The sequence below is a fragment of the Delphinapterus leucas genome, chromosome 1 (assembly GCF_059928025.1).
Source record: "Delphinapterus leucas isolate spDelLeu-1000000601 "Yukka" chromosome 1, BTC_Dleu_Yukka2, whole genome shotgun sequence".
In the NCBI taxonomy this organism is placed as follows: domain Eukaryota; kingdom Metazoa; phylum Chordata; class Mammalia; order Artiodactyla; family Monodontidae; genus Delphinapterus; species Delphinapterus leucas.
In genome coordinates this window covers 57,013,888-58,167,320 of record NC_143129.1, presented here as the reverse complement: position 1 = coordinate 58,167,320, position 1,153,433 = coordinate 57,013,888, and the positions used below count along the sequence as shown (strand labels likewise).

The following is a 1,153,433-nucleotide window of genomic DNA, read 5'->3' as shown; positions in this document are numbered from 1 at the left end:
CAGGCGGACTCTCAACCACTGCGCCACCACGGAAGCCCTGGTATTTGTTTTTAATACCACTATTATTGCTGAAAACAGATACACCTAAAGCAAAACATCCAAAAAATTAAAAATAAAGGTATACCACTTAGGAAAGTACTTTCTCAATATCTAATAAAATCCAAGATGTCCAAAATTCTTACTTCCTGGTAATATATCACAGAAGAGTGTTTTTCAAACTTAGTCTGTGACCCATTCCTGGGTCATGGACTCAATTTAGTGAATCACAACCAACACTTTTTTTTTTAATTTTAAAAAAGGGGTGGGAAAAGGAATAAATAGAATAGGATAGGAAAGAATGGAGACAGGACAGAATAGAAATCAAAGTAAATATCACAGAGCTTAATGGGAAAAAGATATATCGTCTCACAAAGCTTTCCTTTGTGGTGTGTGTGCACATGAGTAGGCAAATGTGCGTGTACTACGTTGTGATGGAAAATGCATCTCTTCCTTTTTTAATTTTAAGTTGGAAAAACCCTAGCCTAGAGAAATTCTTGCAAGTGTGAGCAAAAAGACATACTCTGAAGTTCACTGCAATGTTATTTGTAATCAGGAAAAATGGGACATATGTTAAAAGTTCATCAACAGGAGAATGGATAAATTGAGGTAAATACACATACAACAAAGAAAATAAACTAAACCTATGTATGTCAACATGAGCAAATCTCAAAAACAAAATATTGCATGAGTAAAAGCAAACTACAGAAAGATATACACAAGATACATGCTATATGCTAAAAAATTATACAAAGTTTGAAAGCAGCAAAACAATAATATGTTTTGTAGTATAGTCTGAAGTCAGGGAGCCTGATTCCTCCAGCTCCATTTTTCTTTCTCAAGATTGCTTTGGCTATTGGGATCTTTTGTGTTTCCATACAAATTGTGAAATTTTTTGTTCTAGTTCTGTGAAAAATGCCATTGGTAGTTTACACAACAATGTAAAGCAATTATACTCCAATAAAGATGTTAAAAAAAACACAATAGTATGTATTGTTATAAATACACACATACATTATGTAGAGTAATGGTATAAAAACTTGTAAGGGGTGACAAATACCAAAGTCAGAGTATAGTTAAATCTTGGGAACAGAGTAGAGGCAGGTAATCCGGTCAGAGAGGACTTCACAAGAGGCTTCAACTAAATCCGTAATGCTTTAACAAAAAAATGTGGAAGTAAATATAAGGGAAATGTTAAGATTTGATAAGGCTGGAGGGATTTATGGGTGTTAACAATTTGCTCCTTAGGCTTTTCTATATACTTGAAAATATTTATGGCCCAAAATTATAAAGCTTCCAAAATCTGTGACTTTTAGTCCCTGGGCTAATCACAAATTCTGGCATGAGTTTCTATCCTCCCCAAACTTTATATTTGGCTCATCAATATAGCAAATATTGACCCATTATCTTACTTCTAAACAAGAAAACATAGTCAACTTTTCCATGGTCACACAAGGCAAAAGAAAATTCCCTACTGTGAGTTGTGGACCTGAAGAATTTATTTTTACCTGCAGCAGAAGCAGAGTTTGAACTCAGCTCCACGTATAAAAAAAGGCCACCGCATTAACCCTAAGTGTGATACAGGTTCCATTGTGTTTCTGATGAGCAGAAGATGGATGTGTGGCTTTACTCCTGCTAATGAACGTTTCAATCTTCTAATAAACACCCTAATAAAGAAAAATTGAGATTTAACTCAATTTTATTATCGCAACTGACATGTGGCAAGGTTTTAACTGGGCTGAAAACAGCTTCCAATAATAATGCCCTCCTTAATTGATTCATTAAAGGGGCCCCTACTGAGACAGACGTGCTAGTTCCAAGAAAAGGAATGAAACAAGCCCCAATTTCCCACTGAGTGGCTATGATCCCTCTGCCATCAACTCCCCAGGCCATTGAAGAGGATGTTAAGAGTGGCCAATGCCTGAAATTGTTCTGTTAGTCCCAAAGTGGCCACAGACCAAAACATGATCCTCACACACTCACCACCCCCTTAGTGGGGTAACAAAAGAGAAAGATGGGACCTCAAAATATTCCCTCTTAGTATGAATGAATCTGCAAATAATCAAACACGCAAGGGGGTGCATTGAGAGCATGAAATTAAAGCTTTTTACAAGATTGAACAAAAATTACCACATCCCAGCATGGTTGCACAGGGAGCGGAGGGGCAGGTGCAGCAGAGGGAAGACTTAAGAGGAGCAAATGAAAGTCATTTGTTTGCGGGAAATGGTAGTGCTGAGTATATTATATAATAATAGAGTGTGGTGATTAAAGGTATGGGGTCTTGGGGCTTCCCTGGTGGCGCAGTGGTTGAGAGTCCGCCTGCTGATGCAGGGGACACGGGTTCGTGCCCCGGTCCGGGATGATCCCACATGCTGCGGAGCGGCTGGGCCCGTGAGCCATGGCCGCTGAGCCTGTGTGTCTGGAGCCTGTGCTCCGCAATGGGAGAGGCCACAACAGTGAGAGGCCCGTGTACTGCAAAAAAAAAAAAAAAAATGTATGGTGTCTGCAATCAGGTAGACCTGGAAGTCTGTCCCGCTCTTGCACTTACCGGCTCTGTCGCCTTGTGCAGGTGAACCCACCTAAATCCCAGTTTCCTCAGCTATAACATAGGAATGATAAATTAGTCATCTACCACAGCAGCCAGGATATGTCAGATCATATTCTTTTGTTCAAAACCCTCTGATGGCTCCTCATTACATTCCTACACTACCTGCGCCCTCCGTCGCCTCTCTGGTGACATCTCCTGCTCTCCTCCCCCAATTCACTCCACACTGCGTCACCCCCACCCCCCTGCCGCTCCTCAGAAGTACCCAGCGTGCTCTCAGCCCTGGCTTTTGCTGGCTCCCTTTCCTCCAGTTCTCTGAACCACTCACTCCTTCACCTCTGTCACGTCTTTGATCCATCATCACCTCCTCCATGACACCCTATTTAAAATTGCAAACTGTCCCTCTGCACACTCTAAATAATTTCTTCCCCACTCTTTTTCTTTTTGCATAGAGCTCATCACCTTCTAGCATACCATATAACTCAGTTATTTCATCTATTGTTTATTCTTCCCTACTGTTTTCTTACTGATCTATCCCAAATGCCTAGAACAATGAAGAGCAGATAGCAGGTGCTTAATTGTTGTTACAAGAAACCCTCATAAGATCGTCCTAATGACTAAATTAGATAGTGCCTGCCAAGCCCTTAGCTCAATGTGGGCATACAGAAGCATTCAGTAAATATTATCTATTGTTATCAGCATGGTTACTATTATTGTGATTATTATTATTTTCCATCCAACATGAGGATATTATTAAATCATCAAGTTATGGTTCTTCCGGCCATTTGTTCCTGGAGATGAAAGACCTAGATTTAATTAACTAGAGTTATCTGACACTACATGACACCTTGTTATGTATAGACATCACTGCCAATGATTCAACGTGCCGGGTCACCTGCAGATCCCACCCCCACCCCATCTACTCACACAGGGCTGCGGTCAGCTGCTAAGTCAAGAATGTATATCAAGGTACATCTAGGAACTGCTGCTCTCTCTTGTCCCTTTAGGACTGCACTGCCTATAAATACCAACTTGACAGCAAGTGGCTAGAAAGAGTTTTATTTTACATTTAACAGAAGATAAGGAAAGGGGCAGAGGGAGGGATTGTCTGACTTGCCTGCTGAAGTCTGCAGAATTTAAGCTCCCACTACATTCTCTGAGACATTTGTGTTTCTGTCCATGAAAAGAAGAAAACAGCCACCATCTGCCCAGCCCATAACCTCTCAGGCACTAATGAGATGCCCTCTTCTTTGTCAAACACTCAGGAGCTCCTGTGATAAAGCACTGTCCTGGGTAAATAATGAATGGAACAAACCCATTAGCTCCAAGTTCAACTGCATCTTCTGTTTCCTGAACATGAAGGAAGACAGGAGCAGCCGAAGCAATGAGCCGTTCAGCACTCTGGAGCCAAAGCTCGCTCTCCAGTTCTCAGCTGGTAAACCATGTGAAGAGCACATGGCAGCCAAGACACCAGGTTTCTGTGTTTTCTTTCCCAACGTGCCCAACTCCCTTTGCATGCTGCAGATGGCACCTGCACAAGGAAACACAGGTTGGTGCATGTGAGAGCACTGATGGCGCCATCAACTTGCCCATCTACAGGACATCAGGAGGCAGGCGAGAGCAGGGGTTCAAAAGCACAAGCACCTGAGTAGGAAAGTGCTGTGTTCAAATCCTGAATCTGTCAATTAGCATTCATTCGTGTGACCTCAGGCCAGTTACTTTGATCTCTCTGAGCCTCAGTTTCCATATCTATAAATAGTGTTGATGATAACTAACTCATCAAACTTGTGGATAATTAAATGAAATCAATTAACATGGAGTCTGGAACATAGTAAGTGCTCAGTAAAACCCATTTTTGGAGGGTGGTGGGTCTGCAAGGAACAAAAACCTTGAATGCCATTATATTCAATCATCTATCCATTCAACAAACATAAATTGAATACCTATGAGTTTAGTCAACAAATAGTTATTGAATGCCTACTGGTTCCAGGCCCTAGACTAGCTGCTAAAGATACAGCAGTGAGCAAAGCAGACAAGATACCCTGTCCTCACAGAGCTTACGGTCTAGTGAATAATAGTGGACAACATAGAATATGTACTTAGTATGTGCCAGCCAGTGCTCTAAGTGTTCTACCTGTATTAACTTACTGAATGCTTAAACTACCCTAAGAAGTACATTACCATTATTATCTCCATATGACAGAGGAAGCAAGTGAGGCACAAATCACTTAATTGCCCAAGGTCATAAGGCTACTAAGCATCAAAGCCAGGGACTGAACCCAACTAGAGCAACTCCAGAGTCCATTCTCTTAAGCATGACATATGTTGCCTTCTTGCAACTAAGAGATAGTGAGCACTTTATAGGTAGAAAACACATCTCGTTCATTTTTGTATCCCCAACGAAGCATGTGGCTTGTGAAAATGCTCAATAAATGCTTATTGCAGGAACAAAGGACAGATTTTCTTTGAGGCACAGTCGCTACTCTTTTTGCCAGTCTCATGACATCTCTCCATAAACCCTGAATATATAATGAAGATATACTATTCTTCTTATGCATAGAGAATATTCTTGATCTTCTGTCCATAGGCTATTAAACGTAAGGCTGTTTTTCCAGAAATGGTGATGAATTTTCCTTGAACCACCTATATGCATTTGAGAGGGGTCTGGCAGGGACTGAGCTATAAGTTAAAAATCTAGACTATGTGGTTCCAAGGGGACAAAATACACAACACTTCTGCTATTTTATTTTGGAAACCACTGAAACATCCCAACCACACTCACTATATCTCACTCAAGGCCTGAGTTCTCCCACATAAACCTCTCTAACTCTTCCTATTCTCAGGACCACTGATAGACAACCTAGTTGCAGCCTAAGTGGGCCACAGTTGACGATGGCAGAGGCAACTACTACACTGAACTACTACACTGAAGAGGCAACTACTACCATATGGAGGCAGAAGAAAGAGGCGCTCCCCTGTGCACTAAGACAGTTTGGAAGAGCTTGATAATCTGCCCTGGCTATGGCTCGCACTTGATTGGTAGTAATTATAATAGTTATTATTATATTAATTGTATGCTATACATTAGATTAGATATGTTTACATTTATATCAATTATGTTATTACAGAATCACAGAGAACGAACTTATGGTTACAGTGTGGGGGGAAGGGGAGGGGGAGGGATAGATTGGGAGTTTGGGATTGACAGGTACACACTGCTATATTTAAAATGGATAACCAACAAGGACCTACTGTATAGCACAGGGAACTCTGATGAATATTCTGTAACAACCTAATTGGGAAAAGAATTTGAAAAAGAATAGGTACATGTGTATGTAAAACTGAATCACTTTGCTGTACACCTGAAACTAATACAACATTGTTTATCAGCTATACTCCAACATAAAATATAAAGTTAAAAAAAAAAAAATAAAATTTGTAATGCTCTTAATAAGATTTAAAAAAGATAATAAATAAATAAAAAGTCCAAAAAAATGGGGAACAAACTAAGTTCCTTTAACAAAGACACCCAAAAATACAGTGGTTTAAACCAGGTAGTTTTTCCCCTACTGTGTAACAATCTAGAAGTATCATGTACAGTCAAAGCTGCTGTAACAAAGTTTTTTTTTTTTTAATGTGACTTAAACAAGAGCAAAGTTTCTTATTCACATAATGAATTGGGAAAGCAGCCTGCCATCACCAACATGTGGCTTGCACTGGGGGATCAAAGAGGCTCCTCAATTCCCACCATCACGTCCCAGCCAGCAGGAGATGGAAAGGAGCAACAGGAGAGCATGCCCATTTCTTCCAAGGATACAGTCTGGAAGTGCACACATCACTTGCATCCCACTAGTCGGAACCTGGTCACAGAGTTGTTACGAGGAATAAATTGAAAAACCAGATGCCTTGAGTAAGGCATTTGATAAATGTCCATTTTTCTTTTCCTTCTCCTTTTGACACCAGTATCTTGAAAGTGAATCCTAGTGTGATCATTTGAATTATTATTCAGCAAAAAATTCATTCCTTCCCCTTCCCACTGTGGACAGAGTATGCTTCCCTGTTTCACTGATGTTAGGTTTGGCCATGTCATGTGCTTTGTCCATTGGAATGTTAGCGGATATGATGCAAGAAGAAGCTTTAAATGTGTAGTTCAACTGGGCTAGTGCTCCAGTGATAACATCATAAGAAGAGCTTATCCCCATGTTGCTGCTACCCCTTTTTAGGCTGGGCTGAAACGATGGGAGAGACCTGAGCCCAAAACACAGCCTGGAGCCAACCCCAGTCAATATGCAACCTAAAACAGGATCACTTGCTGAACTCAGCCTAGAACAGTTGAATGAAAATCATCCAGCAGACCTGTGGATGCGAGCATAAGTGCTTGTTATTATAAGTAACGCATTTGGGGGGTAGTTTATTTTGCAGCATTATTGTAGCAATAGCCGGGCAACACAGAAATTGTCAGCAGAAGTGGAGTACCGCCATCATGTAAATCTAAAATATGTGACTGTGGTTGGATGAGTAGGCCACAGATGATAAGGAAACTTGTCATGGAGAGCTGGAAACATGCCATCCCATGTTACGTAGTGATGAAGCCCTTGGCAAAACTCATCTGTGATAACTTGGAAGATAGAAAATTTGCCTAATGAACTTGAGTAAGAAAGTGTCAGGGCAGAACGCTGATAGTATAATTTGGTCGTTACCAGCTGGGTAAGGTATTGCAAGACAAAGTTGAGTTTATGAAGTAACTGAGCAGCTGACCAACAAGACTGTGAGAGAATATAGAAAAGCCCAGAAATTCCAGGACTTGCAGGTTTGAAAAGTAAAACTGTTTTTCGCTTTACCATCTTATCAGCCTCAGGACAAAAACTATATTAAGGGTGCAGTTGTCACATCCTTTGTCACTTTTGAAAGGACTGAACTGGTGCCTATCGGTTCTTTTCAGCTGAACAAAGTGCTCCTAGAAAGATAGAAAGCGTGATCCCATGGAGGCTTAACAAACCCAAGGTAGCCAAAATCAGTCTCAAGAGAGAGGCATCTCCCAAAATTTATTATAGATGTAACTAACATGGAGTTGACTGAAATCAAACATAAGAGACTCACAAACCTTTTGAGACATCTATATTGGTAAAATGTCATCAACCTGAGACTGTAACTGTTTGAGATGTCAAAAGTTCTCTGGTCCTCAAATTTCTATAAGCAGAAAGCAGGCTGAAAAAGTTGCTGATCCAGAAAGAAAGGAGTATTCTCTAAAGTTCTCTTCAGAAGTGGACATGCATGGTAGATGATGGACAAAGAAAGACCTCTTGGAAGTTGGAGCCAAAAGACATGGAGAACAATGGACCAGTGAGTCACTTCCAGGGAACAGAACTAGGGCCTAATCCAGGGGCCAGTGAACCATGGCCTACAGGCCAAATCCTGCCTGTTACCTGATTTAGTAAATAAAGTTTTATTGAAACACAACCACACCCACAGATTTAAATATTTTCTATGCTGCTTTTTACTACAACACCAAGTTGAGAAGTTGCAACAGATACCATCTGGCCTGCAAAGCCTAAAATATTTATTAGCTGGTGCTTTAAGTTGTCAACCCCTGGCCTAGTAGAAGAACACTCTACACCTACACAATAAGAAAACCTGGCTACACTTGTACAGCAGGATTTCAGAACTGCTGCGGATCAGTGACTGTGGTGTGCCTGCTGCCATTCTTCCCTTTTTCAAATGGGAGTACTTACTGAATTTATTCTGTTTCTGTTAACATTGTATGCTGGGTGGTTGGAAAGCAAATAACTTGTCTCTTTATTTCCTAAGTGTCTCAGTCAATAGGAGCCATATCAGGATTTGGTAAAATTGCAAGATCTTAGATATCAAGCCTGATATAGATAGGATGAGTAATTTAAGAGTGTTGGGATGGGGGTAAGTATATTTTGCATACAGGTGAACAATGAATATCAGGCCAGATTGTGATGAATTATATTATTCACTCCCCTTCCTCTCCCATTGTGGGTATCATAACCTTCTTCATTGCATGGGCTTGGCCGTGTGACTTGCTTTGGCCAATGGAACATGGCCAGGCATGGTAGGGATAAGGACGTTCAGTGTGCTTATGCGGTTCATCGTAGATCTTGCATTCCACTGATTTGCCATAAGAAGAGCATCTTCTTCCATCTGGTCCTCAGAATAAACATGACTTGGAACAGATGTGAACCCAAGACACAGGTTTAAGCCAAATAAGGCCAATCTGAAGCCTGAAGCAGAGCCTCCCAGGCAAGGCCCGGCTAAATCAGCTAACTGCAGTCAATTTGCAGACCCATAAGTGATAGCATACATACTCGTTGTGAACCACTGAACTTTGAGGTGGTTTGTTATACAGCATTATTGTAGCAACCACTGATTGATACACAGGGCTCCATAAAATGATGAGGCCACTGGAATCTAGTAAGTTGCACTTGAATCTGAAATCAAAAAACTTCAGTTCAAATTCCAGCTCTTCCATTTACTGCTATTTAATTGGAGGAAGTTACCATACCTTTCTGAGTCTCAGGGGTTTTTTAATTATAAAATGAGGGTGATAATAACCTAAATCAAAGGGTCATTATAAGATTAAATAAGATGGTATACTCAAGTGTGTTTTGTAACTTCAGTAAAGTATACAAATACAAGATATTTTTATTATTAACTTCAGTTCACATAAAGCAGCCCTGGTTTTTATTTCAGTGGTGGAGAAGGAGTTATGCCATTTCTGTCCTCTGACCCCGAAAAGTGGCCAGGCTAAGCCAAAAAAGATAAATATCTGTAAGCTGTTAGCACTGTGATGTTTTAATAATTCTTTCTTGATTATCTTCATTTGATTTTCTGATTTTTCTCTAATGAACATGTATAATTTTATAATAAAAAACAAATAAATATAAAGATTATTCTTTTAAAAATTGACTATGCTACACAAGCTTGACACTTCTGAGCACATTTCCCTTCCCCACCCCCTACGTGAGGAACATACAGTGCCACTGACAGCGGCAATTTAACTACTAGACTAAAAAGAAAGTTCTCTGAGCCCACATTCTTCCCCTGCTGCAGAATGAGGGAAAAAGCAGAACATTCCCCTTTGTGTACCACCCACAAATCACTGAAAAGCCCAACCCAGCAGAGAAGGAACCTCCATCAGAAATAAAAGCCTGCATTAGAACTATGTCCACCAAAGTATTTTCCATGGGGGCCGGTGTGACACACAATCAGAGTTGCATCTGGGGCACTGCAACCCCATTATTTTGTGCTCGTGTCAAAAATGTTTTTCTTTCTCCAAAATGCCAAAGGGAAGAGCATGGGTTTCCTAGAAGTGGCTCTAACTTGTGTCGCTGCACCTGAGAGAATGGAGTGGCGAGGACACAGACACTGCCCACCAAGAGAGGGGGAAAAGGTCAAATCAATAACACTGACGATATCCATTTGTTCCACAAAGACAGCCAGCACAGGTGTCTGGGGAGGATTATTTGAGGAATAAATCTACCCACACTGATCCTCTTGATCCTCCAGCCAAAGTTAGCAGAACCCACTGGAAATCAGATCATACCTCTCAGCTTGCTTGCTGACAAAGCAGCCAAGCTGGAATAACACCACAGAATGGAACTATTGATCAGATTAGCAATAGCGCAGAGCGCTGTGGGCATGGGGTGCAGGACACCCCATGGAAAGGGCTTTGATGGAAGGGAGAGAATGGCCCCCCGGGAGAAGTCAGACACCTTCGAGCAGAGTCTTCTGTAAGGCAGAGCAATCATGGTGACCACCACGGGGCTAAATTCTGAGGGCCGCTGTCCTGCCGTGGGCACCTACGGGCACAGAACTGAGGACAGCAGCAAGCAGAGGAGGAAGAAGCAACACAGACAGTGGTCCTGCCAGCCAGTCCTCATGATGACCTTTAGGCTAATAATAGAAGACAGAGCCCTCAGGATAGTCATTCCCCCTACAAACATTTCTTGTCTACCTACCACGTGCTCGCACCACGTTAGATGCTGCTGAGTATGCAAAGACAAATCAGAGACACTTCCTGTTCTTAAAGTTGTGTGCCCCATCGTGCCTAGCACGTCACAGGGACCCAATAAGTGTTGACTGAGTGTTACCCTATCCTTCAGCTTTGTGTGGTCTCTTTTCTCTGCCTTCCAAGGTACCCTTTTGTATTATAATGCTCTGAAGTTTCGTTACTGGTGCATATTTTATTCTCCCAATGACACAATAGGATTGCTGAATATAGGATCTGTATATACCTGTCATAGCATCTTCTCAATAAATATCTATTGAATGAATGACTGTGTAATCCTAACTAGTGTGTCACCACCCGCTACCATCAGCAGAAGAGGGTGGAAGGCCTATGGCTTGCAACTGTAGGAGGAAGCATGCTGGGTTAGGAGTAAGGAGACCTGCCTTCTAGCAGAAGCTGCTGTCATCAGCTTGCTGAGTGACTGTGGACAGCTGCCTGAGAGACTTGGCTCAGCTGGAAGAGATGGTAGATAATGATGGTAGATGATCTCTCAGGTACCTTCCAGCCTTAAGAGTCACCTTAATTGTAGATCACAGATGACATTCACTGACCACGTGGCATGTTCCAGGCACTGTATTAAGAACTTTGCCTGCATTATGTCATACGATCCTCAGGATAACATTTTGAGGTGCTATGATTCTCCATATTTTATATAAAGAATGGAAGCCTAGGGAGGCTAAGTAAGTGGCAGACTGGGGATTGGAACCCAAATTTGACCGACTTGGAAACCCCCTCACAACCACTAAGCCAATCCGATCCTTCTTCCACAGCCACGTCTCAGGCTGTTGGGTGCCCTTTAGGCCATCATTTCTTTTCCTGAATAGCTTCATTTTCCATCACAGCCAATTTTTTAGAAAATTGCTAGAAATGCCTTTTCAGAGAGAGGCACAGTGGGCAGGCTTTACACATCTCACATGGGTGGGCAGTGAGTTTCCTTATGTTCACTGGCTAAATTGTAAGGAATCCTACAACAGGAAGAGAAACTCAGCAAGGAGTTACAGCGGGTGCCAGCCTTGGCCCAGGCACAAGGCAGTTTGAGCCACATTTGAGAAACCATCGGAGAAGACAAGAAAAAGAAAAAAGATATTATTTTGTTTAAGGAGGTTTGGAGAACTCTTAAGACTTTGACCAATTCATCTGCAGAAACAGAGACACAGATGTAGAGAACAAATGTATGGACACCAAGGGGGGGAAGCGGCGGGGGTGGGTGGAGGTGGTGGGATGAATTGGGAGATTGGGATTGACATATATACACCAATATGTATAAAATGGATAACTAATAAGAACATGCTGTATAAAAAAATTAATTAAATAAAATTCAAAAAAAAAAATAATCAAGGGCTTGTAGCTCCCTGGCATCCTGGGATCTCCTGGGTCCAGTCGAAGCCCTACTGGGCCCTGTCTTCAGGTTCTGGAAGCTACTACAAGAAAGTCCCTGCATCAGATTTACCAGCTTCTGCTTCTCCAAGGCAGCCCCTGTTCTACTGCGTGGAGACGCAGGGGTGAACGCAGGGAAATGCTGGATCGGGAGAGGACTCCTCCCCCTCCTCCCATGTCAGGCCCCTTTGGTTCAGCCCCAGTGCCCTCTGCCCCTGTCTCCTCCTGGTTCTGCTTCAGAGGATTTATTGGTCCCTTCCAGGAAGCCCTCTCTTCACCTCTGAACTAGAACCGTATCCCTGTGGCTGAGAGAATTCCAGCCCTCTTGGGTGGTGAACTTAACCTCTTGGGGTTTTAAGACTGGGACCAAGACTCACAGCAGAAAGTCAACTAGCTCAAAAAAATGTTTGGAGACAGAGGGCTCTGCCCAACCTGTGAACAATGAAGTGGCCCCCTGAGCCCACCTCTGCTTTGAATTGTATGGCATATAAAATTATTTTGTTATTTTGAAATTCTTTCCAAACATGGAGAGAATATTGAACAATATATCTGCTGATCATAGGTAATAAATGTATTATTTTGCCAAAAAAACCAAAAAGACTTTGACTGAATTCCAGATCCATCTGTGGGATGCTTCTCTTCATTCTTCCCCATATTTAAAGTGTGGAGAAGGAAGAGGTTGACTCTCCAACAGACAACAGGGCTACAGGCTCCAACCAGTTTCAGGAGAACATGTTTCCTAACACATGGGCCTCCAAATACCCAAAGTGTAGCAGTGATCAATGGCACCAATCAGAGAATAGGAGACAGAATAAAACAAAGATTTCTTAAAAGGAACATACTTTTATAAGGAGACAGAAAAATCAAGTAAATTTCTAAACCTCCTTTAAAGCTGAACCCCAATTTTTTAATGATAAATAATAACAGTGGAATCAAGTACTGAACGATAAATGCATGGCTCCCCAAAGTTACATATAACTAAACACATGTCACTCGAAGGAGAAAGGAGCAGAAAACACAGCTCATATTCAGAAAGCAAAAGATATTGAGGAATTTGGCAGGAGGAAGGAGTCGGATTCATTAACTGCATGCACACAAAAGGGCCTCTCTGCTAAACCAAATGACCTTAAACCTTTGGCAGGAAAAGAATCGGATTTGGAGGATAAGCGAATGGACTTTTAATTGTTTCAAAGAGAAAGTTATAAGTGGAAATCCAGGGGGCTTGGTGTGTGTGTGTGTGTGTGTGTGTGTGTGTGTGTGTATTAGAGAGAAAGACAGAGAGGTTTTCTTGGCCACAGAAAATAGAAACCAGTGGCACTAGGCAGCTGCTATTCTCACAGTGAGGGGAAGTCCCATTACATCTCATAACAAGTGAGCACAGTGAGCCTTCCTATTAGTATTGGGCAAATGATCTTCCAGATATGCCTAAATCCAAGCCACACAAAAGGAACCAGGGCATAGAAAGGCAGTCTGCTCTGAGGCAAAATGACATTTTTCATGCTTAAATTACCAGTTCCCTCCTCTACTGTCCCCGCTTTGAAATGCCGAATTGTTCAAGCAGTGGGCACTATGGAAAAACAGGCAGGTAGAGATTTAGATTTGTTCCCAGAGAGCACAGCCCGCCTGCACGGCCCTGCCTTCTCGGGAGCTCTGCTGCCCACGTCCCCCCCGCCCGCCCTCTGTTCCTCCTCCTCTGAGGTGGGTTCCCAGCAAACTCTGCCAGCCCGCCTGGGTCCCGTGTTGAAGTGAAACACCCTCGGCTGACACAGCCTCACGCCCTCCCTACAACTGGTCGACAAGCCTGTTTCGGATCTGCCCGGCACAACCGAGGGCTCCCTCAGCCTCCAGCACCCGTGGCACATCCAGCCGTGGACGAAGACCACCAGACGTGTGCGAGGACATTTTGAATGGTTTCCTTAACTGCCTCTAAAACACCTGCTTTCTATCTTCCCATCTCTGAAGAGCATACCCACCCACACCTCCAAAATTTCAATGCAATATATTCGAAATAAATTTAAAATTCTACACTGAGTGTGTGAGGGAGAAGGCAGGGTCTCCAGGAGGCCTTGTTCGTTTGCCTTGGTCCTTACAACCTCATATTGGTGTTTTTAAGAATCTGTGAAGAGACTTAATGGATGAGCAGCAGTGGACATGGGAGGAGAGGAAGAGAGAAAGAGAGGAAGGAAGGAATGGAGGGAAAGAGAGAGGGAGGAAGAGGAGAAGGAAGCCGGTACCCTAAGGGCCTGATATAATTTCCGGACGAGGCACACCACCTTACTTTGAGCACAGTAACGTTGCCACCTACAGGCTGACAGGTGCCTTCCCGCACTTCTACACCGCTGTGCAAGACTTAATTTATTTGTGTGAGTAAGCTTGCTAAGGAGCTTTTAAGGGGGTGGTAGATGATGGCAAGGTGGGGAATCCTATCAAGAACTTCTACATCTAACCATTTCAAAGTGGCTGATACTTATTACGAACCTACTGAGTGCCAGGGACTGAGTAAAGTCCTGAGAATACAAGCACAGATGAGACATTCCTCTGCCTAGGGATCTCTAAGGAGAAGACAGACACGTATAGAAATAATGCAGACGGTGATCAAGCCCATAACGTACAAAAGCACTGTGTTCACTGTACAGGTGAGACTGGACTTCCCTGGCGGTCCAGCAGTTAAGACTCCACGCTTCTACTGCAGGTGGCATGGGTTCGATTCCTGGTTGGGGAACTAAGATCCTGCGTGCCTCGAGGTGGGGCCAAAAGAAAAAAAAATCCATACACTGTATAGGTGAGATAAATTCTGACCAGAGTTGTTAAGTGAGGATCAGCTTCTGGAGAGAATTCAAGGAAGAGATGCAGTTGAGTTAGGTCACAGGAAATCGGAACAGGTGAGCAGGAACTCCAGTTTCAGTTGGGTAACCACCCAACTAGGCACAAAGAAAGGACACCAAGAATGCTCAGTTTGACTGGATGACAAGGGATGTACATATTACTTGCAGATGTGTGGAGAGACGATAAAGGCCAGAAAGTTGAGCTGAGCCAAACTTCAGACAGCTTTGAATGCTAGGCTGAAGAGCGCGCTTTTCAAGCTGCACAAGGATGGGTCTCTGTAACTCCTTTGCTCTCTCCGGTATACCCAGCACCTAAGAGAGCGTTTGGCACTTAGCAGTTGCTCAATTAGCATCTTAGGAATGAATAACTATAACAGGAAGCCAAAGAAGATTTTGGAAAAAAAGAACAATTGGGAGGGAATGGAGGAAGAGGAAAGAGGCCCCATTAGACATCGACGGCTAAAGTCCAGGTAATGTGGGTCTGACCCAAGACACAGCAGTGGGACTGGGAAGGCTGGAAAGGCCATGAGCAATATTTTTGAAGTAGAGTCCAGAGGTCTTCAACACCAATACCCAGTGCACATGTTGAGCCTGAGTGATGCACCTGGCCAAAATGGAGAAGGCAAAAGGAGGAACAGTGTTAGGGAGAAGATAATGAGTTTAGTCTGAGAAATGGAATATTTCCATTTCTGGGAGTATAACCAAGTGGAGGTGGCCAGGAGGCAGTTATAGATAAAGCATGGAGCTCTTCATACACATACCCCATACACACACAGACACGCACATACTCACCTGAGCTGAATACTACTGACATTTTTTTCATCCTAGTGTTAGAGATAAGGTTAGCCTGTAACAACCTTGAGAATAAACTGCAGTCTATGCTTTGGTAGAGCCAGAGGCTGGGGAGAGCATCCTCCATTTCCACCTCTGGAAAACGAGGATTGGGATTGTTGTAAGGACTGAATGAGCTAACCCAGGTAAAATGCTTAGCCCAGTGTCTGGCATAAAATAAATACACAATAAGTGTTAGTTTATAATCTAATATCCCATTATGATGGGGTAGGAAGAATACAGGGTTAAAGTTCAAAGCCCAGCTCATCTACTTATCATCTTCATGACCTTGAACAGGAAACCTGGCCTCTCTGAATCTCAATTTGCTCATCTGCTCATCTGACGGAAAGAGTATCACTTGCCATACCTGCCTCATGAGATAAAATGAAATGATGCACATAGAAAAATTTGTAAACTTGAACTCAGTTTATAAATAATATGTATGATTTATCAAATGGAAGATGGAGGTACAAACATCTCTGAATTCCTTCAAGATGTGGTTCTAGGTAAGCACGTATCTTTTTTTAACAACCTTTGCCCCAAGGAGATTCTTCTTTGCCCCCTTTTAACAAGAAATTCTTCACCTGCCACCTTTCCTACATGGCAGACATGCTTTCATCACAGCACATTTCTTTTATCCCATTTCGATTGAGATTTAAAAAGAAATCTTTGAAATTCCTCAGCTGGTGGAACCACTAGGGAATCAAAGCACATTTGTTCTCTCTTCTGCATATCCCCCTCCCTATGTGGGTGGCCAATCAAATTCACGCTGTTCATCTGAATTGATAGGAAACAGGATATTACCAACTTCAGACCCACAGAGGGTTTTCAGCATCTCTGTGTAATATTTTCTGAACTACAACAGGCTTGGAGGTGATGATGAACTAGTTCATCTTACCACAGTCCCTCCGAGGCGGACCACCATGACCGCAATTTATAGAGGAGGGTTTGAGGCATTCTCAACTTCAACCAAATGTAGCAGTGACTCTCCCTCCATTTCCCAGCTCTGCTGTGGCACCACTGTCCTCCCCATCATCCTGGTCCTGGAGACATGGACCCAACCTCGAAGGCTCCTTCTCCATGTCTCACACATCCAGTGAGTGCCCCCCCCCCCGCTTCATCACTTTTCCACCTTTGCACCTTTTCCTGCACTTACTGCTCTTCATTTTGACTGTTGCCAGATACCTCTGGTCAAATCCTTCTTGTGTTCAGAAACATTGAATGATTTCCAAGTTGCCTGATTAAAAATATGTAAAATCCTGAGCATAGACCTCACTGTTCTCCAAAATTTATCTAAGTGCCATCTTTCTAGCCTAGTCTCCCAGGACTTTCTGTATTGGTCACAGTTCCACCAGGAAATAGATGGCACACACACTAAAGTGTTCAACTACAGAGAATTCACTCAGGGGACTGTTTATAAGGGTGTGAGTAGGGATTAGGGAACCAGCAGGGAAGGTGAGTCCCATAGGGACCAGTAACCAATGAGAAGCCATTACTGCTGCTAGGAAGTTATAGAGCAAGGAGTAGGAACAGTATTACCAGATCCCTGTGAGAGCTGCAGCTGAAGGAAGGTGAGCCTGTGACAGAAGTGGCGCTAGAGGACTGTGAGACTGCAGCTCTGCCAGAACCTCAGCAAGCTTGGTTGACAACAACCCAAATTCCCCTCCTTCCCATCCTCTGATGGCTTGCCATGCCTCCTATTGGTCAATTCCAGCAGCAAACCACAGGGCAAGGAACCCCATGTGATCAAACCATAGAAGTCAGCCTCCTGGAGCTCAGAGCAGGGACAAGAAAGGCAAAGAATAGATAAAAAATAGAGAACGGGGGCATCAAAAGAATAACCCATACACTCCTCACTTGTATCCTACCTTCAGCCAAATTCACAAGCTCATGATTTCCTGATCACATACACAATTCCCTGATCTTGCGTCTCTGTTCACAACACCTCCTCTCTTTCCGACGCCCTTCCCTGTAGAGGAGGCTTGCTCAGGGTCATTTGAGAGGCACTGAGGGTTATATATTCATTTAAGAGATTTTCGCTGCATGCCTGGTTCACAGGGACATATTTGGTAGAATGAAGAGCAGAGAAGGAGCACAGCTACTGCAGGCTAAGCCCCAAAGGTGGGGCTCATCAACTAGGAGGGATGCTCAAAGGAATCCCAACAGACCTTCAACATACTCTGTTCATAAAATAAGGAGAAGCAGCCTCTGGAAATGGAACTGTGGACCATTGTGTGATGGTATCTGTCATCCGCAGCCAGGAGGCAAAGCCTGTCTCTCTGCAGCACCTCTCATACCGTGGGTCACGGGCTCTCGGCAGGACCACTAGGGAAAGAGGGGCTTCAGCCCCTGGGCCCTCTTGGGCTGAGCTCCCTGCCCCTGCCGTCAGGCTCCTGGGTCCTCAGAACTTATCAGTGGAACAGTAAGGCCGGCTCTGCACTTAACAATTCTTTTCAGAGTAAAGGTTTTCCTCCCCTCACCGCTCTTGCCTTTTGTCAAGGAAGAGAAAGGAAGAATTAACCTGGAGTGAATTCCTTGTAGCTGGATATTTGTAGGCAGCAGATGCAGTCAGGAGCACACACGGCATATTTGTCTGAAAGCTGCTACCAATGCACAAAGGCAGGGGCCTCTGCTTCTACCTCATCAGGGCCACCCTGGGGGCTGGGGCTTCGTTTCCAGCCTTCAGGGGGCAGAAAAGCCACTTTTTCTTCCAAAGAGGGTAAGTGGGGCAAGGTGGGGGGCATTCAGGCACTCTAGATGGATCTAGAAAGCTGGTAAATGCTCCTGGTATGATGCAAAACGTTTTCAGAGAAAAAGCAGGAGGGCTCAGGAGGAAGTGTCTCATCGATGCGGTCCATGAACGTTTGCACTTCGCCTGGCAAAGCAGTAAAGAGTGTGGACTCTGAAACCAGAGTAAATGGGTTCAAATCCTGCCACCATTAACTAGCTGTGTGACCTTGGGCAATTGGGTGCTCTCTCTGTGCCCCTGGGAGACCTAAATAAATCCATGTTAGGTGGTTAGCACAGTACCTGGCACAGAGTAGCAGCTCTCAGGAAAAATAGCTCCATTTGCAGATAAGATGTTGGGGTGAAAGCTCGGTCCGTAATTTGCCCAAGGTCATTCAGCCGGTAAGTGCTAGAGCTTAGATTTGAAGTGTAGCCATAAACAAGTGAACCAAAAGATAAAATCATAGCTATAGCTAGTGAGAAATGCTATGAAGAAGTGAGAAAATGGGAAGCATACAATGACAGAGCACAGTGGAGGGCTCCCCTAGAAAGCATGGTCAGGGTTACCAAACTGAGACTTGAAGGAAGAGGGGCAATCAGTCGTGCAAAGAGCAAAGGGAGAGAATTCCAGGCAGAGGGAATGGCACATGAAGAGATGCCAAAGGGGAAAAGAGAAGGCTACAGTGGCTGGAATGGGGTGATTAAGGAAGAAAGGAGAGTGGGAATGGCAGGCAGGATTCAGATCATGGTAAGACCTTATAGGTCATTTAAAAGACCTCAGATCCAAATGCAACAGGAAGATGCTAGAGGGTCTTAAAAGGAAGGGCAAAGCAATCTGTATGTTTCTGTGGTGTGAGCCTTGAATAAAAGCATAGAGAGCCTTAAAATGCAACTGTAATAGTGTTTAGTGACTTGGACCAGGGACATGTCAAGCTTACTGTAGACAAGGTTTGCGCCTTGTGACCAGTATAGAAAAAAGGCATCACTCACATCCCCAGCCTGAACTGGATACAGATACAACTTTCTGTGTGTTTCCCATCATCACCATCATCATCACTGCTCTTGCCATCACTACCAAATCGTAGGCAAAGGTCAAAGTGGCCCTGGGTTAGTCATGACTCCATTCAGGTTCCCAGGCAGGGGTTCCGCCTCTGGGATCACAGCCGACAATACAGTGTTCCAGCCACAATGCACATGCAAACACTTAAAGAAACCCTGAACGTAGAAAGCCAGAAGCAGTGTAGGTATCAACAGTCCCAAGCACAGACGGAAGGATGAAGACTTAGAGCAATCATGGGAACTGTGTGTTAGGTACAACCAATTATTTATCAAACTCCTTTTGCTGGCATTGTCCATGAGGGGCCGTCAGCATCCACTGCCCCATTCTCTCCGTGTCTGAAGGCTTGATGCATTAGTACATAACATTTGGATATTTATCCACTCATTCATACCCCAAAAATGATTGAATGAACCTGTTGTATCCCCTGTGCCAGCTGTTGGGGAAATATTAAGACAAATGAAAAAATAGCTTTGCCCTCAAGGAGCACAAGTCTCTTTACAGACAAGTAAAAGGGCAATTATAATGCAATATGATTGGAGCCAGAGAACAAGGAGCTGAGGAAGAACTTAGGATGGACACTTACCCCAAGGGCAGGGAGAGGGAAGGTGGGGAGACAAGAGGGCAGGGCAGTACTTCTGGGGTAAGCAGGAAACCGAAGGCACCTAGAGCGACTCAAGATCAACATCAAAACAGTGATACGGGGACATGGGATAGGGCACACATCGGGAAGAGCCTTTAGGTTACGCTAAGAAACTGGGAACTTCTTGCAAATGCTATGCGAAGCCATTAAAGATTTTAAGGGAGTGTATGATGGTCGTATTTCACTTTAGAATATTCTGCGTGCAGCATGATAAGCAATGTAGAGGGGGAAGGACTGGAGGCAGGAAAGCCAGGGACAAGTCTACTGTGGTTCAGAGGATTAGGAGGGCGTGAGTTAAGGCGGGAGCAAAGCAGGTAGAGAGGAGGGCCAATCACTGAGATAAGAGCAGGGTAGAATCAACAGGAGATCGTGACTAATCGAATTTGCTGGGAAGACAGAGAGAAGGGTTAAAGTTTCCTCCCTCGTATGTGACATGAGGCCATATACAAAAGACCCTGGTTGCCAGTCTAGGGAGTCTGAACCTGACGTGGTTGGAAGTGGGGAGACACTAAATGAATTTGAGCGGAGGGTAGATCACGGCTGTAATTTAATATGATTAACATGCCAACAATGTGTAAAACAGGTTGGAGCAGAGACACTGGAGGGGAGAAGATAAATAAGAACTCTCTTATGATGGCCTACTAAGTGGGAAGAATTAAGGGTTGCACTGGGGACGTAACCATGGTGGTGAAAAACCAGGGATGGGGTTGGGGAAGAGCAAGCATGTGTCTTGAAGGGAATGTGATCAAGAGAGGGGTTGAAGCCTTCTTAGCCTTGACAGGGAGATAGGGCTTTCTAATCTCTGAGACAGAGCAAATCAGAGGGAGGCAGAAACCAGAGACAACTTCCACGTGGAACAGCACAAAGCTGCCGAGTCCATATCCGCCCCAAGCTTCCCAGCAGCATCAGTAACCAGGAAGAACCAGCTAAGACTCAGCGCCATACATTAAAAGTTATGTTGGGGGCAAATACGTACAGACATATAAAAATGTTCAGAATCTACTGAGAAGTGAAAAAGCAAGTTACGAAATGATATAGGTATGATAATCCTGCTTGTTAGAAATGTGTGTGTGGACCGTACAGCCTACCACCAACCTATTCCCGGCAGCCTTCACTCAGAAGAGGACTTCTAGGTGCTATTTACTTTCTTCCAGATGCTTTCTTGTATTTTCTACAAGGAACAAGCATGACTTTTGTAATCAGAAACCCAGCAGAGTTTAAAATATATTTGTTAAGCTCATACAGCATGGCTGTCTCCCAGAATTGAAGAGAGGGACCTGTTTGTTAACTTGTTTTTTCCAGTACATTTACGGTTCTTGAGAAGCAGAGTAAAGTAAATGCCCCTGATGGGAAAAGCTGAGGATTCCATTGCAAACCTACATGGTCCGCCATCAACTAGGCGGACCCTCACAGCCTACCAGAGGGTCTTCTCCAACCCTTTCCCTAATATGTAGGTTACTGGCTTCAGGTCCCCCTCCCTGGAACTCCATGCTGGGGCAGCAAGACCCAGCAGGCTCTGTGCCCCTCATTCTCCCACCACTGAGCCTTTCTCCCTTCCTTCCTTCTCAAACACAGCATCGTCCCTCTTTTTCTCTCCCCAAGGTTCAACCCTAAAAGCTCCAGTTCTGACAACCCACTCACCTCTCTCATTTCCCTGCCCCCAAATTCTATCTTTCTCAAATTATTAAAAATGTTATTTAGTCCCACATCTTAATGGGAACCAGGGACAGACTGAAGTAAAAGCATCAAATTTCTTTAAAGGGGAAGGGAGGGCCAGGAGAACATGAGCACACCAATCCCCACCTGTCAGGTTACATATCCCCACGAAGGCCAGACATGTTCAATGAGGCTACTTAAATATTCCATATAATACAACGCCTTGGACCCCAGTCTCAAGTAGTTGTTTGCAGAGGACTTCCAAGGAAATGAAGGTTCAGGCCTTTGCAGCAGGATGGATTCTACCTGTTAGCAATGGAGGACAGTGATGTTGAAATAAACTGGGATGAAAGGAGGGAATCCCTGCTGGAAGTTCCACCGCTCTGTGAAGGGTTTTCCCAGGAACCCGTAGGAGTCGGGGTGCCTGGAGCTTCTCAGATCCCTGTGAATGGCCAACAGTGACAGTAACGCCCTTTCCCTTTCCTCCTCCAGACAGCCTCAGCGGTTGCTTAAAAGAGGTTGTTATCTCTTCTTACCTGCTCCTCAAAAGCAGGGCCACTTTATCTTGCATCTCACCCAGAGCCTAGCCTTGGCTCCAGAATTTTGGAGTTAATGAAATAAGACGTGGAAAAGTTAAAGGCAGTGCCCAAGGTCACCCAGTTTTTGTTTGTTTGTTTTGAATTTAACTTTACTTTTTATACAGCAGGTTCTTATTAGTTATCTATTTTATACATATTAGTGCATATACGTCAATCCAATTAAACTTTATTTCTATGCCAAACTGATTTTGTCTGCTCTGAATTTTCAAGGCTTCTCTCCCTTTGTTTCTTTGTTTTTCTTTTTTTTGGCCATACCATGCATCCTGTGGGATCTTAGTTCCTCCACCAGGGATTGAACCCATGCCCCCTGCAGTGGAAGCATGGAGTCTTAACCATTGGACCACCAGAGAAGTCCCACCCAGTTATTTTTAATTTTTTATTATTTTATTTATTATTCTTTATTCTACTTATTATTAAATATGTATTATATTTATGAAGCACCTCAAGCCCCAGGGATTCAGTCCTGGTGCTATTATGGGTGCTGGAGAGACAGAGTCCTGCCCTCAAAGGGCTTATAGTCCAGTTTTGACAGAGTTGGGACTTGAACTCAGGATCTCTGACACTTTCTCCTCTAGCACATCACATTTCCTGAACTTGATCTCCTTACTTATGAAAAAAAAAATTTTTAATTTTACCGAAATTTCCAAATATGTTATCAAAAAATCTTTAATTACAAAACAACTATTTCTAACTCCAAGCATACAGCATGAAAAGAGTGTCCCTAAATTCTGGAGGAGCATTACCTGGAGTCTTTAAAACCAAATAAGCTACTTTTTTTGTTACATCAGAGAAATCTTAAAATGCTAGTAATCCCTCAGGTTTATAATAATAGCTTTTTTAGAGTTTCAACCCACGGTATCCCATTTCTTCTCACAATATTGCTAAGACTTTGAACAAAGGTTCTATGAGGAAAAAAAGGAGATATAGAATTTGAAATCATGTAATTAATAAAAATATTAGACTATATATATAAGTTGCCTGATTTCCTGCCTATACATATACATTTTCTGTTTGGTTCTATGAATCTCAAGAGGAACTTCCTAAAACAAGTATCGACAGAATCATAGAAAGTTAGTGCCAAATGGGACCACATGTGTCATTTAGAATGGCCCCATGATTTTACAGATGAGAAAACTGAGGCTATACAGCAAAGCTACCATCCCCAGTTCCCAAGTGGCTGCATAATATCCACCATTAAAATTCAACCCATGCTTGGTTGCTGTAAGTCAGGTGACAGGAGAAATACTTTAGGTAATAAAAGACAAAAGGATGTGTCGAAGGTCTGTGATAAATGGGGCAGAAGGAATTAAGAACTGGCGTAGGCCAAAAGAGCACGATGATTAGGGAACTGGATTCTGCTGACGTTCCCAAGATTAAAAACCAACAGAAGGGGGTCCACTTGACAGGGTTAATGGAGGCTTGGCTGCCAGGTCACCCTCGAGGCCCTGGCTGAATGCAGTCCACATAACAAGCAGCACGGAGGCCCCAAGAAAAGTTTTACTCTCCGAAGAATGTGGTATAGCTAGAAAGGGAACTACGTTTTAAAACATAAAAAGAAGGAAAAGAAATGTCTGACATGTTTTGATTTCTAGCTTTGTGTTTTTCCAATTCAAGTCAGGCCAGGGCCGCCACCTTACATAAATCCAGGCCTCCTTTCACCTGTGCAATGTGGTGGCCCTAACAATCATGTGACCTTGAAGAGACTCCTCTCTGTCTCCAATGCAAAATGAGAAGCCCCCAGTGGAGGATCTGCAAAGGGGGCACAAGCAGAGAGTGCGGAGAGCCAGAAGGGCCAGAGCTGCTGGCTGGGTGGACAGGGGTCTCTGTGACCACAGGCCCACTGGGGCTCAGACAACTGACGCTCATTTATCCATGGTAACAGCAAGAAAGATAGCCCAGCTAATTTAAATCTGTGACTATAATCAAAAAAAACCCCACTGCAGCTAAAAGTCAGCCTCCCCATCCACCAGATCTTTTAAAAAGAGCTGCTAATAAGGAGCAAAACTGAGCGGCTTACGTTTTATTTCCCTTTACGTTTCCTTTCAGGTGGAGGTGTTAATGAGGACAGAAAGACCCAAAGTGCACAGAAAGAGGAGACGAAAATGGTCTGGAAAACATGAACTATGCAGTCAATCTTCAAATAGGGGAGGGCTGATTCTAACATTAGTAGGTGGTAGACATTTGCAGACAAAGAGTTTCCTTCTAGATGGCCGTGAAGATTATAATGCAAGTGAGGGGGGATGGTAAGTCACAAAGGAGACCTGGCCTGGGAGTCGGGGCACCCGAGGTGGGGTCCTCTCTGCCCCTCAGTTGTTTCAACTATGAAACAGTGTTAACATAGTGACTTAAAGTTCTAAACTCTAGGACATAAATTCTCCAAAACCTGCAATATTGGGTTCTCTAAATAGAATAGCAACATAATCATACCTATTTTTCAGGGTCTTGTGACGATTAAATCAGAAAATGAGAACAGATAATATAAATATATGGTGTGCCAGGTAATAGAAGAACGTAATATGCATTAAGTCATTTCTTTCTGTCAACAACCCTGCCAGATAGGAAGTAATATGATCCCCATTTCACAGATAAGCATGTTGAGGCTTGGAGAAGTTAGTGGACATGACTAAATTCATAGATGTACCTATTGATGGCACTGGGACTTCAAGCAGATCTGTCTGAGTTCAAAGTCTATATTAGTAACCTCTGTGCAACACAGCCACTCCAATAATAGATGTGCAAGCTCCTGAAGCATAATTGATTATCAATAAATATCAATAATGCTTTATCACCCAGTATGATGAAGTGTTTCAATATATGCTTATTGAATGGAAAAATAAATGAACAGATGAACTATATGTCACATGAGGCTGTTACACTGAGATCCTGGACTTCCAGTGGCCACCCAATCCCATGCTATAGTAAATCCAATTACTGCGGGAACTTTAGGGCAGTTGCCTTTTCCAAGAGTTAGGACCCAGAATCAAAGAAGCTGTGTCTATCCAAGGACAGAAGAATGGAGGTGTCTCTATAAGGCACGGCAACCACATTGTAACACAAAAGCACCTATAATATACAGTGGACCTTTGAACAACATGAGTTTGAACTCACAGCTACTCGAATTTTTTTCAGTAGTAAATAGTACAGCATTACACAATCCAGGGTTGATTAAATCCACATATACGGGGAACCACAGATACAAAGAGCCAACTATAAGTTACATGCGGGTTTTCCACTGTGCAGAACATCAGCGCCCCTAACCCCATATTGTTCAAGTGCCACCTGTACTTGGGGACTGAGTTTCTGGCTTTAGTAAAGCTTAAGAATAAACAGACCAGGAACGAAAAATATCTTAATTTAATTTTAATTCTTCTGCTCTGCTAATCCAAGAGAGAAAGAAAGAGAGAGGGGGAGTAAGGGAAGGAGGAAAGAAGCAAAGAAGAATTAGAATTGTGATGAGGAATTTCCCTATGTTCATACCACTTTCCTGAATTTCTTTTGACCCTATGCAACCACACACGAGAGCCTCTTCAGAACAGGGGTGATATTTAATTGGGAGGGATACGTGCCTCCACGCATCATCCAAAGCAGAGAGAACGGGCCCCTTCCAGAGCTGTAGTTATAAACTTCATCCCCCATCTCCCGCCGCATAGTAATCCCAGCTAAGGAACAAGGGAAGGGTTGTCTAAAAGGAAAGAAGGAGGCTTCTCGGCAGTAGGCATCTGTGCAAGCAGCAACCCTTACCTTTCCCACCTTCCTGTTCAAACCAGCCTCACCTCTCCCTGTCCTCTCCTACTGCTGTTGCTGGAGACCTGGGTTACTGGGGGCTAAAGGGCCCTGTCTCAGCTCCCAGAACTCCCAAAACCACACCCAGCACCCAGTTCCAAGAGGTGAAGTCTCTCTACTTCACCAACAGCCCCAGCAAATGGTCTGAAAAACAAGAGAGGAGAAAATAACGTTAGAAGTAAATAAATCACTGGAGCATGAAAGGAAACTTCTCAAAACACACAGACAGACACAAGGGCAAAAAGAGGCAAAGGAATGGAGAACAATGTGCGCTGTCCTCCAAGGCACAGAAGAAGAAACAAAACATGGGTCGGAACCCAAGGAATGCATTGTTCCAAACTGCTAATCATTGTTAGATACCAACACCCGCCAACTGCTAATAACGAAGGAAGAATCACCTCTCTTCAGCTGTAATTATTTCTGACACGGGTCTGCAGGAGGAGTGTCAAGACTCAGGTTAGCAGCTCAGTGTGATAATACCCCAAGATTACCAGAGATTCGCAATGTCTGAAGGAAAGGAGGGCTTGGAGGAAGGGAAGTGGCAATTAGAAATACTTGTCATGGTAATTGCATTGCGAAAAGCAGGCATTCGCTTTTCAGCAGCCGGTGGTGTAGGTTTTCTTCTGCCTGACTTTAGAAAAACATCTTCCAGGCAGGTAGAGCCATGGAGGAATACATCAAATTTTCAGAAATAACACAGTATGAAAAAAAGTATTATTTCTGTCCAAATAATGGGGTGCTGGATAATAAAATCTCTTGAAATCCATAAGGCTGAGAATGGTGTTAACTGGGCAGCCAGTGAAGCTGCCTTAAGCCAACTAGCAGCCCCCTTATCTCACTCACAGGGGTGACGTCAGTCCATGTCAACATAATGTCCTCCGCAAAGACCAAGATAGTACTCCAAGGACAAAGAATCAAGGCTCCTTGACGTTATTCCTCAATCACTCACTTTGACAATGGGGCACATCCAAAGGTCTCCAGGCTGGAGCTGGTCTAAACATGTAAACTGAGAACAGTCCACTGAAGCCTCTCAGATACCAATCCTGGAGGCTTCGCAGCGGTCCACTCATGGCTCCAACCAAGACGCTCTTCTGTGTTCTTTGGAAAACCATGAGGAAGCCAAGAATCGCAGATACTCTCTTGAGTCTCCATCACTGCCTTCAAGACTGAGTTCTGTCTCAGCTCTAATAAGGAATGATGCAGCTGTTGATACACTTGGAGCTCAAGTGGGACGTGAACACTCTAAAAGGCAACTCTAACCATGTCAATCCCATGCTTAAATCAATCCATGGTTTCCCATTGCTTTTTGGACAAACTACGGTCTCCTTAGCACGACGTCCTTCACTTACAAGGCCCTACGTGAACTGGTTTCTCTCCAAATCTCGTAACAGCCCCTATATACTCACATCGAATTTTGGAACTGTAGTGAATTAATGACAGTTCTTCAGACACATCATGCTCTCCAAGGCTTTGTGTTTTTGCACCGGTTGTTCACTCTGAGAATCCCTTTCACCTGATGAACACTTATTGAACATTTAAGACTCAGCTCTGGAGTTACCTCCACTCTGAAGCCTTCCCTAATCCCACCTTGAGTCATCCCTGCCAAATCTGATGTCAGCATCTCCTCTGTGTGTTCTGACAGCCTCTATGCATCCCTGTATATCAGGACTCACACCTTATGCCATTGCTTTGTCCACTTCTCCTTCTACACTATGAGCAGCAAGAGGACCAGGGCTTGCCTTTCATTCTGTTTCCCCCCAGGGCAGGCACCATGATGAGCTCTTATGCCAGGCTCAAACGGAATGGAATCCATAGATCACGGAAGAAAGTTACATCAGATGATGAAGAGTGACTACTTGGTAGGTTCAGAAAGAACTCAACCTCTCTAATAAATCACGGTTTTGCAAAGTCTAGGCACCAGAGACTCAACTCTATCAGTCAAGTGTATCCTCTCCAGGCAGGCGTCTCTATTTTAACAACATCTAAAGAGTTTTTAAACTTGGGAATTTATTAAGGATTTTTTTAAGGATTTATTGAGACAGTGGATCTTAATGGCCCTCTCCTGTGCATCCTCCCTGAAGAATCAGTGATGAACTCTAGGCAGGAAGCAGCCCTGGGCCTGCCTGGGCCTTCTCCTGCAGGCCCCACATGGTTTTGCCTTTATGGCTTGCTTGGGGCTGAAGTGTAGTTTGAGTCTTGTCTTAAGCACTTGGCCAGAGAAAATCTTTTAAGAACTGACTTCAGTTCATTTCTAAGAAGGTGCTGCCCTTCTCAGCTCTGCAAAATGCTGGCTATGCCTCTTTAACCTTCCAGCATCAAATCCCCATCCTGAGCTCTGTGTCTGTGGTCTCTCTGACCATCAAAGTCTCTGGGAAGTCTCTATATTCTTCTGAGCAAGGGTGGTTTTCAAGTTTGTTTGGTAGAAAGTCTTTTCCTGCTTGGATTCAAAATTATTTGGACCATATTTGCATAATGCCATGTCATTTCCTGCGTAATACCAGTAAACTTCCCCTGGGCAGGCAATTTGAGACTTCACATTAGTTGAATTACTTGATGCTGGACTAAGGCCAAAAAGGGCCTGTATGGGGCCGGTTGACACAGGCTACCACACAAGCCAGATACTTGCAAGGGGAGGAAGTAGCCTACTAGGGGAGAAGGTTGGGGCTTCATGCATGGAGAGATAAGGGAAGTAAGGAAATAGAGGGATACTATGTGAAGATTTCCAGCTGGGCTTTGCCTAATACAGGCCGAGTTCACAAGCAGAAACAAAGGAGCTGTTTTCACAGGAATATTTGTGATACTCCAGACACAGCAGTGCCACACTAGAGCACAGAAGACAAGGTATGACACTGATGTACTTTGTTAGCATGGTAATGTCAGAAGAGTTTGCAGACAAGAGCATCAAAAGACAGCACCCAAGTCAGGAAGGTACCAGCCCCAGGATACCCTCCCTCAAGTGTCCTGGAAGTAAAAGACACCACCAGGAGCCCGGACAAAGAGAACATGCGATGCCCATCCTTGATCATTGATAAGACACCCCCTGGGAATGCCCAGGAATACCTAGATGGGGGATGAGGGTGGGTGAGACTACAAAGAAGCTGAGATCTTGCAAATGTAGGTGGGGCTCAAGTCGTACGCATGCAAATTAGCATTCATAAACCAGGGAGAAAAACTGACATTATTGTTAAGGCATTATTCATCATTTGCAAAATTATCAAAACCTCCTAGAACCATTTCTGGCATAAAATCAGTGCTCAGTAAGTGTTATTACGTTTGAGGTTGAAGAGGGATCATGGAACATGAGACCACGTCTGATATGCAGGAAGTACACACCAGAACGGCTCTGCACCAAGTGCTTATGACCCGTGTCCGCTCTGCATGTTGCCTGTGCTGTTTGAATCATTGTTTTGAATGCTGCCCCTGGATGAGACCACTGAGAAGTCTCAGATGACCCGGCCCTCTCCTCTGGTGATTGACAAAGCAGTTCTGGACTGGCTCGAAAGCCTGCAGGTTCAGCGACCTTCCCTGAAAGAAGGGACTGGAAGCCCTTCCCTCACTGGTCCTCTTGTCCCCACCTCCACCTGCCCTCCCCATCCACACCAGAACCAGGTACATCCCAAAGTTCTCATCACTCCTCTCTCATGGAGAGACTCAACATCTTTGTCTTGGGAAGAGCACAGCTCCCCTTTTGTAGCGTTTTGTAAGCTTTGCCCTTACTGTGGGTGCCGGCCCATCTGACAGTTGTTTCCTGAAGAGCAGGGAAGGGTGTTTTACAGCTCGGCTGCTGGGAAGCACAGATGTTGCAGGCTGTGCTGTGGCAAGGTGGTAAAGGCTCCAAGGAAGGTCGGGGAGCATTAATTATCTTCCCTCAGCCGTTCATTAGCCTGCAGACGCCTCATCTTGCCATCTTCAGGACTGACAGCCACATGATTCCAAAGCAAAGCAAAGCAAACCAGAAGATTAGAGGGAGGAAGGGAAGAACCACCTGAAGTTGACACTGGAAAGCAACACACAGAACAGCTTGAGATGTCCCATCTCGGCTTTCTGGAGGACCAGGTGATCACCTGGGGTGATCACCAGGGATGCGGCCTGGGGCTCAGTCTCCATGAGTGAAGCCATGAATCCCAACACAGGCTGCAAGTGAAACTCTTCATCCAGGTGCTGGAAGACCAGCCAGGCAGGATGGAAACAAAGCCTTCTCCTTTTCAAATTTTAGTTTTCAAGTGTCGATGAAAGATGTTGATTGGACAAGCCTTGTAAACTCAAATGCTGAGCCAATTCAGAATAGAGGCCCAATTCTCATCCACAATCTGAAGAGAAGCATTTCAGACCTCAGGATATTTAACCTGGTGAGATGTCACCCAAGCTCCATTTCAATTTACGCCATGCAAGGAAAGTACAAATGATAGCCTCAAACACTGATAGAGCAAGATCAAACCAACACCCATGAGCTTTAGCCTGCCCATTCCATCACCAACACCTGGTTCTAAGATGGCACAATTACAGCAGTACCTTCATTCTCCACATATGGTGGTGGTCTCTTTGATCCTAGGCCCTCTTCCCAGAGCAAGTGCCTTTTTTGCTTCAAAGTTGACTTCAAACTGCTGTCCCTTCATGAAACCTTGAAGTCGTAGTAGAAAGATGAATACCTCTTCTAACACAGTGCCATATGCCCTTGTTCCTCATGTAAGCCACTCAAAAAGGAACCCAAAAGAGACTCTGGTCTGGGATGCAGATTGAGTATCCATCTGCCCAAACCAGGTAACCATAAAGTGGAACATGTACTAACCTCCCTGTCCTAGGCTTGCAGGCAACTACAGCAAGAGGGGGTCTCAGCCCAAGGATGTGGGTGAATGAAGTCGTTCGCTAGCGTTTATGGAAGGCAGGATATGGCCCCAACCTCTCAGGTCTCCTGCTGGCTCCCCTGGTCACATGTGTTGGAGATTGTCACCCTGGAGATTGCCTACCCAGGTCACACGTGTTGGTGGCCCCTGTGGGCAATAAGCAGGGTCTGTCCTACCCTGCCTTCTCTCCCTCCTGCAGGCCCATCGTGCTGACCCTCCTCACACTGAGACTACCCCATCACAGACTACCACCTGGGTTTCCACTTGCCACATCCTGCCCACAGAACACCGCTCAAGGACAGGATTTCACAGCTGTTTCTTTGGTTGTGACCTTGGTTGTGTTCTTGGGTTAAGTGCCACCACATCCCTGGGATGACACAAGACATAACAGAACCCAGGATGAGGGGAAGTTCCAGATGCCATCTTGTCCATCTGACCACCCCAGACCCAGCGTGTCACCTGAGAGAACTGACCTTTATGTTACCAGTTTCTAGGCCAAGAGCCTCATTCTTTCTTCAGTCATCGAGTCAGCATTGGCCTTCTCTAAAAAAGTCCTCCCTCATCTCTAACCCGAACTCTGTTGAAGCTTTGAGTCGTTTCTCCCAGCTGTGCACACCTGTCTCTGCTAAGATTCAATGACCTCATTCACATTTAGCCAATATGCGTTAAAGGCTGCTCTCCGACAAATAAGTAATCATCAAGGACAGGGATCTAAAGGCTACCTCCACCCCAGGGCCAGTCACTCGACCACTTTCCTGGTCCCACATCCCTCATCAAACGGAGCAGAGCTGGGTTCTTTTGAAAGCAAGCGTTAATTTCTCTCTGATGCCTCTCCTTCATCCCCCAAGTGGTAAGTCAGAGCTATCCATGTTTAAGTGATTTTCTTCTTTTGTCAGTGATTCCACTTTGGGCATTTTGCTATTTTTATATTATTTATATGGGTGTGATCCTTTGATTATCTGTGATTAATCCTCTCAGCTATGGGAAAATCAGTGTAACGGCTTGTACCACATCTAACAAGAGTTTCTGGCTGCATAGCCTTTTTGTGTTAAGCAGCTTTGCAAGTTTGCTTTAATTGACAAGAGAAAAAAAAAGAGGATATGTAATTTAAAAGGTGTTTATTATTTATTTTTTAATTTATAGAAATTATGTATATAGGAGACAGATAATAAGGCATGCTTTCAGCGGGATTTAATGAAAGCAGGTGGCACGTCAACAGGGTCCTGGTGCCCTCCAGCAAAGGGCTTTGGAAGCTCATCTCCCGGGTTCTAAGCTGCCAACAGGCTGAGGTCACCCTCCGCCCAGTCAGAGGCAAGAGGAATGCAGTGCTTGTGATAGTACCAGGAATTTGATTACAGCATGGATCTCAAACTCCTGTTAAAGACAAGAGCCACATCTAAATCACCACACCCCATTTCTGACAATATGGGACAGGCAGAAGCCAATCCCCACCCCTCCCCCAAAGAGTGGTTTTCTCCCCAGACCCTGACAGGCAAGCACGACTCAGTCCTCAAGTTTAAAGGGTTAAAGGGGAGATTTACAAGACTATCTTTCTTTCTCTGAAACATCAGGCAGTTCATATGTACACATTTCTCTCCACTAAGACCTAATTTTCCACCATTTCCCTTGATTTGCAGCTCCCTTTTCCCCATTTCCTTGATTTAATGCCCAATTATTTTTTTGTCCCATTGCCAGTAAAACAAAATATTTCATAACTGCTTCTGTGAGGTTTTTGGATACTCTTTTAAACACATGACTTACATACCTTCTATTGCAAAATTTAGAGGAATCAAGTGAACACCTAGATATGGGTTCTGCATTTTTCTCAACCAGCTGACCTAAGCTTGACATTTAAAATCACCATGCCATACTTTAACTAATTCCTTGTGTGCTCTCTCTCTTGTCTTCCACTCAGCATCCTTGTGTCAGCTGAGAGCAAGGATGTTGGGACCCCGTTTCTCCCACTTCTATGACCTCCCTTCCCTCCTCTGGACACGAAGGGACATAAGTGGACAGAGAACTAGCTGGGCGGTCAGGAGATTAGCGTTGAGTTCCACACCTGCCGCCAACGGACTGTGCAGCCTCGTCTGGCTCAGCTCACTGATTTGGTCTTCAGTTACCTCCCGTATACAACAAGAGGTTTGACTCAAATTACTTCTCATTTTCTTATAGCTCTAAAAAACCCTAGACTCCCTTCTGTGTCCTAGAAACAGAAATTAAACATCCTGACTTATGGGTCTGGTTTTGGTATTTGAGGAGGGAGAAAATAAAACATCAAGAGGCAAGTCTTCTCTACTGTTAAAATCCTTTTTCCCTACATAAGCCTCTTTGGGCCTAATTTTCACATAAACAGATATAAGGACAGTAGGACAGAAAGGAATCTTACAGAAGTTGTCTCTGATTTGTTTAACACTCCCACTTCTTTTCCTGTTCACCCTGTTTTCCGGCTTATTGTTCTCTTCTCAATAAAATAAAAGTTAAAGCAACTTTGTTTTGAGAAGTATATGTGAACTTCGTGAAAGCTGTAAAAACACTGGAGATGCTTTGGGGTATCCAAAAACCATTATTGCCAAACCCATTCTGGAAATGTCATACGATGTGACCATGCAACTCCAGGCCTGCTGATAAGAAGGGGCCACTTATTATTCAGAGCAAAACTCCGCCAAGTCAGCCCCCGAGTTCTGTCACAGTTGACATCAGGCACCTATTTGATTTCCACCACACAGAGAGGCCACAGCTATAGCCCCAGCCAGGTCCCCCGCCAAGGGTCCCGGGCTGGTGTCGGGCTCTAGAGAGGGCACATCCTACTAAAGACAAGATCTAGAGGGGCAACCAGAACAAAGCCCCAGAAAAGATGGGATTCAAACCCAAGTTCAGAGGCCACAGGGACAAGAGGCAAGGAAACCAGAAGTTCAGAACTGGGTAGAGAATGCCCAGAGAGAAATTAGATTGGACTAGGTATGAAGGGATTCCCACGACCACCAGAACAAGAGGGAAACCTGGCCAAGTTACCAGGCCCAGGCTAGGAAGGGGTCAGATTGTATCGCACGTCAGTCAGGTTAACCCTTACTGCAGAGCCTGATTTTTTTTTTTTTCTAATGGGGACAAACAAGCTGTCAATTGCCTGGGGATTCCAAGGTGATTGCTGTAAACCGTGATGGTATTTGCTCCTTGGGGACAGACACGGATGGACTCAAGAAGATTCTGGAAAGACGGTGGTTTGATTACACTATGTCCCCGCACACACACACACACACACACACACTTCCATCTCCATCTTATGTCTATTTCCTGAGCAAATGAGCTACTGGAGACTGGAGACACCAGGATGAATACGGGGGAAGCCTCAGGGACTCTGTAGGAGAAATGGTGAGACTTTCTCCACCGTGGGGCCTGCTGAAAGCCTGGAGGCCCAGCTTCAGAGCGTCCAGGTCAGAACTGCAGATGCTAGTAGAGCTTGATGTGCATGGATGCCACACACACACACACACACACACACACACACACACACAACCCAGCTGGGGAAGGTCTACATCTGTCCCGGGTGAGGCTTCTGTTCTCCTTGCCCCCAAGGACAGGTGAGCTAAGTAAGTCCTCCCTGCTCTTGGGTCTGAAGGGCCCAAGGAGACCAGGAAGAAAAGAGTATCCTCCTAGAGTTCAGCTGTGACACTGGTCCACAGGGGTGAAGACCCTTTGGCCTCTCTCCAGAATACTTCCACCTAATGTTCTCCAACAACCACGCCTGAGCCTCAGGAAGAGGCAAAGAGAACTAGTAATACATCCAGCAGCCAAAGAAGGTGTGATCACGTTGAGCAGCACAGTCCTGCCCTGTAGGAGCTTATACTCTTGGAGGAAATAAGAATCACAGCAAAAGTTGTTCTTTTCCATCAATTCCAAAAATAACCTATCGTGAAAAATCGCCCTGTTTCATAAAGAGCAAGTAGAGTAGCTTACAACCCCTTCTACAATCAGGAAATGGGCATTTCCCTCTTCTTCCATATTTCCTGAAGAAATTTTTTAAGTTAATAAAATAAAGGGATAGGGCCAAGGAAGACTTCCTCTCTTGCGGTTCTTAATTTTTTACTACGTCAGACATAATGATGCAAAGGAGCTGCTCTCATAAAGACAACAGAAATTTATAGAGCCAAATGAACATAGCTGATGGTGTTTTAAAGGGCTAATAAATAACACCTCTTTCTTCATCACCTGGAGATTAAAACCAAATGAGAGTCCTATAGATACAATTCAAAATATTGCCAATGTTATTAACCATGAGGTTTTAGATCTGTGGCCAAGAGGGCTTGCTAATACTTTATCTCCAAGTTAATCAGATCTACCCCATGCGGACCCCTCCAGGGCATCCCTCTTACTTCAGGGCCAAGAGATCTGCAGGCTGGCAGGTCTTGAAAGTAGAGCCCAGAAGGGGCTGAGCCCCCCATGCCCAGTACTGCCCCCTAACTCACTGGTCCTTCTTCCTAAGTCACCATCAGACTCAGTTATCCTTTGCTCCCTGGGAGGAGTAGGGGAGGCAGGGATCAGCCAGTAGTGCTACTCTAGAGGACAGAGTAGCGCAGGTACATGAGGCAGAGACACCTCCTATGCCTCAACCCAACAGCCATCTCCTTCAAAGTGGACCCCTGGGACAGAGTCTTTTTATTGATGCTACAATTGTGAGAACATTTTTAAGTTCCTCTCTAAGAATCTTATTCAGAGGCTGTAGCTATTCTTTCAATACCTTCAGTTATAGGCAAGTTTCATATCCGAAGGTTAGACAGTCAAAAGTCATTGGAGTAAAGCAGGTAGAAACCTTCTGGGTCAATATGAGGGTGACACAGTGGAGAGATGAATGTGGTTTTCTTGTGTGACATATAAACTGATCCTGAAGTTTGATCAATGTTTTTACACAACGGCAGCACCCTGGGTATGAGGTTATGGTTCCTGTGGTGATACTTTCTGAAACTAAAAATTGGATCCCATGATCGGACAAAGACTTTTTAAGCCACTTCCATGTATAAGAAGCTATCTTGCAAATATAACTTAGTTGCCAAAATATTGTACTTTCTGACATATGTCAATTTTTTATGAACAGACCCAGATGAAATTTTGATGAAAACCTTTGCATCACCAATTCTAAGCACACGAATGGTATGTGTAAAGTACTTACAAGTTGATAACTTTGAAGAGGATAGTCTTCATTTCACAAAATTCTGCTACATTTATGTAAAAAATCACACTCACTGCTTTACAGTAAAACCTCAAATGTGAACAATGGTGGAAGGGTTCATACTGACCCTTACCAGGAAGCCCAAGCAGCTGAACCAGCTCAGCTATTAATCAGAGAGAGGATTGAGCTGGAAAATGAATAAACCATTTTTAACTGTACTTTAGTCTTAGAATAGGGATTAATCATGTTTTCTATCACATTTACATTTTCCATTGCTTTGCAATTAATTTTGTGAGATAGCCTCTTCTACAAGCCTGGAAACAAGTAATGGGTTTCAAAAGGTGGATAGAAGAAGGTGAGGCATTAAAAGGCAATTAGAAGTTAAAAACCCAAGAGACCCATCTGAAAAACCCTGGCAGTGAGAGAGCTTGCCCCTTCCAGGGGATCAGAGGAAGACAGGGAAAGGAATGAGTGTTGGGGAAAGAGGGCAGAGCACAGTCTGAGAAGATCAGAAAGAAATAAGGGGGCTTCCTTCCACCTCCTCATAGGGAGGGTAAGACAGGGGGAAGGGGGAAGGGAAGAAAGGCAGTGGGAAGCCCAAAGAAATGACACCTCTGTAATACAGGCCTCAAGAAGTGGTAAGAAATATGGGACTTACTCATATCAGAGAATAGTGACATTTAGGAAATAGCTCCCAGCGCAGCCAGGCCTAGTAGTCCCATCTGCATCGCACGGGACAGGAGCACAGAGGCCCCCAGGGCCACGTTAAGGTACAAAATTGCTCTTCTGTGGCATCTGGGAGGACTCCCATCAGAACTTCAGACTGTTCGCCCCTCTGCTCGGAAGATATTTTCACTGCCTACCGGGAGGTGGGAACAGCTGGGCTGTTAAAGTCAACAGGCTCCCACTTCCACACTGAGCAGATTGTGTCATAATTGGAAATGTGAAATTCGCCTTCCTCTGTGTAGACGTCTAAGGCAGGGAGAGGCCTGTCTGCGTTTCCTCCAGACCCCAGGAAGGGCCAGTCTCAGACCCGAGTAAATGCTTCAGCCTTGTTGGCGAGGAGAGGGGGCCACGACACCTGCCAAGTCCCTATAACAAGCATGGGCTCAGCAGTCCTATTTTGTTTTGTTTTTTGGTGGCGGGAGTGTATAGGAGACAGGAGGATGCAGGGGAGGCTAGGACCAAAACAGGCCTTATTAGCCATACAGTCTTGCACCTGAAGTGTCCTCACGGATCCCCCAACTTGTCTATGAAAATCTGGTCCTTCAGCTCAAATCCTGCCTGTTCCCTGAGGCATCCTGGCCACCTTGAGATACCCTCCCTTCTCTGAGGTTGAACTTCCATAAACCTGCACGTGGACACTCCCTGGAACCCAGAGGGGTCTTCCATGGCACCAAGCCCTCTTTCCCTAAGCTGCTTTTCCTTCCTTTTCCCTCAGTCCTTGTCTCTTTTAACTCCTTCCTGAAGTCCCACTCTTTCCTTACTCTCCCCCCACCCAATCAGAACCCACCCCCCTCCCCATGCTCATGTAGCCCCAAGTCCTCCTGGGCAGCTCATCAATTGCTCTGGCTCTGTTCTCTGTCATGAGTCAAAGATGGGTCTACTCTGCCCCCAGTTTCTGCCGCTGAGCATGTGTTTGGGGGCTCTGGGTCCATGTGGGGGAGGAAAGTCTTCAGGGTCCACCATTCCAGTTCGCAGTTTGCTCTTTCCCCAAATATGTATCTAAACATACCAGACACATCCCAAACTGCAAGGTTTCGTTTCCTGCCAAAACCCATCATCAGGGCTATTGAAGAGACACATATTTTTCCTGTTAATGTAATTTTGAACTAATTACTCTTCCAAATGCCTTAGTCCCCTCCCAAACTTCCTGCACAGTGAAAGATACTGTGCCCAGTTTCTCCTCTTCAATTTCTGGGCTTCTCTCTGGCTTGTTTTGGGGGTGGAGTGTGGGTCAAGGTGAAGAGACTAAGAAAACTCTCCTACCACCCAAAGAAATTGGATTTTTTTCTCCCCAGTTAGAAGGCAAATTCCTTTTTGCCCCACAGGATCCAGCATAGCACCAGGCACATTGAGTTGCTTCAGAGTGAGCTAAACAGCAGAGCTGGGACTCCAACCCAGCGCCTTCCTCTGTTCCACAGTGTTCCATGGCTGGGCTGACCAGAGGGTCCTCTAGGAAAAAATTAAAATACTATTGGGTCTGGGGGTCAGAGGGCAGGCGTGTTCAGAGCCAGCGGAGCTCCCCTGCCCCCAGTCCTGCTGTGCATGGTCTCTAGCAAGGGTCCAGACGCTCAGGTGCAGAGGTGGGTTCCACAGTTATTTAACATCTGTGGCAATGTTATCAACCACCCTTTCCTAGCCTTTGCCAAGGAGTCTGACCCCCAGACGAAACCCAGCCTGTGGGCAGGGAAGGTGAGGAGGCCAGTCCGGGAACCCTACTCCCCCATTATAATTCGGCTGACAGTACGAACAGGAAGCATTAACAATTTATATTCTTTTTACACAGAATCAGTCCAACTGGCCAGACTGAGATCTGATCCCAGGTCCGTAGACAGAGGCTTTCATGCATTTTTTTTTAGCACTGCAACCCCTTTTTCCAGTGAAATCTTACACAGAACCACCAAATAGAAAAGCAGTAAAGGTGGTAGAAGTGAGAGAGGGGTCCCAGAGCCCCAACTACCTGGTTCTCTGCCTTTGTCCTTTTCCCAACTCAATGTCCCCCCACCTACCCCACCCCCGGGGCACCCTAGGGAGGAACAGTCTGAGAACCATGGCAGCAAAGCGGTCAGGCAGCTGTGGAGGCAGGGGGTGAGGGACAGGCAGAAAAGTTGAACAGCGAATCTGTTCTGCACAAGGACCCTTGAAGTGAGCTACTTTTGTTTATAGAGAGTACATAATGGGCCTAGGGATCAGAATGAAGGCTGACACAGGACCTGTCAACATTTCTAGCATTCACAGTCTTTAAACATTCAAACAGCAAGATTTTGAAGGGTCTTTGACTTTTCTCTTCATTTTTTTTTTCTCCATATGTCAACAAATACTGCTTTTGCTGAGTGAAGAGCCTGGCCTTGCCTTTCCTGATGAAAAACAAAAGACGTGAAGTGAGAGAGAAGATGAGTTTAAAAAACAAAAAGAGAGAGTGTAAAGGATGAGAATTCTTAAGTGTCCTGAAGAAGAGACCCAGGACAGAGAGAGGGAGATGGAGGTGGAGGGACTTGGAGAGTTGCAGCCCTAAAGCCCCTCGTGTGTTGAAGTTTGGTCGTGCTATTCATTACGTAGATAAGTCAGTTGAGGCCCCGAGAGTAAATGGAGTTTTAGGCTAGATAGTAAAGCCAAGTTAAAAAGTGATAATATTAATGAAAACTGGAGCTCACCGTTTCTGATGCCTGCTTTTCACATGGGGAATTTTTTTAAAAGGGAAAGGCAGTTCTCCCAGACTAAGGAAAAGAGACTCACAGCCCTGAATCAGTTCTGTCAGCAAGCATTTACTGAGCCCCTACTGTGTGTCATTCTTTGCCCTGGGTGCTGGGGAATAGAGATGAATGGGACACAGCCCCTGCCCTCAAGGACCCCACACACAGGCCAGTGGGTGAGGCAGGCAGATCATAACAACTGCAACACAACCTAATAAGTGTCATGACTGTGCTGTGTGGATGTTGCTGTGGAGGTGGCATCAGGACCAGATCCACAATTTATGGACCTCAATGCGAAATAAAAATGCAGGGTCCCTTATTTTAAAACTCTTTAGAATTCTAAGACGGTGACAGCAGAGCATTAAACCAAATGCAGGGGCCTTCTGAGCATGGGGCCCTGTGTGACTGCACAGGTGACACGTTCATGAAGCCAGCCCTGGGTGTCAGGTACCACTTCACAGAGGAAGCCAAGTCTGAAAAGACAAAGAAGTCATCAGCAGATAGACTGGAACATTTTCTAGAACATTCCAGAAAATGATAACAGCAGGTCTAAAGGCACAGAGACGTAGAAGCACACACTGTATTTGAGAGATAGCCACAAGTTCCAGTAGGCCAGAGTATGAGAACTGGGGGAGTAATAAGCAAGGAGGCTGGCAAGGGAGCAGACCCCAAACGTCACAGTTCTTTTAAACCTACTTGGCAGTTTTCTTGTGGGTATTGGTGAGTCATTGAAGATGCCCAGGAATATGCTCTAACGGGTAATTTAGGAAAAAAAAAAAACACTTGGGCAGCAGGAGGAGTGTGGATTGGAGGAGAGTAAGCCTGGAGCTGCCCCCAAGTTGGGAGGCAGAAAGAGCCTGAAAGAGGCAGAAAGAAAGAATTCCTAGCTGGGGATAGAGATTTCGAACTCATGCACAGGGGCTATGGAATTCTTAAGTGCAGATGCAGTTACCTGGAGAGAGAATAAAAGTGGGCCCCCAAAACAAAGATGCAGGTGGAGGAAAGAGACTTCAAAGGAGAGGTGTTGGAGGTACAAGGATAATCAACAGAGCAAATCACATTATTCAAGAGACAAAAGAGTTTCAGGGAGGAGGGAGTGGCCAACTTGAAAAATAATCCAAGAGTAAGGTAAGGACTATAGTGGCCAAGAGAACTGAGGGAAGAGACACAGGGTGTAATGTCCAAAGATGGGGACGTAGTCAGTGGTTGTTTCCAGGGCAACGGCAGTCTAGAAGAGCATGAGGATGATGGAAGGCTCTGGATCTGCATCTCCAGCTGCCCCGTGGCCAGTCCACTGCCCCATCCCAGGTCCTTCAGGGGCTGCAGCAGCCTGGTTTTCCCTAGAGCTGGAGCAGAGAAGGGTCTCCTCCCACTTGCTCCCTCGTGGCTGACATGTGCCCCTGCAGAAGCTGTCAAGGGCCACATCTGACCTTGAGGATGACATTGGGGTGTGCATCTACCCCATGGTCACCTTCCCTCATCCTCACAGACATTGAACCAGTCATACACCCCATTGCCAGACAAGTCCTGGCCTCTGCAGCTGGCCAAACTCTTTGCACTGGGGTTATAGTACTGCTACCAACCTGAAACTCTCATGAGGCCCCAAACAGGAAGTCCTCCTCCACCCTGCTTGTTAGAACTTAACAGTACTTTCCTTTTACTTACTTGCCCTGCGTAATAAATAGCTCATCTGTCTTAGTACTTGGTACAAGTTTCCCATAAGGACCCACTCAGATATCAATGAGCACAGTCCATACAGCATCACAGTAAAGCCCCCTGGATCCACTGGCTCTCAGGCAGTGGACTGTGCCCTCCTGAGCCTCAGAGCTCCTGCTGCATTAGGCGTACAGCCTGGGAGAGCAATGGTCCAACACAGAGCTTCCTTTTATTGAGCTCTTCCTGTGTGCCCAGTGTTTAATACCTGTTATCTCGCTTCCTTCTCAGTTCAAGCCAATGAGGTACGTTGTCCTATTTCCCAGAAAAGGTAAACCAGAGCAGCCAATGGGTGTATGGCAGGGCAGAGGCTGTTCCGGTCCTCTCCACTGTGTCTGAGGGGAGAGGCCTTTATGCAGTCTTTTGTACTTTTCCACATCTCAGGCAATAATAGGCTTCTGGTCTTGCCTCTCCCCGAAGATAGCAGAATAAGAAGAATCAACCAATGGGACCCTCTCTCACTCTTGGATTCACATCACAGGCTACCAACCAGATTGTGGGAAGCGGGTAGGACAGGCCAAATTGACTATGGTCCAAGGCCTCCAAAAGAGGTATCCCTCCTGACCCTGAAACAGCCAGAGAGTATAGGTAGCCCCACTCTCAGGAAAGCCTCCTGCTGTTCTCTGAGTGTGTACACGTACACACACACACACACACACACACACACACACACACACACACACCCTCCTTACTGCACAGAGATAAACCACACATGGAACCCACATCATATGTGAAGATGCAAGCCCGTCATCCACCCTGGTTCTGGCTTGTTTACAGATGGCGTTGCTTCTGATTTGGCCTCCATCCATTCTGACCAGCTGATGCCCGTGCATATCTGTTGGCTAAATATTTTTTATATCAGCCTTGATTCTGGAGACAATGAGACTCAGACAGGTTAAGTAATATGCTCATGGACCCTCAGCTGTTAAACGCAGAGCCAGCATTCACAACCAGCTCTATCTAACTCCACCGCCTCACGCTCTCAGCCCCGAGGCTCTGTACACCATGCCTCTCACTGCCAGAATGCCTATAGGGTTTCCACGTAGATAGACCCCTAGTGTCCTCCCAAACATGCTTGATGTCCCGTGATGGAAATCCAAAGCTGACCCTGTTTGGAAGCTTGGCTATGCACAATAAGGAAAGAACACTAGGGAGAGGCAAAGGATGAACTCCATCTTTGCAAATCTCACAAACTTTAGAGGAGCCATCTAGTTGGGTGGATGAGCCAGGGCTTCTTTATTCTCTGAACTGGATTACCTGTTCCTGGGAAATGCCCATGCTTTCAGTTTCCAGGCCTTTAATTATGTTACTGTATGCTTTTTAAATCCTCATCTTGTTAGCAGGTGACCCTCATGAGTTTAGGGCAGTGCGCCAGCCCACACACTACCCGGATAAGAGGAGACACTGAACTGAAACAGATGCAAATAACCAGGCTCCTGCTCTCCTGTGAAATAATGTTCAGGAAGCAATTAGCAAGCCACAGACCTTACAGCAGCATTGCCCAGCCGGCAGCCACAGGGCAGAGAAGATGGGAACAATGGGTCCTTCGTTTCCCACACTTCTCTGCTTCCCCAGTCCACTAGGGCAGTAGTTCTCAAAGTGTCGCCTGGAAACTTTGAGAACCACTCAAAGCAGCAGCAGCAGCATCTGGAAACTTGTAAGAAGCGCAAATGCTCTAGCCCCACCCCATAACGGCTGAATCAGTGTTTTAACCAGCCCACCTGCTGATTCTGATGTGCACTAAAAATTAAGAGCCACTGCACCAGAGGTCTGCAAAGATTCAAAATGACGTGCATCTGTCCCTTTGACCAAGAGAAATTGGGAACCATCAGCCTCTCAAGAGAAGCATGTCTAAAAAGGAGATGATGTGGAAAAAGCATGAACTTCAGAGTCAGATGAACATGGGATTGTATCCCATCTCAGCCACTTAGTAACCATGTGACTTTCAGCACGTCACTTAATGTTTCTAAGAATTCATTTCACCATCTGTAAAATGGAAATCATAAAACCTAGCATAATGCCTGGCATATAGAAGGTGCCAAATTGAAAGTAACTGTTATAATGTTGCTTCATGTCAATCAGCAACTGAGCACAGCAGCCAACAGCTACTGAGTTCCTTTCTCCTCTGTAAGCAGACGATGGGAAACATCCACACAACGGGAGGGATGACCTCCCTGGAGGGATGGGCAGACTGAAGAGCCAGGTGGGGAGAGGTTCAAACTTCAACGGCTCTGTGCGTGCTCAGAGAGAATAACAGGATCACAGTGATCTGATCAGCACAGTTGGGGAGCAATACATTCGAGGCCCAGAGCCAGATCTTCAGGGACAGAACGTCATCAAGGAAAAGCTGCCTCTCCTTCACGCGTACACTCCCTTAAGAAACCATCCCATTGAGAAACGTGCAGTGACGCACTGAAGTGCAATGCAAAACTCTTGCCATCACAGAGCAAAGCAGGTCCACCAGGTAAACCAAACAACACCAAGCTCACATCTTCCTGGGACAGAAGGGATGGAGAAGAGGACAAGAGGCAAAGAATCAAGGGCAGAGTGGACCCCTGACACAAGGTCAGAAGCTAGGGGATGAGTGAACATAATTTATAGCAGAGCTTCTCAACTTTAATGCGTGGATAATTCACTCATTAAAATGCAGACTCGGGGGCTTCCCTGGTGGCGCAGTGGTTGAGAGTCCGCCTGCCGATGCAGGGCACACGGGTTCGTGCCCCGGTCTGGGAAGATCCCACATGTCGCGGAGCGGCTGGGCCCGTGAGCCATGGCCGCTGAGCTTGCGCGTCCGGAGTCTGCGCTCCGCAACGGAAGAGGTCACAACAGTGAGAGGCCCGCATACCGCAAAAAAAAAAAAAAAAAAAAATGCAGACTCGGATTCAGCAAATCTGGGATGGTGCCTGAGACTCTGCATTTCTACAAGCTCCCAGGAAATGCTGGTGTTGCACTTCTAATAGCCCTTTTGGATGATAATAACAGTGTTTACCATAGAGTTTAAAAGTCTAGATTCCAATTCTGGTTCTGACCCAGCTTGTGGGACACAGGGGCCTTGAGAAAGTCACTTAACCTCTCTGACCCTGTTTCCTCATCTATAAAATGGGAAAACTCATGCCTACCACACAGAATTCTAGGAAATTCAGAAGATAATACACATTAGAGTGTAGCATAGTGCCTGTTACTTGGTAATCTCTTGAAAGATGAAGCTGTGATGAACACCACCTATAATGCCAGCGACACAAAGGCGTGAGGACTGCGTAATATTTTGCTGGACCCCAAGAGGACCCAGGGCTTGGTGATGCTTTGATCTTGTTCCTAGGATTTACCTGCTGGCTATCTTCTTCTCTAACTCCTCTGTCTTTTCAGCCCTGAAACTGGGGTATTCCCAGGCTTGGTATTTGGCCCTCTGCCCCCATCTCTCCTCCCCAACCCTGGCCTCACTCCCATTCCCAGCTCCAGTTCTCACCCCCGAGGAGAGAGGAGATGCCCACAATTCCACCTATCCCTGATTCTCCTTCCTGATCGTGGGCCCTAGTTATCCTCTGTCTCTACCTGGAATCCCACTGTCCAGTCTGGTCACCTTGCCTAGATCCAACATCCTCATGAGATTACTCCACAAACCAGCACAGCTGCTCACCCCCCTGCCTCTGTCAGCGTTCTCACTTTCTTAGCTTAGGTGTCCCTCTCCAGGCAGCCTTCCCCAGCCAGGCAGGATGAGATGACCTCCATGTGCTCCAACAGCACCTGGCACACATGTCTAGTGTAGCACTCACCCTACCATGCTCTCCTTTCCTGTGCATTTGTCCCTCTCCACCATTGCACAGGGACCTCCTTGAGGGTGGGATCCCTGGTCTTGATCACCTGTGATCCCCAGTGCTTGACAAATAAAGGCCTAAATTCCAACCTGACAATAATCCCTCTTTATCCAGGACATTCTGAGGAAGCTGGGCATGCGAGAAATAATGATGCACTGGGACGTGAGGAACCACTACTGTTAGCTGGGCCAGTGCTCAATCCCACCACAGTAGAGCTGATACTGACCTAGGTTCTTGGCCTTCCCCAGTCAATAGAAGTTGATAAGAGGCCCGACAAGAAATTCAGGCAACGGTTTACTGGGGCCCCTGCTGCAGCAGGAGAACAAGTAACAGGTTCCCTTGCTCACTCCCCAAGCGGGGGATGCGTTGGTTCCTTATATGGGGTGAGGGTAGGGGTGTGCCCAGGGGTCAGGCAGGAGGAGTGGCTTAGGAGGTTTGCCCACCTCTTTGGTGGTGTTGAGTGCAGGGGGCATGCACAGTACCCTGCTTTTGCTCCTGGACCCTGTTTTTGCTCTCAGCTCTTCAGAAGTGGCAGTTGGGCTTTTTTGGTCTTCTTCTACCTTGTTGTCCATAATTTGCCCCAACTGCATATGCATGCAGTTACTTTTAGTCCCCTATAGTTTCTTTGTATTTTGTTGCTCAAGGAGACATTTGTTCAGGTGCAAGCACTGCAGCAAAGGGTCCCAGGTCCTAGCCTGTCTCATAACTCAGATGGAGCTAAGTGAGCATGAAACTCAGACTTGGAATCCAAGTATAGGCTCTTGGCTCTCCCAAGCCTGAATCCAGAGCTTGGGAGTCATCACCTCTGGCTAGTCACAAAGGAAAGAAACCCAGAACCCTAATGAGAGTGCCTGGGAAGGGGAGAGGATGTAAGGACAGGGAAGGGAAGGGAAGGGAAGGGAGGGGAAGAGAAGCAGAGGAGGGAGAAGAGAGAGGAGGGGGAAGGAATGGAAGGAAAGAGGAGGGGAGAGAAGGGGGGAGGAGGGGAGGGGAGAGGAAGGAGAGGAGGAAGGGAGAGAAACTTTTTTCCTCCAAATCTTCACGCCCTCCTTCTCAGCACTTTGTGATACAGATTAACCTAAACTCTTTCTCAACAAATAATGGCTGGAGAAAGAGGGAAATTCATAAACACTGCCAATTTAATAAATTTTGTCTCCTTGCAGAGGAACATGTCCTAGCACTACGCCTCACACAATATATTGCTTAATAAAATAAAGGATGAATTATAAAATAGTCTGTAGGAAAAATACTTGTAAATGAAGTGCTATTGTCATAATCATCACCACATTACTCTGAGCTGTCCCTAGCGTGTGGTATCTTAGAGTCTCCAATCGGCCCTCATTTACGCAACATCCCAAGGCTCTAGGAACCTCAAAATGAGCCTTAATGTTAGTCCAGAATTTACTCTGAGTCAATGCTACCATTGTCTATTCCATAAACACTTGTGTCTACCGTCAAGCAGAACAGAATTTTTAGGACGTCCCTGGTGGCACAGTGGTTAAGAATCTGCCTGCCAATGCAGGGGACATGGGTTTGATCCCTGGCCCAAGAAGATCCCACATGCCGCAGAGCAACTAAGCCCGTGTGCCACAACTACTGAGCCTGCGCTCTAAAGCCTATGCTCTGCAACAAGAGAAGCCACCACAATGAGAAACACGCGCACCATAATGAAGGCCCAACACAGCCAAATACAAATAAATTAAATAAATAAATTTTTAAAAAAGAAAAGAAGTTAAACAGAATAGTATTTTAAAATATTATTCTATGTATTTCTCATTCCTGGTAATTTGGTAGCTTGTGTTGCCCACCAGCCCTCTACCCTCAGAGTCTGAGTTATCCATGGCTTTGGGGTGGGGTGGGGTGGGGTGGGGTGGGGTGGAAGAGAAAACAAGGAATTAAGTTTTTCAAGAAGAAAAAGGCTTTGACATTCTATTTTAACTTTTTAAAATTCACAGAAAAGACAATAATCTTGAAAGCCCTGGTTTTCCAGGGCAAGAACCAGGCACTTGAGAAAATGAAAAAGTCTTTCTGGACTCCTTAGAGTAGGCAGGATAGAAAAGATGAAATGAAACAGTTTTCCTCTACTGGATAGGAGAAGCTCTAGGAATATCACAGAGAAAGAAATCAAGAAAATTAAATTAACATGTAAGTGAGTGTCCTGAGAGGACCCAGCCTGTCCCTTCCAGGGTACCCCTCCAGGGGGTTGTTTCCAGAATCCCAAGTGGGAAGAAGGGGCCCCATCAGAGGGGATGTATCATCCCGCAGCACACACACATACAAACACACATGCACACACACACACGCAGACATTTCAACCCTGGAAATTTCAGAAGATCGTTGTGGTTAGCGAGAACTGAGTCAAGACACGAACTGGTTGGGCAGTGAGCAGGGTCACTTGGACTGAACCAGGAAGACAAACCACACATTACAGCAGCTACAGACACTGAGGCAACCAGTCGAGTGAGAACGATATCCCCAAACCAGGTGGGACCAACCACCACCCCACAGGCCAGCCAGGACCAGATGCCAGAACACAAATCACATGGGAACCTTCCCACCTCGTGCTGTTCTGATTCCATGATTCCTGCACCATCCTAGGTAAGAGATGAGACAAGAACACTTGATAAGGAACAACAGTCCTGGTATAAATTTTGAATTTTAAAATACCTGAGTTTTCACTGTCTGAGTAATTGGTGAAAAGAGGCTACATATTGAGCCAGAATTTGACTAAGCTACATTTAATTGTCAAGAATAAGTCTTTCTGGGACGAGAGGAAGATGGCGGAACAGTAAGACGCAGAGATCACCTTCCTCCCCACAGATACACCAGAAATATATCTACACGTGGAACAACTCCTACAGAACACCTACTGAACGCTGGCAGAAGACCTCAGACCTCCCAAAAGGCAAGAAACTCCCCACGTACCTGGGTAGGGCAAAAGAAAAAACAATAAACAGAGACAAAAGGATAGGGAGGGGACCTGCACCAGTGGGAAGGAGCTGTAAAGGAGGAAAGTTTTCCACACACTAGGAAGCCCCTTTGCGGGAGGAGACTGCGGGTGGCGGAGGGGGAAAGCTTCGGGGCTACGGAGGAGAGCACAGCAACTGGGGTGCGGAGGCCAAAGCGGAGAGATTCCCGCACAGAGGATCGGTGCCGACCCGCACTCACCAGTCCGAGAGGCTTGTCTGCTCACCCGCCGGGGCGGGCGGGGCTGCGAGCTGAGGCTCGGGCTTCGGTCGGAGCGCAGGGAGAGGACTGGGGTTGGCTGCGTGAACACAGCCTGAAGGGGGTTAGTGCACCACGGCTAGCCCGGGAGGGAGTCCGGGGAAAAGTCTGGACCTGCCAAAGAGGCAAGAGACTTTTTCTTCCCTCTTTGTATCCTGGTGCACGAGGAGAGGGGATTAAGAGCGCTGCTTAAAGGAGCTCCAGAGACAGGCGCGAGCCGCGGCTAAAAGCAGGGACCCCAGAGATGGGCATGAGACGCTAAGGCTGCTGCTGCCGCCACCAAGAAGCCTGTGTGCGAGCACAGGTCACTACCCACACCTCCCTTCCGGGGAGCCTGTGCAGCCCGCCACTGCCAGGGTCCCGGGAAACAGGGACAACTTCCCCTAGAGAACGCACGGCACGCTTCAGGCTGGTGCAACGTCACGCCGGCCTCTGCCGCCGCAGGCTCGCCCCGCACTCCGTACTCCTCCCTACCCCCGGCCTGAGTGAGCCAGAGTCCCCGAAGCAGCTGCTCCTTTAACCCCGTCCTATCTGAGCGAAGAACAGATGCCCTCAGGCGACCTACACGCAGAGGTGGGGCCAAATCCAAAGCTGAGCCCCCGGGAGCTGTGAGAACAAAGAAGAGAAAGGGAAATCTCGCCCAGCAGCCTCAGGAGCAGCAGATTAAAGCTCCGCAATCAACTTGATGTACCCTGCATCTGTGGAATACATGAATAGACAACGAATCATCCCAAATTAAGGAGGTGGACTTTGAGAGCAAGATTTATGATTTTTCCCCCTTTTCCTCTTTTTGTCAGTATGTATGTGTATGCTTCTGTGTAAGATTTTGTCTATCTAGCCTTGCTTCCACCAGTTGTCCTAGGGTTCTATCCGTCCTTTTTTCTTTAAAATTTTATTTTCTTAATAATTATTTTTTATTTTAATAACTTTATTTTATTTTACTTTATCTTCTCTCTTTCTTTCCTTCCTTCCCTCTTTTAGACAACGAATCATCCCAAATTGAGGAGGTGGAGTTTGAAAGCAAGATTTATGATTTTTTCCCCTTTTCCTCTTTTTGTGGGTGTGTATGTGTATGCTTCTGTGTGAGATTTTGTCTGTATAGCTTTGCTTCCACCATTTATGCTAGGGTTCTATCCGTCTGTTTTGTTTTGTTTTTTTGTTTGTTTTTTAAATGTTTTTTCTTAATTATTTTTTATTTTAATAACTTTATTATATTTTATCTTACTTTATTTTACTTTACTTTATCTTCTTTCTTTCTTTTTTTCCTTCCTTCACTCCTTCCATCCTTCCTTCCTCCCTCCCTCCCGCCTTTCTTTCTTTCTTTCTCTCTTTCTATCTTTCTACTTCTACTAATTCTTTCTTTCTACTTTTTCTCCCTTTTATTCTGAGCCGTGTGGATGAAAGGCTCTTGGTGCTACAGCCAGGACTCAGTGCTGTGCCTCTGAGGTGGGAGAGCCAACTTCAGGACACTGGTCCACAAGAGACCTCCCAGCTCCACGTAATATCATACAGCGAAAATCTCCCAGAGATCTCCATCTTAACACCAGCAGCCAGCTTCACTCAATGACCAGCAAGCTACAGTGCCGGATACCCTATGCCAAACAACTAGCAAGACAGGAACACAACCCCACCCATTAGCAGAGAGACTGCCTAAAATCATAATAAGTCTACAGACACCCCAAAACACACCACCAGATGTGGACCTGCCCACCAGAAAGACAAGATCCAGCCTCATCCACCAGAACACAGGCACTAGTCACCTCCACCAGGAAGCCTACACAACCCACTGAACCAACCCTAGCTGCTGGGGACACACACCAAAAACAACCGGAACTACGAACCTGCAGCCTGCAAAAAGGAGACCCCAAACACAGTAAGATAAGCAAAATGAGAAGACAGAAAAACACACAGCAGATGAAGGAGCAAGATAAAAACCCACAAGACCTAACACATGAAGAGGAAATAGGCAGTCTACCTGAAAAAGAATTCAGAATAATGATAGTAAAGATGATCCAAAATCTTGGAAATAGAATAGACAAAATGCAAGAAACAGTTAACAAGGACCTAGAAGAACTAAAGAGGAAACAAACAACGATGAATGACACAATAAATGAAATGAAAAATACTCTAGAAGGGATCAATAGCAGAATAACTGAGGCAGAAGAACGGATACGTGACCTGGAAGATAAAATAGTGGAAATAACTACTGCAGAGCAGAATAAAGATAAAAGAATGAAAAGAACTGAGGGCAGTGTCAGAGACCTCTGGAACAACATTAAATGCACCAACATTCGAATTATAGGGGTTCCTGAAGAAGAAGAGAAAAAGAAAGGGACTGAGAAAATATTTGAAGAGATTATAGTTGAAAACTTCCCTAATATGGGAAAGGAAATAGTTAATCAAGTCCAGGAAGCACAGAGAGTCCCATACAGGATAAATCCAAGGAGAAATATGCCAAGACACATATTAATCAAACTGTCAAAAATTAAATACAAAAAAAACATTAAAAGCAGCAAGGGAAAAACAACGAATAACACAGAAGGGAATCCCCATAAGGTTAACAGCTGATCTTTCAGCAGAAACTCTGCAAGCCAGAAGGGACTGGCAGGACATATTTAATGTGATGAAGGATAAAAATCTGCAACCAAGATTACCCAGCAAGGATCTCATTCAGATTTGATGGAGAAATTAAAACCTTTACAGAAAAGCAAAAGCTGAGAGAGTTCAGCACCACCAAACCAGCTTTACAACAAATGCTAAAGGATCTTCTCTAGGCAAGAAACACAAGAGAAGGAAAAGACCTACAATAATGAACCAAAAACAATTAAGAAAATGGGAATAGGAACATACATATCAATAATTACCTTAAATGTAAATGGAGTAAATGCTCCAACCAAAAGACACAGATTGGCTGAATGGATACAACAACAAGACCCATATATATGCTGTCTACAAGAGACCCACTTCAAATATAGAGACACATACAGACTGAAAGTGAGTGGATGGAAAAAGATATTCCATGCAAATGGAAACCAAAAGAAAGCTGGAGTAGCAATTCTCATATCAGACAAAATAGACTTTGAAATAAAGACTATTAGAAGAGACAAAGAAGGACACTACATAATGATCAAGGGATCGATCCAAGAAGAAGATATAACAATTGTAAATATGTATGCACCCAACACAGGAGCACCTCAATACATAAGGCAAATACTAACAGCCATAAAAGAGGAAATCGACAGTAACACACTCATAGTAGGGGACTTTAACACCCCACTTTCACCAATGGACAGATCATCCAAAATGAAAATAAATAAGGAAACACAAGCTTTAAATGATACATTAAACAAGATGGACTTAATTCACATTAATAGGACATTCCATCCAAAAACAACAGAATACACATTTTTCTCAAGTGCTCATGGAACATTCTCCAGGATAGATCATATCTTGGGTCACAAATCAAGCCTTGGTAAATTTAAGAAAACTGAAATTGTATCAAGTATCTTTTCCGACCACAACACTATGAGACTAGATATCGATTACAGGAAAAGATCTGTAGAAAATACAAACACATGGAGGCTAAACAATACACTACTTAATAATGAAGTGATCACTGAAGAAATCAAAGAGGAAATCAAAAAATACCTAGAAACAAATGACAATGGAGACATGACAACCCAAAACCTATGGGATGCAGCAAAAGCAGTTCTAAGAGGGAAGTTTATAGCAATAAAATCCTACCTTAAGAAACAGGAAACATGTCGAATAAACAACCTAACCTTGCACCTAAAGCAATTAGAGAAAGAAGAACAAAAAAAAACCCCAATGTTAGCAGAAGGAAAGAAGTCATAAAAATCAGATCAGAAATAAATGAAAAAGAAATGAAGGATACGATAGCTAAGATCAATAAAACTAAAAGTTGATTCTTTGAGAAGATAAACAAAATTGATAAACCATTAGCCAGACTCATCAAGAAATAAAAGGAGAATACTCAAAGCAATAGAATTAGAAATGAAAAAGGAGAAGTAACAACTGACACTGCAGAAATACAAAAGACCATGAGAGATTAATACAAGGAACTCTATGCCAATAAAATGGACAGTCTGGAAGAAATGGGCAAATTCTTAAAAATGCACAATCTGCCAAGACTGAATCAGGAAGAAATAGAAAATATGAACAGACCAATCACAAGCACAGAAATTGAAACTGCGATTAAAAATCTTCCAACAAACAAAAGCCCAGGACCAGATGGCTTCACAGGCGAATTCTATCAAACATTTAGAGAAGAGCTAACACCTATCCTTCTCAAACTCTTCCAAAATATAGCAGAGGGAGGAACATTCCCAAACTCATTCTACGAGGCCACCATCACCTTGATACCAAAACCAGACAAGGATGTCACAAAGAAAGAAAACTACAGGCCAATATCACTGATGAACATACTTGCAAAAGTCCTCAACAAACTACTAGCAAACAGAATCCAACAGCACATTAAAAGGATCATACACCATGATCAAGTGGGGTTTATTCCAGGAATGCAAAGATTCTTCAATATACACAAATCAATCAATGTGATAAAGCATATTAACAAATTGAAGGAGAAAAACCATATGATCATCTCAAAAGATGCAGAGAAAGTTTCTGACAAAATGCAACACCCATTTATGATAAAAACCCTGCAGAAAGTAGGCATAGAGGGAACTTTCCTCAACATAATAAAGGCCATATATGACAAACCCACAGCCAACATCGTCCTCAATGGTGAAAAACTGAAAGCATTTCCACTAAGATCAGGAACAAGACAAGGTTACCCACTCTCACCATTCTTATTCAACGTAGTTTTGGAAGTTTTAGCCACAGCAATCAGAGAAGAAAAGGAAATAAAAGGAATCCAAATCGGAAAAGAAAAAGTAAAGCTGTCACTGTTTGCAGATGACATGATACTATACATAGAGAATCCTAAAGCTGCTGCTGGAAAACTACTAGAGCTAATCAATGAATTTGGTAAAGTAGCAGGATACAAAATTAATGCACAGAAATCTCTAGCATTCCTATACACTAATGATGAAAAATCTGAAAGTGAAATCAAGAAAACACTCCCATTTACCACTGCAACAAAAAGAATAAAATATCTAGGAATAAACCTACCTAAGGAGACAAAAGACCTGTATGCAGAAAATTATAAGACACTGATGAAAGAAATTAAAGATGATACAAATAGATGGAGAGATATACCATGTTCTTGGATTGGAAGAATCAACAGTGTGAAAATGACTCTACTACCCAAAGCAATCTACAGATTCAATGCAATCCCTATCAAACTACCACTGGCATTTTTCACAGAACTAGAACAAAAAATTTCACAATTTGTATGGAAACACAAAAGACCCCCGAATAGCCAAAGCAATCTTGAGAACGAAAAAAGGAGCTGGAGGAATCAGGCTCCCTGACTTCAGACTATACTACAAAACTACAGTAAACAAGACAGTATGGTACTGGCACAAAAACAGAAAGATAGATCGATGGAACAGGATAGAAAGCCCAGAGATTAACCCACGCACATACGGTCACCTTATCTTTGATAAAGGAGGCAGGAATGTACAGTGGAGAAAGAACAGCCTCTTCAATAAGTGGTGCTGGGAAAACTGGACAGGTACATGTAAAAGTATGAGAATAGATCACTCCCTAACACCACACAAAAAATAAGCTCAAAATGGAATAAAGACCTAAATGTAAGGCCAGATACTGTCAAACTCTTAGAGGAAAACATAGGCAGAACACTCTATGACATAAATCACAGCAAGATCCTTTTTGGCCCACCTCCTAGAGAAATGGAAAGAAAAACAAAAAACAAATGGGACCTAATGAAACTTCAAAGCTTTTGCACAGCAAAGGAAACCATAAACAAGACCAAAAGACAACCCTCAGAATGGGAGAAAATATTTGCAAATGAAGCAACTGACAAAGGATTAATCTCCAAAATTTATAAGCAGCTCATGCAGCTCAAAAACAAAAAAACGAACAACCCAATCCAATAATGGGCAGAAGACCTAAATAGACATTTCTCCAAAGAAGATATACAGAATGCCAACAAACACATGAAAGAATGCTCAACATCATTAATCATTAGAGAAATGCAAATCAAAACTACAATGAGATATCATCTCACACCAGTCAGAATGGCCATCATAAAAATATCTAGAAACAATAAATGCTGGAGTGGGTGTGGAGAAAAGGGAACACTCTTGCACTGCTGGTGGGAATGTGAATTGGTACAACCACTATGGAGAACAGTATAGAGGTTCCTTAAAAAACTACAAATAGAGCTACCATATGACCCAGCAATCCCACTACTGGGCATATACCCTGAGAAAACGAAAATTCAAAAAGAGTCATGTACCAAAATATTCATTGCAGCTCTATTTACAATAGCCCGGAGATGGAAACAACCAAAGTGTCCATCATCGGATAAATAGATAAAGAAGATGTGGCACATATGTACAATGGAATATTACTCAGCCATAAAAAGAAATGAAATTGAGCTAGTTGTAATGAGGTGGATAGACCTAGAGTCTGTCATACAGAGTGAAGTAAGTCAGGAAGAGAAAGACAAATACCGTGTGCTAACACATATATATGGAATTTAAGGGGGAAAAATGTCATGAAGAGCCTAGGGGTAAGACAGGAATAAAGACACAGACCTCCTAGAGAATGGACTTGAGCATATGGGGAGGGGGAAGGGTAAGTAGTGACAAAGCAAGAGACAGGCATGGACATATATACACTACCAAACGTATGGCAGATAGCTAGTGGGAAGAAGCCTCATAGCACAGGTGGATCAGCTCGGTGCTTTGTGACCGCCTGGAGGGGTGGGATAGGGAGGGTGGGAGGGAGGGAGACACAAGAGGGATGAGATATGGGGACATATGTATAACTGATTCACTTTGTTATAAAGCAGAAACTAACACACTATTGTAAAGCAATTATACTCCAATAAAGATGTAAAAAAAACTGTAAATAAAAAAAGAATAAGACTTTCCACAATAGCAAAAAAATGATGGCTAATGACAGGTACAGAAAAACAATATCACAGTTAGCATGTCTGAGGTGTGACTGAACTTCAAATCCACCACAGGTCTTGGTTTTGAGCAACGATGAGAGCAAAGCAGAGGAAATCTCTATTCCTTATGGAGCTTATAGTCCAGTGGGAAAGCAGTCATGAAACAGGCAACCCCACTATAATTATGGGACAGCAGCTGTGCTTGGTGCCATGGAGTCCGCGTACAGGGAGGAAAGAGAGGAAGACCCCTGTCCCAAATCATCAGTCCTGCCTACCCATTGTGATGTTGGAAATGCAACATTTAGAAATGAATTCTATTCGTTAATCACTGCTTTTCTCTCTCAATCCTCTTCAAAATGCAAAGACCTGTGGGAGGGGTTATTCATGAAGTTGCTAACCTTTCCATTTTGAGACTTTAATAGCTCTTATTCTATTTAAAGATCAAAAAGCAGGAAAGCTCCCAAATGCTACTGGGGAGAGCAGGGAGGAGCATCAAGCAGGAACACGCAGGGTTGGAGGTTCCCACAACAGACCTGTTTGGCAATATTGCCCAGGGTTGCTTCGCCCTGGACAATGGCATTTGGATCTTAGCAGAAGTATAAAGTGATCCTGTGGGTAGGATCTGATGCCTTATAAACTAGGGTAGTGTAAAGAGCACCTAGCTGTCATGATAGCTCTGACCCCTGGAAAGGAGTTGGGCTCTTTTCTCAACTCAAGGGACCTCAGCTTTCATCTTAGTGCCCAGTGGGAAGCAGGACCCTTCTCCCAATGAGGACAGAAGACCCAGGTAGCCAGAAACCCCTCCCACTTCCAAGAAGGAGCATGGTGTTGTGGTTAAATCCATTGCTCTGAAGTCCAACAAAACTCAAACTCAGCCACTTACCAAATGAGGGACTTTGGGCAAGTTACTTGACTGCTCTGAACGTTCAGTTTCTCATCTACAAAATGGGACTGATAAACATAGCTATCTCAGGGGTCATTGTGAGATCACATGAGATACCGTATGCAACACACTTTCCACAGTTACCTGTTATTTACCAGAGAGACAGTGGTGTGAAGCCACTCACAGCCACCCGGGGAGGGTGAAGTTATCTGGACCAATGCTGCCCAGCATCAGGAACACCTGGGTGCTTGTTAGACCCAGGCCCCACCCCAGGCCTGTGGGATCAGAATCTCTGGGAATCTGTGTTTTAGCAAACTTTCCAAGTGACTTTTACACACGCTTAGTTTTGAGAAGCACAGCACTGTAATCACAGATAGACCTGAAGTCAGAGGCAGAGTGTCTTAGACAAGTCCTTCCTTCTTCAGAGGCAGTGATACCTGTCTGAGATATCTTGTAAGATTGATGAGAACATTCTATAATATGCCCAAAAGGGCTTTGCAATGTGTCAAACAACATGGAAGTGGACGAGTGCATGATTATTCCCTGCATTTGTAACAGGACCCTTTAAAAGGAAGACAGCCAAGTTCTTGGCTTTCCTTCCTGGCTCTTGACAAAACCTCCTACTGCTCTCGGAGGACTCAAGAATGTTGACCCAGAATTCCCTGCGTGTTCTCTTGGAAAAGCAAGCTACTTCTGACAGCTAAAGCTGTACACAGTGTATCATAAAATCCCTGCAGCTCAGACCTGACAATTATTCCCTCTGTTTCCTGACCTGCACAGACTGCCCAGCGCGGCGGGGCTCTCTGTGTCTCAGGAGCTTTCTGCGGATGGAGCACAGCTTTCAGGGGCCCCAGGATTTGAATCAAGACCAGTGAATGGGTAGAAGCGACAGAGTCAGGTTTCATGCCCAAATAAGGAAGAACTTTGCAACCATCAGAAAGCAGCATGAACTTCCCTGGGAGGTGGAGGGTGAGATCCCCTACCCAGGAGATGGGCATTCACAGACATGAAACTATTTTATGATTTCCCATCCTACTCCACTCTCCTACTTTCAGTGTGCTCTGCCTGACATCTGAGGGGCCTCCTTCTAAGGATTTACCTTTCTTTCATTTAGTTGATATTTACTCATCACCTGCCACGTGTCAGGCACTGTCCTAGACATCAGCATGAAGGATCCTGCTTTCATGGAGCTTCTGGCCCAATGGGCAGTTTCGACTGGGTGAGCAGGGGAAGGCCTCTCTGCACAGGTGGTATTTTCGACTGAAATCTACAACACAGGAAGGAGCCAGCCATGGGACAACCATTTGGACAAGCATTTCAGGCCAAGGGGACAACTGATGGTGAGGCAGGGCCTGTGCAGGAACCTGCAACACAGTGAGTTGGGGTGAGTGACAAGAGGAAGGGAAGGAGAAAAAGTCAGGAAGGGATCAGATCCAGTGGGGAAGGCTTTGTGAGCCAGTGTAACAGGTGAGGATTTTTTTTTCCTTTCTTTCTTCTTTGCAGCACTTAAACAGGCCTGCTCATTGCCAGACTCATCAAAAAGTTCTTTGTCAAGCACCTACTTCCCGCTATAAGCCTCGGGGAGCCAGGTACTGTCCTCCCATCCAGCTGCTGCTTCCTCTAAACATTCTCAAGTCTGGCCCTCACTTTCAGCATCTCTGAAGGTCTCATATTTGAGAGATGATTGCTTACATGATTGCTTACCTTCTGAGCCACTAGCTGGTTACAAAACCAAAGTCCTTTTCTTTTTTCTGTCTTTTCCATGTGATGAAACACAGATGTGTATTGGATATGGGTCTAAACACAACTGGGGAACAGCAAACCCTATCTATGTGGGGCACCAACATAGCACAGTGGCTAAGGCACAGGGCCTAGAGCCCGAATGCCTGGCTTTCAATGCAGGTTCCTTCTTACTTACCAGCCGCGTGACCTTGGGCAAGCCACTTAGCTCTCAGAGCCTCAGCTTTGCTGTATGTAAAATGAGGAGAGTGACAGTCCCTGCTTCATGCGATGGTGAGCACACACTGATACTTTACGAGTATAGAACTTAGAGCAGAGGCTGACACTTAGTAAGTGCTTAATAAGTACAAAACCTTATTTGGCCCAAACTTTGGCTCTTTGTGAGTTTTAACATTGCTTCAACACTGGACAAATATTTGTTGAGTATATGCTATGTAATAGGCACTCTGCTAGGCATGCTTTCAGAAAGAGCTTTGGGCTGGAAGTCAGAAGACCTGAGTTCTGGTCTCAGTTTTCCTAGGAGCTGATCAACCTCACCATCTCTTGTCCTCAGGTTTCTTCCCCTTTAAAGGTGGACCCTGGGGACACCTGACTTGCAAGGCTCCCCTGGCCCTGGCCTGCCTAGATGACCACCCTCGTGAGAACCAAGCCCACAGTCCTCCCCAAGCAGGGCCAACCCCTCCAGCCATTCACCTCCACCAGGTCCCTGTGTGCGAGCACACGCCCTGGAGAGAAGTGGGCCTGATCACTGTCTCGTGCTCGCCATAAAATATTGATTGGGGAATTTAAAATTTCGAAATGATTTAGGAGCCCCAGACGAGGACATAATGTGCTGTGCCCAGCTGGGTTATGAGCCATCTATCTCCTGTCAGCAAGCAGCAAGAAACTGACAGAATCAATACAGACGCGTCTGAAGACAGACTTAACTCATTTCCTTCCTCACCCACCCCTTCCCCGGGCTATGGTTGGAGTGGGTCAGCCCTCGAGGTCGGCCCCAAAGCTGGGGCCTGGACGCCCATCTGCCCAGTTGCTGCCTGTTTTCACTCCCTCCATTGGCTGAGGCTGGCACTTTTGCTAATGCGTCAGAAAAATTAAGGAATCTAACAGTATTGTATCATACCTCCTTGAATGTAAAATATCTTGTACCTGCTTTATGATACATAGTAGTGACCGTGCTTTATCAGATCTGTTTATAATGATGTTATTCTGGAAGGTTTTCTTTCCATACGATGATTGAGAAGCTAATAAAAAAAATGGTACCAGGTACCCTACCAGTAACGGAACTTTGCTGTTTTCTGACGTTTTGTTTTTTACCTTTTTTTCTTTTAATGGAGCGTGCTGGATGTCTCTATAATTTTGTTCAGATGACTGCAGAACCTGGAAAAGCGGTTGCTGCTCTTGAGGCATGACTTACTGCTGTTGGTCTTTTTATATAAATAAATAAATACACATATACACATATATATAATTTGAAATTTTGGAAATTTTAGCTGTGCTGTCAACTTTGGAAAATTATTCCAGTTGTACCGTGTTGCGTTGGCATTGTGCAGAAATTAACAGCCATATTGGTTTAGAAATGTTAAACATTTTTTTCCATTTGTACTGGGGTAAGGCACTGTATTAAATATGAAAGGTCTTATCTACATGGGTTTGATTACGGAAACTAATAAGGTATTCTCTAAATTAAAAACAAAAAGAAATATTAAGGAATCTAGAACTTCTACTCTTCTTTCCCTCTCTATGGTCTAAATAGTGTCTTCTGGCCTGTGTCCTGAAAGGAAAATCATAATAGTAGCTTCCTTATATTTAGCTCCAAGAATCTCATAAGAATCATCATTACTTAACTTCTTAGAGCCTCAGTTTCCTTATCTGTGAAAGGAAGGGGGTAATGATACCTTCCTCATAGAGTTACATCAGATTAAAGCAGATGCATTGTGAATATACTTAACGCCACTGACTTGCACACTTAAAAATGGCTAAAAGGGCAAATTTCATGTTATGTATGTTTTAAAATAACAAGCTTAAAGCAGACAAATGACATTGCCAGCACATAAAAGGCTCCCCATAAATGGCACCTGCTGAGAAGACTGGGATGCAGAGAGTAACAAGTAGCATATCGGAGGTAAGGAGTTTCAAAGCAACAGAGCTGGTATTTGAACCCAGGTCTGCCCAATGCTGAAACGGGAGCCCTGTCCTCCAAGCTATGCTGTGTCACAGAAGAATAGGTGCACTGCAGGGAGGTCTTATTCATCTGTGTTTGCCAGGTCCACCCACTGCCTAACCAGCATCCTAGGTGTCAGGCTTGCATTACTCAATGAGGTTAATAAATGTGTCACTCCCAGGGAATGGCTTTGTTCCTTCCTGCCTCACACACGGGTCTATGCACCGGAAGCATTTATTAAACTCGTTGAGAGGCTTGAATCGGAATTTAATCTTTCTAGCTAAACAATGGTGTGTGCAGCAGCCCAACAGAATTACTTGTTTAATCTTATCCTTGCACACCTACTCAGCCTAAGGCAGCTGGCTAACCCCAGGAGCAGCGTGACATCGCAAGATGTAGGATGCTAAGGAGTGGCTCTGTAAAGGACTTACTTACTATATCAAGAAAAAGCCCATCTGGAGGTCTTTTTTAACTCAGGATTTTTTTTTTTCATGATAAATTTATCTTCCTAAAGGCATACGTACCAAAGCCACTTTTACCCAAGGCTGTGTTGAGCCCCTTCACAGTAGAAGATATAGACCTAGTCTCTGGTTTCCCACTCCAAGCTTAATATTTTAGCATGGTCTTTGCTTGATTATAATCTATCTTTCATTCAAACCCCTCCTGCAGTCTGTCATTTCTTTGAGTACCTGGTACATGCCAGGCAATGGGGCCTATTTGGAGAGAGAACTAAGACAGAGTCTTTGCCCGCAGAGGAATCACAGTCTAGCAGAAGAGACAAACGGGAACACAGAAGAGGACAATACAGCGATTCGGGGCACCAGTGCACGGAACGGTTCATTCTCTCTGCATCCTAAGCAGTGGGACCTGAGTGAACTGAGTGAGGAAAAGCATTCCAGACATGGCACAGCGCAGTGGCATGAAGCTGAAGAACAGGGTGGCCGATTAAGGAACTGAGTGGCGTTCGGCAAAGCGAGAGCATAGGCTGTGGGTAGGGATGGTGGGGTGGGAATGTGAAGCCAAATACAGTTGCTTTGGTTGCTGGCAGCCCAGTCTGGAAGGCTTAGTAGGGCTTGTAAAAGGATTCTGATTTTCATCATAATAGTCGTCATTAGCTGCCATTTATTAAGATAGCATGTCAGGCACTTTGCATGTATTATTTCCTTTTACCCTCACACTCATCCCTACAAAGTAGATATTATTTTCCCATTTTTCGGGTAATGAAATTGTGGCTCAAGGAAGTAGGCACTGGGGAATAATTTTACAGGGCGGTAACATGGTTTAGTGTATACTTTAGAGAGATCACTCAAGTGGAGAAGAGATTACCAGAGTGTAAATGTGAAGGCAGAGAAACCAATTAGGAAACTATTATAATAGTCCAGGTGCAAAGTGTTAATGGCCCAAATTAAAGCAGCAGAGGAGAGATTAGAGAATTGGTGGGGGGAAGGGGGCATAAGGAGTACATTTTGCATTTCCAGGCGTTTTTCTTGAATTTTCATTTGTGGAGTTCAAAGACAGGGCATTGCCTCTGCTTATACTCTCAGGTCAGAGGTTAGACATGTGGGGTTTCTACAAGGTAGGAACAGAGATGAAGGAGAAAATGCATAGTAGCCAGATCTCTTCTTCACTGCTTCTGTCAATCATAGAATGCCAGGGACAAGGGGGGCACTGCTCTCAGTGAGGATGTGTTTATTTTGCTTCTATTTGGTGAAGGGCTGTGTTCTTTCATTTTCCTGTATTTTTCCAAGTCCATGGCAGAAAAACCAAGACTCACCTCTGATGCTAAGAAACTGTGCTCTAATAGGCCCATAAGCATGTCTTGGAAGTTCATGAACTCCAGGAAGATCCTCTTTCCTTCTTAGATATCATAAAATAAAATAAACTGGATAGAGAAAGCAATTCATTTATAAAATATCTTGCAAAGAATGGTGTGCTAGATTGTATTATTGTTCTCAATTGTTCACTCTCCCTTTTGTAAGAGAGATATACATCCCTGCCCACTGCCAAGCGATTTCAGAAACTCCCTGTGAGAGGAGTAACTCCCCTGCCCCCAATGACTGCAAGCTACATGAGAATTGCTTTGGCCAACTGAATGTGAACCGAATGCCACATTCTACATACTATTCTGTGATTCGTCCATATCTCTTTTTCATTTTCCATAGTAACAGTTATCCCAAATGGTGGCTGTTTCTTCAACCTAGATTCTTAAAGGAAGAAGATATTTGGAGCAGGAGCAGTGCTATTCCAACCCACAGCCAATACGAAATGTAATCAAGAAATAAATTTTTGTTGTAAGCCACTGAGATGTAGGGGTTTCTTGTTACTGTAACATAACCTAATGAAAACTGACAAATACAGGTGGGAATCTGTTCATACAAGTCTCCAAGAAACAGGCATGTGGAGCTTGAACACTTAAGACTTTGCCAGCCACAATGGAACTTGTGGACAAGTGATTAAAAGAAAGGGGGCATTCATTCTTTCCAAAATCATGGCCCATGTAGACCAATGACACAGTTTCATGGCTTGCATTCACTGCACAAAATCTCTCACAAAAGACTTCTGATCATCATCTTTCTGCTAAGAGGAGACACTGGTAGGGTTTCCAAATTCCCTGAATTGAAATTATTCAGTTGGAGTTTAATATTGAGTAAATCCAGAAAATAAGATTGAGCTAGCTGATTTCATGCTTTAAATTCTTTTCATTTCCAAACTTGACCATTTCCATCTGTAAAACGCCAAGGCAGTTGTGGACCATCTGCCTCTTAAGTTTCTGCAGTAGCACTCAAAGCAGACAATGCTTTTTGCCTGAGGAAAGTTATCTTCTTTTTTGTGTTAGCTTATCTAAGAGAGACAAAGAGAGAGTTCTTGTATTATCCAGAGGAAGACATTGCTAGAAGGGTTTTCGTAGATTATTTGAGCTTCCTTTTCAGACAAGAGAAAATTGAAGATGTAATATGACTTAGACATAGCAGTTGGCACATAATAGACGCTCAATAAATAACCATTGAATAAATGGATAAATTGAAAATTGAACAAAAGCTCATCTCCATTGCAGATGGCAGGCCTGGCCCTAATTAGACATTGTACACCATGTCAAATGCACTTTTCACGAGGATGAACTGTGTTTTATCATTTATTCATTAGTCTGTTCAATATTCAGATTGTATTGAGCCACTCTTGTGTGCTAGGTATAATGCTGGACACAGGGAAGACAAAGGGGACTTGGGCAGGTCCCAGTCTCCGCCCTCCAAGAGCATTGTCTACTCTGAGCCCGTCCCCACTCTACTGTCCTCACCAATATCACCTGGGTGTTCTATTTCTTTAATTCTTCAGTGTTCCTCCCTTGACAAAGGAAAAGTTACTACTGGTATGCTAGTCATTTTGATGTGTTAATTCCCAAACTTCTGGGCATCTGGATCCATTTACATCTTAAAAATTTATTAAGGATCCCCAAAGGCTTTTGCTTAATGCAAACTCTTTTACATTTTCCATAAGAATTGTTAATGCTCACAATATTTACCATATTCAAAATTTTAAACAAGAAATGTTTACAATATTGATTTATTCATTCATTTAAATATTATTGTAATAAACCCATATGTTAACATAAATAACATTTTTTTAAATTATATTTTTCAAATAAAAAGAATTTTCGTGAAAAGAATGACACTGTTTTGCATTTTTTCAGATATCTTTAATGCCTGGTTTAAAGAAAGTAACTAGAATCTCATATCTGCTCCTGCATTAAGTCTCTTGAGATATCATACCACATAGCCTCTGGAAAACTCTACTGTACATCATGAGAATATGGAAGTGGAAAAAGCAAATAATGTGTTAATATTATTTTGAACATAGTTTTGATTTCTTGGACCCATTGGTAGGTCTTATGGACCTCCCAAGGATCCCTGGACTACACTTAGAGATCTGAATATAATCTAATCATCTGGGACTTCCCTGGTGGCACAGTGGTTAAGAATCTGCCTGCCAATGGCAGGGGACACGGGTTTGAGCCCTGGTCTGGGAAGATCCCACATGCCGTGGAGCAACTAAGCCTGTGCGCCACAAACTACTGAGCCTGCGCTCTAGAGCCCATGAGCCACAACTACTGAGCCCACGTGCCACAACTACTGAAGCCCGCACACCTAGAGCTCGTGCTCCTTAACAAGAGAAGCCACCGCAACGAGAAGCCTGCACACCACAATGAAGAGTAGCCCCCACTTGACACAACTAGAGAAAAGCCTGCACACAGCAGCAAAGACCCAATGCAGCCAAAAATAAATAAATTAATAAATAAATTAATTAATTTAAAAAATCTAATCATCCTTTGAAATGGGGAAGAAAAAAAGAGGGAAATTGGAAATGGAAATGCTAATATCTGGGCATGTCAAACCTCTGAACAGATGCCCATGCGGGATGTAGAAAGTCAAGTTGAGACCTAGCCTCCTCTATAGGCACTTAATTATTTTTTTAAGATTAGACAGCTACTCCCCTGGAACTCTTAGTACTCTTTACATCAGGTCCCATGAAATTTAAGGCAGGGTCATTACTACACCAGTGTTTTCTCTCCATTAATTCTGTTTGGTCCTTTTGAGTACCAAATGACTCACAAGGGTAAAGGAAGTTGGTTTAAAGGAAAAGATACAAACAATTACCCCTACACTAATTCCATGTTAAATAAATACTGTCACCTTTGTGCTAGTGAAGCAAGAATAATTCACCCCAAAAAAACATTTCTAAGCCTATGAAAACTTTCTTTTGTGTATATATTAACCCGCTTATACCAAAAAAGATTTGTGGGAAATTATAAAATATGCAAAATACAGAATAATAAAAATAAAGATAACAACATTAAAATAATCAATATCTAACAGTAAATGAAGCCAGGGAGTGATAATAGAAACGCAAGACAAAAAGCCCTGCACAGTTATTTAAATCATTTAAATTTGATGTCCAGATTCTTTTTAGCCCTAGCAAAGGCAGAAACACAATTAGCTACAAGATCACTTATATGCTAACTTCATCTAACATAGCTTTAGTGGCACTGAAACTGTGGGTCCTCATAGATGGGACAGTGAGTAACATAGAGAAAATACATTCTTATAACTTATACACTTCTTATAACTTACATAACAGTAAGGCATTTAGACCACAAATTTAATGTCTATAACATGTTGAGGGTTTCATGATTCTTGGTAATTCCAAAACTAGTGGTACAAAGATTTTCAGTGGTTTTTCACCTTCAGTGATTCACATCCACACTCCCTAGGCCAGTGTTCAGGACCCCAACCCAACTTCCTGAAGTTATCTTTCACTGCACTCCCACTCAAACCCTCTACCCCAGACAGGCCACTATAGTCACTCTTTCAAACTCTGATTCCTGCTTCCATGTTTTTGTCTATACCATTTCTCCCACTGAGTAAGTACACAGTAGGTCTTTATTACTTTAGTGCTTAGGCTATGATCAGAAATATATATATGAGTAACCAGTCTTATCCTCTTTAAACTCTTTCTCACTCATTTTGGTTGTTTGCTTTGCTTTGTTGTTGTTGTTTCAGGAAAACTAGGATGGAATGGAACAAGTCATGTGGACAAGGACAACACATCTATGACTCATTTGGTGGCTCTATACAGCATACTCTCCCACCCCTTCCCCTTCCCTCTCCCTGGTTCATTGACTAAATTTCATGGAATGTGGTCATTCATTCCCTCATTCATTCGTTCAACAAAGATTTAGGAGTCAGCTGCCATTCTGAGCCATGAGAATATAGCAATGAGTAAGACCTAATCCCAGTCCATACAGACAAAAATTCAAGTAAACAAAAAAATTGCAAGTTATAATTAATGCTATAAAAGTCAAAACTAAAGACTGAGATTGAAATTAGCATTTTAGATAGGGGAGTCCAAGAAAGCATGCTTGAAGAGTGATACTTAAGCTAAGATCTAAAAAACAAGAGAGAGCTGTCACATGAAAATGGGGAAAGAACATTCAGATGAAAAAATGTGAATCAATTTCCTCATCAGTTAAACAGAAGAATAACAGATCCTATCTCATGTGTGTGATATGAGAATTTAATGTGTTAATCCATGAAAAGCACTTAGAACTGGCCTGGTCTACAGTAAATGCCATTAAGTTAGTGATGTAAATTACCATTCCAGGCAAAGGGGACAGCATATGCAAAACCCTGACGTGTAAGGGAGTACGATATGTTCAAGGGACTGAAAGAAGAGTGTCATGACTAAAGTACGATAAATAAGGAGAAAAGTCTAGTAAGAAAAGATTGGAGAGCTAAGGGCCAGAGCAATCATGGCCTGCACATGATAGGAACTTAAGTTTTGTTCTAGAAGCAATGTGAAAATTTGGAGGGTTTTGAGCAGGGAAGCTGCTGCTATGGGCAGAATGAACTGTAATACCAAGTGAGACTGAAAGAAGAAAAATCAATCAGGAGGCAGCTGCAGTAGTCCAGTTGGAAGATGATGTAGGCCATGACTAAGAATAGCAATGGACATAGCAAAGTATATTGTAGAATTTGGGTTGACAGGACTTGATGATGGATATGATGTTCAGGAGTTGGGAAACAGGCACCAAGGGTACCTTTCTGGAATTACTCAGTTGAAAATGTCTGCAAGTAGCAATGTCAAGGAGACAGTTGGATTTATAAGTTTAGAACTCAGAAGAGATGGTGAGAGAGAAAAATACAAATATTGGAGACATCAGTGTAAATGTTGCTCTTAAATACATGCAACCTGAGTAGATTGGCTAGGAGGAGACTTTGGAGACACAAAGCAGAGGAGCCAAGGTCAAGCTTTGAAGAATCTCAACGTTTAGAGGTTAGGTGGAAGAGAAAGAGCCAGCCAAGGAGATCAGGGAGGCATGGTCAAGTGAGGTCGGAGAAGAGTCAGAAAAAAAAGAATTTTCACAGAAACCAAGAAAAGAAAATGTTTCAAGAAGGAGGAGATAGTAATGATTGCCCCAATATATTTTGAGGTCAGACAAGATGAGAGGACTTCCCTGGTGGTACAGTGGTACAGAATCTGCCTTCCAATGCAGGGGATGCGGCTTCAATCCCTGGTCGGGGAACTAAGATCCCACATGCCTAGGGGCAGCTAAGCCCATGCGCCATGACTATTGAGCTCGTGCGCCTCAACTAGAGAGCCTGTGTGCTACAAACTATAGAGCCCACATGCCCTGGAGCCACAAGTAGAGAGAGAAAACCTGCACGCCACAACTAGAGAGAAGCCTGCGTGCCACAACAAAAGATGCCACACACAACAACCAAGATCCTGTGTGTGGCAACTAAGACCCGACGCAGCCAAAAAAAAAAAAAAAAAAAAAACCAGTGACTGGATGTGGGAACATGGAGGTCATTTGTAATCTTGGCAAAATTGTGTTCCATCAATTGGTAGAGTCAGAAGCTTGACTTGAGTAGGTTGATGACAGACTGGGAGGTAAAGACATGGAAACAATGTGTTTAGACAATTCTTTCGAGAAGTCTGTATTAGAGCATATCAGAGAAATGGAAGAATGGCTGGAGTCAAGGAAGCACGTCTGCCATGACTGACCACTGGTATTTACAGGGAATGAACTTTGGTTTCCATGATTTTACCTCAGAAATTCTAAGCTCTGTCACCAAAGCCCAAATGGGTTGTCTTTTGTCCCCTAAGAGGGAGCATGACATTGTAGGAAAAAACTGACTGGTCTTGTCAATAATCTCACCAGGGCGTTCCTCTTGATTTCCACCCCACCCCAACCCCTCTCTGACTATTGTTTTCCTTTTCTAGCCTCAGTAGAACATCCCTAAGGTTCCCCCATCCCAATATCAAAATAACCTATGATATAATCAATATATTAATTCTTGGCTGGAAGATTTGTGTTCCGTATGTCCTCGTCCCCACCTGAATGCTGCAACATTCCCCTGTTTCACCTGGATGCAGAGTAAATCATTAAGTTTCAATGCACCAAAGCAGTGTTCATTTAGATACACGCTACAGTGAGCCAAATATACTCGTTTAAACGTCAATAAACCTGACCTCCAACTGAGCTCATTTGTGCGGAGGGAGGTGGGATGGATGTGAGGGACATCACTGAACCCCGTAAGCTCCCAAGGTGTTATTAAAGAGGAGGAAGCACCAACCTCCCACCAATAGTTCCTAAATGTGATCACTTTCAATTTGTTCAATGCAGTGGATAAGTGATATACAGATTTGAGGCTTGGAATAAATCATAACGAGAATTCTAATGTTCTAGCAGGAACTGAGAGCGCCCATCTCCATCCGACCCCACTGAATTATGTCACTTGAACCCAGCATGGCTGGGTAGTCTGCAAGTATTCAAAACCAGCAAATCTGTGAAAAGCAACGTCTACTTCTATCACCAACTGACCAAAACTCCAACAATCCTCCAACCTCCAACTGCTGCTCGGTTGTTGATTTTTTTTCTGTGTTTTACCTAAGCACTATAGAATGTCCACTGTATACAATGCCATAACAGAAGAGAATGCAAAACCAATTCCCTAATCAAGATTCTGTTTAAACTTTATATATTAAGGTAATCATTGGTTGGTTTGAAGATAGAGGTTTTGCCTTGAATTGGGTCATTAGTGGCCATAAAGCAAAATGCTAAACCCCATTCCCTTCACCCAAAAGCATAGGCTCAGTAAACATTTTCATTAAAGCATTTTACCAAGACAGACATTCTTTCTAAGCTAAAAAATGAGTAAAATCATAATTTATCAATGTGCTGGCTGTTTATCCTTGGTATAAACATTAATCATTTAAAGATAATATGGTAAGGAGAAAGACTAAAAGGAACCTAATGTATTCTTGGGTTCCCTATGTGGGCTAGAAGCTGTGTTAGACGCTTTCCTTTCAGTGACAGGCTTAATTCATATGCCTCTCATATAAGGTTAAGTATTATTACCACTCCTTTACTGATTAGGAAGTGGGGTCTGGCATGTTAAGTGATTTGCCCAAGGTCACATACCTCATAAAAGCTGAATCAAGATTTGGCCATCCCAAAGTCCACACGCTCTTCCCACTCAACTGGGCAGCCTCCCTCACAAAATGACCCAAAACATATTACAAATGAGAAAGGGGAGGGAGTCAAAACAATCATTTGTAAGGTCAACACTCTAGAGTATTCACCTTTACAAGAAATAAATCATGTTACCACACTGATCCAGGCCAGTGAGCCAGTGAGTTAACTTCCCATTTATTCATTCCACAAAATAATCTAATTATTTCAAGCCACTAGAGAACACGAAATTCCTGCTCCAGTGCACTAAATTGCTCACTAGTAACCTTAAAAAGCTAACCGAAAGATTTCAGTTATTCCTGGAAAACCCATCAACTTCTTAATCAGGAAGAACTCGTCCACTGCCCACTGTAAATAGAAGCATCACTTCCTGTTCGGCTCCTAAAATTTCACACACTCTAAATAGCTAGATCTACACAGCCATGAGGCCATGCCGTTTTCTCCTTGAACTTCTCTTAGAAGAGTTATTTGATCAGTCCTACTTACCTAAACCTGAAAATGGGGAAGGAGAGGGGGAGGGAGAGAAAAGGGCACACAAAGAGAAAGAGTGCTAACAGGCTGCATGTGTGTAATCCACTCTTTTTCTCTATGTTTAACCATCTCTAATAGACTCCACAAATGCTTTCCAAATCCAGTTTCAATGGTCTATTTGCTGTCTAGTATAGCATATAATCTTTTCCAAAAGGGATATTGATCGTGTTAAGTTTCCTCATCATCTAGACTTTGAGCATCCCTCAGCAGCATCATTCCTGTGGACAAACCACGTGCTTCTTTTATACAGCTGCCCATTAACAGAGTCTGAGAGCGCTTGCCTGCTAAAATAGATCAGGAGGCAGGGGGACAATCATCATAATAGCCAGCAGGTATTGAGGTATACTGTGCTAGACACTTTACATACATTTCCTCCATGAGCCTCATAACAGCCCTACGGGGGAAGTATTATTATCCCCGTGTTAGGCCAGGTATTATATGTTATCCCTATTTAAGACAGGGAAACTGGGGCTGAAAGAGGTTCAGTAATTGGCACAAGCTCATTCATTCTACACAAAGGCACTCTGTACTGGCCTCTCCCCTGTCCCTTCTTTCCCTACTGCCCATCACCCCCAGTTTTTTGGAGCATCCAAGAGAACTGTGTGATGATTATTTCCTTACACATTACTAAGAGCAGCATCCAATTCCATTGAGAATTTTGCAATGAGAGATGAAATGGAAAGTAAAGAATCATTCTGTCTCCCCTTCCAAAGCTGAATACAGAATGAAATCCAGACTCCTAAGGCTGTGCCCAATCTTTTCTCCCAACCAAACATTCTCTCTCTCTCTCTCTCTCTCTCTCTCTCTCTCACACACACACACACACACACACACACACACTTTTCATGTGCCCCGGTCATGTTTGACCAAGTCCAGACCCCAGAACACTCTGCATCTCCCATCTGTCTGAATTCATATTCCTCCCTCTATCTCCCTCTATTTAGAGTCTTTTTCCCACCATTTCATCCTGTCCAGATCCTCTTCATCCTTCAAAGCCCTAACTAACCCCACCTGTTCCTTGAGGATGTCCTTGTTCCTCTCAAGTCAAGATTAGTCTTCCTCCTCCTGTTCTCATTCTGCCCCTTTAGCTATTTTTCATGGCTGAACTCTTACTAAAGCTACTCATACATGTCTTTCTTCTCAACTAAGTCGTGAGTCCAAAATGAAACAAGCCACAGCTTATTTATCTTTGCAGCCATCCCTCTGCCTCCCCCTACTCATAGCAGTCAGCATATTGCTTTACAGAAAGCATATTGCTTTACAGAAACTGAGGTACAGGGCTTATTTTGCCCAGGTGGACCCAGGCTTTGAACCAAGGCAGTCTCACTACATGTGTAATGAGTTGAACTGACTGTATGGGCCCAGGTGGCCCGTTAGCAGTGGATATTGAAGGCAGAGACCCAGAGAAGACCCTGACTCAGAACAGCACCCATGAGTAAAAGAAAGCTTCTCTTTAGGCAGAATAAAAAATGAGATTGGAAGTGAAAAATTACCACCCAAAATTTCTGTCCCAAAATACTATGAGGCATTTGGATCCCTTTGGAGTGGAGTTTCCAATCCTGTGGGCCATCCTCAATCAGGGACTCCGAAACACCCTGCCCAGGCCAGCCCTTCCCTGGGAATGTGCTGATGTGTACCCTGTTTAGAAAGGAGGGCAGTTTGGGAGCCATCAGTGGGACATCCTACAGAAGCCTAGTGAAACAGGACACAGAGGGTGCAATTTTGATATAAGAGGAAAGAGTGGAGAGATCGATTGCACGGGCTGATTGGCAAGGCCTGGGAGGGGTTCCTGGGTGAGAACCAGAGATGAGTTTAGCCTGCTGGAAGGACTGATGAGAAAGTGTCAACAAGCAGGGCAGGCCTGGATAAAGATGAGGTTCAGGGTTAAAGACAAACTTTGTCCTGGTCTTTGCCCAGGACTGGATTTCTTTGCACATAACTCAGCTGTCACCCCAAGACGGCAGGATGCTCTGCAGACATCCTGCTTCCTTGCCCTGTGCCGCTGACAGGGAAGATGCACAAGGCTGGTGAGGAGTGGTGACCTGCCTGCTATCTCTTTATAATCTCCAGCAACATAGTACGTGCATGGTAGAGGGGGAGGTGAGCCAACGGAGGAGCAGACACCACCCTCACCCCTCAACATTCACGCAACCCAATTGTGTCAGCGCTGCTTGTCCCCCCATCTGTCACAGTGTCGGCTCCTGCTGGGGCCCCGTGATCCACAGAGGTTGCTCCACTTGTCGCCCCATTTATCTTTGCAGGCGGCAGCACTGATGTGTTTGACAGTTCTATTTGTTATCCTACAAAGCAGGGTCCCCACTCTTCAAAGCAAAGAGAAGAAAAGCCAGGCACGGAACAGGACTCGGACAGAAAGAGGCACTGGGAGAAATTTGGAGAAGGAGGTCTGCAGCGTCTGCACGCCTAATGGAGATGAGAAGAGAGATCAGGCGATCTGGGGAAAGCAGGCCCTACATCTTGCCTTCTAGAGGATGCTGAACCAGCAGAAAATGTGTATGTATGTGTGTGTGTGTATGTATGTGTTTGCGTGTGTTTGTGTGTGTGTGTGTGTGTGTGTGTGTGTGTGTAAACAGAGACTGTGTCATCACGGTGTGACCATCAGATGACAAGAAGGGTCTGACCCCAGTGTTTGGTATCTGGCACATCAGAGTTCTCCATTCCCATCTTCTCCTCTCCCACATACCCCTTCTTCAAAGAGGGGGGTAATGGAGACACAGGTCCTCTGCCCACTGACACCTCAAGCTCCCCCTTCCTAGGGTATGACATCTGTCACAGTCTGTGCTCAGAACACAGACTCTGTCTTTAGAAAGATGCGAACCCTGGTGCAGCCCCGGCTCCCCTCGACCCCACAGAGCTCTCAGTCTGGCAAAGAGCCACACAGGACGTTGCTGTGCAGCCACGCAGATGGGACGGCACGCTGACACCAGGGGGTCTCATAGGGTCTTGGGTCGACTAGACTCAGGAAAAAGCACCCATGGGACCAGGCTGTGCTGCTAGGTGAGAGAACAAACAGTACAGTGGCTGTCAGTCACTTCTGTGTGTCAGGGACCTGACATTCGGTGGGTCATTCAATCTTCACAACAACCTGTGAAGTAGGGTTGATTACCATCCCCAGTTTACAGATGAGGAAACTGAGGTACAGGGCTTATTTTGCCCAGGTGGACCCAGGATTTGAACCAAGTCAGTCTAAACCATTAACTACAATAGTGCACTACCCCCCAGAATAATGACTAAATATGACCCCCTCCGACAGCTAAGGTTACCAACCATTCTGGCTGGCCTAGGACCATCTCGGTTTTAGCAGCAACAGTCCTGCGTCTCAGGAAACTCCTCAGTTGCAGGCAAACTGGGATGATTGGTCACCTACTTGCAGCTCAGTTCTCCATCCCTTCCCCCAACACACACACATAAACACATCCTAATTTTTCATCTCTCTCCTGAGTACTACTACATGAGCATAACCAAGTCAGAAGCTGTCTTCCTTCTTGAGCTTTAAAGAAGGAAGCAGCACTCTTGGATCAGGCCCAGGTAAGGCTTGAGATCCTCCCCCAGGAGAGCCTCTCTTTCTCTTTGCACACTCTCCCCGCAAGCACTTGCTGCCTAAAACCTGGCCGAGCTGCTGAAGGTCACAGAGAAACTCAGGGTGCTGAGAACTAGTGCTGAACCTTTGGAAATTCCCCATAATAAGACACATTTTATTATTTATAGAATACTCCCAGTTTGTCCAATCAGCTGTGGGGTGTTGATTGATGGAGAAAAGAAACCAGTTGTGACCATCAGACTAGTTGTCTTGTGTGGTTCCTTAGCTGATTCCAAATGAATAAATGATCTGAAACTCTAGGCCTTGGGAACCCTTAAGAATGAATGGTGTAGGAGGTAGGCAGGATGATTGGGCCCCCAGGTTTGCTCAACATTTAATGGAACAAACATGGTCTTAGAGTCCAAGAGAGTTACAATAAGGATTCAATGAAATGAAAAGGGAAAACACCTAATCACATAGCAGATATTCTGTAATTAGTATCTATTATGACATTTTTATCATTATTATTATTAAAACCATCTGCAGCCTGGCCAAAAAGTCTTCCATCCCACACTCTTTATGGCTTTTGATGGAGCCTGGGGAAAGGGTTAGGGGGAATGAGTGGCAACATCTACGTTTGGGAGTGTCTCAGGCAGGCTGGCAGGGTGTGCCGCCATACATTCAGGGAGCTGATGGACCGTCTTTATTAAGGGGACAGCACCTTCGAGGAACTGTCAAGGGGAGTCCAGCAGTGAGAGTGTGCTGTGGGTTGGGGGCGGGGCAGGGGAGAGCATTAGGGAAAGTCAGGAAGCGAGTTCCACTACGGAGTCTGGGGCAGGGTGAAATGGGGAGTTACCTTCGTCCAGCCCCATTGACAGCAATAGCAATACTAACTATAATAACGGCTACTTTTGAGTTCTGATTGCAGCTGAACATTAAGGTAGGAATTTTCCATATACAATCATTTCATTCCTGTCTTAGCAATGTAGAAACTACTCTGAACAGCTAAACTGGCTAGCTCAGTGTCACTCAGCCAGCAACAGGCTCTGAACCTACGAACTTGTGGTGCCAGTTTGGGCTCTTTTCACAAAGCCACACTGCCTCCCAACAAATGAAGGACTCCCCAACTGATTCTGACAAAGCTAAATCATAGTACACATTGTAGGAACACCAGCCACCCTCTTGGAGAGGGTATGGTTTGGAATTTCAAAAGGCAGCAGGGGCTCCTGAGCATAGACCATGGGCTGCGAAGGACCACAGGCCTGTCTCCTGCTGCTGCCCAGCTCCGTGTCAACCCAAAAGGGCTTCAGGGAGATGTGACAGGGAACCCAGCTGGCTTTGTGCTTCTTCCATCCCTGGGGCTCTTCTTGGACAGCACTGCTAAAGCTTTAAAGCTGCCGTGACTGCAGTTCACTTCCCTTCTCCAGGCTGTTCTCAGGTACCCCGATGACATATCTGCTTGGAAGAGTGGACTGACGAGAAATTGGGATGAGGTCACAAAGCTGGCCCATAGCTAAAGGCAGAGAGACATGTTGGTTCTGTCACTCCTGGCTCAGCATCCCCCCACCTGCCAAGTGATACTCAACCTCCAGGGTTCAGAGGGAACCACTGGACAGGGAAATACAGCTACTCTCACTTGTCAGTTTCCTAAACAGAAGAGGATCTCTCCCCAGAATGAGTAACAAGAATGTCACTTATTCTCATGAGAATATCCCTATTCGTTCATGCTGGAACTTGGTGCTGTATCTTTCAAATGACTTTAATATGACCCATCAGTTATTCAAAGAATGCCTCTTAGGGATGATTTGTAAAGAGTCTTTACTTGCATTTTTTTTCTTTTTTACATTGAGCATCCTTTATCTTACACTAAAGTCCTTTATAATCATATTTTCATTACCTCTCCCTCCTAGCTCCTATAAGAGACTGGTCATTGGGTTATACCATTCCCATCACAACACCGGGGACATGGAGTTTGCCAGCGAATATGTATGGCATATCCTTTTATAATATACCCTCTCTCAAACTCTCTTGGTATGAGTGCCTACTATCTGCCAGGCAGGTGGCACACCAAGGCTCATCAAGCAAGTAACCAAGAAAAGTGAGATACTTTACCCTGTCCTTCCTTCTGCTGATCCCTGGTCCTGTTGACCTAGGCTATAAGTGAAGGGCTGCCAAGCTGCATACTACATTGTCAGTTTCAGACATGAAATTTGGCCCTTGGTTTAGTGGTGGTACTTGAGCTTCACCAGCTACTGAGCTGGAAAAAAATATGATGTGACAAGGAACAACAATACCTATGCATAAAAACAGAAAGTATATATATATATATATATATATATATATATATACACTTTATATACATACATGTGTGCATATATACATATATATATTTATGAATTAACGCTCCCCAAAGAACTGTAGTGATCCCACTCTAACCAGAAAATCTCAGTAAAGGGCCCAGCAAACAAATGCAACAGCCTCTGACCAATGCCATAACCTGGGACACTGTGGAGAAGGCTCACTTCTGTAGGGAAAGCTGACATCCCCTAAGTCAGATCATATCATGTTTGCTTAGAAGATCTAATTCCAGACCCTGTCAAGCTCATTGGTTTCTTGGCTTTTCTTGCCCAAAGAGGGACAAGACACTAGGACAGAAAGAATGTTGAGCTTAGAGGAAGAGACCTGGGTTTGTGTTCCAGATCTACCACGGTGGGCAAGTCACAAGCTTTCTGAGCCTCATTTTCTTTATCAGTAAAATGGAATGCACAGTATCTTTCCCACAGACCTGGGGTGACTGTTGTGAGATACAAATTAGAGTTGTAATTTGTACATTGTAAAATGTTATAAAGTCATGGAAGGTAACTTTACTGCACTGCAACTGAAAAATTATATAATAGTTTTTAGATTTGGGGGCAGACACAGAGTGCCTTACAGACCAACCCACCACTCCACTTCCAGGATGTGCATTAAAGTGAGCTTGGAGTGGGCTCATCCTAATGTCTGACAATGTTTGTATAAACAGTCATTTACGGAGTGTGCAAGCAATGCAACTGTGCACCTGCAGGTCTTTGAAGGGAGAACACAGAGTGGCCTAGGAGGTGGTAGAGACATGTACAATACTTCATATGAACAGAGAGACTCTTTCAAATGCATTTTTCACTATTTTGGAGGTTTGGTTTTTGTAAGGCAAAGGGGAGGCAGGGATGGAGGCAGGCCAGAGAGGGAGAAGGTAGGAACTAGAACAACAGTCATGAAGTCTTCAGGGTACACTTTGTCAGACTAGATGCCTGCTGAACCCTCCAACATGGCATGTTCTAAGACAAACTCAGCATCGTCCCAACCTGGACCTGCTTATCCTCTTACATTCCCTCTGTCAGACAATGGCCATACCAGCGACCCATTGTTCAAACCTGGGCATCACCCTGGATTCCCCTGCTGCTGCATCCCATTAATACAAGTCCAGCAAAACTACTTCCTTAAAATATCCTCTTCGGGAATAAAGACACAGACCTACTAGAGAATGGACTTGAGGATATGGGGAGGGGGAAGGGTAAGCTGGGACAAAGTGAGAGAGTGGCATGGACATATATACACTACCAAACGTAAAATAGATAGCTAGTGGGAAGCAGCCGCATAGCACAGGGAGACCAGCTCGGTGCTTTGTGACCACCTAGAGGGGTGGGATAGGGAGGGTGGGAGGGAGGGAGACGCAAGAGGGAGGAGATATGGGAATGTACGTATATGTGTAGCTGATTCACTTTGTTATAAAGCAGAAACTAACACACCATTGTAAAGCAATTATACTCCAATAAAGATGTTAAAAAACTAACAAATAATACATTGTTCATTTAAAATTTTAAGGGGATAGATCTCATGTTAAGTGCTTTTACCACAATAAAATAAAATTTGAAAAATATTTTTAAAAAATCCTCTTCAGGGATAAATTAGGAGGTTGGGATTAACAGGTACACACTACTACATATAAAACAGATAACCAACAAGGACCTACTGTCTGGCACAGGGAACTGTACTCAATATTTTGTAATAACCTATAAGAGAAAATAATCTGGAAAAGAAATAGATATATAACTGAATCACTTTGCTGTACCCCTGAAGCTAACACAACATTGTAAATCAACTATACTTCAATAAAAAAAATGTCCTCTTCAGCCCTATGACTACTGTCCTGGTTGGGGCCCTCATCCCCACTAGCCTGGTTTATCACAAGTGCCTCTCAAAATTCCCCCGTCTTGTTTTATCCGCTGAATCCATTCTCCATATTCCTGATTCCCAAAACTAAATCCGATCATGTCACTTCCCTCGGCCGCTAGCTTCCTCTATGAGTTCGTTTCTTGCTTTCCTATCACACATATGCAGACTCTTTGCTCTAGTTCTCCTTGCTTCCAAGTCTTTGCATGTGCTATTCCCCTTACCTATTGGTACCCACTAACTCCTCATCCCAGAAGCTTCCAGACCCACGGACTGTATTCACTGTCCCTATCCAGTGCTCCTTTTTCACACCCTGTTTGACACGATCATAGTATTTAGGATACTGAATGGTAAGAATTGGTTCACTGACTTATTTCAAGGCCGTGAATGCCTGTGAAGCAAGGCCCAGATCTTATTTTAGCTCTGTGCGTTCAGCACCCACAGTATGATTGGAGCACAGGATGTGCTCCATAACTATTTGAGTAGCAGTGAATTGAAATGAATCCGGTTCACTTAGGCAGAAGAAGTCAAAAGAGTCCGGTCCTCTGTACACCTGAGGCCAGAGGACACTCCTTACGTTCCCAGCCCAGCAACTTGGCAACTGACTGGAGCTCTCCCACAAGTCAGGCCTCTACCAGAGTCAGTAAACTTACTACAAAGCTGACCCAATATGCTGTTTGCTCCAAAATAAACCTGGCTTCCCGTACTCCACAATATAACCCATCTTCAAAGGTGGATGTTCATGATCTTAGACCCAGAAAAGGGCCTTGACAATAGTCCCAAGACCATCACTTCAACCTCTTGATAGGCATGATGTTTCTCAAATCAATGAATGAATGTAAATCAGGTTTTGACACATGCCCTATGTATTCTGCAGCATAAAGGAATAAAATTGTTCCCTTTCCTCCTCCTACACTGTTGGTGGGAATGTAAGTTGGTGTAGCCACTATGGAAAACGGTATGGAGGTTCCTCAGAAAACTAAAAATAGAACTACTATATGCTCTAGCAATCCCCCTCCTGGGCATATACCTGGACAAAACTACAATTCAAAAAGATACATGCACCCCTATGTTCATAGCAGCACTATTCACAATAGCCAAGACATGGAAACAACCATTATCATACTAAGTGAAGTAAGTCAGACAGAGAAAGACAAATACCATATGATATCACTTGTATGTGGAATCTAACATATGGCACAAATGAACCTATATACAAAACAGAAATAGACTCACAGACATAGAGAATAGACTTGTGGTTGCCAAGGGGGAGAGGGGGAGGGAAAGGGATGGACTGGGATTTGGGATTAGTTCGATGCAAACTATTACATTTAGATTGGATAAACAAAAAGGTCCTACTACTGTATAGCACAGGGAACTATATCCAGTCCCCTGGGATAAACCATACTGGAAAAGAATATTTAAAAAAGAATGTATATATATATATATATATATATATATATATATATGTATGTATAACTGAATCACTTTGCTATACAGCAGAAATTAGCACAACATTGTAAATCAACTATATTTCAATAAAAAAAAATTGTTCCCTTTCCTTCCAAGCTTTATTCCCCACTCCTCCACTGGGGATATGGGGAGATGGCACATCTGTGCTATCAGTAAAGTAGATGGGCTTTGTGATAGATATTTTCTTGACTGTTTTTTCCTGCAAGTGACATTCTATATGGCCAAGCTTGTCAGAAGTCAGGCCTTATTCTCTATATCTTGTTACATGAAACACAATCATTAAGGTTCCTTGGGTTTTTAAGTGTCACTTTACCTTTCTTACAGACCTGAACTGTCCACAAGGCTCAGGAGGTTGTGTAATGTAATAAGTTGCAGAAATGGCCACAAGGCTTCATCTCCCTTTATCCAAGCGCTTTTCAATGTGACTTTTCAGCTCCTCCCATCAAGAGGCAGAGTCTCTTTCCCCTTCCCTTGAACCAGGATGGCCTTACGATCCGCTTTGCACAACAGAATGCACTGGGAGTGAGAGTGTGCCAGTGTCAAGCCTAGGCCTCAAGAGACCTTCTGTGCTTCTACTTTCTCCCTCTCTCGGAACCCCACTACCACTCTGCAAACAAGCCCGGTCTAGCTTGCTGGATGGTATAAGACATATGACCCCATAACTATTGCAGTTATCTATTGCTATATAACAAACCACCGCACACTCAGTGGCTTAAAACAACAAGTATCATTTACTTTCCTTACAAATCAGCACTTTGACTAGGGCCTGGCCCTGACAGCTCATCTCTGCTCCACATGGCATCAGCTGGGCAGCTTGAAGTCTGCGGGTGACCCAACGCCCAGGAGCTGGGGTCATCTAAGCCTCTCTCACTCACACTTCTGCTGGCTGAGGCTGGTTGTCAGCTGGGACCTTGGCTGGGATGGTGGACTGGACATCTACACATGGCCCCTCCAAGTGTCTGCTCCGCTACCTCACACATTGTAGGTGACTTCCAAGAGCAAAGTCATGAAAGGAAGAAAGTGGGATCTGCCATTTTCTCAAGGCCCAAGCCTGGAAGTCAGCCCAGAATTACTTCTGACATAGTCTGTCAGTCAAAGCAGTCTCAAATGCCTGCCCAGATTCAAGGGAAAGGGACATAGATGAGAAAACTGCAAAATCACATTATGGAAAGAATATGTGGGATAAGACATACTGTGTTCGTCTTTGGAAAATACAACCTGCCACACCCTCATCACTCTAGTCAACAGTCAACTGACTGCCAGACACACGAGGAAAACCATCCTAAATCGGTCAGCCAGACACACACACACACACACACACACACAGACCAGCCAACTGGTGAACCGACTGCAAATACATGAACAAGCTCAACTAAGATGAGCTGACCCTCCGAAAGGATACATGCACCCCAATGTTCAATGCAGCACTGTTTGCAATAGCCAAGACGTGGAAGCAATCCAAATGTCTATCGACAGAGGGATGGATAAAGAAGACGGGGTACATATATATACAATGGAATATTACTCAGCCATTAAAAAGAATGAAATAATGCCATTTGCAGCAACATGGATGGACCTAGAGACTGTCATACTGAGTGAAATAAGTCAGACGGAATAGACAAATATCATATGATATCATTTACATGTGGATTCTTAAAAAAATGGTATAAATGAACTTATTTACAAAACAGAAACAGACTCACAGACTTAGAGAACAAACTTATGGTTATCAGTGGGGGAAGAGACAGTTAGGGAGTTTGGGATCAACATGTACATGCTGCTATATTTAAAATGGATAACCAACAAGGACCTACTGTAGAGCATAGGGAACTCTGCTCAATGTTACACAGCAGCCTGGATGGGAGGGGAGTTTGGTTGAGAATGGATACATGTGTATGTATGGCTGAATCCCTTTGCTGTGTACCCGAAAGTATCACAAAATTGTTAATCGGCTATACTCCAATATAAAATAAAAAGTTAAAAAAAATTTTTTTTCAAATAATATGATAATTTCCTCTAAAAAAAAAAAAAAAGATTAGCTGACCCTGACCCAGGTCAGCTCCAGAACCAGGACCTGTCAGCCAATACTGTCTGTATAGGTTTGTGAGAAACAAGAGATGATTACCATTTTAAGTCATTAAGTTTTAGGATGATTTGTTACACAGAAATAACCCTGGCTCCACCACCTATTAGCAAGTTAACCACTTTGAGCCTCAGTTTCCTTGCCTATAAACATAGTAATAAACCTATGTCACAAGATTATAAATTATTAGGATTCGATGAGTCTCCCGTGCCTAGCAAAGTGCTGGCACTGAGTTCCTAAATGATTGCACCCTTCCCTTCCTCATACATCCAAAGGTGTGAGGAAGGTCACGTTCTCCTCATCCCCTGTGCTGCATCCTCCAAGGTTATAGAATCTGGACTGTATGTCAATCTCAGTTCTGCTTTGCAGAAGGTGACTTTCACAATGAACTCTCCCTACTAATCAATTAAACTAGTGAGAATTTTCAAAATCACTCAACTATTCCAGGAGAAAGGAAAAAGGGCAGGACAAGAGGTGAACTGTATGAGCCTCCTAATGAAAATTTCAAGGAGTCTTGGTTTATAAATACTGCAAAAATCCATTCTAAACAAAAACATCAGCTTTTCACTGTGGCTTGGATATTAGCCAGCAGTGAAGGAGAGATTGACCTGATTTAGGGTTGGTTGCACAATATGAAAAGTGATTTCTTTTCCTTTCCCTAGACCTAGAGCTAATGGCTTTGCTTGTCCCTGATCAACAGAAAAGAACATTGCGCTCGTCCCCTTTAAAATCCGTAAGTGCACAAATGGAACATTGCTTTGAGTTAACTCCACATGCACTTTGGAGCTGCTACAGTTGACATAAACCTCTCTAAAGCCAGGGGTCCAGAATTAATGCATCATATGCTGATACTCTGGCCTAAGCTCCTGAGAAGAGGGGCACCTGAGACATTTTCAAGAAGCAAAAGCAAAAGACGGTAGTTTGACTACGCTTTGCCCCAACAATAACAACACAAGCTTATATTTGCAAGGAATTTTCATTCAGTGAAGGTCTTTGGGCCTGTGCTATCCTTTTAACCTATGCAACAGTTCTGTATGACAAAGAGTAAGTGTTAGGGCTTCCTTGGTGGCGCAGTGGTTGAGAGTCCGCCTGCCAATGCAGGAGACGCGGGTTCGTGCCCCGGTCTGGGAGGATCCCACGTGCCGCAGAGCGGCTGGGCCCATGAGCCATGGCCGCTGAGCTGAGCCTGCGCGTCCAGAGTCTGTGCTCCGCAGCGGGTGAGGCCACAACAGTGAGAGGCCTGCGTACCGCAAAAAAAAAAAAAAAAAAGAGTAAGTGTTAATATTCTTCTACAGGCGAAGACAGTTCTGTGATCTGACTACTGTTTTAGTGGTTGACAGACTGTTAATAAGCCCCCCAGCTAAGGAGTTTGTCAGAAATTCAGATTATTGGATTCTACCCCAGATATCTGAAGTTAATAAGTGTGGGATGGGACCCACAATTCTGTGTTTTGAACAATTATCTGGATGGCCCTTTGATAACATTGCCCCAGTCTGATACTTTTCCTAGCATGCAAAATCAAAGGACGATTTTTAGAACTCATGCATACAAATAAATCCTGTGTTTTCATGGCTTGTTACTCTTGAGAATTTGTAAATATCATGGGTCAAATCATGCCATCTTGAAAGGAAACTATTACCTTTAGCGAAAGCCTCACAGAGCACAGCCAATGTGTTAAGTTGACGCTTGATCTGACTGCCAACACTGTAGTATTTAGCTTGGGGAGGCAGACTTTTTTCCCAACAGATTTGTCTTCCTAATAAATCTGACTTCAGATAACATTCAAATTAAATTGCATTTTCTTAGGCTCACACCAGGGCAGGGAAGAAGAAGTAGGGAGAGCATTTCCTTAAGTGTGCTGAATGACAGAAAGGACAAATGATCAACTCTTAAGAGCTGAAATGAACTATAGTGATTATCTGGTCCAGCTTACCATTGATCGAGACGGAGAGACAAAGAAACAGAGACAAGCCAGCCTTGACCAAAATAGTACCAAACCATCATCGTACAGCCCAACTGGCATTTGAAAACTTTGTGAGGGTCGTCTTAAGTTCTTCCTTTCAAAGTTGATCAACAGTGTATAATACTATATTTGCCCATCCTCTCCTGGGGTTAATTATATACAAATGAAAAGCTTGCAGTCATATAGTATTATTATTACTTCAGGACACTGTATTGTACTGCTGTGAACTACTATGATTGAATATATTGTTTGATGAAATGAAAGTTTCTACCCCTTTGAGAAAACCACCTTACTATCTGAAGATACAGCCAAAAACTATTCTTCCTGTCTTTTCACAATAGATGCTTGGTAACTATTTGATGTATGAATCCATGAGTGAAGACAAGGCAAGGGCCATTTTGATGATCCAGACTTAGATGTGAAAATTGAAGCGTATTAAGGGAAATTCTAGAGTGGAAACACAGAAGATATGTAATATCAAGTTAACATCAAGTTAAATTAGATTAGCCAGAGGAAAGAGGTTTCAACATCCTCTAGAATTTATCAGAAAGGGTCTTGATGTTATCAAGCAAGCATATGGTTACTGCCATTTCCTCAGCACCTTGATTTAAGGAAGCCAAAATGAGTTCTGCCTACCCAGTGGATCAAGGGCCATCCTACTCAAAGTAGTCCTTATCACTCAGCAAATTAATGCACATATTCACATTTTGAAGTACAAAAAGCTTTTGCCTTGATCTAGTGGCTAAGATTTCTCAACGTCCCTTTTGCAACCCATCCTATAAAAACTTACCAAGTATGAAAACTCTAACTTCACATCAACAGAAGTCATGCACAGAGATTAACTAAAATGCTCTCCAGTCCCTCTTTCCCAGCATGGGAATACAGAAAACCTACATTTCCTAGCTTCTCTTGCAGTCAGGTTGGGGCCATGTGACCAGGTTCTGGCCAAAGGAATATGGGAATAAATAATGTTTGCCACTTCCAAGCTGGATATAAAACATCTCACTCTATCATTCTCATACTATATCTTTGCTCACCAGTTGGGGAAACTGAAGATCTAGTAGAGGACACCAAAAAGGCCATAGCAAACATGGAAGCCACAGGATAAAATGGTACTAGGTCACTACCTCAATACTGGAGGAAAACCCTCCAGGAGAGCTGCCTGGTCTCCAGCAGGATGTGGCCTGGTGGATAAGTAAACGTCTGTTAATATACACCAGTGAGACTTTGGGTTTCTTGGTTTCATCACGTAGTCTGTTCTAATTAATATGGGTCACATCTTCATGAATAAAGAACTGAGTCTCCAATAGGTATATCTATAAACCAGTATAAAACAATATAATCAGAAGATGAAACAACTTTTGCGGAATTTTTTCTCTCTTCTGGAGAAAACAGGTTCAGTAAACACTGAGAAACCAGAGCACACTGAAAGTCATTCCTCCTATTTGTGGAATTAAACACTTTCTTTGGCATACTTTTGTCTCTTTTATATCTGAAACTGAATGAATTATTTATTTTGGTGACTATATAATCAAATCCAATCAATATGAAATCTGAACTACTCCAGGTTAGGGCTTGGTTTTGTCTTAACTACTTCTCTCTATGGGAAATGTTCATCTTCATATCAGACTTTTGGTGCTTCTAGGAGAAAAAAAATTCTAAATATAATAATAATAAGTTTACTGAGCACTTACTATGTATCAAGCACACCGATAGCATTCTCACAACCACGGTATGAGATAGGTACCAATTTACAGGTGAGAAAATTAAGGCAGAGAAAGTTCTACATGTATTGTCAGGCCACCCAGACTGTAAAGTATTTAGACCAAATCAGGGTCTATTCTCTCTCACTCCAGAATCTGCTCTCTTAACCACCTCAGCTTATTTTCTTCTTTGATGCCGTTTTGTGTGCTCATTTTCTCTGGCTTGTCTGTGACTATCTCATAGTAACCATTTTCCTAGTGACAGAATTCCAAATTGGCTATGAAGCCAGTTACTTTAATTATGCTCTGGTCACCTTCTTAAATGGACCTCTGAATTGGCCCTTATTTTATTACTCAGGACTCTGCATATTTATGAATATAACCCAGCTTCTTTTGACTTATGAATTCTTCAAACTTTTCCAACTATTTTTCAAAGGCTAGGGCTCCTCACACTCTTTAATGACTTAAAGGGATATTTTCTTTCCATTACAAATTTCAAGCCTGCTTACCTTTTAAATATTCAATATTTCAGTATTATAAGAGCAATAGGGTTATTTGATGTCCTAATTGCCTCAGGCCTTGTTTTAAATGCCTTTGTAGCAAAGGGTGATGCCAGCAGGAGTGTTCACCCCGCTGCTTGGTTTACACAGCATCCAGACGGCCTGTCTGATGTGAGACCCAGGGTTGAACCCAGAGGACTATGAGGACCCAGACTAATCACCCACTGGAGAGTCATACGCTGCCCCCCCCCTCCCCGCCAGCTCCAAATACACAGACACACACACACACACACACACACACACACACACACACACACACCTGCTGGCAACATGAGGTCACAATAAACATCCAGGAAAATGTTAAAGAAAAAACAAAGAAGGACAGTGTGAGGCGCAATTCCCCAGCCTACTTTCTTTGTTACTGGGAGTTTGGTGGACTGATAATATTTTTAGGTAAATGTACAGCAGTATGCATATTTGTGTGCATCTGTACAGAATATTAAAATGGGACTTTAGGCTAAAATCTTGAAACGTAGTTATCACTTTGCCATGATGCAGAATTTCAAAGGAGTAAACAAAAACTAATCAGCCCTTCATCCCCTCACTCACATCAAGAGTGTAAGATTGTAAGATGTGTGTGTGTATAATATGTATATTACACATATATATAGGAAAGGGCCTTGGGTAAGTGTTATCTGTACGCTGAACTTCCCCCCAATGAAGACATGTATAAGGGGTGAGTGGGTCCTGCCGTCACCTCACACTTAATGGAATATATTTCAAAAGGACTCCTCAGAAAGCCTAATATGTGTTTCTTGTGCACACACCTGACTCCCACCTCAAAGGTGAGATGTGCGCTTACTAGCTGGTGTGATGGCAGAGTGAAAGAGAATCCATTACATTGGGGCCAAGTCCCAGGCTACCAGAATAGAAGTGACTGTGCCCTCTGGGGAACGAAGAGTAGAGATGACTAGTGTTGAGGGAGAGAAGGCAACATTTCCAAAAAACCCAAAAAATGCCCCTAAGAGCAAGAGTCAGGTTGAAACATCTGCCATCTTGAGGTACCATTAAGAGAGACGTTTCCTGTGTTCTTATCTCCTCTCCTTCCCTGCATGCTCTTGGCAAGGGTCAGAGCTGGGGCGGCCATGTAATTTAGTATACATACAGAGAGACTTCTGAGAAAGAAAAGGTATAAGGGTTCACTCTATATGTCAACTTGACTGGACTCTGGTGCCCAGTTCTTTGGTTAAACACTAGCTTATATGCTGCTGTGAAGGTGTTTTGTGGTTAACATTTACAATCAGTTGACTCTAAGTAAAGAAGAGCACCCTCAATAATGAGGGGGCCTCTCAAGAGGCACATGAAAAGATGCTCAACATCATTAATTATTAGAGAAATGCAAATCAAAACTACAGTGAGGTATCACCTCACACCGGTCAGAATGGCCATCATCAAAAAATCCACAAACAATAAATGTTGGAGAGGGCGTGGAGAAAAGGGAACACTCTTGCACCGTTGGTGGGAATGTAAGTTGACACAGCCGCTATGGAGAACAGTATGGAGGTTCCTTACAAAACTACAAATAGAACTACCATACAACCCAGCAATCCCACTACTGGGCATATACCCTGAGAAAATCATAATTCAAAAGGACACATGTACCCCATTGTTCATTGCAGCACTATTTACAATAGCCAGGACAGAGAAACAACCTAAATGTCCATCAACAGATGAATGGATAAAGAAGATGTGGTAAATATATATACAGTGGAATATTACTCAGCCATAAAAAGGAAGGAAATTGGGTCATTTGTAGAGACATGGATGGACCTAGGGACTGTCATACAGAGTGAAGTAAGTCAGAAAGAGAAAAACAAATATCATATAGTAAACAAATGTCATGTAGTAATGCATATATGTGGAATATAGAAAAATGGTACAGATGAACCGGTTCACAAGGCAGAGAAATAGACATACAGCACAAATGTATGGGCACCAAGGGGAGAAAGGTGGGGTGGGGTGAATTGGGAGATTTAGATTGACATATATACACTACAATGTATAAAATATGATAACGAATAATAACCTGCTGAATAGCACAGGGTACTCTAATTCACTTCACTGTACAGTAGAAACTAACAAAACATTGTAAAACAACTGTATCCCAATAAAAAAAAATGAGGGGGCATCCAGATATTAAAAGCCTAAGAGCAAAAACCAAGGTTTCCCAGAGAAGAAGGAATTCTGCCTCAAGACTGTAGCATAGAAATCCTGCCTTCATTTCCAGCCTGCTGTCCTGCCCTACAAACTTCAGACTCCATAATTGCATGAGCCAATTATAATATTATTATATATATAATATCCTATTGATTCTATTTCTCTGGAAAACCATGATACAAGGGGGAAATGTTAATAACTAGGCCCCAGGCAACAAGTATCTGGGACCAGACTGAGTACACAGGACGTATGATCTCCCTAGTCAGAACCCAAGAGTTAGCAGAATGTGCAAGGAGGATTAGAAATGCTCAGTGAGGAGAGAGGAGACAGAAGTTGAAAACATTCCCATTCCCTGACCATGGCTTCCTGCCTGGAATAAGCCTGAACTGGAAGAAAGAGGAAATGTTATTTTTAAACAAAATTAGTTTTAACTATAACGTGGGACTAGATATATAATTAGCATCCTAAGATGATGTTGTGTGACTTGAAGTGATGGGAGAACTATTTGTGTTGATCTGGTTCGGACAGAAGAGTCATAGGACCTGCCTGTATTTCTTTGGGGAACAGAGGGAAAAAAAATCCTATAGAGTGGACTTAGAAAGGCAGTGGGAATGGAAAATAGTATAGAGGTTCCCTAGAAAACTAAAAATAGAGTTGTCACATGATCCAACAATACCACTCCTGGGCTTATATCCGGAAAAAACTATAATTCGAAAAGATACATGCATCCCAACGTTCACAGCAGAACTATTTGCAATACCCAAGACATGGAAGCAGTATAAACGCCCATCAACAGATGAGTGGATAAAAAAATGTGGTACATATATATACAATGGACTATTACTCAGCCATAAAAAGAATGAAATAATGACATTTACAGCAACATGGATGGACCTAGAGATTATCATGCTAAGTGAAGTAAGCCAGACAGAGAAAGACAAATATCATATGACATCTCTTACATGTGGAATCTAAAAAAATGATACAAATGAACTTATTTACAAAACAGAAATAGACTCACAGACATAGAAAACAAACTTACGGTTACCAGAAAGAAAGGGGAGTGTGGGGTGGGGGGGATAAATTGGGATTAGCAAATACAAACTACTGTATATAAAATAGAGGAACAATAAGGTCCTACTGTACAGCACAGGGAACTATATTGAATATCCTGTAATAAACCATAATGGAAAAGAATATGAAACTGAATACATATCTGTATGTATAACTGAATCATGTTGCTGTACACCAGCAACTAACACAACAGTTTAAATCAACTATACTTCAATTTTTTTAAAAAAGGCAGTGGGAGACAAGAAAGTGATTATTACCTGACTTCCCCTCATGGTTACATGTGTATATATAACCTTCTTGATCAAAGGCCTGCCTGAGTTACACCCAGCTACCTGTCCCTGAAGCACAAAGACCCAGCACTGAGGCCTGAGGCAGGTGCCTCTGCTCTCAGACTTCAGGGGCAGACCTGATAGTTTCCATGAAGTGGGACGCACTCAATCATAGCTCAGTATTTTGGCACACCACACCTACTTCTAATTCTGTCCACATCTCAATGAATATGATTAGCCCATCAGAGCATATGGTAAATGTAAAAGGTGTTTAACACACTCAATAAATACTTTACACATTCAATACATATTTATTAAGCATCTACCCTGGGCCTAGTATTGTTGGATAGAAGTACGAACATCGAGCCTCTGGCTTCGAGAAACTTACAATCACATATAAACTTTGGTATCTCTCTCTCTCTCTCGCGCGCTCTCTCTCTCTCTCTATATATATATATAATGTATATATATATTATATACATTATATATATTATATATAATATATATATCTTCTTGTATTCAACTTTAATCCTCTTATGTATCTATACTTAGTCAATGTATATTGTAACTTCTGAGAGCTCTGAATTTGATTTACCTGTTTTTCCAATCTTACCCCTGTGAGTTTTGTACACAGCTGTAAAAATCAGAGCAAAGATTAGTTTTGTGGCTTGTATAAGAGGCCTAACATAAAAGACCACAACATTTTACTGGAGACCTAGAATGTGGGCAAAACCCTTTTATTATGTACAGAGACACATACAACCATATACAATTATTCTTTTTAGATTTCTGGGGTTACATTTATGTGATCTACTTTTTTTAATGCTGAAAGAGGGCCTAAGGACTAAAATAAATTTCTCTTCATAAGATGTGGAAGTCGCACTAAAATTATCCTTTTGAAAAGCAGAGGGCCAGATGGCCAATCTATATGATTCTTTGACAACACTTAATTCCACAAGAGATAGCTCATGAAAGAGCTTCAGACTCTCTTTCAGAAAGTGAGAGTTAAGATGAAGCCAAGTGGTTAACTTTCTTAAGCACAAGATCCATGCACCAATGAAGGGAATCAGAGCAGATTTGCTTTATTCTGGGGCACAAAGTTCAGATGTCAGTAAATAACGAAAGCACCAGAGTCAGATAGGGAGGTACACAAGGACGGATAAAAGATCAGAATGAGACCTTGTGTGGCTAAGCTGGGCAGAAGGGCCATTGCCACAGTGTGATGAAGGTTCTAAGCACTTGTTGACTACTTTATGAAACGATGAGCTACTGATAACACTCAGCTCCCATGCCACCTACTCCTTGCCATTTCTGTTAAACTGTAGTTTAGTTCTGTTTTAGCCAAAGCCAGCTTCATTGTCACTTAAGCCTCACTCTGCACCAGCACATATTTCCAGAACTAAATCAGAGACCATCCAAAGAAACGTATATCATAAAAGAAATGGGAGTGGAAGTGCTGTTGTTTTATCCAAAACCAAACGTATTTCTTTGCTCCCTGACTGACAGTAGGTTATTGTCCATAAAAACAAGCAATTGCATTGGATGAATCTTGCTTGTTCCCTGGGAAGGCCCACTACACCTTCTGCACAGAAACCAAATGACCCTTAACAAGCTCAATGCCACTAACAGCTTCCCTTCCCCCTCTTCTCCATCACCACATCTCATGAGAGTTGTTCAGCCTTGATAAAGCCTTACTTCCTTGGAATTCAGTTAATTCACCTTTTCCCCCTCAGCGATACACATGGTTTCTTCTTCACAGCATATCCTTGGCACATCACTGGCCCATGCCTATTTTGCACCACCAGAATCTCCTGAAATTTATCAGAGATGATACAGATGTAATTAAACCCGAATTCTAGTCTCTCCTTGTGACAACTCAGCGGACAATTAATGATGATAAAAGAGCCTGCCAGCTGCTGCCTGACATACCAATGTGAGCATCCAACTCCGATGAAGATGGAGGGTGAAGGGCAGGTCCCTCTGACTCCACTTCAATCTGTCTTTTACCTCACACTAGCTAAAAAGTAACACTTACTTTGGGGAACCTTAGATTCTTTCCTCTCTCTTCTTAAAAGCAGCAAATAGACAATCGGGGGTAATGCAATGTCTATGAAATAAATAAGAATGCTTCCAGGGAAGAGTAATTTAAGCTTTACCACCAGGGACAGTGATTCAAGCCTAAAGCCAGAGAAACAGGCTGTGCTCTTAATCATTGATCCTTTAGGAGAGGATGTGCCCACTGCCTCTTTGCCATGGGAACATATCAGTTCATAAGGAGGGACCTTCATAAGGGGGACACTTCACGGATTTTTCCACAATAATGCTGTTCCACTCAAAACTGACTTTGATTACATTTGTCATTTTCTCTCCAAAATTTCAGGTTTAGCCATGACTGCAGCTTGGTGCAATAGATGCTTGGAGGGAGACCAAGGCTTGAGGGTGACATGGGTTGTGGAGAGAGATGACTGGAGAGAAAATAATCAAAACAAGGATGATAAGAGGTAATAAGAGGAGCCTGTTCAACACTCACACTTCAAAACACATGTGCTGAGGCTCAGTGGTAACAGAACTGCACTGCTGGCTTCCTGTGTTGCTATCCGTTTAACAGTTTGTTGTTTGGGGGACTTGAGAATCCATTTAGACAATTCCCATAAGAAAAAATGCAAATGACTCATAAACATATGAAATAAATGTCCTACATCACTTGTAATCAAAGGAATGCAAATATAAAACAACAAGATAGCATTTTCACCTATCAAATTAACAGAGATTAAAAGGAATTCTAATACTCAACAGGGGTGGTGAGATGGCCCATCTCTCACTGCTGGAGTGTTAATTGGTACAACCTTTCTCCTGGGCTATTTTGCAATATGTGGCAAATTCCTAAAAATATGCATAATCCTGGGCCCAATAATTCTGCTTCTAGGATCTACTCTAAGAAAATAAGCAGCAATCCAAGCAAATGGGTACAAATCTTTCACTGGAATGTTATTTACAACAAGGAAAAGTACAAAAATAAAATCTTACATTGTTATAAATTATATGATATAATCATAAAATATATAAATATAAAAAATAGAGTACAACATTCCTCCACCAAATAATATTATTCAGGATATTTATATATTTTAAAGACTATTGGGACTCCAGGAGGGCTCATGCCAAGGAGCACTACCCAGAACCTCTGCTGCCAGTGACCCCGTCCCTGCGGTGAGCCATAGCCACCCCCCGCCTCCTCAGGAGACCCTCCAACACTAGCAGCCATGTAGAAGACAGGTCTTGGTGCTCTGGCCGGGTGTCAGGTCTGTGCCTTTGAGGTGGGAGAGCCGAGTTCAGGACATTGGTCCACCAGAGACCTCCCAGATCCACGTAGTATCAAATAGCGAAAGCTCTCCCAGAGATCTCCATCTCAACATGAAGACCCAGCTCCACTCAACAACCAGCAAGCTACAGTGCTGGACACCCTATGCCAAACAACTAGCAAGACAGGAGCAAACCCCACCCATTAGCAGAGAGGCTGCCTAAAATAATAATAAGGTCACAGACACCCCAAAACACGCCATTGGACATGGTCCTGCCCACCAGAAAGACAAGATCTAGCCTCATCCACCAGAACACAGGCACCAGTCCCCTCCAACAGAAAGCATACACAACCCACTGAACCAAACTCACCCACTGGGGGCAGACACCAAAAACAATGGGAACTATGAACCTGCAGCCTGTGAAAAGGAGATCCCAAACACAGAAAGTTAAGCAAAATGAGAAGACAGAGAAACACACAGCAGAAGAAGGAGCAAGGTAAAAACCGACCAGACCTAACAAATGAAGAGGAAATAGCAGTCTACCTGAAAAGAATTCAGAGTAATGATAGTAAACATGATCCAAAATCTTGAAAATAAAATGGAGAAAATACAAGAAACGTTTAACAAGGACCTAGAAGAACTAAAGAGCACACAAACAATGATGAACAACAAACTAAATGAAATTTAAAATTCTCTAGAAGGAATCAATAGCATACTAACTGAGATAGAAAAACGGATAAGTGGACTGGAAGATAAAATGGTAGAAATAACTACCGCAGGGCAGAATAAAGAAAAAAGAATGAAACAAATTGAGGACAGTCTCAGAGACCTCTGGGACAACATTAAATGCACCAAAATTTGAATTATAGGGGGCTCAGAAGAAGAAGAGAAAAAGAAAGGGACTGAGAAAATATTTGAAAAGATTATAGTTGAAAACTTCCCTAATATGGGAAAAGAAAGAGTCAATCAAGTCCAGGAAGTGCAGAGAGCCACATACAGGATAAATCCAAGGAGAAACACACCAAGACACATATTAAAAAAAACTATCAAAAATTTAATACAAAGAAAAAAATATTAAAAGCAGCAAGGGAAAAACAACAAATAACATACAAGGGAATCCCCATAAGGTTAACAGCTGATCTTTCAGCAAAAACTCTGTAAGCCAGAAGGGAGTGGCAGGACATATTTAAAGTGATGAAAGGGAAAAACCTACAACAAAGATTACTCTACCCAGCAAGGATCTCATTCATATTCAACAGAGAAATTAAAAACTTTACAGACAAGCAAAAGCTAAGATAATTCAGCACCACCAAACCAGCTCTACTACAAACACTAAAGGAACTTCTCTAAGTGGGAAACACAAAAGAGGAAAGGACCTACAAAAACAAACCCAAAACAATTAAGAAAATGGTAACAGGAACACACACATTGATAACTACCTTGAATGTAAATGGATTAAATGCTCCAACCAAAAGACATAGAATGGCTGAATGGATACAAAAACAAGACGTGTATATATGCTGGCTACAAGAGACCCACATCAGACCTAGGGATGCATACAGAGGAAAAATGAGGGAATGTAAAAAGATATTCCATGCAAATGGAAACCAAAAGAAAGCTGGAATAGCAATTCTCATATCAGACAAAATAGACTTTAAAATAGAGACTATTACAAGAGACAAAGAAGGACACTACATACTGATCAAGGGATCAATCCAAGAAAAAGATATAACAATTATAAATATATATGTACCCAACATAGGAGCACATCAATACATAAGGCAAATGCTAACAACTATAAAAGAGGAAATAAGCAGTGACAAAATAATAGTGGGGGACTTTAACACCTCACGTACACCAGTGGACAGATCATCCAAACAGAAAATTAATAAGGAAACACAAGCTTTAAATGACACAATAGACAGATTTAATTGATATTTATAAGACATTCTACCCCAAAACAGCTGATTGCACTTTCTTCTCAAGTGCACCTGGAACATTCTCCAGGACAGATCACATCTTGGGTCACAAATCAAGCCTTGGTAAATTTAAGAAACCTGAAACCATATAAAGCATCTTTTCCGACCACAACACTATGAGATTAGAAAAAAACTATAGGAAAAAATGTAAAAAAACACAAACACATGGAGGCTAAACAATATATTACAAGGATATCACGGAAGAAATCAAAGAGGAAATCAAAAAATACCTAGAGACAAATGACAATGAAAACACGATGATCCAAAAACTATGAGATGCAGCAAAACAGTTCTAAAAGGGAAGTTTATAGCAATACAAGCCTGCCTCTAGAAACAAGAAAAATCTCAAACAATCTAACCTTACACCTAAAGGAACTACAGAAAGAAGAACAAACAAAACCTAAAGTTAGTAGAAGGAAAGAAATCATAAAGATCAGAGCAGAAATAAATGAACTAGAAACAAAGAAAACAATAGCAAAGATCAATAAAACTAAAAGCTGGTTCTTTGAGAAGATAAACAAAATTGATAAACCATTAGCCAGACTCATCAAGAAAAAGAGGGAGAGGACTAAAATCAATAAAATTAGAAATGAAAATGGACAAGTTACAACAGACACTGCAGAAATACAAGCATCATAAGAGACTACAGCAAGCAACTCTATGCCAATAAAATGGACAGACATGAAGAAATGGACAAATTCTTGGAAAGGTACAATTTTCCAAGACTAAACCAGGAAGACTTAGAAAATATAAACAGACCTGTCACAAGTAATGAAATTGAAACCATAACTAAAAATCTTACAACAAACAAAAGCCCAGGACCAGATGGCTTCACAGGTAAAATTTAGCAAACATTTAGAGAAGAGCTAACACTCATTCTCATCAAACTCGTCCAAAAAAATTGCAGAGGAAGGAACACTCCCAAACTCATCTATGAGGCTACCGTCGCCCTAATACCAAAACCAGACAAACATACTAAATAAAGAGAAAATTACAGACCAATATCACTGATGAATATAGATGTAACAATCCTCAACAAAATACTAGCAAGCAGAATCCAACAACACATTAAAAGGATCATACACCATGATCAAGTGGGATTTATCCCAGGGATGCAAGGATTCTTCAATATACTCAAATCAATCAATGTGATACACCATATTAACAAATTGAAGAATAAAAACCATATGATCATCTCAATAGATGCAGAAAAAGCTTTTGACAAATTTCAACACCCATTTTTGATAAAACCTCTCCAGAAAGTGGGCATAGAGGGAACTGCCTCAACATAATAAAGGCCATATACAACAAACCCACAGCAAACATCATTCTCAATGGTGGAAAACTGAAAGCATTTTCTCTAAGATCAGGAACAAGACAAGGATGTCCCCTCTTGCCACTATTATTCAACATAGTTTTGGAAGTCCTAGCCCCAACAATCAGAGAAGAAGAAGAAATAAAAGGAATACAAATTGGAAAAGAAGAAGTAAAACTGTCACTGTTTGCAGATGACATGATACTTACACATAGAGAATCCTCAAGATGCCACCAGAAAACTACTAGAGCTAATCAATGAATCTGGTAAAGTTGCAGAATACAAAATTAATGCAAAGAAATCTCTTGCATTCCTATACACTAATGATGAAAAATCTGAAGGAGAAATTAAGGAAACACTCCCATTTACCATTGCAACAAAAAGAATAAAATATCTAGGTATAAACCTACCTAGGGGGAAAAAAGTCCTGTATGCAGAAAACTATAAGACACTGATGAAAGAAATTAATGATACAAACAGATGGAGAGATATACCATGTTCTTGGATTAGAAGAATCAATACTGTGAAAATGACTATACTACCCAAAGCAATCTACAGACTCAATGCAATCCCTATCAAATTACCAATGGCATTTTTTACAGAACTAGAACAAAAAAATCTTAAAATTTGTATGGAGACACAAAAGACCCTGAATAGCCAAAACAGTCTTGAGGGAAAAAAACGGAGCTGGAGGAAACAAACTTCCTGACTTCAGACTACACTACAAAGTAATCAAGACAATATGGTACTAGCACAAAAACAGAAATATAGATCAATGTAACAGGAACAAAAGCCCAGAGATAAACCCACGCATCTATGGTCAACTAATCTATGACAAAGGAGGCAAGGATATACAATGGAGAAAAGACAGTCTCTTCAGTAAGTGGTGCTGGGAAAACTGGACAGCTACATGTAAAAGAATGAAATTAGAACACTCCTTAACACCATACACAAAAATAAACTCAAAATGGATTAGAGACCTAAATGTAAGACCAGACACCATAAAACTCTTAGAGGATAACATAGGAAGAACACTCTTTGACATAAATCACAGCAAGATCTTTTTTGATCCACCTCCTAGAGTAATGGAAATAAAAAAAAAATAAACAAATGGGACCTAATGAAACTTAAAAGCCTTTGCAAATCAAAGGAATCTACAAACAAGACGAAAAGACCACGCTCAGAATGGCAGAAAATATTTGCAAATGAATCAACGGACAAAGGATTAGTCTCCAAAATATATAAACAACTCATGCAGCTCAATATTAAAAAAACAAACAACCCAATCCAAAAATGGGCAGAAGACCTAAATAGGCATTTCTCCAAAGAAGACATACAGATGGCCAAGAGGCACATGAAAAGCTGCTCAACATCACTAACTGCTAGAGAAATTCAAATCAAAATGGCAACTAGGTATCACCTCACACCAGTTAGAATGGGCATCAACAAAAATCTACAAAAACAAATGTTGGAGAGGGTGTGGAGAAATGGGAACTCTCTTGCACTGTTGGTGGGAATGTAAATTGATACAGCCACGGTGGAGAACAGTATGGAGGTTCCCTAAAAAACTAAAAATAGAATTACCATATGACCCAGCAATCCCACTACTGGGCATATACCCAGAGAAAACCATAATTCAAAAAGACACATGCACCCCAATGTTCATTGCAGCACTATTTACAATAGCCAGGTCATGGAAGCAACCTAAATGCCCATTGACAGATGAATGGATAAAGAAGATGTGGTACATACATAAAATGGAATATTACTCAGCCATAAAAAGGAACAAAATTGGGTCATTTGTAGAGACACGGATGGATCTAGAGACTGTCATACAGAGTGAAGTAAGTCAGAAAGAGAAAAACTAATATATTAATGCATATATGTTGAACCTAGAAAAATGGTACAGATGAACCGGTTTGCAGGGCAGAAATAAAGACACAGATGTAGAGAAAAAGTGTATGGACACCAAGGGGGGAAAGTGGCAGTGGGGGGTGGGGTTGGGGGTGGTATGATGAATTGGGAGATTTTTATTGACATGTATACACTAATATGTATAAAATGGATAACTAATTAGAACCTGCTGTATAAAAAATAAATAAAATTAAAATTAAAAAAAATAATAAAGCTTACAAATCCTCTAGGGACTCATCCCCACATTGCCTCAGTCAGGAACAAAAACTAAGAGCTTCCATCATCTGAAGCATCACTGGGCACCATGACAAGGGAAAGGATATGTAGCAACTTATAAACTAGCTCTTACTGACTCTTATCCAGAGGTAATGCACATCATTTCCACTTACATTTCATTGGCTGAAGTCAGTCACATGGCCAGTCTTCTATAACAGAGATCAGGAGATTCAATCCTACATGTGCCTAGAGGGAAGAAAACCAGAAATACCTGTGAACAGAACCAATATTTACTACCCCCAAAATCTTCATTTTTTTTCTTAAGAATTAATTTTATGTCAAACTGAAAGTCTTTCTTCATTAGTAGTCAAGATACGACATTATGCATCATTTGCATAACCCTAAACAACTTGGTTCTGCTTCTCAATTCAGTTTTTAGAACCTAAGCTATTTGGGACATGCTACCACTGCAGGCAAGAGGTTATTTGAAAAGGTAAAAGGCTATGGACATACCATCACTACACTAAAGAAGCATCCCTTCTTTCCAGTGTCCATGGAGTAGCCAGAGGAATGCCAGCATTTCTCAGCCACCATTCTGAACATAGAACAATCAAAATAAGCAATACTGGAATGTCTCCCACTTTCTAACAGTGTTGGAAAACAGGGCCCAGGCATATATCCAAGGTCCTTAACTTAACCCCCTAGGAACGTTTTTCTAGTCAGTATAATCTGCTCTCTTTTACAATCTGTATTATGCATACAAAAGATTAGAACACACCAATCCCAAAATATAACTATTAATGTTAAAAAGAAAGCACCACCATGCTCCCATGCACATTCAAACAGTTCATCACACTCACTCTATTAAGTACCATTTTAAATGTTTTTGTATTAATGAAAAACTAATATGACTTTATGAATGACAGGCAGCATTGTCTGAACATTAAATCGATTCCCATTTTTCATTGTAAAATAAAATATAACTTGAACCATGTTAAAAGTAAAAGTTAATTACATGAAGTGCTGGTTTGTAGCTTGCATTGATAGACCTCTCCTAAGGGATACAGGTAATTATAGAAAATCCTATCCAAGCCAGAACCCTCAGGGTTATCATAGAATCTTTTTCATCACCTACTATGTCTGATAGGTCTTCAAATCTTATGGATTCTAAACTTCCTAAATACCCATTTCATCTGATTCTCTCTCTCCATTCCCAATTGCTATATTCAGGGCTTTATCATCTTTCACCTAGGCTACTTCAATCACCTATTCACTTGTCTTCTTCCTTCAGACTCCCCCCCCCCACCAAAACCACCTTCCACACTGCCACAAAAATATACCATCCTGTTACTTCTCTTAAAACCCATCAGTGGCCTCCCACCACCGGGAGATAAAGTCCAAATTCCTTAGCAGAACATGGAAAGTTCCTCTCCTTAGGGCCCTAGGCTACCTCCCAAGCCTAACGTGGCCTTCTCAAAAATCTATTCAATAGAACAGAAATTCCACAGGTACACAGGGGGAAAGTGTGCTCCACAGTCAAATAAATTGGGAAAAGAGAGGTTCAACCTCTTTCTTTCCTTCAGGGATTGTCAGAGTTGAGAACTCAAGCGTGACTCTAAATGAATCTCATAGCTCAAGTACTTGGTTCTCTTTTCTTGACCTACTGCTGTATTCTGGGTGACCTCACTTAGTTTCCTAGCTTTAAACACTATGGACATGCTGACAACTCCTCAGTTTGCATCTTCAGTCCACACTTCCCCACTAAGCACCAGACTGCCTGCTCACAATCTCCAGCGAGATATCTAAGAGATATCTGAATTTTAATATTCCCTCAACCTCCTCCCTTGGGCTTCCTCAGCTCAGTTCATGGCAACTTCATTCTTCAGGTTACTCAGGACAAAAATCTTAATGCCATTCACGATTCCTCTATTTCTCCCACATCCCATATTTAGTCCATCAGCAAATTCAAATCAGCTCTACATCCAAAATATATTCAGAATTTGACCACTTCTCATAACCCCAACCCACCACCCTGATCCAGGCCACCATCATCCCTCACCTGAATTATTTAAAGGGCCACCTAACTGGTGTCCCTGCTCCTGTCCTTCCCCGATGCTGTTTATTCTCAACCCAACACCTAGGTTGAGTGCTACATTTACTTTAACAGGTCACAGCACCCCTTTCCTCAAAACCCTGCTGTGGACTCGCTCTTGTGAGAGTACCAGAATCACAATTAACTGCTGAACAATCATCGACAGGAAGACACTGGAAGTCACTAAAAAAGGTACCCCACATCCAAAGACAAAGGAGAAGCCACAAAGAGATGGTAGGAGGGGTGCAATCACAATAAAAGCAAATCCCATAACTGCTGGGTGGGTGACTCACAAGCTGGAGAACACTTATACCACAGAAGTCCATGCACTGGAGTGAAGGTTCTGAACCCCACGTCAGGCTTCCATCCTGGGGGTCCAGCAATGGGAGGAGGAATTCCTAGACAATCAGATTTTGAAGGCTAACGGGATTTGATTGCAGGACTTTGACAGGACTGGGGAAAACAGAGACTCCACTCTTGGAGGGCACATACAAAGTAGTGTGAGCGTTAGGACCCAGGAGAAGGAGCAGTGACCGCATGGGAGACTGAGACAGACTTACCTGCTAGTGTTGGGGGGGGGGCTCCTGCAGAGGCAGGGGGTGGCTGTGGCTCACTGTGGGGACAAGGACACTGGCAGCAGAAGTTCTTGGAAGTACTCCCTGGCATGAGCCCTCCAAGAGTCCACCATTAACCCCACCAAAGAGTTTGTAGCCTCCAGTTCTGGGCCACTTCAGGCCAAACAACCAACAGGGAGGGAACTCAACCCCACCCGTCAGCAGACAAGCAAATTAAAGTTTTACTGAGTTCAGCCCACTAGAGCAACACCCAGTTCTACCCACTGCCAGTCCCTCCCATCAGGAAGCTTGCACAAGCCTCTTAGCCTCACCACCAGAGGGCAGCCAGCAGAAACAAGAAGAACCAGAATCCTGCAGCCTATGGAAGGAAAAGCACATTAACAGAAATATAGACAAAATGAAAAGGCAGGGGACTATGTACCAGGTGAATGAACAAGATAAAACCCCAGAAAAACAACTAAATGAAGTGGAAATAGGCAACCTTCCAGAAAAAGAATTCAGAATAAAAATAGAGAAGATGGTCCAGGACCTTGGAAAAAGAATGGAGGCAAAGATTGAAAAGATGAAAGAAATCTTTAACAAAGACCTGAAAGAATTAAAGAACACCTAGAAGAATTAAAGAACAAACAGAGATGAACAATACAATGACGGAAATGAAAAATACACTAGAAGGAATCAATAGCAGAATAACTGAGGCAGAAGAATGGATAAGTGACCTGGAAGACAGAATGGTGGGACTCACTCCCATGGAACAGAATAAACAAAAGAGAATGAAAAGGAACTAGGACAGCCTAAGAGACCTCTGGGACAACATTAAATGCACCAACATTTGCAGTATACGGGTACCAGAAGGAGAAGAGAGAGAGAAAAGGCCCGAGAAAATATTTGAAGTGATTATAGTCGAAAACTTCCCTAACATGGGAAAGGAAATAGTCACCCAAGTCCAGGAAGCACACAGAGTCACAGGCAGAATAAACACAAGGAGAAACACAGCAAGACACATAGTACTCAAATTGACAAAAATTAAAGACAAAGAAAAATTATTAAAAGCAATAAGGGAAAAATGACAAATAACATACAAAGGAACTCCCATAAGGTTAACAGCTGATTTCTCAGCAGAAACTCTACAAGCCAGAAGGGAGTGGCATGATATATTTAAAGTGATGAAAGGGAAGAACCTACAACCAAGATTACTCTACCTGGAAAGGATCTGATTCAGATTTCACAGAGAAATTAAAAACTTTACAGACAAGCAAAAGCTAAGAGAATTCAGCACCACCAAACGAGCTCTACAACAAATGTTAAAGGAACTTCTCTAAGTGGGAAACACAAAAGAAGAAAAAGACCTACAAAAACAAACCCATAACAATTAAGAAACTGGTAATAGGAACATACACATTGATAATTACCTTAAACGTGAATGGATTAGATACTCCAACCAAAAGACACAGGCCCTCTGAATGGATACAAAAACAAGACCCATATATATGCTGTCTACAAGAGACCCACTTCAGACCTAGGGACACATACAGACTGAAAGTGAGGGGATGGAAAAAGATATTCCATGCAAATGGAAATCAAGAAAGTTGCAGTAGCAATACTCATATCAGATAAGATAGACTTTAAAATAAAGAATGTTACAAGAGACAAGGATGGACACTACATAATGATCAAGGGATCAATCCAAGAAGAAGATATAACAATTATAAATATATATGCACCCAACATAGGAGCACCTCAATACATAAGGCAAATACTAAGATCTATAAAAGAGGAAATTCCACAGGTACACAGGGGGAAAGTGTGCTCCACAGTCAAATAAATTGGGAAAAGAGAGGTTCAACCTCTTTCTTTCCTTCAGGGGTTGTCAGAGTTGAGAACTCAAGCGTGACTCTAAATGAATCTCATAGCTCAAGTACTTGGTTCTCTTTTCTTGACCTACTGCTGTATTCTGGGTGACCTCACTTAGTTTCCTAGCTTTAAACACTATGGACATGCTGACAACTCCTCAGTTTGCATCTCCAGCCCATACCTCCCCACTGAGCACCAGACTACCTGCTCACAATCTCCAGCGAGATATCTAAGAGATATCTGAATTTTAATATTCCCTCAACCTCCTCCCTTGGGCTTCCTCAGCTCAGTTCATGGCAACTTCATTCTTCAGAATGGATCCTGTATGTATTGTAATGTATTGTATTGTAATGTATTGTAATGACAGTAACACAATAATGGGGGGGACTTTTAACACCTCACTTACACCAATGGACAGATCATCCAAACAGAAAATTAATAAGGAAACACAAGCTTTAAATGACACAATAGACAGATTTAATTGAAATTTATAGGATATTCCAACCAAAAACAGATTCTACTTTCTTCTCAAGTGCACACAGAACATTCTCCAGGGTAGATCACATCTTCGGTCAAAAACCAAGCCTTGGTAAATTTAAGAAACCTGAAATCATATAAAGCATCTTTTCCGACCACAATGCTATGAGATTAGAAATCAATTACAGAAAAAAATGTAAAGAAACACAAACACATGGAGGTTAAACAATATATTATTAAATAACAAAGATATCATGGAAGGAATCAAAGAGGAAATCAAAAAATACCTAGAGAAAAATGACAATGAAAACACAACAATCCAATACCTATGGGATGCAGCAAAAGCAACTCTAAGAGGGAAGTTTATAGCAATACAATCCAACCTCAAGAAATAAGAAAAATCTCAAATAAAAAATCAAAGCTTACACCTAAAGGAACTAGAGAAAGAAGAACAAACAAAACCCAAAGTTAGTAGAAGAAAAGAAATCATAAAGATCAGAGCAGAAATAAATGAAACAGAAACAAAGAAAACAAGAGCAAGGGTCAATAAAACAAAAGACTGGTTCTATAAGAAGATAAAGAAAATTGATAAACATTTAGCCAGACTCATCAAGAAAAAGAGGGAAAGGACTCAAATCAATAAAATTAGAAATGCAAAAGGAGAATTTAAAACAGACACCACAGAAATACAGAGCATCATAAGAGACTACTACAAGCAACTCTATGCCAATAAAATGGACAACCTGGAAGAAATGGACAAATTCTTAGAATGGTATAACCTTCCAAGACTGAACCAGGAAGAAATAGAAAATATGAACAGACAAATCACAAGTAATGAAATTGAAACTTGGATTAAAAATCTTCCAACAAACAAAAGCCCAGGACCAGATGGCTTCACAGGTGAATTCTATCAAACATTTAGAGAAGAGCTAACACCCATCCTTCTCAAACTCTTCCAAAAAATTGCAGAGGAAGGAACACTCCCAAGCTCATTCTATGATGCCACCATCACCCTAATACCAAAACCAGACAAAGAAAATACAAAAAAAGAAAATTACAGAACAATATTACTGATGAATATAGATGCAAAAATCCTCAACAAAATACTAGCAAACAGGACTTAGCAACAGCGAGAGAGAGGGGGAAGATGGTGGAAGAGTGAGAAGCGGAGATCACCTTCCTCCCCACAGATACATCAGAAATACATCTACACGTGGAACAACTCCTACAGAACACCTACTGAACGCTGGCAGAAGACCTCAGACCTCCCAAAAGGCAAGAAACTCCCCACATACCTGGGTAGGGCAAAAGAAAAAAGAATAAACAGAGACAAAATAATAGGGACGGGACCTGCACCAGTGGGAGGGAGCCGTGAAGGAGGAAAGGTTTCCACACACTAGAAGCCCCTTCATGGGTGGAGACTGCGGGTGGTGGAGGGGGGGAGCTTTGGGGCCACGTTGGAGAGCACAGCAACAGGGGTGCGGAGGGCAAAGCGGAGAGATTCCCGCATGGAGGACTGGTGCCAAACAGCACTCACCAGCACGAGAGGCTTGTCTGCTCACCCGCCAGGGAGGGGGCGATGGGAGCTGAGGCTTGGGCTTTGGTCAGAGCGCAGGGAGAGGACTGGCAGCATGAACACAGCCTGAAGGGGCTAGTGCACCACGACTAGCCGGGAGGGAGTCCAGGAAAAAGTCTGGACCTGCCGAAGAGGCAAGAGACTTTTTCTTCCCTCTTTGTATCCTGGTGCACGACGAGAGGGGATTAAGAGCGCTGCTTAAAGGAGTCCCAGGGTTGGGCGCGAGCCACGGCTAACAGCGTGGACCCCAGAGACGGGCATGAGACGCTAAGGCTGCTGCTGCCGCCACCAAGAAGCCTGTGTGCAAGCACAGGTCACTATCCCCACCTCCCCTCCTGGGAGCCTGTGCCGCCCACCACTGCCCGGGTCCCGTGATCCAGGGACAACTTCGCAGGGAGAACGCACGGCGAGCCTAAGGCTGGTGCAACGTCACGCTGGCCTCTGCTGCCGCACGCTCGCCCTGCACTCCATACCCCTCCCTCCCCTCGGCCTGAGTGAGCCAGAGGCCCCGAATCAGCGGCTCCTTTAACCCCGCCCTGTCTGAGCGAAGAACAGACGCCCTCAGGCGACCTACACGCAGAGGCGGGGCCAAATCCAAAGCTGAGCTCCTGTGAGCTGTGAGAACAAAGAAGAGAAAGGGAAATCTCTCCCAGCAGCCACAGGAGCAGCGGAATAAATCTCCACAATCAACTTGATGTACCCTGCATATGTGGAATACCTAAATAGACAACGAATCATCCCAAATTGAGGAGGTAGACTTTGAGAGCAAAATTTATTATTTTTTCCCCTTTTCCTCTTTTTGTAAGCGTGTATGTGATGCTTCTGTGTGAGATTTTGTCTGTATAGCTTTACTTTCACCATTTGTCCTAGGGTTCTATCTGTCCGTTTTTATTTTACTTAAAAAAATTTTTTTTTCTTAATAATTATTTTTTTATTTTAATAACTTTATTTTATTTTACCTTACCTTCCTTTCTTCCTTCTTTCCTTCCTTCCTTCCTTCCTTTCTTTCTTTCTTCTTTTTCTCCCTTTTATTCTGAGACATGTGGATGAAAGGCTCTTGGTGCTCCAGCCAGGACTCAGTGCTGTGCCTCTGAGGTGGGAGAGCCAACTTCAGGACACTGGTCCACAAGAGACTTCCCAGCTCCACATAATATTAAATGGCGAAAATCTCCCAGAGATCTCCATCTCAGCACCACCACCCAGCTTCACTCAACGACCAGCAAGCTACAGTGCTGGACACCCTATGCCAAACAACTAGCAAAACAGGAACACAACCCCACCCATTAGCAGAGAGGCTGCCTAAAATCATAAGTCCACAGACACCCCAAAACACACCACCAGACATGGACCTGCCCACCAGAAAGACAAGGTCCAGCCTCATCCACCAGAACACAGGCACTAGTCCCCTCCACCAGGAAGCCTACACAACCCACTGAACCAACCTTAGCCACTGGGGACAGACACCAAAAACAATGGGAACTACGAACCTGCAGCCTGCAAAAAGGAGACCCCAAACACAGTAAGGTAAGCAAAATGAGAAGACAGAAAAACACACAGCAGATGAAGGAGCAAGATGAAAACCCACAAGACCTAACAAATAAAGAGGAAATAGGCAGTCTACCTGAAAAAGAATTCATAGTAATGATAGTAAAGATGATCCAAAATCTTGGAAATAGAAGAGAAAATGCAAGAAACGTTTAACAAGGACCTAGAAGAACTGAAGATGAAACAAGCAACGATGAACAGCACAATAAATGAAATGAAAAATACTCTAGAAGGGATCAATAGCAGAATAACTGAGGCAGAAGAACGGATAAGTGACCTGGAAGATAAAATAGCGGAAATAACTACTGCAGAGCAGAATAAAGAAAAAAGAATGAAAAGAACTGAGGACAGTGTCAGAGACCTCTGGGACAACATTAAAGGCACCAACATTCGAATTATAGGGTTTCCAGAAGAAGAAGAGAAAAAGAAAGGGGCTGAGAAAATATTTGAAGAGATTATAGTTTAAAACTTCCCTAATATGGGAAAGGAAATAGTTAATCAAGTCCAGGAAGCACAGAGAGTCCCATACAGGATAAATCCACGGAGGAACATGCCAAGACACATATTAATCAAACTGTCAAAAATTAAATACCAAGAAAACATATTAAAAGCAGCAGGGAAAAACAACAAATAACAAACAAGGGAATCCCCGTAAGGTTAACAGGTGATCTTTCAGCAGAAACTCTGCAAGCCAGAAGGGACTGGCAGGACATATTTAAAGTGATGAAGGAGAAAAACCTGCAACCAAGATTACTCTACCCAGCAAGGATCTCATTCAGATTTGATGGAGAAATTAAAATCTTTACAAACAATCAAAAGCTGAGAGACTTTAGCACCACCAAACCAGCTTTACAACAAATGCTAAAGGATCTTCTCTAGGCAAGAAACACAAGAGAAGGAAAAGACCCATAATAACAAACCCAAAACAATTAAGAAAATGGGAATAGGAACATACATATCGATAATTACCTTAAATGTAAATGGATTAAATGTTCCCACCAAAAGTCACAGACTGGCTGAATGGATACAAAAACAAGACCCACATATATGCTGTCTACAAGAGAACCACTTCAGACCTAGGGACACATGCAGACTGAAAGTGAGGGGATGGAAAAAGATATTCCATGCAAATGGAAACCAAAAGAAAGCTGGAGTAGCAATTCTCATATCAGACAAAATAGACTTTACAATAAAGACTATTAGAAGAGACAAAGAAGGACACTACATAATGATCAAGGGATCGATCCAGGAAGAAGATATAACAATTGTAAATATTTATGCACCCAACATAAGAGCACCTCAATACATAAGGCAAATACTAACAGCCATAAAAGGGGAAATCGACAGTAACACATTCATAGTAGGGGACTTTAACACCCCACTTTCACCAATGGACAGATCATCCAAAATGAAAATAAATAAGGAAACACAAGCTTTAAATGATACATTAAACAAGATGGACTTAATTGATATTAATAGGACATTCCATCCAAAAACAACAGAATATACATTTTTCTCAAGTGCTCATGGAACATTCTCCAGGATAGATCATATCTTGGGTCACAAATCAAGCCCTGGAAAATTTAAGAAAATTGAAATTGTATCAAGTATCTTTTCCGACCACAACGCTATGAGACTAGATATCAATTACAGGAAAAGATCTTTAAAAAATACAAACACATGGAGGCTAAAGAATACACTACTTAATAACGAAGTGGTCACTGAAGAAATCAAAGAGGAAATAAAAAAATACCTAGAAACAAATGACAATGGAGACACCACGACCCCAAACCTATGGGATGCAGCAAAACCAGTTCTAAGGGGGAAGTTTACAGCAATACAATCCGACCTTAAGAAACAGGAAACATGTCGAATAAACAAACTAACCTTGCACCTAAAGCAATTAGCGAAAGAAGAACAAAAAACCCCAAGTTTAGCAGAAGGAGAGAAATCATAAAGATCAGATTAGAAATAAATGAAAAACAAATGAAGGAAATGATAGCAAAGAACAATAAAACTAAAAGCTTGTTCTTTGAGAAGATAAATAGAATTTGATAAACCGTTAGCCAGACTCATCAAGAAAAAAAGGGAGAAGACTCAAATCAATAGAATTAGAAATGAAAGAGGAGAAGTAACAACTGACACTGCAGAAATACAAAAGATTATGAGAGATTAATACAAGCAACTCTATGCCAATAAAATGGACAACCTGGAAGAAATGGACTAATTCTTAGAAGTGCACAACCTGACAAGACTGAATCAGGGAGAAATAGAAAATATGAACAGACCAATCACAAGCACTGAAATTGAACTGTGATTAAAAATCTTCCAACAAACAAAAGCCAGGACCAGATGGCTTCACAGAGGAATTCTATCAAACATTTAGAGAAGAGCTAACACCTATCCCTCTCAAACTCTTCCAAAATATAGCAGAGGGAGGAACACTCCCAAACTCATTCTCCGAGACCACCATCACCCTGATACCAAAACCAGACAAGGATGTCACAAAGAAAGAAAACTACAGGCCAATATCACTGATGAACATAGATGCAAAAATCCTCAACAAAATACTAGCAAACAGAATCCAACAGCACATTAAAAGGATCATACACCATGATCAAGTGGGGTTTATTCCAGGAATGCAAGGATTCTTCAATATACGCAAATCAATCAATGTGATACACCATATTAACAAATTGAAGGAGAAAAACCATATGGTCATCTCAATAGATGAAGAGAAAGCTTTCAACACAATTCAACACCCATTTATGATAAAAATTCTCCAGAAAGTAGGCATAGAGGGAAGTTGCCTCAACATAATAAAGGCCATATATGACAAACCCACAGGAAACTTCATTCTCAACGGTGAAAAACTGAAAGCATTTCCTCTAATATCAGAAACAAGACAAGGATGTCCACTCTCGCCACTATTATTCAACATAGTTTTGGAAGTGCTAGCCACAGCAGTCAAAGAAGAAAGAGAAATAAAAGGAATACAAATTGGAAAAGAAGAAGTAAAACTGTCACTGTTTGCAGGTGACATGATACTATACATAGAGAATCCTAATGATGCCACCAGAAAACTACTAGAGGTAATCAATGAATTTTGTAAATTTGAAGGATTCAAAATTAATGCACAGAAATCTCTTGCATTCTTATACATTAACAACAAAAGCTCAGAAAGAGAAATTAAGGAAACAATCCCATTCACCATTGCAACAACAAGAATAAAATACCTAGGAATAAACCTACCTAGGAAGGTAAAAACCTGTATTCAGAAAACTATAAGACACTGCTGAGATGACACAAACAGTTGAAGAGATATACCATGTTCTTGGATTGGAAGAATCAATATTGTGAAAATGACCCTACTACCTAAAGCAATCTACAGATTCAATGCAATCCCCATCAAGCTACCAGTGGCATTTTTACAGAACTAGAACAAGAAATCTTAACATTTGTATGGAGACACAAAAGACCCTGAATAGCCAAAGCAATCTTGAGGGAAAAAAACGGAGGTGGAGGATTCAGACTTCCTGACCTCCGAGTACACTACAAAGCTACAGTAATCAAGACAATATGGTACTGGCACAAAAACAGAAATATAGATCAATGGAACAGGATAGAAAGCCCAGAGTAAAACCCATGCACCTATGGTCAACTAATCTATGACAAAGGAGGCAAGGATATACAATGGAGAAAACACAGTCTCTTCAATAAGTGGTGCTGGGAAAAATGGACAGCTACATGTAAAAGAATGAAATTAGAACACTCCCTCACACCATACACAAAAATAAACTCAAAATGGATTAGAGACCTAAATGTAAGACTGGACACCATAAAACTCTTAGAGGAAAACATAGGAAGAGCACTCTTTGACATAAATCACAGCAAGATCTTTTTTGATCCACCTCCTAAAGAAATGGAAATAAAATCAAAAATAAACAAATGGGACCTAATGAAACTTAAAAGCTTTTGCACAGCAAAGGAAACTATAAACAAGACCAAAAGACAACACTCGGAATCGGAGAAAATATTTGCAGACGATCAATGGACAAAGGATTAATCTCCAAAATATATAAACAGCTCATGCAGCTCAATATTAAAAAAACAAACAACCGAATCAGAAAATGGTCACAAGACCTAAATAAACATCTTTCCAAAGAAGACATACAGATGCCCAAGAGGCACATGAAAAGCTGCTCAACACCACTAATTATTAGAGAAATGCAAATCAGAACTACAATGAGGTATCACCTCACACCAGTTAGAATGGGCATCATCAAAAATCTACAAACAACAAATGCTGGAGAGGGTGTGGAGAAAAGGGAACACTCTTGCACTGTTGGTGGGAATGTAAATTGATACAGCCATTATGGAGAGCATATGGAGGTTCCTTAAAAAACTAAAAATAGAACTACCATACGACCCAGCAATCCCACTACTGGCCATATACTCAGAGAAAACCATAATTCAAAAACACACATGCACCCCAATGTTCACTGTAGCACTGTATACAATAGCCAGGTCATGGAAGCAATGTACATGCGCTTTGAGAGACGAATGGATAAAGAATATGTGGTACATATATACAGTGGAATATTACTCAGGCATAAAAAGGAACTAAATTGGGTCATTTGTAGAGATGTGGATGGACCTAGATACTGTCATACAAAGTGAAGTAAATCAGAAAGAGAAAAACAAATATCATATAGTAATGCATATATGTGGAATCTGGAAAAATGGTACAGATGAACCAGTTTACCAGGCAGAAATAGAGACACAGATGTAGACAACAAACTTATGGACATCAAGGGGGGAAAGCAGGGGATTAGGGGGGTAGTGGTGGTGGGATAAATTGGGAGATTGGGATTGACATATATACAGTAATATGTATAAAATAGATAACTAACTAATAAGAACCTGCTGTATAAAAAAATAAAATTAAAAAAAAAAAAAAAGAAAACAAAAACCCTGTCATGGCTTCCCATTTTACTTAGAATGAAGCCAGAATCCTTGCAACATCCCAAGCCCTAATGACTGTTCCTCCATGACTTCTCTACCCACATCTCTCACCTTCTCCCCCACTTCCTGTACTACTGGTACAGATGGGTCCCTAGTGCCCACTCTTCGTACTCAGCCAGCTGGGCCATCACATATGCATATGCAGGCTCACATAGTACTGCTATGTGTGGCACATCAGCCGTCCTGTCTGTTAATGGACATGGTCTTTCTGGACAGTCCATGAGTGTGTTGCTTCTGGTCATGCTGCCACCTTACTATGCTGTAGATGAAGTCACCCACCATGGTTCTAGTAATGCTCAGAGTATATAGGAGAGGAAGATGCCAATGAGGTTCTGGCTACAGCCCTTCCTGTACAGCCCTTCCAGACACCCCCAACCCTGACCATGTTCTAATTACACCACTTTCCACAATCATGCATACCACACATACGAAACACCCACTGTTAAGTCAGGCATTGAGCTTGACTTATATATACTTTTTTTTTTTTTTTGGCTGCGTTGGTTTCGTTGCTGCACGCGGGCTCTCTCTAGTTGTGGCAAGTGGGGGCTACTCTTCGCTGTGGTTCGCAGGCTTCTCATTGCGGTGGCTTCTCTTGTTGCAGAGCACGGGCTCTAGGCACACAGGCCTCAGTAGCTGTGGCACGTGGGCTCAGCAGCTGTGCCTCGCAGGGTCTAGAGCGCGGGCTCAGTAGTTGTGGTGCACAGGCTTAGTTGCTCCGCGGCATGTGGGATCTTCCCAGACCAGGGCTCGAACCCGTGTCCCCTACATTGGTAGGCGGATTCCCAACCGGTCCAGTACTAAGTCCTAATCCTCTTTGGCCACACCACTACCCACATAGCACTTAAAATTCCTTGGATTTGTAGAGCTTCGCAGCGTCAGCTTTCCATTCTACTTACTCGTGTATAAGTCTGTCTTCCTCACAAAGTCAGAAGCTTCCTGAAATCAGGAACCATGTTTGAGGCTTCGGTGCATCTATCAGGTATCTTGCATGATGTCTGGCACACAGTGAATGTTCCATAAACATTTGCTGAATTGAAAGTAATTGGGCAAAGGAGGTCAATCAGAGGTGGTGGCTGTTGACAACTGACTTCTCTAAAACTGTTCAATGCACATATAAGCCTCACAACTGAGCTGGACTGGGTTCCAAATTGGAGCACTGAATCCAAAGGAAATTAGGATTCCCAGACTTCCAATAGAGGGCAGCACATTTATTACATCAAGACATAATCTTGCCTAATCACTGGTCTATGATTACAGAAAATGTGTCCCAGCCCAATAGACAGAAGGAAAACTGCAAAGAAAGCATTTATGGCTCGAAACAATTTTTCTTTGTTCCTCATCTGGGTCCTGAGGCCTGTGATTTGGCTCCAATTTTTTATTTGTGGTTGTTTGTTTCAGATAATAAAACTGTTCCTTTAAAATAATGGAGACTATATTGAACCTAAAAATAAATATCAAAAGACCAAAGTCCCTAGTGGGAGTGATTATTGAAAAAGGACCAGCCAAGCTCAAAAGAGCTGTCAAGGGATCCAGGCCCAGGCAAGAGGAGCCAGCCTCCTGTCTGATCTGGAATCAATGTGACAAACTGAAAGAGACAAAATTTTAAAATACAGAAAACAAACACACATGCAGCAACAGTAAATATACTATGCTATGAACATTACTCTTATTTGATCATTATTGATCACTACCTCTCTGCAGTATTGTTAGGACACTTCACAAAATGGATAGAAAATGAGCATTTGACATGTGGGGGGAAAAGAGCAGAAGGAAGGGCTACCTGTGAATCTCCAAGAGAAATAACACTAGGGTACAATTTTGCTGTTAGTGTATAATAAGTCCCAGTAAGTAAGCAAATAAGAAGTAAGCCAAGGTGATGTGGTTTGATTTCAATACTGTGTTTGTTTGTTCCCTGATGCATTTAGAGAAAAAAGTGGTAAAATCATTCAGTAAATTCCAAACAGTCGTTACCATAAGTCCGTGGCAATTTCAGAACTGCCTTCCTCCACAAGATCTGGGCCTAGACAATTCACAAACACAACCTGGACTTATTTTTCAGAAACCTCTGTGTAAAGACAACTCTCTTAGAAAGTACAACATCCAGATACACACATTTTCCCCCTCTTGAATGGATATTTCAACATTTATGTTGTTCAAGGGATGTGTTCCAACCAGTAATTATTTGATCAATTATTTTTAAGTGTATAATAGAGTCTCATCATTTATGTATTCAATAAACATTTATTGAGCACCTACTACCAAACACTCTACCAAATGATACCAGTAAAAGCATTAGTTTCTGTCCTCAAAAAGCTCAGAGTCTGGTGGAAGAGTTATAAGGAGAGATACATGGAAAATTAAACAAGGTAAGTCCTATGATTCCTTAACACAGAGGACTGGCACTGAACCCAGCCTGGTGGGCAAGGGCTGGGATCAGAAAGGCTTTCTGGAGAAAACTGAAGATGGGGAGTAAAGGAGATATCCCTCAGCGAGGTGGATATGCTAGGACTGATGGAGAAGATAAGAGACTTGTTGTCATCTGCCTATCAATAGCAAAAACTGAAACTAATATTTGTCAAGAGCTTCCTCTACGCCAGGCATTGAACTAGTATTGTGAATATTAGATCTTGTGGAGGAGACATTTTTAATACATATGAAGTGATAGGATATCAACATAGGGTTGTGGTAAGAAGAATAATGGCCCCTGAAGATGTCCATGTTCTTATCCCTGGAACTTGTGAATGTGTTAAACTGGCACAAAATGGTTACATAGCAAAAGGGGCCTACTTAAATTTACTGAACATAAAATAGGGCTGTGGATTATCCTGGATTATCTGGGTGGGCCCAACATAATCACTTGGGCTTTGAAAAGGGAAACAGAGAGGCAGAAGAGGAGGTCAGAATGATCTGATGTAAGAAGGACTCCACTGGCCATTACTGGCTTTGAAGGGGGCCACAAGCCAAGCAATGTGGGCAGCCTCTGGAAGCTGAGAACAACACCCCAGCCACCAACCAGCAAGGATATAGGGACCTCAGTCCTACAACCACATGGAATTCAATTCTGCCAACAGTCTGAATGAGCCTAGAAGCCTGCCAACACACCTTCTTTTCAGTCAGGCAGGCTGAGAAACCAGCCAAGCCCACTGGACTTGTGACCTACAGATCAATAACAAATTTGTATTGTTCTAAGTCCCTAAATCTGCGACAATTTGTTATGACAGCAATGGAAAACTGATAGAATGGCATTATCTAAGTGACAAAGTAAAACCAATGGAAACATTACTGCTACTGCACCCACTAAATGCCAAGAGCTTCTCAAATATCATCCCCTTTAGCCCTCATAAATATGCAAAGTTGATATTATTCTTCCCATTTCACAGATGACAAAACGGAAACACAGAGTTAACTGAAGTCACAGCTAATAAACAGTAGGACTGGGGTTTGAGCCCAGGTCTGTCAGATATCAATGCTCCTGTTCTTTCCACTCTGCCATGCTGCTTCCAGGATATTACTCTTTTTTTTAAGCCCAGGTAATTACTCTTTACATGTGTATATGCTGGGTCAGAAGCACCTCTCTGTGCATTATCTTAATTGAACCCAGCATCAGTCTGTGAAGCAGGCAGGGTACAAATTATTTACCCCTTTTTCCAAATGAGGACACCCAATCTCAAAGTAAATTGTGAGCTACATATGTCCCAGGGTAAGAACAAAGGCCTTTCAACTCCAGCACTCCCCTCCCTCCAACCCCCGCTCCCTGCTCCAGGTGCATTACTCCCCTTCACATGAACTCAGCCCAGTCAAGTTTGCCTCGAATATGCAGCCTGTTCTCACAAAGGAGTGGGAGAGGGCTGCTCTTAGGAGAGAAAATGCTGATGGGCCCTGGGTGGGAAATCAATACTTTAAGTGAAATTGAAACCTGTAGCTACACTGTGAGAGCTTTAGTAGGGTTCTTTGCTCCACTTAGGATGATAATTATCAATAAACACTGTAATAAGATTTCAGTGCAGGGAGTCACATCTTCAGTGTCCTCCACAGCTGTGCTGGGGACCAGCGATGATGCTCTAAGTGTCTCATTTTTACTCAATTATCTAAGATATGAGTTCCTAGAGTCATTTTGTGCCCTGCACTTAAAAAAAAATCTCATTTTTGAGAAGGCCCCAAAGAAATCTGCTTTATCTGTAGCAGATTCCATTCACCCAAAGGTCTTTCTGCAATGCCTCTGTAGTCCAGGCAGGGTGCTAGGCAGCAGCAACACTGGTCCCTGCCCTCATGGGGCTTACATTCTATCAGCAAGACAAACAGTGAGCAAATGAGTAAGAGAACTATATTTGAAAGATACAGCAAAGGTAATCAATAGAACATGAGATGGATGGGAGGTGCCTATTTTAAGGGCACATGGAACAGAGGTTCTGACCATGGAGAAGAAAAGCCTGGAGCAATAGGGCTTCTGCATGCTTGACTCAGAGAGCTTCCTTACATGTTAATCTCTGTGAGCTACGCCCTGTGAGGGGCAGGGTCTAAAACAATAGAGAGATCCCCAATATTAGAGCCCAGTGCTGCATGGAGGTGGGGGATAGAAGGTGTAAGTGATTCAGTTCCTACAAAATACACCTGATCTGCTTCTCACCCCTTACTGTGTGAAGCTGGGCTGTTTACTTAACCTCTCTGGGCCTCAGTTTCTTCATAAGATTGTATCAATGCATATAAATCATTTGAGTCCATAGTAAGTGCTCAAGAAATACAAACAGGGCCTTGTAACATAGCTATCACTTGATAAATATTAGCTGTCTTAAGGGTGTGTCTGTCCTGAAAAGTGAAGTGAAGAAAAGAGAACTATTCCCCCACTAACTGGGTCCACAGTAAACATATATATACACCTCTTAGTATCATTATTGCCCCCATAAAATGGTGCCTACTTTATGGGCGAAATTGTGTCCTCGAAAAACAATATGTTGAAGTCCTAAACTCTGCCCCCTCAATATCTCAGAATTTGACTTTATTTGGAAATAGAGTCATTGCAGATGTAATTAGTTAAGATGAGGTCACACTGGAGCAGGGTGGGTCCCGAATCCAACATGACTGATGTCTTTATAAAAAGAGGAAATTCGGACACAGCCATAGGCATGCGTAAAGGGAAGACAATGTGAAGACACTGGGAGAAGATGATCTTCAGCAAGCCTAGGAAAGGGGTCTGGAACAGGCTCTTCCTCACAACGCTCAGAAGGAATCAATCCTGCCAGTACCTTGATCTGAATCCTGCCAGCAGCTTGATCTCCAAGTTTCAGCTTCCAGAACTGTGAGATGATAAATTTCTATTGTTAAGCCACCCAGTTTGTGGTACTTGGTTACAGCAGCCCTGGCAAACTAATCCATATTCCTTAAGGGTAAGATGTATATAGTGTCTAACTCTGAGCGCCCAGAATCCAGCAGAGGGCCTGGCACATACTAGGTGCTCAATAAACATGTAGTAAGTGAATGAATAAATGAATAAATATCTAGTATGGTGACTCATATTCCCAGCAAGACATGCCAGAAGAGAGATGTTTAAGGCCTATAACCAGATGGCTGCTAGGGTGAAGATGTGGCTGACAGTGGGGGGGTCAGCCAAATATGGGATTGGCTGTCTCTAACCAAGACATTAACAAGAGCTTGACACTATGGTGAAAAGGAAGTCCCTGGAGGTGCAAGTGGGCAGGGGACCCAGCTGTTCTCAGAAAGCCTGCAGGGCCACATGCCCAGATCTGTGAGGTGTGTGCCTGGGAGCAGGCCCCCTCCTCACGCTGGGCTAGGGGCAGGCCTCAGTCCCTCGTGAGGGAAGCTGGCAAGAACAGGCAGCAGCTGCATCAATGAAGGAGTCCAAGGAACCGAGAGGGTGTGCAAAGAGAGTCTCAGACGAGGGAAGTTCTAGAAACCTGTGCCCACAATCTCAGGGGCCAAGGGGGATGGTGGGTACACACCTGGGAAATGTGAGAATTCAGGGGGCGCTCAATTCTGAGTCCACTCAATTCGGGAGGATGAAGGTAAGCCTCTCCCGAGAGGCTTGGAGACGAGGGCTAGGCTGCCGTGGGATCCAAGACCCTAACTGGAGAGGAGGATGAGAAGGAGCTGCGACGCAGCGCAGGTGGGGCAGCGAGCGTCAAGGTGATGCTCTATAGAGCAAAGAAGATGGGAGAGAAAAGGAGTTTCGTAAGTGAACTATTCTAATTGAGTGCTGACTCTACGCTGTTCAGATCCGCCAAGTAATTGCTCAGTCCTCCTCTGTGTTTCATCTGTGGAGCTGCAGCTGGAGCAGTTCCTTGGAGGGTGGCGGGGTTGGGGGGAGGGGGGGAGGTGGGTTTAAGAACTGATTAGGGGAAATCACTCCTTGCAGGCCTTAGGTTATTCTTGCTAAAAATCATGCCAGGAAAAATCATAATTAAAATAGGAACATGGTGAATAACAAGCACCCCTTTCCTTGAATGTGAAATAAATTTTAACAGCTATCTTAGCTAAAGAACCCAACACAGTCGACCTTTCAATAAGGGTAAGCAGAGTTTTCTATCAGAGTGAAACAGAAACTATAAATCAAACGTATCATATCTGAAGTCCAAGCCGGCTCTAGTGAGTAAAATGCCACTCTCCAACAGTCATATATTTTTTTTCTACCGGCTGGCTACCACATTCCTTGACTCCGGAACTATATGGATACTGTTTCTTCATCTTAAATCTGTGAAACCACCTTCAAGAGCTATAGTCTTGACTACTTGTGACATATTATCCAAGATAAAGAAGTTTGTCAGTAATAGATGCGCCTTTGTGCGATAGTCTATCAAGTGGGTACAGCTGAGATGGAATCGTTGGGGGTGGGTTGCAGAGAGATTCTGGAGAAGGCGGCAGGGTGCAGACAGCAATGTGAGCACAAACGCATTTTGGAGAAGGGTTGATGTTGATAATCTAATTCTCCTGATTCAAGTACAGTGAAAATTTTCCTTCTCTGAGCCTACATTTTTCCTGGTCTCCCCAAACTCAGCAGGGGACCCAACAACATCCTTTGCTGAGGGAAAGCTTAGATCTCAAAGGAGGCACACCACCTCTAAAAACCAGGTATCTTTTCTGGGACGCTGTTTGCTAAATAAAGGAGCTCTCAGAGCTATTTGGCTGACTGACAGCCTGCTCCTGTTGAAAATACAAGCGGATGGGTTGTGTTTTCGCCCTCAGCAGTTTCATCCAGGGCAAGACGCATATGCTCCCATGGTCACAGACACACCCCACGAGCTCTCCAGAGGCCCCCAGAACTCTCCAGTGACTCTTCGATCATCTGAAAGTCCTGGGGTGCCATGCAGCCAGCACTGCTGTGGGAGCCGGGTCTCCAGAGAACTCTGCAGCCCTCGCAACAGGCCATGGAGCCTTCCGCTGACCCAGCCCAGCACCTTCAGTAAGACCAGGTCTAAGGCTGCCCTTCCCCTCCCTCACATCCTCCCTTTGGTACCTAGCCTCAGGCTGTGGGAAATCTCAAAATTACAGCAGCTGAAAGTTCAGTGCCTATTCCTATTCCTACAGCTTACCTCCTTTCTGCGGCCATCCTTCCAGTGCCCTTGCTGCCCCTGGGCCTGGATATCTTCATTTCAAGTTCAGAGAGGTCTCCTGGAAAATGACCCTGGAAACGTAAAGGGTGACGGACACTTCCACACTCCTTCAGGCAAGACTTGTGGTTCACCTCTGGCCAACTACATGCCAAGATTTTGGGCAGATACCACCAGCCCTCCTATCTACAGACACCTGTCCGGTGCTTATCACCCCTGAATCCTATAGAGATCAGCGGGGGAGGATTTGAAAAGATAATTGCCAGCGCCCAGGCTCCGCCCCCAGGGATTCTGATTTGATTGGTCTGGGCTGAGGCCCAGCCTGGCAGGCACATGTTTCAAAATCTCCCCAGGTGATTCTAAGGTACAGCCAGGGTGCGCTAGCAGATCACCCTCCAAGTCCTCTGGGGCGATCTTCACAAGGATGGGTGACTGCTCCGAGGGAATGCCTGACAAAGGTGATCTCACTTATCACTTGATTTTCGGAATAACTTCTCAGAGAGTAAACTTAAATTTGGTCATAGAAGTCCTCAATGTATGAACTAGACTATAAACCGTCTATTTATTCAGATTGAACAAATATTTTTTGGATGCCTACTATGCACCGGACTGGTGCACTGCTGGGAACTAAAACAGGAGAACGTGCATCAAACAGTTTCTCCGTTTACCTGGTTCTCCCTTCTACCCCTTCATACTTGGAAACCTAGTTTCCTGTTTTGAATTCATTCTCCGTCTCTCTCATTCTCTCCCTCTCAACTTGTATACATAACATATACATAGACTCATTTACTTATAAATCTTACAGTTCACGCTCATCAATAAATAGCTAACCTCCAACATATTCCTAAGGTTCATGTAATTGGAATATGAGGAAACACCCACATCGAGGATGAACACACCTCACGCACTCTCCTTTTGTGACTCTTCCTCTCCTGATCAAGGTTCTATTATATTAGCCTAAGGATGTACCTAATGGTAAATATTCAGGAAGCCCAAATAAAAGACCTTTTCTACTCTCTCTGCTCTACCCTTTTTTTTAACCAAGCTGTCAGGAAAAACGCAATCATGAAACTCCCCCACCAGATTTCATAATTCTTACATGTGCCTGGAACCTTGAGGGAAAGGGAGGAAAATTGTGCTGCTGTTAACACTCATACCAGAGCCAAGAAGACGAAAGATCTAGGACCACAGGCGAGAGTGGCCCTCGTGCATCATCAGTCACTCTGCCTCTGTGCCTCCTGCCTGCTCTCACCACGCTCCCCGACTTCAGTTATGTCCACATCTGCCTTCCCCACTAGCCTGTAGCTGAGCCACAAGCTGTGACTTGTTCATTCCTGTCCTCCCATCCCCCAATGGAGACTATATATAATAATAGTTCACCCGTATTGAGCACTTACTATGTGCCAGGCCCAGTCCTAGATGCCTCCTACATATTATATCGTTTATCCTCCAACCTTACGTGTTTAGTACTTTTACTATCCCATTATACAGAGGAAAAACTGGAATACAGAGTTTAAGCACCTTGCTCACATGTACACAGGACCCAGGAAGCAGATGCCGAGTCATAGCCAGGCCATCTAGCTGATGATCCTTTTCTCTTGGCCACTGCTATACAATACTGGGACTTAGACAAATCAACACAGTTGTTTCCAAGGTCTTTATTCAGTAGAGGCATCCGTAGTACTTAATAGATATGTGACCTTGAGAAAATTACTAAGCCTCTCTAAGCCTCAATTTCCTCCTACATAATGAGAATAAAAGCAACACAAAGCTCATGGGGTTCGCTTGAGGATGAAATTAGATAACATATGTAAGGTGCTTAGCACAGTGCCAGGCATTTAGTAAATACTTGAAAAGCTACACGCTGCTGCTGCTTGTTATTTGGTACCTGGGTCTCTGTCATTAGAAACATCTCGGGTTACTCCCCGATCTGAGTGGTATTGCGTCTCCCTATAAGCACAGTGGGGAGTAGTCACGCATTTTTTTAACTTTATTTAGATGTTATTCACATCCATTCACCCATTTAAAGTGTACAATTCCATGGTTTTTAGTATAGTCACAGAGTTGTACAACCATCATCACAATCAATTTTAAAGCCAGTTTAGAATTTAGAAGCAAGCAGAATCAATTCCAGGGGATTTTTTTCATCACCCAAAAATGAAACTCTGGGACCATTATCAGTCACTCTCCATTTCCCCCAAGCTCTCTCCCCACAGCCCCTGGCAACCACAAATCTATTTTCTCTACATTCAGGACATTTTGTATAAGCAGAATTACACAATATGTGTTCCTTTGTGACTGACTTATTTTACTTAACATAATGTTTTCAAGGTTCATCCAGGCTCAGCATGTATCAATACTTCATTTCTCTTTACGGCCAAATAGATTCCATTATACAGATGGACCACATTTTATTTATCCATTCATTAGTTGATGGATATTTGGGTTGTTTCTACTTTCTGGCTATTATGAATAATGCTGCTATGAACATTGTTATACAAGTTTTTGTGTGGACATAACATTTTCACTTCTCTTAGGTGCATACTTAAGAATGGAATTGCTGAGTCATATGGTAACTTTATGTTTAACCTTTTGAGGAACTGCCAGACTGTTTTCTAAAGTAAATAGCCACTAATCTTGCACTTGCTTCTAGGTGACCTGAAATAAGTCACTTAACCTCACTAAGCTAGAATTTCCTTATCTGTAAAATGAGGATATTACAGTATCTCCCGGAGGAGATATTGTAAATACGGGGCCATCATTGCTTGATACCCAGTAGGTGCTTAGCAAAGGGCAGGTACTCTGTTGTCCCTGGCAAATGGTTCCCTGCCTGTTCCTCCCTCTCCAGGTTGGATTCAAAATGTAAAGCTTGTGCCACGGAAGGTTTGAAGGCAGCCTAATGAAGGTGTTAGGTAGAGAAAATCAGAATACAAAGTCATACCACCTCTCTGGATCATGTCCCCGGTCTCTAAAACAAAGAACAAATAAACAGACAACTAACTCTCAATCCAAGTGTGTGTATGTTCTCTTTGTTTCTATAAACTGGACTTTTGCCCAGAAACCACAACAAACAAAGAAGAAATCAATAATCCAAGTTTTATATGCTAATGTAATTTGGTGAAAAATGTACTACAGTGAGCTCATTTAGGACAATATTCGCTAGATTGCTAGAGTTTCTTACAGGCCACGTCTCCAGAAGGACCTATAAAAACAAGACTCAGCAAAACCGTTGTCCACGTGGGTCTGAGTGAAGTGGAGAAGTTTGAGTCCTAGGTCCCATCATTGCTGAAGGCTTGATTAGCATTTCTGTTTCCGGCAGAGAAGACTGACAGTCCATCAGTCCCAAATAACAATAATATAGCTCTGCAAAAAGAAGCTTCCGCTCTTAGGGGAGTTATTGTTATTCAGGGTAAAAAATAGCCCTTGGGCAGATTCCTTCCACTGCAGAAGTTGGTTTCAGAGTTACTTTGCAAAACCTGGGGGGGAGGAAAAAGAAAAAGGAAACCAGAAAAAGCTGTGCATGCAATATTTCACATTGTGAGTAGACTTGCTTTGGGGACAACAGGCAGGCTGTTTGGAGAGACCTTTCCCAGCATATGAGAAAGTAGAAGGATTTCTATCTTTAGCTACAAAGATAGTAAGAGGACAAGCAAGGCTGCCGCATTGTTGCCGGGTCCTGGTGGTGGTGAGGGTCACACACAGGATGAAGCCACCATCCCAGGCTTTCTTCCACTGGCTCCGGCTTCTGGCTCCCTCTGCAGTAATACTAATTATGGGGTAAGAAAAACGAATCTTTTCTTTTTCTAAAGACATTAATCAAACCTATCAAAGAAGTACTGAAAAAAAGAAGGAAAGACAAACTTCCAACTAGGGATTGCAATGAAAGATTTAAGAGAAAAAATTATACAGGATTTGCTTACTATTAGCCATGGGAAGACTAAGAGGAAACATGATAACTGAGTAAAAGCCACTTGGGATGTTCCTTATGCATCTTATACACCGAAAAAACCATGTAAACCGAGTATTATAGACTACTTCTAAGCACATACTTGTCACTGAGTAAAAAAATATGCCAGATAAAGACACTGACAGCTCTCAAATGTAATATTACTTGTTTTGAGGCTGACTTTTATATGAAGCAGGTGTGGCACAGAGCCCTTCAGTTACTAAAATGACCTCATAGGAGCCCTGAGAGGCCTGGAGCCCAGCAAACACCACCACAGGGGGGTTGGGGGAGGAGATGGCTTGTCTGATTTTGGAGCCAGGGAGTAAGTACAGTGGGCTTACTGAATCAAACTGGGGTATGGTGGAGGGAGGGGGATGAACTTTTTCCTAAAATATTGCAGCTATGGATCAAAAGAAAATAATGCAAAATTTAGTCTCTAAATGTAAAATGCTCTCCGTAGCCTCCGGGGCTTTATTTAGGTTGTTACCTCTGCCCTACCCCAGGATGGCCTACTACTCATCCTGTGGTCCTTACACAGAGGCCACTTCCTGCAGCCTGCGTTCCCCAGCTCCCAAGGCTAAGTTATGTGACCCCGTGTACTTGTGCAGCTCCCTATAATTACCTCCTCATAGAAACTGCCTGTTTACTTCTCCATCACCCTAGCTATACTGTAAGCTCCTAGAAGAAACAGAAAAGCCACATCTTGTTCACAGGGTATACTCAGGGCCAATACAATGTGTGGCACGTAAAAGGGCTCAATAATTTCACTGAAGTCTCTAGCTGAGTGGAAGAAAGGGAGCATCTGAACCCAGGAGTGAGGCAAACGGCCCACCAGCCAAGGTAAATCAAGTCGAGTACGGGGGGAGAGAGGGGCCCCAGAGGGATAGTTCTGGAGAAAAACATTCAAGGACAAGATTTTTTCCCCTTGCCAATTAGTGCCCATTGGATCTTCCTTTTCAAAATCTGTGGCTTCTTCTTACTGTGTCTTAGAGCAAAGAAGCGTCTTGACTGTTACATTTAAAACCTCAAAAGCCCTTTGCAATTGTATTGTTATTAAATGTGGAGCATAGGTCCTGAATACAGATTAGTAGAACAAAAGTAGATGGACCTGAGTTCAAATCCTGACTTTGCTACCAACTAGCAAAGAGGCTAATCACTTAATCTCTCTATGCTTCAGGTTTCTTATCTGCAAAATATGATAATAGCTATGTTGCAGAATTGTGATGATTAGATTAAGTAATGAAAGGCATGTATTTGGCACTGTATTGAGTGAAATTTGCTAGTGGATGTGTGTGACGATGTGTTTCAGCAACATTTAAAGGTATGATTCCCAAATGTTTACTAAATTTGTCCATGTTATGTCAAGCACTATAAAAATACACAAGCTATATTTCCTACCTTCAGGGAGGTCACAGTGTTCTGAATTCAACAGACCCAGGACTGGCTGCAGCACAGACAGGTTAAGACACATGCCCAAGGCTCCCTTGTGGCAGAAGTGGGGAAAAAAATACAGGCCTGGTAATACCCAGCTCTTTCCAATAGCTCACATTCCATGAAGAGGGGGGAAAAAGCACATTTCTTTACTGCTGTGCCACCCCACATGCAAGATAAGTTAACGAAAAAATAATACTTTAGTCATCAGATGGTGCTTAGGTCCGTTCAGGCTGCCATAACAAAATACCATAGACTGGGCAGCTTGTAAACGACAGAAATTTATTTCTCACAGTTCTGAAAGCTGGGCAGTCCAAGATTAAGTTGCCAACAGATTCAGTATCTGGTGAGGGCCCACTTTCTGGTTCATAGACGGCTGTCTTTTGGCTGTGTCCCCATGTGGCAGAGAGGTGAGGGATCACTCTGGGATCTCTTGTAAAGGAGCATTAATCCCATTGATGAGGGCTCCACCTTCATGACCTAATCACCCCCCTAAGGCCCCACCTCCAAATACCATTACCTTGGGGGTTAGAATTTCAACCTATGGATATTGAGGAGACAAAAATATTCAATTCACAGCAGATGGTAAATAGGGTGCTTCCTAGTAAGCATGCATTGAGCATTTTTACCAAAAAGATAAAAAATAAGTTCAAGAATTGTATTTAAACGTGTTGCTCCATGGGTCACCCAGAGCTGAAAGTCTGGACCAATGAAGGCCAAGGAGCTATTTTTTAGCAGTAGAAGGAAATGCAGATAGGCTTCCATTTTTTAAAAAATTAATTAATTTATTTATTTTTGGCTGTGTTGGGTCTTCGTTTCTGTGCGAGGGCTTTCTCTAGTTGCGGCAAGCGGGGGCCACTCTTCATTGTGGTGCGTGGGCTTCTCACTATCGTGGCCTCTCTTGTTGCGGAGCACAGGCTCCAGACGTGCAGGCTCAGTAGTTGTGGTGCACGGGCTTAGTTGCTCCGCGGCATGTGGGATCTTCCCAGACCAGGGCTCAAACCCGTGTCCCCTGCATTGGCAGGCAGATTCTCAACCACTGCACCACCAGGGAAGCCCCTAGGCTTCCTTTTTTTTTTTCCTTTATCGCAATGACTCTTCTTGAAAAAAAAAATCTACCTGTTGCAAAAACTCTTCCACACTCTGACAGGGAAAACATTATGTGTGAAAGGAACAAAATTACTTATTAACATTCCCTCCCTATTCAACCTGCCACCCACTCAAAAGACTGATCCTGATAACCACAGGGTCCTCTGTTGAATGGTTAGAGCCGGGGTGCTCAGATATGGGTTTGGGGGGAATGAATTACTCTGCATAAGAAAGGAAGAACTATTGAGAGGGGTCTTGAGGAAAGTTCCCAGCCCACGATCCTCTTCATAAATACAGAGTGTCTACTTCTTCTTAGGCATTGGCTCGATAGTGCTCCATCCCTGTAGGTCACAATATTCTAGGCGTCATTGCTGTGTTTTATTTTTTAAATGAGGAAGCATGCTCAGGGGGGTGAAACCACCACCTGTAAAGGCAATGGGGGAAATTAGTTTTTAGGGTGACAGAAGGCTTAGCGCAAAGCTCAGCAGAAATGGGAAAGGAGACTGATATGTTTTGATGAAGAATGGGGAGAATGCAGTGAAGTCAGGAAGGCCAGGCATCTGGGGAGCTGTATAAGGGCAGGAAGATGAGTTGAGAAAGGGCCCAGAAGAGGAAGAAGGGAGTTTTCTGGAGAGATAATAGGGCAGGCAGGTGTGGGCCTCCATCAGAATTTTACCAAAGGCAACATGTGGGTGAGAAAGAGCCTGACCAGAATCAGAGGACATGAGCTTTCATCCTAGCTCGATTCCATGCTTGCTGTTGGACCTCAGTTGGAAAAGTCACCAAACCTCCTAGAGTTCTGTCATTTTCTCACCTGCAAAATGGGTAATATTTGCTTCCTAGCAATGACGAGTTAATATCACTGAAAGTGGCTTGAACACCATGCAGGGACCTTGGGAGCATGGCCTGGCATGAAGCTTCCCAGTTTTCTCTCAACCACCATCTCCACTTTATCTGAGGCCCCACCCTCTTCAGGGGACATGATCTATATCTCAGGCTTTGTTTGCTCACGGTCCCATTATTTCATCTCTGTATTTAGAATCCTTTCAGAATTTGTATTTGAACACATTTATTGCCTTTCCTAGATAAGAGAGATGCTGGGTATAGAGGAGACCTGGCACTCACACTGCAGAACTAATTGTCAAGTAACCCTTGTTCTAGCCCTCGTTTTGTGAAGTCATGGTCTCCTTTTGATTGAGTTTCCTTAACCTTAAATGAGAGGGTTGGAACTGAGAATCTTTAAGGTCGCTTCAGTCTCCAAAGTTCAATGGTCCCTTGGAAGACCCCTCCTGAGGCAGTCCTGCCAGCCCAGTGTTCCAGTACTTTCTATTGCCCAATTAGCAGCATTTATCCAACTTTTTTGTTAGGTATGTGCTTCTATTCCAGGCATTCTGAACCAATTCTGCAAATCAGACTTCTTGGAAGACTCAAATGCTTTAACCATCTTCAAACAAATGACATCAAACATGCCATTTTCCCTTGATCCACCAACTTTGTACTTTTATCCATAAAAAAAAAAAAGGTACTGCGTCCATCTGGCATGATTTGCCTTGAATAAAAGCCCATCTGCTTGTTATTTCTAATTTCATTGTCCTCTAGAATGTTTACAGAAGTTTCTTTCAATATTTATTGTGCTGTGTTTCTAATTACTGATCCAGACCATCCACTCAGACTTGGTACCATGCTAGGATGGTAGGTGTCTTTGTCCTTTTCATCTCCACAATTCTTTACTCTGGAGGCATAATGTGGCCCTCGGCCATCATTACACCACCCTGGTGTAATGCTGCAGAGACGGATTCTGACAATCAGGCCCTGGGGCTTGCAAAGCCGCCTCTGATGAATTTTTGCCTGCCTCAACACCATTACTGTCATAGGAAGGATGGAGATAATTACCTGGTTTATTATCCTGAGGCTGGCTTCATCCAGCCATGATCACTAGAAGCAGAAGTCTTACCTCTGTCTTCAGGAGTCCTGAAGAGATGGGTAAAAGATTCATATTTCCCAAATTACAGTGGCTCTGAAAGGCAAGGATGGTCTCTGCAATGGAAGCATTTCCAACCAGAGCCTTTTCAAAATACTCTTAAAACTCCAAAATGCTAAAACTGTTTAAAATTAATCTTTTTCTCCCAAATGAGCTCCCATTTCTGATTTCCCCAGTTCTGTTAGGATGCTTTACTATTCTCATCTCATGGCACTACCACTCCCCACAATCAAGCAAGTGCTGTTACTCCTTCTTTGCAGCATCGTAATGCCTCCCCCATCTGTCCCTGACTTCCCATTCCCACTCCATTGTCTAATTTCAGCCCCATATCCCACCGTCTCCATTCCTACAGGACCTCCTATCTCTCAGCCTCTCCCCCACCCAACACACCATGCACCTGACTCCAGAATAATCCACATAGAATATTGATTTTATCACTCTCCAACTCAACAATATGCTATGAGTGCCCTTTGCCTTCAGTATTCCATGCAGTCGAGCCTAACAGCCCCCAGCCAGTTGGCTGTGCATCCCACTGCTGCCCCATGAATCTAGCCTCACAGGGAGTGCTGGGCTCTGCACGCTCAGCTTTTGCTCATACACTGACTTCCCAGGCATGTGAAAAAGTCAAAAAAGGACAAAGACAAAAACTGAGGTGAATTCTGACTGTAGACACGTAGGGATTAAAAAAGAATTTGACAGTGCTTTTTATGGGGCATGTCACGAGACTCCCAGTTCTGATACTGCCCCAGATCCAGGGAAAATATTCCAACTGCATAGACAGGCCACAACTCTCCTTCCATGATCCAGGAGGAAGTTCTGGAATGAAAGAGAGTTGGGGGTGGGGGGGAGAGAAAGAAAGAAGGAAGGAAGGAAAGAAAGAGAGAAAAAAAAGAAGGAAGGAAGAAAGAAAGAAAGGAAGAGGAAAAGAAAAGAATAGAAAAAAAGAATGAAAGAAAAGAATGCAGGCATTATATAAGAAAGGCAGTGAATATGGGTCAAAAAGATGGGCTTTGGAATCAAGTAGAACTGGATTGAAATCTCAGCTCAGAGACTAATGCTGCAACTTGGGTACATCATTTAACCTTCCTGAGGCTGTTTTATCCACCTTGCAAGGTCAGTTTGAGAATTAGGGTCAATGTATGTAGATTCCCAGCCCAGATCTTGGCACTTAGCCCCCCAATTATGGATGAATTACTCCACTACCATCTCCAGCCCTAGCAGGTTCCACTGCAAGGGTGCTCACAGGGTGGGTTCACTCTACCAGCCCCCTGCAGACTTCTGACCAGGACTAGAGGGTGCAGTGGGAGGCTATCATCTGGCCAGTGATTACAGCTCTTCCTCCACAGATCACAGCTCTGCATATGCTCCTGTTGAGACTTCCCCGCAGGCTGCAGCTCAGCTGCCCTGGTCCCCAAAAGCCCACCAGGTGGGGCTCCCTGCATCTCCTCAAAGATCAATACCCCCTTGTCATTCCTAGCAACCATCTGCAGACCTGGTCTCCCAGAAGTGAGCAGTACTGGCTCTGGCCCACGACAGCACATGAAGGGCAGGATAAAATAGTTGAGGCAGGTTAGCCTGGACCTGGGCTCCTGAGTCATGCTGCCTGGGATTGCTCCTGCCCTTGACATTTCTTAGCTGATTGATCTCGAACATATCACGTCAATTCTGTGAGCCTTGGTTTCCTCGTCTCTATAATGAAGACAATGAGAGTACCTGCTTCCTGGGCTTGTTGGGAAGATTAAATGAGTTAATGCACATAAAGCACTTCGAATATTGCCTGGCACACAGTGGGTGATCGATAAAATATTAGCTGTTAGAAATAATAAAGTCCTCCATCATCAAGGTCTCAAGTGCCTTACAGTCAGGCTGATTGAGAAGGCTCCCTGTTCGCCCTGGGGCTTCTTCAAAACATCCTGCTTGTTGTAATGACCACCATGTGCCCACGTGTGGTACACACATACACACACACACACACACACACACAGAGCCCTCAGCAGTACCTACCCCCAAGGCAAGAGAATACTGATTCCCTGGAGCCTTCAATAACAAGCACTGCTCTCCACCCTCTTCTGACAAAGCTAAGTCAGCCCTCAGCGGTATCCTAGATCTGTTTCACTCAGCGGCCTGCCTTTAATTCTACCAGGTTAGCAGGGGAGATGTCAGAGGTCAAATGGAATCATCTGGTCTAATCCTTTGTTGAGAGATCATAAAAATTGGTGTCTTTTGGCCTAAAATGTCTGAATAGTCAGTATCACCTCAACTTCCCAGATGTTTCTCAACTTCACACTTTTCTTCGGCCTTACTCAGAAAGTTTACAAATTTGAATTCAACCTTTCAGAAAACATTTACTGAACATCAGTTTTATGCCACAATGTGCTGGGGGCTGCAGATGTAGGGATGAATCAGAGACAGACTTTAGGTTCCAAGCTCCAGTCAAGAGAGGAAGACAGGCATCTGGACAGATCACTTCAATGCAGTGTGATATGTGCTAAGAGAGAGAATTGCACAGGCAGCTTACAGAGAACACAGAAGAGGCATGCAGCACAGACAGGTAGATCAGGAAAGGCTGCCAGGAGAGGGTGACTCCAGAGATGCCTTTTTTTTTTTTGCCACACCATGCAGCATGCGAGATCTTAGTTCCCCAACCAGGGATTGAACCCAAGCCCCCTGAAGTGGAAGCGCAGAGTCTTAACCACTGGACCACCAGGGAAGTCCCCAAAGATGCATCATGAAGGATGAGTAGTCATTAACAAAAGAACAGCATTTTTTTTAAAAAAAAGCATATAGGCATGAAAAAATGCAGTATGATTTTTGTAACTATGGTCATTGGCACCACTAGAGGGCACAGGGTAAGGAGGAGGGGTAGGAAATGAGACAGGGAAGGTGAGCAGGTACTAGACCATGAAAGGACTAAAGTCTTTTAAATACTATCCTGGAACAAAAGAGGAAATATTGAAAGGTTCTAGCAGGGCAGTAACATGGTAAAAGTTGAATTTGGGTAGAAGTGAGAGGGTTTTCCGCAGGGCGGGGTGGGGGAAGGAGGTGTCTAGAAGCAGAGACCATTTAGTGATTATTTATAATAAGCCAAGTGAGAGATGGTAAGAATCTGAACTAAGGACCTGTCAGTAGGATTGAAAGGAGTTTCAATTTCATTTCCAAACTATTTAGGAGGTTAGGTCATCAGGATATGGGACTGGTTAGGAAGAGAAGGGAGAGGAGACAGAGATGAATGAGTCCCAGATTTCTATCATAAATGAAATGTCAAGTTTCAATTTATGAGTTAGAAATCCTAAGAGTATTTGGATTCATACAATACTTTTTCTGTGCAATATTACAGATATCTTAATGCTAAAGAGAAGTTTAATCATACCAGCTAGATTACAAAGAAAACACTTCATTTCTGATCCTGAAGCCTCAAATGGACAATTTTTTCAGGTAGCAATAGATCTTGTATCTAATTGAAGCATCTGCTACTGAGGTTCAGTCCCCTGGAAATGACAGCCCGCACAAAGAAGACCAGATGGAAGAGGTAGGGAAACATACAGAAGTAAAGACACAGGTACAGGACAAATGTCTGTGGTTCTGATAGAAGGACTGTGATCAGAACAACACTGGAGAGGTGATTTTAAGTTAGGAAACTGCAAAGGGAAAGATAACTCCTGAGGATGCTATTGTTAACAAATACCAACATCAGAGCAACAAGAATAAGCCTTGGTGTCAACCCCACTGGAAACCCTTCATTAAAATCTTCAGCCACAAAAGACTTCAACATTAATTCATTTCCCATCTTGATCATTCTGGATCATTCAAGTTTCTTTTGTTAGGCTCTATTAACTAGAACTGGAAAAGTCCACGTAAGAAAATGGAAGATGGGGGTTGGAATTGAGTTTTGAAGGGAAGGCAAATGTCAAGCCTAGGAATGTGGTCTACATTTATAAGCCATAGGGAGTCATTGAAGGCTTCAGAGTAGAGCCATGATGCAAGGAAAGCACATTTTTTTTAACATCTTTATTGGAGTATAACTGCTTTGCAGTGTTGTGTTAGTTTCGGCTGTATAACAAAATGAATCAGCTATATGCATACGTATATCCTCATATCCCCTCCCTCTTGTGTCTCCCTTCCAGCCTCCTTATCCCACACCTCTAGGTGGTCACAAAGCACCGAGCTGATCTCCCTGTGCTATGCAGCTGCTTCCCACTAGCTATCTATTTTACATTTGGTAGTGTATATATGTCAATGCTACTCTCTTACTTCATCCCAGCTTACCCTTCCCCCTCCCTGTGTCCTCAAGTCCATTCTCTACATCTGTGTCTTTATTCCTGTTTTAACCCTAGGTTCATAAGAACCATTTATTTTTTTTTAGATTCCATATATATGTGTTAGCATATGGTATTTGTTTTTCTCTTTCTGACTCACATGAATGGATAAAGAAGATGTGGCACATATATACAATGGAATGTTACTCCGCCATAAAAAGAAATGAAATTGAGTAATTTGTAGTGAGGTGGGTGGACCTAGAGTCTGTCATACAGAGTGAAAGCAAATTTTTAAGAATAGTCTGGGGGAGTTCCCTGGTGGCCTAGTGGTTACGATTTCGGGCTTTCACTGCCATGGCCCTGGGTTCAATCCTGGTCAGGGATTTGAGATTCCCACAAGCTGCATGGCACGGCCCAAAAAAAAGAAGAAGAAAAAGAAAGAATAGTCTGGAAGCCCTGTGCAAAATGGATTAACTTGACTGAAATCCACTCAAATACTAAAATATTGCTGCCATTCTTATTAAATCTTTCCATTTCTTCATTAATTCCATCTTCAAACTCTGCTCCCTCTAAACCCCCTGGCAATATCATTTCCTAAGGGTTCCTAGCTCTCTGTCTCTGTGATGTTCAACCAGAGGAGATGCCAAATATCCTCAACACACCAGAAGTCCTGTACAACAAAGACTTGTCCTGTTCAAAATGCCTGCAGTGCCCCAGATGAGAAGCATGGTCCCTGATCTCTTTTGCTGCTCCTACTTTTGTCTTCTGTAAATTTTCTTCTTCTGTGTATCACCAGGCATCCCTCCAGTCACCTGAATAGCCGGTTAAATGGTCACTCAATTGTCATCAAACTCCTTCTCTCTTTCAGGAGCAACTGGAGGCAAGCCAACGTCCATATTGACCTAGTTCCACAGCACTTAAGATTTCCACAGTGCTTTGCAATGGTTTCTACTAGCTAATTCTCATGTCAACACATGCTTTGAGCTAGTTTTGTTATTAGTGATTTGTAAGTGGAGAGACTCCAATACAGATGTGGAAACCTGTTCATGTCTCTTCCATTTAATTCACAGAGTCAGATTGTGGGAAGCTATTTTCAAAGTCACAATAATTCTTTCAAACCTCTAGAAAATTCATGTAGTAGGGTGTCATTTGTGAAGAAATCTTAATATAAACATCCCTTGCTTTTGGAATTTAAATACTCTGGTGGCCTAGTTATGAAAAGTGAATCTCCCTCTCCACTGGTTTTTATTATATTATTGAAGATATATTCCTGTTTTTTTAATTTCTTTAAAGAGCTGAATGCTTTATTGCCATCTCTTTGGACCTCTCTTTTGATGTCTCTTACATTTTACCTTGTATTATTGGCCCTCTTTGGGGGACTGCTATATCTTCCTAATAAACTGAAAGTGTTTTGAGGGCAAACTGTTTTATTCTTTGTACTCCTCCAGCCACTATGACAGTGCTTGGCCTATGGTAATGACTTAGTAAATATTTGCTGATGAATTGGTGCTCAAGTTGATGGTTGTACCTATTGGGAATTTACTCTTTGAAAAAAATCTTCACAAAGCATTACTGTAGGGCTTCCCTGGTGGCACAGTGGTTGAGAGTCCACCTGCCAATGCACGGACACAGGTTCGTGCCCCAGTCCGGGAAGATCCCACATACCGCGGAGCGGCTGGGCCCGTAAGCCATGGCCGCTGAGCCTGCGCGTCCGGAGCCTCTGCTCCGCAACAGGAGAGGCCACAACAGTGAGAATCTCGCAGACAACAACAACAACAACAACAACAAAAAAAAAGCATTACTGTAGTTTTCAGTAGTCTGCCCCATGTTGCCCCTGTTGCAATTTAAAAAAATTAAAAGTTTCATTTCACCACACCCATCTCTAAGTCATGGATATTTTTCTCATGACTAAGTAGTCCCCGACTCCCCACCTGTCTTCCAACCAGAAATTTACTATGCTAAATACAGCTTATAACTTATCCAGTGGAAGTGTAGTGGATAGATCATCACAATAGTCACACTGGACAAAAATGGTGACAATTTTCCACTCATTACTATGTCCATGGCCTTTGCAATGTAACTTTGCCTCTACTCCTATCAAGATGTGCAGTCTATTTTCCCATCCCCTTGAATCAGGAATAGAAAAAGAAATTTCTTAAGTTGATAAAGGAGGAAGAAGATCTACTAAAAGACCCACGGGAGGGACTTCCCTGGTGGTGCAGTGGTTGGGAGTCCGTCTGCCAATGCAGGGGACGTGGGTTCGAGCCCTGGTCCAGGAAGACTCCACATGCCTTGGAGCAGCTAAGCCCAGGCGCCACACCTACTGAGCCTGCACTCTAGAGCCTGTGAGCCACAACTACTGAGCCCATGCATCACAACTACTGAAGCCCAAGCCCGCAGGCCTAGAGCCCATGCTCTGCAACAAGAGAAGCCACCACAATGAGACGCCCACGTACTGCAACGAAGAGTAACCCCCACTCACTGCAACTAGAGAAAGCACGCACACAGCAACAAAGACCCAACACAGCCAAAAGTAAATAAATAAATAAAAGACCCCCAGGAAACCTCACATGTAGTCAGTGCATTTTAAATGCATCCCCTCTTACACCAGAATAAGACAAAGATGCTCACTATTACTGCAACTGCTTTATATAGCCCTCAATGTCTTGGCCAATGCAATAAGACATGACGATTGCAAGGGAAGAGCAAAACTGTCATGGTTTGAAAATAACAAAGAATACACAAGAATTTTACAGAGAAAATCTTAAAGCCCACTAAATCATATAAGTTCTGATTAATGGAGAAAAACCCAATGCTCATGGATGAGATTATTTAACACTGTAAAGATGTAAATTCTCTCCCCAAATTAATTTATAAATTTAATGATATTACCAAAAAAATTTTCAGTAGGATTTTTTAACATCTCATCAAACTGTCTAAAATGAGGATGGAAGAATAAATGTCCATGAATAAAAGACAATTTTAAAAAATAAGGAACAGAAGCAGTTACTGCATTAGTTTCCTAGGACTGCAGTAACAAAATAGCACAAACTGGATGGCTTAAAACAACAGAAATATATTCTCTGTCAGTTTTGGAAGCTGGAAATCCAAAATCAATGTGTTGTCAGAGCCACATTCTCTCTGGGAACTCTAAGGTAGAATATGTTCCTTGCCTCTTCTAGCTTCTGTTGGTTGCTGGCAGTCCTTGGCTTTCTTGAACTATAGCTGTATCAGTGCAATCTTTCTTTGCCTTCACATCAACATTCTTTTCTGTATGTCTATGTCTTTCCTTCTTCTCTCTCTTGCCATTAGATTTAGGACCTAGCCAGGTAATCAGGCTAATTTCATTTCAAATACCTTAATTTAATGACATATGTAATGACTTTGTTTTTCCAAATAAAGTGACATTCACAGGTTCTAGGGATTTGGATGTGGACAAATCTTTGTGGAGGCCACCATTCAACCCACAACACTTACCCTACCAGAATATGAATGCATACTATAATGCCATAGTATAACTCTATTATGTACTGGCACAATAACAGACTAATAGACCAATGGAACAAAGTAGAGCCCAGAAAGAGTTCCCAGTTGGAGATTGGATATATGGCCAGCTGACATAATAAATCAGTGGGGGAAGGATCAGTTCAAGAAAGGAAGTTTAAAAAAAAAAATAAGGATAAAATTTTAATTTAGACCCTACTTCACACCTTATGTAAAGGTAAAATCTGGATGGATTAAAAACCTAAAGATTAAAGATGAATATTATATTGGTGTATGTGTGTATGTGTGTGCGTGTGTGTGAAGAAAGTATAAAAGAATATCTTTGTGGCCTTTGGGATAGGAGACAAGACCTCAAAAGCACAAGCCATATGGTGAAAATTTGGCAATTTTGATAACATTAAAATTAAGGATTTATTCTTCCTTATAGAATTCTAAATAGTATATGTAGATACTCCCTTGTCCAGAAGGTGAAGTGTGATTCCTCTCCCCTGTGGGCTGAACCTAGTGACTCATTTCCAAGAATAGAGTATGGAGAGGAAAATAATTTAACTTGACAGTGGAGAAAAGTGCCTGATATCACCTTAACCAAGTATTTAAGATTAAGTTAACATCACCAGTGATAAGTCATGTTGATATTATGTATCCCTTGACTTGATATGATAGGAAACATATTTTACCTCTGTGGTCTTCTTACAAAAAATGTATAAAGTGCAGTCTAATCATAAGAATACAGCAGTCAAACCCAAATTGAGAGACATTCTACAAAATACTTCTCAATACTGAGAAGGTCATGAAAAACAAGGAAAGACTAAGAAACTAGCATGGATCAAAAGAGACTAAGGACATGGCAACTAAATGCAATGCAGGATCCTGGAACAGTAAAAGGACATCAGTGGAAAAAAATGGTGAAATCTGAATAAACCTGTGATTTAGTTAATATTATTAAGCCAACGTTAATTTTTTGGTTTTGACACATGTGCCAAATTATGTAAGATGTTAACATTGGGGAGAAGGTGATATGGAAACAGTCTGTAGTATCTTTACAACTTTTCTGTAATCTCAAATTCTTCCAAAATAAAAGATTTGTCATATAAAAAATAATTTCTCTTCAACAAAAGGTATCAGAAGAAAATTGCATCAACTAAAACTGACAAAAATTAATGTCTAAAATATACATGGAATTCCAACAAATTAATGAGAAAGACAAGAAACCCAATAGTAAAATGGACAAGGGCATGACTAGACAGTTCCCAGAAGGGGAAATCCAAATGACTAATAAATATATGAAGAGATGTTCTACACCATTAATACCCAGAAATATGCTAATTTACATGGATGAGAATGTGGGGATATAGGAAGCCTAGTTCACTCCTACAGAAAAGGAAAATGGAACAGTCATCTGGGGAGTAAGTTGGCAGTAATATGTGAGATGAAATGTACAATTACCCTATAACCTATAATCTGACTCTAGGGCTATCACCCCAGGAACACTCACCCAGGACCATACAGGGGCACAGAAAAAGATGGACTTCATAGCATTGTATGTGGCAGCAATGCATTGAGCCAACAGTGGCGTCTGTAACTGGGACTGTAAGCAAACCATGGTGGACATACGCTCTGGAAGACAACGCAGTGGAAGAATTAACCACATGCACATTCACCAACATGGATAAATCCTGAAAAATTATGCTGAGTGGAAACAGTAAAAAAGAAAAAAAAAGACATATACCGAAATACCATCATATAAATTTAAATGTCATACATTTCGGTAACATATCCTAAACACATGAGTATGCATGTTGCATGTTTACTAGATATGAAGGAGATAACAGGCATAGAGATGGGCATGAAAGCAGAAAATACTAAAATAAACTCATTGTGGCTCATTGTGAGCCACAATGAGCAGGTAGATGCCATGAGCATCTTAGGATGACAACTTCAACTCTTTGCACCTGAGGTCGAATCTAAATCAAAAAGGGCAGAGGGTAGTTCTGGATGAGGGCTTGAGGAGATCACCTTTGAGCTAAGAGTATGAGTTTTAGTGTGGATAGATGTGGGAACATCTATATTGTCTTCTCAGCAGCGCTTTTTCTTTACTTATTCATTACAAAATAAATTATTTCTTAATGTCCAGATAAGTCATCCACAGATGAGAAAAGCATTGCCATACTCGGTTTCATTACAATAAGACAATAAGATATACCGACAGTACGGCCTGACACTCATGAGTAATTCTTTACAATACCTTTGTGAATCCCCCCAATTCACAAAGAACCACTATATCACATCATTTTCCTCATAACATGTATATACAATGAGTGAAAAACATTTTTTCTTTGAGTGGCAGAGGGCAGAGTGTTAGACCAGCAATGTAATCCACGGCTATGCCCCAGCATCCCACCCAGCTAGGGCAATTCTAATTCATGTTTCAACAAGAATACAAATTATAATATATTTAGAACCTGGAGGGTCATTTGCAAATAATGGAAGATGCAAATTCTAAATCAATGAAAGTCCAGGGAGTACTATACCGTGATGACTACTCCAGAGCCCTGGAAGTGTTACTGCAGCTTTTTTAAGCGTTTAATATAATCTCTGAAACAACAGAGGCCATGAGCAAACCCTGCTCATTGTGACTGACAATTTGACCTGTGGCTCAGACCACTGCAGCACGGACTCCAAGCAAATCACAGAAGATTGAAATCTAAAAGAAGCTGTAGATTTCAAAGCTATTAATGATTCAAATTTTCAATCAGCAGATTTTTTTTTCCCAGTTCATTACCCACAGATTCTGTGGATCGACAGAATATGTGTGCAGCCCACCTCCTCCTTAATTCCTCCAGTAATACAATCCTGTCCATCACTTTACCTGGTCCTGGAAAATAAAGCCAAAATATACATGTTCATTTTACCTTCATTTACTTTGGCAAGATTCCAAAAGCATGTGAAACAAAGTAAAAAATCCCAGCATCTCAGAAAGCTTCTAAAATGAAGCCGATCAAGCCGATGATTCCTTAACACAACTGATCTGATGGGAAATTGAACATGAGCTGGCAGCTCAGGCTGTGATGAACGAGAGATGCATGTGAATAAAGAATGGGAAGAGGAGAGCATCTTCAGCCTCGGGTCAGGACTGTGTCCATCTCACAGTGTCATTCCACCTCGGGGGTCTGGAGATGAAAATAACTTGGCTTTGAAACACACAGGCTATTCAAGGAAGTAGCCGACAATTACAAGTATGAAGGGGGATCTGGGAATAGGTTCCTACTGTGTAAAATTGCATGTTATTGAATTGATTGAGTTGTCATTCAGCAAAGGTGATTTTAGAAATGAAGTTAGCAGGGAAATAAATAAAGCAGAAATTCAGGTAAAATTCATTCAAGTCTTGCCACTGGTATCTGTGAAACTAAAGGATTGCAGCTTGTGAAGGTAATGTTATTAAACAAAGATGCTGAAGGTCATTCCTTGTCACCCTTTTCTATAAATTACCCCAGTGTGGCTCATTGGCTGTCACTCAGCAGAGCCACTGGCTCCCAGACTCACCTGGAGCCAGGGCCAGCCAGGCCTTATTGATATTAAGAAATTCCCATGCTGTCTTAAAGCTCTCCTAGAACCCATTTCCCATGTTCTGACCCCAACCATGACCCAGCCTCACCTCCAGCCTCCTCAGTGCCCATATTAAGCCATCAGTTCTTGTGGTTGACAGTGGATGTTCAGAGATTTAGAAAAAAAAAACAACCCAGCTTTAAGGCATCTGGTGAGCTAGTTAACAGTAGCACTTACATAGTCTCTAAAGGTACGCGGCAAACTCACGTTTCATTAGGGTTACCTTGAGAGCCGAGGGGAATTGACTCTGGACTGTGTCTTCCTGTCTGTTATAGGTGCTCTATAAAAATGTCTTCAATGAATGAAGGAATAATGAACAACTGGCAGTTCCTGCAATAGAGAAAAAAACCCCAACAATCAGCATGCAATTCTGGCAGGTCTGTGCAGAGGAACGAAACCCCAGCTGAACCATATGATCCAGCAATCCCACTCCTGGGTATATGACTGGAGAAAACCGTAAATCAAAAAGATACATGCACCCCAGTGTTCATTGCAGTACTATTTACAATAGCCAGGACATGGAAGCAACCTAAATGTCCATCGACAGAGGGATGGATAAAGGAGATGTGGTACATATATATATACAGTGGAATATTACTCAGCCATAAAATGAATGAAATAATGCCTTTTGCAGCAACATGGATGGACCTACAGATTGTCATACTGAGTGAAGTAAGTCAGACAGAGAAAGACAAATACCATATGATATCGCTTAAATGTAGAATCTAAAAAAATGGTACAAATGAACTTATTTACAAAACAGAAGTGGAGTTACAGATGTAGAAAACAAACTTATGGTTACCAGTGGGGAAAGAGGGGAGGGATAAATTGGGAGATTGGGGTTGACATATACATGCTACTATATATAAGATAGATAACTAATAATGACCTACCGTTTAGCATAGGGAACTCTACTCAATACTCTGTAATGACCTATATGGGAAAAGAATCTTAAAGAGTGTGGGTATATGTATATGTATAACTCAATCACTTTGCTGTACACCTGAAACTAACACATTATCAATCAACTATACTCCAATACAAATTTTTTAAAAAGGAAAAGAAACCAGCTGAGGGTAGAAGCAAAAGGGACAGAGAATAGCCTCCTGGGACAGAGAACCAGCAAGGAAGTAGCAAGTTTCTAGAACTTTAGCCAAGGAGACTGGGGATCAGAACAGGGCTCCAATCCCAGCAGGGAACACAAGTGTGGAATGGGATCAACTCGGCAAAGCTTAAAGGAAGTGTGTGCACACTCACCAGTCAGCTTGGGCAGGAACATCCCTGGAGAAGGAGATCTCTGGGCCTACCCCAGCTGAGCAGGGCCCAGGAAGACTGCTGACCCAACTCTCTCATCCGCATCTCCACCTTTCAAAACTGGCTCTCAGGATGGTATGAATTTAGGTCAAGAACTTCCTCTATAGGGTGTTTAATGAAAGAGCCTGCTCTCGTTGAAAGTGCACTAAGGAGTCATCCTCAGAAGCACCAGATTCCAGTCCAGCCTCTGCCATGACCCACATGTGCCCTTGGACAAGTCACTGAACTTCTCCAAGTCATAGGTCCTTCCTCATAATCGGAGGAAATGATTCATCTTACTGGAGTGTTGGAGGACAAAGAAGATTCCACGTGTGGAAGTGCTCGGTAAAGAACATAGCACTATAAATGTTGGCTATTTGTGCATTCCATGATACTTTATGTTGAATCCAATGTTGAACTTGTCAAATTGAATTTTCTGTAATTGTAGAAATAGAGCTTTGATTTCAAGAAATTTTAAGCATCAAGCAGGCAAAACGCGTTTTGGAGGGAGCCTGAGAGACCGTCCCCAGGCCCCTGATATCACATTGCAATTGGTGTCTACCCAATGCATCTCCACTTAATGCAGGCTCTGCTTGAAGCTGTGATCGGCAGCCCCATATGAAGTACATTTAAGTGTCTGCCAGAGGGCATGTAAATAAAACCTTCACCGAGGTAAACAGTTGTTCAGTTTTACAGCCTGTTCGCACGTAACTTTTATGGTCCATTATGATATACGGCTTCTGTGCGTTTTGAAGTGCTGGAACGTCATTCCATGTGGCATCCTCTAAGTGACTGGCTAATAAACGATTATTTACTCTCTAGTTTTCACAGCCCATGGAAGCCTTTAAACTGGAACGCTGTCCCTAACTACCCATTAGTGATTGTGGTAATTCTTCCTAACAGGATGTGAGCCAGTCATCCTGACGGCCTTAGTGGTGCAGGGAGGAAGGTTGGGTGAGCTAAGGAGGAGCCCACACTCGACCCAGAGGGCTCCACCTGGTTGTCTAAACGAAAGGTCGTGCCTGCCATTGGTTGTCGCATTGTGACTAAACATGGCATGCGTGCACTCTTAACACATGGTGCATGTCACAAACATGAAAAGATTCCAGGAAAGAACTTGGGTGCTATAAACAGCACCTGTTACTGAGTCAAGTGACTGAACCTGCACCTTCTGTTGGTTTCACACCCAAGTGACTGTTCAGTTGCTTCACATGATCTGAAGGCATAGACAAGAGAGTCAAGTATGTTTGTTCCACTTCCTGGTGACACCTGTGAATGCTTCTGGGATAGAAGGCAGGTCACTTCTCTACCCTGGGAGAAGAAGCAGCCTCCAGCTTGAAAACAAAACGGATCTGAATTTTGCCTGAAAGATTGCTGGCTGGAATTTATGAAGTATTTTTAATAACAGTATAAATAAGAGTTTGAAAATGTTACCATGGTTGTTATAATAACAATAATTACCAAGTAAGGAGTAGTGCTTATTTCTCATCAGAAACTCTCCTGGGCGTTTTACACATAACAGTCATGCAATATTCACAGTAAGCCAGTGAGACAGGGTTTATCACTTCCATTTCACAGATGAGAATACTAAGGCTCAGAGAAGCTAAGTAACTTGCCTGCACTCTTGACCATTCCTCCACAGCTGGTGGAAACCCTTGTGCTCTTCATACTTTCCATATTTCCCCAGTTTAAAAAGAAACTATTTTAACTGTACAATCAGGAAGACATTTTTTCATTAGTTTTCTAGGCTAGACCTCAAAAATCAATGTTAGCTATACACAGCTGTTTTATGAGAACATGAGTCTGAGCAGGGGTCCAAGTGAAAGATGCTAAAGAAGAAGATAGAAAATGAGGAACCAGGGGTAGAGGAAGAATTCAAAGCCAGAGGAGAAAAGGGGCAAGCCAATGGAAACAGAAGAGAAGAGGTCTTCATGGACGAGGATGATGGCATATAAAGATGAAGGGGGAGGACATTCCAGGCAAAGGGGACAGTTTGAGCACAAACATAGAGGAGAAAGCCTAAGGGTGGAGAACGTGGAAAGGAGCAGTGGCAGGAGGTTGGAGCTGGATGGTGAGAGGCTTTGAGTGTCAAATTAAGAACTTTGGACTCTGTTCCATCTCTGGAACCAGTGCCAGTTTTTATCTCATGTGGATTTTGTAACATAAAAATGTAATGAATATTCAAACTGCTATCTGTCAACTGGAAAAAGAAAGAAGCAATTGCTGACACCTACAAGATCAAAATTTTTAATAAAGCATGAAATTACTTAAGTGTCATATTTATAATAAGCATCATCTTCTCCTTTGAAGTAATGAAAAAGACGATTTTCACATTTTCAAAATACTAATGATAATTCAACACATTAAATTACTACAAACACTCAAATGTATGTGATCACGGGCCAGTTCTTCTGGTGTGTTTATTTTTTATCTTTTACACCATCCTCAGCACCCTGACACTGTCTCAGGCACTCAGTAAACATCGGGTACTGGAGTTTCTGGGCAGAACTCCAGCCTCAGCAGGTAACTGGAATATTAAGCAGGGAAACTGAGGCAGAAGTCCAATTATGAACTAACTCAGTGGTATTTAGAGACTGCTGCCTGGAGCCTTCTCAGGCGTTCAGGGCCCAATCCACCAGAAGAAAAAACTGAATACCAGACATCCCTCCCAGCACAGCAGAAACACACACTCATTGAGCAGACTGGGTACCAGGCACTCAAGAACTCAGCCTCACAGCAGGTCCTTCACAGTCAGGAGTAACCCAGGGACCAGTGGAGCAGAGCTTGGAGGTGGAGGGAATACATGAGTCCTCAGTCCAGAGGCTGGTGAGGGTAGAGGGGAGGCGACAGGTGCAGGGGTCTGGGCAGAGACCCTCCTAGACAAGATGCACAGGGTCTTCACCAGCTCTCTGACCAACTGTGCAATGTGGCAGCCTCCTCTCCACACCTGTCCTTGGGAGAAAAGACAGGGTGTTTGTTTTGGCCATTGTGCCAGGGACACATGTGGTCATGTTCCAGCCCAGGAGGGGCCTGACCTAACTCTTGGACTTCATCTCCGTCCTTGCTGCCACCATCTTGGACATTTTTCTGTTCCTCAAAAACACCACATTCTCTCCACTTTGGATATTTTGGAGTCTTCTCCTTCTGACAGGCACATCCTTCTCTCCTTGTTCTCCTCTCCCCCTTCACCTGGTTTACTCAGTTCGGCACTCACCTATTGGCTTTGTTACCGAGTCCAAGCTCATACTGCTCACTGCACGACAGGTCAATATATCAAGAGACGAGCTATTGAGGCAAGGAATAGTGACTTCATTTGGAAAGCCAGCAGACCAAGAAGATGGTGGACTAGTTTCCCAAAGAACCATCTTCCCCAAGTTAGAATTCAGGCTCCTTTTATAGTAAAAGGGGAGGGGGTGAGGTTGGTTGTTGTAAACTTCTTAGTGTCAGAATCCTTTGTTCCTACAGCTGTCCACGTAGGTCAGGTCATGATGCCCCTGTCAACCTCTGAAAAGACAAATGTTATTCTCTGTTCTGCAACTTTTTTTCTCTATATGAATTGGAAAGTGTTATACCTTTAAAGGTCAGAGCCTTGAGAATGGGCTATCCTGTATATTTCAGGCTACAGGCAACAGTTCTTAACATGTAGCAAGCAATAGAGGATGGTGTAAAAGATAAAAAATAAACACACCAGAAGAACTGGCCCGTGATCACATACATTTGAGTGTTTGTAGTAATTTAATGTGTTGAATTATCATTAGTATTTTGAAAATGTGAAAATCGTCTTTTTCATTACTTCAAAGAAGAAGATGATACTTATTATAAATATGACACTTAAGTAATTTCATGCTTTATTAATACAAAGGTTAAAGTAAAAGGAACATCCAATATGGAGTCAGATTTGTTCTTCCCTCTTACAGCTTAAACAGTACTACCCAAGGAAAGCCCTCTCTCCCAGATTAGATGAATATCTTCATACTCCCATAGCACCTGTTGCCCCCTTTTTATAATTCTTATCACACTTGTAATTATTTGTTTGTTGTTTCCCACACCTCTAGACCATGAACTTTATAAAGCAAGGCTTGAATCTGTCTTGTTTCCCACTGTATCATTAGCATCAAGAACAGGACCAGGCACACAACACATGATCAGTAAATATTTGTTAAATGAGTGAGCAAGTGTCACATCTCTATGGAAGATCAAATTTCTGGAAATTTGCATTAGTCCATTGTGAGTTCCTAGAGGCTGGGAGCAGGCCTGATTCGTCTTGCAGCTGTGGTACCTTGCATTGCTGCTGAAACATTGCAGGGAGTGAACTTTAAAAAGAGGACAGGGGACAGGAGAGCATGAGATGGGATTTCCTCACACCAGGCCCTTCACCGCTCTCCAACCCCGGAAGACCAGCTTGAATTTCACCTATTCCAGGAGATCTTTCCTCTCACCCAGCCCCGCGTCAGTTTCCTCTTCTCAACTCCTACAGGCCTTCATGGCTGTGCCATTCCTTTGGCACTTGTTACCCCCTGTCTTTTTATGTCTCTCTCATGAGTTCCTTAAAAAGAGAAGCTGCCTTCTCTTTCCTTTAATCTCTTTGCTTCTAAATAATTCCTTGCACAGGATAAGTGCTCTATATAGGTTCATTGAGGGCTGATGAGAACCTGAATTTGTTTCCAAAAAGATTTTTATAAACTCCTTCCCTGGCAGACTTTGAAAAATAGGGTAGATTTTCAGGTGTGTGGGAAAGCTGAATGAAAGCCTTTCTGGAAACAGAAAAGTAAACTACGTGAGCCTCTCTCCTAACCTTCAATTCTATGAAAATAAGTGTCATGTTGACACTGTAAAAATGCAGAAATGCTCTTTTTGTCTTCCTTCATTTTAGACAAAGCCTGACTGTGTCAGATACGCTCTGGTTTCAGAGGGCTCTGGAAGAATGGGAAGCATTCTTCACTCTGACTTCAAGTAACACTGCAGGCCCTTGTACTACTAAAGACAGAATGAGCAGTTTGCTCAGGAAAGCTGAGGATGGATTCCCAGCATTAGCCCAGAAAGGATCAGCAGCACTACAGAGGTGACCTTGTCACATCATAGATGAGGCCTGGCTTCCAGAATGGACATCCCCACACTTACTGGCACATTGCCCTGACCCACAGATAATGCAAGAAATCTTGCTCTGCCTTTGCACCAGGATCCCTCTTGCAGGAGCTCTGCTAACCCTCTCTACACCTTACCTCATGGCCAGAGACAGGAAAGGCTGCCTCAGAGAGACCCCTGGGTGTGTCACTAATCCATGCACCTGCTTCTGTGTCACATTTAATTACTCACTCAATACAGAGTTACCTGTACTGCAACTCCAGACTAATGAGATGCCGCAAAGCCTTCAAATTGGGGATTACAAAGTACAGCATGTTGGGCTTCCCTGGTGGCGCAGTGGTTGAGAGTCCGCCTGCCGATGCAGGAGACACGGGTTCGTGCCCCGGTCTGGGAAGATCCCACATGCCGCGGAGCGGCTGCGCCCGTGAGCCATGGTCGCTGAGCCTGCATGTCCGGAGCCTGTGCTCCGCAACGGGAGAGGCCACAGCAGTGAGAGGCCTGCGTACCACAAAAAAAAAAAAAAAAAAAAGTACAGCATGTTGCGCCAAGGTCAGTTTGGATTGTTCTAAAGCTCTGATTACTGCACGGTCACCTTCTTTTTAACCTGAAACCCTTTATTTCTCATTTTTCAAAAGGGAAAAACTACAGCGTGTTTTGGAAGAGGCAAAAGTTGTTGCTTGGTTGTTTGTTTTAACTACATGAAAGCCTTAGTGATCAATATCTAAATCCTCAGAGCTGCATTGAAGATACCTCTCTCTCCGTAATCTTCCCAATGGTGTATGGTGACTTTTGCCTTGAGGGAATAAGAAATTACCACCTCTTGATGACATTTTGCAGGGAAATAATGTAAGAGGCTGGATAGATGTTGTTTTGAATGTATCTACATTCTTACCTAATTTAGTGATCAGAGAGACGCTGTGCAACCCTTTTATCCCAATTCCTTATCATGTTGGTCTCACAAAGGTAGCAGGACTTTGCATCTCACCATATTTGCTGTGTCCAGGAAATTGGGGTCACAGAGAGCTTCCTGGACTCTGAATATACACTCCCTATGCCTGCGCTGTAGCTGCTAGCTACACGTGGCAATCGAGCGGTTGAAACATGGCTGGCCTGAATTGAGATGTATTGCAAGTGTAAAATACACACCAGCCTTTAAAATTTAGAAATTTAAAAAATGTAAAATATCAAATTAATGATTTTTTTATATTTGATTACATATTAAAATGAAATGTTCAGGATATACTGAGTTAAATCAGGATTTTTCAACCTCAGTACAATGGACATTTGGGGCTACATAGTTTTTTGTTGTGGGAAGCTGTCCCCTGTGCACTGTAGGATGTTTAGCTGCATCTCTGGCTTCCACCCATTAAATACCACTAGCACACTCCCAGTTATAACAACCAAAAATTGCCTAATGACATTTCCAAGTAACATTGTTAGACATTGTCAAATGCCCCCAGGTGCAAAATCTCCCCTGGTTGAGAACCATTGGGATGAATAAAATATATTATTATAATTAATAACACTGTTTCATTTTACTTTTTTTAATGTGGTTACTAGAGAACTTAAAACTACGTATGTGGCTTGCATTGTATTTCTGCTGGACAGCGCTGCCCTAGACTGAGCATCCTGAGATCAAGGATCTGCCTTTTCATTGCTGCATCACCAATGTTGAGAACAGGGACCCTTGGGCCTGGCAATGAGCAGGAGAGAAGGGGCAGAACCACAGCAGGTAATGTTTGCAGGTAAGGTTGGTAGGTACCAGCCCACTGAAGACATTCGGGAGACTAATAGGAAGGAAATGGGACAAACACCAAAAGGTCACAGATCAGGCCCACAGGTGCTAGAAGAACACAGGTGCAACAGTCCTAGAGTCTGAGGAAAAGAGAGTTCTTAGTAATTATTGTGAAATCACTGGCTGCCCCCGATGGCATACAAACCACCGGATAAAGGCCACTTCAGGAACCCACATTGCCTTTTAACTGAGAATAGCTTTACTGGTGTCAAAACAGTATCAAATAAATATCGTTTCGGGACACAATGTCTCGATCAGCACACAAGCTCCCAAGTCCCTTTGACATTTGTTTATTTTCTACTTCCAGTTCCAATTCCCTTAGCCTGCCTTTCCTCAGCTGTTCTTTCCAATCCTGGGCTCACCTTCCCACACATCAGACCACAAAATCCTCAAAAGTTTGCCGTTCTTAAGGCACCCAGCATACCTTTCCACTCATCACATGCTCCCAACCTATTCTAATATGGTCACATCTCCCAGGTTGGGAACTCTTTACTCACACCCTGATTTGCTCACTACCTCCAGCCCTTCCTAAATTGGTCCTTCCCGAATCTTCTCCTGATAGTTAGACCTTGATGAAGGTTCGCGGTTCATGGCTGAGTGCAATCTCTAATGCCAGCCATCTCCCATTGCCCCCAGTAAGGCTCAGGGATCCTATCCCATAACCTACCCCCATGTCCCCGTGACAGAAAAGAAATTTTAACATTATCACTTTATCCACTAAGTTAACTTTGACTGAAAGTAACAGAGAACTCCAACTCAAAATGGCTTAACAAATAAAAGGTAGGCAACTCCACAGTTAATTTTGTGACCCAAGGACATCATTAGGGACCCAGGTGCCTTACATCATTTTTGCTTAGTCATTCTCAGAGCGTCTACTTTGTCTTCAGCGTTGCTCCCTTCATAGTACCAGAATACCTGCAGCAGTCCCAGGGGCTCTACCCAGAGACACTGTCCAGAGGTAGAAAAGGAGCCACCTCTTCCCTGTGTCTCTATTGAAGAGTGAGAAACCCTTTCCCATAAGCCCCCAGCACTTATCACATCTCATTGGGCAGAGCTGCTTCATGTATCTGTATCTAACCAGTAACTGGCAAGGAGGATGGGACCACCAGGATTGGCTCAGACAGTGGCTGTCAAAGCATATGGTCTTCAGACCAAAGTATCAGCATCACCTGATACACATTCTCTGCCACCACCCAGACCAACTAAATTCGGGCGGGAGCCCAGCAACTGGAGTTTTAACAAGCCGTCCCGGTGATTCTGATGCATATGAAAGTTTAGGAACCATTGGCTTAGACCAATCTAGGCCTGCTTCTGGGTTAAAGCCCTTGAAACATGTGGTCATGATAACGGTAGATACGTAACAAAATCAGGGTTCTTTTATTGGGTTGGCCAGCACAAACTTTTTGGCCAACCCAATACAAAGGAGAAAGGAGTGACGTAAGAACAGATGTTGAATAGATAGCCAACATTATCTGTTATAATCACCATGTCAGCTTTTTTTTCCTTTTTGACTGGAAAAGTAGCCTTCCTATATTATACGCTTTTATTGCACACGCCTGGCAATCACTTTACAATAGTTCAAAGAATGCTTTTGGATATTCTTTAAAAAAGTTTAACTAACTCTATTTCTATGCAATAGCCAACAAAAGCAACAACCCTTTAGCAATGCAGTCTTTAAAACTATTTCCCATAAAAGGTTTCATATTATCCTCAGGATAATTTTATAAAGTAGAAAGAGCAGTTGTTATTTTTATTTTCATTTTATGGAAGGGAAAACTGAAGATCAGAATGGGCAGAATCACACAGCTAGCAAATTTTAGAGCCAGGACTCACTCTGTAGATCTTCCAGCTTCAACTCTTTCACTCCTTCCGTGATGATACCAGGCTGCCTCCTGGGTAAACATTGCTGGGCAGAGGCCGCTGTGATCAACGCATCCTATGTCAGAACTCTGTGGGGGATTGGCCTCCTGCAATGAAGTATATTAGGAAGAAAGCTATGACTATTCCATGACTTTCACCTGCATGGCCTGCTCTGCGATGAAACACTGGCATGCCAACTACAGGAAAATCTGACAGCTAGAAGAACTGGCAGAGATTTCTCCACCACTGTTAATTGTACCGCAGAGAGATTCTGCATGCTGCTGCCCGAGAAAATGAGCATTTTCATTAACACCATAGATTTAATGATTGACCTAAAGTTCAGCAAAATAGATGCTACCTTGATCACATTGAAATTACCTAAGAAGATATTTTTCTCTAGAAAATCCAAAAGATTTTAATTTTATTTTTGTGAGCTAGAAATATGGATGATTTTTAATCCCAAATTTAAAAAATGCACAAACAATACACATTAAAATAAATTTCAACAGTACTTTTCAACTACGGGACCCAGGCTTTAGCGTTCTTGAACAGCCATCAAACCAAGGGCTCAAACCCTAAAGATCACATGGGGTTCCTGGGGCAGCAGAACCCAAGAAACAGGGCCGTTACGTTCCCCAACCCCAGTCTCCTTGTAATCTATCCAATCTCCAGCTCAGCCAGGAATTCCCTTCAGATCCTGGGAGCACTACTTACCAGAACAGCATTGCCTGAGATGGGAAACCTATGAGCTCTACCACAGCCTGACTCAACCCTATGAGATCCTGAACAGGCATCTAGAGACCCAGGGAACATAAAGTGGCATATACTTGAAGATTCCCTGGAGAAAAGGACTTTTTCTGAAAAAGCTGTGTCAGCAGACTTTAGTGGAAACCCTGATTATAGAACAAGGGCAACATTATCCTTGCTTTAGGGTTCTCCAAAGGAACGGTCATCTCCAGATTCTGTACCCTTGGCCCTGCTGCTGACTTTTCTCCTGCCTCTTGTGGCCTCAGTGTACTCCAAATGATGATCGGTGAGCCCTGAAGTTCTACGAATCGGTGCTGGACCAGCTCTGGATTCTAGCATCATTCCAACTTGACTTGGCTTAGATCTAATGCACCTGCTCACCAAGATGCTGTCACCATGGAGAACTTTCTTCTCGATCAAAAGAAATCCCTGATGCAGCTCCACTGGGTCCTGATGCAGCTGCCAAGTCTTGTCCGTGACCAAAGTCAAACACCTTCCTGCCAAAACCCAGGTGAAGGGAGCACAGTCCCCACCTCAGTGCTGCAGGAGCACTGCAGTTCAAAGCCCCAGGAAGTACTCCGCCTAAGCTGGGTTCATGAATCCTTTATTTTTGTTCTACTGAGCAGACCAGAACAAGGTTTCTAAGCCGTGGTGACGGGTGTTTGCAGGAAACCCATGGGAGTTATTAATATTCATGTTCCCATCACACTTTTGCAAGTAATGGAAGCTTGTTTTCTGTAACACATCATTAGGTGAGGAAGACAAGTGACCGCCTAGGGTTTTGATGTACAAAGTGTGGTCACCCAAGACTCAGAAGGGACTATGGGGAGAACAGACAAGGTGAGAGGGGTGACAGTGTTAAACTCTTCTTTTGGAGACTCCCAAAAGACCCTTTTGGTGAGGGCAGACCTTCGTGGACCCCGCCCAGAGTCAGCAGTGGTGGAATCTGGGCCGGTCACAGTCTCTCCCCTCCTGCAGAGGACAGCGGGACCCAATGTGGAGTGTCTGAAGTCACAGCTTTGAGAGCACAGAGTGGGGAATTGGGACGTCCGGGCTGAGCCTCCCTGCTTTAGAGCACGGGAAGGGCCTGCAGACTCAGGAGCATAAGAACAGGGAGTCATGAGGGTCAGAAGGAGAGCATTCGCTGAGAGCTCAGGGGAGACCAGGTCTAGAGCAGCAAGGATTGAAGTGAGGGAGGTAGAAGTGTCCAGCAACTATAAGAACCGGTCAATGGGGATGGGGGCAGGAGAGTGATTATTATCCGTAAGCCTCTCAGAGCTGCCCACGTGGCCCTCTCCACTCTAAGCAAGTGACCAGTTACAATGTAAGCTGTTTTCACACACCCCATTCACACCTCAGAATGCGTGGCCTCTTTGTACCTCTGTTTCCTCAGCTGCAAACTGGGCATAAGAGTCATACCTACCTCATTTTTTGTAAGAATTAGAAGAGTTAATAATGCATAAACATGCTTAGAACAGCACCTGGCCTGTAGTATGTTCCATTAAATGCAAGCCACCATCAGTATCACCATTAATATTAGTTGGGGTCCATTTCCCTCAACAGACAGAGTCCTCTAGAAGCAGAAACCGTGTCTCATTACATTTGTTACCCCAAAGCCTAGCAGCACTGTGCCAGGCACAAGTTACCTAGTGGATGAATGAATCAATCAATGAATGGTACATTCCCTGATCCTGCCATTGTAGGAAAGGTCTCACTCCACCCTTAGGCTACACAGAGTCATTTTTTCCTAATAGCATCATGTCATTGATTCATTCAACAAATATTATTGATCACCTACTCTGGGCCAGGTACTGTCCTGGGTGCTGAGAATACAGCAGGGAAACCTAAATGGCAAGACTCCCAGGCCTCGTAGAGCTCACCTTTTGTGGGGGGAAGGAGGAGACAAAGAAGAAAGAAGTAAAATGCGTTCTGTTTGATGACAATCTTTGCTACAGAGAAAAGTTCAACGACAAGAATGCCAGGGAGCAGGGGTGCTCCATGTAACTACAGTGCTGAGGGAGACTTGCTGGAGAAGGGGGTCCTGCAGGAAGTCGAGGAGGTTGGGGTGCTGGCCAGGAGGATGGAGGGGAAGAACCTTCCAGTTAGAGGAAACCAAAGGTGCAAAGATCGGTTAATGTTTACTGTGCTCTGACCAGCGACACCTCAGTGACAGCTGTTACAGCCTTCCTAAAACGGAGAGAGTTTCCTTTGGCACCTGAGCAGACAAGGTCAGCTTCAAGGCACAATCAGGTAGCAACAGCCCTTTGTTAACTAATGTGTGTTTGTAGAGTGAAACTGGATCTCTCAATCTGATCAGGAAGGGACACTGCTGACAATTCCAGATCTGTTTCTATCTACATGTCAGAAACTGTTTCGTTCTGAATATACCAGTTAAATGAGATATGAGATATAAAATGCCTAGTTCTATACCTGGCACACTGCAATTGCTTTAAATTGTTATTCCAGTTTTAAATGGTTATTCCTGTTATTCCAGTTGTACTCCCCCACCCTCCCCAATTCCACCCTCCCAAAATGCCACAAAGGAGGAAAAATACTGGAGGCGGTTGTTGCTCTATTGTCACTCGGGAAGCATGGATGGGGCAGGGGAGGTGTTCCTCCCTAACTATTCCTCCCTAACTATAACTATTAATGGACTTTTTTCTGCACCAGACTGTGAACTGCTTGAGAGCAGCAATCTCCAGCTTTGTAACTTTGCACAATGCCCAGCAGACAACCTGCCACATAGTAGGTATTCATAACTGCTTGATGAAAAAATAAGTTGAAATACAGTGCAGCCCCAGGAGGTGGGCCCTGGGACTGTGATATGCTCATTTCCATGAGTCCTGCCTGCTTCTCAGCCAGCCTGAGCTGGCAACACCTACAGAGTGAGGCTGGACCAAGACCTAAAACCTCAGGAACTTTACTCTCTTGCTGTCCCACATGTACACTCCCTCAAATGCCACCTGGTATTTGGGGTGGTGAGTGAACAGCAGCCCACAAAGGGAGTTTGGGTGATTTTGCTGCCTTTAGCTTTGTTGGCATTTAGATAAATCATTCCTTTCTGTAGTTTTAAACTTTAGCTCGGTGTTCTCAGAGAAGATATAAATTATTAAACAAAGGAAAGCAACTCTGGCTTCAGATCAGATGGCAATTAGCATCACCTAGCACTAGAAGAAAGTCCGTTCATGTGGTCCATGTGCCAGCCTAAGGAGCTCACATCTTGGCAATGATGCTCAAGTTCTGGCTGATATTAATCTCAGATGTGCCTGGAACCCAGATGGACTAATTGAAGTGATTCGGACATTCGTCCCTACTACAAGAAAAAAGGAAATTAAAAGGAGAAGAAAAAAAAGGAAAAGAAAATGTAAATCTTGGTATAAGAATAGAGGGAATTTACGTAAACTGCTCATTTTCTATGAACCATGTATGGTACATATATGATCTCACTTTAATTTTTACATCATGAGGTAGGTGCTACTATCTCTGTTTTGCAGATGATCAAATTGAGGTTCAGAGAAGTTGAGTAACTCACCCAAAGGCACACAGCAGGTGGAGGAGCAGGGAGTGGAACCTGGATCTGCCTCGCACTAAGCTGCCTCCTCTCAGAAGAGGGCATAGGACCCCACGGGCAGCCACAAAGTACATCCCAAAGGGCTCATGGGCCATAAGCAACAATGCTCTGGGTAGAATTTAAGTGTGGACCACCCCCTTTGAACACATACCCTCGGGGGAGGGATGAATCTTCACACATTTCAGTGACATCAGAATTATTTCCTCCCTGTAAGAAAAAAAAAAGTTTCTTTATAACAAACTGAGCAAAAGTCATGAGGTCCTAAGCACTGTTTCTCAACTCTTTCTTCAGTATGGTCCCCCACTTTTGCATACGCTGTGTCCCCCCCAGTTAGAGTATAATGTACATCATATGTGTAGATAGATAGAAATGTATTATATATTTTATATTCCCCTTTAACGCTAGAACTGGGTCTTGCCCCAGCAGACACTTAGTAAATATTTGTTGAATGAATATTTGTGTGTAAAATCTATCACAGGAAATAAAAGATTATAACTGATCCAACTAAATAGGGTTCAAAAAAGAGAGGCCTTTGAGCATTGATTTTTTTTCTGATTTCAAAAGTAAATTCTCCTCTTGGAATTCAGAAAGTGACAGGAGTTATTGACACTGGAATATAGGGAGAGGGGAGGTTTAGTTAATCAGGCAGCAAAACAGAAGTCTTTATTTACCTAAGAGTCCCTCTGCCCCTGCTGGACACCTCTTACCATCAAGAGTTTTCACTGCTCAAGGATGATCCTCATAGAAATGGGGGGAAATGTAGTTTAAAAAGGTGAATAAAAAAGTTAAAAGGATACCATCAGAAAGGCATGTAGGATTCCCAGGTCACAGTTCTAACTGGTCAGACAAATATTAATAGGAGAGAGAAAAGAGCAGAAGGATGTACTGAAAAGATCCTCAAACTACCAAGACAAAAATGAAATTCTGAACAATGAAAGCCAGGAAAGTTGAGAAGAAAATACTGCTTCAGGGATTCCTAGTATGACCCTTTTTACCCATCTGGAGAGACCACACACACACACACACACACACACACACACACAACCAATGAGAATGTTCCCGGGCCTTGGTAACCTTCCAACAACCATTGTTGCCAATTACTGTCCCTTTGGTCCCAGACCACCTGCTTGGTGTGACACAAGCCAGAGATTCCAGCTGAGCATCCCAGGACCATTGAAGTTCACATTAGCAGGTGACTTCTGAGTCTGAGGGAAGAGCCAGCTCAAACATTTCACTTGGGATCATGCCCAAAAGCAGCTGCCTGAATATCAGCCCCATAACCAGCTCCAATAATGGTCGTCCCTCTGGATAAGAAGAGTCATGTGTGCTGCCAGGATATGGGCTGCATATTCAGGTAAAATATTCAGGTAAAAGAGACTGACAGCGTGATAAAAATCTAAATCTTTCTTCCTCAGAAATTTTAAACCTTTTTAGAACAAAGACCTAGAGACATCCTCTGACATACGACTCTCTGACATTCTATAGCTAACCCACACTTATAAAATAGCTAGAACATATCCAACATTCACTATGTGCCCAGCACTGTTATAAGTATTTACAAGTATTAACTCATTTAGTTAATTCAAAAACATTCTGAGGTGAGAAATATCATTACTCCCATTTTATGGATGAGGAAACTGAGGCCCTGGAAGGTTAACTTGTCCAAGGTCACACAGCTCCAGAGCCCTCACTCTTACCCACTACACTATACTATGTCTTATACTAGGATTGCAAGAAAACCTTAGATTTCTATCACACTTGCTGTCATTGACACAGAGATACCCCTAAGTCTTTCCATTGGGAATACATGTGCATTCCTGAGGATTTATCCAATTTGGCAAATCCAATGAAAACTTATTCAGCACCTGCTAGGTGAAAATCAGGGCCAGATGCAGGGGCAGGCTCCATCTCGTGGTGGAATCAGGCTCTCCTCATTGCAGCTCATTGCCAAGGAGGAGGTGCACTGGTGTGGGACACTGCTTAGAGCACTACTGGACATTGATGCAGCATAGGAGATTCTGTGCAATAAGCAACAGGTCAAATGCTCTTGCATCCCTGCCTGGCTCTCTCCCCTCCTATCTAGTCCCTCAATTTCCAGACTATGTCCCTATATTTGGTTAGTGTGATAAGTTAAGCCTTCAACTTCCTACCACCCCCATCTCCCAATGCCTCAGGGGTTAACTTAGCCCAGCTCTGCTCTAAGCTGTATTTCCCTGGACCATCTCCCTGTTAGATTCAATTGTCCTTGCCCTCTTGCCTTCACACACAGTGGTCAAGGCCTGGGTGTGAGAAAGGGACCAAGGAAGCCAGTTTTTAGTCTAATCCTTGAGCTCTTCAGGAGGCAAAGAAGAAACTGTGACTCTCACCTGGTGAAGCGAGCTCCCTCGGCTATGGGTTCCACATGCGGGTTTTGGCCAACAACGTGTAGTCATCAATAGTGTACTCTTGTCTGGCCATGTCTTCATGCATTTCTACCTCAAAACCAGTAGTGGTAAACTGACAGACTGAGGATTCTGATTTTCAGGATCACACCCCTGTCTGTCTCCATCTTGGAGACATCTTCGAGATATAAGCACCAATGAACCATGGTCCTTCCCTACTCTCAAGCAACTCACAATCTAGAAGGGATATAGACAAACACAAGTAGTCAGATATAAGGTAGATGGAGAACACACCATCTGTCTACCTGGGAGCACAGAGGAGGGGATGATGGATTTCAACTAAAGCAATCAGAAGGGGCTCACAGGCCTTGAAGGATGAACAGGATTTTGGTGGCAAGGGAGGGATGCATATTCCAGGTGGAGGGAACAACACAAGTAGAGACAATGAAGCATGAAAGGGCAAGGGGTTTTGAAAGATATCAGTGATTGAAACCTTGGGTGTAGGAGCTCAATGAGAGATGAGGCTAAAACCAACCCATAGAAAATCCTAGATGTCGTATTAAAGGGCTTCTCCTTCATCCTTTAACAAGTAAGCAGGCTTTATAGGTTTTGAGTATTTTCTGAAGATTTTCCCTACCTCTCCTTTGAACTATAGACTAGCAAATCCAGCTGCATAGCTTGACACATCTCCACTTGTAATTCTCAAATCCTAATATGTCCATACCCCACTCTCCATCTTCTTCCCACATCTCTCTCTTCCTGCAGTTTTTCCCCACTTTCCTGCTGCTAAAACCAAAAACCTAGGAGTCAACTTTTACTCCTGTCTTTCTCTCACACCCCACAGCCAATTCATCAGCAAATTCTAACAGCTCAACCTTGAAAATATATCCAGAAATCCACCACTTCCCACCACCTTGATCCAACCACCATGACCTATTGCCTAGATTATTGCAAGAGCCTCCTGTCTCCACCCAGAAGCCAGAGTGGTCCTGGAAAAATGCAAGTCAGATCATGTCATTCATTCCTCTGCTCAAAATCCAACTGTAGTTTCCCTCTCACTTAGAGTACAGGCCAAAGTCCTGACCTTGGCCCATAATCCTATATGACCTTGCCCACCATTCCCCAACCCACCCCACCCCCCGCCGCACCCTTCAGCGAGCTCTTCTCCTACTGCACCCTCCCCCTGCATCCCCCGCAGCGTGCTGACCTCATGGCTGTTACTGTTCCCTTGGCCTGGATTTTGAGATGGGGAGATTATCCTGGATTATCCAGGTGGGTCCAATGTAATCAAAAGGCTCCTTATAAGAGGGAGGAAGAGGGAGATTTGATAAAGAAGAGAAGGCCATGTGATGATGGGAGCAGAGATTGCAGTGATGTGGCAACAAGCCAAGGAATGTGGGCAGCCACCAGAGCTGAAAGAGGCAAGGAACAGAGTCTCCCCCGGATCCAGAAGGAACCAGCCCTGCTAACACCTTCATTTTAGCCCCTTAAGACTCTTTTCAGACTTGTGGCCTCCAGAACTGAAAGATAATAAATTTGTGTTGCTTTAAGCCACTAAGATTGTGGTAATTTGTTACAGAAGCAATAGGAGACATACCACTGGGGATCCACCGATGCCTGTCACAAGTGGAAAGGACACTGAACAAGGATTTTTGGATCTCCAAGAATCCTTTCACTCTTGAAATTCTAAAAAACTGTAGGGACTTTAAAAAATCATTGCAGTCTCTCCTGCTCTGGGTCCTTCCATGGCAAGATGTTCAAGACTCAGGCCAGCTCTGTCTACTCAGCTTGGCCTCTTTTGTAGCAGGAGCTTTTAGGAAACACGACTTCTCTTCCTAAAGAGAAGCCTTCATGCCCTGAAGTAGAAATAGTTACCTTCAGGACTTCAAGACCGCATTCCCACTGCTTATGACATTCTGATCAAAGTCAGTCATGAATTAAGAACAAACTGTATACCACAAAAAAAAAAACAAAACAAAACTGTAGCCTTCTATTCACTGTTTCTTTAAATAATCTTTCTGCCTCTCCTCTTCAAGGAAAAAAAAAACTTGAAAACCGAAGACTAGTATTAACCATAATGATAATGTTTCACGTTTATATTCTCAAAGAGCTTTAGCATCATTAGGCAGTTGATGCATATGACACTTCGCTCCATGAGGCAGGTCAGTGCTGTTACTCCCTCTTAGTGACAGGGATCCAGGTGCTGTGAGAGTCAGTGCTCACTCGTACACTGCTCATCCACCAGTCACAGAGCCAGGGCTGGAAACCAGGTCGACAGAATCTCTGATCTCCCCGACATATGTAGAACCGTGAGCGGCCAACAGCCTCCAAAAAAGATTGTGTTGACAAAAAGAAAATTTATCAATTAATAACAGGATTCAAATAAAGTGTTCCCATTCTTTAGGGCAGATAAGACTTGTGAATAATAAACAGAGCACAGAAGACAATGTAAAAACCAAGGGCTATGCTGTGTGGCATAGATAGTAGGAGCTGCGGGGATTCAGAGAAAGGAGACGTGATTGTGCAGATGTGTCTATGCAGAGTCTTTTTTTCCCACACCAACTAGAATTCTCATAGCTCAGAGAGGGGCTCTGTATTTACACAGTCGGAGCATATATTTGTTCCACCTAAAGACAAAGCAGCAACTACGTCTGCAGCAGAAGAAAATGTATGAGACATCAATGTATTGGCTTCTGTACTCCTGTTACAGGGACTGACCTGGATTTGGGAAATCTCCTATAGCCTAGTCATGGCATTACTGCAAGACTCATGTGGCCCAGCCTGGATCCCTGCTCTGAAGAGACAAGACAGAGAGGTGCCTGTAGGGCTTGAGGCATCTTATCATTTGCTGAAATGAGCTAATTCTTTTAAGCAGCCCAGTGTCTCACTTAAAACCAATAGGGTGATTTCAGTGAATTTTTTTCAAAAGACATAGATGAGTTAAACCATGGCTCCAGATTTTGGGATTTCACAGACTAATTAAACTTCCCCTCCCCAACCTCCCAAAATGTGGGGGACTTAGGATCTTTTCGTTTTGCCAAGTAAAGGCTAGCATCCACTATTACCATCATTTTATAAAAGAAAGGATGTTTTAATGCCAAATAAAGTAGAAAGACCTAATCTAAGAATTCTAGCAGAGAATTCATGTAGATCCATGAACACTCACTGTATTTTTAATTTTCTCATCTCATTGCAAACTAGTGAAAACTTTGCATTGTTCTGGCCCCAGCTGCAGACCTGTGTTTGGAAATCTCCAGGTTAAATGCTCTGTAAGTTCTCTGATGGCTCTTAATTCAGAGATCTCATTTGCCATTTTACCATTTGTATGCAAATTCAAGGAAAACCATGCCTCATACCTATTTTCTTCCTTGAAGCCACAATGACAGGTAGACTGTGCCTGCAGAGGTTCGTCTCTGAGGAAACAAACACTTTCATCCATCCACCTACCCACTCATTCATTAAATATTTATGGAGTACTTATTAAACGCCAGGGACTATTTTAGAAAATGGAGAAGGAAAGAAGAATTTTCAAGCCCTATTGACACATAAATCATGAAACAATATTCATTGCAGCATTATTTACAATAGCCAAGACATGAAAGCAACCTAAGTATCCATCAATAGATGAATTGATAAAGAAGATGTGATATAGATATAGATATGTAATGGAATATTACTCACCATAAAAAAGAATGAAGTCTTGCCATTTGCAGCAACCTGGACGGACCTAGAGGGCATTTTGCTAAGTGAGATAAGTCACACAGAGAAAGACAAATATTGATACCATCTGATTTCACTTTATGTGGAATCTAAAAAAGAAAACAAAGCAAAACAGAAACGTACTCACAGAGAACAAACCAGTGATTGCCAGGGGGAGGGGGAGGGGGGATGAGTGAAAATAGGTGAAGGAGTTTAAGAGGTACAGACTTCCAGTTATAAAATAAATAACTGGGATGTAATGTACAGCGTAGGGAAGATAGTCAATAATATTGGAATAACTTTGTATGGTGACAGGTGGTAACTAGACTTATCATGGTGATCATTTTATAATGTATAAAAATATTGAATCACTATTTTACACCTGAAACTAATACAATAAGACCATTATACTTTGATTAAAATAAAAGAAAAAATGAAACAAAAAGACAAAGTTGCAAAATGCATCAAGACCTGTAAATAACAGTGCCAGGGCCAATGCAGGTATGATCAGAGATGAGGGGGTTGAGGGCACAGGGAAGGAGAGGTCACGTGCACATGGTTCGTCCACCAAAATTTCCATCTTCCATGGTGCACACCCTGGTAATGATGCTGACAGCAGGCATATCTTGAGATAAGGCAGACAATGATACATCCCACTGTTCTAATTCTGGAATTGCTATGCCACCTCATTAATATGTGAAAATGTGTTAAAAAGCTGCTGATAAACAGCTGCACAGAGGCAGAAATAGTGGCTCCCATCACATTTGCAAGCTTTATCGGCTCTCGAACGTGGCAAGAGAAACGAAGCTTTGCCTGCATGTATAAACTGGGTAATTTGCTGTAATACTCCACTTTATTGGTAGACATTTTGCCATATCATGTCTCCCCAACCACAGCGTAAGGACACTTCTGATTTACACAGCTCTGTAAACCGCCTCTTCCTTAGAAAGAACTGTCATGTCAGCGGGCATCGTTGTTTTAACATGCTGGTTTATCAATAAAACAGAAGATTGAGTCGCTCTCATGCACTGCACAATTTCTAATAACTGCATTCCTATTCAGTCAGAGAGCATTTGATTAAGGAATTAGACACAAGTTATATATAAATCAGTGCAAGCCTTGAGTCAGCTGAAGCACTGGAAAGTGCATTTCTCAGGCAAGGGGAGTAAAATTTTATCCCAATCCAAGACCAGATCAGGAGTAAGAAAAGAGGCTTGTCTGAAATGCGATAGAGCAGATTTTCATCTCTCCCAGGCACCACTCCCCAAGGCCAGGGACAAGAGCCCCCATTTACCTTACCTTGGGGATGGCTCTGCTCCATATTTCTCTAGCGACACTTCCAGCTGGAGGAAAAGTCCCCAGCGATGCCCATTTCCAATTGCCTCCTATCTCCCCGCTCCTCTCCCCTTTCCGGTGACAGATTGATAGCCCCCTCAGGTGCCTCCTGAATGCACCCCGTGACGGGAGACAGCAACACTGAGCTCGCTGAATTGATTCCCATTATGTCCCTATTTAGACCCAAACCCTGGAGGTGACTCCCATCCCTGACCTCCCCTCAGCCGCCCCACCCCACAGAGGAATTACGGCCTGTTGGGGGACCTTCTATTCTGGATAAATATTAAACTGTTTTCTGCTTGGTACCAGGTGGCAGCTGCTCCTTCCCTTCTGGGTTGGGGATTATGTATTTGTGTAATTTTTATATTGTGTTTGTTTTCTTGGCAGATGGCTTCCTTCTCGTTATTGGGGTGGCATGGTGGGGAGAGGAAAGGTGACTCCAGGGGCATGTTCTGCTTGATGAAAGGCAGATAATAAAAAGGTGGCTTTTTTGTAAAACCCACAGAGAGCAAAAGTATATAATTTAACTAAACGCGAACAGCCTCCGATCCTGCAATTATCCAAGCAATCTCCATCCAAGCAGCGCTTGGAGCAGGGTAACTTAGAGATGGGTTTTTCTTTCTAGAAGCATTGAGATTATTCTCCTGACACACGTCTCCTTTTGCCTGGCTCCCCGGATCCTGTCCCCACCCCACCCCTCCTTGTGGAAGAATGCAAAAACAAGCTCTGGGTCAGCGTGTCCCACATCTAGAAAATGTGTTTCCTGGCAGTGCCAAGAGTAGGGGGTCTTAGAATTGCAAATGCAGCGTTAAGTTAAAGCCCTTGGTATAAAATTTGACATAATTAAGACACTACAAGGGCAAAGCATTGCAATAGCAATTACACAGGTTGTAAAGGGGTGAAGTACCTTCTAAAACCAAGAAATGCTTCTGCCAGAAATAAGCACCCCCGAGGGTCAAATGAGGAGCTGTCAGTGCAGAATATCACTGGCCTTGACTTCAAGCGGGTGCCTCCCTTCCATCAGCTGCCACGAAGGCTGCCTGCTGGGGGTCTCTGCAAGGATCCTGGGCTCCCTCTCCCAGAGATTGCTATCACCTCTCCCATGGACAGTTTCCCAAAAGCTGCAATGATTCTCATTTGCACCTCTTGCCTCCCTTACTAAGCCATTCATGCATTCGTGGATTTTTTAAAAAATGTTTTCTGTATACCAAGACCTGTCTCAAATTCTAAAGATGCAGAGATGGATCAAACCATAGGATGACCCCACATGGCAATCTCTAGGCCAAAAATAATTTGTGGATATTTTCTTGCAAACAGTTTTCAAGTTCTCATGATGGGAAATTATTCATTCAGGTCTGTTTTGAGTACTGAGCCCTTATTAGGCATAAGACACTGTACAAGGTGCTGGAAATATAAAGATGAGTAAGTTGTATCACCCCTGTCCCTGAGAAGTCACAAGTCTAATGGAAAAAATAGACATATGCATAAACACTTAAGATAATAAGTAATATTCCTCAGTTACAGAGGAGCAGAGAAGCAGAGGAGCAGAGATTCACCTTAGCTGAAATGGCAGTGTCAAACTGGAAATAAGTTTCAGTGGTCTTGCTTGGGTTTGCAGAACAGATTCAACTGCTTTAAACTAAGGGAACAGAAGGTAACGGTCTAGGTTCTGGGGCCAGACTGCTTAGGTTCAAATCCCAGCTCCCCTAATTACTGTGTGATCTTGGGAAAGTTACTTAAACTCTCTGTGCCTTCATTTTCTCATCTGTGAAGTGAGGCTAATAAAGCTACCTGTTTGAGTTATTTTAAGGATTAAAGAAGACAACATATGTGAAGCACCAAGCACGATGCTTTCCCGGTTCCATCATTAGCTGTGCAATGCTATGCAAGTTATTTGAACTCTGTGCTTAATTTCTTCAAAATACCTACTTCATTGTATGTGAAGAGAGTTTAATGACTAAACACATGTAAACTCTGGGAACAATGCCTAGCACAAAATCTTAGTTATTATTATTGATGTTTTTATTACTACAGACACACTCTCAACATAATAGTAAAAAAGCTTTACATTTTAAATTATGTTCTCATATTCAAAGGAAAAGACCATCAGCCTGGAAGCCAAAACTTTAATTAAGGGGATTTAGGAAAATTGACTAACCTGTCCGGTCCATGGTCTTTTCATCCATAAATTTACCTCCTCCAGAAATTTCCAATCACCTCCTTCCCTGGTAGGCAGCATCAGGGGCCTCTGGAGCACATCACTAGCTCCTTGGACCAACAGCTATCTTGGAATACACTTGGTCACCTGGTCTCCCATCTCATCTGTGAGCTCTTTGAGAGCTAGTCCTTATTTTCACCTGTCTATCATGGGAGGTCCTAATTCATTTGTTGAATAAGCAAATCCAAGTTTTTAGCTGAGAAGTTTGGGGACACAGAGAAATTCAATTAACTTACTTAAAGTCACCAGTTTAGCTCGTGGGAGATGTGAGCCTAGAAGTGGAAGTCTTCTCGCTCTTGCTACAGTGCCTTCCCTGAGACTGCAAAGACAGCCTCTACAAAGTAAGAGATACATTTGGGGTGATTGTTTTCTTTGAAAATCATTTCTTTAATTTTAGGGGCTTAACATAAATTACCTTCAAATTGCAAGCCACTCCAGTTCATTTTAAAACTAATTAGATTTAGCAAATGTCAATGTATCTGCAGCTTGTCGTTCGAATACCTGTCGCACAAAGCAAGTGCAACTGGATCCCGACTTGAGATGTTAACTGAGGTGCATTATCAGGATGACTAACACCATCTGTGAGGCTGGGGGTCAGTTTGTTGTTGTCTTCAAGGAGAAGACACTGAAAAATTACATAAAGAAGTCATGAGTGTAAGGCTCTGATTTGTTCTCAATTCATGGGTAATTCATCCAAATACTCAGAGAAGTAGAAATAAAATCTAATAGCCCAAAACTCAAATTATTTCTCCTCCAGGACAAAGAGGTCTCCTCGTGATGTCAAATCATGATTGTAGAACACAAGGACAGTGAAAAAGAAACAGTCAGTGATCATCCTTTACATTGGCTCTTAGAACTCAGAGACATGTTTTAAAAGTCCAGGCCACTGATTTCTAAGAACCGAGACTGATGGAACATAATACCTGGCTAAAATTTTCTAGCCAAAAGTTCAGATTTATTGACCTACGATATGTCATACCCTATTCTGGTAAATGGGACTCCATGGAGAGCTACACACTATCACCCACAATACCAGCTTAATGGAGAGGCTGTCTTCCAGATAAAAAGTAACTGGGAAAAAGAGGAAATAAAGGTCTAGAAAAGGGAAAGCTGAAAAGAGACCCATTGAGAATGGGTCCTCATGGGATGGCGTACATGTATGTGCAAACCCACATAATTCACACGCACTCCTCACCTTGTAGCCTTCCCTCAGAGAGTTCCACTGCAATATTCAAACTTTTTCTGCCTCAGGATCTTGGACAAGGCAGAAGGAGAAAGCAGGGACTCTGTGATGGCAGGCTGGCATATGTAAATCAGATCATTCTCTTTTCCAAGGCCACGGCTCCATGCAATTTTCACCAAAATGCTCCATGCCCTTGTCATCACAATGCTCCATGTCTTTGTCATCACAATGCTTCACACACTTGTCATCAAAATGCTGCATGACCCTTGTCATCACAATGCTCCATGACCACTGTCATCACAATGCTCCACACCCCTTGTCATCACAATGATCCATGACATTGTCATCACAATGCTTCAGGCCCCTTCTGATCACAATGTTCCATGACACTTGTCATCACAGTGCTACATGCTCTTGTCATCACAAGGCTCCATGCCCTTCTCATCACAATGCTCCATGCCCCATGTCATCACAATGTTCCATGACGCTTGTCATTACAATGCTCCATGCCCTTGTCATCACAATGCTCCATGCCCTTGTCATCACAATGCTCCATGCCCTTGTCATCACAATTCTCCATTCCCCTTGTCATCAAAATGCTCCATGCCCTTGTCATCACAATGCTCCATTCCCCTTGTCATCACAAAGCTCCAGGCCCCTTATCATCACAATTCTCCATGACCGCTGTCATCACAATGTTCCATGCCTTTATCATGACAATGCTCCATGCCCTTGTTACCAAAAAGTTCCATGCCCTTGTCATCACAATGCTCAATGACACTTGTTATCACAACGCTCCATGCATTTGTCATCAAAATGCTCCATGACCCCTGTCATCACAATCCTCCATGACCCTTGGCATCACAATGCTCCATGACCCCTGTCATCACAATCCTCCATGACCCTTGGCATCACAATGCTCCATGTCATTGGCATCTCAATGCTCCATGACCCCGGACATCACATTGCTCAATGCCCTTGTAATCACTATGCTCCCTGATGCCTGGAATCATAATGCTCCATTCCCTGTCATCACAATGCAATATGCCCTTGTCATCACAATGCTCCATGCTCCATGTAACACAATGCTCCATGTCTCTGTCATCACATTTCTCCATGACCCTTGTGACAATTGTCCATGACGTTGTCATCACAATGCTCCATTCCCCTTGTCATCACAATGCTCCGTGCCCCTGGTCATCACAATGCTCCATGCCCTTGCCATCAAAATTCTCCATGCCCCATGTCATCACAATGTTCCATGACCCTTGTCATCACAATGTTCCATCACTTGTCATCACAATGCTCCATGACGCTTGTCATCATAATGCTCCATGACCTCGGTCATCACAATGCTCCATGACCTTTTTCATGACAATGATCCATGCCCTTGTCATCACAATGCTCCATGGCCCTTCTCATCTCAATGCTCCATGACCCCTGTCATAACAATGATCCATGCCCCGTGTCATCACAATGATCCATGCCCTTGTCATCACAATGCTCCATTCCCCTTGTCACCACAATGCTCCATGCCCCTTGTCATCACAATGCTACATGCCCCTTGTCATCACAATGCTACATGACACTTCTCATCTCAATGCTCCATGACCCCTGTCATCACAATGCTCCATGCCTCATATCATCACAATGCTCCATGTCACTTGCCATCACAATGCTCCATGCACTTTTCATCACAATGCTCCAGGACACTTGTCATCACCATGCTCAATGTCCTTGTCATCACAATGCTCCATGACTTTTCTCATGAAAATGCTCCATGCCCTTGTCATCACAATGCTCCATGACGCTTCTCATCACAATGCTCCATAATCCTTGTCATCACAATAAGCCATGACACTTGTCATCACACTTCTCCATGACACTTGTCATCAAAATGCTCCATGCCCTTGTCATCACAATGCTCCATGACCCTTGTCAACACCATGCTCCATGCCCTTGTCATCACAATGCTCCATGACGCTTGTCATCACAATTCTCCATGCACTTTTCATCACAGTGCTCCACGACACTTGTCATCACAATGCTCCATGACACGTGTAATCACAATGCTCCATGACCCTCATCATCACAATGCTCCATGACTTTTTCATCACAATGCTCCATGACCCTTGTCATCACAATGCTCCATGACCCTTGTCAAAACAATGCTCCATGACCCTTGTCAAAACAATGCTCCATGACCCTTGTCATCACAATGCTCCATGACCCTTCTCAAAACAATGCTCCATGACCCTTGTCAAAACAATGCTCCATGACCCTTGTCATCACGATGCTCCACAACCCTTGTCATCATGATGGTCCATGACACTTGTCATCACAATGCTCCATGCACTTTTCATCACATTGCTCCATGACCCTTGTCATCACAATGCTCCATGACGCTTTTCATCACAATGCTCCATGACCCTTGTCATCACAATGCTCCATGACCCTTGTCATCACAATGCTCCATGCACTTTTCATCACAATGCTCCATGACCCTTGTCATCACAATGCTCCATGACCCTTGTCATCACAATGCTCCATGACCCTTGTCATCACAATGCTCCATGCACTTTTCATCACAATGCTCCATGACCCTTGTCATCACAATGCTCCATGACCCTTGTCATCACAATGCTCCATGCCCTTTTCATCACAATGCTCCACCTCTTTTTCATCGCAATGCTCCATGACCCTTTTGATCAGAATGCTCCATAACCCCTGTCATCACAATGCTCCATTATCCTTTTCAAAACAAGGCACCATGCCCTTATCATCACAATGCTCCATGGCGCTTATCATCACAATGCTCCATGCCCTTGTCATCACAATGCTCCACGACCCTTGTCATCACCATGATCCATGCCCTTGTCATCACAATGCTCCATGGCCCTTATCATCACAATACCCCATGCCCTTGTCATCACCATGCTCCATGTCCTTGTCATCACAATGCTCCATGACACTTTTCATCACAAGGCTCCCTACCCTTGGCATCACAATGCTCCATGACTTTTGTCATGCCAATGCTCCATGCCCTTGACATCACAATGCGCCATGACGCTTGTCACACAAAGTTCCATGACGCTTGTCATCACAATGCTACATGCCCCTTGTCATCACAATGCTACATGCCCCTTGTCATCACAATGCCACATGCCCCTTGTCATCACAATGCTCCATGACATATCTCATCTCAATGCTCCATGACCCCCGTCATCACACTGCTCCATGCCCCATGTCATCACAATGCTCCATGCCCCCTGTCAACACAATGCTCCATGAAACTTCTCTTCTCAATGCTCCATGGCCCCTGTCATCACACTGCTCCATGCCCTTGTCATCACAATGCTCCATAACGCTTGTCATCACAAAGCTTCATTACCCTTGTCATCACAATGCTCCATTCCCCTAGTCATCACAAGTCTCCATTCCACTTGTCATCACAATGCTCCATGACCCTTGTCATCACAATGCTCCATGACCCTTCTCATCATAATGCTTCATGAACCTTGTCATCACAATGCTACATGCCCTTGTTATCATAATGCTCCATGACCCCTGGCGTCACAATGCTCCATGAACTTTATCATCACAATAATCCATGCCCTTGTCATCACAATGCTCCATGGCCCTTCTCATCACAATGCTCAATGACCCTTCTCATCTCAATGCTCCATGACCCCTGTCATCACAATGCTCCATGTCACTTTTCATCACAATACTCCATAACCCCTGTCATCACACTGCTCCATGCCCTTTTCATCAAAATGCTCCATGACCCTCGTCATCACAATGTTCCATGCCCTTTTCATCACAATGCTCCATGAACTACTTCATCACAATGATCCATGCCCTTGTCATCACAATGCTCCATGGCCCTTGTCATCACAATGCTCCATGACCCTTCTCATCTCAATGCTCCATGACCCCTGTCATCAAAATGATCCATGCCCCGTGTCATCACAATCTTCCATGATGCTTGTCATCACAAGCTCCATGCCCTTGTCATCACAATGCTCCATGCCCCATGTCATCACAATGCTCCATGTCACTTGTCGTCACAATATGCCATAACCCCTGTCATCACAATGCTCCATGCCCTTGTCATCACAATGCTCCATGACACCTGTCATCACAATGCTCCATGACACCTGTTATCACAATGCTCCATGACCTTTTTCATTACAATGCTCCATGACCTTTTTCATTACAATGCTCCATGTACTTTTCATCACAATGCTCCATGACCCTTGTCATCACAATGCTCCATGACCCTTGTCATCACAATGCTCCATGACCCTTGTCATCACAATGCTCCATAAACCATGTCAACACAATACTCCATGACCCTTGTCATCACAATACTCCATGACCCTTGTCATCACAATGCTCCATGACACTTGACATCACAATGCTCCATGACGCTTGTCATCACAAAGCTCCCTGACACTTGTCATCACAATGCTCCATGAACTTTTCATAACAATGCTCCAGGACACTTGTGATCACAATGCTCCATAACCCTTGTCATCACAATGCACCATGCCCCTTCTCATCACAATGCTACATGCCACTTGTCATCACAATGCTCCATGACACTTCTCATCTCAATGCTCCATGACCCCTGTCATCACACTGCTCCATGCCCCATGTCATCACAATGCTCCATGACACTTGTCATCACAATGCTACATAACCCCTGTTATCACAATGCTCCATGACCTTTTTCATAACAATGCTCCATGCCCTTGTCATCACAATGCTCCATGGCCCTTATCATCACAATGCTCCATGCCCTTATCATCACAATGCTCCATAACCCTTGTCATCACCATGCTCAATGTCCTTGTCATAACAATGCTCCATGACGCTTGTCATAACAATGCTCCCTGTCCTTGGCATCACAATGCACCATGACTTTGGTCATGAGAATGCTCCATGCCCTTGTCATCACAATGCTCCATGCCCCTTGTCATCACAATGCTACATGCCCCTTGTCATCAAAATGCTACATGCCCCTTTTCATCACAATGCTACATGACACTTCTAAATTCAATGCTCCATGCCCCATGTCATCACAATGCTCCATAACCCGTGTCATCACAATGCTCCATGACCTTTTTCATTACAATGCTCCATGCCCTTGTCATCACAATGCTCTATGACCCTTGTCATCACCATGCTCGATGTCCTTGTCATCACAATGCTCCATGATGCTTTTCATCACAATGCTCCCTGACCCTGGCATCACAATGCTCCTTGACTTTTGTCATGCCAATGCTCCATGCCTTTGTCATCACAATGCTCCATGGCCCTTATCATCACAATACCCCATGCCCTTGTCATCACCATGCTCCATGTCCTTGTCATCACAATGCTCCATGACACTTTTCATCACAAGGCTCCCTACCCTTGGCATCACAATGCTCCATGACTTTTGTCATGCCAATGTTCCATGCCCTTGACATCACAATGCGCCATGACGCTTGTCATCACAAAGCTCCATGACCCTTGTCACAACAATGCTACATGACCCTTGTCATCACAATGCTACATTCCCCTTGTCATCACAATGCTCCATGACATATCTCATCTCAATGCTCCATGACCCCCGTCATCACACTGCTCCATGCCCCATGTCATCACAATGCCCCCTGCCCCCTGTCAACACAATGCTCCATGAAACTTCTCTTCTCAATGCTCCATGACCCCTGTCATCACACTGCTCCATGCCCTTGTCATCACAATGCTCCATGCCCCATGTCATCACAATGCTCCATGACACTTGTCGTAACAATGCTCCCTGTCCTTGGCATCACAATGCACCATGACTTTGGTCATGAGAATGCTCCATGCCCTTGTCATCACAATGCTCCATGACCCTTCTCATCTCAATGCTCCATGACCCCTGTCATCACAATGATCCATGCCCCGTATCATCACAATGTTCCATGACCCTTGTCATCACAATGCTCCATGCCCTTGTAATCACAGTGCTCCATACCCTTGTCATCACAATGCTCCATGCCCCTTGTCATCACAATGCTACATGCCCCTTTTCATCACAATGCTACATGACACTTCTAAATTCAATGCTCCATGCCCCATGTCATCACAATGCTCCATGTCACTTGTCATCACAATGCTCCATAACCCGTGTCATCACACTGCTCCATGACGTTTTTCATTACAATGCTCCATGCCATTGTCATCACAGTGCTCCATGGCACTTATCACCACAATGCTCCATGCCCTTGTCATCACAATGCTCTATGACCCTTGTCATCACCATGCTCGATGTCCTTGTCATCACAATGCTCCATGATGCTTTTCATCACAATGCTCCCTGACCTTGGCATCACAATGCTCCTTGACTTTTGTCATGCCAATGTTCCATGCCCTTGTCATCACAATGCTCCATGGCCCTTATCATCACAATACCCCATGTCCTTGTCATCACCATGCTCCATGTCCTTGTCATCACAATGCTCCATGACTTTTGTCATGCCAATGCTCCATGCCCTTGACATCACAATGTGCCATGATGCTTGTCATCACAAAGCTCCATGACCCTTGTCACAACAATGCTACATGACCCTTGTCATCACAATGCTCCATGACGCTTGTCATCACAATGCTCCATGACGCTTGTCATCACAATGCTCCATGCCCATTGTCATCACAATGCTACATGCCCCTTGTCATCACAATGCTCCATGACATATCTCATCTCAATGCTCCATGACTCCCGTCATCACACTCCTCCATGCCCCATGTCATCACAATGCTCCATGCCCCCTGTCAACACAATGCTCCATGAAACTTCTCTTCTCAATGCTCCATGCCCCCTGTCATCACACTGCTCCATGCCCTTGTCATCACAATGCTCCATAACGCTTGTCATCACAAAGCTCCATGACCCTTGTCATCACAATGCTCCATTCCCCTAGTCATCACAATTCTCCATTCCACTTGTCATCACAATGCTCCATGACCCCTGTCATCACACTTCTCCATGCCCTTGTCATCACACTGCTCCATGCCCTTGTCATCACAATGCTCCATAACGCTTGTCATCGCAAAGCTTCATTACCCTTGTCATCAAAATGCTCCATTACCCTTTTCATCACAATGCTCCATGCCCTTGTCATCACAATGCTCCATTCCCCTGGTTATCACAATTCTCCATTCTCCTTGTCATCACAATGCTCCATGACACTTGTCATCACAATGCTCCATGCACTTTTCATCAAAATTCTCCATGACCCTTATCATCACAATGCTCCATGACGCTTGTCATCATAATGCTCCATGACCTCTGGCGTCACAATGCTCCATGACCTTTTTCATCACAATAATCCATGCCCTTGTTATCACAATGCTCCATGGCTCTTCTCATCACAATGCTCCATGACCCTTCTCATCTCAATGCTCCATGACCCCTGTCATCACAATGCTCCATGCCCCATGTCATCACAATGCTCCATGTCACTTTTCATCACAATACTCTATAACCCCTGTCATCACAATGCTCCATGCCCTTTTCATCACAATGCTCCATGACCCTCGTCATCACAATGTTCCATGCCCTTTTCATCACAATGCTCCATGAACTATTTCATCACAATGATCCATGCCCTTGTCATCACAATGCTCCATGGCCGTTCTCATCACAGTGCTCCATGACCCTTCTCATCTCAATGCGCCATGACCCCTGTCATCACAATGATCCACGCCCCGTGTCATCACAATGTTCCATGATGCTTGTCATCACAAGCTCCATGCCCCATGTCATCACAATGCTTCATGTCACTTGTCATCACAATACTCCATAACCCCTGTCATCACAATGCTCCATGCCCTTATCATCATAATGCTCCATGACCCTTGTCATCACCATGCTCCATGTCCTTGTCATCACAATGCTCCATGACTTTTGTCATGAAAATGCTCCATGCCCTTGTCATCACAATGCTCCATGGCCCTTATCATCACAATGCTCCATGCCCTTGTCATCACAATGCTCCATAACCCTTGTCATCACCATGCTCAATGTCCTTGTCATCACAATGCTCCATGACCCTTGTCATAACAATGCTCGTTGCCCTTTGCATCACAATGCTCCTTGACTTTTGTCATGAGAATGCTCCGTGCCCTTGTCATCACAATGCTCCATGACCCTTCTCATCTCAATGCTCCATGACCCCTGTCATCACAATGATCCATGCCCCATGTCATCACAATGTTCCATGACGCTTGTCATTACAATGCTCCATGCCCTTGTAATCACAATGATCCATACCCGTGTCATCACAATGATCCATGACCTTGTCATCACAATGCTCCATTACCCTTGTCATCACAAAGCTGCATGACACTTCTCATCTCAATGCTCCATGACCCCTGTCATCACAATGCTCCATGTCCCATGTCCTCACAATGCTCCATGTCACTTGTCATCACAATGCTCCATAACCCCTGTCATCACAATGCTCCATGACCTTTTTCATTACAATGCCCCATGCCCTTGTCATCACAATGCTCCATGGCGCTTATCATCACAGTGCTCCATGCCCTTGTCATCACAATGCTCTATGACCCTTGTCATCACCATGCTCGATGTCCTTGTCATCACAATGCTCCATGACTCTTTTCATCACAATGCTCCCTGACCTTGGCATCACAATGCTCCTTGACTTTTGTCATGCCAATGTTCCATGCCCTTGTCATCACAATGCTCCATGGCCCTTATCATCACAATACCCCATGCCCTTGTCATCACCATGCTCCATGTCCTTGTCATCACAATGCTCCATGACACTTTTCATCACAAGGCTCCCTACCCTTGGCATCACAATGCTCCATGACTTTTGTCATGCCAATGCTCCATGCCCTTGACATCACAATGCACCATGATGCTTGTCATCACAATGCTCCATGAGGCTTGTCATCACAATGCTCCATGACGCTTGTCATCACAATGCTACATGCCCCTTGTCATCACAATGCTACATGCCCCTTGTCATCACAATGCTCCATGACATATCTCATCTCAATGCTCCATGACCCCCGTCATCACACTGCTCCATGCCCCATGTCATCACAATGCTCCATGCCCCCTGTCAACACAATGCTCCATGAACCTTCTCTTCTCAATGCTCCATGACCCCTGTCATCACACTGCTCCATGCCCTTGTCATCACAATGCTCCATGACACCTGTCATCACAATGGTCCACGACACCTGTTATCACAATGCTCCATGACCTTTTTCATTACAATGCTCCATGTACTTTTCATCACAATGCTCCATGACCCTTGTCATCACAATGCTCCATGACCCTTGTCATCACAATGCTCCATGACCCTTGTCGTCACAATGCTCCATGCACTTTTCATCAAAACGCTCCATGACCCTTGTCATCACAATGCTCCATGACCCTCCTTATCATAATGCTTCATGAACCTTGTCATCACAATGCTACATGCCCTTGCCATCATAATGCTCCATGACCCCTGGTGTCACAATGCTCCATGACTTTTATCATCACAATAATCCATGCCCTTGTCATCACAATGCTCCATGGCCCTTCTCATCACAATGCTCCATGACCCATCTCAACTCAATGCTCCATGACCCCTGTCATCACAATGCTCCATGCCCCATGTCATCACAATGCTCCATGTAACTTTTCATTACAATACTCCATAACCCCTGTCATCACAATGCTCCATGCCCTTTTCATCAAAATGCTCCATGACCCTTGTCATCACAATGTTCCATGCCCTTTTCATCACAATGCTCCATGAACTATTTCATCACAATGATCCATGCCCTTGTCATCACAATGCTCCATGGCCCTTGTCATCACAATGCTCCATGACCCTTCTCATCTCAATGCTCCACGACACCTGTCATCACAATGATCCATGCCCCATGTCATCACAATGCTCCATGTCACTTGTCATCACAATACTCCATAACCCCTGTCATCACAATGCTCCATGCCCTTGTCATCACAATGCTCCATGACACCTGTCATCACAATGCTCCATGACACCTGTTATCACAATGCTCCATGACCTTTTTAATTATAATGCTCCATGTACTTTTCATCACAATGCTCCAATACCCTTGTCATCACAATGCTCCATGACCCTTGTCATCACAATGCTCCATGACCCTTGTCATCACAATGCTTCATAAACCATGTCAACACAATACTCCATGCCTTTTTCATCACAATACTCCATGACCCTTGTCATCACAATGCTCCATGATGCTTGTCATCACAAAGCTCCATGACACTTGTCATCACAATGCTCCATGCCCCATGTCATCACAATGCTCCATGTCACTTGTCATCACAATACTCCATAACCCCTGTCATCACAATGCTCCATGCCCTTGTCATCACAATGCTCCATGACACCTGTCATCACAATGCTCCATGACACCTGTCATCACAATGCTCCATGACACCTGTTATCACAATGCTCCATGACCTTTTTAATTACAATGCTCCATGTACTTTTCATCACAATGCTCCATGACCCTTGTCATCACAATGCTCCATAAACCATGTCAACACAATACTCCATGCCTTTTTCATCACAATACTCCATGACCCTTGTCATCACAATGCTCCATGACCCTTGACATCACAATGCTCCATAACCCTTGTCATCACAATGCTCCATGACACTTGTCATCAAAATGCTACATAACCCCTGCCATCACAATACTCCATGACCTTTTTCATAACAATGTTCCATGACCTCGTCATCACAATGCTCCATGGCCCTTATCATCACAGTGCTCCATGCCCTTATCATCACAATGCTCCATAAGCCTTGTCATCACCATGCTCAATGTCCTTGTCATCACAATGCTCCATGACACTTGTCATAACAATGCTCCCTGTCCTTGGCATCACAATGCACCATGGCTTTGGTCATGAGAATGCTCCATGCCCTTGTCATCACAATGCTCCATGACCCTTCTCATCTCAATGCTCCATGCCCCGTATCATCACAATGTTCCATGACCCTTGTCATCGCAATGCTCCATGCCCTTGTAATCACAGTGCTCCATACCCTTGTCATCACAATGCTACATGCCCCTTTTCATCACAATGCTACATGACACTTCTAAATTCAACGCTCCATGCCCCATGTCATCACAATGCTCCATGTCACTTGTCATCAAAATGCTCCATAACCCATGTCATCACACTGCTCCATGACGTTCTTCATTACAATGCTCCATGCCATTGTCATCACAGTGCTCCATGGCACTTATCACCACAATGCTCCATGCCCTTGTCATCACAATGCTCTATGACCCTTGTCATCACCATGCTCGATGTCCTTGTCATCACAATGCTCCATGACCCTTGTCATAACAATGCTGGCTGCCCTTTGCATCACAATGCTCCTTGACTTTTGTCATGAGAATGCTCCATGCCCTTGTCATCACAATGCTCCATAACCCTTCTCATCTCAATGCTCCATGCTCCGTGACATCACAATGTTCCATGACGCTTGTCATTACAATGCTCCATGCCCTTGTAATCACAATGATCCAACCCTTGTCATCACAATGATCCATGCCCTTGTCATCACAATGCTCCAACCCTTGTCATCACAATGATCCAACCCTTGTCATCACAATGATCCATGCCCTTGTCATCACAATGCTCCATTCCCCTTGTCATCACAAAGATCCATGCCCCTTATCATCACAATGCTACATGCCCCTTGTCATCACAATGCTGCATGACACTTCTCATCTCAATGCTCCATGACCCTTGTCATCACAATGCTCCATGTCCTTGTCATCACAAAGCTCCATTACCCTTTTCATCACAATATTCCATTCCCCTTGTCATCACAATGCTCCATGTCCTTGTCATCACAATGCTCCATGACGCTTTTCATCACAATGCTCCCTGCCCTTGGCATCACAATTCTCCTTGACTTTTGTCATGCCAATGCTCCATGCACTTGTCATCACAATGCTCCTTGATGCTTGTCATCACAAAGCTCCATTACCCTTTTCATCACAATACTCCATTCCCCTTGTCATCACAATGCTCCATGCACTTGTCACCACAATGCTCCATTCCCCTTGTCATCACAATGCTCCATTCCCCTTGTCATCACAATGCTCCATGCCCTTTTCATCACAATGCTCCATGACCCTTGTCATCACAATGCTCCATGATGTTTGTCATCAGAATGCTCCATGACCCTTTTCATCACAATGCTCCATGCCCTTGTCATCACAATGCTCCATGACGTTTGTCATCATAATGCTCCATGACCCCTGTCATCACAATGCTCCATGACCCGTCTCATCACAACGTTCCATGACCTCTCTCATCACAATGACCCATGCCCCATGTTATCACAATGTTCCATGACGCTTGTCATCACAATGCTCCATGCCCTTTTCATCACAATGCTCCATTCCCCTTGTCATCACCATGCTCCTTGCCCCTTTGCATCACAATGCTACATGCCCCTTGGCATCACAATGCTGCATGACACTTCTCATCTCAGTGCTCCCTGACCCCTGTCATCACAATACTCCATGCCCTTGTCATCACAATGCTCCATGGCCCTTCTCATAACAATGCTCCATGACCCTTCTCATCTCAATGCTCCATGACCCCTGTCATCACAATGATCCATGCCCTGTATCATCAAAATGTTCCATAACACTTGTCATCACAATGCTACATGCCCCTTGTCATCACAATGCTGCATGACACTTCTCATCTCAATGCTCCATGACCCCTGTCATAATAATGCTACATGCCCCATGTCATCACAATGCTCCATGTCACTTGTCATCACAATACTCCATAACCTTGACATCACAATGCTCCATGACATTTCTCATCTCAATGCTCCAGGACCCCTGTTGTCACACTGCTCCATGCCCCATGTCATCACAATGTTCCATGCCCCCTGTCATCACAATGCTCCATGAGGCTTGTCTTCCCAAAGCTCCATTACCCTTGTCATCACAGTGCTCCATGTCCTTGTCATTACAATGCTCCATGACACTTTTCATCACAATGCTCCCTAACCTTGGCAACACAATGCTCCATGACTTTTGTCATGCCAATGCTCCATGCCCTTGACATCACAATGCTCCATGACATTTCTCATCTCAATGCTCCAGGACCCCTGTCGTCACACTGCTCCATGCCCCATGTCATCACGCCCCATGTCATCACAATGTTCCATGCCCCCTGTCATCACAATGCTCCATGAGGCTTGTCATCCCAAAGCTCCATTACCCTTGTCATCACAATGCTCCATTCCCCTTATCATCACAGTGCTCCATGCCCTTGTCATCACAATGCTCCATGACACTACTCATCTCAATGCTCCATGAGCCCTGCCATCACACTGCTCCATGCCCCTTGTCATCACAATGCTCCATGACTTTTGTCATGAAAATGCTCCATGCCCTTTTCATCACAATGCTCCATGACCCTTGTCGTCACAATGCTCCATGACCCTTGTCGTCAAAATGCTCCATGCCCCTTGGCATCACAATGCTCTATGACCCTTGTCATCACAATGCTCCATGACCCTTGTCATCACAATGCTCCATGACCCTTGTCGTCACAATGATCCATGCCCCTTGTCATCACAATGCTCTATGACCCTTGTCATCACAATGCTCCATGACCCCTGTCATCACAATGGTCCATTCCCCTTGTCATCACAATGCTCCATGCCCTTGTCATCACAATGCTCCATGACCCTTGTCATCACAATGCTCCATGACCCTTTCTCCTTCAGGCTTCATGCTCACCCTCCACAGCTTAATGCCTCTTTAAACTTTGGTTCGAATGTTTAAATTTGCTTTCCTACCCACTAGCAACAAACTTCACCTTGATTGTAACCAGCAGTATGTGGTATAATTTGAACATATTCTATATTAGCCCGCAAATTATATAAATATATGACATCCCTGCATTATGAAGGATATCATGGTAACTAAGTTCTCTGAATATATTTTTAAGTACAACAGTTCTCACATTAGGCAGTAATTTCTGTGTTCATTTGTCTGTCTCCCTCACTAGACTTTGAGTGTTTTAAGTGTGAAGACCACCTTGTTGAGAAAGTTGTGCAATGCCTGACACATCATTCAATTAATATTTGATGAATTAGTGAATAAATAAATGTACATACGTCCAGGGACAATGTAGCTGAAAGCGGAGATTCTGAGACCAGACTACCTGGATTCTAATCCCAGCTCCATCCTTACGAGCTGTGTGACCTTGCACAAACTGTTTAATCTATCTCTTGAATTTTCAGATTCCTCATCTATAAGCGTTGCAAGACGACTATATACTTCATAGAATGTATATCACAGCACCTGACACAAAGTAAGTGTTATCAAACGCAAGTCCATGTGCCGGACGCACAGTGAGGCCAAACAATACCAAAACGTCAGAGTTTGGAGCAGAGAAAGGTTTATTACAGGGCCATGCAAGGAGACAGGTGACTCATGCATTAAAAACCCTGAACTCCCCAAAAGCTTTCAGCAAGCCCTTTATAGGAAAGGTGAGAGTGGCATGATTAGTTGTTGCAGACTTCTTGGTGTCAGATTCTTTGTTCTTGAGGTCAGGTCATGGTCAGGTCACCATGTTCCTGTAAACCTCCACCAAAATAAACATTATTCTTTTTTCTGACAAGAAAGGACAAGGTCCCAAGGCTCAACTCTCCCCCTCCAAGGTCCAGGCCTGGCTAAGAGGAGGGGTCCCTGCACAGGCCGGTTACCCTCCCGGGGAGCATTCATCCAGCACCCAGTCTGGGTCCTCCCATCAGTGCCCAGCCCCGGCTGAGGAGGCAGATCTCAGCTGGTGGCACCCTCAGGGCCAGACCCTGCCCAGCCATCATCACTGAGGAAGCCAGGCTCCCAGGACCCAGCTGGCCCTCAGGCTTTTCTTCCTTTTTTTTTTTTTTTAATATTTATGTATTTATTTAGGCTGCGCTGGGTCTTAGTTGCGGCATGCAGGATCCTCGTTGTGGCACGCGGACTCAGCTGCGGCATGCATGAGGGATCTAGTTCCCCGATCAGGGATTGAACCCAGGCCCCCTGCACTGGGAGCACAGAGTCTTACCCACTGGACCACCAGGGAAGTCCCTCAGGCTTTTCATTTAAACTGGAAAGAATCATTTGTTTAGGATCAATAGGAATACGTGTAGCAAATACCAGTCAGGTTAACTCCCAGCTCACAATTGCCCCTCTTTGGGAATAGCGCCAACCACAGAGGTGGACCCAAAGTAATAATGTGCAATGTCCTTGCAACTTAGCCCTGACCTCTAGCCACCTCCTAGGGGTAGACAACTGATCTCAGCTGGACCAATTTTTGAAACTTGAACAGAGAGACTGAAGCTGGTTGAAGCTGTTACCTTAGTGGCAGTGTCCATATATTCCAGTTGCTGAAGCCTCCACGGACTGTGACCCATGGAGATGCCACCATTAGGTCACAGAGGTGGGGATGTGGGAGAGGTTCGCTGTTGCTTCCAGGCCAGGGCCTGGCCAGTGGGCGGCCGTGGAGAGGGCTCTAGAGCTCTGCGGGACACAGCCCTCAGCCTGTCCCCGGGCCTCCCATTTCACCCGCCAGGCCCGAAGCCAGAGGTCTTGGAGGGCCCGAGGGAGAATGACGCGATCCGCCTCTCACCGCACCCTCTGCCTGGAGGACCACTGCGAGGCTGACTGCCGGCTGCGCTCAGGGTCTCGCGATAACTGTCTGGCTCTAACATCCGCGCTCGCACGGCCCCTATCACTTAAGTACTCAATAAATATATTTCTATTGTTACTGCAATTCACAATGTCTGGTCACCATAGCTACCAAAAGATTCCAAGCATTTAGCTGGTTTAATCCCCAACTTTAGTCAAGAAAACCCCATTTTGTAAGCCTTCATTTCACAACCTGAGACATGATTTAATGGGCTTACAGAACGTTGGAAGAGTTCCAGGCACAGGTGGTGGGGAGCTGCTGTTTTCCGTCTCTGCTGAGGACCAGCTGAGAGTCGTAAAGAGCCACATGAGTGATTTGGGTGGAAAGTACTAGGAATAGCTTCCTAATAATGTGTGAGAGTGTGAAACCCTAGCCTGAAACCTCAGGGGAATCCATGGAATCCTTCTCTCTTGAGATTCTTTAAAAATGGGATGCTTAATCGGCTCTAAGTTGGATAAACACCAGGAAAGCATCTCACATTAAAATAACAACATTTGCATGGGTCAGTCAAGTCTGAGTTGCACTGCTGTTGACCTTGTTCCTGCAAAGTACCATTACCTGGAGATACATATAAAAAGGAAGAGAGTATGGGAAGCAGATTCCTCTACTTAGTGAGATTGCAATGAAAACAGTTTAATATGCTCTAAATCCTTATTCAAAATAACTTTAAATCTCATTAAGAGACCATTTCTGAAGGATCTGAATGAATGGTGCCTGGTATAAGTACTTCATTGAGAGGCCATGTTTGAGGCAAACCCAGGTAAGTACCTAATACCCTATTACGTGCAGACCATGCCATATGCAATCTCCAGTTTAAGATGACAAAAACAAGAGGGGAAAAGGCACTTCCATGCCACTCTCTTGGTGGGGGAAGTGTCAGAGAAACCTCTGTGAGTGGAGAGACCCAAATTACACACCTATTATTCTTTTCACGTGCGAGAGTGCTTTGCATATTTCCTGTGGGAAGAAAATATTCTGATTTTAGTGAAGAGGTGGATGCAGTCTCCTGCCCTTCTTGGTTGCTCAGAGGAAGAAACCAAAGAGAAAGGAGATTTCTAGGGTAAAGAAAAAAGCTGGCAGAGACTTTGATCCTGAGCAACCTGAAGCTTGAGTTAGGGCTGAAAGAGGAGTATGTATAGGTGACTGAGGAAGCAGGCTTGTTTGCAGTTTTATAGCCATATAAGGGGATTAGACAGAAGGCAGGAATGGTGATATGTGATAAAGACACTTACATGGAATTTAACGGTTTATTCTCTTCCAAATTACTGAACATTAGGTTTAAGTGTTTCCATATAAATATTAAATTATATGTATATAGCAGGAGCGCAAATTTGCACATTACCACTCAGTTTTTTAAGAAAAATGTAGCTTCTTTATTTCCTATAACTATTCTTCCTCCAAGCTCATACCGCATTGAGGAGTAGGGGCAAAAACAAACTTGCCAATTAACTATATATCAGTTTCTTCCCTTTTAAACAGTGTCTTTGGGTAATTCCTTTTTTAAAAGAGAGAGAATTCTGTTTATCTCCTCTCCCTAAAATGGCCTATGGTGATGGGAAAGAAGGCCTATGGCTGACACGGTCAGCCTTACGCCTTGCAGGTAGCTGCTCTGGCCCGGCGCTGACCTGGCATCTGCAGGGGACAACTGGTCCCTTGTGGCCTTTTGGGACACTGTGCAATCATTGCCTGCAAGAGTCCACATACACCAGACTGCAGGGAGCTGGAGGCTCTGCCTCAGACCATGGTCAAACCCAAGGCCAAGATGCTATGGCTCCCAAGCCAAAGCCAGCTTCTCCTTGGCCTGCAGAGGCTTGCAGCCTCTCAGGAGCTATAGATGAGGAAAGGCCCCAGTGCTCTCAGGTTCCCTGTTCCCAGCAGCATATTTCTAGCACAACCTGTTCTACTCCCCAAGCTTCCACCTTGTAAAGGAGGAACAAAGTATTTTCTTCTTACAGCTGCATTTGCTTTGTTTCACCACAACTGGTTTTAACCCCTAAAGCTCTACAACAGTCATGACCTTTAGCAAACTCACCACCATCACGACCACTAAAAAAAGCTGATAAACAACTAAGAACTCTGAGAGACCCCAGTTCATCATACCCTTACTAGGCCCAACTGAGGGCTCTTTCCTGAGCCCTCAGGAAATGAACGACACGACTTGTTTTAACCAACCATGCTCCACGTTAATGGATGCATTCTGACTTTGCCAGAGTACAAGCTTCCAATCATGAATTAGCATAAGTACCATGGCCTCCTCCCTTTCAAGTGCATAAAACCCCCTGATTTTCCCCTCATAAAATGTGTCCACTGCTGCACATATTACTTCCTGTGCCTGGGAAGTAACTAATCTCAGTACCTGCTTTGTTGACACTGTAGTCACTCGTTTTCCATGAATAATCCCAACAGGAGGCAGAAGTGAGGACACAGGCATCCGATGTCTTTACCTTCCTCTTTGGTCCTCACTCTCCTCCTCTAAAGTGCTTCTTTTTATGGGGTAGGACTTCCCCTATGTCATTGTTCCTGGGGGCACTAAGCCACACGACCTAACATTGGTGGCAGGTGGGATTCAGGGAGAGAAACTGGCTTAGTCATAAGAACACCTATTGAGAAGTAATTTTAAATTATTCTTCCCATTACACACCTGTATCAAGAAAGAAAAATCTCATACAAATGGCCAACAGGCACATGAAAAGATGCTCAACATCGCTAATTATTAGAGAAATGCAAATCAAAACTACAATGAGGTACCACCTCACACTGGTCAGAATGCTCAACATTAAAATGTCTACAAATAACAAATGCTGGAGAGGGTGTGGAGAAAAAGGAACCCTGCTACACTGTTGGTGAGAATGTAAATTGGTACAGCCGCTATGGAGAACAGCATGGGGGTTCCTCAAAAAACTAAAAATAGAGTTGTGATTCCTGCAATCCTACTCCTGGGCATATATCCAGAGAAAACCATAATTTGAAAAGATAAATGCACCCCAATATTCAGAGCAGCACTATTTACAATAGTCAAGACATAGAAGCAACCTACATGTCCATCAACAGATGAACGGATAAAGAAGATGTGGTACATATATACAATGGAATACTACTCAGCCATAAAAAAGAATGAAATAATGCCATTTGCAGCAACATGGATGGGCCTAGAGGTTACCATACTATGTGAAATAATTCAGAAAGAGAAAGACAAATACCATATATCACGTATATGTGGAATCTAAAATATGACGCAAATGAACTTATTTACGAAACAGAAACAGACTCGCAGACACAGAAAACAGACTTGTGGTTGCCAAGGCGGAGGGGGAGTGGGGGAGGCATGGGTTGGGAATTTGGGATTAGCAGATGCAAACTATTATATACAGAATGGATAAACAACAAGGTCCTACTGTATAGCACAGGGAACTATATTCAATAGCCTGTGATAAACCATAATGGAAGAGAATATTAAAAAAGAATGCATATATGTATAACTGAATCACTTTGCTGTGCAATAGGAATTAATCAACTATACTTCAAAAATATAATTTAAAAAAAAAGAATGAAAAATCCACAGTTTAATATCACAGGCAACAAGATAAGGCAATTTTACTTATTAGATTATATACTAATAAATTTTTTAAAACACACACATAAAATGCTTAGCATGTACTAAGTACTTTTTTAAGAGCTTGACTCCTTTAATTCTTGCACTGTCCCTATATGGTAGGTACTAGTGTAGTTATCATCCTCATTTTACAGATGAGGGAACTGAAGCACAGGACAGTTAGGTAACCCTGTCCAAGACTACGAGATGAACTGTGGATGAGCCAGGATTCAAGAATAAACAATTTGGTGCCTATGAAACTCACAAACTACTGATATGGTACCGCCACTGGGTGTCAGCATATCAAACTGAAGGGGCTGCAGTCTTTTTTAGGGAAAAAGGGAACAGCACTTACTGAGGGCCTTCTAGATGCAAAACACTGGTGCACACATTTCCCAATTTAATCTGAGAGATGAATAAACTTTTTAGAGAACAGAATATGCAATATTTAGTTAACAGAGTAACCAATTTGCATCAGAGGAGCTTTTGTCCATATTTTTTTAACTGAAAAAAGAGCGGTAGACTTAGAAGTTAAGAGGATCATTCCCTAGATTCTTCATTAACAAAGGGCTTTTACCAGCTGTTCGCACCTATCACACAATGAAACCATTATTAGAAAGACTTCAGGGAAGAGACCACTTAGTGTGCTCTCTCCCTCTGCAAAAACCAGCCGGAGACAAGCATCTGCTATAAAATTATCTGGTTTAATCGCTATCAACATCAGAACCATATTACGTTAAAGTACAAAACCTGTATGTACAATTACGCATACAAAGAATGTTCTTTGTGAGGAACAATTTTCAACAAATCTGACAAACAGCAAGAGTTACTCCTATTGTGGGTTTGAAAGGAGAAATGGAAATTTCCAAGATGTCCCCCTCCTCCCTCCGGCTCCTCTGACCCTCCGAACATCCATTTGCAAAGGCCCAAGGGAGGAAGGGAGGTATTAACAAACTCAGGCACTCATTCCTCCTCTCTTACGGAAGGAGTGAATTTTTAGGGAACATTTTCCATCCTTTATTACACTGATGTTCCATCCATCTGCATCATTAGGTTCAGTAGTTACCATGACAATATGATGCCTACAGCAATCTAACTTGATAGCCAGATGCCAGAATGTGGAAAAATAGGACCAGCTAAGAAAGTGAGAGAAATATAATTAATCTGAACCACATAAAAAATGTGCACAAAACTAAAACCAAGAGGGAAACTGCCAAAATGTCACCCAAGAGGGAATGATGACAGGAAACAATGATAAAGTTTCCGAGATTCAAAACCCTTTTGCTAACTACAGCCATGAATTGGTCTGTAACTAAGGCTGAGGAAGAAGTCAAAGTTAGTCTAGGGCTTCCCTGGTGGCGCAGTGGTTGAGAGTCCGCCTGCCGATGCAGGGGACACGGGTTCGTGCCCCGGTCCGGGAAGATCCCACATGCCGCGGAGCGGCTGGGCCCGTGAGCCGTGGCCGCTGAGCCTGCGCGTCCGGAGCCTGCGCAAGTTAGTCTAGAATACTGCCCTGAGTGCCTCTCCCCCATCATTTCCTACTGCTGAGCCCAGCGGTGTCACCACTGATTCCAGCAGTGGGATTCTTAGGCCCTGAATCTCCCGAGGATCTCAAGCCACATTCTAAGTGCTGCTGCCACAGCATTCTGCTCACCTCCAGTCTGCTGTTATGCCCAGTTTTTCCATCCGATGAAGCCATCTGCACCATCGTTCTGAAGCTAATCTTAAGACACTGAACTGAGCTATGTCCTGGGAGACCCTGTCCCCTTGCGTTCTCTATGCCCCACGGAGGCAACAGGCTAGCACAACCCTCTTGGGGGCCCTGATGTGGCAGAGGGGCTGGGAGATTAAGAAACGAGAACAACATAAAAGTTGTGCTTCAGGGAGACCAGCCTGGGATGGGTGGTCCTTCTCGTCACTGCTGGGTTGGATAGCGGCGCTGAGCTAGGCGATTTGGCCGGTTCAGGCTGGTAGCCACGGAGAGCTGGAAAAGAACAAGCGTGGCACTAGATTATAGCCCCAAGCATGACTCCGACCAGGGCTGACTGGCTGGATTGAGCTTGGGCATCCTGAGGGTCTAGAAACCCTTCTGCTGTGTTTGGCTTCCCATGGTGGTGCTCTCAGTATTTGCTTTCACCCAACACCTGCACCTCTTAAATGAGGAGAAAGAGATTCAACTTTATATAGAAGGGGGGCCGGCGATGCATCAGACCAAGCAGTCTGCCTCAGATCATGCAGAAGCAGGGAGCTTAGCTTCAATCCAACTTTGCAATGATCCCCTCGCCCCCAGGACACAGCCCTGGTGCAACCACACCATTGACACCAACACCAATTGTCTCTCCTGAGTCTCAAGACTTACGAAAGGTCAAGTGCAATATTAATAATAGTGACATTGACTGAGCATTTTCTGAGTGCCAGGCCCTTCACATACATGCTCCGGTTTAATCCTCACAACTACCCGCTGAAGTAGCTACTACTAACCCCATTTTACAGATGCAGAAACTGAGGCTTAGAGAGGTTAGTCATTGCTCAAGAACTCAGGCACAGTAATTTGTTATAAGTAAGATATAAACCTGGGTCTCCTTAATCCAGAACCCATGCTCCTAACCCCTCTCCCTCAGGGCCTCCTTACCTGGGGGACCTGGGATGGGTTGTAGAGAGGGACAGCCCCTTTCAAGGTGGGTGGGGGAGGCAGAACACCAGGGTTGAAGTAGAGCCCAGAGGAAACATCCTGTGATGGAAAATAATGGAAAATCCTCTTAGTCACCACTCCCCAGATTCCAGAACATCAAGGGCTTCCCTGAGCATCAACTTTGGTCAAGAGATGCAGATGTGATAGAGCTCAGGGAATCTTGAACAAACAAACGTGGTTCAAGTGGGCACAGCCAACCCCTGGGTCAAGGGTGGCATTGCAGAGCCTTGGTGCTGTTGCATGAGAAGAAAAGGCCATAATAAATGTATTAATAGCATCATAAAAAGTAACCTCATATTCTTTGAAAGACCTGGAATACTACAAGAGTGCTGTAACCAGGCCACAATAAATAAACATGTTTTCCTAGCAGTTGGCATGAAATCCATACTGGTGTGGACAATTCATCAAGAGTTTATCACAGCCCTTGCCAAGGATACTGGTGAACTCTGGCTCCTACTGGGACAGGGAAAGAGGCTGTTCTCTTTTTTTTTTTTTTTTTGGCCATGCCGCATGGCATGCAGGATCTTAGTTTCCCAACCAGGGATTGAACCCACGACCCCTGCAGTGGAAGCGCATCGTCTTAACCACTGGACCGCCAGGGAAGTCCCAAGGCTGTTCTCTAGACATCACCTAAGGAAGCAGTTATGGGCTAATTCCTGTTCCCCCCAAACTTCATATGTTGAAGTCCTAACCCCAGCACCTCAGAATGTATTTGGAGACAGGGTCTTTACAGAGGTGATTAAGGGCTTCCCTGGTGGCGCAGTGTTTGAGAGTCCACCTGCTGATGCAGGGGACACGGTTCGTGCCTCAGTCCGGGAAGATCCCACATGCCGCGGAGCGGCTGGGCCCGTGAGCCATGGCCGTTGAGCCTGCGCATCTGGAGCCTCTGCTCCGCAGCAGGAGAGGCCACAGCGGTGAGAGGCCCGCGTACCGCAAAAAAATAAATAATAAATAAATAAATAAATAAATATTTTAAATAAATAAATAAAATTTTAAAAAGAGGTGATTAAGGGGGCTTCCCTGGTGGCGCAGTGGTTTAGAGTCCGCCTGCCTATGCAGGGGACACGGTTCGTGCCCCAGTCCGGGAAGATCCCACATGCCGCGGAGCGGCTGGGCCCGTGAGCCATGGCCATTGAGCCTGCGTGTCTGGAGCCTCTGCTCCGCAGCGGGAGAGGCCACGGCGGTGAGAGGCCCGCGTACCGCAAAAAAAAAAAAAAAAAGTTAAAGAGGTGATTAAGGTAACATGAAGCCATTAGAGTGGCCCTAACCCATTATGATTGGTGTTCTTATAAGAAGAGAAAATTTGGACATAGACACACACTGAGGTAAGACCATGTAAAGACTCAGGGAGAAGATGGCCAGCTGCAAGCCAAGGAGAGAAACTGCGGGGGAAACCCAAACGGCCGGCACCTTCATCTCAGATCTCCAGCCTCCAGAACCGGGAGGAAGTAAGTTTCTGGTGTTTAAATGGCACAGTCTCTGATACCTCGTTCTGGCAGCCCTAGCAAACTAATACAGAAGCTTTCTCCATATCCTCCATGAGTCAGGCCCTCACAGGGCGGCACCTGCAGCCCACGTGAAAGTTCAGTCCGCACAGAGGCGGCTGGTGGGCTGCTCACCTGAGGTCCCAACAAGCCTCCATTCCCCGTGCCCTCGGCTCTCTCCGCCCCGGACGCTGATCCTCGGGCTTCACTGCCACCTAGGAAGCAATGAGTCATGGGTGTTCCCGCTGCTTGGGACAGAGGAGTCCCCACTCCCAGAAGGCACCCCCACGCCCCCGGGGAGTGCAGAGAGGACCACAGACAGCCCAGAGGACATGAGGTTGGCGGTACCTGTGTCCCTGGAGAAGGCGCCGGCGTCCGGCAGAGACTGGGGAGCTGGGGGCGGCGTCGGGGAGAGGCCCGGGCTGGGCCCAGGAGGAGCAGATGCTCGGGGGGCTTCCTGCTTAGTGCAGAAAGGAAGGTGTCGCTGACGGTAAATAAACCGGTGCTGCCTGCTTGTACTCCTGCAGGGCCCACACGGCAGCCAGATGCTGGCCTTCTCTCCCCCAAGTTCCATTTTCTTTATGCCGGTCCTCTGCTCAATGATCCAAGTTAACTCCTGGCCCTCGAAAGTTAAAATTCTTCATCCTGACTTCTAAGGCCTTTCATCATCTACCTTTCCCCTCACTGGACCAATTTGTTTCCCACAATCTTCCATCACTAAACCTGTTTCACCTGGCCCAGGGTAGCGATGCCAGCTCCAGACCCTCCTAGGGCCCCTGGAAGGGGGAACTTGCGCGCCCTCCCTGCCCAGGTTACCTCAGAGTCAGGACTGTCAGATGCGTCCTCATCTCCAGAGGGGGGCGCGTCGCCGGCGGGCTTCGGGCGAAACCAGCTGAGCCAGCCAAACCCCGAGCCCTGGAGGGAGGAGGGCGAGTTCTGTGGCCTGCAGGGTTGCTTCTCCCTCTGAATATGAGATTAGCCAGCCTCCCCCACCTGTGATGCTGGTGAGACAGGAGGGGCAGGGGCACCACCAAAGCCCAGATTCCCAGCTCTGCTCCGCCATCTGGGAACAGAAGAATCCCTCCACCTTTGTATTCTCCTTCGCGTCTCCGAGCTTTCCTCTCTGGGCGGTGTTTTCGGAAGACTTTTTCTTCTCTGCCTCATCGGAGGACTCCCCGTCATCCTCCTTGACTGATACAGTGGAACTCTCAGAAATATTTCGTGCTCTGGGAATCAGTGGCACCTGGGATTAAAGAAAACAGAAGTAGCATTTTTTTTTTTTTTTTTTGCGGTACACGGGCTTCTCACTGTTGTGGCCTCTCCCATTGCAGAGCACAGGCTCCGGACACGCAGGCTCAGCGGCCATGGCTCACGGGCACAGCCGCTCCGCGGCATGTGGGATCTTCCCGGACCGGGGCACGAACCCGTGTTCCCTGCATAGGCAGGCGGACTCTAAACCACTGCGCCACCAGGGAAGCCCAGAAGTAGCATTTTTATAGCACTTGGCAGGTTGCAAAGGCACATTTACACGTACCCCCTCACCTGACCTGCTCAGTAAAGCAGTGGGGAGAGCCCGTGCTCCGCAACAAGAGAAGCCACCGCTCGAAGCAGCCAGAGAAAGCCCAAGTGCAGCAACGAAGACCCAACGCAGCCAAAAATAAATAAATTTATAAAAAAAAGAAAGGTTAAGCAACCTAAGGTCACATAACTAGTAAACGGCAGAGCAAGGATTTAAACTTAAGCAGTCTGACTCTCCTTCTAGGAATTTCTCCTATTTGAATAAATTTGAGGAATAGACAAGGGCTTATATACTAGAATGTCCATCATTGTGTTTTACATATGAGGGCAAGAGAAGGGAGGAGTAGCGAGGAAGAGTAGGAAAGAAAAGAGACACACTTGAAGTGTTTTAACGATGGGGGAAAGATGAATTAAAATCCGAGCTCCTTCCAGGGCCTACCAGGCCCTCCATGACCCAGTCTCTCTCTGCCTCTCTGGTCTTGCTTCTTAGCCCTCTCCCCTGTTGCTCCCCACTTTCTAGATACAGTGACTCCATGCTCTTCCTCGATTGCACCAAGTCAGTCCCACTATAGGCCCTTCGCTCTCCCTATTCCCTCTGCCTGGAACACTTGTTCCCTGAATACTCACCTGGCTTCCGTCCACCCTCCATGCTGACCTCAGAGATGCCTTCCCTTCCACTCCGTGTAAAGTAACATCCCTCATGCACACAGTGGTTTATTTGCAGTCACCTCCATGGAACAGAAGCCCCATGAGGGCAGGCTTTGTCTGCTTCCCTGTGTACCCCCAGCCCCTGTAACAGTGCCAGGTATGTTGTAGGAGCTCAGTATTTGTGAATGAATAAATGCATGAGTGATGCTATTTCCATACAATGGATTTTATCACACCAATATTAAAAATCCTATTTAGGAATGACATAGAAAATCTCAATTTTATAGAATTAAATAAATAGAAAATAAAGTTTCACCTACATATGTTCTTAACCATTTAAAAACACATGTGTGTATATATACACATTTATATACACACATATATACACAGACAGGTCTCCCCCACTTTTTGAAAGTTTGCATTATGCCACTTTGCTTTCACCAAAGACCTACGTTAGTACCTGTTTTCCCTAACCAAAAAAAAGTCCAAAGAGGATTTTCGCTTTTACAAAAAAAAGGCAGAAAGTGAAAAAAGCGTTCAGCGTTTGTTTTGCAGGAGTCGTTATAGAGGCAGAGCGTACCCCAAGCAGTGAGAGTGGCCTGCCAAGCTCCTTCCCGGAAACTACGCTCAGCATCTCTGCATCAAGATGCCATAGCTTTGAACTGTATCTGTGAGCACCTGTACTTCCTTTTGATTTATTTTGTGCATTGTTGGCAAGATGTCTACTGAGGTAACTGCTTCTTCCCTTCATGCCATTTAGACTTACGAAAGGTTTAATGGAAAGGCTCTACATTCGGATAGCAGGAGAAACCCGTACATAGAAAAAATTTTAGAAGGAAATAACGAAAATATTTGACTATGGGCTTCTGAGTGATGTCTGTTTGACTCTTTATATGACACTTTTTCTTCATTTTTCAAGTTTTCTATAACAATAACGTACTAATTTTTCAGTTAGAAAAAAAAGTAAAGCATAAAAGTGTTTTAAGCCTTGCAGCCCGGTTACAACTTGAGGAAGTTCGCCTCCAGCCAGGCAGGTTTGGGACCAGCAATGCCTGCTGTTGGAGGGAAGGGATTCATTCATTCAACAGCTAGCTGGATGATTACTTAGACGTGGTTCCCTCCAAGACTTGATGGCACACCTGGGCAGAAGAGATACAACTGCGGTAGGTCCTTCTTGGGAATAAAGCAAGGTAAAAATTAAAAGGAAGAAAGAAATATCAAGAGTCTTCCATGGTGGGGCAGAGCACAGCAAGTGTTCGGTGCAACAGTAAGAAGAGGGCAACAGAGGGAGCAGATGTGTGAGTTCAAAGCTACACCCAGCCCTGCCGGCCCTGCCCCCATGGATACAGGTTGGCAGGACTGAACATGAACCGGAACAAGCCTCCTCTCCACCTCGCAGGATCTGGTGTAGAAAGAAACAAGGTGAACCATGGAAGAGAGGGCTGGTGCAAGGCACAGGAAGGCATCAGTGAGTGGCAGAGAAACCGTGGCAACTGAAGGAAACCCACAGCTCAGAGTGGGCACCGCATCTGCTGGGCTCTGTCCTCTCACCTGCGGTTTGGAAACAACCTTCTGCCCATCAGGTTGCTGGAAGGCTTCTGGAGACACTGTGTTCTCTCCTATGGCACAAAACACAACAGAAATCATGATGTGAAGTGGGGCCTTTCCCATCTGTCCTGAAGAAGGGTAATGGGGACACATTAGGAAAGTTGGCTTTCCTAATTGCAAAGCAGCTGGAGCTCTGAGCCCGTAGCCCCAAGTGCATCACAGTAAATGCAAAGTCCATTTGCACAAGCCTCTGAATTCCAGCCACCCCAGGACATGCTGCTCACCCAACCTTCACCCTGAACCAAGGTCATTCCTCAGGAACCCCGGAAATCAGGGCCACATCAAGCTGGATCGCAGGGATCCTCCCTGACCTTCCCCTCCATGTGAGTCTCCCATCTTGGACAGGACCTTGTCTTAGAAGCTCTAAGATCTGATCCTTCTGCTTGGTTTCCCACACTTCCCTGGCATCACTCAGCAATGCTCACCCATACTCGGCCCCTGTTGTCCAAGGCCTGATGGGAGAAGACAGAAGCACGAGCCTCTGCCCGCGGTCCCTGACACTGACGAGTTCAGAAAGAGGACTTGGCCTAAACTACAGCTCCAGGCACAGGTGGCATTTCCTTGCCTTCTCCAGCCGAGATCCTAGAAACTACAGAATCCAAGGGGATGGCAAGAGTGGCTGCGGTTGGCTGTGCTATGCTTGTCCCAGTAGACACGTGGGCTGGAATGGGAGAGAGCCGTCTCCCTCGGAAGAACGTGAAGTACCAGGCCCTCAGTCATGTGCACACCCACCACTCAGGGCTTTACCAGCTCCCACCCCACACCCTGCACTGGTCCCTGCACCTCCCTCTTCTGCTTGCTCCCCTAGACACCTCGTCACCCAAGGTTCGCTGCCTCGCTGGCAGGTCTTACCGGGGGGCGGGTGCATCTGCTGGGCTTCCTCCCAGGCCCTTCCTCCAGGAGTCCCTGTCACTGCCACGCTGCCACCGGTCCCTGGCAGATGGGCCTCAGGAACTGAGTAAAGAGGCACCGGGACCCCCGTCTGCCTGGAACCTCCTCCTGCTGGGTAGGAGCTGGGCTGGAGGGGAAAGGGCTGCTGTGGGCTGGGCTGGGCCGGGCCCATCGGCTCCAGTGTTGGCCACAGGGCTGAGCAGTCCCCAAGGGCTTCTGAGTTGCCTTGATGTCCAGAAAGATCCTGGTAGAAAGTGTCGTCTAAGGACATAGGGCAAAGAGGAGGAAGTGAGACCTGTCATGTGGCACCTGTGTGGACTCGTCACACCAGGAACAATCCTGCCCTTTGGAAAGCAGTGACAAGGACAGGCCACTTGGTGTGGCTGCCATCGATGTGATGACAAGTACAACACAGCAGTAATTGTAACACCTCTCACCGCTGATGACTCAGAGTTTACAAAACCATTTCCCTCACTACCTTGTATGATCTCTGAGCCTTAAGCCAGCAAGTTGGGAGGGCAGAAATTACCATCTCATTTAACTCCACAATTTTTTGCATTTGGATAAACGTTCTCTTTTAAGGATCTCCTAAGGGACTTGGGTCCTTGAAACTTAGAACGTTGCCAGTTAAAACCCAAATCAGACTACAGAAATGATGGCTTTGCTTTTAAAGAACCAGAACCTTGGCCCAGGAAGGGACCTTGGTGGTATTCATTCTGGCTCCGCCGTGTTGCTGAAGAGACAGACCAAGGTGTGGACGGGGACAATGGCTGCCCCAAGGTTATGGAACTGGTGTGGTCACCTGACCCACCTGCTCCATTGGGTGACAGGAGACACAGCTGCTTCCCAGCGGAAGTGGCCACTCAGAAACACCCAGCCTGCTCTCTTGCAGCCCTTCACCCTCCCAGATTCTGGGATGCAGCAGCAAAGCTGGGAAACAGAAACCAAGGCCTGCCCTTCCTTGCTGCCCCCTCGCTTATCCCTGAAGGAAGCGAAAAAGGCTGGGAAACAGCCAGAAGTAAAAAGATGAGGCCCCGTCCGGACCCCACCAGGGAGTGCTGTTTGGGGAAAGGGCACAGAATTAACTGGGGTAACGACGTCTGCCCAACCCAACACTCAGAGGCATCCTGAAGGGAAAGGAGGGTCTGTTGAAAACGCTTTGAAACCTATTTCACGCGTGCAGCAACTGGCGCTTCCTATGTCCCCACCGCTAACGTGAAATGCAGATAACCCACCACCTCTGGCCTCAAGGAATGTATTCAGCTAGGGAGACAGTACTGACACAAGTGAAGCAATTAGATAACAACACAACATCACAAGACTAAAACCTGAATGTGAAGCAAAAACTCTAATAATGCAGAAACAGAAGTGTCAGGGACGGGGGCTTCCCTGGAGGCACAGTGGTTGAGAATCTGCCTGCCAATGCAGGGGACACGGGTTCGAGCCCTGGTCTGGGAAGATCCCACGTGCCGCGGAGCGGCTAGGCCCGTGCGCCACAACTACGGAGCCCACGTGCCACAACTACTGAAGCCCGCGCGCAACAACAAAGACCCAACGCAGTCAAAAATAAATCAATTAATTAATTTAAAAAAGGAAAAAAAAAAGTGTCAGGGATGCCTGTGGTCAGCAGAGCTGTGTGGAGAGGGGGGGCCCAGACCACTGAGTCAGATTGACACAGGCAAGGAAGGCACTCCAGGAAGGGAAGGGGGAGAGTCTTTTAGGTTGCGTTATCTCGTCTAATCAGATCCTGAGAGTCAGCTATTACACATTCAGTTCATTGGTTTGGGTACCTGTTGTTTTTCTGGCTCCCAAAATATCCGAGTGAGCAGAGCAAGGATCTCCAATGTCTCCTGCTACCTTTTGCTATTAAGATAAAGTAAACACCTCTTAAGCAACACAAAGAAAAACAAAAACACCGCACCACGGTTTAAAATTAAGTCAGAAAAGAAACTTCAGGAGTGATAAGGTAAGGGAGTCGCAGGTGAATGCAGGGGCTGGAGGGGGAGGGGGAGGGGCAGCCTCAGCCCTTCCTACCTCCCAGCTCTGCCCAGAGCAGGCAGGGACCAGGGCAGCATCCTCTCCCAGAGGAAGGGGCAAGAGGAGGGAATGAAACCGTGGGCCCCAGAGCCCACAGCACATGCAGGAAGCAAGGGCCGTGTGTGCCTAAAAAAATCCCCCTGCCCTTTCTCAGTGACAGAGGGAGAAACAACATGGAGGAGGCCCTGTTCCAATTACTGTATAACAGTTACTACCAGCCGCTTTTGCAATGGTCAGAACAAAAAAAGGAAAGGCCCGGAAGTCTTTTAAGCAATCGCCCTGCATTACATGAAAGTGACAAGGGCCACTGTGAGCCATTGTTCCTCACAGAGAGATGGAAGCTTTGATGGTCAGAAAATGTATTTTCTGGGACCACAGAGAAGGGTGGCTGGGTGCTTTGGAAGAGGGCCCCACTGTCTCACACCAAACACAGGAAAATATTTCCACCCGGGCGCAGCGGGGAAGCTGAGTGCCACCCCTTTCCCGATCAGGCTGTGCCTCATGGGTGACAGGAGACCCCCAGAGCCCTCCATGCCTACCTACTCTGGGTCTAGGGCAGACAAGAGGGAAACAGAGGCCCACCCCGCTGACCTGCCCCCCACTTACCTGCAGCTCCTTGTGATGCCCCCGAAGGTGTACCAGCCAGTCCGGCTCCAGGTCCCTGTCTCCTCGGTGACGGCGGTGGCGTTCTAAAACCAGAGGATCTGACAGCTTCAGTCTCTCTGCAAGCTGTGCCAGGTTTCCAGACGGTAAGAGAGGGAAAAGGAGAGAGAGACGTAAGTGAAATGGACAGACCATGGGGAGAGGCAGTAAGAAAAAAGAGCCTTGACTCGTAAACCAGATTACAAAGAATTGCCAAACAGAAAATTCAGCAGATATCTTCCCCGAATTGCAACATAAACAAACAGTTAACCCATCCTGTTGCTAGACACTAAATAAACTAGCAACAGGGGAGGAGGAGAGCAGCAGAGAAGAAACTGTTACTCTGCTTTATGTCTCTGCAAGGCTGCCCTCAGGGGCAGCACTTCTCAAGCTTCAAGCCCGGTAGGAACCACCTGGGACCTTTGCTAAAATGCTGGTTCTGATCCCAGAAATCTGTGGGACCTGAGATTCCGCATTTCTAACAAGCTCCCTACAAGGAGACGCCTGTGCTGCTGGCCGAGGGACTGCCTGTATCGTAAGGCTATTCCATCATTAAGTTCCCAGACTTCCCTACTCCTCCATTCTGGGTCCTGAGCTGCCTACAGCCATCATCCTGTTGGCAGAAATTTGCCATCAAGGGGGCTCAGTCCTGCAGATTTTATTGATTACAGAATCCAACACTGGGCCTCATCTAAAGCGAAGAAAAAATTGACGGTGGGCTGCCTTTTTACTCTCAGCTAATGGATTTTTCTTCAATTAATTGGAACAATTATTTGCCTGATTGTTTTCTTTCTCAGGAACTAAAAGTTGATATGTTTTTGTTTTCTCTTTTTGAATGTATCTCACATGTGATAAAATATTCCATGCATTTAAAAGCATTTTAATAAGGATCATTTCCTGTTTTAACCCCTAAAATATATTTTCTAAGCCCAGCTTTTATCATTAGAACAGTTCACCGTAACAGGCAGTTTTACTGTACCAAAAAAGCAGATGCAAGAATGAATTTCCTGCATAGCACATGCCTGGTTTTCAGTCCCCCAATTTCACTGCGTCCCTCCCCACCGCCATCCCCGCCCATAGCATCCTTCTTTGTGCAGTGTCAGGCCTCTGCTTATCACATCTGGACATGCGTATGTGGTCAAAGACAGCCACGGGCTCCAATTTTACAGCATGTGCAAAGAAGATGAAATGGGGTGTCTGAGCCGCTTTACAATAGCTTCCTCTGAACGCTGAAGATAACACACCTGCAGAGAACCCTCTGAGAAGCTCACCTTGATGAGTTCCACTAGTAGCACAGGGTGACTGTTCTCTCCCTGGCTCAGGAGGGCTGTGCCAATGGCTTCGCAGTAATGTAAGGCCTGGGACGCAAGGCCGTAATCTGCCAGACGGGAAGCATAAAGGAGCTTATACACCTGTGAAGAAGAGCAGGGCCAGCGATGAGCCCATCCAGGCAGGGACAGAAGGAGAGAAGTGGAGATAAGACTTCTTAGAAGTCAGCTGACTGCCAACTTCCTCTAACTCTGGATCCAAATATTAAAGAGGGCCTTGTGCCATTTGGGGCATTCTATCTGTGTATGGGCACAACTCCAAATCCAGCCTGCAGTTCCGTCCTCATAGAGGAAGGGCTGGAAGGCACATCAGCTGAATCTCCCTAGGCTCTGGTCAACATGGAAATGCACTGGACTCTTATCAGGCAGCCCACATCTCTGGGAAGCCTGGTGTATGTGGGGCACAGGACCAGGCACCAGGAGGATGGATAAAAGAAGAAAAAATGACTGAGGTGCAAGGGACTTCAAGCCCAAGGGAGTGTACAGACAGAGACAGGTCAGGGCTCAGAGAAGCATGAGTGACAGAACTAAATGGAGCTTGAGGGCTGGAAATCAGACAGACCCAAGTTCAAATCCCAACTCCATGCTGGGTGTGGCACATTGAGCTAGTTACCCCACCTCCTCTCTGTGCCTTGGTTTCCTCACTATAATATGGGGATGATAATACGATTTAACCCTTGGCTGTTGTAAAGATTCAGTGAGATAATCCATGTAAAGTCCTTAGAACAAATGGTACCCAAGAGATGTGAGCCAATAGCATGTAACTCCTTGGAACCTGTTTTGTAAAAGGGGGGTAATCATGCCCGGATTACCATAGGATTAGAAATCATACAGTCAAAGCACCATAACACAGTTCCAGGCGTGTAGAACTCATTCCCTAAAAACAGCTAATCTCACTGCTATCAGCCCAAAGACAGCTGAGAGGTGGGATGACTACAGAACAGAAAGAAAGAGACTGAAGACATGCATGGACCCAAAGGAGCTGTTCAGGCAGGGCTCTGCTGTAGAAGGTGGCTTTTTGGTAAAACTCTTAAAGAAGATACTAACTGGGTCATTGCCCTATAGGCAGTAATTCATTCATTTCCAAGCCTTTGTTTTGTGTTTGGTGGTGGTGGTGTGCATGTGTGTGTGTGTTGCTGCCACCGAGCGCACTCTCAATACAGGCACAGAAGGAGTCATTATGGATTTAAGGGGACAACAGGGCATCCAGTAGAGAGGTTGAGAAGAGAGGTTAGAACCTGCGTGGACACCACCTGCACAGCTGCAGCCCTAGGGGGATGAAAGGAGGATGGGGGCCAAGGACAGAGCAGGGAGGAATTTCCAGAGTTAAAAACAGAGTCATCCAGGGCTTCCCTGGTGGCGCAGTGGTTGAGAGTCCGCCTGCCAATGCAGGGGACATGGGTTCGTGCCCCGGTCCGGGAAGATCCCACATGCCGCGGAGCGGCTGGGCCCGTGAGCCATGGCCGCTGAGCCTGCGTGTCCGGAGCCTGTGCTCCACAATGGGAGAGGCCACAACAGTGAGAGGCCCGCGTACCGCAAAAACAAAAACAAAAACAGAGTCATCCAAAAGAGATGGGAGCGGCAGGTCAGAGGAGAGGAGGAAGGGTGAAGAGCCCCCAGTCGGGTCTTCTTGCTCCCGCTCCCAGCAGGATGACCTTGGGGCTGAGGAGAAGTGGAGCCATCTGGAGACAGAAGAACAGAAGGAGCTACAGACAGCGGGAGAGCCCCAGGGCTGCTGGCACAATTCTCATTGTCAGCAGTGAGGCAGGAGCCCCCAGCACAGAGGCTGCTGCAGCGTTTTGCTTTCCTATCTTAAAATGCAAACCTTTAGGGGACCTAGAAAGACATCCTGACCCTTCCCACATTCCAGCTAATGAGGAAAAGTCCAGTGGATGACTTAGCCCAGCCACTACGTGCCAGATAGCAAGGCAGAAAACCCGGTGGCCCACAGCCACGTGACGCAGCTAAGGTGGTGGCCTCGTGAGGGTTCAGTTACCTGGAAAGAAGGGATGAAGGATTTGGGGCGGCCCAGCATCTGACAGTACTCGAAGATTTCCGTCCTCTGGATAGCCTCAGTTGTTGCAAATTTCAAAAACTCTTGACTAAAAGCCAGGGAATAAGAATAAAACAGACTGAGGTGGGGACAGATTTAAATCCTAGTAGATGGCCAAACACCAGCTGCATCCATTCATGGTAGAGTCTCTGTCCTGGGCTGATCCTTGGGGCAGCTCCAAGAATGGAAAGAGAATCTGCACCTCCAGAGGCTCTGGGGGAAGGCAAGGGGGAGAGACTGGGGCGAGGGGGAGATCGCTGCCATCTTTACTGGAGGGTCACGTAAGGCAAGCTGCTCGCACACCCAGCTCAGCGGGGCACTGGGTCCTCCCCGTAAGCACGCTGAGAGCCAGCCTTAGTGCCCTGAGAACCCAGAGCGGGCGTCTGTGAGAGGCCACCATAGCCTGAGCAGAAGAGCAGAAAAGAGCGAGTGATGTGATGTTCGGAAGCACTGAAGAAAGAAGGCCCGGCAGAGAGAGGGTAGCACTGTGGAGCCCCAAATCAGAAGACGGTCCCTGTGCTGGAGGTGCATTCCAGTGAGGAAGCAGGCTGGGTGAACGTGATCTGAGGGGCCCTCAGAGTCCTCACGGGTCCCAAAACAGCTGCTGTGAGGTTTGAAATCATAATCACAGGGGCTATGCCTGGGGTCAGGACTGTATCTCCAGAAACATCCTCGTACAATATAAACATAGGAGGGGGACACATTAAACCGTTTCACTTACTGTCCCATTTGGCCCAGACAGGCCTCTTTGACAAGCCAACTAGATGCTATCAGAGACCGTGACCTTGACAGACAGCCTATGAGAGGATGCGTTTCTACAAAGAAAAGCCTGACAGTCTGGATTCCAAGTCCAACCTGACCCCACACTAGCTGTACTATCTTAGACAAGTTACTTAACCTCTCTGTGCCTTGGTTTCCCTCCTCTATAAAGTGAAGATTAAAAGCGTACCTTCTTCACAGGGTAAATGTGTAATGATTAAAGGAAATAGTGCAAATAAAACGGCTGGCACAATGTAAGAGCTTAGGAAATCTTAACTATTACAGGGAAAGAGAAAGAGAGATCTAGAATGTGGAGGGCAGCTAGAGAGCAAGCCGGTCTTTTTGTCCGTTTATTCATTGTCTAGGGGATTATTAAGGTCCTTCTGTGTGAAAAGCCTAATACTACGGCCAGCAGGGAATAAGTGACAGGCGGGACTCTGAGTAGCTTGTGCCCCAAGTCAGTGTAGGGTGTGGTGGCTAGACAAACGTCTTCCACTTTCGGGTTTTGCCCAAGGCGGGCTCTGAGAACTGGTCCAGAGCTGCCTGACGCAGAGGCTCAAGCCGCCGCGCTCCCGCTAAGCATTTTCTAGAGTCACTCTCTGATCACGGAGCCAGGGCGCCACCGAGTGGCCATAGGGGTACAATGCAACCCACAGGCACCAGTTCACAGCTTCCCCGGAGCAGGGCCTGGACCTGAGGCCCCCTGGCGGTGTGATGCGGCACCCACCCGGCATCTCCTCCGCCAGAGCCTACCTGTGCGGAAAACCATCCCAGAGGAGGGGACCAGCAGTGGCCAAAATTCACACAAGACTATGGAAAATGGAGCCATGTAGCCCAGCAAGGGCTAAACCAATCACCTGGAAGATGTCCTTCCCACTCCCTTTCCCCCAGAAGATCGCATACCTGTGGCTACTGCCCAGCAAGGCCAGGTGGTCTGTCTTCACGGTATAGGAGCCGAAGGGCACGTGAGCCATGAGGTAGCAGAAGTGAGCTGCTTCCACCAGCCCCTTCCCAGCTGCAGGAGGAGAACAAGCCCCGGTCACGGAACACGCCCACGTGAGGACCCACCATCTGGGGGGGGATGGGAGAGGGCTGGAGAGGAGCTTGGGGGTCGGAGCGGAGAGCCTCATGGGGATAAAGGAACGAGATTTTCACACTACGAGTCACAGACCCCAAACCCCACTCCCTCTCCTACCGCATTTTTTGCCTCCGACATTATTTCACTTCTCTTGAGCCAGAATAAGGCACTATTTCACGTTCCCCCTAATGGATTTTCAATGAGGACGTTTCTAAGCATTTTAGTCCTTCTGGAGAGGGAGAAATGGGTAGAAATGCCTACACCTGAGCAGAGAAGCTGGCCGTTGGGAGTAGCAGTTTTTAAACTAGGCTTCTTGGGGCACTAATGCCTCCCCTGCTAAAGTCAAACAATAGAAGACCTTTCCCAGTGATCATAAAAATTACATTCATTACCAAATTGTTCCCAGTTTTAAAATGTTCTCCCATACATTTTCCATTACCTCAACATTGAATTAATTCAAATAGGTAAAGTAACTAGCACGGGGCCCGGCACCCAAGAAGGTTCGGCAAAAGTTAGTTCTCTTTCTACCCAGGTTCTGAACAACCTGCCATTTGACTGGGCACAATCTTACGCGTAGCTATTTTAAGTTTAGCAGAGCAGTATTTCACGAAGTGCCACAAAGCGATGATTTCTAGACGTCCTGGCCCTTGACCAAATCTGAGAACCACTGATCTGGAACATTTAACAGCCCCTAAGTGTTTATGAGGCCACATTCACAGAGAGGTGATAGAAATAAAGATTATACGATTACCCAGGGTAGTTCAGGCAAAAATAGAATTTCCTATCTGGCTGAGCTGGGTCACCGCGGGACTAACAACAACAGTAGGCGAGATGCCCCCGTGTGTTAACTCCATCTGCATGGGAATCTGACCCAGGCATAGGAATCACCTACTCAGGGGAGCCTCCTACAGTGGCAGACCCCAGAGTCTCAGGGGCCTGGCCTGCACTGGCTCGCAGCGGAAAACTGGGAAACAGAAAGGCAAGAAGGACACCCCTCTCCCTGGAGTTTCTGTCCCCAAAACACTGAGGCTCCTGGGTCAAAGCAAAGCCTGAGGCATAGACTCGGGCCCAACACAGAACCTAAGAATCTAAGCACAGAGTGGTTAAAACTGGCCTGGAAACAGAGGAGAGGAGGGGATGGAACTGGTGTCCGCTTACCCAGGGTGTCCCCCATGGTGACAATCGTGTGCTGATACAGCTCCGGGTCCCCGCCTCGATTCGACAGAATCACAGCCAAGTGCGGCCTCCAGTCTCCCCACTGCTCGTCCCCACAACACTGAAAAGCAGCAGAAAAATTGAAAATTGACTGAGTAATGTAGCCCCGACCAGAATATAGGTAAGGAAGGAAGGTTGTTGTCTATTTCCTGGTTTTCCGGGAACTCCCATTATGCTGCCGGCAATGTGGCCACTCATTGATTTTGCGTCTGTTTTTAAAAAAGCAAAACTCTTAGAAGGATGAATAGGCAGGCAGACAGACACATATACATACATACATGCATACATACATACACACACACACAGGGATGTTGGGAGATGGATAAATGGAATGACACTCTTGGTCAATAATTTTCAGATTTCCTCCTGGTGCCCCTAACCCCAATAGCTAGGGACAAAATCAAAAAAAAACAACTGATGTTTCAGTGGGAGGCAGAGGATCAAATACCCTTGGTTCATGGGAAGAGTTAGAAGCCAGTTAGAAGACAGGGGAACACTGGGCTCCTTGATAACTATTACCAAATGGCTAATGTTTTCTGGTTTTACAAAGCCAAAGCCCTCTCTCACACATCACCTTCTTTAATCTTCACAACAACCCTGTGAACTCTAATTCCTATCGCCTCTTGAGGAGTGAGAAAACCAGGCCAAGTGGCCCAGCCAGCACTGTGTCCCCTTCCTCTGGTGACCATGCAGAGGCAGCAGAGCTCCACGAGGGGACGGTAGAGTATAATCAGAGAAGTGGGAGCAGGCAGAAGCCCCTCACGAATGATGGGCCGCCCTTCTCCTGAATGAAGGGGAATTTCAGGACAGGGAATATCAATAAGGAAACAACACAATGTCACAGAAACGACACGGGCCCTGGATTCACCTGGGGTCCTGCCTCTTGGGCAAGTTTCTTTATGTCTTTGAACCTTTGTTTCTTTATCTCTTAAATGGAGATCATGATGTCTACCTGCCAGGATTTTTTTTTTTTTTTACATCTTTAATGGAGTGTAATTGCTTTACAGTGTTGTGTTACTTTCTGCTGTACAACAAAGTGAGTCAGCTATATGTATACATATATCCCCATATCCCCTCCCTCTTGCGTCTCCCTCCCACCCTCCCTATCCCACCCCTCTAGGTGGTCACAAAGCACCGAGCTGCTCTCCCTGTGCTATGCAGCTGCTTCCCACTAGCCATCCATTTTACATTTGGTAGAGTATATATGTCAGTGCTACTCTCTCACTTCATCCCAGGATAACTGTTGATAATAATATAGTTAGATGAAGCCCATAGCATAGTGCCTTACACTTGGTTTCCACATTATAAATTACATGTATATAAATACACACACACACACACACACACACACACACACACACACACACACAAGCACAGCAAAGGAAAGAGGTGATTTGCAGACCAGTCTCTCCTCCAATTTGTTATACTGAAAAGATAGAGCAGGAGATTGACAGTAATAGCTAAGATCTGGAGGTCAAAACAATTCACAGTTATTTGGTATTGTATTTGTAATTATCCCATAGAACAAAAGATGCTTTATCCAACTCCATTTTATAGTGACTCTGTTTATCTGGGCAATGCAGTGTGAATGAGGACGATGATGACAATAAATCACAATAATAACAGCAGTTCTCACTTACTGCACCCTGACCCTGGGCCACAGCCTATGCTAATAAGCATTTCTCCTAAGAACAATCACGTGCGTTAGGTACTATTATTATCCCCATTTTAACATGTGAGCCAGGCTCTTTCTTGCTGAAACTTTTCTTTCTAGCAAAAGAAAAGCCCTTGCTAAAAGAACAAAAACTTAGAAGTAATTCTTCTGTCTCCTCCCCCAGGCGATTTGGAAAAAAAAATCACTGTAAAGCAGGTCTATGGAGGGAGAAGAGAGAGAGATAACGCTTATTAACTAACTTCAGTGGGCCAAGCATGGTGGTTGATATATTCAGATATTCTCTCCCCTTTAATTTTTACAGTAGCTCTGTTAGGCATCAAAATGCCCACAAAGAAGAAAAGCTGAGGCTCTGAGATTAAGTAGCAGGGCCCAGTTCCCACAACAGTGAGGAGTAGAGTCTAGGTTAAGCCTGTGACAGAAGCCCACGTCTGTGTTTTCCAGCTGCCATGCTTTTTCCACTACTCCTCTTATTATAAGTACCAAAGTCTAGCCTTTTACAGGATGCTACGATGCTAGGAAACTCTCAAACACTAGGGTCAAATACTGCAAATATCACCTCTGGCTCCTCAGTTTTCTCACCCAGGAGTAGGGAACATTTAGCAAACTCTACCAGTGCAATGAGACCCAATGGACTGTATGCTGATTACATATTTTCCTGCATTTAGTGCTTTGTGACATGGTGCAATTTCATTGCAGAGCACAGGCCCTCAGCAGAATTGTGAGGTGCACCCCATGTTCCAGTATAGCCAGCTGGTTTGACGAGGGGGCATGAAAGTCATCATTTCTCTTTTCTTTTCTTGAAATTGTCCACAGCAATAAGAGAGACAAAAAAGCAAAAGCGTGAAGTACATTTTCATTGAAACTAGGTGTCAGCAAAAATCCAAGCCTCTAAACACAAGAAAAGCCTTCCAAAAGTAATGGAGATTGAACAGAGGTGGGTTTAGGAGGCAGAGAGAGAGAATACCAGAGGGAGGGGATCCCACAGCCATCTCCACTGGCTGGGGAGGAGCAAAGATGCTCACAGAAAACACCGGATCATGCGGAAATGCCAGCTGCCCTGGAATATGGCCCTGGCACCTCCCCAGCTCAAACCTCCCATAAATAACCCATCCAGGGAAGACCTGAAGCCTATGAAGGAACACGTACAGAATCGCTACAAATATACCATCAAGATAAAAGGAGGGGGGAAGGCAGAGAGAACATTCACCAGAAAAATGTTTCCACAAAACAAAGAATTGTCACCAAACATTTCATCATGAATTTAAGTAAAATAATGAAACAATTTGTTCTAGGAAGCAAGGGTCTAAAGCTAAGTTACAGGAGCAGAGGAAAGAGATGGTGGAGAACAGGAGGAGGTAAATGTCACCTGCAGAGCTCAGGAGAGAAGTGGGAGAAAAATCAAAGAAATAAAGACAAAAATGGAAAAAGCACAGAAGCCAAGAGACACTGATGAAAACACAGTAAGGGACACACAGGATGGACACACAGCAACAAAGAAGAAAGAAAGAATTGAAACAAAAAAAAAATTCTTTTAATTAAAGAGAAAATTATATATATAATTCACATGTATATATGTATACAGTTCATATATATATATGTATATATATATATGCACTATATATATTTTGTGTATAGAGGGTGTTCCTGAAAAGAAAACCAAAATAAGAGAACAAAATAAATACTGAAGGATATAATTCAAGAAATTTCTCTGGAACTGTAAGATATGGATGCACATTAAAAAAACGTGCTGTATCCCCGAATAACTGACACAGACAGTCAACAACAAGATATATCTCAGTAAAGTTATTGGACTTCGAGGATAGGGAAGGAATACCTTGGGACAAAAAGATCAACGCTTTTATAATGGGAAAACTATCAAGCTGGCTTCAGGGTTCTGAGCCACATCCCACACTGATGACGTAGAATCTAACATGTCCAGCTTTGAAGGGTCACGTGCAGTGGTGGGGAAGAAAGAAAGCCTGGTTGTGGGAAGCGTGGAGAGCAGCCTCGGGTTCTCTTGCTATTTGCCACACAGCGGGTAGCCGTGGATTGTGGAAAGGGCAGTCTTTGGAATCAGACAGACCTGGGCCCATCCTGACTCTACTACTCCTAGCTCTGTGATCTTGGTCATTTTACACCTTTGCGACTCAGTCCTCACGTCTGCAAAACAGGGATAATCATTCCTACCTCCGTGCGTTAAACGAAATAACATGCATCACAGCGCTTAGCACAGGGCCAGGCACATGGGAGGTGATTAACCAACAGTAATTACTTATTTTTCATCTCTAAAGCCATCACCTCATTCCCGAGCAGTCCCTACCCCCTAAACCCTTAGGGTGCTGGGGTGTTGAGGGGGTCCTGTCACAGAGGGTACCGTGGCTGCCTGTGGGATCCTTCCCGACATGAGCTGGAAGAGGGTCTGCAGTGGGTCGTTGAGCGCCAGCGTGCTGGTGAAGCTGCAGAGAGGGGAGACCGCCCGTCAGTGGGAATCCAGCCAAGAGAGCCTCTAACCCATTGCCTGTGAGGCACAAGGCCTCATCTACTTGTATTTGATTGCAGCAGCTTCTTTTGGAACTTGAGTCTCTCTTTTCAGTTGTACCTCTGCTCCATCCCACTTTCGGATCTCCATCCCACCACACACGCCAAATAGACCTCATTACTGGGGAAGATCTTCGGCATTTTAGCACTGACTCCCTAACTCTTGAGTAACTATTTTGTAGGCCTCCGTCCATCACGGGGGTGAGCCACAAATACTTCAAAGACCCCTGAGAGCCCAACGGTGGGCACCTCCTCCCCAGGCACCCTCCACACCCACTGCCCCACAGCAGCCCTCCTCCGCAAGCCCACAGCTCTCAGTGCTGTTTTCCGGGCTCATCGCTAGCCTGGGTCTCTACTGCTTTTGCTCACAAGCACTACATAGTCATTTTCAGTAACCAAAGAGGTGTAGAGCAGGGACCAGAAATGATCATACTGATGACAAACCATGGGATCTGCTTAACAAGGATATAATAAGCTCTATGGCTGATTTGAGATTTAAGCATACTCAGTAAGAGAGATTTTGCATGATTCACTGGGCCCCATCAGATAGCAATGGCCCAAGGCAAAAATCTGTAGCCGAGATATATGCTACAGTGTTGCGGTACGCGGGCCTCTCACCGCTGTGGCCTCTCCCGCTACGGAGCACAGGCTCCGGACGCACAGGCTCAGTGGCCATGGCTCACAGGCCCAGCCGCTCCGCGGCATGTGGGATCTTCCCGGACCGGGGCACGAACGCGTGTCCCCCACATCGGCAGGCGGACTCCCAACCACTGCGCCACCAGGGAAGTCCAACACCATCTTTTTTTTAACAGCACCTTTCCCCCGGAGCTCAGAGTGCTTCTCCTAATAGAAGTTCAGTGCTTCTCACCATTCCGGTCTCTGAACATAACGAAGTACGTGGTGGTGTCACTAGTCCCCGGGAAAACCGAGGGTCAGAGTAATAAAGAGATTTCATGGAAGCCATGGTGAAGAATGGGCTCCCAGGTAGTGACAGACGTTAGCCCCACAGACTGAACTTAAAGTGTGGGTGTCCATCTTCTCATCCAACTCTCTGCCCAACGGGATGTACGGGGGCTTGAAATATAAGATAAGCAGAGACGGTAGCTTCACGGCTTTAACCAACGTGAGAAGACAAATTTTGAGGTACCATCCTTTTCTCTGTCTAACCCAAGGCTGCTCCTTATAGGAGGGCTCCCACCCTAGCCCACCCCTGCCACACATCTGTCCCCAACAATCCATGGATGCTAACTGCAGCCTGAAGGGCTGACCCCTTACAGCACCCCATATACCTCCACCTCCATTTGGTTCTGAGTCTCTTCAGCTGTTTCATTGCCCTTGTTCTAAATTCCTGGCTAGGTACTCACACCTCCATTCCTATTCCGTCCTGATTTGGGTATTATTTCCGGTACCCCAGGCACCCGGGTCCTGGTGGCCCAGTGTAACCTGAAGGGATGCCTTCAGTCTTGACATCTCCCAGTAGATGAAGACTGCTGGATCTAATCCCCAGTCCTATAAACCCCTTTCTACCACAGCTTGCAGTCCTGCTACCCTGTATCCCTCCCTACTTCCCAGCACCCACACCCGTGCTGCAGGACGAAGCAGTAAGTTACTCTCAGTCTTCAGGCTCTGTCAGTTTCCCTTAAGTGATCTACCCCCTCACTGATGGAAGTCTCCAGAGCAGACCCTCCCAAAGAGAGAAGGCTACTGCAATGTAGAAACCGACTTAATTTTTGGAAACTTTGACCCTGGGAAACATTAGTAAAATGTTTTATTCAATTTACCAGCTAGAAAGAATGTGTCTGTGTCTAGTTTATTAGGATCTGGAGAAGAGAAATGCTACGTCCAACTCAGAACTGGAAAGATGCTTGGAGGGTGGGGCCTTTCAGTGCATCTTGCATTTCTCCCCACCCTCACCTCCACCTTTGGAGGGGATGCCGCTCTGCTCCATTGGTCTTCTTGGCACGTCCCCAACTCACCCACTCATGACCCAGCTGTAGGTCCTTGGGTCCATCTTGCTGGCAAGGAACAAAGCATGACCCCACAAATGGTTCTTCATGGCCCACTCCAAGGCTTCCTGAAAACACACACATCACCTTCAGTACCACCTTGCTCACCTGCCTCTAAGAGTGATAGCAAACGACTGTGCTTGGGGACTGCCCCCCCCACCCCCTCTGCAGCAGAGGCCGGGCTTCCAAGAAGACTCTCAGAGCCTCCCCTGGGAACATGAGAAAGGAACGGTAGAGAAATGACTTTAACTGGCAGGTACTTCTCTCTAAGCTGCCCCTTTCTCCAGGCTTCACCTTATCAAACCCCTTATGTGATTGCATTAGCTCCCCCTCAGACATAGTTTCCAGTTAGCTTTATCTCTTTAGCCAAAGTCACACAATACTTTTATGAACCTAAGCACCAAAAAATGAGAGAAGCATCTCACCCCCAGCACTGGGTCTCAAAAGACGAGTTGCGAGATGGTGTTCATGGGGGCGTGGTAGAGGAACCATTTCTTTCTTTCTTTTAATTAGTTTTTATTGGAGTATGGTTGCTTTACAATGTTGTGTTAGCCTCCACTGCACAACCAAATGAATAAGCCATACACATACAGATACCCCCTCTTGAGGAACCATTTCTTTTTTTTTTTTTTTTTTTGCGGTACGCGGGCCTCTCACTGTTGTGGCCTCTCCCGTTGCGGAGCACAGGCTCCGGATGCGCAGGCTCAGCGGCCATGGCTCACGGGCCCAGCCGCTCCGCGGCATGTAGGATCTTCCCGGACCAGGGCACGAACCCGTGTCCCCTGCATCGGCAGGTGGACTCTTAACCACTGCGCCACCAGGGAAGCCCCAAGGAACCATTTCTTTATTAACAACTGTGGCAGAGACTGCTAGCTCCTCACCCAAATCCAAGTTCCCCTTCCTAGGCCAAGAGCCGGACTGCATTTCCCACCTCCCTGGCACTGAGGTGTGGCACTGAGATGGGAAGGGAAGCGATGTGTGAAGCTTCCAGGTCTGCCCCATAGAACCCCTCCCCGTGCTCAACCCTCCATGGCCTCTTCCCCATCGGGCTGGAACGAAGATGACTCCCAGAAACTTTAGAGACTCTGCGTTGAAGATGGTGGAGCCTCCTACAGCTGAGTCCCTGGGTGAGTACATGGAGGAGGCCTGCCCCATCTTCTGTTCACCTGCCCAGTACTCTCGCACGAAAAGAAAGAGGCTGCTATTATGGTTTGGTGGGGGGGGGAGGGTTGTTGGTTTGTTTGTTTGTTTTTGGCTGCACCATGCGGCATGCAGGATCTTAGTTTCCTGACCAGGGATCAAACCCATGCCCCCTGCTTTGGAAGCGTGGAGTCCTAAGGACCACTGGACCGCCAGGGAAATCCCGAGGCTGCTGTTATGCTTAAGCCAGTATACATAGTAGTTAACCTACCCCCAGCTAACACTATAACTAACTGCTTACTATCAAGTGCTTGTTAACTATCAACTTCATACGTCAAATTAATGACACTGTTAACTTGGTGACATGGGTTTGAAGCTGCAAATTTTAAAACATACACACACACATATTTACCTCTTCGTTTAATTTTCAAAACTATTTAGTAAGATCTTAGTTTATATGTGAGGTTGACCTGGTATTAATAATTTCCTTAGTGCCCCCCAAATAATGTGATTTTTGGACAGGAGGTCACTAATGAGGTATTTCCACCTCCAAATGAAAATTTATTTGATTATCCCAACATCTCCCATGTTATCTTCTTTGAAGAGGGAATAAATTTAAACAATCACAGTTAAGAAATTCAGCCTCATATCCAGTGGAAGTAAAAATGACATTAAGATTGCTCTTTTTGAAACGACAAGGTCCTACTGTATAACACAGAGGACTATATTCAATATTCTGCGATAAACCATAATGGAAAAGAATATTTAGAAAAAGAACGTATATATATGTATAACTGAATCACTTCGCTGTACAGCAGAAATTAATGTAACATTGTAAATCAACTATACTTAAATTTTTAAAAAAAGAAAAACAGGTGAAATCTTTTAAAAAAATGCTCTTTTTGTATGTTAAACTATTTCATAATAGTATTTTTCAAAGGAGTTACTAATGATTGGTTGAGAATTATTAGTTTACTCAAAAATCTACATCTCCAAAAATATAATTTAAGAATAAGTGAAGAAATTGAGAACTTATATCAAGGATGTCAATCTCACACAATGCCAGAAATAAGACCCCAGTCAAGTGTTAAAGGTTTTAGATATTGTGGTGTCCAGCTCCTCATAGATCACCGTGAACTCCCATAGTGCTCTACCTACCCACCGCTTACCTTTGGGTCAGTGTATGACAGGAGATGTGGTGGGTGATTACAAGCCCAAGCTCAGGCACCAGGCTGCCTAAATCTAAACCCTGGCTTTATTATTTACTAACTTTCCTCCTTGGTAAATACATAAAACAAGAATAGGACCTACTACGAAGATAAATGAGATAATGCATGTAAGGTGTTAAGTGAGTATCTGGCACATAGAAAGTATTTTTCAAATATTCGCTTTATTGCTGTTGTTATGGTCATTATTTATCATTCTTAAGGAAAGCGATTATCACTGATTTATTTCTGTATCCCCCGACTGGGTTCAATGTCTTAGAAGTAGTGGCTGCTTAATAAATGTTTATTGAATAAATGAATCACTGGTGAAATAGCAAGTCCCTACTATATAATGAATACACACACACACACACACACACACACACATACATACATATATATATACATACATATAGATCCTATAAGTTGATCCCATTAATTTTCACTGAGTATATCTTGCACTCATTTAAAAGATAACATCACATACAAATACATACAATTAAAGATTTAAATGTAAAGGTGAAGTCACAAAAGTACTTCACCTTTATTTTCATAAATCAATTTTGAAGCAGGAAAAACCTTTCTAAATATGACCCCAAAAAAGTGATTTTGGACAGAAAATCCTAAAAAAGTAAAGCGCTCCTACAAATCAATAAGTGGGGATCAAAAATCCAACAGGAAAATGTGGAAAATCCATGTCAAAAAATAATCACAGATTAAAGATATTCAACTTCATTTATAATGAGAAATGCAAATAACTACTATACTTCTTTTCACCTCTCAGATTGGCACATATCCAAAAGTTTGGAAACACACTGGGCTGGTGACAGTGTGGGGAGACAGACACTCTCATACATTGCTGATAGAGTAATCGGTACCTCTAAAACAGCAATTTGTCAATATCTATCAAAATTACAAACCATATACCCTTTGACCCAAAGCTTCCACTTCCACAAACTTTCGTTACATATATTCTCTCCACATGGCAAAATGACAATGTTATTCATTGCAGCATTATTTGTAACAGCAAAAGACTAGAAATAATCTAAATGTCAATCTATAGAGGTTTAGTTGAATCAATTATAATTTATCTATAGAAACCTATGCAGCCGTAAGAAATAATGAGGAAGGTATTTATATACTATAAGGAACAGGAGACAGCAAAACGAGGCCTGAAGACCAAATTCAGCCCACTGCCTGTTTTGGTACAGCCCACAAGCTAAGAATAGTTTTTACATTTTTAAATTATTGGAAAAAATCAAAAGAAGAATAATATTTCATCACATGAAAGTGATATATATTTCAAATTTCTATGTCGATAAATGAAGTTTTATTGAAACACAGCCACACCCATTTATTTACAGATTGTCTGTGGCTGCTTTCAGGGGACAACAGCACAGTTGAGTAGAGACCCCATGGCCTGCAAAGCCTAAAATATTTACTGTCTGTCCCTTTACAGAAAAAAAATGCCAACCCCAACATAGAGTGTTTCCTAAAGTAGTTTGCTAAATGACAAAAGGAAGGTAAAGAAATGGTACATAGTATGCTATAAGGGAACAAAGGAGAAAATAATTATATATGCAGAAAATATCTTTGGATATTTCAATGAGAGAAATTGCATGGCGAGGGGGTGGGGGACAACATCATTTCTCCCATTATATCCCTTTCATCTTTTGATTTTTTTAATTAGATTGATTCAAATTGATTTCAGTCATATATTCAAATATTTAAGACTTTTGTAAAATGTAAGTTCAACTTCAAAATTAAACAAGGCATAAAATAATAGGGAAACACGTGAGGTGATGGATGTGTTAATTATCTAAGTGGGAGGAATCCTTTCACAATGTATATGTATATCAAACCATCACACTGTACACTTTAAATATCTTACAATTTTGTCAAATATACCTCAATTTAAAATTTTTAATTAATAAATTCTAATTTACATACCAAAAAAAACAAGGCATCACTTCATCAGTGGAATTAAAGTATTCAGTATTGATAGGTATATTTTAGATATAACTGATGGGGATATCATTTGTAAACAAACTTTCTGGAAACTGATTTAGTGTATATGTGAAGAACCTTTTAAAAGTGCATAGCCTTGGGACTTCCCTGGTGGCACAGTGGTTAAGAACCCACCTGCCAATGCAGGGGACATGAGTTCGAGCCCTGGCCTGGGAAGATCCCACATGCCGCGGAGCAACTAAGCCCGTGCGCCACAACTACTGAGCCCACGCTCTAGAGCCTGCGAGCCACAACTACTGAAGCCTGTATGCCTAGAGCCACAACTACTGAAGCCCATGAGCCTAGAGCCCGTGCTCCGCAACAAGAGAAGCCACCGCAATGAGAAGCCCGCGCACCACAACAAAGAGTAGCCCCCGTTCGCCACAACTAGAGAAAGTCCGCACGCAGCAACAAAGACCCAACGCAGCCAGAAGTAAATAAAATTTAAAAAAAAAAAAATGGTGCATAGCCTTTAACTCAGTAGTTCTTCTAGGAATGTATCTTAAAAAATCAGCCAAAGGTTTATACAACAAGATGTTCGAATGGTATAATTTATAATGGGTGACAAATCTGTATATAGCCTATATATTCAACAACAGTGAACTGGTTAAATAAAATGTGATACATTCATATAATAGAATATAGTCCATTTTTAAAATGGTACGTTTTAATGCTATGAGAGTATTTCACCATATACTCTTAAGGGGAAAAGAAAGAAGTAATTGTATATGTAATTTAATTTGATTTTTAATATATACGCATTGAAAATGCTAGAAATAAATATATTAAAATGTTAACAGGCATTATCTTTTAGTGATAGGATTATGGGTGTTCTTCTTTATCTTTGTACCTTTCTGAACTTAAGTGCTATAAAATGAGTATATGTCACTCATACAATTGGGAGGGGTGAGTGGTTTGGGGATGCCGGTTACTTTTTTAAGCAGAAGCGGGCACAGCACTTGCCTTTTTCCTTCCGTAGTAGAGCAACTTAGTGAATTTCTCCACGATCTGCGCAGGCGTCTCCACGCTGGGGGGAACCTCCCCAGTGAGCAGGTTCCGGGTCCCCAAGCTCAGTACTGGCCAGTCCTCATCCGTCAGGTTGATGAGGTTGGCCACAGGCGGCTGCCGCTTGTACTTCTCCAGCTTCTTGCAGTCCTGCACCAGCAGCTCCGCGATGTCAGACCCCACCACGGACTGCAAGGGAAAGAGGGCCATCCTGGGAGAGAATCCTATTCATCCTCATGCCGGCAGCCCAGGCTGAAGAAGGAAGGCACCAGAGCACCTGCCCTCTTCAGGAGGAGGCTGACATGCAAACACAAGACAGCCCCTTCTTAGATTGTTGTAATTCAAACTCCAGCTTCACTCTCATGCTTGCTTTCTGCCTGTCAGGAGCCACAACGATGACCAGAAATATGCACACTCTCCCAGGTGTATCATCTGCTTAGCGCAGTAACCCAAGAGCTGGGCGATAACCCCAGGCTAGTGGAGAAGGGCAGGGGAAAGGTTAGCATTAGGAAACTGGCATTGACATCTGAGCAGTTTTTCCCCTTGAGGGCATTTGTTGCTTCTTTAATGTTACCTTTTATAATCAGTCAGGCCACAAGCCAAATCTTCTCTCTCCCAGGAAGACTTCAATTCCAACCCAGCCTGCACCTGCCCACCTGCCAGCGCGGTGATACTGACCCCGTTCTGCCGACAAAGGAGAACCAACAGTTGCCACAGTAGAGCCGAGTCTCTGCTCCCTGGTGTCTCAGATTTGCGACTCTGCGCTGCTTTCTGCTGGCAAAACGTCACGATGTCCACCTTGTGTACATCTTCCCTATGGAGAGATTTCAGGGAGCAAAGAGTGAGGGACAGATTCCTCCCCCGGGTAGGACCACAGTCCCCTCCTACAGTGTGAGGGTGTTGCTGGGGCTGGAGATGGGATAGAAGCCTGACAATCCAGGACGGGGGTAGTGAGTCTATAGCTACAGAATAGTTGTTTCCTTATAGAACAGGAAGGGACCTCAGAGATTCTCTCGTCCACCCTCTCCATTTTACAGAGGAGGAAACTGAGGCCCAGAGACCTGAAATGACTGTTTGGTACCAAGGAAGAGCACAGACTTTGGGCTCAGACAACCCTGCGTTTAAATCTAGCCAGCCACTTCTCAGCTTACACAAGTTTCTTATCTCCGCTGAGCCTCTGCTCTTTTCGCTAAAATAGGAATAGTTAAAAAGTCTACCTCCAACTCAGTATCTTGTAATAACCTATAACGGAAAAGAATTGGAAAAAGAATAGATATATATACCTATGTATATATATCTATATGAATTACTCTGCTGTACACCTGAAACTAACACAACATTGTAAATCAACTATATTTCAAACTAAAAAATTTTTTAAAGTCTACCTCCGTACAAAAAGGAATTAGCCAATTGTGTAGTGTATGTAAGCGCTCAATAAACAGGAATTATTATTTGCTTGAGATCATTCAATGAAATCAATCAAACTTGGACCAGTACCCTAGTGTCCAAATACCCAGCTCGGTGCTCTACCCCACACCTGTACACCCATGTGTAAGAAATGGAGACAACACTCATTTTTACTCGAAGGAACTGTCAAAATACTATGGGGATTTTCTTGGAGGGGGAAGCTTCAGGATAAGAACACATTTACACAGTAGTGATGATATTTTAAGGGCTTTGGGGTGCATTATCTCACCTCTGACACCAGCCAGGACTCCTCTCTCCACGACAAAGAGCATCCTGAATATTTATTAGTAACATGACTAGCAATGTAAAAGCAGTTCTAGCTCAATCCTGCAGAGGGCAGACTTGCACACTGTCCAGTAACTCAAATGCTGGCCATGTTACTTCTCTCTCCAGAAAAAATTTTTCCATATGATCCACTTGCCTATGATTTCCCAGGCTGTGTTCCACTCTTCTACCAGTTTAAGTACTATTAAGTACACAGAACGCTAAAACCCCTTACCATGTAGGCTTTGTAAAATAGAACTGATTTCAGATTTTTAAACCTTTAAGTTAATTTTTCTTTCAACACTCAAATTGCTTGTCAAAATGGCTCAGGCCACATTTGGCTCCAACTTGTAGCACGGAGATTCCACTCCAACGGGGAGAGACATTTTCTTTCAAGGAAGTCAAGAACAAATCCCCAAAATGCTGATCTGGGCAGGAAGATTTTATAGGTTTCAAAAGCCCTTATTTTGCAGCTCTCATGGTAATTTACCTAATCAGGGGTCCTGAGAAAGTCCTCATCTTTTCTTGTTCCTCAGAATCATTAAGAATAACCTGGAACAAAAAATCAAGTTTGGTCTTTAAGACTATGTCCCCCCAGTGCCCCATTGCTCAGTTAAGTCCAGCATCAGAACCCAGAGCCATGATCCTAGGATGTGGCTCAGTGCCTCATGGAGAAAGCAGAGGACAGAAATGAGCTCTCTAGTTGCTGGATATGACCCAAGAGCATCTCATGAAAAACAGAAGTCTAGCATTACTTCTCTCACAGAAGAGCCCCAGCCATTCCTTCATACACACACACGTGCGTGTGCACGCGCACACACACACACACACACACACACACCAATCCATAGGGTGCCTGGCCCAGTCCCCTCCAAGAGCACCCTATTCCTGGAGATGCCCAGGGCTCAGGCAAAGGGAATCAGGGAGCAGGGTGCTGACATTCCGAGGACACAGAATCTTGTTTACCTCCATGCTGTGCAGTTCAACAAGGGCCGTCTGTCCATCACTGAGAGATCTGGGACACACACACACCAGCTGACCTCCTGGCCCAAAACTCACAGGCACGTGAGGGATGTAGAACTTCATGGGTGTCTTGGGACCAGCTGCCGAGATGTCCTCTGACCAACAGACACAGATGGACACTGTTAGCATTACTGCCACTGCTTTGCTTTACTTTAGAAATACTCCACAGACACACTTCTTTCCAAATTCCACCTGGGACCAAGATAAGGTTCTGGATGGGCTACATAACTAGAAGAAGCCCATACTCCAATAAGAGCTGAACCTCTGAGAATATGTCAGAATATAATGCAAGGAGTTGATGGTTTGGTGCAAATGATAATGTACCAGGGCCAGACTCCCAGCAATGGTGACACGCTGGGAACTCTGGTTCTCATAGCCCCAGTACTCAGGGCAAGTCTCCTACATCCAGACCTTTGTGACCTGCCTTCACTTTCCCAAACTGACTCTGGTCTTTACTTTCTTCACCTATTACCTAACAGTACCTCTGAGTGCCCCCTCTCCCAGCCTGATGATGGCTAGGGGCAGTGTTCCAAGAAGCAGCTATGATGCAATCTCCAGTACCAGAGAAAAGGGGGGAAATGGAACCAAAGTTGGCCACTCTGCTCAGGAGACCTACTTACAAAAATGAGGCAGACAAATGGTCTGCTCTTGGAAATACAGGGCAAAGGTGACTTTCCAAGACATGTGCCACCCAGCCCTCTTCTCAACAGACTCAGCCAACTGCTTTGATCACTTCAGTACCCACCAGCCTGAACTGGACTCCAACCCGCTGCAGCCATGGGGTCGTACAGCTCAGAGGCATCTGTCATGTACTGACTGAGCTCATAGCTGCTGGAGGTGAGACCAGACTCGTGCTGCCGGAGAAGGTTGGACTCCTCGGTCAGTGATGGCTGGAAATTAAAAACAACAAAACACATGGGAAGAATCAGAAGCACTTTCAGAGAGATGGTCCTCCCAAGTGTTTCTTCAAAGCAACAAAATTCAAACTTTCAAATAAATATAATGAATGTGGATGTGCTGAAAGGAAAAGAAGGGATCATTCAATTGACAGGTGTTTACTAAAGGATTCACTGTGGCCTAGTGGGAAGCATGCAGGTCCTGGGGTCAGGGAGGCTGAATTCAATCCCAGCTTTGTCAATACCAAGTGCTGTGAACTTGAACAAGTGACTTAGACTCGCTGAGCTCAGGACCTTTATCTGCAAAGTAGATAATCATACCTACCCTATAGTTCAGGTACTTACTCTTGCATTCATTCACCAACTGTTTAATGAGCACTTACTATGCTCCGGGTGCTATGCTTTCCCTAAGGATACAGGTGTACAAGAAATTCACAGAACTTACATCCTGAGGACTGTAAAACAATGGATGCAAACAGTGGATACAAAAGCTCTTTGTCCACATTGTAAAATGCTGTACGTGTGTATGGCTGCTGTTACTGTGTTGTTGTTACTGTTAGTCATAATAGGTGCCCCGCCCTGTGAAGCATCAGGTGTACAGAAGAAACTGTCCCCACAAATCATACAAATCTCATCAGGGATACAAAATTAATACATGACTCAAAAATGAAGAGCTTGTCTCTGTAGTATGTTTGTAACTTTTCCATAAATCTAAAATTATTCCAAAATTTAAAGTTTATTGTAAAAAAAATTCAAGAGCTCCATTTTGTAACCCAGCTGGTACACACAGTAAGATTTTAGAAAAGAGAGATGGAAGAGTCAAGAAAAGTTCTGCTTTTCAGACCTGAATTAAAAGATTCTAACAACTTCCCACTTCCTGGGTAAACCGAATTGCTAATCCACTGGGATACCGGTGACAGCCTCTTCTCTTTCCTACCTTGGAGTGACTTGGGTGACATTTCCTGATCCAGCCAACTTGGCAAAAAAAATGCAAAAGGGCCAGATCAGGGCCCCAGATCCAGAAGACTGAAACAGGGAGCAGGGAAAGGAAGAAGTGGGTAGAGGCTCTGCCAATTGGGGAGGAATGGGACCCCTCAGACTGCTGGCCACTGGGGACCCCGCCCCACGGGGCCCTGCTCCGCCCCTACTGACGAGGGCAGGTGTGATGCACTGTCACAGACCACCAGCCCCATGTCACTTCAGGTTACCTTGTTTTTCTGGGCCCCAGTTAGCAGACTCTCCACAAATAAGTCCCCAGGCCTCTCCTGTCCAGAGTTAGAAGCAGGACTGTCTTTATAAGGGTTCCAACGCTTAGATCTGCGGCAAAATGACAGGAGCAGGTGAGAGAGGGTCCAGGGCAGGCCAGCAAGGCTGAGCTGCTCTCTGCTGGAGGCTGTTCTGCTGCAAAGCATGGGCAGGTGTCGGGTTGGCCCGTGTGTCGCAGGGAAAAGCCTTGTCCTCCATTTCTCCGCCTCAGTCTATTGGACCAGAAAAACAGGAGCTCCTGGGGTTCATAGTACAGTTACTAGAAGTGGCCCCAAACCCTGCAGAGGAGGCTCAGTCTCTGTAGCCTGACGTCCTGGAGTAAGTTAAATCAGAGCAGCTGGGCTGGTGAGTTCCAGGCAGGGTTAAGGCACCAGGTCTAAGGACACCAGACAGGTGCTTGAACAAAATGCTGTTCCCTGCTCACCTTATCCCACGGGAGAGCCTATTCTCAGGGCACAGGAGGGGGCAGAGGAGAAGCACCCCAGCCCCAGGCAGGACCCAATCAGGAGAACTTCTGCAAGGCCACATCTGTTCCGAGGCCAACATAGAATTAAGGCCCTCCTCTAAGATGGACCTCAAGTAATCTCACAGGTTTTGGGAACCACCTCTCAGAATTAAGAATCCCTCCTCCTAGTGTCCACGGGAACAGCTGGTCCCAGCCAACCCAGGCTACTCTCACAAGGTTTGCCTAACATAGCCTGTGTTTGGCTGAATCATGTTGAACCGGCCTCTCCTTTCACACTTACTGGAACTGGGTCTCACTATTTGTTCCAAACGGACTATTCTGGTTTTCATGTTGGTGTTCATTCAGGTACTTTTGATCTCGATAATCTTCATGCCAGATATAAGGACTCCCTTGCCTTGGCACTGCACCCTCAGAAAAAAACAAAATAAAGACAGGTCACTTCCTATTCCTAAAAGTTCAGAAAGACACTAGCAAGCCATGAAGCTGAGTTACTGGAGCACAGCAGGTATAAAAACATACAATCATCCCTCCGTATCCATGGGGGGCATTGGTTTCAGGACCTGGGGAAGTTCAAGTCCCTTATATAAAATGGTGTAGTGTTTGCATATAGCCTATGCACATCCTCCATATACTTTAAATCATCTCTAGATGAATTATAATGCCTAATACAATGTAAATGCTATGTAAATAGTTGCAAATACAATGTAGGTGCTCATGCAAATAGTTGCCTACAAGCAGCAAATTCAAGTTTTGCTTTTTGGAATTCTCTTTTCTTCTAATATTTTCAATCATCAGTTGGTGGCAGACCCGCAGACTCGGAGGGCTGACCGTATTTGCCAAATTGAGTAAAGTACAGTTGATAAGTAAAAGCCAACAGTGAAAGTCCATAAGACGCGTCTCTCTGAACCAATGAGCACGGCTCTATACAATGGGGATCCAATGTGTGTGCACAGATGTTTGCGTTTTCAACGTTGAAACAGGTTTCTCTTTGCTAGCAGGTCAGAAGATGCCTTTAGTACCTACCTAAAGCCTTACTATTGGTGTAAGGTTTAAATTCTTTTTTGTACATATCTGCCTCCCTCAGGGTAAATGATGGTCAGACTCATTACAGCCCAGCCACATACTTGATGACTTCACTGTTAAGAACTGGCTTCACTGTTACTTGTTACTTAGAAGAAAAATATGGATGAAGTACAAACTATCCACAATACTAGTAATGTAGTAACAGTGTCAGTGCCATCATCTACACGTACAAAGAAAAATGACTCTTTTCTATCTCTTCTTCTCAAGACATTTAGCAGTAGTGTCATTGCTGTGGCCTCATCTGGCCAAGCAAGAAGCAGGGGAGGCTGGGGCTCTACCTCAGCCCAGCAGGAGGCCCAGGGTGAGGCTCCAAGCACGGCCCCTTTGCCCTCTGCCCTATCCGACCAGCTGCACCATCCCAAAGGCTTCTTGGAGATTATTCCGTACCTCCTTCTTCCCGCAGCTGCTGCGGGTGTCCATGGTAGTAATAACTTCCATAAGCATATTCTTCCCTTAGGGCTGGAGAGTGATAGCTTTGATAGAGATCCTCAATGCCCGGCCTAAAGAATCACAAAGAAGACCAGTCATTCAAGGATGAGCATGGTAAAGAGAAAAACCAGCGGAGGACTTGACAAACGAAACAACTTCAGAGGACAGAACTGTGACCCCCGTCTAGAATCTGCTCTAAAGCCACGGTTCATTCTGGATCCCATAACCAAAAAATCCAGAATCAGAGCAGGAGTAGGACCGTTGTGTCAGAACAAGGCTGCAATTTTTATAGCAAAACCATAGCCAAGTGTCTCATTCTCCCTCCCCATGGTCCCTCTTACTCCTCCAATACACACACAACCAACAACACAAAATATTATCTGAGAAAACCCTGCTCTGACATCACCTTAGGAAACCCCTTCCCAAGAAGACTGTGTAAGTGCCTCATATACCACTGCAATTCCCATGCATATTATGGATGGCAATGAGATGAAAAAGTCAAGTTGGACCATCTTAAATCTGATTGCTTTTATTGCCTCTGTCCTTAACATATCTTCCTTCGAGAATTCAACAAAGGAATGTCATGTTGTTAGTATCTTTATCAATTAATAATTCTTTACTATTTCATAGGGGCAGAATTCTTTACATTAATTGTCATAATTTCAACCCTAAATCTGGAGGCAGGAAAACATCACCCCACCTGAGAAAGTTAAAGTAGAAAATAGATGGCTTGCAACATTCCATAAAATATGAAGTCCAGGAGGAGGAACTCCAGATTCTCCTAGAATTACCTCACTGAGACCTCTTCATTCTGAATTTGGAGCCTACAAGCTTGTATCTGCTTTCTCTGATTTTTTTTTAAGTTCCCATTCATTCACTCAATACATAGTTTTTTTCTGTACCCATCACACTCTAGGTGATGTTCTAGGCACTAGGGCTCTTCTTGGTGCTAGTGGGTCAGTGCTAACCCTGGGTCACAGTCTTCCAAAGAGGATAAGGAACTTTTTATAGAGCTCCATAGGAAAAGCTTTTCCAGAGTCTACAAACATTGCCTTTTGTGATCCCAGAGTAAGACGGTCTCATCTGCTGTCTTGAATTTCATCATTCTTTCTACCCTCTCCCCCCATCACCCAATCACATTGTGATGGCTTCTTTAAGAAGCTCCCCTAGGGGATAAAGAAAGGAAAATATCATATTTTCAGTCACCAAAATCCAATTTGGGAGAGGAAATGGTATAGCTAAGTCAGTATAGTAGGGTGGAGAAGGAAAAAAAAGAAAAAGAGGAGAAATAAAAGGAAAAGGAACAAGGAAAAGAGCAATCTGTTTGTAAGCATTTAGGAGAGCTGGGTCAATTCCAGCTCTAAACCCATACCTTGAATACAACTGACTGGGATAACCACCTTTATAATAGTCAACCCTGGACACAGGCGGATGCCATTCCCCAGGCCTGGACGCGTAGTGAGGCTGCTGGTGGTCTTCCCCAGGGTCCTGCTGTGGTTGGGGGCTCCTGCCCATGTCTTGCTCTTGTTGGACCCTCTCTCCATTGTGCCAAGAGTGACGAATAGGCCGATAGTATCTATCTCTCTGAAGCCCTCGGTCTGGATCCCTTGATGGTGCTGGGGGCCTCCCCGCTGGCTGAGGCGGCCACTGGGGAACCCAAGGCTTCATCCCTGACCTTCTGAATTTCTCTCGTGTTTTGAGTCAGTTGTGTAGTTATTTTATCTTCCTACAGACAAAACAGAAAGAAAAAAATTATCATCATTTTAGGCCTATATCCAAACATGAAGGTTAATTAGGTTTTGTGAAAGAAGCACCTATGGTCCTCAAAATCTTCTATCTAAAACAAACCACACAGGCATTGATACAGAGATATCTGAAAAATATCTTAAGGAGATATTTGAAATAAATAACAGGCTAGACAACTATACTGATGTTGCTATAAAAATTAAAAAGTATATTTGGAGCAACAATAGATGTGGGAGGCATGGGAGAGAGAACAGTAATAGATGAAGCTCCAAAACACTATCAAAATATCCCAATTAAATACATGTGTGCTGGACTTCCCTGGTGGCACAGTGGTTAAGAATCTGTCTGCCAAGGCAGGGGACATGTGTTCGATCCCTGGTCCGGGAAGATCCCACATGCCGTGGAGCAACTAAGCTCATGCACCACAGCTACTGAGCCTGCATGCTGCAACTACTGAAGCCTGTGCACCCGTGTACTCTGCAACAAGAGAAGCCACCGTAATGAGAAGCCCACACACCACAACGAAGAGTAGCCCCTGATCGCCACAACTAGACAAAGCCCGCGCGCAGCAACGAAGACCCAACACAGCCAAAAATAAAATAAAAATAAAATAAAAATTTAAAAATACATGTGTGTTCACATATTCCACCAGTAAATGTTTATTCAACATTTACTATGGAGGCCCTATGCTGTCATAGAAATAGAGTGGGCCTTAGACAGAGCTAGACCACAGTTCAAATCCTAACTCTGCCACTTATTAGCTAGTTAAATTTTTCAAGCCTTAATTTCCTTACCCATAAAATGAGGACCATAATGAGCTGACAGGGTCACTGTCAGAGTCAGAGATCCTTACACTCTGGCTGGTATATAGTAATTGTTCAATAAATAACAGTGTTATCAGAGATAAAGATTAGGGTAGTGTGAGCAGCTGAAGACATTTCCTAAATAAAAAGGAGCTTAAAGTGACCTCAAGAGACATCTTTTCTGAATCCTTGAAGTCTTAGAAGAACTAGGCCCTATAATCTGGCCATTCCTGCCCCTGCTCCAGGGGAGGCGATGAGACGCAAGTTTGGGATTGCTTCCCTGACAAACTAGAGAGCCGTGTCTGGAGATTTTAAAACCTGGAAGTCTCCCCAGCATCAAACTGATTTTCCCCATTTATGCTTCAAAATGGAAAATCGCTCCAGAGGACAAGATATCTTCCAAGCTTCTCTGCTTGTATCACAGAGCAGCACCCGCGTCCAGCTGCCCCCAAAGAAAAAGCACACATCACACCTTACTGCTGCTCAGGAGTCTCTCGTGTCAGAATACACAGCTCAGTCACACCCCATGTTTCTTCTCCCTTGGGAACTATTTTACGTTGAAAAGTTCTGATCGGATCCAGTCAACTTGCTCCCACTCCTGAAACTCCCAGCCCAATATAAAAATGAATATCAGAACAAAAGGTCAAAGGGTGTGTGTTGAAATCAAGACGTCACACTGCTCGAATGCGGTGGAGCCAGGGTCCACAGCTATGAGCCGAGAGCTGTAAGCAGAACATACCAGAAAAACAAAGCACAGAAGTGCCTTCCACCTCGAGAGCAATCCAGCTCAGGAAAACCTGCACCCTCCTTCCCGTGTCAGCCCACTTGCTTGAAAAAGTCAGGTGCGATGAGAGCCTTTTCCAGCAAATCCCAGCAGAGGTCAAATGCCCCGGACACAGTGAAAGGCTAAATGGGTTTTTCCTGAAGGCCCACGGAACTTGATAGCATTTGGACACAAGGAATTTCAACAAGAAGAAAGCTTCTTCCACCTTGTTCCCAGATATTTTCACTAGACAGCCCTCCTCCGACTGCAAAGGCGCAATACCCAGTCCCTTTGCCAAAGTCAACTACAATTGATTTTCGTTGCCAAGATATCAACTCCAGCAGGTTAGACCTCAGGTTACAATTAAGGACCCCAAATGAAAAGCACCTAAGATTCTCCAAATGAAGGCATTACATCTACAGTGACAAGTCATACTCACACATCACGTAAATGACCTTCCCTGGTCCCACTAAGGTCAGTATTGCCTTTTCTAATTTGACAGCACAGCAAGTACGGCCAAGACAAAGCAAGCAAGGGCGCTAGCATTCCCACACACCTGCTCTGACGGCTCTCCACCACCTTCCCTCAGCGCAGCTCCAGGAGTGTTTGCTCTCCTCCTGGACACTGTCAAAGTCCAGGTGCCACATCTACCAAGACTTACCTGGCCCTCAGATCTACAGCCTGTCAGCTACCTTTGCCACGGCCTCCATGGAGCCGATTCACGAGGGCAAAGTACAGCGCAGCTCCCCCGGTCGGCCAGACCCAGCTTGGAGTATTTGCTCACAACCCTGTCAGAGGCTGCTGCTTCTGTTTGCCTGGTCGCGGGCTGAGCCAGGTTCACTCACATGTGACATGTGACAAAGCATCCAGACCCCCACAGCAAACAAGGAGCAGAGACCTGAGGGAGAGGAAGTGCAGAAAGCCTTGAGGCAGCCTGACCCGGGGAGAAGAGCGTGGCCTATGGGCTGTGAACTCCTGGCTCAGCCACGAGTGGCTTTATCGCTCAGCCTCTCAGCTTCTTCTCTAAAAGGGGAATAACAGTACTTAGCTTATGAGGGTCATCGTGAGGAGTACAGGCAGACCTCAGAGATATTGCCAGTTCAGTTCCGGACCACTGCAACAAAGCGAGTCACACGAATGTGCTGGTTTCCCAGGGCGTATAAAAGTTACGTCTACACTGTACTGTAGTCTATTAAAGTGTGCAATAGCATTACGTCTAAAAAACAATGTACCTTAATTTTAAAACATTTTGTTGCAAAAAAAATGCCAAAACAATTACAATAATAACATCAAAGATCACAGATCACCAAAACAAATGTAATAATAATGAAAAAGTTTTAAATATTGTAATAAATACCAAAATGTGACGCAGAGACACAAAGCAAGCGTTATTGGAAAAACGGCACCGACAGACTTGTTTGACGCAGGGTTGCCACAAACCTTCAGTTTGTAAAAAACACAGTAAAGTGAAGCGATATAAAACGAGGTATGCCTGTAAATGTTGGCAAGGTGGCACACGATATATAATTATGTATGCTCTTTAAATAAGTATTATCTGTTCCTTTCTAAAGAGATGAGCTAATTCTACTGGTTGAGGCAGGCAGAGTACTCACTGGTGGGTAGTAAATGCCCAGTTTGGGTTTTTCTCATTTGTGTTTCTCTTCATTGGATTCTGGTTGTGCGTCAGTTGTGTTATCTAGATGGAAGGCAAATTTAAATTCCCAATATTGAACTGAAGGCACTGAGAAGTTTTCTATTACAAGAAAGTAATTTCTTTGTTTGAAAAATACATTTCTTTAGGTAAGTACAGAGTAGCTCATGTCCACTTTTGAATTAATATTTTAAAAGTCAGCAAATCATCATGCTGTACACCTTAAACTTATATGTTATATGTCAATTATATCTAAATAAAGCTGGGGGTAAATATAAAAAAAACTCAGAATTTGCTCTAAAAAGGCTCAAATCGTTTATTCTTTCTTTCAACAAACACTAAGTCCTTATTATGTATCAGGATTTGACACACATAGACATGAAGGACACAGCCCTTGGTTCTAAAAAGCTTCGAGCAAATTAACTTCTCATGTTGTTATTAGTCCAGGGAAGACCGCCACGGTTGGTCTCATGGTCAGATAGGGTAAGGTACCGAAGCTATAAGACTTTGTCACGGCCCTACAACTGACTCCTAGGACCTGACAACTGAGTGTAGAATTCTCTGACTCTGGGTCATGGTTTCTTACCCCACTGGTGAGGTTTGACTCACTAATGGCTGCACTGCCATTTTTAATCCTCCTGGGAAGAGGTACTGGAGAAGGACACACACATTGACAGCAGGGGTCAGAACATGGTTGATTATGACACAGACTCAGATATCAAATTATCTGTCCCAATATCTCACAATAACATTCAGAAAAATCTGATGTAACTCTTTTGGCTTATAACATGACGTTAGTCCTGCCCTATAACACCAGCTACATTACTGAAATGTTGACTTTGGAAGATACCTTACAGGTTATTTTAGCAACTTCACTTCGTTGGTAATAAAACTAAGATCCAGAGAGATTAAGTGATTTACCCAAGGTCACAAAGCTAACTAGAAACTCAGTTAAGATTATATTGATGTACTGGACCTGTCTTGCATTGGGCTTACAAGAGCTGATTATTAAATATTCAGGAATTGTGTGAGCCAGTAGTTAGACCATTGATCATTTGAAATCCACCACAGTGAGAGTATTTACACCACAGAAATTGGCAAGTGCTACAAAGCCAGGTTGTTGTTGTTTTTCAATAATCAGCTTATCGGCATAATGATTACAACTCCAAACTCCTAACTCCTATTCCAGTGTTCTTTCAACCACAGAATTGTCATTCTTTTACAAGCCTTCATTGCACGTCTCTGGTTTAAACATCTAGCTCAGTTATTCCAAATGCTCCTTTTGTGACATCCCAAAGCGTCCCTAATTATCTCAAGTGTTATTATGAAACTCTTCAAACACTCACCAACCAAAATTAATTTTAATTAGTTTTAATTATTTTATATAGACATATGGCATACCACAGTTATATGGGTCATGGAATGAAATAGATCGCGTGGGATCTCACCACTCCAAAAGTTTGGGATTTATCAGTCCCTGCCTTCCCCAGCCCCATATATCAACAGTTACTAAGTCTTTCAACCTGGCAACTCAAGTCTTCCTGATTCCTAACAAAATTCACTCAGTTTGAGAATACATTAGCAGCTCATCCCCAACAGGAGTTGGGCTAAAATTGGTCTTGTCACCTCAAGTCCTGGCTGCAGTGCCCTGGCATGATCCCACAGGCTCCCACATGCTAGAACAGTTATAGTCTTCACATTATCTCTTCCCCAAGTGTCCTGTCCTCTTGCCTGATTCCTGCTCTGCATTCCAACTATCCACTGGAATTGGAGCCCTGGCCAGTTGCTAATTGTTGTGAATTTCCTTTCCCAGTCCCTGCCACCCTTTCCAAATGTCAGACCACTAAGAGGATCTTGCTTCAACCAGGAATAACTACCCTAGTTTGACATCTATCTAACGAAAGCATCATCACTGCTAATGATGCTGCTAATCTCTTCCCACCAGAATAGTGCTGATAGATGTGAACACCCACCTAGATCTAGGTCAGGTTTGCCATGAATCCGTGAGCACTATGATTTAATGACTGTTGACTCTTGCAAGGGACAGCTCAGCAGCTGAGACATGCCCCAGGCTTGACCCCATTTCTTTACTAAAAGTAGAAATTTAGGAAACAAACTGAGAGGCCCTATGTCAACAGACGAACAGTAATTATCTGTCTGGGTAATGGGATTGCAGGTGATTTTATTTTTCTCTTCTTGTTTGTCCATATTTTCTAACTTTTCTACAATAAACTTACATTATTTTAAAAGACAAAATCAACTAGCATTATTTTTGATTAATACTATATCCAAGGCAAGATTCCTAGGTCAGAGGTTATATTTTTGTTAATTTTTATAAATTTCTTTCTAAGAATATTATAGCAATTTACACCCACACCAGCAACACATGAGAATACCTTTCTTTTTTTTAAGTTTTTTTTTTAAACATCTTTATTGGAGTATAATTGTTTTACAATGCTGTGTTAGTTTCTGCTGTATAACAAAGTGAATCAGCTATATGTATCCATAAATCCCCATATCCCCTCCCTCTTGAGTCTCCCTCCCGCCCTCCTTTTCCCACCCCTCTAGGTGGTCACAAAGCACCAAGCTGATCTCCCTGTGCTATGTGGCTGCTTCCCACTAGCTATCTATTTTACATTTGGTAGAGTATATATGTCAATGCTACTCTCTCACTTCATCCCAGCTTACCCTTCCCCCTCCCCATGTCGTCAAGTCTATTCTCTACGTGAGAAGAACTTTCTGAACATTCTTATCCACACTGGATATTCTTTTTAATATTTCCCAATTAAAGGATGAAAAATAGCAACAACAAAAAATACTATATCCAGGGCTTCCCTGGTGGCACAGTGGTTGAGAGCCCGCCTGCCGATGCAGGGGACGCGGGTTCGTGCCCCGGTCCGGGAAGATCCCACATGCCGCGGAGCGGCTGGGCGTCCGGAGCCTGTGCTCCGCAACGGGAGAGGCCACAACAGTGAGAGGCCCGCATACTGCAAAAAAAAAAAAAAAAAAAAAATACTATATCCAAATGTGGTGTTGTCATATCAGTAACTAATTATGCACTCATGTTGCTAAAATGGAGCAGTGACTCCCCAAAGCATCCAAGATTGATCGATTGTGCTCAGTCTGCTCTTCTGGAAAGACGACTCTGGAAGTCATTTATTCACTAAGCAAATGTTTTTTGAACACCCATTATATGCCCAGCATTGTCACTTGCACTGGGGATACTGAGATAAATGGCATATAATCCTTGCCCTAGCTTTCAGTCTGGTGGAGCAGTAGAAATTCAAATATGCAATCAATATGCAACGCAATCATTATGCTAATGGGTATAATCACTACTTTTTCAAATAGGAGGAAGCACGGGGGCATGTGCAAAACTAGAAACAGGGAGATGTGCTGTTCAAGGTTACCCCACAAACAGGCAAGACCAATGAATACCTCAACTAGAGCAACTGCAAAGAGGTTGGAAGAGAAGGAACAGATATATGAATATAAAGTAGAATCAACATGAATTGACACTCTGTTGAATGTAGAAAATGAAGGAGAAGGAAAAGTCAAGGACACTCTCAAGTTTTCAGGCTATAAAGACAGGACCACACTGCCCCTTTTTGGGATAATAATCTTGGAAGAGGAGCCAGTTTGGTGGGAGAAGATGACAACTTCAGCTCTGAACATGCTAATTGTGAGGGGCCTGTGGACAGAGGTAAGTGTGGTCAGTGAGAAGTCAGTTGTAAGAGTGTAGAGCTTAAGAAAGGGGTCTAAGGAGAGAGACGTGGTGATTGAAGCCACAGGTATGGGTAGTATTGCCTAGGAAAAGCTTGAAGTTAGAAGAGAAGTCCTAGGGAGAAGTTCTGAGGAAGAGCAACATTGAAGAGCTGGACACAGAAAGAGGAGCCTGTGAAAGACAACAGTGAAGTGCCAGAAGGTGGGCAGAAAGCCAGGAGAGGATGGTGTCCTAGAAGGCAGGGGAGGTGATGGCTTCAGAAATGGGAGCGTGGTCAAGGCACAGGGATATTAGCTCGGTGCTTTGTGGCAGCCTGGAGGGGTGGGATAGGGAGAGTGGGAGGGAGGGAGACGCAAGAGGGAGGACATATGGGAGCATATGTATATGTATAGCTGATTCACTTTGTTATAAAGCAGAAACTAACACACCATTGTAAAGCAATTATACCCCAATAAAGATGTTTAAAAAAAAAAAAATGGGAGCGTGGTCAACAATACTGACAATAGGAGAAATACTGAGAGAGGCAACAGTGAAGGTGTTCACACACCGGGTTAGCCACCGAGGAGGTTTGATGATCATAACATGAACAATCTCAGTGGAACTATGGTCAAGGGAGTGAGGAATTAGACACAGAAATCACTTATACAGAGAATGGAAAGTAAGGAAAAGGAGAAAGCAGGTAGAATTACTTTTTTGAGAAGCCTGGATGTGAAGAAAAGGGGACGATAGCCGGGACGACTATGAGGCACTTGGGATTGAAGAATTGGTTTAGGGTGGACAAGATGAAGGGGAGTTACATGCTGATTCATAAGGCGATTGGAGATACAGAAAGCAAATACAATTACTGGAGGAATAAATCTCAAAAGAGGCTGATCACATTGGATCCAGAGCATAGGAGCAAAAGTTAAGCCTAGCTAAGAGGAAGGGCATCTCTTCCTCTGAGAAAAAGATAAAGGGGGTGAAGACGGGCGTGGATGTACAAAAAGGGACTGGATACTGAGACCTCTCTGTGGAGTAGACTGCTAGAGATCAGGGTGAGCATTTAGAGAGAGACCTGAGAAACGTGATGAATGTTTGGATTGGCCCGTGTGGAAACTGGGAGTGGGCTTTAACCAGGAACATGTCCTCAGAGGGACAAGAAGGCAGGAAGTGCAGCTGTTATTGGACCCTTAGACAGATTTGAAACTCCATGGGGACATTGAGTATCTGTGTTTAGTCCAGGCTATGACCACAGTGCCTAGACGGTGCCCTGTGTGTGATAAGAGCGCAATAAAGATTTTATTTATAAATGAATGGACATCTGAAATTTATAGCAGCAACAGCCTTACTGCAGATCGTATCCAGTAGTTTTTACAGCCTGAGTATAGAATTAAACTCTAACAGGGAGTTCCTAGAGAAAGTAAAAGGGAATGTTGAGGCAGTGAGTTAAGAGGACTGTCCAGAGAGTGGTTAAAGGTATGCCATGTGGGTCATAAATGAGACAGAAACACAAATTCTCTGCATACCTTGTTAAACTGAGGTCCCTAGAAATACTTAAGAGGCCCTCTCCAATAGGACAGTGAAAGAAAAACATTCAATCACAATTCAAACTAAAAAACCTTAGTTGAAGTGGGACTGACAGGATAATGCCTATACCCGCCTTTCCAAAAATATCTGATACACTGAGATGCTTTTTAGTCAGCCAGCATCTCATAGCTGTGACTCCAGGAAGGAGACCTGGGGAAGGTTTAGTGTCGAGCAGCCTCTTGACTCCAGCAAAGCCAGACCCTGAAGCCAGCCTTGGAGATCCAGAGCTCATGGCCTTGGCCAGGGATTGGCCACCAAGGCTTCAACCCCTTCCTTCCGGTAAGCTGGGTGGCAGGCGAGAGGCAGAGCAGCATGTGCCTGTCAGCAGTTCCATTATCAGGAAGGACGAGTGCCAGGAAAACATGGTCTAAGGGCCAGAGACAATTAGCCTGGCACAGGCATCACGAGCTACTCATGCCAATCCTGGGACTGTTGCTCTCACCACAGTCCTAGAAGTGAAGGTTTGGTTACTTTATTGGTTTCCTACAGGACCAAGGAACTCTGTATGTGAGCCCTGACAAAAGGGGTCCTTTAAATGCCTCCCCTGTGGCTGCCTGCACACCTGACCCCCCGATTCCGCCTCTGCTGCCAGGTGCTAGAGAAGGAGGGTACCACTCATGAAGACAAAGGCCTCCATTCTTCCTTATCAGCCCTGGGCTGGCAGAAGGGGCCTCACTTTCTCCACTCTTTGCCCCTCCCATTTAATTGATGCCCCCTGAACCAGGATGAGTGGGGTGGCAGTTGGATGCTGCTGTGACTTTTAACCCCACATCAAGCTCCATCAGGCATAGGTGACTCATGCACCTGCTAAATGAAATAAAAGGCTATAAATGCTGAGAGTGTCCTCCGAGCCCCCAAAGCCAATAGGAAGTAAGCAGAATAAGGCTACCTGAGTGTGAATCTCAGCCCCACTGTCTGCTGGCTGCAAGAAGTTGGGCAAGTTATTCTGTATCTCCTTTTCTTCCTCTATAAAATGGGGATGACAATGATAGAAACTTTCTCACAGAGTTATTGTTTAAGAGTAAAATTAGGTTAAAAAACTACAAACTACCTGACATATAGTAAATGCTCAATAAATGTTAACTGTTACCATTTCCCTGAAAATGCTATAAAGTGCTTAGGAAGCGTTCTGTACAAGTCATCAGTCAGGAATTAATTGATTATCCATTACTGCTCTGAAATCCACAACTCCTCCTTCACATTTAACCCAGTGTCCCCACTGAACCATGAGATCAAGGGAAAATTGAGAAACTATGTCTCATAACTACACACGACGAAAAAGAATGGGTTAACGTAAAAACATCAGAATTACAAACTTCACGAAAATGCAGTCCTATGCTTCTCACTCTGGACTACTTGTAGCCCCAGGGACAGTGCAGGATGCCACAGGATCAGCGCTAATTTTATTTTATAAGCTATTTAAAATATTATTTTAATTTTTAACAAACACAAATATTGTACTATTGAATATTATGGAATAAAATTCAAATTTGTATTAATTTTTACAACGATGAGAAACTTCAAAAAATTTTTGTACTTGCAACGGACAGGTACACGCCATGCACACACACACATACACACACACACACACATTCACATATACATCCCCTGCACCCCCAGGAATCACTCCCTGCCATTTGATGGAAATGTTTGAGAGACACATTCCGAACAAGAGCAGACATTCAGACATGTAACTGATGACCTGGAAAAAATCTCTGGAAGGAATCCATCCCTGCAGGTGAAGCAGTGTCTAAGCCAGGGAAACTCAGGCCAAGGCATACAGCTCTTTGATTTACAGACCTGTAAGTTCCCCACTGCTGGATAAAAATCCTCTATTATATAAGATTCTACAGGGTACCCAGGAGGCCAGTGACTCTCCCAGTTTAGCTGGGACAGGAAGCGTTTGGTCTCCAGTTAAGGTACATTATCAGACTCCTAATAGAAACACACCCCAATATTTTAGAGTCAAGATACTCTTCCTTGATGGTAACACACATGCATGACTCAGACCCATTTAAACTCTTTGAATAGGGGAAAACGTCATGCCACTCAACCTCCTTCTCCTCTCCAGGTTACATAGTCCCAATTCCGTTTATGTTTCCTTGTACAACTTCCTTTCCTCAATCATTTTGAAGAGTAGCAAAGGCCCAGGGGAAAGGAAACAGGAATTGAAACCTGGATTTAGTTTTAACACCGCCACTTCCCAGCCATGTGCCTTTGTAAAACCATCATTCAGTCTCTATGAGCCCCAGTCTCCTCCTCTTTAAAATGCAGTCTAAAAAGTACGCCACAGGGCTGTGATGTGGATGAAATGAAATGTTACATGGAAAAACACCAAAGTGCCTGTTAAATAGAGGTTTGCAATAAATCTCTTTGCCTCTTCCTCTTCTGGGTTCCTTACCTGCTGTTAAAGGGGTAACAATCTAAACTGTATGCAAAGCTCATGAGTGTGGTACAGTATAAGGGTTAGGAGCTCAGGCTTTGCAGTCCAAATTGGATGAGTCCCAGAGCCTCCCCTGACTAGCTGTGAGACTTCAAGCAGGTTACTTAACCTCTCAGGCTAAGTGTTCTTATTTATTAAGTGATTGTATAATAATGGATATCTTCAGAAGGTTGTTGTGGGATAAATGAGACAAAGTACTGTTCACGGCATGTAGGAGGTGTGCAATGAATATTTGATTCTAGATGAATGCACGAGCTAGGAAAAGCACGTGGCACAGCGCCTGCACATAGGAAGTGTTCACCAAGCGCTTGTCGCGCCTGCACATAGGAAGTGTTCACCACGTGCTTGTCGCCAGTGTTGTTGTGTAAAAGAACATAGCAGGAGAGTTCCCTTCTGGGCTGTTCAGGGTTTATGTTCTTATGTTCTTTTATCATAGCTGTTCATATTTAATTTTTATCTTAGCTATTCTTTATTACTGACTTAGAATCTAATCTTAGGTTATTGTTTTCAATTTTTCTCCTGCCTTCTCTCTCATCATAATCAAGACATAGCGTGTCTTCCCCAGTGGTGGGCATCCTTGGCTCTTTATTTACATCACCCAGTGGTATCAACAGAGTTTGTCCATTTAGAGGGCAATGAAAGTGAGACCAGAAAGGGTAAGGGCTTTCACTAAACTCACGCAGTGTCAGTATCAGTCATCAATTGGAGGAAAATCAATTACAGGACTTCTAGTCAAAGCTTTGTTCAGAAAAACATACTGGTTAGTAATAGCCATGTGATATATTTAATACAAAAATGCAATTATTTAAAAATCTATTCCATAATCTTCAAAGCTATCAGTCACTGTAAATAGGTTCATTCAATTTGACATATAAATAGGAATATATATATTCATAAAAACAGAAACTCAAAGCTTAATTTCTGTATTTCCTCCTTGTCCCATTTGTCAGTCAGTAAAGGCGCATATCACTTTGCTGGTTCTACTCCTCAGCCTCATATTCCACGTCCAGAAATAGCCCATGTGTGCACAGCGCGAGTGCATACACGTATTTTAGTGGCACTCACACTCTTGTTCTCTCAGCCTGGAGTAAGTGACTGCAGATATAGCCAAGATCCCCAGGAGTGCTGCTCTATTGCTGAATTTAGCACATCAGGGCAATTTCCATAGGAGCCACTTATGATGCCAAAAAACAAAGCTCAAACTTCAGTTTCTGGAGGACACTGAAGGGCACGACAAGCTGGTGGAGAAGTTTCTTTTCTAAGCATAAATGTCTGCAGTCATCACAAGGGAGATGGCCAAAGTTCATTATTTTCTGGGAGCAGCCCATAAATAAATATTATAGAGTCTCTGCATGCTGAGTAAATACTTACTGCCTTTCCCAACATTGTTTCTGTGACATTTCTGTACAAGCTTCCTAAGAATACTTCCTTTTTCACTAAAGATGCGATACTTTCTATCCTCCACGACCTCGTGACACTATGACACCATGTCTTAGTGCTGGTCCAAACGTCATTCATTGGATGGATGAGGTCACTGAATGAATTTGACTGGGGTATATAGCCTTGCCCCTGGGAGAATTTTTCAAATTATTTCCTTCATTCAATAAATAATATTTTGGACAAATATTAATTTATTATTTACTGTAATAAGAATATTTTCTCCTGTATGAGCTGGCTCTCCACAGTCTCCCTAAAAAAGCTGCTAAGGGAACTTCCCTGGTGGTGCCGTGGTTAAGACTTCATGCTCTCAATGCAGGGGGACCAGGTTTGATCCCTGGTCAGGGAACTAGATCCCACATGCATGCCACAACTAAGGAGCCGGCAAGCCGCAACTAAGGAGCCCTCCTGAAACAACTAAGACCCAGCACAACCAAATAGAGATTAATTAATTAATTTTTTAAAAAAAGAAAGAAATACTACAAGACTCACTCTTCTTTGAAGAAAAAAAAAAAAAAAAAGCTGCTAAGCCCCAGGACTATGTAGAAGGAAACCAAAAGAATCCTGGTTCCTATTTAATAACCAAAACATGGGTGAGAAACTGAGTACTTCACTCATCATGTATTTATTGAGTGCCTACTATGTGCCAAGCATTGTCTTAGGTGTTAAGTGCAGGCCACAGGAAGTGACCAAGGTGAGATTGTTCCTTATCCTCTTGGAGTTAGTTTACTGCAGACAAAGTAACAGGCAACACCAATGATCAGTGCTAAGAGGATGGCAGTAAGAAACAGATGAAACACACAGCAGAGTTGCCAAACCTAGTCAGAGAAGGCTTTCCAGCAAGGAAAGATGTCTCAAAGGAGACCTGAAGGATATGAGTTCATTAGCCTGGAAGGAGGGAAGGGAGAACAAGAGAGAAGGTGATCCCAGCAAGAGGATGGATATGATAAGGGATCAGAGGTGAAGGAGGGCCTGTGCACTCAACACATCATCAGTGGGTTTTATATTCAGTGTAGTTGGAGCCTAGAATGCAAAAAAATTTACTATAGACTGAATATGTGTGTCCTCTCAAAATTTGTATGCTGAAACCTAATCCCCAATCTGATGGTATTTGTGGAGACTTTGGGGGGTGATTAGGTCATGAGGGCAGAATCCTCATGAATGGGATTAGTGCCCTTATAAAAGAGACCCCAGAGAAATCCCGTGCCCCTCCTTCCATGTGAGGACACAGTGAGAAGATGGTCGTCTATGAACCAGGAAGCAGGCCCTCACCAGACACCCAGTCTGCCAGCACCTTGATCTTAGACTTGCCAGTCTCCAAAACTGTGAGAAACAAATTTCTGTTGTTTATAAGCCAGCCAGTCTATGGTACCACGTCACAGCAGCGTGAATGGATAAAGACAGAAGTGATGAGGGCTGAGACTGAAGAGACTGTCCTAGCTGCCTCCGCCAGCAAGTAGAGCAGAGTGTAGCCCCAGCTGTCCCCAGTACCCAGACTGTTTGCACACAGTGTGGCAAACATGCGCTATTTCTGCCTGCCCTGCATCCTATCCTCCAGCTTCTGGTAATAAATCATTAGTTTTCCTTTGATGAGCTTCCCTGCCCCCTCTCAGTTTATACAGCATGTATGCGACTGACCCCATCCCTTGTTCTATGAATGGACGCAAAATTCATACCTGACAGTAAGAGTCCTGCAGCTCCCTGGCCAAAGTGATTAATTTGGCAGTTAGCAGATGTCCAGGGACATGTCCAAGAAGCATGCTCCCAGAACTTATACTTGAACTACTGGAAAAGATGTGTGCTTCCCATTGGGTTGACTGAGGTGATACAATATCAACCTGGAGCTGCAGGCAGCCATCTGTCCCCCATTCATTCACCCAGTAATAGTTTCTTGAATAAATACTATGTGCCTCATGCTGTTGTAGACATTAGGAACACAGAAATAAAGGACATAATTCTGTTGTTTAGGTTTTCACCATCAACTGGAAAGGCAAATAAATTATCACTAAAAGTGATAAATGTTACATAGAGTATTATATGATCACAGAAGGGCAGCCAACTCAAGCAAATCCTCCTAGGGGGGAAAACGCTCATTAAACCTTGTTAGATAATTAGGACTTAGTCAAGTGAACTGAGGCATGGGGGTAGTTCCAGAAGAGCAATCAGTAAGTTCAAAGGCATGGAGGGGAGGCCCAGCTGGACAAGCTCTGATGACCCACCATATTCAATCAGTCTGGAAGATAATGCCCTTTCAGGGGAGCGGGAGAAAGGAGGCCAGATGGCCAAACTGGCACTGAATGGTGAAGGCCTTGGATTTTTGCTGAAGACTTCAAGGGGCTTCTAAAAGACCCAAAGCAGAAGTGACATCATCAAGTTGGTATTTTAGAAAACCAGACAAGTCACAATGTAGAGAACAACTTGGGGAGTGCCAGACTGCAGGCAGGGTGAGCCTTAAGAGGCAGTCACCACCATCCTCCGTTTTAAAGTCAATGCAAAGCAAACTAAAGCACTGGTGGAAGGGGAAAAGTGAGCAGGAGGTAGGTGTCAGATTCAAGAGAAAACAAGGAAGCAGAATAAATGGGATCTAGAGGTTCACTGTATTTACGCAGCTCTGGCCTTGTGATGGTAGATGGCGATGTCCCTGATCAAGATTGAAGTGCATTTTACTGGAAGAAGCAGATATTCTGAGGAAAGGTAAGTTCTGGTTGGACCATAGCAAGTTGAACTGCTGTCCGCAGGACAATATACTTAAGGGTGTCTCAGGCAGTGAATATGAGTCAGGAGCTCCTGACAAAAGTCTGCAGGGACACTCAATGTGGTGGGTGGTGTTCATTTGTTTATACGTTGCTTCTTTCCTGAAGATTTGTATGTGCTTTGATTTACATGTTATCAGCACACAAGTCATAATTAAAATCATGGATATGAATGAGATTGGTAAGGGATAGCACAGGCTTCAAAATTTTAAAAAACGAATAATAATTAAGGCTAAAATGCAGAGAATGAGAAGTTCATGAAGACTAAGAAGGCAGAGTCATAACAGCATCAAGGAAGCCAAGGGGTCAAGACAGAGGAAGAGTAAAGAGAACAAAAACATAAGAGATCAAGTTACATAAGAACTTGACAGTAGGGAGGGACCATGAGTGGTTGTTCACTGGCTGGTTGGTTGGTTGGTTGGTATAAAATGGGAGACACTCGAACATGTTTTTACCTATGGTGGAAAGACAGTGTAGAGGAGAAACTAAAGAGAGACAGTGTAGAGGAGAAACTAAAGAGATGGGAGAATAAGAGAAATGAGTAATGGATGTGGTGGGCGGGGACTTCCCTTGTGGTCCAGTGGTTAAGACTCCACGCTTCCACTGCAAGGGGCACAAGTTTGATCCCTGGTCAGGGGAACTAAGATCCCACATGCCATGCCCTGTGGTGTGGCCAAAAAAATAAACAAATTTAAAAAACAATTTTTTTAATGCACACACACACGAAAAAGAGAGAAGGCCAAGGGGGATGGAGCTCATAGCCCAAGAGAAGAGATTACTCAGGGGTCAAAAAGTACACTTCTGCCATTGAGAAGGGAGGGAGGCAGCAAGGAATGTATGAATGCCCATGTGGATAATTTTGTGAGCTAGGCTAGGCAAGGCTGATAGAAAAAATATACATACTAATTATGCTAAAGAAATTGACTTCTCCTTCATTCTATTAAAACATGTTAATGAGACACCCACAGTTTCCAAAGCTAAAATTGACTGAGCTGATTTTGCTGGGTTTCAGGAAGCTGAGGATGTATCACACAGTCCCCAGTGGTGGGTATTTTCTATTATTTTTCTTTTCTTTTTTTTTTTGTATTTTCTATTCTATTGGAAACCACAGTCTGGCTTATTTTTGACTCAGTTTAATTCCTCTGAAGCTGTAGCCTGTGGGTCACACTTATTTTAAGAAATTTCATTTTCCTTAGTGTCAGGCTCTTGTGTCTTTGCTCCTCAAAAATCAGCAGCAGTTGGAAAAGTACCTGATCCGATCCATAACCATTTGAAAATAGATATTTAAGGTGAGTCTGTGTGAAATCGCTACCTTTAAGACATCTTTCTCAGATACAATCTTTCCTCCTATTAATATCATATCATATGTGGGCCCATCCAGGAAGGATCCTTCAAGTTTCTGTTATAGAAAAATCACCATTTGATAGAGCCTGGTGGGTGACATGTGAGATCTATTTTATAAATAAAACACCCGTTCCCAAATTGGATGTGGAGCAAATTCAGTGCTATGTAAAAAGCTGTTCAGCAAGGGAAAAACTCACTCTAGATGAGGAATCAATTACTGATGGGGTTATCCTTCCCACCCATTCATTTTATAGCACATAAACTGAAGCCCAGAGTGCCATATGGTTAATGGGATCAATGCCAGGACCCAAATCCAGGTCTCCTGACTCCCCATCCACTGTTCATCCCTCCTCTCATAACATCTGTTTTTCTTGCTGGGCAGCAAATTCCACTGGGCCAGGGACCCCTTCCATCTTGTTCACTTAGGTGTCCCCAGCATAGAGGTAACAATCAAAAATATCTGTTAGTAAGTTAACCACACTCAGGGTGGACCACTGTTGGTCTTTGTGAGGTTTTATGAAGAGCTGAGCATCAGAGTAAAAGGTCTCAACAGAAAGAAAAAAAAAAAAATCACCAACCCCTAAACACATGGTTTAGAAACTCTGAAAATACCAGACACTGAAGACATGATTTCCAGGGTGGGAGCCTTGGGAACAGCAGCTCAACCTAAGGATCCGTGCCAGGGCTTCATTTGTCATTGGGTTGGCAGGCACCATGCCCCTAGTCATCTATATACCTCGAGAACAGAAGTTTCCACCATTGCCTCTAAGTCAGCTTTAACCAGCTTGAATCCACCTTAAAATATTTAACAGGCTCTCTCCTCTCCCCCAAACACTGTAACTGCTAAGCCTCCTTTCATCTTCCTATAACCAAACCTGCCTAAAATTTTTATATAAGTTGAAATCACATGTCCTTTTGCACATTAGCAATGCACTCTATCCCACAGGGGACAGCCCCTGCCAGAGTATGCAGGTACTTCAAGGACTTAGGACTTGAAAGTGGCATTAGCCACAGTTGAAGTTTGTTTGTTTGTTTGTTTTTTCAAGCAAGACCCTGTGAGTTTCTTCCTTTTGCCGAAAGCCATGTGCTGGCTTGAAACTTTCTACTCTGGTTAAGACGAAATGTTTCTCAAATGAATCTGGTAGAAGGGTCTCTAGTGGGAATTGTATTCCCTCAGCATTCTTCAGTTTGAGTTTGGTTTAGGTTAATTGGTTAATGGTGAAAATAAGTACTTATATCTTTTGCCCCTAAATCAGGAGTTGCTGCTGCTGCTTCGGCTATATCCCAACATGACAGCCTGCTGTTACTCACAACTGGCAGACACTGTAAAGCATGATGCCACGTCAGCTGCCCAGAACCTTTCTGCTTCAGCAACAGTTTCCCAACGGAATGATTTGTGTGTAGATCCTGAGGCTGGAAACATGATCTGACCACCATATTGAGAAGGTCTCAGTAAAAGAGCTCACTACCTCTTTTATTACAGAATTACAGAAAGAAGGCACATAGCCCTTCATGTATCTAATGAGAATTCCAAAAGGAGCCTAAATATCATGTTGACTTTCTAAACAATCATGACAGCAAGTTGATAACTGACCAAAAAAAAATCAGGATTAGAAAGTGAAAAAGTAAAATTTAGAAACTTGTAGTCAGCATTACAGATTTTAGTTCATTAAAAAATTATGAGCTTGAGCTGAAACAAAATTATGAGCTTGGAGTGGCAGAAAACTGAAAGTGAATTCTCATGAACAGGAATATTTTTTAATAGATTATGAGACATTTATGTTGTGGAATATTCAGATATCTAATGACAAATAATGAATTAGAGCTATATCAGTTAACTTGAAGGGGTTTCTATGGAACATTAATGAGCCAAAAAAGGTATAATATTATTCTGTTTGCGGTTTCTATGACATATTATTGAGTGAAAAAGTATAATATTGTCCCACATGCTATTATATATGCATAGATATATATGATTATATGTGGTTATATATGACTATGTATCTATATAGATAAAAGTATACAAAAGATATGTACCTGGCAGTTAATAATACTTCCTTTATTTGAGGGGGAGGATGTATAAGGGCAATGACTAGGGATGGAAGTAACTTTTTTAAAGCCTTCACAATAAACAGCATTTATTACATCCCATTCCTATAAAATTATCTGCATGTGAATGGCATGTATAAAGAGAAGTATGTGTAAGTTTACAAAAGTGTTAATTAGATATCTTATGGTGGTGGGCTTCCACATGATTTTTATTTTATTCTCTGTAATTTTATGTGTTTCAATCTTTTTCAAAGAAAAAGTTTTATTTATATAATCAGAACAAACAATAAAGCTGTTTCTATTATGTAAAAAGTATTGACAAGTGGTAACTTGCCTGAGCTCTTATGCTTCTGAGGCCCTCTGCTGAATCTTAAACAGATTTGGGTTTTTTCCTTTGTGTTCCAAATACACTCCAGAATTCTGAAGATGTTCTTGTGCTTATCTGGAACAGACAAGCCATGCCAAAGCAAAATGCAAAACACTCTTCTAGCCCAGACCTCACACAGCTCTCCTCTCCTTTGAGATCGATGGCAGAGGTGCGTCACATCTTCACACCTTCCCGTGATGTGTGGTGCAGAGGGAGGGCCCCATGGCACCTGCACACACAGAGAAGTTGTGATGGGGCTGTAATCCATACTGCCTCAGATTATGCCTCCAGAGGTGGCTCAGGAATCATTTGGGAAAATGCCAATTGAGGAAAAGGGAGCTGGAATTGACCAGTCAATCCTGCTTGCGGCAACAGAGCCAGAAATTGGGAAATAAGCTCTTATTGATCAATGACCAAATAACCAACACATTTTACATAATTAAAATATGGGCAAGGTTACTATGTATTCACTGGCCACATTTTCTGAATTAAAATGAAGTGAGGTATATGAAAGTACTTGGATGTAAAATTATTTATATGGAAACACCACAGAGTTTTTTTAAATTGGGGCAATCATAGAAAATTCAAGATGTCCCATCACCATAAAGACTGTGAATTAAGTAGATATTTGTATAAACCAGAAGGCATATATCATATGTATATATTCATTACTCAGGAATGGGTGAAGGTCTCAATTTTAAACTTAAATGAGAAGAAGACCTGATTTAGATAAAATTTCTAAATTATAGAACTGTTTTAGAAATAACCTTTTAAAAATAAATGTTGTTCTTTTACTTTAAACTACAAAAATAATTCAAAGTAAAGGCAAAAATTTTTTATCCTAAAAGGATCTTGAATTCAACCCATCATTTTAGATAGAAATAATTAGAGATTCAGAGAGGTTAAATAACTTGCCCAAGGTCACACAGTAGAACTTAGGGCTCTGGCTCTCAGAGATCATCTCACAACATTGTGCTGTAAGTATTAAGAATAGATCCTACCTAACCTGACTTGTCATAACTAGAGAAGGCACTTATAATTATCATATTCTTGCTTTATATGCAAAAAGCACCTCCTTAGCTTTATGCAAAGAATATTTAAATATGACCTGCATTTACCATCTTGTCTTATGATTAGTCTAGTCTCCATTACCTTGTTAATAATCACTCAACTAGATGAAATGAAGAATACAAATAGAAATCCATAAAAAGCAGAATGTAAATAAATGCCAAGTGTGTGATGTCAGCTATGAGAAATCAGGAGAGGAAGATAAACTTAAGGTAATTTCAAGGGTGGTGAGAAAAGGAATCAATGCAAAAAAAGATAGGAAAGAATATTCAAAATACAACGTTTCTTCTTCGAGAACACTTCTACTGCTCAGGCTATTATTGACCATACTGGGCCTTAGTTTACATGAGACTTAGGACCCTGATCCGAAGACCATCTAGCGGTCTCATTTTCCACACATTTCCCTCACTTAAAAAGAGACACATTAGGAAAATGTGAAAAAAGCATACATCCATATTTTCATACACCTGCAATTTCCTTGGCTCAGACATCTCAGGTAAATTGAGAAAGTTATAGACCTGTCTGTATGTAACTAAACAATTAAATAAAAAGCAGAAAATGCAATGACTGCTATGCTCCCAAGTACATACCTTTTGGGTCACATAGGCACATACTTTGCAGTATCATCAGCAGATTCAAGAAATTAGCTCAGACTTTGCTAAACCAAAACCACAGCAGGAAACAACAAGCACAAATGTTGCTTCTTGAAAGAATTTTAAGCTCCAACCCTTAAACTAAATTACTTATAATAACAAACCAAAAATCTCATGTTTACCCACCACAAGACTAAGTCAAAAGACGGGAAGACATCTTGAACTCTCCAGGAGAGATTACACAAAAGGTTTTTTAGCAGAGGAAGTATACCACAATGGTTATGTGTGTGGGCTCTGAAGCCACACGGTCAGGCTGAGGTCCTGGCTCATCTGCCACTCTCTAGCCCCATTGATGTCAGTTAAGTAATTGAATCTCTCTGGGCCTCAGTTTTCTTATCTGTAAAATGAGGTTAAAGAAGAGAAATTGAATTGTTACAGAAAAAAGCGCTTATATTAATTTTATGTAATCCACACAGCAGCCTTATGGAGTAGCTCCTATTACCACTCTTCTTTTTTTGCCCATGTTAAGCTTTATTTTTCTTTTTTTTTTTTTTTTTGCAGTACGTGGGCCTCTCACTGTTGTGGCCTCTCCCGTTGCAGAGCACAGGCTCCGGACGCGCAGGCTCAGCGGCCATGGCTCACGGGCCTAGCTGCTCCGCAGCATGTGGGATCTTCCCAGACCGGGGCACGAACCCGTGTCCCCTGCATCGGCAGGCGGACTCTTAACCACTGGGCCACCAGGGAAGCCCTATTTTTCTTTTTATTATGATTTGTAGGAGTTCTAATTCTGGATCCGAGTCCTTTGAAAGAGATATCTATTGGGAATATTTTCTCCCAGTCTGTGGCTTCCCTTTTCAATTCTTAACTGTCTTTTTTTTTTTAACGATTTTTTTTATTATTGAAGTATAGTTGATTTCCAATGTTGTGTTAGTTTCTGATGTTCAGCAAAGTGATTCAGATATATATATATATATATATAAAACTACAAACTCCTAATTTATCCCTCCCCACTTTTAACTGCCTTTTAATAAGCAGAAAATTTTAATTTTGATAAAGTCCAATTTATCAATTCTTTTTTCTTTTAAAGTTAATGCTTTGGGGATCTCATGAAAGAAATCTTTGCCTGCCCCAAGGTTATGAATATATGCTCCAATCTTTCTTCTAGAAGCTTTATAGTTTCAGCTTTCACATTTAGGTCTGTGATCTATCTTGAATTATTTTGGGGTGTGAATTCAGGAACAGCCAGATGGGAGAGTCTCACAGAACAAGGTATGTGGGAAGGCGCCAGGAGCTTCCAAATCCTCTCCCAGCATGCTACTCTCCCCATATCTTTGTGTGTTCATCAACCCAGAAGATTCTCCCCTTTCTTTATAAATGAGAAAACTGAAACTTGCAGACAATGAGTAATTTGCTCAAAGTCCCACAGCTAGCAAGGATAACCCAGATTTTGAATCCAGGGCTATGAATCTTTCATCAATGTTTATATTGCCTCTCAAGACAGCAGTTCAAAAACAGACAACACACAGATGTAGAAAAAAAACTTATGGTTGCCAGGAGATAAGGGCGGAGGGAGGGATAAATTGGGAGATTGGGATTAATATATTCACACTGGCTTGGGTTCGGGGGAAGATGGCAGAAGAGTAAGACGCAGAGATCACCTTGCTCCCCACAGATACATCAGAAATACATCTACACGTGGAACAACTCCTACAGAACACCTACTGAATGCTGGCAGAAGACCTCAGACCTCCCAAAAGGCAAGAAACTCCCCACGTACCTGGGTAAGGCAAAAGAAAAAAGAAGAAACAGAAACAAAAGAATAGGGACGGGACCTGCACCAGTGGGAGGGAGCTGTGAAGGAGGAAAGGTTTCCACACACTAGGAAGCCCCTTCGCGGGTGGAGACTGCGGGTGGCGGAGGGGGGAAGCTTCAGAGCTGTGGAGGAAAGCACAGCAACAGGGGTGCAGAGGGCAAAGCGGAGAGATTCCCGCACAGAGCATCGGTGCAGACCAGCACTCACCAGCCCGAGAGGCTTGTCTGCTCACCCGCCGGGGCAGGCGGGGCTGGGAGCTGAGGCTCAGGCTTCGGTCGGAGCTCAGGGAGAGGACTGAGGTTGGCGCCGTGAACACAGCCTGAAGGGGCTAGTGTGCCACAGCTAGCCGGGAGAGAGTCCGGGGAAAAGTCTGGACCTGCCGAAGAGGCAAGAGACTTTTTCTTCCTTCTTTGTTTCCTGGTGCGCGAGGAGAGGGGATTAAGAGCACTGCTTAAACAAGCTCCAGAGACGGGCATGAGCCGCGGCTAAAAGCGCGGACCCCAGAGACAGGCATGAGACGCCAAGGCTGCAGCTGCCACCACCAAGAAGCCTGTGTGCGAGCACAGGACACTATCCACACCTCCCTTCCGGGGAGCCTGTGCAGCCCGCCACTGCCAGGGTCCCGTGACCCAGGGACAACTTCCCCGGGAGAATGCACAGCGCGCCTCAGGCTGGTGCAACGTAACGCTGGGCTCTGCCGCTGCAGGCTCGCCCCGCACTCCGTGCCCCGCCCTCCCCCCCGGCCTGAGTGAGTCAGAGCCCCCGAATCAGCGGCTCCTTTAACCCGGTCCTGTCTAAGCGAAGAACAGACGCCCTTCTGCGACCTACATGCAGAGGCGGGGCCAAATCCAAAGCTGAGCCCCTGGGAGCTGTAAGCACAAAGAAGAGAAAGGGAAATCTCTCCTAGCAGCCTCAGAAGCAGCGAATTAAAGCTCCACAAGAAACGTGATGTACCCTGCATCTGTGGAATACCCGAATAGACAATGAATCATCCCAAATTGAGGAGGTGGACTTTGAGAGCAAGATTTATTATTTATTCCCCTTTTACTCTTTTTGTGAGGGTGTATGTGTATGCTTCTGTGTGAGATTTTGTCTGTATAGCTTTGCTTTCACCATTTGTCCTAGGGTTCTATCCATCTGTTTTTTCTTTTTTACGTTAAAAACTCTTTTTTCTTAATAATTATTTTTTATTTTAATAACTTTATTTTATTTTTTCTTACTTGATTTTATTTTCTTTTATCCTCTTTATTTCTTTCTTCCTACTTTTTCTCCCTTTTATTCTGAGCCATGTGGATGAAAGGCTCTTGGTGCTCCAGCCAGGACGCAGTGCTGTGCCTCTGAGGTGGGAGAGCCAACTTCAGGACACTGGTCCACAAGAGAGCTCCCAGCTCCATGTAATATCAAACAGCGAAAATCTCCCAGAGATATCCATCTCAACACCAACACCCAGCTTCACTCAACGACCAGCAAGCTACAGTGATGGACAACCTATGCCAAACAACTAGCAAAACAGGAACACAACCCCACCCATTAGCAGAGAGGCTGCCTAAAATCATAATAAGTCCACAGACACCCCAAAACACACCACCAGACATGGACCTGCCAACCAGAAAGACAAGATCCAACCTCATCCACCAGAACACAGGCACTAGTCCCCTCCACCAGGAAGCCTACACAACGCACTGAAACAACTTTAGCCACTGGGGACAGAACCAAAAACAACCGGAACTACAAACCTGCAGCCTGCAAAAAGGAGACCCCAAACACAGTAAGATAAGCAAAATGAGAAGACAGAAAAACACAGCAGATGAAGGAGCAAGATAAAAACCCACCAAACCTAACAAATGAAGAGGAAATAGGCAGTCTACCTGAAAAAGAATTCAGAATAATGATAGTAAAGATGATCCAAAATCTTGGAAATAGAATAGAGAAAATGCAACAAACATTTAACAAGGACCTAGAAGAACTAAAGAGGAAACAAGCAATGATGAACAGCACAATAAATGAAATTAAAAATACTCTAGAAGGGATCAATAGCAGAATAACTGAGGCAGAAGAACGGATACGTGACCTGGAAGATAAAATAGAGGAAGTAACTACTGCAGAGCAGAATAAAGAAAAAAGAATCAAAAGAACTGAGGACAGTCTCAGAGACCTCTGGGACAACATTAAACGTACCAACATTCGAATTATAGGGGTTCCAGAAGAAGAAGAGAAAAAGAAAGGGACTGAGAAAATATTTGAAGAGATTATAGTTAAAAATTTCCCTAATATGGGAAAGGAAACAGTTAATCAAGTACAGGAAGCACAGAGAGTCCCATACAGGATAAATCCACAGAGAAACACGCCAAGACACATATTAATCAAACTGTCAAAAATTAAATACAAAGAAAACATATTAAAAGTAGCAAGGGAAAAACAACAAATAACACACAAGGGAATCCCCGTAAGCTTAACAGCTGATGTTTCAGCAGAAACTCTGCAAGCCAGAAGGGACTGGCAGGACATATTTAAAGTGATGAAGGAGAAAAACCTGCAACCAAGATTACTCTACCCAGCAAGGATCTCATTCAGATTTGATGGAGAAATTAAAACCTTTACAGACAAGCAAAAGCTGAGAGTTCAGCACCACCAAACCACATTTACAACAAATGCTAAAGGAACTTCTCTAGGCAAGAAACACAAGAGAAGGAAAAGACCCACAATAACAAACCCAAAACAATTAAGAAAATGGGAATAGGAACATACATATTGATAATTACCTTAAATGTAAATGGATTAAATGCTCCCACCAAAAGACACAGACTGGCTGAATGGATACAAAAGCAAGACCCATATATATGCTGTCTACAAGAGAACCACTTCAGACCTAGAGACATATACAGACTGAAAGTAAGGGCATGGAAAAAGATATTCCATGCAAATGGAAACTAAAAGAAAGCTGCAGTAGCAATTCTCATATCAGACAAAATAGACTTTACAATAAAGACTATTAGAAGAGACAAAGAAGGACACTACATAATGATCAAGGGATTGATCCAAGAAGAAGATATAACAATTGTAAATATTTATGTACCCAACATAGGAGCACCTCAATACATAAGGCAAATACTAACAGCCATAAAAGGGGAAATCGACAGTAACACATTCATAGTAGGGGACTTTAACACCCCACTTTCACCAATGGACAGATCATCCAAAATGAAAGTAAATAAGGAAACACAAGCTTTCAATGATACATTAAACAAGATGGACTTAATTGATATTTATAGGACATTTCATCCAAAAACAACAGAATACACATTTTTCTCAAGTGCTCATGGAACATTCTCCAGGATAGATCATATCTTGGGTCACAAATGAAGCCTTGGTAAATTTAAGAAAATTGAAATTGTATCAAGTGTCTTTTCCGACCACAACTCTATGAGACTAGATATCAATTACAGGAAAAGATCTGTAAAAAAATACAAACACATGGAGGCTAAACAATACACTACTTAATAATGAAGTTATCACTGAAGAAATCAAAGAGGAAGTAAAAAAATACCTAGAAACAAATGACAATGGAGACACGATGACCCAAAACCTATGGGATGCAGCAAAAGCAGTTCTAAGAGTGAAGTTTATAGCAATACAGTCCTACCTTAAGAAACAGGAAACATGTCGAATAAACAACCTAACCTTGCACCTAAAGCAATTAGAGAAAGAAGAACAAAAAAACCCCAAAGTTAGCAGTAGGAAAGAAATCATAAAGATCAGATCAGAAATAAATGAAAAAGAAATGAAGGAAACGATAGCAAAGATCAATAAAACTAAAAGCTGGTTCTTTGAGAAGAAAAACAAAATTGATAAACCATTAGCCAGACTCATCAAGAAAAGAGGGAGAAGACTCAATAGAATTAGAAATGAAAAAGGAGAAGTAACAACTGACACTGCAGAAATACAAAAGATCATGAGAGATTACTACAAGCAACTCTATGTCAATAAAATGGACAACCTGGAAGAAATGGACAAATTCTTAGAAATGCACAACCTGCCAAGACTGAATCAGGAAGAAATAGAAAATATGAACAGACCAATCACAAGCACTGAAATTGAAACTGTGATTAAAAACCTTCCAACAAACAAAAGCCCGGGACCAGATAGCGTCACAGGAGAATTCTATCAAACATTTAGAGAAGAGCCAACACCTATCCTTCTCAAACTCTTCCAAAATATAGCAGAGGGAGGAACACTCCCAAATTCATTCTAACAGGCCACCATCACCCTGATACCAAAACCAGACAAGGGTGTCACAAAGAAAGAAAACTACAGGCCAATATCACTGATGAACATAGATGAAAAAATCCTCAATAAAATACTAGCAAACAGAATCCAACAGCACATTAAAAGGATCATACACCATGATCAAGTGGGGTTTATTCCAGGAATGCAAGGATTCTTCAATATACGCAAATCAATCAATGTGATACACCATATTAACAAATTAAAGGAAAAAACCCATATGATCATCTCAATAGATGCAGGGAAAGCTTTTGACAAAATTCAACATCCATTTATGATAAAAACTCTCCAGAAATTAGGCATAGAGGGAACTTTCCTCAACATAATAAAGGCCATATATGACAAACCCACAGCCAACATCGTCCTCAATGGTGAAAAACTGAAAGCATTTCCACTAAGATCAGGAACAAGACAAGGTTGCCCACTCTCGCCACTCTTATTCAACATAGTTTTGGAAGTTTTAGCCACAGCAATCAGAGAAGAAAAGGAAATAAAAGGAATCCAAATCGGAAAAGAAGAAGTAAAGCTGTCACTGTTTGCAGATGACATGATACTATACATAGAGAATCCTAAAGATGCTGCCAGAAAACTACTAGAGCTAATCAATGAATTTGGTAAAGTAGCAGGATACAAAAGTAATGCACAGAAATCTCTGGATTTCCTAAACACTAATGATGAAAAATCTGAAAGTGAAATCAAGAAAACACTCCCATTTACCATTGCAACAAAAAGAATAAAATATCTAGGAATAAACCTACCTAAGGAGACAAAAGACCTGTATGCACAAAATTATAAGACACTGATGAAAGAAATTAAAGATGATACAAATAGATGGAGAGATATACCATGTTCTTGGATTGGAAGAATCAACATTGTGAAAATGACTCTACTACCCAAAGCAATCTATAGATTCAATGCAATCCCTATCAAACTACCACTGGCATTTTTCACAGAACTAGAACAAAAAATTTCACAATTTGTATGGAAACACAAAAGACCCCGAATAGCCAAAGCAATCTTGAGAATGAAAAAAGGAGCTGGAGGAATCAGGCTCACTGACTTCAGACTATTCTACAAAGCTACAGTAATCAAGACAGTATGGTACTGGCACAAAAACAGAAAGATAGATCAATGGAACAGGATAGAAAGCCCAGAGATAAACCCACGCACATATGGACACCTTATTCCTTTGATAAAGGAATGTACAGTGGAGAAAGGACAGCCTCTTCAGTAAGTGGTGCTGGGAAAACTGGACAGGTACATGTAAAAGTATGAGATTAGATCACTCCCTAACACCATACACAAAAATAAGCTCAAAATGGATTAAAGACCTAAATGTAAGGCCAGAAACTATCAAACTCTCAGAGGAAAACATAGGCAGAACACTCTATGACATAAATCACAGCAAGATCCTTTTTGACCCACCTCCTAGAGAAATGGAAAGAAAAACAAAAATAAACAAATGGGACCTAATGAAACTTCAAAGCTTTTGCACAGCAAAGGAAACCATAAACAAGACCAAAAGACAACCCTCAGAATGGGAGAAAATATTTGCAAATGAAGCAACTGACAAAGGATTAATCTCCAAAATTTACAAGCAGCTCATGCAGCTCAATAACAAAAAAACAAACAACCCAATCCAAAAATGGGCAGAAGACCTAAATAGACATTTCTCCAAAGAAGATATACAGACTGCCAACAAACACATGAAAGAATGCTCAACATCATTAATCCTTAGAGAAATGCAAATCAAAACTAAAATGAGATATCATCTCACACCAGTCAGAATGGCCATCATCAAAAAATCTAGAAACAATAAATGCTGGAGAGGGTATGGAGAAAAGGGAACACTCTTGCACTGCTGGTGGGAATGTGAATTGGTACAGCCACTATGGAGAACAGTATGGAGGTTCCTTAAAAAACTACAAATAGAGCTACCATATGACCCAACAATCCCATTACTGGGCATATACCCTGAGAAAACCATAATTCAAAAAGAGTCATGTACCAAAATGTTAATTGCAGCTCTATTTACAATAGCCCGGAGATGGAAACAACCTAAGTGTCCATCATCGGATGAATGGATAAAGAAGATGTGGCACATATATACAATGGAATATTACTCATCCATAAAAAGAAATGAAATTGAGTTATTTGTAGTGAGGTGGATGGACCTAGAGTCTGTCATACAGAGTGAAGTAAGTCAGAAAGAGAAAGACAAATACCATATGCTAACACATATATATGGAATCTAAGAAAAAAAAATGTCATGAAGAACCTAGGGGTAAGACAGGAAGAAAGACACAGACCTACTAGAGAATGGACTTGAGGATATGGGGAGGGGGAAGGGTAAGCTGTGACAAAGTAAGAGAGTGTCATGGACATATATACACTACCAAACGTAAAATAGATAGCTAGTGGGAAGCAGCCGCATAGCACAGGGAGATCAGCTCGGTGCTTTGTGACCACCTAGAGGGGTGGGATAGGGAGGGTGGGAGGGAGGGAGACGCAAGAGGGAAGAGATATGGGAATATGTGTATATGTATAACTGATTCACTGTGTTATAAAGCAGAAACTAACACACCATTGTAAAGCAATTGTACTCCAATAAAGATGAAAAAAAACCATATACACACTACTATATATGGGAAAGGATCTAAGAAAAGAGTGGATATATGTATATGTATAACTGATTCACTTTGCCATACACCTAAAACTGACATAACATTGTAAATCAACTATACTCAATAAAAATTTTTAAAAATTAAAAAACAACAAAAAGACAGCATAGATCCCTTTTTTTTCATTCATTCATTTGTTCATTTATTCATTCACTGACAGCTTATTGTGTGCCAGGCTCTGTACCTGGTGTTGGGGATCTAGTCGTGAACTAGCAGACCATAAAGGAATGGCCAACATGAAGCCTACATGCTGGGAAGGGAGATAGACAAGCAAGCAAAAATCAATCCATCATGTAATAAACAGATGGCAGTCAGTGCCCTAAAGAAAATAAGAAACAGTCGGAGGATAGAGAGTGTCAGGGCTGAGATGGGAGGCTACTTTAGGTAGAGGAGTCAGGAAATATACTTCCCTGAGAAGGTGAGATGAATTCAGTGAGGCATGCTCTAGGTATCATCTGGAGAAAGAGTGGAATCGAAGTGAACTGTAATTGCACGTCTTGAGGCAGGAACAAGAGTGACCTATTGGAGGTGTGAAAAGGCCAGAGATACTGGAGGGAGCTGGTCTGGAGAGAGAAGGTGTAAAAGAGCCTCTCAAATAATAAGAAAGCGAATTAACTAGGGAAATGAAGCAGCACTGTCGAATCCACTTGAGCCCTGTTTCCATAAAATGAAGACCAGTCAGCCAGCTGTGTGTTTTCATCCAGTCACATTCTGAGATCTGGTGCTTGGATGCAGATGTGAACAGGTGAGTAGAGTGTTATCAGGTCCGGAGGTCCACCAGGTGCAGGCAGTAGAGGGGGAGAGAGCTGGGGAGTTGAGCAGGGTCATGGACTCAGGTTGATGAGGTGGAAGGCAAGGTCCAGGGGCCATGACAGACAGTGGAAAGGTGTAGGGATGATGGCCTGGTGGACCTGGTGAAGTCGAAGGATGGTTGGAGTTGGGGTTCTAGATGGAGTGAGCTGGAAGTGGGGAGGTGGTGGTCACAGTGAGATGTCAGAAACCAAAGTTTTTGAGTTGGGGCAGGTACTAGTAATGACACACCAGAGTGTTACTGTAAGAGTGGGTGGCTGAATGGGGAGAAAAGATGTTAAAAGTAAGGAAGTTAAGGATCCAAGAAGGCAGAATATTACTTGGACCACCTACACCAGTGGTCTCAAACCTGGTCACATACTAGAATGACCTGGGGAGCTCTTAAGTACACAGGCCTCCAACCCTCAAAAATTCCAGCTCAATTGTTTGGGAGGGAAGTGGTACCTGGGCTTTTTTAAAAAAGCTTCTTGAATAATTTTAGAGTGAAGCCAGGGTTGGGACTGACTGATCTAAGTGGGCCAACCACCGAGTGAGGACAGAAGTGGCGTGAAGATGGGGGAAGTGAGCCGGCAGAGCTTCACTGGATGAGGAGTGACTACAGGTTGGTGAAGACTACAGCATGGAGGTTTATGGAGGTTTGAGGGTTTGTCCTTCAAATTGGTGGGAAAAGGTCAGGGAGGAACCATGGTCTTGGAGTGGGCATGAGGAGCAAAGCAGACACCTATCCCATCATTAGGCCCTGGGACACTTGAGGGGTGTCCCCATGTCCCCAGAAGTGAGCCAGATATTCGAGCAAAAAGATGAGGGGGACATTCAGAGAAGAGGTTGAGGACATAGGGGAGATTTGGGAGTCAGGAGGGTGGGAGATAAAGTCAAATAAGGAGATGTATGAAGCTGTGTGGGAAAGGGGACCCGGGAGTCTTGCATTGAAATAATGACAAGGGGAGGCATGACGGATTAGTACCAAGGCCTTTCAGGGGAAGATGGGTATTTGATTCTAATTAGAGCCTCTCTTTTGCATTTTATTTAGACTCTTAGGCAGTGTATTCATTTCCTAGGGCTGCTGTAACAAATTACCACAAACTTGGTGGCTTAATACAACAAGAATTTATTTTCTCATAGATCTGGAAGCTGGAAGTCTGCAATCAAGGTGTCGGCAGGACCATGCTCCCTATGAAACCTGTAGGGGAAAATCCTTTCTGCCTCTTCCTAGCTTCTGACAATGCCCAGCTATCCGTGGCATTCCTTGGCTTATAGCTGCCTCACTCCAATTTCTGACTCCATCTTTTTATTTTTAGTTAATTAATTTGTTTAGTTGTTTGTTTGTTTGTTTATTTGGCTGCATTGGGTCTTTGTTGCTGCGCTCCAGCTTTCTCTAGTTGCGGCAAGCGGAGGCTACTCTTGGTTGCAGTGCACAGGCTTCTCATTATGGTGACTTCTCTTGTTGTGGAGAACAGGCTTTAGGAGCACAGGCTTCAGTAGTTGTGGAACACGGGCTTAGTTGCTCTGTGGCATGTGGGATCTTCCAGGACCAGGCTTGAACCCATGTCCCCTGCATTAACAGGCAGATTCTTTAACCACTGCGCCACCAGAGAAGCCCCTGACTCCATATTTATATGGCTGTCTTCCCTCTGTGTGTGTCCAAGTCTCTCTCTATTTATAAGGCTACCAGTCATTGGATTAGGGCCCACCCTAATCCAGTATGACCAATCTTAACTTGATTACATCTACAAAGACTCTATTTCCAAATAAGGTCACATTCACAGCTACTGAGGTCTAGGATTTCAACACATCGTTTTTGGGGAGGAGAGGGACACAATTCAACCCACAACAGGCAATTTAAGGAGTTGATGTGACAGGCAGGAAGAGTGTTCTTATCCAAAGAACACAGGCTCTTTGGGTCTCTATTAAATCCGCTGCTCACCTATCATTGCATAAGAGGGCCAGTAGTAGGCCTACTTTATAGACCTCAGTGTCCAGGCAGGGGAAAGGGCAACCTCACCAAGCACATATGCTCAGTGGACTGTCCTCAACCCTGCCTGAGTGAGAAAACAAAGCTGATTCAGGGCAAACCCATCCTCATAGCGGATAAACAGTTCAAATAAACTTTGTGTTCATGGCAGGTCAGCAGTATCTTTGAATATACATAGAACATATATTTGATGAGAAGCTACAAAGTGACAAGATAATGAAAAGATTTCCTGCTACCTCACCATTAGCAGCAAGCAGTGAAGGAGACATAAAGCCAAAGAAAATAACCTGTGTTGTGCAAAGAACTCAAATTTAGTTGAAAAAGTAAGGTACTCCATCAATCAATTATCAAGGATTAAGTGCCTATTATTGTAGCATTGACACAAGAAAAATAAAATGAACAGCACTGCCCTGAAACGAACTTATCGGTTGGGGATGTGAAGAAACTAGAGCCACATATTAAAGACAATGTATAGTTAATTGCTAAATTGTATGGTGTAGATACACTCAATGATACAGAAATCCAAAAATAGAAGAGTAATGATTCCAGGATTAATCAAATGGGGCTTTCTGCAGTTCAATAAGTATTTCTTTGGAGTCTGTTCTGTGTACCCCAGTCACCAGGATGGACCCTAAACCCCCAACCCTCACTCCACGAGATTATCAGTATCTCTGTTTCACAGACGAAGAAACCAAGGTTCACTGACATAAAGTGACTCACCTAAGGTCAGACAGCTTGTAAGTTTCCAAGTCAGGAGTTGAACCCAAGTCTTTTATCCTCAACTCCATAGCTTTTTCTACAATGCATTGAAGGATGAATAGGGTTTGGATAGATAAGGCAAAACAAGGAGAGGGTTTTATGTGTGGGAAATTGGATCATTGGATAATCCAATAAAATAAATTTTACTTGAAATAAAAAATAGCGTTTTATGTGTGGGAAATTGGATAAATGGATTAATATTTTATTATTACATTTAGATAGTTGGCTCCTGAGAGCCAGCCTGTATCCCCAGATGAGATGCTGCTGTCGGTCCTCCAGCTCTTAAAATATCTGGGTCAGTGAGAAGAGGATCACAAGGTCTCCCGGTGCTTATTTTTAACTTAAAAATAAACCTTTAAAGAAAAGGAGAGGATAAAAATGAAAAACATTTAAGAAATGTTACAAGCTCAAGTCAAAAGGGAACTATTCAATAGGAACAGCTAGGTTATTGACCCTGACTTGGAAGCTGCAGGGAGGGTCCCTGGTGGGTGAAAGCACTTCCTGGCTCTATCAGAACTGAGAAGGGTGGCCTGGAATCTACATCAGAACATGGACCTAAGACTGGAGCAGAAACTGATGGAAGGAGACATGCAGGTGTGGGTGCATGTGCACTTCCCCACACCTTCCTTCCCTTTAAAAACACACTGCCCTTGATCCATTCTTCAGAGAAGAAAGAGAGAAAGAAATTCAGTGGGTTTGTTCCCAGCATCTACCACTGGCTTTTGCAATTTCAGAACAAGATGAAAAGAAGGGGAGTCTTTTAAGCCATTGCCCTAAGTAATATGAAAGTGGGACCAATTGACATATGAATGCTGTTCTTATAAGAAAGGTATTCTGAGTGCTGCTTTGTGTTTTTTTGAGAAAAAAACAGCAATAATATAACCACCTGTGCACAGCTGTCCCATCAGCTCAAAGATACCAGGAATGAGGAAGCTCTAAGTGCCACAAACTATTTCTCCCAGGACCTCAGAGTGAGATGTTTCTGCAAAGCATCCCACCGTGTCATGTGTCAAAAGCAGCGCCTAAGAACAGACGGTTTCCCTCAGGACTGTGACAAGATGGGCACTTTCCAGCCTTGGGGTCCCGTGCAGGGGAAAAAGTATCAGAGGTAGGTCCTGAGTCTAAGGAATTTACTCCCTGGTTGGGTCACTAACCCAGGACCCCAGTCAGAGCAAACGTTCCCTAAATGTTAGAAGCAGGAAGAACTACAATCCTACAGCCTGTGGAATGAAAACAACATTCACAGAAAGATAGACAAAATGAAAAGGCAGAGGACTATGTACCAGACAAAGGAACAAGATAAAACCCTGGAAAAACAACTAAATGAAGTGGAGATAGGCAACGTTCCAGAAAAAGAATTCAGAATAATGATAGTGAAGATGATCCAGGACTCCAGAAAAGCAATGGAAGCAAAGATCGAGAAGATGCAAAAAATGTTTAACAAAGACCGAGAAGAATTAAAAGAACAAACACCTAGAAGAATTAAAGAACAAACAAACAGAGATGAACAATAAAATAACGGAAATGAAAAATACACTAGAAGGAATCAATAGCAGAATTACTGAGGCAGAAGAACGGATAAGTGACCTTGAAGACAGATTGGTGGAATTCACTGCCACGGAACAGAATAAAGAAAAAATAATGAAAAGAAATGAAGACAGCCTAAGAGACCTCTGGGACAACATTAAATGCAACAACATTCTCATTATAGGGATCCTAGAAGGAGAAGAGAGAGAGAAAGGACCCGAAAAAATATTTGAAGAGATTATAGTCAAAAATTTCCCTAACATGGGAAAGGAAATAGCCACCCAAGTCCAAGGAAGTGCAGAGAGTCCCAGGCAGGATAAACCCAAGGAGAAACATGCTGAGATACATAGTAATCAAATTGACAAAAATTAAAGAAAAAGAAAAATTATTAAAAGCAACAAGGGAAAAATGACAAATAACAGACAAAGGAATGCCCATAAGGTTAACAGCTGATGTCTCAGCAGAAACGCTACAAGCCAGAAGGGAGTGGAATGATATATTAAAGTGATGGAAGGAAAGAACGGACAACCAAGATTACTCTACCCGGCAAGGATCTCATTCAGATTTGACAGAGAACTCAAAAGCTTTACAGACACGCAAAAGCTAAGAGAATTCAGCACCACCAAAACAGTTCTACAACAAATGCTAAAGGAACTTCTCTAAGTGGGAAACACAAGAGAAGAAAATGATTTACAAAAACAAACCCAAAACACTTAAGAAAATGGTAATAGGAACATACATATGGATAATTATCTTAAAGGTAAATGGATTAAATGCTGCAACCAAAAGAAACAGGCTTGCTGAATGGATACAAAAGCAAGACCCATATATATGCTGTCTACAAGAGACCCACTTCAGACCTAGGGACACATACAGACTGAAAGTGAGGGGATTGAAAAAGATATTCCATGCAAATGGAAATCAAAAGAAAGCTGGAGGGCTTCCCTGGTGGCACAGTGGTTGAGAGTCCTCCTGCCGATGCAGGGGACACGGGTTTGTGCCCCGCTCCGGGAAGATCCCACATGTCGCGGAGCAGCTGGGCCCGTGAGCCATGGCCTCTGAGCCTGTGTGTCCAGAGCCTGTGCTCTGCAACGGGAGAGACCACAGCAGTGAAAGGCCCGCATACCGCAAAAAAAAAAAAAAAAAAAGCTGGAGTAGCAATACTCATATCAGACAAAATAGACTTTAAAATAAAGAATGTTACCAGAGACAAGGAAGGACACTGCATAAAGATCAAGGGATCAATCCAAGAAGAAGATATAATAATTATAAGTATATATGCAGCCAACATAGGAGCACCTCAATACATAAGGCAAATGCTAACAGCTATAAAAGAGGGAATCGACAGTAACACAATAATAATGGGGGATTTTAAGGCCTCACTTACACCAATGGACAGATCATCCAGACAGAAATTAATAAGGAAACACAAGCTTTAAATGACACAATAGACCAGATAGATTTAATTGATATTTATAAGATATTCTATCCAAAACCAGCAGATTACACTTTCTTCTCAAGTGCACATGGAACATTCTCCAGGATAGATCACATCTTGGGTCACAAATCAAGCCTCGGTAAATTTAAGAAAATTGAAATTATATCAAGCATCTTTTCCAAACACAACGCTATGAGATTCGAAATCAATTACAGAGAAAAAAACGTAAAAAACACAAACACATGGAGGATAAACAATACGTTACTAAATAACCAAGAGATCACTGAAGAAATCAAAGAGGAAATAAAAAAGTACCTAGAGAAAAATGACAATGAAAAAAAGATGATCCAAAACCTATGGGATGCAGCAAAAGCAGTTCTAAGAGGGAAGTTTATAGCCATACAGCCCTACGTCAAGAAACATCTCAAATAAATAATCTGACCTTACACCTAAAGCAACCAGAGGAAGAAGAAAAAAAAAACCCTAGGTGAGTAGAAGGAAAGAACTCATAAGATCAGAGCAGAAATAAATGAAATAGAAACAAAGAAAACAGTAGCAAATATCAATAAAACTAAAAGCTGGTTCTTTGAGAAGATAAACAAAATTGATAAACCTTTAGCCAGACTCATCAAGAAAAAGAGGGACAGGACTCAAATCAATAAAATTAGAAATGAAAAAGGAGAAGTTACAACAGACACTGCAGAAATACAAAGCATCATAAGAGACTACTACAAGCCACTCTATGCCAATAAAATGGACAACCTGGAAGAAATGGACAAGTTCTTAGAAAGGTATAACCTTCCAAGACTGAACCCGGAAGAAACAGAAAATATGAACAGACCAATCACAAGTAATGAAACTGAAACTGTGATTAAAAATCTTCCAACAGGGGCTTCCCTGGTGGTGCAGTGGTTGAGAGTCCTCCTGCCGATGCAGGGGACACGGGTTCGTGCCCCGGTCCAGGAAGATCCCACATGCCACGGAGCAGCTAGGTCCGTGAGCCATGGCTGCTGAGCCTGTGCATCCGGAGCCTGTGCTCTGCAATGGGAGAGGCCACAACAGTGAGAGGCCCGTGTACTGCAAAAAAAAAAAAAAAAAAAAAAGAAAGAAAGAAAAATCTTCCAACAAACAAAAGTCCAGGACCAGATGGCGTCACAGGTGAATTCTATCAAACATTTAGAGAAAAGCTAACACCCATCTTTCTCAAACTCTTCCAAAAAACTGCAGAGGAAGGAACACTCCCAAATTCGTTTTACGAGGCCACCATCACCCTGATACCAAAACCAGACAAAGATACTACAAAAAAAGAAAATTACAGACCAATATCACTGATGAATATAGATGCAAAAATCCTCAACAAAATACTAGCAAACAGAATCTAAGAACACATTAAAAGGATCATACACCATGATCAAGTGGGATTTATCCCAGGGATGCAAGGATTCTTCAATATGTGCAAATCAATCAATGTGATTCACCATATTAACAAATTGAAGAATAAAAATCATATGATCATCTCAATAGATGCAAAAAAAGCTTTTGACAAAATTCAACACCCATTTATGATAAAAACTCTCTAGAAAGTGGGTATAGAGGGAACCTACCTCAACATAATAAAGGCCATATATGACAAACCCACAGCAAACAAAATTCTCAATGGTGAGAAACTGAAAGCATTTCCTCTAAGATCAGGAACAAGACAAGGATGTCCACTCTTACCACTATTATTCAACATAGTTTTGGAAGTCCTAGCCACAGCAATCAGAGAAGAAAAAGAAATAAAAGGAATACAAATTGGAAAAGAAGAAGTAAAACTGTCACTGTTTGCAGATGACATGATACTATACATAGAGAATCCGAAAGATGCCACCAGAAAACTACTAGAGCTAATCAATGAATTTGGTAAAGTTGCAGGATACAAAATTAATGCACAGAAATCTCTTGCATTCCTATACACGAACAACGAAAGATCAGAAAGAGAAATAAAGGAAACAATCCCATTCACCACTGCAACAAACAGAATAAAATACCTAGGAATAAACCTATCTAAGGAGGTAAAAGACCTATACTCAAAAACTATAAGACACTGATGAAAGAAATCAAAGATGCCAGAAACAGATGGAGAGATATACCATGTTCTTGGATTGGAAGAATCAATATTGTGAAAATGACTATACTACCCAAAGCAATCTACAGATTCAATGCAATCCCTATCAAATTACCAATGGCATTTTTTACAGAACTAGATCAAAAACATCTTAAAATTTGTATGGAGACACAAAAGACCCCGAATAGCCAAAACAGTCTTGAGGGAAAAAAACAGACCTGGAGGAATCAGACTCCCTGACTTCTGACTATACTACAAAGCTACAGTAATCAAGAGAATAATATACTGCAAAAAAACCCCAGAAATATGGATCAATGGAACAGGATAGACAGCCCAGAGATAAACCCATGCACCTATGGTCAACTAATCTATGACAAAGGAGGCAAGGATATACAATGGAGAAAAGACAGTCTCTTCAATAAGTGGTGCTGAGAAAACTGGACAGCTCCATGTAAAAGAATGAAATTAGAACACTCCCTAACACTGTACACAAAAATAAACTCAAAATGGATTAAAGACCTAAATGTAAGACCAGACACTATAAAACTCTTAGAGGAAGACATAGGAAGAACACTCTGACATAAATCACAGCAAGATCTTTTTAAACTCACCTCCTAGAGTAATGGAAATAAAAACAAAAATAAACAAATGGGACTTAATGAAACTTAAAAGCTTTTGCAGCAAAGGAAACTATAAACAAGACAAAAGGACAACCCTCAGAATGGGAGAAAATATTTGCAAATGAATCAATGGACCAAGGGGTAATCTCCAAAATATGTAAACAGCTCATGCAGCTCAATATTAAAAAAAAAAAAAACCCAATCAAAAAATGGGCAGAAGACTAAATAGACATTTCTCCAAAGAAGACATATAGATGGACAAGAGGCACATGAAAAGCTGCTCAACATCACTAATCATTAGAGAAATGCAAATCAGAACTACAGTGAGGTATCACCTCACACCAGTTAGAATGGGCATCATCAAAATATCTACAAACAAAAAATGCTGGAGAGGGTGTGGAGAAAAGGGAACTCTCTTGCAATGTTGGTGGAAATGTAAATTGATACAGCCACTATGGAGAACAGTATGGAGGTTCCTTAAAAAACTAAAAATAGAATTACCATATAACCCAGCAATCCCGCTACTGGCCATATACCCAGAGAAAACCATAATTCAAAAAGACACATGTACCTCAATGTTCATTGCAGCACTATTTACAATAGCCAGGTCATGGAAGCAACCTAAATGCCCATCGACAGATGAATGGATAAAGAAGATGTTGTACATATATACAATGGAATATTTCTCAGCCATGAAAAGGAATGAAACAGGGTCATTTGTAGAGATGTGGATGGACCTAGAGACTGTCATACAGAGTGAAGTAAGTCAGAAAGAGAAAAACGAATATCGTATATTAACGTATGTATGTGGAATCTAGAAAAATGGTACAGATGAACCGGTTTGCAAGGCAGAAATAGAGACACAGATGTAGAGAACAAACGTATGGCCACCAAGGGGGGAAAGGGGAGGGTGGGATAAATTGGGAGATTGGGATTGACATGTATACACTAATATGTATAAAATAGATAACTAATAAGAACATGCTCTATAAAATATAAATAAATAAAATGAATTTCAAAAAAAAGAAAATGTTCCGTGAATGTTGAACATCACTGAAGGATAAGACTACCATACAAAATGCAACAAGACAACTGTGCAAATCCCTGGCAACCTGAGGGCTGAATTGTGTGCCAGGAGAGTTCCAAGAAGGGCAAGATCAATACAAGCTGGTTTCACTGAACAAACGAGACTTCAGCCAAGTTCAGAATGGACACAACTTGCACTGAAAGGGAGTGACAGGTTCTTGGGGTGAAGAGATTTATTTCTTCAGGCACTGTGTGTGCGCCACAAATGCAATGGTGAGCAAAGTGCATCCTGGTCCCTGCTTTCACAGAGCTGTTGTCCAGAGATCAGTTTCCTTAGAGTCCAGGGTACTGGTGGGTTGTGACAAAAGTTGACATTTATTTAGGGCCTATAATGTGCCAGGCACTATGGTAAGTGCTTCACAAATATAATCTCACTTGCTCCTCACTGCAACTCAAAGATAAGGGGGGTTTCTATTATCACCATTTTATGGATTGGAGACTGAACCCACTGAGCTAATTAGTGGTGAAGCCAAAATTCAAATCCAGGGCTGCCTAGCTCATGGGCCATTCCCTTTCCACAATAACCCATGAGAAATGATGTCAGGGGAGGGTGGATGGTGGAGTGCTTGGAAGGCCAGTGAAGCAGTCCATGTTTGCTGTGGAGGAAATAAGGTATTGGTTATCGGTTGTGTCTTCCTGCTGTTGCCTTAGCTGCTTTGCCTAAATCAGATTCCCAAGGTTCACACACAGAATTCAGAGGACCCTTCAGGCAAGACACACTCTCTCCCTCCAGATCTCCATCAGCTTTCCTGCCATAGTGAACTGCAATGGCCATCTTGAAAGGAAATTTCAGTCCTATTTTTTTCTCTCCCTTAAATCCTAAACCTATGAGAAACCGTAGGAAACCATTCCCCATGGTTTTTCTCATCCGGCCCTCTATTGGCCTTTTTTAGTTTTCCCAAGATCCACAAGAACCTTCACAGTTACCCAGAGACTAGCACACTAGTTATTTAGGTGACATCTTACCACCCAAAACATATGAAGGAGAAGAGATATGCTGCAAATTTCTCCTTAGCTTTTATTTCTCCATCTTCCCAGGGAGGAAAAGGGCATGAGAGAAGAGGTATCTACGCTCTCTCCACCTCCCGAGGGGATGAGGGATTGTTCCCTGCCCTCAGTCCTTTCCTTCACTCTGAGTTGGGAAATACTGCTCCCAAGGAGGCCAGCCAGGATCATGAAGGTCAACCCACCTGGAGGACATAGAACTGGAGATGTTACAGTAAATGTGGAAATTCTTAAGTTCATATAGATAATATCTGCTTATCAATTATAAAGCACTTCCAGAACAGGCCTTCATTTGAATCTCTCACAATAGTTAGGTGGGTTTTAATGCTGATATGACTTTTTTTTTTTTTTTTACAGTTGAGGAAACTGAGGTACATAAAAAAGAAGTGGGTCCCTAAGGTCAGACAGGTAGAACTTGCAGCCAGGCCCTCTGAGCTCAATTCTGTCCTCTGTCATCTCTTGCATATCCACTCAGCAACGCTGATTTGGATAAAGATGCCAGATAGGGATAGGAAAGCTTAATGGGCAGTCTCTATGATGTCATCCTCCAAGATTAGGGAGATTTGCCCAAATAGTTTTAATTTCATTTTGTACTTTCCTATGATTCTACCCTCCAACAACATGCCTTTCTCTTATAATAGTTGGCTTGGTGCTAACCAAATTTTAGAGTAGTAAGTTCCATATACTCACTCTTTCTGTGGAAAGAAGTGCTATTTTTACTTTGCCCTAAAACTATTTCTTTAAAATGATAAAGTTGCCCCTAGTTCTTGTGCTCTGGGATTTCATAAATTCATATTTTTATCTTACGATTTTCATTATTTTATAAATTTCAATTATACTCCCCTCTCAGCATGGGTCTTTCCAGAATGAAAAGCCCTAATTCTTTCATCATCCCCCACAAAGGCCTCTCCTGACCCTCTGGCCCAATTTAGGCGTCCTTCTCTAGACCTTGGTTGGCTCTGTATGTCTTTGAGGTGTATCAGATCATCAGGCCCTCATCACTTTGTCCATTATTCTTTATAAAAGAGCACAAATGCCTTCAGCTAAAATCAAATGCAGAAATATTTGAGAGACACTTTTAAAAATCAAGCAATTCTTTTGCTCCAAGTCAGCCCAGCATAGGCTGAATGAAAAAAATATACATTTTTGCTTCAAGTCTGAAATAAATTTGAACACATCGCTACTAGTCAACCTTGTAATCTATTATGAAAATGACAATTTGCAAAGCACTTTCACATAGATTATTATCTCACTTGACCCTCACATGAACCATGCATAGTAGAAAAAATGTATTATTGTCCTCATTTTTCACATGAGAAAAGTAAAAAGATGAGTCTAACCCACAGTCAAACAGCTGGAATTAGAGCCCTAGTCACTGCCTTCCATCGAGAGAATGGTCTTTTATCCACTGTGCAATATAGCCTTCCTTATAAACACTTGTGATTTACATTGAAGCACCAAACTACCTCTCTCTGAGTCTCTTTCAGTGGCCACAGCACAGTCACAAAATATTCTATAGTTCTATTGAAAGGAAAGATGTTTAAGGTTAATCTAAACCCTCTTCCCTTTTCTCTCTACCTGCTCTCCAGCGGCAATCTCAGCCACAACACAGGCATCATTGTCACCTCCACGCAAATGACTCCCAAATCTGTATCTCTAGGCCACACCTCCACTCTGGCACCAGAAAGGTATAAAACTGCATACTTGACATCTCTTGGATGTCTCAGTATGTTCTCTTTTGATGTTCCTCCTCTCAAATACCTATCCAGGAACCTATGAGTCTTGACTTTTCTCTCTCCCTCCCCTTACCCCCACTGCTATATCCAATCTAACACCAAGTCCTTTCACTTTTACCTCCCGCACAGCTCCCGTGCTGTCCATTTCTCTCCTTCCCCATAATCACCACCTTAGTCCAAGACCATCATCTCCCATTTGGACTTTCATGGACTCCTAACTGGTCTCCCTCTCCAGTCCTTCCTCCTCACTATAGACTATGCCATTCTGGTCATGCCATCCCTACCCCACCCCTGCTTAGAACACTTCAATGGCAACCCATTGCTTGTAGAGTAAAGGCAAAACACTTAGAATGGGCCCACCAGTCCTGCCTAACCTGGTCCCACCTCCAGCCTCATCTCACAACACTCGCCTTCATTTCTTAAGCTCCAGCCCCACTAGCCTTCGTTCAGGCCTCTTTACTCACCATGCTTTCATTTGCCACAGGGTCCTAGCATATTCTTCCTTGTCTTCCCTGATTATTTAAATTCCTAGAATTAGATTCCTAGAAGGCTCCAACTTCATATAGAGGTTCAAGGGTCTTCCCTCAGGAAATCCTATCTTGACCTCCCTGAGTTAAATTCTTCCACTATGCTTTTCACAGCACTGCTTGGGCATGGTTTTAATTTATGTCTGTCTCCCCCACCAGATTTGTAAACTTTTGCTCACCATCATATTCCCCGTGCTGTGCTGAGCTTGGAACACAGAAGCACGTCAATAAATGTTTGTTAGATAGATGAATAAACTCACTAATGAGGAAACGGTTGTATGGATTATACATCCTCATTATGGAATACTAGGCAGCTGTTAAAAAGAATAAGTCTATATGTTCTAATACAGAATGATGTCCATGATATATTATTAATTTAAAATAGTACATTACAGAACAGTATGAATACTATGATCAGTTATTTTTTAAACCTATGTATGTCTTTATTTTTAAAAAATCTCTGTGTGTATGTATACATGTGTATGTGTTTATGCATATGTGTGTATATGTTTTAAATGGCCTGCAATACACCTGAAACTAACATATTATTATAAGTCAACTAAATATCAATAAAAAATAAACAAATACAAATAAAAAGGTCTGCAAGACTAACACCAAACTGCTTACAGTGGTTGCCCTGGAGAAAGGGACTGAGACAGGATACAGAAAAATAGAATAGAAACTTCTACTTAAAAACTCCTTGCTGGTTTGACTTTTTTCAATGACCCTGTGGTATTGTAATTATTTTAACAATATCATTTTTAAAGATAATGATAGAACTCAACAAAGTTCAGGAAACTGGCCATTTCTATGTACAGCTAAAATAACCACTTTGTGTATGATTCCTCAACAATGATAAAGTTCCAGAAGTCAGCATATTTCCAGCTCAGATCTCCAATCTAGCTGTGATGAAGAGGCAGCATGGTGTCTGGAGAGTAGCACTGACATATATACACTACCGAATATAAAATAGTTGGCTGGTGGGAAGCAGCAGTGTAGCACAGGGAGATCGGCTCGGTGCTTTGTGACGACCTAGAGGGGTGGGATAGGGAGGGTGGGAGGGAGGCTCAAGAGGGAGGGGATATGGGGACATATGTATGCATATGGCTGATTCACTTTGGTGTACAACAGAAACTAACACAGTACTGTGAAGCAATTATACTCCAATAAAGATCTATTAAAAAAAAAAAAAAGAGGTAGCACGGAAGAGGACAAGGAGACATGCCAACATGTGTTTGTCTCATTCTTTTTAATAACTGCTTAGTATTCCATAATGAGGATGTACATCACATACAACCCTTTCCTTCCCTCACATGACCCATATAAACAATAAACATTTTGAAAAAAATCACTGCTCTTTATTTAGTTATACAATCTTGGAAGGAAAATAAGAGAAACAAATAATACTGTGAATTTTTCTTAGTTTACTTAGCTTTTTTTTTGTTGTTAAATAAAAGTGATTATGTGTAGATACTTTTATTTTCCTTTACTTGCCGAAGAACAAATCTTTCGTTGTCTTTACCATAGTTCCAATAGAAAAGATAGCGTTCTACAGCCACAAAGGCTGCAGAGGAAGGAGCAGGGACAAATACACGGGTGATGTGCAGACAGGATTATTCCACAGCTAATAGCACAAAACCTCACTTCAGTTGTCAAGAGAAGTGTGTGCAGGTGGATAGACCCACAGTTAGAGGAAAAGAAGAGGTAGCTGTGTGGGACTGATTTCTCCAGCAGCCAGCCTACAAGAGAGAGCTGGGAAAAGTCTGTGAATATAGAATAAATGCTGTCACTTGGAGCTGCATTGATTCTTTTTTCAGACTAATGGCTTAGACGGTAGAACAACCAAACGATGACTAAAATGTGAGTCAAATGCTTTCAAATAAAATCAGTCTAATGAAGCAGGAACACAGGCAAGCAGAGAGCAGGTCATTAGGGGTTCTAACCAATACTTGTTAAACCTGAAGAAACTCACTCTCCTTAATGACTGCCTCTTTCAATCTAAGTCATTTTGACATTAGTGAGCTGGGGACAATCGATCTTTATTACTAGTGATATCTACTGATCAGCTCTGAACGGTGGGAAAGGTAGCTCCCAGTGGGGCTTGTGTACTTTTCTCAATCCTGATTTGTCTTCCTTCTCTCCTGGGGTCTCTCCAGCATGTCTTCTACTATCCCAAAAGGTGTCAGGAAATTCTAAAATTAGCTTCAAAGTTGGTATCTTGATATTTTTGAAAACTAACTTTCATTTAAATGGAAAAATAGCTCACATTAAGAAGTAAATTTGGAGACTTCCCTGGTGACGCAGTGGTTGAGTCCGACTGTCATTGCAGGGGACACGGGTTCGATCCCTGGTCCGGGAAAATCCCACATGCCTCAGAGCAACTAAGCCTGTGCGCCACAACTACTGAGCCTGCGCACTTAGAACCTGTGCTCTGCAACAAGAGGTCACCACAATGAGAAGCACATGTGCCACAATGAAGAGTAGTCCCCACTCACCACAACTAGAGAAAGCCTGCATGCAACAACAAAGACCCAACGCAGCCAAAACTAAACAAAATGTTAAAAATAAATAGATAAATGTGTGCCTTTATGTATATATTTTAAAAAAAGAAATGGTGCTGGAACAACTGAATATCCAATGCAAAAAAATGAATGAAGACACTGTCCTTATATCTTTCACCAAATTAACTCAAAATGGATCTTATACATGAGTGTAAAAGGCAAAACTAAAAAACTTCCAGAAGAAGACAAGATAAAAACTAAGGCACCTTAGGTTTAAGAATGAGTTTTTTAGATATAACACCGAAGCACAAGCCATGAAAAAAAATTGGTAAATTGGACATATTAAAATTAAAAACTTCTGCTCTGCAAAAGACCCTTAAAAGAATAAAAATATAAACCACAGCTTGGAACAAAAATATTTGCAAAATGCATATCTGATAAAGAACTTGTACCTAAAATACACAAAGAATTCTTAAAACTCAACAATAAGTAAACAAACAACCCCATTTACGAATGTGCAAAAGCTCTAAGCAGACACTTTACTAAAGAAGATATACAGGGCTTCCCTGGTGGTGCAGTGGTTGAGAGTCTGCCTGCCGATGCAGGGGACACGGGTTCGTGACCCGGTCCGGGAAGATCCCACGTGCCGCGGAGAGGCTGGGCCGTGAGCCATGGCCCCAGAGCCTGCGCGTCCGGAGCCTGTGCTCCACAACGGGAAGGGCCACAACAGTGAGAGGCCCACGTACCGGTAAAAAAAAAAAAAAAAAAGATATATAGATGGTAAATAAGCATATGAAAAGATGCTCATCATATTGCCATTAGAGAATTGTAAATTAAAACAACAGTGAGATACCTCTACTACACACCTATTGGAATGTCTAAAATCCAAAAACTAACACCACCAAATGCTGATGAGGATGTGGAGCAATGGCAACTCTCATTCTTTATTGGTGGGAATGCAAAATGATACAACTACTTTGGAAGACAGTATAGCAGTTTCTTATAAAACTAAACATAATCTTATATGATCCAGCAATCGCATTCCTAAGTATTTACCCAAATGAGTTGAAAATTTACATCTACCCAAAAACCTACACAAGAATGTTTATAGCAGCTTTGTTCATATTTGCCAAAACTTGGGAGCAAACAAGATGTCCTTCTGTAGGTGAATGGGTAAACAAGCTGTAGTATATCCATACAGTGTAATATTATTCAGTGATAAAAAGAAATGAACTATCAAGCCATGAAAAGACATGGAGGAAACTTACAAGATACAAGATCAGCTTACAAAAATTACTGGTATTTCTCTGTATCAGAAATAATCAACTGGGAAATATAACAGAAATAAAATATTGTTCTCAAGGGCAACAAAACCAGTAAGGTACTTGTAATTAACATAACTCAGAACAATCCACACAACTTTAAGGAGAACAACTTTAAATTCTATTTAAAAACATGAAAGATCTGAATAAATAGCAATATATCCCTGTTCATAAATGAGACAACTTAAAATTGTAAAAATATCAATACTCCTCCAAATTAATCTCTAAAGTCAACACAATTCCATTCAAAATTTCAGCCAGATTTTTTGACGAACTAAAGAAATTTATTCCAAAATGTATCTAAAAGGATAAAGATTCACTAAGAGCTAAGTCATATTTGAAAAAGAAGAACACAGGTGGAAGAGTTACTCTTCCAGATATTAAAACATGCTTCAAAGCTAAAAACATAAAACAGTGTGATACTATTATAGGAACAGATATGTGAACCAAGGGAATAGAATAGAAAGCAGAGAGCAGATACATACATGTATACCTGGAAACATGAAAAAAATATTATCCAGGCTTTAAAGTTCAGTGAAATTAATTATAATTTCATTTAATCATCTTAATTTTAAAAGAACAAATATATAAATTCTGGTACTGCTTAGGAAAATTCAAGATTCCTGGTCATTTTAACAGTGAGATAGTTCATTCACATAGATGATTCCATGATAGATGGATAAACTTCATACACTAGAATAAGGTTTCTAAGAAGCAATTTCCTGGCTTGTTTGAAGAGAGAGTTTGACATAGCCATAAGGAGCTCCAATTCTGGAGTCAGAAACACACCTGGACTGGATTCCGGGTCTGTCATTACTACATACAATACGGCAGGTTTCTTAGATCTACAAGTCTTGATTTCTTCATCTGCAACATGTGATAAAAATGGTTCATACCTCAAAGGGTTGTTGCAAAGATTAGGTGAGAAGATGCCTGTAAAGTGCTTAGCACAGTTCTTGACCCATAATAAGCACCTAACGTCTGTGAGCTGCCGTTATTACTATTATTCTAAATGGCTTGCATATTGAAAGAAGCAGAAAGGGAAGAAATAGTAAATGGATGGTGTGTAAATGAGATGCTTGAAATATGTTAGGGAGCATGGCCTCGGGGAACAGTTGATAACGGGAAGGTCAGCAGAGTGGGAAGAACTAGAAAAATCCTATGTGCCCTCCTCAGTGAAAAGGAGGGCAAATGGAAGCTGACAGCAGGTTAGTAATTTGTGTTTAAGAGAAGAGAGGATATCATTGTGCATGAATAAAACCGTAATCTACCTCTGGCTTCTCTTACCAGATGCACCTAGAACACACCAAAGCAGAGAAGAAACAGCACAGACTAGCACGCGGTTCCACGCCGGTACTGCCTAACTGTGCTTATCCTCCATCAACAGGTGTATGTGAGCCACAGGTAAAGCAAACCTCAGTTTACGAGTCACATAATAAAAGCCACAAGATGCAAAGGGATCCAGAAATTCTCTAAACTGGTGGTTTTCAAGTTTTTAAGCCACAAAACCTTTTCTTAAGAAAAGCATGAATAAAAAAATAAAAACGTGCAGCTACTCAGGCCTCAGCAGCAGAAATGGAGTCCCAGAGCCCAAGAGGCTCAAGTCTACACCTGCAACCCCCCATCCCAAATGTGGCTCGGAAGTATAATCTGAAAGCCACTGATACCGTCCTACCCCTCAACTTTTTTTTTTTTTTTTGGCCATGCCACACGTCTTATGGGATATTAATACCCCGACCAGGGATTGAACCCGGCCTTGGCAGTGAAAGTGCCACGTCCTAACGACAGGACCGTCAGGGAATTCCTGCCCCTCAACTTCAGAGATGTGGAAAGTGAAGGTCAGAAAGGTGAGAGGACTTCCACAAAGTTGTAACCAGATAGGGACAGAGCTAAAACAGAATCGAATCCAACAGTTATCTGACGGCCAGTCAGGTTCCCTTTTTACCACTGAACATTACCTTCTTGACTGACATACCAAAAAGATGAGGAGGAGAGTAAAACATGTTTGAGAAAATGTGCCTCATCATAGGAAAAACATAAAAACGGAAGGCTGGAGAGCAATGAAGCCTGGCAGCTTGGGCTCCACTAATCCGCATATGAATGGAGCACCACCTCCATCAGTGGCTGACTAGAGTTACCAAAACAGTTTTTTGAACATTAAAACAAATTAAGCCAAAAAAAAAAAAACGCTTCAGCAATTCCCTGAAGGTCCAGTGGTTAGGACTCAGTACTTTCACTGCCAGGGTCCGGGTTTCGATCCTTGGTTGGGAAACTAAGGTCCCATAAGCCACAAGGTGCAACCAAAAGAAAAAAAACCCTTCACAGTGAATGCATAACAGAATCACATTTACAACTATACTGCATATGAATGCGCACAATTATACTTTGGAGGAAGTTTAGGCCACATTAATGGGACTGTGAGGGAATGAAAAAGGGCTTGAATAATCAATGAAATTAACTACAGTGACTAATGGATGAATTATAGTCATATGATACTGAGCATGATTTTGGTGTTCTGTTCACAGAACTCCAGCTTAAATCATCTGGTTGTACTTTAAAGGAGTCTGTATTCTAAAATCAAAGGTCAAGTTAAGTGCTTCCTTTTTAGACTTGTATGTTGTGAAGTTCAGAGTTCATATCAACACGGGTAAATTATTTTCTAAGTACTATCACATCCCTCTATTTAAGACACCAGTGATGTAGACAGAGCTCTCAAAATCCAGCTCCTTCATGGCCTTCACAGTTTCAGTTTCCCACTGGCTTACTAGGCCTGAGTATACAGCCATACAACCCAACAGGGAGAAATCCTATGACTCTGCAGCCTGTGAGACCTCATTATTCTGCATTGTGTTTACTCTTTAATTCTATAAAAGGAGGATTTATAGTACCTAGAGAGAAACTATCCAGTAGTTTGGCACAGATTATTTCCTGGCCTTATCTACATCACATCCCTTAAGAGCGTCTCACTTCCTCCAGCTATGGCTCCAATGTATGGCTGGATGCACCCTTCCTGGCAGTACTGAATTGCTGAGGACAGGCCTCTGAAGAAGAGGGGAAAGTTCTGGTCCTGGTATCAGCCCCAGTACAGCCCCATGGCAGAGATATTCTTCAGGAGCAGAAGACTGGCCGGCACAGAAGCAATGGTTCCTCCAGCAAAACCCACCACCACAATCCTGCCCTCCCATGCCAGGCTGAGGGGAAAAGGAGAAGAAAAAAAAGATTATAAAAGGCAATGTACATTCACAGCCATTAGGATGGCTACTATTTAAAAAAAGAAAAAAAAAACAGAAAATAAGTGTTGGCAAGGATTTAGAGAAATGGAACCCTCATGGACTGTTGGTGGGATTGTAAAATGGTGCAAATGCTATGGAAAACAGTATGGAGGTTCCTCAAAAAATTAAAACTAGAACTACCATATGATCCAGCAATCTCACTTCTGAATCTATATCCAAGAGAAGTGAAAGCAGGGTCTTGAAGAGATATTTGTACACCCATGTTTACAGCAGTACTATCTATAATAGCCAAGAGGTGGAAACAATCCAAATGTCCATCAACTGATGGATGTTTAAACAAAATGTGTTATATACATACAGTAGAATATTATTCAGCCGCAAAAAGGAAGGAAATCTTGTCACATGTTAAAACATGCATGAACCTTGAGGCCATCATGGTAAGTGAAATAAGCCATTTACAAAAAGACAACTACTGTATTATTCTACTTATATGGGGTATCTAAAGTAGTCGAATTCATAGAAGCAAAGTAGAATGGTGGTTACCAAGGGCTGGGGAGAAGCGGGGAAAGAGGAGTTGTTGTTTAATGGATATAGAATTCAGCTTTGCAAGAAGAAAAACTTATGAAGATCTGTTTCACAACAATGTAAATATACTTAACACTACTGAACTTACACTTTACAATGGTAAATGTAGCAAGTCTTTTGTTATGTATTTTTTACCACAATTAAAAAAACACAGAATGAGGGGAGAGAAAGCAATGTACATTAATTCAGAGAGACAAAGTAGGTTTTGGGGGTGGGGGGCAGGTGTGTAATGGGTACAGAGTTTTTGTTGGGGATGTTGACACAACATTGTCAACATGTTTAATTGTATACTTACAAATGGTTAAAATGCTAAATATTAGGTTACTGTATATTTTACCACAATTAACAAAAAAAGCAACATGCATTAAACACCCAGCTGGGAATTCCTATTGACCTTACAAACTGGCAGGGGTGACCCATTCTACACCAGTTTGTATTCCTCTGTAGGAAAATAGAAAAATAAGCCGTAAGCAAGATAGTAGGGGGTCAGAGAAACTAGCCAGTCTTGTAAGGGAACCCACTTTAGAATCAAAGCTGTCTATTTAACTACTCAACTACTTTGTGGAAGGGAATCAGGTATAAACAGATATCATTCCAATGCTGAACAGCTCAGTTTGAAAATTTTGAACTTAGGAAGCAAGAATAAGAATTCAGACACTCTCATGAAGCATCATTTGCTTTACACTAAGGCTTACTTTAGGACTCATTTAATTTATATACTTTTCTAGGGAATTTTGAATAATTGACAAAATACTATTACCTGGAAGGCAAGAGAAGGGTATGTATTAGCAGTCCTCTGTCCTGGCTCCGCATTTAGTCAACACACTCCTCCCTTTGCCTCCTGTCTAAGCACAGTAGTGGACACAGTGCAGTGATGCACAGGGGCTATAGAACCACATGGATCCCTTCTGTGGGCAAGCTGCTCTCTCTGCTTCTGTCTCTTCTACTTTAAACTAAGATAAACCACAAAACTGTGCTTACCAGGATGACACAAGAAATGAAGCTAACATTATCAGAGCCCTCCAGGGTCCCTGGTTGAAACAGAATGAGAATTGGTGTGGTTACAGCAGTCCCATGAAACCTCCAGTGATTTTTTTTTTTTTTTTAATAAAACAAGTCAAGGAGACACCCATACTGGTTGCTGCTTCAGAAACCAGTAAGATCAAAAGAGTCTGTACCTTGCTGCTCAGTGAACTGGGAGACTGCCACCCCAGTAATTCTAACATCTGAACAATGATCTCAAGAATTACCGACACCATGTATATAAAGTAGTTAGTGGGGGCAGGCATAGCTGAATTTAACACATGTATAATTTCTAAAACATTTGATATTGCCAACTAGAGAGTCCGCAGTCGTTTTTTGGATATTTTCCAGTTGGCTATTTTGTTTTTGCTATATTTAAGCATTTCCTGATTTTCCCTCTGCTTCTATTCCTTTTCACCCAGCCACTCAGCTGTTCTCGTTGATGCCGGTGGCTACGGGAAAAGTGAGCAGCAAAGACAAAAAAGAAGCAAGGCCAGAAGGAAGACAGAGGTCTGGAAAGGTTTCTGCAGAGCCCCAGGTCTAGCCCACTCGGGAGGACCACTGCATGTACCTGCGGAGAGCCTCCAGGAAGATATCTCCTTCCACGGTATCAATGACCACGTTCACCCCGCCACTGCCCACCAGCTTCCCCACTGCTTCCTTCAGGCTGCCCTGACTGTAGCTCACGATGGACTGTGCACCCCTCTGCATCGCCAGCTTGCACGGCTGCAGCTATTACCTACATAAAGAACACAATGCTTCTGATGGTCCAGAATACGTACCAAGAAGGCTCACCCCACCCACCCAGCCTCCAACTAAAGAAGGAAACCAGCGTGACCTCACTGTCCTAGCATCAGCCTCAACCCAACACATAAGGCCCATCACACAGCACCATCACACTGGCCCCTGCATACCCACTGGCAACGTGATCCACATTTCCAGGAATCCTGGAACCCCAGTGTGTCTAGCTAGGCGACAGTTCAGGAGACACTCACAAGTTCTTCTCCAAATGCAAATTAAAACCACCATTTATTGAGTACCCACTATGAGTCAAGTAGTAAGGACACAAGCTAAATAACCAGCTTAGAGTCAAAAAAGCAAGATCCAGCAGTATGATGGCAGAAGTACTGCCATCATACTGGGTCCAGTATATGCAAGCTAGAGGTATCTAACCTCGATCTACAAGATCAGGAAAAACTTCTCAGAGGGTAAAATATGATTCAATGGAAAGATCTTGAAGTCAGACAGACCTGAGTTCAAATCCTGGCTCTGCTACTAACTAGCTGTATTACCTAAGGCAAATTACTTAGTAAGAACTAACACTTACATTGTGCTTACTATGTGCCCAACACTATTCTAAATGCTTTACATATATTAATAACTCATTTAATCTTAATATCCCAATAATATGCATACTATTATTATCCCCATTTTAAAGATGAAAAACTGAGGCAAAAGAGGTTAAGTATCTTGCCCAAGGTCACACAGCTCATGGGAGGCAGAACTGGGATCCAAACCCAGGTAATTCGTCTCTAGAGTTCATGCTTTTAACCTCTATTTTGCCTGCCAACTCCTCTAAGCTTCAGTTACCCCATCCATAAAATAAGATAAATTTTTAAAATTCAATGGAATACTGTATATAAAGCACTTAGAAAACAAAGTGTTGGATAAACTGAATCTATTGTTACACATATGCAATCGTTTATTCTATTTAAACCTCATAAGAACATTATGGGGGAGGTACAGTTACTCCCATTCTGTAGATGGAAACAAAGACCCAGAAAGGTTAAGTATTGGGTCAGCCAAAAAGTTTGTTCTGTTTTAAGTAAAAATAAAAGACACATTTTTCATTTTCATGAAGAACTTTACTGAACAATGTATTCACTAACCAAACAAACTTCTTGTCCAACCCAATAATTAAGCCAGGATCATCCAGGTAGTAGGTGATAGAACAACTATTCAAATCCAATGCTGCTGATTCCAAAGCCCATGCTTTTCCACTCCATCACTCTGGGAGAAAGCCATGCCTAAGACCTGCCAAAGATGGCATAGATGGCTGTGGGCGATATTGTGAGGAGGTCTGGGGTTTGGAAGTTTCCAGAAAATCTTCAGACACTCAAGAATTGCCTAGAGGTGCCTTATCCCTGAGCAGCATCCACCAGCCCAAGCACTTTGGCCCCAAGGTGACATTCAGAATGTGCAAACGCCCAAGAACATCTGTGTCCTTAAAAAATTCCAAACTATAAAAAATTCCATAACTATTTGAAACTGAGAGTTACCCTCATATACTCCCCCGTGGAACCCTCAAACGTCTGCATTTCACTGACTGCTATCAGCACACAGTGCCATAGAGGGAAGACACCAGTCGAGGGTCAGGCACCTGATTCCAACCCCAGGATTCTCTGTAGGTCCCAGTGAGGCCTGCTGTGAATCATTTTCTCTCTTCGTGCCTCACCTTCTTTGTCTGTGAAATAGGGATAATAAACACTTGCATTCCCCATCTCCCAAGGGGTCTGTGAGGACCAAGGGTAAGATAATTGCTGTGGAGGCAAAGTGAAAGCAATATGAAATACTGTGAATGAAAGATGTTATCAAAATGACCTGTTCCAAGTAGGTGGCATGATGACATTATTTTTGTTTGTTTTTGCTTAAAACCATTATTGCTGCTAAAGAAAATACAGCTTAGATTAATTTTAATATCTGAATTAAAACAAATTTTTCTCTCTACTTAACTTCCTATAACTATTTAAAACAAATGGTAGGGACTTCCCTGGTGGTGCAGTGGATAAGATTCCACGCTCCCAATGCAGGGGTCCCGGGTTTGATCCCTGGTCAGGGAACTAGATCCCACATGCATGCCACAACTAAGGAGCCCACCTGCCCCTATTTAAGGAGCCCACCTGCTGCAACTAAGACCCAGTGCAACCAAAAAAAAAAAAAAAAGTAGCAGAATCTCCTTTTAAAATAAATTAAAAATAGGGCTTCCCTGGTGGCGCAGTGGTTGAGAATCTGCCTGCCAATTCAGGGGACACAGGTTCGAGCCCTGGTCTGGGAAAATTCCACATGCTGCGGAGCTACTAGGCCCGTGAGCCACAACTACTGAGCCTGCGCATCTGGAGCCTGTGCTCCGCAACAAGAGAGGCCACGATAGTGAGAGGCCCGCGCCCCGCGATGAAGAGTGGCCCCGCTTGCCGCAACTAGAGAAAGCCCTCTCATAGAAACGAAAACCCAACACAGCCAAAAATAAGTAAATAAATAATTTTTTAAAAAAATTAAAAATAAATAAATAAAACAAATGGTACAGTTTTATCTTCCCAGAAATGTTAAATAGTCAGTGGTTCTAGACAATGAGACTAACTGTGGTCTCCCCGCTAAGAGAGGTGCTAAAAGCCCTCACTTTTGAGTTGAAATGTGTTAATACTCCATGAAGAGCCTCCTGGTATCTAAGACTGCTTTCAGAACTCATATGTCCTTCCCAAAAGAAAGTCAATGTGAGAAAAGAGAGCTGCCACCTGGAGAAATTCCACACCAGTCCAATTATCACCAAACCTGTATAGCATCTTGGCGCCTCTGGATATCCCAACCGCAGGCTACGCAGGAACCTCACACTCAGCACATCCAAAACTGAACTCACCATATCCTCCTGGGTTCTCAGTCCCAGCAAATGGCAAATCCCCAAGTGCACCTAGTTTGCGCCTTCCCACTCAATATCTAATAATAACAGGATCCCTTTTTAAGGGATCCTCCATGACACACCATGCTCTCAAACAGGCACATGGCACGAGTGGCCTCAATATTCCCACAACCACCCAATGAGAAAGCATTATTGTACAAATGAGGAAACTGAAGCTATTAAGCCATAGACAGAGCTACAGTTTGCCCCTAGGTCAGGCTAATGTCAAAGTCTTTGTTCCTTCAACTATATCAGGATGCTCCCCAGTCACCAAATTCTCTATTTTCTTCTACTTTGGTATCTCTCTGATCATCGCCTCCAGTGCCTTGTTTCAAGTATCATCACCTCTGGCTTGGATTGCTCCAGGAATCTGTCCTATTGCCTCTGACCTTGCCCCTATCCCTCATCCCCACTGCTACCAAAGTGAACTTTGCAAAATGCAAAGATGATCATGTCACTTCTCTACAAAATCCTCAATAGCTCCTGCAGCTTCCAAGAAATGTTCAAATTCCTCAGTGCCTCATGATTTTATCTCTGCCCCCCTCCCTAGAGTCATCTCCCACTGTTCCCCACACACATCCTTCGCCCCACAGATGCTATTTGCAATTCCCTGAATGCATCACGTTAGTACCTATGTCTCTGTCTTCTAATATGTCCTCCCACCACTAAAATGGCCTTCCCTTCCCTTCTTCCTCTATTCAACTGCTATCAGTCCTGCAAAAGTCAGCTTAAATGTCCACCTCCTCCAAGAAATCCTTCTTCTCTAATACCCGCAGCCTCCGAGAAAAGCCCCTGTAGAGAGGTGGGTCTTGCTTTCATGTATTTATTCATTCATTCAAGAAATAATTATTGAGTGCCTACTAAGGTCTCGGCACCATGCTAGGTGCTGGGACTGCAATAATGAATCAAACAGACACTACTCCTGCCTTGATGGGGATTACAGTCCAGTGGGAGGGACACATTGATCTAGTAATGACACAAGTAAAGGATTAGCCACATGCTATGAAAGAGAAGTACAGGATGCTATGAGACCACATACAAATAGTCCAGGGGAGGGGAAAAACATCTCCTGAGGGACAAAGAATACTTCTCCAAAAAAGCGGATCTGAGTTTAAATTTGAAGTTCGGGGGGGACAGTTTAGAGCATTATAGGTAGAAGGAATAGAATCTTCAGAGGTTGTGAAGCGAATTGAACCTTGCCAGGTTCTAGTAACTTAGAAGGATGCGTGGTTTACTCCTAAGTCCCCTCACTAGTCTGCAAGCAAACAGATGGCAAGACCCTACTCTAGGTTACTTTACATCCCCAGTAACTTGCACATGATTTTTAATAAATAACTGAATATATTCCATGTTTGAAAACAAGAGGTATGATATTTTTTAATGGAGAATCAAACATGCAAATACCTTGGCCTGAAGAACATTTGCTGCCACATCAATCACGGCACGGCCTGTGGCTCCAGCTGCTGCTGTCACTAAAACAGTTTCTCTGTGCCAGAGAAAGATGAGTGTTACTCAAGAAATCAAAACTCCTCCTCCTACTAAACACTGCCAAATTTTAGAAGGTAACAGCCACTGCTCCACTAAGCCCATCTCCCTGGATCAATTCTGAGGCTCTCTGAAAAGAGCAAGAAGCTGTAGTTATGCTCCAGGTAAAGTGGGAAATTCAGCACCTCTGAGTTTGAAATATCCCAGTTAGGTACACCCAACCAAGCCTCACAGAAACAAATACCACAGGCCTCCATTAAAACCAGAGTGAAGCGAGTTTAAATAAACCAGCTGGCTAAAATGTAAAGTTTTCTAGGAGGTGATATCCAGAGGGGTCAGACTTGAGGGACAGATTTCTCCAAATACATATTGGCCAAGTTCTCAGTCTACCATTCCCTCTCAGACAAAAGGATATCCCCACTGTCACCAGACTCCAATCTTGGGTCACTCGCTACCTTCCTTCGGCCTTTCCTCAGATAGACGTGAGGTAAGGGTCAGGGAAAGGAAAGGAAGGGGCAAGGTCTTGGTGGACACTTCTGGTATCAGAGAGGGTACCATCTAGCCCTCTATTGTCTACACAGTTCTCACCCGGGCTGGGCATGGGCCTGACGCTCCAAGGCCAAAGTAGCAGTGCCATAAGATACCGGCAGGGCAGCAGCTTCTCGGAGGGGGACCCTTTCTGGAATCTGCCACAGTGCCTATAAAAGAGATAACAGTGACTTAGAGATTAAGCACCTGTACCTTTTCATAAAGGCTGCTCAATATATATATTATGATTTGATTTGCAAAGGGCAACACATGTCAGGAACCAAGTCCAGTGGAAGTCAAGACCAAGCAAGCAGTGGCCAAGTTCAAGACTTGGGTGCATCACTCTTCGAAAATCCTAAGGCTGGCATCTGGATCAGGAAGGAACCAGCTTACAGAGGAGGTAACACAGGCCACTGTAGTATAATGAGTGAACTGGATGGTATAAAAATTTTACCTCACATAAAGCTGTTTTTAAAAAAAGTGTACCGTTCACCACTAGGGGGCATCATTCACATCCTGCACAAACATAGCCCACCCCACGCCCACCCCACGCCCACCCTGGCTGGCAACGTTCCCAGGACTCTCTCTTTCACAAGCTTGACGTGGGGAAGAAACCCATTACATCCAGCTCAATGCCCCAAACCAGTTTTTCTACCAAAACCACCCAACTATGGTCCAGTTGGAGATCCAGTCAGTTGCTCCAGGGCTCAGAAAACAAAATGCCCTTCTTCATTAAACCACTCTACACAAACAAACCTCTATGCAAGTGTTGTCACACCGATATAAAAAAGGGGTTTAGGGCTTCCCTGGTGGCGCAGTGGTAGAGAGTCCGCCTGCCGATGCAGGGGACACGGGTTCGTGCCCCGGTCCAGGAAGATCCCACATGCCGCAGAGAGGCTGGGCCTGTGAACCATGACCGCTGAGCCTGTGCTCCGCAACAGGAGAGAGAGGCCACAACAGTGAGAGGCCCGTGTACCGCAAAAAAAAAAAAGGGGGGTTTAGCATTTGAAAGAAAGAAGTGCTTGGTTGAGAAACAAGATATAACCAAAAGAATACAAAGAAAGAGAGGGAAAGGAGAAGAAGGAATGATGGATAGATGAAAAGTAAAGAAAAGAAAGCAGAAAAAATATCTCCAAGGATTAGTATTGAGAGGTAGGGCTACCTTGTGGTCAGTGATGCATTCTTCAGCCATACCATTAAAGCCACTCACGCCAATAACTCCATCTCCCTGAAGGGAAAATACCATTAAGGGTATGTTCATATGCATGCCCTTGCTATTTATCTCTTCCCGAATTAATCCAAAAAAGAAAGAAAATCTTTCTTTCTGACCCACTAAGACACAGGTTCCCTTAATTATCTGTTCAGTGTTACTGTTCAGTAAATAATTCAGCCATTTTCTCACTACCCCCATCAGGTGGCCAAGCCAATCTGAGCACATTTTGGACAATGATAGGACTGAGCAAGAAAAAGACTAATATGGGGCTTCCCTGGTGGCACAGTGGTTGAGAGTCCACCTGCCGATGAAGGGGACACGGGTTCGTGTCCCGGTCTGGGAAGATCCCACATGCCGCGGAGCCGCTAGGCCCATGGCCGCTGAGCCTGTGCATCCGGAGCCTTTGCTCCGCAACGGGGGAGGCCACAACATGAGAGGCCCGCATACTGCAAAAAAAAGAAAAAAAGAAAAAAAAAAGAAAAAGACTAATATGAATTAGAATCCCAGTGTTCATTTCTTTCACATGAGACTGAAACTTGAGAATTCTCTATCCTCTCAGTAACTAAAAATCCAGGTGCTGCCTTTTATTAGTAATAAAATATTTAACGAAGCCAGGAACTTCCACAGACTTCCTTCCCTCAATTCAGAATTAGTTTCTCCCTGCTCCGTCTCGTTTTCCCTTTGGTGTTTGCTGGCAAAGTCCAGGAGAAGAAAGACCCTTTGGCTACAAATGAGGTTAGCACATTTCTCATAGTTACCCACACATCAGTTCCCTAGATTCAACTAATTTACCTCTTTCACCGTGCTGACATCTGTGCCTGTCTCCAATACTGTCCCAGAAAACTCCATTCCTAAAACAAATAGTTTAAAGATTATCTGTAAAGCCCAGCACAAGAGAGATGAGAAAACCCTGATCAACAGGCCGTCCTATGAGTAATCTGGAGCTGAGAGAGTTTGTGTTCCCCTGACCCAGGAAGAAGGGTAAGAGTGTTGTACCCAAAGCACAGGAAAGTGAACTAAGATTTCGTGATAACAACCTAAAAAGCTATAGTAGTCCCATTCTTACCGTGACACAAATGAAAATTTTAAGAATGGGCGAAAGCACAGAGAATCGCGGGTACACAAGTACTTTTGACCTTGATCACTGGGGCCTTGGGTTCCTACAGCACCTCAATGACAAATTCATCATATTGTATTTATCTGTTCCCATGTCTCCTCTTCTGAACTATGAGGCCCTCGAGGACATGAACTATATTTATTCACATAGTACTTGGCTCAGTTGGATGAATTGGTGTTGTCTGCCCTTTCTTCTTCTACCTCCAAATTTCTGAATTTAATTATCATACATTTCCCACTGAGCCGCCAGAAGAATAACTCAATTGAGTATGACATCTTCCCCCATCCAGCATTTCAACAAATACAAACAGAGGGAAATGGTTCCAATTGTTGAGACTTAACCAAGTACCCTAAGGCCAAAACACAGCAACTGTTTTGCAATCACTGTATCCCTAATAGTATATATCTGTATAAAATATACATGTACTGTATATTTACAGTATATAACTGTATATTACTTATATATATATATACAGATACATACTAAACTATACTTATATCTCTTTTAATAAATTTCAGCAACAAAAATCAGTCATTGTTCCACATATTCAGGATCTAAATGTAATCAGATTGGGCATAATGCAAATCAGAGAGCAGGCTGCTAAGAAATGTATAAACTGTTTCTTTCTGATCCTCTGGTATTAGGTTTCTTTGGGAATGTATTCATGAGGACTGAGAGTTTTAGCTTCAACCAGATGTTTATGATCCTTCAGGGTAAAAACAAAATTGAGGCACTGTCAAGGAATGAAAGGGAATGACTACGGCCAATGATGGTTCTGATCAGGATTCTGGTGAGCCTAATGATATGTAAAATTGTATTTGTTTGTTTACGCATTTTTAAAGTATTTATTGAGGGGTGGATGAAATAAGTGAAGGGGATTAAGAGGTACAAATCTTCAGTTGTAAAATAAAAAGCCACAGGGATGTAATATATAGCATAAGGATATGGTCGATAATATTGTAATAACTTTGTACGGGACACATGGTTACTGGACTTACCATAGTGATCATTTCATAATGTATGCAAATGTCACATCACTATGTAGTACACATGAAACTAACATAACATTGTACATCAACTATATTTCAATCAATCAATCCATCAAGTATTTATTGAGCATCTACTATGAGCCAGATACAAGAGTACTAATGGGGCTGGGGGTGGGGGGAGGGAAATAATGTTGAGCAAGACAGTAATAGAACCTTCCCTCACAGCACTTGCAATCCAGTGATTCTAATTAGTAGTGAGGCTGACATATCTAAGACACCACTGACAGCAGGCAGACACCGCCATCGTAGTGCCCAAGATGAAGCACATGGTTCTGAAAACACTCTATATCTTCTTTTTTTGAAGTAGTCACTTGGCCCCTTCCTACTCACCGGGTGTGAAGGGAAGTTGGGGCCTTTCCTGATACTGATCACGACAGGCCAAAATATCAGCAAAGTTAACCCCACAGAAATGGACATCAACTCTGACCTGCAAAGGAAATAGAGCAAAAAGGCAGAGCCGTACACATCTCTGGAGACAAAGTTCACTCAATTATACCATAATATTTACTGAATTTACTGAATGCCTACTATATGCCAGGTACTGAACTAAGTACCAGTGTACATTCATGAGGCAGAATGGACAAGGTCCCTGACCTCATGGAGCTAAGAGTATAGCAGAGAAGACAGACATTAACCAAATAATTATGAGGATTTATGTGTTAAATTACAACTCCTACACAAAATGTTAAAGATAGAAATATACGGTGCCATGAAAGCACATAAAGGGGAGATTTGATCTTTGGGGGAAATCAAGAGAATCCCCTGTGAAAGTAACACTTGACCTAAGAACAGCTAGGAGTTAACTATTCAAAATAGGGGGGTAGGGAGCCTGGCACAGACAAAAGCAATGGCATGTGCAAAGGCCCGGTGGTGGGGACAAAAGAAAAACCAGCTTAGTGCACAAAGAAGAGAAAAAGATGGGGCTAGAGAGCAAGGCCCACAGCATCTGAGGGTTTGTAGGGTTTGCTGAGGATCTTAATCTTTAGCGTAGGAACAGTGGAAGCCATTATAAGATTTTAAGCAAAGGGTAACATGATCAGCTGTTTTGGGAATCAGGAATTCTAGAAGCTAGAACAGGATTCCCCAGCTTATGTGTTTCATGACAGAGCTAGAGCAGAGGCAGGCCTGCAGCAATTTCTCTAGACCTTGTTAAGCAATGGTTCTCAAAGTGTGGTCCCCAGATCACCAGCTTCAGTGTCACCTGGCAACTTGTTAGACAATACAAATTCTCAGCCCCCGACCTACTGAATCAGAAACTCTGGGGACAAAGCCCAGCAATCTGTTTTGACAAGGTAATTCTGATGCAGCCTGGAGTTAAAGAACTACTGTCATAGACCAACCCAACTCAACAGGGCTTGGAATCACAGGAGGAAATGAAGGCTGAGAGACAGAATCGGTGACATTCATTTATATATTTGTTTGTTTACATTTCCCATATCATACAGAGGTGACCTTATTTATGAGAAGATACTTTATGGGCAAAATGGATTCATTCAACAATATTTTAAGCATCTCCCACATGACTATGTGGGGATTTAACGTTAAATTTAACGTTAAATCCTATGGGGATTTAACGATGGATAAATTCTCATAGTCCCAGCTCTCAGGAGCTAATATCTGACACAGCAGTCCAGACAAATAACAGAATAAAGGAGCCCAGCCCTCAAGCCTATGCACATTGTGTGCTTGACACAGTTGCTGACATGTACAGCACCTATAAATCCTCAAGCCACTCCACCTTGATTCAAGGTGAACATCTTTCAGCATGTGAATCCCAGGAAGCAGACTGGCTGCTGTCCTGCGCTCACCCAAATAATCTATTTAGTCACAGGGTCCGTGTTAGTGACACTTCAGGGCTGCAGTCACATTTCTCCCTCTCACCAGCTGTCCCCAACCCTGAGACTCACTGCCTGCTTCACCTTGTCAGAGGTTCTCATTCTCCACGCCAGATGACAGTGTTACCAAGGTGATCAACAGGCAAAGCCAAAGTGGCTACCCCATTTTCCACCACCCTAAATGTGGGTAAATGCCCACAACGCTAATATAACCCCACCCACCCCAAATCACTGCAGTACACCAGGGGAGGGAACAAGGCACATTATCATGTAAATAGCGTTAGCTGGGCTGGCTGTGGGGGAGGAGGAAGGGCAGATAATTAGATGCTGATATTGAAGAAGAGGAAGCAAAGCATGGGGTCCATTTATCTGTGCTAAATCAATAACTTGCAGGTGGTTATGCAAAGTCGTGTGCAAATCAGAATTCTCTGTTTCTAAGGCAACAGCTCTGGGGACTTCTACATTTGTGTTCTGGGGAACAATCTTCCTTTTGCGCTTCGGCCTTTTTGTGACCCCAGAAAGGGCCTTTCTAGAAGCTCAGCACGAAGTTGCGCTCCAGTCTCGCGGGCGCCCCTTAGCTGAGCACTCGGGAACTCAGTTCCGGTCGGGAGCCCGCGGGGCTTGGGTGGTGGCCGCGGAGAAGGGGCGTCTAGGGGGTCCCGGGGCCAGGCCAGTCACCCTACCTCGCGGGGCCGGAGATGACGGGGGACCGCCTCCTCAAAGGCCAGGGGCTGCTTCAACTCGGCGCCCAGCGCGGCGCGGTAGTGCCTGCCGCAGCCCTGCCCGGCCCTCCTGCAACGCAGAACAAAGGGTCGGGTTACTGGGGGCGAGCCGGTTAACGCCTTTGGAGGTTCTGTGGTGAGTCAGGGCCGCACCTGCAGAGCCACGCCCGAGGCAAGCACAGTCCCCACGCCGACGCCGACGCCAGGGCCCCGCGCAAGTGTCGCCAGAGGGGGAGGTCCGAGCGCGGCAGGAAAAGCAGGAAGCCGCCCGCCCCGCCCCGGCCGCCGGGGACTCGCGACCCGACCCAGGCTGGCGGCAGCGGCCGGGACCGCGCCACGGGCCAGTCCCACCCGCGGGGGTGCCGCGCTTCTCCCGGGCGCCCGGGCCCCCTGGTCCCCCGGGGCCCCCTGCAGGTGGAGCCCACTGTGGAGTTGGGGGCGGGGATGGAGGAAGATGAGTAAATAGAAACAGATCCCCGGAGATTAACCTTTGTTGGCATTCGTTGTAGCAAGTTCGGGAGACTTTAGAAACCACACTTGGCGGTTCTTATACAGAGAACAAACTAGGGGTTAATAGTGGAAGGGGGGGTGAGAGGAGGGGCAAGATAGGGGAAGGAGATGAAGAGGTTCAAACTACTAGGTATAAAATAAATAAGATGCAAAGATGTAATGTACAGCACAAGGAATACCGCCAATATAACTTTAAATGGAGTATAATCTAGAAAAATATTGAATCACTGTGTTGTACACCTGAAACTAATATAACATTGTAAATCAACTACTTCAATAAGACAATGTATAAATAAATAATTAGGGGTTGGGGGGGTCCTCTGCATGTGTGAAATCCTAAATGCATAAAGGCTTTAATGTCTACCTTCAACATCCTATTAGGATTCAATTCTTGTTATTAATTTTCTCACACTTACTGGACCACTTACTTATACTAAAACTGTACAGTTACTAGCAATCCAATGTTAAATGATTCTACGCGAATCCAAAGAGTACTTCCAATTAAAGTCAAGCCAAAACACCTATGTTCTGCGTGACACGTAGTAGATGCTCAACAATTGATTCAAGGACAGTGTACCTGGGTAAACAGGTACACTCTGGGAAAACTGAAAACATAACAGTATAATCTGTGAAAAATTGTAAAACTGGGTCGTTCTCTGTTGCAACAGTAGCCAAATATTTATATACTAGCAATATAAAAGAATATTATCCTGGGAAGAATGTTTCACTTGACAGATAGCTTTTAAAGACAGCCTGGTACTTCCCTGGTGGCACAGTGGTTAAGAATCCACCTGCCAGGGCTTCCCTGGTGGCGCAGTGGTTGAGAATCTGCCTGCTAATGCAGGGGACACGGGTTTGGGCCCTGGTCTGGGAGCATCCCACATTCCGTGGAGCAACTAGGCCCTTGAGCCACAACTACTGAGCCTGCGCGTCTGGAGCCTGTGCCCCGCAACAAGAGAGGCCGCGATAATGAGAGGCCCACGCACCGCGATGAAGAGTGGCCCCCGCTTGCCACAACTAGAGAAAGACCTCGCACAGAAACGAAGACCCAACACAGCAAAAATAAATTAATTAATTAATAAACTCCTACCCCCAACATCTAAAAAAAAAAAGAATCCGCCTGCCAATGCAGGGGACACGGGTTCGAGCCCTGGTCTGGGAGGATCCCACATGCCGCAGAGCAACTAAGTCCATGTGCCACAACTACTGAGCCTGCACTCTAGAGCCTGTGAGCCACAACTACTGAGCCCGCGTGCTGCAACTACTGAAAGCCGCGCTTCTAGAGCCCGTGTTGCACAAGAGAAGCCACCTCAATGAAAAGCCTGCGCACTGCAACAGAGTAGCCCCTGCTCACAGCAACTAGAGAAAGCCTGCATGCAGCAACGAAGACCCAACACAGCCAAAAATAAATAAATAAATCTATTAAAAAAAAAAAAAAGTCTGATATCTTTAAAAAGACATCTGGTCAGGGAATTCCCTGGCAGTACAGTGGTTATGACTCCATGCTTCCACTTCAGGTGGCCAGGGTTCAATCCCTGGTGGGGGAACTATTGTAAGATTCCCACAAGCCTCCAGGCATAGCCAAAAAAAAAAAAAAAAAAAAGATATCTGGTCAAAGAGTGTATAGCTTCTGAGGTTCAAGCCCAACTCTACCACCTATTTGTATGGCTTTGACAATCCTCTTGGCTGTGGAACCCAGTTCCTCCCCCATAAAGTGAAAGTATTGGGCAGAATAATCCCTCAGTTGCTAAATTCTGTTTCTATTTTTTTGATGGAAACAATAGTCCAAGATAGCATAGAATTATGGAATGATCCGGAATGGAATAGAGGAAAAATGGAAAGCAAAAATGAAGTAGGAATGAATTTCTGAAATCATGACCTAAAGGCTTTGGTGGGAAAGGAATTCAAAAACCAGTTTCCCACCACAGGTATGTAGCAGAGGTCACCATTATCTTAAGAGCACTCACAGGGAATTTGAAGTCATTTTAGCCCCACCTCCCTCAGGAAGAAACTGGGCAGAAGAGGAACACGGACTAGAAGGTGAGAAGGTGGAAAATATTATCTTCCATGAAACACTTTGCAAACTCTTAAGTCATTAGGTACATAAAATCAAACCAGGAATAGTGGAGAAATATGAACATTATCATCATCAAAGTCAACATTCTGGTTGCCAAATAAGAGTGAGCAACAAGAAATCTCAAGTTTGTGAAGTATGAAACCAATATTGATCTGGGGATGAAATGAGTTGTTACATGTGGAAAACGTTTTGTAAAATATTAAGTTTTTATACAAGATATAAAGCAAGCAAATTTTTTTTATTAAGTATAGTTGGTTTACATAAAGGGAACAATTTTTAATTGAGCTCCTTGAAAGCAACAACCATTTCTTAATCTCCTTTATGTTTGCAGTACTTTGCACAATGCCACACTTTTAGGCACTTGATACATGCTTATCGCTGAATTGTTGAATGAGCAGTCGGTTACCTAGTATCAATTTTCCAGATAATTGGAAGTATCTCTAAGCATCAGGTTTTTGATTAATTATTTTTATGGAAATTTTTTCTATTGTCATTTTCATAATATCTTTGTTATTCTCAGGGCATATGAAAATCATTGAGTTTGGAGAAATCTATCAATACTGCATTCTACATTTATAACAGTATCTGAAGAAAATAGCAAAAGGCCCTTTAAGAAGAATCTTGGAGGGAGATGAAAGTATCTTAGGTAATTGAGGTGATTTTAAGCACTTATATGCAAAATAACTTTCACTTTTCCAAAGAACTTCAAAGGTAAGTGACAAGGCATTTAATAGTAGCTGCTATAGTAGCAAAAGAAGCATTTTAGCTGATCCATCAAATTGCTGCTACCACACCATACTGTCTAGTTTTTGTTATCATTTCTGGTTATTTTGTTTTATGTGGGGTAAGGTAGGAAAGTGAAGAGGAAGAACAAAATTTGAGTCCTGGCGGAGAATAAGACCAAGCAAACTAAATCCGAAATGATCACTCCTCTGCAAAGAAAGAATCTCTAACTGCCCTACAAACCAGTTTGAGGGCTCGTTAGGAAGTAAAAGAGTAACAGATGACTCTTCCTGCTGGTACAGCTCACATGAAGAGATAATATTTAACATCCAGAAGCTGCTGGAGGGCTGAGGGTGGAGAGCTGAATACACAAACAGCTATGTTTTCACAGAATAATAGACAAACAGTATATAAACAATATAAATACCATGCAGGACTGTGCTGAAAATGTAACAGTAGCCCCCCACAGTTAAAATGCTTTATCCAATAGTTTGTCAGTGCCTTGAGAATAGAGACCGTGTGTCTCAGTAGCCCAGTTGACCACTACATCTAGCACACAGCAGATACTCAGTACATTAGGAAGGTAGGAAGCCAGGAGCCCCCCAAGCTGTGTGGGAGAGCTACCAGCACATTACAATTCAAAGCCACAGCCGAAAATGTTAAGGGGTCTTGCACCTACTTTCCTGCCTAAGTATACAGCTGCCGGGCATGATCTGATCCTTTTTTCTGACTAGTTCAGTTTTGCCATTATAGATACATTATTATCTTCTACCAAAAAAGATGTCTCCCAAGAGTCTTGAGGTGCGTTGTAGTTTACCTTTTCATTGAATTCCCCCAGATAGCTCTTTCTGACTGTTGCAGTTGCAGTTAACTTTTATCAACCTCAGAGATGGACTTTGGCCAGTGGTATATGTGGGACATATTAACCTTCTAGTCTATTCCAAGAACCGTGTAAGACTTGCTACATAACTTATTTGCTCCAACACTCATGGAATCATAGAATTTCAGAGCTGGGATTGCTCGTCAAGATAATCTCAGCGAAGTGCTTCATTTACAAGTGAGAAAGCAGAGGCTCAGAGAGAGATTGGCCCAAGGTCACAGTGAGGGTTAGTGGCTGAAGTAGCATTAGGATCTGTTAGGATCTGGCTTTCCTGATTTCTTGTTCGATTCCCTTTCTATCGAGCTCTTTGTATTTCACTCAACACTATACAAAACAATAATATTTCACATTTTCATAGTACATCACTGGTTTCAAATCACTGTCACCCAAATTGCTTTATCCTGCCAGTGATGAGAGTGATAATAATTATTGTTACAACTAGCACTTATTGGTAACTTACAACAAACAAGTTACTAAGTGCTTTTACATTATTTTATTAGTCCTCACAATAGTCCTATTACTAGGATACTATTATTTTCACTCTTATAGATCGGGAATGCAGACTTAAGGAAGTTAAGTAACTTTCCCAAGGCCACACAGCTAGGAAATGGAGCAGTTTAGAAGCCTCCTAATTGCCTGATGCCAGAGCCCGGCCACCCACTGTGCCCTCCCTCACAAACGCCCTCTGCAGCAGACAAAGAAGGTATTGTACCGTACATTTTAAAGCCATGCTTTTTTGCTTGTAGTTTTAAGTTTAATTTTATAGGAATTTTACAGTAGTTCAAGCCTAGAAAATAGATGAATTCCCTGAAGAGAAGAATAGAGAGAAAGCAGCCTCCAGGGATGCCAGCAGTTAAGACCCAAGAGCAGGAAGAAAAGTTAACACATAATTAGGAGTACTACCCTATTCCTTATAGCCACAAACTTGAAAATGTATTGATTTCATTTAAATTTAAAGTATAGTGTGTAAGATTAAAACTATGATTATGTAAAGTCGTTTTCACACACACACATTCACATCTACACACACACACACACACACACACACACACACATGCGCGCGCGAATAAGATTTTAATGAAACAATGTGCTGACTGGGTTGCAGGTACCAGCAGGCATTTGGGCTAAATTCCTGGCACCCAGATGGACTCAGTTGGAAGCAGTGGTGACCTGAACAATGTCTGCCATGGCCTCCAAAACTAATCACCAATATTTGATGCAGGAATCTATTTTCCATCTTAAGCCATCATTATGGAACCAGTTTACAAGTTCCCAAGCAGTCTGGCAACTTTATGAAGCCTTTCCAACCCCACCTCCTCCAGAGAGAACAAACCCTTCCCTTCCACATGTTTCCTCCCAAGAATTTTATAAACCTGGATTAGCTCACTAATCTCACTGTTCAGGTGGTATTTATCTGTTTATCCCAACAGCTAAGCTGTGAGCACTGTGGATGGTTCCGATGATAACATATTGAAGAGAAAATAATTTAGGCCTTGGAATCAGATGTACCTATGCTGGATTCCTGGCTTAGCCACTCAGTCATTGTGACCTTGGGAAAGTTATTTAACCTCTCTGAGCATCCATTTTTTCACCTATAAAACAAGCATAATAATAGCTGTGAGAATTGAACAAGATAAGCCAGTACATTGCAGCCCTCAACAAATGGCAGCTCTTATTATGAAGACAGTCCCTGCCCAGCTAGTGGAGAAAGGCACACAAAAAATACGCTTCTAAGGGAATTCCCTAGCAGTCCAGTGGTTAGGACTCTGCGCTTCCACCCCCGGGGGCACGAGTTCTATCCTTGGTTGGGGAGCTAAAATCCCAGAAGCCACATGACGTGACCAAAAAAATATAGGCTTCTAAAATGCCTGTGAAATGTCCTATGATAGGGGGCTGCAAAGGGGGCTGTGAGAGCACAGAGAAGGTCAACCTACCCCACTTGGAGAGCATCATTTCAAGAAAGTCTCCCAGAAGAGGGGTGAAGAAGAATTAGCCAGACAGAGGGCACAGCTAAACGTGTCCCAGGCAAAGGAGTGAGTGAGAGAGAACATGACATGCTCAAGGAATTATAGGTGGTCAGTTACGACGGAAGTTACGGTTTGAGTTGGAGAATGGTGAGGGATGAGACTGGAGAAGAAGATGGTGGTGTAGAAAGAGCGTAGGTATTGGAATCAGACAGTGAGGAATCCCAGCTTCACCACTTTCCAGCCAAATATCCTCAACCAAGTGACCTCTTTCTGAGTCTCGCTTTTCCCATTTGTAAAATGATTGTGATTCCATGAACTAGTGTATGTAAAGTGCCTGGCACAGAATGTACATTTTTTTTAATGATAGCAGGAATTATTTATCGCTGTTTATCTAGGACGAGCTTAGTGGTTGGCCATTTCGATTGAGTCGATGGAAAGATGAATGAATGGGTAAATTCATTAACTTATTAATATTAGTATTTATTAGACACCATCCTGGTGGCAGACACTGTTCTAGTCACTGGGAATATAGTAGTGAACAAAACAGACAAAAATCCTTGCCCTACTGGGACTTGCAGTTCATGAACTGAGATGGAAAGGGGGCCACTGGTGTCTGTGAGGGGACAGTCTACTTCATAGCCCATGTGGCTCCAAAGTTATCTGATAAAAAGCTAATAAACTGACAAAGCGAGTTTCCAAGTTTCCAAGAGGTCTAGATGTGAGTCCCACCTCCTAACAAGGAGGAGGCTCTTGTCCCCTCCCTTAATTGCTTCTCACTTATCAACTCCCAGCTTCCTGTTGTGATCCAGGGGAACTGGTGAGTTGTGTTGTTTGGCAGGAAGAAATGTCAAGGAGGGCTCAATTCATTCTTGGGCTCTAAGTCTAAAGTGGTGGCAAGAGGAAATAGGAAAGCAGCTCACACAAAAAGGCTATGGAGAGGGAGATTTGCCTATCTCAGCAGCCCCATGATAAGTGAGCTCAAATGCCTGTGATGTGTGGAGGTTTTATTTCCATAGCAGGATAATCATATTCACATGTGTATATCTCATTACAAAAAGGGTTCCCCAGGAGATTTCATTTAATTCTCAGAAGGGCTCTACAAGGTAGGAATTAACCCCATTTAATCCCATCCTTTTCCTTTAAATTAACTCCTCCTGTCCTCCTGTATCTAACTACACCCGAGCTTCAATCATAAACAAAACAACAAAAATCTTTGTTCATCTCTCATCCCTCTCTAACCAAAACCCTATTCATCTCCTCCTGACAGCCAAGTCCACTGAACATTAAGAATATGCTTGTTAGATAGAACTACCATATGATCCAGCAATTCCACTCCTAAATATATACTCAGAAAAAACAAAAACACTAATTGGAAAAGATACATGCACCTCAATGTTCATAGCAGCACTGTTTACAATAGCCAACATATGTAAGCAACCCAAGTGTCCATCAACAGATGAATGAATAAAAAAGATGTATGGTGGAATATTACTCAGCCATAAAAAGCATGAAATCCTGCCATTTGCAGCACCATGGATGGATCTAGAGACTATTATGTTTAGTGAAATAAGTCAGAGAGAGAAAGACAGATACTGTATGATATCACTTATATGTGAAATCTAAAAAGTAAAACAAACCAGTGAATATAGTAAGAAACAGCTTCACAGATAGAGTGAGCAAACTAGCATTGACTGGTGGAGGGAGGGAAGGGAGAAGGGGCACAGTAGGGGGAGGGGATTAAGAGGTACAAACTACCATGTATAATATAAATCAGCTACAAGGATTTTTTAAAATAACTTTATTTATTAATTTTTGACTGCGTTGGGTCTTTGTTGCTGTGTGCAGGCTTTCTCTAGTTGCAGTGAGCAGGGGCTGCTCTTCGTTGCGTTGCATGGGCTTCTCATTGCAGTGGCTTCTCTTGTTGTGGAGCACGGGCTCTAGGCGCGCGGGCTTCAGTAGTTGTGGCTCGTGGGCTTAGTTGCTCCGCGGCATGGGGGATCTTCCCGAACCAGGGCTCAAACCCTTGTCCCCTGCATTGGCAGGTGGATTCTTAACCACTGCGCCACCAGGGAAGCCCTACAAGGATATATTTTACAAAGAATTATAGCCATTATCTTGTAGTAACTTTTAATGGAGTATAATCTGTAAAAATACTGAATTACTATGCTGTCCATCTGAAGCCAATATAATATTGTAAATCAACTATTCCTCAATAATAATGATAATAATATAAGGAATATGCTCAGTGACTCCGCTGCTCTCCTTCCATTCAGTCTCCACTGTGCTATTCCCCTAAATGCCACTGGTCCAATGGATGCTTGCCAGTCAGTCCCCATTGCAGCTGGCCTCTTGCAGCATTTGAAGCCAGTCTCTGCTGGTTCTCCTCCTACTTCTCAGCCCACTCCCCAGGCTTGTTCTTAGATTCCTTTCCTCTGCCACTTCTTTAATGTTGTCAGCCAGGGTTCTTTCTACCATCCTTCTCTCTCTCCCTCTCTCTCTCTCTAAGTGAACTCTCTTTTTTCTTCAAAATCCTGCCCAAGCTCCTGATTTGGGAGCCCTTCCCTAACCATAGTCTCACCACTTCTCACCTTCTCATTCTTCTCTCCCACCTCCAAAATATACACAGTCCCCTCCTCTCGTTTTCCTGGGAACTCTTCTGCAGCTTCAGTAAAGCACATCCCACATTGTGTTGTGCCGGTGCATGGGTCTGTCTCCACAGGAGATTACACAAAACTGCAAGGTGGAGCCAGTGACTTCTCTATTTATGAATTCTCGGTGCCTGGCACAGGGCCTGGCACATGGCAGACAATAAGATTCAGAGGCGTTTTGCAAATTCTCAAGAATCAAACAGCTAGGAAGTGAAAAGACAGGACCTCAACCGTAGTCTTCTGGCTTTAAAGGATATAGTCTCTCTGCCTCAGCACAGAAAAGAACCATGTTCCAAGTATTTTACCATAAGTGCCTCAACCCCAGCAATTTATATACAACAAGGGGCAAGGTGGCAGGAAGGATTTCCTTTTCCCCACAAACACTGCCCCAGCTACCAGGTGTGGAAGGATTGTTTGGTATTTGTAGCCTTCCTTTTGCAAACTCCAGGATGAGAAGAAGGAAGAAAAAATAAAACCCACCTCCTTTCTCTTCCTCCCAGTGGACAATCACCCCCATCACTTCCCTTTCGAGCCAGGAGGCAGGAAGCCTATCCTAGCTCATGAAATTCCCCACTTGAGAGGAGTAGGGGGTGACTTAATAAGACACTTTGTGGCTGGGCCAGCCCTGAGTATGATCGCTGCCATCCTGAAGTAATGCTCCCGAGGAAACCTTCAGAAGGTGGTCACAGATATACCTAGGAGGAAAGAAACTTCCCCTTTCCTGAGGAATAAACAAAGTTTCTAAGGAGATGCTCTGAAATCAGATGATGTGTGCATTTGCCAATTACAAGCTCAAGTTCCACCCAAATACACACTATCAAAGGCTTTCCCAAGGCCGTCACTACACACACAGGGCCCTCCTGCTGTTTGGGCAGCATTTTAGTACTTCAGTGAAGCAAGATAAATGTCATCAAAGCAGCAAGGTAAAGACGGACCCATCCAGCAATGCCTTTTCCAGACCTGATGACTCACTTTGCCTTGTCTTTTATAATGTCGCAGCCTGAGAGGGGAAGAAGGAAATGAAGAGGAAAAGAGTGGGCTGTGTTGTAGATGTAATTTGTTTCCCCTTTTCAGACAGCTTTTTAATGAGCTTTCTCATCAAGGGCTCTGTGAGCCTATGCTTAAAGTTTTCCGGACAAGCAAATGAGCAGGACTGAAATCAGATGGCATCAAGCCAGCACCTCATGTTTTGTTTTAAAGATATAGTAAGGGGGTGGGGTAGTATGAAAGAAAACATTGCTATTTGTGAGAAGAGAGATTTGATAACTCTTTTTTTTTTTTTTTGCGTGCACGGGCCTCTCACTGTTGTGACCTCTCCCGTTGCGGAGCACAGGCTCCAGACGCACAGACTCAGTGGCCATGGCTCACGGGACCAGCCGCTCCGCAGCACGTGGGATCTTCCCGGACCGGGGCGCGAACCCGTGTCCCCTGCATCGGCAGGCGAACTCTCAACCGCTGCGCCACCAGGGAAGCCTTGATAACTCTTTAGTCCAAGATAATTTGGAAATGAATGTTGTGGTTTTCCCCACTCCCCATGAAAATTCTAATGTTCATCAATTATTAGAATATTAGTGTGTATCTGTGATAGCATTTCTCTGTTCAGTCGGTTCCCATGGAGAGAAGTAACTGTCCTGTGCTATCCTAACCCTGGGTTCATATTTCTGATAAGGTACTCATCACATTGTGTCAGAGATAATGTACCCTCTAGGCTCTGATCCCCCATGGCGTAGGCACTCAACCTCACCTAGCCTCCTTTATATTTCCATGGTCCAACACAGTGTCCAGACACATAGACACTCAATTAATGTGATTTTACCATTTAAGTGAATTCATTAGGTGCTGTTAGTATATGAAAAAGTACATAAACTAATTAGACCTAAGTTCTAGACTGAAAATCAGAGTAATTTATCACCTTGCAAGGTTCAACAAACATTTTAATGTGCTAACAGCTCCTAATTAAAGCAGCAGCCTTCAACTGAAATTTTCAAGAGGACAGAAAAAAAATACAGTCAGCCCTCTGTATCCATGGGTTCCGCATCTCCAGATATAGAGGCAGACTGTACCACACCAGTTTATATAAGGGCCATGAGCATCCGTGGATTTTGGTATCCACTGGGGGTGCTGGAACCAATTCTCCCCTCTCCCACTCCCCCAGGATACCAAGGGATGACTGTATTGATAGGGATTCAGAGATACAATTTTTTCTTTTTATCACTGATGGATGTTATTTGGTTTCTGAGTAGGAATTAGCTCCTTCACAATAGAGAAAATGATGTGGGTTTTGCTCTGTTTATCTTTCTAGTGAGTTTGCTTAACAGAGCATAAGTATAGAATGCAGGAAAGCAGTTTCTAGCTGTTGCCTATGCTTGAACTAGTTGTCCTGTAATCCTTCCCTCTGCTTGTATGGCATAAGGCATGCCTCACTTGTGGTGATTCCAGGTACCTCCAGAGATGATATACTGATATACATGAACAGTCTGACACAGTGTTGGCCACAGAGTGTGTGTTCAATAAAAAAACAGTCACCCATTGCTGGGAAGGGCAAAAAAGAGGAGAGGGGCTACCCTCCATTAGATTGGAGAATAGACATCAAGGTAACACAATCCTCCCTAAAACATTTTCTCAGTGGTCTAGCTAAAAATGCTGCTGACTGCTTTTGTGTTTCCTGGACTGCATTTCATACCAGAGGTCTAGGCTATCTCTGTGTCTCCCTCTCTCTCACTCATGTCCATACTTGAATAGTCAGCAAGGAGTCAGTGATCCATCCCTACAAGCAGAAGAATGAGACTGGGTGTTCTCAGACTACATATCTGGAACATTTTCTTTGATGGGCATCACTTAGTCGGTATTTCACAAAGTATGATCCGTGAACTGTGCATCAGATGCCTGAAGGTGCTGATTAGAAGGACTGGTCTCCCAGCTAGCGTGGCATCCTGGCATCTGTCATTTTATTAGGCTCCCCCATGGATTCTGCTTCCTGCAGAAGTTCAAGAGCATCTGGCCTTGGCTTCTGACGTAGCGGCACCTTGGATCACTAGAGGGCACCCTGGAACAACATTTTCCCCAGGCTTCAGGCTTTCTGCCAACCGACAAGGGCTGTGGCGCCCTCATACTTCTGGGCTACAGTTTCCAGGCCCATCCTGGAACCACAGTTTCCTTTAAGAAACAATCCATTGCCACATCACCAAATATATCTACCATGCAGTTCCACCATGGCGCTGTAATAAATTCATTTCTAAAGAAAAAATTAGGCTTTAAGTCATCCTTGTGTATATTCATTAAACACAAATTGTGAACAACGTTAGGTATTAAAAGGATTGATAAAAGAAGTCATATTTCCTACTCTCAAGAAAAATGTGGGAAAGATAAGGCATAAATACGAAATCATTTGAAAATAATTAAATAATGGTAAATTAACTTTCAAATTAATAAAAAAAAGAATAAATGACTAAATGTCACACAAACAGATGCCAGTATATGCACAAACAAGGAACTCCACCGGTGGCCCTGAGTTGACTGGGAAAACTGCGCACTGGGATCCCTGGGAAGGCATCATGGAAGAGGAGAAGGGGGGTCCAGGGTGGCCCAAGTACAACACATGTCGTTTGAATTCAGAGCTCTTCCTCGTGTCTCAGCAGACAAATAAACAGGCAAACACGAATCTGGGAAGGACCACTGGGACTTCTTTTGTCATGTTGGCATAATGCCCATTTATTCAATGAATCCCTGTGGGGCACTACCACGTGCCAGGCATTGGCCGTGCACTGGGGAGAAAGCAGTGGGCAAGACAGACACCTTAGTGCTGCCCTCGGGTGTTTACCATCCAGCAGGGAGACGAATGAACACGTAATTACAAAGTAGTGTGTAAGTGATAGGTTTAGTAGGAGGTTTGTGGGAGCTCATAGGGGAGAAACCTAACTCCAAGCCGTGGTGGTGAAGGAAGGCTTCCTGGGATAGAAATGTTCAATGAAAGAACTTAAAGGATGAGTTAGGAGCAGCAACAAAAGGATGTTTGAAAGTTGGGGAAGAGAAGAAGCAGGTATTTGAGGAACCGAAAGAAATTCAGTAGAGAATTCAACTGGGGGAGTTGGGAAGAGAGGGAGGGCAAGGGAAATGTGCTAAACAGTGTTGGGGGAGCAGTGCAAGCCGAGGCCAGCGAGTGAGGAGCCTTGTAAACCTTAATGGGGATATGTGGACATTACCCTAAGGGTACTGGGGAGCCATTGAACGATTATGAGCAGGGGTAGTGCCACGATCAGATCTGCATTTTAGGAGGCTCTGCCTGTGCGAGGGCCACTGTTAATAAGCCAGTAAAGAATCAGTCTCTCCCTTTAACTGGATCTCTCCAATTTCCTTCCTCCATCCCCAGTCACCAGCTCCCCAGGAAACCCTTTAAAAGCAGAGGTCTCTTTAAGGTCAGCTTCACAGGCCAGATAGCAGAGGAGACAAGAACAGCCCAAGAGGTGTGATAGTCACAAGCTGGACTGCTCTTCTCCGTGTACCCTGTGGTCCTCACAAAAGGTAATCTCCGGCAAAGTAGACAGGCAGGCAGGGCCACGCTGGATTGAAAGGGGGAGTGGTCTGAACCCCATTTCCTTGGCTGGACACCTTAAGCAACACCCTTGAACTGGTTAAAGGCAGTACAGAGGAAAAACAACAAACTTGTGAATGGTGTAGAAAATTTATGCAAAATGTACAAAGGCCTTATCTACCTAGGCAACTGCTGTTTTATTATGCTTATTACTGACTTAGGACTTTGGCTTGACCTGCACATCAAAACTCTTAATCAGGCCTCTCGTCCTTATCTGCAGGGTAGCCAAGAGGCAGGTGGTGGCACTAAACCGTAATGACTAGAAGCAGCGTAACACTGATGCAGCTGATTGAGCTTGCCAGTTAAAGTCCAGCGCCTTGATTGTTTGCCTACAGAATAATGAGTTTTGTTTCTGTTTTTGTTTTTTTAACCAGCCACTCAGGTCCCTCCCAAAGCATCCTGCACTATATCCTTATCTCCTAAAATGGAGGTTGTATGGGGAACAGGCCTTCGAGTAATACAGGTTCCTCAATTCCAGCCTCTGTGACAGGGAGGCCTCATGCTCAGTTTCCTTTCCTTCAGAGTAAGGAAGAGTCTGTGTGCAGGGCCTGGAGCCTCTGGGCACAAAAATAGACCATCTGAGCGTTTGGATTTTCCTTTCCTGACAGTGAACTTACTCAGGAAGAGGCACTTAAACAAGACTTTTTTTTTCCTCTGTGTTTTTTCAAAAAACACATGTAATGGGGGGAGCAAAATTGTTATGGAGAGAAGACTTTTCAGCCCCCTCTTCTTTGTTCCCTAAACAGGCTCAGGTGAAGCAGTCCTTTTGCCCTTAATTGCCTTTTCTGCCTGCACTCCCCACCTCCAGCCCACTCCCATCCCGCATCCCCACCCCCAGCAATCTTCCAGACCCCTTTGCTCAGCACCCACCAAGTCCTAAAAACCCCACCATCTCTTCCGTTGTTAGGCTTGTAACTGAGACTTCCCACACAGTGATATGAAGAGACATATGATTCAAGCATCCCTCTTTCAGAAATATTATTATAGTCGCAGGAAAAAAATAGGGGCCTGCTCCATGTCTGTCACCTGAAATAAACTCCTAGTTCCTTCCCTACTGCTCCCCAGATGCTCAGTTCTGAAGATGATTCCAGCTGATTTTGCCAGCCACCCGCAAGACTCCTAACCCCAGCTAGTGGCTGAGGGAGAGGGAAAAGAAAAAGGGAGCCTCTGAAGTCGGCCACCTCAGGGTATGTGAAACACATGCTTGTCACGTGGAGAAAAATGTGCCAGGTAACCTCTAAGACTCCCTTGGGAATCCAAAGTTTGTGTCTCTTTGCAGAGCCCAGAACAGCCTGTCTGTTCTCCTCTCCCTGTTGTGTGCCTGGCACTTCCCCAATGAGATATCTCCTGGAAAAGCTTTTCCTCTGAGGGGTGGGGAGCTTTTGTTCTCTGGGAAATATGGTACAGCTAATTAAGAGCATTGTCCTGGGAGGGGGAAGGTTTCAGAGACTGTTTCCACCAGGGGTGAGTGCCACTACCTCTGATCGCTGTCATGTTCCTCTTGATCTCTCTGCCCCGCTGGGCTACCATTTTGGGGGGAGATTGTGATAATGCCCAATAAAATAAAAATAGATATGTGAAGTGAAATCTCCCTCTCTCTCTTTTTAAAAAAACATTTTCTCTGCAATGAATTGAGTTTCTATTACTAACTCATTTCAGAGAGGGACTCTCTGACAGTATGGTTTTTGACCCCTACCCATCTGGTAGAAGCTGGAGGTCCCAGGACTAAAGCCACATTCTGTCTCACCCCGTTTCCTACATAATAACACATAACACGCAAACATGCAGCTAAAGTAAAATTTCTAGCAACGATTTTGATTTAGCTGTTGGTTGTCAGTGTAGAAGTAGTTCGAGTAGAACTCTTAGTTCTTGATTTGAAAAACAAGAGTAGCATATTTCATGGCATCTATAGCAACAGCACCACAAAGGTCTCAATATCTCATATAAGCTGTGATTGTCCCCATAGTGGCAAACCCAATTAGAATGGAACTTTGTGGAGGCAGCATTCTGCACTTACCTAGTTTGCTCTCTCTGGATCCTAGAATTTGTATTCCTTAAATGTTACAAATATTTATTGAGCGTTTACTATGTGCTCAGTGTTCTGGGGGCCTGTAATACATTAGGAAACAAAACAAGTACAAATTCTGGCCCTGTAGGGCTTATATTCTAGCCAGGGAAGATCAACAATAAACAAAACATAGTAAATAGATTATATATTGAAAGGTGATAAGTTCTTTGGGGAAGAAAAGGAAAAGTAGATCAGAGTAAGAGCAACCAGGAGAGCTGCGGTAAAGGAAATGAGCTGGTCAGAGTAGCCATGAGGAGGTCATTGAGAAGGTGGCACTTGAACAAGGACTTGGTGGAGTTGTCCATGTGGATGCCTCTGGAGGACAGCTTTTCAGAAAGAGAGAAGAACCGATGCAAGGGACCTGAGATGAGAATGTGCCTAGAGCAGCAAGGAGGCTACTGTGACTGGAGTAGCAGAGTACAGGAGGAGAGGGCAGACAGGTGGCAGGTTCTAGGTCAGCAGAGCCCTGAGTGCCAAGGTCAGAACTTTACCTTTTACTCTGAGTGAAAGAGGGAGCCACAGGAGGTTTGGGAGCAAAGGAATGAAATGATTAGACTTAAAATTTTAACGGAATCACCCTAGCTGCTTGGTAGAAAAAAGACTGTGTTAGGGTATCAGCAAAAGTGATGAATCCTAGATATATGAACACATTTTTTTTTCCTGGATGTATTTTGAAAGCAGACAAAGCCAACAAGATTTGCTGATAGATTGGATGTGAGGTGTGACAATAAAAGTTAAGGATGATGCCAAGGCTCTTGGCCTAAGCAAATGAAAGGAAGAAATAAGCATCACCTGAGAAAGGAAAGGCTACACCAGGGTCACCTGGGGTCCATTTGATCCGAGTAACATTTTCTGCGTTCTTATCCAAGTGTGCAAATCAGAATCACATGGTGGCAAGTTTGCCGATTTCACTTGCCCAAGCACCTCCGAGATTCTGCTTTAGTAGATCTGGAGTGGGGCTCAAAAATATGTTCGATGTACACTTTAGGTTGAGAACCACAGAATTGTAAAATAATATTTGGTGGGTTTTTCTGTTTAAAATTCTGGACTTTATAATGAAACAAGTGAAAGGATTTATAGAAATTCTCCCACTCTCTGGGATGAACTACAGGTCCTCCTTTCCAAATTTATTTCGAATGAACTACGTCTAGCTTACAAAACAGTTAAAGCTTAAGCATACAGAAATGATAAATGATATAGAATGAAGCTGTGAGGTTAAATTTCAATCTTTTTCACTAGAAAATTGGTTATGAGATAGTTCTATCTTGAGTCTGTTTAGGTTCCTTTGATGCTTTTCTAGTGTGGGCTAAACATCAAGCCAATCGCCATCCCTCCAGCAACAAACAAGAAGATGGAACTCCCTGGTAGTCCAGTGGTTAGGACTCCGTGCTTTCACTGCTGTGGGCCCGGGTTTGATTCCTAGTCGGGGAACTAAGATCCCGCAAGCCCCGCAGTGTGGCCAAAAGAAATAAAAAATTAAAAATAAAAAAAACAAGACGACAAGGAGAGTATCTCTGGGGAAGTTTGGAGGATGGTTAAAAAGCGGCACGATGGTATCCTCAACACAGACACTATACGTAAACATTAATCTAAAGGTAAAGGCTACAGATCCAGATTTTAAAAAACTGAGACTCGAGGAGGCCAAGTTCACTTGGTTACACGCAACTAACAATCCAGTGATAGGACTGGGCTTCAAAGCGACGAATCAAAGGCCCGAGTTGCTGGTTCCCAGGGTTGTCAGCACTTCCTTGTCACAATTGGTTCACCAAGAATTGGAATCCTTCAGTGAAAGGAAAAGTTGCATAATGAAGCAGTATTCAATGGGAACCTTCTATTCAGTCTGATTCCCAGCCGGATCATTCTTTTATCCTCGATCATTTTCTCCAACTATTTATTTCTGTGCAGTGATGGTGGGAACATTGACAACAAAATGGCACCTTCTTCCTCAATTTTGCTGCTCCCTGTGTGGATGACTCACACCTGCTGACAGGAATGAGCCTCAGCTTCTTCATTCCCCGAGGAGCTGGAGGTGGATTTTAACTTGCCCTTGCCCTCCCTGTCGTCATGAAGACTGTCAGCTTAGTTCCGATTTAAAAACAAAAACAGAAAGAAACAAAGCAACTCCACAAACCTTTATTACTCAGCAGGTCACTAGAGGCAGAGGGAGAGCAGCTCAATTCTCCAGGCTCACGTGGAGGGCCCAGTGCTGGCAGCTGAAAAGCCAGCTTTTGACTTGTAAAACAGTAGCTAAATTGGCGGCAGAGGCTCTTAAGCAGGGAGGACCGAGGGCCCTTCTTTTTGTGTTCAACCATTACGCTAAAACTATTCTTTTTTACTGGGTGGAATATCCTCTTGATGACTTTTATTTGGGGGACACAAAGTCCTGGTCTTGTTGAAATCAAGCATTTATTTGACCTGAAAAGTAATGCTCACGTCCAATGATAGTATAGAGAAAATGAATGTAATGTGCTGTTCTTATTACCAATAGGCTATGATTGTGAGTTGCTGCTTCCTTTACCCAGTAAGGACCATAGGCTGGCCCTTTCTTAGGCTTTTCCCCACCCCAGCCATTCTGGAGGACAGACATTTGCACGACGGCTGGTCCAAGAATAAGGATTGTTCAGAGAGCAAATGTGAGTAGTTACATGTGATTTAAACCCCTAACCTTATTTTCCTTACCACCTTGCTCTATGACACCAAGACAGATACCCTTTGGCATAGGGAACTATGGAATCTATTTAAATGTAGCCAATAACTTTCTCTGGAAGCAGGGCTCAGGTTACTTTCCCACTGTGTGGGAATATTTGACCTTTACTTGCACACTCATTAAATGGCTAGTGATTGAGCATTTTTGCCTCTCTCCTGGAGTTGCTTTGGGATATTGGGAAAGGGGGCACAATTCAAGAGCAAATTGCTCTGATTAATATTTTATTTATAGTTCAGTCTATCAAGGTCATTTCCCTAGATGCCCGCCTTCCTTTATGAAGACAGAAATACTGTGTCAGTGTCTCTATCCCTAGAAGAGGCAGGCCAGTGAGGAAGGCAAACAGTAATAAGAGTGGGATGCACATGTATTTATATACATATGTATACACACATACACATATTTGGCAATTTGGTGCCATGCATATGTCTGGTCCAGCTTTTTCTCCTACTCTGAAACTTCTCTTAGGCCACCTTAGTTCCCTCTTCGACTGTTTCTTTGGAAACAAACCCACCTCTGTTAAATAATTTTATTCTGCTTCTATCTCTCCCCTGATCAAACTAAGCATCTGGTGGCACTACTTTCGTTATTAAAAACTGACTTTTAAATCACAAAAGTTTGTGAAGTCTGAACTAAGTTCTAGCTTCTATGGCTCTGGGAGGGAAAGCACCCTCAGAACACAGCCCTTTCCTTGAGCTGGATGAGTGAGATTACAGGTCTGTGACACTGGCAGAATGGAAGGCCCAGTAGTCTTAAATTACTGGAAAACAAGTTAAAACAGTTACCTTAATGTTTCCTTGTTTTTAACAGTCACATTTATGTAAAGAAGACATTACCTCAGGGTCAGTCATGACACCTTCAAGAACCTTGAGGTGTCCCGTTTGATTCAGACCTCCCTCCTCTAGAGAGTATAATTCCCTGAGCACTTGGGTAGAAATAGAATGACCTCATTTCCAAAAAGCTCCAGGTGACCAGCGACCATATTGGTGTAATTTGTATGCATGGTGTTTAGCTTATTTATTATTCACTTTTGGGTTAACATTTTAGATACAAACAAGTTTAGATACAAACATTTCCTTCATTTATTCGTTTCATAAATATTTAGTGAGTAGCTCTATGGAAGTAAATGATACAGTACCTGCCTTCAAAAGTAATAACAGCCCTCTTTTGAATGCTTGCTATGTGCCAGGCGCCATTCAAAATGCTTTACTTAGCTTTTTTCATTTAATCTTAACAACAGTTCTATGAGATGAGTACTTTGTCATCTCCATTTTGCAGATGACAAAACTAAGGCACAGATTAGCAAGTCATCTAATGTCACAAAATTAGGACATCACAGAGTTTGATTTTGAATCCAGGCAATCTTGCTCCAGAGCCCGAATTCTTAACCAGTGTACTTGATTGTCATGGTCTCAAGTGCCTTGGGTCTAAAGAGAGAAAACAGACAAATGTTCTATGATTGAAGGAAGTGTAGGAAATCAGACAGTATTTAAAAGATATATTGACTCAAGCTACCCATCACGATGACACACATTTTTAGCCAAATTCCCTGCTTTGCTTGAGACTCAAAAGCATGCCTGGGAGAGTACTTCAGCCTAATCCACAATAGCTAGAAACATGCAGGCATATAAATTAGTGGAGGAGAAATGATGTTGCAGAAGAGGCATTAGTTAGATTGAGATTAAGGACAATCTGCTAGCAGAGAGACCAGTGTCAGTTCATTGAGGCCAGAGAGAAGACTGTATGGGGGTAGAGGGGACAAAGGAGAGCTTGGTGACAGATGGCCAGGTCACAAGAGGCCACACATGCCATGCCAAGAAGTTAGGGTTTTATCTTGAAAATTTTGCACTTAGAAAGATCACCCTGGCTGCAAGATGGAGAATGGATTTGAGAAGGACAAGATTGGATGCAAGCAGACCAGTCAGGAGATGCTGGCAGTAATCCTGGTTAGAGGGGGTGGGGGCTTGGCTTAGTCAGTGGTAGAGGAAATGAAAATAAGTGAGTGGATTCCAGAGATAGTTAAAGGTATGACCATCAAATGTGACTGAAAATGGGGTACAGATTGAGAAATGAAAAGGACCCTACATAGAACTCCAAGAGAAAGGGATGACCAATGGAAGAGGAGCTTAAAAGAAGTACAGCCAGAGGTACAAAGACAATCCAGCCAAGCAAAGAAAGCAGTTCAAGAGATGATGAACAACAGTATCAGACACTGAGAGGGGAGGAAATAAATGGAGTGAGCAGTGTCCCTAGGATTTTGCAATAAGGAGGTCACTGGTGTCCTTGATGATGCAGACAGAGAAAAACGTTGATAGCATGAGCTGAGATGTGGTGAGGGTGAGGAGTGTGTGGGAGGTAAAGAACTCGTGACACCAAGTGTAGACAATTCCTTAAGACATGTGGCTGAGAAGGGGAAGAGAGAAAGAACAGAGGCCATAGGAGAGTGCTTGTTTTTTTTGATTGATTAAGCTGGGACAACCATTTGAAAATATTTTTTTTTGATTGATTAAGCTGGGACAACCATTTGAAAATATTGATGAAAGGATTTTGTTGGGAGGGAAAGGTGGGCAGTGAAGAGAGGAGGAGAAAAAAATACATTCCTGAGAAAGTGGGAGAATTTGGGATCCAAAGGACGGGTAGGGGCTTTAGCCGCAGAGAAGAGGAAGAGGACTTCCATCGTAACCAAGTAGAAGGCGGATGGGGTATGTGTGGTGGGAGCCAGGCTGCAGGATTTGGGTAGGAATCTGAGGTGCCTGTCTAGGGTGGCTTGTACTTTCCCTATCCGTGGGTGTTGAGTCACTTGCTGAGACTGAAGGGGAAGTGACATGTGTGGGTGGGAAGGATGGCTGCAGATTTGAGGAGAGAGAAGAACATGTGACAGTCGCTTTGGAGCATGGAAGGGAACATATTACGAGGGTCCCAGATGGGTCCGGAGTGACGTTGAAGAACCTCCCCCACTGTGATGTCTGCTTTTAGCCAAATTCCCTGCTTTGTATGAGACCCAGGAGCTTGCCTGGGAAAGTGTTTTATCCTACTCCACAAACAAGTTTGAAACATAGATGGATATGTCAGCTACTTGACTGGACTTAGAATAAATAAATATTTCTTGGAATTAATATTCATTAATGATTCATTTTAGGTCTGTATTTTACTGTGTATATGCAGACTCCACAAATCGCATCTTTTCATTAGATTCTAATATCACGACATTGGAATAATTGATATAAGGAGGTGATATTGCCTGATAGTTAAAAGCACAGGCTCTGGAGTCAGTCAAACTTGAGGTTCAATCCTGATTAGGCTACCTACCAGCTACACGACCTAAAGCAAGATAACTTTTTGTCTGTGAAATGGGGATAATAAGAACATTTATGTCATAGGGTTTTTAAAGGAGATAATGCATTTGGTGGAATAATATTTTTAATATATTAACTTTTAAGTTATTAGCAAAATCTCTTCCTGGAACTGTTCTTTGTGGTCTACTCCTTGAAGTACAGTGGGGGAGAGAGGACAAGAGAAAAAAGGAGAAAAAAGTATCTGCCTAATTGGGGAGCCCCAAAACCCATTAAGAAGATTATGCCAGGTAATCAATACATCTGAAGCCAACAGCAAGAGAAAGGTTGTCTCACCCAATCAAAAAATGGGCAGAAGACCTAAACAGACATTTCTACAAAGAAGACATACAGATGGCCAAGAAGCACATGGAAAGCTGCTCAACATCACTAATTATTAGAGAAATGCAAATCAAAACTACAATGAGGTATCACCTCACACCAGTTAGAATGGGCATCATCAGAAAATCTACAATCAACAAATGCTGGAGAGGGTGTGGAGAAAAGGGAACCCTCTTGCACTGTTGGTGGGAATGTAAATTGATACAGCCACTATGGAGAACAGTATGGAGGTTCCTTAAAAAACTACAAATAGAACTACATATGACCCAGCAATCCCACCATTGGGCATATACCCAGAGAAAACCATAATTCAAAAAGAGTCATGCACCACAATGTTCACTGCAGCTCTATTTACAATAGCCAGGTCATGGAAGCAACCTAAATGCCCATCAACAGACGAATGGATAAAGAAGATGTGGTCCATATATACAATGGAATATAACTCAGCCATTAAAAGGGACAAAATTGGGTCATTTGTAGAGGTGTGGATGGACCTAGAGACTGTCATACAGAGTGAAGTAAGTCAGAAAGAGAAAAACAAATATCGTATATTAATGCATATATGTGGCATCTAGAAAAATGGTACAGATGAACCAGTTTGCAGGGCAGAAATAGAGACACAGATGTAGAGAAGAAATGTATGGACACCAAGGGGGGAAAGTGGGGTGGGTGGTGGTGGGGGATGCATTGGGAGATTGGGATTGACATATATACATATATTAAAAAAAACATTATGGCAGGCTGGTAAAGGCTAACCAAATAACCTCATCAAGGGAAAATCTACAGCCTTCATCTGGGTAAAAGCAATCAATTGAAACACTTGCCCTGACAGAGAGATTAATTTTGCTTTTCCAAAAGTATGTTGTGAGCAACCATACTTCCAGGAGATGCTTCCCAAAGGAAGAGCCCTGGGGAAAACTAATTATGGGAAACGCTATATGTTAAATGTATCTTATGATCATTCACAATACATATTAGCATAATAAAATTTGTAGTAAAGAAAAAAAAAGAGAAGGGTTGTCTCTGGGCAATTGATTTTCCCTGAAGAGTAGAAAAGATTCCCTCCGTCCTGGAGAGAAAGAAAAGGAGCTGAGGGAGTTTCCTCGTGGTCCAGTGGTTAGGATTCGGCGCCTTCACTGCCGTGCCCCTAGTGGGGCATCTTAGTTCCCCGCAAGCAAGCCACGTGGAGTGGCCAATAAAGAAAAGGAACTGAAAGAGAAGGGTGTGTGTGTGTGTGTGTGTGTGTACGGGGAGGAGGGTGTCACTGTAGAGAAGTCAAGACTTACCAGAACCAAGCCCATAGGAATGAGGGATAACTCAGCAAGCTCTCTATTGCTGGACGCTCTGCCAGTTATCCATCGTTCTGTAACAATTTACCCCCACACTTAGCAGTCAAAGGAAACAAACAAACATTGATTATTCCGCAGTTTCTGAGTGTTAGGAATCTGGGAGTGGCTTAGCTCAGTGGTTCTCGCTCAGGGTCTCTCACACGATTGCAGTGAAGCCATTGGCTGGGCTGCCATCATCTGAAGACTTAAATGGAGCTGGAGAATCTACTTTCAAGCCCACTTACATGGCTGTTATCATGAAGCCTCAATTTCTCACCATGTGAGCCTTTCCATCAGGATGCTCAAGACACAGCAGCTGGCTTCACCCAGGATAAGTGATCTGAAAGAGAGAAGAGAGAGACCAAGACAGAAGCCACGGGGACTTCCCTGGTGGTCCAGTGGGTAAGACTCTGAGATCCCAATGCAGGGTGCCCAGGCTCGATCCCTGGTGGGAGAACTAGATCCCTCATGTGTGACACAGCTAAGGAGCCCATATGCCACAACTAAGAAGCCTGCATGCTGCAATGAAGGAGAGCCTGTGTGCCACAACTAAGAACCGGCACAGCCAAAAAAAGAAACATACAGAAGCCACAGTGTCTTAATCTTGGATGTGTCATCTAGGATCGCTTCTGGCCTATTACATAGATCAACCCTGTTACAATGTGGGAGAGAACTGTACGAGAACGTGACTACTAAAGGTGAGGGCCATTGGGGGTTATTTCAGAGCCTGGCTATCAGAGACACTGTGAGGCATTTGTTGGAACATCCAGGCATGAGTCGGAGCAGACCATGACTTCCTTGGAATTGTGATCAGCATTTATGGCTCTGCCAGCTCAACTTCCTTTTGGCATCATTTGAGGACTTTACTTCCACAGCAGACTTCCCCTTATTTTACAGGGCCTTCCAGCAGGGGTGATGGCCATCATGTTCGGAGACTGGCTCCTTCCTGCTTACCCTGTGTGTGTGACCCCCACCTTGCCGTGAGCCCCAAAGCAGGAGGCCTGGATTTATTCATGGGTGCGTGTACTCAGGAAACTCCCTCACTCCCCAGGATAGTAGTTAAACATACTGCAACTTCATAATAACAGCTAATCTTACTACATGTTTATCAGACACTATGGAGTCTTTCTGATGAGGAAATTAAGGCCAGAGAGATTAAGTAACTTGGTGAAGGTAATAGCTAACAGGTGGTGAAACCAAGATTTGAACCCTCTAAACCTGGTTCTAAATCCGTGATCTCAATCTCTGGTTCTATATATTCAGCACAGAGCCCAGCGTTAGTAAGTAATCAATAAATATTGGTTATAATTATTAATTTTTCTCATTGGAGTAAAAGGTAAATTTCTACATTCAAGAAGCTAAAATATCACTCAGCCATAAAAAAGAACAAAATAATGCCATTTGCAGCAACATGGATGGACCCAGAGACTGTCATATTGAGTGAAGTAAGTCAGACAGAGAAAGACAAATATCATGATATTGCTTACATGTGGAATCTAAAAAAAGGGTACAAATGAACTTATTTACAAAACAGAAGTAGAGTCACAGATGTAGAAAACGAACTTATGGTTACCACGAGGTAAGGGGGGAAGGGATAAATTGGGAGCTTAGGAGTGACATATACACACTACTATATATAAAATAAATAACTAATAAGGACCTACTGTGTAGCACAGGGAACTCTACTCATGCTGTGCAATAGCCTATATGGGAATAAAGTCTAAAAAAAGAGTGGATTTATGTATGTGTACAACTGATTCACTTTGTTGTACACCTGAAACTAACACGACATTGTAAATCAATTATACTCCAATAAAAATATTTTTTAAAAATCAAAAAAGGGCTTCCCTGGTGGCGCAGTGGTTGAGAGTCCGCCTGCCGATGCAGAGAGCGCGGGTTCGTGCCCTGGTCCGGGAGGATCCCACATGCCGTGGAGCGGCTGGGCCCGTGGGCCATGGCCACTGAGCCTGCGCGTCCAGAGCCTGTGCTCCGCAACGGGAGAGTCCACAACAGTGAGAGGCTGCGTACCGAAAAAAAATAAAAGAAAGAAAGAAAGAAGCTAAAGAATTGGAGTAGTCATTTTAAAAGGTAAACTGTATGTTTTTGTTAATTTGTTACTCTCATTGACAACCCAACAAAGCTTATACAAAGTCATATTTACCAAATAGCCATTTAAAAAAAATAAGTTTATTTATTTATTTTTGGCTGCATTGGGCCTTTGTGGCTGCATGCCGGCTTTCTGTAGTTGCGGTGAGCGGGGGTTGCTCTTTGTTGTGGTGTGCAGGCTTCTCACTGCGGTGGCTTCTCTTGTGGCAGAGCATGGGCTCTAGGCTCACGGGCTTCAGTAGCTGTGGCACACGGGCTCAGTAGTTGTGGTTCGTGGACTCTAGAGCACAGGCTCAGTAGTTGTGGTGCACGGGCTTAGTTGCTCTGCAGCATGTGGGATCTTCCCGGACCAGGGATCGAACCCGTGTCCCCTGCATTGGCAGGTGGATACTTAACCACTGTGCCACTAGGGAAGTCCCCCAAATAGCGGTTTTGATTGAAGTGCACGCTGAATTGCTCAGTGGTGGATCTAGATTGGCTATGACTACCATGTGTTTTACCTTCTGTTTATACAGTTTTAATAACCCAAAGTCATTCTTTCAAACATGAATGTCAAGAGGCGCCAGTTCTTCTCTTGACTCAACTGTAATCCACACTGCTACCTTCCTTGAGGGGACTGGAAGGAATGTGGATTCTTCCAGGTTTGAATTTGGCCTCCAACACCAGAGCTGTGTGACCTTGGGCAAGGTATTTAATTGTTGTTGAGCTGCTGTAAAATGGGACTTTTGGGAGGATTAAATGAGATAAGATATGTAAAACACTTAGCACAGTGCTTATCACAGAACAGGCTATCCACAGTTAAATGCCATATTCCCTTTCCTTCTCCCAGTAGAGTTTAATTACTCTAGTTGTTGTAGTCCCAGGTCATTCTGATTATGCCAGTTTATCAGATGATATTCAACTGCATGAGTGCCTAGTGACATCTCTATTTTCGTATTTTGTTTAGAGACAAGTCTAATCTCTCCCAACATATTCCCTGAGAGCAGAGGCTATTTCTTATTCATATTTATATTTTTGTTCCCTGTAGTGCCTAGCAAAATGACTGGCACATAGTATAGAATTTAATACGCATCTGCTGACCTAAACTGAAATCAGAGTGTTTGGAAAGGACTGAAACTAAAACACCAAGAAATGCTTGCAATCGGGCTTCCCTGGTAGCACAGTGGTTGAGAATCTGCCTGCCAATGCAGAGGACACGGGTTCAAGCCCTGGCCTGGGAAGGTCCCACACGCCGCAGAGCCACTAGGCCCGTGAGCCACACTACTGAGCCTGCGCGTCGGGAGCTTGTGCTCCGTCAACAAGAGAGGCCGCGACAGCGAGAGGCCCGCGCACCGCGATGAAGCGTGGCCCCCGCTCGCCTCAACTAGAGAAAGCCCTCGCACAGAAACGAAGACGCAACACAGCCATAAATAAAATTAACAAAAAAAAAAGAAAGAAAATAAACTTGTTTAAAAAAAAAAACAGAAATGCTTAGCAATAAAAGACAAAGTAGGGCTTCCCTGGCGGCGCAGTGGTTGAGAGTCCGCCTGCCGATGCAGGGGACACGGGTTCCTGCCCCAGTCCGGGAAGGTCCCACGTGCCGCAGAGAGGCTGGGCCCGTGAGCCATGGCCGCTGAGCCTGCGAGTCCGGAGCCTGTGCTCCGCAACGGGAGAGGCCACAACAGTAAGAGGCCCGCATACCAAAAAAAAAAAAAAAAAAAAAAGTAAATGGGTTTGGGGAGAAGGGAAATTTCTATTTCTAAGAAATAAATCACGTGCACTGTATAGATGTTCATATTACATTTCATTCAATACCCTCCACGTACATCTTCAAATTCAATTAAGTAACATTTAATGGTGGTAGAAATAGACAGAGATTCATCTTTTGAAAATATTTAATATTTTATTTCATGAGCATAAATGATATGAACATCTAGTACTGGAGAAATTATACCATTAATCATATTAATGATTTAACTGGTTTCCCAGAGTGTTTCCGTTCTATTATTGCTTAAAGAGAAAAAGAATTTGCTCTAGAGGAAGTCAGTTTATATTCTACATTCATCTAATAGGACACTTGATAATAGATCCCTGATGGATCCCTGATAATATGAGTGAGACAATGGGCCCAAGGCATTTTATTTTCCTTTCCCTATTGTCTAATCACACCTGAATGACAAAATATCAACCCTGGATCAACCCAACCATCAGATTCCTCCATGCCCATATCTGTCACTTGGCAGCCTGGAGCTGCTGCTTCCTGTTTGGGTGGGCAGGGCTGTGGCTATTTTTAACCTCCTTGCTTAAAGGTACTGTGTTTCATTCAATGGTACATGTCCTGTCAAAGAAATGCCTGCTTAGAGTTACTCAGTTTCCTGGGTATCTCCTATTTATATAGGAAGTATACATGTTATTAAACTTCTGTTTGTTTTTTCTTTTGTTTGGAAAAGAAAAGAAAAGAAATGCCTGGTCATGGCACAGCTCTTGCAAGCTGAGGGGATGGGGGTTTCTCTTAGAGCAGAGTTCCTTCAGCCACTTGCAGTGTTGTAGAGATGAAATGACTTTTTTAAGGGGCTGAGACAGATGGGTTCAAGAGCCCAACTACCTTCCTCTTTCTTCAGGTTGTATTGCTGAGTTGGGTCTACTGTTCCAGTCTCCTCTCTCCCTCACGGTGATTTTTCTCCTTTCAAGGGTCCGCCTGTCCACCTCTGCAGTCCAGCTTCTGTTGAAGGGGGTGGGGATGAGATGGAGCCCAGGGAGTGGGTGAGGAGGTCTGTCAATGCACATTCCTCGGTAATAACTTTCTTAAACGAAAAGTTTATGGGTTTGTTTTTAGGCAGAGTCAAAATGTTCCCATATCAAAACAGCCACTTCAAGGCAGCCACATCAAGATGTTCCTGGCATCAAAATGACTGTGTCAAAGCTGTGTGTCAGCAAATTGTCTATAATAAAACAGCTTGTATCAAAATGGCTGTATCCTACATTGGCACAGGACTTGCCATCAAAGGAATGCTTTTTAGAATGTCAGTGCTGTTTATAGCAAGGTAAGGTGAAAAGTTGTGTTTCTTTCCATTGATGCTCCAACTTTCAGCAGGGAGCTGGAGTTAACCACAAGGAACTGGAAGACAAAGAGGCACCACTCTTTGTTTCTAGTTATCAATGGCTCCTGCAAAAAGGAATTAGGCACAAATTAACAAAGATGATCCAGCTTTTACCATGGAAGTCATGAAACTCCCATACTAATTTTATAATCATGCCTTTACACTTTGTTCTCAACACAAAGATCTTTTGGAATTATTGAAGCAGCCAACAAATTTATGTCAATATGAAGGCAGCTTGGAGTCACTTGTTAACTGCCTACTACTACTGTGCTCAATCACAGCCTGGAAGAACCAGAACTCGTGCAAATGCCCTGAGTTGCTGCCTCTTCAGACACCCAATTAGGCTGCAAAACCTTCCCTGGAAGGTTTGATGTTAGAAATCTTTCTTGATGTCTATCTTCAGGCTAAGAAAACTTACAGGTTGGGCAGACTCTCGCACTGGGTATGCAACATAGAGTGAACATGGCTCGTTCCTGACTTAATTGTTGTCCCACTTTTTCTTGACTTAATAATACCATGCTCTCTTGGCTTTAGCTTGCCTCGCTGGCCACTCCTTCTCAGTCCTTTTCGGTCTCTCATTTCTCTATACAACCTCTAAGTGTCAGCATGCTTCACTGCTCAGGCCTGAGCCCTCTTCTCTAAGAATAACTCTCTTTCTAGGAGAGCTCATTCAATTCTGTTGCTTTAAATAGCATCTGTGTGCTGATTACTCCAAATATGTTCTTTCCAGCCCTAACCTTTCCCAGAACTCCAGATTCGTATATCCAATATCCACATCTGAATGTCCAAGAGGTATCTTAAATGTATAGGTCCAAAATGGAACACTAGATTTCCCAACCTAAACCTGTTCTTCTAGTCTTCAGCTTAGTGTCAAAATGAACTACATAGTTGCCCAAGCCACAAACATAGAAATTATCCCTCATTTTTTCTCTCTCTGTCTTTAAATATATACATTATTAGCCAATACTACTATAGATGTACCTCCAAAACATATCTGGACTACATCTCCTTTCTTTTCTCTCCACTGCCACAACCCCAGTCTAAGCCACCATCATCTCTTACTAGGGCTGCTACAATGGCCTCTTAACTGATCTCCCCATTTCTTTGCATGACTAGTTCCTTCTCATGTCTTAGGTCTCAGAAAACAGGTCAAAGCTCAAAGAGGACTTCCCAAACTACCCTTTCCTCCCACTTGTTCTCTATTAACTTGCCATGCTGACTTTCTTCATAGAACTCACCCCAATGTGTGAATATCTACTTCCTTCCTATTGACTATGCTCCCTGTTAGAATATAAGCTCCAATGGAGCAGGGAGTTCAACTCTTTTCCTCACCGCTCAGTCCCTAGGGTTTACCATACTGCCTGACCCATGGTAGGCTCTTGACAAATATTTGCTGAATATGAACTCAAGTCTTTCCAAAAGAGAAAATCTCTTTGGGATTCCAGAAGTTTAGGAGCCATCAATATCGGCTGTTGTTCAGAACTATCCAATTCTGATTGACCACATATACATGTATCAAACACGGGAATGTTTATTTAAAGGTATTAAGTCGAGACTACTTTAAGGCCCAGTTCAGACATAACTCTGTAAAGACTACTCCTTGGTTTGTCCCAACTTATAAACCAGCATGGTGACTCTACATGTTGGTTGGTACCACCTGGCTCAGGCACCAATCATTAGCAAAGGTGTCCTTTTACAAAAGATTTCACAAAAGATTTAATTGGGAAGAAATAATCACATGAATTAAAATGAACAATATTGAATTTTTATCTCTCCGATACATAAACATATATACCATAAATAGAAATTAGTCAAGGAATGAGAAAATGTTATTTTGTGAACTGACATGAGTTCTTTTTAGGTAGAACTTGTCTTTGTTGAGAGACACCTAAGAAGCAAAAGTACAGGCTCTGTATGTGTTGGAAAGAAACAACGAAAAGATCACAAAGTCATTCTGCATAAGAAATTGGGAAATATGAGAAGAAAAAGAAGAAGTAAATGAGGAGGAAGAGTGGGAGAGAAGGTTGAGCAAAATGTCAGGAGGCTTAACTTTGGGTTGGTAGGAATAGAGCAAGAAGATCAAATTTTCAGTTTTAAATTGGCTGCTGAAGAGCGCTGCGTATTTGCCATTTAGCCTCTTATCTGGCAAACATTATCTCTGAATCTGCACGAAGATACTACTGCACACAGCTGCCTCTCATGAATTTGGGGTGGGAAATCTAGGAGGAGGGGCTGTAACCCACCCTTGAGTCAGTGCCAAATGAAGATAAAGGAACAGCTGCAGGATAGAGAGCTGAAGAATGGGAATTCAGCAGAAGCCAGAAATCAAATCCTGAGGTTATCAAGAGCATAGGGAGCCCAGAAAAACTGCAAGGAGTTTGGGGAGAGCATTGGTTTCCCCATAAGACATGGGGTGGGGTTTTCAGATGAGTTTACGTAAACCTCAAGGTGATATCCGACTTTCCAGATAATCCAGGAGACATTAACAGTGTGATTCTACTGATAAATATTCATTACTCCATTACTCCTCACCATAGTATTAGTGAAAACCCTAGTTAGGGATGATAGACAGTATGTGTTCCAATTTGGATCCTCTCCTTTCATCATTGTATCCTACTTTATTTGCTTCTATTCTCCCTGGTGGTTCTCTACTCTAATCTAGACCATATTAGCCACATCATAGGTCACTGTTTTTTTACTATTCTTAGAGTTGGTTATCCAGGGAAAAAAATTACATTTATGAAGTCTATGTGGTGGGAAAAGTCTAGCAAAAACTAAATTTTAAGCAATAATAATTAGAAAGACCAAAAGTTTCTGCAAAGAGAATATTCAGTTCAACAAAATCATTTATTCATTGACTTCAACAAATATTCCTGTGCTAGGTTCTCGAACTTTAAATATGAATAAAACCCAATTGCTTCTCTTGATAAGTTCACTGTCCAGTGGAGATATACAAACAGATAATTACAGTGGTAAGTGCAAAATATAGTAAAAACAATGACTTTCATGAGATGATTAAAGAGAGGCACTTAGTGAAGACTGCAGGAGGGGTCAATGTTAGGATGGTTTTTGTTATTTTTTAAGGGAATTCCTTTATTTTTATTATTTATTTATTTATTTATGGCTGTGTTGGGTCCTCGTTTCTGTGCAAGGGCTTTCTCTAGTTGCGGCAAGCGGGTACCACTCTTCATCGCGATGCGCGGGCCTCTCACTATCACAGCCTCTCTTGTTTCAGAGCACAGGCTCCAGACGCGCAGGCTCAGTAGTTGTGGTTCACGGGTCTAGTTGCTCCGCAGCATGTGGGATCTTCCCAGACCAGGGCTCAAACCCGTGTCCCCTGCATTGGCAGGCAGATTCTCAACCACTGCACCACCAGGGAAGCCCTAGGATGGTTTTTGAATGAGCTGACAGCTGAGTTGGATCTTAAAGGATGTGGACAGTTAGTCATGTAGAAATGGGGGTGGGGAATTAGATTTCGGTTGGGGTACGTGAGGTGAAGGGAAGTGGAGCTGTGCTTTCTAGAGGAACAACATGGCAAAGGCATGGAAGGAAAAATATGCATAGGCTACACATGGTTTTGAGTTGCTGGAGGCAAGATTAAGACATAAATGAAGCTAGAGAAAAAAATAAGGGCTATATAACTCTGGGATTTGAACGCCATGTTAAAAAATGTAGACCGTCCTATCTGCAATTGAGAAACATTAGAGGGTTTTGAGGCAGAAAAGTGCCATGGCAAGATTAGAATTTTAAATAAATTACTTCAGTGACTGTAAAGAGAACAATTAGAAAGTGGTTGTAGTGGTGCCTGTGGTTGTATCTATATTTTTTTAATTAATTAATTTATTAATTTGGTTGCACTCGGTCTTAGTTGTGGCAGGCGAGCTCCTTAGTTGCAGCACATGGGCTCATTAGTTGTGGCAGACAGGCTCCTTAGTTGCGGCTCCAGGTCTCCTTAGTTGCAGCTTGCCAGCTCCTTAGTTGTGGCATGTGAACTCTTAGTTGTGGCATGCATGTGGGATCTAGTTCCCTAACCAGGGATCGAACCCAGGGCCCTTGCATTGGGAGCGCAGTCTTATCCACTGTGCCACCAGGGAAGTCCCATGTGGTTGTATCTATATTTGAGGTAGACAAAACAAAGGAGATTTGTTAGCAAATTTTTGTTCTAGTCCAGGTAAAAGACGAAGAGAACCCTATCTGAGGCATGGATAGTGAAGGTAGAGAGGTGGAGCAGATCAAATAATGTTGAGGAAGTTAAATAGGCGTGGTAATTGATTGGACTTGTGAAATGAAGGAGAAGAATCCAAAGAATTCTCTCTTGGATGACAAATATGGATAAATGGGTCATGAGCTAAGATTCTGTCTACAGGAGGAGAAGCTAGTTTAATGGAACAGATGGAGAGTTCTGTTCTAAATGTGTGAAGTCCCAGGTGACTTTGGGACAGCCAGAATGAGTCAGGATAAGCTAGAACTGAAGGGAGAGATGTAAGATGAAGGTACAGCATTGAAATTCACCTCTGTACAGGGATAGTTGAAACTTTGAGGATGCGTCAGATCACCTAGGAAACCTTGTAGAGTGAGAAGAGTGCTGGTCAAGGGAGATTCCAGGGAGAAGATAAATAGGCCAACAAAGAAGGTAGAGAAGGAATGCTCAAAGATGTATGAGAGAACAAGGAGAGTGTTATTAAAATGAAGAGTAAATTTTAAGAAGGAAGAATTTAATTGTTATATGTAACAGAAGCATTGCAATATAGGGCTTACAATTTATACACTTAGATATCATTTTGAGAGCTGTTGTCATAGAGTAGAAACAGGTTGAGGAGTACGTAAGGAGGCAACCCCCCTTGAGTATCCAGGAAGGTTATTCAAGCCAGATAAGGACAGCACCAGAAGGGAAAGTTATTGGTTCGTCTCACATATAAATATAGATACATAAAAATGAAATAAAATATTTACAGTTCATTAAAAATACAATATAATCAAGAAAGGTTTAATCCCAGAAATGGAATGATACTTTATTTTTTGAAATCTGTTAATGTAACTCACTATCTTATCCAATTAAGGGAAAAAACTAAATGATCACCTCAATAAATACAAAAGGAAACATTTAATAAAATTTAACACTCACTCTTTGATTTTAAAATATCCTTCTTAGAAAACTAGAAATAGATCAGAGAATCATTAATATCAAAAACTTATAGAAAACATCATAGTTAATGGTGAAATAATGGAAACATTCCCTTTAAAGTCAGAAACAAGACAGAATTAGTGTGTCCATTCCACATTGTCCTGGAGGACCTAACCAATGTAGTAAGACAAGGGGGAAAAAAGGGATTGGAAAGAAAGAAAGAAAATAGTATATGAAAATAATATGATTATCTACAGAGAACATTCAAGACAATCTTTTGACATGTAATCAATACATATAAGAGATTTTTTTCAAGGGACTTCCCTGATGGTCCAGCAGTCAATACTCCATGCTCCCAACGCAGGGGGCCTGGGTCCGATCCTTGGTCAGGGAATTCCCAAAATCAATGCTCAAAAACTGATACTGTTTCTATACATAAGCAATAACCAATTAGAAAATATAATAATGATAATCCCTGAATTATAGTGGCAAGAAAGGCCATAATGTATTCAGAAATAAATCTAACAAAAAAATCTAATATCTGTATGAACAAATAAAACTTTATTGATAGATATAAAATAGGAGAGAAATAGCTTATTCTTGAAGGGAAAACTCAATATTATGAAGAGACAATTCTCCTCAATGTATAAATTTTGTTAAATTTACAGTCAGAATCCCAACAGGGTGTTTTGTGGAATTTGACCAGTTGATTTTAAAATGTGCATGGAATACTTCAGGGCCAAGAATAGGAAAGGTAATTTTGAAAAAGAAAAATAAGGGGGAGAAATTAACACAATATGGTACTAGAGCATAAATAAATAAATGGGGACCAATAGAACAGGACAGAAAGCAACACATATGAGAACTTGGTATATAATAGAAGTGAAAGTACAAAGTAATGGGGAAAAGCTGGACTATTCAATAAATGGTGCAGGGTCAATTAGCTATCCATACAAGGAAAAATTAGATACTTCCCACTGTACAGATAAATAAATAACAATTGGATCAAAGACTTCAATGTGAAAGGCAGAATAATAAAGTTTTCAGAAGATAATAGAGCACAATATATTCATTACTTCCAAGTAGGGAAGGTTTTTTAAAATAATTAATTAATTAAATTTTATTTTTGGCTGCATTGGATCTTCGTTGCTGCGCGCAGGCTTTCTCCAGTTGTGGCGAGCAGGGGCTACTCTTTGTTGCGGTGCGCGGGCTTCTCGTTCAGGTAGCTTCTCTTGCTGTGGAGCACAGGATCTAGGTGCGCAGGCTTCAGTAGTTGTGGCTCGTGGGCTTTGTTGCTCCGTGGCATGTGGGATCTTCCTGGACCAGGGATCGAACCCGTTCTCCCCTGCACTGGCAGGGAGATTCTTAACCACTGCTCCACCAGGGAAGTCCCGGGGAGGCTTTTTCAAGGCGTGAAAAACAAACCATAAACAAACAAAAAAGATAAATTAAAATTTCTATTGAGAAAGATATCATAAGCAATGTTAAGAGACAAGACTAAGAGAAAATACTTGCAAATCAAATAACTGACAAAAGATTAGGGCACAGTATATAAAGAGAACCTTATAAGTCAATAAGAAAAAGACCAAAATGCAATAGAAAAATAATTGTCAATAACTGTGAATAGGCAATTCAGAGACATGAAATCCAAATTGCCAATAGCGTATAAAAAGATGCTTAACCTCTCTAGAGGAAAATGTAAATGTAAAATTTGACTGTTTTTCATATATATGAGAATGGCACAAATTTAAAATCTGATAATATTTTGGCAAGAATGTGAAATTAGAAACCTTCATACTCTGCTAATGAGAAAGTAAATTCCACAACTACTGTGGAAAGCAATTTGCCAATATTTTACAGAGTGAAATCAGTGTGTACCCTAATACATAGCAATTCAATTTCTGGACATATATCTAGAGGCACACTTATACATACATATGCACAAGGAGAATTGCCTTAAGGATGGTTACTGCTTTATTGTTTGCAATCACAAAAATTTGGAAACAACCATCAGTAGCAGAATGTATAAATTAATATTGGAATATTTATACAATACAAAGCTACACAGCAGTTAAAATGAATGGACTAGATCCATGAGTATCAATGTAGATAAATCTTAAAAACACAATACTGAATGCAAAAAGTAAATTTCAGTATATATTATGTATATGTAAGTTTCATGGAGTCACAAAAGACAAATTCAATAGGAAAAATCATCAAGAGATTTGCATACACACATACTATATTTGGTTTTTCACATATCTGTCCATCTATCCACCCATCAACACATCTTATTTTAGTGCATACACTTTAAAGAAAGTTGCAGACATCAGTGCATTTCATAGGTCAGGAGCTTTTTGATTAAATGGGAGAGATGAACATATAAACTGAGGGAAGAAGCCCTCAATGCTGAAAGTGTGGTTGAAAGAAAAAAAGAAAGAAGATAATTGTTGAGGCTGAAAGAGGTGGGAGAGTTTGACTTTTGAAAAAGAGGAGGGACCACTCATTCTCTGAGACTGAAGGAAAAGATGGTGGTGGGGTGGAGATGTTGAAGGAGATCTTTCTCGGTGGCCTCAATTTTTCTCCTTGATATGGGAGGCAGAAATATTTTGAGAATGAGAATTAGGAGTTGACTAGGTCCTGAGAAGAGAGACAAAGATTAGGTGTGTGTATGTGTGTGTGTGTGTGTGTGTGTGTGTGTGTGTGTGTGTGTGTGTATAATTAAACCATGCCACGCTTCTTGCAGGATCTCAGTTCCCCCGACCAGGGATTGAACCTGGGCCATGGCAGTGAAAGCACCGAATCCTAGCCACTAGACCACCAGGGAACTCCTAAGATTAGGTATATTTACTGGAGAGAATGGGAGAGGGAATTGATCAAAAATAAGTTAAGGAATTGATGGAGTCTCTGAGTGCCCGGATGAACTTGAATCTGTAGCAAAGCAAGACTCTAGGTTATGTGATTTTCCCCGGCTCTCAGCTGTTTGAGAAGGAGAAGCAGAAAGAAGCAGACTGTAGGAAAGATCTAGAGTTGATGCTGCAGGACAGGGTGCAAGGGAATGGAAAAGACTCGCATGAGAGTATTTCAGAGGAGCAATTCTTAATCCCAAGCAGGGCATGGGACTAAGAGAGTCTAGGAATCAAATAAAGCGATCAACAGATTTGAGTTCTCATGAAGTGGAGAAATGGCCCCTTTGCTGAGCCACAAGTTTAGAGAGCTTTTTTCTAACTAGGCTCACTGCTACAACTCCAAACACAGAGACACAATTTGTTCAAGAACAAAGTCTTCATGGCCTCTTTAGAAACTCTGTGGCAGCCCTCACCACATCTCTGCATTTTGACAGAGGCTTTATCCTATTGGGACAACAAAAACTGTGCACCAAAGTGTAATATTTGAAGCCCGTCTCTTTCTCTTCCCTATAATCTTCAGTCACTGATTAAAAGAGAAATGCTTCTAGTCACCTATTCTCTTTTACCCTTGTCCTTTTAACGGTTTAGTACTTTCTCACTTTTTCAGCTTATCACTATAAACCCCTTGTTTCTTATTTCTTGTACCTATCACTACAAGCCCCTTAATCATCCTTTCCACTGAGTCATATGGATCATTATTCCATTGTAATAAAATACATTCTTATTCTTCTTGGAGGTATGTGCCTCCAAGGTAATTAAGGGAGTTTCCTTCAAGGCTAGGATTTGTCCTGCAAATTCCTCTAGTTGGGGTTGTTCATTTTCTCATACACTTTGTTATGTTGTGCTATAGAGGGAGTTGAGGTGCAGGGGTTGGTATTTGGCTACTTGTAATCCCATTGCTGCTTCCAGACCATCACTCTTCAACTCTCATGTAAAAGTTCACCCTTCTCTTAAGGATGATCACTACCCTCTCCTCCTCCCTGCCTCTAACCACCCTTCAGGTTGCTTCCTTTCATTCCTCGAAGACTTTGAGACTTAACTCACAGTCGTCCTCTTTATCCCACCTCCTACCCCCATCCTAAAAGTTCAATAACTTAGCTTCCTAATTTTTGTACCTCCTTAACACTTGCAACCTTCTTTTCCACTCTACTTCAGTTATCTACTTCCCAGGACCACATTCTATATCTTGTCATCACTCAGACATTACACCCCAGCAACGTTGAACGGCAGTACCCACTTTCTGACTACTAGCTTCTAACTTCTAGCTCCTCCCTAGTTGTCTTGTAAGGATGTCCTGTTACAGACCAAGTGGAAAATGATCCAAAAAAACTTTGCAGGGTTCTTATTCTCAAAAGCAATCCACCCTGATCAATAATGGTGAGACATTTCAGGAGGTATGACCATGTTAATCCATATTTAGATGACAGCCTTCTAGGGATATATTTTAGGTCTTTTTTGGTCTTTACTCACAAGAGTCATTTTAAATAGGCTCCAACTATTATAACCGATGTCTTAACACCTTTATTAAACTAGAGGCAAAATGAAAATGGGCCAGTGTAGCCTCCACATGTTGACAAATGGTGATAGTATTGCTCTCAGGGTAACATAAGGACAGCAAAATCATTTAAAAAATCACCACTCTAGAATCATTTGGCTTTGATTTTTTAAATTGCATTTTTTGGGACTCATTAGAACAAAAATGCTAAGGAAAGGGTCATTTTCTTTAGCTAGGCTGAAGTAATTTAGTGTTTCTATAGCTACTAGAAAAACACAGAAATTAATTTGCTAAAGATTACCCCCTTCATAGATTGTGTTAGTTAATAGATGGTTGGTACTGTATGTTCCAGGCAGAGCTGGAAAAGATACGGTGTTTAGAGTGCTGGCAAAAGCAGGAGTACACAAAAACACACACACAAATTTTAAGAGTTTGATACTTGCCATTTCTAAAACAGGCTCTGTAGTGGTCATCACTGAAAAAAAATCAGCACTTTGTTGCTCTCTCTGACACTTTGCAATGTTTTCATTTTAATTACATGGTATGCAGTAGGGCCCTTTATTATTTTCAGTGCTTAGGACCTCGAAAGGTTTCAATGAGGCCCTGATGTCGGTGGTCCTTGTGGCTCCATCTGAGTGTTTTTATTCTTTTGCGTTCCTGCAGCTGAATGCTGAGGCAAGGTTATTATTCTGGAGGAGGTTGTACCAAAAAGAAATGACTGGCGGAGCTCTGTTTGGCCTGTTCTGCTGCTTTCCCAAACAATACTGTCATCGGTTGGTACAAACAGTGACTTTCTCTTAGGCAACATGGGCCAGGTATAAAAGGGTGCTCACAAAACCCCAGAAGATCCCTAAGTTTTTCTTGGTATGGATGAATGTCTAAGATCCAGCAGTTTCTAATTTATAATCACAGTCAAATGTTGCTGTGAGGAGAGTCAGTGTTCCTTAAGTTCTCTACCTCAACCTCAGTTTCCCGTTTAGAATACTCACTTCCTTTTCACCTGACCTGCTTCCAAACTTGACTCATGCCACAGCTTTGGTTTTCATCCAACTCTTTCTACCCAGAATGCAGCAGAATGAATGGCAGCCACCCAACCACTTGAGGCTCGCTGTCCTAGGCCCTTGAATAAAAAAACAGAAAGTAGAGAAATAGTTCCTTTGAAATACAGACCCCTTCTAGGGAGTAGGGAATCTATTTTCTTCCTTTGCATTGGATTCTGCTTAAGACTCAGGATGCAGGATGCTCTCTTGATGGGGGACAGACAAGGCTGAAAAGAGGGACATACTGAGCAATGAGGAACAGCTGAGAGCTACAAAGATAGGGCTGTGCTCATGTATAAATAGAAATGTTGCTGCTACCCTGATGAATCAGACCAGATGTTTCTCTGATGTCTCTGTTTGGTCCTTTGGTTTATAAAAAAAAGTATAATTTTGCTAAAATTATATGTGGGGCCAGGAATGTGGCACAAATGCTTTAAGCTTAAATAATACGTAAAAGAACAAAATTACGTTACTGAGGAAAACTGTATCAACAAGAAAAACCTCCATTTAGAGAAGGACAGAAAAGAGCAGGAAGGAAACAATCTGTTGATGGAGTTGATGAATTAAGATTCAGGAGATCGGAATTCTAATCCTTCCTCTGTCACTAGGTGTATGACCTTGGGCAAGCCAGGTCATTTTCTTGGGTCTAGCTCTATTTATATTTATTTTAAAAAAATATTCATTGCAGTATAGTTGATTTACAATGTTGTGTCAGTTTCTGCTGTACAGCAAAGTGAACCAGCTATACATATACATATATCCACTCCCTTTCATATTCTTTTCCCATATAGGTCATTACAGTGTATGAAGAAGAGTTCCCTGTGCTACACATCAGGTCCTTATTAGTCATCCATTTTATATACAGTTGTGTGTATATGTCAATCCCAACCTCCTAATTCATCCCTCCCCCTCCTTTCCCCTCCTGGCAACCACAAGACTGCTCTCTATCTGTGACTCTATTTCTGTCGGTATATATATGTATATTTTTTTAAATGGGGGATGGGCAGGGTGAGAATGGGGTTTCATGGCTGGGTTCATTAAATTGACTTTTTTAGGTGTTTTTGCAGCCCTAAACATCTATGAACCCAACCATTTTTCTTTTTCAGTTTAGTTTCTTGTTTCCTGGCTTCTAGTTTCATTGAGGGGTTGGTATGTGAAAGACAAGGTAGGGCGTAAACATGAATTAACACAAGGCCTCTGTCCTCAAGATGCTTATAACATACTAGTAGATATTAGAGTTACACAAAATACTATAAACTGTGATTGATTCCAGAGGCAGACATGAACAAATGCCATGGGAACTCAGAGGAAGAAGAGATCACTGCCAGCTTGGACGATAAGAAATAACTTGCTGGAGGAGGACATCCGCATTTGATGGGGGAGGGGGTGGGGGCTTGAAAGTTGGTGAGTTTTTAGCAGGCAGAGGTAGAGAAAAGGACATTCCCGATATAAGAAACAAGAGGAGGCAAGGGGCAAGAAAAGTGCTGGATGTATTTGGGGAACATGAGCCATTTGGGGTGGCTGAGCATAGGCTATGAGTCAGGTAGCAATGATGGTTTGGGACCATACTGGGGAGGCCCCCCTTTTTTTTTTTTTAAGAAGATGTTGGGGGTAGGAGTTTATTAATTTATTTATTTTTATTTTGGCTGTGTTGGGTCTTCGTTTCTGTGCGAGGGCTTTCTCTAGTTGTGGCAAGCGGGGGCCACTCTTCATCGCGGTGCGCGGGCCTCTCACTATCGCGACCTCTCCTGTTGCGGAGCACAGGCTCCAGATGTGCAGGCTCAGTAATTGTGGCTCACGAGCCCAGTTGCTCCGCAGCATGTGGGATCCTCCCAGACCAGGGCTCGAACCCGTGTCCCCTACATTAGCAGGCAGATTCTCTGCCACTGCGCCACCAGGGAAGCCCCGGGGAGGTCCTTTTAATCTTAGTAGAGCATGCATTTTACTTAGTAGGCAGTGGGGAGCTGTCTTTCTGAACTTGGATGTGACCTGGCCTGAACTGTGCTTTAGGATAATTCACCTACAGCAAAGTGTAGGATGAACTGGAAGTGGAAAGGTCTCAGGGGAAGGAGGACAGCTAAAAAGCCAATGCATAATCTTAGTGAAAGCTAACCAAGCCTGAGCTAGGATGGTGTCAGTGGGAATGGAAAGCTTTCAAATGGCTTGGATTTATGCAAGCTAGGGAGGGAGGAGGGTACTCAAAGGTAACTCCGTGTTTAAGCAAGTCAGTGGTAGAACCTACTAGTTCTACTAACATAAAAAGGAAATTCAAGAAGAGAAGGGTGTTTGGGTGGGGGAAAGGAGGAAAGAATTCACTTTACATGCACTGAATTTGAAGCACAGGAAGCATGCATAGCTTAGTGGAGGTGTTCAACAGTCACAAACTTCTCCTGACTGGACCTCAGTACTGTGGATGGGGCTGGAGATGGGTATCTTGGAGTCAACATTATCTAAGTGAAAGAGCTGAAATCCTCAAAGTGAAAAGATCACCAAGGAATTGGAGAGTGAGGCAGGAAGAAGACGGACAACAGAGTCTTGAGAAATGTCTAAATTCTTCCATTATGATGAACTGGGCATGGCCAATGTTACAGAATATAATCAAGAGAGTGCCACATCATTGTGTCCAAGGGGAAAGGGAATATTGAAAGGGAGTGGCTGGTGAACCACAGTTGCATTACTGCTTGGGGGATTAAGGGTTTGGAGCTAGTGTCTAGATTACCTAGAAGGAACTGGCTATTAAGAAAATAGTTAAGAGCATTTGTGATGATGGAGCCTCTTATGTATGTGTTTTCTGACAGATGAACAGATGAGAAAATTGGACATGTACCTGGTCCTCAGACTGACAGCCAAGATTGCAAATCCTCATCTCTCCTTTATACTGAAAATGTGTACTTAGAACCCAAAGCTGCTTTCTTTCTTTTGGAAATCTCAGATTATTACCAGCCTTTGTTTTTCAGACTATGACCAGGGAATTTATTATCTTTTCTCCTCCAGAGTTCCCCAACTTTTAGTTCCCTCTGGTCCTGGGTTTTGGGTCAGCTTCTTAGAGTTGAATTCCATTGACAATAAATATGTAGATCACCTCTGGGAGCTTGGTGTGAGAAGCTCTAGAGGGAGGAAAAAGGAGGAGAGAGTAGGGCAGGCAGGGAAATGAGACTTTATTGTATTTCACACACAAAGGCCTGTTTGCAAACTACAATGTAAACTAAGACTTTAACAGCAAAGGATTTATCTTCACTTTAAAATCTGGGATTTCACCAGGCAGATAACACTGGTATAAATCCAAGTAGGATTAACTGCCTCCCAGCAATGCCGATTGGTTTAACACTTTTGTTCATTTTATTTTTCTTCAATATTTTTCTTAAGTGATAATAATTTACAAAAACCATGAAATGTTTACTTTTGGCTCCACAACTGTTAGAACAATTCTACCTGCCAAAGGGTGGAAACCCCTTAAGGAATCCAGATCCATCAGTGAATTAAAAAATTAGGAAACTGGGGTTTTAATCTATGAACTAGCTATGTTACTTTATGTAGGTTGCTTAATAGAATTCTATGCTTCAAGTTTTTTCATTGGCTAAATGGTGATTTTAAAAAACACTGGTTAGGCTTATTTCACAGAATTATTGTTCAGGTTGTGAAAGTATTTTCTCTTTAAATTATAAACATTAGATACATTCCAGACATACTGTTACTTAAGCAACTAGATAACCACTGAAGCCAGTCTGGGGTCAGAATGGGGAGGTGAAGGAAGAACCGGGATTTGGGGAAACTGGATGCAGAAAGTAGGATTACCGGGGATTGGCAGAAGTTTTTTTCTTCAGCTCAACAATGAATGACGCTAATGAGAGAGCAAGCTAGGAAAAAGAAAAAAAAACAACACTGTGAATGTTTCATACACCACTCCTAATCCTGCTTTGAAATAACTGCTTGGGTAAATAAGTTCCTTATATAGTGACTAATAAAGAGATGCCCAAATTTGTACATCTGATGCCCATTATTCCCTTGCTCTCTGACTTCCTTCTTTCTTCTTCTTCTTTTTTTTTTTTTAATATTTATTTATTTATTTTCGGCTGTGTTGGGTCTTTGCAGCCGCTTGCTGGAGCTTTAGTTGTGGCACGTGGGCTTCTCTCCAGTTGTGGTGCGTGGGCTTAGTTGCCCGCGGCATGTGGGATCTCAGTTCCCCGACCAGAGATTGAAATAAGCGTCCCTTGCATTGGAAGATGGATTCTTTATTTTTTTTAATTTTTGGCTGCATTGAGTCTTCGTTGCTGCACGCAGGCTTTCTCTAGTTGCGGTGTGCAGGCTTCTCATTGAGGTGGCCTCTCTTGTTGCAGAGCACGGGCTCTAGGCACGCGGGCTTCAGTAGTTGTGGCACGCGGGCTCAGTAGTTGTGGTGCACGGGCTTAGTTGCTCCGCAGCATGTAGGATCGGCCCGGACCAGGGCTCTAACCTGTGTCCCCTGCATTGGCAGGTAGATTCTTTTTTTTTTTTCAGTGCCCATACATGCATTTATTATCATTATTTTTTAAACATCTTTATTGGAGTATAATTGCTTTACAATGGTGTATCAGTTTCTGCTTTATAACAAAGTGAATCAGTCATACATATACATATGTTCCCATATCTCTTCCCTTTTGTGTCTCCCTCCCTCCCACCCTCCCTATCCCACTGCTCTAGGTGGTCACAAAGCACCGAGCTGATCTCCCTGTGCTATGCAGCTGCTTCCCACTAGCTAGCTATTTTACGTTTGGTAGTGTATATATGTCCATGCCACTCTCTCACTTTGTCACAGCTTACCCTTCCCCCTCCCCATATCCTCAAGTCCATTCTCTAGTAGGTGTCTTTATTCCCATCTTGCCCCTAGGTTTTTCATGACTTTTTTTTTTTCCTTAGATTCCATATATATGTGTTAGCATACGGTATTTGTTTTTCTCTTTCTGACTTACTTCAATCTGTATGACAGACTCTAGGTCCATCCATCTCACTACAAATAACTCAATTTCGTTTCTTTTTATGGCTGAGTAATATTCCATTGTATATATGTGCCACATCTTCTTTATCCATTCATCTGTTGATGGACACTTAGGTTGCTTCCATGTCCTGGCTATTGTAAATAGAGCTGCAATTAACATTTTGGTACATGACTCTTTTTGAATTATGGTTTTCTCAGGGTATATGCCCAGCAGTAGGATTGCTGGGTCATATGGTAGTTCTATTTCTAGTTTTTTAAGGAACCTCCATACTGTTCTCCATAGTGGCTGTATCAATTTACATTCCCACAAACAGTGCAAGAGGGTTCCCTTTTCTCCACACCCTCTCCAGCATTGTTTCTAGATTTTTTGATGATGGCCATTCTGACTGGTGTGAGATGATATCTCATTGTAGTTTTGATTTGCATTTCTCTAATGATTAATGATGTTGGGCATTCTTTCATGTGTTTGTTGGCAATCTGTATATCTTCTTTGGAGAAATGTCTATTTAGGTCTTCTGCCCATTTTTGGATTGGGTTGTTTGTTTCTTTGATATTGAGCTGCATGAGCTGCTTGTAAACTTTGGAGATTAATCCTTTGTCAGTTGCTTCATTTGCAAATATTTTCTCCCATTCTGAGGGTTGTCTTTTGGTCTTGTTTATGGTTTCCTTTGCTGTGCAAAAGCTTTGAAGTTTCATTAGGTCCCATTTGTTTATTTTTGTTTTTCTTTCCATTTTTCTAGGAGGTGGGTCAAAAAGGATCTTGCTGTGATTTATGTCATAGAGTGTTCTGCCTATGTTTTCCTCTAAGAGTTTGATAGTGTCTGGTCTTACATTTAGGTCTTTAATCCATTTTGAGTTTAGTTTTGTGTATGGTGTTAGGGAGTGTTCTAATTTCATACTTTTACATGTGCCTGTCCAGTTTTCCCAGCACCACTGGCAGGCAGATTCTTAACCACTGGACCACCAGGGAAGTCCCTGACTTCTGTTACCATGACTTCAACAGTAATTTAGTGTAAATAAAAATGCTCTAGCTCTATTCAGTACAGGGCTCTAAATCTCTAGCTTCAACACTTTCTTTTGTCCAGACACTGAGGGATACGATGGTTAGACCTGGAAGTCTGACTATGGTGTCAGATAGTAAGAAATCAGGGTTCTAGATACTGGAAATGATCACTTCAATACATCACCAAGCCACATATCAACAAGCTTAATCACAAAAGGTTTTTGAGGGAAAGAAGTTGAAGTAACCAATATCACTGAAGCATTGCAGACCTATCTGTATTGGTGGTTGATTTGCCAGGTAACATGGCTGTTCCTCAGTTTTCTCACCTGTTAAACAGGAGGCAGGATGAGATTCTCTCTAAGGTTACTTCCTGTTGTGAAATACTATTACTCTAAATAACAGTTTAGAGAAAATTACAAAACGCCTCCTCATACCTCTTGATAAGCCCAAACAATACAGAAAACAAAAATGTCCCCTTGTAGACCCGTCTCTTTGTGCCAAGTAGGGAGAAAAGGGGGACAAACACTAAACACCGTCCCCAAAAGGAGTTTAAAAAAAAAACAACCACGCAATGTATACTTATGGAACCCTTGCTAGGTTTTATGCAGCCATGTTCAAGAAACACTGTTGGAGACCTACTATGTGCAAGACACTGTTTGTTACTTTTCAATTTTAAAATCATAGTTATTACTTTTCCAGCAACTCAAATCTGAACTGGTGAATATTGCCTTGGGTGGGCATAAAATTAAACCCAAGGTCAAGAGAGACAGTCTACAGATAGACCAAAAATAAAACGCAAGTGACATCATTAGAGACCTCGGTAAAAAAGCCAACATATTGCACAAAGATCGAAGGCAAAAAAAGAGAAACACGTTTGGTTAATATTAGGCTTTTGAGCATTTCATGTGCTTGCGAGGCCCGTCCATCCATCCATACCACACTTCTTAACCATGCTATTCTAAACCGATGACAAATCCAGCTTTAGTGCGGACAGGTCGCAGAGCGCGGTCCCCACACAATCCCACAATCCCAGACCCCGCTGCCAACTCTCCTCTCTGGGAAGGAAGCTTTTCCCCTAGGGTGACTGTAAAATAAAGCAGCATCTCCAATCTCTCCGTCCAATGAGAAAGAAATGTTGGTCCAAATAAATAAAGACATAAATGCATACGTACAAGGAAAAGGGTGGGAAAAGGGGAAAGGGAAGCTCTTTTCCTTTCTTTTTAAATTTCCCGCACCCCTTCTCCACCCCGCCTCTCCACGCCGGCTCCACTTCAAGAAGCAGCTGGGAAGACTGGTAGACCGGGAAACGCACTGCAGGGCGGTGGCGGAGAGGGTATTTGGAAAGTAGGCGGGACTGGCTGGATGAATAACTCGGGGTCTGATTTTTCCTGCCTTCGGAGGCAGTTCCTCCTCCGCTTCGTTACTCTACTGCACACGCGGCTTGGCTCTCGGCCCTCGATTACTCCGGCCTATCACCCTGGGATGCCGCCTGCCGCCGCCACAGCCGCGGCAGCCGGGCTTGTGGGATCCGCCGCGGAGTCGGAGCCGGACCCCGAGCAGCGGCGAGAGCCTTGGCCTGAGAGTTAGAGGGGCGGGCCGGCTCATTCCTGGGGTGGGTGCTGAGGACTGGCGGGCGAGAATCCGGGGCCACCGCCTCCCCCGCCCCCCCACCCAGGGGTGAGGGAGTGGACACTCGGAGCCCCTGAGGCGGCGGCGGCGGCGGCGGGAGCCGGTCAAAGGGGGCGGCCCCTGGCGGCGACGCCCCCAGCCCAGCCCTGTCTGGCCCCACTCCATCCCCAGCCCCGGCCCGATCAGCCCGCGGGTGACGCCGGCTGGGGCACAGAAAGGCGGCTCCGAGGGTGCGGGCGGGCGAGCCGCCCCTCCCGGGTCCTTCCACGTCCCCTCCCAGGAGGGACCCATACCTGAGCCCGGACCCACCCCCACCCGGGGCCACGCTGGATCCGCCTCCCGGGCTGGGTCCCGCCCGCCGGCTGCAGGTGGGCAGCAGCGCCCGAGCCGCGGGCAGTGGGCGGCGGGGAAGGAGGTGAGCCGCGTCCGCGCCGGCTGCCTCTCGGGTCCTTGCCCCCGCTGCTGCGCTCTTCTCCTCCCCTTCCCGCAGGCAGGGCGCGGAGCCGCGCGCCCGCCCCGCCGTCGCTGCCGCCGCCGCCTCGTCCCTCAGGGGCACCATGGAGCTCTCCCTGTCGTCCGGAGGAGCCGCGGAGGCGCTCTCCTGGCCGGAGATGTTCCCGGGACTGGAGTCCGACTCGCCGCTCCCCCCGGAGGAGCTGGACGCTGTTGTCCCGGTCAGTGGGGCCGTGGCCGGTGGCATGTTGGATCGGATCCTTCTGGAGTCCGTGTGCCAGCAACAGAGCTGGGTCCGGGTGTACGGTAAGGACCAAAGGCCGTCTTAGAGGCTGATGTTTTGTGTCTTTGCTCAGGCTGAAATTCATTCCCTGGTCTCAGTCCTGTTCTCAGTCCCCATCCATCCTGGGTCCGTTTCCCACATCCCTTTTGGTTCTGGGGTGCATTTTTGACAAGTTTCTCCAGACTAGGACTTGAGGAGAGAGATGTGGCTCAGTATGGTCTTTGGACCTTTTCGGGTACCTGCAGTAAATTTAAGGTGGAGTTGGGCTATGTAGACTTAATTCTCAGGTGGTGACTTCAAGGGAAGTGTCAGCTGATCTTCAAGAAGAACACACCGTGAAATCAAATGAATGGCGTTTCACTGCTTTCTCTGGAGTGAGGCAAGGCTGGAAACTAAGATATTATGAAACAGCTTAGCAGAGGTTAAGATAATAAAATAAAAATCAGAAGCATTTATTTGGTGGGAACAGTCTAATTCTATAACCTCTTTCTGAACCTCACTCTCCAAAGGCAAGCATTTAGTCCAAGGGGTGTGGATTGTTTCGGATTGCACTATTGTTTCTGGTGCTCTTTGTAAAGTGACTGGGTTGCTACTCAGCAAGTTAAAAAGTGATGAACACACTAAAACTTTCCCTTTCTGCATTCCTAGTAACCACCTCTTTAATTAAAACTGAATGATGAGATTCTATTAGGGCGAGCCTTGTAGCAGCATTAAAACCATGCTGGTTTTGAAAACCCATAGCCCAAGGATTTATAGCCTGGCATTCAGGACTGAGCTGTGGCTTTCCAAAATATTGAAACGTCAGGGTGTTTATCACTTAGTTCACAGGACTATAAAAGACATTAGTAATGTGGCTGAGTATAAGATGGCAAATTTGAAGCACCTGAGATCAACACAATGTTAAGATGTTATCCTGCAGTCATGTGCATCTAAGCCTGTTAGTGATCAAGTACATTATGTTTTGTTTTTTTTTTTTCATCCTGAACAGGGTATGTGTTTAGTATTCAAGAGTGACTGTGACTTTGAAGTTGTCTTCCTGGATAGTTCAGTTGATTTCAAGACTTTAAGTCTATCACCATGAGAAAGATCATAGAACTGGGAGCCCAGAGATCTGAATTTTGGTCTCAGTTCTTCCACTACATGGCTATGTGATTTGGAGCAGAGCAGGTCACTTTTTTGACGTCTCATTCCTCTTCTGTAAAATGAGTGGATTGGATTAAATAATCTCTTAATGGTCCTTGTAGTTCTAAAAATCCATCAATTTTTATAACCAATTCTTAATTGTATTTTGCTGGATGCTTATAAATGTTTCTTGATGTTATTTTAATTAACTGAAAGAATTAAAGCAAGAAGTGGGAGATGATGCAAGGTCACCCAGTTCATTCTCAGCAGATTAAAAACTTTAGTGCCTGATTTTTCCACCCACCTGCTGTTCCTACTTAGCCGATGGTTTATAACAAAGGTTGGTGGGAATCTGAAATTGAGCTTGAATTAGAGTATATTGTGGTTACAACTTTTTCCTATTCTATCCTTTCTGTCCTTATACACTTCTTTTGCATATTGTTTTTTATATGAAGTTAGAGATAGGGCCTTGTTACTGCAAGAATATGTATATATGACAATTCAGTATTTCAGTGTCAAACTATTCTGTCTGGATTTTCTAGACTTAGTGTTAACTACCTCCTTTGCATATAACCCATAAACCTATGTGCTTGTTTTTGTAGTCCATTCCTAGGGCTAGGTTTGTGTGTATATTCTTAAATATATATTCTCTCTCACACACACATATATAGTGTGCATTTCAAAGCCAATTTGCAGACTTTCTACTGCATTGTAACTTTTTTGTCTTCCCTATCACTTAACCAGAAGTTTTTATTTACTGTTTAGTACTGCTACTTTCCTTCCTCTAAGGCAGCTCATCTTGGGTACTACTTTATTGTCTTTAGTTTGACGTAAATATTCCAAAACTATCTGAATGACTCTTGGCTTTTGTATGTCCTTAGCTAGTTTTTAAGTTGCCTGTTGTATAGCTCTTTGAAAAGCTTTGAAGTAAAAAAAATAGAATGTAGAAAATCAATTTGGAAAACAGTTCGTTTTGGTTTTCTTGTTTATTTGTTTTGTGTGTTCAAAATCCTGATTGTTTTGGAACATCAAGGTTCTTTTACACAATTGAAAGAGACTTTGATGAGTGTACTCAAACGTTTTTTAAAGAAATCCAGAAACTAGTCTAGAGCATGCAACTGGGGGTTGAGAACCTGGGTTTTCATTCTGGCCTTGCCACAAATTGTTGTTTAACTTTGGGCAAGTAATTTTAAGTCCGTGGGTCTAGGTTTCTACATAAAATGTGGAATCTGGAGTAATTGTATCTATGGTACATTTTAGTTTGAGTTTTCTGATTCTATGGCCTACCCTATTATTTAACCTACAACTTTGCCTCCCAATTCCACCCTGACTCTTGGGGCCAGGCATCAAGCAAGCCTTTAATACATTTAAATCATGACTATCAGGATTCTGGGGAGCACTTTTATCAAAAGGTCAATGAACTGAGTTTTGAAAGAAGGAATGTTGAGGGCAGATGTATATTTGTTTGGAATGTTTTCACAAGATAGGAAGGTGGGAATGGGGATCTCAGATCTAGCTCATTCAGTTTTGAGACCTAACCTAGAATAGACCTGTGGGTTTTAAAGATAAGATGCAAAGTAAGGAGCTGTATTAAGTGCTTCTGGCTTCTGGCTATGGTTTATATCCTCTTCAATATACTTAAGGTTTGAAATCAGTATGCAAACAAACAAGAAGAACAGAAGTAACCCCTCTCCCCAAATATCTTAACAGAAACTTTTATTTATTTACTTACAGAAACTTTTGGAAACAATATTTTATTAGTTTGCCTCACAAAATTTGAAGACTGGGCACTGTTTTGAGTTTGCTACTGATAGGTCTGGCTCTTTGGTGGATTATACCTATATTCAGAGTTTTGTGTATTGTCATGATTGCAAACTTTTTGGAATATGTCCAGAGCTTTATAATATGTAGACCTATATTTAGAACACAAACAAATGCACATTTTTGAGACACAGCCAAGAGAAAATAGTTATGCTGTGCTATTCTTCATTTTCTTTTAGTTGTAAAGTGTTTCATTTGTTTTATTCCAATATTGTTATAAGTTGTGCCCATGCCCCGTCAAGACTATAATATTTTTGACACCAGGGAATCTGTCTGTCTTGTTTATCTCTGTATTCCTATCTTGCCACTCCCTTCATTGTCACAGTGTCTAGCAGATCGATGCCTCCCCCACGGTAAGTCAGTGTGTGCTGAATGTTGATCCATCTGTCCTTTGACCATCCAGATCTCAACCTGACTGACTGTATGGGTGGTAGAGTAGCTTAAACAAAGGCATGCCACAAACAGCTAAATATGGATGCAGAATCCAAGAGCATCAAATGCAGAACATTTTTCAGATATTTATAGCCTCAAAGTGAAGTCAATTGGCTGAAAAAGCTCAGCAGCCCAGCAAAAGGAAACGGGAACGGCAAAGCCAGCCTCGCTGTCTCTGCTTTCTGGTAAACAATGAGGACGTTAAAATTAACTACTTTACCATGAATGGATGGTGAGTGAAGGGCACTATTTGGGGGAAATTAAAGATACCAGTCTCCAGCAGTGCCCGCATTGGAGCTCTGCACCCATCAGTACAACAGATCTGCAGGTGTATGCACAGATGTGCTTTTAAATAGCTAGAGGGGAAATATAGTTCTCATGATGAAGTGATCACCAAGAAACCATATTGTTTTTAATTTTAATAGTATGGGCAGGACTTATCTAAAATATTCAGTTAATAAAATAACATCAACATTATTGCCTACCATTAAGCTAATATATAGCTCATTGTTTATTAATGATTGATAGGGACCTCCTGGAAAATTTCTAAAGGCTGGTACTATTTCAGCAAGCAGAAGAAAAAGGGAATTAATCATACTGCATCAAATATAATATAATTCTAGAAATATGGCAATGGGAATTTGGTAAGAATTTCTCATGGACTGGTTATGAGTTGATGGGGACAGAAGTCTTATCTGGTTGTAGTAAGTAATATTGCTTATACTTCATAAATTAAAACAAAGGATGATTTAATTAAAAAAGTATATTTTATTGCATTTTTAGAGAACATGTTTCTATGTTTACTTAAAATGTTGCAACCAGTAACAAGTCCAGGAAGTTATTTTATTTTGGTGTAGTATGAATTAGTTATGACTAACTCACTGGCCTTATACAGAAAGTTCTTAGCATAATTCACTTTGAATATTCTCAGCAACTCATTCTTTTTTTTAAAAAAATACTTATTATTATTTTTTAAATTAATTAATTTTATTTTTGGCTGCATTGGGTCTTCGTTATTGCACGTGGGCTTTCTTTATTTGCGGCGAGCAGGGGCTACTCTTCGTTGCGGTGCGCGGGCTACTCATTGCAGTGGCTTCTGTTGTTGCGGAGCACGGGCTCTAGGTGTGCGGGCTTCAGTAGTTGTAGCATGTGGTCTTCAGTAGTTGTGGCTCGCAGGCTCTAGAGTGCAGGCTCAGTAGTGGCACACGGGCTTAGTTGCTCTGCAGCATGTGAGATCTTCCCAGACCAGGGCTTGAACCCATGTCCTCTGCATTGGCAGGCGGATTCTTAACCACTGTGTCACCAGGGAAGTCCCGCAAATCACTCATTCTTATACGTCTTACTTATGCACCCCATGACTCCTGTTTTGTGGTAACATGTAGATAAATGAAATTGCTCAACCAAGACTAGAAGTTTTATGTGCTCTAGCTAATTGATTGCCAGAAGAAAATCAGTGACTATGTATTCAGTATATCCCACAACATGTTCATGTTACTTAAGTGTTTTAATTTCCTCAAATACTATTAATTGAACTTTTACAAATGAGTATTAATGTTTTAGGAATCCTTGGGATCTTAAGCTTGAGTTCAGTACTCAAGGATGGGGGCTTCCCTGGCGGTCCAGTGGCTAAGGCTTCAGGCTCCCAATGCAGGGGGCCCAGGTTCAATCCCTGGTCAGGGAACTAGATCCTGCACTACATAGCTAAAGATCCCACATGCGGCAACTAAGACCCAGCACAGCCAAATAAATAAATAAATATTAAAAAAATATATTTAAGCCCATTCATTAAAAAAGAAATACTCAAGGATGACTTTGAGTGTTGACACATCATTTTCCCATAATCTCCAATACATTTTATACACAGTAGGAGTAGACAGTTCTCCACTGAAATTAAAGAGAACTTCCAAGAAGGCCTAGGTATATACTGTTTATTTTAAATTATATTGATTTCAAATAGCCCTCCTTTTTTTCCTTCAAGAGAAAATTTATGTATCTCATTTAAATTATGTATTCTACTAATGTTTTAGATGGTGGACAATTTCCTTTACAACATCTTAGTATTTTTCTACCCTCTATCATGTTGGTTTATTGCTATTTCATTTTCAGAGAACGAAAATACTTTTGCAGAATAGAAACTATACATCCACAATCCCTTGTCCAAAACTGTTTGGATTAGAGTGTTTCAAAATTCAAAACTTTTGATTTTAGAAAATATGGTATATATAGTGATATAACCCCCCTAGTGGTGTGTGGAGCAACATCAGTCATGTTAATAGTTCTGCAATTAAACAAATGGACATTCATGCTAAGTATTGTTTAACACTATACATAGCATGGTGTCAGTGCAGGTCAGATTTTACTGCTAAAGAAGTTATGAAAAAAGAGTGTTCAGAGCTTTTTGGGTTTAGGAATTGCCGGTATGGAATTGAGGATCTGTACAAATTCTCTGATGTAAATAATATGAAGTTCTAGATTGCCCCTGTTTATCTGAGAATAGTTTGTTTATAAGGATTGCCTTTATCTTCTTCAGATAATAAGATTCAGTGTATGCACTTTAAAAAATGATGTACAGGGCTTCCCTGATGGCGCAGTGGTTGAGAATCCGCCTGCCGATGCAGGGGACAGGGGTTCGTGCCCCGGTCCGGGAAGATCCCACATGCTGCGGAGCGGCTGGGCCCGTGAGCCATGAGCCTGCGCGTCCGGAGCCTGTGCTCCGCAACGGGAGAGGCCAAAACAGTGAGAGGCCCGCGTACCGCAAAAAAAAAAAAAAAAAAAAAAAAAGATGTACAGTTGTATCTTATTTATGATGAATGAAATAAATTTTTCTGATTTGCTAAGGAAAAGAAAAGGGATTCATATGACAAAGTAGGCTTTACTGAGATTACTGAAGAAATGGTAGCAAGGCAGTGGTTTCTTACACTTTGTTTTATTAGAAAGAAGGATAAGGTAAATTGAAGTGGAGGGTTTATGTAATTGTTTTTAGCAGTTGCTCTCTGGAGTAGCACAAAGTGATTTGATCACCTTTTAAGTAGGTGAACCACAAAAAAGCATTGAACTAATGACTGAGTTAATCCAGAAAAAATTCAGCTGTCTGCTCCCTTGTCCCACCCTATTGGAATAACTTTTAAGTAACTAGAGAGGTGTTCGGTCTTGTTATCCAGGAGGAGGAGTTTGAAGTGTGCTGAGGGCACTCCGCCCTTGGCAGAGGGATAATTGCTCTCTGATGTTTGTTTCTTCCCAAAGGCTATCAAGTGCTTCTCAAGACCTGTTGGTAGAGAACCTTTTACAAGTTTAATGTAGCTGGTTTTCTTGTGGAAGGCAGCCATCAAGAAGTACATGATATGTAAATAGTAGGGAAAAAAAGATGTCCTGAGGCCCAGCTCAATGGGGTTGGAGGGAATACGGTAAACAAAAGAAATAAAAATTGAGCCCTTGAAAGCAAGCATGACAAAACTTCATTTGCTGCCCTGTGACATAGAAGTTATCATCTTCCTGTCTCTATCAGCAGGGTTCAGGTGTTAGGAGTCTTGAGTTTTACCTTCCCTTACTCAATGTAGTTACATTAATTGGTTGTCTGTGGCCACTTTGCTCATAAGGTCCAGTTTAGATCCTGATTGCATGCTTATTCCCCCATAAATTGTCTTCAACTTGGCTCAAGTTCTGTTCATGTTGTGTTATTTACAGTAGGCTTTCTAAAAGTATCCCCTCCCTGCTCCTAAGTCTAAGACATTGGTAATACTTGCAGATACTGTTTGGAAGAGTGAAAATTTAGGGAGGAAAAATTTAACATGAGGCAAGAAAACAGAGTTCAGAAGAATAGTGTGAAGAGTTAAAAAGTGTAAAAAGTTGATAGTCCTAAATATTTTTCAAAATAATCCTTTAAGTTTCCTCATTAAGTAAACTGACTCAGGAAATTTAGCTTATTCCCAAAATTGGAGACAAATTCCACAGTTTGTCAGGATTAGAACTCTTAACCTCAGATTCCTCAGCCTTCTGTTATAGCTTCTAGATCTTACTGCTTTCCCTTAGGGAGATGGCCTTTCAAAGCTGAAGGTCAGTGAGAAATACCAGATTGTTAGTTTCACAGTCTTTAAGGGAAATGCTGGAAGTACCATTACCTAGGTAACAGAAAACAAAAACAGTCAAAACATCCAGAAAGTAGGAGGATGAGAATAATCTCATAGTGATCCTTAAGAGGTAGATTAGAGGACAGATTAGATCTTTTCCTAAATTCTTTATTCTGCCATTGGAGTGATGTTTTGAGGAAATTTGAATGTTTCATTTATGATCCTTAGAATCCTGGATAATCCTTAGTAGCTTTATACCTCCCTTTTAATTTCTAACCTCTCTGATTCATATTATTAAAAATTTAATACTATTTTCCTAATTATGAATGTAATCCATGCTTAATGTAAAGAATTTGAATTATAGGAAAAGCCAAAGAAAATTAAAATCAGCTATAATTCCACCTCTTAGAGATAATTCTTCCTTTAATATTGTATTTTATTCCAGTTTTTTCTGTGTACAGATATACTTGTTTGTACATATTTGGTATCATACTGCATCTATTTTATATCCTGCTTTTTTCTAATAGCATATTTTCTTATGGCTTTGAAAATGTTTAAAATTTTTTCAAATATATTTTTATTTTTAAATGTAATTTTAAAAATAGGAAATACATTTCCTTCTTTCAGAATTCAAAAGGTATAAAAGGATATGTCATGAGGTCTCTCTCACCCCTCCTCCCCACCCCTCACTTGCCATCTGGCAGGCAATCATTTCCCTCCCACACAATGAATAAATGTTGGAAATTTTTGTGTATCCTTCCATACCTATTCCAGGCATATAGAAATAGATAGATAGGTAAAAACTCTGCCAAGAGTGGGATCCAAGAAATGTAGTTTAAAAAAATTCAGGGTTTGGGAATTCCCTGGTGGTCCAGTGGTTAGGACTCTGCACTTTCATTGCCGAGGTCACAGGTTCAATCCCTGGTCAGGGAACTAAGATCCCGCATGGCCAAAAAAAAAAAAAAAAAAAAAGGCTGGGTCATTTTTTTGTGAGGTTAATGAAGTGACTGGAACAAACCCCCAAAGGAAGTTGGTTGGGTGTTCTGGGGGTCTGGAGCCAGTTGTTAATTGCTGAATTGATAGTATCATAGTTTTTACTGTGTATATGCTTTTTTCTCCTTTTTTACAGAATTGTTAACCCATTATAGGAATTGATCTGGAGTTTGTGTTATTCCTCCCTCACATCTCCCTTCCACACACACTTATTAATATATCTTGGATATATTTTCTTGTCCATTTGTAAAGTGGTTCCTCATTCTTTTTATGGCTGCATGATGCTTGGATGAATCATAATTTATTAAACCAATCCCCACATTTTGCTGGTGCAAGTGATAGTGCATGAATAATCTTGGATATAAGCCATTTTGCTTGTGTGTATCTATAACAAAAATTCATGGAATTGCTAGGTCAAAGATAGATGTATTTGTAATTTTGAAAGATATTCCCAAATTGCTCTTCTTAGGGGTTGTACCTATTTATATTTCTCCAGCAAGGTATGAGAATGCCCATCTCCCCGTACATAGGGAATTATCAAGGATTTTTAATGTGACAATCTAAAAAATTAGTCTTAGTTTAATTTTATTCTTTCAAATCTTATATTATATGTGATTAAATATCTTACAGAGCCATTTAAATATACCTTTTATTGTGACTGTACATATCTTTTGCCCATTTTTATTGGGTTGTTGGATCTTTTTCTTAGTGATTTGCAGGAACTCTTAGTATATTAAGAGCCCTTTGTCTGCCATGAGTTGCCAGTATTTTCATTTATCTTTTTTTTTCTTTTCCTCTATGAGGAAATTATTTTTATGCAGTTGAATGTATCAATCTTCTTCTTCTTCTTCTTTTTTTTTTTTTTTTTGCCACACTGCGTGGCATGCAGGATCTTAGTTCCCTGACCAGGGATTGAACCTGTGTCCCTGCAGTGGAAGCACAGATTCTTAACCACTGGACTGCCAAGGAATGTATCAATGTCCCGAATGTCCCGAATGTATCAATCTTATGGCTTTTTGGTTTTATGTCCTAGTTAGAATGGCCTTTCCTATTCTGAGGTTATAAAATAATAATGGTTTGTCTAGTACTTTCTTGTTTTTATTTTTACATTTAAACCTTTGATCCATTTAGAATTCATCCTGGTATAAAGTATGAGATATAGATACAATTTCACTTTTAGAAAGATGGCTTTCCAGTTATCCTAGCACCATTTATTGAATAATTAATTTTTCCCCACTGATTTAAGATGACTCCTTTATCTTTCATTAGATTGCCATATACATTTTGGTTTATTTCAAGATTTTCTATTATGTTCTGTTGGTCTGTCTATGTTCATGTGCCAGTATCACACAGCTTTATTACTGAGGCTTATATGAAAATATAATTTGTTAATGACTAATTGAATGTAACTGATTTAACCATTATCCTATTTTAAACATTAACATTTTTCAAAAATTTTATATTAGCAGTCTATTGATTCTCTTTGTGCATAAGTCTTTGAACTTCTGACTGTTTCCTTAGGCTGAATTCCTAGAAGAGTATGTTTTTAAAGGCCTGAGACTTAGTGCCAAATTTGTGTGACCTTCCTGGAAAGCAGTTCTTGCCACGAGTATATGAAAGTATGGCTCATAATTTTAAGTCCTACTTCTGTATTGCTACTTTCAACATATTGAAGTATGTTTGCATAGATTTCATGTAGTGCCTTAAACGTTATTTAGCACATGTTAAATGTGCTCAGAGTTCTAATGTTTATAAGACTGACCTTCAAAACTGAGTGTTTTTCCTCAATGGTACTCCTTTTGATTAATGGCATATTTCCAGGTGAATGAGGGGAGCATGAGTATAGAGTCAAAGCAGTTGGTCTGCTAAAGGTCAAATCCATGAACATGGCCTTATTTATATACTACGTTAGACTCTGCAACTGAAATGACCTGACACAGATACATAATGTTCTAGATACTCTAAGAAGAACATAGTTGGTGGCTTTCATCTCAGCTGATCATGTCCTCCTTCTACTCTTTGTTTCTCAGAGTATTAGAAGGAATTGACATCAGTGATTTGAATATAGGTTCATTTAGTTTTAGCTGGATGAATGACTGAGGTGTATACCTTATATAGCACTGTGTTAATGCTGAGTTTTTAGCATGGGATTCATTTAGGTATGTTTTAGGGAAGTTTATAATGTCAAAGCCAAATTTGAGGAATGGCAACAAGAACTAACATTAATGAGAAAAGTAATTTAAAATATTTTCTTCAAAAAAAAAGGGCAGGAATAGGAATTGTTTTGAAAAAGCGTAGTTTGTATAGACCATTAAGCAGTTAACCAAATTTTCTTTTTTTTTTTTAAGGACTTAATTTTTTTTAGAGCAGATGTAGCTTCACAGCAAAATGAGAGGAAGATAACAGATTTCCCATATATCCCCAGTTCCCACACATACATAGCCTCCCCCATTATCAACATCCCCAATCAGACTGGCACATTTATTACAGTTGATGAACCTACATTAACACATCATTTTTACCCAAAGTCTACATTAGGGTTTACTCTTGGTGTTCTACATTCTGTGGGTTTGGACAAATGTAAAATGACATGTATCCACCATTATGGATCATACAGAGTATTTTCACTGCTTTAAAAACCCTCTGTGTTCTGTCTGTTCATCTCTTCTTACCCACTACCCCGCTAACTCCTGGAAACCACTGATGTTTTTACTGCCTCTGTAGTTTTGCCTTTTCCAAAATGCTATATAGTTGAAATCATACCCAAATTTTCTTTTATCCATTAGTCATTTGTTTAGCATGTAATAGGAGCACACTTAGAAAGGAACAAAGTAGCTTAACTTTTAATAGTGACATAGAGCAGTTTGAGTGAAATGAAGAATCCTGTATCCAGTTAATATTGTGGAAGTTTGTAGGAGATTTTGTTTGATTTAAATTTGGGCAGGATATACTATATATCTTGTTCCCATGATTTCCTTAGGCTTGACTGTGTACAATTTTCTATATATTTGTAGATTTCAAGAATACCCCCGAGTGAGGAAACCCAAGGTCTTTCTAGTGCACGTTCCTATTTTGAAATGGGCCAGTTTTGCCCAGTGGTTGGTGATTAGCCTGTATCAATGAACCTGAAAAAGATGCCCAGCATAGTAGCTACCAACTAAAAAAAGACGTGGTTCAAATCTAAAAAAGGACTCTACTTTTAGTATTTTCTGGCTTCATAAAGACTTCATAGTAGTTTTAATTTTTAGAGAAATGAAGATTTATTTGCTAATTTTTGAATCTTGTTTGATAACATGGTTAAGAAAGAACAATATCATATGTGGTGATTCCTATTGAAATAGAAAGATTCTCTAGAGGATTTAATATGGCCATATTTCTTGTTGTTTTATTCAGGTCAGAAAGTCCTAAGTCATTCTTTTTCAAGCACCCCCTAAATCAGTTTGAGGAAATTTTTAGTTACTTGTACTTTAGGTTATGTTTTTGATGTACATCTTGATTGTCATACCTTGAGAAATAGTCATATTACCTTGTGAAGCCGGTAATCTTTCTTTGCCTGTAGCATAACTGGCAATGATAATGTTTCACTTATATAACCAGTAATGTTATTCCATTTACCTGTGAGCATATTCTATAAAATGATACCTTTTTACAAAGTTGCTTTTTTTCTACAGTCTGAAAATACCCTGTATTTTTTCAATAAATTTACGAAAAATGATGTCTTTTCTCCATTTTATTGGGAAGTAATCATGTAAAGTTAGTGATTTAAAGATTCTTGGTGAAGTTATATTGGAATCTGAGTAAGATTGGAACTGAGTTACAATCCAGTACTTTTTTGGGAAAAATTATCCCATCTCTATTATCCAAGTTCATAGTTACTGTTTCCAGTTTAATATAGTTGTGTTAAAATACATCATGAGCTATTTTTTATAAATTAAAAAATATATTTATTTATTTGGTTGTGCTGGGTCTTAGTTGCAGCAGGCGGGCTCCTTAGTTGCGGCTCGAGGGCTCCTTAGTTGTGTCATGTGAACTCTTAGTCGCAGCATGCATGTGGGATCTAGTTCCCTGACCAGGGATTGAACCTGGGCCCACTGCATTGGGAGCGTGGAGTCTTAACCACTGTGCCACCAGGGAAGTCCCTATCACGAGTTATCAAAGTAGCATTTTTATGCTTTTCTAAGTTCTCTTAGAATTTAGCAGTATGTCTTATCCTAGCTTCTCTGCCTTTTTTGGAGCCTTTTAGGTAAGAATGGGTATTGAGTTCTTTATTGGTGAACTAAAGGAATAAAAGTGAGGATGCTAGAGAGAGTAACCAATTCACTGTACAATTCAGTGACATTAAATATATTCACAAAGTTGTGTAACCCTCACCACTATCTATACCCACTTTTGAGAAACTGCCACTTTTCCACAACATCTGCACCTTTTTACATTCCTACCAGCAATGCACAGGGTTACAATTTCTCCACATCCTTGCCTACACTTGTTATTTTCCTTTCTTTTTTATTAAAGCCATCCTAGTCAGTGTGAAGTGATATCTCACTGTGGTTTTTTTTTTTAATTAATTATTTTATTTATTTGGCTGTGTCGGGTCTTAGTTGCAGCACGTGGGATCTTCGTTGCGGTGCGCAGACTTCTCTCTAGTTGTGGTGTTTGGGCTCCAGAGCACTCTGGCTCTGTAGTTGTGGCACGTGGGCTCTCTAGTTGTGGTGTGCAGGCTCCAGAGCACAAGGGCTCAGTAGTTGTGCCATGTAGGCTCTCTAGTTGTGACACATGGGCTCAGTAGTTGTGGTGTGCGGGCTTAGTTGCCCCACGGCATGTGGGATCTCAGTTCCCTGACCAGGGATGGAACCCGCATCCCCTGCATTCCCACCAGGGAAGTACCCTTATTGTGGTTTTGATTTTCATTTCCCTCATGATGAGTGATGCCATGCATCTTTTCATGGGCTTATTGGCCATTTGTATATTTTTTTTGGAGAAATGTCTATTCAAATCCTTCTTTTATATTAATTCTTAGTAGATATATTTGTATTTTTCAAATTATCAGTGATAAGTGTTAATTATCCTATATAGTAATCTTAACTCTAATAACAGTGACAATCATAAGCATGATTATAACAACAACAATAATGTAAAACTTCTTGGCTGCTTACCATGAGCCAGGCACAGTTTGAGGTTCTTTAGGCCTATTAATTTATTTAATCTTCATAACTACCCTATGAGGTAGATGCTATTATTATCCTCATTTTATAGATGAGGGATCAGAGGCGTAGACATACAAAGGAACTTGGCCAAGGTTATGGAGCAAGTAAGTGGCTAGTGTGAGATTTGAACTCAGGCAGTTCAGTCTTGAGAGTCTGTGTTCTTAACTACTGTATAATTTCGTTTCTCATATATAAGAACCTTAAACTCTTATTATAAAAAGCATTCACTGTGATATTTGTTAATTTGAACCTTGAAGTTTACCTATGTGTTTTATACAGCACCATAACTATAAAATAATGACATTTGATGTGCTGGATATGCTTTGGATGTCATGATGCTATTGAACATCTTCGTAGAGTTGTCCAAGTTTTATTAACTGTAGACAACATGAGGAAGCTGTATGTGGGTGAGTGGTGTGAATATTTCTATATTTAAAGAAGGTTACACAAAGTCTATTAGTGATCTAAAATTTATGTATTTTTAGCAGTAATACAAAATATAAAAATAGTGTTTTTTCCCCAATAATGCCTTTGTTGGCCTATTATTGATGTTTGACCAAGCCAGTGAGAATACTGAAATTTAAGAGACCACACATGGGCTTCCCTGGTGGCGCAGTGGTTGAGAGTCCGCCTGCCGATGCAGGGGACACGGGTTCATGCCCCGGTCCGGGAAGATCCCACATGCGGTGGAGAGGCTGGGCCCGTGAGCCATGGCTGTTGAGCCTGCGCGTCCGGAGCCTGTGCTCCGCAACGGGAGAGGCCGCAACAGTGAGAGGCCCGCGTACCACAAAAAAAAAAAAAAAAAAAAAAAAAAAAAATTAATAAGAGACCACACAATCATAAGAACCATGAATCATATTCATCTGGGGCATAGCTTTATTCTAGGATTTACACTTCAAGTGCCTCTCCCCTTTGATATCAGAAATTCTGAAAAGAGAATCCACTTTCATAGAGCCAGGGAAACCCAAGCATTGATCAGAGCTTGGCCATATAAGAGACATTTTAGGATATTTTTAGAATTCACATGTTCTTTTCCAAAAGCCCAGGAACACTGGCCTCTCATCATTCCTGATTTGTTTTCATCTTAGTTCCTCTTGAACCTGGTTATCTTTATGGTGCATATGCTTTGTAGTTTAAACATATCCTAAGGTTTGTATTTCAAGGACTCAGAAACTTAAAGCATGACTTAAACACAGCAAACTGTGAACCAGTTCTGAAATTTAACTTTCCTACTAATGAATTGCAGTTCTTCAAAATCTGTGATTCTTTGAGTTATGGGCATTATAGCAGTGGGAAGTGAGTTATAGTGTTACATTCTGATCTAATTCATACGTCTGAAAAAAACCAATTTGATATAATATATTTGACATACAACAAAGTAACATATTTAAAGCATAATTTGATATGTTTTGAAATATATAAATAACTATGAAACCATCACCACAATCAAGAAAATGGACATCTATTTCCTCTAAAAAGTTTCCTTGCATCCCTTTGTAATCTTCCTGCTCAATCCCCACCACCGCATCACCAGACAACCACTAAACTGCTTTTTGTTTTTAATGGGTTAGTTTGGATTTTCAAGAATTTTATATAAATGAAGTCATATAACATACACTTATTTCTAGTCTGGCTTCTGTCATTCAGCACATTTTGAGATTCATCCATGTTGTGGCATGTATCAACAGTAAATTTATTTGTATTATCTAGTAGTATGCCACTGAATAGATATTCCATGATTATTTATCAGTTCACCTTTTGTTGAACATTTGGATTGTTTCCAATTTTTTGACTATGATAAATAAAGCTTCTATGAACATTTGCGTTCAAGTCTTTGTGTAGACATATACTTTTATTTTTCTTGGGCAGACACCTAAGAGTAGAATGACTGGGTCATATGGTAGGTTTATGTTTAACATTTTAAGAAACTGCCAAACTGTTGTCCTAAGTGCTTGTGTCATTTTACCACCAGCAGGATATGACAGTTCCAGTTTTACTGCCTTACCAACACTTGGTATGGTCAGTCTTTTTAATTTAAGCCCTTGTAGGAGATGTGTAGCAATATCCAAAGTGGTCTTAATTTGCATTTTTCCGATGACTAGTAATGTTGAGCATCTTTTCGTATGCTTATCAGACATTCATCTGTCTTCTTTAGTGAAATGTCAAATCAAATCTTTTGTCCATTTTTAAATTGGGTTTGTCAATGGACAACAGGTCCTGCTGTATAGCACAGGGAACTGTATTCAATGTCCTGGAATAAACCATAATGGAAAAGAATATAAAAAAGAGTATATATATGTCTAACTGAGTCACTTTGCTGTGTAGCAGAAATTAACACAACTTTTAAATCAACTATACTTCAGTAAAAAAATAGATTGGGTGTGCCTTATTGAGTTTATATAAGTTGTTTCTGTATTCTGGATACAAGTCATTAATCAGATATGTGATTTGCAGTTGCTTTTTCCCGTTCTGTGACTTACCTAATCATACTCTTAACACTGTCTTCAAAGAATAGTAGTTCTTAATTTTGATGAATATTTTCTTTTCCTTTTGTGGATTGTGCTTTTCATATTTTACTTAAGAAAGTTTTGTCTAGTCCAAGGTTGTAAAGATTTTCTCCTGTGTTTTCTTCTAAAAGTTTTATAATTTTAGGTCTGTGATCCATTTTGATTTTATTTTTGTCGATAGTGCAAAATAAGGATTGAGATTTACTTTAAAAAATATGGATATCTAATTGTCGTGCACCATTTGTTGAAAAGACTGTTTTTTCTGCACTCAAATGCTTTTGTACCTTTGTTGAAGATCAAATATACATGGGGGTCTACATCTGGTCTTTGGTGTATTCTGTCTTTCTACTGTCTATCCTGATTCACAAGCATACTATTTTGATTACTATAGATTTCTAGTAAGTTTTGAAGTCAGGTATAAATCCTCTAACTTTGTTTTTCTTTTTTCAAAGTTATTTATTTAAGCTATTCTAGATCATTTCCATGCCTGAATGAATTTTAGACTCATCTTGTCAATTTTATACAGAAAGCCTGCTGGGATTTTGATTGTTGTTGTGTTGAATCTATAGATCAATTTGGGGAGAATTAATATTTTAATAATATTAATAACAGTACATCTCTGTATTTTGTCTTTTAAAATTTTTCTCTGCAAAGCCTTCAGTGTGCAGATCTTGCACATCTTTTGTTAAATTTACCCCTAAGTATATTACAATTTTTGATGATGTTGTAGATAGTATATTAAAAAAAATTAGTTTCTAATTATTTGTTGCTACTATATAGAACTATAATAGATTTTTGCATTTTTGTCTTCTATCCTGCAGCCTTGCTAAATTCACTTGTTATTTTTAGTGGGTATTTTGTAGATTCTATTAGCTTTTTTATATAGAGGATCATATATAATGTCTGTAAATAAAGAATGTTACTTCTTTTCGGATCAGGATGCCTTTTATTAGCTTTTCTTGCCTGATTACACTGGCTAGAATCTCCAGGATAACGTTTAATAGAAGTGGTGAGAGCAGACATCCTTGACTTCCTGATCTTAAAAGGAAAGCGTTCAGTCTTTTACTGTTTAAGTGTGATGTTAGCTTTAAGTTTGTTTGTGTTTTCGTAGATGCCCTTACCAATTTTAAGACATCCCTTTCTATTCCTATTCTTGATAGGTTTTTTTCAGTCAGTAATGGATGTTGTCAAATGCATTTTCTGCATCTATTGAGATGATCATATAGTTTTTCTTTTTTAGTCTAATAATAATTACAATTTTTTTTTTTTTTTTGGCTGTGAGACTTGGGGGATCTTAGTTCCCTGACCAGGGATTGAACCCGGGCCACCACAAGTGAAAGCACCAAGTCCTAACCACTGGACCACCAGGGAATTTCCTAATTACACTGATTTTTGAGCCTTAAACCAACTTGCCGTTCTTGCATAAACCCTACTTGATCTTGATGTATTATCTTTTTATATGTTGCTTGATTTGTTTGATTCGATTTGCTAAAATTATGTTAAAGAATTTTGTATCTATATTCTTGGAGGAATATTGGTGTGTAGTTTTCTTGTGTTATTTCTCTGGCTTAGGTTTTAGAATGTGCTGACATCATAGTATGTGTTGTATAAAGTATTTCTTTCTTTTTTGATTTTCTGGAAGAGTTTGTGTAGAATTGGTATTATTTCTTCTTTGTACTTTTGGTACAATTCATCAGAGAAGCCATCTGGACCTGGACTTTTCTTTGTGGGAAGATTTTTTTCACTTCAAATTCAATTCCTTTAATAAATATAAGGTCATTTAGGTTATTCACTTCTTCTTGATGAACTTTTGTTGTTTGTGTGTTTGAAGGATTATGTCCATTTTGTCTAAGTTGTCAGATTTATCAGAATAAAATTGTTTATGATATTTCCTTTTCCATTTAATGACTTCAGAATCTTTAATGATGTTACCTCTCTCATTCCTGATATTGTAAATTTGTGTCTTCCCTATTTTATCCTCCATCAGTCTGGTGGGTTTAAGTTTATCAAATTTATTGGTCTAAGAAACAGCTTTTGGTTTCATTGTCTTTTTTCTACTTTTTCTTCTTTCAAATTTTACTGATTTCTGTTCTGATCTTTATTATTTCCTTTCTTCTGTCTACTTTGGGTTTCATTTGTTATCCCTTTGCTAGTTTCTTAATGTAGAAGCTGAGACCATTGAATTGCAACTTTTCTTTTCTAAGAAAGGCATTTCTATGCTGTAAATGTTCCTCTAAGTACTGCATTAGTTCCATTCCCACACATATGGGATATTTCATTTAGTTCAAAATAATTTTTCATTTTTCCTTTGGTATCATCTTTGACTCATGGGCTTATAGAAGTTCATATAGTTTCCAAATATTTGAGGATTTTCCAGGTATCTTTTTGTTACTAATTTCTAATTTGTGGTCAGGATATACTTTGTATGATTTGAATCCCTGAGACTTGTTTTATGGCCCAGAATATAGCGTGCACTTAAATGTGTATTTTGCTGTCGTGGAGTGGAGTGTTTTATACATATCTATTAGGTCTAGTTGGTTAATAGTGTTGTGCAAATCTTCTATATTCTTCTTGATTTGCTATCAATTATTGACAGATTTGTTGAAGTCTTTGGTATAATTGTGGATTTGTCTAATTTTCTCTGCAGTTCTATCAGGTTTTTTTTTTTTTTTTGGCTGCATTGAGTTTTTGTTGCTGTGTGTGGGCTTTCTCTAGTGGCGGTGAGTGGGGGCAACTCTTTGTTGTGATGCGCGGGCTTCCCATTGAGGTGGCTTCTCTTGTTGCAGAACATGGGCCCTAGGCACACGGGCTTCAGTAGCTGTGGATCATGGGCTCAGTAGTTGTGGCTCACGGGCTCTAGAGCGCAGGCTCAGTAGTTGTGGCACATGGGCTTAGTTGCTCCATAGCATGTGGGATCTTCCTGGACCAGGGCTTGAACCTGTGTTTCCTGCATTGGCAGGCGGATTCTTTTTTTTTTAATCTTTAAGATTGTGTTTATTTTTAAAAACATCTTTATTGGAGCATAATTGCTTTACAATGGTGTGTTAGTTTCTGCTTTATAACAAAGTGAATCAGCTATACATATACATATATCCCCATATCTCTTCCCTCTTGCATCTCCCTCCCACCCTCTCTATCCCACCCCTTTAGGTGGTCACAAAGCACTGAGCTGATCTCCCTGTACTATGAGGCTGCTTCCCACTAGCTATCTGTTTTACGTTTGGTAGTGTATATATGTCCATGCCACTCTCTCACCTCGTCCCAGCTTACCCTTCCTTCTCCCCGTGTCCTCAAGTCCATTCTCTATGTTTGCGTCTTTATTCCTGTCCTGCCCCTAGGTTCTTCAGAACCTTTTTTTTTTTCTTTAGGTTCCATATATATGTGCTAGCATACGGTATTTGTTTTTCTCTTTCTGACTTACTTCACTCTGTATGACATACTCTAGGTCCATCCACGCCACTACAGATAACTCAATTTCGTTTCTTTTTATGGCTGAGCAATGTTCCATTGTATATATGTGCCACATCTTCTTTATCCATTTATCTGTCGATGGACACTTAGGTTGCTTCCATGTCCTGGCTGTTGTAAATAGAGCTGCAATGAACATTGTGGCACATGACTCTTTTTGAATTATGGCTTTCTCAGGGTATATGCCTAGTAGTGGGATTGCTGGGTCGTATGGTAGTTCTATTTTTAGTTTTTTAAGGAACCTCCATACTGTTCTCCATAGTGGCTGTATCAATTTACATCCTCACCAACAGTGCAAGAGTGTTCCCTTTTCTCCACACCCTCTCCAGCATTTATTGTTTGTAGATTTTTTGATGATGGGGCAGGTGGATTCTTAACCACTGCACCACCAGGCAAGTCCCTCTATCAGGTTTTGTTTCGTGTATTTTGAAGCCTTGTTATTAGGAGCATAAACATTTAGGTGTGTTATGTCCTCCTGATGAAGACATAATATCATTATGTATTTTATTGTTATGAAATTTTCATCTTTATCACTCGTGATATTCTTTGTTCTGGACTCTATTTTATCTGATTTTAATATAGCCACTCTAGCTTTCTTGTGACTTGTGTTAGCATGGAATACCTTTTTCCATCCTTTTACTTCTAACCCACTTGTCTGTATAAAGTGGGTTTCTTGTAAGCAGCATGTAGTCGAGTCTTGATCTTTTATCCAGCCTTTCAGTTGGGGTATTTGGACTATTTATATTTAATATGATTGTACTTAATTATTTATATTTAATGTGATTGGTTAGGTTTAAATTGAGTGGTTGGGTTTAAATCTATTATCTTACTATTTATGTTTTATTTGTCATCTGTTCTTTTCTCTCTTTTACTCTTTTAATGCTTTTTGAAATAAATATGTATTTTTTATGATTCAATTTTCTATTCTGTTTCACTTTAGTGATTGCTTTATAGTTTATAGTATACATCTTTTAACTTATAATAGTTTACCTTCAAGTGATATTACACTACTTCATGTATAGTATAAGAACCTTATAACATTATACTTACAATTCTTCCTTTCTGGCTTTTGTGCTATTGTTGTCATACATTTTACTTCTACTTATAAACCCCACAAAAATATTGTTTTTGCTTCAGTCTTTTAAAAAGATTTATATAATATGGGAAAATAATAATTTTAGTTGTTTCAGACAGAAGGGTAAATCTGGTCCTTGTTAATCTTGACTGATAGAAGTCCCCCCATATCTGGTTTGGACCTGAATGATAACATGTCCTGGAGCAAATTAGCAGTGTTCTTCTTTTCTTTCTGCAGTTTCAAATCTGGTGTTTTCACCTCTTCAGGGAGGTATGACCTTGAGCTATTGAAGCTTTGACAAGTTGGGTTTCTTTAGTGCCTTATACTTATTTAAAGTCAGTGCTCCAATGAGGTCACTGTATCTCCTTAGTGTAGTGTCACCCATATAGCCATCTGACTCAACACAATAAAAAACCTTCATATCTACTTTAAATTCCTCCAAATATGCTGCAAACTATTAATGGCATAAGCCCTGACTACAAATTTCACAGCACACCTCTTCCTGTAAATGGTGGAGTGGAAGTTGGGAATGTTTACCTGACCTGAATAAATCAATGAAATACTTTTTTTCTTTTCTGAAGGTGCTATTTTTGGCAAGCAAAGTCAGTTTTTCCACGTTTAGACTAAACTTCCTAATCTTCTTACTAGCAGGCAATTAAGCTGCTAAATCATGCTTATTATTAGGTCAAAAAATAAAGTAATTTTTGCCAAATAGACAATGGGAAACAAGAGTAGGTGGGAATTGGTGAATGGCCAGAATTTGGTGTACAGACTGCTTGTTGTAGTGTCGGCAGGGCAATGACGTCTATACCTGTTGGTTCACCATACATATTTTGACTGAAAAGAAAATGTATTGACTTAGGAACAAGTGTGTATGTTGGCAGGTCTAATTATTTGTGAATCCTGTCCTAATAGTGTTTACAAGTTTAGTCAGGGAGGTAATTATTTATCAAATAAACACAAAATAAATATAAAATTACAATTCTAACAAATACTGTATAAGAAAGTACACAGGGTCGGTCCTAAGAGTATATAGCTAAATGATCTAATTTAGTTTGGGAGAATAGAGAAGACTTTCTTAATGAAGTGACTAAGATCTAAGAGGTGAATAGGAGTTAACTAGGTGAGGGGAGTTAGGAGTGGGCAAGTGTTCCAGATGAAGAGGGTAGCATGTGCAAAGGTCCTGGTGTTAGTGAGCCTGGCAAGTTTGAGGAACTCGGAATAAAGACAAGAGTGGCTGGGTCACAAATAGTGAGAGGGCACATGGTATAAGATGAGGCTAGAGAAGTAACCATGTGTTAATGATTTGGGTCTGGAAGGTAGTGCCTGGCATATTTGCTTTCGAAAAGACCACTCTGCCTTCAGTGTAGAAGATAGATTGGTGTGGAGCAGGGAGACCAGTCAGAAGGCTATTGTTGTAGTTTGGGCAGGAGATGATGGTAATTCAGACTATGGAGATGGTGATGGAGAAGAGAGAAGTGGACAGATTTGAGAGACATTAAGTAGGTTAAAATGGGTAAGATTTGGTGAAGGGTTAAATATGGGGCATTGAGATGTGGGGAAGGATGGGAGGATGTGAAAAGGGTAACTTCTGTTTAATTGTGAATGAATATTGGAGGGATATTGGTACGATTTAACGAGATACAGTTTTTTGTTTTGTTTTGTTTTTTGGTTTTTTTTTCCCCCCCAGTGAACTGGAAGCATTTTTCTTCCAGGGAAATGTGTATTTTATTTAGGGACGTTTCAAAGTCCTCTTCATCCTTTAGGACCTAGCACAAATATGACTTCTTCCCTGACAAAGATGCCTACTTTCCCCCATAGCTAGAAATAACATTTCCCTTCTCTGAACTTCTATTAAACTTTGTTTACATTTCTATTATGGAAGTTTTCATCATCTAACTTGTGGTATTCTACTTATTTGTATATGTTTTATTTCCTTTATTGTATTGAAAGCTGCTTATTGAGTGGGAATTTTATTCATTTTGATAGTCTCACAGCTAATAGTAACTTTCTTTACTGAACTATTCTTTAATGAATTTGACAGTCTCACAACTAACAGTAATATTTCTTTAATACTATCACCTTAGTAAGGTGTGAGTTCCATGAGGAAGTATACTATTTCAGTTAATTAAAGCTCTTTGTACATTAAGATATCTATATAGGGCTTCCCTGGTGGCGCAGTGGTTGAGAGTCCGCCTGCCGATGCAGGGGACACGGGTTCGTGCCCCGGTCCGGGAAGATCCCACATGCCACGGAGCGGCTAGGCCCATGAGCCATGGCCACTGAGCCTGCGCGTCCGCAACGGGAGAGGCCACAAAGGTGAGAGGCCCGCGTACTGCAAAAAAAAAAAAAAAAGATATCTGTATACAAGAAAAATTCATTAGGGTAACATAATGGTAGAGAGGTCTTTTATGATTTCATTTTTAGATCTTAGTCATTATTAAACATTACTTTTTTTAAAGAAGGAACTACAGTTAAATCTGTTTTTGCTCAAGGTTTCTTAACAAAATAGGTGATTAATTTAATTCATCAGTCTGCAATTGATGAGCTAAGCATGTTCTTATAAAATACCTAACATTTGTGTAAGACTTAGTAATTGTTCAAAACATATTCACACATAATATGTCTCAATCTAATCCTATAATAGCCCTATTAGGCAGGTAAGATAAGTATTGTTCTAATTTTTTAGATCCATGCCATATATTAAAGGATACTTTTGAAGACTGTGGGGTGAGATTATTTTGTGTTTTCAAAGATCAAAATATTCCTTTTTACTTTCTCTAATAGATCTAACTGGAAGCCCTTTGAGTGTTAAAGTCATGATACTTTTGTAAATAGTAATCTTTTGGATGATTTGACCTGAATAGCTTTTCGGGCTGTCATCTCAGTCAGGTTCAGTTTCTGAGATGAACTCAACTCTAACCCATTCTGTTTAAACATTGTATGATGTTTTTATATTTTAGTTTAAAAAAAGCTCTTAAATGTGTATTCCAAGTAACTAGTAAATCTGCATTTTAAAATTGATTTACTTATATTAAAAATAAATGTACTTGAGTGAAGGAAATAGTAAATATTATAAATAAAGCACAATTAAGATTTGGAATATGACTCTTTTCCAAATACGATTTGGAATACGATTCTTTCAGGTTCTTTTAATGTGTTAAAGGGCATCAGAGCAGGATCCCAGAAACCTTCTTTCCCCCAAGTTTTTAAAAATCAGCTGTTTCATTATACATTTTCAGCTTTTTCCAGGTGTCATCAAACTTACTGGTGATTTAGGTTTCTAAACTGTTAGGTTTCTGGGACCTACCTCTAACTCCTTTATGAAAATCAATACAATGTTTTCTTTACATAAGATCACCTTCAGAGTTCTATGAATAAATTTTTCTCTTTTTCCAATTTCCTCTTAATGTTCCTTTTTAAAAAATGTATTTTGTTCATTAAGGGATTAAAAACTTATATTTGTGTAGCTCTTGGGCATGTAAGATATGCATTTTCCTTTGTGTTCCTCATAGCAATTTTGTGAAATAGGGTGATAGATGAAGAAACTGAGCCTGAAGCAGGTTGGGACTTACTTAGAGACTCCAGTACAGTAGTTCTTTCTCTTGGTCATTTCTTGTCATTACACTCTTTCCCTTCAAACCCTAGATCTCTCTCTGCTTTGTTTTTCTGTAAATTGCTTAAAACAAACCAACAAAGAACAAACCAACAAAAAACCCAGCCTTGTTTTTTTTATCTTTAGCATTTTTCACTAACCTCACCTCATTTTTGGTTTTAGTCTTTCTGATAATGGTTTTCATTCCTGGGTTCCTTTGGAAGCTTTTGGAGATAGATGTTCTTTAAAAGCTAAGCCTGGCTCTAGGACTGCCTCATTTTTATTTATGATATTCTGTACCTTGAAGACAAAGGGCACCCTAAGTTTGCTCAAAGGAGCATGGAATCCATGGAGCTGGCTCCTGTTGTTACTGCTAAAAAAAATCAATGACTGAATGTACCACTAGCTTGAGACTCATGAAATGTTCAACTGAATGGGTTTGGAATGTTAGGTGAAATGTGAAAACATTAGTGTGCTTTATCAGTAATCCTATTTTTATATGGTATAAGAAAAAAATAGACAAGTATGGAATTATTCATCTATTTTATAAAACCAACGCTTTTAAAAAAATTGAATATTTTGGGAGGCACATTAAGTCAAAAAGAAAATAATGCCGTCTGCTTTAACTATGCTTAAGTCAGAAATGGAGGAAAAGAAATTGACATGGCCACTTGCTTAAACAATATTTTCAGGTCTTCAGGAATGAAGACTGTAGCAGGAATGCAGTAAAAATGATTGGATGTCAAAATGACATGAGAAGTCATTTATCTGTTTGCATCCTAGCACGTCATTTTAACGTGTATCCAGGAAGACAGTGAATCAAAATGAGTGGTTCGTGAGCTGACTGTACTGTTTGTTAGGGGAAAGTATGTTTGGGGTGCATGAAAAACCTTTATTGGAGGGCTTCCCTGGTGGCGCAGTGGTTAAGAATATGCCTGCCAATGCAGGGGACACAGGTTCGAGCCCTGGTCTGGGAAGATACCACATGCCGCGAAGCAACTAAGCCCGTGCGCCACAACTACTGAGCCTGCACTCTAGAGCCCGCGAGCCACAACTACTGAGCCTGCGTTCTACAACTACTGAAGCCCTCACGCCTAGAGCCCGTGCTCCACAACGAGAGAAGCCGCCTCAATGAGAAGCCTGCGCACTGCAAGGAAAGAGTAGCCCCTGCTCTCTCTCAACTAGAGAAAGCCCGCACACAGCAACGAAGACCCAACACAGTCAAGAATAAATAAATAAACATATATATAATTAAAAAAAAAGATTAAGATGATAAATTAAAAAAAAACCTTTATCAGAGAGCTAGAATTTTTATAACCAGTAAAGGTTTATTTATTTTGGGGGGTAAAATTATAGCCGCGGTGAGTGTAGTTTTGCATGAGGGAAAAATTGATGATACAAATTTATTGGATTTTATAGCCTAGCCATTCATCATAAAATCAATCTCTGATATTTACTTTTCATTTCTTAGCTCACACACTGCTCTGGACCATTTAATTGTATAGTATTTAAAATCTGTTTTTATCTTTAGATCTTAGTTGAGTCGACCAGAGGCTAGTGGTAATAAATACCAAGTATGGTATAGTCTGTGTATAGGGATTGTTAGAATTTCATGACAGATAACATTGGTGCCACATTCAACATGTCAACCAGTGTTACTAAAAATGAGTCTTATGAGACAATCTACATAAGAATCACTAGGAATGCTTGTTAAAAATGCAGATCTCTAGACCTTTCCTATTCCTGTCTCCCACTAATCAAAATCTTTGGGAACTTTGCCTAGGATTTACATTTTAACAAGCACCCAGGTAATTTGGAGGCACATTAAAATTGAGATCTCCTTTACAGATGTTTTAACATGTTACATATGTTGCTCTTCTGTTTAAGATAGTTAAATTAGGAGATCTTTGAAGGCAGGGGAGAACAAGGATATCTTTTTTTTTTTTAAGGCCATGCTGTGTGGCATGCAGAATCTTAGTTCCCCGACCAGGGATTGAACCCATGACCCCTGCATTGGGAGCATGGAGTCTTAACCACTGGACCACCAGGGAGGTCCCAACAGCCTCTCTTTTGGAATCACCCTCCCCAACTTGGGTGGGCGGTTTGCTTTTATTTTATGACCAACTTTTATCAGATAATTTGACTTTTTTTTTAAAATAGAAATTTTAAATCACCTTTATTGAAGTGAGTTGTCTTTTTTTAAAGTGGAAGTATTTCTAGTTGTAGAATCTTTCTCCATAAACTTGTTCCTATTAATGCAGCAGCATTTTAATTCAGTATTAAATTCTATATACGTTTAGAATGTTGTGTTTCAGTCTTTAAGAGATTATCTCCTACCCTTCTTCTTTTTGGCGCATTGGGTCTTCATCGCTGTGTGGGGGCTTTTTCTAGCTGCGGCGAGCGGGGGCTACTCTTCATTGCAGTGTGCGAGCTTCTCACTGTGGTGGCCTCTCTTGCTGTGGCACATGGGCTCTAGGCGTGCGGGCTTCAGTAGCTGTGGCTTGCGGGCTCTAGAGCGCAGGCTCAGTAGTTGTGGCACATGGGCTCTGTTACTCCGTGGCATGTGGGATCTTCCCGGAGCAGGGCTCGAACCTGTGTCCCCTGCATTGGCAGGCAGATTCTTAACGACTGCGCCACCAGGGAAGTCCTCCTACCCTTCTTAGGTCCTTCCTAACAGCCAGTCCTACAGATATCCTGGGGGAGTTGATGCCCAAATGTTAATTAGAAAAAGTACGTTAAGGAAGTTCTGTTCATCCCAAATGCTTCCTTCAGTGGGTATGTAGCATTTTACCCAGTTCCTGTGACATTATATATTTAATAGGTGTACCACATTTCAGATAATTTTTGCTTTATATTTCAGGGGAAATTGAAGTATCTGATTGTTGAAGAATGTTGGAACGATATTCTTACTATTCTTATCTAAAAGTTTTTCCCTATTTTTTTCATAAGGCAGTGGGATGGTGTCTCTTTATATGAAATGTAGAATATACTTACTAACTTGGGTAAGTTAGGAACCTAATAACTAGGCATGGAATTTTTCATAAAAGTGTAGAAAATTTAGTACCTCAACACTTTCTATGGATGTAGAAAACAACAGCTAGCTATTAATTTCACCCAGTTTTATGAAGTAGAAACAACTCATTTGAAAACACTAACTTTACATGCAACAATGCATGACCATCCTGCTTTATGTGGTATTTGTTAATTCTGTGTATATAGGAGAGTGCTTTTGAGTTTGCACTAGGTGGAAACTGCTAGAACTGCCACCTGTGTCTGGTTACTGTGATTTGTAATATAAGTTCCCAAAGAACTATTTATGTTATGATAACCCATTTTTTTCAATTTATTGCTCACCCTTTGGTTATTTCTAGTGTATTGTCATGATGAACTCAACCCCTTGTCTTAGGAATAAAATGCAAATTTGAAGGATGAAACTAGAAACGTGATTTTTACCTCTGTTCTGTTTGAGGAAAGTAGTACAAAATTACTGTTGTCTTACATATTGAATACTTACTAAGAATACTTATTATAGAAGCAGAGATGTTTAAGTTGATCATAGTACTCCAGGCTTTTGCTGTTGAGTTATAATTCACATATAATGGGTACAATTATATGAACTTCGATGAGTAGAGACAGTCATGTAAACTCCCATCTACAGTCGAGATAGAGAGTGTTTCCATCATCCCAAAGGTAGCCTTGTCTCCTTTACAGTCAGTCCCCCTTTCCCACTTTCAGTCCTTGGCAACCACCAATCTGATTTCTGTCCCTGTACTTTTGACTTTTCCAGAATGTCATATAAATGGAATCATAAAGTATATAGCTTTGTATGTCTGGTTTCTTTAACTTAGAATGTTGCTTTTGAGATTCTTCCATTTTTAATTTTTAAATTTTTTAATGTGTTAGTATTTTATTTCTTTTCATTGCCGAGTGTATTCTATTATACGAATGTGCCATGGTTTATCTGTTCACTTACAAGTTGATGAATATTTTGTTTTCAGTTTTTGGCAATTATGAATAAACCTGCTCTATTCATTGGCATGCAGGTTTTTGTCTGGGTATATGTTTTTATTTTTCTTGGGCAAATATCTAGGAGTGTTAGATTACTGGGTCATATGGTAAGAGTATATTTAACTTTATAAGAAACTGTCAAACTGTTTTCTAAGGGACTGTCCTCTCTCTTCCTCTCTCTCTCTCTCTCGAATAATCTGTCAATACATACAAACATATAGTGGTAAAATATTAATAAAATTGACAGTTTTAACCATTTTTAAATGTACACTTCAGTGGCATTAAGTACATTCACATTATTGTGCAACCATCACCACCATTCATCTCCATAATTTTTTCATTTTGTCAAACTGAAACTCTGTACCCATTAAATAACAAATCCCCATTCTTCCTCCCCTTAGCCCTGGCAACCACAGTTCTACTTTCTGTCTTTATGAATTTAACTTTCTAGGTACCTCTTATAAGTGGAATCATATAATATTTATCATTTTGTGACTGATTTATTTCATTTATCATAATGTCTTCAAGGTTCATCCATATAGTAGCGTGTGTTACAGTGTCCTTCCTTTGTAAAACTAAATAATATTCCAGTGAATTATATACCACATTTTGTTTATCCATTCATTTATCAGTGGACACTTGGGATGCGTCCACTTTTTGGCTTTTGTGAATAATGCTGCTGTGAACATTGGTGTACAAATATCTGTTTGAGTCCCTGCATTCAGTTCATTTGGGTATCTTCCTAGAAGTGGAACTGCATCATATATTAATTCCGTGTTTACTTTTTTGAGGAACCACCATACTCTTTTCCACAGTGGCTACACCATTTTATATTCTCACAGAAATGCACAAAGGTTTCAATTTTTCCACATCCTTGCCAACACTTGTTATTTCTTTCCTCCCTCCCTCCCTCCTCTCCCTCCCTCCTTCCCTTCCTCCCTTCCTTCCTTCCTTTTTCTTTTCTTTTATTTTGATAATAGTATTCTGATGGGTGTAAAGTGGTATCTCATTGTGGTTTTAATATCACAAGCTTTTTTTTTCTTTTGTTACATTGTGAAAAATGTCTCTAAAATATGTTACTTTGTTTTGCTCTTGAAATTAAGAACTTATATTATTTTTCAAAAAAATAACAGTAAACGTTCCTGTATTCTGATAATGTATGTGATATTCTAACCAGTTTAAAATTGGATTGCCCTAGGTTTTCTGCTCTCTCATACTTCATAGCTGGGACTGTTGAACTGAAGAATTTGTTTTGTGCTTAGTAGTTATTTTTTAACCTCCTCCTCAAACTCTCCCAGCATACACATCAGCATTCTCTTTGCTGCTGGTATCATCTTACTCACTGGTCTTAAAAAGCTGTGATTCTGGTTCTATTATGAAACAAATTATTTTTTCTTACATCTCTCCCACCCCTAGTGCAAAGTTTTGCTATGACTAATCAGTCATTCTATGCAAACCTCCCATGAATTTAAGTTCTTAGGAACTATATTGTAATGAGTTGGAGCCACAAAGATGATGGTTTGGATCAAGTTTAGTCTCCCTACTACAGCAAAAAAATATAACATATTTAAAATTTTCTATCTTAGTAGCTTGCTATTAAAAACTATGTATGCAAACTAGTCTAGCACTAGATTGAAAAGTAGGGATATATGATGCTATGTTTTAGACTGAGCAAAATATCTTAAACAATTAAAGAAAGTGTTCTTGAACTGTAGAGACTACATTGCTCATAAATTATATGGCTGTGTTAAGAGAAATTGTGTTGCTGATAAGAGTTGTAGATTTTTTTGCCAGTTAGCAGGTACTTGAACATCTACTAAAGGAGCAAAGCTTGGTACAAGGTATTGTAGGGGGTACAGATAATTATAATAACTAATATTTTATGGTGCTTACTATGTACAGGACACTTAGGCACTCAGAATTTATTGCTTATATAATTTTTACAATAGCTGTGTGCTGTTATCTTCACTTTGCAGATGAGAAAACTGAGGCATAGGAAAGATAAATATCTTGGTCAAGGTTACAAAGCTGATGAAAGAGCTTGGATTTGAGCCCTGGTGATATGGTTCCAGAGCCTGTGCTCTTAACCTGTACTCTATATCAGAAAGTAGAAGACATGCTTTTTGCCCTCAAATAACCTGTAGTCTAGTTGAGGTGACATGTATCTAACACATGCAAAGATATATATTTTTAAACATTGTAGACTGTAAATAAAGGCAATAAGGAGAAAGATGGGTCCAATTAGTAGTCAAAGATTGGCATAGCAAGGCAGAATCAGAATTCTAGACTCTGGCAGTATTGTTGCATAATATTATGGAGAGCTGGGATGGGCTTTCCACTATGTGTATCTACTCTATGTGGGTAAGATGGAAAGAAACACCATTCTTTTAGGCAGTACTTTTTTTGTTTGTTCATTCAAAAATTTTTTTTAGCCATGAATATGTAGTCATATTGAATAGTTTATGAACATTCTTTCACTTGTTTTTGAAGTCTATTTAAATTAAAATCTGGGAAAGCTTCAAGAGCAAGTATATTTTATAACCTAGCTGCCTTTTCAAGGGATTTCTACTTGTACTACCCTTTGAAAGTCATTCTTCATAATCCATGGGAGAACATGGGGAGAGGAAAGAAAAGAAGGGGGCAGTTGCATTCATCCAACCCCCCATAAATGACTTTTGTTAGCTGTGTTTTAATACTTCACAAACCTGGTAGAGATGATTTTTCTGAATTAACATTAAATGGTAGCCTGGAAAAAAGGATATCCTTTACTAACATGGTTACCTGCAGCCAGGTGCATTTCAAGTGAAGTGTGCTGATGGGGCCCTCTGTAAGCTCAAGACAAAAAAAAAAGAGAGAGAGAGAGAGAGAGAGAGAGGGATGGTGGGAAGGTAATTATCACAGAACCTGAGAACAGATGTATGTAAACCTTCGAAGGAGAAAAAGGAGGAAGATCCTGAAGATCCCAAAGGTTCTCTGTGAAACATGCAGCTACAAAATGGGTGACCCTGTCTCAGCTCAGGCTCCGCAGCAGAAGCATCAGGAGAACTGCAGTGATTAGTGTACAGAGGGTGCAGACTGTAGGTACCACGATCTCCGTCACGATCTGCATGTAACTTAGCAAAGGCTCTGCAGTGGGGGAGAGAGCAACACGGCAGAAGAGAATGCGGTCATTTTGGCGAATGCAGCTTGATCCTGAAAGCTTCAGCTGTCTGGATAAACTTAGAAAATGGCATCATCACACTTGCTAATTATTCTCATTTGCTATAGAAGAGAACCTGGTAAATTAAATGTTGTAAAAAAATTATGTGAGGGCTTTGTAAGATATTTCAGAAAATATGAACAAAGAATGCTTAAATTTGGTTCTTCCATAGGTACTGTAATAAAGTCTAAATGTATGTCAAAAAACAAAAAGAAACAAACAAAAAACTTCAGGTCTGTGTCATGCATTACACAGCATGCTGTCATGTGCAGTCTGCCTCCTCATGACTCTCTGAGTAAATCTGACTCAGTGGTTTGATTGAGGCCTGGCCTCAAGGGAGGCAAACATCCACTTAGAGCAGCTGGAGGATTAAGAATGGTTTTCATTCTTTGGTCCTTCATTGTATAGATAGCTTCTTTTGCCCTCAGTCACATTGTCACCCAAAGATTATAGGTTGATTCTACTCTTATTAATTTTATTATTTCCACAGTGTGTCACAGATAGGAAGATAGAGTGGTTTGAAGATACTTAAGAAAGGTTTTTGTTTTTAAAGTAACTTTCTTTCTAACAATCACTATTATCCAGTACTTAATGATACTATATTTAAGTATGTTTAACATTTTCTCTTGACTTTGAATCATTCTTGAGTTTTAGTGAGATATACAGCCTCTTAAAAATTAGGCAGCATGAAAAAAAAGTGCTTTCTGTTCTGAAATGGAAGCATTAAAGACACAAGGAAGTTTTAGTCCCTTTTTTTACTGTGGGAATAACAAAAATAGCATTAATTTTTTTCATCCCCAAATAGTAAGTAAAACTGATTCCTTTGAGTCATTGATAGTGCTTTCTCTGATTTTTAAAATTTCAAGCATAGATTATTTGGGAAGAACACATCTCTTTGGAACTTCATTTAAGATGCATAGATATATGAAACTTAAGACACAGAGGAAATGGAATGAACATTACATTTTGTAACTTTGTTACTTTTAGGCTAGAGATAAATTCCTATAGTGGTGATCTTTGTAGAAAAGGCCTTTAGTACGTTTGCTTTTCTTTGCTCAATACTTATTCTCAAATATAGACTTTTCTTATGTACATTTCCCTAGCCCATAAACATTTCCCCTTCAATTTCTGATCAGGACAACTGTACATAACTTCAGTTGAATTCTGGCATTGTTACTTTGTTCCTAAAGAATAGAAGTTTGCAATGAATGACTAATGGAAGAGAGGGCCAGACAGAGAGCAGTGCCTCTCTACCCTACCTACTAAAGCACATTAAAAAATTAGGAGGGAACAAATGATTGTCATGGTGGCTATGTTACAGAAAGCTATAGAAAACCTATGGTGAAAGTGCCTGTTTTCTTCAGAAGACATTTTATTTTGTGAAACAATTGAAAGGCATTTTAAAAAATTTTATGTATGTATGTATATATATATATATATATTTATTTATTTATGGCTGTATTGGGTCCTCGTTGCTGCGCGTGGCCTTTCCCTAGTTGCGATGAGCGGAGGCCACTCTTCATTGCGGTGCACGGGCCTCTCACTGCGGTGGCCTCTCTTGTTGCAGAGCACAGGCTCTAGGTGCGCGGGCTTCAGCAGTTGGGGCACATCGGCTCTTAGAGCACAGGCTCAGTAGATGTGGCACACGGGCTTAGTTGCTCCATGGCATGTGGGATCCTCCCGGCCCAGGGATCGAACCCGTGTCCCCTGCATTGGCAGGCAGATTCTCAACCACTGTGCCACCAGGGAAGCCCCTGAAAGGCATTTTATTTTAGAGAGACAACCTAGTTCAGTTCTCATTTTTACATAAGGTTTATCAACTTGGGCCTTCTGACCCTGATGAAGTGTTCTTTTTATGTCACTTCTTAGGTATTTATGATCTCTTCAGTGATCTAAAGAATTTCTCCTGTTGAAAACCACAGGATTAAAAACATTGATCCATATAGAAAATGCTTATTGCATTTTATAAACAAATGAAGTACCTATCAAGTTTGTAATTTGAAGTCAGATAAACTAGAGTTCCAATCCTGGTTCTGCAGTTTATTAACTGAATAACAGGTTATTTAATCTTCATGTGTCTAAGGTTCCTGGACTGTGATATGGAGATAGTAATAGAAGTCTAGCTTATTGTAAAGATTAAGTGAATTACTCAGTATCTCATATTGGTAACATTATAACAGAAAGAAGAGACTCATTTTATGTAATTTGAAACATAACACACTTTTTTTTGGTATATCTTTTTTGTAAAAAGCTTTACTGAAGTGTAATTTGCTTACCATAAAATTCACTTATTGTAATTATACAATTCACTGATTTTTAGTAAATTTATACAGCTGTGCAACTGTCACTTCAGTCCAATTTTAGAACAATTCCATCACTCCTAAAAGTTCCCTTGTATCTGTTTGCAGTTAATTCCCACTCCCAGTGCTAGATAACCACTAATCTACTTTCTGACTAGCTAAATTGCCTTTTATGGATATTTCATATAAATGGAATCATATAATGCGTGGTTGGTTTCTTTCACTCACCCTAATCTTTTCAGGGTTCACTCATGTTGTAGCATGAATCAGTACTTCATATTTCATTTTATGGCTGAATAATGTTCCATTGTATAGATGTATCACAGTTTATTGATTCATTAATTGATGGGCATTTGTATTGTTGCCACCTTTTGGCTATTATGACTAATACTGCTATGGATATTCATGTACAAGTTTTTTGTTATTATGTTTTCAGTTCTCTTGGGTATATACCTACAGTTGGAAGGGGTGGGTTGTATGATAACTCTATGTTTAACCTTTTGAGGAAGTGCCAAACTGTTTTCTAAAGCAGCTGCACCGTTCTACATTCCCACCAGCAATGTATGAGGCTTCCAATTTCTCCATATCTTCCCCAACACTTATTTTCTTTGTGTGTGTGTGTGTGTGTGTGTGTGTGTGTCTTTTGTTTAGCTATCCTAGTAGGTGTGAAGTGGTATCTCACTGTGGTTTTAATTTGCATTTTCCTGATTACCAATGATGTTAAATGCCTGTTAGACACTACTATATCTTTTTGTTAGTGAAATGTTAATTCATATCTTTGGCCCATTTTTAAATTGGGTTGTTTATCTTATTATTGGGTTCTATGAATTATTGATATATTCAGAATACAAGGTCTTTTTAAGAATATGTGATTTTAAGATATTTTCTCCCAGTCTATGGCTTGTCTTTTTATTTATTATGATGTCTTTTGAACTGTATAAGTTTTTAATTTTGGTGAATTTGTTTGTCAATTTTTTAATTTTATGAATTAGGCTTTTGGTATCATACATTGTATAAGAACTCTTTGTTTAACCTAAGGTTGTGATGATGATCTATGGTTCTTTTAGAAGTTTTGTAGTTTTAGCTCTTAAATTTAGGTCTTTGAGCCATTTGTAAGTAAATTTTTATATATGGTATCAGGTAAAATTCTTTATATTCATTTTTTTTCATGTTGATATCCAATTATCCTGTCCCCATTTGTTTAAAAAAACTGTCCTTTCCTCATCAGATGATCTTAGCATCTTTGTTGAAAAATAATGGACCATAAGGTAAGACTGTTAGTGAATTTTTGATATGTTGTACGTACATTGAAACATTTTTTTCTTTTTATTTCAGCACAGTAAATTAGAATAATTAAACTATTATGGCTCATTAGCAAGATTTATATTTTAGCATTAACATAAGTACCAGTATTATAGCCCTTTGCTTTTTATAGAATATGGACATTTGCATAACGGAAGAAGGAAAATCTTTATTTCAAATATAGAACAGGTCTTTTCTGTATTATATCCAAATTTGTCAGGGCAATTTGTAAAAGAAGTATAGCACATTTTAAATTATGGCTCACATTAAACATGATTTGTTTAAAAGACCAGTCCCTGCATCTTTATTTATTGTCATTCTGGGTCTCTGCTTATTGACTTCTACCCAAATTTCAATACCAGTAATATGTGATTGATAATTGGCAGATCATACAACTTTCAGAGGATAAAGTCAAAAGAAAAATGCTTAATTAAGTTTCTTTTCTGTTTTAGGGACATTTGCTTTTAAATATTCCTCAGGGCCACACTTATTTTTATTTTCTTTCTTTTTTTTAACATCTTTATTAGAGTATAATTGCTTTACAGTGGTATGTCAGTTTCTGCTTTATATCAAAGTGAATCAGTTATACATATACATATGTCCCCATATCTCCTCCCTCTTGCATCTCCCTCCCTCCCGCCCTCCCTATCCCACCCCTCCAGGTGGTCACAAAGCACCTAGCTGATCTCCCTGTGCTATGCGGCTGCTTCCCACTGGCCATCTGTATTACGTTTGGTAGTGTATATATGTCCATGCCACTCTCTCACTTTGTCCCAGCTTGCCCTTCCCCCTCCCCGTATCCTCAAGTCCATTCTCTAGTAGGTCTGCATCTTTATTCCCATCTTGCCCCTAGGTTCTTCTGACCATTTTCTTTCTTTCTTTTTTTTTTTTGATTCCATATATATGTGTTAGCATACAGTATTTGTTTTTCTCTTTCTGACTTACTTCACTCTGTATGACAGTCTCTAGGTCCATCCACCTCACTACAAATAACTCAGTTTCATTCCTTTTTATGGCTGAGTAATATTCCATTGTATATATGTGCCACATCTTCTTTATCCATTCATCTGTTGATGGACACTTAGGTTGCTTCCATATCTTGGATATTGTAAATAGAGCTGCAATGAACATTGTGGCACATGACTCTTTTTGAATTATGGTTTTCTCAGGGTATATGCCCAGTAGTGGGATTGCTGGGTCATATGGTAGTTCTATTTGTAGTTTTTTAAGGAACCTCCATACTGTTCTCCATAGTGGCTGTATCAATTTACATTCCCACCAACAGTGCAAGAGGGTTCCCTTTTCTCCACACCCTCTCCAGCATTTATTGTTTGTAGATTTTTTGATGATGGCCATTCTGACTGATGTGAGATGATATCTCATTGTAGTTTTGATTTGCATTTCTCTAAGGATTAATGATGTTGAGCATTCTTTCATGTGTTTGTTGGCAGTCTGTATATCTTCTTTGGAGAAATGTCTATTTAGGTTTTCTGCCCATTTTTGGATTGGGTTGTTTGTTGTTTTTGATATTGAGCTGCATGAGTTGCTTGTATGTTTTGGAGATTAATCCTTTGTCAGTTGCTTCATTTGCAAATTTTTTCTCCCATTCTGAGGGTTGTCTTTTCATCTTGTATATGGTTTCCTTTGCTATGCAAAAGCTTTTAAGTTTCATTAGGTCCCATTTGTTTATTTTTGTTTTTATTTCCATTTCTCTAGGAGGTGGGTCAGAAAGGATCTTGCTGTGATTTATGTCATAGAGCGTTCTGCCTATGTTTTTCTCTAAGAGTTTGATGGTGTCTGGCCTTACATTTAGGCTTTAATCCATTTTGAGTTTATTTTGTGTATGGTGTTAGGGAGTGTTCTAATTTCATTCCTTTACATGTAGCTGTCCAGTTTTCCCAACACCACTTATTGAAAAGACTGTCTTTTCTCCACTGTATATTCTTGCCTCCTTTATCAAAGATAAGGTGACCATATGTGCATGGGTTTATCTCTGGGCTTTCTATCCTTTTCCATTGATCTATATTTCTGTTTTTGTGCCAGTACCATACTGTCTTGATTACTGTAGCTTTGTAGTATAGTCTGAAGTCAGGGAGCCTGATTCCTCCAGCTCCATTTTTCTTTCTCAAGATTGCTTTGGCTATTCGGGGTCTTTTGTGTTTCCATACAAATTGTGAAATTTTTTGTTCTAGTTCTGTGAAAAATGCCAGTGGTAGTTTGATAGGGATTGCATTGAATCTGTAGATTGCTTTGGGTAGTAGAGTCATTTTCACAATGTTGATTCTTCCAATCCAAGAACATGGTATATCTCTCCATCTATTTGTATCATTTTTAATTTCTTTCATCAGTGTCTTATAATTTTCTGCATACAGGTCTTTTGTCTCCTTGGGTAGGTTTATTCCTAGGTATTTTATTCTTTTTGTTGCAGTGGAGATCTCTGGGAGATTTTCGCCATTTGATATTACGTGGAGCTGGGAGGTCTCTTGTGGACCAGTGTCCTGAACTTGGCTCTCCCACCTCAGTGGCACAGCCCTTACTCCTGACTGGAGCAGCCAGAGCCAGTCCTCCACACGGCCAGATTATGTAAATAATTTGCAAGGCAAAGTTCCAGTGGTATTAACACCTGCTTCTTCCGATGTGTACCTAGTAGTAAATCTTGTTTTGTAATTTGGAGGCATGTGTTAAGGCCAGCAAGCAACCAAATTTAGCCTGCTCCCCCGGCTGCGGCGGGGGATGGGGGGCCAGGGCCACAGTTATTATTTTGGCATATGAAAGAGCATTTTTTTTTTTCCTAAAACATCTTATGTAACCTCAACCACATCACCTCTGTGTGAGAGATAGAATGTATTCTTATTTTTTTTTTATATTTTATACAAGTTAAATCTTGAATACTGTCTTGACTACAGTGTATGTTGACTTGAATAGTTTATCATATGGGAAATATAAGGAAGCCATATGTCATTTACACTATGTCTGATCTACGTCCAGTCTTTGGGTGTTACCTTTGGCGATAAACCTCAAGGTTAAAGATTTTTTCTTTACCTTATTGGGCAGATATAATCAAATGTTAATTTTGATCTTCTGACTTCGCTTTTCCTGTCATATATTCTTTCCTTCCTTTCTGTTTTCCTCCCTCCCTTCTTTCTATGCACTTAAAAAATAAAATATTTGTAATTTTGTTTTGCTAGGTTATGAGATGGATTTGTATAATTAAATTTCCATATAATTAGATTATAACCTGCTAAGTGCCAAGATCCTTTCAACGGCAAGCTTCTTGGATGGGAATATTCAAGTTCATTTTCTTGCCCTCTTAGAAAGTAAACACCAAACTTAATTTAACATTCTCGTTATTTATTTATTTAACCATTGGGAGTGGTGATGGTGTTTTTCAGAAACTTGGCTGAACATTTATATCAATTATCTTATTTTCTCATTAGCACACAAATTAAGTATTAGTATCTTTAGACTAAGGATTAATTGAATCACCCCCAGGGCAGTAAAATAATTGTAACTTGCCAGTCACATGAGTTGTGAGTGGCAGAATGCTACTGTAAATTCTGGGCAGTCTGACCACAGAGTCTGAACTCTTAATCACTATGCAGCATTACCTCTACATCTTTATAAAAATCAGCAGTTATATAGTACTAGAATGCCCTCAGTAAGACTGTTTATTCCTGTATTAAAATCCCAATTTGGCTATTCTTTTTTTTGGGGGGCTCTGTACATCTGCTTTTCTAGTTTTGTTTCCTCATTTTATGGCTTCTTTTTCTTCTTTTTTTCTTTTGATAATTTACTGCGGTCAAACATACTTGTTTTTATCCCTCTTATTTTTTTTTCTAATCTTCTGTAGGCTCGAACATCAGGTAAACAACCTTGTTAATATTTCTAATCTAAAAGTGAGTAGATCATAAATCAGGATAACATAAATTGCAAGATAAATTATCTCCAAATATGCAGAGTGTTACTACAGTAAAATGTCTTGTGGGACACTCAAGATTTTTTTCCAGAAGGATCAAATACTTCATTATTGTGTTTAAACATAACTTATATTTTTTGTTCCAGTTATCTTCTTGGCACTATGACATGATTTTTGTAGATTTATTCATTTCAAGTTATATGAAATGTATGCAAACAAGCAAGGTTGTTTATTGGAATGGTCAATTCTGGGAATAAATGAACAATAGGTACTTTTTAGTAACAAATCAAATCCACAAATATTTATTTTCTACTGTATGCATGGTGCTGGGTAGGATGCAAATAAATATAAAGCATAGCTTCTTTCTTCAGAAGGAAACAGAATACAAGTATGTGAAAAGTAAATAATTTCCAATTTTATGGATACACAGGAAACTTATGTGTCATTTTGATACATCATTGATGTATCCATTAACTCTAGTGAATAGAACTAAGGTCTGGATGTGGGAGAACTTTTTGTATTCTAAAATTTTTGCTATGAGCTTGTTTTATTTTCACAATATAAATAAATGCTTAAAAATAAATAACAATAACTTTAAGTAACAGTTCAATACTATAGTAGAAGCAGTTCCCCAGTGATGAATTGATGAATTGATGAGTGATAGCTGTTTAAAGTAAGGGAGAAATCTCTCTGGGTATTTAACTCAGAGATAGAATTTGAACAGCAGGATGGGTTTTTCTTGAGGTTTGGAGGATGAGTGCTATAACTGTATGATTTGTACATCTTTTATTTTACTTTCATTCATCTTTTGCAATTTGGAAATTTAGATGATAACAGAATATTGATTGGGGCAAGGAAGTGAGATCCATGAGCTAAGAGTACAATTTGGTGTCTGTTAGTGCTCAGTGCTTTGTCTGCCATCATCCTTTTACTGTATCCATTCTTTTCCTCTCCTTACTTCCAACCCCTTCATAAACTTGCCTGAGGAAATAGCTTCAGTCTTGTATTTTGCTTTCTTTTTTTTTGTAGGGGTGTGTGGGGTGTTCTAAGTTCTAAATGGCATGAAACGAAACTGCCTGTCACCTGCCTTTCTATGATCACTTTGGTCTTGTTGTATCAGCCATGAGTAAACCTGACAGTTCTATGAGCAGCAGGACAGACTTGAATGTGGCATGTGTGCAAGGAGGGTATTTACTTTTCTCACACTTAAAAAAGTGCCACCAGAAACCACCTCCCTGTTGGTCTTTTTTTGTTTGTTTTGTTGTTGGTTTTTACAGGAGGTTGGGGGCATATTTGGTGGGAGGGGTAGTAATTTAAGTTGTTCTATAGCTTACTATCTAACAAAACTTTGAAAATTTGTCTTATATGTAATTAGGTACTTTAATGTATTAGAGTTTCCATAAGAATTCTGGTGGGGCTCATGCTCTCTTCCCTATGCGTAGGGCTCTTGCCCTGCTCCCTATAAAAGCCTTTTCATAGGGCTCATGTGAAAGAGAGAGTAGGGGGAATCCCTCTGAGGTTTAGATAAATCATACCAGTTAGGAAAGTCCTGGGAGAACCTGGGTGCTAAGTCTGACAAATCCTCTTATCTTTCTTACTGTACTCAACATCTAAAGGGCATTTCATTTATTTTCAGATAATTCTGTTCTTTATCAGTAATTGTCAAATCAGGGAGAAGTGTGACAGGATCATGCGGGAGGACCTTTTCTAAATAAATAGCTACCTTGCTCCCCAGGATTCTGATGAATGTTGGGAAAGGAAAAAGGTTGAAGCAGATGTTTATTGGTATCAATAAGACGATTTTAACAGTTGAGAGATTTCTTAATTCTTTATGTATTGCTGCATAACATCCCCCCACCTCCCCAAACTTAGCAGTTTAAAACAATAATGGACACTTATTCTCTCACACAGTTTTGTGGACCAGAAATTCAGGAGCTGATTAGCAGGGTTGTTCTGGCTCAGGGTGTCGTAACATTGTAGTCAAGATGTCAGCCAGGATGTAATCATCAGAAAGCTTGTTTGGGGCTGGAGGATGGCTCACTCATATGACTGTTAGGAGACTTCACTTCCTCACTGGCCTTACTTCCTCACTTGGCAGGAAGCCTTAGTCCCAGCAGAGTGGACATCTTTGTAGAGCTGTTGGAATGTTCTCAGGACATGGCTGCTAGTTCCCCTAGAGTGAGTGATTCAAAAGAGGGAGCAAGGAGGAAGCTGCAGTACCTTTTGTGACCTAGTCTTGGAAATCATATACTGTCACTTCTGCCTTATTCTTTTCTTTAGAAGGGAGTCACTAAGCCAACCCACCCTCAAGGGGAGAGAATTAGGCTTCATATTTTAATGGGAGGAATGCTAAGGAATTTGTGGACATATTTTAAAACTAACATAGGGGATATAAAATAAAAATTTTTTCCCTAATATCTGGCATTAGAAAATATTTTGAGTTGTTCCATTGCAAGGTATTATGGATATATATAGGTTAAAGACTCTGCCCTCTAGGATTTTGTAGTCCTAGTTGGGAAAGTTAAGCATTTATATAAACAACAAGAAACGAAGATAAAATGTATTTCCAGAGTACTTGTGAATTTTTTCAAATTAACTTTTCCTCATATTGTTTCAATTTATTAAGTTTAATTGGAGAATGCTAAAAAATCTTCCCTTCATTAACAAAAAATGTGCTGTTCCTGAGTGTGTGTTAGTTGAACTCTTTAGTGTATACTCAGGTATTCAGGTAATTTAATTACTTGATTTGCCTATTATACCAACTGTATAAAATATAGAAGAGAAATAGCAACATTTTAAATATATCTCATGAACTCTTTTAGTCTTAGGAAAAATAGCCATTCTCCCTTTAATGATCCTAGTTAGCTAATTGCTAATATAAAAGAAATACAGATACCAAATGAGAGTTCTAAATAGAGTTAATTATCCAAACTGTCAGTTTATAGATCTTTGTGTAAACTACGATCCTTTTTGTACTTTGTATTTAATTAAACATTTCCTCCTAGTAAGGTAGTTTCTCTTTAAACAGAGAGGCAATATAGTACAGCAGAAAGATTGTGGGTTTGGGATTAGACAAATTCAGGCTTGAATCTTTGTTTTGTATTACCTGTGTGAACTTGGACCAGCAATTTAATCTTTGAGTCTGTTTTCTCATCTATAAGAACAGTACCAATCTCTTGAGGTTTATAGTGAAGATTAAGTGGAAATCATGTAAAGGGTTGCCCCGTGTTTCTTAGGTTCTCAGTAAATTTTAATTACCTTCGTTTTACTCCTTTCCCTTAAAGAATGAAAAGATAAGGCAGTCAGGAAAGGTTTCTTTGAGGAGGTATGTTTAAACTGAGACCTAAAGGTTCAGCTCTGTCCAGGCAGTGGGGGTAACGTGTGCAAGGCTGTAGGTGGAGACGAGCTTGACAGTTTAGAGAACTAATCAAAGGCTTGGTGCCTGCACAGAGTGGGGATAAGATTGGAGAACTTAGTAGGAGCCAACTCTTAAAGCTCTTTGAGGTTGCAGCAAGCATTAATTTGTATTTAATTCTGAGTGTAGTGGGAGTCATTGGAGAGTTTAAATCCACAGGGGCTGCAACTCTGATTTCCCAAATTTTGAGACAGTAGGCTGTAGTTAATCCCAGAAGAGGGATTTAATTTTCTTTTATTATTCAGAATCTGAGAATCTAATGTTTATTACTTGGTTTCAAGGTTTTTTTATTTTTTAAAATCCAGTGAATAAAATTTTCTAGAGGAGATCCATGTACATCTAAGATCCTTTCTCAGCAAGAACTTTAAAATAACTGCAGGGACTGAGATAGACTCTCCCCCTCCTCTCTGTTCTGTTTCTGCTCCCAGAATTGAAGTTATTTTTTCCTCTGTCCTCTTTCTTCCCATTACTGCATTTTTAAGGAAGTTAGGAATTGAGCATTTGAAGTGAATTCTGCTGTCTCCCTCTGTTGTTTTTCTGTGGAGTGCTGCACTGTTTTACTGTTGGCTAAGCAGATTATCTGGAACACTTCGAAGGCACATATACTCCCATCCCTTTTTTCTCTTCATGCCAGCAATATTCTATTGCTATGCATCTGGGATATATAGTAGGGAATAATATTGGTGATTAATTTATTAACCTCTGTTAACTTTGAAAGGAAGAATCTTGTCACTGCTTTTAGGAAGAGTCAGGCTTAGATGCTGACTGATGCTTTCAAATAGTCACCTATTTTGACTTTCAAGATAGGAGCAGACTTAAGGATTTTTTGAAATGATTTGTTTGTGGCCAAAATATCAAGGCTGTGACTATGATGATTTGTTTAAACCAATACCAAATACTTTTTAAACTAAGTAAAAATATATAATGTGTCTGTAGCAGGTACAGTTTTTTTCCCACCATTTCTCCTCTTCTGGATTGCCAAAAACACTGTGGAAACAGAGATGCTTTCGCTTCTCTCCCACTCCACACTTTCCAGAAGCGCTCAGGAGAGGAGCTGAGTTTGTTTTCCCACCTTCTGTTAGCTATGGAGAAGGAAGAGGAAGAAAATGACTAATATTTAACGAATCTTTAGTGTTAGATAATAATTAATTGTCTTATTTAATCCTTATAAACATTTTTATAACACAGGTGATATTCTCTAGAAACTGAAGTTAAAGGATTGAGTAACTTGACCATAGTCACACATCTCTTAACTGATGCAGTCAGGATTTGAACCAGGTCTGTCTAATTCTGAATCCATGTCTGTCTTTCCTTTTCCATTCCTTTCTTCCCTTCTTCCCTTTTTCCCCTTCCTCCTCTATCTTCCTTCTTTCTTCTCTTTTCTTTCCTTTTGTTCCCTTCCTTTTAAAAAAAAACCCTTTTATTATAGAAGCAATCTAGGTGTGTTGTTGAAAATTATAAAATGCATACATACTTTATATTTTACTTAAATATTTAGATAAGCAAAAAAAAAGTTAAATTCCCACCATTTAGCACCTACTATTGTCTGAACACTTAATGTTACTTTGCCTTTTTTTTTTTAGCTCTCCCAACATTTCAATAAATTTTCATCTTTTTTTAGTGAGCTGATTAACTCCAAAGTTTCCTTTGCAACTGATTTTTCCAAACCAGTATCAGTCGAGTATATGCATTGCATCTACTTGTTACGTCCTTTAAGTAAGATCCCAAATATAGTCCTAGAGAGTAAAGTCACTGGCAAGATTCAGTTGGGAGGAAATTTATATATTATCTCCTAAAGCTGGTTAATATAAATTTTCTGTCACTTTTATGTTTTTCACAAGTTTTCCATGTGAATGACATGAAGGTTAAATATTTTTAGGTATGTCAGTTAAGCATTCACATTACTGTAGGAATAGAAAAATGGTGATTGATGTCTGCATTTGCCTACACAGGGAGGGAATCTGGAATCTGAAGATCTTTTGGCCACCTTTACAAAAAGGGGAGAATAACAACTGATAACCAGTTCTAAACTCATGAGTTAATTCTCCTTAAGTTCCTTTACTTTGTCAGATGAACGATATCATATACTCTTGTACATGGCTGTCATAATTGTGGTTCTTTTATGCCTCATATGAATATATCGCAGCTGTAAAAGTTTTTTACAGAATACTTTTTCAGAATAGTTGCCTGAATTAGAACTGACTTTATCATGCATGTTCTCTCTATAATGCATCACAGACATCTCTGTTGGTCTCTTTTCAGAATGGAGAGTTGTGGTCACATACCCTGAGCAAATAGCAGGACCTTCTTATTCCGTAGTTCCCTTATCTCTGGATGGAATGGAAATGCCCTGTTTCCTTTGATTCTGAACTGTAAACATTTGTTTTTCATATTCTAAGTGCTCTGAAGTTGGGATGTATGTTTATGATTGCTATGTCTTACTGTTAGCCAGATGACAATAGAGATGAAGTTATTTGAAAATCTTTTGTTGATACCTTCTGGTAAGATCATAGCAACTAGCCACCTTCAGAGATTTGATGATAGTACTTACCTCAAAGTGTTCTTTTGAGTATCAAATTAGTTAGTATATACATAAAGCACTTAGTACCTGCTACATAATAAATGCTATATGTGTTAGCTATTTTTAATATCTATTAAAAATATAACAACCATGGTTGGCTGATTTATTTATAATTTTAAGATTATATAATACCTTTTCTAGGGCTTCCCTGGTGGCGCAGTGGTTGAGAGTCCGCCTGCCGATGCAAGGGACACGGGTTCGTGCCCCGGTCCGGGAAGATCCCACATGCCGCGGAGCGGCTGGTCCCGTGAGCTATGGCCGCTGAGCCTGCGCGTCCGGAGCCTGTGCTCCGCAATGGGAGAGGCCACAACAGTGAGAGGCCCGCGTACCGCTAAAAAAAAAAAAAAGAAGGGGATAAGACCAAAAGACTCCACTGTTCACTTGAACCAATTACATATAAGTAACCTTTCCAGAAAGTCCCACACAACATTTCCACGTGATCTCATTAGCCAGAATTTAAACATGTGGCCACACCTGTCTATAAGAGAAAGTAAACTAGATACATTACTGCCCCAAATAAAATTGGAGCTCCATTATTAAGGAAGGAAGAGTGCGTATTGGATAGGAAAGTAGCACTCTCTACCATAGAGAAGGAAATAATAGCTTCTGTTTCTACTGAGATACAATAGGTAATTCTGAAAATTTTGTTGATTATTGCAAGTTTGTAATAAATTAATTTTAGTCATCTATTGGCAAGGTCTTTCTTATAAATTCCTTGTTGGAAGGAACATGGACGATTGCCATGGACATATATTCAGAGGGCTTTAAAAAGGTACTTCTGGGAAATAAGACAGATTATACTTTGATTTTTCACTATAGAGAGGAATAATCTTTCTTATTTTTACTCTTCATACTCAAGCTCTGGAGTCCTAAGGGGATTCTGACATTATCCTTTGCAAGCTTTATTTAGCTGTTATATGCATACCAATTCTAGTTAGATTTCATTCTTTGTTTTCTGAAGTTCAAAAAGAAAATTAGAGAAAACTTGGGATATATAAATTATTCCATGAGACACTCAAAAAATATTAGTTGTGCCTATTTTTGCATGCAATCATGTTGTTTTCAAAGCTGTTGCAAGTTTTATTGCTGAGATACTTGGGAAACATGTTCCTGTCTCATTCTGTTATTCTTAGATGATTGAGCTGGAAATGTTTATGCAGCTTTTATAATGGTGACTTATTGGCTGAGTATGTGTGCCTGCTGCTGTCTTTGGCATTTGAATAATGAATTAACTTGTAGGTGGCCTTGGGAAGGGAATGTTATGAATGGATTTTGCCTACGCTTTTTTGGTAGCAAATTATATTTGCTATGAGGTTGCTGTGCCATACCTTTATTTCTTCAACTATTACAAAGCTATTAATTTTCACAGTAACCTTTCCCACACCGACCTAGTCTCAGCATGGCATAATGTCAGGCTAACCTGTGGGTGGAGATGTCTATATAAAGGCTTGGTATGAATGCCAAAGTCACTTAATAGCATAAAATGCTTTCTTTTAACAGTAGCCTTTGGCTGTTTCCAGTTTTCTTAAGATTGGTTCATTTATTCCATACAACTTGGATTATTTATAAAGTTGCACATTATAGCTATAATTAAATCTTCCTTTGAATTGGTTATGCCAAAAGTAGATGCTTATGGTAAATAACTCATTGTTTTATTTTGAACTTTTGTATTAGGAGGATTGGATATTTTGTCTTCACCTTTACCTTCCATTCTACTCTCCTTAAGTTTGTTTATAAAAGCAGTAAGATGGGTAAGTGAATATGAACAATCTATTAAAAAATATATAAGCTCACAGGCTCCCTTTGGCAAATAAATGAGATTATACAAAGCAAGATGTTTTTTCCCTGGTGGTCTGAGATGCAGTAAGAGAACAACGTTGTGTGCATAATGTACAGCTGGAGAAAGCTCACTTTACTGAGCAACTTTATTCCTGAAGTGATGTGGCTTTCATTTTCCAGACTAGCCATAAAATGATTGAGCTGTTAGTTTACCATAAGCATCTGCACTGGAGTAACTGGTATTTCTCTGATGTTCATTTTTTTTTTCTTTACTCATTTTTTAAAAAGGGTATAAAACCATAAGTAAGGGATTAGATAAAAGAAGGGACAAAAAAGAGTAAGGCTTGGTAAACTGCTTTGACTTTTAATTTTGACCCTTCAGGGGCAAGTTTCATATATACATCTTAAATTGTCCAAAGGAAAACCATTTAGTTACTGTCTCCTTAATGGCGAATTTAAACACAGTCATTTTATTACAAGCATAATCAACAGGCCGACTATGTTTTATTTATTTTATTCTTTACTGTTTACTAGGTTAGAGTTTAGAAATTTGGAGAGTTGTCCATGGCTACTTAAAACTGTTACTCTACACTTAAACGAATATCAGCATGTAAATATATGGGTTTATTGAGGCAGTCTTGGAGATTGCCTTTGTAATTTTGCAAATTACATTTTCTTTTACTATAATTTTCCACTTCTGTATCTCTTATCTGGAAAAAAACGGGACTACTGGGATGGTTAGGTGCGTGCTTGCTTGTGCCTCTCCCCCCCACCCCACCCCCCGACCTTTCATCTTCCCTTCCTTACTTCTTTTAAATACAGATAATTGAAATTATTTCATTAGGGAGGATCTTGCCATGTGGATGATCTACATCAGTGTAAAAATGTGCTTCTTGAGCTAGGTTATTCTAGGACATAAGCTATATCTAAACTATTCATTAATTTATGTGTTACATTGCGATATGAAAAGTAAGAAGCCTTTTAGCGATTCCTAAGTTATGGAGAATAAAGATAGGAAGAGTTTATGTTCTTAGATATTTTTGAGTATTTGATGTATACAAGGGAACATACTAGGCACTTGTAGGAGTTTTAACCTCTTAAGGAGCATGCCAAAGTCTGATTAAGTAAACATGTATCATTTTTTTTTTTGCGGTACGCGGGCCTCTCACTGTTGTGGCCTCTCCCATTGCGGAGCACAGGCTCCGGACGCGCAGGCTCAGCGGCCATAGCTCACGGGACCAGCCGCTCCGCGGCATGTGGGATCTTCCCGGACCGGGGCACGAACCCGTGTCCCTTGCATCGGCAGGCGGACTCAACCACTGCACCACCAGGGAAGCCCTAAACATGTATCTTAAGTAGATTTTTTTTTGTTTCTGATGGTTGTACACATTGTCAATAAAAGAAATTGCAAAATTCCTGTGGTTTTAACTCGTTTTTCTCCCTTAGCCTAAATATTTCTTTCAGTGCCTCTTCAACCATGGCAATCTTTCTCTTCTGTGTGTCATCTCTTAATTTTCTGTTATTTGCCTAATGGTGTTTGCTGTCTGTCTTTTTTCCATATTTTGCCTTAATCATTAATTTACCTTTTTGCCAAACATTTTGGGTACCACTTGAAGAGAGATTCCATGTTCTCTCTGTGAGACACATCGGAACAAAGCAGTCACTTTAAAAAGGATGTTCTTTTTTGTATGAAATCAAAACCGTCCTATAGGACTTCCCTGGTGGCACAGTGGTTAAGAATCTGCCTGCCAATGCAGGTGACACGAGTTCGATCCCCGGTCTGGGAAGATTCCACGTGTTGCAGAGCAGCTGGGCCCATGTGCCACAACTACTGAGCTCATGTGCAACAACTACTGAAGCTCGCACGCCCTAGAACCCACGTGCGGCAACTACGGAAGCCCATGCAATCTGGGGCCCACCGCCTAGAGCACGTGCTCAGCAACAGGAGAAGCCACTGCAATGAGAAGCCCACGCACCGCAACTAGAGAAAACCCGCATGCAGCAACAAATACCCAACACAGCCAAAAAAAAAAAAACCCACCGTCCTGTATTCTCCTTAAACACTTTCCCATCATCCTTCCTTCTACCACCTTCCTAAATGGAAGGCAGATTTGATCAAATAGTGCAGTCTGTTTCTGTTACACTTAAAATAATACATTTAAGATGCAAATAGGATCACTGATTCTTAATTATCTATTGTCTGACCATTGGTTATCCTCCTTCGTTAGCTAATGGGAACAATTAGACTAGGAATGGCTGTTAGTGGATTGGATTTGGAAACTGCCTCAACCCCAGTACATAAACATTGTGAGTTCTGTTAGTGTTGTTTTCTGCTTTAGATGGTTCAACTTGTAATTTTCCCATTTTTAAAAGTATTGTCCTCTTTTGGAGAGTTAGATTGTAAATTAGCTCCTTGTTAGGTCATTAGATAAGCTTGTTTCTTAAACTTTTCATCTTTTATAGATTTTCTGAGATGTTTTTAAAAATTAAAAGCTTTGTTTTGTCTGATTCAATTAAGAAATTATAGCCTGTTGGACTTAACTGTTTTGTATTTTTAAAGGCAAGATAAGAATCCATTGATTATTTTCTCCATAAAAGATAAAATATCACCTGCTGTTATATTAATGGGGACATTAGGAATTAAATTCAAATATCATGATATAGAAATAATAAATACTTGTTGCTTCTATGGGGATTGTTTGTAGTTCAAAATCCTTTCATCATCATCATCATCATCATCATCATCTGGTTCTTAACCTGTAGTTAGGATCTCTCAACCTTTCAGTATATTACATTTCCTTGAGCTTTTGGGAGTGGGAGGAAAGGGGAAGAGAAAGGGAAGTAAGATCTGTAAAAAATCTGTGAGTAGTGGAGGAGTGATATCTTCACTGGGGATTTTTGTAATCTTTGGAGAGGTGGAAGTGTCAGGCATAGCTGTCTTAGAGATAATTGTTTTGACAGTTAAATATAGATCTCTAAGGGCTGAGGATTCTTGCTATTTTATAATTTATGAGGAAGTAGTAATTGTAAAATTATAGAGCTGGAAGTGTTCTCATTGCAGGCCAACTTTTATATTTCAAAGGTAAGGAAATTGAGGTTTTGAGAAGATAAATAGCTTGACCAAAGCTGGTATAAGCGCTAGTATAGTAATTCATGTCTCCTGAATACAGTTCGGGTTAACAGTGACAGTGGTTTAATGAACACTTGCTTTGAATGGGCTCAACGTTTTTAAAGATGTGTAGCTTTCTGATTTTTTAAAAAAATATAGGTTATTGTATCTAGGTTTCAAAATGTGTGCAGTTTGTATGTAAAGTTATAAAGCTGTGCTTAGATGGTGATGGTAGTTGGCCCTCTGATACACGGGTTCTGCTTCCTTGGATTCAACCAACCAGGGATCGAAAATATTTGGGGAGAAAAATACCAGAAAGTTCCAAAAAGAAAAACTTAAATTTGCCCTTGCAGGCAACTATTTACATAGCATTTACACTGTATTAGGTATTATAAGTAACCTAGAGATGATTTAAAGTTTATGGGAGGATGTACTTAGGTTATGCAAATACTATGCCATTTTATATAAGGTACTTAAGCATCTGCAGATTTTGGAATCCATGGGGTGTCCTGGAACCAGTCCCCCCTATCAGATACCGAGGGATGACTGTACATTTTTTGTGGAATATTTTAATTAGTGCTTTTTGTTTGTTTGCCTGCTTTTTAGTGTTGTGGAGGTTGAATAAAAGGTTATTTAGGTCTTTTGTACATTTTCTGTTTTACAGGTGAAACAATACTTTAAATACTGCTTATAACCCTAAAATGATCATTAGGAAAGTTTGGTAAATTTTTTTCTTCAAAAATATTCCCCAGTGGAAAAGAAAATAAACATCTGCATCAAACAAGATGCTTACCTGGGGTTAAAAATAAAAGGCAAAATGAATATTAATAAAAAGCAGCTAGTTACTTCTAAAATTTCAGGAGTATCAGTAGAATTTGCTGAAATTTCTCATGTCAAAAAAGGATTCATTTAATTGGCTCTATATCTCCTTAAGCATTGTAGGGTATTACATTTTAGACCATTCTCCTTGAGGAGTTACTACTTAGTAATCGCAGATGATCACTGAAACTCCCCAAATGGATGTGCAACTTGAAGTAATTGTGCTTCCATATGTAATTGTGCTTCATTATTCATGGATTCTGTGTTTGAGAATTTGCCTACTCGCTAAATTTTATTTTAAATCAATACGCTGATGCGTTTGTGGCCATTTGCAGAACAGCAGAAAATTTGAGTTCCCGGATGTGCAGGTTCCCAGGTGAGATCAAACAGGGCAACCCTCTACCTTCTTGTTTTAATTCTCATACCGTAAATGTGTGTCCTTTTTGCTGTCTATTTAATTCCACATTTTATCCTATTTTTGTGCTTTTTGTTGGTGATTTTATTATTTAAAATGGCACCCAGGCATAGTGTTTAAGTGCTGTCTTGTGTTCCTGAGCTCAAGAAGGCTGTGATATACTTTATGAAGAAGGCATGTATGTTAGATACACTTCATTGAGGCATGAGTTATAGTGCTGTTGGCTGTGAGTTCAATGTTAGTGAGTCAACAATATATATTAAGATGCTTTAAACAGAAACACACATAAAACAAGATTATATTGATCAGTTGATGAAAATGTTGTCAGCAGAGGCACACAGGAACTTAACCGACTATTTCCCTTAGCAGTAATGGTCCAGTAATCACTAATTCAGTGTTTGCAGTGACTTTATAGAACATACCTACTACAAATAATGAGAATCGATTGTGCAGTGTGGTTGCCAGCCTCCAAAATGACCTCTAATGATCCAAGCCTCCTTGTATTCACACCCTAGTATAGTCCCCTTCCACACTGAATCTTGTGTGACCAATAAAATACTGTGGAAGTGATGATTTGTAACTTCCAAGACTAGATCATGAAAGGCATTATTACAAATTTGGCGCTTGGATTGCTCTTTCTTGGGGGAGTCAGCTATTGTACCCAGAAGACATCTATGTACTCTTATAGAGAAGCCCACCTAGAAAGGAATTGAGGACCCCAGCTGAGGTATAGTAAAAATATGTATTTGGTCATTGTCTCCAGTTTCTGGCATAGAGCCCCTAGGACCCTTGGAGTTTCCTGCATGTTAGGAGTGTCTTTTGTTACGCATAATGAGCCACTTTTGATCTCATCTGAGTTTATGTAGGTGAGGTGACTTAGGGTGGGCCACCTGGTTGGCCTCAGGATGGGGCTGGTCATCAGAAAGACCAAGTGATTAAAAGGTGGGAGCTTTCAACCCACCAACTGACCTCCAGGGAAGGAAGGAGAAGCTAGGTATTGAGCTCTTTAGGAGCTTTTGAACAGTGAGATTGGGTGAGCTTCCAGATTGGTAAACACATGGGGTTGCTGAGGGGTGGTGTGGAAGGGCATGGAAGTTCCACAGGGACTCCCCTCCCCACCTGCCCCATACCTTGCCCATGCATCTCTTCCATTGGGCTGTTCCTGAGTTTATCATTTATAATAAACCGGTAAATGTAGGTAAAATGTTTTCCTAAGTTCTGCGAGTTGTTCTAGCAAATTATTGAACCTGAAGAGGGGGTTGTGGGAACCCCCAGTTTAGAGCCAGTTGGTCAGACGTATGGATGGCCCCCTGTAGACTTGTGCCTAGCACCTAGCAGTCCTGTAGGACTGAGCTTTTAACCTGTGGGCTCTGTGCTAACCCTGAGTAGTTAGTGTCAGAATTGAATTGAATTGTTGGACACTTGGTGTTGGGGAATTGGTGTTGGAAAAGACACCATATATTTGGTGTCAGAGATTTACAAAACTGTACACAGCTGTAGCACCAACTTGCCAGTCAGGTGAGTGACACCTTGGAAATTGATCTTCCATATCCAATCAAATGTTCAGTTGGATGTAGCCTAAGCTGCCATCTGACTGTAACTAACTGGGAGACCCCATATGAGAATTAACTGGCAGAGCTTGTCTCAAATTCCTGACTCACAGATCCTGTGATACATGATTACTGTGATTTTTAAGCCTCTAATTTTTGGGATAATTTGTTAAGCAGGCATAGAAACTGATACATCTCTCTCTCTTATTTTTAACCTTTTTGATAGAAAATTTCAAGCATACACAAAAGTGGAGAAAATTGTGTCATGAGTCCCATGTGACCATTAGTCAACTTCAACGATGATTAACTCGTGGCCAATCATTTATACCAGTTTACTCCCCAGTCACACTTCAGATTATTTTGAAGCAAATCCCATACATTTTTTTACCCATAAATATTGCAGTATGTATTTATAAAAGATAAGAACTCTATAAATCATTATTATATCCCTCCAAGTTAATCATTTCTTAAAAATCATCTAATACCCAATCACTATTCATATTTCCCTGGTTTTATAATTTCATTTTGCATTTAGTTTATTTGAATGCGATCCAGATAAGTTCCTGCATTTTAATCGTTGATATATTCATAAGTCTCTTTTACTTTGTAGGTTCTTCCTGTTTCTCTCTCTTTCTCCTCGCCCCCCCCCTTGCAATGTTTTGTTGAAGAAATAGGATTGATTCTTTTTTGCAGTTTCCCACAGTCTAAGTTTTGCTGATTGCATCCCTGTGGTGTCATTACCATGTCATCTTGCCCCTGCACTTCCTAAATATTTGTAGTTAGATCCATGGGCTTGATCTGATTTAGATTTTTTGGCAAGACTGTTTTGTTAAACAGCCTTATTGAGGTATAATGTACATAATGTAAAATATACTAGCTTTAAGTAAACAATTCAATGAATGTCTGTATATTTATAGTTATGCAACTATTATAACAATTTTAGAACACTTGCAACACACTAATCATGCCCATTTATAATCACTTCCCATTTCTGCCCCTGGCTTTTTTTTTTGACATTTCATGTAAATGGAATCATAGAAAACATGTTCTTTTGTGTCTTGCTTCTTAGTACAGAGTATATTTTTGAATTCATCCATGTTGTGGCATGTATCAGTAATTAGTTCTTTTTTATTGTTCAATATGGTATTTCATTATATGGATATATCACATTTGACCATTCACCAGTTGATGTCTCTTAACAATAATGCTGCCTCATACAACTCAAAGCAGAAAAACAAAAACAAAACGCAAAAACGATCCAATTAAAAAATTGGCAGAAGAACTAAATAGACATTTTTCCAAAGAAGACCTACAGATGGCCAACAGATACATGAAAAGGTGCTTAACATCCCTAATCATCAGGGAAATATAAATCAAAACCACAGTGAGATATCACCTCACACCTGTCAGAATGGCTTTTATCAAAAAGGCAGATAATATGTGCTAGTGAGGATATGGAGAAAAGGGGACCCTTGTACACTGTTGGTGGGAATGTAAATTGGTGCAGCCACTGTGGAAAACAGTATGAGGGTCCTCAAAAAATTAAAAATAGAATTATCATATGGCCCAGCAAATCTACTTCTGGGTATATATCCAAAGGAAACAAAATCTTATCTCAAAGAAATATCTGTACTCCCATGTTCATCACAGCATTATTCACATTAGCATTATTCACAATAGCCAGGACACAGAAACAACCTAATATGGTATATTTTTATACAATGAAATATTATTTAGCCATAAAAAAGAATGAAGTCCTGCCATTTGTGACAACATGGATGGACCTTGAGGGTCCAAGTAAAATAAATCAAACAGAGAAAGACAAGTACCGTGTGATCTCACTTATGTGGAATCTAAAAAAAACTAAAGATAGATAACAGAGAACAGATTGGTGGTTGCCACAGGCAGGGGGATAGGAGAATAGGGGAAATGGGTGAAGGTGGTCAAAATGTAAAAAATTCACTTACAAGTTAAATAAGTTCTGGGGATTTATAATACGTAGCATATTGACTATAGTTAACAATACTGCATTTATATTTGAAAGTTGCTAAGAGACTAGATCTTAAAAGTTATCATCACTGGGAAAAAAATTGTAGCTGTGTGAGGTGATTGATGTTAACTAAACTTATTGTGGTAATCATTTAGCAATATATACATATATCAAATAATTTTGTTGTACACCTTGAACATATAATACAATATTATATGCCAATTATATCTCAGTAAAACTGGAAAAAACTGAAAAGAAGAAAATAATGCTATAATCTTTTAAAAATAAATTTATTTGTTCGCTTATTTATTTATTTATGGCTGCATTGTGTCTTCGTTGCTGTGCGCAGGTTTTCTCTGGTTGTGGCGAGCGGGGGCTACTCTTCGTTGCGGTGTGTGGGCTTCTTATTGTGTTGGCTTCTTGTGGAGCACGGGCTCTAGGCGTGCAGGTGTCAGTGGGCTTCAGTAGTTGTGGCTCGTGGGCTCTAGAGCGCAGGCTCAGTAGTTGTGGTACACGGGCTTAGTTGCTCCAAGGCATGTGGGATCTTCCCGGACCAGGGCTCCACCCCGTGTCCCCTGCATTGGCAGGCAGATTCTTAACCACTACACCACCAGGGAAGTCCCACCGTTATAATCTTTTGTATGTAACTTTTTGTGCAAACATATGTTTTCATTTCTCTTGTGCAGATACTTAGGAGTGGAATTGCCAGGTAATATTATAATTCTATAAGTAACCTTTAAAAAATCTGCCAAACTATTTTCCAAGATATTGCCTGTCTTTATGGCATACCAGTCATTTTAGTTGTCTAATGTTCATTCTGTAGTTGCACGACCAAAAACTAGCAACACAGCTATTTAAATTAATTAAAATAAAATTTAAAATTCAGTTCCTTTGTCACACTAGTCACATTTCAAGTGCTTGATAGTCACATGTGGCTAGTGGCTACAATATTGAATAGCATAGAAAGAACATTTCCATCATTGTAGAGACTTTTACTGGGCAGTGCCAGTTTATAGTCTGTTTTCAGGAAGGGCTCAAGGAAATTATATTCCCTGGATTCTTGCATGTTCATAAAAGTATGTGCCAATATACTTTAAGGTCAGTTGGTGTTGCTATAGAATCTTTGGTTATATACATCTTGTAAGCTGTTGGTGTTATTGCCTTGTTTGCTTATATTTTGAGGTTCGTGGGAATTTCACTTTATCTAGTTTTTAAATAAATGTTGTTTGTGAATTATTGGTTTAGGTATCCTAGTTGTTCTGTTTTCACAGGGAAATTTAGGGAAATTCACAAGTCTGCAGCCTTCATCATCTTCCCCAAATCCCTTCACATTTGCTTTATTGTACCTGTTACTGAGAATTGTAAAGGGTTAGGGCTAGGAAGAACTGGGAGGTCATTTAGTCTCTAAACTTCATTTTAGAGATGCAGAATCTGAAACTTGGAGAATTGTATGGTTATAAGCAGAGTCAGGTTATACCCCAGTTTGCTTGACTTTCATCAGTGCTCTTCCCCACATCTGTAGCACTGAGACAAAGGATAAATTAAAGGGGAAGTCAGATGACTTACAAAGACAAAATGGATACTTGGGTTTAATTGGCTCATAAGGTTAAATGAAAAGAAGGAAAGGGAAGCAGCGTAACCAACTGAAACAGTTATAAAGAATCAGATACAATATTCAGTATATGAATATATATTGTGTGTTTATAAATATAATTTAAAAAATTTAAGACCTTTTTTAAAGAGCAGTTTTAAGTTTACAACAAAATTGAGAAGGAAGTATAGGGAGTTCCCATATACCCCCTGTCCCCCACATGCATCCTTCCCCCACCCCCCCACCAGAATGCCAGAATGCTGTATTTTTACAAGGATGAGTCTACACTGACACATCACATAGTCTACCTAAGGTTTCACTCTTGGTGTTATATATTCTATGGGTTTGGAGAAATGTATAATGATATAAATCCATCATTATAGTATCATGCACAGTATTTTCACTGTCCTAAGAATCTGCTCTGCCTGTTCATTTCCCTCTCCTACCACAGCCACTGATCTTTTTACTGTCTCTCTAGTTTTGCCTTTTCCAGAACGTCATATAGTTGCAATTATATAGTATGTAGCCTTTTCAAATTGGCTTCTTTCACTTAATATGTATTTAAGGTTCTTCCATGTCTTTTCATGGCTTGATAGCTCATTTCTTTTTAGTATTGAATTAATATTCCATTGTCTGAATGTACCCCAATTTACTTATCCATTCACCTACTGAAGGATATCTTGTTTGGTTCTAATTTTTGGCAGCTATGGATTATGCTTCTGTGAACATCCATGTGCAGGTTTTTCTGTGGACATAAGTTTTCAGCTATTTTGGGTAAATACCCAGGAGTACAATCGCTGGCTTATATGGTAAGAGTATGTTTAGTTTTGTAAGATAGTGCCAAACTGTCTTCCAGAGTGTCTGTGCCATTTTGCATTCCCACCAGCAATGAATGAGAGTTCCTGTTGCTCCACATCCTTGCTAGCATTTGGTTTTGTTAGTGTTCCAGGTTTGGGCCTGTATAGGGGTTAGTGGTATCTCCTTGTTTTAATTTGCATTTCCCTGGTGATATGTGATGAGGGGCATTTTTTTCATATGTTTATTTGCCATTTGTATATCTTCTTTGGTGAGGTGTCTTTTAAGGTCTTTGGACCATTTTGTATTCATTTTGTCCTAGTCCGTGGCTTGTCTTCTGATTCTTTCTATATTGTCTTTCAAAAAGCAGAAGTTTTAAATTTTAATGAAATCCAGCTTATCTCTTTCATGGATTATGCCTTTGGTATTGTATCTAAAAAGACATCACCATATCCAAGGTCATTTAGGTTTCCTTCTGTGTTATCTTCTAGGAGTTTTATAGTTTTGCATTTTACAGTTAGATCTATGATCCATTTTGAGTTAATTTTTGTAAAAGATGTAATATCTGTGTCTGGATTTGTTTTTTACATGTGGATATTAGGTTGTTCCAGCACTATTTGTTGAAGAGATTTTCTTTTCTCCATTGTGCTGCCTTTGCTCCTTTATCAAAGATCAGTGGACTATATTTATATGGGTCTGTTTCTGGGTTCTCTATTCTATGCATTGATCTATCTGTCTGTTCTTCTGCCAATACCACAGTGTCATTATTCTTGCATCATAGGGAGTCTTCAAGTCAGGTAGCATCAGGCATCCAGCTTTGTTCTGTTCCTTCAGTATTGTGTTGGCTATTCTGGGCCTTTTGCCTTTCCATATAAACTTTAGAACCAGATTGTTGATATTCATAAAATAACTTGGTGGATATAATTAAAATATTTTTAAGGTAGGTAGTTAGAAAACTATTTGTCCATTAAAATGTACTGAAAAAGCCTCCTGGAAAAAGGAAGAGTAAACATTCCATGGAGGCTTCTTAGGGTGTGTTGATAAGATTTGGTAATTCTGTGACCAGTTATCCTCTTCTGGGTCAGCTGTGTGTTTACTGCATTTTATAATGTCATCATTTGTAATTGTTGAGAATTGTTATTACTATTTTCAAGTAAAAACAAAATTAATTTAGACTATTAACCGTTGCCAGAAGTAGATACAAATAATGGGAAATATAAGATTGCTTTATTATACAAATATGATCAGATATTTAGGAAGTAAAGGAATCAATTGAACAAAACCTATGAAAATTACTAAAAAGTTTGGCAAAGTGATAAGAAATAAGATAAAAATACAAAACAAATAACCATTATTTACCTAACAAGATTGTAATCTTTCTAAAAGCAAAATCCGTATTTCTTTTTAAAAGTCCTCCATTATTGCCCAGTTTTATTACTGAATTTAAAAACTTTCTTAACTTATCATTGGTATATGATTAAAGATTAAAAATAAGTATCTCTATCTTTTTTGACCCACCTCCTAGAGTAATGGAAATAAAAACAAAAATAAACAAATGGGACCTAATGAAACTTAAAAGCTTTTGCACAGCAAAGGAAACTATAAACAAGACGAAAAGACAACCCTCAGAATGGGAGAAAGTATTTGCAAATGAGTCAATGGACAAAGGATTAATCTCTAAAATATATAAACAGCTTATGAAGCTCAATATTAAAAAACCAAACAACCCAATTAGAAAATGGGCAGAAGACCTAAATAGACATTTCTCCAAAGAAGACATACAGATGGTCAAGAGGCACATGAAAAGCTGCTCAACAGCACTAATTATTAGAGAAATGCAAATCAAAACTACAGTGAGGTATCACCTCACACCAGTTAGAATGGGCATCATCAGAACATCTACAAACAACAAATGCTGGAGAGGGTGTGGAGGAAAGGGAACCCTCTTGCACTCTTGGTGGGAATGTAAATTGATACAGCCACTATGGAGAACAGTATGGAGGTTCCTTAAAAAACTAAAAATAGAATTACCATATGAGGACTTCGCTGGTGGCGCAGTGATTAAGAATCCGCCTGCCAATGCAGGGGACATGGGTTCAAGCCCTGGTCCGGGAAGATCCCACATGCCGCAGAGCAGCTAATCCCGTGTGCCACAACTGGTGAGCCTGCTCTCTAGAGCCTGTGAGCCACAACTACTGAAGCCTGCGCACCTAGAGCTGGCAATCCACAATGGGAGAGACCACTGCAGTGAGAAGCCTGCGCACCGCAACGAAGAGTGGCCCCTGCTCACTGCAACTGGGGAAAGCCCGTGCACAGCAATGAAGACCCAATATAGCCAAAATAAAAATAAATAAATAAATTTATTAAAAAAAAGAAAAGAATTACCACATGACCCAGCAATCCCACTACTGGGTATATACCCAGAGAAAACCATAATTCAAAAAGACTTGCACCCCAGTGTTCATTGCAGCACTGTTTACAATAGCCAGGTCATGGAATAAATAAATTTATTAAAAAAAAGAAAAGAATTACCACATGACCCAGCAATCCCACTACTGGGTATATACCCAGAGAAAACCATAATTCAAAAAGACTTGCACCCCAGTGTTCATTGCAGCACTGTTTACAATAGCCAGGTCATGGAAGCAACCTAAATGCCCATTGACAGACGAATGGATAAAGAAGATATGGTACATATATACAATGGAATTATTACTCAGCTATAAAAAGGAACGAAATTGGGTCACTTGTAGAGACGTGGATGGACCTAGAGACTGTTATACAGAGTGAAGTAAGTCAGAAAGAGAAAAACAAATATATATTAATGCATGTATGTGGAATATAGAAAAATGGTACAGAGGAACTGGTTTACAAGGCAGAAATAGAGACACAGATGTAGAGAACAAACGTATAGACACCAAGTGGGGGAAGCAGGTGGGGGGTGATAGTGGTGGGATGAATTGGGAGATTGGGATTGACATATATACGCTAATATGTATAAAATTGATAACTAATAAGAGCCTGCTGTATAAGAAATAAAATTTAAAAAAAAAGAAAGTATCTCTAGTAGTGATAGAAGGTTAGCTAAGCAGTGTATGGCTGTTTTGTAGATGCCTTTTAGTGATAAGCTTAGTGATAAATAATACTGAGGCACTGAATAGTCATTTGTAGGTTTGAGTGTGTAGTTTTTGAATAGGGAGGTGGTATAAATTAAGATTGATCCTTCGATATGTATCAGATAAATTGGAGAGGGCAGATCCTAAAGACATGGGAATCTGGACAATCTCAGTAATAGTGATAAGGGTTATGAGTTAGGGTAGTGGCTGTCTAAAAGTAAGGGAAGATGTGGTTAAGAAATTGGAAAAAAAACCCCTTTATTTTGAAAGAATTTTAGATTTACATGTGTTGCAAGAATAGTACAGTGAGTTCCCAAGTGTTTTTTTACTAGCTTCCCCTAATGTTAATATCTTATGTAACCTTAAATCAAAATGAAGAAATCAACATTGATACAATACCGTTAACTAAACTACAGAGTTTATTCAGATTTCACCAGTTTTTCCACTAATACCTTTTTTCTATTCCAAGGTCGAATCCAGTATATCACGTTGCATTTAATTGTCATATCTCCTTAGTCTCTCCCAATCTGTAATGCTTTCTCAGGCTTTCCTTGTTTTTCATGACCTGATACTTTTGAAGAGTACTAGTTACATATCCTGTACAGTGTCTTTCAATTTGGGTTTGGCTGATGTCCTATCATGATTAGACTGGATTTATGCCTTTCTGGGAAGAATACCACACTTGTGAAGAACCCTTCTCACTGTGTCATATCAACAGGTACATGATATTGGACTTCCTTGGCGGTTCTGTGGTTAAGACTCTGTGCTCCCAGTGCAGGGGGTATGGGTTCCATCCCTGGTCGGGGAAGATCCTGCATGCTGCGTGGTGTGGCTTAAAAAAAAAAAAAGAGATACATGATATCAACATGACTTACCACTGGTAATGTTAACTTTGATCACTTGGTAAGGTTTCTCCACTGCCAAGTTGGTATTTTTCTCTTTCCATAATCTGTTCAGTAGAAGCAAGTCACTAAGTCACTATTCAAGGGGAAGAGAATTAAGCTCCACCCCCTGGAAGGAGGCATATCAAAGAATTTGTGGACACATGTTAAACCTACCACGTAATTAATCAGTATTTGAGGGAGATATCCTGAGGCTGTGCTAATTAGTAAGGAACATTTTGAGAGAAGAGTTAGTTTTTAGTAATCAATTAATTATACGACATAAAAGAAAGGGAAAGGAACTCCCAGATTTTGAGTCTTGGTGACTGATATATTGTTGAAAGAAATAGTCATTCACTTTGGTTCTGTCATTGATTCAGTCTTTTTTACACTAAAATCTAGGTCTATAAAGTATAAACAAGGGTTTAGACAGATAATCTAGATACAGTACCAGGAAATAGGACCTTGATTCTATATTCTTCTCTGGGCCCAGAGGGCATTAGCATATTTCGGCATATAGATGCCATTCTGATGTAAATGACTCGGTTCTGAGTCATCTTCATCTGGTTGCATGCTTTGTCTTCTAACAAAATTTCTTGATTATAATTTATGCATTTTTTTCCCTGATAAACTTGCCCTTTATTTTTAAAATTTAAGACATTTTTAGGAAGTTTTTCCCTGCCTTGAAGAACATAGCTTAGTACATAATAACCCAGGGGGAAAAAAAAAAAAGATTAGAAATGTGGTGACATCTTATTGTTATAATTTACATGTTACCTTTAAAAAATCTGTTAATGTCTTCCAGGAGATTTTTTTAGTAAGTTCTAAAGCAGCCTCCTACATCTTTTATATAGCACAGGAGACAGATTTTGCTGGATCGCCATCATCTTGCCAGCCTAATTTTTTTTTACTTTTATGCAGAATATGTTGGACTTCCTCTGTTAGTTCTACTTAAAGCCCCCGTGAATGACTGGTTGCCGCTGATGACTATCTTTCAGCAGACTGTGGTGTATGCTACAGGGCTTTTGTTCTATGCAAGGAACAGTTTAGTTAGGTGCTATTACATCTGTATCTAAGTTGTTACAGAGATCTTAGAACCAAGATCCCTTCTCCTTCCTGGTAATTAGTAATCTTCCAGTTGAATTCATAGTTTCCAGAAACTTGTAAAATCGTGCTTCATTGATCCCCCACCCCCCCATAAACCTTATATTTCTTGCCTCGTTTAATGATTACTAGGTATTTTATTGCAAAGAGTATTTTTTTTTTTTTTGCGGTACGAGGGCCTCTCACTGTTGCGGCCTCTCCCGTTGCGGAGCACAGGCTCCAGACGCGCAGGCTCAGCGACCGTGGCTCACGGGCCCAGCCGCTCCGCGGCATGTGGGATCTTCCCGGACCAGGACACGAACCCGTGTCCCCTGCATCGGCAGGCGGACTCTCAACCACTGCGCCACCAGGGAAGCCCGCAAAGAGTATTTTAAGAAGTTCTGTTTAGGTAATATTTACTTCACAGCTGGGAGCTCATAATTACCCCTTATAATAGAAACTTGCAGTCCCCAAATTTCTAACTGGAGGTTTAAAAATGATTTCATTTGAGGCGTATTAAACACTGAAATTGAGCCACCAAATTATTCACTATTTGCTGTTGAAAGCACAAACATAAATGAGAAGAAATGAAGCTATTTATTTAGAAATGATAGTGATATAAATTATTGTTTGTTTTGAGAATTTTCTCTCATTTACCTGAATTTAATTTTCATTTTGTACATTATAAAAATCATTCATCTCTAAGTAAGCATTGTATGATTTCTGCCCTCTTCCCCATTTTATTATATCAAGTAGTTCTAGGATGAATATGAGTTATGTGTTAATTTAGTGGATTCCTTGTAAACAGTAAATTTAAAATATGATATGAATGTTAATATGGAACTTTGGTGGTTATAACAGTAAATTGTGGATGGGATTAGGGAATATGTATTTTTTTTGTTGTCAGAATGTCAGCTGTGCTCAGATGCATACTTTTTTATTTGAAAGAAATTAGAGCGGCTAAATTATTAGTGTTAGCTAAAGTACTAGACTTTTTTAGAGCCATTTAGCAATTCTGTTTAGAAGAGTAAGTGATGGAGTTTTGGATGATTGGCATTTAACAGGTCTTGTATTAGACTTTCCAGTAAATGCTAGTCTTAAAAACACAGTGAAAAATGTCAGTGTTAGAAACCTGATTCAGTGAATGCGTATAGATAGATGATACTAATTAACATAAAATAAAATAAACATAAAGTTAGGACAGGTTGGAAAATGTGATTATGTATAAGACCCTTGGCAGAGTCATTTTTTGAATGCCTAGAATGGCATTTCATCTATAAATCCACAATTCTATTTAACCTAAATACCTACTCCCTAGTATCATCTCTTCTTATAATACCTGACATTATAGGTAGCCTTCTTTGTGTATATAAAATGATAGTACATATTTGGTGGGCCTTGACTTTCATAAAAATCCTATTTCTGAACATTATATAGACTTCCTGAATTCTTTTCTGCATCCCCATCATCCATATTCTGTTTCCTGAATCTTGATGATTTTGAACTATTGCATTGTGACACTTCTTGCCCCAGATCATTCACAATGTTTTTTAGCTTAGTGTGACTGGGCTGGCAATAGTTTAAATATTTTCAGTGCGTCCTGACTTGTAGAGGGAGACTCCCAGAAATTTTACAGTGCCAGGTGCTTCCCTGGATCACCGCACAGCCAGAGCCTAGAATTTGTTTACAGTGGTGCCCATCTATTCAGGGTTCCCCCATGTCCTGCCATTCCCTTTCTGTCATCCTTCTGCCATTTTACCACCCAGTTTTTATTCTTGTGGTGATTGGGGCTTGGTCAGTGGAAGGGCTGTAGGCCTGTAGGAAGGAGAAATACCTGGTTCTAATTTGCAAGGCCAGAGATTATTGAGGTGCCTCTGAGGGTTATCTGCTGCTCCCTGAGTAGCTGGTTCAGGTAACAGGCTCTCAAAGCCTTAATTAGGGATACGATTATATCTTTTAGTACTCTGAGAATATTACCACCATTATAGCATATGTATCTATTTTTAGACTTGTACACATTCAGCCTTCAAGCACATCTTTGTAACTGTTAAATATAAAAGTAAGGGACAACCAGTATTAAGTGATGCTTTACTAAAGAGTTTATTATTGCTACAGAGTTTGTATATAAGATTCAAAAGTTAAAGGAGTTATTTAAAAAGTCAGTCAGTGTTTTATTTTATTTAGTTCAGTGTTAACTGGTTTCAGCCCTACACATCTCATATGAAAACCACTAATTTTTCAAAAAATACTTTTTTATTCGGATTGCTTTTCATCTTTTGCTGATTTCTAAATGGTAATTTTCTTTTTTACATGTGTCTAGAAAATTAGTAGCCAGTGGATGTATTTTGTTTGGCTGCTTTCTTATGCTTGCACAATATACATCAAGAGGCCAGATTGGGTTAGGCAGGTGTATGCTTGGTTGCAAAGCTACCTTATTCTCTATTTGTTTTTTTTGTTTTTTTTCTCTCTATTTAACTCACTGCATACATTTTTTTTTTTTTTCGGTATGCGAGCCTCTCACTGTTGTGGCCTCTCCCGTTGTGGAGCACGCGCTCCGGACGCGCAGGCTCAGCAGCCATGGCTCACGGGCCCAGCCGCTTCGCGGCATGTGGGATTTTCCCGGACCGGGGCACGAACCCATGTCCCCTGCATCGGCAGGCGGACTCTCAACCACTGCGCCACCAGGGAAGCCCCCATACATTTTATTTTAATTGCAGTCTCCTGTTGACATTTGAGTTTGCAACCCTGCTTTAGAACGACAGACATCATAGTATAGTGAAAGGATAGGTTGTGGAATTAGATCAACTTGGATTCAAAACCCCACTCTGCCTCATATGTTGTGTGTCCTTGGACAAAGTAGTTGACAAAATCTTATTTACCTCATTTGTAAAATGGGGAAAATAATATTCTTTTTAAGGATTTAATTTAAGAGACAATTTATATGTAGCATCTGGCACATGGTAGGTACACCATAAATGGTAGTGATTCTTACTGTAGACAGAAGAACCACTAGTATCATGGTAGCTTTCTCAGAATATTAGTAGTACCTATTACTTTGATCCCCCATCCTTTTTTACCTTATAATTCAAATCCCCAAGTTCTATGTGGAAATATTTAAATGGATTTCTCCCTTAAAATTTACTTGATGTTTCTCTTAATAGGTATCCATTTCATCCCGATATTTCTGAGGTCATAGAACATGGGACAACATGCAAGTGTTAAAAAGTATTGTAATAAAAATGTTTCTTGATGACGTCTAGATTCTAAGGCATAAATTTAGATTACTGGATAGTACTTACTTTGTGAACTCTATATTGCCAAAATATAGGCTTAAAAAAGTATTAATCATACTGGAATCATACTGGAAGCAGGTAAAAATGTAACCTGAAGTTTGGAATATAAATAGAATAAATAATAGAAGACTTAATTTAGAAATTATTCTTGGAAAATAAAATATAGTTTTAAAAGAGTGAAAGTTTAAGCCGGTACTTGGTGTTTCCAACTAAATTGTGCAAGTTAGTATTACACTGGATATGTTGGGTTTTTATTTTAGAATTCTTTATCCTTCATATTTTTGTCTTTTTGATTTAGCATGCACATCATTGCCACAAGAAACATTGCTCATGAGATATGACCCCATAGCATCCATATTGATGATGTCTCTCTGACTATCATGTGTATATATATCCTCTAACTAGGCCAGTCACATAATACAGGAGGGTAGACCTGGCATATCTTATTTCAAAGTAGTGCCAAGGGTTTGTCTTGGCTAACCAGACAGTCTGCTTAACAGCCTAGTAGTTTTCAGATGCCCTAGAAAATAAACAAAACAAAGTGATGCAGGGAAAGTGTTTCAAGACAAACTGATTTACACATCCACCTGTTCTTCTCTAAGATGCTTTCACTTACTAGACAATTATTGAAAAATAAGAAAAAATTTTTTTCTCTTCTGCATGTATTCCATAAAATACCACTTTGGATGAGTGTGGGCAAAGCAAAAATCAAAATGATCAGAACTTTAAAATTTCTAGTTATTTCTGGGAAAGTTTTCTGTAGTTTTGAAAACGACAGTAGAACTTGTCCAGAGGAAAAAAAGAAATAACTTCATAAAAATAATAAAGTAATAAAATTATTACTTTATAAGATTGTCAAGAGAATAGATTTTCTTTTAATAACTAAACTCACGAAATGAGATCAGGGTCAAGGTTGGTAATGAAGGGATACCATTTATATTAAATTTATTGAGGAAATATTTACTAAGCCTGTCTAATGAAGAAAAGGTCAATCAGACAGTGAACAGCCTGACTTATGGAACATTTTGAAAGAAGATAGCTTGATTGCTTCCAATAATGTGCAGGATTAGCCCACACTAGAGAAGGAAGAGGGAGTAGTAACCAGGCTTCTTTTGTAAGAGAGAGAACTTTTAGACTGGGTGAGACTTGTATTAAGCGTGTTCATCACTCAGAATCAGTTGCCAAAGGGATTTGATGCTGTTGACTGTGGTGTTCTCTGGGACATAATAAACTCCACATTCTCTCTGATTGCTTCTCTGGCCTCTTTTTCCTCTCTGCTCCGTGTAGGTGAGGGTTCTCCCAAGTGTCTGTCCTGCTGTTTTTCTTTCTCTTTTTACTCACAAAGGTCTCAAACACATTTTTTTCTTTTTTTCCCCCTCAAATAATTAAAAAATTGAGATATAATTTACATACCATGAAAGTTACCCTTTAAAAATGTATAGTTAGGTGGTTTTTAGTATATTGCTCAATAACTTGTGCAACCATCACCTCTGTCTAATTCCAGAATATTCATCACCCCAAAGAGAAACCCTCTATGCGTCAATTGTCACTGCCCATTTTCCCCTCCTCTAGTCCTTGGCAACCGCTAATTTACTTTCTGTCACTATGGAATTGCCTATTCTGTACATTTCATATATGTGGAATCATATAATGTGGCCTTTTGTGACTGGCTTATTTTACCTAGCATAATGTTTTCAAGGTTCATTCATGTTACAGCATGTATCAGTACTTCATTCCATTTTATGACTGTATAGTATTCCAATGTGTGAATATACCACATTCATCAGTTGATGGACATGTAGGTTGTTTTCACTCTTTTTTTTGTTGTTGTTGTTGTTGTTGTACGTGGGCCTCTCACTGTTGTGGCCTCTCCCGTTGCGGAGCACAGGCTCCGGACACGCAGGCTCAGTGGCCATGGCTCATGGGCCTAGCCGCTCCGCGGCATGTGGGATCTTCCCGGACCAGGACACGAACCCGTGTCCCCTGCATCGGCAGGCGGACTCTCAACCACTGCGCCACCAGGGAAGCCCATTTTCACTCTTTGACTATTATGAATAATGCTGATATGAACGTTTGTGAACAAGCTTGTTGATGGGTTTTCAGTTTTCTTAGGTATATGCCTAGGAGTGAAATTTCTGGGTCATATTGTAACTTTGTGCCTAACTTTTTGAGGAAATGCAGAAATGTACCATTTTATATTCCCACCAGTGATGAAAGAAAATTCCAGTTTTTTCACATCCTTATCAACACTTGTCACTGTCCATCTTTTTCACTATACCCACCCTAGTGGGTGTGAAGTGGCATCTTTTTGTGGTTTTGGTTTGTGTTTCCTTAGTCATTGATGATGCTAAGTGTCTTTCCATGTACTTATGGGACATTGTATATCTTCTTTGGAGAAATATCTATTCAAATCCTTTGCCTGATTTTTAAATTGATGGTTGATTTGTAAGAATTTTGGATACCAGACCCTATCAGATATATGATTTGAAAATATTTTCTCCCATTCTGCAGGTCGTTTTTACACTTTCTTGATGATGTCTTTTGAAGTATGAAAGTTTTAAATTTCAATGAAGTCCTGTTTCTTTTTCTCTCTCTTTTTTTTTTTTTTTGTGCTTTTGGTGTCATATCAAAGAAACCATTGCCTACTCCAGTGTCACACAGAATTATGCATATGTTTCCTTCTAAAAGTTTTATAGTTTTAGCTTCAAAAGATATCAGGAAAGTGAAGAGACAACCTGCAGAATGGAGGAAAATATTTTTAAATCATATATTGATATAAGTATACTGATAAATGAACTAATGTCCAGAATATACATAGATCAATGTTGAGTCAATTTTTGTGTATGATATGAGGTATGAGGTCCAATTTCTTATTTTTACATGTGGGTAGCCTGTCATTCCAGCACCACTTTTTTTTTTTTTTTTTTGCGGTACGCGGGCCTCTCACTGTTGTGGCCTCTCCCGTTGTGGAGCACGGGCTCCGGACACGCAGGCTCAGCGGCCATGGCTCACGGGCCCAGCCGCTCCGCGGCATGTGGGATCCTCCCGCACCGGGGCACGAACCCGTGTCCCCTGCATCGGCAGGCGGACTCTCAACCACTGCGCCACCAGGGAAGCCTCCAGCACCACTTTTGAAAAGACTATTCTTTCCACATTAAGTTGTCTTGGCACCCATGTCAAAATCAATTGTTCTTAAATATATGGGTTTTTTCCGTTTCCTTGATCTGTTTGTCTATCCTGTGTCTGTACCACACAGTCTTAATTACTAGCTTTGTAGTTAGTTTTGAAATTGAGAAGTGTGTGTATTCTAATTTGTTCTTTTTCTAGATGTTAAGTTCTAATTTCTGACAGCTAAATTGTCTTAGCTATTTGGGGGTTCCTTGCAATTCCATGAGTTTTAGAATAAGCTTATGAATTTCTGCCAAAATATAATCAGCTGGAATGTTTATTGGGATTTTGTTTAATCTGTAGATTAACTTGGGTGGGGGACTATTGCCATTGTAATGATATCCAGTCTATGAACATGGGATATCTTTCCACTTACTTAGGTCATCTTTAATTTCTTATATTGGTGTTTTATAGTTTTCAATATACAGGGCTATCACTTCTTTTGATAAATTTATTCCTAAGTATTTTATTCTTTTTCATGCTATTTTGTTAAAAAAAGAGAAAATGATAAAGCATATGTAGTAAGATAAGAACATTTGGAGAATCTGGGTGAAGAGTATATGAGAATTCTTTGTACAATTCTTTCAACTTTTCTGTGAGTCTGAAATTACTTCACAAAAAAGTTTTAAAAACATTACATAAAAGGAAGATAAGGCAACTGATAGATACAGGAATTAGCTCTTAGATTTGCCAATAATTTACTATTTGGCAGTACTGGGTGGGGTAGGCAAAAATCGAGTGCATTTCTGAGTTCAGGACGCCAATTATAACATCTTCTGTTTTGGCAATTATTATTGTGCCAGCAATCAGATAGATTAGTGTCATTTCTAATTCTAAATTCTAATTATTTAAAAAGTTGGTTCTTTCCAAATGGAACAGACTCCAAATCTTCATGGGAAACATTTAATTTTTAAGCATCTAAGCAAGAATTACAATGATAAATAGCATTGTGGTCTGTATATATGTGTATGTGTGTGGTGTTTAAACCATATTTCTCCTTCCTTGTTCTAAGTGCTTTCCTGAAAATAAGCTATCATTAAATTTGTTGATGTTGTTTTCCTCCAGGAATGCAGGATTTTTGTCTTCTTTAAAGGAGACAAAAATATGTATGGCTGGTTATTGAGCATGGTGTTAAAAGCTTGATCTTGGGCAGTCCTGTGCTTGATAAATTACTTATTTTAGTGGAGTGATATATTGTCATTTTTACTTATTTTTCTCATTTCATGAGACCAAAATTTTAAGTTTTTTCAGAAGACATGCTTTTGTTCTTCAGACATTTCATATATGTGTGTGTGCGTGCATGTGCACATGTGTGTGTAAAAAATTATTTAGAAACAGTGCACATGGTACTTCAGTTTTTAATCAAATCAGCCTTAGGTCCAGAAGTATGTAGTTACAGTGAACATGGTAATTGAGTTTTTCATCAAATCATCCTTAGGGCTAAAACTATGTTTTATTCATTTTTATGTTCCTAGTAATTGATATTCAATGAATATTTGATTTTTAGAACTGAAAGGAACCTTTAAACTAGACCTCCCGCCTAACATTAACCTAATATTTGCCTTTTGCTCTTTAAGGGCTTTAGTTGTAAATGAGTGAGATGGTAGAATTGCATTCATGATCTTTCCCCTTCTTTATGCACGTGCACACACATGCATACTCATACACAGTTCTCCAAATTCACTTTATCCCCACTGCAGATGCCAAAAACCCAGTTTCGCATAAGTGTTGCCTGATCTCACCAAAGCCAGATTCATCTGTTTTCAGCTTCCTGAAAGTAAAACAAGACTTTGTTTCCTAACGGTGCTAGAAACAGAGAAGATAGGAGGATTTTTTTTTTAAATGGGTTGTGTGCTGTGATCAATCTCAGTGTTGCAAACTGTGAAAATAATAGCTGTGTGACAATACCAGTGTGGTCACTTAAGGGATTTTTCAATTAAATGCACTTAAAAAAAATCAAAGCATGTTATCAACAATTTTAAGGGGAAAGTTTTTAATGAAATGACAGACATACTTATGAAACTAAAATCAGTAGGTGCCTTATATGAATAAGACATGGCTAAAAGTTCTATATAGTTTTAAAAGACAGAGGTAGATATCTCATTATTAGTATGTTTATTCAAAAAGGAAGCAAAAATAAGAAAAAAATCAGTGAATGCTGGTCACTTTTTAGTTTAAAATTTTAGTCATTTATATGGATTTTTTACAGTTTTATTACAGTTCTTTCTAGCTTCTGTTCTGAGGAATGCATTTCCAGTTGTTAATCAAAACAATCAAACAAAAAACTTCCCTAATTGATACGTCCAACAAGATTTGTTTTTCCTTCCACCAACATCTGGCAAGATATTTTCCATCTTTAGTGGTTTTTTTAAGACTTTTAGTAGTATGCACACTAAGAATGTGCATATGCTACTAGTTATTAGTATTTTATGCTATTTAAACACAATGACAGAATGACAGTGGACTTTAGCCCAGAAGACTTGAAGTTTAAATTAGAGAGGCAGATAAAGAAACAACAGAATGAGAGAATGAAGATTTATAGTTTCCACTTAACTGTTGTGAATCATAGTCACGTAAATGATTTTACTTTGCCTTTTTCTTGTCTTATTGTTGATATCTGTACCATATAAGAGAGAAATAATTTCCAGTATAAAAGATGAGCTTGTTTTTCAGATAATCAAAATAATAGATTTTCAGTTACTTGAGAGTACTATTTTGAAATCAGCAGTTTGCATAATTCAGTTCTTTTTAAATTAGTTGTATGAGAAAAAAAAGATATAAAAACAGACAGCTGCTTTTAAAGGGGGAAACAAGTTTTTAACTACATCTAAGAGCATTTTTAAAAATATCAGTTCATCTTGGATTTAGAGTGTGTTTTCAATGTTAACTAAACAACCAGATTTTCCTGTCAACTTTGGAAACTGCTGAGGGTTAGCTTGATTCATGGCACAAGCAGATGGCATCCTGCTTCTGGCAGAATGGGCAGAAAATTCCTCAAGCACCCACCTGCGTATGTTCTAGTATTCATAAAATCCTGTGCATTTTTAAACTCAAATACTCTCTACAGTTTTAACACATTGATTGAAGTTGAAATCAGAGATAGCACACAAATAGCTAAGATTTAGTCTTATTTCAGATCCTGTGACAAACTAAAAAGTGAAAATGGTAGACCAGAAAGTTGACTGTCTTATTACTGGCAAAATACTACATATTTATTATATGTAGATGTAGATGTATCCTCCAAGGAGAAAATTCATCATAAATCTTATTACTAGAAACCTTTTTTTCTTTTCACACCTTTAGCTTAATTTCCAGAGGTAATTCCTTTAAAGTACTTTATAAAGGACCGATTTGTAATCAGAAGTTTTCACTGGTAATCTGTGAGAGAGCACTTCTGTTCTGAGTATGATATTTTCTGCTCCCACTTTACTGTCTCATTTTAAAATTTGGGATTGTGGTATGTTCTGCCTTTAATGTGGCCTGAAGGTCTTAGCAATAGCACTGCTAGCTTTGGAAGCTAGTGGAAATGCACACTGGGCTCTGCATTTCTGAGATTTTTGCCTACAAGCTTATATTCACCTCACAACAGTCAGTGGGGCTGTCTGTGCCATCACGTGAGCAGTGGGTAGTGGGTCACACAGAATGAGCTCTTTTTTTTTTTTTTGCGGTACGCGGGCCTCTCACTGTTGTGGCCTCTCCCGTTGCGGAGCACAGGCTCCGGACGCGCAGGCTCAGCGGCCATGGCTCATGGGACCAGCCGCTCCGCAGCATGTGGGATCCTCCCGGACCGGGGCACGAACCCGTGTCCCCTGCATCGGCAGGCAGACTCTCAACCACTGTGCCACCAGCGAAGCCCACAGAATGAACTCTTTTATAGTCATGCTTATGTCAAATGTTATACAGCTCATATATGGAAACCAAAGTCTTTTAATATTTTTTTGAGCATGTACGGTAATGTTGAAGTTAATTGTGGCTCTATAAATTCTTTTAACTACCAAACTAATTTTCATTTAAATTTAAGATTTTCAAGACAATGAGGAAAGATCAATGAAATTATCCTTAGTTTTCATCTTTTATTAGGGCAGTAATAGAGCAATAGAAGCTATAATCTTTAAAATTATTTTTAGCATTGGTATATGCAACTGCATATACCAGTTGTCCACCTGCCCTTTAAAATGTAACATTTGTCAATTTTTTGACATTTTTATGATTACCTTTTTATTTTTTTAAGCCAGTGTGTACTCAAAGAAAACAGCCCAATGTCTATTTATATTTGAATATCTCCAAGTCTTACTTAACTGTAATGGTTACTTTTTTTCCCTCTCTGATTGACAAGTTGTATTCACAATTTAGAAAAACCCAAAGGGATCTTTGGTGACCGTTCTTATTAGAAGATTTTATTTTGGTGAAGTGTTCATTTATTTTTATATGTCTTTCAGATAAGGCTTTTCAGTAGGTTCATTCTTGGATGAGTTCATTTTTGAAAGTTTTTTTTTTTTTTTGCGGTACACGGGCCTCTCACCGGGTACACGGGCCTCTCACCGCTGTGGCCTCTCGCGTTGCGGAGCACAGGCTGCGGACGCGCAGGCTCAGCGTCCATGGCTCACGGGCCCAGCCACTCCGCGGCATGTGGGATCTTCCCGGACTGGGGCACGAACCTGTGTCCCCTGCATCGGCAGGCAGACTCCCAACCTGTGCCACCGGGGAAGCCTGAAAGGTGTTCTTTTTAATCACTGCAGTTGACACTAATTGCCTGCTTTTTTGGGTGTTTAATGAGGATGCTAACTTTTGAGTAGATCCAAGAGATGGTCTTTATCTTTTACCTGTAGAGGAGGTATAAGGCAAGAGATATGCAGAAGTCTTATTGGTCTTGCTTATGACACAATTATTAATTAAAGATTCCTCGCCACAATTCTCAAATTTGTGGAGAATTTTTTTTTCTTACCATTTCTTTTTCTTAACATTCTATTTATGATTGAATTTGCCTTTTAGGGTTTGCAACCATATGTTGAGTTCCAAATGTAGAGAACAGTTTTGAAGTTTTACCTTTAAAATGAAGGCCATATTATTTAATTATGGGACAGCACAGTTTTAAAATGGGGATGGAGTTAGGTGGGTGGTGGGCCTTTCCAAAAAGCAACTTGTAAAAATTACTAGGGTGTTTATGCTTGCCAGAGTGCTGCTTTCTTAACATTCCACTTTTATATTTCAAAGAAATACATGTCATGGAAGAATGGAAGTTTTAAAATAGATTAGCAGTTTGGCTAAGTGATTATGAATACATTTATTTTCACTCTTAAAATACTTAGTGTGTGACTTTGTCCTTCCCCATCCTCCTCACCCTGACTTATTTTAGATTTGTCGTTTGGTTTAAACTTTTCCTCATTTCTGAATATATAGGTTGAAAATAGGCAACACTTTCTATTACTTGGTTGCTGAGAAGGATTCCAAGACATTTGAAAGTGGATTTTTGACTTGCATTTTATAGGGAATAGAGTGTTGACCAGAGAATTAAACATTTATGGAGTAGATTAAAGGATTTCCTCTCTATTTTAACATAGAAAAAGATACAGTAAATTGTATTAGGAACTAGCTAAATTGAGATACAGAAATTCTGTGGTCTTTCCCCAGAAGAAGTATGTTAAGACATAGTATACACATGTTTTGGTAGGAGCATAAAAGAGGAAGCTGCTAAGTTAAATCTAACAGCTGCTATTGTGGGAAGAGTTAAGTCATAGTTAATTCCTCCATTGCAATAAAATATATAATCAGAAAAGGGAATATCTAATTAGAAACATGCTTCTTAGGAGGATTAAAATATTTTTAATATTCATCCACATGTGCAACTATTTAAAATTTTCTCTCCTGTTTTACAGCATACTTTTCAAGAGGAGTTCTTTGGTGGTTCTTTTTTTTATGGTTGACCCTTCTGTGTTCACTTTTTAAGCTGATTCAGTTTGCTTTGTCCTCTGAAAGACATGCTATTTACTTGTATTTCATGCTTTTTTCACAGATCTTATTTATTCAGGAATTCTGCTCTATCTTTAGCCTTTTTTCAGGTCTTCAGGTTTCAAATGTTAATCATTCATGCATCAGCATCTGTTTACAATTAAGCACATACACACATATACACACACACACTTATGCATGCATGCCCATATGCACATACATAGCAGCCTGGGTGTTTTTCTGTTTAAAATGATCAGTTCTTTTTTAAGTTTTGTTGCTTTGAATTGTTCATCATTCCATTTCTTCCTTCATCATTTCTCATTGGTTTTTAATGACATTTTATCTCAGCCAGTTTGAATGGGAGCAGTAAATTCATTTTGGCTAAGTTTCTTGGCATATGCTCTTGTTCAACATAAATTTGTTTGTCTTTATGTCTTTAATAAGTTAATAATTAATATTTACTTAATCAGCAGTCAGTAAATTCATACACAACTATACACCAATTGTTCCTGAGAGTATGGAGCATTTTTATCCACATACTACATCTCTAGGCCATCCAAAAGCAATTTCTAATCCTGAAGATATGAGTTGAAAAGATAAGGAACAAAACGTAAGCCTTTTAAAGTAATCTGATCTATCAGCATATTGTTCCTCCTCATTCTTACCCTCACATTGGTCCTGGTTTTGTTTTGAGAAGCATCAATACCATGGAGCTCAGGCAGTTTAACCAGTAACTGGTTTCTGTCCACAGGATAGAGGCTAAGGAAACATTAATAAAACCTGCAAACTAATATTATGTGAGCAGCTTTCTCTACAGAAGAATGAAAATAATAATTGAAACTTGAGTAACTTGCCTAAAATATTGGTCTGGGAAATTCAGTCTTGAAGTCTGAGCAGTTAGTGGTTCTGAGGGAAGCAAGGACTATTTGAAAATGGGGTAGATTGTGCTTTGTCCTTTCAAATGATATTGTACCCATGGAATTGGAGTGAACCGGTTCTACTGTTCTGTGGAGTTTTTGATGCTTTTATAATTGGTCGATCAGATCCTCATAGAAAGAGTAGATTGTGAACAGTTTCTGTGGCAAAAGTTCTTTACCCAGTACTTAATATAAGCTATTTTAATCAAAATTTAAGCTATTTTAATCAGATGGCTTATTTGGAGATATTTTACGAAGTTGTGGCCTGGGGGGAGATGTGAGACTGAAGTGCTAGGAGCGGGAACACCCCCCCCACCCCCCGCCCCCCCCCCAAGTATTAATTGCTTTGTTTTTTCACAGTCTTTTACAGGAGTAACCCTGTCCATAAATTTACCTCTTACTTGGTTGTATCATTCAAGGCTTTTAAAAAAGATTTATTATGCCTAAGATTGTTTTAATCATTGAGAAGTTTATCAGCATATAAATTTTATACATTCCTGGAGAGCCTTTTTTATCTTCTGTTTCATGTGTAGCCTTAGCAACCTGAGCAAGTTTCTTTTTTCCTTTTCCCCCCTTTCCATTCTTCTCTTCCTTAACGTGCATTCATGACAGCCCTTTTCCAAATTTGAACCTGGTCAAGGCCTGACTAAATTTGAAACTATTATTGACTGTGCCCTGTTTGGAGAAGTTGACAAAGAAAAATTGATACATGAAAGAGATGTTTTTTTAATGAATTTGCAAGTCCTTTTAATCTTTTTTTTTTTTTTTTACCCCCTCATCCAATTTCACAAAATCAAGTATACCTACAAATTGGCCCAGGTAATAGTGTGTCAAGCGTTCAGGTGAGAGGAGGGACTACTTCTGACTATGGCCTGCATAACTTGTGGAAATGGTGGTAATCTAAGAGATGCTGACTATAAACCCATCCTCTAGCATAATGAGATGGATAAAAATACCCATAAATTAATCCTATAAACTATCATTTAACAATATTCAGTTTATAAAGAAGCTTGACAGTTTTCCCTTTTAAATGTAATATTGTCATCCCTAGATCAATGATTCTCAACTCTGTCACACTCACTGTCTATATAGCAAATATTTTGTGATATTCTCTTTACCCTATTTTGTATCCTCCTGGTAGTCTTTTTAGAATATCTGTATCTCTTATCTATCTGTATCTTTCTATGTCTTTACTATTTGGGAATTGGTATCAGGATTCTCTCTTCTAATATTTGTCATATTTCCTTTTTAATTTGCCATCTAAGATTAATGTTTACCTGATAATAGTTTCTACTGTATTAATTTGGAAAATTCTAAAAGCATTTATCAATTTTTGCTGAGACAAAATGTGTCTTCTCTAACACATATAATCTGAATGATGCCATAAAATATCTTTCAAGTAAGTATATCATTGGGGGAAGAAGAGTTAATGGGGGCTTCTCTTATCAAGGTGGCACCTAAGTTATGTATTCCATAGGTTAGATGAAGTTAAACTGTTTCTAGGCCAAATTCCCTAAATGATTAGGTTGTGTTGGAGATGAGTTATAATTAGGTCAGACAAGAAGGCCTGAACAGATAATAAATGAGAGGCTAATTAGTTTCCTGCCTCTGCTTCTGGATTTAAGCAGTCTAAAGAGTTCATGCATGAACCCTTTGACTTTGGCATTTACTTTCCAAGGACAATTGCAGGCAGCAGCTAGTTCCTTGATGAGCTAAATTCAGCTCCTTCCTGAGCTCACTTTAAAAAATAATCATCCTTGCCAGATTTCAGCTTGAGTTGCCTGTCTTCAAATCAGTAAATTATTGTCAAATCCTGATTGCTGTATGTTGCTTACCTTGAGTCAGTCAAGAGACACTTTTAGAAAGGTTTCTACTGTTCTGTGGAGCTTTTGATACTTTTATAACTAAGATGAGATAGAATGATATAGTACTTGGCACATTACTGAGAATAGGGAGGTTCTAGATTTTAGAGCTGATGTCACTGACTTGACTGCTGACTTTAGGAGAACAACATTTTCTTAATTGTTGTTTCAGTTTTCTCATTAATAAAATGCAGAGAGTAATCTTAGGTCCCTTTTACTTCCATGATTCTAACATTTTTTTCCCTTTTAGTTAAGTTATGGGAATGATTAATTATTCCCACTTAATTCCATTCATTTGAGTTGACTGTTGACTTTAGGAAAACAACATTTTCTTAATTGCTGTTTCAGTTTTCTTATTAATAAATTGCAGAGAGTAATCTTAGGTCTCTTTTACTTCCATGATTCTAACATTTTTTTCCCTTTTAGTTAAGTTATGGGAATGATTAGTTATTCCCACTTAATTCCATTCATTTAACTTAGAAAATTTTTATTAACTTTTTGGGGGGGGAAGTCATATGAGTATGGAAAACATTATAACTACAAGGAAGTATGATGAAAGGGAAGTCCACTTCCTACCCTAGACTCTCCCAGTTTCTCAGGCCTCTCTCCCAGAGCTAACCATTAATGCCATTGTATCCACTCAGAAATATTCTATGCATGCATGAGCACATATGTGTTTGAATGCATGTGTGTGCCCACTTTTCACCAAACATATTTTATATTTTACTTTATTTTTATATTTTATTTTGTATTTATTTATATTTATTTTAAACACATTCTTTTGAAATAGATTATACATAAATAATAATGGCTATAGAGTTTTACAGTTATTTAATAACTAACTTATTTACTTAATGCAATTTATTTTGTTAGACCATTACTACACTTTGATCCTTATTAGAAAATAATTTATGATCAGTTAGTACTTTTCTTCCATTTTAAAGATGGTGAGAAGGTATGTGATATAATTTCAAACAACAATAGTAATGGTGATAGTGCTTTATATTTTATAATTTTTTTCCATTTGGTTCACATGTTTTAAAAACTTACTATGTCAAAACTTTCCATTTTCATATGGCACTGAAAGTGGGGTGTTATTTTCAGAGTGGAAACATTCCATGCCAAGGTTTCCAAGTCCAAGAAACCTGTCAGAACTAGTTATATAGTTGAGGCCTCTCTGTTTTGTCTAGGCAATCAGTAATTTAGGTAGTTACAGCCTCTCAATACACTGTCCTTTTACCTATGCTCTTTTCCCCTACTGGCATTTAGTTCAGTTATATATTCAGATAAACAAAATGTTAATGTGATTCACAAAATACATAAACATTTAAAATTCTCTCATAAATAAAATAAATCCATGCCATTTAACTAGGATGAGCAAATTCATTACATATATGCCACTACTCTCCTGGGCTTTTGCACTCCTGGCTGATACTTCATTAATAATCCTTCACAGTTCTCTTTTCTCTGAGCTTAGACTCAGCCTCAGGATCTTTCCTTTTTTAATTTTATTTTTAAATTAAAAAAATTTTAAATTTTATATTGGAATATAGTTGATTTATAATGTTGTGTTAGTTTCAGGTGTACAGCAGAGTGATTCAATTATACATATACATATATCTACTCTTTTTCAGATTCTTTTCCCTTGAAGGTTATTGCAGAGTATTGAGTAGAGTTCAGGATCTTTCTTAATATATACTTTAGATAGTCAGTGTTGACTCATCAGAGTTGGTTAATCATATAACATTAAACCACATATAAAATTAAACCATGTAATATTAAACCACTGTAATTTTAAAGTTCTGTTTGGAGCATCCTATCAGTGTAGACCATTATATGGAAAACGTATCTAAAATTTGCTATCTCTAGAATCTCCTTCCTCTGAATATTTCCTTCTTCTTTTTTTTTTTTTAAAGGAACAGTGGGTAACATGAGTAGGTGAGAGGACAGTGTCATGAATACAGCGTGTGATACTGCCTGAGAATTACTCAAAGTCTCCCTGCTACTGGAAAAAAAAAATGCCTGAGTGATGTCTTTGGAAGCTGATATATTCAGTGGTATCAATAGGCTTCAGTATGATCTTTTTCTTAAGTTTTGATAATGCTGTATCCAGATCAGTATTGTTTGGGATTCAGTAACTATACCGTGATCTTGAATTACATCTACTGTGGATTAATATATCTTGAAACTTAATTTGTGTATATCATTCATTCATTCACCTGCCATGTGCCAGAGACCATGCTACATCCTGAGGTTATAATGGTGAACAGGAATAGACAAGGTCCCTGCTCTCATGGAGCCTAAAGTTTAGTGTCACAGACAATGAATGTATAAATATAAACTGGTAAGTTGTGTCAAGAAAAGGACTGTGACTTTCAGTGGGAGATAAGGGAAGATTTCTCTGAGGAAGTGATATTTGAATTGGGATTTAAAGTGGAGGGAGCACCGGGAGAACATTCCAGTCTGAAGGAACAACATTGGAAAGGCCCTTTGGAATGAGGAAGGATAGTGTATTAGAAAAACTAAAGAAACCAAATAATGCTGGGTGTGAAGGGTCATTGATGGTGTTAGATTGTTCCAGAAAGTAGGCAGGGAACAGGCCTACAGTAAAAATAGCTAATTTAAATGACTACAGGACTTGATTAATTCTAAAGAGTTCTGTAAATACTTTTTGTAGTTCATAATAGATAATGCCCCATACTACCATTATAAATGTTCTAGACTAGAAAAACATTTCTAATCTCGATGTTAATTCCATAAAGTTTCAAACTATTCATAGCTAAAGCCTGAATCTCATATTGAAGAGTTTTATCTATCTGTCTTGTGATTACAGTTTTCAAATTTTGTGTTGAGTGTTGCTTATTGAGTTGATTTTTGGCTTTAGGAGTATTAGCTATCATAAGACTTGTGTCAGTGATAAGAAAGGAATTTGAGAGCTTCTGAACACCAGTGCAAACATTTACACATTAGATTGCCATAAAAAAATTAACTTCAATACAGCATCAGAGGACATATAGGACTGAGTAGGAAATGTGAGTAGTAACCACTTGGAACAAAGAATGTGAAAATAAAAAATTATTTAAATGATTTATTTCATTTATGTTTGCAACATAGCGATAATCTGAAATGAAGAGCTGGTATTTATTTATAAGAGCTGAAGTAAAAAACCACTCAAATCATTATTTAATGAAGGAAGAAAAACAATTTCTTTCTAGACAGATTTATAAACACTTTTTACTCTGAGACACTTGGAGGCCTTCAAGTGATCTTTTTAAATGAAGTATGGTAAGTCAGTTTATTATGCAGAAGCTATAGGCAAGAGATTTGCTCAAATTTCTGAAGCCTTCAGTAAAATGAACTGTGAAAGCTTCAAACACAAGCCCCAGAAGTAGGGATTACAGTCCAAGATTATTGGTCACAATAATCCCTTCTCTTCTGCCTCCTTGTTTAGGAGAATGTCACATTTATAAAAAAAAAAAAAAAAAATTCCACTTTTTCTAGTGGAAGCCAAAATCTTGGTTCAGTGTCAGAAGAAATGGTAAACAGGTGATCCTAATGATGAAACTAAGAGTTTTTTTTTGTTTGTTTGTTTTAAATAAAGCAAGCATTTATTTTCAACTTGGTTACATGTATGTAATGCTTATCTTTTTCTCTCCAGTTAATTTTTTTTTTTTTTCCCGGTACGCGGGCCTCTCACTGTTGTGGCTTCTCCCGTTGCGGAGCACAGGCTCTGGACGCGCAGGCTCAGCGGCCATGGCTCACTGGCCTAGCCGCTCCGCGGCATGTGGGATCTTCCTGGACCGGGGCACGAACCCGTGTCCCTAGCATCGGCAGGCGGACTCTCAACCACTGCGCCACCAGGGAAGCCCCCTAAGAGTTTTTTTATACGCTTAATTACAGTTACTAAATTACCTCTATTTATGACTTCTCACTTAGGTACTTCCTCATAGTCTTGTGGCTTTCTGAATCCTTCCAAGTCACTACTCAAAAAGCTTGCATTTATATGATATGTAGTGGTGGCTGACAACTTGAACAGAGGTCATAATTAAAAGTGAACCTGGAAAATTGGAGTAGATGCAAAAAAAAAAAATTGTTCTCATAAATTGAGGGGTATTGTATGGAATACTGTGCTAATTTTTTCCGTTTATAAATTCTGAAAGATCCAACAGCCCTACTAAAATAAAGTTCAAGTGTTTTATTATACTTTTTCATGTTGATTTCATGGCTTATATGGTTTTTTTAATGCTCCACTTTCAGATAGCCAGACTCTGTAATACCATAACAATGTTGCCATCTACCACATACTAAGTGCCTTATATGTGTCTGGTATTTTGCTAGGTGTTTTATTTATATTATTTGAAATTCTTACAACAAATTTTCAGGGTTCACGTTATCGGCCTGTTTGAGAAGTGTGGAAACTAAGCCAGTGTTCAGTGTTGTGTTGGTGAATGTTCAACGACTGGCTCCTTGGTTTAAAAAAAAAAAAAAAAAAAGCCCTGATTTGAAGCATTTGCTGATTTCTGTGGGGTAAATGCTCCCACCATGGCTGATTTCAAGTTATCAGCTGACTTCAGATGAAGTCCATGAACCACTGACTGAGATCTTAAAGACAAAGTAACTAATTTGATAAAAGCAAAATTCACACTCATATCAGTCTGATTCTAAAGACTACTTTCTCTAGAATACTCCTTTTCCTTTGTGGATAAAAATTAGTAGAGTACTGCCCTTTTAACTTGAGGAAGACAAAGAATTGGAAGAGATGGGAGAGAAAAGGGGGAGGGAGGGGAGAAGGAGGAAGAAAGGAGCTTTAAGACTGAAATTTGAGAGCAAATGATTCAGACCATGTTGGAGTGGGAGAAGAGAAACATAAGTCTTAGTTAAAGTGGTAACTTAAGTTTTATCAAAATGGTAGCAACCAACTGTGATTTTTCTCACTCTCAAGAGGCTGCACAGAATATAGAAATGATAATAATGACTGCCATATCTTAAGTGGGATTGTGTTCAGACAACCCCCTTCCTGTAACTGATGATCTATTCTTACTGCTCTTATTCACACCATCTTCAACCTGTGACCACACCATTGCACACAAAAACAGTCCAACAAAGTAGCTAATGTAGATAATAAATAACAATCTCTTATTCATATGACACAGAAAATGATCACAATTTTCTGGGGTAAAAAAGAAAGCCAAATATGCTGTCGTATATTCAGCATTTGCAAAAATGCTTATTGTTATAAATAACAAGGGGAGAGAGGGTTTCAGAGCACATCTAGAATGAGTGTTCATTCACTTGAATTTTACAGAAACTGATTATGAAATATGTATTAATCTGGATGCTCTATCTACAGTAAAATCCTATTACTACATGTAGCTTTGAGATATATAAGATGCCAGATTAAAAAGTTTTTCTGTATGTTTATAACCAATCACTTAAAAACCATGTATTTTACTGAAATGTTCTGAGTTCTTTTAATGGTATTTAGATTCTTTCATGAAGCATATAAAGGCTGAGTTGAGCCAAGTAGCATTAACACCCAACAAAAAAGACAACACATTATTAATTTTATAAATCTTTCCTTTTCCCACTCTTGTAAAATATTTGGTATTAAAAATAGGATATGGGAAAAGAAGAAAAGAAGGCACCATTACCCTACTTTAGCCACAAATTTTATAGTTAGTTTTGCAACTAGAAGTATCTAAAGTGTTTATTCAGGAAAATACTAAAATAATCCTGAACTGGGACTTTATAAAAAACGGACATAGTATAGTAAAACACACTTTGTTTGTGTACAAATAATTATAGCTTACAACCAAATGTACCTATTGAAGCTGGAAAGAAGAAACCACTGAAATTTAATTCTACTGGCCATTTTTTTTTTTGGAAACTTAAATTTTTTTTAAATTTGATTTTATTTTTTATATAGCAGGTTCTTATTAGTTATCTATTTTATACATATTAGTATATATATGTCAATCCCAATCTCCCAATTCATCACACCACCACCGCCCCCCGCCACTTTCCCCCCTTGGTGTCCATACCTTTGTTCTCTACATTTGTGTCTCCATTTGTGCCCTGCAAACCGGTTCATCTGTGCAATTTTTCTAGATGCCACATATATGCGTTAATATACGATATTTGTTTTTCTTTCTGACTTGCTTCACTTTGTATGATAGTCTCTAGACCCATCCACGTCTCTACGAATGACCCGATTTTGTTCCTTTAATGATTAATATTGCATTGTAAATATGTACCACATCTTCCTTATCCATTCATCTGTCGATGGGCATTTAGGTTGCTTCCATGACCTGGCTACTGTAAATAGTGCTGCAGTGAACATTGGGGTGCATGTGTCTTTTTGAATTATGGATTTCTCTGGGTATGTGCCCAGTAGTGGGATTGCTGGGTCATATGCTAATTCTATTTTTAGTTTTTTAAGGAACCTCCATACTGTTCTCCATAGTGGCTGTATCAATTTATGTTCCCACCAACAGTGCAAGAGGGTTCCTTTTTCTCCACACCCTCTCCAGCATTTGTTGTTTGTAGATTTCTTGATGATGGCCATTCTGACTGGTGTGAGGTGATACCTCATTGTAGTTTTGATTTGCATTTCTCTAATGATTAGTGATATTGAGCAGCTTTTCATGTGCCTCTTGGCCATCTGTATGTCTTCTTTGGAGAAATGTCTATTTAGGTCTTCTGCCCAGCTTTTAATTGGGTTGTTTCTTTTTTTAATATTGAGCTGTATGAGCTGTTTATATATTTGGAGATTAATCCTTTGTCCGTTGACTCATTTGCAAATATTTTCTCCCATTCTGAGGGTTTTTTTGGTCTTGTTTATAATTTCCTTTGCTGTGCAAAAGCTTTTAAGTTTCATTAGGTCCCATTTGTTTATTTTTGTTTTTATTTCCATTACTCTAGGAGGTGGATCAAAAAAGATCTTGCGGGCTTCCCTGGTGGCACAGTGGTTGAGAGTCCGCCTGCCGATGCAGGGGACACGGGTTTGTGCCCCCGTCCGGGAAGATCCCACATGCCGCGGAGCAGCTAGGCCGGTGAGCCATGGCTGTTGAGCCTGCACGTCCGGAGCCTGTGCTCTGCAATGGGAGAGGCCACAACAGTGAGAGTCCCACATACTGCAAAAAAAAAAAAAAAAAAAAAAAAAAAGATCTTGCTGTGATTTATGTCAGAGTGTTCTTCCTATGTTTTCCTTTAAGAGTTTTATAGTGTCTGGTCTTACATTTAGGTAATTAATCCATTTTGTGTTTATTTTTGTGTATGGAGTTAGGGAGTGTTCTAATTTCATTCTTTTACATGTAGCTGTCCAGTTTTCAGAACACCACTTATTGAAGAAACTGTCTTTTCTCCATTATATATCCTTGCCTCCTTTGTCATAGATTAGTTGACCATAGGTGCATGGGTTTATCTCTGGGCTTTCTATCCTGTTCGATTATTCTATATTTCTGTTTTTGTGCCAGTACCATATTGTCTTGATCACTGTAGCTTTGTAATATAGTCTGAAGTCAGGGAGTCTGATTCCTCCAGGTCTCTTTTTTTCCCTCAAGACTGTTTTGGCTATTAGGGGTCTTTTGTGTCTCCATACAGATTTTAAGATTTTTTGTTCAAATTCTGTAAAACACTGCAACTGCTGATTTGATAGGGATTACATTGAATCTCTAGATTGCTTTGTGTAGTATGGTCATCTTCATAATATTGATTCTTCCAGTCCAAGAACAGGGTATATCATCTCCATTGTGTCATCTTTGATTTCTTTAATCAGTGTCTTATAATTTTCTGAGTACAGGTCTTTTACCTCCTTAGGAAGGTTTATTACTAGATATTTTATTCTTTTTGTTGCAGTGGTGAATGGGATTGTTTCCTTAATTTCTCTTTCTGATCTTTCAGTGTTAGTATATAGGCATGCAGCAGATTTCTGTGCATTAATTTTGTATCCTGCAACTTTACCAAATTCATTGATTACTTCTAGTAGTTTTCTGGTGGCATCTTAAGGATTCTCTATGTATAGTATCCTGTCATCTGCAAACAGTGACAGTTTAACTTCTTTTCCAATTTGTATTCCTCTTATTTCCTTTTCTTCTCTGATTGCCATGGCTAGGACTTCCAAAACTACGTTGAATAATAGTAGCGAGAGTGGACATCGTTGTCTTCTTCCTGATCTTAGAGGAAATGCTTCCATTTTTTCATCATTGAGAATGATGTTTGCTGTGGGTTTGTCGTATATGGCCTTTATTATGTTGAGGTAGGTTCCCTCTATGCCCACTTTCTGGAGAGCTTTTATCATAATTGGGTGTTGAATTTTGTCAAAAGCTTTTTTTGCATTTATTGAGATGATCTTATGGTTTTTATTCTTCAGTTTGTTAATATGGTGTATCACATTGATTGATTTCCATGTATTGAAGAATCCTTGCATCCCTGGGATAAATCCCACTTGGTCATGGTGTAGGATACTTTTAATGTGTTGTTGGATTTGGTTGGCTAGTATTTTGTTGAGGATTTTTGCATCTATACTCATCAGTGATATTGGTCTGTAATTTTCTTTTTTTGTAGTATCCTTGTCTGATTTTGGTATCAGGGTGATGGTGGCCTCATAGAATGAGTTTGGGAGTGTTCCTTCCTCTGCAGGTTTTTGGAAGAGTTTGAGAAGGATGAGTGTTAGCTCTCCTGTAAATGTTTGATAGATTCACCTGTGAAGCCATCTGGTCCTGGACTTTTGTTTGTTGGAAGATTTTTAATCACAGTTTCAATTTCACTACTGTGATTGGTCTGCTCATATTTTCTATTTGTTCCTGGTTCAGTCTTGGAAGGTTATGTCTTTCTAAGAATTTGTCCATTTCTTCCAGGTTTTCCATTTTATTGGCATAGAGTGGCTTGTAGTAGTCTCTTATGATGCTTTGTATTTTTGCGGTGTCCATTGTAACTTCTCCTTTTTGATTCCTAATTTTATTGATTTGAGTCCTCTCCCTCTTTTTCTTTTCTTTCTTTCTTTTTTTTTTTTTGCGGGATGCGGGGCCTCTTGCTGTCGTTGCCTCTCCCGTTGAGGAGCACAGGCTCCGGATGCGCAGGCCCAGTGACCATGGCTCACAGGCCCAGCCGCTCCGCAGCATGTGGGATCTTCCCAGACCGGGGCACGAACCCGTGTCCCCTGCATTGGCAGGTGGACTCCCAACCATTGCGCCACCAGGGAAGCCCTCCCTCTTTTTCTTGATGAGTCTGGCTAAAGGTTTTTCAATTTTGTTTATCTTCTCAAAGAACCAGCTTTTAGTTTTATTGATCTTTGCTATTGTTTTCTTTGTTTCTATTTTATTTATTTCTGCTCTGATCTTTATGATTTCTTTCCTTCTACTAACTTTGGGTGTTGTTCTTCTTTCTCTAGTTGCTTTAGGTGTACAGTTAGATTGTTTATTTCAGATTTTTCTTCTTTCTTGAGGTAGGATTGTATTGCTATGAACTTCGGTCTTAGAACTGCTTTTGCTGCATCCCATAGGTTTTGGATCGTCTTTTCTTTGCTGTCATTTGTCTCCAGGTATTTTTTGTTTTCCTCTTTTATTTCTTCAGTGACCTCTTGGTTATTTAGTAATGTATTGTTTAGCCTCCATGTGTTTGTGTTTTTTATGGTTTATTCCCTGTAATTGATTTCTAATCTCATAGTGTTGTGGTTGGAAAAGATGCTTGATATGATTTCAATTTCTTTTTTTTTTTTTTGATTTCAATTTCTTAAATTTACTGAGGCTTGACTTGTGACCCAAGATGTGGTCTATCCTGGAGAATGTTCCATGTGCACTTGAATAAAAAGTGTAATCTGCTGTTTTTGGATAGAATGTCCTATAAATATCAATTAAGTCCACCTTGTTTAATGTGTCATTTAAAGCTTGTGTTTCCTTATTTACTTTCATTTTGGTTGATCTGTCCCTTGAGGAAAGTGGTGTGTTAAAGTCCCCTACTATTATTGTGTTACTGTCTATTTCCCCTTTTATGGCTGTTAGGATTTGCCATATGTATTGAAGTGCTCCTGTAGTGGGTGCATATATATTTATAATTGTTATATCTTCTTCTTGGATTGATCCCTTGATCATTATGTAGTGTCCTTCCTTGTCTCTTGTAATATTCTTTATTTTAATACTCTGATATGAGTATTGCTACTCCAGTTTTCTTTTGATTTCCATTTTCATGGAATATCTTTTTGCATCCCCTTACTTTCAGTCTGTGTATGTCCCTAGGTTTGAAGTGAGTCTCTTATAGACAGCATATATATGGGTCTTGTTTTTGTATCCATTCAGCGAGCCTGTGTCTCTTTTTTTTTTTTTTTTTTTGCGGTACGTGGGCCTCTCACTGTTGCGGCCTCTCCTGCTGTGGAGCACAGGCTCCGGATGTGCAGGCCCAGCAGCCATGGCTCGCGGCCATCTGCTCCGCGGCATGTGGGATCTTCCCGGACCGGGGCACGAACCCATGTCCCCTGCATTGGCAGGCAGACTCTCAACCACTGCGCCACCAGGGAAGCCCAAGCCTGTGTCTTTTGGTTGGAGCATTTAATCCATTCACCTTTAAGATAATTATCCATATGTATGTTCCTATTACCATTTTCTTAAGTGTTTTGGGTTTGTTTTTGTAGGTCCTTTTCTTGTCTTGTGTTTCCCCCTTAGAGAAGTTCCTTTAGTATTTGTTGTACAGCTGGTTTGGTGGTGCTGAATTCTCTTAGCTTTTGCTTGTCTGTAAAGCTTTTGATTTTTTTCCTCAAATCTGAATGAGATCCTTGCTGGGTAGAGTAATCTTGGTTGTAGGTTCTTCCCTTTCATCACTTTAAATATATCATGCCACTCTGTTCCGGCTTGTAGAGTTTCTGCTGAGAAATCAGCTGTTAACCTTATGGGAGTTCCCTTGTATGTTATTTGTCATTTTTCCCTTGCTTCTTTCAATAATTTTTCTTTGTCTTTAATTTTTGTCAGTTTGATTACTATGTGTCTTGTCGTGTTTCTCCTTGGGTTTATCCTGCCCGGGACTCTCTGCACTTCCTGAACTTGAGTGGCTATTTCCTTTCCCGTGTTAGGGACGTTTTCGACTATAATCTCTTTAAATATTTTCTCGGGTCCTTTTTCTCTCTCTTCTCTTTCTGGGACCCCTATAACGTGAATATTGTTGCATATAATATTGTCCCAGAGGTCTCTTAGGCTGTCTTCATTTCTTTTCATTCTTTTTTCTTTATTCTGTTTCACTGCAGTGAATTCCACTATTCTGTCTTCCAGGTTACTTGTCCGTTCTTTGGCCTCCATTATTCTGCTATTGAGTCCTTCTAGTGTATTTTTCATTTCAGTTATTGTATTGTTCGTCTCTGTTAGTTTGTTCTTTAATTCTTCTAGGTGTTTGTTCCTTAATTCTTTTAGGTTTTCGTTAAACATTTCTTGCATCTTCTCTATCTTTGCCTCCATTCTTTTTCCGAGGTCCTGGATCATCTTCACTATCATTATTCTGAATTCTTTTTCTGGAATGTGGCCTATCTCCACTTCATTTAGTTGTTTTTCTGGGGTTTTATCTTGTTCCTTCATGTGTTACATAGTTCTCTGCCTTTTCTTTTTTTTTGCGGTACGTGGGCCTCTCACTGTTGTGGCCTCTCCTGCTGCAGAGCACAGGCTCCGGACGCGCAGGCTCAGCGGCCATGGCTCACAGGCCCAGCCGTTCCGCGGCATGCAGGATTCTCCCAGACCGGGGCATGAACCTTTGTCCCCTGCATCAGCAGGCGGACTCTCAACCACTGTGCCACCAGGGAGGCCCCTGCCTTTTCATTTTGTACATCTTTCTGTGAATGTGGTTTTCGTTCCACAAGCTGCAGAATTGTAGTTCTTCTTGCTTCTGCTGTCTGCCCTGTTGTGGATGAGGCTAGCAAAGGGCCTTGTGCAAGCTTCCTGATGGTAGCGACTGGTGGTGGGTAGAGCTGGGTGTTGCTCTGGTGGGCAGAACTCAGTAAAACTTTAATCCACTTGTCTGCTGATGGGTGGGGCTGGGTTCCCTCTCTGTTGGTTGTTTGGCCTGAGGCGACCCAGCACTGGAGCCTACCTGGCTCTTTGGTGGGGCTACTGAGGGACTCTGGGAGGGCTGATGCCAAGAAATACTTCCCAGAACTTCTGCGCCAGTGTCCTTGTCCCCATGGTGAGCCACAGCCACGCCCCGCCTCTGCAGGACACCCTCCAGCACTAGCAGGTAGGTCTGGTTCAGTCTCGTATGGGGTCACTGCTCTTTCCCCCAGGTCCTAATGTGCACACTACTTTGTGTGTACCCTCCAAGTGTGGAGTCTCTGTTTCCCCCAGTCCTGTCGAAGTCCTGCCGTCAAATCCCACTAGCCTTCAAAGTCTGATTCTCTAGGTATTTCTCCTCCCGTTTCCGGACCCCCAGGTTGAGAAGCCTGACGTGAGGCTCAGAACCTTCACTCCAGTGGGTGGACTTCTGTGGTATGTGTTCTCCAGTTTGTGAGTCACCCACCCAGTGGTTATGAGATTTGATTTTATTGTGATTGTGCCCCTTCTACTGTCTCATTGCAGATTCTGCTTTGTGTTTGGATGTGGGGTATCTTTTTTGGTGAGTTCCAGTGTCTTCCTGTCAATGATTGTTCATCAGTTAGTTGTGATTCTGGTGCTCTTGCAAGGGAGAGTGAGTGCATGTCCTTCTGCTCTGCCATCTTGAACCAGTCTCTCTACTGGCCAGTTTTGGTATCTCATAAGATATACATTCCGTTCTAAGTTGCTGGATTTAATGACATAATGTTATTTATAATATTTTCTTACCTCTTTAGTGTCTCTAGACTCTATAGTGACGTCTCCATTTCATTTGTGATATTGGTAATTTGTACCTTTTTTTCTTGGTTAATTTGATTAGATGTTTTTCAACTTTATTAATCTTTCTCCAGAAAACCAGCTTTTTGTGTCAGTGATGCATAAAATTTTAAAATTATTTATTTATTTACTTTTGGCCGTGCTATGCGGCTTGCAGAATCTCAGTTCCCCATCCAGGGATCGAACCTGGGCTACAACAGTGAAAGCCCGGAATCCTAACTACTAGGCCACCAGGGAACTCCCAATTTATTTTTTAAATTGCACTATATTTGACATATAATGTGTAAGTTTAAGGTGTACAACGTGTTGATTTGATACATTTACATATCGCAGTATGATTACCACTGTAGCTTTAGTTAACACCTCTATCACATCACATAAATTATCATTTTTTTGTGGTGAGAACATTTAAGTCTAATTTCTTAGCAATTTTGATGTTTATAATACAGTATTGTTGATTATAATCTTTATGCTGTGCACTAGATCTTCAGGACTTAACCATCTTGTAGTTGCAAGTTTGTACCCTTTAATAACGTCTTCCCAACTCCCTGATCAGTGGAAGATGTGTTTGGGACATCAACTACTGTTTCACTTCCCTCCTCCTTTTCATATCAGGTCAGCTGCATTTTATCCTCCTACCCCAAATCCCTACACATTGAAAATGCCTGTGATACGTTGAAGACTAGAAAGAGGTAGAAATCCAAGGTAAATGGCATCTTGATCATATCTGTATTTTGTGCACTGCATTATTTTTCCTTCATAATTTAGTGCCTGTTCCAGAAAAAGAGTTGGAGTGTATTTGTTGAGAGGGGCAGTCAATATGCGTAGTTACTGATGTTGTTACATTTTCTTTAAATAAACTTTTAATAATAGAATAGTTTTAGATTTATACAAGAATTACAAAGATACTACAGCATTCCCATATACCCCACACCTATTTTCCCCTGTTATTAATATCTTACTAGTGCACATTTGCCACAATTAATGAACCAATATTGATATATTATTAACTATAGTTCATACTTTATTCATATTTCCTTATTTTTAAAAAAATTTATTTGGTTGCGCTGGGGTTAGTTGCAGCAGGGAGGCTCCTTAGTTGTGGCATGCAGGCTCCTTAGTTGTGGCATGAGAACTCTTAGTTGCGGCATGCATGTGGGATCTAGTTCCCTTACAACAGATTGAACCTGGGCCCCCTGCATTGGGCGTGTGGAGTCCTAGCCACTGTGCCACCAGGGAAGTCCCTCCTTAGTTTTTACCTAATGTGTTTTTTCCATTCCAGGATCCTATCCAGGATACCACATTACATTTAGTTATCATTATCTCTTTAGGTGTTTCTTGGCTGTGACAGTTTTCAGGCTTTCCTTGTTTTTGATGACCCTGGCAATTCTAAGGAGTAAGGCTCAGGTGCCTCAGTTGAGATTTATGTATCATTTTTCTCATGATTAGATTTGGGTTAGAAGTTTCTTGGAGAGAAATGCAGAGGTAAAGTGCCATTTTCATTACATCATATCAAGAGTACATACTATCAATGAAACACTTTTTTTTAAGCTTTATTGAGGTATAATTGACAAGTAAAAATAGTGTATATTTAAGGTATACAAGTTGATGTTTTGATATACATTGTGAAATGATCACGTCAGTCAAGCTAATTAACATAACCATCACCTCACGTAGTTGTGTGTGTGTGTGTTGAGAACACTTAAGATCTACTGACTTAATTTCAAGTATACAAAACAGCATTATTAACTATAGTCACTATACTGTACAATCAACTGAGTTTATTCATCTTGCATAACTGAAACTTTGTGCTTGACCAGTATCTCCCCATTTTCTCCACCCCCCTAATCTCTGGCAACCACATTCTGCTGTATGTGTATTTCAGATTCTACATATAAGAGAGATCATTCAGTATTTGTGTATCTGTGTCTGACTTAATTAGCATAATGTCTTCCAGGTTCATTTATGGTGTTGCAAATGATAGGATTTCTTCCTTTACAAAGGCCTAGTATTCCATTGCATATGTGTGTGTATGTATGTATGTATGTGTGTGTATATATCTCACATTTTCTTTATCCATTTATCTTTTGACGTTTAGATTGTTTCTGTGTCTTGGCCATTGTGAATAATGCTGTAATGAACATGGGAGTGCAGACATCTCTTCGAGATCCAGGTTTTATTTCCTTTGGATATATACCCAAAAGTGGGATTGCTGGGTCATAGGGTAGTTCTACTTTTAATTTTTTGAGGAACCTCCATCTTATTTTCCACAAGGCTGTACCAATTTACATTCCCACCAACAGTGTACAAGGGTTCCCTTTTCTACACATTCTCACCAACTTATCTTTCCCTTTTTCTGATTGTAGTTATTCTAACAGATGTGACGTGATATTTCATTGTGCTTTTGATTTGTATTTCCCTGGTTATTAGTGATGTTGAGCACCTTTTCATATATATTTTGGCCTTTTGTATGTCTTCTTTTGAAAAATGTTTATTGAGGGCCTTTGTCCATTTTTTACATCGGTTGTTTGGGTTTTTTGCCATTGAATTGTTGAAGTGCCTTATGTATTTTTGATATATATATATTTTAAATTATTAAATGTATTTTTTATTTTTTTTAAATTTATTTATTTATTTACTTTTGGCTGCATTGGGTCTTTGTTGCTGTGTGCTAGCTTTCTGTAGTTGCTATGAGCGGGGGCTACTCTTTGTTGCAGTGCGTGGGCTTCTCATTGCGGTGGCTTCTCTTGTCACAGAGCTCGGGCTCTAGGTGCACAGGCTTCAGTAGTTGTGGTACGCAGGCTCAGTAGCTGTGGCTCATGGGCTCTAGAGCGCGGGCTCAGTAGTTGTGGTGCACGGCCTTAGTTGCTCTGCGGCATGTGAGATCTTTGCGAACCACAGCTCAAAACCATGCCCCCTGCATTGGCAGGTGGATTCTTAACCACTGCGCCACCAGGGAAGTCCTATATTTTGGATATTAACCCCTATCAGATACAAGGTTTGCAAATATTTTCTCCCAGTTTTAGGTTGCCTTTTCACTCTATTGTTTCTTTGCTTTGCAAAAGTTTTTTAGTTTGATGCAATCTCATTTGTCAATGTTTGCTTTCGTTGCCTGTGCTTTTGGCATCATATCCCAGAAATCATTGCCCAGACCAATGTCAAGAAGCTTTTTTGCTATGTTTTCATCTAGTAGTTTTACGGTTTCAGGTATTACATTTAAGAACATGATTTAACACAATTGATGTTGACCTTGATCAGCTGGCTGAGATAGCATTTGTCAAGTTTCTACACTGTGAAGTCATTCTTTTCCCCTCTTTTTCATATTGTATTTTTGGGAAGGAAGTCCACTGGTCAGCACACTTAAGGAGTGATGAGTTATGTTCCAACTTCTTGAAATTGGAGTATCTACATGAATTATTTGAAATTGTTTCTGCACAAGAGATTTGTCTATTCCTCCTTGTCTCCCCCTTCTCCCCATTTACTTATTTATATCACTATTTCATACTTTGGGTTACAATCCATACTACTTTATATTTTTTGTTGTTCACATTATTCTCACTTTAGCCTTTGGGAGCTCTTTCAGCTGGCTCTTTGTCCTTTTGACATACCCCATCATTGTGCTTTTGTCTGAAAATGTCCCTTACTTTCTGGAACTACAGGATGCTCCCGGCCCATCTTATATATTTTCTACCGCAGTCCTAGAATTAGCTATTTCTCCAAAGAGCCCTGGTTCCTTTTTTTTTGTTTTTGTTTGTTTTTGGGGTTTTTTTTGCGGTATGCGGGCCTCTCACTGTTGTGGCCTCTCCTGTTGCGGAGCACAGGCTCGGGACGCGCAGGCTCAGCGGCCATGGCTCACGGGCCCAGCCGCTCCGCGGCATGTGGGATCTTCCCGGACCGGGGCACGAACCCGTGTCCCCTGCATCGGCAGGCGGACTCTCAACCACTGCGCCACCAGGGAAGCCCCTGGTTCCTTTTTTTTATTGGAGAATGATATTAGGACTCAAGATCTGGGCACTAGGTGTTCTTGTTTATACTGGGGCTCTGTTGCTTCTTGGCTTTCTAAGCTGACAGAGGAAGGACATATATGTGTGTATATTGACCTGTGTATATACACATATAAATAAATATTTTTAAATGTAACCATCTGTATCTATATAAGCTAAAACATAAGTTCGTACTCATGTCTCTGTTTTCTATTACCACATGGATCAGTCTACCTTCCCTCCATGGCTTATCTGTGAATTCCCACTCCAACAAGGAGAAACCTGGCTCCCATAGTCTGACACCCATTTACTTAATTGTTCAATTTCAGTATACCTGTGTAGGGGTTTCAGAATTGTTAATCCACATCTGTGGGAAATAACTTCATCATCTAAAGTAGAGTGCTTATATATAATTTCTTTTACTTTTAGTCTTACAGACTCCAGAGTTACTTACAGTAGCACTTGTTACCCCCACCACCTAAAGTGAGATTGTTTCATTTGTATGAGAGGTAGTTTGTTTTATCAGATTCTGCATTCAATCCTGGGATCACCCGACTTCCTAAATGATTTATTTTTAGTTTGTATCCTTTAAGGTGCAGTCTTTTATGCTATAAAGTTCTATGGGTGGACAAATGTATAATATCATGTATCCCCCATTGCAGTATCATAGCGAGGAGTTTTGCTGCCTAAAAATATTCCCTGTACTTCACCTATTCAACACCCCTGTCCCCTCTTACCCTGGCAACTATTGATCTGTTTACCATCTTTATATTTTGCCTTCTCCAGAATGTCATACAATTGAAATCATACATATTATATAGGATTCCCAAACTGGCTTTGTTCACTTAATAATATGCATTTAAGATTTCATGTCTTTGTGCGTCTTGATAGCTCATTCCTTTCTTTTGTTTAATAGCTTATTATTACCACTGCCTATTGAAGGACATTTTGGTTGCTCCTAGTTTTAGTGATTATAAATAAAGCTCATGCTCATCTGTGTGCAGGTTTTTGTGTTGATATAAGTTTCAAACAGTTGTGTAAATACCTAGAGGCGTGACTGCTAGGTCATATGACTATATAAGACTATGTTTAGCTTTTCAAGAAATTGCCAAATTGTATTTCACAGCATCTGTACCATTTTTCATTTTTACCAACAATGATTGAGAGCTCTTGTTGCTCTGCATTCTTAGCAGCTATTGGTATTATCAGTGTTTTGGATTTTAGCTATTCAAATAAGTGTGTTGTGGTATCTTACTGTTCTTTTTTTAAATGAAAAAAAATTTTTTAATTGAGGTATAGTTAATTTACAATGTTTTAGTTTCTGGTGTACAGCAAAGTGATTCAATTATACATATTTTTTTTCATATTCTTTTTTATTACAGTTTATTACAAAACATTGAATATACTTCCTTGTGCTATACAGTGGGACCTTCTTGTTTATCTGTTTTGTATATAGTAGTTTGTATCTGCTATCTTATTGTTGTTTTAATTTGAATTTCCTCAGTGACACATGATCATCTTTTCATATGCATATTTGCTATCTGTATATTTTTTTGATGAGGTATCTCTTCAGATCTTTTGCCCATTTTTAATAGGTTGTTTATTTTCTTACTGTTGAATTATAATTATTCTTTGTCTATTTTGAAGACAAGTCCTATGTCAGATATGTGTTTTACAAATATTTTCTTGCAGAAAATATGGCTTGTCTTTTCTCTTAGAGCTATCTTTTGCAAAGCACAAGTTTTTAATTTTAATGAAGTCCTACTTAATTTTTTCTTTCATGGATTATGTATTTTTGATGTCATATCTAAAAACCAAACATGCAATGCCAGGTCACATAGAATTTTTCCTATGTTCTCTTCTACAAGTTTTATAGTTTTGCATTTTGCATTTAGGTCTGTGTTCTATTTTTAGTTAATTTTTGTGAAAGGTGTGTTAGATCTGTGTCTGGGTACATTGTTTTACATATAGACATCTGATTTGTTGGAAGACTATCCTTTCTCTGTTGCATTGCCTTTTTGCTTTTGTCAAAAATCAGTTAACTATATATGTGTGGGTCTCCTTTCAGCTATCTATTCTGTTCCATTGATCTATTTTTCTCTTCTTTTGCCAATACCATGCTGTCCTGATTTCTGCAGCTTTATAGTTAGTCTTAAGATCTGGCAGTGTGATCCTTCATCTTTGTTCTTTTTTAGTATTATATGTTGGTTATTCTTAGTCTTTTTCCATTTTATAAAGCCTTAGAAACAGTTTGTTGGTATCCACAATATAACTTGCTAGGAATTTGACTGAGGTTGTGTTGATATATATAGATCAAGTTTGTAGAATTGACACTTTTTCAGTAATGAGTGTTCCAATACATGGAATAGCTCGTCATTTATTTAGATCTTCTTAGATTTCTTTCATCAACGTTTTGTAGTTTTTGCATATAGTTTCTGGTCATATTTTGTCAGATTTATACCTAAGTATTTCTTTTCGTTTTTGGAAGAGGGTGAGATGCTATTATAAATGGTATTTTAAAATTTTCTAATTACAATTGTTCTTTGTTGGTGTATAGGGAAGCAATTAATGTTTGTTTAACTTTGTATCCTGTGACCTTGCTATAATTGTTTACTGGTTCCAGGAGATTTTTTTGTAGATTCTTTGTTTTTTTGTCCACAGATATCCATGTCATCTGCAAATAAAGACAGTTTTATTTCTTCCTTTCCAATCTGGATAGCTTTTATTTCTTTTCTTGTCTTAGTGCAGTAGTTATGACTTTTAGTAGGATGTTGCGTAAGAGTGGTGAGAGTGCACATCCTTGCCATATTTCCCATCTTAGGGAAAAAGTGTCCAGTCTCTCCCCATTAAATATGATGTTAGCTATGTAAGTTTTTTGTAGATATTCTTTATGAAGTTGAGGAAATTTGCTGAAGGTTTTTTTAAAAATTCACGAGTGTTGGATTTTTTTCCTTTTTTTAATTGAAGTATAGTTGATTTAAAATATTATATGGATTTTCCAAGTCTTTTTTTTTTTTGTCTTCAGATGGTTTTATGATTTTTCTTCTTTATCCTGTTCATATAGTGGATTACGTTGATTATTGATCTATTCTTTCATGCTTGGAATCCTACTTGGTTGTAGTGTATAATTCTTTTTGTACATTATTGGATTTGATTTCTAATATTTTGTTGAGGATTTTTATGTCAATGTTTATGAGAGAGATTGTTCGGTCGTTTTTTTTCTTTGTTTTTTTTTTTTTTTTGCGGTACACGGGCCTCTCACTGTTGTGGCCTCTCCCGTTGTGGAGCACAGGCTCTGGACGTGCAGGCTTAGCGGCCATGGCTCACGGGCCTAGCCGCTCCGCGGCATGTGGGATCTTCCCAGACCGGGGCACAAACCTGTGTCCCCTGCATCGGCAGGCGGACTCTCCACCACTGCGCCACCAGGGAAGCCCTGGTTGTTTTTTTTTCCCTTGTAAAGTCTCTGTGGGATTTTGGTATTAGGATAATTCTCACTTCATAGAATGAGTTAGAAGGTGGTTTCTCTGCTTCTGTTTTCTGGAAGATATTATGGAGAATTAGCTTTGCTTGTTCCTTAATGTGTTCGGTAGAATCCACCACTGAAACTGTCTAGACCTGGTTCTTTGTTTTTAGAAGATTATTATGTTACCCAGTCCAAGCTTGTACTGCTCTCCACACCACAGGCCAGTAAATCAAGAGACACGGTATTGGGGCAAGGAATAATGATTTCATTAGCAAAGCCTGCAGACCGTGAAGATAGTGGACTAGTGTCCCAAAGAAACATCTTATCCAGGTTTGGATGCTAGTTTCTGTTATAGAGCAGAGAGGGGGAGGTAGAGTAAAAAAGGTGATAAGCTGTTGCAAGTATTTCCTGGTTCTGCCGGACTCTACAGGGCCTGTGTTAATTTCTTCTTTCCTGCCACCATGCACAGGTGGGCCAAGTCAGGATGTTTCCTGTGACCTTAAACAAAGGTATTTTAACTTAAAGTTCAGGTGTGGGAAACAGGGTTCCCTGGAGATATGGGCCATTATGTATGCATTAAGCTATAGGCAACATCCCTTCAGTGATTAATTTGTAGCAAAAGCAGTAGAATACAAACATTAAAGTAAAAGAAACAGATCCAATATGGAGTCAGATTTTTTCTTCCCTGTTTTAATTATTGATTCATTTTCTTTAATATACATAAGGTTATTAATGTTTTTTATTTTTGTGTGAGTTTTGGTAAGTTAGGTCTTTCAGGAACTATTTCATTTAAGTTTTCAAATTTATGGGCAGAGTTGTTTGTAATATTTATTATCCTGTAATGTCTGTGTGATCAGTAGTTAAGACTTCTCTTTTTTTCCCCTGGTAATTGATAATTTGTGTTTTCTGTCTTTTTGTTTACCTGTGGTAGAGATTTAGAAATTTTATTGATCCTTTCAAAGAACTAGCTTCTGGTTTTGTTGATTTTTCTCTGTTGATTTCCCATTTTCAGTTCCATTTATTTGTTGCTTTTCTTTTTTTTTCCCCTGCTTGTTTTACACTTAAGCAAGCTCTAAATGAATTCACTCAGCTCTATTTCCCCCCAAATGTCTTTTCTGTCCCCCCTTCATTTTTGAAGGTTTTTTTCCCCCTAAATATAGAATTCAGTATGACAGGGTGTTTTTGTTTGTTCAGTGTTTTTTTTTTTTTTTTTTTCTCCTGCTCATAGAAATGTTGTTCCATCATCTTGAAGCCTGAATTTTTTCTGATGAGTAATCAAGTTATTCTCACGTTTGTTCCTCTTCATGGTATATCCCCCAACCCGCTGGCTCACTTTATTATTTTTCTTTTTATAACTAGTTTTCAGCAATTTAATTACAGTTGACCCTTGAACAACACAGGTTTGAACTGCAGGGGTCCACTTACATGTGGATTGTTTTCAGTAAATATGTACTAAGATCTGTGGTTGGTTGAATTGGTGATGTGGAACCAGGGATAAGGAAGGCCAACTGTAAAGTTATATGTGGCAGGGTTGACACCCCAACTCCCTGTGTTTTTCAAGGGTCAACTGTATTATGTGTCTTGGTGTGGTTTTCCTGGCTTTATCCTGCTTGGGATTTGTTGTTGGTTTTATGGATTTTTAGTTCAAATTTTTACAGATTTCAGACTTCTTCAACTTTATTTCTGTCACCTCCCCTTTTATCCTCTCCTTCAGGAATTGCTTGATATGGTCCCACAGACTACTGGTCATTATTGTCAGCCTCCTCTCCCACGTCTGTTTTCCAGTTGATATATTTTGAATTGCTCTTTCTTCATGTTTAACTATATTTTCTTTTGTGGAATGTAATCTGATCTGCTCTTCTACCCATCAAGTAAAATTTTCATTTCAGATATTGTATTTTTCAGTTTCATAAATTCCATTTGGTCCTTTAAAAAATTTCTTCCATTTCTTTGCCTCTTATCTTGTCTTCCTTCAAGTCCTTAAACATATTTTAATAGTACTTTTGTAGTCTCTATCTGTTAAGTCCATCATCTCTTTCATTTCTGGTATTGTAACTACTGACTAATTTTCCTACTGGTTATGTTTCACATTTTCCTACTTCTCAACGTGGGTAGTAACTTTTTTTTTTTTTGTGGTACACGGGCCTCTCACTGTTGTGGCCTCTCCCGTTGCAGAGCACAGGCTCCAGACGCGCAGGCTCAGTGGCCATGGTTCACGGGCCTAGCCGCTCCGTGGCTTTTGGGATCTTCCCGGACCGGGGCACGAACCCATGTCCCCTGCATTGGCAGGCGGACTCTCAACCACTGCACCACCAGGGAAGCCCGGGTAGTAACTTTTGATTGGATTTTGGACAGTGTGCATTTTACATTGTTGATTTTTTGCTTTTTGTTGTCTTCCTCTAATTACGATTGAATTTACATTTATTGAGAATCAGCTTGTTTTGAGGCTTGACCTAAAGCTGTGTTAGGATGGGTCTAAAGTACCCTTTTTTTCTTGGGCTAATTTAGTCCTGCTACCAATGCATAACCTTTGGGGATATCTACACATGCTTTGGGTATTAAACAAGATTTCTTCTTTGACTTGAGGGATCTCAAATATCTTCCAGACCTGAGCTGTGAGGATTTTCCAGTTTATAGCTCCCTAGTAGTTTTCTTGGCGAGTAGTCATGAAGTTTAATCCTCCACACATGCAGCTTAATTATGCAACCAGTCACTCAAAGGGATCCCCATGCAGATTTCTGGATCTCTTTCTCTGTGTAATTTCCTTTTCTCTAATACTTTACCCACAAATTCCATCAGTCTCAATCTCCCTGAACTCCCATTTTTGTCTCCTTAAATTTAGTGAGATGATTGTGTTCTGCCTGTGTTCTGGCCTGTGCCAATATTCAGAAAATGCCTCCAGTTTAAAACCCAGGATTGTCATAAGGCTTATCTGACATGTTTTCCGTTTCCTAGGCATCACAGTCCTGTGTTTCCTGTTTTCTAATATCTGAAAAATCTTGTTTCATATATTTTGTCTGGTTTTCTAGTTGTTTACAGCAGGAGGGCAAGTTCAATATCAGTTACTTGGTCATGGCAGGAAATGGATGACTGTAGTTTCGCTTTTAGCACAATATTAATTATGTCACCAAAAAGTCTACCACTAAAGTAATTTTACTTAACAGATAATTTAAAATATTTCCTGTCACAAAGCATGTTTAAATAAAACCTAGAAATAGTAAAATCCTTAAACTTACTTTCTGATTCTACGTTTAATTCTAATTCAACAAACATTTATGGACTATTACTATTTAGAAGGTAAATTATATTTAGTATTTACAAATATCTGTATATTAGCCTAAATATGAACTAAACTGCATTGTTCTAGGGTGAAGAACTCTAGAAGTCAATGAAGGTACTTAATTTTTCAATTATATAAGCCCCTATTCCTCAGACATTTCTTCTGTTTTGATTCATAGATGGGACCACTAAGTTTGCTTAATATGGAGCCATATTCACTTGCACCAATTATAAAAGAAAGACCCATATGGTTGTTAGAAGCATCCAAAATATAGACACGTAACCATAGCAGTTATTGTCATTCACTTCTAATGTTTATCTATGTTACCTTTGTAAAGTCTGGAGCGATTACACAGATATCAAAGCATCATTATCAACCATGAGGCACCATAAGTAAACGATTCATGATACTTTCCAAAACCATGTGGTGAGATCATTATGGCATAAATAAGAGACTTTTAGCAATAGCTATAATTATAGTTCTTATATTCCCTGGTACATATACCCCACATAATTTTAATAAAGATTGATTATCATGTAAGGATATAATAACTAATTCCTGGTCCAGTATTGGAGTCGGTTGAAAATAAGGGTTGTGGAACTTTGTGGTAACTGGTAGGAATACTGCATCTATCATTTTTTGAACTAATAATATGTACAAGTATCAGATATAGGAGAAGGAAATATCATAGTCAACCAGAGAATTCATCCTGAGTCATTGGTCTCAAGATCATACTTCTTAATAATATCAAGAATTTAATTAATACAGTGTCTTGAAAGCTTTAGAATTATTTCATTTTCAACAAAGGTCGTAATAACCTTTTATACCATATATTAGAGTTATATTAACTCTGATTGTCTCTAAGTCTCATTATAGATCAGTAACTGAGCTAGCAAAAGAACCAAATCTCCAATCTGTGAATATAATCTATACCAGTTGTCTCAAAAGTGTGGTGTGTACATCCCTGGGAGTACACAAAATAATCCTCTGGGTTCAGGTCTTAAAAGTATTAGCACTGCTATTGATGTTTTAAAATCTCATTCTGCTTAAATTTATGCTTTACAATGTATGTAACATAAGTAAAATAGTCTATGTATGTAATTTGTAAATAAATATAACTAGATAGAGATGCATGCTCAAATTTATTTTTTAATGACAGTATGTGTTGGTGAAAAAAGTTTGGAGCTATTATATTCTCTGTCAATCAGCGGTTCTTAACTGGGGGCAGTGTCTGGAAACATTTTTGATCGTCATGACTAGGGAGTAAGGGTAGCTTCAGGGAGCTTCTAGTATCTAGTGGGCAGAAGCCGGGGTGCTGCTAAATGCCCTTCAGTTCACAGAACAGTTTTCTCTGCTAGCACATGCCACCAAACACACACACAAAGAATTATCATTTGGTCTAAAATGAATTTGAGAAACCTTGCTACAGGCTGTATTTCTTCTTCCTTGAGAGATGGATAACAAAGAAGTGAGTCTAGCCCATTTTTCTTTTTCATCTCACCTTAGACTAATAGTGGGCTTTCCTGTGTGTATGTCTATATTTTTAGTATCTCAAAAATAGGCACCAAAAGAACTGAAGGTACTTGTAAGTATCCAGACTTTTGTAAAACCAAGAGGATAATCTAATTAATTAGAGGAAAACAAGTAAGAAAATGTGTGAAGGCCCACATAGTAGTATCTTAAATATTTGTGTGTGATTTTACACTTCATCAAATTCTACTTTGTATGCTACCAAACCTTTTGATATTTTATAAATTAAATTGGTGTCCTGATGCATTGAAATCTAAAAAGAAAGTAGCTACTGATAAGATTGACAGGAGAGAATCCATCATCAATTAGAATGAACTGTTTTGCAAAGTAAAGAACAAAGACTATATGGTCTAATGATTTTGGTGAAAGATTCTGACTTGAAATTTTATTTCTGAGTTTATGTGCTTTCAGTACATTATTCTTTGCATATTAAACTTTATTTTGGTTTTTACAGCCTAGGGATAGAAAAAACCCTTTTTATAGTAGGAATAAACATTCACTGTGTGTTTTCCATTTCAGAGCACAATTTTTTAGATAGTGAAGACCTGTCTTTATTTGCATTTATATCTGAATCAAACGTGTCTTATTTCTATGTGTACTTGTGTGCTTTGAATTAAGACGATTCCAAAGAGGTGCAAGGCTGGCCTCAAAAAAGAATTGTGTAAGGATTAATGGCTTCAAGTATTAGAAAAATGAAATAGAACAGTATTCTATCACCATCTAGTTGCTTCTACTTTTGATAACATATGCCAAAGAATATGAACCAGCTGTTCCTCACTCTACTAAGATGCTTAAGGAGTTTGGTCAGCATAGCTGAATTGTTAGCATGATTCTTAATTAAAATGGATCATCATCTAATTGATATATGAGGTTCTCCCTGAAGTCAGGGGATAAGCCTCTCGAGTTCCCTCTAAATCCGGAAAGAAGCTTTAAAGAGGGAGCAACTGGAGAGTTATAGTGAGAATTAGATACATTTAATATCAAACTATCTCCGTCTAAAAATTTTTTTCAATCTGTTGTGTACCAGTACTTTAGCAAAACACAATAAAAATGGGTAACTAGAGAAATGAAATAAAAAACAAGCTGTAATTTTTTATTAGATTCAAGAGATACAAAATTACTCTGTCAAATTTCTGTAAAGCTTTCTAAACACTTGTTCTCGATTTTTGTATTCATCTTGACACAGCCTTATAGCAAACAGTTTGTGGACCACCAGAGGTCTGAGAACTAAGTTTTGAATAGGACTGATTTCAATAGAAATTATTTGAAATAAAATTTCCTTTTTTACTGTTTGCAACCTAGCCTTCACTAAGTACAAATTCCTGCCTAATCTCAGTTGAAGTATGACCTTCTCTGCAAAGCTTTCCTCGACTTACCCAAGCTGACTTGGGTAATCCATCATCCGTACTCTCACTTTACTTCAAAGGGGCCTTCATCTTATCAACTATTTTATTAATTCATTTATTTTATTTAAGGAAAATGTAAAAACAATCCTTAAGAACTGGGGATTTAGGAAGGTTTGTGGCACATAGCAGGCAATAAGTAAAAATCTGCTCGATGAATGAAATAAGAATTGAATATATAAATGCAGCAAAATCCTAAGGCTCTAAATGTCAGTACATACTGGGTGGAGGAAAACTTCATTTTCTGGAAAGAAAAGAAGACAGCTTATTAGTCTCAAAAGTTAGACTAGTAATTTTATGTCTATGTGAATCAAATTTTTTGTGTGTGTGTGTGTGTTATGCGGGTCTCTCACTGTTGTGGCCTCTCCCGTTGTGGAGCACAGGCTCGGGACGCGCAGGCTCAGCGGCCATGGCTCACAGGCCCAGCTGCTCCACGGCATGTGGGATCTTCCCAGACCGGGGCACGAACCTGTGTCCCCTGCATCGGCAGGCGGACTCTCAACCACTGCACCACCAGGGAAGCCCTAAAAATAATTCTTGATAGAAAAGCAGACAAATACATACACGCATTTTGTAACTGTATAACACAGACTGGGAGAAAAAAAAGAACTTAAACCACTTTAACCTGCTAGCAACACTGTCTTAAACAGTTTTTGGCAGAGGAGGAGGATGTTAGGATGGGGAAAGGGCTTGAAAACTAGTGCCCTAAGAGTTTGAAGGTTACTTTGTGCTATACTGATACCTTCTTCTTGCTCCTGCAACTTGGTATCCCATCATACTCTTTCAATTTATTTTAATGTATATTTGATGATACCTTACTGAGTACTCTGCTAGGCACCTTGGAAAGTACAAAGGAACTTGAGCGTGAGGAGATTAAAATCTGGTGAATAAGTCAAAATATATAAAACTAACTAAAATACAGAGTAAAATGCATTAGATACTGCAATAGAAGAGTAATGAAGAAATTTAAAATATGTCTAGATTATTTTAAAATTAAGTGTTTATAGATGACACATCTGTATTGAAGTGGATTTAATATTTTCTTTAAATAATAAAATCGATAATTTAGAGAAAGGTGGTTGGATAGACCATATTGATCTAGCTTAAGCAGCCCATCAACAAATGGACAAATTTAAATTTAGCCTCTAATCTACAGGAGATGAAAATGGTGAGGAATTTAGAGGTATACAGTCTTTTGCCTTGAAAGTGTGACTGAGTAGGCAAATGAGTGTATAATTTTCAGGACTTCCTCCTGTGAGGCTGCACAACTATTTCCTTTGCATTCCGTCTCTGAGAGACTGGTTTAGGAGAGGGAAGAAGTACAGAAGTCTGAAGTCCTAGGATGCTGGCACTGCCCTCGGGGAAAGTTCAGATCTTGCATCACTTCTTGGGTATGCGCACATTTCCAGTTCCCACAGAGAAGCTGATCCTTGGCAGGAGGCAGATAGACACAGCCAGACTGAGTCACAACTTGAGAATCAGGAAAATTACTTTTTAAAGGAATAAAGGCCCTTAGTAGGATCAGATTTCTTCAGCTAAACAAGAAGCAATGAAAAAATATATTTAAATCTGGATCACATTTGAGGGAACCCATCCCAACAATTTCAAATTATTCTGCCATGACATAAATCAGTGTGGATTCATGTGGCAATTACCTTTATTGATGATCCTTCACAAACATTGACTGATAATCTTCTGTTGTGTTTTAACCCCACTGGCCAACTGTGTAATGTTCTCTAAATATGGTTAATAGGATAAGAACAGGTCATGTTATCAAGCGAATGTTGAAGTCCACAATAAATGCCATAGACCGTCTTTTCTGTCCTTCCTGATGAGACGTTTGTTGGAAAAGTCTTAAAACGGTAAAAATAAATTGCTTTTGCTTATAATTTTATGAGTCCTCTATATTGAAAAGAACAAAAATTAAATAAGCTAGCACTGTCCTAAAAAACCGAGGACATGGTTTTATGACATCATGCTTCATAAAACTTAATTCTGTTTGGAAATTCTTTAACCTTTTTTCATTTCTTTAACTTTTTACTTCTATCTCTTTTCTCTCTCCCCCAACCACCGACCCCCGACTCCTGCTCAGCAGCTAACACAGGTACTTAATATATCACTTCTTTACCTAGATTTAAATGTCCTCTTTGAGAGGGACCTAATCTTTGTTTCCTTGTAGCTAACAACTTATATTGCCTCATATATGTATGAAACTAAAACAAATCTAACTATAAGGACTTGACACAAAGAGTGTTTTTAAGATTTAAATGTAGATTTTTTTGTTCAGTATGCCCACCAAATGTTTGCCAACCATTTTTCTGTTGCTCTACCTGCCATAGTCAATTGATGAAAAACAAAAATAAAAATAGTTGTGTAGGACACTGTAAGAGATAGTACTTCTGATACTGTAGTTTGAGTAATTTTAAAACTTTCAAGGGTAATTTTTGACTCCACCCAATTTTAACTTTTACTTTGAGACCTAACTCCACTCCTGCTTCCATTTCACTCAGCTCAGATACACATACACAATTCAATTCCACTATAGTCCCTTTTTTATTTGAGTAAAGTAAGGCCAAGAGATATTAACTGATTTGCTCAGGGTAAGCCAGCTAGACTGTCGTGGGTGGGACCAGCTAGACCTCATCTTTTTTCTGATTGTAAAGCTTATATTCTATCCTACAATCCAGACCTCTTCTACTTTGCCAGCAGTCAAGACACTACTTTCCCTATAGTAAAAGTTCATGAAATATTTGCTATTTGGGCTTCCCTGGTGGCCAGTGGTTGAGAGTCCGCCTGCCGATGCAGGGGACACGGGTTCGTGCCCCGGTCCGGGAGGATCCCACATGCCGCAGAGCGGCTGGGCCCGTGAGCCATGGCCGCAGAGCCTGCGCGTCCGGAGCCTGTGCTCCGCAACGGGAGAGGCCACAACAGTGAGAGGCCCGCATACTGAAAAAAAAAAAAAATTTGCTATTTAATTAATTTCACTTGAACAGCTGATTATTATCTTTTCAATAATATGCAACTTTGGTTATTACGAGGGTTAAGAGTTACTAGGCTTGTGTTGAATTATTGTTCTGCCTCCTGCTAAATAGTGCTCTACCACTTAATAACTGTGGCTCTGGTACCTAATTGTGTGGCTTTGGGAATTAGCCTCATTTTCTTCATCTATAAAATGGGAATAATACCTACCTCACAGGGTGCTGTGAGAATTAAGGTAATATAAGGTGTTAAGTATTCAATAAATGGTATGTATTATTATCCTTTAGCATACTTGCTATTTTCCCTCTCAAAAAACTGCTGCAGAAGATGGATCATTTTTTTATGACGTCAAGACTAAACAGAATTACTCATCAAACTACACATTATTTTCTGGATAGAACTCTTCAAAGCGTAACATATATACCCAGGACAAAAAAATAAGCTAATTATGGTGGGCTCTGAATTAAATATATTGGATTCATTATTCCATGGCTATTATTGTGATCATAAAAAAATAGGTTACTGACAGTTTCCCCTCAACTCATACCATTCACATATGTATATTCATATTTTTCCATGTGATTAGTATATATTGTCCACACTATTCAAGTGACTTATGTAAATCTTAGGATTCTGTAACATATTAAAGATATAAATCCACTAACCCGAGATCAAAGACTTAAGAGGATTCTAGATCTCAGAAATACTTGAGGATATCAGTATAACCATAGTAAATAAAAAAAAGGAAAGAAGGATGTAAAATAGTATAGGCTTTTAATATAAGAAATAAAGTAGACTCTTTAATTCTCAAAAGCCTTTTTCTCTCTTTGTGGTACTTGTTTTCATTGATTAAAAAAAAAGTGAGGGCTTCCCTGGTGCCGCAGTGGTTGAGAGTCTGCCTGCTGATGCAGGGAACACGGGTTTGTGCCCCGGTCCGGGAAGATCCCACATGCCGCAGAGCGGCTGGGCCTGTGAGCCATGGCCGCTGAGCCTGCGCGTCCAGAGCCTGTGCTCCGCAACGGGAGAGGCCACAACAGTGAGAGGCCCGCGTACCACAAAAAAAAAAAAAAAAAAAAAAGTGAATAGTTGCCAGTGGTATCATATATGCCTAAAAATATTGCTTTGCAAATTTGGGGAGCCATTCACACTCATTAAAACCATGTTAAAAAATAACTATAACACTGTAAAGAGAAGGAGAAGTCAAAGAAAAGTCAAAAGTGAGAGAAGATATTTGCAATGTATCAATATAAAACAAAGCATTAACATCTAAAATAAAGAACTCCTATAAGTTAATAAGGGAAAGATAAACCACCCAATAGAAAATCAGTAGACTTCAAGTGACATCTCACAAAAGAAGAAACAGAAATTGCTAGTAACTAATCAGGAAAATGCAACTTAAAATATAAGGAAACACCATCACACACCATCAGATCAGTAAACATTTAGAATTAATATTGAAGGAGATATACAGCAATAGGAATTCTTATTTAATACATCTCATGGGACTGTAAATTGGTACAGCACTTTAAAAAAACTCTTCAGCTTTACTTGCTAAAGTTAAATATGCTCATAGCCTATTATAGATACTCTTGTAATTTTTTGGAGGCAAAAATTCTAGCCTCAACTACCTGGAGGCAGACAAGAGGGAGCCAGACCCTGCACTAAACAAATGTAGCCTTCTACTAACACTTTCCCTCTTCTCTGCACCTCTGATAATTTCATTCTGTTCCTCAAGCATATGTAGAACGCAGTATCCTCCTAAGGGGGAAATACAAACCGGAAGATTTTTGCATTTTTTAAAATCTCCAGAAGAAAGCTGCTTGCTGATCTTGATGGAGGCAGACAATTGAAAGAGATGGTTCTTAAGCCAAATATTGAAAATTTCCACAAATTAAAAAGTACAACACTGTATTTTGAGAAACCTTGACGTTAAGATTTGATTAAATCATCCTATAGTCTATACAGAAAGAATAAAAGCCCTTTATGAAATTGTTTCATGGGTTTTTCCAATTCGTTTATAAAATGCTTATACAGTTAAAGACAAATCATTTGCCATTTTAATTTCAGTTACAATTTATCATGTACTTTCTTCCAGAAAATGGAATATAATTGTATTTCATAACTGGGGGAATATATAAAGGCTTCCAAATTCATTCCTGACCATAATTAGGGCCTAAAATATCCATGATAAAAAGGGAAAAGAAATATTAGAATTACTAGTTAAAAATATATAGTCAAGCAATTAGTAAAGCCAGTTATTTAGAAGCCTTTTTGTCATTCAGATACTGTCAAAAATTGGTTCATGTTTATGGAAAAATAGATGCTTATGTGATTTAACAGGCCATATCAGATCTTATAGAATTTTTAGTAAAGTGGTTTTTTTCCCTGAATGATTTAGTTAAAGGCCAGAAACAGAGTTACTTCTTAGCTTATTGGAACCTAACATCTATACTTAACATTTTACTGAAATCACGAAGGTCCTAGTTGCTAAATCTAATGGCAACTTCTAAATCCTGGACATTATTGACTTCTGTTTGACGCTTGACCATACTGTCCTTGAAATTCTTTCTTCTCTGGTTTCTTTAACGTTACTGTCCTAATTTTGTTTTTCTGACTGTTCCTCAGTTCTGGTCCTTTGCCCTTCCCTTAAGTATATAATTCTCATCAGTGTATTTCTCTTGCTCTGTGTACTCTGTTCTCTTTATACTCTTGTATACCCAAACAAGCCAGCTTAGATGAAGGTTTCAGGAAAGATAGGAATAAAGAAAGCCAGAGAGGAAAGAGGAGTAGCATTCTGTTCTATTCTTAAAGATCTTGTTTTAGAGACCAAATGGCTAAGCTATACTTTACCTCTACCCTTCCCTTTCCCTTCCTATTCCCTACTAGACCTTGCCACACCAATGCTTTTCTCTCTTGAATATTCAACCATTCCCTTTCTACTTTGTCAGACTCTCAGCTAAGAGTTATTGACAATACTTGTGTGTGACACTGTCCACAAAAACTCTGAGAGAAGTATTATTTTCATTTTAGAAATGAGGAAACCAGTTAAGTGACAAGCCTAAGCAAAGTTACACAGCTAATAAGGAATGGAACTAATACTGGATGTGGAAGGCTGTCTGGCTATAAAGCCCGTCCATGTTCTTTGCAATTCACCATTATCTTCTTTTTCAGTTTAAGATCCCATCCTAGTCACTACTCTTTGGTAAAAGTCCTTGAACCGTGAATTCTGTTTCTAAAAATCTACTCCAGAAAAGTAAATATTGGAACAAAGATCTGTACTAAGTTGTTTGTCACAATGTTACTTTTCAAAGCAAAGAAAAACTGATGAAAAATCTGGAACAACTAAACGTCCATCATTAAAGAAATGGCTGAATAAATTATGGTGATCTATTCAATGTAATATAATATAGAAAATAAAAGTAATGAGCTTAAAGCATTTTTAATGATGACTGGAAATGTGTTATATGAAAACATTATGATTTCGATTATAAGGAAATATACATATACCTAACCCATATACACATTAAAAAAATACCAGAAGAGAATAAACTAAAATGTTCATTGAGTGGTGAGATATTAGATTATTCTTTTATTGCTAAACAGACCAATGTCTGCCTATGGTTAATAAATTATAAGGCTTGTAATGAAAAACAACAGTCCCCTCCTCCCTCCGCCTTCTCACTCCCAGAGCAACTACTTTTAAATTCTTTAAATGGTTTACTCTGGGTTTTCTCAAATAAGTAATGTGACAATATTCTCTATTTCTTGATCTTAGATATTATATATTTAATTCTTCCTCTTTTGAGACATTAGGACTCTTATACCACCCACTTTCACTACAGCATCTCCAAAATAGCTGTATATCGTTTAGTCAAATAGGAAAAAAGTGTTTTTTTTTAACATGAGACCATACTTTGATTATATTCTTTTCTGTTTTGTGACCTAGTTTTGGGACTTCCTCTAATTGCTTTCCAGGATTAGATACCCTATATCCTAGATCTAATGTATTCCTCTTTCTTGAATTACTTCTCATTTTGCTGAGGCATATCATCAAGTAGCTTCCTAAGAAATGATGCACTGAGATCAAAATTTCTGAGTCCTTGCATGTCATTCTGGTCTAATAACACTTTAATATCTTGAAGGTATTCACTGTGGCTCCTGAAAAGTCTAGTGCTTTTTCATTTTCTTCATTCCTTTGTAGGTGACATTTTTATCCCCCTTCCTTTAAAGTTTTAAGCTCATCTCTTTATTCCCAATATTCTGAAATATTGTGATGATGTGCACTGGTTGGGTCTTTTTTCATTCAATAATTGGTAGATTCTTTTAATCTAAAGACTTGGCATTTCAGTTCCGGGAAATTCTCTTTCTGTTTCTTTTATATAACAATATCCTCCCATCCATTTTCCCATTCTTTTTTTCTTGGATTCTTATTAATCAAATGTTAGACCTCATAGATTGATCTGCGTATCTCTTTTCCCCTCATTTTTCTGCCCCTGTTTTTTGGTCCTTATTTGTAGGACATTTTCCCAACTTTACTTTTCAAGTGATATTTGAGAATTTGTTTTTATCTTTTAATTTTGTTTTGGCTAATTTGAATTCCCAGCAGTTCTTTCTTGTAATATAATTGCTTTTTTTCCACACTGAGATAACTCTGGTCATTCTAACATAGAATAATTGCCAAGATATGTTGGAAATAGTAGAAAAGAAAACGAAGTCCTGTATAGTTTTTATATCATGTTATCACCTGAGAGAAATAAAAAGGAGGCACGTACCTAAATGCTGGGTGTGCATTGATTAGTTCTAAAAGGATATAAGAAACAAGTCATATTGTTGACTCTTGGAAAAAGCACTGTGGGACAAGGGTGGGATATAGACCTCCTTTTTACTATGTGCTCTCTGTAACATTTGATATTTGACCATACACATGATTTTTTTTTTTTTTTTTTTTTGCTGTACGCGGGCCTCTCACTGTTGTGGCCTCTCCCGTTGCAGAGCACCAGCTCTGGACGTGCAGGCTCAGTGGCCATGGCTCACGGGCCCAGCCGCTCCGCGGCATGTGGGATCTTCCCGGACTGGGGCACGAACCCATGTCTCCTGCATCGGCAGGCAGACTCTCAACCACTGCGCCACCAGGGAAGCCCCATACACATGATTTTAAAAATACAACAATTAAAGTCTTTAAAAAAATTATTTTTATTGGAGCACAGTTGATTAATGATGTTTTATTAATTTCAGGTGTACAGCAAAGGGATTCAATTATACATATACATGTACCTATTTTTTTTCAAATTCTTTTCCCATTTATATAATATTCCCAGAATATTAAGCAGAGTTCCCTGTGCTGCACAGTAGGTCCTTGTTGGTTATTTATTTTAAACATAGTAGTGTATATTAAGTGAAGTAAGTCAGACAGTGAAAGACAGATATCATATGATACCACTAATATGCGGTATCGGAAAAAAATGATACAAATGAACTTATTTACAAAAGAGAAAGAGACTCACAGACTTAGAGAATGAACTTATGGTTACCAGGGGCGAAGGGTGGGGGGAATGGATAGATTGGAAGTTTGGGAGCAATTAAAGTCTTAATGAGGTTGCATAATACAGTTGCCCATTTTTCTATGTACAAGTGTTTCAACTGTTTTGTTTGTGTATTTTTAGTGGTAAAAATTGAGGCAGGAGTAATATGACTTTTACTTTTGACCCTAAGATTCTTGGGCAATTTTATAAACCAAAGGAAGGCTAATTTTTGAAAAATTGCTTTTTTTCTATAGCATCCTGTTTTTCTTTAATGAAGGCAAATATCTGCATGAATCATTCTGAGAGCAGTAATAAGAGGGCTTATTATTTATCTTAAAGCTCAAAGTGAGGGCTTCCCTGGTGGCGCAGTGGTTGAGAGTCCCCCTGCCGATGCAGGGGACACGGGTTCGTGCCCCGGTCCGGGAAGATCCCACATGCTGCGGAGCGGCTGGGCCCGTGAGCCATGGCCGCTGAGCCTGTGCGTCCGGAGCCTGGTCTCCGCAATGGGAGAGGCCACAACAGCGAGAGGCCTGCGAACCGCCAAAAAAAAAAAAAAAAACCTCAAAGTTATATTTCCTGGATTTAAAAAAAAATTGTTTGACATTTTCAAACTTCCTAAAGCTGTGGATTGATATCTTTCATCAAATATGGAAAATCCTTAGTCATTACCTTTCAAACAATACCTGTCTTCATTCATTCTTCTTTTGGGGGCTCCAATTTAACGTGTTAAACATTCTCCTTGTAACTTCTAGGTCTCTTTACTCCTATATTTTTACTCCTGAATACTTTCTATATTTTTATGTTTTTCATGTTTTTGTATTTCCATGCTTTCTTCTGGATAGTTTCCTCTGACCTAATTCTCTCTTCGGCAGTATCTAATGGTTTTTCTGAGATCTAGGACTTCTATTTAGTTCTTTTTCTGATCTACTATGACATTTTTATAATTTGCAATGTTTTGCTAAATCTCAAAGCTTGGATTTTATTGTCCTGTATATTGTAGGCATGTAATTATATAGACTTGGTTTTGCAATTCAAGCCCATATCTCTATTAATGACTCTGTTAGATATGTATGTTTTTATTGCCTGTTGGTTTTACTTGTTTGTGCTCATGATTTATTGCCTTCTCATGTGCATTGTTATCTTTTATTTTGTGCTGAGCATTATATAGCATTAGAGTCCTTTATCTACAGAAATCCAGAAAGCTCTGCAACTAAATCTGTTTCATAACTGATTTATTGTCCAAACCTGCTGTGAAGTGACACAAAGCTATTTAATCTTATCCAACTTAGTGTAAATGTTTGTACTTTTTGTGTCAGATTGATAACAGGGTGATGCCCCATACCCTACTGATGTAACAATACATGGTATATGTACCATATTATCTTTCTAAAATGTGAAATCTTCCAAATTCTCAAACACATTTAGCCTGAAAGTTTAGATAAACAATAGTGGACCTATTTGAAAATTTATTTCTAGAAATAATTTGAGGCTTGGGATAATGTTATATTTCTCTCAGTAAGATTTTTATTATTTCCTGCCGAACACCAAAGGTTCTAACAAACTGGAATAATCATATCCAATTTCAATTCTTGAGTTTGTTTTTTTTTTTTGCGGTACGCAGGCCTCTCACTGCTGTGGCTTCTCCCGTTGCGGAGCACAGGCTCCAGACGCACAGCCTTAGCGGCCATGGCTCACGGGCCCAGCCACTCCACGGCATGTGGGATCTTCCTGGACCAGGGCACGAACCCGTGTCCCTTGCATCGCCAGGCGGACTCTCAACCACTGCGCCACCAGGGAAGCCCCCAATTCTTGAGATTTTTGATGAGCTAACCTAAAAGAGTAAAAGCCAAGCTCTTTACAAATCTGGTTTACTTGTAATTCACTTTAGTCCTAGGGTGACTCTTTGGAGTCCCAGTCCAAAGTGGGCTAAAGAGAAGGAGATTAGTAACCTGGGTTTCCAACCCTGTCTTTCCCTGGTCTCTGACTTTTTATCTCTTTAGACCCTTTGCCTATTAACAACATAGCTCAGTTTCTCAGGACTTCTTTTTGGTAGCAAAGGCTTTCAAGTAGGAACTGCTTCCAGTGCCAGGCTTACTCCTCTGGATTGTTGTCTCATTGAGGTACTTCCTCACCATGGTTAGTTGTTTTATAACATGAAATCTTTGGTAGGTCTTGGAACCAGGAATGGGATCATTAACCCAATTGTCTCAGTTCAAGTTCTCATTATTTTACTTCCAGTTATATCCTAGCTGGTCTCTCTCCATTGAGCCATGTCCCTTGCCATCTAACTTCCTGACCATTACCAGAAGTAGCTTTCTAAGAAAACCCAAACACAATCACATTACTAGCTCACTTAAACTTTTTTAGTAGCTCTCATTATTTATAAGATGAAGCAAAAAAGAGTCTCACTAGTCCTCCCTTGGCCTACCTCTACAGTAGTGTTGTCTCGCATTGCCTTTCTCTTTGTACTCTGTATGCTAATCTTTGCCTGAAATATTTTATGTCTTTGTATCTTTGCCTGTACTTTTCTCTTTGCTAGGAGTGCCTTTCTTCTACCCTCAAACACTGTCCCCTTGACCTGAAGAACTTCTCATCCTTTAAAACCTGGGAAAATTGTTGTTTTTTTTCTGTAGAACTTTCTTCATGTATTCTCTTATCACCTCATTTTCCACAGAGTAGACTGTGGTTTCCATTTTGTCCCTATTTTATTCCATATGTAGTTAATACTTTTGGACTAACCAACCTATCTTAGCAGTTATTAGTGTCCATGTCTGTTTCTCCTTACTAGACTCTAAGGTCATTGAGGGGATATAGAATGCATTGTAACTTATGCCCATTCCTTAGCCTAACTCTGAGAATACAATATGTGCCTTAAAAATGTCTGCTGAAGTAATTGAATGAATGTTTTGACCTGAGCAGTATTGTAAAATCTTTCTCACTTGGTATTCATAATGAACTATAAAATGAAGAAGTACATTATATAGTTTCTAGAGTTTTATCTTGTAGAATTCTAGTATCCTATTACATTTTGAGATGATCTACAGTTTGGAAAAGGATGTCTAAAAGTCCCTGTAAAATTTTGGAGGTCACCAAAAACTGGCAGAGTACATGTTCAACTAGTTCAGTTCATCATAAGGTAGGAAGCATTCAGAAAGTGTTTGTCGAATGAGTGAATTACAAAAGAACTCACCCAACAAATAATATGGTGAACCATATAATAAGTTGAAATAACTAAACAAATATAAAAATAGCATTTTCAGATTGCTGTCTGTATGGTTCTTTTATGTGAATTCTATGACCTACTAAATGGCTCATGCCAATTAGCCCATATAGGAACTGGTACTAGGATATGGCAGCAGTATAATAAATAATCCCAAGTAGGGCATTTGAAGAACTGCATATCTTTTTTTTTCTTTTTCTTTTTGTGTGTGTGCGTGTGGTTTGGTAATTTTTAGGTTTATTTTATTTTTTTTTAACTTTTTATTTTCTATTGGAGTATAGCTGATTAACGATGTTGTGATAGTTTCAGGTGCACAGCAAAGCAACTCAGCCAGTGTATACATTCTCCCCCAAACTCCCCAAGAACTGCATATCCTTGTTGGTTGCTAATAGTCTGAGGGAAAGGATGACTAGGAGAAATAAAGATATTTAACATTATTACTCACATGCTTGAGGTCTGTATGGCTGCCATTAAGAGGTGGTGGCCCATCACACTTACAGGTAAGATACAGTTTGAGTGATGTAGCTTGAGTTTTTGTTTTTTTGTTTTGTCTTGTTTTTTAAGTATGAAACATACCATGAAAGAATAGGAATAAAAAAAATGGGAAAGCGTTGATTTTTACCTGACAGAAAAAAATGTTGACAATAACTATATAATTGTAATTTAAAAAGCTTAGGAAATTGAGATTGTATTTAAGTGTAGGAATTATGTTGATATTTATATTGACAAACAGTTGTAGAACATTGCTACTAGTTGTGAACTATACTACTTAAGAGTGATGTGGTAAATTTCTGGATGTAAATCCTAGGAGAATTATAGTAATAATGCAGACCTATGTAAAAGAGAAGCCTGAGGAATAATCTCATGTAGAGCATCAAATAGGTGTTGGCTTTTATGAAATGCATGAGATTTTATAAAATTCCTGTATGAACTAAATGAGAAAATGAGATCAGACTTGGAAAGTGACCATCTAGCTAGGCTTCTCATTTTTGATGGAATTTTCATTATTTTGATCCAGAGTATCAGCTCCTTTGTTCTCGTTCCAGAATGTGGTTGGTTCACTGAAGATAAAGGCAGAGTCTGATGAAGAGGAGCTTGGGCTTCTTTCCATTACCCAGACTATATCTCAATAGAATTTACTGAGTATATGGTTGTCATCACTAATTCCTTATTTGCCTAATGATGTCGCTGTACTTTCAAACACAGATGCAAAGTATGGGAGGAATCTTTTACTTTTAGTTGATTAATGTCAATACTGCTTGTTAAAGGCCCTTTGAGATTAAGGAATTTCAGCTCCATTAATACAGGGATAATCTGACAATCCTGTATTTCCAGGGACCAAATACTTCAGGTTTTCCAGCTCCTGTCAGAACAGTACAACTTGGTGGAGGCTCTCCCTAGTGCTAGGATTGGCCTAGCTCAAGGTTACGTTTCTTCTTGGAATTAGACCTCTTTGAAAGGTAGTCTCTCCTACCTCATCTACTGTCTTTATCATTTTTTTTTTGAGTCATGCTGAGGGTGATATGTCTGACTTAGACTGTTATATAAACCTTTAAATAGCATAGTTTTGAAATATTTGAGTTTCACTTTTGCAATAAGAATTATATTTAGACATAATCACTTTGGATTTAATTTCCTCTTCTTTTTCTGGTATCCTAGGTGGAAGCTTAGGTTACTGATTTTAGATCTTTCTTCTTTACTAATATATGCATTCAGTTTCCCTCTAGGTACTTCTTTGTTACATCCCACAAATTTTGATGTCTTATTTTCATTTCCATTTAGTTCAAAATTTAAAAAAAAATTCTCTTGAGATTTCTTCTTTGAGTATTGTTTAATCTCCACATATTTTCAAAATTTCCAGCTATCTCTCTGTTACTGATTTCCAGTTTATTCTTCATGGGTCTGGGAGCATACATTGTATGATTTCTAGTTTTTCAAATTTGTCAAGGTATGTTTTATGGCTCAGGCTGTGATCCATCTTTTTGAATGCTGCATGTGAGTTTGAAAATAATGTGTATTCCATTGTTGGATGAAGTAATCTATAGGTATTAATTATACCTGGTTGATTGATGGTGCTGTTGAGTTCAGCTGTGTCTTACTGATTTTCTGCCTACTGGATCTGTCCATTTCTCATAGAAGGGTGGTTGAAATCTCCAGCTATAATGGAGATTCATCTGTTTCTCCTTGCAGATTTTACCTCATGCAGTTTGACATTCTGCTGTTAGATGCATATATATTAAGGATTCTTATATTTTCCTAGGGAATTGACTCTTATGATTACATAAGCCTTTATCTATCCCTGATTCTTCTCCTTGCTCTGGATTCTGCTCTGTTTGAAATTACTGTAGCTACTTTAGCTTTCTTTTGATTAGCATGTTATATGTTACATGTGTTAGCATACTACATCTTTTTCAATCCCTTTATTTTTAATATATTTGTGTCTTTATATTTAAAGCAGGTTTCTTGTAGACAACATATAGTTGGGCCTTGTGTTTTGATCCCCACTGACAGTCTCTATTTTTTTGTTTGTTTGTTTGTTTGCGGTACGTGGGCCTCTCAGTGCTGTGGCCTCTCCCGTTGCAGAGCACAGGCTCTGGATGCGCAGGCTCAGCGGCCATGGCTCACGGGACTAGCCGCTCCACGGCATGTGGGATCTTCCCGGACCGGGGCATGAACCCATGTCCCCTGCATCGGCAGGCGGACTCTCAACCACTGCGCCACCAGGAAAGCCCTCTGTCTTTTAATTGGTGTACTATTTAGACCATTTGTGTTTAAAGGGATTTTTGGTATAGTTGGATCAATATCTATTATATTTGTTACTGTTTTCTAATTGTTGCTCTTGTTCTTTGTTTCTGTATTTGTCTTCCACTTTTTTTGCCTTTTGTGATTTTAATTGATTATTTTATATCATTCTGTTTTTTTTCTTTCTTACTTTTTAAAAAAAGTTTTTACGTGTTTGCCCTAGAATTTGCAATATATATTTAAAGTTAATCCAAGTCCACTTTCAAATGATACTATATTGTTTCCCAGGTAGTGCAAGTACCTTATAATAATAAAATCTTCCTAATTCCTTCCTTTGGCATCCCCAATTTTGGTGCTTAGCTAAGTCTACCTTAGTACAAGCTGCTTGGTTATTTATCAGATGTACAATGCCGATATTTATTTCAGGTTATCAGAATGTTGTTCATTTTCCAAGTATATGTTCATTAAAGAATGTATATAACTTGTTGAGTGCTTGTAGTTATCTTTTTATGCTTTTTAAAGATTTTTTGCAGTGATGCCAAAATTTTTCTTAAAAATAATTTTTAAGAAAACCTAGAAAAGCCAGATAATGGTTTCTGCATCAACTAAATTGACATTTCTGGAAAAAAATTTCGTAACAATTAAAGCAATATTTCCTGCCTCCCTTTTGCCCTCTTCTCATTTCACAGAATTCTTTTATTTTTCCTTGGTTCAGGGAAAACAACTCCCTGTAGTATATCTGACTATCTTCTTTCCCCTGTCCCCCTCCCCCATCGTGTATTTTAATGTGATCTTCCTGGTATCAGAGAAAATGTTAAACTCAAATAGGTGATCACTGACCCTTCTTACTACTAGTCTGCAGTTAGGTGCTTTTAGTTTAGATCTTTCTCAGATTTTATTAATGAATTCAACAAATATTTATTGAGTGCCTATCATATGTCAAGCATTGAGAACTCTGTAGACAATAAAACAGACATGGAAATGATAGTTTTGTGGGTAAAACAGTCATTGATTAATAATCTCACAAGGAAATATCCAAATATGTCTATAGCTGTAATAGGGAGATACATGGGACTGTAAATGCCTATAAAAGGAGATTTGACCTAGTCAGGGAGGTCAGGAAAGGCCTCCCTCAGGAAGTGGTAACACTTGAACTGAAATGTGAATTATGAGTAGGCAATAATGAGGAGAGAAAGATCCTTCCGTGTAGAGGGAGCAGTGTGGGCAAGAGCCCTATGGTGGGGAAGGAGAGTAGCTAGTATGAAGGACCAAAATGTTTCAAGGTAGGCTGAAGGGGTGGGATAGGTAGGGACCAGCCTATGTTGAGGAATTTTGGTTTGTTTTGTGTTGTTTTCATAAGAGTATTGGGAAGCAATTGAAAGGTTTTAAACAGTATGCAGTAAATTTGTATTCTGAAAAGATTATTCTGACTATAGTGGGAATGATGGTTTGCAAGGAGCTGTAGTAGATGTAGGTAGACTAATTTAGGAGGCTGTTATAATCTAGGTGAGAAATGATAGTAGGTTGATTTAGAGGAAATGGTGAGAAGTAGATAGATTAAATAATACTTAGGAGGGAAAATCAGTGAGTCTTATGGATTTGATATTAAATGGTAAGAGAGGGAGAGGACTAAGGTTTGGGGTCTGTACAGTGGAGTGGATGCGGTGCTTTTTATTAGAATAAGCAACACTGGAATGAGACCAGATTTTAAAGGAAAGATCACAGGTTAAGTTTTATACATTTTCAATTTGAGAGGCCACAAATTGTCAAATTGAATATATGAGTATGTTGCTCAAAGGAGACAAGGTCTGAACTGGAGGTATAAGTTGCTGTGGTAACTGTGAATGATGATGCATGGTGAGAATATGGAGAAGGGGGTGCCTAGGACCCAATTTGAAGAACTAACATTTAGAGACTAGATAGAGAAGAATGCACCTCAAAGGAGACAGAAAAGGTGTGACCAGAGAGGTCAGAGGAAAAGCAGAAGTTTTTATTTTTTATTTTTTAAAAAAGACTTTAATAATGGCATTAGGAGTCATCTATGTTTTTGTTTTCATTTTACAGTGTTTTCTTATTAAAAAATTATTATCTATTCCAGCAGTTGTCTGTTAAAAATAATCTTTATTTAGTGCTTTTAGACATATCTTTGTCTCTTAAATGAAAAGCAGTTGTGTACGTGTCAGGTGTGTCTGAGTTCTACTACTTAGAAGGGAGGTAGTTTTTGCCACAGGAAGTGTTTCATCGGGAAGCAGATGTGCTCCAGTGATAGGAGATGGGAAGGGGATGTTTTGTTATTAATTACTTAGCTTTGTATAAACAAAGACTTTGTATTTTTAAAAGATGTCTTCTTCTGGTTTATAGAAATTAATCCTATTTTTAAAGTTTTTCATGAGTCGATCTAAGAGGTATGTACTCTCTTTTCTGATAACAGAACTCCAGAACTCTTTGTTAATTGTAACATGTGTTATGTCTTCTATTATAAAAGAGCATGTGAGATTTATAGTATAGAATTTCATTATAGAAGAGGTGTGTCTTAAGAAAGGAAGTGGTGGCAGACTAGTATTTGTAAACTGAGAAAGCTCAAGTTTTGCCTTTTCATCTCCACTTGCTTCCCTTAGTTGAAATAAATTTTAAAAAGCCATTTTAATGAGAAACTGATATCCTATTTTAACCTTTAAAAAAGAAAGAATTTTAGCATTTAAACGAAATAACACTATAATGTCTGGCCTTAATGTCACAGTTATGCTCTGTAAGCCTACATTTCTCAGCTACGTTCTGTGGATCATAATATGGAAAATGCTAATTTAAAGAGGTTTTGGAATCCTGAACTGGGAATTAGGATACACCTGTGTTCTTCCTTTTGTTTGTTTGTTTCGTTTTTTGCTGTTAACTAAGTAGTCATGGACAAGTTCTTTTCTCTGGTCTTGTTTGATTATATGAAAGAGTTGGTTAAGTTAATCTGTGATGACTGTTTAGTTTTCTGTTCTCTAATTCTGATTCTGTGCATTAACATTAAGGCTTCCTTTTTCACTCTGGGTAGATTTAAAAATATATTTATTTAGGGACTTCCCTGGTGGTCCAGTGTTAAGACTCCATGCTTCCAATGCAGGGGGTGCGGGTTCGATCCCTGGTCAGGGAACTAAGATCCCACATGCTGTGTGGTGTGGCCAAAAAAATAATAATAATAATAATTAAAATTTTCTGCATTCAAAAGGAATAAAAATACCCACTCGTTGTAAAATTTCATATATTACAGAAATTAATAATATAAAAATAAAAATCTCCTGTAGTAACAAAAATAACAACAGATTTTATTATTGTTAAAAAAGAAAATATTTAAAAGAAATAGCAACAGATTTTTCTCTCCGTGCATATTCCACCATGTACATACTGATGTATTAATGATAATCTTCAGTAAAAGTGGGATCATGATCTACTTTTTTATAGTATATATTGCTTTTCTACCTTATCTCTTAGACCTCTTACCACATAAATTTCTGTTTAAGTTTTTTCTTACTATTATGACTATAGTATATACTTAACAATTAAAAAATAAAACTTTAAGGATCTAAGGTGATTTCTCAGTTGTACTCCTCACAGGCATCACTCTTTAAAAATGTGTGTCTTTGTAGCTCACCCTAATATATGTGTTTGTTTTTACATAGTTCTGTACTGTGATTTATTTGTCACTCTCCTATAGATGGTCATTTGCATCTTCCTCCCTTGCTTCCTTCCATTACAAAGATGCTGCAGTTCATAAAGTGCAGAAGATTGTTCAGTTTTTAATTGTGTTTTATTTATATGTTGTAGATAGTCTTTGCTGTCTCCAAGGAAGAGGTTTGGATTACTGTATATTTGATTCTCAGTACACTACCATGACCTAAGTCTCTATGTGATGTATATGCTCTCACAGAATATTTCAGGCAAATGTTCTCACTTTACCCTCAATCCCAATACAATTTTTTTATTTTGGTGAACTTGACTGAATCTTATGGGAGCCTTGAGAATTCCATTAGTCCTTTTATTTAAAAATCTGTCTGTAGTTTTTTATTCACAATTTGGCCCATGAATCAGCATAGGTATCACCTAGGAGCTGGGTAGAAATGTAGAATCTCAGGCCCTCTCCCACATGTACTAAAGCAAAATCTACATTTTAATTCAATCTTGTGGTGATTCATCTACATGTTACAATGTGAGAAGCACCAATTTAGAAGCAGATCTGTTGCATTACCTTTTTATGCTTGGTCCTCTATGCCCACATCATGAGTTTGATCCTATGGTTCTTATTGTTCTGATATAGAGAGGAGGAAGAAAAGAAAAAAATGAAAAGTTTAAACTAAAGAGTGGAATTTACTAAGGATAAGAGCTATTTCCCCTCTGCTTTTATTGTGCCTTCCAATGGTAAGGTCTCCTGTTGATTTTTACCTGTTCTTTTACCATACCAGTTATATGGAAAAGAAAAAATATAGTCAGTTCTACTATCATGCTTGGTTTTGTTTTTGTTTTTGGTGTTTTAAAAATAAAATTTTTTTTTATTATTTTTATTACATGTTTCAGGTGTTTTAAAAAATTTTTTTAAATTTATTTTATATCACGCTTATTTTGAAAATGAGGATTTGTACCATATGATTGATAGTAGGGAACAATTTGAGCATTACATGAATTTTGTGTTTGCTTATGTGCCATTTGTTTGAGAAACGTTAGCTGAATACAGAAAACTATATCCAAGTAAAGCATCGTGTTGTAGCAAATACTGAAAGGCATACATCTCGACCAACTACTGGCTGCCTCAGTTCCCCATACTTGTTATGAGCCACATACATCCACTTAAGTGTTATAGCTGTCCTTCAGATTTCAGATAACCCTCCTTCCATCACTTCACAAAAACACAAAAGCTACAACCCTTCTGATGCCCACTGCAAACTTCAGGGTTTTTTCAAAGTAGCGTGCTATATTTATTTTGGCATTTAGGTGTTTCTTAACTAACCTGTGTAAAATGGTCTACAGTTTTTATTAGCTTCTTATCTTTTTTTATGTGTCATTGTTTCTGAACGTTGCTTCCCAACCCCACTTCCTCATAAGTCTTGAAGTTTTATTATGCAATTTTGTATAGTGTGATGATTTTTAGAAATGCATGTCACATTATAGCAGAATTGAGCATAACAATAGAATCTCAAGATTAAGAGAATCTCAAAAGAAATTGTTTCCATCCCTTATGCCTTAGACATGGTTCAAAATTCCCTTACAAATCACTTCCCTAACATTCTGTAGACCCCCTTCCTAATGTCAATCTTTCCTAGTCAACTGGCAGTTCCAAGAGGGCAGGGACAGTGTTCTATTCTTTTTTGTTCCTCTAGTATTTTTTTTTAAAAATAAATTTATTTATTTATTTTTGGCTGCGTTGGGTCTTCGTTGCTGCACGCAGGCTTTCTCTAGTTGTGGCGAATGGGGACTACTCTTCATTGCGGTGCACTGGCTTCTCAGTGTGGTGGCTTCTCGTTGCAGAACACAGGCCCTAGGCGCGTGGGCTTCAGGAGTTGCGGCTCGCGGGCTCTAGAGCGCAGGCTCAGTAGTTGTGGCGCACAGGCTTAGTTGCTCCGCGACATGTGGGATCTTCTCCGACCAGGGATCTAACCCGTGTCCCCTGCATTGGCAGTGAATTCTCAACCACTGCGCCACGAGGGAAGCCCCTCTAGTCTTAATACAGTGCCTGATACATGGCAGGTACTCAATAACAATTTAAAATATGGCTCTATGTGAATATAAGTACTTGTATGTTTATTTAGAGAATTCAGATGTTTCTTTTGACTTAGCAACAGAGTGGTTCTTAAAGCTGTGCTTTAAATATTACAGATTTCTATTAAGAAAATTAATAATAATTAGTTGATACTTGAGATGGCAGTAATGTTCTTTTTATGACACTTCAATCAGCAGCCAATTTTTATATTAGGATTCATAATGAATGAGGTAGTTCAGTGGCACTAGTGTCATTGTTTCTAATTTTAAAAATTATAAAACCTGTGAATATTTTCTTAAAAATTATAAATTCATTATATATATTTAATAAAATTCAGAAAAGGAAGTGTCAAGTTGTCTTATATTCAGATGAAAGATAAAACTTGGAGAAATAGCTAACATAAATGATATTAGGCTTTCATAATGATAGAAGATAATTTGAAGCATTTGCCAAATCCACCTTTAGCCAACTGTGAGAGAGGTGAATCTCTTCATTTCTTTGATTATTCCTACTTAGAGACTGTTACTTCTTCAATCTATAGTTCTTTTGCTTTCTGATTTCGCTTGAATGTTTTTCTGTGCTGTTTATTATTTTCCATTTCCATATTCCTTAAATAGGGAAGTTTATGGTTAGAAGAATTATAGTAGTTCCTTAGAAACTATGGCAGTTATTTTTACCTTACCTATTTAGTGTGTAAAAGTATTTTCTCATTTAACATTGAGTCTCTGAATTTTACAATGTTGATTATGAGGCTCAAGTTCTACTCCTGTGGTGCAACTTTTCTCAAAATTGTAGTTTTAATTTAATTTTTCACTGAGGTATTTTAATAGGGTGATCTTGATTAAGTTCCCTCTCATGAAACCTGTGAAACTAGATACTTTGTTATATGTATTACTCAAAAGATACTCTGAAATAGTATTAATAATATTACATGTAATATTAATAATATTACATTATTAATAATAAAAATATCTTACAGACCCAAAGGAAGTAGTTTGAAATTTAAAAAAATTTTGCTTGTGTAATGTCTTATTTTGATGAAATTTCAAACCTATAGAAAATTTGCAGGCGTACAAGAAACTCCCATATACCCTTTACCTAGATTCAATAATTGTGTACAGTTTGCCCCATTTCTTTGGTCATATTTTATCTACCTTTACATGCATAGTTTTTTCCTTGAGTCATTTGAGAGTAAATTGGAAACATCATGCCTCTAGATCCCTAAATACTTCAGTGTGAATTTCCTAAGAATTAGAACATTTTCTTTCATAATCAAAATCAGGAAGCTTAATGTTGGTATGGTTCTATTATCTAATCCATACTCCATATTAAAATATTGTCAATTGTCCCAATAATGTTCTTTATAGCTTCTCCCCCCCACTTTAGGATCAAATCCAAAATTATGCATTATTTTTAATTGTTTCTCCTTAGTCTCCTTTGATTTACAACAGTTCTATTGCCTTTCTCTGATTTTCTTGACCTTGACATTTTTGAAGCAAAGGATACAGTTATTTTGTAGATCTTCTTTAATTCAAGGTTATCTGATGCTACTTGTGATTAAATTTAGGTTATGCAATATTTTTGGGGGGGGCAGGAAAAAATCACAAGCTATTCTTTCACAGTTCATCATATCAGGAGTTGCATAATATTGGTTTGTTCCAGTATTGGTATGTCTGTCTGTCTGTCTGTATGTATGTATGTATGTATTCATTCATCCATCCATTCATTCATCCTCTTCAATGTATTTACTCCTTTCCTCAAGCCTAAAATACACAGAAAGTGCTTTCACAATTGCTAACCCATTACACTGGATAAATAAACTTACTAACTAGAGTACAGTATTTACAGTTTTTTAAGGTAAAATTTAATTAAGGAAAAATGCATAAATCTTAAGGGAACAGTTGGATGAATTTGACAAATAAACACACCCATACTCACATGTACATTAAGACTTAGAAAGTTTCCATCACCCCAGAAAGCTTCCTGGTGTCCTTTTCTTGTTAGTAATGCCTCTACCCCTGACAACTGCATTCCTGATTTTTTCCCCCATTGTAGATTAGTTTAGCCTGTTTTAAAACTCTGTAGAAATGGAATCATATGGTATGTGCTCTTTTGTGTCTAGTTTCTTTTGTTGGCATAATATCTGTGGTATTCATTCACATTGTTTTGTTATTGGTAGTTTATTCTTTTTATAGCTGAGTTGTATACCGTTGTATGAAAACATCACAATTTGTTTATCCATTCTACTGTGATGGATATTTGGGTGGTTTTCAGTTTATGGGTATCATAAATAAAGCTGCTGTGAAGATTGAAGTACAAGTTTGTGTATTTTTATTTTTCTTGAGTAAGTGCCTGTGAGTGGAACTGATGTGCATTGGGTAGATGTGTGTTTATCTTTGTAAAAAAAATTTGTCAAGTTTGTTCCATAGCAATTGTATCATTTCATACTAATTTTATTACTAATTATGAGATTTCTGGTTGCTCCACATCCTCACCAACGTCTGGTGTTATTAGCCCTTTAAGTGTTAGCCATTTTGGTGAATGTGAGTGATATCTCATTATGGCTTTAATTTGCATTTCTCTAAATCCTAATGAGGTTGAGTACTTTTTCCATATGCTTATTGACCATTCATATAGCTTTCTTTATGAAGGATTTGTTCAGCTCTGTCTGCCTACTTTTAAAAATTGGGTTTTCATTTTATTAATAAGTTGTAGGAGTTCTTTATATCTTGTGGTACAAATTGTGAGATGTTTGTATTGTATATATTTTCTCCCATTTTGTAGGTTGCTTGTTGATTTCTTAATATGTCTTATTAGACATATTAAGGTTTTGATTTTTATGAATTCATATTTATTAATGTTTTCCTATCATTGTTACTACGTTTTGTACTCTAAGAAATCTTTGCTTACCTTCAGTTCACAAAAATATTCTCTTGTGATTTCTTTTACAAGCTTTATCATTTTATATTTTACATTTAGGTTTATTTTCCATCACAGATTAGTTTTTGTGGATTGTGTGATGTGCCATAAATAGAGATTAGAATTTAATGTTTATTGTTTTTCTCTTTATGCAGATTGACATTTCTAAGTATTTTTTTAAAACAAGGGAAAATTTTACAATTGTAATACACTCTAGTTTGATATATTATGCTTTTGGGAAAGCCAAGTTCTTCAAAACTTCTTTAATATAGAAATGTGTAAATTTACAGACTATATAACAAATGAAGATGAGATTATTGCTTTATGATAATGGAAATAACTAGAACATTTTAATATGTTTCAAAGAATAGATATGTTACCAACTTCACTATTTGGCAGTAATAAGAAAGAGACTTAGTGTAAGAACTGTTTTTCATTGTACATATTCTACAAATAAATGGATGGTTTTTTAGTTTTCCACATGAAATCATCATTTTTTTATACAACTTGCAAAGTGATTTGATTGCTGTGTTATATCTCTTTTATTGGTGGTCTAAAGTCTGTCAGGCTTTCCATTCGAAACCCCTATTTTCAGGAGTTTATGAGCAGACAGTTGAAAAAAAAATTAACCAGCCAAAAACTTGGCATTCATTATCTTGGTTCAATATAAGGTACTTGCTTTAACAAAATTTTAGGTAGTCAGCTCTTTTTTTTTTAACTTGTAAATAGCACAAAGAGGAATAAAGGAATTTCTTTGGTTAAATAGATAGGGAATATTTTTCCAGACAACTTATCCCAATTAGATTTTCAAAGCAAACTTTTCCCTTCTAGAAATCATTTAAGTATGTACTTTCCTGTGTTCCAGTTTCCACAAGATGTTGCCTCAAGACTTTCCTTTTCCTTTGCTATAGTTCATAGCAAATATCCTCTATCCCTTTTTTTTAATCCATTTGTGCTTTTAAAATTCTCCCTAGTATGTTTACATTAAAAATAGCTTTATATTTTGACATTATTTTGTCCATTTTTCCTCATCTTTGCAATGCCTACTTGCACAGAACAGTATATGACTTTACCTATTAGTTGAAAAACAGTATTAACTTTGAGAGAAGTTGTGGTGTAAATAACAAGGATTCTCTTGAAATGCAAACTTTAAAAACTATTCTGAAGAGCTGTCACTTAGAGAGCAGGCTTTTAGGCAGATTTTTTTCTTCTTCTTCCGGAAAGTGTGGATGTCAGCTTGAGTACTTTCACAATCTGTTTTTAACCCAGTGTCATTCACATAGTGAACACTTAACTGCTATTGGTCCATAAAGGTGTTTGTGGCTTTTTTATCGCTTTCATTTCACTTCTCATTTTTTAAAAACACCATTTCCTGAAAACTCAGTGCAGAAATATAACCTACTGCAGGAAGCGAGATGATCTTCTTTTGCTGTATTATGAAGATAATTTGCTTCAGACAGGAGGTTTTTGGGTGCTTGCTGAAATTTCGGAGATCTGGGAAAATGGGGTAATAACATGACACCAGCTCTTAAGCAGCAACATCTGCTGTGGTTCAAAGCCGCACAAAGAAAGCTGCTTAAGCAGTTGAATGTTTTGGACTGCACGGACAAGTGTGGTTCAACTGCAAAGACGGCAGAGCAGTGGAAATTTAAAGTTTCGAGAAGTTGTTAAAAAATGGAGTCATGGAAGATGAGACAAACATCACCGTGTCCTCCGAGCTATCGAAGATCTTTGTCAGAACCTGATTATGCACATTCAGAGATAGGAACAAGCGTAAAGAGTTATCCATGGTGTGGTCCAATGAAAAGCAAGAGGAAGAAAAATGAACAGGCTGTTTCCAATCTAGGAAAGCCACTGGGTGCTTATCGGTGGCAAACACATCCCAGCTTTAGGTGGAAAGGGGGCAAAAGGGAGCAATTGCAAAATAATAAAGGAGGCTTGGATGAACCACAACAAGAGGTCCTGCCAAAGATGGTTGGGGATAATGTTTCTTCCTCTGCTAATGAGGTCCTTGGAACATCAATGGAGAAGCAGAACCTGGTCAACACTCGGTCACTTCGGGTTCCATTCAGCAGATCTCTTTCAGAGCCAGAGCATCGCTGCAGTATCAGATTTGTTAGACGGTGGCCGACTTCAGTGGGGTCAATGGAGTCTGAGCAGCAGGGATATTTCATCCGTGGCATTTTCTCTACTCTTTCCAGTGGCTTCTCCAGGATGCTGAGTCTAAAAGGAGAATCAACCAATGAGCCAGTAAGAGAAGGTATATTGTGATGAATAAGGGGAAAGAGGGAGGGCTCAGATTTAATGACTGTTGGAATTTTAATATTTGTGTTTTATAATAAACCATTCTGTTTGCTCATTATAAACTAATTTACTTAATTAGTACAGTTTTTAGAAAGTAATAAACACTGTTTTAGAGACTCAATGAATGATAGTAATTAATAGTAAAAAATGGATTTAGAAGAAATTTTTTATTACATTATACTCTTGAACTCTATTTTGGGACCTGTGTAAAACTATTTGTTTTGTTTTGTCTTTTACCCTTTTTCATCCCGTTGATCTACTTTTGTACATTAAATGCAATTTAGAGGGAGAAATTATCAAATCATCTTCTGACAAAGTTGAGAATTAAAAGGTAGAATTTCTACTATTATCTCTTCATAAAAATTGACAAATGTTATTAGAACTATTTAGAGCTGAAGTGTATTGATAGCTTTTAATAAGTGGGGCTTTTGATTTGCTCACGTCATAGTAATACACAATTTGAATGTGGAAGCAGAAGATGCAAATCTTGAATATTTCTTTAGATGACAAAATAGAAATTCGTGTTTGATGCGTTTCAGATAACAGAGTCTTCAACATTTAAAAAAACTCATTTAGGACTTGTTTAAATTTTAAAAAGTTTTATATTGAGATAGCATTTTAAACTACAAAAAGAACTTAAATTTTTATCTGATTGCCTTGGAAATGATTGACCTTATCTGATGAAGTATTCCAATTATGAGTTAGGACCTATGTTTGTTTTTTGTTTTTGAAAACCTTAACACTGAAACTTTACCTTATCTTTGTTATGAGATTGACCACATCAGCAGAAGTTTAAACTCTTTCTAAAACTGTGGGAATTGTTGAATAATTTTCTTATTGGAGTACAATTTAATTTCTTTAAAAATAATATAAGTGAAAAATTGAGTAATTTTTCAAATATATTTGTGCCAGAAATTCAGTATTTCTCCTAAACCTTGTCCTCCCTTAGATTTCCCTTTGCCCGATGAGTTTTAATTATACTATTAAGTAAATATGTTTTCTTCTTACCCTTGGCTTATAGATAATTACCAAAAGAATAAAGTCTTTCTTGATGTGCCTCTATTAACATTCTGCTAAAATTTTTGAAAGGCTAGGTTGTTGCATTTCCTTGGTTACTAGTATGTCTATTTCCTTTCCAGGTGATCATAGGATGATCTAAGTAAAGGAGCATCAAAGGAAATAAAGAGTTTAAAAGAAATTCTTAGAATCAGTGCCTCTCAGTGGTTAACATGTATACATTTGACTAAAGAAGTCTATAGGTTTTTGAGGTTTTTTTGGTATTTGTATTTACAAACATTTTTGGACTTCTGTAGTTAACTTTCAGTTTTTAGCAACTATGCCAACCTATTGGTAGCCCATTTATGTGTGAGGTGCTCTGAGAATGTGTCCCTGCTTCTTACACATTTATGGTCTACTTAAAGTGATATAAAATATTCTATATTTATTACTTCATAATATCTTATAATATAATAATATAATATCATATAATAATTATGCAAATGGAGGCTTAAACAGAGTTTAAGGTGCTATTGTAAGGGATTTCAGGTCCAGGAAGTAAAGAACAGTACATAGTGTTCCTACCAATCAGATCAGCAGTTTTTATTTAGCAGTAACTATGATATCTCCTAAGTGCTTCACTAGTGGAGAGTCAAGCTCTTAAGGCAGAAATATACTGTTTAATACAAAGACTGGAGCTAGTTCTTGTGTAGAGATTTCCTTTTCTCTTTGGGCGGTAGCTTCTACCCAGCCTAGAGTCTACGTAAGTGGTTTTCTAACTTTCTGCAGTTGTGAACCTTTCTTCATTTCTCATTCCCCACAGGGGAAAGAATACATTGATCCAGGAGACCTGAATTCTACTTCCATCTCTGCCAATTCTCATTTTTGAAATTTAATCTCTGAATTTCTGTTTACACTTTTATGGGATAGTAATTTCTTTCTTACAAAGTGATAAATGAAATTTGGAAACACTATGTAAATTATAGTTTATGTAGCATTTATTCACAAATGCTGTGTGAGTAGAACGTGTTCTTATCAGAGTTGCTATTATAGTATTATGGCAAGGTGTGAAATTATTAAAATATAGATGTCTTTAAGAAAATCAATATATTTTAAAATTTGAAACCCACTAGTGTTTGTTACTTTTCTTGTTTGATAGGAATTGCAGCATATGAGGGGCATTAAATAATATAGTATGTATTTAAAACATTTAAAATAGTGTTTGGCACGTAGCGGTTGTTCAGTATATATATATATATATTATTTTTTTTAATGTGTTTTCATTCAAAATGTTTTTTTCCATTTTTTTGAAGTATAGTTGATTTACAGTGTTCAGTATATATTTGATATTGTTTCTATTAAGAAAGTGAACTGATAGGGATATAGTTTTAAAAAAATAGGAAAGAGAAAACCTGATCATTGAATTTGTTATAATTACCAAACGTAAATAAATTGTAATGTGCTAGTCTTAAATTCTGTGAATCTGAATCTGTTCTGAGCATGTGTATGTCTGAGCATATATAAGTAACAATTCCTTGTGTCATAGCTGAATACAGTTAATCTCATGCTTAAAGCAATGAAATATACCATACTCAGGGTTACTAACCAATTGAAGAGGTAAAAGCTCAGAGGTTTCACTACTGTACTATGTTTAACCCTCCAGCTATACAGTATGTATTCCTTCACCTGCTACAATATAAAAAATAACACTTGTGCTTCTTATAGCTAAAAGTAATTCCAACTGCTTTGGGCCCATGTCTAATGGTGTCTCCATGCTTGCAATAGTGGAAATAAATTGAAACACCCAATAAAAGAGGATTAACTAAACAGATTATGACATATAAAATCAACAAAATACCATATAGTCTACATAACTGTCACTTATTAGCTGTGTGAAACTCAGAAGAAACTATAAAATATAAATATACATGGGATGTAAACTATATATATCCCATGTGTATAACACTTAAAAGGAGAAATTACTGGGAAGCAATTTTATTCCTAAATTATTTTTCTTCCTCTGTCAGTAGGTATAGATAGGACTGAAAGCTTAAATAAAAAAAGTAGGAAAAGAAATTAAATATACCTTATGTAGTTCTCCTTTCTGGTTACAGTTAATATGTTGTCTTTATCTATAATGTCATAGTAATAACAATATCCTCTCTCCCCGTGTTACATTTTTAAAGACCTCCTAACTTAGGAATTAGAAAGCTTTACTTTTTTTCTTCAAGATAATTTTCTTTTAATAGTCTCATTCAAATTTAATCAACTTATTAATAAAAAATCTAATTCAAAAAGGCCTTATACATTAAATCAACAGACACTGCTCTTGGTACTGGGAACACAGCACATTATTTAATTAAGTAACTGGTGACTTCCTCACTTATTCTAGGGAGTCAGTACCTAAATTAGAAAAAAAATAGAGTACTCAGTTCATAAGATGTACATATAATACCTCAGATCTTGTCTATTTGCTTTATATCGTAATGAATTAAAAGAGACCTCTTTGCAAAATGCAGAGAAATATGTTCCTTTCCTGCCATTTCTCCTAAGAATCATTGCATTTCAGTATGCATAACCCCTACCCAGCTAGCAGTTTGTCACTCATCTGTTGCTTTTAAGCTGTCTTGCAGTTGTCAGTCCAACGTTTTGTCACTTATGATATTTATGATGTCTATTGTTAAGCAACTTTGAAGTTAATAAATATATTTTTAAAAACTTAGGCAATGAACTTTAATAATTTATGCTATTTACATGTAACTTTATTGTATTTAAAATTATCCAACATATCAGTATAATTCTTCTGTTTTTAAATAAATGTATTCTGGGTGTATTAGTCTGCTAGAGCTGCTATAACAAAATACCACAGACTAGGTGGCTTAAAAAAATAAATGTATTTTCTCACAGTTTTGGAGGCTAGGAGTCTAAGATCAAGGTGTGGTTGGGCTGCTTTCTCCTGAGGCTTCCTCAGCTTGTAGACTGGGCTATCTTCTTGTATTATCACTTGGCCTTTACTCTGTGCACAGGCAACTCTATTGTCTCTCTCTCTTCTTAAAGGGACACCAGTCCTATTAGATTAGGGCCCCACCCTTATGACCTCATTTAACCTTAATGACTTCCTTAAAGGCCCACAGTCACACTGGGGCCTAGGGCTTCAACATACGAACTTTAGGGTCACACAGTTCAGTCCATAACATCAGGGAACAAAGGTCTCATCAATTATGAGGTCATTAATGCAATATACTAGCATAAATTTTAAAATGTTATATGACATAGTCATATATATGCTCAAACTTAAAATAATTTGTTATGAAGTTAAGTAGCTTTAGAGAAAAATAGGCTATGTCACTTCAAATTTGTCTTATTTTTCTCATTGTATATGTATATTTTTAAAATGGTTATAAACAGTGTAAGTTGTATTCCTTTTTTTCATTTAAGACTGTTTCATATACATTCCTGTCTGTTGACCAATAATAAAAATGTTGAGGATGTGGGATACTCTGCTAATCTATTACATTGAAATGTTGAAGTAGGCTCTGTTGGACACTTCAATTGTTTATAGTTTTTTTCCATTACAGTTTCTCCTTATGGATACGTGCCCCACCCCCCTTTCCCCGATTTGGCTTATTTCTTTGGGGGTATACTAGGAATGACTATACTGCAGAATATGACTATCTCGTAGCTCATTATATATTATAAGATTTTCCACTAGAAAGATATAACACATTAATAATGCCCATAACAATTTATGAGTACAGTTTCCCCCCATGACTTTACCAAATCTGGGCTTAAGCATTGCTTTATTATACTTCTGTGATTTGTGTTTTACTCATAGCATAGGGTGAGGAAAAAGAAAAGATCTTTAGAGTTGGATGAGTAGGTTCAGGTTTTTACCCATGTGGTTGTCTAGTTTTATATGACTGAGAAAGTTTCACATAACCTTTCTGAGCCTCCATTTTCTCATCAGTAAAGTGTGGAATGGTGATAACATCTTGTAGGGTTATTATAAATAGTAACTGAAACAAGATATCTAGCTCTCATTAGGTACTTAGTTAATAACATTTTTATGATTATTAGTTTAATAGGTATATAATATTACTATTGTATTTTTATTTTATTAGTGAAGTGGTATATTTTTCTGTAAAATAGTTTATATTTGTAATATAATATTTGAGTATTTTTCACATAGACCCTCTTGTTTCTCTTGACTATCAAGTGGAATCTGAGTATATGTAGCGATATTTCATTTATTTTCAGTTACTCTACATTGTAGGTTTTAAAATCATTTACATTTATCCCAGATATTTTTGTTTTCAAACAAAATTTGTGCAGTTTAAAAGACTTATTCAAACCTTAAAGCATGTTTGTGATCCTTCTTCATTTCTTGACTATTTAGAAAATTTATCTTAACAGTTAGTTCAAATATATCCTTATAGTTAATTATTTAAAAAATTTGTTTTGCTAATGCTTAATTATATTCTATCTGGGATTGATTTAGTTGTATGAAGTGAGGTATAGAGCTAATAAGCAAATTATTTGTAACTTAAAACCTTTGTAACAAATTATTTCTTTCTACATGATCTCAGTATGTGTTTAAAATATTCTTTTTTTATTAAAAATTAAAAAAAAACTGAAGTATAGTTTTTTGGTGTTTTTTTTGCTGCGTTGGGTCTTTGTTGCTGTGTGCAGGCTTTCTCTAGTTGCGGTGAGTGGGGACCACTCTTCATTGCGGTGCACAGGCTTCTCATTGCGGTGGCTTCTCTTGTTGTGGAGCACAGGCTCTAGGCACACAGGCTTCAGTAGTTGCAGCATGCAGGCTCAGTAGTTGTGGCACGCGGGCCCTAGAGCGTGCGGGCTTCAGTAGTTGTGGCTTGCGGGCTCTAGAGTGCAGGCTCAGTAGTTGTGGTGCACAGGCTTAGTTGCTCCGCAGCATGTGGGATCTTCCCGGACCAGGGATCAAACCCATGTCCCCTGCATTGGCAGGTGGATTCTTAATCAGTGTGCCACCAGGAAAGTCCCTAAATTGAAGTATAGTTGATTTACAATGTTAGTTTCTGGCATAAAACAAAGTGATTCATATATATATATATATATATATATATATATATATAAAGTTTTATATATATATATATGCTATATATATAAGCTTTTTCATGTTCTTTTCTATCATGGTTTATTACAGGATATTGAATATAGTTCCCTGTGCTATACAGTAGGTCCTTGTTGTCTATCTATTTTAAATATATTAATTTGTATCTGCTAACCCCAAACTCCTAGTTTATCCCTCCTCCACCCCCTTTCCTCTTTGGTAACCATAAGTTTGTTTTCTATGTCTGTGAGTCTGTTTCTGTGTAAATAAGTTCATTTGTATCTTATCTAAGATTCCACATATAAGTGATATCCTCTGGTATTTGTCTTTCTCTTTCTGACTTATGTCACTTAGTTTGATAATCTCTAGGTCTATGCTTGTTGCTGCAAATGGCATTGTTTCATTCTTTTTTAAGGATGAGTACTGTTCCATTGTATATATATACCACATCTTCTTTATCCATTTATCTGTTGATGGACATTTAGGTTGCTTCCATGTCTTGGCTATTGTAAATAGTGCTCCTGTGAACATTGGGGTGCATGTATCTTTTTGAAATAGAGTTTTCATCTTTTCTGGACATATGCCCAGGAGTGGGATTGCAGGGTCATATGGTAACTCTATTTTTAGTTTTTTAAGGAAACTCAATACTGTTTTCCATAGTGACTGAACCAATTTACATTCCCACCAACAATGTAGCAGGGTTCCCTTTTCTCCACACCCTCTCCAGCATTTGTTATTTGTAGACTTTTTAATGATGGCCATTCTGAGCAGTGTGAGGTGATACCTCATTGTAGTTTTGATTTGCATTTCTCTAATAATTAGTGATGTTGAGCATCTTTTCATTTGCCTATTGACCATCTGTGTATCTTCTTTGGAGAAATGTCTACTTAGGTCTTTTACCCATTTTTTGATTGGGCTGCTTGGTTTTTTGTTATTGAGTTGTATGAGCTGTTTGTATAGTTTGGAAATTAAGTCCTTGTTGGTTGCATTGTTTGCAAATATTTTCTCCCAGTCCATAGGTTGTCTTTTCATTTTGTTTATGATTTCCTTTGCTGTGCAAAAGCTTATAAGTTTGATTAGATTCCATTTGTTTATTTTTGCTTTTATTTCTATTGCCTTGGGAGACTGACCTAGGAAAACACTGTTATGATTTATGTCAGAAAATGTTTTGCCTATGTTCTCTAGTAGGAGTTTTATGGTGTCATGTCTTATATTTAAGTCTTTAAGCCATTTTGAGTTTATTTTTGTGTATGGTGTGAGGGAGTGTTTTAACTTCATTGATTTACATTTACATTTACATTACACCACTTGCTGAACAGACTTTCTTTCCTCCGTTATATATCCTTTCCTCTTTTGTCAAAGATTAATTGCCCATAGGTGTCTGGGTTTATTTCTAGGCTCTCTATTCTGTTCCTTTAATTCATATGTCTGTTTCTGTGCCAATACTATGGTGTTTTGATTACTGTAGTATTGTCTGAAATCTGGGAGGGTTGTGCCTCCAGTTTTGTTCATTTTTCTCAGGATTGCTTTGGTAATTCTGGGTCTTTTATTCTCCCATATAAATTTTAGGATTTTTTTTGTTCTAGTTCTGTGAAAAATGTCATGGGTAATTTGATAGGGATCACATTAAGTCTGTAGATTGCTTTGGGTTGTGTGGCCATTTTAACAATATTAATTTTAAGAAAATTAATTCTTCAAATCCAAGAGCATGGGACATCTTTCCATTTCTCTGAATCATCTTCAGTTTCCTTTAGCAGTGTTTTGTAGTTCTCAGCATGTAAGTCTTTCACTGCTTGGTAAGGTTTATTCCTAAATATTTTATTTTTTTGATGTGACTTTAAAAGGGATTCTTTTTTTACTTTCCCTTTCTGATGTTTCATTGTTAGTGTAAAGAAATGCAGCAGATTTCTATGTGTTAATCTTGTATCCTGCTACCTTGTCGAATTCATTTATCAGTTGTAGTAGTTTTTGTGTGGAGACTTCAGGGTTTTCTATATATAGTATCACGTCATCTGCATATAATGACAATTTTACCTCTTTCCTTCCAGTTTGGATGCCTTGTATTTCTTTTTTCTTATCTGATTGCTGTGGCTAGGACTTCCAGTACTGTGTTGAATAGAAGTGGTGAGAGTAGGCATCCTTGTCTTATTCCAGATTTTGCCAGGAAGGCTTTCAGCTTTTCACTGTTGAGTATTATGTTGGCTGTGGGTTTGTCATAAATAGCTTTTAGTATGTTGCGATATGTTCCTTCTATACTTACTTTTGTAAGAGTTTTTAATCATGAATCGATGTTGAATTTTATCAGATTCTTTTTCTGCATCTATTGAGATGATCGGGGGGTTTTTGTCTTTTCTTTTGTTGATGTGGTGTATCACACTGATTGATTTGTGTATGTTGAAACATCCTTGTGACCCTGGGATGAATCCAACTTGATCGTGGTATATGGTCGTTTTTATGTGTTATTGGATTTGGTTTGCTAATATTTTGTTGAGAATTTTTGCATCTATATTCATCAAAGTTATTGGCTTGTAATTTTCTTTTTTTGGTAGTGTTTATGTTTAAAATATTCTGAATGTCTCTATGTCTGTTTTTAAATGTTCCCTGGAATTTCTCTTATTTCACAGATTTTTCTATTTCTAGAAGCAATAAGGTGTTTTTTTTCCTGCAAAATGAAATAGCCTTTTCTCCAATTATAAAAGTAAAAAAAAATTTTCTGTTTAAAATTTATGCATAACCTATCTGATTCTCTATTTTCTTTACGATAAAATAGAGCTAGTATTACAAATGTCATGAAGTTATTATAAGGATTAAATCAGATAGTATGTGTCAAGCACGTTACCTAACTTATAGTAAGAGCTCAATTAATGGTTTAAAATAATAATAATGCTGTATGTTCATGAAGATACACCTTGGAATCTTTTTTCAGTAGACTTAATAAATAAAAATGTTCCAATCTTAGTTATATATTTATAAATCAGTTTTGTCTAAGCGTTATTTTCTAAATGTGTTCTTAAATTCTGGGAATACTTTACTTTAGCTTCCTGTTTGCCAACTGTTTAATTAATAGAAGAACTATTGCAATTTTTTACAGTATGTAGTCTTCCCAATCAAGAGCACCACGTGTGTGTGTGTGTGTGTGTGTGTGTGTGTCTGTGTCTGTGTGTATACACTTCCATTTGTTCTTGACTTCTTTAATTTTTTCCATTGGAATTTTGCATATTATTTTTAATAAGAGAAAAAAATTAACCTTCAAATATTATTATACTTATGATTGGTTTTTATTGCATATATTGCATATTGCATATATTGCATATTGCATATATATTGCATATATTGCATATTGTATATTGCGTATATTACAGTTAATTTTAAAGATGGTAAGGAGGTACTTTGATCTTTATGGTGAGCTCTAGTTTATTACTGATTAATTATCTGATATTTAAAATCACCTTATTTTTGAAGCAGAATATTTTAGTGAAAAGATTGGTCTTTGGAGACATAAAGACCTGTTTTCAAACTCCTTTTATGTCATCTATTTGCTAAGTAATTCTTGGTGAGTTGGTTTGACTATTTTGAGCCTTACCTTCCTCATATTTAAAATAAGGACGATATCTATATTGAAAGATTATTAAAAAGCAACGTAATGCAGTTGTCAAGAATCTGAGGTTTTCTTTACAGATATTTGGGATGTAAACCTGGCTTTAAAAAGAATAATTAACACCAACTTTAGGATATACCTTTGCTGGGGAGAACTAAGCAGACGTGAAGGGAAGGAATGCATAGGTTGATGTAAGTCACTGGTATTGTTTTCATTAGGGGTTGAATTATGGTTTTACCAATATATGTTGCGGTACAAATAAGGAGATAAATGGATGAGTTGATTAATTTACAAATCAGGCCATGCATGACTCCTTAATAACAATAGGTCATGAATGAAGAATGATAATTAAAGTGATTAAAGATATTCTTAAATTCTGCCTCTACCACTCGTTAGTAATGTGACCTTAGGCAAATTACTTTATCTCCCTAAGCCTCAGTTTCCTTATTTGTAAGATGAAGTAATATCTACTTTGTATGTTGTTGTGAGGGTCAAATGAAAGGGGATGTGTAAAGTTCATAGCATGTGCTTATCAGATAGTAAGAGCTCAATAAGTTAATACTCAGTGGTTTGTTGGAGGCAGCAAGCAGAAGCCAGTTTTGTGCATCTGTTCCCAATTCCCATAGTGACATGGCAGTGATAGCTTTAAATTAGACATGGTGGGACTATTTATACTCCAGAACTGTTACAGATCAGAGAGGGGTGGTGGTTGGGGTGATGGTGGTGTTTCAGGAGCCGCAGTGTTAAATGTTTAACAACAACCACTGTTAACTCCTGTTATTATTTAAATATTTAGAGTTAATAGCTAGCATTATTGACTAAAATATGATTTTGACTCTAGAAATAAATATGCTTTTTCTCACATGAAGAACTTTTATATTTGATATTCTGTAGTATCAATTAAAGTTGAATACTGAGTTGTTATTAAATGCCTTATTGTCATCTACTGAGATCTATTTTTTTTATCATTCTTTTTCTATTATTTTACTAACATTGAAAGTCTAGGATAAGCTATGTATGGTGGATAATTGGTTTGAGGTATTTTTTGCTGAGGTATGTTAGCCCTTTTTTTTTTTTTGTAACTCATCTGTAACTATGTTTCTCTTTGAGGTTGCACAGTAATTTTTTAAATCTTATTTTGAGTGATTTTGTGGTCAAAACTATGTATTAGTTTTTAGCCCCTTGAATAAAGTATAATCCTTTTCTGAATATTAGAATGATATATAATACTTTGGAAATTATCTCTAGTGAATTCATTCATGGTGCCTTAATTATTCAGTGATATTTTTAAAAAGGTGATTTAATATTTTGCATTCCCTATTATTGATAATTGTTTTTCTACCTCTTGTTTCACTTTGGTGCTTTCTGTTTTTAAATTATGTTCACGTGAATTTTCAGTATATTAATATGTGCTAAGTAAAATAACCTCCAACATTAATAAAATTTGTATTTATTTTTGCCTCATATTTAAGTAAATCCAATTAATATAAATGCAGCTAATTATTAGGTATAATCAATAAAAAGAACTTGCTTCAGTATTTTAGTTTATTTCTCTCAATGAATTTGTATCAAATGCTTCAATGAGTCTATTCTTTTTTAAAATTTTTATTTATTTATTTTTATTGATTTACAACGTTGTGTTAATTACTGCTATACAGCAAAGTGATTCAATTATACATATACATACATTCTTTCTTATTTTCAACGAATCTATTCTTGAAAGTAGAATTTTCTTGTCCTTTTTGTCTCATGCTTAAATGATCAGATTTCACTCTTTCCATGTGGTTATGTAATTTCTGAGCAATCTGAATAATAAAATGAAAAAAATATGTGCTTTATATGCAAAGACTTTCCTTAACAAATAACTGGTTTGATTTTCTTATCTAAAACAAAATAGTTTAACTTAAATTCATCAAGTCACTAAGTAAATCGATAAATTTATAGAGAGCCAGCATCCTAAGGAATAAAATCTCCTAGCTATTTATTTATTTATCTAAAATATCCTAGTGTGTTTTCAAAAAAAAAAAAATTATTCAGCTGTTATCCCACCTTCTCCTGGCCGCCAGTATCTTTTTTCATGCTCATTTTGTAGAAATTTAAGTTAGAGAACCATTGATTATCAAACCCTTAGATAATCAGAAGATATTCTTTACTGAGATATTAGGTCCAAATGGTAGTTAATGGTGACATCAACCATATAGCAGTTTTTCTAGTCTATGCCCAATAATCTTGAGTGCTGAGCTACCTCTAACCTTGAATAGAATTTATCACTTCATAGGTATGTAATCTGGACTTGTCTTTCAGCGTTAGAATTTGTTGATAATCTCAGTTTCCAAAATCAGAGATTCTAATTTTTGACATAAGCTGAAAGCTAGTAGAATTCTCAATAACCATTCTAAAACTTGCTTAGTCATCCAAGTAATAATATATTTTTTTATATAGTTGCAGCGGGGTCAGTTTTTGCTCCTTAAGCCTATAAAGATTAGTAATTCCTTAGTTTTCAGTTGCTCATAGTTTTCCAGTAAAGTCTTAACAAGCAAAGTAAAGCAAAAAGAAAAAAAATCAGAAAGAATTTGGTTTTAAATATTGTGATTAATAGTTTATTTCACTGGTTGGAACTTTATGTTGTGACTTGCACCAAACACTAGGATCTCTGGCCTTTACCTTGGAGCAAAATTAACCTGTGACTTTTTATATTGGGCTCTGATACCTTAATGTAACTGGATCCAGATCTTCCATTCTTTATTGACTTCCTTCATTTTTTCTTCATCACCAGCCGCTGAGGATGATACAGAAAGGAATATAGCCCATTATCCATACTCCACACTACTTTACAATATAGTGAAGAGGCAGATATGTAAACAGATAAATAATAGTCCCTGAGAAGATGTCATTTGAAATAGATTTGGATTAATAAAAGTCTCCCAAGTTAAGTAAAGGAGTTAGGGGTATTCTAGACAGAGGGAACAGTGTGAAGGCCAGGAGTACATCTAGGGAATGGTGAGAAGTTCACAAGGTAAAAAGTGTAAAGTATGTGAAGATGAGTAGATGTGACTGGAAAGGACAGTGGAGGGTCAGTGTTTGAAGCATTCTATGCTGAGTACCAAGCTAAAGTTTGAACAGATATTTTAAAGTAGGAGATAAGCAGGAAGATAATTTTATGTTAGCATGGAGGGTGGACTAATGATGGAGAGATACAATTAAATTGTGCCAGAATGAGACATGATAAAAGCCTAAATTAAAGTGTTGATAATGACTGAGGGTAGAGACTTAAAAAGACTTTTCTGAGGTAGATTGACAGAATTTGAAGAATAATGCAAAAGACAAATAGGAATCAATAGTAACAAGTTTTGTAGATTTAGAAAATGGTGACCCCTTTAACTAAATTTGAGAATAAAGCAGAACAAGTTCGTAGGGGAAGTCAGTGAACATGTGTTCAGTATTTTCTATATGCTTGGTTTTTCAACCTCCGGGTACTTTATATGCATTTATCTGGTTTAACCCTCTGAATAATCCTGTGAGGTAATTATTCTCATTTTAAAAGTAAGGAAGTAGAGGCCCAGAAAGGTTTAGTTACTTCCCTTAGACTATGCAGCTAAGTGGTGTCTCAGCTAAGTCCAGGTCTCTCTGACTTCAAGCTCCTGTTCTTACCCTCCATTTTGTGATGTGATGTTTGAGAGTTTTTCAAAAACCTGGGAATAGCTGTCCAATGAGCATTGAGGAATAAAGGGGCAGGAGTTCAAAAGTAGAGACCAGGTCCCATATGAAGATATACAAGGATGTTGAAGTCACAGGAGAGTATGAAATCACTCAGTGGAGGATGTAGTGTGAGGGTAATGAGTGTGTCAAGACTAGCACCCTGACCTTGGCACATCCGGCTATCTTACTCCAGGCTAACCAGAGTCTATTAGCAGAGCCACTCAACTTTTACAGTTATAGACTTGGAGTTAACCTATCGTGGTGGCAAGTTTAACATTCTTACTTTTATACCCACACAACTTATTTATTTAACAGCTTATTGAGATATAGTTCACATACCATACAAATTACTCATTTAAAGTTACAACTCAATTGGGTTTTTTTGAATTGTGGTAACATATACATACCATAAAGTTTACCATTTTAAACATTTTATTTTTTAACAGTTTTAAGTGTGGGGTTCAGTAGAATTAAGTACATTCACATTGTTGTGCAGCCATCACCACCATTCTTCTCACAGTATTTCATCTTTCTAAACTGAAACTCTGTATCCATTAAACAAATACCTCCCTATTCTTCTCTCTCCCCAGCCCCTGGTAACACCATTCTCCTTTCTGTCTTGATGAATTTGACTACTCTAGGTATTTCATGTAAGTGGAATCACACAATATTTGCCCTTTGGTACAATTTAGTTGTTTTTAGTATATTCATGGTGTTTTGCAGTCACACGGCAATCAATTTTATAACATCAAAAAGAAACCCTGTACCTATTAGCAATCACTTCCCAATGCACCCCCTTCTCCCCCTGCCATAGGTAACCACTAATGTGCTTTGTGACTATAAATTTGCCTTTAGATTTCATATAAATGGAATCATTCAATATATAGCCTTTTGTGTATAGCCTCTTTTACTTAGCATAACGTTTTCAAGTTTCGTCCATATTGTAGCATCTATCAGCGCTTCTTTTAATGGCCAAGTAATATTCTCTTATATGGATATATCACATTTTATTTATGTATTCACCAGTTGATGGACATTGAATTGTTTTTACTTTTTGGATATTATGAATTATGCTGCTTTGAACATTCATGAACAAGTTTCTACGTGGACATGTTTTCATTTCTCTTGGGTATTTACCCTTCTATTTTTGAAGGACACATCCTGCGTCCAAGATAATGAATTAGTGTTTTGAGCCTTTAAGTTACATTTAGTTTCCCATCTTTTATCTAAACATGTAACAATTTTGCCATTTTATTTGTGTGTTATATCTGTATATTTACTCAATAAATATTTGTATAAGGTATTTATAAGATTCTAGTCTTAATTGAATACTTTCAGTAATTGGCAATTTCCTACATGGCATATCCTACAATTACTTTCAGTAACTGGCAATTTCCTACATGTGTAATGAAAACATAAACGTAAGTATGTTTTTAGTTTAGTGTGATCTAGAGTTTTCTTTTGGTAGCTTGACTGTAATGAACATGGTGATTTGTCTTCATTGCCAGGATGATTGTCATGTTTTTATCTGCCTGAGGCAGTTTTCATTTAATTTCTCACGCTCAAGGTCGGTATATCTTTTTGAGGAAGCAAAGAGAAGAGTAAAATGAGTAATGACTCTGAATCAATGATTATGAAACCTCATCCATATGAGTATACAGGTTCGTAGTTACTGAGCTTTAGTCAGTAAACCACAGGCATTTTTCCTGTCATTTCTTGTGAATTTTCTCATTGAGATATCCTTAGTTTCTTTTTCTCTTAGTTTATTTCTGGATTCGATGATGATTATTCATTTGCCTTTACAAAACAGAAATCCTGTGTTGTATCCATGTTTTTAGACATTGTCACCAAAATGTCAAAGTAATTTGAAGCTTAAGGGATACCAATTCAATTATAATTTAGCACAGTATAAAACCATAACCGTGGTGAAAATAAAGGATATTTTGAATGCTATGTGTGTGGTTTGTTGTTCTGGAGAAAAGTGGTATCTGGTGGTAAGAACGTAAGAGTTGTTGTCAGCATTTGTGGGTTTATTCTCAGATCCAAGCTTTTTTTTTTTTTTTGAAGAGAGACAGAGACTATGCTTGGTATATGTTTAGTACAGTGCTTTATATACTGTAAATACATTGTAACTAGTGAAGATTTTATACTGTTAGCAGAATAATATACGACAAATTACTGATAGTATAGGTAAAATAATGATAACTGTCATGGGTACTTTGTGATTCCATTCTTTAAGCTGTCTTCAAGAAAAACATGATTAATATTCCTAAGTACTAGTGATGGTATTTTAAGCAACTTATAATGAACATTTTTTTTCAAAGTATTTAGACATTACTCTACCCAAGGGACTGCTCAAAATTCTACCTAGTAGAACTCATCCATTTCACAGAATTACTTTCCAGAATCTCAGAGTAAGAAACATGCTTTAAGATTGTGTGATGATTCTAATATGTGGAGACGAGGCACTGACATTCTAGTATTTAAGTTTTATTTACCTCCATCCTCTTGACAGCCTCCTAAACCAAGAGTTTTAAAAAATAAGCCTTCTTGTATTACTACTGGTCCTTGAGCTGGATGGAGGTGTTGTGCCCTTAAAATAAGATACTAAAGATCTCTTTCATTGAAAGATCTCTTTCATTGTTCTAATTTAACAACATTGTTTTAAAATTAAAGTGCAAGACATCAAGCACAAGGAAAAATTCTGAAGAAAGAATAGTTTACAATTTATAAATAAAAATTTAAAATAGAATGAATTTATGAATACACCTGAATATCTAGGTGTTGATAATCATGCTTCCTTCTGGAGTGCTATGTATTTAGAACTTACATATCCTAAAGGAGTATTGATATAAATCTTGTCTGTCCTTGGTATAAAATGCAGAGTGCTGAGTAACTGTATTAAAGAACAAAGTGCTCTCTATGTACAGACATCAAAAGATCTCCGAGCTGTATTGCAACAGAAGTACTGTATATTTTGGGGGTTCTTTGTAGTTTTCAAACCCTATCACATGTGTTATTTGATAAGTACATTGTGGAGAAAGTAGTAAGTTCACTTTATTATGGGGAAAAACACTTTATATATGGAGATAAATATTGTATTTCCAGAAGGAAGCTCTTTCCTCTTGAAAATGTGGCTGTGGGTTTGGAATTGAGAAATGGGAGATCCTGAGAGTTAGACCTGAATCCTCCACCAATCTGATATCTCTATCCTTCTATCTTTACATTAATTTAACTAGAATAAGTCTAGCGTTGATCATGAGTGAGATTCAGTAACCTTTACTAATACCTTTTCTTCCTCTGCCAGAGAAGGATGACCAAGGTTGTACTGGGCAATGAGCCAAGGGTGGCAAGCAGCCTCCTAACTTATCATTGCAGTATCTTGAACAACTTTACTCTTCATCTGGTTAACTGATAACATGCAGATAATAGTACAGATGAATTACACCCCCCACCCCTGTCACATACATACATATGTAGAGAGGTACATGCAGAGGCTACAGTTGGACTGCTTAGTCTGGAAACTTCTTTCCATATGAAGATTTTATATTCTCTTGCTATGGTGTTTACCTTTAGCTGTCTCCTCAGTTCACCTGGTCACTCACTCATGGAGCACTATTTGAGCACCAGGATAGAGAACTGCCTTATTTCACCCACAGGTTGTTTCTTGATTTGTTCATGGTGTTTTTGAGTGTATCTCTTTGTATAGTTTTCTTAGTGGTTGCTCTAGAAGTCTTACAATATTCATATGCGATATCACAGTTTACTGGTATCAACATTTTACCACTTTGAGTGAGTGAAGTGTGGAAATCTTACTTCCATTTAAGCCCCTCCACTTTAAAATAACATTTTCTTGAGTATCAGATGGTATTGTAATTTTTGCTTCAATCAATAAATATTTATAAAACTCATGAGGAGGGTAGAATATTATATGTCTTCATATTTCTGCACTTACCATTATTTTTTTCTTTCTTCCTGATGCTCTAAAATTCCTTCTTTTATAATTTCCTTTCTGTTTGAAGAACCCTCTTTTGCTATTCTTTAAGGGTAGGTCTGCTAGTGATCTTCAGTTTTCTTTCGTCTGAGAATGTCTTTATTTCCCTTTCATTTCTGAAGGATACTTTCACCAGGTATAGAATTTGCAGTTGACAGTTCTTTTCTTTCAACACTTGAAACATTTTGTCCCACTTCCTTCTGGCCTCTGTGATTTCAGATGAGAAATCCACTGAATTCCCTACAGGTAATAAGTCATTTTTCTCTGGCCGCTTTCAAGATTTCTTCTTTGTCATTAGTTTTCAGAAGTTTAATTATGATGTGTCTTGTCTTGGATTTTTTTTGGATTTATCCTATTTGGGTTCATTTAGCCTCTTGAATCTGTAGGCTTATGTCTTTGCCTACCCTTTGGGAGGTCTTCAGCCATTGTTTCTTCAAATACTCTTTTATCCCTACTCCTCTCCTGGGACCCTGATGATACAAATATTGGATCTTTTGATATTGTCCTACAGGTCTTTATTCCTTTTAAATTATTTTTTTGTGTCTATTTTATTATCTCTGTTGTTTATTTTCAGTAAATTCTGTTGATCTGTCCTCAAGTTTGCTGATTCTGTCTTCTGTCGTCTCCATTCTACTGTTGAGCTATTCTAGTGAGATTTTTATTTGTTATTGTATTTTTCAGTTTTGTAATTTCCATGTGGTTTATTAAAAGTAATTTTGATTTCTCTGCTGAGATTTTCTATTTTCTTAATTTGTTCTAAGAGAATTTATAATTGTTTGCAAAGCATTTTATGATGGCTGCTTTAAATTCCTTCTCATATAAGTTCAACATCTGATTCATCTCAGTTGATTTTCTTTTCATATTCGAGTTGTGATATTCCTGTTTCTTGGTATGATGGATGATTTTTTCTTTTTAATTGAATCTTGAGCATTTTGACTGTTACATTAGGAAACTCTGGGTTTATTTAAATCTTTTATTTTAGCAGGCAGTCACCCTATTTAGATTTACCATGTAGTTTTAGGCCTACCATTGAGGGGCATGGTTCCAATGAAAATTTAATTTTCAGATCCTTTGCAGCACTGTTTTAGTCTGTTTGGTTTATCTGGACCTCCTACTGATCCCTGCTAGTGCTGGTTGCAGGGAATGGAATGAGCTTCCCCAGAATAGGCCATCTGTGCTTCTAGAAGGGAGAAGGGAGTCTCCAGCTAGTGGATACAGAGAGGCTTTCTGGGCTGGGCTGCTGTGGTAGGATCCCACTGTCTGTAGGAGATAGAGAACAATTACCAGGCTGAGCCCTTGTTGTGGTAGGTCCCTCTTTCCAATGCCACCTTCAATACCTCGACCTAGTGTCTCAGTGGGAGAGGGGAAGCTCAGGTCTGGGGGGGAATGAGAGTGCTTTCCTTGGCTGCTCACTGTCTGTAGTCCTCCCTATCAATACCCCCTTACCAGTGCTGTTGGGCTTGCCTAGTGTCATTGAAAGTAATGAGCCTACCTAGGGCACTTCCTGTTATTAGGTTTGGGGCAAGGTCTGGGTCAATTTCTTTTGTTGAACCTGGGGTTGTAAGATGTTCTGCCAATTCAGTGAAAATTAGAATTATCTACTTTACATAAATAAGTCAAAACATATGAACCAAACAGCCCTTAACACTTACCATCAGTTCCACAACCCCAGAGATTTGGGAGTATCCCATACCAGAGCACCCATAGGGCACATCTTGTCCTTTAGGAGTTCCTGCATCTCTTCTTCCTGGGCCCATCCTTTTCTGTGATACCCTATGCTGTCCTCACTGCAGCATGGAAACTAGGCTGTCTGCATTCACCAGGTTGGTACAAACTTATGGTTTAATCCAATTCCTGTAGCCTTTCTCCCATTTGTCACACTACCCCTTTTGGGACATACTTGAACCTTTGTTACTGAAGCTAATCTAAGAAGCATTCCATTCCGAAGACACCTAACAAGTCAGCCTTCTTTCTATTTTCAGAGTCCTATGGCTACCTTTTGAAGTTCCAAAGTTTATAGTTGTATTTAGCAGGGAGCAGCAGCAAGACGGGAGTCTGTGTCATCTTGTCTGGTCCAAGACTCATTCTTAATTCTTTGTTATTCACATTTTTGTTTAGAGTGCCTAACCTGTGATCATCTATGTCAATTTTCTTCAGTTGTTCAACAATATAAATCTTCTGTATCCTGTCTTATAAGAACTTTTACTTGGAATCTGAGTTCTTTCCCAACATAGCTCTCATCAGCTTTGTGAAATCCTATCTTTTTAACAAGATTAGCAATTTGACTCTGTAGTTATTTTGCACTCATACAGTATTCAACAGTGATCAACAAAGGTTTAGGGACGATACTGTTCACGTGGCGATTGAGTTTTATAAGGAGTCAGTTAACTAGTGAACATTTTTGTGTTTGGTAAACTTTTATTTCTCTATAAAAATTTATAACTGTGAGGACTACAATGAATACTTATATAAGCAAAAACCTTCCTGTATGTTTATGTCATTTTACTTTATTTTGTTATATTACTTTAGAATTTAGAAAGACCTTAAAAGTCCTCTTGTGTCTTTATTTTACACACAGGTAAAATATTAAAGACATGCCTAATATTAAGATGACCTTGTAATTTGTAATCTAAACAGAGAGACTTTTGAAGATTGAAAGGGGGCATTATTAACAATTACTTCGGGTATAATTATACAACAGGTATAATCTGGGACATGTGGTCATACTAGTAATGATCAAATTGCTAGTAAGTACATAATTTAGTTTAATGAGATCCCAAATCTCCTGACTCCTGTTGGGTAGCCCTGATGTAGCATAGCATTATGATTATGATTGTGGGCTACAGAGTCAGACTACTTTGGTTCATATCCTGACTTTACTCCCTACTAACGGTGTGACTGTGATCAATTTGTTCAAATTCTCTGTGCCTCAGTTTCTTTATGTGTAGTATGCAGGTACAGTTCCAACCTTGCAGGGATGCTGTGAGGCTTAAATGAGATTATGCCTATAAAGCCTTTAGTACAGTAGGTGGCTAGCACTTAGTAAGTATTATGTTTGCTGGTGTTATTACTACTGTTATTTTGTAAAATCCTAAGATCAGAAAAGATAAGGGTTAAGTGAGGCCTGGTAGCTTCAGTGTGAGATTAAGAATCAGGAGTTTGGGGTTCTATTTCTGTTTTGTTCCTGACTCACTTGGACTCTTTGGGAAACTGCTTAACCTTTTTGTGTCTAAATCTGCAATCTAAAGCTAGAAGAATCTTGCCATCTGCTCACTTCATGGAAGATGGTAAAAAATTTTTGGAAAATGCTTTGAGATCTGTGGGAGAAAGGTGCTATATAAGCTTATAACTTTATTCATCTCTGCATTGACATTCACTTGCTCATTAAATATGTATACAGTTTTTCATCAGCATAAATAGTAGTCCAAAGTTACTATATATGTATAATGTGTGGGTGATGATAATTCTGTTAGAACATTTTCTTTTGTGTTTTCTTCATCATTTAAAAACGTAGGTCCTCCTTTCCACATTATATTAGAAATATATATATATAAGATGTATAAATTATGGATACTGACCAAACAATAATTTCTCATTTTTATACTTAGTTTTAATTATAATGTAGATTTGAGTCTTTTCAAAGAAATGAAAAAGTATGAAAATGGGGGCAAAGAATGGTTCGTTGATTAATTATAGTGACAATAAAATGGGCTAAAGGTAACTTGTAAGAACATTTAGTCTCTTCTTCTGCTACAGTAGAGTTGTTTTTTTGTTTGTTTTTTTTGCGGTACGTGGGCCTCTCGTTGTGGCCTCTCCCGTTGCGGAGCACAGGCTCTGGACGCGCAGGCTCAGTGGCCATGGCTCACAGGTCTAGCCACTCCACGGCATGTGGGATCTTCCCGGACCGGGGCACGAACCCGTGTCCCCTGCATCGGTAGGCGGACTCTCAACCACTGCGCCACCAGGGAAGCCCTAGAATTGTATTTTAATTAATTCAATTCAGTAATTATTGATCAAGTGGCTATTATGTGCATGGAAAAAGGTAAGACAGTTCTTTTCCTTACATGCTTACATTCTATTAGGGAAAATTAAAATGTAACTATTTACCTTATTCTTACATTATCTTTAACGTTGTAGCTGATAGTGGTTGCAGGTAGAGGCAGTATATGAAATGAAGTGTTACACAAGATTTTGACTATTTTAAATTAGTGAGATTTAGCTAAATATTTTTATAAGGTTCAAAAGGTCAAATGGTCAGGTCAGAAAAGGTATTAAATTTGCCAAGTTGATTTCTCATTGTAGGCCAGATTCAGTGCTAATTTATATTTTTTAAATAAAGGAAAAAGTTATGTATTCAGGAGAATAAAATAATTGAAAACTTGTGTAATCTGAAAAATTATTTTAGGTAGCTTTTTGTTCCTTACAATTCACTTTGAGATTTAACCTGAACGATTTTCACTTCAAAAGTAATTCTGAGGAATTGAAAGAAATTCAAGATTTGAAAATAAAATTAAGTGAAAACTTATATTCTAAACCTATGAATTACATTTTAAATGAATTTACATTTTAAATGTAAAATTGGAATAATCCAGGTATAGATTATGAATATTCAAATAGTAAACTCACCCTGGGATCTTGCTACTCACTTATTCTTGGAGGAGAATACTAGGATAGGACTATCTTATCCCAGCAAGATTGCAATATGAACATTGATATTTAAATAAAAAGTAAACTGTATTTTAATGTTTGTAGTTACATGAAGATTAGAAAATGAATGATAAGTTATATTTTATTTTTAAGAGGACTTTTTAGTGTGATGTTTAGGAACTGGCAACCAGTTTCTCTTCGTCTTTTTCCTTCAGTTGCAGATCTCTGAAATGCTACATAGAAAGAGGAATGAAAAAGTCTATTAATTATTAAGATTAGAACTCAAGCATTGGCCCAGAAAGCTCAAGAACAAATTTTTAGATAAAAGTTAAAGGCAAAAAGTTTACAATGATATTTAGAAAAAGGATCAAATGCTAAGAAGCATTATGAAATCACAATCTACCATCTAGTTTGGTAGTCCAGAAACTGAGGATTCTTCAGTAACACCTTGTTTTCCCGTTCTGTTACCAAATCCAGTTCATCATCAAGTCATGTCCTTTCTACCACTTAAATATTTCTCTAATATGACCTTGCTTTATTTCTTTTACCACACACTGACCCCAATCTACCATCCCTCGTGCCTGGATTACCATAATAGTCTCTGTGTTGGTTTCCTAGGGCTGCTGTAACAAATTACCATAAACTGTGTAGCTTAAAACACAGGTGGTTTTCACACAATTCAGAAGACCAAAAGTCTGAAATCTAGGTGTCAGGGAGAATTTGTTCTAGGCCTTCCTCCTAGCTTCAGGTTGTTGATTGTTGGTATTCCTTGGCTTTTAGCTTCATCACTACAGTCTGTTTCTCCATCATCACATGGTCCTGTTCTTTGTGTGTCTCTTCTGGGTCTTCAAATCTCCCTCTCTTTATAAGGACATGATTCATACTCCAGTATGACCTCAACTTGATATTTTACTAGAAGTCCTAGCCAGGGCAGCTAGGCAACAGAAGGAAATAAAAGGCATTTAGATTGGGAAGGAAGAAAGAAGTACAAATATCTCTATTTGAAAATGAAATGCTCAAGTATAATATCCTAAGAAAGCCACTAAAATTTTGTTAAATAAATGAGTTCAGCAGGATGCCAGATAAATATACAAAAATCAGTGGTATTGCCATAATACAAAAATGAAACCAAGAAAACAACTTCATTCACAGTAGCATCAAAAAAAGAGCAAAATTCTTAGGAATGAATTTGACAAAAGAAGTGCAGAACTTTTACTCTGAAAAACTTCAAAATGCTATTGTAAGAAACTAAGGAAGATCTCAATAGATGGAAAAATATCTCAAGTTCATGAATTAGAAGACTTAATATTGTTAAGATGGCAGTACTCCCTAAACTGATCTGCAGGTTCAGTGCAATCCCTATCAGAACCCCAGCTGACTTCTTTGTAGAAATGATACGCTGAATCTAAAATCTATATGGAATTCTAAGAACCAGAATATGCACAACAATCTTGAAAATCAAAAATAACAAAGTGGGAGGACTCACGTTGCCCAATTTTACCACTTATTACAAAGCAGCAATAATCCAGACAGTGTGTTACTGGCTCAGGAACAGAAATATATATCAGTGGAATAGAATTGACGTCCACAAATAAAATCATGTGTTTCAGGTCAACTATTTTTTCACAAGGGTACTAAGACCATTCAGTGTGGGAGAAGAATAGTATTTCGAACAAATGGTTCTGGGACAACTTGATAGGCAGATACAAAAATTGAAATTGGACCCTTACCTCACACCAGATACATCATTTACTCAAAATGGATCAAAGACCTACACATAAGAGCTAAAACTATAATACTCTTAGAAGAATTATTATGGAGGTATATCTTCATGATCTTGGTTTAGCAAAGGATTCTGAGAAATGATACCAAAAGTAGGAGCAACAAAAGAAAAAATAGATAATTTGAACTTAATAAAAATTAAAACTTTGGTGCATTAAAGAATACCAGCAAGAGAGTGAAGAAAAGACAACCCCACAGAATGGAAGAAAATATTTGAATATCAACTATTTGATTTGGATTTTTTATCCAGAATATATAAAGAACTCCTACATTTCAAAAATAAAAAGACAACCCAGTTTTTAAAATGGGCAAAGGAATAGACATTTCTCCGAGGAAGATACACTAATGGTAAGCATATGAAAAGATGTTTGAACAAACCCTAATACAGGGGGAAAAAAAGATGTTTGACATCATTAGTCATCAGGAAATGCATATCAAAACTACAATGAGAGAGACATCACCAAGATAGCAACATAGGAGGCTCTAACTTTCTCTTGCCATGGACACACTGAATACACAGCTACACACAGAATGATTCCTTCTGTGAGAAATCCAGAAACTAGCTGAATGCCTCCTATATATTGGGTAGCTGAGAAAAACTCATATCAAAACAGGTAAAAAAAGCTGAGACAATCCTTGCCATAAATCTCATCCCAGATGTAGTACCATATTGTTGTGAGGGAAGCCTCAACTCCCAGCCGCTCCCTGAGGAGTGAAGGGTTTATATCGTATATCTAGGACGCAACTTTTTTTTTTTTGCGGTACGCAGGCCTCTCACTGTTGTGGCCTCTCCCGTTGCGGAGCACAGGCTCTGGGCGCGCAGGCTTAGCGGCCGTGGCTCACGGGCCTAGCTGCTCCGTGGCATGTGGGATCTTCCTGAACCGGGGCATGAACCTGTGTCCCCTGCATCGGCAGGTGGACTCTCAACCACTGCGCCACCAGGGAAGCCCCAAGGACCAACTTTTAAAGCTGAGGGACTGGCCCCCAAATCACCTAGCTCTGAAAACCAATCGGGCTTCCACAGGAGTATAGCAGACAAAGTAGTTACTAATGAGTGTGTGAGCACTCACTGCAGCTATTCCCCTGGGGCTCAGTGCACAGTGCAAAGGGAGCAGGGGAAGACATGCCCATCTCCCAGTCTTTCCCTGGAAGGGATTTGGCTGCATACTTTAAAAGCTGCTGCCTGAGGGTACAGCTTCTAATTAGCATGCATAGAGGTACTGACTGTGATCCTCCTGGGAGACCGAAAAAGCCAGTGGGTACTTGCCCTGCATTCTCCCACTGGCTTGCTCTTATTTAAAAAAAAATTTTTTTTTTAGTTTCTACCTGGAAGGAGCATGTCCACCTGTCTAGTGCCAGATTTTTACAGCTGCCACCTGAGGGACGGGCTATCATATCTCCTATCCCTGATAACCAACAGGACTTGGCATTCATGAGTCCCACAGGACCATATTAAGCAAAACAAACAAAAAACCCCACAGTTTTCAAATGGGTGCACATGCACTTCTTGCAGCTATCCTTACCCCACTCCTCCACAATTAGGGTGATGGGGCTCAGCCAGAAAGTCAGGCAAAAATGGCAGTTTCCCAATTTCTGCCTGGAAGGGATTTGACTGCATACTTTCCTAGTTGTTGCCTGAGGTTCCAGCTTCTAATCAGGCTGCATGTGCTAACTGAAATACTAGAGGGGGCCCGACAGACCTGGTGGGCACATCCCCCGCTGTTTCCAACTGTCTCACTCCAACAGTTAAATCAAGTTGCCAGCTCCCTGGAAGGAGCCTGTCTACACATCTAGTACCCAAACTGTTAAGGCTGCCACCCAAGGGACTGGCTCCTAAATCACATCGCTCTGGGAACAGGCTTGGCATTCACAGGTACCCCAGGACTAAAACTGAGCAGGACCCTGGGGGGCTCCTGGGCACAGAAACCTTTCCATGTCCCTCATTTCTTGTAGGGAACAGACTCCAGCCTCCATGATGTTCCCTGAGTTCCAAAGGGCAGATTCGAACAGTTGCTAATCTGGGAAGGGAAGGGAGCCAAGAAACAATAGTGCAGCCTTGGGGTAGCGTCCTGGTTCCATCTCAAAGGATACACATCACAAATTCTTTAAGCTCTTTATGGAATGAAAACCCAACAAATGGAAGCTGTCAGCATTCTTCATACCAGAGAAGACCACCAGAGGCCAGGAACCAGAGAAGCTCATCAAGAAGATTACCTGAGACCAGATTAGAGGAGTGCAGGCCCTGCACACACCCTAATCTTATCAGTAACCCCACCGTTGAACCATTGCTATAAAATTCCTTATCAAATCCTCCCAGGTTGGGACATGTAGTTTTTGGGGGCAGGAGCCCACTGTGTCCCCATTTGCCTGGCAAAGCAATAAAGCTACTCTTTTCTACTTCACTCAAAACTCTGTCTCTGAGATTTGATTTGGCACTGGTGCACAGAGGCCGAGCTTTCAGCATCAGGACTACAAAAAACAAATGTAGAGGTGGTTCTATTTGAGTGCACAAGCACCACAGAGTGAGTAAGCAAAAACGCCCAACTCCCAGCTTCTCCCTGATTGGAATTAGATTATTTATTGAATGTCCTGATTCTCCCAGCCCCCAGCTGAAATGTTTCTAATTAGCCTACATTGGGGAGCCGAAGGGTCAGTCAGTTTGTAGTCCCTGGGAGCCTGTATGGGCAATTCTCACACCTTGGAGATACTGATGGGTCTTGGCACACCCTCAATTACTGGGAGCCACTAAGAAGAAAGAAGGTGCTTTGGACAATCACAGAGGTTCAAGAGACAACCAGGAGCTGACTGACAAGATTTATCAGATTGGGCTAATTGACAAGATTTATCTCTTACACAAGACCAGTAGGTTAAGACTTTGAGGAGTGGCTTGAGAGGTGGCTGTTTTATCTAATGTGCAAAAACCTTGAGAGTCAAGGAAAATGAAGAAACAGGGAAGTATGTTCCAAACAAAAGAAGAAGATATAGCTCCTGAATCTGATCTTGTGAAATGGAGATAATTGATTTACCCAATAGAGAGTTCAAGTTAATGGTCATAAAGATGCTTACTCAGGTCAGGAGAGCAATGCATGAACAAAGTAAGAATTTTAACAGACATAGAAAATATTAAAAAGTACCAAACAGAATTCATAAAGCAAAAGAATAAAATAACTGAATTGATAAATTCAGTAGGGGGGGTCATCATCAGACTAAATCAAGCAGAAGAAGGGATCAGCAAGCTTGAAGACAGAGGAAAAAATAATGAAAAAGAGTCAAGATAGTTTAAGGGACTTATGGGATACCATCAAGTGGACCAATATATGCATTATAGCAGTCCCAGAAGGAGATTAGTGAGAGAATAGGACAGGAAGCTTATTCAAAGAAATAATGTTTGAAAACTTCCCTAACCTGAGGAAAGAAATAGACACTCAGATTCAGGAAGCCAAGAAGGTTTCAAAGATGATGAATCCAAAGAGACCCACACTGAGACATGTTATAATTAAATTGTCAAAAGTTAAAGACGAGGAGAATCTTAAAAGCAGCAAGAGAAAAGCATCATGTTACATACAGGGGAATCACCATAAGCCTTTGAACAGATTTTTAGCAGAAAACTTGTCAGCCAGAAGGTTGTGGGATGATATATCTTAAATGCAGCAAAACTTAATGGGTTGCAGCAAAAGCAGTTCTTAGAGGTAAGTTTATATTGATAAATGCTTATATTAAGGAAAAAGAAAGATCTTAAATAAATAACCTAACTTAATACCTCCAGGAACTAGAAGAAGGGTGGAAATAAATCATATAGCTATTAGAAAGCAATAGAAAAGATCAATGAAACTAAGAGCTGCTTCTTTGAAAAGTTAAACAAAATTAACAAACCATTATTAGCTACATTAAGGGAAAAAGAGAAGACTCAAATAAAATCAGAAGTGAAAGAGGAGACATTACAAACGATACCACAGAAGTACAAAGGATCAGACGAGGGTACCAAGAAAGATTATATGACAACAAATTGGATAACCTAGAAGAAATAAATTCCTAGAAACATACAACCTACTAAAACTGAATCAAGAAAAATAGAATATCTGAACAGACCAATTACTAGTAAGGAGATTGAATCAATAATCCAAAACCTCCAAACAGAAGTCCAAGACCAGATGACTTTACTGGTGAATTCTATCAAACGTTTAAAGAATTAATACCATTTCTTTTCAAACTCTTCCAAAAAATAAAGAGCAGGGAAAACTTCTAAACTCTTTTAACAAAGCTAGCACTACCCAGATATCAAAACCAGACAATGACACCACAAGAAGAGAATATTACAGGCCAGTATCCCTGATGAATATTGATGTGAAAATCTTCAACAAAATATTAGGAAACAAAATTCAACAGCACATTAAAAGGATTATATACTATGATCAAGTGGGATTTATTCCTGGCATGAAAGAGTGGTTCAAGATATGCAGGTCAGTGAATGTGCTACATCACATTAACAAAATATAGGCTAAAAAATATCACCTCAACAGATGCAGAGAAAATATTTGACAAAAGTCAATATTCTTTCATGATAAAACCTCTCAACAACATAGGTATGGAAGAAATGTGCCCCAACATAATAGAGGGCATATATGACAAACCCACAGCTAACATACTCAATGATGAAAAGCTGAATACTTTTCCTCTGAGATTAGGAACAAGACAAGGATGCTCACTTTCATCACTGTTATTCAGCATAGCACTGGAAATCCTAGCCAGAAGAATTAGGCAAGAAAAAAAAAAAGACATCCAAATTGGAAAGGAAGAAGTAAAATTGTGTTTGCAGATGATATAGTCTTATATATAGAAAACTCTGAAGACTCTATCAGAAAACTGTTAGAACTAATAAGCAAATTCAGCAAGTTCCGGGATACAAATAAATATACACATACCCCATTTTATTGTGTTTCACTTTATTACGCTTTGTAGATATTGTGCTTTTTACAAATTGAAGGTTTGTGATAACCCATGTCAAGCAAGCCTATTGATGCCATTTTTCCAATAGCATTATTTTAAAATTATGGAATATGCATTTTTTTAAATTGCATAATGCTATTGCAAAGTCAGTAGACTACAGTATAACATGAACATAACTTTCATATGTACTGGCAACCAGAAGAATTTGTGTGACTCACTTTATTGCAATGTTCACTTTATTGTGGTGGTCTGGAACCAAACTCACAATATATGTGAGGTATGCCTGTATACAAAAATCAGTTGCATTTCTATACACTGATAGTGAACTATTGGAAAGAGATATTAAGAAAACTATCTCATTTATAATAATAGCATCAAAAAGAACAAAATGCATAGGAATAAATTTAACCAAGGAGATAAAAGATCTGTAAATTGAAAAATAGAAGAGATTGATGACAGAAATTGAAGAAGACAAAAATAAATTGAAAGCTATTTTGTGTCATGGATTGGAAGAATTAATATTGTTAAAATGTCCATGCCACTCAAAGTGACCTACAGAGTCAGTGCAATCCCTATCAGAATTCCAATGGCATTTTTCACAGAAAAAAACAGTCCTAAAATTTATATGGACCCACAAAAGACCCCCCAATAGCCAAAGCAATCTGGAGAAAGAACAGCAAAGCTCGGGGACATCACACTTTCTGATTTCAAACTATGCTAGAAAGCAACAGTAATCAAAACAATGTGATATTGGAATAAAAACAATGGCATAGATCAATGGAACAGAATAGAGAACCCAGAAATAAAACTGTATATATATGGTCATTTAATTTTCAACAAAGGAGCCAGGGATATACAGTGGGGAAAGAATAATAAATGGTGTTGGGAAAACTGGACATCCACACATAAAAGAATGAAACTGATCTTCTATCCAACATCATACATTAAAACCAACTCAAAATTGGTTAAAGACTTAAATATAAGATTTGAAACTATAAAACTCTTGGTAGAAACATAGGGGGTAAGTTCCTTGACATTGGTCTTGGAAATGATTTTTTTGGATTTGACATTAAAAGCAAAGGCAACAAATGTAAAAATGAACAGGTGGGACTGCATCAAACTAAAAATCTTCTTCTCAGCATAGGAAATCATCAACAAAATGAAAAGGCAACCTATGGAAATGGGAGAAAATATTGGCAAACCACATATCCAATAAGGGATTATGGTCCAAAATATACAAGGAACTCATACAAATAAATAGCAAAAAAATTAACCCAATTAAAAACTGGGCAAATAATTTTAATAGGTACTTTCCAAAAGAAGACATAAAAATGGCCAACACATATATGAAAAGGTGCTCAGCATCACTAAAAATCAGGGAAATGCAAATCAAAACCACAATGAGGTATTGCCTCAGAGCTGCTATGATGACTAGCATGAAAAAGACATGAGGTAACAAATGCTTCTTAGAATGTAGATAAAAGGGAACCCTTCTTTTTTTTTTACATCTTTATTGGAGTATAATTGCTTTACAATGGTGTGCTAGTTTCTGCTTCATAACAAAGTGAATCAGTCAAACACACACATATGTTCCCATATTCCTTTCCCCTCGCGTCTCCCTCCCTCCCACCCTCCCTATCCCACCCCTCTAGGTGGTCACAAAACACCAAGCTGATCTCCCGTGCTATGGCGGCTGCTTCCCTCTAGCTATCTGTTTTACGTTTGGTAGTGTATATATGTCCATGCCACTCTCTCACTTTATCAGAGCTTACTCTTCCCCCTCCCCATATCCTCAAGTCCATTCTCTAATAGGTCTGTGTCTTTATTCCTGTCTTACCCCTGGGTTCTTCATGACATTTTTTTTCCTTAGATTCCATATATATGTGTTAGCATACGGTATTTGTCTTTCTCTTTCTGACTTACTTCACTCTGTATGACAGACTCTAGGTCCATCCACCTCACTACAAATAACTCAATTTCGTTTCTTTTTATGGCTGAGTAATATTCCATTGTATATATGTGCCACATCTTCTTTATCCATTCATCTGTTGATGGACACTTAGGTTGTTTCCATCTCCTGGCTATTCTAAATAGAGCTGCAATGAACATCTTGGTACATGACTCTTTGTGAATTATGGTTTTCTCAGGGTATGTGCCCAGTAGTGGGATTGCTGGGTCATATGGTAGTTCTATTGGTAGTTTTTTAAGGAACCTCCATACTGTTCTCCATAGTGGCTGTACCAATTCACATTCCCACCAGCAGTGCAAGAGTGTTCCCTTTTCTCCACACCCTCTCCAGCATTTATTGTTTCTAGATTTTTTGATGATGGCCATTCTGACTGGTGTGAGATGATATCTCATTGTAGTTTTGATTTGCATTTCTCTAATGATTAATGATGTTGAGCATTCTTTCATGTGTTTGTTGGCAGTCTGTATATCTTCTTTGGAGAAATGTCTGTTTAGGTCTTCTGCCCATTTTTGGATTGGGTTGTTTGTTTTTTTGTTATTGAGCTGCATGAGCTGCTTATAAATTTTGGAGATTAATCCTTTGTCAGTTGCTTCATTTGCAAATATTTTCCCCCATTCTGAGGGTAGTCTTTTGGTCTTGTTTACGGTTGCCTTTGCTGTGCAAAAGCTTTTAAGATTCATTAGGTCCCATTTGTTTATTTTTGTTTTTCTTTCCATTTCTCTAGGAGGTGGATCAAAAAGAATCTTGCTGTGATTTATGTCATAGAGTGTTCTGCCTATGTTTTCCTCTAAGAGTTTGATAGTTTCTGGCCTTACATTTAGGTCTTTAATCCATTTTGAGCTTATTTTTGTGTATGGTGTTAGGGAGTGATCTAATCTCATACTTTTACATGTACCTCTCCAGTTTTCCCAGCACCACTTATTGAAGAGGCTGTCCTTTCTCCACTGTACATTCCTGCCTCCTTTATCAAAGATAAGGAGACCATATGTGCGTGGGTTTATCTCTGGGCTTTCTATCCTGTTCCATTGATCTATCTTTCTGTTTTTGTGCCAGTACCATACTGTCTTGATTACTATAGCTTTGTAGTGTAGTCTGAAGACAGGGAGCCTGATTGCTCCAGCTCCATTTTTCTTTCTTAAGATTGCTTTGGTTGGGGCTTCCCTGGTGGCGCAGTGGTTGAGAGTCTGCTTGCCGATGCAGGGGACACGGGTTCATGCCCTGGTCTGGGAGGATCCCACATGCCGCGGAGCCCGTGATCTATGGCCGCTGAGCCTGCGCGCCCGGAGCCTGATGCTCTGCAATGGGAGAGGCCACAGCAGTGAGAGGCCCGCATACCACACACACACACAGAAAAGATTGCTTTGGCTATTCGGGGTCTTTTGTGTTTCCATACATATTGTGAAATTTTTTGTTCTATTTCTGTGAAAAATGCCAGTGGTAGTTTGACAGGGATTGCATTGAATCTGTAGATTGCTTTGGGTAGTAGAGTCATTTTCACAATGATGATTCTTCCAAACCAAGAACATGGTATACCTCTCCATCTATTTGTATCAACTTTAATTTCTTTCATCAGTGTCTTATAATTTTCTGCATACAGGTCTTTTGTCTCCTTAGGTAGGTTTATTCCTAGATATTTTATTCTTTTTGTTGCAATGGTAAGTGGAAGTGTTTTCTTGATTTCACTTTCAGATTTTTCATCATTAGTGTATAGGAGTGCCAGAGATTTCTGTGCATTACTTTTGTATCCTGCTACTTTACCAAATTCATTGATTAGCTCTAGTAGTTTTCTGGTAACATCTTTAAGATTCTCTATGTATAGTATCACGTCATCTGCAAACAGTGACAGCTTTACTTCTTCTTTTCCAATTTGGATTCCTTTTATTTCCTTTTCTTCTCTGATTGTTGTGGCTAAAACTTCCAAAACTATGTTGAATAAGAGTGGTGACAGTACCATCTGAAGTCAGGGAGCCTGATTCCTGCAGCTCCGTTTTTCATTCTCAAGATTGCTTTGGCTATTCAGGATCTTTTGTGTTTCCATACAAATTGTGAAATTTTTTGTTCTAGTTCTGTGAAAAATGCCAGTGGTAGTTTGATAGAGATTGCATTGAATCTGTAGATTGCTTTGGGTAGTAGACTCATTTTCACAATGTTGATTCTTCCAATCCAAGAACATGGTATATCTCTCCATCTATTTGTATCATCTTTAATTTCTTTCATCAGTGTCTTATAATTTTCTGCATACAGGTCTTTTGTCTCCTTAGGTAGGTTCATTCCTAGATATTTTATTCTTTTTGTTGTAATGGTAAATGGGAGTGCTTTCTTGATTTCACTTTCAGGTTTTTCATCATTAGTGTATAGGAATGCCAGAGATTTCTGTGCATTAATTTTGTATCCTGCTACTTTACCAAACTCACTGATTAGCTCTAGTAGTTTTCTGGTAGCATCTTTAGGATTCTCTATGTATAGTATCATGCCATCTGCAAAGAGTGACAGCTACACTTCTTCTTTTCCGATTTGGATTCCTTTTATTTCCTTTTCTTCTCTGATTGCTGTGGCTAAAACTTCCAAAACTATGTTGAATAAGAGTGGTGAGAGTGGGCAACCTTGTCTTGTTCCTGATCTTAGTGGAAATGCTTTCAGTTTTTCACCATTGAGGACGATGTTGGCTGTGGGTTTGTCATATATGGCCTTTATTATGTTGAGGAAAGTTCCCTCTATGCCTACTTTCTGCAGGGTTTTTATCATAAATGGGTGTTGAATTTTGTCAAAAGCTTTCTCTGCATCTATTGAGATGATCATATGGTTTTTCTCCTTCAATTTGTTAATATGGTGTATCACGTTGATTGATTTGCATATATTGAAGAATCCTTGCATTCTTGGAATAAACCCCACTTGATCATGGTGTATGATCCTTTTAATGTGCTGTTGGATTCTGTTTGCTAGTATTTTGTTGAGGATTTTTGCATCTATGTTCATCAGTGATATTGGCCTGTAGTTTTCTTTCTTTGTGACATCCTTGTCTGGTTTTGGTATCAGGGTGATGGTGGCCTCGTAGAAGGAATTTGGGAGTGTTCCTCCCTCTGCAATCTTTTGGAAGAGTTTGAGAAGGATAGGTGATAGCTCTTCTCTAAATGTTTGATAGAATTCGCCTGTGAAGCCATCTGGTCCTGGGCTTTTGCTTGTTGGAAGATTTTTAATCACAGTTTCAATTTCAGTGCTTGTGATTGGTCTGTTCATATTTTCTATTTGTTCCTGGTTCAGTCTTGGCAGGTTGTGCCTTTCTAAGAATTTGTCCATTTCTTCCAGGTTGTCCATTTTATTGGCATAGAGTTGCTTGTAGTAATCTCTCATGATCTTTTGTATTTCTGCAGTGTCAGTTGTTACTTTTCCTTTTTCATTTCTAATTCTATTGATTTGAGTCTTCTCACTTTTTTTCTTGATGAGTCTGGCTAATGGTTTATCAATTTTGTTTATCCTTTCAAAGAACCAGCTTTTAGTTTTATTGATCTTTGCTTTCGTTTCCTTCATTTCTTTTTCATTTATTTCTGATCTGATTTTTATGATTTCTTTCCTTCTGCTAACTTTGGGATTTTTTTGTTCTTCTTTCTCTAATTGCTTTAGGTGCAAGGTTAGGTTGTTTATTCGAGATGTTTCCTGTTTCTTAAGGTAGGATTGTATTGCTATAAACTTCCCTCTTAGAACTGCTTTTGCTGCATCCCATGGATTTTGAGTCGTCGTGTCTCCATTGTCATTTGTTTCTAGGTATTTTTTGATTTCCTCTTTGATTTCTTCAGTGATCACTTCGTTATTAAGTAGTGTATTGTTTAGCCTCCATGTGTTTGTATTTTCTACAGATCTTTTCCTATATTCGATATCTAGTCTCATAGCATTGTGGTCGGAAAAGATACTTGATACAATTTCAATTTTCTTAAATTTACCAAGGCTTGATTTGTGACCCAAGATATGATCTATCCTGGAGAATGTTCCATGAGCACTTGAGAAAAATGTGTATTCTGTTGATTTTGGATGGAGTGTCCTATAAATATCAATTAAGTCCATCTTGTTTAATGTATCTTTTAAAGCTTGTGTTTCCTTATTTATTTTCATTTTGGATGATCTGTCCATGGGTGAAAGTGGGGTGTTAAAGTCCCCTACTATGAATGTGTTACTGTCGATTTCCCCTTTTATGACTGTTAGTATTTGCCTTATGTATTGAGGTGCTCCTATGTTGGGTGCATAAATATTTACAATTGTTATATCTTCTTCTTGGATCGATCCCTTGATCACTATGTAGTGTCCTTCTTTGTCTCTTCTAATAGTCTTTATTTTAAAGTCTATTTTGTCTGATATGAGAATTGCTACTCCAGCTTTCTTTTGGTTTCCATTTGCATGAAATACCTTTTTCCATCCCCTTACTTTCAGTCTGTATGTGTGTCTAGGTCTGAAGTGGGTCTCTTGTAGACAGCAAATATATGCGTCTTGTTTTTGTATCCATTCAGCCAATCTGTGTCTTTTGGTGGGAGCATTTAGTCCATTTACATTTAAGGTAATTATCGATATGCGTGTTCCCATTCCCATTTTCTTAATTGTTTTGGGTTCGTTATTGTAGGTCTTTTCCTTCTTTTGTGTTTCTTGCCTAGAGAAGTTCCTTTAGCAGTTGTTGTAGAGCTGGTTTGGTGGTGCTGAACTCTCTCAGCTTTTGCTTGTCTGTAAAGGTTTTAATTTCTCCATCAAATCTGAATGAGATCCTTGCTGGGTAGAGTAATCTTGGTTGCAGGTTTTTCTCCTTCATCACTTTAAATATGTCCTGCCAGTCCCTTCTGGCTTGCAGAGTTTCTGCTGAAAGATCAGCTGTTAACCTTATGGGGATTCCCTTGTGTGTTGTTGTTTTTCCCTTGCTGCTTTTAATATGTTTTCTTTGTATTTAATTTTTGACAGTTTGATTAATATGTGTCTTGGCATGTTTCTCCTTGGATTTATCCTGTATGGGACTCTCTGTGCTTCCTGGACTTGATTAACTATTTCCTTTCCCATATTAGGGAAGTTTTCAACTATAATCTCTTCAAATATTTTTTCAGTCCCTTTCTTTTTCTCTTCTTCTTCTGGAACCCCTTTAATTCGAATGTTGGTGCCTTTAATGTTGTCCCAGAGGTCTCTGAGACTGTCCTGAGTTCTTTTCATTCTTTTTTCTTTATTCTGCTCTGCAGTAGTTATTTCCACTATTTTATCTTCAATGTCACTTATCCATTCTTCTGCCTCAGTTATTCTGCTGTTGATCCATTCTAGAGTATTTTTAATTTCATTTATTGTGTTGTTCATCGTTGCTTGTTTCCTCTTTAGTTCTTCTAGGTCCTTGTTAAATGTTTCTTGCATTTTCTCTATTTCCCAGATTTTGGATCATGTTTACTGTCATTATTCTGAATACTTTTTCAGGTAGTCTGCCTATTTCCTCTTCATTTGTTAGGTCTGGTCGATTTTTATTTTGCTCCTTCATCTGCTGTGTGTTTTTCTGTCTTCTCATTTTGTTTATGTTACTGTGTTTGGGATCTTCTTTTTGCAGGCTGCAGGTTCGTAGTTGTGGTTGTTTTTGGTGTCTGTCCCCAGTGGCTAAAGTTGGTTCAGTGGCTTGTGTAGGCTTCCTGGTGGAGGGGACTAGTGCCTGTGTTCTGGTGGATGAGCCTGGATCTTGTCTTTCTGCTTGGAAGGTCCACGTCTGGTGGTGTGTTTGGGGTTGTCTGTGGACTTATTATGATTTTAGGCAGCCTCTCTGCTAATGCGTGAGGTTGTGTTCCTATCTTGCTAGTTGTTTGGCATAGAGTGTCCAGCACTGTAGCTTGCTGGTCATTGAATGAAGCTGGGTGTTGGTGCTGAGATGGAGATCTGTGCGAGATTTTTGACGTTTGATATTAGGTGGAGCTGGGAAGTCTCTTGTGGACCAGTGTCCTGAAGTTGGCTCTCCCACCTCAGAGGCACAGCACTGACTCCTGGCTGCAGCACCAAGAGCCTTTCATCCACACAGCTCAGAATAAAAGGGAGAAAAAGTAGGAAGAAAGAAATTAAGAGGATAAAAGAAAATAAAACAAAGTAAGAAAAAATAAAGTTATTAAAATGAAAAATAATATAAGAAAAAAAATTTTTTAACTGAAAAAAAGGACAGATAGAACCCTAGGACAAATGGTGAAAGCAAAGCTATACAGACAATATGTCACACAGAAGCATACACACTCACAAAAAGAGGAAAAGGGGAAAAAATAATAAATCTTGCTCTCACAGCCCACCTCCTCAATTTGGGATGATTCGTTGTCTATTCAGGTTTCCACAGATGCAGGGTACATCAAGTTGATTGTGGAGCTTTAATCCGCTGCTTCTGAGGCTGCTAGGAGAGATTTACCTTTCTCTGTTCGCACAGCTTCCAGGACTCAGCTTTGGATTTGGCCCCGCCTCTGCGTGTAGGTCGCCAGCGGCATCTGTTCTTCACTGAGACCGGTCGTGGTTAAAGGAGCCGCTGATTCGGGGGCTCTGGCTCATTCAGGCCGTGGGGGAGGGAGGGGTACGGAGTGCGGGGCGGGCCTGCGGTGTCAGAGGCCGGCGTGACGTTGCACCAGCCTGAGGCACGCCGTGCGTTCTCCTGGGGAAGTTGTCACTTGATTCTGGGACCCTGGCAGTGGCGGGCTGCACAGCCTCCCCGGAAGGGGGGTGTGGATAGTGACCTGTGCTCACACACAGGCTTCTTGGTGGCGGTGGGAGCAGCAGCCTTAGCGTCTCATGCCCGTCTCTGGGGTCCGTGCTGTTAGCCGCGGCTCACGCCCGTCTCTGGAGCTCCTTTAAGCCGTGCTCTTAATCCCCTCTCCTCGCGCACCAGGAAACAAACAGGGAAGAAAAAGTCTCTTGCCTCTTCGGCAGGTCCAGACTTTTCCCCGGATTCCCTCTCGGCTAGCTGTGGTGCAGTAACCCCGTGCAGGCTGTGTTCACGCCGGCAACCCCAGTCCTCTCCCTGCGCTCCAACCGAAGCCTGAGCCTCGGCTCCTAGTCCCGCCCGCCCCGGCGGGTGAGCAGACAAGCCTCTCGGGCTAGTGAGTGCCGGTCGGCACCGATCCTCTGTGCGGGAATCTCTCCGCTTTGTCCTCCGCACCCCTGTTGCTGTGCTCTCCTCCGTGGCGCTGAAGCTTCTTCCCCCCTCTGCCACCCGCAGTCTCCTCCCGCAAAGGGGCTTCCTAGTGTGTGGAAACCTTTCCTCCTTCACAGCTCCCTCCCACTGGTGCAGGTCCCGTCCCTATTCTTTTGTCTCTGTTTATTGTTTTTTCTTTTGCCCTACCCAGGTACGTGGGGAGTTTCTTGCCTTTTGGGAGGTCTGAGGTCTTCTGCCAGCGTTTAGTAGGTGTTCTGTAGGAGTTGTTCCACGTGTAGATGTATTTCTCATGTATCTGCGGGGAGGAAGGTGATCTCCACGTCTTACTCTTCCGCCATCTTCCCCCTCTCAAAAGGGAACCCTTTAATACTGTTGATGGGAATGTAAACTGGTACAGCCACTAAAGAAAATAGTATGGAGGTTTCTCATGAAATTAAAATAGAACTACTGTATGCTCCAGGAATCTCACTTCTGGATGCATATCCAGACGAAACAAAATCATTTTCTCAAAGATATATCTGTACTCTCATGTTCAGTGCAGCATTATTCATGATAGCAAAGGTATGGAAACAACCTAAATGTCTGTCTATGGATAATGGATAAAGAAATAAATACACACACACACATACACATATATATATGATGGAATGTTTTTCAGCTTTAAAAAAGAAGGAACTCCTGTTATTTGGAACACTATGTATGAAGTTGAAGGGCATTATCCTAAATGAAATAAACCAAACAGAGAAAGACAAATACTTAATGGTATCACTTATATGTAAATCTAGTTTAAGTAAAAAGAAAGTAGAGTTTATAGAAACAGAGTAGTAGTATGGCTACCAGGGGTCAGAATTGGGCTAAATAGGGAGAGTTTGGTAAAAGTATACAAACTTTAAGTTATAATATGAATATGGTCTGAGGATCCATGTATAACATGGTCACTATGGTTGATAAATACTATATTGTACAATTGAAGTTTGCTAAGAGAGTAGAGCTTATGTATTTCTGTAAAAAAGAATTAAAAAGTCAGATAATAACAAATATTAATGATGATGTAGAGAAATTGGAACCCTCATATACTGATGGTAGTAATGTAAAATGGTGCAGCTGCTTTGGAAGACAACCTGGCAGTCCTTCAAACAATTAAACATAGAATAACCATATGACTCAATAGATGGACTTCTAGATAACTACCCAAGATAAGTGAAAACATATGTCTGTATAAAAATGTGTACATGAATGTTTTTATAGCAGCATTATTCATAAGAACTAAAGGGCAGAAACAACTTAAATGTGTATCAGCTGATGAATGGATAACCCAATTTGTATATACATGCAATGGTGTACTAATATATGCTACAACATAGATGAGTCTTAAAAGTGTTATGCAAAGCCCACATATTATGTGATTCTAGTCATGTGAAATATCTAAAGTAGTGAGATATAATGGAGGCAGAAAGTAGCTTAGTGGTTGCTTAGAATTGAAAAGGTAAGATTGAGTATGATAGTTAAAGCATGATGAAACTTTTTTTCAAGGTGATGAAAATGTTCTAAAATCAATGGAGATGGTAGTTGCACAGTTCTGTGAGTATACTACAAAGCGTTGAATTATACACGTTGATTTTATTCTATGTGAATTATATTTCAATAAAGCTACTATAAAAGAAATGTCTATCTCCCCAGGTAAATTACATGTGTTTTGGTATCACAGATATTGTTTATTTTATAACCATTATATTGCTTTTTAGACTTTAGAGTGTAGCGTACAGCCACAAATAGCCTTTTAGTGATTTGAGTTACTGAAAAAAAATCTTCTATTTTAGACTGAGTGATATAAATTGCCTGAAATGGGAGGTTTGCTTGCCTTCATAGTAGATGTTAATTTTGTTATCTTAAAAATAAATTTATAAAAGTTGTTTTAGCACATTTGGAGATCCAAAAAAGATTGATGTCTTTTATCTTGTATGTATATGTTCTAGCTTTATCTTCCTCTACAGTCTTAACTTTTGTTAACATTTTTAGAGTTCTCATTAAGACTTCTGCTCAGTATAAATCAAATTGTGTCAAACAGTGACATGAAAAATGTCTTTTTCCAGGTAGAAATTTCAACCTGAATATGAAATATGATATGATAGTAAACCAATGAAAGACATGAAAGACAGTTGTTCTTTAGAAAATGGACTTAATAGGGAGGTTTCCTTCTTAGTTTTAGTTTTAGGGAAGGGAGAAATGTAATGGTAGGTTCTATGATTTTAGGATCCTTTTTCTAAATCTTATTCTTTTATTTTAATTAATTATTTGGGTGTGTCAGGTCTTAGTTGCAGCACATGGGATCTTCATTCCTGCGTGCGGGATCTTTAGTTGCAGCATTCAGGATCTCTTTTTTAGTTGTGGCATGTGGGATCTAGTTCCCTGACCAGGGATCGAACCTGGGCCCCCTGTATTGGGAGTGTGGCGTCTTAGCCACTGGACCACCAGGGAAGTCCCTCTAAATCTTATTCTTAATTAAGTTGATTAGAATTATATTATTTCAATATTTTAAATATTAAAAATCTTCATTTTGTTTAACATTATGACTTTTGCTGTCAGATTTTAAAGTCGATTAATTATACAAAGAAGAAAAAACAAGTTAGCTTACATATAAAATTATTTTTCATTATTTTATTTCTTCTATAATTTAAAGTCTTTTTGTAGCCTCAATAAGTAGCATTGCTAAAATAGCTGCAGCATTTTATAAAAGACTTGGTGGATTAGGTGATATGATTAATCCCCCAAAACTCCCCATTCCTTCTGTGAAACCTTGTGACTGTCGCTCAGTACGCCCTGGACATTTGGGGCTTAAAAGGCTGCTCTCCAACATGCACCCTCACTTATGTACATTTCAGTGAAGTTGGAAGCTTACCAAGAATCAATGATGTTTCTTTGCAAACCTGCCAGTTTTATTTTTGTTATTGGAATTACATTAAATTTTCATGTTTTGTAAATTGATGAAGTATGAATGCAAAAAGTTGTTTCCATTAAATTAAATTTTCATATTTTGGAAAGAATAAACAGAGGTTGTTTACAAATAATTGTTCTTAATCTGATGATCAACTATAAAAAACTGGGGAAAAAGTTTGGAAAGATTCTGTGTTCCAGTTATTTCATCCGTGTCTTCAGGTTTTCATTAAATAAAAACAATAACTGGAAATCATAGTTGGTATATAATGGGTGTGGTTTGTGCAAAAATACTGTGCAGTCTATGAATCAGTAGACTTACATTCTAAAAGAAGGCATGGCTCTGTAACAAAATATTGGCCAGTGGTTTTGCACTTATATGTGTGATTTTAAAATATACTTTTTAAGGCATGCAAGTACAACTTTAAAAAAATTCTTTATTTAGCTGACAATGGCTTTCTAAAGTTAAAAAAAAATGATCACATAAAAAGGTATCTAGTATACTTTGGGCCTAGTTTCCTAATAGTCATACATACCATCATTTACAAGAAGTTTGCAGTCAAGTTGTTGTCCTCCCTATCCTTAACCATTGATAAGAGTAAAATACCTTCTGTTCCATCTCTGGATACCTGCAACTGTTAAATTTAATAATTATTCCCTCTGTCTACCCATAGAACTTAATTCTTGTTTTACTTTGTGTGTATCACATTGTATTGCTAATATCTGATTATGTGTCTATCACAATGGACTCTGTACTTTTCTTCCTAATGTCTAGCACAATGATTTACTTAAAGCAGTACTCAATAAATGTTTAAGATCATACATTTTTCTACCCTTTAAAATTGATAGATTTAAATGACATGCATTTTCTGCAAGATGTGTCGAAATGGATGTCTTCATTTTCTGCATTGGGGAGTATAAGTTTGTACATACATTTTTTTGAAGGATTGTTTGGAAAAATGTGTATAAGAGTCTTAAAAACTGTAAACCTTTGATTCAATAATTACATTTCTTACAGCTTATTCTAAGAAACAATCAGAGATACATACAAACTTTGGGTATAATATTTGTTGTGAAATTATTTATAAAATCGAAAGATTGGCACAAACCTATATTTTCAACATAAGAAATTCACTCGAATTTTGCTACATCTATATGGTACAATACTACTTTAAAAATAATTCTCAAAGATGATAAAGGACATCAGACAATGCAAACAATATATTATCAATAAATTATAGCTTATTAAATTTGGCACATATTTTTAATCGTCATGATAATTTTGCACCCTGATTGTGTGTCCATCATATGTACCATTCCACTCAATTCTGTGTCATCAATAAATTAATATGTATGCCATCTTGTTTATCTAATTTACTGTAGGACTGAGAGTTTATATAGTAAACCACTAGAGATTGGGCAGGTTCATATGCTTCACCCTCTTGATCCAGATAATCTTCATGTGCTTGTGCTTGGCATAGTTATGAAAACATACAGTTTGGTCTTTGGTCTGCATTGCTAGAGAAACATACAGTCTGGTCTTTGGTCTGCAATGGCTAAACTATAGTAGTAATATCCTGCCATTTCTTTCTTTGCTCTCTGCTTCAGTGGACATTGCTTCTTCCATTTGTCCTGCTATAGGCTCCTGGCCATTTTATCCCACTCCTCCTTGTTTCCTACTTGGATATAATGGAAAGTATGAAATTATAGGAGTTACTGAGTAGCTTCTTAGCTACTTATCTCAAACGCTTGACTAGATTTGACAATTTGAAAGCACTGTCATTAATGATAAAACTGGCTTTTAATCAATGAAATTAGGTACTTTTACAATAAGGTGAGATGATTCCACTTGAAGAATTACTTTTAGTAGATGCCCGTTTTGACAGAATTAATTGTGATTTATTATAAGCAAAATATGTTTAATCACATCTTATGATCGTCGTCTTTTGGACAAAGAAATGCACCTGCATGTAAATCTTGGCTTGATAAAGATGTACACGGTTTTATGGTTGGAAGGCACAGAACCCATGATCTGATTCTTTGTTGTAATTATTGCCATCGAGAATTGTGCTTTAAACTTTCTTTTGCTTCAGATTTGTACCAGTGCCTCGCTAAATTTAATAGATACTTTTCTCTACCCTTCCTCGTTAATTGTCATGTGGATACTGATGACTAGGCAATATTTCCTACTTTTGGAGGCTCTAAGGGACTTATATAAAGCTCAAGTGGCTTTCTAAAGTTAAAAAAACTTTAGATTTTATATCTCTCTCCTGTATTTTGAGCATCATGTAGTTGAGCCTTTATATACATCATTCTTTACATTACTTTTATTAAAGAGGATTTTATGAATGGTTAAATAAGTCACTGGCATAAATTTTTTTCACTAAGATTCTGACTTTTCTAAGGATTAAAACAATGTAATATATATCTTCAAAAGTACCAAGCAATGTATAAGCTCCCTAAAATAAGCTCAGTACTTAATTACTTGAATTAAGATAAATAGACATCTAATAACTTGAATTAAGATAAACAGGCATCTAATATTGGGTTGGCCAAGAAGTTCATTCTGGTTTTTCCATAACATCTAACAGAAAAACTCAAACAAACTTTTTGGCGAACCCAATACAACCTTCCCCGAGAGGAGTTATTTTTAAAAAAAATAACGATGTTATTTTTTTAAAAAATCATCAACAATGTTATTTTTTAAAAAAGTACAAAAATGACTAAATAGAGAGTCTCTTTCTTTGCCCTGTAATCTTGGCATTGTAACAGTCCAAATGTGAGGTAGTATAATGGAGAAAAACCACAAGGTGTGGCTTTTCATTCTTACAGCTTCAAACTCCCTACTTGCTTCCATCCTCAGTAAACAGCTCTTGGGAACTCTCTAGCTGCAGTCTCTGTGAGTTCTCCCAATTTTCCTTGTACATTTCCAGCCAGCATTTGGAGAAATACTTGCTTAAAATATTTATCTCCTAAATAGAAAAATAACTCTGGAACTGTTCAAAATCTCAATGGCACACGTAATTAATGGAAAGCATTTCACAAATAAAGTTGATGTAAAGATAATATAAGTACTTAGGTTTAACTCTGGATAGACAGATATTAGAGACGAGCTTACTATAGACCTTTTATAACAATTTAGCCCTAAACTACCACCTTTCTAAAGAGTCCTTTATAAAAGATTATAAACTTGTTTGACTTTTAACAATAATATAGTTAATCATAATCACCTCACACTTAGCCTGTGTTTCTATGTTGCAGTAGTTATTCTAGCTACAATGAACAAGTTTACATACTAAAGTCATATGTGTGAGCTAAAGGCTAATATTAAGGAAAAATAACTTTTCCAGGAAAGGCACACAAGGAAGAAGTTTTTTACTTTTACTAAAAGAGTACTCTGTAACACAGAGGAACATTACTGTAGAGATTAATCAGAAGTGTTTATGTGCATTGCATTTTAAAAATCAGTAGTGTGGTTTCATTAAAGATACCCTAGGCTGGCCTTTTGAGAATCTCTCTATTAATAGGGCTATGTAAATTCTTAATCCTCTTTTTTGCTGTCATTATATTGAGAATATAAAAATGAATAATTGAATGATTGAGGAACGTTCTTGAGAATATTATTTGGAAGAATTATTGGGGCACAATCAGTGCCTTTTCTCTGCTGGAAACAGTGACTAAAAAGAAAGTGTGCAGGCTCCTGGTATTGTTATGAAGGTCGTGCTCCTGGGCTTTGTATAACTGCAGGGTATTTAAAGTTCCTGGTATCCTTGGAAACACAAACTGTTTGTGATACCAATTGGTGCTTGTGTTTCAATGATGTCACACAATTTACAGATCCACACAATGGATCTCTTGTTTGTGGACCTACAGAGGAGTTCAGATAGTTTTGGAAAAGCACCTGAAGAGACAGAGAGTTTTCTCTGAGGCTTTAATTTTAAGAACCAGTGACAATCTTACTATCCATTCCTTAATCTTTTGAGTTTGGATTCAACTTTTTTAAAAAAGAAAAAAATATCACCGGCTAAATTTCTTTTTATATGTGTGTATGTATATGTATATATAGATATATATGTCTACATCTATCTATCTATCTATATATATTTTGGCTACATTGGGTCTTCTTTGCTGTGCTCAGGCTTTCTCTAGTTGTGGCGAGCTGGGGCTACTCTCTTTGTTGTGGAGCGCGGGCTCTAGGCGTGCAGGCTTCAGTAGTTGTGGCATGTGGGCTCAGTAGTTGTGGCGCATGGCCTTAGTTGCTCCGTGGCATGTGGGATCTTCCCAGACCAGGGCTCGAACCCGTGTCCCCTGCACTGGCAGGTGGATTCTTAACCACTGTGCCACCAGGGAAGCCCTAAATTTCTTTTTGTTTCACATTCTTGTGATTGCTTTTGAGGAGTATATACATGTTTTTGTGCTAATTGAAACATGTAGAGAGGCAGATGAGAATTAATTGCTCCTCTCAAGTTTAGCCATCAGCTGTGCAGTGGTGAGAGGCTTATAGAGCTGAGAGTATTTGAACTAATTGGTTAGAATAAAACAGTGCCATTGAAAAGATTATTTTCTTTTTTCTCCTTCCTCTCTTTCTCCTTCCCCCTTCCCCTCTCCTCCCCCTTCCCCTCCCCTCCTCCCTTCCCTTCCCTCCCCTCCCCCCACTCCCCCCCCCCGACATAATTGGTAGGCTGACTTAAATGATGTACATTAATTTGACCAAACCAGTCCAAAAACAAGAATGTGTTTCTTCTCTTACATTCACTTCTGCTTATAATTGTTTCTATGTCCAAGTGGCTATAGGTTTATTGGCTCTTCCTTTGTAAACTTTGCATCAGGAATGTGTATATTCATGGTGCAGTGATCTACCAGAACCTGTCCAATGATAACAGATGCAAACCTGTGTAGTTTGTTTGTTTCCCCAGAATATTTCCATGGAAAAATTTATTTATATATATCATATAATCCTGAAGATCATTCATAGTTTAAATTGTTTTTTCCCCTCATTTTTTCCCAATATTTTTAGCATCAGTAGTTTTGAATTGGATTAAGAAACGACTCCATTATTTCAGATACATGATGTAAAAAGAATAATAAGAGCTTACATTTACTGACATCTTACAATATGCCAGACACTGTCTAAATGCTTGACATTTCTTATTTAATCCTCACCACTTCCCTGTGAAGCAGAAACCATATTGTTCCCATTTTAAAAGTAAGAAAACTGAGGGCCTGAGAGGTTAAGTATCTTGACTAGAGTCTCACAGCTGGTAAACCATGGGATTCCTTATCAAGCAGTCTTAGAGTCTGTGCTCTTAACCGCTCGAACAATATGTCTCTCAATAACAGTGACAATAATGAGAACTAATATTTATTGAGCCAGAATTTCTTCCCTGTGCCAGAAATTGAGAAATTGTTCTCAGCTTTTTCTAGTGTGTTAACTTAATCAAATAACCTACGCTGGGGACATGGGCCCTGCCATGACTCTGAGCCTCACTGCCAAATTTCTGGCTTTAGTAGTCTCTTCTCAAAGATCTTTGTAAACAATTCAAATCTGCTGAAAATCAGGGTTGAGTTATGCTAAGCAGCTCTATATAAGAATCCTAGCCGAGGTCAGTATGTGCCAGGGCACTATGAGTTAGTATCACCTTCCTGTATATTGAAGTACTTTATTACTTATCTTCCAGGGAAAATTAAAACCTTAGAGAGTCATATGAAGAGTATAATTTTCAACTCCATGTTCCAAATGCTATATATATATTAAAGCCTTATAGCCGGCATTTCCTTTTTGATTCCTAGGTTCTTTAAGTAGACTTGAACTAGTTAAAAATAGGTGGTTCCCTAGTAACAGGTGGTTCTCTAATGGTTTTTTTTTTGGTTCTCTGACTATTAATAGAGGAAGTTAAGAATCTGTGGACTCAAAGTTAGCATTTCTCTGCCACCCACACTCTGTACCACGATAGAGAAGTTGAATTATGGGTGTATTGAAGTGCTTTAAACTTTGTCTTGTTTCTTGTCCATCAGCTTGATAATTGATCAACTTAAGTTTGGAGCTTGCCTTTAATCATTTTCTAATTTGGTAGTATCTAACTATATATTTTTTATTGAATAAAGTTATTTTAAAATTTAATCTTTTTAAAATTAATTTTTATTGGAGTTAAAATTTAATCTTAAAGTAGTAGATGTATATAGTTACAAGTGGGTACTACAAGGACTGAAATGCAAAAAAGTGGCTAGCTTCCTTACCCATTGCTGCAGCTAGTTTCTGTTCCATGCAGGCATCCACTTTCAACTCCTTTAGAGGCTTTTTCTACTACTTACCTTCATATTTTAAAATAATTCATGATTCACACATACTCATATGAAAATATAGATAGACTTACATAGTTTCAAACACTCTTTGTTTGGAACTATCTTCCACTTTTAATCTATTTTAAAAATTATCTCTAAACACACACACACACACACACACGACACACACACAATACCATGATCTTATTCTCTTTTATAATTGAGAAAGGAGTATCAGAGAGGTTAAATCATTTGCCCCAAATCATAGAAGTAGTAAATAGCAGATTTGAATATAATCATCTGACTACACAGCTAAATTCATGTTTCATATGAGTTAGATTTGTTCAAAATGGGACCATATAGTGATTTCCCCTACCTTTTAATGCCCAAGTGGTTAATAATAATACTAACAAATAAACTTTTATTCTGTGCTTAGTATGTGTGAGGCATTTATGAAGCACTTGGTATGTATTATCTCATTTGAACCTCACAGAAATCCCTAAGAGAATAGTTGTTTTGTCATCCTTATTTTAAAAATGAAGAAATTGAGGTTTACTTAGGTTGAGTAATTTGACCAGTCACACAACTTATAAACAGAAGATCTAGAATCTTTTTAAAGATAATTTTTATTGAAATATAATGTACACAGAGAAAAGTGCACAAATCCTATAGCTTGGTGTATAGCTTGATGAATTTGCATAAAGACAACATACCTGAGTAACTTGGACCCTGCTGAAGAAACAGAACATTACTAGCGTCCCAGGAACTCACTTATGTCCTTTCTCAGTCACTGTACGTCCAAAGACTAACTATGATGCTGAGTTTAATATTGTAGGTGAATTTTACATTTTTCAACTTTCCATAAGCCATTATACAGATTTTATGTCTGAATTCTCTTGCTCAATATTTGTGAGCTTTATATATAGTGTTACATGTAGTTGTTCTTTCACTCTCATTGGTATATAATATTCCATTTTCTAAATTTTCACAATTTAACCATTCTGTTTGTGGTCATTTTGGATTGTTTCTAGTTTTTACTATTAAGAATAGTGCTGCCGTGTGCATTCTGACACATGTCTTTTGCTGAATAAGTGTCCACATTTCTCTTGGGTATATATCTAGGAGTAGAATTGCTAGATATGTATATGTTCTGTTTTAGTAAATATTGTCAGTTTTCCAGAGTGATTTTACCAATTCACACTCACACCTGCAGTTACTTTACATCCTCACCAACATTGTATCTTTTTCATTATAGCTATTCTGGTGGGTGTGTAGTAATATCTCACTGTGGTTTTAATTTGCATTTCCCTGATGATTAATAAAGTTGGGCAACTTTTTACATATTAAGTGGACATTTTGATACTCTTTTTTATGAAGTGGTAGTCATGTCTTTTGCCCATTTTTCATTTGGGTGTCTGCCCCTTTCTTAACAGAATATATTGGTTTTCCTTACCTCTGTCCCCTTTTTCTGAGTCATGAACTTCTGACTCTTCTAGTTTTTATTCTGGCATTTATACATCTCTTTATTCTAAACAATATGCATATACTACTGCATTTTTATTCATCAATTTTAGAGCTTTTTGTTGATTTTCTATTATGATAGGTGAGGATTAAGCTGTCATATACAGTCATCCCAACTTCCTTATCATAGTTATCTATCTATCTATCTATCTATATATTTTAAAATCATTATTCAATATTCCTTTTTTCTTTTCCATCTCTTTGTCTTTTTGTTCTGCTTTCTGGGATTATTTTCTGAACCTTATCTTCCACTTGTACTGTTGAATTTTGTTTTATATTTTTTTCTATCATGTTTTTAATGTCAGGAGCTCTTTTTAGTTCTATGAATGTTGTTTTTTATGAAAAGCATCCTGTTTTTGTTTCATGGATGCCATTACTTCTCATGTCTCTTTGAGGATAATGGTGGCTGTTTGGTTTTTTCCTCCTATATCACTTGTATCTCCTTCAAGTTGCCTTTTTCTGTTTGTTTTGATCTCTGTTTTCTCATGCTAGAGGCTTTCTTCTGATCTCTGGTAATCCTTGTTTGTCTGATTCAGATTAAGAATGGATTATAAGAAAATTGCCTGGAAGATCTGAGTATGAGGTTGGGCCTTGTCCACTGAGGGCTTTATCGTAAGGTGATCTGGGTGGGCTGTTTGTTGGGAGAGCCCCTTTGGTTAGTATCTTTGGTTCTTTCCTCTTGAGCTGATCTGATTCCCGAAGAGTGCTCTTCTAATTGCCTGCCTGGTGAGTACAAGTCTATCTGCCTGTTATGAGAGTCAAATGGGGGGTGAAGAGAACTTTGGAGGAAGCACTTCTAAGCATTCCTTGAACGTTTCCAGGATGCTCTTCTCAACTGTGACAGTCATCCTTTAGTCCACCCCTTATTTTACCCTTCCAAGCAAGCAAACCTCTGTTCTTTTACCTGGGTTGGGGAGATAGTTACCCATTAAATAGAGAGAGAATCTTGGGACTCTGATTCATCTTTTATTTTAATTGAAGTATAGTTGATTTATAATGTGTTAGTTTCAGGTATACAGCAAAGTGATTATACATATATTTACATATTATATATATATTCTTTTTCAGATTCTTTTCCCATATAGGTTATTACAAAATACTGATATAGTTCCCTGTGCTAAACAGTAGGTCCTTGTTGTTTATCTGTTTTATATACAGTCATGTGTATATGTTACTCCCAAATTCCTAATTTCTACCCCTGCTCACTGCCCCCCTCCTTTCCCCTTTGGTAACCATAAGTTTATTTTCTATGTTTGTGGGGACTCTCATTCTTAAATCAGTTTTACCCAGTTCTTGTTTTAGACCACCCCTTCTCCCCATTGAGAGGTACCTAGTGCTGGCCTATCCCTGAACTTTTTGAGGATTCCTAGTATAAATTGGGTTGGTCCTTAACATTTTCTCACTCTTATCTCAGGATTCAATTTTCTCAGGTCTGGTTAAGTCAGTTAACACTTGAATGTATTCTTTATAGCTTCTAAAATTTTACTTATTTCCTCTCTCTGTTTTCTCTGTCGTTGTGGGTTATCGTCACTGTCTCTACATATAAATATAAACTTATCTTTACTGTAGTTTCAGTGGGGTTTTGAGAAGGACTGAAATTATATGTTCAGTCTGCCATTTTATCCTAGTAGCTGCCATGTATTTCTTGAAATGAAATTTGAATAAGGCATTTGTGGACCTCTTGAAGTAATTCCAGGTTCTTTTGTAGGCCAAGGTTAGAAGTCTTAGACCTAGATAGACAGATCCTAGCTTTTGACTGATTTTTTTTTTTTCCTGATGTGACCCAAACTAAATTCATCAGCTGCTCCCTCAAACCTAATCTTCTTCCAGAATTCTTTTTTTTTTTTTTAACATCTTTATTGGAGTATAATTGCTTTACAATTGTGTGTTAGTTTCTGCTTTATAACAAAGTGAGTCAGTTATACATATACATATGTTCCCATATCTCTTCTGTCTTGCGTCTCCCTCCCTCACACCCTCCCTATCCCACCCCTCCAGGCAGTTACAAAGCACCGAGCTGATCTCCCTGTGCTATGCGGCTGCTTCCCACTAGCTATCTACCTTACGTTTGGCAGTGTATGTATGTCCATGCCACTCCCTCACTTTGTCACAGCTTACCCTTCCCCCTCCCCATATCCTCAAGTCTCAGTAAATGAAACCCCCATTCACCTCTTCACACAAATGCAAATCAGCAGTCACTCTCCTGTTAAAACATTTTGGGGGCTTCCTTTCCTTCCTAGGATCAAGATCAACATCGTTAACTTGGTTTATAGGTCTCTGGGTGTTCTTGGCCTGGACTATTTCACCAGCCCCCTAACTCTGTGCTTACCTTCTTGCTCCCCCTGCATCAGTCATAGGGGCCTCCTTTTCAGATTGTTAGAGGAGCAGAACCACTTTATTCCTCAAGGGCTTTTGGGCCTGTGATTTCATTTGTCTGAAATGCTAATACTTATAGTCCTTTCCATACTGACACACCAGTAACCATGCTCCCAGCTGCAATAATGCCCCAGACTAATTCCATAGCTCTCATTCTGTGCTCCCACAGCACCCTATACTGCTTCTTTATAGTGTGTATCATAATTGTTTAATCGTATGCTAATTGTACAATATTTGACCCCTCAACTAAATTTAAATTCCATGAGTTCAGTGGCTTGGTCTGTCTTGTTCACTGTTAGATCCCCAGCATTGAGTACAGTGCTTTACACACAGTGCGTAAATACTTACTGAATTACAACCGAAACCAAATGAAACAAAAAAACAAGGAGAAGCTTTATGATATGCTAGAAAAAAATCCTAGTTTATATGTCAGACTAAATTCTAAGATAACTGTGCTAGATGTGTCACTTTGAACAAGTAATTTTATATCTCTGAGCCTCATTTTATTAATCTATGAATTGAGGAAGTGTGATTTACTGACCTTCAAGATCTTTCAACTCTGATTTGTTTCCCAAAGGGTCTCCTTCTTCCTCTTCTATGCATTTCTTATCCTGTTGACCTTTATTTTTTAAATTTCTTCTCCCACTTGATTCTCATCATTATTTGCTTCCCTATATTCTTTTTTTTCTCTTTACTGTCTATAATGTGAAATGTATCCCTCGATATCTGAACTCTCACCATTTAAATATTTGCTACGATCTCTTGGAAATTTTTAACTTAAAATTGACTATTCACATTGAAATATCATTGAAAGAAACTTGCATGTATGTTCCGGCCAAAAACATTAAGTTGCACGTTAATCTGAGTGAGAGAATATGGAGTAGACTATTGTCCGTGAATCCGTTGTTTTCACAACAGGATTGTGTTTCGTGATAATGTTGTTTAAAGGCTTCATGCAATCTAAATTATCTTTTTTTAAAAATATCTTTTTTTAAAAATAAATTTATTTATTTTTGGCTGCGTTGGGTCTTTGTTGCTGCGCACAGGCTTTCTCTAGGTGCGGTGAGCGGGGGCTACTCTTCGTTGCGAAGTGCATGCTTCTCATTGTGGTGGCTTCTCTTATTGCAGAGCACGGGCTCTAGGTACGCAGGCTTCAGTAGTTGTGGCATACGGTCTTCAGTAGTTGTGGCTCGCAGGCTCTAGAGCGCAGGCTCAGTAGTTGTGGCGCATGGGTTTAGTTGCTCTGTGGCATGTGGGATCTTCCTGGACCAGGGCTCGAACCCGTGTCCCCTGTATTGTCAGGTGGATTCTTAACCACTGTGCCACCAGGGAAGCTCCAATTATCTTTTAAGATAATGGAAAAGCCTGTGAAAAGTAGGTGAGCCTAGGAGGATTAGAAAAGCTCTTATGTTAGGAAATGATAAAGGCTGAGAGACAAAAGACAAAAAGTTAAAAGATATAAACTTGGCTGTGCACATGTTCCGATGTACTATACATATGATTTTTACCTATTTGTGAGAAAAAATAAAATTATGAAAGTGATGTTAGTTTTTGAAAACTCATAGTTAATTTTATTTTGTTGTGCTATTTGCATTCATTATGCATCTTTAACAGATAATTGTTTCTTTACATTATAGAACACGTTTGCAGTAAAAAAGGAAAATGTAAGTTGTATCCAATACCGTATATATGTGCAAATGTATTCACTAACAAGTTTATTAAATATTAAATGATTTTATAAGTTTAGTTTTAATTTAGAAATTTTTGGTGGATTGTATAGGGGGGCTTAAGAATACTTAATATTGGGGGAAATTAATTGGGAGTTTTAGATGGGCTTGAACTGAATTATTCTTTTTCCACTTAAAATAAGAATATAGTCTCCGTTATGTGAAAATTTGCCATCCAACACATTTTCAGAAATGGACTAGATTTAGATAGGAGGGATGTACGTTCTATTTGTGTTGATTGTATTGAAGAGAAAATGCGAAATGCTTCCTTTTACTGCTTTATAGTCTCATATTTTAGTTGTTTGTTTCCCCTTACTCATTTGAGGTCATTGGTTTTTTGATAACAGGAAAGGTTTTTCACCTCTCATGTAAGTCAGCTGAGTTGTGTCAGGACCTAGCTGACTGAATTGGCTTGGTGACTTAGCAGTGAGTGACTGATAGGATTCTTTAGAGAAGCCTGCACATATTATCTCCTTGATAATTTTCACTGTAAGCTCAGTGATTTGTGGTTCAAACAGGTCACAATTCAGAAAAGATGCAAATTTAGGTCTGTTTTCTATTCCATTTGATACTGTGGAGAGAGGTAGAGCTATTAAAAAAATTTTTAATGCTGCCAAACTCTTGATAAGTTTTATTTTTTAATGCAGTCTGCTTTCTTCTACTCCGCTATAGTGAGATAATGACACAGTATTGGCAGTATAACCAATTGTGAAAACCCCAGAAACTGATCTCTCAATAGTGGTAAGCTATTTACTTTTTTTTCCTTTCTCCTCTAAGAATCACATTCTTTTAAAAGCTCTCCTTCTTTCCCCACAGCAGCTGCCCCTAAAGGAAAGCGATGAGATTCAATTCAAAAAGAGGCAGGCATGGGGGGTATATTAATATAGGAAGAGGTACTAAATATAACAAGAAGATTGAGTATTACATAGTGTTTGAGATTAATTCTTAGTATAGTGTTTTTCTACCAGTAACAGGAACATGAGATACTAAAAGGATCTTGAGTTTTGATCATTTATACAACACCATGGTTATGTTTTAAGTGGCAGACTTATATTTTCTTACACTTTTCTTATATTTGCACAGTGCTTGACTGTTTAAGAAAACTTGCAATAGACCCCCTTTTTTTCCTTCTAAGGATGAGTATATAAATGAATTATTTTATTTTTAGTATTTTCTGTTTAGATAAGAGTATGAACTGTAGATGTGAGTTGTCTATTAGGATTGAAGAGCAAGCTGTGATTGACTGCCATTTGTCATCTTAACATGCATCATTCATAACATTCCATTCAGTTACCCAAGCCATATAGTTGCTTTAGCTGTGCTTGGCCCAATGTGGCAATTATGGGACTTATTTCTTCTAATGCGTATCTAAAAAGTGAAGGAAAACGAAATGATCTGCTCTGCCTGCTGTTTCATGGCACAAGAGATAAGGTGCAATGCAAACTGTGTACTAGTGATGTGGAAGGGAGAAGTAAGGTGGAACCATCATAGGAATGGCTTCCCAAACTAAAATTAGCTCTTCTGCAAAGAAAAGTGTTACCTTATCAAGGAATAGTTGATAAAGAATGTTAAGTCAGTCATGCCTTTAAGGAACTATTACGTTGTTTTCAGTTAAGTGTGATGGAGCAGAGTTAGAATAACCCCTGTGCTTAGCCCCTGGTGCTGCTGAGACTGAGAGTGAGGCAGCAGAAGAGCTGTTTGCAAACCTTAGGCTAAAGGAAATAATTCACCAGAAAGAAGAGTCATATGTTATCTCCTGCTTGTCTTCTATTCTCTTAAAAAGGGTGATGGTGAGCATAGGGAATTTCCTGACTAGCCACAAGTGATCCATTTTCTGGAAAAAAAAGACACAAACCTGTCTCTTAAGGGGAAAAAAACAACAGTATTTATTGACGATGATAAAATTTAAGATCCAAAACAAAGATCAGTATTTTGGAAAACTTGAATCTGCCACATGGAGCTTGACAGCTTCCCAGTACTTATAGACTTTTCTGATGACCAAGACTTTCTGAAGATTAATGAGTGTGATTTTTTGATATTATGTAATGAAAAGTGTCAATGTTTGGAAGATCTGCAAAACTGAGTGAACCGTTTTTTCCTAAATGATCAATGCAGAGTGCCCCAAAGTCATGCATATGGGTAAAAAGATCCATTCAAAGGGCAAGGTAGACCAATGATTTTTAACTTAACAGAGTATGAAAAGTTTATTGAAGTGGTGTCAAATTCCACAATTTACTTACTTTTAAGGAGCAACTGCTTGCCAGTTTTTGTTATAGTTTTAGAAAAGGTGAGCCACAGTTACCTGAAAATGCTATTAAAATACTCTTTCCTGGGCTTCCCTGGTGGCGCAGTGGTTGAGAATCTGCCTGCCAATGCAGGGGACACGGGTTCGAGCCCTGGTCTGGGAAGATCCCACATGCCGCGGAGCAACTAGGCCCGTGAGCCACAACTACTGAGCCTGCACGTCTGGAGCTTGTGCTCCACAACAAGAGAGGCTGCGACAGTGAGAGGCCCGCGTACCGTGATGAAGAGTGGCCCCTGCTCACTGCAACTAGAGAAAGCCCATGCACAGAAACAAAGACCCAACACAGCCAAAACTAAATAAATTAAAAAAAAAAATACTCTTCCCTTTTCCAACTATATATCTGTGTGAGTCTAGATTTTCTACTTATACTTCAACCAAAACAACATAAAGCAAGAGATTAAAAGTTGAAACATACAAGAACCCAGCTGTCTTCTATTCAGCCAGATTTTAAAGAGATTTGCAAAACTTCAGTGTCACTCCTCTCACTAATTGTTTTGTTTGGAAAATAGTTGCATTTCATCAAAAATGTGTTATTTATGTTAACATGCAGTAGGTTTGTTATTGTTGTTAAATGAGTAAATATTTTAAAAATTTCTCAGTTTTAATTTCCAATATGGTAAATATTGATAAATATAACCCACATAAACAAAATCTCTTTGAAAACAAAGAGAAACAAAATCTCAATTTTAAAAGTCTAAAGGGATCATGAGATCAAAAAATTTTGATAATTACTAGTCTACATGGTAATATCCAGTCTCAAAGAAGCACTCTCCAATGGGATTCATTGAGTAACTGCTGATTCTTTTTAATGTTTCTAAAATTATTCAATTTTTGTAATAAGGCCAGCATCCAATATCCTTAGTATCCTTATAGGAATGGGACAGTGCAAATGTAAAATTTTTTTCCAGTTTTGCTATTAAGATTCTTATTTGTAATTCTAAGGTAGTTATCATATTCTGTAGTGAATTTTAGATACTAAATGTAATTGCAAGTCAGAAATTAGAGGTGTGTCACCAGAGCAGGAGAGAAAGAGGGTGGGAGGGAGGAAAGGAGGGAGGGAGGGGAGGACTGGTAGAATTGGTAAAGTGAAATACGGCAATAATCTGAGTTTGTCCTGTTAGTATAGTCTCAGTAAACAGGCTTTACAAGTGTACTATTAAACCTTCATTTAGCCATGGAAATGAGGACAAGATAGAATGAATAAATTAAATTTATAGGTTTAAAAAAATTATTTAAATTGTTACTTAAAGTGCCCTTCAAACCTTAATCCAGAAATGCTAAAAAGACCAAAAAATCCTACTTATTCTAACTTCTTTCTTGTTTTCTTCCTTTTATGCACTCTTATAAAATGATCAAAATATGGATAATAGAGAGTAGAAAAAAATATGAAACTATAAAATTTATAATGTGCCTAATCAACCTCATAATTTAGACTGACAGAAAAATGTAAAATATAGAAGTATTGCTCCCTATTTCATTCTACCTTTAGCCTTGGAGAGGAGTAATTTGGGGTCCCCAATATGCTTTATGAGACATTGTCTTGTTTCACAATACCATGAAGAAACTAGGAACAAAGTTGCAGTTGGAGAAGGGGAGAGCATTAAGGGAGACTGTAAGAGAATTAACTCAGGATGACACAGGGAAGATAATTTAGGTTTTCTTAAATTCAGTGCTGATGCAGATTTATATTTTGTCAGGAAAACTGGGTTTCCTGCTGTAATACAGTTTCCTATATTCTAATTTTATGGACAGAGTCTGTCAATGTCTTCTTGCTCAGTGTGGATCATAAGATTACTATTCAGATTAAATTGCAGGGGGCAGTTTAGGTCACCCACGGCCAACTTACATAAGAAGGTTAGTCATTTGAATGAAAACTTGTCTAGGCCACAAAACCACCACATTTCTACATAAAGTAGGTGCATCCCTCTCTGTTGAAGTGGTCTTGGTATTTGACTCTAAAAATAGGCCTACACTGTGGTAAAAATCTAACCCATTTGTTTATCCAAATCATGTGAAGAAAATCAGCTTTGACATGGCTTTTAAGTTCAGGCAAGAATCTTTTATCTGTGTCAAAAATGATTGAGTCAGTTCCTTTAAAGCTTTTTGTGATAATTTTAGGAAAATTTGACGAATAAAGAAAACTTTAAATTAATTTAAATGCTTGAAATAAAAGAGTTAAGGGGGCTTCCCTGGTGGCACAGTGGTTGGGAGTCCGCCTGCCGATGCAGGGGACACGGGTTCGTGACCTGGTCTGGAAAGATCCCACATGCCGCGGAGCGGCTAGGCCCGTGAGCCATGGCCGCTGAGCCTGTGCGTCCGGAGCCTGTGCTCCGCAATGGGAGAGACCGCAACAGTGAGAGGCCGCGTGATGAGAGAGTTGGCGTAGAATGGAGAAGCTATCGATGCAGCATGTACTGGTTGTGCGAGGTTCAGAGGAGATAGAAGTGGAAAAACAAGGGGAAAAAGGAAAAACAGTGAACTTCTAAGAATTAGTAACATGTCAAGCCAAGCCCTGGTAATGTTATTAGTTCTAGAATTTTGAGTTATTTTGGAGGGTAGTTGATAAGTTCCCCAAGCGTGCAGAGCAACAAGTTTAGATAGACTTTTAGAGAGCAAAGAAGTTAAGCCAGAAGGAGCACTGAAGATAATCTTGGGCACATAAGGGGATGCAAGAAAAGAGACATATACCTAATGCCCTAAGTACTAACTTCTTTACTTTCTACAGATCTCCAGCTGTAGGTACGCATATTTGAATAATTATAGCATAAAAACATCTAGGAAATCATTTGAATTTCCTTGAAGTCAGTCAATACCAGGAATACCTATCATCCTGTGATAAAAAGACTAAAAGTCCTTAGAAAGTAATAGTAATGAAGATTCTTACCTAATAGGTAAAATGTGCTTATTTATTATTTACAACTCTCCTGCACTCATGGGTGTTTGTTTTCTAATTTCTTCAGTTTGAGGTGCTCCTCTAGTGTAATAATTAATAGTAATAAATAATGTATTTTACTGTTTCCTGCAGTATATTCCTGAGAGGAATTAGCCCTTCATGGCTAAAGAACTTTTAATATATACTGAACTGTCATAAAAGCCTTACTCAATGGATCTAATGTGTACTTATGGTTAAAATATGTTCCAAGTTTTTCAACAGGCCAAATGAACAAACAGATCATATTAAAGAGTTTTTAAGTGACTTTTTTGGATCTGACCCCTAAAGCAAAGGTAAAAAAAGCAAAAATAAACAAGTAGGACTATATCAAACTAAAAAGCTTCTGTACAGCAAAGGAGACCATCAGCAAGATGAAATGGCAGCCTTCTGAACTGGAGAAAATATTTGCAAATCATATATCTGATAAGGAGTTAATATCCAAGATATATGAAGAACTCATACAACTCAGCAAAACAAACAAACACCCAAAACAGTCTGATTTAAAAATGGGCAGAGGATCTGAATAGACATTTTTCCAAAGAAAACATATAGATGGACAACAAGTATATAATAAGGTGTTGAACTTCCCTAATCATCAGGGAAATGCAAATCAAAACCACAATGAGATATCACTCACACCTGATAGAATGGCTGTTATCAAAAAGACAAGAAATAGCAAGTGTTGGCAAGGATGTAGAGAAAAGGGAAGCCTTGTGCACTGTTGGTGGGAATGTAAATTGGTGCAGCCACTATGGAAAACAGTATAGAGGTTCCTCAAAAAATTAAAATGGAACTACCGTTCAATCCAACAATTTCATTTCTGGGTGTTTATCCAAAGAACATGAAAACACTAATTGGAAAAGATACATACAGTAGCCAAGATATGGAAACAACCTAAGTGTCCATTGGTGGATAAACAGAATACTACTCAGCCATTGAAAGAAATGAAATCTTGTCATTTACGACAACATGGATGGACCTTGAGGGTATTATGCTAAATGAAATAAGTCAGACAGAGGAAAACTAATACTGTATGACCTCACTTATATGTGGAATCTAAAAACCAAAACAAACAAACAAAACAAAACTCAGAGATTCAGAGAACAGAATGGTGATTTCCAAGAGGAAGGGGTGGTGGGTGAGGGGGTGAAAGGTTTTAAGAGGTACAAATTTCCACTTACAAGTTATGGGGATGTCAACTGTAGCATGGTGATTATAATATTGTAGTGTATATTTGAAAGTTACCAAGAGAATAAGTCTTAGAAAGTTCTCATCAGAAGAAAAAAAATTTTTTTTGTAACTTTTTATGGTGACAGATGGTAATTAGATTTATTGGGGTCATTATTTTGCAGTGTATACAAATATTGAATCATTACATTGTACACTTGAAACTAGTATAATGTTACACATCAATTATACCTTAATAAAAGAAAAAAAACTAAAGTAACAGGAAATGAGATGTTTAGAAGAGCTGAAACATTTAACTTTGATATTGTGTGCCTCCACCTTTAAGAGACATGATGGTAATTTGTTTAGATCTTTCCTTGAGGAAATTGCCTTCTATGTTTTTAAGATCTTACTGGCCTCTAGTGGTAATATGATGCTGTAGTTTAACCATTTCTAAATCTTACAACTGACTAGAAATAAAGTTATTTTGAAGACATAGGCTGCCAATAACTCACTCCTTCAGTACTGGATCAGCAGCACTCTTGAGTGTACATGCAATATCATCTTCTTCCTAAAGACTGTCTATCTTTTGTTCTTGTCTCTGAGTCACGCCCACCTCTTTCTTTTGAATGATACTAGTTTTGCTCTGAAGTGACCTCCCCTTATTTTAGTGCATGCACAGTGGTGATTACTATGTCAAGTGTGTACTAACAATTCTTCCTAGTGTCTCAGCCCTCTTTTCTGCGGACTATGGGGCAAAATTTTCCCTCTGTATATAACTTTTTATTTTCTTCAGAGGAATTTAAGTTTTCAGTTTACCATTTAGATTTATGTTTAGACCTCCTTACTTTGATTTTGAAGAATCTTACATTTGAACTACAAGTTTACCAAACATGGCAATGATTTGTCACTTTTGTTTTTTGTGTTTGTCACACAGATGTGAAAGGGCCACCTACCCATCGTCTGTCTTGTGGCCAGTCACCCTACACCGACACAACAACATGGGAGCGGAAGTACTGCATCCTCACAGACAGCCAGCTGGTGTTGCTCAACAAGGAAAAGGAGGTGAGGTGGATATTACGAGGAAAGCTACTTCCCTTTTCTGACCAAATTCCTGAAATAATCTAGTTTTTATTTGCATCTTGATGAGTTGCATTTATGAAAATGGAGACTTTATGAAGGATACACTCTAAGTGGGTCTAAGGGACTGCTGATGTCATCATGATGATACGTTATTGCCGCAAAGGCGTGACATCAACAAGACAGGGCTGGATTTTCACTAAGGAATAGTGAAAGAGATATTGAGTTGAGTAATTTGGAATGAGAATGGGTTGGATTGTGTAGACCTGGCACTGAAAGTGGTCCAGAGAGGCTATTGGAAATTATATCAGTCTAGCTCCTCGCAAGTAACAAATAGCATAGTCAGCAGATTAATTGAAAGAGGTTTAATGAAGGGACTATACAGAGTCATGGGCAGCATAGGGGACCCATCAGAGGGGGATAAAGTACCCATGAACTGGCAACAGCAGAAAGCAGTTGTCACCCTAGACCTTCAGGGGAAGGGAAGGGAGCAATGTTTCTGGAACCCAGAGAACTGTAGTTGCATGAAAGGACTGCATAACAGTTGCTATGGCTATACACAAAAGAACACAGCCTCTATCTACCAAAACAAAAATGGCCAGCAGGGAGGAAGCAAGGGAGAACAGACACACCAGGTCTCTTTCCTGCTTTCTGATTTCTTGCCAGTGTTACCTACTGGCCAAACCTAACTTGAAGCCAAAGGAAAAGATTGCTTTTGATGTGTTCTGTAGAGATTTGTTTCCTGAAGCACAGCAAGGGAGAGAAGGGCAGAGAGTAGATCTGGAGAGGCAGACAGAATGTAATTAGTACAGACATCTAGTTCTAGGTAAACTTTCTGTCCCTCTAAGTGAAAAAACCCTTGAACTTATCATATACTATTACTACTTTACTCCTCAAACTATTACAGTGTACAAATCCTTCCACATCCAAATAATTCATTTGCTTATTGGTGATGTATTGGATAGTTGGCTTGGTAAGGCCAAAAAACCATCCTACTCCACAACATAAAAAAATTAGTATGATCTTGACAAGAAGAGGGATAATGGGAGGGAAGGAGAAGAAGAGATCTCATTCGATGAAGGAGAAAGATTAATTGCCAAAAATATATATAAATAACTAGAAAACTGTAGGTAGAATAACTAGAAAACTGTAGGTAGAATATATATAAATAACTAGAAAACTGTAGGTAGAAAACTGTAGCTAGAATAACTAGAAAACTGTAGGTAGAATATATATAAATAACTAGAAAACTGTAGGTAGAAAAAATTAGTATGATCTTGACAAGAAGAGGGATAATGGGAGGGAAGGAGAAGAAGAGATCTCATTCGATGAAGGAGAAAGATTAATTGCCAAAAATATATATAAATAACTAGAAAACTGTAGGTAGAATATCAATTTCATAAGCCATCCCTCTGGAAAAGTTAGTTCGGAGGAAGCAGTGGGCAGAAAACACATTTCTTAATTCTAGTCTGTGGATCTCTACCTCCCTTTTCTCCTCTCTCTCCTCCACCTCCGTCCCTTTTCTTTTGCATCTCTTCTCTTACTTACCATTCTTTAACATCGTAAAGGCAAGGTCATAGCAATAAAGCAATTTCAGTTTCTTCTTTTATTTTCATAGGCAATTCTTACTTGCAAGGGCCTGACTAATGTGCCCTCTATGAACTTGGTTATTCTTTTTCTCCAACCATTGAAAAATGTCCCTTACTTTTGTTACCATCTCCCTACCCATGACCCTTTTCCAGTATTGTAATATAATTAAACTTAATTTTATTAAAATAATTCAATAAAGGTGAGCCCTTTCTGGAACAGTATAGTACATGTTGCTTTGTTTCTATTAAGTAGATACATAATAAAAATTGGTAGAGTGAATATTAGTGTAGAATATTTCTAATTATCCAATTTGAATAGACAGATAATTTAACATGTGCATTTAAACCAATCGACTCTGTCAGCAGTCTTTTATCAGAGCTGTTAATAAGGAGTGATATGAACATATCATCTGCCATCTTTTTGCCCTTACCTACATTTTATTCAATTAGTAATGTGAGAAATTAAATAGCCTAAAGATAGATAGCATAAGGTCAAGAGCATTCCTTATCTAGAACCAAGATATAAAGCATGGATTAAATATTACTGATCAATTTAGTAATCCAGGCTTGGGCTCCCTTTAGTCCCATAAAATAACTGTCCATGATGAATGATTTCTAAAACAATTTCTTATGTACTTTATCGCTTTTTATGCCAGCCATCAAGAGTAGCCCTAGACATCTGGGGAACCCCTCATTTTCTCGTCTACATATCGCTCTGTATGTCCTCTTTTCTCCTTTCCCACCTTTTGAAACCCTTTGCCCTCTGCAACTCACAGTCCATCATCAACCAAATCAGCTGTTTCTTCCACCCCTTTTCTGAAGCAGCTCCTTAACTTCTTGATCTCGTGAGAACCTGTAGTTTTCCTGTCCTGTCAAGTGATGGCTGTTTTTTTCCCACAGCCTTCATACCATGCTGCCTGTAGTAGGCATCCTTCTCCTTTCATGGCTGCTTCCTGTCTGTTCTCCCTCATTTTCCCTATAAAGCCCAGACTCTGAGTCCCATGTTGTAGTCATCTTCCAGCCCCACCCCCGGCCCCCGTCATCTTGTTGATTTTAGCTTCTGGCTCATTATCATTATTTCCAGCACTACTCCAGCCTTAACTTGTGAGGATTCCAGTGTCTACAGAGATGATTCTTTCAACACACTGACTCTAAGTTCCTTGAACTCCTCTCCTCCAAGAATCTTTTCCTCTACCCTGCCTCATTGCTACAATTTCTCAATATTCTCAATTGTGTGCATCTTACTGTCTGACCTCATATCTTTCAAGTTCATCCCTTTTTCCAACAATTTTTCGATCCTTTGGGACCTATGGGCCATTGATCTTGTCACCTTTTCTGCCCCTCATACCTCTGATATCCTCTCTTCCCTCTTCTCCCAGCTTGAATTCCATGGTCAGTCATTTTCATCTTTGCATACTATTTCCTTGCCCTTTTTTGCATCATCATACTCGCTTGGCAGTGTGATAGGTCAGTTAAATCCTGCTCCTCATCTATCCTGCCCTGCTTCCGTGCAGCATAATGTGTCTGGAGAAAATCACTCCACCCTGCTGACAGTCTTTAAACTAATGGCTACAAATCTCATGTGAGCCTCTAATGCTGCTTGGCAATCACAAAACATTTCCTAGTCCAGTTGCTTTCCAACTCTACTGGACTAGTGCTTCTCAGTCTATGCGTGGTAAAGGACCAAGTTTTTCCCTACCTCATCATGAACAATAAAATACAATAATGTGAATTGTGAAGAAAAATCAAGTTTTAAAAAGACAAAAGTCTAAGTCCAAATTTTTTATTAGATTAAACAAAAATGAAATTACAGTACAATAATAATCATACATAGGAAAATAAGGAATAGAATTACAAAAATTGTACATGTTCATGGAGAGTGTGCTGTACAATGAGATGAATCCACTGATCACACCAGGCACAATTCTCAATTTCTGTGTTGCTAAATTGTTTATTGTGGACCATTAACAGTTTGCAGAACAGCACAGGACGTTGCACCACACTTGGAGTAGCACAATCCAGGATGATTTCTAAGATGATTTTTTCATGCTTCCTCTTCTATTATAATTCCTTGTCTATTACCATCACTTATAGCTGATTACTTTGCTGCTTATTTCACTGAGAAAATTCAGCCACTCAAAAGAGAACTCTTTTACCATGTCTACCCATCCACCAGCAACTATTTCCTTATACTCTGATTTCCCTCTTTTCACTGTGGTTTGATTGTGTACAATCCAACTGTCAGCCCCTCCCCTTGTGCCCATTCTTGCCTATTCAAGGATGTATCAATAGCAGTTCTCCCTTACCTCTTTTACATCTCCAACTCTGCTCTCTACTAGATCGTTCCCATCAGCATGCTATTATTTCTCCCATCTTAAAAGAAAAAATGAGCCTGCATTAATCTCACTTCTACCGCCAGTTACCACCCCTTTCTTTGCTTCCCTTACCAGCAAAAATTCTGGAAACTTCTAAACTCATTGTCTCTAATTCTTCTCCTCTCATTCTCTCTTAAACCTACTTCATTCATACTCTGACCTATGTCACCTTGTGAAAATTGCTCTTGTTAAGCTCACTGGTGACCTCCATATTGCTAAATTCAGTGGTCAGTTCTCACTTCTTGTCTTACTTAATCTGTTAGTGGAATTTAATGCAGTTGATCACTCATTCCTCCTCCTAGAACCACTTTCTTCACTTGGCTTCCATGACACTGCTGTCTTAGTTTTCTTCCTGTCTCTCTGGCAGTTCCTTCTGAGTCATCTTTGCAGATTTCTCTTCTACTCTCCAAATCTCAACAGGGGAGTGCTACAGAGTTCAGTCCGTGGACCTCACTTCTTTAGGAATCTCATCCAATCTTATGACTTCAAATACCCTCTAAAGCTGATGATCTTAATTTTTTATCTTAAGCCTACACATCTCTCTTCTCTAGACTCATATATCCATCTGTCCATTATACACCTCTACTTGGATATGGCTTTGTCACTGTTTTAAGCACATCAGGCATGTTCTTGCCTCAAGACCTTAGCCTTGGCTTTTCCCTCAGATATTTGCAGGACTCACTTTCTCACCTCCTTCAACTCTTTGGTTGCATGTCACCTGCTCAATAAGCCCTACTCTGACCAACTTATTCAAAATTGCAACCCCTCCCTGTATCTCCATTCAGAACTTCCGATCTAATTACCTGGCTGTATTTTTTTTTCCCCTATAGCATTTACCACCTTCTAAAATGCTATATAATTTATTTATTATGTTTATTGTCTCTTTTCTCTTATATAAGCTTTTAGGGCAGGGTGGATTTTATCCGTTTTTTTCAGTGCTATATCCCTCAGTGCTTAGAACAGTTCTGACACATAAGTAAATTCTAACAAATATTTGTTGAATAAATTTTGAAAAAGCCAAATTATAAACTTTGATTCCTGAATATCCATTTTTTTAATTTAAGTTTGAGAGGAGACGAACCTTCTATCTTTTCTTTTTTATGTGATAAGTCTTCCCACAACAAGAGGTGTAATTACATATTTTTTCTAAGACTGGATAATAAAAGAGGGGAAAAATAATCCATAAGATGCTTTTCTATTGTTGAATATGAAATTCCATCTTTATTTATTGATCATCTGTTATGTGTAAAGTATTGTGGTTGCAAAGATGCAGTTTGTTGGGAACACACTGAGGTAAATTAAAAGTTAAAACTGTTTAGAACTAGATACAGAGGTGGTGGTTGCACAACATCATGAATGTACTAAATGTCACTGAAGTATTCACTTCACAGTGGTTAATTTTATGTTACATGAATTTAACCTCAATACAATTTTTTAAAAAAGATTATTACATTACCACAAGGGAAAGATTAACTAAGATATTGCCTGGGGTGGGTTATTGTTTAAAGTAGAGAATGCCAAAAAAGTATCTACAGATAAATTTGTGATTAAGCCATGTCTTTAGGGACAAATAGAAGCTCACTTGGAGGAAAAGAAGGGAAGGATATTCCACGTATATATAAAGATACAAAGTCAAGAAACATCTTATATCTCTTTGGCAAACTGCAAAATGTTCAGAATTCTTGGAATATAATTTGCAAGAGGAAAAATGATAGCTGGCAAGAGCCGAATAATAAAGTGCCTTGAAGGCCATGCTAAGGAATTTGGACTTTATTCTAGAAATGATTTGGATCATGGAAAGGTATTTAACACGGCAATGACATCATCACATTTGCTTCTTAGAAAAGTAACTCTGTTGATCACGTGGAAAATTGAGTGAAAGGGATTGGAAGGAAATAGATGAGTTACGTTATTGCAATAGACCAGGTAAGGGATGACAAGTTTACGCAAACAGTTTAATGCCCTGAGACGGGTATGTTCTACCACTATAAGTTGGAGAAACTGGATTAAATCTCTAGGATAAGAAAATGTTAAGGCATTGTTATACCTGCTACTTGAATTTTATTTAATATTCTGTTAATTTCATGATAGGAAAAGTTTAGAAATACTTTTTTTGTGTGTGTGTGTGTGTGGAAGGACCAGAATATGCTGTCACTCTTTTTACCTTCCACCCACACTATCAAGAAGAATATAACTCTTATCTTTGGAGTTTTGCATGAAACAACTTAGAATTCCTTGAAACAAGGAGTTTAAGGAATTTCCTGCTAAAATTATCTTAAAAAGCTGTTTTAAACCTTAATCAGCAAATCACAGGGGTGTTTATTCCTGTATTAATAAGATCAATTAAGAGGGTTCTGTAAGGGTTTAAACTGAATCCTTAGCCAGGCAGTGTTGGAATGTGGGAGGATTATATTAGTCTAGTATCACTCATGTATTCACTGTGTGGGATCTTTTAATGCTCTCCCTTAACTCTGCATGTTTCCTGTCAGAAATGGGAAAAAGGTTGCTTGGGCAATGTACATGGGAAGAGTGTTAAGTATACTAATTACCAAAATGGGAATGTAACAGAAGAGTAGATCTGGGCAGAATGCTGAAAGAGGTGCCAGGAGTATCACCTTGAGAAATGATTCACTGATTCAGTAAATTGCTTCATGCAAATTGTGCCAATAGACATTGCTTATGTGTTATGAATTTACTTCCCTGTCCGGATGCCAGGATAGGCCCCAGCTGGCTTGGCACCAACCCGTTCAAAGAGGACGTAGGAGGCCATTTGAATTCCATTTTGCTTGCAAGAGATAAGACCAAGTAAACTAGAGATTAAGGAGTTGAGGGAAATGGTAGAGAAGATAATCATGAACTCGCCAGGGTGCAGCCAGTATAAAAATACAAAAGAAAGCTGAATTTGTGAGTTCCTTTCTTTTGGCAATAACAAGGCATTAAGAATGGTAAATGTGGCTCCTTTTTTCTTCAGTCAGACTCTACTTTCTGTATTTGGAATTTTAAAAGCTTGATGCTAGTGTAAAGGCAGCAAGGTAGTAATAATGCAATTTCAAAATATTTTTAAATATTTTTCATGATTTTAGAAAACAGTATTTACACTCAGATATATTGATGAAAATAGCAGTTAGGCTTTGTGCAAACAGCTAAAATCAATTGTTATTTATCCTGGGGTAAACTACCCATGGCATATTTCATTCAGAACTACTTTCAAGTTATTCGGCAGATACATAATGTGCCTCTGCATGTGAATTCACTGATAGGAGTTACAAAGAATAAGACACAGTTCTTTCCCCTCTCCCCAGTACCAAATTTAGTTGTGGGAATAGGAAAAATAATTTTAAAATGGCATTTGATAAATAGCACAAGTAAACTGGATAGAATAAAAGAAAGAAATCCATTTATTCTAAAGCACTGTAGTCTCTGTCATTAAGATGCTATTGACAATGGGCAGTTACCAAAGGAAGCTTAAGAAAGGAAGGGGATCAAAGTTATGTGTTATGAATATTAATCTGTAAGATGTATTGGAAGAGGGAAAGGTAGGAAGGAGACAGACCAATTACAAGACTACTATTCCTCTGATCTAAAAACTTGAATTGTTTCCCAGTGCTTCCTGAATTATTCATGGCCTGGTATTAAAGCCTTCCCATGTGGTTATAATATATTTTGGTGTTCTCCCACTTCTCCCCCTTAAGAGGCTCTAGCTAAATTGGCCTACTCCTGGTTCCAAATACAGTAAAAAAAAATAGTATGCGTACCAACTTCTTGGCTGATGTTATGTTACTTCCTTTGCCTAAAATGGCCCCCGTCTCTACCTATCAAATATTCATTTATTCATTTGTGAGTTGGAGCTATTTTAAGGTTTGGAGATTGACTGGTAAGTTAAGCTGTTAACTTATGTGGAATTAGTTGCACAAATGAATAATTATGAATCCATGTATAAGTATAGTGCCAGAGAAAGATTTGTTATTGGAGGAACCTCAGGGAGGTGTACCTTAACCTCCCTTAGGGAACTGATAGAAAGGAAGGTTCCTGGAAGAAGCAATGCCTGTCCTAAGCCTTAGGATGGTTAGGAGTTTACCTTGCAGGTATAGAATAGAAAAGAAAGTGAGGGAAAATATTTCAGTCTGAGAGAACAAACTAAGCAAAGGCATTGAACTACAACATAAGGAATATGTTAGGGAAATGCAAGCAATTTGGTGTTCCTACTATGTAAAGTCTAAAGCTGGTTACTTATACAGTGGCCAGATTGTGGAAAACCTGGTATACTATATAAGGGAACTTGCACTTGCTCTGTAAGATATTAGTTTCAAAACACTCTTTTAGCAGAACAACGCCTTTTGTAGAAAAGCTTATGCAGAAGCCCTGTACAACAGATAAACTCAGAATTATGCTCTGGTTGAAGCAGAGAGATAAATCCCTTGTCACATGCACACACAAACATACCATCACCTCTTTGAAAAACACTGCAAAGGAGAGCAACTGAAGGCCTTTAAGTCTCAGAATGACTGGTAAGTTAAGCTGTTAACTTATGTGGAATTAGTTGCACAAATGAATAATTATGATTCCATGTATAAGTAAAGTGCGAGAGAGAGATCTGTTATTGGAGGAATCTCATGGAGGTGTACCGTAAATGATTATAATTGCATTTTAGAAATATTCTGGAAACTATATAAAGGATAGATTTAAGGGGCAGAATATCACCAATGAAGAGACTGTATTAGTAGTTTGGATAAGAGAGAATAAGAGGCTTTTGACACCAGCTGTGATGGAGTAACTGGTACAAGACTAGCCCTCCCATTGCAGACAAAATAAGACTAGACCAAAAATATATATATAGCAGCCAGAGATTGGTTCAAGATGGTGGAGTAGAAGGACATGCGCTCACTCCCTCTTGCAAGAGCACCAGAATCACAACTAACTGCTGAACAATCATCAACAGGAAGACACCGGAACTCACTAAAAAAGATACCCCACATCCAAAGACAAAGGAAAAGCCACAGTGAGACGGTAGCAGGGGCGCAATCACAATAAAATCAAATCCCATAACTGCTGGGTGGGTGACTCACAAACTGGAGAACACTTGTACCACAGAAGTCCACCCACTGGAGTGAAGGTTCTGAGCCCCACGTCAGGCTTCCCAACCTGGGGGTCCGGCAATGGGAGGAGGAATTCCTAGAGAATCAGACTTTGAAAGCTAGTGGGATTTGATTGCAGGACTTTGACAGGACTGGGAGAAACAGAGACTCCACTCTTGGAGGGCACACACAAAGTAGTGTGCATATCAGGATGCAGGGGAAGGAGCAGTGACCCCACAGGAGACTGAACGAGGCCTGCCTGCTAGTGGTGGAGGGTCTTCTACAGAGGTGGGGGGTGGCTGTGTCTCACCGTGAGGACAAGGACACTGGCAGCAGTTCTGGGAAGAACTCCTTGGTGTGAGCCCTCCCAGAATACGCCATTAGCCTCACCAAAAAGCCAGGTAGGCTCCAGTGTTGGGTCGCCTCAGGCCAAACAACCGACAAGGAGGGAACCCAGCCCCACGCATCAGCAGACAAGCAGATTAAAGTTTCACTGAGCTCTGCCCATCACCACTCTCTCCCATCATGAAACTTGCACAAGCCTCTTATATAGCCTAATCCACCAGAGGGCAGACAGCAGAAGCAAGAACTACAATCCTGCAGCCTATGGAACAAAAACCACATTCACAGAAAGATAGACAAGATGAAAAGGCAGAGGGCTATGTACCAGATGAAGGAAAAAGATAAAACCTCAGAAAAACAACTAAATGAAGTGGAGATAGGCAACCTTCCAGAAAAAGAATTCAGAATAAAGACAGTGAAGATGATCTAGGACCTCAGAAAAAGAATGGAGGCAAAGATTGAGAAGATGCAAGAAATGTTTAACAAAGACCTAGAAGAATTAAAGAACAAACAAACAGAGATGAGCAATACAATAACTGAAATGAAAACTACACTACAAGGAATCAATAGCAGAATAATGGAGGCAGAAGAACGGATAAATGACCTGGAAGACAGAATGGTGGAATTCACTGTTGTGGCACAGAATAAAGAGAAAAGAATGAAAAGAAATGAAGACAGCCTAAGAGACCTCTGGAACAACATTAAACACAACAACATTCGCATTATAGGGGTCCCAGAAGGAGAAGAGTGAGAGAAAGGACCAGAGAAAATATTTGAAAAGATTATAGGTGAAAACGTCCCTAACATGGGAAAGGAAATAGCCACCCAAGTCCAGGAAGTGCAGCGAGTCCCCTACAGGATAAACCCAAGGAGAAACATGCCAAGACACATAGTAATCAACTGGTAAAAATTAAAGACAAAGAAAAATTATTGAAAGCAGCAAGGGAAAAAAGACAAATAACATACAAGGGAACTCCCATAAGGTTAACAGCTGATTTCTCAGCAGAAACTCTACAAGCCAGAAGGGAGTGGCATGACATATCTAAAGTGATGAAAGGGAAGAATCTACAACCAAGATTACTCTACCTGGCAAGGATCTCATTCAGATTCAATGGAGAAATCAAAAGCTTTACAGAGAAGCAAAAGCTAAGAGAATTCAGCACCACTAAACCAGCTCTACAACAAACGCTAGAGGAATTTCTCTAAGTGGGAAACACAAGAGGAGGAAAGGACCTACAAAAACAAACACATAACAATTAAGAAAATGGTCATAGGAACATACATATCGATAGTTACCTTAAACGTGAATGGATTAAATCCTCCAACCAAAAGACACAGGCTTGCTGAATGGATACAAAAACAACACCCATATATATGCTGTCTACAAGAGACCCATGTCAGACCTAGGGACACATAGAGACTGAAAGTGAAGGGATGGAAAAAGATAGTCCATGCAAATGGAAATCAAAAGAAAGCTGGAGTAGCAATACTCATATAAGATAAAATAGACTTTAAAATAAAGAATGTTACAAGAGACAAGGAAGGACACTACATAATGATCAAGGGATCAATCCAAGAAGAAGATATAAATTATAAATATATATGCACCCAACATAGGGGCACCTCAATACATAAGGCAACTGCTAACAGCTGTAAAAGAGGAAATCAACAGCAACACAATAATAATGGGAGAGTTTAACACCTCACTTACACCAATGGACAGATCATCCAAACGGAAAATTAATAAAGAAACAAAAACAGCAGATTACACTTTCTTCTCAAATGCGCACGGAACATTCTCCAGGATAGATCACATCTTGGGTCACAAATCAAGCCTCAGTAAATTGAAGAAAATTGAAATCATATAAAGCATCTTTTCTGACCACAGCGCTATGAGATTAGAAATCAGTTACAGGGAAAAGAACACAAACACATGGAGACTAAACAATACGTTACTAAATGACCAAGATATCACTGAAGAAATAAAAGAGGAAATCAGAAAATACCTAGAGATAAATTATAACAAAAACACCATGATCCAAAACCTATGGGATGCAGCAAAAGCAGTTCTAAGAGGGAAGTTAATAGCAATACAAGCCTACCTCAAGAAACAGGAAAAATCTCAAATAAACAATGTAATCCTACACCTAAAGGAACTAGAGAAAGAAGAACAAACAAAACCCAAAGTTAGTAGAAGGAAAGAAATTATAAAGATCAGAAATAAATGAAATCGAAACAAAACAATAGCAAAGATCAATAAAGCTAAAAGCTGGTTCTTTGAGAAGATGAACAAAATTGATGAACCCTTAGCCAGTCTCATCAAGAAAAAGAGGGAGAGGGTGCAAATCAATGAAATTAGAAACGAAAAAGGAGATGTTGCAACAGACACTGCAGAAATACAAATCATCCCAAGAGACTACTACAAGCAACTCTATGCAATAAAATGGACAACCTGGAAGAAATGGACAAATTCTTAGAAAGGTATAACCTTCCAAGACTGAGCCAGGAAGAAATAGAAAATATGAACAGACCAATCACAAGTAATGAAATTGAAACTGTGATTAAAAATCTTCCAACAGACAAAAGCCCAGGACCAGATGGCTTCACAGGTGAATTCCAACAAACTTTTAGAGAAGAGCTAACACCTATCCTTCCCAAACTCTGCCAAAATAAAGCAGAGGAAGGAACACTCCCAAACTCATTCTAAGAGGCCACCATTCTCCTGATACCAAAACCAGACAAAGAGACTACAGAGAAAGAAAATTACAGACCAATATCACTGATGAATATAGATGCAAAAATCCTCAACAAAACACTAGCAAACAGAATCCAACAACACATTAAAAGGATCATACACCATGATCAAGTGGGGTTTATTCCAAGAATGCAGGGATTCTTCAATATATGCAAATCAATCAATGTGATACACCATATTAACAAATTGAAGAATAAAAACCATTTGATCATCTCAATAGATGCAGAAAAAGCTTTTGACAGAATTCAACACCCATTTGTGATAAAAACTCTCCAGAAAGTGGGCATAGAGGAAACCTACCTCAACATAACAAAGGCCATATACAACAAACCCACAGCAAACATCATTCTCAATGGTGAAAAACTGAAAGCATTTGCTCTAAGATCAGGAACAAGAGAAGGATGTCCACTTTCGCCACTGTTATTCAACATAGTTTTGGAAGTCCTAGCCATGGCAATCAGAGAAGAAAAAGAAATAAAGGCAATACAAATTGGAAAAGAAGAAGTAAAACTGTCACTGTTTGCAGATGACATGATACTATACATAGAGAATCCTAAAGATGCCACCAGAAAACTACTAGAGCTAATCAATGAATTTGGTAAAGTAGCAGGATACAAAATTAATGCACAGAAATCTCTTGCATTCCTATACACTAATGATGAAAAATCTGAAAGAGAAATTAAGGAAAGACTCCCGTTTACCACTGCAACAAAAAGAATAAAATCCCTGGAATAAACCTATCTAGGGATACAAAAGACCTGTATGCAGAAAACTATAAGACACTGATGAAAGAAATTAAAGATGTTACAAACAGATCGAGAGATATACCATGTTCTTGGATTGGAAGAATCAGTATTGTGAAAATGACTCTACTACCCAAAGCAATCTACAGATTCGATGCAATCAAATTACCAATGGCATTTTTTACAGAACTAGAACAAAAAATCTTAAAATTTGTATGGAGACATGGAAGACCCTGAATAGCCAAAGCAGTCTTGAGGGAAAAAAACGGAGCTGGAGGAATCAGACTCCCTGACTTCAGCCTATACTACAAAGCTACAGTAATCAAGACAATATGGTACTGGCACAAAAACAGAAATACAGATCAATGGAACAGGATAAAAAGCCCAGAGATAACCCCATGCACCTATGGTCAACTAATCTATGACAAAGGAGGCAAGGATATACAATGGAGAAAAGACAGCCTCTTCAGTAAGTGGTGCTGGGAAAACTGAACAGCTACATGTAAAAGAATGAAATTAGAACACTCCCTCACACCATACACAAAAATAAACTCAGAATGGGTTACAGACCTAAATGTAACAGTGGACACTATAAAACTCTTAGAGGAAAACATAGGAAGAACACTCTTTGACATAAATCACAGCAAGATCTTTTTTGACCCACCTCCTAGAGTAATGGAAATAAAAACAAAAATAAACAAATGGGACCTAGTGAAACTTAAAAGCTTTTGCAAAGCAAAGGAAACTACAAACAAGACGAAAAGACGACCCTCAGAATGGGAGAAAATATTTGCAAACAAATCAGCGGACAAAGGATGAATCTCCAAAATATATCAACAGCTCATGCAGCTCAATATTAAAAAAACAAAGAATTCAATCCAAAAATGGGCAGAAGACCTAAATAGAGATTTCCCCAAAGAAGACATACAGATGGCCAAGAAGTACATGAAAAGCTGCTCAACATCACTAATTATTAGAGAAATGCAAATCAAAACTACAATGAGGTATCACCTCACACCAGTTAGAATGGGCATCATCAGAAAATCTACAATCAACAAATGCTGGAGAGGGTGTGGAGAAAAGGGAACCCTCTTGCACTGTTGGTGGGAATGTAAATTGATACAGCTACTATGGAGAACAGTACAGAGGTTCCTTAAAAGACTAAAAATAGAATTAGCATATGACCCAGCAATCCCCCTACTGGGCATGTATCCAGAGAAAAACATAATTCAAAAAGACACATGCAACCCAATGTTCATTGCAGCACTATTTACAATAGCCAGTTCATGGAAGCAACCTAAATGCCCATCAACAGACGAATGGATAAAGAAGATGTGGTACATATATACAATGGAATATTACTCAGCCTTAAAAAGGAACGATGTTGGGTCATTTGTAGAGACATGGATGGATCTAGAGACTGTTATACAGAGTGAAGTTAAGTCAGAAAGAGAAAAACAAATATTGTATATTAATGCATATATGTAGAAGCTAGAAAAGTCATATGGATGAACTGGTTTGCAGGGCAGAAGTAGAGACACAGATGTAGAGAACAAGCGTATGGACACCAGGAGGGGAAAGTGGCAGGGGATTGGTGGTGGTGTGATGAATTGGGAGATTGGGATTGACATATATACATTAATATGTATAACATGGATAACTAATAAGAAACTGCTGTGTAAAAAAATAAAATAAAATGCAAAAATTCAAAAAAAATTATATATACCAGCTATTTTCAGGCATTGGACAATAGGCAGCCAAAGACAGTGATGGTCACCATTCTCCCTGAAGAAAAAGAAGGCTCAGAAGTATCATACAAGGCAAAAAGGTTTAAAAAAAAAAAAAGAAAAAGAAAAATTTCTCTCATTACCGAACCTGAAAGATATACAATTTTTAGACTAATTTAGTGTAAACAAGTGAATGTGAAGTAGTAAACTAAATTAGGACAATCAGAATGGACAGAATCATTTTTCTAAAATTGTCTTTTCTAAAACTGATTTTCTTTGGCTGTATACTAAGATTTGTAAACTCCAGCTTAGTTCATTTGAAGATACTTGAAATATTATACTAACTTTTCAGAAACAGGTCAATATCTTTAAAAGAATTATTTATGTAAGAAACAGTCAGTGGTGGTGTAAAAGCAAATGATTCTTAAGAAACACACATTTAGAATAAAAGTAAATACTATTCTCCCTTATATTCTGAGTCAGAGATAAAATGCCCTCAACTTTAAGAGTGATACTGTGAATAAAACTGTTCATCATATTTTAAGTTTCAACAGTGGGAAATGAAGAGTCTACATTGAAACTTTGAGAATATAATTGTGAGTGAAGTTTAGGCCCAAATAAGAAGTTTGATATATTTTATTTATTCTCTTCTTAGATATGATAGAGACAAAGTATAATGATAATAGAAACCATTTCTTTCTTTTTCCTGGATATGGCCTTTATAAATTTCCACAGATAAGATTGTAGCTCATTCCCTCCTAAAATGTCAAAAATAGCTCCTCTTTTCTCTATGGCTTAGGCCTTCATTATTTCAGGTAATAGGAGTTTGGGGGGAACTATTACAAAAATAGTTATGTTTATTTATGTTTGTTCAAAGATCCAGACTACTTTTTTTTTTTTTTTTCCAAATTTACCTCCTTTGTTTCCTAAGGCAGGTAGAGGATACATTTTTACCTTTCTTACTAGGAGGGAGTTATTTAACCTCTTGGTGCTACTCTTTTAATTATTTATGTAGAGATCATTTCCATCCTGAAAGGGGTGGATGACTTAGATTACTGTTCTTAAAGTTTTATATTACAGAGAACTTTTAGAAGACTTATTAGCTTTACTGATGCTATTTGATATTCCCTTATTTTTTAGAATTTTACCTTTCTTAATTCCACCATTTGGTTTCTCAGTGTGCAAGCAGTAACAGTAGTTATGGTCATGAGGAAATGAGGAAAGAGTATGAGAATTTTCAGTCCTTATGAAGACATTAGAATTTTGCTCTTCAAATTCTCAGTAGCACAGAGAAAGCTTCCCTTGGTATCATCCCCTTGACCCCACCCAGTCTTAGGAGTTGGATTACTGAGGCAAAGCAGAAAGCATGTACATTTAAGCCCGTATCTATTCCAGTTTTGCTGGATCAATTGATATGCCCATAGTAATCATCTGGAGAGATAAGTTATTCCTCATCTGTGAAAAGGGGATAATAATAATGGCTTCCTCATAATGTCACACATGTAAATTCCTTAGCCTTGCACATATTAAGAATCTAATGCTAGTCATTATTATTGAAATTTGTTTAAAAATGCCTGTATTGGAGGCATAAGAATTAGAGACTATGATTAATTGTTACCGAATTGGTTGCCTGGACCCGCACCAGGGTCCTAGCCTAGGCCGAGGGGTCGCGGCCGGAGAGGTTCTTTTTCCACTCAGATTCACACAGCCAATAATGAAACTGGCCAAAGAATGGAGGAGTGTGGGAATTTATTTCGCAAATCAACTTTTCAACCTGATTAGGGCTGAGACACCATATATATAGAAGGGTCCAGGTAAAAGGGAAAGAATTGAGTAAAGAGAAGGAGTATTCCTAAGATATCTGAGAACAAGGCTGTGGTTTGGACCCAGAACTGAGGCAACACCCCTTTTCAGTCCTTGTATGGACTTTTCCCGTTGTCATGGCAATTGTCAACTGTCATGGTGCTCATGGTTGTGTCATTTAGCATGCTAATGTATTACAGTGGACAGTACAGTGAAGCTCAAGGTCCACTGGAGATCAGGTTTTCTGCCATCTTGGGCCTAGTTGGCTCTAACCAGTTCTTGTTTTTCTGTTTGCAGCTTTCTCCTTTTGTAATTGAGCATGAAACTCAGATAAGGGTAGTTAGTTTCCATTTGAGGGAGGGGAGGAGGTATGATTCCCGGGCAACTGCCTTGATAACGTAATTCCTGACATATTTTTCCAAACTATTTAAGATGTTACAAATACTGTTCTTAATTCTGATAGAGGTTACTAATAAAATCTCATTGTGAAAAGTCTTTGCCCTCTACCCCCAAAGTAAGATGACTTGGTCTTTTAGAATTACCGAAATCAAAAAAAAAAAAAGCAACTTAGAGCCATCCCATTACTCTACAGTGATAACCAGTGTGTAAATTGTAAAATATTTAATGGAATTAGAGATCTTTTGTACCATACATAGTTCTTATTCCACATGTACAAACAGAAAAAAAAGTTATGCCAGAAAAAGTATTTTTTAGGATTTCAAAAACTAATCTCACTTGTGGAATAAAATATGCCATTTTATGTATCAATTACTATCTATACACTAAAAACATGTATAGGTGGTATAGTATTTCATTAACTATCTCTAAGTGCTTACTTTTAAAATTGGAGAAAATTTGGTTGATTTTACTCCTTTTATCTAACAAAACCTTCCTTTAAGAGAATTTTGGAGTGAAGTTTTTCTGGTCAACTTTTATTTCCATTTACCTTATTGACGATTGGGCAGGAATGGGACTTGTGAAACAGTTTCTGATGTGAAGGAATCTTATTTGTGTGGGTGTTTTGTTTTCTGAGCTCCCTAAGCAGGTACACAACTGGATGTGATTTGTACATACTTCATGTAAGTTAATTTGCATACTCACCTTTCCTGATCTTTCAGTTTTCTTTTTAAAGAAAAGATTCCTGAAAAAAGGGTTGGTAGTAACTTTAGCCTTTGTGCATACATTATTTCTACATTTCTTCTGTTTTGCTCTGATGATTACACACTCCTACCTTCATCAACTAAAAACGTTATTCAATCAGAAGGTAGTTATGGCACTATTAAGTTTCATCTCTTTTTTGGTTTACTAGATACCTGTGGAGGGACAGGATCAGCAGACAGATTCCACCAAAGGGCGATGCCTGAGGAGAACTGTCAGTGTCCCTTCCGAGGGTCAGTTTCCTGAGTACCCACCAGAGGGCGCCGCTAAACTGGGTAAGCTAATGTAAAAGGAAAGAAATTCCTAGTTTTTTTCCGGTAATTTATGGGCTTGTTATTGAGTGTTACCATAAAACAAAACATCCTTCATTTACTGTTAAGTAAGTACTTTAAAATATAGTATGTTAACCAAGGATTAGAGATCATTAGAAAGTTTTATTCTTTATAACCAAGTGGCAGCAAAGTTATTTTGCAGAGAGAAAATTTATCTGAGTGCTAGTTGGTTGCTGTAAACTCCTGGGCAAGCCTGATGATATGTTGTTTCTGATTTTACTGCTTGGCTTTAAATTTTAAAAGAACATTAGGTGATCTTATTGAGGCACTGAGATTCACTGGGGAGCCAGTTTTGGTTGGAAACTTAGTATTAAATGGTTTGTGCCCTGTTCACACAGTTCCTGGTGTTGTCTTGTATAATGTAATGTCAGATTAGGCTAGTTTAGCTGAGCTAATTTTATATGGCCCATGTAAATTATATTCAGGACTGTGGTTGGAGTGGGTGACAGAAGGGATACATCAGAAAACCCCACTTGAGTTGTTATATACTAAAGGAATTAATGTCAGTATCAAAGCTTCTATTTCCCTGTTTCCTACCAAATGATTCTGTTTGGTGTTTTGCATGCTTACCAATGGATATTTAAATAATTAGATCAGTCAGGTAATTTTAAGTGAACATAATTAAGATTAAGTAAAATAATGAAAGAATTTGAAAAGTAGGAGTTGCTTTGGTGTTTTGCATTGTGGTATTATTCTTTGCTTAATGGACCTTGACATTTAGTCATAGACATTTAGTAGGTAGATAAAACAGATTCATTTATTGTCTCTATGTTTGTTAGTATGGATAATTTTGTGATTTTGTTGTATTTTTGAAAATCAGGGTTTTGGTTTTTTTGTTTGTTTTTGCCTTTTCCTTCATTTCCTTTCATTTTCTAAATGGAGCTCAGGTTCTTAGTCAGAATTTGAATCCTTTAGTTGTCTTTTTATCCTGTGACATTTATTGCTTTTCTAGACATTAGGTTAGCAAACACTTTTCTCCAAGGGGTCATACTTGGAAAAATCAAATTTTCCTCTCATCCATTGTACTTCTTTAGCATGTGTTGAAACCAGTTTAGGTGTGGGCTTAAATTATATTGCAAACCTTCCTGGATGTAACCATTTTATAGCCTGTTTGTATTTCACATACAAGTTCTATGTGAATTGGACTAGCTCAGAGCCACCTTCTTTCAACTCCTTTGCTGTCATTATTTGTAATGTTAAGTTGATGACTCTCTTTGCCACTTCTCTAGGGTCCTTTGACTATTCACACTTTGATCCACAAAAGTCAGCTGATTTTTGAGGAAGTGTAATTGTAGTCTGAATAATTATTATGATTTTATAGGAGAGAAATACATAGTAAATTGTTAAATGTCTCCAACATTCCAGGTACAGGTCAGAAAGACTAACTAAGATGAGCTCTTTGGCAAGCAGATCATAAAGGTTTTGTAGGTCATCGTAGGAGCTTTGGCTTTTACTCTGGGAGGTGGGGAGCTACTGACCTCTATACTGAGACTAGGGAAGCAAGAATGGGAGTTTAGAAACTAATTAGGGTGCTATTGCAATAATCTAGACAAGACATGGTAGAACTTGGGCCATAATGGTATTAGTGGAAGGGCTGAGAAGTGACCAGATTATATTTGAAGGTGGAGCCAACAAGCCAGTTCGCTGGTTGGATTGGATGTGGGAAGTGAGAAACAGAAGAGTGAAGAATTTTGGCTAGAGCAGCCGGAAGAATGAAGTTATTTTTTAAAATAAGGAAGACTGGGAGAAGCAAGTTTGAAAGTGGGACTGACCAGGAGCTCAGTTTGGACATCTTAAGTTTGAGGATCTTATTAGATACACAGATAGAAATAAGTGAGTCTGGAAATTAAGGGAGAAGTACAGACTGGAGATACAGATTCAGGCTTTTAGCAAATAGATGGTGTTTGAAGCCATGAGATTGAGTGAGATCATCAAGGGAAGTGTATTTAGGTAGAAGAGAAAAGCTTAAGACTAAGCCCTGGAACATTTAGAGATTAGGAAGATGAGGACGCATTAGTAAAGGATGGACCAGAGAAAGAGAATGAAGATATAGAATTTTGTTTCCAAATAAGTAAGTCAAGTGTGTGGGGAAGCCCTTCTGTTTTTGCAGGGTTCTTTCCCTTTGCAAGCTCTGCATTCTCTTTGTTCCTCACCAGTAGAGGAACCCCAAGGAGGACAGATCAGTTTTTGCAGATGTAAAACCATGTCATACATTTTGATTTCAGGTGTGAGGCAGTCAGCTATGGAGAAATGCCCACTCATGAAAAACATGCATCTTTTATTCTACCTCAGAGAATTCATAAAAGAGCCCTGTGAATATAAAGGATCTGTGAAGAACTTTTGTTAGTGGCTGCCAATTTACCGTCCTAAAGAGATTTCAAACTGGTGAAAAAACATGAATGTAAAAAGGATAGGAAGGCCTCTATTTCTGCCTCACACATTGTTCAGCATGAGCAAATTCATAGTGATGGGAAACCTAATAAAGGTCAAGAACTTAGAAGAAAAAAGTGTGTGTGAAGAGGCAGAGTGGGGAGTGGTTAAGCCCAGAATGTACTTCTCACTCGCTAGTTCTCAGTCTCTTGCATTCAGCAGCTTACAGATTACCCAAAATACAAAAAATTTATATTTACCCTGGCATTTGACACAGATTTTGATACAGCAAATTCTTTTCCATTGAAAATGAGATGTTTTCTTAAGGCATATGAACATCTGGCCTGAAGCACCCATTTCCAAATTTAGAAAACCTAGAAAAAACTATTTTCCCCTGGTAACAATATCCAGATTTTAATTTATTCATAAAAAAAAGATCTGTCAAATTGAAACCATGCAAAAGCATGATTTACTGAATTTTCAAAAGGAAATTACTTCTTCAGATGGCAGGGTCTTTGCATACAAACAATACAGGGAGGTATATAAATTGACCACATGAACTAGAACGAGTAAATATTCATTTTCAATGTAAATATAACCTACATGAATTCAACTTTTTTTTAAAAGCCACTGGGCACCTTTCAAGAACACTGTTAAACAGAGGAAAAGTGAAAGCTGAACAGTGGACAACATTTTTGTGACACATACATTTATAGAAGAAAACGTGTCTCTACTACTGCATGTTGTCTGCTGTCTGCCTGGGGGATAGCACAAAGGTGAATTGAGAACCTTGTCCACTCTGGTTGTTGTGTTTCTTTGACATTCCAGTAAAGTTAATGCTTTGATGCCCAAATGGGCAAAGCAAAGTCAGAGCCTGAAGTGAGCAAGAACCTTGTTTGCAGGTGATGTCAGAAACGTGATCATAAAGCTGGTTTAATTAGAAAGTGCAAACACTCATAAGTGCATGCGTTCTCAATTCTCAAAAACATCGTTCAAATTGAACTGACACATTCAAAACCAAACATCTAGTAATTCAAGGCCCCAGAGATCTCCATGCCTCTATTTTATTACATTGAGATAAAATCTTAAAAGTACTCCATGATCTTACTTACAAAATCTCTGGGTTTTTAAAAAACTGTGCCTATGATATCACATTTGTTTCATTATCATGGAGTCCTCAAAACCCAGAAATATCTGGTAAACGTACTTAAAATTATAATTTCACATAGTATGCTTTTGATACCTGTTAGCAAGCATAGGAAAAAAATATTAGAAGTCTTTTGGAGTCAGAGGCAGCTGTGCGAAATTTTCATGTTTATGTAAATGAAGAAGTCAAACAGAAAATCTAAAATAACGCCACCAAAAAAAAGGGAAACTAAACTGGAAAACTTTGAGGAAAAACCAGTCTTGCACCTATGTTTTCCTAAGTTTATTGACACAAGTGATGAAAATTTGAGGAAATTTTTAAAAAGAGGAGTATTAAAAAGCAGCATATACTAAGACATTTATAAAATTATTGAAAAGGATAACTCATTTAGTCAAAATTATTAGAGGATATTGATTACTCAAATCCTAGGTTTAACCCTGACCGTCTCTGTTAAATTAGGCTGAGGTCTAGCTTTATGTGTTAACTAATGACTCTCTTTATTCCCAAGACGTTCACTATTAGGAGTATTGCAGTATTTTCAAGATGCTAGAATCTTTTATAAAAATACAGGGTGGTAATGATAATATTGAAAGAAAGGGAAATGAGAGTAATGAAGATTTAATATTACAAGAAACATATCCTTCTATTTTTCAAATAATAGAATTTTATTTTTTCACATTAATTTTATTTTAAAAAATTTTTATTTTGTATTGGTACATGTTTGATTAATAATGTGTTAGTTTCAGGTGTACAGCAAAGTGATTCAGTTATACATATACATGTATCTATTCTTTTTCAAATTCTTTTCCCATTTAGGTTATTGTAGAATATTGAGTCACGTTCTGTGTGCTATACAGTAGGTCCATGTTGGTTATCTGTTTTAAATATAGCAGTGTGTACATGTCAATCCCAAACTCCCAATCTATCCTCACCACCCACCCTTCCCCACTGGTAACCATAAGTTCGTCCTGTAAGTCTGTGAGTCTGTTTCTGTTTTGTAAATAAGTTCATTAAATAATAGAATTTTAAATGGTGATAAATAATGACTGTGTATAGTAGCACTCAATATTTAAATTGACTATTAAATTTATATATATAAAAGTATATGTGATTATATATCCTTCGCTGTGTAAAAAGCTTTTTAGTTTGATGTAGTTCCATTTCTTTATTTTTGCTTTTGTTTCCTTCACCTAAAGAGACAGATCCAACAACTGCTAAGAACAATGTTAAAAAGCATACTGCCTATGTTTTCTTTTAGGAGTTTCATGGTGTTAGGTCTTACATGTAGGTCTTTAATCCATTTTGAGTTTATTTTTGCATATGGTGTGAGAAAGTAGTCCAGTTTGAATCTTTTGCATGTGGCTGTTCAGCTTTCCCAACACCATTTATTGAAGAGGCTATCTTTTCCCTATTATATATTTTTGCCTCCTCTGTCATTGATTAAGTGACCATATAAGCATGGGTTTATTTCTCTTACATTGATCTATGTCTTTTTTTGTGCCAGTCCTATACTGTTTTGATTGCTGTAGCTTGTAGTATAGTTTGAAATCAGGGAACGTGATACCTCCAGCTTTGTTCTTCTTTCTCAGTATTGTTTTTGCTATTTGAGGTCTTTGTGTTTTCATACAAATTTTTGGATATTTTGTTCTATTTCTGTGAAAAATGTCATTGGTATTTTGATAGGGATTGCATTGAATCTATAGATTGTTTTGGATAATATGGTCATTTTAAAAATATTAATTCTTCCCATCTGTGATCACGGTATATCTTTTCATTTGTCCATGTTGTCTTTAATTTCTTTCAGCATTATCTTATAGTTTTCTGACTACAAGTCTTTTAATCCTTAGTTAGATTAATTCCTAGGTATTTTATTCTTTTTGATACAATTGTAAATGGGATAGTTTTCTTAATGTCTCTTTCTGATAGTTCGTTATTAATGTATAGAAATGCGTCATATTTCTTATGTTAATTTTGTAGTCTGCAACTTTACCAAATTTATTTATTAGTTCTAATAGTTTTTTCTGGTGACATCTTTAGGATTTTCTATATATAATATCATGCCATCTACAAGCAATGACTGTTTTACTTCTTCCTTTCCAATTTGGATTCCTTTCATTTCTTTTTTTCTTGCCTGCTGTGGCTGGGACTTCAAGTACTGTGTTGAATAAAAGTGGACCAAGTGGGCATCCTTGTCTTGTTCCTGATCTTAGAGGAAATGCTTCCAGCTTTTCACTGTCTCATATGATATTGGTTCTGGGTTTGTCATATATGGCCTTTATTATGTTGAGGTATGTTCCCTTTATACCCACTATGTTGAGAGTTTCTATCATAAATGGATGTTGAATTTTGTTGGAGCTTTTTCCTGCGTCTGTTGAGATGATTGTATACTTTTTATTTTGAGTTTGTTAATGTGGTGTATCACATTGATTGACATGCAGGTATTGAACTATCCTTGCTTCTCTGGGATAAATCCCACTTCATTGTGGCATATAATCCTTTTATTGTACTGTTGAATTTGGTTTGCTAATATTTGCTGAGGATTTTTGCATGTTATATTCATCAGTGATATTGTCTTGTAATCTTTTTTTTTTTTTTTTTTTTTTGGTCGTGTCTATCTGATTTTGTTATCAGGGCAATGGTGGCCTTGTAGAATGTGTTCAGAAGCATTCCTTTCTCTTCAATTTTTGGGAATAGTTTAAGAAAGGTGTTAACTCTAAATGTTTGGTAGAATTCACTTGTGAAGCCCTCTGGCCCTGGACATTTGTTTGTTGGTAGTTTTTAAAAAATTACGGATTCAGTTTCCTTCCTGGTAATCAGTATGTTCATATTTTCTGTTTCTTCCTGATTCAGTCTTGGGAGATTGTACATTTCTAGGAATTTGTTCATTTATTCTAGGTTGTCCATTTTATTGGCATATAATTGTTCATAGTAATCTCATGGTCTTTTGTATTTCTGTGTGGTCAATCATAACTTCTTTAATTGCTAATTTCATCTGTTTGGTACCTCTCTTTTAATTCATATTCTTTATGAGTCTGGCTAAAGGTTTATCAATTTTTGTTTACTTTTTCCAAGGACCTTCTCTTAGTTTCACTGATCTTTTCTTTCTTTCTTTTTTTTTTAGTCTCCTTGTATTTCTATTCTGATCTTTATTATTTCTTTCTTTCTCCAGTCTTTGGGTTTTTCTTCTTCTTTCTTTTTTCCTAGTTGTTTTAAGTGTAAGGGTAGATTATTTATTTGAGATTTTTCTTGTTTCTTGAGGTAGGCTTGTATCACTGTAAACTTCCCTCTTAGAACTGCTTCTGCTGCATCCCGTAGATTTTGGATCATTGTGTTTTCATTTTCATTTGTCTCCAGGTATTTTTTGACTCTGATTTCTTCAGTGATCCATTGATTGTTTAGTAACATATTGCTTAGCCTCCATATGTTTGTGTTTTTTGCAGTTTTTTTCTTGTGGTTGATTTCTAGTCTCATACTGTTGTGTTCGGAAAACCTGCTTGATATGATTGCAGTCTTCTTAAATATAAAATATCTTAAATATATTTGTTTGTGGCCTAGGATGTGATCTATCTCAGAGAATGTTTCATGTGCACTTGAAAGGAGTGTGTATTCTGCTGCTTTTGGATGGACTATGTATATATCTATTACATTCAAATAGTTAATGTGTTATTTAAGGCCAGTGTTTCCTTATTGATTATCTGTCTGGATGATTTATCCACTGAGGTAAGTGGGGTATTAAAGTCTCCTACTATGATTGTCTTACTGTCATTTTTTCCTTTAATGTTTGCTAATATTTGCTTTATGTATTTAGGTGCTCCTGTGTTGGATGCATATGTATTTACAAGTGTTACGTCTTCTTGTTGGATTGATCCCTTTATCTTTATGTAATGTCTTCTTTGTCTCTTGTTACAGTCTTTGTCTTAAAGTGTAGTTTTTCTGATGTAAGTATTGCTACCCTGGCTTTCTTCTCATAGAATTTAGTGTTTTGTTTGGATTCCTTTCTCTCCTTTTGGTGTGTATCTATTATATATTTTTGGTTTGTAGTTACCATGAAGTTCATATGTAACAACCTGTCTATACGTGATTACTTTAAGTTGATGGTCTCTCTTTTTTTTTTATTTTTTTATTATGAGAATTTTCAGACACAAAGTTGAATAATGCAATACACATCCATGTGCCCATTACAGAACTACATCAATTGTCATCATTTTGCTAATCTTGCAGAAACAAGTGTTAATTATAATCAGAGATAAAACAGGATTCAAACTTTGTGCAAAAGAGTAAAATATAATTTTTTACCAACAGTCAAATGGTGAAGGTAGGCAAAATCATCGCATGGTGCAACATGGTAAAGTAAATAGAGGGTTAAGGTCCTTAACAGAAGGATGCATCTTGCATGAAAGGAAGTGGGACATATTTTATAGCCTCCTGTTCATGCTGCAGGAAGATTAAGTTGATGATCTCTTAAGTTCAAACACATTTTAACCACCCTACATTTAACACTACTGCCCGACATTTAATGTTTGTGACATCATATTTTACATCTTTTGTTTGGTCTATCCCTTAACTACTCATTGTAGATATAGATGATTTTACTACTTTCGTCTTGTAACCTTCCTACCAACTTTGTAAGTGGTTGATTTACTACCTTTACTGTATGTTTGCCTTTACAAATGAGATTTTTCCTTTTGTAATTTTCGTATTTCTAATTGTCATCTTTTCTTTTCCCCTTAGTAAAGTCTTTGAAACATTTTTTGTAAGGCCAGTTTAATGATGATGAACTCTTTTGGCTTTTTCTTTTTTGTAAAACTCTTTATCTCTCCTTTAAATCTGAATGATAACCTTGCCAAGTAGAGGATTCTTAGTTGTAGGGTTTTTTTTCTGTCACTTTGAATATATCATGCCACTCCCTTCTGGCCTGCAAAGTTCTTGCTGAAAAGTCAGTCTAATGCAGGGGTCCCCAATCCCCAGGCCGCAGACCGAAGCCGGTCCTGGCCTGTTAGGAACCGGGCTGCACAGCAGAAGGTGAGCGGTGGGCGAGCAAGCGAAGCTTCATCTGCTGCTCCCCATGGCTCCCCATCACTCACATTACCACCTGAACCATCCCCCGCATTGCTCACATTACCACCTGAACTACCACCCGGAATCCATGCAAAAATTGTCTTCCACAGAACCAGTCCCTAGTGCCAAAAAGATTGGGGACCACTGGTCTAATGGTTGTTCCTCTGTACATAACTAGTTGCTTTTCTCTTGCTGCTTTTAAAATTCTCTTGTTACCTTTAATTTTTGCCCTTTTAATTATAATGTGTCTTGTTGTAGATTTCTTTGGGTTCATTTGTTTGGGACTCTCTGTGCTTCCTGGACTTGGATATTTGTTTCCTTTCCCAGGTTAGGGAAGTTTTCAGCTATTATTTCCTCAAATAGGTTCTCTGTCCCCCTCTCTTTCTTCTCCTTTTGGTACCCCTATAATGTGAATGTTAGTATGCTTGATGTTGTCTCAGAGGTATCTTAAAAACTATCCTTATTTTTTTTTATTCTTTTTTGTTCAGCTTGGGTGATTTCCACTACTCTGTCGTTCAGTTCACTGAGCTGTTCCTCTGTATCATCTAATCTACTTTAGATTCCTTCTAGTATATTTTTTATTTCAGTTATTGTAGTCTTCAGCTCTGTTTGGTTCTTCTTTGTATCTTCTAACTCTTTGTTAAACACTTCACTGTGTTCATCCATTCTTCTCCCAAGTTCATTGAGCATGTTTATGATCATTACCTTGAACTCTTTATTGGTTAGATCGCTTATGTCTTCTTTGGTTAGTTTTTCTTCTGGGATTTTTGTCTTGTTCCTTTGTTTGGAACATCTTCTGTCTCCTTGTTTTGCCTAATTCTCTTTCTCTGTATTAGGTAGGTCAGTTACATTTCCCAATTTTGGGTAAGTGGCCTTATGTAGGAGACCTCCTATGAGGCCCAACGGGACACTCCCCTCTGGTCACCAGAGCTATGTACTCTAGTGGTGTCCTCTGTGTGGGCTCCATGGGCCCTTCTGTTGTGTTGGAGCTGACAACGATGGGTGGGTTGATAGGTAGGGGTGGGTCTTAGCCCAGAAGGCTGCCAGGCCCTGCCTCATTCAGTGGCTCCCAGCCTGTTGGTCCTAAAGCCATTTTTTAAATTTCACTCTTATGAGCTAGATTTAGATTAACAGCTAAACCATTTCTTAAATGAGGAAATCGGTTCTAAGTCAAGGTATCAGACCACAGTCTCTTCTAAGTTATAAGTGGATGTTTAGATTCCTGATTTGCTCTTTTATCTTCCTCCCCACCCTCATCATGGAATAGTACAGATTAGTTCAGTTTTGTGAAAGGTGATTCCAAGGCAGTGCTGCCCATCTGGTGGTGCAAATTATGTGTTGCCCAGCAACTAGGGGTACATGTCATCCAATTCTCATTGTTGATTTGTCCTTATTTTTTAAAATGTCCGGCAGATGGCAGTAACGTGTCTTAAATAAAAAATTCCTTTTCTGATTCAGTTAAGTCATTTGTATAGGCTACTGTCAGGGTTGCTGTAAATCCAGAAGACATAGGGAAGGAGAAATCATGAAGGAAGTCAGTGTTTAACTGTGGACCAGCTACTTGCTAAGTTTAGAAACTGTATCATATCTTAATATTTAAGTTAGTCTAACAAACTTTTTTTTTTAACTTAAAATACATTCTGTTCTTCAACTTTGACTGTATACTTTTATAAAAATCTGGAACGTCAGGCTAGAATTTTCAAATTTGGTCCCATGTCATGAGAGACCCTACAAACAGGCATGTGGACATCCTGGCTGATACATTCAAGCTCTGTTGGGGTTGGTGCCCCAAAACACCAACCAAGTAGAGCCCTCTAAAATGTGATGCCCAGGTGAGGGGCCTCTCTCGACCAGTCCTAAGGCAATGTTAACCTTAGTAAACGACTATGGTAGTTGGAGAATTGGGTGGGAATAGTAATGAGTGGCATCAGGAATGGTTTTTGATTCAGCCTGGACTTCTGAAGAGAAAAATGGTGGATTGAACATAAGCATATAATTTGTATTCCTTGCAGAAACCCCACTACAACTATAGTAAAGGGATATTCTTTTAAAGACACGATCCTTCAAGGATAAGGAGAATGGCAAAGAAGAAAACAACCACAAAAAACAATAATAATAAATTGAAAGCTGGAAAGCAAATGGAGTGTGGTAAATGTCCTAGCTGACCTGAGAAAGCCAAATCTTAATCTAGCAACGAAGAAAGCCAAGAACCAACCAGATTTTTACCGCAGAATCTTCAAATAGCTCAGGAATCGATGGCAGCAGGAACACATAGTAGTAGATCCCTCAGTCTTCTCCTCTCCCCCAGACCACTGAATCGTTGCTCTTCCTGCCCCCATCTCTACCCTAATGGAAGGCTGTAGGTTAATTCTGTGGGGGAGAAAACTCAAGGGTCTCTGGACTGGGTTATACCAGGCAAAGTTGAGAGCACAGGGCACTTTACCAAATACAAGGGAATAAAATGAACACCTGCATACTGAATGATGAGACCCCTCCACCTGTCTCCCTCACTTGCCTTTTACCCTCCAGGCAGGAGATCAGTGCCATGGGGATATTTAACCAGCCCAAGAGGAAAGACCTAAGGACACTGACATTCCCAAAGCTAGTAGTCATCAGAGGGAAAGCCTCTAGCTTGAAAGAAAAAATCCAAAACAAATAAAAACAAAAAGAAAAAGAAACTTGGAGGAACAGAGGTATGCAGGGAATAGAAAACTTAAAAAAAATTATGATTATCTTCAGAGAGAGAAAATATTACATATGTGAGACAAGAACTGAATGTTACACAAAGCCAAAATGCTGCTGTGTATTTAAAAAATTTTAACAGAAATAAAACTCAATAGAAGTGTTGGAAGATGACAATGAGGAAATATTCCAGGAAGTAGAGGAAAAAAAAGATAAAATAATTAGATATCAGTTTAGGAAGTCAAAACAATGAGTTCCAGAAAAAGAAAAACAAGGGGAGGAAATCACTAGCAAAATAATTTAAGAAAATTCCCACAACTGAAGGATATGAGGTTCCAGATTGAAAGGAATTACTAAGTGCCTATGACAAGGCACATTTTCGGGAAATTTCAATTTGTCTCTGATGACAAAGAGGCCATTTTACAAACTGCCAAAGAAAGGAAAAACAGATTACAAACTAAGGATCAGAAATCAGAATGGCTTCAGACTTCTATCAGCAGTTTCAGAAGCTAGAAAACCATGAGGAATGCCCTCAGTCTTCTGAAGGAAGATTATTTCAATATAGAATTCTGTATTTAGCTGTAAGTCATGAATTGCACATGAGGATAAGATAAAGACATTTTCAGACATACAAGGTTAAAAAAATTACCTCCTACATATCATTTCTTCTGAGGCTAATGGGATACATTGTTAACCACGAACGAGCAGGATGTGGGATATAGGATAGGAGATCCAGTTCAGGGGAGAGACGGAGGGTGCAGAGGGAACCCGGTTACATAGCTCGGTAGCAGCCACAGAGTGATGGCAGCCAGTTCAGACTGGAGCAGTCAGAAGGCTGCCGTGAAGTCGTCTCCAAGAAGACCAAATTGATATAACTGAATTAATTGAAACAACAGGAAACGAATTTGGGATCAAATTGACAGTAAGGACATAGAAATCTAAGCAAATAAATGATGACAATAACTAAAGCAAGTTTCCATGCTTGTTCAGTACTAGTTGTAATGTCCTCTTAGACTTGAGGTGAAAAGCAACATAGATTAATGCTCTTATGACTAAAGCCAGCTTCCTCCCACTTTATTATAAGTATTTAATTCATAAAATTTACTCTATTTTAGAAGCTAGATAAGTTAAAATCAAAATAGCACACTCGAGTCATTCCTAGTTCTGCTCTCTCACTGATTCACTTAACATCCTTCTCCAGTAACTGTCACATTCTAATTTTTAGTATATTATCTGGTTCTAGAACTGACTAGAAGTTAGGACACTTTAGGGCTAGCTCAGTTCTTCATCAACCTTTTCTAAAAAGCAGTTTACTCATATTTTTCTGTACCTTGAAATCTGATTTCATGTGCCACTGAAATTTCTAGCAGTCTCAGAGATGTGATAAGTTCCATAACTGCTGTCCTCTTCACCTTCTAACTCTCTTCAGAGTTTGTAATGGTTGACTTCCTTCCCCTCTTTAGAGCTCTCCTTTCTTGACTCCTGTAACTTTTTTTTCTCTTGGTTGTGTTTCTCCCTCACTGTACCTTCTTGACTATTTCCCTCTTTGTAAGTGCAGGTATCTAAAGGTCTTATCCTTACCCTTCTTCGCTTGCTTTGTCCTTTCTTTGTAGATGACTTCACCTGTTTTCATGTTTCCAGACATCATCTTGGTGCCAATAACTTTTAAGTCCCTATTTCTGGCTTTAATTTCTCAGTTCCAGACCTGAATTCCCAACTGGTCATCTGAACATCTCTACTGGAATGTTCAAAACTGAAGCCATTCTCTTTGTGTAGTTCTCTTCTTTATCCCCTCCTTCCCCCACAGCCTGTTGTTCTCATGTGATTGCTGTTTCTGTTAATATGACCACCATCCTTCTAGTCCTTCTAACCTTACATTACTCATTTGTTTCTACCTAGATGTCTTAATAACTACCCATCTATCTCTTCTTGGTTCTGTCTTCTTCCTTCATGCTACTCCTTTCACTGCTTGTTTGGCATTAAACTTCTTAAAATCACTATTGAATCATATTACTTTATTTCTTTAAACACTTTTGCCGGATCTCCATTATCTATAGGATGAAATCCAGATTTGCAATAACACTACAGGTCCTCTGAATTCTGACCCAGACTTGGCTCTCTAACTTCCTCTTTCTTTACCCACCACAGATATTCTGGGTCCAGGTCATAGGACTGCTTCAGGTTTCCCAGGCATTCTCATACCTGGGCTTCTGCTCACATTGGGCCATCAGCCTGGATTATCTTGCTATGTTCTCTCACTCCACCACCCTCATCTATGATAGTCCCATTTGTCCTGAAGCCCAATTAGATATCACCTCTTGGCAGTTTTTCCTTTTATTCCACTAATCCGAATTCACAGCCTTTATCTCTGATAAACAGCTCCTTTTTTACCTCTAATAATGAATGTATGTCCTTACGCTTTTAACAAGTTGTTGGTGTGTATCTTCTTTCCTAGATTGGAACCTCTTAGTTGACAACACTAGCCTCATTTTGGTGTCGCCATGGCGACTAGCAGGTTGTTTTGTGCATGGTTGCAGGTTGAGTGAGTGAGTCAGGTTGTTTTGTGCATGGTTGCAGGTTGAGTGAGTGAGTGATTGTTGAGCAAATGACTGACACATTAGAGAAACCCTTGCTTGACTTTTTCAGGTGAGGCACTTCAAAGTGAAAAGTAATCTTAGGTGTGGGAAGTATTTCTCCTCCACCCCCATCCTCTGCAGGGAAAATCACATCCACTTCAGAGAAATATTTTAGGAACGAAATTAGAGAATTAGTATCATTATGCGGCCACAGGGACTATAAACAGTTATACAGTCACAACTGTTGGTTCTGATAAATGCAAAGTTGGTATGCGCCATTGTCCAAGTTAACAAATCATAGCATCGAGTGTACCTGGTTGCAAATGTCAGATCTGAACTCTTAGATTGTGCTGCTGGTTAATATTGTAACCATAGTTGTGTTAGTGAGCACAGCATCTGTGCTTTTTTTTTTTTTTTAAAGATTTTGTTGGTAGTAAATAGCTTTTATTAAATATTTTCTTGTTCCTATACAGAATGGTAAGATAAAATATGTTCTTTTAATAATAGAAAATGATCTTTTTATCCTTTCTGCTGCATTTCAGGTTGATAGCATACACGTGTGTGCTATTGTTGGAGTTTTGGTTAAGAGATTAATTAGTCTATCAAAATCACAGGAGTAGATTTAGCAGTTATCTCACAGGTAGGGAGCTTACTGCTTTAGGAAAGAAAGTTCATACCTGTGACTGGAACTCTCCATTCTCTCTGAAAGGATTGCCTTTATCAGAGGCAGTTGTGAGGCAGTGGAAATGGCACAAGCTTTGAAGTTGCCCTAACTGGATTCCAATTCCATCTCTTCTCATCATTTTTTTTTTTTAAGATTTTTTTTTTTGTGTGATGTGGACCATTTTTTTTTACATTAATTTTTATTGGGGCATGGTTGCTTTACAATGTTGTGTTAGCCTCCACTGGACAACAAAATGAATCAGCCATACATGTACAGATACCCCCTCCCTTGAAGTGGACCATTTTTAAAGTCTTTATTGAATTTGTTACAATATTGCTTCTGTTTTATGTTTCGGTTTTTTGGCCCCAAGGCCTGTGGGATCTTAGCTCCCCAAACAGGTATCGAACCCACACTCCCTGCATTGGAAGGTGAAGTCTTAACCACTGGACCACCAGGGAAATCCCCTCTTCTCATCGTTTTTAAACGTCAGCCTCAGCTTCCTTATCTGAGGAGATGTTTATTATGATTTGAAAGAAGAATGCATGACCAACAACATAAATTTTGATTTGAGACAAACTTCAATTCTCTCTGACTCATGGAACCAGTGAGATAATAGAAGTGTTATGTTTCTTATTTTATGTTTCTCATTTTGCTTGGACAGGTTTAAACCAACCCAATAAAGAAGTTTCAGGTATGGCATCTTAGGAAGCATCCTGTCTCTGTATCTCATGACTTTACTCATTTGTTTTTTCCATTTTTACTTGCACAGTTTGGCAAATTCCTTTCTTCTAAAGTACAGTCATAATTCACCATTCTGTTATGTAACTTGAGGTAGAAAGATGGGAGTGGAGTTGTTTATAGTGCATCTTGAGATTTATTTTTGAGACTTGATCTAGGCTCTTGGCTGCTATGGAAACTTTCCCAAAAAGAAAAAATATATGATTCAGATAAGTTGAGCAAAATTATCTAAACATTGCTTACTTTACTTGCACCAGCAGTGTCTCCCTCTCCTCTCTCCTTCCCCCCACCTCCCCAGCCCTTCCCACCCCCTCCTCCTGTTCTTTTTTTTGGGGGGGGGCAGGGAGCAGGTTTGGCTCAGCTATTTACTGAAGCCTTTTTAGTTTATATTTCAAACAGAAGGATTTGTAAATCAGAGAGGTGGAAAATCTAGTTGAGTTTGTATCCAAAACAGACTGGAGCTGCCTCCAGGGATGAAGCGTGTTTTGTTATGACCCTCTTGGCACTCCCCTGCCATCTAATTTCTATAGTAACAATACTTAAGAAACGAAGCTCCCAAGTTTCTCATAAAGCTGTTGTGTCTGCTGGATTGTTCTGACTACTTTCTTTTCTCTGAAATGTACAGCCTATTTACTTTCCTGTTGTCTTCAGAAATTTGCACGTTAACTTTTTCCCATTTCAATTGACAGTTAATATATCACAACAGGAACTTCCCATCCATTTCATTTTTTTCCTTTGCTTACAAAATAATTTTTATTTTGTCTGTGTTTGCCATGTTATTTCTAACTACAGAGTAGAGAATAACAGGAAAAATTCAAGGTAGAAAAAAGTAAAAAGAAGATGAATTCTTGGGATAGGAAGGAAGTGAAAGAGACTGAAGTAGAAAGAGAACTGGTAATAAAGATTATTATTTTATGTCAGTTCATTTTTTTATATCTTAGAGCCCTTTGGGTTTTTTTCCTTTTCCTTTAATCAAAGTAGTGCCATCAAAGAGTCAAAAACATTTAAACAAACCTTTTGTAATTTCTAAAAGTAGGAACTGTAGGGAAGTATTCAGATGTGTGTATTAGGAACCAGATGAGCTAGGGAGGGAGCCTGTGAAATAATACATTGGGAGTGACTGACAGTAAGAGAGAGAAAAATATATTTAAAAGCAGAATATCATCAGCAGTGCACAAAACAATTAGATAAAAATAGCCTTGGAGTAGCTGCTCAAAGCTAGAAAGTTCCACAGTGGTAGGTAAGCCTCCCAAAAAAGAAACCACATGCAAAATAGGAATGAGGAGAAAACGTGGCCTCTTCTAATAATGTTTAATGTCAGTGATATAGCATAGGGTTATTGATAAAGATGAGCTTTTATAACTAAATGTGTTTCTATGGTTAATAAATTAGAATTATACTAAAATTTCCATAAGCTTTCCCAAACTTAGCAATGAATTTAACTGCTCTGTTGTATTTATGCCTAAATAATACATTCTTATATAGTACTTGTCTTAGTTCCTGATGCTATAATAGGATACCATAGACTGGGTGCTTTAAACAGCAAACAGATTTGATGTCTGCTAAGGGCCCTCTTCTGGGTTGCAGACTGCTGCAATAGGGTTGTTTGTTTTTTTTGTTTTTGTTTTTGATAAATTCAATAAATTCTTGAATAAGTATGCTGTGTAGACTTTATCTCACCTCCTATCATGTTTTTTGGATACAATACCATGAACTAGCTATTTTAAGTGTGAATCTCTGATTCTTCCTGTTTCTTAGTATCACTGATTGCTCTATCAGTTTTATCTCTTTATATTTTTAGAATAAAAATAAAGAATAGTTATGAATATGAAGAAACAAGTGTGGCCAGATAGACACAATGATGACGAAATAGTGACCGTGCTGGGCTTCCCTGGTGTCGCAGCGGTTGAGAGTCCGCCTGCCAATGCAGGGGACACGGGGTCGTGCCCCGGTCCGGGAAGATGCCATGTGCCGCAGAGCGGCTGGGCCCGTGAGCCATGGCCGCTGAGCCTGCGCGTCCGGAGCCTGTGCTCCACAACGGGAGAGGCCACAACAGTGAGAGGCCCACGTACCGCAAAAAAAAATAATAATAATAATAAATAAATAGTGACCATGCTAAGGACTGGCTATGCATTCTGTCATCTACTCCTGGCAGTAGTCCTGTGAAACAGACGCTGTTATTATCCTCATTTTATAGACAAGAATACTGATGCCAAATGAATGGCAGAACCAAAATTCAAACCCAAATATGTATGGCTCAAAATCCAGTTTATTATGGTGCTTCCTCATCCCTTTGTACAAATCGCAATTACTGATTGGCTATTTCTTATTTTTAAATGACTTAAATTACTGACAAGCGGCTGTGAGACCTTGTCTGTCTTTTCTCTCTTGCCAAGATTTTGTTCCCGATTCAAAGCCCTACAGAGTGACTGACTTAGCAAATTACCTTTCCTTATGGAGATAATCCTTTCATTCATCATATATATTTAAAAAATTTCTGTTATGTGCTGCACACTGTTCTGGCCTATGTGAATAAAGCATTCAAAGCAGTCAGCAGTGCAGACCAAAGCCCCTGCCTTCATGGAGCTTACATTCTGGTAGGAGTAGACTGACAAAGATAGACAGCTCTACGTTATGTCATATGGTGATGACGAATGCAGTGGGAGAAAATTGAGGTGGGGTACAGGATCTAGAAAGTACTGTGGGTGGGCAAGAAGGCAGAGGAACATTATTCTATATGAGATGACCAGGGAAAATCTCACTGTTTAAGGGACATTTGGTCAAGATCTGAAGGAAAAATTCCAAGAACTGAAGGTTATGAGTTTACAGGTTAAATGAACCTGTTAAGTGCTCGGCAACGTAAATAAAGACCTATTTCAAAGCACATCTTCAGGAAATTTCAGAACATCTGAGATAAGGAGAACCTCCTAAAAGTTTTCAGGGATTTAAAACAGAAACAAAAATATGCTATACAGCATTTGAATAAGAGTGGCATCTGAGTTCTTGACAGCAATGTTAGAGGCTAAGACCATGGAGTAGTGCTATTAAAGTTCCAAGCGAACATGACTCTAAACTGAAATTGTATTCCAAGCTAAATGATTTGTCAAGTAACAGAAGGGGTAAATAGAAAATGACAAGAAGAAGACAAAGGGAATCCCCAGAATACTGGTGAAGGGATGTCCCGGGATGGCAGCCATGTAGCTGGCTGAGAGAGTGTCCAGTCCTAACTGGAGTAAGAGGATAGAAGGCTTTTAGGGCCTTCTCAATTTAATCTCAACATATCTAAATAATATTCTTATACCACTAGGTTTTATTTAGAAATGTTGAGATAAATACCAAAAGACAAGGCTAAAAATTAAAAGAAGGAATGCCGTTGATGGGGTGGGTTATGGGGTTGCTATTTTTTTATTAGCCTATTTGATTTTAAGTATAGTTGAGATTTTTCCCACAGTGTACATATATTACTTAATAAATGTGTAATTTAAGGAAACAACCTTCTGAATGTGTAAAATCAGCATGATAGTTACTACTTTACAGGGTTGTGAAAAATAACATGTTAAAATTAAGTTCCCCAGAAAGAATGCTGGCACATACTGGGTGCTCATTAAATGTTTGTTTCTTTCCCTCTGCCAGTTTTGCTGTATTTTCTGTAAGAAAAGAAATCTTGAGTTCCATACAATCGATGTATGAACACATTTAAAATCCAACTAGTTTTTAAGTAGTGTACTGAAATTTCAGACTTTAAGTACAAATTATGCATAGTTTAATAGATTATGACAAACATTCTAGATGCCAGATTTTTCATGAGAACAACTCCTTTCATTAAAAAACAGTCACAGATAGTAAATATGTAATCAGAAATGAAGTACACAGCAAACAATTAATTTGATGAAATTTAATGCCCTTTAACCACTTTGGATGTACTTCTTACTATCAACTGGACAGGAAAATCTATCTCCAGCAGTATTTAGATCAGTATTTATTATACATTCAATAAATCTTGGTTGATAATATTGTTGACTAAATTGCCTTAAGTTATCAGAGTCATTTGTGGCAGGAAAAGTATAAATGTTGTTGACTGCTAAAGTGAAGGCACCAGTTTATTTCAGTTCCACTTTATTACAGCATTACTATCAGGTGACTAGTAAACCCTGCACAATCTTTTCTCAAAATTATTTCATTGAGTAAGTCTAGAAGATTGAGCTAATATTAGCCCGTAATATGAGGAACATAAGTGATGTGTTAGTTTGTTTTACTGTTGCTGCTTGAAATATATGCCCAAAGTTCTATAAGCTACTATCCTACATACCTACTGAGAAACTATTTCACAGAACATTTCGTTTGTACCTCTCCTTGGGTAATTTATAATGTCAGCATTTTCTTATCGAGGCATCTACTATTACAGTATAGGGTATATGTAGTGTCTTATATCTAATAGTCTTGGTAAGAGTAATATGTTTTTGACAAAGTTACAGACTTCTTCACATGATTGTAGTTGCAGGGGGATGTACTCTAGACCATGTAATGAACACATTAAAAGTGATCTCTGGTAAAAGAATTAAACATTTTTATAAATGGAAGGAAAAGAACCATTTAGAGAATCCAAGGTGATGATAGCTTGTGAGTCCTGGTAAATGAAGAAATCCATAAAGATATTTATCACAAGAAGGTGAGCTTTTTGAGGGAAAGAATGCCATGTCAAATCAGGGATGAATGATAAAAACTGTTCTCATTCCCACCCCCCGCCTTTTTACAGCCTCCCTCCCCCAAACACACAGAATACTATTTTTATTTTATTTTATTCAACAAATGCTTACATAGTGGTTTGTGCTGGGAATTGTTCCAAGCACTTCGCAAATAGTTACTTACTTTATGAGCTAGGTACTATTATTATCTCTGTTTGTTTACTTTTTTAATATTTAATGAAACCAAGGCAGGGCTTTTCCAAGACTCTGTAAGTAGTAAATGGCACAGCTGGTATTTGAACCTGGTAATCTCGCCTACAGTTAGTCCTCTGAACCTCTATGCTCTTTCTGCTGCTCACCTTAGAGTGGTGAGCAAAAGAGGCTGAGTTCTTAGGACTTCCCTGGTGGCGCAGTGCTTAAGAATCCGCCTACCAATGCAGGGGGCACAGGTTCAAGCCCTGGTCCAGGAAGATCCCACATGCTGCGGAGCAACTAAGCCCGTGTGCCACAACTACTGACCCTGCACTCTAGAGCCCATGAGCCACAACTACTGAAGCCCACGTGCCGCAACTACTGGAGCCCGCGCACCTAGAGCCCATGCTCCGCAACAAGAGAAGCCACCGCAGTGAGAAGCCTGCACACCACAACAAAGAGTAGCCCCCCGCTCGCCACAACTAGATAAAGCCCGCGCGCAGCAACGAAGACCCAGCGCAGCCAAATATTAATTAATTAATTTAAAAAAAATCTCTTCTAAAAAAAAAAGAGGATGAGTACTCCCGAGTCCTATGATGCTGTCAACGGTTATCTCTTTATACCGTTAAAAAAATAAATTTATTAGCAGAGTTGTCTGTTTTACCATCACTTAGTGGAAAATAATGTGTAGTCATTTATTTGAAAATATGAAAACAAAATGTGTAGGTTTCTTGTTGCTATTGGCAGTCTTAGGAAAAACTGTGATGAATGAAATTCTGTTTACTTAAAGATGCAACTTCATGCATCATTTAGAGAACTTCTCTACCAAGAACATGTTTGGCACTTAATAGCACTCAATAAATATTGAGCCTAATTAAACAGTGAACAAGGATGCACAATATATTTTCAGCATTTTCCAGTTCATCATATTCTTTTTAATTTCATGTGACATAGAATTTAAAATATGTATCATGAAAACCTTAGGAAATTTTGAATGTTTTATAGGAGATCATTTTAATCATGCAACAGCCGATGGTATGGGGTGAACCATGATCCATAATAATCACATTTTACAAATCCAAGCCTAGAACAAAGGACAAAGGACAAAACTATATCCTTAAAAGCAGTGTTGTGACCTTTCTCTTGCCAATGAGATAGAAACCATTGTATTTATTTCCTGACATGAGGGGGAAAGGTATATTTCCAGTTCCCATACACAAATATCCCTGTTCTTATTTCTCTGGATAGCCTCTTGAGAGATCTAATAGTGGGAGTGTGATTCTGCCCTTAGTCACCAATGACTATTTCCTTAGCAAATTCATTAACCCCTCTTTTATCTCTCAGTTTTTGTCACTTATAAAATATCACTGAAGTATTAGACTTCCCCTAAATATAGCTGTTTTTCACTTATTTTTGTTTTCTATCAATATGACATTTTAAGACCAGCATGTTAAATACATTATTTAGTTTTAAATTAGTTCAAAAACCCAAGCCATAGGTGCTCTAACTTTATTATATCCTGGGGCAGATTTATCTGTTAATAGTAACCATTATTGAAGGTACGTTAAAGAATAGTACAGGCACATAATCATAATTCTTGAATATGTTAAAACCCAAATTTTTGTTTTTTATTGGGGTTACATCACTCCTATCACTGAAACAAATCTCTCATAGATGATTTTCAAGTTTTTCATTGGTTTTTAGCTTCAGCAATAATAAAGTTAGATGCCATGTTCTATTGCGGAGAGAAAATACATTATCCGTTGTGACGGACCAAAAAATTTGTTATTAAAGCAAATGGTAAATCAATCCTTGAATGCAGTATTTTTGTTGCTGAACTACATGGTGCTTTCTTTGTAGGATTGCTGGTTTGGAATCGACTATGTGCCTTGTCTCATAATTCTGTACCTTTTGTACCATTGCTTTTGCCTTTTCTGGAAGACTGTCTAATTTATTTCTTATTATGTAGAACTTTATTCAGTAACTATAAAGAATTTTTTTATACTGTATGTGCAGAAATTTAGAAGGAAGTTTAACCTCTTGAAAGTTATTTTTCATATTTATTGATATTTTCTGAAACTGAAAATGATTATGGAGTTATTTTTCATGTCCATAGTGTTTTACACTTGACTTTAACAGATTGGCGGATCATTCATCTCACCTTTTAAAATAAGAAAAAATCTCATATCATTACATAGGAACTTTCAAAAATAACCCTTTTCAAAAAAATAGGGGAAACATGTATGTATTTCAAAATGTAATATTTGAAATGAAAATGTAATAACACTAGTATCATAAAGTGGAACAGAGATGCACTCTTGGAGCCTAGAATATAATTGAATAAAAGGGTCTAATTTTTATTACTATCACCATCCTAATGGTTCAGAAGTAATGACTAGAAGTACCACACATTAATTTTCCCCTTGCTTAATAATTTCAATTTTCCTTTGGGGAATGGATTTTTCTATTAAAAAATAATCAAAGAGGGAAGAGATATGGGAACATATGTATATGTATAACTGATTCACTTTGTTATAAAGCAGAAACTAACACACCATTGTAAAGCAATTATACTCCAATAAAGATGTTAAAAAAATAATCAGAACCATCTTTGAAAAAATCAAATATATTTGACACGTAACATTATATGAATTTAAAGTGTACAACATGTTACTTTGATACATTTATATATTGTAATATGATTACCGTTGTAATGCTATTTTCACATTACCTAATTGTAATATAATTTTGTTGTCTATAGTTATTACATTGTGCATTAGATCTCTATGGCCTATTTACTATCCATTGCAAGTCTGTACCCTTAAACAACATCAGTTTTATCCCCCCAAACCCATCCCCTGGTAAGCACCATTTTACTGTCTGACTTGTTTTGAGTTTGACATTTTAGATTTCATATATAAGTGATGTCATACCATATTTGTCTTTCTCTGTCTGACTTATCTCACTTAGCATAATGTGTTCAAGGTCCATGCATGTTGTCACAAATGGCAGGCTATCCTCCTATCTCATAGCTGAATAATATTTCATCGGTATATAAATCGTATCTTTTTTACCCACTCCTCTGTTGATGGGCATTTAAGGTTGTTTCCGTATCTTGGATATTGTGAATAGTGCTGCAGTAAACATGGGCGTGCGTATATCTCTTTAAAATACTGTTTTCATTTCCTTTGAGTATATACCCAGTAGTGGAATTGCTGGATTGTATGGTAGATCTATTTTTAACTTTTTGAGGAACATCCATATTATTTTCCATAGTATTGGATCAATTTATATTCCCATCAGTAGTGTATGAGGGTTCCCTTTTCACCACATCCTTACCAGCACCTGTTGTCCCTTGTCTTTTAGATGAAAACCATTCTGACGGGTGTGAGGTGATAATATCTTATTGCGGTTTTGATTTGCATTTCCCTGATGACTAGTGATGTTGAGCATCTTTTCATGTGTCTGTTGTCCATTTTGATGTCCTCTTTGCTTCATGATTTATCTCTTGGAGTTCTACTAGATTTTAGCTTGCTTTAGTTAGTTGTAAGAGAGTAATGGAATTGAGTGAAGTGGACTTTACCTGCCATATGCACTAGTGTTTTCAATTATATAGTACATGTATATGTTGTATCAGTGGTATGCCAAAGATGACTGTACCATAACATCTTTGCTTTTTATAAGTAGACTTATGGAAACAGTAGCCCACACTTGCAAATATTCTTTAAAACTAAGGCAAAAATAAATGGCTGATGACATATTTTTACTGAAACTGAAGTGTTATCTGCATTATATGGGCAAGGTGGACTAATAGTACTTCAGTTGTGACAGCAGATTAGCTTTACAGGAAACCAGCAAGCCAAGCGGTGCAGATAGTTATGTATGTATTTTAAAGCCACTGAAGAAAATGAGTTTTTGAAGGCTTTGTTGAAGTTCAGTTTAAGCTCTTCTTTTAAATGAGGAGGGCCAGTGTCACAGGCATGCCCTTGGCTCTGTGAACACATTGAGATATCCATTAATATCCAACCCTATCCCAGAAAGCTTTTAGTTGCTTCTTACTGTTTATTAATGATTTTTTTCATAGAAATAGAAGTGTTGCTTTTGTTTCTGTAGTATATTATTACTCATACACTGAAATAAAACTAGAAAAAGATTTGCCTGGATTTTTCCACAAAGGTTTTGCTTATTTTTCTTTGAAGTACGGTCCTATTCATATGACAGCCTGAGTATTGAGAAGGGTGACTGATGTGTGATTTTGCCTGCTCTTTGTAATGCTTTCTCCTGACCAATGGCCATTTCAGGTAAGCAAATGCAGTCTACTAAATCATCTTAGCTGGAAAAGCAAGGCAAAGCTCTAATGCCTAGCCAGAAGTTGTAAAAACGTTGTGTGGCCATCAAAATAGTCACTTGTCTGGCATGTGCCTTTTCTAAACACTCTGAGTACTTTGCTAACCATATGACTAACAGATCCTTCGGGCTTTATAATGCCTTTTTATCAGAAGAGAAGTGTGCCTTGTGGTCCCATCATATACAAATAAAATGGAATAAAAATTAGAATTTCAGTGGCATTTCTGAATAAGTGGGTGACTTTGGTGTTTGTCATTCTAGTTATAAACAATGGTTTCCTTTTCTAATATGAACTCCGAAAAGAATGCAGTAGGAAGGCCACAGCATCAGAATGTCAGTCTGGTTTATGGGGAGACATTAACAGAAACTGCTTATGGTTAGAAGAAGCTGTGTCTCTGATCATCTGCTGTTCAGAAGAGGGAGCACACGTACAGACTGGTGTACACCTCAGTTTGACTGCTATCAATATGTGTATCTGCTCGGAGGAGGAGACGACATGTATTACCAGGATTTTTTGTTTGTTTGTTCATTTGTTTGATAAGAAAGTGGATGTGCAAGTAACTTTTAATTATATGCAGCTAGCTTTTTTGTGTGTGCCCTTTGATTTTCAGAAAATCATGCATCTATAGTTTTAGGGTTTCTTAATGGCTGTTACATTAACTTCTATACCTGTACCAAAGTCAGAATTCCATAATTACTTTTGTAAGGGGTAGGGAGAAAATGTACTATCCATATTCTTCAAAGTTCACAAAACATACTGTTTGATTCATAACTAGAAAAAAGTATCCTAGCCTTTTAGAAACAAAACCAGTATTTGTTGACACTGAACTTGAAAACTGACATAGAGGCAGCCTTTGGTAGTCCATTTATACCTGTTTTCAAGCTATTTGTTTATTTAGCAGATATTTATTAAGCATTTATTATGTGGCAGACATTATATAAGTTCCAAGAAGGACAAAAACAGAGTGCTGTGTTAAGTTATAATATGACCATAGTTTGACAGGGTGGTGACCAATCTTTAAATTTGATTGATGTTCTTATTTATGTTTGAATTATAATATGGAATTCCAGAACAAGTAGAGACCTTTAAAATTATCTACTCCAACCCTTCATTCAGTGTTTGAATCTTTCTTATTATTCATTTGATCATTGCTGATATTTGACTATTTTTGACTTACAAAAATGGCATTTTCACGTAGTTCAACCTAGTAGAACCATTTAGTAAGTACAGTGCTGGATCATGATGGCGTAAGATGGATTAGTCAAGACAACCCTATCCAACTCTCTGTATAGGGGAGAAATGTGAAACCAGATATTGACAACATAGTGACAATTTGCAAAAATAAAATGGCTCAAGTGCCCTTATCTAACCAAAATGAATATGCTGGGTGCTGAATTGAGCTTTCTAGTTATGTGATCCAATATATCATTTCAAAATACCTTCAGACTCTATGAGGCTCTTCTAACCCATGAGGGATTTTTCTGTATGGACATGGATTTCAGTTACTTTGTAACTTGAGCTCATGGCTGGAGTGTGAGCCATTTACTCGTGCTTCTCCAGCTTCTTAGAGAACTCCTTCTTAGTGTCGTAGTTTAAGATTTTATCAGTCTCTTCAGTGTCTACCTCAAAAGCTGCATTTCTGTGATCAAGGCAGCACAACACATGGCTGTGGGTTCAAAGACATTAAAAATTATTCCAAGAAGCAACATCTAGGGATCAGGATTTCACCTATTATAAGTAGGTCCTAATTGGATAAATGATGAAATGACTATTTTCCCTTCGTATATAATTCGATTGGCTTCAATTAGTTAACTTAAAATCGCACAAACCTGAGACGAATTCCTTTATATTCTTGTTTCACCGCATGTACATACACAGTGCTAGGCTGTGGCATCAGAAAATGGATATGCTATGGTCCCTGTCCTCAAGTTGTTCTAGAGCACTCCTCAGTGTAAGTACTTACAAAGGTTTGGTAATTGAAATATATTTTTTCATCCATCCATCCATCTCTCCATCCAGGCATCACTGATTAAGTACCTATTAAGCCAGGCACTGTTCTATGCTCTAGCAATAAGCTGAAAACAAGACAAAGCCCCTCCCTCATGTTCTGGTGGGGAAAAGAGACATTAAACATCAGTACATAGTATAATGTTAGAGAATGATGAAGGCTATAAAGAAAAAAAAATAGTGGAGAGTAAAAAAAAAAAATACAGAGGAGAATGTAATCAACTCTGGGTAGGAAATAAGGTAAACCACACTAAGAATATAATTTTAAATCTGGGTTTTGAAGGGTAAATAAGAGTATGACAGGCAGACCAGGCAAGGAAGGAACTTCTAGATAGAGAAGCGGCAACATCAAGGCTAGAAGGCATAAAACGGGATTATAAATAGGAATGCATACTTGTGAAAAGATTTAGTATAGAAATTAATAAAATATGGTGTATAATATCCTTTGAACAGTGTTGACTAATGGAATAACATCATATTTGGGTATATGAAAAATTGTTTCTTCAACAATGCTTCTCAGATTTACTCAAGTATCAGAACTCTAGGTAGGAAAGTGCTTTTTGCAGAGCACAATAAATTATTGTTATAATTCACCTTAAATATCTGAAAATGTCATTATCGATCTGAATTTGGAACTATTCCAGGCATCTTTAAGGTTAATTAACAGTAACAGATTCTAACATTTTAAAATATATTTAAAAAGAAAAAAACTCACACTTGAGAAAATCATATACATGAACTTTCTCTGTCATGTCACGGAAGATTGCTATTATTCTCTTTTATCATCAGAACACGAGTTCAGTAGCATAGTTTGAAAGCTGCTGCACTACAGTTATTCATCAGATGGGCTGCCAACCCGTGTGGGAAGAGTTAGGGAGTCACTGCCTCTTGTAGTAGGCAGCCCCTTAGGAAACCGCCTTGCAATGGCTCTGACTTCCTTTTATTGAGCTGAAATCTCTTTCCCTGATAATTTAGACTCACTGCTTAGACTCTAACTTAGACTCTGACTCTTGGATAGAATGATGGAAATCATGACATTTTTTTCTTTTTTTGCGGTACACGGGCCTCTCACTGCTGTGGCCTCTCCCGTCGCGGAGCACAGGCTCCGGACGCGCAGGCTCAGCGGCCATGGCTCACGGGCCTATCCACTCCGCGGCATGTGGGATCTCCCCGGACCGAGGCACAAACCAGTGTCCCCTGCATCAGCAGGCGGACTCTCAACTACTGCGCCACCAGGGAAGCCCCATGACTTATTTTTTATAAATATGTTGAGGAATAATAAGTAAAAATAATTTTGGTATACCTTGCACTATTTTAAGGTTAATTATAAATGAGACAAATAATGATAAAGCTTAAAGCTGACCTGAGTGAGAAGAGGGTAGGGGTTGTTTGTGTTTTGTTTCATATAGGGCAGGGTGGGAGTCTGTGGTCTGTAAGTCTTCATGGTCCGATCCTTAGTCTGTTCTTTTCTGTATAACTTTTTGTTTATATCTTTTCCCCCTCTATGACTCTTATTTGAGTAGCAGTAGGATTTATAGGAATAGTTCTTCTGAAGTAGAAATAGAAAACTCAAAGTAAAGGCAGAGGAAAATGCAATGTTAGAGTATTATGATCCTTGAAAGAAAATGAAAGCAGATAACGAAAACCAAATTATGATGGAATTAAAGGACACTTTAAATGTGAATCATTGAGACTTGGAGAGAAAAAGGGGAGGGAAAAAAGGGTGCCAAAGATACATACATTCACACTCATCACACATATGTATGTATGTGTACATATACAAATATATCTGTGTGTAAATGTATATCTAGATAGTATATGAGAGAGATATATAATACATATATATAAATACGTAGATAGATATAGAGTATACTTGTTTCCATCAGCTGTTTGTTAAACGGTAGATAAAAGATTGAAACCTGGTTCTTCTCATGTCTGTCCTGTTCTACTGTCTGAAGTGGCAGGTGGAATCTGCTCAGTGATTCAAACAGTGAATTTTTTAATTGCTCAATGCTGACATGCTAACCTCAGCAAACGAGCAGCTGCAGAATGTGTTAGGTCACCATACCAATAATGAAGATTACATCATTGACCTGCCTTCCTTTTTAGGAATGTAGAAAAAAACAAACCCTAGAAATACGTCAGATTTGAAAACAAACCAAAATAATGACTGAGAATAGTGATATTATCTATAGTTTCATCACAACTAGTTGACTAATCAGTTAGGAGCCATTCTGTTTATAAAATTAATTTTTAATTATTCTTTATTTTTAAAGTGAAGTTCTAGCTTAAGACTTGAATGAAAGGTTTCAGAGAAATAAAAATTTTCTTTTCTGAATTTAAAATATTTCTATTGTGATAAGGTGACACACTGAGTGACTTTAAGATAATAATATTTGTGTTAACAGACTTCTATATATACATCAGCTGTAAGATATTTCCCTGGGTTTTGTACTTTGAAAAGTTTATGTTTTAATTCAGCACAATAACACTCAAAATAAGAATCTCTGAAATTTGTTTTATTTTTCTATCCCTAAAATAGGACAGATTTTGAAGTAGATTGCTTTAAAAAAAATGAATCACTTCTTAAAACACACAGATGTACTCATCCACCCTTGGGACAGAAGAAATGAATTACCTTGCTTGGTAAATCACATTGCTTCTCCTGAACTAGATTGCCTCCTGCATCCAGTGCTGTGAAAGAGAGGCGCTCTGAGCAGGAAGGATAGCCATTGTTCAGTGCTCTCTAGCAAAAGAACTGGGCGGGGAGGGGTGGGGGGGGTGGAGTTTGACTGGCGTTGGCTCTGGCTTTTCTACATTCCAATCTGTCTGAGGCACAGAGCGAGAGCAAAAAAAAAAAAAAAAAAGTGGAGAGAGAGAGAGAGTGCAAGTGAGCAAGCACGGTGACCATACGGTATAGAAAGTGTTTTGACTGGCATGCCGGAAGGATCATGTTAGCAACACCCAGAAACTTCACGAAATGCAGACCCCAGGTAAGAGTTCCTAGAGTCTGTCTGAGACAGAAATTAAAAGTTCGTATATATTTAAAGGGAATGTGTGCTTTTTCAAAATTACACAAATGGATTGACTGTTTACTTTTGTGCTTATTGGCTTTACAAAATAGGTTGTTTTTCATTACTGTGAGTTCACAGGAATACTGTGTGGAGGCTGTCAACATCCAGTACAAAATCCAGCTCAAGAATAGCCTTCTGAGAAACTCAGATAAATTAAAGGTATAATGATCATAGCAAAATACTAACACTGCAACATTTACTTGTTCTTTTAATAATTTGAAGTGGATTTCTTATTCTGTATCTTCCCCGGATTCTTTATGAAATATTAAGATACCTGGGAATGGATACAGCCCCTTTCTCTCTGAGGGAGACAAAATATATTGACCATTAATAATATTGTAACAACCTTGCTTGAATCTCAGTAGCGTGTAGTAAATCTGTTTAATTCGGAAAGCTCAACAGGTTGGATCCATAGACAACAGTAAGAGTTCAAATGAGAACTTTGCTTGTTTTTTGTTTTTTGTGGGGTTTTTTGCCCAAGCAGGCTTTTAATATCCTCTGCCAATAGATGACAAGTTAGAAACTTTAATTAGCTCATTGAAAGTTAAATCTGAAAGAGACTTGAGAGACGTCTACTGCAGTCCACTCTCTCCATTTTCAATGAGAACGTTGAGGTCTAAGGGAGTTGGTGCTTGCTCAAGATCACAGCATTACAACAGAATTGAAAAGAAAATCCAGGTCTCGTGATCTGCAGTTTACTGGTTTTTTCATGGTACCAGCTATCAATACATTTATGCTTTATACTTTATCCATACTGTATCTGCTGGCTCAGGTACCATGAATTATTGCCTAAAGACCAAATGCATCATAAACCTAGATTGAAATCTTATGGGAAGGAAATATTGGGGGATGGATGTCATCAATATTGATATATTCTTGTTTGAAACCAAAAATATATAACAAAATATTTATCAGAATAAAAAGTAGCTTTCAGTTAAGGAAAATAACTGTAGTTTGTATGTTGCTTTTATATAAACAATTACATAGCTGTGGCATGTTCTGAATATCTGTATATGAAATTAAGATTCAAATTGATTTTAATTTCTTTTAAAGACTTTGGGACTTAGCAACTGTATAATTTAAGTTAGTAAAGCTGTTTGGGGGTAACTTGTATCTATTTATTGGAAGCAAAACATCATCCCATATTCGCTGCCTTCTCTATATTTATATTTTTTTAATGTAAGATAACATTTTTAAATTATCCAACTGTTTGAACCAGTTGCTTCCTTATCCAAGGTCCAGCTCTGTTTCCTCCATTTATAAGGGTCCTCTGTTACTTCACCTCATGAATTATGTGTTAGAGGGTAACTTAAGTGGAGGATCTTGAGAGTCACAACAGACAGTGAACATCTGTCTTCATACATTTTCATTTAGTCCCTAAAAAGGTTGCTGCCCTTTCCATTTTTCTGGAGACCATTGTGGGGTTGAAAGAGACCACACTATTCTAGTGAGCTAAATAGTAAAGATAGCCACTGTCAAAAGGATCTGTCATGGCTCTTTACAATTCCTGGGAACAAGTTCGCTTGATTTGGCTATAAGCACAGTGAAGGGATGCAGTGTTTTTGTGTTAAAGCTTGACCTGCTATTCCAGTTTTTGACTAGGTCTGTGTAGATGCAGTTGTGATTTATAAGTTTGTGAGGGATGAACAGTAAGTTGTAAGGAACAGTTTCACTACTGCTCTCAGCTATCGGAAATCAAACTACAAAGTACATTCTCTACCCAGAAGGAAACAAGAGACTGTCTTACTGCTGAATCCATTATTAAAACACACTGTTTATAAAAGGACCGATGGCTGTGAGAATGAGGACGTAATGCTCTATCCAGCTTAACAGTGTTCATGTTGTGTTACACAGGGCTTAGATTTTTTCTCTCATCTTTTATCCTGCTGGAGTATGTGAAAGGACTGCCATGATATATGTGTGTATATTATGTTATGTGTGTATATGGTGGGTGGATGGATGGATGGATGGGTAAAGATGGACTTTTGGCCTTAGTGTATTTCCCCATGTTAGAAACAATCAAGTCATTAATCTGTTGCTGGTATTTTACTGACCTAACTTGAAAGAAACTAATTTATTAACCAATCTGATAATTATAAAATTACTACCATGCATTGGAAAGAGAAAAATATTAGAAGGAAACACATACTCCTTTTTCTGTCCTGAATACAGATGTCAGATTATGCAGGTTTATACTTTCTCTGTTAGAGAAAAGCAGTGTGCTAATAAGGTGCCCATTTTATGACCAAAGACAGATTGTAAATGGGAAGGGAGTGGGTAGGGTGAAATGAATGACATGAGGAAAGAAACTCTCTTATGTATGTGAAACAATTTTCTTTTGACCATTGTTATTTTGAAGGCAGGCCCATTTTCACTGCTCTTGATTTTTTTTCCTTGATACTAGTTTCTCTAAATTTTTTTCATGAAATATATATCCATATAGTTTATATATTAAATTAGCAAAGAAGGTAAAGAGCTCTGCATCATAGCCATTGACATTTTTCTGATAAAAGTTTGGCTATAGTTGATCAAAACTTTTGTCACATTCAGAGGAGTTACTTCTTTCCCGCTGCAATTTCTTGCTACTTCTTGGGTATAATTCAGTGTTTTGTAATGCTCTGAGTTGTCAAGTTAATTCTTTACTCATAAAGGTTACCTGATTATCCACTCAAAACTCTGGGAATCCTATTATGTAGACCACATGGTTGTGTTGCCCCTTCTGCTCCGGTCTTGACCTTCCTCAGCAGCCTGTAAAGAGGAAAAGTGTTATGCTGGTTTTGTTCTTTCTGTTCTTTCACGCTCTCTAGTGGTTGTTCGTGGTTGTTCTTATTTTCAGTTCCCTATCAGTTTTAGTGAAGCAGGTGACTGTGGTGAAATCAGGTTCAGCAGATTCTTACGCTTGAGGTGCATGAACTTTCTAAAATATCTAATTCTTTAGGGCAGAAAGAGAAGAAAGTTGATTATGTCCTGTTGTTTCCTAGTGAACAGTGAGTCAAGAAAATGAGTTATGACTCAGCAATATGAATCCTCTTATAGCTGTCTTTTCTTTCTCTTTATTTTTGTCTTCCTTTGTATGTATATGTGTGTGTGTGTGTGTGCGCGCGCGCGCTGATGGGGATTTAGTCTATCAGAGTTTCACATGTAATTATGGGTATGATGTCTGCTTGTGTCTGGAAGCCTTAAGCGTTGCCACTGAGAATATTTTCTTTGTGCATACTTGACAAGTAGGAGAGACTTACTGAATCATCATTAAAATTCAGATGAAGGTCTTTATCTTCTCTGGTACCTTCCTCACTCCTACTCAGACTGTACCATTCTGCTGAATGAGGAGCTCTCTGAACTTAAACACATGGAGAGGGAACCAGTGAGTTCTTATCAATAATTAGACTATAAAACTCCACATTTCTGTCATTCTTAGGTTTACGGTATTTTATAAATAAGTGAATTGCTGAAACAGCAACTTGTAAAGTTAGTTCAGGTTAATACAGTTCTGTTCTTTGAAGAATAAAAATAACCTGGTTCTGCTTGCCCTTCTTTGTCAGACTTTCAAAAGTAAGTAAGCAAGCAAGTTTAGCTGCCAGGATCAAGCCGGTGTCATTCAGGATCAGGTGTCACCTAGGATAGCCAGCCTGTTGGACAATTTGCTTACTCTGATTATTACATTTAATTCGACAGACTATAGAGTACCTTTGGAAAAACTTAGCAGCATTGTTGTATAGTTAACTATTCATAGATATTACCTTTAGTTAACATGAAAACTAGAAAAACTGGATATTCTTTCACTTTTTAACACTCTGGTTTGTAACTTTCTTGCTAAATTACATTTCAAATGGGTTGTGTGTAGTTGATTTGATTTCTGGTCTGTTGATTCAGATAGGAGAAGATAAGATGTTTGGGTCCCTACTTCAATAATCCCTTTTTCTAGGAACACCTAGACTGTAAAGCATCAGTTAAATAAATGAAATAATTTATTTCATTTGTTTAAAAAAGGAATGATGTGTCAAAGGTAGTGCAAGAAGAGCCACAAAAAAATCTAGCCTGTGTGAATATATTGAAAGAATTGGGTTTGCTCAGTCAAAGGACAGGACAAGATGTGATGTGTCTGTGAACAGGGAAGGATAATCATCTTTTGTGTACCAAGAGCTCATTATGAAGAGCTCATTTCTAAGATTTTGTTCAGTATGGTTATATTTCTTATTAGCATTTTCTCAAAGTATGGGAAACAAATCACTCAAAGAAAGGGTAATAGATTATTTACCTTTTGCATATGGTAAAGGAACTGTATCACAGTATTTGGTCTGATTTTTGTGAGTCTCCATTATACAGCTGAAATATAAGGATATTTTTAATGAATTAAGATCTTTATTTTATCTTCCATACAATTAGCTTACGTACATCTTGAAATTTTTCTTGAAGCATTTTTGCCTCCACTTAATACTCAGTGAAACATCATGGTAGTTTCCTGGAACAATAAATGTCACTCTGTTTTATGAGTACCATTTTTTACTTGTAAATATTTGCACAGTGACAATTGCTAAAATTATGAAATATATTTTTAGTAACTTTGGTTTTATTCATTTCCTTTCCTTATAAATACAGCATTCAGTAAATACTTGATTGATGATCAACTTTTAAAGGTAAATTTCCCGAAGAAGTAGCTTTTTTCATTTTTTTTTTTCCAATTGGAGTCAGTGTTGACCATCTTTATTAACAAAACCAAAAACATGGTGTAAGGAAGAAATTCAAAGAGTTATTGCTGTCATTACAAAGAATGAAAACCAGTCTCCCTTGGAAACATTTTTATTAACAAAACCAAAGTGTACTATTCAAAGGGAATTTATTGCAATATAAAAGGCAGAAGTCTTTTTAGAAAGTTTAGAAGTTACTTGTTTGTTTTATTTGTAAATGGAAGGGTATTTAAAACCAGAAGCTAGGCTTTCCTCTGGTCCTTTTTTAAAAAGAAAATCCAACCAATTATTTACCAGTTTTTCTCAGAAACATATCTTCTGAGAAACTGCAAAATGTATTTCACAATCAAATTTTAATTAACAAGAAATAGTGAGCTTCAAGGACGTGACTATTTTATTGCTATAAAATACTGTGATTTATGACAGCTTCCCAGTAGGTTTCTTCCAGTGTCAGAAATTATAAGCCCATTTTTATTTTGCTTAGTTCTTGAATTAAATATTTAAAGGTAGACTTTTTGTTTCTCTTTTCCCCTGTCATAACTGTGTTACAGGAGAATAGAAACTGTTTTTTTTAAGGCTTTCCAGGTTTAGTCCAGATGTTGCTTATGTTACATTTTTCTCTGACAATCTGAAAAGAGATATTTTTAAATTTTAATATCCAATCATAATATATAACAAACTTCTACACACCTATGAGAACAAGGCAAGACTTCAATGCCCATTTTACAAAAGAGCCTATCCAAGTGGGTCTTCAGTATATGAAAAGGTGCTCAGTTTCATTATTCATCAGGGAAATGCAAATTTAAATCAGAATGGAATTGCATAACCATCAGAATGTCTAAAATGAGAAAAACAGAAAATACCCAATGTTGACAGAGATCTAGAACAAAAGGAATTCTCACACACTACTGATGAAAGTATAGATTTGTACAACTACTTTGAAGAACTATTTGACAGTATCTACTAAAGCTGAACAATGCTCTGTGACCCAGCAATTCCACTCCTATATATGTACCCAACAGAAATGCATACATAGGTTCACCAAAGCACCTGTACAAAAAATGTTCGTAATAGCTAAAAATTAGAAACCACCCAAATGCTCATTAGCAGTAGAATGGATAAATTGTGGTTTGCTTACACAATGGAATTCTATACAGCACTGAAAAGAGCTACTGCTTCCAGCAACAGAATGGATAAATCTCACAAGTGTATATTGAGCATGAAAAGTTAGTCTCAAAAGAATATATACATTATTTGATTCCACTTTTGTGTAGTTCAAATTCATCTGAGGTGATAGAAGTCAGGATAGTGATTATTCTTATGGGGTAATGACTGGAAAGGATGTATAAAGGAGGCTTCTGGTTGCTGGTAATGCTGTTTTGTTTTGTTCTGTCCTGTTTTGTTTAATCTAGGTACTATTTACTGGGATGAGTTCCATTTGAAAAACTTTATTGACCTGTGCACTCATTATTTATACACTTTTCTGAATGCATGTTATCCTTTAGTAAAGAGTCTGAGAAAAGATATTTTTATAATCTTTCCATTTTGCTAAAACAAAACCACAAAAAACAGTAACAAAAAACAGTAAGCAAGGGCTTCCCTGGTGGCGCAGTGGTTGAGATTCCGGCTGCCGATGCAGGGTACATGGGTTCGTGTCCCGGTCCGGGAAGATCCCACAGGCCACGGAGTGGCTGGGCCCGTGAGCCATGGCCGCTGAGCCTGCAAGTCCGGAGCCTGTGAGAGGCCCGCGTACCGCAAAAACAAACAAACAAACAAAAAACAGTAAGCAAACTTCCAGGATGATGGTATGATATTCTTTGAAAGTCCATTTTGTTTACATAGAGGGTGAGGAATGACCTCATGTTTATTCTTAAATTGTACGTTGCCTAGGGAATTCCCTGGTGGCCCAGCAGTAAGGACTCAGCACTTTCACTGCTGAGGGCATGGGTTCAATCCCTGGTCGGGGAACTAAGATGCGGCAAGCTGGGTGGTGCAGCCAAAAATAAAGAAATAAATTTGCCTAGTCTGTGTGTACAGTCAGGGACTTTACATTTGGAGTCATTTAAAGGGTTAGATGGGGAAAGCCTCAGATAGACTGGGCTTATAAGTGCATCTTCAAAACAAAATTGCAGGATGTGAATAATAGAAATACCAGGCTTTCCATAAACTTTCAAAGTACCATTCATAAGCATTCAAAGACATATAAAACACTAATTTTCATATGACTTAAATATTTTATAGTAGTAACAATTTATATATATATTTCTGTAGTGTATATAAAGATATAAATATACCAAACACATTAATTTTTACATGTAGTTATTAATTAGTTTTAGATACAAATTTAATACGAGTTTTCTGTACCTTTGGCTTTAATATCATTTTGCTTTAAAAACATTTCTATGCTTTTAAAGGATATGTGATTACTTGTTTTATTGGAAGAAAAATAATACATTTTTTAACACTTTTATTGGAGTATAATTGCTTTACAATGGTGTGTTAGTTTCTGCTTTATAACAAAGTGAATCAGTTATACATATACATATATCCCCATATCTCTTCCCTCTTGCGTCTCTCTCCCTCCCACCCTCCCTATCCCACCCTTCTAGCTGGTCACAAAGCACCGAGCTGATCTCCCTGTGCTATGCAACTGCTTCCCACTAGCTATCTATTTTACATTTGGTAGAGTATATATGTCCATATATACACTACCACTCTCTCACTTTGTCCCAGCTTATGCTTCCCCCTCCACGTGTCCTCAAGTCCATTCTCTAGTAGGTCTGCATCTCTATTTCCGTCTTGCCTCTAGGTTCTTCATGACTTTTTTTTTTTTTTAGATTCCATATATATGTGTTAGCATATGGTATTTGTTTTTCTCTTTCTGACTTACTTCACTCTGTATGACAGGCTCTAGGTCCATCCACCTCACTACAAATAACTCAATTTCATTTTTTTATGGCTGAGTAATATTCCATTGTATATATGTGCCACATCTTCTTTATCCATTCGTCTGTCGATGGACACTTAGGTTGCTTCCATGCCTGGCTATTGTAAACAGAGCTGCAATGAACATTGTGGTACATGACTCTTTTTGAATTATGGTTTTCTCAGGGTATATGCCCAGTAGTGGGATTGCTGGGTCATATCGTAGTTCTGTTTTTAGTTTTTTAAGGAACCTCCATACTGTTCTCCATGGTGGCTGTATCAATTTACGTTCCCACCAACAGTGTATGAGGGTTCCCTTTTCTCCACACCCTCTCCAGCATTTACTGTTTGTAGATTTTTAGATGATGGCCACTCTGACTGGTGTGAGATGATATCTCATTGTAGTTTTGATTTGCATTTCTCTAATGATTAATGATGTTGAGCATTGTTTCATGTGTTTTTTGGCAATCTGTATATCTTCTTTGGAGAAATGTCTAAAAGAGCTTTTTCATCACTGAAATGTGGAAGTATCCAACACAATAAATGGAAGATACTTAATAAATGTTAATTGCCTTCTTTTTCTTTGCAAAAATACAAACATGATATATTCTTGAGCATGCCTTTCTTCTCTTCTCACATAAATCGCCCCCCTCCATCTTATCCTTCCAGTTCTGAATCATTAAAATGCATGTGTTTAGCTCTTTATGGATTCATTTACAGCAGTCTTCTCCACTAGATCCTTCATATTTCACGCTTTACTCAAGCTCAGTGTTTTCATGTTAGCATACTAAATTAGTTTTCTATTGCTGTTATAACAACCATACACTCAATGACTTAAAACAACACCCATTTATTATTTCACAGTTTCTATACAACCAAAGTACAGGCAGAGCGTAGCTGGTTGCCTGCTCAGCGTATCACAAGGTCAAAACCAGAGTATTAGCAGGCTGCATTATCATCTGGAGCTCCGAGTCCTCTTGTAGTTGTAGGAGTGAGAATCCTATTTTCTTGCTGGCTATTGGCGGGGAGTCATTCTCAGCTGCTAGAGACCACCTTTGCGTCTCATTCCTGTGACACTCCCAGAACATGGCAACTTACTTCTTCAAAGCCAGTGAGAGAATCTTACTCCAGTCTACTATGATGGAGTCCGGTATAATATGCAACATAATCACAAGAACGACTATACCATCATCTTTGCCATATAATACAACCGAATCAAGGGAGTGACTATCCCATGATATTAACAGATCCAGGGCCCCACCTACACCCAAGGGTAGAGGATTATACAAAGATGTGAGTACCATATATACCCACATCATAAACACCAAAGCCTTTGTGCACGATTCTTAATTGTGCTTTTTTTTCCCCCCTTTCATATCGAATGTAGACTATCCATTGAAATTAATGATTCTCTAGTTCTGGCAGGTTAACAATCTCATCTTTATTTCAGTTAAATTAATATTAGTTTTATGAGACCTATGCTTCTTTTCTGTGATAGCAGCATTTTCATTTTCAATCTGCCACCCATTTTTAATAAAATAAAGGAAAACACAATATAATCATGCAAATATTGCCAAACAGATTCTGATGCCAAATAAACTGTTGATGAACATGTGACCCCACCTCATATTTATCATCAACTGATGAATGACAGTCCGGAATTTTTAAAAATTTCTGAATTAAAAAGTTACAGACCTATCCATTCTTAAATTATTTTGCTGTTGAAGAATGATCTGAACTCTAGGGAACTCCCTAGGCCTCTAAAGATGTTGTATATCCTGCCCATCATGACAGTTTCCTGCCCATTTTCAATCCTGCCTTCTAATTATAGATCTTTCCAAATGCATATCTTTTAATGCCTCATAATTCTTGGTAACCTGTGCTGCTCTTATTCCTTGAACTTTTATTTATTTATTTTTATTTTGCTTTGTTTAGCAAAATAATTGTTTTCCCATGGCCTGGCATAACATGAGATATTAAGTTATTTTCCATTTTAATTTGTAGTCCTTATTAGAGTACTGTGTTCTCTTCTGTGTGCCATATCTAAAAAATTTGGGATGTGTTTTCAGTGATGGAAAGGCTAGAAAATAAGATCTTGAAGAAAACTTAGACATTAAGGTTGTTCAGTGTGAGGAACACAGTAATACAAAATATATATGAAAACATTGTCACAAACTATTTTCCCTATCCATTAAGAGGAGAAAAAAGAGAATGTGGCAGTATGTAGAATCTGAGTGAAATAGAAGTATGTAGGTTTGGGGCTTTAAAACTATGACTCTTAGGATCTTCTTCTTTGTGAGACATCATAAGTTAAATCTTACTTTTCCTGAGGTCAAATAAATCCTACTTGAAAACCAAAAAAGTTAATTGAATAAAGTTTCAAGTTCCGTGCTCCCTTGATTATATATAATTTTCTAATCCATTATAATTATTGAAGTATTATGTGGGTCTATTTTAAATAAAATCTTAATTAAAAAAATAACACTAATAGTTGACATTCCTAACAGTTCAAACCAGGCCCAGGTATAAAAGCTCTTCCTTCTCCCACACTCCAGGAATTCTATTATTTTCTGCACATATAACTAAAATTAACAATTAGTATTTATCCTACCAGACTCTCTATATGTGTGTGTGTGCGTATATGTATGTGTGTAAATAGCACATGAACATAGACAATTTTTCTGTGTTTTCAGCAGGATCAAATGATACATGTTGTAGTTCAACCTGTGTTTTTCACTTAAGAACATATTATAGGCTCTTTGTTTCTGGTAATGGTGGGCTAGGTTTTCTGAATAACCCTCCTCCTGAAAACAAATAAGTGAGATAAATGTATTTTTTTAAAAAACTGTCTTCTTAAAAGCATCAAAGAGATACTTCTAAATAATCCACAGATCAATGAAGAAATCATAAGAGAAGTTAGAACCAAATGATACTGAAAATATTATATATCAAAACTTGTATGATTTAGCTAGAGTAGAACTTGAAGTTAGAAAAATAGTACCATAGTAAAGAGCATAGAAGGAAAGAAAAAAGGATTAGAATAGGAATTAATTAAACAAATCAAACATACAGTGGAGAAAATCAACAAAGCTAAGAGTTAGTTATTTGAAAAGACATAAAATTGACAAACCCCTGGCAAGACTGATCAAGAAAAATATAATTATTATCCGGAATGGAAAAGGGTATGTTGCTATCAATCCTGCATACAGTAAAAAATACTTACAGAATATTATAAACAATTTTATGGAAACAAATTTTTAAATTAGATGAACTAGTGAAACTCCTAGGAAAATACAACTTGCTGAAAACTGACACAAGAAGAAGATCCTAATATTGTTAAAGAAATTCAATCTGAAATTAAAAGCTTTACCTCAAATAAAAATCCAAGCCCAGAAGACTTTGCTTAAGTATTCTAGCAAACATTTAAGAAAGGTATAATTTCATACAATGGAACACTACTCAGCAATAAGAAAGAATGAAATTTTGCCATTTGTGGCAACATGGATGGACTTGTAGGGCCTTATGTTAAGTGAGGTAAGTCAGGCAGAGAAAGACAAATACTGTATGATGGCACTTATATGTGGAATCTAAAAAATACAACAAACTAGTGAATATAACAAAAAAGAAGCAGACTCGCAGATATAGAGAACAAACTAGTGGTTACCAGTGGGGAGAGGGAAGAGGGGAGGGGCAATATAGGATTGGGGGGGAAAGGATTATTATGGGATTACAGTAAGTCCCCTACATACGAACCTTCATGTTGCGAACTTCTCAAAGATGCGAACATGCATTCCATCAATGTCAGACGTAAGTGAAATTGCGGCTTGCCCTCCATCTCCTATTGCTGACAACCCTTCAGCTCTACCATCTCCCACCTCCTCTCCCTCCTCCAGTCAGTAACTCTTCTTGCCTGTTCACTCGATGCCAGCCCCTGTATGCCAGCTGCTGTACTGTACTACTGTACTGTAAGATTAAAAATGTTTAGTTTTTGTGTTTGTTTATTTTTATGTATTACTTGTGTGAAAAGTATTATAACCTATTGTGGTACAGTACTGTATACCCTCTTGTGTTAGTTGGGTACCTAGGCTAACTTTGTTGGACTTAACAAACAAATTGGACTTAAGAACACTCTCTCAGAATGGAACTTGTTTATATGCGGGGGACTTAACTATATGAAATTGTGTGTGTGAAACTTTTGAAAATTGTAAAGCACTATAGAATTTAAAGAATGTTTCACTCAATTAAAAAAATTGAAAAAAGATATAATTTCAGATTACACAAATTCTTTCTGAAAAAGAAAAGAGACTGTACACATTAGCTAATTTTATAACACTGGCATCACTTCTATACCACCTGACAACAACATTACATGAAAGGACAATTATAGGGCAATCTTATTCATTATCACAGATGCCAAAATCCTAAACAAATATTAGTAAATAGAATAACACATTATAACAAAATTGGGTTTATTATACCAATGCAAAGTTTGTTTAATATTTAATAATTAGTATAATTCACTATCAGTGGACTAAAGGAGAAAAACTTAAAATCATCTCAATTGTGCAAAAAGCATGTTTGATAAAATTTAACAACCATTAATAATAACTCTTAGCAAAACAGGAATAGAAAAGAACTTCCTTACTCTGATAAAGGGTATCTACAAAAACCTCTCAACAAACATACTTAATGGTTAAAAGCCCCCCTTTCAGATGAGAATCAAGGCTAGGATGTCCACTGTTACTTCTGCTATTTCACATTATACTGGAGGTCCTAGTTAGTACAGCAAGGCAAGCAAATATTGTAAGGATTGGAAAGATACAAAATTTTAATAATTTGCTGATGATGTAATTGTCTGTTCAGGAAATTTAAAAAAAAAAGAACCTTTACAGATAATGAGTTTAGCAAGGTTGATAGATACAACATTTGGAAACAAAAATCAACTGCATTTCTGTATCAACAACAAACTAAAAGTGAATTTTTTAAGAAGATAACTATTTACAATAACATAAAAAGTAATTACCTAGGAAATAAATCTAGTAAAAGATGTACAAAATATCTAGAAAACTATAAACTTTGTCATTTTTTTATTGCACTTTGCAGATAACTGAGTGTTTTACAGATTGAAGGTTTGTGGCAACCCTGAATCAAGCAAGTCTATGGTGCCATTTTTTTTTTTTTTTTGCGTGGTACGCGGGCCTCTCACTGCTGTGGCCTCTCCCGCCGCGGAGCACAGGCTCCGGACGCGCAGGCCCAGCGACCATGGCTGACGGGCCCAGCCGCTCCGCGGCACGGCACGTGGGACCCTCCCGGACCGGGTCACGAACGCGCGTCCCCTGCATCGGCAGGCGGACCACCAACCACTGCGCCACCAGGGAAGCCCTATGGTGCCATTCTTCCAACAGCATTTGCTCACTTCATGTCTCTGTGTCACATTTTGGTAATTCTCACATTTCAAACCCTCCACTAGCAAAAAGATTACAACTTGCTAAAGGCTCAGATGATGGTTAGCATTTTTTTAGCAGTAAAATATTTTTTATTGAAGTATAGTTGATTCACTTTGCTGTACAGCAGAAATATAAAACTTTATTAAAAGAAATTAAAGAGTAATTGAAAAGGGGCTATACCATATTTCTAGAATCAGAGTATTGGTTTGTAGGATGTTAATTTTCTGTCACATTTCTCTATACATTCAATACAATACCAGTAAAAATCTCATGAGTGTTTTATAGAAGAATTTTACAAATGGGTTGTAAAATTTATATGGATTATAAAATTATACAAAGGCCCGAGTATAACCAAAATCTCTAGAAGAAATATAAATTGGTAGGACTTGCTGTATCCGCTATCAAGACTTTTTATAAAGCTATAGTAATTGAGACAAAGTGATATTGATTTTAAAAATAGACCAGTGGAACAAAGAGTCTTAAAACAGAACTGTACATATATGTACATTTTATTTATGATAAAATTGACACTTCAGAGTGGTGGGGAAATTATGGTCTTTTCAATAAATGGTACTGGCTCAACTAGTTATTCGAATGAAAAAAAAAAAGGAAGTGATTCCTTCTTCACATGTTAGTTACACAAAAATCAATTTCATATGGATTGTAGACCTAAATGTAACTGACTAATAACATAAAATAGATCATATTTTTTAATTGAAGTATAATTGATTTACAATATTGTGTTAGCTTCTGGTGGACAGCAAAGTGATTCAGTTTCGTGTGTGTGTGTGTGTGTGTGTGTGTGTGTGTGTGTGTGTTGATTCAGTTTCGTGTGTGTGTATGTGCGTATTCTTTTTCACATTCTTTTCCATCATGGTTTATCACAGGATATTGAATGTGGTTCTCTGTGCTATACAGTAGGACATTGTTGTTTATCTGTTTTATATAGTAGTTCATATCTGCTAATCTCAAACTCCTAATTTATCCCTCACCCCCCCTTTCCCCTTTGGTAACCATAAATTTGGTTTCTGTGTCAGTGAGTCTGTTTCCGTTTTGTAAATAAGTTCATTTGTATCACTTTTTTAGATTCCGCATGTAAGTGATATTATATGATATTTGTCTTTCTCTGTCTGGCTAATTCACTAAGTATGATAATGTCTAGGTCTATCCATGTTGCTGCAAAGGGCATTATTTCATTCTTTTTTATGGCTGAGTAATATTCCATTGTGTATATATTCCACATCTTCTTTATCCATTCATCTGTCAATGAACACTTAGCTTGCTTCCATGTCTTGGCTGTTGTAAATAGTGCTGCTGTGAACATTGTGGGTGCTTGTATCTTTTCGAATTAGAGTTTTCTCCGGATATATGCCCAGGAGTGGAAATGCTGGATCATATGGTAACTCTACTTTTAATTTTGTTTTTTGTTTTTTGGGGTTTTTTTGCGGTACACGGGCCTCTCACTGCTGTGGCCTCTCCCGCCGCAGAGCACAGGCTCCGGACGCGCAGGTGCAGCGGCCATGGCTCACGGGCCCAGCCGCTCCGCGGTACGGCACGTGGGATCCTCCCGGACCAGGGCACGAACCCGTGTCCCCTGTATCGGCAGGCGGACTCTCAACCACTGCGCCACCAGGGAAGCCCAACTTTTAGTTTTTTAAGGAACCTACATTCTGTTCTCCATAGTGGCTTTACCAATTACATTCCCACCAACAAAGTAAGGAAGGTTCCCTTTTCTCCACACTCTCTCCAGGGTTTATTATTTGTAGACTTTTTGATGATGGTCATTCTGGCTGGTGTGAGATGATACCTGATTGTAGTTTTGACTTGGATTTCTCTAATAATTAGTGATGTTGAGCAGCTTTTCATGTGCCTCTTGGCTATCTGTATGTCTTCTTTGGAGACATATCTATTAAGGTCTTCTGCCCAATTTTGATTGAGTTGTTGGGTTTTTTTGTTATTGAGTAGTATGAGCTGATTGTATACTTTGGAAATTAAACCGTTGTCGATCATGTCGTTTGCAAATATTTTCTCCCAGTCCATAGGTTGTCTTTTCATTTTGTTTATGGTTTCCTTTGCTGTGCAAAAGCTTATAAGTTTGATTAGGTCCCATTTGTTTATTTTTGCTTTTATTTCTTTTGCCTTGGGAGACTGACCTAAGAAAACATTGGTATGATTTATGTCAGAGAATGTTTTGCCTATGTTCTCTTCTAGGAGTTTTACAGTATCATGTCTTATATTTAAGTCTTTAAGCCATTTTGTGTTTATTTTTGTGTATGGTGTGAGGGAGTGTTTTAACCTCATTGATTTACATGTGGCTGTCAAGCTTTCCCAACACCACTTACTGAAGAGACTGTCTTTTCTCCATTGTATATTCTTGCCTATATCGTAACGTCTTTATGGCTTTAGGATAGAGAAATATTTTTTAAATCAGAAAAAGCACTAACTGTAAAGAAGGAAAAAGTGATCAGTTTTACTATGTTAAGGACTCCTCTTTATCAAAATACACTGCTCAGAGAGCAAAAAGGCAAGCTACATAAACCAACAAAGAAAATAATATGAGAATATATCAAGCACTCCTACAAATTAATAAGAGAAAGCTCAATAGAAAAGTGGACAAAAGACTTGAATAGGCACTTCACAGAAGAAAACCAGATGGTCATATACATTTGAAGAGGTGCTTAGCCTGATTAATAATCAAGGAGGGGCTTCCGTGGTGACGCAGTGGTTGAGAGTCCGCCTGCCGATTCAGGGGACACGGGTTCGTGCCCCTATCCGGGAGGATCCCTCATGCCGCGGAGTGGCTGGGCCCGTGAGCCATGGCCGCTGAGCCTGCGCGTCCGGAGTCTGTGCTCCGCAATGGGAGGGGCCACAACAGTGAGAGGCCCGCGTACCGCAAAAAAAATAAAATAAAATAAATCAAGGAAACCCAAATTAAAACTACAGGGTATCACCGTACAACCTCTAGGTTGGCTGAAATTTAAAATCTGATGAAACCAAAGTTGTCAAGAGTATAAGAGCAATGGGAGTTCTTACATTGCTAGTAGGAGTGAAAATTCATGCAGTTTCTTAATGATTTTTTTTTTTTTTTTGCGGTACGCGGGCCTCTCACTGTTGTGGCCTCTCCCGCTGCGGAGCACAGGCTCTGGACGCGCAGGCTCAGCGGCCATGGCTCACGGGCCTAATCGCTCCGCGGCATGTGGGATCTTCCCGGACCGGGGCACAAACCCATGTCCCCTGCATCGGCAGGCGGACTCTCAACCACTGCGCCACCAGGGAAGCCCATGCAGTTTCTTTAGAAAACAATTTGGCATTCTCTAGTAAAACTGAAAATAATGCTAACCCAGTAGAAATACATATTTATGTACATGATGATACATGTACAAAAATAAAAAACATCCATAATAGCCCTCAAATGGATACAACCTGGAAAAAAATCAATAAATTGGGATTTTTTAAAAGTTTTATAGTCATGCAGTAGAATACAGCAATGAAAATGAAAAAGCTATAGTGACACACAACAATATTAATGAATCTTAAAAATACAATCTTGAGCAAAAGAAGCCAAATTCAAAAATACATACATTGTGTTATACCATTTATATAAAATTCAAGAAAGGGGAAAACAAAACTGTGTATTGAAGAATACACATTTGGGTACTAAAACTGTAAATAGACACAAAGAATGTTTAGCACAGAAGGCAGGACTGTGGTTATCCATTGGGTAGGGGGAATTGGGATCACATGGAGTATTTGGGGACTTACAGGTTGCTGGCACTGTTCTGATTTTTGCTTTGGTGGTATTAGATAATTCATTAAACTCTACACTTAAATTGTATGCTATTTTAATATTTCAAATAAAAATAATATGTTGAAGACATCTTTTCATTTCATTATATTTACATCTGTAGATCCTTAAAGGCTGCATATTATTCCATTGTAGATTTATCTATTCCCCTACTTAGGAACACTTATTGTTTTTAGTTTTTGCCATTACCAACTTTTTATTAAACAACTTTGTACATATATCTATGGTCAATTGCTTGTGCTGATATTTTTGTAGGATTGGTTCCTAGAAATAGAATCAAAGGTAGTTTACATTTCATACTTGATAGATACTGTTAACTAGCCTTGCAAATTTGTTCAAGATGTCTTTTTCTTTCCTATTTGAAGCTTTTAATTTTTATGTTTTTCTTTTCTTTATTTATTAAAAAAAAATTTTTTTTTCTAAATGGCTTGATACAGGAGTTTATTTACCTTTTACATCCAAACAATGGTGTATTGTATCAATGTTGATCCCAGTTGTGGTATTTTACTATACTTTTGCAAGATGTATCGTTGGGGAAAACTGAGTAAAGGATACAGTTTTCCTGGGAGATCTCTTTGTATTATTCCTTCCAACTGTATGCAAATCTATCATTGTCATAAAATTAAAACCTAATTAAAATGGAGATATGCACGTGGGTGGTCTTCATGGGCCAGGCCTTGGAGAGGAGAGAGGAGCAAGTCACGACTGCTCACATCCCATTGGCTAGAACTTAGTTACCTAGCCATACCTAACCACCTGTTTTTGTTTTTTTTTTTAATTTTTATTATTTATTTTTTTATACAGCAGGTTCTTATTAGTTATCTAGTTTATACATATTAGTGTATATATGTCAATCCCAATCTCCCAATTCATCCCACCACTCCCTGTTTTCCCCCCTTGGTGTCCAGACGTTTGTTCTCTACATCTGTATCTCTATTTCTGCCCTGCAAACCAATTCATCTATACCATTTTTCTAGATTCCACATATATGCGTTAATATAGGATATTTGTTTTTCTCTTGATGACTTACTTTACTCTGTATGACAGTCTCTAGGTCCATCCACGTCTCTACAAACGACCCAATTGCATTCCTTTTTATGGCTAATATTCCATTGTGTATATGTACCACATCTTCTTGATCCATTCATCTGTTGATGGGCATTTAGGTTGCTTCCATGACTTGGCTTTTGTAAATAGTGCTGCAGTGAACACTAGGGTGCCGTGTCTTTTTGAATTATGGTTTTCTCTGGGTATATGCCGAGTAGTGGGATTGTCGGGTCATATGGTAATTCTATTTTTAGTTTTTAAGGAACCTCCATTACTGTTCTCCATAGTGACTGTATCAATTTACATTCCCACAGCAGTGCAAGAGGGTTCCTTTTTCTTCACACCCTCTCCAGCACTTGTTGTTTTCCATCAACAATGTATATGAACTCCTGAGAGATCCACATTCTGCCTAATACTTGATATTGTCAGAATTTTAAATTTTAGTCTTGTAATGAAGATTAAATGTTTGATTTGCATAACCTGATTGCCAGTGATACGTAACAGTTTTTCATAATTCTGTGGCTATATATGTTAATGCTTTGGCTATTTTTCTCTCTTGCTCATTTTCCTATTGAGTTGTTATGCTCTTTATATTAATATGGAGGAGTTCTTTTTATGTTCTTGATAGTCACCCTGAACAGTTTTGTGTATTGTGAATATATTCTCAATTTGTAGCTAGTCCTTTCACTTTCTTTTTTTAAGGTGACTGGATGGACAAAAGTTCATAACTTTGTAAAGACAAACCTATCAATGTTTTATAGTCAGTATTTCTTGTTTCTTGTTTACAAAATTATTTCCTACCCCAAGGCCTCAAGATATTTTTTATTAGGAGTTTTAAATTTTTGTTCTTGACATTTAAGCCTTACTCCACCAGGAGTTGGTTTTTATATGTTTACACTTCTTTCATGTTGAAACTTTTTCCTGCCATATTTATTGAATAGCCTTTCTTTTCCCTCATGGATTTAACAGCACCCCTATCTGTCATATGTAAAGTTTCCTATTTTTCTGCAAATGTCTTAAATTTTTCTTATTAAGCTTATCCCTAGTTTATAGTTTCCTTCTTTTTTTTTTGAATGGGATCTTTTCTCCCTTTAATTTTTCTAATTGGCAGTTACTGATGTATAAGGAAATTCTCAATTACTGTATATTTATCTTTATTCTAATCATCTTACTAAATCCTTTTATTGTTTTTCAATTGATTGTCTTGTCCCCTGTTGCCATCCTCACCTAGGGATACATCTTATTTTCTGCATATACTTATCATTTGTTTCTTTCTTTTTGATATTTATATTCCTTACTGCTTGTCTTGTCTTAACCACATTGACTAGAACCTCTTAGCAGTAACATATAATAGACCCTGGCAAGCCTACATCCTGTTAAAAAAGTGCTGATTATGGATATCTTTATGTTGATCCTAACCTTAAAAAAAATGTTTTTAATGTTTTAAGCTTGTATATAATAGAACTACTGGTTTCTATATCCTTTTTTAAGTTAAGAAAGTTCCAGTCTATTCCAAATATTCTAAGATTACTTTCAGAAGGGGTACTGGATATTATCACTTGCCTTTTTAGTATCTCTTGATATGATCATTTGGTTTTTATCTTTTAATCTATCATAATAGTATATTAAAATGTTTATTTATTTCTCCCAAGTCACAGATATAAAGCCAGGAAGACTAAATCTGGTAGGTCATTGGTAATATAAATATTGTCCTTTCTAGTATTCTCAAAACCCCTTAGAATATTTAAGTATTTGTTATCCAGCATACTGACCTTGTGCTTATCCTTTTACTCTGCTTATCTAATTTTATTTTATATAACATCACTAATGAATTTCCCAAGAGATTTAAAGTTTTGTTATTTTTAAATTATCTGCAAAAAAACCTGGGGATCTTTCTTCATGCTGACTAAATAACATCACTGCTGAAACATAAGGATACATTTAAGGAAAGCAAGGCAGTGACTTATTACCATAGATTCCACACCAAAGCCAAATGATGTTATCTTTCGGTGAACTGTGAATGATTCTCTTATAAATGGCTGTAGGACTTTGACAAACCTTTGACTGTGTTACTGTTGTTGAATTAAGTTCTTTTATCTGTCAGTTTCTTCTGCCCCAAACCTCAAGATCTTTTCAGTATGAGACCTTAATAAAATAGAGAAAACAAGAAAAGAGAGATTTGTGTTTATAATTTTGTAATATTTTTCTGACAGATAGCCCACAAATTGTACAAGCTTCAGGCCCCTCTCAGCCCCTAAGTCTGCCTCTGTGTGTAAGCCAAGATGAGCAGGAATGGGTGTTGTTTTCTCCAGTCCTAGCCCCCACCTATACTGTAAGTGCTAGAAAGCTGATCTCTAATAATATGGTAGGGAACCAATAGTTTTTTGGTTACTTTCAGTAATTAAAAATGCCCCTCCCACCACCCTATCTTGAGTGGGAGATACCCAGCTGATTCTTTCAGTCCTTCCACCCCCTCCCTTCCTTTTCTGGTTCTAACTCCTCTGATGTTGGAGCTGGGAAAGGGGATTAAGAAAAGGGACACAAGTTTTTACTTAGCTGAACATACAATTACAAGGCTATAAGCTGCTCCACTGCTGCATCTTGGTCAGTGTATTATTTTGCTAAGGCTGCTGTAAAAAATTACTACAAACTGGGTTGCTTAAACAACAAAAATGTATTGTCTCACAGTCTGTAGGCTGGAAGTCCAAGATTAAGGTGTCAGCAGGGTTGCTTCCTTCTGAGGACTGTGAGAGATATGTTATTCCTTGCCTAGTTTGCTGACAATCTTTGACATTCCTTGGCTTGCAGAAGCATTACCCCGATCTTTGCCTTCATCTTCATATGGCATTATCTCTGTATGCATGCTTCTGTGTCCTAATTTCTCAATTTTATAAGGATATCAGCAATATTGGATTAAGGTCCACTCTAATGATCTCATGTTAACCAGGTATGTCAGCAGTGGCCCTATTTCCAAATAACGTCCTGTCCTAAAGTACTGGTAGTTAAGACGTCAGTCTATGAATTTTTAGGAGACACAATTCATACCATGTTTTTTATTCTCCCCTCCCTCCCCTGCCTTTCTCCAGCAGGTCTACTGCCTCAGCTCTTTAACCTAGAATGAATTACTAGTCAGGTACACCCAGTCTTTATAAGTGATTCTTTTGGTGCTTCTTTATTAGGTTGGTGGGGTGGGGATAGATAGGCAGGGAAAGTACTCCTTTCTAGACCAGCACTGACATTTTGGAAGATAATCTTTGAATCCTCTTTGCCCTGCTTGTAAAGACTGAGAACTTGAGGAAGCAGAGAGGCCACCTCCCAATAACCCAGAGGAGGTATCTGGCTCCAGTTGTTTTCCACTTTCTTTGAAATGTAGGGATACTTAATCCACTTTGGGTTTATTTTAAATGTGGGAGGCAATAGGAAATAACCTACTCAATGTTCTCTTTTGAATAGAGGGAGGGGAAGAATCATTTCAGTCTGTGCACAAACTAAGTAAGGGAGTGGATTGTTCAGGCAATTATAACCTAAAATTCCTTCAAATAATAAAGTACTATCCCCTTACCCTTCTTTTGGTTGTACTTTTTTTTTTCTTTTTTCCTATTTTTTTTTTTAATGTACTGTTCACTAAGGATCAGCTTAGTTTAAATGAGAAAGACCTTAAGGATACTTTGTCTCTTTAAATCTGGGTGGTAAGGGTAGATCATCAGAGAGGTATAGACCATGAGCTTCTTGAGAACAAGTTCTTTTTCTGATTCATCTTTAGATGCCAGAGTTGTATGTGTTCCATTTTTGTATGAATAACCTTCCCGGGTAGATAATAGTAAAGAAGTTCTGCCTTTTAAACTCATTTAATATCAAATGGAGCATGTTTTGCATATCTGTTGATGCAACTGTTTTGTTCCAATTCATTCTTATACGAAAGCCCAATTTGCAACATATTCAAATATTAACCAAAAGGAAAATAAATAGGTGACTGCAGTGTTTGTTTTTAGAGCATGTCTATGTATGGTGATTTAACAATCCAAGTGAAAATAAATTTATTAAAATTTTTGATAGTTACTGTTTTTAATGTAAAAAACTAGATGTGAAACCATTTGATTTTTTTTTTAATTTTATTTATTTTTTGGCTGCGTTGGGCCTTCATTGCTGTGTGCAGGCTTTCTTTAGTTGTGGCGAGCGGGAGCTACTCTTTGTTGTGGTGTGCGGGCTTCTCATTGTGGTGGCTTCTCTTGTTGCAGAGCACAGGCTGTAGGCATGCAGGCTTCAGTAGCTGCAGCATGCGGTCTCAGTTGTTGCGGTGCGTGGGCTCAGTAGTTGTGGCTCACAGGCTGTAGAGCACAGGCTCAGTAGTTGTGGCGCACAGGCTTAGTTGCTCCGTGGCATGTGGGATCTCCCCAGACCAGGGGTCGAACCTTTGTCCCCTTCATTGGCAGGCAGATTCTTAACCACTGTGCCCCAAGGGAAGTACGAAACCACTTGATTTTTTGAGTTGCCAAAACATTTCTGTAATAATATATACATTCATTGTCATAATAATCATTATGTACCCATAATCTTTAGTACCCATTAATTTTTATTAGGTACCACATGTCCAAAGTTAGGTTTTCTCTTAAATCCACCAAACATTATATTTTTTTCCTCCAAGCATGTTACATTCTCTAACTTGAAAAAACTACTTAAAATGATGAATAAAAATTGACATGTTTTCCATTGTAAAATTAGCAGTAACAAATCTGTCAAGCACAGCATCAAACAGCCTCATTAAAATGCCTATAGGGTCAAACAACCATGTCACATATCCTGATCAGACATGGAAAATATTTTTAGTTATTCATTCACTTAACAAATATTGAGTACTTACCCTGGGCCAAGCATTGCACTAACTTTCCTTTTGTTAAGAGATACTTGTGAAAAAACAATCAGATTATCAGAATCACTTATCGGTAGAAAGGAATAAAACAAATGTCTGTACTCTATGAAATCCAAGTTGATCTTTTCATACCTTCACTTTAGGAACTATGGGATTTGCCTTCCTGATTTTTCTGGGATCTTTAGATTCCTACACAATTTATTTACCCTTGTACTATCTCAGATCATTGAGCAATGAAAATAATTTTACTTCCCACTTAATGACTGTTCACCTTTCAAACTTTTCCCAAAATGTCTAAAAATTTTATGGGAAAAAAACCTCTAATATGGAATGTGGTAAAGAGGGTCAGCTCTGGAATAGGAATGTGTAAGTCCTGGCACCACCCACCTCCAACCCCTTATTGGCTATATGACTTTGTCACTTCTCTAAGCCTTAGTTTTCTTTAAACCTTAGTTTCCCCAGATATAAAATGAGGAAAATATTACTACCACACAGGGTTGTTACGAGGAGTAAATGAGATTAAACTTGTGTTGACTGAAAAAAAACCCCACAATATGAGAGTTGTGAGTTGTTTTATTTGGAACAAAATGAGGACTATAGCCCGGGAGACAGCATCTCAAGATAGCTCTGAGGAGCTGCACTGAAGAGGTTGTGGGGGGAGGATCAGTATATATGTGATTTTGGTGAAGGGGAATACATGCAGTCAAGCACACATTTTTGCAGAAGGCTGCTGCTAGTCTTGTGAAGGTTACTGCTAGTCACGAGGAGCAGATATCTCTGTTAAGGATTTTAGTGCTTTTTTTAGATGTGAGAAGATGAAAGAATTTGGGCTCATAAAATCTTCTCCTGAGAATATCTAACTATGTGAAGGCCTGTTCTGCCAGTTTTTCCCAGAGCACAGAGTGCCTCATTCCTGATCTCCACCCTGAACGCCTTTCAGGGTGTGTTGAAGGTCAGCAGCCAGCTGCAGTGGCTAGTGACTTAACTCTTGTAGAGGCAGATGGCAAGTGCCGATTTTCAGTTGGCACATATAAAGCACTTCGTGTACTACCCTTGTAAGTGCACAATATATTTGATCTTTTATTATTCACGACAAATGTTCAAACTATTATTGGTTCTAGAGACATTAAAGAAGATATTTTCAGTTTACTTGCATAGCAGTGATAATCTTAGATGTGTAGGTTTATCCATCCATCTACCCACTCACTCAATAAATATTGAGGGTCTATTTGCTTGATATTGTGTTAGATACTAAATAAAAGACTCCAAGAATTGCTTTGAGTACAGTTAGTTGCAAAGTTTAACATTTTATTTTAAAGAAAAATCATTTAAGAATAATTATACATTATCCACTTTCCAGATCTTTTTGAGAAAGAATTATTTGTTCATTAACTACAGCTGTCACTTTATTTACATTTTTTCCTTAAAAGAATAGTTTTAGTGTTTAAGGAATCTGATTATCTTTAATTCTAGATAATCATCAACTTCCTCAAACAAAATCTGCCATTAATCTTTGACACGTTACTTTTAAGCTTCTGTTTCATAATAGTGTTACTACCTTTTTATTTTTTTTTAACTGCTTTACATTTTGATACCACTTTTCACTGGAGGATATCAAGCACCTTCTATTATATGTTTTAAATAATCATACAATAGGAATGCCTCTCATAATATTAACATCCTTATTTCTCTGTGGCTTCACATGTCAAAAGTGCTGCTTTCTAAATCCAAATGGATGAAAATTCAGCTTAGCTTCATTATTTCTTCAGCTCTAGTCATAACATTTCTGACAAATGAAAACAATGGTTGAGTGCATTCATTGATATATAACTTATAATATGTAAGTGGTTTGACAAATATATATGTATGTGTGTGTGTGTGTGTGTGTGTGTGTATGGTAATAGTACTATTTAATGTATTGCCCTGAAGATTTTGTAAAGGTCAACTCTATTCCTATTACAGTAAAATATCTCCTCACCAAAATATAAGGAAAAGTTATGGTCTGACATTCACTTGAAGCTCTTTAGTGGTAAAAGTTTATACATGTCCGAAAGAATATCAGGATGGAAATGCAATCACTTTATTTATCCTCTAGTTGCCTTTTTTGAAAATTAGTTATTTCTACTTCTAGTCCTTTATCACAACAGTATATTGAATGTTAATAAGTTCAATAGTAATCCTTCAGAAATATAATAGGCATTATTTTAATATGATATAGACTCTTACTTTGAATTAATTATTACTTGCAGTCAGTACCTGTGATTTCTCAGTCACCGTTGCTTGAAGACAATTTGTTTTTCAAATAAAGGACTTTGTATTGTATTGAAATAGAATTTGTATAGTAGATTTTACACATAGAGGCATATTTAATTTTATCCTTAAAATATCAACCAACAACAGTTTTAAATGTACTGATTTTGGTAATTGTTCTGGATTATATAAGAGAATGTCCTTTGATTTCGAAAATACACACTGAAGCCGTTGGCAGTAAAGGGCATAATGTCTCCAACTTTTTCAAATGGTTTAGAAAAATGCATATATATCAATATAATAGTAATATACACAGGGAGAATGATAAAGCAAAGGTAACAAAATGTGAACAATTGGTGAATCTGGCTAAAAGGTATATAAGGGTTCCTTGTACTCTACTTGTACCTTTTTGTAAGTTTTAAACTATATCAAAATGTAAAACTACCCCCCCAAGAAAATTCCACCAACTTTGCCAACTTTAGTTACCAATTTACGAAAAGATCTGTTTTCATATATTACTTGCCTTTGTTCATTCCTGAGTATCTAGCATTAATCTTTTCCCGTGTGCAAGAACAGTAGAGTAGGAGAAAAGAGACTGATTCAGTAGTTTTGGTTTCTTCAAGAAGGATGGAAATCCTAGAAGAATTAGGAGAAAAACCTGGTACTTGTAAAATTAGAAAATAGCTCTCTTATGCTGTAGCATTTTAAAATTTCTGGTGTAGAAAAAGCAGATTCTATGATACATCTTATTTGGATATCCTTTTAAAGCGTTAAGTGTTCCATATGAGGACTTGTATGAGAACGTTCATAGCAGCATTATTTATAATATTGAAAACTGGAAACAATCCAAATGTCTGTCAGTGGAATACTATTCAGCCATTAAAAAGAATGAAGAAGTGATACATGCTGCAACATGAAAAAAACTAAATGAAAATCAGGCACAAAAAGTCACATATTATATGAGTTCATTTGTATGAAATGTCCACAATAGGAAAACTCATAAAAGGAAAACATAGATTAGTAGTTGCTAGGGGCTTGGAGGTTGGGAAGAATGGAGAATAACTCCTCATGGGTGCAAGGTTTCTTTTTGAGATGAGGAAATGTTCTGGAATTAAGTTGTAGTGATGGTTACACAACTTTGTGAACATATTTAAAACCACTTTTAAAAAATGAATTTTATGGTATGTGAATTATATTTCAATAAAGCTCTTATATGAAAAAAGGCCTAACATATCACTCCTGCCTCAAAGTCGTTCCATCTAAATAATGAGAAGGGCCAAAGACCCTATAACCTTACATGATCTGGCTTCCTATTATTTCACCGACTTCATCTTCTTATATGAAGATGAGGGTCATTCCAATCTACCTGCACTGGTCTCCTGACTATTGCCGCTTCTAAGCCTTTTTATTGGTTTTTCCCTCTTCCGAAAAACCTTGCAACCCTTTACTCAAAAGTCAATCTCGCAGAGATGCCCTCCCTGGCTACCCTCTAAAATTGTAGACCTCTCCAATACTAGCTATCCCTGTTCCTTGCTTTACTCTTCTTCTTGGCATTATTCACCATCTAACACAATATATATTTTACTTTTTAATTTTGTGTATTGTTTATCTCTTCCCCCTAGAATATAAACTCCATGAGGGCAGAGATTTTTTGCCTCTTTCATTCACAGCTGAATCCGAGGGCTTAGAACAGTCCTTGGCACTTACTAATCACTAATGTTGTCAAATAAGTGAATCTGAAAGCATAAGTACAGGCAGCTATAAGAAAAATCAGGAATATTAAGTAATTGAAGAGAGAGCTACATGTTTTATACTCTTTATTCAAATAAAAATTGTTTCCTATAGGACCATGAGACTAAGGAAGTGGGAGGAAAGAATGACTTGTGTTTAGTGTCTTGAGAGTAAAATAATAAAGACAATTATTCAGTTCTTAAAATGAAAATAAAACTTTTTTAACCCAGGCAAATAATTCTTTTACTTTTTTACAATCATAAGGACCTGGCAGAAATCTACACATATATTAATTACTTAAAAAATATTGACTGAATTGACAGTGTGGGCCTAAATCAGGAGTCAGTAAACTACACCCCACAGCTTTTTTTTTTTTTTTTTTTTGTAAATAAAGTTATATTGGAATACAGCCATGCCCATTCATCGACATATTGCCTATGACTGCTTTTGGGCTCTAATAGTAGAGTTCAAATAGTTGTGAAAGAGACTGTATGGGCCACAAAGCCTAAAATGTTTACTGTATGACCCTCTATGAGAGAAGTTAGCTAACACCTGCCTAAATTAGTCCTTTTAGGATATAGGTTATTATAGTAGGGAACCTTGGCAAGATATTGAGAAGTTCAAATTTCTCTTCTTTGACTACCTATGTTACCTTGAACAAGTTTAAGTTTTATGATCTTTGGTTTCCTCATCTGTAAAATGAAGATAATACCCACCTTACATTGTTGTTTAAGAATTTTAAATGAGATATTATACGTAAAGCACTTAGTGAAGTGACCAGAAAATACTTTAGTAAGTTGTAGCCCAGTAAGTGGCGTGTGCATGTGCACGCATGTGCGCGCACACACCCGGAAACATAAATGCCCTCAAGTAGAAACTCTTTCAATCACATTTTCCAGGTACTTTCAATATTATTAGGAAAATAATGAATAAAATAAATTCAACAAATGTTGATTAAGTCCTTACTACACTTCAGGCACACAATAAACAGCCAAAATCTACAGGATTTGGTCATTTGTTGAAAAGATTATAATCAAGCATTGTTTCTTAACTGTGAGTCCTACTCACAGTATTTCGTGCCTTTGATTCATATTTTAGCAAAATGTACAGTCCACTATAAAAATTGTTACATTGTCAGGTAAGTTTCATTGCTTTATCTGTAAGGAAAATTTTACATAAGGAGGACTAATACATATTTTTATGAAGATGAGGTTCATATCAATCTACCTGCACTGGTCTCCTGACTATTACTGCTTCTAGGCCTTTTTATTGGTTTTTCCCTCTTCCTAAAAACCTAGCAACCCTTTACTCAAAAGTCAGTCTCTCAGAGATGCCCTCCCTGGCTACCCTCTAAAATTGTAGGCCTCTCCAACATTACCTATCCCTATTCCTTTCAGGAATGTATGGGATTCTTTTGTTTTAATCTATCTTTGGCATATAGAATCACAGTCTTACTTTCAGTAATATATCATTCAATTAACATTTATTAATCATCCACTATATACTAGGCATTAAAGTTTTTTTTAATTAGTAGAACACACTTTTTGCCTTCTAAATGTAAAGTGGAGGAAATAACTACCTAAACAAATAATTTCAGTAAAGTACTAGGAGCAATAACAGTGCAAGTGTGGATGAGAAAGCTATTAACTCTGCATTAAAGTGTCAGGGAAGACCTGGAGAGGATATTTGAGCTGAGCCTCACTGGATCAGTTTGATGTTGTCAAGTACATATCGTTGAATGATACCTCGCAGAGGAGGTACCAAAATCAATCAACAAAAATTTTTGAGCACCTACTGTGTGCCAGATAATGCTCGTACTGGAGAAATACCAATGAACAAAGCAGGTAAATTTTTCCTGCTCTTGTGTAGATTACTTTAAGTGTAACATGCGAAGGCATGGGAGTGAGGTAAACAGTAACGGGTTGAGCCAAGGAGAGTTTGGGGGCCCCTACCAAGAAAAAAACAGGAGCCATATCACACCAGAAAGTTGGAACTCAATGCTCTAGGCCAGTGGTTTCAACCTGCGAGCTCCAGAGATACTGATGCGTTATAAAGTTATTACAAAGGGATTATCAATCCATGCTTAGATGCTAAACAAGCAAGACATTTCAATAAAATGTCTTCTATAAGTATTTATCTCTACTTTTCAATTTTATATAGTTATTTTGAGTAATACAATATAGATTTATTTAAACATGAGTTCATAATACCCTTCTTTTTTTAACATCTTTATTGGGGTATAATTGCCTTACAAAGGTGTGTTAGTTTCTGCTTTATAACAAAGTGAATCACTTATACATATACATATGTTCCCATATCTCTTCCCTCTTGCGTCTCCCTCCCTCCCACCCTCCCTATCCCACCCCTCCAGGCGGTCACAAAGCACCGAGCCGATATCCCTGTGCCATGCAGCTACTTCCCACTAGCTATCTACCTTACGTTTGTTAGTGTACATATGTCCATGCCTCTCTCTCGCCCTGTCACAGCTCACCCTTCCCCCTCCCGATATCCTCAAGTCCGTTCTCCAGTAGGTCTGTGTCTTTATTCCTGTCTTACCCCTAGATTCTTCATGACATTTTTTTTTTCTTAATTTCCACATATATGTGTTAGCATACGGTATTTGTCTTTCTCTTTCTGACTTCCTTCACTCTGTATGACAGACTCTAGGTCTATCCACCTCATTACAAATAGCTCAATTTCATTTCTTTTTATGGCTGAGTAATATTCCATTGTATATATGTGCCACATCTTCTTTATCTATTCATCCGATGATGGGCACTTAGGTTGTTTCCATCTCCTGGCTATTGTAAATAGAGCTGCAATGAACATTTTGATACATGACTCTTTTTGAATTTTGGTTTTCTCAGGGTATATGCCCAGTAGTGGGATTGCTGGGTCATATGGTAGTTCTATTTGTAGTTTTTTAAGGAACCTCCATACTGTTCTCCATAGTGGCTGAACCAATTCACATTCCCACCAGCAGTGCAAGAGTGTTCCCTTTTCTCCACACCCTCTCCAGCATTTATTGTTTCTAGATTTTTTGATGATGGCCATTCTGATTGGTGTGAGATGATATCTCATTGTAGTTTTTTTTTTTTTTTTTTTTTTTTTTTTGCGGTACGCAGGCCTCTCACTGTTGTGGCCTCTCCCGTTGCGAAGCACAGGCTCCGGACGCTCAGGCTCAGCGGCCATGGCTCACGGGCCCAGCCGCTCCGCGGCATGTGGGATCTTCCCGGACCAGGGCACGAACCCGCGGCCCCTGCATCGGCAGGCGGACTCTCAACCACTGCGCCACCAGGGAAGCCCTCATTGTAGTTTTGATTTGCATTTCCCTAATGATTAATGATGTTGAGCATTCTTTCATGTGTTTGTTGGCAGTCTGTATATCTTCTTTGGAGAAATGTCTATTTAGGTCTTCTGCCCATTTTTGGATTGGGTTGTTTGTTTTTTTGTTATTGAGCTGCATGAGCTGCTTGTAAATTTTGGAAATTAATCCTTTGTCAGTTGCTTCATTTGCAGATATTTTCTCCCATTCTGAGGGTTGTCTTTTGGTCTTGTTTATGGTTTCCTTTGCTGTGCAAAAGCTTTGAAGTTTCATTAGGCCCCATTTGTTGATTTTTGTTTTTATTTCCATTTCTCTAGGAGGTGGGTCAAAAAGGATCTTGCTGTGATTTATGTCATAGAGTGTTCTGCCTATGTTTTCCTCTAAGAGTTTGATAGTTTCTGGCCTTACATTTAGGTCTTTAATCCATTTTGAGCTTATTTTTGTGTATGGTGTTAGGGAGTGATCTAATCTCATAGTTTTACATGTACCTGTCCAGTTTTCCCAGCACCACTTATTGAAGAGGCTGTCCTTTCTCCACTGTACATGCCTGCCAGCTTTATCAAAGATAAGGTGTCCATATGTGCGTGGGTTTATCTCTGGGCTTTCTATCCTGTTCCATTGATCTTTCTGTTTCTGTGCCAGTACCATACTGTCTTGATTACTGTAGCTTTGTAGTATAGTCTGAAGTCAGGGAGCCTGATGCCTCCAGTTCCGTTTTTCGTTCTCAAGATTGCTTTGGCTATTCAGGGTCTTTTGTGTTTCCATACAAATTGTGAAATTTTTTGTCCTAGTTCTGTGAAAAATGCCACTGGTAGTTTGATAGGGATTGCATTGAATCTGTAGATTGCTTTGGGTAGTAGAGTCATTTTCACAATGTTGATTCTTCCAATCCAAGAACATGGTATATCTCTCCATCTATTTGTATCATCTTTAATTTCTTTCATCAGTGTCTTATAATTTTGTGCATACAGGTCTTTTGTCTCCTTAGGTAGGTTTATTCCTAGATATTTTATTCTTTTTGTTGCAATAGTAAATGGGAGTGTTTTCTTGATTTCACTTTCAGATTTTTCATCATTAGTTTATAGGAATGCAAGAGATTTCTGTGCATTAATTTTGTATCCTGCTACTTTACCAAATTCATTGATTAGCTCTAGTAGTTCTCTGGCAGCATCTTTAGGATTCTCTATGTATAGTATCATGTCATCTGCAAACAGTGACAGCTTTACTTCTTCTTTTCCGATTTGGATTCCTTTTATTTCCTTTTCTTCTCTGATTGCTGTGGCTAAAACTTCCAAAACTGTGTTGAATAAGAGTGGTGAGAGTGGGCAACCTTGTGTTGTTCCTGATCTTAGTGGAAATGCTTTCAGTTTTTCCCCATTGAGGACGATGTTGGCTGTGGGCTTGTCATATATGGCCTTTATTATGTTGAGGAAAGTTCCCTCTATGCCTACTTTCTGCAGAGTTTTTATCATAAATGGGTGTTGAATTTTGTCAAAAGCTTTCTCTGCATCTGTTGAGATGATCATATGGTTTTTCTCCTTCAATTTGTTAATATGGTTTATCACACTGATAGATTTGCATATATTGAAGAATCCTTGCATTTCTGGAATAAACCCCACTTGATCATGGTGTATGATCCTTTTAATCTGCTGGTGGATTCTGTTTGCTAGTGTTTTGTTGAGGATTTTTGCATCTATGTTCATCAATGATATTGGCCTGTAGTCTTCTTTCTTTGTGACATCCTTGTCTGGTTTTGGTATCAAGGTGATGGTGGCCTCGTAGAAGGAATTTGGGAGTGTTCCTCCCTCAGCTATATTTTGGAAGAGTTTGAGAAGCATAGGTGTTAGCTCTTCTCTAAATGTTTGATAGAATTCGCCTTTGAAGCCATCTGGTCCTGGGCTTTTGTTTGTTGGAAGATTTTTAATCACAGTTTCAATTTCAGTGCTTGCGATTGGTCTGTTCATATTTTCTATTTCTTCCTGATTCAGTCTTGGCAGGTTATGCATTTCTAAGAATTTGTCCATTTCTTCCAGATTGTCCATTTTATTAGCATAGAGTTGCTTGTAGTAATCTCTCATGATCTTTTGTATTTCTGCACTGTCAGTTGTTACTTTTCCTTTTTCATTTCTAATTCCATTGATTTGAGTCTTCTCCCTTTTTTTCTTGATGAGTCTGGCTAATGGTTTATCTATTTTGTTTATCTTCTCAAAGAACCAGCTTTTAGTTTTATTGATCTTTGCTATTGTTTCCTTCATTTCTTTTTCATTTATTTCTGATCTGATTTTTATGATTTCTTTCCTTCTGCTAATTTTGGGGTTTTTTTGTTCTTCTTTCTCTAATTGCTTGAGGTGCAAGGTTAGGTTGTTTATTCGAGATGTTTCCTGCTTCTTAAGGTGGGCTTCTGTTGCTATAAACTTCCCTCTTAGAACTGCTTTTGCTGCATCCTATAGGTTTTGGGTCATCGTGTCTCCATTGTCATTTGTTTCTAGGTATTTTTTTATTTCCTCTTTGAATTCTTCAGTGATCACTTCGTTATTAAGTAGTGTATTGTTTAGCCTACATGTGTTTGTATTTTTTACAGATCTTTTCCTGTAATTGATATCTAGTCTCATGGCATTGTGGTCAGAAAAGATACTTGATACAATTTCAATTTTCTTAAATTTACCAAGGCTTGATTTGTGACCCAAGATATGATCTATCCTGGAGAATGTTGCATGAGCACTTGAGAAAAATGTGTATTCTGTTGATTTTGGATGGAGTGTCCTATAAATATCAATTAAGTCCATCTTGTTTAATGTATCATTTAAAGCTTGTGTTTCCTTATTTATTTTCATTTTGGATGATCTGTCCATGGGTGAAAGTGGGGTGTTAAAGTCCCCTACTATGAATGTGTTACTGTCGATTTCCCCTTTTATGGCTGTTAGTTTTTGCCTTATGTATTGAGGTGCTCCTATGTTGGGTGCATAAATATTTACAATTGTTATATCTTCTTCTTGGATCGATCCCTTGATCATTATGTAGTGTCCTTCTTTGTCTCTTCTAATAGTCTTTATTTTAAAGTCTATTTTGTCTGATATGAGAATTGCTACTCCAGCTTTCTTTTGGTTTCCATTTGCATGGAATATCTTTTTCCATCCCCTTACTTTCAGTCTGTATGTGTGTCTAGGTCTGAAGTGGGTCTCTTGTAGACAGCATATATATGGGTCTTGTTTTTGTATCCATTTAGCCAATCTGTGTCTTTTGGTGGGATCATTTAGTCCATTTACATTTAATGTAATTATCGATATGTATGTTCCTATTCCCATTTTCTAAATTGTTTTGGGTTCGTTATTATAGGTCTTTTCCTTCTCTTGTGTTTCTTGTCTAGAGAAGTTCCTTTAGCATTTGTTGTAAAGCTGGTTTGGTGGTGCTGAACTCTCTCAGCTTTTGCTTGTCTGTAAAGGTTTTAATTTCTCCTTCAAATCTGAATGAGATCCTTGCTGGGTAGAGTAATCTTGGTTGCAGGTTTTTCTCCTTCATCACTTTAAATATGTCCTGCCACTCCCTTCTGGCTTGCAGAGTTTCTGCTGAGAGATCAGCTGTTAACCTTATGGGGATTCCCTTGTGTGTTAATTGTTGTTTTTCCCTTGCTGCTTTTAATATGCTTTCTTTGTATTTAATTTTTGACAGTTTGATTAATATGTGTCTTGGCGTATTTCTCCTTGGATTTATCCTGTATGGGACTCTCTGTGCTTCCTGGACTTCATTAACTATTTCCTTTCCCATATTAGGGAAGTTTTCAACTATAATCTCTTCAAATATTTTCTCAATCCCTTTCTTTTTCTCTTCTTCTTGTGGAACCCCTATAATTCGAATGTTGGTGCCTTTAATGTTGTCCCAGAGTTCTCTGAGACTGTCCTGAGTTCTTTTCATTCTTTTTTCTTTATTCTGCTCTGCAGTAGTTATTTCCACTTTTTTATCTTCCAGGTCACTTATCCGTTCTTCTGCCTCAGTTATTCTGCTATTGATCTCATCTAGAGTATTTTTAATTTCATTTATTGTGTTGTTCATCATTGCTTGTTTCATCTTTATTTCTTCTAGGTCCTTGTTAAATGTTTCTTGCATTTTCTCTATTCTATTTCCAAGATTTTGGATCATGTTTACTGTCATTATTCTGAATTCTTTTTCAGGTAGACTGCCTATTTCCTCTTCATTTGTTAGGTCTGGTGGGTTTTTATCTTGCTCCATCATCTGCTGTGTGTTTTTTTGTCTTCTCATTTTGCTTATCTTACTGTGTTTGGGGTCTCCTTTTTGCAGGCTGCAGGTTTGTAATTCCCGTTGTTTTTGATGTCTGTCTGCAGTGGCTAAGGTTGGTTCATTGGGTTGTGTAGGCTTCCTGGTGGAGGGGACTAGTGCCTGTGTTCTGGTGGATGAGGCTGTATCTTGTCTCTCTAGTGGGCAGGTCCACGTCTGGTGGTGTGTTTTGGGGTGTCTGTGGACTTATTATGATTTTAGGCAGCCTCTCTGCTAATGGGTGGGGTTGTGTTCCTGTTTTGCTAGTTGTTTGGCATAGGTTGTCCAGCACTGTAGCTTGCTGGTCGTTGGGTGAAGCTGGGTGCTGGTGTTAAGATGGAGATCTCTGGGAGATTTTCGCCGTTTGATATTATGTGGAGCTGGGAGGTCTCTTGTTGACCAGTGTCCTGAAGTTGGCTCTTCCTCCTCAGAGGCAGAGCCCTGACTCCTGACTGGAGCACCAGGAGCCTTTCATCCACATGGCTCAGAATAAAAGGATGAAAAAGTAGAGAGAATTAGTAGAAGTAGGAAGAAAGAAAGAAAGAAAGAAAGGAGGGAGGGAAGGAAGGAAGAAAGAAAGAAAGAAAAAGAAAGAAAGAAAGAAGAAAAGAAGGAAAGAAGTCAAGAAGGAAAGAAAGGAGGGAGGAAGGAAGGAAGGAAGGAGGGAAGGAAAGAAAAAAGACAGAAAGAAAGAAGATATAGTAAAATAAAATAAAGTATAATAAAGTTATTGAATTAAAAAATATTTAGAAAAAAAAAGGGACGGATAGAACCTTAGGACAAAATGGTGGAAGCAAAGCTATACAGACAAAATCTTACACAGAAGCATACACATACACCCTCACAAAAAGAGGTAAAGGGGAAAAAATCATAAATCTTGCTCTCAAATTCCACCTCCTCATTTTGGGATGATTCGTTGTCTAAAGGAGGGAGGGAGGGAGGGAAGGAAGGAAGGAAGGAAGGGAAGGAAGGAAGGAAGGAAGGAAGGAAGAAAGAAGGTAAAGTATAATAAAGTTATTAAAATTAAATTAATTATTAAGAAAAAATTAAAAAAAAAAAAACAATGGACGGATAGAACCCTAGGACAAATGGTGGAAGCAAAGCTATACAGACAAGATCTCACACAGAAGCATACACATACACATTCACAAAAAGAGGAAAAGGGGAAAAAATCATAGATCTTGCTCTCGAAGCCCACCTCCTCAATTTGGGATGATTCGTTGTCTATTCATGTATTCCACAGATGCAGGGTACATCAAGTTGATTGTGGAGCTTTAATCCGCTGTTTTTAAGGCTGCTGGGAGAGATTTCCCTTTCTCTTCTTTGTTCTCACAGCTCCCAGGGGCTCAGCTTTGGATTTGGCCCTGCCTCTGCGTGTCTGTCGCTGGAGGGCATCTGTTTTTTGCTCAGACAGGACGGGGTTAAAGGAGCCGCTGATTCAGGGGATCTGATGCACTCAGGCCTGGGGGAGGGAGGGGCACTGCGTGCGGGGCGGGCCTGCGGCGGCAGAGGCCATTGTGACGTTGCACCAGCCTGAGGCCCACCGTGCGTTCTCCCGGGGTAGTTGTCCCTGGATCCCCTGAACCTGGCAGTGGCGAGCTGCACAGGCTCCCCGGAAGAGGGGTGTGTATAGTGACCTGTGCTCGCACACAGGCTCCTTGGTGGCGGCAACAGCAGCCTTAGTGTCTCCCGCCCGTCTCTGGGGTCCGTGCTTTTAGCCACGTCTCGCGCCCATCTCTGGGGTCCGCGCTTTTAGCTGCAGCTCGCGCCCGTCCCTGGGGTCCGCGCTTTTAGCCGTGGCTCAGCCCGTCTCTGGGGTTTGTGCTTTTAGCCGCGGCTCGCGCCCGTCTCTGGCGTTCCTTTAAGCAGCGCTCTTAATCCCCTCCACTCGCGCACCAGGAAACAAAGAGGGAAGAAAAAGTCTCTTCGGCAGGTGCAGACTTTTCCCCGGACTCCCTCCCGGCTAGCCGTGGTGCACTAACCCCTTCAGGCTGTGTTCAAGCCGCCAACCCCAGTCCTCTCCCTGCGCTCCGACCGAAGCCCAAGCCTCAGCTCGCAGCCCCGCCCGCCCCGGCGGGTGAGCAGACAAGCCTCTCGGGTTGGTGAGTGCCGGTCGGCACCGATCCTCTGTGCGGGAATCTCCCCGCTTTGCCCTCCATACCCCTGTTGCTATGCTCTCCTCTGCGACTTCGAAGCTCCCCCCTCCGCCTCCCGTGGTCTCCGCCCGCAAAGGGGCTTCCTAGTGTGTGGAAACCTTTCCCCCTTCACAGCTCCCTCTCACTGGTGCAGGTGCCGTCCCTATTCTTTTGTCTCTGTTTTTTCTTTTTTTTGTTCTTTTGCCCTACCCAGGTACGTGGGGAGTTTCTTGCCTTTTGGGAGGTCTGAGGTCTTCTGCCAGCATTCAGTAGGTGTTCTGTAGGAGTTGTTCCACGTGTATATGTCTTTCTGGTGTATCTGTGGGGAGGAAGGTGATCTCCGCATCTTACTCTTCCGCCATCTTCCCCGAGGTTTAATACCCTTTTTTTTTTTTAACATTTTCTATTTTCTCAATCAATTGGTACTATTGCTACAACGACTTTTAAGTCACTGTCAAAATGACTGATTTTAAAAAGAGATCGTAAAATATCCAACCTGAGACCTCCTGCCAATGTGGAAGCTGTTGAAGCTTTTAGAGCAGCCAACCAAAACTTCAGTAAATACTAAGTGCACTCCCAGGCACTGCTCTCGCCGCCAGGGTTACAAAGCTGTGTCCTCAGGGAACTTAAAAAGTGAACAAGAGTCCAGAAGAAGAATAATGAAGTAAACATGGAGAGGAGGGGTATGGATTCACTATATATTGAGATAGTAACCCTTAAGCAGTAAGAATTCACTCTGAAGGCAGATTTCTAGAATAGAAAGAAAGAGTAGAATATTGGGAAAAGAGCTAATGTTTTGCTAATGCAGGGGAAAACTCTTATCTTTTCAAGAGAGTTTTTTTTTTCCTCATAGTAACAAACCCAATCAATCTCCAGAGAACCGGGATATTAGGTCTCTCAAAATACCTCTTCTGCTTGATTTTTCTCTGCCTATTAATAAGGCGTAAGCCTGTGAAATAATCCTAAATCAAACCATGTAAATACGTAATGTAAATCACATTAAAAAATCCATCTGGATCTGATTCCTTCACAATGACATTGTAAGTGTGACAGGAGTTGAAGGACAGTTGTTTGCTCCATTAATGGATCTTTGAATCTTCAGCCCAACAAGCTCACTTCTCTTCTTTCAGATTTCAGCCTTCTTTCCTTTACACACACACACACACACACACACACACACACACACACCCTTTCCTTTCTTGCTAAGAAAGACAAAGCTATTGACTACAACCCCAGAGTTGCCCCCAAGTTCCGACCACCGGCTCGAATTCTTATGAAGTGGACTTGTAATATCCTTAATGTTGCTGTTGGCAGTCAGTTACAGATTCCATTATTGTCGATCAATGCAGTCGCCATGCGGGGTGGGGGGAGGGATGGAGGAGGAGCAGAAGAAAGGAGGGATGAGAGCTTCCTATTCACAGATTTATCAACCTGCCTTTGCTCACAGGAAATCTTCATAAAGGGGGCTGGGATGCTGTTGAAACAGCTAAAGCAGGAAGGGGTTGGGGGCTGCAGTTCTTTCCGGCTGACTGAAAGGAAATTTGAAAACCTTTCTTCTCAGAACAAAACAAAATGCTGAAATTGTTCTTTTGCCTTTGTTTTTGTTTGATGATATGATTTACTTAACTGATTAGCTATTGTGCTGTCTGGTTATCTAAGCTGCTTCATTGTAGGAACCTGTTTCTTTTTCTTTGAGGATCTTTATTCTTTATTTTCCTTTGCTGTCTCCTGACATTGAACACAAATCATTATTCAGTTTTTTCCTGGCTTTTCTTTCAGGCTAAAGCTTAACACCAAGAGACTGAAGGACAAATCTCTCTTTCCTTCTCTTCTATCACCCTCTTTTAACCCTCTCTATTTCCTTCCCCCTCCCCCCCCCCCCGTATTAGATTGGTGTCACAGAGACAGAATTCAGAGTAGAGGGAGGATCACATTTTCTCTCTCATTATTACAGCCTAGCCAGCAATTTTAGTATTAGACCCCCAAGAATTTAGTCTCTGTATCTTTCTTTTCCCACTCCATCATTCAGTAATTGTGCTCTGTATGGAAAAGTTTTCTGGCTGGAGAATGAGTCTCCTTTCCCCCGGTGATGTGGCCGAGTGGTTGGATAGTAGCACGGAAGAGGAGAAGAGCCTTCTGTCGTTTCTGGGTACGGTAGGGCTCTGCTTGTTCTTTTAACCCTTTGTTGTCTGAACTTCTCTTACTTTGGGGAGTAGGACCCTGAATTTTCTAAAATCCACGTCTGTATTTTTAAAAGGGGGAAGAGGAATTAACAGAATATGTTTAAGTTGTTTGCTTTTCAAGTTTTATGTCTGTAGAAATAGTGCCATCAACATTGGCTATGAGAAATAAGAGACAGTTTGCTTGGCTTTAACAAAGAGTGCCAGCTCCATGCAAGGCTTACCATGTCATCTGGTCAGCTGTTCGTGGTATTTAGAGAACTTCTACTAGCCCAAATGTATTATTGTTTTACTATACCTTTCAATACAGTGATGATGAGGCTTGCCGCGTGAGAGTGGGAGGAGGCTTTGTGTGCAAGAAAAGCCAACATATGGATTGAGAAGTAGCTTTTATGCAAGGTTTAAAATATTTGGAATGTTCATATATAAGATTTTGACTGAGTATATAAAATAGGACACATGGACCAGCTATTACTTTAACTTTCCATTTACGGGTGCTTTCTAATAAATTTCTAAGTAAAGCAATTATTGGTTATGGAATTATTGATATAATAAACAAATTCCTAGGAAAGTTAGGTTGTAAATTCAATTGTATCTTAAGTTAATAGGAGAGGTTGATACTTATAAAAATCCTACTTGTGAATACCTTTGTTAGATTAATAATTGCCTTCAAATTTATCGTTTTTATAAATTTGATTTATCCTATATTTCCTTAAATATACCTTTATTATAAATGGGCAGAATTTATGGTGTTCTAATTTATTACTCATAAATATTCTCTATGACCTATGAAAAGTCTTCTACCATTCCAAAAGATATCTGTCTTATTTTACTCTCTTTTATTATATTTAGCATATAAGTTTCTGTTTTATTAATTCAATTATGTTTTCAATTTTAACATTCCGTAAATGATTTCTTTTTTTATGCAGTTTAGATGTAAAGAGTCATCCTAATCAGGTTTTCTTTTTTTTTTTGATTCTATAAAGACTCAGATACATATATTTAGATATTAATCCTATTCTTAATTTGTTTATCATAGCTTTGCTTATCTTGGGCATTTGGTGACTTTAAGAAATACATGTACCTCTTAACTCCTCATTTCTCTGAAGCTGCTCTAAGTCTACTTGCTTCACATTCCCTTCCCCCACACACATACAGAAATATCAATATCCCTGAGTAAAACCAACCACTTAGACCCTACTGCATCGTGGGCAAGGAAGGTAGTCATCACTAAAGATCTTTCCTTTGCTCTTGCATGATATTTTTTATGAATTTTAATTATCAATCCTCGAGATTAATTCATTTCTTTTTTTGGCTATTTCCCTACCATGCCTAAAAGGGATTTGATCAAATAAATAGAGATGGGCAAATAAAAAGTACTACAGTTTGTGCCCCCTCTCACCCACCCCCACTCCCATTCCCCTTTATCCACAGATGGGGATAATAAAGACAAAGGATGTTAGGACATACTTAGAAGAAAAGTGCAAATTCCTACAAATTATCCACCTAGTGGAAGGAAACCTGAGAATATGTAATAGATAAAACACAGGTAAGTCAGAGTCATGATTCTGCTCAAGGGCTGTAACAAGAAATTAGTTACTGAGTGAATAGAAGCTATGTATCCCGTGCTCTGCTGTGGCAGGGTTGAGCCCTGGATGTCAGCAAGTCTTAGTTTAGGGATTGAAGCTCAGTCCTGAGCACAGGTAGCAAACACCTCCATCTGTGGATAAACAGGAATTTACTAAACTCCAGAGGAACTAGGAGCAAACTCTCTTTGATATAGCTTGGAATAACTTGCAGTGAGTCATTTGCTAATGTAGTTACCATTGATGAGAACGTGCTTTTCCCAAGGAAGATGCCAAGAGAAAACAGTCTACTTTATGGTGAATCTAGGATAAGTGGAACTGAAAGGGACATTGAATCAGATAACCTATGCAACTGTGCTTTCTTTACCTAAGGAATTTTATGGCAGAGATCATTCTAGGAGAGGAGATGAAAGAAAAGCACTCAATGCTGGTTAGGCTTTACTACTTCATCTTTGCACAATAGCCACTTAAGTGATGTTCAGGCCTTCCTATTAATTTAGTGCACTGCTGGTTTGATGAAATTTCATGAAACTGTGCCCTCTTCATTAGTCTATTTAAAAATTCCATGGCTCCCTCATCACCTATCAGATAAAACACCTTACTCTAGAACTTATTCTGGCCCTTCCACCTGACATTCCAGTATTCCTTTCGGCAGTGGTAGGTCAGAGGTAGGGAGGACCCTTCATCCCACCAAATTCATTAACTTTCTCTATCTTGGACAAGCACTGCCCTTTCCTACCTTTGCATGTGCTGTTTCTTCTATCGGCAGTGTTCCTTCATCCAAACTGAACTTTCCAAGACCCTACCCCTATTTCAAATCTTGCTCATGAACAAGATACCGTGCTAGGTACTATGGCTGGATACAAAGAAGTATAAGATAGAGCTGCTTGTGAGAAGCATAGAGTTTGGTTGGGGAGAAAACATGAACTATGTACAATTAAGTGAGAAAAAATTAATGATAATTCAAGACAACAATGGAGAAAATAAAATAAGGCAGGACCTGATTGTGAGATGATTTATCCAGGCAAAAATTTCTTTGAGCATTTAAAGAAGGGAGACATCATTTTTGATTAGGAACACTGAAGGTTGCCTTATAGAGATAGGATTTAACCTGGATCTTAAATGATAGAATATATTTTTATGGAAATGGTGGAGTTTGCTGTATGAAGGGAGTGTCATGAGGAATATTAAATTATTTTCATGTCCGAAGAGTAAACTGATTTGAAAAGAATGGAAAGTTCATGTAAAGAAGTGGTAAGAGATAATACTTGAAGGATATTTGGTGGCTCACTGTTTAGGATCTTTCATGGCAGGCTAATTAGTGACAATTTTATCCTGAAAGCAGTTGAGAAGAATTAAAGATTCTTGAGCCAAAAAAAAATATGGTCAAAATAGTCTTTTAGGAAGACATATCTGAAAGTGTCACACTAGGGGAAGAGCCTAGAAGTGGTTAGACCTCTTTGAAAGCTATTACAGTAGTCCAGGTATGAAATAAGTGCCTCTATTTTAAGATTTAACCCTCTATATTATAATTAGTTGTTTATTTATTATTAATCTAGATCGTGAATGCCTCCACAACGGGGGCTCAATCCTCTGTCTTTTCAGCACCCAGTACACTCCAGATGCACATGAATATTTGCACAGCTCAGATGAATAACTGAAATGAAAATATGGAGAGATTATAAAGGATCTATCAGCAGAATTGGTGACCGATTAGAGGAATGGGGAACAAAATGAATCAAAGACTGTTTTTGAAGTTAGAAGGCTGATGGTAATACTAACAGGAATAGAGAAGTTGGGAAAGGGAGCCAGATTTTAAGGGAAGAGGGTAATTTCTATTTAGATGTATTGAGTTTGAGGTGACTAGTACACATCTGGATAGAAATATAGTTCTGATGATTGGAAATGAAGTCACAGGTAGAGAGCAGCGTCTGGGAGCCATCTAGAGAAGAAAGATTGTTGAAGCATTTGTAGTTTATCTACTGTTGAGAGACTGTCAAGAAAAAGTGGAGAGCAGGGACTGAATCCTGAAGAACACCAAAGGTAGGGGTGGGGTGGGGTAGAGAGGAAGAAGAGATACAGAACAATCCTAATGGAAAGATAGAAAAGGTCAACAGTGTGGTCAATAGTGTCATTGGTTACAAAAGCCCAAGAGAAGTCAGAAACTATTGTACACTGAATTAGACAATTGGGAGGCTTTTAATAACCTGTGAAGGTATCGATGCTATTTCATTCATTAGAGTTAAGGGAGAAGAAATCAGATTTTATAATATTGAGAAAGGCAGCAGATGGTGAGACAGTGAGAGCCACGGGTTAGGTCTCTGGTCTGGAGAAATCTGTGACTGATAGAAAGGAAAAGGTACCTTTTTTTAAAATTGGGGAGACGTGCATATTTTTAGATGGAGGAGAGAACAAGATATTGAACTTACAAGAGAGGAGGATAACTGAGAGAACAAAAATCCTTTATGGTTTTGAGGGTGAGGGTGGGATTAAGGGCACAGAATTAACCTTTTGAGGGGGAGAAGGGAGAAACTCATACAGGAATCAAAGATGCATGCAGAGATTTAGCCATAGAAAGTAGGAAAGATGAGGGAGATAATAGCCATTGTATTAATCTTATGGCATTTGTCTTATCCAGACTTGCATTGTAGTTAGTTATTTGTGTATCCATTTATGTTGTTATTTGTGTACCCATCCAGCACTCCCCTGCTACTGCAGGGTAGGGATCTTAATATTTGGCATTTTCCAGAATAGTAGTAAATAGGTGCTTAATTAATACTACTTAATAAGTACTTTTTTGAATGAATGAATGAATGAATGCTGTTCAGATACCCACAAGTTTGAGATTCAGCCATTTTCAGTTATCTAAATTATTCTGGCAGATCTACCTTTTATTACTATTCTCTATTCTCACACCTACAAGTACCATTTAGGGTACATTGGTAGTGTTTGCAATTATTATTCAGCGCATTATAAATTGGTTTTCCAAATTCTAGAAAAAAAAATACTTAACAAATATTTTGTACTCCTTTAAATTTTCTAAACTGATATACATGAATTCATTTCATTAAGTCATTCAAGTAATAGGATAATTCTATAAAAGAGGAACATGATTTTTTAAAATCTAAATATTTTTAAGTGTCTAAGTGACTCTACTAACTATAGTTAATAATTTGGCATTAGCAACTATTATCTGATTTTTTTTAATTGCACCCAACATCGGTGGAAAGCATATTCAAAAATTAAAACTCTCATTTCTGGCAATATGTCAGACTAGATATCCTGAAAAATAATACGGAAACAACTAGAAATGTCATATTAATGAAAATTTTATTTTATTTTTTTAATTGAAGTATAGTTGATTTACAATGTTGTGTTAATTTCTGCTGCACAGCAAAGTGATTCAGCTAGACATATACATACATTTTTTAATATTCTTTTCCATTATGGTTTATCACAGGATATTGAATATAGTTCTCTTTGCTATATAGTAGGACCTTGTTGTTTATCCATTCTGTATATAATAGCTTACATCTGCTAACCCCAACCTCCCACTCCATCACTCCCCCAAACCTCTCCCCCTTGGCAACCACAAGTCTGTTCTCTGTGTCCTGGAGTCTTTTGAAAGAAACATTTAAAACTAAATGGCTGAACTCTCCTCTCAGGAGGGAAAGGAAATTCCCAGGAAGAGAACAAAAGAAAACAACTAAAAATCCAGGTAGTGAATTGCCCTGGGGACATTTGCCTGTCTCAGAATTCCAAAAAGTTAAGGTTTAATGGCCACAAGATAGGAGATAGATTTAGGGACCAAACAAAGAGAGGAATTAGAACCGAAAGCCCCACCCCATTGTTCCCCATAGGACGGGGTTACTTGTAGAGTGAAAGTGGAAATTTAAAATCTGCTGACTGACAAAATTGATAAATCTTATTTAGCTTAGACTGGACTGATGGGGGAGGGAGGAAGATAAAAATCCCCTGAGAATTCATAACCACAGTTCTGATAAGGTAAATCAGAAATAGTGGACAACAATAATATGTCAGAGATAGGAAGGGGGTAATTGAAATTGAAGCATTTTAAGATCACTGAATTATTCAAGAGAAGGATAGAAATCAGGATTAGCTTTAGGCTTTAGGTACATGTGTTAAAAAATGTTAAGGACAACTATTAAAAGAATAAAAATACAGTGCATAATTTCAAAAACAGTAGAGGAGAAAATGAATTTTTAAAACTTGATCAATCTGAGAAAAGACAGAAAATCAGAAAAAAAGCATAGAAATAAAGTAAACAGCAAACACATGGTAAAAATAAAATCCAACTGTATCAGAAAACAATATATAAAAATGTTAAAAAGGTAAAGTATGTTAGACTCAATTTTTTAAAGTGCTGTGAATAAGAGAGACATAAGCAGGACTTCCCTATGATCCAGTGGTTAAGACTTTGCACTTCCCCTGCAGGGGGCACAGGTTCCATCCCTGGTCGGGGAACTAAGATCCCATGCCATGTGGTGTGGCCAAAAAAAGAGACACACACACAAGGACCCAAGAGGGTTAAAAGTAAAAGTTTTGGTGGTGGGAGAGGGATGAATTAGGGGCTGGGATTAACATATACACACTACTGTGTATAAAATAGGTAACCAACAAGGACTACTCAATATTATGTAGTAACCTAGAAGGGAAAATAATTTAAAAAAAGAATATATATATGTATGTATAACTGAATCACTGTGCTGTACACCTGAAACTTACATGATATTGTAAATCAACTATACTTCAATAAAAAAATAAATAAAATTTTAAAATACTTATTTCCTCCAAAAAAAAAGTAAAAGTTTTGGGAGAAGATATATCAGGCAAATACTAATTAAAAGGAAGCTATACCATAGCCATTGAAAATGAAATCAAATGGATCTTTATGTCAGAAAGTGTTACTAGAAATAAAGGAGGTCCCTATGTAATGATAACATATAAAAATCACTAGAAAATTATAACAATCTTACATGCACTCAATAACAGAGCCTTAAAATTTATAAGGAAAAATTGACAGAAGTATAAGGAAAAATTGATAAATCTACAATCCTATTTACAAAAATTAGTAAGGGTATAGAAGATATAAAAAACAAAATTAGCTTGAGTTAATGAACATGTATAGAATCCTGAATCCAACTTATGTAGTCTTCTCAAGTACATATGGAATCTTTATGAAAACTGACAGTGGATTGGGGCATAAACAAATCTCAACAAATCAAATTCTTTATATCATACAAACGTATTCTCTTTTTTTTTAATCTTTCTTTCTTTTTTTCTTTCTTCCTTCCTTTATTTGGCTGTGTCAGATCTTAGTTGTGGCATGCGGGGTCTTTTGTTGAGGCACGCAGGCTCTTCTTTTCGGTGCACAGGCTTCTCTCTAGGTGTGGCGCAGGGGCTCCAGAGCACGTGGGCTCTCTGATTGTGGTGCACAGGCTCAGTAGTTGAGGTGGGCAGGCTTAGTTGCCCCACGGCATGTGGGATCTTAGTTCCCTGACCAGGGATCAAACCCGTGTCCCTTGCATTGGAAGGTGGATTCTTAGCCACTGGACCACCAGGGAAGTCCCCCAAACATATTCTCTTGATCTAATGAACTAAGTCAGAAATTAGTACCAAAAAATTTACTCTTAAAATTTTTCTTTTTGGAAACTTTTAAAGTTACTTATTATAACTCTTTAGTCAAAGAAAAAAATAACAATGGAAATTATAAAATATTTAGAACTAAACATCCTGAAAACAGTACATATCAAAACTTGTGAAATATTGCTAAAATAGTTACTAAGTGAAACTTACAGCCCTAATCTTTTATATTGAAAAGGATAAAATTAAATGAGCCAATTAAGCATTCAGCTCAACAAGGCAGAAAAAGAAAGAATAGAACCAAAGAAAGTTTAGGGAAAGAAATAATGAAGATAACAGCAGATGATAATGAAATAGAAGACAGAAATTAAACATAATAGTATCAATAAAGCTAAGAGTTGTTTCTTAAAGAAGTCCAATGAAAGTAGATAAAACTGGGCTTCCCTGGTGGCACAGTGGTTGAGAGTCCGCCTGCCGATGCAGGGGACACGGGTTCGTTCCCCAGTCCGGGAAGATCCCACATGCCGCGGAGCGGCTGGGCCCGTGAGCCATGGCCGCTGAGCCTGCGCGTCCGGAGCCTGTGTTCCGCAACGGGAGACGCCACACAGTGAGAGGCCCGCATACCGGGAAAAAAAAAAAAAAAAAAGATAAAACTGTCAAGATTTGACCAAGACAGAAGAAAAACCACAAATAAACAATGTTAGAAATGGGAAAAAGGACACAATTACAGAAAATCAGAGACTTAAACAATAGACTATTGAAGAAATAGAAAATTGAAGAAAATGGACATTTTAAAGAAAGATACAACTTATTAAAATTGGCTACAGTAGGAATAAAAAAAATGTAAGTAGGGCTGCTACCTATAACCATTAAAGAAATTGAGTCAATAATTTAAAATCTACCACCGATTGTGGTTTGATTTCTCATATAGCTTGACTTCTGAAAAAGAATAAACGCTGGATCACACTTGCATTAATATTTACATTCAGTGATAGTTCAGTTTTTCATTGCAAGTGAATAAATGGTATCTAAATTGAAAAAAAAATGCTAAGAACCATGCTAAAACCTAAGCATGGCAATTCATATTGAGCCCCACAGGTGGTCATGGTTACCTTAGAGTTTTTAAGTATTACATCCTTTGTTGAGGGGATATCCTTAGAAAAGGGAAAAAAAAAAAAGGAAATTCTTTCAAAATTTGTCCTTATAGGGATATGCAATTAAAAAACTAAAGGAAATCAAGGTGAACAGATATCTCAAGAAAATAGAAATTAATAAGAAAATATCAAGACATAAACCTGATTAATTTATGTTTAATTGTGCTTCTTAATAGAACCTGAAAATTTGTGAATCTTTAAATAGAATGATGCATAGAAGGAAAAACTTAATCTCCCATGAAACTTGTTTATCAAAATCTCAATTATAGTGGAAGATTCAAGTTAATAGACATAAAATGAGAGTGATTCTTAAACTTGATTAGTGATACACTTTAATGCCATATGTGAATTAGAAATAACTAGAAAATTTATTAATAATTTTATTATAAATTAAGTTGAACCATATGAAATTGCTGATATTTTTCCATTTTAACATACAAAAAAAATGGCAATTCTATACGATCACATGTGTTTATTAAAGGAAAAAAAAAGGTGACCAGACTATGCTGAACAATTTTTTAGTTGTTTAGTTAAAATTTATTTGTTACCAATTGTCTTTTATTCTGTTTCAGTATTCCCTGCGAGACAAGCAAGAATGGGTGCAAATGGTTTATGGAAACATTGTGGGAGAAATACTTAAAATTCAGAGAATTCTATTTATTAAAATTTATTTTATTTGAAAATTTAGACAGGATCACCACTGTTCAAATCTTGCAGTGCAAGACCTGAATTCACGTAGTTTGGCATCCAAAGCTAGAGAACATATAATCAAGTAATGTGAACTTATACAAATATATTACTTGGAAATCAAAGAAATGTGAATAATTAGGCCTGGTTTTATGGAAGCAGATGAATTGAAATTGGTATTGAAGGTTACCTAAGATTTGGCAGATAGGTGAAAACCATTAGCAAAGACAGACACAGAGGAATTAATATGGCCCGTTTAAGATCAGAGATCATCTGACTAAGGCAATTTGTTGGAAAGTGTTGGCAGAAAAGAGTGACTCTGTAAGGTGGGGGCTAAGTGATATTTTTTCAGTGCCTGATTGTCTATCTTTAAGATTTCTGGGAAGGTAATTACATTAAGAAAGTACTGTTTGAGGGAGATTAATCTGGTAATGGTGAGCAGGATAGCTTTAAGCAGAGAGAGACAGGAGTCAGTGAGATTAGTTAGGAGGGTCCTGCCGTAATCTACATGAGAAAATAAAAAATCCTGGACTAGAGTGATATATGGTAGTGGAAATAAAGAGAACAAAATGAAGTCAACGTTCAAAGAGAGACTTGACAGTGTTTGGTGGCTAAAGGGGTACCAATCAACATTACAGGCTCCTCCCGTTTCTGCTACTTTCACTAGTAAGTGAGGTCCACTGTAAAGATTTTTTGTTTTTTGTGCAGCGCCGCATGCATATTTGGTCCTCAGTAAATCATTAAGTTCTCATCTTTATTAGAGGCTTAAATATTTCTATGTTTTCAGTACTTTCAATGCTTTCTATTAATGTCTGTTTTGGAATAAAACCCAAATTAGTCTTAAAAGACCCTGGCATAATCAAGGATCAGATCTTTTGAAAAAAGATTTTAGAGATGAACAGTGAAATTATGGTATGAATAAATCAGATTTACCCAGAATTATATTTGAAACATACTAATAAAGTCAGTTATAGAAAAAGTTTAGATAAAGGTCTTAGAGCATCTCTGTAAATTAGAAGATCTATTGTCTTCCAGAGTTGAAGACAAAATATTATTCACCAAAATGAAGCTATGAGATTAAGAAAATCTCATAAATAACTAGATTGAAATGTTCAAAACAGTAACTTTATGCTGACCAATGCTTTTTATCTATTTTTGTCTCATAGAATTGGCCTAAGTAGTTATCTTTCCACTTAGGTGTACTGAAGATTGCTTTATGAGGATAGAAGGGCAGGTTTTCTTTTATTTTAAGACTGTTCTTTTAGAGCAGTTTTAGGTTCACAGCAAAATTAAGAGAAAGTTACAGAGATTTTCCTGTGTACCCTTGTCCCCACAAATGCATAGTTTCCCCCCATTATCAGTACCCCCACCAGAGTAACACATTTGTTACAGTCGATGAACCTACACTAACACATCATAATCACCCCAAGTACATAGTACAGTAGGACTCATTCTTAATGTTGTATATTTTGTGTGTTTGGACAAATGTGTAATGACATGTACCCACCCTTACAGTATCATACATAATATTTTCACTACCCTAAAAACCTTTGTGCTCTGCTTATTCATCCATCCCCCTAAGGGTGGGTTATTTTTTGGAGGGTTTTTTGTCACTTTTTAATTCAAGGAATCAGTGGTAGATATTCTTTATAGCTTAATTCCTATTTTGTTCAAATTTTTTCACCATTACATTAAGCAAGTAACTTTTCTCCTTCTTTACCACATTGCCTCACCCCTCTTTGTTTCTTGATTATAATGTTCTTATTAGCATTAGCATTCCAGGATTGAGAGTTTTCTTTGATGGGGTTTTGTTTGCAGTAAATTATCCCCCAAAGAGTATGATTTAATTCTCTTTAAAATATGAAGAATCATGTGCACTTGTTAAAGTTCTTTGAGTTATTTTTAGGAAGAAGTAAGAAAATTGAAGTCTCCATGATTGTTTACCTTATTTTTCTTCATTACAATCCATTATACAAAACACAAGGAGAACAGGATAGCATGCGTGGTGATTAAAAGTATAGCCTCTAGGGCTTCCCTGGTGGCGCAGTGGTTGAGAGTCCGCCTGCCGATGCAGGGGACACGGGTTCGTGCCCCGGTCCGGGAAGATCCCACATGCCGTGGAGCGGCTGGGCCCGTGAGCCATGGCCGCTGAGCCTGCGCGTCCGGAGCCTGTGCTCCACAACGAGAGAGGCCACAACAGTGAGAGGCCCACGTACCGCAAAAAAAAAAAAAAAGTATAGCCTCTAGATTCAGATTGCATGGGTTCTAATTCTGATTCTGCCCTTTACCAGCCCTGCAAACATGGGCAGAGTAATAGAACATCTTGCTTCCTCATCTGTAAAACGGGGGCGATAATTCCAATTCCAGAGAATTGTGAGGATTGAAGAGAAAATTAATATAAAACACTTAGCATGTAATAAGGAATAAGAATGTTAATTTGGTGTTGCAGTTATCCTTGTTATACTTTTATTATTACTACTAAGATCCCTGGTTGTTATCACTAAGAACCATAGATACGCTTTGTATTTGAAAATTAAGATAACCATATAAATATCTCTAAACTGTGTCTTTCCAGTTGACAGTGAAAAGTGTTCTCTATCATCTCATCCAGTATAATCATGTGAAACCCTAAGTTGAAGAAATGGAATACTTGCTTGACCAGAGAGAAATCTGTTCTCCTACTATATTAACAAGAAGAATTTTTAAAAAATAATAATAGGGAATAAATTTGTTGAAGTAAAAAAAAGGTGGGGGAGACTAGATGCCTTTACTTTCTGAGAATTCACCACGTTTCTGTACTTAGCACCAATTTGTATGTATTGAAATGTGTCTAGGGCATGCAAACTTGAAAGGACTGCTTGTTTGAGTGAAGTACTGCAGTCTAAGTGATACAAATTAGATGAATTAAAGTGGCTCTGGGGATTTGTACTCCAGAGGAGCTGAATGGTAGTGACTGTCAGTGCCTCAGCTTTACAGCAGTAAAAGTGAGATACAGCAGAAAATGTCCTACTGAAAATCAGGTGGTGAAGTCTATAAAACACCCAGGTGCTATGTTGTTAGCAACTATATAAATGCAGGATGTAATTTTCTCCTCTTTGCTCTTGTCACTTTTCCTTTATAAAATTCTTCTCTACCTTCATCTTTAAGCTCTCATTACCTTTAAGGGATCCTCCAACAAAAAGTATGAAACGTCATGAAGCCTTTTTTTTTCTTTCATGTTTGCCATTTGTTATTAAAGGCCCTCTTGATAAAGAGGTACAAACCCATTTCCTAATACTATTCCTTCCTTCCTATTCTGTTCCTTAAGTGTCTTCTGTGCCTCCTGTGGAAGAAGCATTCTCCTAATTTAGAATTCACAGCATGGAGAAATAAGTTATTTGCTTATTAACTCATTCATTAATAACTTGAGCCATGGACTTATCACATCCTATTTTGTCATCATTTTTGCAATATAAGGGAAAATAGATGATAGCGAAGTGGATTCATTCACAGCAACACTATACACATTGAAATTCCAGTGACTTGAATGGGTGAACAAACATTCCGGTGTGTATTTAATTTTTTATCATGCTTTGTTGAAATGTTTTTGATTTTTGAAAAGATTTTTGAAGTGAACTAAAGAATTTCCTTTTGATAACAATAGAGAACTTGTTTCCTAAATATAATGTCAAAAATATTAATGGGGCCTGTGAATAATTATAATTGACAGAGCATTCACATTCATTGATGTTTTATAATTCTATACACAAAATTACTAGGAATTGGCTTGGATTGCTATTAATGTGAAGTATTTAGACATACTGTATATGCCATCTGACTGCATCTGTGAACATGTAATGTTTTTCTGGTCTGTCATAACTAGAGAATTTTGCTGTAAGGAGGATATTTTGGTTCCTTACATCATTGTCTACCAAATCGAAACTTTATAAATATCTTTCTTCAGTCTGTTTATCGTTTGTTTTGAATTTTCTGAAATTACTTTCGCATTGGTAAGGTTATTCTCTTCTTTAGATTTTGCTTCCACCTTCATCTAAGAGCGTAATAAATTGCTACTACTTCAGGGGCTACCACAAGAACTAAGTAAGAGAGATACTAGACCCAGTGGTTAGCACATAACAAGCATTTAACATTAACTCAAATTATCATAAAAATAGAAAAATATTTCTGCCTTAGACAAATTATTCACAAAAGAGGTACTTAAATAATTTTGAAGTACATCTTTTTCTCCTAAAAAAACGTATTTTTGAATCATCTCCTCTACTTCAAAAAAAAAACCATTGTAACTTACTCTAAGTAATAGACATTATCAGAATTCATGACAGTTTTAGCTATGTTGTTTATATTAAGTATATGCATGTATGACATGACAGTGTATGAAATTTGGTTAAATGTGACTGAACAAAGAGTAAATATAGTTGATATTTATAGATATTTTATCATAATGACATTACATAATAGATACTTTTCTCATTTATTTGTAGAGGCTTTTAGAACCTACCCCTCAGTTAATATAAGCATTTTCCTTACTCTCTTTCCAAGCATAATAATATTCTAGAATCATTTCAATCACATTCATTATTCGAAATCCTAAAAAAAAAAAAAATTAAGAAAGTGCCAATAAGTGTCTCTCCATAGTATTTCTTTGTGACTTGTACCTTTGGATGAAGTGCATTTCACCAGGTGGTTTTTCTTTCAGAGTAAAAAGCCAAGTCCTTATGTGTAGCCCTACAAAGCTTACATGATCTGAGCACGCCTGCCCTAATTCCTCTTAGGCCTTCTGCTATTATTTGTCCCCACTTACTGACAGCAGCCCCACTGGCCTCCCAGCTGCACTTTACCCTAGAAGCTCTGTATTGTTCTCCCTCTGTCTGCAGTCTCCCTCCCTGATAAATCTACAAGCCTGACCTCTTCACTTCCTTAAGTATTGGCTCTCACTCACCTTCTCAATGCATCTATCTACCTATTCACTATAGTTACTGTAGTGAAATTATTGTTCCTACTCATCTCCCTTTCTCTGTCCTCTTCTTTTTCCCTCCCTGAAACACCATTTGTTACATTGACTTCATTATAAGTAAACTAAAGGCCATGAACACACTATTAGGTCTGAAAGGCAGAATTGAGTTCTGTTTGTCAGATAGGCACATCTTCCACCAAAAGTGCCTTTGCCCTTATAATTATCTAGTTGTCAATTACTTTGCCACACTTTTAAAAGAAAGCACACTGACATAGAAGAAAATGTGTATTTTGAGGAAATGACATTGTAATAACGTATTTTGGATTTAGAGAGCCCCATTCTTCCAAAAAGCTAATTTTGGGTCAAAGCATATAAACTGATGCATCTTGTCTTCATCTCTGGTTGGTCTGAATAACCCAGTTTATTAATGCAGACCAGAGCAGGAAAGGTTGAAATGGCTTACACGTAATCACACAGATAGTTGGTAGAGCTGCTAAGAAAAGCATCCAGATGTTCTCTTTGTTCAATACATCATCCTATGTGGAGCTGTATTGGAGGTTATCTCTCATTATTATAAGTTGTCACCTCATCTCAGTTCATACCCAATGGCAAAGGAAATGAAGAGATAAATTTAAAACTTAACTGGGCTTTTTATAACTTTTTTTGCCTTTCAATCTGAAGATGAAAAATATTATTTTTAGAGGGTGAGAAAGTGAACAAATTAGTTTTAGACCTTTATCTACCGAAACAATATCATATGCCTCTTGTCTTAGAGAGAGAGCATATTTTTAAATGACTGTAATTTAATACTGTGACTATGAAAAGAATATTAATTTTTACAGCAAGTGAAAATAATGCAGTAGTATGTAGCATGGGGCAGGTAGGATAGAAAGCTGTCTAATTTTGGTCTACTGGGACTGGTATAGATTTTCCATCCAAATCAGCAGAAATGTAGCTTTAAGAGCATAGTAGCAGCTTTCCTTTTTGCTTGGAGCTTTAAAGTCAGAGGTAGCTGGACAAGTTTAACATGCAGGCCAGGCTGTGACTAATACAGCAAGTTGTTAATTCTGCTCTTCCTGATGCTGCTCCCCTGTTTCTAAGTGGTCATTAGTTCTTTGGGTATATGTTCTTCTCTCAGCTTTCAAATAGTTATGAATCTTCTGAAAACTAAGCAACCCTAACATTCAAAGACATCAGCAGATAAGTTGCACTGATATGAGGGCTGGGAAAGTCAAGAAGTGTAGACTTCCTCCTCTTATCATTAGTTTATTTAGCTTATTTTGTTTCCTTGCTTTTCCCTCTTTAATGGCAGTTGTTCAAACTTCAAAAATAATTTAATTTCTTCTTTTTGAACCCAGTGACATTCTTTTTTTTTTTTTTTTTTTTTTTTTTGCGGTACACGGGCCTCTCACTATTGTGGCCTCTCCCGTTGCGGAGCACGGGCTCCAGACGCGCAGGCTCAGCGGCCATGGCTCACGGGCCTAGCCGCTCCACAGCATGTGGGATCTTCCCAGACCGGGGCACGAACCCGTGTCCCCTGCATCAGCAGGCGGACTCTCAACCACTGCGCCACCAGGGAAGCCCCCAGTGACATTCTTTAAGCTACATCAGAGTTGTGATTTTTTTTTTCATGATACAGAAAGAGAATCTAAAGATAAGTATAACAAAGAACATATTGTTAGGGTTTGAAATGTGGTTGCTCATTATAGCCAAAATAATTTCAAATAGCTAAAAGCACTGAAATATATTTACGTAATGAGTTCATATGCCTGAAAACTAAAATTAGATGTTTGGAAGACAGTAAGGAGATAAGTTTCTTTTCCTTCCTTAGCCAGAACATTGCAAATTAAGGAAAACTGTTTACTAGATCATTTTATCCTTGCTAATGGAACTTATTTTTCTCCCAATATGGTTTCTCCATCAATTATTCAGATATTAAAATATATTATATTGTAATATTCAATCTCATGTATCTTCTAATGATCAGTAATTATCAGACGAAAGATGAGATCTCCTTCTACCTTCAACAGCCCCTATCCCCACCTGCCTGCCCCCCATATAGAATTGCCTGACTTAGATAATCACCCTTTAAAGTCACCTTCCTGGAGTCTGAAGGTCTTGTTGTTCAGTGTGCTCTGACAAACTGATTTGTTTAAATTCAGTGCTTTGTGCCATTCCTATGAATTTTAATTATAGTACCATTTTTTAGAAATGTGCAGTAGAATTCATGTGTGCCTAATTCTGAAAATGGCTTTGTACATTAAGGCTCATTTAACCACAGATGGTTAGAGAGAAGTTGAGAGGCAGTTATTGGTCATAATTTTAAAACACAGTAATAGCATGGAACTTTCTTGTACTGCATGCATTTAAGATGCTGTGTTGTCAACCTCTCGGTCATTAGGCATGTTGCGATTTGGCTTATGTCTTACTGGTCAGGATGTCACAGTGAAGAAATGTTTAGTCACGGAAGAAAATCAGTGTCCAGCATGCAAAGATAGTAATAGGGTAAGCACTCCCAACTGGATTTTCATAGGAGGGATTGATTTGTGTGTATTACTGGGTCTGTGTAAAATGGTGTCCTTTTGGCACTAGATGAATATAAATTTCAGGAAATGTTTTTTCTTCTGCAGATTAGTGTAATACAGTGAAATTTGCTGTAACTGAGGGGAGGCAGTGGTTGGGCGTCTGCTAATAGCCTGAAAGTAACTAATGAGGATGTGCAGTCGGAACAATTGATTGAATAGCTGCAGTCCTGTGTGTTGCTTTCTCGCTTGCTCTCTCTGCAAGCTGTAGAGAGGGAGGGGGAAGAGCAAGACACAGGGGAGGGAGCGAGAAAAAACGCTTTTTCTTAAGTGGAAGTAGCACGGATCCCAGGGGCCAGGAGGCCAGAAATGGAAGTTTAAACTGCATCTATCTTTTAAAGGGAGAACAGCAGGAATCAAAATGTCAGTCTCCGGAGTCACGATTTACTCCTTATTTTTTAAGATCTGGAAGATAACACAGAATACTCTTTTTAGGATGTGTTTTTTTTTTTCCCTTGTCCATGTTGAGATTATCTAATGTTATCTGAGAAGCTGGATTCCTATGTCTGTCAGTTGAAGTGGAGATGGGAAGCAGTTGTGATAAAGGTATAATATGTATATATCTATCATCTGTGTGTGCGTGTTTATGTGCATATATATATGCATATATATGTATATCACTCTATAAAAATTTTTAATGTAACCTTAATATAGTGTATAGTAATTAAATTGGAGAATACCACATCATCTGTAAAATCTGAAGCTTGTTAGGTCAGTTTGAAGAGATTTAGGATTCCAGAGTAAGATCTTAGTGAGGTCATATTGCCAGAACAAGGAAAAGCTGATCTATTTTTATAGCAGCATAGGCATATATGTTATTTTATCCTAGCAGCAGCTTTTAGTCTTCTCATGGACCTTTGGCTGCAGGCTAGTGAATCATCTTATCTGCACAGAACTGAACTTTGACCTTTGTGCAGACACCATCAAATCATGTTCACTAGGCAAAATTTGTTCACAAGAATATGAAAAAATTTCACTGGATTATATTAACTCCTATATTGCTGACATAGAGAAGTAGATTCATATACTGAGATGCAAATATTAAGTGAACTTAGAGATATTAAACATAGCTCAGAGGAAATTACTTTTTATATGTGCATAAAGATATAAGCTGTCACAGTAAAGCAGATAATTAACAGTGACCAAGTCTCCCTAGTGTCTCGATAATATCTCTTTAGAGATAAAGAAACAAATTATGTAGAGATAGAATGTAATGTATCTTTAAAGCAGACTGATTTTTTGTGAGAAAAAAATCAATAATTTTACAGGTTAGCGAAAGATCCTAAATTTGGGTTTTTTATGATGTTCTTTTTTTCTTTTCCAGAGGTGCCAGCAGAAAGGTCCCCCCGCAGACGGAGTATCTCAGGGACCAGTACATCAGAGAAACCCAACTCTATGGATACTGCAAATACCTCACCCTTCAAAGTACCAGTAAGTGTTTCTCTTCTCTAAAAGAATACTTTACTTTTCTCCTTTCTTTTTAGAGTTAGAGACAGTTGCTAAGAAATCAAAACATTTTGTTCTTCAAGAATTTCTTTATCAAGTTACTAACTAAACCCTATCACAATTTTATAAAGATGCTGGTAGGAATTTTCTTTTTTAAAGGATGGCGTATAGTGTTTTTAGTGATGGAGCCTAAGCAGAGAATGATGAGACTCATAAAGTTGCAGAGCAGAAAATCAGAAAATTAGATTAGAAAATTAGACAGCTGTGAGTCTAATCCTGAAACCTGGCCTATGCTTTGCTTAAGCCATCTTTTAGATGACTATATAAGTGCTTAAGAAATACCCTGGAAGAAATATTCCAGTTAAAAATACTCCTTAAACTGACTAGGCAGTACTGAGAATCAATATTAAATATGAAGGAATACTGAGATGGAAAGTCTGTAAGTGATCAGGTCAGGTGACTACCAGTTGCAATTTGGACCTCTTTGATATAACTTGAAGTAGCCTAGATTTTAATTCATCCATTTTCTTTGTTTATTGAATAAGAAATATACTTACTTTCTATTCATATCATTTTATTAAAATTAATTATTTTTAAACTTGAAAAGAATTACATCCGTGAAGTTAGTCGTTATTATAGGTACACTGGAAATCAGTATAAAGTAGAAATAGCCTTTTCTATTGGGAAAAAAAGGATTTTTTTTCTTTTAATTCAGCCAAGTTAATACGTTGTGTTCTTTATTCCAATACAATTTTTTAAAGTTAGGATGACCTTTTAAGTAGAACTGGTATTTTGAGATATAAAGCTGGCATTCACTTGTAAATTAACCAAAGTGAATGTTTTATTTTACATTAATCCTGAGAAGCAAGATTTCCCCTTGTTATATCTAGGTGCCTTGTAGAGTTTGTGAATATCTATTATTGTGACACCTTTCAAATTTTTACAAATCTTCTCATTTTTAAAGACCACAAGCAAGTGTTGGATTAATATTCTAACCAAATCGTGACAGGAGTTTTAAAATACTGGATTTCATGCCTTTTACTAAATTTCTTTATTCTAATAGACATAACTATCTATTTAAAATTTGTTTTCATGAATGAAAAAAGCATCTTTTCTCTCCCTTCCCCTTCTTATTTTCCTGATGAAACCAATCAAATATAGTGAAACTAACTATAAAGAGTTTGGTGAAAAGGTTTGAGTTAGAATTTGAATATTTACTACTGTCATGCTAGAATAGAATGGTGAATACTTAATTTTTTTTTTTTTTCAACATCAGTAGCTGAAGAAGAATATTCCTCTGCAATGTGGTAACTTTGAAATACTTCCTATATTGAATCTGAAGTTCATGACTGGCCTTTTAAAATTGAATTAATTAGAAATAACAATTTTCATTTATATTTAAACAATAAATTGACAGCTAATTTAAGGTTTACCTTAATAATAAGACTAATTATTTTTGAGTAAAAGTAATAAACCAATGGTGCATATACATGAAGACTAGTACTACTCACAGACCACTTACTCAGGGATCGAACCCAGGTCCCGGCAGTGAGAATGCTGAGTCCTAAGCACTGGACCGCCAGGGAATTCCCTCATTTGTTATTCTTTTTACAATCTCGGCCACGTCATGGATTTAGAAATACTGAGGGAAAGAAGGGTCCCCTGACTAGCAAATTGCAGTCACAAAGCCCATGCACTTAGCTCTCTAGTAGAATTTAGCCATTCATAAGCCTTCATCTAGACAATTGTTTGGAACAATAACCAAACAATTTAATGGCAAAAAAAAAAAATGTCAGTGAGTAGAGGGAGGAGGCAGAGAAAATGAAAAGCAAGGAGTCATAAAAACAATCTGAATTCATTTAGGATAAAGGCAGATAGCCTTATACTTATTGATAGTCCTTAAGGGTACCATCGTATTACAGGATGGATGGTGCATAGTGTAGTAATTGACATTGATAATAATAGTCCTGAATCATCAAGGAAAAGTGAGATTATATTGTTTGTACCAGGCTGTTTTTTAAAACTGGAAACTGTGTAATATTGTGTGATATATATCCATTGAGAATATTTAAAATCTTAAAGATATGTGAAGCTTTATAAAAATTGCTATTCCGAAAAATCTAGTCTGTGAAGTTCCCCACTCCTTGATAATGCTAGATAAATAATTTATATTCTTTTAAGAGAAACCAAAATATGCTGGCTAAATGAGGCACTGCAGTACTTGGATGTCTGTGGAAGTACATTGTATTTTTTAAATCTCCATATGATACCAATAGCTAATGTGACTTACATCACTTAAATGTATTGCCAGAAGAAGTATGTCTAGTTTTCAGATCAACACAAAATATTTTTGTAATAAATATCACAAAAGACTTTCTGAATATGGGAAAGCAGTACAAAAAGGAACCTAACTGAGATACTTAACTTTTAGTTACTTATATAGTACCTCAAAGATCATTTTCCTATTAACTTTATGAAGGGGCAGGGGTGAGATTTAAGCACAAGCACTTGTAGTTCTAAGACTCAGGTGTCTTTGCTGTGGTGAACAGCAGGTTCACTACCCATCAGGAGGACCCAAAAAGGCACTAGTTGTGGACTCTCCAAAAGGGCCTTATTCTTCCTAGATCTATTTTCAGGCTTCCTGAGGGCAGATGAAATAGATTTTTAACAAGTCTTGATGGAAATTCTTGACAGTGACACACTTAATGAATGCTTACTTTGGGCAAAGTATTGGTGATTCACCAATTGATATTGATGCTTTCTTGGCACTCTACTTGGTACTGGGGAAACAGAAATGAACACAACAGAATTTCCATAAAGAGAACTTATAGTCTAGTAGCAAGTGACAGAAAAATGACCAGATTCGTAAGGAGGTAGATGAGCATGGTGACACTGGTTTTTAACAATGCACTGTGTAAGCTAAGGCTTTGTCAAGGAGCCAGTGTTTCAGCTGCGCTTCAAAGGCTGAATGAAAATAGTTGAGAGGGGAAGGAGAGTATTCCATCTTGAGGGAATAGCATTTTGTAAAGACACACTTCATAAGGTGACTCACGCTTCAAGGGAATATGGGAAAGCATTTCCTGCTTTTCGAGGCAGGAATTGAAAAGCATGTAGGCAAAAATGGCTAGAGAGAGGATGGAGAGGTAGGTTGGGGCAAGACTGTGAGTGGGTTTGTTTGTCAAGCTTAACTAAATTTTGCTGGCCACTAAAGCATTAAAGATTGGTTTAATTGAAATATTTGTCTTGGCTTAAAAGCTAAACCAAGTTATATAAATACTGGGGCATACTGGTAAATTACTTGACTCTAACCTAAGTGACTCTTCTTGCTATTACTATCTGAACTCAGGGTGATAGGTAAGGGGCTATCATTCAATAGAAGACCAGTCCAGTACCCACCCCTGGCTATCAGCTGACACTGCTTGTAGTTCTAGAGTAGTGGTTAGCCTTTGAGAGATCCCCAGAAGCCAGTGGATAAGAGTTGTTTGTATCCTGCTGACTGCTGCTAGATAAGGCAGAAGGGATATATATCTTTGTATATCTTCCTTATTCCCCCAAACTTATATTTTCTAAACTTAAAATGGATAACTAGTAAGTAGTATATTCATGTATATTCCTTACTTAGTCTAATCCATCTTTATGCAGATAGACAGCGGAGTCAATAAGTTTAAAAATAAGAATGTAAGAAATGAAACAAGGAAGTCATGGCCACTGAACCTATAGGTTAAGTTAAGGTCTCAGCTTTTGGGAATGTTTAAATGTATTTGTACTTATAGCTAATCATAGGCATAAGAAAAGCAGAGATCTGCAGGGTAGTTATTCAGTTCTTCCTCCACTCTGATTCCATATCTCTTCACCTTAATTCCAATTGCAGTTATTTGTTTGTAGGTCTGTGTGCCTCATTAGACAATAAATATCTCTTCTACTTAACTTTTTTTTTAAATTGGAGTATAGTTGCTTTACAATGTTGTGGTAGTTTCTACTGTACAGCAAAATGAATCAGCTATACGTATACATATATCCCCTCTTTTTTGGGTTTCCTTCCCATTTAGGTCACTGCAGAGCATTGAGTAGAGTTATCTTTGTAGCTACCCCAATGTCTAACGACAGAGCCTTGCATATAGGAAACACTCAACAAGTAATTGTTGAGTGGATAAAATATAAATGAGTTATCTAAGAACCTGAATCAAGTGACTATGTTTCACACTTACTCTCTTGGTATTACAGATGATGTCTCTAGTCAAGTGGATTACTAAACCGTTTAATAACCACTAAGAGATCATTTGGAGTAAAGGAGGGCACCTGCGCAAAATAGTTACCTTTTTTTTTCTCTTCAACAAAGAGATATCTTAATTTATATTTGGAATCCAGGGCTATGGTATTTTATGTATGTAGTATATACTCTTTCTACTTAGGTTGGGAAGTGAAACTAGGTAGGATTCTTTATTTAATGATTTATCTCTGTGGATATTTCTTTGAACCATTTAGGTGTCAGATATACGTATAAGCTGGCAATGTTTTTGCAGATTTGAGTTTTGACTATTACATTCTTCAAGAACAATTTTAGTCATTTGAATAGTTTTTTGCCTCTTTTTAAAGATACTATTTTTCATTTTTTTCTTTAACATCCTGCTAGACTTTTTGCCTTTGTCATATTTGTGTTTTAAACACAAATAAAATATCCATTGTATGTTTTATATATTGTTAAAACTATATATAAAACTATATTTTAAAATAAAATATCCATTGTATGTTTTATATATTGTTAAAACTACATTTAAATCATGTTACAAGAGTGACTGGAAAGGAATGAGTAAACTAATGAAAAGTTATCCAGGTACTTAAATTTAATTCAGAAAGGGAATATGCTAACATCTTGTAATTGTATATATTTGTTTCGCATTGCCTGAGTTTTTGCGACAGGCTTCTTTCTTTAATATTCTATTTATAAAGTGTCTATTGATATTTATGATTTTTGTATCACTTCTCCTTAGACGATGCCATCAATTTAGCTTTGGCTGAAAGAAAGCTGCTGTGTACTGGGCCAGGTGCTTCGCTTAGTGTTTTCATTTCCATAACACAATGGTCTGAGTTGGCCTTCCCTGTGAATGTAACACAATGCAGTCGCAGCTGCTTCATTTATATTAGCCTTGAGCTTGGCTCTGAAAGAATTCAGGCACTAAAATACATGCCAAGACAACCAGAATGCAAAGTTGAACTAAAGCAGTAACCGACTATTCCTATGTAACCCTCCTTGTGTTCTTGTCACAGTGACTCCTGAGCATTCCCAATCAGACATACTAGGTACGAAAGACTGTCAAAAGATGGAACCTTTAGAAGAAAGTAAAGCTTTAGAGGAATAAATGTAGACTAAGTTAAATTCTGAAAAAAAAAAAAAGTAACGTTACATCCTTCCTTAAGTATTGAGATAATCGGGCTCAGTTGGTATTAGCCATTGTTTTGAATAGAATCCTCAATAAGATCTTTGTTTTTCCAAGGTAAACAAAGAGACAGAAAGCTTCATGCCACTTAATAAAGACCAGAAAGTGTTCATTGTCTAAACCAGTGGTTTTCAACTCTGGCTGTACACAAAAATCATCTAAGGAACTTCAAAAAATACTGCTGCCTGGGCTCCACCTCAGACCAGTTAAATCAAAATCTCTGGACTAGAGCCCAGTCTTCTGTATTTTTTAAAACCTTTCCAGATGATTCTAACATGCAACCAGGGTTGAGAACTATTTGTCTAAATGAGTGGTTAAAGTATTAGGAACCCACTTAGTCAATGTATTCCCTGTGGACATCAGTGCCTTCTTTTGTACCTTCAAGTCTGCCGTAAAAAACTAGCAAGTGATAGTTTCTCAGTGGCGTGCTATCGCTCACAAACAAGTTGCTGTGTTGTATATTAGTTGCCCTTCTGAGTGTTTACCACAGTCAGTTCAGATGACCAGTCTAATTTTACAAAATACTTGCTTTATTGTGGCAGAGTGGCCTTTGACCAGCCTAAGAATCTGTTTTAGCAGTAAAATATTCAATTTGAATTCATAGCACTTGAGCTACAATCCTGTTTCAACTTTTATATTCTCATTGCTGTTGTATTCCAGGACACTTAAAGTTCTTTCCTCTGCTGCTTAAAGATTCTTTATTCACCTTTCTTCTCTTTCCTGACCATCTGCATGGAGTTAAAATAGTAGGATTACCCTTCAGTGATACCTTTTCAATAAAGAGAACATTTATATTCATATATATATGAATACATATTCATATTATATGTCTATCAAAATATTACTACCAGAGGTAAAAATAATATAATAAACATAGAGATGTCTGAAAAGAAAAATTATAGTCTGAAGATATTAAATATTAACTATACCTCTAAATCATTTTGTAATCAGAACGGGTGTAATTTTAAAATCTTTTAACGATAAACACCCTAGAAAATGTAAATTTTGGAGAAAAGAAAAAAGGATTAAGGATAGATACAACCCCTTAAGGAGGATAGAAAGCAGATAGCAAATACCTGGAGGAAGAGAGCAGGAATGGCAGGGAATATTGCCAAGATCCTAAACTTGAAAGAATCAAAGAATGATGGAAAACCTCCTCAATCTATGGTTATTCCTAGAAATAGGTTTGCAATAGTGCTAACTAGTGGAGATTCCAACTTATCCTGTCCAGGAGAAGAGGGCTGTTTGAGAGAGAGGACAAGATGAACTCAAATATAGTTCTTTCTTAAGGATAGTGTACTATAAGGCCATCTCCTCAAAGCCAAGATATTTTTCTTCTGTTTTAATGGGGAAGTAGAGGCTTAACTACTTTCGTATCACAACTGGAGATAAACGTTTTGAAGGGCTAATACTCACTTAGGGGAGCATATAGTTAACCACTAAGTATAACTGATATCAGATGCTTTCTCCTTTCAAAGAAGTTGGGAAGTAAGAAATATACAAAGGAAACCTTGCCAACTTCTTGATTTGCTAGGGTTAGCTGTACAGAAAGGTATTTTTGTACTTCTTAGCTATACCTATAGTCAACAAGGTACAAGCATTACTGGTAAACAGTAATACCCCTGAGGTGCCTTCCTACCATCAGGCCATTTAATTTTATAATCAATGCCAGTACCACTCCACTGGATCTTTAAATGGTTTGTTTGTTTTATATTAAACATCTATGAATTTCAATTTATCATTTACTTATTTTTAACTGAAAACTAGTTGATGTACAATATTATGTTCTTTTCAGGTGTACTGCATAGTGATTTGACATTTGCATACAATGAAATGGTCCCCATGATAAGTCTACTAATGATCTGTCCCCATACAAAGTTATTACAATATTATTCACCATATTTCTTATCTTATATATTACATCCACATGGCTTATTTATTTTATAACTGGAGGTTTGTACCTCTTAATCCCCTTCCTATTTCACTCTCTCTTCTCTGGCAACCACCATCTGTTCTCTGTATCTATGAGTCTGTTTTTCATTTTGTTTTATTTGTTTGTTTTGTTTTTACATTCCACATAGCAGTGAGATCATACTGTATTTGTCATTCTCTGTCTGACTTTATTTCACTTAGCAAAATACCCTCTAGATCCATCCATGTTGTCACAAATGGCAAGATTTTGCTTTATTTTTTTAATGGCCGACAGTCTAGTGTATGTGTGTGTTACACACAAACATACATATACATACACATACATACTACATCTCCTTCATCTATTTATCTATCAATAGATACTTAGATTGTTTCCATATCTTGACTGTTGTAAATAATGCTGCAGTGAACATTGCTGTGCATGTCTTTTCAAATTAATGTTTTTGTTTCCTTCAGGTAAATACCCGGAAGTGGAATTGGTGGCTGTTATGGTAGTTCTACTTTTAATCTTTTGAGGAACCTCCATAATGTTTTCCATAGTGGTTGTACCAATTTGCGTTCCCACCAACAGTGTATAAAGGTTCCCATATCTCTACTTCTTTGTCACCACTTCTTATTTGTTGTCTTTTTGATGATAGCCATTCTGACAGGTGTGAGGTGTTATCTCATTGTGGTCTTGATTTGTGTTTCCCTGATGATTAGTGATCTTGAGCATCTTTTCAGGTGTCTGTTGGCCATCTGTATGTCTTCTTTGGAAAAAATATCTCTTCAGGTCCTCCACCCATTTATTAATCAGCTTGTTTGTTTTTTTGATGATGAGTTTTATAACTTCTTTGTATATTTTGGATATTAACCCCTTATTGGATATATTGTTTCCAAATATTTTATTCTATTCAGTAGACTGTCTTTTTGTTGATGTGCAAAAACTTTTAAGTTTGTTATAGTCCCACTTGTTTATTTTTGCTTTTGTTTCCCTTGCCTGAGGAGACAGCTCCAAAAAAATATTGCTAAGACTGATGTCAAAGAGCATACTGCCTATATTTTCTTCTAGGAGTTTTATGGCTTCAGGTCTTACATCTGGGTCTTTAATCCATCTTGATTTTATTTTTGTATATGGTGTGAGAATGTAATCCAGTTTGATTCTTTTGCATATAACTCTTCAGTTTTCCCATTTATTGAAAAGGTTGTCTTTTCCTTATTGTATATTCTTGCCTCCTTTGTCATAGGTTAATTGACCACATAAGCATGGGTTATTTCTGGGCTCTACATTCTGTTCCATTGATCTGTGTGTGTTTTTATACCAGTACCATACTGTTTTGATTACTGTAGTTTTGTAGTATAATCTGAAGTCAGGGAGTGTGATTCCTCCAGCTCTGTTCTTCTTTCTCAAGATTACTTTGGCTATTCAGGGTTTTTTATGTTTCCATGCAAATTTTAAAGTTATTTGTTCTAGTTCTGTGAAAAATATCCTTAGTATTTTGATAGGTATTGCATTGAATCTGTAGATTGCCTTGGATAGTATGGTCATTTTAACAACATTAATTCTTCCCATCCATGAACATGGTATATCTTTCCATCTTTTTTTTTTTTTTTTTTGGCTTAAATTTCTTTCATCAGTGTCTTACAGTTTTCCAAGTACAGGTCGTTTACCTCCTTAGGTAGGTTTATTCTTTTTGATGCAATTGTAAATGAGATTGTTTCCTTAATTTCTCTTTCTGGCAGTTTGTTGATAGTGTATAGAAATGCAACAGATTTCTGTATATTAATTTTGTATCCTGCAATTTGACTGAATTCATTGATGACCTCTAGTAGTTTTCTGGTGTCTTTAGGATTTTCTACGTATAGTATCGTGTCATCTACAAACAGTGACAGTTTTACTTCTTCCTTTCTAGTTTGGATTACTTTTTATTTCTTTTTCTTGTATGATTGCTGTGGCTAGGACATCCAATGCTATGTTGAATTAAAGTGGCGAGAGTGGGCATCCTTGTCTTGTTCCTGATCTTAGAGGAAATAATTTCAGCTTTTCACTGTTGAGTATGATGTAAGCTATGGGCCTATCATATATGACCTTTATTATGTTGAGGTATATGTTCCCACTATGCCCACTTCCTGGAGAATTTTTATCATAAATTGATGTTGAAATTTGTCAAAAGCTTATTTTGCATCTATTGAGATAATCATGTGATTTTTATTCTTCAGTTTGTTAATGTGGTGTATCACACTGATTGATTTGCAAATACTGAAAAATTCTTGTGTCCCTGGGATAAATCCACCTTGATCATGGTATGCGATTTTTTTTAATGTATTGTTGGATTTGGTTTGCTAATATTTTATTGAGGATTTTTGAATCTGTGTTATCAGTGATCTTGTGCTGTAATTTTCTTTCTTTCTTCCTTTCTTTCTTTTTTTCTTTTTTTTTTTTTGATATCTTTGTCTTGTTTTGGTATCAGGGTGATGCTGGCCTCATAGACTGAGTTTGGAAGCATTCCTTTCTCTTCAACTTTTTGGAGTAGTTTGAGAAGGATAGGTGTTAATCCTTCTTTAAATATTTAGTAAAATTCACCTGTGAAGCCATCTAATCCTGGACTTTTGTTTATTGGGAGTTTTTTAAATTACTGATTCAGGGAATTCCCTGGTGGTCCAGTTGTTAGAACTCAGCACTTTCACTGCCATGGGCCCAGGTTCAGTTTCTGGTTGGGGAACTAATATCCCACAAGCCACACAGCATGGCCAAAAATAAATAATTTAATAAATTAATAAATTAATCAATAACTGGTAATAGGTCTGTTAATAGTTTCTATTTCTTCCTGATTCAGTCTTGGAGATTATACATTTCTAGGAATTTGTTCATTTCTTCTAGGTTGTCCACTTTATTGGCATATAGTTGCTCCTCTTAGTCTCTTATGATCCTTTGTCTTTCTGTGCTGTCAGTTGTAACTTCTCATTTTTCACTTCTGATGTTATTGATTTGAACCCTAGCTCTTTTTTTCTTGCAGAGTTAAGTTTATCAATTTTTTTTTATCTTTTCAAAGAACCAGCTCTTAGTTTCACTGATCTTTTTTATTGTCTTTTTAGTCTCTATTTTATTTATTTCCACTCTGATCTTTATTATTTCTTCACTTCTAACTTTCAGTTTTGTTTGTCCTTCTTTTTCAAGTTCCTTTAGGTGTAGGGTTAGACTGTTTATTTGAGATTTTTCTTGTTTTGTGAGGTAGACTTGTATCACTATAAAATTCCCTCTTAGAACTGTTTTTACTGTGTCCCTTAGATTTTAGATCACTGTATTTTCATTTATCATTTTTCTCCAGGTATTTTTTAATTTCCTCTGATTTCTTCGGTGACCTGTTGGTTGTTTACTAGCATGCTGTTTTGGAGTTTTTTTCCCCCTAGTCTTTGATTTCTAGTGTCATACTGCAGAAAAGATATTTGATGTGATTTTAATCTTCTTAAATTTATTGAGAATTGTTCTGTGACCTAGCGTGTAATCTATCCTGGGGAATGTTCCACGTGCACCTGAAAAGAATGTGCATTCTGCTGTTTTTGGATGAAATGTTCTCATTATATACCTATTATTCCGTCTCGTCTAATGTTTCATTTAAGGCCAGTGTTTCCTTACTGATTTTCTGTCTGGATAATTTGTCCACTGATGTAAGTGGGGTATTAAGGTCACTTACTTTTACTGCCTTACTGTCAGTTTCTCCCGTTATGTTTGTTAATATTTGCTTTATGTATGTAGGTGCTCCTCTGTTGGGTACACGTGTATTTACAATTGTTATATCTTCTTGTTAGATTGATCCCTTTATCGTTATGTAATGTCCTTCTTTGTCTCTTGCTACAATCTTTCTTTTAAAGTCTATTTTGCCTGATATAAGTATTGCTGCCTCAGCTTTCTTTTTTTTTCCATTTGCACGGAATACTCTTTTAGCTTTCATTAGTGCTGAGATCTTCATGTTAGAGGGATGCTTTTATGACTTTTTATAGCAATGTAATTAAGGATCCACAAATCAGGGAATATAAAGTGATATTGTTTTGACAGTCTTCTGTTAGTATTCTCCTAATGCCTAGTTCCAGTGTCCCATAGAAATTTAAATTAGCTTGCTCCAAACTGTACCCACTTATGGTTTTCCCCAAAACTGTTTTCCCTCTGAATTCCTAACTTTGTAGTACTACAAATTTCTTCACTTCCCAGAGCCAAAAACCTAAGAGTCAGGCCTGGCTTCATGAGTATGAGACCAGTGCAATGCACAGGGCCTGCACTCAGGAAGGTCCTCTGCATGGAGGTTAATGCTCAGTGGTTGCCATCTCAAAATCCTTAATGATTCATTTTTGGATTTGTGATTTGTGTTTTGTAAGTGAAGTCCAATGGGATAATGGAGCACGTGCAGGGACTTGGAACCAAGGCACGGTACCACCTCCCACTGCCTCTCTGGGCTGGATTCTACATTTCCCACTTTCCCACCAGCCTCCCTTCTTCTCTCTGCCTCACCCAGCCACAGCTATCACCCTAACGGGGCTTGTGCACAAGCATAAGAAAAGTAGGGATTAGGCTGTGCACTCTTGGCAGGGCTGTCCTTGCCCTTACCTGTCCTCTTCACTGGTGTCTGACAGGTGGCCAGAGACCACAACCCAATTGAGGCAAGCCTCTGTTCATCCCCAATTCCAGGTACCTAGTGAGTTGGAGTGGCAGCCATGAGAAGGGAAGAAACCTGGCTCAACTTCCCTGCCCTGGGCCAGGGCATGGCACATGGGTTTGGTGGCTGGGGAGGGGCAACCTAATAGCCAGTGGGTCACCCACACAGTGAGTTGTGGGCTAGGGCCCCAGGCATCTATGAAGGTCTGCACTTCTTGCCTTGGTGCCTGAAGGAACATGGCATTAAATAGCAAATGAAAAATACCATAGCAGATGGAGAGAGAGACCGTTGGGAAACATTTTCTATTTTAGTACTTAATGGCACTGTTTTCCTGCTTTTTGAACAAGGGCCCTAATATTTTGTACTGAGCCACTCAAAATATGTAGTTGGTCCCTAATACAGTGAGGATTTTAACTCATCTCCTGGCCTCCGATTCCTCCTTCACCCACTTTAGCTTTCACACTGCTGCCAGAGTGGTCTCTTTAAAATTTAAATCTGATCATTACTTGACTCTCCCTTGGTTAAAGTCCTTTAGTAGCTCTGTATGGTCCCACACCCATGGACGTGAACAAATTTTGTACATTTTATTTGGCTTGCACAGTGTGGGTTCTTTCCACTCTCCTCCCTCCCTCCATTCTTCCTTACCCTCATTTGAATGTCTTCAGACATAGCTAGCTTTTCCTTCAAAAAGCATGTTATGTGCTGAAACCTTTTGCGTTTAATTTGTGTTTTACTGGGTGATCAAAACCAAAGTTAACTTGGCACAGAGAGCCTTTCATTATCTAGTTTTCTGCTGCCCTTCCAGTCTCATTTCTTTATACCCAGTACCCCCTTCCCTACCCCCAGTTCTTTAAGCCTCCAAACTTAAAGAGTGCTCCATCTTAGTGCTCCATCTTTATCAAACTTAAGTTCCTCAAACAAGTTTTCTCAGGTTTCTTTGCACATTTCTGCCTAGTAAGGCCACCTTCTGTACTCCCTAAAAGTATTCTCATCCTTCAAAACTCAGCTCCAGTGTCTCCCTGCCTCTTGTAGGCAATATTAGCCTTGACCTCCTCTGTCCTTCCTTCGGAATGTGCATTTACCCATACTGATACCACTGTACTGTAGGGCCATTATGTATATAGTCGCCTTCCGTGGTCTATGATATTCTAGTCAGTAGTCTCCAGAATGGGGTGTACATACCTCAGAGGGTACACAGAACAATCCATTTGGGTTGCAGAAAGAAAATAATAAATGTTTGATTTTTTTAAATTTCACTATTTAAAATTTTTACGTTCTTGATTGTTTTATAGTCATACATCAGAACATTCTTATATTTCATAAGTAAACAGTTTTAGGAATGCACACCAACAATATTTTACTCATTTGATACATAGTCCAGACAATTTAAAAACTACTCTTCTAGGAGGGTTCCTTTTTCTCCACACCCTCTCTAGCATTTATTATTTGTAGACTTTTTTTTTTTTTTTTTATGGTACGTGGGCCTCTCACTGTTGTGGCCTCTCCCGTTGAGGAGCACAGGCTCCAGACGTGCAGGCTCAGCAGCCATGGCTCACGGGCCCAGCCGCTCCGTGGCATGTGGGATCTTCCCGGATCGGGGCACGAACCCGTGTCCCCTGCATCGGCAGGCGGACTCTCAACCACTGCGCCACCAGTCTATTTGTAGACTTTTTGATGACGGCCATTCTGACTGGTGTGAGGTGACACCTCATTATAGTTTTGATTTGCACTTCTCTAATAATTAGCAATGTTGAGCACATTTTCGTGTGCCTTTTGGCCATCTGTATGTCTTCTTTGGATAAATGTCTATTTAGACTTCTTCCCATTTTTTGATTGGGTTGTTTGATTTTTGATATTGAGCTGTATGAGCCGTTTTTATATTTTGAGATTAATCCCTTATTGGTCACATCATTTGCAAATATTTTCTCCCATTCTGAGGGTTCTCTTTTCGTTTTGTTTGTGGTTTCCTTTGCTGTGCAAAAGCTTTTAAGTTTAATTAGGTGCCATTTGTTCATTTTTGGTTTTATTTCCATTACTCTAGGAGACGGATCCAAAAAGATATTGCTGCGATTTATGTCAAAAAGTGTTCTGCCTGTGTTTTCTTCCAGGAGTTTTATAGTATCTGGTCTTAACATTTATGTCTTTAATCCATTTTGAGTTTATTTTGTGTGTGGTGTTTGAGAATGTTCTAATTTCATTCTTTTACTTGTAGCTGTTCAGTTTTCCCAGCACCACTTATTGAAGAGACTGTCTTTTCTCCGTTGTATATTCTTACCTCCTTTGTCTTAGATTAATTGACTATAGGTGCATGTGTTTATTTCTGGGCTTTCTGTCCTGTTCCATTATCTCTGTTTCTGTTTTTGTGCCAGTACCATACTGTTTTGATTACTGTAGTTTTGGTAATGTAAATTAGTACAGCTACTATGGAGAACAGTATGGAGGTTCCTAAAAAACTGAAAATAGAGCTATCATCTGATCCTTCAGTCCCACTCCTGGGCATATATCCAGAGAAAACCATAATTCAAAAAGACACATGCACCCCAGTGTTCACTGCAGCACTATTTACAATAGCCAAGACATGGAAGCAACCTAAATGTCCATCAACAGATGAATACATAAGGAAGATGTGGTATATTTATACAATGGAATATTAGTCATAAAAAAGAATGAAATAATGCCATTTGCAGCAACATGGATGGACCTAGAGATTATCATACTAAGTGAAGTAAGACAGAGAAAGACATATCATATGATATCACTTATATGTGGAATCTTAAAAAATGATACAGATGAACTTATATACGAAATAGGCCCACAGACATAGAAAACAAACTTATGGTTGACAAAGGGGAAAGGGGAGAAAGGAGATAAAATAGGAGTTTGGGATTAACAGGTACACACTACTACATATAAAATAGGTAACCAACAAGGATTTACTGTATAGCACTGGGAACTGTACTCAATATTTTGTAATAACCTATAAGGGGAAAGAATCTGAAAAAAAAATAGATACATATGTATCTATAACTAAATCACTTTGCTGAAACTAACACAACATTGTAAATCAACTATACTTCAATAAAAATAAAACTTTAAAAAAATAATGACAATATTGTTTTAAAAATGCTCTTTTAGAAAATCAAGACTGTATCTTATTCATCTTACAACTCCAGCAATGACCTTTTCTTTTTCTTAATCTGTTTATGAAAACTCAATAAATAGGTGACATTCATGATTGCCCAGCGTATGCACATTGTAAAGACATTAACCTTTTATGCCATAGCATCTTCATCATTAGGTGATGGTTTTAAATTAATCAACATTGTATACTGGATTTTTAAAAAAAGATTCTACATTAATCTGTTAAGTAAAATAGAATTAAGGGTGGAATACAGTGAGTAGAAAGAAATAATCTTCTTTCACTGAAAGCCCTATTAGATTAATGGTAGAAAGAATGACTCATGGGGACTATCTTAGTTTGCTTCTCACTCAAAGAATAATTGGAGGTGTAGTAATATGGTCTTAGCCTTTTAAAAGTTAAATGAAAAAAAAATGATACTACATCTGGCAGAAGTGAAGGTCAAAACCTGATGATCTGTCCTTGGCTACGTGGGCTCGTATCTTATGCAGTCAGTGAGACCATCACTATCACTCAGGAGAACTTCTCCATTAAAATCAGCTACCTGCAGTTGAAAAAGGCTTTGCACTCTTCTGCCCATGTGATCTAGGGCCAGTGTCACCTGCATTTTTAATTATGCCAGAGTATCAGTACAAGGACTTCATATTATAAGCATTTAAGAATTTGGACATAGAACAGGGAAAAGAGTGGTAAGAACCATATTTTTTAATGTATGTTCAGCTAGCATCTCCCTTGTGTGACCAAGAGCAAATTGTTTGACTCCTTCTAAGGCCTATGGTGCCTTTTTTATGATAATGAAATACCACACAAATATTTTAAGATCCTTTCAGGTTTGCAGATTAAAAGGTATCATGTACTAAGAACCAATTTGTTCATATTTTGGGGCCTGAATTCATAATGGAAAAAAATCTTTGCAGCATTAGAAAAGAGTACAGTTAGGAAATAGCCTCTAGAAATTATATAAATATGCCTAGTAAAATCTTTTCCATTGTGCATTTCTCCCTGCCTTCCCCCACTTTATTCTATACTTTAAAAATAAATAAATAAAAGCCTACCCTGATAGGCATTAGTAAAGAGTAATTACGTTGTTTTACTTGTACCTTTTGCTCACCACCATTTCCATAATACGGGTTTTAGGCGCATTTTGTTTCACCAGAGGCAGGAAGAATTTTATTTTTTTAAACAACTAATAGGCTCCAAAGCTCCCCTTCATCTATGATGCTGTTATTCTTAGAGTCCTAGAAATGAGAGCTAGAAAATTTCAATTAAATTCATCTAGTTCATCTCCCTTGACAATGAAAAAACGTCTTTCACATTATATGATACTTTTTCAGGCTTCCATGATAACCTCTGGGAGACTATCCAATAGACTAATAGTCCTCACTTAGGGGGAGTGTTATCTTTCTTAGTTTTGACCCTTCATTTCTCATTATTTTATCCCTTAAAGCCATCTTCCTTAATAGTCATACTCTGTGAACTTGAGTAAGATCAGCAGTCTCTTCTAGTCATAAGAAAATCAACATATACCTCATTAGCAGAAACTAAGGTGGTCTACAGAAGTGCGTATTTCAGATAATAAATTTTTCCTCTTTAAACACCAGATTCGGTTTTATTTTAAAAATGTTGAGGGGTTTTTTCCTTCAGATGTATTAGATATTTTCCCTACTTTCTTGAGTGAATTGGAATTTTCTTAATAATTCAGGTTAATCATTATTAGCGTTTAGCGAATATATATTAAGTAGCCCATTGTGTGCTAAGCATTGAAGAAATACAGAGATGAGCTCAGTAATGTTTGCCTTTAGGAGTTAAGACTCAGTAAGGGATATAAAATAGAAATAGAACTAATTATTGGTCAAACAGAAAAAAACAGTAGTATAAACAAAACATCTTACGTAATCAGAAGTGAGAGACTAACTCCTATTAGAGAAATCAAGAATGGTTTTCAAAACCATTGGTATTCAAACTAAATAGTATTTGGTATTCAAAATAAATAGTGTAGGGACACCTGAGTGGCCATTTGGAAAAAAAGATAAAACTAGATGTAAGGTGTATCTGCTACCTTACACAAGTGTAAACTCCAAATGGATTAGGGATCTAAGTGTAATAAATAAACAAACAAATAAATAAATAAACGATACAACTACTAGAAGAAAACAGAGGAATGCCTCTTTAACCTTAAAAAATATTCTTCTGTAATGAATGGTTACTGAAAAGCCAGAGACAAAAAAAAAATTTTTTTTAAGTGCATGGCAAAAAACATCATAACAAAGTTAAAAAACAGGGACTTCCCTGGTGGCGCAGTGGTTGAGAATCTGTCTGCCAATGCAGGGGACACGGGTTCAAGCCCTGGTCTGGGAAGATCCCACATGCCAAGGAGCAACTAAGCCCGTGCGCCACAACTACTGAGCCTGTGCTCTAGAGCCCACGTGCCACAACTACTGAAGCCTGCGCAGCTAGTCTGAGCTGTGCAACAAGAGAAGCCACCACAGTGAGAAGCCCACACACTACAACGAAGAGTAGCCCCTGCTCGCCGCAACTAGAGAAAGCCTGTGTGCAGCAACGAAGACCCAATGCAGCCATAAGTAAATAAATTTTTTTTAAAGTTAAAAAACAACCCCAAAACGAAGAGTAGCCCCCGCTCGCCACAACTAGAGAAAGCCCATGCGCAGCAATGAAGACCCAACAACGAAGACCCAACGCAGCCATAAATAAATAAATAAATAAATTTATTATTTTTTTTAAATTAGAAAACGACCAACTGACTGGGAGAAAATATTCATAACATATAAAGCGTTATTTAAAAATGAAGGACAGGGCTTCCCTGGTGGCACAGTGGTTAAGAATCTGCCTGCCAGTGCAGGGGACATGGGTTCGAGCCCTGGCCTGGGAAGATCCTCCCGTGGAGCAACTAAGCCTGTGCACCACAACTACTGAGCCTGTGCTCTAGAGCTCATGAGCCACAACTACTGAGCCCACGTGCCACAACTACTGAAGCCCACGCCCCTAGAGCCCGTGCTCCGCAATAAGAGAAGCCACTGCAATGAGAAGTCTGCGCACCACAATGAAGAGTAGCCCCCGCTCGCCGCAACCATAGAAAGCCCGCGCACAGCAACGAAGGCCCAAAGCAGCCAAAAATAAAAATAAATAAAATAAATAAATTTTAAAAAGTTAAAAAAAATTAAAATGAAGGACAAATGACCAAAAACCCAATAGAAAAATTGAAAAAAAGATATGAATAGGTAATGCTCAAAAACTATAAAAATTGTTCTGAACGTATAAAAACAATTTGCATTTCTCAGATTAGTGGTTTTTAGGGGCTGAGGGAGGAGGAAGGGATTGACTATAAAGGGGCATGAGTAAATTTTATTTATTTATTTATTTATTTATGGCTGCATTGGGTCTTCGTTGCTGTGCACGGGCTTTCTCTAGTTGCGGTGAGCAGGGGCTACTCTTTGTTGTGGTGTGCAGGCTTCTCACTGAGTTGGCTTCTCTTGTTGCAGAGCACAGGCTCTAGGCGCATGGGCTTCAGTATTTGTGGTGCGTGGGCTTCAGTAGTTGTGGCACACAGGCTCAGTAGTTGTGGCTCATGGACTCTAGAGCACAGGCTCAGTAGTTGTGGTGCACGGGCTTAGTTGCTCCGCGGCATGTGGGATCTTCCCAGACCAGGGCTCAAACCCATGTCCCCTGCATTGGCAGGCAGTTTCTTAACCACTGCTCCACCAGGGAAGCCCAAGGAATAAATTTTTTGAGTGATAGAAATGTTCTATATCTCAATTGTGGTAGTATACGTTTGTCAAAACTCATCAAGCTATACACCTAAAATAGGAAAGGAAAAATAGTGAATTTTTCCTTTTATAAAGTATACTTCAATGAACCTAATATTTTAATAGAAAAGATATATTTGAAACATAATATATAAAAGTTGAAAATAAAAAGTTTAAAAAATTTTAACAAGAAAATAATCAAAGGAAATCTGGCATAACAGTGTTCTATCAAGTGAAAATGAATCTTTAAGACAAAGAATATCATTAGGGATAGAAGAGGTGTGCTTAATATCGTCTGTTTGGTCCCCTAGTAAATCAGCATATCAGTAAGTTACATTATGATGTTATATATAACAAGTATAACATATGTTATATCATATAATATACATATTTTACTTTTATATTTTAATATAACATAATATCAATATGTTAGCATTGTTTAGATCTGATTAACGGGTGTATGTTTACTGTATTAACTTATCTGCTTTTGTATGTTTAAGAGTTTCATAATAAAAGTTCCACTTCATTTAACAAAAAAATCATTGGATGCTTCTAAAAATGGAGATCACTGCTTCATATCAAAGAGTCTGATTCATCAGCCCTGGGCTAGAAAAACAATTGTAATTTATAATACAACCTTTTCTTTTCCCCTGTGATGCTTAAATTTGCAAACAAACATAAACAAAACAAAAAACCCAAAATCAAAAAGCCCCACTAGAGGAGAAATTACTCACATTGAAACTGCTTATTAAGTATAAAGCACTTTGTAACTGTTTGTGGTTTTGTTATTATTCTTGTTACCTAGAGTTTCCCCTTCTGTTTAGACTTCCAATAACTGGAAGATAAACTAAGTAAAATATGATAACTGAAAAGTAGAGTTTGACATTTTCAGTTACCCTTCCTTTTCCTTTTTCCTTGTTTTCTACAATTAGATTTTAGCATTTATCAAACATCTATAAGTTCCTAAGTTATATTAAGAAAACAAGGGAGGGAATAATTTATATATGGCACAGCCCTTCTTCTCAGGTATTACAATCCATAATAATATGAACTGCTAAAATATGCAAAATACACAGGTTAAGTTAGTAATTAAACTATAACTTAAAAAGCAAGAATAAAAACAATTCTTACCTGGGTTCTTTCTAGTTGACAAGGTGGCATTTTCTTAGTGTGAGTCATATGACATTTTAAGGAACTGCTATTAAAATTACTTAATCACCTAAAATTGTTTAATCCCTTGTGTGGTCACTGATATGGAAAAGTCTCAAACAGGATTAAAGCAGGGTTCTGTTGCACATCACTGTGTTTTTGTGTGAAAGGTGATGACATGTTTCTCTGCCTCTTCTCCATGTCTTAAGGGAACAGCAGCAGCACTAGGATGCTGGCAAGTCAGTGTCTCTGATTACCACCACTGAGGCTTCTGAGAGCAGTTGCATAGCAGCAGTCTTATTTCAGTTACCAATCATGCCCTGATAGCCAAGTTCAGCCTTCAGGGGTTACTCCAATTTGCAGGTGGTGAACAACTTTTATTGTTATCTTAATATTTACCAAGCTCTAGAGAAAGACACCATTTGGCTTTTTCTCTTTCACTGGCAGTTGCTAATTTTAAGCCTTATTTTGACCAAAAATAGTGAGTACCAACTACTTAAAGTAAGTCATTTTAGTTGTAGCAATTGCTATGATGATATAGTTGTTTAAAATGATATGCTTTTTATTATTTTTAAGAATTGTAGATGGTAGCAACCGCAATCCAAAGGAGAATTGTATGAAGTAGGATTTGTTTGGAGGGTTTTATTTGTGTTCTTTCAGATTAGGTTGGTATCAGAAGGGTGAAATCAAGTTTATTTGTGGTCTTCTCCTTTGTTTCCATTTATGATACAGGATTTTTAGGGTACATTTATAGGAGCATCATTTACCCTTCAAATTAACATAAGACATAGATATCATAACTTTTTGTGAAAGAGAGAGAAACATTTTCCTTATTGGCATCCATCTATTTTTAAATTTTATATTTGGGTTTTTCTTCTCAGTGACCACAGAATCAGTTACATATAAAAGTAATTTCAAAAGGATTTCAGTTTTACTCTAGTTTAATTATAGAGATAGGAGCCTTAGGAGCAAATTTTTCTAAGTCACATGTCACATTAGTGGGGTTTTTGGTTTGTTTTCCTTTTTTCTCTCATATTTTTGAAATGTTATACTGCATTTTTGCCTCTGTGGTATATAATTCTATAATAAGATGTGTGTAGAAATTAAGTATAGTACACATGGGGGAAATGCATTATATTATAGTGCCTAGAGTATTTGAAGAGAAATTAGAATGTGGAGAATTAGTACAGTATGATGGTTAAAAAGCAAGCATTCCAGAGTCAGACTGCCTGAACTTGGAGTTTTACTTTGTGACTTAGCAGCTGTGTGACTCGGGAAAAGTCAGATAGCTTCTCTGTATCTCTGCTATTGATATATAGTTGATGAAGAAAATGAACTCTTCATATATTGTGCATTCTTGCTCAAAATTACATTAAATTTTCATAGGTAAAAAGTATTTCTCTCAGAAAAGCAAATGCTTATTTATTTATGACTGCTTGGAATGGTCTTGTCTCTCATTGTTATTTCCTTAGAAGTCAGAGTGAAAGGTGAGGTCCTTACTGTGGCCTACAGGATCTGCACACTGTACCCCCTACCCCAGTACCAGGACCAACACCAGCCTGCTACCTCTCTGACCTCATTTCCCACAACCCTTCCTACTGCTTTCTCCATTCCAGCCACACTGACTTCTTGGCTCTTTCTTGATCACACTAGGCATACTTTTGCCTTAAAGCCTTTGCTGAGCCTAGTCCTGTTGCCTAGAGTGCTTTTCCCTTCCAGCATCTGCTAACTCAAGGCTAACTCACCTCCTCTTCTTTACTCAATATAATCCTTCTCCATAAGGTCTACCATGACCACTTTGTATTCCCAACCCTCTTTACATAGCTCTGTTTTTCTACAGTGCTTGTCTTTTGCTAACTTATTTTGTTCTTTGTTTATCGTCTGTCTCCTTCCACTGGTATATAAGAATAATGAAAGCGAAGATTTTTGGTTGTTCACTGATTATCTCAAGTGCCTCAAGTATCTGGCAAATAAATATATGCACAAATGAAACTTTTTAAGTACTAGCAATATATTGGGTTTAAATTCTAACTCCTCACCTATTAACTGTGTTACCTCAAGCAAGTTACTGAATACCTGCTTTGTGGAGTTGTTACATGGATTAAATGGTATCACATATTGGAAAGCACCTGGCCAGTGCTTGATAGCCAGGAAGCCTTCAGTAAATTCATTCAGCCAACAAATGTTTATTGAACATTTAGGATATACCAAGTATCATTTATAGGCACTGGCATACATCACAGAACAAAATAGCCCCAAATCCCAGATATTGTGGAATTTTTTTCTAGTTTCCTTCCCTTCCTTTGTTGTGTTAGTTTCTAGGAGGAAAGACTCATGATTTCACCTAGCCTGTTCAGTAGTCTCTCATCCTAGATTTATATTCAATTAATACTTATAGGTACCCATTTTCCATTATTTTAAAACTACTTTTGCATTCAGTTATCTTATTCTTTGGGATGGCCTTAGGAAGAGGATTTTTTAATCCTCATTTTACAGATAAGCAATCTGAAACTTAGAAGCTGTGACTTATCCAAGGTCTTTCAGCTAGGAGAAATTGGAGCCAGGATTTGAAGCCACACTTCCTGATTGAGTTCCTTGTTCTTTCCGTGGTGGCAGTTGTAGCAGAAACACCATGATGGCTTTTATTCATTTCACTGCCTATTTTATTTCAGTTCTACGAACATATATTGAGCCCCTACTAAAGGCCAGATATCAGCCCTGCCTTGGGGATGCAAAAATTGTTTAGTCCCTGTCCTGTGGCGTTCAGAGTTTAGCAGGGAAGTCTGTTGACACATCAGTGGGAATGCAGTGTGCTAAATGTAAGGCTGGCTCTATTTATAGATTCTTGGAAGCACATAGGAGGGGCACCTAATCTAGAGCAGGGTCAGGACATGCCAAAATAGACACCTTAGAAGAGATCATGCCTGAGCTGAGTCTGAAAGGATAACTTAACCAGGAAAAAGGGAGGGAATATGAACAGTAGCATAGATTCATGATGACTATAGAGAATTGGAGGCTTTTAGGTTTGCTGGCGTGTAAAGCATGAAGCAGGGAATGGTCAGGGGCCGGCTAGAGAAGTTAGTAGCTACCAGATGATACCGTATTCTACAGGGAGAACCCTTACCAGGACCACTCTTTTAGGTACCTATAGGTCAAGTATCCACCCCGGTCCACTCAGCTATAGCCAGGGCTCTTCATGGTACAGAGCATACTGACCTGTATGTAAGGAATTGCTCAGAAGGGGCCCGTGGGAAAGAGGGCATACCATATACTCTGAGGCTTCCCAGAGGGAATAATGTTGCTGGAAGGCTCAGTGCATGGTTGGTCCAGGCAGAGGCATAGTAAAAGCCAAGCCAAGCTTGGAGATAGTGACTATTTAGTGGCATCAGCCCATTCAGCTATGTGATCTTCCTGGACAGCCTGATCATGGGACCAGATTTTAAACATTGATTCAGTTTTGATTTTGGATAGCTGATCATTAAGGGAATGGAGGTTATTGGTGATTAAATAGCTTCAGATAATTGGTCCGGGAGTCTTGGTTGAATAGGGAGAAAAGCAGGATCACGGAGAAAAACGGGGTGGTCAAGAGACTAGCGGTTTCTATGAGGTTGGAGAGTAGATGTATTTGGAGAAAGACATACCTCGTCCGGAAGAAAAGTCAGAAAGAAGAGTATGACTGTCTAAGGTGTCTGAGGTGAGGGATCTGAATAATGATAATATCTAGGGCGTGGTTCTAGGAGTGAGTGGCTGGAGAGGAGGTTAAAGGTTATTGGAGTTAAGGAATTGTGAAGCTAGCATATTAGATGGATCACTACGCAGTTATTTACTAGCATGGTGCTAGGAGCTAAGAGACAGAGAAATATTGCAAGCTGGGGGCTAAAGTCCTTAATGAATAAAGGAGAGTGAAAGAGAGATTAATACATGAGAACGGCAAAGAGTGTGATAAAGGGTATTAAATCAAGGTCATATGAACCTCAAAGAATATGCTTTACTCCAAACCATTATTTTATGGAATAAAGGTTTGGAAGCAGTCATAATAAGCTAGGAAAACCCCAGCTCCTCTTTCTAGTACCATTGAATATTGGTTAGGGAGAATGGAAAACGTCTATCAAATAGGGCTGTAAGCTAAACAGTCTTCTTGGGTGAAAACCATGTTTCAGTTATATCAAGGAAATGAAAACAGAATTTTGTAGTAGATTCTACTACCTCCATGAAATCTCACTGACCACTTAGGGCAGTCTTACACTTTCCCTTATCTATATTACTTAAACAACCATAATTTTATGTATATACTTCTGAGGTATTTACTGAGCACTTATTAAGCTTTAGACTCTGTGGTCGATGTTAAGATAGATATAGCATTATACCTTTCCTCAAAAGTTTAAGGGCCAAAGGGAAAAATAATTATACATGAATAGCAGGACAAATCACCTTTCCAATCTTATTTTTCACTACTACTAATCATTTACCCACCAAACTAAATCTACTTAGTGTATACCCTGTGTATTGTTACCTCCATAACGTTTTTCATTCTATGCTCCATACAATACCCTTGCTACTCAACACCCCCAAACTCAAATCATGTCTGCCCTTTGGAACTAGCATATACCACTTCTTCCAAACAATTTCCCTTTGTTTTGACAAACTCCTGAAATAATTTCCTATGTACCTCTCTAAACTAATACCATGTTTCATCAATTCTAAAATGCACATTTTTTCACATTTTAACATCTCTGTAGATTACTCTCTTTTTTCCCCAATAAAAATTGAACTTTATTGAATTTATTTTTTTTATAGAGCAGGTTCTTACTAGTTAGCCATTTTATACATATTGGTGTATATATGTCAATCCCAATTGCCCAATTCATCACACCACCATCCTCCCCTGCCACTTTCCCCCCTTGGTGTCCGTACATTTGTTCTCTGCATCTGTGTCTCAATTTCTGCCCTGCAAACCAGTTCACCTGTACCATTTTTCTAGGTTCCACATATACGCGTTAATATACAATATTTGTTTTTCTCTTTCTGACTTACTTCACTCTGTATGACAGTCTCTAGATCCATCCACGTCTCTACAAATGACCCAATTTCGTTCCTTTTTATGGCTGGGTAATATTCCATTGTATATATGTACCACATCTTTATCCATTCACCTGCCAATGGGCATTTAGGTTGCTTCCATGACCTGACTATTGTAAATAGTGCTGAAATGAACATTGGGGTGCATGTGTCTTTTTGAGTTATGGTTTTCTCTGGGTATATACCCAGTAGTGAGCTTGCTGGGTAATATGCTAATTCTATTTTTACTTTTCTAAGGAACCTCCATACTGTTCTCCATAGTGGCTGTATCAATTTACATTCCCATCAACAGTGCAAGAGGGTTCCATTTTCTCCACACCCTCTCCAGCATTTGTTGTTTGTAGATTTTCTGATGATGCCTATTCTAACTGGTGTGAGGTGATACCTCATTATAGTTTTGATTTGCATTTCTCTAATAGTTAGTGATGTTGAGCAGCTTTTCATGTACTTCTTGGCCATCTGTATGTCTTCTTTGGGGAAATCTCTATTTAGGTCTTCTGCCCATTTTTGGATTGAATTCTTTGTTTTTTTAATATTGAGCTGCATGAGCTGTTTATATATTTTGGAGATTAATCCTTTGTCCATTGATTCATTTGCAAATATTTTCTCCCATTCTGAAGGTTGTCTTCTCATCTTGTTTGTAGTTTCCTTTGCTGTGCAAAAACATTTAAGTTTCATTAGGTCCCATTTGTTTATTTTTGTTTTTATTTCCATTACTCTAGGAGGTGGATCAAAAAAGATCTTGCTGTGATTTATGTCAAAGAGTGTTCTTCCTATGTTTTCCTCTAAGGGTTTCATACCGTCCTGTCTTACATTTAGGTCTCGAATCCATTTTGAGTTTATTTTTGTGTATGGTGTGAGGGAGTGTTCTAATTTCATTCTTTTACATGTAGCTGTCCAGTTTTCCCAGAACCACTTATTGAACAGACTGTCTTTTCTCCATTGTATATCCTTGCCTCCGTTGTCATAGGTTAGTTGACCACAGGTGTGTGGGTTTGTCTCTGGGCTTTCTATCCTGTTCCATTGATCTATATTTCTGTTTCTGTGCCAGTACCATATTGTCTTGATTACTGTAGGTTTGTAGTATAGTCTGAAGTCTGGGAGCCTGATTCCTCCAGCTCTTTTTTTTTCCCTCAAGACTGTTTGGCTATTCGGGGTCTTTTGTGTCTCCATACAATTTTAAGTTTTTTTGTTCTAGTTCTGTAAAAAATGCCATTGGTAATTTGATAGGGATTGCATTGAATCTGTAGATTGCTTTGGGTAGTATAGTCATTTTCACAATGTTGATTCTTCCAATCCATAAACATGGTATATCTCTCCATCTGTTTGTATCCTCTTTAATTTCTTTCAGTGTCTCATATTTTTCTGCATACAGGTCTTTTGTCTCCCTAAGTAGGTTTATTCCTAGGTATTTTATTCTTTTTGTTGCAGTGGTAATGGGAGTGTTTCCTTAATTTCTCTTTCAGATTTTTCATCGTTAGTGTATAGGAATGCAAGAGATTTCTGTGCATTAATTTTGCATCCTGAAACTTTACCTAATTAATTGATTAACTCTAGTAGTTTTCTGGTGGCATCTTTAGGATTCTCTATGTATAGTATCATGTCATCTGCAGACAGTGACAGTTTTACTTCTTCTTTTCCAATTTGTATTTATTTTTCTTCCCTGATTCTCGTAGCTAGGACTTCCAAAACTATGTTAAATAATAGTGGTGAGAGTGGACATCCTTGTCTTGTTCCTGATCTTAGAGGAAATGCTTTCAGTTTTTTACTATTGAGAATGATGTTTGCTGTGGGTTTGTCATATATGGCCTTTATTATGTTGAGGTAGGATCCCTCTATGCCCACTGTCTGGAAAGTTTTTATCATAAATGGGTATTGAATTTTGTCAGAAGCCTTTTCTGCATCTGTTGAGATGATCATATGGTTTTTCCTCTTCAATTTGTTAATATGGTGTATCACATTGATTGATTTGCATATATTGAAGAATCCTTGCATCCCTGGGATAAATCCCACTTGGTCATGGTGTATGATCCTTGTAATGTGTTTTTGGATTTGGTTGGCTAGTATTTTGTTGTGGATTTTTGCATCTATATTCATCAGTGATATTGGTCTGTAATTTTCACTTTTTGTAGTCTCTTTCTCTGGCTTTGGTATCAGGGTGATGGTGGCCTCATAGAATGAGTTTGGGAGTGTTCCTTCCTCTGCAATTTTTTGGAAGAGTTTGAGAAGGATGGGTGTTAGCTCATCTCTAAATGTTTGATAGAATTCACCTGTGAAGCCATCTGGTCCTGGACTTTTGTTTGTTGGAAGATTTTTAATCCCAGTTTCAATTTCATTACTTGTGATTGGTCTGTTCGTATTTTCTGTTTCTTCCTGGCTCAGTCTTTGAAGGTTATACCTTTCTAAGAATCTGTCCATTTCTTCCAGGTTGTCCATTTTATTGGCATAGAGTTGCTTGTAGTAGTCTCTTAGGATGCTTTGTATTTCTGCGGTGTCTGTTGTAACTTCTCCTTTTTCATTTATAATTTTATTGATTTGAGTCCTCTCCCTCTTTTTCTTCATGAGGCTAGCTAATGGTTTATCAATTTTGTTTATCTTCTCAAAGAACCAGCTTTTAGTTTTATTGATCTTTGCTATTGTTTTCTTTGTTTCTGTTTCATTTATTTCTGCTCTGATCTTTATGATTTCTTTCCTTCTTCTAACTTTGGGTTTTGTTTGTTCTTCTTTCTGTAGTTCCTTTAGGTGTAAGGTTAGATTGTTTATTTGAGATTGTTCTTGTTTCTTGAGGTAAGCTTGTATAGCTATAAATTTCCCTCTTAGAACTGCTTTGGCTGCATCCCATAGGTTTTGGATCGTCGTGTTTGCATTGTCGTTTGTCTCTAGGTATTTTTTTATTTCCTCTTTGATTTCTTCAGTGATCTCTAGGTTATTTAGTAACATATTGTTTAGCCTCTATGTGTTTGTGTTTTTTTCCCTGTAATTCATTTCGAATCTCATAGCATTGTGGTCAGAAAAGATGCTTGATATGATTTCAGTTTTCTTAAATTTACTGAGGCTTGATTTGTGACCCAAGATGTGATCTGTCCTGGAGAATGTTCCATGTGCACTTGAGAAGAAAGTGTAAGCTGCTGGTTTTGGATGGAATGTCCTATAAATATCAACTAAATCTGTCTGGTCTGTTGTGTCATTTAAAGCTTCTGTTTCCTTATTTATTTTCATTTTGGACGATCTGTCCATTGGTGTAAGTGAGGTGTTAAAGTCCCCCACTATGATTGTGTTGCTGTCGATTTCCTCTTTTACAGCTGTTAGCAGTTGCCTTATATATTGAGGTGCTCCTATGTTGGGTGCATATATATTTATAATTGTTATATCTTCTTCTTGGATTGATCCCTTGATGATTATGTAGTGTCCTTCCTTGTCTCTTGTAACATTCTTTATTTTAAAGTCTATTTTATCTTATATGACTATTGCTACTCCAGCTTTCTTTTGATTTCCATTTGCATGGAATATCTTTTTCCATCCCCTCACTTTCAGTCTGTATGTGTCCCTTGGTCTGACATGGGTCTCTTGTAGACAGCATATATATGGGTGTTGTTTTTGTATCCATTCAGCAAGCCTGTGTCTTTTGGTTGGAGGATTTAATCCATTCACGTTTAAGGTAGTTATCGATGTGTATGTTCCTGTGACCATTTTCTTAATTGTTATGGGTTTGTTTTTGTAGGTCGTTTTCTCCTCTTGTGTTTCCCACTTAGAGAAATTCCTTTAGCATTTGTTGTAGAGCTGGTTTGGTGGTGCTGAATTCTCTTAGCTTTTGCTTGTCTGTAAAGCTTTTGATTTCTCCATCAAATCTGGATGAGATCCTTGCCAGGTAGAGTAATCTTGGTTGTAGCTTCTTCCCTTTCATCACTTTAAACATGTCATGCCACTCCCTTCTGGCTTGTAGAGTTTCTGCTGAGAAATCAGCTGTTAATCTTATGGGAGTTCCCTTGTATGTTATTTGTCATTTTTCCCTTGCTGCTTTCAATAATTTTTCTTTGTCTTTAATTTTTACCAGTTTGATTACTATGTGTCTCGGCATGTTTCTCCTTGGGTTTATCCTGTATGGGACTCACTGCGCTTCCTGGACTTGGGTGGCTATTTCCTTTCCCACGTTAGGGACATTTTCACCTATAATCTCTTCAGATATTTTCTCTGGTCCTTTCTCTCTTCTCCTCTGGGACCCCTATAATGTGAATGTTGTTGTGTTTAATGTTGTCTCAGAGGTTTCTTAGGCTGTCTTCTTTTCTTATCCGTTCTTCTGCCTCCATTATTCTGCTATTGATTCCTTCTAGTGTAGTTTTCATTTCAGTTATTGTATTGTTCATCTCTGTTTATTTGTTCTTTAATTCTTCTAGTTCTTTGTTAAACATTTCTTGCATCTTCTCAATCTTTGCCTCCATTCTTTTTCTGAAGTCCTGGATCATCTTCACTATCTTTATTCTGAATTCTTTTTCTGGAAAGTTGCCTATCTCCACTTCATTTAGTTGTTTTTCTGGGGTTTTATCTTGTTCCTTCATCTGGTACATAGCCCTCTGCCTTTTCATCTTGTACATAGCCCCTCTGCCTTTTCATCTTGTCTATCTTTCTGTGAATGTGGTTTTTATTCCACAGGCTGCAGGATTGTCATTCTTCTTGCTTCTGCTGTCTGCCTTCTGGTGGATTAGGCTATCTAAGGGGCTTATGCACATTTCCTGATGGGAGGGACTGGTGGTGGGTAGAGCTGGCTCTTGCTCTGGTGGGCAGAGCTCAGTAAAACTTTAATCCACTTGTCTCCTGATGGTGGGGCTGGGTTCCCTCCCTGTTGGTTGTTTGGCCTGAGGTGACCAACACTGGGACCTACCCGGGCTCTTTGGTGGGGCTAATGGCAGACTGTGGGAGGGCTCACGCCAAGGAGTACTTCCCAGAACTTCTGCTGCCAGTGTCCTTGTCCTCACAGTGAGACACAGCCACGCCCCACCTCTGCAGGAGACCCTCCAACACCAGCAGGTAGGCCTGGTTCAGTCTCCTACGGCTCCTTCTCCTGGCTCCCGATGCGCACACTACTTTGTGTGTGCCCTCCAAGAGTGGAGTCTCTGTTTCCCCCAGTCCTGTTGAAATCCTGCAATCAAATTCCGCTAGCCTTCAAAGTCTGATTCTCTAGGAATTCTTCCTCCCGTTGCCTGACCCCCAGGTTGGGAAGCCTGACGTGCGACTCTGAACCTTCACTCCAGTGGGTGGACTTCTGGTATAAGTGTTCTCTAGTTTGTGAGTCACTGACCCAGCAGTTATGGGATTTGATTTTATTGTTATTGCGCCCCTCCTACCGTCTCACTGTGGCTTCTCCTTTGTCTTTGGATGTGGGGTATCTTTTTTGATCAGTTCCAGTGTCTTCCTGTCAATGATTGTTCAGCAGTTAGCTGTGGTTCCAGTGCTCTCGTAAGAGGGAGTGAGAGCATGTCCTTCTACTCCGCCATCTTGAACCAGTCTCCCTCACATTACTCTTTTATCATATGCCATTTGTCATCAACGTTTTTGAAAGAAAGAATATATCATGGTATTCTGTGGAAAAACATGAACAACAGGTACTCTGAGTCAAAATATAGTTCAGAAGAATGAAGATGCTTTAGGGATACCTTAACTGATTTTGTATATATTCTTTTTGTGTGTACACTGTGGTATATGACAAAACCAGCCAAAGTAAGTCTTTAAAAAACTTATTTAATACAAAATAAAAATTTTAAGTGGTAAGGCATTGTTATAGTTTAATTGGCTGCTTTTTTCTTTGTATACATAAAATAATGGTGTGACTTACAATCACTGGTGTCCTAGATTCAAAGAAATATGATAGTGTTATTTTGTGATTAAATATGCCAGGCATTAAGAGCATGTACCTTCCCAATACATGTTGTGTCATTTATATTTGTATTTATTTCTAATCTTATATTAAACTACAGGCTCTTTGAGGGCAGAGTTTGTGTTTGTTTTATCTTTGTTTCCCTTACAACACCTAGTACGATGCTTTATAACATATACACATAAAATAAATACTTAATAAATAAATGGATTAAAATATGAAGTATTATACAATAAGTACCACAGGAAGGTAAAGTACTATATGAGTGAACATCTACTAGTAAATTCTCAATTAACTGCTTAACTGTAGTGTGTTAGAACTGTATTTATATATAGTATTTGGTCCAGTCCTTAGGCTGAATCTCAACTTAGGCCAGTGGTTTTTGAACCAACTATAAATGATCCTAATAGAATTCTATAAATTTAGGTCTGGTTTGCTGACTACATTTACAAGGAAATGTGGTGACTCATCTTGATTGAATCATAGAAAGTAGTAAATAAAGCCTTTGCCTTAGAGAACAGATGACAGTGACTTTCCCTAATGATGCTAAGATTATACAGGAGATCAGGCAAAATGCCTGTCTCTAAGAAATATAGTACTTTTTTTTTTTTTTTCCAGTACGCGGGCCTGTCACTGTTGTGGCCTCTCCCGTTGCGGAGCACAGGCTCCAGACACGCAGGCTCAGTGGCCGTGGCTCATGGGCCCAGCCGCTCCGTGGCATGTGGGATCTTCCCGGACCGTGGCACGAACCCGTGTCCCCTGCATCGGCAGGCGGACTCTCAACCACTGCACCACCAGGGAAGCCCAGAAATATAGTACTTTAAAAAATAGCCCTGTTTTTTTTCCCTCCAATCAATCTCAATACACCTACAATAAAAAACAGCCTGGGGAATAAAGAACAGCTTAAGTAATTATGTCTATGTGATATTTTCTAGTTTTTACCCTTATTCTTTGGGCTATAAGTACAAGAAATAACATTAGCATTTTTCTTCAGTCAGCTAAATAGCTCTACTTCTGATTCAAATAAGTTTGTTTCCATTTTTTCTCTAGCAGTGCTTGCGTGTTTACTTGGCATGGAAAAGCACTGTGGTAGTCCACACTACTGTTCACTAAATATCTCTTTCTAGATACATTATAGGATTGTACATTCTTTCCCTGTTGAAGTTAGGTGTGGTCATGTGACTTTTTTGTCCAATAAAATGAGACCACTAATGACATGAAGCTTTAAGAGCAAGTATAAAATTTACCACACTTCCTTTATCCTGAGGCAGCAACTAATAGAAGCACAAAGATGGAGCCTCCCTTAGCCTAAGTCCCTGAGTGAGGACAGCATTGTGCCAGGTCCCCGTCATATTTGACCTGCTCATAGACACATAGTACATTTTGTGCCAGTAAGATTGTGGGGTTATTAGATAAGCATAACCTAGCTTATCATGATTAATATAGTCTTCACCCCAAAACAGTGGGCTTTAATGGTAACTAAAAGAATATAACAGATTTGATGTGCTGGTATTGGCCTAGTCTTTTTTTTTCTTCCTTATGGAAATATTTATTGTACACAGCTTCTATAAGCTAATATTCATTACAAGGTGATTAGAGTCAATTCCATACATCAAAGCACTTTTCTTTGAATTATAGTCTTTTGTCAAGACATTTTGATATACTTCTATAAGATGTCCTTTCATCTGCCAACAGTAGAACTACCAATTCATTCTTGCATTTATTCTTTTATTCAACAAACTTTTTTGAATGCCCATTATTTGCCAGGTGCTAAGACTAGGAAGATGTTCAAGGCACTCTAGATAGTTTGGTGGAAGTGGCAGAAGGTAAGCAGGGCTAAAAACTATAAGGCACTTTGTTCTTCTGAAGTCTGGGTGCTTCACTGGTTTCATACATGATACATACCTGTTTCATTTTAAAATAGTTAAACTACATTTAAAATTTAACTTCACAAGTACCATATCCAAGGTGACATAGATCAGATTTTGCCACTGCTGAGACCACCAACATATTACCTTAGAAGTTAGAAGTTTCTTTACCATAGCTAGTATAGAAACTGTTTAAGAAATAAGAAATTAAGTGCCATCTAAAAGTTTAATTCTTGGGCTTCCCTGGTGGCACAGTGGTTGAGAGTCCGCCTGCCGAGGCAGGGGACTCAGGTTCGTGCCCCGGTCTGGGAGGATCCCACATGCCACGGATCGGCTGAGCCCGTGAGCCATGGCCGCTGAGCCTGCGCGTCCGGAGCCTTTGCTCCGCAGCGGGAGAGGCCACAGCAGTGAGAGGCCTGCGTACCACAAAAAAAAAAGTTTAATTCTTGACATATATACACCATCAAATGTAAAATAGATAGCTAGTGGGAAGCAGCTGCATAGCACAGGGAAAGCAGCTTGGTGCTTTGTGACTACCTAGAGGGGTGGGATAGGGAGGGTGGGAGGGAGACGCAAGAGGGAAGAGATATGGGGATATATGTATACATATAGCTGATTCACTTTGTTATACAGTAGAAACTAACACAACACTGTAAGGCAATTATACTTCAATAAAGATGTTTAAAAATAAATAAATTTTTTAAAAGTTTAATTCTCCCAATTATCAGAGAAGAAAAAAATTTTTATCACATTATCAGGTAGTTTCCAGCAGCTGTATTTTACAAATTAAAAAATTAAAAGCTGAATTCTGTTTCTGGTCTTCATTATAAGAATCTGAGTATCTTTTGCAAAGGCAGTGCAGATGAGTTAGGAGACAGCAAGGTTCCCTTTTGATTCTTCTTCCCATCACTTTCTGCCTTTTCATTCTAGGGGTTCTTCAGCAAGCGCCTGAAAGGCTCCATCAAGAGGACCAAAAGCCAATCAAAGCTTGACCGAAACACGAGCTTTCGGCTTCCCTCCCTTCGCAATACAGATGACAGGTAGGAGTTCACTTGCCTAAAACAAAGAAAGAAATTTTACAGTGCATTTTGATAAGGCATTTTGGTCTTCATTAACTTTGCATCAATGATAGTTGGAAAGATCTGATACAAAATTTACTTTTTTGTCTTGCTCATATTGAGGCAAGGTACAAAATATTGGCTTAAATATCCAACCAGTTTAAAAATCTTACAATATTGGAGAGTGTGTGGACACCTAAGAACTAATTTAAGAATCGGTTGTGCTGTTTCTGTCGAATCAAGTTCTAGTGGTCAGAGGTGTATCTTTCTTTTGTAGGATGACCATAAGGGATGATGATGGCTATAGCTAACATTTTTTGAGCACTGTACTAAGTGCTTTATATGCATTTTCTTGTTTAATCTTAATAATAACCCTGTAAGAGAAATATTAATATTATCACCATTTTATAGATGACAAGTCTGAGGAACAGAGAAGTTAAGTAATCTTGCCCAAGGTTATACTGCTTAGTAAATAGCAAAAATGGTATTTAAACTTGGGCAATTTGGCTCTGAGAACCCATGGTCTTCACTGCTGCATTGTTCATTGTGTATAGTATATGGACTCAGTCTCATTAATTTGCAGTCACATCTAGAAGATATGTATGAAAAGGAAGCCTGGATTTCAATAATTAGGACTACCAGCTTAAGCAAACCTCAAATGCGTGGCTTGCTAAGGATAACAACCCTCTAAAATGATTGAATGTATGCTAGGACACATTTGTAATACTTCACGTCTCTACAATGTTCAAAATTTAGGAAATGGTACTTGTTGTGTCTTGACACATCACCACCATCACCAGTATTTATTGAGTGCTTACTCTGTGCCAAGTATTTTTAATGTAGTATCTTATGTGATACAGCCCTAGATACTATTATTATCCTCATTTTACAGATAAGGAACTAAGGCAAAAGAGACTGAGAAACTTGCCCATGGTCACACAGCTAAGAGTAGAGCTTTGATTTAAACTCATGTCTGCCTTTCATAATTATACTCTTATTTATACTTGGGTGTATGTTTTTTTTTTTTTTTTACTTTTGGTAATAAGTCCATTATTTCCAGTTATCTGCATAACAAACAGAAATATAGATTATAATCTCTATAACGGCAGATTATAGATTTGCCAGGCAGAGAATTACTCTCGTTTTATATGTGAAGTAACTTGTCCCCCATACTGAGTTGATAAGAGGCTACTGCTTTATCAGCTCTTCTTATCCCTGAACCACGTTAGAGGTGTTCTGTGAAATTTGCAAGTATGTTCAATTTGCGGTGTAATTGTATTGTTAAATATGTCTTTTATACCTTTTTGTTTTAAGGTAATCATTAAAAAAAGATCTTTTATTCTCATATTTTTCCCTTAGATTTTACTCTATAGCACAGGGAACTATATATATATAACTGAATCACTTTGTTGTACAGCAGAAATTAACACACTATAAATCAACTATACATCTATTTTTTAAAATTACTTTTATCATTCACACAACCGTTTACATTTTATCAGTATGATGGATGAATAGTAATAATAAACACATATACAGTATGTACTATGTGCCATACACTGTTCTAAGCACTTTACATAAATGAAGTCATTTAATCAACACAACAACCCTAGTTACAGTCATGACCTCATTTTGAAGATGAGAAAACTGAAACAGAGAAATTAGTAATTTGCACAAGTTCACACAGCTTAGAAGATGGCAGTACTGTGGTTCCAATCCAAGAATTCTAGCTCTTGAGTCTACATTTTTTAATTTATGCTATATTGCCTCTCACAAAAAAGGCAGGTGGGGGGCATTTCTTTGTTTTAATTTGTAGTTACCTAATGCCTACTAAGTTGAACATCTTTTCACAAGTTTTCTTCTTCTATGACTTGATTATTCATCCCTTTGCCATTTTCTATTGAGCTATTTGTCCTTTTTCTTATGCTTTGAAGTAGTGCTTATTATTACTAGGGATTGTAAGCCACTATTATGCACGTTGTTAAAATTTTCTTCCAGTCTGTTTCTTGTGTTTTTAAATCATGTCTCTGAATTATATAGAAGTTTTAGATTTTCATTTGGTCCAACATGTCGGTCTTTTTCTTTGTTGGCTTACCTGGCCAAATTTGACCAGAACACTGAACTCAAGAAGTCAGGGATCTCTTTCTCATTAAATTTCTCATTATGATGCTGTTCAAATCACTATATCTTACTTCTTCAGGAGGAGGAAATATTCTGCCTGGGGTATTAGGAGGATAATGAAGTAGTGATCATGATATTTTGAATTCTTCAGGCTTTTTGATAACAACAAACCTTATCTGCACTCATTACATTTTAAAAAGATAAAATTATCCTCACAAGGTCTGAGTTACTGCTTTCAGATGGCAGAAAAACAGTTGTAAATGAGTTGATTTCATCTAAAGAAGGTTTACTACATATGATAAGTAAGCTTTTCTGTGCAAAAGAACATAGGGTATTTTAACATGCAGACCTAATTGATCAAAAAGACCCTCCAGGTTTGTCTAGCCCAGTGATCTGCAAGTCGTAGACTCTGCTCTAAGGCCCTGATGGAATTTGGTACCAATGTTGCTTTGGGGATCAATTTATGATGATGCTTAAACTCAGAATTTCCTTTGTGAAGTTGTGGGGCATTGGCATAAGGAGTAAAACTTTGCCAAATAATTTTAAGAACCAAATTTCTTGATACACAGTAACATATCTAATTGTGACAGTTATGTACAGACTAGAAAGCCATTTGCTACCAGGGAATATAGAGTACTAAAGACACAGCCCCAACCTCAAGGTGTCCAGTAGAAGAAGTAAATACTCAGGAAGAAATGGTATAGGGGAGGGGAGATTACTTCTTGTTAGGTGGACCAAGAAAGACCTTAGAGGGCAGTGGCCTGTGAGTTGAACCTTAAAAAAGCAGGTATAATTTGAACTGAGAAACAGACACATGGAAAGAGCATTCCTCAGAATGGAAATAATGAGCAAAAGAAGAAAACAGGAAACTACAGAGCTTGAAAAGAAATACTGAATAGTTCATGGTATATAAAGGAGTGAGGTAGGAAATGATTGGAAAGGTAAAGTTCCAGTTTTTACATTGATAGGTAAAAAACTTTGTGTGTTTTTGTCTTACAAATGACTCAGTGTAAGAAACAGAAATATGAACTCCATCTTTGATGAAACTAGGATAAATCTGAATGATAGATTACTTAAAATTAGAGGAAGATCAGGGCTTCCCTGGTGGCGCAGTGGTTGAGAGTCCGCCTGCCGATGCAGGGGACACGGGTTCGTGCCCTGGTCCGGGAAGATCCCACGTGCCGCGGAGTGGCTAGGCCCGTGAGCCATGGCTGCTGAGCCTGCGCGTCCAGAGCCTGTGCTCTGCAACAGGAGAGGCCACAACAGTGAGAGGCCCGCGCACCGCAAAAAAAGAAAAAATTAGAGGAAGATCAGACGTAGTTGCCTGCAGAAGGAAATTCTGAAAAAATGTCTATCGCTTAATGATTCAGATCAGTTGCTAATTAACAGATACTCAAAACAGTAATGGCTTAAACAAAGTAAAGTTATATTTTCCTCACCTATAAGAAGTCTGAGGGTGGGCAGTCTAGGACTAAGGGTTCAGGGCTCTTTGTGGGCTTTTTCCTCTGCCATTCTCAAGATCTTCAAGGATCTCTTTATGAACACAAGTTAGGTACTGGAGCTCCAGCCATAGCACCCATGTTTCAGGTACCAGAAAAGAGGGGCCCATAAAAGGACACCTGTCTTCCAACCAAGTTATCTCCCTTTAGAGCAATTTCCCTGAAACCTCACCCAGTGGCTTCTCATTGTCACTTTTATCTGCAAGAGAGACTGGGAACTGTTATACATGGGTACGTTGTTGCCCCCAATAATACAAGAGTCTGTTATTAAGGAAGGAGGAAAAGATGGGCATTAGGAAGACAGCTAGCATCTCTAACAGAAGAAAGAGATTGATTTACCCACTCACCCCCAGAACTCTGGAAAGATTCAGCTCCCACCCAGCTCCGGCAGGCCAGCAGCCAGGCTTACATTCATCACACAGCAAATTTGAGAAACTGAACCAGATTAAAAGACCTACAGATACCAACATTTATGTTCCCACGTTACAATGTCAGCTGGTAATTCTACTCCTAAGTATATCCAAGAGAAGTGAAAAACGTATGTCCCCACAAAAATTTGTAACATGAATGTTCGTAAACATTGTTTATAGTAGCCCCAAAGTGGTGATGACCCAAATGTCCATCAACTGATGAATGGATATACAAAACATGATATATCCATGCAACGCTATATTATTCAGTCATAAAAAGGAATGAAGTACTGGTACATGCTACAACATGGACAAACCTTGAAAACTTTATACAAAGTGGAAGAAGCCAATCACAAAACACCATATAATGTACAATTCCATTTATGTGAAATGTCCAGAATAGGCAAATCTATGGAGACAGTAGATTAATGGTTGCCAGAGGCTGGGGATATAGGGCAGGGGAAAGTGATGAATGACTGCTAATGGACATGAAGTTTCTTTTTGGAGTGATGAAATGTTTTAAGCTTAGACTGTGGTGATAATTGCACAGCTCTGAATATACTGAAAATGGTACACTTTAAATGGGTAGATTTTATGGTATGTTAATTATATCTCAATAAAGATGTTAATTTTTTTTAAAAAAACAACAGCTGGCCAGGAAGTACTCTGCAGTGAAACTCACTAATCTGTAAGCTCTATTCCAGCACACAAAGCTTCCATTGAGTTTTTTAGTGCTTTAATCTTAAATATAAACAGATGGCCAAGAATCTCCAGATATTTGAGGAAATTCTTCAACATGAAAGGCAGAGAGAAAAACAAATAAATAGGAGAGAGAAAAAAGAACCCGGAAGAAACAGAGACAATGCATAGAGCCAAAAACAACTTCAAAGCATAATAAATATTTTCAAAAGATAAGATAGTGCATCTATGAAACAATAAGATGCTATAAGAAAAGGAACCTCAAAGAAACAAGAAAGAGAGCTTGGAAATTGAAATAAAACCTAAATTCAAGTCAATCTCCCAGCAAGTAGAACAGAAAATGAGAAAATCAATCCAAAAGGTTCTAGTAAAAGAAAAGTTTTATTAGAAAACTTTGGAGAGGAAATTGTCAAAGAAATAATACAAGAAAATTTCCCAAAACAAGAAAATATAAATATCCAGATTGGAAAGGCCACCAAATTCCCAATACAGTGAATGACAAAAGACTTTCCAACACACACACACACACACACACACACACACCAGTTCACATCATCATGAAAGAACACAACACCAAGGCTTTAAAAAAAAAATCTTAAAAGCTTCTAGAAAGAAAAAATAGGTTACATACAAAGGAGGTATGAAAGGATTGCATTGGAATTCTCAATAGAGTATTGAAAATCAAAAGTCAGTGGAGCAGTGTTTTCAAAATTCTGAGTGGAGGTTATTTTCAACACAGTATTCCATACACAGGACAGTCCTTGAATGTCAGATGAGGAGTTTGGATTTTATTGTATAAGCAATGAGGGGTCTTTAAACATTTTTGAGCACGGAAGTGACCTAATCAGAATTGTGCCAATTATAGATTAATCCAACAATAGAATTTCAAATGACTTGGTTTACAGAGACTAAGTTTGGGAGACTGATTAGAAAAAAAAAAAAAAAAAAGCTATTGTAGGAAATAAGAAAGACTCTAAAGAGGGTAGTTGGCAATGGGAATGAAGAGTCAGAGACAAGATAGGAGAAACATTTTAGAGGCAAAATCAATAGGATGTCACAAAATCATCATTGTTCCAAAGCCATCTAATCAGATAAAAGCCAGTAAAGTGATTTCCTAGAATCAATATTGGCAGCATTTTCACATTAAAGCCATGTCATGTGGAAGGGTGTTGGGACAGGAGAAGACTCTGCCTTATTTCTGCCTTATATTGAAATGCACTTTGAAAAGTTTGAAAAACTAGGAAATGCTGAAAAACCGTGGTTATACAGGATTGTCAGGCATTCCAGGATTTCGAATGCCTGTCAGGTTGCCAACCTTACTCTGGAAGTGCTACTTAAATTTACCAAGTCTTGAGGTAAAGATAAGCACATGGAATAGAATTTTCTCAACTCCTTCAAACGTCCTTCAAGTAAAAACCTTTGCAGTAATGTCTTCGATTCTGAGGCTCACTGACAAAGCATGGTTTTAAAGTAGTCCGCTTATTCTTTGTCAGGAGGATACCTAAGAATAAGTGTAGTGTTCATTTGTAGGGTGTATATACTCAGCTTCTTGAGTTTCTCCTAATTAGAACTAATTTTTTAACTCTTTTTTTTTCAATTTGTATACTCACAAGAAGTTGTAGAGTCTTGCAAGCACTTCCCCCAATAGTGATATCTCATAACTGTAGTGTAATAGCAAGACCAGGTAATTGACATTGGTACAATACTGTTAACTAGACTACAGATTTTATTTTTCACCAATTTTTATGTGCACCCATTTGTGTGTGTTTATAATTCTATGCAATTTAATCCTATGTATAGATTTGTGTAACCACCACCACGATCAAGATACAGAATTATTCCATTACCAGAAAAGAGCTCCCTCTGCTACTCTTTACAGTCATACCCACCTCCCCACACCCATCCCTGTCCCCTAGCAACCACTTTTTGTTTTCTACCTCTATGGTTTTGTTATTTCAAGAATGTTATATAAATGGAATCATATAGTGTGTAGCCATTTAAGATTGGCTTTTTCTTTCACTAAATAAAATGCCCTTGAAATCCCTCCAAATTGTTGCATCTATCAATAGTGTGTTTCTTGTTATTGCTGAGTAGTATTCCATTTTATGGATGTATCAAAATTTGTTAACCAATCACCTACTGGAGAACACTGGTTTCTGATTTTTAGCTGTTAGGAATAAAGCTGCTGTGAACAGTTGTGTACACATAAGTTTTCACTTCTCTGCAGTAAATACGCAAGCGTGCAATTGCTGGGTTGTATGATAAGTACTTGTTTAGGTTTAGAGGAAACTGCCAAACTATTTTCCAGAGTACCTGTTCAATTTTACATTCCCACCAGCAATCTTTATGGGTTTTGTGTGTGTGTGTGTGTGTCCCAAGACATTTTCACCTCTGTTTTCTTTTAGAAGTTTTATGATTTTTAGCTTTTATATTTAGGTCTATGATCCATGTAGCTAATCCATGGTTACTCTAAATCAAAGGTCTTGACTCTGAGCCTATTGGTGTTCACTTCGAGATAGTAATCAAAACTTCATACTTAGCCCAGCCAAGCCAATTGCAGACAGTCTGCTTTTGGAAAAGGGAGTATTATAAACGACTTACTTCTCTCTTCGCATCTACTCTTTGCATCCAGCTTAACTACCCGTGGTTTTAGGTGCCCTCCAGATTTGGGGGAAGGGGAGAGACAGAAAGGAGGGGAAAGGTAATAAGAAAAGTTTTAGTACTATCTTAGCGTTCCATAATGCTCTCTGAGTCTGGCAGATGTTTAAAGCTGACTCTTCTATCATGAGGTACTTTGAAGAATTCTTCAGAAATGTCTCATCTTTGAGGAACTCTCATCTATGGTTTTTTTGAGTTTCATGGGTACATTTCTATTCTAGGTGTTCACTTGCAACTCCTTCCACAGTTTCTAGGAAGGAATTTTTGCTGTTCTAGTCTTCACCCTTCCAGTCCTCTGGTCTACAGGAAATATTCACACATCCTTTGCCCTGACAAACCTCTAGGAGTGCAGCCTAATCCAAAAGTATCAACTTGGGCTGTGCTACCAACAGTTAGTCATTTCTCATCCTCTAGACTTCCCAGATAAAATCAAACCCCACCTTGTAGGCATTCCCTACCAATATCCCTTGTGTATGTTTGGGGGAAGGGGGGATGGGAGGGATGAGCCTCACAGCTTTCTCCAGAAATTATCTCTCACAAAATCCTTTCCCTTCTCCATACTGTCACCACTTTTTATAGTCCTGCTCTGACTGAAAGGTTCAAGGTAATGGAATAGGTTCCAAAACATTTCCTTTGTAGATTCTACAGTTTGGTACTTCACTGCGGCATGCACCTGTTTTACCTTAGACTCTCAATTTGAAACTTCAATTTTAATATCTCATCACATATGTATATAATACTTTCACTAATCTACAGTCTTGAGCATAACATACAAAATGGAACATGGCTCTGTCCATTCCCTAACTCTCAGCATTATCTCCTACCACTCCTACCAGAAGTCCATCATTTACTTACTAAACTGTTTCATATTTCTCTACTTTTAATATTCCTGCCCTCTCTATCCCAAATACCATATGCTATTCCTACACCGTGTCCTTTGACATGCAACAGTACCCAAGTCAGGAGTCATATGCTCCCTGACTTCTTTTCCTTGTTCTTCCTGTGCATCATTCTAGACTAAGCATCTACCCCATATACCCTACCCACCCATGGCCAACTGTATACACCTTATTATAGGACTGACTGCTTTCTATTGAATTTATCTTTTCATGTTTCTGCTTACTGCAGCAGATGGGAAGCTCCGCAAGTGTACAGTCTTTGTATCCCCACCCCCTACCACCTGCCTGTCCTATTAAGGAACTTAATTTCTTGGCCTGAAACAAAAGGGAAGAATCCAAACAAGTTCCAGATAATAGAGAAGAAGAATCTCCTTCACTATGGTGTACTTGGATAGAATGACAACTTCTCAGAAATTATTGGATTCCAGGCCATTAATTAATCAATACAGCCTAGCTGTATTGATTAATTGAAACTAGATTATAGTTTCCCTTACCAGTGTTTACTGATATGGACCAGTTAAGGAGCCCTTAGTTTTGTGAACTAAAATCCAATTGAAGTTTCTAATTATGTCATGATAGCATTTTAAATTCGTTAGAATGCTTTATCTTAATAGAAAAAAATTATTTCCATACATTTATACCTTCTATCTTCGTATTCTTCCAGCAAGGAATATATTTGGGAATAGCTATCCTAACCTAATAGTTTACATAAAATGAACTAATGCTTGTCATATCACTTTGAAAAACTATGTTTGCAATGATAGTCCCATTTGTATGGTACTGTAGTTTATGAGATATTTGTAAAATCATAGATGATTGCGTTTGATTTTCACAATAACTGTGGGAGGTATGGGAACAGAAATCATTATCCACATTTTACAAATGAGATAACTAAGGTTTAGAAGGAATAAATTATTTGTTCCACGTCACATGGCTAATGAGTGATTTGAGCTGACATGAATACGTAGGGCTTTTGAGTCCAAGTTGATTGCCTTTTCCATTATCCTCTTTGTTGCATGTGTTGATAGGAAGCCTAACCTCCTGAGAAAATGATTGAGAAAGAAGGAAAGATCAAACAGAAAAGTCATGCACACACATATATATACACACAAACATATTCAAACAACAACTTTTTTTTTTTTTTCCGGTACGCGGGCCTCTCACTGTTGTGGCCTCTCCCGTTGCGGAGTACAGGCTCCGGACGCGCAGGCTCAGCGGCCATGGCTCATGGGCCCAGCCACTCCGCGGCATGTGGGATCTTCCCGGACTAGGGCACGAACCCGTGTCCCCTGCAACAGCAGGCGGACTCTCAACCACTGCGCCACCAGGGAAGCCCCAAACAACAACTCTTAATAAGAGTAGAATACTATGCAGTAATAATCAGTGAGTCCATTTATGGTCATTATATTTTCACGATTTGGTAAAATATAAAGCAAACTCCCTACTATGCTCCTATCATCTTCCCTTCCCTCCAAATCCAAGTGGTTTGGAAGAAAAATTAAAATAGAATCAGTAAAAGAAAATATAGCTGGATTTCTTATGCTCTTGGAATGGAAGAACCTTTTCTAAGCATAAACTGGGGGAAATAATTACAAATATGACAGAAAAAGTACTAATTTACTTAATTTACATAATATTTATCAATACATATAAGTTAAGTTAAACAATTAGAAAAATGGTTTAAGAACATGAAATAACAGTTCATAATTCACAGAAAAGAGAACTGAGATTGCCAATATACATGTTTAAATGTCCTCAACCTCATAACTAAAGAAATTCATACTAAAGCAATAGTATAGAAATGAAATACCCTTTTTTACCAGTTATACTGGCAAAGATGTTTGAAGTGTAGCCATATCTCATTTTGGTGATAGTGTATAGAGACATGCACTATTGGTAGGACTTTAAATTGATGCCATCTATTATGGAGGATAAATTAGCAATATCAGAACTTTAAATGTATGTGCCCTTTGATCTAGCAGTTTCACACCTGGAAATTTAAAGCATGAATACTTAAACATGTGCTTCAAGGTATATGTACTAAGATACTTTTTGAACCTCGGTGGTGATCACCAAAAAAAAAGGGAAAAGAAAAGAGACTTAGATGGTCATCAAGGATTGGTTAAACTTCTATAGACCCATATAAGGGAATACAGAGTGATCATTAAAAAGCGGCAATTTATATCTATATGTTCCAGTGTAGACAAAATTCCAAAATATACTCTTAAGGAAAAAAAGTATGGTAGAATCTCATTTGTATGTGTATACATACATACACACACACACATACACACACATATATGTATATGTATAATATTTGGTTGTCTGTGTACAAAAAATTTCTGGAGAGGTCACAAAAATCATTAATAGTATTTTCCGTAGGAGATTGAGGGAGGTACCCTTATTTTTCACCTTCTGTCCTTCTGAGCTCTTGGCATTTATTACCAAAAGCATTTATTACTTTATTATTTAAGGGGAAAAAATAATTAGAGAATACCTCCTTCAACCCCATTTCAACCTCATGCCTCCCTGTAGCTGTTTCCCAGTTGTCACCCCTTCACCATCAGACTTTATGAGTTAGTCTCCACTTTCTCATATCCCATTCATTTTCTCAACTGTCTGGAGTCTCATTTTTGTCCTCGTCATTTCACTGAAACTGCTACAATTATCTCCAATTACCTCTCAGTTCATATACCCAGTGGCTACTGTTAATATTTTAACACACTCTATCTTCTACAGTAATGGACAACCATCCTTTTTAAGAGTTCTCTTCCCTGGGCTTTTATGATACTTGAGTCTCCTGGTTTTCCTTCTGTCTTTCAGATTCTTCAGTCTCTTCTGTCAGTTTTGTAGATTTAAATGTTAGCATTTCTCAGTCTACATGTTCTATTTCAGTATTCACATTGTCTTAGTCTGTTGAGACTGCAGTAATAAAACATCATAGACTAGTTAGCTTACAATCAACAGAAATTTATTTCTCACAGTCCTGGAGGCTAGGAAGTCCAAGATCAAGGTTCTGGCAGATTCAGTGTGTGGTAGGGACCTGCTTCTTGGTTCAAAAGGCTTCCTTTTCTCTGTGTCCTCAGATGGGGGAATGGGTGATGGATCTCTTTGGGGTCTATTTTATAAAGGCACTAATCCCCTTCATGAGGGCTCCACCCCCCTGACCTGATCACCTCCCAAAGGTCACACTTCCTGATACAATCACATTGGAGGTTAGCATTTCAACATACATTTTGGGGTGAGACATTCAGTCTGCGACAAACATCTACTCCCATAGGAACTTCAAACTTGTACTAAACTTGATTTTATTTCCCCCCTTGGTTCAACCAACATTGCCTCTCACTTCCCATCTCTGTAAAGGACATTACCATCTTTCTACCCAGTGGCTCAACCTTGACTCTACCCTCTCCCTGATGCCTCCAGCATTGCAGTCATTAAGGCCTATTTACCGCCTAATTACCCCCAAATCCATCCACTTCTGTATTTCTGCGATCTAGTTTGTGATCTTTACTCAGGTTACTATCATAACCTATGAACCACTCTCTAAGTCTTTCATTATTTCTCTCTCCTCTGTGTACCCCTCTCTTTCTCCATTTTTTAGCCAAAGTATACTCTTGCCAAGGCACACATCTGATCATGTCATTCACCTTCCACCACCCACAACCTTTCTATGTCCATCCACTGGCCTTGTGATCAAATTGGAACACCCACGTTACTACGGGTCCCATCATGGTATCTCTCAAGCCTCATTATTCCCCATGCCTCTTCTCTCAGCCCCAACACACATCTACACTGCACCAGAGCCACACTGCTGAATTCTTTTCAGTTCCTCAAACACCCCAGATTTGTATGTTCTCACTACAGGCCTTCTCACATGCTGGCCATTCCCTCTAGAATGCTCAGTACCTCCACATCCTCATAGAGCTAATTCCACTCCATCCTTTAGTTCACAACTTCACATTACTTTTAACTCCAAGAAACTTTCTTTGAATCCCCAGCTGAAGATCCAGGGCCCCTACTAAGTGCCCACAGAGCCACTATTGCATCCTTTTTCCTAGATCTTATCCCATTGTATTATAATAGATTTTTAACTCACTAGATTATAAACTGTGTATGAGTACAAGGACCTTGCCTTTCTTTTTCACCTTTGTTTCCTTGCATCGGTATCTAGTATAGTGCCTGGCACATAATGTACAAAGTAACTATTGAATGGATAGATGGATTCATACATATATTCATTTATTCAACCAAATAATGGCTGAAACTAATGGGAAAGCAAATAGTCATGAATTTAGGGATGATTAAGAAGTAGGTGTCATTGAACTTCATCCGTGTCTAACTTCTTTTTTTTTGGCCTCGTGGGATCTTAGTTCCCTGACCGGGAATTGAACCCATGCCCTTGGCAGTGAAAGCACAGAGTCTTAACCACTGGACCACCAGGGAATTCCCTCTAACTTGCTTACCCTCTTTTCACCCATACTTAATTTTACGGTAACGATGAGGCTGAAAGCCTAAATTCAGGAAAAAAAACCTAATCTTTCCACTCACTCTTACACTAGTAAGTATGTTAATTGAGTGGTTTATGAGTGTGGTTTGGTTTAGTTTCATGGTTTTTTTTTAATTCAGTATAGTTGTGTTTACATTGAATTTGTTTAATAGGTACTAGTAGATTTTATTCCATTTGCAATTTAAGAACAAAAAAAGGTGTGTTACAATATGGTACAGTTTCTGTAAGGAGATTGTTCCCTAGTGCCTGTCATATTGGAGGCTGGTTGAGTTTTCTGCCCTTCAGAACATGTTTTAGTATTTATAATCTTGTCTTCATTCTGTGCTTGTATTAATTGTCTGTATACATGTATATGTACCAAAAATAGGTTGAATGTCGTTTTTGACCGTGATGATAAATTTCCTTACCATGAGTTTAAGTGAAAACTCAGACTGACAAACATCCTTCTTTACCATTAGCAGCTGGGTTCATTAGACTATCCTGTCAGAACAGAGGCTGAGAACAGAGAGAAGGAAGATCAGCAGTACATGTTACGTTTCCATAATAGCTTTTTTTTTTTTTCTTTGCGGTACGCGGGCCTCTCACTGTTGTGGCCTCTCCTGTTGCGGAGTACAGGCTCCGGACGCGCTGGCTCAGCGACCATGGCTCACGGGCCCAGCAGCTCCACGGCATGTGGGATCTTCCCGGACCGGGGCAGGAACCCGTGCCACCTGCATCGGCAGGCGGACTCTCAACCACTGCGCCACCAGGGAAGCCCCATAATAGCTTTTTGTGTGAGTGGTTGTATGGTATTTTTTTAAGTAAACATAAAAACCAGTGAGTAGTATAAGCAGTAGGGACTGGCTTTAACTGCAGCAGGTAAATCAGTGCAGCTAGGGCTGTCAGGATCCTCGGGGGCACATTTTTTTTAACACACAAGCAGAACTCTGATGAATGAGCTCTAATTTCTTTTTTTTCTTTTTTTTTTTTTTAATCCAGGTAGGGAAAGCTTTATATGCAGTACTATAGGAAAGGATCTGCTCTTTCAAACAGAAAACATCAGTTGGATAGTTTCACAGATACCAGGTTGAAAAACAATAAAATCTGGGGAGCAAGTAAAGCTGCCTTTTTCCCAAAGTGAAAGCTCAGATGCAACTTTTAAAAAACTGATTAGACCCTTTGTAAGTTTATTGGTAGAGTATTAGGATACTGAATATTATTAATTTCTACCTGGGAAATTTTCAAACAAGGTAAAGTGCCTTAGGAACACATACTGGTGAATACAAACATATATTGCTGTACTCAGTTTATGGCTGAGCTGTCTTTCCAAGAACTCAGCAAAGCAGTCTAGAATCATAACTGCCATGCCAAGCAGAAATTCACCTGCACTGGAGTACAGGATTTTGTGTGGCAATAAGCATTTTTTTCAGTTATATTTTTAATTAAAAGTTTCCCACATTTGGAACTGAATCTGTAAAGATGTGGCAGATTGAGCTAGCACATCCAAGCACCACTGGTGCTTTGGGGGAAGTATGCTTTTTAAAAAAGTGGATGGTTGAGCTGGGAAAAATCCAGCTGTTTTACTTAACATTGCACTAATCAGAGTTCTTTGACTCCTTTTTTTCTTCAGTGAATCCAGTGGTGTGTGTGTTGGCTCCTCACCCCCAACCCCTTCACTTTTGCCTTTTAAGATTGATTTCAGATAGTGATGTGGGTTAAAGCAATATAATATTAATTCACTGTAGTGGGTAATAGAAAGCTATTCCTGCCTTGTAGTTTCTCTCTTAAATAGGTCAGAAGCAGCAGGTAATCTTCATCAGCAAAGCAATTAGATTTTTAACCCTTACCTATCACATTGAGCCCTGAATTATTCCATGGTGTTTGGGATGATGGGGGTTGGGGAGTAGGGGTGCAGGGGTTGGGAAGAGAACCAGTAGTCAAGGGATTCACAACGTCCACTTTTGAGGTTAGGTTCCTTGATGGCCATTGTCAGATTGGACTGGGAAGCGTCGTTTTAAACTCCTATTTTTCTCTCAATAAATCCACATTCCGCTTTCCATTAGAGAAGTAAACTGTAGTGCCATACAGAGCTGCTAAAACTCTAATTAGCAGATCTAAGAAAAATCAACTCATAGGAAGGTACAGGAGGAGGTAAACATGCTTAGAGGGGCCTTGGGCTTACTAATGCTATTATATAGAAATATTTGCACAGATAATGCCTCCCCACCGCTGCCACTCCCAGGCTGCTTGATCTTCCTGTTTACTCTAATCCTGCTTCTCTGGGAATTACTTCTGTCTTCTCCAAGACACTTTCTTCCCAATACAGGAAGGGCTTGCTTATTTATTCATTAGCAATGTTGCACATATTAGCAACTTTGGTGTTCAGTTCATGGGCGTAGGTGTGTATATACACACAAACATACATAAATGCTGAACAATAGGAGACCCTGAACTATACATATTAACAGCTGAAGTTTCTGTAACCAGGAAGAATTTTGAATTCTAATTCCAGGTGGCTTGGTTATGATATCTGTTTATGGCTGTATTTGGAAGTTAAACCTTCCAGATACAGCCATAAACAGATATCAACAAATGTCAAAATGACATTTGTTCAGCACTGGAAATACAGTGAATAAAATTATCCAACTCTCTCCGAAAGAAAAAAAATGTAACTCAGATAAGTTAATGAAAATAGTACCTAGAAACATTAAACTAGGATAAGCACTGCAAAGGAAATAAAACGGATGTGAGAGAAAGATTGTACTTGCAAGGTGGGATGTGGCAAATACCTTTTAGTAGCGGGCTGGGGATCATCTAGGAAACATCTAAAGCTTCGCAGCTTCATTCTCTAGCACAGTTAAGAGATTCTCCTCCACCAACAGAGTTGCCTCAGTTTTTTTCCTACAGCTTTTGACTCCGAAATTGTTCATTGGAAATGGGTGGAGCCTCGCTATTCTTTCCTTTCTGCCTTAAAATGGTCACATTTGCAGAGCATGCTCCTTGAGTCCTTCAAGTTGCAGCTTCTCCCAGCTGCCTTTGGCTCTAATCTCCTTATAGGTGTAGCACCATGGCAACAGGCCCAGCCTAGAACCCAGGAACCTTGTTTTTGTTACCTGAGGGGCTGGATGCAGCCTGAGGAAGAGAAGAAGAATATTACCTGTCCTGCAGCCTATTTGGAAAATGACTTCATGTTCTGTTATATGTGTTTCTGTTCTGCTTCTACTGAAGACTTGAAATTACACCTGGAAAACATTTATCCAGAGATGTTATCAGTAACCAAAGGCAGCAGGGGAAACCATCTTCTATTGGTTCTTGTCTTCTAAACACAGAGTTGTTTTCTGAGATGTAGTTCAGAAAGTGATTTGCTGTACCATGACATGTGGCACTGCTATGATTTTGGGGTACACTGCAAGATGGCTGTACAGTTGCTTCATGTAGGTAGACATTTATTTGGTTTGAGATAAAATTAATTTATGTTTTAGAATATTTTCCTAAAGAATTTAAAACATAAAAGTAAGCCTTATTTTGTACCTCCTATTTTAAATATGCCTTCATCTTCCCTGTTGAGAGGCTCACTCCCAGAGCAGGATAGCCTTTTCCCCTACAAGCAACTCCTCCTGGGAAAAACGGGCTGGAACTGTTGTTTCATGTGTTTAGAAAAGATTACAGTATCCTGTTGCCTCAACCAGGCTTCCTATGAAGCATATTGGGAAAGTTTGTATGGTAATTACATTAAAATTTGTTTTTGCATTTAGTTATTTATAGTTGATATGCTCTGTTGACAGTATATAACATGTCATTGTCTTATCCAGTAGAACAAAAGGAAATAAATGTGGAGCCATTACACTGTTATATTTTTAGGTACAAAACATTAGGTGGCTTTTGTGCATCCTTTGTATCATCAGTGGTAAATATAATTATTGAATTTTTGACCATAAAATGATTGCTGAACATTAGAACACACATTTTTGTGTGTGGAAAGAAGAATGGACTAAGGTCCTATTGCTTAAGATGTTTTTTACTGTATGCAGTTTGATTAAACAGTGTTAGAATGGAAACAGAAGGGAAAGAGCAGCCTTTCGTGCTAGTCTCCTATATCTCATTACTTTATAATTTAACTGAAAGCTACTCTGGCATTAAGTATTTTGGTTCCTTTTTAAGTTAACATGGTTATTTCAAGGAAATGAATGAAGCTGCTTATTTAATGTGTTTTACAAAAACAAATGTCTTTCCACAAGGCATTTCTTTTTATCCCTATTACTAGGTACTTCTGCTTGAAATATATGTATCTAACTCTGGGTGTTTCAGTCAATAAATACTATAATTATTGAGTAAAACTGCATAGCTACCCAGTTCTGGATTCAAGAATATTGTGTTTTATATTGTTTGGCTTCATTGATTCTTCCAAGGGGAAGGCAGTGAAGTACTAGCTCCTGTAGTGACAAGAGTCATGCTTCCCCACATTCCTTTTTAAACAACTAGGGGACAGAATCAACCAGAATGCCTGAACGGTGCTGACAAAAGTCTGCTCTTCTAGTTTGAACATTTCTTCTGAGGGTGGGAAGTTTCCTCAAGGCATTTTACTCTTTATTCATATTTGTACAGTAAAGCATAGATAGAACCAAAAGCTTGCCAGAAAAGAATTCCATATAGAGATGGAAATCAGACCTTTGGAAAAGCAGGGTCTTGTGCTGAAAAGTTTGGCTTTGATTGTGGGTTTGTGTATGTATGTTTATTCTGCCAAAGCAGAAGGAAACAGAATGAGGGTTCAGTCACTGCTATTTTGTCACTGATAATAGAGGATAAAGCTATAGCATGGAAAAAAAAAAGTAAAAGAAACGATATGTCTTTTGATAACACCTTTGCATAAAAAAAATGTGTAAGATAACCTTAGATGATATATATTTCTCCATCTCCAACACAGGAATGTGGATAAAAACAGTGTCTGTGGTGGAGCTTCAAGCTCCCTTGAGACTAGTAAAATTATAGTACATTTTTGTGTTTTGTTGAAAAAAGGAAGTGTGTACACACAGACACAAATATGTATGTGGCTTATCTGTGCCACATGAATATGGTCCTATTATTATTGTTACAGATTAACTGTTAATTTGCTCATTTATTTTCCTCTTAGGCATTTATACATTTGGTGAAGCCTCCATTGCATTTGACCTTTATTTTCTTGTTGGCCAAGTAATTACACTACCATAAATATCTCTTTCTACATTTAGGTCTCGTGGGCTGCCTAAACTAAAAGAGTCACGTTCCCATGAATCCCTGCTGAGCCCATGCAGTGCAGTGGAATGTCTGGATCTTGGTAGAGGGGAGCCCGTATCAGTGAAGCCACTCCATAGCAGCATCCTTGGACAAGACTTCTGCTTTGAGGTAGAAAAGTGTAGGAAAAAGGAAGAGTAGTTAGACAACAAAGAGATTTTTCTATCCAGTATTCTTATGATCGCATTACTGTATTGATGATTTGATCATCTTAACTGGTTTTCAGTTGCTGAAAATTACCTACTTACAGGGGAAAAATTGGAAATATGCTAATCTGATTATGTTGGTGATTAAAGTTATTAATGATGGCTTCTCATTCCTTTTGGGCTAGTCTGCTTTCAAAATAAATGAGTTCTTCTATTCAATGCTCTGTGGTGACCTAAATGGGAAGGAAATCCAAAAAAGAGAGGATATATGTATACATATAGCTGATTCACTTCGCTGTACAGCAGAAACTAACACAACATTGTAAAACAACTATACCCCAATTTAAAATGAATAAATAAATAAATGGGTTCTTAGTGCATTCTCAGCAGAGGTCACAAGATTAATAATAACTTATTGTTAGTATTTTAATTTTTTAGTATTGATAAAGATATCACACAATATGTTATTATTTTTCTCCTGAAAGCCAAACCCCCCAATTTTAATGATCCTTTTGAGGAAATTGACTAAAACCATAATTTTTCTAACTAAAACATGGGCAGTTCAAGATCTGGGACCATGTCTTATCTATCTTTGTAATCCCCAGCACTTAGCCCAGTCCCTGGCACATTGCAGGTGCCTAATTTCTTCAGTGAACAAATTGCCCTTCACCAGAAAATTATCATCATCACCTTTTATAAGGTAATTTCCCCCTCCCAAAGTAAATGGCCAATTGGCCATTTGCAAATTTAATTTCAAAACCATCCATATACTTGTTAGGGTTATGATTTAATTAATGAGCACAAACTTACAAAGTTATTAGTGATGAGTCCTATGTTAGATATTGTAGAAGTTGAAAGATGTTTTATACCTTTTCTTATGGACCTGCACTATCCAACAGAAATACAGTGCAAGGCACATGTGTAATTTTAAATTTTATTAAACCCAAATCTTACCACTTCTAACATGGAACTAAAAATTATCAATGAAACTTTCTACATTCTTTTTTTAAAAACTGAATCTTCAAAACCTGATGTATATTTTACACTTACAGTACATCTCAGTTTGGACTAGTATTTCACATGCTCACTAGCCACGTGTGGTTAATAGCTACCATATTAGACAGAATGTAACATCTGATCTGATTCACTAGGTTATAACCTGAGATTGAGTTAATATGTGAGCCACTTTAGCAATTTGGACAGGTCATTTATTGGTGTTCTTTTGTATAAAAGTCACTTGAACTTTGCCATATTTGTAGAACTCAGTTCAACGGATTGTATGCCCAGCCAGGTGTTAGGTTCTAGGCATAGAGACAACATGCTTCATTTTTAAAGGACATTGATAATAATCATCAGGCTAACCTAATTAGATGATTGGCAATCAGACTGGTTGCCTAGTAGAAGAGAAATGGGTTCCAAAGTAATTCAATACTGGTAACTCTTTTCAGTTTCACGTAGTAGCCTTCTGTAACATAATGAAGGCAGTCCCAAGAAAGAAGCTGTTTTAGAGACCTTCTTCCCTTTTTAGTTATTTTTATTAACTCAGAATTGAGCATATTTATTTGCAGGTAATTTTTAAAGGTTTAAGTTTAATTAAAGGTTTTTAGTTTTGTTCTTTCTGAACTGTAGGCCAGTTTTAGGTTCCTGAGCTGAATTCTTAATGGCCTTTGTCTTCATACCTGCATTCTAGTAGATGCTAACTAGATAACAAAACAAAAAGTGAATGTGGATGTACATATAGATATCATAAAACCAGCAAATATCATTTTGGTTACCATGTAGTATAATATGGGTTCATAGCATATCTCTAACTCTTTCATGATACAACTAGGAAGATAGAGACCCCCAGCCCTGCATTTCCTTTTCCTTATCTCTAATCTTTATGTTGAAGGTTACCTACTTAAGTGGAAGTAAATGCTTCAGCTGTAACTCCGCTTCAGAGAGAGATAAGTGGATGGAAAACCTTCGCAGGACAGTTCAACCAAATAAGGTAATAGTGGCTTTGAATGTCCAAAAAAATGTATAACTCTATAAGCAGTAAGTTGATTGAAGGTAAATAGAGTAATAATACCTTAAATTTTATAGAACTTTTAAACACATATACGTTTTGTCCTTTTATGCTCAAAATAATCTTCTTACAGATAGTATCATGATTTTACCAGTGTGGATAAGAGCAGCGGTCCCCAACCTTTTTGGCACCAGGGACCAGTCTCATGGAAGACAATTTTTCCACGGACGGCGGGGGGCGGGGGGTGGTTTGGGATGATTCAAGTGCATTACATTTATTGTGTACTGTATTTCTATTATTATTACATTGTAATATATAGTGAAATAATTATACAACTCACCATAATGCTGATAGGAGACAGAGCTCAGGCTGTTGTGTGAGCGATGGGGAGCGGCTGTAAATACAGAGGAAGCTTCGCTCGCTCGCCCACTGGCTCACCTCCTGCTTTGTGGCCCAGTTCCTAACAAGCCACGGACCAGCACCAGTCTGTGGCCTGGGGTTTGGGGACCCCTAGATAAGAGGACTCAGAGAAGTTAAGTCACTTGCCCAAGTGAGAAGCTAGTACAAGACAGAAATGGAACTAGAACACAAGTTTCTTAATTACTTACTTATCTCTGTTTTATTTGCAGAAAGCTAATTCAGTTGCCACAAGACTGGCTATATGAGAACTTACAGGATGATATTTTTTTAACCCAAGTAAAATAAAATGTATGTGGGTCTCTAAGAGCTTGCTATTATCTTGAACAATGAGGTAGCAATCCCCTTCATTATTTTTTGACTGCCCTTAATGAAGTACATAGCATCACCTACTTTAAGAGGAAAATGTTGTCTTTCTGGGATTTCAACTCTCAAACACAACTTGTTACTTCTTTATAGGACAATTGCAGACGAGCTGAAAACGTTCTCCGTTTATGGATTATTGAAGCCAAGGACCTTGCCCCTAAAAAGAAATATTTCTGTGAACTGTGCCTTGATGATACCCTCTTTGCTCGTACAACCAGCAAGACCAAAGCAGACAATATTTTCTGGGGTGAACATTTTGAGTTCTACAGCCTTCCACCTCTTCATAGCATCACAGTTCACATTTATAAAGATGTGGAAAAAAAGAAAAAAAAAGACAAGAATAATTATGTAGGGCTAGTCAATATCCCCACTGCCAGTGTGACTGGTCGCCAATTTGTAGAAAAGTGGTACCCAGTGAGTACACCTACACCCAACAAAGGAAAGACAGGAGGACCTTCTATTCGGATTAAATCACGTTTCCAAACTATCACCATTCTGCCTATGGAGCAATACAAAGAGTTTGCAGAATTTGTCACCAGCAGCTACACCATGTTGTGTTCTGTTCTTGAACCAGTAATTAGTGTGAGAAATAAAGAAGAGTTGGCCTGTGCCTTAGTGCACATTCTTCAAAGTACTGGCAGAGCCAAGGTAAGTGGAAAAGGAGGGTTGCGTTACCCAAAATCTCTTCCCTACCTTTTATGAAGAAATAAACACATGTTTACTGTGGAGATTCAAATTAGAGATGTATGCTTTGCTATTGGTCAAAAAAAAAAAAAAAAGAATTAGGAAGGAAACCTATTAGTGGTTCTTAGATCCACTTATTAGTGGAGATTATAAAAGTAAAGAAGTAAAATGGAGACTAACAAGTATTTATTTAAAGTTTATTTGCATGAAATAGAGATACCACAGCTAGCTCTTTATTGTCTGACAAAATAAATGGTAGGATTGGTGGATAATCCCACAATATGTTCGAGATTATTTATCTTTAGTTCTGGAGTGTGTTGTATGATGGTTTTATTCCTCACTATATTTTAAATTAAGATTGACTCATGACTGTACCCAGCTAGTCACAGAAGGAGGCATTCCAGAAACATGCTGGTCATTAACAAGAGTCTTCATGAGATTAACATCTAAATTTGGAATTAAAATACCAAGGGATGTTATTTAATTGTTAGCTGTCTCATGATAACCTTATCTCAATTCATGCTGGATAGAAGTAAAAGTTCAGGAAGATAAAAGAAAGAAATATACTAATTGTATAAAGAACACTAAACAAATGATAGAATCTTTTTTTTTAATTTTTATTGGAGTATAGTTGATTTACAATGTGTTAGTTTCAGATGTAACAATTGATAGAGTCTTTGATCAGCCTGAACTGTGGTAATTATCACCTCTGTGAGGCATATTCACTTAACTAGGCTAAATCTCCATTATATTATATGCAAACTGGTCATGGTAAAATTGTATTTTAGATCTAGAGGAGTTCACAGCTAGAATAATTTATGTAGAACTGAACAATAAAATAAAGCGTTTTTAAAATTTCTTGATACAAATCAGAATATATCAAATATTCAATATTTAGTCCCTTATTTAACTGCCTTCCTACTGATTATCATTTTGGTGGTTGAATTTACTAATAATAATTTTGAGCTTTCTGGTGTTAAAAAAGGTGTCATTGAAATTTTGAGTCTCACCTTTGAAATTGTATGGATATGTTCTTTCTGTTCTTCATTTGCTCAAGGTTCAAGGATATATGTAGGATTTTTTAACAGCTTTATTGAGGTACAATTTACATATCATAAACTATACCCATTTAAAGTGAAAAATTCAGTGAGTTTTGACAGATTATGCACCCATGGAAACAACAGCAATCAAGATACAGAATGTTACCATCACCCCCAAGTTTCTTCCTGACCCTTAGCACAAGAGTTTTAGTAGTGACTCCTAAGTCTATGACTCTTTTACAGTGTTGATCTACCCTGGAATAAATCCCATTCGTGTTTAAAATGCTTAATTTTAAAATAAAAGTAAATCAACATATTCCCTCTGTTTTTGATTTTGGAGACTTTGAAATATCCAGTGAATATATAACATTCAAAATACAAGATGTTATCACATTTCAAATTGAACAGCAGTAAACAATGAACTTTAAATCAAGTTCCTTAAACTGTTGAGAAATGAAGCAGTTATTTCTTAAGGGCTTTATTTCTCCTTATGCCTTCTTTCACTATGGATGGTTGGATGGATGGATGGATGGATGGATGGATGGGGATGCATACATACATACATACAAACAAATATAATCAGCCTAGAAAATGAGTTCAGATGTTTAGTTCAAGAAATTTCATGTTGATACTATAGACCAATTTGTAACAATTATATATTGAATGCCTAATATGTGTCAGAAGCAGTTAAATGCTGGAAATATAGAGGTGAATAAAAATAGACACTGTCTTTGGTCTCATGGGACTCACAGTCTTCTGGGGAAAACAGATGTTGATCAAATAATTACAGAAATGTGATTACTGCGAAAAGTGCAGATTTTAAAAAAGTTATATGGTGCTGTGAGAATGTGTATTAAGGGTACCTGACTAGTGGAGTTCAGGGGCAGTGTTGGTAAGAGAAGGCTTCACTGAGGAAAGATGTGCAAACTAAAATCCAAAGGATCTGAGGAATTAACTCCATAGCAGTGAGGGCTGAGCAAGGGTGGGAGTGAAGCAGAACTGAGAACAGCATTTGCAGAAAGCTTTGTGGTGAATAGACAACATTGTTATTAGAAAGGGCTTGATGTATTCAAGGACCTACCGAAAAAAAAAGACACTTGAGACTGGAGCAATACAGAGAGAATGGTATGAGATGAGGCTGGGAAGATAGACAGAAAGCAGAAAATATAGAGACATGCAGGCCACATTCAGAACTACAGTCTATATCAAAAGTGCGATGAAAAACCTTTGAAGGAATTTTTAACTTAGGATTGGTGACACCTAAAATTTTATCCTGACTGACTTTTTTCTTTCAAATGAATCTGGTAGCTTTAGTTTTAAAGCAGCATTCCCAGGATGTTTGATATTTCATCAGCCTCTCCTAATGTATATTATTTATTCAGTTGCTTTCTGCCTAACTGAACATTATTCTACCAGGATTTTCTGACTGACTTGGTGATGTCTGAGGTGGATCGTTGTGGAGAGCATGATGTCTTGATCTTCAGAGAGAACACCATTGCCACCAAATCCATTGAGGAATACCTCAAGTTGGTGGGACAACAGTATCTTCATGATGCATTGGGTATGGAGAAGAAAAACATCTGTTTTCTTTCCCTTTTGATTTTTAGACCCTCATGAAACAACCAAATGGAACTCAAATTCTGCATGTTATCTGGTTCTAGCTGATTAAAGTGTGAAAGTTGGAGCTTCAGCTGTAAGAAGTCTCTGCAATACTCAGCAGGGGAGGAACAGCAGATTGATTCCTTACACTATGTACCGAAAGAGAAAGTTCATCAGCGTAGGCAGCTACCCCCATGCCCTCAAGTCCCTGAGATTCTGAGATACACAGTAATGTTAGTAATGAGATGTCATTTCTAGTTGACCTGTTTCCCCCAAAGTGTTGGGTATTTATATCATGATATAAATACATTACCTAAGTCTTGAAAGTGTTAGCATTTGTTATTATGCATCAAAAATGGAGAAACTCCTTCCAATTCCCACAACTCCCAATTTCTGCCTTCCAGACCTACAGAATTTTTCACAACTAATCTTTGTCCAATCAGTAGTTCTTAATGACTAGGCTACCCACTTGCAGCTCCATATTTGGTCGTGAAATTCAGGTGTTAACCACTGGAGTAAGGCACTGTGCTCGGCACTTTGATATACATTCTGATAAAGCAGACATGAGTTCCTTGAAGAACAGTGTCATTTTTTTTATCCCCATATCCCTAGTACTTCACATAGAATGTAGAGCAGCACCATCCTAAAGAAACATAATGTGAGTCACATGTGAGTAATTTAAATTTTCTAGCAGTCACAGTGTAAAAACGGTAAGAGAAACAGGTAAATTTAATTTTGATAACATTTTATTTAACCCAATATATCCAAATATTATTTAATATGTTATCAATATAAGAATTATTAATGAAGTATTTTACTTTTTTCATTCTAACTCTTGAAATTGTGTGCATTTTATATTTATTACACGTTCAGTTTGCACTAGCCAAATTTCAAGTGCTCAGCAGTCACATGAGACTATTAAGAATAGACAATAAGGTATGAATGAATGGATAAATGTTTGCCCTTAGGGAGCTTACAATATAGATAGATGAGAAAGATAAGGATATCCCTATAACCAAAAAGAGAAAGAGAATCCTGTGCCTTTTCAAATAATTAAAGAAATTGATTATACCTGATGGAATTATAAAATTTCCCTTGTGACATTTATGATGTGTGTGTGTAGCTCGAAGTTTAGCAAGGTTTATAAAAGCAGAGATTGGACAAGGGAAATGGCAGGGATTAACATAGGGGAAAGAACCTCATGAACAAAAAGGTATCGAGGTACCAGAGAACCAGGCATGTTTGGAATATAGCCAATTAGCTGGAAAATAAAGTGAAAAAGACAAGTCAACAACAACAAAAATGATTAGACAAATAACTAGAACCAATTAGTTGAGGGCCTTGACTGCCTGGCTGAGGAGTGTAGATTTTACAGTAATCATTGGTGAACGACTGGAAGTTTTGAGCAGGGTGTTTTTAATAGAATCAGTTTAACAGAGTGATTTAAATGGGTTGGTGAAGAAAGCAGCTGAACGTAGAGACCGGTTAAGAAGCCATTATAATAAGGAAGGCAAGAAATAACAAGACTCTGATGAGGTAATCGCCAAGAGTAAGAGAAAAGTTGGATCTAAGAAATATTAAAGAAGTTGAGCTAATAGGACTTGGCAACTTTTCAGTTTATGAGAATGGGGCAGGGCGTGGTGGAGGAGGAGATCAAATATTACAGTGAATTTGGGGCCTTCCTGAGTGACAAGAAGGATGATGAGATTCTTAACAGAAAGAGAACATAAAAGTAGTAGGCTTGAAAGAATGAGAAATGATATTTTCACTTCACATGTATTCAACTTGAAGTTCAAGTAGGAAATCCCAGGGGTTCTAGGTAGGAAATCCCAAGACATCTGTCTAGCTGACTGGTGAAAATTTAGGACTAAGTTACCCATGTGGAGGGAATCAATGAAACTACAAGATTACAGGAGCAGGAAGAGAATAGGGCCAAAGACAGATCTAACAATGCACCTGGTTTATGGTATAGAAAGGAGCAGAGGAATCAGAGAAGTGGTCAAAGAGAGAGGAAGCATGCATGCACACGTGCAAAAAAAAGAAGGAAAATACTGTGTTTTAGACACCAAGAGGAAAAAAGTATCAATAGAGTCAGAGATTGAGGAAAGTAAAGATTAAAAAGAAAACATGGCTATTGCATTTTGATGACTCGTGATGGCTGGGACTGCTCTCAGGAGCACAGGAGCCAGGTTGCACAGGCTAAAAAGTGAATGACTGTTCAAGAAACAGGACCGTTGTGTTTACCTATGCTGGACTCACTGTAGTAGCAGTTAATTCCTACTTTGGAGAAGTACATTTTTTCTTCTCCTGCTTCCTATCTTCATACTTATTTCTTTTCTCTAAGTCATGTGCTTTAGTTTAAGATCTAATAGGAATTTAAAAGAAGACTAGTGAAAATGGATTTTCATTGACATTAGGAAAGGTACAGAATCAGAGTTTCACATAAAAAGCTTATACAGTCATATCATAAATTACATATCGTGGTTTGCTTTAATGATTTGCACTGCCTTATAAAAAGCAATGATGATGCATCTCAAACAGTATTCTCTATTCTGGGGAGATAAAGGTGTAGATATTTGTTGACCATCTACTTCTTAAAAATCAGATATTCATATTCTACCATCAGTGTGCTAAATAGGCTTCCCAAATGAAATAATTCCTGAAGTGGAAAAGGAGAGACAAGTCCTTTGTTAATCATTACAGTTAATTATTAACTGTCCTAGAACAGTTAATAGTTAAATAGCTGATTGGCTCAATGAGACCTGAAAATTGATTCAGTGAGCAGGGGAAGAAATTCAAGTAACCCCACAAAGATCTCTATTATATTTGTAACCCAAAAGCAAGGACCAGGGTGGTGAAAATGGCTACTGCTTCCAAGAGCACAAACAAAATTAATTGGTAAGCTTCTTCAGGAAAGAGATTCTACTGTCTTCTCCCCATCTAACTCCCCATATTTCTAGTTAGCCTTTTTTTTATATATATAAATTTATTTTATTTATTTATTTTTGGCTGCACTGGGTCTTCGTTGTGGTACGCAGGCTTCTCATTGTGGTGGCTTCTCTTGTTGCAGAGCACGGGCTCTAGGCACGCGGGCTTCAGTAGTTGTGGCATGAGGGCTCAGTAGTTGTGGCTTGGAGACTCTAGAGCGCAGGCTCAGTAGTTGTGGCACACGGGCTTAGTTGCTCCGCGGCATGTGGGATCTTCCCGGGCCAGGGCTCAAACCCATGTCCCCTGCATTGGCAGGTGGATTCTTAACCACTTCACCACCAGGGAAGTCCCTATCAGAAGTTTTAAATTAAAAGGCTTCACAGTGAAGTCTCAGTGAACCAAAAATCAAATTAATAAGTACAGCTGAGCACTCTGAATAATTTAAGTTTTGTTGTATTTCGTACACTTCGGGCAAAAAAAAAAATAAATGTTATTTGCAGACTACCTGAAGAATTCTCAGAGAAAACTGAGTTAAAAGTTGCCAGTCATATTAAACAATATCTACCTGCCTTTTAGCCAGTCTTCATTTATCTTGATTAAAAGCGTTACTATTTACAGACTCTGCCTCAGTTAGACTTAAATTAAGTCTTTCATCTGTTAACCCCTTTTACCTTTCTCATTGAAATCAGTTTGCATGTTGATGCATCTGATCAACAGGAAACACCATCTTCTGTGACATATAGAAAGATCTCTAAAAAGGCCTGATTTTCACCATTGGTGGCAGAGGCAAATTTCCTTTTAGCAATATGTCCGTACCTAATGGCTTATTTCTGTACATGAAATTTGGATGCTAGATAATAATGAGTTAATGAAACATACCATAGAACATTCTAGGCACAAACTCAAATTTAAACAACATATTGAACACCCATCCTCTTTGTCCTTGATTCTTTTTTTTTAAAGGCAGGAGAGCAGACATGAAGGGATCATTAAATCTGTCTCAGTAATTTGTGATCGGCTAAACAGCTTCTAGGTGCAGATCTATAAAAGTTCACCTTTCAATGTGGTACTTTCCACACTATCAGACATAGGTTACAGTTTCTTTTTTTTTTTTAATTTATTTATTTTTGGCTGCGTTGGGTCTTCATTGCTGTGCTTGCGGCGAGTAGGGGGTGGGGGGCTACTCTTCGTTGCGGCACGTGGGCTTTTCATTGTGGTGGCTTCTCTTGTTGCGAAGCATGGGCTCTAGGCGCACGGGCTCAGTAGTTGTGGCTTGCAGGCTCTAGAGCGTAGGCTCAATAGCTGTGGCACACGGGCTTAGTTGCTCCGCGGCATGTGGGATCTTCCCGGACCAGGGCTCAAACCTGTGTCTCCTGCATTGGCAGGTGGATTCTTAGCCACTGCGCCACCAGGAAAGTCCCAGCTTACAGTTTCAAAAATGAAAAGAATTTTCTCAAGTTTGGAGGATTTTAAATATATCATAATCAGGTAAAAATAAAAAACTTTAGACAATTAATTTACTTCTGGACCCTTGAGTTGTTTATTTGGTTCTTGAAGAATAAAAGAAAAATACTCTCAAAATTCACAAGTTATTTATTAATATTAGTTATTATCTCCTGGAATAGGTATAACTCACCTAGGTATAAGCTAAATATTAATGATATAAATTTAGAGGTGGATTGATTTTTACATGAAGTATTTGACATTGATGACTTATTTTTAAATTCAGGTACTCTTTAAATGAGGTAAATTCTGTGGGAGCACATAGCATAGGTGATGTTGAGAACATGTTCAATAGAAATCCTGTGAGAGTTGGTAAACATTTTTAAAAGCCTTTTACCAATTTTGATTATTTCACTCTATGAAAAGTTATTTTAAATTTACAAAGTTTGTACATAACAATACTTATTATATGGAGCCCCTACTAAGTACCAGGCACCATATCAGACACTTTTCTTTTCATGCACTATTTTCAGATCCTCACCATAGCTCTAGAGGGTTAGAGTGATTAATGCTATTTTCCAAATAAAGCACCCAAAACTCAGACTAGTTAAGTGACTTCTCATGGCCCCACAGTTGGTTAAGTGATGGGTCCAGGATTTGACCCTAGATCTTTCTGGCTCCAAAGCCTTTACTTTTTCTCTGCACCACTTTCTTTTCTGTGCATCACTTAGATTCCTCTTCTCCAAGCATTGTTCTTCCAAATAATCAGTTCCCATCCTGTATCACAGCTATTTTTTAAATCTTTCATTTATCCTAGTACTAACCATTTTGATAGAAAATGCTCTTTGATATTGCTGCTGCCACTTAATTTTTTATAGGAATTACTGTTCACTTTCATGAAATCTATTAATAACTAGCCTGAACTTCAGTTAATATAAGCAGATTTAAAAGGAGCTGTGAAAGTTCTACTCCTCTGTCATAAAGACCTATAAAAAATAAGAACATACTACCATCTCTAACAAATATTTATTGAGCCCCTGCAGTGCTTTGGAAGGTATTTAATAGGCTTGGGATTTGAACATGAATAGAACCCAGTCCCTGACCTTCAATGGTATTCATCCTAAAGATGAGACAGGCGTGTGAACAAATAAGCACAAAACAGTGTGAAACATAGAACAGAACAAATACATGGTATAGTGCATGGTGGAGGATAAACAGGTGATAAACAGGTAAGGTAAGGATTTGCTCTTTCAGGAAATACTGGGCATATCTCTATAGAGGCTAAGATATATGAACAGGGCGTCTAAGCTAAATTTATTTGGAAAAACATCCAAATTATATAAAGAGATGCTCTGCTATGTGCTATGTTGAATGACTGTCCCCATTAGGAGAGGTAAGCCTAGAGACCCTTACTTGAATCTGTGTTTGCACCAGTATTAGCAGTTAAAAGCATAGGTAGGCTAATCATTCAGACTTGGGTTATTTATTCTTCTAAAATAGTAACAACATTATTCATAAGGTAAAGAGGCTTTATAATAAGAATAAGTAATGAGTTCCTGCTATTTAAATATATTTGTGGTTTCAGATAAAAGATTTAAAGTTGTAGCATTTTTTAAAGTAGTTTCATTATTCTTTTTGTAAATACCATGATGATGATGTTAATGAGTGCTGTTTTTCCACTTCCAGAGAAGGAAAATAAACATGACGTATAGGAGGTGGTATCTCTTGGGTTCCAGAGCAATAACCCTTCGTGAACAGTGTTTTGTGCCCTCCATGTCAGGCATCAGAACGAATTCCCCATTACACATTTTAGTACAGAAATCCTACATTCTTTTATTCTCTTCGGGAAGACACTATTTATAGTTATACTGTCCGTCATCTTCTCTCTCGAAATAGGGGAGTTCATCAAAGCTTTGTATGAGTCAGATGAAAACTGTGAAGTGGATCCCAGCAAATGTTCATCTAGTGAACTGATAGACCATCAGAGCAACCTGAAAATGTGCTGTGAGCTGGCTTTCTGCAAGATCATCAACTCTTACTGGTGAGCTGCTGTCGGTGCTTCACTCCCTGCTATTGGAACTTCAGTTTTTCAATATGAGTTATCACAGTGTTAACTGTTATTTCCCAACCAAAGGAAGGACTTATGGGAAAAATTGAAAGTTTCCCTAATACAGTTTTGTCTAAAATCTAAACCTGTCTTGTAAGCAGAAGTTGCTCTGAACTATCCACATAAATATAATATTTCCCCAGAATATTAGCACCACATCATCTAATACCAAAAGTATTTTGAGGACTTTTAAACATATTTACTAGTGTCAAACAAATGTGTTAATGATTTTTGATCATTATTCTAACCCCAGCAATTGGTGAGATTTTGGAAGCTTTTTGATGAGCAGTCTTTAGAGAGATTATGATGAGCTGTAGTAAACCAAATGGTTTAGTCAGGAGCCTCATGCCATTTTCCCACTTTGCAAAACTAAGTTTACACTAATTCCTGAGTTTTGTAGCTTTGGGTTTCTGGTCTCCATCTGGACATCTATGAATTTTCCACCACTTCTCAGGCATGAATCAGACAGAAGCTCTCTCTGTTAGGCCCTCCTCATAGCCTGGCTCTGTTGGGCCAGAGTGGGATCACCTGTGCTTCCTTGGGTTATAGTACTTTTATATTTGGTCCTTCTTCCTTCCCCAGTGTTTTCCCTCGTGAGTTGAAAGAAGTGTTTGCATCCTGGAAGCAGCAGTGCCTGAACCGCAGCAAGCAAGACATCAGCGAGCGGCTCATCAGTGCCTCGTTGTTTCTCCGTTTTCTGTGCCCGGCTATCATGTCTCCCAGTCTCTTCAACCTCATGCAGGAATATCCTGATGACCGCACATCTCGGACTCTAACTCTCATTGCCAAGGTCATCCAGAACCTGGCCAACTTTGCCAAGTAGGTGTCACTACCATAACCACTTTTTAACAACATTATTTAAAAAGTACATGAGGCCTAACCTTTGGATGAGCGTGGGGTGCCTCATAACTCATGTTACATGATTTTCATTGTGGTATTATTAAAAATAGCAAAAAAATTGTAATCAATTTGAATATTCACTTTATAGAGGAATGGCTAAGTAGTCTGTGCATTCAGTGGAATATTTGCAGCCACTGCAAGTTGTGTTTACAAAGAACCAATAATATGCAAAATGATACAGATATAATTATATTAAATGAAAAGTTTTATTAAAAACTCCAACCAAGGGCTTCCCTGGTGGCGCAGTGGTTGAGAGTCCGCCTGCCGATGCGGGGGACGCGGGTTCTTGCCCCGGTCTGGGAAGATCCCACGTGCCACGGAGCGGCTGGGCCCGTGAGCCATGGCCACTGAGCCTGCGCGTCCGGAGCCTGTGCTCTGCAACGGGAGAGGCCACAACAGTGAGAGGCCCGCATATAGCAAAAAAAAAAAAAAAAAAAAAAAAAAACAGCCAAAAAAAAAAAAGATAGGATACCAAATGGTGCATATACTTTTATCCCAACAATATGAAAACACAAAAACCTAAGTATAGGAACATTGGGAAGAGCAATCAGTCAAAATTCTATGGTTACATTATCTAAGACAAGTGGCCTGGCCCCTTCAAAAAGTCAATATCATGAAAAATGGAAAAGATGGAGGAAGGACTGTTCTAGATTAAAAGAGACAATGCATTGCTTGAATCTTAATTGGATCTGAACTGGAACAAACATTTATAAAAATCATTTTGGGGACAATTGGTAAAATTTAAATATGAACTATATATGAGATAATTTATAAGTAATGTCTTTTAAAAGTTTTAGTGTGACGATGGCATTGGTTTACGTAAGCGTTTTTCCTTATTCTGGAGAAATAGGTGCTAATGTACTTAGAGGCTATGTCTGCAACTTAGTTTAAAATGGTTCAATCAAAAAAAGAGAAGAGAGTGAAAACAAACTTGGCAAAATGGGAACGGTTGGTTAATATAGGTGAATGGCATATGGGTGTACGTTGTATATTCTTTCAACTTTTCTGTAGCTTTCAGCTTTTTCAAAAGAAGTTAGGAGAAAGAAATTGGAGAAGAAATGCACTGAGCTGTAAATAGCAGATGTTTGGGTGGTGGAATGGGTACACCTACCCTTTTTTCCTTCCACTTTTCATTGTTTTCAATTTTTTCTTAAGTTTGTATAATTTTTATAATTTATAGAAAACAATTTTAAGAAATCACTGAGAAGCAATTCACACTGGCAAAATCAATCCCAGATTTACTCAGTATTGAAGCTTAAGTACAAGTTTCTAGTAGCAATGTATTGAAGGAAAAGATTAGAACTTCAATGAGATACATTGTTTTCTAGCATGTGGCTTTTTAGAAGTGCACTATTTTAACTTTGTGTGCTCTATATATATGCTAACACAGAAATATACATGTTTACCCATATTTGAGCTAATTCTTGTAAAAATTGTTTCTAGTTTATTTTGGAACATGTTTTATGGACTTAAACTAGTCCTGGAAGATAGCTAGAACGTAGATAGGCAAAGAAGAGAGGAAGTTCTCTAGTAGAAATAAATAGCATGAGCAAAGGCTTGGAGAAGAAAAAGAGTATAATGTATTTGGGGGACTTTGAAGAAGCTAGCAATATTGAAGGTTTATACTGATAATGAATGTTTACAATGGCTTTAAATACCAGGAAAAAAGGATTTTGTCTTTACCCTATAGAGAATAGAAAGCTATTCAAAGTTTTTGACTATTAATGTAATATTAGGAAAGTATGTTTTAGTATTTATCACTTATAGATAATAAACAAATTAGTCACCTCCCCAAAATTAAAAAAAAAAATGTATAGCTCTGTGTAAAGTCAATTCAAAATGATCACATCTCTTTTCCTGAATATGTTCTTTCTCATTTTCTCTCCCTCTGCTTCAGATTTGGTAACAAAGAGGAATACATGGCATTCATGAATGATTTTTTAGAACACGAATGGGGTGGAATGAAGCGCTTTCTTTTGGAGATCTCTAATCCGGACACCATCTCAAACACCCCAGGCTTTGATGGTTACATTGATCTGGGCCGAGAGCTTTCAGTTTTGCATTCCTTACTGTGGGAAGTAGTTTCCCAACTTGATAAGGTAAAGTAGGCGGGAAGGGTAACAGGAGATGGGAGGTAGAGAACCCTAATGTACCTGGATTCTGGAGAATATCTACAGAGTAATCACATTCATGCTTTCTGCTTGTTGAAAGTAACCATTTGCCCTAGAAGTCTGGGAGGAAATAGTTATGATTTCTGAGTAAAATATATGCCCTACAAACCAGGAAATTCTAATAAGCCACAAAATTATTAACATATATTTTTAAGTAGTTACCTGAATTAATGGAGTATATATTTCTATAAACAAATATGTTTGTGTATTTGCCTAGAAACTAATATCAAATATTGTTGTATGAAGCCTTATTCATGTATAGTAGAGTGAGAAGAAACCTCATGTAGTAATTTCTAATGGAAGTGTGGACTTAGAAAAATACTGAGACTATCACATTTAAGTAACTTACCATGAGATTTATTTTTATCATGCAAGTCAGAGGGTTTAATATAACTATTAGTACCTATAGAGTTATGTGGGATCTGAAAATCCTGATGTTTTCTTTTCATCTGCAGATGTGAATTAAGAATAGAGAAAACAATTATCATTTTTTAATCATTTATTTTCTGACTATAAGCTAAGAATTTTTTTGTATACCATATTAATAACTAAATATATACCATGCCAGTCATTTTCTTCCTTCTCGAATTTTGCAAAGAGGAATAGAATTTGTTATGGAAAACAGTCTAACAGACTCTGGCTAGGTTTATCACAATAATTATTTATTGATGTTTTTGTTTGCTACAGCTACTTTATAAATACCTGTGGTGGTATGTTAGAATAACTTCAAAAAACAAAGTTATTTTTCTGTGATAAGAATTTTTTTATTTGTTTTCCTCCATTTTCCTATTATCTTTATTTTTTTGAGTCAGAACATTTTTTATTTTTTTAATTTTATTTTATTTTTTAATACAGCAGGTTCTTATTAGTTATCTATTTTATACATGTTAGTGTATATATGTCAATGCCAATCTCCCAATTCACCCTACCACCACCACCACCCCCAATTATCTTTAAAAACATTGCACCAATAAAATGAGGGAGAGGGGAGTAAAACCTATTAACAAAGACCACTTTCCTGAGGAAATGTAAATGGTAGGGTGTCCACTGGTGCCCAAAACATTTGTAAAATAATAAGCTGTTTCTTATTCTCAAGGACCCCTTCTTAACTTTTAGAAATGCTAGCTAGATTTTAAGTTGCAGCTATGCCGAGGGTAAATTCCTTGGATATGAATCATGGCTCAAGAGAGTCAAGCAAGTAAAGACATTCTTCAGATGGCATCTGTACTCATTTGAGCAGGGTAGAAGAGTCTGTTGAGAAGACAACGAAAACCTGGAGGCAGCCATGTAAAACTGCCTCATGGATGAAGGTTCCCATAAGACCCCATGAGAATGAGAATTCCCCAAAGAAAAAAATGATTGAGATGGATAAAGCAAATCATAAAAAGTTATTCTTCACTGAATAACTGCATCAGTGGGATGCAGATACAGTTATCTTCTGAAATCAACCTGGTTTATTCAGGGTCAAGGTCTTTTTAACAGGCTTTGCTGTGTAAACACACGTTCTCCTTTTTAAGTTCTGTTTGGTCCTGGGAACCAGCAGTACATCTATCTAGGCACCTCATAGATGTGTCATAACTTTGCTGTTTAAATTTTTTTTTAAAAATTGTCTTGCTGATGCAAACTCAGCTGGCAGTAGGTCAGGGTTCCCAAGATTAAATGGCTAGTGGATGGCAATATCAACTGTGTGCCCTGCAGTGCTCTGGACCCCTGAATGCAACACCTTCTTGTATGTTGGCATGCATTTCTTTCCTCACATGATCCCTTTTCTTTGGAAGTTTCATCACACTAGCCAATCCTCTGGTCTTAAAGTTCTTTTTGGTTAGAAGGTGTTTGGTTCTTCCCCTACCCTACCCCACCTTGACCTACCAGCCTCCCAAAGATTAGTTTGCTTTGCATGTCTATTTTAGTTGGAATGGCAATAGTTTGGTTGTTTTGAGCATGTCTTTTAATTTTTATTTGCATAATCCTAATTTCTATTTCCTTTCTTTCCTCGATGTCTGCTGCATCTTGTTTCGCCTCCTCCATTCATCTCGACGCCATGGTTCTGCTGCTCCATAACAATGCATTATGAACCTGCCACTCCCATATGCAAACACCTACCCTTCCCTCCAACCTCCACCCCTCCATCAATGGGCATCGTTGTCCCAAAAACAATCTGTGGTGGATATCGCAATGCTTATTATCCAATTAGGGTGAAAATTCCTTCCTACAGGCGACCGTGGCAAAATTGGGACCTCTCCCTCGCGTTCTTGCTGATATTACCAAATCTCTGACTAATCCTACACCAATACAACAGCAACTGAGACGCTTCACTGAGCATAACTCCAGTCCAAATGTCAGTGGAAGCCTCTCCTCTGGGCTGCAGAAAATTTTTGAAGACCCTACTGACAGGTATGAATTTCAGAGAGAATTGGAACTACTTAGAGGGAGATAATATGTAGAGATTTGGAAAAAATCTATTTAACTTACTTGTTGAATTTACAACTTTAAAATCATGAGCAGTTGGAAAGAATCTTCTGAGATAAATCCAATTGTTTGTCATAATAATACACATGATCTAGGATACTTATTTTCTAGAATGATATTGTAGAGTTATATTCAACAAACTTATAAAAAGAACCTATGTTCTGCTTAATGGAAGACTAAGAGCTCTATGAAATTGATATTTTCAGGTATTGTAGCACTCAAAAATCTGAGAACCTCAGTCGAAAATATTTTAGAGCTGGCTGTGTCAGCTGAACAGGTAGATACAGTGTTGATGCTTAGACTTTGTTTTCTGTATTGGCAAGACTTGTGTCTTTAGTAGGGACCCTTTGGTTGTGCACTCAGGGCTTCTCGAAGGTTTAGACAGAACCAATTAACTATGAATTGGAATACCTTGGGAGGTTTAAAACCTAACTAGGAAATGATTGGAATTCTAGTAAAAATCTAAGACAGGGATGGAGTGGTCTATGCAGTGTTATTCTCCACCTTTGAAGAAAAACTAAAAATGTTGGATCTTATCCTAAGAATTGTGATGATGAAATCTGTGTTTAGAAACCAATGTAAGTCTCCACACCAGACCTCTGAGCCTTCTGAAGAGTTCCTGTGCTTGAGTTGAGGAATCTTAACTCTGTTGAATTTGCCTCAGGAGTAATTAAGGGCCCTTTCTTTTTCCACAGTGATTTGCATAAACTAAAATCCCCAAGCCAGGACAACACAGATAGCTATTTCAGAGGGAAAACTTTATTGCTGGTTCAGCAAGCCTCCTCCCAGAGCATGACTTACTCTGAAAAGGATGAAAAGGAAAATAGCCTTCCTAATGGCCGGAGCATCTCCCTCATGGACCTTCAGGACACTCATGCTGCCCAAGTGGAGCATGCGTCTGTCATGCTTGACATGCCAATGCGCCTGACTGGAAGCCAGCTTTCCATAACCCAGGTGGCCAGCATCAAACAACTTCGGGAAACCCAGAGCACTCCCCAGAGCGCACCCCAAGTGCGAAGGCCCCTGCACCCAGCCTTGAACCAGCCAGGCAGCCTCCAGCCCTTGTCATTCCAAAACCCTGTCTATCACCTCAATAACCCAATTCCAGCAATGCCAAAGGCCTCTGTGGATTCCAGTTTGGAGAATCTAAGCACTGCCAGCTCCAGGAGCCAAAGTAACAGTGAAGACTTCAAACTCAGTGGACCCAGCAATAGCAGCATGGAAGATTTCACCAAACGTAGCACTCAGAGTGAGGACTTCTCCAGGCGGCACACTGTGTCGGACAGACACATACCTCTTGCTCTGCCACGGCAGAATAGCACGGGGCAGGCCCAGATCCGAAAAATGGACCAGGCTGGGCTAGGTGCCCGAGCCAAAGCCCCACCATCCCTGCCACACAGTGCTTCCCTACGTAGCACCGGGAGCATGTCACTGGCATCTGCAGCTCTGGTGGCCGAACCTGTGCAAAATGGGAGCCGGTCCCGGCAGCAGTCCTCTTCCTCCAGAGAGAGCCCTGTTCCCAAAGTGAGAGCGATCCAGAGACAGCAGACACAGCAGGTAGGGGTCAGTGCTGGAGGGGGCTGCCAGGTACTTGGTCCAACTGTTTCCTCGGTTCTTTATATATAAATCATTGAGAAATCCAATTGCTAGCAGGGTTTCCACTTAAAACTATTTTTTGCAACCTTTTAATGGAAGAGGAAATGAAAAGTTTGGGAGGCTTCTGGCTAGATGAGGCAGCAGAATGTAGCTTGCCTCATTACTCTTAGGAGACTGTAACAACCACTCCAGGGGCCTTTCTGTCTCTTCAAGCAGCAGAGCCATGATCTCAGCACTGAGAACAATCTGTGATGTTGAGTAATAATTAGACACTTAAGCTGTGAATCTGCAGGCCAAATCAACTAGGATATATTTTGGGAATCTGGACATTAATCCTCCTTAATTTTTTTTTCTTAAGTTTCCAGAATAAGTTTTGCACTTTCAGCCAAGAGTTTAACGTAACTGCTCTCTACTCCATCCCCCAACTCCCTCTGGAAGTAGCAAGTCCCCGTGTGCCTTTTCCTGGAAATGGCTAGAAAAATAAACAACTGAGCACCTATAGAAGCAAGGTAAAGAAGAGAGGTAAAAAGATAGAAACACAGGTGGTTGACAAGTATTCTCTAAACATTTATGAAAATCTCTTATATTTCTATTTACATGGACAAGCCCAGCTCGTGTCTCACCTAAATTTAATATAAGATGATCAAACTTTTTTCTTCACAAATAAAAATGTTCCTTAAGAATTTTATCATCTCTTCTTTACAGATTACATTTCGAGGCAACAATCCATATTTGCTCTTGAAATAAACTAAGAACCTTATGAATGTATATATATACATATCTTACTTTCATCTAAAAAAGATTTTTCTCCTAAAAAAAGCTTTGTTGAAGTTTTTTTGAAACCTAATCCTACTTTATTTGTATTAGGGAGCTTTGTGATTAGAAGAGTTCTATGACAAATCCTTTTGTCAGCAGAATCACTGGTCAGAGGAGACTGCAGTGAGACCCCCAATGTATCTCTTTAGTATATTTGCGTTTTTATAGGTAGGCATTTACTGATTGGGCTGCTTCTGCCACCACCCTTGCCTCTACTTTGATAATTATTGTTTAAAAAAAAATTAGAACATTTACAGAATCCTTAGATACAGAAGTAGAAGAAGGGATGAAAACTTAAGCTGATTCTGGTAGGCAACTTCCTGGGCAAAACCTCCTAGTTGGTCAGTTCTTTCCTGAGAAATAAACTTTTTCTTCAGTCTTAAATTTTTTTTTTTATTTTGTTATATTTCCCCAAATTTCACCAATTCATTTGATTTAATACACATTTTCATTTAAAGAAAAGGAAAAAAGATTATACTCTATTAATTTACATAATGATTATATTATATAATTTTTTCCTTTTCTTTAAATGAAAATGCTTTTATATATATATCTTTTATATATATGTCATATATGTACATTTAATTTACGTTAGGAGGCTATCAGTCTCTCCCACCTTATTGTGAATTAGTTTCCATAATTTGATTTTATGCTAGCTTCTAGTTGAGATCAACCCCTTTCAGAGAATTAAATTGTTGACTGAGAGGAGAAAAGAAAGATAAGTAATTTCAGAGATGCAGCACTGTGTGGAGGCAGATGTCTACGTGGGGGTTCAATGCAGCTTGAAGGCCCTGAGGATGAGATAAGAAGTAGAGAAGAATATCAGATTGGCAGAGAGGGGCAAGACAGGGCACAGGGCGGGCCCTCTGCCTACTTTTCAAAGGTGGATTTAGTCCCAGCCCTGGAGAGAAAAGAAGAATGCTTACCCTTCCCTCCTGTATCATGTTGTCCTCAATTCCCAGGACCCGTGACTCAGACTGTTTATAGATATTGTAAATTAAATAGCCTTTTGTGTGATCGTCGGAAACGAATTGTCATTTATAATATTTGTGCTGTAGGAAAATATAACACGTACCATATAAGCACTACGTGTTTCTGTGCGTGAATAGAAAGCTGTTTGGATAGATGGGAGGTAGGAAATGCATATATGGTCTTCAGACAACCAATTAAAATACTTTTGAGCCATAGCCATTAGTGAGCTTGGGAATGTCTATGTTATGTTGGCATGAAGTGAGGCATAGCCACAGCACAGCTTTACATATTCAGCCCTGTTTGTGCCTTTGCTGGTGCTGCCACTGTCATACCAGTTAAACCATAAATCACTGTATTTTGATTGCTCAATTTTCTGTTTTTTCTACACTGGCTTTTTCTATGCAGATGTTTTATTCTTTCAAACGTATGTTATTATTTTTTTTTGTTCCTTATCATTTTTGCTTGCTTTTCTCATCTCACTCCCATGAAGCCTCTGATGTTCTATATAATCAGCACATTTTTTACGTAAATTCCTTTACATATTTTAATTGCAAATTGTGTTGGGGAATTCTTCTCTCCCAAAAACTGGAGGATTTCTTTGTGGGGATTGTTCTGCCAGCATTTGTAATTATTGGAGGTTTTGTCCCATGCAAATTCCATTTGTATCTTAGCACAAAGGAGCGGCCACTGTTGGCAATGTAACTAGCTTCAGTCTTCTCCATTTGCTGAGTAGGAAGGAAATAAAATCCTAGTTCTACAGAGAAGGAATTTTTTGACCCTTTTCGGCCTCTGTTTGGATTTCTTTTTAATCATTTTCCTCTCCATCTTGTTTTTTTGTGTATCATGTATTCTGTGCACATAATAGACTCTATTTACAATATATGAGTTGTTCAGATTATAGCGTGTTACCTAACCTTAGAAATTCTAATTTGAAGAGGCTTTTTAAATAGGTATTTGACAAGCCTATCAGAATGATGCTACAGTTTTCACATTTGGATTTGTTGAACCCTCTCCTAACCAACCTTTTCAAGGATTCTCAGAGTTTAGTTACTAATTTAGTCAGCTCTTTCTCTGGTGTTGATAGCAATAGTGTTATTCATTTATAGGGACCTGACTATTTCAGACTATGGAGAAGCTGAAAGCAACAAGTCTTATTTATATCTAGTAAATAAACAGGGAACCGGCCTGTTCTCAGTCATCCTCAGCATAGCCAGGCTAACTATAGGATCAGTGAAACTGCTTTCTCAGGCCCTTTTGCCCTAAAGCGTTATTATTTTTCCCAGAGAAACCCTATAAAAGCTTTATCTCAAAAGGGTGATATTCCTAATAGGAATCCGTGCTCCTTTTCATTTCGTCTTTTTCATCCTTCATTTTCTTTAATGATCCATTGTTGGAAGTCAATGAAGAAAATGCTCTTCTTAAGGCTATACTAAGCAAGATGGCATCTGAAACATTTACCAACCTCTTTTCTCAATTTCTTTGACTATAAACTAGAGGTAATAAATTTTGTTAGCTATCCAGCTTATAAAGGAGATAGAACAATCACTGAGGAAAAGCCTTTGATGTACTTCCAAAGGATTGGAGGAAAAACATAGGGTATCCTTCTCTTAGTAATAAATTATACTTTGGTAATGAATTCTAAAGAGAATCCAAAGTAATAATAAATGAATAATATTTTATTGAGCATCAGTTGTGCAATGACATAGTCACTACCATTCCAAAAGAAAAAATATTCTATGATATATGGTGCCATGCTTCAAGGGTTGACAGTCAAATCAGGAAATAAGACCAGCACTCAGAAGACCAACCAAGTAGATGTAAAAGACAGTATATAGTTCTTTCATATGAAGAACATATTACAATAAAAAATAATTTTGAAAAAAATTTTGAAATAAAAATCACCTCCATAGTCTTCAGTGTAGATAAAACTATTTCTGATTTGTTCAATATTACTTTTCTGCTCTTTATAATTATGTAAAGGTTTTATCATAAATACAAGGAATAGTTATATTAGTCTGATTTATGTTTTTAAAACTTATTGACCACCTACCGTATGCCATGCAAAGTGCTAGGGTATATGAGGAAGTGGTTGAAAAACAGATTCAACCAATAAAATAGGAATAGACTGGAATGCCCAGTTCCCATTGTACACTGTCTCATAATTCACTGGACATTGTTAGTCCTTCTGAAGGTATGGTAGCTACCACCAACACCAGTGAAATGAACCAACTCTTTGTTTTTACAGCTTCTCACTTTACATTTTATGCCTAGATTACCTAAGAAGTTGTTTTTAATATGCTTTTAGGGGATAAGATCTCTCTTTAGTATGTTCTTAGGGATACTATTAGCTTGTACTGCATTTATTGGCATTCAATAAATAGTTACTCGTAACAAATCACAGGGGAAGAAAGTTCTTGCGAACAACATATTGTTAACTATAAAACAGAAAGCTACTGAATTAGCTTCCTTGAAGTTACAAATTCCAAACATTAAAGTTATTCATTTTAGTGGCTACTTTATCTCAAGCAGCAGCTGAGTAGAAAATCCTGGTTTCACAGAAAAGCAGCTCTCCTGTGCCCTATGTGGTAAAGGGATAAGATTCTAAAATTAAAAAGGCATTTGTCTCCTTTAAGTATTGACTTTCTAGTAATTTTTAAAGACTCAGAACCACAATATTTTGCCTTTCAGGTGTACATATATCAAATAAAAACCTAAACCCCTTTTTAAACTATTTTTCTCTAAATACTAAAGCAATTTATTGTGCTCTGCTTTCAAAATCCAGTAGGGGGAGAACTAGGGTGTGCGTGTGTGTGTGTGTGTGTGTGTGTGTGTGAAGTACCTTGTAGTTTACAAACTGCTTTTACATGCCATCTCATTTGTTTCTCATAACTTTTGAAGCAGATAATTATTATCTTTTTTAATATAAATGATACTATAGTCTATAGGTCAGTGTTTCCAAAGTGTGATACTCAAAACTATTTAAATATACAAGGTATTTAATCAATCATTTAATTATTTTAACACATATTAGAAAAATATCTAACTATTAATATGTATTTATAAATTTATAATATATATAACATTAAACTCATGATTTTACTGATAATATTGCTTAGCATAAGGACTTAGCTAACTGAAAAAGGTTGTTTTAAAGAGATGATAAATAATATATCAGTGACAACGTGGTTATGACAAAAATAATGAGAATGATACACAAATGAATGAAGTATAAGAAGCCTGCCTACCATAGTGGAGATGAAGGTAGACTTTTTAAGAACTGAGGGTACTGAAGTTTAAGACATGTTTATGTTTTTCTTGACACAGTGGAGAAAATGGCTTTATAGAAGGAATTTCTAAAAGTTCATTCACCGTTGCTTGTGTGTGCCTCAGGCATGAAGCTGTTTTTTATCGATATGTATCTGTAATCTGTTTGTAAATCAGCCAAACCAGGTTCTTCTTCAGACCTTTAGGAAATACCCTCATACTACTTTTGTATGAATATTTTTTAAAGTCTCTCCCAAATAACCTTTTTGTCTCTGCAACCAATTTTTTTCATCTAGTCTTTCTAAATCTCAAAGTCATCAAGATACCCCTTATTTTGACATATCTATATATTTAGAGTTTAGCCGGGTTTTATTCCAAAACGACGTAAAGATTCTTAAGGTACATAGCTCTGCATGGGAGAGAAAATTCCCTTCCAATTATTTATAGAGTATTGGTCCTCAAAATAGAAATTCATTTTAATTATAAAAAGGCTAACTCACATAAAAATGCTTTGTTCTGTCTGTCTCTCTTTCTTCTCAAGAAAGCCAGAGAAAAAGAATTTGTTGTCTATTTCTAGCACTGTTTATGGAGAAAGCACTAATGTTCAGTAGCCCAATATAAATTGTCATATCCAGGGCCAGTTTTCTAAGCATAAATACAGTAATAACATCTAAGTTCTATAGTACTCCATAGTTTCCAAAGAACTTTCACATACATTATATTGTTCAGTCCTTACAACTCCCTGGGAGATGGTCAGGATAGGTGGTGATGGTGGTGGTAGCCCTATTCAATAGATTCGGAAAAAAGTATTTAAGAGATTAAGTGACAATGTAAGTAGCAGAATTGCTACTCAAAGCCAGAATTCTTATCACTCTGCGTATCTATTGGAAAAGGCCAAGTTATCTAGCTATCCTAACTGGATAGAAATATCCCTTAGACTATGTTGATGTCCATTGTTTTGATCCTGTATTCATCAAGAAACTTTCTGGTAAAATATGGACTTCTGAGTGATGTTAACCCATGAAGAAGTCAGTGTCTGTAAAAATGACCAATATCACTTTTTTTCTCTTTCCCTAAATGGTTGATGTGAAAATTAAGAATTTGGCATTCTGATATATAAATGGGTACCTTGTGAGTTGTTTAGCGTTAATCAATTCCTTGGTTCCTGATCATCCCTGGTTAAGCAGATGTTGCCTCACCTGAGCAATCAACCATCAACTTGTGCTTTCCTTCTCTCATTCTGTCATCATCGTAATTTCATTAGGTAATGACCTAATGAAACCATTGGACTAATTAACAATTTTAAGGCCTTGGCTTTCCCTCTTTGGAGGGAAAAAACGGCAGGTTCTTAGATGTGATTTCTATTCACAACATTTCAGAAGATTTTATCCTTGTATAAATGGATATTCTCTTCCCTCACCACCAGCCCTTGCAGTAACAAAATATTATTTAGAACTGGGAACATTTAACAGAAAACAGGGATCACAATAATGTCTTCTAAGAATAGCTCTCTTTGTGAAACCTAACTGTGGATGAGCTCTTTTTGGAGATACTAATAGGTATTTCTGACGCAGGTTCAGTCACCTGTGGACTCTGCCACAATGTCCCCAGTAGAGAGGACAGCAGCCTGGGTTCTGAACAATGGGCAATATGAAGAAGATGTAGAAGAAACCGAGCAAAATCAAGATGAAGCCAAGCATGCCGAGAAGGTAGAACCTAGTCTGTCTTTATTGCTCGCACAGTGATAGGCCACCCAAAGGGTCATCTAGCCAAGGAGATGATCTCCCCAGGGTCCCCAGCTTCAGCTCCACCTCTTATGTTAACCCTTATATACATATCTGTGTATGATAATTCAGTAGTGTCTGTGTTTGAAAATACGCGGAAATGTCCATCAAGCTGGGGTGGGAGGATTAGCTCGAATTTTTTTTTTTTTTTTTTTAATATGAGGTGACTTAACTTGGAGAAAACTCTGCTACTCGTTTCTAGTCATTTTAGGTGAATATTTAGTGTTTCTGTATAACTAACCAAACTCAAGATTACCCTTGGACTAGACTTCCTTTCTATATCTTTGTAATGATTTTGTCTTTTTTTGTTTTTCTTTGTTTGTTTATTTATTTATTTATTGGCTGCGTTGGGTCTTCGTTGCTGTGCAAGGACTTTCTCTAGTTGCCACAAGCAGGGGCTACTCTTCGTTGCGACGTGCAGGCTTCTCATTGCAGTGGCTTCTCTTGTTGCAGAGCACAGGCTCTAGGCGCATGAGCTTCAGTAGTTGTGGCTTGCAGGCTTCAGTAGTTGTGGCTCGTGGGCTCTAGAGCGCAGGCTCAGTAGTTGTGGTGCATGGGCTTAGTTGCTCCGCGGCATGTGGGAATCTTCCTGGACCAGGGCTCAAACCCGTGTCCCCTGCGTTGCTAGGCAGATTCTTAAACACTGCGCCACCAGGGAAGTCCCTTTTTTTGTTTTTCTTTTCACCTTTTCTGGGTAAAGAACTTGTAACACTATAGCTGATTTTTTAAAAGACATTGACTAAAAAAAAAAAACGACATTATCTATTGCTTCAGTTTTGTTTCGTTTTGTTAAGAAAAGCTGACATGAAGAATAAGGATTATCAAACAAGAACATTGACATCATGTATGGCATTACCTCATTAACAACCAGACAAGTAGCTTCTGCTTACTTATCAGCAGGAACCTAAACTATTCTAATTGATGTAGTCTACCTCTTCAAACTGTATAAGAACTGTCATCTTTGACCTTCTGGATTAATAAGCATAGTGTAGGACCATGACGTTGGACAAGCAGAAGCTAACTGTCTGATTGTCAATTAAATGGAATATTATGTAAAAATACATTGCATTTTACAAAGCAGCATACGGATTTATCATTAATTACTAATGAATTTAAATAGGCCATATACAAGACAGCTTAATGCTTCTCACCTTACCCAGAAATGACATTCCAGTTACTCAAACCCCAACCCACAGCAGCTTCAGTACAAGAAAGGGCCACGTAACCAATTGAATTATATAAAGCTTTAGTGAATATAAATTTATATAAAGCTTTAGTGAGAAGACAGACATGTGTTCCAACAAGCAGTAGCAAACTGGGCAGATGAACGATATCATGAAAATGGGCCAAGAGGCAGCATTAATCAGCCCCAGAGAACATGTAGGCCTTTTGCTTAGAGCTTGTGACCTGGATGTTTTACACTTTTATAGCTGGGGAGAAAGCAGCAATAGCCTATTCTGCCATAAAATTCTATTTATTGATTTAGTAACTTAACATAGAAGTACTGCTTGCTCTCTAAAGGGCTGGCTCTAGTAGGGTGAAAGAATGGCAGTCTGATGAGTGAAGGCATGTCAGAGATCCTGCAGTACAGGTGATGATACAGAAATCTTTTCTCACGTAGACAACTGGCTTTTGGCTTATTTTAAGTCATTTGTCAGGCTTCTAAATGCTTGATCTTTTTTTTTTTCCTGCTCCCATTTGATACCGTCACAGATTGGATGTGGCTTGCAGGAACTGGTAGTTTAATGTGGAGAGTGATACATAAATATATAGATTTGGAATGCCAAGGTAAGACTAAAAATGTAATTTTAGGAGGCGGGCAGAGCTCCTAAGTGATGCCTGTTGATAATTTTAAAGAACGTCAGCAGCCCGTGGAATGGCAGTTCAAGGCAGCATCCAGCTCCATTGCCTAGGGTTTCTATCGTAAAAAATAAATCACTAACGTCTAAAACCAGCGTAACTCCAGTATTTCTCTCCTTGTCTGTGGTGCCTCTTCTCCTCTGCTCTAGTACGAACAGGAAATTACTAAACTGAAGGAGCGCCTGCGAGTGTCCAGCCGGCGGCTAGAGGAGTATGAGCGCCGGTTGCTGGTTCAGGAGCAGCAGATGCAGAAGCTGCTGCTGGAGTACAAGGCCCGGCTGGAGGACAGCGAGGAGCGGCTGCGCAGGCAGCAGGAGGAGAAGGATAGCCAGATGAAGAGCATCATCAGCAGGTCAGAGGTTACCTGGCGGTGGACGTGGGCTAGGTAGCTAGGGCTGCAAAGAGGTGAGACGATAACCCAGAGAATCCTAAAGCAATGGCAGCAAAAGCCATTTGCAACTCTGCATGTCCTCTGTGGTACTTGGTACAAAGGTGACAGCTGACTGTATCTCTTACACTTTTCTAAATGTGAGACCATAGTGCACTTCCTTTGAAGATAGAGGTAGTCTATTTTCCTTTAGCTGTAACAATTAGAAAAAATTAAAACTTAGTGACTCACTTGAGAGGTCTTAGAGGAAAACTGAATCTTAAAAATGTACGTATTCAATGTCAAAGGCTAACTTAGTTTTTTACAGCAAGCCCAGAGAGGTGGAAGGGAGTTTCATGGGATGTCTTCAGGGCCAGAGAATCAAGGGAGTAGGCCAAGGACGTTCAAAGGAGACTAAAGGAGGGGACAATTTTACCAAACACTACATAGCACTTACTATGGGCCAGGTACTTTTCTAAGCACTTTACAGATAAAATTTGTTTAATCTGTTAATAATAATTTGATTAATGCCAACCTCTGAAGTAGGCATTATTATTATTCTCATTTTACAAATAAAGAAACAGGCAACAAATTCATTAAGTCACTTGCCCAAGGTCACTTAGTGTTGCTGCTGGGATTTGAAACCACGCAGTCAAGCCCCAGAGTCCATGCTCATGACCACTGTGCTTCAGTGTTGTTAAATGCTGTAGGCAGGTCAAGTAACTTAAAGTCAGAGAAGGTTTTCTGTTTTAGCAGCACATAAGTATTTAGCAGTCTTACCGAGAGGCTTTTCATGGAGTTTAAACATCAGGGAGCTAAGATGTGAATGGTGGAAGAGAAAGAAAGTAGACCTACTATGTGTAGAGTACACTCTGAGGAAACTTAGCTGTTCAGGGGAAGAGAAAGGCCAGCTGTTACAAGGTAACAAGATTAGGAGAGGGTTTGGTTTTTGTGGGTTGGTTTGCAATTTTAAAATGAAATAAGTTGTGCTGAGGAAAGGATCTGATAGAAAAGAGGGAGATAATAATTGTGGGAATGCTGTTCCAGAGGAGGTAAAAATCCAGTCCCAGTAGAGAAATCAACTTTGGATGTCTTCTTCTAAGGTGGGTGAGAAGATAGAGCGTGGTTGCAGATCTTGTACTAGGAAGGAGTGGCAGTACTGAGCTGTCCTGAGTGTGGGTTTCTTGTCCTCTACGTTAGCCAGCTCTCTCCTTGAAGTTGTTGATCTCTCCTTACTACCCCATTCTAGGCTAATGGCTGTGGAAGAGGAATTGAAGAAGGATCATGCTGAGATGCAAGCAGTTATCGATGCAAAGCAAAAAATAATTGATGCACAGGTAAGCAGGTTCTTAGTCTAGTGGAAGGCACTTGTTTATAATAACTTATCTCCTGACTTCCCACCCTTTGCAAATGCCAAGGCACATGATGGACAATAGGTCACTGGAAAGTTCTCAGCATTACCTTGTGAAGAGTAAAAGAGTTTCTTTGTGACCTCTGTGACCTTTTCTTTCCTTTACTGGTGACAAGTCTGTTAACCTAGCAAAGTTTTAGCGTGCTTAGTGCAGTTGCTCGACAAATCTCAACCTAGTGCATGATGGGGTTTACTTCTTTCCTTCTGGAAAGGAGGGGATTCTCTAAGGGGGTACCTGTGAAAAGTACACTGCATGTGTCTGGCTTGTGACCTCCACTGACCATTGCTTGGCTATGATGTTCACAGTCTTGTCAGTCACGTCCACTGTGCCATCAGCCTCTGGCCCCAAACAGTAGTCTAGCTGCAGGGGAAAGACAGGGTTGTAAAAGGTACCCTTCCTTGTTATTCTTTTGGTTCCGGATTTGGCATTGATGCCTGGGATTCGCTTGGCTGCCCTTCTCTGTTGGCGCTGTGCTTGGAGAGCCTCTTTTGGTTGATGAAATCAGAACCTGGGCCTCTGCTCACTGCAGCTTCTACCTGTGATAATAATGGCATGACTGATGACTGCCAAGAGCACCCCCTCCCAGGTTCACGTCAGTGATCAGAGCAAAACCCAGGAGGCAGGAAATGTTTCTAATTCCTTTTTCATTTTATCAGTGCAAAACATGGTTGTATTTCTTAGAGTGAAACAAATAAAAAACGGCAGTGCAGCTTGGATGTGGCTGGTCTGGCCACTGAATGTATCACCTCCCTGAAGACCACCCAGCCAGGTTTGCGTTTCTCACCCTTAAGTACCATATCATTTCCCTCAGCTCTGAAATAAAAATGGGAGCAAGGACTTTATGTCCAACTTTCTTCTCTCCTTATCAGCCAGTAGTCAGTCTATGGCAGAGCCCCCAGTATTCCTAAACACGCATTTTACCCCCAGTCTAGTTTCCTGACAGGGCTAATATGGGATGGGGTTTATTTTTCAAAGGAATTGGGAGTAAGGCTGAAAGCACAGCCATGGGAAGAGTGCGTCATGGGCCTCCTACTGCCTCACATACACGATACCCGGCAGTCGAGGGTGAGTTGTGATGCTCTGTCGTCAGCACGGTTCCCAGAATATTTTGGACCCTTGAACTCTGCAGTTTCTGGATATTTAGACCTCCTAAGAATCAGAAGAATGTTCTTACTTGGTCCATTTTTTAAACTTTTCTAGGTGTCCCCAAGGCAGGTGAGGGAAGGGTAGCAGAGACAAGGCCTTCTTGACAGGCACACTGTAAAAATTCATCTGAGAGGCTTAAGAGAAACAGTCTGGATAAAGAAGGCAATTTAGTCAGGGAAACAAGTGTTGATAAGTGTTCACTTTGGGATCTTCAATGTGACAGTGTAAAGCAGAGAGAGTTCTATTAATAACTACACCCGAATAGATTTTAGTTCTAATGAGATCATACAGACCGTTTTAATAACTTCAGCTTGTCTAAAACCGTGTCAGTCTTAAGCAGAGGGAGCTTGGGGGTGTCGTAGTCGTGGCTCTGTGCATACAGTATTTCCACTTTCTCGGTTGCCTGTCAAGACAACCTCATCGTTAGCTTCTGAAGATTTCTACCCTAACCCCTGCCCCCATTTTGACATCTAGAGTAAGATGACTGGGTGTGAAGCAGGAGTCATAGGCATAGAAGGTGAAAGCAAGGGAGGGAATCAGGTTCATCAGGGCTCAAAAACTCTGGAAAGTAAGGACCTTCTCTCAGTTAACACGAGGACATCACCATTCAGGAATGGGAGAACTGTTATCCTCAAAGCATCAGTCAATGTCAGACTTGTGGTCTGGCTAAACTAGATAACAGTTTGGGTCCCTATTTCAGGCAGTGGTTTTCAAATGGTTTGATTCTGTTGACTGTTTTGGCGGAACCAGAGGTGCCTCCCATAGATGGCTTTCCAGCTGTTCCTGCTGACCATTCAAGAACAAGGGCTTCTCTCAACGAAATTTATTACTGTATAATAAATTTTCTACTGGAGGCTCACTATGGATCCCTAAAGAACACTTGGAGAATCCATTAGACCACATTTTGAAAACCACTGCACCATGCACAGCACAGATGATAAACGCTAAAACTAGTTTTTTTAAAAATTATAATCTCCTTAAAAGGAAGGTTTCCCAATTCCAGCTGTTGTCTCACTGATACATTAAAATCTTATTCTAGCAAAAGACTATGAAAATCCTTTAGTGTCTTTTGTAACAAATGACTTTTCCTTTGAAAGGATAAATCTTACATCTTAAGTGTTTGATGGAGCAGAGCAGCCCTTCTGGCATTATTTAATAGAATGAGGACATGTTTGGGGGTGAAAGCTTCCCAGTGAGGGAACCCATACTTTTATGTCCCTGGCATCTGCCTTGGTGCCACTGGCAGTTAAAAAATATTTCTGAAATGAATTGCTTTCCTTATACTAGCAATGGACCCAACATTTCCCAAAACAGGACAGGTCAGGTACCCAGCGAACTGGTTTCCATCTTCTCTCTCAGCAGCCCTGTGCCCCTACAGACAAGGCTGGCCCCTGAACTCAGCCTCTCCATCTCCTCGAGTCAGTTTATGCTCCAAAGGCCCCACCGGGGTCAACCACTTTCTATTGGAACTGGGAGAGGATGAGTACTCCCCTGGTGACCCTGTCCTGGGCCTTGTAGCACCACCATGGAGATCCTGGTGATGGTACTAAGGGACCATTTCTTAAACATCAGACCAGGGACTGTGCCACCTTTCACCCCACCCCCGGATCTCTCCATATGACTCAGGTGGAGAACTTCCTCCTAGGAGAAGCAAGCAGCTGCCTAGTTACTGTTGCAAGTGATATCTCCGCTGTGTTAAATTACAGGTCATAAATGGAGATGAGATTATGCAAACAGGCAAGTAACCCGTCCATTCTCTAGCTGAGCAGTTCCCAGCCCTGGCCCGGTGCACTGGCCTCCTACACATTCCAGCTCCTGCACTCCCCACACTTGAAATCCTTCCTGTCAGGCAGGAACTAGATTGCTTTGCCATTCAATCCAGGCAGAATGGAGAAGTCAAGTCCATCTTTTGCCAACTGAACTTGACTTTCAAAAGTCCCTGTTTGATTTTTTTTTATTTTATTTTTTGTTTTACTTTGAAAGGTTGGCAGTGGGGGGAGTTACAGAAGGGAATTTCTCCACTTGGAAACTTTCAACTGTTTAGTAGAAGGGCTGCTTGACTTCAGCTGTTACTCTTGCAGGAAATAAATAAAGACAATCATTCTTAGCCTTTTTTGACCCTTTAAGAATCAAATAATTTTTCATGAATACCTAATTTCTTTGGATCAACCCTAGAGAATCCTGCACTCCTTAGAATTGAGGCATTATAATTTATCCTAATACTGAAATATCTTTTCTTTTTTAATCATTTTTAGATATTACCAGGTTATCTGCTTAGAGATCATTTCTAACCATAGGGGGAAACATCATATCTGGCTCCCACCCCTTTTCTCCTGGTAACCACTGGCCAACCCTTACTTACTGACTTTTAAAAGATCTATACTTGTTATCCCAGTAAATTCCACTGGCTGTAATTTTTTTAATTATTATTTTTTTTAAAGCCTTGTAGTTCTTTCTTTCTTTGAGTTTTGCTTATCCTTAAAACAAGTTACCTTTCCAAAGTAAAAAGCATCTTAGGCTAGATTAGGGGTTAGTTAATAATGCTGATTTTTTTGTATCTTACCACCTGAGTTCTCCATCAAGGAAAGGAAAAAAAAAATGTTAATAATAACAAGTGTGAGCTAGTTTTTTTCATACTTTTGAAACTGTGACCACCAGCCCTGCTGCCATACAGATCCCCGCCCCACCCCCAAAGCAGGAGATTAAAGGGAAGCCTTACTTGATGCTGTTGTTGCATATGCTTTTACCTAAATTTCCCCCCAGGGCAGTGGTCTTCACTCTGCATCCTTGGGCAGCACATTTCTGGCAGAGCAGTGCTGCTCACGGCCCTGTGGAGCTATGCTGTAACAGCAAGGAATAGCATCTAACCCTCAGCCCTTGTATGTACTCTCTGAACCTGACCATGACTATCCTTACCATGCTTTTCCCTGAGTAAATTAAAACACTCCCTGGGTAGAAAAGCTCTTTTTGGCTTTGGGGATTGTTCCTCACATGCTTTTTTTTTCTTTTTTTTTTTTTGATATCATAGATGTAGGTAAAGACTGTCCTTCTCAGCGTTAACTTGTTTTCTAAAAAATGGCAACTTCATGTAGGAAAGGTTCTAGGATGATTTACCTAGCTGGTGAAGCTAAGGTTAGGATTTCTCTCCTAGTCTTTGTGAGACTGATAATATTTTGATGGGATGATTTTTATTTTTGTTTATTTTAGATGAGCCTACTTTTCTCTAGATTGTCATTTTTTCCCTCTTTTTTCTCTTGGTTTTTTTTGTGTGTATTCAACAGTCTTTGGTTCCAAAATATTGGTTCTAAGCCTTTTTTTTTTTTTTTTTCCAAGATTCAAAAGTAAAATGAAAGCAGTCTCCTTATTGGGTAGCTTTCCTGGAGTACCTCTGAGCTGGAATGAGTCTAGGAGCTTGTGTTCTCTGTTTGTTTTCATGTGTTATGTTTCTGGCATCCCCCTTTGGCCACATCTCCCTTCCCATATTCAAATAACTCCTTGGTCTGAGCTTTTGGCTGCTTCTCCCCCTCTTGCTGTTGCATCCTCACTTTGTTGGTGACTATAAACTGCCACCATGTATTGTTTCAGTTTTGAGCACCATGTGAATTCTTTCCAAATGTGACTGATGTGCCCCCTTCGGGGTCTAAGAACCCATAGATCACATGCACTTCTCCTCTGTGAAATGAAACCTCTGGTGCTTCTTTCTTTGCCACCTAATTCCCATGTTTTAGTTTTGACCCAAAGTACTTAATACAGCAAGGCAGCTTGACACCTCTGTTTCATAGTCTGACATAACACATGGTGTCATTTTTACATGATGTCCTAGGGTCCCAAGGGATGATTAATAACAAATCCTGCTATGCTGAAAGGAAAAAAGAGAGAAAATAAACACAGACCCGTTGGGCTCAGGGGAAGCTGGCCTGACTAGGGTGCAGAAAGAGGCAGAGACGTTCCATTTGTCTGGGAAGCATCATGCGTACTGCTGTTTGATAGAAAGCATTAGAACAGTCATTCAGTAGAATATTACGGTGTAGTTGCCTGCATGGAGCCAGAATAAAGCCATGATTGGTGTGTTGTAGGAAAAACGGATCGTGTCGCTGGATTCGGCCAACACCAGACTGATGAGCGCGCTGACCCAAGTGAAGGAGCGGTACAGCATGCAGGTCCGCAATGGCATCTCCCCCACCAACCCCACCAAGCTTTCCATCACGGAGAATGGTGAATTCAAAAACAGCAGCTGCTGATGGGCTTTGTGAATAGACAGACTGTGGGAGGAGACAGAAGGAAATGCCCCCGCTCTCCTGTCCCCAGCCCTCTCCCCACCCCACCAGGTTTACAGAATGTTGCTACTTCAGAACAGCAGGGTGGCGAGCAACTCTCCAATGAAGAAAGGAACCTTGTCTTTCAGGGCATAAGGCTAAGACTTCCAAGGTCGACGCTTCCCCCCCACCCCCCCGGCTCTGTGTACATAGGGAACTTAGTTCTGGGCCATGTACAGAAAATACCACTGTAATATACCCAAAGGAAGTTAATAATGTAGATTACCTTTTTAATTATTGCTATTTTTATTATTGTTGTCCTCTTGTTGAAAGCACTGCAGTTGTTAGAGGAGGCAAAGTAGGAGGTACATGTGAATGAGGGATGAGCCTGGCGGCTCACCTGGTAGAGACCATGTGTCTGTCTGATAGAGCACACAGACCGCAGTAGGACATTGTCAGAATGAGTTTTTCAGGGATTCCTCTGCCAGTTTAAAAACCCCACTCTGGTTCCCTTGTCCTTTAGGAAAACATGCAAATACCGAGATCCAAACAAAACAGTTTATCCCATTGATCAACGAAGACTGGTTCTGGATGGACAGCTATCTGATTTGGGGATACACTGTTCCAGAGGACACAGATAAGAGCTGTTGTATCAAAACTGGACTTTCGGAGTGATTTCTATTGAACTCCTGTTGCTGTCTGTAGCAGAAGGGAATTTTCCACTTTAGATAGGGGGCTTTTTTTTTTTACCCCAGCTGTAATAAAGGGTGTTCTTCTTCCTCTTTAGAGTTTACAAAACTATAAATATTTGTGTCTCTATAAACCATCTGCATCTTCACACCCACTTGCCCTTTCCTCCCCCATGGCGGGAGCAGTCATCACCAACAGGGTTTACTCTCCTCTGGAGAGGTTGTTCAAATATGCTGTCCATAAGCCATCCGAAATAAACACCCTTTCTTCCATACAGAAAAGGGCTAACCATACCATACCATGGCAGCAATCTCTGAATATTTCCTATCAAAAATTTTTTTCTATTTGTAAGTTATAATTTTGGTTTGGGATAAAGATTTTACCCAGTGTACTAGCAGATCTCTGGGCAGGGTAATTTTATCTCAGTCTTTAACTTTTAAATTGCTTCTTCCTCTAATCCCCTCCGTAAAATTTGGAAAAGAAATCCAAATCTGAAGCATTGCTCTCTTAAAAGTCATGATTACTCTTAATGAAAAATAAAATACTAAAAGTGGGAGGACAGCACATTCCAGCTGTTATTCCCATGCTCTTTGTAGATTTGGCAATAATAACCCAGTTTCATTAGCTGTCATCGTTGGCTTTATTGTAGGACAGATTTATTGTAGGACAGAAACAGTCATGGAAGCTAAGTTACTTCCTTTTTTCCAGAGGTGTGAAATGTCATCTTGAATGCAACCTTGATTATCAGAAGTATGGAATGTTACAAGTTAAACAGACATTATATTTACAAGTATATATACACATATACTCACACATATGTACATATAACTGCACAAATAGGAAAAGTTCCTGCCTTCTATGCTGTTGGATATAATGTTTAAAGGGGTTAGAATCTCTTTAAGCAAGATCTAAGCAATTGTTTATATTGAGAAAGCAACAGCATTTCTCAAGTAAGTTAATGATGTTTAGTTGAAATTATAAACCTTAAGGAATTTTTTTTTAAGAAGGAAAAGGAGAAAGGAGGGGGAAAAAAAAACCACCTGAGGAAGCCATAGACCTGGAGTGAGTGTTTCCACATAACAGAATACTTATAAGGAGAGGAGAGAACATTTATTGTGTCCCCTTTTGGGTGAAGCCCCGACAGAGACACCAAACCTCCATTTCCACCGCACCCCCAGGCTTGCATTCTGACCTCTTAAGCACTGCCCTCAGGTGGGTCTTTGTGTTGGGCCTTGCATCTGAGCAACCTCACCATGGTCCCCAGCCCACTACCTTTTAAAACATTTCCCCTTCGTAACACTCCTGTTTGTGCCAGTCAGAGATCTAAATCACTGCCCAGTGTGCTTATCTGATCTGCAGACTTCATGCCCACATGTATTGGCACTTGTGCATTTTCTTGACCCGTGATCATTATTTTACAAATTCTTCTCTCTTCCCTCCAAGCTGAGGGCATGCTGTGGCCAAATGACTTATTTTAATAGGAAAGGAACATCACCAATTCTGAAGTAGTGCTTCGTGTTTGGGGAGAGGGTATGTAAACATAGGTCCGTTCTTGTTTGTGGCTATTTTCAGCTCTAGCCATTCTTTATAAAAGTCTTCAGAAAACCTGGTAAAAGAATGGTCAGTTTCAGTGGCCTTAAGTATGTAACATGGGTGTTGTCTTACATTGAGGTTTGGAAGCTCTCAGGTGGTGGTTACAGATGACAGAGGACTGATAAACTATATTGGAGGGTTGGAGGACACAAAATCAAATATGTTTTTGATGGATGCAGTACATCTTGTCAGCATTAGGGGAGCTTCTTAGAGGGCTGCCTACTTTGGAAGATTAGATGCCCAAAATGTTTGGATAGATTATGCAGCCCTCTATTATCAGGTTATCTTGAATGAAGAGAAAAGAGTAAACAAATAATAAAATTAGAGGTAAGCTAGGAGTTCAGTGTAATTGCCAGATGTTAAATTTTAGATTATCCTTTGAACCTATTCCTGTCCGAATATTTTTCTGAGTATTTCTTTAGAGAATGCTGCAGTCTATAGAACTTATTCTGAAAGACTTTTTTTTTTAGTATGGAAAAAGTCAGCAACAGCTGATAATTTTTATGGAGGTATTGCTTAATTGGCTTTTCTTCAGCCCAGATAAGTGCATACCTCTCTTGCTGGGAGGAGGTGTATGGTTGAAGAGAAGTGGGTGGATTATGATAGCATGTCTTGCGCTCCTTCTAACACCCAACACGTCACCACATGGTGAGGTGCAGCATAGACCAAGGCTGAATGGAATTTGGAATTCCCGTGAAGTGCTTGCAAAACGCTTGTCCAGATGACAACCAGATTTGGCCATTAACAAGGACAATGGCCAAATTGGTAGGATTTAGGAAAAGAGCTTTATATTTCCCTTTTATTTTCACTGGAGCAATAAGCTTTCTGAGCCGAAGCAGCAAAAAGGAGTAACATTTCCTTCAAGTCATCACATTACCTGAGTCTCTGCAATACAAGCCATGAAGGAGGGGAGATTATAACTAGGTAACAGTGACAAACACTTGAGCACTTACTATGATCCAGGCATTATCACCAAGATACTGTTGGGGTCCAGGGCAGTCTGTTGTAAGGGAAATGTGGTAAAATGAGGTCATCATGCAGCTGTAACTTTGCCCTTTCACTTGGCATTGAGTTGGTCAGAATTAGCTTTCTCTAGTCTGCTTCTACCTTTCCCTTTCCCTGTAATGGTGTTGCACAGTGAAAGAAAAAGTTGGATTTCCTGTCTACGACTGCTGTACGCCCTTGAGAATTAACTTGGCTTTAAAAGTAAAGCTTTTTAGATCTTAGTCTATTTATGGATCTGTAGCTCTAGCGACCCTCGTTTCTCACTCTGTCCTCAGAGGCACACTGGGTTGAGAGCAGTTCCTTTTTGGAAGCCCCAGAGCAAGACAGTTGCCATCAAGTGAGTTTGATTACAATTTGTTCTGCCTTCCATCTAGGTTTAGTTCCAGTTACGTCCAGTTTGGAGTTTCTGAGAAGGCTGGTTGTGGGGCTGAACTTGGGGAAGGAACCCTCCTTGGGATTTACCTAAGGCCCATGTGACCCTGACTAGAGTTGACACCAGACTAGGCTTGTCACTGGGCCTGACTCAGCAGCTCTGGAGCCCACACCATACCTTCCCTGTGTTTTCACCTTTGGGGGGGTCACCTTCTACAGATTATGGAAAACCAAAAGGGCTTTCTTCTCCATTCCCCTTCCCTTTTTCAAGTCTGATAGTGAAGTCTCCTGCTCGCTTCAACAGTAAATAGTTGCCTTCCCACCCCTTACCTGAGGGCCAAGAATTTGGGATACTTTGTTTTTATCAATATGTCAATGGAAGGGACCTATTTTGCCAGTTTGTTTAAAAGCAAGATATGTTGGGGTGTTGAATTTTTAAATAGAATCTCTTTTTGTGTCTGAGTGATTGTTATTAGTTCTAGAAGCATTCTGTCATGACCCAGTTAGGAATGCTCTTGAGTTTAGGAAGGACAAAAAGTGATGAAATTTGCATGAGACAGAATAAATATCTTATGAGGAGTGAAAGAACCTGAGGAAGATACATGATCCAAAAGGGGACTAATGCACAGCAGCCTTCTCCATAGCCCAACAGTTCAAGGAAACAGGAGGATTTATATCCTTTGCCCAATCTCGAAATACGCAGATATATAGAAAGGCCGTTTCTGTAGACAACATGTGGGTACCCACACAAAACACACGATTCCTAGGGCTTCCTTTTTCTGAATGTTAATCCATCTTATAGAGCAGTGATTCCCAAACTTCCTTGAGATTTTTTAAATTTTATGCTCTCCTTTGTTAGATTTTATGACAGTGGTTCTTTCCTCTTTAAAATGTACCATATGTGTTATATGTATATATAAGTTAAAGTGACTTGAAATTTGGCTTGACATTGTCTCAAGAACCCTAGATATCATTATTGATACCTTGGGGAGTCACAGAAAGAAAGTTGAATATCACTGATGCGACAGTAGGATACAGAAAGAAATAGCTTTGGTTCCTGATCAGTTAATCCTCAGGTGTTTGAGGAACCAACCCAGCAAGGCTTGGCGATGAGCCACCCAAGGAAAGCCAAGTGGTCGTTTGTGTCCAGATTTCAGCATGCATTTTAATTTCCTATTCAGTTCTTATTTTTCAGTGCCCTTGTTTTTCCCTAGGAAATGTTTTAGTTTGGGATTTAAAACCAGATATATCTGTTGTAGAAAGATTTCCACAGAAGCTGTGTTTTAGGGGCCTCGATCATCTGTGTGGGGCTACAAATATTTAAGAATAACTATCATATTTATGTCACTTCTAAACTCCCAAGGGAAAAACTTCAATTCCCTGATCACCAAAAGGTTAAATACTAATTGACCACTATCCTGCAGAAAATTTGAAATAAATAGTACAGGTTAAATTTTGACTGGTGCTTAGACATTTCCTAGTTACATTAAAATAAACTCAAAGCAGACAGCAGCCCATTAACCTGAATCACACCTGTGAGGAACTTCTAAATTTGATTTTGTTTTTCATCTCCAGGGCCTTAATAAGAGTGTGTTAATACACATGACTATTTTACAATGATAGCTCTAAATAATTTATTTTTTATTTCAAGAAAGAGAAATACACGTTAGAAAAACAAAACCCAAGATTTTATTTTATTTTTAAAGCCATATTTTTGTGCTAGTGGCACTTAGATTGTTCCATATGTGAGATCCATATCTGCATTTCATTACCTGGGTTTGTTCTAAAAGAAGATTTATTTTTGTTCTGTGAATAATTTTTGACGGTTCTTGTACATGTACAGATATAGATACGTTTGAGGTCTTTTATTGATATTCCTACAAAGAATACAAATAAACTTTAACTTTAAACATTTCAGACTAAAGTTGCTACTGTATTTGACATATTACTGTTTGACTTCTAGCATGTTATCTGGGTGATTAGGACACTTGGAGAAAAACCAGAAACAAAATGTATGCAGGAACATTATTCTGAAGGTATATTTTAACATTAAGAACAATGCGTCTTAGAATTTCCCAATTTACAGGTAAAAATATTTAGCTGTAGGACAAAGAGCTAGCATTAACACATACTGTATTGTAATAACACCCTTAGAGAGCTCCTCATTCTGGAGAGTTGGAAATCTCTTTACTAGCTTGTGACTGGTGAAGAAAATGTCCTCCACTTTATTGAAAGTATGGCCCCACTCAGCTCTCCAGACCAGTACTATCCTCTCTTAATTCCCCAATAGATTAATGTGGTTTGTTTCAGGATTTTTGTTGTCTAGTTGGGGTTTTTTGTTCTTGTTTGCTTGTAATTCTCGAGGTTATTTCCAAATACCCCCATCTTCTGCTTACCTTCATTCTTTAAAACCCCAGGATGCAGGTCCCATAAGTAGTTTTCTTACAGGCTAAGTATAGGTCTGAAATTCCACCAGTTAGCCTCTTCACATATCTAGTGACTTCTACTTCTGTTTTACTATGAATTAAAAAACTAAAATTCACTCAAAATCCAGAGAAAATTGTGTGAGGAGACTCCAGGTCACAGTAGACGTGTGCTATTTTTTGTTTACTTCAAAGCCAACCCATTTCAATCTGAATTGCTCATGACCTAATGTAAGCTTTAAGACTTCTTGGATCTGAAACATCAAAAAGAGAGAAACTGTTGTTGATGCTATCTTGTAACCTCCTAGTCATCTTAGCCCTTAACTGTCCACCCATCTACCCTTTATGTCCAGCCATACCCTTTATTTTTCTTAGCCTCCCTGCAGCTACCTGCCTTTTGTCGTTAGCACCTTCACCAATAGGAAAGTACAGAAATCAAGTTTGTTAGGTCACCACCACCACCCCCAGCACACAAAAAATGTTTAATGACAAAGGAGACTAAAACAAATGACAATCAGGGATTCTCAGTCTTGGCTGTTCATCAAAATCACTTGGGATCTTGAAAACATCAGAGTAGAGATGCCCCTTTAGACCCACCATTGAACAATTAAATAGTATCTCTCTAAGGATTGGGCCAGGCTTTTTTTTTTTTTTTTTTTTAACCTTCCCCACAGGATTCTAAGTTCAGATAGAGTTAACAACCACTAGTCCATATCTCTCTCTGAGCACTGTGTGAGTGTCTGTTACAGTGTTTTCTCTGTTCCCATCCATGGAACTGGGATAAGTTGGCTATAGGTGTTTTGTTTGCCTCCTATTTCAAATTTTGTCAGTAAATGCTACTAAAGCTGATAATATACTCTACCTTGTCCCCACCAATTCCATCCTTTATATCTGTGAGGTAGAAATCCTCTCCATTAATATGAGATAGCTATATTCCAACAAAAGTGACCAGAAGCTGGAACTCCCCATCTTGACCCCAATTTTCCCATTATTGGTTTTAATTTAAAATAAAAGGTAGATGGTTTCTGGTTTGGTAACCCACCCCTGCCAAAAAAAAAAACCGTTCTTGACTTTTGTAGACTTAATACTCAGCACTGCAGTCTTATTACTTGAACTTTTACTAAAAAATTTATCAGATGCCAAATTGCATCATGTGCACCTGCTCTTCAACAGCAAAATGCACCGAAAGCTCTCCAGTTCCCTCCCCGCTACCTGGCAGGCATTTGTGCGTGCATGCGGACGGGCGCACGCGCGCGCACACACACACACACACACACACACACACACAACTGTTCTTCCTAGAGACTTCAGTTTGTGAGATTTTAGAATGAATTGCCTGGGTGCTGTTTCTTTGGCCTATGAGTAAATTGCAATAAGCTACTAGATTAATGCCAATCAGTTTCCTTGTCTGTAAAATTATGGTTTTGGCTAGATGGCCTATGAGGAACTCTCTAGCTCTGACATCTTATGATTATTATCTGATATCACTGAAAAATGTGCCTTTAGGTCATGTTCAAAAATCAGCTTGAGGCTTTTGTCACAATATTTAGGAATAATTCTTCCTCTTCACAATCTCTCATCTCACAATACTTTAAAAAAAACAAGAGGGAAAAAAAAGCCTGGAACAAATGTATATTCAGAATAATAATAAGATAATAATAATAGCTAATATATATTGAGCACTTCCAATGTGCCAATTTGCTAAGCACTTCTTATGGAATATTTCATTTTGTCATAATACCAGCCATATGAGTTAGGTACTGTTGATCCTAATTCGTGAGGAAACTGAGGCTCAGGAAGATTAAGTTACTTGCTCAAGGTCACACAACTAATAAGCTCAAAGCCAAGACCCAAACTTAGGTCTTTCTGACTATGCTGTATTGAGTTTTTTAAGAGCTCAGGAAAAATGGAGAGAGTAAGAAAAGATCTGAGCACATGAACCAACCTGTCACCATGAGCCAGGATGGTGACAATGGGAACAGATGAGCTAATTTTCCAAAGCTTTTTCTCTTCCCGTATTGGCTTTGACAGGATCGTTTTGCATTGTCAAGTCACCTGACTGATCAAAATTAGAGGACAGAGAAGTCTCACCTCACTCAAAAATTGGTCTTTCATGTCTTCTGGTGCATCAGAACTGGGATAAGAAAATCTGCTTTCAGGATTCCAAAGAGTTACCCTGAAAAAGGAAGTACTACCTGGCTCAGAGGAGATTATCTCGTAGCCATTTGAAAACTTCAAGTTCTTGGCAGTCGGGAGTGCCCCCTGGACACCGTAGATGCTACATGGTGATTTAGGATTTCAAAAAGAAAGAAGAAACTGCTGCACAGAAAAATGCTCAGTCGTTTTTACTACGTCCCTTTTGCATATGAGAAAGAGGAGATTCTGAAGTAAGGAAACATGCCCCCGGAGCTTTCACAATCGCCAGGGAGCTAACCAACTCTAGGATCCTCATCCTTGTTCCCTTCCCATTTCAGGCTGTCTTTCACAAAAAGGTCTTCAGCGCCCTATGCTAAGGAGTGGCTGTCCAGATTTAACTGCCTGGTCGTTAAGAGTGGGAACTTGGTAACCAGAAGCAGTTACCTGGTTTTGGTGCTAGAGTGTTTTCTTTAGAATCTGGGTGGTTAGATGAGCTCAAATGTTGGGCCTGAGTGGCAATAGCTGCATCTGTCATATCAGTGCCACTCCTTTCACTGGTCACAGCTACAAGAGGGGAAAATAAAGGAGTTATTGCAAATACAGCCAGAAGCAAGGTGGTCTGAGATTGGTGACTGCCCCTGAGCTAGAAGACAGGAACGGGCAGCCACCATCCTGCAGAAACCATCCGGGGTGGGACGCTCAGTCCCTGCCAATCCTTCACTTACCTCCGTAGGCTCATGTACCCGGTAGCTACAGCATCATCTCTCATAAAGTGTCTCTGATACCAGGATTTGTGGGGCTTAGCAATATTATAAGATATCTCCTCAGGAGTGGGTGTTTATTTTCAGCAGTTCCTACCCCAAGAGGCCCAGTGCCCTTATGTAGTCTGCCAGCTACACAGGGCCCCCACCTTGGCACCCAGGAACCCCCAACCTCTCCATCAAGGGGTAGCACCTCAAACTCAAAGTACATATTCCAAAACCAAGCTCAGCCTCCCCCAGCAGCCTCCTCACCCCCTTTATGGTGCCCATCTACTGAGGCTCTCCAGCTGCTCCCTTACTCCCTCTCACTTGCTGTCACGTTCAGTCACCAAAGTCCTGTCAGTGCCTTGCAGATGTCTTTTTTTTTTTAATATGGAATATTTGAACCATATTGTTCTTGTGGTATATTACTGTAAAATATTTAAGCAAAAGTATCCCCTCCCCTGACCCAGGGACAACCACTATTAACAGTTTGCTATAGAATATCCTTCACACACTTGAATTTTTTAATTTGAATGCGTAGAGATCTACCTTATTCTCTTTAAAGGCTGCATAGTATTTCACTGAATGTACCGTAACTTATTTAATCAATCTGCTTTCAATGGACATTAGATTGCCTCCAGTTTTTCACTGTAATAAACAATGCTGCAACAAACAACCTGTGTGTGGAGGACACGTATATATGTGTATGTGCACCTTGTACTATTATTTCCTTAATAAATTTCCAAGGGTAGAATTTCTGTATGAAAGAGTATGCACATTTCGGAACTAACAGGCATTGCAAGAATGGTAGCACAAGTTTACTGTGCTATCCAGTGTTGACAGTGCTGATTTTCTCACATTCTTATCAGCATCATCACCCCAGATCTTTGCCAAACTGCTAAGTTAAAACAAAGAACTTTTTAATGCATCTTGCTTTTAATTTGCACTGCTATGATTCAATGAACAAAGCTGAGCATTTTTAAAAATGTGTTTGTATTTATATTTCTTCAATTAATGGCACTTGCAAACGATGTAAAATCAGTTCCCTCATGTCCCGCCTTGCTCCACTGCTCCAGATCTGGCCTCGGTTCCACTCTCCCGGACTGTGCAAGTCTTTCCCCACACATACACTTCCTGTGTCTCCTCTCCAAAATGCCCTCTTCTTACTCCACCCAAAGCATTGTACATTTCTTCAGTGAAATAAATAAGTTTGTAAAATCCAGAAGCACAGAAAGGGGGAAACACTCATATTCTTGTTGCCTGAATTTAACCATTGTTAACATTTTCACACATTTCTTTACACTCTTTTTTTCCCAAGTATAGGTTGATGTTTCCTTTCAACATTACTGTGACTGTGTTATATGTATAATGTTGAATCATCTGTTTTCCTTTAGCATCCTGATACAGGCATTGCCCCATGTCATTAAAACCACCTTGCTTCTATTGACTACAGAGCTGACCATTTTGCTCACTTGCTAAAAACCTCTGATGGCTGTGCTGACTGCAGGATCCAGTCCTTCAGAATTTGGCCTCAGTTTACGTCTTTCCCCTCATCACTTGCCGCTTCCTTCTCGAATATGTGACCGACACTCCAGTCACATCAGACTGCTTGTCTTTCCCAAACCACACATTTCCATATCTACCTATCTTTGCCCATGCTGTTCCCTCTGCCAGGAAGAACCTTCTAGCCTTTGCTGCCTGATGAAATCCTCCATTACCTTTTGTCCAATTACCACCACCTTTCCAGGCAGAATAAATGAGTCATTTTCTTGCCAAGCCTCTTGGTTCACCCTTCTGCGGCAGCACTAATTAAGCTGTCCTGGTTGTCTCTATTAGCCCCTATTAGACTAAGCTCTTTTAAAAACAGGAAGCAGGTCCTGCTCATCTTGGTATCCACTGCCTTGTTCAAAACAGGTACTCAGGAAATGATTGTTGAATTAAATCATCTACCAGTGTGCAAAACACTATTCTAGGCCTGGGAAAGATATAAAGAGGCATAAAACAAAACAGCCCCTGCCCTGTGAGATTTCACAACCTTAATAATTCATAATTGTGATCATTCATAATCATTTGTAATTAATAAAATGAGACTGAGGCCAACCTTGTCTATTGAATAAGGTAAGGACAGATAGGAGACTGAATCACTAAACATTTCACTACTGAATTGAGACTAGAATAGTAATAACTACCATTCATTAATGCCAGGCACTGAAAGATAACTCTTGACATTTGGTGTTTCTCTTCACTTTAAAAATGAGAAAAATGAAGTTCGGAGAGGTTAGGAAGTTTGCCTAAGACCACACGGTAAGTAGAAGACCCAGCATTCCAACCCTTGACTGAAAGACTCCTCTAGCCAAAGATAGGTTTTTCTCCCCTAGATCGCCCCACCCTAAATTATTATGTAGGGGGAGGATGAGGGGGTGAACTGGCTCTAGGATACCCCATGGAGTGATGTGGAATGCACCTGGGGCCGGGAGATGTGGCCCAGCACATACCCTCACCCCCTCAACCTCCCTGACTTGTGGCCGGGTAATGGAAACTAGGGCTTGGTCTCCCCAAAGGAAGACCCAGGCGCCAGGGCGGTGTCCCCAACCCCCAGCGACGCGAGTGGGCGGGGACCTATCTCAGGCTCTGGCCGGCTGCCGGCGGTCTCGGGCGTGCGGCCTGGCTCGGAGCTACCCCGTCCTGGCGCGCCGTTGTTCTCTGAGGCCCAGCCGAAGGCTCCGAGGTGCTCTCTTCCGTCCCCAGAAGCTCGGCGCTGCGGGACCGGCTGGACGTGGCAGACCCAGGGGGCGCCGCCATCCCCGGCTGAGCCGAGGCCCCGCGGGTGGAGCCGGGCGAGGGGCCCGCTGCGTCCTCCCGCGGCGTCCCCCCGCGGCGTCCCGGGCCCTCCCTGGGTCACGGGGTCCTCCGGGGGCGCGGGGTCAGGAGTAGGGCTCGAGGCGGAGGCCAGAGGGGTCTCAGTCACTTCCTGGGGGACAGAGGGGCTCCCCAGGAGCGCGGGGCTCGAGGCTGGGGTCGGCGCGGAGGCCGGGGGCACGGGGCCGAAGGACGTATTCTGGGCGGTGACCGGGGGGGTCGAGGGCCCACCGTCGCGGACAGGGCCGTACCCAGGGATCTCGAGGTGGGTCGGAGGGCTCGGCGCCGCCGTCCCTTGGGTCTCTGGCGCCTCAGGGCCCGCGGAGGAGGAGGCGCGTGGGGCGCGGGGGCGGGGGCCGAGCTCGGCGGGCTCCGGGCTGACTAGCTGCGGGAGCCGCGCCGCCTCAGCCGGACCCTGCGTGGGGCCGGCGCTGGCCCCTACGCCAGAGAGAAGGCTTCCGTGGGGCCCGCTACGCCGAGCGGCCGGGGAGGGGATGCGGGGGGGGACCGCGGTGCGCGGCGGCCCTCAGAAGTGACCGCCCGGCCCTGCACACCCATCGCAGACCGGGCTAAGCAGGGAGGGCCTCCTGACCCCGCCAGGTGCGGCCTGGGCCAGGTGAGACCTCGATGGGAAGCAGAAGACAGGCTGTTGCCCCTCTTCTCAACCTAATCTGTTGCCTCCAGGGGGAGGGCCGCGTTCCTTAGCAGCTCACGGGGACCCCACCCCTGCAGGACCCCGGCCTCCCCGCTCAGCGCTACGCACCCCGACCCCCTCCACTCCCTCTGCAAGTTAACTTCGAAATCACCTCCTCCAGGAAATCCTCGTTTAATTACAGGAGCGGGGACAATCCCCTTCTCTGTGTCCCCACCATGCCTGTGACTACACAGGCAACACTGCCTGTCAGGAGCTCTCTTCCCAGCCGGCTGTCAGATCCTTCAGAACAGGCCCTGCCTTTTCCTTGTGTCCCAGGAATGAATAAAGCTCTGTGCAACTATAAGCAAGCCCCCTAACTTCTCTGTGTCCTCAAAAAGGCAGCAATACCATTGTCAGATGTAGGAATCTGTAAAGATGCCAGGAGAACAGTGATTTTTGCCCTCAGTTATCCTAGTTTGCTTCAGACCTCATGGGAAGCAAAAAGGCAATAGCTGTGAAGATGTTTCAGGAATTTAAAGATGCTGAAGGAACACTGTCACTGTCATTCCCAGCCATGTCCCCACAACTCACCTCTCATCTTCTCTCCTCCCAGAAAAGCCCCAAATTGAAAGGGATTTGGCCCTCTATTGCGCTTCCCTCTCTGGATGCTGAACCTCAGAGGCCTGTCTGATGATTTTTCCTCAGAAGTACTGCTCAGCTGGGCAGTGAGGGCGTCTTCCCGTCTGTCTCCCAGGCCAGGCCCTCATCACCTCACCTGAGAGACTGCACAACCTCTCTTGGGTCCCGTGGCCCGGGAGCTGCAAGTCCAGTGGTCCAGTTCAAGGAAGGAGGTTGATGGTGACCGAGTCCTCCTCCTCCAAACCCCAGCCGGCCCAGCAGAGGGGGGGGCCCAGGGAAATCCCTCTCCATAATGGCCCATGGTCGCCACCCCGTTGGTTCACCTCTTTCCTGGCCCCTCCCTGGCCCTTTGGGGAGGATCCCATGGGACCCACCCTGTGCTGCTGCATCCAGGCTACCCTCTCCACTTCCTAGGCCCTGGAGACCCCAGAATCCAGCCAAGAACAGGCTCAAAGCACCCACAGAGAGCAGAAAACAGGGGAGGGTACTTGGCCTGGGCGTTGTCCCCATGGTCACTTCTGAGGAGGGTGTGTAGGAGAGCTGAGGGAGGGCTGCTGACTCCCGGTGTCCAATGGTGGGGTCTGCAAGAAAACACCACCGGTGAGTGTGAGGGCAGGGCTGATGAGGGGGGACACAGCGCCCCCCAGGTCTGCCACAGCTGACACGCCTGTGAGAGGTCCCACCAGACACTGATGACCAGCCTCCCATCACAGGAGCCAAACTCAGGAGGGCCCCTGTCACAGGACAGGTATGTTCACAATCTTTATTCCTCACAAAAAGGGAGGAACCATTGTTCCTATTTTACAGATAAGGATCATGATTCTCATCAAATCCAGAATACAAAAAGAAAACAGCCAAGAATAGGCAAATCCACAGAGACAGAAAGTAGATTAGTGGTTGCCAGGGCTGAGGGTGTGAGAGAATGGGGGGTCACTGCTAAAGGGTAAGGAGTTTCTTATTGGGGGTGATACGAATGTCTTAGAATTAGATAGTAGTGTTGATTGTACCACCTGGGTATGTACTAAATCTCGCTATGCTGGCCACCTCAAAAGAGTGAATTTTAAAGGTACATGAATTATATCTCAATAAGGCTGATACAAACAAGAAGGAAAGAAAGAAGGAAGGGAGGAAAGAGAAGAGAGACGGAAATGACAAGGCAGCATGAAGTCTGTTGCTGAGGAGACGTTTCACACACAAGATCCAGAATAACCAGGTGGGCCTCTGGTTCCCATGTGACTGTGGTGACAACAACAGTGTCAGTAGCTAGTATCTTTTGGGTGCTTACTCTGTGCCAGGGTCTCTACTAGGTCCCTTATATTTATTCTCATTCATTCTTCAAAGCCATCTTATGAGATGCGTCATCAATACCATTTTGTTTTTTCCACATGAGGGAAATGAGGCTCAGAGATGCCGCTCATCTTATTTCTAACAAGTGATAAAGTCTGATTCCAAAGCCCACACTTTTAACCTCTTTATTGCGCAATAAGTAATTGCTGTTGCTACTTGCTAATGCCCTGAGGCTAGATGGAATTAGCCATTAAATTAAATTAAAACCTGTTCCAGAATAACTCTGCTCCCCTCAGAATCTAGAAATACTTCCTTAGGTGTATCCTCACCACCTCCGGCTGCCAAGAAAACCCGTTTCCCATCCCAGCCTAGACTTGGTGGGTCAAGGGGCAGCGGGGACAACTGTCATGCACCATGGAAGCAGATGAAGGGTTTCAGGGAAAAGCCGGTCACTGCAGAAATTCTGGCGGAGAAGCTCCAGTAGCTGCGGAGACGCGCACATAGTCCTGCCCCAAACTCAGGCACCTGCAGCCAGGTCGGGACGCTGGCACCCACGTCACTGGAGCATCTCAGAGACCCAGAGGCCGCACTGAAGTAGAGGCCAATCCAGGCCTCAGTCTTACTCATGATGGATTTCAAGGCCTCCTTGCCTGTCTCCTCAGTCACCGTCTGCAGGTCAGCCAGGTCTGTGTGGCGTCTGCGGCAGTACCTCACAGCTGCCAGCCACTTCCTTTCTTGGTCAAATTGCTTGAAGTTCAGATTGCGGATCTGAACCTCAGCTGCGGGCAAAGAATGTAGAGACCACAGGTTTGAGGTCCAGGATCTCTGCCTGCTCAGCCCTCATCGCCCCCAGGACAGAGCCCTGGTTTGGGCCCTGCCCTTGTTCCGCATCCTCAGGTGTTAGGTTTGATCAAATCCACAAGTCTATAGGCAGACTAAATACCAGACTGGGAGAGTGAATGAGCTATCACAGCAGCAGCTGGGGGAAAGACCATTCATTAGGAAAGGCAGGGGTTAAGAACTCTCCTCTTGGCTGTATGGCCTTACAAGTCAAGTCTAAGCCTCAATTTCTCCATCTGTACAACAGGGATAATAATAGTACCTAAATGTATTTCGTTTAAAGGATTAAATGAAACCACGTATACAAATATTAAACACTCAATTAAATGGTAGGGTTAAACTTTGCAGGGAGGTGATGAGGGAGATGGGACGATCCTGGTCTGGAATCAGCCTCATTTGTGGTTTCCAGGGCCTGTGCCTGCCGCATGGGCTCTCAGGAGGCTCCCGGCTGAGGCAGGATAGAGGGAGTGTGTGATAGTCTCAGGCTCACACCATCAGGAGAGCCAGGGACAAGAGGTGAGCCTGGCGAAGGGCACACCTGCTGGTCAGTGGCCCTGACTCTTGGTGGAGCTCAGACCAAGACTCAGCCTCTCACAGCCTCTACCTCCAGCCCCCACCTGCCCTGTCCCTGGTCAGGCCTGTCTCATCTGCAGCACACAAGCATCTGTGATCCTAATCAAGGGAAGTTTGGAAAGGAGGTGCTTTGGCACCACCTGAGGGATTGATTCCAGAGACCTGTTAAAGGAAACACCTGTGTTTGCAAAATTGGGAATCACATCCTCAGATAGAGCCTCCCAACCTCTCTGACACATGCCTGCTCACCAAAGCCCCGTCAAGATTTGCCTATTTCCCTCATGTTCCCTATCTAAACTGGTCTTTTAAAGCTACCCTTTTTCAAGCACCTAGTCCTCGCCAGCCCTGAGCTTTGCGTGTCGCACATGTCATCTTTTAAAATCCTCACTATAATCCTGAGACGCAGATGTTATTAACCTCATTTACGGAGGAGAAAAGGGAGACTCGGGGAGGTGATGACTTGCCCAAACTCATGCCTTATTAAGTGGCAAGACGAGATTCAAATGCGGGTCCACCCTCCTCGGAAGCCTGTGCTATCTTCACTCCACAGCGCCATGTTCCACAACGAGCAGAAAACCAACTTTATAAAGCAGGCTGAGGAGTGAATTTCCTTTGAAGTGTCTCTAACCAGACACCAAGAAACGCTTTGTAAAATATCAGGGCAGTACTATCCCCCCTCACCAGGTGGATGGGCCTGGACTGCGGAGAGGTGCTACCCTTGGCCCCCACCCCCAAGCCGCTAAGGGTAGGGGCACCAGAAGACTGGGATGCAGCCTGGACTGGTTGGAGACCTTCCCCCACCCCACCCCACCCCACCCCCGCTCCTCCCCTCCCCCCCCACCCCTGGGGCCAGCTGAATAACAAAAGCATTGAGCCTCTGCTTGTGTGTCAGCCTGGGGGCCGCAAAGCCAGGGAATCCCTGGGCCAGGCAGGGGTGGGGGAAGCCAGCTGGTCCAGGTGGACAAGTGCAAGGGAAGGCGGAGCCCTGGAGCCCTGGGTGTATACCTGGCTTTGGAGAGGTGGTCAGGCTGAGAGCCGGTTCCAGGAGGGTGTGGGGCTCCAGGGCAGGATCTGTGAAACGGGCCACATGTTATGGGGCGGGAGTGCGGCTGCCCAGCGTGCTCAGTGGGCACCGGGAATCGCCAAGTTGAAGCCAGGAGAAACGTAGCTCCAGGGTAGAGAGCCTCCTTTGTTCCTATCTACGTGTAGTCCATAAATAGATATACCTATTGAGCACCTGCTGTGTGACAGACACTATCGTAGGCCCTGGAAAAATAGCAGGTATAAGACAAGCAAGATCTTTGTTCTTGAAGAGAATATGAGAAGGAGCCAGCCTTGCAAAGAGGTAGGAAGGAATACCCCGGGCAGAGCTAAGGTGGGAAGGGGCCACGTGTGTTTGAGGAGTGGAAAGCAGCCAGTGTGGCCAGGGAGAGAAATAGGAGATGAGGCCAAAGGTCTCAAGCAGGGCTGGGTTGGCTACAAAAAGGAAGTGATTCTAAGTGCTAAGGGAACCTACTGAATGTGTTTAAGCAAACTGGTCTGATTTACATTTTTAAGAGTTCACTCTGTACAGAACAGACGGGAGTGGGCCGGGCAGACGCCACGGAGAGCTGTGCTGGTGTGTGGACCTGCAGAGCTGGAGAGAAGTGGATGCAGTTAGGACGCATCTGGGTGGAGTCCAAAGACTCCAGGGGGAGTGAGGGAGAGCCCCGCACACACAGCCCTTCCTTCAAGGGGGCTCCCATCCCCACCCCGGCACACTCACCACTCCTGGAAAAATTTCTTTTCTGGCTTGGGCATTGCCAGATCAAACCTAGGCTACCCTGGGCTACATTTCAAGGCCCCGTGACGGGCATGGTGTGCAGACAATTGGGGACATGTCGGGTTGGTCCCCCATACCCCTATATGAGGAGTTGGGGTGTGCCTCGGCTGACTGAGAGAAAAGCAGAAATTGGCACTTTTTATCAGGAACGTGCTGTCTATAACCATCCCCCGTGTGATCTCAGCACCTTTAAGACAAGGGTCAGTGGCATGGGCTGCCTGGGCAGAGAGGAGCCAGCCAGGGGGCAAGGATGGGGGGCCGTTCCCCAACAGCTGGCACCAGGTGCATTGAGTAAATGGTTTTTCTGCAGAGGGGCACCCACCTACCTCCCCAAAGCAGGGGTTCTCCCAGAGAGTGGCTGTTCCACATTCCCCAGTCCCACGAGACAGAGCCACCCTGCACTTTAACGAGGAGAAAGACCTTGGACTCTGCTCTGGTTTCTGCACAGACGCAAATGGATCCCCAACCTGACTTTCCCATTTTCCTCCCTTTCTTTTTCCTCTTTCCCCAGATCCTTAATTGGCAGAAGGAGGGGACGTGGTGGAACATTTCAGATTTTACTTTTTGAATACCCTGATTTACACCCGTTTCTCTGATGGAGCGTTTGGAATGAGGGACAGAAGAGAGAGAAACTAAGGTGGCAGAGAAGGATGTAGCAAAAAAGCATTAAGCTGATAGCTATCCTCTGAAAGGCTTGAGCCAGACCCAGGCTCGCTCACTCTCTCTCTCTCTCATTTACTCTTGAGAAGCAAAACCCTAGGAGGAAGACCAGGCCCAGACTATGACTCTGAACACACCGTAGTAGCAGATGAAGGGCTTCTGAGCAGTGCACGAGGCGGCCCCCAGGCTGGGGAAAATGGCTATTGAATACAGAGTGGCACAGAGACCCTCCTCGAAGACGGAGGCGAGCTCCACACTGGCACGCTGAAGGTGGAGCCGCTGGACCATCTCAGGCCCCCAAGGTGCACGTGGAAGAAGAGGGCGATCCAGGCTGCGGTGCTGCTGGTAAGGGAATAGAGGGTCTTGATGTTGCTCCAGTCGCTCATGCTCTGCAGGTCGGCCAGGTCTGTGCGGTGCTGCCGGCAGCACTCCAGGGCCTCAGACCAGCTCAGCTCCTCTTCCACCCTCCAGAAGGTCTTGCTGTCACTGGTCAGCTGCAGGGCTGGGGTGGGAGAGATTGGCATCGTGTGGTTGCCCCTACCCTACTCCCAAATCCCGGGTGTTCAACCGCACCACAGGCAGCCTCCCCAGCCTCTCCTAACCCACTCCACCCCTCACCTCCCGCCCTCCACTTGCACAGCTCCACAGCTCTGCTTCCGGGCCTCTGCACAAGCTGCTCTCTTGGCCTGAAAGACTGGCCATCCTCACCTGTGCCCTTGATCCCCCATTCTCCCAGTTCTCGTCTCCCCCTTCCCTCTGCCCCATCCTGGGCAGGCTCCCTTCCTATGAGCCACAATGTACCTTTGTTAATGCTTAGCAACAGTAGAAAGTGTTTACTGAGCACTCACCAGGTGCGATTAGCTCACTGAATCCTTTCCAACAACTAACTCCCTAGGATAGACATCACCATGACTGTTTTACAAATTAAAAAACCAAGTCACTGAGAGTTAAGTGACTTAGCCAAGGCCACCCAGTGGAAAGGGGTAGAACCAGGGCCCAGGGACCGTGGGTGGGGCTCCCAGGGCAAGGCCCTTAGACAGAGCATGGTTTTGCCCTGATGTAGGTGTCACAGGCTCATAACTGCGGCTGCACATTAGAATCACCTGGGGAACTTTTCCAATACACCAATGCCCAGGACGCCCAACGGCAAGGATCTGAATCTCTTGCTGGGACTAGCATTAGAATTTGTTTAAAGTCCCTGGGGAAAAGGACCTTTTCCACCACCAGGTCCAGGCAGCTTGGGAGCAAAGAACCAGCCTTATTCATCATTATATTCCCAGTGCCCAGCACATCAGAGGGGCTGGGTGTATTGAAAATGAATGAATGAGTGAACGAATGAGCACAAAATTCTCCTGGGAACCGACCCGAACCCCAAGAACTCAATGTTCACTTCCTTCCTTCCTTAATCCATCCCCTTGTGGAGGTGCCAGCAAATGAGGGCTGGTTAAGGACTGCTCTGCTCAGGGTCTTGGGTTAGGAGAGGGGGGCCTCCTAGTCCTTAAGGAACCAGCCTCAAGCCAGAGCCCTAGGAGAACAAAATAAGACTGAAAAACCAGGCATACAGAGGGGCAAGGATGTGCACAATGGGGGAGGACACGGGAAAGGCCTGATGAGGTGCCTGCCGAAAGAATGATGTTCCTCACACCCACCAGAGGCCAAGAAGATGCTGCCTGTCGCTGAGAGAAGTTGAAGGATCCCTGGGCAGGAGAAAAGGAATAGAAAGAAACTACTTTCTTGTGATATGTGATTCATTTTGATATTTGTTTATCCTATTCTGTTTATTTTTAAAAATTCAGTGGCTGTGGTCCACTAAATTGACTTTAGGATGTAATGGGTCCCAACCCACAGTGTGAAAAACCTTGCTGCCCCAGCTGATCTCTTGGCTTTAAGCACCTTGAGATGACAATTCCCAGACACAGCCTCCACCCTGGAGCTCAGTGTACATGTCTGACTGTCCGTTTCTCACATGCACATGGGTTCACCCTGCCAATCGGCCTGTCCTAGTCGTCCCAGCTCATCACATGGCACCCCTCACCCCAGCACCTCAAGCCCCACCCAGGAGTCACGGTTGGTGCCTCTCTGTCTCTCTCTTGGCAGATCCCATCAGTTCTACAGCAAGTGTGCATCTTGGACCTTCTTGAACTTTCCACTTCTTTCCGTGCCCACTGCCACCCTGGCCCAAGTCACCATCCCCTCCCTGGGACTGACAGCACCAGCCCCAAAGGCTCTCTCTGCTTCTATCCTCCACTATCACAGTCCCCTCCCCACTCTGCGTGCAGAAGGACCTTTCTGAGATGCTCCCCTTGTCACTGCCGCGGGCCACAGGGCGGGCTCCTTACCACAGTCCCCAGGCCCTGTGTGTCCTGGTCCTGCTGTCATAGGAAAAGCCTCTGCAGGCTCCCGCACTTGCTCATGCATACACCCTACTCATCCACAGGGCTCGACCCCGGGCCTCGGGACCTTTCTCTAGCTTTATTCTTTGAGGTTCCTTCGTTTAGCCCTTAGGCTCAGACCAAATCTCCCCTCCTCAGAGAAACCTTCCCGCCCACTTGACCTAAAGAATCCCCGCCATGCGTCTCCCTGTGACTGTCCCTCGTCACCCTGATCATCTCCTTCGTTGCTCTTGTCACATTCTGTGATGATCTTGTTTACTGTCTTCTTGCCAAACGTCTCTGACCCCCACTAGGATGTGGGCTCTGTAAGGCGGGGCACCATCCCTGACTGGCACCCATCAGCACTTAATGTGTTGGTTAGATGCGTCAGTGAAGAAATGAATGAGTGAAATTCTACATAAAACAGCCAGCTCCAGGCTCTGACCCCTGGTGGTGGGGTGCGGGCAGGCGGAGGGCAGGGAAGGGGTGAGAGGAGGCAGGGCAGGGGCGGGGAGCCAGGCTGACATGCAGAAACAGTCACTGCTTCCCACTTTGTCTCCCCTTCAACCCCAAAGTCCGGGCACCTAGGGGAGAGGCACCCTTCCCGCAGGTCTGTGCCCTGGACGTGCGTGGAGCCTGGTGCCCTCCTGCCCAGGCGGTGGCCTTACCTGCTGTGCAGAGGGACAGTCGCAGCCCCGAGGCTGGCATGGCTGCAACACAGGACAAGACAGCAGGTGGAAAGGCTCCCCTCCTCTAGAAGAGGCTGAGCCTGGCAATTAATGAGCAGACGGGGGAGGGGAGGGCCCAGCCGGGGCTGGTTACCGTGGGAGAGAAGGGAGGAGGGCCGCAGACCGACAGCAGGAGAGCTGAGACTCCTGGGCCCTCAAGGCCCAGAGGGACAAGGGGCCGAGGGGAAGGAGAGAAGAGGGAGGACCGAGGAGGGACAGGAGCTGGCAGGTGTGGGCCAGGCTTGCAGCGCTCTCCTCCCTGCCCACCCTCTCAACAACCACAGTGCCGGGGAGAGGCCAGCACGATCCCCATTTTACAGGTGAAAAAGCTGTGGCTCCAAGAAGGAAATGACTTGACTCAAAACTCCAGGGTAGGGCTTCCCTGGTGGCGCAGTGGTTGAGAGTCCGCCTGCCGATGCAGGGGACACGGGTTCGTGCCCCGGTCCGGGAAGATCCCACATGCCGCGGAGCGGCTGGGCCCGTGAGCCATGGCCGCTGAGCCTGCGCGTCCGGAGCCTGTGCTCTGCAACGGGAGAGGCCGCAGCGGTGAGTGGCCCGCATACCACAAAAAAAAAAAAAAACCCTCCAGGGTAGGAAGTAGCAGGGCAACAATTCAAGCTCGGATCTCTGCAAAGCATGAGGTGGGGAGGTGATGGGCCCCCAACTAGTCCTGCTTCAGTGAGGCCAGAAGCCACCCATCCCAGGCTAGGCTCTGGCTCCCCAAGTAAGTACACACCAGAGGCCAAGGCACTTTCTCTGGGGGACCAAGAACATCTCTCTCTCTCTCTCTCTCACTCTTCCTTCCTTCCTCCCAACACCCTGTTTATGCCCATAACTCTCTCCATTCCCCTAAGAGCTAAGCTGTTGGAAACCAAAGGCTGGAAGCCTCTTTTTTTCTGCCCTCCACCCCTTCATACCCTTCCTGAAGGGAAGGGCAAAGGGAAAGAGGAGAAAATGCTTCCTGCCTCAACAGTAATGTCCTGCACAGTATTCTCTTGTGCAATGATGGCCTCAGATGACTTCTTCCCAGTGGCAGAACCCGTGTGTGCCAGGGCCACTCTCTGGGGATGGAAGAGAACCTGACAGTCCCATCCCGGAAAACACCACCCCTGCCAGGCCCCTCTCCCCTAGCCATTCACCCAGGTGTCCTCAGTCTCTTGACGTAAGGACCCTGCTAGGCTTCCCTCTGGGAGCGGAGAGAACTACTGGGGAAGCACAGTGAGTGTGGAGCGAGGCACAGTATCCACGCACCCTCACCTCCCCCAGGGCTGCTCCTGGCACTCTGGGTTGAAATTCCACGTGCACTTCTCTTTTCTCCCACTAGTCCGCGAGCCCCTTGAGAGCTGGGACTCTGCCATAGTCACAGAGCACTCACTCCATAATAAGTACAGCAAAAGCTCTCAGTGAGGAGGAGGTGCGATGGTTTGTATGAGGAGGGATTGCTATTATTCTTCTCTTTGGAGTCCCACTCCTACCTTAGACTCTGTCTGGTCTATGGAGATCTGGCTTACTTGAATGAATGAGGAGCCTTACACTGGACATGGAGGGCCGGTGATGAGGGGAGAGGGGACAGCCTTGCTGCCTGGGACACCAGTTTCGCCCAAGTTGTGTGAGGAAACCCAGGCTGGATAAAGGGAAGAGAGAGAAGGAAGCAGCTGGCTTCATGAGCAACCCAGAAACAAACACTTGGTTTGCATGAGCCACAGGAGGCAAAGGGGTTCGTGGAAACTCCCTGTAGCATCTCTTCCCATCCCCCAGATTAGGAATGCTTTTCCACCTGCACACAATACACCCTTAGGTACGTACGTGTCTACAACTTAAACTTTCCCACAATCTCCCAGACTAACTAGATCTGTATCCCCAGAGTGGAAGCTGCATTTCCCACACTTGCCGTATTACTCAGACACGCTCTCAGCACCCCGAGAGCAGACAGGTTTTCTTCCGCAAAGTGAGCTGCTAACGGCTTTCCGGGCTCTTTGTTAGAGATGTGCATTGTGGTTGCAATGTCCAGCCAAGCACAACTCGAGAGGTTTTTCTCTAAGCCTTGATGCCTGTGAGATAATAGAAAAAATGTATATTGGTCTCTGCCCCCAGTACCTGGCACAGAGCTCCTAAAACCCTTGTAGTTTCCTGAGTGACAGGAGTATCTTTTTTTCTGATGAAGTGACTCAGGGTGGGTGCCTGGATTGGGGCCAGTCTCTAGAAAGACCAAGCCATGTTGAGAAGCTTGGAGTTTTCAGCACCAGCCTCCTGTCCTTCAGAGTTAATGATTGCTCAGGCCTACGTAATGAAGCCTCCGCAGGGACTTCCCTGGCAGTCCAGTGGTTAAGACTCCATGCCTCCACTGCAGAGGGCATGGGTTCGATCCCTGGTCAGGGAACTAAGATCCCACACGCCACGTGGTGCAGACACAAAAAGAAGGAGAAGGAGAAGAAGAAGTAGTCTCCACCAAAATTCCAAAAGCATGAGGTTCAGAGAGCTTCTGGGTTGGTGAACACATGCAGACATGGGGAGAATGGTGCACTCAGAGACGGCATGGAAGTTCCCTGCCCTTTCTTCATACCTCGCCCTGTGTCTCTGTCCCACCTGGGTATTCCTGGTAATCTGGTGAGTAAAATGTTTCTCTGAGTTCTGTGAGCCACTCTAGCAAATTAATTGAACCTGAGGAGGGGGTCATGGGAGTCTCCAATCTATAGCTACTTGGTCAGAAGCACAGGTAACAACCTGGACTTGGGGCTGGCATCTGAAGCGGGGGGCGGGTAGGGGGTGGAGAGCCTTGTAAGACCGAGCCCTTAACCTGTGGGATCTGACACTAGCTCCAGTAGTGTCAGAACTGAATTGAATTGTAGGACACCCAGCTGGTGTCACAGAGAATTGCTGCTTGTAGGTGAAAACCCCCATATGTCTGGTGTCAGAAGTGGTGGGTGTGGTATGACATGGTGTGAGAGCAAAGGAGAAACACAAGGGGAAAGGCTGGGGGGTGGTTTTCGTAAACAATTCCTTATCTGCGGAATGAGGGTAATAATAACTATTTTACAATGCTATTATGAGGATTAAGTGAAATCATCTTTGTAGTGGCTTTGATACACTGCACAAATTCCAATGTGCAAGAAACATTGCATCATCTATTTGTCTCTAAATCAACTTAAAAATTTTAAGGTGTATGCACAGTACAATGCACCTATTTTAAGTGTACAGTCTGATCGGTTTTGCAGAACGTATATACCAGTGGAACCACCACCACAGTCGAGCCATAGAACATTTCCAACACCGCAGAATATTCCCTGCTGCTCTTTGCAGCCATCCCTCCCCCACCCCAGCCTCAGACAGCCACTGATCTGCATTCTGTCACTATAGATTTGTTTTCTAGCCTTTCATTTGAATGGAATTTCACTCAGTAAAACATCTGTAAGATTTACCCATCTTGTCCTATGTATCAGTAGTTAACTCCTTTTTATTGTCCAAGGGTCTTCCATTGTAGGAAAATACTACAAGTTGTTTATTCATTCTCCCGCTGGCAGATGTGGTGTTGTTTTCCAGTTTGAGGCCATTATGAATGAAGCTGCTGTGAATATTCATGAACAAGTCTTTGTGTGGACATATGTTCTTATTTCTTTTGGGTAAATGCCTAGGGGTTGGATTGCTGGGTCATATGGTAAGTGTATGCTTATAAGAAACCGCTAACTCTCTTCCAGGGGGGTTATATCATTTTCCACTCCCACCAACAATGCATGATAATTTTCTCAGCGTGGACATGAACTGTTGAAGACAATTATGCCTCATGGGGCCATTCCTGCTCGAGGGAAAAGTTCTGTTACAGCTAGCTTCTCTAGATCCCCACACAGCTGGGGAAGCAGTGGAGCTCCTGGGGCAGGTCACTGGAGCCTTCCTCGGACGCTTCCTTGGGTCCCCAAGAGAGCCACCCAGGGTCCTTTGCTCTTGGGCACCCCTTAGGGGGCAGCACACCGTACTGGGCAGCCAGCCCTGCTCCCTTAATCCTGAAGAAACAATCTTCCTGGGACCTCACGGGGAACATGAACCCTTGGATTCTAAACTACAGCTGCTCAAATTTTTCATTTATTTTCCCCCCTCTGTTTAAGTGCTGTTTTAATAACTGATCTTTTTTTTTTTAAATTATGCTTTATTCCTTTAAAAGTAAATGTGTTGGAGCCTGTGCTCCACAGCGGGAGAGGCCACAACAGTGAGAGGCCCACGTACCGCAAAAAAAAAAAAGTAAATGTGTTGGCCAGTAAGAACATGAAAAGATGTGTAATATCACTAATCATTAGGGAAATGCAAAACAAAACTACAAGGAATCACAGGTAGCCAATGTCTTCACACCTGCGCTACCCTGCCCTTCCACAGGGAAATCATGCCGTAGCCCCACACGTCCATGCACCTGTTTGGCAGTAACCAAGCAGTGTGACAGGCTAGGGAGGCAGGAGACTGGAGAGGCTGGGGGCATGCTCCGAGCTGAGAATGAGCTCAGAAGGGGCCGAGATGGGGTGCGGCCACGGCCAAGGGCTGCGCAAGGGAATCTGAAAAATAGGGTGTTCCCTCCTGGCAGAGCAGGACATCAGGAGGGTATGGACAAATACCCTCCCACTAGATGGGTGTCAGGAGACAAACACCACGAGTGAGCAGAGGAGGAGGGGTGACCCCTTGGCAGGGACTGATTCATAAAGCTGAGCAGAGAGAGAGAGAGAGCCCTCTTCCTGGAAGATTTTGCCCTGAAACCACCAGCCACAGCAAGTGGCGTGGGAGAAAGCTCTCCAACAAAGGACAAAGGGAAGAAGGAGGGATCTGGTGTCCAAAGAGCCAGGGGCGAGCGTCTGAGGCCAAGCCGGAGGTCAGTTACCATGAGATCAGGCCTCACGCGCCACGACTCAAGGAAGGAAACAGGCTGTGCTCCAGAAGATGAGGACATGGGTCAAGAAAGCAGCAGAGACAGGTAATATGATAGTTACTTTTACATATCAGCTTGACGAGGTCACAGGGTACAGCTGACCCTTGAACGACGTGGGTGTTAGGGGTGCCGACCCCCGGACAGTCAGAACTTTGCATATTACTTTACAGTCAGCCTGGGTATCCACGGTTCCGCATCTGGAGATTCAACCAACTGCGCATAGCGTAGGACTGCAGTATTTCTTCTGAAAAAAATCCTCGTATAAGTGGACCTGTGCAATCCAAACCCAGGCACAAGGGTCAGCTGAATTTGGTTAAATGTTATTCTGGGTATATTTATGAGGGTGTTTTGGATGAGATTAACATTTGAATTGGCAGACTGAGTAAAGCAGATTGCCCTCCCTAATGTGGGTGAGCCCCACCCAATCTGCTGAAGGCCTGGGTAGAATAAAAGGCTGAGCAAGAAATAATTCTTTCTCTGTTTTACAGCTGGGACCTCAGTCTTCTGTACTCAGACAGGAACTTCCACCATGGGCTCTCCTGGGTCTCCAGCTACAGATGGGAGATTTTGGGGCTTTTTGGCCTCCATAATCATGTGAGCCACTTCCTTAAAATAAATCTCTTGATTGTTAGACAGATAGATAGATAGGCAGATATCCTATCGATTCTGTTTCTCTGGAGAACCCTGATACAAGTAACCAAGTAGAAGGCAGAAGAGAAGGCCTGTTGAGTGTCTGTGGGGCCTGGCAGGGAGCAGCAGGACAGAGGCCAGGTAAGTTTACTGAGTGCCGTCAGCAAAAGGAATCTCACTGACACCAGGTCGTACTGCAAAGTCTCCTTTGTGTGGACTTTGGGGCTTCCATTTTTCCAATTCTCTGAGTGCTGGGAGCTGAGGGAGATCCACATACAAAACCCAAGGCTTGTTACATTTATGGATATCCCATTATTTCCCAAGGCAGGAACCCACAGGACCTCTGAGAACGGGCATGTGTTACCTGCAGACACTGCGACGTGATGCAGTATCAGCCTGACACACTCACAGCTCGGAGGACACCTTCTTGCTCTACGTTGTTAGAGGATATGTAGATCTAAGTCCAGTTCCAGCTGCTGTGTAGAGTAACAAGGCCAGGTAAAGGTGAACTTGGGCCAGATGGAGCAGATAGAGAAGGCTGATTTGGTATGTAATACACCTGCTGGGACAGGCTAGCAACTCTCTCTGCTGGAAGGAAGACCCATTTGATACACGGGAGACAGGTAAACACTCACCGTCCAGAGCTCAGCATGGAGGGGATGGTTCCACTGATATGGGGGGAGCGTGTCATCTTCAGAGACCCAGGCAGGCACTGGCAATGGGAAAGTTTGGCATGTGGTAGGTAGCATTCCCCCTCACCCCCCACCCCCGCCTCCTGCACTGGGTTTAGAGAAAAAATTGTCTAACGTGAAGGGTACTGGGAAGCTCACAAGGCCAGGTTAACATGGGAGAAAGCCAGCTCTGAGAACCGGGTCATGCACCTCCTCTGGGCTCTCAGCACCCTGAGCTTACTTACCATATTGTAAGTGCGATTCTAATGATGCCCTGTCAGCCCATCAATGATGAGTCCCTAGGGCCAGGGCCACGCCAGGTATCTTTGTGCTCCTGGTGCCTAGCAGAGTGCTTGGCACACAGTCAGGCTCAGTAAACGTGTGTTGAACCAGCAGGGGATTTGCTGTGGAGTCCCCTGCATAGTGACCCAGAGCTCCTTGCTAAGACCCAGCCTGGCCCTGAGCCTGGATAAGGGTGACCTGCCAATGAGTGGTGGCGTGGAGAACCAGGCCGGCCCTGGGATTCACGACTCTCTGCATGGCTTGTTATTGTCACAGGTTTTATTCTGTCACAAGAACGGGGTTGCTTTGTTTTGATCAAGAATTAGAAATGCATCAACGCTTATGTTTAGAAGGCTCGGCAAGCGACTGTGGTCTGCTTCCGTGTTCGATTCCACCCACGTTGTCTTTCCCAGACAGTGATTTTTCACACGAGTTTTGCCACCCAGAGGAGCGGTGTCACTTACGCCTCCTTCCTCAACTTCAAGTGGAGCCCAGGGCCCAGAGGGTTCTTCTCAAAGTGTTAGTCTGTCACATGGCCCAGGGACACCCCAGAGCCATGTGGACAGGAGCAGGGGGTGGAGCGGGGAGCTGCCAGTGGCCCCAAGGAACAAGGCGAGGGTGGAGCCCGGGTGGATTTGTGGATTCAGTCTCCTGAGCAGGGGAACAGACCTGCTGGAGAAAGCGCTCCCTGCAGAACCAACATACAGGGCGACGAGCTGGCAAGCTCTTGTGAGGTAAAGGCCGTCATCCGAGGTGATGTATCTGCACCCAAAAAAAAAAGTATCTGCGCGATGTTTGGCTACAAAGAACCAGCCAAGTGAAATCACTTGTTGTAAAAAATGATGAGGGGCTTGATAATAAGGCATCAGATCTGCTTTTAGCATGGCCACTAATTAAAATGAACAACCCTGAGAACCCACGGGATGTCACCAAATAGAAGTCCCCAACATTTCCATAGGCCACATGCTTGTGGGTCACCAGGCAGGAGCTACTGCTGCACGTGTGTGACTTTCCAAAGCCCTACAATTAGCGGGAACATGGGGCCATCTCCATTCACCAGTCACGTTCTTAGTTACAAAAGGAATCCACATCAGCTGGTTTAATTGTTGGGAGGGCTGGAGAAAGAGGCTGAACTCCCAGCTTCTAGGACAGCATTCAGCCCCTCATCAGAGTTAGGCTTACCTACATGGATGCTGAATAATTTTAGATCCCAGGGGAGGCTACATCCCTTTGACTCTCGAAACACAAATCATAGTTACCCTCAGGATGGCCTCAGTATTCTTCGTCGCCTGTCATCTGGGCTTTTCACCAACTGCACTGTCCACATATTGCTTCTTGTCCTAACGCTCTTCCAGGATAGTAGAAAAACCAGGAGAAAAGAATGGAGTTGGGTGTAGGAGGGGAGAGGGGACAGAGCCAGCTGTGCAGTCAGGCCTGGGCATCAGAGATCGTCCTGCCGAGACTGGCACCCCTCCCCCAGCACAGAGAGCCCCGGATTAGCACAGTACGTGCACCTTGAACCGGAGAGACTTCAGGGCATCCCAACCCAAAATAGCTTTAGGCTCGAGGAAGGGTCAGGAGAGCAGGTGTGTGGGCTTCCAGGAGAAGCTCGTTGTTGAGGGCAGACACCTCCTCCTGGTCTTTGGGTGAGTCCCTCTGGGAAAGGAGCCGGCAATTTTTGCTTCTCCTGGGGCGTGTCTTGTGCTTGGCTGTGGTCCTTCAGGGTGGGCTTTCCAGGACAGCCCCTCTCCCCTTGCAGGAGGGAGACTTCGTGGCTTTGGAACCCGACCTGAGGTCCTCTTCTCAGCGGCCAAGGCACCCCAGGCTCAAAGTTGTGGCGACACTCAGGCCGGCATGCAGGTCCTGGGCATTGTGACCTCAGCTGTTCCACACACAGAGAGGTGGGCATCCTGCCCTCACCTCAGCCTGTAACCTGCAGTGGCCTGGTCCCGGGGACCCATTGTGGGGAGGTTGGGAAGTTGAAGAACACTCTGGCCTCCTCCATCATGTCGGCCAAGAGGGCAGAACTGAAGAAAACAAACCTGGTAAAGGAGAAACTTTGCTGGCCAATGTGGGGCCTCTTTGAACTCTCACTGGATGGAGTTGGGAGGTACAGAGAGTCCCCAACGAACCCTCGGCTTTTCTTTCTACCTCTGAGCATGACGTGGCCTCTCAGGCCGGAAGGAGGGTGGGGAATGGACCCCTGGGCTTGGGGTGGGAAGGACCCCCGCCAGGAAAAGGAGCACCGAAATGCCCCACCCCTATCCCGGCCACTCCGGAGCCATGACCCCAGCCAGGCCCGCATCTTACCCGCGTGTTTAAGGCACGCAAGAACCTCATCAGATAAAGGTAATTATCATCCACAATTTACAGACGGGGAAGTGAAGGCTCAGAGAAGCAAAATAACGTGCCTAAGTCAACACAGCTGGTAAGGAGGGCAGCTGAGACTAGAATTCAAGTCTGTCTGTCTACCTCCAAAGTCAATGCTCCTGAAAAAATACTTAGACGGCTTCCTTGAGTTACCTTAAAGTGTCCCCGCCAGCCCTCGCCCCCGCCAGCTCCCCAGGGAGAAGGCTGCCTGCCGAACAGGCAGGTGTCACTCATGAGAGGAGTAGAACATGAGAAAATGTGAGTTATCTTGGCTCAGGCGCTGGGGGTATGTGGGCCTGAGCTTAAGCGCAGTTGGACAGGCAGGGTTGGGTGGGTGGAGGGTCCTCCCCAGTCCTGATGCCTGGCAGCCTGAATCCCAGCCTCCTGTCTCTGCAGAACAAGAACTACAAGGCAGTTTGCCTGGAATTGAAGCCAGAGCTGATCAGAGTAAGAAGCTTGTTTGAGGCCATACCGGCAGCCAGGCCTGAGACGCATGGGGAGGTGACTTGGAGTCAGGGGTCATTCGCTGTTCCTGGTGGCCAAGACTTGTCCCAGATGCTGGCGGATATATTGAGAGAGAGACAAGCTCTCTGCTCTCAAAGAACAAAGCGGATACCTAAATAAATAAGGAAAAATTCAGCAGTTTTACCTATGATGCAGGGAATTAAAATAGGGAGATGTGACCGGGGGCTGCTGGGGGTTGAGGGCATCAGGAAGGCCTTCCTCTGAGCTGAGAGCTGTAGGACAAGCCTGCGGCCCCTGGAGGGCTGAGGACGAGTGCTGTGGGCAGAAAAAGCAATGCGCCCAGAGGCCCTGAGATGGGAATGAGTATGTCTGTGGAGGGGACAGAAAGCTGAGGCCCAGTGGGCCAGGAAGGGAGTGGAATGAGATGAGCTCAGAGAGGAGAGAAGGATGGAGGAAACTCCTGCACAGGTGAGGCCAGGTTACCTCTGCGCTGACCCAAAGGGAGGAGCAGAAACTCGGGGTCATCCCTCCTGCCTCACCCTCCCACACCTGCAGTTTCCAATATTCTGTGTCTCTGTTTCCAACCAACAGACATATGACTACAAAGGAGCTAAACAAGAAGGGCCATTTACCAAACCAGGAGGGACAAAGGAGCTAAAGGTAGGTGTGTGGACCCAGGAGACAGGAAGTTGGATCAGCACAGTGAACAGGTGGGGCCAACAGAACAACTTCTGCAGCAGGTGAACTGCCGGCATCTACAGTTCTGCTCCAGCCCCTGTGACTCCTTTCCTTCTGGTTCTCTCTATTTTAAAATAATTTCAGACTTACAGAATGTTTTCCAAAAAATGGTACAATGAGTTCTAGTATACCCTTCCCCCAGATTCCCAAATGTTGGCATTTTATCTTGGGTTTTTTTTCTCTCTTTCATATTCACACACCTATATATAACATATATATTTCCTGAACCATCTGCGAGCAAGTGGTTCTCTCAAATTTCGGTATATATTTCCTCAAAACAAGAACACTCTCTTACACAGCCACAGTACAATTATCCAAACATCAAAAGCAGGAAATTAATGTTGATACAGTTCTCACCTACAGCCCTTATTCTAATTTCACCAGTTATCCCACTAATGTCTTTCATAACAAAAGAGAAGATAATTTTTTGGTCTGGGATCCAATCCAGAATCACACCTTGCATCTAGTTTCCATGTCTCTTCAGTCTTTTTTCGTCTGGAACAGTTCTTCGACCTTGTCTTTTGGGACACTGTCATTTTTGATGACAAATCATTTATTTTGTAGAATGACCCTGAATCTGGGTTGTCTGATGCTTCCTCACCATTAGACTTAGGCCATGCATTTTTCGGTGGTCACACCACAGGAGTGAAAGTATGACCTTTTCAAAGTGCATCACATCTGGAGGTACAGGATGTCTGTGTGTCCCACTATCCTATTTTCTTAATAGCATCCTTTCTTTCCTCCCTGCTGGCATCTATCCCTCTGCTCCTCTTTTGGCAATGCCCCAGGATCTTTCCTTTCCTCCTTTTGACCCTTTCCCTTCCATCCAAGACATTTCTTTACTCCTTCTCTACTTTATTTTCTCAGAATGAACTCAGGGAGGTGAGGGAAGAGCTCAAGGAAAAAATGGAGGAGATAAAACAGATAACAGGATGAGACTTTTCAGCTCACGGAGAAAAAGTGTAGCTTCAAGGAAAATGCAATGCCTAACTTTGAATAGTAAAGAAAATCAGAAATTGCATGGAAAAAGCAATCAAACCAACTGAGCCCACATCCCCTAGAATGCTTAAGTGTCAGCAGCTTAGGTTATCTGTTTCTTACTTGTTTGATGCTTAAACCCAAATTTTGAATGATAAGGGCTCTCTAAGATATCTCATTGATAAGGGTGGGGAGATACAACCTTAGTGACAGAGTGAGAGGGGCTGACCTGGAATTGGGGGGCAGTCAGAGACCAATTCCATTGTCCTAATACTCCTCCCCTGAGCAAGCTGCAGAGCAAGAATCCTCTTCTTGTTTCTCTGATGGAATCACCTATAGCATATTTATGAACAAAGGAAATGCTCAAGGAAGAACGTGTAATTGAAGCTGTGGTCTGAGCTCCACATGGCAGCCTTGCAGTGACCAGATCCAAGCTGTGCCAAGGCTGCTGCTGGTGTTGACTTGATGATACACTCACCCTAGTCCCTTCACAGACTCTTGGGAAGAAAGTGGCTTTAGTAGGCCATTATTAGAACATTCCTTAATCTTTATCTAGCTCATTCCAGGGGAGCAGCTGCAGCCCTTAGCTTAAAATGCCTGAAAGACAACTCCACATTCAATAATGTGTTCTTTGCCTTTCTTCCTCACTAGATAAAAGATGTAATGGACCAGGATTTTGAAAAACTCCAGGAATTTGTGGAGATTATGAAGGTAAGCATTTACTGAGTGCCCTCCATGGGCCAGTACCATACTAGGAATCATGCAAGGAGATGCCAGAGCCTGCCCTACAAGTGCTTACAGCTTAATAAGAGACCCAAACTCTATTGCAAAAAGAATTAAATAACAAGTAAGTACCAAGCTAAATGATGACTGATTGTCAACTAACCAGGGGTTTAGAGAAGTGAGTAATGAATGCGGGTTGGGGTAACCAGAAAAGTCCTTTTAGAGGAAGTGAGCCTTAAGGTGAGTCTTAAGGCAGCATTGGAAGTTTAATGTGAATCTAACCAAGAGCCCAGTAAGATTATTTTTGAACTCAATAATTACTAAAAGGATCATCTAGATTCTAGAATAGCAGTTTACAGACTTTGGTGGGTTTCAGAATCACCAGGAGCACAAATATAGGAAACTGAGCTCAGGCCCTGTGTTGATGGGGCTGGCACCCTGGGGTTTTGTTCATGTTCCCCAGGTAGAAGTTTGAGAACAACAAATGCAGAAGCATAAATAGAAAAAAGCATTTATTTATAAATTTTTCAAGAGTTGTAAGGGGGCATTACTTCTACCAGATATTAAAATCATAATGAAGCCAACTTCATAATCAAATTAAGGTGGTACAGCCCAAGGATAACCAGACAAATGAAGAAGCCAACATAGATAATCCTGTAACAGCCTCTCTGCCTGGGATGCACTGAGAATCACTTCTGAGGATTTCTAAAGTCCACTTACCCAGGCCCTGGCCCAGATGAACTGAACAAAAACCTCCAAGTTTGGGCACAGTTGCTGAAAACTCTTAAGTGATTCAGATGCTTGCTCCTGATGAGAACCAGGTCCTTAGCACTTTAGCAGTAGTTATTAACATTGGCTACGTGCTGAAATCACCTGTACTGTGGATTTGAACAGCTCCTCTTTACACCTGGCTGCACCCCATAGCAACTATACAGAACCTCTTAATATGAGGTCTGCGGACTTCCCTGGAGGTACAGTGGTTAAGAATCCGCCTGCCAGTGCAGGGAACACGGGTTTGATCCCTGGTCCGGGATGATCCCACATTGCGCAGAGTAACTAAGCCCATGTGCCACAACTACTGAGCCTGCACTCTAGAGCCCTCGAGCCACAACTACTGAGCCCATGCACTGCAGCTACTGAAGTCTGTGCGCCTAGAGCCTGTGCTCTGCAACAAGAGAAGCCACTGCAGTGAGAAGCTCGTGCACCTCAATGAAGAGCAGCCCTGGCTCGCTGCCACTAGAGAAAGCCCACGCACAGTAACAAAGACCCAACACAGCCAAAAATAAATTAAAAAAAAAAAAAAAGAATGGAGGCAAAAATCAAGACGATACAAGAAATGTTTAACAAAGACCTAGAAGAATCAAAGAACAAACAAACAGAGATGAACAATACAATAACTGAAATGAAAAATACACTAGAAGGAATCAATAGCAAAATAACTGAGGCAGAAGAACAGATAAGTGACCTGGAAGACAGAATGGTGGAATTCACTGCTGCGGAATGGAATAAAGAAAAAAGAATGAAAAGAAATGAAGACAGACTAAGAGACCTCTGAGACAATATTAAATGCAACAGCATTAGCATTATAGGGGCCCCAGAAGGAGAAGAGAGAGAGAAAGGACCAGAGAAAATATTTGAAGAGATTATAGTCGAAAACTTCTCTAACATGGGAAAGGAAATAGCCACCCAAGTCCAGGGATCACAGAGAGTCCCATACAGGATAAACCCAAGGAGAAACACACCAGAACACATAGTAATCAAATTGGCAAAAATAAAAGACAAAGAAAAATTATTGAAAGCAGCAAGTGAAAATTGACAAATAATATACAAGGGAACTCCCATAAGGTTAACAGCTGATTTCCCAGCAGAAACTCTACAAGCCAGAAGAGAGTGGCATGATATATTTAAAGTGCTGGAAAGGAAGAACCTACAACCAAGATTACTCTACCTGGCAAGGATCTCATTCAGATTTGATGGAGAAATCAAAAGTTTTACAGACAAGCAAAAGCTAAGAGAATTCAGCACCACCAAACCAGCTCTACAACAAATGCTAAAGGAACTTCTCTAAGTGGGAAACACAAGAGAAGAAAAGGACCTGCAAAAACAAACCCATAACAATTAAGAAAATGGTCATAGGAACATACGTATCGATAACTACCTTAAATGTGAATGGATTAAATGCCCCAACCAAAAGACACAGGCTCACTGAATGGATACAAAACCAAGACCCATATATATGCTGTCTACAAGAGACCCACTTCAGACCTAGGGACACATACAGACTGAAAGTGAGGGGTTGGAAAAAGATATTCCATGCAAATGGAAATCAAAAGAAAGCTGGAGTAGCAATACTCATATAAGATAAAATAGACTTTAAAATAAAGAATGTTACAAGAGACAAGGAAGGACACTACATAATCATCAAGGGATCAATCCAAGAAGAAGATATGACAGTTATAAATATATATGCACCCAACATAGGAGCACCTCAATACATAAGGAAACTGCTAACAGCTGTAAAGGAGGAAATCGACAGTAACAGAATAATAGTGAGGGGCTTTAACACCTCACTTACACCAATGGACAGATCATCCAAAGTGAAAATAAATAAGGAAACATAAGGTTTAAATGACACGACAGACCAGATAGATTTAGTTGATATTTATAGGACATTCCATCCAAAAACACCAGAATACACTTTCTTCTCAAGTGCACACGGAACATTCTCCAGGATAGATCACATCTTGGGTCACAAATCAAGCCTCAGTGAATTTCAGAAAATTGAAATCATATCAAGCATCTTTTCTGACCACAACGCTATGAGATTAGAAATCAATTACAGGGGAAAAAAAGGTAAAAAACAGAAACACATGGAGGCTAAACAATATGTTACTAAATAACCAAGAGGTCACTGAAGAAATAAAAGAGGAAATAAAAAAATACCTAGACAAATGACAACAAAAACACGACGATCCAAAACGTATGAGATGCAGCAAAAGCAGTTCTAAGAGGGAAGTTTATAGCAATTCAAGCCTACCTCAAGAAACAAGAACAATCTCAAATAAATAATCTAACCTTATACCTAAAGGAACTAGAGAAAGAAGAACAAACAAAACCCAAAATTAGCAGAAGGGAAGAAATCATAAAGATCAGAGCAGAAATAAATGAAATAGAAACAAAGAAAACAAGAGCAAAGACCAATAAAACTAAAAGCTGGTTCTTTGAGAAGATAAACAAAACTGATAAACCATTAGCCAGACTCATGAAGAAAAAGAGAGAGAGGACTCAAATCAATAAAATTATAAATGAAAAAGGAGAAGTTACAACAGACACTGCAGAAATACAAAGCATCCTAAGAGACTACTACAAGCAACTCTATGCCAATAAAATGGACAACCTGGAAGAAATGGACAGATTCTTAGAAAGGTATAACCTTCAAAGACTGAGCCAGGAAGAAATAGAAAATATGAACAGACCACTCACAAGTAATGAAATTGAAACTGGCATTAAAAATCTTCCAACAAACAAAAGTCCAGGACCAGATGGCTTCACAGGTGAATTCTATCAAACATTGAGAAAGAGCTAACACCCATCCTTCTCAAACTCTTCCAAAAATTGCAGAGGAAGGAACACTCCCAAACTCATTCTATGAGGCCACCATCACCCTGATACCAAAACCAGAGAAAGATACTACAAAAAGAGAAAATTAAAGACCAATATCACTGATGAATGTAGATGCAAAACTCCTCAACAAAACACTAGCAAACAGAATCCAACAACACATTAAAAGGATCATACACCATGATCAAGTGGGATTTATCCCAGGGATTCAAGGATTCTTCAATATACGCAAATCAATCAACGTGATACACCATATTGACAAATTGAAAGAGAAAAACCATATGATCATCTCAATAGATGCAGAAAATAGATGCACAAAATTCAATACCCATTTATGATAAAACCACTCCAGAAGGTAACCTACCTCAATATAATAAAGGCCATGTATGACAAACCCACAGCAAACATCATTCTCAATGGTGAGAAACTGAAAGCATTTCCTCTAAGATCAGGAACAAGACAAGGATGTCCTCTCTCCACTATTATTCAACATACTTTTGGAAGTCCTAGCCATGGCAATCAGGCAAGAAAAAGAAATAAAAGGTATACAAATTGGAAAAGAAGAAGCAAAACTGTCACTGTTTGCAGATGACATGATACTATACATAGAGAATCCTAAAGATGCCACCAGAAAACTACTAGAGCTAATCAATGAATTTGGTAAAGTTGCAGGATACAAAAGTAATGCACAGATATCTCTTGCATTCCTATACACTAATGATGAAAAATCTGAAAGAGAAATTAAGGAAACACCCCTATTTACCACTGCAACAAAAAGAATAACATACCTAGCAATAAACCTACCTAAGGAGACAAAAGACCTATATGCAGAAAACTATAAGACACTGATGAAAGAAATTAAAGGTGATACCAACAGATGGAGAGATATACCATGTTCTTAGGTTGGAAGAATCAATATTGTGAAAATGACTATACTACCCAAAGCAATCTACAGATTCAATGCAATCCCTATCAAATTACCAATGGCATTTTTTACAGAACTAGAAGAAAAAATCTTAAAATTTGTATGGAGACACAAAAGACCCCGAACAGCCAAAGCAGTCTTGAGGGAAAAAAACGGAGCTGGAGGAGTCAGACTCCCTGAATTCCGACTATACTACAAAGCTACAGTAATCAAGACAATAGGGTACTGGCACAAAAACAGAAATATAGATCAATGGAGCAGGATAGAAAGCCCAGAGGTAAACCCACACACCTATGGTCAACTAATCTATGACAAAGTAGGCAAGGATATACAATGGAGAAAAGACAGTCTCTTCAATAAGTGGTGCTGGGAAAACTGGACAGCTACATGTAAAGGAATGAAATTAGGACACTCCCTCACACCATGCACAAAAATAAACTCAAAATGGATTAGAGACCTAAATGTAAGATCAGACACTATAAAACCCTTAGAGGAAAACATAGGAAGAACACTCTTCGACATAAATATCAGCAACAACTTTTTTGACCCCCCTCCTAGAGCAATGGAAATAAAAACAAAAAGAACCAAATGGGACCTAATGAAACTTAAAAGCTTTTGCAAAGCAAAGGAAAGTACAAACAAGGTGAAAAGACAACCCTCAGAATGGGAGAAAATATTTGCAAACAAATCAACCGACAAAGGATTAATCTCCAAAATATATAAAGAGCTCATGCAGCTCAATATTTAAAAAAACAAACAACACAATCCAAAAATGGGCAGAAGACCTAAATAGACATTTCTCCAAAGAAGACGCATGAAAAGCTGCTCAACATCACTAATTATTAGAGAAGTGCAAATCAAAACTACAATGAGGTATCACCTGACACCAGTTAGAATGGGCATCATCAGAAGATCTACAATCAACAAATGCTGGAGAGGGTGTGGACAAAAGGAAACCCTCTTGCACCTTTGGTAGGAATGTAAATTGATACAGCCACTATGGAGAACAGTATGGAGGTTCCTTAAAAAACTAAAAATAGAATTACCATATGACACAGCAATCCCACTACTGGGCATATACCCAGAGAAGACCATAATTCAAAAAGACGCATGCACCCTAGTGTTCATTGCAGCACTATTTACAATAGCCAGGTCATGGAAGCAACCTAAATGCCCAGCGACAGACAAATGGGTAAAGAAGTTGTGGTACATATATACAATGGAATATTTCTCAGCCATAAAAAGGAACAAAATTGGGTCATTTTTAGAGACATGGATGAATCTGGAGACTGTCATACAGAGTGAAGTCAGAAAGAGAAAAACAAATATATATTAATGCATATATGTGAAACCTAGAAAAATGCTACAGATGAATCGGTTTGCAGGGTAGAAATAGAAAGAGATGTAGAGAAGAAATGTATGGACACCAAGGGGGGAAAATGGTGTGGGGGGGAGGGATAATTTGGGAGACTGGGACTGACATCTATGCACTGCCATATATAAAGTATATAACTAATAGGACCTACTGTATAGCACAGGGAACTCTTCTCAATACTCTGTAATGACCTATATGGGAAAATAATTTTAAAAAGAGTGGATATATGTATAGGTTTAACTGATTCACTTTGCTGTACAGCAAAAACTAACACAACATTTTAAATCAATTATACTCCAATAAAGATTAATTTAAAAAAAAGAATATTGCCTGACTATGTAAGGGAAAAGCTTAACTCAGTTAACACTATAAACTGAAATAGTATATAAAGTGAATTATAAAAATTATGTATTTAACTGGATGGTCTAAATATAATTACAATGGAAGAAATCACAAAGGAAATATTGTTAATGTTTAACAATACAAAAAAATTAAAAATTATAACAAAAGCACCATACACGGAGTGAAAAAGTAAGCAACAGTTTTGGAGAAATAATTTTCCACAAATATGATAGACATAGAAAAAAGCTTTTTATCTGTAACATACAAAGCTCACACAAATCAATAAGAACCAACTAGGAAAATGGGCAAAGGGTATATGTGAACAATCCACAGAGGGGAATATTACTAAAAAGCAATAAATATATTAACAAGTTTTACCTCATGAGTAATCAAATAACTGCAAATGAAAACAATACTTAGATAATTGGCACATTCAAATAAGCCAAGTTGTAATTTATGACAATTATAAAGCAAGATAGGAATGCTCTTGTACTGCTGATTGGAGTACAAGTTTGTACAAAACTAAAAAGGAATTAGACAATAGGTATCAAAAATATCAAAACTCCATGACTTATCAACTCCTTGACTTCTCAGAATTTAACCTATGAGAATAATCAGAAATGCCAGCATGGGTATATATAAAAAGAAGTTCATCACAGGATTATTTATAATAGCAAAAAATTGTAAACAACCACAATTTTCAAAAGTAAAGGAATAGCCAAAAGAAGTACGATACATCTATATAATGAAAATTCACTATAGGAGACAGAATTTAGAAAGAATGCTTTTAATGAGAAGTAAAAAAGCAAGATGCAAGTAATATATACAGGCTGACCTCAACAGGTGAAAAGAAATTGGTAAGTAAATATATAGAAAAAAGACTGGAAAGAAATATACCAAAAGGGTTAATTGCTGTTATTGAAAGGTGATGAGATTAATTTTTTCTTTTATATTCCTCTGTATTGTCCAAATTTTCTGCAAAGGGCATGTCTTATTTCTATATCAAAATGCAAACACAGTAAGTGTTTTGTTAGTGGTTAGGACTGGGTATCACAAGGCACAAAGGAGGCTATTTCGGGCACGGGAACAGCTTGCACACAGCATGGAAGCAGGATGAACGCGAAGCTTCTCACAGTCAGTGGGGAGATCGGTCATAAAAGAGGGATCACTGGGGGAAACTGAGAAATAAAATGGAATGGGCACAAAGGCGGTGGATAATGAAGGCTTCTGAAAGACAGGCAGACAGGTTGGGACTTGGTCGTGGAAGCAGTAAGAGGCCCCTGGAGATTCTTAATCAAAGAACATGCTAGGAGCAGCACTTCAGAAAGCTGAGCTGGCAGCTGCTTGCAAGGTGGCCTGGGGGCGCCGGGGGAGTCGGTGGGGGCCGTCTGGAGCAAGAATATCAAACTGGAAGCCGCATCTCCGCTCAAGGTGAAGAAAGCTGGACCAAGTGTAGAAACAGAAGAAAAAGGGTAAATCTGAAAGATGCAGCGAAGGAAAAATAACATTCTTGGTGACTGATTCAGTATAAAGAATGAAGGAGAGGCAAGCATGCATGATAACACCAAAGTTTTAATCCGGACGATTAGAAAAAAGTGGTGACAGTGACAGGCTAGTTGGGAAGCAGCTAATTTAGAAGAGAAAGTGAAGAGGTCAGTTTGGAACATGATGAGTTTGAAGTGATGGTGAGACTTTTAAGAATATGGGACGTTTTGACTCTGACGTTTTGGACCCGGGGGAATATTGACTTCAAGGATATTTGACTTTATTTACAAATACAAATGTCTTATTCAAAATGTATACGAACATCTTAAAATGCTTTTCAAGAAGATATTTTTTGGAAATCATTTCCATCCTGACGGTGTAATTCCTTGATCAATTTTCTACCCCAGATCAGTAAACTATCCCCAGATCTTTCATTTTTTATTAAAATGGTTTTCCTTGAAGCAAATTATTTTTCATTTATATTTTGTGATATTCAATCCAACCCTGTTTTTGTCCTTAACAGATATTGTCACTAATACTGTCACCATCTTAGAAGTTCTTTGTGACCACTATTTCTATCCAATTTTTCCAGGTCAATTTTACAGATCTAAAATTCGCCAAGAAGATTTTATTATTATTTCAGTTCTTAATAATAAATGTGAGGTGCCATTTGAGCTACTGTCTACTTTATTTTGCGTTGACCATTTCTGCCAGGAGTTGGGTAAAATATGGAACAAACGCAGATACACAGGATCTACGCACATGGCAGGGGTCAAAACACTGGTGTCAGAAACGTCTTTGGGGGGGAGGTCATGGGGTTTGTTTTCTTTTTATAAATTTATTTACTTTATCTATTTATTTTTGGCTGTGTTGGGTCCTTGCTGCTGTGCACAGGCTTTCTCTAGTTGCGGCGAGCGGGGGCTACTCTTCGTTGTGGTGCGTGGGCTTCTCATTGCGGTGGCTTCTCTTGTTGTGGAACACAGGCTCCAGGAGTGTGGGGCTCAGTAGCTGTAGCTCGCAAGCTCAGTGGTTGTGGCTCATGGGCTCTAGAGCACAGGCTTAGTAGCTGTGGCACACGGACTTAGTTGCTCTGTGACACACGGACTTAGTTGCTCTGTGGCATGTGGGATCTTCCCGGACCAGGGTTCGAACCTGTGTCCCCTGCATTGGCAGGCGGATTCTTAACCACTGCACCACCGGGGAAGATTGCATAGGCATTGAACCAAGGCAGATAAGGGTTTTATTCAAGTGTGAGATCAGGTAAAATAGATCCTGGCCTCTGACTCACATGGAGACTTTGGACAAGCCCCCAATGACTCTGCCTGTGCTTCAGCTTCACTATGGAATGGGTGAGGTCACAGGGAGGGGTGGCACGTGTCAGGCACATCCTGATGAGCCACCCTACCCAGGGCTGGTGAGGATTCTTAAGGAAGTAAGATGCTGCGGTGGTCTCTGAGTGGTTTGCAGAGTGAGGCAGGAAAAGGGACTTCAAAAGCCCTTCATGATGATGATTTTAGCTTTGAATCCTCTCTTGAAGGAAATGCAAAAGGATGTGGATGAGAAGATGGATGTTTTAATAAATATACAGAAGAATAGCCAGCTGTGAGGGTAACCTGCACCCGTCTCTCCTCAACCCTAAAGAATCTCCTCCCTTCGCTTTGCGAAGTGTCCTCAGGGTTCAGTGGACTCCCAGACCCTTCAAGGAGCTCTCTTGGTTTCTCTTCCCCAGTGGCTTGTAGTCAAGGCCTTTCACGGCCAACCATGCTACCGGTTATCTCCTTTCCTGTTGAAAATTATCTCCCCAGTTCTGCCCCTCCCTGACTCCCCAGTCCTCTCAGGAGAGGACCAAAGGAGCAGCAAGAACTCAGGCTGATAGGAAAGATGGACACAGACCCACAGATCCGGCGGAAGAAAATGGATGGAGCTGATGGAGTACCACTTGCCCTTCACAAAAAGATGACGGCACTACAACAACCAAAAAAAGATCCAATGGATTCCCTTCACCAATGTGATACCTGCTGTGTAATGAAGCCCTCCCTGCCCCTGTCCCAGTGTTACACCCCTGGGTTTCTGTTCCCCCCGACCTCCCCTGGGCTCTCTCACTCTCTTACCTCTTGCTGTAAAGCACTGGTTCCACTCCTCTCCTGGCCCCAGGATGCCTCCCTAGTCTTGAGTCCTCTCTGGGGTCTTGCCCTATAGGCCTGGGGTGATTCCGAAACCATGACCAAGTAGGACTCAACCCTGGATGCACCTGTTCCCAAGTGCAACTGTATTGTTCTGTCCTTTCCTATAGCAAGACCTGATGAGGTGCCCAGCAGCCTGGCCATCTTGGACCAGGGAAAAATGATCTTTCTGGTGCCGTTTCTGTCCTCCACAGGAGAAATGTTTGTTGTGTGCCCCAAAGAACAACTACAATCAGCGGTAGGTAGATCCATGGAAGCCCCTTATCTCAGTCCGGTGCCCCGTCCTCCCAAAGGCAGTGTGCTCAGGGGTGCATTCCCATCAAATCTCACCCGTGGTTATGGTTATGCAGGCTCTGCCCCACATCACATCCACTCAGTCTTAGAGGACGTGGCACAGGAAGGAGGACTTGCTTAGCCCAGCCTGGAGGCTGCTGCCTAGAGGCCCCTGTGGAGTGGAGGGTGCCTTGCCAGCTGCTGAGCTGACCTTGCCTCAGGCTCCTGACTTTCTCCCCATATAACAGGCAACTTCCATACCAGGCCTGGGCATCCGTTTCACCCTCGGCATCTGGACTTGCTTTCTGATTTATCTGTGCTTCAACTCCTGTGTGACTGAGGACGTAGTTCCAACTTAGTGTCACCGCAGGACCTATGAGTGGCTCCGGTTCAGCCTCTCCCCACTCCTTGAGCTGCACAGCAAATGCCTGCTGCCCTCTTGCATACCACCCTGCCCTTGTCTCCCTCTACCCAGAGAGTAAAATCTTCATTTAAAGCCGAAGCGGGAGTCAAAGCGTTGAATATCAGCCTGAAACTTGAGTGTGCAAGGAGTGTCACTGTTTTGGATTGAAATCAGTGTATTTCAGACTCCAACCTCCCTTCTTGCTTCCTGATGGTTTAGTGGAAAATTCTTCAGGTCATCCTTAGGGTCTTCCTAAGGATGATCCTTCCCCCCTCATCCCTGCTTCCCTCCTCTTCACCTGGTTCTGAAAATGTCCCAGGTCAAAAGAGGGGAAGGGAGGCCCTGAAGATATCAGATGCCATTCTGCGTGATCCCAGAAGTGTGCGTGTGAGTGTGTGTGTGTGTGTGTGCACGCACACGCGCGTGTATGTTGGGCAATGGGAGGAACCCCCGGGCCCAGGGTCTTGACCACTGGACTGCCGGGGAATTCCCACACGTGCCAGTTTTAAGAACTAAGACAAGGTCATCAAGGACACAGGGCTGTCAGGATCAGTTGAAGTGCTGAGTCTTTTTTTTGTGCAAATGATTGTGCACTGCTAATCAAGCCCCCAAGGACTGGTGGCAGTGGTCTCTACAGTCCCTGCCCCTTGACCCTTTCCAAGCTCCCCCGTGCCCCAGTTCCATGTCATCCAACTCAGAGGCAGCAGAAGGACGACACTGTGTGTTGGGGGGGGGGATAGTTCTGCCTGGCTGTCATGTCTGCCCTTGGGAATGGATGTTTGGGGAGCCACAGCCTGCCATTCCTGCCAATGTGCTCTTGGGCCAGCTTTGCTGGTGAGCTTGTGCTTTTTCTGTAGGTCTCAATGTCATGTCATCTGGAAGGGAATTATACTTAACCTTGTGTCTTCTCCCAAAGATGCTATTCCTGTCCCGCATACAGAGCCTCTTGGGGGGCATTGGCCTGACCTGGGCCACCATTTCTGCTTTGTGCTGCAGCATCCAATTGATCCAAGCAAGGTGGACAGGCAACTCAACTTGCCCAATCGATTTCTTTCCCTGGGAATTTGAAATTGGAATTTGGTGAGACTCAGCTGGCCCCCAGAACTGGACTTATAATTGGGAGCTGAAGAGGCCTCTGCTACCATTGGCCAAAGACGCAGATCTACAGCAAAAATAAATAAATCACTTTGCAGAGAGAGAAGAATGAAACAGAGGGACTGAGAGAAGTGGAGACTCGTGCAGTTCTGCAGAGGGAGCTGGGAGAGCCACTGTCTGGCTCAGGCCCTGCTGGGCTGGTGCTGGCCCCTGCCTTGGCTTCATGAGAGCCTCTGGACCCTTGGACCGAGGTGCACATTTCTGTTTAAGCAGAGTGGCTTTCTGTTACTGCCTAATAAGCCTGAGCTGAGGCCCCACGGTTAGAAGGAATGTCAGAGATTGGTCAAATCTCTTCAATTTACAGTGAGGATTCTGAGGCCCAGAGAGGTGCAGTGAGGTGCCCTCAGGCACACAGCCCATTTGTAGCAAAGCCAGGACCAGAACCCAGGTTTTCTGACTCCTGGGCCAGTGCTCTCTGGCTCTCTGGGGCTAGCTGTATTTCCAAGGGCAATAAGATGAGATAGAAGGCAGTCAGCTGGATCTGGACATGAATCAGTGGCGTGGTCGCAGGTAAGTCACTTCACCTCTCAGACTGCTTTTCCATCTGGAACGTGGGCATAACCACACCTAATTCAAAGGGGGTGAAGAGGGGAGAGTTAGATGAGAGCACATGCAGAGGAATTCAATTCTTTAAAAAAATTGCTCTGAGAACAATGATGATGAGGTCAGAACTGCGTTTTTCAGATTAAAAGGCTTCAATTCTCCATCCCGCCTCCAGTCAGAACCAGGTCTGCAATAAAATGAATTTTGATCTACTCCGATTTTAAAAAATAAATGTTCTGAGAGGAGGAAGGATGTGTATATTAGGAAATCAATCAACAAGAAATTATAAAAATGGTATGGGGATTGGGACTGCCTGTTCTAGAGTACAGAGTGGTCCCTTGTAACACAGCATCCCACCCTGTAACCTCGGTGTCTGATTCCAGCAGAGTGAGGGGTAAGTGGCTCACCCTAGCTCACGCACAGGTAACAGGTGCTGCAGCCCCAGGCCCTGACTCAAGCAGTCACCAGAGAAACAATAGGGTGCGTCATTTGGCAGCCATTAGGCAGGCAGGGCTGGGCCCAGGAGGAGGCCAGGCTGTGTCATCCATTCCCATCACTGCCCTGGGCCCTGGCATGACCCCCACTCACAGCTTCCCATCTCTCGGTCACAGGCCGCAGCCAGCCCCAAAAGGTGGGTGAGGATGGGCTCAGGTGTCCACTACCACTGACGGGAGCCCCATCTCTCTCAGATGCAACAGGTCTGAGTATATCCATTTCCATGACAATGGGTTACCCACCCATCTTCCTAAGGGGAGTTGCCCTGTCTGGCTCCAGGGACCCCTAGAGCCTCCCTGAACCCCCTTCAGTGTTTGAAAGGTCATTTACCCTCCTATACGTGTGATCAATGGGACTCTTTGGTACTTCCCTCTATATTAGATCAAAACACAACCAAACAGAAATCAAATCTCACTTCTGGGGCTTCCCTGGTGGCGCAGTGGTTGAGAGTCCGCCTGCCGATGCAGGGGACACGGGTTTGTGTCCCGGTCTGGGAAGATCCTACATGCCGCAGAGCGGCTGGGCTCGTGAGCCATGGCCGCTGAGCCTGCGCGTCCGGAGCCTGTGCTCCGCAACGGGAGAGGCCACAACAGTGAGAGGCCCGCGTACCAGAAAAAAAAAAAAACTCACTTCTGGAGAATGAACAATGAGTCTGAAAGCCCAACCCCAATTCCAACTCTAGAGAACTCAGAAGGTGAAGAATATGCCTTCAGCAGGTGATGGAGCAGAATGGTGCAAGGTTCTGCCCACCTGACACTTTTTTATCAATATCAGCTTTTAAACATGACCAAGAAGGTTTTTTTTTCTTTTTTTTATGGATGATGAGTTTGTGGGGAGATGAGCGACTCCAATATGAGTCTAATCCATACAATATTTCTGAGGGCAATTAAGTGATACATATCAGATGCTTTAAAAGATGGGAAAAACTTACAGATGGTCACTAGGATTTAGTTATAAGGATACTCATCATGGAGTCATTTATGATATATATATTTAAAAATCAGAAACAACATAAGTGGACACCAGTTGGTTAAATAAATTGTGGCACATCTATAAAATGGAATGCTCCACTGATATTAAGAATAATATGTTGTTGAAATATATTTAATGCCATCAAGAGACGTTAATGATATAATGTTAAATGAAAAAAGCAAGTTATGAAATAAAGTATAAACCCATTTTTGGTAAAAAATGTGGTGTGTGTGTGTGTGCACATAGGGAGGCCTGCATGAACTGAAAAGACTTAGAAGGATATATACAAGAATAGAAAAACAGCAGTGGTTTTCTCTAAGTAGTAGGATTATGACAGTTTATGTCATACTTTGTGCCTATCTATAATCTCTAAAGTTTCTACAAGGAACATGCATTGTTTGTATAATAAAACTAATAACATTTTTCTTTTTTTAAGGAAGAGAAACGTGGCCCAGGAAGGACCCTTACGAACAAAGTCAGGTGAGATCTCCCCAAATCCTTTCTGATGGGAAGCACCTTGGACCTTTCTCTTTCCTGGGAGTGGCCAGTGAAGTCATGCCCTGGCTATGTGTTCATCCAGAGGAAGGGGACGAATTAACACCACTAAAAGGACAATTTAAAAGGACAATAGAAAACAAAATGAAAATGGCTTTATGTTTTTACCCATGAGTGACACTTATTCGACACGTATTCTCCCACCACTGCTACCAGGGGTCTCTGCACACTCCTCTCTCCTCTGAGGGATTACAGTGGTCTGGAGTAGAGAAGGAGCCCCTGCAGTCTATCCCCAACAAGCCAAACTTGTCCTTTTAGAATGTCACTTAGATCTCGTTGCTCTTATGCTCAGAACTTCCAGTGTTCGCCCATTTCTCTCAGAGCAAAATCCAAAGTTGATGCTTGCAATGCCCTGTGGCATCAACCCTGCTACCTTCACACTCACATACTATTCTCCCCCTTACTTTCTGGGCTCTAGCCACACTGGCTTCTTTGTTCTTCTTCACACATACCGTGTACACTCTTGCCTCAGGGCCTTTGCACTCACAGACATTCCTGCCCATTTCCTCAGCTATCCGTGTGGCCGTCACCTCAAAGTTACCTTCCCTGTGGCACTTTCCCCATCTGTACAAACAACAATATCCCCACCTCCAGCGTTCCTTATCCTCTTTACTCTGCTTTATTTTCCTCTCCAACTCACTTAGCACCAACTTACATACTATCCATTTCACTTGTTGTGGTCTGTCTTCTTCTGCTCGGATGTGAGTTCCTTGAGAGCAGAGATTGTGTTTCTGTCACTGCTCTACGGCAGGGCCCAGGGCAGTGCCAAGTGCATAGCAGGGAGTTGACAGGGACTTGCTGAACGGACACATGAGTATAAAGATATTTGCCATGTACTGGGCACTGCAGGCTCTGCACTAAGATCTTCACCTGCACTGTTTCATTTTATTCTTATGATTACCCCCATGAAATCATTCTGTCTGTCTTTCTATGAAGTCATTTAAATGGTCATCCTCCCTATTTTGTATAGGATGAAACAGGCTCAGAGAGAGAAGGTAATGAAAGTAATCTGTCCGGGGTCACAGAATAAGTGGCAGAGCTGGAGTTTGAACTCGAGCACTCTGATGTCAGAATCTCCCCGTGTGTTCCTGGGCCAGCAGCATTGGCATTACCTGGGGGCCTGTTAGAAATGCAGAGTCTCAGGCTATATGCCAGACCTACTGAATCGGGACCTGCATTTTAACAAGACTTCTCAGGTGACTCCAGTGTCCATTGTACTCTGAGAAGCAGTGCTCTATGCTGGGCCAGCAGGTGTATGGAAGATAGGGGGCTTCATTGAGCAAGGGGCTGCCACAGTTTGGGTTAGTGGCCTTGGGTTCTTTACCCCTGTGGATGGTTCTCCTGCCCGCTACCCTTCGACCCAGGAGCTCTTTAGTATCTGCTGGGCTTTGGGGGGAGCCAACGTTTGTGATGAGGAGGGAAAACTCAATGCCAACCTCTGTTCAGGAGCCAGTCCTGCTGTGGGCACTGTTGCTTCTCTTTCTTAGAGACAGGTCTCTCAGCTCACTCAGGGAAAACCAGACCTGTGCCTCTTAAAAGCATGTGAGAGAACCCATTGGCATCAGAGATGCAGCACTAAGACTGGAGGAGAAGCTAGTTCCACTTGACACTTAGGCACTCGGGCCAGGGAGGTTGTTAAAACAGAAACAAAACCTACTGTCAGGGCTTCCCTGGTGCCGCAGTGGTTGAGAGTGCGCCTGCCGATGCAGGGGACACGGGTTCGTGCCCCGGTCCGGGAAGATCCCACGTGCCGCGGAGCGGCTGGGCCCGTGAGCTGTGGCCGCTGAGCCTGCACGTCCGGAGCCTGTGCTCCGCAGTGGGAGAGGCCACAGCAGTGAAAGGCCCATGTACTGCAAAAAAAAATAATAAAAAAATACCTACTGTCAATTAAATTATTAATGCCTGGGAGCCCACCCTGACATCTATTTTTATCACTGAGCGCCACCTTCAGTCTTGACATTCATGAAGAGTGGGCCTGGAATAAAACCAGAAACCCACCCTTCCAGCCTCTCCCAAGCCCATTCAAAACAAGAGTAAACATAAATGTAAACCCAAGTATGTAAAAACCGACTATGAAAACGGACCAGCAGAGGGCACTGTGACCCCATCAGTCCCTGCCCCACTGACCTCTCCAGAAGGAAAAGCTGCAAAGACACAAGGAAGGAAATCACACAAGTTTAGGGGTCTGGGTCCTGGGTCCCACCCCGGCTTCATCTTTGGAATCTTGTGGGAGCCCAGGACACCTGACACCTCTGATCTGTGCCCACCGGCAAGCCAGTGGTCACCCACATAGGGATCGGTTCCAAAAGGCCACCGCCCAGTCTGGCATTTGGGATTCACAATGAAGTGACTTTCCTTTACTCCCTTATTTACTTAACCAGCATTGGGCGAGCACCTGCTGAGCCAGGCACAGGGCTAGACCATGCAATTTTCCCAAAAAGTGGTGCCATAACAATCGTTAGATTCTAAGGCTAGCCCCCTAAAGACTTTCAAATCTTTAATATAGAGAAGAGAGAACTAGTGAGATTATTTTCTGTTCTAGGGTCAGAGGAAAGAAATAGGGGAAGGGCAGTGTGGAGGAGAGGAAAGAAAGTGTGGGAAGAGCGAGGGGACCCCGGGGAAGAGGAAGGCAGTTTGGCTTCCAACCCCTGCCTGGTGCATATAAAATATGGAACCTTAAAAAGTTCGTTTTGGCTTCCTCCCATTTCCCTTTCTAGACCCTGACTTGGGACTTAGCCTCTCCAGAGCCTCGGACTGCATGGGGCACTCCCAGAGCTCCTGCAGCACGCCCCAGACCACCCTGCCTGTCGTGGAGGCCATGCTCCAGAGTTTTCTACCCCTCCACTCCCCATCCACACCCCCAGGCCTGCAGCTGCCCTTCTCAGCTCTGTTGGCAGCTGAGTAGTCCATTAAGCTAACACACCCTGATATATGGCAGATTGATCCTCCCAGGGACATGTGTATCTTTTCAAGATTACCCAAATTCACCTCTGAGTGGTAGATTCCCAGACAGTGGGCTGGAGGGACGTGACAATTTCAGGCTGTTTGTGTCGGGGGTGGTATTTTGAGAGAAAGGCCAGAGCACCTGCCAAGGGGTGTCTCACACAGTCTCTTAGAGGAGCTGGCAGGAGTGACTTCCAGGGCGGGGGTGGGTGCTAGTATGGAAAGGTCATTGGCAATAAAAGATTTGCAGGTCAGAGATTAATCTCTCTGAGCAGTTTTGAGTGTGTGTGTGTGTGTGTGTGTGTGTGTGTGTGTGTGTGTGTGTGTGATTCCCTGTGTGTGCTGGGATAAGGCCAGAGGGAGAAGGCCAGTTTAGGGGAAAAGGATGGACTGCAGGGCTGGACGCAGGAGAACCACTGAGGTGGGAGAAAGGGCCTCCCGGGGCCGGGGCCTCACTGTGGCAGCACCAGGCCTGCCTCTGCAAGGGCGCCCTCCCGGGAGCATCGCTTGGCCGAGCACACTCTGCAGATTCTGGCCGCAGAACAGAAGGCTGCCCTGCACGGTTCCCTGATGGCCAGAGACCTGCTCAGAAAGTCCTGCCTCGGTGGCTATGGGCGGGCTGGGGTCTGAAGGGCCTGCTGGTGGGAGGTAAGGGGACACTAAAGGGGCAGGGAGGATGGTGACAGGACCATTGCAAAGGCAGACTCCTCCATCGCAGCCATGGGCCACACAGCAGGCTTAACCAGGGTGCTTCGGGCTAAAGTTGTCCTTCAGAATGAATCTTGGGCATCAGGCACATTGCTTCCTCACTTCAGCTGCTCCCGAGGCTCCCAGAGGATCCCAAACCTGCCACTTGTTATTCCTCTGAAAGGGTCCACTGGCTGTGCAGGAAGTGAGGTGAGGAGGGAGGAAACCTCTTTGCTCACCAGGCCTTGGTACAACAGGAAAAGCTGCGTACCTGTCCACATGGAAGGATTTAAAGCTGGATTTAAAGCCCTGCCTGGTTCATTGTGGAAATGTTTCCCCAGTTCTACCTCTCAAAGTCCCAGCCATCAATGGTGACAGAGGTCAAACTAGAGGTCCAGTCAAGGGAGGGTTCTAGAGTGCTGATAACATCCTATTTCTTAATCTGGGTGGTGGCGATATGGGTGTGTGCTATGTATAAAAGTGCATGCATCAAACTGCAGATGTTAGATGGTGCAGCTGCTTTGGAAGACAGTTCGGCAGTTCCTCAAAAATTTAATGGAGTTACCATTATGACCCAGCAGTTGCACTCCTAGGTATACACCCCAAAGAATCGAAAATATGTGCCACACAGAAAATGTGTGCGTGAGTGTTTATAGCAGCATTATTCATAACAGCTAAAAGGGAGAAATAACCCAAATGTCTATCAGCTGGTGATGAATGACAAACAAAATGTGACCCATCCATACCATGGTATATTACTCAACCATAAAAAGGAATGATGTACTGATACATGCTACAGCATGAATGGTCCTTGAAAACATTATGCTTAGTGAAAGAAGCCAGTCACAAAAGACTATATATATAATAGTATGATTTTATTAATACGAAAAGTCCAGAACAGGCAAATCCACCGAGATAGAAAATATTGTAGATTAGTGATTGCTGGGGTCTGGGGGAGGGGGAAGTGGAGAATGAGTGCTAATGGATATGGGATTTCTTTTGGGGTACGATGGGAATGTTCTGGAATTAGTTAGTGGCAATGGTTATACAATTCTGTGACTGTATGAAAGATGACTGAAGTGTATACTTTAAAGGGGTGAATTTTATGGTGTGTGAATTTTATCTCAAAAACTGGATCAAGCGGTACACTTATGATTTGTTCCCTTTGATCTATGAATGTTATACCTTAATAATAATTTTTTTAAATTTAAAAGTGAAGATGCCACTTCTCTGTTGCTGTGGCTCCTGATTTTTAAAAAAAGTCACAGCAAAAATGCCACCTCCTCTATGATGGCTCCCTCACCCCTGCTCTGAGCTCCTTTAGCATTTAGTGCTAATACCCCACTTACTGCTTATTGCTTGTAGAGCCTGGCCACTCAGAGTGCGGCCGTGGACAAGCATCCCTGTATCCATCGGAGGCTTTTTAGATGTGCAACATTTCATGCCCCGCGGACCTGCTAAATCAGACTCTGCCTTTCAACAAGATCGCCAGGTAATTCGCACGCGCATTAAGATTTGAGAAACAGTGCTCTAGAACAGGGGTCCCCAACACCCCGCCCCGGCCGTGGAAAAATTGTCTTCCATGAAACTGGTCCCTGGTGCCAAAAAGGTTGGGGACCGCTGGTCTAGAAGGCTTCCCCCACCTGCCTCCCCCTCTACCTGCTGCCTACACCTTACGACTGTCTTTGTCTCTCCCCACCTAGTGAGCATCAGCATTTGTGGATTCAGTGCTAGTGGCCTCAGAACTAAAGCCAATACCTACTCTAACTCTAAGACCAGCATAGAGAAACTGAAATCTGGGGACACTTTGGTCAGATAAAAGAATATGTCAACTTTGCACGTCCAAAGTGAGGTCTCCAAATACCACTTCCCACCGAAAGGCATCAGAGCTTTGGGAGAAATGGCTGATTCTAGGTCTAAGCAGAAAATGTACAAGTCTTCTCAAGTCATGTTTAAAAGATTCAGGAACCAACTGGAAGAGACTCCCGCTGATCAAAATGGGGCCACTTGAGCATCAGTGAGAGTATTAACTGCAACGAATTGAAACACATCAAATGTGTTAAAAATCCATGAATTCATAGTAATACTAAAAACTAAACTAAACTCTGATTGTTCACTGTTGGAGGATGGTAAGAAAGCAATTCATTGTTTTGAAAATGGTAAATAAAGGGAGGAAATCAAGCAATTATCCTGGGTGTCAAACAGTAGATAAACAGTAATATATGATTCTATTATTCCTCCTTTATTTATAAGTAGGAATACTTCTATGAAGGAGAAAATGATAGAATCAGATATGACTATTTTGAAAGAGTGATATTTCAAAAGATTCAGGCATTGAATCTGCAGCATCTAATATCACGGAAAGAGACAGACATCACGTGCCTCCTGTTGGAAGAATATCCCACCACTGAAACCAAACCTGAATATGATTAAGCTCTAGATCCAAGTACCAATTTACAGGAAAAACAGGGACAGAGATCCTGTAAAATTACACCATAGGAACGTTATCAGCAAAATCTAGATTGTGGACAAATCTACAGAATAAACAACCCAGTGTCTTCAACAAACAGATTGAGAGAAAAAAAAAAAAAAAGACAGGAGTAACCTATAGATTAAAACAAAAGTTATAGCAGCCAATTTCAACAGGTGAACCTTATTTAAACCCTGATTCAAACTGTTTTTCTAAAAATCCATTTATGATAATTTTGAGACAATTGGGGAATTCAAACACCAGGAATTACTGGTTATGATACAAAAAGAGTTCTTTCTGAGTGATTTACTAAGACTTTTACAGATGAAATAGTATGATATCTGGGATTTGCTTCAGAATAATAGAAGATGGGCTAAATTGTTGAGAGTGGGGGGAATGGGACCAGTTTGGACGTTGCTGGGGTTTGACGGGTGTGTGATAGCTCATCATAGCATTCTGTCTACTTTGGTGTATGTTCAAAAGTCTCGAAAATTAAAAAGCTAAGACAGACAAACAAAAGATTTATAACAAAGTGTTGATGTAAGAAAGACATATAAGCAAAACAAAACAGAGTGTAGGTAAAGGATCCATAACTGTCTAAGAATAAGATGACGTTTCTTGTTTCCTTCTCAACCTACTTTCCCATGACTAGATTTTTTTGTAACGTAATAATTTGCCTTCAGAAGTGTTCTATAGAATGAGACTCTCAACTCACAGTCCAGAGAATGAAGCAGAAACATAAACGTTTTGAAAACTGAAGGAGAAAGAATTGGATACAGAGACAATTATGGGGGACTTCCCTGACGGTCCAGTGGTTAAGACTCTGCACTTCCACTGCAGGGGGCACGGGTTCGATCCCTCGTTGGGGAACTAGCATCCCACATGCCGTGCTGTGCGGCCAAAAAAAGAATTATGGGTCAGAAATGAGCATAGCTCAGTTCACACCAGAGGCCCACCAGCCAAGGGCATGGACCAGGCTGCAGATGTGGTCACGGCTGTGTTGGGGGTGGAAATAGTATGTCAGTTTAGCATCCTTCTCCCCAACAGAATCAAATGTTAGAGTCATGGGTTTCAAACCTGGCTGCACATTCGAATCACCAGGAAAGCTCTGGAAACACACAGATGCACAGGATTTCACCCTGGCCCCATTAAATCTCTGCAGGAGGCCCGAGGCTTCAGTGATTGCCAAAGCTCCCCCAGGTGACTGATCCTGACACGCAGCCAGAGTGAGAGGATTTTAGCCAGCCTGCCCACATTTAAATAGCTGGATAAACCTGCTGGGAAATGATGGCAGTCACTGCCGGATAAATGACAAAGCGAGTTGGTAAGTGAAACACCGGGTGTCAACCTCATTCTGTTGTCTTTGAGTCACTTGAGGTCATTTGGAGCCACTGTGTCCAACCTGAGTCACTTTTCTCTGGGTCTTTGGGGTGTGGCTGAGATCCAAGGAGGCCAAAGGTTGGCTCCTGTAGGCTTGGCTGTGGGCTCCCGGGGCTCCAGGTTTTGGTGGCACGTAGCAGGTACCAAGGGTAAAGAGCTGGCCAGCAGAAGTCATGGTCTGGATCAAGTTGGGAAAGGAAAGGTTTGGGGTCCACAAGGATGTCCTCCTGCTCTGTGCTGGGCTGTGAGTCAACCCCAGGAACACCCAGCGGCCAAGCCAGCAGCGCCAAGCCCAGATTCCATCTCCACGGCAACGAAATCCCTCCCTCGGGATCTGGGTCTGGCTCTGAATGGTGACCTTCATCGGTGCCACCGTAGAAAGTTCAGCTAGCTAACTGACAGGGAACAGAGAGATTTAAAGTCATCGTGGGAGGGAGGCCCACGAGGGAGGGGATGCATGTATACATACAGCTGATTCACTTTGTTGTACAGCAGAAACTAACACAACATTGTAGAGCAATTATACGCCAATTAAAAATATATGGAACGAAAAAATGAAGTCTGTGTCAGAAGCCACTGATCCCTGACAGCTGAGGAAGGCAGTTTCTAAGCAATCGTGGCACATTATGGGAAAATGTGATTCGAGTTTCCAAACTTCCATTCCCAGGTATCCACCGTGGCACAGAGCAAGGCCCAAGCCCCACCCCCATGCAGGGGTTGAGACTCAGCTGATCACCTACCACACCTCCTTCTGCTCTGCCTCATTCCACTCTGGGTGTGACCCACCCTTTGACCTTCCGCTTGCCTCAGCCCCACCTGTGTGTACCTGCTCTGACCGATGGCCGGCTCAGCCTTGTTCACGGCTCCTAGCCCTGGAGTTCTTCCGGCTTGGCCTCTCTCAAGAGCTTCCCTTCTCAGACCAGTCCTACTCGCTATGTTCTGGCCTTCCTGGGACCTTCCCCTCTTTGGCCCTGGCCCGAGAGGTCCTGACATCACTTCCCTGCCCCCAGGTAACAATAAGACAGGAATCTATATCCCATCAACTGGGCAAGGATAAGTTTAAGACTCTCAAGGATCTTCATATGGTCCTTGGGTCCATATGAGCCTGGAGGAAGGCAGTGTGTTGTGGGTATGAGGGCAAGATCAGGACAGTTCCCTGGAGAAGGAAGGACTTGAAGCAGGTGAGGAAGACAGGCTGGCTATTAGTTTGGGGGTGAGAAGTAGTGGGACTGCGCAGTCGTGTGGGTGGTGACTGGAGACACGTCAGGAGAAAATGGGCTCTGAGAACCCCTGAGGGCAGGGGTGATACCCAAAATATTTAACCACCGGCCCGACCCTGTGTCTGTGCCAGCTGTGACCCTCCAGTTGCTGGGTTATGGGGAGGTCTTCGGGGTCTTGGGGGAGGACCAGGGTAATGATGGGCAGGTCACAGTTGGGTTGGGGGGTGGGCTCAGAGGAGCAGCTGTTTACCTCCCAGGATGGAAGTGTTTTGGGGTTTCAACAATCCTCGGGGCCGTGAGTAGCATGTACCAGGGAAGCTCTGCCCAGCCCGTGGGTGGGGCAGTGGCCACGAGATGTGAGCCCAGCAAACAGACACTACGACTGGACACCTCAGCTGCATACTGTCTGCAGGAGGACACAGTCGTGAGTCGGGAGCTGCTGGGTTTCCTTCCTTCTCAAAAAGGATGGTATGTTCCAGCATAGTGCCGAGGACCCTGCAGTCATCTGCTGCCTTTGGAAAAGCTGTGACATCTCTATCCTGACCCAGCCATCACCAGCCATAGCCCAGGCCCCACTCAGGAGAAGCTGGGGGCCTCCCAGCGTAGTCTCCGACTTGGAGGCTTGCAGCCTTCCTTGGGAGGAGGACTCCAGCCTCAGTTGGTCTTGTGAAGTCAGAAAAAAATATCAGGGACGTGAGACTGGGAGGTTTGATGACTCATTTAGAGCCAGGAATGTCAAAGGATTGTCCCTGGGACATGACAGCGGTAGTTATAACCTTTATGATGGGGGCTGGCTGCTACCTACATAGGGGCTCTCGCCCGCAGAGGCTTCGCTGGGAGAGAAGCCCTCCTCCTGTAAGGCACGGGCATTCAGGGACACAGGCGGGGATCTGGCAGGAGTCGCATAGCAAGGCTTTGACAGGCCAGGAATCGTAACTTCAGGGACCGGGAGAAGAACCCCAAACACTGTTACTGTAGGCAGAGCGAGACGGCAGCTGAAAGCTCAGCACAGCCACTCCAGCAGAGCCCGGGTGGCGGGGGGCACGGAACTGGCTGACTGGCTTAAGCACGGAAGGAGCTTCCTCAGTGGATGTGGGGATGCACACAGATGTCATCAGCGGGGAGGCTGGAGACCCACACTGGGGAAACGTCCCAAGGCAGGAGACCCAGCTGAGGCCACGCTACGGTTAGGATGCCACTGCCGGGACTGCTGCCACTGGGCACGGAACGCTGCCTTCACCGATGGTCTTCTGGTCGAGCTGCCACGGCCCCAGATGAGTTCTCTTCTGTCCCTGCGCTTTTCCCATCCCAGGTCAGAGCCCCCAGTTGCCTGGGCCAGGACGGGGAGCCCATAAGCTCCGTGGGGGTGGGGAGATGGGGGAACACCTGGGCCTTCAACTCCCAGAGGGCCTGATGGATCCTGCCTCCTGCCAAGACTCACACAAGGGGGTTCCCTCCAAAGAGGAGGCGTGCTGGAAGCTGGGGCAGCCTAAACAAACAGAGCAACAGCCGCCAGTGCCCACGATGAGCTACTCTTGTCTTTAAACTTAGAGAATAGCCAGGTTAATAACATCACCTAGAGATGAATGAAAGAGCAAAAGACTTCGTGTGGGCACATCCTTCTATTCCACATGGGGTCGTACCCAAAGCAAACATTTATAGGTGCAACACCTGCGGGGGTGGAGGGGTGGGTGAGGAGCTCTGCCCTACGTAGCCATTCCAAAATGACTCCATTCTTACCCTCCAGCGAGTCTGCTTTTCCAGTGGTGCAGCTGCCACCTCACGCAGCCAGAGAGGATGCTGGGACCTGTGGAGACTTGGTCAGAGGTCCTGTCAGACCCTATGGGATGTGGTAACATCTGCTGTTGCTGATGGGTGAGGGGAGGTTTGACAGTAACACCAGAATGGCCCATGGATGGCTCCTGAGGGCCCATGGACACCCTGAAATTGTGTGGAAGATGTTGCATGTGTGCACATGCAGTTTTTCTGGAGCAAGGTCAGAACTTTTCATGACATCTTCAGATGAAAACAAGCACTGCTAGAACAAAATTTCCTCAACACCTTCCTGATGCCCCAAAGGCTTGATGGACTGCACTGAGAGATCAGTTTCCATCACCATCCTTTCAAGACCTCTCTTCTCTCCTTGCCATGGTTAATACTCCAGCCCCAAATGCTCCCTCCCTGCCTCCAGGACCAGAGTCATACACCTAACTTGGACGTTTGAAAGGCATCTCCTCTGAACACATGCAAGTCAGAACTCTGGATTCACACTCCCCCAACACCCCATTCCTCCCCAAGCCTTCCCTATCACAGTTAATGGCATACTTCTTTTTTTATAAAGAGGAAGAGCTGTGCAGTAGTTAAACACTGAGTTCGTTCAAATCCGAGCTTTTCCACTTGCTAGCCATGTGAAACTATGCAAATGGATTAAACTCTCTGTGCCTCAATTTCTTCTGTAAAATGGGGACAATAAAGCACCTAGTTCATAGGAGTGTTGTCAAGTTTTTTAAAATTTATTTTCATTTGGTTGTGCTGAGTCTTAGTTGCAGCAGGTGGGCTCCTTAGTTGCGGCATGTGGGCTCCTTAGTTACGGCATGTATGTGGGATCTAGTTCCCTGACCAAGGATCAAACCCGGGCCCCCTGCATTGGAAGCACGGAGTCTTATTGGCTGCACCACCAGGGAAGTCCCCTGTTGTCAAGTTGTAATGACTTTAAAATATGCCAAGGGTTCAGAAGACTTAGCCTGGCTAACAGTACATGTTAGAGTTGTCATCCTTCCAGTTGCTCAGGACAAAACCCTGAAAAGGATCCTTTATCTCTCTCTTTCCCTCACACATCAGATCCAAATCCATCAGCGATTCCTGTGCATTCCACCCTCAGATACATATCCCAAATCTGACTTCCTCCCACCATCTCTATTGCTACTGGCCTAGGCCAAGCTACATCGTCACTTCCGATGGCCTCCTAACCAGTCTCCCTGCTCATGTTATTGCCATACTCCCCTCATCAGTCCTCCAAATGGCAGCCGGAGTGATCTTTAAAAAATGTAAATCAGAAAAAAAAAACGTAATTCCCTGGTGGTGCAGGGGTTAGGACTTGGTGCTTTCTTAGTTCCTGGTCAGGGAACTAAGATCCTGCAAGCCATGCAGAGCAGCCAAAAAAAAAAAAAATGTAAAATCAGATCACATCCCTCCTTTTCAGACTCAGAACATAAGTCACACCCCTTACTATGGCTGTCAGGACCCCACCTGTTTTGGCCCTTGGCCACCTCTCACACCTCATCTTCTACAACTTCCTCTCCCTTCCTTGGCTCTGAGTGTCAGTTGTTCCCTCCGTTACCCTGTTCTGCCTAGAATAATGCCAGAGTAGAGGAGGTGGATCAGGGGCTGTGGTCCTAGGGTGGTGAGGGGAAATTTCTCTGAGGAGACATGTGGGCACACTTGAACAAGTATTGGGGAAAGTCATGCAAGTACCTGGTGTGAGGAAGCATACATACATACATATATACACACGTCTTCACAATGACTTGATTTTCTACAAATGGTGTTCAGTGAGGCTCCCAAACCCCACTGGGGAGGTATCCAGAGTTTCAAGGCAGCCTCAGGTGTGGGAATGCAGACCTGGTCGGCTGGAGGAGTCCTGCTCTGGCCGCCAGGTACCACTTTTCTATTCCCACATCAGCCAGGGGGCCATGTCAAGGGGTGTGGTGGGCGGAGGACAAGCCCGATGGATTCAGGTGTTCTATCACCTCCCGGCTGGAAGCAGCATCCTCAGGGCAAGGAGGTGAAATCCACAACACCCTCCCCTTCTCCGAAGCCTCCCTTCCCCTCTCTGAGCCTTTCTCTGTCCCCACAGGTAGGGGAAGTTGCCAGCGGAAAATATCCCTTTGCTTTTCCGAGGCGAAAAGATAAAAAGCACCGAGACCCATAGGAGAGCTACCGGAGCCGCAGAAGGGGGTGCAGTTTCCTGGGCAGCTTCCTTCGGATTTCAGGGACTGAAGTTTAAAGGACAAGGGCAGCTCAGTGAATAAATGAATGCTTCTAAGGCATGGACCTCAAGGTCCCCAAGACATAGACTGGTAATAGTCCTGCAGACCTCTCACTTCTGCCACGCGCTGTGATAGAGTCCGCTGGCCCAGAACGTGACCCTGGGGAAAATTTCAAGCGCCGCCGAAATAGTAATGTTACTGTCTTCGTCCACGCTGCTGATATTACTGCCATTCCGGTCTCTTCTTTCGCTAAAAGTGGATTCGTTCCTGGCACAGGAATGACAGCAACCTAACACCGCGCACTACTCGGCGCCAGGCATTGTTCTTAACTGTCTCGGTGTCCAGCGTGAGCGGCGGGAGGGAGCCGGGCTCGCGGGGTGCAGTTCCCGTGGCGCCCACTGGGTGGCGCGGGCATCGCACTCTGTCTGGAGCCAGGAGCCAGCGGCGGGCTGACCTCTCTAGGAAGGGCGTCCCGGGAGGAGGAGGGCCCCTCATCTGTGACAGAGGACCCCGGCGTCGCAGCCCCGAGCTGGGAGGTCCGCTGCGGCCTCACCCCGGCTCGGGTTCCGACAAAAGCCTTCTGTTTGCTTTCCAGAAACTTTTCTCCTCAGGGATTCGCATCCCGCAGAGCAGGCTCCAAGGCCACGCACGGGCTTGGCCACAGATGTACTGGAACGGGGGTAAAAGGAGGGGGTGGGGCGGAGCGGGGAGAGGGAGGAGGGGGCGCTTGCAGAGAGAACTGAGGAGGCACAAGGTGGTTAGTGGTCAAGGCCAGACCTGCGGTCAGCCTTCTTGGTTTGCTAGTTAGCCAGCCTGCTGCGTCCTGGTCTTGGGGTTCTCCTGCAGGTGCTGGGGCGGAACTGGGAGGTTCTGCCGGGAGAGGGGAGCCAAGAGGGGGAGAAGGGGGCAGAGTAGCGGAGAGGAGCAGGCAGGGCCCAGGCCCGCTGGCATGAAGTGGGGCCCTCCCCTGCCCCACCACTTCCTCTCCCTCCTGGGTACAGCTGTTTAGCATTTTCTCCCGAGGTTCTCTGATACTTGTGAGAACCTGCCCTCTCGCCCTGCTTCTGACTTGACGCTTCTTCCGCGTCTGGGCAACGCACCATCTGCCCAATTTGAATCTGCTTTTTGCTTGTGAGAAGAGAAACAGGTGAGGTGTGAGGCTCTGGAGCAGCACATCCACACCACTCCTGGGATGTTTCTCCACACACAGCGGGGACCTGGTGTTTATTGTCCGACTGTGTAAGAGGGCACTGGAGAGGGACGTGAGAATAACGCGCCCCTGGGCTATGTTATAAAATGCACATTCCGCCTTCTCATTTCGAAAGGTTCTAATTCGGGAAGACAAGGACGGGGCCCAGGAATCTGCATTTTAACGAACACCATCCCAAGGCATGGTGGGTAGGCCACACTTGGAGAGATACCAGCCAAAGCTTTTGGGCACTACTGTTCCACGAGGAGACACGGAGTCAGCAGTTCCTCCTTCCTTTCTGAGCATCGCCTCTGGCTTGGTGTGGCTTCAGGCTCAGCAACTCCTTGAGCATTTTGTCCCCTGCCCTCAGCCTCGTCAGCTTTCCCAGGCCTGGTTTTTCTTATTTTTCTTTTTCCTGACCTCACTGGAACATTGAACCCCATTCTTTCAGAAGGTAAGCTCTTTATTAGCATCAACCTGGACTTTTAGGAATCCTCAAACAGTTGTGCAGCATTGGATTAATTCTGTAAGAAATGACATTTTCATTCTCCAGCTGTTCTTATAGAACCTGCATTCTGCAACCACATCATTTTCTTTTCTTAAATGGTTCTGATTTGAGCCTAAAACACACCCCCTCCACTCCCACCCCCATTCCTCTGAGCCTCCTGAACTCCAGATCTTTGTGCTGTCAATCACAATTTCTTTCATTCTTTTTATTTTTCATGGAATTAGGGAGGCAAAAAAATGTTCTTTTTAAACAAAAGATAGAAAATGTCTAAATTTCTTGATCTCCTGGAAGAACTTAAGGTAACTAAACTTCTCTGGGGTTTATTTTCCCTCAGGGTTCAACCTTCTATCGTAAAAATAGAAAGTTGGCAGACAAATAAATTATACAGAGAGTCCTCAATTTGGGTATTTTCTTATTGCATTTTTAAGAGCAGTATTTTGTAATTGCTCTGATAATACAAGTGATGATATTTGTGAGAGTGAGCCCACAACACCTTCCCTGCTGGTGTCTGCCCTCTAAGAACCCTGTGTGATGGATACCCAGCACCAGGAGCGGACCATCACAGAACATTAATAAGGAGGAAGCTGAGCGCTGGCGCCTGGAGAGACAGAAAGCAGTAACTAGGCCACACAGACCTGTCATTTTTGCCCTTTGAGCAAGAAGTGAAAAATTGGAAATGGTCCCTCTACCTTCCCAGCAAATACAGGGCCTGGCTCAGAATTTCCTCTGACTTTGTGTCCCCAAGACACTGGCTGCCCAGTTACATGGAGCTGGATCCAGAGGGAAACTGTTCGTGAGAGTTCAGGAAAATGAATGTTCCCTCAGCTCCGTGAGGGCAGATGGGTTCTGGGTGAGATGAGAGATCTTGGGGAAGGTCATAACTGAGCTCCCGATGCATCTAGAACCCTTTAAATTTTCATTTTTCTAAAATGTTTGTCACTTTCTAAAAATTATATTTTCAAGTTAGATTCGAAAATGTGTTTTCCAATATTTAACAGGGCCTCAAGGAAGAGATAATGCAGGACTTCCCTGGTGGTCCAGTGATTAAGACTCCGCGCTCCCAATGCAGGGGGCCCAGGTTCAATCCCTGGTCAGGGAACTAGATCCCGCATGCTTGCCACAACTAAGATCCCACATGCCACACCTAAGGCCTGGTGCAGCAAAATAAGTAAGTAAATATTAAAAAAGGAAAAAAAGAGATAATGCATTTCTTTGTTGGGTAGAAGGGTGCTAAACTTGCAAGAATCTCCTTGTACTACAGAAATGGCAGTTCCGCTTCTTTGCTAGCCACGGAGAACTTGCTCTGCAGCAGCTACAGCCAGTGCAGGGCTCCCAGCCCAGGATGAGAACAGGACCACACCTGGCTCCTCCAGGCAGCCGCTGGACTCCAGGACACCTACTCTGCAAGATTTATTTTGACCACGTAAGTGCCACATGTGCTGTTTCCACTTCTTACATTTCCCCATTCTCCCTGAGAGGGGTCTGTGTCATTGCCTATTTACAGAAGGGGAAAGGGAGGCTGAGGGAGGCTAAAAACCTGGACCCAAGTCACAATCCCCCACTGAATGTGGTGCCGCCCACCTGGGCATCCCGGATGCCTCGACCACCAAGGGCTTCAGCAAGTGCATGTGCAACAAAGGACAGAACAAGGGCTCTGGGATCAAGCACAGTTGCTCTGATTCACATTCCAAATTCTTTCCACTTCATCAAAAAGCTAGGACAATGATCTTCAGCTGTTTCATTGAAGACCTGAGAAATCTGTGTCCCCACCTTCTCTGCTTTAACTCTGGAGCTGCGTAAGCCGATCATCATTTCGTGCCCTAAACCAAAGAATAAACTCTACAGTTATAAACATGAACATCACATGAACATCACAAAGGATGCTCTCTGGCCCATGGGGAAGACAAGTACCTACAGGACAGCTACACGGAGCCTTGAGATTTATTTCCTAAGTCACCACCAGGCCATCCCAGAATGGCATTTTGGAGATAGACAGAGAAAATGAGAATGTTCACACTCTGATTTGTTACTTGTAATGACACCAAGCAAAGGACTGAGGGGACGATTCTGGGCCAAACTTGGAAGGCCAGGAGGAACGCGCCTGTGTCATGTAAACATAATCCAAAGCAGCTTGTTTCAGACAAACATTTCGCTTCTGAAACTCCTGAAACCTTCTTGGCCCTTGAATGTGGTAATTCATCTGAACATTTTATTTTATTTTATTTTTGCACTCCGTGCTTTTTTAAAAAAATACATTTATTTATTTTTGGCTGCGTTGGGTCTTCGTTGCTGCACACGGGCTTTCTCTAGTTGCAGTGAGCAGGGACTACTCTTTGTTGCAGTGTGCGTGCTTCTCATCGCGGTGGCTCCTCTTGTTGAGGAGTGTGGGCTCTAGGCACGCAGGCTTCAGTAGTTGTGGCACGTGGGCTCAGTAGTTGTGGCTCACGGGCTCTAGACTGCAGGCTCAGTAGTTGTGGTGCATGGGCTTAGTTGCTCCACGGCATGTGGGATCTTCCTGGACCAGGGCTCGAACCCGTGTACCCTGCATTGGCAGGCGGGTTCTTAACCACTGCGCCACCAGGGAGGTCCAATCTAAACATTTTAGAAACTATTTAACCACATGCCATGAAGGCAAGGAGTGGGAGTGGTGATATTTAAGGAGTTGTCTCCATTTTGAGGGACACACAAAAATGAGATGGGCAGAAAACTGAGGTCTTGCTAGGGTGGTTTTCCAGACAAAAACTTAAAGAGGAAAAATGTCTAAGAAAATACATGATATGACTGATGATGTCATGAAGTGAAAAGGCCATCATAAATGCTAATAAAAAATATAGTGGACAGATGTTCCCCAGATGTTCATTTGAGACCTGGTTCAGGTCTCCTCCAGGGAGGCATTTGTAGCAACACTAGCATCTACAGTCATTCCCTTCTTTTTTTAAAAAAAAAAAATTATTTATTTATTTATTTTTGGCTGCATTGGGTCTTCCTTGTTGCCCATGGGCTTTCTCTAGTTGCAGCGAGCAGGGGCTACTCTTCGTTGCAGTGCTCAGGCTTCTCATTGCGGTGGCTTCTCTTGTTGTGGAGCACGGGCTCTAGGTGCACAGGCTTTGGTAGTTGTGGCAGGCTTCAGTAGTTGTGGCTCGAGGGCTCTAGAATGCAGGCTCAGTAGTTGTGGCGCACGGACTTAGTTTCTCCACGGCATGTGGGATCTTCCTGGACCAGGGCTCGAACCCATATCCCCTGCATTTGCAGGCAGATTCTTAACCACTGCGCCACCCAGGAAGTCCCCAAACTCATTCCCTTCTTTAACCTCATCTAAAGTTTTATAATGAGCAGAATACACCACAGTATTCAAAAAAAAAATCCACTTATATTTGACTGGACTCCTTTCTCCAATACCCACTTTGGGGTCAGGAACTACCTCCTCAATAAGAAGAATGATAATGCCTAGTAAGCACTGCCTTTAGATCCAGGCAAGAGGAATCCTGGTCCTGATGCAGCACTTTCATGGGATAAGCCCACATCCCCGCTTCTGGAATATTTCCCAAGTACTTGGGGCCACATAAGCCCCTTTTCAGGTCTGTCTTTCCTGGATAGACCATGTTGCCAGTTCCTGGAATGGCCAAGGGGGAGCTGTTTGCAGGGGGTCTGCTTGGACACAGAGCTGGGTACCCACCTGCCTCATGTGAGAGCTTTCATGCCACCAGAGCCTGCTGGGGATAAAAGGGGGTTGGACGGCAGGCCGGGCAGCAAGACTCTCTCCCTGTGCCACTGCATTCTAGTACCGAATTCCAAGGAGGCCAAAAATTCTATGTCTGAACTGGACTTTCAAGCCTTGTGTTGCTCTGAGGAACTTAGCAATCAGAGAAGAAAAGGAAATAAAAGGAATCCAAATCGGAAAAGAAGAAGTAAAGCTGTCACCGTTTGCAGATGACATGATACTATACATAGAGAATCCTAAAGATGCTACCAGAAAACTGCTAGAGCTAATCAATGAATTTGGCAAAGTAGCAGGATACAAAATTAATGCACAGAAATCTCTGGCATTCCTATACACTAATGATGAAAAATCTGAAAGTGAAATCAAGAAAACACTCCCATTTACCACTGCAACAAAAAGAATAAAATATCTAGAAATAAACCTACCTAAGGAGACAAAAGACCTATATACAGAAAATTATAAGACACTGATGAAAGAAATTAGAGATGATACAAATAGATGGAGAGATATGCCATGTTCTTGGATTGAAAGAATCAACATTGTGAAAATGACTCTACTACCCAAAGCAATCTACAGATTCAATGCAATCCCTATCAAACTACCACTGGCATTTTTCACAGAACTGGAACAAAAAATTTCACAATATGTATGGAAACACAAAAGACCCCGAATAGCCAAAGCAATCTTGAGAACGAAAAACGGAGCTGGAGGAATCAGGCTCCCTGACTTCAGACTATACTACGAAGTTACAGTAATCAAGACAGTATGGTACTGGCACAAAAACAGAAAGATAGATCAATGGAGCAGGATAGAAAGCCCAGAGATAAACCCACACACATATGGTCACCTTATCTTTGATAAAGGAGGCAGGAATGTACAGTGGAGAAAGGACAGCCTCTTCAATAAGTGGTGCTGGGAAAACTGGACAGGTACATGTAAAAGTATGAGATTAGATCACTCCCTAACACCATACACAAAAATAAGCTCAAAATGGATTAAAGACCTAAATGTAAGGCCAGAAACTATCAAACTCTTAGAGGAAAACATAGGCAGAACACTCTATGACATAAATCACAGCAAGATCCTTTCTGACCCACCTCGAGAAATGGAAATAAAAACAAAAATAAACAAATGGGACCTAATGAAACTTCAAAGCATCTGCACAGCAAAGGAAACCATAAACAAGACCAAAAGACAACCCTCAGAATGGGAGGAAATATTTGCAAATGAAGCAACTGACAAAGGATTAATCTCCAAAATTTACAAGCAGCTCATGCAGCTCAATATCAAAGAAACAAACAACCCAATCCAAAAATGGGCAGAAGACCTAAATAGACATTTCCCCAAAGAAGATATACAGACTGCCAACAAACACATGAAAGAATGCACAACATCATTAATCATTAGAGAAATGCAAATCAAAACTACAATGAGATATCATCTCACACCAGTCAGAATGGCCATCATCAAAAAATCTAGAAAAAATAAATGCTGGAGAGGGTGTGGAGAAAAGGGAACACTCTTGCACTGCTGATGAGAATGTGAATTGGGACAGCCACTATGGAGAACAGTATGGAGGTTCCTTAAAAAACTACAAATAGAATTACCATACGACCCAGCAATCCCACTACTGGGCATATACCCTGAGAAAACCATAATTCAAAAAGAGTCATGTACCAAAATGTTCATTGCAGCTCTATTTACAATAGCCTGGAGATGGAAACAACCTAGGTGTCCATCATCAGATGAATGGATAAAGAAGATGTGGCACATATACACAATGGAATATTACTCAGCCATAAAAAGGAACGAAATTGAGCTATTTGTAATGAGGTGGATGGACCTAGAGTCCGTCATACAGAGTGAAGTAAGTCAGAAGGAGAAAGACAAATACCGTATGCTAACACATATATATGGAATTTAAGAAAAAAAAAAACGTCATGAAGAACCTAGGGGTAAGACAGGAATAAAGACACAGACCTACTAGAGAATGGACTTAAGGATATGGGGAGGGGGAAGGGTAAGCTGTGACAAAGTGAAAGAGTGGCATGGACATATATACACTACCAAACGTAAAATAGATAGCTAGTGGGAAGCAGCCGCATAGCACAGGGAGATCAGCTCAGTGCTTTGTGACCACCTAGAGGGGTGGGATAGAGAGGGTGTGAGGGAGGGAGACGCAAGACAGAAGAGATACGGGAACATATGTATATGTATAACTGACTCACTTTGTTATAAAGCAGAAACTAACACACCATTGTAAAGCCATTATACCCTAATAAAGATGTAAAAAAAAAAAAGGCAATGAGGTAGAGGCACTTTATGGGCAGAGGTTGCCTGGCTTGCAGTGGGAGGGGCACGGAGAGGTCTTTCAGCAACAGGGCTGCAGGCTTCCGTTGGATCTCTTCTTCTAGGCTCCACACATATCTGAGGCAGCCTGGGCATGTCCTGGCTAGCTCAGTCCCTGAAGGTTCTGTTTAATTCTCCCCATGCTATTGCTGTCACCTAACTGGAGCTAAGAAACGAGTCATCAAAATAGTAAAATGCCTAGTTAAGCTTAAAAACAAAACTAGGGGACTTTCTAAATAATAAGTTATAAAAAAAAACAAAGTGGAAACTGCAGTTCCCCATAATGAATTCAAAGACTCTGTTCCAAGATGGAAATAATGTTAAATAAGGGAGTTTAAGGCAAAGGAGGTGGTTAGGAGAGAAGGGTGACTGACATGGAACTGAGAATATACCAAGGCTCCATCTCAAAAACAAATGTGTATCATTTGTAGCAATGGTTCTGTGTGTTGCTCTTTTGATTTAAAATATAGCATAACTTCACTCTTTTAGATGCCACTAACCTAAAATATGGATAAATGTACATGGTGAGGCTAGACTGACACTTTCTTCTACCCCACTTAAAAGATTTACTAAGAAAATTCAGCGGACAAACAGGAGTGCAAGGGGAATGTCAGGTTTAATTAAGAAATCAGCTCTTTAAAGGACTTTAGCACAGTAATTGTTGGTATGCAAACGGTGCTGTGAACTATAAATGGGTCATCCATTCTTTTTTTTTTTTAAAGGGTACTAGGGCTTTTATTATTTTGTTTTATTTTTTTACATCTTTATTGGAGTATAATTGCTTTACAATGGTTTGTTAGTTTCTGCTTTATAACAAAGTGAATCAGTTATACATATACATATGTTCCCATATCTCTTCCTTCTTGCGTCTCCCTCCCTCCCACCCCCCCCATCCCACCCTTCTAGGTGGTCGCAAAGCACCGAGCTGAAAGGGATCTCGTGGAAGGACTTGGGGAGCCTTTCAAGTTGTTGAAAGGTAGCAAGTTGCATTTCATCCCCATCAAGCAGTAATGATTGAGTCCTTTTAAGCCTAACAACAATAGGTAATCTCTTCTAGGTGTTTACTACATACTAGGTCCTTGGTTGAGTGCTTTCCTAGCATTTAGCCCTCACAACAAGCCTATGAAATGTTGTGTACTAGTATTATGGCTATTTTACAGATGAGGAGATTGAGGTACTGGGAGGCCAAGGGCCGTGCCCAAGTTAGCCAGCTAAACACTAGGTATACAAAGACAGGTACAATCAGCTCTCTGCCTTTAGGAAGTTTGCTATCTAGTATTTTTTTAACGTTGTAAATTTTGTAATTTTAATAAGCTCAGATCAGCTTCATCTTCCAACTGATCTGAATTGGGTACGTTTCACTATAGTAAAACAACATGAGATCTTTTTCTAACCAATTAACTATTGTCATAGATTATAATACGAATGAGGGGAAAACTGTCTGATGGAATATCCAGTCCACACTTGGGAATCGACTGCTTGAAGAACATTCTCATTTCCAGACTGGAACATGGTATGTATTATGCCTGAACGATGACAAAAACAGTGCTGATTTTGTAACAAAACCTCAGGGAAGCTATTAACAAGTTGGCATTTCTAATTCATGTGGAAATGATCATTTTATTTATCAGAAAATTGCAGCAGTGGTATTCACTTAATTAAGAATCTGGTACTGTGGAAGGGGAATTTTGTGAAGTTTGTAATATTGCAGACAAACATGAATTCAAACGCAAAAGAAAATTGTTTACGTAACTAAGGGTCGGCTTCTTTGCCTTTGACCCTCTCATTTTACATGGTTTGAGAGCTGCTTAACAAAGGAATATCATTATGTTGTATCATTTTATAAGATTTTTTTATGGCAAATTCATCTAAGTAGTAACTGTACTAGGCTCCTAAAAACCAGAAAGAAAAGTGTTTCCAACGTTTGACAACAGCTAAGGAAACTCTCTGTGCATTGGAAGGCAGGTTAACATCTAGCTGCTTTCTCAGTTGTAAATAAAGCATTGGCATATTCAAATCTAGTTAATAGGCATTATAAAATCAAAAAGGTGAGAAAGCAGGTTTGAATGAGACAGAATCTGAGAAAAGCAGAGAATGGGAATGAGATGGAAACTGGAAGGGGACGAAGAGTTTGGAAAAGGTGGCAGAGGAGAGCACCCACTCTTGGTGGCTGACACCCCACTTTCGCCAGGAAACACTGCTCACCTGTCGAAGCCTTAGGCCCGCTTATCTCCTGGATCCAGGTGCCTGCCAGTGGGTGTGCCAATTCCATGGCCCAGCCTTCCTAAGCCGCCTCACCTCCAGGTCTGGATTCATTGTTTACAGTAAGCGTTTGTTGAGCACTAGTTATGTGCCAGGTGCTGGGCTGGGTCACACCCATGAACAAGGAGAACAGGTCCCTGGCCTCTAAAGCGGATGTTCTGGTCAGAGGAGACAGCTGTAAACAACTAGATAAATAATTGTGAGAGATGCAGATGGCAATCTGTGCTGTGATGAAAATAAAGCAAGGTAAGGGGATTGAGGGTGATGGAGGAACACATGTGATTAGGGAAGGCCTCTCTGGGGTCGTGACATGTTAGCAGGGAAGGAGCCAGCCATGGGAGGCTCCAGGGGGAGAGCACTCCAGACAGAGCAAGTACCAGGGCCCTGGGGCAGGTAGGAGTTTGTTGTATCTGAGGATGAGCAAGAAGGTGCCAGTGTAGCTGAACTGTAGGAGGGGAGAAAGTCGGAGATGAAGGTGGAGACGTCACAGATCCTGTGGTCTTCTAGGCCAGGACCAAACTCCTGGATTGTCTTCTAAGTGGAATGGGAAGTGATTGGAGGATCGTAAGTAGGGAGGTGATAAGATCGATTTCCATTTCCAAATATTCCGTGGAGCCTGGGTTATAGGCAGATGAGAGTAAGGAGGTGAGTGAAGAGAGTGACCAGTCATAGCATCCCTCTTCTTCCCCAGAGGTGAGTGCAGGAGTGGGTCTGTGCCCCTGCTGGGGACCTGAAGCCCATCCATAGGATGTTTCTGTGGAAGTTAGAAGGTCAGACTCTCCCTCCTCTCTTTGGTGTTGAGCCACAACTTCTGCCACTTGAAGGAGCCAGAGAAAGTGATAAGGGGCTGAGAGAGGGCAGCGTCAAGGCCACACCTGCCTTCCCTGAGGTCCCAGGGCTTCCCCGGGTTCCTCCAGCTCTTCCTTTGATTCCAGAGCTTTTAGCTGAAGGAGTTCTAACAAACACACAGAGGTTAGAGACGGAAAGCAGATGGCCAGGAAGGAGTGGAGGAAAAAAAGAGGGGGAGATCGACCTTGGCCTTGAACGTGGGTGGGATCCAGGAGGAGTGAAGCAGAGATGCGTGAACTTTGGCCCAGATCTCAGGCAGTGAGGACTCTGTGATCCTGGCAAGAAGACAAGTGTGTGTTTTCTGTCCAAACATCCAAGTTACTCATTTCCCCAGGTGACGCTGCAGCTGGGAGACCTGTGAACAGTCCCACAGCTAATAGCTCACAATTCTGGGTTTAAAAAAAACAGGATGGGGGCTTCCCTGGTGGCCCAGTAGTTGAGAGTCCGCCTGCCGATGCAGGGGATGCGGGTTCATACCCCGGTCCGGGAAGATCCCACGTGCCGTGGAGCAGCTGGGCCTGTGAGCCATGGCCGCGGAGCCTGTGTGTCCAGAGCCTGTGCTCCGCAACGGGAGAGGCCCCAACAGTGAGAGGCCCGCGTACCGCAAAAAAAACCCCAAAAAACAGGATGATATTTAAACCAAGAAACAAGAAAACAAACAAGGGCAGTGCCTCAGTGTGTATAGCACAGGGGGTAAAGCAAAATTAATTCACAAAGATTTCCCTTAAAATATAGAAGGTCCTGACATTTTTCTGCAAATTCTAATGGAAATTAATAAAGATGAGCAAAAATATCACAAATATTGTCATTATTCTATGTGACATCCTGTTATTTTATTGTAGTGAGTGCGAAGTGTTTACAAAGGATCTAGTAGCTTCTCTCTTGCCTCGACCTCCTGCTCTCCGTTTTTCTGGTAAGGGTTTAAGTTCCTCAATCACCAGTTGTCTGACCAGCCACAGAAGTTGCAGCCTAACCCCGTGCAGTGGGTAGAGGTTAAGTTTGGAATGACTTAACCTGCTTCGGGAAGAGGTTGATGAATCTAAATGGGAGGTAGAGGTTATATGTGGGAGGGGAGGAAACCTTCGTTCTAAAGCAGGACGTCTGGTGTCCCTTCACAGGCATTGCTCCCATTCAAGCAGTCCTCATGTTCTCCAGCCGGGCATCATCGGCCACATGATATCCTACGGGGCTAGGGTCACCCTTTGGAGAAGTGGGAGAAATGCCCTCCCAAAGGGGCCTCTAAAAAATGCTGCTGCTGCTGCTGTGTGTGTGTGTGTGTGTGTGTGTGTGTGTGTGTGTGTTAAAGTTTAGTGCAATGGTCTTCCCAGCTTCTACTTACAGCTCCCTCTCTCCCTAGGTCAGGGCCAGGCATCGATTCGGTGTCAAACACCAACTTTTCCTCAGCCTTCACTGAGGCTTGCACTCCTCACACAGTCAAGGTTGTCTTGCCGCCTCTCTTAAGAGGAGCTCTTTCCCAGGCCAGGCAGCACCTCGGTCCCTCACAAAAGGAGACTGCAGGTGGGCCAATCCCACCAGTTCACCTGGCATTTCTAGACACACCCACCCTCCTCCCATTCCCCCACTTCAAGTGCCTATACCAAGTGGGTGCAAGGAGCAAATCTGTGTTTAAATAAGATTAGACTGGCAGCCAAGGACAGGATGATTTAGCCTGCAGCAGAATCTTCTGGAGCACTTGTTAAAAATACAGACTCCCGGACCCTACCTGGATAGTGTCATTCACTAGGTCAGGGCAGGGCCTGAGAATCTGCATTTTAAACTCCTGCATGTGTCCCACCCTCACCTCCACCCCCATGATTCTGATGCATTGACTGTCAGACCTGGCTGAGAGGGGAGCAAAGCTGGAGGTCAGGAGGTCAGTGTGGAGCTTACATTGTACAGGAGAGATGCCTGAGACCCTCAGCAGAGAGGAAGGGAAGGAGACGGACACCAGGGACACAGTGTGGAGGTAGAGGAAAGGAAGCCGGGAGGGAGTGGTGTCCGTCGCTCCCTGGTCTGCGTCCAGGCCAGAGCCCACTTTTCCAGCAGGATGCGGTTCTCACACGTGTAGGGAGGGGGCCTGGGCTGTGTCACCTCCTTCTGGCTCCAGCTGGCTCCGCTCTCCTGACAGCAGCTCTCTTCCTGGGGACAAGCCAGGGCCACTCCCTGGGAAGGCTCAGGTTACAGCTGTGCCCTGGCCTCAAACTCGGCCTCTGCATGGCCCTGCCGGGTAAAGTTACCAAATGCAAAGTGTGACAGATTCCTGGAGGAGGACAGAGCGTGGAAACCATGGCTGATCCCAAAGTGTTTTCTTTTATGTCCCAAACCCACTTGGGGATAACAACGGCACCTGACATTTCCAGAACCCTCTGCTGGGGGCTTTAAAAATGCCTTGCCTACATGGGGATCGTGATCCTGGGACTTTTTTTTTTATGTACATAATGGATTGTCACATACAAGTGTCAAGGTTATTTTTCTTCTTCATCTATTCACTATTTAAGTGGCGGGAGCATTAATCTCATTTTATAGACATGGATCATTTCTGGATATAAATGGCTCCCTAGTGTTAGAGATTCTAACTTGAAGCTCCTCTTTTCTTTCCTTTTTTTCTTTTTTAAAATTTATTTATTTTTTGGCTGCGTCGCGTTTTTGCTGCTGTGTGTGGGCTTTCTCTAGTTGTGGCGAGCAGGGGCTACTCTTCATGGCGGTGCATGGGCTTCTCATTGTGGTGGCTCCTCTTGTTGCAGAGGACCGGCTCTAGGCGTGCAGGCTTCAGTAGTTGTGGCACACGGGCTCAGTAGTTGTGGCTCGTGGGCTCAGTAGTTGTGGCTTGCAGGCTCCATAGCTGTGGCTCACGGGCTCTAGAGCGCAGGCTCAGTAGCTGTGGCTTGCAGGCTCAGTAGCTGTGGCGCACGGGCTTAGTTGCTCTGCAGCACGAAGCCCCTCTTTTCTTACAGAGCTGTCTCATTTGTGTTAATGAGGGCTGTTCTTTGTGGGTGGTCCCTGTGGGCCTTAGAGAACCATTTTACCCAGGGAGCCTCACCTGAGAAGTTGCCTCCAGCTGGCTTTGTGTTCATCCAGAGCACCTGGTTCAGGCTTCCGCCCAGAATGGCAACTTCGTAAATGCTGCTGATCCTACCCTGGATCTAGACTTCACCAAGGGAAGCGGCCCTGTGCCTTTAGTCCAAAGACTTCACGGAGATAATGGGATCCTTCCACAGACAAGGTAGGAAATGGGGGTTAGGGTCAGAGGGATTACCTCAACTTCCTAGAGAAAAGTATCGTGGCAAAGTTTGTGTTGAGGCTTAATTGGGAGGCGCAATATCACGGCATCCAGGGTGAGGGGAAAGGAAGGAAATGTAATGATGCAGCCTTGAGCTTGGTCGCGCAGGATGTCTTCCAGACAGGCCAAGGGGATCCGTCCACAGCTCAGAGTAGGAGGAGGAAGAAAAAGGACTTTATCTGCGGGCTCCTTCCCGTCTCCTGTCTTTCTCTGGTCACAAGATTCTCTCCATGGCGTGTTAATTCCTCCACAGTTCTGACTGTGTTACCTGTCTCCTGTAAGCAGTCACCGGGGAAGCTGGACCCCGGACCCCACGCTTCATTCATTCAGATTGGGCTTGGTGTCAGACAAGTTAAAAACATGCAGAAGCCCAGTGTTCACCCAAGGTTATTAGCGGTAGCTGCTGAAGCCAGAGGACAGGTGGGTGAGCAGACCTGCGAGACACATAAACTGAGTTTGGTTAGGTGATAAACAAGGAGTTAGGGATTAAAGAAAAAAAAAAGTTAGGCTTCTTGTTTGTTTGTTTGTCTTTCCACTGAAACTTTGGCCCTACTAGACCTCCAAGTGACATTTACAACTTACTCCTCTCTTGAGACTGGCATCTGCCTTTAGCAACATATGACAGTGGAAAGGAGAGTCCTGGAGAAGTGGGGGGAAAAGATTCAAATGTCCTCATGTCCCAGACTACCCCACCTCATTTCTTTGCCATGCTCTACTACTTACTGTGTGACCTTGTGAAAGCCACTTAACCTCTTTGAGCTGGTATGGCAATTTCATGAGGGTCAGCATAATGCATACCACACAAGGTCCTTTAGAGAAGTGAGTGAAATAACAGATGCATAAGCATTTTGAAAACTCTGGTGTGCTCTCGAAGGCAACGGGCTCTTGTTAGCACTCCCCTCTCTTCCTGCAGCCCCACCTACCATCCCTCTTGAGACACTCTGGCTTTTCTCGGGCCTTCCTGGGCTTGGTTCCAGCTGCGTTTCTAGCAAGAATCTCTTCAGTTCTGGCCCCAACCCCATTTGCTCCTTCAAGCTCATCTATCCCTTGAAACAACCTCGCCTTGGCACTTTATGAGGGAGAATTCTGACATTCATATGAGCGATCCTACTCTTTTAGCTATAATGGTTTGCTAGAGCAACGATTGCACAATTTCACAATAAAAGGAGCTTTCTTTTCAAACAATGAGTAAGCTCTGCACAAGTACTAACAAGTCGGGAACCATAACAACTTGCATGGGAAAAGCTGGTCTGACTGTATCCCGGAGTCTCTATATTCGGGCTCAAAAGAAATGCAGGTTAGCTTGTTTGTTTCACTGGTAAGCCTTTTCTCGCTCAACACCTTTTCCTTCGCATTGTCTCATTTTAGCCTCCCAATGACCCCTATGAGGTAGGAAGGGCACCTCCATTTTTACAGTGGAGGATAAAAAAAAAAACCGAGTGATTTTTCCCAAGGTCCCAAACAGCCAGTCTGAGGTCAGATCAAATGAGAAACTGTGTCTTTTAGTTCCTAGTATTTTCTGTTGAATATTGCTGCCATCATTTTCACCTGTCCCTTTTCCCTTTATTCTTGATTTTCACAAGAACTTCTGTCTCCAGGGAAAGCGTCCTGGCTTCTAGCAGGTGCTTGTGTTCTTGGTAACATGATTTCTTTGATTCCCCAAGAGAGTCAGTTGCAGAACCGTGTGGTCACTAGAGACCACCGCAAGACCACACGGCCAACCTCCTCCCTTGAGCTCAGGGGAGGCCTGAACCAATGTTTCCTAGCTGGTTGAGGGAGCCTCGGGGTGCCATGACCTGCCCCAGAGTTCAGAGCTGAAGAAAGGCCCAGGGTCACCCCGAACTCAACCTCATGTTTTGGGGCTCCCCTCGTGGGAGTCTGAGGCTTACCCTCCACCTCCATCCCCAGAGGCTTGATGGCCAGATGGGGGACCTCCAGATCTTTTATTATGCTGAACGTGGTTCTGCTGGTTTGTTTTTCTCAGGGGACTGTGCAAGGTGGTGGCATTCTGAGAGGGAATCTGGGGGATGGAAATGGAGTGAGCATGGGCTGGAGAGGTAGAAAAAGAGGTTGGGAGAGGAACTTCAGAGAGGGGGCAGAGATGCTAAAGGGGATGGACTGTGGCTGCGTGGTGTGCATGTACCCTTCTTTGCTTCTCCATGAAAGCTTCAGTCAGGTTTTTGTTACTAGTTGGTGCTTTTGGAGTTAATGGGGGGGGGGGGAGAGGAGTGGCAGAAGTGGGATGGGACTGGTTGGGCATGAAGGGAAGCAGGGGCAGCCCAAATGTACTTAGTCACAAGCAGGTCACACATGGAGGATTTCATCACAGAAGAGGGGGTCTGTGGCTGGCCTAACTCATCAGGGCATCCGTTTCCAAATCTGAAGATAAGTGTTTATCAAGAATTCTTCCTTTATGCCTATTCCAAATCATTCCTCTTTTAGCTCAAATTCAAATCCATTTCTTCTGGTTTGGCTCAAGCTGAATCCTTGCCAGTGTCCTAAACTTTGGCTGACAACATCCAGAACTGTAGGGAAAGGGGTAGCTGGCAAAGGAAGAAGGCTCTGGCCAGAATCAGTGGAAACTGTGGGCCAAGCAGTTTGGGAAAATGAATTGCCCTAGTACAGAGGCTAGGACTATAGCCATAGGAAGGTGCTGCTATTGTTCTGCAGAAAAGACAGTGAACACTTTCCAGTTGGTGAAACAAATTATAAGGAAATTCAGAAACACCTGGCCCTTCCAGTGGTATAAATTCCAATGTTAACGGACCCCAATCTGAAGCAGCCAAAGACATTAACCACAACGTGGAATACTGGCATTCATTGTTAGTCCATGTGTATCCAAAATTTGTCAAGCACTGTTGAATGTCCTCAGCCCTCTCCTATCTCACATGTAAGTCCATCTTCTGTCTTTACAGTGTGATAGCCAGAGATAAGCCCATGTCTAACTTTCTCAGCAGTGAGGCTCTTCCTTTCTTGTTAACACAGCCCCACCTTGTTAGGCTAAGGGTGTTTTGTGTAGAAACCCACCAACTGCTTGTCTCAATCCACTCAGCTGCTATGACAAAATACCACAGACTGGGTGGCATATAAACAATAGAAATTTATTTCTCACAGTTCTGCAGGCTGGAAACCTGAGATCAGGGTGCCAGCATGGTCGGGTGAGGACCCTCCTCCAGGTCAGATTTCTCTTTATATCCTCACATGGCAGAAGGGGCTAGGTTATCTCTCTGGGGCCTCTTTTATTAAAAGGACACTAATCCCATTATGAGGGCTTTGACCTTCCAACTGAATCACCTCCCAAAGGCCCCACCTTCTAATACCATCACACTGGGCTTTAGGATTTAACATATGAATTTCGGGGGGCACATTCAGACCATGGCAGTGCTACAACTTGCAAACCTAACTAGTGTCTGCCCCTATGCAGGGCTCCACCTATAGAGATAACTAGAGGTTTTGCTGTGTATTTTTTTAAAATAAAGATGCAAATATTTATCCATATTCACATATATTCCTATGTAGTATATTAACATATCAAAGACAGGGAAGGTAACCAGGTCTTAAATGACTGTATCTATTTTTAAGGACCATGGTTTTTATCAGCCATTTAGATTTCAGGGCACATTTTACTTCTCATTTCATTTGACACATGAGAAAATCGTTGCAAGCTAGTTGAGCTGTAAGGTGAACTTGACTATGATAATGGGACACAGCTCAGCAAAGACAGCAAGGTCAGCTGACCGGTGTTCTGTTCTCTGCATGCTGTATCTACTGACCTGGTTCAGGATCACCTTTTTGTTCTCCAAAGAGCTATTACATTAGCACCAGGGTGGCTCAGGAATGTCTTTTGTACAATTAACCAGTCAGGATGCCAACAGATGTATGTGGAATGAATGGATTCAAAGAGACTGATTAATATTTGTAATTAATCCTAGAGAACCAACTTTGCATTGAACTATCAGCCTAAATTCCGTTTTCCAAATGGGTCTAGAAATTCTTGGGCGGGTGGGAAAAATACCTTGTATAGAAAATGTCTGTTTAAATCTCCAGTCCGGCTATCTCAACTGTGTTGATCAGGATAGGCTAGATATGCTATAGTAACAAACAGCCCTCACATCTTAGGATTTATGCAACGAAAGTTTATTTATGGCTCACACCATATCTGAGGTCTGAACAGTTATCCAGAGCAACTATCGTCACATGTTGACTCAGTGTTCCATTCGATCTTAAGGCTCTTCCTTATCAATGCATGTTTTCCTGATTGCCACAGCAGAGAAAAAGCAAGGAAGAGCAAATAAATGGAGGTGGCATGCGTCGTATTCAATTTGCAAAAGCAAGTCCCATAGCCACACTGAACTCTGAGCAGGCAGGTGTATCAGATATTGGCTCCTGTAAAAAACAAAATAAAACAAAACAAAAACCCCACTGCAAACTTATGATTTCAATAACACCGTTTATAATTTCTTGGGATTCTGTGAGTTGAATAGGCAACTTCTTTGCTGGTTTGCCTGAGCTTACTTGTGCAGCTGTACTTGGTTGGATCGGCTGGGCTGAAAAGTCCTAGATGTCCTCATTCACATGTCTGGCATTTCGTGCTGGCTGTTGGCTGGGGTGCCTCAGGTCTTCATGTGGCTTCTCATCCTCCAGTAGACTCAGCTGACTTCCTTACATGTTAGTCTCAGGACAGTGGTCCATGAGGACAAAGGCAAAAGCTGCCAGGTCTCTTGAACCCAGGCTCCAGAACTTGCACAACACTTCTGCCACATTCTGTTGGTCAAGCAAGGCCAGTAACAAGGCCAGCCCAGATTCAAGGTATGGGGGAATAGTCTCTTGGTGGAAGGAGTTGCAAATATTGTAGCCATGTGTTTGAATCTATTACAGCAGGATACATGAACATTTGATTCTTGTTATTTATGGTAGTAATGTTCTATAAAGTCATTGCAAATAGAAAATATTAAACCATTGCTCCTAGGGGAAATACAAGGTTAAGTTCCTATGAGCCTCTGGATACAACATTTTAATCAACTGATCAATAATAATGTTGTTTTATGAGAGTACCTATTTAAAGACACCTTACTTAATATATATTGTTGATTCATTAACATTAACTCATGGCCAACAGCGCTATAACTCATGCCTGAATGAAGCTTATCTAATACAATGTGTTTTCTCCATAAGGCATATCACAGCCTTCATGTCCTTAGAACACTAGACAGCACTTCAGCATTATACTTGGGAATCATTTAAACAGTGAAATCACCAACAAAAAGCACAAAAACGCGGGGAAAAAAGTCACTAAATAACGCCCCCCCCCCCAAAGGATACATGTTTATAGTATAAGAACTGAAACAAGAAAGCTTGTTTTACCTCAGCTGGGAACATGTGTGTCAGCCAACTCAAATGTTTTACCACTCTCGTCATGCTCATGAATGAGCATGAAAGCAACATGAGTATTGATTTGTGGATTACAAATAAATTTTAGTAAGTAAGTGAGTTTGCAAATATGGAACTCACAAATAATGAGGATTATTATATACATAGAAGAGGGAAACCAGATTGATGAACAGTGGTGATTCTTTTACACTCATTCATGGGAAAACAGAAAAGAAATGAACATTGCTGGAGTACTTACTATGTGCTTGCCTTTTACATTTACTATGTCATTTAATATAATAAAACATAATTTAATATAATCTTTTAATATATTGCTGGATTCAGTTTCCTGTTTGTTTGGTTTTTTTTCCTGTGATGTCTTTGTCTGGTTTTGGTATCAAGGTACTACTGTCCTCATAGAAAGAGTTAGGAAGTGTTCCTGTCTCTTCTATATTTTGGAAGAGTTTGTGAAGGACTGGTGTTGACTTTTCTATAAACTTTTGGTAAAATTCACCAGTGAAGCCATGTGGTTCAGGGCTTGTGTGTGTGTGTGTGTGTGTGTGTGTGTGTGTGTGTGTGTGTGTGTGTGTTGGGGGGGGATATTTAATTACCAATTCAATCTCCTGTCATAGGTCTAGTCAGATTTTCTGTTTCTTCTTGAGTCAGTTTTGATAGTATCTTTCTAGGAATTTGTCCATTCATCTAGGTTATCTAATTTCTTAGAATACAACTGTTCATAGTATTCCCTTATTTTTATTTAATTTCTGTAAGGTCAATGTAATCCCTGTCATCCCTGATTTTAATAATTTGAGCTTTCTCTCTTATTTCCTGATCAGTGTAGCTAAAGGTTTGTCAATTTTTTAATCTTTTCAAAAAACCAACTTTTTGTTTTGTTAATTTTTTTCTTCTCTATATTTTATTTTCACTTTCATCTTTATTGCTTTCTTCCTTCTGCTTGTGTTGGGTTTCATTTGTTGTTTTTCAAGTTTCTTAAGGTGGAAGATTATGTATTGATTTGGGATCTTTCTTCTTTTAAAATATTTAGTTACAAATTTCCTTCTATGAATGTTCTTTGTTGTAGCCCATAAGATTTAGTATGTTGTGTTTTCATTTACATTCATATCAGAATCTTTATTCTAATTTCCCTTGTTTTTTCTTTTCTTTCTTTCTTTCCTTCTCTCTCTCTCTCTCTTTTTATTTTTTCTTTTGATCCATTGGTTATTTAGGAATATGTTGTGTAATTTCTACATATTTGTGAATTTCCCAAATTCCCTTCTGCTACTGGTTTATAATTTCATTCCATTGTGGTTGAAGAATTTACTCTGTATGATTTTAACCCTTCTAATATTACTGAGAGTTATTTATAGCCAAACATGTGGGCTATCCTAGAGAAAGATCCATGTGCACTTTAGAAGAATGTGTATTTTGCTGTTGTTGTGTAGAGCATTCTACAAATATCTGTTAAGTCTAGTTGGTTTATACTGCTGTTCAAGTCTTCTGCTATTTTGTTGATCTTCTGTCTCATTTTTATATTTATTATTGAAAGTGAGGTTTTGAAGTTTCCAACTATTATTGTTGAATTATCTACTTCTCCTTTCAATTCTGTCTTTTTTGCTTCATGTACTTTGGGACTCTGTTGATAAGTACATATACGTTTGTAATTGTTTTATCTTTTTATAGATTAACCCTTTTATTATTATAAAATGTTCTTCTTTTTCTCTAGCAACAATTTTGTCACATATTAGTATAACATAGTGTAATTAGGGCTTCCCTGGTGGCGCAGTGGTTGAGAGTCCACCTGCCAATGCTAGGGGACACGGGTTCATGCCCCGGTCTGGGAAGATCCCACATGCTGCAGAGCGGCTGGTCCTGTGAGCCATGGCCGCTGAGCCTGCGCGTCTGGAGCCTGTGCTCCACAACAGGAGAGGCCACAACAGTGAGAGGCCCACGTACAGCAAAAAAAAAAAACAAAAAACAAACAAAAAAAACATAGTGTAATTAATTTGTGTAATGTTTTATCTGATATCAGTATAGTTACTCCAGCTCTCTTTTGGTTACTGTTTACATGGTATATCCTTTCCATTGTTTTACTTTCAACTTATTTGTGTCTAAAATTTGTCTCTTATAGAAAGCATACAGCTGTATCATGTTGGTTTATTTTTATCCATTTTGCCAATATCTGCCTTTTAATTGAAGTAAGTGTTAATTTCATTGAAGATCTTTTGTATATGATGAGTCAATTCTCTCTTGCTGTTTTCAAGATTCTCTTTTTGCCTTGGCTTTTGACAGTTTGATTTTGATGTGTCCAGGTGTGGGTATTTTGAGTTTATATTACTTGGAGTTTGCTGAGCATCTTGAATGGGTAGATTGATGTTTTTCATCAATTTGGGATGTTTTCAGCCATTATTTCTTCAAAGGTTCTTTTGCCCTTTCTCTTTTCCTTCTGAAACTCCAATTATGCATATGTTGGTACACTTAATGGTGTCCCACACATGTCTTTGAGGTTCTATCCATTTTTCTTCATTCTTTTTCTTTCTGTTCCTGAGACTGGATAATTGCAATTGACCTATCTTCAAGATTGCTAATTCTTTCTTTTGCCTGCTCACATTGTCTTTTGAGCTCCCCTAGTGAATTTTCCATTTCAACATCAGAATTTCTATTTGGTTCTTTGTATGTATGTATGTATGTATATGAAATTTCTATCTCTTTATTAATATTCTGTATCTGGTGATACATAATTCTTATACTTTAGTTCTTTTGGTGATATATAATTCTTATACTTTAGTTCTTTAGACATGACTTATTTTAGTTCTTTGAATATATTTAAAATAACTGATTTAAGGTCTTCATCTAGTAAATCCAATATTTGGATTTCTTCAGGGACAGTTTCTATTGATTGCTTTTTCCTGTGTATGGACTGTACTTCCTTGCTTATTTACTTGTCTGGTAATATTTTGTTGAACACTAGATATTTTAAATAATATAATGTGACAACTCTGGAAATCAGATTTTCCACCCTTCCCAGGTTTGTTTTGCTGCTGCTATTTGGTGTTGTTTGTTTGTTTAGTGGATTTTCTGAACTAAGTCTGTTTTCTTTGTTAAATTGGCCACTGAAATCTCTGCTTAATTGGCTTAGTGGTCAGCTAATGATTGAACAGAGATTTCTTTAAATGCCTAGAACTAATAAGTCTCCCAGTCTTTGCTGAGGACGCTGTGTGAATGTTGAAGCACACCTTCAATACTAAGCCAGGCAGTTGACAACTCTGTCTTAGCCTTTACTTCCTCCTTTTTCAGAGCTTCAAGGTCAGCCAGCGGTGAGACTTTAGGGCCTTCTCAGGTATTTGCTGAACCTGTGCACAGCCCAACATATACACATGACCTTGTAGATTCCTGAGAATGTGTCAGGGTTTTTCAAAGCTCCTATAAACATTTCATTCCACAGTTTTTCCTTTTAAACTTTTTGCTTAGCTTATTGTTTGGCCCACTGTTACCCATTGCTTTAGATAGCCGTAAAGTTAAATAATTGCCTCTAATTGTTGTCAACAAACATATCAGAGTAAAAGGCTTTTCACACTGAGTGAGCTCCAAGGTAGGTCAAATAGAGATAGCCTTGCCAGTGGGGTTTTTCAGAAAATCACCAGACAACTCAAATAATGACCATTCTCTGGGAATGAGGTTTTAAAGGTGCTTCAATCCTGTTTTGCCCACTCCAGTGGCTGGCAGGTTTCTAGTTTTCACCACGATTGGAAGCTTTTGGTTTTCAAGGTCACCATGGAGCTGGAGAGGGGTCATGTTAAAATGTCACAAAGTTTGCTGTTCTTACTGAGATCCAGTGGTTTTTCTTGAATAAATACCTATGGATTGAATAAATAGGCTAACCAAAACACCTTTTGTTAATTTTCAGAGTTTTGGAAAGAGTTGATTCTGACCATTTTGGCAAGTTTTCTCATTGTTTTTAATGGAGGAAAGAGTTTTTGAAGGTCCTTTTTCATTCATGTTCCTTGGTAGCTATTTTGATCCTTATTACAGCAGTTAGGATTAGGTTCATATACATGTGACAAAAAACCTGAGTTAACAGTGGCTTAAATACACAGGTTGTATTCTCTCACATTAAAATTTAAAAATAAGTTCAAACTGTTCAGGGACAGCAACTTCTTTCAGCTTTCAACTCTGCCAGCCCTAGAATATGGCCCTCATTTTCTTTTCTTTTCTTTTCTTTTTTTTTTTACTATATATAATCTAGGTATATTATGTATAGAATACCTACAGGTGCACATATGTAAACACACATACATTGTTAGGGTTAAGCTTTGGGTTAGGGTTTTTGTGTCTTGAAGGCTTGCATTGTGCAATTTCTCGGTCTGTTTTCCAGATGACCCCCCATCTCAGTTACATCGTTTGCAAATCAGTGTTCTCTCACATTCGCTCCACTGCCTTTTCGTTGTGCGGATACTTTGCCTGTGCCGTCGAGAACCCTTTTCAGTCGCTTGGAGCCCCAACTGGCTTTATTGTGCTTCTGTTTCCCTTGCCCAAGGAGACCGATCCACAGACATGTTTCTAAGACTGAGGTCCAAGAACGTACTGCCTATGGGTTTCTTCTAGGCCTGGCCTGGCTTTAGGTTTTACGTTGCAGTAGTCGATTTAGTGTCAGTTTCTTGTTGTAGGTGGTACGAGAAAGGAATCCAGTGTGATGCTTGTGCATGGAGCAGTCCAGTTTCCCCAGCACCATTCATTGCACAAGCTATCTTGTACCCATGGGACCTTCTCACCTCCTTTGTCAGAGACGAATTGACCACACAAGCGTGGCTTTCTCTCTGGGCTCTCTGTTCTCTTCCTTGGATCTATGTGGATGTCTTGTGTGCCAATACCATGCTGTATTAATGATGGTAGGTTTGCAGTCTAGTTGGAAATCAGGCAGCATGGGACGTCTGAAATCTGCACTTCTTTCTGAAGAGCATATGGACACTCTCTAGGTTCTTTTGTGTTTCCAGACACATTTCGGAATTCTTGGTTATACTTGTCTGAGAAAGTCTGTGGGTATTTTGAGAGGAATGGCATCCACTCTATGGATTGCCTCAGGGGCATGGAATCATTTGCACAAGACGGACTCTTCTGACCTATGAGCATCACCTATCTTTCCATGTTGGGTGTGTGTTGTCTTCATTTTCTTTCATCGATATGTCTCTCATCCCATTTTCTGAGTTTCAGGTCTTGTAGGTCGTGGGTTAGATGGACTCCTAGGTATTTTCTTTGTGTTGTTACCATCATTGTCCATGGGGTTGTCTTCTTCCTTTCTCATTCGGATAGTTTGTTGTGAGTGTACAGAATGGCAACCGATTTCTGTAGTATCGATGAGGTTTGTACCCTGCAATTGAACTGAGTTTCCTGAGTTTTGTTTTGTTTTCTTTTGGTGGGGGATTGCCTTCAGCATTTTCTGTGTAGAGAATCGGGTCAACTGGCATCTTTCCTCTGCCATCTGATACTCTTCTTTCTTCTTTCCATGCCGTTATTATGGCGAGGACTTTCTCCGCATTTGTGCTCCGCCTTGGTGGGCTCCAGGTCCTCCAGCTGACTAGGGGGGAAGCTTGGCATGGTGCTCCAGGTCAGAGCTGGCAGTGCTGAGCTCTCTTCATAGCCCAGGATTGGGCCCCATGGACCTCTGGGACCTGGTTCCGGACAACCCTCCATTGGCCCTCATTTTCATGGTCTAAGAAAACTCCTTAGCTCCAGCAATCATATCTGCATTCCAGGAGACAAGAAGAAGGAAGAGGTGAAGAAGAGCACACGCCCTTCCTTTAAGTATGCTTCCCAGAAATTGCACATGATATTTTAGAAGGTAGTCACATAGCCACACCCAGCTACATGGGAGGTTGAAAAATATGGTCTCTATTTAGAAGGCCATATGTGCAGCTAAAAACCAAGAGTTTATTACCAAGGAAGGAGGGAAACTAGCTGTGACATGTATTTGACAGGTAAAGAAACTAAGGTTTAAAGAAGTTCAGCAATTTATTCAAGGACACCCAGGCAGTATGTAGTGGTGCTAGGATTCAAATCAGGTGGTCTGATCCTAAAGCCTGTACTTTTTTTTTAATGTTTATAGAGCACATTTTATTTTATATAATTGAATCCCATTGATATAATAACAATGCATTGCTGTTCTTTTCTGGGTGAAATATACAAAGTTCACAAAATTTCTCTCCCCTTGGTGCATATCATACTTTTTTTGGTTTTTAAAAAAATTTTTTTAACTTTTCATTTTATATTGGATCATAGTTTATTAACAATGTTGTGTTAGTTTCTGGTGTACAGCAAAGTGATTCAGTTATACATATACATGTATCTATTCTTTTCAAATTCTCTTCCCATTTAGGTAGTTACATAATATTGAGCAAAGTTCCCTGTGCTATACAATAGGTCCTTGTTGGTTATCCATTTTAAATATAGCAGTGTGTACATGTCAATCCCAAACTTGCTAACTATCCCTTGCCCCCACCCTTCCCCCGGAAACCATAAGTTCGTTCTCTATGTGAGTCTGTTTCTGTATTGTAAATAAGTTCATTTCTATAATTTTTTTTAGATTCCACATATAAGCAATATCATACGATATTTGTCTTTCTCTGTCTGACTTACTTCACTCAGTATGACAATCTCTAGGTCCATCAGTGTTGCTGCAAATGGCATTATTTCATTCTTTTTAATGGCTGAGTAATATTCTATTGCATATATGTACCACATCTTCCTAAAGCCTGTACTTTTAACTGTTTTGCCGTACAGATTCAGAGAAGTTCAATAACTTGATGAGGTCACAGAATTGGCAAGTGCAGATCTGTCTGGCACCAAAACTCATCTTTTTGCCATATTTACCCCAAGCCATCTATTTTACTCTGGTGGGCGATCAGGAGAGTGAAAAATATAAACCTCACTGTTCAACCTGAAGATTCCTGATAGAGGTTTATTAAGATATCTAAATAAAGTACGTCAAGTGTTTTTTAAACACAGGATAACAATGAGTGCTTGAAGGACAGCAAATGAACCAAGATGACAGATAATCAGAACTAGAGCTATTAAGAAACATATGCTGTAGAACCTGCTTGCTTTCTGAACTGGGAATAAAGAACCAGTAAGGTACAGGTTGTGAAATGCTATTAAAAAATCAGTATTGAAGTTTGCAATCTTGAACAGAATGCTAAGTACTAAGTTTATTTTGTTTTTCTCACTAATCTCCTAGATTCCTAGCCCCACTCTAACCAGTCAGTAGGTTATTATCAGTCCCTTCCACTCACATCTGGCTGTGGGATGGGGTGAGGCCCAGAGTAAGCCCAGGTCTTAAGGTTCCGCTGAGCTCACCCAAGGTCTAAGAAAACAGACTCCAGTGCCTGCCTTGACTCACCCCATTTCTTTTCTTTCTTTTTCAACTCTTTCTTCATTGTGGATTATCCTAAAGCTGAGTTAATTGAGGCCTGAATAAAGAAGGTCATATTATAATTATAACTTCAGGACAAGTTTGCAATTCAACCTGAGCTCCTTTTCATGTTGCTCACAGAGAATACACTCATGGAGAGGGTATCAGTGGAATTGCAGTTTGATAACCAAACAGAAACACAATTGAAGCTGTGGTGACTAATACACAGCCACCCAAAGATAATCCACTGTGGTTTGAATCCATCACATACACACACACACACACACACACACACACACACACACACACACTCACACACACACAGAGAAAAGGTTGGGTTCCAGCAGCTGGAGTAATTTTAGCTCTATCTAATGGTGTATGTTTGAATTACTGAAGTTAGAAAACTCATGGTTGGGGCTTCCCTGGTGGCGCAGTGGTTGAGAGTCCGCCTGCCGATGCAGGAGACACGGGTTCGTGCCCCGGTCCAGGAAGATCCCACATGCCGTGGAGCGGCTGGGCCCGTGAGCCATGGCCGCTGAGCCTGTGCATCTGGAGCCTGTGCTCCGCAACGGGAGAGGCCACAACAGTGAGAGGCCCGCATACCGCAAAAAAAAAACAACTCATGGTTGGAACTTGGGCCCCATTGGGAGCTGCCATCTGTCCCCCTCCTTTACCTCTGGAAGCTTCCTCACTGGCATGCAGCAGATCCCTATTTCTAAGAGCTCCCTCTTCACCCTGCCCTGGAACCCCAAAAATAACCTCTGCTGATACCTTCCCTTGACACACACACACACACACACACACACACACACACACACACACACGTGCAGGAATAACTCCAGCCTCTGCTTTTGTCCTCCACTTTGAACTTTTTCCAGGCTGTGGCGCCTCTCCACTGGTCTTTCTATAGCGGCACATCTGAATTCTTTCTGTCTACAATAAGGTTAACAGATGCCTATTGTGAGAATACCAGATTGCATTTAATTTTAAAAATTTAATTGAACACTTTATTTTGAGGTATTTTCACATGCTGTGGTAACAAATAATACAGGTAGATACCATGAGCTCTTTGCCCAGTTCTCCCCAGTGGTAATATCTTGCAAAACTATGGTACAATATCAGAGTCAGGATATTGACATTGGTCTAATCCCCAGATCTTATTCATGTTTCCTTCATCGTGTGTGTGTGTGTGTGTGTGTGTGTGTGTGTGTGTGAGTTCTTTGCTATTTTATCACATGTGGAGGTTTGTTTGTCAATCAGTATCTCTTGTGTTGCCCCTGACATCTAACCCCCCACATCTTCTTCTTGCTCCCTCCTCCACCCCCCAGCCCTAACCGCTGGCAACCTGTTCTCTATTGCTATATTTTTGTTGTTTTAAGAATGATATATAAATGAATCATAACCTATGTAACCTTTTGGGACTGGCTTTTTTGACTCAGCCTAATTCCCTTGAGATCCATCCAAATTTTTGCATATATTAATAAGTTGTTCCTTTTTATGCTGGGTTGTATTCCAAGGTATGGATGTACCATAGTTAATTTAACCATTTACCCACTGACGCACATCTGGGTTGTTTTCAGTTTGAAGCTATTATGAATAAAGCTGCTATGAATACTCATATACAGGTTTTTCTGTAAAGTTAAAACATAAGTTTTTATTCTCTGGGATAATTGCCCAAGAGTGCAGTTGCTGGGTCATGTGGTAGTTGCATGTTTAGCTTTGTAAGAAACTACCAAAATGTTCTCCACCAGCAATGTATGAGTGATTCAGTTTCTGTACATCTTGGCCAGCAGTTGATATTGTCACTACGGTACTTCCTATTTTAGTCATTCTGATGGGTGTGTAGTGAAATCTCATTGTGGTAATTTAAGTTTTTAAATCTATCTTTATATTTCAACTTTTAATTGTAAACTGGTTTGTGCAGCTTTCATGTATTGTTTTCTTCCCTAATACATTATTTTATTTTTTCCTAATATATTATTTTTTTCCTAATACATTATTTTATTTTCTTACTTCTTTTTTTTAATTGAACTATAGTTGCTATACAGTATTATATAAGTTATAGGTATACAATACAATGATTTGCAATTTTTAAAGGTTATACTCCATTTATAGTTATAGAATATTGGCTATATTCCATGTTGTACAGTATATCCTTGTAGCTTATTTATTTTATACATAGTAGTTTGTACCTCTTAATCCCCTACCCCTACCTTGCCCCTCCCCACTTCCTTCTCCCTACTGGTAACCACTAGTTTGTTCTCTATATCTGTGAGTCTGCTTCTTTTTTGTTATATTTACTAGTTTGTTGTAGTTTTTTAGATTCTACATATAAGTGATTTCATACTGTGTCTTTCTCTGTCTTGTGTATTATTTGTCAGAAGCTTCTTTACTATTAAACAACTGTGTGGAGTGTTGGAAAAATTCCAATTTTCCACCAAATTTCTGCTAGTATTCACGTAATTCCATTTCACTTGTCAATCCACCCTTTTATTCAATATGCTTAGAATTCTATCACTGTCTGCTTTTGATAGATGACTTGATGCACAATGTTGAAAAATCTTCAGTAATTGTCAACTCAAAAGTTAACGTGACATATACTGCATGAATAGTGTAGTTAACGGGCTATTCTCGCCTTCATGGGTCCATTATAAAGGGAATTGCTTTGTCCAAGTACCAATTATGTTTCTATATTCATAAAATATTTTTCTAATCAAAAAATTAAACTATGAAAAATAGACATCTGACTATATCTCTTCCAGCCCTTCCAGAATGAGAATTCATTCAGCCTCTCTGCCCAGTTCTGATCTGTAAGCTTCCACCTCGATTCCTCAATTCCACGTAGCCCAGGTCCCACACCAGCTTTCCGGCCATCATACTCGCCCCTGGGGAAAAATGAGAGGTAAGAGGGGAAACTCCGTGTCCAAGTTTTTATTTGTCTGGGAGGGAAATCGATGTTTTTAGCAGACAACTTGAATGTTCACTTTGAAAAAAATAGAGACCCAGTTGCTTGGATACAGCCAGAAATGCATATCATTGAATCTACAGACGACCCGTAGTCATTTTGTCCTTATTTGAGTGTCTAATGTGTTAAGGGGGAAAATGAGACAGCTCTAACACATAACTCACACCTGCTTGGGCTTTCTCTGTTGGTCCTCTGGGTGTGTGTGTATGCATCACACACCCACACATAAGTGTGTAATGAATTGCTTAGTATAAAACCCTGCAACAAACATCAATTCTGTAGATTACCGGGGAGGCCTAATCGGGTTCACTAGCAAAGCAACTTCTATAAAGACTATATATAGTAGGCACATGCCTCCGTAGGCAGTGCAGCTATTTGTTTTTTTAATAGGGGATTCTCATGTTACAAGGGCATCACAGATTACTGAATAATTTATTTAATGGTAGATTATATGGGCTTCACTCTTTGCCAATGAGCTCATACCCAAATGTCTAAAGGAGATAAGGTGAGCAAAAGCTAGAGCTCAGGCTTGGGTGAGCTGTTGTTTTTTTTTTTTTTTTAAGATATGCATAACTGTTAGAGCCATATATACGTATTTTACTTAATAATATCTCAGCTGCATTGTCATATACATAATCGAGGCACCACTTCATTACTGACATTTAGCTAACTCGTAGCAATGCATACAACACATGGCGCTGAGAGATACAGAATAGAATAATAAATGACCTTGTCTGTAGTTGGTGATTTTAACAAAGGACTGTGATCTATAAGGGTATGTCTGTTCTCTATGAAAATATAGGGAAACAGAGGGAGCAAAATTCAATGAAAGGATGTTAGATTTGGAAAATGGAGACAAGAAAAATAGATCTGGATAGGTATCTTTCTGTGAACCTCTATTGTTATCTTTTCAATGATTTGAAATACAAAAAACAATCACTTCCAAGCTTATAGAACTTAAGACATTTTGCCTTGAACGGTATATAGTCCTCAGGTAAGCAGAAGTACCTTGGAACATGGATATACTTTTGTGTCAAGCAAAATTTTGATGAAGATAAATAATTTATTTTAAAAAATTTTAAATTTGACAATAAAGATGGCAAAAGATTTGAACAGGCACATCACGTAGAAGGAAATCCACATGGCCAATAACTGTGGCAAGAGGTGCCTTATTTTTTTTAGTAGTCAGAAATGCAGATTAAACCCAGATGAATATAGAAACATAATTGGTACTTGGACAATGAGATATCCCTATACACCCACCTGACAGTTAAAATTTTAAAGTTTGACAATAATAAGCGCTAATGAGGACAGAGAATAATGGGAACTACCGATAGTGGAACTTTGGATTGAAGCCATGATTTTGGAAAATAGTCACCATTGTCTACTGAGGTTGAAGATTCATACAACCTGTTCACAAGTGAAGAAATGCCACTGTGGGAAAATGCCCTGGAGGTAGATGTATATATGTATCCTGTGCACCAGAGTATATACAAGAATGTCTAGAGAAACACTGTTCCTAATAGCCCCAACCTGGAGACCAGGTTGTCTGCCCAACATAGAAAGGATAAGTGAGAACTAGAGCCACTTGCAATAGCAGGGATGAATTTCACAGACAGAATGTTGAGCAAAAGAAGCAAGACACATTTGGTAGAAAGCTCATAAACAAACAGGCAAAACTCAGTCTGTTGTTTAGGGATGCATAGAGAGAGGGTAAAACTATAAAGAAAAGCAAGGAAATCATTATAAGAAAGGTTAGGATGGCGGTTACTTTTAGAGGAAAGGAAGGATTGTGATAGCAAAGAATACGCGAGACTTCTGGGCACTGGAAACGTTGTATTTCTTGACCCGGCTATGGTTTCATGGGTTTTCACTTTACAGTTATTCACTAAACTGGATATTAATTTTTAATGCACTTTTGTGTATGTATGTTATATTTCACACACACCTGCACACATGTACACAAACTATTAAATACTAAAAGATTGAGATTTGAAAAAAGAAACTTCCTAGTTCAATTTAGTTCCTTTAAAAAATGAACATGTTCAGTTGAATGAACACTTAAAACAATAAGCGAAATCTTATGTGTAGTTTCACATGAGAATTCTACAATGTAGTGCTGGAAAGACAGCCCGAGGAGAGGAAGAGCCCTTTTCCAGCAATCCCTGACCCTCAGCAGCTGTTTCCCTGGGCAATTCTTTGGGCCTCGATCCTCATCTGTAAAGACGATCAGACCCAATTAGAACTCCTCGAAAGTCTCTGGTGTATTCTTGGGAGTTCTCTGTGGGAACTTTAATTTTTTTTAAATAAGAAATTCTTACCGTTTTGATGAGAATCTAAAGAACATGCACGTCACCTGGGTCCTCTGTGTGTCCACTTTAGAGCTGACAGTGCCAGGATCACTCTGTGATTATGATTACGTTGGGGTCCTGATGTGCTGTTTCAATTGTCTCAGGCCACTAAGGTGAAAGCACAGGTGACCCTCAAGAGTAGAGCCTGCGTTTGCCAAGTGACCTCATGGAAGGCTCACAACCAGAGTTTTCACAGGAGTTTGAAGAGACCATGTTGTATGAGATGTGAGTTAGGGGACGATGCCTAACCCCAAAAGTGACTCGGTACCCAGTGACAAAGTGAGGGGCAATTTACTCCGCAAAATCACGCCATCTGTCTTGTTAAAGTAGTGCTGTTAACTTAAGATTTATTGGTTTGCCGTTTGGTTGTCAAAATCGTGACGCTCTTTTGATTTTATAGTTGTAGAAGTTACAAGCCTGTGGGATGCATGCCCAGTTTCATGCTTGTACATATTTAACTAACGATCTTATAAAAGTAATTTACATCAACACTGGAAATCCTCAAACATTTTTTTTTCTTGAGAAAGCACCACATGTCGCTGGAATTTGAGCCACGCTGAACCCCGTGACCTTCACTAACCCTCCTGTGATTCTGTTCCCATTTTGGAAGTCAAGCCCTTTCCAAAGCAAGTGGGAGGGTGTGTCCCTGGTGCAACCTGGAAGCCCAACACCCTCATCTCTAGTCGTGACTCTCTACTGCAGGTGATTTTTCCTCCAGGGGACATTTGACAGTGTCAGGAGACCTTTTTGGTTGTCACAGCTAGAGGCAGGGCCTAGTCAGCAGAGGCCAGGGATGCTGCTAAACATCCTACAATGCACAGGACAGCCCTCCAGAGCAAAGAACTCTCCAGGCCATAATGCCAGTGGTGCCCAGGGTGAGAACCCCTGGTTCTGCTCCCTAGAGCTTTTACTGCTCTGTGTTTGTTCCCAGTTTATCAGGATAAGGCAGTAGTTTTCTTTTATAACTTACCTTTCCTGTTTCCTTCCACGCAGGAGTAAAAATAAGCAAAACAGTGCCTCAGGTGTGAGGTCAGTGGCCTGACCGGCTTGATTTAAGAGTGGAGGTTTGGAGGGGGTCAGCCTTTTTACTGTTGTTGAGGCCACCTTATTCCTGGTCCTCTTCTATGGGGTCCTGGTCCACCACCTACATAGAGTGATCTTGCTTTGCAGGGACCTGATCCCTGATGTTTGTAGCTGGTCTCTAGAGGGACTGTGCTCCAAAGTGATTCCCAGAGGAGCCAACATCACTTCCAGAATAAAACACTGGAAATAATATTTGAGAGCTTCCAACAGATCTGAGGAATCTGGATCAATCTCCAAGGTTGATCTCAGGGTCCCCGTAGTTGTGTTTGTCTACGTGCCTGTAACAGCTGCTGGGGGATGTCTGCCCCGTGGCTATCTATCCCCGCGTAATTCTTATATTTGTTCATACAGAATCTGCTGGCTGTTCCTGGTCCTGTCTCACCTCCCCCCTCAGATATTTAAATCCTTGGGAATAGAGACTTCTGTGTCTTTTGCGGTCACTGGTGCACCCACCCCCCAGCATGCTCAGCACGGTGGCTGGCTCTGTGGTGGTCACACTGTCAGCAAGCTAGGGAAAAAGACCATGTTAAAAACAGGCCAGGGCTTCCCTGGTGGCGCAGTGGTTGCGAGTCCGCCTGCCGATGCAGGGGGCGTGGGTTCGTGCCCCGGTCCGGGAGGATCCCACATGCCGCGGGGCGGCTGGGCCCGTGAGCCATGGCCGCTGAGCCTGCGCGTCCGGAGCCTGTGCTCCATGGCGGGAGGGGCCGCAGCGGTGAGGGGGCCGCGTACCGCAAAAAAAAAAAAACAAACAGGCCAGCTGGGATTATGAGTGACGGTTTCTTGAACACTGTGCCCATCCTCTTCAGTCCTTCTTCTTGCCCATTTGTCGTTCTAGTGACCAGTGTCCAGTCACAAGCAGCCTCTTAATTTTGAAAGCCTTCAAATCTACAGCTTTCTCCTGACAAGGGAACAGCCCTTGGTCTCCGGGCCCAAACAAGTGGATGTGCTGTCACTCACCGGGCCTGGCAGGCTGCCCAAGGTAGAGATGGGCAGGGCTTCTGAGCACCCCTCCGTCTCTACCCTGTCTGGCCTCCTCCCCAGCGCACTCCCCCAGGGTCACAGAGACCGCTGTGGACAGGACTTCATCCAGCCCTGACAACCTCTGATGTAAAGCAGCTGACTGGATGCCTCACATCCTGCCTAAAACCACCCCCCTTTCCTCCCCACCCCCATCCCTTTTTAAAAAGAAAAAACAATTCCTCTGTCTAACGTGTAGTCTTTCGAAAATACAGTGGAGGCACCATGGCTTTAGCAAAACATGGATGCTCCTGTGGTGTGGCAAACAGGGCCTTTGTTTCCTGGCTAGTACTTTAGGGGTCTGCTCAGATCCCACAGCTGAGAGGAGGCTAGAGCTGCCAGGGGTCACTGACAAAACCGAGGGGCACAGACATCTCCACTTGGCACACAGCCCGCAGACTCTCCCCATGGGCTCTTTGGTTGACACCCCTCCCCCTCCTCCAGGTGCCCTCCTCCTGGGTCCTGCACAGCTGGACCCACACCTGCATGGCTCAAGGTGGCTCACTGCAAAAGAAATGCAAACCATAGTTAAGGAAGGAAGCAAAATTGAAGGCCAGAGAAACTGAGCACTGGGGGTAAGGGAAAGAGGCTGGACCACAGAAAGGAAGGCCCATCATGGAGTCAGAGGTCAGAAGTGTGACAAGCACAGCAAGTCATGTTGTAGGAGACAGGTTAGTGGCAAGGGGTCAGGTAAAGTCCATGAGCAATGCCAGGCTGAGGCCTCTCTTGTGGGATCTTGACGTTTTAGGTTTGGGGTAGAGCGAAGAGACGTGATGGCATAGGGATGACTAGGCAAGACTTGACAATCCTTCTGTCCATTTCAGACAGATTTTTTTTTTTTTTTTTTTTTTTTTTGCGGTACACGGGCCTCTCACTGTTGTGGCCTCTCCCGTTGCGGAGCACAGGCTCCGGACGTGCAGGCTCAGCAGCCATGGCTCACGGGCCCAGCCACTCCGCAGCATGTGGGATCCTCCCGGACCGGGACACGAACCCGTGTCCCCTGCATCGGCAGACGGACTCTCAACCACTGCGCCACCAGGGAAGCCCTCAACCAGATTTTAAATCTATTACGTCCAGACTTGGGGGAAAGGGAAGGAGTAGTTGTGATTTTCCCCTGACTTTACCCCAACACAATGATGACCTGGAGCCCAATGTATGACTCTGAAAGGGCAAGCCAGGCTCCGTCGTAGCCAAAGCATAGCAAGCCCCCAGCTCAGTGGTGGAGAAGAGCTAAATGTGGTCCATCCACCTGGTGTGAGCCAGAACCTAATTTTAGCCTCCCATGAGCATATGCAAAGTGGGTCACCAGCTGCCCTGTCAGCCTCACCCAGGGCCACTTCTGTTCTACACCCTGCACCTGTGGGGATGTGCATGTCTCAGTGCTCACCGGCCAGTTCTGAGGCTGAGAACATCCTGGACTCACCCAGGCCTCCTTATTCCCTTGGCAACAGCCAGCTCCTTCCTCCCCTCCCACCCCAGAAGCAAAACCACACTTCCTGCACTTCTGCCCTGGCAGGTGGACCCCATGGGGGTAGGGGCCTCATGGAGGAGGTCTGTGCCCTGAGTTATAAGCAGGGAGAAGGACAGTGAGCCCACTTTCCTCTGTGAGATGGGATACGATCAGGTCAGGAACCCATGGTTCAGTGTGCAGAGCATCCTGGCTCCTCTTTTCCCCTTCCTCTGGCTGCTGGCATTTTGTTCTTGTCATGGTTGATTAGCTCCCTAAGCAGAGGTTAGACAGAGAAAATGAAAGGAGAAAAATGGAGAAATGACAAGCTCTGGTAAAAGGTCTGGTGGGAAAGGAATTTAAAACCAATTAACCAATTGAGATGTCAATTATCCCATCCACTCCCTGATACCTTTGTGGTGTGTAGAGTTAAATGTTGGGTGTAGGCACAAAACACATTTTACACTCATTCACCAATGAGTTCTCTGGCCTTCAGCTTGAAAGCTGGTGAGCTCAAGGTCAGGATGGTCTGCTGGGACCCAGGCCACCAGGTGACACCACACTCACAACCGGCCTGCAGGCTGAATGACAGGAAGCCCCACCTGTGTAGACGGCTGGGGTAGTAGCTGCAGGGAGTATGTGTGATGTCTCGTTGGCACCGCGGAAAGACACACACAGGGATGGGCTGTGGGAGCAGACAGAGTGGAAGAGACAAAGAAATGTCTCTTCCTCCGTCATCCTCTGGGAGAACACCAAAGTCCTGAAACCTGGCCCTGAGGGATGACCACATATTAGAGGACCATCAAGGAACAGATCTGAGTAGTGGGAAGAGGCCAAACACTGAAAGCCACAAGGGCCCCTCTGGCAAGAAGAGAGGATCTTGCTGCCAGGACTCTCAGGCCTAGAATTCTCTGCTAGTGGCCTCACTTCTTTCACCTTATTTATCCTTCCTCTTCACTGGACTATGTCACTCAAAAGAAAATGTGATGCTTAGGGAAACAAGTAAGACAGAGACAGACAAATACTGTATGTTATCACTTACACGTGGAATCTAAAAAAATATGACAAACTAGTGAATATGACAAAAAAAAAGCAGACTCACAGATACAGAGAACAAACTAGTGGTTACCAGTGGGGAGAGGGAAGGGGGGAGGGGAAAGATTGAGGTAGCGGATTAAGAGTTACAAACTATTACGTATAAAATAAGCTATAAGGATATATCATACAACACTGGGAATATAGCCAATATTCTAGAATAACTGTAAATCAAGTACAAACTTTAGAAAATGTGAATTGCTATATTGTACACCTGTAACATATAATATTGTGCATCAACTATATATCAATAAAAAAAGAAAGAAAAAATTTAAAAAAAAATAAAATGAGGTGCCAAGATTTCACTGATAAAGAAGAAAAAAAGAAAATGCAAAGATGGGCTATGCAGTTCCAGAAAGAGTCTCTGTGGCTCCACTAAAGTCAAGTGGGCTATGAAACTATAGGAAATGTCAAAACAGGTGCCAAAGGAGGAAGTAAATCTCTTCTGAGTAGCTGCTAAATTAAACTCTATTCATCTATGGGATGTGGGGTAGAATTATCTCCCCCATTTGAAATCCAGTTTCTACCCTGCCTGTAATGGGCCATCCAAGCCACTGGCCCTTTAGGAGAACCAGCTTGCTCTCTCTTAAGGGGTTGGCCTGAAATCATTTTACAATAGAATTCACACCACTGGCTGAGATCCTACCCAGAAAACAAAGTCTCTCCAATTTAATACAGCAAACATACATATACCTTTGATATTTAGCTGGTGACTATCTGGGAACGTGGAGTTACAACTCAGGTCACCCACCTTGAGTACCACACAATAGAAGGAGAGCCCTAGCAGTGTGAGCAGCTGGGGAGCAGCTGAGAACAACCTGGGCACCATCATTCACTAAACCACCCTCCAAACCAAGCTCACAATTTAAGTCAGCCCGTGACTGAGGAGTTGACGTGGTCCCCTCTGATGAACCCCACCGATAAACCACTGTTCCCACCACCATCACCCTCCTTCCTGCGATCTCTGGCTTTGCTGGTGGGAGGGCCTGGAGTGGGTGTGTTATCACCACCGCAGACTGCCTTTCGCCACATGCAGCGCTGCCACAGACAGTACCAAGCAACGGGAGAACTGCCAGACACCACGGTTTCTCTGGCACAACTCAGAGAAGAGACTCGACGTTTTTGCTCTGTATGGACCTGGGGTACGCTTAGAGGGGGAGAGGAGATGGCCTGGTTGTTCCCTGCTAAAAGGGATTTCCCAGAAAGTCATAAATCCGAGAGACAAAATCAGCTGGCACTCATGGAGCTCCTGCTACGGAAGACTGCAGAAGAGAGCTCCTGAGGGCAGCAGGTTTGGGTTTCCTGGTGTGGGGACTGAGGCACAGAAGTAGGTCTGTCTGTCTGTCTGTCAGAGAAGAGTGAAGAGGGCAATCCAAGAATAACAACATGAAGGGGAGGAAAACCTAAGAAATATGCCTTTGAAATGACTGTTTCTCTTTGGAAACCATAAAAGTGAGTAAATCACATTGTTTGGGTCCCAAGTGGTATGGCTTCATCCCCTATCCAAGGATGTGGACCAGTCATGGGCCATGCATGTGTGAAGTCAGGGAAAGGAAAATGTCACACTTCTATGGCATTTTACAGCTGCTTTTACCCATGTGGTTGTACCTGATGCTCACAGCAACCTCTGAAGTGGACAAGAATTACTATCTTCATTTCACAGATGAAAAAAATGGAGTCTAAGAGAGATTAATTGACCTCTTGAAAGCCACACTCTTTCTACATGGCAGAGCCTGGATTAGAACCTGGTGTTCTAACTTTAAATTCAGGGGTCTTGCAGCTATGGCAGTGGTTTTTAAACTGTGTACCCAACAGAGCATCCTGGGACAGGAAGGGGATCCTGGCATCCCCAGTCCCCACTCAGACGGGAGAAGCTCCAATTTTGTTTGCTTTATCTGTTGGTGTTCCATTCAAGATTTTGTGTGTAAAAAAGGGGTTTGATATAGGTTGGAAATTCACTGCCATGAATTTCTGCCATGATCCTTCCAGTGGGGTCTCAGCCTCAGGACAAGGAGTCCACGTGGAACACGTACAAGGAACCGAGGGATGGAGATAACAGCTCCAGAGGCAAACTCCCCACATGCGCATGCTCGGCACTTTAGGTCTTAGGGAGCTAGAGAAAGAGCTGAAGCCTGTCAACTGGGGAAGTACTTCCTGGCTGCACATCATGGGGTGCTGCCTGGTCAGCTTTGTGGGTCTTGTCCAGACAAATCTAAAGCCCTCAGCAGACTCTGAGTCACAGGCTGTCCAAGCTTAATCAGCTGTTGCAGCCTCATGCCCGGTAAACAATGCTTCTGGGCTCCTCCATGCCCAGCCTCCAGTGAAATGCATGCTTATCCCGAGGGTTGCTGGGGAATCACCTAGTCAAGGGGTGAGGCCACTCAGGATGTCTGAACCCTCAGACCTCCCAACAGTTTGCCTTTTTCTCCGAGCTCTTCTTTCATACGACTGTCTGCTCTCTCACTGCTGTTCTGATCTTTCCAGGAACCCTGCATTACACCTGCTGGTTTCAGCTTCTCTAAACAGGATCTGTTTAGAAACAGCCTCCTACTTCTCCCCAGTGTCCCACTTGGCAAATATTCTTGCTTACCAAGGGCCTTCTGGAGCTGTGTGGAGTTGGGCAAATCATTTAAGGTTGGGTTTTGACCCTTTAACCTGGCCTATAAAAAGCCTCCTGCGAGATTTGCCTAAGGCCTGACTGCTGTCATCACGGTTGATGGACCTAAATACATCCATTTGTTCAGATTTTACAAAGCCCTTACAGCTTGCTTTTGTCATTTGTTTTCACATCTCTCTCCTTAAACTACATGTGACAGAAAGAAATCAGACAGACCTGGGTTAGAAGTCCAGCTTTGGACTTACTAACTGTAGAATCTTAGACTAGCTACTCAACTTTTCTGACCTTCCTTTTCCTCATTTATATAAAAGAGATAATACCACTGCGCAGGGTTGTTGTTTTGTTTTTTTAAATGAAGAATAAACGAGATAAAGAATCCTGTACAGTGTTTGGCACAGGGTCAGATTTAAATAGATGCTAGTGTCTCCTTCCTCCTTAAGGATAAAACCCAAAATTTATCCACATTTGTTTCCCCCAAATCTAGCACAATGACTGGCACATAATATACACTCAGGAAGTGTTTGTTGGCGTTGTGAATGAATGAGTGAATCAAGAGGACATATATGAAACTGATAGGACAGGCCACAGGAAGAGTTGCCAAAACTTGTTGAGTCCCGTAAAACAAGTTATAGTATTAGAATTTGAGAAGTGAGAAATGTACCCTAAAGAGGTAATCAAGTGCTCCAAACTGTACTTACAAAGATGTTCATTGTTGTGTTCTTTATAATAGTGAAGTTTTTGAAATAACCTGCATGTCCAACAAAAGGGACAGGGTACATTAAGGTGATTTAATGTAATAAAATACTAGGTACCCATTTTTAAAATGTAGATTTAGAAGTATTATGCTATAAAAATAACAAAAACATATTTTTAGGTGAAATGGTATGTTATAAAATTGTAGTCATAAAATTATCTGTATTTCAAAAGAAAGAAATACTTTCAAGAATATGAAAAGACTGGTTATGTCTGGATGGTGGAATTACACTAATTTTTAAAATATATGTTTCAATATTGTTTGACTTTTTATGAGTCTCATTTTTATAATCAGGAAAAAAATTTTCTTTTGGAAAACCAAAACGTACAAAGGGTATAACAATCGGTGGGTGACGGTTGTTTTGTTTTTTGTTGAAAATGTCAAAACCCAGTATAAACTCGAGACTCAAAGTAAAATGTATCTGGAAACCTAATATGACTGTAGGAAGGTCGAGGTGTGGCTGTTCCTTGAGAATACCTGGGACCACATCTGTCATACCGCATTTCTGGGTGTTGGTATCATTCCTTCTACTGTAGGCCAGCTTCCTCCCCACAGCAGGAAACACCATCTTGATGAGCTCTGAGCTGCTAGTCTCCACCACAGAGAGGAAATGGGCACTGTGCTCTATGGTCCTTAGGTCATAAATTCCAAAGGTACACTGCAGTTGGCCCCATGGGCCAGCTGTCTGTCCTTTATCCAGCCACCGTGCCCAGGGTGTAATGGGCTCTATAATTGGCCCAGCTTGTGGCCCGCTCCCACCCTTAGGTCCATCAGTGTGACCCAGAAGGCGGGTCCTGTGAGAAGAGCTTCATTAATGGGTTGAGAAATGGTTGTCCTCTTCCCCCTGCACTCTTCTGATGTGAACTAATATTTCCTCAGAGGTGAGGAAGAGAAGGTAGGAAGTTCTGAGTGCGTTGGCTTAATTTTTGTTTTCAGAGGAGGGCGGGGGAAGACCGAAGGTAGAGGGGTGGCCAGGGTTGGATCAACAGTTGTCAGTAGCAGAGGCAGTGAGTGAGCTTCCCTGATATGTCCCTGTGCTGGTGCACAGAGTCATCTGAGTTCTCAAATAGCTTATGGCTCAACCCAAGGGCTGAATGGTGGGATAGAGGCATCAGCTTTTGTTGTTCTCATTACCTGACCTCTCTTCCTGAGCACCTTTCATCACTACCTCGTTAAGCTGGGAGAAATATATCTTCTAAAGAATGGTGGATTTTCTTAGAGTGTGTTGCATGAAACAGCCAGAGTTCAAAAAAACATTCAGTGGTTTCCATTCCTCTGTGCATTCCCTGCTGCACTTACTTACTTTGGAGATGATAATTTAATTTCTTTCAAAAATAGAGTGGCTGTGTCCAGAAAATAAACATTTTTAAATGCAGTAGGATCTCATGATATCATAGCTCACTGTTACAATTCAATTTGGAATAAGGTATTTGGTTGAAATGAGATCACTGCACTGTGAGTGCCTGATGGTCAAGAACTATACTTATGTCACCTCTGAGCCCTAGCTCCTAGTGCAGTGGTGGTCCACTGTAGGTCCTTAGAGGTTAATGGTACTCAGAAGTCGCATGGTTCATTCTTAACATATTTGTTTCTTTGGGTTTCTATTAGTATTTTTTTCTTCCAGCTTACATTTTTTGTGTCTATTAAGGATGCCACACATTTCCCCAAATGTGGTTCCTGCAGTAAACCATTTTCACAGGCATGTTCTTCCTCTGAGTCTTTGAGATGATGTTCCCTCTACCTTGTTCTCCAGCATTTCCCCACTTAATTCATTTTTGATCTCTTTACTCATCCTTGACCAAGATAAGACCTAGTTTCCCCCCAAAAGAGAGGCTATTTCGTCTGCCTTGGGTTGGGCTCGTTGTTCATTTGAGCACTGGCTGAATCCTCTTCTTTTTTTTTTTTTTTGAATTTTTGAATTTTATTTTATTTATTTTTTTATACAGCAGGTTCTTATTACTTATCCATTTTACACATATTAGTGTTTACATGTCAATCCCAATCTCCCAATTCATCACACCACCACCACCCCCGCCGCTTTCCCCCTTGGTGTCCATACATTTGTTCTCTACATCTGTGTCTCAATTTCTGCCATGCAGACCAGTTCATCTGTACCATTTTTCTAGGTTCCACATATATGCATTAATATACGATATTTGTTTTTCTCTTTCTGACTTACTTCACTCTGTATGACAGTCTCTAGATTCATCCACATCTCTACAAATGACCCAATTTCATTCCTTTTTATGGCTGAGTAATATTCCATTGTATATATGTACCACAACTTCTTTATCCATTCATCTGTTGATGGGCATTTAGGTTGCTTCCATGACCTGGCTATTGTAAAAAGTGCTGCAATGAGCATTGGGATGCATGTGTCTTTTTGAATCATGGTTTTCTCTGGGTATATGCCCAGTAGTGGGATTGCTGGGTCATATAGTAATTCTATCTTTAGTTTTTTAAGGAACCTCCATACTGTTCTCCATAGCTGCTCTATCAATTTACATTCCCAGCAACAGTGCAAGAGGGTTCCCTTTTCTCCACACCCTCTCCAGCATTTGTTGTTTGTAGATTTTCTGATGATGCCCATTCTAACTGGTGTGAGGTGATACCTCATTGTAGTTTTGATTTGCATTTCTCTAATAATTAGTGCTGTTGAGCAGCTTTTCATGTGCTTCTTGGCCATCTGTATATTTTCTTTGGGGAAATGTCTATTTAGGCCTTCTGCCCATTTTTGGATTGGGTTGTTTGTTTCTTTAATATTGAGCTGCATGAGCTGTTTATATATTTTGGAGATTAATCCTTTGTCCGCTGATTCGTTTGCAAATATTTTCTCCCATTCTGAGGGTTGCCTTTTCACCTTGTTTGTACTTTCCTTTGCTTTGCAAAAGCTTTTAAGTTTCATTAGGTCCCATTTGTTTATTTTTGGTTTTATTTCCATAACTCTAGGAGGTGGGTCAAAAAAGTTGTTGCTGATATTTATGTCAAAGAGTGTTCTTCCTATGTTTTCCTCTAAGAGTTTTATAGTGTCTGGTCTTACATTTAGGTATCTAATCCATTTTGAGTTTATTTTTGTGTATGGTGTGAGGGAGTGTTCTAATTTCATTCTTTTACATGTAGCTGTCCAGTTTTCCCAACACCACTTATTGAAGAGACTGTGTTTTCTCCATTGTATATCCTTGCCTCCTTTGTCATAGATTAGTTGACCATAGGTACATGGGTTTATCTCTGGGCTTTCTATCCTGTTCCATTGACCTATATTTCTGTTCATGTGTCAGTAGTACCATATTGTCTTGATTACTGTAACTTTGTAGTATAGTCGGAATTCAGGGAGTCTGATTCCTCCAGCTCCGTTTCTTTTCCCTCAAGACTGCTTTAGCTACTCGGGGTCTTTTGTGTGTCCATATAAATTTTAAGATTTTTTCTTCTAGTTCTGTAAAAAATGCCATTGGTAATTTGATAGGGATTGCATTGAATCTGTAGATTGCTTTGGGTAGTATAGTTATTTTCACAATATTGATTCTTCCAACCCAAGAACATGGTATATCTCTCCATCTCTTTGTATCATCTTTAATTTCTTTCATCAGTGTCTTATAGTTTTCTGCATACAGGTCTTTTGTCTCCCTAGGTAGGTTTATTCCTAGGTATTTTATTCTTTTTGTTGCAATGGTAAATGGGAGTGTTCCCTTAATTTCTCTTTCAGATTTTTCATCATTAGTGTATAGGAATGCAAGGTTTCTGTGCATTAATTGTGTATCCTGCAACTTTACCATATTCATTGATTAGCTCCAGTAGTTTTCTGGTGGCATCTTTAGGATTCTCTATGTATAGTATCATGTCATCTGCAAACAGTGACAGTTTTACTTATTCTTTTCCAACTTGTATTCCTTTTATTTCTTTTTCTTGTCTGATTGCCATGGCTAGGACTTCCAAAACTATGTTGAATAATAGTGGTGAGAGTGGACATCCTTGTCTTGTTCCTGATCCTAGAGGAAATGCTTTCAGTTTTTCACCATTGAGAATGATGTTTGCTGTGAGTTTGTCATATATGGCCTTTATTATGTTGAGGTAGGTTCTCTCTATGCCCACTTTCTGGAGAATTTTTGTCATAAATCGGTGTTGAATTTTGTCAGAAGCTTTTTCTGCATCTATTGAAATGATCATATGGTTTTTATTCTTCAGTTTGTTAATATGGTGTATCACATTGATTGATTTGTGTATATTAAAGAATCCTTGCATCCCTGGGATAATCCCACTTAATCATGGTGTATGATCCTTTTAATTTGTTGTTGGATTCTGTTTGCTAGTATTTTGTTGAGGATTTTTGCATCTATATTCATCAGTGATATTGATCTGTAATTTTCTTTTTTTGTAGTATCTTTGTCTGGTTTTGGTATCAGGGTGGTGGTGGCTTCATAAAATGAGTTTGGGAGTGTTCCTTCTCTGCAATTTTTTGGAAGAGTTTGAGAAGGATGGGTGTTAGCTCTTCTCTAAATGTTTGATAGAATTCACTTGTGAAACCATCTGGTCCTGGGCTTTTGTTTGTTGGAACTTTTTTTTTTTTTTTTCAGTACGTGGGCCTCTCACTGTTGTGGCCTCTCCCGTTGCTGAGCATAGGCTCCGGATGCGCAGGCTCAGCAGCCATGGCTCACAGGCCTAGCCGCTCCGCGGCATGTGGGATCTTCCTGGACCAGGGCACGAACCCATGTCCCCTGCATCGGCAGATGGACTCTCAACCACTGCGCCACCAGGGAAGCCCTGCTGGAAGATTTTTAATCACAGTTTCAATTTCATTACTTGTGATTGGTCTGTTCATATTTTCTATTTCTTCCTGGTTCAGTCTTGGAAGGTTATAGCTTTCTAAGAATCTGTCCATTTCTTCCAGGTTGTCCATTTTATTGGCATAGAGTTGTTTGTAGTAGTCTCTTAGGATGCTTTGTATTTCTGTGTTATCTGTTGTACCTTTCTAATTTTATTGATTTGAGTCCTCTCCCTCTTTTTCTTGACGAGTCTGGCTAACGGTTTATCAATTTTGTTTATCTTCTGAAAGAACCAGCTTTTAGTTTTATTGATCGTTGCTCTTGTTTTCTTTGTTTCTAGTTCATTTATTTCTGCTCTGATCTTTATGATTTCTTTCCTTCTACTAACTTTGGGTTTTGTTTGCTCGTCTTTCTTTAGTTCTTTTAGGTGTAAGGTTAGATTGTTTATTTGAGATGTTTGTTGTTTCTTGAGGTAGGATTGTATTACTACAAACTTCCCTTTTAGAACTGCTTTTGCTGCATCCCATAGGTTTTAGATCATCGTGTTTTCATTATCATTTGTCTCTAGGTATTTTTTGATTTCCTCTTTGATTTCCTCAGTGATCTCTTGGTTATTTAGTAACGTGTTGTTTAGCCTCCATGTGTTTGTGTTTTTTACATTTTTCCCCCTGTAACTGATTTCTAATCTCATAGCATCGTGGTCAGAAAAGATGCTTGATATGATTTCAATTTTCTGAAATTTACTGAACCTTGATTTGCGACCCAAGACGTGATCTATCCTGGAGAATATTCTGTGTGCACCTGAGAAGAAGGTGTAATCTGCTGTTTTTGGATGGAATGTCCTATAAATATCAATTAAATCTATCTGGTCTGTTGTGTCATTTAAAGCTTGTGTTTCCTTAGTAATTTTCTGTTTGGATGATCTGTCCATTGGTGTAAGTGAGGTGTTAAAAGTCCCCCACTATTATTGTGTTACTGTCGATTTCCTCTTTTATAGCTGTTAGCAGTTGCCTTATGTACTGAGGTCCTCCTATGTTGGGTGCATATATATTTATAATTGTTATATCTTCTTCTTGGATTGATCCCTTGATCATTATGTAGTGTCCTTCCTTGTCTCTTGTAACATCCTTTATTTTAAAGCCTATTTTATCTTATATGAGTATTGCTACTCCAGCTTTCTTTTGATTTCCATTTGCATGGAATATCTTTTTCCATCCCCTCACTTTCAGTCTGTATGTGTCCCTAGGTCTGAAGTGGGTCTCTTGTAGACAGCATATATATGGGTCTTGTTTTTGTGTCCATTCAGCGAGCCTGTGTCTTTTGTTTGGAGCATTTAATCCATTCACATTTAAGGTAGTTATCAATAGGTATGTTCCTATTACCATTTTATTAATTGTTTTGGTTTCTTTTTGTAGGTCCTTTCCTTCTCTTGTGTTTCCCACTTAGAGAAGTTCCTTTAGCATTTGTTGTAGAGTTGGTTTGGTGGTGCTGAATTCTCTTAGTTTTTGCTTGTCTGTAAAGCTTTTGATTTCTCCTTCAAATCTGAATGAGATGCTTGCCGGGTAGAGTAATCTTGGTTGTTGGTTCTTCCCTTTCATCACTTTAAATATATCATGCCACTCCCTTCTGGCTTGTAGAGTTTCTGCTGGGAAATCAGCTGTTAACCTTATGTTAACAAGGAGTTCCCTTGTATGTTATTTGTCATTTCTCCATTGCTGCTTTCAATAATTTTTCTTTGTCTTTAATTTTTGCCAGTTTGATTATTTTGTGTCTCGGCGTGCTTCTCCTTGGGTTTATCCTGTATGGGCCTCTCTGTGCTTCCTGGACTTGGGTGGCTATTTCCTTTCCCATGTTAGGGAAGGTTTTGACTATAATCTCTTCAAATATTTTCTCTGGTCCTTTCTCTCTCTCTTCTCCTCCTGGGACCTCTCTAATACAAATGTTGTTGCGTTTAATGTTGTCCCAGAGGTCTCTTAGGCTGTCTTCATTTCTTTTTTTCTTTTTTCTTTACTCTGTTCTGCAGCAGTGAATTCCACCATTCTGTCTTCCAGGTCACTTCTCCGTTCTTCTGCCTCAGTTATTCTGCTATTGATTCCTTCTAGTGTATTTTTCATTTCTTTTATTGTATTGTTCCTCTCTGTTTGTTCTTTAATTCTTCTAGATCTTTGTTAAACATTTCTTGCATCTTCTTGATCTTTGCCTCCATTCTTTTTCCAAGGTCCTGGATCATCTTCACTATCATTATTCTGAATTCTTTTTCTGGAAGGTTGCCAATCTCCACTTCATTTAGTTGTTTTTCTGGGGTTTTATCTTGTTCCTTCATCTGGTACATAGCCCTCTGTCTCTTCATCTTGTCTATCTTTCTGTGAATTTAATCCTCTTCTTATTCACATTTAAATGTTTATTTGGCCACCTCATGTGGCTTGCGGCATTTCTGTTCTTCGACCTGGGATTGAACCCAGGCCCTCAGCAGTGAAAGCACTGAGTCCTAACCATTGGACTGCCAGAGAATTCCCACATCCTCTTCTTATTCCATAGATGGGAGCACGTTCATGGGTATAACTCCCAGCCCACTACAGGCAATTGTCGTGCTCTCGCAGTGGATTTAGTCCAGATTCCCAGCAAAAACATTGCGCTGGAAGATCTGCTGTTCCTCAGGCTATTTCCTTTTGCCCCATAACAATATAACACAAGTGAGATTATATTTTCAAGATGCACAGAAGAATTTTAGTATGGCATTATCTACCTGTAGACTTACATGACTCATCCCTGAACAGCCACTGCAGTGATAGTATACTGTAGCATGTTTTCTTTGTACTGACACTTGATAATCATTGAGCACTGAGGGGAACCAAAAGAGTGTCTTTCCTTTCCTATTTAGCATAAAGAGCTATGGGAATGAAGGAAGTCCACTAAAAATCATGGCAAGTCTGGCACCATCTATCCCATTTCCATAGCCATATACCATTACTACAAGCATTATTTACTTTGTTTTTCAGTATGAAATCATTTTTCAGTGGCAAGTAAAGAGATATGTATCAACAGTGCCTTAAATGAATAGGACATTTGTTTTCATTAAACAAGAAGTCCGGAGGTATGGTCTTAGGGGTGACCTGAGAGCTCAACTGTGTTATCAAGGGCTCAGGATCTTTCTCTCTTTCTCACTTTGACCTACTAGGCATATTGCTTTTCATGATTATTCTTATTGCCTCTTGGACTTAATGTGGCTACCTCTGTTCCAGCCATCACATCCATCTTCCAGATAGGAAGGGAAAAAAGGATGGCAGCAAGCTTTCCTTCAAGTCTGTCCCTTTTATCAGAAAAGCAAAATATTTCCTAGAAAACTCCCAGCCAACTTTTATTGTGTCTCATTGGTCTCAGCTGGTAACATTTCACTCCTAGCAGCAAGGGAGGATGGGAAAGTATTCTTTCAAAGAGAAATAGTACAACCATGACTGGACTGAATTTATCGATCTTAATTTATTCCCTGAGTCAAGCTACATTGCTGCTACACACCACTGACCTCCACCATCATTCAAACAAAATCAGTGTTGTGTTAGCCATGACTGCTGTCAGTCAAGGGCAACCTTGGCAGCGTATTTTTGGCTGTGGCGGTGATATATAACTGACCAATTCCTAAGATAAAGGTACTTTGAATATAGTGAAATGATGTATGATTTTGATCACTGAAAATGAATGTGGAGTCAGTGGAACTGAATATTATCTAATATTACATATTTAAATAATGACAGCATGGCTATTGAACTCGAGAAGACTACAGAGACATCAAATCAAATAATGTTTATACAACCTCCCTTTCTAAAAGCAAGTAATTTCAGAACCCAATATATACGGAATTATAAACACCATTTGCACTGGTTGTTCAAATTTCTCCAAGTAAGTAAATTCTGAGAATCATATACTTCAAAGAGCCCTTTCTAGTCAACATTTCTGCTCAGTTCAAAGTGAAAGGTATTTCTTGGGCTGTGGCTTCCTCCACCCAAGCCAAGACTGCAGAGACTCATTGCCTACTCCTGTTTCTTCACCCTCCTATTACTGTCTCACAAGCTCATCCCTTAGTAAAGTTGATTTTGGCATTAGAGGTCTTCTCTTAGTTCTCACAAGGTGAAAGGTAGGGAGTTCAGGTGATGGACCATCCCAGATTGCTTAGGACTGATGCTTCCCTGGGAAGTAGGTCTTTCAATGCTAAAATCAGGACAGTCCTAGGCAAACCAGAATGGTTGCTCATCATAAGGGCTATCACCAACATGAAAAGGCATGAGGGAAAGGGGGTTTGAGAAGAAGGAAGGAAAGGGAGGGAGGACCTGGGAAGTCATGGCCATTTAACCCAACTCTAAATTGTATGGCTTTTCTTTCCATTTTGATAACTGGGGTTCCTGCACAACAACTCACCAGTGATACTTGAACTCACCATTTTTTCAAGTTCTTTACTCTTCCAACCTGTACATAATTGCCCATCTTTCACCTCCCGGTTCTATGCCATTATTACTACTTTTCCCAGTTCCTGTTCCCATTCACCAGATTCAGTGGTATTATAGGTGAATGCTTTGAAGCCCCCTCTGCTCCAACACATAGCAATAATAGACCACATATACAAGAGAATTTTGAAAGTCATAACCACACTCAAAAATGAGATACATATGTCCATGGTCCTGGAATTGAAATGCCAAGTGTTGAGTAGAGGCTGATCTGGAAGTAAGTAATAGGAACTGCAAGTTTGGCTTCGGCAGATACACCACAGGGGAAAAGTGCTCCACACAAGGCATGGGAACCATAGTCATGCTCAGAGCTCACGACGAGAAACCAGGGCAGGGCTTCCTTGGCCTGTGAAGTGAGCCTGGAAAACCTGCTGCTCACCAGTGCCAGGGGTATAGCTTAGTGCCTTTGGAACCAGGAAAAAACTCAAACCCCAGAAGGGGGGTGCATAGAGAAAAAAGAAAGGCATTGAACATATTGATGATCATGTAAACCCAACTTTAAAATGCATGAAGAAATCTTACACCAAGAAAGATAGCCAATAAAATCAATAATTGGAATGAGTTTTTTTCAGAAGAAAACAGAATAATAAAAAATTCTGAAAGACTTGAAAATATATACATTTAGAATCCTTTAAGAGATAAATGAAGGCATTGCATATATGCCACTGATATATTCTGCATTGAAACAGAAATGAAATAAAGATTAGAAATTATGAAAAAATAACCATTGAAAAAATTTTAAACTCAGTAGGATAAATACTAAGCTACACATAGCTGAAGAGAGAATTAACAAATTGGAATTGGGAGGAATTCACCCAGAAGGTTACAGCTCCAAAGGGGTCATCCAAATAAGACAGAGAATGTCAGGTGCTGTGGTTATGGACTGGGGGCTCAGGAAAGGCTTGTCAAAGAAAATATTTGAGCAGTGACCTGACCAAGTAAGGATGTGAGTGACGTGAATGTAAATAACAATAAATCAAATAAATCCAAAGATGCACAGCGGTAATAATACCTAGTTTCCAGGTTGCTGTGAGGATTAAATTAAATAACATACATAAAAGCACACGTCCAGTGCCTGACACATAATTAATAACGAATGTTACGGAGCTGTACTTCCCTTCCTAAGAAATTGAGTTAATAGAATAGAATTTATACTTCTGCCTCCATATGAGGGGGCCTTTTGCTACCTCTGCTGGAGCCCCAGCATCATTCCCAGGGGACTCAAATTGGCTGATGATTTTTGGATCAAATAATGGTGGATTTAGCTCTTTGTGACAAAGTGGCTGGAATGCTGTCAGCTGTCCATATGCCTGTTTTCTCCCTCTGCTTCTCTCCCTTGAGAAAAACTCTATTTTCCCCTCTAGCATTAACTAAACAATCCAGTCACGTCTAAAATATAGAGATGACATTTTAGTATATCCAGGGAACATGGCTAGTAGTTTCCCTGCAAATCTCAAAATTTTATCAGTGCAGCTCTAAGCATTTCTCGCCATTATGTCTTGTCTGGAGCCTCAAAGAACTCCTGACAGAGGTCACGAAAGCGGGAGAGACAAAGCCACCCTCTTTCTGAGCAGGGAGCCTTTTCAACGGGCAGGCCCCTGATGGAAACATTCCCTAATGAAAAGAACAAAATAAGACTGCTTCACAGCGAACAGCAACAGAATGTTCCATTGGACAGAGAGCAGCTTCTTAGACGTGGGAATCTGAAAGACTGGATTGCATTCAAAGAAAATGCCCCCAGAGTGATAAAGAGCAAGTCCTGGGGGCTCAGCAAGAGTCACGATTCCGTGCTTTAAAGGGAAAGGGGATTCCCTGCCAAGGCCTGGGGCGGGGGTGGGGGGCGGGGGCGGGGGCGGGCCTGGGTATCCTAGGAACTGAACTAGGCTGGGATGTCGGACTCGGATGATCCAGGACATTAGGTGGAGCAGCTTCTCCATCTCTTGAGCAAAGCAGAAAAGGGAGGCTGTGATGGACCTGAAAGGAGAAGCTGCAGGTGTAGAGTGTGTGTGTGTGTGTGTTTTTCTAACCAAAGAGAGAAAACGTGTCCCGCCCTCTCTGAGTCCTTGGTGAGGAAAAGTCCTTGATTTAAGGAGAAAGAAGAAGGAGAAACATCCCTTTCTGCTGCAGCTAAGACTGCTGTTTGCGCTCAGTTCCAGGGGGCGAGGCAGGCTATGGGACATTGGGTAGTGGTCCAGGAGCTCCCCTCAGCATCTCAGTCCTGCCCTTGCCAGCACAATTGTCCCACGCTAGCAAGTCTGTTAAAAAGAAATCAGTCTTCCCCTTGTTTACTTTGAGTTCTTTTTTTTTTTTCAAAAACTGCACATTTCACCAACTATGAATTATTTTAAAAAATAATAAAGAACTGAGCGTTTCAACTTTGGCTTTGTTGGAGGTAAATATTCATGCTTGGGATGGGAGAAAATAACAGGAGTTGCAAGGATAAACAGTAGGATTTTAACATCTCCACACCCCATGATGCAGATATCCTCTGATATCTTCTGAAGGAAAAGGAAAAAAATCTTAATTTCACGTCACATTAAAAACAAAACAGGGACTTCTCTGGTGGTCCGGTGGTTAAGACTTCGCCTTCTGGGTTTGATCCCTGATTGGGGAGCTAAGATCTCACATGCCTTGTGGCCAAAAAAAGCACACCAAAACATAAAACAAAAGCGATATTGTAACAAATTCAATAAAGACTTTAAAAGTGGTCCACATCAAAAAATCTTTAAAAAAAATTTTTTTTTAAATCAGATGTTTGTGGGAATTCCCTGGTGGTCTAGTGGTTAGGACTCTGTGCTTCCACTGCAGTTGGGCAGGGGTTCCATCCCTGGTCGGGGAACTAAGATCCTGCAAGCCACGCGGCACGGCCAAAAAAAAAAAAAAAAATCAGATTTTTGGGGTGAGATTAGAGAGAAAATTATTGCACACCCACAAAGTGAGAGTGTGATGTATGCATGTGTATAAGCAGGGGCTCTGTATCATCATTTTGGTGGTCTTCACACAGGTATAGATGTTTTGTTTTCAGTGTGCTTGCCCACCTCTCACACACATACAGCTTGAAATGCATCTCTAATCAGATTTCAGTCTCTATGGTAGGCAGGTAGGAGAGCCGTTAAATAGAGGAAACTTCAAATTGAGAGTGGGGCATTGTTCAGTTATCAGTATTTATTAGGCAGGGTCTCTGCATTGCGGCAGGCTCCGTACACATCTTTTGATTAAATTAATGCAGGACACCAGAACAGCAAGTGTAAATGGATTTGATTCCTTTCCTTAGGGACAGTCATTTGCTGGTAACCCATAATCATGCCATAGAACCAGTTGCCTGCTCACAGAGACGGCCATAGGGTGTATGTTTGAGTAATACAATGAGTCCTAGTTTCTCAGTTAAATCCTTTTTAGACCTAGTTCCTCATTCTAATTGGAAACACTGTATTGATCTATGTTCTTTCCTTGTACTTTGATACATATAGTTTTTTATTTTTGTTTTTATTGAAGTTTAGTTGATTTATAATCTTGTGTTAGTTTCAGGTGTACAGCACAGCAAATCAGTTCCATATATATACATATATATATGTGTGTGTGTGTGTGTGTTTGTGTGTGTGTGTGTGTGTATGTATATGTCTGTCTGGCTTACTTCACTTAGTATGATAATCTCTAGGTCCATCCATGTTGCTGCAAATGGCATTATTTCATTCTTTTTTATGGCTGAGTAATATTTCATTATATATATATTGTGTGTATATATATATATATATATGTGTATATGTGTGTATCTATATACACACACCACATCTTTATCCATTGATCTGTCAATGGACATTTAGGTTGCTTCTATGTCTTGGCTATCGTAAATAGCACTGCAGTGAACACTGGGGTGCATGTAGCTTTTTGAATTATGGTTTTCTGTGGGTATATGCCCAGTAGTGGGATTGCTGGGTCATATGGTAATTCTATTTTTAGTTTTATAAGGAACCTCCATACTGTTCTCCATAGTGGCTGCACCAATTTACATTCCCATCAACAGTGCAAGAGGGTTCCCTTTTCTCCACACCCTCTCCGGCATTTACTGTTTGTAGACTTTTTGATGATGGCCATTCTGACCAGTGTGAGGTGACACCTTATTGTAGTTTTGATTTGCATTTCTCTAATAATTAGAGATATTGAGCATCATTTCATGCACCTTTTGACCATCTGCATGTATTCTTTGGAAAAATGTCTATTTAGATCTTCTGCCCATTTTTTGATTGGTTGTTTTTTTAAAACTTCATCTACTTTTTAAAATTAACTACTTTTCCTCATGTGATCCTCCAAAAACCATAACCCCTTGTGACATCCAGGAGAGTATCCTGAGGAATGCTGATAGCTCAATACTTTTAAAGAGTCTTCTAGACCACAAACCTTCACAGTCTCTCTTCCTATTCCTCAGTCTTCATACAAAAGGCCTTTGTTACAGACCTAGAACCCAAGCCCTGGTGTCCATAATTCCCAGAGTGGGAGATGTGGAAAAAGGGAGGTGGGGGTGGGAGGAAAAAAAAGCACCTGTTCAATATTATAGAGCAAAATAACAATTCTGACAAACTAGAAATTAGAATTCACTGGTTCTGAGTAATATTTTTGAGAAGCATTTTTAAATTAAATCTGAGTATATTGAACAACTGTGTGTAGGGATTTGTTTTATGTAGTGGTAGTTAAGTGTGATCATATAAAGTGCACTTAAAAAGAAAACGTGGAGCAGAAGCAATTTATCTATTGAATTTAACTAGGAATATTCATTTGAATGGCTAATAATTTGACACTAGATGGGAAAATTACTCTACTGTGCCTCTTTTTGTGCGAGACTCAAGAATCGTCATCAGTTGTCCCCAATTCCTTGTCTCCTGATGAAATCAACAGTGAGTTTAGCAGCTTCTCTGTTATTGTAATTCAGCTACTTTCTTTCTATTTTAATCAGAGCAGATTACTTTTGATCAAACTAGCATCTGTGGATATAATCTACATTGTATGACCTCTTTTGGTTAATGAGAACTGGTTCGGTCTATTCATCTTATGTTTGTGCAGAGCTAATTTGTCTTTGACTAATATTCTTATGCTAATTATATAAGTACAGTTGGCTCTTTCAGACAGTTTCTATTATGAGAGCTCCTGAAACTACAACACAGAAGAAAGAATAACATGGAGCAGATATGTAATTAGGGAGATTATGAAAATCCTTTCCCAGGTATCAAAAATGTATCTGAGTTATAGGAATTTTGGTCTTTGCATTATGATGCCTGTATCCTCTTCTGGGCCCAGGTGATCCTTCAGTTTCATGGAGTAAAATCTCAGGTGGGTACAGGGGCCAGGAAGATAAGGTAAATGAGTAAAAAAGACAGGGTTCAAGTGTTTGTGTCTGTGTCATGTGAGTGAGGGCCAGAGAGGCCTGGACCCTAGAGAGCGCTTGCTCCCTCTGAAGGAGGCTGCCTGGCTCCTTGCCGTGACACCATAAGGGAATGCAGCTCCGTGTGGCCAGAGAAGCCAGAAATCTGGGCTTGAGTGAAGTGTCCTGATTTTTGAGTGGCTCTTTTTTTTTTTTTTAAAATACTGAGCTGAATCAAAATTTATCCGAGGCTAGGACCCAGCAGGCTGCCATTTTGTGACCCCTGCTCCATTCCATACAAAGGTCATTTCAGGAACAATCTGCTTAGAAATGGTCTATAAATTAGCTGGAGTATCCACCAGGTGGCAGGAAGAGGTAGACGATTTCTCCTGCTTGCCAACCTTTCTAGCGTCGAAGATTTCTGTGGACCCATCTGGAATCTTACAAAGCAGCTGTCCCCTTGTTCCCAGCAACAACCACTGCTCGCCAAATCTTTTATTTATTTATTTATTTTGCGGTACGTGGGCCTCTCACTGTTGTGGCCTCTCCCGTGCGGAGCACAGGCTCCGGATGCACAGGCTCCGGCCATGGCTCAAGGGCCCAGCCGCTCCGCGGCATGTGGGATCTTCCCGGACCGGGGCACGAACCCGCGTCCCCTGCATCGGCAGGCGGACTCTCAACCACTGTGCCACCAGGGAAGCCCTCCCCAAATCTTAAAACAGCCAAACACTGAGGAGACCACCTCCCTCTTTCTCTATCATTATTAGACACAGATATGCCCTCTTTCTCTATCATTATTAGACACAGATATGCCGGAAAGCAGAAAACATACACCACCACCACAACTCACCACCGCCCCCTCCCCTCCACCTCACCCTCACCCCAGCGGCCACTGGGGAGCCAGTCTGTGGAGCATGAAAGGCAAACAGCCCTGACCCTGCTTCCTCCTTTCTCTGAGTGTGAGGGCACTTGGTATGAGGTGGAAAGTCGCTGAAGATGAAGGATATCCGTGCCCCGGGGTTGGTTTCTGCTGTAACTGGGAGCAAACAGGCCACCTGGGCAGACAGCTGTTTTCACATCAAGGCCCGGGATTGAGTATCATCACGGTCTACTTCATGCCAATACCGGTGTTTGAGGCCTGAATTCCTGATCCCCTGCCTGGCCTTGCCCTTTTTCGGCTCTCAGCTGTCCTGTCTCCCAAGCTGTGTGCCCCTCCTGCCTCTCAGGGTGGTTTGACCCTTATACCATTGGTCAAATCCATAGCACACAACCCCAGCTGGCCCTTTACCCAACAAAGACTCCCTATATATCTCCACCTCGCCTTGGCCCAGACTCCCCTGGCCCGGCCCAACCCTCTGCTCCCAGCTTCACGCAGGCTCACCCCACTCCATCCTCTCCATCCTCTATCCACACACTCAAAGCTGTGCTGCTGGGAGTGTGCTGCCCCTCCCAGACCCACCTCATTTCCTCTCCTCGGAAGGCCCAGGGCTAAAGGCAGCACACAACGTAAATCTGTGACTTGAGGAGAAAGGGATAAGGAGAGACTGCTCATTTCACTAAGAATTAACAGGACAAGATAGCTCTAAATTGTAGAAGGAGAGAGAAAGGCTGTAAAATGCTAGAATCTGTGAGCCAGAGAGATTTAGAAATGTCAAGGTTTTTCAGCTACAGTCATCCCTTGGTATCTGCAGGAGATTGGTTCCAGGACCCCCAACCCCCAGGATACCAAAATCCCCAGATGTTCAAGTCCCTTATAGAAAATGGTATAGTATTTGTATATAACCTATGCACATCCTCCCATCGTATACTTTATTTATTTTTTAAAATAAATGTATTTATTTTTGGCCGCATTGGGTCTTTGTTGCTGCATGCGGGCTTTCTCTAGTTGTGATGAGCGGGGGCTACTCGTCATTGCGGTGCGTGGGCTTCTCATTGCAGTGGCTTCTCTTGTTGAGGAGCACAGGCTCTAGGTGCGTGGGCTTCAGTAGTTGTGGCTCGCGGGCTCTAGAGCACAGGGTCAAGTAGTTGTGGCTCACGGGCTTTGTTGCTCTGTGACATGTGGGATCTTCCTGGACTGGGGCTTGAACCCATGTCCTCTGCATTGGCAGGCAGATTCTTAACCGCTGCGCTACCAGGGAAGTCCCCTTCATATAGTTTAAATCATCTCTAGGTTACTTATAATACCTAATACAATGTGATTTATGTAAATAGTTGTAAATAAAATGTAAATGATATGTAAATAGCTTTCAGCATGCAGAAAATTCAAGTTTTGCTTTTTGGAACTTTCTGGAATTTTTTTTCAAATATTTTTTAATAGGAGATGAATCAGTGGATGTGGAACCTGCAGATACAGAGGGCCAACTGTAGAAGAGAAAGCCCAGTGCCTGGAATATGGCTGGGCTGGGAGTAGGGACCCCTGCCCAGGGGCCATGGAAGGGACAGATTAGCTTCAAGATTAGGCTTCCAGACTCTGCCCCATCCTCTTCCTGGCCAGCTAGAAACAGAGTTATCCTATTAGGAAAAAGTGTGGGCTCATTTAAAGGGGGGTTAAATAAGGCCACGCCAGGCAAATTTCCGTAACACCAAATTGCAAAAGGGCATTGTAAATTGGTGAGAGAGCCCCACCTGGGAATTCCAGGACCTGACTTCTGGTCTGGTCTGAGTCTGTGAGAGCTCAGACTAGGTACTAAACCTTTCCAGGTCTCCATCAGCTCACTGAGAATATAGAAGTTGGATTAGATGAAGTATTAGTTATCTAAGATGACACAAATCAACCCGAACCTTAGCAGCTTAGAACAATAAAGTTATTATCTCACAGATTCTGTGGGTCAGGAATCTAGGCACTACATAGCCAACTCCTCTGACTTAGGGTCTCTCTGAGGCTGCAATTAAGGTTTCAGCTGGGGCTGCAGTCATCTCAGGGTTCAGTGTGGAGAGGATCTGCTTTCTAGCTCACCCAGGAGGTTGTTGGCAGGATTCAATTCCTCTCTGAATTCTAGACTAAGAGTCACTGTTGGAATAAGAGCCTGATTCCCTCTCTGGCTGTTGGCTGGAGGCCTCCCTCCAGGGGTCTCTTCACAGGCAACTCACAACATGGCGGCTGGCTTTCATTAGCATGAGCAAGAGAGGGCAAGCAAAATGGAAGTCAGAGTCTTTGTGACACCCCATCACTATTGCTGTATTCTGTTCCATAGAACTGACTCACTACATCCAGCTCCACACCCAAGGGAGGAGAGTACACAAGGGCATGAATACGAGGAGGCAGGGCTTATTGGGAACTATTTTAGAGGCTGCCTACCGCACATTCTCTCCAAGGCCCCTCCCAGCTCAGATTCTATGAATACTCCCTCTCTCTTCCCCAGAAAGGGGCTACACATTCTGTGTACAGCCTCAACTTCCAAGACTCTCAGCCAAGAGCCCACATGGGCTCTGACATATTCTTCAACTGGAGTTAGCCAACATGAAAAATGTAGTCAGATAGGAAAATCATCTTATCCAAAAGAGTTAGACTGTGAAAAGAAGACATTGGATTTTCTTTATGTTGGTGGCATCCTCGATCATAGGACTCTGCTGGTAGACCAGATATCTTTTTAGAGTAGAAGGGAAAATATGTCTTTGTTTAGAGCGCTTCAGAACCAAATGCACTGAAACCAACCTATTCAGAGAACCTAGGTTGATTCGAGGTTGCTGCAGTGCTAGGAGTGTCACAGTTCAAAGGCCAGTCCTGAGTCTTGCTTTCTTTACAAAACAATCGAAGTCATGGATTATCCTCAGAGCCTCTGTGAGGTATTAACATTTCCTCTGGAATGATATGACTTTCTTCAGACATCTAAGCCTGTACATGTTATAACATTGGCCTGGCTCAAATCTGGAGAATGATCTAGGGCTCCAGATCCTGAGGAATGTTGGGTTGATTTGAATTAAATGAGATAAACCTTCCCTTGCAGAAAATAGAAATTAATGTCCCTGTCTTTGTCCATCACACAGGCACTTTGTAAAGCAGTCATGGATTCTTTCTAAAAATCTGTTTTAATCTATCAGAAGTCTGTATTTCCTTTGCTAATAGCCCTCTTTAAAATTGTGGTTATCATAAACCCTTCATTTTTTGATGACCGAGAGCTCTTCTAGCTTGGGAAGCTGTTCTATCAATGCGCACATACACATTAACCAGTTTGGAATCTGTAGGCAAACTGAGCCTCAGTAGCTTCTTCTGAATGAAAAGATTGAGATCCCTGTTTTTACTTACAATTTCTAATTTTGAGGATTCCTTAGCAGTACATTTTGCAGATAATTAGATTTACAATTATCAAAGCTTTTTCATGTAGTTCCTTATTCATTCTTTCAAACTTGATAAGAAGAGAGATTTAATTCTTTACTGGGAGGCAGCATAGTGTAAAGAAAGTACATGGACTTTGACACCAGATGGGCTGGATTAGGATCCCAGATCCATCACGTACGAGCCTTCAGACTTCCGTCAAGTTACTTTACCTCGTGGTGACTCTTAAAGAGTTTTCATCAGTAAAGTGGGATCACAGGCGCCTATCTCACAGAATGGTTGCAAGGATTAAATTACACAGATATACCTATATGAAGTGTTTAGCGCCGTACATGGAACTGGTTACTCAGTAACTGTTGGTTTCCTTTACCGTTTATGGAGAAGCAAAGGGAGATCCTGAGAGCGTCTCCAAATGGTCAACCAAATAGGAACAAGAAGGGATGGAATTGCTGAGTCTGGATCATCAGACTTTATTGTAGTCATGTGTTCCTTTAGCAAGTTATCACCAAAATATCCTGCTTCACCTCTTTGAGAAGGTTTATAAAGCTGAAATGCCACATAAGAGACATACTGCCTATGCCATTCCTGTGCCCTCAGGTAGGGCAGATTTGCTCTCAACTGGTCAAGGTAAAAGGAACGTTGTATGTAATACATGCAGAAATGCTGATATGCCCACTTTCTGATCTTATGTTGTATTGGGTTTTGTGGTTTAGCCTCTGCATCTGAATGCATGAAAAGTGAGCACAGATAAAGGTGGGCAGTAGGTTCTCTGTGGAGCCTCCTGTCCCTCACAATAAATAGCTCCCCTAGATGATTCCTGAAGGCAGCTGCATGCTTGGAAATTCCTCTCCTTTACCTGGCAAGTAGCCTGAGATTGCCTCAAGCTGCCCAGGAGTAGCTTTGCAGTGTAAGCAGCCACTGGCCATGCACCACGCCCTGAAGCCTGGCTATAAGGGAAGGGGACTGAAGAAAGGCAAAGAGGTGCCGCCAAGATCCCAGGTCAGGGTCTGGAGGAGGAGAAGCTGAGAAGCAGGGGAGATACCCGGCCCTGGGGCCTGGGGCCTGTTCCGGGCGGGAGGAGGGGTGTTGCCCTGGACCATTTCATTAAATGTGAGGGAGAGACACAGAGTACACTGGCCCAGTGGTTTCTCTTGGCCCCTGGAGGAAGATTGTAAAGGCCTTTGCCAGCTATAAAAAGTAAAGTCAATGGGTTGAATGTTGAGTATTGAATAAAATTAAGAAAGACAAAGATGGGAAGTATAAAGAGAAAGGAGGGTTTGTATGGCATCATCAGTCCCAGCTGCCTCCAACTCCTTTCTTCCTCTCTAGGACTCACCTTCACCTGCAGTCTTTCCTCTCCACTGGGACTCTTTCTGCCCTCCCTTCTCAGGGAACTTGCTGCTCTCTTGCTCTCCTGGCTTTGGAAGCTCCCCTTAAATTCATCCAAGAAAACACACCTAAGATTACAGAAGAGAATATTTCAAGCAAGGGAAGCATTTCAGAGCACAGATACAGCTCGGCCTAGGATAATGTACATCAGGGCACACATGGGCCAAACTGACAGAGCTTCTGGGGCAGTTTCTCTTCTCCAGCTCTGTACTACACCAGGAGATCCAGCTGAAAAGTCCTCCTTTTCGGGCCTTAGGTGTTGCCCCATTCACATCCCACCTGCCTTCCCCTTGTATACCCTCCCTCCCTCTCACTGCCACTCCTGACATTCTCACCAACACCCGGTAGTTACGGAGAGAGCTTGGTGCGCCTCTCTGGACAGAGAATGGAGACTACTTGTGCAAATGAAGGACATTAACCCAAAGGACATGTCAAGATTACTTTTTAAATCTTGCTACTAAATATCTCCTGGGATTATCTGGGATTATGGTGGTATTTGTAGAAAAAGCATCCCCAGACAAATGCTACATAAATTAATACCCCTGGGTTTATAATTTCCCGACAGCTTGTTACTGATTCGTTTTTCAGTTAGGTAGTGAGTCCTATACCTGGTCACTTTTAGTTTTCTCAGACGTCCTTCCTTTGCGTGTGTAATAATCTGCAGACCAAAGCTCAAGGAGGGGAAAATCCAACATGATGGAACTACGATGAAATATTTTGTCATTTACTACCCGTCGCCTCTGAGTCTCCCCAGCCATTTATTTGTTTTGAGGTTTGAGATTTTACACACACACACACACACACACACACACACACACACACACACACACACCCCTCCTGGGCCCCCCTGCCCAAATCCTCTGTTTGGTGGAGCTGGCAGCAGAGCCCTGATCTGGAGGCCGGGCTGAACCATTCCAGAGAGTCAAAACCACAACCAGGAAGCATTTGCACAGCACTCTTCTGTGCAAAACACAGAGCGGCACAGCGAGTTTTCAGTTTCAAACCTAATGCTCACTCCTCCAATGCAAACTGCCTCCTCACCTGCTTTTAAGGGTGTCCTTTCTACAGGGAACTTCCTTGAAAAATCACTCTCCTTCTACTGGGTCTCCTTCTAGTATACCCCTCCCCATCTTTCCCTTGCACCTGGCAACAGAAGACATTTTCTGTCCCCTTAGAGCACACTGGCATGACACGCAGCTCCTGGGGGAATTCTTCAAAGAAACAGAGTCTTGCTTGATCCCTGACCTACTCACACAGAGAGTCCACAGCAGGAAGGCCCAGTTCTCGGCCCAGTGAGTCCCAGCATTACCACCCACCAAGCACAGCTGCTCTGCTAATTTTAGAACTCTCTGAGAAGCCACCTGACTTCAAGGCACTTGGGAGATACACATCACACCCTATCTCAGGAGTTGATCTGGGGTGCTGCTCACCCCTTGCTTTTCACACCCAAAACACCTTTGTGAGGTAGAAAAGTGACTTTTGGGGAGGCTACTCTGAATAAATGATTAAAAGGTAAAACAACCCTCCATCAGCTAGCAAACTGCAAATTCTTTCCACCTAGTTGAACCCCCAGCATTAGACTGGTCTGTCCATCGGCCTGATCTCTGCCTGGACATCCAGGTCCCACCTCCCATTCCACATGTCCGAAGTGGAACTCACCAGTTTCCCCAGACCCTTTCTTCCTGTCTGCCTGTCTGAGGCATTTCCAGTTTCCCAAGTGAGGACTCTCAGGTCAACCCTGACTACCTCTGACCTCCTCTCCAGTCACTGAATCTTAAAGTTCAAACTATTTTATCTCCTGAACAGGTGTTCATAAGCATCTCCTCTCCATCCCCACAGCCTTTGCCCACCATCAGGTCTTCTTCAGCCCTCACCTGCTCACTGCAACAGTTGCCAGCCGGCTCCCTGCCTGCCTTTTCATACTCTAAGTCCAACTACCAAGACCATTTTTCTAAAACCACATCTATCTCTAGCTTAAAACCCTTCATGGTTTCCTGTCAGTAACTCCGTGCTATCTGCACATTAAAATCCCTGGGCAGCTTTTAAAAAAAATGTCAGTGCCCAGCTACCATCCCACAGAGATTCTGATTTAACTGACAGGGTGGGAGGAGGCATCCATATTTCTTTTTGAAATTCCCTAGGAAACTGATGTGTGCCAGGGGTGAGAACCACTGACTGCCAGGATCAGGTCCAAGCTCCTTCCCATGACACCCAAGACTTTTCTTCACTGGTCCCCTGCCCACCTCTCCAGCCAGCCTCACTCCTAGCCTCTCCATGCCTTTATGTTCCAGCAACACTGAACTGCTTACCGTTCCCACCATCATACCATTCCTCATGCTGTTCCCGAGGCCTGAAACACCCTCCCTACTCGTCCAACGTCATCTTCTGTGGAAATCCATTCCTGACCCCTCACCTCATCAACTTCCCCGGTGCTCCATAAAACCTTGGGTGTGTCTCTGTTACTGAACATCCACACTCCTTTATGATGATTTATGTATCCATCTTCCTTAAGCAAAAGGGAGAGGTTATTTACATAGGGTTACTTCAATCCATTTTTTAGACATATTTAAGATGTTTCTAGATTTTTTGATACTATATATTATAAATACACTGTTTATGTCCTTATACATTGCACACACATTTAATTGCATGTGAGCAATAACTACCTAACAGTGGAATTACTGGGAAAAAGGACATGTGCATTTACAATTTTGATAGATATTGCCAAATACCCTCACCTTCACTTACTATGGGTTAAATTTTTTTTCAAGCTGTGCCAACTTGATATGTGTAGTTTTTTTAAAAAGGATTCTTTAACAAAATACTTGTAAAGAAAAAATATCCATCATTGCTCAATACAGAGTGTATTTATTGGTCACAGTCCAAAATATATCAGGTCATCACACAATTCTTCTAACCAAGATTGTGTAACTCAGGGTTGTAATATTTCACCCCAGTATCCACTTACCAGAAACTACTATTTATTGCTAATTGTCAGTGTACATCTAGCAATAAAAGCCCAACCCTACTTATAGTAGGACATGAAAGTCATCTTATGACATAAAATTGCTGTGGTTCATAGTATGAGGCAGTAACTAAACTGTTTATCCCTGTGATTGAATGACCAGAAAGAATGCACCATGGTTGCAAAGCTCAGCTGAAGATTGTTAGAGAGGTACATCCTCAGGGCCAGGCCGAGGCCTCACCACAATCCACAGGACAATTAAATGCAGGAGTGGGCAGGAGGGGTCAAGAAATGGTCTGGGTATCAGTTGAGCACCTTTCAAAGGACTGCTAGTGGTGGACCTCCTGGGAATGAACACTCCCAAGTAAACTGTGCTTCTTTCATAAAGAAGCTCAGGCCTTTCTGAGCTACTGGGTTGATTTGTTTACTTGTTTGTTTGCTTCTTTGTTTTTTAAGCTTTGAGTTATGAGCCAAATCCAGACATGACTGCATTGCCCACATGTCCATTCAAGGGATAGGTTTTTTTGTTTTTTGGGTTTTTAAAAAAATTTTATTTTTGTAATTAATTTCTTTTCTTATTATTAATTAATTTATTTTTGGCTGCGTTGGATCTTCGTTGCTGCGTACGGGCTTTCTCTAGTTGTGGCGAGCGGGGCTACTCTTCATCGCGGTGTGCGGGCTTCTCATTGCGGTGGCTTCTTTTGTTGCGGAGCACAGGCTCTACATGTGTGGGCTTCAGTAGTTGTGGCTCTAGAGCGCAGCCTCAGTAGTTGTGGCGCACGGGCTTAGTTACTCTGCAGCATGTGAGATCTTCCTGGACCAGGGCTCGAACCCATGTCCCCTAGCATTGGCAGGTGGATTCTTAACCACTGCGCCACCAGGGAAGTCCCAAGAGATAGGTTTTAAATCATCATGCTGATAGGAAAAATTTGTAAAATGATTTCATCATCTCAATATGCGGACAGATAAATCAAATCAACATTTATTCCTTTTGAAAACTCTAAATATTTTAACAAAAAGCGTTTCTGTATTAAAGTTTCTTTAAAAAACCAAAACTATGAGCCAATGTTATATAAAATGGAGAATCCCTTCAAAGCAGAATCAGGGCCAGTACGCCCTCTGCCCCTCATTGCACTCAGCATGATATTAAAGGGCTGACAACCACGTTCTGAGAAGGGCAAGAGACAGAGGCATCTACACAGGAAAGGAATAATAAAAGTATCTTTGAGAGACGATATTATTACATACTTATAAAACCCAGGAGACAAGAAGTAACAAAGAGCTATGGTATATAAGACAAATCCCCCAAATTTGGTGTTATTCTTTATGGTAGTGGTACACATAGAAAAAGAGATTCCATTCTATAAGAGTAACAGAAAACATAAATTCTTGATTGACTCAACTTGGAATAAAAAATATTTATCTAATTGAAAGAAATGTAAAACACCATAATAGGAAAAGTAAAGGGAGACCAAAAAATGGCAAAATTTCCTTGCTTCTGGTTAAGAAGAGAATACAGTAAAGATAATATATCTTAAATTAGTATGCAAATTTAGTGCAATTAAAGTTCCCTAAAGATAATTTATACAGCTTGACAAATAATGTGAGATTAGTCCAAAAGAAAGAGCAGTCAAGAATATCAAATGTTTTTAATTTATTGAAGCATCCTATTAGATTTTGAAACATATAACAACTAAATCTTTATGAAAATTGTATGGTATTGACATCAAAACAATGAGAGGGGGGGAAAAAATCACTAATTGAATAAAATAGATATTCCAGAAACAAATTCAACAGCTTTAGGGACAAAATATCCTGGGGGAGGGAAGGGAGTATAAGCAATATAACAATAGATAAAAGAAACATTATTTAAGCAAAACTGTAGGAAAAACAGGGGAATAATTATATATACATATATGTCATACTTTGAGTGAATTATTGAGAAAGTATCTGGTGTCTTGACTGTTTTTGGTGGTTTATGGTTTTGTGGAAGCTTTTTTTTGGCTGCTGTGGAGTCATCATCACAGAGCAAAGACTGGGGAGAATTTTCCCCTAACCCCTCTCGGAGAAGGCAGTCAGCCTTTGTGTTCCTGTGTTCCTGGCTCCCAAGGGACGCATTCTGTGCTTTAGGATCAAGCCTTTGTTTGCGAGCCTGGTTCCCAGGCAGGAGGAGGCTGGCGTGGGGGAGATGGGGGGATGAGGTGTCTGGAGTTAGGGAGAGGCTTGATGCCAGGCTGACAGTGGTTGGTTCTCTGGTTTGAGGTCACTAGGAGAGGGGGACACACAGTGCCCAGGGGGTGGCAGGGCCTTGAGTGGGGGATGGCTGCAGGGATATTATCAAGGCCAGTCACCAAGCCCCTCAGCTTGGGAGCAGCTGCCATGCTGTCTGGCCTGGTGAGGAGAGAGTACAGCTACAGGGCCTACCAGCTGTCGGGAGGTCTATGCACACTGGGGCCAGGAGCATCTTCTCTGGTGACCAAATGGATTAATGACAGAGGCCTCTTTCCCCATCTTCCTAGACTTGAGAGGGCCCTGAGGGCCTGGCACAACCTGGGGAGGCAGGGGGCGAGGACCCCCTTCCTAAATAATTACTACTGGGCTCAAAGAGTTAATCCTGGCCTACAAAGCAAAGTGATTTTTCTTGCACCTTAAGTGCAGTGGAACCATTCATACCTATTACATGCATCCTACATTTTGATAAACCCAGATGGTTCAAAGAATAAACAACAACCGCAAACTATTTTGAAAATTAGAAAACAACCTAGTATATTTATTCCAGCGGTGGAGGACAGATACATTTCTGGGGTCAAAAAAATAAAAAACAGAAGATTAGACAAGAGGGATCATGGAAAAATATACAGCCTGACTGGTACTTAGAGAAATACAATCACATGGTATACCCAGATTGCCCCAAAATGGCCTGGATTTATTCTAACTCCGGATCAACTATAATTAATCCATAAGTGACTATTAACAAAATGTTTTAATTACAGTGGTGTAAGCCCAGCAGTGTAATCTACATTTTTTACCAAATGTGATGTAAACATTCGTGCAGACTCCAAGTTAACAAAGGACTTATTCAGCTTGTGCAGTGTCTCACCAGAGGATGTTTTCTGAAGCAATGCTGAAAAAGGGTCTGGGCCTTCCGACTTTATGAACCAGCCACTTAATGCTCTCACACTGTAAGAAGGTTGCCAAGCCCGAGGCCATGAAGCAAAGCCGAACTAACCGCCCCAGAGGCCCAACACAAAACCTAGGTCTCCTTAGCTTTATGTTAGAAATTCAGCGGCTGGCAAGGGGTCAAGGCTAAATGACCCCACAGTGTGGCCACCGAGACATCAAGGTGAAACAAAACCAACCCTTCCCTCTCTCTCTCTCTCTCTCTCTTTCTCTGTTGAGAGAGATTTTGAGATTATAAGATATTGGCTCATGCAATTATGGTGGCTGAGAAATCCCACAATCAGTCGTTTGCAAGTCAGGGACCCAGGAAAGCAGGTGTAGTTCCAATCCAGGCCTGAGGGCCTGGGTGGGGGGCAATGGTGTAAGTTCCAATCTGAGTGCAGGAAAAGATCAAAGTCCCGATTTAGACAAGGTTAAGCAGAGAGCAAATGTGCTCTCCCTCCACCTTTTTGTTCTATTCAGGCCCTCAACAGAATGGATGATGCTCACCCGCGTTAGGGAGAGCAGTCTGCTTTACTCAGTCTACTAATTCAAATACTAATCACTTCTGGAAACACTGTCACAGACACACCCCAAATAATGTTTAACTAGATATCTGGGTACCCCGTGGTCCAGTCAAGTTGACATATAAAATTAACCATCACCCATGTACGTAGGGGTTCAGCAGGGACTACCCATCTGCCTAACACTATGGTTGTGAAACTAGTCGCCCACGTGTGTCTCATTAGCAGGCTTGGCTTGGCTAAAAATTGTAATTGAACCAAACTTCATGACATAGTTTTTTGAGTTCCTCAGATTTAATTCCACTAAAATTTCAGAATGAAACTGGGACATCGTGGATTGCTGACAAAAGGAAAAGAGGTGTGAATAATTCCCCGAATGTCCTTGACTCAGATTTGAGTCACATGGATTTTCATTCAATACCATTATCACTAAAAAACGAGCACTGGTGGTATAGTGGTGAGCATAGCTGCCTTCCAACACCATTATCACTAAAAATAAATGAATGTAACTTACTTGAATTTCTGATCACATGGTTCACTACTGTAAAAACGTGATTGTTCCTGCTCAAATTATAGAGTCAACCAGGCCAAATCTAAATATGTAATAAAAATAATTATTTCTTATACCTGTAGTTTGATTCCACTTTATGATCAGACCACTAATGACCTTATGTATGCTGGTTGTTGATCTCTTCCAAGTTTTTATAATTTTATTTTCCCTTTCCATAAATGATGCTCCTTCCTGTGGCTGCTCAGACTATTTCCCTTTAGGCTGTGGCTAAAGATGAAATTCCACATTTAGTCAATTGGAATGTTGTTACTATCGGGGTAATGGCAGAAGCACTGAACTTGGTGCTGTAAGACCTGAATTACAGTCCAGGCTACCCCACTTATGAGCATGTGACCTCGTGCAAGTTACTTGACCACACAGAGCTGTGGGCTGTCCTTCATAAAATGGAAATGATAATACAAGGTCTGACATTCTTCCCTGAGGCTTGTGGTGAGGCTCAAATGAGATATTATACAAAAGTCTTTGTAAAGCATAGAGTGCCATCAACTGTAAGGTATCATGATTGGCATGCTCTAGGAATCAATGTGCTTAAACCTGGAGTGTATTAAAATCACATGACTCACTGGCTTAGAATGTTCATTTCTAGGCCCTGTTCCCAAAGTCTAGTTTAGTAGATTCTGGGTGGAGCTTGGAGATCTGCATTTTTATCCCTCAACCCCATCAACACCACCCTTCCCCTGTCATGTGATTTGTATATGAATGGTCTAGGGATGACACTTAGAGAAATACTAATGTAAGGGTAAAATAAAACACTTCAGAAGAACTTCAGGGATGGCCCTTCAGAAAAATAAGTTAGGTCCCGACAGTTTGGGATTAAATGTCACGTAGCTAATTACTGTAAGTGATAAGCTTAAATAAGTTAATGAACTGACGCCCTGTTGGAAGATGTTACTCAAATAAATTTACTACAGAAAAAAAGATATTTACTGTAGAATTGCTCTTACAGTTGGTTGAAAATAATAGAAAAGACTTGTTTTCCACTCTAACTTAGCTTCCTCTAATCCTATTTTGGGCCAGTATTTCTGGTTTCACTCCTTCTCTGATACGATTTCCGTACTGAATGAATGTCCTCCTTTCCATCTGGGGGAGAATAATGGAGTCCTGTCATCTTAACAAGGTTGTGTGCTGAGCCATGTGGGCATGCCACAGGCCAGATAGCTGAGGGAGAAACAAAGCTTCAAAGATTCTGGCAACCAATGGTGCATCCAAGATGGGAAGTAATAGAGCTGTGGTCTCTCAACAGCCACAGGCTCAAATGATAGCTATTTTGTCATTCAGAATAGATTGCATAGGGCTAGCCCTGGGCTAAATTATTAAGTCATTGAAATTGACTTTGATGTTTTCCCACTATCTCCACTTTCCGATCACTCTTATTATCCCTGTCTCCTCTCCTGGTCAGGGACTCTGGACCCTCATTTTGATATCCCACCGTGCCCCCTTTGATTAGCCAGAACTTGGAAACTTTTTCTTTTCTATGATGACACCCCAGCTGCCCACTTTGCTCAGTGTCCCTGGTGTAAGAGGAGGTAGTGGCGGTGCTGGGGGCTGAGGAGTGGGACCTTATTCAGTCAGCATATCTGTGTTGTGGTTTAATGTGTCACTCCCCCTAGGTTACTGAGGACTTTCTGGAAAGATATTTTCATCCCAAAGAATAGAAATTCCCGGAATTATAGGCACCTCAAGTAGCCTTGGAGGAGAGGTTGGGGATAGAAGAGAAATTCACAGGTAGTAGCCCTCCCTGAGTCACACCACCCTGGGGGGTAGTATGGACAAGCCATGCACACTTCCAAGGGATTTGTCTGGGGACTCCGTGGATCCTTTGTTTGGACTCACCAGTAAAATGACTCCCTCTCGCCCACCAGCCTCTTCCTATTTCCTGAAATAGGGGGGCTACACATTTCATTGATTCCTCTTAGCAGCCACACAAGGAAGGTGTTATGCTAACCCCCTTACACAGTGGACCATTGGATCCCTTCAAGGACAGTATAAACTGTGAAGGTTAAATTCATCAATGCCAAGAATGACTGTACTGACCCTAAATGAATATATTGTACCGAATTTAAAAAGAAAAAATACACCACCTCCAGCAGTGGACCCTGATCACTTCAAGTCAATTAGTATAAGCCCAGGTCCTTTGTCACAGTGATTGGTTTTATCAGAACTAAGCCAATCATTTCATGGCATTACCCTGGCTGCATTTGACCTTATTAAGGGCAGTGAAAAGCAAGAAGATGTCCGAGGGTTTCTGGGAAAGGAACTACATTGTTTTTATGGGAACACTTATGGATGTCACTCTTTCTCTCTCTCTCTCTGAAAATTGATAAGGAAGCACATATCGGTCTTTTTGTTAGCAGCCATCTTGCCTCAGCCATAGGATGAAATCGACACCAAAGGCAAAACAAAGACCTAGAACAAAACTGATTTGTTGATATTACCATGGAGCTGCTGAATCAAATTAACACTGAAGCCACCCTACCTCTAGACTTCGAGCTATGGGAATATATGAGTTAGGATTAGGTTCAGTTGCAAGTAACTGTAAACCCCAGGAAAAGTGGCTTAAATAAGCTAAAGGGTTATTTCTTTCTCAGGTTTAAAAAAAAATAGTCCAGGCAGATAGTCCAGGGATAGTATACTTTCCATCTGGTAGCTCTGCCATCTTAACACATAATGTCTTCCCCTGTAGTCCAAAATGGCTGCTCCAACTACTGCCATCACAGCTGAGTCCAGTCAGCAAGAAAGAGTAAAGGGAAAGTCACTTACCAGGAGACACACGTAACACTGTTTACATTGCCAGAACTTAGTTACATGGCTACACCTAGCTTCAGGTGTGGCTGAAAAATGTCTTTATTCTGGGGTTCTAAATTGGGGGTCCTTCTGGTAGAAGGGGGAAATGAATCTTTGGGGATAACTAGCATTCTCAGCCACTGTGTGTCTTCCTTATTGTTTAAGGAAGGTTGAATTGGGTTTCCTGTTATTTACAGTCAAACACATCCTAACTGACACAACCCCATAAACCTGCCAATTACCTTCCCTCTCCAATCACATGCTGATGGATAAAAATAAGAAGCCCTTCACTGGGAGCATCTCAAGGTCTTTCCTTGTTTTTCTTCTCAGGCTTGGGACAGCACCTGGCACATAGAGGCACTCGATAAATATTTGCTGAATTGAACAAAATTAACTAAGAAGATTTAAACAGAGAGAGTTCAGTAGAATCTTGGCATAGTGACTGTCAGCTCTGGCCTTGGGCAAACCATAAAACCTTCTGAGCCTATAAATAAGAGAAGTAATACCTACCTTCAAACATTGTTATAAACATTAGTGACAATGTATGTAGAGTGCTTAGCACAATTCCTGGCGCATACCTGCATAGTTGACACACACACACCCCATGTGGAGAAATTTTTTTAAAAATTATGATTACGTACATTATCCATTTTAAAGGAACCCTGAAGTTAAGAAAAGAGGGATTTTGGCAGTGTTTCAAACACCCACAAACCCTACTGGCCATTATTCATTCTTATTCTTAGGAAAATATTACTGCTGAGTTCAAAGGAAAGAATACTTTGGTGAGATTTTTCATTAACACCCTGAAGCCTTCTTAGATATTGAATATTTAGTGAGTAAAGTGTGAATGAATCAGAACATATGTATTGAATTTATCTTGGAACCCTGTGTGTGTAAAACCTAATTACAAAACATGGTTTGCATTCTCTTGCTGTCCAAAGGCTGGAAAAACAGCATGACATTCTGCTGAACCTGAAATGACCTTGAACTCAGCAAATAGACCAAATTGATGGAAGAACCCAGGGTCATTTTTCAGGGTCTTTACCATATTAAGGGATATATAACCGCTGTGATTTGGGATCTTTTGTGTTTGTTTTCCTTGGTTTGACTCAGAAACTTGAGGGAGAAAACAGAATCATCCTCTTTGTCCTCCGTCAAGGTCTGAAAACAAAGATAGAAATGTTACCCCTGTGAAGAGGGCCTCTTATAAGCAACGGGGCCTCACAAATGTGGAAAGAATTGAGAGTTAGCTTTTAAGTCAAAGCACAGATAAAGCTTGTAGTAAGAGGAGCTGAAAGACAAGAGTGAAGGGGATTTTAGAATGTTAAGGGGAATCAACTGGTTCTCCCCCGATTTTGGAGATGAGGAAGTTGCCTCTCAGAGAAATGACTGTTCTCAGCAGGGTGGGCAGTGAGCTAACAGAGTAGGGACTGCAAGGCAAGTTTCTCATTCCAAAGTCCTGTACACTCTGGCAAGAAAATGTTTAAAAAGACAAGAAAAGAATTTTTAATTTTACAAAGGCAGCATGTTGGTTTTAAAGGGTTGGTAGTGCTTTAGAGCATGCAAGGCACTTTGACACACACACTCTCATCTGACCTCACAGTGACACAGGACACCGTTAAGCCCACTCTGCCCGGTTTTGCAGAGGAGGGAACAGAGGTTAGGTTATTTTATAACTGTGCAACTCAGATTGGGACTTGAACCCACAGTCTTTTTTTAAAATATAAATTTATTTATTTTGGGCTGTGTTGGGTCTTCGTTGCTGTGCTTGGGCTTTCGCTAGTTGCTGCGAGCGGGGGCTACTCTTTGTTGTGGTGCGTGGGCTTCTCACTGTGGGTGGCTTCCCTTGTTGCGGCTCACGGGCTTCACTAGTTATGGCACACAGGCTCAGTAGTTGTGGCTTGCGGGCCCTAGAGCTCAGGCTCAGTAATTGTGGTGCACAGGCTTAGTTGCTCTGTGGCATGTGGGATCTTCGCGGACCAGGGCTCGAACACGTGTCCCCTGCACTGGCAGGCGGATTCTTAACCACTGAACCACCAGGGAGGTTCCCCACCCCCGCCGTCTTTTAATTGAGATCACACACCTGGTCTCAGGGCTTAATGAAACTCAGGTTCTTGATGTCTTATTGCAGAAAGAATTCAGTGAGAGACAAAGCAATAGGGAAGAAGTGGATTTATTTAGAGAGAAACACACTCCATAGATGGAGTGTGGGCCATCTCAGAAGGCGAGAGGCCCTGAAATATGGCTTGGTTAGTTTTTATGGGCTGGGAAATTTCATAGGCTAATGAGTGGGAGGATTATTCCAACTATTTTGGGGAAGGCGCAGGGATTTCCAGGAATTGGGCCACCACCCACTTTTTGACCTCTTATAGTCGGCCTCAGAACTGTCATGGCACTGGTGGGTGTGTCATTTAGCATGCTAATAATGCATTACAATGAGTGTATAAGGAGGCTCAAGGTCTACTGGAAGTCAAATCTTCTGCCATCTTGGACCTAGTTGGTTCTAACCAGTTTTTGTCACGTCCCATGGCTCTGTCATTCTTTTAAAGGTTGTGCTCTGCCCCCTTCCAAGCTGCTTGGAGGGGTGCTGACTCCAAACACACCTCTCTTTCCACTCTGCATGTGTGTATGTCAGAGACAAAATAATCTTGTTTCTTTTTAAAAAGAAGGAAATGCTAGTTTCTTGTTCTGATACGATCATCTCCATTTGCTGACTATCTTTAAGGTTAAAAAGTCCCCTTTAAAATGAGATGAAAACATTTCCAGATTTTTCTTTGTGGGGAGATTACTGATGCTCTAACCTCTGGCCTGATGAGCATAGGAGGGGGTCCGTTCTGACTCTGCCACAGCCTGTCCGCCCTGGTGTCCCTCTCACCTCCCTTGCTGGGCAGCCTAGTCAATCATCAGCCCCATCAGCCACAGGCATCCCTGAAACACTGCAAACTGCTCAAGACTCAAATTGACGTCAAATGTCAAAACATTTGTTGTCACAACTGTCGAAGTTCTGACAGGTGGGCTCTAAGCCTTGTGGAATTGTTCCTCTCTCTAGATTGACTGAAAGTAGAAATTATCCCATTTTCTTCAAAGGGCAAATCCTCTCTATTCTCTCAAAACTGTAGGCCCGTTGAGGTTGCTGGACAGCCCATCGAAACATGAAGCTCTTTTCCCCAAAAAATGGCAGGGTTGGGGCTCTGTCCAACGTAGACTTTGCAGTATTGACCATTGATTGGTACTTTTTCCCCTCGTAGTGATGCTGATCTTTTTTTGGCTTTTAATTATGTTAATCAGAACCAGTGATGTGCTGGAGCTGGCATGTACCAGCTTACAAGAAGTGATCCTTAAATTTCAGGAATTTTTTGAGCTAATTTGTTAAAAGCAACCATTATTACAAATTAAATTATATAAACTTACAATTATATGAAAAACAAGTGTAATAAATGCTCAAAATGTATCACTTCCTAATTATTTTACTGGCTTAAAAAAAACTAACATATATTATCTATTCTCTTGAGATTATTTGGGTCTATTATATCTGTTTGGTGGAAATACCATAAGATGGTGTGCCTCTTCCCAACTCTGTGTTTGATGATGCCACATTGGTATCTTGAAACCAACCATGGAGGGAGACTTTACCCCATAGAAATTGGAGAATACGACAGAAAACACTATAAATCAGAATTGCTTTATTTCAGGGAGTCTTTTTTTCATGCCTTTACCAGCACTCCACTGAGCAGGACCATCTGCAGATCCCACAACATGAATATGTCAAGATCACTGTTCTTAGTGCTCTAGCAAAATCTTGTTCGAAATACCAGCCCCCAAATCAAGGAGTGAAAAGCATGACCTTGAAGGAACAAGTGAGTGTTAAGTGGTGTAAAACAAAGGTGCACTGGGACCCACCCGCTTCCTCTTTCTTTTAATATAGATCTTAATGGCTGAGACCACTTTCAGATAACATAGACACACCCTCTGCCAAAATTAACTGCAGGTATAGTCAAAAAGTAGAAAGAAAAGAATGCTGGTAGCTACTTATTTTCAAAAAGAATGGTTTAACCTCAGCCTCCGAAGATGCTGCACAAAGACTGCTGTCTTGAGAAGGCAGCCCCCAACATTTAAATAATATCAAACAAGTCCACAACATGCCTTCAAGCCCTTCCGTGGTACTTTTGTGTCTAATTTGTCCCAACAGACAAATAAATTGGGAATAAATTATTCTGGTAGCCCAGAGGAAGGGAACAACTGGCTGGTGAGTTTGGAGGATGAATGGGAGGTGGTGGTGCCTAGCCCCTTCCTCTTTCTCCCTCCCCCCATTGGGAGCAAATTCACATTAGGGACCAGATGTTATCAGTTCCTCCTTGTCCCACTTCTTACAGAAGCCTGTGCTGGCCAGGTATTGCCTATGATGGGGTGTGAAAGGCTGCCTGATTCTGGGGTTCAGACCTGGAAAATTCACTTGCCCACAGACACCAGGCGCATTTCCCCAGAACAGATTACTTTAGCTCCCATTTGCTTGACCCCCTTTGTCTTATTTCTCAGTTGATTCGAACCCAGTAGGAAAGAGGGTATTAACTTCAGGGCCTCTCTAACCCATCAACAGGCAAGTATGAGGTGGCTTAGAACTCAGTCTCCCAAGGACATTACAAAGAAATTTCTGTGGCTGCAGTGAGAAGCTGTCGACACTTGCCCACAATATCTTTCAATTTCTAGTGTTTGAACGTTCTACTACGCAGACATTTGGCATCTCATCGGAGCCATGGCTCATGTTGGCTCAGCTCCAAAACTTATTCCTTGAGAAAATCCTGGCTTTTTTTCAGACGTATCCCCCGCTCACAGCACAGCTCCAGGCAGGGATGGGGAGGCCTTTGATCAAAACAGGGATCCTGGCCAAGCCCTTTAAAGTTTTACAGCTGGGCATTAACCCTCCTACCTGCCCATCTGGGTTTCAAAGCAAATGCTCTGCTCATGACAGCAAAGGATTCCTGAGTTCCAGATCTCACTAGAGAAGATACTTTTGAATTGTTTACTATCCCACTTTTCTGAAAAAACCCAGTGAGATCATCTTATTTAGGGCTAATATTTGCTATAGGAATGTTTATGGAAGATTATCTGGACAAAATAGACATGTGACTATCCCTACTGCATTTGCTATGAAACTCTCATTGAAGATGCCATTCAGAGTATGCTCCAAAAACTTCTATCTGGTAACCCAAGTGAGGAATATCTCAGATCTTTGTGCTAGGGAAAGTTCATCTCCCCTGAGATGAATGAAATGCTTCTTCCTCTCAGATGATAATTGAAGTACAACTTTTCCCTCCTTGTCTTGGCTTATAAGGAGGCTACAGCTAAGCCTCAGCCTTCAAGGTCACTCATAGATGCTCTACGACCCTTATAGTTGGGATATCTCCCTTGTGCCTGTTAATCTTGCTTTCTCCTCTTTATTCCTTCCCTTTTATTGCTCTTGATATATTTATTCCCTTTTAAGGTCAGTTTCAAATTCTTTTGCAGAGACTTCCCTGGTGGTCCAGTGGTTAAGACTCTGCCCTCCCAATGTAGGGGGCCTGGGTTTGATCCGTGGTCAGGGGATATCCCACAGGCTGCAACTAAGACCCAGTGCAGCCGAATAAATAAGTCAATAAATATTATTTTAAAAAATTCTTTTGCAAAGAGGCGAGATGTAACTAAATACCATGAAAAGATTCAATGATTGCTTGAGGTTGGTAGGGTGGGGTGGGGTGTGTGGGAGGCGAGACAACTGCAAAAGGACATAAGGGAAATTTTTAGGGTAATGGAATTTCTATATCTTGACTGCAGTAGTGGTTACCTGCATACATGCATTTATCAAAATCCATTGAACTGAACACTTAAAATGGTGCATTTTATTGTAAGTAAATTAAACCTCAATAAAGTTGATTTATTCATCCAACTAACATGTTTCTGTTATCTGCAGGCACTTTGCATGGTGCTAGGCAGAGAGAGTGCACACAGTTGTGTAGGTTGTTCACTGAACAATGGTACCTGGTGAAGGGACTAGGAAGGGCTGAAATCCATCCCGTGCCTGGCTCACCAAGCCAGGTGCCCAGCAAGGGGCTGGGGCTTCTCAGAGGAAGAGGCAGCCTCTTCTATTTTGGAAAAGGCGTTATATGTATATGGGTTCCTGGAAGCCTGGTTCTGAAGGCATATTGAAAAAGAATATAGACAGTTTCCTGCCCTTGTGGAGCTTGTAGTCTAGGGGGAGGGAGTTAAAACAAACAGTAAACATATAAGATAAAGATAAGTTGTAATAAGCACTGCATAGAAATAAATAGGATGATGTAATAGAGAGTGTCAGGCTTGGGGAGATATTCAAGTCGTCGGGAAAGACTTCTTAGAAGATGACATTTCAGCTGAGGCCCGAGTGCTGAGGAGCAACCAACCTTGCAGAGTGTGGGAGGAAAGCAACCCAGACAGAGGGAACAGCAAGAGCAATTTCTCAGGGGCAGGAGAACCTGGCCTATTCATGGATCAGAGAGAAGGCCACTGAGCATGTAATAAGCAAACTGGACAGGGGCACAGGGGTCAATAATGTAACTAACTCTCAAAAAGTTAGACAAAATCCTTGAGAAATGGCTCAGAATACTAACTGCACTACAAAACATTTTATTTCTCATAGATTTTAGAGTTGCAAGAGACCTTACAGATAAGATAGTCCTTTAATCTTCCCCTATGACAAATGCAAAAAGCAAGGCCCAGCTCACCCTGATAACTGATAGCACAAATAGGATTAGAACTCAGGCTTGGCTTCAATTCAATTCAACTAACATTTACTGATTGCCCTCCATGTGTCAGGTACTATTTTCTACCTGTCAGTCTAGAGCTTTTTGGGCTTGGAAGGGTTGAATAACAAGAATGACCGAATTGGTAAAATTCTGCTGCTGAAGACATTTTAACGTAAGAAACATCTTCCTTTAGACAGCTGTAGGGGTTTAATCAGATGAGTATTTCACACGACTTGATTTTTGCCTTGTTCTTAAAATTGCTTCCATTCCTGAAAGTGAGATACATTTTTTGAAAGATGCATGTTTTAAAGCAATCGGTTCTGAAGCTAATCCTATGTTGACAGGTGTAGGAATGAGAGGACTCTTAAGGGAATGCTGGGTGGGAAGTAACAAGGGTAAAATCACGGGTGAAAAGCGTTGATGATCAATCAAGGGAATCCCAGCATTGTCTTTGAAATCCAAGAAAAGCAAGATTGGGATGGAAGCCTTGCAGGGAAAATCTCAGATCTCACAACCCAAGCCACGTCCCAGAACACAATGTCATGTACCACATTTCCTTCATCTGTCTATACTCACTGCCTGGAAATGGCAGGTGAAAATGACAACTGCCCCTCCCGAACCATACCTTTATCATTGTTAAATGGTTTGTAGGCTAGCAAACCCCAAAGTTCTTGGAATTATATTTTCCCTCTGTGATCTCTCTTTTCAAAAAGCTAAAGAAACTACAGCCAAGAAATGAAGCAGCGGCCCACAGAAATACACCACGAAACCACCACTTCCCCCTCTATCTCATGGAGTTCTAATAGTAACAGAAATGAAACCTACAATCTTCAACACAAACTTGAGTATCCTACTTGAGTAGATAAAAAGCTAATTAAGAAACCAAGGCTAGCATTTTAAGAGATGTTTTCCCTTGAGTGTGAGAGATTTTGTTTTCCTTTTAAAGAAAGTGAATTTCCTGTTTTCAGCTGGGAGCTATTTTCCTAACTGACCCCTAATCCATAGCTGTAACCTCCTGGCAGTCAGGTCTACATTAAACAGGCTCACCTAATCCAAACTCATGCTGGTCCTTTCCATGGAGAGATTTAAGAAGTTCCAGTCTCAGTCTGGGCTGACCTTCTACTGGGGATGCTGTGAACTCTTGTACAATTTGCTGTCCAGCACTTCCTCCTCTTCTGGAACTGCCCTGCCCCCTCCGGTCACAATGCAGTTTCTGGAGAGACCCATCTCCTAGCACCCACCTCTCAGGCCACATTTGGTTGGTCCAGCAGTAGCTGACCAGGAAGCTTAAGGCCTTCAGGCAGCATCTAGTGGTGCATGGATGCCTCCCTCTTGGCCCGGACACACTAGCTTTCTCCATTGCTCATCCAGGTGACGGAAGATGGCAGTTTCTCCGAAGTTAACACCCTTGTTTGCAAGCAACAGGGTGTCACAGAAACCAACAACAGGGTTATAGATGGGCCTGAAGTGTAAAGAGAGCCAAGGGCTTGAAGCAGAGTGTCAGCAAGAGTCTCACTCTGTCACTTCTCCCCGTTTCTATCTACGTATCTGTCAGTCCCCTCTCACTGTAGATGAGCTCTCTCTACTGCCCAATCCACTATGTAAATCATGTCCACAGCCAACAGTTCTTGGGGTTACAACTCCTCAATTCAAGAGAGCAGTTATACTGAGGTGGAGTCTTAGTCTAATTCCAAATTCCTGGGAAAGCTCTTTGATTGTTTCTCCATGGGTGTTATCGGTATTTTGGGCAGGGCAACTCGTGCGTATGGAACTGTCCCATGCATGGCGGGATGTTTATCATCTTGGCACCTGCATGTTAAATGCCAGTAGCACCCCGACCTTACTGATTGTGACAACCAGAAAAACACATCCACCCTCCACCAAATGCCCCTTCATGGGGCAGTATCACCATAGTTTGAGAACCACTGCGTTAGACATTTCAACTCAACCTGGTTCAGTTTGAGTTCTTATTCCCAGAGCATTCTAATACTGGTTATAAGTGGCTAAATTCTGAGAGGAATTTCCCTTAGAATACATCTTAGAGAACAGAGGTATGTGTACCCCAAAATGAAATTTTTCATTTCTTTATGGTTCTGAGTCAGCTATATTTGTTTCTAAAAACAAAAAGCACTTAGGTTTTTTTTAAAAAATCATATCTTGCTTCTGCTAAATAGCTGATTTATTTTTCTTGCACAATGACATTATGGTGAAATCAAGGATGTGGTAAAGTCTTGTTTTCGTTTTTTTTAAAATCATGTAGTTAGTAGTCAAAAATGGCAAATATTGACTTGTGAGTTGGCATTCTCCTTCAGACTTATACAACCAAGTACAAACGCAAGTCAAATGTCCCTCCTTCAGGCACCCCAGGGACAATGGAGTGGGAGGACCAGGAAAGAGAGAACTTGCCAACTAAAGCAGTTTTTTCCTTCTTAGAAACCTAGGTTTGGCCATGACCAGCTCTGCCTACCCTTCTCCCATTCTCTGAGTTCAAGGATGGGATCCTCCTTTAGCTCAAGGACCATAATATGAGCATGGTTAGACTCCTTACACACATGGCCTAAGACGAATTAAGGTGGGTGGGAAATGATGAAGGCATTGCTTTAAGGCAAAAAATTTAAATTGCTATTATGACCCTGGAAAATATGACCCAGAGCAACAGCGGTAGTACTCTTAAGACTGTTGATATTCCTAGGCTCTAGCTTGGAACCTGTACTGTCATGAAAGAGGAGACCTATCATAAAATCTATGGTCTGAATAAAATTTCAATTCGGTTTTTGAACCAATGTGATAAACTAAGAAGTCATCTCTGAAATAATGCTATTATAAGCAGCTGGGCCCTAGAGTGGAAAGAGAGTGGACTTAGGTGTTAAGACATATGGATTCTAGAATAAAAAAGAATCCATGAGTGAGTCCATACTGATATGAATGAATGAATGAATGAATGAACAGGGGAGAAGGGGAAACTTTTCCTTACAGTAGGAATCCAACTAATACATGTAGGAGAAAGGATAGAATTAGAGTCACCACTTTGCAACCACCACAGTAACAGTTGCTTCAGGTACAAATCATTCATGGATGATAAAATCAGCGGGTGAAGTATGGGAAAAACCACCAGATTGCATCTTAAACAAGGGATCAAGGTTCCTATCATTAGAAATGGAAAAATGGACCTCATGTGCCTCCTGACATGATACTCTGAGAAGGTGTGCTATTTGTGCTGAAACAGCAGAACTTGAATTTAGTTATGAAAAACCATCAGACAGCCCGAATCTAGGGACATTCTTCAAAATAACTGGCCTGTACTCTTCAAAAGTATCAAGGTCCTAAAAACAAAGATAGACTGAGGAATTTTTCCTGATTAAAGCAAACTGCAGAGGCATCACAACTAAATTTGTGTGACTCTGGATTGGATCCTGGTCCAATAAAGGACACTAGTGGGACAATTGACAAAATTTGAATAAGGTCTGTAGATTGTTTATAATATTGTTTTAATGTTGATTTCCTGATATTGTAATTGTACTCTGGTTACGAAAGAGAGTGTTTTTACTTTTAGGAAATACATGCTGAAAATTTAGAGATGAGGGAAAGAGAGAGATTAAGATTCTAATCCTAGCTCTGCCATTAACTAGGGAACCTAGGACAAGTTATTTATACGCTTTGGGCTTTGGTTTTCTGTTTGTAAGATGAAGAGATTATACTAGTTCGGTGGGCCTCAAGGTGTGATGAAATAAAACATCATCTGGAAGTCATTAGAAATGCTGATTCTCAGGTCCTATCCCAGACATGAATCAGAAACTCTGGGGATGGAGCCTGTGTATTAACAAGTCCTCCATGAAATCCTGATGCATGCTCAGGTGTGAGAACCACTGCCCTAGTCATCTCCAAGGTCCCTATTAGCCTAATGTTAGCTGATGTTCTGTGGTTCTCATTTGTCTCTCCTACAGAGGACAACCCTTTCTCAGAAAAGGCACCTCCCCTCTCCCAGTTCATTCATCATTGATTTGGTGCTGACAAAGGGCTGGCCAGGAAGCTGGAAGTGCTGGAACTTTGGAGAAATAGTTCTCCTGGGCATTTAGACCCAACCTCTGCTTGCAATAGGTACAGATTAAACATAAAACATTTAATAATCCTACTTAGTTCAGGAAACATCAAAGAAACCAAGTGATGCATAATTAAGTTCCACGCAGTGGCTTATCTTTCTTGGCCTCTTACTAAAATGCTTGAACCAGTTACTTCTAGGAAGAATGGGGCTGTGAATCATTCCGGAGAGTTTCTATTAGTACCTTTAGAAAAGTTTGCCTCAGCCTTCTCTTCAGGATAAATGTTTCCTGGATTACTCAGGCGGTAAGAATCTCTCCTAATGCCTTCTAAGTACTTCTACCAACTCAGAGTTAACTCTTGTCTGTTAAGAGCCCTTAAGCTGTGACCTAAGAGAGTGTTAAGTTTGCTTCTGATTGGCTGATTAAAAACAACAAACAGACAAAAATCTCTCCCATTCTTGGTTTACTGGTTACTACTGGGTTCCTATCACTGAAGGTTTTCCACTCACAGCCACACCCTTGTCTTCAACACCACCTGACTCTCGAAGCTACTTTTTCAGTCCTGACCTTTCCTAACATCAATTTCTGATTTTTTGTTGTTTTTGCATTTTTATTTATGTATTGAACAGATAGCCTGCATATTCATTTGCTTCAAAATTCAAAATATTAAAAAAGGTATACAGTGGAGATCTACATGACCTTCTCCCCCCTGCCTGCCCTGCCTCCACCCTCCAGGTTCAATTTCTCATTTTTGACAGTCTTTAGAACTGATTCACTCTATCCAAAATGAATCCATCATCTTCTCTACCATCCTGGACCCAACCCCTTTAAGCCTCTTTGTCTTCAGCTGTAAAACGGGATAATATCACTTTCCTCATAGGGTGTGTATATCCCTCATAGAACCAACACTTATAAACTTTACCACTGCCAAGCACATAGTAAGCACTCAGTAAAAATTCACTATTGATAACATAGTTATAATAATAATAACAATAATAATAAACTCTCCCTAAATTGAATATTGATGTATGGGTGTGCCTTTTCTCCCAGTCTTCCAAATTGGCAACTTTGGGGTTCACCTCCCTCCCCCCACCCCCGGCCCCTTCTCCTCTGTCGCAGATATTTTGGCCTCATCTACCTTTATATTATTCCTTTCTTGTTGGGATTTGCATGGGGCAGGAAGAATTAGGAACAAATTCCCTAAGAGGCTGCCCTGTTCTTGCAAAGACTCTTGGACGAGGCTGCTGAGGAGACACCACCCGTGGGTCACACGCCTTTGCCCCCAAGCCCCTTTCACCACGAAATCGAACTCTCCTCGCCTCCCTTCTGGGATGTTGCTGGTAATTAGTAGCTCATTCCTGACATTGCTATTTCCCCTTGGGCCAAATGACCGAGCTTGCTATATTTAAAAATGTAAGGTTTCCTGGCTCTCTTTAGTGCATTTAATCCTCCCCACCCTTGGACTTCCACAAACAAAGGCACAATTCTCATTTTCACAGTAAAATAGGCAAATAAATAAATATTAGAACCGATCCTTCCATCTATCAGAATTCTAGTGCTTAAATCTCAAGGACAGCTAATTTGGGGATGAGAGGGGCGTGGGTGAATGATTGCCCTAGGTCAGCATTTCGTTGGAAGGGAAAGGATGTGTCAGGGCTCACATTTCTGCATTCCAATCTGTGTTTACCCAATCATATTTTCCCCCTTTCCACTCTTAGCAAATGGGTATTTCACACTAAGGGCTGCATTTAAATCTCATTGTATGAGTCACTAAAAAAGTTTTCATAGTTAAGCCCTTAAATTAAAAAATCTCTCTTATCCACATGATAACAACTTAGAAATGAGTGGACAGACCCCTCTGCTCTTCCCTAAGCCATATTTGAGCCTAGTAGAGTAAGACTTCACTGAAATTGCAATTGATCAGAATACTTGCAATCTTGCCAAATAAAAGAGTTAAAAGAGAAATGCCTTAACCAAAGCTAAAACATCTGCCACCTGCTTGTAACATTTCATATTTGATTTCAAGGGACATTAGATCTATTATGTCATGTACTTCAAGTTTGAAGCAGATGCTTCCTCTGCTGGAAGATATTGGGCTTGGGCATTTCCTCCACCAGGAAGCCTTCCCCTCCCGTGGCCTCACTTATTTTCCCTAGGTCCCATTAACCAGTGTTATTGTGGGTGTGAGGGGCCCAAGCCTGGGCCTGTGTTTTAGGGGTTCCCCTCTGACCCTTCTTTTGACTGGCCCCTCCTTACAGGAAAAACAACCCATGGACCAAAGGGATGTGCCCATTCAGAGACTGGACCTTCCCTCCTGGACCATATTCTGGGTACTCAAGATTCCAGAATGTTCCTTGAATGATCTACAGCTCTCCAGACTAGGTCCATCCTGAAAGTGGACCACAGAGCTGGCAAACACACCCTGAGGGGTGCTGAGAGATGGCTGGGCAATGGCTATTTGCTGCTGGGGAGAAGCTTGGATATGCAATCTGAGGGGTCCTCATGCATGTGCACCTAACCCTCAGGGTTCAGGATGGAGCTGGGGTTGGGAAGCCAGGGGTAGGAGGATAAGGTAGGAGGATAGAACATATTGTATTGATAGTTTGTTAGCTAGTTTTATAATTTTAAATACTTAGTCTATGGGCCTTTCTTTATACTCTTGCCCCAGGCCCTGCAAATGTTAAAGGTGGACCTGTTCATAACACCCTGGAAATATCTCTAAGTTTACAATGCTAACATTGTATAATCAGCTGTTTTCATGGCTGTGGTAGTTGCTACATACTCCCCCCCACCCAACCTCAGGGCCTTTGCACACACTGTTCCCTCTCCTGGAATGCTCTTCCCCATGGATTCCTTTAGCCTAGTAAATTTTTTTAATTGAACTATAGTTGATTTACAACACTGTGTTAGTTTCAGGTGTACCGCAAAGTGGTTCAGTTATACATTTATATATCTATATAGCTATATATTTTTTTATTCTTTTACATTATAGTTTATTACAAGATACTGAATATAGTTTCCTGGTTGGTCCTTGTTGTTTATTTGTTTTATATATGGTAGTGTGCATCTGTTAATCCCATACTCCCAATATACCCCTCCCTCCCCTTCCCCTTTGGTAACCATAAAAAAACTCCAGTGTTTTCCATGTTGGTGAGTCTGTTTCCTTTTTTGTAAATAAGTTCATTTGTACTATTTTTAGATTCCACACATAAGTTATATCATATGATACTTGTATTTGACTTACTTCACTTAGTATGATCATTTCTAGGTCCATTCATGTTGCTGAAAATGGCCTTATTTCATTCTTTTTTATGGCTGGGTAATATTCCATCATATATATATACACCACATCTTCTTTATGCATTCATCTGTTGATGGACACTTAGGCTGCTTCCATGTCTTTAGCCTAGTAAATTTTTATTTATCTATCAGACCTCAGTTGAAATATTTTCTCAGGGACTTCCCTGATGGTGCAGTGGTTAAGAATCCGCCTGCCAGGTCCTCCCTGGTGGTGCAGTGGTTGAGAGTCCGCCTGCCGATGCAGGGGACACGGGTTCGTGCCCTGTCCGGGAGGATCCCGCATGCCGCAGAGCGGCTGCGCCTGTGAGCCATGGCCGCTGGGCCTGCGCGTCAGGAGCCTGTGCTCCGCAACGGGAGAGGCCACAACAGTGAGAGGCCCACGTACCGCAAAAAAACAAAACAAAACAAAAAAAGAATCCGCCTGCCAATTCAGGGGACACGGGTTCAAGCCCTGGTCTAAGAAGATCCCACATGCCACAGAGCAACTAAGCCCGTGCACCACAACTACTGAGCCTGCACTCTAGAGCCCGCAAGCCACAACTACTGAAGCCCGCATGCCTAGAGCCCATGCTCCACAACAAGAGAAGCCACCGCAATGAGAAGCCTGCACGCCACAACGAAGAGTAGCCCCCGCTCGCCGCAACTAGAGAAAGCCCACGCGCAGCAACCAAGACCCAACGCAGTCAAAAATAAATAAAATTTTAAAAAGAAATTCATTTTTTCAAGGAAGTCTTTCCTGACTTCCTACATTAGGTCAGGCCCTCCTGGTTCACTCTCACATCTCCCGACACTCTGATAAATCTGAGGGGAAAGTACAATAGCAATCATGATAATAATAGCCATGTTAGTGATAATGATAAAAACAAATAGCCACTGATTACTTACTAAGTACTAGACCTTTCGATAGGTGCTTTACGTATATGATCTCATTTATTCTGCGTAAGAAGCCAAATGAAATATTATCATCCTCATTTTACAGATGAAGAAACTGAGGCTTAGAAAGTGTGGTAGACTGTTGTACTGCTGGTCCCCACATGAATCAGACCCCCCAGTATTCACATCTTCACAGACTTCTGTCCCACATTGATTGCCTGCTGACTCAGGTGATTTTTTTTGGCCAATGACCCATCAGCAAACATGACTCGCTGATAAATTCTTGCACATTGGAGCTTATCTTCTTGGAACCCAGCCTCCTTTTAAGGCTCTGAGACCAAACTAATGAATAAAAAGAACCACATGGTGAGGGAGGCCCAACTGGTTCAGCATCTCAGCTGAGCTCAGCCCCCAGCTGACCCTGCAGCTGAATGCAGCCACCCTAGGCAAATTATAATTATAGAATAATATGATAGTATAGTATACTACAAAATGTACATAGAAATAGATCATTATTACAGGTTAATTTGCTAAAGAACCCAGAGCTAATAAATGATAGCTATGAATGCAAACTTTACAACTCTATTCAACCTATGTAACTTCTTAGCCCAAGCTATCCTCTTCTGGACACTGGACAGGCATCGTGACTGTGTCTCCCCTTCCCTGGCTCCTCTCCTGGTCTACACCACACTTGCTTACCCTCTGGTCAACTCAGCTTCCTCTGGCCATGCTGTCTTGCGTATATCACGGGTGACACAGGACTACCGAGAGCAGCAAAAGTCCCTGGAAGGTGGGAAGCTTCTCATCGCAGTGTGAGGTTCCCCAGAGTAATGGGTTCTCTGCAGGCCTGGGTGCCCCCTATACACCCCCTGGGCCTTCCCCCCAGGGGAATCAGGTAGGCTGAATCCACCCCTTCTCTCCCTTATGTCTCCAGGACTCTCTCTCTTCAGGCCTGTGACCCCCCCTTCCCCATTTCCTCGAGCCAGATTTACCCTACGACTGGACTGACAAACTTTTCTTGCTCTCACTAAGATTTTCCGGCAGGCATCTGCGGAACTGGCCCTTTCCATTCAGAGAAGCAGAGGGTATAAGAGGCAACAAAAGTGCTGGTCCTTCCACTCATGCACCCATCAGAACTATAAATGGTTTCTAGTCTCAAACTAGAAACGAGAGGGGAAGAACACCTTCTAAAGAGAGAAATACAGTGAGGATAGCTGAGGCCTGGGGAGTGACAGGCAACATATGCTTCAGCCAAATTGAGGTTTGAAAAATCCCTTCCCAAGGTCAGGGTTTCCTAGAGCATTTGCCCCTAGCTGATCCTTCTGTTTCCCAGAAAAACATGGGTTACTTTCCTGTTTTGTTTTGTTTTTTTAAACAGCATTTTCAAGATACACTTTACATATTAGAACATTTACCTATTTCAAGTGCACTATTCAATTATTTTTAGTAACTTTACCAAGTGGTGCAACATCACTATAAATCAGTTTGGAACATTTCTATCTCCCCGACACAATCCCTTATGCCCTCATTCTGTTCCCATCTCCAGCCCCAGGCAACCACTCATCTAATTTGTCTCTATAAGTTTGCCTTTTCTAGACATTTCATGCAAATGGAATCATATAATATGTGGTCTCTTGTGTCTAACTTATTTCACTGAACATGATGTTATTAAAGTTCATCCATGATGTAACATATGTCAGTAGTTTATTCCTTTTTTATTTCTGAGTAGCATCCATTGTATGGATATACCACATTTTATGTATCCCTTCACTACTTGGTGGACAGTTAGGTTATTTCCAGCTTTTGGGTCTATGAATAATGCAGCTATGAACAATTGCACTTGAGTCTTTGTGTGGACATATATTTTCATTTCTCTTAGGTAAGGGTGGAATTTCCAAGTAGTTTTGTGTTTAACTTTTAACTGTAAACTGCCAAGCTGTTTTCCAAAGTGGCTTTACCATTTTACATTCCCACCACCAATTGTGGGTTCCTTTTTCCTCTCCACGTCATGGGACAAGCATCCTCTTATCTTTGATCAACTCCCAGATTTTTTATTCTAAGAATTAATTATGTCCTGGAGAATGTTTCGGCTATGCTGTCCTGGGTTGAATTATTGCTTTGTTCTCTGTAATGACCTTAAATAGACAGTTATGATAGTTACAATCAATATGCACATGTCATTATTTATTTAAAACACTTAGTTTGTTGGGCTGCCTCCAATAACCATTTAGTTTTTGACTGTCTCAGGGGATGGTCATGAAAAAGTACTTATGCAAACTCTGAGGCAAACAACAGTGTACTGCTCTGAAAATTTACCAGGAAACTGAACTCCTTGAAAGTAGACTTCAGAAGAGTGTAACCTCAGGTGTTATTTTCTATAAGAGGACATTGGCCCTAAATGTGTCCACATGCAACTCACCAAGGTGAAAAGCCAATGTGAAGGACATACGTATAGGAAACCTCAGAGCCCAGAGGAAACAAGTTTAGATTTGTATGAAGGTATATACCAACACATCTCACAGATTTAAGACATTTTTTATTATGCAACTATAGTCAAAGAAATTTTGGTCAGAAATCCTAACTTTCAAAAATCCTACTGGACTTTACGTATTAGCAGGAATATACATTAAAAAATTTGCTCAAAGACAGAAAATATTCAGAGATTCAGAAATGAAACTCAAGCCGCTCTCGCCTCTGAGATGGCCCACTCTCTGTCTGTGTAGTGTGTTTCTCTCTAAATAAACCCACTTCTTACCTATCACTTTGTCTCTCACTGAATTCTTTCTGCAATGAGACATCAAGAACCTGGGCTTCATTAAGTCCTGAGACCAAGTGTGTGATCTCAGTTAAAAGACCATGGGTTCAAGTCCCAATCTGAGTCAAATGGTTTCACCGTGACTCCAGTATTATCCTGATATCAAAGACAAAGACATCTAAAGAAAAGAAAACTATGGACCAATATACGTACAGAGATCCTCAACAAAGTACTAGAAAACTGAATCCAGCAACTTATAAAAAGGATTAATTACCAAGTGGGATTTATTCCAGTAATGCAAAGTGTATATAACATGTGAAATTCGATTAATATAATATACCATATCAATAGAATACAAGATAAAAACCACATGATCATCTCAGTAGATGCCAAAAAAGCACTTAACAAAATCCAAAACCCTCTTGTGATAAAAACACTCAACAAACTCAAGATAAAAAAGGAACTTCCTGACTAAGGGCATCTACGAAAAAGCCACACCTAACATCATAATTAATGGTGTATATCAGTTTCCATTGCTGCTGAAAAAAAATTATCACGAACTTAGTGGCTTAACCAAAAAAAAAAAAAAAAAAGATGGGTTTCCCTGGTGGCACAATGCTTGAGAGTCCACCTGCCGATGCAGGGGACACGGGTTCGTGCCCCGGTCCGGGAAGATACCACATGCCGCGGAGCGGCTGGGCCCGTGAGCCATGGCCGCTGGGCTTGCGCGTCCGGAGCCTGTGCTCCGCAACAGGAGAGGCCACAACAGTGAGAGGCTCGCGTATAGCAAAAAAAAAAAAAAAAAAGAAAAGAAATGAAACTCAAGACAATTTGGGTCTAAAAGTTGCCATTGAGGCCTTGGTAATAGTGAATGTGTTTACTCCCCAGGGAAAGGGATTGGCGAGGTCACAACTGCTGTCCCTCAGGGTCATTTGCATAAGAACTTCAGGTGCCTGAAATAGCAAAAGTCTGCTGGACTAAGATTTCTAACACTGAAAATGGAGTATTTATAAAAGAAAATTACTGACTGCTAAGGAGTAACACAAGGGAGTTTCTTTGTGGTATCCTGATTGTGGTGTTCATTTCTCAGTCTACATGTGTATTAAAATATCATGGAACTACACACACACACACACACACACACACGCGTGCGCACATAAAGAATACATGTAAAAACTAATGAAATTGGGCTTCCCTGGTGGTGCAGTGGTTAAGAATCCTCCTGCCAATGCAGGGGACACCGGTTCGAGCCCTGGTCCAGGAAGATCCCACATGCCACGGAGCAACTAAGCCCGTGTGCCACAGCTACTGAGCCTGCACTCTAGAGCCCGCGAGCCACAACTACTGAGCCCATGTGTCACAACTACTGAAGCCCGCGCATCTAGAGCCTGTGTTCCACAACAAGAGAAGCCACCGCAATGAGAAGCCCGTGCACCGCAACGAAGAGTAGCCCCTGCTCGCCGCAACTAGAGAAAGCCCGCGAGCAGCAAAGAAGACCCAACGCAGCCAAAAATAAAATAAATAAATTTATTAAAAAAACACAAAAACTAGTGAAATCTAAGGTCTATTCCTGAGTTTATATTATACCAATGTAATTCCCTGGTTTTGACCTGTGCTGTGGTTATGTAAGGTATTTTCATTGGGAAAAGTTGGGTGAAAGGTATGTGGGAACTCTATGTACTACTTTTGAAATTTCTTGTACTTACATCTTAAGCTATTTCAAAATTAAAAGTTATTTAAGAAAGAGAGAGAGAAAGAGACAGGAAGGAAGGAAGGAGAAAGGAAACAATGGATCCCTTTCTTCTGGAGCCATCATGGATTGGAGGTAGGGGAAAGGTGGGGGACAGTAAGGTACCTCCTGAATTTGAACAAAGATCCCTCCTGAAAGGAAATTATGAAAAATTAACACAACAAACCCACCCTAAACTGGAATTTATATATGAGGAGACTAGATACATAAATAGATAGATAGATAGACAGATAATAGACATAGATATAGATATTCTATATATATAGAAAGACTAGGTATAGTGTAAGGAAATTCTCATGTCTGCATGCGGGGGTCTAACTGCTTGTACTGTACCTTTATTTATCAAGAATGATAATAGAAGGAGATTAGCCTTCACTGTGTCTGAAAGCAAAGAGAACAAACATCAAGAACTGTCCACAGCAGAGGGCCTGGATTGACTGTTCCAGCATCCTTGGCAGGGGTACTTCTCAACGGAAACTGATGCATCAGACCGTCATAGTCTGGCGACAAGAGCTATTAAGACTATTCTCTAATTCCCTTTGCTATGATTCCATTCTCAGTTTTAATTGTGCTTTGGCTTTTCATGTAGCTTTTGTATAGCAAGATAATGAGCTGATTGGCCAATGCAAGGGTTTTAGTTCACTTGACATTATTTCTTCTTCATGAATTAATAATTTAGCATTCTAGTTCACATATCAATATCTTGTGGGTTTTATAAGTATGAGTGAGCAACTAGAGCATGAGTTCTTAACCTAGAAACCAGGGATGGGCTTCAAGGGATCCATTAAGCCCTAAGATTGTATGCAAAAGCAAGTGTATACTTGCAGCGTGCATTTATCAAGGAGAGGGGTCAATAGCTTTCGCTAGACTCTCTTAGAGAGTTTCCAGTCTGGATGCACTGGCAAAATAGAATTTCCATGTTTATGAAACTTATCTTCACAGAACACACTGGGAATATATTCCTGCGCTATAATTCTTTTTGACATCATTTTAACAACTTCATGGGATTCAATTGCTCGAATTCATCTTCTAAGATTTTAAAAGCTTCTTCACTAATAAACTCTGAAGGGTTTAATTTTTAGGTGAAATGTTGCCTTATTTCATTAATAGATATCCAAATGTGAGAACGAACGGCAATCACCGCTATCAACAGCTAACATTGACGAGACTCCAGCTCTGTACCAGGCAATGTGCTAACTTTGCATATGAAATCTTAACTGTGGGCTTTACACAACAGTCTTGGGAAGTGGGTATTATGATTTGTGTTTAATAGCTGAGGAAACTGAGGTATAGAAGTTAAAGAACTTACCAAGGTCACATTGCTGTCAATGTGGAGCCAAGTGGACAGCCACATCTGGACAGCCACATCTGGCTAGCCTTTCCCCCAACCGCAAGATTCAATATCTTTATCCTTCAAGCTCTACTTGGAGGCACTTTCTCCTTGAAGCTTTATTCCCACCCAAAATTCTCTCTCCCCTCGTGGAAGTCCTCTGGTTCTTCAGCTGACTCTAAACCACCCCACTTAGCACCATTATTAACGACCTCAGGGTCAGCAATCTTTTTCTGTGAAAGGACCAGATAGTAACTATTTTAGGTTTTGTGGCCCCATATGGTCTCTGTCAGAACAACTCAACTCTGCTGCCCACTGTAGTGCAAAAGCAGGTACGGAGAAGACACACGTAAGCAAGAGTGGCTGTGTCCAAATAAACTCTGATGGATGGGTATTGAAATTTTAATTTCATATAATTTTCATATGTCACAAAATGTTATTCTTATTTTAATTTTTTTCCCACCATTTAAAATTGTGAAAACCATTCCTAGCTCATGCCCTGTACAAAAACAGGAGGCAGGTGGATTTGATCAATGGGCCAAAGTTTGCCATCGCTGCTCGGACAGCATCTTATGTGTTCCTACTTTCTACAACTAGATAGAAAACCACTGAGCCTATAATTATACCTTAACCTTTTCTTATTCTCTACAGTATCTATATGCAGGGCTAGACCCATAAGTAAGGGCTCAAAAGATACTTGATTAATAACATTGATGCTTCTCACCCTCAGAGCCATAACCAGGAAGAAATAACAAGTCCATCTCAAAATAGGCGGCATCTTTATTATCTTCGCCCTTTTCCCTCCCTAACGAAATTCTGGCTCTCTAAAATATCACAGTGAGTTTTTGGTTCTGAGGGCTGATAAGAAATACCCACGTGCTTGGCTAGCTTGAAGGTCAGATGGCATCCGGGCCTCGAGCCAATGAATACAGCTGGTGAAAATTCAAGCTGTCACACACTTGTTGCTAGCCCTGGTTTTCTAGTTCCTTCATCGTGAATTATTAGATTATTTATAATAATGAATTGCTGCATGAGCAATCAGTTTTAAAACCATAATCCTTAACCCAGAAAGATGTCATGACTTCATGAGCTAAACTTAGGACCATGAGAACCACACTCTAGGTCTGGCTGCCATGCATCTTCTCTGGGCCTTCCTTTCCTCATCTGTAAAGAGAGGGTAACGGCCCTGCCTCCTATGTGACGCTGGGCTGATTGGGGGACTACCCTGCAGATATAGAAGTAATGGTCTGTAAGCTCCTCCATTTGCTTTGGTTCAGTCATACTAAGCCGTGCTGGTGTATGATATCATACGACAGAGAAATGTGCTGTGCCGTTATGTGTAAGAATAAAACTGTTTTGTTTTTTTAATTTGCTTTAAGGTCATATCAACAAGCTACGCAATCAAGCTGATATTTACTACTAAGTACACATTTAAAAATTATATAACATATGCCAATGAGCTTTTTTGGTTTTACCATTTCAGTGTGAAATCGCTGAAACCAGAAACTGCAATTACAGCAATCTTTTGGGTCCGATGTCATCCTGCTGAAGAGCATGTGAAAGCAGGTTCATATTATTCTTTGCTAAAGATGGCCCATGACACGGTTGTCAGGATAGAATCTTGCAAACACTGCTGGGCACCATGTAAAATTCTAGGTGTTCGAGGAGCCAGCTGTTCTGCAGGGCTTGGTTGTTATTCTGATTTATTTCTAAAAGGTTCATTTTTTTAAGACAGTTTTTCACTAGAGTTAGTTTTCACCCACTTTACAGATGCCTTAAAATAATCTGGTGTTGAAAACTCTTCCACAGCTGCCAGCTGGCCTATGAGGTGAGGAGGCTGCTCCCTCAAGGGTGAAACAGCACTTGGTGCAAACAAATGTTTAAAACCGGTGAAGACAGCAGACAGAGGAAAGCTTTAGCACTTACGTATTCACTGTAGCAAGGAGAGGTTTTTCCAGTCAGAAACCTCTCAGCATTCTGTAGGAGACTGATGATTTACTGCTCCTAGGAGGACAGCAGTCTCATAATGGTATATAGTAAGAGGTGGAACAGAAATCGACTCACAAAAGATGTTCTTTCAAACCTCAAACTGCAATTACCATGGAGGAGAGGAGGAGTTCGGCTTTGCAACTGGTGCCTCAATAATACACTGTAGGAAGCAGCTGCTTTCTGCTCCCCAGTGCTGCCTCATTCCATAGATGGGGCAGGTGACGCCTGAGTACACAGAATTTGTGACATTTGCTGGGTGCTTATGGTGCGTGGATGAAGAGTGCTTATAGGAATGTTAGCTGTTGCTAATGATTATTATAATACTACTGTGGCAGGAAGGTCTAAGCAGCTGTTTTGACGTGAGAAGCTTCCAAGCATCAGTGGTTAACACAATTTTGGTTGGCTCTTACAATCAGCTGTGGTCATTATGGTACCTCCCCAGCATAACCCCAAGGAGTAGTTTGCATATTTCTATGTGGGCTGGTCACTGAATCATTAATCAAGAATTTAACCACTGGTGTGGTAGATCTTGTTGCTGTTCCCAACATGGTTCATCTCTCCCTCCACCTTCACCGATGGTCTCAGGGTAGAAAAGAAAATATTTTCCCTCAAATTTGGATTCACACTACCTGAAATTGAAAAGCCCAGGACATGTTTTCACTGAATAAAGAAAGCCTTTAGTTAACCTAGGAGTAAAAATGGAAAGGAGAGGAAGAAACACATTTAGGGGAAGTCTCAGGTTAATTTATTTTAGCAATTCCCAAGCTCCCACTATATCCATTGGAGATATAAAGATACAAAGCCGTCCAGGAGACTCAGGCTGGGAGGGATGGACAGACAAACTGACAAGCTCCGTAAAGAGCCACATGTGCAGTGATACAGGTACTAAGAACAATAGAGGCACAAGAGAAAAGGAATTTTCGGTCTGGAGCAGAGCAAGTAGGTCAGAAAAGTCAAAGAAAGGGATATGAGCTAAATCTTGAAAAATGGATGCAGTGGATCCTCCAAGCTCATAAACTGCCCACTTTCCAGGGAAGAGAAGCAGTAGGAGCAAGAGTGTGGAGGTGAGAAACAGACCAGCCTGCACTGCGATCAAAAAGAAAATAGAGTTCTCAGAAATGCCTAAATCCTGTGGCTATATGCTAAACAGGACCACCAGTCTCCTGCCCCAATCCTGTCCAGGACCTCTTCATGCAGCACCTCAGTGGAGCCTTCTGGCTCCCTTGAATTGCTGTAGCAGCTGACTCTTCGTGCCATTTATGTTGCACTCCCACCCCATCATTTCAGTGTATCCCTCGTACCCCTTGGTGAGCAACTTGAGGGCAGGGACTCAGTAAGGGAGTGTCATGCTTTAAGCTTCATTATTATTCCATTTGAATTGACCCGCTCAGTTTGATTCACTATGGTCTGTGTACACAGAGACTCACAGTAGGCTTTTTTTCTGTTGTTATATATTTTAGTTTGAAATTTAAAGTTATAGAAAAGTTGTAAAAGTAGTACTTGAAGCTCCCCTATACCTTTCGGTCAATTTACCGATTGTTACCATTTTATCACATCTGCCTTATCCTTCATACACACATACTTTAAAGTTTTTTCCTGAGACATTTGAGAAAAAGCTTCAGACATGATGCCCCTTACTCCTTGATCCTTCAACATGTATTTTGTATTTCCTATAAACAAGAAGATTCTCCTACACAGTATAACCATCAAGATCAGAAAATTAACACTGATCCAACATCCATATAATTCACAGATCCCATTCAAATTTCACCTGTTGTGACATAGAAAACAAACATGGCTGCTAAAGGGGAAAGTGGGGGAAGGGTAAATTAGGAGTTTGGGATTAACGTATACATACTACTATATATAAAATAGGTAACCAACAAGAACCTACTGTATAGCACAGGGAACTACTAGACTCAATATTTTGTAATACACGTAACCTATAAGGGAAAAGAATCTGAAAAAGACTATACATATATATATTATATATATATAACTGAACCACTTTGCTGTACACCTAAACTAACACAACCCTGTAAATCAACTATACTTCAATAAAAACAAAAACAAATTTTACTCGTTGACCCAGTAATAGGTCCAGGTCCTTTATAGTTATCATTTCTCTTTAGTCTCCTTTATTTTGGAAAAATTCCTCATTTTTTTCTTCTTTTTCATGACCTTGACATTTCTTGAAGCACGTAGTTACTTTACAGAATGTCCTGCAGTTTGGGTTTGTCTGATGTTTCCTCGTGATTTATGCATTTGCAGTAAGAATCCCTCAGAAGTAATTCCTTGCTCTTCTCATTGCGCCATATCAGGAGACACATGATGTCAATTTGTCCTGTTACTAATTTTCTTGTTGCATTTGGTGAAGATAGTGTCTTACAGGATTCTCTGCTGAGTCATTCCCGACTGTTTTGTGAAGAAATGCCTTTAGATTTCTATGGTAAGATAGGGCTTTCTTTCTCCTCCATTTTTTCATTTAATTTTTATCATTGTAGACTCATGGATTCCTATTTTATTCAAATGGGTAAAATCAGTAACTGTCATTACTATGATACTCAAATCACCCCAGACTTGGTCAGTGGGAGCTCACTGAAAGCAGCTCTTTTGTCTTTTTGATATGTCCCCATCATTCTCTGAGCATTGCCTTAGTTTGTGGTACAAGATGGTCCTGTCTCACCTTTTATTTCTCCTACCCCAGCCCTAGAGTCAACCATTTCTCTAAGGAACCCTGGTTCCACTAAATGGAGAATAACATTCAGAAGCCCAGTTCTGCAAGAGAGGTTTGCTTATTGCTACCGGGATATCTTTGCTTCTAGCCCTCTCAGCAGATAGAACTAGGAAATATAAGCATATATCTATCTACATATGTGTATGTGTATGTACATGTATGATATCTATGAACACACACACACAAACACCTACACACATTTATACCTATTTCTATATCCATGTCTGCATAAAGCTATGAGTTCACATTGATTTCTCCACTCCCAGTCTAACACCACAGGATTTATTCTAGCCTTTCCCTTTTCCATATTTGTAATTCCCTTCTGACAGCAAGAAATCCTCAATGCATTTACTTATTTGCACAGTCCTCCCTGTAGGTCACCAGTCTCCCAGCTGTACTAGCCAAAAGTTTGTCCCCTGACTGTGGCCCCCCCAAACAGGCAAACCCCCTCCCCTGCCATGGGGGCACTTTTCATCGACAATGATTTGCATGGTCAGAATTAACCCTCTTTGAGTGAATTCTGACCACTTCTGCCACGGCCTAGACTGAGACTCAATGGAAAAGAATCACAAGGTTTACTTTTCCTGGTGTTGCTTAGCAGAGCGAATGTTATTTTCTTCTTCGCCATGGCAGTGACCACTTTCAATGTGGAATTTTTTTTCCTGTTTGCTCCTCTCTCCTTCTCTCATTACTCATGGGACAGTAAAAGGATTAACCAAGTCCATTCAAAGATGTGTAGCACTCCAACCTTCTCCCAGGAAGATTGCATTATAAATATGATATAGCTGTAAAAACTAGAGCTGGAGACCAAAGATCAGCTGATCCCTCCCCACAGCTGCCAGATGGTCGGCTCTTCTAGTACATTCTCAGAGACACAACCTCACATCCTAGATACACATCTTTAAGTCATCTTCACCTCCTCCCGCCTCTCCTCCCCCCAACCCCATGATAAATTGTAACCTTGGAGGCGGTGAGTTCCCTCCCGCTGCAGCTGCCACGTCAGTTTCTCCTTGATCCGTTTACTGTGGGTAGGGACTTACCCCGACAATGTCCTTACTGTTCTGCAAGGCAGGCGAAATCCTTTTTCACAATCTATTATAAATTATCCCAATGCATGAAGTGTTGTTTCCTTACAGAATTTTCAAAACCAGATAGTTATGTCGCATCACGTTTACCAAGTGAAGTTAAAAATGCCATTTCTAAAATTACTCTCAACGCTCTCACAGTTCATATTGTTAGGGAAAATGGATAATAATGGGACCCACAGTCTTTCAGTCCAGAACTGACTCTGTTTTAGACGAGCAAGGGGAGCTGCCTGGCAACACAATGCACCCCTGTGCGTAAACTTTGTTTACAGCCAAGGCTGGAGTAAAGGAACAGATGGTAAGCAAATCGGATTTAAGGAAGGGACAGATGCGCCTGTGTCGGGGAGCTCGGTAAATCTCTTGGCTTTTGGTTTGCATGCAAGGATGAAGTCCAGCTACCCACGGTAGTCACGCCACAGCTCGCTGTTGCCTTTGACTGTTTGCATCTTGTCTCCGAGGATGGTTAATACAGCCCATTACAAGCGTTTATCTCATCCCTCCCACGGGGAATGTGCTTCCCAGGGATTTGCATGTTCCCTATCCTTTTATGGAAAGTAGTTTCTTCATCATCTGTGTGATCGTGTATCTAAAATTTCAAGAATATTTAAGCTGTTAACCCTGCTTGTCTATAGAGGATGGGATTGTATTTCTATGATCTTAGAAATATTTCCAATGAGCACGTATAACAAGGAAAAATAAGCATAAACATTTATGCTTAACACATTAATAAGCACCCTCCACCCTTTGTGCTCCATCGTCTCTCTTTGGTGCCTTTCTCTGTGAAGGCAAAGCAATTTTAAGACGCTAACCTCCACGACATATAAAATAGCCATTATAAATGTTATATTAAAGCTGCCCAGGCCTACTTTTTCCTCCCTCCTAAAGGAAAGTGTAAGTTATACTCGAGTTAAGATTTACATTTGCTCCTTCAGGGAGGTAACGGGGAAGAACACACACATTCTGTCCCAGTGATGTATGGCTGGATTTAAATACATTTATGTTATTTAACATAATTCTATCTCAATTTAACAGCCCCAGTTGTTCAATGCCGGGATCAAGTTATAAACATTTTTATTCCAAAATGACCCCCTCTACGTTTATAGCAATTCTAGACATGCACCGTAACGAGGAATCCCACCCATTCCTGCATGTTGGCAATTGTCACTCCTCGGCAACATTAAGTTCTGTAAAGTCACTCTTTCAGATTCATCCTGAGAGGAAGATGGAACTTCTTAAGGAAAAATGTTATATATTAAAGAAAGAGTTCCTCACAAAATAGTTACAAGGTAAAAGTCAAAGTATCTTACAGGATTGACTGCAAAGCACCCCAGCAAGTGGCTTAAGTGACACCTTCAGAACTGGTTTGACTCAACTCTTGCCTCTTGGTATGTGCAAGCCAGCTGCAGCTCTTTGGATATGAGCATGATTCTGTTGGATGGCACACGGGTTCCCTCTTCACATAAATTCTCCAGACGTGCCTCACCAACCCGCCCAGCCCCAAGCGCACATAGGGCTGCCCTCTGGAACTTCCAGTCAACTCTGAGGTCCAATGTGACCCCCTTCCCCAACCTCTGGAAAGGCAACATTGGGATCAGAGGCCTGTGGCTTGCTGATACCCCCAGTCTCTCACAGTGCGTGGGTTCTGGACTGTGTTGGTGTGGCTTCCTCACCCAGTGGGACGTGGAGGGGGCCCCGAGCCTGATAAACTGAAGGCCTGGCTGAGGCTGCCTTAGAGAATTTACCACTTCTACTTTAAGTGAGCCACGTTCTTTCACTCTAACGGCATCTGCATGTGTCGCCACCTCTGATTCTCTGGCTCCAAGGCACTACAGGAACCAAGCCGAGGAAAAAGCCACCACCAAGAAATCTGGGAAAGAATCCATTATGGATACCTATGCACAACCTCCAGCCAGGAGTCAATTTGTTATACCTCCTTTTTGGCACCCTTTTCTGTGCCTGATGCAAATATACCCTTCCCTCAGTTCTGTGGGACTCAAACTTTTGTTTGCATGGGATGGACCTTGAGGACATTGGATGGACCTTGAGGGCATTATGCTGAGTGAAATAAGTCTGGCAAAGACAAAATATCCTATGATCTCAGTTATGTGTGAAATCTAAACAAATAAAACAAAACCTGCACTTATAAATACAGAAAACAGATTGGTGGTTGGGAGGTAGAGGAGTAGGTGAACCGGGTGAAGGGCATAAAAAGGTACAAACTTCCCTCGCCTCAGTCATTTAGGTTTAATGGGTCCAGGGTGGAGCCCAGGAACAGCAGGCTCCACATGTAAAGCTGATGACCAAGGCTTTTTCGAAAAAGGCCCTAAATAGTAATTTGTCTTTTTCTCTCTTCACTTTATACAATCCCTCTTCCCACTCACTTTAATGATCCTAGAGCTTTAATTATGGCCTATATACTAATGCCTTCCAAGTCTGTATATCTGTAGCCCCAACCTTTCACTTGAATGCTACGTTTAAATTTCCATCAGCCAGCAGATATTTCTCCCTTGATGTGCTCTAGATATTTTTAAAATACTTTCAAAATATAATAATGAAAATTTATTTCCTCCCAAGACATTTGAAATTAAAGGCCACTCTTTGAGGCCCACTTAGGTAACAAAAGGATAGCTTGACCAAAATGTGGAATCCACTCAGGGTAAAGAAAAATTTGTTTAAATTTAAAAATATATGTATATACATATATATATATTTATTTAGCTGCACCGGGTCTTACTTGCGGCATGTAGGATCTTTATTTCCCTGACCAGGGACGGAACTTGGGCCCTCTGCATTGGGAGCGTGGAGTCTTAACCTCTGGACCACCAGGGAAGTCCCTTGTTTACATTTCTCATAAAGCTAAAAAAATTTTTTTTGTTGCTAATGGCTGAACAGCCTATAACACCAAGACAAGAAAGCAGTTTGCTTCCACAATGTATACATTTGGGGCTAGCATCATCACTTCTGCTGAAGATATGAACAGATGTTCAAATATTTCATCATCACTTAGTGAATGTTTGCCTTGTTTCCCCAAGACAAAGATGGCTCTGTGGGTATTTGATAACTGTGGGTACTGACTACCTGTTGATTTTATTCTCTACTGCTTCTCAAAGGACAGTGGTGAAAATTCCACCTTGAGAATCTGAGTTATTACATTCACCTGAGGATTCAAATCTGTAGTGGTAATTAGGCTCCTTCTGTTGCAAGGAGCAGAAACCTGCTCAAAGTTTATCGTAAGGCTGCAGTGCCACTGAGGAAAACAGGAACAGTGGCCCCCAAGGGGAACTGGACATCTTCAGAGAATCATGACAGCACCATTAATAAAGGGTCTCACAGACCAACGGCTTCCATGGGCAGGCACAGCTCTGAGCTCTGCCTGTGCTCACTCGCTTAGTCTTCACAACAGCCTTATGAGAGGCACTGTCATTGTCCCTGCTTCACATAGAGGGAAACTGAGGCATAGAGTGGCGAAGGAAGGCAGCCCAGCTGCTCTGGCTCCAGGGCCATGTCCTTTCCCACTGTGCAATGCAGCCGCTCTCCTGGTTGTCCTCCCCCATTGTAACTTCACAGTTGTGGTGGCTCAGTGGCTCCCTTGTTGGTGTCTTCTGCTCTTACTGCTGCCAACTGACTCCGTGTTTTCTCCCTTGAGATTTTTATTCACTCCCGCAACATGTGTACTTTGAGTGCAGTCGCTGATGGTGGTGGGCAGAGCATATTTAGCAGGTGCAGCACAGCCTTGGTGGCTTGGTGGGGTATATGGAAGCTGTGGCATCATTGGAGCTGATAGAAATGTAGACACATCACCACCATAGGACGAAGCAGGAGAGAAAACAGCAAGCCAGAGGACAGAAAAATAACACAATCAAATACCCTTTAATAGCTGTGAGTTCAGAAGGCAGGAGGGCCATCCCCTGGCGGCTCCTAGAACTAGTTGGTGAGAATTTTTTTTTTAAATAAACTTATTTATTTTGTTAGTTAGTTTTGGCTGTGTTGGGTCTTCGTTGCTGTGCGCGGGCTTTCTCTAGTTGCAGCGAGTGGGGGCTACTCTTCATTGCAGTGCACGGGCTTCTCACTGTGGTGGCTTCTCTTGTTGCAGAGCACGGGCTCTAGGAGCACGCGGGCTTCAGTAGATGCGGCACATGTGCTCAGTAGTTGTGGCTCGTGGGCTCTAGAGCACAGGCTCAGTAGTTGTGGCACATGGGCTTAGTTGCTCCGTGGCATGTGGGATCTTCCCGGACCAGGGATCGAACCCGTGTCCCCTGCAATGGCAGGTGGATTCTTAACCACTGCGCCACCAGGGAAGCCCAGTTGGTGAGAAATTTGAAGGGAATGAAAATACTGTAGGCAGAGGAGAATGAGAGAACCAGAGAAATGTTGTTTTTGCCTATTATCTTTTTCTCTTTTTCCTCTCCAGGCTGGTATGGACTGGGGAAACATGGATTATGTAATTTGTAGCTCCCACAAAATAGAGCCCTATAGCCTGTCCTCCTCCAAATGTAGATGCTCTTTGTGTGTTGATTTAATTTAAGCTAATTTCCCTTTCCCTATCACATCAAGGCCAAGGCCCAAAACAGTACCACCTCCTCCAGAAAGCACCTCCCCTGCGACCCTACAGATTTACTGAGACCTACTGTGTGTCAAGCACTGTTCTAGGCACTGAGGACATAGCGATTGATAAAAGACACAAGGCCCTGCTGGATTGATACATACACCACAGGTGGGACGGGGCCTTGGAGAGCATCTGTTGAGTCCACTTCTTACCCAAGACAGGAATCGTCTCCACCCCAGGCCTGCCCACCAGTCAGCCAGCCTCTACTTCTTCACACATCTCCAGGGATGGGCTGTGCTATCAGCAGTCAACTCTGAAGCTTAGGAAGCTCTTGCCAAAATGGTGTAAAAATCTGTTTTCCTGCTATGTCTATTTATTGACCTTGGTTTCACTCTCTGGAGCTAGACAAAATAAATTTCCTTTCATCTGACATCCCCTCAAATATTGGACAATCTACAAACTCTCATCCTCACACTTGCTCACTCATCTCTGTGCCGTCCTTTCATTTTCCCACCAAGCTCAGGTCACACCTCCTTCCCTTACCTTTCCCCCATCCTTGCCTTACCCTCTCTCAGCCAGAATCTGGTGCATTTGCACTTCTTTTACTTAGACTTTATTTCTCCTTCATGCTGTTTCTCCCTTCTTTCCTCCCATTACAATCTCAGCACCCAACTCTAAGCCTATACTGTTTCAACCTCTGTATGTGCTAGTTCATTGCCATCCTGGACAAATTGGAATTGGACAGATTGTGGTAAGTGATGGTGGCAAGTCGGCTCTTTCTTTGGGGCTTTGTTTTGTCTTTGGCTGGGTCTATTATCTCTTTAAATTTAAGTTATTACCATGCAGAATTATTTAAGAAACTGGGTCAGGGAGTCCATATATGATAATTATTTGATCACTAAAATAAAATGTAATAAAACATAACTACCAGAAAGCCTTTGTACAGATAAAAATTAAGAATGAGTAAATGAATGAATGGATGGATGTTTCCTTGTCTATAAGTCTTAGAATCAGTGTTGCCCATTTTTAGTTTATTCCTACTCATACCAAATAGATAAATAAAGTGGATGATTTTTCAAATCAGAATAGCTAAGTTTAAGCCATTACAATTGCTAGTTTATTTATATTAAATAAATATATCATCTCATCACACTGTGCGGTATAATTAGCAAGTATTACGTTGTTGAATCCATGACCCAGTTTCCTGAAGACATCTGTCTTCTAAAAGGATTTTTTTCAAACTGAGATTAAAAGGCACTACTGAACTAGGGTTGCCAGATAAAATACAGGACACTCGGCTAAATGTGAATTTCAGATAAACAGCGAATAATTTTTTAGTATAAGTCTGTCTCAGATATTACATGAGACAGACTTACACTAAAAATTATTTGCTGTTTACCTGAAATTCAGATTTATTTTAGCATCTTATATTTTTCTTTCTCTTTTCTTTTTTCTTTCTTTTTTGTTTTTGCTAAATCTGACAACTTTATACCCAAGATGTACACCTTAGAAGTTCATCCCAATTCCCACCCTTCCACCACTAACCTTCCTCTTCTCCACCCTCTAGCCCAATTATATTTCTCTTTCTTTGTATCTTTTCAGATGAAAGACTCAGATTACAGTTCCCTCTAGTGTAATGGCCTCACTCATTTCTACTTCAAATAGTTTTTTTTTTGTTGACAATATACAACAGGTGTGCAGCCTTGGTTGATTTCTATTGTGGGATTAAAAAAAAGTGTATAGGATAAACTGCTGGGAAAATTGACTTAAACAACTTAACTAATGACTAAGAGTTTAACAGTTGCAAACAGGTGAAACCAGTCTCATTGTGCAAATGATGCAAACTCGAGGAGATCCGTGACAGTAAAACACAATTCCCCGGTCAACAGAAATAAGTTTACTAGATGTTATCACCTATGATCTAAAAGCCTTGTACTTCAATAGGTTTCTTTTTTTTCACCCAAGAACTGGATTCATTTCTGTTTTTTGTTTTTGTTTTTTTAATACTTCTCTGACTCCATTTCCCTTTCATCCCATAAGCTCTTGAGACCATCTGCAAAGGTTGTCAGAGAATACTCCATGGACTGACTTTTCTGAGGGCTCTGGGCCATCCCCTACCTCAAAAGCCTTTCTCTTTACTAGCCTGGGGAGTGTAAACACAACCCATTCCCACCTCCTCTCAGCCAGCAACATGGAGTCATTCATGCTCTTGTGCTGACACTATGATTGATTTGTTTCATTATTGTTTATGGAGCTGAGTAGGCAAATGTGTAGAATCATAAATACAGTGGGAAAAGATGCATTATTCTTGTTGAGAGTAGGCTACATCAATGTCCATGGCATGAGGCTTGAAATTGTTAGGTAATGATTGTCAACATATCAGACAACGCAATCTGGTTCAATGTACAGTTACATGCTTTACCTCTCTGGAAATGATAAACTGTCCTGTAAGCTGTTTCCTATGTTTAACAAAATGTTACTCAGAGTAGTGTATGAGACTCTAATAAATTAACTTAACATGGATACTGAGATATTAAAAATAAACAGCTTAGTAGAATGAATTTTAAGATGACTATGAGCTTCAAAGAATAAACTTGAGATCCCATGAACCTTGGATTCTCAAACCTGTATATACATAAAGCAATCTACAGATTCAATGCGATCCCTATCAAATTACCAATGGCATTTTTCACAGAACTAGAACAAAATATTTTATAATTTGTATGGAAACAAAAAAGACCCCGAATGGCCAAAGCAATCTTGAGAAAGAAAAACGGAGCTGGAGGAATCAGGCTTCCTGACCTCAGACTATACTACAAAGCTACAATAATCAAGACAGCATGGTACTGGCACAAGAACAGAAATATAGATCAATGGAACAGGATAGAAAGCCCACAGTTAAACCCATGCACATATCATAACCTAATCTATGAGAAAGGAGGCAAGAATATACAATGGAGAAAAGACAGCTTCTTCAATAAGTGGTGCTGGGAAAACTGGACAGCTACATGTAAAAGAATGAAATTAGAACACTCCCTGACACCATACACAAAAATAAACTCAAAATGGATTAAAGACCTGAATGTAAGGCCAGATACTATAAAACTCTTAGAGGAAAACATAGGCAGAACACTCTTTGACATAAATTGCAGGAAGATCTTTTGTGACCCACCTCCTAGAGTAATGAAAATAAAAACAAAAATAAACAAATTGGACCTAATGCAATTTAAAACTTTTGCACAGCAAAGGAAACCATGAACAACATGAAAAGACAACCCTTAGAATGGGAGAAAATATTTGCAAATGAAACAACTGACAAAGGATTAATCTCCAAAATATACAAGCAGCTCATGCAGCTCAATATCAAAAAAACAAACAACCCAATCCAAAAATGGGCAGAAGACCTAAATAGACCTTTCTCCAAAGAAGACATACAGATGGCCAGGAGGCACATGAAAAGATGCTCAACATTAGTAATTATTAGAGAAATGCAAATCAAAACTACAATGAGGTATCACCTCACACTGGTCAGAATGGCCATCATCAAAAAATCTACAAACAATATGGACTTCCTTGGTGGTGCAGTGGTTAAGAATCTGCCTGCCAGTGCAGGGGACATGGGTTCAATCCCTGGTCCAGGAAGATCTCACACGCCACAGAGCAACTAAGCCTGTGCGCCACAACTACTGAGCCTGCGTGCCACAACTACTGAAGCCCATGTGCCTAGAGCCCATGTTCTGTAACAAGAGAAGCCACTGCAATAAGAAGCCCCACACACTGCAACAAAGAATAGCCCCCGCCCGCCGCAACTAGAGAAAGCCCATGTGCAGCAGCAAAGACCCAACGCAGCCAAATAAATAAGTAAGTAAATAAAATTATTTTAAAAAATCTACAGACAATAAATCTACACACTCTCTCTACAGAGAGAGTGTGGAGAAAAGGGAACCATCATGCACTGTTGGTGGGAGTGTAAATTGATACAGCCACTATGGAAAACATTATGGAGGTCCCTTAAAAAACTAAAAATAGAACTACCATATGACCCTGCAATCCCACTACTGGGCATATACCCAGAGAAAGCCATAATTCAAAAAGACACATGCACCCCAATGTTCATAGCAGCATGATTTACAATAGCCAGGACGTGGAAGCAACCTAAATGTCCATCAACAGAGGAATGGATAAAGAAGATGTGGTACACTTATACAGTGGAATATTACTCAGCCCTAAAAAATTGGGTCATTTGTAGAAATGTGGATGGACCTAGAGAGTGTCATACAGAGTGAAGTAAGTTAGAGAAAAACAAGTATTGTATATTAACACATATACGTGGAATCTAGAAAAATGGTATATATGGTTCTATTTGCAAAGCAGAAATAGAGACACAGACGTAGAGAACAAATGTATGGATACCAAGGGGGAAGGGGGTGTGGGAAGAATTGGGAGATTGGGATTGACACATATACACTATTGATAGTATGTATAAAATAGATAACTAATGAGAACATAGTATATAGCACAGGGAACTCTACTTAATGCACTGTGTTGACCTGAATGGGAAGAAAGTCCAAAAAGGAGGGGATATATATATACACATGGCTGATCCATTTCGCTGTACAGTAGAAACTAACACAACATTGTAAAGCAACTATACTCCAATAAAAATTAATTTAAAAAATGTTCCAGAGTGTTTTCTAAATACCAACTACTCTTGTGTCCTATTCCCAGATATTCTGTTTCAGCAGGCATGTAACATTGTAGTTAAGAGCATGGATTAGGAGCCAGACAAATCTGCCACTTTATCACATGAAATTCTCCATTTATGTCTCAAGTTTCCTCATCCATAAAATGGGGACAATGTTGCCAATTGCATGGAGTGTTGTGAGGATTAAGAGTTACTGTCTGTAAAATAGCCAGGATATGGAAGCAACCTAAGTGTCCATCGACAGATGAATGGATAAAGATGTGGCAAGTATATACAATGGAGTATTACTCAGCCATAAAAAGAAACGAAACTGAGTTATTTGTAGTGAGGTGGATGGACCTAGAGTCTGTCATACGAGTGAAGTAAGTCAGACAGAGAAAAACAAATACCGTATGCTAACACATATGTATGGAATCTAAAAAAAAAAAAAAAATGGTTCTGATGAACCTAGAGGCAGGACAGGAATAAAGACACAGACATAGAGAATGGACTTGAGCACACGGGGAGGGGGAAGGGTAAGCTGGGATGAAGTGAGAGAGTGGCATGGACATACATACAGTACGAAATGTAAAATAGATAGCTAGTGGGAAGCAGCCACATAGCACAGGGAGATCAGCTCAGTGCTTTATGATCACCTAGAGGGGTGGGATAGGGAGGGTGGGAGGGAGATGCAAGAGGGAGGGGATATGGGGATATATGTATATGTATGGCTGATTCACTTTGTTATAAAGCAGAAACACACACCATTGTAGAGCAATTATACTCCAATAAAGATGTTTAAAAAAAAAAGTTACTGTCTGTAAAGCACTGAGTAGATCACCCATATATGTTAGCAATTAAAAAAAAAAAAAAAAAAAGCCAACACTCCAGGGGATGCTGGCAGTCAGCACACATTCTACTGAACGCTGCAGTGTGGCCTCAGGCTAACTATTGACTCAGTGTGGGCTGTGTGTAAATTAGTTAATCTCTCTGTGCATCAGTTTACTGCCAGTAAAATAAGCCTGAGAATTCTTAACTAACTCACAGATCCAGTCCTTGAGAAAGGAAGTAGCTATATTTCCCCCAATAGCTTGGCAGTGTTTACTCAGCGCTGTGAGAAAGTTTGGAACAGTAAGAAATACGTAGTAAACAAGGACCATGCCAAGACTAGGCACCAATAAATTGCTTTAGATCTTTACCTTCACTCCTGTGGAGAGCGATCACAAAAAGTCTGCCGTCTTGGTTGTCAAGACAGGTCCGGCACACGTGAAACTACAAGCCCACCACACAATGCCGTGGATGTGTTTGGAAATGTGGGAAACTTCAGTGGCCACAAGTTGAGTCTCCCTTCTGTCTCCTTCTCCGTGACCTCTAAATGCTGGCGGGCCCTAGGGCTCTGGCGTCTTCTCAATCTACACTCTTCCTTGGTGTTGTTGTCTAGACCCTTGGCTTTTTGTAATTCTAGCCTGACCTCTCATTGGGTTTCAGACTTGTATATATCCAACTCTCTACCCAACATCTACACTTAGATGCTTAAAGGGATCTCAAACTTAATACGTCTAAAAATGAACTCTTGTTTCCAAATCCAACATCTCTCCTGCTCACACAAATCTATTTCCTTCCTCCCCCTAGGCTTTCCCTACCAGGTCTCAGACTTAACATTAAGAAGTCACCCTTGATTCTTCTCTCCCTTAAAGCCCTACCGTTTCTCACCTCTGTATCCTCTACATCCTCATCTCCTGCTACACTCTGCCTCACATTAGCCTTCTTGCTGTTCTAGAACATTCCTCATCTTTCTAGAACATTTCTATCTCCAGGACTTCACTTCCTATTCCCTTTACCTGGAGCACTCTTCTCTTGGGTTGGCTCATGGCTGATTTCTTCTCATAATTCAAGTCTCTGCTCAAATATCAAATGTCTCCTCCTCAAAGAGGCCTTCCCTGACCACTGAATGAAAAACAGCCTCCACTCCCATGGCCATATTCTAGCCCTTATCCTGCCTCTTTATTTTTTGCTCATAGCACTTGTTTCAATGTAAAGCTACACTACTCACTTGTTTTACTTGCTTAAGGTCTGTCTTCCACACTAGAAGAAGTGTAAAAAAGCTCCAAGAGAGTAAAGACTTTGTCTTATGGTACCCTGAGCTCTAGAATGGTGATAACTCATCGTGGGTTCTTAGTAAATCCTTATTATAAGAATGAATGAATGAATGATGAATGGATATCAGTTATTAATAATAAAGGAGTTTTGGGAAGGGGAAGAATAATGAGCATTAGAGCACTAAAAGAAATAGATTCTATTTGGGCTTTCAAGGGCTAGAAGGATTTGGATAGGTGAAAAAAAGAAGAAAGGGCTTAGCCGGTGGGGAAGAGTACAGCCCAGATATGACAACAGTATTTGTGGGGCAATGAAAAAAAACTGATCTGATAGAAGCAGAGCAAATGACAGATACAAAAGGAGGCTGAGGTTGAATAAGTAGGAGGGGTCAGACCAGAGCAAATGCTGAATGTGTCACATAGACGAGTTATTTGATGCGGACGTGATCTCTTCCAAGGGGGTGGCAAGGTGTCAGTGACAAGTGTGGCATCATGTAGAGTTGAAACTGAGAATAAGGGAGAGTTCTGCCACCAATACAACACTCAGGCGAAGCCTTGGGAAAAGCAGAGCGCTCTACAACCACATTTCCCCCATAGCTTGAGTTAAAATCCCAGGACGAAGCCCCTTTGCTCTTGGGACATCTTAGAAACTTAGAGGTCACAGCCAAATCTGAGAATGGGCCCAGCCAAGAGGACTTCACATTACTTAGTGGCCAGGGAGTAATTAATTGTTGCTATAGAATCCGGGAAGTATTGGATCTTGTGTGAAGCCATGGGAATGAGGGCCGTTTCTGAAGACACATTGGAGTTATCGTTGGGAAAATGTCAGGTTTTTAATGACCACAACAGAATTTCAAGCGAATCCCTCCCTAATTTTGCTGTAGCTAAAAACATTGTTTGTTATGATTCTAAGTAATACTTTGTAGCTTTGCTCTAAAGATGCACACGCTGACATTTTGAGAAACCATATGTGTTCCAGATGTTGTGTAACAGAGGTGGAGAATTGATTTACTGAGAGAAAAAGCTGGAAATGATCTAGATAAGTAGAGCAAAACCCAAAGGACCCAGTCATTTTTCTATTAAGATCAAGTGACTAATTAGATGGTAAAACGTGTTATGGTTCCCTGACTTCCACCTCGCCTCAAAGATGAGAAAGGCACATTATGTGTAGCCCCAAAGTAACACTTTAAAGGATGCTTCAGAGTTTACTTTATTCACAAGCCTGTAACTGGGCCATTTATTGCACTTAAAAAAAAAAATTCTTCCTTGTGCCTATACTGTGTCAGACACCACAGCATCTCCAAGGGTGGTGGGAACACTGAGTTTGTGCCAGCCACTTCCTGGTTAAGCCTTGGTGTCCCCTCTGTTTTCTGATGCACTAGAAGGGCAAATCACAACTTGTGGATGTTACAGCACTGGGTACCCACCTCTCTGCTGGTACTTCACATATTTTAGCTCAGTGAATCCTCACATGTAAAGGTGGTAGATAACATCACATCCATGTTACATATTAAAAAAGTAAACCTTAGGGCTTCCCTGGTGGCACAGTGGTTGAGAGTCCGCCTGCCGATGCAGGGGACACGGGTTCGTGCCCCGGTCCGGGAAGATCCCACATGCCGTGGAGTGGCTGGGCCCGTGAGCCATGGCCGCTGAGCCTGCGCGTCCGGAGCCTGTGCTCCGCAACGGGAGAGGCCACAACAGTGAGAGGCCCGCGTACCACACACACAAAAAAAGTAAACCTCATAGAACATTTTGCCTCCACAGCCTATTTATTTTGGATAAGGAATATATTGACCTTTGGAGCTCCCATTTCTGGGCTCCAAACCTTTGCATTAAGAATAGCTCTGTCTTGTCACAGAGAGGTGGAACCCTTTGAAACAAAATTGCTGAATAAATTAGAAATGGCACTATGTTTCACTTACGTCAAGCAAAATCCAAGAAAACAAAAGTTTGAAACAACAGAAGAGTTTGCATAGGAACAAAGAAAAATATTTCCCCTCCTCCTCCAGACAGAGGCCACATCATCTTTGTCACTATATCCCCAGTGCCTAGCATAGAGAGAAAATCTAGATGGTTCTCTGGGGGCATATGAATTCATACGGTATCCTTGGGTGCATGCATTATACACTCCAGACTGGAAGCTTCCTCAAAAGTCACTTTGGATCAGACACCCTGCTTCCAAGCAGGGTCACATCCAAAGTAAGCACCAAAAGGATCTGGCCTACCTACCTCCCTAAGGCGTAGAAAGCATTACAGATGGACAGTAAGGACAACAAAGAAGGTGTAAGATAAAATAAACTTGATCTACATTGCCCACTTGCCTTCTTCTCTAGTCCTTCCTTCCTCCCTCCCTCCCTTCCTTCCCCCTTTCTTTCTTTCTTTCTTTCTTTCTTTCTTTCTTTCTTTCTTTCTTTCTTTCTTTCTTTCTTTCTCTCTCTCTCTCTCTCTCTCTCTTTCTTTCTTTCTTTCTATCTCTTTCTTACTTTCTTCTTTTTTGTTAAAAAACAGTGATCTGTTGGTGGGAAAATTCCTGGATGTTTCCCACAAGCAGATGGTAATGTTCTCTTATTCTCATGTTATAGGAACCAGACAGAGAAGGGGGAGGTGGAAAAGGGAATGATAGAATCAGAATTAGACAAAGCACATCTGGCCAATCAGTAATCCTCTGGTTCTAATGACTTTTTTTTTTTACACGTTTAGACATTTTTTAAATATTCTTTTCCATCATGGTTTATCACAGGATCTGAATATAGTTCCCTGTGTTATACAGTAGGACCTTGTTTATCCGTTCTAATGACTCTTGAGAACTACAGTATTTGCAATGATTTGCAATTAACATTATCATTATACTATCATTACAATCAAGGAGTAGGCCAGTAAGAGATTTCATCTTCACTCTTCCTTTCAACAAATGTTTGGTCAGTGCTGAGTGTATCAGGCTTTGGGCTAGTTGCATGTTTTACAGAGATGAACAAACCAGAGTCCTTGCTGTCAGCTAGTTCGTAATCAAGACAACCCTGACAGCAATGACCACGTGGACTCGTCACTGCTGGGACAGCGGCACACCCAAGATGCTAGGGAAGCCTTGGCGCGTGGTCAGAACAGGTCCCAAGACCAGATGACACTTAGAGCTGTGTCCAGAAAGAGCGGTAGGATTTAGACACAGGCAAAGAAACAAAGGAAGTGATTCAAGGCAGGAGTAAGATTGAAATTGAAGTATGAGAACACCTGAGCTGTTTGGGAACCAGAGTTAGTTGGCACCTCTAGAATCTGAGATGGGGCTGAGGATCAGTAATTGAGGCTGAAGAAGCCACAGGGGCAGATCAAGAAAGACTGTAGCTCTCATGATTGGACATTAATATGAAGGCAGCAGAGAACCATGGAAGGATTTCCAACCAGAAATGAAAATGTCATATTAGCACTTTTGGAAGTTCACTTGAGAAGCAACGTGATACACAGACTTGTGAGTCATGAAATAAGACTGGAGACAAAGAGACTAGTTAGCAAAGACTAGTTACAAAAATGACTGGTGAAGAAGGGTGGCAAGAAACCAGGTGAGAAATTACTCAGGGCCTAAACCAAGGACCGTCAGTGAGGATGGAGAAGAGGAGGCCAACTGGCCAGTTGGATGTTAACAATGAGTGGAGAAGGAGATGCCATAGAGAACTCCAGGGCTTCTGGCTTGACTCACCTGGTGGATATTGATATCATACAACAGACAATGTAGGCAAAGGGACTTTTTGAGGAGGAAGATGATATGGGCAATGTTGGATAGGTTGAGCTTGACGTGTCCGGCTGGCAGTTGGATAGCCATATCCGGAGCTCAGGAATACGGTCTATACTGGAGATACGAATCAGCATATGGGTGATCACTGAAGCTGTAGGTTTAAGTTCTACTAGATCAATAGCTTACAGACAGTTTTTCTGTAGCCCACAGTAGAAATACATTTAATATCACAATCCTATGGACACATACACACACATATAAAAATTCACTGAACAATATTTACTGTTGCAAAATGTGATGGACTCAAATAATTTTCCCTTTTATGCCATTTTTTAAAAAATGCAGTTCAGATGCATACTAACAGGATGCAACCTTTAATTTAAAACACGTTGTCCTGCACTGTAAGCTTCTTGTGGCAGGGACCACATCTTACACAATTTGGATTCCCCAAAGTATCCATTATAATGCCTTTCACATAATTAATTTTTGTGGAAGGAAGGAAGGGAAGGGAAGAAGGAAGGAAAGGTTTTCTGACAATTTTCTCCAAAATTATAATGACATCTTGACTCCTCAATTCTCTTGAACTTTTATATATAGTTTCTATTTTTATCACACATTTCCAAGATGAATCAAGAATGAATCATTAGGGTTCCCTGGCTGTCCAGTGGTTAGAACTCAGTGCTTTCACTGCCATTGCCCTGGGTTCAATCCCTTGTTGGGGAACTAAGACCCAGAAGCAGGGTGACCAAAAAAAAAAAAAAACCCATTAGTGCCTGAGGTGAGATTTGATGGTTTGCCTTTTCTCCCCACTGTGCCCCCAATACCAACTCCCTAAACCAACCAACTATTACAGGCATAGTGTTTTAAGCTGGACTGAACTGGCCAAGCAATATGCTTACATGTCAAGGCTGCAGCTCTTTCTTTCTATGCAAAGATTGTCATGTTCTGTTCCACATGACCCCATCACAGCTGCCTGGACCAGAGGAAGATGGCAGTGGCAACCAACACACACTTAAAGATGAGGAAGTAGAAAGCAAGAGAAAGCAAAAGCTGTGAGCAAGCTGAAGACAAGAGGAAGAGAAGACAAGACAGGTTGCAAAAATTAGTTGGTAGGAACAGGAGCAGTTGAAGAAGAAGCAGACTAGTTGAGAAACCATAACAACAAAGAGCTAGAAAAGTGCACTGTGGCCAAGTTCCGCTCAGAGGGACAAGATGCCAAATTAAACTGTGATGAATCCTGAGTTACCTTCCACTCCTCTTCGTACATTTCAGGCTCTGTGACAGCTGGCTTTTCATAGATTCCTCTAGCTCCACGAGGCCTGGTTGTCATAAATAAAATTTCTCTCTCCCTTACTTTCTATGAATTTTTAAAATTCTTAAGTTATGGAAAATTTGCAAGAATAATAGGAGAACTCACATACTTTTTACACAGATTCATCAATTTTTAACATTTTGCCACATTTCCTTTGTATCTCATTTTTTTCTGAAGCATTTGAGAATAGGATGTGTATATCATACTCCTTTGCCTCAGTATTTCAGTGAGTATTACCTTAGAACAAAGATATTCTCTTCTACAACCACAGGCGTCAAATTCAGGAAGTTTTACACTAATGTAATACTTTAATTTAAAAGTCCATGTTTTGGGCTTCCCTGGTGGCGCAGTGGTTGAGAGTCCGCCTGCCGATGCAGGGGACACGGGTTTGTGCCCCGGTCTGGGAGGATCCCACATGCCACGGAGCGGCTGGGCCCGTGAGCCATGGCCGCTGGGCCTGCGCGTCCGGAGCCTGTGCCCTGCAGCGGGAGAGGCCACAACAGTGAGAGGCCCGCGTACCGCAAAAAAAAAAAAAAAAAAAAAAAGTCCGTGTTTCTACACCAATGTTCTTTGCAGCATTATTTACAATAGCCAAAAGGGGGACTTTCCTGGTGGTCCAGTGGTTAAGAATCTGTCTTCCAATGCAGGGGATGTGGGTTTGATCCCTGGTCGGGGACTAAGATCCCACGTGCCACGGGGCAGCTAAGCCCACGTGCCACAGCTAGAGAAGCCTGCACACCACAACGAAGAGCCCGAGCACTGCAATGAAGACCCAGTGCAGCCAAAAAAAACCAAAACAAAACAAACCAATAGCCAAAAGGTAGGGACAAATCTAATGTCCATCTAGAGATGAATGGACAAAGAAAATGTGGTATGTGCATGCAGTGGAATATTATTCAGCCATAGAAAGGAATGATATTCTAATTTATGCTACAACATGGATGAACCTTGAAAACATTATGCTAAGTGAAATAAGCCAGACACAAAAGGACAAGTGTTGTGTGATTCCACTTATATGAGGTACCTAGAAGAGGCACATTCACAGAGACAGGAAGTAGAATGGTGGTTAACAGAGGCTGGGAGAAGGAGAAAATGGGCAGCCACTATTTATTGGGTATAGCGTTTCTGTTTGGAAAGATGAAAACATTCTGGAGATGGTAGTGACGATGGTTGTACAACGTAGTGAACGCACTTAATGCCACTGAACTATACACCTAAAAATTGTTTAAATGGTAATTTTCTGTTATATTTTATCACAATTTTTTTTACATTTCAAATTCTATGACTTGTCCCAATAATGTCTTTTATAGCATTTTCCCTCCAGTCCAGGATCACGCATTTCACACGTTGCATTTAACTACTGTGTCTCCTCATGAGGGTGACTAATTCATTCCCGTTTGCCTGGACTTTTCCAATTTTATCACGGAAAGTCCTGTGTCCTGGGAAACCACTCAGTCCCAGACAAACAGGGACGGTTGGTCACCCCACTCTTTAGTCTCCTTTGATCTGTAACAGTTCCTCAGCCTTTTGCCTTTCATTGCCATTTTTAAAGAAATTGGTTCAGTTATTTTATAGAATATTCCCCCATTTTATTTTACCTAATGTTTTCCCAGGTTATGCCTTTCCAGCTAGGGTACCACATTAGTAATGTTGCATGCTTGCAGAGTACCTCAGTTAGAGGCACAAGCGTCCCTTTGCCCCACATTGGTATCTTAATTTTGATCATGGTCAAGGTGCAGTCCAATTGCACAATCACGTACTTACTACTTTCCTCCCTGTACATTCTTCTTTTTTTTCTTCCAGTTTTATTGAGCTATAATTGACATAGAGCGTTGTATAAACTGAGCTATACTTGACGTAGAGCACAATGATTTGACTTACATACATCATGAAATGATGACCACTATAAGTTTAATGACCATCCATCATCTCATATAGGCACAACATTAAAGAATTAGAAAAAGTATATGTTTTCCTTGTGATGAGAACTCTTAGGATTTACTCTCTTAACAGCTTTCATGTGTAACATACAGCAGTGTTCATTATATTTATCATGTTGTACATGACATCCCTAGTATTTATTTATCTTCCATCTGGGAGTTTGTACCTTTTGACTGCCTTCATCCAATTCCACTCCCAACCTCCCCCGCCTCTGGTAACCAGAAATCTGATCTCTTTTTTTATGAGTCTGTGTTTGTTTTTGAAGTATAATTGACCTACAACACTATGTTAGTTCCTGAGACACAGCATAGTGTATTTCTATACATTTTTCTATTCTAGGTATTTCTATATATTTCAAAGTGATCGCCATGATAAGGCTAGTTACCATCCTTCCAACATATTTTTAAAATAAATGTTTATTATGGTATATAAGTGTTCCTCACAACCTGAAAGAACCTGGGCAGAAGCTAAACATTTCATAGGAAACATCTGACAGCATCCTTGCACTTGACAGAAGCAAGCATTTCAGGATCCCCTTTCCACTGTCATCATGGGGCACAATAAACCACTTTATTCCTCACCCCTTCCCTCTTTGGCCCTTATAAGTTTTTGAGGAGAAAGACTTTTCAAAATGCAAATGCTTCTATACAACCCCGTCTTTTTAAAAAACTCCTCACGTGACTGGTGAAGAATGCATGTCTTCCTGTTTGAATTCTGTGCCTTGACCCTTATTCTCAAAGGTAAGGGTGTTTTCTTGGGAAAAGCACACTATTTAGGTGTAGCCGAGACCTCCACCCTTTTTTATTGACAGGCCCAACTGCCTTCAGGGTTTGTTGTATATTTAGTAAGTGATCGGTTCAAATGAACACATCTTCTTTATTAATTACCCAGTCAGGTAACCAATGAACCCTGCAAAAGCACTAGCAGTCATCAGAGGCGAGGCTTTGTGGGGAAAGAGGTGGATGAGCAAAGGTCTCAGAGCTGTTTGAAGGGCACAGAAGCCTTCAGATGCTGGGAGCACTGTGACCTGGAATTCAACCATAACCCTTATCACATGCCAACATGTCACAGAGTCCATTTAATTATTACGTTTTCTGTTAGTTCTCTACCTCTCTGTGCTAAAATGAAGAAATCCCCCTGCAGCCAGGGATCTTTATTTTGTTCACAGACAGCAGTGCCTGTTCCATAGCATGCATTCAGTTAAAATCTATGGAATGAATGAATGAACTTGTTCATGAATGTAATTAAGGTAATAATGCCACTGACTTGTACACCTAAAAATGGTTAAAATAGTAAATTTTACGCTGTGTATAACACAAAAATAGGTAAAAAAAAAAAAAGTCATCTGACATGGGTAGTCTTGGATTGCTCATGTACAGTTGACCTTGAACAGCACGGGTTTCAACTGTTCGGATCCACTTATATGCAGATTTTTTTTTTGCTAGTAACTACTACAGTGCTACCTGATCTTCAGTTGGTTGAATCCGCGGATTCTGAATGGTGGATATGGAGGGGCTTATAGATGGATTTTCAACTGCAAGGAGGGTCAGCGCCCCTAACCCCCTTCCCAGCCCCCCACATTGTTCAAGGCTCAACTGTATTTGAAATTACCTCAGTGGATCTGCTCTACTAAGGAATCAATCCAGACTAGTTCTTCTAGTTCTTCTTTCTTTCCAAGAAATGATGGAGGATCAGTCAGTTTCAAAGCCCCTTGACACAAGTTTTAAGTTTTCAGTTTTACTGGGGGGCTTGGATGTGGGGGACAAAGAAGAGCAGCTCCTTTTTGGTTTCAATCTTTCCTGCCATCCTTCCTCCTGACACGCACCTCACCCTCACTCCACCAGAGATTTGAAGAGTGAAGTCCTCGAACCCTAAAATTAACAGTAGAATAGTTTTGTTTTCCACATTTCCCACAGGGAAAGGCAGGAATTCAAATTCAAATTCAAATATGAATTTGCATTTTCTGCCAGTATTCCTGGTCAACCACCTTCAGCTGAGTACTTAGGTGCTGTGGCAACAGGGAACTTAGAAACTGCCCCATTGGATAGCATTGCATTTGCTTTTTCTGTTCTCCGATCCTTCTCCCCCAGTGACGAAGAGCCCTTGCTTGCCAGCAATGAAGTCTAAAAAGCACAGAAGCAAGAATTACAGCTCAGGGAAGTTTTGTGAGATAGAATGGACAGGAGAAGATGGACCTACATTAATTATCCACTCTAGGGAGTTTTCTGCTTTAGTGTTCACAGAACGCTTTATGATCTGCAGAAAAATGTGCAGGCTCTGCAAAACAGAACATGCAAATGGCTCCTGGTGAAGTCATGAAGGATCAAAGCTATTTTCTCTTTGCCCTTCAAACTATCTACTTTGCTTTTTAAATATTTGAATGCTTTCGTACAAGTTGTGACTATGACACAAGTTTAAATATCCCATGCCCTTTCTGAAAAGATCCTGACGTAGAAAACCCTTCACCCCATCTCTGACCCTTCTTTGAGGTTGGGGAGGAAAAGAGAGACTTAAAGGGATGCTCATTAATACAAGACTTCGAAAATATATTGGGTGTTCAATTAAAAATATTCTATTGAATTTAATACCTAAGTCAATGAGCTACTATAACTGAGGAAATAGTAACAAAAGAGATTTTGCAAAAGGCAGAAATGATGAGTGCCAAGTCCCATCATTCACAAATTTTCTGCAATCTATGCAAATGCAGATTCAGATGAAGAAGCAATGAACAGATTTTGGACAACTACTTTGTACTATTTTAAGTCTTTTTACACATTTTATTTCACTTAACTTACAGCCATATCTACATGTATCTACATAGATTAGGAAATCATGGCTCTTTTCTTGAGGCAAATGATTTGGCTCTCAGTTAAGAAATTTTCTCTCTCTTCTTCACTCCCCTTTTTTCTTCTTTTTTGAATTATAGAAACAAAAGACCATTCTTTATTTTAATGCTATGCTTCTAAGACTCAGACACATTTTTCAGGATTCTAACAAATAGAAAAAGTATGTTTTTGTTATAAGGTTAATTATATCAAACTCTAAGGTTAATTATATCAAACTCTAAGCCAATATTTTTAATAACGGTATTTTATTATAACTATTCATTTTAGTTAGAATGTCACTACTGTATTTAGTTTAATTGTATGTTTTGATTCTGAATTGCAGTAAAAATGCTGGGTTTGAGCTAAAACTGTCACGGAAGTGGGCAGGAAAGTTGCAAAGAAAGTCAGGATGAGAACTATTCACTTGGAATCAGGCTCTTAGAAGAATGGAATATTCGACTCGTCCCTCACTCCTAACAAGTTCAAGGCACATTTTCCAACTCTCATTTTTTTTTTAACTGTCATTTCTTAATTTTCAACAGTTAGCTATTAACCTACCTTTGCTTGTTTGTTTGTTTGAACATTTATTTATTTGTTTGGTTGCATCAGGTCTTTGTTGTGGCAGGTGGGCTCCTTAGTTGCGGCTCACCGGCTCCTTAGTGGTGGCATGTGAACTCTTAGTTGCAGCATGCATGTGGGATCTAGTTCCCGGACCAGGGATCGAACCCAGGCCCCCTGCATTGGGAGCGTGAAGTCTTAACCACTGCACCGCCAGGGAAGTCCCTCCAACTCTCATTTTTGGTAAGAAATGTCAATGAGCACAGTGACTATATGCAAGTTATTCCACAACATAAACTTGATTGATGTTAGTAGTGTATCATTGACAATTTTCATTCTAAGCAAGACAATTTAGCAAAAAAAATGTAGATAAGGGTAATTTAAAAAGCATCATACTAAATAACACATAGGTTACTGCTATATGGCTTATTCAATAATACAACCCCACTCAAAAATTTATATACACTCCCCTCTGCGTAGAGACTATTATATTATTGCAGTTCCCACTCCAGTGAACACAGTAAATAACTGCTGAGTTGTTAGAAGTTATTGATCAGTACCCATGGAGGTATAGATAAATAGATAAGTTTCAGGAGAAGATAGATGATCCTGTGTATATGAGCTGTAAGAAATAGGAATTTATTAGAGAATGCAAGATCTGAAGCATGAATATCTGAATTTCAAGAATCTGTTCTAACACTCAGAAATTGCATGACCTTGAGGAAGTTCATTTTCAACTGTAAAACAAGGAGAAAAATATTACTTGCCTTCCAGCAGTGCTATGGTGTTTTGAGAATAAGTGATAAGGAACAACATTTTTTAAAGCTAAAACACCATAGATAAGTTATAATAATAAATACTTTTAGCAAGATTCAGATTTTAGTTTCCATTTAAATTTTTTTATTTAAAAATCAGTTTCCAAATGCTCGTTTTAAAAATCAGAAAAATAAATATAAGGGGAAAAAAATATCCATAGTCCTGCCATCCTTCTTCACCTTCAAGTCTTTACTCAGCTATCACTTTCTCAGTGAAGCTTTTCAGGACATTGGGTTTAAAACCATTGCACAACCACCTCCACACCCACAAACACCAGGCACTCCCTGACTATAGCATTTCAGGCCACGTGACCCACTATTTAATTTATTTATTTGTGTATTGTCTATATCCCTCAGGAATTTGAGCTCCATGAGGTCAAGGACCTTTTTCATTTTGTTCACTGTTGTCTCCCATTGTAGTATCTAGTCCCTGTTCCTTGTCAGCATTCAATAAATATTTGTTAAATAAATCAACAAATCCAAACACAAGTACTATGAACACTTAGATGTGTTTCTTCTAGTGTTTATTTTGTTTTGTTTTGTTTTTTTGTTTTGGTTTTTTTTGCGGTACGCGGGCCTCTCACTGCTGTGGCCTCTCCCGTTGCGGAGCACAGGCTCCGGACGCGCAGGCTCAGCGGCCATGGCTCACGGGCCCAGCCGCTCCGTGGCACGTGGGATCTTCCCGGACCAGGACACAAACCGTGTCCCCTGCATCGGCAGGCGACCTCTCAACCACTGCACAACCAGGGAAGCCCTATTCTAGTGTTTTTAAATTTTAAATGCAGTGAGTGTTATTTTTAACATAAAGAATATAAGTAACATTTATTGAATGCCAGACATTGTGCTAAGGGTTTTACCTACTATTTTTTAATTTAATATGTCAACAACCCTGAGAGATATTATCCCTGATTTACAGATGAAAAAACCAAAGGCTATAAAGTGTTAGGCAATGTTGCTCATCGTCATGCTTCTAGTAAATTGAAACTGGATTCAAATCAAAGTGTATGACTCTAAAGTTTGTGCAATTTCACTACATCATTGTGCTCTATAGTTGTGCTCTTGCTGTGTATTTATTTGTGTCCATTTTTTATACTTTGTTTTACATCTAGGTATTTCCTCATGTTATCACATTTTATTTCCTACTTTATGGCCAAAGCTAACTGTGCATATGAGGATCATACTAGAGAGAGCAGTAATATGCGTTGGCTGAAGGTCATAAATATCTATCCTTAAGTGTTTAGTTCTGAGCTTTCCTAAAAAATCATATTTAATATAAGCTCTGTGTTTTTGCCCAGAAGCCCCTCCCTACTCCTGTCTACTTACTCACATTTGTATTAGTTGGGATTTCTGGACTCAATCTAGCTGCTCAAGCATTTTGTTCTTTAGGGGGGTGATTTATGAGATAACACTGGATTGGCTCACAGATTTGAAGCTGAACAGTTAAGCCTTGGAAGGGATGTGTCAGCTGGACCCTGGCCACCAGGGCTCTCTACTCATCTCCTGCCTCTGGCGTCATGCTCTCAGACCAGTTCCTCTGTGGGAGTAGAAGACATAGCTGCCTTGGATGTACATCCTTGCAGCTAGCTTTCTGACCAAAGGGAAAAGGAATATCTTTCTCCAGCTCAAGTTTGAAAAACATTGATAAAAAGACACTGATTGAACTGGCTGGGACCTTGTGCTTATCCAGGGACAGATCAGTGTGCCGAGAGGAATGGAAAACAGCGACTGACTCAGCTTGGGCCATGTGCCTTTCCGCTGAAGCACTTCACAGGTAGTAGCTCCCACATGATTTTAAGGAGCATTCCCCCCCAAAAGAAATGTCTGTTCTGGACAGACAAAATATTAAATGTTCCACTGTAGGACCAGATCAAACTCTGCCATCTTCTTTAACCACTTCAGGCCTCATTCACTCATTATGAAGAAAGATTCATGGAGCACCTATCACATGGTAGGCACTGCTAGGTTCATTCAATCAGTCAACAATGTTTGTTCAGAGCCTCCTGTGCCAGGCACCTTGCTAAGTTTCTGGGGACACAACAGTGAGGAAGAGAGGTAGGTCTCTACCCTCTAGAACTTATACCCTATGGGCACGACAGTCAATAAACAAGTAGATAAATGACACAATCATGGATTGTGAGAAGTCATAAAGAGGGTGCCATAATAAGACGGTAATAAGGGTAGGCATGGGGAAGGGTGTTTGAAGAGCTGATAATGGAAAAATTACCCAACCCACCATGTCTTCTTTATGAATCTCTCACAGAGGCTAAGCACATGAAGGTTTGCTAAATTGAAAGGGAAACTAGAAAAAGGAATGTCCAGCTTAGGGTAAAAATAAAGGATATTTTTTGATAATTAAGAACTGCTGGTTAAAGGAGGTCATACTCCCTTAGGAGTTTTGGAAAAAACACATCATTTAGCAGTCATTAAGAAAAAATGTGTGACCCTAGGAACTGCAAAGTTCACAAGGCTTCAATACACATTTCAAAACAAGCCCAAGAAATAACAATCAAATGTGTCATTGCTATACAACTCATTCAAAAACAAATCCACAACAAAAGGAAAAAAAAATAAGGCTGTTTTGCAGTTCACATACCTAAGCATCAAAGAACTTAAAGACTCCTCTGAAAATCCAAATGGCACGTTTATTTCTTTACAATGATTTCCCCTCCCCCCATACGTTTGTTTGTTTCTATGTGCAACAAATATGTAAAGAGGATTAAAATTTGTATTTTGAGATTGCTCTCAATATAATTTCAAACCACATAGTGTCATGAACTTGCCCTCACTATACACACGTAAACATGCTTACATGCTTAAAGGCAGCATCATGTGGAAAGGGCATGGGTTTATAGTCAGAAAGAACTAGGCCCCAGTTCTAAGTGGTTCTACCACATATTAGCTGTGTGACTTTGGCTACTTAACCTTTCCAGACCTCATTTCTCATCTGTAAAATGGAGATAATAATAACTTCACAGGGTTGTTCTGAAATTTTTATTAAATGAGATGTACTGAACAGTAAGCAGTATGTGAAGCAGAGTAGGCATTCAATAGATGGTATTTTTTTTTTTAAGATTCAGTTTATTACCAGGTCTGGACAAGACACAATCTCATTTTGACTAACTACTCTTGTATTCTATGAAAGAGCAAATTTAGTGTATTTTATTTGTTTGCTAGTGATTAGGACCACACCAGAAATATTAGTTAGATGACACCTCAGCGGCCATGGCTCACGGGCCCAGCCGCTCCGCAGCATGTGGGATCTTCCCGGACCGGGGCACGAACCCGTGTCCCCTGCATCGGCAGGCGGACTCTCAACCACTGCGCCACCAGGGAAGCCCAACTCTAATCTTAAGAAAGGTTTTCATTCAACAGTTCATAGAGATTATCTCTAAAGAGTAGAAATGGAAAAAGATGAGTGGCAGGGAAGGGAAGGGAAAGAAGGAGGGAGATTTTTACATTTCATTCCCTTAAATTTAGTCAAAATCTGCCACTCTGCAAGTGTACCCATCAATTCTAGAATTACACAGAATAAATCTAATGCTGCCTCCAAACAATGCTTTCAGATCTTCAAAGACAACTACTTTGTTCTTTTTATGTCTTCTTTTCCTCAGGCTGAGGATCCCTATTCCTTTAAATGTTCATCATGTGATGAAGCACTTACCTTTGTTGGTTACTTCTGGAACATCCGTTTCCTCTTCCCTTTTCCCACCAGCCCTGATTTCCAAGTGGGACTCCATGACTTCCTCCCTGCTCCAAGGGTAGAGGATAAGGCTAGGGCTACCATTTCAATCTCCTGGCCACAGTGATGGCAGCAGGGGTGGGCACTTGACTTAAGCCAGTCCAGTTAGAGTAGATCTCAGGACATTAGCAAATTGGTTCTGAGGTGTGGGATGAGGGTGAGGATGCGTGGAGCCTTGAGAGTTATTGATGTCTGTCTTAGACCATGAAGGGAAGAGCCTACTCGAAAATGGTGCCAATATCCAAAAAGCAGGTGGAGAGAAAATCTGAGTCGTGGTTGCATCATGTGAACCTACAGCAAAGCCTTGTCTGAAGGCAATTCTGGTTCAGAATTATGTGGTTTCAGTTTACATGAGTCAAATTCTCCTTTTTGCTTAGCCCATTTTGGTGCTTGTGTTTTGTTACTTGCAACTAAAAATATCCTGACTGATACACATGAGATGGTGTTCTTATGGTTGCCTTCCCTTGGACAAACTCCAGTTTGTCAATGACCCTCTTACCAGAGTCCCAGAATAAAACCTATTATTCTAGATGGAGACTGACTAGTGCAGGTCACAGAGGGCCTCTCATGAGACTGGATTAGAATGTAGTGTTGTTATAACTCAACCTGAGACTGGCATTAGGATTCTGAGCATCCCAATTCCAATGACTCTCACCAGAAAACTACCTTCTTTCCCAAATAATTTACCAAATTGTAACATAAACCATAAACCCAGGACCTTGTAGGAGAAAAGAGAAAAGTATATTTCAGAATATACTTTCTACCTGTTCCTTCCCTACAGAAAGGCTCAATCCCTTCTGTTTCTGCTTTAGCTTTCAAAATAGAATCACCAATTTCTTCCTTAGTTCAATTTTGTCACATATATGTTAAAAAAACCTGCAGGTTTTCAAATACAATTACTATACATAAATACTGTGTAAAAAAGTAACATTTTTCTAAGCAAAGTGACCACAGTGTTTTGCAAGCATGTGGAATGATTGCTCCCTACCTACAATGAGGTAGTAGCATCAGGGAGGTTTCATCTGGGGAAGGAGACAACTGACTGGTCCCCAAGAGGCCTCTGGGGTGATATTTCCTTGGTAACTACACAAAGATCCAGATTCTGGACCTCAGTTGGGAAAGTCCACAAACTAGATTTTCTGAGTGTATCCCCAGAGTTGCAGACTCAGTGAAATACTCACATGAGAAGGGCCTGTAAACCAGAATACTAATGCATTAATTTTTAAATGGAGATGACCCTTCTGGACAGGAAACAGATTACCTTTGTCTCATTCAGAAAACCATACCCCCTTTCCTGAGGACAGATACCTGGAAAGTTGGATTAGTAATCAAGATAATTGCTGGGTGAGCATGGAATTAAGAGAAGTTGATTGTCTTGAGGACTTTTTCACCCAGGTCATGATTGTCCCTGATCCAATATATCCTTACATGTAGGGACTATGGCATGGGTCCACGTTGCCAAATTGTTCTTTGCAGAATGACAATAGCTAATATTTATACCTGGTGCTTACCATGTGGTCAATCGCTATTCCAGACATCTTACCTATGAACTAACTTAATCTTTATAATGAAACTTTGAGATTTTTGTTATTAGTTTCATTTTACAGATGGCAACACTGAGTCACAACAGGGTGAATAATTTGCTAAAAGTTGCATCATTAACTAGGTGGTAAAGCTGGATTCCTAGACTGCCCGTCTCCAAAGTCCATGCTTGAAATTGCTGTGCTGCACTGCCTCTTGAACACTAGGTTCTTTTATGCCGCACACCCATCTTTGTTGCTGCATCCTACATGCTACGTGGGTTAGTTCATATCCTATTTGACACCATTTTCTATAAACCTGATTCCTTATAATGCTGTGTCTCTGAAATCTTTTTCTTAAAAAGTATATATGTATGTATATATAGACATATGTATATAGAGAAGTTTTAAAGAAAGATAGTATATACCATATATGCATGTGTATGTGTATAAAATCCTTACTGCTGCCTCCATATATACCAACAAATATGAGCAAAACCATGCTCGTATGGGCTGTTGGCCAGGATGCGAACTTTGTTATATTGAACTAGACAGCGTGATGATAGCTGTTAAAATAGCATTCTGCCTATACTTAATCCTTCTCCAAAAAAGGAAATATTTGGTTTCAGGGAGGTATTTAGTAGTTACAGCAAGAAATACTAGAAAGGAATGGGAGCATGCATTGGCCTCATGTTAGAAAGTGATGCTGCAGTCAGACGCAGCTGCTCCTGGACAAGGCTGGAGGCAGCACACCCTCGGTCACGCACTCTGCATCGCCACAAAAGGCCCTGGTTAGGGCTGGATTTTACTAAGCTAGTCACATCCTTGTTTCACAGGGATTTTTGAAAAGCTGCTATAATTTTAAGGAGGAGTCCCTTGGTACTTTCTTTTTTAAAATCTAACGTTTTAAAACATATATTAAAAATTCACATGATTCCAAAACCTAAATGTACAAAAGGTTATACAGGAAAAAAGAAATGTCTCTCTTACACCTAAAGCCCCAAAACTTGGTTCCCCTCCTGGGAGGCAATTATCAGTTCTTTATTTATCTTTCCAGAGGTATTCTATTATCATTTTCGTTTACGGTCACATTTTCCCCTAGTGATATGTATCTGAGACTTTTTATCTTGTTTTGCCATGCTTCCCTCAATTTCTTTCCTGTATCTTTTTGAAGAAGACCAGGTCGACCTTCCCCGGGGACCTTCTTCAAATGCCAGCTTCCCATTGGTGGATATTGGTTTTATCCTCTTTCCAACTCCAGTTTCTGCTCTGGCTAAAAGTTAGTTTGTATGTGACAGCTGGTGGTCCCAGGCACCTTCCGATGAATGATGGATGGGACCAGGAGCAACCCTTCCCTAATATCATTAATTGCGAGATTTTTGCGAGCTCAAAATTCTAAGAACTGACAGTTGCCTCCAACTGTTACCAGCTGTTAATTTGGCTGAAGTGGTGGGGATCTGACTCCCCTTCAGCAAACAATCTGGGACAGCGGTTGGCTCATGATATATCTTCCTTTACAGCCTCTGTGACACTCAATTCTGAATTTCTTAAGCCTAAAAATAGTATCCTAAACCTATTCCAGAGTCCCCACATCTACCACTAACCATGTAACCTTGCAGGAGTAACGTCCCTTGGTCCTGGGTTCCCCATCTGTACAATAAGGGGACTAGGTGCAATGATCTGCCTGCTTCCAGCCCTAAAAATATTAAAATATAAGAATGGGTTCAGTTGGTAAATGGTTAATGTCACTTCAGTCCTTTCCTCTTCCCCTCAAATCACCTGAAACTTGAAGGAGTGAAGAATCTGCTCACGATCTTGAAGCAATACCCAATGTGTCCCTGGGCAATTTTAGAGCAACTGCTAAGGGGTTTCTGCTTTTAGCTGCCTTTGCCCTAGAGGGTTTAAGAACTGCTTGTTTCACAGCTGCGAAAAAAATCTTTCCTAATCCCACATACTGGCAAGTAACCTTTCTTTCTCATTTTAAGTTATTATGAAGACAAGTACTAATTTTTTTAAGTGTAGAAAGGCAGTGGGAAAAAGGCAATCCCCCCTTTTTAATCCCACCTGTGTATATCCAGTAAATCTATAATTCTCACCCAATTTGAGAGTTATTTTGAGTCATCAGAGTGACAGTTTTGAGGTATGCTTGTTGAATTAGATGCTTCTCCCTGAGAAAGGCCAATGAGGTTTTGCGAGTTGGGGTCCATTGGGTGCCATATTTCCATGTTCTGAAACTGAATTTCGTCAGGGCACTCTGAGGTGTCAGTTTCTCAGGACCCAGCTACACAAATCAAACTCCCAAGAGACGGATTTCTACCCAGATTAACAATTTGTCTGTTTGCACTGGGAAACGTACTTTCACTCAGGTCTGCTGTGTATACACCACCTCCCCCATGTAAGGTACCTGGGGATAAATTTTTTTGTCAGAAGATTTGATGAGTATGGCGTTAGTAAAAGATAACATATCTAGGCCCTGATAGACAGGTATAAGATAGAAAATTCCTACTCTACAAAAGAGATTCCTAGAATGCAAGTGTCTCATATTTGGCTCACTTACTCAGCAAACATCCCTCAAGCCCCCCAGCAGATATACTGAAGCTATTAAAGCTTAAGTTTCATGGTCCCTCACTTGGGTCTCAAGACCATGGGAGGGGCCTTCCTAATATGTTCATACATTCCTATGTTTTTGCAACAAAAGTAGCTAATTTAAATGCAATCAGTTAAGGCTTCCACCTCTTGGCACTCCTACTTCTCCTCAGTCACACTTCCCCTTGAGTAAGGTGGCATTGGAATGGTTCAGGCATTTTGGGGGTCTGATAAAAGAGAAGTCGAGCTGGGGATGCATTTTGTTTGGGTTTAGTGGCTTACAATCACTTCTGTAAATAGTTAAGTCATTGCTGGTTTTCCAGTGTCAGGACAGCTGCTAGGAATGCTTCTACGGCTTACTGAGCCAGCTTGCCCAGCAATGAGACAGGAAGGTCCTGGGCCAGAAGTCACATTACAATATGAGTATGTCCCATTGCATCAAAAGTACATGGCAGGGCTTCCCTGGTGGCGCAGTGGTTGGGGGTCCGTCTGCTGATGCAGGGGACACGGGTTTGTGCCCCGGTCCGGGAGGATCCCACATGCCGCGGAGCGGCTGGGCCTGTGAGCCATGGCCGCTGGGCCTGCGCGTCCGGAGCCTGTGCTCCGCAACAGGAGAAGCCACAACAGTGAGAGGCCCGCATACCGCAAAAAAAAAAAAAAAAAAGTACATGGCAAGTAGAAGAGAAAGAAGGTTTGAAACATATAGACAGAAGGTAATCCATGGTGCTGAGGGGCTCCTGGCTCCCCTCTCCGGTCTGCTGTGCCCTGCCCTTTTCCTCCAGAACATCTGACACATCCTCTTCAAGGGACTTGAGATTTTTACAAACCCCCAGGAGGAGCCTTAGACTTCATGCTGTCTGGTAAAGTTTGTCTGGCAAAAATCCCCAGGACAAGGAAACATGAAGGGGCCTGGGAATCTGCTCAAAAGGGGGGGAAATGAAAAATATTGAGAATACAAATTAATATGAACTGAATACAGTGGCGATGGAGGAGTGAGAATATTAAGGGGATGGAAGTGAATGGGAAAAGGTGTATGGGGGGACGGGGGAGGGAGGATTTGGCAGACACTGACAGATTCTTTTTTTTTTTTTTTTTGCGGTACGCGGGCCTCTCACTGCTGTGGCCTCTCCCGCTGTGGAGCACAGGCTCCGGACACACAGGCTCAAAGGCCATGGCTCACAGGCCCAGCCGCTCCGCGGCATGTGGGATCCTCCAGGACCAGGGCACAAACCCGCGTGCCCTGCATCGGCAGGCAGACCCTCAACCACTGCGCCACCAGGGAAGCCCCGGACACTGATAGATTCTTGCTCTCCATTTGCTTTCAGAGAAGCTGAATAGATTGTTGCATTTCCAAGGCCTTCTTTTTGCAAAGTCCACCACGATTGGTTGGTTTAGGCTTTGTGAGTTACAATGGCATTTCAGTCGTGCCTCCCTGAGGTCATCCTGATTAAACGTGAGGGTTTTTGAACACTTGATGAAATCTTTACTAAATATTGAGTAGACTGAAAAGAATAATAAATTATAGATATATGTCAAGTACTCAATCTTCAAGTTTAAGAAAACAAATTAACCTGTGAACCTCTCCCCACATAATCCCCTTCCCTTCTTCCTCAAAGGTAAGGACTATAATTTTGTAAACAGCATTCTTTGCTTTCCTTTATAGTTTTATCACAAGGGTTCATTATCCCTAAACACTATATTGCTTGGTTTGCATGTGTTTTATCTTTATATAAATGGAATCATACAATAGGTATCCATCTGTGACTTGTACTTTTTATTAAACATTATGTTCCTAAGATTCACCAATATATTTGTAAATCATTAACAGCTGTATGCTGTTTTGTTGTTTGAAATATACCACTACTTATCCATTTTACTATTCATATATATTTAGATTGTTTCCAGGTTGGGTTTTTGCAAATCATGCTACACAGATCATTCTTGTACAAGACTCAAGCTACACACATGTAAGTTTCTCTAAGGTATAATCTAGCAGTGGAATTGTTTATTGGTTGTGTGCCTCTTCAAATTTATTAGATAATACTAAAAATAGTTTTCAAAAATTATTGTGCTGATTTACATGCTTATCAGCTGTGTATGAGAGTGTCTTCTCATCACTCAAGACACTTGTCAACACTTGATATTGTCAGATTTTTTAGTTTTAGCCAATCTGGTTATACAGTTGTGTCACATTATGATCTTAATTTGCATCTTCCTAATTACTAATGAGGCCGAACATCTTTTTATATGTTTATTGAGCACCACGTTTCTTCTGCGACGAGAACATTAAAACATATTTTCCTCATTTTTCTATTGAGCTGTGTGTTTCTTGTTTGCTTTGTAGGAGTTCTTTTATATCTGGTTATAAATTATTTGTCAATTATGTTTTACAAATATCTTCTCCAAGTTCATGGCTTGTCTTTAATGAGCAGGTTTTGTTTGTCTGTTTAATGCAGTTAAATATATTAATCTTTCTCTTTTGGGCTTATGTTTTAAAAATCTTGTTCAAGAAATCTTTCCCTACCCTGAGATCATGAAGATATTATCCCGTGTTATTATCTAAAAGTTTTATAGTTTTACCTTATACTTTTATGTATTTAATCCATTTGAAATTGATTTGGGGGTATGGTATAAGATAGAGGTCCAAATTAATTATTTCCCTATGGATATAGCATTGTCCCAGCACCATTTGTTGATCCTTTCCCCATGACCTGTGCTGATAATGCAGACCTAATTTAGCTTTCCACATCCGTGTGGGTCTGTTTATTGGTTCTTTATTCTGTTTTATTCGTCATTTTGGCTATTCCTGAACTAACACTACACTCTTGATCTTACAGTTTTATGGTTAAGTCTCAATATCTTGTAAGACAGTTACCCCAGACCCACCCCCAACCTTGCTTTTCTTCAAGATATTCTTGGCCTCTTGTTTCACATATGTATTTTTTAATTAGCTTATCAAATTGCAAAAAAAAAATTTAAATGTGTTGTCATTTTTATTGAAATTGCATTGAATTTATAGACCAATCTGGGTAGAATTTACATGCTTATGAAATTAAGACTTATAAGACATAAAATGGAATATCTCTCTATTTATTTAGGTCATCTTTAATGACTCAATAAATTTGAAAACAATTTTTTTGACATTTGTCATGTACTTTTGTTACATTTATTTCTATGAGCTTTATTTTTTATGCTATTATAAAAGGTAACTTTAAAATTTTACATTTTCTAACTGTTGCTGGCATATAGTAACACCATTTTTTAGCCATCAGCCTTGTTAAATACTCTTGTTAACTAATTAATTAATTATTAATTTTTGCGTAGATTCTTTGCAATATTTACTGGTTAGTTTCTTTCCAATCTTTATACTTTAACTTCCTTCTTACCTTCTTGTTCTTGTCAGGATCTCCTGTATGATGTTAAACAGAGCTGGGGATAGATGCACCCCTGATCTTGTCTCTATTTTAAAGAGAATGCTTTCATATACCCTGAGAAAACCATAATTCAAAAAGCGTCATGTACCACAATGTTCATTACAGCACTATTTACAATAGCCAGGACACGGAAGCAACCTAAGTGTCCATCGACAGATGAATGGATAAAGAAGATGTGGCACATGTATACAATGGAATATTACTCAGCCATAAAAAGAAATGAAATTGAGTTATTTGTAGTGAGGTGGATGGACCTAGAGTCTGTCACACAGAGTGAAGTAAGTCAGAAGGAGAAAGACAAATACCATATGCTAACACATATATATGGAATCTTAAAAAAAAAATGGTTCTGAAGAACCTAGTGGCAGGACAGGAATAAAGAGGCAGATGTAGAGAATAGACTTGAGGACATGGGGAGGGAGAAGGGTAAGCTGGGATGAAGTGAGAGAGTAGCATGGACATATATACACTACCAAACGTAAAACAGATAGCTAGTGGGAAGCAGCTGCATTGCACCAGGGAGATCAACTTGATGCTTTGTGATGACCTAGAGGGGTGGGATAGGGAGGGTGGGAGGGAGGCTTAAGAGGGAGGGGATATGGAGATATATGTATACGTATAGCTGATTCACTTTGTTATGCGGCAGAAACTAACACAGCAATGTAAAGCAATTATACTCCAATAAAGATGTTAAAAAAAATAAAGAGAATGTTTTCAGTATGTCCCCATTAATTATGATGATTGCTGTAGGTTTTTTTGTTAGTGTACTATATCAGGTGTTTATTACTGTGTAACAAACAACCCCAAAACACAATGGTTTAAAATGACAAGCATTTTATTATTTTTCATGATTCTGTGTGTTGACTGTGGGGCCACTGGGATGGCTTGTCTTTCTGTTCTAGGTAGTATCAGCAGGGCTGGCTGCAATCTGGACAAGATCCAAGATGGCCTCACTACAGCTGAGATGGCTGGAAAACTGGGGCCTTTCTATCCTCCTGGTCTTTCTAGGGTTTCTCTCTCTGGCTGGCCTTTCCAGGAGGAGAACCTGACTTCCTTGATCGCTTAACTTGTCAAAGTATAACACTTATTGACACTTTCACTTTCAATAACATAAGAATCTTCTATTTCTAATCTCTCCTGGACTTATATGCTATTGTAGAAGTGCTTTTAGTCTATACTGATTTTTAACCTAGCAAGGTGTTGTTATTGTTTTATGTAGTTTAGATTTGTTTATATTTACTCAAGCATTTACCGCTTTTTTTTTGCTCTTAATTTCTCCTTGCATCTCAGACTTTCCATTGGGGATTATGTTACTTCTGCTTGAAGTATGTTCTTCAGAATTTCCTTCAACAAAGTGGCAAACTCTCAATTCTTGAAAGATACTTTTTGCCAGCTATACAATTTTAGGTTTTTTTTTTTTTTCTCTCAGCCCATTAAAGATATTACTTTACCACTTTTCTGACTTCCACTTCTACAGTTAAATCTAATTTCCATTCTTTTGAAAATAATATATTTTTTTCTCTCCATCTTCTTTTAAGATCTTCTCTTTCACTTTGCTGTTCTGCAGTCACATTATATGTCTAAGTATGAGTTTTAAAAATTATTTATCCTGGTCTTCCCTGGTGGCGCAGTGGTTGAGAGTCCGCCTGCCGATGCAGGGGACACGGGTTCGTGCCCCGGTCCGGGAAGATCCCACATGCCGCGGAGCGGCTAGGCCCGTGAGCCATGGCCGCTGAGCCTGTGCGTCCGGAGCCTGTGCTCCGCAACGAGAGAGGCCACAGCAGTGAGAGGCCCGCGTTCTGCAAAAAAAAAAAAAAAATTATTTATTCTGCTTAGGAGTCTTAAAAACTCACACCAAGATATAGCCAAGAATTGAAATTGGAGAGATAGTTGGGGATCAGATTGTGAAAGGTTTTAAAAGTGATACTAAGGAGTTGAGATTTTATCCTGTAGAGCAGTGATATTCAAACCTTGTAGCTGTGCACATTATGTAAGAATTTTGGAAAATATGTGTTCCCTTGCACATGCTTAACATGTATAATTTTCATCATAAGGTCATATAAGTTCATTTCTTCCTAATAAGAAAGAGAATATACTAAATATTTTATAAACTAAAATAAGGTGAGGATTGACTAAAATTGGAATGTTTTATGGCATGTCTTAAATATATCATATTTGATATATATTTGGGTATGATTATATACTATTTGAAATACATTTGTGTGCTTCTTGAATAAAGCATGCCAATTTAAAAATAAATCACATATAATTTTTACCCATCAGTTTTATTAAATGTCTGAAAATGTTTATACTTTAAAACATCGTTTCATTTAAAAGAATAAGAATGACTTACCTATACTGCTTCAAATGTTCTGAATTTAGGCCATCCCAATATGAGATCAACACTGTTCCTAACTTGAAGCTTCACCCTTAACAGAAATATGTGTAGGACACAGAAAGGCAGGAATGCTTTCATTAATCATTAAAGAGGGTTCCCTGAAACCAATTGTCATTCCAGGCGATGTAATCAGTCACACACGAGGTCTAAACAAATTCTCCAATGTCACAGTGGTTTCAGAGGATCAATCAATCTCTCTCTGTCACACACACACACACACACACACACACACAAATAAATGCAAACAGACCTGGATGTACCACATTTACTTTTGGAAAGGGATTCAGGCAGACATAAGAGGTTTTGCCCACAAATAGTTATCTGCTTCAAACGGACAGGAAGTAAGGACCTTTTACTTGGGGCAAGAATGATTGGCTATAGAGAAGCAAGTCATAATTCTACTATACTTCATTTGGAGGTAGGTTCAAATGACCTAATGGCCAGATCTTTCTCTCTTCTTGTAACAGTAAACAGGTAACTAGCACGAGTTAGAAGAGAGGCATTTTTCATAACATATAAGTATGACATGTTCAGTTACTGCAATATTTTGAAATTTACCTTTTTGAAATTTTACTTGAGAATGGTAAATTAGAGTTATTTGAGTTATGTCTACATTTTTCTCCAAAAAGAGAGAAATGTGAGAAATGTGTCATGGTAACTTTAGACGCATAGAGAAGAATTTGATCAAGAGTATCCTAGAACAAGGTCTAATACATATTTTATGATTAAGTGTTAATTGTCCTCAGTTATGCTTGATTATACTAATCATTAACCACTGGACCACCAGGGAATTCCCTATTTAGACATTTATCATAATCAAGAAGGCACACATTATGTACACAAAGTGTCCTAAAGCTAGTTCTGATTTTTTGAGTTATCCAACATAAGCTATTTTTTCTCTTTAATTTCCCTAATTTTCATGCTGGAAAGATAACTCAAACATTATAGTGAACAGCTATAGTTTTTGATTGCTCAGAGCCATTCTTTATTTGGAGAACTGTCCCTTTGCACTTTATTAGAGCTTGGTGGGGGGCTGTCATCTGCCACCCACTCTCCCCTATTGTGGTGACAAGTAAGTAAACAAGCCCTGGCTAATCAGAGTGATCCAACTTTCCAGGTAAAGTGATTGGTTCAGGGGTAGACACACAACCAAGATGAACCTTTCCTGGGACTTTTCAGCCAGAGCTGGAGGGGAAACATGCATTTCTAGACCTATGGGGCTGGAAGGGTGTGCATCTGGAGTGCTATCTTCTCATCTGTAGAAGTAGATGAGTTCAACAAACCAATAAAACAAGATCTGGGAAATGGAAGAAGGGGGCCTGATTATATAGCATGGCCCCTACATTTAATTCCTGTCTGACATCATGTCCTCACACTCCCACACATGTGGGTGTGTTTTAAAGATAATTCGAGTTGAGTTTATAGCACTTACAACCGGAGGAGTCCTGGTAAGTACAGACATCTTTCTAATTTATTCATATATGCAAACATTCACCATGAAAGTGAATATATTACAATGAAGTATGTTAAAAATGTGGTCCAGGTGTCACTTGTACCCAGGCAGTATAACAAGCAGTTGAGAGCCTAGGCTCTGGAGTCACACTGTCTGCCTGCCTACAGACTAAACATCACCTGGGGCTGAGAAGTGCTGCCCCTCCGCAGGGGCACGGGCTTTCCAGGGAGGGCTTCACACATCAGGAACCAGGGCTGATTGCCATTTATCATCGCAAGACACTATCATCTTTCTTAGAATTGTGTTATGAGAAATGTCAACCATTCTTTGTTTCGTTATCTGTACAATTCTAGGAAGAGAAAGGTGGAACGGGAGAATCAAGAGAAACAGGAGCCAGTGTTTTTTCTATGGATGGGTAGAAGGTTCCTACAGGTTGTGCCTGTGAGGAAAGCATACAACCTAAGCCGCTATTGTGAAGCCACCGTTTCATTCATTTTCATCATCTACTTGGGCCCTGCAAAGCTTTTTTTTTTTTTTTTGCCACCCTGGTTCTGTGGCCCCCTATCACAGAAAATCCTCTCCAACACTACTGGAATATTTTCACCTGTCTGTTATGCTGCCTGAAACGTGAAGATTCATTTGGGTAAAGAAGCCTGCCAAGGGACTTCCCTGGTGGCACAATGGTTAAGAATCCGCCTGCCAATGCAGGGAACATGGGTTCGAGCCCTGGTCCCGGAAGATCCCACATGCCGCGGGGCAACTAAGCCAGTGAGCCACAACTACTGAGCCTGCGCTCTAGAGCCCACGAGCCACAACTACTGAAGCCCGCGCACCTAGAGCCCGTGCTCCGCAACAAGAGAAGCCACCGCAATGAGAAGCCCGCGCACCACGACAAAGAGTAGCCCCCGCTGCCGCAACTAGAGAAAGCCCGCACTCAGCAACAAAGACCCAACACAGCCAAATAAATAAATAAATAAGTAAATTTAAAAAATAAAAAAAGAACCAGGGCCCCCCTTAAAAAAAAAGAAGAAAGAAACATGCCATACTAAAGAGACAAATCCTGCTGGGAAGTTTAGGTGAGAGCACAGTCTTTAGTGTTAGGCTGCTTGGATTCAGAACCCAACTCCATCACTGACTGTAGTGTAGTGACTCTGGACCAGTCACCTAACCTCTCTCTGTCTCAGTTTCCTCATTTGTGGAAAGCAAATAATATAGCACCTCCCTCCCGGGATTGTTGAGGATCTAAAGAGTTAATTCATGCCTAGACTAGTGCCAGGCACACAGGAAGCACTACTTAAGTGTCAACTCTTATTGTGCTTAGGTGTTCATATATCATTTAAATCGGATTTCCTTCTCACTAATCTGTCTGAGGACTGCTTCACTGAGGGAGTGGAAGTTTGAAGGGAGGACAAGATGGGGGATCTGGGACTAGAGGAATTGGAGATAGGGGATGGGGTGGGAGAGGAATCCGGAAAGAAATGGCTAGGAATGGGGAGGATAAAAATAGTTAAGGGCTTTGGGGAGTGAAGTGAACCTGAATGGGATGCTACACGTGAAGTCTCTGGGCCCAGAGTAAGGGACATTACAAAATGGAAGAGAGGAAAAGGAAAGGAAGTGAGAGAGTGCTAAAGTAAGTAGCACACATTTCATAGCTTTGTCTAGTGTTGACTTGCATCCAGAAAAGGGGGCAGAAATTCTTTTCCTCCCTCTTACTCTTGGACTAGTATCATAATTTAACCGCATTATAAACGAAATAGAGTGCTGTGGACAAACCTGAGATCCCAACCGTCATTTATACTCTTTCAACAGGAAATATTTTCTGAGTTCCAAATAAAAGGCTTCAATGATCTTTTGGAACAGGATCCATTTGTAAGTTGGGGCCTGCCTGTTTGCTGGGGTCGGTGGGGGATTTTTCAGCTGGGCAGGTCAGATAGATAGCCAGTGTTTCACAATAGAAGAAACTGGTGCTTGCAGTTGTTGAGTTGTCTGGGCTAGTGACACAGCTAGTCCTAGAGCCCAATCCCCAGGTCTCCATCTCTCCAGCAGAGGCTGGATGACCACCTGCCAATCTTCACAGAGGAATCCAAATATCCGGTTGGAGGAGGTGGAAGAGGGGAGGAAAATGAGGAGATCCCCAAGTCTTCCAAACGCAAGATTCAATTATGCTACACTGCCTGATTTTAGACTAGACCGTAGTAAGCATCAATCACTTCTTTTCTTTTTCCTTTTGGGTACTGCAACAATCTGGATCATAATAATTCCTCATTGATAAAGATCAACTTGTACAATCTGCCATGAACTTCCAGGAATGTTTAGCACCTATGAGACCCAGCTGTAAACAACTTTGCATTAGGAGAGTGATAGGGAAGTTTTTATTTATTCTTTACTTGCAAGAAATGTCCCAAGGTCAATGATGTCATTGTTCTCTCTACTTGACTGCTGTGGAGCTAACCAAGGGAGGTGAACTGACCAGCCAACTCACAGCAAATTTTCTTGTGTGACGGGGAGCTAGAGCAATGACCAAGCATCAGTGAGACTTATAATCTGATCAATACTAACACCAGCACAATGAAAAAGTAACAGCACCAATAAGCAATAGTGAGAAGGCAAATCTTTAAGAATACCTCTGTGTTGATTTACTCATGCAACAAGAGATAGGTGAATTGCTAAGAAAATAATAACCACTACTAATAATTGAGCATTTACTATGTGCCAGATGCTGTCTTAGTCCCCTAACCTATATCATCTCTGAACCTTACATGGAGATTTTATTATCCCTGTTTTTCTGATGAAGAGCTGAAGCGGAGGGAATTTCAACTACTTGTCTGAGGTCCCCTAGTTGGTCAGGAGCAGAGCTGAGACTTGCCCTCAGGTGGATCTGAGGTTGCTGTCCTATGTGAGGTAGCAGCAGCTAGGGACTTTGGGTTTGGTGTTCTGAGAGATACACTAGTGTCAGACATGACCAAACTATAAAGAAGTTGTAGTGCTGTGGATAACTTGCTGGTGGTGAGAGAGTTCTGAGAACAACAAAATCGAATTATAGGAGTAAGGGAGGTATTTTAGTAATACAAACAATACAACAAATAGAGGAGAAAAATTTCTTCTACCTGACTATATCACAAACCATTGTTGACCAAAAATCATGCCTTTAATAAATATTTTAGATTAAACCAATTGTTTAGGAAGCCACAATCATGTTTTCTATCTAGGAGGCAGTAAGTAGAGTGGTCAGGACCATGTGCCTGAAGCAAGACTGCCTTGAATCAAATCCTGGTGCTGCCACTTCCCATCTGTGTAACCCTGAACTAGCTGCCACAAGGGTTAAAAGATTAAATACGCATGAAGCGCTTAGAAAGCACCTGATCCATGGAAGACACGTGGTCAACATTACTGAATTCTGGGTGCCGAGTAGTTATGAATGGTGTGATTAGACTGAAGGTATGGTCCCCACTTTGAAGGAACTTAGAAGCTAGTTGGGAAGAGAAAGCACCTGCTAATAATGTGTCTTAGGAACTGATACAACATAAAAACACCTCATGTCATCAAGGTATACCCTGTTGTATCACTAATAAAAACTCAGTAAAGAATTAAGGAAAGAAAAGAGAAAGTAAGCTATGACGTAGATTTTGAAGGAGCTGCTGGCTTACCACTACAAAAATTTTCATTCAAGGATTCTGGAAAAGTGACTTGTCCATTATCAATATTGTTAATCTTGATACGTTAAATATTTAATGATAAGCTTCTCTGTGCAAGACACTGGGATAGTGGTAACAAAGGACTACAAATCTGAAGAAGCTCTTATCCTCAAGGAGCTTAAGGTCTGTAATAAGTTACGTATTAACAAAATGCAAAGTAGAAAGTGCCATGGAAAAAGCATCACAGTGGTTTCCAGAAGTTCTATTAAGCACATTACGAAATGGGTTAATCTGGTGCACAAAGGAGCCCAGATGCCAAGTGCAATAATGAACATGAGAGAGATCTTGTTCTTTTTGGAGGGGTCTCCTGGGTTACAGTAGGTATTGGGACTCATCCTCCCTAGGACATCCTTTGCAGGATGAGAAATTTAATCAGGATACAGAGGTTGAGGAGAACTTACTAAATGGGCAAGAGATGCATCAGGATGAGAATTTATTAAATTACCTAGCAAGACAACAGGACCGATCATCTATACAGCCCTAATTCTTCTCTCTCCACACCCCACCTCCCACCTCACCATGCCTGGTAGATAGAGTCATCTTGGGAATAAATATTAGCTAAGAGATTGCTTGGTGTCAGTCAGATAGATTGACCCTTTCCACTCTAAGAACCTTTCTGTTTTAACTAGATAAAAGTTTTGAGTCTAGACAATTACCTTTTAGATTCCTCCTTTTACACTTTTTCCTACTATTACACATTCTTTTTTCATCTGAACAGGGATTTTTAGCATGTTACAATTGTCAGGTTGATAGCTCATTTTACATTGGCTATACTCTTCATTTCTTCCTGATGACATTCAGGGAGGATTCTTTGTTTCTTATAAATCTCTCTACAGGATGGGTTATGTTGGAAGGCTTCCTGTAGAAAGCAAATACCACTATTCTAATAGTTGAATTATTTCTTTACCTGAAAATTTCATCTTCTTCCTGACTTTTTGTCTCCATCTCTTGTCCTAGATCTTGAATACTATTTTTAGATTTGACTTCTGTTTGCTGATTATATAACAAATTTTATTTGGTTAATTGAATAGGATTTATATTTCATTTGAAACCTAACTCATTTGTAGCTAAGCACCACTTTGGCTGTCTCTAGTGGGTTATATGAAGCCTGAGAAAATCACACTGGTGCCCTGCCTAATGGAAAGACATGTGTACAGGTAACATCAAATTGAAATAAATATCAAAGGAAAAGAAAGTCAGGAAAGAACTCGTGTTTGTAAGGATAGGGTGGAGCTTTGTCCTTCAGTTAGAGGGATAGAGGTTGAAAGGTGATTAATTTTTCAGTCACCTCCCTAAAATGTGGTTGTGGCAGGACAGTAAGCTTTTATAATGTGAGTTGGTTTTTTTAGTAAATTTATTTGTTTGTTTACTTATTTATTATTTTTGGCTGCGTTGGGTCTTCACTGCTGCGCGCGGGATTTCTCTAGTTGCGGCGGCGGTGGGGAGGCAACTCTTCGTTGCGGTGCGCGGGCTTCTCACTGCGGTGGCTTCTCTTGCTGCGGAGCACGGGCTCTAGGCGCGCGGGCTTCAGTAGTTGTGGCACGTGGGCTCTAGTGCGCAGGCTCAGTAGTTATGGCGCACGGACTTAGTTGCTCTGCGGCATGTGGGATCTTCCCGGACCAGGGCTCAAGCCCGTGTCCCCTGCATTGGCAGGCGCATTCTTAACCACTGCGCCTCCAGGGAAGCCCTATAATGTGAGTTTAGAGCCCAAGATGGGTTTATCATATGAACACCTCTAGAAAGAATAGGTGTGTCGATTAAATGCTGCCCAGGTAAGTTTGTCTGAATTCCCTTTCTAGGCAAGACGGGCCCCGATAAGTGTCCAAAAGCCTCACCTGGACATTGGCAGGCAAGGCTAGACCAGGGGTTGGTGAAGCAGAGAATTGGAAGGCATCTAGAACAAGGTAAACACAGCATTGACCTGATGTTTCTGGGCAGCAATTTGAAAACAAGGGAAAGAAAATGGAGACACTATGATTGTTCAGGTCTTACAACTTCTGGCTAGAACCAAACATTTAAATTAATGTTGGTGGTTTAGAAAAGTGCTTAGAAATTAACATTATAATACATAACAAATAACATTACTTATAAAACCTGAGAGAAACACTTTTCAAAGTTTTTTTTTAACTTTTATAATATTATTTAATCTTTAGAATAAAGATATGAGGAAGACAGCGTGAATATTATGATCCTACTTTTAAAGTAAAAGAAACTGGATACAGAAAGGAAAGTTAAGTTGTTTATTGTGGTTCACTGGAAAATGATGACTAATGCCTAGTTCACCATGCTCCCAACATGATATTATTTATACCAGGATAAATATTGAGAAATAATAATAAATAAAAGATCAGTTGTTAATAAGAAGACTTGAAAATAGTCTACACATCATACTTCTTATTTTACCCAGGAAATGGTTGGGGACAAGAAATAGAAAACTACTCACACTAGCTTCAGAAACAGACATGACAGACAAACATCATGACATAAAAGGAAGCAAGGCCAGTGGGCCTGGAACTGGGAAGTCAGGAATCATCTCTCATGTGGCTTCTGTCCCTGCTTTCATCATTCTTGTAGTCCTCTACAGAGACTGGCTTGCTTTTCCTGCTTCCTTGTGTCTTTTCTGCTGTGCACTGAGTGCTGCATAACCTTGCAGTTTGGCTCCCAAGACCAACTGACTGCTTCTCAGTGACCTTATTCCAAATTCTGGGAGAAGTGGACTCGTTTAGCTTGCCCTGGTGGTCAAGGGAGGAACAGGTACTGGTTCATAGTCATTTAAGGCCTCTATCCTAGCACAGGCTCTGGGTGATGGCAGAAGTGTGGGTAAAGAGGTAGACACACAACAAATACGAAAAAAATCTTATATGCTATCAGTATTGTCCTATCATTAAAAACCAGAAACCAAAAAATAAATTAAAATTTTAAAAATTTTAATAAGATAAATTACATTGAACAAAACCCAGAGAGGACAATACACCTAGTCATTTTTATAATGGTCACTGATTATAATAAAATGTCAGATTCAAGAGGATTGTTTATTATAGTACAGGGTCCAATTTGGGGCATTTCAACCAAAAAATACTAAGGCTTTAGGTTTGATTGGAAATTAAGACCTTTTAAATAATGATAAATGGAGGCACTAACTCAGTAGGTTAAAATAATTTTTAAGAAATAGGTATAAAATTTAAAAGACACGAAAATGTACACAATGGAAATTTAGTCTCCCATTCACCAGTACCCTCAGCCACCAGTACCCCTTTTCAGAGGTTTCATTATTATTTCTGAGGTATCTTACCAGAAATGTATTCTCTGTATATAAGCACACGGTTCCACATCTTGCTTTATTTCAGTATACTTTAGAAATTATTCCATATGAGTATAACTTGAGTGACCTTATTTTTTTTAATGGCTGTATTCTATTGTAGGGGTGTAACATAATTTTTTCACCAGTTTCCAATTGATGACATTTAGTATATTTGCAGACTTCTGTTATTACTGTCCTTGTATATAGCTCTTTTTTTTTTTAATTTTTTTAAATTTTATTTATTTATTTATTTTTGGCTGTGTTGGGTCTTCGTTACTATGATACAGCTTTCTCTAGTTGCGGTGAGCGGGGGCCACTCTTCTTAGCGGTGCGCGGGCCTCTCACTGTCGCGGCCTCTCGTTGCGGAGCACAGGCTCCAAGCGCGCAGGCTCAGTAGTTGTCGCTCATGGGCCTAGTTGCTCCGCGGCATGTGGGATCTTCCCAGACCAGGGCTTGAACCCGTGTCCCCTGCACTGGCAGGGAGATTCTCAACCACTGCACCACCAGGGAAGCCCTATAGTTCTTTTTGTATACAAGTGAGTTTATCTGCAGGATAAAATTTCTAGAAATGGAATTTCTGGGTTAAAGGGAATTATATTTCTGATTTTGAAAGAAATTGCCAAACTGCCCTCTGCAGAAATTTTACCAATTTCCTTCTAATCAGCAATTCATAACAACATTGGTTTGCTCCCACTTATAGGTGAGTGTAGAGTTATGACATGCTTAGGTCTCGAGTCTTTTACTTGCTGGGGAATTTCCTCAATTTTATCTTCCAACCTACTGTTGACATCTTTATATTGGCTATTACATTTTTAATTCATACGAGCTTTTTTTCTGTTCTTTGATTGTAACTTTCTCGTATTAGTCTTAATAAATGCAATATTGTGTCTTGCTCTAAGGTACTGATTGAACTTTTAAAAAATTTCCCCTTGCTTTGTGCTTTTTTTTTTTTTTTGGTTTCGTTTTTTGTTTGTGGTTTGTTGTTTGTTTGTTTTTAGAGGTAGGGGCAGCTCTGCGTTAGAGACTTTTCCAAGATGTTTGGCCATCCTTGACTGACTGTTCATATGTAAAGGTCAGATACCTTTCCTCAATATCTTTGATTTAATATTCTATAGAACAAAAGTCCATTCTCCCTTTGGGGTGGGGGAGGGATGGTAGCTTGAGGGGGGACAGGGGCTGTGTGTCCAATTGTTCCTTTTAGTACTTTTGTCCAATTCTATTTTTAGAGGCACTTTCATTCCCACTTTTCTCAATACCCAGTGTCTCCAATTCCTAAACTTTCCAGAGTTCTGCTGTGCAAATCAGCTGGCTTCTTTCGGCCCTTCTCCTCTGCAGGCAGTTAATTTCATTTTTCTCCACTTAATTAAATCTATTTGTCCTTTATTTTTTTCATCTTCCCAAAATTTTTATTCATTATCCTCTCCTCTTCCATTCTTTTCATCCTTTATTATAATTTTAGGTGAATTTTGGGAGGTAGCAGATATAAACATGTATATTCAGTTCACCAAGTTTAGAAGGTAGTCAATAAATTTGTTTTTAATCTATCAGAAACCCTGCTTTTCTTGTGATTATATTGCAAAATTAATAATGTTGTTAAGAAAGAAAAGTACTGAAACATAAGTACATCTTTGTAAATATTTATGTTTAGATATAACTCAGCCCCCAAACCCATTAGTTTTAAAGTGGTTTTATTTTAGTTTCAGTGTGTGTGCTGCTATTGTTTATATTATAGTAGATATCAGTAAATTTAAAACAATTTTTTGGAAAAGTGACTAACATATTAGGCAGTTTTTAATAAAGTCATGTTTTCCAACTGTAGTTACAGTTTAAAAGTCAATCTGTAACTAATTTTGCCACCATTTATTTACACTTTCTCATGTCAAATACTCTTAAATAACAACCACTATGTTATAGATATGGTGGCGTTTAAAGACAAGTATAATTGCCAGTTCAACAATGAGTTTCAAATCTATGTATGCTGGGTTAAGTCATAATGAAGAAAGTCTCTCTAAGTGAAGTCTATTAAATAAAGTAAGAATTACATAAAATTTATTGGTTGATCTAACAGAGGTATTAAATGCTTATGTTACTAATTTTCAGAAGGAGTAAGAATATTTCTTTCTGGAATGTGAAACCACAGATAGAATTGCATCTCTCCAGGGAAAGGGTCTCAGTGGTTATATAGTAAGCTTTTCCCATCTGTAATGTGATAACCAACTTTATTACTACACTACTATGGTAGAAAATTATCTCCTATAATATATTTTTTAATACATTTGGCTGGACAAAATGGAGAATTGGATCTAATGCCTTTTTTTTCCATTTAACTTTCCCCATTATTCTAAAAACATTTAGATTTTTGAAAGCAGTTTTACTCTGGAACTCTTGAATAAGCTTCTATAACCAAACTGAATTCTAGAAAATATTATTTTAAAATTAAACATGTATTGGGTATCTCATGTCAAATTGTTCATTGTTAGCATAAAGTATATTATATTCAATAAATATTTTCCAAGCTTCATTTATGTACATGACGTTGTGCTGTTAATTGACAAGAATATATAAGAAGCACAGTTTTTTAGGGAGGCAATACAGCATGGAGATTGTGAGTCAGACTGCCTGGATTTGACTCCCAGCTTTGTCATTGCTTAGCAGCATGACCTTGGGCAAATCACTGAGCTTCTCTAAGCCTCATTTTCAAAAATATGGTAAAAATACCTGCCTTTCAGGGTTGTCCTGAGAACAAAATGAGGTGACATAGACATTTAATGTGTTGTCTGTATTGTAAATGCTCAATAAACATGAATCCAGAGAAAGAGAGATTGAGAGAGAGATTGTATGGTGCTCTCCAGGAGCTTACAGTCTATTTGGGGATACAAGAAACACACACTTGGTAAAACTGTATGTCATCACATAGTAAATTTCCAAAGTGAGAGAGTGATACCATGATAACCTCAGCAGGGGTTGGAGAAGGGAGATGTCAGTGTGAAATGTCAGACAAGAGGGACATGGAAAAGTTGCGCTGGAATGAAACGAATGGAAGTATATTTGGTGCTTAAGAGGAGAAATAAGTGTTTGCTTATTGAATGACTAAATCAAAGAATGGCCTGGCTAGTGTGTGGAGTGGTGATAAGGTGAATTAGCACGGTGGACTGAGGTTATAGAAGTCCCTGGATGCCACCTTAGTAAACCATAAGGAACTGGGGAGTTTTCAACTGGGAGGTGAGTAAGGGTAGAGAAGACCTGTGACATAATGAAAATAGTGGTGTAGGAGAAGGTGTGTAAAACTGCAAAAAATTTATAAGGCTAAGGAGTAAATGGAAGGACGGAGAAGAGTTAACATTAAAGGAAGGAAAAGAGTTAACATTGATTCTAAAGCTTGTTAAAGAGAAGAAATGATGTGAACGGTGACTGAATAAAGAAAAGTTTTCAGGTTAAAAAGAAAGTTCTTTTATTGCTGTCCTTGCTTTTATAAAAGCTATACATGCTTCTGGTAAAAAAAAAACAAACAAAAAAAAAAACGAGACCAAACAATAGAAATATATAAAGTATATAAAGTAGAAAAATGAAAGTCCCCTCCTCCTCCCCCAATTCCGTTCTCCTGGGGTAACCATTGTGATAGTTTGTTTTCATAGCTCTCCAGGCTGATTTCTATGTATGCACCAACTTAAAAGGAAATGGGAGACTGGTATACACAGTTCTCTTCAACTTGTTTGGGTTCTTTTCCATGTTGGTTCATATAGAGCTATGTTTTCATGTATGCAAGGAAACATTATAATTGTATTTACCCACTGCTGTTCTGATGGATACTAAGTATTCCGATTTTTGCTGTTATAAACAATACTTAAAGAGCAGTCCTGTATAGTTCTTTGAGTGTCACCACAGTATTTTTGTAGGACGAGTATCTATGTGTGAAATTGCTGGGTCAAAGGGTACGTACATTAAAAATTTTCCTTGCTTTTGGCAAATTGTCCACCAAAGAGTTATGCTCATTTACACTCCCGCCATCAGTGTTTGACAGAGTCTGTTGTCCACATTCTGGCTAAACCTGAATATTATAAACCTTGTTAACTGGCCAGTCTATTAGGCAAAACATACCTTGTTTTAACGTGTCTTTCTCTGATTATCAGTAAGGGTAGACGTATTTTCATAGGTTTTATTTTTATTTTTTCTCCTGTGGTGATTTCAGTTTTGACCTTGTAGAGGTTGAACTGATGACAGGTGTCCTCATCTAGAGGCCACAGAGGAAATTAGACATGTGGTACTGAAGCCTGGGCAGGTTTCACCAGTGGAGCAGTGATAGTTGAAACAGTAAAGTCATAAAAATTCCCTGTATAATCATAAAAAGAAGGGAATACAAGGCCCTTAGGAAACAGCGTTAGCAAAGAGGAAAAGAGAAAGTGCTAGAAACTGAGCAGTAAGCTCAGGTAGAAAGAAAGCTCAGTAGTTGTTGAGATAGAAGTAGAATCAAGACTATGCTCTGACATGCTAACTGGGTAAAGAATTTGGGGTAAGTCTTGAATCTCTGAGCCGCAGTTTCCTCATTTCTAAAATAAAAACGTTGGATAAGATGTCTATTTCACTATAAAATGCATTGTTTCTATAATTTTAACCCAAGAGATGAGACGATTTCATGGGAGTAGTCAACAATTTTAGAAAGCATGTAGGATTTGGCAGTGAGGTGGTCATTTAAAATAATTAGGATGTTACAGTCTATGGATGGCTTACTTCTGTTGCTGCTTTTTTTGAAATTATAACTTTTTTTTAAAAAAGCTTTTTATTTGGAAATAATTTCAGATTTATAGAAAAGTTACAAGGAATACCCAAACACCGTTTACCCAGAGTCACCTACTGTTAACATTTTAGCTCTTTTGTTTTCTCTCCTCTCTCTCTCTCTCTCTCTCTCTCTCTGTCTCTCTCTCTCTATGTGTGTGTGTGTGTGTGTGTGTGTGTGTGTGTATTTCCCCCCCCAACCTTACATACATCCTAGTCCTTTACTCCTAAATACTGCAGTATTTAGGGACATAATCACAGTACAGTTATGAATTTCAGTGATTTTAACGTTGATACAATACTTTAATCAATCTACCATCTGTTTTCCAATTAACCTAATAATGTGCTTTATAGAAATTTCCCCCTCCAGTAAAGGATCCGATCTAGTATCTCATGTTGCATTTAGTTGTCATGGCTCTTTAGCTGGGATACTTTCACAACTTTTGTCTTTTGTGGCATTGACCTCTTGAAGAATACAGCCCCCACCCCCCTTAAAAAACCGACAACAGCAAGTTCCTCATTTGGGATTTATCTGATAGTTCCTCATTAGATTCCTCATTAGATTTCCTCATTTCCTCATTAGATGCTGTGTCCTCTGGGAATTGCATCTTGAGGCAAACAATGTCCATCTGTCCCTCATTCGTGATGTTAATTTTGATTACGTGGTCAAGGTTTTGTTCAACTTCTCCAGTGTATAATTACTGTTTTTCCTTCCTTGCAACTAATAGGATGTCTATAGGAAGAATTCTAAGATGATGCAAATATCCTGTTCCTCATCAAAATTTCTCCCTACAGTTGGCATCCATTGATGGTTCTTGTCTTACCCAAACTTTGCTACTATGATTGCAAAATGATGATTGCTCAACTCCAGTACTCCCTCCACATTCACCTGTTGGCATTCAACATTCTAGCATAAGCGAGAGTACTTCCTTCTTCTCTATTTATTTAATCTATTTATTACTGGTATGGATTTATGAACTCCTGTTGCTGTTTTTTAATTCTAACCTTAATTTGAATGCAGGGTATATGAGTATAAGGAAACTACTGTGATGACCGTCACTGACAAAGATTCTCACCTTCCATTAAGTGTCTAGAACAATGCCTAGAATTTTTATAAAGGAAGTAGAATGCGATAATAATTTACTTATCTGGTAAACTCAATTTTCAAAATATAGAGGAAAATACGAAAGTAGGCAAATGGATTCTATACTAAGTAAATGCCCCAAAGTATCAGAGTTGTTTTAGTGTTTTCTGAGGTTCTTTACTCCTACTTTATACATGTATTTTTTAAATATTGGTTATTTGGCTAGCATGTTAAGACAGTTCAAAGGGAGGTGTGAGTGTGCACACAATCAGTGCTGTAGCAGTGGTGCAAGAAGGGACAGCAGGGGGATCAGTCATTAGTACCGTCCAGATCAATTAGACTCAAAGGAGTGCAGGAACATAGTAGGCCATGATTATTTATTGTAGAGTGAAGGGTACTAAGTACTTCTAAGCTTCTGGGGACATCTTGGTATTACAGCTTTTGTATTTAAGACACCTCTGGGTCATTAGGTATAGGTTAAGCTACACCACGTTTTTGTTTTTGTTTTTGTTTTTGTTTTGCTATACGCGGGCCTCTCACTGTTGTGGCCTCTCCCATTGCAGAGCACAGGCTCCGGACGCGCAGGCCCATAGGCCATGGCTCATGGGCCCAGCTGCTCCGTGGCATGTGGGATCTTCCCGGACTGGGGCACGAACCCGTGTCCCCTGCATCGGCAGGTGGACTCTCAACCACTGCGCCACCAGGGAAGTCCCTACACCACGTTTTATTAGTTTAAGGCAGAGAAACAAGTCATATTTCAGAAAAAACATCAATACAAGAGGTTTAAATGAAGCTATTACTAGCGCTTGCAGATTAAAACCTCAGTTATCTAGAATATCTAATCATGTTCAATCCCTCACTGCCCCCTTTCCTTACACTGCCATATAAATGAGGCATTACTGAAATTGTCCTTAATACGTTATTACTGAAATTCTGTTGGTTGCAATAGAATTAGGTGTTACTGAAATAATCTTTCTTGTGACACCAGTTCGATTTTGTTTTGACAGCTGTAATGAGATAAGTTGTTTGTTGATTTGGTTTTTTTTTGCAGTGGTAGTCTCTTGTCTTTGAAACTGCTTGTTCTACATCTAAATGAGTTCCTTGGCTTATCCCTTGGAAATATATTGATGGACAGTAATAAAACTGTTACATAATGGTGATTCTTCTGAAATTACTTTTAAGCATATTGAATTCTTATTGATTTCTATTTTATATAATGGCATTTCTATTTTATACATTAGTACTTTTTGTTATACTAAGACTTTGCATATTTCTTTTCTTTGGCAAAAGCAAATGGAAAACATAAAGCAACTCAGAGAATTTAACAGTGATAAAAGATGCTCTGGTGAAGAAAATTCGCTGCTCGTACTCTTTGGGTGTAAGAAGTCATTGTTTTCATTTACATATCAGTGAATTGGAAGGGACACTGACTTTCTAAAATAATTTCTAACCTATGGCAAAAAAAAAAAAAAAAAGACATTGAGAATGAACTTTTTTCTGTATTTTTATACACAAATTCTTAACCTTAACCAAGTTCAGAAATTTGAACTTAACAAAACTCTAAAAGTTAATAAAAATACTATTTTACAAGTTATTAACATGAGAAATTCCGTATGTATAAGAATTTAGTATCTCCATGGCCTAGCTTCATGAGTCACATGGCTTTTTCTCTTCAGAGTCCAAATGAAAACTTCACTGCTCTTACAGTAAACTGTGAAAATTATTGGCAGATGTGGGAACACAGGCTCATTTGTTTTTATGAAACCCTAATTCAAGTTTAAAGTAGTTGCAAGACATTTATACAAAATAGAATTCCCTGTTGTTCCTCAGTTTTCCCATTTTTTAAAAAGCAGTGATAATGGGATATATATACATATATGCTTATAAATATATACATATATAATTGTATGTATTACTGTCGGCACATAGCCATCTACCTTTTCCTTAATCTTTTTTTTTGCCACTTTTTTTTAAATTTTATTTTTATACAGCAGGTTCTTATTAGTTATCTATTTTATACAAATTAGTGTATACATGTCAATCCCAATCTCCCAATTGATCCCACCCCCCACTGCTTTCCCCCCTTGGTGTCCATATGTTTGTTCTCTGCATCTGTGTCTCTATTTCTGCCTTACTAACACTTTAAAAAGATTAAACATTTACCCAACTTGATTTACCCAACTGGATGGATTTTTCCTCCAATTGCTAATTCTCTTTGCCTGTTGTTCCTTTGGAACTTGAAGCAATTAACATCTAGGGGAAAACTTCTTGTATGCATCATACATTTCTCCCCTTTTCACCAGTAGTCTGTTTTCCTTTTTTTTTGTCCCTTGGTCTATTCTCATTTGAAAGATTTTTGGGTTTTTTGTTTTGTTTTGTTTTTTTGTGGTACGTGGGCCTCTCACTGTTGTGGCCTCTCCCGTTGTGGAGCACAGGCTCCGGACGCACAGGCTCAGCGGCCATGGCTCACGGGCCTAGCCGCTCCGCGGTATGTGGGATCTTCTCGGACCGGGGCACGAACCCGTGTCCCCGGCATCGGCAGGTGGACTCTCAAACACTGCGCCACCAGGGAAGCCCTTTTGTTTTGTTTTGGTTTTGGTTTCTCTGCTTCTAGTGAGTTCATCATGATTCTTTTTAAGACTTTCTTTAAAAGTAAATGAAATAAAAATGAAGAACCATGAACTTAACCTATGGTTTTTTTTCTGTTGCTTTTGTTTTTTAACCTACTTTTGGGTGTGGGGTGGGGGAGAGGGAGGCTTTAAAGAAGTAACTCTATTTGAGAGAAAGGGGTTGAAGGGCATTCAAGCTTCCCTAACTAGAGTGAAGGGCTATGACTCAAGGCAGTCAAAGCAGGAAATAATTAGCATTCTTCAATATCACGATTAATCCATTCTGTTTAGTGGTTATTAAAGAGAGGAAAGAAACCAAATGAGAATAATTTTGGCCCTTTCATGTTTTATGCACAATGCTGGTACACAGTATTCCTTCCACACTCTACTGCATATTGCCTAGAGAAAGAGCTGCAGATCATCCAATAATCATCCATTTCTAAACGGTCTAATGATAGCATATACAAAGGTGGCTCACTTAAAACCTTCCATTTATAGTCACACTGCATCAAATGGTGCTAATTCTAAGTAGGCCACCGCATACAGAGCACCCTCCGAAACAACACCCTTTCACAGTTTAACCAAATCCATTCCTTTTTCATTCACAGGAAAGATTTAATATTTCAGAACCTTGTTCTTGCATTCAACGTGAAAAGACTGCTCACCTGGAACTCATCAATCTGAGACCCAAGGGATGCCAAATTTCTGTCATTTGCTCATTAAGCCAAGGGCATCACACAAAGGCCTACTTCTAACGCCTCTCGAATCTTAATGTGTGAGAGTATTGATCACTATAATTTATGATCCTACGGCAGTGGGGTGGCTCTTCACATTTGGAACCCCCTCACTTGTGCGCAGCGACTTCTAAAAACACGGCTGGCGCGGGCAGGATATTTGATCTGGAGCCCAAGTGTTTCCAGACTTTGTTCACTGGCCTTAAAGACGAGGTGCCTGCTCTGAAGGAGACGGCCACCACAGGGGATTTCACCGTGGAGGGCCGGATGCGGGGAACGGATGGCGGGGCTGCTGCGGGGGCCCCACCTGTCCGTCCGCCAACCCTTCCCGCCCCCTCGTTTGGCCGGTAGCGGCCCCTCCTTTGGGCGGGCACCCAGCAGAGGGACTGCGGCTGTTGGCGCGCGCCGCGGCCGCGGGCGCCCTGCAGCAGCTGGTCTCCGCACAGCTGAAGAGCCGCTAGCTAGGCGCGCCGGGAAGACCCCGCCGGCCAGACCCCGCCGGCCGCGGCGCTCGGGGCCCGCGCGAGCGCGCTCGGTTGGTGCGCGAGCGCGGCTCCGCCCCGCCTGCTCGGCGCGCGCCCCCGCCCAGTCCGCTCTCCTCCCCCACCCCCGGCGCGGATGGGGTGGATCCAGCTCACTCCCCTCCCCTTAGCGGCCGCGGCGGCGGCCGGCGCTGAATGAGAGACGCCGACTGCTCCGGTCGCCGAGCGCTAGCCTAGGCGGCGGCGGCTGCAAAGCGGCGGAGCGGGGGACCGGCGCCGTCTTTCCAGTCTCCGAAGCGTCTGCCGCGGCTGCACAGGTCGGTGCCCTCGCCGTGGGCCTGGTGCGGAGCCTCGGTGGGCGGTGCGGGGGAGGGAAGGTGGGAGCGCTGCGCCCCGCCGGGCTGCGCGGAGCGGCGGCGGCGGCGCGGGGAATGGCGGCGGCTCGGGCGCTGCGGTGTGTTGATCTCCCGGCCGCGGGCCCCGGCGCTGCTCGACCCAGGCGCGGAGAGAGAGCTGCGGGGCTCGGGCTGAGAGAGGAGGGGGGCCGGCGTCTGGGAACCCAGGGCCGCGCCTCCCTCGGCGTCTCGCTCTCGGCGTCAGGAGGCGGCCATGGGGTCCCGGCTCCGGGTCTCTGTCCCGAGGCCGGGGGCGCGGCGACCCTCCGAGCCCGCCTCGCCTCCCTCTCTCCTGGGTGGCGGAAGCCCCCGGGCTCCGCCCGCGCTACCCTGGCGCCCAGCGGCGCCTCAGCCTCCCTTCAGGTGAGCTGGAGCTGGGAATCCGGGAGCCGGGAATCCGGGAGCCGGGACCCGCCGAGCCGGGCCACACCCCCTCCCCGGCCCTAGCAGCTGCGCCCCCGAAGCCCGGCCGCCCAGCTGACCGCCTGCGGACCCGCAGTCTCGCGGTCAGGGTGACCTGTTGCGGAGCGGTCCGTAGCCCTAGTCGCCCGCCGGCCTCGGACCCAGAGGGGCGGTCCTGCGCTGGCCCCGGGCCGGGCGCGCGGCAGGACGCGGGGCCTGGAGCGCTGCCCGAGATCCGGTGCTGTACCGCTAGGAACGGGCGTACTGAAAAAAAGAAGAGGTTCCCCACGATCTGATCAAACAGTTGCAAATATCCGGGATTCTACTGCAGTATCGGATTAGGCAGGCTCATGAACACCATGCTTTGGAGGTGATTTGGAAAAAACGCGAGACAGGAGTGAGAAGCTGTTATCTGTATCTGGAAAATAGCAGTAAACCTGTGCGGAGCTACATTATCCTCCACCTGCCCCCATCAAAGCGCTTTTCCTGTAGCTGTGTTGTAGACGCAGGCCAGTTTCAGTGTACGTGGGCGTGTTTGGGAAGAAGCTGCGAGCTGATAGGAGGCACCTAAGTACAAATGTTAATTTGTTTTAACTGGGAGGGGTGAGGGAGGAGGAAGAAAGGGCACAGATGTTAGCTGTGGAGGAGGGGCCATTGAAACACTAAATTTCTGTGTAAGAGAGCGCTAAAAAGAAATATCGAATACCTGGCGTTTAAGACCGTTAAGTAGGAAATACAGGCAGCAATTAATTGAGCTTTATCTTTTACATGCCCTGGGTTTTAAAATTTCAACGCTATAGTTGCTGTAGAGAGCTTTGTTTTCGTACCAGTGTTTATGAGTTGGTGTTTTTCTGTATTCACCATCAGATCGACTTTGTGTAAGTCTCTCTGAAGATGACCATCAGAATTTTGGGAAACTTTTCGATCCGTGCAGCATAGTATTACAGTCATAGCAAGTCATAGCTTGCTAGCTGTAAAAGCCTGTTCCATCCAGATAATTATGCTTATCCTAGTGCTGTAAAATCATAATGTGTATTACTGTTACTGCTGCATATTTTACTGTAGACTTTAGAATTATAAAGGAACTTATCCAAACAGTGTTATTTTAATAAAAAGAACCTCTTACTCAAGCTCTGTAGGCATAAGGTTTATCATCTAGCTTCAAAGATTTGGAAAGTACTTGTCTTACTAGCTTAAGGGACATGTGTAAGGACATAAGATGCCTTTTTGAATAAATAATTTTAACATAAATTTTAAACTTAGTTTTTCTCTTTTTAAAATTCAGTATAATAATTTTGAAATGGCAAGATCTACGTTTTTTTCATTTGATTCATTCATTGACCTTTCTTTCAATTAAGGAATTTGACTTTAAAATACTCAGGGTGGGACTCTGGAAATATTGTTCATTTTGGCTAAATTATTCCAGATTGCAACAGAACTTTAAAGATAGTGCTGTGTTATCAATATTGCAACATGCTTTTCTAATGTATATTTTGATTATCAGGAAGAACAGACCAAAATCTCCTGAGGGAAAGTATAACTACTATGAAACTGGCTTTGTTAATCTTTTACTTTGTGTACTTTTATTATACACGTGACTAATGTATTTGTGTGTGTTTATGTATCTAGTTCTTGTCTTTTTCAGCTTTTTGTGTCATTACAGTTGAGACAGTAGTTTTTTGTAGTGAATGATGGATAGATGTACAGGTGAAATTGCTCTGTTGCAACTTAAAACACTTCAGCTTTTGTCCAGAGGTCCAGTTTGTTCATTCATTCATTCTACACATGTTTATTGGGTTCCTATTTGGTGCCAGTTAGTTGTCTAGATGTTGGTGATACAACAGAGAAAAAGGTCTGTGCCCTGATGGAGCTTAAAGGGTAAGTAGGCAAAAATAGTCTACTGCTTCATTGTCAGATAACACTGTTTAGTGTTAGTTTAAAAGTTTCAGAAGTAAAAACCCCTCTGATGAGTTTTTTTGGTTAAGGATATTTGTTGTGTTTTTCCTTCTAAGAATAGTGGGAATTATTACTCAGTGAACAAAAGCATTAAGACAGTTGTTTTAAAAATATGCTGATGTTTATGTACTTTGGGTATCTGGTTCCCAAGTACACCAAAACTAAACATTCTACCTGCAGTCACATGATGCACAGCTTACATGTGGTTAAACAGCTTTGGTTTATATAGTTAAATGTTTGCTAAAAATGCTCTCTTGACACTTGTTTATAAGGGAGTCTAATTCTTTTTTTTTTTAAGTCTAAATTTTTAAAAAAATCATCTTTTCTTCTTCTGGCTGTGTATGTGTGAGTGGACCAAGGTCCCGTTGTTCTTCCTTAGAATCTGATAACCATTATCACTAAAATCAGAATTTTGACTGAAAGTGATAGTTGTTTTTTTAAATTAAAATATGACAAACATTGGTATAGTTCTTCACCGATTACAAAGCTTTTTAATGTATATTATTGATACTTCAATGTTTTGGTACTTCTTATTTACAGGAGTGCCAACAATTAACACTGACCTTAGGTAGGCATTATTATCTCCATTTTAGATGAGGAAATGGGTTTAAAGATGTTAGCACACCACCGATAAGCAAGCAGTGAACCTAAACCCAAGTCGTAGCTCTTACTATAATGCGATGCACCACCTGGGGAGTGTGGATGGGGAGAGCATCATCATCCAGTGCTATACTACAGCTACTAACCTGCTTTTCCAGAAATTTCAAAATAATTTTTAAACTTTAAGCCCAACTGTTAATTGAGATTTAATTAATTGAATTTGTTTTCTTTTTGTGAGTTAAACTTTAAGACCTACCTAAAATCTAAAAGTACTGCTTTTTTTTTACTATATAAAAAAAGGCAGTTTGGATTCACTTCTAATTATAAGTGTTTTGAGAATAAGACATTAAAATCAGTCCTCTTTTCTGAATATGAGGTTTTTATTGTGTAACAACTGTATTTGGAATAAAACGTTGCTTCAATCTGGATGCTACATTTTTTTAGTTATTCAGTTTTCAATAAAAAGATAATTCAACAGCCTGAAACTCTGGTTTAGGGTTTCTCTTTAGTGAGAAAATGAAGATCGGATGCGAATAATTTCGGTAACTTGGAATTAATCTGGAATCTTTCTTGATTAACATCTTGAACTTTTGATTTAGGAAAACTTTTAACTATGTAATAGGAATAAAAACACTGGAGTTTGAAGTGTGTGACATCCACCTGTTCTATGGAGAGAAAAAAGTTAGTATAAATTTAGTCAGTCACTTTAATAAGTAATGGCTAGTTAGGGATGTAGGAAGAGTATGAACAGCAGTGTTCATAGGACTTAGCTTGACGGTGCCTGACAGTTTATGTATGCCACTACAGGGAACTTTGGTACTGGCTTTTGAATGATACATGGCTTTAGAGTATGAGAGGCTTAAAATGAAGCTCTCACCTTGAGCTTAATTGGTACCCTTCTGTTATTTTATTTACATAACCTTTTCTCAAAACAGATTTTTCCTTTTTATCTCGATTTCCTTTTTGTTGACTCTTGGACAGCCCTTTTCTGAAAACCCTACCTAAACAGCATCCCCATTACACTCTACCTTCACCTTTATTTGTCTTCACAACATTAATTTATCTGACATTATAGCATACATTGATTTGTTTATTATCTTCTTCCCTCTGGATATAAACTTCATGAGGGCAGGGACTTAGTTTTGTTCACTGATGTATTCCGAGCACCTAGAAAAGGACCTGGCATAGTTAACACCCAGATAAAATTTGTGGAGTGAGTGAGTTAATTGGTATTAAATGATACAAAGCTCACTAGTTTTGTTTGTTCTTTGAAAAAAAAAATTAACTTTTGACTTTAAATAATATAACTGTGCAGTTAAAAAGAAAGCTGTACTATAAGACTTAAAATGAAGAACACCACTCCCCTGTACAACTTTCCCTGCCAGGTCCTGCTCCTAGAGCAACCATTTTTGATACTTTTAGCTGTTTTTTTCTAATATTTACTTCCATATTTTAAGATATTACTTGTTTTTCAATTTTAGATATCTGTTGGCTTCCTCCTGTGGAAGATGAGTCTATCTATGGTTTTGGGTTCTTATGCCACCGGAAGTTCCTCTCCCTTTATCTCCTAATATAGTTATAGCATGCTGTTTATTGTTTGCATTATTATGATTTTGTATGCATGTTTATTGTTGAACTGTGCAGTGTACTATGATGATACTTCTTGGAGTTAAAATTTTTTCTTCTTTGTTTTTTGCTTAGTTTCCTATTTGTCTCTGTTTTTTTTCCCAGAAACTGTCTCAGTATGTTCAAACACATCAGGTAATTGATCATTCGATTTTTTTTTAATTGGAAAAAATCCCAGGGCTCTCCATCCTTTTGCTCACACCTGCAAGGGGACTCTCCACTCTGCTTGGTCTTAGCTTGTGATTTCCCTTCATGATTCTGGGAATTCTCTTTGCCTTTTCCCTGCATTAGAGCCTATGGTCTCTCGATCCATGTCTTCCTCTTTCTCCGGTTTACCCCTTTGTTTTGGTGAAATACATCCCTCAGTAACTTTCAAGAAAGGGTATTTGAGGAGGTGAAATTTTTGAGATGTTTGTATTGCTGAAAATATCTTCTTTCTACCCTGACACCTGGTTGATAATTTGGCTGGTCTGGGTATAGAATTCTAAGGTGAAATAATTTTCCCTCAAAATTTAAGGGATTATACTATAATTTTCTAGCTTCAAGTGGTTATTGAAAAGTCTTATGCCCTTTAGTCTTCATCCTTTATATGTGACCTGTTTCTGTTAAGATCCTTTCTTTCTCATCAGTCTCTGATATGTCTCTGATGTTGTATGGGTCTTGTGTGGATCTTACTTCATTTCTTATGCATGGGACTTAGTGGGCCTTTTCAACCAGCAGTGTCCGTATTAGATGAGAGCGGAGATGATCTAGTACAAGGCTCAGCCAGTTTTTTCTTTAAAGGGCTGAATAGTAAGTATTTTAGGCTTTGTGGGCAGTACAGTCTCTGTCACTACTACTCAGCTTTGCTTTTGTAGTGTGAAAGCAGCCATAGACATAGACTTGTGGCACAGGTGGAAGGATTAGCCTTTGAACTTTACTAGGAGTAGGGAGAGTTTGTCTACAGAATTGGGAGAGAAGAACAGAGTATATGGACAGAGACATGATGGTGGTAGCTTGAGGAAGTTCTCATCTGAGGTTTTCTGTTAATGTATGAGAAGCAAGATCATTAGCTGAGAGTAAGGAAGAATGGGAGTATGTATTGGAGGTTTGACAAGAGGGAAAATATGTGACGTGATCATCAAAGAGTGGGAAAGCGAATAGAATAGAGTAGAAGAGAATAGAATAGAGAAATATAGTGTGATTGTCAGTCAGCATTAAGGGCCTACTTGAGAGAGATGATCCTGAATTTCATGTTCCTGACTTCAATAGGAATACCTCTAAAATCTCATCAAGTATGACATCTTACTGAAGGTTTTGTGGTTTTTTTCCCTATCAGATAGGGTTTTAAAAATTAATCATCAGAACGATTTTCATACATAAGTACTATATACATATAAATGTGTATATTTTTATACATACAAACGTGGCCTGTATAACTGCTTATTTCTAGAGAAATGCCAAAAGAAAGTACTATAATTTTTCCCAAATGCAAATTTTGATTTAGAAATCATTCGTTTATTCATTTTTAAAAGCCATGGAGCATTTTCTGTGTTCCAGGAATAGTTCTTGGTGCTGGGGATACAGCTAAAGACAAAAAGACAAAAACATTTGCCTTTATTACATTTATATTTTAACTAACTAACATAATTAAATTAAACACACACAGAGATGTTAACAAGAAAGGAAAATTATGCAGAAAAGAGAACATAATAGATGTTATTAACTGTATTTTTCAGCTTTACTGAGGTATAATTGACAAATAAAATTGTAAGATATTTAAACATGATAATTTGATATATGTATACATTGTGAAGGTATTCCCCCCATTGAGTTAATTAATACACCTGTCACCTCATATAGTTTTCTTTTTTTTTTTTTTTTGGTGAGAACACTAAAGTTCTACTTTTTAAGCAAATTTCAGTTTTACAATATAGTGTTATCAGCTATAGTTACCATATGATATACATTAAATCCTCAGACTTTTTTCTTATAACTTTCTTATAACTGAAAGTTTATACTACCATTTTACCAACCTCTCCCTATTTCCCCTACCTTACTATAAGTTTTTGATAATATAACTAAAAAAAGGTTAAGAAATACCTTCTAGTCTTAGTTTTGTAAGACTTTTTTCTTATAATATCATAAGTATTGCATTTTATCAAGTGCTTTTTCTGTATTGTTAGAAATGATCATATATATTTTCTCCATTAATCCGCTAATAGGATGTATTACATTAATAGTTTGCATTATTGCGTCCAACCCTACATAGCTGTGTTGCATTCGTTTTTTTCTCCCTCTAACTGCTGAACTTGATTTGCCACTGCCTTAGAGCTTTTTAAAAATTTACTTTTATCAGTAGATAAATTTATCAGAGATTTATATGTATCTGTTTTGACTTCAGAGTTGTGGTAGGTTCATAAAATGAGTTGTGAAGCTTTCCCTTTTTTTCTCTTCTCTGAAATAATTTTGTAACATAGGGATTATGTGCTCCTTGAAGGAACTATAGATGTAACGTCGAAGGTGAAACATAAAGTTTCTAGAGGAAAACATAGAAAAATATCTACATGACCCTATGGAAGGGAGAGGTTTTTGTTAAACAAGACATAAGGAGTACCAGAAAAGAACGATTGATAAATTTTTGTTCATTAAATAAGAACTTATGTTCATCAAAGGATACTATTAAGAGAGTGAAAAGACAAGTGACACAGTGGAGAAAGTGTCTGCAATACTTACAGTACAACAGTGGACTTGTATCCAGAGTATATGAAAAATATACAAGTCAATTAAAAAAAATACAGGCAACCCAATTTTAAAACAAATGGGCAAAAGACCAGAAAAGGCATTTATGAAATGAATTATCCATACGGCCAAGGTGAAAGGTACTCACACATAATTTTCAGGGAATTGCAAATTAAAACTACCATGTGATATGACTACATACCCACCAGAAATTAGTGTAAATGAAAAAAACCTGAAAATACTAAGTGTTGACAAGAATGGAAAGCACTTGGGACACTCATCCATTTCAGATGGGTTTGAAAATTGGTACAAACACTTTGGAAAATTCTTTAGGTAGCATCTGCTAAAGCTCTACATGTGTATGCCGTATGATCCATCAATTTCACTTCTTGGTATAGACCCAACAGAAATCAATATATATGCACATCAAAAGACATGGACTTTAGAAGAAACATAGGAGTAAATTTTCATGACCTTGGATATGACACCAAAAACAGGAACAACAAAACAAAAATGACATAAATTGTATTTCATCAAAATTTAAAACTTGTCCTTCAAAGGACACCATCAGGAAAGTGAAAAGATAACCCACAATATGGGAGAAGATATTTGCAAATCAAATATCTGATAAAAGACTTGCATTCAGAATACATTAATAACTCTTTAACAACTCAATAAAAAGAAAACCCAATTTAAAAATGAGCAGAGGATCTGAATAGGCATTTCTCAAAGAAGATATACGGTAAGCACATGAAAAAATGCTCAACATCATTAGCTATAAGGGAAGTGAAGTTAAACCATGATGAGATACCCCTTCACACTACTAGAATGGCTAGAATCAAAAAGTTAGATGATAACAAGTATAGAGGCGGATGTTGAGAAATTGAATCCCTCATCCACTAATAGGAATGTAAAATTATATAGCTACTTTGGAAGATAGCATAGCAGTTCTTAAGATGATTAAACAGAGTTACCATATGACCCAGCAGTTCTTTCCTAGGTATATACCCAAGGAAGATGAAAACATGTCTCCACAAAATACTGTTCACAGATGATGATGGCAGCATTATTCATTGTAGGCAAAAAAAATGGAAACAACTCAAATGTCCGTTACCCAACAAGTGAATAAACAAAATGTGACATATCTATACATTGGATTATTATTTAGCCCTTAAAAGGAGTAAGGTACTGATGCATGTTACATCATCAGTAAATCTTGAAAATATTATACTAGGTGAAAGAAGCAGTCACAAAAGGCCACATATTATATGATTCCATTCATATGAAATGTGCAGAACAGGGAAATCTGTAGAGACAGAAAGCAGATTAGTGGTTGCTTGAGGTTGGGGCTAGGGAATGGGGAGGTCTAAGGAGTGTGGGGTTTCTTTTTAAGATGATAAGAATGTTCTAAAATTGACTATAGTGATAGTTCTACATGCCATTGAATTGTATACATTTTTTTGGGGGGGCCGTGCTGCGCAGCTTGTGGGATCTTAGCTCCCCGACCAGGGATTGAACCAGGGCCCTCGGCAGTGAAAACTCAGAGTCCTAACCACTGGACCGCCAGGGAAGTCCCTGAATTGTATACTGTAAATGGGTGAATTGTATGGTATGTGAATTACATCTCAAAGCTGATTAAAAAAACACAAGACATGGCAAAAATAATCAGTGATGTGAGGGCATTGTCACCATATTTAATTGAGAAAAGCAAGATACAGAGGAATATATAAAAATACCCATTTTAGTAAAACAAACAATAAAAACCCTGTGTGTGTGTGAGAGAGAGAGAGTATAAGTGATCTTGTAAAGCAGAAAATGTTGCACATCAAATGTAAACATTTGTTACCTAGTTGGTCTAAGGTAAAAAGGAGAGGGAGGGAAAGAAGGGAGAAAATAAAGGAAAAGGGGTTGATTTAGAAAAAACAGCATTTATAGCATCATTTCAGTTATGTAAAACATAAATCTTAAAATGGTAGTTGTCTATATGCTGAGGTACCAGGGTTTTTTTCTTTATCATGTTTTTCTGGGTTTGATCCTTTTTGTTTTATTAATATAACTATCTGAAACTAAATTAAGAAACAGTACAAATAAAATAAGTTATGAAATCTGGAAAAATATAGCAGTTTTTTACATAATAGCTCCCAACTGGAAGCAAGCCAAATGTCCGTCAGCAGAATAATGGAGCAATAATTTGTAGTATGCTCTATACTGGAATCCTATACATCAGTGAAAAAGAAGGAACTACTGCTATACTCAGCAAATGTGGGTGAATATCACAAAATGTTGAAAGAAACCAGACACAAAAGAGCATGTACTGTGTGATTCTCTTTTTGAAGTTCAGGAAAAGGTCAAACTCATCTATGTTGATGGAAGTCAGAGCAGTGGTTAGGGGTTCGGACTAGGGGAGCAAGACTTCTGGAGTGCTGGAATTGCTCTATATCTTTATCTGATTGGTGGTTGCATGCATGTCTACATAGTAAAAATTCATAAATACATTTCAGTATTTGTGTATATCTCAATAAAAAAAGTAAAACACATTAAGCCAGAAAAAAAGAAGAATAAGTTTTTAAAAATCTGGTGCTCATATAAAAAGTCTCTGTATACTTCCAAGGTTAGTTATATCACTTCGAAAGACAGTTTCTCTCTACCCTCATTTTTAATGGCTGTATTGTATCACTTTGTGTGGGTGTATCATAATTTATTTAATCAATCTCTTAATGGACACTTAGGTTGTTTCTAACTTTTATATACTATGAAGAGTGATATAGTTCGCTTTTTTTTATACATATTCCTGTACTTTTTTGATGATTTCCTTTTTTTTTTTTAAATTTTATTATTTATTTTTGGCTGCGTTGGGTCTTCATTGCTGTGTGTGGGCTTTCTCTAGTGGCATGCGGGGACTACTCTTCATTGCAGTGCACGTACTCCTCATTGCAGTGGCCTCATGTTGCGGAGCGCGGGGTTCAGTAGTTGCAGCGTGAGGGCTCAGTAGTTGCTACATGCGGGCTTCAGTAGTTGTGGTGCATGGGCTTCGTACTTGTGGCTCGTGGGCTCTAGAGCCCAGGCTCATTAGTTGTGGCACGTGGGCTTAGTTGCTCAGCAGCATGTGGGATCTTCCCAGACTAGGGCTCAGACCCGTGTCCCCTGCATTGGCAGGCGGATTCTTTTTTTTTTTTAACATCTTTATTGGAGTATAAACTGCTTTACAATGGTGTGTTAGGTTCTGCTGTTCCCCTCCCTCTTGGGTCTCCCTCCCACCCTCCCTATCCCACCCCTCTAGGTGGTCACAAAGCACCCAGCTGATCTCCCCATGCAGTGCAGCAGCTTCCCACTAGCTATCTGTTTTACATTTGGTAGTGTATATATGTCAGTGCTACTCTCTCACTTTGTACCACCTTACCCTTCCCCCTCCCCATGTCCTCAAGTCCATTCTCTATGTCTGCGTCTTTATTCCTGTCCTGCCCCTAGGTTTGTCAGAACCATTTTTTGTTGTTGTTCAGATTCCATATATATGTGTTAGCATGCAGTATTTGTTTTTCTCTTTCTGACTTACTTCACTCTGTATGACAGACTCTGGGTCCACCCACCTCACTACAAATAACTCAATTTCGTTTCTTTTTATGGCTGAGTAATATTCCATTGTACATATGTGCCACATCTTCTTTATCCATTCATCTGTTGATGGACACTTAGGCTGCTTCCATGTCCTGGCTATTGTAAATAGTGCTGCAATGGACATTGTGGTACATGACTCTTTTTGAATTACAGTTTTCCCAGGGTATATGCCCAGTACTGGAATTGCTGGGTTGTATGGTAGTTCTATTTTTAGTTTTTTAAGGAACCTCTATACTGTTCTCCATAGTGGGCAGGCAGATTCTTAACCTCTGCGCCACCAGCGAAGTCCCTCTGATCATTTCCTTTTGATGAATTTCTAAAAGGAGGATGGATTGCTGTTTGGAGGTTAAGTACATTTGTATTTTTGCCCATGGCGTATAATTGTTTCTCTATACTCTTACTGACTTGGTGATTAGCTTTAAAAACATAAATATTGATCTGTAATGTAATAAATTCTCCTTGTTATAATTTGCATTTTTTAACTTTTTCAGTGAAGTTTATATTTTCATGTTTTCGGACATTTGTGTATAATTTCCTTTTCATATCTTATATTCTTATTGCTCAGTCTCTTAAAAGTCTTTTAAGGAGATAAGTCAGGTAAACAAAAAGTACATAAAGATTAATACAGTTAACCCCTCAGAAAGAGAAAGACAAATACCATATGATATCACTTAACATGTGGAATCTAAAATAGGACACAAATGAACTTATCTATGGAGCAGAAACAGACTCACAGATACAGAGAACAGACTTGTGGTTGCCAAGGCGAGGGGTTGGGGGAGGACTGGGTGTTTGGGATTAGCAGATGCAAACTGTTACATAGAATGGATAAACAACAAGGTCCTATTGTATAGCACAGGAAACTATTTTCAATATCCTGTGATAACCCATAATGGAAAAAAAAATACAGTTAACTCATAACTTAAGAAATGAAACATAACCAGTGCAGTTGAAGCACCCTGTTACTTAACATGTTAGAGCTCTTTATGTATGAAGAATATTGTTTTTGTTGTAGATCTTTTCCCTATTTTATTTTTTTGTCACCTCACTTATTTTATTAAATCTAAGTTGGCTTCAGTTGTGAGATACACTGTGTAACATACAGTTAAGGATAGAAATATGCTGTCAGTTAAACCATGACACTCTGTTAGTTTTAAGAGGCATCCTGATTTCAGAGATGTTAAAAGATGAGAAAATATTCATCCTAGAATTGATGCAATACATGTGTTCTGCTGTCTATGTGTGTCATGTTTTCTTTAGTCAGATTTATCAGTCTTCTACTGTTTCTGTTTTTCTGTTATCAGTCCTAGACTTTCCTGTGCCAACATTAAAAAAAATTCACCTATGTTTACTTCTTGTATTTTTATGCCTTAAATGTTTTTCATCTTTAATTCATCCTATTTATTTTAATGAAAGATCTAATTTTTGTCTTTTTATCCAAATAGCCAGTTGTCATAAAGTTAAAGGACACTCACAGCTTTTTGAACAAGGAATGAATGATATATTCAGATGTACTTGTTTGAAAAATAGTAATATGGCTATGGATTTTGGTTGGGTTTAGTCTAAAAATTATCAGTTGGATTATCTATTAAATATATATCTTTTTTTGCGGTACGCGGGCCTCTCACTGTTGCAGCCTCTCCGTTGCGGAGCACAGGCTCGGGACGCGCAGGCTCAGCGGCCATGGCTCACGGGCCTAGCCGCTCCGTGGCACGTGGGATCTTCCTGGACCGGGGCACGAACCCGTGTCCCCTGCATCGGCAGGCGGACTCAACCACTGCACCACCAGGGAAGCCCTGACTTGCTTCTTTTTGTCAACAGTATTTCTGAATGTTTTCTGTGAGCCCAGTACTTGTGAATGTTACCATAGAAGAATTAAGTTTTAGATCTTGCACTCATTGTTTACATCTTCTTGGTGAGAGATGAAGTCTTTTATGTGAGTGAAACCACAGTAAATAACATGAGATCGTATGTAGTTATGTGTCGGATTGAAGAGCAGTTTGCAGGAGCGGAGGGAGGCTCAGTGAGGGCAGGAGTGGTCCTAAGAAATGTGTTTCATTAAGGTGGTAAGAACTTAAGTATTGGGGAACAGCATTACTGAAGATATAGTAACAGAAATTAGTCTTTTTGTCATGCTTTGGATTGAAGGGTTTTTGGAGTGATGGAGTGGGAAATAACTTGGTAAAATGGGCAGGTTATTCAGTCCTTAGAAGTAAAGCAGATTAAAATTTAAGGGGTAGTACATACTGTTAATAACTTTTAGCTTCTCACTCTGTTTCCTTTCTTCTTAAGGCTGTAAATTGATAACTTGTAAATGAAGACTGGAGGGAAAATCCAAACTGTTTAGAACCAGTGTTCTTTTAAAAAAAGGGAGAGGGGCTTCTAGTTATATATGTATTAGGTAAGCTTCCCAACAAGAAGGTTTAAAACAATATTGATAGCAAAGTAACATTAATAAGTTATATGTTTACTTTTTCCTTTCTGTCCATATGACTTGGTCTTAGCTAATTATGTAGCAGAAGGTTTTCAATTCAAAACTTTCCTCTGCCATTAAGAAAGCCAAAAGGTGTAGGGTTGAACTCATCTGCAGAAAGAGTTTTAGAGATATAATGTTGAAGATTTGAACTTAAGGGAACTAGCAGTACTGTTGAAGCCGTCTGTGGGCAGCGTGGGCAGCTGTGAATTGGCTGTAGTAATAGTGTCAACATATCTAGCCCCCTCTTCTGCTTCAGTTCAGTGTGGCGCAATAGACATAGCTATAGGAATGGATAGGGTTATTGATGTTTACTACTTCTGTCTCTGAGCAGAATTGAAAATGATAGATGGCAATGGGTTTTTCCTTCTCTCAGTCATAATACTGTTGCTGTAGTATGGCCACCCTTGACTTAACAATTGCTGGGCCTGTGTCCCATGTCTCACTTGTGCGACCCTGTAAATTATATGATCTCCTTAATAACAACCAAAATTTGTATTTATAACTCCTTAATTACACTATAACTAAATAGATTAAAAATACTGAAAAGACTTTTGAGCCCCAGATTAATGGTGACTTAGCTGACTCAGTGTCCTAGACATGTGTTTTATAATTCTGGTGTGCCTACAGTTCCTTTGAAGGAAATCTCCTTTTTCCATAGTACACTGCAGAGGAACAGACTTTAATAGCTATGTTTTTAACCATATAGAACTATATTGCACCTGATTGGTCCAGGAGTGGGCATTTGACCTAAGGGCTGTTAATCTGTAAACCAGCTAACAACCTAGGATTGTCTGGTGGGGAAAATTACAGCCATTTATAGGAAATATGGAGTTAATTTGCCATTGAGCCATGGGAGCTGAAGCTGGAAGGATACATTAGTGTAGAATCCTGTAAAACTAAAGTTTAAGAGACTGGAAAGTAAGTATAAGCAGAAGCTATGAGTACAGAAATGATAAAGGAGTTGAGGACGCCAGTGGGTAACCAGAAAAGAATATGGGGCATCTGTGCCGAGAGAAGCACAAAGCTGTAAGCAAGGAACCATGTGGTGAGAGAAAGGCAGGCACAGAGCCTGAGATTGAAGATTCTGCTTTCTGGCTCTGTAGATACTCTTCTTCCATTACTCTAGTACGTCTGTGGCTCCTGCCCTTCTTGAGACGACATCCAGTTTTTTCCCAAGAAAGAATGCAGGCTTTGGTGTCAGACTTCTGGCAGTCGAATTCTGGTTATGTCTTTTACTAGCTGTGTGACTTGGGCAGGTTGTTGCTCTCATTCCTCATCTGTAAAAAGTGAGCATCGTAAATAATTCCTTTCCTTTTGGGGTTGATGTGAAGATTAAATGAGATGACACATACAAAGCTTTTACAACAATACTAAGACCATAATATATACCTAAAATGATATTTGGGGTAACTTGAATGAATTTCTTGCAAGTAAAAGAGCCTAAGTAGTTAATTTACTTGTAGATTCACTTAGAGAAGTGCAACCCAGTGTGTGGGTTGGTAAAGATTATTTTAGGTAGTGTATAGGGCATTAAAAAATACTGTCTTATTCAGTGTGAATAATAGGACTTGTTATATTTACAGGCATACCTTGTTTTACTGTACTTTGCTTTATTGCACTTCACAGATACTTCGTTTTTTACAAATTGAAGGTTTGTGGCAACCCTGCATTGAGCAAGCCTGTTGGTGCCATTTTTCCAACAGCATTTTCTCACTTTGTGTCTCTGGGTCACATTTTGGTAGTAATCCTCACAATGTTTCAAGCTTTTTCATTATTATATTTGTTATGGTGATCTGTGGTCAATCATCTTTGATGTTACTATTGTAATTGTTTTGGGGCACCACGAACCTTACCCCTGTGTAAGATAGTGAACTTAATAAATGTTGTGTGTGCTCTGGCTGCTCCACCAACTGGCATGGCCCACCCCCAGCCCCGCTGGTCTCTCTCCCTCTCTTGGGGCCCCCCTATTCCAAGAAAGGGTATTGAAATTAGGCCAGTTAATAACCCTACATTGGCCTCTAAGTGTTCAAGGGAAAGGAAGGGTCGCACATCTTTCCCTTTAAATCAGAAGCTAGAAATGATTAAGCTTAGTGTGGAAGGCATGTTGAAAACTGAGATAAGAAGTGGAACAGCCTTATTGTTCATAATGGAGAAAGTTGTAGTGGTCTGAACCGAAGATCAAACCAGCTACAACATTCTGTTCAGTCAAAGCCTGATCCAGAGCAAGGCCCTAACTCTCTTCAATTGTATGAATACTGGGAGAGGTGAGGAAGCTGCAGAAGAAAAGTTTGAAGCTAGTAGAGGTTGGTTCATGAGGTTGAAGGAAAGAAGCCGTCTCTGTAACATAAAAGTGCAAGGTGAAACAGCAAGTGCTGATGGAGAATCTGCAGCAACTTAGCCAGAAGATCTAGCTAAGATAATTAATGAAGGTGGCTACACTAAACAGCACATTTTCAATGTAGACGCAACAGCATTCTATTGGAAGAAGATGCCATCTAGGACTTTGATAGCTAGAGAGGAGAAGCCAATGCTTGGCTTCAAAGTTTCAAAGGACAGGCTGACTCTACTGTTACCGGCTAATGCATCTGGTGGCTTTATTTATTCATTCATTCATTTATTTTTGGCTGCACCACATGGCTTGTGGGATCTACTTTAAATTGAAGCCAGTGCTCATTTACCATTCCAAAAGTCCTATGCCCCTTAAGAATTATGCTAAATCTACTTTGCCTGTGCTTTACAAATGGAATAACAAAGCCTTAAGGGTAGGACATCTCTTTCCAATTTTTGTTTGTTTTTCAAAACAACTTTTTATTGAAGCATGGTTGATTTACAATGTTGTGTTAGTTTCAGGTGTACAGCAAAGTGATTCAGTTATATATATTCATTTTCAGATTCTTTTCCATTACAGGTTGTTACAGGATATTTATTGAATATAGTTCCCTGTGCCATATGATAGGTCTTTGTTGTTTATTTAATTTATATGTAGCAGTATGTGTCTGTTAATCCCAAACTCCTAATTTATCCCTCCCCCACACCTTTCCCCTTTGGTAACCGTAAGTTAGTTTTCTATGTCTGTGAGTCTGTTTCTGTTTTGTATATAAGTTCATTTGTATCATATTTTTAGATTACACATATAACTGATATCATATAATATTTGTCTTTCTCTGACTTACTTCATTCAGTATGATAATCTCTGGGTCCACCCATGTTGCTGCAAATGGTATTATTCCCTTTTTATGGCTGAGTAATATTCCATTGTGTGTATGTATGGGTGTGTGTGTGTGTGTATATATATATATATATATATACACACACACACACATACCATATCTTCTCTATCCATTCATCTGTCAGTGGACATTTAGGTTGTTTCCATGTCTTGGCTGTTGTAAATAGTGCTGCTGTGAACTTTGGGGTGCATGTATCTTTTCGAGTTAGAGTTTTTGTCCTTTCTGGATATATGCCCAGGAGCGGACTACTGGGTCATATGGTAATTATTTTTTAAGGAACCTCCATACTGTTCTCCATAGTGGCTGCACCAGTTTACATTCCCACCAACAGTGTTTACAACATGTTTTACTGAATATTTTAAGTCTACTGTTGAAACCTACTGCTCAGAAAAAAGATTCCTTTCAAAATATTACTGCTCATTGACAGTGCACCTGGTTACCCAAGAGCTGTGATGAAGGTGTACGAGATTAATGTTGTTTTCATGCCTCCTAATACAAGATCCATTCTGCAGCCCATGGATCAGAGAGTAATTTTGACTTTCGAGTCTTATTATTTAAGAAATACATTTTCTAAGGCTATAGCTGCCATAGCTAGTGATTCCTCTGATGGATCTGGGCAAAGTCAGTTGAAAACCTTCTGGAAAGGATTCACCATTCTTGATGCCAGTGAGAACGTTTCATGATCCATGGGAAGAGGTCAAAATATCAACATGAACAGGAGTTTGGAAGAAGTTGATTACAACTCTCATGGATGATTTTGAAGGGTTCAAGACTTAAGTGGAGGAAGTAACTGCAGCTATGGTGGAAATAGCAAGAGAACTAGAACAAGAAGTGGAACCTGAAGATGTGATTGAATTGCTGCAATCTCATGATAAAACTTGAATGGATGAGGAGTTGCTTCTTAGGGATGAGCAAGAAAGTGTTTACTTGATATAGAATCTACTCCTGATGCAGATACAGTGACAGTTGTTGAAATTTTAACAAAGGGTTTAGAATATTACAAAAACTTAGTTGATAAAGCAGTGGCAGTGTTTGAGGCTTGATTCCAATTTTTGAAAGAAGTTCTGTGGGTAAAACGCTATCAAACAGCATTGCATGCTACAGAGAAATCATTCATAAAAGGAAGAGTCAATCAGTGTGGCAAGCTTCATTGTTGTCTTATTTTAAGAAATTGCCATAGCCACCCAGTCTTCAGCAACCACCAATGTGATCAAGCAGCAGCCATCAACATTGAGGCAAGACCCTCCACCCACAAAATGATTGACTTGCTGAAGGCTCAGATGGTGGTTAGTGTTTTCTAGAAATAAAGTATTTGTTTTTAAAGAAAGAGTACATTTATTTATTTATTGGCTGCGTTGGGTCTTCATTGCTGCTTGCAGGCTTTCTCTAGTTGTGGCGAGTGGGGGCTACTCTTCGTTGCGGTGCGTGGGCTTCTTATTGCAGTGGCTTCTCATGTTGTGGAGCACGGGCCCTAGAGCACGCAGGGTTCAGTAGTTGCAGCACACGGGCTTCAGTAGTTGCAGCGCATGGGGTCTAGGACATGTGGGCTCTAGGGCACGTGGGCTTCAGGATCAGTAGTTGCAGCTTGTGGGCTCTAGAGCGCAGGCTCAGTAGTTGTGGCACATGGGCTTAGTTGCTCTGTGGCATGTGGGATCTTACCGGAACAGGGCTCAAACCCGTGTCCCCTACACTGGCAGGTGGATTCTTAACCTGTACCACCAGGGGAGTCCCCCAAATAAAGTATTTTAAAATAAAGGTATGTACATTTTTTTAGACATGACATTGTACACTTAATAGACCATAGTATAGTGTAAACGTAACTTCTGTGTGCACTGAAAAACCAAAAAAATTGGTGAAACTTGCTTTATTGCAATAGTCAGTTTATTGCGGTGGTCTGGAACTGAACTCAGAATATCTCAGAGGTATCCTTTATTTTTTAACCATTTCATAGTTACTTGGTGCTGTTCTAAGCATTTTACCTGTGTTAACTCATTGGATTGTCACAATAACCTGGTGAAGAAGGTACTGTTGTTACTTTCATTTTAAAGAGGTAGAAACTGAGAAACAGGAAGGCTAACCATCTTGCCTTATGTTATACAATATGTAAGTGGCAGAACTAGGATTTGAACCCAGGTGTTATGGTTGTAGTTCTAGTTTTTAAGCATCTATTTCCTTCTCAGTTCTTATTTGCCTTTTAAATGAAGCCAAGGAACAGGTCTCAGTTTGTTGCTACTATTTCTTTTACATTTCTGTAGTGCTTCTCTCCCATTTTTAACAAAGAGGTAGGATTTATGAACAGAGTGTTAGGTGGGCAAGATATGATACTAGGTAGTATACTACTGTAAGAATTTTATACTGTATGTGAAGTGGTATAATATCACTTGAAGGTAGACCATCGTAAGTGAAAAGATACATACTATCCTCAAGCAATTCTGTTTTTAAAAAGGTTACAAGTAATAAGCCATCAAAAGAGATAAAGTGAAATCAGGGTATATACTCATTTAATTCAAAAAAAGACATAAAAAGAGGGAAAAAAAGAACATGGGACAAAGAGAAACAAATAGTAAGGCAATAGACTTAATTTTAACCAGATTGGTAATCACATTAAATATAAATGGTCTAAACACACCAGTTAAAAGGCAGAGATTAACAGATTGGATTTAGCAAGACCCAACTATATCATTGCCTATAAGAAACATAACTTTAAATATAAAGATACAAATAGGTTAAAAGTAAAGGATGGAAAAAGATATACTATACTTACAATAGTCAAAGAAAGATGGAGTGGCTATAGTAATATTAGACAAAGTAGATTTCTTCAGAGCAAAGGATGTTTCCAAGGATAAAGAATGTCCTTACAAAATAATAGAGGTCAGTTAATCAAGGGGGCATAACAGTTCTAAACGTTTGTGCCTCTGATAACAGAATTTCAAAAATACCTGAAACAAAATGGATAGAACTCCAAGGAGAAACAGTCAGATCTGCAATTTTAGTTGGATATTTTAATACCCTTTCCTGAGCATTGAAAGTTACAAAGATATTTTACAGAGACATAATGGACTTGAACAATACTGTCAACCAATTGACCTAATTAACATTTATAGACTATTTCACCTAACGATAGCAGAATATTCTTCTTACATGTCCACGGAACATTCTCCATGATGGACCATGTTTTGGGGTCATAAAACAAGTCTCCATAATTTAAAAGGATTGAGATCCTGTGCTCTCTGATCACAATGGAATTAAATTAGAAATTACTAACAGAAGACTTTGGAAAACTTACTTGGAAACTAAATAACACAATTCAAAGAGATTAAAAGATTTTGTACGGAATGAAAATGAAAACAACATATCAGAATTTGTGAGATTCCACTAAAGCAGAACTTGGGGGGAATTTATAGCACTGAATGCTTATATTAGAAAAAAAAAGATCTCAAATTAATGACCTCCACTTCTACCTTAAGAAATTAAAAATCAAATTAAACCATAGTAATTAGAAGAGAGGAAACGGTAAAGACCAATGTGGAAATTAAGTATAGAAAACAGAAAAAAGTAGACAGAATTAGTGAAACCTAAAACTGACTTTGGAAAGATCAATAAAATTGATGAAGTTCTAACCTGACCAACAGAGGTGACATCATTACAGATTCTATAGATAATAAAAGAATAACAGGGCTTCCCTGGTGGTGCAGTGGTTGAGAGTCCGCCTGCTGATGCAGGGGACACAGGTTCGTGCCCCGGTCCGGGAAGATCCCACATGCCACGGAGCGGCTGGGCCCGTGAGCCATGGCCGCTGAGCCTGCACGTCCGGAGCCTGTGCAAAAAAAAAAAAAAAAAAAAGAATAACAAGAGAATATTATGAACAACTTTATGCCTATAAATTTTATAACAAAGGAAAAGGACAAATTCTTCAAAAGACATACTACTAAACTTCACTCAAGAATAGACAACCTGAATGGCCGTGTATCTGTTAGAGAAATTGAATTTTTGATTGAAATATTCCCACCAAAAGAATACCTCCAGGCCCAGATGACTTCACAAGTGAATTCTACTAAGTATTTAAGGAATAAATTATAACAGTTCTACAGAAATACTTTGAGAAAATTTCAGAGGAGGGAGTGCTTCTTAATTTATCAATAGTTCTAGTAGTTTTATAGGTTCCATCAGATTTTCTACACAGTCATGTTTGCAAAAAAAAAAAACAGACACCTTTTCCTTTCCATTCTAGATGCCTTTTATTTCTTTTTCTTTCTTGACTGCACTGTCTGGAATCTCCTCCAGTACACTGTGGAACAGAAGTGGTGAGAGTAGACAACCTTGTTTTATTTCTGGTCTTAGGGAGAAATCATTTGGTTTTTGGCCATTAAAACTACATTATTTGTAGTTTTTTCAGATATGCCCTTTATTGGGTTGAAGAAGTTCCTTTCTAAAATGTGCTCCGGTATTATCTGGAATGGAGGTAAGACTGTTAAATGCTTTTTTATTTTTGCATTTATAGAGTTGATTACATGGTTTTTCTTTTTTAGTTGGTTCATAGAATGAGTTACATTCATTGCCTTTTTTTTTTTTTTTTTTTTTGCGGTATGCAGGCCTCTCACTGTTGTGGCCTCCCCTGTTGTGGAGCACAGGCTCCGGACGCGGAGGCTCAGCGGCCATGGCTCACGGGCCCAGCTGCTCTGCGGCATGTGGGGTCTTCCCGGACCGGGGCACGAACCCGTGTCCCCTGCATCAGCAGGCGGACTCTCAACCACTGCGCCACCAGGGAAGCCCCATTCATTGCTTTTTAAATGTTAAACTAAACTTGCATTCCTAGAATAAACCCCATTTGGTCATCATGTACTATATTTTCTTTAAAAAAATGTTGCATTCAGTTTCCTATAATTTGTTTAGAACTTTCGCATGTGGAATATTTTTGCGCAGTCTTCTTTTCTCATAATGTTTGTGTCTAGTTTAAGTGTAAGGGTTATTCTGGCCTCACAAAGTATTATTAAGTGAGTTCAGTAAAGTTATGGGATACAGGATCAATATATAAATATTAATTGCACTTCTTTGTACTAGCAACGAACAGTCAGAAATTGAAATTTAATAAAACCGATACCATTGACAATAGCAACATGTATGAAATACTGAAAACTATGCACAGCATTGCTGAACAAAAATTAAAGAACATGTAGATATATGGGGAGATATTCTTTGTGCGTGGGTTGGAAGACTCGTTGTTGCTAAGGTGAAATCACTCCCCAATTGAGCTGTTGATTCAGTGCAACCCAATCAAAATCTTAGCAGGCTTTATTGTAGAAATTGACAAGCTGATTCTGAAATTCATGTAGAAATGGCAAGGACCTAGAATATCTAAAACAACTTTGAAAAAGAAGAACAAAGTTGGAGAGCTAATACTGCCTGATACCACAATTCATTATAAAGCTAAAGTAATCAAAACAGTGTAGTATTGGTGTAAATATAGAGAAATAGATCATTGAAATAGAAAAGTCCAAAAATAAGTCCAGTAAATATATAGACAACTGAATTTTAATGAAGTACAAAGGCAATTCATTGAAGAAAGGATAGTCTGTTTAAAAAAAATGCTGGCTCAATTGGATATCCATATACAAGCAAATGAACTTCAGTCTGTATCTTGCATTGTCTACAAAAATTAAGTCAAAATGAATCATAGGCCTAAGTGTAACACCTAAAGATATAAAACTTTTAGACAAAAACAGGAGAAAATCTTTGTGACCTTGAGTTAGGCGAATATTTGTTAGGTACGACACCAAAAGCACAACCAATAATAAGACACATTGATAAAATGAACTCTATCAAATTAAAAATGTGTGCTCTTTGGGGGCTTCCCTGGTGGCGCAGTGGTTGAGGGTCCGCCTGCCGATGCAGGGGACATGGGTTCGTGCCCCGGTCCGGGAGGATCCCACATGCCGTGGAGCGGCTGGGCCTGTGAGCCATGCCCGCTGAGCCTGCACATCCGGAGCCTGTGCTCCGCAATGGGAGAGGCCGCAACAGTGAGAGGCCCACGTACCGATAGATAGATAGATAGATAGATAGATAGATAGATAGATAGATAGATAAATAGTGTGCTCTTTGAAAGATAATAAGAGATGCTTAGTAAGCACCTGTAGAAATGAGTTGGCTCTTTGGTCCTCTTGGTGTCCTGACCTGGAACTGAGGGTCATGGGCTCCTGCCTCTCTTATGCTCTCAACTGCCTCAAGTGGCCCTCTATAGCCCTTATTTTTCTCACCTGTAAAATGTATGGTTTGGACCACATGATTTCCAAGGTTCCTTCCAGCTCAGACACCCAACGTGTCTATGTAACAATTGACTTGGAAAGCAATATCTACCAGTAAACATGTTTTTTAAAAAAAATTTTTAAACTTTAATTCGTTTGGAGCAGTGGTTCTCAACTGAGGCAGTTTTGCTCCCCAGGAGACATTTGGCAGTATCTGGAGATGTTTGATTGCCAAAACTAGTTCAATGGCATCTAGTGGATAGAGACCGCAGCTACTACCAAACAGCCTACAATGCACAGCAAAGTCCTCCTCACACAGAATTACCTAGTTCCAAATGTCAATAACACCAACGTTAAGAAACCTTGGTTTAAAGTATCTAAAGTCAATTTAGCTGCTTATTATTTGAAACCTGTGTTATTATACATTCCTGTGTTGAACATGTTATTGGCAAAAACAAGTTGCTAAGTAAAATCCTTTGGAGAAAATTGTGTCTTAGACTTTTGGGAATGTGAGGATGATGTGTTTCTTTCATTTTTGAAATAATGATTTTTATATAGCCACCTGGAGTTGATCAATTTGGATATGCTGAAGTATTTGTTTTCATATCATTTGAAAAAAGTGTTTAAAAAAAATTACCACCACCATACATATAATTTCCCACGCTAGTCTAGTAGAAGCCACCCGTAGAGCTTAATTTTAATCGATGGACTAAAATTTAGTTTGTTTTTGAAATAATTAGTGGAGCTTTGATATCTGAAATTTAGATTTAAGATTCATTAATTTAAAATGCCTACCTAGCCTCCTTTTTGCCAGTATTCCACAAATGGGCCAAGACCCTGGTTCTCAGATAAGTTCAGCAGCTTACATGGTGACACTTTGGATTTTAGTATTTTCTTCTTTTTCCTTTTAAAAAGAGAGTCTGGGGGAGAAAGTAGGTTTTAGTGGAAGAATGAGGGAAAAGAACAAGGATTTGAAATAGGTTGAGAACATTGGTCCTTAATATGTTGCTTATGAGGAACAGTATTTTTCCAAGTAGAGGAATACTGGGAATTTTGTATATTCAATTTGATTAGTAGTTTGCTGGTACTACAAATATATCTACAGTTGTGCCCAGAAGACTGATGTTATTTATACGGCTGAATTTCGTCCAATTACAGCCTTCCTCTGCATATTACTCCCATCTGTTGTACTAAAGGAGTGCTTTCTGAGGTAGAATCTGTCCCTGTTTTTGTTCTAGACCAGGAGTTGGCCAACTTTGCATAAAGGCCCAGATAGTCAATACTTTAGGCCTTTTTTGCAGGTCATACAGTCTGTGTTGCATCTATTCAGGTCTGCCTTTATAGCATGAAAGTAACCATAAACAATACAGAAATGAATGAGTGTGGCTGTGTTCCAATAAAACTTAATTTATAAAAACAGGCCTGGGTTCAGATTGTGGGTTATAGTTGGCCAGCCCCTGTTCTAGGCTATCAGCATTTTCTCTTTGGAACATTTGGCACTTTCTGGTTAGTTTCCCAGTGGTACCCTTTCACTTGCAGCTGCTCTGCTGTATGGAATGGCTTTTCCTGATGATGGTATGTGATAAGTAGATGACAGGAACTTTAAATGAGAAGTAGAATGGTAAGGCAGGCTGAGTTCCTTTCTTGATCACAACCCAAATTCTAGCAAGTTTACCTTTGAAAAGTCTCTGGAATTAGTTTTTTTTTTTATGTAAGTACTTACAACCTCTTGGCTAGAGTAGGGCAGTACCGTCTTATCGCTCCCTCTGCTTTTAAGGTTCTCTCCCTAATCCATCAACCTCCACAGATGTTGCCAGTTACCTTTCTAAAATGAAAGTATTATGGCACATATCTCTTCCTGTAAAATTATACAGTGACTTTCAGTCACCTGGGATAGTGATTCGTAACCGCTTTTCATTTCTGAGTCCCTTTGAAAAATCATTTGATAGCTGTGGATCCAGGAAAATGATATTTTTGTGTGTTCATCACACAGTTTTCATGCTTTTGGGGAGTTGGGCATTTCATGGCCCCAGGGTTTAATTCATAGTCTCTTAGTTAAGAAATCTTGATTTAGAAAATAAAATGCATATTTCTTTCCCATGCTGTTAATGCTTTATGATCTGATTCCAGTCTGCCTTTACAGTTTATTGTCCATGTTCTCACACACACACACACACACACACACACACACACACACACACACACATGCTTTTTCTGCAAAGAATTAACCAACATTCTCCTGTCATGCCAATTTCTCCTATTCTGTCTTTGCAAGTATTATTTCCTCTTGCCATGAACATCCTTACCATTTCCCTTGCATCTGCCCAATATCTACTCATTAAGACTCATCTCAAATATCAGATTCTCTGTGAAAATTTTCCTCACATTTCCTCCTTGGCATAAATAAATATGAAGGAATTGTGGCGACTGATACATGTAGGGAAGCCTTTCTTTTGGAGGGGAGGGGTGGGAAAAGCTTGGAAGGAGGAAACTTCCAGGAAAGATTTTTTACGCTTAAGAGATATTCCTCTTCTTAAACGTCTATGAGCCTCAGTTTCCTAAGTTGAATATAATATTTATCTTAGGGGGCTGTTAAAATAAATAAAGAAGAGTGTTCCAATCTCCATAACACCTCAATATTTATACAGGAAATTATCTTCTCCTGGTCATTGGGTGGCCCCAGGAACTTACGCAGGAGTAAACATCTTCAGAGACCCAGAACTCTCGGTTCTTAATAAAATGTTCTAATGGAAAACTAGGTTGTAAATTTACTAAAACAAAATTTCCTGAAATCCTTCTGCTGAAATTCTGGTAGGGTGTGTTTTGTGAGCTACAAGTCACTATGCAAATATTTATGTTGTTAAAGGCATTGCTGCTTTTAAAAGGCCAGTGGGGTCTTTGCTATTAGAATGATGCTTTTTTGGTCTAGTCAGTTCTGTTAGAATAGAGCTCTGTCTCTCACAAATTAACACTTGTGGTTTTCACTCTTCCATGAATGACTGGGAGAGTGTATGAAATATGATAATTTGTAATTTTTCTGGGCACATATTTGATCCTAGTCTGACACTGGTAGGCACATCTCCGTGTAATTTGTTATTCTCCGTTTTTTGTGTGTAGTTAATTATTATTGCCAGCACTGTCTGTGCTGTGGGAGCCAGCTTGTAGTGCTGTGGCCAAAGAGAAGCAAAGGCAATACATCTAGGAAGAGGGATTTTGAATAAACTAAAAAGTAAAATGTAAGATTCTGTGGTGGTTTAAATTCATGATGTGAATGAGTCTACTTTGCAAGTTGTATGGTACTGTAAGTAGAAATTATTTCAGTGTTTTTAGAGTCATTGAACGTCTGTAGGAGTAAAAAAATTAGTTATACTTTAATGTGTTATATGCCATAGTAATATTCTCAAATTTGGGGATTTTTCAAGATGTCTTGGGACAGATCCCTCATAAACATGAGGATCTGTTGTACTTGAAGTCATCAGAAGGGTATCCATTTGTTGAGATTTATGAGTTCAACAGGAGTATCTTTCTGTCACTGTGTATGTGCATGTGTGCATATCTTCTGAATGAAACTTGTAAGATCGTATAATTTAATAGTCCGATATGTAAGGACTCTGCCTTTTCATTGCCTATAGGATAAAGTCCAAGCTTTTCTTTTTTTTTTTTTTTTTTTTTTGCGGTACTTGGGCCTCTCACCGTTGTGGCCTCTCCCGTTGCAGAGCACAGGCCCCGGACGCGCAGGCTCAGCGGCCATGGCTCACGGGCCTAGCCGCTCCGCGGCATGTGGGATCTCCCCGGACCGGCGGACTCTCAACCACTGCACCACCAGGGAAGGCCCAGGCTTTTCTTTTTACTGTGGCAAACGTTGCCCTTTATACCTACTTCTCTAGACTCAGTTCCTGTTGCTTTCCATCACTCGTGCATTTTACCCTCTAATTACATTGCCCTCAACTGTTGGTGGTTCCCTGAATGCCAGTGACAAAGGCTTTCACTGTACGTAGCCTGTGTACGTGGTATTTTCTCTCATGTTCACCTAATGAACCTCTGTTAGATGTGAAGAGAGAGAGAGACCAGATGTTTTACCCTCTACTGCCCCACATTTCCACAGTATTTAAACATCCAGTTAAGGATTGGTAGAGAGAGAGGGTAATTTGGCATTGTAGAAAGCACGAAAGATTAGCAAATAGCAGACTTGTATTTAAGATCTACCTCTGCCTTTAACTGATTATGTGAGTTTGGCCAGATCACATGACCTCCCATTAGAGTGTTGTCTTACTGTAAAATCAGGGGATTGGAATAAAGCAGGGGGTTAGCAAACTTGCCTGTCCCTTCTTTTCTTTTTCTTTACTTCCATTTTCCTTCCCTCCCCTTCTTTTTTATTCTTGCACATTTGAAGGATACAATGCTTTCACATTGCTTTATAGTAAATTACTACAGCAGTGATTCTCCGTGGGGAGTGGAGGGGTAGCGCATTTCCCGGGATGAGGGAGGCAAATATTAAAATAAGGGAAGACCTGGGGGTTTGAAATGTACTCCAAGGGGAGATCTCCAGAGCACCTTCCACCTCTTAAATAATATTCATCTGTGTTATTGCATGAGGCAAAAATATTTAAGAGTTTATGTAGCTTAGTTCCAAAAGGCTGTTCATGAGATCATTTTGGCTCTGAGGTTGAAAATGACACTAAATAAATGGCTACTAACGCCATCTGTTGGTAGGAAGAGTTTTACTTTTTATTAGATGTGTATTTTATTCTCTGAAATTTTGCAAGTTGAAGATTTTTACGTCGAGGAGGTTTTGTATAATTCAGGAGAACTTTTTATTTTGAACGAATTTCAAACTAAAAGGAAAGTTATTATAAGAGTAGTAAAGAGAACTCCTGTATGCCCTCTATACAAATTCACCAGTTTTCATCGTTTTGCCCCATTCGCTTTGTCATTCATTTATTTCTCTTTCTCTCTCACACACATACATGCTATTTTTCTGAAATATTTGCGATTAGTTTGCATGCCTCATATCCTTTTAACTCTTTTTTTGTTTGTTTGTTTTTCAGTACGCGGGCCTCTCACTGTTGTGGCCTCTCCCGTTGCGGAGCACAGGCTCCGGACACGCAGGCTTAGCGGCCACGGCTCAGGGACCTAGCCTCTCCGTGGCATGTGGGATCTTCCTGGACCGGGGCACGAACCCGTGTCCCCTGCATCTGCAGGCGGACTCCCAACCACTGTGCCACCAGGGAAGCCCTCCTTTTACCTCTTAATACTTCATTTCTTAAGAACAAATTTTTTTTTTAAAGGGCGTATGCGTTTTTTTGTTTGTTTTTTAAAGAAGATGTTGGGGGTAGGAGTTTATTTATTTTTGCTGTGTTGCGTCTTCGTTTCTGTGTGAGGGCTTTCTGTAGTTGTAGCAAGCTGGGGCCACTCTTCATCGCGGTGCGCGGGCCTCTCACTATCACGGCCTCTCTTGTTGTGGAGCACACGCTCCAGACGCGCAGGCTCAGTAGTTGTGGCTCACGGGCCTAGTTGCTCCGCGGCATGTGGGATCCTCCCAGACCAGGGCTCGAACCCGTGTCCCCTGCATTAACAGGCAGATTCTCAACCACTGCACCACCAGGGAAGCCCAAGAACAAATTTATTCTTTTATATAACCACAATATAGTTATCAAATTCAGGAAACTGATAAAATACTTTGATGTACAGTCTGTATTCCGTTTTTATGAATTGTCCCAATAACATCTTTTATAGCATTTACTGCCCTCCAATACAGGATGTATAGTTGTCATATCTCTTGACTTTCCTTTAGTTTGTAATGGTTCCTCAGCTTTTCTTTGTGCCTCGTAACAATGGCATTTTTTAAAGAACGCATTTATGGAATATTCCTCAGTTTAGTTTTGTTCCATTTCCTTGAGATTAGATTCAGGCTATGCATTCGCAGCTCGAGTACTCATAAGTGATGTTGAGTCCCTCCTGGAGTATCACATCAGAGGCACACCATATCTGTCTGCTCCTCATTGGTGATGGTAAATTTGATTCACTCAGTCAAGGTGTTGTCCAGTTTCTTCACAGTATAGTTACTTATTTTCCCTCTTGCAACTAATAAGCAGTCTGTGGGAAAACAGTGTTTTTGTTTTTTCACTTTTTTAAAATTAAAGTCTTTGTAGAAAAATTTTTAATTAAAAATTTTTTTTTAATTTAAAAATTTTCCAAAGTTAGGAAAAAATTGACTTGTAAACCTGGAGATAGCCACATTTTAGTGTATGTCAGTACAGTCTCTCTTCTATGCTATAATGATAATGACAACCAAAAAGGATTATACCTCAAATACTGTTTGTCAGATTGCTTTATTGATTTAGCAGTAAGTTGTGGATATTTCCCCATGTATCACTGAGTATATCCTCCTGTGGTATTTTAGTGGCTGCCTAGTGTTCCATTGTATATAATCCTTTGCCTACGGATTGTTCTGTGATGTTCAGTTTAGCCTCATGTTTCAGGTATAAGAATCTCCTGGGTGTCCAGGCTATTGAATTGCCCTCCTTTTTAGACCATTTTGTCTTGCGTTTTAAGGGAGGCACTGCTGTACTGTTGCCTCACCTGAAATCTTGGCTCCGACATAGAGTCCTGACGTCTGTCTTGCTCCTGTCACACTGACTCACCATGCTGTTTTTCTGTTCCACCATTTCATACTAACAAGCTGAGTTCCTTTCTCTGATCATTCTTAGGCCTACAGTGGCACACTTTTGCCAAATTCAGAAATGTATTTCTGATTCAACTGAGTTGTTTTTATGTTTTAATTGCTAAAATTGTGCAGTATTGGGGTTTTTGTTTAATTTCAAGTAGTGTATAGTCTTATGAGTGGACTTTTATGGGCTAGTCTTCTGAGTTGAGCTTCTGGCCAAAATGCACACACACCCGCCGGAACACACACACACAAACAAATGTTTGAAGCATGGTTCATCTTTTTGCTTGGAACTTCCTTTCTGTTACCTGAATTTCTAGTTAACCTATATTTATATTTTGGGCCAGGTCATATAGGAGATCTCAGAGCTCTTATGTATTAGAATCATTTGGCAAATTATCTTTAGTGAACCTTCTATGCTGGAGGTAGAATATAACCTTTAGAGGCATTATTTAATAGATTTTTTTTTTTAGTCATTTAATATCAAATCATTTGAAAGTCTCTCTTCCCCTACAGCTAATTAGTTTTAGACTGTTTAGGTACATGGAAATATAAGCTTTCTTTGTAGCTGTGGGCCAGTTTATAAATGGTTCATCTCATTACATCTACAATTTAGTACAAATGCGACAAAATTATATCTGAAAGACTTGTGTTGAGTCTTTATTGACTTAAGGCAAAACAGTTTTAATCCAAGCACATTCTTTAAAGTAGCTTCATTATTTTTAAGCTTTCCTTTACACTTTGAGAAATAATATCTGCTGTTTCATAGATGGGGAGGTTTAAGTGGGCCAGTTTCTTTTCATTGCGCTTTTAACATATGCACTCTAGGTAGGGTATTAAAGTGGCAGTGTGGTAAGTGAAACAGTTTTCTGCTATCCTTATCTTTTTCCTTCTAATTTAAGATCTCAGCTTACTTTGTTTTGAAAATCATCTTAAATATGTACCTAAAATATTTATAAATAAAATATATGTCTGGAAAAGATATAGAGATATTTAAGCTTAAACAGTAATTTGGTAAGTGATCTAGTAAACAGTCTTGCCGGGAAACAATAAGTTCTTTTGACAGGAGATTTCTAAATATGTAGATTAATTTTGACATTATCTTTTTTTTTTTCAACCTGGGTGGTGTGTGAAATTGCTAAACCTGTAATTGTGGTTCGCTTAACAGTGATTGAAGTTTCTCCAAAACGTCTTTTTTTTTTCCTTACAGTTTCAGGGTGTTCTTATCCATGTGAACTGCTATTGTTCGAAAAATGCTTGTTATCCTTTGATTAAGAATTAAGAAAAAAAAAAAAAAAAGCATAGCTTAGAATTTTTTATCACTTATTCTGTACTACTAAAGATACGTGGAATAATTTCAAGTTGTGTACTTCTGAATAAATTCATAAAATAATTTATAACACTCATGTTTAATTTACCCTTAGAAATTAGTCAGTCAGCATGCAAAGTGGTATCTCTCTTAAGGGACCTCTCAGCGTTAAATGCAACGATATAGTATTGCAAGCTATTTGTAGATTTATCTCCTTTTTGTCCTGAAAGATATAGTTATTATTAGTTAACATGTTTACACACTTAGAACTTCTAAGAAATGAATATTTTTTAAGTAAATTTTTTTTAATTGTTTAGTAAATTTATTTTCCAGTGTACTTGTGTCAAAATATGCTTTCAAAATGGTTCATTTAGAGGCATAGTTTACTTAGTTTTTCTAATTCATTAGTTTATATTGTAATTTTCACATGCTTCTGGAATTTAGAAGGTCTGCCTTCTATTTAGAAGAAGGTCTGCCTCTTCCTCTCCTTTTGTTTTGTTTGTTGTTGTTTGTTTGTTTGTTTAAAGCCTCATTACTGATAGATGGACTGTGAGCCTCTGCCTAAATATTAGGAAAGTTCCTTGCTCAAGGCCTTACAGCTGGCTGGTAGTGCCCAAGCTAGGATTTGAGCCTAGGGCTTTCCAACTCCAAAATTTGTGTTCTTGCTGTTATACTCTACCATTTTTAGATGCATTGAGTTTTTCCTATATGATTTCATTTAATTCTTGCAACATCTCTCTGAGGTACATTTTATTGTCCCTTATTTATAAACAATTAAATCAGAGTTCAGAGATTACATAATTTACCCAGCGTCACATACCTGGTTAAAGTCCTAGAATTAGTATTCTGTATCTTATGCTTTTCCCACTGAACTGCTTTCACTACCCCTCTGCGTGGGCAGGACCAGCATTCACAAATTAATATGAATTTTGTTAAACTTTTTTCTTTTAAATATCATCTGAGATTGCCATTTTCATGGCTCAGGGATTCTGAATTAGAATGGTGATGGAGGATGAAGGTGATAGAAGTTAAGAGGATAGAATGTGATCATGGGAGTTTTATACAACTAGAAGACTAGGAGAGGGTCCTGGAGAGCAGAGGTTAGAGAAGCCTGGGTGGGAAAGGGGCCTGCACGTCACTTCAGATGCTTTGCTTTTTTGGCAAAAGGTGGGAGTGTTGTTTACTACTCACCTTCCCTAAAGCCCAGTGGCATACCCCTGCATGGTAATCTTTGAAATACTGGTTTTAGTTTCCTAAGGTCATTTCCCTACTCAGAAACCTTTAATGGTGCCTAGTGCCTGTCCCTTCCAATTTAAATTCCCCTTTTGACAGTTTGAGACCCTCTGCAATCTGGTCCTGTCACTTCTTTGAACCTTTCCAGAGCTCATCAGAAAGGTTCTCCCCACCAGGCAGGTCAGTGTCCACATCATAACTTCTCTCTGGGCCACCTTTACTTTTAAATTTGCACCCTTGATGGTTTTTACTTATCCTTTCTTCATACTCTTCAACCTGTGTTTCTTTATAAACCTATACATCATTTTCTCCTATAGAAATCATGCGACTCTCTTGAAGCTGAATCACAGCTTAACGAGTTGTAGCGATTCTCTCATTTCTGCTCTTTCCCCTCTAGCCATTTATAAATCTGCTCAGAGGAAGAACCTTTTAGGTTGTCTTCTCTGGTTCCCTTCTTCCCTCATTTTGTCTCTCCGCCTCCCCCCCCCCCACCCCCCCATCCTAGTTTTTTCCTATCCATCAGTTTATCCTTCTTTCCTGTCTTTTGTTTTTCTATCCACCTGTCCTCCTTTTCTCCCTCCCTTCTGGCTGCCTATTCCTACTGTGTAAGCTTGGGCAAGCTACCTATTTGCTCATCTCTAAAAATGGGGTATAATATAATAACTTCATAGGATTTGTTTTGATGATTGAGTGAATTTTTAATGAAAAAGTGCTTAGAGCAGGACCTGGATAATGAGCACTCCATAAATGTTAGCTTTTGTTTGTTATTGTACCGTTTTGTGTATTTTAATGTATGAAACAAATGATAGGGTGTCTATAAAAGGAGAAGTAGTTTTTCTTTTTTACATAAAAGCAAGTTATTTTTTAAAATAGTTATTAAATAGAGGTTAATTTAAAACTTTTAAACATTTTGACAGTCATCTAAAATCATTAATCATCCTAACAGTCTTGGTTAACATAACTGTTTCTACTCCTGACTTTACTTTTATTCGATAACAAAGTTAAACAGAAACCAGGACAAGTTTTTCTACCTGGAGATAAATTAGTTTTTCAGGTACATACTACAACATTCTTACTTGCTTGCTACATGGACTAATTTTGTGATAAATTCTTTGTCTGCAGAATGTCTTTATGTTGCCTTCTCTTGGATGAGAATTTAGCTGGGTATGGAATTTTAGGTTGATAGTTATTTTCTCTTGGCACTTTGAAAATATTTCATTTTCTTCTGTGTCTTTTGGTATTGTTGAGAAGCTTTCCATTTAATTCATTCCTATGTAAATAAAATGCCTTACCCAGTTGTTTTTTAAATAAGTATTCTCCAGTTTAAAGTGATGTATATAGAATATGATTCTTTTTATTTATCCTGCTCAAAGTTTGTGGTTCCTGAATGTGAAGATATATGTCTTTCCCGTATCTTGGAAACTTCTCAGCCTTTCTCTCTTTAAATGTTGCCTTCTGTTATCTCTCTTCCTCTGGAACTCCTCTTAGACGTGTTAGATCTTATTCTATTTTGCATTTCTTTAGTCTTTCTTCACATTTTACATATCATATTAAGCCTTTGTTAGAATTTTTGCGTAATTTCATTTCTCTTTTCTACTTCACAAATTCTCTCTTTAGTTGTCACTAATTCTCCAGTGACTCTATCTTCCTTTTCTTTTTAAAAATTTTATTTGGTTCCCTTACAAACGTCTGTCTTGCTTTTTTTTTAATAAGGTCTTATTATATTTTCAGTGTCTTCTTTTAAGGCCGCTGGCTTTAATCTTTAATCTGGTTTTATAGCCTGTATCTGATAATTTTTCATCTAAAGTTCTCAAGAGATAATCCTAATGATTGTTGTGTTTCCTGCTTTTACTTGAAGTGGGTTGTTTGCTTATAGAGTTGGTAAATTTCTATTTTGAGCTTGCCGGCAGGGGGAATTCCGCATTGCCTGGGTTGAAGGAATGTTCCCCCCCCACCCCCGCCACCCCCCAAATTTTGTTCCCTCCATCTGCCTTGGGTTCCAGGAGTCTCACTGGCTTGTGAACATTTTATTTAAATTTCTAGTCTTGAGGGTCTTGGGCCATGCTGGTAGTATAAATTCAAATTCTGTGTCTGTGCTGGAGCATGCCTAGGATTACAAATTATCATTTTGTAGACACCCTCCACCAGCCACAGTGGTAAGCCCAGGCCAAGACACACAAGTTTCTTATCTTGCTGTACCAGAATTTTTTTTACAGACCATCTTATCACTGATTGGGTAGACTATCAGTCTCTCTGGCTTTATTCTAGGTAAAAGTGTGTGTGGATGGGTTGACGTGGGGAGTGTGTATGTCTCAATTCCATTCTCATCTCTTGGTTGCTTTTTCTGTCCAGCTGATGTCAATGTCCATTTCTAAATTTCTCTTGTGGTACAAAGATTTTTTACGTTGTTTTTCAGCCATGTTGCTGGAAATAGAAAATAGTCATCATATTCTTTTAAATGTGTGTAGTATTGTGTGTATTGAGTATTTGATTGCCATTCTCCCTATACTTTTATTGTTAATTGGGCATTTATCTAATGTTATCCTGTGAATAACTGCTTTGTTCAGTCATTTATTCATCTTTCCCAGATTAAATAGGCAATTGAGGTCAGTATTGTGTTTATGTGCCTGAGTGCAAAGATGAAAAATAATGGTTTTTCTGTTGTGTTTTGTTTTAAATATGGGTCTTTAAAATCAAGGAACTCAAAATTCATTAAGGAGAGACACATAAATATATCAATGTGAAAATATAGCAATAGAATTCTGACAGAAGAGCAGTGGAAGCATAAAAGAAGGAGACTAATGACCTTTCTGTGGGAGGCATTGGGGAGCTCTTATAACCCTGAATGTTCATCAGAACGCCTTTCTTTTTAATTTCTTTCGTAATAACTTGAACTTGTTATAAGCAAATACCAAAGGTGATCTTGTTTAGTGCTATAGCAGAAATGATTTGAAGAGGCAACCACATTTTTTATTAAACTTTTGTCAAAATAGCTCAGTATCATGTCAAAGACAAAATCTTTTTTTGTTGTTGTTGTTACTCATCAGACTTTTGATGGCTGTAATTATTAAAACAAAGTACTGGGGAATTTGGGACTAATCTCTAATTTTCTTAGATAAAAAAATAAAGAAGGCAGTGCAAGTTTAGCTTAGTGTCAGAAATGCTGGAAGTGCTGTGATATACAGACATTTAAATCTTTGGACCTTCCATGAGTGTCATATAAAATATCTTTAACATTTATTTTAAAATACATTTTAAAGGAGAGCCAAGCACTATAACAACTTTTAAATATTGAGTTGCAATTATGTTGTTTTAACTTTACCCTGTTACTTTCTTTTTCTCATGAAATTTGTAAGTTTACAATAAGAAGGTTCAGTTTCTTTTGTTGAAATTGTCACTTATGTTTTTTTTCTTATAATTGTCTATTTGAATTTTTTAATGTGGTTATATACAAAGGCATGAAAGTCATTTCTGGTTTTCACTATTGTAAATAGTGCTTGATTTAAATATCCTATATCTATGTAGTTTTTTCTTTTTCTCCAGAGTTTTTTTTTTTAAGTTTCAAGTGTCCCAGCTTTGGCAGTTTACTATTTATTTATTTATTTGGTTGCTCTGGGTCTTTAGTTGTGGCAGGCGGGCTCCTTAGTTGTGGCATGCGAACTCTTAGTTGCAGCATGCATGAGGGATCTAGTTCCCTGACCAGGGATTGAACCTGGGCCCCTGCATTGGGAGCTGTGGAGTCTTACCCACTGGACCACTAGGGAAGTCCCCTCCAGAGTTATAGTAAGATGAATTTCTGGTACTGAGATTTTAAGCCATGTGTAAGCATATCAATTCTGTATTATCTGAATGTTTCCAAAGAAACTGCAGTAATTAATTACATTTCACTACCTTTTTCCTTATAGTTGCTTAGCTCTTCTAGAGCATGTTTTGTAAAACTATTAAATGTCTTTAGCATAATATTCTTTCTTTCTTTTTTTTTTTTTTTTTTATTTTGTGGTACGCAGGCCTCTCGCTGCTGTGGCCTCTCCCATTGCGGAGCACAGGCTCCGGACGTGCAGGCTCAGCGGCCATGGCTCACGTGCCCAGCCACTCCGCGGCATGTGGGATCCTCCCGGACCGGGGCACGAACCCGTGTCCCCTGCATCGGCAGGCGGACTCTCAACCACTGAGCCATCAGGGAATCCCTAGCATAATATTCTTAATGATGATAGCATAAATTATTTTAGAAAAGAACTGGTACTATGAAATGAGATTACATTAGTGAGAAGTTGTCACTTTAACTTTACCCTCTTGTTTACTTTTTTAAAAAAGCATTGGTTTCTTTGTGGGGATACCATTGAGAAAGTGAGGAGTTAGGAGACTGAATGATTGTGCCTACAGTTTAAATAATCTAGTTTGTGACCTCAAGCAGGGGAGGTAAATCTACACATTTCAGATTTCCTATTTGGGGATTATATTGAAGTACTATGCCTGTTTTGGTATTTAAACTCTTTTAAAGGACAGATTAAATGTCTTTCGAAGTTTCAGAAGAGAATAGGAAATAATAAATTTCATTAAGAAAAGAGCTGCTGTGATGTTGGTGTTTATTATGAATGATTGTGCTGTTTATACATAGCGCTAGGAAAAGTAAATATTAAGGCATATATTTGGCTTATCTAATTTGAACTTTTTTGTGTGCAAAGCACAGAAACGTCTTGGGGCACATATTATAAAAATATAAACCCATGCCTGTCTTTTAAGACATGAAGTGTTTTTATGGTATCATATGAGGCTTTGTTGTACTTAAACAGTATTAAATACTGACATGTAGTACATTTGTAAGTAATTATGAATAAGATTTTTGTTGAGGTATGCTTTGCTATACTTTTTTTTTTTCATGTAATGGGTTTTAATATGACAATTTTCATAGGATATTTAAATGACATTTTGATTAAAAACAGGCAGAGAAAACTTTATTCTTTACTGTTAATAGTTTACAAATGTATTAATGTTTACTCCTGGTGTATTACCTCTTTTTCAGTAGATATTAACCATAAAATTTATATATTTGATATATAAGTTTTAGACTAAGGATACATTTTTTTTTTAACGATTTGATTATTTTTTCTTAACACTAGGGGGCACTGTTGATTTATGAATTCGTATCTAAATTAATCAGGCATAGCATGTGGAATGAAATGAAATTATTTGAAGACATTGCATTGCAAATTGAGTGTTGCCTTCAGAGAGAATTTGGATTATCAAGTTCATTTTGTATAGTACTATAAATATAAATGATTCTTAATAAGATTCTTAATAAGAATAAATGAAGTTTATAAAATAAATACTGTAGATTGAAGGAAATTAGAGTATTTCTATTCATTTTCATATTGGTTTTCTAAATGTTTTTTTAAAAAATCATTATTTCTAATGTAGTTCTCATTTTAAAAATTCTAGCACGATGTTTTGCTCTTAGCAGGTACTCAGGGTATATCTGAAGAAACGAAGATAAATTTAAGATGTGACTGAAGCCTGCTATATCATTAGTAATACTTTTTAAGCATTTGAAAACCAGCAACATGTTTTGCTACATCTAGGAAACATATTTTAGGCATTCTCATTCATTATTTCTACAGTCAGGATTTTGCTGATGCCCACCAACACGTATTTTGTGAGAGGTATATTTCTAAGGTTTTTGTCTTCTTTAATTAGAAGACTCCCTTGAATTTAAGCCTTGTGTGGATTCATTAGATAGTAGACAAAGTGTGTGTCATTATAATAGCACTCTTACCATGTGTCAGCACTGTTTTAGGTGCTTTGAATATATTAATTAATTTCTGCTTGCCACAGCTCTATGAAGTAGGTACTTATTGCTATCTCTGTTCTATAGGTAAGGAAATTGAACACAGAAAAGGCAAACAGTTTGCTGGGTTCAAACTTAAGCAGTTTTTTTCTAGAGTTTGTGCTTCTAAATCACTGTCCTATATTGCTTCTCCAGAGAGAGGAAACTTAGCATTTCAAGAGAATTATTATTGATACTTCAAACTAAGTTTTTAAAGTGGGTACAATTTTGTAATGCACAGCATAAGGAATATAATCAGTAGTATTGTTAATAACTCTGTATGGTGACAGATGGTAACTAGATTATTGTGGTAATCATTTTGTAATGTGTAAAAATATCAAATCCCTATGTGATACACCTCAAACTAATATAATAATGTAAGTCAATTACACTTCAATTAAAAAGTGGTTATAGTTTTAAATACCTAATTTATAGACACTTAACCATTTCTCTTATGAAAAATATCATAGAAATTTAAAGTTGGAAAGGGACCTTAACTCTGTTTATTTGTGTCATTTTACAGAGAGGAAGAAATTCCCTCCTAGATAGGTGAAGTTACCAACACAGTGATATACAGCAAGTTTTTTGTGGAAAGGGATTAGACTCTCAAGTAAACATTCTGACTTCCAGTAAAGTGGAAAAACTATGGTGGTGTGGAAGGAATATTTGACTAGAATTTTAGATGACTTGAATTTTATTCTTGACCCGTCATTTACCAGCCTGTGTCCTCAGAGGCTGTGTTTGTGTTATATGAGTATCATGATATCTTCCTTAGTCTTATTGGTAGTTGTGAAGATCAGTGAGATAATGGAGTAAAGATACTCAGTAAACTTTAAAGCCCTATACAAATAAATATATCATGTACTGTGGTATTTTTATAACATGCTCCATAATAATTTATTTTTAATTATTCGTGATATCTTTGTAAACTACATTATCAACACTGCTAAACTTATTCAGTGTGGTTGAGTTAGGGATGTCATTTAGATCTCTAAAATTTATTTCATGAGACCATATATTACTTTGCCACATGTTTTTTACACTTTTTCTTAAGACTAAAAAAGCTTTTGAATTTTTCTCACAATAAATGAAAAATTATACCGTTGCTTTGCTGATAAAGAATATAACAGCAACATGTGTTGACCACTGGCCATTTGGTGTTTCTGATCATTTGAAAATAGCATAATAGGATTGTCCTCAAACCAGATTTAGTGATTTAACTGAAGTGAAAAATAGAGTTTAGTAAATTTGAAGTATTTTATTTCTTGGCATGGTGACAGGCATGGGTTTCTTCTCTTAAACTTCCAATAAGACACACAGTTAAAGTTTTCTATTTATTTTTTACAGGAATAATAATGTATTTGTGGCCTTGGACGTGAAGCAATCAGTCTTCTGTTGCTGTTAACTAGCGTCAGGGACTGATGTTGTGGGAAGCATGGACCTAATGAACGGGCAGGCAAGCAGTGTTAATATTGCTGCTACTGCTTCTGAGGTAAGACATTTAAAAAGTTTAGTTGTAAAATTTCTTACCTGGCATTCTGATTTTTTAAGCATTATGATTGGTCACAGATGTAAATCAGAGCTTGAGAAAAAGAGTTACGGATTTTTCAGTTTTCAAAAAACTATTTTCATTGTACCATCCATGTGTTCATTGTACGTTTTAGGAGTTCATCCCTACCTACTTCATATACTTGACAAATCATGATTACTTAAAACCCTTTCTTGGGTTTAGTTTTAAAGAATGCATAGAATTTCTTTTCAAAGTGTTTTTACATTTTATGAACCTTGAGGGCAACAGTACAAGTGGAGCAAAGAATGACATAATATTGACACTGTCAGATCCCTTGATTCCAAGCCTGTTGAAGGAGATCCAAGACCTATTAGGCTGGAATGTTGAAAGCTACTCCAGTGATGTATGTAGCTCAGAGTGTTAAAGATGGAGATAAAGACTGAACTAGGTGCTCACCTACCCCCCCCTTTTTTTTTTGCTTTGTCTGTAAATCTAGGGTACTTGGCCTGCTTTCCTTAATAACTTTTGTATTTAGCTTCTATATTTCTCCTTAATTTTACTCTTACCATAGAGGATGAGAATAAATGTTTATGACACTTTAACGCCTTGACCTCAGAGTTCCTTGATAACTTCATTTTGCCCAAGCCAATTACTTAGGCCTTGCTGTCATTGAAAATATTCTATTCTAAGTCAGTAGTTTCAATTATTTTTCTTATTAGATGATTTCTGTATTTTTTAACATCTTTATTGGAGTATGATTTCTGTATTTTTAACTCTAGCTCTGGCTTCCCTTATGAACTTTATTAAGCATTTCTGATGGATGGACTTTTTACTTACAATATGAACAAAATCAGGTTACTTTGTTTCTATTCTGCTGCACTACCTGTAAAGAAAATAGGCCACCCTCTTTCTCTGACTTTTGTTAGTAGCATCACCGTTTCTTTAGCATCAGAGTTCAGATCTGTAGATTTGGCATTAACCTGCTTCCCCTTGCCCACCACAACCATTTTCACATCACAGCAGGGAGTCTGCTAACAAAACAGAAGTTAGAATCCTCTGTAATGTAATCATCTAGTGACATTTCATCCTGCCCACACTCAAGTGGAGAGGATTACACAGCGGGGCGACCACCAAGAGATAGAGATACCTGGCAGCCGGCTTAGAGCCTGTCCACCACACCTTATCTCTGAGATCTAGTCCTTTACTCCTTATTTCTCCTAGTACCATCTTAGTTTGGTCATTTATTATTTCTTGTCTAGAATGTTATAGTGGCCTTTTATTTTGATCTTGCACTTCTATTCCCTGCTATTTTTGGTACATTTGACTGTAATTCAATTTTAATATTCTTAAAATAGCTGTTATACTTTATTTTATTCCCAAACTGTCCATGGTTCCTCATTACCTACTAACTAAATATTAACTAAATACACATTCAGCGCTGCATTTAAGACTTCCATCAAAATGAGCCTAAATTTTCTTTCTAATGGATTTAACTGCTACTAATTCTTTATGTGAAATTTACATTCTAATGAAAGAATACTACATCTTGTTGATGTTTGTATAAACCCTTAGCCTTTTCTATTTCAAAAAATTAGGGAAGTTTTCTCCTGATTCCCTGAACAGATAGCTTTCTGATTTTTGAAACTATCACTTAAAAAATTTTTTTTAATCATTTTTCCATAAATTTATACATAGCTTTTCTTCCTCCTTGAGACAGGGATTATATATGTTTGTAAATATGTCTGTAATACATGTATATTTACATGGTATTTTTATGACCATATTTCTTGACTATGTTAAATGTATGTGTGCATATGTATAGTATATTTATGACTATGTATCCTGAAACATATGAGCTAGTATTACAGGAAACAGTACACAATTGTTTGTTAAATAAAATAGATCATTTCACTCATACAAAAAATTGTGTTGGCCTTTCTGAAAGTGGATGAATTACATCAGACCTCAGTGTAATATAATTTAGTACATGAGAAGTAAGGGGGGGGCGGGGAAGTCTGCCTTTTAAATTGTCCTCCTGCTGTGGCAAGAAGATAAAATTAAAAATATATGTTTTTCTACCTTCTCTTAAAATAAAGATGTGTTAACATATCAAAATGCAAACTTCACAAATGTGAAAACCTCACAAGTACTTAAGGTATTTGATGGGTGATTGACGACTCCTGTCTCTGCCTTCTAGACTTAACCTTTGTTTAAGCTTCTGGTCAGTAGAGTGGTGGCGAACTTTTTTCAGACATTTAGAAGTGTCAGTAGTTTTTTAGTCTTGTTGTGAATAAAGAATTACTACTATGCACATTATGTCTCAGTACTGCTTAGCTTCTTGTCGTTACCACCTTATTTATTGGTAGTGGGAAAGCAGATAGAAGCACATCACTCATAATTTTTAAAGCCTCTACTAATGGCTTGTAAGAAGGAAAAGAGGAAAATGATTACTGACTTTGATAAGCAATAAGATTGCCATTATGATTTGCTCACTTGTCTTGAATGAGTTAGAAACTTGGAGAAAATTACCAAATTATGTTTAAAATGAATGTATTTACTTGACAATATATTTATTATTTGGTAGTTATTGGATTAGTATATACTGCTTAACTGATGTCTATTTGAATGCTTAACATGAATAAATTTCTATATTTGTCTTGGAATATAAAGTAACATTGTCAACATACTGTAAGCTAGTCTTAGTTACAGAGGTTAAGCACATGGAATAAGATACTATATATGAAATCCATTTATGAGACTTTGGACTTCTGCTCAGACACGTAAAGAGCTTGGAATTCATTACTCCTGTCTTCACAGCTTGATAAAAGCTGAACAAACTGAAAACCAATAACTCCTCTTAGCTGTGTGAGAGAACTGATGTCACAGAGCAAATTGACAGTGATGCCCTGAAAACTGGAGAAAGGCAAATACAGAGAATCACTGTTTACCAAGAGCAGAATTCCCTGGAGCTTACTGTAATTGACAAACTGCTGGAGGCAGTGTGTGGACTAGCTTGAGAGTTAAGAACTCCTGGGGGCTCACTTTTAGGTCTCCCTCCCGACTTCTGTGAGTTTTACCTCCAGGAGCCCCACCAAGTTCTCACAGTGAGGTTCAGAGAAAAATCCCTCCTGTTTCCAGCAGAGGGAGGGGAAAGTAACCATTTTGAAATATACTAGGGGGAAGTAATCATCCTAAAATATGCCCAGCACATTGTATTCCCCACCTGACCTCAGGGGAGACTGCTTTACCAGAGCCTAACCTACTTGCAGAAAGAGAAATACCCAACTCCGGGCCCTCTATATAGCCTTCCTGTCTTACTTTCTAAGGGGAGTCCAGGGTACTGACAAGCACCTAAGGTCACAGCCCAAGGGCACAGGCTCACTAAAGTACCTGATTGTAGGGCAATGGAATGCTTCTCCTCTTCCCACACCTTACCACCACATCAGCATGGCTCCTGTATAATAGTAAAGGATCACAGCTGAAAGAACTGCAAAGCAGGAGTTTCTGGAAAAACCCAGAGAGCAAAACAAGGACACTAGAGGAAGGTGAAGGCACCTCTAACCACAACAAATAGTAAACAGCATAACTCCTATACAAATAAACGTAAACCCTTGCACTAAGGGCCTATTTGCCTCAGTTTCTGTTACCCACTAAATCATGTCTGGCTTTCAGCAAATTTTAAGGCATGCTAAAAGTAACAAAAAAACATAGGCTGAGAGGCAGAGCAAGCAGCACAGCCAGACTCAGATATGGCAAAGATTTTGGAATTAACGGACTGGGAATTAAAATAACCATGATTAATAATGCTAATAGCTCTAATGGAAAAAATTGACAACATGCAAGAATAGATGGATAGTAGAAGCAGGGATATTGAAATCCTAAGAATCAAAAGGAAATGCTAGATATCAAAAACGTCGTTCCAGAAATGACGAGTGACTTTGATTGGCTCACCAGTAGACTGGTGACCAGTAGAGGGCTAAGGAAAGAATCAGTGAACCTGAAGACATGTTAATAGTATCGTCCCAAGCTGAAGTGCAAAGAGAAAATAGAATGAGGAAAATGGAACGCAATATTCAGGAACTGTGGGGCAATGACAAAAGGTGTAGCATGTACGTAATGGGACTGCCAGAAGGAGGAGAAAGAGAAAGGAGCAGAAGAAATATTTGAAGTAATAATGGTTGAGAATGTTCCAAAATTAATGACAGATCCCTTCCTTTGTAATGATTTTGATATTTAGTTGCTACTGCAAGGGAAGTAAAAATGAAGCATAATGACAGGTGCTCAAAATTGATGTATAATAGCTGATAGGTTGACATACATAATATTATACCTCTGTAAACGAAACTTTGGTTAGTTTTTTCTGCCACTGACTGTAGCCTGATATCCTACCACCGTTTAACAGAGAGTGATCTAAATGTTCTTACAGGGATGATACTCTGGTTTCAGCCAACTGATTGCAAAATACACTTTTATTTTGTAGTACAGATGAAGTGGAAATTTAACAGAAATAAGATTTTCAGGGCCAAAAGCCGCCTTTTGTTCTGCATATAGCAACAGCAAATTCAAAATTAAAGCAGAAAATGCTTAAATCTGTACTATAATAAGAAGAAGAGTATCAATTGTACTATCACAGACAGACATTCACTTAACAAACTAGACTGGGTTATTTAGTTAATGTAGTTCTGAATGTTTTCCTGTGGTTTATGTTAGGAAAATAATTTGTCTTTTTCTTAATAAAAATTAGTTTTAAAAATTATAGATGGGTGTATCCTTCTCCCCTAAGTTCTTTTACCCCATTTGAAAATCATTGAACTTGTTATTGATAATATCTTTTATTTCTTTTGGAAATGATAGGATGTCAGGGTGAGGAAACAGACAGGAAAACTTACTCGAGAACCTAAAACCCTAAAGTTGAGGTTAGATTTCAAGTTGCCCGACCCTTTTCCTAGTGCTCTTCCAAGGAAGCAGTGTGTTCTGCCCAACTTTTCTACAGCATTTGTTAACTCACTTTTAGCTTCCTCAGTTTTAAGGCCGGTCTAGTTTCCATGACACTTAACTGCAAGACAGTTTTTAAATGGCTGCATTTTTTTTTTCAATTTAACAGAAAAGTAGCAGTTCTGAGTCATTGAGTGACAAAGGTTCTGAATTGAAGAAAAGCTTTGATGCTGTGGTATTTGATGTCCTTAAGGTTACACCAGAAGAATATGCGGTAAGCCTCCCACCTCTTGTTCTCCAGTTTTTGCACGTAATTTACATATTGGTGCTATTCAGTTAGAATTTGTAGGCCCAACAGAGGAGATTTTTTAAAAAAAAACTGGATGTGGGAATTGATGGGGAGAGTAGCACAACAATGGAGCAAGCAGAGGAATGAACAGGAGAAGGTAAGAAAATCCATTGGTATTTTTAGAGCAGCTTCGTAAGTTACACTATCAACTTGGTAAGTATTATTAAGTATTGACCTTCATGGTAATTGCTTTTGTCCCTACCAATACCACCTCCCCAAGCTAACTGTACTTTATTGACATATGTAAGAAGAATTTTTACTTTTTCCTAAATTAAAAAATTGAAGGCATTATTGCAGTATCATGAAGGATACCTAGAAAAACTTTTAATTCTTAACTGATACAAGTGTTCATTTATTTGTGCTATCTTTTCCCTTTAACTTGTTAGCAGAATATATTGATTTCCTGATATTGCATCACTCTTGCATTCCAGGAGTAAACTGTGTTTGGCCATAGCATATTATTCCTTGGTATATTGCTAGATTTTGTTTTACATCTATAACCACAGTTGAGATAGGTCCATGTGAAGTCCTTCAATATGCGTTGCCACTAGTGTAGAGTCAGTTACTTCTTATAAATTGGGAAGAATACCTTTTCATTAATGTCATATTTTATATTACTGTTTGAGTAGATATGATTTAATAGTCACAACAACAACACTGCTCTATGAACCAGTAGATCCAAGGTTTTTTTTTTAATTTGGATTTAATGTATGACCATGTTCAAATTTTTATAATTATTTTTGTTTATTTTGTAGCTTTACCTTATTTATCTCACAAAACAATATGAATAGGCATGAGATAATTAGAATTAATTATATTTAATGATATAAGGGCTAAATTTTCATTTTTTTAAGCCCTTATAAAACTGGGATTTCTTTCTGGTAAAGATTTGAGTACTCAATATGTTTTAGTACAGAATATAATTTTAATTGCAAATATATGTCACATTATGGAATGTCAAGAAATTGTAATTTTTTTACTTTTTATTTCAGGGTCAGATAACGCTAATGGATGTTCCAGTATTTAAAGCCATTCAACCAGATGTGAGTAGTTTTAAGAACTTTCCTTTAAAATATACAAGATGGTGAATTATAGTATCCCCAATTAAGAAGTTTTAGAAGTGACAAATTACACTTTATATTAATTTTTAAATGTTTAAAGCTTTTGATGTAACTTCTCTGTATATTACTCAGGCCTCAAAAACTCATGTGGCATTCATAGCTATACACTGTTGAGTCATAGATAGTACTGTTTGAATCATTTTGGCTGATTTGGCTTCATCACTTTACTGAAGTATCTATTTTACTGATGAGAAAACAGAATGACATTTGTCCCCGACACACACCTAAGTGTTGGAACTGGCTTTCAGACTCTAAAAACTGATGCTTTTCCCACTCTTGTCAGGTAAGAATATTAATATGATTCTGTATCTCAAAACTAAGTCATTGATAATACCGACATATTCAGCACCATAAGATATTTTTTTAGTTCTTCTGGGAACAAAATATAGTGTATTTGTTGCAGTATTTTCAAGTCAACTATAACATAGATGTTACAGAAAACATCTGTATCTTCAGTGGTATAGACAGTATTAGTCCTGTGTTTTTCAAGTGAGTTACTTAATGTCTGAGTATTTCAAGTCTGTCACTTAACAAAATGAAAGGATGGGCCTGAATGATCTCTGAGTCTTTGTCATTTCCACAACTCTGTGTTTTTCTAACTTTCCTCCCTTACCATGGAGGGCACCCTCAATAGAACCATTAGTTTAGCAACAGAGGAAGAGAAACAATCTAGTCTATAAATAAGGCACAAACAGAAAATGGCTTTTGTATTTAAATGACAGTAACTGAAATATTCATTTCCTCACATCCCCGAACAAAACAAAGCAAACTAAATTCTTTATAAAAATTACATTTTTTTGCCCTGAAGTTCAGCCATCTTCTCCTTAGACATATTTTTTTCCTTTTTTTTTTTTTTTGCGGTACGCGGGCCTCTCACTGTTGTGGCCTCTCCTGTTGCGGAGCACAGGCTCCGGACGGGCAGGCTCAGGAGCCATGGCTCACGGGCCTAGCCGCTCCGCGGCATGTGGGATCTTCCTGGACCAGGGCACGAATGCGTGTCCCCTGCATCGGCAGGCGGACTCTTAACCACTGCGCCACCAGGGAAGCCCCTATTTTTTTCCTTTTGAATAAACTGCAATTACTATATTTCTGTTTCACACAACATTAGTACCATCCAGTAGAAATATAATGTGAACCATTTCTATAACTTTACATTTTCTAGTAGCCACATTACAAATTAAAAAGAAACAAGTAAAATTAATTTTAATAATTGTACTTAACCTACTGCATCCAGAATAATTATCATTTCAACTTGTAATCAGTATAAAAATTACTGAGATGTTGTACTCTCTTTTTTCTGTACTAAGCCTTTGAAATTCAATGTATATTGTATAATTACAGCACATCTTTATGTGGAGTTGCCACACTGCAAGTGCTTGTGCTTGATAGTCATTTGTGGAGAGGGGTTTGACATTGAAGATCTAGACAGTGACTGTTACTTAAGGACATAAACTTCGAGTCAATGGGAAATCTTTATTTCCCTGGGACATCTAACAGTGCTTTGTAAACTTCATAGAAGTGAACCTTAAAAATTCCCTTGACCCCACTTCCTGATCTAATTTAACACCAACCCCACTGATTTTTTTTTTTAACCTAAGTATCTTATTTATCCATTCTCTCTCTACTCTCAACACCCCAATCCAAGACACCATTGTAACTCAGCTGAATTACTACAGTGTCCTCTTACCTGATCTGTCCATATCCACCCTGACCCTTCTAAACTTTCTCTACCCAATAGCCAAGGTAATCTTTTCAACATGTAAATCTGCCCATCGGATTCCTCTGCTTATAATGCTTCAGTGGCTTCCTGTCACTCTGAGGGTAAAGACAAACTATCCTAATATCGTCTACAGATCTCTTCAAAGTTTTGCCTCCTCTTACCCATTCCAACCTTATCTTACACCTTTTCCACCTTTTTCTGGTCTCACTACAGTGGCCTTTTAGCCCCTCTCACCACTGAGCCTGTGTACATCCTAGTTAACTGCTACTCATCCTTCAGTTCTCAGATCAAGTTTGACTTTCTCAGGTGAGCTTTTCTTCTCTTCCTACAGGCTCTCCCAGCACTTCCTAGTTCTTCACTGGACTTGTCAGTTGCAGTTTTACATGTATGTGTTGTGGTTCAACAAGTATTTACTGAGTGTCTGTTCTGTGCTAGGCACTGGCTTACAGCGCTGAAGAGACTAAAATTCCTGCCCTCATGCATCTTACATTTGAGTGAGGTGAACTAGCACTGTGTCATGAAAAACATGGAACAAGCCAGAAGAGGACAGGGCGGCGTAAGGGCAGTGGGAGCTGTGATTTTAGATAGGATGGTCAGAAAGGCTTCACTGAAAAGGTGCCGTCTGAGAAAGACCTGAACGAGGTGAGAGAGCAAGCCGTACTGGTGTTTAGGGGAAGAGTGTTCCAGGCGGAGAAAACAGTACGGATACTTACTACCGTAAGTTTCGTTCTTAGTTCTTTTGGGAGCAAAATATAGTGTGTTTGTTGTAGTATATACAAGTCTGCAGCGGCCCTGGATACTTTTCATTATACTTTTATTTTATGACTTTATAATATGACTGTGTGTTGTATTTTAGAGACAAGAAAGAAATCAAGGAAGGCATTTTATTTTTTTTAAAGGAGACTAACACTTATTATGCATCTACCCATTGTAAGCCATTTATTATGCTCACATAAGGGAAAAGATTACTGGTGTGAGGTGTGAAGCCCAGGGCAAAAGCCAGTGAGCTGCAGTGAGTGAGCGCGAGGGTCTAGTAGAAAGTGAGAAACGTAGAGAGGGCTGGATGGCATGGTGCCTTGAAAACCATTCCTCTGAAAAAGATCGGAAGGTAGGGGAGGGTTTTGAGCAAACAAGTGACATTTTCTGACTTGGGTTTTAAGTAGCTCTTCCTGACTACTGACCAGGGTATGGGGGGAGGCAAGCCTGGGGGTGGGGAGGGGCTGGTACCAAGAACTGAATCAAGGAGACCAGGTGAGAGATGAAGGTGGCTTGCATCAGGGTGTGAGGGAAGAGGTGGTGAGAAGTTGTCAGGCACTGTATGTGCAAGAGGAGTCAAGGATGATGACAAGGTTTTTGGCCTGACACCGGACACATGTAGTTGATAGTCTCTGAGATGGAAAATTATTAGTATTGTGTTCATAGCTCCTGGGGCTGCCATTTATATAGAATAGACAGTGTAGCCTGTGGAGAAGGGCCAGAGGAGCAGGTTTTGAAGGAAGAGCCTGAGTTCAGCTTTGGACATGTTTAGTTTTACCTGCCTGTTGGACAGCCACAGAGAATGTTAAGTTACGTAACATATACTAGCATATATTTTCAGTTCAGACTGGAAGTGTAAGCTTGGGAGTTGTCAGTGTAGGGATATTTAAAGCATAGGTGAGATTACCAAGAGAGTGAATACAGATGCAGAAAAGAAGGGACCTATTTAGTGTTGAGGAGGAGCTAACAAAAGGAACTGAGAAGCAGCAGCCGGTGATTTAGGAGGAAACCTAGGTTAGTGTGAAATTCGATGAACCAAGTGAAAGACATTTTTAAGAAGGAAGGCGTGATCAGGTACAGAGTGGTGTTAACCATGTGCTTCTTTGTTTATTGCTTTTGCCACTTCTGCTAGGTTTTAAGCTACATGAGGACACTTAGGTCGGATAATTTTGCTTTCACTATTTTATCTGTCTGGCATGTAGCAGGCACTCAGTATTTAGAATGAGAAAATGAACAGTGTTTAGTAAATGTTTGTTCAATGAGAGAATGTCTTAAAAAATTGAAATAGGAACCCTTGGAAGAAAAGCTGTAGCACCAAAATATTCTGATGTATCCATCTCATATAATCATCAAGATTACATTAAATCTGGCAGCGTAAACAGGACTTTGTCATCTGGCAGAAAAATGTTTTCTAATTTATCCTGAGATATTTAAGACATACAACAAGGCATAGGTAATGAGATGAACCTCTCATCTCAACCTTCAGCCTAAGCAGTACTGTTGAAGCCACTCTGCGTCCTCCCATATTCACCTCTCTTCCCTCCTCCCACCAAAGGAACCACTATCCAGTATTGATCTGTATCATTCCTGTGCATTTAGGTACAGATTTTCTGTAAGTATATGTATCCCTTAGCAATATGTGCTTTTGCAGGTTTCAGATTTTTTTATGTAAGTGGTATCCTGTTTTTTTTTCTTCTTTAGCTTCTTAGGTCTAACATCATTGACTAGCATCCATGTTTATACTCTAGGGCATTAATTACTGAGTTGTAGCGCATTAACATCCTTAAATTTATTAAATACTGCCAAATTGTTTTCCATGTTGTTTGTACAGATATTGTTTATTATGTGAAACTCTTGCTATTGATCACTTTAACAGAAGATTTTTTAAGCCACGATGGTGGCCAATCTAATGTACTAGTCTCATTTATTAGCATAAAATGGTGTCTACCTTATTATGTAGTTAGAATATTAACTTTACTAAAGAATGAATTATTTTTGTTAAATCCAAATTTAACCTCAGATATGAAAAGATAGTGTTATCACTGAACCCAGTAAATTTATCTTCATGTTTCTGCCCATTATACCAGTGTTCGTTCTACTTTATATATAATTTTATGTAAAACTTAAAAAACTATATATATATATTATGAGACTATTAAAAAGATCTTTAGTTAAGTTACACTAAAACTGTTTCAGTCAAAACTCATTATTATGTGTGAATATCCACATGTAACTTTATTTCAGGTGATGATTTATTCACATTTTCTGAAATAAAATGTGTTCTAAATTTGAGCTTTGAAGATTATAGATTCTGAATCCAACTATGTGGTTTAGTGATTTTTCTTGCAAATTGGTGATTGAACCACACAGGTCTCACTCAGTTTTCTACAATAGAGGCAATTTCTGAGTTATTTGAAACTTATTAAAATATATAACTCCTATTAATTCTGTTCCCTAAGTACGTCCCTGTCATTCTTACCAGTTTGTGGCATTCTGTATTCCCAAGTCTTTCATATCAAGCAGAATTTGTTTAAACTTTTGTCCCTAAATTTATTCTTGACTTGTAGAAAGAAAGGGGCAGCTATAAGAAGCACAGTTGTTTTCTCAGAATAAAGCTGCTTATCTGCCTGTCTGTTACACTGTCTACCTCAGAATTGCTCAGGGAAAAAAGAAAAATTCCAAGCCTTTTATTTCCCTCTAAAAACTATTGGCCTTATCTTTGAGATGTTAAAAATTATTTTTTATTATATAGGGACTGGCCTTAGTCGTCCGTAAAATACTGGACAACGAAATCACATCTTCAAGTAAGCAGATCTGAAGCAAACATAATGCTAAGTCTGGTTTTTCTCCAACCTTGTATCACACTTGAAATTACCTCAGAGTGAAGGAAAACAAAAGAACAGATTTCGACACTTTGTTTCTTAGTTTTTTGTTTTATGGTAGAGAAGAATAGAAAAACATGTTCACCAATGAAAAGAATTTAATGGTAAAGGAAAAGTCCAGTAATTTTAAAAACTACTTAGTAGGAATATAATTACATGTTTGCTCTGGTTTTAGTTTCTAAGGTCCCCTGTCTGAGTGATTTGTACCATTTATCCATTTTTAATACCAGTCAGAAACCTTCGAGTCATTCTTTTCCCTTCTCCCTGCATCCTCTTTCCTCTGTTCTCCAGTATCTCCGGTCGATTTTACTTCCTAAATAACTTTTCTCCCCTTCCTTATGAACTCTGAAGGGTATTTATTAAAAGAGCACAGTGTTTTTTCAGGGCTGCAGCTCATTGGCTCTAGAAGTATGAACATTCCTTAGTGCCTGTACATGGTTGCTGGGCCTGAGACAGGTCTCAGCTCAATCTGTTATCTGTATATACTGGTGGATCCCCCTTCATCTGAACACTTTGCCCTGATATTCCCATAGTTAGTGCTACAGAAATCCTAAGAATCTTCACTTGCCCATTGTCCCAAGCAGCATGGCCAAATTTGGAAGCTTCTATGGATAGTGTGATCCCTCTCACACAAAACCAGTCTTTTCATTCTTCTCCCCTCCTCCTAATAGGTAGCCATTTCTTAGTGATAGGGACTGGAAGGAAACACAATAATATGGTTGCTGGCACTGAAGTTATACTGATTACAAGGAAGGAGAAAAGTTAGTAGCCCCAGCATCTGCACTCACCCTCTGTTAATATGTCCTTACAACTCTCACTTCCACAGAGTTGCTCACTGTCTTTTTATTCCTGTTGTTCTTTAAGTTAAACCAGTTTTGGGGGTAAATTTCCATGTACTTTGCTGCCTCTTTTTCTTTTTTAATCAGTGTCCAACATTCACAGCTCTCTGAATGGGTGCTCAGAAAATTCTTAATTACTTAATTTCACTTCCTTTAAAATTTATTTTAAAGCCCTTTGAATCCCAAAAGATAATTTTTAGTGGCAAAACATAAAAGCAATGAGCCAGAAGAGATGCATTCTTGTTTCAGCTTTGCCATCTATAGATTGTGCCAGTAATACAACCTATTTCATATCTTCAGCCTTTCTTAAAAAAAAAAAAATTAAATGTGTGAAATAAGGGATTTTGGACTACTTGACCTTTAAAATACCTTCTAGGGACTTCCCAGTGGCACAGTGGTTAAAGAATCCACCTGCCAATGCAGGGGACACTGGTTCAAGCCCTGGCCTGGGAAGATCCCACATGCCACAGAGCAACTGAGCCCGTGCGCTTCAACTGCACTCTAGAGCCTGCATGCCGCGACTACTGAAGCCGCGAGCCACAGCTACTAAAGCCCACGCGCCGGGAGCTGGTTCTCCACAACAAGAGAAGCCACCGCAATGAGAAGCCTGTGCACTGCAACAAGGAGTAGCCCCCGCTCACCGCAACTAGAGAAAGCCCGCGCGCAGCAACAAAGACCCAGCACAGCCAAAAATAAATAAATAAATTTTATTTAAATAAATAAATAAAATAAAATACCTTCTAGGTCTTTTGAGAAATTCCTGGAAGTAGAATAATTTTGGGGGGTGACTTCAGAGTAAGAGCTTCAGTTAAGTGTAGCTGTCAATCAGTAATAAACAGGACTTTGACCAAAACTGCAGAAGTCTTAAGGAGGTGATAACTGTTGGGGGTGGTCATAAGTCAAGTTCTTAGAGATTGGGGGTCTCACTAGAACGTAAATTCCACAAGGGCAGAAACTTGTCTGCTCTTTTCACTGATGTATCTATAGTGCTTGAATAATACTTGTTCAGTATTTGAGTTTGATGAGTGACCATTCCAAGGCTTTATCCTGTACAGCCTACAGGCATATCGTCTTCCATTGTTTATCATGTTTGGAGTTATTTTTGCAAAAGTCTGTTACCCAGTCCAAGAATGTAACTTTTATAAAATAACACTCATTCTATGGAAGCAGAATTTTTTTCCCCTCTGCCCACAGTTCAGAACCATTTTCTTCCCTAGTATGAATTCTTCAGTGTTCAGTAAGGGCGAAAGTTTACCATAAGGGAAACACTCATTAATTTCAAGTATGAATTTTCTGGTATTTAGTTGAAGCTCAGCTCTTGTTAAAGTTTTCCCACATTTCTTATATGCATAGGTTGCCCCAGTATGATTTCTCTTCTGATTGTGAAGGTTTTTTTTCTTTTAGAAAGCTCTTACACATTTACAGGGCTTCCTTCCATTGTGAGTTCTTTCATGTTGAGGAAGCAATGACTGTATTCTGAAGATTTTTCCATGTTTATTACATTCATAGGATTTTGGGGTTTTTTTTCTATTATGAATTCTCTGATGCTCTATAAAGCTTGTATTTCTCCTGGAGGCATTGCCACGTTCATTACGCCGATGGGGTTTCTCTTCAGAATGAGTATTACGTTATTCAACACAGATGAGTTATGACACAAAGCTCTCCTGCAATCAGGCTCTCTCTCCAATAGCAATTCTCTGGTGATTTTGATCAGTCTTAAGTAAGGGGGGTGAACTGCGCTTGAAATCTGTACTGTAGTCATTACGTTGAATAATGTTTACCTCTCTCATGAGGTTCCCAAGTGTTTATAAAGTGACAGGCTCTGACTGAAAGTCCTGTGATGTGTATTACATTCAAAGAAGAAAGTTCCACACTTTATTCTGGTAGGTCAATATAATAAGTCATTTAGATTATATCAATAAACACATTAAATACAAAGGATAGATAAGGCCCTCCTGTATAACTGGGATACACTAGAGATTGAGGAAGAATTCTGGTTAAATGAGGGAAAGTACATAATAGGTCATTCTGAATCTTATTAAAGCATTTCCGGAAAACTTACAATTGAGCTATTTCTGACAATATGTATAAAGAGCTTTCTCTATGCGAAATTTCTTCTGTATGCAAACAGCCTATAATCTTGGCAACATCCAAAATTCCAACATCAGGAGTATCGTAATTCTATCCTTGTTTTAATGAAAATTATCATTTTCATTAGAATTAAAATGTAAAAATCCATGAATATAGTGGGAGGTTTGAAGAAAGCAAAGAAGACATGTGACTCTTCTTGTGGACTAGAAAAAGCTAGCTGTTTGTTTTGTCAGTTCATATTATTGCTGTTCCTTACTGCGAACTTCCTTTATATACAGTCAGGGCAGGCTTAGATTAGAACTAGGGAAGATAACTGTTGACTAGGAGAGTAGGTATATCACAGTATCAGTGGCAGAAGATAGCTTCTGCCTTTCTCTCTGATCTCCCTATAGAGGTGGCTTTAAGGTATTGGAAGGAGGGAGGTTGGGGGAGGAAAGAATGTGAGTACATTACATTACAGAAAAGTGAGGTGGTGGTTTTGATTTAACATATTCCATTAGAATTATATAGTTTCAGGGCTTATTCAACCCATTAAGAATATAGGAATCGCGGTGAGCCCCTCATCTCAGGGTGAGCGCTCATCTATGGCTGAGACTTCTTTCCAAAGAGCCATACAGGCTGAATGCTAATGGCTGTATTATGCCCCTGTAAAGCTTCCAGCTTTTGAGCCTAGGAATGCCTCAGCAGCAGTCATCTTCTCACTCTGAGGGCCCCCACACCCCACAGTCTTTTACAAATTCCATTGCTTTTTCTTTCCTTGCCTCAGTCTCTGTCTACATGCTGGTCTATATTGGCCTTTTCTCTTCTTCTATCTATAGGTATCCCTACAACATCACCCTTAGAGCAGTGCTTTTAAAAGTGTTGGAACCTACAAGATGAAATTTAGATCAAGAATTTGACTTTACAGAACAAACCTACAAGACGTAAGAGAAGCTGTGGCTCCTGTGAAATTCAGTAGTTCTTTCATAGGGTAGGTGGTCATCAGTTGTGGTGTTTGCCTTCCCACGTGCTTCCAAAATAACCTGTTTAATGGCTCAAAATGAGTCCATGAATATACTTTCAAATACACTTTTAATGACTCTTAAGAAATCGCCTTTGTATATGTGAGTTACTGTTAGAAGATTTCTTTTCACTGCCTGATTTAAAAATTGAATGTTGAATCCATTTGAACAAATTTTAAGAGGCATCAAGGCGGTTCTGTTTCATTTAGCCTTTGCTAAAACAGAGGCTTATTTACGCAGTGTACTCAACTTGAATCAGTCTTATTCATAAGTCAGACCCCCCAAAAAACGTCTCTTGAGTCACTAAGTTACTTTTTGGTGTTCGTGGGAAATGGATTAGTATAGAATAACTTGACCTGGCTGATAAGCTGTCAATACAAGATGATCTGGTAGGAGAATTTATTTCTTAGATTGTATAGTGTCACTTGGAGAAAGAGTCTAGGTTCTGAGACAAAAAGAGACAGAGACAAAGGGAAAAGCATCTTTTTTCTCACAGAGATATTTAGTGGCTATTGGGAGGTTGGGATGGGGCAGGGCAAAATTCCTTTAAGGCCAGTTAACCATAAATGCATGTCAAGGTTTAAGAAGAAAGTACTGGATGAGTTCTTGGAGTCCCAGTGCAATGCCTACTTCATAATCCATTAACTTGGTTTTTGTTTTCGTTGTTTTTTAAACTTTTTATTTTGAGGTAATTACAGTTTCACAGGAAGTTGCAAAAAATAGTACAGGGATAATTTTAGATTCACAATATCAAACCCAGGAAATGGATGTTTGTACAAGACATGTCTGTATAGTTCTGAACCGTTTTACCTTTTTTTTTTTTTTTTTTAAATTTATTTTTGGCTGCGTCGGGTCTTCGTTGCTGCGTGTGGGCTTTCTCTAGTAGTGGCGAGCGGGGGCTACTCTTCGTTGCGGTGCACGGGCTTCTCATTGTAGTGGCTTCTCTTGTTGTGCAGCACGGGCTCTAGGCGCGTGGGATTCCGTAGTTGTGGCATGTGTGCTCAGTAGTTGTGGTGCACAGGCTCTAGAGCGCAGGCTCAGTAGTTGTGGTGCATGGGCTTAGTTGCTCTGCGGCATGTGGGATCTTCCCGGACCAGGGCTTGAACCCATGTTCCCTGCATTGGCAGGCGGATTCTTAACCACTGCGCCACCAGGGAAGGCCACGTTTTATCACTTGTGTAGATTTGTCTTATTGCTACCCCCATCCAGATACAGAACTATTCCATCACCACAAAAGATTTCTCATTTGTGCTACCCCTTTATAGTCACACCCATCCTACTCCCACCCTCATTCCCCACCATCCTTAACTCCTGGCAGCCACTATGCTGTTCTCTATCTTTATAGCCCGAGTTTGTTGTTGTCTTAGATGGGCTAGTAATGTAACATTGTTTCAAAGGGGAAATGTTTTCTGAAGCAGAGACTACTAAAGTTTTTAAGAACCTGCTTGTTCTTATTTTTTAATTATAAGTTTCTTTAGGACGGAGGGCTCCAATGGAATTTTAACCTATTTGCTCCCAAGTAATGTGACTGGAGGTTCATTTAACTCCTGCCTTCTTTCAGTCTGCTTCAAACAGAGTTTTATTAAAGGGGAAAAGCATTTTTTCATTAAGCTAATGGTGTTGAAATGTCCCAAAAATTGAATGGATTTTTCAAAATGTCTTAGCGTTTCTTAGTCGAGGAATCAGAAAAGCATTAAAAAAAAATTTTAATGTAAAAAATAAGGCCACAATTCACTAATACCTTTGTCTGTGTTCCTTATCATAATAAATTATAATGATAAAGATAGGATCAAATGAGTTGATATGTCTAAAGCACTTAGAACAGTGCCTGGCACATAGTGATCTCTATGTTAGTTTTAACTATTATTTTTATTGCTGCTGTTAAGACATATGTTCTCAGGAAGAAAGGACTTTTTAAGCACAAAATCAGAAGATGAGATCACGCAGAAAAGGACAGGTGTATTGGCTACTTTAAACAAACAAAAGCCAGCCCCCATATGCACATAAAGAAGATTGGGAAGATGTTTACATAGGTTTATTCGGGTGGTGGGTTTATAGGAGATTTACGGCCCCCTAACCCCCATTTTCTATTTAACAAATACATTTAGCGACCATGATTCCTCTTACAGTTGGGGAAATTAAAGTATAATATATAGAAAGAGAATTAAATATACCTAGTTTTGATATGACTCTTGTGAACTGACACTCAGTAGTGCTAGTATAAATGATTCAGTATTTCAGAAGGGCAGTTTGACAAGGATCAAGGCCTTGAAAGGTTCCTACTCTTTGACCTAGTGATTTCACTCCTAGGACTATATATTTAGGAAATGATCAGAAATGTTGGAAAAGGTGCAAGAATGTTCATTATAGTGTAACCTTACTTATAATAGGAAAATGCCTTATCAAATGGCTTGATAAGTTTAATGGCAATTTGTTAGAGACACTTTGATTATAGAATTAATATAAATATGGAAATTAACTGGTTAAAAAAAAATTCAGAGTTGATGGATTTAAATCTAGGAATTTTGTCCTAAACTGTGACATCTTTATATGGTTGTATAAATAGGCTGTGATTTTTAGAAAGAACAAACATGTCTTCCAGAAGTTTGATGTTTTTAATATAGTTATTATATGTCATTTTATGTGAATATCTACCACTAAATATTTTCTGTCTCTACAGGGAGATGATGTGCAATGAGCATGTATCTAGGCTGAGTATCAAGTACCAAAAATTTCTTTTACTGTAGAGTTGCTTCTGTCATTTTTTTTTTCCGTCAGTAATTTCGAATTTGAAAGTTGCAATTTAATTTTAGCTTTAAAAAAAGTAATTCATATCTTCAGAGCATTTACTGTTTATCTATTGTGTTAAAGTGATACTTTTCATCACTTTCTTCAGTATTCCCTGTCTCAATTGCTCAAGCCAGAAACTTGGGAATTGTAGTACTTCTGGATACCTCATTCTTAGCTTACACTGTGTGGATCCAGTTTTTGACCAAGTCCTGCCTACCTCCAAAATATCTTGAATATTTTACCAGTTTTTTTCAATATCCACTGACACTACCCTACTCAAGGAACATTACCTTTTTCTTGAAGTATTATAATATCATCACAACTATTTCCTCAGTCTTCCCTTGAATCAATTCATTCTTTTTTGTTTCTATTTTATTTTAAAATTTTATTGAAGATATGCATATATCATGTTTAAGAAGCCATATATTTCCATAGGAGAACAAAATACAGCACTATCCTGTTGCTCCCACCCTTCCAGCCTCCACCCTTGAGCCCCACGCCCATCCAAGTCTCTTTGTGTTTCTTATTTGGAGGAATTTATGTTTTTAAGATAATATGTCTAAATGCCTATTGCTTATGATTTTTCAAATTTTGGATATGATTTATTGATTCTCTACTATAGAAGATGATTTCAGTCTCTTATTTTCTCTTCCTCTCACATTTACACAATTTACTTCCTCCTCTTTCTGTGTAGTTATGTCACAATTTTGACATGAGTAAGTAATACTGGCTCAACCATTCTTTACAAGTGTAGAGAAAGCTAAAGAACAGTTGAGCCATGATTACTTACTTAAATTTTGTTTTCCTTGAGCTAAATAACTTACTTTAGCTTTCTCTACATTTGTCACTAATTTTTCTGCCAGAAGTGAATGTAGTGAGTGTGTTTTCTCAATGTGTTCAAACACTCCAGATATTGCTTCATCTTTCAGAGATGTCTATCTTCGAATTTCCATCCTTGCTACTTACCATCTGGACTGTTGTTCTTAAGGTCTGCTCATTGCTTTGTCCCAGGATCTCCCTTTACTGTTTATCTGGGAATTTCCAATATTTTCTTTCTATGTTGGTTCCTCGGTTTCCTGGATCTTGTCTTCCTTTTTCTTTGCTAGTTTGTTTTGATGGAACACATATTCTACTAGCTCTCTGATAATAGGTGCATATAAGGCAAATTCTCTTGAGACTTTCATGTCTGAAAATGTCTGTGGTATACTTTCATACTTAATTGATTTTTTTGTTGGATAAAGAATTCTAGGATTTTGAAGGCTTTGTTTCAGTTGTCTTTTAACTTCTAGGGTTGCTATTGAGATTTCTGATACCTTCTGATCCCTGTTTTTCTGTAGGTGATCTGTTTTTGTTTTGTTCTGTTTTTGAACTGATAGATTTTATGATTTCTTTGTCTCCAGTGTGCTACAGGTTTTTGATGCTAGGCCTTGGTTTGAGTCTTCTTTTTCTTTTTCTTTTTTTTTTTTTTTTTTAATCTTTTGTAATGGGCATTAGACAGGTCTTTTGTCCTTCAAGTTCTGGAGGTATTTTCTTGAATTAGCATTTTTTTTTTTTTTTTTTTTGGTAAGTTACTTTCCTCTATTTTCTCTGTATTCTCTTAAAATTCTTTTTATTATTCAGAAGTTGACTCTAATGGACTCTTCTAATTAACGTAATATTTTTGCTCCTACTTTTAGCTTATTGTTTAAAAGATATTATCACCTTTATCTCACAACTCTTCTGTTGATTTTTAAATTTCTTGTATTATATTTTCATGTCCAAAAGTTTTATTTTGTTTTCTAAATATTTCTTATTTGTATCCTTCTGTTTTTGCCATTTAATGGGAGAAATATCTGTCTGAAAGTAATAATTATATGGTTTTGTCCTTTTCTTTTCTCAGTTTTCTTTTGTTCTCTGCCCTAACTTGATTTCTTCAGAGGTTTTTCTTTTTTCCTATGGATTCTGTCTCTTTCTGGTGGTGGTGGTTGTATTACAGCAGGGTTCTTAACCTATTTTGAACCTTGAACCCTTTTGGCAAACTGAAGCTTCTGGAACTGAATCCTTCTTTAATATCAAAGGAAATCAGTCCTAATAAGATACACTTACAAAAATATTTTTAAAAACTGTTCTATGGCAATATATGTGCCTCTTTATTAACATATTAAGTAAGATTTATAGGTGATGAGATTACAACTTCAAAGTAGTGATGAGGGTAAATGATATTTTTGAGATATCTGTACCAGTTGTAATGTGCTATGAAAATATCTGATTTTTATTAGTGACAAAGTCACATGTATTGACAATTCTTCTATAATTTGTAGCCTGCATGTATAATTAAAAGGAACGTCATTTCAGTTAGAGGTTAGTGTAAAACAAAAATTTAATTTTTTTTTTTTTTTTTACATCCAAGTTCTTGTGCCCTTTGAATTCTATTGATAGACCCTGTGGGGGATCAAACACCCCTTTATTAGAGGTTTCTTCAAATACCTGGGGTCGTTGGCTGTCAGCTCAAAGACTGAGGTACTAGAAAGCTGATTGGAAGCTCTGAATGAATGACTGGGGCTTGACAACTAGTGGGCTTCACTCTATGTTGTGGGATGCTCAGCTTTCATTGTTTGTAGATAGATTTTTCCTCTTGGGATTCAAACCTCTTGAAAGAAGAACCCATCATTCTGCATATGGAGTATAAGTCTAATTATCTGTGTTCACATAGACAAGTAATTTTGCCCTCTTATATTCTAATAAAATTTCCTTTTGTGTTTTAACTGAATGGTTATGCTATTAAATGTGTTCATATTAAATAAAACAGTTCTGGGAAAGTACACAACTGTCTTTAATGCTTTGAAACCATTAATGCAACAGGAAAACTGGGCTATTTCATGAATTTATATTTAATTTTCAACTTAATTTTTCAGGAGCTTTCAAGTTGTGGATGGAATAAAAAGGAAAAATACAGTTCTGCACCAAATGCGGTTGCCTTTACAAGAAGATTTAATCATGTGAGTTGCTTATAAAATTTTGATATTTAGTTTCTGAAATTCAATTTCTCAGTTTATAATTTTCATTAAGAAATAGCTTTAAGTTTTTACATCAGTTCTAGAGCATTTTCAGCCAATATCTCTTCAAATATTGTCTCTGCATGATCTCTGTTTTTTTCCTTCTGTAATTCCTATTGGAAATTTACTGGAACTTGACATTCTTTCCTACTTGTATCTTAACCTTTCATATTTCATCTATCCCTTTGTGCTCTGTTCTGCATGATTTCCTCAGATCTATATTTCAGATCACTAATTCTTTTCAGATGTGTCAAATCTGTTTCAAATCTGTGTGCTTTTACACTAGTGTCATTTTTTTTTTCTTATTTTTAAAATTTCTTAAATCATTTTCAACTTTTTATTTTATAATTTCTGTTATTATCCAAAGTCCTGGGAGTACTAATTCTCTGTATCTGCTGATCCTTACTCAAAATGGTTTGTTTTCTTATGATTTTGTAATTTTGAATTGAGAGCTCATGTTCATTTAAGCTTTAGCTGTGGGAATTTTGCTGCTGCCTAGATTGAGGGTGTATACTGTCTAAGAGGCATTTTGTTTGCTTTTGCCAATACCAAGGGCTATTACAGAACTAGGACTATTTTTTTTATGTTATATGTTTTGGTTGGGGAACATCTGTACTGAAAGTTTAAGCTCCAAATCCAATTAAGGGCAAGTTACAAATTCTTGTGAAAGGCTTAATTTTCTCCTTCTTCTGTGTCATCTCCCTCTGTCAGTAGGTGAATTGTTTAGTCTACTTTTTCACCAAAATTGTAGCCCTTTGAAGATCCCTTAGATAGGAACAGACAGGGGACGGTAGAGGTGTGAGGCCTTATATTATGACTTTGAAGGAGTATTAAATCCCTAGTCCCTATGCTCTTGAGAGGAAATCTTCCAAGGACAGCTGTAGTACCCTTTCCTTTTATGCCTTTATTTCCTTTGTTTTTGACCTCTAGTGAAATCTTTTCTTTTCCTTTCAAGTTAGTTATACACTTTTTAAAAAATGGTTGGGGTTTAAAAATGGGGTTTATAGCAAATAGTTTCTCAAGTTACTTGGTTCACTGTATACCCAAAATGGAAATGAGTTAAAGTTTTTTTTTTAATTAGATTAAACCATTATTAAGGGGCCTAGACAAACATGTCTTATACTGAATTCCTTATTTAAGCTATTTAGAAGTTTTAAAATTTTTCTGAGGTGGTCAGAATTTATCATCACAGTAAAACTTTTTTCTTCGCCATACAAAAACATTGTAACAATACCCATAAATTTGACTTTAGATTTTTAAGCACTCATATTCTTCTCTTTTTTTTTCATATTATTCTTAAGTAAGCCAAAAGGTTGTTAGAGCCAAATATGTCACAGTGTACCAAAAGCTCTTATGCTTAATCAAGATTACAGTTGATCTATAATAAGCTCCATTACTTAGTTATTCCATTACTGTTATTTTCTCCTAGGAGGGTGTTAGGAAATCTGAAGGTAGCAAATTACAAAGGAAGTTACAGAGAGTCTTTTATTTTTAAAGTGAGTTTCTTGTAGGACTTCCTTGGTGGTGCAGTGGTTGAGAGTCCACCTGCCAATGCAGGGGAGACGGGTTCGTGCCCTGGTCCAGGAAGATCCCACATGCCGCGGAGCAGCTAGGCCCGTGAGCCATGGCCTCTGAGCCTGTGCATCTGGAGCCTGTGCTCCGCAACGGGAGAGGCCACAACAGTGAGAGGCCCGCGTACCGCAAAAAAAAAAAAAAGAGTTTCTTGTAGATAGCATATAGTTGGGTCTTCCTTTTTTTTGGTCTGGTCTGACAATCTCTGGTTTTCAATTTAGACCTAGTAAAAAATGCAAAGAGAGTTTCTGTATATCCCTAACCTCCCCTAATCTTCACATCTTAGGTAAGTATAATATAGCTATCAGAGCCTGGAAATTAACATGGGTACAATACCATTAACTAAACTAAGGGCCCTATTCAAATTTCTTCAGTATTCCCACCAATATCCTTTTTGTTGTTGTTCCAAGATACCATTTTGGATCCCACATTGCATTTAGTTGTCACTAATTCCAACAAAAGAGTTATTTTGGAGTCTGTTTCTTTTTAATGCTTTTTCTCTTAACAGTCAACTTTGAATCTGTTTCTTTGTGTGTCTGGTAATTTTTTCAATTGTATTGTCATCATTATGGATAATATGTTATAGAGATTCTGGATTTTGTTGTCTTCTTTAGAAAAGTATTGATTTTTATTTTATCAGGCAGTTAACTTGGCTGGACTCATAGTCTAAATTCTGTCTGTCCTTGGAGAACATATTTCTCCTTGGAGAAGTCTTTCCAGATTTTATCTTCGTTTGGGCTTCTTCGAGTTTCCCTTGCATGTGCACAATTGCATGGTCAGCCAGAGATTTGGATGGAATTTTTTTTTTTTTTTTTTTTTGTACGCGGGCCTCTCACTGTTGTGGCCTCTCCCATTGCGGAGCACAGGCTCTGGACGCGCAGGCTCAGCGGCCATGGCTTATGGGCCTAGCCGCTCCGTGGCATGTGGGATCTTCCCGGACTGGGGCACAAACCCATGTCCCCTGCATCGGCAGGCGGACTCTCAGCCACTGCACCACCAGGGAAGCCCCTGGATGGAGTTTTTATATAGATTTGGGGGATTTTTCTCGCCTTTCCAGAATTTCCCCCCTCACTTTCTAGCCAATTGTCCTCTGACTTTCAAAGCCATTAAGACTGTGGCCTTCTGCTTGAGTTTCTGGTGCTCCACATTGTAACTGGTGAATGTCCTCAGACAATAAACTTTATAAGTGCAATTCTCACCCAGTGCATCTTACTTTTTCCAAAGATCTGTTCTCCAGTTTCTGCCTTCTTTTGGTTCCTCTCTTGTGCTTTTAATAGTTGTTTTTATAATTTGTAATTATAATCAGATGAGCATTTCCAAAGATACCTGCTTCTCCACATTACCAGAAATGGAACTCTCCCCCATCCTTTTAAAACTATGATTTTTTATTAATTATCGAAACAGTAACGTACATTGCAGGGAAACTGTAACAAGGTAGAAATTTATTAAAAGGTAGGGGGAGAAATCACCCTGAGGTGACTGTTGTTAACATTTTTAGTATATATTCTTCCATTCTTTATTTTTTTTACTAATCTCATAGAAATAATGCCGTACATGTAATTTGCAGCCCTATTGTCTTAACATACCATGAAATGTTACTGTATCATAAAATCATTTTGAAAGCATTTTAAGTATCTGTATAATCTCCTATGACTTGACTCTATCATAATTTTAATAATCACTCTATTTTGGCTATTTCTCTGATAACTTGTATTCATGCCTTCTGGCCAGTGGCTTCCTGATTTTTTTTTTTTTATTGGGGGAAGGGTTGTCTAAGTTTCTTTTAAATGTTACCTTTTGATAATTGGAAATTTGACTAATAATTGGAAATTAATGTTTTTAGGAATGATAATGATTTTAGGTTATGTTTATAAAGATACTCCTTTTAGAAAATATTTATAGATGCAATTATATATTGTCCATGATTTGCTTCACAGTATTAATGGGGCACTTGAGGGCAGAGTGAGGGTGGAGGTGAGAAAGCTTGGCCATAACTTGGTTGTTGAAGCCAGTTGATGTACACTGGGGACTTCATTACTATCATCTGTTTAGTTCAGTATACATTTAAAGATTTCCATGATAAAAAATTAAGAAACTGCCTTTAAAGCTTAACATATGTTTGGCTGCAAATAAAAGGTTTTCATAATGCTTTTATATGATTATAAAACCCTGAATAAAGCAACTAGAGTTAAAAATAGCCTATGAATAAAATTTTTCCAGGATTTACTTCTTAATGAAATATTTGATACATTTTTAAGAATGTGTTAAATGTTTGTTTGAATCTTATGAAATTGCCAATGTTTGACCCTTTTTAGGCTACAAAACTGGCAAGTGCGTATGGTTAATCTAATATATATTAGGAAATATTCTGATAAACAACTGTGAATTCACCACCTAAACTAAGAAATAGAATATTACCAAAACTGTTGAAGTATTTTACATATTCTTTGTTCTATCCTCAATTAAGGGGGGTAACCATTATCTAAAAATTTTTTATTTTCTTCTTTGTTTTGTATTTTTTTAAACTTGATTTAAAAAAAATTTTAACTCGTCTCATAATTCCCCTATATATAGATTTACCAGAAATATTTGTACCTCTAAACAGCATGTTGTATATCTTGCTTGTTTTTCATCTTTGAAAAATATATCATCAGACTATATGTAGTCTTCTCTGGTTGCCTTTTTTCACTTGTGTGTTTCTCTGCCATATCCACGGTCATGTATGTAGCTCTCGTTCATTGTACTTTCAGTGCTATCTTCTAGCGTTTCATTGCATGAATGTATCAGAAAGAATTTATTATTCTTTTGAGGATGGACATGAGATGTGTCTCCTAATTTTTTGCTGTTATGAAGTATGTTGCTCTGAATATTCTAAGAGTCTTTTCGGTACCCATGTGCAGTAGTTTCTTAGGCAGCGGCTTTCAAACTTTTTGACTGTGACCCACAATAAGATAAAATATTTTACATTTCAACCCAATACAGAAATTAAAGTTTTCTGAAATAATATTTACTTGTATTAGATGATATGTACTTTGATCTTTTTCTGCAAAAAAAAAAGCAGTTGAAAAACATTGCTGCTTAGACTTACTAAACTGATACCATAAAGTGGGTGAAAAACACTGTGATTTGTTTGAAAAAATATGTGCCTAGATGTAAAATTTGTGTCATAAAGAGTATATCCATGTTTAACTACACAAGACAGTGTCTAATTTTTTTTTTCAAAATGATGGTACCAAATTTGCATTGAGCTTTCATTACTGCATATCCTTGTCAACATTTGGTATCATCAAACTTTGCAATCTGGTATAAAATGACTTCAGCTTTCATTCTCATTCAATTAAATATTTATTAAGCTCCTACTATGTCCTGGGCATTGGTCTTGATGTTTGGGATATATTAGTGAATAAGAAAAACAGAGACCACTCTCTTCGTGTACCTTTTCATTCTAGTTCTTCCTAATTTTAATTTCACATATTTCTTTTTTCATTTTCAGAAGTTCTATCATTTTCAAATCTCTCCAGTCATTTGTAGTATTCTCTTATTTCCTACTTTAAACCACTTATTGTAAAATAAAACATGGATATAAAAAAACACACAAAACAAATACATGGTTTAATGAAGTTTTACTAACGACTCTACAAACTCCTCCAAGTGCCTCATCTCAGTCCACACCCTTTCTTCTTCCAGCAATACCCACTGTCTTGACTTTTATAGTTCCCACTGTCTGGTGTTTTGTAGTTTTATCACATAAATGTGATCGCTAGTTTAGCCTTGCCAGTTTTTTTAATTTGTTAAATGTTTACCACTATTTGTTTTGAATTTTTGAATTTTATTTATTTTTTTATATAGCAGGTTCTTATTTGTCATCAATTTTATACACATCAGTGTATAAATTTCAATCCCAATCGCCCAATTCAGCACACCACCATCCCCACCCCCCCATGGCTTTCCCCGCTTGGTGTCCATACATTTGTTCTCTACATCTGTGTCTCAACTTCTGCCCTGCAAACCGGTTCATCTGTATCAGTTTTCTACGTTCCACATACATGCGTTAATATACGATATTTGTTTTTCTCTTTCTGACTTACTTCACTCTGTATGACAGTCTCTAGGTCCATCCACGTCTCAACAAATGACTCAATTTCGTTCCTTTTTATGGCTGAGTAATAATCCATTGTATATATGTACCACAACTTCTTTATCCATTCGCCTGGTGATGGGCGTTTAGGTTGCTTCCCTGACGTGGCTATTGTAAAGAGTACTGCAGTGAACATTGGGGTGCATGTGTCTTTTTGAATTATGGTTCTCTCTGGATATATGCTCAGTAGTAGAATTGCTGGATCATATGATAATTCTATTTTTAGTTTTTTAAGGAAACTTCATGCTGTTCTCCATAGTGGCTGTATCAACTTACATTCCCACCAGCAGTGCAAGAGGGTTCCCTTTTCTCCACACCCTCTCCAGCATTTGTTGTTTGTAAATTTTCTGATGATGCCCATTCTAACTGGTGTGAGGTGATACCTCATTGTAGTTTTAATTTGCATTTCTCTAATAATTAGTGATGTTGAGCAGCTTTTCATGTGCTTCTTGGCCATCTGTATGTCTTCTTTGGAGAAATGTCTATTTAGGTCTTCTGCCCATTTTTGGATTGGGTTGTTTGTTTCTTTGATATTGAGCTGCATGAGCTGTTTATGTATTTTGGAGATTAATCCTTTGTCCATTGCTTCATTTGCAAATATTTTCTCCCATTCTGAGGGTTGCCTTTTCATCTTGTTTATGGTTTCCTTTGCTGTGAAAAAGCTTTGAAGTTTCATTAGGTCCCATTTGTTTATTTTTGTTTTTATTTCCATTACTCTAAGAGGTGGATCAAAAAGATCTCACTGTGATTTATGTCAAATAATGTTCTTCCTATGTTTTCCTGTAAGAGTTTTATAGTGTCTGGTCTTACATTTAGGTCTCGAACCCATTTTGAGTTTATTTTTGTGTATGGTGTTAGGGAGTGTTCTAATTTCATTCTTTTACATGTAGCTGTCCAGTTTTCCCAGCACGACTTATTGAAGAGACTGTCTTTTCTCCATATCCTTGCCTCCTTTGTCATGGATTATTTGACCATAGGTGTGTGGGTTTATCTCTGGGCTTTCTATCTTGTTCCATTGATCTATGTTTCTGTTTTTGTGCCAGTACCATATTGTCTTGATTACTGTAGCTTTGTAGTATAGTCTGAAGTCAGGGAGTCTGATTCCTCCAGCTCCGTTTTTTTACCTCAAGACTGCATGGGCTATTCGGGGTCTTTTGTGTCTCCATAGAAATTTTAAGATTTTTTCTTCTAGTTCTGTAAAAAATGCCATTGGTAATTTGATAGGGATTGTATAGAATCTGTAGATTGCTTTGGGTAGTATAGTCATTTTCACAATATGGATTCTTCCAATCCAAGAACATGGTATGTCTCTCCATCTGTTGGTATCGTCTTTAATTTCTTTTATCAGTGTCTTATAGTTTTCTGCATACAGGTCTTTTGTCTCCCTAGGTAGGTTTATTCCTGGATGTTTTATTCTTTTTGTTGCAGTGGTAAATGGGAGTGTTCCCTTAATTTCTCTTTCAGACTTTTCATCATTAGTGTATAGGAAAGCAAGAGGTTTCTGTGCATTAATTTTGTATCCTGCAACTTTACCAAATTCATTGATTAGCTCTAGTAGTTTTCTGGTGGCACTTACAGGATTCTCTATGTATAGTATCATGTCATCTGCAAACAGTGACAGGCTTTCTTCTTCTTTTCCAATTTGTATTCCTTTTATTTCTTTTCCTTCTCTGATTGCCATGGCTAGGACTTCCAAAACTATGCTGAATAATAGTGGTGAGAGTGGACACCCTTGTCTTGTTCCTGATCCTAGAGGAAATGCTTTCCGTTTTTCACCATTGAGAAAGATGTTTGCCGTGGGTTTGTCATACATGGCCTTTATTATGTTGAGGTAGGTTCCCTCTCTGCCCACCTTCTGGAGCATTTTTATCATAAATGGGTGTTGAATTTTCTGCATCTGTTTTCTGCACCTGTTAAGATGATCATATGGTTTTTATTTCTTCAATTTGTTAATATGGTGTATCACATGGATTGATTTGTGTATACTGAAGAATCCTTGCATCCCTGGGATAAATCCCACTTGATCATGGTGTATGATCCTTTTAATGTGTTGTTGGATTCTGTTTGCTAGTATTTTGTTGAGGATTTTTGCATCTATATTCATCAGTGATATTAGTCTGTAAGTTTCTCTTTTTGTAGTATCTTTCTCTGGTTTTGGTATCAGGGTGATGGTGGCCTCATAGAATGAGTTTGGGAGTGTTCCTTCCTCTGCAATTTTTGGAAGAGTTTGAGAAGGATGGGTGTTAGCTCTTCTCTCAATGTTTGATAGAATTCACCTGTGAAGCCATCTGGTCTGGGACTTTTGTTTGTTGGAAGATTTTTAATTCCAGTTTCAATTTCAGTGCTTGTGATTGGTCTGTCCATATTTTCTATTTCTTCCTGGTTCAGTCTTGGAAGGTTATACCTTTCTAAGATTTTGTCCATTTCTTCCAGGTTGTCCATTTTGTTGGCATAGAGTTGCTTGTAGTAGTCTCTTAGGATGCTTTGTATTTCTGCAGTGTCTGTTGTAACTTTTCCTTTTTCATTTCTAATTTTACTGATTTGAGTCCTCTCCCTCTTTCCTGATGAGTCTGGCTAATGGTTTATCAGTTTTGTTTATCTTCTCAAAGAACCAGCTTTTAGTTTTATTGATCTTTGCTCTTGTTTTCTTTGTTTCTGTTTCATTTGTTTCTGCTCTGATCTTTATGATTTCTTTCCTTGTGCTAACTTTGGGTTTTGTTTGTTCTTCTTTCCCTAGTTCCTTTAGGTGTAAGGTTAGATTGTTTATTTGAGATTGTTCTTGTTTCTTGAGGTAGGCTTGTATAGCTATAAACTTCCCTCTTAGAACTGCTTTTGCTGCATCCCATAGGTTTTGGATCATTGTGCTTTCATTGTCATTTGTCTCTAGGTAGTTTTTGATTTCCTCTTTGATTTCTTCAGTGATCTCTTGGTTATTTAGTAACGTATTTTTTAGCCTCCATGTGTTTCTGTTTTTTACGTTTTTTTCCCTGTAATTCATTTCTAATCTCATAGCGTTGTGGCCAGAAAAGATGCTTGATATGATTTCAATTTTCTTAAATTTACTGAGGCTTGATTTGTGACCCAAGATGTGATCTATCCTGGAGTATGTTCCGTGCGCACTTGAGAAGAAAGTGTAATCTGCTGTTTTTGGATGGAATGTCCTATAAATATCAATTAAATCTATCTGGTCTGTTGTGTCATTTAAAGCTTCTGTGTCCTTATTTATTTTCATTTTGGATGATCTGTCCATTGGTGTAAGTGAGCTGTTAAAGTCCCCCACTATTATTCTGTTACTGTCCATTTCCTCTTTTATAGCTGTTAGCAGTTGCCTTATGTATTGAGGTGCTCCTGTGTTGGGTGCTTGTATATTTATAATTGTTATATCTTCTTCTTGGATTGATCCCTTGATCATTATGTAGTGCCCTTCCTTGTCTCTTGTAACATTCTTTATTTTAAAGTCTAGTTTATGTGATATGAGTATAGCTACTCCAGCTTTCTTTTGATTTCCATTTGCATGGAATATCTTTTTCCATCCCCTCACTTTCAGTCTGTATGTGTCCCTAGGTCTGACGTGGGTATCTTGTAGACAGCATATATATGGGTCCTGTTTTTGTATCCATTCAGCAAGCCTGTGTCTTTTGGTTGGAGCGTTTAATCCATTCACGTTTAAGGTAATTATCCTACGACCATTTTCTTAATTGTTTTGGGTTTGTTTTTGTAGGTCCTTTTCTCCTCTTGTGTTTCCCACTTAGGGAACTTTCTTTATCATTTGTTGTAGAGCTGGTTTGTTGGTGCTGAATTCTCTTAGCTTTTGCTTGTCTGTAAAGCTTTTGATTTCTCCTTTGAATCTGAATGAGATGCTTGCTGGGTAGAGTAATCTTGGTTGTAGGTTCTTCCCTTTCATCAGTTTAAGTACATCATGACACTCCCTTCTGGCTTGTAAAGTTTCTGCTGAGAAATCAGCTGTTAACCTTATGGGAGTTCCCTTGTATGTTATTTGTCGTTTTTCCGTTGCTGCTTTCAGTAATTTTTCTTTGTCTTTAATTTTTGCCAATTTGATTACTATGTGTCTCTGCGTGTTTCTCCTTGGGTTTATCCTGTATGGGACTCGCTGCGCTTCCTGGACTTGGGTGGCTGTTTCCTTTCCTATGTTAGGGAAGTTCTCGACTATAAACTCTTCAGATATTTTCTCTGGTCCTTTCTCTGTCTCTTCTCCTTCTCGGACCCCTATAATGCGAATGTTGTTGCGTTTAATGTTGTCCCAGAGGTCTCTTAGGCTGTCTTCATTTCTTTTCATTCTTTTTTTCTTTATTCTGTTCCACAGCAGTGAATTCCACCATTCTGTCTTCTAGGTCACCTATCCGTTCTTCTGCCTCAGTTATTCTGCTATTTATCCCTTTTAGTGTAGTTTTCATTTCAGTCGTTGTATTGTTCATCTCTGTTTGTTTGTTCTTTAATTCTTCTAGGTCTTTGTTAAACATTTCTTGCATCTTCTTGATCTTTGTCTCCATTCTTTTTCCGAGGTCCTGGATCATTTTCACTATCATTATTCTGAATTCTTTTTCTGGAAGGTTGCCTATGTCCACTTGGTTTAGTTGTTTTTCTGGGGTTTTATCTTGTTCCTTCATCTGCTGCATAGCTCTCTGCCTTTTCATCTTGTCTATCGTTTTGTGAATGTGGTTTTTGTTCCACAGGCTGCAGGATTGTAGTTCTTGCTTCTGCTGTCTGCCCTCTGGTGGATGAGGCTATCTAAGAGGCTTGTGTAAGTTTCCTGATGGGAGGGACTGGTCGTGTGTAGAGCCTGGTGTTGCTCTGGTGGGCAGAGCTCAGTAAAACTTTAATCGCTTGTCTGCTGATGGGTGGGGCTGTTTTCCCTCCCTGTTGGTTGTTTGACCTGAGGCAACCCAACACTGGAGCCTACCTGGCCTCTTTAGTGGGGCTAATGATAGACTCTGGGGGGATCACGCCAAGGAGTACTTCCCAGAACTTCTGCTGCCAGTGTCCTTGTCCCCATGGTGAGCCACCCCCCCCCACCCCCCCCACCCCCCGCCTCTGCAGGAGACCCTCCAACACTAGCCGGTAGGTGTGGTTCAGTCTCCCCTGGGGTCACTGCTCCTTCCCCTGGCTCCCTATGCGCACACTGCTTTGTGTTTGCCCTCCAAGAGTGGAGTCTCTGTTTCCCCCAGTCCTGTCGAAGTCCTGCAATCAGATCCCACTAAGCTTCAAAGTCTGATTCTCTAGGAATTCATCCTCCCATTGCCGGACCCCAGGTTGGGAAGCCTGACGTGGGGCTCAGAACCTTCACTCCAGTGGGTGGACTTCTGTGGTATAATTGTTCTCCCATTTGTGAGTCACCCACCCAGCGATTAAGGGATTTGATTTTACTGTGATTGCGCCCCTCCTTCCATCTCATTGCACCTTCTCCTTTGTCTTTGGATGTGAGGTATCTTTTTTGGTGAGTTCAGTGTCTTCCTGTCAATGATTGTCCAGCAGCTAGTTGTGATTCTGGTGTTCTCACAAGAGGGAGTGAGAGCACGTCCTTCTACTCTGCCATCTTGGTTCCTCTCTCCACCACTTTTTAATTTACAGTTTCTCCCTTTATCCTTTTCCTTACTATTTACCTGTGGAGGAACCTCTAGAGTCTCCCACAGTCTAGACTGCATTCAGTGCAGTTTAATATGTTCTGTGTTTTCTAGAAATTAGCTGCTGGTTTCAAAGGTTCAGTTGGGTTCAGTGCCTTTGGCAAGAGTCTGGGTTGTGTTGGGTTTTTTCATCAGATCTGTTTCTTGGTGTTAGCAGTTGTCTAGATCCATTATTTGAGGTTGTTAAAAGGTGAATTCTCGTTTCATTCTTTTTTATTTATTAGTGGGAATGCTTTTATAAAGAGACATTTTTCCCTCATCTAGTATTTGCATACCCAGAGGTCCATTTCCTATGGCAAGGAAGGATAAATATTGGATTTTTTTCTCTTTATTTAGCAGTTCTGAAGATAATGAATTGGTGTTGTCATTTAACGAAGACCAAGTAGTTTATTTTAATTTTATTTTGAACTCATAAATGTAAACAAAGATGATGTGTTTCAACCCATTGCAATTATTACCCTTATTGAAACTCACATTGTCCCATCTTTGGCCAGTGGAAGTCTCTTCAGGTTGGCAGACCCTAGTAATCTTGTTAATAGTTTCTTTGCTATTTGTATGAAAAGATGTTGCATGTTCATTTTGTCCATCACCTGCCCTCTGCCTGGAATCAACATTTCTTTAATAAACCTTGGTTTCTTATAGTGGGAAATGGACCTAGGTGCTAAAAATGCTCATTGCTACTAGGGTGACCATAATTTCTAGGCCATTTCAGCAGATATAGCTAGGATATCTATATATCATACACACACAAATATTTAAAGATAAAATGTCTCATGAGTTCTTATTAATACTTCTAATTCAAATTCAGGACCAGAGTTTTACTTCACCTCTTCCATATTATATCTGCATATCCTTTCTTCCATACCCACAATCTGGTTTTCAGGGAACACAGGGCATGATACAGTACCCTGTGTGACTCATTTGCTTTAGCCTACATAACAAATAACGGTCTCAGAGTAACAATACTAATACCAATAATATTCCTATAAAGAGGTAACTATGTGTTTTGCAAATGTTGTATTTTTTATAATTGTATATATTGTCTGGGCATATAGGCATTATATAACGTACTCTCCTTCTTTTAACCCTCATTACTCTTATTTCTGTGAATAAGTGCATATTTAATGCTCACTACCATCCTCATGTTAATGTTTCTCTAGTCATTTGACTGTCTGAAACTCGCTCTCCAGGAAATTACTTGGGAAGGGTTCATCGGAACAGTAATTCTTGAGTTTTTTACATGTTGACAAGTTTGCCTGTCCTTTGTATGAAATTTTCTTTCTTGATAATATTTGATATAGTTCTCCATTTTTTTTTCTGGAAGAGTGCTGCTATTGAAAAGTCTGATGATAATTAAATTTTCTTTTCCCTAAAAATCACTTTCTCTTTTTGTCTCGGCCTAAAGATTTTTTCCTCTAAGTCCAGTAATTTCATTAATCTATGCCTCAGTGTTGATCATTCTGGGGCAGTGTTCTCGGGTGTGGTTGGCTTTAGCTGGGACTTTCAACTGGGGAGCACCTACACTTAGCCCTTCTGGCATGGTGCTCTCAGGGTAGTTGGACTTCTTACATGGTAGTTTAGGAGTCCCAGAGAGAATGTTCCAGCGATCAAGGCAGGGGCTGCATGTTCTTTTATGACCTTTTCCTGGAAGCCAGCATCAGTTTTGCTAATTTTCTGTTTCTTGAAGCAGTCATGAGCTTGTCTAGGTTCAATGAGAGGTGACATACACCCCAACTTTCAATGTGAGGAGTGACAAAGAATTTGTGGCCATGTTTTTAATTTTATTTTTACTTTTATTTTTTTTAATTAAAAAAAATTTTATTGAAGTATAGCTGATTTACAATGTTGCGTTAGTTTCAGGTGTACAGCAAAGTGAATCTGTTACACAAATACATATATCCACTCTTTTTTGATTCTTTTTTTAAATTACCGTAGTATTTGTCTTAAAATTTGACATAAAATTTAATTAAATCAGTGATCATGCAGTTTAGATTGAATTGTGATTAATATTTGTTAAGGTTGTTAAAATATCTAAAGTATAACTTTAGATATACTGTAGAAGTAAACTTTATTAGAATCAGGGATAATTATTGCCATTAGTAGCTGAAGTATAGTAACAAATATAAAGATGGCTTGGTAAAATATATACATTTTACATTTACACATTTGTTTAGAGGTGAAAGTTGCAAGTAAAATCTAAAATATTTCTCACTAAGAAAAGGTGACAAAATATCAGGCAGTGGCTTTATCCTTTGCACTAAGATTTCTAACTGCATCCTATTTTTAGGTTTGTATAATTTTGAACCAACTGATAGTGCTTTGATTTTGCTTTCATAGTACATGAATATGTTACATGCATATTACTTTATATCATATGATAAGCCCACTGTTTTCACCAGAGTAGAGCATTTTAGTAATGTTACAGATCGAGTCAGCATTCTGATGAATGATTTTTAATGTTTTTTAAAAGAAATCTTGAAAATGGTTTCATTGAATTAGAAAACATTACATAATTTAAAAAATACGATCTTAATTTTAGAGTGACTTAGATATGTTTTTCTTTACGATATTTTATTTCATTTTATTCATACCAGTAAAACTGTACTTGAGATTCTGTACACTTACGATTCTACTCAATGTAAATAAAATGGCAGCATGGGATTACACAGCCACAGTAAAGCATACTATAGCATGTTTTACAATGTCTGATCTTAGAGCTTATCTAATTCTGCCAAAGTGTTTCAAAATACAGCAGAAAACACTTTTGTAGTGCTCATGTTGCATCACTCTGGTTTTATTGCATTCTCTTTCCTTTCAAAATTTGTATTAGCTTTTATAAATTAAAAATTGTAGTGATGTTTTTATGTGTGTGTACACACTTATATACATTTCTGTATCTGTCTGTGTATATATGAAGTGTATGCAACATTTGAAGATTGTTTATGTCCTGGTGGTGAATCAAGGGAAAGAGAAAGTATTGTTTTTAAACAGCTATCTATTTCTCAGATAGCTCTTGTCATTAATTTGATCCTAGTAAGAAAAAACTCTTGCTATTCAACTATTTTTAATTTTTATTTGCAGGTAAGCTTTTGGGTTGTTAGAGAGATTCTTCATGCTCAAACATTAAAAATTAGAGCAGAAGTTTTGAGCCACTATATTAAAACTGCTAAGGTAAGACAAACTTGTGTTTCTATTTTTGAGTTTAATCATTTAGCAACGCTTGTAAGTAAATGTTTGCCTGTGACACTATGTTCACTTTTTATCGACCCTAGAAAATACAGCCTACTGACTAATATAAGCCCGTTTTTTAAATTGAATGCTTGTTTCCTTTGCCTTTTCTTTTATTCCTCCTGTCTTCCTCCATAAAATACTGGTCTATTCTGCAGGTGATTGAAAAAGCCTTATAGGATTAAGTAGGAAAATACGTATCAATTATTTGCCTTTGAAATAGATCACTCTGCCAACCGTATGGAGAATGATAAGACTTTATTTTTTTTTAAATAGTATAAATGAAGATGTTAACCAAATACCTTAATTGAGCAACATAGACAATAGATGCAGCAAGAGAAATAAAACATGGATTTCAAGGATAGTCAAAATTTAGAGAGGAGGATGGAATAGAACATTCAAGATTTTATTAAAATTTGTAACAACGCCAAATTTGTGTTAACTAAAAAGAGGTATAATTGTAACCACATCCGTCATTATTCTTATAATAAACACATAACTTATCTCACCTGTGAACAAAGATGGAATAAAATGAGGATATCATTTTTACAATTGTAAATTATTGTAAAAATGTAATTATTGTAAGTCATAACTCTTCCATATTTCCCTTGAGCACCTGGGAACAATTGTATTCTAACATTCTATGGCACTAGGTGGCAGAGCTAGCCTTCTGAAAATTTGATATTTTGCAGAAGTGTCATAAAATTTTTAAAAACATTCTTTGTGATACGTTAGATAAATATTGGGTTTTAGCTAATAGAAGTCCATGACTTTTCTCCATAGATCCTGAATTTGCATTATTGTTTTCTGATATTTTTGTTAGTTTTTTTTTTATGTACTTGTATGTTCCACTCAGAACCACCAAATTTTGTCCATCAAACCTGCCATTATCCTCATCAAATAATCATTTAATTCCAATTCAGACTCTTAGACTTTGAGTTATTTTTGATGGTGTTTACTTTCATCTCAAGCCCTAAATTCATAATTTTTTTGTCTCATTTCTGTCTCTTAAATCCCTGTAGTTAGACTCGCCTTCTGTATTCAGTTTGTTATAAAACTGGCAGGTCTTTCTCTTCTTTTAGTAGGTTGTTTCAGTTAGGGTTCTGTAGAGACAGAAAAAAAAAATACACACACACATATATATATGTATATAATGTATAAAAAGATTTAAGGAATTATCTCGTGTGATTAGGTGGGGGGAAACGCAAATCTGAAATCTGTAGGGCAGACAGCCTAGAAACTCGGGCAGGAGTTTCTAGATTTTTGCTGTTATAAGTACCACTGCTTATAAAGCATTCATGTGTGAGTCTCTTGGTGCTCAACTGCAGGTTAAAGCCCTAGAAATATAGAGAGAAAAGACAAATTTATCTTCAAAGAAATGACAATTACACCACTAGCTTTCATTGAATCTGGTGAAAAATAACATTTTTTGTGTGTTGGCTGTTTAGGTTTTCTCTCCTGAAATGTCTGTTCAAGATCTTTGAACAATTTTCTGTTGTAGTATTGGTCTTTGATTTTTATAGCAGTTTTAAAAATATAATTCCAGATACTAAAGTTCTTTGCTATATTCTTTGCATACATCTTCCTATTTGTGACTTGTCTTATAACTCTTTTCATGTTATCTTTTGATATAGATGCTCTTAATTTTAATAGTCAGATGTATTAATCTGTAACTTTCATTTTCTGATTTAAGAATATCTCACTTAAATATCTTACTCTCACCTCTGAGAGTATCAAAGATTTTCTCTTATATTATTCTTTAAAAGTTCTACAGCTTTGATTTTGATATTTAATTCATCTGAAATTTTAGATATAATATGTAGGAATTATGGATTCCAGTTCATATTTTTCCATATGAATAATCCTGTTGGCACCATTTTTTAAATCTTTTTTAAAAGTTCTCGTTCTTTTGTCTGGAAGCATTGTTATGTCATCCTTGTTCTTGAAAAATGCTATTCCAGACTTACAGTTGTTTTTGTTTTTAATTTACTCTACTTGGGATTTCTTGAACTTACTAGCCCTGGGAATTAGTGTCTTTCTCGGTAATTTGAGAAAATAATCCACCATTATCTCTCATTGTTTCTACCCCATTGTTTTTTATCATGTCCTTCTGATGCTCCATTAAGATAAATGTTGGCCTTTTTTGCTCTTCCTTTGATGTCTCTTTACCTTTTAGTTCACATTTTTTAAAAGACCCTTTGGCTTTTATGTTGCTTTCTAGATAATGCCTTCATTTTTAATCTTCATTTTATTTGAGGCCAATACCTGATGTTCTCCATTAGTGAATTATTGTTTCCTTGTGTTTATCTTTTTCCTTTTCCTTTTTTTCTCTTACTTGAGTTCATATTTCTTGAAATTTTATGGGGGTTCTTCGAGACCTGAGTTAAGGTGGTATTAGTTAGGGTTCTTCAGAGGAATAGAACCCTTCACTTTGCCTTGGTTTTCATATTCAAAACAGGCCATTTTTGCCTTGGAGTCGCTTCATGGTGAGGACAGTTTTTAAATGATAAGACCATTGAGATGTAAGCGTCTGATAGTTTGAAGAAACCTGGGCAATTAGCAATAATTTGACAAAAATAGTAGCTCTCTCAGTAAACGGTTGGAACCTAGCATTAGATGGGAGCCTTCTGCACGGAGGCTGTAAAAAGCAAGGTCTGGTATTGGGAAGCAGGTGGATATCCCAACATGAACAAGGAACAAAGGATTTGAAGATTCAGCCAGGAGGAAGCAGGAAATTGAGGAGGGCTATGGAAAGCAGGTTTGAACCCTAGCCCTGGAATAATGGGGATCCTGAGTAGGACACCAGATCAGGATCCTGGGCATGGACCCTTCCTTTAAACTCAGATCATAAGGCAGAGGCTAGTAATATTTCAGTATAAGGAAGGAAACTGATGACTAGAAATGAGGATGCATGGTCATACCAGGTAACCTTGATACTGAGCCATAATTTTGGTTTTCTTAATGTATTACACAACTAGAGGTAGATTTGTTCCCAGAGCTTGGGGGCAGTACCAAGTTAGAATGTGGAAGTTCTATTGTGGGCCGAAATCAGCTTACTGTCAATATAGTGGATACCCCAAAGACAAATCTCAACAATGAGGGTAATAAGTACTAGAACACTACCAGTTGCCTAGATTATACTTGTTGTTAAAGTTGTCTTGTATTCATGTTGTTTATTTTTCATCTCTCCTCCCTGCTTTTCTTAAATCTTCCAGAAACTATACGAGCTGAATAACCTTCACGCACTTATGGCAGTGGTTTCTGGCTTACAGAGTGCCCCAATTTTCAGGCTGACTAAAACATGGGCGGTGAGTAATTTTCCTTAGTTAATGAAAGGTTAGACTTCCTGTTGGAAGTAAAGATGTGTTAGTTCCTTTTATAGTTCTTAGTAAGGTTAATATTATGATAATAGATAAGGATTTTTGAAGTACTTTGTACTGTTCTTTGAAACCTACATATTTTTTTCTCTCTCCTTAAATAAGTATTTCACTGGGCTTGTTAGTTATTTTTTGGGTAAATTAACAACTTGGTGCTTGGTTTCTGCTCTTTAGGAACTCATTTTTCTAGAACCTCTTTAAACATCTTTGACAACATAGCATTTCAAGCTTATTGATGGGAAAGTGTAAATGCAAAAAAAAATTGTGTTAATCATGTAAAGATTATGCTTTTGGAAAATTTGAGGAAGATACAAATTGTAATTTTCAAAAAAAAATTTACTGATTCAGATTTCCATTATTTTTTAGTCAATAAACTCTCAGGTTGTTTCCTTAGGAATAATGGAAAATCTGATAGTTAACATGAAAGTAGGCAGTGTTTCTGCACATTGTGGTATTATGCTAATCATATTTGGTTCTATTACTTTAACAAGGTCAGGGTGTGAATTTTTACTTGTGCAAATTTGTGTACTTTTACAGTTGATTAACCAGATACTGGCCTCAAGGTTTCTAGATGTTTTTCATTTAGATTTTATATAACTGAAATTTTAGATTCAGTTAAATCTTTTCATATTTAATACTGTTCTTTAATGTAAAAGAGGAATGATTTTGTTTACTACATTTTGTACAGAGGGTTAAAGACTTGACTGACTTTAAAACACTTTTTTACTTGATAAAATATAACTTTGTTTTTAATTAGCCTAGTGCTGTTTTCACTTTTCATAGTATCTGAAGAGACAGATGTTTCTCATGAAAATCAGGGTAGATTTCTATACTGGAAAAACATTAGTTTGGAAGAGTTTATGGTCCTCTTTATATTTTATTTGTATTTTAGAAACACCTGAGTGTTTTCCTACTCTAAAAATTATTTTTAATGATGACCTTATTTGTTAAAATTTGAACTTAATGAGGGAATGAAAATGATTATAAATATACAGTTATGAATTCCATCTTTGAAGTTTTAGGGAAAAGAATTATACTCTGGTTTATATTGTGGTTTAGAAATGAGATACATTTCCCTCAAGTTAATTTTTATTTTCCTTGAAGTTATTTTCGTTGTCTCCCTCATGTATTGCATGGAGAATAATTTTGTTTAAATTTAGTAACAGCTCTATTATTAATCTGAATAAAATTTTTGGTATTTATATTAAACTTTAAAATATTCCACTTTGTGCCAGGCACTGTCTAATTGCTTGACATGCATAGTGAATGATATAGACAAAGTCCATTCTTGTACGGCTAACATTCTACTGGGGAAAGATAAGCTGTAAATAAATAAATGATATATCATAAATAGTGATAAATGCTCTGTAGAAAAGTAAAGCAGAGTAAGTGAGATATAAAATACTTCCGTGCTTTCCTTTCTGTGATGTGTGGTAAGAGGCTCTGATAAGTGACATTTGGGTAGAGACCTAGAGTAACTGAGAAAAACATTCATGTGCATATCTGAGAGAAGAGAATTCCAAACAAGTAGCCAGTGCAAAGGGCCTGACAATGTTCACAGAATAGCAGGGTGGTCAGTGTTGGCAGAGTGAAACAAGCTAAGGAGTAGTTGATGACAGGAGCTGAATTCAGAGAGATGGCATCGAATAAGAGAATGCAGATGCAATTTACTGATATTCAGGGAGGTATAGAGAAGGAGTGTTGGGGGGGGTTCTATCTTATACATATCAATTTTGAGTTGGCTGATAAAATATTCATGTGGAACTATAAGGTCAGAGTTAGGTATACAAGTTTAATAGAACAGTTAGAGCTAGAGATACATTTTTGTGATCATCAGTATAAAGATAGTATTTAAAACATGAGATTGTAATCAACAAAGGAAATATCACGGGTAGAAGTTTTCCACAGTCAGGTAAAGAAGGTGTTTCAAGAAAGAGTGCTCACCTGTGTCAAATGAGAACTTGGAGATGACCATTGAATCTGGCATTTGGAAAGGATTGGTGACCTTGGCAGAGGTGGCTGCAGTACGGTAGTGGGATGAAAGACTGATTGGATTTGAGAGAATGGTGGAGAAAAAAATGGGACAGTAAGTACAGAGAATGCATTTGAGGAATTTTGCTGTAAAGGACTGGGGTGAGGTCCTGTAGAGAAATCTGGCAGTAGCTGGAGGGAAGTAGGATATTAAAGGTTCGTGGCGTTTTGTTTTCATTTTGAAGATGAGATCCATGACAATATATTTGTATGTTGGTGCAATGATCTAATATAATAGAATGAGGAAATAGTAAGAGAACAAAGAGTCACTCCAGTGATACCTACTAGATTAGGCACGAGGGAATGAGGTCCAGTACTCTAGTGGGGCAGGAACAGTTTATCCATTTTAACAGGAGAGAAGGGGATGCATTTGGTTACAGACACAGGTGTATGTTGGTAGATTTGGTGGTGGGATTCTGCAGAAGTTCTTCTGATGCTTTATTTCGTAAGACATAAGAAGCAAGGTCATTAGTTGAGAGTGGGGGAGCTCTTGGTTTGCAGAAGGAGGAAAGGGTGAAAGTCATCTAGGAGAGTGTGAGAGTGAATTGACTAGAGAAACATTGTAGGTTTGGTAGGTCTTAATGAAGGTCCACTTGAGATTTCTGATCGTGAACTTACAGTGAAACCAGTCAGGAAAGTTATGTACTCTCCAGCCAGGTTCAGGTGTTCAGCATCAACCTGGAGAAGTGCGGATAATTGTATTTAAGCAGAGATGGAATTTTTTTAGGCTTGTTTGTACCACAGAGGGGTCAAGGATAGTATAAGAGATAAAGTAGTCAAAAGTAAAAGTTGTTTTAGTGATAGATGAGGAGTTTAACCCAAGTAAAAGGAAAGAGATAATGAACAATGAAAAGGTAGTATGGTAACTGGTGGAAATCCTGGTGCCCTCAAGTATTTATTGGGTTCAGGATGTCCTAGGGAGTGGAGGCTGAGTGGTGGAAGATGAGATGATTCAAAGAGGAGTGAAGAAACTTAGAAACCAAGGTATTGGGAGTATCGTCTGTATAAAGACTGCAGTCATCAGGATATAAGAATAATATTGGTTCATAGACTCTTCTTCTCCAACTACTAAAATCTTAATGATGGGAAAATAACTTGTAGCTCTATTAATGACAGTAATATAAGTGTTGTCATCTAGTGTTCTTTTGTCCAGTACTATAGCCACTAGCCACATGTGGCTATTAAATTTAATTCCTTAGGATTAAATAAAATTTAAAGTTCAGTTCCTTAGTCTTTCTAGCCATGTTACAAATGCTCAGTAGTCACATGTGGCTAGTGGCTATTGTATGGACAGCACAGACGTAGAACATTTCCATCATCACACAAAATTTGATTGGACAGCACTGATCTAGTGCTTGAACTTAATTAGAAGCTGGAAGATTTTGGGGAGGATAGTGTGACAATAAGCTGGAAGGAGTTGTGAAGAGAAAGGAGGAAGAACGGCACCTAACTGAACTCCAGACTGATGTTACAACGTTTGTAAGAAAAGAAAGGTCAAAGATGGGGCTTTTGCAGAGAACGGATCCTGAGTCCTAGAGGGTACGGTTGGAAAGGATTGGGAGGGGTAGGGTATCGGGTCAAGCTAGAAGATAATAAAGATCATATGAATGAAGAATTGAGAGTGTTTGGGGTTTTCTTTAAAACCGACAAAGGGAATGTACCAGAAAAAATCCTAAGTGGGGGAAATATTAGCAACGTTCGCTTTAACATCAAGGAGAAGGATGCCCATTTTCACCGTTTCTATTCAACATAGAGATCTTAGCCAGCACAGTCAGAAAAAAATGATTAGAAATAATAGGATTTATCCTCAAAAAATTAGAATTACATAGTTACCATTTATCCATCAATTCCACTTCTGGGTGTATACCCAAAAGAATTGAAAGTGGGGATTCAAACAGATATTTTTACACCAGTGTTCAAAGCAGTATGATTAACAATAACCAAAAGGTATGAACAATCCAAATGTCCACCAACAGGTAAATGGATGTACAAAATGTGGTATAAACATACCATGAAATATTATTCAGCCTTAAAAAGGAATGAAATTCTGACACATGCTGCACCATGGATAAATCTTGATGATATTATGCTAAATGAAATGAGCTAGACACAGTAGGACAAATACTGAATGATTCCATATATATGAGGTCCCAAGAGTAGTCAAATTGGTTGAGACAGAAAGTAGAAGGTGGTTACCAGGGCCTGGGAGGAGCAAGCATTGAGGAGTTTCTGTTTAATGGGTGTGGAGTTCCAGTTTGGGAAGATGAAAAGAGTTCTGGCCTTGGGTGGTTGCAGTGATTGGCCGATAATGCTACTAAACTATACACTTCAAAATGTTTAAAATGGTAAATATTATGTATATTTTACCACAGCCTTTTAAAATAGTCTTCTGAAAACAAGTCTCTGCTATGCCACTGGAGATTGAATCCTTTCAATCTAGTTATTGATTTGTTATGAAAATTCCAAAATATAAGTTATTTTTATACATATGAGACTGTGTGGTTCTTTAGTTTTGTGTTTCAGATGTGTCAAGATCAGTTATGAGCTCCAAGTAATTTGTTTCTCCTGATACTGTACCAGAGTTTCAGAATGAATGACTTTGGAAAAAAAGAATAAGTTTCTTTTTATCCCTGCTATGTCATGTCAGTATATTTTGCACATTTAAATGCTTTGTTATGTGGGAGAGAAAAGGATGTTTGGATTTACAGGTCACTCAAGCAGAGAGTTGCACCTAATCTTGAAAATGCCGATCAAGTGTGTTGAAGCTGGGCCACAGAAAGTTGTGAAACCAGTGTTTCAGACCCTGGAAAATCTATCTAAAACATTCAGGCAAAGAACTCCTTGAACTCTTGTGTTTTAAAGAGAGAGGGATATTGGTCAGATATTTTCTTGATAAAGATTATCCAACGGTAATCTGCCTCTTGGAGCCTGTGAAAAATAGATTCCAACGTCAATTCCAACTGTACTACTTGTAATACTAGAAAGAGCAGGTGTTAGAGTTTTCTGTCTCCAGGACCAGACTGAAAAACAGGATCCTGAAAAACAGGACGTAGTCTTTGTGAGTGGATGACTGATGAGTGTTGATATGTTCTGCTTCTCCTTTGAATCTCAGTCACCTCATCTTTAAATCAGTCCTCTGACTTTTCTGTTAACCTCATAGGAGAATTAGAATTTTATGGGTGGAAGTGTTTTGCCTACTATAAAATAATGTAAATATTTTATGATACAAAGTGAAATCTGATTACATCATAATGAAATAGTAACTTCACATATTTAAAGAGAAAAAAAATTTTCCAGAGTCTTTGGAATACTTAAAAATACATCTTTTCTGAATCTTTTAGTTAATACTTTTTGGGTGACTGACCCTGCTTGTTCTTTTATTCCCCTTGATAGCTCCATTTTTTCTCAAAGGGCACCCACTACAAATCTACTCCTCAAGCCTCCTAAAACAGCTGCTGTTGATTGATCAACTGTATGCAATATAGCACTGATCAAAGGGATCAAAGAAAAAAATGTCAAAAATCCAAACATGTAAATCATAGTTGTTTTTCTTTTTTTAATTTATTTATTTTATTTATTTATTTTTGGCTGCGTTGGGTCTTCATTGCTGTGCATGGGCTTTCTCTAGTTGCGGAGAGCGAGGGCTACTCTTCATTGCGGTGCGCAGGCTACTCTTCATTGTGGTGCGTGGGCTTCTCATTGTGGTGGCTTCTCTTTTTGCAGAGCACGGGCTCTAGAGCACAGGCTCAGTAGTTGTGGCACATGGGCTCAGTAGTTGTGGCACACAGGCTCAGTAGTTGTGGCTCACGGGCTTAGTTGCTCCACGGCTTGTGGGATCTTCCCGGACCAGGGCTCGAACCCATGTCCCCTGCATTGGCAGGCGGATTCTTAACTACCGTGCCACCAGGGAAGCCCTAAATCATAGTTTTATAGTTACTGGTAGGACTAGCCATGATTAGATTTATCAAGGAAAATTATTACTTAAATTATGAAATGCAGTATTTATTTCTTAATGATTATGTAAGAATTATCTTTATCTTTGAAGAGGCCGGGGACAATGCATGAAAATATTTGGGCATTTGAGCTGAATATGAATACATAATTATTATGATTTTGTTTTTTATTTTTTGCGGTACGCGGGCCTCTCACTGTTGCGGCCTCTCCTGTTTGCGGAGCACAGGCTCCGGACGCACAGGCTCAGCGGCCATGGCTCACGGGCCCAGCCGCTCTGCGGCATGTGGGATCTTCCCGGACCGGGACACGAACCCGTGTCCCCCGCATCGGCAGGCGGACTCTCAACCACTGCGCCACCAGGGAAGCCCCATAATTATTTTAAATTAGGAAAATGATTAATAAAAATTGTTTAGCCATTTAAAATAGTAAAGATAAGAAATAATGTATTATAATTTACTACTTAGTAAGTTAATTATTTTATGTACATACAAAGTATATTGTATTTTAAAAATAATGAACTTGGGTTTATTATATTAATAGACATGTTTGATTTTGTTTTATTTATATACTATCAAAATATAATTAAAGAAGATATAACTTTGAAATTAAAATTCAAATTTATAGTAACTATAACTTCAAGTCTTTGCTATAATAAAATTGGATTCGGAAATAACTTAGGCTTTTCTGTTTGTTTTTTAGTTATTAAGTCGAAAAGACAAAACTACCTTTGAAAAATTAGAATATGTAATGAGTAAAGAAGATAACTACAAAAGACTCAGAGACTATATAAGTAGCTTAAAGATGACACCTTGCATTCCCTATTTAGGTGAGTTACATCATGTGTGTTCATTATGCCTGGTTGTTGCTCTGCCTTAATCAGTAGTTTATATAAAATTCAATATATTTTAAAAGTTCGTGTGTCCTTCAAAGAAATTAAAGGATTGTTAAGTTGAAAAAATAGACTAGAGGAATGTGTTAGCTTATTACCTGGAGTGTATTTTCATGTCTTCTTAGAGATGGACCATATGGTAAAGCAATATGTTTTACCTATTTTAGTAATGCTTTTAAAGAATGAACCAATAGTTTGCAGTGAAGTTTAATGCTGTCAAAATATTTAACATTAACTAAAGAAATTGATCAAAAGATTTAACGAATTTATTTTCAACATCGTGAGTTCTCGCTTTATGTAGTTGGCAGATATTTTACAGTGAATTATGAAAAGCAGTCTCAATGAATATTGGTGTTACTGTTTTCCTGGAAGAAATTAGCTGTTTAGCTGTGGAAATTTAGCTCAGTGCTGAGACAGACAAATCTGTATTTGACATATTATTTGCCTAAGAATGTATCTCTTTACTATATAGTTTACAGTGTTGATGAATTCCAAGAAGTATTGAACCTAATAACATTATAAGCTTATGTTCAACAAAATATGAATAGTAATGCCTTATTAGGTATTTGAATAAAAAAGACTGAAACATACCGTTCTAAATGTATATGTAAATTTAAATACAGAAAATACTTTATATTATATACGCCTAGTATATGCATTAAAATAAATTGGTTTGATCCCATGTAGAGAGTAATCAAATGATAACATTTGCTTTGTCCCAGTATCCCCTTTGCTCCCCTATCTCCACTTTGTCTTTTATGTAACTACTCATACTGGATTTCACCATAGCTATTTTTGAAAATAATGGAAAAACCTGTTACCAGTTTAGGAGACTCTACAGTGTAAACTTTGAAGTCTTTACAATACCAGTGACCGGAACACAAAGTAGGGACAAAGACAGTTGATGACACTGTCATTCAGCTGCTCTATGGCATCAGCCTTAGTTTGTCAGAGAAGACTTGAACTTATTAGACCATTGTGGGACATTCTAGAATTCCAGTGGTAATGGGGAATGTTGTACACCCTGAATTGAAGGCAGAATACTCCTATGCATTGTATAGATAGTGGCCACTACATACCATTTGTCTGTTTCTTTGATAAATAGTTCAGGGCCATAATAAGCATGACTCAATCAGAGAGGCTGTAAGCTGGATATTAGGAAAGACATTCTGCATGTGCTCCACTTGTCACCTTGGCTGTGCCCATTCTTGAAAGATGTAATTTGGGGAGAGGAAGAATAGAGGATTTTAAAAAGTCATCAATATCTTCATAGTCCATAAAAACATAAACTTTTTATAGCATAAAGAACATTAGACTGAGAATTGGGAACCATAAATTCCAAAATGGCTCTACCATACTAACTTTTCAAGTCATTGAATTGTCTTCTTTAAGCCTTGTTTTCTTTACCTAGAAATAGCACACATAGGACCAGAATCATGTTCTTCTTAAGGCTGGCTGGGACCACGGTGGTCTCTTGTATCTAATTCACTTATATTACAATTGAGAAAACCGAAGTCCAGAAAGGTAAAAGAGCTGGCTCATAATCCTAAAACCTAGTTAATGACAAATCTGAAGTTCTGATCTAGCATCTTTCCAATTATACCTGCTAAACTCTCATTCTAAAATTTACTGATTCTATGATTGCATTTTTTTCTCATTGAAATGTTTTTCTCAAATTTCATAATTTGTATTTTTTAGAAAAAGATTATTTTCTATTGAAAATGAGAAAATAACAATATAAATCCTTGTGCTCTGATGTCTAGTTCAGAGGTCTTTGTTTCATATTTATTCACAGTAGAGACTTCAGTACAAGATTTGATGTTGTCTGTGCATGTGCACATAAGCGTACTCTCATGCATGTACAGGGGCGGGGTGGGAAATCGTTGAAATAGTGGAATCTGGAAAGGTTTTCCGTTAAAGAATATACCTGTTTTCTCCCAGCACTGGTACCTAAAACAGAGTAATTGTTCCTGTGGGTTAAAGCAGATGAGGCAAATATTGAGGTGCAGAAGTTGGTTTGGAGAAAATAATAGAACCATGATCTTTCCTGTGTCTTCAGTTTGGTCTCCATTGACTCCTCAATTCAGTTCTTTTTCAGTTTATATATTCTCATGACCCAGAATCTCCCTTCTCACTATTACCTGTAATTTTGTGAGAGGTTGATGCTAGTTATTTCTGCTTATTGAAATTCTCCACTTGTAGCACCAGTCTCTCTTGATTTGCCTTCTACGTTTCTGGCTTTTGTTTTATCGATTTCTCTTTCTCTGCCTTTCTCTTAAATCTGTTCTTATAAAGGTCTCAGTCCACTTCTTTTCTCCCTCTATATGCTCACTTGGAGTAGTCTCATGCGGTTTTTTTTCTGTATATTGCCTGATGACTCCCAAATCTTAGACTAGACCTGTACATCTCATTGTCTTTGTAATTCCTGCAGCCTGGTAACATTTTAGGTACTCAGATACTCAAATACTGATTGAATGAGATATGTATTGGTAACTCTTAATTTAGCATGTTCAGAAGTAAATTCGTCATTTTTCCCCTTCTTCCATACCTGATCCCCATCTTATTTCCTGGCTTAGTCTACTAGTAATCACAGTGTTGCATTATCTGCACTGCTCCACCACCCTAGAAACCTGGGGGTTTTGTTTTTGTTTTTGTTTTTTTACTGAATTTCTCCTCCTCCTCCACTTCTTATATTCTCTGTTGACACAAGATGCATGTTTCTGAGGGTTATTCAAGAATTAGAAGCCAAAAGGGGGGGGGGTGGGAAATGGCAAAAACTTAAGTTAAAATAGAGAACATACACTTTAGCATCTACATAATTTTATACATTGGATTCTTCATATAATTATTCATCCCTATACCAGTTTGTGAAGAAGCATCTGAGAATGTAAGATGATTGTGGAACATTTGGCACAAGCATTTGGTAGACTTGGGAAGGGAAAGTGAAACATTGAAACGTTTGTCAGACAAGTTATTGTGACTCAGTTTAGTCCATTTCCAGCATGAAAATCGTCTTTTTAAGGTAGTGACAGTTTCATTTTATCGCAAAATTTGAGATTAAATGTATTCATTCCATCTATCAGAACATACATGCTTTTCCTAAGAAAATGTGAAGCATTTTCAACTTCATACAACTTTTTGTCTGCTTGATTTATTTATGTCATAGACAGCTGGTTCATTTTCTCATTCCTAATCTTCAATACCGAAGCGTGTTGAAGAATGAAGATTTTACAGTAGTTTATATCCTGCTAATATTTACCTTGTTCATATTTTGTTCTAATTTAAAATGAATTAGGATTGTGATTTTTAAATTTAACTTTTCTTTATTTCAGAATTTTTTTACCAGTCATATTAAACTAGGCCCAGTGCAGATAGATGCCAAAAAAGTCAACATTTACAAGATGCTGTACATTTGATAGGAGAGAACCTGTCTCGAAGACGTTTGAAAGATAATGCTCATTATTCATATTGGTAGCTTCTATTTAACTATCTCTCTTCAAATATACAGAATTTGCATAATGCTACCCTTTATCCATTATGTCTGCAGACGTTCTTTTGGAACAAATGTATCAACCAAAAGAATCTATCTACAGTGCACAGAGAAAAGGTGAAGGCTAATTATCTATTTCTTAACATGAGAGACATGATCCAAACTAATGGTGTTTTTGCCCCTAAAAATTATGATCAGAACCAACCATTTTTTGTGAAGCTTAAAAAAGAATATGGAGGTTTGTATGCTAACAAAACTCTTATTTTGATACTGCCAGATTTATTTATAATTCAATGTGGATTAAATTGTAAGAAGTAGAAAATGTTTTCTTGGCTTTCAACTCATCATCCCTTGAAAAATTGTCTCTTCTGTTGGTTTGCATTCAAGGTAAAAATTAGTCAGCCTGGACAATATAGTGAAAAATTCTTAGACTAAGGATACAGTTTTTCTGGAGAGAAATAGTTTGGCAAATCTCAAGGAAAAAATTGTTTTATATGAGAATTATTGCTTTAAATCTGAAAATCATTAACAGCACTCATTTGTTCTTGTCATTGGAGAACAATCTTAAGGAGCTTATTGCAGAATTTGGCATGGCAAGTTTTGCTTTGCTGGAGAGAGAGAAAAAGAACATTGTGCAAAAATAATTTAGTTGTATGAAACATGATAAATATTCTTTCATGTGCATTTTCTAACCTCATTTCTACTTTATTTATGTAATTTTGGGAAGATGCAGTAGCTCAACCAGCTTAGGTGGTTTTCTGAGAAGGAAAGCATATGTTTTTAAAACTATGGAAATAAGTTGTTGCAGTTCTATACATTGCTTTCTATTAAGTAGAAGCAGAATGTTACAGAGAAGTTTTTTTAAACTCTCCTGCCCTTCTGTAGGACATGAGTACACTGTTTTGATGTGTCTACGTATGACTCCATCTCTTGTAGAGAAAGTCCCCTGCCCCAACTTAAAGATTTTCATAATAGGCCTTTTTTTTTTTTTTTTTTTTAAGAAGAGAAAAGCTGTCCTTGTATCCATCTGTAATATGGGATATAGTGCCCCTCTCATCCCCTGTCCTCTGACAAGCACCATTTTGTTTTCATTAATCTCTTTCCCTCGGCAGTGTATAAGCCCTGAATTTGTCTTGGTCCAGGGCTCTATGTTTAGCATATAGAATAAAAGCGGGCACGCACTTACTTATTGGTTGACTTAATTAATTAAATGATCCCTTTCTGGCTCTTCCCATTGTTCCAGCAACTTCTTTTGTTTTAAATACATTTATTTGTGTGCACTTTTGTATACAACTCCCTACCCACCCCCAGTTTTCTTTTGGTGCATCAGCTGGCCATCCAGTGTTTGCTTAGCACTATGCTTGGTGATAGATGTAGAACAGGGATCAAAATGGACTTTGTTCCTTCCTTTGTGGAACTTAACATCTCTTTAATGCCAAAGGCTCAAGTTGATGTCATTACCTTGTGAATAATCTCTCCTATATCCTATGTCATGAAAGAGGTACATAACATTACCAGGCCTTGATAGCGGTGTCCTCATCACAGCTAATGAGATGTTTAAAGCATGCCTAAACTTACAAGGACTTTCAGATTTTATCTGATCCTCTTTTATGTTTCACTAGTTTTTAACCTATGTTGATCTCTGAGTAGAATATAGTTCTTTAGTTTTACGTTAGTTTGAGAAATTTTTGCTAATCTATGTATAAATATTTTCAAAAATAGTAGCTTTTTATTCACATTTCTATTCAGATAATTTCAACAAAGTCCAAAGCTTTCTGCAGCTCTCTGGGAATTAATGAGATTGTTTTCCTGCCCCATTGGTAGAATTTTACTTGGTTAAATGTATAGAAGTCTCTGACACTGATCTCAAAAATGCCTAATGGTCAAAAAATGTCATTGGCTTTTCATATTTTAAGAGTTTTATTCCATTTTCCTTTCTTTTGTTTAATTTGTGTATAATACACACCACGGATTACTTTACCTTATTCTTCTCATTAAGATTACATATTGAATTCTAAAACAGCAATAAAGCATGTTCAGTCATTTTCTTTTGAATCTTGAGAATGAGCTCTGACCAAATGGCAGCTAGCCCTAGCTTTTTCTTTAGCCAGAATTACATTCCCATTTTCCATTACCTCATTTATATCCCCTTTTACCCTCATTCTTTTTTATATATTTAAAATTCTTCTAACATTCTTTAATAGTATATTTTCTGAAGTTTACTTTAGACCACTCAAAGACTTGTGATATAAAAGGGCTGGGGGGGGGGGGCTTCCCTGGTGGCTCAGTTGTTGAGAGTCCGCCTGCCGATGCAGGGGACACGGGTTCGTGCCCCGGTCCGGGAAGATCCCACATGCCGCAGAGCGGCTGGGCCCGTGCGCCATGGCCGCTGAGCCTGCGCATCCGGAGCCTGTGCTCCGCAACGGGAGAGGCCACAACAGTGAGAGGCCCGCGTACAGCAAAAAAAAAAAAAAAAAAGGGCTGGGGATGGGGTTACATTGATTTCTTTCCCATTTTCATAGTTTTTCTCTTCGTGGCCTTATATCTTTAAAAAATATCATGTGTAGAAGCTATACAGATCTGCATTTTAATCATAAACAGAATCAGGTTCCCCCAGTTGCAGCAGCTTTGCCAGTAGTGTTTCCAACAGCTGATATTTCAGTAATGTATTTTGTAAATTTTTTAGCAAACCTTAACAGGAGACTAATAATAAAAATCTTAATAAGTAACATTTATTTGCAACTTAATCCTCTATGCCCAACACTGTATACTTTACATAAATTATCTAATTCTTAACAACAACGTATAAGATACGTGATATTATTCATATGTTATAAGTGAAGAAACTGGGACAAGGGGGGTTAAATTCACTTGCTATAAAGATATGCATTATAACCATTTCATTTATAGTTCAAAGAAAGCATTGTGGGATTATATTAATATTTTGGAAATCTGTCTTTAGTTTTAATTTTGAGTTCATTCTTCAGTCTTTCCTGTAATTATCTATAGAATTACGATGTAATAACTATTGACCCCACTGATAAAATTGAAAACTGAGCTTATTTTTAGATGGTTTTTTGAGGAGGGGTCATGGCATCATCATAAGTGGAATCATTCTTTTCTTATTTTCTCAGACACTAAGTAAAAGACTAAAAAATTGTTAGGATGTAATCATTTTTAACTTACCATTGATTAATTTAAATATATAAAAATCATATCACATTAGTAAAGGTTTACAAGTAATTTGAAACATTTTCATGATTGTGGAAGTTTTTACAGGCTTATTATATTATTACCAGTAGGAGTCCTAAGAAATATAATGCTAGAAGAATTAGCACTCCTGTATCATGACTCATAGAGTCAAGTGAATATTAGACTGAAAATTTGATCTTTATACTCAACCAGGCTTGGAGCCTGAGGATGAGCTTGTTAGTTCATATCTACTAAATTTCAGTATGGTTTCTAATATTGGCCTTATCCAATATCTCATGTTCTAAAAGTCTACTTCAGAGATGCCAAGTTTCCTTGACATTGATGGTATCCCACTGAGTGGAGAATAGAGTCTAAGTCATTTTTAGGATAAGCTTCATTTCATTTATTAAAAATAACTAAGCATAAATAATCCTTCTATAAACCAGCCGCAGGGTTATAGCTCAATCTTACTGAATGTCAGGCAACCACACCTTATTCCTTGGTAACCTGTAAAGTAGCTAGCTATCGGACCTTGCCTGCCATACATGTGACTTATCTAATCTCTTGACAAGATTCTCATTAGGCTGAAATCCCTTACTATAGCTATTCTTACCTTAATTTTTCTTACGGCCCATTCTCTTAACTACCTGCTGTAACAGCTGACATAGCTCTGTTAGGTTTGCAAATGAAGATCATGGATCGGTGTAATTTTGCACCTGAAAATTTGGATATATTGTTTCTTTTAGTACATTTATTACTCACTCTATGCAAGGCACCGTGATAGGTAATGCAGAAAGTACATAGATGAGCAGTAGTAATCTGGCACTTAAAGGCTACTGAGTACTTACTAGTGTCAGGCATTATTCTAAATGTTTTACCACATGTATTACCTCCTTTGATTTTCACAGTAACTACGTGAGCTAGGTACTGTTGTTATCTCCATTTTATAGATAACAAAACTAAGGCAGGAATACATAAATTGCCCCAGGGAACACAGGTACCTGGTAGATTTGGGCCACAAACCCAAGCAGTTCTGCTTTTAGGACCTATGCTTAGCTATGACATAATACCGCTTCTTTTTTTTTTTCCCTTTGCGGTATGCGGGCCTCTCACTGCTGTGGCCTCTTCCGTTGCGGAGCATAGGCTCCAGACATGCAGGCTCAGCGGCCATGGCTCACGGGCCCAGCCGCTCCGCGGCATGTGGGATCTTCCCGGACCGGGGCACGAACTCGTGTCCCCTGCATCGGCAGGCGGACTCTCGACCACTGCACCACCAGGGAAGCCCAATACTGCTGCTGCTTCTTTGATCTCAAGGAACTCACTTGCCTAAGTCATTCTTAAGCTTTCCAGGAACTTCAGAGCAGAGCTATATCACCTCTATAAAGGAGAGCACAATGCACCCTGTGGCCAAGGCAGTTAGCATTCAGCACAGTTTTCTAGTTTGTTGACTTTCACATGATTCTGGCTTTAATAATATTCCTCTTCTGTGAAAATTCTCTAAGACTTGTCTTTAATAGGGTTTTGGATGTTTAAGTGAAATGTTGTAGTTCTGCAAATAAATGGAATGCCCTAGTAAAATTTTATTCAGTTAAGATTTGATGAAACAATTAGATGCCTAATTTCTCCCAGAAATCTTACAGCAGATTTTTCTGGTTCTGGGGATGGTGGAGAGGGACTTTAAAGCCATCCCGAAAGGACCACAGGTAAAGCAAAGAATAACATCAGGGTTTCAGGGTTTGATGTTCTCTTACCTTCTTTCACCATAAGTTTTATTTTGAGATGTGGCAGAGCAAAAACATTGGTCGTGTTGATGGACTTGAGTTGTTCAGATAATTATCTTCAGTTTTGACTGGTTGAGCAAAAGTCTCAGGAGATTTCTCTAAAATTTTTAGTTCACAAATGAATTAAGGGAAGGTCACCTCTAAGCAGAACATAATTTCTAGAAGAAAATTGTTCTAGAAGATTGGTAATAAAGTTGTTAGTTGCAAAGATGAGTTAAAGATACACACACACACACACACACACACTGGAATTGGCAGTTTGGACTAGCCAAACCCCTGTGTATTCCATTCTGAAGCTGTTGAATCTCAGTATTGGAAAAATATCTAACAGTTTCTTGAAGTTGTTTTAGTCTCACCCGTAAGTATGCAGTCATGCTTGTAAAGCTGTCCAAGCTTTCTGACTTGACTAGCAGACAAGTTTTTTCTAAATAGTAAAGATCAGTAAATTAGGGATGGAAAAGCATTAATAAATAAACTTAGAGTTATAATTCAGTTCTTTAAACCATTGGCTCACTAAATATTCTGCACTTTTGTAATATCAACACTTTACTGATATAACAACATAAAATAGATTTCAGGAGATTTTGATGTTCAGCAAATCATATGAAGATAATATTGAAAAATTCATTTGTATATTTCTGTTTTTATAAATTGACCATTTAAATACGGCATACGTTATTTTTTTGTTTTTAAAGATATGTATTTTAATACTGTGGGTTTCGTAATTCTTTTGGGAAATTGACATAAAATATATTGTCAAGAATTCATATTTAATCATTTCATGTGAAAGGCACAAATTCACTTTGAAGTAACTTTTATTCAATGTAGAATGTTGGCAAAACTAGAGTTTTCTTCTAATTTCCTGTCTATATTTTTATAAATAAAATGTATTATTTTGCTGAAATCTTAAAATTATTTTTCCATTGGAAGTTACAGCATTTTCATAAAGTTTTTAAATAAATTGATAAGGATCTTGAACATGATTGAATTTTGATTTAAAATAAAGCTAAAATTTGTTTTACATTGTGGCAAATATTTACATTTTAGAGAACAAACTTTGCCTGTAATTAGTCAATAATATTTTTAAAATAACTTGGATTATAGATACAAATAATCTGCAGTATATTAAGGGAAGATGAGACTACATTCATAAATCTCCTTTTATAGTTGCAGTAAAATTCATTTAAAAAACTATATCTGTAGAAATGAATTGTGCAAAATAATATACATGTAACATTTACATTAATAGGAACTGAAAAATAGAGTTCTATGTCATTTAAATTGGAGACTGTCTCCCTTCATTCAGTCAATAGGCTTGATCATCATCTGAGCTGCTCTCAAGGAGTATGAGCCACCTCGGTATTCAGCCCAAAATATTCCGTCTTGGTACTTGCTTCTGTAATGGCCTCCTCTGTACCATACTCCATTTAGGTTAGAGTGTGCACAGGCATTGTACCACCATCCTCCTTTATGAAAGTGGGCGCAGTTTCCTTTGAGGAAAAAATATAGACATCAGAGTAAAAGTTTCTTCTAAGTGTGGTACTCTGTGAACCATCAAATACTTACTCTACTTTTAGAACAATGTGAGCTTTTCTTACTGATTTCAGTTACCTTTATCTTCATAGTGTTGTTTCTTCATTTATTCTGTTACTGTTGCTTAAGTATCACCCACTTGAAAGATCACTTGAATTGCCGTTTTTATTTTGCCCTTTGCTTAGTACCTGCTTTTTTGTTGTTGTTGTTAAGTGATTTAATTTTCTGGCTAGCAGGGTAAATAAAATGCAAGTCGTTTTTGTGTGCAAGAGAGAGAGATTGGAGAGATCGGGAGGGAAGGATATGGAGTTGCTAAACAGAGTAAAGTTTGGGGAAAATTGATTTTCAAAATAGCAAAATAACATGAAATAGTACTATTAGCAATCAAATGAATTTCTATAAATAAGGCATGTATTATGATCATATTTGTTTTCCTTTTTTCCTCTTTTGCTGGTGTGAAATAGAGACCTATGCGCTGCTTGCCAAGACACAGCTGAATGTAAAAATAAATCAACTTTCAGGGGTATGTCTTTATCAGAGCCAGAAACCTAGGTTAAAAAGGCAAAAGTATGTGAAAATTAAATTAAAAATTATGTGATGGCCTAAATGAGTCTTTCTAAAGAGACTATTTCCCCTCTGAATAAAGCTTTTTTGCTATTCCTGTACCACATGCTGCAGTCGTCTTGCTAGTCCCCTTTACCAAGAAGTGCCTTTACCCAATGTACCCAAATGGCTTGTTGCCTTCACTCCCTTCAGGTAACATCCAAATGTTACCTTTCTTGGCCAACCCACATAAAATGGCACCCACCCCCTGTTCCCTTATTCGGTTTTACTTTTCCTAAAGTACTTGTCACCACCTAACAAATCATCTTGTCTCCTTCTAGAAAGTAAGTTCCAAAAGGGCAGGAACTTTGTTCACTGCTGTATTCTTCAGCACCTACAACAGTGTCTGGCACATGGTAGGGGTCCAGTGGGATTTGTTAGCAATTTTAGGCAGTTGGAAGTTTTATTTCCAGATGAGTATGTTTTGTTTCACATCCCCACCCCATCAAGTTAGAACAACAGAACCTTGTTCACAGAGTTCACACTTTGGGATTGCCTTAGAGAAGAGCTCCTAAAAGCTGTTCCTTTCAGCAGGTTGTATTCTCTTTGAGTCCAAAACGACCTTTCTGAAAAGACTTTAGTGGCAATACTTTAATAACAGGGTTCTATTTAATGCGTAGAAAGTGGTGATTCTACAGAGAATACACATCAGTTTTTTCTTACTCACCTGCATACATATCTTTATCTCTGTCCAGTGTGGTGAACTGTTTACCATTATGCCACATCATAGAATCCCCAGCATTCCCCTGGTAAGTTCCCAGGCGCAGTCTATAGAATTCACTTTCAGGTTCCAGGCGAAAGCTGCTATATTCTGCATAGACTTTTTTATCACTCCAGTCTTCTAATTCAATCAACAACTTATAATTATCTTGATTGCTAAGCATATAGATATTTTGCAGTCCAAGCCAATATTCTCCATCTACGTTTCCAAATCCTTTCTGTTAATAAACAGAGAGCATGCTTACATGAATAAGTATAGAGATAGTAAACTTTCTATAGATAAGTTTTAAACATTTGATAGCATAAAAATATTGACAATTTAAGTGGTAATGTGACCTTCCACTTTTGTAGATCACCTGTTCTACTGAAGTCCCGTATAATCACTTTGTTTTGTTTTGCTTTCTCTTAATTTGTCAGCATTTATTTGCACAACTACCTCCAAACTTCACAAATAAGACAAAGGCAGAAGGGACTAAAATTATTCATAGCGACTAAAAACATTAACTAAGTAAACTACCCAGGCCCTTAAAAAGGGTTCCTGATTTCTCTCATACTCATAAAAAGAAACAATTTTTTGTAGATAGATATTGTCCCCACCATAGTCAAACAAATAGGACATCTAACATTTTTATGATATTCAATAAAAATGATAGTATCTGTTCTAGAACAAATTATCTTCTTTGACTCTATTAGAAATAAAATTAGTAAATGTAAGAAGATAAAACAGTAATCTTCAAAGCTCCTTCTTTGAAAGATTGTAGGTTAATATTTGAAAAACATAATAAATCAATTAACTATCCTATTTCAGTAAGCATTTGCCATTGCAGGCATGCAGCAGAATATAAGTTTGGTAAACCTGATCTTAACGTTAAATGTATTTTCAGGGGGGTTGTGTTGCAGGATTTTTTCCCCTTGTTAAAGTAGAGGACTTCCCTGGCGGTCCAGTGATTAAGATTTCCCCTTCCAATGCAGGGGGTGCGGGTTCAAATCCCTGGTGGGGTAGCTTAGATCCCACATGCCTTGCCGCCAAAAAACCAAAACATAAAACAGAAGCAATGTTGTAACAAATTCAATAAAGACTTTAAAAATGGTCCACATCAAAAAAATCTTTTAAATAGATAAGTAAGTAAATATAAAGCATAGGACCTCCAGCACGTGACGGTTTTTCTAGGACTGTTTTATCTCTGATTAAATATACTTGATAATGGGCACAAATGTGGTCATGATTAAACAAGCAGTTGTCTTCTTAGAAAATGAAATTAGGATCAGTCTTTGCAAAGAATTAAATACATATGTAAGTCATTCAGACTGAAAGGAAACATTTTAAAGTACATCTTCAGTTTCCTTTCTGCGTTTTAATTTTGACTTTAAAACCAGAGATGAGAATTGTCTTTCTGACAAATGCAGATAATGAAAAACAGATGGATAGTTTTTTTTTAACTGTGTATCTTATTTATTGCATATAATGACTATTATTGCAAGAGCTGCTTTGTTCCTACCTCTCCCCCACGTCTGAAACACTGATTTACCTTATAATTTTCCCAATTTCTGAAGAAGTTGACAGAGCCGTCTGTTCTTTTCTGAATAACAGTCCAACCCCCAGGATCCAGACTGTTCTCACACCATAACTGCATTGGTCCATTGCTGTTTTCAGGTTTGATCATATAAATCCCACTGACTGAATGTCCAGCTTCTTTTGCATGCTGACAGTCTTTGAATGGTCCTGTAATCAGAATATCTTTGATTGCCAGGAAACTTAATAGGAAAAGAGCCATATTAAAGTAGTTTTTAGTCAAGAGTCTTACTTACCTTTGTATCTTTCTTTACAGATACCACTTTTTATGTATTGTGTACACAATACAAGTTAAAGAAACTAAATTTATATTTTAAAAAAAGCTAAATAAAAGAATTACCCTAGTCCCACTATCTGGAACATTAACTTGTTTTATCTTCCACTGTTCTTGCAAGTCTTTGTCCAAATACATACATTTTTGTATTGTTATAATTCTAAAACACATAGAAAATTGGATTCTGTCTTTTTATTTTAACAAACGTTTCCATTGGACTACAGTCTCCATTCTATCACCTACGGTAGCTGTAATATGCAATCTTTGATGTTGATATATCATGTTTATTCCACTGCCATTGGACACTGAGGTTTTATCTGATTTTTGCTATTATAAATAACACTGTACAAAGTGTCTTCTTATTGGCTTCATTTTTTCATACTTATAAAAATGTTGCAGGATTGATCTACTGGATCAAAATGGTACAAACAGCTTTACAGTTCTTCATAGTGCCCAATTTTTAGTTTCCAAAATTTGATTTCAGTGGAACACACTAGTCCCTTGAGATGCTCAGTGAAAATGGCATACCACAGTCAAATAAGTTTTAGACTGCTAAATATTATGTTACCCTTTCGGAAACACAATATACATTCACATATTAAAGACTGAGAAGCCCTGAAGTAAACCAGTTTCCCAAACTTTTGGAATCTTTTAACGTTTTCCCTCATCCAACAGTTCATAAGAATACACTTCAGGAATGTTGGCAAAATGCCTTTCTAAAGTGTTGTATCAATTTATATGACTGATAGTAATTTTCTTATTTAATCTACACAATGACTTTCTGATAGTTTACAGATGTTCTATAGATGAAACAGTTAACTAACTAGTCTTTAAACCGTAGGCTTACACCCACTTTTTTCTAATCCCAGCATCTATGCTCTGAACTGCTGTGCTACAGTTGTCCCCATGTTATCTCACAGTTTTATGAATTCACTCCCTATTTTTTAATCCACTGATAAGTTTTTCATAAATTTAAAAATGACAAAACATTTTGTAAAATCATTTGTAGAGTGTCTTGACTCTTGAACTTGTGATTTCCATATTTTTGATCTAAAGAAAGATAGCTTCTAGTTTTACTGAACATTATTTAGTTTCACCCTTCTCCAGTGTTTTGATGCTTTGATTTTTTTTCGTAAGTATGTCAAGATATGAAGTGGTTCAGAAATAAGAATTACCCTAAAGATCTATTAGAACAACCAAAAAAGTATAGAAATTTCAGTTGTCAAATTTTATATTTTACTAAAAATTTTTAAATTCTGACATGTAGAATTTTTAGAAAATGTGTGAAAGTAAGAGAGTTTAGTCAAGTAAAATTCATCCAAGAAAGTCTGTACTGTAATGATGATAGGATTGTTGAAATTTTGAGGAATGTGTTATCTATACTGTGCCAAGTATATACAGGGTCCCTTATGGGGCCTTATTGGGATAGAAATAATCTCATTAAATAAACAGTTCCACAGTTACGTCATTAGAAGGGATTCTTAGAGACTATAAACTCTTCCCTCTAGATTACTCCTTGAAGATGGAGACTGTTTTTGTTTTTCTTCTGACTTCATGTCATCACTGTTTTAACTATTAAGTAGATGGTCAATACATTTTTGTTAAGCAAATGAATCAACTAAGTTGCCTTCACATTTTAAATAACAAGGAAATTGAAAACCACACACAAAAATCAGAGATGATCAATTCTCTAGTCCATGTTTTTATTGTTTCAGGTTTTTAAAAATTATAATACAGTGACTTGTAAGCACTACAGATTACTATTAAAAATTTGCGGAAACTGGAAATATGTAATGCTATCTTTCTTGGGTTATATTTATGTTAGGTATTAAATGTCTTAGTTATAGAGTTTCAATTTGATTATTTTTTTATTGTTTTTATTTCTCTTCTGAGATTCCAGTCTTGCATTTATTATGAACATAGTTTCCTTTAAGCCGTAATAACTACTTTAAAAATTCTTGTTCCTTCTATTTCCTAGTTTGTTGAGAGTTCTTACCATGAATGGATTTAGGATTTTGTCAAAGGCTTTTTATTTATCTACTGACATGATGATATGGTTTTTCTTTTGTTAATATGATAAATTCTGTGGATTGTATTTTTAATGTCAAACCAACCTTTTATTCCTGGGATAACCTCAACTTTGTCATGTTATCGTTTTTATGTATAAGATTGCTTTGATTTGCTAAAGTTTTGTTCAGAATTTATGCTTTTACAGTCATGAGGATATTTGTTAGTTTGTGAAAGCTCGTAAATAGTTTCTTAAGCTAGGGAGGACTATTCTAAAAATAATGTTTGCCCTTTTCAGACTGGCCATAAATTAGATCACATTCCATTTAAATTCAGTGTGAATTATTTTTATGCTATCTAGCTTCTCAGTTATTGAATCTAAATTACAGAGTATTCAGAGCCTTTAACACAATGCTTTACAAAGTAGTCGCCTTCAGTAATTTTGTTCCCTTTTCTTCTTCGTTGCTGACCTTGACACTTACTGCGTAATTTAAGGAGCTTGTGTAATAAATGTGTATTTAATTCATAAATTTAATGCGACTATTCAAAGATGAATATACAGTCATTTCTATTGCAGAAAAATAACGTATTCCTGAAATTCTCGTGTTCTGCAAAACTGTGCACTAAAAATAGCAGCTGATGTTAGCTGTTAGCATACTTTGTGTTCAGCTGCAGTTACTTGTGGCACAGAACATTAATATGCTTGGGGAAAATTCCATATGAATCAATATGACCACTTTGTTTTGCTGATATTATTCTCCTTTTTTATCAGTCACGTATGAGCTACTTCACGTTACAGAAACACGCATTGTAGTCAAGTCAGAGAAGGGTAGAGAAGTTTAAATGAAGTATGATTTCCAGGTCCAATCTTAAATTATTTTGTGTAATGCATGGTAACGTGTTTATTTGTTTACTCACGAGCAAGAACTGTAATTTTTGGTTGTGTATCCACAGGTTAACCCACTTAGGTGCTCAAATATTTGTTGAACTAAATGATTCCTGGCAGCCACAGTGGTTTCCTCAGCTCTGCATTATTTTTCCCAGAAATGTCTTTTCTGCATCTATGATAGCCTAGAAATCTTTAGGCTCCAGGGATAAGGAAACAACCATAGAGTCCAGTGGGAAGTGGGGGGAGCGAACTCCACTACAGCTTGCTGAGTACTCTGATTGAGTCAGCAGGGCACCCGGGAACACTGGCTAAGAATTAGCTAACCTAGATTTGTGGGGAAGAGCTGGAGTCGGCTCCATCTGAGCTGAGTTGTGAAGATTGAGTAGGAGTTTGGCCATTAGGGGTAGAGGGTCTGATCGAGGCCACACATGGGTGAAATGCGCTGAGGCGCGGAGACAGAAGAGAGCTTGATGTTCCAGCGGAGTTACAAATTTTGCATGTCTGAAATGTCAGTGGTTGGAGGGTGGTACTTAGCGCTCTTGAGGTTGGCTGTACGGTTGAAATTGATTTCTTCAGGCTAAGAATGCAGTCATCATAGTTGTTTACCACGTTAACCAGATTTTTTTTCTAAATTGTCACTTTCACAATAGTCAAGGATCTCTGAGGAGCATTGCTCTTATTTTAAAACCTATTAGTATTGTAGTTAAGGCACACATGAAGTGGTTTTGTTGCAATACATACAGATATCTCTCTTATTTCAGAAATTTGCTTATCCTATGAATGTCATCTTTGTAAATGTTTGCTCTGCACTCATTTGAGTATAGTTTTGACAGTTTACATTTTATGTTTAACTATATATTCACAAGTTGGACTTTCATTAGATTATTTGAATTGCTGTTAAAATATTTAGAAACATCAAGGTTTTGAATCTTGACAGAATATTTGTAAAATGCCATTTGTTCCTTTCCTGCTATTTAATAAGCCCTCGGATGTTTAAGCAAACTGGGGAGTTCTGGGTTTTCTAGATCCAGCTTTGATTTGATAAGACTTCCATTTATGCAAATTTAAAATTATCTTCAACTTTAACTTTCAACCCACTTTTTCGTAGCGGGCTTCATGTTTACAGTTTGGATGCCTGTTAGACTTGGTTGATATAAAGGCTTAGGAAAATGTGGTTGAAATTCTTTTCCAAGACATATGGATAAAATTAGCAGTGCTCATAGCTGTTTTTTTTCTCGTCAGTAAAGATAGTAAATATCAAAATTTAGTATTTGTTTATTTTTATAAGTAAACCATTAACCTGTCTCTTAGCCCAGTGTATACTGTTGGTCTTGGCATAAATATTTTCTCATTATTAACTTGCATATCTTATTCATTTTCTGCTGTAGAATTAGGTTATAGATCATTCTTACATTAAATATTTTACTGCTTTCTCTGTACCATACAAAATGCTTAACAGGAATTCTTAAAATGACTAGTAAAAAAGTAGCAGCTTTATTTTTGAGAAGCCAGTTTTAACTTGCTGGTTTATATTATCAGAAATAAATTAATTGATTGATTTATCTATGATATTTATATATGATTCAGGAATTTGTTATTAATGGTTCAAAGGGTATAGACTGGAAGTACCTTTCTTTCAAAATAGGAATTTTATTAACCTTTTGTTTGCATTGAGTAATTTTTTTTTAAAATTTTATTGGAGCATAGTTGATTTACAGTGTTGTGTCAGTTTCAGGTGTACAGCAAAGTGAATCAGTTATACATATATCCACTCTTTTTTAGATTCTTTTCCCATGTAGGTCATTACAGAGTACTGAGTAGAGTTCCCTGTGCCATACAGTAGGTTCTTACTAGTTATCTATAATATTTTATTTATAGTAGTGTGTATATGTCAGTCCCGATCTCCCAGTTTATCCCTACCCACCCCGCCTTTCCCCCTGGTACCCATAAGTTTGTTTTCTACATCTGTGACTTGCATTGAGTAATCTTGAAATAGTCATCTTCTATGACACAATTGCATTCTTCTCAAAGCGGGAAAATGGAATTCTGTACATTGAATTTGAAGGACCAGTCTCTTTCTTCCTCAGTTTCTTTGATGATTAAAATTTGTATAAGACTAACAAACTCCAGTTAACAGGTCTGATTCATCATAGAAAGAAAAATATTGACCAGTCATGCCACATATTTTCCAACATGTATTTTTTCATTAAGAACCCGGATTTTGAACAGAGCAGTGGGCTACAAAAGACAAGAGGTTTCATACTTTGAATAGCACCTTTACTGGGAACCATCTTTATTTAACCTACCTATTCTCTTTCTATAAAGAAACTGTTCAATTACTTAAAAGGAAAATCGTTTTCTTTTTGTTGCTGAATTCCTCATTAATTTTCTTACTTTGTCCCAATCCTGTGCTCTTTGTGATAGGAGAAATAGGACAAAAGACATAACCAATTTAGAGCTTCCAAATAATTGGTCAGCAAGTAAAATCTTTTAAGAGGTAAACTTTTTAATTGGGTTGTGAGTTAAGCATAAGGTAAGTATATTCAACAGCATTTCTGGAATGGGAAATTTGAGGCAAATACTTTCTAAAGTGGTAATAGATTCTTTCTTGTAATAATATGAATTACTTTATTAATGTATAAGTTTAAAATGCAGTTAGCAACCTGAGCTTTTATATTGAAGTTGCTTAAGAATATACCGATTATTTTTTATAACTGGTTAATGGAATCATATTTCAGCCACTTTGCTTAACCAGTCTTCTTTAGTTTCTCTTAGTTTAAGTGCTAATATAAATATGCCACTGAAACCAATTGCATTTTTAAAATTTACTAATAGGAAACATTATAAATAATTGAAAATTAGCTTATTACCCACTAAAAAGCATTTTTTTTAGTTTCTAATGACTGTTTTTCAAATTTAACTTTTTAAGCTTACCTTTTATATTCCCATACGTAGCAAGGCATATATTGGAAAGTGCACTCAAAAAAATGTAATAATGATATTCAGACTGTACACAAAGCATTTTCACATGCATCACCTCATTTAATCATCACAACAAACTCTTTTACAAAAGAAGCAGCTGGGCCTAGGAAAAGCCTGGCCAGAATCCAAGTTTCCTGGTATTCAGATCTATTCTCTAACATACTATGAAGGAACTTTCTCAGCTTCATTCACCTACAAGGAATGAACGTATTTTTATAAATACACCATTTGTAAAAGGAAAATGTTTTCTTTTATGAAAGACTAACCCAGAATGTAGCCAATGAATAGCATTAACAGTTAAGAATTTTTTGATGGCAGTTTGCCAAGTGTATAGTTACATTCTCAAACATTTTGTTTTTTAGGTAGAGGGAAAGTAATGTCTCTGGAGATTATTTATTGTAAACCAACAAAAGTATTCTGTTATTTGGCATAAGTTCATAGTAAGTTTGTTCTCTTGAGGTGCATTTTTCTTATAACCATTTTAAACGAAAATATAAAATTGTCATTAAAACACCTTTTTAAAAAATGCTGATAAATAAAAAGAAACGAAATTGAGTTATTTGTAGTGAGGTGGATGGACCCAGAGTCTGTCATACAGAGTGAAGTAAGTCAGAAAGAGAAAAACAAATACCGTATGCTAACCCATATATATGGAATCTAAAAAAAAAACACAATGGTTCTGAAGAACCTAGGGGCAGGACAGGAATAAAGATGCAGACCTACTAGGGAATGGGCTTGAGGACACGGGGAGGGGGAGAAGGGTATGCTGGGACGAAGTGAGAGAGTGGCATGGACATATATATACTACCAAACGTAAAATCGCTAGCTAGTGGGAAGCAGCCACATAGCACAGGGAGATAAGCTCCGAGCTTTGTGACCACCTAGAGGGGTGGGATAGGGAGGGTGGGAGTGAGGGAGACTCAAGAGGGAAGAGATATGGGAACATATGTATATGTATAACTGATTCACTTTGTTATAAAGCAGAAACTAACACACCATTGTAAAGCAATTATACTCCAATAAAGATGTAAAAAAAAAAATGCTGGCAAGATATATATAACATAAAATTTACCAGCTTAACCATTTTTAAGTATACAGTTCAGTGGCATTAGTACATTCTCATTATTGTACAGTTAATCTCTATAACTCTTGTCATCTTGCAAAACTAAAACCCTGTACCCATCAAATAACAACTCCACATCCTCCCCTCACCCCAGCCCCTGGCAGCCACCATTTCTACTTTCTATCTCTACAAATTTAACTACTCTAGGTACCTCGTATAAGTGGAATTGTACAGTATTTGGCTTTTTTGTGACTGGCTAAGGACACTTTTTAAATAATGCATATACATTATGCATTTAAAGAGTTTAGAATGATCATGTACCTACATGTAGAGTGCAGTAATATGAACTTCTTGGTGCCAGAAGCATATGTAAGTACAGCAATAGACATCCATCTTTGCCCTTTTTTGTGCAAGTACCCAAACAGCTTAGACATATTTTCCAGTCTGACATAAGAATAATATGAACAAAGATTTTAGCACGTTATATGTAAAGAAAAAATAGCAAGTCTATTTATTGTTGCTTGTAGTAGTTTATGTTTGATAAGAATCACAGAATATTAGAACTAGAAAGAGGTGTTAGAATCTTCCAGTCCAACCAGCACTCTCTCATTGTACAAACGAGAAAACACAGGCAAAGTGACTTACCCAGGGTCAATAACAAAGAAAACAAGTTTCCTTAATTCTGTGCAGTTTCCCTTGTAGCTAATTATGTCCTTGAATTTCAGAGACCAACATTTATAGAAAAAAATAAAAAGTTAATGTTTACTTACAACAACAAATAAATAATGAATAACAGAAAAAGTTATGCGCGTGCTTAATTTTTACATTAAGGATTGGTTTATTTGGGATGTATACACCATTGTTTCATTAAAGCAAAAGTCTGTTTAATGGGACCTTTGATATGCTAAATCCTCAGCATGATTTAAGTGTAATACTAGATTTTTTTGCACTACAGCTCAATGTGTAATAAAACCTAGAACTGACGCATCTCATTTTGCTTAGGCATTTTTCGTGTGTCAGTGTATGAATATGTGAATAATCATTTCTTCTAGAACTGGTGATACCTCCAGTTAAGATCAGTACCCACAGAAAATACTCCATGGCAGTCACCTCCATACTTACATAATTGTACATCCCATCAGTTAAAAAAAATTTCATACACTTCAGATATGTTTACTTATAAATTGTATGTAAAAACTACTGGTAAATTGTATACAGTAAAAGCTTACACAAGACATATTTTAAAAGAATATAAAAATTGTTTTTTTTTCTTTCTATACCCAGGTGCTCATTTCATACACGCTATTCCTTTGGAAATCTTAATAATGATCATCATTTGCCTAATTTAATGGAACACTAGCCAGTTGTTCCTGTTAGTTAGAACACTAGAAAATGAATGACTCCAGTACAATAGAATGTGTTAAAGTACTTTCATGAAGGTCTTTGGAATGACAACTTTAAGAATCTCTGTAAAAATGTAGTTACCAAGTCAACCAGCATTTATTTAGCATCTGCAAATGACACAGTATCCATCTACCAGGAAGGAGCTTGCATTATAGATGGAAGGCATTTTATTTAGATGTGTGTACAAGTACTGTGTGTACATGTGAAGGTAACTGATAATTCAACAATGAATATAAGAAGTGTTGTGTCTGTGTTACAGAGAGTAGAGACATTCTAAGGCACAGAGGAACCCTTTCCACCCGCCCCCAGCCCCGCCACGGTCACCCAGTTAGAAATCCAGTATGTCTCTATCCTCTAGCTGCTTCCATAGATAATTTGGATCTAAGTTAGAGTTCTGGCTCTGAATAGAAATAAGGGACACATCCGTGAAAGACTGAAAAGCAGCATGGATAGAACTTAGTTGACTGCGTGTGTGGGACAGGAGGGAAGTGTCAAAGATGAGCCAAGCGAATTCCAAAACGGGTAGTAACATACACCAAACTAGAGAAGTCAAAATCCATTTACCTGTCAATTTTACTCACAGAAATTTATATCCTGAGAGTATAACCATAGAGGAAAAAAAAGAAGAACAAAGTTAATTTTTAAAGTTGCAAGAATATTGATTACCATGTTTATGGGGGCGGGAGGGGTGAGAAAGACCTGAAGGTTATTACCAAAGCGTTAACTGTAGTTTATTTCTGAGTATTTGGATATTCAGCAAACCTTTTTACAAAGTTTGTTAGTGTTTTCTAGATTTTCTTCGGTAATTATTGCTTTTATAATAATAATTTACTTATTTCTAAAAGGAGAATGCCAGTTTAGGGAAAAGATTGTTTTAGGGTTTAGTTACTCATTTATTTATTCGTTCTTCAAGTGTTTATTGTAGTGCTTACAATGTGCTGAGTACAGCATGCCAAACCTAATCCTGGCTAGATGTTGGAGAGAGAGACATGAAAAGACAGTTCACTTCCTTCCAGAAGCATTCAGTCTAGCAGGGAGACAGACACGCAAACAAATAGCTCCAGTGTAATATGATGTAAAAAACATAGTCAAGGCATAGTCAGCAGTTTGGGGAAGGAGCCATCTAGATACGTTTGTTTGAATCTGAGTAGGTATAACATTTAAGACACTATTTTAGCTAAGCCTTGAAATCTGCCAGGTTGACAGATAAGCTGAAAGAAGGCATTTCAGTAGAGGAAGCAGCAGCATGTGAGGTAATGGTCGAATAACCAGATGCAAACATCTAGCTTTGGTTAGAATCAAGAGGGAGCGCTCCATGCAGGAGTCATCTGAGCAATGGTGATACTTGTAGCCTTGAAGGAGTATAGACCCCTAAAACAGAGTATCTTCAAGAAAGCCTTTTTAAGCCATAGGAGAAGGGAAAAGGTGCCAGTTGAAGGACCTAGAGAAGTAGGAAGAGTCAGAGTATTATGATGTGGAGGCCCAAGAAAGCAGAGATGTGAATGGTCAGTGGTGTCCACTGCTGCAGAAAGACACATCCACTGTGTGATGTACATACTTCCAGTCTTTGTCTTTGTTCTGTGTTTTTGTTGTTGTTTAAAATTATTTCATAGTCTGTGCGCAGCTTTTTGTCCTGCCTTTTCAGAAAGTAAGTGAATGAACTGTAATTAATTTTTTTTTTTTTTACTTTTGGGCATTTGGGTTTTTTCCCTTTACTCCAAGAAAACAAATCAACCTGTAAAGAATTCAGGAGAATGGCTTATGAGAAATTGGATGTAGGTGTAAAAGAAATGTTTTCAGAAAGTTAGCAGTGAGCTTATTACTAGACTGAAACCAAGACGAATTCTTCATCTTTCTATTCTGGGCACCTTGATGAGTGACTGATAATGAAGGGAAGAAGGAATGAAATTAGAAACAGAGGTAGAGATATTAGGATCAATTCTCAGGTTTTTTAGTGTATTGAAAACTTACTTATACTTACATGGTTACAAGGTACAACGGTAGGATTTTAGCTTTGGAAAATAGGAGGGATATCTTTTCCTCTTGAGACTGAGGGCAAGAAGGCATGGGTTTTGTGCAGGTGTTTTCACGATAGGAAAGCACGAGGAACCTAGGCCTGAGTAGACTTAATCTCAGCACAGCTGTAGGTGGTGCATGTGCTGAGAGTGGAGATAAGAGGGGGTTAATTCTAGGCTTTAGGAGAGTGAAAGCAAATTATCACATGTTCCTTTTGAGGAAGATGGTGATGGGAAGAGCATCAAGAGGCAAATGAAAGGATTGTTTAGCAGTCGTGAGGATCTAGTTGGAGTCCGAGAGGATGGTCATAGAGGTTAGGAGTGGATTGTGGACTCATCCCTGTCTCAATGCTAGTAATTTAGATTGTAAGAATTTGGATGAAAGACTACTTCTTCCACGAAATATACTGTTTCTATGAACTCTTAGAGCTGAGAGATGTGTTTAAGATCAATTCTTGGTTGATAGAAAACAAAAACAGAAAATTTAATGTTCATGTATAATTACATCACCAGAATGAAGAATAGGCATGTATTACGAGCATTGTCTCATAAACCATAAAACATATTAACCTTGTACTTCCATTTTTAACAGTAAGAGGTAACTCACCTTCATTGATGAACGTAACCGGTGGTATCTTGAAAGGGCTTTTGGTGGGAGAAGTTGCCAGATCAGGTGGTGGCATTAAATCTCTGGGGTAACCTGGATCCCTCTGTATCTCATTGCCTCCCAGCAGACCAGGAGTATACTGATAACTGTTAGGAATGTGCTGTGGCACTACCTGGACGAGAGGAGGAGACACATGGGGGTCTTGTCGGGAAAATATCCTCAAACACTGTTCTTCCAACAAAGTGATCATCACAGACTGGTTATTGACAAGATCAGTCAAGGAAGCATATTTCAGCTCTAGTTCCCTGTACCTTGTTGCCATCTTCAACATTTCTGTGGTGACATTGAGGATTTTATTTTCCAACTGGGAAAGTTCGAGTGAATTATCCCTCTTACGGATAATCTCATGTAATAGTTGCATATAGAGTTGAGTAACGCGAGAGTTCATGTTACGGCTTTCTTTTCTCAGCAGCTTTACCTCATTGACAATGTTTCCATCTACATCCACCACCAATTGCAGGACATCTATCTCCCGCTTCTGCCTGGAGAGCACGTCCTTCAGGTTTTCAAGGTCCATCCTGGTGATCATGTCTTTAATGGTACCTGCATCTTGCCCTTTGGTATTGACACATATTGGCCCTGTTATTTTTTGTTCAGGTACCAGGAACGTGTATGAACACTTCTTTGCTTCCTCTTTACCATCTGTGGCACGAGGGTATCTCCTCTGGGTTATTTTTTTTATTTTGAACTGCCCTCCTCTGCAATGTCCAATGCCCATTAGTAGGAAGAATAGCACACTTAGGGTCCAGGTAAAAGCCTTCATTTTGAAATGAGGTTGTATGACGTCTTTAAAAAAAAAAAAAAAAAAAGATGAAGGGAAAAAGTAGAAAAGAATTGATATTAGTCTACTTTTAAAGTCAGTAACATAAAAAAAGTATCTAAGGGAAAAACTGAATATCTATTGGTGTTAATAAATTGGGCCAGAATTAAAGTTATTAATTTCTTAAATTCAGTATTAAGCGCCTTCCTATTTGTTTAAAAATTAGGTTTCAGAGATGAGCTCTCCAACTACCACCTTATTGTAATGCTTTTTGTTCCCCAGCTCAATGAGCAGATCTTGGTGAGTGCCCACTGTGTGCTGAGGCATATTGTTAGGTGCTCTTGCGGCTTCTGAGACCCTGATAAGACACTTTTCTTACCTTTGAAAAGTTCACTTGCTATCTTAAGGCTTGGAAAATGGTACATAATGTTGGTAAGGCATTAATTAAAACATCTTCTCTAACTAGTATGAAAGTTGCCCGTGTTTTTTATTTATATTGTGCGGTTTCAATTAAATTGGCCCTCTCTAATAAGTATCTTTTTTATCTATCAAATTAAAAAAATATTTTTAGACAAATCTAAAACCAGAAAGTTTTAGCATCATATTTTTTGTTTGTTTTTGTAACATGTCCTTTTGGGATTGATGACAAGTTTAAGAATGATAGCATGCTCACAGTCATTATTGTGGGTAATTGTGTTTCCTAAATCGTAATCATATATACGCTCTAAGCTTATATATGATTCAGCAGGTTCATTTTTCTAACAGAAGTTCTACTGAACTTCATTTTAGTAAAATGTTAATAATTTTTTATAACAATTACCAAGGAAAGAAGCTCATCTGTCATTGAATCTGATCGTTAGAGTTGGAAAGTACCTTAAAGACCATCTCATCTCATTCAAGACAAGACCTCTTTGCTCCCATGGGTATGTTGAAAGCCAAGGCCATGGCCACACAAATAGGTAATATTAGAACCAGGTCTAGAATTCAGGTTCCCTGGCTCCTCAGTCAGTGTTTATAGCGGTGGCGCATACGCTAAAATGTGTGCTTGGAATGTTCCATTTTTGCTGTGGCAGATACATACTTGCCTTTTATAGTACAATTTCTATAGAAACACTCGAGGAAACCATAAGAGTAGTTCCAAGAACCAAAGCTGCTTTCTTTTTCTTTAGTTACCTCCCTAAATAGTAGTAGCAGTTAGAATGGGTAAGATGTGTCACCCCATCAGGTTCATTAACAAGCTGCTATAGTATAGCCCACCTTCTCTCTCTTATAAACTTGATTCCTGTCTGCTGTTTCTGAAGGATGGCAGTGGATATACTAAGAAATTTTCTATCCCATTTTCCACCCAGGTACTTGTTTTTTGCTTTGGGGAGCCAGGTCCCAAGTTGTTTATGCCTGCTGTTAATAAATAGCAATGCAGCAATAACAATAGTTCATTTTTATTGGGTGCGTGTTAAGTGCCAGGCATTGTTTCAGCCTTTTACACGTATTAAATCATTTACATCTCACCACAACCCTCTGAGGTAGATTATTATTATCCTCATCTTCAAATGAATAAACTGGCATCCAGATGTTAAGTACCTCACAGCTTCTAAGACATGGAATCAGAATTTGAACTCAGGCAGAAGACTCCAGGGTTCACGTTTTTCAATAACAACTACATCATATGGCAACGTATTCTAACCTTTTTTTCTATCACCAACACTGTAACAATCCCTTATATTTTTGTAGTGCTTAACGCGTGTTAACTGTTTGCATTCACAACAGCACTGTGAAGTAAACATCTACCATTTTGCAAAGAAATAAACCTGGAGGAGCTAAAACACTCAACTGGGATTCAGATCTTCTACTCATAACTTTCTAGACCTGTGATTTTTATCCTTGTCATGTAGTAACTGCAGAGGAGTCTTAACTTTGTGTTCCGTGTCTTTTACAGTCTTTTCCTGGTTTGTATCTCTTTACATTGACCCATTAACTTAATTATGCACAGGTATTTGTGGATCATTTTTATATCCCAGACTTTTCTGCTGTCACTCCTTTCCCTCCATATGTATTCTGTTTGTTGATAGTTACCTGTCTAACTTGATTATGAAGCCTCCTAAAATGAAAGGTTGTGTCAATGAAATATGGACTCTTCAACTAGAGTCATAAAGATGACTACTGCTTTCTAAAACCATGTCTCCTTACTTCGGTGTTTTCAAATGAAATGAGTAATGTTTGCAAAACAGGGTGATAATGAAAATAAAGCAAAGAATGGATGGAATGTACAGAATTCTTTTTCTTTTCCTAACATAAGATAGGTGCATAGTAATATTCCATGTTTGTGTCAAAGGCTTTCTGTTTGCTGACTGAGAGCCAGAAGTACACTTGGATGAGTACTTTTAGTTTTTTGCTTTCATACTTCGCCTTCTGACATTAGTAGAAAACTTAGACCGAGTGTCATCTATTTTATTTAAAAAGGACTCTAGTTACTATACTAGAGTTACCTGTACCAAAAACCAATAAAATATTTCTTGTTATACTTGCAGATTCATAGAATTTAGATATGGTTTATTTTTAAAACGGCGGACAGTAAAATAGAAGCCATCAGCCTGCTGGGTAAACGTCTAGCATTTCTCCTGCGTAGTTAACGTATCCAGTGTTCCGATGCACTCATTTCAGTCACTTCAGGAATGGAATGGAAACTCTTAGATCATAAAATTATTTTATCTAAATAAACTAGTATGAAATAAGCTACCAAAACAAGGAAAATTCAGAGAGTATCATGAAACCTCAAAACATGTAGACTTTTCTGAACAGTATTCTGACTGAAGATCTTGTATTCCTATCAGACACAGATTTTTATAGAACTAAGAGCATATAGTGCAAGTCTGCTAATGTGACTTTGTATCCGTGTTATCATGGAAGAACAAAAATGTGAAAATACAAATCTAAATTAAAATAGCAATAGCTTCCTTTTGGTGTGTTCTGCCTTGGCTCTTCGTGGGTTCCTGCATAATTAAATCATAAGATGAATTCTTGTCTACCATAAGAGACTCTGACCTAAGTTAATATTTAAAGGAGACAACCAAAAGTTTATTTTTTAAAAAAACAAATACAATTCCCTTAACCTTTACAAAAGTCATGACTTCGTTGTCACCTAAAGCTGAATAAGGAACCACACTTCTTAAGGAGTAGACAAGCTACATCATGAGTAAAGAAGGAGTTTTTAAAATATATTTACTGTTTACCTTTTATGAAAGCATTCTCTTATTTGTATTTTCCCACATATGTTCAGTTTTTAAAGTGAAAGATCCATAAATCTGTGTTACATCATAAAACCTTTCTGTATATGTTAAAATTTTCCTAGGTCCCACGAGAATGTTGTAAATTAGTCACAGTATACTTAAGTTTAAATCTATGTCTTTGCTTGGTTGTTTTTGGGGGGGGGAGAAAAAAAGCCTTCCATGCTTTGAGTTAATTTTATTGGTACTATTTCTCTTCATAGTTGCTACATTGCCAGCTAGTAGGGAGAAGAAATGAAAGTTAGGATATACTTCCTTTCAGATGGTAAATGCATAGAGGCATTTAACTGGCTGTGTCACGCACTGAAAACAGCATGAGGCAATGAACTTCAATTTATGAAGCACCAAAGATACCTTAGATAAAGACTTCTAGATTGTGAATTATGTTCTGGGAAGAGACTTGAGAACAGTTTCATCCCCTGGAGATATTTAAGGAAGGGATAAATAGTTATCTGGGTTTCAGATTAAATGCTTGCCTAAGGCTTCAGTAAGAACTGAGGTTTAACTGAGGTCCTGTATTTTCATAGCGACAACAACAAAAAAAGAAAGAGATGACGGTATTTCAGATCCAGTATTGTTTGGAAATTTTATCGGAATTTCTTGTAAAATATGTTTAACAGAGATCCTCCCAGTATTGAGAGTTTTGAATCTTTAAGGAGAGGACATGAAAGTAAAGTTGAAGAAATCCTATTTAGCTTTACCATTTTTTGCTTGTTGAAGATTCTTACCTTGAATTTCTTTGATTTTTAAAAGGACAGAGGACCCCCAGATCATAACAAATTTAAGTGTCTTTGGTGTTAAAGCTCATTGTTGGTAACTAGTAATTTTATTTTTAATAACTCTAGTAATACAATTAAACAAAGCCCCCAGATAGAATATTGAAAGAATCGTGTTTGTTGACCTATATTTTTGGTCTTTTAATTATGTATTTAAGTAATTGTATCTTCTGGGTTCTTATTTGCTATCGTTAATGCTGACGACTTACACAATACTTCTATCACATTTTATTTCTTCTCCTCAATTATAATCTGTAAGGTTTTAGGATTTTTTAATGTATCAATCGCTTTGCTTTTTCACGTAATTCCAGTTGTAGCAGTTTTAATTTCTGTTGCCCAAGTTAAAGTACTGTTACATATAAGCCTATGAAACTATTTTAAAATTTGAGTTTTAGCAAGAAATACCGTAGACTTGTTTTAAATCTTTAATATTTAGTAATATGAAATATTAATATTTAGGTTATATTTGGTTATGCTATAATTGAGGTATTGTTGCAGAGCTTTTCAGTTAATTTTATATCTTCTTAGCTGTGTTTTGTAGCTATACTTTAAGATATCTTCACAGTATATGTAAATCTTTAGCATATACACTGTAGCTGTGTAAAGAGAAACAAACCATGTTTACAACTATTTTCTTTAGTCTGTATCCCTTTGTTTTTAATCACTGTGCTGTAAATCGTATACATTTAATCTGTTACTTGTTAAAATTTCTAATGTCACTAAAGTACTTGTTTTCTGAAACCCAGCATGTATGCATCAGTCCATGAACATATACACTAAGTACCATTAAATTGAACCTCAAATAATTCATTAATCATCATAAAGTATATAATGACCAGTTTTATATAAAGTTGCAAAACAAAACCTTTTTCAGACTAAACAAATTGTAGTATATTCCAAAATTCTTTGATTAATAAGAGATTTTGAAATTTCTACTACAAATGTAAAATAATTATACATTTCAACATACATAGAATTTTTAAATAAAAGTAAGAGAAATATTATAATACCTTTTGCATCTGTTGATAAAGCAAACCCAGAGACTTGCTGCTCTTACTCTTGCTTTTAAAGATCAGTGAAGTTTGTTCGTCTGTGACTTTAATGGCAACTGCATTTTTGTTTTGGACCGTTGAATCCAAGCTGTACTAAGGAACTTCTTTTTCTTCTTACAGCACAAATCAATTGAATTTGACAAGCCACCTATGTAATTTTAAGTAGTATAGTGGAAGTTCCTGGTCTGCGGGCTGTCTTTAATCCAGCAGAGAAAGCATTGTGGCTTTGCTCTGTCTGCCACATGGAGAAATTCAGTAACCAGCTGCAGCTGACCCAGATTGTATATACAGTACCCTTGAATAGTGATTCCCTCTCTTTCTCAGGAGACTCAAGTTCAGCCCACATATTACGTCACCAAAAATTTGCTGGAGACTTGGGGGGAAAATCTCTTTAGGATTTCCTCTCTGTAGCTTTAAATAGGGGTGGGGGTAGTGTGATCAGCAGGAGGTTGAAAAGCTCCGAACAAGGAGAGACTGTGCAGGTTGAAGGAAGGGCACCATCTGGAAACAAACTATCATAGTTCAGCGGGCAATTATAAAACAAACATTTTAGTCTGCTGCCCAGAGATCTTTTAAGTTGAACACTGAAAAAATAGTACTCAGCTTCACTTAGAAGTAGGTGCAGGCTGATGAGTTTGTTTTTTATTACAAAGAACAAGAGTTAGACTCTGTTCTAAGAGGCAGTCCCCTAAATAATACAATACTCTTTATAGCCTAAAAGAATTTCTAAACATTGAGTTGCCAGTTCAGAAGTTTTTAAAGTTGTAAGAAACCTGATGTTGTAATATGTTATATCTTACTGTGTAATGTTTCTGAGATAAAACTGTTCATTTTTTTAATTCTAATGTTATATAATTAAATTCTGATGTTATATAATGTCACTGCCTCCCATTCTGCAGCATGACTCCTCTTGCCTGAATACGGTTATTCTTATTAGTTGATGCTGTGATTTAAAAGCAAACATAACCCTGGCCTGAGTGGGAGAAAAAAGAGAATTCTGACTCCCTGCTGGCTATGGGAACTTAGACAAGTCACTTTACCTACCTCTGGCCCAGTTCTTCTGCTATGAAATTAGGGTGCTGGAGAGGGAATTAGTAATTGTTGAGTACCAACTATGCTTTTATATTTCATTAAATCAAGAATGTTGATTAACTCAGTGGCTGAGGAGACACAGATTTAGACATTTTAAGTAGTTTGGCCTAGGACTTCCATACTAAGCGGTAAGAACTGGGATTTGAATCTCTCTCCAAAGCATTCGGCCACACTCTCTCTCATTGGATCATATAATTGCTGATTGCTGCTTCTAGATAAAACCTGTGCGTTTCTACTTTCTATGCACACCGTGTGCTTTCCCCTCTTCGTTGCCTTACCTTGTGCTACGTTCTCTTTCTCAGGCCCTACCATCAACTGTTTGTTGGTCAACAGCCTTTATTTAAAGTCAGCTTACAATAGTTTCTACTTATTTCACAGAACTAATTATTTCTTAAATTCCTATGACATACATAGGTATAGCAGGGGTTCCATACTCTAAGGCCTACAAATGCTCACAACAAGAATGAAGCAGGTAATGTATATAAGTGAAGTAAACCAGAAGTAAGAGAGCAGAAGAAAATAGGGTTATGACAAACTGGCATCCTTAATGGCTCGTATAATGGTATCTACACCCTTCTCAGCTATACCTCATTGTTGCCAGATCTCCCCCCAGCCCTTTTTTTTTTTTTTTAAGGAAAAGAGGGTCATATGTAGATATGTCTTATGGTATTTCCTGATTTTAAAAACATTGGGACAGCTTCTAGCCTCTGATTTATATTATATAATATATTACTTGATCATTCAGTGATCATATTATATTCACTAATGGCTTAATCTGGAAAAATACGAGATAGTAAGCTCCTCCTGAGCTCTTTGCTTGAGCTATTTAAAGCAGTTAATAATATCACTAACCAAGGTTGGAAAGTGGAATGGCAGGTGTTTAGGGACAAATAATGGTTAGTTTGGCATGTTAAATTGAAAATGAAAGTCAGGAGGTGTGTTCTATACAGAGGTTTGGAAAGTCATCGGCAATTAGGTGACAGTTGAAGCCTCAGAAGTAAGATAATCCAGAAAAAGTACATACAGAGTGAAAAGATTAGTGACAGAACCATGGGGAATACCAATTCCAGGGAACATGAGGAAAAAGAAGAATGGTGGGAGGGTGGACGCAAGGAAGGTTCAAGCCAGTAAAGACCAAGAAACAAAGGGAATAGCATAAATACTGCAGAGAGACTGAGCAGAAGGGAGGAGACCAAGAGAGATGTCTAAAGATTTAGTAATGAGGAGATCATGTATGCCTTTGCCAGAATAAGTTTCAGCAACGAGATAGATGTGGATTTCAGATTATCTACAAGTGTTAGCATGTGTGGATCAGTAGAAACTTATGTACTGTCAGTGGGAGTATGAATTGATATAGCTTTAAAAACAACGTGGCGCTGTCTTGTAAAGTTGAACATTATAATGTAAGACATGCATGTATGTATATATCTGTATAGATCTCTGCTAGAGAAATTCTTGTACATGCGCACCAGGAGACATTTACAAGAATGTCTGTAGCAACAAGGAGGGAGGGGGCAAGTAACTCAAAACTCTATCAAATAAAATGAATAAGTAAATTGTGATATAGTTACATATTAGTTTATTCTCAATTTAAGGAGTTACAGCTGTACTTAACATGAATAAGTCTTAGAAACAAAATAGTGAGTAAGGCAAAGCAATCACAGACCGTATTTTTAAAAATTGATTTAACAACCACTTTAAAATCACTTACTGTGTACCTATTCTAACTTTACTGATATTATTTAATTTAATCACACATATATAAAGTATGATTTTTTTAAAGCTCAAAAATAAGCAAAAGTAAAATAATACGTTGTGCAGGAATACAGACAGGTGCCTCAAAAAAAAACAAGGGAATAATCTTAAAATTCAGAATAGTTGGTTACCTCTAGACAGGAGGCAGGGAGATAACATAGGGAAAGAGCATGTAGATGATACAGCAGTACTGATGTTGTAGTTCTTAAGTTGACCGGTATTTATTACATTGTTTGATAACGACCAATATTATGTGTTAAACTGTTATTTTTTAAAAGGTAAAATTATGATTCTCATACAAAATGAATACATGTCAAATGTTTTGTTTAAATCGTTAAATATATAAGGGAATCAGGAAGATATTACAGCCACTTCAAGGGAGTATCACACATACATGCAGGCAGTCAGGAATGCCGAAATGAATTTACAGATAGTTGCAAAACTGGTCAACATCCACGGGGCAATCATCAGTTACATCCCACTGGACGTAATTCATCAGTATTTTTATGGGCAAGAATTTGTATTTTACAAGTTTTCAACAACTTACAGAGTTGTAAAATAGCTCAGGCCAAAAGGAGGCACTGAAGAGAGGGTATACCTAGTAATCATTTTTGCCTATTCCAAAGTCTGTCACAGTTTTCCTGACCCAAGTAAACTTCTGTATGTACCAAATATTACATAAAAATAGAATGAAGGATAAAAAAGGTAAGTGTACTAATCTGTGTTTCTCTTTCAGTGTGTTTGTTGAAAGAGGGAGGGGCAAGGGATCTATCTTGAGGAGGGGATCAGATTTAAATGAAGGGTGGCTTTGATCTTGTTTTCTTAAATAGAGGAGATTTAAATGTGTGCATTGGCTTTGGGAAAGGAGCCATTGGAGGGTCAGTGATAGTGAAGGCAACAGTGGACATTCTAGAGGAGGCAGTAGCGATTATGTTCAAAATCACAGGTTAGATTTGGAGAGAGGAAGGGGATTCTCCTTCCTCTAAGATGGGAGGAAAAGGAAGGGAGCCAGGCTATAGATTTGTTTGAAGTCATAAAAAATGAAGTTGAGAATCTCTAAAGAAAAAGAAGTATTTATGATAGGTGGCTTAAAGAATACGGTTAAGATTTACTGAATGGAATAGGAATGATACTAGGATGAATAAAAGGATTGCCATGCCAGCCTTTTACATTGTGTTAAGCGCTAATTGTCTGAAAATCCTGGTCAGGATTTTCATTTTTTTAGAGTGCAAGATAGAGCAACCGCCTGAATGAGTTTATAGTCTTGAGCAGATAAGATATAAAGACAAAAGATTTTCAATAAGAAGATTATAAAGTCTTAAAAATTATCAAGTGAATGGTATAGATACTGTATGAGTTTGTAACAGAGTGTAATAAAAAATAAAATAAAACTTGGGGTACAAGTGTATACTCTGAGATCCAGCTCTGTCACTAACAGTTTACAGGGCATTAACCACTTCCTTAATATCTGTGGACCTTAGAGTATTCACCTATAAAAAGAGGGGTTTAGACTAGACAGTTTCTAAATTCCTTTCTTGGAATCTGTGAAAAAACTAAAGAACAGTTGACACTGACCTGGATATAAGATATGATTTAAATGGGCAGAGATGAGGCTAGGTCTCATTTAAGATGGAAGAAGTGGCATGAGAAAAAACATAGGGCTTATTTGGAAGGCAGTGGGTACATCATTTTAGTTGCATTTACTCTGAGAGTTCATGAATGGGCAGTAATGAGGAGAAAGTAGGAAAGTGTATTTTTCTCTCCAGCTATAGTTGTCTTTTACACTTTACATGTGCATAGTAAACTCTCAGGAAATATTTTTTATAGATGTGACCTTGCATATCCAGAACTAGTACAACCAAATTATTTGGGGGTATATGTTCTTTTTGTTGGTACAGAGAAAGGGCAAGGTTAACTTCAATTTGTAGTCACATGAACTGTTTCAAAGACACAGCTGTTAATCTTTGAAACAAGATGTTTCTGCCAGAATGAGACAATTTTCAAAGTAATTAAGACTCAAGTGACAGTTATCAACTCAAGGCAAGGGGGTATAGAACTAATATTAAGTAACTACCCCATGGCCAGGTAGTGGTTAGGCTGGCTAACTTAAAACTTCAGGCTAGGGCTTCCCTGGTGGCGCAGTGGTTGAGAGTCCGCCTGCCGATGCAGGGGACACGGGTTCGTGCCCCGGTCCGGGAGGATCCCACATGTCACGGAGCGGCTGGGCCCGTGAGCCATGGCCGCTGAGCCTGTGCGTCCGGAGCGTGTGCTCCGCAACGGGAGAGGCCACAACAGTGAGAGGCCCGCGTACCGCAAAAAAAAAAACTTCAGGCTATACCACAACTTGGAAAATAGACATAAAAACTGAGGTTCGGAGATTAAAATAACTGTCTTTGTTATATACAACTAGTCAGAGGCAGAGCCAGTTCAGGAGCTCATTTTCTTTCGATTAAGACCCATAGGTAGGTAGGTACTGGAGTTTCTAACTCCAGCCTCAAGCCGTATTTTAAAATGGTATCATAAGAGGACATTTACAGAAAACATACTTGCATGTCTGACCCCAACTCCACAGAAATCTAGGCCTCAGTGGTCATGTTTTAACAAGGCAGCAGTGTATTAATAATGATACATTCTAAATATGGCATATACTGAAATACAGCTATAAACTATACTCTTCCAAACTATAAGTAGGAAAACACTCATTTATCTAATTTCATTTCAGGTATCTACCTGTCAGATTTAACATACATTGATTCAGCATACCCATCAACTGGCAGCATTCTAGAAAATGAGCAAAGATCAAATTTGATGAATAACATCCTTAGAATAATTTCTGATTTACAGCAGTCCTGTGAATATGGTGAGTTTCTGATAATGGTATGATTCATTTACACAGGTTGATGGCGACTTTTCACACAACAGGAAACATCATTCTAATATAAAGGAAAATAATGATTGTATCATTTCACTGTTTAACATTTAGCATCTTGTTTAAGATCTTGCTTTTAAGGAATTGAAGTATTTCATATTTAAAATGCTAAGTTTTATCTTTTGCTTTTTTGTTATTTTGTAGCAATTTTGCTAACATAATTTTCACAATTATTTTCTATTCTCTTCATCTCATTTGATCTCCCCGATGTATTATGTAAATAGTTCTTTTATTTATTTAGTTAGGGAGGGAGCTGAGACCCTTGATCCTAGCTTTCTTGACTCCTATGTTGAGTAAAAATAACCAACTTTTGTGCAAGATGTATTTTATGGAAACACATTTATAGAAAGAGCTTTTGCAAGCCCAAATGATTAGGAAAAAAATGTTTTAATGTTTTAAAATGTTTGGATGCTTTCAGTTTGATAGGGAATAAAGATAGACTATTATAGCTATATAATTTTTATGGTGTTTAAAAACCGTGAGTTTACATTATCTGAAAGTTATATCAAATAATCTCTTGTTTTATACTTTTCTCAATTTTTTTAACATAACGTCAAATTGTAATGTTAAATTAATCATATTTGAAATTTCTAAGTAGGGAAGAAAAAACTACTTTACAGATGTGAGCCAGGCTTCTTTAAAAATAAAAAACTTAAAGAGCCTTACATCTTGTATTTAGATGAGGTTTGAATATAAATCACAATGATGTCTCTGATTTTTTTCCATGAAGTTTCTCAAGTACGTGGGACTTTGTAAATGGGGCTATTGGGGTTTTTTTTTTCTTCTTCTTCTTTTTTTTAAATCTATACAAACAATATACAACTGTAGTTTTCTAAATTACCTCCAGCTTTACGTTAAATAACATTTACCTCAGTAATGTCCTTCTAGAGTTCATTTAAATTTTGGTGCCATGTGGCCTTAATTTACCTTTAAATATATTTTTCTCAGCTTAACTTTAAAAATTCTGCCTAAGATGTACTTTATCAGATAATTATTTATCACATTTTGCCTAGATATCCCCATGTTGCCTCACGTCCAAAAATACCTGAACTCCGTTCAGTATATAGAAGAACTACAAAAGTTTGTGGAAGATGATAATTACAAGTAGGTTGGATCTTCAGAAGTGGTTTGTATAACTTTGTCCTGTCCTCCACCCTTTCATCACCGTGTATTTAAACATCGAAATCCTACATCTTATCATGCATATGCCTAATCCAGTTGTACATTTACAATGGTAAAGGTTATTTACATGTATTTCTCTTTAGTCACTTGATGTGATTGAGCCAATATACAAGTACCTCCTCTGTTCTTCCATTAAAAAGCATTTCATGTTTCTGAAGTTGTTGAGATCTGATGTTTGGTAGTTCTATTTTTAAATTTTTTCCTTTCTCTCTAAATTCAAGCATTAAATCTTTATGGAAATTTATCTTTGAATAGGCTGAAAAATTAATGAAACAGTCTGTGAATAGAAAAATTACTCCTTTTTTAATGGTAATTTTTAACACAATTTTGAACTCGTTTTCAGTTGTTTTTGTGTATTGAGAGAATATTGAACCTTCTGGACTCTGGGTTAGAGACATATTTGTTCAGTATAGCACCACACTTGCCCTTTTTTCTACTCAAGCAAATCCTTCTTCATTAAAGATTTTTAAACTTACTTTTAAGACAGCTGATATCCATTTCCTTTTCCTTAACCATCCGCAGTCCTGCCCAAGGGAGGAAGGATTTTTTAAACATTAACCCTTTTTTATTTTTCAGTGGTGTGCTATACATCATGACTGCCAGGTTTTTCCCCAAAAGATAGGAGGATAAAGAGCTTATTTCTCTTGAGACTTGTCATTTTCCTTGTAGCTTCATTTGTTAATTTCAAAATTTGGTGCTGTTCCCAAGCTTTCAAATTTAACTTGGTGTCTTCCACAAATACTTTTTCCAGTAAAAGGTTATACTTTAAAATTTTATCGAAGTGAAAGGCTAGGTTATTTTTCAGTATTAATGCATTATATAAAATTTTTCTTGTGCCGTATGATAGTGATGATCAACTTCCTTGTTCCCTAAGTTTCAATAATTTTTAAAGAATTCTGCAGTACAGAATTAGTACCAATAAAAGACTAGAAATTCTGGAAAACAACTAGAAATAACTTTTCTTCTAATATTAAATATATTAAGAAGCTCTGTATTTATACTTAAATGTATCTAAACCTTTATTAATGTTTGAAAACACCTTTATTGCCACCTTCTCCACCATACCATATTATTACCACTTTATATTTCTATATCAATTTTTATTTTACAGAATATTTTCTCAGGGTATTTCATTTGAAAATGTATGAAGTCAGTGGATCGGCTTTTTAAGGTTGGAGTTGTTTCACAGATCTGATGTTGCCCTAGGTTGTAAGCTTCTTGAGTTTGATGGTCTGTGTCATATTTATCACTATTTCTTCCATCTCTCTAATTACTGACATAGCACAAAACACTCATGTTTTGTCCAATTACGTACAGGAGATTATCTTAAAACTCAAAGTATGAGTATGTACTTATTAAAATTTCTATATCCGGCTCAAGAAACTTAATGGATTTAAAAGAAGTTAAAGTTTATTCAGTAGAAATGAAGTCTAAGAAATTGTTGCATAATTATAGAGGATGGTGAATTTTAACTCTAAAAGGATAGAGTTGGCCAGTTAAGCCATTAAGTAGTTTTAGCTGTCTATAACCTGACATATTATAAGATAGCTTCATTTTGGTAGGAAAGCGGATGCTATTATACTGATTTTTGTTTTCATGAGTAGCTAGAACTCGAGCAGCCTCCTCATTATATTCATTAACAAATATTTATTCAGCTTTTGGTATTGACGAGTTATTGTGCTAGCTGCTGGGATTACGAAAGTAAGATCTTGTTCTTGCCCTTAAGAAGCTCAGTCTAATGCAAAATCCATCCACAAAACAAATAATTACGAAACAATTCAAACAGTACTATACTAGAGATGTGCCCAGGATGCTATGGGAACATAGATGAGAGGAGACCTAACTCAGCTTTAAGTGGGAAAAGTGAAGAGAAAAGAAACATGAACAGCTTGAGGTGACATTATTACCTGAGGCTGCATCTGAACCGGTGAGTAGGAGTTAGCTCCACGTGAAGAGTTAAGAAAGGTGTTCCAGGGTATGGAAATGATCAGAGGAATAGGGTGGGAAACTTTGTTCGCTTTGGGGAACTACAAGTCTCTTGGTGGTGTTGGAGCATCATATGGGGAACTGAAGAAGATAGTGTTTTCCTAAAGATACAGTTGTATTGCATGAACCTACCAATTAAATGTGTTGAAAATCAGAGCATTTTAACATAAGAGCCATTAAGGTGATAAGTTAGAAAAAAAATGGTTTTTTATGATGAAAGATTTAAATAAAAATGATACTTCATTTATCCATAGGCCTCTGTTTTCGGCAACTTCATCTATATAGGCAGCCAATATCAGTATTACAAATTACATGTATATGTTTTAATTGGGGTGAAAGTCTTTCAAAGTTATTTCATTTTAATACTGAGCATAATATCTTTTCTCAGTGAATCAGCATCACTGTTATGTATAGTGTTTTGATGATGATACAGGCAACTGACACTGACTAGCCTTCACTGCTGTGCTGTTTAAATGCTTCGGCTTTTATACTGCTGTTGGTTATCAGCTGATACTGATAGCAATGTGATTCTCCCATAGCCTTCTTTCTGTCCCTTTCTATTTTGGTTCTGTGTTAGGAAATTGTACTTGTTTTGTTTACTTCTTTGTCTTCCACCTACTAAACTGTGAGCTTCAGAAGGGAAGAGACACCATGTCTGCCTTAGTCTCCATTATATTCCAGTGCTGAGAGCACAGTGCCCGAAACAAAACAGGTGTTCAGTGAATGAATGCAGCATAGTCTGGCGCCCAAATAATTAAAGTCAACGACTCTGTAAAAAGAAAAAGAGCAGAGAGTTCTGGTTAATCAAACATCTGTTCAATACATGCATTTTACATGGTCAAATAATTGGAATACAATTATGTATAATTTCTTCTTTAGGATATTAAAGAAATACAAGTTAAGAACCTATAATAGATTTATCATTATAATATCATGTATAATATCATTTGTATTGCGTGGTTTCATTGTCCATTTCCGGTTGGTGAACGCTAAAAAATAAAAAGTCTTTATTAATTTCCAGACAAACACTTAATAATAATACAGAGTACACCAAAGTGTATTTCATGGACTACATCAAAATATTTTCTACAACTGCTTTAGTATCCTATTTCCTGAAAGAGTTTCCACTGATAGGAATTATAATCTCTTTTTGCCATGGAACTCAAAACTGATATTTTATCCTAAATGGAACTTAAGTACCAACTAACAAACTTTGACTTAGGAAAGGGATTTATCCTGGATTTTGTAAATAACCTTTTCATTTGTGTAGATAGATCTTTCTTTTGATAAGTTGAGTTGGTTGTTTTTTTTGGATGGTTACTTTTAAATAAGGTGTTTTGTAAATTTTCAGTGTTACAGAGGCCATTAGCCCACCCAGTAAAGATTCTAGAAAGAATTTGTATAATATATTTAATAATATATGTGAAAGTTACTGAATTTAATTGTCAAGTATCAATATAACCTCAAGTTAAATCACCTTTTAGTCATTCATCAAATATCTTTAAATGTGTTGAATTGTTTGGCAACACTGGGGTCGTTTGGGGAGATTTCTCTGATTTTAAATATGAGTTTTTGATGTTTTTTTCCCTCCCTAATGTATCCTGGAATCACCGTAAGATCAGCTTTGTATGAAAGAGAAAGGAGACTTAATTAAAGATTGCTCTTGAAGAAAAATATATAGCTGAGATTATTTTATAAAAATGTTTTAAGGTTTTTGGTAGAAAATACATGATTTTAATATTATTTTGTCAAATATTAATCATTTTATGTGCTTTGTTTCTTTTTGAAATTCAGGCTTTCATTAAAGATAGAACCAGGGACAAGCACACCACGTTCTGCTGCTTCCAGGGAGGATTTAGTAGGTTAGTGCAGCTTTCTCTCATTACCGGGTAATAAACCAGATAACCTAATAAGAAAGAATATACTCCAAAGTGAATAAACACTTAGCACATTTTATTCTGCATGCACAGTTTTCTTTTTGGTATTAAAATATGTCCGTTTTCCTGTTGGTTTTCTTGTTTAATCAAAAACTCCTTACTTGTAGTTTGTACAAATAAATACGTACAAATAAATTTATAAATAAATATGCCAACTAATCAAGAAAAATAGATATAACCAACAGAAAATAGTGTTTATGAATATCGACTCTTTTTCTTAGTTAAGAATACACTGTCCTAGGCAACAAGGCTTGATTACATTAGAAATTTCTGTGGTCTAAGTGGGAAATTCTAATTTGAATAATTATAAGAGTCAATTTTAGTGGCTTAATTTTTTTTTTTAATTTCACTCTAATACTGGACCAAGTACTGAAAGTATTAAAAAATAGTGTTAGTCCCTTAATTTTTATCTGTTGCATTACAATGGGGATTTATATGTATACCACACATAATCAAAAATATAAAATTGAAGAGAATTATTTATTTTTTAAGAATTCATAAGTAATAACCTTTTTTAAAATTCTAAAATAGACCTTGGCACTAAGCTTTATATTATTGTATATTCTAAAAATATTTGGAGACCCATCTAATGAGGTATGAAGGAAGTGAGGGAACAAAGCCATGACAGTGTCTTGGGGGAAGAGTATTCCAAGCAGAGGAAATCATTTCAGTCTAAATCTGTTTAAGTTTGCTTTTCTTTTCATTCTTAAAGTGATACTTTGCAAATCTGTACATTTTTGAGTTCCACTTTTTTAATTCCCATAAGCTTGAACAGTGTCAATATAGATTTAAATTCTAACTTGAATGCTTGACCTACCTACCCTACACATTTTTTATCTAAGAAGAAGCTGAAAGTAAGAGTGAAGAAGTAATGTGTAAAATAAAATGAGCACTGAACTAGGATTCAGAAGACCTGAGTGTTTAGTCCAGGTTTCATCTGTGATATGAGATCCTTACCCCTTCTCTTCTAATTCTGCTGCTTCTTCTGTAAATGGGGAGGATATTTATACTGGCTACTTAGTGCAAGTAAAATAGATAGAAATGAATGGATATTGTATGTATTGAGGTTTGTGTTTTAAGATTCAGAAAATAAATATTTCTCTTGTTCAGTCTATTAAATAGAATAAATATTAAAATTTAAACCACATTTTATATTTCATATCAAAGGATTACAAATAAAACAATTTTTTTAAACCATGTAACAATTTCTCTCCCTCTCCCTCTCCCTCTCCCTCTCCCTGTGTGTGTGTGTCTATGTCTGTGTCTGTGTCTGTGTCTATGTCTGTGTCTCTCTCTCTCTCTTTTTTAATTTAACCCTTAGGTCCTGAAGTAGGAGCATCTCCACAAAGTGGAAGAAAAAGTGTGGCAGCTGAAGGAGCCTTGCTACCACAGACACCACCATCCCCTCGGAACCTGATTCCACATGGACATAGGAAGTGCCATAGCTTGGGTTATAAGTCAGCATTTTTAATTTTATCTTCCAAATTTTTATGTTTTTTTTTAAGTTGGCTTTCTTTTCTATTTATTTTACTAGTTGGACAGAAAATAGTGTCCTTGCATAGTTTTATTTGTGTAACAGTAGTCTTTTTCTGATTTAGTAAAATATCTTGTTTGCATAAAGACATTTATTTCTTCCTTTACCTTAATTTGGAAATGAGCTTTTTCCAACAGTGCCTTCACATCTGGGGGAGAGAAACGAACATTACAGATCATCATCATAAATAAAATCAGGAAAGCAATATACCATTTTCATTTTAAATTATCATAAGTATCAAGAGTGATCACTTATCTTAACCCAAATAAGTCACTGTAAATGAAGCCTATAAAAATTGTTCTTTTTATTCCTAAATATAAAGAAAGGGAAACTGATTTTTTGTTTAGCTTTGCAAGATTGTTTTCTCAAAATGGAGCCCAAGGTTCACCTTTGCCATGATTTTTGTGAAAATTTAATAGCTATTTTCCAAAAGTGAATGTGAAAACAATTTTTAATGTACCCAAGAATCAAGATAAAATTAAAGTATTCTCTGTTACATAGGAAGATATGGCCTAGTTTCCTAAAAAGCTTTCCCTAAACTGTTAGTTTGAGGCTCTCATGATAAAATCTGTGTGTTCATTAGTATGAGAGTTCGGAAGTAAGTTCAGGATAGCAGGTAAATCTTTTATATCCTGAATCTTTATATAAGAGTATCTTTTATATCCTGAATTAGTAACAGTAATAAAAGATATGAAAAATATTTCTCTTTGTTTCCAGTTTCATTCATAAAATGAACACAGCAGAGTTTAAGAGTGCAACGTTCCCAAATGCAGGGCCAAGACATCTATTAGATGATAGCGTCATGGAGCCCCATGCACCATCTCGAGGCCAAGCTGAAAGCTCTACTCTTTCTAGTGGAATATCAATAGGTGAGAAATAATTCTCTGAGAGGGTTCCAACTTAATGAAAAATAAGATTTTTAATAAAACTCAGCTGGGAATGAGTAATTAACCCTACTACAAGTAGAAAAAAATTGATAAAAGCTAAGTAGCAAAGTAGATAATGAGATGATACTACTAGTAGCTACTGAAGTTAATAATTCGTAATTGTTTGAAAAGTGCTTGATGGTTTGACGTCAAAGGGGGAGGCATTTGAGGAATGGTGAGAAGAGAACCTGTGCTGATTGAATTGGTTACTGCATGTAGTTGGAATGTGGGAATGAGGAAAAGGGCAGATCAAGTATGACTCCCGGTTTTGTAGATTAAGCAACTAGTTAGATGGTGGTGCTGTTACCAAGGCAGAGAACACTAGAAGAGCAGCCATTTGTAAATGTCGAGGTATTTGTCAAGGATGACTAGGTTTGGGGAATTAAGAATTCTGTTTTGGACATGTTTGGTCCATATTGAGTTGTCAGGTAGGTAATTGAATGTATGAATCTGGCGCTTAATGGGGTGAGGTCAGGTTTGTAGAGACACGTATAAGAATTAGCATATTTATAGTATTTCAAGCCATGAGACTGGATGAGGTCACCTAGGGAGAGAATGTATATGAATAAGAGAAGACATTCTAACATTTGGAAGTGTGATTTAAAAAAAAAATTTTCTTTTTTTAATGGTGGGCCATCAAAGGAAACTTCAAAGGAAAAAAACAGTGTGGTATCACAAAAGCCCAGTAGAGGAGGTGTCTCTGAAGGGCAGGAAGTGTTGAATGTATCAATATAAAGTGCACAGAAGAGAAGTAAGGTGAGAATGGGAGTTGATCACTGGATTTGGCAAGATCGACGTCACTGGGTGCCTCAGATGGTGGGGGGGTGGGGCACCAGCAACGTCGAAGACACATCAGCCAGGGTGAGCGTGATGATGACGTAGCTTTCAAGAGTGGGTTCCTTGGTTTGAATGTCTGAAAAGCTTGTGGCAGATTTTCAACAGGTGCAAGTATTGAAAGATCTGATTCTCAAGTACAACCCTTCAATGATCCCAAAGGGTAACAACACTCCCAGAGCCACTGCAAGATTTACTTGATGTTACAAAGAAAAAGAAACAATTTTCTCTAACATGTCCTGACTTTTATTTAGCCTCCTCCAAAGCATCGACAGTCTGCAGTCAGAACCCAGTTCATTGCACTGACATCCTTCGGATGTTCTCTCAGAAGGTTCAGTTTAGCCTGAGGTCTCACTGCCACAAATGTGGTCGCCCCCCCCCCCCATTCAGGCACCGTAAGCACCATAAAGCAGTTGTCGTTGTCAACATCGTTATCATACTAGTGTTACCAAGAGAGAAGAACCGGGGTTTTGGGGCTTGGTGCTCCAGCCAGGTGTCGGGCCTGAGCCTCGGAGGTGGGAGAGCCAAGTCCAGGACGTCGGACCACCAGAGACCTCCAGGCCCCATGTAATATTAATTGGCAAGAGCTCTCCTAGAGATCTCCAGCTCAACCCTAAGACCCAACTCCACCCAACAGCCAGCGAGCTCCAGTGCTGGAGGCCCCATGCCAAACAACTAGCAAGACAGGAACACAACCACACCCATTAGCAGACAGGCTGCCTAAAGTCATACTAAGTTCACAGACACCCCAAAACACACCACCGGACTCAGCCCTGCCCACCAGAGGGACAAGATCTAGCCCTACCCACCAGAACACAGGCACCAGTCCCCCCAGCCAGGAAGCCTACACAGGCCCCTGAACCAACCTAACCCACTGGGGGAAGACACCAGAAATAAGAAGAAAAACGAACCTGCAGGCAACGAAAAGGAGACCCCGAACACAATAAGCTAAACAAAATGAGAAGACAGAGAAATATGCAGCAGATGAAGGAGCAAGGTAAAAACCCACCACACCAAATAAATGAAGAGGAAATAGGCAGCCTACCTGAAAACGAATTCAGAGTGATGATCGTAAAAATGATCCAAAATCTCAGAAATACAATGGAGAAAATACAAGAAATGTTTAACGAGGACCTAGAAGAACTAAAGAGCAGACAAACAGTGATGAACGACACAATAAGTGAAATTAAAGATACTCTAGAAGGAATCGGTGCAGAGTAACTGAGGCAGAAAAACGGATAAGTGACCTGGAAGATAGAATAGTGGAAATAACAACCACAGAGCAGAATAAAGAAAAAAGAAGGAAAAGAATTGAGGACAGTCCCAGAGACTTCTGGGACAACATTAAACGCACCAACATTCAAATGATACGGGTCCCAGAAGAAGAGAAAAACAAAGGGTCTGAGAAAATATTTGAAGAGATTGTAGTCAAAAACTTCCCAAACATGGGAAGGGAAATAGTCAAGTCCGGGAAGCTCAGAGAGTCCCATACAGGATAAACCCAAGGAGAAACATGCCGAGACACATATTAATCAAACTATCAAAAATTAAATACAAAGAAAAAATATTAAAAGCAGCAAGGGAAAAGCAACAAACAACATACAAAAGAATTCCCGTATGGTTAACAGCTGATCTTTCAGCAGAAACTCTGCAAGCCAGAAGGGAGTGGCAGGACCTATTTAAAGTGATGAAGGAGGAAAACCTACAACCAAGATTAGTCTACCCAGCAAGACTCTCATTCAGATTCGACAGAGAAATTAAAACCTTTACAGACAAGCAAAAGCTAAGAGAATTCAGCACCACCAAACCAGCTTTACAACAAATGCTAAAGGAACTTCTCTGGGCAGGAAACACAAGAGAAGGAACAGACCAATAAAAACGAAAGCAAAACAGTTAAGAAAATGGTGATATGAACATACATACATATCAATAATTATGTAATAGGAACATACTTACATATCGATAATTACCTTAAATGTGAATGGATTAAATGCTCCAACCAAAAGACACAGACTGGCTGAATGGATACAAAAATAAGATCCATATATATGCTGTCTACAAGAGACCCACTTCAGACCTAAGGACACATACAGACTGAGAGTGAGGGGATGGAGAAAGATAATCCATGCAAATGGAAATCAAAAGAAAGCTGGGAGTAGCTATACTCATATCAGACAAAATAGACTTTAAAATAAAGACTATTACAAGAGACAAAGAAGGACACTACATAATGATCAAGGGATCCATCCAAGAAGATAATGTAACAATTGTAAATATTTGTGCACCCAACATAGGAGCACCTAAATACATGAGGCAACTGCTAACGGCCATAAAAGGGGAAATTGACAGTAACAATCACAGTAGGGGACTTTAACACCCTGCTTACACCAATGCACAGCTCATCCAAAATGAAAATAAATAAGGAAACACAAGCTTTAAATGACACAGTAGACCAGATGGACTTAATTGATATTTATAGGACAGTCCATCCAAAAATAATAGAATACACTTTCTCCTCAAGTACTCATGGAACATTCTCCAGAATAGATCATATCTTGGGTCACAAATCAAGCCTCGGTAAATTTAAGAAAATTGAAATCATATCAACTACCTTTTCTGCCCCCAGTGCTATGAGACTGGATAGCAGGAAAAAAAACTAAATTACAGGAAAAAAACTAAAAAGTACAAACCCATGGAGGCTAAACAATACACTACTAAATAACCAGGAGATCAGTGAAGAAATCAAAGAGGAAATCAAAAAATACCTAGAAACAAATGACAATGAAAACACGATGACCCAAAACCTATGGGATACAGCAAAAGTAGTTCTAAGAGGGAAGTTTATAGCTGTACAATCCTACCTCAAGAAACAAGAAAAATCTCAAATAAACAACCTAACCTTACATCTAAAGCAATTAGAGAGAGAAGAATAAAAGAACCCCAAAGTTAGCAGAAGGAAAGAAATCATAAAGGTCAGATCAGAAGTAAATGAAAAAGAAACAAAGAAAACAATAGCAAAGATCAATAAAACTAAAAGCTGGTTCTTTAAGAAGCTAAAATTGATAAACCATTAGCCAGACTCATCAGGAAAAAGGAGAAGACATAAATCAACAGAATTAGAAATGAAAAAGGAAAAGTAACAACTGACACTGCAGAAATGCAAAGGATCATGACAGACTACTACAGAGAGCTATATGCCAATAAAATGGATCACCTGGAAGAAATGGACAAATTCTTAGAAAAGTACAACCCTCCAAGACTGAACCAGGAAGAAATAGAAAACATGAACAGACCAATCACAAGCACTGAAATTGAAACTGTGATTAAAAGTCTTCCAACAAACAAAAGCCCAGGACAGGTGGCTTCACAGGTGAATTCTATCAAACATTTAGAGAAGAGCTAACACCTGTCCTTCTCAAACTCTTCCAAAATATAGCACAGGGAGGAACACTCCCAAACCCGTTCTATGAGGCCACCATCACCCTGATACCAAAACCAGACAAAGATGTCACAAAAAAAGAAAACTACAGGCCAGTGTCACTGATGAACATAGGTGCAAAAATCCTCAACGATATACTAGCAAACAGAATCCAACAGCACATTTAAAGGATCATACACCATGATCAAGTGGGGTTTTTCCCAGGAATGCAAGGATTCTTTAATATATGCAAATCAGTCAATGTGATACACCATATTAACAAACTGAAGGATAAAAACCATATGATCATCTCAATAGATGCAGAAAAAGCTTTTGACAAAATTCAACACCCATTTATGATAAAAACTCTCCAGAAATTGGGCATAGAGGGAACCTACCTCAACGTAATAAAGGCCATATATGACAGACCCACAGCCAACATCATTCTGAGTGGTGAAAAACCGAAACCATTTCCTCTAAGATCAGGAACAAGACAAGGGTGCCCACTCTCTCCACTGTTATTCAACTGAGTTTTCAAAGCTTTAGCCACAGCAATCAGAGAAGAAAAAGAAATAAAAGGAATCCAAATCGGAAAAAAAGAAGTAAAGCTGTCACTGTTTGCAGATGACATGATACTATACACAGAGGATCCTAAAGATACCACCAGAAAACTACTAGAGCTAATCAATGAATTTGGTTAAGTAGCAGGATAGAAAAGTAATGCACAGAAATCTCTTGCATTCCTATACACTAACAACAAAAAATCAGAAAGAAAAATTAAGGAAACACTCCCATTTACCATTGGAACAAAAAGAATAAAGTACCTAGGAATAAACTGACCTAAGGAGAGAAAAGACCTGTATGCAGAAAACTGTAAGACACTGATGAAAGAAATCAAAGGCGATACAAACAGATGGAGAGATGCACCATGTTCTTGGATTGGAAGAATCAACATTGTGAAAATGACTATACTACCCAAAGCAATCTACAGATTCAATGCAATCCCTATCAAACTACCAATGGGGGCCTTCCCTGGTGGCGCAGTGGTTGAGAGTCTGCCTGCCGATGCAGGGGACACGGGTTCGTGCCCCGGTCCGGGAAGATCCCACATGCCACGGAGCGGCTGGGCCCGTGAGCCATGACCACTGAGCCTGTGCTCCGTGACGGGAGAGGCCACAACAGTGAGAGGCCCACGTACCGCTAAAAAAAAAAAAAAAAAAAAAAAAAAAATCTGTTTAGCAATCAAACTACCAATGGCATTTTTCACAGAACTAGAACAAAAAATTTTACAATTCGTATGGAGACAAAAAAGACCCCAAATAGCCAAAGCAATCTTGAGAAAGAAAAACGGAGCTGGAGGAATCAGCCTCCCTCACTTCAGACTATACTACAAAACTACAGTAATCAAGACAGTATGGTACTGGCACAAAAACAGAAATATAGATCAATGGAACAGGATAGAAAGCCAGAGATAGAAAACCCACACACCTGTGGTCACCTTATCTTTGACAAAGGAAGCAAGAATATACAGTGGAGAAAAGACAGCCTCTTCAATAAGTAGTGCTGGGAAAACTGGACAGCTACATGTAAAAGAATGAATTTAGAACACTTCCTAACACCGTACACAAAAATAAACTCAAAAAGGATTAAAGACCTAAATCTAAAGCCAGACACTACAAAACTCTTAGAGGAAAACAGGCAGAACACTCTGACATAAATCACAGCAAGATCCTTTTTGACCCACCTCCTAGAGTAATGGAAAAAGAAACAAAAGTAAACAAATGGGTCCTAATGAAACTTAAAAGCTTTTGCACAGCAAAGGAAACCATAAACTAGACAAAAAGACAACCCTCAGAGTGGGAGAAAATATTTTCAAACAAAGCAACTGACAGGATTAATCTCCAAAATATACAAGTAGCTCATGCAGCTCAATAACAAAAAAACAAACAACCCAATCCAAAAATGGACAGAAGAGCTAAATAGACATTTCTCCAAAGAAGATATACAGAGTGCCAACAAATACATGAAAGAATGCTCAACATCATTAATCATTAGAGAAATAACAAATCAAAACTACAGTGAGATATCATCTCACACCGGTCAGAATGGCCATCATCAAAAAATCTAGAAACAAATGCTGGAGAGGGTGTGGAGAAAAGGGAACCCTCTTGCACTGTTGGTGAGAATGTAAACTGATGAGCCACTATGGAGAACAGTATGGAGGTTCCTTAAAAAACTAAAAATAGAGCTACCATATGACTCAGCAATCCCACTACTGGGTATATACCCGGAGAAAACTGTAATTCAGGAGGAGACATGTCACACAATGTTCACTGCAGCATTAATTACAATAAATAGCCAGGACATGGAAGCACCCTAAATGTCCATCAACAGATGAATGGATAAAGACGATGCGGCACATATGTACAATGGAATATTACTCAGCCATAAAAAGAAACGAAATTGAGTTATTTGTAGTGGGGTGGATGGATGGACCTAGAGTCTGTCATACGGAGTGAAGTAAGTCAGAAAGAGAAAAACAAATATCTTATGCTAACGCGTATATATGGAATCTAAAAGAAAAAAAATGATTCTGAAGAACCTAGTGGCAGGACAGGAATAAAGACGCACACAGACGTAGAGAATGGGCTTGAGGACACGGGGCCGGGGGAGAAGCTGGGACAAAGTGAAAGAGTGGCATTGACATATATACAGTACCAAATGTAAAATAGATAGCTAGTGGGAAACAGCTGCATAGCACAGGGAGATCAGCTAGGTGCTTTTACCACCTAGAGGGGTGGGATAGGGAGGGTGGGAGGAAGACGCAAGAGGGAGGGGATATTGGGATATATGTATACATATAGCTGATTCTCTTTGTTATACAGCAGAAACTAACACTACATTGTAAAGCAATTATGCTCCAATAAAGATGTAAAAGAAACAAAAAAAAGTCACTTGGTGACCTTGACAAGATTTGCTTTATAGAGTAGTATGGGCAAAGCTTGGAGATTGGAGAATGAGAGGTAAGAAAATAGGGATAGCTATTATGGAGTGGGAGCAGAAAATTGGGACTGGAAAAGGATGTGAGATTAAGAGAGGAATTTGTTTGGTTTTACTTCCTAAACTTTTATTTATTTTCTGAACCTTCTAGATGAGCATTATTTCTTTGGATGTTTGGAGTTAGGAAATCTCCATACAGTGTTATTTTTATTTTTAAAAAGCAATAATGGAGGAAAATGTCTTCTTCTGTGATTAATTGCCAGGTTTCTCAAAGGCTAAGCCTATTATAATTAATATGATCGTTTCAATATTGATGAACAGTCAATAGAAAGAAATGTAGGAGTTCATTTTCTTGAACATGTTGACTTCCTTTAACGCTTGAGAGTTTCAAACCCTGAAAGTGAAATTGCTTTGGAGCTGGAATGCTCCATTCAGCAGTTTTATTCCAATATTCCCCTTTTTATAAATACAAATGATTAAATGATGACAAAATTTACAAAACAGAAGACAAGTTGGCCTCTTGAAATACGTCTCTGTTAATACTGTGAATTGCCTATATGTAAATATCAACCTCAATCTGAAAAAATGATACACAGAATAATTTTGCAAAAAAGAGAGGAAGAACCTTTTTCCAATTAAAAATGTGTTACACTTATGGAATTTAGCCTGTCACTTTAAGCCAAAAATAGTAATTTTAAAAATTACAGCTCTCAATTCAGTACAGAACATTTGGCTTTTCTGTAATACTTATCATAAGTATTATAATGATTATTATTCTCTATTTGTGGCTTTTACTTTCCATAGATGTTCTTTTTGTTACCACAAGATAGTTATCTAGTTATTTCATTCCATTACAGTTAGTGTCTTAGTTTAGAGACCTGTCTTTTAGAACAAGAAGAGGCTAATTCAATTTTTGCCTTTGTATTTATTGTTTAATTATTCCAAGGCTAAGGAGATAAACAGTAGAGATTGTTACATCTTTGTTTATAAATTAAAAACATTAGACATAGGCATTACCTTCCAGGGTGTTTGCTTTAAGACATTCTGAAGAGAAAGTCTATAACCATAGATGGTAGTTGTTAATACACACACGCAATTCATAATCACAAAAAGGTTTTTTCCTCAGCTGTAACTTTTACATACAATATTAATATATCCCTTGGAGGCTTTGAGAAAGTACTCTGGAGAAATTAACCAGTGCTTGGGACTATGGCCTCTAACGTTTTTTAACATGGTGCGTATGTCCTAGGTAACCTAAAGTAGTCTTGCCCAGCTAAAGGAGGTGTATCCACTCTGAACTTCATGCTTCTGGAAGAAACTTTTATTTTCTACAAATAAGTCATACTAACTATGCTTAAATTTTCAGTCTTTATCACATAATTCTACATCAAAAGATAACCTACAAGACCCCACTGCCAACAGCAGATTACTTCCGTTTCTTATCTGAACCACACAACCAGAAAATTACTTCAGTGACTGTTACTCAGTTCTTCAAAGAATGGGACATATACTCATGCCATTCTAAATGCATGGAAGAGGTGTTATTCCATCACATTTAATGGGTTCCTTATAGTAGTCAAGTTTGAGCCTCTCACAGAACCCTGGTTGTGAAAGTCTGATAGACGATTCAACTTGATACATAAGGGACATATTAATTATTGATTTTATTGAGAGCCAGTATTATCTTTAAAATAACTTTTAAATCAACCTAAGCTGTTTTGGACTCTCCAAATTCTTTCCCCTCAGATTAAGCTAATTTAAAACTTTCTATTTTAACTGATATTCTGGGTCTCTTAAGAGAAACTTTTACATTGTTATGGCACCTTTTTTTTTTTTTTCCCCCTGAATTTAAGGATTCTATCCTCTTCTGCCTTGCCCCCAAAGGCAAAAATTGAACGTCATTAAGCTTTTTTATCCTTAGGGTAGTAATGGGTTTTTTAAAAAGTACAAAGGGAAGTAGTATACCATGAACCTGTAAGAAATGCATAATTATATTGGTCTTAAATTATGGCAAACCTAATAAGGAAAAATTTTGTGCTTATGTACATTCTCTGGTGGTAGGAAAAGTGTTTACTAATGAATTTAAGCTGTAACTATACATGCAAAAATGTTTTATGCTATTTTGTTATTTTGGGTAGTCTTGTCAACTCTATTCTAATATATTGCAAAATAAATCAAGCACATGATATTAGAATGAAGACTTGATATGTGGATGTTCACCCACAAATAATGTGACTGTCACTTTATAAGCACCGTTAGAGTATTTATTTTTAAAAGACAACATCCAAACCCTAATTACGATGTTTAAAAAATAAGATAACTTTTGATTTTAGGTAGCAGTGATGGCTCTGAACTAAGTGAAGAGACTTCATGGCCTGCTTTTGAAAGGTAAGAAAAATTGCCCATTTAAACTATTTTGAGTTTATTTTGTCTGTCTTAAAGTATATGATAATGTGAATTTAAAGACATAATATTTATCACATATCTCCAAGGGACTATTTTAGGCTTCCTGCTGGTGGCAAAAAAAAAAAAAAAAAAGTTAATATTTAAGCCTGGAATTTAGTGTTATCTAGTAAAGACATGTTTATTTGGAGGCTTGACACATATATTTGAATTTTAGTACATTTTAAATTGTAACTTAATAATAACCAATCACAGCTTACCTACATATGTGTACAAAAAAAATTATTTCCTTAAATTATGGTTCATTTAAGTAATTTTAAGGCATTTAGTGGAGTGGTCAACTTCATTCATTCTCAGTTAATTTGTCAAGAGCAAAATGACTTAGTAAATTTTAAATTATACTGTAAGTAAAGCAGCTAAAAGTTTGAATTTAAATTGTCATTAATTCAAAGTTTGCACAAAGCACACAGATTTGTACTGAAATAATGTAAGTCATGTTCTGTTTTCTTTTCCTTGATGCTTTAAGCTGTAAGATCTGTCATCTGCTTGTGGCAAATACGCCATATTGATCTTCCAAAATAAGATTTTTCTAAAAATGTAGTCAAACAGTGTAAATAATTGTTATTTAAAAAATATCCATTAGAATTTTACTGTCTTTGACCATTTCCATTCTGCCATTGTCATATTAAGATACTTGAATCATGAGCAAAATAATTGCTCCCTTTTGTATATAAACTAAGCAATCTAAGTTTCTAAGCAACAAGATTAGATTGAATTTTGAATGTCATGTTAAAATTGATGAAGTTGAATATATTCAGTTACCTAACTCCCTGTCAGTCACTTTTTAATAGAAAACAATTATACTAACTATATATTTGAAATTGAACTATACATACTTGAATCGGTTAATTTCATGATGTAACTGGAAAATTAGATCCTTGTTCTTGAAACTTAATAAAGATTTCTCACCATTATGTGATTAAGATTTTACTTGCAAATCTAATATTTCAAACTACTTTTGAACCTTTCTACTCTAATTGTCAGTGTTCCTAAGTTTTGTTCTCTTTGTTTTGGGGGATTTTTAACAATTTGTTTTTACATATTATTTCTCTTTCAACTTTTTCTTTCAATCTCTTTATTTGGGTTTGCCTGAAACAGGAAAAACACAAGAGTTGCCTCTGGCTTGCTGTCTGTACAAATTGTCTTATTAGTTCTTTCCCTCTAATAAGAACATAATATCATCAGATGTTGATTTCAGAGTGTACTGTATTTAGGTAAGAAACATTGATGAACAGAATTGTTCCTCAAATCGCATGAGTTATGAGCGAGTAACCAGAATGGTGTTGTGTTAAATAATCTGTTCTTATCCCAGCAGGTTACTTATGAAGATGGTATTTAACAGTATTAACCTTCACATCTCAAAACAGTATTTTTCTTTTGACAGAAGTTTTGCTTTGCAGATATTTGCAGCCAAAAGCATGTACTGTGCTTGTGCCAAGTTTAAATCAGTGGCTCTTGGGACATTTTGAGAGCAAATTAATGCTGCCCAGCAAGACTCAGACATGAAATATTAAAAAGTGAATAAAGAACTAGGATTTAAAATGCTACCTGTGGATAGTGAACTTCGAAAATAGACATCAAATATGTTGCCCCTTAAGTTGCTAAAATAATACTTTCTGTTTTAAATATCATTTATCAACAGTGCTACTTTTGGCTTTTCCTAGGCAAAGAAGTAACAGTGTTTCTACGTGTGTGTGTGTGTGTGTGTGTGTTTATTTCCTTTGTTAAGTATCACATGCCATTTTGGATGAATATTAACTCATACCATTTTTATCATTTATTGGCTTTATCATGTATTCATTTTAATTGATGTGGAAATAGAAGACTGCCTTATTTATTACTCAGTTCATCTCTTTTGGTAGTTTTCTTGGATTTTATATAAAAGAAAGGAAAATAAGGTGTTTAAGCCACATTACTTTTTTTTTTTTTTTTTTGCGGTACGCGGGCCTCACTGTTGTGGCCTCTCCCGTTGCGTAGCACAGGCTCCGGACGCGCAGGATCAGTGGCCATGGCTCACGGGCCCAGCCGCTCCGCGGCATGTGGGATCCTCCCGGACCAGGGCACGAACCCGTGTCCCCTACATCAGCAGGCGGACTCTCAACCACTGTGCCACCAGGGAAGCCCTAAGCCACATTACTTTTAAGTTTATAGGTCACATTGCTTTTAGCTGTCTTTATAGGGGCATACAATAAAAATTTATTGTTATATAAATCCAGGTATCATATTTAAAGTGGAATCCAAGAACTGGAATATGAACAAAAGGATATTTTAAGTATTTTTCAGGCTTTGATAGTGTTTGGTTATAAATACCTCTTTAATTATTTTAGCAGATTTGTGAAAGTGAATGTATATAAATATATGGTTCGAACTAATAAACACCTTTAAGTATTTATAGTCAATAGTAGAAGAAAAAAATAATTTGAAATTTATGCTGTATGCTTTAAAAAAAGAAAGAGGAGCAATCACATACTATCCTTTTGTAGGATTTAGAAAGCTGTATTACACAAAGAAATTATTATGCTGTTCTAGGTTATTGATGATGATTGTGTGAGTAAAAGTAATATATACAATTTATAATGGAATCCAACAGGAACAGATTATACCATTCTCTCGGCCCGGTGACAAGAGTGGCACGAAATGGCTATCGAAGCCACGTGAAGGCCAGCAGGTACAATTCCCCTGCATTCAGGGGGTCACAGAACTCCCCTCTGGTGTTGGTGATTGGCTTACACGGGTGTGGTCTCACATTATTTCTGTTCTTTCTCAACTAATTGGTTTAAAAACTAAACAAAATGCCCATGAAAACTTTCTTTCCAAGATTTAATCTAGAGATAAATTTGAACTATTCTTTCTGATCCCAGAGCTAATTGCTAGAACTTGCATCTTTATGTCAACATTTTTAAATAATTCCAAATCTGTCGCTTTTTAACTGCACAGGTCTTTCTAATGTTGCTGATTATTGGATAAGCGGTACAAAAATCCACTTGTTATTCAAGGCTGCAATCGAAGAATTTACTACATTCAATTTATCTTTTTTAAGAATTTTTCAGGTTAACTTCAGGTCCTGAATTTAGACAGGTCTTTTTTATTAAATAATATTTCTGTGTTTAAACTCATGTTCATTCAGTTGTTTATCTTGTTAAACCTGGTCTCTTTCTGCACTACATTAGCTGCAGAAGAAAATAAGTATGGTAGATTGATTGGGGGCTAGAAGTTAACAGTAATGGATAATCCACCAATTCTCATAATACAACAAAATAGCAGACTTTAAAGTTAATTTTATGTCAGTTTAATGGTGTCTAATCTCCTTGAATATATACCTCCTTGAATATAAATAGCTCCAGCATGAAATTTCTAGTGGTTTCTAAGTTTTTAAGTCACTTTGAAGACACCTAAATAATAAAAAAGGGATAAACTTGCAAACTTAAGGTTTCTTCACTGTTGTAGCAATTCTGCAGCTCATGTCAAATGACCGGAGGAATGACAGGTTTTTTTTTTTTAATCAGTGTGTTATGTTTTAATTGACTTATATAGGAATTGTTCTTCTTTTAACTGTTGGACCTTAAATGAGTTGGGGAGAGATATTTAGATGTTTGATTATTATTTTGTGACGGTTTTCTTAAGATACAAGAAAAAGAAATCTTGAGTTTGGAGTTATTCCTTTCTTGGAGAGCTGTTAAGCTATAATCACGCAGATGCATTGCTGACATTAAAATGTCATTAAATTTTATTGCAGAAAGTTGGTTTTTTAAATATGTTGTTAATCGCCTTCATTACTTCTTTCACCTATTTTAGAATTAAGCATGGGTTTTCTTTTGCTTTTTTCCTTTTGATTCTGCTTTTTTTATTTTGAGTTTTATATGCTTAAATACTTTTAACAAACAGAATCCTCATCTTTCCCACTAGGACTTAAGTTTCTACTGGGGATAAAAAGGTTTCAGCAGTGCTGCAGTGTGGCATGTTAAGAAGAAAAGTCTTAAATCCCTAATTTAATCTTTACTAGGGTGAATCTCTGTATTCTTTCTAAATTACACTTGTTCAAATATGCAATAAAATGTGTTTTTTAACCATCTGCTGACTTCAGTAACTTCCTGTTAATTTTGTGACAGCTTACAAATTTCAGATCAGTAAGCCTTTATAATTGTCAGTGTCTTCTTATTCTGAATAAAGTAACAGTTTTAAAATTAAGAATAATTACATTTTATTTAAGTACCTACTTGATAATCACTAAAGCGCTTATATGTTCTTTTCTTCATTTCATTATTATAGTTCTGCAGAATCAGAAGATTTGGCAGTACATTTATATCCAGGAGCTGTTACTATTCAAGGTGTTCTCAGGAGAAAAACTTTGTTAAAAGAAGGCAAAAAGCCTACAGTAAGAATTTAATATATTTTAATACACGTTCTAAAATTAAGCAAACGAATAGGACCCTAAAAAATATGAAGACAGTTGAAATAAACTATATTTCAGATATATAATACACTTGAAATAATTTAAGATACACCTTTGCCTCACAATGTTATTTAATTTAAAGTGTTATTATACCTGCCATATAGATTTTGGTTAAATCATAATTTTGGGTGTTTAAATCAAGATGCTCCTGTACTTCTCTTTGCTCCCTAATATAGTTCTTAGAGAACCTTGAAAATATATCCCGTTAAGAAGTATTTTAAGTAGTAAGTTTAGAAGAAATAGAAAACAGAGTGACAACCCTAAAAAACAGAATTCAACCAATTTTGTTTGGTCAGTCCTAAGTAGAATGTATTGAGTGGACGTGATAAGAATATTTGAGATAAAGATTTCAGAAGTGATGAAACTCGAAGCTAAGGTGGTGGAAGTGAAGTGGAGCTAAAGATCTTTGGCACTGAGAAAGCAGAGTGACTGAGAAGCCAGTAGCATTTGCGTAGTATATTCATGTGTCTGTCCTCTCCAGGTAGCATCTTGGACGAAATATTGGGCAGCTTTGTGTGGGACACAACTTTTCTACTATGCTGCCAAATCTCTAAAGGCTACAGAAAGAAAACATGTAAGTATTCCTGTTCCAAGTTGTTAGCATACTTTCACAGCCTCTTCATGGTTGTAAAGAAAGTAGGTCTAATGCAATGCAAGGGTTTGGGTTTTTTCCCACATTCTAACCCAGAAGTTCTTACACTTTCCTTGTTGGAATATTATAATGGAATTATTTTTGTTTAGTAAGACCATTCCAAGGAAGGTCTTGGAACAACTTCCATATTTTGTAGTTTCATTTTTGAATGCTATTTTTCCATTGCAAATGTCAAAACTGCACACTACAAGTATCTATCTTCACTTCCAAGCCCTCTCATACCTGGGTTTTCTGGGTCAGAAAATGGTTGAAAACTATCGCCTTGGAGTCTCGTTTCCTAATTTGTAAAATATGAAAGATTCGGACCAGCATCTCTGGTTCTTTCCACCTCAGTCTCTCTTTGAGTGATTTTCCCAGCAGTGAAGAGGAATAATAGTTACTAAGGTTACTATGATCACCTTCTTGTGTTTAAAAGAAGCTTTGAAATGCTCTTTTCTCCAGATGTAGAATCTCCCTATAAATCTTTTTTTTTGCATGCTATTTTTTCTATGCCAGTGATACAGTATTTGAAAATGGAAAACTAAGTTTCCATTTTCCATGTTGCGTTAACACAGTCCCCTGGAGAGGAATTTTATTTCTAAATTGTGTATTTTGGGGGTGGGGGGGAATTAAGTGGTTTACCATACTGAGGAAAGGTAAGCCACTGAAAAAAAAAAATTAAGTTCTTTTACTACTTATACGTTACCCAGTGATACTGCATAATTCAGAGAAGACCTTTTTTTTTGGAGGCGGTGGGGGGGCGGCCGGGGAGGGCATTTATCACTTCGTGTTTTTTTATTCTAACAGTGGCTCTTAAAAACTATAACACACACACATTACTTGTATACATTTTAATATCAGGTATTACTTCACCAAACACTTTGACTAAATTTACTGGGATTCAGTGTTTTTTTGTTTGTTTTGTTGTTGTTTTGTTTTGTTCCTTTTAGTAAGAATAATCCCTAGTTTGAAGTTTGGTTGGATGAGGCCAGTTACAAGTTCAACTTCAGACATTATCATTAGAGAAGCTTTTCTTTATTCTCACAGTTTTAGCCCTTTAATCACACCAGGGATAGAGAAGAATACATTTTTGGTTTAAATGAATGTGGGAAGTGCCATATGATAGCATCACCTACCTTTCCTTATCAGCCGTACCCATACCTTGTCACTGTCCTGAATTTCATGTTAATCATTGTCTTGCTTTTCTTTAGAGTTTACCACATATGTTTCCTTAAACAGTACATTGTGTCATTCTTTAATTGTACCTGAATGGAATCGTATAAATTCTTGAGCACTGACTTTTTTGCTCACTATTATGTTAGAATTATCTAGATATAGTCCTCACGTTGAGGTGAAGGACTGTTTTTTGTATTCTAGTCAAATTGACTATAATGCCCACATACCTGACAAAGCTACAGTTTAGTTTTACTAGAACGTTTTACAGAGTAATTGCCTCTGGTTAGTACTGCTGTACTCAAAGGAGGGGGAAAAAAAAGGGTTGATATAGCTAAATTAAATTGTCATCTTCAGATGTAGTTAACTGTTCACTTAGCCACTTCCAGAGACTTGGCTGGATTTCACTTATTATAAAGAAGTTGACTATTATAAAGAAGTAAAATGTATAAGGTAAAATTTTTTTGTTTTTTCCTAACTTTAATTAGAAAGAAGCCAAATTAGAGAATTGATTAAATAACTGAATTTGTCCTCTAATACATATGTTAAATATCTTTTTGTGTTTGGCATTGGTACTTATACATAGAGAATAATAACATGCTAGTTTGGGCTTTTAATTATATGAAGTGATAAATAATGCATATGAAATGTTTAGAAATTAGAGCATAGTGGGCTGTGAAGGGAGCCCAACTGAGTGCCAAGGAAATGGACTGTATTCCTCATCTTTTCTAGTTTAAACTGTTAAGATTAAAGAAAATTATAAGAACAAAATAGAGTATAGAGACAAGTCCATGTTTATATTTAGTATCAATTTTAGGATAGAAAAGATAGGGCACAGAACTAAAAGCAATGAAGGAAAAAAAATTTTAATCATTTTCAAACAGTTAAAATACAAATTGGAAGAAAATATTGGCTATACATAAGCAATAGATAAGGGATTAAAATCTTTTATATAAACACAGCACCATCTATGTAGTGTTCTTGCCAAAAATTTAACCTGAATTTAATCATGAAGAAACAATTAAATTCACATTGTGGAATATTCCTATAAGACAGCTGGCTTGGATTCTTAAGACCAAAATCTGGCAGATGGAATAGGGTAGGGGGACAGAAGGACTGTTCTAGATTAAGAGAAACTAAAGAGTCTTGACAGCTAAATGCAATGTATGTACCTTGGTTTAATCTTGGACGAAGTTTTTTTAAGCTATAAAGCTCATAATTAGGACAATCAAAGAAATTGTAATATGGACTTTATATGATTGTGACTGTTAAATTTCTTGAATATGTTACATTGTGGTTATATAGTAATATATTCTTAGGAGATACATGTTGAAATATTTAGAGTCCAATGTTATGTGTGCAGCTTACATTTAAATGTTCAAAGAGATCAAGCAAATGCAAAATGTAGATATATGGGTAATCATTGTAGCATTGTTTCAACTTCTCTGTAGTTTGAACCTTTTCAAAATTAAAAGCTGGAGGAGGAAAAAGAGTCACTAATGAAAGTATACTTGTTCATATATATATATAAATAAATGCAGGAGGAGGAAATCTGGAAGCCTACACCTCTCTGTTTCATTGCTCTCTAAAGTATGAATGTTTTTGCCTGTGAGGAGCAGAGCAGACTTGGGAAGAGAGAATAACTGGGAAGAAAGGAGGGGGACTGTGGTTTTATTATGTCTATATTTTTGAATGTTTTAAGATGAAAACATTCACTGTAAAATTATTTTTAATTGAAGTGTATTCATTATGAAAAATTTTTTGCAGATATGTTTGAGCCTATCTCTGCATAGTAATGACTGAATAAATACTGTTTGATAAGTTAAATTTTAAAAACCAAGGCTACACCTGAAAAAGAAATCTGTAACCTATATAAAGACCTTCCACAGCTCAGTAAGAATAAAACAACAGTAGAAAAATGGAATAGGGAGATAAAGAAGGTGAAATATAAATGGTTAATAAACATGAAAAGGTGATGAACCTCACTAGGTATCAAAAACACAGATTAAAGAAGATGCCCTTTTTTTTGGCCATTAGGCAGAAATTTTAATGATTGATAATATAACACTAGCCAGGATGTAGGGAAACATAGACAGTTGGTGGAAATTTAAATTGGTATCGTTTTTGTGGTGGACAATTCTAGTCAGTATTTAACTTAATAACCAGCGATTCTTTACTGAAAGTCTGTCCTATGGAAATCCTTGAACAAGTGCACTGATATCTATAGAAGAATATTCCTGGAATATTTATAGTATCAGAGATCTGCAAACACTGAAAATACTTATTATTAAGGAAATACTGATAGGTAAAAAACACAAGTCAGAGTAAGTATACCCCCATTTGTATATAAAAACCAACAGCAACAGAAAAGTCAGTCTTTGGTGTAATGCATAGAGAAAGGTCCAGATGGCTACACCCCAAAGGATGATGAATTCTGGGGAGTGGGATGAGATTCAGCTGGTGGTTGAGGGCATTTGTACTCTATGTAAAGGGGCTTATACTGTTTGAATTACTTTTTTTTTTTTAATTGAAAAAAGAAGCAATTGATGCAGATGTTTTGGGGGCTAGGAAAAGAATATTAGAAAATCGTGCTATCTGCTTTGACATAAATTATTAGCTGTGAAATCAGCTGTTCTGTAGTATTGCCAATTTGATTCTTCATAGTATTAAAACTTCCTAATCCCTTTGGCTTTCATTTTTGTAGTACCCATGTTGTTACAAATAATGTGATGTGTTCCTTCTTTTCCCCATTTCTTTAAAATTGTGAAACATATACATGCAAAGATTATAGTATACATGTACATTTTAAAGAATAATAAATAAAATGAACACCTCTATAACTCCACGCAGCATAAGAAAACAGAGCATTACCAGAGCCGTCCAAGACTTCCCAGATAGCATCCTCTTCCTTCCTTATCAGCCACACCCACAGCCTATCACTGTCCTAAATTTCATGTTCATCACTGCCTTGTTTTTGTTCAGGATTTTACTATATGTGTTTCCTTAACACATTGTCTCATTTTTGAACTGTACCTGAATGGATTCACATATATAGTTTTAAGCACTCCCTTTTTTGCTTAATATATTGTTGATGAGATTCATCACTGTTGATGCATATAGCTGTCCTTTATTCCTTTTCATACTTGAATAGTCTTCCACTTTAGGAATCTGCCATAATTTATTCATCATTCTACTGATGGATATTTGGATGCTTTCCAGGTTATTGCTGTATCTAACAAAGCTACTATGAATATTTTTGTGCATATGTTCTCTAGATTACATACCAAGGAAGGCAAACGTTCAACTTTACAAGAAAATGCCAAATTGATTTACTTACTCACCAACAGCATGATGAGGTTTTTCATTGTTCCACACCCTCACCATACTTGTTGTCAGGCTTTTTAATTTTGGCTAACCTAGTAAATATGAAATGGTACCTTGTGATTTTAATGTACACACCCCGGATTATTAATGAGTTTGAAGTTTCTTTCATGTTGTTGTTCATTCATGTTTCTTCTCTAAAATGCCTGGATAAATCTTTTGCTTATTGGATAGTGTGTTTTCTTACTAATTGGTAAAGGTTCCTTATATACTCTGGATACTAATCTATTAGCAGTTATGTGTTACTAATATCTTCTTCCAATTTGTTTGATTTGGTTTTTTTTTTTTACTCTCTTTGTGATGTTTTTAGTGAATAGTTCTTAATTTTAAAGTAATAAAATTTATCCTTTCCTTTATACTTAACAGTTTCTGAGTCATGTTTTTAAAATAAAATACTTCTCTAACCGGAGATCATCAAGATATTCTCCTATAATTTCTACTAATAGATTTAAAGTTTTGCAATTTGCTTTAAAACCATTGATCCACCTGGAGTCAGAGGGGTGTGTGTGTGAAATGTGTTATGAAATAGGCATTCATTTTGATTTTTCTGCACGGATGAGAAATTTTCCTGGCACCATCTATTGAACAGTCCATTCTTCCTTCACTGATCTGCAGAGCCCACTCTTATCTTTTGAGTTTGCATCTATGTGCACAGTTTGCTTTCTAGACTTCCATCGCCCTGTCAGTCTGTCCTTGTCCCAGTAGCTCATGGTCTCAGTTACTGTAGATTTATAAGTCTTGTGTAGCAAGGCAAGTCCAGCCTAATTCTTCAGGAGTGTCTTGGCTATTTCTGATCCTTTGCTCTTACATGTAAGTTTTAGAATCAGCTTCTCAAATTCCACATAAAACCCCACTGGAATTTTTATTGAAATGACACTGAATCTGTAGACCAATTTAGGGAGAATTGGCATCTTTACAACATTGAACCTTTTTCTTCATCTCATGGTTTTTCTCTGTTGATTTAGGTCTTCTTGAAAGTCTTTTAACTGTTATACTTTCCTGTATGTCTTTTGTTACATATATTACTAGGTACCTTTCCTGTAAGTGACTTTTATAATTCTAGTGTATAAAATTGCAGTTGACTTTTTTTTTTTTTTTTTTTTTTTTGCGGTACGCGGGCCTCTCACTGTTGAGTCCTCTCCCGTTGCGGAGCACAGGCTCCGGACGCGCAGGCTCAGCGGCCATGGCTCACGGGCCCAACCACTCCGCGGCATGTGGGATCTTCCCGGAGCGGGGCACGAACCCGTGTCCCCTGCATCGGCAGGCAGACTCTCAACCACTGCACCACCAGGGAAGCCCGCAGTTGACTTTTATATTGTTCTTTTCCAAGCATCCTTGCTGATCTTTCTTATTAACTTGGTGGATTTTCTGTGTAGATAATATCATCTGTGAGTAATGGCAGTTTTATTTCTTCCTCACCCTTATACCTTCTATTTCTTTCCTGTTATCTTAGTGTGCTGACTAGGTCTTCCAATTCAGTGTTGGATGGAAGTAGCAATGGTGGGCATCCTTGTCTTAAAACTGATTTTGAAGCGTTTTTAGCATTTTACCCTTGAGCATGCGTTGCAGGGTTTTGGTTTGGGTTTTGTTTTGTTTTGTTTTTTTCTTTCCTGCTTTGTTTTGTTCGGGTTTTGTGGGGGGTTTGTTGTTGTTTGTTTGGTAGCTACTCCTTATTGAATTAGGAAATTCTGTTCCATTCCAAGTCACACAGATATGCATTATATTTTAGCAAATGGTTTTATTTTACATCAACTGAGTTGATCATACTTTTTTCTTTTAATGTTAATATGGTGATTTATTTTAATAATTTATCTAAAGTTGAACTAAGCTTGCTTTCATGAAATAAACCGAACTTAGTTGCAGTCATTGATTTCTAACATTAAATCACCCTCATATTCCTGGGATAAATCCAGTTTGGCCATCATGTACCGGCTTTTTTATACACTGCTAGATTCAATTTGCCAATATTTTATTTAACATTTTTTCATTTATGTTCATGAGTAGGATTAACTTAAATTTCTTGCTTTTATAACAGCCCTTTTTTTTCCATTACTAAAGTGTAACTTTATAAAAAAAAAGAATAACTAGACAAGTAACAAGCATGCTAAGAATACCTTCTTTTTGAGAAATACGGGCAAGAATATATTATTAAGAATTGTGATGGTGGTGCTGATTCATTAAATCATCAGGTTATCAGGTTTAAGATAACACCCCTATTACATTGGTACACCTTAAACTTATACAATGTTATATGTCAGTTATATTCAGTAAAGGGTGTGTGTGTGGAGATAACACCTATTAAAATGGAAGTGTGTTTCCTATAACGAAGGGATGAGGTGTAGCACAGTAACAAAAAAAAAAAAAATACAGATAAATTTACCAGATCTACTAACAGATCATGGTCTTTGGGAGTGGACGCTAGGACAGTTAACTTTTGATGAAGAGTTGAAGCTGGGAAAGATCTGGAAAGTATAAGAGACTATCTGAAGAGGGCATGCCTACATGGAATTTAGTAGTAAGAGACCAGGAGCAGACCTGACCAGCATGAAATCTCGTCTCTCTCTAGGAGAAACTGAAAATATGCTCTCTAACAGTTAATTTTTACATAGAATAAGCCATAAATTTTGTTTCCATTAATTATTTTTTTTATCTCTCAGTTCAAATCAACATCAAATAAGAACGTGTCTGTAGTAGGATGGATGGTGATGATGGCTGATGACCCGGAACATCCAGATCTCTTCTTGCTGACTGACTCTGAGAAAGGTGAATCATTAAAATAACTAGGGCTTAAGGTATTGCATGTACACAACTTTCGATAAGCCAAAATTTATCAATAGTTTAACTGGAATACACGACTAGGGGCATTGTTTGTGTAGTTCAATCTCTTGGGAAATATTTGTGTCACATAATGTAATGTATACTAATGATAGCAATATTTTTAGATATCAATATCTATTAATTGTTTATTTAATAAGCTTATTAAATAAGCTTATTTTCTTTGCTACATGGGCATAAGCTTGAAATTAAAAACCCAAATAATCCCTAGAGAGCTAATAACCAGAAAAGGAAGGAGGGAATTCGAGAATCTATAGACCACTGTTAACTTTAAAATCTCAGATTTACAATATTCAGTACCCCTTCGTTTATATTCTGAGATCAATTGTTATTCTTAAGCTCTGAATGTGGCAGAAGTTTTCCTTCAAATGATTTTTATTCCATTACTTTTAATTAAATTAATTGGTAATTTGACTCAAACCACTTTCCAAATAAGTATAATTTTAATTATAATACTTAGCTTACAATGTATGGAGACATTTATGAGTGAAAGTGTTGGCTATTGACCATAGGAGTTTTAAAAACTTTAAAACTTTAAACTTTAAAAGTGGATGAGAGAGGTTGGAGGGTGGGCTGTGTAGTAGAATCAGATCATACCTTCTCACCCTGCCTGTGCCTGTTGTGGAGACCTCAGTGGTCATCAGAACAGATCCTCATGTGGTTGCAGCTCTTCCTTCGTAACATCTGCCAGCTGTTGATAAGCACCACAAAGGAAGCCAGAAAGAAAATTCTTTCATATCTGCCCAGAATCTTCCACTTCAGCAGCTCACTACTACTAAAATGAAGTTATATTACCTTTTACTGACTGTAAAATTATACTCTGACTTCTGTTCATTTAGAATGCATATCCACAGATATTCTGCTTTTAGGATATTGTGGTACTTTAAGTAAAAATTTAAGAAAATATGCAGAAAAAGTTAGTGCAGAAAAAAATAATAGCAAAATGTTATGTTTTGAGATGAAATAGGTTGACTTACAGAGTAAGGAGCTCCTACTCAACATTCTGAATTCAAAGCCCCAGCCTCCACCCTGCCAATCCCAAAGGCCTTCATTATTTATAAAAGATCATTTTCATGGGGTTCAGTTAACAAATTATTTGTCTTCCATCACTTCCTTAGTGTGTTTGACAGAACCATTTCAGAGTACAAGGTTTTTATGAAGTCTGTACTGATGGTCTTTTTCAGGGAGGGGAGAGTAGGTAAATGGCCGCTGTGGCCAGCTGATCAGATACCTCTGCTATTTAGGTTGATCTAATGTTTGCATCTGTGTTTAACAAGCAAAAAGGTGTTATTTTAGTAATTAAACATTTGGTGAAGAAAGCTGTTGCCTCTGAAAGTGAAAAAAAGTCTTTGAGAAAATCTCAAAGAAGAGCTGTATAACGCCTGCATATAGATGAGGCTCTTGAGCCATTGAATTCAGTTATAAAGGAAAGAGTAGCACTCAGTAAGAATTGGGAGATAAAAAGAACTCAGGTCAGTGAAAAAGGGGAATTAAGCTCAACTTAGGGCACCTATACTACATGAGTCCTTTCTTCTTTTCTCAGTTTATTACCTTAATACATATAAACATATAAAATATCCTTATTATGTGTCAGTTTTGAATTAGAGTCAACATAAGGTCTAAATACATACAACACACATGAAACAAATGAATTTCTAATTTTCTAAAAGAGAAAAAGTTGCCTTCTCAGATTTTTCACATAAGCCCTCACTAGACCTAGAAATTTCTCTAATAATTTTGACAAATGTTAACTAAAAACTAAAAGCATAGGTTATATTGATGTTAGCTGATTAATCCTTAGTCGCATTAAATAGCTAATATTTAAGTGTTAAACATGTTAAAGCATTCTGGCCTATAAAAATTCACTATTAGCATCTACTAATATTTAGATCATCTAAATAGTGCTGAGAAGTGATATCCTGCACTCTCATCCACTCATACAAATCTAGAGAAGCCAAACAATTTTTTTTTTTTTTTTTTGGCTGCGTTGGGTCTTTGCTGCGTGCGGGCTTTCTCTAGTTGCGGTGAGCGGGGGCTACTCTTCGTTGCGGTGCACGGGCTTCTCATTGCGGAGGCTTCTCTTGCTGCGGAGCACAGGCTCTAGGCACACGGGCTTCAGTAGTTGTGGCTCGTGGGCTCTAGAGTGCAGGCTCAGTAGTTGTGGCACATGGGCTTAGTTGCTCCGCAGCATGTGGGATCTTCCCGGACCAGGGATCGAACCCGTGTCTCCTGCGTTGGCAGGCGGATTCTTAACCACTGCGCCACCAGGGAAGCCCCAAACAATTATTTTATTTAAATATACTTTAAAGAGCATTTAAGGAGGCAAAATACTTCTCTTCCAATTCGTAAACAGCAAAACAGTGACTTTCTTCATAAATGATAGCATGTGAATGTAGCACAGAGAACTCTTCGTTTTATTTGTATTGGAAAATCAGGTGTTAGAGAAATAGAATTCTTAAACGGAGAACTGTCATCAATTTTTATTGTTTCCCTTTGTTTTTAATAATTTTAGGAAATTCATACAAATTTCAAGCTGGCAATAGGATGAATGCAATGCTGTGGTTTAAGCACTTGAGTGCAGCCTGCCAAAGTAACAAACAACAGGTAAGCATCTCTCTTAACCCTCAAAATAGTCCATAAATTGCGAATATAATTAAAAGAGTTCCAAAGAGAAGTAAGTGGACTAATTTTTGGAGTGAAGTAGGGAAACTGTTCATATTCTACTTCTTGTTGACCACAGTCAGCAAGACATGAAGTCCACATTTTAGAGAGGAGATGGGTAATAAACAAGCGAACAAATAACAAAATTTCAAGTAGTAAAAACCGTATGAACAAAATAGAATTACATGATATGGAGTGATGGGAGTAGAGACAGACTTTAAATAAATAAGAGTGAACAGCAAAGATCTCCCTAAGGAGATGACAATGACATGTATGACAGGAAGGAAGGGCCATGTGAAGATAAGGGGGAACAAAGTTCTGGTGGAGGGAACAGTAAGTGCACAAAGACCCTGAAGGTGGAACAAGCTTCAGGTGTTCAGAACAGGAAACTGTAGCCCTTGTTGGGAGAATGTAGTGGGAGGCAAGGAGACTTTAGAGAGGTAAAAATGTGATGGCACCTTAACAAAAATTATTCTGATTTGTCTTTATTTGTTCTATTGACAATTTTATGCGGGTTCCTGTGCTTGCAGTGAAACCCAAAACTATGTGGACTTTTTGTTTGTTTTTATTTTTACTGAAACAGAGATGGTCTAACTCAAAGGCTTTCAGCTACAAAGGGGAATGAATCCATAGTGGTGTTTTCCCCAAACCCGGTTGCAGATTTAAAGTTGAACCATGAATTGGTAGGGCAGACATAAATAAACATAGACTTTTTTAGGCCAATTTTCAGTTGAATATATTTGAAAATTTTATTGTCTTAAGGTACTGAAATACAGAAGTATATGGTAAGTGTTATCAATAGCTAATTTTGAATAATATAATACATTATACAAGTTTATAAAGCTTATAAACGTATTTTCCACTGTGTGCTATCAGGAGCCAAGTTATTATCCCTTTTTTGATAAAGGAAGAAACTAAGGCTCGGAAATCCTAAATGACCTACACAGGGTCAAACAAATAAAAAATAGTGGGCCTGAGATGACACAAACTCTGTCTTCAACCTAGAGATTCATTCTTCTTAAATATTGTTGGAATGGGCCTTGTTCTCTTACAATTTTTATTTCAAAAATATATGAAAGACTAATAGCAATATTTGGTACCATTCTTAACAATGTCCCTTAAGGACATGAAATACCATAGAGCAAAAATTACTTTCTTGCCCCTGTCAAGTTAGTGTCCGGGACAGAATGAAGGAAACAGACCTTCTTTTGCCTAAACCAAGCTTTTCAGGATTCAACTCCATGCTGTACATTTTCTTTAAATGTAGCTTAAAGTACTGTATCATTTCTTTTCAATCTCAAGTTTCAAGATTAATCTAGACAGGGTATGCATACCAGCATAGAGGTTCAATTTCTTTTTATTATATTAGTGGACTTTGCTACTGAACAAGTCAACCAGATGTGTATAAATGGGTTTTTTTTAATTTGTTTGTTTCTATACTTGGAAGAATCAGAGAAGTAGCAAATTTATAAATAGAAGCTGTGAAATTTGAAAACTTTTAGTAGAAGACTCTAACTCAGGTACAACACCTTAAACCATAGTCAGGCAACTTAGGAGGAAATGAAAATGTTACTTTATTAAAATATTGGTTTTCTTAGAACCAGACCTGAGAATTTATACTTTAATTTAAGCACTCTTGGATTTGTACTGTTGTATTTATAGTTCAGTTATGATTGTATTGTCAAATAATTTTTCATTCAGAAGCTGACACACGTAAGAGATTAATCTTTTTTTTTTTTAGTATCCCAGGTTTTCAGGAAAAGGTTGCTAAAGTGTGGGAACTGTTAAGCTCTTTTAAAGGACAAAGAAATGACCACTGATGCATGAATTTCTCTACCAGCACAACTTTGGAAAACTGGTAGTAAAAGTTAAGAGCATTTTTTTTTAGCATGGTGAAGCCCTCTTTAGTCCTTGACTAGAGGGTTCATTAATTTTTAAAAACAAAATATATTCATATTTCTAAGAATTATTGTTGAATTTCAGACTTAAAAGAAATCAAATTAAATTTGATCCAGTCTATAAGCAGCAAACTGTTACATAACCTATAGATTTTTCAGAGTCACAAAGTTTCAGGTAAGAGTTTATCTAGCAATGAGTTTTATTCTTTTATACTCATTTTCATGATGATTTCACAAAGAAATTCTTAGTAATGTTTGTTATAAAATTATTGTGCTGGATTTTAAAATTTGCATGTAGGAATTCATTGTAATACATATAATGAAAAAATAAATGATGACAAGCATTTTGTGTGGAATCTCACACTACTAGGGCCATACTTACTCTTTCCTCATTCATTTATTCACTCAGCAAACATCTCCTGAGCTCCCCTGTGTTAGACAAGAAAGATACTTACTGTCTCTGCCCTTTTTCCCACCCAGATTTCAATTTATTGGAAAAAGTATTAACTCATCTCAGTGACTTCCTCTCAAAAATGTTCTAGTGTATTTTATTCATTATTCATAAACAATTACAGTACCTTCTATCAAATTCCTTTTTTAAAAAGATATTTAGGCCAGAAAGATTTTAATATTTGGGCTTACTTAGAATGACAAGGAAATATAAGAAATAGAACTTTGAAAAACACCTTTTAAATATTATCAGTTTGTAATGCTTATATTTTTTAGGTTCCTACAAACTTGATGACTTTTGAGTAAAAGCCTGATAAAAAACAAGGTGAACTGTTATCTTAAGTGAAAGAAGGACCTGATGAAAGAGCGCCAGCTATAAACCAATCCTGTGCCAGGAAGAGCCCAGAGGTTCCATCTCAGCCTCTGGAGTTCTGAACCAAAAAAGCACTAATTTCAGGGAATGAAGTGAGATATTCCCAGAGAACAAATTGGAGTTGCAAAACAAACTGCCATGGACCATGCTTCTTATCTCTGAACTGACCTGTGGAAACCACTGCCTTAAAAGAATGAAAGGAAAACCAACATGAAACACCAAATAGTGTGTGTGAATCTTCTGGCGGTGCTGTGCTTGGAATAGATCGTAGCTAATTTGCATTTCTTTTAACTTTGTACTAATTTTGGAGGGGAGAATCGCCTTTTTTTAGATACACTTTAAAAAGAAAAACATATTTCTTATGGGTTACATTAGGAGCTGGGTTTAAAGTGAGGTGTAAAGCTACTCCAGCTTAGTAGGGCTCTACCAGCAGCCTAGCGGAAAGGTTTGCTTGAGCTTCCATTAGTCTGCAGCCTCACTCGCTTTTTCACAACAAGAGTATAGGAATTAGAAATGTTAATAATGTGAGTTGTTGGAGTTTGTTTGGGATTTGGGGGGGGGGTTGTTTTGGATGAGGGGAGATTTTTTAAAACACTAAACTTCTGAAATTTAGTACTGTTTGGGGTACATTATTTCCTGCAAGAGGTATAAAGGCTGAGTGTTTATATGCCAGACACTTTTTTCAAGTGGGCTCCAGAAAACATGGTTGTTTTTAGCTGGGTTTAAAGCTTGGCCTTCTATATGAGTTCATTGTTGGACCACAGATCTGCTTAGTAGAGAACTGTAATCCCTACCTAAACTTTTCTAGGAAGATTTTACAATAGCTACATTTTTCAAGTGAATTGGATTATCCCTTCTATCACTCACAGGTGATTTTTATCATCAAGAGTGATGTATTGATATTTTATCAGGATAGTTTCCTTTACAGTGTTTCATGTGCACAATGCCAGTTATTTTTTTTGTTATTCATTTTCATTATTTTTGATCAATATGAGATTCAGGATCTCATTTGTTTAAAAGAGAGTCGACGTATGTACGTATGCATGTATGTATTTTATTATAAGGCATACAAAATAATTTTCAAAGGGAAAAAGGTAAAAGACTGAGATGCTGGGAATTTTAAGTATCAAAACTTTCCTTCCTACTTAACCTTCCTTTATTACAAACATTTTTCTCAAAACTTACTATAGGTCCTTACGATGAAACCATATTTTGTCAGTAGTTGATCAAGCAGTTTTGTGAGAGCTCTTTAATGCAATAATGCATTTAACTTTTGAAATAAATGTTAAGTTACAAAAAAAGTTTGAAGGCGAAATGCCTTAGAGTTTTAACAAAAAACTGCCACTTGAACAAAGGCTGTGTGTTGGATGTCACAAACTCATGAGGCATCATGGATTTTGGCTGTGGCCCAGAGTAAGAAGTGCTTTTTGACTGGTAACTTCTAATAGGCTTCTATTACTTTGGGCCTCGCATAAAATTTTTCAGATTGTATTCTTGGAGAATTTTATGCTTTTTTTTAATCATAAGTATTTCATCCTTGAATCCATGAAACTTAAATAGAAAATATTGCTTATTAGAATAATTAGCTAAAAAATCTCTCCATTGGAAAGTAGAAGAGCTTTCCCTGAGTGCTTAGTTTTTAAATTTAGTGTTCTGTTTGGGAAGGATATTAAGAGTTCAAATATCTTTCTCATATAGCACAGTTAGAAATACCATTACTTCTGGTTTTGTGAAAAGTGACATGAGCTGGAAGAGGGCAAAATGTGGCCTGTGCTAGTGATTTTATCTCCCAGCATAGCCCACACTGGGCGCTGAGAAGAGGCCCTCTGCATAACCAGCATAGCAGTATTACTCTGTAGACCTTGCACATCTGACTTTTGTTTTAATTTTCTTGTTTATTTCTCTTCAGGAATAAGTGTTTTGAACAGTGTATGTGCTTTTTAAAAAACACTGTGGATGAAAACCCTGTGGATTTTTTATTATGTTTTCTGTTTGTCATAAATAAGCTAAAGTAGATAAGTTTCTGTGGAGGTATGCACCTGGAAGTCAGAGCCTGACAGCCCACAGTTTTGCCAAAGAGAGAGCTCCACTGGAAGATGTGTTTGATATTTTCAGCGCTAAACATGAGGCTGCTTGTGCAGCATGAGAACAGTGTTCAGCTTTGGTGACTAAGTCCCTATATAGATTTGTGGCCTCTGGCTGACTGAAACTGAACCGCGCAGCGGGCGTCACCGTTATTTTTGCCTTCAGATTTGTCCATTCAAAAGATTGCTCATTGCTTTTTAAGGTGAATTTAGCATTTGAAGCAAAGATCAGTGAAGGAAGTGAATTAAAATAGTGTAGGTGAATTTTTTATCTGTAATTCACCAAATGAGACCTAATAATAATTCAAGGAAAAATAAATGTTACCAAAATATATTAAATATTTAGGCAGTGTATTAGTGGGAAGGTGAAATTTTTCTCCTCTTGTAAGGCCTACCCTTAATAAATTTGTAAAGTAGCGACTCAAAAGCTTGAAATTTCCACCAATATTAAGCTCATTTGTTTCTCTCCAAGTCAAGAAGACCTCATTGGAAATTCCATTATAATTTAAGCTACTTTTTGATAAACATAATGATTGGTATATTATCCAGCCTGGTGTAATAGTATAATACCGCCCAAAATACAGTTTGAGGCACATCTTATTTAACAGTTTGTTTGAACATGGAAGCTTATTTTTCATGCAGAAGTAGCATAACAGTTTTTAAAATACAACTATAAAAATAACTGCTGACCTGGAAGAGCACTGTTTTTGGTCTCACGCTCCCTCTTTGTTTGAGTTCTGCTTATTTTTTTCAGAGGCTTTATTTTTACCGTACCTCCAAACTGTAAGAATTAAAAGAACCAGTCAAACACACCTTCCTATTACATTTTCTTCACTGTGTAGATATTATTTGTGTAAACATTGCAAAAAGGGATCCAAACAATTTGAGTTTGAGTATTTTTTACTCCCCAGGCATGTACTTCAATGACAAATGTTTTCCTGTGTGGAAAATGCCATATGACTATTGCACTACTTTCTGTATGGACTGTCTTGGTATTGTGTCTTTTTGTATGTCAAGAACTAGGGTGTTTGTAGCTGCAAAGTTTCTGTAAGTGGCTTTATTCCTCTTCTAGAAGATTTATAAAGGAGCCCAAGGTGCACTGTTATAGAAGGAAAAAATGTTTACGGTCTCTAGTGTATACACCTTATATATTAGTTGAAACCAGGGCCCTCCAAGAGCAGCCTGGCCTATTGCTCTCTTAGGATTACTAGAATTTACCTGGCCAAATGATTTGAGGGGAAGTCTTTTTTTTCTTTTTTCTTTTTTAAGGTTAAATCTGTAAGTTATATATGCCTTTACTACTGAAGACAAAACTATAGGACATCATATTAATTAGAAATCGACAATAATAGTAGATTTAATCCATTAACTTTTTAGAAGAATATATCCACTGTTGATTTCCTTCCTGTTTTTTTGAGGCACATTCCTTTACAACCAGTTTTTAAACCACCACATTATCTTCTTCTGCAAACAAGGGGTACCAGCATTGCTTAACAGAAGATAATCTTCAATTTTAAAAAATTCTCTGCTTCAAAGGCTTTTGAAATAATTGGATCCCTTTTTGAAAATGAAGATGAATTTTTACTGTGTCCCCGTGGAACAGTAGTACAGCTGTTGCATGAATAGGTGATACAAAGCAAGTGGTGAGGTTTGTCTGACTTCTTCAGTGATCTTTTAGGGTTTGCTTTTATTTTCTCTCTCTCTCTCTCTCTCTCTCTCTCTCTCTTCTTTTATATTTCTTCAAACATAGTAAATTTATAATTTTACAGCCAGAGTAGTATTCTGTTTTTTTCTAACAAACATTGTTATTTAATCACATTGGTGATAATTATTTTCTGTATGAAGTCAACCTTTTCAAAATGATTTAAGTATTTCTGGTTTTGCTTCCTTAAAAATGGCTTGTGTCTAAAGTAATTACTTTTCTCTTGTTAGAGGATTCCAATGAAAGACATCTGTGCATGCAAACTTTTAAGCTTTTGGAAAGCAATTTCATTACACTGGTATCTCAAGTATGTAGTGTGGGGAAGATTTGGTCAGTGCCTTATCAATTTGAAGACCAACTTTAGGGCATCGAGTATGACAATAATCACTTGCCCTGTTACTCCTCTTATTTCAGGAGTGTGTGCTATCCCTCTCTCCACCAGCTTACTCTTTCTCACAGCAGGTCTAAGAAAATGTGTGCAGATCACTCTAGGTAATTGTTGCATTCCACCTTGGCTTTGAGTCTTTTTAGACAAGCTCCGTCCCTGCTCCTCTCCTTCCAGGGTAGAAGATTAAAATTAAACCCACCAAATCAGCCTTTAGATGAGCACTCCTGAGAACAACTTTGAAGAGCATCCATCCAGCTGAGTTTATTTTTATTTTGTGTTGTTGAAATTGTTGTTTTGAACATAGATTTAATTATGTCCTTTCAGAAAATCCTTAAAAGAATACAGTACAGCCAGAAAGATCTGTTTGGGTTTTATTAAAGCTACTGAAATCCCGAAATGAGAGTCCCTTTTCCCAGAAGTGAGATTTAGTTCAGTACATTCTTATATTTAAATAAGACTCAGACCAAACAAGCAGTCACTTAACCTACCAGTTATTGTTTACTTGAAAATACTATGTCAGGAAAGTGAAAACAGCTCCAAAATATAAATTAAAGAGAAGTTAAGAGAGTAAGCCAATTCTCAGTAAAAGCAAAGCTTGGAAACATTTTGCTTCTCCGAGATTATTGCAAGATCTGGAGCTACTCTTGTTCAACTGAGTCAAGATGCTATTTTCACATTTTTTAAAGGGCTAGTATGTTCTAGAATAGGCAAGTAAATTTAGTGTTTAAAGCCAAATGAAGGGTTAACTCGTCCTTAGGGGTTGTTAGTAGAAATTAAAGTTTGATTCTAGTCATTTGGACTGCAAAGTGGTGATGGGATTAAAGGAATACATAATTAGAATGTTTTGGGATTGAACTTTTTTTCAAAATAGACAAGTAGAAAATTTCGTACTTAGCTGTGCTTTAGATATGAGGTAACAAATATTAATTTTCCCATGAAGATACCACTTATTAGAACTATTCACAGATATAGTCCAGTAATTATTGACTTACTAGGTCTGACAGAGTAGCTGATAATAAGTCACCAGACTCTCAAAAGAGTTTCTATACCTTGATTATTGACAAATCCATTGTTTTACAGCCGACTGAAGTATGTTATGTGTGGGGAGAGGGTGGGGAACTCGTTCACAGTGTAATCTAAAGGAGATAAAAGCATCTGTGGGGATGAATATCCAATGATGATAATATACAGGAAAACACAAGCCATTTTTATTCTCCTTCATCCCGGTTAACTTGAGGTACAAAGATGAAGTACTCATTTGCACTATGACCTCCTGGAGTGACGTGCAGCTTGGTTCCTCTCTCACTTTTTGTTTCTGTTTAATATGCAAATGTGAGTGTGAGATCTTCAGTGTGTTTGCATAATCTAACTTAAAATGAATTTAAGTACAGTTTTCTGAAATATTTCTATTGGAATAAATTACTTAAAAATATAGATTGTGTGGGGATAGTTTGTTTCCATATTTACATTTTTATCATTAACTTTTAAATAAATGCTCTAAGTTGATTTTTTTCCTCTTTCTAAAATAGTTGACAAGGATTTTGTTGGTACGGGGAAGCTTCTGTCTGGGTAAACTTCAGTTGCTCTTCTTTATCCCAGAACAAGGATGTGCCCTGGCATGCTGACAGATGGGGCCTTGGGGAAAAGAGGTCAAGGGTATAATATTTCCAACCGTATCTCCCCACTCCAAGTATGTGATATAATATGACCAGTCCCCATAGAGGCCCTCTTTGCTAGTACTGTATTTCATAGATTCCAAAAAATGACACTTTCACTTCTCACCATTTCTGAAAATAGAATCCGTCTTCCAGCCTAGGGAGCCTTAAATTGGAAGAAGTACAGAAATACATGTGTTCAGTCTCCTATAAGTCATCGGCTGGGGTGTTTGCTCTGCTCTAAGAATTCCACATGAGCTTGCCTCTTAAGAAGCTTGCGAAACCTCCAGACAGGACTGAATGCCCAGTGTTTGGGTAAACCATAACCCAGTTTTCAACTGTTTTCTCACCTTTCTGATGCCTTTGAAATTTTTCCCTGTCCCTGCACTAGAACCAAAAGAGAGTGACAACTCTCTGATGGGGTCAGCCTGTCTTTACCTCACACAGCACCCCGTTCTCCATGTATGCATGCTAAGTTTCTGGGTTCCCTTTTCTGTTTCATTAGTTGTTTGTCCCTGAGCCAGTACCATATTGTCTTCATTACTGTATTAGCTGTGTAAGTCTTGATATCTGGTGAGGTAATTGCATTGTTCTTCAAATTTGCCTTAGCTCTTCTTGACTCTTTCATCCTCTCTATGAATTCTAGAATCAGTGTGTCAAGTTCAGTGAAAATACTGTTTGTATTTTTATTGGAAGTGCTTTCAATTTATAGATTAATTTGAGAGTTAACAGTTTGAAAGGTTTACTCATCTCATTTATGAACATGAAATGTCTCTCCATTTATTTAGAGTTTTTAGTGTCTGTTAATGTTTTACAATTTTCTCCCTACTGTTTTCATACATCTTTTATTAGTTTATTCCTAGGTAAACTAGTTTTTGTTTCTGCTGAATTACTAGTGTGTATGAATGCTATTTTTTTTAATATTTATTTATTATCTGGTTGCTTGAGGTCTTAGTTGCAGCATGTGAGCTCCCTAGTTGCGGCTCACCAGCTCCCTAGTTGCAGCACGCAGGCTCCTTAGTTGTGGCATGCGAACTCTTAGTTGCGGCATGTATGTGAGATCTAGTTCCCTGACCAGAGATGGAACCCGCGCCCCCCCCTGCATTGGGAGCGCAGAGTCTTATCCACTGCACCACCAGGGAAGTCCCAATGCTATGGATTTTTTTTTTAATTTATATTTTATTTTTGGCTGCACTGGGTCTTTGTTGCTGCATGCAGGCTTTTCTCTAGTTGAGACGAGCAGGGGCTACTCTTTGTTGTAGTGCACGGACTTCTCATTGCAGTGGCCTCTCATGTTGCGGAGCACAGGCTCTAGGCGTGTGGACTTCAGTAGTTGGGGCTTGCGGGCTCTAGAGCTCAGGCTCAGTAGTTATGGCGCATGGGCTTAGCTGCTCTGCAGCATGTGGGATCTTCCCAGACCAGGGCTCTAACCCATGTCCCCTGCATTGGCAGGCGGATTCCTAACCACTGCGCCACCAGGGAAGCCCATGCTGTTGATTTTTATGTCAATACTTAACATCTGGCAACTTTATTGAAATCCCTTATCTAGTTCCAGTGGTTTGTCCAGTATGATTCCATTACCATATTGGCTGCAAATAAGGTGATAAGATTGGGAGAAAATATTTGGAGTTTATAAAACAAAGGATTCATATCAAGAATATACATGGATTTTTTTTCTCTGTAATAAGAAAATTTATTCAATAGAGAAGTGTGCTAAAGGATATGAATAAACAGTTTATAGAAGGAAGCCTATGTGGCTAATCTATGGAAAGATGCTCAACCTCACTAATACAGAAATTCAAAGTAAAATCACGGAAGAGCTGTCACATTATATTCATCAAACTGGTGAGGCCATGCCAAAGAGCATCTGGGCAGTATTAGGGAAATTGTGTATGTATACAGAGCATAAGAATTAAGAATTCCAGCACTGGATCACTTACTAGTTGTATGATCTTGAGCAGATAGATGACTTAACCTTCTTTCTCAAGTTCCTCATCTATAAAATGTACACAATGCAAAGGACACCTCATAGAGTTGTGAGGCTCACCTTAGCTCATGTCTCTAAAGCCCCAAGAGCAGGACCAGCATTAGGAAGAGCTGTCAGTGTTACAGGGAGAGTTGTTGTCACTGTTGCTCCGTAGCCTGCCATTTCTGCTCATGGAGTCAGTTACAGGGAGTGGGATTAGAGGTGAAGGGGAAATTTTAAGTAAAACAAGGGAGAGGTCTTTGCATAGTGAAGTCATAGTGAACCGAGGAGCATCTTCTTGTAAACCAGTAAGCCAACTGAAGAAGTAAGCCAGGTATATTCATTATAGACAGACTGGCAGGTAGAGAAAAACATGAAGAAAAGCCACCTAAAAAGAGCCCTCAGGGGCTTCCCTAGTGGTGCACTGGTTGAGAGTCCGCCCGCTGATGCAGGGGACACGGGTTTGCGCCCCGGTCCGGGAAGATCCCACATGCCGCGGAGCGGCTGGGCCCGTGAGCCATGGCCACTGGGCCTGCGCGTCCGGAGCCTGTGCTCCACAACAGGAGAGGCCACAACAGGGAGAGGCCTGTGTACCGCAAAAAAAAAAAAAAAAAAAAGAGCCCTCATGTATTATTGTTGGTTATTAAGAACGGTATTGCAACCACCTGGTGCTTGTTTAAAACGATGACTTCTAAACACCACCCCAAATTGCCTAAATCAGAATATGAGGACAGTGCCTGGTACCCACTAAAACTGGAATTCAATTTGGGCTGATTTGCCCACAGCCCAGTCTCAGGTAAAAGTAACGATTATTCAGTTTGCTTTGTTATTGCGTGTCAAAACCAAGTTGTTCATACAGTTTAGGTTTGGAAACTGTTAGCATCTATATTAAGCTATTGCAGAAGAGAGACAAGTTGCTGTTTTTATTGCCAGAAACTATTCTGAGATTTTAACGTGAAAACAGGAAACTTTTCCAATAGGCGTGGAAGGAAAACCTGGAGATTCACTGTGAGTGTCTTACATCTTAAGCAATTAACAGTAAGTACAATCAACCAGTGGACCTCTACTGACCACTAAGTTCTACAGTAGCCATGTTTTATGACCTTTTGCAATCTCAGTAATGTTTTAACAAATCTTAACCACACAAATACAGGATCAGAATTCCTGTGTTGAAAGAAATTAAATGACTGTACCTTGGGTCGTGGTCACATATCTCCCTGGATCTTTGGGATAGACCGCCTACAAAAAAGTCCATAGTATGGCCTGATGCAATTTGAATTGAGAACTTTGATTCTAGCCTAACTTGCTATGACATAGCTAATTATGTTCTATGTCTCATTCCAAATCAAGATAATTCATGCACTTGGGTGACAAATTTTATGTGATTCCTTAGTTTTACTAAATTAAACCTAATTCCCCTCTCAAAGGAAGACTTATTTCTCGTTTCATGTTTTTCCTTCTTTAAGAAGAGGCTTGTATTCAGTTTTCCTATTGGTTAAAATCGTCCATGGATGCCCTTTGTTCTTTGAGCTTACTGCCAGCAGGAGGGCCTTCTGCACTAAAGAAACTTTCACAGGGGCTCATCCTATGTGTAATGGTGACTTGACACTCTTTTGCAGCTCAAGCTCAAGTTCCCTCTATCGAACTCAGAGAAGGGAAAAGGACAGTGAAGGGAACATATCAAATGATGAAAGTGTCTCATAGAGAGCTGTGTGTTTTGAAGCAGTAAAGAGAACTTTTCATGTAATACCCCCAGCAGTTTAGAAACTATCAATATATACTTGTTCCCAAAGGAGATAATAAGCTTTTCAGCCTAATTTAAATTGTGGGAGCGGGGTTATCTGTAACAGTGTCTAATGCAAACCATCTCTCTTCTTTCTACTTCTGATTTCACAGTTTAACCTCTCATGTTAGCCTTTTTCCCCCCTACGTTTTTTGTCAATATGTCTCACTTTTGGATATCAACTTAATCATTTACAGTATGATTGCCTCCCTTCCTATTTGTTTAGATCAGTGGTTCTCAACCTTGGCTGCAACTCAGAATCATCCAGGGAACTTTTAAAAATCCCAAAGCCTGGGCTACGCGCCAGACCAATTATATAAGTAAGCATGGGGGCGGGGAGGCAGTAAGCCCCTCAGGTGACATGAATGTGCAGCCAGGGTGAAAAACCAATGTTTAGATTGTTGGTCTCTGAACATTACAGAGGCTTTCGGACAGTGGCTTTCAAACATCAGAAGGCATCAGAATCCCCTGGAGGGCTTGTTAAGACTTAGATTGCTGGGTCCCACCCTACAGAGTTTCTGATTCAGCAGGTCTGGAGTGGGACCTGAAAACGTTCATTTCTAACAAGGTCCCAGATGAGGTTGATGCTGCTGGCTTGCAGGCCATAGTCCGAGAACCACTGGGAATGAGAAATCGGATTAGAAAGGGGAGATTGGAGGATCCATCCTCACAGCACACTAAGCTGTGCGTGTGCAGCTCCATCCCTGTGAATGCGATGGATGGCATGCCAAGGGGAGAATGAGCATATGCGCCAGGTGGTGGGAGGGCACGAAAGGAGGAGACGGCGCCCCAGAACTCTGAGGAGGCTTGGGATGGGAGGCCAAGCTTGTGGCTGGGCCGCAGCAAGGTCCCCAGCAGCTGTGGAGTGGCTGAGGAAGCCTTCACCCTCATTTGATCTCTGGCCCACCTCCCATCCTCCCTGCAGGTCAGTGTTGACCTCTGCAAAACTGGAGCAATAACAATGTTTTGACTGCTTGCAACAATGTATTTACTCACGAAGCAGTTATTTCAGAACATCCCTGCGATCCTCTTTTCCTCCCTCTAACAACAAGGAAATATCTTGAAGCAACAGGAAAGTGGTCCTGTTGAAAGCCTTTGGCAAGGTCATTTGCCCCAATGCGCCATAGTCCCAACCACTCCCCATTAGTCTTTTGACCGATTTTCTCCACTGGAACAGAGGCTCCCATTTTATGACTGAGAAATAAGCTGGCCTGGAAGCAAAGCTGTCCCAGAGCGCAGAGAGGAAGATGGAAAGAACCTAGGTCCTCAGTGATTTCCTTGTGCTGCTGAATTAACCCAACCCTGGGAGAGTCCCACTTCCGGACTTCTTACATATAATAATAATAATCTCTTTTATTTTTAAGAGAAGAAAAAAAGGAAGAAAGAAGATACAAGGGAAATAGAGAAAGGAGAAAGGGAGGGAAGAGAGGAAAAAAAAGATGGGATGGAAAAAAGAAAAAATGAGGAAGATGGGGAAAAGGCAAGCCACCTTTAAGACTTCTGTGTGCTGGTAAGGAATGATGGAGCTGCAAAAAGAATAATAGATTTCTTGCAAGATTTCTGTTTGTGCCCCCATAATTCATTAATGTTTAAAAGTAACAGCCAGGAGGTATTAACAGTCTCAAAATAAGGGAGAGGAACATTTGTTCCTTATGTGGATCCTTTTTGTTTGTTTTGTTTTGATTAAAGGGGAGGAAGTGCGCCTCCACAGGCCAGAAAGGTGGTGTAGAGACTGGACGCAGGGGCAGGCGGCGGAGCCCTGGTCAGCCAGTGCCGTCGCTCATGGCTGGAGCGCCCTGAGCCACCTCTGCCCGCAGCCCTGTCAGCCGCAGTTCTGCTCGAGGGGGAACGTTCTGTTCCTCCACTTGGGTAAACGGGACGCAGGCCCCTGCTGGTTCTTGAATCAACGGGGAGGCCAGCTGAGCAGCTGCCTCCTCACGGGGTCAGTCAGTGTTGGCAGGCCCTCTGCTCCCTCGGGGCCCTAGTCTCCCTTTGTCGACAACACCAGCTTGTTCAGAGATGCTGAATTCTCCTAAACTCTTAGAGCCAGATTGTTTCCCTCATTGCTTTTGTTTTGATGTGTCTTAAAATAATTAAGCTTTTACTGGCAAGTATTTCCCTTCTCCCGTATGGCTAAGGAGGCATCTCACACATCACACCAGGGCAAGGCGTGCTACTATGGTATCTGGTAAACAGTTGATAAACAAAGTCAAAAGTCCTGCTCAAATCAAGTTCTCTGTTGTACTGTTCTTCCATCTGCCCTGAGCTATGTAATTGCTGTCAAAAAATGTAACCCACTGCACCTCTGAGGAGTTTAAGAAAAGCAGCTTCTGGTACCTTTCTGGTACCTTTGCCAGGGACTTCCTGGCAACATCTTAATTATCCATTTGCTAGTTAGCAAGTCAGTCTAGGAAGAAGTCTCTTCTTTTACTCTTGGAAAGTATATACTCGGGAATGTCCAGTAAAAACCAGTATGTGCTGGATGCCTGCTTTCTGCCAGATTCTGGGGAATGGGAGGCTGTCTCTGACCGAGGGCTCTCACAGTCGGGGTGGGAACAGGAGGGCTGAGGAGAGTCACTCAGGAGTGACCAAGTGCCTGACGAGTGATCACCTGCGTGAGCCCGGCAGGGTCTCTCACCCAGCAGTTGAGGTCAGAACAGACAGATAGATGGCTGGGTGGAGGCAGCTCCCTACCCATCACCCAGTCCCTGTACCTGGACCCCAAAGCCACTCTAGGCAAAGGTGACTAAGCATCTGGTCTCCTGTCCAGCCCACTCGAGTCCTGCCCTGTGTCTCCTCACTGTGTCCCTACAGACACCACTCCACGTTCCCAATGTGTTTCATGGAAACGTAGCAATTTGATTCATCCCGTAATCCCATAAGTGAGTAATCTTACTCACTTTATATGCAATATCTCAGTATTCCTTATAACAACCCTATGAGGAAGGGATACTTCTTCCCAAATAACAACAGGAAAAGTCAGAAGGGTTGAGGAATTTGCCTACGTCGTCACCCAGCAAGGGATGGAGCCAGGATTCAAACTCTGATTGGTCTGATTCTCAACCTGGTGGACTTTGGCTTTCAGAGCTGTAACTAGGGGATTTTGGTGCCCAGAGCTAGCAGCACAAAAGCTCAGCAAATAATGTTGTGATTTATTATGTGACTCAAAGAAAGAACAACCAGCAGCTTCCTGTTTTAGTTATTCTTGCTTAGGACAGTTTCTAGCTGAAGAAATTCATGTGCTGTCAACATGCAAATGTAATCTTTCTTTTTTTTCAATGTCTGTGCCAGGCCAGAACCTCCCTATAGGCCTCGCACGCACTGTGCTGAATCTGGTCCCTGGAGTTCTACAACCTCACTTCAAATACAAAGCACAGAACAATTAGCACAAACAATCCCGAATTGCTTAAATGTCACGTGTACGTGCTAGACCAGAAAAGTTCTGCCTAATCATAGGGAGAAGCACCATGCTGGGGCCTAGAGAGGCTGGGAAGGCTGGGTGGAAGAGGTGAGATTTATGTGTGGGTAGGATTTACGGCCAGAGGAGAATTGAAAGCAAGAACTGGAAGTGTTACCGACCCAGGTTCTTGGTCTCTTTAATCAATAGCAGTTGGTAAGAGACCAGACGAGGAATTCAGGCAAGGCTTTATTGGGACTCATGCTACAGCAGCAGGGAGCGAGAACAGGACACAGTTTCCCTTGCTTGCTCCCCGACAGGGCGTCGAGCCAGTCCCTTAAATGGGGCGAGGGTGGGAGCGGATTGGTGGTTCAGGCTGCAGGGCGGCTTAGGTGGTCGGCCCACCCCCTTGGTGGTGCTGTGTGCACGTGCAGCACCCTGCGTTTGCTCCCGGCACCCCAGAAGTGGCAGTTGGGTTTTGGTCTTTTTTTCCCAGGTCCCATCCTGTCTCAGAAGTATATAGTTGAGGCTGCGAAGAGACCACACTGACGAGCGGCAGGACATAAAGTTGAAAAAGTAGGTTGGAGCCACACTGGTCAGGACTTTAACTGCCAGCATGAGGAATTGAGGGTGGAAGCTGGGAGAACAGGCCGGGAGTAGTTACACTCGAAGGGAAAGAGAATAAGGGCCTGTCCCAACGTAGGAGCACGGGAGAGAGAAGACTGAAGCCTGTTGAAGGAAGGCTGCTCTTCCGTCCCATGCACCCAGGACCCCTGCTCTCTGGTAAACAGTACAACTAACTGGTAACGATGAATAGTTGCTCAGTGGCAGGCTACGTTGGCCCTCGCTAGCAGTACAATACCCTTTCTAGAAAAAAGTGGGACCTCCCAGCACCCTCCACGTTCAACTGCCTATTTCACTCAACTCTTCCTGTCAATCATACTTTAACCTCTCCCCAGGCTGGCTCCTCATCTATAAAATCAGCATGAACCGGTTCTTCCGTCCTAGGGTTATTATGAGGTTGAATGAGATAATGCATGGAAAATGCAAAGCCCAAGGCCAGGCACTAGGAAACACTCAGCAGTGATGAGCCACCAGTGTGATAATCTGCTCCCTTGGTCAGCTAGAACCAATGCCTCCTGAGCCATGAGCATGCTATGTGAGGACCTGCTGCTGTGGAAAGTGGCTGTTGTGCTGTCTGTCTCTCTCTAGGAAGCGTTAGACACTAGCAACTAGCTGAAGGTGCAGTCAGGCAAATTTAAAGTGTGATCCCTCTCTAGAGTTTCCCGTAAGTTAATTTGAACACAGGCAGCTTTCTGACAGTGAACCGTGATGTCATAGCTCCTTATTTTATACTATTGTTTTACATACTTGTCTTCTCCCTTTGTGTTTATACTATAATGTCCTTGAGCCAAACTCTAACAGAGCTCCTGGATGGGAATCGGGGATGCTTTGGACCCCATCCATAGAGGTCAAGACCTGAGAATACTGTAAGGGCCCGCCTCACACAAGACTTCACTTATTTCAACCTCCAGGACACTGCGCTGTACCTTTGGCATATGTCATGTTATGCAGTCCTCACATCAGTCTCGTGAGGCAGGAATTAATTGCATTGTTATAAATGAGAAAATAGAATCTTGGTTGAAGGATCTTGCCCAGACACATGCATCTAGCCAGAGTTATAACAAAAATCCTCTCTCTTGTGCGCCTGGCTGAAGCCCCTTCTTTCCTGCACATGTTCCTTCTCACAGGTTGTCACTCCAGGCCTCATGGTAAGGCTGGTGCAGTTGTTACTATGATTTTCAAGTTTAGCATTTTGTTGTTGTTGTTGTTGTTACAGGATGCTTGAGAGGTTTGTAGTTCCATAATGGTGATTTGCTATAATAATTACCTCTAACCTATATAATTAGGAATAAATGTAAACACTGCAATCTCTCATCAGCCCCAAATAGCATCTTATTTCATGACAAGTAAATGACATGTTGAATGAAAATAAAAGCCATAGGACAGAGTATGGAAAGCCATGGTAAGTGGAATTTCTTGCTCATCACTAAAGAAAGTAGGATGGCATGGCGAGTCAATTCAGACAGAAACTAAAGAGCAAACAACAGAACATTTTATCTTGTTTTAGTTATGCCTTTTACAGTTAGATTGCAAGGAAGATACATTTTATTTGCACTTCTCATCTTTTCAAATATCTTTGCTTGTAAAGGCAGTCAATTTATTGAGCATCAGACAAGGAATTTAAAACTTGTATGTATGTATGATTTAGGAGATGTAATCATGTGTGTATGTGTGATTAATAGGCTAAGGGCGCTAATGGATAAAGTAGACAGCATGCAAGAACAGATGGGCAATGTAAGCAGAGAAATGGAAATCCTGAGAGAGAACCAAAAAGAAATGCTAGAGATGAAAAACACTGTAACGGAAATGAAGAATGCCTTTGATGGGCTTATTAGTATACTGGACACAGCTGAGGAGAGGCTCTCTGAGCTTGAGGCTATTTCAATAGAAATCTCCAAAACTGAAAAGCAAAGAGAACAAAAACTGAAAAAATAAATAAAAATACAAATAAAAAACCCAGACCAGAATATCCAAGGTCTGTGGGACAACTGCAAAAAGTGTAACCTATGAGTAATTTGAATACCAGAAGGAGAAGAAAGAGAAAAAGAAACAGAAGATATATTTGAGACAATAATAACTGAGAATTTCCCCCAAATTCCAGATACCAAATCACAGATCCAGGAAGCTCAGAGAACACCAACCAGGATAAATGTCTAAAAAAACTACACCTAGGCATACATAGCATTTTCAAGTTACAGAAGATTAAAGGTAAAGAAAAAATCCTGGAAGAAACCAGAGAAGAAAAATGTGTTACATATAGAGGATCAAAGATAAGAATTAAGCCAACTTCTCCACAGAAACCATGCAAGCAAGAGAAAAGTGGAGTGAAATATTAAAAGTTTTGAGAGAAAAAACTAACAACCTAGAATTCTGCACTTTGTAAAATTATCCTTCAGAAGTAAAAGAAACAGACTTTTTCAGACAAACAAAAATTGAGGGAATTCGTTGCCAGCAGACCTGCTTTAAAAAGTTAAAAGTTCTTCTCTTTAAAGAGAAGAAAATTGACATAGGTCAGAAACTCTACATAAAGAAAGGAAGAGCATCAAAGTAAGAATAGTGAAGGTAAAATAAAAATTTTTATTTTCTTATTCTTAAATTATCTAACAGTTTGTTCAAAATAATAATAGCAACGATGCGTTTGATTATGTATGCTTATGTATCATATATATATATCTTACGTATATATATGCACACACATACGTATGTTTATATATGTGCTTATGTATGTTTATGTAATGCGTGAAATGAGTGACAGCAGTGATACAAGGGACAGGAAGGAATTAGGATTATTTCCTTATTATTAGGCACTCACACTACCCGAGAAATAGTTTCGTGTTTTTTTGTTTTGTTTGTGGCACGCGGGCCTCTCCCACCGCGGAGCACAGGCTCTGGACGTGCAGGCCCAGCGGCCATGGCCCACGGGCCCAGCTGCTCCATGGCACGTGGGATCCTCCTGGACCAGGGCACGAACCCGCGTACCCCGCATCGGCAGGTGGACCCTCAACCACTGCGCCACCAGGGAAGCCCAGTATAGTGTTATTGTAAAGTGAACTTGTATTAGTTGTAAATGTGTATTCTGACTCTAGGGCAACCACTAAAACAAAAAAGAAAGAAAAGAAAAAAAAGAAGTATAACTGATACCCTAAGAAAGGAGAGGAAATGGAATCGTATAAAATGCTCAATTAAAGTCACAAAAGGAAGAAAAAGAGTGGAAAAGAACATGGGCAACAGAGAAAACAGTAACAAATAAGGTAGATATTAATCCAACCATATCAATAATCCCTTTGAATGTCAGTAGTCTAAATGCACTAATTAAAAGACAGAGATTGTCACAGTAGATAAAAAGACAAGAAACAAATGTATGTTGTCTACAAGAAGCCCACTTTAAATAAAAAGACACATGTAGATTAAAAATAAATGGATGGAGAAAAATATACCATGCTAACACTAATCAAAAGAAAGAAGGAGTGGCTCTATTTTAATCAGAGCAGACTTCAAAGCAAGAAAGAGGTCAGGGATAAAGAAGGATGCAATATAATGATCAAAGTGTCAATATTCCAAGAAGACCTAACAATCTTTAATGTATATGCGTCTAACAGAGCATCAAACTCTGTGAAAATTGCTTGTTAAGCAGAAGTCAGGGAAAAGGTGTTGAGGGGTGTGTGTCTCAGATTCTGGTAGAGTCTGGAATGCCTTCTCTACCATTCTCTTGACACTCCTGGGTAAACACCAATGTGATTCTTATTCTTTAACCCTCTTTTTGAAGGCTCAATACAGGGTCATTCATGTCTACCTATTTAATTCTCTTCAAATAACATGACCTTATTACAACCTACTTTGTCATTACTTTATGTAATTTAATCTTCCAATAAACTTTGAGTTACCTAATCTTGATGTAGCAAACTATGAAATCCTCAGCAGTACATGTGCAAAACCTCCCCTAGGACAGGTTGCATCTGCAGGTGGTTAATCTCAGTTATATTGTGAGAGTTCTAGTAGCCTCTTCCTTCAATGCCTGACACTTTCTGACCATGTCCCCAAATTCTGGAGGTGCTCTCTGTATTGCTCATACAGACAATAAATGTGTCTTAGATTCTAAAAATGCTAGAAGATTCTGGAGGGAAAGAGGAACTGACTTTATACTGGCATGAAACAAACCTGACTGCACAGAGACTGGTCTCACATGGTTCTTTTATGTCTGATGCAGCTCAAGTGTACAGATAGCTGATCCCCTGGAGTTCACGGTAACAGAGCACCTAATAGCTTGCTTGAATATTGTTCTAATCTGTTTGAGCTGCTATAACAAAATACCATAGATTGGCTGGCTTAAACAGCAGTCATTTACTTCTTGCAGTTCTTGAGGCTGAGAAGTCCAACATCAAGGTGCCAGCAGATTCTGTTCCTAGTGAGAGCTCTCTTCCTGGCTTGCAGACAGTGGTCTTCTTGTTGTGCGCTCACATGGTGGAGAGGTGACCTCTTGTCTCTTCCCCTTCTTAAAAGGTCACTAATCCCACCATGGGGGCCCCACCCTCATGACCTCATCTAAACCTAATTATCTCCCCAAAGCTGCTCCTCCAACTACCATCACATTAGTAGTTAGGGTTTCAAACTGTGAATTTGGGGAGAACACCGTACATTCAGTCCACAGCAAATACCACTGGGTTCTTTGGTACCAGATATTTTCTATTAAGTGGGGAAATGGTGGAAATTTTTTGGTACACATACAACTGTTTTGGTACAGAGCCCAAATGAATGGTAGGACAGAGAGGTTTGTTTTCTAACCAGCTTCTTAAATGAGCTTCAAGTAAAGGGTGAAGGAAATTAATGTACCTAGATATTGGGCCATCATTTTGCTGAGGATTGTCCAGGGTCTTTTAAGGCCATAATTAGAGAGAAGACTAGACCTTTCCATTCCTCATCTTCTCTTCTGGAGTCCAAAGCACTGTCTTTTTCCAAAAAGGAAAATTAAAAACACAAATTCTCCAGTGGTTTGACAGTAATTCAGCCCAGCAAATTTTAGTTTCCCTAAAAGTCACCAGCTGTCACGTGCTTAGCTTTAAATGGGAATAACTTGCTCTCAAAGAACATTTTTCAGTTGATGTCACTTGGGAGTTTTATTCTCTCCTAATGAAAAATGGATTTGCATTAGTATGGCTTTGGTGACAGGAAAACCCTGGATGGAGGCCTGACTTGGTGATCTGCCCCTGCCCCAAGGAAAAGCTAAATTGCTCTACCAGCCAGCTCAGAGGATTGACACTGCGGTCAGGAGGAGCCTTTGGGGGAGACAGAGGGGAGAGGTGGCAATAATGTTCTGTCTTCTTTCAGGGAGGGTCTCACAGGGCTTCTCCCCCACAAAAAAAAAATTGATTAAAGAATGCTTTTAGGTGTTGAGGTTGTTTGGAGAGAGGAGTGATTAATTTTAACGTGATTAACAGTTTGAGGGAGGCAGCCCTTCTGATACACGTGTGCCCAGAGCCTGTCACAGCTGAGACCAGATCCCTGCCAGAGCTCTTCTCAGAAGGGTCCCTGTGGACCCGCCACTCTGTGCCAGTGCCTAGAATCTTCTGTCTGTGGCCATTGGAATAATATCTTCATAAGTTTCAAGAACAAAACAAAGCAAAACAACGAGAATCTCTGGACTGAAGCTCCTGAAGCCTGAACCATATCATGTGCAGTCGTGACTCTGTGGACACTCAGGAGCTGCCTGCAGGTGGCCCTGAGACAACCATTGGCTTGGCAGACAGAAAGCAGGTGTGATACCAAGGACCCTGGCTTTACCTACTGGCAGTGTCTGATGAGGAGGCCAGCGCAGGATTCTGCTAGTCATTCCAACAAGGTCCCAGCCCACTGAAAATGACCTAAGGTGACCAGAGACACGGGGAGGTGGTTAAACTAGTGAAACTAGGAAACAGAAACAGGGAGACACGGACAACTCCAGCACTGAGCAGCCTGCACACCTGAGAGCCGGAGGCACCCTTGACCTGTGTCCTCAGAAGGGCTTGGCAGGCTCTCTTGCCTCGCCGGCCCCCGACGTGCACACACACGCTGGCACACACACACACAAGCATCGCATGCCACCTGTGGGCGAGCTCCCTGTGCAAACAGCAGCATCTGAACCTGGGGCCGTGCAGCCGAGGCAAAGCTCCCCCAACCCCGCTGCCCACCCACCCCCCATCACAGTGCTCACAGTGAGGGCTCAGGAAGTATCCAAGAATTTCTGAATAATGCTCTTGACAGACACCGAAGCGGTCTCCTCCTCTGAGCGTGGAGCGCCGGGGCTGCCCCCAGGGAAGATGACCGTGGCTCGGACCCTGTCCGAGCAGCTGCGGCCAGCTCCAGGAACACTGAATTCTGGCTGCACTTCCAGCCAAGCCTGGTTTCTTTAGATTCCCTCTCCTCTCGGCTTGTCTTTTCAAGCAGCAGCCAGCCAAGGTATTCGTCATATTTCCAAGCTACCCTGCTGCTTGATTTATGCTCCAACGGGGCAGAAGTGAAGACTCCAGAGTGGGGGGTGAAGGCAGGGTCTGGGTGGGCAGGGGGTTGAGGGGTGCTGGAGAGTCCTGTCACTCCAGGGGACACTGAGAGGGTCCCCGGTTTTAGGATCGACTCTGTTCAGTTAGTGCTGAGGAACACACAGGCTCCACAGACATCAGGGGAACAGAGATGATTCTCTCTCTCTCTCTCTCTCTCTCTCATTGTGAGATACGGCCATAAAAGGAGTAAAGCTTCATTTGCCCTCTCACTGGGCTTCACCTAAAAGGGCTTTCAGAAAAATTTCCAGCCTTCTCCTGTGGGACGTTGGGTGTGATCTCGTTGGCCAAAGAGAAAACGAACAACAGATGACGCCCATGCGGATGAAGAGGCTAAAACCAAAATGTTAATCACCTCAAAATATGCACTGCTCCTTCCAAAGCCTCTCTTGGCTCTCCTCAGAGGATCTTTAGAGACTTTCACCCCTGGGGTGGGGAGTTTGCTGCTGATATGCGGCAATACATTTGAGGGTCCAAGTTGCAAGAAGATAGAGCATTGTCATTCAGGATAATTAATGTATTGTCTGTTGTGGTGACTTTAAATAGCTGGGATACTGAGGGTTAAACTAAATCCCTCTAGGACGCTCCCGTAAAAGCTCAAATGCTGTCATCCAAGATGAATAAAAATGCCTCTTTTTATTCCACTGCATGTGAAAACATGAGATCATTGGAATATATTTAGAGTGAGATTTGGCAGCCTATACGTGTTTACAATTCTTGGACTCGAAGCTCTAATGTGAATCGGCGACACTCTTTTCCCTCTTCACCTTCTTTTCTTGCTCTAAGGGGGTGAAGACCTGTTCCAAGAGTTTAGAATCCCTTTTCTTGTTAGTTTCTGAAGTTAACCTTGCTCTGTGATTAACAACGTCCTCAGTACCACCGACCAGCTTTAGAGGCCGCATCTTGAGGTGTTAACGTATTAATCCGACCATTGAAGTGGCTCCCCGCCAGGGCGAAGCATCCATTGGGTTTGAGCAGAGCATCTAAAAATACAGACTTCTCAGTTCTTTGAATCATGACTTGGTCTGATTGCATTAGGGAGAAGTCTATAATGCCTTATGGTCACTGACTCTTGTTATTACATAGATTTTGGGTTTCTTTCTGGAGCCTTCAGGAGCAGCATGGAATCAACAGGAGGCTGCCTGTGCTCTGCTGTCTTGTACAATCTCATCTTTAAAGGCACTGGTTCTCAGCAGTGGCTGCTCGTTAGAATCATCTGGAAGCCTTAAAAAACACTGATCCTTTGTCCCCAGCCCACAGCGATTCTGATTGTATTGATCTGGGGTATAGCCGAGCATCAAAAGTTTTAAAAACAGTATTACACTCTATTCCAAATTTGGTTTTAAAAATCATATATCACAGAAAAAAGATTTGGAAGAACATTCGCCAATATGTTGACTATCTCTGAGTAACAGAATTGAGAGAAAATTTTATTCACCTATATACTTTTCTGTATGACCTGAATTTTGTTTGCAACAAAGCAAATTGCCATGAAACAAATTATTGGTATAAAGGAGGGAAAAGCTATTCCTCACTTAAAAGGAAAGAAGCTCAAGATACTCAAAACAGAACTCTTCATCTTCTGCCATAACCTGATATCCTCCTGCTTCCCTAATTCTGAAAATGGCACTGCCCTCACCCAGTGTCATCCCAGCCTCCTCCCTTCCCTAAGTCTCTGCATTCAGCATCCTTAATACTTCTTAACTTTCTCTGCTTCTGACCACACAGGTCCCCTTCCTCTGCTACCTGAATGTGAATCCCTCATAATCTTGCTTTCGTGGTGATGGGCTGGCTCCTCACTGGGCTCTCTGTCCTGGAGGCTGCTGTGTGGTGGTCCTCCAGGGCACACTGCAGCCACATTTATCCTATGCCCCACACCCGCTCCTGGCACTCACCTCTTATTTCCAGAGCACGCCGCAGCTCCTTGCATGGCTTACCAGGCCCTCCATGACCCGACCTGCCCGTTCTCATAGCACCTCACCCTGCCCCCTTCCCCCCCGACCATGTACAATATTTGGAGGTCCCCAAATATCGCCTTTGCTTATGCTTCTCCTGTGCTTGGAAGACCCTTCTCTCCCATCCTAACCATTTTCCCCTAGTAAACTCCTGCCACTCAAAGATTCTTCCTTCTCCAAGGAGTCTTCACATTACCAGATCCTCAACACCCAGTCTCTTTCACACTCACATACACCTGTGTCTTTGTCTAGCAATGGCTATCTGTCTGTCTGTCTCCCACACTGCTCTCTGACTTCCTTGAGGATTAGGACCTCTCACCTTTGTGCCCCAGCACCACTCACATTACCTGACATTCCCCAGGCATTCAATGATGAGGTAAGGAATAAATGGATAATATCGATCCCTTACATTTATACAGCTGTTTGATTTTTTCAAAGTACTTTTACATATGTTTGGGGTTGGATGCTGTGCCCCCAAATTGTCTTCAAATGTACCACCTTGTCCTCCAGGTAAGTTTGGGAGAGAGGAGCGGTGTATTCTTCCTCCTTTGCCGGTAAGGCAAAGGAAAGTGAGGTGCATGATTAAGGCGGGGGGTGGGGGGAGGGCTGCCCAAGGCCATGCAGCTGGCTCATGGAAGACCCAGGAGGCAGACTCTCTGCCTGTGTTCTTCACCCTCGCCACCTCATTTCTTCAGCACGCTGGCTCCACTAGCCTGGATATCGAGTCCGCCCTGGGTGGTTGCCCACAAAGAAACGGAGATTGTCAGTCATTAAAAACCCTGCCTCCTTCATTTTCCAGTCATGCTTTCAGAAAGGAAGGGCGGGGAAACCAGGAGATATGAAGCGGAACCTGTAGCTGTGTTGAGTTTAAGATGAGCTACTCAAGGGTCTTGAGTCTTCCACAATCAACATCTTCTGGAGAGAAAGCAGATTCAGTGTATGTGGATTTCACCTCTCTGGAGGAAATACACATTCACTAATCCCTTCCACTTTAACCAGGCCTGGGCTGCCAGGGGATTCTTTCCACAGTGGCATCAGTGGGAGAAAGAGCAGACCCACCTGTCTTCTGACTCAGTGGCCCACAGACCACATCCTTAGCCTATACACAGTGACCAAAACCGTGGCTCATGGCTTTGCCCATCAAGCCAGATTTGGGAGGGTAACATTAGGAGGGCCTTGTCTCTGGCACACTTGGAGTTATCCTCACTTGATCCTTGCATTAAGTCTGATGCAGAGAGGGCTCCTGGCCCCTCTCCACTCAAGCAGGTGTTGGAGGAGGTCATCAGGAGGATGTGGCAGTCAAAGGCTCTTCACCCCCTCCCCTGGTCCTTGGAATGTACGTTCCACTTACCTTCCCTGCACTGGGAGCTGCCCAAGGACACAGCCTTGAAATAGTAAGCTGTTGTTGAGACCATCTGGACGATATATATGATTGAACCCAGTTAAGCCCTCTATGTAAACTTTTAAGATTCTGGCAGAGGGTACACAGAGATCCACTTATCCAGCAGCTGCCAAGACAAGCCTTATATGTCAGTCCCCTTGCTTATTACACCTGCCACCTACCAATTTAATGTGCCATAGTCTGCCTCTTTCTTCAGTCTCTCCCTGCCCTCCGTGTACAGGGGGCACACTTGCAGTGACAACCAGGGAAGCTCCCAAGGTTTTGAATGAACAGCAGGGCCAAAGGTGCATCTTTACCATCACCTTCCCAGGAGAGTGCAGAAGTGGAGGTGAGGAGGCTGGGGGTTCAGGGTGGGAGGATGGCGGGCAGAGAGGAGTGCTACCCCTACCTCAGATTCTCTTACAAGCTGTAGCATGGAGCCCTGGGACAGACGCCGTCCTTACCAGGAGAAGGAAGTCACATAGCTGAGCTCCACAAACTCCTAACAGGCACCTACAGTGTGCCAGCTCTTATGCCAGGAGCCAGTCAGATAGGGATACATTAGACATGGCTCCTCACCAGAGAAAAGGCATGTAAACACACAGGCAAATAACCATGATGCCTGGAAAATGGTGACAAGAGATGCAAACGATGCTGTGGGCGGTTAGGAAAGATGATTTCCAGATAGGAATTCAGCAAAGACTTCCTGGAGGAGGTGGCATTCTTTAAGCTGAATTTTGAAGTGGGTAAAATTTGGACAAGAAATGTGGTTGGAGATGGGGGGAGATGGAGTAGTAAAGATAGTGAAGGCTTTTCAAGTTGCAATGCCTACTATTGGATTAAATCATGTGAAACTGTTGATATTTTATTGTTTTACCAATAACATTGATTTCAGATGGTTCAACATAATATTTTCCAGGTAAGTGGAGACAGGAAAACACAGGTTGTAGAGAGTAAACAAGGCAGAAGAAGTTCAGCAGTAGCTGGTAAACTTTACATTAAGTTTCACCTTTCAATAATGTGATAGAAATCACATGATAGAAATAGTTTCACCTTTCAATAACGTGATAGAAATATTCTAGGAATGGCATTTTCCTACTTTTTCCAAAGCATACTGATATTGCAAGGTTTGTCTACTGTCCAAAGAGCTGAACTTCAGAATCAGACAGAACTGACATATCACTGGAAGGCAGTGTTGCACCCCCAAGTCTGAAAGAGTTGAGTTCAAATCCTGGCTCTACAGCTTGTGAGCTATGCGACCAGCTTCATAACTTTCTCAGTCACAGTTTTCTCACCTGGAAAATGGTGATAATAGTAGTACTTCTCTTCCTCATAAGACTGTGGAGACGATTACATGAGATGGTGCCTGCATTGCTTAGCACAATCGCTGGCCCTCAGGAAGTGCCCAGCAGCTGTTTGCAGGGTTGTAACCTATGTCAAGAGGCACCGAGGATGACACCATGTCCAAAAATCATAATGGGAATTCCATCCTCAGGGTCATGGCTTGTTTCAGTGGAGAAGGCAAGGCTGTGACCTATTTTAGCACCTACTTCAGTCACAAGAGAAGGGGGAAAGGAGACACAAGGAAACATACGATACTTGAGCATCTCAGGCCAGAATGACAAGAATAACAAAAGCTCAACATGATCCTCTAAAACCATTCAGTTGCTTTCAGCCCTCAGAGCAAACCTGCTAAGGAATTTCACATTCCCAGGTCTCCCCTGGCAGGCACACCTGGCGCAGAGATGGCTTTTTTTGAGCAAAAAGGGTTTCTGCAAGCTACCAAGTCAACCACCCTGGAGCGGTTCCCAGGAAAGCAGCGGTGACATTAGAACAGCAGGCTTACTTGGGCACCAGAGGAGCGGGAGAAACAGACACTCGGCTTTCCAGGAACAGAAGTCTTGGCCACTCAGGAAAATCTAAAACCAGAGAGGTAAGGCAGTGAAGAGCACATTCTGACCAGAAAGCACGGGGTTGGGGCAGGTACCTGGGCAGGACTTCTGGCCAACCAGGATGTGGGGTGACTTACCCGTCTTGGTTCCCAGCCTTCCACTTCATTCTAAGCCATCTCCTGCTGGGCATGGGGACAGTGTCCTATCACCACCAGGAAAATTGACTTGTGTATTTTATAACCCTTGTCAATAGAATTTTTAAATGAACTTCAGGATTCTAAAGCAAATAGTGTTTGTGATAGGGTGCTGCTTCGAGACTAAGAAACAGCGTCAGGGAACATACTTCTGCCAGCCCCACCTGGCCCTCCCGCCTGTCCTTCCCCCGTATCACTGCTGTCTTCAGTGACCTGCATCTCCCCCCAGGGTCCTCCAGGGGGCCAGCAGCTCGGTTTCCTGTTCCAGGCAGGTTCCTGAGGCCAGCTCAGCTGGCATCTTCTCATTTTTCTGTGCGTCTTCTACCACCCTTTCCCCCAAAACGGAATTGATGGAGCTGGGGGCAGGAGTGAGTTGTGAACACCCTGAGCCAGTATCATCTTTGGGGACTAGAGACCCCTGTAAAAGCCCTGAGAGCAGCACTTCTCTCTGCAGCCCTGAACAGTTTCCCCACGGTTTAAATTTTTCATTCAAGTCACCATTTCCAGTCCTGCTGACAAGTCTGCGGGGTCGGAAAGTGGCTCTGGCTGGGAGCAACAGCACACCGGCAGCAGGCAGCCAGGCCTGGCCCGTGCGTCGACAGCTGGGAGCCATCCCAGAGGCTTGGGGACCAGTTCACACTGCGAGATTGGTTCCTCCACCCCGACGGAGGGGGACCGCAAGCCAGCGCTCCTGCCATGCGGAGGGAAACTCCAGGCCTCCGCGCTCAGGAGTTTGTCTTCTCTGTCATTCCCTGCGGCGTCAAGCAGGCCCAACTCTAGCCGCCCTTCACCTCACCCCATCCAGGGAACCCCGGACAATTTCCTCTCTAATTTCAAAGACAGCGTCTTTGAAACGGTCCCTCCGTGACTGTCCTTAAAGACTAAACCTGCTCTGGGAGATAATTCTGCAGAAGATCAGAGAGGACCCAGCCCCATGCCAGGCTCTCCTGACTCAGAAATGAGTGAATCCACAGGCCCGTCTCAAGGGTCATGTGGGGGAGGACCCCCAGGATCAAGACAATTTTCCTCAAGCATTCAAGGCACTGTGTATGCAGGCAGCAGCCCCGAGTGGAGTCTTTCCCCAGGAGGTGACATTGGAGTTGAATCTTGTAAAATGAAAAGGAGCCAGGGAAAGGGGGCAGCATTTGCAGAAAGCCAGGAGACAGGAATTATGAGCCCTTAGGCCCTCCTGGTGTGTGAGCTGGGTCCGGAGAGAGGCCCGGAGCCAGACCAGAAATGGCCTCATGGGTGAATGTTTAACAAGCAGCTGTGGGCAGAGCTGGGCAAGTTGCTGATGTGTGATGTTTGTGCCAGTTTCCGTGGTATAAATACCTCCCTCCGTGGCAGATTTCGATCTACCGATAGTTTTGACAACCAACTCACGAAACTTCCTGGAATTTCAACAGTTTGCGAGCTGGTAAAGGACTAGCGCGTCACACGTCACATATAAACCCTACCCTCCCTCCCCCATTCCCTGCCACAGAATTCCTACAAAGTCCTTGGGTAGAGCAGCCCCAGATTAATTAAGTAACTCAGTCCCCCTCACCTCTCCCTGCCCATAGCTCTTCCTTCTCTCTACCCCATGGACACAGGCGTGGAGCTCAGTCACTTTTCCTGGAGTTCCACGAAAAAAAAGCTCACTCACACAGCGTAGCCAATTTGTGGAAATGGAGATGGTCCACATCACAGTGATGCTAATTACATCAAACTTAATATTAAACTGCCCATTCTTAAATGTTTCCTTAGCCATTTCCACAATCCCGGGCTTTGGTCTCCTGCCATATTTCCTCGTCCCCCTCTCTCCATCCCTGACTGAATCCCTCTGCCCTTGACACCCGCCCCCGCAAATCCTTCTATCTATCACAGAGAGCAACTTGGCCCTTTTTTGCTACCCCTCGCCCAGGCCTGCAATGTTCAGTGCATGTTCAGGCCGCTGATGGCAATTTCAAGTCTGAAGGGCCTCTGGGCATGGAGAGGAATACTGACTACTCTTTACACCTGGTTTAATGTCCATTGATTAATCTTATGAAAGTATAACAATTATCATTCCTTAAACTATCAGCATTCCTTTAAATATTCACACACTACTAACACAGCTAATAGAAAAATTCATGGCAAACAATGAGATACCACTCCACATCTATCAGAATAGCCAAAATCCAGAGCAATGATAGCACCGAATGCTTGGAAGATGTGAAGCAACAGGAACTCTCATTCACTGCTGGTGGGTATGTAAAGTGGTACAGCCACTCTGGAAGACAGCTGGGCAGTTTCTTCCAAAACTAAACATACTCTTACCACATGATCCAGCAATTGTACTCCTTGGTATTTACCCAAAGGAATTGAAACTTATGTCTAAACAATAACCTGCGCACAACTATTTATAGCAGCTTTATTCATAATTGCCAAAACTTGGAAGCAACCAGGATGTCCTTCAGTAGGTGAATGGATAAATAAACTGTGGTACATCCAGACAATGGAATATTATTCAGCATTAAAGGAAAAAAATGAGCTACCAAGCCGTGAAAAGACATGAAGGAAGCTTAAATGCATGTTACTAAGTGAAAGAAGCCAAACTGTAAAGTCTACATACTGTATGATTCCAACTACATGATGTTCTGGAAAGGGCAAAATTATGAAGACAGTGAAAGGCTCAGTGGTTGCCAAGGGTTGGCAGGGAGGGAGGAATGAATGGGCAGAGCACAGAGGCTTTTTAGGGCAGTGAAAATACTCTGTGTGACACTATAATGGTGGATACAGAGCATTATACATTTGTCCACACCCATAGAGTGCCCACCACCAAGAGTAACCCCTAGAGCAAACGATGGGCTCTGGGTGATGATATGTCAGTGCAGGTTCACTGATTATAGTACCTACCATCTGGTGAGGGATGTTGACAGTGTGGGAGGCTGCATCTGGTTGGGGGACAGCGGGTAAATGGGAATTCTCTACTTCCCACTATTTTGCTGTGAACCTGAAACTGTTCTAAAAATACTTTTTCCAAAAATTCATTAATTTAGCCCATCGGATTTTCACAAGCATTTAACATTGATTGCAAACTTAAAGAAATACCTCCAAACATTTAATTTAAATTCACAAATTTAATATAGCAGATCCTCTTAAAAACTCTACATGCATTAAATGTACAAAATATTACAATTCCAAAGCTGGTGGATACCCTTACATCAAAACCTATTCTAAAAGCGCTAATATTGTGGGTTTCACTTTGTTTCTTATCCTGAATTCCACACCTGTCTGGGGTGCCAGTTTTGACACCTTCCTAGGATTTCAGTGATTTTTACCAAGTACTATTTTTACCTTCCTAGGGATATTAACAATCTTACCAGACCAAAAGGAAAAAGAAAAATACCAACTTTGACTGCTGGAGTTGCAAAATCTGGGTGGTCGAACAATTCATTCTGGGTCAGGATGTGAGCCTGGGTTGCAAAGGAAAAGAAATCAAATGGAAGGGGGGATCCTTTTCATAATTATTCTTTGTTTCTTCAGTAAGACTTTTCAAGTCCACACTTCTGGGGAAGGTTTCCAGTTTGACAGCATTGAATTTTCCCTCTGAAATGAGATGAATTCTCATCTTGCTTGGCCAGCGTTGGCCTAACCCATTGTCCTGTCATCATGATGTATTGAGCTGATCTGTTAGCATTATTAAAAATGTGCATCTCCTTGCTGGTGTTGTATTATAATTTATAGAGACTATCTCAAAGTTTCATACTGCAAGGGAGGAAGCACCAAGTCCGTAGTTCCTGCTCCTCTCTAGGACCCCATGGAACACAGAAGGACCCACCTTTACTCAGTTGTCCTGTGTGACCCCAGTGCTGAGAAGCCCCATCCTGGGACAGTGCCTAGTTTTTCCTAAACAAGTTGGCTAACTCAGTGTTCCCTGCATTTATTCTTTCCTGCTTTCACAGATAGAAACAAAAACATATCTCTCCTTGGTAAACAGATATATAATTAATAGAAGAAACAAAAGACCTGTTTATATAAAGTGCCCACTTACTAAAGTCAATACAAATTAACATACACCATTGTAGTCTCTGTCCTTTTGTTCTCCAACCACTGCGCTACATACTTCAGAATTTTTTGAAAATTGTCTTGAACCCACATTCTTTCTCTGGCTCGACTTGTTCTAATTAATGCCCAAATTGTCAAAGCTTGGCCCAGAAGCCCCCTGGTTTGGCTCCTTTGTCCTTGCAACACTGTCTTTGACATTCTTGAAAGCATTCTTGCTTTCTGGCAACAAGATGTTCCAGACCTATCCTAACTTTTTTCCAGCCTCGGTACATGGAATCAGCTGTCCTCCGTGGAATCCTCGTTCCTGTTAGTAATATCAGAGACCACAATCTGGGAGCTTGGGGTGCATTTGAGCATCAGGGGAAATGAGGGACAGGGGCAAGGGTGCCACCCTGAGGGTAACAGAGATAGAAAGGTAACATGTTCATACTACTATTTCCAACTTAACACAACATACCTGGTAGCTTCCACCTACTTTTCTCACAGTATGAGGCATCAGTGACCACTAAGCCTTTCTCTGCAGCTCTAACCTATTACCCCCACCCCTTCCTGCAAGGGGAAGGGAGTTGGACCTAGATTTATTTGCCCATTGATAGAAACTGTGCCACTGCCTCACCCTCAGAAGGATGCTGCCTGCAATGATTTGGTTTTCAACTGTTTTCTCCATTGTACATTCCAAGGGAATGGGGCAGGGCACATGATCAACTTTGTATCAAACCTATTGAGTTTGATATGTTTCCATTCAGATGGAAACATCTAACAGCCAGTTTCAGTTGGACATATGGGTCAGAATTTCTAACATGAACCGCAAGCAGAGAAAGCCTCTCAAGCTAAAGGCAGGTGGTTTGACGCTGTCTGTTGCCAAAGGGGCCATCAACAGCTTGGGCTATTTGCTTGGGAAAACTTGGAGACTCTTCTGTTTTTCTAATTCTCATTTTGTCTGAGTCCTTGCCAGGAATCCCTGATGTTTTTACTTAACACCAGAGTTCCAAAACAAAAATTAGCAAACAGCCCAAGAGGCTGGGACCCAGAGAAGGGGCCAGCCACCTCTCTCCATTGCTAACCCTAGAGAAAAAGGTGATGGAGACCTGGAAGCAAGGCAATAGAGGCTTTTGGAGCAAGCCCTGGCCATCCCACAAGATGTCTCCCCAGGTTTTCCTGGTATGTTCTGGAGCCTCTGGAGGAACCACAGAAGTGAGGAACAGCGGCGGGTTTGCAGAGAAAGACCTTCTCTCATCTCCCAAGCAGCCATTCCTAGTGGTGCTGTGGGGAGCGTCTGGCCTGAGCATCACCTGCCTCCTTGGCTGAGACAAGACAGTGCAGCTTCTTTCCTGACCCTGCAGGACTGTGTTCATCTGAGAGCGCTGTTAGAATTGAGACAGACGCTAGGCAGCCTGCTCTCACTCAGGGTCTGGACACAGCAACTTGGATCCCGGTTGTTTACCTAATCAAGCGTTAGGTTATTTTTTTCCCCTTTCCTGATTATAAGAAATTGCCAAATGTAATCAGCCCCTTCACCTCATCACTGTTCTCCAGTCTGAGCCAGAGAAAGTCAGACCTGGAGAAGAATCACTCCCCAGGCTAACAGCTAGTCCAGCGGCCCTGTTTCCAGCCTCATTTCTCGCCTTTCCCCAACACAAATCCACCCGAGTGAGTTCTGTCTCTTCACTGGCTCCCCACCTCCACACACAACAGTCCTGGCCTCTCTGTCCCTCCAAAAGAAATGTATGGGCAAAGATGTCCATCATACAATTATTTATAAAAATTAACTTCCATCTTCAACTATTGGGGAATAATTTAACCATGGCTCAAAGATGTGATAGAAGACTCTACAGATACTAGAATGGATCAACGTGAAGATGAGAGTATAGAAAGATGCTTGTAAGTTACTTCCAAGTAAAATAAGCAGAACACAAAATTGTTTATAAACCCTGTGATTAGAACTAATTCTAAAAATGTGTATTTCTCTGGCTAAAGGTTGAAAAAAACACAAATGAAAACAATTGTGTAAGAAGAGTAGGTAAGATTATACATTGGACTGTTATCTCTAAATTCCTTCAACGTTACTGAAAAGTTGTGTCAATAATAAAAATGTCATATAAAATTGAAGCGCCAGGGCTTCCCTGGTGGTGCAGTGGTTGAGAGTCCGCCTGCCGATGCAGGGGACACAGGTTCGTGCCCCGGTCCGGGAAGATCCCACATGCCGTGGAGCGGCTAGGCCCGTGAGCCATGGCCGCTGAGCCTGCACGTCTGGAGCCTGTGTTCCACAATGGGAGAGGCCACAACAGTGAGAGGCCCGCGTACCACACACACAAAAAAATTGAAGCGCCAGGTTAGTGGACTTACTTATCCCAAGTAAATTCATGACAAGCTGATCATGGCTTGTGGTTTACCTTCCCCTAGTTACATATTTGGATCTGAAAGAAGTCTCTTGGGAAGGAGATCTCTTGAATTGAAGAGATTCCAGGAGGTGACGTCTTGGGTGGGGCAGAGTGGAACAAGGTCTCTGCTTCCCCAGCACCTGGTATGTCTCCTCACAGGGCTGGAGAATTCCGTGGCTCTGCTGGCCATAGAGACCACTACACATTTCTGGGCTCCTCCCATGGGCCGAGTATCCAGGGATCAAGAGGAAAATGAGAGACGGCACCATGGAGGTGGCAGACAGACCAGGCACAGTCCAGGCTATGGCATGCATTACAAGGGCAGGAAGTGAGTCCCTGAGGTCCCAAAAGATGAGGACGATTTTGACAGATGAAGAAGAGCTCAGACCTGACTGAAGTGAACTGGATGAGGCCCATGCTGGGAGGCAGTGTGCTCCAGGAGAGAAAGCACAGACTTTGCACCCTGAGTTTAGATCTCAGCTCCATCACTTACTACCCAGGTGATCTGGAGCAAGCTACTAACCTCCCCAAGCCTTAGTTTTCTTGTCTGTAAAATGGGCATTAATGATCCCTACGGGAGTATTAATTCTTCTGAGTATTAAGAGAAGACAAAGACATGGAAGTACAGTGCCTACACATGGGAGGCACTCAATAAATATTGGTTTCCAACCGGCGCAGTCTGTCTTCAAACCCATGATGCTCCCACAGAACCACATAATGGGAAGGACAGAAAGAGAACTGTGAATCAGGGCAAGAGGCATAGAAACCCCAGGCAGTTTCCAGAAGAGAACAGGGAGAGTGCAGCCCAGATAATCCCTCTGGGTAGGGCTCTTTCTTCTAGATTTTTACCCCACACCTGTTCATGTCTTATCATCACCATCTGTATCAGTCTCAGCATCACAAGAACTCTAAATCTGTTCCCACTGAGTTGGGTGATGTCTCTCCAAAGGGCTTTGCCCTTCAGGTTTGACAAAGTTCAGGGAGGGGAGTGGTGGCCGCATGCAAGTTCTCTGGTCAGTCAAGGGTGATCTTGCAACATCTTGACCAACTGTGCCAACCCAACACCTAAACTGTGAAATGAATGTCTAGAGGGAGTCTCCATGAGTGCTGGCTGCCCTATGTGATAGGAAGGGCAGTGGATTAGGATTCAGGACCCTAGAGCTGGGTTCATAGCCTGGTCCCACCCCCCACTGTACATTACATGTCCTCAGGCAAGTACCTTGACCTTTCTGGGCTGCAGATTCTTTGTGGGCTAAATGAGGGCCTTGGACTTCATCAGAGGTTCTCAGCCCCCTGCACATTACTACCACCTGGAGACCTATCAAAACCAACCAAAAGAACGCCCAGGCCCTCACATTCTCATTTCATTGGTTTAGGGTGAGACTGGGACATGAGGATTTTTTTTTAATTCCCTAGATCACCTTTTTTCAAACTTGGCCACACCTTGGAGTCCCGTGGGGCATTATTTGTTTGTTTGTTTTTTATTGAAGTAGAGATGATTTATTGTATTATGTTAGTTTCAGGTATACAGCATAGTGATTCAGTATTTTTGCAGGTTATATTCCATTATAGGTTATTACAAGGTAATGAGTATAATTCCCTGCACTGTACAATATATCCTTGTTGCTATCTTTTTTTTTTTTTTGCGGTACGCTGGCCTCTCACTGTTGTGGCCCCTCCCATTGTGGAGCACAGGCTCCGGACGCGCAGGCTTAGCGGCCATGGCTCACGGGCCCAGCCGCTCTGCGGCATGTGGGATCTTCCCGGACCTGGGCATGAACCCGTGTCCCGTGCATCGGCAGGCGGACTCTCAACCACTGCGCCACCAGGGAAGCCCCATCTATTTTATGTATAGTAGTTTGTATCTGTTAATCCCATCTACCCCATTGTCCCTCTGCACTTTCCTCTCCCCTTTGGTAAACACAAGTTTGTTTTCTATGTCTGTGAGTCTGTTTCTCTTTTGTATATACATTCATTTGTATTACTTTTTAGATTCCACTTATAAAGATATCATATAGTATTTGTCTTTCTCTGACTTATTCCACTAAGCATAATATTCTCTAGGTCCATCCATGTTTCTGGGGTGTTTTAAAGACTACTGATGGCTGGGTCCCACCTCCAGCAATTCTGCTATGGGGTGAAGCCTGGGCATTGTGGTTTTTGAAGCTCCCCAGGTGATCCTCATGTGCAGCAAAAACACATCTCACCTGGAGGCCTCTCCACAGGAGGCTCGCATCACACTGGCTGGTGATACTTTCTCTGGCTTCGTCAGATTTTCATTCCTGCTCACGAAAAGGCACCTCAAGAGCCCAGTGGAACCAGAACCAGGAGTGACCAGCAACACCCAGCTCAGTGGCAAAGCTGAGGCCCCTGCGACAGGCAGACAAGCCCTGGCTGCAGAGAGGGCGTTGGGCGCCTTCTTCCTGCCTGCTCCAGGCAAGGTGAGTGTGCTGGCTGGACACAAGCTTCACGGGGCTTTGTGTCTGTGGCCGTCATCCCTCCAGCAGCAACTGCAGAAACCCGGGAGAAGGGCACAAGCACCAAACACTGATGCTGGAGACTTGGGTTTGGGTCTTGGTTTGAATACTAGAGAATCCGGGTGAGTCCCTCACTCTCTCCACTTATTCATTTTTTCGTAGATGTTTTCCACGCTTTATCAAGCACTCTGCTGGGCCCTGAGAAAAACAGTGAATTGGTATAAGTGACTGCCAGGCAGAAAGGGGAGGGGAGGAGAAGGTTCAGGCAGAGGCCGGGGGGCTATAAGCGGTGAGATAAGGATGGTCCAAGGGAGGGACAGGCAGGGGCCCAGTCAAGCCTCATGCGCCATGCTAAGGAGCTCAGGCCTTTACCTGGTGACCCCCACTGCCCATGCACGGGAGCCTCAAGCCAAGTAGTGTCACAGTCACTACGGGACGAACATGGCTGCCCTCCTGGCCTCCACCTGCTATCATGGGATGCCTGCTAAAAGGTACCCTAATTCTGGGAGTCCCTGGGGCTGTCTCTGGCCGTACCAAGGCAGCACTGTGGTGCCCACCCCACTCTTACTGTGCCTTTCTTCCAGCCCCTGTAAAGGCATCCTCTGCCGAGTGCCCCCCGGAGCCCAAGAAGGGCCCCTGGGCTCCCGGATGGTACTGAGGCTTCTCCATGCAGCTCCTCACCATGGGGGCCTCAGCTTCATGCAGGCCTGTCCTCCTGGGCTGAGAAGGAACTTAGGGAAATTATGCTATCCCTTGTGTTTATTGACCTTCCTGCTGGGATTCCCCAGAGGTACTCAAAGCCACCTCTCCCCTTCAGACAGCCACCCCAAGCCCTGACTTCTACCCTTTCCTCCATCAGGATGAGTTCTCCCTTGTGGGCGATCCATGGTCCCTGCTAGAAATGGGCCCCAGCAGACCCCCAGCGCCCAGAATTCTGTGACCCACACGTAATGCTGGCAACCAGGAGAACTCAAGACAGGAAGGTGAGCCAGAGAGTGACATCTGCTTTCCTTTGTAGAAAAAATATATGGAAAATTGAAAATTCGTTTGTCATCTTTGGGCACGGTCAGGCTCTTGAGCATCAAGACTTGAGCATCTTTGAGATTAACATATACACACTGTGATATATGAAATAGGTAAATAACAATGACCTGTATAGCACAGGAAACTATACCTATAATGGCAAAGAATCTGAAAAAGACTATATATATATGAATGAATCACTTTACTGTACACTTGAAACTAACAGCATTGTAAATTAACTATACTTCAATTTTTTTAAAAAGTGAAAAAAAAAAACCTTGAATGTCAAGTGAGATGAGGTGTCAACTCCACAACAGCCACCTTCAGCTGTTAGCACTTTACAACTTGAACGTGAGTTTGCTGGAGTTTGCCCACGAGATTCACAACTAGCCTATGAAACAGGAATCATTATTTTCCCCATTTCACAAATGAGTAAATGGAGGCTCAGAGAGGTTAGGTGATTTGCCCAGGGTTGCACAGCTAGGACAAAGAATGGGAATCTAAACATTTTGGCTCCAAAATACTGGCTATATCAAGCTGCTGACAGCATTTTTAAAACTATGAAGTGTTACACAAATGTCGGGCATTAATAATTATTATCACTTCTACCATGTGGAGCTTGACTTGAAGCCCCAATGTAGACTGCACTTCAGCCCCACTGCACTACACACGCTCCCCTTTCCACTCGCCTGTCCCCAGCTGGTCCTCGATGAAAAGCCACCATCAGGAGTGGGTAGAGCTATCTTGGGATTCTCCTGGCCAAGACCCCAGGCTCCCAACAAAATGTGAATCCCTGTCTGGTTTCACATAAGGCTTTGTACTATCTGGCTTTGTACTGTCCTGATTCCAAGTGTGTAAAGAGACATCGAGGTCCCGAAAGCTGCCTCCACGGCTCCAAAAGCAACACTCAGGGAGTGGGACACGCAGGGAATGGATGAGGGCAGTCTGTCTGATGCGGCGTGAGGCTCGGAGGTGACGGCCCCTGGAGGAGGCCCCTGTAGGCATCTCAGTGGCTCAAAGCCATTCATGCTTCTCAGGGCATAGCCTTAGTGTTTCCTCCAAGTTTGGCTTTTGCTGGAACGTGAATTCCCACTCCTAAAGTGTTGGGAGAGATGGGATAATGCAGAAGACAGGGAGAGGAAAGTGGGGGAAGGTTCTGAGGTTTGGGGAAGTCAAAACTCCCTAGGAAACATTTCAGTGTATAAAAGACTGAGAAACATATGGATTGAATTTTCCCAAAGAATACACAAAGAATTTAAAAATTAAAGGGCTAAGGTGGGGGTTGGATTTTTTTTTTTCCTGGGTGTTTCCCAATCATATTTTGGGGAATTTTACTGGCAGCCAAACCACTTACAACACCCTGAGATATTAACCAGACGTGGAGTCATCCAAGTGATCTAGCACCCAGCTCTGCAGGTTACCAAGCTGTCAGCCCCTCCCTGTTTCTGAGCACATATTCCTGCCTCACTCCACACCCAGAGGCTGCAGAGATATAAGAAGATGATGACTGCAGGTATTCCCACCGCCAGCTGGCACTCTTTGACTGAGGTCTGTTGGAGCTGGGGTTCATCCACTGTGAGCTCCAGAATGTTGACTAATAAAAGTCAAGCGGTGACCGGTAGGTCTGGCCTGAACTTTTCCATGCTGCAGTTTCATCTGACCAACGGGAATAATAATAGCACTTATCTCAGATTTAATTTCTGAGAATTAAATGAATATGTACACGTAAAATGCTTAGATCTGTGCCTTGCAAACTTTTTAAGTGTTTGGCACTCAAAAAAACCCTAATAATACTGATAATAACTAATGTTATTATTGTGTATGATATATCTGTCAACACCTAGAGTGGAGTTCTTTAACTCAGGACTTTATGAAGACAACCAAAGGATTCATTGACTATTTATTCATTAAATATTTATTGAGGGCCTAATGAATCAGTCAAGATCAGCTAGGTTATTCTGCAGTAACAAACATCCCCATCATCTCAGTGACTCAAAACAACAAGGTGTCTTTCTTGCCAACGCCACTGTGCACCTCAGGTTGCAGGGGCTCTGCTGCACCCGGTCCTAAGGGATGAGGGCAAACATACAGGATGCAGGGGGCGAGTCACACACTGGCTGTGAAACGTCCCTTTTGGAAGTAGCACATGTTGCCTTTTACTCACATTTCAGGAGCCAAAACAAATCCAATGGCCATTCCAGGGGAGTGGGGAGAGTGTGGTTCTACCCTGTACCAGAAGAGGCAGAACAGGAAGTAGCAGCAGAGATTACTAAGGAATCCAATGGGCCAGCTGTTACTTTAGATGCTTGGGATATAATAGTGAACAAAATAGACCAAAACCCCTACCCTCAGAGAGCTGACCATCTAGCTAAGGGAGAAAGACAATAAACATCATAAGTTGAGGGCTGCAATTTTTTTTAGTTTTTAATTTTTATTTTATTTTTTTAAATTTTATTGGAATATGGTTGATTTACAAGTTCTGTTAGTTTCAGGTGTACAGCACAGTGATTCAGTTATACATATACATGTATCTATTCTTTTTCAGATTCTTCTCCCATATAGGTTATTACAAAATACTGGGTAGAGTTCCCTGTGCTATGCAGTAGTCCTGTTGGTTATGTCTTTTGTATATAGTAGTGTGTGTATGTTAATCCAGGCTCCTAATTTATCCCTCCCCTCCACGTTTCCCCTTTGGTAACCATAAGTGTGTTTTCAAAATCTGTGAGTCTGGTTTTGTTTTGTAAATAAGTTCATTTATAACGTTTTTTAATTAGATCCCACATATGAGTGATATCATATGATATTTCTCTTTCTCTGTCTGACTTAGTATGATAATCTCTTGGTACATCCATGTTGCTGCAAATGGCATTATCTCATTCTTTTTTATGGCTGAGTAATATTCCATTGTATATATGTACCCCATCATCTTTACCCATCCCTCTGTCAGTGGACATGTAGGTTGCTTCCATGTCTTGGGTATTGTGAATAGTGCTGCTATGTACATAGGGGTGCATGTATCTTTTTGAATTACAGTTTTGTCCAGGTATACTCCTGGGAGTGAGATTGCTGGATCATATGGTAATTCTATTTTTAGTTTTTTTAGATTTTTAAGGAACCTCCATACTGTTCTACATAGTGGCTGTACCAATTTACATTCCCACCAACAGTGCAAGAGGGTTGCCTTTTCTCCACACCTTCTCCAGCATTTATTGTTTGTAGACTTTTTGATGATGGCGATTCTGACCAGTGTGAAGCTATACCTCACTGTAGTTTTGATTTGCATTTCCCTGATAATTAGTGATGTTGAGCATCTGTTCATGGGCTTTTTGGCCATCAAGGGCTGCAATTTTAAATAGGATAGTCAGGGTAGGCCTCATTGAGAAGATGACACCGGAGCAAAGACTTGAAGGAGTTGAGGGAGGGAGCCATCTGGGCATCTGGAAGAAAGTGTTGTGAGTAGAGGGGACAGCCTGTGCAAAGCCCAAAGCCGGGTGTGTTGCAGGAATAGCGAGGAGGCCAGCAGGACCTGGGTGGAGTGAGTGAGGGGAGGGCAGCGGGAGCTGAGCTGAGAGGGAGGAAGGTGGGGCCAGACCCCCTAGGACTTCCGAGGGGAGGACTTCGGCTTCTACCCTGATGGGATGAGGAGCCACTGGAGAGTTCTGACTTAAGATTGAAAAGGCTAATTGACTGCCATGTGGAGAGTAGACTGCGGGGAAGCAGGAAGACCAGTTAGGAGAGAAATGACAGCTCCAGCCTCCCTCTGTGATAGGAATGCACATGACTCGCTGTTTCTGGGCAAGTGTGCTTGTTTCCCCCTGAAATGGCTGACATTTGGTCAGCCCTACTGGTCTCTCTAACCCCGGCCCTCTGTAAACATAATCTTGAGCCAATGGGCTCTGGCTGTGGGATCAGGGTTCCTTCTGTGGTGGTCATGTGGGGTGGGAAACATTGTTAGTTTAAAGCATTTTGAAAAGAAGTATTGCTTCATGCTATTGCTACCCACTTTGATTTAAAGTAAGCACTGCACCCTAAAAAAAATTCTCCACTCCCTCCTGGTATCCCTACCCACTATTCTCAGCAAGAGAGGCACAAAACCTAAGCACCCTGTACATGTCAGTTTAGGTCTGCCCTGATCCCTGCCCACCCCCCTTGATAGAATTCCATTAATAAGCCCTTTTCAAGAACTTTCGTGGAACCAGCCTACAAGCCCATCTATATTAGTCAACTTGGGTGGTCATAACAAAATACCACAGTCTGGATGGCTGAAACAATGGAGATTTTATTTTCTCACAGTTCTGTAGACTGAAAGTCCAAGATCACTGTGCCAGCAGAGTCGGATTCTGGTGAGACACCTCATCCTGGCTTACAGATAGCCACCTTCTCACTGTGTTCTCGTGCGGTGAAGAGAGAGAGAAAGAGGGTGCTCTGGTGTCTCTTCCTCTTCTTATAAGGGCGTTGATCCCACCATTAGGACCCCACCCTCATGACTTCATCTAATTATCTCCCATAGACTCCTCAAATAGGACCAATCAGGATTTGGGGATATTCTTTGCAGGTTCTGTCCATGCTCTGAGATGTATCTGAACTAGGTTAAAGGTGCCAGGAACTCCCTTCCTTGTGTAACTGGATAATTTCTCCTTTAAATGTCCTGGTCCCGGGACTTCTCTAGTGGTCCAATGATTAAGACTTTGTGCTCCCAATGCAGGGGTCCCAGGTTCAATCCCTGGTCAAAACTAGATCCCTCATGCTGCAACTAAGAGCCCACGTGAAGCAAAGAAGATCCTGCCCGGGCAACAAAGATCCCACGTGCTGCAGCTAAGAGAGCAGCCAAATAAGTAAAAACTTTTAAAAAATAAATGTCCTGGTGCCAAGATTGGTGAAGGTAGCTGGGTCCTTTTGTGTTACCTTCTATGGGAGTTTTATACAATGAGGCCCAAAATAGAAGTACTCACTTGGCTGTCTATTCTGGAATTGGTTGAAAAGATTATGATAAATATTTTTATGGCAATTGGAAGAGTGGGGGACAGAATTCCCTGAGGCAAAAAAAAATAGCCATTAATCAAGATAGGAAGGATGCGGGGTAAGTGCCTTGATGGACCTCATAAAAAAAAAGACAGGAAGGAGCAAGTCCTGGGTCGATGGCTGCCTGGTACCCCTGGAGAGGCTAGAGCACAGGTACCAGGGTGCCCCATGTCATCAACGATTTCCACACCCACATGTGGCATTCAAACAGAGAAAACCTTCAAGGGATCACTCTGAGTTCAGACAAGGAAGATATCAGCCACAACCATACGAGCCTAGAGCTGTGTGACTTTGGACAAGTTCCTGAACCTCTCTGGGTCTCAGTTTCTTCACCTGTAAAATGGAGATGTTAGTATTACTTGTGCCAGGATTGTTATGAGGATTAAATGAGTTCACATGTGTAAATACTTAGAGCAGTGCCTGGCAGGTAGAACTGTAGTGATGGTAATGATTGATTGTTCAGAGGTGCAGCCTCTGAATTCCAGGGAAAGGAGGAGCCTTGGGTAATAATTCATATTGGGTTTCCTGCCAACCTGGCAGGATAGGAACTTGCCAATTTGAAGAAAATGGAGAAATGTGACCTTTCTTGCACATTTGAATTTGTGAACCAAGATTCTCACAGGCTACACTATCTCACTCCATGTCGTGTTGCAATTTCCTCTTAAAATTGTTTGTTTTCCCCTTTATGGAGCAGATAGCATCTGAGTGGGCTCTGACATCCATCAGCATTTACCACCAAGCGGTGGGTCTACCCCTTTCTAATTAATCTTTCTTACTCTTCCAAACAAAACTAAAATAACTATGACAGACAGAATGGTCCCCCAAAGAATCCCCTGAGATTCTCAGGTCCCCCTGAGAATCTATGAATGTGTTATGTTACTTAGCAAAGAGGATATCTATGGAATTAAGGAATGTAAGGTTGCAGATAGAATTAAGGTTATTAATTAGCTGCCTGTAAAATAAGGAGATTATCTTGGACTATCCTAGTGGGCGAAGGAAGTCACAAGTGTCCTTAAAAGTAGAAGAGGGAGGCAATAAAGGGAGATAGAAGAGATGGCAGCATGAGACAGGCATGGCCCAATGTTACTGGTTTTGAAGATGGAGGAAGGGGCCACTAGACAAGGAATGTGGGCAACCTCTAGAAGGTTGGAAAGGCAAGAAAACAGATTCTCCCCTAGTGCCTCCAGAAGGAATACAGAGTGCCAACACCTTGATTGAGACTCGTGTTAGACTTCTGATCTCCAGAATTGTAAGATTATGAATTTGTATTGTTTAAGCCACTAAAATTGTGGTAATTTGTTACAGCAGCAATAGGAAACAAATACACAAACAATAAACAAAAACAACCAAACGAGAACAACTGTTTTTTCAAAGCTCAGCTTTAGCTTTCCTGACACTATTCTGAAAGTATTCTTGCTCTTCCCTTGAGTTTGTCCTTGCTTCTCTGTCCCCCATCCAGGACTGATGTGTGTTCTTTCAGATAAAGAGCTTTTTAAAGAGAACCCTGTTCCATTTATTTAGACATGCCTCTCTTCACTGAGGTTATTCCTGGTTAAACTCTCAGAACTTTCTTTTCTAGAACCTCATGTCCCTCTCACATAGTATTGCTTTTTCGTGTCTCTGGGGTCATGCCTGCCTTTCCTCTGGACTTTCTGAAATCCTTCCCTAATACATGGGGAGGCCTGATACATGGGAATGACTAGTTAAGATACCAAGATACGAAGTCACTCACTTACACGTAGCTCATAATCCATCGGCCTGGACCATATGAAACTGGAATTTTTTTTAAGATCTAAAAAAGTCGAGATCATTAATAATTCCATACAGTTCAACCTAAGGAAAGAGAAGACATGTAAATAACTACAAGTACGGAAAATACACAACAGGAAGCAGAAGCAAGGAGAAGAAGCATCAAGGAGGAGAGGGACAAATAAATAAAAGGATAGTGGGTAAGGAGAAGTTCTGTCACGAACATAAAAGCCAGCCCCATCAGGCAGAGCGCCTGGGAGCCACTTTAGATTGAGTGGCCAGGGAAGGTGATTGGTGTGCCCTGCACAGGAGCTTGGTCTGTGCCCTGGGAACACCCAGGAAGGTGGGGAAGACTTCAAGAGGACAGGACCCACTGACTTTGTAGTTTGCTCTCTCTGGGGGAGTGTTGGGGAGGGCTGGAGGGGGCTAGTCCAGGAGGCGAGTCAGGTAGAGGGGTGCTTTCAGTAGCCCATGCATGGGATGGCAGTGTCCTAGAGGAAGACCATGACAGGGGGTTGGGGGAGAGTGGAGGTGTTTAGGATACAGACAAGCAGGACTTTCTGGTGACTGAGTTTGTTGGGGGAGGGGCAGAGAAGAGAGGGGAACTTCAGGGGAGAGTCTGGGCTCAGTGTTAGGGGACTGGATGGTTGTGCCCCTCCTCGAGATGAGGAACTCAAGAAGAGGGGCAGATTGGGCAGACTGAGATGTGGGTAGAGGAGAATGGAGGAGGTGATAAACTCCAGTTCTAGAAATGCTGAGCCTGGCAGTGAATCTGTAATAATGGTCCCCAAGGACCCACCACCTCCCAGTATTCACCACCTAGTATATGACCCTCCCTTGAATCCAGGCTGGGCCTATGGGTCTCTTTAACCATTGGTATGTGGTGGCTCTCATGCTGTGTCAGGTCAGGGCCTGAGCCATAAGAAAGTCTGGCATCTCCTGGCTTTGCACCTTTGGGAGCCCCAGACTGCCATGTAAGAAGTCTGGCTACCCTGCTGGAGTGACCATTTGGAGAGGCCGCTTGGGGAGGATGAGGCCCTGAGTCTGCAAGGAGAGAGAGGCCCAGTCACCCCAGTGTCCCAGCTGAGCCCACCTTCCAGGTGTTCCCCCCAGAGTGCCAACCATGTGAGTGAGTCCCAGCCAAGCCCCAGATGACTGCAGCCCCAGCGGACATCACATGGAGAAAAAGTACCTCTCAGGCAGGCCCAGAGAATGCACCGAATCATGAGAGATAATAAAATGGGTCTTGGTTGGGTTGTTTTTTTTGGGGGGGGTAGTATATAAACTTTTTGTAAAATTGGAGTAAAAACACATAAAATTTATTATTTTAATCCTTTTTAAGTATAAGGTTCAGTGGCATTAAGTACATTCACATTGTTGTGCTACCATCACCACCATCCATCCACAGAATAATTTTCATCTTCTCAAACTAAAACTCTGTACCCATTAAACAGTAACTCTGTTGCCCCAGCCCTTGGCAACCACCATTCTACTTTCTGTCTCTATGAATTTTATTGGGTTGGCCAAACTGTTCATTCAGTTTTTCTGTAAGATGGCTCTAGTAGCGCTTAGTTGTCTTTAACTTCAATCGAAACAATTTTGTTAGATTGTATGTGACAGCTGTCACATCAGCGTGTGTTTAAAAAAAAACTTATGGGCTTCCCTGGTGGCGCAGTGGTTGAGAGTCTGCCTGACAATGCAGGGGACACGGGTTCAAGCCCTGGTCTGGGGGGATCCCACATGCCGCGGAGCAGCTGGGCCCGCGAGCCACAGCTGCTGAGCCTGTGCGTCTGGAGCCTGTGCCCCGCAACAGGAGAGGCCGCAACAGTGAGGGGCCCACACACCGCGATGAAGAGTGGTCCCCGCTTGCCGCAACTAGAGAGAGCCCTTGCACAGAAACGAAGACCCAACACAACCAAAAAAATAAAAATAAATAAATAAAACATCAAAATTGGTGAATTTTTGTGTAGCCATTTTACTATTGAAGACGGAAGAAAAACAACATTTTCAGCATATTATGCTTTATTATTTCAAGAAAGGTAAAAACTAAACTGAAATGCAAGAAAAGATTTGTGCAGTGTATGGAGAAGGTGCTGTGACTGATCGAATGTGTCAAAAGTGGTTTGTGAAGTTTCAAGATGGAGATTTCTCGCTGGACGATGCTCCACGGTGGGGTAGAGCAGTTGAAGTTGATAACGATCAAATCAAGACATTAATTGAGGAAAATCAATGTTATACTCCACGGGACACAGCTGACATACTCAAAATATCCAAATCAAGCATTGAAAATTACTTGCCCCAGCTTGGTTATGTTAATCACTTTGATGTTTGGGTTCCACATAAGCGAAAAAACCTTCTTTGACCGTATTTCCGCATGTGATTCTCTACTGAAACGTAACAAAAACATTCCGTTTTTAAAACAAATTGTGACGGGTGATGAAAAGTGGATACTGTACAATAATCTGGAATGGAGGAGATCGCGGGGCAAACGAAATGAACCACCACTAACCACACCAAAGGCCGGTCTTCATCCAAAGAAGGTGACGTTGTGTATATGTGTATATGGTGGGATTAGAAGTGAGTCCTCTATTATGAGCTCCTTCCAGAAAACCAAGTGATTAATTCCAACAAGTACTGCTCCCAGTTAGACCAACTGAAAGCAGCACTCAACAAAAAGCGTCTGGAATTAGTCAACAGAAAATGCATCATCTCCCATCAGGATAACGCAAGACTGCATGTTTTTTGATGACCAGGCAAAACTGTTACAGCTTGGCTGGGAAGTTCTGATTCATCCGCCATATTCACCAGGCGTTGCACCTTTGGATTTCCATTTACTTCGGTCTTTAAAAATTCTCTTAATGGAAAAAATTTCAATTCCCTGGAAGACTGTAAAAGGCACCTGGAACAGTTCTTTGCTCAAAAAGATTAAAAGTTTAGGGAAGATAGAATTATGAAGTTGCCTGAAAAATGGCAGAAGGCAGTGGAACAAAAGGGTGAATATGTTGTTCAATAAAGTTCTTGGTGAAATGAAAAATGTGTCTTTTATTTTTACTTTAAAACCGAAGGAACTTTTTTGGCCAACCCAATACTGCTCTAAGTAGCTCGTTCAAGTAGAATTGTATCATATTTGTCCTTTTGTGACTGGTTTATTTCACCTAGCATAATGTCTTTAAGTGTCGTCATGGTATAGCTTGTGTCAGAATTTCCTTCCTTTTTTTTTTTCTTTTAAATATTTATTTTATTTTTGGCTGTGTTGGGTCTTTCTTGCTGTGCATGGGCTTTCTCTAGTTGCGGTGAGCGGGGGCTACTCTTCGTTGCAGTGCACGGGCTTCTCATTGCGGTGGCTTCTCTTGTTGCGGAGCACGGGCTCTAGGCACGCGGGCTTCAGTAGTTGCCACACGTGGGCTCAGTAGTTGTGGCTTGTGGGCTGTAGAGCACAGGCTCAGTAGTTGTGACTCACTGGCTTAGTCGCTCTGTGGCATGTGGGATCTTCCCGGACCAGGGATCGAGCCCATGTCCTCTGCAGTGGCAGGGGGATTCTTAACCACTGTGCCACCGGGGAAGTCCCGGAATTTCCTTCCTTTTTAAAGCTAAATAATATTCTATTGTGTGTATGTGTATATCACATTTTGTTTATCCATTCATCCACTGATGGACACTTGGAATGCTTCCACCTTTAGGATATTGTGAAAAATACTGCTAGGAACATGTGGGTACAAATATCTCTTCAAGTTTTCAATTTTGGGGGGTATAAACCCAGAAGCGGAATTGCTGGATCATATGGTAATTCTGTCTTTAATTTTTGGAGGAACTGCCGTACTATTTTCCATAGCAGCTGCACCATTTTACATTTCCACCAACAGTGCACAAGTGTTCCAATCTTTCCACATACTCACCAACACTTACTGTTTTCTGTTCTTCAGGTTTTTGTTTAAGAGTAGACATCTCAGTGGCTGTGAGGTGTTGGGTTAGTTTGTCACGCAGCAGTGGATAACCAAGGCACTGTGTTTGCAGTCCTGGTGCTTCCCTGGCTGTCTAGTTACCATTGGCTCTAAGATGGCACAGTGACCTCCCCATAAGATCTACCGTCTGTACTTTCCAATTTTTTGTGCTTGATCAGAGTTAAGTTGGAAAATCATGTTGAAAATTTCCCCAACACCTTTTTCCAGAAGAATCAGACACGTTCCTCCCGTGGCTTACTGTACCATTTTGGGGTTGGCTCCACAGGTGACTTGCATAGGAAATACTGGAACTCCTCCTTCAAGGTAGAAGGGTTTAAGGCCGTGGCTGGCCACCCTCGCTTACCATCATAGACACAGATCTCACACCCCAGAGGCCTTGTACATTTCTTTACATGTTCACATATAAATCTAACTTTTCACTGCTTTGCACATTCACATGCTCAAGTACCAGGTCAGACCCTCTTACACAATTATGATGAAGCACAACCAAGGTCAGCAAAGGACAATTTGTCTAGCTGCCCTGGAGCCTTCAGCAAGCCTGCAAGCTGGGAGGAAGAGGTGCCAGCCCAGTGGAAATAGAAGGGAAGGTCCTGGGTGTTGGGATCCCTTGGGCAGCTTTCATAAAGCTCTGTGTTCACGCCTCTCCTCATGCCAATTATGTTAGAAAACTGGGTGTGGGACCCAGGCATCAGTATTGACTGGTGACTCCTATGTGCAGCCATGTTTGAAAACCAAAGATCTTCATCCATCATTAAACATGGGGCTGTAGTATAGATTTTTTTTTTAATTGGGGTAACATTCACATAACATAAAATTAATTATTTTAAAGTGTACAATACAGTGGCATTTACTACATTCATTGTGTTGTGCAACTACCACCTCTATCTAGCTCATCTTCATCACCTCAAAAGGAAACCCTGTACACATTAAGCCGTTATTCTCCCCAGCCCCTGGCAAGTGCTAGTCTGCTGTTTCTACCCATGCCATGACCTTTGCTTGGAGGGGGCTTCTGCTCACGTTTACCTGGTGATTTCGAAGACTAGCCAAGGTGCCCAATCTTCAAAGTGGAATGAACCACTCTGTCATCCAATTTCCCTTGAAACCTTGTACACACGTCCTGCTATTTATCCTATTTACCGTATTTACCAGGGCTTCTTTGTGGGTTTGTCTTCTCACATTCACATTGGAAATTCCCTTACAGAAGAGTCAGATCTGCACCAGAAATAGTAACAGGGGCCCCACTGAATAAAATATTTACCAGCCCCCCCCAAAATCTGTTTCTGTGGATTTACCTAATCTGGATATTTCATGTAGATGGAACCATATGATAAGTGACCTTTTGTTTTTGGCTTCTTTCACTTAGCATAGGTTTATTATGTTGTAGCATGTATCAGAACGTCATTCCTTCTTATAGCCGAATAATATTCCATTGGGTAGATAGACCACATTTTGTTTATCCATTCGTCAGTTGAAGGATATTTGGGTGGTTTCTCCCTTTTGGCTATTGTGAATAATGCTGCTATGAACATTCATGCACAAGTTTTTATTTGAGTATCTGTTTTTGACTCTTTGGGGGTATATATCTAACAGTGGGATTCCTGGGTCATATGGTAAGTCTATTTTTAGCTTTCTGATGATCCACTAAACTGTCTTCCACAGCAGCTGCTCTGTTTTATATTCCCACCAACAACGCACGAGTGTTCCGATTGTTCCACATCCTCGTCAACACTTGTTATTTTTCATTTTCCTTTTTATTGTTACAGCCATTCTAGTAGGTGCGGAGTGTTATCTCATTGTGGCTTTAATTTTCATTTCCCTAATGACTAATGATGTTGAGCAACTTTTCATGTGCTTGTTGACCATTTGTATATCTTTGGAGAAAGGTCTATTCAGGACCCAGATATTTCATAATCCCCAATCCTCACAACTGAAAGGAAAGGATTGTGCATGTTTTTATAGATGAAGAAACTGAGACTAAGAGAGGTTAGGTTGCCCCAGATCCAACTGGTGATGGAAAACGAGGTCTGCCTGACCCTGAAATTCACGCCACACACATGCCCCAGACATCCAAGTGTGCAGATGCTAGAGCCAAATGAGAATTGCAGTCAGAGCTGCAGGGTGTGGAGGAGGGGTGAGTACAAAACGCCAGAGCCCCCAAGGAGGTCTTCAGGTGGGAAGTGGGGAGGGGATTCCACACGGGTTTGCAGTGACAGAGAAGGACACAGAGCGTAAGGGGCAGGGCACATTGAAGGGAACGCCTTTGGCCCGGTCTGTGTCTGCAGCAGAGAAAGACACAGTTGGTGTGTTCAGATGGGGGCTACTTGAGTTTCATGCTCTGGGCTCCCTTGTGTCCCAGGAAGTCTCCAAGTTTGGCCACACTCTGCTCCCGCTACAGATTCTGGGATGGACTCAGACAGACACAGCCTCACCCAGGGTCACACAAATGGAAGCAGTAAGTCAGAGCCCCACTGCAGCTGCAGGAAGCCTGGAGGTGTGAGCCATCATTTCTGTTAAACTTCCAGCTTCATCAGAAACCAGTGCCAGTGCCAGAAAACGGCTTTGCAGCCGTGTGTGTGTGTGTGTGTGTGCGTGTGCGTGTGCGTGTGTGTACACATGGACTACAACGTGGGCCCTTTAAGAATCTAACCTCTACCTCTAAGAGGTGCAAAGTGAGATTGGGATGGGTGGGTCATGAGGTGCAAGGAGTTCTGATGATCTGAGGCTGAGGAAAAATAAGGACCACAGCTGCCCTCAGGCCCTGGCAGGCAGCCTTCAACTCTGGAAATGATGCTGAAATATTTAAGCCTCTCTCTCCTGGGGCTTCCTGTTTCCTATTTGGTCTCTGGTTTCCAGGCAACACGTGAATACCCCCAAACTCCTGAAACGTTCAGGTCTCCAAGTGTCCCTGTTACTCTGAGTCTCACATCTGTAATGAGTTTCCGATCTGCGGGATCTCCCAGGGCAGCCCATCCATCCTGCTCTCTCCAGAGGACAATAGCAACCGAAGGTGCCTTGTGGTTTGAGGGGTGTGTGTGTGTGTGTGTGTGTGTGTGTGTGTGTGTGTGTGTGCGCATGCACGCGTGCACGTGTGTGTGTGTGTGTTTTCCCCCTTTGTAAGTGCCTCCAGTTTAATAAATCCTCCTGCAAAGTTAGTTTGGCTGGATCTGGTGTGAGGGTGAGGCAGGAGATTTAGGGTTTGATTTAGTAAAGAATCAAGTCTGGGCAGGAGCCCAGCAGCGTAGAGGGAAGGTGAGGGAATAAACCCTCTCCACCGGCTGCTGCGCTGTTGGCTGAGTTTCTCTCTCTCTCACGAAGGGACACAGAGGCTGCTTCTGCTTTTGGTGACTGGTGGGCTTCAGGGGACTTGAGAAGCCCTTTCTTAGATGCATGGAGACCTGGTTTCTGAGTGCAGAGGGCCTGGTTGGGTTGTAGTATAAAGAGGAGGGAGGGCAGAAGTTTGGGGAATTGCCATCAGTTTTTGTTTTTAGCACACTAATACAGATACATGGTTTTCACAGCTAAATGGTATTTCAAGGCTTGTAATAAAAAACAAGGGTCCTCCACCACTCCTATCCCCCTTTGAGCCCCAACCCCAGGGGAAGCCACCTTTATTTCCTGTAGCTATTTTTAAAAATTTATCTCCATCTTTAAAAGGCTATTTCTTTATTTTTCATTCTAGACATCCTTTATTGACTTCTACCACAAAAGATAAGAATTTATCTCTCTTACACGCCCCACCCACCCCCACCCCCGCCCAAACACACACATACACACACTTCTACTCTCCCACCTCACGGTAAGTTGTATGGCAGTATTTAAAAATCAATATTCAGTATTTGTATTATTACTAAGTAAGTACTGTTCCCAGCTGAGGTTCCTGGCTCCAGATTACACTCTCTTTCCGGTGCAGCTTCCTCACCTCTACCCCACCCGTGCATTCAGAACTGCCTTTTTTGTTTGCTTTCTTCTCTATGTACCTATCATTAATTTTTATCCATAAACCCCTCTCTCTCTATGTGATCTGACACCCAGGTAATGGGCCACGTTTGTTTTTCTTCTGAGACACCCCGTCCCCCAGCTCCCATCCTCGGCCCTGACCTGGGCCTGAGGGAGTTCAGGGCTGCCGTCCAGGACTTGTCTTCAACCTTATCCTGGAGATTCCCCTCACCTCCCTTTGGAGTTCTCTTTCTCGGTTTACTCCCTCATTTTGCTGGAGCTCCTGCTCCAGTAGCTTCCTGAGACACATGTGCATGGGAGGTACATTGTTTTAAACCCTACAGGTTTGAAATGCCTTTAGTCTGTCCTCCCAAGATTAAGAGCTTGGCTGGAAATAGAAGCTGAAACTGGAAGGCATTTCTCCCATTATTTTGAAGGGATCATTTCCTTGTCTTCTGGTTCCCAGCGCTGCTGGTGAGAAACCTCATCCCTTTCTCACTATTGATCTTTGCCTGTGACTTTATTCCTTGACTCCACAAGCCGATAGGATCATCTCTTTATTCTGGATGTTCTGACAATTCAAGATTAAGTACCTTGGGTTGGCTCTATTTTCATTCTTCTTGCTGGTGCCCTGTGGGACCTTTCAGACTGGTGATTTATGGCCTCAAGCTGCTGAAAATATTTCTTGTATTAGTTTATTGATAGTGTCTTCCTCAATTTCCCCTGGTCTCTTCCACTGAAACTTCTCTAGTATATGATATTTGACCACCTTATTTTCCATCTCTCTTTTTGTTCTACTTTCTGAGAGATTTCCACAAATTTACATTCTACCCCTCCTACTGAATTTATTTTATTTTATTTTATTTTATTTATTTTTTTGCGGTACACAGGCCTCTCACTGCTGTGGCCTCTCCCGTTGCGGAGCACAGGCTCCGGATGCGCAGGCCCAGCGGCCACGGCTCACGGGCCCAGCCACTCCGCGGCATGTGGGATCTTCCCAGACCGGGGCACGAACCCATGTCCCCTGCTTCGGCAGGCGGACCCTCAACCACTGCGCCACCAGGGAAGCCCCTGAATTTATTTTGACTATCATATTTCCAAGAACTATTTTTTGTTCTCTGGGTGTATATGTTGCCCTCTTTTTTATGGCTCCTGATCTTTCTGAGGATCATTATAATTGCTTAAGTTTTCTTCTGTACCTTACATTATCTTTGTTTCCTGAATTTCTTTTTGATTTCTGTTTATTTATTTTTGCTTGTTTTGTCTCCATCTTTAACATTGGGGGTTGTCTGGTATGGATAAAAATTACATAAGCCAAAAAAAGCAAAACATAAATAGGCCTCCCTTTAGAAATAAAATATAATAAAAAATATATATAAGCTCCCCTCTTAAGGAAAAGAAATTAGGGTTTTTTTCAATAAAATGCTTTGCCAGGTAAACTCACTAGGGTAAAATTTAAAATCCCAAATCAGATTGCATTTTGCTGTACACTGTATTTTCTGTTCTTAAAAACTCCTGACACCTAAGGAATAAAAAATAAGAAACTTGGGCTTCCCTGGTGGCACAGTGGTTGAGAGTCCGCCTGCCGATTCAGGGGACACGGGTTCGTGCCCTGGTCCGGGAAGATCCCACATGCCGCAGAGTGGCTAGGCCCGTGAGCCATGGCCGCTGAGCCTGCGCGTCCAGAGCCTGTGCTCCGCAACGGGATGGGCCACAACAGTGAGAGGCCCGCGTACCGCAAAAAAAAAAAAGAAACTTTATTTGCATTAAAACTTGTTTTTAATATAAGAAACACATAGAAAACACCTCCTATTCTTGAATTAGTCATCAGATATGTGAAACCTTATTTAGATAATTATGTTAATCATAAATTTACAACTATGTGAATAACATTAATGGTTTGAAGTTCACATAAGCCTTTTTTCATAAAAAGCATGGTTTTCAAAACTCAATGTAAACTAGCAGGTCAGGATAATTCTACTTGTTCTCTTCTGCAGTAGAGTGGTAGTTGTTTTAAATATTCACAGGCATACCTAGCTTTATGGCGCTTTGCAAATATTGAGGTTTTTACAAATTGAAGGTTTGTGGCAACTCTGCATTGTCATGTGATGGTCAGCATTTTTCAGTGATAAAGTATTTTTTAATTAAGGGGTGTACATTATTTTTTTAGACATACTGCAATTGCACACTTAATAGATTACAGTGTAGTGTAAACATAACTAATACATGCACTGGGAAACAACAAAATTCATGTGACTTGCTTTATTTGCTTTATCGTGGTGGTCTGGAAACGAACCTGCAATATCTCCAAGCTATGCCTGGATAGTGTTTTCTGAGCATTTTCCCTAAAACTTGAATACAAGGCCAAGTTTGTGTTTGTTGGTTTACTAATGATTTTCTCCCACTCTGGTGACCCTGGGCTGTCTGGGAGTGATTGAGTGGGCCTCTCTGAGTGTTGCACCAGGCATAGGGCCTGCTGGAGCTCTCTACAGAGTGACCAGGCTGAGACCTGCTTTTGTTGGGAGGACCCAAATTTCAGAAGCTGTAGGTCTTTTCTCTCAAGCTGGTCAGTTTTTCCAGAGAAGAACCCTCCAGCTGCCAACCTGGAAGCACCTACAGTTGCTGGGCTGCTCAGATCAGGGTGGAAAAGGGCCCCTGGGGCCTCAGAGGATAGTGTGAGGCCTTGTGCTCCATTGCCTTGACTTCAGTGGGTGCCTCCCAGTCTGCTGGGCCTTGTGACCTGGAAGGTGGTCTGTCTGATCTATTTCTGCAGTGAATAAACTTCCCATCTCCCACAAGGGTGAGGACAGGAGAGGTGGGTTCCGACTCTCCCTGCGTGCTCTGCCCCATTTCATCCCCCACCTTCTGAGGAAGCTGGCACCTACTGTAGCCTCCTTGGCCTGGACAGGCCAGTTCCACTTATTCTGTCTTTTAAACAGTTGTTGACATCTCTTATCTTTGTCTCTGGGAGTTTACACCTTTTGTATTTCTTTTTTTTTTTTTTTTTTTTGGCTATGCTGTGTCCCATGTGGGATCTTAGTTCCCTGACCAGGGATTGAACCCGTGCCCCCTGCAGTGGAAGCGCGGAGTCTTAACCACTGGACCTCCAGGGAAGTCCCAGTGTTTTTTAATGAAACTTCTTAAATGGAGTTTGGGGAGGGAGGAGAGATATACATATGTTTTCAATCCATCTTGTTTAACCCAAAGTTCTCATTTTTCTTTTGTGATGACCAGATATTGTGCCTATCAGGCTCCAGCTCCTTCACAAATGCCTTCCCAACTACTCATTTATTTGCTTATCTATTCATTTATTTAACCAGTATTTTTTCAGTACCCCAGCCTCAGAGCCTGGTGGAACACTCATGTAAACAGACAGAGGCTAGCGTGATAAGGCTTGTACTTGACAGATACGGGACTCAAATCTGGGTTATCGAATCAGACCCAGAGCTCTTTCCTCATGAGAATTCAAGTTAAAGAATCATATACAGTGGGCCCTCTGTACCCACATGTTCCACATCTGTGGATTCAACCAACCGCAGATAAAAATATTTTTTAAAAATTTCCAGGAAGTTCCAAAAAGCAAAGCTTGAATTTGCAGTGTGCTGGCAACTATCTCCATAGCATTTACATTGTATTTACAACAAATTTACTTAGCATTTACACTGCATTAGGTATGCTAAGTAATCTAGAGATGATTTAAAGTATATAGGAGGAGGTTATATGCAAATACAACACCACTTTATATAAGGGACTTGATTGGGGGATTTTGAGATCCTGGGGGTCTTGGAACCAATCCCTGATGGATACTGAGGGACGAGGGGCGATTGTACTGCCTTCCAAATCCCTGACCTGGGCAGCACAAAAGAAAGTTACTTCCCTTGGGAAGTAACTGCAGGGCTGGAGGCTGTGGGGAGCCTGGGGGGTCATGGGTAAGGAAACAGTGGGTGTAGGCTTGTCTGTCATGGGTGCTCTCCCAAGGCAAGGTCATTGGACAACCCCCCATATGCCTTGCGATTCTCAATTCCTTACTTCAGTGCAACCCACCGACCCAAACACGAATTATGTGCCCTGGGCTGAGATTTCCACCTGGATGTTTATCAGGAGACAATGAGGTGACCCTAACAGCTCCCCAGCCAGTGTCCTAATCCATAAAACTTGATTCATTCAGTCCCCTAAATCAAAATTGGATCCTCACGGAGGCTGGAATTATGTTTCCAAATTCTTGACAGGTATTTAACTTTAGGATTCAGGAACAAGAAGTTAAATTCCTGGGAATTCTTGGAAATTTTCCAAAGCCATAAGTTATTCTTAAAACACTTTCAACATTCTTGATACTCTTTACTCATTATTATGTATATCTAAAAATTTTTGTTTAATATATAAGAAATATTAACTTTAGTGGTATTCACAAAGAATCACGGCCTATAGTGAATATTCAAACATGGGAAGACAACATGTGTTGTTGGGTTGTGTTATATTTGGATAATGTAACGTTCAGATCTTCTAACAAAATAAACAGTGCTACACAGAATTGTGTTAGAATTTAGGAACTTATTTTTGCTTTCAGAGCTTGTTATTTCTTGGAACACCACTCATAGGATTTGAACAAAGTATACAAAGCATATAACCCTATTAATATTTATGTTGTTTGCAGTAGTAACGCAAGCACCAAACAGGGCCACAGACACACGCTCATAATATCATAACAGCTTTAAGCAAGACCGATTATATGGTGACCACATCTCTGCTCCCATCACTGTTCCCAAAAATGTCGACCTTAACCCTCAACTCGGTGTTATCAGTACTTTCTGATTCTGATTTCACTAGATGTCAGTGGAATCCTTCAAACCAGTCATGTCTCTGTGTTGACCGTTAAGCTTTGATTCTCACAGGAGAATTATAATACTTTTCCCTGTTTCCCAGATTGATTTTTCTCAGGATTCAGGATTTGTTAAAGCATACTAATTTTCCAAGAAATGCCTGCATATAAACGCTAGGCTGCAGTTGGTCTTTGCCTGATTTCTGAAGGAAGAACCTTGTTAAACAAACTAGTGTTGTAGATGAGAAGGTGGGCAAAGGGAAGGAAGGCAGCTGGTTTGGCCCCAGTTACCTGGTTGCTGCGTTTTATGGGCTGTCCCCTGACCCTCATTACACCCATGGCCACTCAGGCACAAAACAGCCTTTATTATGCCCTCAGGGTCCTCCTGGGAGCAGTCAGATCCCCCAACCCCATTCTGCTCTTCAAATTCATTGAGCACCAACTACATACCAAGAAGCATGCTAGGCACAGGGGACATGTAGATAAGTAAGACACAGCCTTTGCCATCAGGAGATTTGGTCTCATCCAAGGACAACTCAGGGTAGGGTCTGGTGGGGCCTTGGGGGGGAAATGGCAATGACCCCAGCATCAGCCACCAGTTGCCCCAGCCTCTATCTCATCTTGTCAACCTAGAGCTTCAACCCTCACTCCAGGGAGAAAAGCCTGTGGAGATCCCAGATATGTTTTCCTCGGAAATATGATTACTCCCTTCAGCCCTCTGGTCACAGCTGTGCACCATCAATACCATCAAAGGTGTGCCTTTGTCTCTCTGGGACACCCAAGTGGAAAGAAGATGAAGGCAAGTTAGAAGGATTTGTTTTATTTCCTATGTCTGTTGTCTCTACTTGTCAAATCAGTGGAAAGCTTAGAAGGGCCGTATATTTACTGGAAGGAATAGCAAGGTCCTAGAGAGGCTGGGGACCCAGATCTGCTCTGGCTTCCATCTGGGAGGGGAAGAAATTCCTCCACCAGAAGGAACACAAGTTGGGCGGTGGAGAGCAAAGAAGGCAAGCCAATTCCTGGAAGAGGGAAGAAGCGGGGAGAGAGTGATGGGTTCTAGGCAAGGGTGGATTTAGCATGAACCTAATGAAGCACAAGCTTCAGGACCCCTCACTGGCAAGGACCTGGGAGAGGCCCTTAGCAGTTGCTTAAAATTTATAAAATTTGGAAGAATGAGATATATTAACCATTATCAATTAAGACCATCATCTTAGATGACTGATATATGTATACATTGGGAAAAGATTCCCCCTTTGACTTAATTAAAATATCCATCACCTAAAAAAAAAAAAAAAAAAGGCTATAGTCTTTTCCCAATTTGACATTTCTTGGTCACACTTCCTTTCATGGTGGACTGTGTTTGGAATGGCTATGGGCATTTTTAGTATCTGGCTAAGGGGAAATTGAGCCCAGAGTGCATTTACATATGCGATTTGCAGTGACTTCCTAGTATAGTTAAATAATGTCTAGCACCCTTTCCCCAGTGTAGGAATGGCTCCTAGCAATGTTCCTCCTGTCCACTCACGACTCATGACCAAAGGCCATGTTGCAATATGAATGTGACCTGCGGCACCTAGTACCGGAAGTAGGTGGGAAATGTGAGAGAAACAAGGTTCAAAATGTACAGAATCAGAAGCTAGTGTGTGGAAAATTCCTCCAGTCATCATAAATGTAAAAGACCGAGTTTGGTTCTCAGCAGTGTCCAGTCAAAGTTTTCCTCTGCCAGGAGGTTCTCTCTTGTCAAGAATATACTTAATAATGCAGCATATTACAATTATAAGCACACCACATGTTTTCTCTCTTTGCTGGGATTGACAAAATAGAATGTATGAATTCCTGAGTTTGTAAGCATAAACCTGTAGCAATATTACATAAAATTTTGATCAACCATAGTAAAGACTGAATTATCTTCCTATTCTTCCTATAGAAAATACTATAAAATTGCTGGCAAATGAAGTGATTATCAAAGAGTATGCAACCAAGAACACCTGGAAAAATACTGTAGAGGTGTAGTGGTCGATTAACAAAAAGGTTATTTTTCTAGGTTTTGTGATATTTGTGCCATTTGTCAGCTTTTTAAAATTTGTAATTTGACGTCACCTAATGTCTCATTCTAAGGAAATATTTATCTCTAAATAAATATTTATTTCTCATTCTAAGTAAAATCTCATTCTAAGTAAACACTTATAAAATTGTATTTACAAGTACAATTTTGTATTTGTAATTTTATATTATTTTTCTTAAAGAGAGACCCAGATGGTAAAAGCTTCAGACCCACAAAGCCTAGATCTGGGCCTGGGCCCAGGTTTGGGGCCAGTCTCGGTCCTCAGAGTCCCCTGGGGTCCGCAGCGCACTCCTCCTCCAAAGTCTCCATCCTGGCCTCATCTCTCAGGCTGTGGGAGCCATCAACAACTTGAAGCCGAGGAACACCTCACCCCTCTGGGGAGTGGGAGGGTCTGCCAGCCAGTGAGACATGCCTTTGCTGGATTAGGCTTCTGGGGACTTTCCTTCAGAAAGCCCTGTCGGCAGGGTGGTTGGCCATTGTGTCAGCACACACACAGCACACACCACACTCTACAAGTGAGGCCCCCGGGCCTCATGGCCTGGCCTGAGACCCGAACAGCCAGAACTACCTGAGACTAGGTGTCCTGTAGCTGTTAAAAACAGGACCAGCAGAGGTGGGCTGCAGTTGATTGGAATCCCCAGATGTTCCTGAGGGGCATGACACTCCATCTTCCTAAACTTGTGTAATTCAGGCTTTTCGCCTGTTATTGCACAATTTCCTGCTCACCCCACATGGGCCCAAGTGAGTGCCTACTCTTTTGTTTATTTATTTATTTATTTATTTGGTTGCTCCGGGTCTTAGTTGCGGCTGGCGGGCTCCTTAGTTGCAGCATGTGGGCTCCTTAGTTGCGGCTCGCCAGCTCCTTAGTTGTGGCATACGAACTCTTAGTTGTGGCATGCATGTGGAATCTAGTTCCCTGACCAGGGATGGAACCCGTGCCCCCTGCCTTGCGAGCGCGGAGTCTTACCCACTGCACCACCAGGGAAGTCTCGAGTGCCTACTGTTTTTATACAGTCAGCATGGAGCCAGCCTGTGCAGGGCATCTGGGCAGGGTCCTGTGGCTCCTCTCAGTGAAACAACGTGACTGTGCAAATAACCTGCTGCTCTTCTTCCTCACCCAGACTACTCGGTCCCTCTGACCACATTGCTCCAAGCCTTAGGGAAGTTTTTTGCACAGTTAGCCAGAGCTCTCTGCCGAGAGATGCTACGGAGAGCTGTGGGGTCCGGGGCAGTTCCCCAACCAACTGTGCCAACCCAAGCATGAAAGGACACTGACCCCGTGTGGCCACTGGTGGAGGTGCAGCACCAGGAGAGAAAGGAAAGGGAGTCAGGCACCCACTGGTATGGTCCCTTGGCCCTTTGACCTCAGGCAAATGACCCCTTCAGGCCCTCCCTGATCAGCTAAGTTTGGTCCCTACTCACAGCACATGACCTTTGGGCGGGGGTGATCCGGGCTTCTCAGGGCCTGCTAACCGTTCTCCTCTGGTGACATGTCCCCTTCAGGAACTCACCTCCATGCTGTTTCTGGGCTGCAGTTTCACCGGCCATTTGAGCTCAACGTGGACAGGAGAGGTGCCACTGAGGGGGTGGACCTGGGCTCAAAGAACAGGAAGGGTTCTGACAGGCTGAGGGGAGGAGAGTTCTGTTCCTCACTTATCCTCAGCTCCCCAAAGCACAGAGCACAATGTCCCAAACATAGTGGCTTACTTGATAGGAATAAGCAGATGCCCGCACACCTGCACTCCAGGTGAGAGAACTGGCCTGAGCCCAGGCAGGCAGGCAGGTGTGAGAACAGGCACGGAGGGCTGGCCAGGGGCGCTGCCTCTCGAGAAGCAAAGGTTCCAGGATAGGTGGAGCTCTGAATTGACTGCTCTAGAAGCTGAGTCTCCAGCCCCAATTCTGTGGTCTTTCCCCGACCACAGGGCTTTCTGGAAGGGAAGGGGCCCAAATGCTGCAGACTAGGCTAGAGGCGGGGTGGGTGTAGAGCCAGGCAGTTGTAGCATTTCTGTGGCTATTTGAATTCCAAACGTGTCAAAATCAGGCTCTATTTCTAAGCATTCACTTTTCTTTGATGCTGCGATCAAAGTCCCGTAAAAAGAAAGTGCCATGCTTGGGACAGATGAGGAAAGAGAGGCTCAGACAAGTCAAGTAGCTTTGTCTCAAGCCACAGCTATTCCGTTTGTAAGAAGCCAGGTTGGGGTTTGAATAATACAATGAAAATACAACACAGGCAAGACTGTTGGGCTCCAGAGTCCCTGTCCAGCCCCTGCACCCTGTAGCTTCGAAGGGAACAAAAGCCTGACACGTTTCCGGGGCTCCCACCTCCTCCACCTTAATCCACTCTCCCCATCGCAGCAGAGTTGCTGCCTAAAAGGCAAATCTGACCACATCACTCCCTGCTCAACCCTGCCAGCAGCTCTCCTCTGGTGTCAGGGCAAACGCCAAGACCTTTGCCTTGGCTTTAGGGGCCTTGCCGACCTTGCCCCTTTTGCTCCAACCTCAATGCCGTTCTAATTTCTAGTTGCACTGATCCTTAGACAGTCCCCAACCCACTACCTCTCACACTTGATGTGCAAATGAATTTCCTGGGGACTTTGATAAAAACTCAGATTCTGATTCCCTAGACCTGGGGTGGGGCTCTAGATTCTAGAGTTCTAACAAGCTCCCAGATAATGCCAATTCTGCTGGTCCATAGACCACAGGTGAGTGACAAAGTGCTAAACACGTCACATTCCCCTCACCTTTGACCTCTGCACAAACTCTTCAGTCTGAAACGTTTGTCCCTTCCTGCCCTCCTCCTCCTGCCCTGTCACTTTTACCCACGTGGCTGCCAATCCTACTCCTCCAGACCTCAGATTAGATGCCACTGCCTCCAGGGAGCCTTCCTGTCCCCTTTGAGACTGGTTAGGGCATGCCTCATCGGTTAGAGCTACAAACAGAAAATCAAAATGGGAGAAATAATATAATATCTGGGGTTGGTTTTTAAAATACTCAAGAAAAAATGTGGGATCAGGAGATAGATGAAATAAGAATGGCAGGATATTGATAACTGTTGAAGCTGGATGATGGATGCTACATGAGAGTTCATTGTGCTCACAACATTTGTATATGTTTGGAAGTTTCCAAAAGAAAAAGGTTAAAAAACCAAAGCCTGGGTTAGGATCCTCTCCCATGTGCCTCTTCCTGTCCTGGCCTGTCCCCAACCCCACTCTAGCACTGACTCTACTGCACTGTGAGTTGTGAATTTTTTTAAGGGCTGAGATTGTACTGTGTTTGGTTCACTTTTGTACCCTGGCCTCTAGCACACTCATTGGCACAGAGTAAATTCTCAACATATTATTATCGAATGATTGAATGAAAATCCTGCCAGATTGTGTTAGTTGACAGAAGAGAAGCAAATTGTTGAAAATATATGTTGAAACAAAACAAGGCATATTGTCCTGCCTTATGTAGAGCTGTGCTGTGTCTGCTCCTGGAATCCTCTAAAGGCCACTGTGTCTTGGGAGAATCAGTTTAAATGGCGAAGAAGAAAGAAAATTCAGACCCTGGGCCTCTTCAGTGTATAAGGGAGAAGAGTGACAACGTATGTGATTCAAAGCTGTTGGAACATAAATAGTATAGATTCATTCATTCAGTTACCAAATATCAGATCAGTGTCTGAACATAAGGTTTGTCTGCCGTGTTAGAGACACCTCTTCTCCAAAGTAGCTACTTGCATGAGCTTATATGAATAGAAGTTCTAAAAAACCAAAATTCAACTGAGTAAATATTAAAGATCTTATTGGCTTTATTCAATGATTTATGAATCAGATAGCATCCAATCTAGCAGATAGAAAGGAACTCCAAGGAGTTTACCAAATAAAAGAGTTTTACAGGGAAAAGAGAGCAGGAACAAGGAAGTTATACTAGGCAGAAAACAGTGGGTTTGTTATTGCAAAGTTACTTTCCTTTAGTGGATGGCAGGGCCTATCAGGCAGATTACCTACTAATGCTGGTTAGGCAATTCCTGCTTGACTGGTTTAAGATTCCATTTCCGGGACAGCCAAAAGCACAATTAAGTCTCAGGTTGGTGACATGGGCTTAGCATAAGCAACTCCATTTTGGGTCTGTTGTCTTGTTTTTAACAGAAGCTTGCGTTTGTTGGCCAAATGAAAGAGACAGAGTGTTTTGTTTTGGGCAGGAGAACCTAAAAAGGAGGAGGAGAGAATGAGGCAGACGTGGGATGATGAGATCTCTGGGTCCCATCCTAGTTGAACTAAAGGACTAAGGGCCAGAGGTTACAGAGCAGTCTTTGTAGGACCCTAGGCATCAACACAGCCAATGAACCACTTCCCCACTCCATTTCCTACCCCCATCTGCTCGGACCCAGTGCTGCTTTAACACTCTGATGTCGCATGGTGGCCATGAGCAATGGGGGACGGGAGAAGAGAGCATCATCTCGGTTTTCTGACTTGGAGAATGGAGTGAACGGTGATGCCCTTCAAAGGCATGAGAAATACAGTGGGAAGAGCAAGCCTGAAGGAAACATGGTGAGTTCACACATGGAAACTGTTCACTAGAGGATCCCCCTTAAAGTGTGAGAGATAGGCTTATGAAACAAAAAGAGGAGGTCACCCAGTTCCCCCAACGGGGAACGGGATTCCAGGACTCATTACCCTAAGAGGCAGGATCACAAAAGGCAGGTGGGTCCAAGAGTTAGGAGAGACAGAGCGTAGGGGAACTAGGATGCATCACGGCAAGTTTAAAACTTCTGAGGTTAACAACAAGAAAGACGACGGAGTTCTCTGACGGCACGTCTTTGACCCAGAGTGGCAAAACTTACGCACGCATGATCTCAGGTACAGAAGTTGGCTGACTTCCACTATACCATAAAATCTGGGGACAGACCCAACGTCTTGTTCATTTCTGTACAACCAGCCCTAGAATAATGTCTAACTCAAAGCAGGTGCTGAGCCAATGTTTGAAATATCAATGAATGAAATGAATGTGCTTGGAATGGTGTTGATTTTTGCTCTGCCCCCAAGCTGGAATGATTAATCTAGCTCACTCACACTCTATGTTATTATTATCTTGGTTACTGTGTTTATACAGCATTTTATAACTCCCTTCTTCTCCCAAACTTCAGGGAAATTGAAGCTTCGGTAATGAGGTAAATTTCCACTTGATTGTTTTCTGTGGGAAGTCAACCTTAGCTAACATCTGGTGGCCTCTATGATGTCCTCATTGCTGAAGGGATTTTGTGTTTTCCTTTGGCCTGCTAGATCCAGACCTTAGAGAAAAAGACCCCCCTGTCTTTCCATTAAGAGGAAGTTTAGTCTCATCTAGACTCTGTCTGGTTAGGGCCTGATTTTAGGTGGGCAGAGCAGACTTTAGCAAAATAAGCAGAGAGGAGAGAGGCTTCCGATGTTGGGATTAGGCTTTTTTCAAAGTGAGGGGAGACCCTGGGGCTAGGAGGAGGAGAGGGCATTAGGTGTAAACTTCACCGTGGAGACCTCAACTGTCTGTGACCCATCAGACATGGGCATGAGTCTGCCTGGCCAGCTGCGCCATTCTCCATTCCCGCTCCCTCCCAAGCCTCTGGTTCCGCTTGTTCCCTTTCTTCTCTGGACTTTGCTGCTTCTCTAGCCCCCAGCCATGTTCCTTCCTCTCCACATCCAGGTCTGTGGACTTCATATGTGTGAGCAGTGACACACTGATGCTCTCTCAACAATGCTCATTCATTCAGCAAATATTTATGGAGCTCCCCGTATGTATCAAGCACTGTTCTAGTCATTGGGAATATAGCAGTAAACAAGGTAGGCAAAATTCCTGACCTCATGTGGTTTATAACTCAGTGAGGGAATGCTATAATATTGCTAAACAAATGAGCACGCCCAGCATTTTCTGAAATAGTATGCACAGAGAGGGGTATCCCTAAGAGAGGTTTGCTCTGACACCCCTCTCACTATCCAGAAACAGCGTCCATTCAGACACAGGCAAAACTTATCTCTGCTGTTAAAAGCCAGGATAGTGGTTACCTTGGAGAAAGACAAACAAGACAGCAATTGGGAGAAGGTAGGTGGGGTTCCTGGGATGCTGGAAATGTTCTATTTCTTGACCTAGGTGGTTGTTACATGGGTGTGTTCATTTTGTGATAATTTATCTGTTAGCTTCTGATTTTTAAACTTTTCTGTAAACACATTTCACTTCAAAAAAAAAAAAAACTGTTTCAGTGATTAGACTATATTCCCCAAAAGACAAGTGATATAGGTATAACTTACATAGTCGGGTACAGTCACAGGCCCAGGGGTGTGGTAGGTGAAGCCTTCTGGCTGTCCCGTAAGCCCCGTTGGACACACTGCCAGGGGCCCAGGGTGACACCTCTCTCAGGGTGTCTCACTGCGTTAGAGGAGCACTAGACAGCACCCTGTGTCACTCTGCCCTCCAGAATGGTCCTCAGTCAATCAAGGCCCCCGACTGCAGAGCAGTCAGCACTGTGATCTGGGAGGAGAGGCTGGTCCCTCTCCAGACCCCAATCTCCCAGTATTTGCCAAACGGGCTTGTGAGAAAGACCAGGAGTGGGAAAGGGGCTTTCCAGATCTTTGAGGCGGGTGAGCCAACTACATAGAACCCCCCCAGGCTGTGCAAGATTTCAGAGGAAACAGCTCCCCTCTCCCTTCTTCCCACTCACACCACAAAAAACATCCTTTGCCCCCAGGCCAATGTCAGTTTTCTCTCTGAGGTGATCACTGGCTAAGTTTAGATACTTCATAGGGCCTCCATTCTCCTGCAAAGACAGGTCAACAAGATAACCCAACCTTAAAAATGGACAAAAGATTTAGACAGGCTCCTCACAAAAGAGGATATACAAATGGCCAAGAAACATGTGAAAAGATGCTCAATACCATTAGTTATCAGGGAAATGAGAATTAAAAGCACAATGAGATATGACTATACTTCCACTTGGAATGGCTACAATGAAAAGACCTGACGACACCAAGTGTCCGGTTGCAGGGCAAACGTCTACCTTGCTGGTGGGACTGTAAATTGGTCCCCCTCTTGGAAAACTCTTGGGCAGTTTCTACTAGTGCTAAACATACCCAGTAATTCTATTCCTGGGTGTGCACCCAACAGAAATGAGTGCTTGTGGCTACCCAAAACATACAGAAACACCCAATAATATTCAGAGCAGCTTTATTCCTAACAGCCACAAAACTGGATCCAACCCAAATGCTCATCAGAGGGGAGTGAATATGGAGGCACTGTCTTACACTGCAATGCTACTCAGCGATACAAAGAGGACAGACACTGCCACGCACATCAACCTGGACGGACTTCACATGACGTTGAGCGAAGAGAAGGCAGACACGAGATTACATACAGTATGACTCCATATAAATGCAGCTCTGAAACAGGCAACACTAATCTACGGTGGTAGAAGTCAGGATAGCAATTCCCCTGCTGGATTGTGGGGTATTTAATGGGAGGAGGGGCTGGGAAGGTTCTATATCTTGATCTGGGTGGTAGTTACATGGGTGTGTGTATATAGATAAAAGTTCATCTACTTTTACACATGTTGCACTTAAGATGGCATGTAAGGGAATTCCCTGGTGGTCCAATGGTTAGGACTCCATGCTTCCATTGCAGGGGGCCAGGGGGCCGGGGTTTGATCCCTGGTCAGGGAACTAAGATCCCGCAAGCTCCATGGCATGGCCAAAAAAAACAAAAAAAATGGCATGTAAGCTCTACTTCGATAAAAATTTAAAAGAAAGAAAGAAGAAACAAAAAAAAAAGGAAGAGACAAATGAAAAGAAAAATCAACAACAAAACTTGGCCCTCTCGTAGGCAAAATGGTACAGTCATTCTGGAAAACAGGCAATTTCTTAAAAAGTTAAACCTTTGGGCTTCCCTGGTGGCGCAGTGGTTGAGAGTCCGCCTGCCAATGCAGGGGACACGGGTTTGTGCCCCGGTCCGGGAAGATCCCACATGCCGCGGAGCGGCTGGGCCCTGAGCCATGGCCGCTGAGCCTGCACGTCCGGAGCCTGTGCTCCGCAACGGGAGAGGCCACAGCAGTGAGAGGCCCGCGTATCACACACACACACAAAAAAAATTGTGCTTTGTTTCTCTGAAATTCCAATTTAACTGGCTGTCCTGTATTCAATCAGACAACCCTACTCCTAGGGTCTCCCTGCCCCGTGAGATCAGGGAACAAGGACTCTCGTACCCTCAGGGCCCAACCCTGTGGCCGGCTTGTAGTAGGTACTCAATCAACAGTGGAAGAATGATCTGCAGCATTTATTACCCTCTATGGCCTTTTTTATTTGCATAGAGTCTCCTGGACACAGTAACCTCTGCAGTGGGGACAGTGCTGGATAACGTCCTTTGTGCCGAATGCAGGGCCTGGCTAGAGGCAGCACAAGGCAGGCTTGGGGGCTTTAGCTGCCCTCCTACCCTCTCCACCCATGGCTCCCCTACCTCCTTGCATAATAACAAAATAAGAAAAACATTTTAAAATGTGGTGAAATATGGAAAACTGACATTTTCTCAATCTTATATACACAAATAAAAGCATCTTTGGAAAACTTTGCCATATGTATTGGTGTGCAGTATACAATCTAAGAAGAAACTGTTCCGTCCAGTTCCCTGGCTATGCCCTTCCAACCAGACAGGCTCCCCTAAACTTCTTCTCTATTGAAATTGTGGAGCTGGCACACACAGCTGGTGGGTAGGAGTTTGTTATTTGAGCAAGGAGTGTGAAAAGACCGTCTTGTGATTCTAGCTGGACGTGTCTGTCTCCCCACCAGACTGGCGCTCTGTATTGTTCCCGGGCCTTGCACGTGGCAGCAGCTCAGGAAATGCGGGTTGAAAGCCTGACTACCAAGAGCAACAGATCCTACCTGACCTTAAAGCTCCCCCTTCAGCATGCTTCCCCAAAGAAGGCCACTTCAGAAGCGGGTCCCGCTTTGCCCTCTGGAGGTCAGTGATGCCATCAAGGCCCAGCCTACACCACAGACTGGGTCAAAAGCAGCAGCCCAGGAAGGGTGTGGTCTAACTGCCCAACAAGTTCTATGAATAAGCCCAGTCTTCACTCATAGTTCATGAAAGGAGCACTGTCCCAGGGCAGCCTCAGCCCCTGTGGGTTTCAACTCAGAAGGAGAATGTTGTTGCTTGAGCCTCTTTCGCGTTTTAAAAAGCACAAGGGAAGGCACTGTGTAAAGTGTTTTACTTCTGACCTTTTTTTTCATTACTCCAAACTGCTGGATGTTGAAAACCTTGCATTTACCTGTGAATTGCCAGTCTGTGTTTATGTATAGAGGAGGGTAAAGACTTGAAGGGTCAAAACTATTTTCAGTTTCCCCGTAAATTTCTCCACAACTTAGCTTTTCATCGAGCATCCTATATTTATTTCTGTGTAATTATGCCATTATTTGGTGCATTTTATAACCAGAGATGCTAAAATTGTTCCATCCCACTTATGTGCTGAAGTCAGATGAGCCAAGATGGCACCACAGAATCCAGACCCACCCAGAAGTTAGACGGGGCCTCATTTATCCATGGAAGATGGTCCTGGATGAACACACTGATTTATCCAGGAGAATGAGCACAGAAACATGGTAGGTTATAGTGTCAAATATTAACTCAAAGACAGAAAATTAATTAAGAGCACACTACGTACTTGTGTTCAAGGGAAGCCAATAGCAGATCTATTTCATATATTGAAGGCAAAATTAAGAGTTAAATGCAAAATAGAGGAGAAAAGGGAGAAGGAAAAACTGAAGACAAGTTGGAAATAATGAACTTTGCCTTTTCTTGGATGAGCTGTTGACTAGCAGGCAGCTAGCTAAGAGGGAGGTCAGGATGTTCTGCCCTTGGCAGCTGGATGGGTCATCAAAGAAGATAATTCTAGTCTTTTATGGATTCTCCAGAGCCCCTGGGAGTATAACTGGGCTGTGAACATGACAAGCGGTCTCTGTGTCATGTCTGCCAGGGTCCTGGGTGAGCACCCCCGTCTCTGTTGTGCTAGTCTACCCCACAACCCTTATAAAAATTTCTCAGGGGCAAACAAATGCAATCAACCTAAATGTCCAACAAAGGGAAAACTGCTAAATAAACTATAGCATATCTTCAGCAGAGGTTACCAAAGATATTTTTAAATGTTTTAGTAATCTAAGAATATGTAATAGTGTGGGAAGTTGTTAATGATATACCGGTAAGTTAAAAATAAAAAGTAGATTTCAAAGGAATATATACAGGGAATTCTGGGTAAAGATAACAGAATAAACACACGTGTATTTTTTTGGCTCCTCCCCAAACCCTGCTAAAACAACAATAAAATGATTTTTTTTCCTAAATGAAATAAGCTCTTCGTTAGAAACTTAGCAGTGATATTAATAAACACAGATTCTCTAAAACGGATAGCAAACAGTGAAAATTTGCGTTAAAGCCAGACTAAAGGAACATAAACCTGGGCCTGTAACTGTGGCCTCAAAGGGTATTTTTAAAGGCATACACTTGCAAACATAGGGAGGAAAAAAGAAAGTGACAAATTTTGGAAGCACATGGATGAGTGATCCAGAGGAGAGTCCAAGGAGATTCCCAACCTGATGTTGAAGGGAGACCAAGTAAAAAGGGCAAAAAGTCCGTGTAGGAGTGAATCAGAAGGCTCCAAGGAAAGATTTCTTAAGGAAGGTGAAATTGTTGGAATAACTAATATGTTTGACTTTACAGAGAGGAGATATAGGCAACTGGCAGAGATTTGGGGATTGAAATAATAATAATAACAAGGACAACTAAACAAATAAAAAGGAAAAACAATCATTAACTCAAAAAAAAAAAAGGTAATCAGACAAGGACGAATCCTTCAGGATCCAAGCAGGAAATAGAAATTATACAGTAATTTGAAAGAGTTATTAACTATAATAGTGGATCAGAGTAAGGAGGGATCGGCTGGTAAAAAGTGAAGAAAACTATAGCGTTCAAAAAAAGCAGACACAAGGGGCAGCCACCAGCCCCTCTAGCTGAGATAAAGCACCAAGGAAGCCCCTCCCTTCCTAGGACTAAGATCCAGCTCACTGAGTAGCAGAGAAGTCTCCGTGGAGCTGCGACAGAGGGACTTGCTGGAAATCTCTAAACTTGCTTAAAACCCACCCTCTAGGGTTCTGGAAAAAGCCATTTACGGAGAGGTGTCTCACTAGAGACACCAGAAGGGGAATTAGGGAAGCCCCTGGCCGTTGCACACTACAGGAGCCTGGCCATCCGAGACGGGCACAGTAGAATGGAGATGGAAGGCCCCTTCCTTCTTGCAGTGTCTCTCCGGCACCTGCTACTGACAGTGCTTAACATGGTGCCACCCAGCAAAGGAAAAATATTTAAAAGGTCCAATATGATTTTCACAGAGCAGGCAATGAAGGGTAGATTGGCGCTGAGAGGCCATAACTTGATAACTGGCACAAAGATCTTTTTTAAGTTTATTGTGAGAATAAAATAAGATAAAATATGTGATGCTTTTAGCACAGGGCTTGGCAAATAAAATGAGTTCTCAGTTAATGGTAGTTACTCTGCTGGGCGATTAGTTGGCTGTTAGCAAAGAACACTTTCAGTGTATTCTTGGGTAGCTAAATGGATTATCAAAGAAAACAATTTCAGTTCTTTTTAAAGCTTTTTTAAAAAATTTATTTACTTTATTTTTGGCTGTGTTGGGCCTTTGTTGCTGTGCACGGGCTTTCTCTAGTTGCGGCGAACAGGAGCTACTCTTTACTGCGGTGTGCAGCCTTCTCATTGCGGTGGCTTCTCTTGTTGCGGAGCACGAGCTCTAGGTGCACAGGTTTCAGTAGTTGTGGCTCTCGGGCTCTAGAGCGCAGGCTCAGTAGTTGTGGCGCACAGGCTTAGTTGCTTCGTGGCATGTGGGATCTTCCCGTACCAGGGCTCAAACCCGTGTCCCCTGCGTTGGCAGGTGGATTCTTAACCACTGCGCCACCAGTGAAGCCCTCAGTTCTTTTTAGATTATCCACGAGACCTCAGGAGCTCAACTGTGAGGTATATGTGACAATATATGAGGATATACTGGAGTGAGGAGATTGATGAGAAAATCCATTAGCAGAGAATTGCAATAGCCTAGGAAAGAAATGAGGAGGGTCTGGGTGGGTGGTGCCACTCCCTAAAGAAACACTAAGGCCTCAGCCATGCCAGTGGGTGACCCACCAGGTCAGAAAGTGGTTTGTCTTTAAGGAAAGATGTCTTCAGAGCAAAGCACAGGATCTACCCTTGTAGCGTGCCTTAGTTGGAAAGCTCTGGGCTGCAGGTAACAGAGAGTCTGGCTAGCCATTGCTTGAACACTCACACAGTTGGAAGTAGACCATTCCAGGTCAGGTCAATTCGGTGGCTCAGAAAGGATCCAGATGGCATGAATGTGCAGCTACTGCTATTCATGCACTGCTGGCGTGAGTGTAAATTGGTACCATCCCTTTGGAAAACTGGCAGTATCTACTAAGTCTGAACATAAACATACCCGATTACCGAGCAGCTCCACTCATAGGTGACCAAAACACTCTTCATGGCAGAAGAATGCTCATAGCAGCAATATTTGTAACAGCCAAAATCTGGAAACTATCCCCATGTCCATCAAGAATAAAAATGGATGAATAAATTGTAACATATTCTCCCAGTGGAATTCTATTCAGCAATGAGAATGAATGATCTGTAACGACGTACAACATGGATGAATCTCACAAATGTAATGTTAAGTGAAAGACACCAGATGCAGAAGAATACTGTGCATTCAGAAAAGGACTTGTCAGGATCCAATCCATTTCCATCTATATGAAGTACAAAAGCAGACAAACTTGTCTATGATGTTAGATGTCAGGATAGTGTCTACCCTGGGGGGAAGGTAGTGATTAGAAGATGCTGGTTACACAGGTGTGCTCAATGTGTGAAATTTCATGGAGCTGTATGCTTATAATCTTCTACATATACTTCAGAAGTTTAAAAATAGGAGAAAAATGGGCTTCCCTGGTGGTGCAGTGGCTGAGAGTCCGCCTGCCGATGCAGGGGACGCGGGTTCATGCCCCGGTCCGGGAAGATCCCACATGCCGCGGAGCGGCTGGGCCCGTGAGCCATGGCCGCTGAGCCTGCACATCCAGAGCCTGTGCTCCGCAATGGGAGAGGCCACAGCAGCGAGAGGCCCGTGTACCGCAAAAAAAAAAAAAAAAAAAAAAAAGGAGAAAAAAAGTGTCTGGTACTTTCTATTTTTCCTTTCTGTCTTCTTCAAATGGTTGGCCCTATTTTCAGGCTTCTACCCTCATAGCTGTAAAGTTGCTGCCAGACTGCACACATAAACTCTTTACAGGGATGCCTCCAAAGGCAAGAAGTTGGGCATTTTTCCTTGTCATCCTCCTTTTAGTGAGGAGGACAACCTTCTCCAGAAACCCTCCAGGTGATTTCTCTTCAGGTCCCATCAATTGGGATTGGTCATATGCCCCTGTTCTAGCAGCATGGGAAGCTGGAAAAACAACTTTTGGCATGTCCAGCCCCCTACCAGAGGCTGAAAGGAGAGGGAAGGGTGAAGGAACGATTATAGGATGGGAAGCCAATAGTGTCCACCCCATATAGTAAGAGTCATACATGTTGCTGAAAGACTTAATCACTAGCCAGATCCAGAGAGATATAGCTCCTTTCTGATAGGGAGGGCTAAGTGAGGTAAGAAGGTGGTCCTAGGATATCAGAGAGCCCCATCAAGTAGGTGCTAGGAGGGAAAACTGGACTTGGAATCCCATCTCTAGTTCCCACTCTACTCTAACCAGTTGTGTTACTGTGGGCAACTTACTTCGACTCTAGACCTGTTTCTACATCAGTAACATGAGGAGACTGGACCAAATCCAAAGTCAGTACATCTTGGATGAAACTTCATTACTTCAAGGTCCTTGAAAGGAGGACATTGAACTGCTTTTGTTGCTGACATTAGATAATGTTGCCCAACGGTTATTATGAAAGGTTTTCCCTTTTGGTGTTTTTGAGGTTGGTTTGCTTCCTTCAGTAAGCACTTTTTTGAAGCACCATTCTCACAACAATTCTCCATCCTTCTGACATCGTCTCTCCTCTCGCTCCCTCTCTCTCTCTCTCTCTCTCTCACCTGTTAGACCTAACCAGGGAGTAATCCATCTCCACTACCCTCCCAACATACCACATGAGTACCACCCACAATCAGTTTTTTTTATATAACCAATACTTTCCTAGAACAAATGGATTTGCCTCAGAATAAATTAATAATAACTCAGTAACTGACTTCCCTAAATAGGTATATAAGCATCACAATGCTTATATAACATTTAACGTTAACACAATTAACGATGAAGTGAATTAAGTTCAACCACCAGTGCATCCTTATTCAGTGATCTGGCAAAAGTTCTATAGTCTCAGTTTACCAGTTCAGTGTTCAATTCGTTTTCTTTTTGGTCAACAAATATTTATTGAGCAACTTACTGTGTACCAGACACTCTTCCAGATTCTAGGTATACATATATGAGTAAGACAGTTCATACCTTCAAAGAGCTTTCTGCCACTGTGAGAGGCAGATGACTTCACAATACTAAGAGGAAAATAATGATTATAAATCTGTACTGATGGGCACACAATGCATAAAGATTTAATTTATATGACAATAGCAGCACAAAGGAGAGAAGAAGGAATGAAGCTATATAGAAGCAAATCTTTATGTACTATTAAAATAAAGTTGGCATTAATTTGAGCTACACTGATAAATTAAGATGTTTATTGTAATCACCAGGGAAATCACTAAGAAAATAATTCAGAAACTATATAGTAAAAGAAACAAAGGAATTAAATGGTATACTAGAAAATACTGATTTAACACAAAGGAAAGCATTAATGGAGGAATAAAGGAACAAAAAGTCATAAGACATTGAGATAACAAATATTAAAATGGCAAACAAATCCTACTTTATCTGTAATTACATTAATTGGATTAAGCATTCCAATTAAAAGGCAGATACTGGGCTTCCCTGGTGGCGCAGTGGTTGAGAGTCTGCCTGCCGACGCAGGGGACGCGGGTTCATGCCGCGGAGCGGCTGGGCCCGTGAGCCATGGCCGCTGAGCCTGCGCGTCTGGAGCCTGTGCTCCGCAACGGGAGAGGCCACAACAGTGAGAGGCCCGCGTACCCCACCCCCCCCAAAAAAAGGGTAGATACTGCCAGAATGGATTAAAAAACACAATCCAACTGTATGATATGTACAAGAGA

The 1,153,433-nt window shown here is 40.2% G+C and overlaps 8 protein-coding genes and 1 long non-coding RNA gene across 44 annotated transcripts; 4 read left to right on the top strand and 5 right to left on the bottom strand.

Moving 5' to 3' along the window:
- Positions 1 to 55,187: 55,187 nt before the first annotated feature.
- LOC111165700 (protein transport protein Sec16B-like) lies at positions 55,188 to 197,494 on the bottom strand. The gene is made up of 14 exons (XM_089910749.1): positions 197,353 to 197,494; positions 195,300 to 195,440; positions 193,993 to 194,115; positions 193,140 to 193,212; positions 191,311 to 191,610; positions 190,402 to 190,469; positions 187,772 to 187,927; positions 187,501 to 187,599; positions 187,033 to 187,141; positions 186,820 to 186,899; positions 185,141 to 185,239; positions 147,975 to 184,492; positions 111,490 to 138,298; positions 55,188 to 97,698 (listed from the first exon to the last, which is right to left on the bottom strand). The coding sequence occupies exons 1-12, from the start codon at positions 197,389 to 197,391 to the stop codon at positions 184,424 to 184,426; spliced, it is 1,356 nt and encodes a 451-aa protein (XP_089766875.1). The 5' UTR covers positions 197,392 to 197,494; the 3' UTR covers positions 55,188 to 97,698; positions 111,490 to 138,298; positions 147,975 to 184,423.
- Positions 197,495 to 198,647: 1,153 nt separating this feature from the next.
- On the bottom strand, positions 198,648 to 277,426 carry SEC16B (SEC16 homolog B, endoplasmic reticulum export factor). Its single transcript, XM_089910746.1, has 14 exons — positions 277,345 to 277,426; positions 220,304 to 220,657; positions 218,890 to 219,002; positions 217,700 to 217,820; positions 216,896 to 217,004; positions 215,537 to 215,681; positions 214,735 to 214,886; positions 214,259 to 214,320; positions 212,716 to 212,851; positions 211,992 to 212,226; positions 206,651 to 206,744; positions 204,511 to 204,592; positions 200,405 to 200,522; positions 198,648 to 199,183 (listed from the first exon to the last, which is right to left on the bottom strand). The coding sequence occupies exons 2-14, from the start codon at positions 220,597 to 220,599 to the stop codon at positions 198,969 to 198,971; spliced, it is 1,878 nt and encodes a 625-aa protein (XP_089766872.1). The 5' UTR covers positions 220,600 to 220,657; positions 277,345 to 277,426; the 3' UTR covers positions 198,648 to 198,968.
- LOC111165698 (protein Cryzl2-like) lies at positions 260,940 to 298,815 on the bottom strand. The gene is given in 12 exon segments (XM_030762214.2): positions 260,940 to 270,617; positions 272,839 to 272,993; positions 276,407 to 276,429; positions 277,335 to 277,426; positions 278,014 to 278,123; positions 279,116 to 279,181; positions 279,959 to 280,017; positions 281,663 to 281,759; positions 283,851 to 283,959; positions 284,043 to 284,124; positions 284,127 to 284,435; positions 298,764 to 298,815. Coding segments are annotated over 12 exon segments (1,407 nt in total). The 3' UTR covers positions 260,940 to 270,364.
- Positions 298,816 to 330,865: 32,050 nt separating this feature from the next.
- RASAL2 (RAS protein activator like 2) lies at positions 330,866 to 724,011 on the top strand. 27 transcript variants are annotated; one of them, XM_089920225.1, is made up of 20 exons: positions 330,866 to 331,180; positions 513,001 to 513,027; positions 520,432 to 520,559; positions 538,293 to 538,416; positions 624,581 to 624,687; positions 658,505 to 658,614; positions 676,636 to 676,789; positions 678,716 to 678,814; positions 679,709 to 680,263; positions 682,756 to 682,900; positions 689,206 to 689,350; positions 689,999 to 690,235; positions 692,214 to 692,415; positions 694,682 to 694,881; positions 695,652 to 696,513; positions 703,179 to 703,313; positions 705,398 to 705,600; positions 706,865 to 706,952; positions 712,250 to 712,388; positions 712,953 to 718,013. In XM_089920225.1, the coding sequence occupies exons 1-20, from the start codon at positions 330,979 to 330,981 to the stop codon at positions 713,102 to 713,104; spliced, it is 4,014 nt and encodes a 1,337-aa protein (XP_089776351.1). In that variant the 5' UTR covers positions 330,866 to 330,978; the 3' UTR covers positions 713,105 to 718,013. The 27 variants fall into 27 exon arrangements, with proteins under 27 accessions (XP_089776351.1, XP_089776419.1, XP_089776375.1 ...); XM_089919904.1 differs by lacking the exon at positions 330,866 to 331,180 and adding an exon at positions 458,037 to 460,356 and having other exon boundaries at positions 694,703 to 694,881; XM_089920164.1 differs by lacking the exons at positions 330,866 to 331,180; positions 712,953 to 718,013 and adding exons at positions 458,043 to 460,356; positions 720,544 to 724,011 and having other exon boundaries at positions 712,250 to 712,333.
- CLEC20A (C-type lectin domain containing 20A) lies at positions 718,772 to 784,404 on the bottom strand. The gene is given in 18 exon segments (XM_089921403.1): positions 718,772 to 720,526; positions 720,529 to 720,591; positions 720,594 to 720,638; positions 720,641 to 720,688; positions 721,093 to 721,212; positions 724,011 to 724,046; positions 724,049 to 724,265; positions 724,267 to 724,688; positions 726,012 to 726,104; positions 727,224 to 727,589; positions 729,229 to 729,294; positions 730,843 to 730,941; positions 730,944 to 735,856; positions 738,773 to 738,955; positions 739,706 to 739,817; positions 739,977 to 741,056; positions 741,554 to 741,642; positions 782,557 to 784,404. Coding segments are annotated over 13 exon segments (1,986 nt in total). The 5' UTR covers positions 731,230 to 735,856; positions 738,773 to 738,955; positions 739,706 to 739,817; positions 739,977 to 741,056; positions 741,554 to 741,642; positions 782,557 to 784,404; the 3' UTR covers positions 718,772 to 720,401.
- TEX35 (testis expressed 35) lies at positions 724,795 to 757,908 on the top strand. Of its 2 annotated transcripts, XM_089921519.1 has the most exons (8): positions 724,795 to 743,225; positions 743,721 to 743,789; positions 744,735 to 744,789; positions 745,495 to 745,556; positions 754,854 to 754,918; positions 755,146 to 755,338; positions 755,694 to 755,737; positions 756,021 to 757,908. In XM_089921519.1, the coding sequence occupies exons 1-8, from the start codon at positions 743,022 to 743,024 to the stop codon at positions 756,079 to 756,081; spliced, it is 753 nt and encodes a 250-aa protein (XP_089777645.1). In that variant the 5' UTR covers positions 724,795 to 743,021; the 3' UTR covers positions 756,082 to 757,908. The 2 variants fall into 2 exon arrangements, with proteins under 2 accessions (XP_089777645.1, XP_089777590.1); XM_089921464.1 differs by lacking the exon at positions 755,694 to 755,737.
- Positions 763,170 to 907,721, top strand: LOC111165682 (uncharacterized). 2 transcript variants are annotated; one of them, XR_016395100.1, is made up of 9 exons: positions 763,170 to 764,118; positions 764,891 to 765,017; positions 765,229 to 773,264; positions 773,910 to 774,227; positions 775,280 to 775,449; positions 775,543 to 775,704; positions 781,765 to 781,864; positions 802,277 to 802,416; positions 863,710 to 907,721. It is a non-coding gene; the product is annotated as an uncharacterized LOC111165682 (long non-coding RNA). The 2 variants fall into 2 exon arrangements; XR_016395099.1 differs by lacking the exon at positions 863,710 to 907,721 and having other exon boundaries at positions 802,277 to 818,467.
- Positions 907,722 to 924,061: 16,340 nt separating this feature from the next.
- On the top strand, positions 924,062 to 1,086,790 carry RALGPS2 (Ral GEF with PH domain and SH3 binding motif 2). 8 transcript variants are annotated; one of them, XR_016394999.1, is made up of 21 exons: positions 924,193 to 924,369; positions 963,696 to 963,840; positions 968,963 to 969,067; positions 970,135 to 970,185; positions 985,237 to 985,320; positions 999,811 to 999,900; positions 1,003,173 to 1,003,265; positions 1,010,019 to 1,010,145; positions 1,045,843 to 1,045,980; positions 1,047,063 to 1,047,153; positions 1,051,012 to 1,051,079; positions 1,052,476 to 1,052,611; positions 1,053,406 to 1,053,557; positions 1,063,200 to 1,063,254; positions 1,065,920 to 1,065,997; positions 1,067,599 to 1,067,704; positions 1,068,264 to 1,068,356; positions 1,075,625 to 1,075,730; positions 1,078,315 to 1,078,406; positions 1,080,205 to 1,080,330; positions 1,081,088 to 1,086,790. XR_016394999.1 is itself a non-coding variant. In XM_089921010.1 (20 exons), exons 2-20 carry the CDS (start codon positions 963,784 to 963,786, stop codon positions 1,081,101 to 1,081,103), a joined length of 1,761 nt encoding a protein of 586 aa, XP_089777136.1. In that variant the 5' UTR covers positions 924,192 to 924,369; positions 963,696 to 963,783; the 3' UTR covers positions 1,081,104 to 1,086,790. The 8 variants fall into 8 exon arrangements, 7 of the variants coding, with proteins under 7 accessions (XP_089777379.1, XP_089777328.1, XP_089777414.1 ...); XM_089921010.1 differs by lacking the exon at positions 1,080,205 to 1,080,330 and having other exon boundaries at positions 924,192 to 924,369; positions 1,081,065 to 1,086,790; XM_022556637.3 differs by lacking the exon at positions 1,080,205 to 1,080,330 and having other exon boundaries at positions 924,197 to 924,369.
- Positions 1,009,553 to 1,041,993, bottom strand: ANGPTL1 (angiopoietin like 1). The gene is made up of 5 exons (XM_022556640.3): positions 1,040,232 to 1,041,993; positions 1,034,342 to 1,035,187; positions 1,023,057 to 1,023,250; positions 1,021,475 to 1,021,745; positions 1,009,553 to 1,020,161 (listed from the first exon to the last, which is right to left on the bottom strand). Exons 2-5 carry the CDS (start codon positions 1,035,162 to 1,035,164, stop codon positions 1,019,974 to 1,019,976), a joined length of 1,476 nt encoding a protein of 491 aa, XP_022412348.1. The 5' UTR covers positions 1,035,165 to 1,035,187; positions 1,040,232 to 1,041,993; the 3' UTR covers positions 1,009,553 to 1,019,973.
- Positions 1,086,791 to 1,153,433: the final 66,643 nt, after the last annotated feature.

Excerpts from the sequence above, each read along its gene's own strand:
- LOC111165700 (XM_089910749.1), bottom strand. The coding sequence starts at position 197,391 with ATGCTGGGCCGCCCCAAATCCTTCATCCCTTCTTTCCAG. Across the intron at positions 193,213-193,992 it reads GGCATCACAAGGAGCTGCAG|CAAAAGGTAGCAGGAGACAT; the intron begins GTAAGTGGGGGG and ends TTATCTTAATAG. Across the intron at positions 184,493-185,140 it reads ACCCATCCCAGGTCCCCCAG|CTCTCCGTGGCTACCAGCCT; the intron begins GTAAGGAGGCCC and ends GTTCTTTTCCAG.
- SEC16B (XM_089910746.1), bottom strand. The coding sequence starts at position 220,599 with ATGAAGCCTTGGGTTCCCCAGTGGCCGCCTCAGCCAGCGGGGAGGCCC. Across the intron at positions 212,852-214,258 it reads TTCTCAGGACCCCTGATTAG|GGAAGATGTACACAAGGTGG; the intron begins GTAAATTACCAT and ends ATCTCTCCATAG. Across the intron at positions 212,227-212,715 it reads TCCTTTGTCGGCAGAACGGG|TCCGTGGTGGGGTCTGACAT; the intron begins GTCAGTATCACC and ends TTTCCCTTGCAG.
- RASAL2 (XM_089919891.1), top strand. The coding sequence starts at position 459,771 with ATGGAGTCATGGAAGATGAGACAAACATCACCGTGTCCTCCGAGCTAT. Across the intron at positions 690,236-692,213 it reads AACCTGGCCAACTTTGCCAA|ATTTGGTAACAAAGAGGAAT; the intron begins GTAGGTGTCACT and ends CCTCTGCTTCAG. Across the intron at positions 703,314-705,397 it reads AAGCCAAGCATGCCGAGAAG|TACGAACAGGAAATTACTAA; the intron begins GTAGAACCTAGT and ends CCTCTGCTCTAG.
- TEX35 (XM_089921464.1), top strand. The coding sequence starts at position 743,022 with ATGCCTGGCAGCCTGAATCCCAGCCTCCTGTCTCTGCAGAACAAGAAC. Across the intron at positions 743,226-743,720 it reads AAGACTTGTCCCAGATGCTG|ACATATGACTACAAAGGAGC; the intron begins GCGGATATATTG and ends TCCAACCAACAG. Across the intron at positions 743,790-744,734 it reads GAGGGACAAAGGAGCTAAAG|AATGAACTCAGGGAGGTGAG; the intron begins GTAGGTGTGTGG and ends TTATTTTCTCAG.
- RALGPS2 (XM_089921010.1), top strand. The coding sequence starts at position 963,784 with ATGGACCTAATGAACGGGCAGGCAAGCAGTGTTAATATTGCTGCTACT. Across the intron at positions 1,003,266-1,010,018 it reads GGCTGACTAAAACATGGGCG|TTATTAAGTCGAAAAGACAA; the intron begins GTGAGTAATTTT and ends TTTGTTTTTTAG. Across the intron at positions 1,065,998-1,067,598 it reads AGCCACGTGAAGGCCAGCAG|TTCTGCAGAATCAGAAGATT; the intron begins GTACAATTCCCC and ends TCATTATTATAG.
- ANGPTL1 (XM_022556640.3), bottom strand. The coding sequence starts at position 1,035,164 with ATGAAGGCTTTTACCTGGACCCTAAGTGTGCTATTCTTCCTACTAATG. Across the intron at positions 1,023,251-1,034,341 it reads GGTTACGTTCATCAATGAAG|GACCATTCAAAGACTGTCAG; the intron begins GTGAGTTACCTC and ends TTCTGATTACAG. Across the intron at positions 1,020,162-1,021,474 it reads AGATAAAGATATGTATGCAG|GAAACTGCGCCCACTTTCAT; the intron begins GTGAGTAAGAAA and ends TTTTCCTCAAAG.